We start from the raw sequence: 810,560 nt of genomic DNA on the forward strand, positions 1-810,560 counted from the left end.
CTATTTTGATGCTTTCTCTCCCAGTGTATTCTCATAAACTTGAATATTTGTTATATTTGTGATTACATGTCATGTATTTACATAATAACGGTTGTACCAGTTGCTGAGAATTTTCCCATCTGCACAATATGGGCAAATATTTTGGGTAAATCTGGGCTGAAACGAAAATATCGGGTCTCTCGATATTATTCATTAGCGCTGCAGCCTGATATCACCAACCTAATTGAGTAGCTTGTGCCTTTGAGCTACCAATTATATCGAAAACATGCACTGTAAATAGAAATGTGTTGCACTATTATGCAAGTGTTCTGTGATGCATTCTATCCTATATCTAGGGTATTTAATACAGGCACTACAAGACTGTGGTGTGTGAACAGTGTCACTGCAGCTTTGAGAACACATTTTATGCACGTTTACAGATTTTTCTTTTTCCGATGGAAAGTAGTGTTCATTACTGGATCGTCACCAGCAGCTGAGATTTCTTTTTTGACAGAAAGCACTGTGGTCGAGTAACATCACCTCAATATTTTTTGTACTATCCATAAGATATTGCATTTTCATATTCTTTATTTATAAAGGAACAATGCTGCTCTAAATACAGGTATTTTTATTATTTCATTCCACCATTGTAAGATGCCGTTCACTATTTGAATTGAGTGATATCTAATCTATCTTTGTATGGTGTCTTCAGAAATTTATAAAATGTAAATACTGATTTGGGTGGTATTCAAGATATGTTTTACTGTGAGACTATTTAACTAATGGTGTGGATGTGATTTGTCATCCAGTAATACGTTTAGTCGCTGAATTTGTGTAAGAATAGGAATGATTGAATCTGCAGCTTTCTCAATACAATCTTAATGATTTGCCAGTTCTGAACATGAGTTTGTCAACTTGAATTATGCTTCTGAAGGATAGTGGGTGACACATTTCTCTGTGGCTTTAATTTGCTCGATTTCTGCACATATGTAAAAAAAAAAAAATAGATTATTTTAGCAAGATTTAGTTCTAGAATGATTGCTTATGACCTTTTATAAGCATACTTGCTCTTAGACGCTTACAGAGTCTGGCATTGTTTGCACAAAATGTTGGTGGTGGTCCCCCAAAAAAATGGTAATTCCCATTAAAAATGTTGTCAATTTCTAATAAAACCTGGGAAAATATTGTATTTATAAGAAAAGATACTTTTCTACATGTAATCTAAAAAATAAATGGAAAAAATCATGTTAGCTTGCAATAGACATTTAAATGGTGTATATCTTTTAAAGAAACATGTTCAGTTGTTTAAATGACTGTTTTTTTACATTAAATGTTTATTTGAAATGCATATTTATAAAGCAAATGTGTAACATTTTTGTGAATTAGATGAAATAATTTCATGAACTGGATTTTCCTCACAAATTCAACACTTTTCTAATGTAACCCATGTCGGAGGTGATTAGCAACTTTGCACTATACCATCCATATGGGGGAGACAGATGATAAACTGTAACTTTGCAATTCAAGTTTAACTTTCATTGACTGTGATTAACTTTATCAAAGTGATCTTTCTTTTGCTGACTGTACAACAAAGAACAAAGGTGGAAGAAAGCGACCTCATTTCTATTGCTTACCACTGATGCAAGGTAAGGAAGCACTGTATTGGACTGATTTGAAAGGTTTATTTTTCTTTTCTATATGTTGATTACTGACAAAATGGAGTATTGGTTTTGCTGGCTTGAAGACCCATTACTGTACTCTTACGTCCTCTCCCCTATCCTCCATACTTTATGGGCGTCCCTTCCAAGGGACTGGAGATAGAAACTTTTTCACCAGAAAAAACCTTCTTCCCCTTTAAACTTAGATGCACACTGGGGTGCGGCCCTGGAAGCATGCACTCCGCCCTCTGGTGCCACATCTCAGTCCCCTTTTCCGCGTCAACGGGAACCGGCCGAATTCACCAGCGCTCCCGGGTTTGGCTTCGGCCATGTAATTCCACATGTGGTTACTACTTCTCTTGTCTTCTTTTTTGTCTTTTTGTCATTCAGGTACTCGGTCCTCCGGTGTCACGCTCCTCACCGGCGCATGTCGACTTCCACAGGGTTCAGCCGGTGTCCAGCCTGCAACGGGCTATTCCCAACTTCAGACCCCCACGCCCTCTGCCTACGTTGCCTTGGCCCAGACCACGGTTGGCAAGCTTGTTCAGCCTGTGGCTCGCTGTCCTCGAAAGCGCTGATGAACAGACTAGCCAGGTGGAGGGAGCTCTTCCAGAAGTCGCCTCCAGAGGACCTCAAGAACTTTGCGAAACATCGAGCCAGGCCCAAAGTAGGGCCAATATTCTCCATCTCACCCAGCAAGGGAGACTCCTTCCCAGGGTCTCTCCCGCGCAGGACGGAACGGTCAGGTCCTTCTACCAGCGCTTGCACCAAGGCTGTTGCAGCTACCGGCCTCCGGGCCGAGGGATCCTCGGATCCTGCCAGTTAACAGTGTTGAAGGACCGGAAGGTTCTTTTTCCGGGTCTTCACCCGAGGGGCTCTGCCCTTATACCGGCACCATGGCTGAGGGGCTACACCCTAATACCGCCAATACGTCCGAGGGGGCGCCTAGGTTTTCTTCGAGAGGTTCCTCGGCCTCATGAAGTCACCTCGGATGAGCATCATCCTCAAAGGCACCATCAGGGAAGTCATTTCCGCCATGCTAGCAGCACCACAGACTCCCGTCAGCCCCCGGTGCAGCCGCCTTCCCCCGGCTCCACAGCCAACTCTGCTGCCTCCTCAGCCTCCGGCGCCAACTACTGCTCCTCCACAGGATCCTCCAGATAAACAGGATACGGATGCGGTGGAGGATCCGGACATGCCAGGGCCTTCACAAACATCTTGCTGGTCTGGCAGAGTACCTGGGCCTCCCCCAACCCAAGGTCGAACAGCCGGCAGAGGAGGTTCTGGCTGAAGTCCTCACACAATGCCCCTCTGCCAAATCAGGGATTCCACTGCAAACCGATGTAGTCTCCCTAGCCAAGAAGGGTTGGCTCAAACCCCACTCAGCCCAGCTGGTCATCGATGCCTGGACGCCATTCACAGGGTAATTTGCAAACTAAAGGAGTCTCATCAACTCCTCATCATTCTGATAGCTCCATGGTGGCCGGCCAGGCCATGGTTTTCGGAGATGCTCAGTCTCTCGGAAGTGCCCCCGATTCACCGCCCGACAGGCCCAGCACATCTTCTGGCACAACAGGGGGCAGAGTCATCCACCCTGCACCAGGGAAACTAGCCCTCACAGCCTGGTACCTGAGCAGGTAACGCTTCGGCTTCTTCTCACAGGCCAATCTGGAGATCATACAAGGCGCCAGGAGCAAATCTACCAGGGCCCAGTACAAAAGCAAATGGACCAGATTCTGCCACTGAGCAGTCTCCAAGGGAATCAAACCCAGCCCCCCCCACCCCCGGCGTGCACCGTGGACGACGTGCTCTCCTTTTCGGCACACCTTGCTCATTCAGGCGTGCAGGTGGGCACCTGCCGCACATACGGGAAACATCTGATGGGTCTTGCAAGGCTATACCCGCCCGTCAAGAGACTGCACCAGGTATGGGACCTTAACATATTCTTGGGCGCACTGGCGCACAAACCGTTCGAGCCAATAGTGTCCGTGGACATCAGACAGACCACCATCAAGACGGCCTTAGAGTCAGCGAAATCCTGGCGCTGGTCGCGTCGCGTCGGAGCCATATACCACCTTTCACAAGGAGAAGGTAGTCCTGCGGACACACCTGGCATTTCTGCCCAAGGTTCCATCTGCTTTCTAGCTGGCTGAAATAGTCCTTCCTACATTTTTCCCCGATCCCAAGGACGAAGCACAGAGAGTGCTGCACGGCCTGGATGTCAGGCATGCCCTGAAATTCTACTTGGACGAGAACAAGGGCTTCCGCAAATCGGACGCTGTCACTTTCGGGGGCTCAAGACCAGGCTATCGGGCCTCTAAGGCTTCCATATCCTGCTGGATTGTCTCTGCCATCAGAGAAGCATATGAGGGCCAGCACAAGCTGCTCCCGGCCAACATGCATGCCCACGCAGTCAGGGCCAAGGCAACAGCCATCGAATTCCAGCGCCATGTCCCTTGGCAAATAATAAGCAGGGCGGCCACTTGGGCCTCTGCCTCGGCTTTCTGCAAGCATTACTGTTTGTATGCTGGCTCTAGATCTGATGCAGCATTCGGACAGGCGGTTCTCAGGAACCTATTTGCTTAAGGAGGGTCTCCTCTCCACCCTGGGGGCTACAATTTGTTGCAATTGCCCATACAGTATGGAGGAAAGGGGACGGGACTGTAGTGACTAACGTACTCTTAGTCCATAGTCCCCTTTCCTCCATACGTTCCCAACCTCCCCCTCTAATAATACTGGTACTGGTGTCATTAAGCAATGTTAAATATTTTCTCGACGCGTCAATGGGGACTGAGGGGTGGCGCCGGAGGGCAAAGTCAGGGCAGTGCATGCTCCCTGGGCTGCACCCCCCGTGCGCCTCTAAATTTAAAGGGGAAGAAGGTTTTTTCTTGTGAAAAAGGTTCCGTCTCCTGTCCCTTGGAAGGGACGCCCATACAGTATGGAGGAAAGGGGACTATGGACGTTAGTCACTATGGTGAGTAACATATCATTTGTGCTGTTCATGCCACCTATGCCTGGTACCAGAAAATGGACAAAAGCTACCTGACTCAACCTCCCATCATCTGCAATACAAAAATGCTTCCTACAAATTTCCGTCATGTCCCCTTTCCTCCATACTGTATGGGCGTCCCTCACTAGGGACGGGAGACAGAACCTTTTTTACCAGAAAAAATCCTCTTAACCTTTAAATTTAGAGGCGGGCTGAGGCGTGGCCCTGGGAGCATGTACTCCCCTGACTCCACCCACGGGCACCACTCCCTAGGCCTTTTTTTTTTTTTGCATTGATGGCAGCGGACTGCTTTCACCAGGGCTCCTGGGTTGGCTTTGGCCTTGTAATTCCACGCACTTTGACCCGGATACTCTTTTGTCTTTAATCAGGTAATCGTTCCTCTGGCGCCATCCTCCTGCCTAGCGCATGTCAATGTCTTTGGGCTTCAGTGGGTGTTGAGCCTGTGAAGGGCTCTTCCTTACGTCCAACTCCCACGCTATTTGCCTCGGCTGCCTTGGCCCAATAACGGCTGGGAGGATTGTACTACGTGTAACACGCTTACACTGCACACTCTGAAGGACGGGTTAGATCGGTGGAGGGAGCTCTTTGAACGACCGCCTCCCAGAGGATTTGAGGGACTTAGTCAAGCACAAGTCAAAGCCCACTTTTTTCATCCGCACCCTGCAAGGGCGACTCCTTCCTGAGGAAAGTCTGAGTGGGAGGCACCGTCCAGGTTCTAACGCCAGCTTGGGTAACGGGACTGCTTCAGCTACCGGCCGCCAGGCTGAGGGGTTGCTAGATCCTGCCTGTGACGTAGCTGAGGCACTGCAGGGTTCTTTTGCCGGGTGTCTACCCAAGGGGCTGCGCAGTACTACCGGATAAATGTCTGAGGGGGCACTGTACGCATCACTACCAGTGACACAGCCAATGGCACCATGCCTACCAGGCCCCGTCCTGAGGTGCAGGTTCCATAGCGCAGGCACGTGGCAAGCAGCCCGACAAAACGGCTGCTGTGCCAGAGACAATGGGGGCTTGTCCGATAGCATCCTCCCCTTTTTGGGGACCTGGTAGGAGAACGGGTTTCGAGGTGGGACTGGTATTCACCGGGTACGTGGCCTACAGCATATCCTTCAGCATTGCAGGGCAGATACACCCTGCAGGCAGCAAGGCAGAATACGCCCAGACCTCAGAAAACTCCCGGCCCTACGCCTGCGCCACCTAGTGCCCCACCCACCTGTGAGGACCGGTTTTTGAGAAATTCCTCACGCTTATGAGATTGCCTCAGATGGGAGCCATCCTTCGGGATGTGATCAGGGACATGTTACCTCCGGTACTGCCATCTGCGCTCATCATCATTCCTCCTATGGCTCCAGTGCCACGGACCGCGCGCAGCCTCAGCTGCCTGCGCCTGCCACCATGGTTCTGGCTCCTCTGCCTCCTGCGCCCCAGGTGGTTCCATACCAGCCTCCGGTCTCCACACCTCAGCCTGCGGCACCCAGTACTCCTCCACCTGTCCCGGACCAGCAGGACACCCTGGTGAACACTGATGATGATGATGATGAAGAGAACACCAACACTCCGTCCTCTGCCAAGGCATTTCATGAACGGCTTGCAGGTCTGGCTGACTACTTTGGGCTTCCACAACCCGAGGTTGAACAAGCTGAGGCGGGGGTCCTGGCCGTGGTCCTCACTCTACGCCCCACGTCACAGCCCACCAACTGGCGCCTTGATGCCAAGTACAGGCAATTGGAGTGGGATACACTGTTGCTGTCGAAACACCCTCAAGCATACTCTTTGGTGAATGCCACAGCCTCTATCTACTCTAAACCGCATTCTTCCTCGGCCACCTCGTCCTCAGCTCTGCTAGGCAAGGAGGAGAAGATCTTGAAGGCATATGGAAAGAAGGTCTAGTCCAACACCTCGCTGCACCTTCGTCAGTCTAATGCAGATGCCATGCTTGCAGATATTAAACAAAAGCTTTGGCGGGAAATAGCCTAATTCCGTCCGGAACTTCCGGTACACAGTCACGCTGTCGGGCACACTTCAAGGCAGGGCTGGCAGAAGCCAAGATGGTGGCTCAGGAGAACAACTCCCAGATTACGAAATCCTTATCTATCCTCAAAGTCCCCGCCCAAGACCTGCAGCCAGACGCACCAGCGTCACGTCAAGGGGCGGGCCTTCAGCAGGTTCCAGGGCTTCCAGGAACGTAGGTCCAGGCAGCGGACCAATTTCCATGTCTGCACAGCTGCAAACGGCACAAGGTGGGAAACTAGGGCTTCTTTCAGCCCCCCTCCTCAGCCCCAGCCTCGGAGGGAAAAAAGGCATGACATTCCTCTCTGGGTCCACACGTCTCCGGTCGGGCCGGGGGGGTGTGTGGCAGGCTTTCCCTTCACGCACATCATTGGGGCGTGAGGTTCGTGGACCCCTGGATCTTATCAGTAGTGTCCACGTGCTACCGCCTACCGGTTCTGCTCTCTCCTCCCTTCCACTGCCACATATTGGGACAACAACTCTGTTGGCGGAAATGCGATTGCTAGTAGAGAGCCAGGAAGTGGAAGAAGTCCCAGCCTCCCAGCAGGGTATGGACTTCTACTCCAGGATTTTCACCATACACGAGAATAACCCGGCTGGCCTGAGAGTTGTGTTGGACTGTTCCACCCTGAACCTCTCCCTCCCTCTTTAAAAGTTCAAGATGGTTACACCAGCGCTTATTGTGGAGACACTGTGCAAGGGAAACTGGATGTGCTCCCTGGATCTGAAGGACGCATACCTGCACGTCCCGATTTGGCAGCCTCATCGGTCCTTCCTGAGGTTCAGGATCATGGGCTTCCATTTCCAATACAAGGTTCTACCCTTAAGCCTCAATTCAGCCCCCAGGGTCTTTACCAGGCTTATGAATGCAGTGGCAGCCCTTCTCGGGGCCCAGGGTCACCATGTCTATCCATACCTAGATGACTGGCTCGTCAGGGAGAGATCCCCGAGGCTGTCCAGCACACTGCCTCCGCCCTCATGAGTACACTGCACAAATTGGGTTCTCCATCAATCTCAAGAAGTCTCAACTTGGAGCCAATGCAGAGTCGAACGTTTCTGGGCCTCATCTGGGATACCAGCTTCGAGAAAGTGTTTCCCTTGGAGGATCACGGCCATCAAGAGGACCACGGATCATTTTCTCAGTAGGGCCGTGACCTCAGCATGGTGGTACCAGCACCTCTTGGGTACCATGGCGGCAAGTCTACTAGCTGTGCCATACAAGAGGCTCAAAATGAGAAGAATACAGCTGCACTTTGCAGCCTCATGGAGTCAGGAGTGGGGGTTCCCAGGTGGAACTCGTCCGCATTCCTCCTTTTGTCCGACAGGACCTTCTCTGGTGGAGCACAGACTGCAACCTGAGGATAGGCATATCCTTCCAGCAATCGGCACCTTAGGTTACCATCACCAAAGATTCTTCCTTGGAGGGCTGGGTGTCTATCCTGGACAACCACAGCATCCATAGAGTTTGGTCTCTTCAGGAACAGGAGGCCCATATCAATTGGCTCGAGCTGAAGGTCGATATGGCTGGCTCTCAAAGCCTTCCTGCCGCTTATCAGTGGCAAGATGATCCTCATTCAAACGGACAACTCCAGCATGTATTACATCAACAAGCAGGGTGGCACCAGGTCTCCTCTGTGCAGCCTTGCAGTTAGCATTTGGAGCGGGCTCTGGAGAACATGCACTTGAGGGCAATTCAACTGCCGGGGGAGTCCAACCTGGAGGCGGACAGGCTCAGCAGGTTGGGTGCAGACAATTAAGAATGCAAATTGACCAATCAGGTCCTCCAGTGGATCCTCAGCAGATGGGGGCATCCCCAGGTGGACCTCTTCGCCACCTGGTACAACAGGAAGTGCCCTCAGTTCACACCCGACAGGGTCTAGGCTCCCTGAGCGACGCCTTACAGTTAATGGAACAGCATGAACGCATATGCGTTTCCTCCCACTCCCCTGGTACACAGGGTGATCTGCAAGATAAGGGAGTCCCGACACCTCCGTATCATTCTGGTAGCTCTGTGGTGGCCAGCGAGACTTTGGTTCTCGGAGCTGCTCAGCCTGTCGGACTATCCTCCAATTGACCTTCCATTGGGCCCAGCTCATCTACTATCGCAGCAGGGAGGCACGGTCATCCAACCCACCCCGCAGAAGTTAGCCCTCGCAGCATGGTTCCTGAACAGGTCACATTGAAGCATTGGTCTTTCGCAGGCTAACCTAGACATCATACAGGGTGCTAGGAGGGATGCTACCAGGAGACAGTACAAAAGCAAGTGGTCTAGGTTTTGCCACTGGGCTGAGTCTAGAGAGATCGATCCTCTTACTTGCACGTTAGACGATGTGCTATCCTTTTCTGCACACCTCGCCCACTCGGGGGTGCAAATAGACACGTGCTGCTCCAATCTGGTGGCCATCGGAGCCTACCGGAACTCTGAGGAAATGTTTTCGTCTTCCAACCAGGTGGTTAGACATTTGACGGGCCCTTCCAGGCTCTACTCGCCTATCAAGAAGCCACACCCCGTGTTGCACCTCAACATAGTGTTGGGCGCCTTGGAGCATAAACCGTGGGAGCCAATGGCATCAGTGGACATCAAGCTGACCTCTTAGGGAACCGCAATCGTCCTGTTTTAAGAATATATTATTTAGCCTTAAAGTAGTTTTTGAAATGGCTTCTGGAAGGAATTTACTGAAGACTGCAGGAAACCTAATTCAAATTTGTGAGTGCAATTATATAACAAAACTGAAGATGAATCAGTTTTCAAGTGGTCCTTATAAAATGCTATTTCACTCTGACATTTGTACCCACTTTATATCGGTGGGACTCCTAGGTCCCATCCCCTTTCCTCCATACTGTATGGGCGTCCCTCGCTAGGGACAGTAAATGGAAAATGTTGCACCAGAACAGTTGTCTTCCCTATTACATTTAGATGCACGTGTGGGCGTGGCCCTGGGAGCATGCGCTCCCTTACTCTGCCCACCGGCGCCACTCCTCAGTCCTCTTTTCCGCGTTGACGGGAGCGGACCCCTTTCATTTTAAGCTGTGGTTGAGACTACCACGCTACGTGTTCCCCATGGATAATTTTTTCTTCCTTTCTTTCCAACAAGCATCCACGGCTACACCTACTAAGGCCCTCCTAGGCAAGGAAGAAAAACTCCTAGAGGCCTATGGCATGAACATATGCTCTAATGCTACGCTACACTTGCAGCAGGCTAATGCAGACGCCACGCTAGCTGCATTAAACCAAAAGCTATGGCAGGAGATGGCAGAGTTTCTTTCTGAGCTTTCGGCCCACAGTCGGGCAAGATTCAAGGCAGGCCTGGACATCATGGCGTCTACAGTGGCACATATAGACACCACAGGCAGGGCTATTTGTGTTGCCACAGACATGAGGATGCCAGCTTGGCTTAGAGCAACTAAGTTTAAACCTGGCGTGCAGGTTCACATTATAGACCTGCCATTTGAGGGGAGGAGTTCTTTCATTCATCTACAGACGAGGAGCTTGATAAAAAGAAAAACGGCTCCAAACAGCCAAGTCCCTGTCAATCTTCACTAAGCCTGCACCCAAGACCTATAGCCAAAGTCCCCCATCCCAGGCACCAGCCTCAGAAGGAAAGAAACAGTGCCATCCAGATCCACAGTTCTCTGGTGGGGTGCAGGCTTGCCCTTCACATTCATTCCTGGCGGGCAAGTTTCGCAGACCTATGGATTCTCTCATTGGTCTCCTCGGGCTTTGCCTGCTAATGCCTCCCTTTCCTTTGCCCTCCCCAAACACAACGCCCCTCTGCCCCCCTCCCCCCAAAACACACACACACACTTCTGACGGAGATCCGCTCGCTCATGGCAAGTCAGGTGATGGAGGAGGTTCCAGCCTCAACGAGGCATGGGATTCTATTCTTGTATCTTTGCCATACAGAAAAAGAACCAGGCTGGCCTGAGAGTTGTACTAGACCTTTCATCCTTGAACCGTTCCCTATCCCTTCAAAGGTTCAAGATGGTTATGCCAGCACTCATTGCGGAGACACTGTGTGGGGAAGACTGGATGTGCTCCCTGGGTCTGGAAGATTCTTACCTGCACGTCCCGATTTGGGAGCCCCATCGCTCCTTCCTCCAGTTCAGGGTTGTGGGCTTTCATTTCCAATACACAAGGTCCTCCCATTTGGCCTCAATTCAGCACGAGGGTCTTTACAAGGTTAATTAATGCTGCAGCAGCCCTGCTCAGGGAAGAGGGCCCCCACCTTTATCCATACCTTGACGACTGGCTCGTACAAGCAGTCTCTCCCGAGGGAGGCTAGTGCACAGCTGCCACACTTGTGCATATGCTATTCGATTTTGGGTTCTCTTTCAACCTCAAGAAGTCGCAATTACTTTGTACGCAGTCCTTAACATTCCTGGGGCTAATTTGGGATCCAAGGGTAGATAGGATCTTCCCATCGGTGGACAAGATCACAGCAAACATGGCCACAGGGCATTTTCTCAGCAGACCAGTATCCTCGGCAGAGTGGTACCAACACCTGCTCAGAATAATAGCGGTGCCACACACAAGACTCAAAATGAGGAAGCTGCAACTACATTTCTCAGCCTTTTGGAATAAAGGAAACTGTCTCCCAAGCAACTCTAGTCCGCATACCACAGCACCTTCAAGACCTTATCTGGTGGAGTGCAGAGGCCAACCTGTTAGTAGGCAGGCCAGGCCGTTGGCTGCTGCAACCGTAGATCACCATTACCACAGACTAGTCCCTAGAGAGATGGCAGGCTTCTCTGGACAACCAATGCCCACAGAGTCTGGTCAAGGCAGGAACAACTGGAACACATCAACTGCCTTGATGGTCATCTGGCTTGCTCTCAGTGTTCCTCCCCATTGTCAGCAACAAGTCGGTTTGCATTCAGACAGACCACTCCACATGCATGTATTACATCAACAAGCAAGGAGGTACCAGGTCTCATCCGCACTGCAGGCTGTCCATCGACATATGGGAGTGGGCAATGTCGAACAACATTTACTCATCAGCAGTCCACCTCCTGTGGGAATCCAGCTTGGAGGCAGATGGACTCGGCAGGCTTGGGGTTGACAACTATGAGTGGCAGTTGAATGAGGATGTCCTGAGGGAGATCATCAGGTGGAGCCAACTCAGGTAGAACTATTTGCCACCCCAAGCAACAGGAGATGCCACCAGTTTGCATCCTGGATGGGACAGGGGAGAGGATCCCTAGGGATGCGCTGCAGATTCAGTGTAACGACATGTGAACATACGCCTTTCCCCCAACTCTGTTGATTCGCAGGGTCATCTGCAAGGTCAAGGAGGCACAGAGGCTTTGGCTCATTTTGATAGCGCTGTGGTGGCCAGAACTCCTCCGATTGTCGGATCAACCTCCAGTCCCCCTTCCATTGGGACCAGCTCCCCTACTATCCCAGCAGGGAGGTACAGTGGTTAACTCCGCTCTGCAGAATTTAGCTTTAGCAGCGTGGTTCCTGAACAGGTCACCCTGAAATCTCTGCACTTGTCACAGGACAACTTGGCTATCATTCACGGGTCAAGAAGCAACTCCACAAGGAGTCGGTACAGTAGCAAATGGACCAGGTTCTGTCACAGGTCCCAGGTCAACAAGATGGATCCTCTTGCATGCACACTAGACAAGGTGTTGTCTTTTTCTACACATCTGGCTCATTCTGGTGTGCAGGTAGACACCCGTCGTACTTATCTGGCGGCCATAGGGGCTTATAAGAAGTAACATATTCTACTCCTCCAATCCGGTGGTCAAGAAGCACTTGACAGGCCTGACCAGATTGTATCCCCCAGTGAAGCGCCCGCATCCAGTCTGGGATCTTAACGTGGTGCTGGGTCCACTGGCCCACAAGCCCTTCGAGCCCATGGCGTCAGCGGATATCAGGCTGGTTGGTTTTACATCAGCGCGCAGGATCAGTGAGATACAGGGTTAGTGGCTTCAGAGCCGTATACCACATTTCACCGGGAGAAGGTGGTGCCAAGGATGCACCCTTCATTTCTCCCAGAGGTTGTTTACTCATTGAGATAGTACTTCGACATTCTTCGCAGATTCAAAGGACGAGGCACAGAAAGTGTTGCACTGTCTGGATGTCAGTCGTGCTCTAAGATTTTCCCTTGACAGGACGAAGAGCGTCTGTAAATCGGATGCCTTGTACATCACTTTTGGCCGGTCAAACGAGGCTGTCAAGCATCCAAGGCTTCAATAGCTAGGTGGATGGTGATGGCCATCAAAGAAGCGTATGAGGGGCAGCACATGTCTTTGCCTGCAAGCATGCACGCCCACGCCATCGGAGCCAATGCCTCGTTCTGTGGCAGACGATCAGGAAGGCGGCTACTTGGGTTTCCCCGTCAGCCTTTTGCAAACACTACTGCTTGGATGCCAGTATTTGGCCAGGCATTTTGGAAAAATGTATTTTCTTAAGAGGGGCATTCAGGTCTGCATTCAGTTTAAATCGCCCATACAGTGTGGAGGAAAGGGGACGGGACGTAGGAGTAATTGTTACTCACCATAGTGACTAGCGTACTCCTATTGCATAGTCCCATTTCCTCCATTCTTCCCACCATCCTACCCCTTAAAAAACCTGTCTCATTAGGCAATTGTAATATAGCTGACCCATCAAAGGGGACTGGGGAGGGGCATCGGTGGCCAGAGTCAGGGGAGCGCATGCTCCCAGAGCCGCGCCCGCATCTATATTTTATAAGGAAGACCATTTTTCTGGTGGAAAGGTTCCGTTTCCCATCCCTAGCGAGGGCTGCCCATACAGTATGGGTGAAAGGGGACTATGGACAAGGAGTACGTTAGCCACTACAGTGAGTAACATAATTTCTCGTTTCTTCAGCATTGGATCTTTCATGGATTCACATGCTGTGAATGTTCCCCGTCGTCCGGCTTGGGAATTGCTGGTTACTTTGATTTAGTACTTTTCCTATGGAAAAACCTTGACACCTTTCGTGTCCCATCGGCGTTGTCGTGGGTGCTTTTGGTCCCCAACAATAGGACATCGAGTGTATAGCTCCCCCCAGCAGCTTCCCCTCAGATTTCAATCGACTTTCTAGCAGGTGGGATTCCTAGAGTTCTTCTCTTCACTGAGAAATTCTTCCCACACAAACTCTATACTCCAACCGAAGCAACCAACCACTCAACTATGGTGTTGGTTATGAGCATTGAGACCGTTTAACCTAAAGAATCCTTGTTTATACCTTGTGGGACTTATGGCCCAAAGAACGTCTATGAAGGTGACAGACAGGCATATAGATTGCTTATACTGCCGCTGCTCTAACCATTCTCCAGAGGATTGTGAAATCTGTCAGTGTTTTTCTCAGAATACCCTCAAAGACAGAAACCATCGATTTGTTGGCTTAATGAAGGAGCATACCCGGCGTCTGAAGCGGGCTCGTCAAGGAGTGGAAGAGCTATCATCCCCACTGACAGGCGTTCGCCATCAAGCCACAGGTCCAGGTTGTAAGAACGACCTATGAAAAAACAGGTGAGCAAAAATAGTCGACGAGTCACAGTAAGGCCTCACACCCCCAGTCTCCTACTAAAGACACCGGTTAGCAGTGAAGGCTCCCGGTCTGTATCTAAGCAGTCGTCTTAAGTCCTGTCGACTAATGCACCATCGTCAAAACAGACCTCGCCACAGGATACTCCTTAGCGGGACCAACATGAATAATGGGAGCCCGCTAGCGGCACCCCAACTCACCCAAGAGTGATCGGTATACACAGCTTCACCTTGGGGACATGCTAACGGATCGCCATAAAACCAAGAACTACCAGGCCCGGACCAGAACTGTAAGGAGTCTATACACCTGCGGCACAAGGAACATTTTTAAGATTGCGTCAACTGCAATCCCCTGAAATTGGAAAGAGGGGGAATAGCACCGAACAGAATGTACCGGGGAGGGAGGGGGTTTAGAGGAGGGAGTTAAGTTGCTGTTGTTTTGTATGGTTAAATGCTAATAAAAAAAACATTTTTAAAAAAGCATTCACGCCAGTCGACCTCCCACTCAACCTCCAGAACATTCTTTCCGACGAAGGAGAAACACAAGCCCAGACAACTTCTTCTGGGTTTGTCTCCCACAAACTACACATAAATCATGCCAGATGAAATCTTACAACATGAAATAACATCTGATTTTGAGCTTCCAAGAGAGGAGTGCCCAGGGGGTCACAGATTCTGTTTGCGAAAAATGCAGGATCCAACTGCATGTGCAGGACAGGTCGTCAGGTCTTCTCCAATCAAGAGGAGAAGAAATGCCTCTAAGAACTACATAATGTCCCACTTGGTTTTCTCTCTACACCAGCGGGAACAGGAGGTATGAGACCATCATATCCTCTTTTAAACCTGCATTGAATGGATTGCTCTTCTCCCATAGATTCTCATCCAGCTCTGCTGCTCTGAAAAACCTTAGATAGGGGGCATAGTGGACCGCGACCATCGATCTGTCTTGCTAGTCATTTGCTCCGGATTTAACATCAGACATCGTATAAGTACCACATCTCTACGCCCCAACCTCAGTTCCTTTTTTCTGTGTGTCAACACCTTACTTAGGAACACAGAGCTCTGACTCTCAACAGTTTTCGTCATAAATCTTTTTTTGCTAACACGATATGTCGGTCTCAAAGGTGTCCGTTTTCAAGCAGTGTTCTGACTGTGGCACCAAGATGTCCCTCACTGACCCACTCGAGTTGTCTCTGGTGCCACGGCACGGGACTGTCCGCCGTGCCCCAAGATGCATCCGAAATCCCTTTGCGACCAAGCTGCTAATCTCTCGATGGGTCGACCGCCCTCAAAATATCTGGCGCGGTCCACGGTTTGGTCTTCAGAAGCCGAAACCGAGGGGCATACCCCCCGAGAAACACCGGCAGAAGAAAAGGTCCCACTCGAGGAGCCACCCTTCCTCGTCCTGAAAAAAGAAAAGGCGCAACCGCCATTGATGGGACTGTCGTCGACGGAACAAGGTAAGCCGTCGACTAGGCCTACCACTCGCCAGGAGTGGGAGGATTTTTAATTCTCGGTTTGCAATGTTCAAGCAGCATGCTGCAGTCAGCGCAGCATGCCTCGGAGCTAAGAGCGGCGCTCGGTGCACCCAACCCCGCTAGTGCAACAGTACTGACTGTCAGCACCGATTATACTCTCGTAGTTGAAAGAAATAGTATGGAAGTCGGATTACCCCTCTGCATCCAAGGATGTCGACGCGACAGGGTCTCGGTTGACACTGACATCCACTATGCCGGCGCAGAATGACAAACCCTCTACGTTGACGGTTGTCGAGAAGGTCTTTACTCCACAACCCTGGTCTGAATTTTTGGAGACCATGACTGGTTTCTTCAGCGATCACGATGCCAATGACCAAAATGTCGACCTGCTTTTCTCGGTTCAGGTGGGAGTCGACTATTTTGATGACCAAAACAGGCTGCTACAACTAGCTCAAGCCTCTAGTGCTCTGGACACTTTGCCTAACCTTAAGTTTCAGCAGTCCCAACCCTACCTTCACAAGAGATCTAAATACAGGGCTCTGGTAGAAAGGGTTATCGACACCCTAGGACTACTCAACAGTGGTGGCTGCGCAGGTTTATGACCTTACTGACATCCTAGATGGTCTTGCCACGGAACGTAACATGCCTCTGAACCCGACCATTGCCGATCCTTTGATCTGTATGGAAAACCCCATGTTCCATTCTTCTCGTCAGCGCCACCATTTCCGTGAAGTACAGGCCGGCTACAGGAGACCCCCTCCTACCTCTCCATCTATGCAGGAATGGCAGGAAACAGGTCTGCAAGAAGAAAGATCAAGAGCATTTGTTCAGGGACCATGTCGGCACGCAGATCCAAATCTCCACCTAGACCTCCACCTCCAAGAAGAGAGAACCCGCGAGTAGGCGAGCAAGAAGAGGGGGAACTAGTGGATACAAATCAAGGCGCGTGTCAAAGGGACACAGGCTCTAACGCATCGTCATACTTTCCTCCCCACGACTATAGGTGGGATACAGATGATCCTGACCAGGATACACAGGGTAGCCCAGCACAACCCTCTCCACCAGACATTGGTGCCTTCCATCCCATGATATCAAAGGCGTGCCAGGTGTTAGGCAGAAACCTGTGCAGTTCCCTTAGGGACCACTGCAAAAGGCTTAGGACTACAGGTGTTGGCAGTAAACCCAATTGGTAGCAGTCTGTACCACCCAGATTTACCTGGTAGCTGTGGCTGAGCAGCCAGACTTCTCTCTAGAAGAGTTAGACCGTATATAGAGTATACAAGATAGGTACCAAAATACAGTAGCACAAGTAAACACTGACCAGAGCTTTGGTATCAAAGTATATAATTAATTATTTAAAGACACACTTACAGAAACACTCCAGCACTATTATTGTAAGCAAGTTCAAAACAGTCACTATTAATATATATACATCCCTTATTCCTTATTAGACAAGTGTTAGTTAACACCACTTATTTCCAGACACAGGTGAGCGCTTAACTGAAGATGGCACTCAAGTTATCAAAAAAGGGAGGGGAAAAGGCAGAAATTAGAAAAGCACACAACACTAATACTTTAGAAGCACCAAGCAAGGCAGGAAAGTCAAAGTCTACTTGTGAGCAAAAGGTTCAGAGGCCAGGCTCCCGCTTAGAGAGAGCAGAGCACCAATGCGCCCAAGATCACACAGTTTAAGAGGCTTGAAAAAGTCTTGCAGAGTTCAAAAAGTAATTAGTTCAGCTCAGAAAAGTTCAGTTAGCCAGCCTAGGGTCAGCCCAGGTAGTAAGTCAAGGATTTAATAGACACCCCGTACAGACCGTTGCAAGGGAGGCTAGGCGGACACAGTACCTTTAAGATGGAGAGGATCCTCCAGCGGGGGCAGTTGTTCCTGGCAGCCGGTGCAAGTCGCGGCGTCGTCCAGAGGAAGAGAAGAACTCGACGTGGAGGAAAGCTGAAGGTCGTTGCACTGCCAGGGAAGAAACCAGCCGCTGAGTTCTCCGGTTAAAAGGTACTACCCTTTTATTCTCGGTAGTGGTAAATCGTGGTATCCCGGTTGCCGGGTGCTTGGCACAGGCAAGGTGGCCACGAGATGATCCGGGAAGGCGAAAAGGCGGGCAAACTGGTTATCCCCACCAGTCAAAGGAAGAAGACTCTTCGGAATTAAGATCTTCTCCAGCATGGGGTCTGGCATGGATTCACATGCTCATGAATATTCCCCGTCGTCAGGCTGGGAATCCTCGGTAAAGAAAAAATCAGTTTCGTTTCTGATCTGTCTTTCGTAGTAGTAACCAATCACTGATCTCTGCGTCATACTGACCACAGCCAATGACTGCCCTCTACCTAAGCCCCGCCTCTGGCAGCCATCTTCAGATTTTTACTGCACGTTCAAGTGTTGGGAGTCCTCGTGCTTAGCTCTCGTTTTTTCGGTTAATCGAGCCTCAAGCTCCACCGTTTCTACTCCCGTTAACGGCTACCCGTTGCAGGATTTTCCTACGCCCCTCAAGGGTGAAGATTTCGTCGAATCAACTTATTGGAGGATTACAGAAGATTCGCGGCCTACTTCGAGATGGCCCAGGATGCGAGTTCGTCGCCCAGACCCAAGCGGTTTCGCAGATGCCCTGGATGCGGGCTGCAGAATGTGTTTAAGGAAGACGAACATTTGCGATGCCTCTACTGTCTTCATGGGGACAAGACTCATGTAGAGAAGGACTGCCAGTTCTGCAAGAACTTGTCGTAGCGGACCATGAGGGACCGTCGATCCCATCTCGCCAGCTGGTTGGAGAAGGGCTCAACGGGTGAGAAGAAGAAAAAAGGGTCTGAGCGGGCTTATAAGTCCTGTGCAGGCGCCCCGGCAATGGGGGCCCAACACTAGGCCAAGCGCTGCAAGTCCGCTGGCTCCGGGAGCGCCGAAAGATCGGGCTCTTAGGTCGCCGGGCAGAGCGCACCTTCCCCGGCACCGTCAACCACGAGCCAGCGGTTCGGGGAAGAGGAAGTCCGAGACCCCGGGTAAGCTTCGGGAGAAGCCCCGTCCGATCTCGGAAGAGGGGGAGCGAGGCGTCGCCCCTCCCCCGAAGGAGAAGGCCCGGGACGCACCTAAGGTGGTGAAGGCCCCTACCCAGCAGGCATAGGCCTCTATCGAGGCGATCGCGGCGACTCTGGCCAAGCCGGTAGAGACCCCGCCAGCGGTGACTTCCTCCGGGACTAGAGTTTCCCTGCCGCCAAGGAGGGAATCCTCTTTTCAGCCCATCGGCGTGGCCGCCATGATGGAAGAAGCGAGGGGGGGCACGGTAGCCTCCTCGAGCTCGGAGTCAGCCTCGGAGGAGGAACTGACCGAGGCCGTGAGGAACCTCGAAGTCCAATTCGAGAAGGTTCGATCCCGTAAGGAAGATCCTTGCGAGATAACCGAGGAAGACGACGATGGCGAGGAAGAGCAGCCTTCCCTTCCGGCGCATTCGAAACCTAGGCCTTAGGATGGCTCGGCGGCCATTTTGTCTGTGATCCAGTCCTTATGCTCTGAGATAAGGGCGAGATTCCCACGGCCCAGGCCGGAGGACCCGCAACCTGGCCCGTCGGGAAGTCCTCAGAACAAACGACGGAGGACCCAACCCTCTCCTCCGCTTGCCCCTGTAAGGCCTACAGTTCCCTCCTCATCCTCCCACGAGTCAGGAGATGACGGTGCGTTGGGCTCGACGACGGGTTCTGAGGGCGACGACGACGGAACGGGTCTCCCATCGCACAGGCCTCGCCGCCCGACGAGATTGGCTCATTCCACGCCATGATCGCCAGGGCGTCCGAATTGTTCCAGCTCTGCCCGGAGGAGCAGAAAAAGGAAGGTTTCCTCTATCAGCGCCGGGAGGCCAAGAGGAAGACTGTCATTGCGGTGCCTCTAATCGATGACATCTGGGAGGAGGGCCTGTCGGTTCTCAAAAACCCCTCCACGGCACCAGCCAAACGGGACCGGTACGAAAAGAAGTACCGGGTCCCCGAAACCGCTCCCCTGTGCCTCGGGGCCCAGCCCCAACGCCAGACTCGGTCGTCTCGGCGGCGGCGAAGAAGAAAGCGGCGGGGTCAGGAGCCTCGACATCGAATTCCCCGCCGGACGGCGAGGAAAAGAAGTTGGACGCCATGGGGCGGCGGGTCATTTCGTCGGCAGCGACAACGATCAAAGCGGCCAACGCCCTGGCGATCGTGGCCCGTTACGACAGGGAGCTCTGGTTTAAGCTGGCCCCCATATTGGACTTCCTGCCGGACGACAAGAGGTCCGAGGCCCCGGAAATGCTGCAAGAGGGCGAGGTGGCGTCGGACCACGCCATAACGGTGGCAACCGTTATTGCCGATACCGGGTGCCGCCAGCTGGGCAACAGTGTTTGCCTACGACGACGGGGTTGGCTCCGGGCGACCGACTTCCGTCAGGACGTCCAGACCAGGGTGTTGGACATGCCGTTCGACGGCAGCAACTTGTTCGGGAAGGCGGTGGACGAATCCCTCCAAGCCATAAAAACGGACACGGAGACGGCCCGCGCCCTTTGAGCCCTTCAGCAACAACGGCCCTTTCGGAGCTCAGGAGGCAGACAGGGTGCCTCCAAGGGATCCAGCGGGGGCTCGTCGTCCTACCGCCAAGCGGCACGCTCCTCGTCTCAGGAGGCCTACAGGGGTCGCGGCAAGCAGGGAGCGCCTCACTGCCGTCGGCAAGGTGGCCAGGGCGGCAAGGCCACCACCTCCAAGCAGGACTGAACCGGCCGTGGTCTCGGGCCCCCTCCGAAGCACCCCGGTGGGAGGCCGGCTGACGAATTTCGTCGGCGTGTGGAAGTCCATCTCCACCGACCGTTGGGTGCTGGATACCCTGGCAAGAGGACACACTATCGAATTCCTGAAGAAGTGCTGTCACGTTCCACCTGTGGCCAGGAAGGAAAATCACGTCCCGCAACTGCTGTTGGAAGTACGGGCGATGCTCAGGAAAGGCGCCATCGAGCTTGTCCCGAAGAGGCTGCGGGGCTCCGGTGTGTACTCAAGGTACTTCCTCGTCAGGAAGAAGACGGGCGGCTGGCGCCCCATCCTGGACCTTCGTCGTTTGAACAAATACATCAGATCACGAAGGTTCAGGATGGTCACCCTCCAGCACGTACTGGAAGGCGACTTTCTATCGTCGTTGGACCTGGAGGATGCTTACTTCCATGTTCCCATCCTCAAAAGTCACCGAAAGTTCCTCAGGTTTGTCGTCCAGGGACGCCACTACCAATTCAGAGCACTGCCGTTCGGATTGAAGTCGGCCCCCAGGGTCTTTACCAAGTGCCTAGCACCAGTGGCGGCACGGCTGCGCCTGCAGGGGATTCACGTCTACCCCTACCTGGACGACTGGATCATCTGCTCAAGGACGAGGGAACTCGCCGTCGAACACACTGGGAGGACCGTCCAGCTACTCACAGACCTGGGATTCGCCATAAACTACCCAAAGTCCCACCTGGTGCCGTCGCAGGTGGCCCTGTTTCTGGGAGCGAAGCTCGATACAGTGAGGCGCCTGGCGGCCCCGTCGGAAGAACGGACGAAGACCATTCAAGGCAAAGTGCAGCGCCTGCTAGCCACGGACGTGGCCAGGGTGAGGTCCATCAAGTCCCTCCTGGGGATGATGTCCTCTTGCATCTACCTGGTGCGCCTCTGCAGACTACGGATGCGCCCTCTTCAAGAATTTCTCGACGCCCGTTGGATGCAGGCGTCGGGCACCTTCGAAGACAGGGTCCCCCTCAACGAGGTTTTCCGGCGGGCGATTCAGTGGTGTGGCGTTCGAGCGCACCTCACGGCGGGCAAGGACTTTCAGACGCCGGCGTACCAGGAGACGGTGACAACGGACGCCGCCCTGGAAGGTTGGGGCGCCCACACCGGAGATCTCCACGCAAGAGGCCTCTGGCTCCCAGAGGAGAGGCTCCTGCACATCAACGTCCTGGAACTCCGAGCCGTGTTCTGGGCTCTCAAATCGTTCCTCCCGTCGCTCAAGGGCAAGGTGGTGAGGATCTTCACGGACAACACCACAACAATGTTTTACATACGGAAGCAGGGAGGCACCAGATCCCCAGCCCTATCCAAGGAGGCACAGGATATGTGGCACTGGGCGGTTGCCATGGGGATGTTCCTGGTTCCCTTCCACCTGGCAGGAGAAAGCAACACCATCGCCGACTCGCTCAGCAGGGAGCTGCGCGCGTGTCACGAGTGGGAACTGCAACAGGATCAGGTGGATCAACTCTTCCGACGATGGGGCAAACCCCAAATCGACCTGTTCGCAACAGCGACGAACTCGAAGTGCAAGAGGTTCGCCAGCAGGTTTCCCCAGCCGAGAAGCATGGGCGATGCGTTCTCGTTCCCCTGGGATGGCCTATACCTGTATGCGTTCCCGCCGTTGCTGCTTCGACTCATCAACCAGCTCAAGAGGTCCCGGTGCAGGATGATCCTCGTCGCATCGGCGTGGCCGAGGCAGATCTGGTTCCCGGACCTTCTGGACTTGTCAACGTCCCCTCCCATCAAGCTGTCGGCGGACGCGGACCTTCTCTCCAGAGAAGGAGGCGCCATCTTCCACCACGACCCGGCGTCGCTGAACCTGCAGGCTTAGCTCCTGCAGCGCTATAGTTTGGAGGCTACGATATACCGGCCGATTGCAGAGAGGTTCTTGCAAAGGCCAGGGCGTCCTCGACTCTCAAATGCTACGGTCATAAGTGGAAGAGGTTGTCTATCTAGTGCCGAGCACAGAAGATCAACCCCCTACGGATTACGGCCCCTCAAGTGCTGCCGTACCTGCTATCGCTGGCAAAGGCTGGGCTAGCCCATGCCTCCATTAAGATTCATCTGGCGGCGATCTCCAGATATACCAGAACCACAGGACGGACGTCCCTGTGGTCCCATCGACTGTTAAAAGAGTTTATGAAAGGACTGTTCCGGTTGTTCCTGCTGGTGAAGGCCCCGGCCCCGGCGTGGGAACTTAACGTGGTGCTGACCAGGCTCATGGGGGCCCCCATTCAAGCCGATGCACTCCGCACCGATGAAGTTTGTGTCGTGAAAGACTGCATTCCTGGTGGCCATTACCTCCGCACGACGAGTGGGGGAGATCCAGGCCCTATCCTGCAAAGCACCGTACTTGACTTTCCATGCCTCGAGGGTGGTGCTTAGGACGCACCCCTCCTTTATGCCCAAGGTGCCGTCGGACTTCCATCTTAACGAGCCCTTGGTGTTACGTGTTTTTCTTTCCGTCTCCTTCGTCGCCGGCCGAGAGGATTTTGCACTCGCTGGATGTGGCTAGAGCGCTGAAGTTCTACATGGACCGCACAAAGAGTTTCCGGAGGACATCACAGCTGTTCGTGAACTTTGGACCTGTGAATCAAGGGAATGCTCTCTCGAAGTCTTCTATTTCCAGATGGCTCTCCGGCTGCATCATGCACCGCTGCCAAGCCGTCCAAGAGCCCATTCGACCAGAGCGATCGCTGCTACTACGGCGTTCTTATCTGGTGTGCCCCTGCTGGACATCTGCAGGGCTGCTACGTGGTGGTCGACGCACACCTTCACGAGATTCTACTGCGTTGATCGGGAGTCCAGGGTCGGCCAAGCAGTGCTGCGCAACCTGTTCGCTTAAGGTGAGCCTGGTGAGGAGGTAAGAGATGCTTAATGTTGAGTTTTTTGTGTTGCTTAATGTTGAGCCTTTTGCCACCCCCCGTGGTTGTGCATGTGTGTACTGCTATTTATTCTTATATTCATGAGCATGTGAATCCATGCCAGACCCCATGCTGGAGAAGGAACAAGTTACTTACCTGTAACTGTTGTTCTCCAGCATGGGTCTGGCATGGATTCACATGCGAACCCTCCCGCCTACCCCTCTGCGGCTCTTCACTTGGTCATACTGCCACTTCACATGCTACCAAATCTGAAGATGGCTGCCAGAGGCGGGGCTTAGGTAGAGGGCAGTCATTGGCTGTGGTCAGTATGACGCAGAGATCAGTGATTGGTTACTACTACGAAAGACAGATCAGAAACGAAACTGATACTGATTTTATCTTTACCGAGGATTCCCAGCCTGACGACGGGGAATATTCATGAGCATGGGAATCCATGCCAGACCCATGCTGGAGAACAACAGTTACAGGTAAGTAACTTGTTCCTTCTCTGTCGTCGGGAAAGGTGGTGAGACGGTTCAGCAGGGCTCCACCGGTGGTGTCGTCGTTGCAGGTCGGCTCAGCTTCTCCCTCCTCGGATACTTTAGGTCCTGTGGCGACTTATGAAGTTCCAGTCCCCAAAGCCCTGCTTTTATGCAGAAAACCCCCATTCATCAGTCCTAGCTGTCACTCAAACATGCTAAGTGGTGAGCCGGGCGGCTCACCACTGGACCAATCACACAAGAGTGCGACTTGAGTTGCCGAGGCAACTCAGTCCAGTGTGCCTAAACCCCCATCCCACACATCCTGTAGACGCAGACAGAGTGGCACCACTTTTGGAGGCTTCTCTGGAGAAGCCCGCCAAAAAGTGGAACAAAGGGCTCGACTTGGGTTGGAGTTACAGATGCGAACACAAATGTCATTTTAAAACCAGGTTCTGGCAAAAAGACCCAACCGGGGAATAAATATTAAATAAATAATCCAGCGGTATCTTTAACATTGCACCAAAAAGTGGTGCGTTTAAAATGAATGGGAAAATCCCATAGGAAATATTTCGCGTGGTAACCACTGCCACCAGCCAGAAACTCGACGAGGGGGGACTGCACAGTGCCCCCTCGAAAAACAGACCCAGGGGCAATCTAATTACCCCTACCAGTACTTCCACAATATGATGGTTTGTACTGGTTCTGTTCCCAATTTAAGACTAGTAAAGTCAATGGTGACTTTACATCCCCTGGGAGACAGTAGTCAGTCCCAGGGTATGGAGTCTATGTTTGGGGGTCACTATGACACCCCTGTGTTACTGCACTGAGGGTGCTGTGTAACACACTTAACAAAAATACATGAAACCCTATTGAGTAAAAGATCCCATAGCCCATTAAACGCATCACAAAGTCAAAGGATATCTCGCATGTCTAAGAGTGGGAGAAAAAGAATTTCACTCTTAGCAGGAGAAAAAATTAAACCCCAAAAATCCAGCAAAGCTGCTGGGGGACTCACTAGGTTTGGGAAATTAGCCTTAACAGAGAATTTTCCCTAACACCAGGAATTTGGTTTAACTCCTGCAGAGGAAAATAAAGATTGTTTCCTTTTTGATCACATGGGTAAGTGCAGAAAGGCTGTTTTTTCTATACCCATCCTAAATCACGTTTGGCAAGAGGGATTACGAGCCCTGAAACATCCTTTCACTGAACCGGCACTAAAAGGGAGACTATACAAGAAATGTAAGGCACTGGTTACGACACCAAAATGTCTAACCTCACAGCCCTCTCCAGAGTCGGTAGTGTCAGCGGCAGCGGGGCGCAAGGTGCATAAACAACAAATGCTCCACTCCCCTGCACAATGAGGGCAGGATAATTTGATGTTTTCGTCAAAGAAATGCTCACCATCAGGGCAACAACAGTTAAAGCAGCCAATGCCCTTGCAATAGTGGTATGCTACGACCGTGAAATGTTGCACTGGTTGTCTCCCATATTAGCGCATTTGCAAAGAGCAACGGCGAAAAAAAGCCATGACACTGGCACACGAAGGTGAGGAGGCCTCAAACCACAGTATCAACACTGGGTTCAAGCAAATTGTTAATGGGGTCGTCCTGAGAAGGCAAGGATAGCTATGCTGCACCGACTTTAGACAGGAGGTGCAACATATGGTTGTTAACATGCCGTTTGGGGGAAAGAATGCTTTTGGTGACAAGATCGACGAGACCCTTAATACAGTGAAAGCAGACTCCGATACTGCTAGATCACTAATGGCCCTGCAGGGCAGAAGGTCTTTTCGTTCCTTTCGAGGTGCCTCGGGTCAATCCAGGTTCTCGTCCTCGAGGGACAAGAACTACAGCAGATTCGGCTACTACTCCCAGGGATATAGAAGAAACTACCAGGTCTCGCAACGCAACAGGGTGTACCACCAAGGATAATGAAAACGCGGATCAGCCACCTTCCAAAGAGGTAGACAGAACAAGGCCCAGCAATGACTGCCTCTAGGGCACACCGGTGGGAGGGAATGTGGCGTTTCATTTTGACAGTTGGCAAGCTATTACAAAAGACAGATGGGTGTTAGATGCCATACAACACGGCCATCTGTTGGAGTTCAAACATGCACAAAAACCCTTACCTCCCGTAACGGGGTCACATCTGCACCTTCCAATTCTCCAACTAGAAATGCGCCACATGTTAAACGGTCTATAGAAAGAGTGTCTCCTTCATCGAGGGGAAAAGAGGTATACTCAAGATACTTTGTAGTAAAAAAAAAAAAAAAAGCTGGACCGGAAGTGGCGTCCAATCCTGGACCTAAAGTTAAACAAAAACATCAAAAAACAAAAGTTCTAAATGGTCCCACTACAAGACGTCACCACACGAGCATCTAGCGGCTTTAGACCTGAGAGACGCCTACTTTCACATCCCAATACATCAAAGACACCGACAGTACCTCAAATTCAAGGTCAGCAAAAGTCATTACCAGTTCCGAGTCCTTCTATTCGGCCTTGAATCAGCCCCCAGGACTTTCACCAAATGCCTAGCACCAGTGGCAGCTTTCCTCAGAAAACGGGGCCACCACATCTACCCATACCGAGATGACTGGTTGGTTCAAGGTCCAGCATATCAAGAAACCGTGGTTTCACTGAGACAAACAGAAGCTCTTCTCCAACAATTGGAATTTGCCATCAATTACTCCATATCTTGCATATTTACATCAAAAAGTTTGGTGTTCCTGGGTGCACAGTTTCTCACGGCACAATGCCTCGTCAGTCCCTCAGCTGAGTGAAAAATGAATAACCCCAACAAATTCCTTCACTCCAAACAAACGAATCAGTGTGCAAACATATGGCTCTACTGGGGACCATGGTGTCCTGCATTCCACCAACACCCATTTGCAGGCTACACATGCAACCTTTTGAGCTTCTACCAGCTGTTATGGAAGACTGCGAGCATTCATATTCACGCACTAATGCCGACACACGGGTACTTGCACTACCTATTGCATCTGTCACTAAACTGTAAATACATTATGGCGTAAATGTTTATTTAATATGTCCCTTTGCATATGAAAACGATCCCAAGGACTACGAGAGTGAGAAAAACTCATACTCCTCTCTAATTAGAAGCTGATTCACAGTACTCACATGTGGCGAGACCAGAAATCATTGAATTTTATATAATCACAACAATAAATAAATATGCTACAATTCCATTTTCTTACACGTTAGAATTCCCAAATGCTGTACTAAGCTGTATATATTTTACTGAGTAATCAGGATCGAATATGACCTGATGGAAATCTCCATTTATACTTAACAGCTTGAAGACCGCCCATGTAAACTTGGATACACTGGGATACTCGCAAACCTGAGCCAGGCAACTACACCTCAGGTCCAAGGACTAGATGGTCCTATCCACGACACGTGATCACACCAAACGCTTGAACAAGACGTACCGGCATGTAAGTTTGGAATCCGGTCGCCATGAGACCAAATTCAAATGCAACCCCGGTCCCATTAATAGGGACCCCCAGGGTATTATAACCAATCTCATCATTACCTTTGTCACCCCCTTACAGGGTCTCTGATTCTCAGCCCTGATGAAGGCGGATCCAATCCCAAACCTCTACCGCCGAAACGTGACAAATACAGGAATTAACAACACACCTGTCCCAAACCAAGTTGAAACCAACCTTTGTTACCAACCAACTTGGGATCACGTTGGCTAACGACCAGATATCTAATATGAACAGACCCTTGGAATTTGTAATCTCTCCCGCCTAGAAATACTAGGCTCTAAATACTCTATACTTATTTGAATGTACACATTTCAATTGTCTTCAAGTTTAGTATATAATTATACTTTTTTGAATGTATATATTTCATTTGTCTTAATGTTTTGTACATAGTAATTGTTCCAAAACTGTATTCTCAAACTTGTTTATTGCTTTTGGACAACGACCAAATAATTATCGGCTAACGACCAGATATCTATACCTTCTTTTGATATGTTCATTACAAAATAGTAAAATTCTTTTTATGTATTGTTTGTACTTTCATTTTTGTGTTTTTGAGATTGAAATAATCTATACCCACGTGCAGATTTATTCTGTGATTGCCAAAGATTAGGCAACACATTTTCTGCTTTCATAATTTAAATTAAGTAGACAGGCCCAACCTTTTGACTGGCCTGCCTTTTTACAAATCTCTAGTGGTTACTAGAACACAGTAATGGTACACATTTTGTTTCATACACATGCAACCAGTACAATGATTTCTAGCTACCAGATGGTCCCAGACACACAGTTCCTGGTGGGCAATCCTCAACAACATCTTGGAAGGGATGCCTCTAGTAGAATCCACTCGCTATCGTAACCGATGCTTCCTTGGCGGGTTGGGGAGCTCAACTAGGCAAGCGCCAAATCAAAGGCCTGTGGACTACCGAAGAATCCACCCTCCACATAGATGTCTGGGAGCTGCGTGTGGTCCATTGGGCCCTTAAGTTTTTCCTTCCCCTGCTCAAGAATCCTCACGGACAATACCACCACAATGTTTTACCTGCGCAAGGAAGGTGGAAACAAGGTCAAACACCCCGTCTCATGAAGCACAATCCATTTGGCACTGGTCCATTCACAACAACATTGCGTTGCAATCATTCCACCTCCTGGGGATACACAACCAACAAGTGGACACCCTCAGCAGGGACTTGAGACAGTTCAACGAATGGTGACTGCAGGACAACCAAATATCCAGAATATTCTTAGTGTGGGGCCAGCCTACTCTGGACCTCTTCGCCACACAGGGCAACAAACGGTGAAAGGAGTTTACGAGCAGGATTACACACACCGGCTCTCGAGGGGACGCATTTTTGTTCCATGGACCTGGACCGCCATCTTTGCATATGCATTCCCGCCAGTCCCTCTAATCAGGAAGACAATCCAGATGATCCGCAGTTATCCTTGCAATATCATTCTGGTGGCGCCGTACTGCCTGGTTCTCAGGCCTCCTCCAGCTGTTGGCAGACAATCGATCCATCTGGGATCTCACACCGATCTCCAGAATGGTGCGTTTCTACATCACGACCCACGCACCCTCAAACTGACAGCGTGGCTCCTGATCATGCTGAATTCGGCCACCTAGACATCCGCAGGACTGCCAGCACATACTGGTGGCAGCTAGGGCACGTTCCACTATCAATTCCTACAACCAGAAATGGAAAAGGTTCTGTACATGGTCTGTGCAGCAGCCCAACATTCATCCTCTGGCCATGCGACCACAACAGGTTCTTCCCTACCTACTGAAGCTGGCAAAGGAAGATCTTTTGATCTCCATAAAAGTACACCTGGCTGCAATCGCCAGGTTCATCAGAAAAAGAGTAACCACTCCTCTCTATAGCAACAGGCTGCTCGAACACTTCCTAAAGGGGCTTTTTTGCACTTTACCACTAAAGAAAAGAATTCCACCGGTATGGAGCCTGAATCTGGTCCTGGCCGGTCTCATGATACCCCCTTTCGAACCTCTATCTTCGGCACACATCAAGTTTGTAACCTGGAAAGTGGCGTTTTTATTCGCCTTTACATCCTCCAGACGATTCTCTGAACTACAAGCCTTAGTGGTGGGCCCCCTGTACCTGGGATTTGCGAAGGGCAAAGTCATCCTCTCCATCAATCCTCACTTTATCTCAAAAGTACCATCTGAATTTCACAAAAATGCAACTATCTCCCTTCCTACATTCTTTCAGAACGCCACCTCTCCAGCTGAGAGAGCATTACACTCCTTGGATATAAAAAGGACGTTACAGTACTATCTGGACTGGACAAAATCTTTTAGAGCCGCAAGACAGCTCTTTATCGCCTTTGACCCCTCTGACAAAGGCATTGCATGGTGGATATCCTCAGCGATTTCCTTCTGCCATTCAAAGGCCAAAAGGCCACTGCAAACTACATCCAGGGCACATTCTACTATAGCCACAGCAGCCTCAGTAGTTCTCTGGTTGGGAGTGCCCATCACAGACATGCCAGGCGGCAACATTTGCATGAGCGCAAACAAATATTTGTTTGCCTGGGTTTCTCCTCCAGGCATGTATACTGCTATAAAATCTATTCACAGCATGTGAATCAATGAAAGATAAAATGCTGGAGAAGGGAGTAGTTTCTTACCTGTAACTCCATTTCTCCAGCATTGGTATCTTTCATGGATTCACATTCGCCCTCCAGCCTTCCTCTATCGAGGGCTGGAGTGGTTAAAATCTGAGGGGAAACTGCTGGGGCAGAGCTATTCACCTGACATCCTATTGGTGTATAACCAAAAGCAACCACCACCACGACGACGTTCATGGGACACTCGAGGGGTCTGTTTTTCCATAGGGGAATATTCACAGCATGTAAATCCATGTAAGATACCAATGCTGGTGAAATGGAGTTACAGGTAAACTCTACTCCCTTCTCCAGCATGGGGTCTGGCATGGATTCACATGCTCATGAATATTCCCAGTCGTCAGGCCGGGAATCCTCGGTATAGAAAAAAATCAGTATCGGTTTCGTTTCTGATCTGTCTTTCTTAGTAGTAACCAATCACTGGTCTCTGGGTCATACTGCCCCCAGCCAATGACTGCCCTCTCCCTAAGCCCCGCCTCCGGCAGCCATCCTCAGATTTTTACCGCACGTTCAAGTGTTGGGAGTCCTCGCGCTGCAGCTTTTGCTGCGTTTTCGCACTTTTTCAGGAGATTTTTCTCATTTTTCGGTGAAATAGAGCCTCAAGCTCCACCGTTTCTACATCCGATCAACGGGGATCCGTTTTGGAGTTTTCTACGCCCCTCAAGGGTGAAGATTTCGTCGAGTTACGCTTTTGGGGGATTCCAGAAGTTCCGAGGCCTACCCCGGACATGGTCCAGGAGAAAGGAAGCTCGACGCCCGGGAAGCTGTTCAGGACCTGCCCTGGATGCCAGCTTCAGAATGTTTTCAAGGAGGACGAGCATTCGTTATGCCTCTGTCTTCATGAGGACAAGACGCACAAGGAGAAGGACTGTGCGTTTTGTGGGAACATGTCGGAGCGGACCATGAAGGATCGCCACCTCCGTCTCGCCAACTGGCTGGAAGGGAAGAGCCCGTCAGGCGAGAAGAAGAAAAAGAAGTCCGAGTGGTCTTCTAAGTCCTGTGAGGGCGCCACGGCGACGGGGGCCCAACAAAAGGCTAAGCACCGCGAGTCCGCGGGCACTGGGAGTGCCGAACGGTCGGGCTCCTTGGCTGCCAGGCAGGGCGCATCCTCCCCGGCGCCCTCAACCACGAGCCAACGCTCTGGCTCAGGTAAGAGGAAGTCCGAGAACCCGGCAAAGCTTCTGGAGAGGCCCCGGTCGATCTCGAAGATTCCGGAAGAGGGGGAGCGAGGCTCGGACCCTCCCCCCCAAGGTGAAGGCCCCAGGCACCCAGAAAGTGACGATGGCCTTAATTCACCCTGCTAAGACCTCGATTGAGGATGTCGCCGCGGCCCTGGCTCAGCCTGTGGAGGCTACACCAGTGGAGGCGCCCTCAGGACCCAGAGTCTCCCTGCCACCGCGGAGGGGTCTTTCAGGCCCGTTGAGAAGACCCCCACGAGGTCCTCGTTGGAAAAGGTGGGGGAGGGGCTGGTGGCCATCATGGATATGGACACGACCTCTGAAGAAGCTCATCGAAGTCGTGGAAGAGGCCCAGCCCATCGGGAGGGATCCCGACGAGGGCGACGACGAGAGCGACGGTGTCGCCGACAAGGCTCTTCAAGAGCCTGCGCGCCCGTCGTTTCCGGCGCCGCAGGACACCTCGGCGGCCTTTTTGTCAGCGATTCAGTCCTTATGCTCGGAGATAAGGACAAGGTTGCCCCTTCCCCCGACGGAGGAACCTGAGCCAGACCCGACGGGGGAACCAGAGCCAGGACCCTCGGAGAGTCCACCTCATAAGAGGACGACGCATCCTACGCCCCCTCTCCCACCTCTGCGGCCTGCTCTTTCTTCCCTCCGGTCTACTACCCACGGGGATGATAATGGCACGGGCACGGCTACGACAGGTACAGATGACGAAGGGACGTGTCCCCCGTCGCCCCCTGCTCGGACGTCCCCGCCCGACGAGATTGGATCCTTTCATGCCATGATTTCCAGGGCATCTGAGCTTTTTCAGCTCTGCCCAGAAGAAAAGAGGAAAGAAGGGTTCCTTCACCAACGGCGCAAGGCTAAAAGGAAGACTGTCCTCGCCATACCGCTTCTTGATGACATCTGGGATGAGGGGCTCGCCCTCCTCAAGAACCCTGCCACAGCGCCGGCAAAGAGGGACCGGTACGAGAAGAAGTACCGGGTCCCCGACGCTGCCCCCTTGTGCCTTCGGGCACAACCTACCCCGGATTCGGTCGTCTCGGCGGCGGCAAAGAAGAAAGCTGTGGGGGCATTGTCCTCGACTTCAACTTCCCCGCCGGACGGCGAGGGCAGGAAGTTTGACACGATGGGACGACGGATCATCTCATCCGCAGCGGCGACTATTAAGGCGGCCAACGCCCTGGCTATCGTAGCCCGCTACTACAGGGAGTTGTGGTTCAAAATCGCCCCTCTCTTAGACTTCCTTCCGGATGCCAAAAGGGCTGAGGCCCTTGAAATCCTACAGGAGGGGGAGATTGCTTCGGACGATGCCATCACGGTGGCAACGGACATCGCCGACACCGGTTTCCGTCAGTTGGGCAACGGCGTTTGCTTGAGACGACGAGGATGGCTCAAGGCCACGGATTTCCGGCAGGACGTACAAACCAAGGTTTTGGACATGCCCTTCGACGGGAACAACCTGTTTGGGAAGGCGGTTGATGAGTCCCTTCAGGCCATCAAGACTGCCCGGGCACTGGGAGTGCTCCAACAACGACGGCCGTCCTTTCGGAGCTCCGGAGGCAGACAAGGTGCCTCCAAGGGATCCGGCAGTGGCTCCTCCACTTACCGCCAAGCGGCAAGATCTTCGTCCCAGGAAGCCTACAGGGGACGCGGGAAGTCAGGTGGTGCCCGTCGTCGACAAGGAGGCAAGGCGGCCTCCAAACAAGATTGAACCGACCGTGGGGTCGGGCCCCCGCGGAAGCACCCCGGTGGGAGGCCGGCTGGCAAGATTCGTCAGCGTGTCTGAGTCCATCTCCACTGACCGTTGGGTGCTGGACGCCCTGGCTCAAGGGCACGCCCTTGAGTTTCAGAAGAAGTGCCCTCGCGTTCCACCCGTGGCCAGGAAGGAAAATCACGTCCCTCAACTACTTTTGGAAGTAAGGGCGATGCTCAAGAAGGGTGCCATCGAGCTCGTCCCAAAGAGGCTTCGGTGCTCCGGAGTTTACTCAAGGTACTTCCTCGTAAAAAAGAAGACAGGAGGATGGCGCCCCATCCTGGACACGACGACTGAACAAGTACTTCAAGGCACAGAAGTTCCGTATGGTCACCCTCCAGCATGTGCTGGGACAGCTGGAGGATGGAGATTTCCTGTCGTCGTTGGACTTGGAGGATGCCTACTTCCACATCCCCATTCTAAAAAGACACCGAAAGTTCCTCAGGTTCGTGGTCCAAGGGCGGCACTACCAGTTCAAGGCCCTCCCGTTCGGATTGAAGTCTGCACCCAGGGTGTTCACCAAGTGCCTCGCACCGGTGGTGGCGCGGCTGCGCTTACAGGGGATCTACGTCTACCCCTACCTGGACGACTGGCTCATCCGGGCAAGGACAAGGGAGCTCGCCGTGGAGCACACTGCGGAAGACCGTCCAGCTGCTCACGGACCTGGGATTCTCCATCAACTTTCCAAAATCCCACCTGGTTCCGTCGCAAGTCGCCCTGTTTCTGGGAGCCAAGCTGGACACAATGGCGCGGCTGGCCTCGCCGTCGGAGGAAAGGGCCGGGACCATTCTGGACAAGGTGCAGCGTCTGCTGGCCACGGACATGGCCAGGGTAAGATCTATAAAGTCCCTCCTCGGGATGATGTCCTCCTGCATTTATCTGGTGCGCCTTTGCAGGCTTCGGATGAGACCCTTACAGGAGTTCCTCGACGCCCGCTGGATCCAGTCGACGGGCAGCTTCGAGGACAGGATCCCTCTCAACGAGACGTTCCGTCAGGCGATCCGGTGGTGGGTTACCCGCTCCCATCTGTCGGCGGGCACGGACTTTCAGACCCCAGCTCACCAGGTGACGGTGACGACGGACGCCTCCCTGGAAGGTTGGGGAGCACACTCCGGAGATCTTCACGCGAGAGGCCTTTGGCTCCCGGAGGAGAAGTCTCTCCACATCAACATCTTGGAGCTCCGCGCGGTGTTCTTGGCCCTCAGGTCTTTTCTTCCGTCCCTCAAGGGCAAGGTGGTGAGGATCTTCAGCGACAACACCACCAAGATGTTCTACATCCGGAAGCAGGGCGGAACCATGTCCCCGGCCCTATCCAAAGAAGCCCAAGATCTGTGGCATTGGGCCGTCGCCCAAGGGATGTTTCTGGTTTTTTCATCTGGCAGGAATAAAAAACACGATCGCCGACTCGCTCAGCAGGGAGCTGCGCTCGTGCCACGAGTGGGAACTATGCCAGGATCAAGTGGATCGGCTCTTCCGGCGATGGGGCGAACCCCAAATCGATCTCTTCGCCACGGCGGCGTATTCCAAGTGCCGAAGGTTTGCCAGCAGGTTCCCCCAGCCGAGGAGCATGGGCGATGCTTTCTCGTTCCCCTGGGACGGCCTATTTCTTTATGCGTTCCCTCCGCTGCCGTTGCTGCTCCGGCTCATCAACCAGCTCAAGAGGTCCGGGTGCAGAATGATCCTCGTCGCAGCGGCGTGGCCGAAACAGATCTGGTTCCCAGACCTTCTGGACTTGTCAACGTCCCCACCAGTCAAGCTGCCGACGGACGCAGACCTTCTCTCCAGAGAAGGAGGCGCCATTCTTCACCACAGCCCGGAGTCGCTGAACTTGCAGGCCTGGCTCCTGCAGCACTAGAGTTTGGAGGGTACGACATCCCGGCCGACTGCAGAGAGGTTCTTGCAAAGGCCAGGGTGTCCTCAACTCTCAAGTGCTATGGACATAAATGGAAGAGGTTCTCTGTCTGGTGCCGTGCACAGAAGATTAACCCTCTGCGGATTACGGCCCCTCAAGTACTGCCGTACCTACTGTCGCTGGCCAAAGCTGGACTGGCTCACGCCTCCATCAAAATACATCTGGCTGCAATCTCCCGATATACCAGGACGACGGGACGGGCGTCCTTGTGGTCTCATCGCCTGGTGAAAGAATTCATGAAGGGACTATTCCGATCATTCCCGCCGGTGAAGGCTCCTGCCCCAGCGTGGGAGCTTAATGTTGTGATGACCAAGCTCATGGTGGCCCCATTCGAGCCTATGCATTCGGCGCCTTTGAAGTTCCTGTCATGGAAGACAGCTTTCCTCGTGGCCATCACCTCCGCACGACGAGTGGGAGAGATCCAGGCCCTATCTTGCAAGCCTCCATACTTGACTTTTCATGACACGAGGGTGGTGCTGAGGACACACCCATCCTTTATGCCCAAGGTGCCGTCGGACTTCCACCTCAACGAGCCCTTGGTGTTGCCAGTTTTCTTCCCGTCGCCTTTGTTGCCGGCCGAGAGGACTTTGCACTCGCTGGATGTAGCTAGAGCGCTGAAGTTCTACGTGGACCGCACGAAGAGTTTTCGGAAGACGTCACAGCTGTTTGTGAACTTTGGGACTGTGAATCAAGGGAAGGCTCTCTCGTAGACTTCCATTTCCAGATGGCTCTCCGGCTGCATCATGCACTGTCACCGGTTGGCAAACTGACAGCTGCCCGGCCGTCCGAGAGCCCATTCGACCAGAGCGATCGCTGCTACCACGGCGTTCCTGTCTGGTGTGCCCCTGCTGGACATCTGCTGGGCTGCGACGTGGAGGTCGACGCACACCTTCACAAGATTCTACTGCGTCGATCGGGACTCGAGGGAGGAGTCCAGGGTCGGCCAAGTAGTGCTGCGCAACCTGTTTGCCTAAGGTGAGCCTGGTGAGGAGGTAAGAGTTGCTTAATGTTGAGTTGTTGTATTGCTTAATATTGAGCCTGTTGCCACCTCCCGTGGTTGTGCATTAGTGTACTGCTATGTATTATCTTATTCATGAGCATGTGAATCCATGCCAGACCCCATGCTGGGAACAAGTTACTTACCTGTAACTGTTGTTCTCCAGCATGGGTCTGGCATGGATTCACATGCGAACCCTCCCGCCTACCCCTCTGCGGCTCTTCACTTGGTCATACTGCCACCTTACGTGCTACCAAATCTGAGGATGGCTGCCGGAGGCGGGATTTAGGGAGAGGGCAGTCATTGGCTGGGGGCAGTATGACCCAGAGACCAGTGATTGGTTACTACTAAGAAAGACGGATCAGAAACGAAACTGATACTCATTTTTTTCTATACCGAGTATTCCCGGCCTGACAACGGGGAATATTCATGAGCATGTGAATCCATGCCAGACCCATGCTGGAGAACAGTTACAGGTAAGTAACTTGTTCCTTATCCTTTGGTCTATCTTCCTTTATTTTTTTTGGCAGCTTCTTCCTTTCCTTTTTTTTCTTCGTGTTTGTGAATGTACTTTTAATGATTTTGATATTGTTTCTTTAAAAATTGTAGTCTGTATTGTACAGATATGTAGAAACGCATTGTTCATTTTGGTTGGTATTATTTTTCTTTTTTTGTAAACTGTCTGAGATTTTTCAACATACCAAAACAGCAATAAGAAACGCTAACAAAAGCTAACTAATAAACATCATTTAAATTAAACAACCACAAATTAGCATAACTTTTATAATAAACTTAAAATACAGGAAAGGCAAAGAAAGGACAGACTGAAAAAGAAAAAGTAAGGAGAGAAGATGAGAGTGATGTAAAGAAAGAGAAAGGAGAAAGAAAGGAAAGGTGAATGATTTTAAAAAGGGGGAAACAGCAAAAGGGAATTTGCATATATATATAATTCATTAAAAACATTCCATATTGTAGGCTAATCATATATACAAATCATTAAAAACGTTGCACGTAGCATAGTACTTATCAGTTTTTTTCAACTTCTACCTTTGGATGGATTGTGTCCTCCCACGTAGTCCTTATCTTTGATAGTTCAAATATCCAGCTTGCTGCCTCGGGAATTGTTTTTTCAGTGTAGGGTGCTCTGTGTCAATGCCTGGTCGAGTTGATGTCCCTTTGAGATCTGTCTTGGCGTCACTGCAGGTATATATAGCGCCCATTGGCCTCAGTTCTGTGTTTTTCCGTGCTTCACGGCTTCGTTTACGTAACGTCTAGTTCCTGACAGAACTTCGAGTTTTCTTCGAAAATTAATCTTGATCACTTCGAGTTATCAACGCGATATGGCTTCGTCATCGGCACCATCCACTCCTCGATCCAAGAAGTGCTGTGACTGCAGTGCTAAGATGTCCGTGATAGACCCGAACAGAATTTGCCTGTGGTGTTTAGGGTCGAATCATCCGTGTTCCGAGTGCGAGGACTACCTGTCTATGACGGCCAAAGCTTTGAGGGAGCGTAGAGGGAAATTGGCGACAGGTAAGCCTTAAAAAACAAAAACCTCTACTCCAGCTAGACGTTAAACATCTGATGAGTCGAGATCAATTTCTCCTCGTCGAAAGAGATGTAAACGCTCCTGTTCGAGAAGTGGTTTGCATTGCTCCTCAACTTCGAGGCATGGAAGAAAAGGGTGCCATAGGTCGCCATCCACCTAATCGTCCAGTTCACCTGAACGGGTCGTTTGTCGGTCCAAGTTTAGTACCCCACCTCAGAGGGAGGAGTTTAGCCTCTGTATGCTGAAGGTGTTCAAGAATGCAGCTTTGCCCCCCTTGACAACGCCTAGAGGCCATGCTGCAGTTGAAAGACCTCGGAAGGACAAGAGCTGTGCGTCTTCGGGCCCGGCCCCGATTCTCCTCCAGAGCAATCTAATCCCTCGAGTCAAGGGAAAGCCTCCCCAAAATCTAAAAAATTGACGTAGAAGGAAACCTCTATTACAGGAAGGAAAAATGTGTCTTTGGCACCGATACCAAAGGAGAAACCATTGACGCCCCGAGTGTTAACTTCCTCGACGCCACATGTGTCAATCCCTTCCACACAATCGTCGAAACCATTAATGCCTACATCTATGAAAAAGACCTGCACACCTCTGTCACAAGCAGAATACTATAAACCACTCTCTTCAATTTATGAAGATGCGAAGGAGTCCTCTGAGATAGAATGACCCTTTGAGTTACAATATGGGACACCATCAGTGCCTGATCAATTTATATCAGAGGATTCTCGCATGAAGAATGTCTTCAAGAAGCGAGTGGTACTGATAAATCTCCTGAGGCTGATTTTGGAAAAGCAGACCCTGGAGACCATGCTGAAGTAACATACCGACAGCTAATGACAAGCGTCATGGAATATATGGGATGGTCCAGACCCACGCCTGTTTTCGAACAGGACGATCTCAGACCCACGCCTGTTTTCGAACAGGACGATCTCACAGATATATTGGACAAAGGGCCACAAGTGGACCCAATTGTCCCTTTCCATCAGGCTTTGCAAAGGAGAGTGACTTCAAATTGGTAAACACCTGAGGTTATCCCGGCTGTAAATAAAAAATTAACAGCCAAGTACAGAGCCTCTAGTTCTGATCCTTTGTACCTCTAAAAGCATCCTACACCAGAAAGTCTGGTAGTACAAGCAGCCACTTCCTCAGGTACACAAAATGCCTATTCCATGATACCGCGGGATAGGGATTGTTAGGGAGAAGTCTCATAAATGGTTAATTTCCCTTCCCTACTGAGTCCCTCGGCAGCTTTGCTGGATTTCTAGGATCTCTTTTTTTCACCTGGTAAGTGTGAGAGCCTTTTATTCCCACTCTTACATGTGTTTTGCTATGTGTATTTCTACTTTCTATGCGATCTTGGGCACTGGAGCCTCGCCTACTCCATGTGCACCACTTTTTGTATGTTACACAGCACCATCAGTGCAGTGACACAGCATTGTCTTTGAGACTTCCCACTGACTCCCTTTTTCTGGGGCTGACTACTGTCCCCCAAAAACAGGTAAAGTTGCCATTAACTTTATATAGTCACTTTAAACCACAGACCCAGTGCACCCCATCTTACATGGAGTATTTGAAAGGGTTAACTCTTATCCATTTTTGTCTGTGCCTCTTGGAGCCTTGTTTCGCACCCTTAACATTAAGACTTGGCTGGTGGCAGTGGCATCTACCCTAACCTTTCTACCGCGATTATCTTATATAAACGTGGTAATGTTTTAGGCTATTGCTGCAGGTCTGAATCGCCATAATCCGACGACAGAGAAGATCCTCCAGGAAACTTCTTCCCTTGAGCTGGTGGGACCAACCAGTTCGCCCAAACTACAAGCCAGGACCCCTCCTCTGGTCGAATTCGATGTACAGAGCTACAGTGGGCCGGATAGCCAGGAAGGTTGGACCCTGCTTGGGTTTTAAGGAGCGCACCTTTTGTTTGTTGTTTTGCTCTGCTGCTGGTTTCTTCCCTGGGTAGTGCAGGACCCTCCAGTCTTCCTACTTCGTGTCAGTCCGACAGTCGCTTAAGGAACCATGAGCCTGCAGGAACCACCGAGAACGTCTGCCTCAGCTACAGCTCCCTCTCCGTTTTAAGGTACTGTGCAAATCCGGTTGTCCGTTTCGTTCAACCGCGGTGAAAGTGTTTGAAATCTTTCTCCAAACCGAGGGCTTGCCCTTCTCTTCTTTGAACTAACTGTTCTACCAACCAACCTCGTCCGGTATCTGTACCATGAATTTTACCGCAAACTACTCTGAACTGTGTGATCTTGAGCAAAAGACTTTTGACCCATTGATTTTGGCCCTTGGCCTTTCCTAGCTAATCTCCTTACTGTATTCTCTCTTGTTCAGTTGCCACAAGTACTTACCTGTTGGTTTTGCCTCATTTCCAATAACTTTCTTTCCCTCCCTTTTAAATTGCTGGAGTACCATTTTGCTCCCACTTCATTTTGTGAGCTTAACTTGTCTGGAATTTAAGGTAAGTGGTGTGGTGCATTTATGATTGTGATTTTTAACTTGCTTAAAATAGTGAAATGTTATACAACTGTTGAATAAATAAATATATATTCTTTTACTTAGAAACCTTGAGTCAGTGTTTGCCTGAATCATAGTAATTGCTGTCCTTTGTGTAACTATTTGTACTGCTCACCTACTCTTGAGATAAGTCTGCCTGCTCCGCTACTGCTACCACTGTAACTGTGTAGCACAGGCCTGTACCAAAGGTGAAATTGTACTGTCACTTGTAGTCTTAATTATGTGTAGTGTTACCAAAGGGTACTGCATATAATTCTGCCTAACAGGGACGATATACGTTATGATGCCATGGTTAAGAAGGTTTTCTCGGCATCTGCCAATTTTTACACAGATTTACACACACATTTTGGGAGTGCATTTCTGTGGCGGCTGACCATGTCCCCGAGAGAGAGAGGAGTAAGACGGTTTCCTTAATATTGTAGAGGAACAACTCTTTGAAAGTTCCAGATCCGCTCCTTATGCAGGAGGTATTAACCCTGCTAGAGAAAGGTGCGATAGACCCAGTACCTGTAGCAGAGAGGAACAGGGGTTGGTTGAGACCCATCTTGGACTTAAGAGTCTTGAACAAGTTACTCAAGAAGCACAAGTTCAAGATGGTAACCCTTTCTCAGATCCCTCAGGCCCTCCAGTTTCAGGATTGGATGGTATCTTTGGACCTCCAGGATGCTTACTTTCATTTGCCGATCCATCACAAGCACAGACAGTACCTGAGGTTCGCCATTGGCGGTTCTCATGATCACTTTCGGGTTCTGTCATTTGGGCTGACCTCCGCCTGAGGGTTTTCACCAAGCTAATGGTGGTTGTGGCAGCACGTCTCAGGAGAGGGGGGTTTCAAGTCTACCCCTACCTGCATAATTGGCTGATCAGGACCAGTTCCCCAGTTCAGGCCCTGGAATATCTCAGCTCTACCTGTCACTCCCTTCACAGGCTGGGCTTCTGCCTCAACTTCAAGAAGTCCCACATGATCCCATCACAAAGACTCCAATTCATCGGAGCAGTCCTGGACGAGTCCCTGGGAAAAGCCTTGCCACCAGAGGTGAGGGCTTAAGACATTCTGCAGATGGGGACAAAATTCCAGAATGCCCAACATCTACCAGCCTTTAATTTTCTGAGGTTGCTCGGTCTCATGGCATCCTGAATTTATCTGGCGCCAGAGGCTTGTCTGAGAATGAGATCTCTCCAGTGGGCTCTCAGGACCCAGTGATCACAGTTCTCAGGAAGGATGTCAGATTTACAAATCCCAAACAGTCTCTCACTGGATCTTCAGTGGTGGGCCTGTCGGGAGAACATTTTGAAAGGAGAACCGTTTTGGCAACCATGGCTGGAGATATCAGTAGTGATGGATGCCTCACTCACAGGGTGGGGAGCCCATACCAACGATTTGACCATCAGCGGTTGTTGGTGTCAGAGTCCAAACTACATATCAACCTTTTAGAGTTGGGGGCAATTAGACTAGCGCTGAAAGCCTTGCTGCCATCTGTATGCGGAAAGAATGTCCTGATAATGACGGACAACACAGTGGCCATGTACTACCTCAACAAAAGAGGTGGTGTAGGGTCACTACCACTGTGCAAAGAGCCAACACAGCTCTGGTTTTGGGCAATACAAGAAGGAATCTCTCTGTCGGCAGCTCACCTGGCTGGAGAGAACACGACGGCAGACGCTCTGAGCAGGCAGAGCACAGTCGCTCACGAGTGGGAACTAGCTCAGGCAGTCCTTCAAGAGATCTTCACCCTTTGGGGAACCCCTCAAGTGTATCTGTTTGCGACCAGGGCCAATGGGCACTGCGGACTGTACTGCTCAAGGGAATTTCCCCCAAGAGGAGCTTTAGGAGACTTGTTCATGGTGGACTGGGAATTTCTACTCCTGTACACGTTTCCTCCAGTCCCCGTGATTCCTCACGTAATCAGGCGGTCGAGAAGGCTCTAGAAATCCCTTATCCTAATTGCCCTGGACTGGGCCAGGAGGACGTGGTACCCAGACCTTCTGGACATGTCCATCTGCCCTCCCCCCAATTCGTCTTCTACAAAGAGAGTACCTTCTCTCGCAAGAGGAGGGTCAGGGTCCTCCATACGGATATCAGGACTCTCAGCCTTCACGCATGGTTTCTGGGAGGCTAAGATACAAGGATTGGAACCTCCCGGAAGATGTAATGGAGGTTTTGCTTTCGACCAGAAACCATACCGCTGCCGCTGGAATAAGTTCTGCAGCTGGTGCAGAGATAAGAATGTTGACCCTTTCTCATGTAATACACCAATGGTGTTATCTTTTTTATTACATCTGGCAAATCTGGGGCTCCAGATTGGTACCATCAAGGGATACCTGGCAGTGCTTTCTATTTTTAAGCGCTCTTCAGAGGAAGTCAACTACTTTAAGATTCCTCTAGTAGTACAATTGTTAAATGGGTTAACTAATGTTTACCCTCTGACTCCATTCCAAGTCCCACTAGGGGAATCTTAACTTGGTGTTGAGCTACTTAATGGGAGCGCCTTTTGAGCCTCTACATTCTTGTCCATTAAGACTTCTAACTCTGAAATCTGTATTCTTAGTGGCAATTACCTCAGCCCGAAGGGTGAGTGAGCTACAGGCTTTATCCTGCAATCCTCTTTCTGTCTTTCATAAAGACAGAGTGGTACTAAAAGTGAAGCCTACTTTTCTTCCCAAAATTGTATCTAAGTTTCACATTACCCAGAAGATTACCATCTTTTTATCCTCCACCACATCCTGGAAAAGAAGAAGAATGACTTCACAGGCTTCATCCTAGACGTGCAGTGAGCTTTTACATCTCCATATTAGCAAAACTGTGGCAGAATGACCAGTTATTCGTGGGCTATTCAGGTCACAAATTGTGACTGGCCATCACCAAGCAAAACATCTCCAGATGGATTATTTTAACTAAATCTTTATGCTACATACTGGCGGGCAAAGACCCTCCAGAACATATAAGAGCTCATTTGACCAGGGGTGTTGCAACTTCGTCTGTGTTGCAGAGGGGAGTTCTGATAAAGGATATATGTGCAGCTGCTACATGGTAGTCTGTGTACACCTTTACTAAATACTACAGTTTAGACTCCACCACGAGCCAAGGTTCTGCTTTTGGAAAAGCAGTGTTGCGTTCTCTGCATACATGACACATTCATTTTTACTCCCTACTCCAAATTCTGTTAACTGCTTTGGGAGTGTATCAAACATAAGGAATACGTGGGAGGATACAATCCATTCAAATAAGAAGTTACTTGCCCATTGTAATGTTCTTTTGACTGGCTGTTCCTCCCACATATTCCTTATCACCCCGCCCAGCCTACCCTGCAGTAAAACTTCTCTTGCGGTTGTAGTCTACGCTCTCTCAGGTGGAGTAACCGTCAAACACAAGGTAATACTCCTCTTGTCAAAACAGAACTGAGGCCAACAGGTGCTGCGTGTGTTATATATACCTGCAGTGATGTCGACTTCAAGACTGAGGCCTCAGAGGGACATCGACACACAGCACCCTCTACTGAAAACACAATTCAGAGGCAGCAAGCAGAATATTGGAAATATCAAAGATAAGCAATACGTGGGAGGAACATTCAGGCTAAAGAACGTTTCCATGGGTAAGTAACTTGATCTTCTCTCTTGAAAGAATGACTAAATCCTGTAACCAACCTTCATGGTGGTGGGCCTAACATCACCCTTCCAGCACTGAAAGATCTGTTTCTTAGATGCCAATAATGCCCTGTAAGCCCAAAAGAGCTGGTCAATAGTGAGCCGATTACCAACTGGGAATAAACCTAGCACACAAATGCCAACGGAGTGTGAGGAAACGAAACATCCAAGATGAGCGCCATACGCTGCAGTGCATCATCCCAAAAAAACAGCGACTTTTACACAGGACCAGAACCTATGCAAACCTGTACCGGTATTCAATTTACAGTTCCAACACATGTCATTTTGCAGCAGTTTACAACGCTTCATTTTTCAAGGCGTCCTGTAAATAGTGTGCATAATCCTCTGCTGAGTGTACCTCAAATCTAAGACAACTTTGTATTTACAAGGTCCTGCACAGATACGACTAAAATCTCCCTCCATTAAGTCAAAACCCAATTCCTGTGCCCAAGTAGCTCTACATTGTTCAGAAGAAGAAGTCCATACAGAGTAGAAGCTGATAAAGGCATGAGTTTGGATAAATGCAAAATTGGAGGGACTTCATGTAATTAAGCATTTTTAGGTGCAAAAACATTCTCAAATACTCAGCAGAGGATACGATAAAGGGCATCCTCTGATGTATGCAGTTTAAACTTAAACCTAAGGATTTCAAAAGAAAGCATTGAAACTCCATTGTGTACCTGACCCAGGCACCAGATGCCAGCAGACTGCCAAGAGGGCCATGAGAAGTTATGATTATTAAAGCATAACGCCGGGTTCTTCCAGATTGCAGAATCTGAACTTAGTAAATGTTTCATTCCAGTACTTTAACAAAACCTTTTCCAATCGTTTAAGATATGCCTGATGAAAGGTGTGGACTTATTCACAACAATCTTTTTATCCAACTAAGGAGACAGTCTAAGGGGACCGGCTGCACAACATTCTTCTCAATATTAACCCAGTTCGGGGGACTAGCAGCATCATCCCTTAGCCTTTAATTCCATCTATGCAGCTCTTCTTGCTTTGTTCTCCTTTCTTGTTGATTATTTTTAACCTTTTCCTCCTTTTTATTTTATTCCACCTATCCCGATGTGTCACTTTTTTTGCAATGTATCAATATTGTGTCCTTCTCTTGACATCTTTCTTCTCCTTTTCTTTGCATGTTCTAATCTTTCTGCTGTTCTTTTTATGCCATTTTTCCTATGGGGTGTGGGGAGGGCAAATAACTTTATTACGAGTTTGTTGCTGTGCAGAATCTGGAAGGAATAACTATGAAAGGCTGAAAAGGCCATCTTTACATGAAATTAACTGAAAAGGAACGAAGGCAGCAAGACCAGTTGCCATTATGCAAACAAGTATATTCTAATGGATTCATTTCCCTCTCTCCGATTAATTTTAGAACTATCCTCCCAATCAGACAATGGCGACTCCACTTGGCATCATTGGCAAGCATGATTCCCAATAGCACATTAATCAACATACATTTGGCTCTGGCTGCCCCCTATTACCACACTGCCCTTTTTCTGTGCACACCAATGCTGCATTAGGAACCATAACGGCTTCATTTATGTTAATGTCTTTTTCTCCCGCCCCAGAGCCTCGGGCTTTAACCCCTGCAAGGACTGTGTAATGTCTGGATCAGATGCACAACAGCACTGTTTTAGTGCCTAGGACCGAATCTTGACAGGCTAATGCAGCACCTGCCAGTCCATGCGCCCAAAGGTTTGCTGCCCTTCATGAGGCAAGCAAGACCCCCTACAAAGGCTTCAAAGCATTTACTCCTACGTCCCGTCCCCTTTCCTCCATACTTTTGGGACAATCCGTTCTTCAGGATGGGACTAGAGCACTTTGAAGCATCAAAAACGACTTTTTGTCCTTTTTATTTTTACACGCAGCCACTCCACATGGCTGTAATGCTGCCTTCCTGAGCTGCATCCTGCGCTTCCCCCTCAGTCCTTTTCTCTGTGCGGTCGAGTTGGGATGCACTTGCATCGTGGGAATTTTTATGGGGTTTTCCCCCCATTTGTCCATCTTCCGGTTCCAAGGTTTTCTTCACCTGCGTTTATTCCGGGGCATCAGGAATTTGTGTCTTGTTCTTTGTGCAAATGTCGCTTTGCTTGGGCGGATCCCCATTCTCTGTCTGGAGTTTTTCGGTCCGGAACATTGGTCGGATTCTTAGATCTCCTGTGACTAACTCTCCGTCCGTGCACTCCAGCATAGGCTCGTCAGGTGAGAGGAAGTGTTCCAACGGCTGCCTCCACATTTACAGTAGTTCATTGATTTGAAAAAAGGAATCATCCAGTAAGTTCCTCCCTTTTTAGGGCACCCCGGACAGGGGGCTCCTTCCTGGGGGTCTTCTGGGTCCGAGAGGGTTTCAAGAGGCTCTTGTACCAGGGTCCTGTTGGTTGGGTAAAGGAGGAGGGCAAAGGCCCCAAGTCCTTAAGCACCGGTCCTGTCTCACAGGAGGCTAGCGCAGTTTCCGAGGCTGAAGGGGCTGATAAACACTCCAGGTCTTCCAGTACCAGATCTGCCGAGGTTCCCTGTCAGAGGGCTAAAATTGACTCCAAAGCGCCTGCAATTCCTGTGGTGACAATGGTGTCACAAAAACCTGTAACACAGATTGCTTCAGGCAGTGACAAAATGGCGACTCAAATCATGCGCCCATTTCGACAAATATCTCCATGCCAACTTTTTCAACGGCTGGGAAAGAAGGACCTATGTTTGTGTCCGAGAAGCCTTTTCTACCAAATCTGGATAATAGAAACCCCTTTTGGTTGCCAACTGACTGGCGTGCAATGTTTCCGCTGCCACTCACGGTCTCCCTTCCGCCTACGTCTGCTCCTCTGGTTTATGTGGATGCAGCTGGAGGGGGGCCCCTCTTGGCACCCTCCTACGCTGCCACCATTGCCTCTGCTTTCACCGGTGCTTCTGACGCCAGTGGTGCAAATGACTGTCCAGAGTGTCTGAGATACTGTGTTTCACAGATCAGCCTTCTGTTCCTGACAAAACGGACTAGGAGCATGCGGAGACCTGCCCCACTCCATCAGATAGTTTCATGGCTGGGTTTTGGATATGATGGCATTGCTAGAAATTCCAATACCAAAGGCTCCGCCAGATGGAGTTCTCCCAGTGCTAAGCTTTTCATCACCGGAGCACACAGGTCTTTTTCTTCAAAAAGACATGCTTGCTGAAGCCTGTAAGGTCAGGGGAAAAAGTCATACTAGGCAGGATATAAATACAAAAATAGACGCTTGCTATAAGCTCCATGCATCGGAGGACATACCCTTAGCTACCTGCCCGCTTCCTTCATCAACGGTAGTTGCAGCAGCTACGCTCCAGGCTAATCCTTCTTCAAACTCCTCCACGGCTGCCTCACAGGTTTAATCCAAGGAGAACTAAATTCTGGATGGCATTGGGAAAAGGTTTTTTTCCAATGCACGTCTTAAGCTGCATCAGGCAAATACTGAAGTCATTCTGGCAGCAGCCAACCTCAAGCTGTGGCGAGAGCTGTCTGAGTTTCATGATTGTATTCCACAGGACAAACTAGAAGATTTTAAAGGTTGCCTATCTGACACAAGGGTTCTGACTCCGGACCTGCTTGAGGCTGCGGCCCATCATGTGGACACGTCCACCTGGGGCCTTATGATTGCGATTGATATTTCCCGTCAGGCGTAGCTTCCTGCTACAAAGTACTCCAAGGAAGTTTAAGACAAAGTCCTTGACATTCCCTTTGAAGGGAAAGAGCTTTTCCACTCCTCCACCAACGAATAACTCGATAAGTCAAAAGCAACTGCATTGACTGCTAAATCTTTGACAGTCCTAACAAAGCAGCCTCCAGCTAAAGCGACCTATACACAAAGGTCGGGGACCCAAACAAGATCCTTTTTGGGTTTGAAAGGTTTCTGGGAGCGTTGGGCACACCAAGCATTAGGGTCCTCTGCAGGGCGTTGATGCATGCAGCAGAGACAGGGCTGCTGGTTTTTCTTTGTCCTCAGCATCCTTTTATGCAGCAGGAGCTCTTGCCCTGTTAAATCATCAAAAATATGCTTTCTATCGGTCACACGAGACTCCAGTGGGAGGACCTATATCGTCTCATCTGGAGGCGTGGAAGACCATAACAGAAGACCTAGGGGCTTTGTCCGATGCCTGAGTGGGCTCTCTTCTATACCTTCCTCATTCCCCACCTTGTCACCCTCTTTAACAGACTGGGTCTCATTCCCTCTGAGCCGAGGTACAACAACTATTGAACCTCAGGGCAGTGGAGCCTGTTCCCTTGAGGGAGCAAGGGGAGGGCAATTACTCCTGTCTGTTTACAGTGCCCAAACCCAACCAGGCTGGCCTGCGCACTATCCTAGACCTCCCCAGCTTCAACCTTTTCTTTCCTCCAACAGAAATTTAAGATGATCACGCCCAGCCAGTTCAGGTCCTCTTGACGGAAGGGTGATTGGCTCAGTGTGGTCCGGGATGCTTATATGCACATCCTAATTTGGGCCACACATCGGAAATACCTTAGGTTTTCTGTGGCAATGGACATTTCCAATATCAAGTACTACTGTTTGGTCTCGGCTCAGCACTGCGAGTCTATACAAAGATGATGGTGGTCATTGCTGTATTCCTCAGGCTGCAATGAGTTGATGTCTATCTATAGTTAGACAATTGACTTCTGCAGAGCCCTTGCCCCCAGACTGCAGCAGTCATTCTTCAGTCTCTTATCCAGCTCCTGTTGCAACTGGGGCATCAGTGCCAAGGTTTTCCTAACGGAGGACAGGATTGCGTATTTGTCAACCACATGCCATCTTTTTCTAAACTCCTCCCATAGGTCATCTTGTTGGTTCCTAAAACTCCATGGCCTCATGCGTTCTAGCAAGGCTCAAAATGAGGCACACACAGCTAGCGCTTCAGAACTGTTGGTCTCAAGCTTTAGACAGACTCCAAAATCCCATCTTCCTTGAGGTCGGATCTTTAGTGGTGGGCAACCTCCAACAACCTCTCAGTGGGAACCTTCACCACAGGTTAATATCACAACAGACTCCTCCCTTCCAGGTTGGGGGGGGGGGGTGGGCTATGTTGTGTCATCTCGAAGTCTACAATCTGTGGACACCCCAAGACAGGATGTCTCCTGTCAACTACCTGAAACTCAGCAGTTTTCTTGGCATTGAAAGCTTTGCGGCCTTCCATCAACAATGTAGTGCATATTTTCACTGATAATTCTGTGGCTATGTTCTATGTGAACAAACTGGGGATCTAGCTGTCCAAATTTGGAATTGGGCAGTCCAACACAGTATCTGGCTACAGGCCGTGCACATTCCGGGACGGAACAATGTTGCAGCGGATTCCCTGAGCCACCAGTCTATGGCAAACCATGAGTGGGAAATGAACAACAAGGTTCTTGCCAAACCTTTCCAGCTATGGGGCATGCCAACGGTGAACCTCTTTGCGATTGCAACCAACATGAAGCTGCCATTCTATGCCTCCAGGGGTGGCCTCGAAGTATCTTCCTTGGGTGATACACTTGAGATTCCGTGGGACAACATGAAGGGTTATGCCTTCCCTCCTCTACGTTGATTGATCGATCGCTCTGGAAGCTCGGGAGTTCCTCCAACTGCACTCTCCTGTTCATAGCTCCTTGCGGGCCAGCCAGGTTCTGGTTCTCGGCTTCAGCACCTATCAATATGTGACTCAATCAGTTTACCACAGATCTCCAGTTGCCTGCACCTGAGCAATCACCAGGTGTGGCACTACTCCCCACAATCCTTCAACTTGGCAGCCTGGTGCCTGAGTTCAAGTCCTTAGCACAGTGTAACCTTTCAGAGGATATTATGCGCATAATACAGGTGGCATGTAAGCCTTCTACAAGAGCGCAGTACAAAAGTAAATGGCTTCGTTTTAGACATTGGTGTCTTGCCAAACAGCTGGATCCTCCACATGCTTCTATTGACACTGTTCTGTCCTTCGTATCGGACCCTGCGGCCTCTGGCATCCACGTCTTATCATGCAGGACTTATCTGTCTGCCATTGCAGCTTCTCTTTCTACAGATAATTGCTCTTTTTTTTCTCTAACAAACCCAGTAATCAAGAGGCTTTTAACAGGTCTCCTTCACCTCTTTGCGGCGGTTGTGCCGCCATACCCAAAATGGGATCTAAACGTGGTCCTAACCGCTCTGTGTCACAAGACATTCAAACCACTGGCTAATATGGAGTTCAAGTTTCTCTCTTGGAAAGTGGCCTTCTTAATTGTAGTTACAGAAGAAGAAGCGAGCTTCAAGCTCTCTCTGCCGAACACCTGTTCTTGACCTTTCACAAAGATCAGGTTGTGCTTCGCACTCCTTTCCTTCCAAAAATGTTCTCAGAGTTCCACATGAACCAGTCAATCTCCCTCCCGGTTTTCTTTCCGGGGTCGGACTTGGATGCTGAGAGGGTGCTCCATAACCTGGATGTCAGAGCTCTGAAGTGTTCTCTTCAAAGAACAATTTCAGAAGCTCCCCACAACTCTGTTATGTTCGGGGACCCAAAGGAGAAACCAGCCTCGAAAGCTTCCATTTCACAATGGATTGCTTGGTGTGTTTCAGAGGCGTATACAGTTCAGGGCCTTCGTGCACATTTGGTCCAAGGCAAGATGGCTGCTGTTGACTTCCAGAAATATGTCTCTTGGGAGTCCATAGGCAAGGCTGCTACGTGTGCTTCTCCCTCTGCTTTTTGTAGACACTATTGTCTTGACCTGAGCGTCCGGGCTGATGCCCAGTTTGGTCAGGCAGTTCTTAAAAGCATGTTGCAGTAAGGAAAATTTCCATCCTCCTGTTCTATTTGTTAGTGTTTGGGAATGTCCCAAAAGTATGGAGGAAAGGAGACAGGACGTAGGAGTACAACAAAGTTACTCACTATAGTGACTACCTTACTCCTCACCCATAGTCCTGTTCCTCCATACGCCCGCCAGCCTTCCCCATCTAAAATATTTGGACTTTGGCGATAGAAAAGGACTGAAGTGTGATGTGCCGGGGCTGAGCTCAGGAAGATGGGGTTACCGCCACATGCAGTAGCCCCGTATAAAAATAAAAGGACATAAAGTCGTTTTTGATGCTTCAAAGTGCTCCGGTCCCGTCCTGAAGGTCGGAATGTCCCAAAAGTATAGAGGAAAGGGGGCTATGGAGTAGGAGTCAGGTAGTCACTACGGTGAGTAACTTTGTTAATACTGCACACTTCCCACACCAATCTCCTCCCAAAGGACCCAGTGAACTCTCTGCTTGTGTATCGTTGTATGATTTCAAAAAGGACAAGAGGTGGTGGCAAAAGAGGTTCCGCTCACAGAGATCCTCATTCTCCAAACACTTTTCTTATTCATCCCAGAAAGTAGATGTCACCCCATGGCATTGAGCTGGCGGTATCACCACCTCTTATCCAGGTACCATTCCACTGTACTCCAGAGCAGTGGGCAGAGTTTAAGTGTAAAATGTTTGGCAGAGTTAGCCAATGTGCCGACTGCTTCCTGACTGGCGGAAGATGCTGGTCCACTGCATGTTTTAAACAAAGTACATGATTTTTAGGCACCCCCACAACCGCATACTGGAGCGCTCTGTTATGACATCAGGACCAGATGCTTGTGCTCCCTCGACAATGCATAAATTCATCCTGGTTCCAGGAGCCAATTTCTCACCATGTTTGGCTAGATTTTTCAAGATTATGCAGATTGGATCTGTTTGCTCCGTAGTCAATTGAAGATGGGGGAGCAGAGACTTCCCTGTGGAGTTTTACTGCCGGGATGTGGAGTTCATGGGGTCCGCCTCCAATCACTTGCATTTTTTTTGTGTGAATTTATGTAGTGCGTTATGTCAAAGGACAAATTCAGTAAAAATCAATTTGACGTTTCATGAAGATAACTAATTGTCCTTGGAGACGAGAGCGAAAAAAGGTGAAAGAAGACTAGGATCAAAGATCAAGAGGGAGGTTTGTTTCAGAATTTAGGCGCAAGAAGGAGCGGAAACTGGATTGGGCACATGTGTGTGAGGGACTGATAGAAGAAATAGGGTCTGGGAACCAAGAGGGGGGGGATAGAAAGAAATCCTATAGGAAATATTAGGAGCCATGTCATGAAGAAATGTATTTTCAAGACGACACAAAGTGGAGAATGAAGCCAGATTCAAAAGAGTCCCATTGAATAGAGTAGAATGCAAGAGACAAAGAAATAAGACTAATAGTAATAGATTAGTTGTAAATGGAGCAGAGAAATGTTAAATGATTGACAAGAAGACCAAAATAGAGAGTAGAACAGTAGAAGAGCTCAGAGAAAAGAGATGAAACCAGAATTTTAATGCCGTGAAAGAAGGAAAATACATGCTCGTCTCACATAAAGGTGGAAATGACAGGAGCGGGCAACAGAAAAAATATAAGGAAAAGGATAGGGAATAGTTGAGAATAGTAACTAGCTTCTGAGTAGTGGAAGAAATTTGATGTTATGACTGTGAGGGGTCATAAATGAAAGCCAGACACAACGTTGTCATGTTTCTGGTTAGACTTTTATTCAAATGAAAATGCCTCTCTGACTCTATGCTAAAGAGGAGTTTCCCTACCTAAAAAAAAAAAAAAACAAAGATCTGTCTGTCTCAGGATGTCAATAACTGAAAAGCAGTCCTTGTGTCTCTGAAGAACAGATTAGCCAGGTGGAAGGAGCTCTTCCAGAAATCGCCTCCAGAGGACCTGAAGGACTTTGTCAATCATTGATCCAGGCCCAAGGTAGGGCCACTCCTTTCCAGCACACCCCACAAGGGACACTCCTTTCCAGGGACTCGCCCACATGGGAGGAACCGCTCAGGTTCTCATACCAGCACGAGTACTGAGGCTAGGCTGAGGGGTCAGTGGATCCTCCCTGTGACAGTGCTGAGGGACCGGAAGGTTCTTTTACCGGGTCTTCACCCAAGGGGCCATGCCCCAGTACCGGCAACATGTCCGAGGGGGTGCCTATATGCAGCTCTACCGGCAGATCTGCCAAGGGCGAAACGCCTACCAGGTCTCAGCCTGAGGAGCAGGGTAGGCCTCATGATCCACACTCGAGAGTCCTGGACGACGCTGGGCCCAGTGAGCCAAGAAACACTACGCAGACAGGTGGACGGCAGCTCAACAAGATGGCCGCCGTGCCAGACAAAACAGACAACCGCCCGATACCACTCCAAGGAATGGAGCAGGTGGAGGAACGAGTATCAAGGTGGGACTTGTATCAACCAGGTATGTGGCCTACAGCCTATCCTTCGTTTGCGCAGGACAGGTTCCTGCTGCATCCGTATGGGGAGGGCACGCACCGGCTCCAGCAGCCGCCCTCTACACCGTCAATATCACCTACCGCCCCATGGCCTGTGAGGACAGATTTTTCGAAAGGTTCCTCAGGCTTATGGAATCTCCTCAGATGGGGGTCATCCTCATGGACGTTCTGCCGCCGCAGGTCCCAGTACAGGTGCCCCTGTACAGCCTCCGGCCCCCCAACCGATAGGGCAGGCAGTTCCGAACCATCTTCCAGCTCCGGTCTCCACACCTCAGCCTTCGGCCCCCAGCACCCCTCCACCAGTACCGGGCCGTCCGGACCCGCAGATGGACACAGATGAGGAAGAAGACCCCAACACAACGTCATCAGCCAAGGCCTTCCACGAATGTCTTGCAGGGCTGGCAGAGCACTTGGGCCTTCCTCAACCCGAGGTCAAGCAACCATCAGAAGGGGTCCTCGCCGAAGTCCTCACACTGTGTCCTGCATCGAGAATGGGGATCCTGATGCAGAAGGACTTCGTCGCCTTGGCCAAAAAGGGCTGGATCAAGCTTCACTAAGTCCAGCCGGTCAATCGACGCCTGGACGCCAAGTACAGGCAGATGGAGGGGGGGATACACTCTTGCTATCGGCCCACCCTCAGCCACACTTATCGATGCGGCATCACTATACTCCAAGCCTCAGTCCTCCTCGGCCTCCTCATCCACGGTGCTGCTAGGCAAGGAGGAGAAGATCTTGGAGGCGTACGGGAAGAATCTGTATTCCAACGTGTCCCTGCACCTTTGTCAAGCCAACGTGGGTGTCTTGCTGGCAGCCGTTAACCAGAGGCGTTGGCGGGAAATTGCGGATTCCTCCCAGAGCTTCTGGCGCACAGCCAATCGCGATTCAAGGCGGGATTGGCTGACGCCAAGATGGTGGCACAGGACATCATGGAATCCACTGTGGCCTACATTGACCCCTCTGGCCAGGCCATCTGAATTGCCACAGACATGAGAAGAACGGCCGGCTCCGTGCTACAAAATTCAACCCGGATGTCCAGGAAAGCATCTTAGGCCTTTCCGTTCGACGCGGGTGACCTCTTCCACTCCACTACGGACGAGGAGCTGGATAAAAAGAACAGCAGCTCACAAACGGCAAAGTCTTTATCCATCCTTGCAAAGACCATGCCCAAGACATACACCCAGTCACAGCAGCGCTTGGACAAGGGGTGTACATACGGAGGGTTCTGCGGCTTCCAAGAGTGGAGGTCTAGGCAAACGGACCGCTCTCCAACTAAAAAAAAAGGGGGGTGGAGGGAGTAAGGGCTTTTTCCAGTCCTCCGCAACAGCCACAGAGGGAAAGAAGGCATGACAAGCCCCTCCGGGTCCACATGTCTCCAGTGAGGTCATGCTTGCTCTCCATACAAACTTCTGGCGCCAGAAACTTGCGGACCTCTGGAGCCTCTCCGTAGTATCCACGGGGTACTGCCTACCCATCCCAGCCACTCCTCCCTCTTCCCCTCCACTCCCACAGATTGGGACAGCAACTCTTGGCGGAGGACCGGTCGCTTGTCGAGAGCCAGGCAGTGGAGGAAGTCACAGCCTGCCGGCGAGGCTTGGGCTTCTACTCCAGGATTTTCGCCATTCAGAAAAAGAACCAGGTGGGCCTGAGAGTTGTGCTGGACCTTTCCACCCTCAACCTCTCCCTACCTCTACAAAAATTCAAGGTGGTTACGCCAGCCTTAATGGCGGAGACATTGTGCAAGGGAGACTGGATGTGCTCCCTGGATCTGAAGGACGCGTACTTACATGTCCAGATTTGGCAGCCTCATTGTTCTTTTCTACAATTCAGAATCATGGCCTGCCATTTCCAATACAAGGTGCTTCCCTTCGGCCTCAAATCGGCCCCCAGGGTCTTTACCAGGCTGATGAATACAGTGGCGGCCCTCCTGCGGGCCCAGGGACAACATATATACCCGTACCTCGACGACTGGCTTCATGGCTTCATCTCTGCAAGCGGTGCACCGCACTTCCCATGCTCTTATGAATGCACTGCACGATCTGGGCTTTTCGCTCAATCTCAAGAAATCGCAGCTGCAGCCCATGCAGCGTCTGACCTTCTTGGGGCTCATCTGGGACACGTGCTCCGAGAGTTTTTCCTTCAGAGGACAAGATCATGGCCGTCAAGAGGGCTACTGTGTACTTCCTCAGCAGAGAAGTGACATCAGCCTGGTGGTACCAACACCTACTGGCCCTCATGGCAGCGGTCCTACTGGCCGTCCCCCACACGAGACGCGGGGATGAGGAGGATACAGCTGCATTTCGCAGCATCTTGGAACCAGGAGTTGGGGCTCTCAGGTGGAGATGATCCACATCCCTCCTTCTCCTCAAATGGTGGTCCAGGGACTGCAACCTGCGGACGGGCACACTTTTCTGGCAGGTCACCATCACTACAGACTCCTCTCTCGAGGGCTGGGGGGCCACTCTGAACAACCACTGCGTCCATGGCACCTGGACCAGGCAGTAGCAGGAGTACCACATCAATTGGCTGGATCTGTAGGCCATCTGGCTGGCGCTCAGAGCCTTCCTTCCAGTTATCGAGGGAAAGGTCGTCCTCATTCAGACAGACAACTCAACCAGCATGTTCTATGTCAACAAGCAGAGAGGTACCAGGTCCCTTCGCTGTGCAGGCTGGCAGTCAGCATGTGGGAATTGGCCCTGTGGAACAACATCTACCTTACGGCCGTCCACCTTCCGGGGCAATCCAACCTGGAGGTGGACCGGCTCAGCAGACTGGGAGCAGACAATTACGAGTGGCAATTAAACAACCTTGTGCTGCAGGAGATCTTCAGAAGATGGGGACACCACCAGGTGGACCTATTTGCCACCCGGGACAACAGGAGGTGCCAACAGTTTGCCTCCTGGCAGGGACAGGGCCCCAGCTCCCTGGGCGATGCATTTCACATTCAGTGGAACGGCATGACCGCATACGCCTTCCCTACCACACCGCTGACATACAGGGTGATATGCAAGATCAAGGAGTCTCACCACCTCAGCGTCATTCTAATAGCTCTATGGTGGCCAGCCAGGCCATGGTTCTCGGAGCTGCTCAACATCTCAGAGAGACTATCCATTCACCTTCCGACGGGCACAGCAGGGGGGCAGGGTCCTCTAACCCGCGCCACAGAATCTAGCCCTCGCAGCGTGGTTCCTGATCACATCATGCTAGGGCACCTCAGCCTTTCCCAGGCTAATCTAGAGCCCCATACATGGGGCTAGGAGTAAAGCTACCAGAACCCATTCTAAGAGCAAATGGACCAGGTTCTGCCACTGGGCACACTCTAAGGATATCGACCCCCTCATGTACATTGGACGACATGCTCTCCTTCTCGACACACCTCGTCCACTCGGCGCACAGGTTGACACTTGCTGTACGTACTTGGCAGCAATCGGGACGTACAGAAACTCTGAGGAAGAGGTGTTCGCCTCTTCTAACCCGATTGTCAAGAAGCATTTGACGGGACTCGCCAGACTCTACTGGCCCATCAAGAGGCCACACCCGGTGTGGAACCTCAACTTAGTTTTGGGGGCCCTGGCGCACAAACCATTTGAGCCAATGGCGTCTGCGGACATCAGGCTGGTCGCCATTAAGACGGCCTTGCAAGTCGGCCTCACCTCGAAGAGTCAGTGAAATCCAGGCGCTGGTCGCCTCAGAGCCCCATACTACATTTCACAAGGACAAGGTAGTCTTGCGGATACACCCAGCATTCCTACCCAAGGTGCCTTCCGCATTCCATCTGAACGAGAAAATAGTGCTGCCTACGTTTTTTGCTGAGCCTATGGACGAGGCACATAGTTCTGCACTGCCTCGATGGCAGGTGGGCCCTGAAATTCTACTTGGATATCACCAAGGGCTTCCGCAAGTCGGACGCACTCTTTGTCACCTTCAAAACCCACTGCCAGCCAACATGCACGCCTACGCGGTCAGAGCCAAGGCAACAGCCATTGCATTCCAGCGGCACATCCCCAGGCAAGCCATAAGCAGGGCGACCACATGGGCCACCTCTTCGGCTTTCTGCAAGCACTTCTGTTTGGACGCTGGCTCTAGATCAGATGCGGCTTTCGGACAGGCGGTTCTTAGAAACCTACTTGCTTAAGGAGGTTCTCCTCTCCACCCTAGGGCTACACTCAATTGTAATCGCCCATGCAGTATGGAGGAAAGGGGATGGGACGTAAGACTAATTATAAATTACTCACCGTAGTGACTAACGTACTCTTAGTCTTTACTCCCTTCTCGTCCATACGTCCCACCATCATCACCCCTAATAAAACTGGTGTCATTAGGCAATGTTTCTAGTCGACGCGTCTATGGGGACTGAGGTGTGGTGTCAGAGGGCGGAGTCAGGGCAGCGCATGCTCCCAGGGCCGCACCCCCACACACATCTAAATTTAAAGGGGATGAAGGTTTTTTCTGGTGAAAAAGCTTCTGTCTCCCATCCCTAGGAAGGGACGCCCATGCAGTATGGAGGAAAGGGGACTAAGAGTATGTTAGTCACTACGGTGAGTAACTTATAATTTACATTCAAATTGTCTTTGGTGCGGTCCGTGGAACACCCCCGAGGTCCCCACTTGCTTCGGGTTGACTCACTGGTTCTCCAGCATCTGAGGTCCTGCTTGCGCTTCAGCGGGGTGGCTCTGCCGCTCGCTTCCCACTTTGGATTGTGCAGACGTCCTTCCAGCTTCCTTTGTGGCTCTGCGGTCGCACCCCTGCTCCCTTTCAGGTCCCAGTCTGGAGAATGCTGCCTCTTTGAGCTGCCGAGCGCACAGGAACTCTCTTGCGACTCCCGTTGTGTCTCCAGGGCTCTTCCTGTTTGCGCACTGCATTTCCCCCTCTCTCGCTGGACTCCTCTGCCACACCGGTACGTGTCTCTCATGCTCAGAAGCCTTAGCACAGGAGCGGACGTCTTCTGCACTGCTACACTCAGTGCGGTTGCCATCTTAAAATGTTCCACACACAGGTGACTCGGAAAAAGCAATTAGTCTGCACATTAAGCTTTGAGCTCCTGTTACCTCGGACAAACTCCTTAATCTTCCTTGTCTCAGTACTGCAGTGATTATGGGAGTTGGAGTCCATGGATATCATCGTACATCTAGTATTTTGGCAGTGGTTTTACATGAGAGAACACTTTCTCATAAGGTATATCAGAAGCAAAAGGGGGTTTGTTGGAGCTTTGGGTGTCCAGGTCATGAATGGGTTTTTGACCTAAAGAATATGGGGAAGATATTTCTTTACTGACTCTACAAAGGGGAACAAACAGTTGACAATAGGCTATTAAGGTTTTGGGCATTTGTCACGGTGCCTGCCCCCAGACATCAGGAGCAGACCAGTCGGCCCAGAGTACTGGCACCATGGGGACCTTTAAGGCCCCAAAGGATTGCCTAAGGGTTTCCTGGACTCAGTCCTGGCGCCGTTGGCGCCACGCTCATACTGCCTTTTCAGGCAAGACAGGTTATCAAGTAACAGACCCATGTACAGCCCAGTCTGAGGCTGGTTGAAGGGACTACTTTATCTGGGGACTATTTGAAAAGTTGTGGTGCAGGGACTACTTTACCTGGGAACTACTTCTGGGAAGCTATTTAAACCATGCCCGAAGTACAGAACACACTTCGTGTTATTCTGCACTCCTGCAGCGTAACGCTCACCGTGCCTGCAGCTCCAGTCCCGTCTTCAGCCACGCCCGTCCTGGTCATCGCGATCCGCGCCTGCAAAGGAAGGAGAGATCACAGATTAGAACAAGAGCTTTACCTGATTCACCATCACTCAGGAGTCTCCGCATCTGCAGAATAAGCAACATCAGTTAACTGCGCTATGTAAGAACCAGCTTAAAGACAATTAGCATAGCGCTGTGTGATACCCAAGCGCTGTACGTCCACGCGATCCAACGAGGCATTCTCTCACCATCGCCGTCCTGGTGCAGCTGCATCTGCAGAACAAGGAAAGAAAACGACAGGTGAACAGTGCTTCGCTAATGGACATTCAATCTCGCGCAGCATAATACTCGCCAGAAGCAGTCTTCACTTGCGGTTCTGCAAGTCACCATTGCACAACCTTCGCTCCAGCGGCGCTGCACCTGCAGAAATAAAAGGAGACAGCAGTTAATAGCATGAAAGAACAATATCACTTGTTGGACATTTTTGAATCGTGCAAGTATTGAAACTTACCTTGGCATTACCTCATCTTATCCAGAGGGGGGGGGGAGTCTTTCTTCGGGAGTACCACAAAGGGGAATCTGCAAAGAAAGGTACAGGAGTGAACTTTAAGACAACCAGAACTCTAAAGCATTTCACACTATATAGGATCGGCATAAAGACTTACCCCAGAGTCATTGTTGTCTGGAACCTTGCCATAAGGCTACAGGATCAATGAAGTTAACTGGATCCCTGAATCTCGACGCACCCCTGCATACAGTCGCAGGATGGAGAGCCCATCCTTCATAACATTAAGGTGAGACACAGAGAAGGGACATTGGGAGGTCGCGGAGGTGGAAGTTGACCCTTCTCCTTACGGCTAGTTAATTTATCACCTTCACCATTTTAGGCAAATCTTCCTTTGTGCCCAACAGACGAAACTAAAGGGACAGGTGCAGTCACTCATCACTTCGCTACGAGTCACGCTGGTGGAGACCGCCGCAGTCCAGCTTCGTTCGGCGCCCTTGTGGAAACCAGGTGAGCGTAACAGAACGCTTAGCCTCTACACAAAACTCCACCCGGGTGCCATGGAAACCTCAGAGACTGACCAATTAGCCCAGCTCCTTGGGGAATTTAGAGCTGAGGTGCATTCAGCTCGACAAGAAACTAATGCTCTAAGAAGAGAACTGATTGTGGCAAAAGAGCGTACGGACGACCTCGCCAGACTACTCCAATCTCAAACTGGCCACCTGCCGTTACCTGGATTGGGGGGGAGCTTCAGTCCCAACTTAGCCAAGCAGCCCAGTAGCAGTGGTACTACCTGGGGCTATACCTTTAGCTTCACCAGAACGCTTTGCTGGATACCCTAAAAGGTTTGCAGTTTTTATGAATCAGTGCAGCCTACACTTCTTATGTAGGGCTGGAGCTTTTCCAAATGATCAATCTAAAGTGGCCTTTGTACTGTCGTACCTCAGCAGCAGTGCAGCTGATTGGTCCATACCACTAGTTAATCAAGACGACCCTCTTCTCCGATATTTCCAGGGATTGCAGCAAAACATGGAGAAATTGTTCGCCCGACATGCTCAAGGCCAAGCCTTGGATAAAGAACTTCTGTCTCTAGGTCAAGGGAACCAGGACCTGTTAACTTACTTTGCAACCTGTAATAGATTGGTGGTGGAAACCAGCTGGCCCAAAGACAAAACAACTATGTTATTCCACCGTGGGTTGAGAGGCGAACTAAAAGATGTTTTGGCGCAGGTGGTCATCCCACCTCAAGACTGTGCTGAGTACATAGACCTGGTAGTTCAGCTGGACCACACACTTCAGAACCGAAGGCGGATCGAGCTAGATTTGAGAATCGGATTCTGGTGACCAAGAGACATCTCCAAAAGTACAGATGCATCGGAACCCATGCAAATTGGAGGAGTTAGGGGGCTGTTATCCAAAACAGAAAGAGACCAGAGGAGGCAGCAGCAATTGTGTCTATATTGCGGAACAGCAGGGAATTTTTTACAAGACTGTCCAGTGAAACCACCTAAGAAGGCAGTAGGGGTCGCCGACCAGATCAGCGCTGAACCAGAGCCAGAAAACTACCCCGCCCGACAAGCGTAGAGGTCCGCTTGTCGAGCGAAAAGAAGGACTCTCAGACTTCGCATCTAGCCTTACCAATGATCCTCATTAGTCACCAGCAACCGTCTCGTATATATGCGGTCAGAGCTTACATCGACAGCAGAGCCCTAGGTAACTATATGGATCGAGAGTTAGCTACAAGAGTTGGCTACAAGGATGAATCTTTCTCTTTGCGAAAAGACCACAACTGATTTAGTCACCACCGTCGATGAGTCAGAGATCGCTTCTGCTCCAGTAACTCATAAAACGACAGAAATGACACAGTTGGCCCAAGATGGGCATCAAGAAAATATTGTGTTCGACTTAATCAAGGCTCCACAATTCCAAATAATTCTGGGAATGCCGTGGTTAGAAACGCACAATCCTTGCATAGACTGGCGCGAAAAGAGTGACTTTCTCAGAATGTGCTCATACTTGTTATCCAGAAGAATCCCAGATAAAAAAGATTGCAACAGTCATGAGTCCAACAAATCTACTACCTCAGGAATTTCAGGATGTTTTCCAGAAAGATCAAGCCAACACTTTACCACCTCATAGACCATATGATTGCCAGATAGATCTCATACCTGGCACTCAAATTCCTTGCAGTAGGATCTACGCCCTTACTGAACCCTAGAATCTTCATTTAAAGGAATACTTGGATCAGTACCTGGCTAACGGCTTCATTCGCCCGTGCAAGTCCCTGGCGGCCTCGCCTTTGTTCTTTGTCCCAGAAAAGGAAGGGGACCTAAGAACTTGTATTGACTATCGTGCGTTAAACCAAGTAACTAAGAACCTGGTACCCCTAGCCTCTAATCCCGGAACTACTGGACCAAGTAAAGGATGCTCGTATTTACATGAAGTTGGATCTCGGAGGGGCGTAACATCTCGTACGCGTTAAAAAAGGAGACGAATGGAAGACCGCCTTCCGTACCAAGTATGGGCTATTCGAATATCAGGTGATGCCCTTTGGGCTTTGTAACGCCCTGGCAGCGTTTCAATATTTTATGAACGATGTCCTTCGTGAACTACTTGTCTGTGTCATCGTGTACATTTACGAAATCTTGGTGTACGCATCTGCTGAACAAGACCATGTGAAGCACGTTCGTGCTGTACTTGAAAAACTGCGGCAACATAAATTGTATGCAAAATTGGAAAAATGTTTCTTTCACATTACTGAGGTCGAGTTTCTTGGGTTTGTCCTGACCCCAAATGGGGTTCGGATGGATTTGCGGAAAGTAGATGCCATCCTCAAGTGGCCCCACCAACCTCAATCAAAGGGGTACAGAGCATGCTTGTATTTAGGAACTTCTACTGCAGGTTCATTCCAGACTTCTCACATTTGATGCATCCTATCACATCATTATTATGGAAGAACAAACGCTTTCAGTGGTCGGATGAAGCGGAAAAGACCTTCGAAGACCTAAAATGAAAATTCACCTCAGCCCCAGTTTTAAAGCATCCACGCTCAGATCTCCCGTACGTAGTAGAAACTGATGCATCCAGTTTGGCAATGGGGGTGGTCCTTTCTCAAAAAGACCCTGAGACAGGTAAACTCCATCCAGAGGCCTTTTGGTCACAAAAGTTTTCGGCATCTGAACTAAATTATGCCGTCACCGACAAAGAGCTTCTAGCCATTAAGTCAGCATTTAAGGCTTGGCGATACTACCTCCTCGGGGCAAGACACACCATCACAGTGACTAGGGATCATAGAAACTTACAATTCCTAAAGACGGCCAAGACCCAATCATCTCGTCAACTCAGATGGGCATTATTTTTTGCAGAATATGATTTCGTAATTACTTACCGACCCGGTTGTCGAAACGGCAAGGCAGATGCTCTATCCTGCATAGGAATGGAAGAAGCATACTCAAATCCGGAACCATTGCCCATAATCCCTGGAGGAGGAATCCTAGGAATAACTACCTCGCTAACCCTGGATGAAATCAATGAGAACATTCTGCATCTTCTTGACTCCACAGCTTTACAAGATTGGTTCAATAAAAGCAAAAATCATTCAGTCACTGATCATTTACCTTTCTTCCAAGGACGCCTTTATTTACCTAGTAAGGAGCTACAGAAATTGGTTATGTCCAATTACCATGAGTCCTTGGTAGAAGGCCATCCTGGAATTACAAAGACCGAAGCTAAGATCAAGAGACATTTTTGGTGGCTCACAAGACGTAAGGACATTAAGCAATTTGTGCCATCTTGTGCCATTTGTGCACAGAACAAGGCCAAGAAGAAGAAACCAGGTGGTCTACAACCCCTAGACATTCCACCTACACCCTGGCATACATTGTCCCTCGATTTTATCACGGATCTCCCCCCCCCCCTGTAATGAATTCAATACCATTTTGGTGATAGTGGACTTATTTTCCAAAATGGCCCATTTCATTCCCTTAAAAGGCTTACCCTCCGCTTCAATTCTGGCCAAAGAGTTCCTAGAACAGATCGTCCGAATACACGGATTCCCTTCAACCCTGGTTTCTGATCGGGGCAGTCAGTTTATCTCGCAGTTTTGGAGAAAATGTTGCGAGTTGGCCCAAATTGATGTAAGACTTTCGACCAGCCACCATCCTCAAACCAATGGTCAAACCGAGAGAACCAACCAAACGTTAGAGCAATATCTATGGTGCATGTTACATCAAACAGAAGGCAACTGGAAGGACATTTTGTGGATAACCGAGTATGCATAGAACAACTCTTTGCACTCCAGCACTGGACAAAGTCCATTCTACACAATATACTGAATGCATCCACGGACCTCTGAACTCGACCCACCTCAACACTTGGAGATGCCTGCCGTAAGCAATTTACACACAACCATAACACAGGCCTTCAAAAAGGCAACAGAAAATTTAAAACGAGCAAAAGAAAGATACAAGAAAACCGCCGATCAACACAGAAGTGAAGCCCCAAAGTACTAGATATTTGGGACCTTACACTATTAAGGCCATCATCAATCCAGTGGCAGTAAAATTGGAGTCACCTACAAACATGCAAATCCACCCCGTCTTTCACGTTTCACTTTTGAAACCAGTACAACCAGGATCTAGGACAACGAAACCACCAAGACCCATCCTAGTAGATGGTGAACCAGAATTCGAGGTAAAAGACATTTTGGACTCAAAATTGGTCGAATCAAGACTTTTCTATCTTGTTGACTGGAAAGGCTATGGTCCACAAGAAAGATCGTGGGAGCCAAGTGACTATGTTCATGCACCACGACTGATAAACCGGTTCCATCAGAACTACCCAACCAAGCCTAGACCAGCGAGACAAACCACCTTGGGAGGGGTCTTCGGGGGGGCAGGGGGGGAGTGCTGTCACGGTGCCTGCCCCCAGACATCAGGAGCAGACCATTCGGCCCAGAGTACTGGCCCCCATGTGGACTGTTAGGGAGAATTCTCCTAGGGCTAATTTCCCTCACCTAGTGAGTACCTCAGCAGCTTTGCTGGATTTCTGGAGTTTATTTTTTCCACCTGGTAAGAGTGTACATCCCTTTTCCACTCTTGCATGTGTTTTTGCCTATGTGTTTTTACTCATTGTGTGATCTTGGGCACTGGAGCTCACCACTCCAGGTGCCCCTGTTCTTGTACGGGTTACAAAGCACTTTTAGTGTAGTAACCCAGGGTTGTCTTTAAGACTTCCCTCTGACTCCATTTCGCTGGGGCCGACTACTGTCCCCCAGAGAAAGGTAAAGTTGCAATTTAATTTACATAGTCATTTTTACCACAGACCCAGTACACCCCATCTTACATGGAGTACTGGAAAGGGCTAATCTGTACCCCTTTTCTGTCTGTACCTCCCTGAGCATTGTTTCGCTCTTTTAACGTTTAGACTTGGCTGGTGGCAGTGGTATCTACCCTAACTTTTCTACCGCGATTATATTAGATAAACGTGGTACTGTTCGAGGCTAATATAATAGCCAAGAACATAAACCCGCTTGACCAAATCGTCTTTCTTTTGGCTCCGGTGGGGTTTATTCACCATTTCTTTTTGTTAAAGTCCTTCTTGTGTATTACTTTGCGTGGCAAACTAGGTTTGCCTTCTTTGTTCACCGTCTTTTGGCGGGCTCTGCAGAAGCCCTCCTGTTGGCGCCTGGGTGTCTAGGTAGACTGTGGGGAAGGGGGTGTAGTCACCCCCTGCACAGGGTATCCTAGGAAACCCAAGTCGCACTTTGCCATGATTGGCTGAGGTGGTTGTCCCTGCTGGACAACCCCCCTGCTGCGTGATTGACAGCCAGGCTGTGTGAATGGGGGTTTTTCGCATAAAAGGCAAGTCTCTTGGGCTAGAAGTCAGTCGCCTCTGGAACTACAAGGAACCAAAGAGAAGCGGAGAGAACGACGGCTGCTGCAACTACCCTGTCCCCGTGCAGCCCTGAGCTATCTTCCCTTCAACTACTAAGAGGAGATCCAGTCCGGAGTCTTCTTCCCTTGAGCTTGGTGGGGATAACCAGCTCATCTTCTTCAGCCAGAGATCTCCGCCGTGGTCGAAATCGCTGCACACTGCTGTAGTGGCCCGGATAGCCACCTGCTGAGCCTCTCCTGTTTTTAAGGAGCACACCTTTTTCATTGTCGCTGCTGCCGGCTTCATCCCTGTGTGGTGCAGACCCCCTTCAGACGTCCTCCTTCACAACAAAGCTCCAGGAATCGTGGGTCTGTGGGAAACCAACAGGAACAACTGCCAGGGCACCAGCTGCATCCTTGGAATAAGGTACTGTGCTCTACTCGAGAAAACTGGGTGAATCCCTTTTCTTCATCCTCAAGGCTCATCCTTGTCTTCCCTCCTTCTTATAACTTTTGCTTCCGAACATTGACAATATACAAGTACTTTTGGGCTATGCTGAAATGTGAATTGTCTAATGGTGTGTACTTCGGCACAGGTCTCCGGTGTCACTCAAACCTGCCTCCGACCCTTTGACTTTTGAACGCCTGTTTCTGAATGTTTCTCGATACTGTCTGCCTAACCTAAATATTGCCTGTGATTTTTGCCTCCAACTCCCTCTGGGTATCTCAGGTGCTAAGTGTGCTTTTGCCCCGGTAGCATTTCATGTCACGGATACGCGTTTATTGAGTAGACCGAACTGCCAAAAAGTGATCGTAACCGTAGCCGCTGTATCGTGTTTTGTTCATAACACTGGTTCATTTAAACACAGGGTACTTACCTTGAGACATACTGTACAAAATTAATTGGTTAGTTCTAGTATATTTAATGTGTGGTTTTGTTTAAAGTTTAATAGGGGTGTTGTGTTTATAACTGATGGTTAAAAATAAATGTACTTATATTTTTTACCTGAAACCTTGAGTCAGTGTTTGCTTGAGTCACAGTAATGGTGGTCCCTTTGTGTAATCTCTGATACTGCTCATATCCTCTTGAGATAAGCCTGGCTGCTCTGCTACTGCTACCACTATAAATTAGTAGTACAGGCTTGTACCAAAGGTAAACTTGTATTGCCACCTGTAGTCTTAATTGTGTGTAGTGGTCCCTAAGGGCACGGCACAGGATTCTGCCTAAAATGGACCTTTGAAGCCCCAAAGGATTGCCTAAGGGCTTCCCGGACTCAGTCCTGGCGCCTTTGGCGCCAGGCTCATACTGCCTTTTCAGGCAAGACAGGTTATCAAGTAACAGAACCATGTACAGCCCAGTCTAAGGCTGGTTGAAGGGACTACTTTATCTGGGGACTACTTTACCTGGGAACTACTTCTGGGAAGCTATTTAAACCACACCCGAAGAACAGAATACACGTCGTGTTATTCTGCACTCCTGCAGCGTAACGCTCACTGTGCCTGGAGCTCCAGTCCGGTCTTCAGCCACGCCCATCCTGGTCATCGCGATCCGTGCCTGCAAAGGAAGGAGAGATCACAGATTAGAACAAGAGCGTTACCTGATACTCCATCACTCGGGAGTCTCCGCATCTGCAGAAAAAGCAACATCAGTTAACCGCGCTACATAAGAACCAGCTTAAAGACAATTAGCATAGCGCTGCGTGATACTCACCTAAGCACTGTACGTCCACGCGATCCAACGAGGCATTCTCACGCATTCGCCGTCCTGGCGCAGCCGCATCTGCAGAACAAGGAAAGAAAATGACAGGTGAGCTGCTCTTCGCTAATAGACATTCAATCTTGCACAGCATAATAATCACCAGAAACAGTCTTCACTTGCGGTTCCGCAAGTCACCATTACACGACCTTCGCTCTGGCAGCGCCGCACCTGCAGAAATGAAAGGAGACAGCAGATTAATAGCACGAAAGAACAATATCACTTGTTGGACATTTTTGAATTGTGCAAGTATTGAAACTTACCTCGGCATTACCTCATCTTATCCGGAGGGGAGTCGTCTTTCTTCGGGAGTACCTCAAAGGGGAATCTGCAAAGAAAGGTACAGTAGTGAACTTTAAGACAACCAGAACTCTAAAGCATTTCACGCTACATAGGATTGGCATAAAGACTTACCCCAGAGTCATTGTTGTCTGGAACCCTGCCATAAGTCTACAGGATCAGTGAAATTAACTGGATCCCTGAATCTCGACGCACCCCTGCACACAGTCACAGGATGGAGAGCCTATCCTTCATAACATTAAGGTGAGACACAGAGAAGGGACATTGGGAGGTCGCGGAGGTGGAAGTTGGCCCTTCTCCTTAAGGCTAGTTAATATATCACTTTCACCATTTTAGGCAAATCTTCCTTTGTGCCCAACAGACGAAACTAAAGGGGCAGGTGCAGTCACTCATCACTATGCCATGAGTCACGCTGGTGGAGACCGCCGCAGTCCAGCTTCGTTCGGCGCCCCTGTGGAAACCAGGTGAGCGTAACAGCATTAGAGAGTCTTCCTCTTGGGAAAGGGGGGGGAGTGGACATACTGCGCCTCTTCTAAGCTTTCCTCACCAGTCTCCTGCACTTGCCCCCAGGCCTTGCACTTGCCGCAGCTCTACTGCACTTCAGTTACGACCCATGAGAGTGGTATCTCGTTGCACTTAACCCATGTTCTGACAAGACTGGGTGCACTTGATCTCTATTGCCCACGCACTTCCTGTCCTGTTCGCATGAATGATCTGAATGTACCATGCCTAGTAAGATTGCTTGTCTTGTCTTCCCCTCCCATGCATGGTTGCGCTTTGAAACACTTGTGTATAAGCGCATACTAAATAATCTTCCAATGAAGTCATGACATCTCCTGGGTAGTTGTCTCCTGCCATGTGATCCTACCTCATATAGCTGCCCCCAGGATCAGTAAGCGGCTGCCGTCCCCTGGCCACATGGGAGGAGGTCACTGCCAGGTAATCTGTAATGACTCAGTTGGATTCATCGCAAGACTGAGGAAAAGAGAATAGAAGGTGGCAGAGGAATAGTGTGGCACGAAATAACAGCTTTCGTCTTGGATGGATTGAGGTTCAAATGGCAGTCTGAAGGAATAGTTTCAGTGAAGGAAGAAAAAAGATCAGTCTTGTCCACGTGAAGATTGACCTCACCAAGATGGGAACGGGTGTGAATGAGAATAGTGGTCAACTGTGTTTAAAGTTGCTGATTGGTCAAACAGAAAAGGCATGGAAGCATATGGAGCAGACAGTAAAGTGTTGGAGCCACAAAGAAGGGCAGTTTCAGTAGAATGATGAGGGTGTAAGCCAGACTGAGAGGGGAAGAAGAGCACAGAGGAGATTGTGGAGCGAGAGAAGAGGCAATAATATGGGGACAGTGGTCTAGACCCATCCACTGTGCTGAAACTTATGCAGGTGGTCCCTGTTATTCTGTGTGCGTGCCTTTGCAACCTATGCTTGCTAAGGGTGGAGTGTCTGGGGATAATAGCCCCTTTAATTGCTAAAAAGCTGAATACCCTCTTGGACATAATGGAGCAGGGTCTACATAAGGAATCCCTACTCTCTTCAGCTTGTCCCTCTCAGACCCAGTACTTTCTGTGTGTGAGAAGCCTGCTTCGACCCCTGACCCAGACGAGGTTGTAGCAACAAACAAATTGGCCTGCAACTTCTGATTGTGTTATTGTCTAGCCATATAGCTCTGGAGAGGCTGGTGTAAGCTTCAACTAGAATTACTAAGGCTGGCTCTGGGTGGGAAAAGCAAAAAATAGAGGGTCTAGGGAGGGATTGTTTTGCCTTCAGGATCCCGTACCCTTGGACTGTAAATGGTTTGTGCATTTCACCTCTTTATTCCAATGCACTTTGGGATATGATAAGGGAAGCTGCTGAGAATCTGACATGCAGGGTTCACTTTCTGAACTGGTGTTTGATGGTAAGAACACCACCCAAAGATTGTTGCTGGTAGGCCTAGATGGGGAAGACTGGTGACTAAATCTGTGGGCATGAGTACAATGGTATGAATGAGACGTTTGCTGACAGCCAGACAAAACCTCTTCAACTCCATTTAAGGCCACAGCCAATTTACTTTGTATGGCAGTTCATCAATTTTGTATGTCCTTTTCGACGGTTACTTTCGTGCTTTCCCTTCAAATGCCCTCAGAGGCAATAGTTGAGCACCCCAGGCAAAATTCCTTATTTTATTTATTGTGGATGACGTAGACCGCCTTAATCTGGCTACAGATTTGCCAGACACGCTAGATTTGGATACATCTCTGAATCTGGAAATCCAGCAGGCTTTCCCTTATGGGCACCCAAACTTAGCTTTCAGGAGAACCATTGAGAAGGTGATGTATGCTTTAAACCTCGGCGCACGCTCTAAACCTTTGATCCAGTACGACTGTATGATATTCTAGATGGAGGTTTGCAGAGAGAGACTGTTCTTCTGTTCTATATGGCCATTTCTGATCGTATTCCTCTCCATGGAAAGCTCCTTGTACCACCCATCAATTGACAAGTAATTATCACACAAAAAAGCTTAAGCCAGAACACACTGACCCAGTCTTTTCACTGCACTGGATACCTGAAAGCCTGGTAGTGCAGGCAGTGCCAATGCAATCAGCAAGTGGAATCATGTGTCTGGGGCTATGGCTCTAAAGGCCCTCAATATCCTATCCTGTGCATTAACCAAATATACTCATGTACGATTTTTTTTGGGGGCCTATTTTCAAAGTAAGCGATGACATTAAAGTGTTATCACAAGAGGGCAGACACGCCTGATCAATGCAACACTCCACATTCGTGCAAAGCTGGACCAAGAATTAATTAACTTCCTTCTGATACTACCCCAGTCTGCTGGCAAAGGCAGAACTGGAGGACACAGGATAGGGTGATTGTCCAACTAATCCTAGTCTGCGCTGGTGTGCCGATTATCTAAAAGTGGATAGAATAAGACACGGGGGGGAATTTATTTCTCTGTTTTTGTTTTACTCCTAAGCTGCCATTTAATTATTCTGGAGGTTCAATGTTCTCTATCATTCCATTCTCGCCAGATTATGTTTATCAATCATACATACAAAAGGTGATGGCAGGTCCGCCAGGCTATTTATGGTAAGTTAAAACAAGTGTGAAGACCCTTCATCTGATTCTATTGGTCCAAGAGAGATCAGTCCAAAACCTCCTCTCAAATCGCCAAGATAAATTGCCATCCTGAAAAAAACCAGGTCATAAATCCTTCCCTCTGTCCCAGGTCAGAACTGAGTTCAAGCCCCATTCTTTCTCTGGCTTCAAGGGGTTCCTGGAACGCGGTACACAGAGGCATGACAGGTCTCCCAGTGACAAGATGAAGCGGCAGAGGACGTTGTGCAGGTTTTACTCCCCCCTTCCTTTGCCCCCGCCTCGGATGCCAAGAAGCAGTGTAGTCCAAGTCGGGGAATACAGCTTGCCTGTGGGGGGCAGTTTGGCTCTGTTCCAGGACACCTGGAAGTGTCTTTTCAGCAACCTGTGTGTCATATCTGTAGTCCTTCTTCCCTTGCCTCCACCATCCTCTCCTCTTCGTCAGATCGGGTCCCCGGCTATTTCACGGGAGGTCCTTTCGCTCTTGGAGATGCTGGCGATAGAACCAGTTCCTCTTGTAGACTGGGGCTTCAGTTACTATTCCAAGATTTTTGATGCACCCAAGAACAGCCAGGCTGGCCTGAGGGTAGTCCTGGACCTGTCATTTATAAAATTGTCCTTACTGCTGGAACTCTTCAAGATGATTACTCCTGCGCACATAGACAAGTCTGTGCAGGGGACTGGATGTGTTCCCTGGACCTCAAGGATGCGTACCTGCACGTTACTATTTACCAACCGCATCAGAAGTGTCTGCAGTTCACGATTATGTCATACCACTTTCAGTACAAGGTGCTGCACTTCTGCCTGAATTTGACTCCTCGTGTCTTCACAAAGTTGATGAATGCAGTGGCGAGTATTCTCCGCTTGGAGGGCCATCATCTGTACCCTTATTTGGATGACTAGCTTGTGAGGCCAAGGTCACCCAACGGGGTGGTACTCTTCTGCTAAAGATTGGGGGATCTCCTTCATCTGCTGGGGTTCTCCCTCAACCAGTAAGTCATAGTTCTGCCCCTCTCACGAGCTGTTCTTCCTATGGATGCATTGGAACACTACCGTTCAGCGGGTGTTTCCTATGCCGGAGAGGCTTCTGTCTCTCTGCAAGGCGATGCAGCACTTTCTGGCCAACACGACCACCTCGGCATGGTGGTTCCAGCAGTATCTGCAGAAAAAGTTAAAAAAGCCATTGAGTTTCAAAATGATCGATTCTTTTTGGCGATCATTTCGCCAATTTTGGGGCCATTTTTTCAATAATAGGGGTGTGTAAGGGAAATAATTCAGGTGGGGGTCTCGCTGCTAAATTTTACAAAAAGCAACACAGTCATTTCGAAATGTGATGTTTTCACGTATATCCGGTTCGGTTTATAGTCATTTGGGCCTCATTACGACCCTGGCGGAAGACCATGGTGCTAAGCACCATGGTCCGTGCCGGTAAGTTACCGACTCTGCCATGGAGAAAGGGGGAATTACCACCCCATTACAAGGTTGCCGCGGCAGTAATTCCCCCTTCCTCCATGGCCCTTCCCCATTCCCATTTTTGCCCCATAGGGCTCAATGGGGAATGGGGAAGGCGCTAATTACGGTGCCGCAAATTGCAGCACCGTAATTAGCACCAAGGTCCCTTTGCGGGTCCCTACTTTAACGGCTGGTCTACACCAGCCGTTAAGGTCGTGTCCCGCGAAGGGACCTCGTAATTAGGCGCTAATAGGTTAACGGCGCCGCAGCCTTTTTACGGCGCTGTTAACCCATTAGCGCCTGGGTTGTAATGAGGCCCATTGCATTGAAATGCCAATGCATCGAAAATAAAAGCATTGACATTCTAGATTTTTTACATTAAAAGTACATACCCATCGAAATTTTTCCATCGAAAGGATATGTACTTTTAAATATAAAAAATAGCATTTCGATGCTTTTATTTTCTACATTAAAACATTACATGGAGCTGTCCAGTGCTGAAATTCCGGCACTGGCCAGCTCCTTGTAACATTTTTTTAAATATATATATATATATATATATATATATATATATATATATATATATAGGGGTTTCCCCCCTTTCAATCCCCACCCCTCAACCCTAACCCTTACTCTAACCCTAATCTAGCCCTAACCCCAACCCTAATCTAGCCCCAACCCTAACACCTAATCTAACCCTAGCCTCAACCCTAACACACACCCTAACCATTGGAAATTATTCAATTAATATGCTTTTCGATGGAAAGGCAATTCAATGAATAATTTTCGATGGTATGGCTTTCGATGGAAAGACCAGATACCATCCGGTTCCAGCACATTCTGGGGCTGATGGTCCCCTGTGTGCTTACTGTACAGCATGCTCGCCTCCAGCTCCACCTGGCGGCTAATTGGGATCAGAAGACGGGGTCCCAGTGGGACGGGATCCCAATACTACCCTGGTGGTGACAAACAGACTCCTCTCTTTCGGGCTGGGGGGCTACTCTGGAGGGCTACGCAAATCATGGAGTATACCAGGATGGAACCCCCTTGCATATCAATCTGCTCGAGCTAGGGGCAGTGGGCCTGGCCCTCAAGGTGTTTTTGCCCCTCATCAGGGACAAGTTGTTCTGGTCACGACAGACAATTTGACTACAATGTTTTACCTGAACAAGCAGGGTGGTACCCGTTCCCCCCCCACCCCCTCCTGAGCTGAGCAGCCTGGGGGTTAGAACAACTACGAATGGGAGTTGCCCACTTGCTCCTTGTGGCCCTGGTTCAAACATTGGACATTCCCAGACCTGGATTTGTTTGCATCCCCTCTGATTTACAAGTGCCCCCAGTTTGCTTTGTGGGCAGGACAGGGTTGGGGGATCTCTAAAAGATGCCTTCCAGATCTGTTGGCACGGCCACAGGAGTTGTGTTCCCGCCCACCCCTCTGCTCCAATGGACCTTTGCATGTTTTGGGCTTCGGTGGGTTAGTGTCTCATCCTGATTGCCCCCTACTGGCCTCCGAGATCCTGGTTTTCAGATCTGCTGCACTTGTGCTACCAAGGTCCTGTCCACCTTCCGATCTCCAGCAGGGGATTCCTGGTGCAGCGGGCGGGTGGTGGAATATCCAGACCCGACGAGGCTGGTGCTGGCGGCCCAGTTCCTGACAAGCTGAGACTTCAGCATGCAAAATGTTCGGATGACAACTGGGACATCATTCAGCAGGCCAGGAGGCCCTCGACTCGGTCCTAGTATAAGAGTAAATGGACTAGGTTCTGCCATTGGGCTTGTGACAAGGGTCTGGACCCTGTCCTCTGGATGATGTACTGGCTTTTTCAGCACACCTGGATCCTTCTGGAGATCAGGTGGATGTGTGCCGCACTTATCTGGCGGCTATTGGGGCTTACAAGAATTCCCCTGAGCATGTGTTTTCTATGGGCAACCCGGTGATTAAGGCCCACCTTAAGGGGTTGCCTAGTCTTTTTTCCGCCAGTGCATAGGCCGCACCATGTCTGAGACCTCAATGTGGTTCTGGAAGCTTTGCAGTGCAAGCCTTTTTTTGGCCTCTGTGGACATCTGCTTGGTGACACTAAAGACTGTTTTACTGGTGACTCTCACCTCTACGCACAGGGTTAGTGAGCTGTAGGCATTATCCTTGTGCGAGCCCTTCACCATCATCATCATGTAGTTTATTTGGATAAAATCCATAAACTGAAGCAAAACATACAGCTATACACAGTCCATAAGAATAAAAACTCCATGTACAAAATACACAACACATATAAAACGTCTTATGCAAACAATACATAGACAATCACCAATATTAAAATTACATTGTTTTAAACTTTTTAAATTGATGCATCCACAATAAGTTTTCTTCTATACCATGCCTTCCTCAGGTATTCTAAAGTACACCAGGCAACCACCATAGGTTCAGCTCGTAACAAAAGTATAAGAGCCGACCGGCACTGGGTAAAGTTAGCTTCTCTTAGAAGTGGAATAATAGTTCGTTTTCTGATGTCATTATAACATGGGCACGAGCCCTTCACCACGTTTCACAACAACTTAGTCCCCTTTCCTACATAGGTCCCACCGCCTTCCCCCACTAGTATGCTAAGGGCTAGTATGTACTAAGAGTAGCCAGGTATCCAAGCATCCAATGTGTTCAAGGGGGATTGTGGCGAGGCGCCGGAGGGCACGGCCTCAGCGGTGTGTGCCCACGCGCTATATTAAATTTAACGGGGAAACTCAAATTCTTTGCTGCCAAAGGTTCCAGTACTGTCCCCATGTTGGGGGACGCTCACAAGCATGGAGGAATGGGGACTATGGCCTAAGAGTATTCTAGTCACTACAGTTAGTAACTTTCATCTTTCTCCCACTCTGGAGATGACACTTCAGAGCCCAAATAAGTACTTAACCAGGGCATAAGAAACATTAACGTCCCTTACAGCAAGGATGCCCAATGCAAGACAACCTTGCATCCGCAAATGCTTTTGGCTCTCACTGACTGAAGGCAGAGAAGGGGAAAGAAGTATTATTCAGGCCTGCTGTCACAGCCTGATCCACCAAACGGACTGCCGATGGATGGGTGGAGAGAAATCCACAGTATCATTGGAGCTTGATCATGCTTCTTTGCAAGGTTCCAGTGCACAGGGATGCCAGTTTCTCTCAGGCAGCTTCCACAGGGGGCTCCCAGCACTGGATTCAATAGAGCTAGGCTCTCTGGCAGTGGACCCTCATCCAAAATGTCCACTCATATTGGACTTTGGGCTTGGATGATGCAGAGAAACCAAGTGTTTCAACCACCTTAGTCACCGCCCTCTGTAAAGAATTGTGGTGTCTCAATAGGTCAGCACTTGAAAGCTATCCAGCTTAGTAGAGGCATCCAGGTGACTGGTGGCCTGTATGTAAAATGTATGGCTTTTTTGTGAAAAAGAAACGGGACCTTAAACCATAGAGGTCGCCCTCACATACCACCAAAGTGTGTCTGGGCCTTCCAAATGAACAGTAAAATCTAAGACTTCTGAATTGTTTTTTGATATATAGGAACGGCCGTGTTTTTTCTTTTTACCATGCAATGAGCAGGAAACAGTGATGGGTGGTTTTAAAAAACAGCGGGGAAAAGATGTTTTTTTTACTATGTAAAATGTTTTTTACTACCTCAGAAATAAATTTGCTATAGTTGCTTAAAAGTGTTTTTTTCACAAGATTAGGACTATGGGCCTCATTACACGGATGGCGGTAAGGATTTACCGGTACCGGTAAATCCTTACCGCCTTACTACGAGGTGCCTTTGCGGGTTGGGGGATTTAACGCCTGCTTTTTGCAGTCGTTAAAAACCAACCCGCAAAGGGACCCAGGGAGCTAATTACGGTACCGCAATTGCGGTACCGTAATTAGCGCCTTCCCCATTCCCATTGAGCCCTATGGCCCAAAAATGGGAATGGGGAAGGGCAATGGTGGAAGGGGGAATTACCGCCCCGCCAACCTTGGAATGGGGCGGTAATTCCCCTTTCCGCCAAGGCGGTGCCGGTATTTTACCGGCATGAACCATGGCGCTAACAGAGCCATGGTTCTCCGCCATCCGTGTAATGAGGCCCTATGACATTCTGAATATTTACACACCAACAAAATGTAACGGATTTACTGTACCATTGCATTCTGTTGAAACCCTTCTCTTGCACCTCCACCGACGGGCGTTTCTGAGGCTTACCACCAGTGGAGTAACTTTGCTGAGAAAGTTGGGGGGACATGACATCTGAAGAAAAGGTGCCCCAGCCAAATGAATGGGGACACAATGGTGTGCCATGAAAGTTGGGGGGACAAACGCCCCTGTCCTCCCCCCTAAAATTACGCCCATGCTTACCACCTGTAGGATGTGCTGCAGGTCTGTATGTACAGAGCAGATTCTACAGAAATCAGTACCTCCTAGTGTGTGAGCTCTGCCTGTGCCGTCACGTGCAAATGTTTGATTCTACTGGGATCCCTCCGCAGCCACAATTTGCTGTGAAAACTACAAAACCTACATTGTAATTCTAGGAATAGAATGAGGTGCTGCCGAGATCTGTTTTCCCCGCCAGCACACTACAGAGATTCAGTTCAATGCAGAGCAAAATGTGCTCAGAAGGTACTTTGTGCTCCCCCAGACTCAAAGAGGTAGATATGTGTGATTTTTAGGTTTTCCTTCCTTCCACACAGATTCGTCATCTTTGATATTCTATTTCCCTGGCCAGCAGAACTTCTGAAATGTTTTCAACACCAATTTCCCACTCAACTCTGGATGTGTAGTCGGGGCCAGCATATATGGAGCTGATGCGCCCCATGATCTCCGTACGCTTCAGGAATTCCATTTAACTTCTTTCAACTTCTACTTCGTAACCCTAAGGCCTTTAGCTTGAAGCCGTGTTCAGCATTTCTGTCTTGCACCCCGGCAAGTATAGAACAAGATACTCACTGTAGAGATTACAGTGTTCCTAGTCCTTTGTCCACTTTCCTCCATACTCCCCAGGTGGAAACGCCCTTACAAGTATGGAGAAAAGGGGACGGGACGTAGGAGTAAGTCACAAACTGGGATTGCTGTTATTGGCAATTGATGCATCCAAATTCCCTTAGGAAGTGTGCTGCTAAACATCTGACCTACTGGCACAAGGAACCCCTCCAAGTGAGGAACAGAGGAGTTTGTTTATTTCTGGGGAGTGCAATTTCTCAGTCTGAAAGGACATGTAGCACAGCAAAGTAAGAGATCGCACTCCCAGAGTAACTCGTCCAAGCATCACTCTGCACTCAAAAAAGAAGGCACCTCTTAAGAGTCTTCAAAGGACTATTCCTACACCTTGGGCGCTGTTGCTCGCACTCAATCCTCTACACTGGAGTGGGATAAAGGTTGGCCAACAAAGCTTGACATTTTCATTTTTGCCACAGGACTGCACTGTGCTTCAAGAAGCCAGCAGCGACTCATCTCTAGACCACGACTGCAGGCCAGACCCTGGCTATAGTGGATAAGGCTCCATTTCAACACTGCTGCTCCACCTTAGCCGCCAACCCTTTACCTCAGACACATCTCCTATGCCGAAAACCCGCATGAAGATGGGGACCCAACCCCTTTTGGGATGGATCCCCCTTTACTCTGCATTTGTTCTATGGTGTGGGAGAGGACAACCTGTTAGAGCTGGCAGCAGACTTATTCAGATGGTTTTCTAGGGGGCCATAGGAAGGACCCGAGGAGTAAACATTTTTTGTCATAGTTCAAAAGTGAAAAGTGTTCAACCTTACACAAAACACTAATGATCCAAACAATTCATAGAACTATTACATAAATAAAATAAGTCTACTATCAGCCACAGTTAATTATTTTATAACTGGTAAAATTTGCTTAAATTGATTTGTGGCTAAAATCATGGAAATTGGTTTTCCTGCAAGGGTTCAACACCAGAAAGCCACCTCAGTTGTTCGCTCCATGTCTTATTCAGATTTGTTGAACAACTGATTTCTTACATTTTCTAAGACCATACATTCCATACATATTTGAAATAGCTATTCTACATAGAATTAAAAAAGCAACATGATAACGTATTATCCTTCGATTTCCGACTGAAAATGGCAGTAGGCAATTGGTTCAGTCTCAATCTAAAAAATACATTTTTCTGTGAAACTTTGGAAAGTAAAGGTTCTATGTGAAATGACCTTTTTTTTTTTAAAGGTCTCAAGAGAAAGACTGATTTACTTCGACCGATTTTCTGTTGATCGGAAAGCCAGCATTATAAAGGTCTTTTTTGTAATTTTTTTATTTGTGTATGGTTTTATCAAACCTTTACAAAAATTATTTCTTCTTTAAGAAGAAGAAAAAACAAGTATTAATAGTAAAAGAAAGCAACAATGCCAAGTGAGAAAATCATAAAACACAAAATACAAGCAAAGTACACAGGCGAATAGTAAAAAAATAACAAGAGTGATAATCACCCAAATCTCCCGCATTATCACAACATGTTGACACAATAAAATCATAAACTAAAATCATTATCTAAATTGCTCTTAATGTAGGCTCTTAATAAATCCAGAGAAAGCCAAACCTTCACGCGTATTTTGAACACACAAGCAACCTTGGCAAACAAGATAAATTAGTTGGCCAGAGTACAAATCCTTCAACAGGCCCAAGCAGGAGTTTCTTAAAACATCTCATTGCGGGCAAAGGAGTATGAGATGTTTAGCTGTTTCCGGCACTAAATGGCAGAACCTGCATAGGCTCTCTTCCTCGTTAATTTGATTTCTTGTTAACATAATATCAAGGGAAGGAAGGCTCTTCCAGTGTAGCCTTAGCAGTAATGCACGGTGTAGTCTATTTGAAAATAAGCAAAGAATCTTGGAGAGGGATCCTTGTTTCTTGTGTTTGTGTAGTAAATGGCTCATCGACTTATATGAATGAAAAATGACTAACGTATGGGATCAATCCGGGTCGAATAGCTTCCTTTTAGTTTTCATCAGGTTAGTTATTAATTGCCCGAGGTTAGAATTAATATCTGAAAGGATCTTTTCACACAAATTGCAAAAGATTATTAGGAAACCTGTCAATGTTCCTACCCACCAACTCATATAAGGTGTTTACAGATGGCGCCTTGATTTTTGCATATAGCGTCAGCATCCTCCATTGAACACGAGCCCCTAAAGAGGTGTACCCCAGTTTGTATCTAATAGCAGATAGAGGAACAGCATTAGGTAGACCGAGGATCTGTCTCCAGATTCTACCCTCAATTAGCTACAGGTTGCTCAAAACACAATTCCAAACCATAAATCAGTTTGGGAACTAATTTGCCTTAAAAAAACAAAAGGGCAGGTTTTTAATAGAAAATCTCCCATATTTGCGATCCATTTTTAGGATTTGATTTTCCAGAAGTTTTGCTTTGTTATCAAGAACTTCCATCTAAACTTTAGAGCCCCTGTGTGCACCAACGTAGTAGCCCAAATAAGTGAAACTACTAGAGATGCCCACTTTGGCCCCCTCCAGGATCCAAAAGTGACACGGGTTCTTATGCGCTCCTTTTGCAAATGAGAGAAATAGAAAAAGATATCCAAGAGCCGTTGTAGACCCACCTTTGTGGAATCAAACAGCAGAAAGTAATCCGCATAAGCCAGCCAAACCACTTTGCTAAGACCCACTCTGGCAGCTAATAAACCCTCTCCAAGCAAATAATCAGCTGCATCAGATAGATACTGATTAAAGACCCAATGGGCCAGAAGGCACCCCCGTATCCGTATGTATGATGGTAGACATGTCTCCCTGCTGATTAAGGCGGACTCTTATGCTTGCATTGTTGTACATCCCTTCAAGGAGGGTTAACAGACCCCTGGGAAGCCCCCATAGAGCAAGCTTACGCCACAACTTGTGGCGATCAACACAATTAAAGGCGGATGATAGGTCAACTGAGGCCATATAGTCGGACTCTCATCCCTATTCCAGGCGGCGTCTTGAATGCATTTCACCACAATGCCATTAATATTGGTGGAGTGGCCTTTATGAAAGCCTGTTTGAAAAGGGCTTAGTGGATGGAATCTATTTTCCCAGTCTTCAAGGTTAGAGAGGAGTAAGGCAGAAAAGATTTTACAATCTGCATCAATCGGGGCAATAGGTCGATAATTCTTAGGATCTGACCTACTGCCACACTTGAAGAGAGGTATCACATGCGCTATTGACCATGATTGGGGGTAGACTCCTGTATTTAAGATATCCTTAAATTCATAGTACAATAAATTGGCCCATAGGTTTGGGTCAGACTTAAAGGTGTTATTGGTTATCCTATTGGGACCAGGTGCACAAGATCTTTTACATTTCAGGATAAGCCCCAAAACTGTGTCAATGTCAAAGTGGGGAACCCATTTATCCAAAGGGTCAGTTACTATCCTAACTATGTGCTCTGCCTCAATTGGTGGCCGTTTCAGAGCAAAACGATTACCATAAAACTCTGCCCATTCATGCTCTGGAATCGGATTTAGTTGAATTATAGCCCAATTTGGATCTTGACCATTCACGATAGACCAGAATGCCCCCACATTAGACTTAATCAAAATTTGCAGTATGTGTTCGGAATCTTGTTGAAGGAGACGATGTTTAAAGGCTTTGCACCAATTTTTATAAGCTTGCTTGATCAATCAAATCCCCTTCACCTGCTCTTCCCCGTCTGGATATAGGGACCTAAATCTCCTAACCTGTAATTGTAAAGGTATTTTTCTCTTGAGCCCTTTTAAAATGTGGGTTTCCTTTTTTTTTAATTTAAATTTTTTTAATATTCATGGGGTTTCATTTTTCTTCCCCACCCTTGAGATTTCGCCCACAGCTCCCTGCTAACACCACCCCCTAAACCAAAACACATACATACAACACACACAAGCGCACACAAACACACTTACCCATTCTCCTCGCCCTCTGCTTCCTGGTCCCGCAGAGCCTGTCGGCCTCTGCGTGCACTCTTGTGCATCAGGGGTGTGACTGGTCAATTTAGAAAGACTGCTCTGTGCGGTCACGGAACAGTCTTTCTAAATCGACCTTTCAGTGAAAAGATATTTATAAAAAGATCTTTTCACTGGGGATGAATGTAAATACAGTGGAAGCTCATTCATTTTTTTCCCTTGTTAACTAGGTCTTTATTTAACTTACATTTCTGAAGAGATTCTTTAATATTGATCCATTCCAAGTCCCATAAGTTTTCTTTAGCCTTTTTTTGCACGTAAACAAGTCTATTGATGACTCATTCCTGCAACGCTTCACAATCACCTATAAATAAATGTAGTGCTTTGAACGAATTATTTGCTACCTCTACTGCCAATAACTCATATAGAGAATCCTTAGGATGATTCAATAGTTTGGAGTAGGCTATTCCATCGTGTGTTAGTCCTCCAGGGAACTATCCCTAATTCATATTGTATAATACCAATTGGTACACAATTTGGGAGGGATACTGTTTTCTGCCAAACTAATCCATCTAATCTGTATAATATTTCTAGCCACATGGGCACTGCCATTTTGAGGCCATAAATCATTGCTGGCATCACCTCAATCTTGTAAAACCTTATAATGGGTACTAATGTGATTTTTTTGAAAGTACCTTATTATTCTTTTGTTTGGGCCGCAGACTTAAATGTTTTCATTTTTATCCTTTCAAATTCATCCTTCAGTGATCAATCAAACCATTTAGCTTCTCAACCCTGTCCATCTCGGAAGTGGACAACATCATTAAAAAACTTAAACCTTCCAACTGTCAAGGTGACTCATGCCCAGCGCCCATCATCAAAGAGGCTGCTTATGACCTAGCTCCCTTCATCACCACCTTTATTAATGACTCTTTTAAATCCGGTACCGTCCCTGACAATCTGAAGGATGCATGGGTCATCCCTTTAATAAAAACCCTACACTAGATCCTAGTAGCCCATCTAACTACAGACCTATTACCACGGTGCCTTTTCTACTGAAAATCCTGAACCTTGTCACATATCTAAAATACAGGACTAACTACAAGCCAATAAACTCCTTGGTCTCTGACAATCGGGTTTTTCGACCTAGGCACGGAACAGTTTCTGCCCTCATCAATTTAAAAACGCAAATTGAAGACTTAAAAGACAAAGGCAAGTTAGCACTACTACTGATGCTTGATCTCTCAGCAGCATTTGATTTGGTCAATCACCAAATCTTATGCCAACACCTCAAAACCGCAGCCCACTTCTCTGATGAAGCCACGTTCTGGATCAGATCCTTTTTAGCAAACAGAACTATGAGGCGCTTTTCCTCCACCGCTTCTGCTGAACCATCTCCAGTCCTGTGCGGGGTTCCGCAAGGGTCCTGTGTCTCCCCAACACTTTACAACGTGCTCACAAAGCCACTCTTTGATATCCTTAACTATCTGGGTGTCACCTACACCAATTATGCGGATGATACCCAGATACTCATCCCTATCACTGGTGACTACGTGGCCGACTCGAAAGCTCACAATGATGTCTATACAGTCATCCAGGCTTGGATGGCTCATCATGGGCTTTGTTTAAATGACGAAAAGACTGAGTTACTCATTCTTGGATCCAATCACAGACTTAAGAAACTGGATTCTGCCTTCAAATCATTTGTTATTGATGGTAACAACATCAAGGTATCCAATGACACAAAAACCTTAGGTATCTACCTTGATTCCACCTTATCCTTTACGAGACAAACCAATGCTGTGGTCTCGGCATCGGCCTACACATGCAAACTCCTCACAGCTTGCAGACCTTTCCTCACCACTGCTAACTGCATTATCCTTGCCAGAACACTCATCGTGGCTAAAATTGATTATTGTAGTACCCTGTATTTAAGGACTAGTCAAAGGAACCACTCGTAGCCCAGCAGCATCACGGAGGAGAAGGCAGGAGCCTCTCTCCCCGGCTGCAGCAACAGCAGCTCTCCCCATATTTGGTGAGCACATCAGCTCATCTCATTTCAGCAGCGCTCATAGCGCCTTTATTCTTTAAAGCACTAGAATAGTGCATACCACTTCAAATGACGCCCATCCGACTGCAGGCTGCTCATCAGATGGTGCCTGCGCCATTGCCAGCAAGAGCTCCATGGCCGCCAGCCATTTCGGGCACTTCCTATGTTGATTTTCTTGGACCAGCCCCGCAGCGCCTGATTGGCCAGGAAGCCTATTTCCGCCCCCACCAGAGCCGGTAGGCGGAAGCCGGTCTCTGAGAAGGGCGAGGAAAAGGGCCTGTCCGCGCCTGTCCTTGTCGGAACGCTGATGGGCGCCCCACCTCCGGAGGCTACCGCCATTCAATTTTGAGTACCTCGCCCCTGCACCCCAACCCTATGCGCAGGACCACACCATTACTGAGAGGTCTCGCCACTCAGCACAGAACTGCCTGATGTCTATACCTACCCCTGTTTGACGCAGATTCACGCACTCAGCCCTTATGCATGCCTGGACACTGCATCTTGTTGTTTTAAGACATTGCTAAGCCGTATAACTACCTTGTCTCACCACGCCATATTACTGCATCTTTACTATTTCCTAACTACCCACCCTGCACTGGTATTGACCTCCCCTGTTGATTAGCCTATTGAATGTTCTCTCCGCTTAGCTATGTCTTGTCCGCCGCACCAGCCTTGATGATGATGTACTTATCTACACGGCACTATCTACCTGTTGCCAATAATTGTATTGCCTAAACTAATCCACTTGCCCACATGTGTGACGGTTCATATATTGGTCGGCTCAGCATCCCCCACCTGATCACCGCATTACACTTAGCCGTGCAGCTGCCTGCTACCTATGTTTATACTCGCCCGTGATAGACTTACAATCTATATGATGATCTGACGTCTACCATCCTCCTTACTGCACACTGTAGCCAGTACTGCAGCTACCTTCTAGCTCAGTATTCTAGCCCCCTGCCTGGTTGCTATCAACTCCTGTTCTAAGCCCTCTTGGCTCCATCAGGCAATAGTGACTCACCACCCATTTGCCGATTTTGCCTGGTAGTATATTGGCACTTGTGACCTCTACTTAGCCTACTAACCTGTATTTAGCCTCCAAACCTGCTGCGCACATATTCTGATCTGCTGCACATGTACGCTACATCGTTCTTCTGCCCGATAATGCTCGATGTGCAATGCCTGTTTGACGCACCACACTTTCGAATGGTGCCTTGTGTACTCTGCATTGCTCCTTACTTGACTTGCCCACATTTGATGTAAGCGTAGTGTACTTGCATAACCTAACCTGCTGTGCCTCACTATTGATTGGTGCCCCCTGTATGCTGCATTGCTCTCTGCCTGATATGCCCACCTTTGCTGCAAGCCTGGTATTTGCTTTGCCTTCTGTACCTCTGCTATGAATGTGCCCACTCATTCACCCAGTACTGCCTAGACTGCCGCATTGTTACAACTGCACCCTGTGACCTTTTTGAGATCCTTTTGGTCGGCTTGTCACTGCATCCTGTGACCTATCCGAGACCCTTTTGGTCGCTCGCCACTGCATCCTGTTACCTATCTAAGACCCTTTGGTCGCTTCCCTTGCACATTGCTAACTACTCTAAGTCATTCATTTTAGTTTATATTGTGATTCTTGAATCTAGGTGAACCCATCTGCACTCTGCACACTTAGATTATACTACTACTAGGCACCAGACTACTACAGGCCAACCTACCAACAAACACTGTTATGACATCTCCCATGTCTGACACACCTATAGGCTACTTAGATATACTCTCTACACTTTCTGCCTTAACCATTATGGTAGCCCCCCACCACAATCTGCCTACAGTAAGGGAACCAACCAGAAAGATGTACACACAGCTACCACCCCAACAGCCTGCTCCCTTTAGCCATACCCAATTGAATCAGGCTTGTCCTACTGGACTAAGGAACCTTAGACTAGGCACTAGACTTCCTAAACCACCATGTGCACACCCACCTCACAGCCACCCTAAGAAGGAGCTAAAACACGCCAGGCAAAACACACACAAAAGAAAACCTAGCTGCAATCAAATAACCTGTACCAAATCTTCTGAAACCTTGCCCAACAAGGTCCGCATTAGCAATAACACTAAAATAACACAAAACCTCAAGGGAGGTCTCATCAACGCTAGATCTCTAATAGCCCACGCGTCTGACATCATCACCTGTAACCAACTCGACTTCCTAGCAGTTACTGAAACATGGCTACACAAAGCTGCTGGCCCTGCCCTTATGATAGCCAGACCGCCAAACTTTACCATCTTCAGAAAAGATAGGGAAACTTCCAAAGGAGGAGGCATAGCTTTTATCTGCAGAACCAACCTCACCATCAAAGAAATAGACAGCATTACTATGCCTTCAGCTGAACTACTCTCCCTAAAACTAGAAATCTCCGCCTCACATACTATCACGGTACACCTTATCTACAGACCCACTGGTCCACTGGGCACCTTTGAAGAAGACTTAACCACCCTCTTAAACACTAATGTCAAACCAGGAACACAAATCATTCTACTAGGCGATTTTAACTTAGGCTATAAGGACCTAAAAGACTCCAACGCCTCCACCACCCTCTTAAACACTAATGTCAAACCAGGAACACAAATCATTCTACTAGGCGATTTTAACTTAGGCTATAAGGACCCAAAAGACTCCAACGCCTCCACCATAGCCAACACTATTGTGGAAGCAGGCCTCACTATACGGAATAACGGCCCCACGCACTCTAAAGGCCGCACATTGGACTGGGTCGCAGACATCAACTGCGTTTCCCTCATAACGGCAATTGAACCTTGCATATGGACTTATCACTATCTGATCTCATTGACCATTTCAGACCCTCCCCAACCTAAATCTACTAAACCTCATGCTCCTCCTGCCCTCACCCGCTGCAAAAAAAATATAACACTCTCGAATCTTCTCCCCCTGATCCAACCTATCACTAATCACTCTAGCCTGATCTCTAACCCTAATGATCTAGCTGACCTGTACAATAACACCATCAATTCAGCGATTGACGCCATTGCGCCGCTGAAACTTACCAAATCTAAACCTATTGCCCATCTTAACACCTGGTTCACTCCCACACTAAAAGCCCCACGCAAAGAGAAACGACACGCAGAAGCCTGCTGGAGAAAAAACCCTTCTCCCCATAACAAAAACCTCCTCACTGCCCTTACTAGCAGCTACAAAAAACAAATCATTCAGGCAAAAAGAAACCTTTAATGACAGAATCAAAAAAGCAAATTCGAATACCAGGGAAATCTTCTCCATCATGAGAGAATTAGAATCCCCAATTGTACCCATAGACTCTTGTACCAAAGACAAGGCCTAGTGCACAAACATTCAAAAGGCCGTATGCAACAAAATCACAATGTTACAAGACAAAATATTAGCCAAATAATCCGCCTTCCATAACATTGCCCTCTCCACGCAAGAAACCATCCTTCAGGAACTTGCTGCTAACCAAACTAAACCCCCTAACCAATTTAGTTTTAGAGCCATTTCTATTGCGGAAACTAAGAACATCATCATGTCTCTTAAACCGTCTCGATGCCTTGGTGACACATGTCCAGCCCCAATTATTAAAGAGGCTGCACATGAACTAGCCCCCTTCGTCACATCATTTATCAACTCCTCATTCAAATCATGCTCTGTGCCAACCAACCTTAAAGATGCCTGGATATTACCTCTCCTAAAAAAAGCAAACCTGGACCCCAATGTCCCAACGAACTATAGGCCCATAACAACTGTCCCGTTCCTCCTCAAAATCTTAGATAAAGCTGCATATCTACAGATCCAATCTTATCTGGAGATCAACAATCTACTAGGGACAAGACAATCAGGATTTAGACCATGACATGGAACCGAAACGGCTCTCCTTGATCTTAAAAACCAACTAGACGAGCGCAAAGACAGAGGACACATCTCTATTCTCCTACTCCTAGACCTATCAGCTGCCTTCGACCTGGTAGATCACAAGGTACTCTGTAATCACCTCAAATCGGCGGCCAACTTCTCCACAAAAGCCACGGCGTGGATAAACTAATTTTTGGACCAGAGAACCATAAGAGTCTTCTCACCTACATCAGCAGCGGATCCAGTCCCCATCACCTGTGGAGTCCCTCAAGGGTCATGTGTTTCCCCCACTTTGTACAATATTTTTACATAGCCTCTCTTTGATATATTGGACAAACTTGGGGTCTCATATACCAACTACGCCCAATCCAGGGTGACTATGAAAAGGACACCAGCCTCATAAATAAAATCTACCAAATCATCCAAACCTGGATGGCCAAACATGGCCTATGTCTTAACGACGACAAGACTGAGCTCTTAATCATCGGGTCTACCAGCAAACTTAACAAATTACCTCATCTGTACAATTCCATCAAGATTGATGGCATCAAAATCAAGGTAGCCAAGGAAGTTAAAACCTTAGGATTCTACTTAGACTCAGCTCTCACCCTCGACAAGCAAGTAAATGCCTCAGCAACCAGATACACTTGCAAACGTATTCACGCCTGTAAACCATACCTATCCACAGACAGCTGTACCACCATAGCGCGAGCCCTCATCCTATCCAAATTAGACTACTGCAATGCACTGTACCTAGGCACCAGCAAACATAACATCAACAAACTCCAAACCCTGCAGAACAATGCCCTTCGAACAGCCCTAGGTATTCCCAAAGGGCAACACATATCTGTCCATAGAAGAGCCGTCAACTGGCTGGCCATCAATGACCGGATCAAATTTAAAACTCTGAACATTACACACAATTGCCTGAACAACAAAGCACCTGCATACCTCACAGAAAAATTCACAAAGTACACTTCTGAACGACCCATCAGAAAGGCCCTCTCAAACAGCATCAAAATCCCCAACTTTAAACTGAAAAGAACTGGTGGGTCCAGCTTCCCAGTTCTAGCAGCTCATCTCTGGAATGCTATCCCAGACGCACTCAGAGCCACCCCTTCCTTCCATGTGTTCAAAGCTAACGTCAAACTCTGGCTTCACACCAACGACTGCTAAATGCCTCAACTGTACCGAATACTCTGTACATTTATTGTAAAATACTTGAAACTACAACATATCCTACATGTAAGTCATCTGACATTGTAACATAAGAAATGCTTGATATATGATCCTGTAACATAAGAAATGTAACATATTTATGTACCTGTAACTTAAGATTTTATTTTTTGCAAGCGCCCAGTTGCTCAACGGCCAGGTGCGCTCTATAAATAAATAAATAAACAATACAATACAACAATACAATTAACAGGCTTCAGGTAACCCAAAATAATGCCATCAGGGCTTCTCTTAATATTCCCAGGAAATTACATATCTCTGACACCAGACGCAGTCTGCATTGGCTCCCTGTTGTTTAGATAATATCACTCAAAATCCTTGCACTTACCCACAAGTGCCAGGCCAACCTTGCCCCTGATTACTTAGCCAACTGATTTATCCCCCACACCTCTACCCGCCCTGTTAGATATGCCCAAGCCCACTCCTTGTCCACGCCGAGATTCAAGCTGCAGAAAGCTGGGGGGTCTAGCTTCCCAGTCCTTGCAGCTAAACTCTGGAACACTCCCCAACTCACTCAGAGCTGAACCTTATCATCACTCATTCAAGAGCAAAACCAAAATTTGGCTCCATGAGCAGAATCTTGCCGCCACTTGCCCTGTATAAATAAGGCTAAGTGGCATAGTGCCCAGACCGGATCACCTTAAATTTGACCACATCGGTCATCTGGTCTCATTTTGTAAATTGACTGCATCTCCTGTGTATTCCCTTGAAATCCTTGTACACACTGCTTACTTGCGTGCATTCCTACTTCCCATTGTTTGTATCTTACCCTTTTCTTTGTATTGAGATCATTATTGTATTCTGCTTGTATTATGTCCACTGTGCCATGTAATGATGTTTTTCTGTAACTTATGTACCCTCAAGTTATGCGCCCAGATGCCTCTGGGCCAGGCGCGCAATACAAATGAACCAAATACAAGGATGAGTATAAAGCGCAATACAAGATATACTACCTGGTGCACTTTATTCAGTCTAATATTATCAATAGGCCAATTTTGCCAGTTTCCGAAAACATGATCTACAGTTTAAGCAAGAGTCCACAGAAGGCAGACCTTTTGTAATTGCCCAAGTATAAATGTACTTTCTGCTCTCACCGTAGCAGTATATTATTCATTGGGTGGTTTATTATGCATTTTTATTTTTCACCATGGTTGGGGTATACTGTCGCAGTGTCATTTCCAGCCATGGATGCGATGCATTTGGTACAGTCAGGCAATGAGTAGGATTCACACTTCAGTGGGGAAAATAGCATTGGTTTGGATGTCTGGGCTCCGCACCAGACCTCCTTTCTATTATGATAGTTGTGGGTACATTGCGTAAACCAAGTCACTGACTGTATTGGCAACTTTTGGGGAAGTGCTCCAAGTGACTTGGTTATAGTAAATAAAACTCAAATAGCAATAATTGAAAGAACTACAGCACTTCCTGCAAAGCTTGTAGTTGCTGTGCGAAAGGTAGCAGCTAGTATAACTAGGTAAAAGGTTTCGGCAATATGCATCGGCCTTGCTTTTAAAGAAACCAGCTTTTTGCCTCCATGAAAAGATGTTGAACACTGATACTGGTCTGGTAAGCTGAACAGCTTTTTCGGGCCGACAGGCCAAACCGCTTTTTGCTTATGTAAGATATGCTAATCAGGGGATTTGACATCTTATACTCAGGAAAGTATAAAAGGGATGACACCGGAAGCCAGGGAAGGAGATTAGCTGTGTGTAGATAAGACAGAAAGGCTGGACGAGCCAGCCAAAGGGAGAACCGGGGCCATTATATACTCATACGTCCCATCACTTTTCCTCCATCCTTGTGAACATCCTCCAACCTTTGTCAGTAAAAAATTGAGCTTCCCCTTTAAATTTAGTATAGCGCGAGAGGGCATTCCCCCGAGGCCCTGTCCTCGGCACTTAGATCCGGAACAGAGGACAAGTGCTGCAGAGAGCCGGCCCCCTCAAGATCTGGCGGCTTGCGAGGACCGCTTCTTTGAGCGCTACCTTCTTATGCGTTCACTGCAGTTAACGAGGCTCCTCCCGGATATAGTCCAGGAGGTGATCACGCAGCTCGTGCCTCCTAGGCCTCCACCTCTGGGCCCACCATCTGTTCCTCCGGCTCTGCCGGTGCCTGTCTCTCCCCCGGTCCAGGCCTTATGGGTTATCCAGACCCCTCCTCCTCCTGTACCACCAACGCCTCCCCCTCAGCAACCATTGGTACTCATGCGTCCCGTCCCCTTTTCTCCATCCTTGTGGCTGTCCACCAACATGGGGACGGTACTGGAACCTTTGGCAACGAAAAATGGAGCTTCCCCTTTAAAATTTAGTATAGCGTGTGGGGGTGCAGCCTCGGGCACGGGAACGCCCTGCCAAGCCCCCACCCTCTGGCACCTCACCTCAGTCGCTTTTTCCGCATGGGTGGTGGCGGACATGGCAGCCAGCGCAGAGACTTTTTTTTAGCTTTTGCTTACTCCCCGTTTTGTTTTTTCAATCTTCTTTAACTTTACTTGGTGCCTCGTCTCCCCTGGCGTATGTCGGCCGCTGGAGGATTCACAAGATGTGCCTCATGCGACCTCTCGTTCCTGGCCTCAGACCCGCATGCACTCTGTCTAGAGTGTTCGGGGGCCCGACCACCATTGGGATGCATGTTCGGTTTACAAGGCTCTCGGTCGCAGGGCATTGAATAATCGGTTGTTGCGGTGGAGGGAGATCTTTCACACTTCTCCTCCACCACACCTTAAGGACTTCATCTCCAGGACCTCTCGCCAAGATAGGGTAGGCCTTCTGTACAGTACGGCTCCACAGCGCTGCAACTTCTTCCCTGTGTGTTCCTACGGATCAGAGTTCCTCGAATTCAGGTTCTGGCAGGCCCGGGGCCTCTAAAGCTAACGGCTCCCAAGTTGAAGGGCTCAGGGTACCTCCATGCTGTCCTCGGAAGGGCTTTCAAGTTCGTCATCTTATTGTACTCCAGGGGGTAAGATATCTTCGATTGCTACCTCCAAGAGTCTGTCCTCGGCACGATCCAACATGTCTACCATCACAGGTGCAAATTGCATCCAGCCTACCGGAGCTTGCTTCGAGGTTGTGAGTCAGGGCATTATGACTACCCAGACGTCCAGCTGAGGGCTCAGCGCCTACCAGAGGGATCTCTAAGGTCGACGCCACTCCTTCGGGTGCAAGATGCTCCCATGTCTGAGGCCTCTCTTGGCTTGGGGCTTCTGCGCCCTCCTGCCCAGGGCATGGTGCAAGGCTTCAAAAGGGCAGAGAGGCTTGTGGCAGAGCCTGCCAGACTGGTGGCCAGCTTGGATCCAGCTACGGGCCCGCCAGTGCTTTCGCCCATCCAATGGGCTTTACAGGATTATCCCAGCCCCCTTCCCTCTGGAAGTGATAGCGGATCCTACGCTGCAGGCTTCTGGTCTCCTCTGGGCTACATCTACCCATGACAGCCTTGTGGCTACATGCAAGTCTGAAGGACATTGTGAATGAGGGCATCCTGCAGGTGGTGCCACCCTGGTCCCCTCCGCTAGGTACGTCTTCCGTTCCTCCAGCGCTGCCGGTTCCAGTGCCGGTCCAGGCCCTACCAGTTGTTCTGACCCCTCCACCACCTCCTGTACCACCAACGCCTCCCCCTCAACAGCCGTTGGACTTGTCTGCGGCTGCTGGCACCTGTGTCCCAGTGCCCCGATTCCCCTCGGTCTGTGAAAAAGGTGGGAAGGGACGACGATGATGAGGACGGCGCCCAGGATGATGAGCCCTCTGCATCCGTTAAGGCCTTCAGGGCCTGGCAGAGTTCTTGAGGGGGGGAAGCTCTTTGCCCGAGGAAGCCCCCCAGGAGTTGGGAGTGCTAGCATAGGTCTTGGGGCAGTGCACCACAATCAGCTCTAGCATCCCTTTCCAGAAGGATGTTCTGCAGGTGGCGCAACAGGTCTGGGAGAAGCCCCAGGGCCAAAGCGCAGATGAACAAGATGTTGGACAGCATGTTTAGGCTGACGGACAGGGAGCCAATCCGCCGTGCCTCGCAGCCGCATTCCTCAGCGGTGGCTGCGGCCTCCTTGTATTCTAAACCATCATCTTCGACATCTTCCTCCACGGGAGAAACCTCCAATTGCCTCTCGAAGGAAGATAAAGTCCTTGAGTCTTTGGCAAAGCGCTCTTATTCCATCTCAGGACTGCATCTGTGGCAAGCAAACCCAGACCGCCTTTTGGCCGCAGCTAACCAGAAGCTGTGGTGGGAGCTCTGGGAATTTCTGCCCAACTTCCCTTTGGACAAGCAGGCGTCTTTGAAGTCCGGGCTGGCAGATGCCCAGGCCATTTCGCAGGACCTCATGGAGTCTTCGGTCTCTCACAATTACACAGGCAGCAGAGGGCTGTGCCTTGGAGTCGAGATGAGAAGGACAGGATGGATGCACGCCACTAAGTTTTCTTCTGACGTGCAGGAACAGATCCTGGGTCTGCCCTTTGAGGGCGTGGACCTTTTTCATTCATCAACCGATGACGAGTTGACAAAGAAAACTTCCACCCAAACCGCCAAGTCCTTGGCCATCCCAACAAAACCAGGTCAGAAATCCTTCCCTCAGTCTCGCGCCTTCTCCGGCTTCAAGGGCTTCAGAGACAGCGGTACACGGAGGCCTGACAGGTTGCCCAGCGACAACGGGAGGAAGCAGCAGAGGATGTTGTCTGGGGCTTTCCGCTTCCCCTCCTCTACTGATGCCAAAAAGCAATGACATCAAGGTCTGGGAACACAGCTCGCCTGTGGGGGTCCGTTTGGCTCTGTTCCAGGAAACCTGGAAGCGCATTTTCAGCAACCCATGGATCCTACCCATAGTCTCCTCGGGCTTCAGTCTTCCTCTTCCTTTGCCTATGCCATCCTCTGCTCCTCTTCGTCAGATCAGATCCCTGGCTCTTTTACGGGAGGTCCTTTCGCTCTTGTAGATTCAGGCGATGGAACCGGTTCCTCTTGTAGACAGAGGCTCCGGGTACTATTCCAGGATTTTTTATGGTACCCAAGAACAACCAGAGCAGCCTGAGGGTTGTCCGGTACCTGTCATTTCTAAATCTTTCTTTACTGCTGGAACGCATCAAGATGATTACTCCAGCGCACATAGCCAAGTCTCTGTCTGTAGGGGACTGGATATGTTCCCTGGACCTCAAGGATCCGTACCTGCATGTTCCCATCTTCCAACCGCATCGGAAATGTATGCGGTTCACGATTATGTCATACCACTTTTAGTACACGGTGCTGCCCTTCGGCCTGAACTCGGCTCCTCGTGTCTTCACGAAGTTGATGAACGCAGCGGTGGGCCTTCTCTACTTGGAGGACCATCACCTGTACCCTTATTTGGACAAATGGCTAGGTAAGGGCGGGGTAACCTGAAGGGGTGGTGCACTCCTGCCAGAGATTGGCAGATAGACTTCATCAGCTGGGGTTCTCCCTCAGCCAGAGGAAGTCACAGTTTGCCCATCTCAGAAACTGGTCTTCCTAGGGGTACGTTGTAACACTACCTTCAGCAAGGTCGGTGGGGCACTTTCTGCCATCACAACAACCTCAGCATGGTACATGGTACAGCACGCTCGCCTCAAAATGAGGTGCATCCAGCTCCACCTGGTGGCCGGGATCAGGAGATGGGGGTCTGTCGGACAGGATCCCAATACCACTGCTCCAACGGCCCGATCTTCGCTGATGGATGCCAATGTTTCAGTGGAGGCCCCCCTTCACCCGACCGGAGCCTACCCTAGTGGTGATGACTGACTCCTCTCTTCCGTGCTGGCAAGCTACGCGATTCATGGTGCTTGGTCCAGGATGGAGACTCTTCATCAGGCATTTCATCAGGCACAAGTCGTTCTGGCAGGATGGACAACTCTACTATGATGTTTGGCCTGAACAAGCAAGGCGGCACCCATTCTCCCCACAACCCCCCCATGCATTGAGCGGAATCGATCTGGGAATGGGCCCTGCCGAATGGAGTATGTATGTCAGCAGTCCACCTCCCAGGGACAGCAATGCAGAAGCAGATCAGCTGAGTCACCTGGGTTTCAACACCTACGAGTGGGAGTTGCACACCAACTCCTTGTTGCCCCTGTTCCAGCGTTGGAGGTTTGCTGACCTGTATTTGTTTGCATCCCTGCTGAATTCGAAGAGCCCACATTTTGCCACATGGACAGAACGAGGCAGGGGTCTCTGGGAGATGCCTTCCAGATCTGTTGGCATGGCCGCAGGTGTTATGCATTCCCGGCCACCCTCTGCTCCAGCAGACCCTCCGCAGGTTTCTGGCTTCGTTGGGTTGCAGCCTCTTTCTAATTGGCCTTCCAGACCCTGGTTTTCAATCTGCTGCAGTTGTGCTCCCATGGTCCCATCCATACTCCTACGTCCCATCCCCTTTCCTCCATACTGCATGGGTGTCCCTCGCTAGGGACGGGAGACAGAACCTTTTTCACCAGAAAAAATCTTCTTCCCCTTTAAATTTAGAGGTGCAGCTGCTGACTCCTCCCACCGGCGCCACTCCTCAGTCCTCTTTTCCACGTTGACGGGGGCGCACCGCTTTCACGAGCGCTCCTGCATTTGGTTTCGGCCTTGTAATTCCATGCACTCTTCCCCGGATACTGTATTTTGTCTTTTTGCCTTTAATCAGGTACTCGGCCCTCTGGCGCCACGCTCCTCCCCGGCGCATGTCGACGTCATTGGGCTTCAGCCGGTGTCCAGCCTGCGAAGGGCTCTTCCCTATGTCTGACTCCCATTCCCTTTGCCTCTGCTGCCTTGACCCCGATCACGAGTGGGAGGGTTGTCCCGCGTGTGACGCACTTACACCGCGCGCTTGGAAGAACAGGTTAGCTCGGTGGAGCGAGCTCCTCGAACGATCGCTTCAAGAGGACTTGAAAGACTTCATCAAGCACAAGTCAAAGCTCAAGGTAAAGCCACTGTTTTCATCTGCACCCCGCAAGGACGACTCATTCACCAGGAAACGTCCGAGTGGGAAGGACTGTTCAGGGTCTAGCACCTGTGTAGGTACCAAGGCTGCTTCAGCTACCGGCCACCAGGCTGAGGGGTCGCCAGAGCCTACCAGTGACGTTGCTGAGGGATCGAAAGGTTATTTTACTGGGGGTCCACCTGAAGGGCTAGGCCCTACAACCGGACAAATGTCTGAGGGGGCGCCTGTACGCAGCACTACCGGCGACACAGCCAAGGGCCCGCCTACCAGGCCCCATCCTGAGGTGCAGGGTAGGCCTCAAGCTCCACAGCCATGAGTCCAGGAGGAGGCCGGGTCCAGCACGGCAAGGGCCACAGCACAGGCACGTGGCATGCAGCCTGACAAAATGGCCGCTGCGCCAGACAAAATGGCTACTCGTCAGATGCCACCCCCCTTCGGGGAGCAGGTAGGGGAACGAGTTTCCAGGTGGGCTGGTCTTCACCAGGTATGTGGCCTACAGCATATCCTTCAGCATTGCAGGGCAGATACACCCTGCATGCAGCAAGGCAGAGTACGCCCAGGCCTCTGCAACCGCAGGGCCCTGCACCTACGCCCACACAACCTAGTGCAACACCGACCTGTGAGGACAGGTTTTTTGGAAAAGTTCATTGCTCTTATGAAGTCCCCTCAGATGAGAACCATCCTTCGGGATGTGATCAGGAACATGCTGCCTCCAGTCCAGCCACTAGCACCCAAGACCGTTCCTCCTGTGGCTGCAGCACCTCAGCCTCCTGCACAGCCCCAGCTGTACACGCCTTGCCCATCAGTACCTGCCCCCCCGATTCCTGCTCCCGCACCAGCCTCCGGCTCCGGTCAGCACACCGCAGCCTTCGGCGTCCAGTACTCCTCCAGCTGCTCCGGACCAGCAGGACACAGACACTGATGAGGAGGAGGACCTCAAAACACTGTCTTCGGCCCGGGCATTTCATGAACGGCTCACAGGTCTAGCCGAATACTTGAGGCTTCCACAGCCCGAGGTTGAACAGCCAGAGGTGGGGATCCTGGCTGAGATCCTCACTCTACGCCCCGCGGCTAGAACGGGGATTCAGATGCAGAAAGACGTTGTGGCATTGGCCAAAAAGGGATGGCTTAAACCCCATTCGGCGCAGCCTACCAATCGGCGCCTCAACGCCAAGTACAGGCAATTGGAGGGGGATTCACTTTTGCTGTCGGCACACCCTCAACCATACTCTTCAGTGATTGCTGCGGCCTCACTCTACTCCAAGCCGCAGTCTTCCTCTGCTACATTGGCTCTCCTAGGCAAGGAGGAGAATATCTTGGAGGCGTATGGAAAGAAGGTCTATTCAAACGTCTCGCTGCACCTTCATCAGTCTAATGCGACGCTATGCCCGCTGCTGTAAATCAAAGGCTTTGGCAGGAAATAGCGGACTTCTTTCCTGAACCTCTGGTACTGAGTTAGGCACGCTTCAAGGCGGAGCTGGCAGAAGCTAAAATTGTGGCGCAGGAAATCATGGAGTCCACGGTGGCTCACATAGCCACCTCAGGCCGGGCCATATGCATCGCTACGGACATGAGAAGAACTGCCTGGCTTCGGGCTTCGGGCTACCGAATTCAACCAAGATGTCCAGGAGCGCATATTGGACCTTCCATTTGAGGGCAGCAACCTTTTTCATTCCACCACCAATGAGGAACTTGATAAGAAGAAAAACAATTCCCAGACTGCCAAATCCTTATCTATCCTCTCGAAGTCCACGCCCAAGACCTACTACAGCCTGGCTTTTCCATATCTCTATACCTACCACAGCCCCTACTTGGGGGTCCTGGGGAGGAGCTCTGGAGGTAGGGGATGATCAGAATCATGTCAGGTTATGATGAGCATTTAATTGTGTTGGATAACAGTTAAAGACCTTCTCACAAAATGTCCTCTTTTTAACGCTGCTGAGGGTTTCCCCCCCCCCTATACTGGGCCCTTTTTTTGGACATTTCGATATGTTGGCATTCAATCCCTTGTAACGTTTTTTGTTACAAGTGATATCCTGGCCAAATGTGCACCCTTTTTTTTCTACATGTAGCGGTTAACACCACCAAGGATTCCTAATTTGCTGTAGGGGCATGAAAGAAAATAACAAAAAAAGGGACTACATTTTGTGTTTTTATCAGAAAATGCCAATAAAATAAGGTACAAAGAAGCCTGTGGTGTTTTCCTTGTAAGAGCTAGGAACAAATGGTTTGCTGTTGTGAATTCACCATTTGCCAAGCTTTCAGGAACAGGTTGACTGGAAACAGAAAAACATTTTTTATAAGGTTACCATAAGTTTTGTGGGAGGTAGGCGATGGTTCCCTTTTTTTAAAATTATAAATAGGTCATGTTTCGACGGAATGGAAGAGGAGGGTATGAAAGCTGAATGGGAAAACAGAAAGGCATATCTTTCTGAAAAGCAGACAAAATTCCAAGTTGAGGAAGGGGTCATCTGTGCAGGTCAAGCAACAACTATGTAGGTTCAATTCCCGTAGTTTGGGGAAACAATTGGAAAACTGACAAAATAAAAGGTATGTGCTGGACATGTTTGGACCTGTGTGGTAATGGCATCTGTGTATATTGAGAAAAACAATGCACCGCTACATTACCCAACTCTTCTAGTTAGGAAATCACAGATTTTCTGTAATGTTTCCCAAAACAAACAATCATGCATTAACGCCTGCAAGGCCTGGCAACGTCCAAAATGTAGGGGAAAAACAACAATTTTCAGACATTTGCCACCAGGAAACCACCAAAACACACGGGCAACAACACATGCCTTACCTTCCCACAGGTGTCCCGACAAAAACTGTACTTCACATGTGTGGGTGCACCTACCTGGATGCAAAGGGAAAAGGCTAAACCACTGGTATATCAAATGCCCTGGGGAAGACTGGATTTGGCTTTGTGGGTGTCATGAAGCCCGCTCCCGGGGAGCCGGTTCAAGCCCGGCGTCCCCGAAGGCGGACATCCAGTCCCCAAGGAAGGACCCAGCAACCCCATATAGGGGCCCTTTGGACAGTGTCCTGGCGCCTATGGCGCCAGGCTCATAAAAAACATCAGTCCTGGCGCCATAGGCGCCAGGCTCATTATGGGAATGCTTGGGTGCACTTACCTGATGCAGACCATGCTGCAGGATCCCGGCCTCCTTGAGGCCTGAAAGGAACTACTTTACCTGTGGGACTAATTTACCATCCGGGCGTGGTCGGGGAAAGATACATACCTGGAACTTCTTCCAAGGCTATTTAAACCCCACCTGAACAGCCACACGTGCTTCGCGTTGTTCTGCATCTAGCAGCTGGACGCTCACCGTGTCTGCTCCTGCATCCTGACTTCTGCCACGCTTGCCAGCATCCTGGATCACCTGCAAAGGAAGAGAAGAAGAGAACAGAAGAAGGAAAAGTCCTTACCTGCTAATTCCGCATCCCGGAGACATCTCGCCGACAATCCTGAAAAGGAAGACTTTAATTTAAAAGCTCATCGCGTCGATCGCTGCAGCGCCGCATTCCACTCACCTTTACAGGGCGCCTCCATGTTCAGCAGCGATCATCTGGATTCGCAGTCACGCCCCAGCGCCTAGGGAGAAAAAGACCAGAACAAAAGGTGAGAGAGAGAAGGGAATAAGGAAAGCTAAATCTCCATGTTAAGACTTACCTGTTGATTCATTCCCTCTTCATTTCGGGTCCGCGCCGCATCCTGGCATTTCCGGACCCTGGCCCCTATGGGGAAAAAGAGACATCAGCATTAATGAGCGAATGAAAAGACATTACCAAAAAACGCTCATTAAAGACTTACCTGATTTCTACAAGGATTTCACCTCTCATCTCGGGTCGGTGCCTGTTCCCCGGCATTCCGTACCCCGGCCCCTATGGGGAAAAAGACACTAGCATTAGTACATTAATGCATGGACACAAGGGGAACCGCTTATCAAAAAAAACTTACCTGGAAGCCAAGCAAGTTTGGTTCTCACCAATCCGAAAATCCAGTGAAGTAACTGGATACCAACGCGCCCCTGTATCAGAAGCAGGATGGAGAGCTCGTCCTTCCCGACCCTAAGGTGAGACGCTACAAGAAATCACAGAAGGGTTTCAAGGAGGGTGAGAGGGGAAAGTGGGAGGCCGATTGCATTACCCCGCAGACAGTTAATCCCCTATTTTCGCCTACAGAAGGATACTTCTGCGAGCCAGACAAGCCAGATTTGAGGGCCCGGTCCAGTCCATCTTCCGAACCCTGCGCATCACTTTAGAAGAGGTCACAGCAGCGCGAACCAGGCCAGCGCCTCCGTGGGAGTCAGGTGAGCGTAACAGTGGGCCACCCACAGATTTGGGCATGGGGTGTTGCAGTCACCAAAGGAAAACGGGGAACCCCATGCATTTCTGAAAAGAAGACACCCGTGGGAATCCAAAGAGGTTTAACTTGCGTGAATTGCCCGAGAATCTATTACCCACAAGGTCCGGCAAAGTCCAAAACATAGGGGGAAAAAGCATCATTTTCAGACATTTGCCACCAGGAAACCACCGAAACACACTGGCAACAACACATGTCCTGCGTTCCCACAGGTGTCCTGACGAAAACAGTACCTCACATGTGCACTGACCTGGGCGGAAAAGTGTTGACCGCCCAAAGTCGAGTGGCAATCCCAAGGAGCTCTGGAAGGGTCCCCATCTCTACCCGTAGGGAATAGCTCTAACGCAGTGCAGCTAGAGCTCCTGGAAGGTGGGGGGGGGGGTAAGGTCCGCGCCCACGGGCACCTGTCTCCCATGTGGATTGATCATCCCAAAGTCCAGCACCGGTCACAAGGAGTCCCAGCAGGGTCTCCAGTCCTACCTGGAGGGAAAAGCTCTAACGCAGTGCAGCTAGAGCTCCTGCAAGGTGGGAGGGTAATGTCCCCGGCCTTGGGTGCCTATCTCGCATGTCGGTCGACCATCCCCAAGTGCAGCGTCGGTCTCAGGGACCCCCAGCAAGGTCCCCTTCCTGAAGGGAAATTCTGTAACGCAGCCCAGCCAGAGTTCCATGATGGTCAGGGGTGATGTCCCTGGCCTTGAGTGGGTGTCTCCCATGTGGGTTGACCATGCCCAAGTGCAGTGTCAGTCCCAGGGAGCCCTGGCAGGGTCCCCATCCCTACCCAAAGGGAAAAGCTCAAACGGAGCGCAGCCAGAGCTCCTGGAGGATGGGGCGGTGGTTGATGTCCCCGGCCTTATGTGCCTGTCTCCCATTTCTGTGGACTGCACCCAAGCTCAACGGCTGTCTCGGGGTGCCCCGGCAGGGTTCCCTTCACAGAGAGAAAAGCTGTAACAGGCCAAGGACATGGACCCTGCCGGGGTTCCCTGGGACTGCTGCTGCACTTGGGGGATGGTCGACCGACATGGGAGACAGCCACCCAAGGCCAGGGACATCACCCGACTATCCTGGTGCTCTGGATGGCCTGCGTTACAGCTTCTTCCTCTGGGAAAGGGTGGGGGCACTACAGGGGCACCCTGGGACTGCCGCTGTGCTTGGGGATGGTCGACCAACATGGTAGACAGCCACCCAAGGCCAGGGACATCACCCCCGACTATCCTGGTGCTCTGGATGGCCTGCGTTACAGCTTCTTCCTCCAGGAAAGGATGGGGACACTGCAGGGTACCTTGGGACTGCCGCTGTGCTTGGGGATGGTACACCCACATGGGAGACGGATGCCCAAGGCCAGGGACATCAACTCTGACCGTCCTGAAGCTCTGGCTGGGCTGCATTACAGCTTTACCCTCCAGGGAGGGATGGGAACCTGGGGGGGGGGGGGGTGAAGGGGGTGGGCACCCTGGGACTACTGCTGGACTTGGGGACGGTCGACCCACAAAGGAGATAAGCGCCCAAGGCCAGAGACATCACCCCCCCGACCATCCTGGAGCTTGAGCTGGCCTGTGTTACAGATTTTCCCTAGCAGTGAGCCCTGGCAGTGTGTCAATGACTCCCTGGAGGGAAAAGCTGTAACACAGCACATCCAGAACTCCAGGACTGTTGGGGGTGATGTCCCCGGCATTGGACATCCTCATCCCATGTGGGTCTACCGTCCCCAAGCACAGCAGCAGTCCCAGGGTGCCCCCCAAGGTTCCCATCCATTTGGAGCAGGAAGGGGGAGGGCCATCCCCTCCCCATTCATACAAGCCATCCTTGGTGGTGTAGTGACTCAACCCAGCAGTAAAAACACATTGGCCCTTTCCTAGGGGCAGATTGGCAGATTACACTGCCAATCTGCCCCCAGGAAGGGCTAACTTCCATGCCCCATCCCTTTTCATAAAAGCCACCCCTGGTTGTCTAGTGAGTCCCCTCCCACCCACAGTAAAAACAAAAGTACCCCTTCCTGAGGGGGCGTGGCTTAACAGCCATGGGATATGTTGTGTTTCCTGCTGATCCTGAAAGATCCTGATTCACACAAAGAACCAGAATAATGTTGGAAACATAAGAACGGACCCGTAGCAGAATGAATATGCGAAGCGAGTGGTGATCGCCTCCTGGAATGCAATGGATGCGGGAAACAGGAGTTATGAAAGAATGAAAAGCAGCGCAGTCCCGCAGCGATATGGACAGAATGGTGGCCGCTTCAACACAAAGGAATACGCCGGCGAGCCGTACGGGAGATGAATGGTGACTGTAACACAAAAAGGCAGATCCAGAAATAGAAAGCAAACTGTCCTTTGCTGCTCTGATATATGCACACACTGCTGGGAGTCATGGAGTAACATCGCAGATCGTGCCCCTGCAGTGCAGAGCACAAAGCACTAGAGTGGCTATTTGCCCCGATCGAATGGCGGGTGCCACCGCGCGCTTGCTATCATCAAGCCAGTGACTCCCGGTGAAAGAACCGCTTCGCTCCGGTTCCGGAGATAATAAGAGCTGACTCTAGAAGATAAAAGGTGTTATATAGAACGCACAGCAGTGCTCAGCCTGCCTGAGTGACCCGGGTGAAAAAGAAGATCATCGCAAATTAGATCTTGGAGGCGGCCGAGCTGAGCCGAATGCGGCGCATTCAGAGCCGACCAACGGTGTCCTGGAATTGGAATAGGACCACAAATTAGCAGCTGCAAGGACGAGTCACATGCAGCGATACTTGGAGGTTATATAAATCCCCCCACTACATCAGCATCCGAGCTAAAAAGGCACAGCCGGCGCCCCTGTGGAAAAGATGGCGAGACGGCATCAAACGTCTGTAGCAGAAGCAGAAACTAGGTTGTCACGCGCTGCAACTGTATGATATCAGCTGGTGCCGGAGCTTCAGTAGGAACGAAATTGACAAAGCCGGGCCTCGGAGAGGTTCCACAGGCCACAGGTACTTGGTTTGAATGTATCAAGGGACGAAAGATACACACTGGAGATAACAGACCCGTGAATTTCGGCAGCTGGAGAGTTCTCTTTATAGGAACTTTCCACCACAGCAAGAACGGCAAACAAACTTGGAAGCGGTCCTCACGGCATAAAGCAGCTGAAACACGGCTGTGATACTAAAGGCCTGCAAGAGGGCTAAGACAATATCAAAGTGAAACTTGTTATTAGAGGCTGGTAAAGTGTAAGCATGCCACGTCAGAAGCCTAGGCTCACAGGGGTGAAATACATATGGTGCTTTAACACTGGTCAAGCCAGCGAAGGACGGTGCAAAATAGGTGCCCCAATAACACAATAAGGGACAAATGGACCATTGGTGCAGGACCATTGCCACACACAGCTGGAACTGTGCAGCCTCCCAGGGCACCTTAGGCTCCCACAGTTCAAAAGTGCCAAGGAACCCGCTTGTAATGTCGAGGCCAGCAAAAGACCATAGCACAGCCCCACGACAGACAGTGGTAAGCAAGAAAGGCGACAGGGACCGTGGTGAGACAGCAGACCTCCACAGAAGCACGATACAACCCTGACACAGAAAGATCAGATCAGATCTTGATAAGGCTGCCTAAGAAAGGGATAGTGAGACCCCACTGGACAATTACCAGACGGTGACACATTAGCACCGTTTCACCCAAGAGATGACATTGCCAGAGACGTTGGTCGTGACAGTGCCACACATGGAACTGGGAATGGCGTCTTAAACAAGTAAAGCCAAGGGGAAACAACCGACGATGGACAGTTTTGCCAAATCAGCTCCAGTAGTAGAAACTGCAAAAACTACAGAGCAAGGTTCGCGGGGAGGAGTAATCCCGGCGAGCGACGATCAACAGATCATGGAAACTATTGCCGAGCTGAAGTCCTCATGGGAGGGTGAAATCAACGTCGCCATAGAGGAATTGAAGGCCTCGTTAGAATTTAAGATCGACGCCGTCAGAGTGAATGTCAACCTCCTGAGGCAAGATGTTAGAGCATTGGCTGAACGTACAGGAGGACTAGAAAAAGAGGTAAAAGAATAAGAGTACCTGCACCGCCAATGCTCAGGAGGTGGCCTTGCTGCAATGACGAGTGCATACCTGGGAGAACAGAGCTGAGGAAGAAGAAGAACGAGCGCTAAGAAATAGTATACGCATCGTAGGGCTCCCAGAAGGAGATGAGGGATTAGGCCCAACAAACTATATTGAAAACATGCTTCTGCAAGAAATAGATAGTGGATCGCTCACTCAAGGATTCACGGTGGTGAGAGCGCATAGGGCTCTGGCGAGGAGGATGCCACCAGGAGCCCCTCCTTGGCCGATCATTGCTACGATCTTGAACTATAAAGACAGAGAGAAGATTTTGGAGCACTTCGCAAAGGAGGAACGATTAGCAGGGCGTCAGTGACCATCACGGCATACCCGGATTATACCTTCCTGGTACAGAAGCAGAGTTCGAACTACGTGTCTGTGAAAATAAAGTTACGCGAGGCTGGCTACAAATACATGTTGCTGTACCCAGCGATACTGAAGACCGTGCACAAGAACAAGGCACTTTTCTTAGAGTCTCCGGAGGATGCGACAGCATGGCTGGACTCAAAGAACTGTCCTGCAGAGACTGATGATCGGAAGGAGAGCGGAAAGGACAAGTGAACCTGCATTTGTTCTGAGACGTACTGTGGGATATAGTAGAGGATGCTGTGTAGTGATTAGAACATTGACATTGATCTTTGGGACAGTGATATGAACGAGAATAAACAGCAACTGGCATATAATGTTAAAATGGGGCTTAAATATCCGAATGACTGTGATACGCTGTAAATTATAGACAGGAGACATAGGTGCTGTTCAGTAGAGTGCAGCACTAGGTGACACGCTATCATCCCCCTGTAGTTCGGATACTGGTAGTACGGTATCCTCCTGCTGTGCTCTAAGTACCGGTAATCGACTGGGAAAGAGACGAGATGCGGGGTAGCCTGACATCCAGGAATGGAGCTGGGCAACAGTTGGGGATAGCTGGGGAAGAGGGAGGGACGGGAGTTGGGATAACGGGAGGGAGAAGGACCTGTACAGATGCACTAGTAAAGGGGAGGAAAAGATGGAGGGGAGAGAAGGAATCCAAAGCAGTATGTGAATATGGGTGATGTTAGAATTGTGACCTGGAATGCCAGAAGGTTGAACAGCTATATAAAAAGAAACAGGGCTATGACATATCTTGAGCGGCAAAAAGTAGATATAGCGCTTCTACAGGAAACCCATCTCACCAAGGATAAACTAGACATATTGATGCAAAAATGGAGAGGGACAATGGTGGGCTTGGCTCACTCATCGTACGCTAGAGGGGTCTTGACCTGGGTCACGCCGAAGGTCCCGTTTAAGGTCCTTCAGACCATAGTGGACAATGATGGTAGGATGGCGATTGTTAGGGAGCTGCTTGATAAGAAAGAAATATGTGTCATAAATACGTACGCCCTGAATCAGGACACCACATCGTACTATATTCCAAGATTAGTCCACATAGAGACTGGGGGATGATATGGGGTGGGGGGGATTTTAATTGTACACTGACCCGACTAAAGATAGATTAGACAGTAAATTCCCCTGCCCGGCCCCAGCTGCCAAAGCATTGAGTGGGTTGTTACACACCCTCAAGCTGACAGATGTTTGGCAGAAATTACATGCGCTGGACTGGGTGTATTCGCATTACTCCAGCCCACAGAATCTACACACAAGGCTGGACTGTGTGTTTGCAGGAGAGGAAGCAATAGATGAGTTTTTGCATGCTGAATATAAGGCTAGAGTCCTGTCTGATCATGCCCCCCCTGGTTACCTTATGGCAAGTGCAACCCCCCATGGCCAGAATCCCAACCTGGAGACTCAGGGTGGAAGCCCTGAAAGAGACAGGGTTCCGTGAACATATGAGAACAGAAGTGCAGGAATATTTTAAGCATAATACTGGCAGTGTAGACTCGGCAGGTAAGCTATGGGAGGCCTTCAAAGTGGTGGTAGGAGGGGCAGCGATCGCAAAATCTAAAGGGTTACAGGATGAAATATTGCAAGGGTTACAGAAGGCAGAAAATAAGTTGGAAGCTATAATGCGGGATGGGAACAGGTCCCACGAGAAAGGCTAAGATAGAGCTCCGTCTCCAACGAGAATGTAGAGAGCAGTGGGAAAGGCTGGGCAAATTAAGCTATAAGAAATACATAGAATGCCAACATGCAGAGGGAGACAAGCCAGGCAGACTTTTAGCCTGGTTATATGAAAGTGAAACCATGTGACAACCTATACAGGCGGTACATGGGAGTGACAGGGATTTGCGGGAAACCCAAGAAGAAGTAAATAGGTGCTTTTATGAGTATTATGAGAATCTGAATAAAGAACCTGAGCTAGAAGAAGAGGTGGACATACTAGAAATGCTGACAGAAATAAATCTCCCTAAACTCAGTGAAGAGGATAGAGATAGATTGGAGGTGCCTATCACGATAGAAGAACTTGAGAATGTGATTAAAGAATTGCCTACTAATAAAGTCCCTGGGACAGATGGGCTACCCAGCAAATTTGATAAAGTCTCTTCGATTGCCTGCAATGGCCAGAGAGAGCTCTTCCCTTATGCTTGCCCCCTCTGCTTTGACCGTATCCGTGAGCTCTCCCTTGAATTTGGCCAGCGCTGCTAGCCGATCTTCCTTGGTGAGGGCCATTGTATCTGTAGTTGGTTCCACCTGGTGCTGAATGGAAGTCTTGTTTATACGTGGGTCTTGGCGAGCCCTTCCTGATCCCACGCACTCAAGTTTAGGTTTTTCTTTTTTGGTCCCATCAGCCTCCTTCACTCCCTTTCTTCCATTTCCTTTCTCCACTGACACGCTGCTCGCCGTGGCCAGGTTCTCCAAATGTATACTTCCCTTATTGGGATCTCGTCCTCTTAGTATCTGCCTCTCTCTGTTTGCCCACCTCCTTTATCCGCACCGATCCAGTTCCTTCATTGCCGCTTTCCCACCTTCCCCGGACCCAGTTTGTCACTTGCAGGTGTGCAGTGGTCTGGTTCACAAACCTCAGAGTCCCATGGGCTTCTTGGCCTTTCTCCGGGCCCCTAGTGTCCCCTCCCCTCTTGGACACAGTGACCTTGCTTCAGTCTCTGCTCGGCCTTGGTCCCCCCTCCGAGCTTGTGTGCTGCCCAGCCTTTTCTTCCGCTCTCCTGTTGGCTGAATGGGGAAGGCTCCCAGCCCTCTGCCCCTCTTATGTCGGTGCTCTGTTTGCACTATGGGAGCTCCTTCCCTGCAGCGCCCTCTCCTCGCACTCTGGGTAGCTGCTGGTGTCCCCCAGGCCCCTCTCCTCCACTTGTTAGCTCCTACAGGTCCTTTTTACTTTCCCTCCCAGTTTGCAACTTCAGCTCCTCCTTGCGCCCTTCTTTCCCCTCCCACTGCCTGCTCTGGGCCTGTGAGGTCTCTGTTTGCAGGGCAAACCCCTCCTCTTCAATTCCCAGTTGCAGGCAGTCTCCCTGGGCTCCCTGCGGTCTCTCTCCACCCTCCTGGGGCCACTGCTCACCTCTTCTGCGGTCCGGTCCGTCCTTTCATTGCTGCCGCTCTTCCTACACCCCTGACCGCTCCTTCCGCTCTCCTAGCGTCCTCCGCTGCTCAGACCTTCCTCCAGCGGTCTCCCCTCTGCGTGCCCGCCTCCACTCCAGTCTTTACCCGCTCTCCTGATGTCCTTCGGGGCGCCTTCCCTCCAGTTAGGACAGCCTCCTCCTTCCTCGCACTTCTGCCGGCTTACTGCTCTCTCCGGCGGCCCGCCATTCTCCGCCCTTCACCTCTCACCACCCTCTTCCTGCCATGCTTCTTTCTGATCCTCTCCTTCACACTGGCATTGGGAATGACCGAAGCAGTATTTCCTGTGCGGCACCCGCTCCGCACCAGCTCTCTTCTTCTGCTCTGGTCCCCGGCCATCCTCTTACTCCCGGGCCGCACTCTCTTAGGTGCTCCTGTTGGATCCTCGCTGCTGTCCCTGCCAGAGTCCGCACCACCTCTGGGTCTTTCACAGTAACGCCTCCCTCTACCTCGGTGTGCGGTTCTGCAGCTGCAGGGTCTCGGCTACCCCCTCTTTTCTCACTGCTCCCGGCCCTCGGGCCCCCGACGGTGAAGATGTTTCACACTCTTTTACCTCTGTCCGCCATTTTCTTTTTTTTTTCTTTTTTTTCAAAATTTGTTTTGATCATTTTGATCTATACAAAATTAAAATATTCTTTTTCCAGTATTTAGCATAGACATTTTCAGTAACTCTTTACATTTCTTACTATTTGAGGGCTCAGCATTAATATAAGAACTTTTGTGAAAAGGCCTAACAAGAACAATCGGCAAGCAGACCCAAAATGCAGCATCTAATTTTTTTCGACCCCTTCTGACTTTCCGATGTCCACAGGAAGCGATTTAAATGGGGACTATTCTTGCCACTCCCATGTTACCCCTAATTATCTTCTGGCACATTGGTCGCAATCTGCCATGTTTCTTTAGAGGCCAGGCCGATCTTTGTTAAGACCTGACCTACTGCAATTGTTAAGGCAGTGCTGTGTCCTGATGTCAAAAGGTTCCAAAAGTTTCTGAAAGCAGATGCTCCATTCTATTTACAAACTTCAAAAAGTACATTACTCTCGTTTCCCAAGTCCCTTCACAATCTTGAAGTAATTGCTGCAGATTCTGTGTATTTGGGTCTGCACATACATTGCAGAAGTTAATAGCATTCTGCCTTTGCCGTTAGACGTGTTCAAAGAAAAATATTTCTTGAATCACTATCTGGATGTTTTTGTAAGTACGTTGGTACTTCTCCCAGTTTTTTGTCTACAATTGGGAAGCTATTCTTTGGCTTTGCGAGTCGCATTTCGAGTCGCATTTCCAACCCTGTTGTAATCCAGTCCATTGTTTCTGTTTCTTTTTTCACTTTCTGGGGATTTTCTTTAAGTGTTTCCACCAATGAGTCGGCCTCGTTCAGACTTTTCATCACTTTTACTTCCAACTGTTGCAGTATCTTTCCAAAACTGTTGTTTTATCTCCTCGTATAGTGAGTTTCTTTGCGGAATTATTATTAGCCTGTATAGTGAGAGCAATCTCCAGGCCACTTATTGCTGCAATGATTTCAGACCAAGTTCAAATCTTAGAACTGCCATGGGCAGGCAGTTGGGCAAGCCCAAAGATCTTTTCCATAATTGGCTTTCCACTTTTTGCCAATCTATGTCCCATAATGTCGGTTGGGCCTCCATGCCATACAATATGACCGGAATTATTTTGGCAACATAAAACTTTAGTAATGGCATAATTGAAAATTTGCAGAGGCCATAGAAGATCTTTTTCATCTGCGGTACTGATTTGTCCACCTTTAGCCTTATTTCCATTTCTACTTTGTTGGCTGAAGGTGAGGAGTACACCATATACTCCAAATACACCAGCTCATCTGCTCTTGTGATGGCTTCCCCTTCAAAGAACCATTTTCCGTAGTGGATGTGCTTATTAGGATGTTTCAGCACCAAGATTTTGGATTTCTTTGGGTTTACTTGAAAACCATTAATTTTAGTGTAAATACTTAGTCCATTCAATAGATGTTGTAATCCTATTGCTGTTCTATCAATCAGGACGATGTCATCTGCATATGCGAGCCAATGGACATTGATGGTACTCAGATTTGGACACGCCATAGCCCATGATTGCGGGAAGTCTCCCAGATCCGACATATGCAGATTAAAAAAGAATGGTGCACCCAAGCAACCTTGTCTCACACCTTGTTCAACACTTATTGAATCTGTCAGATGGCCTGCTTCGTCTAGTCTTACCATCAATGATGTGTTTTTATGTAGTTCAATTAGTATTGTCAACAACCTTCTTGGCAGACCCCAGTCTCTCAGTTTTGTCCACAGTTTCTCCCTGTTGACTAGATCGAATGCCCTGGAGAAATCTATCTAGGCTCCTCATAGTGGGCCCTCTCCGTGATTTTTAGAATATTCTGCAAGAAGGCTCAGAGCAAAACCATTTAATGATGTGGACATGCCATGCCTGAATCCTGTTTGGAACTTGGAGATGATATTTCTTGTCTTTGCCCATTCCTCTAGTTCTATCAAGAGGACCTGCATAAATATTTAGCTTTCAATGTCCAGGAGGGTCGATTGGTCTATGGTTCTCTGGTTGAGATCTATCGCCCCCCCCTTGTAGAATGGTATTACTACTGCTTGTTTCCAAGACGACGGAAAGCTTTTTGTCTCTATTATTTCACTATAGAGATTGTACAGGAGATTTGCCCATGTTTTTACATTGTTTTTTAGAACCTGGTAAGTTAACCCATTGGGTCCCGCTGCCTTCGAAGATGAGGAACTCAAAATAAATTGTTCTATTAATTTTATGTCAAATTTCAGTCCCCACTGAGTGGCTTCCCGTACTTCTTCCTCGATCTCTGACATGTTCTTGAAGTTCTTTGTGAGATAGTCTGTCCAACTCTTTTCTGTGACCAAGTTGCATTGAGTGCTGTTACTGATTGACTTCTTATCTAAATTATTTATAATTGACCAAAAATGTTGTGTGCTATTGACGCACAGGGATGCAAGCATCTGCTCGTTGTCTTGTTGGTGTCAGAGTGCTTTTCTTGCTCTCGACCAATGCTTGTAGCCTATAGTGAGCTTTTGCAGCTCCTCTCGCAATTTTATTGGGTCTGTGATGTTCTTCTTCAATTGCCTGCACTCTCTCCTTAGGATATTTTTCTGTGTCCAGGTGTCTTCATCAAAATAATGTTGATGGTGGGATGAATTTCGTGATGTTCCTGCAATTGGCTGATGAACAGACCAAATAAATGTCTTAAAATGATCAGGCTTGCAATTCTCTTTTTGCTCTTTTAGGGAAATATAGTTTAATTTGGTGTTTAATTGTTCCCCCTCGCTCTTATACTTTACTAGTAATGCTTTGCCTTTTCTCAGGGAAGCTCATGTGTGTATCTTTCCGGTTGTATTTTCTTGGAACACTTGATATTTACTTTCAGACGAGCGTGATCGCTCCCTTCTCCCCAAATGGTCACCAGAGACATTTCTCTTGATTGCAAATCTTCAGAAATTAAAATCTAGTCCAAGGTGGAGAAGGAGTTTCCTTGTGACCAAGTTGGTCTTGACGGACTGTCGCCTTCTATTGATCCATGTAGCATATTAAGTCCGATCATTTACCCATTGTCTTCCTGTCTTTGTTATTTTCGCCCATTTTAGACTGGTAATTATATCCCGTGTTGTTATACATTGGGTGTTCAAGTCTCCTCCTAAGATCACGCTAGCTTCTCCATGGAATAATACGATCTTTTCCAATACCATCGAGAGACCGGTGAAAACTTTGGAGATTAATTTGTGCTGGATTCCAATACACATTGACTACGATGAGGATGAAAAGTCCCTCAGATATTTGTATCCTTATTTTGCATGCTAGAATACCCTCCCTTCCGCTGTGTAGAATTATAACCTCTTTACTCAGCGAGTTGTTAACTCCTAGTAGCAGCCCCCGGACGGTCGGCCCTTAGATTTTTGCAGAGATGGTATTGTGAATATTGTGAAGCCCTCTATTTCTATCGGGTGTGTATGCCAAGTCTCTTGGAGTAGGATCACATCCGAATTGAAAAAGAGGGCTTTCTTTCTGCTACTTGCGGTAAAGGTATTTGGGTCATGGATATTCCAGCTTGTTATGTCAATTGCATCTTGCCTAAAGGTTCTGTTGCCCCAGTCCTAACTTCTGAAGTACCTGTGTAAGTATCTCTGGCAATGCCGCTAACGTATTTGCTTTAGTGTCTCCAGTATTCCCCTGGGAGATCGCTCCTGCCTTCTTGTTTGGTACTCCCACAGCCCTTGAACTTGTTTCTTCACAGTCAACTTTCTCATTTTCTTCTTCATTTACCATTTCCACCGGTATTTTTTCGAAAACTTGCAGATTGACTTTCTCCAGTTCTTTTGTGTTGTTTCTTATTGCTTTCCAAGCTTTTTGTAATGTAAAGCCCACCTCTACTATTTTCCTATTACTTCTGCTTGGGAATTTTACAAATTCAAGATATTCTGAGGCAAAAAGAAACAGATTTTGAACTTTTCTGAAATAGTCCAAGATGGCCCTCCTGCATAGAGAAGAATAATGCAGTATTATATTTAGTGCTTTAAGCAATCATTTTGGAACGGCATAATCTTGACTTTCCATGTCGGCCTCCAGTGGCTTGCACTGAGATGTCTCCTCTAGGGAAACCCACCTTTGGTAGTCTACTGCTTTTTCTTTAGCTTCCTCAGGTATTTCCTTTGTTTTTCCTTGTCCATTTTTTACTTCTGTCAATGTCGATACAATTTTGTTTTTCTGAAGATCTCGTTTTAGAAACATCGGTGCAATTTTTTTGTTGGGTTCTGTTATTTCCTTGATATTCTTTTTAAGTGAGCTTATGTTTCTTTTCCCCATGAAAATTGGAGCCCACAGGGGGCCTTTTAGCGAAGGACAGCTTTTAATGGCACTGGTCCCATTTTCTTTCCTTTTGTATCTTCTGAGGGGCTTGTGGCACTTCTGCCCCCTGTGCCCAGGATCTGTAGTGCTGTGCTTGGGAGCCTGTGAGGTCTATCTGTAGACCTACATTTGCGTTATTTTTCTTTTTGTTCAACAAAGTTCTCTTGTCGTTTGCTGTGACTTCAGGCTCTTCTTCCGCTCTTCTTTCTGCCTCAGCTGCCCTTTGCTGCTTTCAATTTTTTTTCGAGGATCTTATCAAACTTCTATTAGTTACGACCTGACTTTTACCATCGTCTTATATTTCTTGGAAGTCTTCCTGACTTAATATTGTCCTTTCTTTATTTGTTTTCATGATCACCACTCATGGGATTCTTCCCTTTCTGTTTGCTTGCTAGCCAATTTTTTCCAGAACTCTTCCAGAACAGACTCCGAAAGAGGGGCCTGTCTTTGTTGACTTCTCAGTCTTAAGAAGTAGTAGTATTTCTTGGAGTAAGGATTTTTGTCTTTTTCTTCTTTATTCTTTGTAAGTGTCTTTTCTGTTGCTGATATATCTAGACCTTGTTTTGCGAGCTCCCCTCTCATTTCCCTCATTGATGGTGTAACCACTGCGTTTATTGTAGATGTCAGCACCACTATTGTTGATTCAATGCCACTTATGTCTCTGCTCAGCTCCAGCAGTGATCCAGCTTGCAGTTTTACTTCCAGTTTCAACTGCTCGAAGACTGTGACCAGTGAGTTTAGTACAAAATTTAGGGCTGTAAGCGTTGCAGCGCTCGCTTCTTTTGAAACTTCTTTATTTATAGACTGCTTCAAGTCCAATCCCATTACTAAAGTTTTATCATTAATTTTTCCCTTCAGTGTTATCGGCTTGTGTTGGAGTTCCCATTCCAAAAACCTCCTCAACATCAGCAACCTCAACCTCACTTCCAGTTGAGCTGGCTCTTTGTGGGGAGGGCTGAAAGAGGAAGGTCTAATCTCTCTGGGGTTTCGTGGTCATCATTGTCTGAGAGATATATGTTTTTATCACAGTTTGCATTCAAACTTTGGCTTCGTTTTTTATCACCAAAGTGCTTGTCGATTTTCCTTTGAATTTATTACGTAGTAGTGGTATATACAAGCCCACGCTTCCATGAATGCACAATATCTGGCGGCGTACTATTATATTGGTTGGAGGCAAACAAGAGGTAGCTGCAATGTTTGTTGTTAAATCCGGATCTTGTGTTTGTATCTCCTCTGAATACGAACCGTCCCATTCTGGACATCTATGGTCATCCTGTAAAGCTGTACTACGCAGATTCATAGTTCTTGTGTGATGTATCTAAATGGATGGACCTCGTGCGAGTAGTGCTACACTCGTTTTTAATATCAGGATGAATTAACAGAGGACAGTGTCCTCCTGTAGCCTCTGTACTTTAATTAGCATTTTCAATTGGGCAGTACCAGCCTTTTAGGTAAATAGCACTCCCTTACCGTGTTTTTGGCAATGGAGTCCAGGGTCTGCTTCCGTCTGTCTTCTGGTTCGTTTCCGTTTTCTACCTTGGAGCTCGGGTCCTGCGAGTGCACAGATTCCTTAGCACTCCTCCCAGCTCCACAGTCGCAAAACAGTTGATCACGTCGCCCTTGTCTCCCCGCTAGGCTTCTCGCCACAAGGGTGAAGTGCTTTTGTATTTGAATGCGCTTCCTTCTCACGTGATTGGTCACGTGAGGTGTCTTCAGCAGAAAGCGGTCAAGGGAGGAGGTTGTCAATTAGAGGGACACGGCCCTATTTCAAGTCTCTCACTTTATTCTCTATTATGCTGCAATGATGTGGTTGATTAGCAACGATTCCGGGCTCTCTCCAAAAGGAGGGTTGGGGTGTCAGCACAGCCCAAATCCACTCCCAGCTCCACAGTCGCAAAACAGTTGATCACGTCGCCCTTGTCTCCACGCTGGACTTCTCGCCACAAGGGTGAAGTGCTTCTGTATTTGAATGCTCTTCCTTCTCACGTGATTGGTGACGCGTCTTCAGCTGGAAGCGGTCGAGGGAGGAGGAGGTCAGTTAAAGGGACATGGCCCTATTTCAAGTCTCTCACTTTATTCTCTATTATGCTGCAATGATGTGGTTGATTAGCAATGATTCTGGGCTCTCCCCACTCTCTCGAAGGGGGGGTCGGGGTGTCAGCACAGCCCAAATCCACTCCCAGCTCCACAGTCGCAAGACAGTTGATCACGTCGCCCTTGTCTCCACGCCGGGCTTCTCGCCACAAGGGTGAAGTGCTTCTGTATTTGAATGCACTTCCTTCTCACGTGACTGGTCACGTGACGCGTCTTCAGCAGGAAGTGGTCGAGGGAGGAGGAGGTCAGTTAAATGGACACGGCCCTATTTCAAGTCTCTCACTTTATTCTCTATTATGCTGCAATGATGTGATTGATTAGCAACGATTCTTTCTGGGCTCTCCCCCCTCTCTCCAAGGGGTGTTGGGGCGTCAGCACAGCCCAAATCCACTCCCATCTCCACAGTCGCAAGACATTTGATCACATCGCCCTTGTCTCCACGCCGGGCTTCTCGCCACAAGGGTGAAGTGCTTCTGTATTTGAATGTGCTTCCTTCTCACGTGATTGGTCACGTGACGCATCATCAGCAGGAAGCAGTCGAGGGAGGAGGAGGTCAGCTAAAGGGACACGGCCCTATTTCAAGTCTCTCACTTTATTCTCTATTAGGCTGCAATGATGTGGTTGATTAGCAACGATTCCGGGCTTTCCCCACTCTCTCCAAGGGGGGTCAGGGTGTCAACACAGCCCAAATCCACTCCCAGCTCCACAGTCGCAAAACAGTTGATCACGTCGCCCTTGTCTCCACGCCATTTTCTTTTTGGGTCTCCCGCTTGCCCGCACCGACGGATCTCCTAAGATTGCTCTCCTCTCACTGGTGCCTGCTGACTTTCCACTCCTTTTCGTTGGAGCGTACCCCTCCTGGAGTCCAGCCTTAGCTCTCAGCTCACTCGGCGTGCCTGATGCTTGTCGGTTTTGCCATAAATCCCTCGGGCCTGGATGGAGCTACTGAAACACACGTCCACTCAGTCCGCCATCTTGGCCACGCCCCCCCAAAATTATTCTTTCTTAAGTGAAGGCATGGTTGCATTGCACAAAAGTATTTTTCAGAGTTCCTACATTGTGTGCACTTATCATCAAGATGTATATACGTGGTGTGTTCATTCATATTAATGTGTAACAGAAGGTCTTTTACAAATGTAATACACTGTTGCATACATTTCACATTCTTGTGTATGCAAATCATTTTTACTGTTACAATTCAATGAACACTAAATATAAAAAGTGTGTAAAATACTTGTGCCTCAAAACCTTATGTAAGGCACGGATGAGTATGGACTGTCTAGTTTAAACATCCACTAACCTTAACTTGGAGCCAATCTGGTAAAATGGTACAATTGTTCAGCAGCTGCAAGGCCCTTGTTCAAACATGAGTGATTATCATTACAGCAATCACAGGGTTCGCTGCATCTTTCAGACCTTCAAGACTACAATGATAACAGTGAAAACTGGACACTCCAGCAGTGAAAAGCACTGTTACAAAACAAAACAGTTTCATTTGGTGCTGAAATAGAAACTAAGCAAAACGTCCCTGTAGAGGTAATCCAGATAGGTATTTAACTTTTTGTAGTGGGTCATGCAGGCTTCCTTCAAATTCACTGTGAATTGCACAAATTTACTGTGATAATAATTGCCTCATTCGATACTTTGCTAACTTCCGAAGGACGTAAGGCTAGCTCTCCAGCCAACATTTGACCATGAGATTCTTTGCATGCAAGGGAAGCTCAGATGGTTTGTGCTCATTTGTTCCATTGGTGGGAGGGTGCTACTGGTTTATCTGTTAATTGTAAAGGAAAGCTGCTTTTCTGTTGCAATGTGGACCGCTGACGCACGAGAATCATTTCCATGCTGTTAACTTTTTGCACATGTCCGCTGGATGTCACACACTTTTTACTCTCTTGCAAAGGCGAAAACGACTCATTTTTACTCCCTTGAAATTTCATTTATTCTTAAAGTTTAAAAAAAGGGAGCAATATACTACTACTTCACAATCTTATTTGGAGCACTGCTCTCGGCTGATCACCCTTTCCAGACACACTACATCTCCACACTACCTTCATTGGTACCACTCTCTCTCTCACACATAACACCTTATCTGCCACTGCCACAAGCTTTGCACCAATTATTTTCACCATCCGCTGACATGATACAGTTGTACTTTATATGTTCTGGAGGTGACTACTTCTGTCACAATATATGGACCATGCCAACGAGCGAGGAGTTTGTTCTATGTCATTGGGGGGGGGGGGGGCAATACCAATTTATCCCCGACCTTGAATAGTATCATCCTTGTGTTCTTGTTGTAATACTTTTCCTGTCTGGCTTGAGCGGCCTCCATACGAGTCTCAATGAGGACTCTGACCACCTCCATGTGTTTGATTGTTCTGCACAAAGTGGTGGTCGATTCGATGGTGTGGGTACTGTCGGAGTTCTCCCACTCTTCCATCATCATGTCGAAGACATTGTGATGACTCTGGCAATACACCAGCTCAAACCGCAAAAGCCTGGTTGATGCCTTTGAGGTATTTCGTACTGCATAAAGGGGCCATGGTATTAGGTCATCCCAATTTCTACCATCTTTGTCCACGAGCTTAATCAGGATCTTTTTCAATGTTTGGTTGAAGGAAACTACTACACTGTCTGTCTGGGGTTGGTATATGGCAGTTTAAATGGTCTTTATATTGATTAACTCTGTCATCTTTGACATGAGTTTTCAGATGAAACTATGACCTTGATCTCATTGGGGAAGCCCACTAGAGTGAAGGAGGGAATCCAAACCTTCACGATTGCTTTTGTGGTGTTAGTTCTTATTGGAAACGCCTCTGGAGAGAGGGGGCGTAATACGTTAGGAGAAGTATATATTTCCACCTCTGAATGTTACCAGGGGTCCCACTATATGCATGTCAATCCTAAAGGAGGATGGGTAATGGTTGGGGGGGACCCTTCAGTACATCAGGCGGTAAGTTCTTCTGACACAATGGAGACACAGTGCAAAAAATCGTTATCTGTGCATAAACATCAGGTCAGTCGCACCTACGCAGGGTATTGTTTTGCGTCTTCTCCAGTCCCATACATCTGCAGTGAGGTGGGAATGGGCCAGCTCCAGAATCACTTTTTGAAAGGGTTTAGGCACTCAATGTGTGAATCAGTCCATCCCGTCCTCTTTGGGGTTCACTTCCACTCTGTATATTAACCCCCTTTGGTCCACAAAATCTGGGTTCTTCAGTTATTCCCACAAAACCAAATTATTTTGTCCTTGCTCAAGAAGGGGATCCACGTGTTCAGCTTCAGCAAATTCTAGGCCTAGGCTCCCTAGCAGCCATTTTACCTATTCCATCTCAGTCAGCTACGCGAGCCCAGCCTGACCCGACCCATCTTTTCCAAGTCTTCTACCTCCTGGGTTTTGGGACCTACAAGTAAATGCTTCTGACCACTAATAGGCAGTGTGATCTCATGGAGTTTTAAGCAAGTGAGCGATACACCACATCATTGTTTCTAAGGCGGTACATACAGAGTGGTGAGTTGTTCATTAGCGCTTCTCAGGATAACCGCCACTGAAAGAATCAATATAGAAGGCACTCACACAAGAAGGCAACTGTAGGTCAACACTAGTCTGCAACCTCAATAGAATTTTACAACTGTCTTCAATTGAAAACAATGAAAGTGTAACATCATACAAAAAATGCACATACGCCATGCTGTTTGTTCATGCAGTTTCATGCACTTTTCCCACTTAATTGTAAACCTATAAAGCAAGCTGCTACATAACCCACTTTTAGTGGGATGCTTACCCAGGGTGTACACTTTATCAGAAAGATGTCTTGCTAAATGCTGTAATAATGTATATATGCCTAAAACAGTTGTTTAATGTATATGTTGATAATGTTTAGAAATGTACTTGGAACGAACAAGCCATCGGTTTCCCCGAACCACGTGATGGGTGCTGCTTTGCTGACTGATGTTCCATGTGTATCTCTGATGCGGTCTGTTACACTTTAATACACATATTGTTGATGCCACATTCCACATTGCCAGTACCTCCTTTCGATCACACCCATCTCCATCACTGCTGTTGCCTACTTCTGGCCCCCCTTCACTAAAGGTAGGTGGTAGCGGAACTGTGTACCTTATGGTAGGTCTGTGCAGCATACAACACAACATGGACACTGAAGCGTGCTTTTGCAGGTGCATACATCAGACCAATGAAGGCATCTGAACCTACTCTATCAAGAGATCACATGTGTGCTCGATGGAGTGGCAAGTCTTCTCGGGCGCATCATTTTACCCAGCCTCTGCTCCAATATTTGGGTTGAGAATAGTTGTCGATCGCCATGGTTTGAGTTCATAGCCACTGTCCTCCGTAAAGAGCCATTGCAAGTGAAGGACGTACACACAGGATCACACACAAGCTCTCTGTAATGCTCCACTTACCCACAAGCCATATACTTTCCTGCGGTAAATATCTCATGCCGCAGAGTATGTAAGAGTCATGGGTTGACATCAGCTCAAATTCTGGTGGTGGTAAAAGTTCGATGTGTGTGTATTTCAATGCACCCACCACTTTAGGAAAAATGGAGCAAATCCATAAAAGCCCACCTTCGAATTGTGAAGTTACATTTTGAGCTCAGGAAACACTGCATTCACCAATATGCAGCAGTCGGCATCCAATACTTGCTGCAACAGTTCTGACTTTTGTGTAGACGTGGGAAAAGCATTTGCTTGGCAATGCCGTAGTGGCAGGGGCGTTGCTAGGGGGGGGGCTAAGGGGGCTATAGCCCCTGATCTTTTGGTTGTAGCCCCGGATAGAATCTCAGGAGCTACAGCCAAAAGACTAGCTAGCCCCCAGTCCCAACAGTTCTGACATCAGCTTAGCCCCGGGTCCTTTCCAGAGCTAGCAACTCCCCTGCGTAGTGGTAATAACTGAACAGTGATGGCAGCAGCGGCAAAATGGTGCGACGACCTGGGGATATGATAGCAGTGCCTGGCAAATTTTATTTTTTATTTATTTTACATACTTATATACAGGGAAACAAGCTCTTTCGGTGACAAAGGAGCTTACAAAAGCTGATATAGCAGCTATAGTGGTAGGGTCACTGATAAATTTACATCTGGAGTATTTTAACAGTTTCCTTGCTGGAATTCCCGCCAATCAACTCCAGAATACAGCCGTTAGATTAACCTGTGGCCTCCTCAAAAAATATGATCCTGTCTCTGGTGCACGTCGTTCTCTGTGTTGCTTGGCGGTGGAAGACAGGAATCATTTTAAGATTGCATGCCTTGTATACATGAGCCTTAATTGGCTTGCTCTTAACTATTTGGTAAATAAGCTCAGCCGACATCAACCGCCTGGACCCCTGCTCTCAGCAGCTCAATTGTTGCTGAATATTCCCGCTCTCGTTGTGTGACGAAGGGTGATAGGATATTTGCAGTCTATGGCCCTCGCCTCTGGAATAGCATCCCCAAGAAATCAAGACCCTGGAAATGATCTATATGTTTCGTAAAGCTCTGAAAACCTTTCTTTTCAGATAATGTGACCTTAGATAATGTGACCTTAGACCTAATCTCTGCCCCCCCTCTTTCAGCCCTCCTTTCTGTTGTAATTCCCTAGGTATTGTGCGCTCATTGTTTGACTGATATCATCTGCGCCTCTATACGATTTGGTTCATCCTTGTGCGCTTTTTTAAATAAATCAAATCATAAATGGGAGGCAGAGAGCCTCCTATAATGGAGAGAGTTTCTGTGGCATGATGACTGTGTTTGAGAAGAGGTATTTTGGACAGATATTGGGACAAATATGGTGGACAAACTTAGGACAATTGTCAGCAGGTATTAAGTGCTACTGTGGTAGGGAAAAGAAAGGAACAAGTTTGGGTAGCGCTGAGGGAAGGTGTAAGTAGCAACACCGAAAAGGCGAGTCATGCGGTTAGCTCAGAAGCGAGGGGGTGGGCTTTCAATTTGCTTTTGAATACATCAATGTGGACCGTGTTTCGAAATGCATGTGGGAGAGAATTCCAAGTACGCGGAGCAAGAAGAGTGGAAGCAAGAGGAGGCACAGGGTGGGCATTGTGCCACAAGGATGGTGGAGGAGGCTGAGAGAGGGTTTGTAGGGGTTGAGAGAAGAGGATAGATATGGTGGTGCATTACCGTGGATGGTTTTATGCACTAGTAGGAGAAATTTTAATTTGGCCCAGGTCTGCGTAGTTAGCCAGTCCGCCTGCCAGCCTGTGATAGGAGGAAGTAAGGGCGAAGAGAGGGAGTTCAAAGATAGTCGTGGTAGCAAAATTAATCTTGTCAACAGGACAGAATGCATAGTTTGGGAGACCAGAGGATACTGGTACACTAGTCCAGTTAACAGAAGGCAAGAGTGGTTAGGAGAGGTTTGGCACATTTGAAGATAAGGTGATGCCGGATTACGCATATTTAGGAGGTTGAGGCAAGCAACCATTGCAGTTTTAAAGATGACGGTTTGGATCATTACTTTGCTCTTTCAGGAGATGGATGACAATGGCCATTTTGACAGTAGAAGGAAAGCAGGCGGAGCCAAAGGACAGGTTGAAGTGATTAGCGAGGTGAGAGTCCACTATAGAGGCAAAAGGTTTGACAAGCTGAGGCACAAGAGGATCTGATGCGACACAAGAGGGGATAGCATCATCATTAGTGCAAGGACTTCCTCACTGCTTGTATGACAGAAGCGGGAGATAGAAGCAGTGAAACATGGTAGAATGAAGAAAGTAGGAGGCGGGAAGATGAGGAGAGATTCCATGATGTTGGAAGCAAAGTATTCAGCAAGTTCTCTAGGTGAAAGAGTAGAGTTAATAGGTGAGGGTTTAGGAGGAGTAGGGATTGAGTTTAGGGTACCTTGGAGTCAGTGAGGATGATTGGATTGTGTGCCAATAAGAGAAAGGCAGAAATACCTTTCAGCATTATCAAGAGAAGACTTGAGAGAGTAAAGGACAGAGAGGTATAGTTGCAGGTCCTCATGAAAGTGGACGACCTCCATCTGTTAGGTGTCCTTACATCTCAAGTATGGAAATTGCCTATGAATGGGGAGACAGTAGGTTGAAGATGCTGGGATTTAAGTTTAAGTGTGAAAGTTAGCAGTAAGAAGAGAAGGAGTCTAGAAGGTGGAGAAAGCAGTGTCAGTGGAGGAAGGATCTGGAGAGAGGGGGGAGAGTGAGAGCTGAAGATCCGAGACGAAGCGTGGCCTAGCAGAGGGTTTACATTTTCTCTCAGAAATGGGAGTGATAGGTGGAGAGGAAAGGTTAGAGTGAGAAAAGATAATGGCGGTGGATGCAATGGAATGGTCCGAAAGAGATGGCATCACATTAGTGTTAGTTGTAGAGAGAGAGTTGGAGATGAACAGGAGGTCAAGACAGTTGCCCGCATAGTGAGTAGGTTCTGAATAGAGTGGATAGTGCATTCAATGGGAAAAAAATGAAGGTCTGATTTTTGCAGAGTGTTAGGTGAAGGAAGGTTAGTCACCTAAGAGGATGAGGTGATGTGCCAGTGAGGGAGAATCAAGGAGCAGCCCAAGTTCATCAGATAATGGTCCAGAGGGGCCATTAGGGCGATAGATAGACATTAAGTGAGTAGAGTGAGGAAGAGTAATAGTTAAGAGTGTAAATTCAAAGAAGGTAGGTGGGCTGTAGCATTCGGGAGGTGAGATTTTAAGGCAGGAAGAAAATAGGTGCCCAATGCCACCACCTTTGGCCGTCAGGCAAAGAGAGTGGGTGAGAAAAGAAAACCTTGGAGTCATGAAGGGCGGAGTGGCAGACCACTAACTTGGATAGTTTGTCTACTGGGTCTATTGAGAGGCGTTCCCTGCTACCTCTTAAAAACCCTTGGCGTCGCGGAGTGCAGTCGCTGAGTGCTGCAGACATTGGCAGACCACTAACTTGGAGAGTCTGTCTACTGGGTCTATTGAGAGGCGTTTCCTGCTACCTCTTAAAAACCCTTGGCGGCCGCGGAGTGCAGTAGACATTGGCAGACCACTAACTTGGAGAGTCAGTCTAATGGGTCTATTGAGAGGCGTTTCCTGCTACCTCTTAAAAACCCTTGGCGGCCGCGGAGTGCAGTCGCTGAGTGCTGCAGACTTTGGCAGACTATGGCAGGCAGGGGAAGGCACCCCTCCACCATGGTCCCAGAAAAAGAAATTTTAGCGCAAGTCACTAACATTTGAAATGGCCACCTGCAGAGGGCGAGAGGAGCCACACAATCTGGAGCTTGCGGCCTATGGGTTTGAGCAAAAACAAAATGAAGAACCAGATGTCTTTGCACCCGCAGCACCTTCAGCTCAAAAAGCCCCTAATCACGTGATCAGCCCACAAACCACCAAACAACAGTTAAACTCGGAAATGAGATCAATGAACTTTGAACATATTCTCACCCCCACTCCCACGCCCATTCCCACTTCTAATCCAATTCCAACCAAACAGAGAACTGGAGTCAAGACACCGCTGTCCGGAAAACCCGACTTACGGCGAGGGATGCCGTCTGAAGAACCTGGTAAGAGACTCACATTATCCCTCTCCCCAACCCGTAAGCTAGACCCTGCTTTCTGTGATAGCCTTGAACTGAATAAAACAAATAAACCAAACAAACGCACGTTGCGTCCCCCAAAAGAATCGTTAATATTAAAATCCAACCTGAAGACACGCGCTGCAAAGCTGTCCGCCGCCAGGCTTCTGGTTGGCGAGCCGACGGAGGGGGCTGCTGGAGTTCCCTGTCCGTGCGCAGAGGAGGCTCCGGAGACGGTAGCTTGGAGGGAGTGCAGGGACGTTCAGGCATGGGTCCACCGAGAACAATCTCTGGAGGGAGCCGACGCACACAAGGCCCGCCCAGCGCCGGTGCGTCCCGCGGCCGCAGGAGATGAGGAACGGGAGTCAGGAAGGGGAGGGGAAGGAGGAGTTTCGCGCTGAGGCGGGGACTGAGACAAGAGCCGCTCCCTACTCGGAGCTCGAGGAGGAGAGGACAGTGGAACATAGCCTGCCGAAGGGACAAAACAACGGAATTGAAACCCCCACTAAAGGAGGGAACCTCAAAGAAACGAGGGAACGTATTGACACCACGCTTCACACCAATCTGGACACAGAACCAGTAAGTGGTGAGGGGGATCGGAGAGGTCCAACAAGTGACCTAAGTCCACTCAAAGAAAACCTCACTCCTAAATGATGTGTTAATAAAGTTGCACCCATAGATGACATAATAACAGAGACCACCAACGAGGAGACGGTAAAAACCGCAATGCAACATCAGGAAATTACTATAAGCGGAAATGAAGATACAAAGGGCGCACCACACAGACCAGATCTGAAAGATCTACAAGAACGTGGTACTCCGTCAAGAGAGGAGCTTGTACTAACAACCCCAGATACTCCCACATCACCTCAGTAAAATAATGACTCATCTATGGGTACGAAAAGAAAACATAACATCTTTGTAAAAGGAAGACGATTCCCGATGGGAAAGCTCACTAGATCCCATGTGTGGAGGGTCAAAACAACAACAACCACCAACAATACAAAAAAATGGTCCCTAAATCCCAGCCTCAACACACCATTATGGTGGAATCAGTAGAAACATTCTTTAAGAAACGTACCGGCCTTCCAGATATCACCTTGGTCGAAATATCGGACGGAGATATGCTGGAGAGCATACTCACAACGGAGGCCAGAAATCCAACCCCCATAGATACAACCGAGGAGCAACGTTCATTGCAAACCACGAACAGCAGCTTAGGAGAAACAGAATCACCATTTAGATGGCACTTTAGGAAACCTTCTCTCCCCCCTATAAACCACGATCAGAACTTGGGCACACTGAACCCACACATTCAGTCTACAATTCCAATGCGTGAGAGCAGAGAACCAAACCTGGAGAAATCAGATACAGTACAAAAACAAAGTACAGAAGACAGGGAGACAAATCTAGATTGGACCAGACCTCATATAACCTCCAAACTCAGCGAAAACTGTGCAAACTTAGAGGGCGAAAAACTCACATCCAAAAACCCATCAGTAGCCACTCAAGTGGAGGTCCATTTAATATCTCCAGAGAGGATTCCGAACACGAGAAACACGAATGAATACACACCTGCCGCACACAGCTCCCTTCACCTACTACACCCATTCCGCCGCGATGACTAAGTGAACTACACCATCATGGATTAAGAGAGTCGCCACAGAGGAAGCCCGACCTGATGTCCATAATGTCAACTGTGACCATCGCCCTCGCCCCATTCAGTAAACTGTATGATGCTCTCAACGATACAACATGCGACCAAATGTCCCTGATTGCCTCAATGAACACGAAACTAGACCATCTGGAAGGTTTCATTATGGCTGCGAAGGAAACAGGCAGACCTTAAACGACTCTCTCAGACAACAAATTCAGGAAGATTGGATACAAATGAAAAGAGAAATGATTGACTATTTTGAGAACCCAGGGCCAACCATGGCAAGACACCCAAGGAAAGGAAGTGAAGAAACTCTGGAGCATGTCAGAAACGATACACGTGAAAACCCACACATGAACCAAATATCTGGCGATAACTCACAACAGGGAGACTCGGACCCAATGACAGAGATTATCACTATAATCAAAGCTGACAAGGCCTCAACTAAAAACAGCAAGGAGACTATATCACTACCAATAACAACAGCATCTCAGAAAACCCCTTCTCAGTGATGACAAAGGAAACTGAAAAGAACCCGAAAGGAAAGGAAGGCACTGTAAACCCTCATTTCTAATTTGGCATATTCAGACAGTCAAAAACACTGACAGGAAAATCATCAATTCCAGACTCTCAAAAAGATACAAAGAAAGTCTACAAAGTAGATAAAAATGGAAAAGGTCCCCCGGAAAGTTGAACACTTCAAACGATTTATCAAAGAAGACGCACACCCAAAAAAGGGGCAAGAGACCAGAAAGCAGGTCGTCTTAAAATCGAAGGAAATAGAACACACAAATACTTGTCACAGCTAAATTCCAGACAGAACTCGACGAGCTCCTGTTCAGACTGGAGCACTTTACTATAGAAGAGTCCGAATCTAAAACAAACCCAGCTCCAATCCTAAAAAGGAAAGCAGAAAGCTCACACGCGAAAAGCGAGAACTCTGAGCCGAACAAAAAAATTCAAACACATGCCTTTGTGAGCTCCCCCCGGACCTCTAACAAGAATCCACCACTTACGCTAAAACTCTCCATCTTCTAAGTCCCAATCGGCATTAGAAAAAAAAGGGGGAAAAAGGAAAGGATAACTTAACTCCAACAAGAAACAAAGCCAGAACAGAAACGGTCAAAAGGACAGAGGATTTACAGGCAAACCATCGCCGCATCAGGAATAATTGCACACCAAGGCGACGAGTTGAAAGGAATCACGAAAAAAATCAATTAGATCCTAGAGAAACAAGAAAGCATGAAATTTGAAGCAAGAAAATTTACAGCGACTGCATTTTCAAATTAAAAAGAAGGAAGGAAAGAGATGACGACCTAATTCTGAATAGGTCAGCCATACTAAACATCTTCAGCAAGATCCCAGGGCTGAGACAAATTCAAAATGCTGACCTATGGATGGTGGAACCATGTGGATCAGGGCGGAAAGACTGCTCTTTACTACACATCTCCTCAAAAGCTACGATTGGTGTCATCAAGCTTCTGTTATCAAAAGAGGTAGAGAGTCTAGGGGTCCTAGGATACGCACTGACAGAATTACATCCAATCCAGTAAGGTGAACTGCTTGATCCAGTCATTCGAACCAGCACAGCAGAGGAACGCACATGCACCGAGAGAAGAGTGCTTTGAAAAACCAGAAAATTATCACAAACTGAGGAGCCGCTACAAAGCAATAGCCATCGACCCACCAACATCATGAAAAAGACCATAGCCGATGGTCGGAGAAAGAAAGGGACGACTCACTCCCAGAGACAACACGGGACAAAAACCGTAAACCGGAAGGCCCTCGGCGGCAAACGCGCCTTAACCGACCATCAAGACCAAACTCAGACAAGAATATAAGGATGCCTGAAAAAAGAAGAGGCACAAGCTCAGTAAATTCACCAGCAAACCGGACATGGTCAAAGGCACGAAGAACATCAGATCACAAGGATTAGCCATCACACATGAGGACAGGCAACGAAGACCTGTTTGCCAGGACAAATGCTTCCCCAACGCAAACAAGAGCGCGATCAAACCTCACTATGGGATGCTGGAATACCAGAGGTTTTAACCAGCTAATGACAAGAAGCAACGTTAACCTCGGGGCAATGGATTTGCTATGCCTGCAGGAAACGTGGATGACCAAGAAACCTCAGCTGGATGGCTATGTACTGGTCTTTTTAGAAGCACAAAAGGGTCAGACGGGGCGTCCAACAGCCGGACTATTAACGGCTATACGCTTAGGCTGCGGTCTAAATCTACAGGAAGTAATCCAATCATCACACGTGATCCAAGCGGCCTGGACGGGACTTCTAACAAGATATCAAAGGAGAAACTTCTTGTAGTCAACGCATACTGGAATCCAGAAGCGACTACAAACAAAGACTTTCTCAGAGAGATTGCCAGGATATGGGACAACGCAGTCGTAGACCATCAATGGAATCACGCCATAGTTAATGGCGACTTTAACACAGCCTGTACAGGCATAGGAACTGTAGGAAGTTCCAGTCAAGTGTACCAACCTAGCAACACAAGAGGCAATCTTTTGGAACCCTTTATGGCAGAAAGAGACATGCACAATCTATACTGGCTAAGGAAAAAGACCAACTTAAAATACCCACATGGCAAAGAGACAAACAACAGAAGACCATAGACCACATATACGTATCAAAAGACCTGTTGACGTGTATGGAGGCTGCGCAAGGGATTCCAACAGAAAAAAGTGACCACATCATCTTAACAGCAACGTTGTCCGCTCTGCAGAGACCACAACCGTATGTAATGTCAGAAACTGAACTAGGAAGTGGAAGATCCCGTCTGAAACTCACGGAGGGGGCAATCCAAAAAATCCTAGAACAGTACCCCGACCAACAATGGACAATTTCAGGAACCAGACTATCGGGAAAGAACAACTCGACTATGGTCCTCTGTTCACAAGTTACACCAAGCCATGCGGAAAGATCAAACACTAAATTTCAAACACCTATACAATAGGGAAATAGTGAAAAGAAGAGGAATAATCCACCAGCTAAAAAGAGTGGAAAAAAGGGCACCAACGGAAGAAAACAGGAGAAGGTGGAAAGTCGCCCAACGAGATTACAGAAACTGGATAATCCAGCAGCGACATATCTTGTACCAGCAAGACGCAGCGACAATGTTGCAGACACTAAACGGAAAAAAATCTAAGGACTTTTGGAACCTGATTAAAGGCTCAGAAAACAGCTCAAACAATAACTTGCAAAACAATGTAGGAGAAACGCAATGGATAACGCATTTCTCAAATTTATATGCACGGCCCATGTCAATGACAGTCAAAAGTCCTTAAATCCCAGAGCAGAGAGAATAAACCATCAAAACCTTGGGATATTCCTAGCGACGAAGAAACCATTGTGTACAAGATCAAGAGACTTAACAACTTGAGGGCACCAGGCCCCGATGGGCTGACGAACTTAGAACTAAAAAAACATACGGAACTATGGGCCAAGTTCATCAGCAAGATCTTTACAAACTGCAACGAGTAAGCAGGCGGTACCACAATCTTGGACTAGAGCAACCGTAGTTCCAATATTTAAATGAGGGTCACCAGAAAGCCCAAACCAATATCGGGCCATCGCCTTGCTCGATGTTATCGGCAAGGTATTTGCTTCCCTGGCACTGGAAACCTTTCGAAATTGGCTTGGGAGAGTGAACTACGTCAACCAATTTCAAATAGGCTTTATCAGGAATGCAGGAACATCGGTAAACATCCTGACAATAAACTCAATCAAGTCCATGGCACTCCAAAGAGGATCAATCGTATACATGGCCTTAATTGACCTGGTCCAAGCTTTTGACCAGGTCAATAGGGACCGACTTTGGGCTAAATTGCAGGCTAGCCACTGCCCAGCCGCGGTCCTGGAACCAATACAGGCATTATACGACAGAACTTCAATGAGGGTACGCCTGAGCCGTGATGGGTGCCTATCTGAAGAAATAAAGACGTACAGAGGCATTCAGCAGGGGTGCCCTCTGGCCCCCACGCTTTATAACGCCTATATCGCCTACTATGAAGACACAGAGGGAGGTATAAGAATCTTCCCACCAACACTTGGTGGGGGAAAATATCTAGACTCCTATACGCCGACGATATTATTCTCCTGGACCTTACACCAATCGGGCTTCAACATCAATTGGAGAATTTAGCGTCCTACCTGAAAAAGAACAACCTACAATTAAACAAAACAAAAACCAAAATCATGCAGATGGGCAAGACCAAGAAAAAGAGAAAGAAGTTCATCTGGAAGTTAGACGGTTTGGCACTGGAAGAGGTCCTTAGCTTCAAATACTTGGGGGTTATGGTGTGTAACCACCCAAAAGAGTCAGTAATGCAAGATGTGCTATGGGACAAGCTCAAAGCCTTGACTTCATAAGCCAAAGCATTGGACAGGAAATACGGATGCTACTCTCTCATACCGGCTTTGAACTTCTTTAAGATGAAGGTAGTACTGGCACTACTCTACGGGGTTGATGCGATGCCATCTCTCCCCGACTCAATCTGGTTAAAACTGGAGAGCCATTTTTGGAGATCAACCTTAGGCCTGGCAAAAACAACACCAATGGCACTAATCAGGCGGGAGTTATGTCTACCTTCACTCACAACATCGAAAGCCAGAGCCTTGATAATGCTGTTTAGAAAAGTGCTGTGCCCACAGAAACCCAAACCTTTGGGCCTGATCAAGAAAGAGCTTGATAATGACTCCAACCAGATGCTAAGAGGATGGAAGAGGAAAACCTCCAATTACTACTCAAGTTGGACTGTTCAGAAGAACTGTTAATAACTAATCCAAACAAAGTGACAAAGAAAAAGAAAATGTACGAACTGGACTGGATCGACACGTTGAACATAGCAAATATGTACTTGTTGACATCATCGATTCCATCACCGGCGATGAAAATACACGAGGTAAGCGGTTACCTAAGAAAATGTCCCGACAAACGACTGAGTTTTCGACTGAACCAATTAAGAACAAAGGAAATCCAGGAACTAAGAAAGCAATCCGACATCAACACTTGTCGGTTTTGTAAACTGAACGACAAAGTAGAAACCACCCGGCACCTGCTGCTGGAATGCACCGCGCTAACGGACGTTAGGCTAAAATACTTAGCCAAACCACTAACAAACTACTCAACTCTGGGGGAAAACGATGTATGGTCACTCCTGACGAGTGGAGAAGACAGCAGATGTGTGATTGGTGTGACTTTGTTTCTGAAACATCTGGACTTAAATGGTGGAGAACTAACTGGTCAGGCATGTTGACTCTAAATCAACGTGAACTTGGTTTCTAAAACAAGGGGCACAAGCGACAGAGAGACAACGTAACGGAAGACATGACCTTAAAGTAACAGGAGCTTTCAATCAGATACTGATGTCTAGAAAAGGAGGATTTTATCAATGTTATTGTAAAAATTGCAATACGATTATATCAATAAAAAAATAAAATAAGGGCTACCAGGGTAGTAGTGTCAGAGGGATAGATTTAGGTTTAAGTGACCGCAAAGAAATCAAGGGGAGGAGTGAAAGTAGTCAGTGATGAAGAAAGTAACTTGCAAAACAGACTGAGTGTTCCAGAGTGCAATGTTCAGTTGATGCAGCAGAGAGGAGTAGAGGACTTTCGTTTCAGAGTAGGAGAGGCGGGGTGGGTAGGTGATGGGAGCCGAGCAGTCTGTTGGCTAGCGTTGTTTGTTAGAAGATGGTGGTGGTATGGAGATGTGGGGGATGTAGCATACTGGAGAGGACATAAGGAGAAATTAGCAGAATGAAGAGAGAATGCATTTGCGTTCAGTAGTAGTCGTCAGGGGTAGCATGGAATGTACTAGGTGGATTTTAGGTATTACCAGGTAGAGCAGGAGAGAAGGTAGTAGAAAGGCTCATAGGCAAAGAGGCTGGGAGATTTCCCTTAGCCCCGGGTGACCTAAGCAAAGGGCGAATAGCTATGTCGCCCCAGTAAGAAGGAGTAAAGTAGGAGGGGTGGCACGGAGTGCCCAATGGTGGGGGGAGGGAACAGCAGGGGGCAGATCGGGGCAGGGCTGAGCTCAATGTTGCTCTCAGCCTAGTTGAAGCCTTTTCAAATGCCTAATACCTATACACAAGCCAAAACTGGTGGCTTTGCCCATGCTTGTTTTTAACAGTACTTCCATGAAGGACACGCATAGTGATTATAAATCGAGTGGTTGATGGCAGACCCAGCTGAGACCCTTTTATTAAACCAGTTGCGATTTATAGCTCCAATTAAGTAATTAACTCTCAGAAGACTGCTTTAAAAACACAGACAGGTACCTCAGGAGCAAAGTCTGATTATAAGGCTTGATGAAGCTAGATCAAAGTGATCACAGGAGGATGGGTTTTGGGTCGTGGAGGGGTAGGAAGTGGGTGGGCATGGCCATAGGGATTAGCATAGCCCTGGGCAGTCAATGGGTGGGTAAATATCCAAACTACAGCTACAAGCTTTGTATTCCTCCTCGTATGCTGTTTCTCTCCAGCTGACTCTAATGCAATAGATTCAGCTTATAGGTGGCACTTTAGCACCACCTATCTATTTAATTTTTATATAGCTCACACTCGCCCAAGGTCCTCAGGGCGCTCACAAGATAGAACATACATATAACCAAAAAAGAGGCAACCTAGGCAAAGGTATGAGCCGTGGTGATTAACCAATATTTCTATCAAACAGGAAGGTTTTAAGATGCTTCTTGAATTGAGCAGTAGATGTGCAATCTCCGCAGGGAGGGCATTCCATGAAGTCTAGTGCCCAAGCATCACACTTTGCACCACCAAACTCTCAGTTGAGCAAGTCTAATGTTGTTGATTGAACAAAGGGTTTGTCTAAAGTGAGTCGTAATACCTCTGGACAAAAGATAGGTGGCAGCTTCTCCAGAGAAACACTTAAAGACCATGACCAGGCCCTTTGGTCTACCGGGAGCCAGTGTAGCTTCCTCCGGGCATCAGATACCTGGGATTGACGCCTCAAACCTCAGGTGGTCAATACTGCTCTGTTCTGAGTAACCTGCAATATACTTACTAACAAGCGTTTGCTGTAATCTAACTTCGTATGGACGATTGGCAGCAGCGATTAGAGCTCTGTTTGCTTCAGAAAGATAGGGGCAGATCCCGCCACAGAAGGTGGATATAATAACAGCTGGATGACTTAAGATAGGACACATGCTGGTCAGAGACTTCAGTTTCATTACCAGCAATAGCAAAGTTTTTATGTTTGGGGTCTAATCTTTTCAATTTCTGTTGGGTGAAAAGAATGAGCAGCTCTGTTTTGAAGTTGTTCAGTGCCAGTGAGTTCAGACCCATCCAGGATTGTATGGCCAGAAAAACTTCATTGACTTTTTCTGAGTCAAAAGTGAGACCCTGACAATTCTATCACAATCTGGGCATCGACAGTGTAGTTTGCGAACTGTACCCCCAGAAAAGCGAGGAGGTCGCATAAAGGTCTGGAGTATATATTAAAAAACAGTGGTGACAAACACGATCCCTGTGGGACCCTGCAGGTGAGAGCGTTTCTTTGCAATTGGGCATTCCCTTTCGCCACATTTGCAGTTCTTGGTCCAAGAAATGATTTAAACCATGCAGCTGCTGATGGCGCACATTTACCCACATTGATTAGTCTGTCCGTCAGGTGGGTGTGGTCAACCAAGTCGAATGTGGCTGAAAGGTCTAATATAGTAGGCAAAGTGCTGAAATACCTTTCTCAATTATGCCTGCAATGTTGGATTTTAAATCCAAGAGTGCCATCTCTGTACCATGGTTAGTATGAATCCCAGACTGTTGTGATGCGAGAATGTCTTGTTGCTCAACAAACATTTGATATTGACTATTCGCTTCATTGTCAAGTATTTTTTAACACAAACGGAACGTTTGTGATAGGCCTGTAATTTACTGCTTCAGTTGGATCAAGATTCTCCTTTTTTAACATGGGGGTGATCCAGGCCTCTTTGATGTTATGCAGAACAAAGGCTTCCTGAAAGGAACGGTTAACAAATCTAGTGACTAAGGTATGAGCAACGTAGAGAAGTCCTTAAACAAGGTTGCAGGAAAGATGTCCCCTTTACATGATATGGGCTTCATCTTCGGTACCACATCCATAATCTCTTTTTCCGATACGTCTTTGAACCTGAATACAGAAGTATCCTGACAGCTCCTATTACTAGTGTCAGGCATCACATTCTCAATGAGTTGGACCGATTTCATTTGAGCTGAAATACGTTGTTGGTGTAATGTTTTTTAGTAAAGCCATCATGATTAGGTTGACACCAGTCATCATCGATAGCAATTGAGGTTTCAGCCTTAATCCCCTTTAAATGCTGTAGGACCGTAAACAGTTCTTTTGGTCTGGATTTTGCAGTTTCAATCCTAGCATTAAGACCTATTTCCTTGGCTTTAAAGACTGCAGACTTACAAACGGTAACTGCATGTTTATATGCTGCCAAGTTAGCATTAGAGTTTTTTTTTCCAACGTACATTCTGCTTTTCTTTTAACTGTTCTAGCACTTAGAACATCTAGTGAATACCATTGATTGTGTTTGGCAGATTTCTTCTGTATCACATTTGTCAACGAGGCCAAGGCGTCAACGGCTTTGTTAGTTGCTGTTCTGAATAGATGTATAAACTCCTCAAGGGGAATGTTGAAGTGGGCCAACTAGAGTATTAAAAGCGTCGTGAGTCAACTTTCTATGATTTCTAGTAGGAAAAGAATGTATATTTGACTGGCAGGTTTTGTTAGAGAGGTGAGGAAGAGATACCTCAAAAGAGAAAGAGTGATGATCTGATCAAATACAGTCATCTTGTCATGATCACTGCTTCCAAGGAGCCAGGTCCAGCCCAACGTCCTTGGAAGCAGGCCCCTAACCCTAATCCTAGGCACCAGCCGGTCCCCACTGGGACCGTTTGTACCTTGTCCTGGCGCCGGTGGCACCAGGCTCATCAAAACCATTGGTCCCGGCACTGGAAGCGCCGGGCTCATAATAGGTGTGAGGATGCTTGGGTGGACTTACCTGCAGCAGACCATGCTGCTTACTTACCAGCCACTTAGAAGCTATCTAAGAACAGGGACTACTTTCTTACCTGGGTGGGGCAGCTCCACTCCCTGGATACAGCACTGGAACTCTTCTGGAAACTGGAACTCTTTTCTTACCTAGGCGGGGCCGTGGAAGAAGACGCCTCATCATTCCAAGACTATTTAAACTACACCCGATAGATGAAGCGTGCTTCGCGTTATTCTGCATCTGCAGCAGAACGCTCACCGAGTCTGCTCCGGCTTTTCTTCTTCTGATCCTGGACCTGCAAGAATCCTACTTACCATTTCAGTATCCAGACATCATCAGCACCTGCAAAGAACAGAAACAACAGGTTAGCAAGGCGAACTTTACACGCAGCACTTACTCACCTGATCCATCGGCTGCGGCCGCTTCGTCACGCCGCATCTCCACCTGCAAAGGCAAAAGTATTGCCATACTTACCGGCACGCTGTGGATTCCGGATTTCTTCGTTCTGCATCGCCGCCTGTAAAGACAAAGCATCGTTAACAACTTACTGGCATTCCGCGGACTCTGGCGCTGCAAACCAACATCTGAAAGGCAAAAGAAAAGACATTAAGCAGGTATTTACTTACGTCCATCCCGCTCGTCGCAATAAAACGCCTGCAAATACTCCGGCGTCTCTTTAACACAAACTAAGCTGCAAGGAAAGAGACAATTAGAGCGCTTGCCATACTTACAAACTTCCAGGCGCTTACTTCATCTTCCATCTCAAGAGCCCTGCAATACATAAGGGAAAAGCATTATATAGAGTCTGCATATAAATGTGCCACGCATTTAAAGACTATAAAGACAAAAGGTGTCCAGAAACTCACCGCTCGTGCAGACGACGACGGTAACCATCCTCTGAATTCAAGAGGCCTATGTTTCACCAGTGAAGGAACTGGCAACGGCACCCTGCACCAGACGCAGATGGAGAGCCCAGCATTCACCTATATAAGGTGAGCACGTTGACCTGGGGGCTCTACGAAAAAACTGGGAAGAGAGAGGGAGAGAGGGACATTCAACTACCCAGACCATTAACCCCCATATTCTTTCACCTGCAGAAACCTCACTCTTCGAGTCCGACACACAGTGCGAAGAAGTTCGACCCCAGAAGCCAATCGAGTCCTGCACATCACTTTTCGAGTCACAGACAGCTTCCTGCCAAGACCCGTGCCTCCGTGGGAATCAGGTGAGCGTTACACATCTATTGATATCAAAGATATCAATTGGTTTTTTGATCAAATCCAGTCAAGAATATTGCCAACCTTGTGAGTTGGAAAATCAACATGCTGATTAAATCCAATGAATTGGAGGGTTTGTAGAAAAGAGGCTGCATGATGGTCGATTGCTGTTTGGATAAGGTGTCTTAAAAAGCTAATAGTTGTTCCTCGAACTTCGGACTCGTCATGGGTGGTCTATAGAGTAGCAAAATGCTCAAGGCACTAGCAGAATAAATATTCAATTTTAGTAGCATAGCCTCACATTGATCAAACCTTGGTAGGTCAGAATTTAAGTTTGTGCTTAAATGTCAAAGCCACTCCTGCTCCTCTATTACCTATACGATCACTGTGGAGGACTGAATAACCGTCATACGTGGCCAATTGCAGCTGTTGGGTGTCTTGACCCACGTTCAAGTTATTATGCTGCAACATTTGGTGCTGTGGGCTTAGAAAATCCAAGATGGCGGAAAAGCCCATATTTGCACCAGAATCCAGGAGAACCGCGCAGTTTTGCGCACACCAAAATGGTCCCCTGACCTACCACCTACCAGTGCAAAGAAAGATGGTTCTGTTCAAAATCTATTTTTATTAATGTCAAAAATTGCTAAGATCATGGGCCCGAAACCACCAGTTGAGTGTTCTACTTTACTCTACTGCAGATCCACATCAATGCCATGTCAAGCAAGGATCATATACTATCAAGTAAAATCCTTTCTTTTTGAAATGTATTAATTCAAGACAGCTGTCAGAAATAGGTGCAGTACCAGCATTGGACACTGACCGGCGCTGGCGCTCTATAAATCCTGACAGGGGAGCTGTCTTGCAGAACTGTGCAGTGAACAGAAGGGGGTCTTATGTAATTAAAAGTTCAAAGATTTGCTTTTCCTGAGAACCATTAACACCTCAGAGACACACACACACACACACAACAGCCCAGGATATCACATGGCCCTGTTGATTGAGAGGGAGAAGTTTCCCCTGCACCCTGCAGGACACAGCACACTAGACCCTTTCAAGTGAATGGGGTATGCTGATTTTGGATGTGGACTGTAAACAGTATCCTGGAGAAAGGAGAGGCCTGTGATCTCTGACTCACCAAGCTTCTGGGGGCGAGCCAGACTGGATTTTGGATTCATATTGCAGCAAATATATGTTTAAGTTAAATGCTTCTGAAATATTGTATTAATCTTACAAAAACGTACAATTTGGAGATCCTTAATCTGAGAAATGTACCCACAATTTGAGATCAGATTCAACTCTGTACCATGTTCTGAGGCAAAACCCCATGAATTATGGAGATTGCAGACACAGGGTTTATGCTAGAAAAATGGAAATTTACTGGAATAGGTGTAGAGAGGCAGTGTACATCTGTGTAATTTTTAGTAAAAATCCAATATTGGTAAACCAACCAAAAAATGAAAAATGTTGGCATTTTGGAACCCTAGCTCTTAGGAAGATCGGGGTTAGGCAAGAATATACCTTGAGCAATCCGTCATGCAATTTAGGTAATATTAACAAGTGAGGTATATTGCAAATGTGGGTTTTATGAAAAAGAAGATCTGTTGCACGGACACAAAGGGGCGTTTCTTCAACAGATTGTAAAATGATGACTGACTCTGACACACTATCCCTTCTAAAATCAGGTCACAGAGAATCCTTGACCTATCAAATCATGAGAGGGTTGGGCATGCAGAATGAGCCGACCCACCCACTTTCAAAAGACATAAAAAGAGCAACTGAAAGCCAGACAGGGACATTCACTTCCCACTTCAAGCTGATTTCTTGTGGAGCACTCTGCCAGAAGACACCAGATCCAGCACTTAGACTTCAAATCCAGACAGAGACCAGAACTTAGAACTCAGAGTCCAGAACTTAAAGCAAAGTCCTAACCCACAAGCTGAGTTCTCTTCAGCAGGCCTCAAAGTCCTTTGCAAACTATTCAACCGCCGGGTTGCGCGGTTTGCTGCTTGCTAAGAATCCTGTGTATCCAGAACCGTCAGATCCAATTCAAGAGACCCAGACCGCTGTGCAGTGCTGAGACCAGAACCAGAGATCCAGATCCACAGACCAGACCCAGACCAGATCGCTGGGAGCAGAACCGGTATTAAAGACCGTCCGTGGCGAGAGAACCAGCCAACCTGACCAGACCCTGACGGCCTATTTCAAATTTATAGTGTGAGTACTCAGCTAGAACTGTGCCAGAACCAATCTCTTATCTTAAAATAATCTGATTCAAAACATTTGAACCTGCATCATAGGAATCGTGTGTTCATTCTGTCATTTCAAAGCTGTAAAAGTGTCATTTTGTCATTCTGAAGTTTACTTTAATTTCGAAAAATTACCTTCACAAAATCGTCCGTATCTTTGGAACCGCGTGTCCTAGGAACGAGAGTTAACTTTAATTTTAAAGCTATGATTCTAAACTTTCCTATCAAGCCTAGAACCGACTTTCTATTCATTATAGCTTTTCCGTAATCACGCTCGACGCACTCGGAAAAAGTGCCGCGATTTGGTCCAATTAGCTCCTGTCAAAATAGCCGCTTTTGCTTGAACTGCTAAAATTCGTTTTCAACCTGCTAATCCCTCATTGAGCATTGCCAGTGTGACTTGAACTAATCTTAAATAGCTATCACCTACCCTGTACGTCCCAGGTGTCCTCAATAACGCCACTGATGCATTGTCTCATTTTAGGATGCAGTAATTTCGAGGATGGTTGCCATAGGCAGAACTAGAGATGACTCCCTTCCCAGACACACTCTGGAATCTTGGTGCCGCTGGTTAGCACCACTGATTGCAGGATCACTGATCAGGAAGACACAGACTGCATATGAGAAAGCATTCCAGGAATATCAGGAGTTCTGTCGGGGATAACGAGAGGGGGGAATTGTTTCACAGGGACTGAGTAATTGCTTTCATAGACCACCTATATGCCACAGGAGCATCAGCAGGGGTGGCAAAAGGGAAGGTGGAAGCCATTAGGTTTATGGAGGAGTTACAGAGGGTGCAAATCACCACGTACGACTTCACAGTAAAAAAGGCCTTAACGGGCTGGAGGAGGCTGGGGGAAACATGCAGACTCAAGGCGTCCGCTCAACCCCCCGAAACTTGAATAAATGGTGTTAGCGTTAGGAGGGGTGTGCAGGGATCAATACAACGGCACACTATTTAGGGCTGCCTTCATCACAGCTTTTTCCAGGGCTTTCGGGTTGAGAGAGATGGTAGGATCAGCAAAAAATGACACATTCAGAGGGCTGGCCTTCTCGGACATCAGCTTTAGAGGGGGCCTTGGTGTAAGAATTTATGTTCGAAAGTCAAAGTCGAATCAAGGGGGGAAAGGGCAGATAGTGGAGATAGCTGGAAATGGGAATAGAACAGTTTGTCCAGTGGCGGCCCTGGGGGACTTCATCGCACTCCAAGGGGACGGTGGGGGATCTCTGTTGAGGCATCAAGATGGTGCCTATGCCTCTAGGTTTCAATTCAAGGCAATTTTTCAGAGGTGTATCGATGCGGCAGGGCTTGGGGGTCTGAGATTCACCACCACCCACTCCTTCCGCATAGGAGCAGCCACTACTGCGGCGGAGCATGGAATGCGGGAGGAAGACATCATGAGATTGGGAAGATGTAAGTCTGGGGCTTAGAAGGGCTACATAAGGCATCAGTTGGCCTGCTAGCAAGCTAGGGGGAAACCGGGGACCAGGGTAAGGGGATAGAAAGGAAGGAGAAGGTGGTGAGAAACAAGCAACAATATGGGAGGCAAAGCAAGGGTGAATGTGTACAGTGAATAACATGGATTTCTCCTTTGTTGTCAATAGAGGATGTCACTGATGCAGGTAGTGTGGGTAATTGGACACTCGATCATAAGACGGATGAGAGGAGAGTGCGGATTGTAAAACCCCAAGAGGGACATAGGAGCATGGTGGCAGCAGTACACTGGATCTGCAAGGGTGGCATGATAATAGGGCAGGTGCGCAACATTGTGACGGAACACAGGGCAAGACAGCACCTGCCTGAGCCGGATCTGGTGATCCTGTACATCGGGGGTAGCGACCTGGTCCAGATGGGTCGGAAGGAACTAATGATGGCGCTGGTTTTGTTGTTCGGCTGGCTGGGCAACTTTTGCCCAAAGGCAGAGATCACCTGGTCACAGATAATTCCAAGGAAAAGATGAGGGGTGTTACAGGGTCAGCAAGGCCGATTACAATCTCCACGAGAAAGCTGAACAATGAACTGGCAAGGCTGGCTGGAGGCTGACTGAGTGGTGGCCAACGGTTTGGTACGAGGAACAATCTACATCATGATGGAGTACATCTATCGTACCAAGGAATTGACTTGTTTAAAAACTTGCTGGCCGTGATAAACATAGCATGAGCAAGGGGGTGTACCCCCGACTGATTGGTCTGTGGCAAGTGTAGGAGGGCCATGTGGTCAGTGATTTGCCCCTCCCGGGGGGGGGCCCTGAGGCCGGTTAGGTGCAGTGGCGAGGGCACTGCCTGCCTCTAACTGGGATGGCTTCAACCTGGCAGGAAGGTCCAATGGGAAGGTGGCCGGAAAAGTGGGTGTGGGGCCAGGAGGCGGAAGCTGTCGGTCAAGAGTCGGGTGCCTCCTGGGATCACCCCCAACATAGGGTATGGCAGAGAGGTCCGCAACGGCATAGGGGGGACCTCACCGCTGTATGAACGCTGAGAGGGGGTGGAGTGGAAGGTTCCACCGGGAACTGCCTGTCGCAAGGAAAACTAAATGTTGATATAATTTATGAAAACATGTACTGAGTAAGAATTGAGAGTTTGGGATAAACAATTTGGGTCGTGTTTAATGAGAATAATGCAGTGATGATCTTAAGTAATGTTAAAGGATTAAACATGGCCAGTTATAATTCCAAACATGTTTGTTGGTATCTTCTCTCTGGTCTGGTCGGCTATGCTTCCCTGCTGATGCCATTACTGTGCACTAAATTCGAGCCCCTGGTATCACCACCACATCTGAAACAGATTTATGTGAAAGGTAAACTCCTGTGTACATTTCTAACATTAAAAGACAAGTCAAAGAAACATACATACATACATTGCACCATAGGCATGATCCCTTTGGCCTTGCACTCCACATTTCAACACCCGTGTTTCAGGCATGTCGATCATCTGTTTCCATCACATCTGAAGGCAGCCTACTGTATAGCAAGGAGGATGGCTTGAAGGCAACAAAGACCTTGATTGCAGAAGACACAAGCATGCATCTCGTTGAGCTAAGGTGATAAGCTGCAGGCAAGACACAGCTGCATCCAAAGCAGCGTGGACAATTACACCAAGAATGATTAATGCCAAGCACCGTCATTTTCATAAGCTGCAGGCACGTTTACACCTCCCGCTACCGGGGGTGCAGGCAGACAACCTCACCTCTGATCAAGTTGGGTCTCGTTTGCTTCGGAGTTCACATTAGACACAGCGGAAGGCCTCATTTGAATTGACCTCAATTACTGAGTAATTCCCCGAATGCTACAAAACGTGGACTAGGATGTCACAAACTGTAATATCAGGAATAGAATGGAAGACTGCACCACCAGCCACCCGGCAGAGTAAGGCAGTGCAGTGACGGGAACATTAAGTGACTGTACACGTTCCCTCAAAAACTAGGGGGGTAACTTTGGCTTCGAGTAAGATTTCTAGTAAGTATTTAGCTGAATAGCTCATTTTCAGACGAAATTCGGTCCAATTCTTACTCAAAGCCAGTGGTCGAAGTGTACAAAAAGAAGTGGCGGAACTATGTTCCCTGCTGGCCTGTCCCCACTCCCCACTCCCCACAGACCGCATCACCACACCCCCTCCCATGCACCAAACAAACCACCCAAACCAACGCACCTACTTTTTAAGGGAACGTTCAGTGCAGTGCACTGAAGTGCAAGTTTCAACTTCTTTCTACACTTTTATGTGAAAACAAAACCATTCCGGAATGGTTTCTTTTTAAAATAAAAGTATAGGAACAGTAAAGCTTAATTTAAAAAAAAGTAGAGTAACACTGCTCCCACCCACTTCGACCACTGCTCGAAAGCCAAAGTCTGTGCACCCCTAATTGTGACATATTTTGAGAATTCTTAATTCTGGGGACATCTGGGGTTTGCTCCTGTCTAGTGGCCTGCATCCCGTGAAGCGGATTCTTGTCTTCGACTGTGAGGCCTGCATCCACCATGCCAGAAGGTGCAAGGAAAATCCTTTTCAAGATCTGTGCCCGGTGCGACCTGAAAAATGTGTATGCGAAGGACCACCACGACAACTGTCTTTACTGCTTTCGCCTGACGCACAACATCGAAGGTTGTTCCATCTGCTACTCATTTTCGAATAAGACACTCCAAGACCGCCACCGCAGGTTAGTGTCATGGCTAAATGATGCCAGGAGGGCCTCAAACTCACCCGCAGTATGCAGTCATGTCTTGCTCAGGCAGAGCATACAATCCCAGCGCACCCCCTCTGACAAGAGGTCAGGGTCACATGAAGAGGCCTCTAGGAGTAAGAAGTCACAGTAGGCACAGCCCATGGAGGAACCTCTGTGTCTTCGTCTAAGAAGTACTTGTCGTTGACGTCTGCGAACACTCAGGACAGGTCATCGTCCAACTCATGTTAACGTGCCAGGCCTTGTCTTCGTCTTCTACAGGTAAAAGCATAGTTGATGTCCCCAGTGATACAGAAGCATACGCCTTCCACCACAACCGTCTACAAGTGGCCACAAACTGTTCACCACAACACCGTCAACCACCTCAGCCCTGTCAGTGAGTAGCCGCAAGCTAATGAGTGGCCTCAAAACTGTGGACCTTGATATCATTGACGACTCCATCCACGATACTGTCCAAGTCTCCTTCCGTCACGGCTCCAACACCTTTGTTGTCTCAACCATCTGCCCTGGCAACCTTACCCAGGCCTTTAAGCCCTTTTCCATTAGCTCTGGGGGTCACCCCGGCTACATTAAGCTCATCAGCTATCCCATCATAGGACATCCTTCAGCCCGACTCGAAGGCACCATGGGAGTTTTCTGACAAGGAGGGGACAGAGATAGTGGTGCAACCCTCCAGCCCCCCATTGGCTATGCTCCAACAAAGGCAGTTCCTCCTGCTATTCCTGCAGCCCCAGTTCCTAGAATTCTCTTTAGACATTCTTGGCACTTAACAATCCCTGGTGTCTGAGCTTCCTGACCTGTCCACACCTCACCCATCGACACCACAACCAGGCTCGAGTGCTCCAGCTGCTCCTCCGCAGCCTCTCAAAGACCTCCGCCCGCCGGTCCCGGTGCAAACTCTTACAGACACCGAATGAGAGGGTGACATTACAGACAACAATGCCTCTTTGCACACAACGGGAAGTGATTGAGAACCTCATCCTGGGAGACGGTAAACCAGATGCTGTTCCTCTCCGAGATTCCCCACCAGATGAGATTGGATCCTTCCACGCTCTAATGTCCAGGGCAACGGAAATGTTTGGCTTAGTGACTTAGCGAGAAAAGAAGGAAATCTTAATCTATCAGCGGCAGGAGGAGCACTGCAAGTCAATTGCAGCTATACCCTTACAGGAAGATATATGGGAGGACAGTCTGTTGACTATGGCCAACCTGTCCTCTGCACCTCCCAAAAAAAAGAGGTTTGATAAAAAGTATAGGGTATCGGACTCAGGACCGAAATGTGTCAGTACACAACCTACTCTGTGGTGTTGAAGGCAGCCTGCAAACGTTCCTCCAACCTTTCCTCTGCTTGCTCCGTTCCTCCAGACCAGAAAGGCAAGCATCTAGATGCAATGGCACTCCTGTCCAGATACGACAGCCAGAGGTCCAGGCAAAGGTGGTGGATACAGTGGACCACTTTGGTAAGAAGGTGGCCGAGACCTTGCAGACCATCAATGCTGACACGGAGACGGCTCATTCGCTAGGGACACTACAGAAACAGGGCCAGTCCATTTGAACAGGGAAATCCTGTTTCTCCTTGACAACGAAGGACTATCGGCCTTCCTAACACTCACCATCATACAGGTCAGCATCCTACTCAGCATCGGACACGTACAAGAACAAGTCCCAAACTTACAGAAGCAACCAGTGCTGGTGTGGCTCCTCAGACATCAGGAGCAAGCGGTCCTGACCAGTCTTGGGTCGACATCCCCCACTTTCACATCCCAGTAGGAGGGCGGATGTCTCAATTCACCGGAATGTGGAAATCCATCATCACAGATGGATGGGTGTTAGTCCTTTATTCAGAACGGTCACACATTAGAATTTGTCAAGCGACCACCCACCATTCTTCCTTTATAAAAAGTGAAAAAACATGTTCATCTGCTGCTGCAGTAGGTTCAATCGCTCCTCTCCAAACGTGCCATTGAAAGAGTCCCAGCAAATCAGCAAGGACAAGGCATGTACTCCAGGTACTTTCTGGTGAAAAAGAAGTCAGGGGGTCGGAGGCCCAGTCTAGATCTTTGGGTCCTCAACAAATTCCTCAAAGCCCGGACGTTCAGGATGGTTACCCTTCAACAGGTTGTGTGCCAACTGCAGGAAGGGGACTTTCTAGCATCCCTGGATCTAGGGAATGCATACTTCCACATCCCTATTCATCACACACAATGCCGCTACCTGTGCTACACAATTGCAGGTCACCATAAACAGTTCAAGGCCCTGCCCTTCAGACTCCAATGTGCCCACAGGGTCTTTATCAAATGCCTGGCCCTAGTGGTGGCTCACTGTCGCTCAGGCATGTAATTCTACCCATACTTCAATGACTGACTGGTGCGAGCGTCGTTGTTCTCCATGGCAGACCAGCATACAACGTAGACTATACAATGCCAACAGTAGGTGAGCAGTGAGTTCCTATAGGTCTGTTTCTTGTAAACCTTGGGGCATAGCCGTCCGTTGCTGGTTTTAATGAACAGATCAAGGAAATTGATTATTCTTTGTTAGGTTTTAGATGGGCATTGCATGTATTAATCCAGAGGTAAAAGGAATTAAGTTCTTGTTCTGTCCCCTTAAAAATCACAAAGATGTGGTCGATATAACGGCACCAGATTTTTATCGTTCTCAGAAATGAGTTGGTGTCATGATATATATGGTTTATCTCAAAGGTATCTAGATAAAGGTTTGCCAGACTGGGGGCAAAAGTGGCCACCATCGTGGTCCCCGATATGTGTTGGTAGAAGACCTCATTGCACAGAAAGACATTTTTGGTGAGTGCTAATTCAGGCAGCTGTAGGATAAAGGTGGAAGGTATATTGTGCAAATTCACACCTTATTCTCACTTCCCTGTTTCCCTACCCTTCCCCAGTCCGGTGTAACCTAAAAGGGCACACACGCTAGTCTTTTAATTCATTGCATCCCAAATGGTAATGGGATCTAAAAGTCTACACACTGGTAGCACGCAACTACTTGTGAGTAAGTGTGTTTTACAGGGGGTATACTCACCTCTCTGGTTTCTAGCTTATGTTTCCCCTTAGGAAACAGGGATGTTGCCTGGATCACATTGAAGGTCCATAGAAGGAGTGAACCCCATGACAAGAACTTTTGGTCCTGAAGCAGATTACCCAAATCCCTATGGTTATCGAAAACGGTCAACCCACTCATACATTGTTTGACACAAATCAGAACAAGCTCTGAGATGACAGGATTACTGCTTGAATTGGTGATTAAAACAGAGAGAAATTCCTCACAGCAGTACCCTCTATGTCACTCATGAAAGATGCATCATCCAATATATATTGTCCTTATTTAGCAATCTATCACTTGTGTCCGACTTTTTTAACAATACAATATTTAGGTGAATGTGTACACTTATTGGATACATAGAATCTTCTTGCTATCCCTTTTAGATAGGTGGCACACCATCAAACCCCTACGGAGAGATTCCCGGGATAGGGACAGGGTGTTCTTCACAGTAGGGACAGCCTGTATGGGTGTTTTGTTCAACAGGAGAGAGTGTTGTTGCTTTTCCTCTGCTTAAAGCTTTCTCCAAATACCATGTTTGTATTCCCATACACTAATTAAGACAGAGCGTTCGATGTTCCTATGTAATGTGTGAGAAACCTGAGGGAGTCCTCACATCTTATCTCCATGGATCCCCTTCTCAGGTGGCCAGGGAAAGGTCATCGCTTTTGCATCCTGACCCTGGGGGCAGACAAGCGAGGGAGGATCTCCTGGGCAGAGAGTCCTTAGGGATTGGGGAGACAATGCCCCTGAAAGAGACCCAGTATTCCCCCTTACCATTCCATGATGAACCCAGAAGCGTTTCTAGGATGTTTTTACCCTTTTTCCTATGGTCAGGCTAATGGCAGGAAGAATTATAAATCTCTGAGACACAGAAGGAAGGTAAGAGAGAGGAGGCGGCCCAAAGGTGAGCCATGGTACCCCCCTTTCACTGTTGAGGAACAACCTAGCCCTCCCCCTGCCTTTGTAGGCTATTGTAGAACAGCTCCCCTCATTTCCCACATTTGAAAGTACTGGGACGAAAAAGAGGAGACAGAGTAATGAACAATACACATTTATTTCACCACTTTGGTACTAGGATGAGGAAGATGCCTGCAAAGAACTGTGAGGGTCAGGCATGTCCCTTTAACTATGATCATGCAATTCTGATGGTGAATACACACCTGCAACCTGTTGAAGGGCTATAGCTGTATAGAGAGGGCAGTGAAACAACATGAAGAGGGACAGGGGGGTCTGTGTGGAAGCTGGCAGCAGGGGACCTGTGTCGTGAGGAGGCAGCTGAGGTGGGGCCTGACAGAAAGCCAGGACGCCGGCCGAAGCCCAGGAAAACTGTGGAGCCCACAGGCAGGTGGGCTGTTGGATTGCAACAGAAGTGGGTGCCTCTGTGCTGGGTTGCGTGTAGCAGCGTCTACGAGCGAGCAGGAAGAAAAGGATGCCATCCGCGTCCGTGTTGAGGAGGCAGCGTCACACCACAAGTGTCGCTCCACAAGTACGAGCAGGGCTTGCAGGGGACGGTCCGTCGTCTGGCGAATCAAGAAGGCAGCCAGAGCTGCTGGAGAGGAAGCCAAAGACCCGTGAGTGTCGTTGCAAGTCACTCGGAGCATGGGCACCTCTGGAGCACTGCTTGTGAGTAACATAGTGCTGGTTAAGACTTATTGCACACGGAGTGTGTGAAAACTTGAAAATGCTGAAATACAAAGATTGAATACCGGATTGAGTGCAAAACTTGAAACAATGCTGAAACATATATATTGAATACCGAACTGAATGAAAAGTGGAACTTAAGCTTAAGTAGGCATATTGAATACAGAACTTTATGTTTTATGGGCAAAGCTAATACAGAACAGAAGCCAAGAGGAAAGTGCCCATTTGAAAAGCATTATGCAGAACCTAGTACAAGTGTAAATAAGTGTAACAAAAGGTGGGGTGCAAACCAGACCACCAGAAAGTGAACTTTATAACTGGAGACAGCGCAACAAGGGCAAAGCCTAGCAAGAGAGATGTGACAAGTGAGGCCAAGAGGCTAACTGGGAGAAACCAGAATAGTGTAAAGCTGCCCCTAAAGTGAACAGGCTGAGACTTGGCAAATGAATGTGTATCTGTACACAGGAAGAAGCACAGACTAACTTGTGTGAACTGGAGAGCTTGGGGTTTCCTGGTTGCTTGACCTGTGATGGGTGGACCATGTGGTCTTACAACTGCACCTATACCAGTGAGCCCTAAATGAGGAAAACTAAAAGACATTGTGAAAGAAACCAAGGAGAAGCACTATGAGCAGACTGGTGAGGCTAACCAGAGTATGCTATGTTGAAGTCTTGTGGAAAGGAACCCTGAGAATTGATAGACTACAAATGCTATCCTGACGACGGAGCGTCAAGACCGCTTTGCCTTTGAATTGTTCTGCTTGACACTTGGGGAAGGGAGCCCAGAAGATTGTGTGGAACTGTATTGCACTGAACTTGGAAAAGGTAATCTTAAGACTTTTGTGAACTTTCTTGATCTTGGGGAAGGGAAGCTGGAGAAGAATCTAAGAGCTGGACAACGCTCCAAACTTTATGTTGAATACTATTTCTTTCATTATTGATATCTATACACATTGTTTTGTTTTAGTTGTGAGGGCAAGGATAGGTTTTGGAAACAGACAGATAGACCTTTCAGTTGAACTCTGTCCTTATTTTTGTTCAGGTAGGGAAATCCCACCTCAGCAATAGGGCAAGTTAGGCCGTCTACCATCCTGACATTTCATTTAATAAATGATCTTATTTTGAACTTTAAGTCTGATGTCTGTGTCTTACTTCATGATGCCTTCACAAATGTGGTGTTTGTGTTGTTGATGGGGAACTAATAATGATTTTACTTTTCGTCGTGTTTTTTTCTCCTTCATTCTTTTTCCTTTTCTTAACTTCTCCTTAGGTGCGGTCTATGAACATGCCAACACAAACTTGTTGTATTTTCAACTGTTTGGATACTCGGTTTTATTGTATTGAAAGCTTCCTAATGCACAATTGTACTCTGAAAATGAAATAAAAAGATGTGGGAAAATAAAAAATATATAAATTGAGCACCACATAATTTAAGATCTGGACTTTTGGGGGTATTGCGTGTATATATCCTCCCAGCAATACATTAAAACACTCCTAAGAAGACATCAAGTTTTAGGAGAATTCACCAGTGGATTTAAACTCTAAAACACAGGAAAGGTGCCACTGAAGAAGCAAAATGCACAGTATTATTACTGGCAAACACAGAAAGCAATACAATCAAAATGGATTCATATAACATTTAGACAGTACTAATTTGATTAACCCTCTTAACCTGACCATGTGCCTGTGGATGGTCCCGAGGACAAAGTCCAATCAATATTTAAGGCACTACACCCCGGCCCACACCCCAACTGTGTGGTGCACTGTAATCTTACACCAAAAATAATCTCATTAGATAAACTATGAAGGGATAATAAATCTGAGTCAAAAAGATTTGATGCAATTGCAGCACATTGAGTAAACATTTTAGTGGAATAAAGTGAGGCATCTTTGAAGATACATCCACAGTGACAATGATACAATGATTGAGGTAAATACCTCAGACAAAGTCAAACCTAAAATAAAATCTGTTGAAATAGTATGCCATGGTTGAGGTGCAATCTACAACGGCTTTAACAACCCTTTAACAACCCATCAGACGACTAACAAGAGGGTTTATTTTTTGGCAAAAAACAAATAACCAGTTAGGAACAGGTACTCATCAAACACTGCCTCTAAACACATGAATGACCCTCACTAATCTCAGGTGTATTTTAAATCCTTGATGGCCAACTATCACCTTATTCCAATACCTCCAATGCCACCACCTGAGTTGCTCACTGGGTTAAAAAAACAGTTTTTATCCATTTCCAAGCTATCCATAGGAAAATAAATATGACAAACATTACATACCTGATGCTTATATTCACATGCTTTGCATAGGCTGACATATAGTGGTTGGTGTGGAGTATTACATGACTTGTTTTTTAAATTGAAAAGGGAAATCGACAGGGTGTGTATGTAATATTATTCCTATTGTGACGTGTAATGTTCCCTTGGTCCTTCACACGTCAAGGTCCTCAGATTGTTTTGTTCCTGACCCGAGGATGCATGAAGTGTACAGTCAAGTATAGTATAAGTGAATACAAATTAAGGTGAAAGGTGTCTCTGTACCTTCTACTCCCAGCGAGGGGAGGAAGGGTGGGTGCATGTGCATCTAAGCATATACACGCATCAGAAAGACAATTACAGGTATGTAATGTTGGTCTTCCGCGGCGTGTGGATCTGCTTAGAATCACATGCTTTGCATAGACTAGCGATTAGAACCACGAGAAGCAGGTGGGTTGTTAGAAGGGACAGAGTCAAAAAGATGTCTTCTTAAGACCGCTTGTCCTAATTGAGAGTCGCTCCTAGTCTGTGTGTCCACAGTAATGCTAAGTGAATGTGTGAACTGAGCTCCATGTTGCTGCCCTGCAGATTGCTTCTAAGGGCGCATTTGCTATGAAAGTTAATGTGGCACCAGTACCACATGTAGAATGTGCTAATGGTAGTTCTTTGTTAGAGAACCTGTAGCATTGTTTGCAATTTACAATCCATTTAGAAAGGGCTGCCTTGGAGACAGGATCCCCTGCTCTCCCCTCCCCCGCACCCACCCCCGCAGCTAAGGAAACAACTAGCTGGTTTGTTTTCCTGATTGGTTTTGTCTTATCTAAAGTCTAGTGTATGGAGATCTCTCTCTCCAGAGTTCTGCAGATCTTGAAAAAATGATAGCAGTTCGATGGATTGGTTGACATTGAATCTAGAAATAAACCTTGGTGCGAACCGTGGGTGTGTTCTTAGGACCACTTTGTTCTTGTGTATTGTGAAAAAAGACTCTCACACTGGTAAAGCTTGAGGCTCACTTAACTTTCTTATAGAGGTGATCGCTATAGGAAAATCTGCTTTGTGAGATCTTTGAGGCTTGGTTTGTGCATGGATTTGAAGGGGGGGGGGACCCATGAGTTTACTCAAGACAATGTTTAAATCACACCTAGGGGTTGGATTTGCAATTGGGGGATACATTCTTTTAACCCCTTCCATGAAGGCTTTCATGATTGGAATCTTCTACCATAAAACCCTGTTCTGTGAGGTGTATGCAGAAGGAGCAGCTAAGGAAGGATAGCTCAAGGGCAATGCATTGGTCTTAGAAGCAAGTCAACGCAGGGCAACACAGGTTTGAATCCCGATCCTGCACTTAGAAACGACTTGCTGGTATTAAGCGTGTTATAAAACAACAATTATAATTAGATAGACATTGAGGGAATTGAACACTAGACCAGAGTCCAACAGGTGTAGTAGATAGTGCACTATGTTAGAAGATGAACAGTCAATGGGATTAACATTAGTCTTTCTACACCATGCAACCAATCTTTTCCACTTGTTAAAGAAGCAGTGTCTAGTGCTAGGTTTACATGCTTCTTTTAATATGTCCATGCATCTGTTAGGTAAATTAAGATGTTGGACCTCTAAGACTTCAGGAGCAAGCTGCGAAGTTAGTTGTCTGAGGATGCTGATGAAGGATAGAGGCTTGCTGGTACCGTTGTTACCGGATTGGCAAACTACGAGTTCTGCTCGCGGGTGCCTTCCCACCCTCCAGGTCTGACCTGGCAGGTGTTCCGGCACCCGCGAGCAGACACTGCAAGTAGCACCGGCGCCATTATAAATGGTGCCAGTGCTAACGGCCTCCCCATTCTCATTGAGCCCTTTAGGGCTCAAATGGGAACGGGGAGTAAAAGTTTCCGGCCCCTGGCAATGGGGAAATACAGCGCCTGCCAGGGTTGTAATGGCCTTGTATTTCCCCATTGCCAGGGGCCGAAAAATGGCGGCAGCCTGCCGGTCTTACCGGCAAGGCTACCGCCAAACTTGTAATGAGGCCCAACATGTTGTAATGGCTGGTTGGTCTGATTGGTGGACAAACAGACATCCTGAGTAGGTGGGGGTACCATGTCTGACGTGCCCACATTGGCGCAATCAAGATCATTGTTAAGTGTTCCTTATGCATCTTGTGGATTACTCTGTTGAGGAGCAGGGTCAGAGGAAAAGCATATACAAATATCTCTGACCCAACTGATCTACAGTGCGTTCCCCTTGGATTCCCTCTAGGGGAACCTGGAGGCATAGGTGTGGCATTTTCTCTTATGGCAAGGAGATCATGTCTGGCTGACCCCATTTCACAAAAATGTTCACAACGCCTGTATGTAGCTCCCACACGTGTTCTGAGGGAGGATATGTATTTCTGCCTAGTGTGTCTGCTAGGCAGTTCCCTTGGAACGTGTTGCGACACAATGAAGATGTCCTTCTGGAGGCTCCATCTCCAAAATCTCTGTGCTAGTTTTACTGAGTCAGTCCCACCCGGTTTGTTGATGTAAAACATGACGGTTGTGCTGCCTGTGTGAACAAGTACAGTCTTCCCTGCTAAGTGATGATGGAAAGGTTGTAGTACTGTGTACACTGCTAGCAACTTTAGGACATTGATAGGTTTATTTGTCAGTGTCTGTATACCGTGTGTTTGGTGGAGGTAGTGAGCTCACCAACCTAAGAGCAATACGTCCGTTGTTATTGCGGCTTTTGTTTGCAGGGGTGACAAAAGGTGTCCCCCTTCTGTACATGGTCTTTTGTACACCACTGAAGCGCTGACACTACAGTCTGCGAAATGACCATTAGATTGTCCCACTCTCATTGTGCTTGAGACCATTTTTTTCACTAGGCATTTTTGTATTGGATGCATGTGTAGCCTTGCATGTGGTACAATGAAGATGCATGATGTCATCTTCCTGACTGTTATCTGGTGACTGGCTGTATAACAAAGGATTTGATGCAGCATGTTTTGAACTCTCACATTGCAGGGGAACACTAAGGCGTCTTATGTTCAAATGATTGCCCCAAGGAATTGTTTCACCTGGCTGGCGACTGAGCTTGATTATTTCTCAGTGATGGAAAATCTGAGTTGAAACAGAAGGTTTATAGTCTCCTGTGTGTGTAGCTGACACATCTGTGGTGCATCTACTGTTATTAGCCAGTCATCCAAATAAGGGTACACTGGGATTGGCCGTCTGTGCAGATGCGCCGACACCACTGCCAGTACCTTTGTGAAAAACGGAGGGGCTGATGCAATCCCAAAGGGTAATACTTTGAACTGGTAGTGTGTGGATCCCACTTTGAATCTTAGGTCTTTTCTGTGAGCTGGCAACATTGAAATATGAAAGTATCCATGTTTCATATCCAGTGTTGCCATGTAATCTGCCTTCTTTAGTAACAGAATGACCTCTTGTAAAGTTGTCATTCTGAACTTCTGATGTTTGACATATGTGTTTGGTGGTCTCGGGTCTAACACTGTGTGTTTGGTTTTGTCTTTCTTTGGAACAAGAAAGTACACAGAATAAATACACTTGTTTACCTCTGATGTAGGGACATGTTCTATGGCTCCTTTTTCTAATAGGGCCTCTACTTCTGCCTGGAGGATTTGCTGATGTTCCAGTGACATGTTCCTGTTTCTTGGAGGGTGATTGCATGGTATTTCATGGAACTCTATGCAAATTCTGTCCCACACAGTTGTTAGTACCTACTTGGCTGTTGTGATCCCCTCCAATAAGTGGGTGAAGTGAGAAATGTGCCCCCTACTAGGGTGACATGGGTGGGGACGTGTAGCTGTGACCCTTTGCTTGGAGGGGGTAGCCGAACCCCTTGTCGTCTGGCATCTACCCCTACTACGCCCTCACCTGAACTGCCTATGGAAGGAAGAGTAGGAGCTTGGCTTTTGACCTTGATTTGCATTCCATTTGCTGGTGCCTGCGCCGGAAGAATAGCTGCACTGGGCTGCTCTTGAATATCCTTGAGAATGAAAAGTGCGCCTATTGCCATAAGACCCCCTTTGCCATGAAGAGGTTATTAGCAATTTGACCAAAAGGCTTTAGGGTGTTGTTCTTTTAGCAGTTTCCAGTCCGTCATTGACTGCTTTCCCAAACAGGATACCATTTTCTATGGGCAGATTGATGAGTGTGGCCCGAGTTTCGGGTTTGAAATCTGAGTACCTAAGCCATGCGTGGCATGTGAGGGGTGTTCCCTTGGCCACCACTCTCCCTGCTGTGTTTGCAGTGTCAAAGGAGTTTTTAATAATAGCATTAGCATTCTGCTTGCCCTCAGCTAAGGTCTGAAGGATCTGGGAGCGCAAGGGCTCTGGCACCCCCCTTACCTGCTCCTCCACCTGATCTCATTGGGCTCTGTTGAAGCTGGCCACAAGGGCTGTATTATTGGTTATACGCATTTCGTACGCAGCGGAGGTCGCAACTTTCTTCCAGAGAGCATCCATTTTCTTGCTCTCTTTACCTGGGAGGGGCTTCGGAAGTGGCTAGGGGAGTACCTGCCCTCTTCCGCGTGGTCATCATGACTAGGGTGTCAGGTTTTAAGTGACCCTTAATAAAGAGAGGGTCCGTGGATGCAGGTTTAAAGCGCTTCTCTGTGGATGGTTTCACTGCTCTAGTAAGAGCAGGAGTAGACAGTGAAGACAGGCGATGCCTTTTGAAGGGTTGTAACAAAGGGATGTATTGCCCTACCTGTTTCGTCTCATTGAGGATGTTATCAACGAAGTGAGTATCTTCCTCGGACTCTTGTGTGTCCATTTTAACAAAGTCTGCTGCCCTCTTAAGGATGTCATTATAGAGCAGCTGGTCATCAATGGGTGAGTTAGATTCAGGTTCTTGTGCGACATTTGTGGATGGATTAGTCATCTGGTAAATCCGAGTCTGTGCCAGGGTCAGAAGCCGTTTTGTCTGCGGTGCTTTTAAACCTATTTAGCTCAGGGACCACTGGACGGGATCCTGGAGAGAAAAACGTATTTTCGCTTGTTGTTGTTAGACAGACCTTCTCTGGAGTGGCTGTGACAATGGCGAGGTAGCCCCTGTATAACCTGACCCTTGTGCATCAATATTCATCAAAACAGACTGTTTCGGTGGCTGTGTCTGGATAGGTGTTTGTGTGGGAACATTTGGTGCTTCACCACTCCTGCTCGGCGTGCGTTTGTGTTTTAGGGACATGCGCCGAAGTACGAGCACTGGACGCAGGGGTCTTTGAACCGTGAGCTGAGGTGTAAGATGTTTGTGCTTGTGTCGACGCCTTGTTGGGTGCCACCCCATCTATGTGTTTAGTGTGTGTGCTCCTGTCGCCAGAGGAACCCTCCATAGCAGTGCGGGATGACTGCCTTCTGAAGCTGGTGACGGGCACCCGGGAGTCTTCCTTCTCCCGGTCGGGATTCTCTCTGGTGTCATTTATGGCACTGTGGCTGTCTTGTTCAGCCTCAGATAACACTGCGCTGAGAGGGCTATTCCAATGATGCTTCAGCCTGCATCTTGTAGGCTGGCTGGCGCTTCGACCATCAATCCTTAAGGGTTTTCGGCCGAAAGAGCTTGCACTACTTGCATCTAGTTACCTGATAGTCTCGAGGGAGGCAGTGGTTATGCACTTGGTGTGGCCTGCCAGGGAAACTTTCGGTTGCAAGAGCGTCAAAATTTAAATGGAGTCTTCTCCATCATAGGCACCGGGAGACAGCGAGACTAAAGGATTAAAGGGAAAAATATGAATGGATTAATTCTCTAATTAAGTGTGAGAAATGTTAACCCCCCACTTTCCCTATTGTGTAGGCCGAAAGCTGAGGGTAGGCCATCGAGAAAGTTTGTAGATGTCTGCATGGGCTGGAAGTTTTGTCAAGCTTCGCTGGATGCGTCGAGCAATATGCTATAGTTAAGATGAATACGTCTCAGCAACTGATAACTCTAGCATAGAACTCTGCGAAATTTGACCAACACGTTTGCAGAAAAAAACTATCTGAGGACCTTAACGCTTGAAGGACCATGGGGACAGTCAGCGTCACAATAGGGATAGTATTGCATTCACATCCTGTCGACATCCCTTACGGTTTTGAAAACAAGTCATGTAATATACTGCACCAACCACTAGATGTCAGCCTATGCAAAGCATGGGATTCTAAGCATATGCCAAGCTTCAGAAATATATTTATATACGTGCCTAAAATCCTGTTAAGTTTACATTGAGCTTGTGAACATATTCACAGCCGCAGAGGTTATTTTGTTGTTCCCGATTGTCTTGCAGATCCGGCCAGTTTGCACCAATTACACTGCCTCAAAGAGCCACTGTGATTTTTTTGTTGGGGCCTTCCTGGAGTTAGGCGATGTTGTGACGGAATTCTTGCCAATATACGTCAACTTGTACACGTCTAATTGCACTGTGCTTGAATGGGCACACAAACAAATTATGTGGCACATCCAGATTTGGACCTTCGGTTGGCATTGTGGCCCCTACCACGTTAGACAAATGCCATTTATGTGATTTATGGTTAGGTGTATTGTGCCAAACCTTTGATAGTCAGTGAAAACAATTAAATTAAAGAGTATTATGGGTGCGGTGCAAAACATCAAAACACCAGATATTCGCCAGCCATGGCCCCTAGAGCAACACGAACTCTGCTACCATTATGCACTGTTCAGAACGCCACAACTGTCATCAGAAACTGTCATTCATGACCCCACTGGTGACACAACAGGACATCACCCATGCAAACAAAAACAGTAAAGCATTTTCTCTGTCCCGATGCCATAATATAGTCCCCGGAAATGGATTGTGCACCCCATGCTCCTCTAGCAATACCCAAAGGTTCTCAGGCTTATGACTCAGTATGAAGTAGTTGCATGTATCAAGTGCAAAGGCTAGATTGCACCAACATAATTCGATACGGTGGGTCAGATGCCAATGCACACTCAGAGATGTTTAATGCTTTAGATTCAGATTCACCGTCTATTTTACTTCAGTATTTTGTAAGGTAACTCACAACCTAAAACAATTTGTAACTGGATATGGTGGGGGCTGGGATACAAATGAGGGCGCATGAGGGTCAGCTTTGGTTTGTGCATGTATATATGAATAGAGTATGTACCCATAAGGTGAATTCAGAGAAAAGGCCCATATACATGAACGACTCAAATTCTTACCACTAACAAATCTTCCGTATTTGCACGTAGTAAGGGGGATCAGTGAGAAAATGAAGCACCATGAACACTGCATTAACCTACTACTGTTTCATATAGTTTGACATCTTCCAACAATGAAACTATCAACATGGTTTGTTTCCCCCAAGAATACATCAAATGAAAAAGTCGTGTTTCTCAACTCCAGTTTAGACACGCATGTACAAAGTCGACAATCGTTCAGACACTTGAAAAAAGGAATACTTTAATTTTAACGGTTAATTTCTGTAAATAAAAGAGGTTGTGATACAGCAGGATAGATCATCTGAATAAATACAGCATAGAACATGGTTGTGCAACTCTTCTATCAGCCCGAACATTTATCAGGATCGTACTTCAAATACTTGACATAGGTGGGGCTGTTCACATTTCCATCGGTACATTGCATTCCAAAGTAGAACTACTAAGATACACAGCATTATACTGGAGGGACAGGGCACTAGAAAAGGGGGGGCGGGTCCTACCATAAGATTTCATTATACTGCTGAAGGCAGGTATAGTTCAAGCTCATCATCATATACACTTTGGTTGTAAATAATAACCGTGTTTTGCTTTTTTCATTAAACATTTTACCCACACTAATGTTCTTATAAAAATTATATTTTGTGCTCCCAAGAGAAAAAGAGTTACCAAAATAGGCTAAAAATAAAACATTTGTTGCCATGTTTCGTATTTTGATGGTCAACCACTGTTCGTTGAGCATGAGCACACTTGTTTTTAAGCTCAGAGAGTGAGAGCTTGTTTGCACAAAACCCATAAATAGATTGTCACGGTTTTCAGAATTGAACTATCTTTTTTAAATAAGGGAGGATCCTGGATATTTTTTTCAAGAACATACATTAATAGATACCATACAATGGAATTGTACACGTGGTGTTTTAGTCACTGAGCATAGTGGGCACTGCCACGCTCATATGTACCAGCATCTCATCCACAAAGAATTTAGATCGGAAATTGTAACAGTTTTGTAGATTTATAGTTATCAAAATAACACACACACAGATATGCTCAAGGTTTCTGCACAAGAGCAACACAACATAGCAGATAACTTACAAGCATCCTCAATGATTTTTAAGTTGTGGTTTCACTGCAAAATATAAAATGCTGTTTATAAAATTGTACACTCTGCAAAGAACCTGCATCATACAGCGTGCAGTGAGCCTATCGCCACTAAGTTTGCAAACACGCTAGGTTTGTAGCCTGCACAGCTTCAAAGGGAGGATTAAAACCTACATATAGATAGCAAAATAGCCATGTCGATGGTACACTTACACCTAACAGGAGTGTCTGCTGAATATAAAACTGGTCACATATAGGACTTCGTATGCCCAGACGGCAGTACATTAAGAGTTAGTTCCAACATAAGGTAGCATGATACCACCATCTCTTGGAGGTGTTAAAGCCCTTTTACTACTGGCTTCCATTAGTTACAGACAAGTGAGCACATGACAAACTACGAAATTGGGGAGTTGGAGCAAAGGCTAGAATGGGAGCAAAGCCGCAAACGGCTGCAATGCGGATTGGTGGCCGACGCCAAGTGGAATCAGAAATATCTGAAGTTTCGAAAAGTCTTAACCCTGAGATGAAGAACACTTTCAGGTCAAAATGTGGCTTTTATAAACCAGCGCTTTGTTTTTGTAGGGGATTTTCAAATCCTGAGCCGAACCTCACTACTGCAATGTTAACAAGTGGCAAGTTTGGATTTACGGTTTCAGTGTCCAAAAAGGTGAACACCCAAATGTGTGTGTGAACAACATAATCATAACTCTCTCCTGAAGGGCCCCAAACAATCCATTAAGAGTGGTTTTCAAATCACCAAGAGGGATTTCTAACAGAAGCTCTTGCTTTAAGATTTTCTTTCATCTTTCAGCAGCAAGCAAGGCCAGTTGAATCACCTGCTGCCAACACCACTCAGCTCAGGTGCACATTAAGTTCCAGAGAATTTTGAAGCACCTGCACCTCAAATCTTACTGTGGCACACGACTATCCTAAATTGGTTCCAATGCTTTCTTTTCAACAGAAGGCATAGTTGAACTTTTTCTGCTACTCACACTTAACCACCCTTTTTTGCCGGGAAAACCAGGGTGATACAGTGGGCCTCAATACTAGTTTGGAGGTAGCCATGCTGTTTTTACTGGCATGGCTACCCCCAAACCTGGGTCCGGGTCCCGAAAAATGAGAGTTACCGGGCGATTCCGACCTTTGCGGACATGGTCATTCCCATTTTTCGGGACCCGGTACGTCCCCATTCCCATTTGAGCCCTCATAGGGCTCAATGGGAATGGGGAGGATGATAGCAGCGGTATCGTTAATAACGGTACCGCTGCTACCATCCTGGTCTGCTCGCGGGTGCCGGTTTGCACACCTGGTCAGACCACGTGTGCAGTCCAGCACCGGCGAGCAGAACTCGTAATGAGGTGGTGAGGCAACAACGGCGCTGGTAGCACTACCGGCGCCGTTGTAGCCTTACCGCCAGGGTCGTAATGAGGCCCAGTGTCTTGATCATTGGCCATACAGGCCCCTTCCATGCCCCGATTCAGGAACTCACCTTAGAACGGCACAGAGGAAGACATCATTAGAGAAATTGCTTCACTGCCACTGACTGTTCCATGCAATCCAACTGGCTCCAATTACATGCAGACCAGAAATAAATAATTTACATTAGATAAAAAGGCCGCTCCATCCAATGCTCAATGCCCATCTATTCCTTCCTAGGACAATAATTCCTTCCAGATCAAAAGGTAAAAAAACGGACTTTGCCCTCACTGCTCACATTAATCTGGGTCTACTTTCACTTGGTTGTCAAGAAAGGTAGTTTCGAACACGGATATGGTGAAATCAGCAAGGCCTAGTAGGATACACATTGAATCTGGGTGATCTTCACATGTAGTCGTGCGGCTACACAATTTTTTCCAACCGTGTTTAATGTTAAAAAGTACATCTAGGCCCTCTGTGATTACGCATGTTTCGGCAAAAATCATGCCTTTCTCAAATCAGGGCAAATCTATGTTTGCATATTGTGATCTCAGTCTTAGGTGTTGAAACTCTGCGTCATGGGTTAAATCCCTCCTGAAAATTATGCGTCCCTTCGCGTCTGTTTCCTACCAAAAGGTTAGGAAACAGCTATCCAGCTATCGAAAAGGGGCCTTGTGTAGATATTAAAGAGGGTCAGGGAAAGGTAGGAACCCTGTGGAACCCCATAGGACAGAGAGGTCGGATGAGCTTCATGGTTCCCCACTGCAATCCTGGCAGAGTGGGGGCCTAAGAAAGATTTTATCCAGGCAACAGCACTTTCCTAGCAACAGGCACCTAGCCTGTTAGCAAGAATTACCCGGTCAACGAGGTCAAAAGCTGCTGAAAGATCAAGCAGCATGAGCAGTGGAGTGTGCCTATTATCGACAATACCTGTGATGCTAGATTTGAAATCCAGTAGAGCAGTTTCAGTGCCATGCATGGCCCGGAAACCAGATTGCAGGTGCCGAGCAGATTGTTAGACTTAAATCCAGTATCTTCAGGAGGGAAGGGGTGTTAGTTATTGAATTGAATTGATTATTTGTATAGCGCCTATACACAATATGTTTCAAAGCGCTTTAAGGAGGGGAGGGAACAAGGGAAACAAAATACAATGAACATTCTTTCAGTCCTTGATACAGTCAGAATGTGAAAAAGAACAAAGATGACTATCATAATCGGCCTGACGACATTTCAGATAGTGCAAGTGCTAAGGGAATGGGGAGGGAGGGAGAGTGAAACAGACAAGCGGCTACATTACTATGCCTGATGGCAATTGAGGTAGTGCCGGAAAAATAACAGGACGACGTTGGGGCACGGGGACTGGAAAATAGGGAGAAGGAGAGAAACAGAACGAGCGACAATTTTACTATGTCTGACGACAATTCAGATAGTGCTGGAGGGGGGATTGGAAGGGGAGAGCATGGGGAAGGGGGGAACAAACAAGCTGCAACAGATAGGTCTGGCGGACATAGCTGAAGAGTAAGAGCAAAATGAACAGTGATTGGGAGGAGGGAAGGGCAGGAGAGTAAGAACAGAGGTACATTACTATGCCTGATGACAATTGAGGTAGTGCGAAACAGAACGAGCAACTATTTTACTATGTCTGAGGACAATTCAGATAGTGCTGGAGCGGGATGGGGAGAGTGGAAACAAAAAGGTGGGAGAGGAAGACAGACAAGTGCCTTCAAAATAGTTCAGAATGCATTGTGAAACATAAGTTCTAAGGGGGAGGGGAAGAAAAGAGGGGGAGAAAAAGTGGGGAGGACAGGGGAAAAAGAAATGGGGAAACAGAGACAAGCAGCAGGACCCACAACAAGGGTTAGCAGGGAAAAGCAGAGAAGACACAGGCCAAGGAAATGAGGGAGGGGGTATCAGAGAGGGATAAAGGTAAGAACGAATGACAAATGGAGGAGGAGGGGGAGACAAGGGAGTGCCACATGGGGCAAAGGAGAGGGTGGGAGGATAACTACAACAATGCAGGTAAAGGAGAGGGGGCACAGATGGAACATCGCAGGATGTTGGGGAGGGGGCACAGGGGGAAACATCGAGGGACATTGGGGAGAGGGCACAAAGAGAGCATCACAGGACATGGGGAGGGGGCACAGAGGGAACATCACAGGATGTTGGGGAGGGGGCACAGAGGGAACAGCACGGGACAATTGGGGAGGGGGCACAGAGGGAACATCACATGACATTGGGGAGGGGAGAGGGCACAGAGGTAACATCGCGGGATGTTGGGGAGGGGGCACAGAGGGAACAACACGGGACATTGGGGAGGGGCACAGAGGGAACATTGCGGGACTCTGGGGAGTAGAGGGGGCACAGAGGGAACAACACAGGACATTGGGGAGGGGCACAGAAGGAACATCACAGAATGAATAGCAATGGGAGGGGGCACAGATGGAACATCACAGGACATTGGGGAGGGAGCTCAGAGAGCATCACAGGACATTGGGGAGGGGGCACAGAGGGAACATCGCGGGACGTTGGGGAGGGAGCACAGAGGGAACATCACAGGATGTTGGGGAGGGGGCACAGAGGGAACAACACGGGACAATTGGGGAGGGGGCACAGAGGGAACATTTCGGGATATTGGGGAGGGGGCACAGAGGGAACAACATGGGACATTGGGGAGGGGGCACAGAGAGAACATTGCGGGACGTTGGGGAGGGGAGGGGGCACAGAGGGAACACCACAGGACATTGGGGAGGGGCACAGAGGGAACATCACAGGGTGAATAGCAAGGGGAGGGGGCACTTATGGAACATTACAGGACGTTGGGGAGGGGCACAGAGGGAACATTGGGGAGGGGAGGGGGCACAGAGGGAACATCGCTCGGACATTGGGGAAGGAAGGGGGCACTGAGGGAACATCACAGGATGTTGGGGAGGGGGCACAGAGTGAACATCGCGGGATGGAGGGTAGGGGGCAGAGAGGGAACATCGCAGGATGGAGGGGAGGGGGCATAGAAGGAGCAACGCGGGATGTTGGGGAGGGGGCACGGAGGGAACATCGCGGGATGAGGGGAGGGGGCACAGAAGGAACAACGCAGGATGCTGGGGAGGGGAGGGGGTGCAGATGGAACATCACGGGATGGAGGGGAGTAAGTTATGGGCTTGTAAGATGGCTAAGGCAGGGTCCAGGTTTTCAGGTTTTCCTTCTTTAGAAGAGGTGGCAGGCTGGCGCATACGAGTTCCAAGACGAGGCATTAGCAATTTAATGATCCATGGAATTAATGAATCCTTGATATTAGGCGAGCAGATGACAGCGATGCAGGAAGTTGGCTTCAGATCTTTGACAATTTCACAAGCCTTGCTTTCAGATATTTGCCTGAAGGCAAACTTAGGCTGATTGATGTTAGAATTAAAACATGCAGAATTGCTGGGACCAACTGGCGAAGGAGAAGTAGCCTCCATGGACAATTGTCTGGATCCGATTGATTGCTGGAGTTTAGATACTTTTTGGGAGAACTCCTCCTAAATATTTTTACAGCAGAGGTCGCTCATTTCCACCACTGGAGTCAGAGCCCTTTTTCCTTCTAGCTCTTTTAGGATAAGAAAAAGTTCCCTTAAGTTTGAACCTGCGTTGGTAATGGTAGTATTGTAGTAGGCCTATTTGGCCACATTGCTGGCTTGTTTAACGCCTTTTGTGGCCTTCTTATAGGCAGCTAACGTGATAGGGCCTGAGTTTTTGATCCAGGCGCATTCATACGCCCTTTATTTCTTCCTGGAGACAATGACCTCGCCAATGAACCATGTATGACTCCTTGCCTCATATTTAACTCATTTTATACATAAGGTGGCAAACAATAGGGAACCAAAGTAGAAAAGACATTCCTGACAGTAATCAACACAGCTGTGCTGCTTCGGAAAATCTTCAGCGTCTGCGTCGATATGCCGCCCTCGAGGACCTCCTCCGATGGCCGACGTCACTGGATGTTATAAGTAGGACGCACGACGCCCGTAGCCTCAGTTCCGTTTATTCCGCGAACGCTTTGTGTTCGCTTGGGAGATCTCGGCGCGCCTCGACTCTTTGGAGTTCCTGTTCTTTCTCAGTTCTTTGAACCTGTTTCGTTTTGGGAAGTCTTTCTTTGTGAAGATGTCTACCTCGTCTTCCACACCTTGTCCGGGCTTTAAGAAGTGCGGGGACTGTGGGTCCAAGATGTCGATTACAGACTCACACGACGCCTGCCTCTGGTGACACGGATGACTGTGTCGACTGCCAGTCGCTCACATCAAAAGCCTTGTGGGAGCGCAAGAAGAAGTTATCGGTAGGTAAGTTGTCCAAGCCACGGAAGTCGAGGTCTGCAGGGTTTTCGAAGGACGATTCGAGGGGCGAATCTCCGCGTCGTCGTCGGAAGTCCAGTGGGTCTCGGTCCCGGAGTCGGTCCCGCCACTCCTCTGCCTCTTTGAGGCACTCCCAGAAGTGCCGTCATCAGTCGCCTTCCTAGTCCTCTTCCGAGGACTCCGCCCGTCGGTGGGTCGCTTACCCCACCAAGCATGGGCTTCCTTCGGGAAGAAAATGTTGGCGATTCTCGAATCGCAGGGCACTGGTCCGTCCACGCCTCCGAGTGGGGTCGGTCGTGATCGGTCGAGAGACACCGCTCGCACGCCTTTGGGCTCGGGTGGTTGTCACGATTCGCGCGAGAGGTCCCACTCAGACAAGGGGAATCGTTCTAGTCATGCCCGTTCCAGGTCCCGGTCCTCGACGTGCTCGAGACCGTGTGAACCTGTGGTGTCTTCATGGAATACGTCAGAGGACCCAATCCCCTCGAAATATAAGTTAACATGAATTATAAATGCAATAAACCATTTAAAAGTTACCTGAGGAGGAACTAAATGAGCAATCTATCTGCTCGCCAAAGAACAACAGCCACAGGTTGCAGACCCTGATCGAGACAAAGATGCTGACCTCTTAAGCTAATCACTAGTCAGATCTCCCCACCCCCTTCCACAAACAACCCCAGACGCCTTGGGCAAAAGAAACAACTCTTACTCTCGCTGTCGCAGGCACTTCCCTGATGTGACCATTTTGCTGCAGAACCTAAATTTCAATGAGGAGAGCTGCCCTCTTCCCTGCATTTGCTGGAAGAGGTGAGATGACGGGGCCTGTGCCACTTTATAGCCAGTCTGAATGATGTGCAATATTGACCTTACCTATTGGTATCAGAGCTGCCAATGCTTACCTCCACTGGAGGAATCTTGGTATAACGCTGAGTGCTGACTCTTTGGAGGGGGGTGGGTCCCTCTACTGTGGCAGGCAACCCAGGTTTATCCCTGAAGACAGGGATACCCTGGTTAGTTTTGGCTCTATATCCTGGCTTGCTGGATAAACTGACCAGGACCTCAGAGGATGAGCTGCTGGTATGCTTATTTTGTTTATAAACACGGTCCATCTGGTCAAAGTAACTAGTTTCTGGGCAGTGTCTGGTGTCCAGTCCTAGCCATTAACCCGACATCTTGCTGAGGGTAGGGCCAATAATAAAGGCTGCTGCTTGCATGCCATCATCATAGGTTGTCTCGGATTACAACTCAGCCTCCTGGTGCATACTCAAGATCAGATTGGAAAATGCAACCCCCTCCCTCCATCTTAAAACAAATTTAAAATCTTCAAGCAGAGACTTTTGACATATAGGTGTCATGCGTGCAAGTGCACATTGACGGGTGTGCCCCCTGACATTAATTCCTGAGGGCAGAGTAGACTACCGTCAGAGTGGTCTCTGACTGTTGATTCCACAGCTGCTATCGAGGATCTTTCTGTAAGGCCTGATCATAGACAGTCAACCTCCACGGTTTGTAAATTCTCATGCCTTACCCCCCCGCCGAAGAATATATCTTGCCCATTAAGCAGGATATTTGGATTCTCACAGGGCTCTTCCAGTTCTTAAGGAACTTCTAGTAAATGCTAGGGATCAGCGGTAGTACCTTCTTCAAATTTCTGCACGACAGAGTCCTACCCTGCATCCAGAGGGACTGGGCCTTTAATATTCATATACTCACACACGTAAGCAAGGTCCTTATAAACAGTCTTGGGGACTAGGATTTTCCCTTTTGGCGTGCTTGCCTCTTCTTACAATGACTAGAATGAAGAGGAGGTGGGCATTGAAGAAGTGTAAGTTAGCAGAGTGTTTCTCTAACAGCTCCGCCTACTTAGTCCCCCATGACCCCCCCTTGCCTTCATCCTCTAATGGGGAGGAGACAAAGAGCTCTGAGGAAGACATGAAGTATGGGGTTGGAGGAAACGTAAGCTGTAATTGTGTGCAGAGAAACTGTTCATTTTCCCTTCAGTTTTGCAAACAATTTAAAAAATGAAGTGAAAAGCTATGTATGCCCAAATTGCTAATCTATTTTAAAAACAAAGTGGGACGACTAACCACACTCAGTACAATTCAATTCAAATAAACAATACAAATGTAGCACAGGTGATCTCCTGTGCCAAGGCTGATGGACATAATGGCAAAAGAACTTATCAGACATGTACAGAAATACTAAACAAGATTATTCATCAATGGATCATGATGGGATCCAAAAGAAGCAGTGGAAAACAACTCCTGAATCACCCAGGAAAACTCTTGGGATGTTCTTCTCTGCCACAAATACTGGCTACGAGGGAGATCTACAACAGGCGCTCATCCGAAACAAAGGCACAATAAAACATGCATATTAGAGGAAGCTGGGAACTGGTTTACGCTGTCCTCTGCGGGATGTTAGATAGGAAATTGTTTGAAGGATTCAATTACAGTCCACTTTGGAATCCATTACAAAAGCAAATGGTTGATTGAGCTCTCGATTCATTTCTCACCAATTCATTTTGCGCGGCTGGATTGCAAAGCGCATTTAGGCGTGAAGCAACCCATGCATTTTTCCACAGCAGTTAGACTGTATGCCTGCTCTGGGACTATTCCATATTAGTTCCACCCCGGAGTGACCCACTGACCCACAACACATGACTTGGGCTGCACTTCTACCGGATCCTTGAGTAACAGTATTGCATATGTTGTCTTGCAAGCCCAAAGGCAGCCAAATGCATGCACTGTATACTTAAACAACTGCAGCTAAAAACACACCCGCTTTTACAAAATGAAATCCTTAAGCAACCCTTTCCCCTCTCAACAAAAAAAAATGTAAACCTCCCTGTCCAGAACAACTGAAATGATGGGTTATATAGCTCTCAATTACATCAAACAGGCTTAATTAAATGTTCATCGGTGCAGCAACAAAATTGTGGTAATTCAGTTACTGGGTAAAGTACGTTGGCACCACACTGTTTTGATTAGAAAAACTATGGCCCTCATTAGGAGTCCACCAGCGCCTGACATCCCGGTGCCACTGGGACACTACAATCGGATTGCGGCAGACAGGCGCCAGTAAATGTTAATCCCCATTGAGCCCTATAGGACTCAATGGGAGTGGGGAGACGGAAGCACCGGCACGGTTGCTTCTGAGAAACCTCTGCGGGCGGGGGCTGTTGCGCCTGGCAGGTCATGCCTGCTGGGCGCAACAGTCCCCGCCCGCAAAGTTGTAGTGTGGCGGTCCGGAAATGGGTGCTGGTACTGTGTGAGCGGCACCCATAAATCCGGACCGACAAACTTGTAATGAGGCCCAATGTATAGCTAGTGTACGGAAGCGCTGCAGTAAAACTCTAAACACTGGGGTTGAAGGATACTTCAGAAACAAAATCCTAGGACGACCGTTCCACAGAGTATATCGTTTAGAGAATACGTTGAGGCTGCCCTGAAGACAGACTGTGTTTGAAATGCCTCGTCTTCCTCTATGTTTTCATTCAATACTTTCCAGTTTTTAAAGATGTGCTGTATTCAGTCTGAATATATTTTCTGATATAATTGAATAAGCACATGTTTGAATGTGATTACTAAGCTCCGCGAGCAAGTTGGTTGAGCGGGTGGTTTCCTAGTGCGATCGTCGTGGGATTTCTTTCTGAGGTAATTCAGGTACTCACACTTTTTTGGCCGGTAGCAGTACTGGCACTTTTGTTGCGCTGCCAAATTCTGAGCTTTAACCTTGAAGTAAAGGATTTACCTCCAGGATGTTGGCTGTGGTAAATACTCCACTTTAAGGACACACATCAGCAGATTTACCATGGCGGAATGGTGTCCGGTCAAAGTTTCGACTCAAAAGGGTCATATGACAAAAGGGTTGAGTCAATTCGACCGAAAACAAAAGGATCGAATATTTCTTTTAAATGTATTTTTTTTTTGCGTTAATGTAGGAAAGAAAAAGGTGTTTTTACACCAAAAATGGAGGGTTGCGGGGGTGGACCCCCCCAAATAAAAAATGTCGACCCTTTTTTTCGGTCGAATTGACTCGACCCTTTTGTCATTCGACCCTTTTGAGTCGAAACTTTGACCTATAACCTGGCAGAATTACTACCCATGAGCAATCTTAACAAAATCACCATGCAGTCTTATGAACTCCAAAAATGGGGATTTACACCACCTTATCACAAATCGGAATCCAGCGGTAAATCCCCCGGCCTGAGAGGAAGTCATGTTAAACTATTTTGGTGGGAATCTAATAGAATTACTTCGGAATTACAGCCAAACTCGTAATGAGGCCAATTGTTTTCCTGGTATTTTCATTCCTTATTCACCCCCATCATCTCCCACCAACCGACCTAAATAACAGTGTTTATGCTCTAAATTATGGGCTATAAAAGATGGATGTCTGTGATAAAATTTAAAAAAGTTGAAATGCTATATAGTCCTTGGCCTCAAGCCCAGGGATTGTATCTCTCCAGGACTGAAATCTCTGCACTGGCTCCAGTGGCAGCGAGGATTAAGTTAAAAACCTTCTGCATTGTCCACAAGGCCTTCTGGGGCTTCAATACCTTCAAGTCTCTCTTCCTAAATGTCTTCCTTCTCGAGCTCTTTGCTCATCCGCCTCCAACTCCCTCGGGGTTAGTCGCTTCTCCAAGCAGCAAGTTGGTGGTAGATCTCTTTCTTCTGCTGGAGCCTCCCTCTGGAACAGCCTCCCTGCTTCACTGAAACTTGAGGAGAACCATCTCCGGTTCCGGAAGCACCTCAAGACCTTCCTCTTTGCTTCTGCTTTCTCTCCTGCTGATCTCCTGGCTGAATCTGATACTGCACTGGTTACGTGGCTACCCTCTGAAATCGGGCCCAGGTCCCCCCCCTGCCAGCTGCACACCGCACTGACCCCCTGGTAACTCCTGCACTCAGGGACTCTTTCTGTATCCCTACAGCCACTACTAGCACTTGACATCTGCTGTCTGCACTTACCCCCTGCACTTGCCTCCAGCCGGCTGCACTTTTATTTATTATTTATTTTTCTTTTACCCTATGTACTGCACTGCCCCCTCCCCTTGCCCCTGCACTTTTCCCCTTCCCTGCACTTGCGCGATCTCAATGTCACCTGGCCTAGTAGGATCGCCGTCTCTGTCTTCCCTCTGTTTCCCCTCCCTTATCTCGTGGCGCCTTCAAACACTTGTGTATAGGCGCGTTATAAATATCATATATCATATCATATAAACACTCCTTCCATTTCATGGATGTTTTGTAGGGAACCAATGTTGAGTTTTAGGCACAGCTTAAACCCCTGTAGGAACTGAGAGATCAGGTATACATTTTTCATAATGCAGAATCTTAAGCTTTTACTAAGTGAAATAGGTTTCCATGTAAATATGCTGCACTTTACACACATAATGCAGGATAACGTTCTTTACACACACTTATATATGTCATAGTGTTTGTACCATGATTATTTTAGATCCTGTAAAAGTTAAAAGACAAGGGACCTCGTTACGGGTTTTGCGGACGTGGGGCATCGTCCGGTATTGTGGAATAATCCTCCGACAAATCTGATAACTGATACTCTACAACACTGCCTGTTTGCATGTGCAAGTTTCCTCCACACAAAAGTGTTACTGCAAGCGGTGTTAGCACATATCTCCAAAGGGGCTGCAAAATGGGGAACAATCAAAGGGTCTGCATGACTCACATGAAATACCGTCAAAGACCTGATGAGGATCAAAGATATAAAAACGAATTGGTACCCTGTTTTGGGATTAATTTTAAATGGCTCTAGACGTATAAACTGTAATTACTAGCAATGCATATGGCGACAGCGCTGATGTGTCCGGGTAAGACATCTTGAGGTAGAGCAGAGTATGTTCAGAGCATTCATCAGCAAAGGACATGACATTACTGGCAAAGGGAGACATATCCCAGGTTACATGTCTTTATACCGAGGTATTATATACCGAATAACTTATCTATCGAAACATATACCTTGAAAACCTGAATATTGATTATTTTTATTTTTTTCATTTATTTTTTATTTTGGGGGTGGGGGTCCCCCCAAACCCCTGTTTGACCCCTAAAAACCCATCACGACCGTTTCCCCCCAAAAATTAACCCTTTACCCCACCATAAATATATTGGATATAAGGGTTTTCAAGGTATATGTTTAGATATATAAGTGATTTGGTATATCATTTTCGATATAAAGACTGTATACCCATATCCCATTACACTAAGCAGCACCAATAATTTCAATAGGGTTGCGTCCAACCCCTGTTTCGTACCGGAAGTGAGATACTGGACAGATACTGTGACTGTATTTAACTAAGGTTTCATTATCTAATCCTGCTAAGTGCAGACCAAAAAAAAAAGCGGTTACATTTTCACATATTTTCATATGTACACTTTCGAATTCACAAACTCTACATGGTGCCACACAAATAAAAAATCATATGCAAGGAGCTTTAACAGAGTATAAACACTGTACAGTAAAATAGGACTTTCTCTGGTAAGAAGAAGGAAGAGCTGGTTGTTTGCCCAAATGTGTAAATCAGAATTCACTGTAAATCTTACATTTTGTACAACAGTTACTTGCATGTAACAGTAGTTGTGAGGCGTTTCTGACTTCATATTGTAGTCCTATGCTGTAATGCACTTTCCCTCTGTTTTCAGTGAGGATCCCGTTATTTGTGTTTTGTAAAGGGCATCTGGGAAGCCGCACAGAACTGCACAAAGTTACATTTCCAGGAAGCAGGATTCAAGGCTTCAAGGCATTGCCGCACAGTGTGCTCTTAGCTGGGAAGATGGATTTGAAGGGAACAATTCATCACTGTGTCAAGGGGAGGTGGAGTTTGAATCGAATGCCGCAGGGCAAGCGCCATCACAGATTTCCTTTTGAATGATTAACCAACAGCTTGGAACACTACCATAAGGGTAGAATTGCAGACCATGTGAACATCTAGAATCATATGCCGTTATCGATTTTCCTAGCAGTACAGGCTGTTATGCAAACTAAAGCGTGCCAAAATGAACTGGCACTTAAGATCCTGGATTCCCCAGCTCTTCACTTCTAGGTGTAATAAATCTCCCAGAAGGAATTACCTGCCCTGTAGAAAGATGCATAACTTTCCCCATCAATGCTGCTTTTCCAGCTAATTGAATGCGAAATATAAAGATGGCCTCAATGTGAAAATTGAATACATTAAAGCAAATCTGCATCTAGGTTGCTGGGACGTGGTAGTTTTGGCTATGAACCTAAAAGTAAATCTAATGTATACTTCAATACCATCTCTGCGTTCAATGCATGACGTATCGCTCTCACTGGAGATGTGGCTTTCTGGAAAATCTAAGAGAGAAATGCCTTTGTTTAGAACAAATTCCTTGATAGGTTGAAAGAATAACCTTATTCCTATAGAAGAATGAACAGTGGATGAAAGAGGCTGGATTCACTAACCTTCCAAAGAGCAATCAGTGCATCAATGTAATTAGGAAGGGGGCTTTCATTTTGCGCTTCAGTGTGGGCTCAAGCAGCGATTTCACCAACACTGAATTAATAACACTTAACTCCAGAGGTCAAACCAATCTGTAACCGAACATCTTTCCTCCAATTCTCCAAAGAATAGTCAACAAAGCAAAACACGAAAACATTGCTGCCAATCTTGATAGATATCGAAACAGCCAATATATTAATTACTTGAGGAAAATTGTACTTGTGAAGATGCCACATGCAACCAATATGGGATTGTGTCTGAAAGTTCCTTGCAATGAATTGAAACAAACTCTTCTGCAGCAGTGAGGGAGCAGCAGCATTCTTGCACAGCCACCCAGTACAGTAACTGCAGATTGTATACTACATTTGGGGACTATAAGAAGTAATAAATAAAGGAGGTATGTTGTGGTTTCCTGCGCGGGCAGGGGGGTATTGTTAATGGGGTGTTATTGGTTTGGGTACAGTGTACTTTACATCTCTCAAGACACAATCACTGTCATGGGGGCGGGGGGAGAGGCTGTGCTAGATGTTAATGCTCACCTATTGTGTACTATGGTAAAGACACGATCCATTGAGTCTTGCAACATAGGTGGTCGGGGCGATGCTGGATAGCATAATAGTCATGTCATGGAACAGAAGGGGAATAATGATGGGAAGAAGTTTCGGCAGATAATGCAATGTGCTTGGCGCCATCGTGTTCGAGTAATGTTGCAGGAGACGCATGTGGCCCGGGAGTAGAAGTTACCAGTCTCCCAAGGCTGGGGTATACACAGGTATGGCGCCTCTTATTCCACTCACTCAAGGGGGATGGCCCCATATATCCACTCTTCTATGGGATTTAAACTGCTCGATAACATCAGTGATGGTGCTACCTCAACTTGGCAGCAGAAGGCCAGTGACTAGAGTTTGGCACTCCTGTGGTCGTGGGGTTGAAGGTGGTGCTGGTCAATGTTTATGCCACAAATCTGGACGCACCAGATTTCTTCCAGATATGCGCAAGTCATGTACATGCGGGATACCAAATTATATGGGCTGGGGATTTTAATATGGCACTCACAATGGATATGGATAGAGTTAACTACGGACAGAGGCAGGTCCTGCGGTCAGTGGCAACTTGGGGAGAAATAGAAGAATATCATGGGGTGGTCGATGTGTGGAGATATACATCCCTCGAAGAGGGGATGTACCTTCTACTCCAATGTGCACGACTCCCTGTCCCGTATAGATTACATTATGGTCACCATGGCCACCTTGCGAAACCCGGGTAAATATGAGATTACCTAGGATGGTCTCGACCATTCCACCAGTCCTGTTTGCGTTTGTTGGGACCATACCTACACCTGGAGATTTAAGAACTGGGCGCCGACTGACCGGGTGTTCAGGGGCATTAGGGGTAGCTGTATGTTCAAAGAGCGGGGGTATATTGAAATCTCTGAGGACTTGTATGGGATGACTCGAGGCAGAAATATATTTATTGGGGACTGAGCAGGTGGAGCAGGGGAAGATAATGTTTCACAGCGGCTGCTGGCCCAAAAAGGGAATTGACTGAAATGGCATCCAGTCAGGTTGATTTCCTTGCCCGACCTGCGGCAGCCATGACTTATGTAGAGGGGGGCCCCCCGAGCAAAATCGTGGGCTATCCGAAAGGAAAGGGAGCACAAGGAAATTTCAGAGATAGAATGGGATTGTGGCCTGGAGAGACAATGAAAAAAAATCAATGCAGTCTTCAAACACTACTATGACAACCTTCACACTACCCAAATGAATGCTGACCTCATGGAGATGTGCTCGTTTTTAGATCTTGTGGCGTTGGGATGGTTGGATTCCACACTGACGGAGAAGCAAATCAAGAAAGTGATTCCAGCAGAGTTCTATGAGGAATATGTAGATATGATTGGTTATTTATAACGCGCTTAATAACCAGAGGTTTCTAAGCGCGGACCCGGGGATCAAACCTGTGTTGCTCCGTGTCGTCTTGCTTCCAAGGCAAGCACGTTACCGCTGAGCTGGCCCCACATTTGAAACAGATGTACGAGTATGCGTACAAGATGCGCTCAGTCAGGACAAAGAGACGATAATAGTGAAAGAAAGAGAAGTGGATGAGAATAACTACAGGAGTGTTTTAAAGAGTATGCAGTGATTATATGGAATCCCAAAATAACTAATGCAATTTTAACTAATACAAAACAACAAAAACGAAATTTTGGAAAAAAACTAAAAATGGGGTTGGGAGTGGGAATAGTGGTTTTGGCGGTGGGGTAAAGTATTAGGGAAAAAATAGGGCTTTGTGGGGAACCCCACCCGCACCCCCAAAACAACGAACGAGGAATTTGTTATTTTGGTATTAGTTTTTTTTTGTTGTATTTGTTGTAATTGAATTAGTTATTTTGGGATTCCATGAAATCACATGTAACCGTTTAAAGTTGTCTCAGTTAAGATAAAGAGACGATAACAAAGAAAGCCTGGAAGCGAATGGGATTAATTGTGAGAAGCATCAGATCTGTCGTAGAGAAGACTGAGAGACAATAATAGTAAACCCAAGGGAAGTGAAGGACAATTGTGATATCAGCACTCCTACTCATCACAATCAAAGTATAAAAAGCCTCAGCAAGGAAAAGAGTACAACTCTAAGAGAAGAGAGGAAACCACTGATAAAAAGAGATTAGTCAAGAATCACATCCATACAGAGGAAAAGCCAAAAGCACAAAGAAATATTGCGAGAGTCCCTCTCTTGTCCTTAGTTGAGCTGATAGTGGTGGGGTCAGTTAGAGTTAGTTTGCACAGTGGACAGATTCTTTTAAGACATGTATGGACGGCTGACAAGTAACATAGCCAGTGTATTAGCTAGAGAACACCCCATAGAAGTAGGGACAGGTAGGCCTTTTCTTTTCTTTAATAGACACTTGTTTAAAAATGTCCACGTCCTTCTTCTAACCCACCACAGCTAAAACTAGTGCTCTTCCAGGATGCAACTTGATGTAACATGTACTTGCTTGACTGACTACTACGCTGTTTAGTTGTTATTTGATCTTAAGTGTATGAAAAAATAATTAACTAATATTTAAAAAAGGAAAACTAGTGCCAAACAAAGCAGTTCTCTGGGAATACGTTTTTTTTTTAATCGAGCAGGGTAACATTTCTAAAATGGCACTGGCCTTTCTATAATCACTAAAATGTCACATCCCGTCTGTAAACTTAATCCTGGTGAGGTATATAAAGTTCATGTTGCTCTATAGTCCAGAATCCTCACTGATGGAGAGGGAAGATCCACAGCAGTAGAGTGCATTGCTAATCCAGCAGTGGAGAAAGCATTAGCTAGACTGCTTAGACGCGGCTCAAAGGATGGGATGCCAACATGAGTCAAGAATCAACAGTGATGAAGGCCAACCCTTGCATAGGTACAGTCACTTCTTGTTCATACATCACATCCTGTGTATACTTCAAACCAGCTAAATGGAAGGATACCAGAGACTAATAAAACATAACAATATTGAACATACTCTTCAGTAGATACAGTGCAATACTGGGATAGGCTGATGTGTGCACAAAAATAGCCTATGGTGAATAATGGCAGCATGGCTTGCTTGACTAGCTTCAAAGATGAAACTGAAGTCATTGACATGAGAAAAATCGACATTTTTCAAGAGGGGTAACGTTTACATTTCATATGTCACAGTGCTATATGTATTTGATATGGAAACTGAATGTACATAGCGGAAGGCGTGGACTTCCCTCTTGAACTGGTATTTCAAATGTCAAGAGATTTTATTACTGTGTGTGTGTGTTTTTTAAGATTTTTTTCACATGAACATTCTATATTTGCAGTAATGTTATTAAACATTATTACATACACTTTCGTTTTATAAAAATGCAATAGCTATTGGGCTAAAAGACAAGCACCTTCCAACCGGGATAAGAGAATGAACACCCAAAGTAAAGAGAGTCACATGGTTGGTCCAGCACCCAATCAAACACAACTTCTCGGTTATTGGAACCAATAGTTACTCGCAGCTTAAAGTTTGCCCCTTCATTATTATTAGAAGGACCTAAATTCACAACTTCCATGTCAAAGGTGACCGTGGATCCAGAAGAAACCGCCGGCAGCTGATTGGTCATCTCTTTCCCATTGACAAACACTGCACCTAAAGTAACAAGACAGAAAAAAGATTTAGTTTCCACAAGGGACATTCCATGCAAGTATGGAAGGGACCCAATATTGAATGCAGTTTTGTTGTTTTAAAGAGCTCAGATAGGTTCCACAGGAGAACACTTTGATCTCTGGCTGGTCATTTGCATAGCTTGCTTCAAACACACTTATCTGACTATTAATTTTGTATAATGGGTCTATACTTCAAGGAGTTGAAACCTTAAACCCCATTGGGCACATCTTTCTCTGGTATTTTGCTCTACTAAGCCTGGCTTAATGGCTCGTCTGTGGTGGACACTGCATATTTCGTTCCAGACAATGAAGAAATCCTAAGCAAATATAGGGTGAAAGAAAGAGGTGAAATAATAGCCATCATCTTCTCCGATACTATCGTCTATAAAGACATTCAAAGACTGACGGTGCAATCCCTTTTGCTAATGAAATGCATGACATGTGGCAGGCCCAACCATATCTTGTCTAAGCAACCTTTTACAAACTATCTGAGAAATAATACAACTTTCTAGCAGACATCCTCAAGCTGGCCCAACTTATCTCGTTCTCAAAGCAGGATTTGGGCTTAATCTTCGGGGGAACACCTGTGCATGTGGCATCACAGAAGAGCTAAACAATTTGGGCTTCACCCTGAAGGTGGGTGAACCTGCACACTCTCGCTCCCACATCCTATTTTCCTATACTCCCAAACTCCAAACCAATGGCCGCATTCCACTCTCCTAAACCGACAACTGTCACATTCTCATTGCTAACACATTTGGCAGCAAACGCACACTGATAGCGAATTAGCTACTGACCCCCCCCCCGTCCAAAAATGTTAGTGCATTTTTTCCTTCAACCTTTGATGCGAGAGATCTTCACTTACATTCAACGCACTGTCACTCCTCAAACTTCACAAAGTCATAGCTCCAACAGAAATGCAAAAAACGGGTCCACGAGGGGCTCTCGAACACTACACTGCAAAAAAACTAAGGGCATTTTAACAGGACAAAACTGACATGGTCCTAGGACAAATGACAGCCATTGAACCAATTCTCATGCCATCCACACCAGCCCCCCAAAGCTACATTCTTTCTCAAGGCTAGTAATCTAGATTCTAGGGCTTCTTTTCCCATTTACTATCGCCTTCAATGAAATAAAACGACCCTTCTGAAATGTCCGATAAAAGCCCAGCATTTCATGCCTTTTAGTCTCTTCAGGTAATGCACTCTCGAATCTAGTATGTGTCTTGTAGTTGGATTATGTTGCTTACATTTAACTCTATTTCTCCAGCATTGGTCTCTTTCATAGATTCACATGCTTTGAATATTCCCTGTCGTCATGCTGGGAATCCTAAGTAACCTCAGTTCTGCAATTTACATTAAAGGTAAGCAACATACACCCCCAGCACTGGATCTTTCATGGATTCACATGCTTTGAATAGACTACACAGCAGTAATATACAGTTACATACGGTGGTAGAAAGAGAATAAAGGCGTACATTATTGAAGAAGATGCTGCAATACTGCTCTCCCACTCTTGCCTCTGACTCTTTATGTCCTTCCATGCAGTAGTGTTTCACGAAGGTGTGCAGCACTGCCTAGGTAGTTGCTTTGCAGATATATTCTAATGGGACCTGCCCACAACACTGCCGAGGACCCCACTGTTCTGTGGAGTGGGATTTTACGGGCCGCTGTAAGGGCTTATTTGCTTCATTATGACATTTTAAAATAGCTGACGCCATCCACTGGGCTAGGCCTTGCTTAGAGATGGCATGAATGACCCTTGTTTGGAGGACCAAAGGCTATGAATGATTGGGAAGTTCGTCTAAATGACTGTATTGTCTGAGGTCTAACGAGTGTTGGCCTTTTCAGCGGGCGTGGATGGATTAGTAAAGAATACCGCTGGTACTATATCTGACTGTACATGGACGTTTGAAATGATCTTGGGGATGAACCCAGGGCGAGTCCATAAAACCATTTTGTTGGCTATGAAGCGAAGATGTGATTTCCCTTGTTGATAGCACTTTCATGAGTGCAATAAGGACACTGGCACTCATTTCGAATTTGGCTGTAATTCCGCAATAAATCAGCTGAAAACGAATTGCCGTTACCGCCACTTGGTCAGGCGGAATTTCCACCTGATTACAAGTGGTCGTGGCGGTGTGTAAATCTCCATTTATTTTGTGTCCATTGGATCCAATGGGGATTTTTTGCCAACGCTGCAGTAATTCCGCCCAATTCTGCAGATTTTTGGTTGTTGAGTGGGAAGATTTAGTGCCAGGGTTTTGCTGGAGGTAAATCCTCCACTCAAAACGAAAACTCATAATTTGGGATGGTGGTAAAATTGGCAGGAACTCAGTTACCACCAGTTTTACCACTTAGCGTTCAACTTGTAATGATGCCCAGTAGTTTAACTCCACAGCGGTGGTACTCTGGCCTTTGGTGGTTAGGCCGGAAGAGCCCTCTCAAAGTTCATAATGATTCTTGCACTATAGAGGGGAACTTTACCTTCTTTCGTCTTATGGTAGAGATTGTAGCCAATCTAACTTTAATAGATGCATCTAAGAGGTCTTCCTTCTTTAAAAGTATGGCAATAGTTGATGTGGTGTAATACCTAGTGGATGCTGCTGTTGCTGCGCACACCACTTGCAAAAGCGGGTCCACTTGTAACTATATGATTTGTTGGTGGAGTGTGCTTTACCCACCTTTAGGATTTCTCTGCAGTCATTTTGGTATTGGGACGTGGCCAAATTCTACGAAATCAAGAGCCATGCATTGAGGTTCAGGGATCCTGGACCGTGATGGAGGACTTGCTGGTTGTGTAGAGATAGCAGGTTTGGGCTTGCCAAGTGGAATGGGTCTGTTGTGAGCTAGACGCAACAGATCCGAATACCAGTCTTGTCTTGGCCATGCCGGAGCTACCAGTATTCTTAAGGATTCTAATGGGGCGACACACCAGACCAGGACTCTTGAAACTGGCCAGATTTAGCTCCCCTGAAAACTGAGCAAAATGACCCACAAAATTACTAAATGTTTATTTTACAGACACGGTTGAATGGAGAAGGTAGAATTGCATATAACAGTATCAGAACACTAGCAAATTACCAAGCAACGTCCTAACAGGCATACAATTCAGAAAATCGACTTGGGAAGGTAAAACACAGTGCAGCTAAATCACATGTGGATAAATTGCATTTTCTTATTTCACAGGTTTAAATGATATGATATGATCGTTTATTTATATAGCGCCTATACACAATGTGTTTCAAAGCGCTTCAAGGCAAGGGAGGGAACAAGGGAAAATACAACCACATTCTTACAGGCCATGAACAGTAAGGATGTGAAATTAACTATCGTACTCGGCCTGACGACATTTCAGATAGTGCAAGAGCTAAGACATAGATAAGGAAGGGAGGGGGAGAGTGGGAAGGAAATGGAAACAGACAGGCGACTACCGTACTAGGCCTGAAGACATTTCTGGTAGAGCCGGAGAAAAACAAAAGGTGAGGGAGAGGGGTGCAGAAAGGGTGGGGAGGAACAAAACAAGCAACTATCATACTAGGCATGACAACATTTCAGATAGTGCTGGAGGGGTGGTGGGAAGGAAAAAAAACAATAATGGGAGGGTGGAGGAAACAGACGAGGTTGCTATCATATTAGGTCCAAGGACAATTCTGATAGAGTAAGTGCATAGAAGAAAGTAAGGGGAGGAGATAGGAAAAGGGAGAAGGGAGAAGGAAAAGGAGGAGAGAAAAGAGTAAGCAGTCAAAAAGAGTGGAGAAGCAAGAGTGGAGAGCGAATACAATTGCAGAAGTCAGTAGTAACACATAATGTTGCAAGCCAGGATACAAGATGAAGATGGGAACAGCATGATTCAGGGCCACCATGAGTACAAGATGCAAAGGAAGTCCAGCATGAGAGTTGAGAAAGAGTGACGCACCGTGAATGAATGGAGTCCATAAAAGTCAAAATGTCAAAACGGTTTGAAAAACGGGTTAAACAGACAAAATCGGAATGCAGTTTTTATGCTAAAGGCCAGATACACATCACAGGAATAATAAGAAAGTGAAAGGGTAACTCTAAATGACTGACAAGATGAGATTATTAATAGGAAAGGAAATTCGGGTTTAACATGAAAGCAGTGGACAAGGGAAATCGGTTTGAAAAGGAAATGACAAGTTTCACTTAAACTAGATTGTTAAAGAAAGACACGGTATGCTCGGAGGTTAATTTGCAAGGTTAACCTAGTCACGCCGAGTTCAGCTCTATATGGGAATTAATTAAATTATTCAAAATATGACTAAGGATTTATGCAATGAACTATAAGGATGGGGAAAAATGAAGCTAAGGAACAGAATACACAGAGGATTCTGGCTATTTTAACAAGTTATCAGGGTACTTTCAGAATTACTTATAGGGTGGAACAAAGACAAGGTATCAAATGGGATATGCTAAGTATTGCTATGGGATGGGATGATACTTCTAATCGGCACTTGAATTTGGGTCCGCGAACCAGGTTTCTGGACAGCGGGACAAGGATCTGGTCACGGCACAGCAGCGGGCTCTCCTAGAAGGGGACAGCCTGTAACCGGGGTCTGGTCTCAATAGATAGCGAGGTGCATCAGCTGGATAAAGCAGGTAGCAGGGCAAGCAGGTAGCGCTGGATAATCCCAATGAGGATTCAGCCACCTTTCCCCTTTCTACCTTAATTAGTGGGATGGTTTTGGGGTTTAATTCTGAAGGGTGGTGCTGCCTGTATAGGAGGGTCTGGATCAGCTATCCCTTTCCTGGCAGTGGAATCTGGAATCTGCAGGGTGAGTAGTAATGTCTGGATCTCTGGATGTCTTGATGCGGGAAGTCAGGGGAGTCAGCCAGGAGAGTCAGTCAGCCCTTTGTCTCTCTGAGCCTCCACCTTTTATAAGGCGGATGACGTCACAGGATTTACTATGGGTGCAACCTTTGGCTTGACATGCCTCTTACAACTGGATTGGTCAGGGGAACTGTCACTGCATTCCTGTCAGCCGGTTGGACTTCAGGGACATGACATCAGTTTTATTGTGTGTGCTTACAATACCCATGGCCATCCCACAGTCATTTTTTCCATAATCAGTTAAGACATAAATTGCACATTTTTACAGTTTTGGCACTTTTGAAAACCATATAGGCAGATTCCACATTGTACACTTAACCTGTCATTCCAATTCCCATGTTTGTACGATGTTGTTTAGTCGTTCTAATAATCTTTCACAATTTTTGGTGGGAAATATTTCACCTAAAAATTCTACAATTTTATATATGTGTAGCTAGTATCACAGAGCATGTTTGCATTCATTTTCAAAGTTGTACCATGTATACTTTTCCGATGATTTACATTTTTCTGCCATGTGCGTCCCTTATATGCTAGGGAAAGCTGCAATGTCTTGTTTAATGACACAAAAAATACATTTAAACTGTTAAACTTTCGCATTACTGCATTTTCCAGTTGCAGAAATAAAAAGGTCTTAAAGTTTATGAAATAAGAAAGGACTTTTGCCCCAAATGGGCTGGCTTTGTCTTCCAAATAAGGCATTCTTCCCAAACCCCAGCCAAATGTCAGGCTCTAGCCAGCCTGAGTCCAGTGTTGCCATGGAGTTGCCTTTGAAGCTCTTCAGTTTGAGTTGAGGGGAGGTTCTACCAGAAAGTCACACATATTAGTCCTGGAAATCCCTTGTCCCAGGCTGGAGCACTGCCCCATTGTCTGACGAGGGTGCAAGATCTTCTACCCTTGCCTATTCATATGCCCCGTGGGCAGGTCCACTTGAAGGGAGGTAGATCCTGTTCCCAGGAAGCAAGGTCCTTTGAATCCAGGGCCTGTACATTTTGTTCTGCTGGCCCCACAGCAAATGTATTTCAGTCAGTCAGTCAAACAACTTTATTCGGCCCGAAAGGACCATCAAAGTACATCCTGCAAGACAATTCTAAAAACAAAAATACAATTCTAATGCAAAATTACAAAAAGTCCACAGAAAATAAAGAAAGAAATCAAGGCAATTCAAACAAGCCATCCCCTTCCTGGGAGACCCTGAACAGTTCTTTGGGCCGGTAGTCAGATCCCACCAACCCCTTGCTTCAACCAGTTCCCATGGCATCTTGGGCCCAAGGTTGTCAAATTTGCCCCTGTAAGGGGACAGTTACTAGAGAAGACCCCCGAATTTACTACCGCAGATCTGGGTGGGACAACAGAGCTGAAAAAAGGGAGCATGCTGATTGAGATCCCACTCTTGGATAATTGGCCCGCCCGCCCACAGCTTCCCAGAACCCTGTTGCTGTACTGCGATCCCAAAATGACAATTTGATACAGTCCAGGGTATTCTTGCCCAAACTGGGAATTCTACGGCACCCCACCAGAGCTTCTCTACGGACAAACGGGCAGTCTCCAGAGGTATTCATCCAAAATAGACATTTATTGAGTAGGGCATCCTTGGGCTCTGTCTTATTTACTGCCAGTTTGGGCACCCCCTGAAGGAAGACTGTGGGGCGTTGGAACTTTCCTTGTTTCAGTAGCTTATGCTGGTACCCAGACTTCTGCGGACCCAGGGCTTTCGACTCAGTGCAATCGGGGCCCATAGAGGAAGAGACCGGCACCACCGATGACAAAGACATTGGGCTTAGAACAGGGACCCTGCTATTCTCTCTGATAATGGCATGGGGGTCGCAGAGGCAGTTATTAACGGGCGATTCCCCTTGTGCCAGGTTTCGGTGAACAACAGACCCTTTGGCAGCAGGCGATATCAGGGGGGCCAGTACCGGTGTGCATTCCAGAAAATTTTCCAGGGATAAGAACTTGTGCCCTGCAACAGCTGAAGTGGTGACCTTGGGCTCCTCTTCCTGGACAGTTCCACCTCCCTTCCATTGGCCCTCGAGCAAAGTTTGTAACAGAGCCTTAATGCTGACCAGCTCCGCCAGAACTTTATTACACCCACACCCGCACCCCCTATCGCGGGGCGCCTCCTCTGGAGATCGGTTGGAGGTCGAATAGCACTCAAGGTTGCTGACATCAGAAAGTTGGTTAATGGCCTCGATCATCCGAGGCGGGGTCGAACGGAGGGGGGGGGGGGGGCTAGACCCATAACTGGTAGACGAGAGTACATCACTCCACGAGCTGTCATGGGAGCTTGAGGAAGTGCTTTGAGCACTTTGGGCACTTAGTGGCAAATTGTCCCCCACAACCAGTGGGGATGTCACAATAGCTGAAGGGGTACCATGGATAAGATTATCGAGGGTTGTGGCCAGGATCGGAACCAAGCTTTGAATGAGGGAAGAACTTAATTCCGATTTACCGCCAGCAGCTATGCTGACAACCCGAGACAGGTTGGACCGCCCATCCTGAACGTTAAGCCGAGTACCTTGGCTCCCCAGGTGCTGCTGGGCCGGTGTTGGGGGCAGGTAATGTGTCCCTGCTGATGTAACGGGCCAAGACGGAGACTGGGTGACAGTGGACTTAGTGGCAAACAGACCGGCGTGTGGCCCCATAGTAGTGCCTGTAGTAGTAGTAGTGGCTATGGTGGTGGTGGGTAGAGGAGGCACCCCCTGAGGGCGCTGTCTCCTTAGCACCAGAGTCTTGCGCTGGGATTTCTGCAGGAGGGGGACAGGGCAAGGGATTGGTGGACAGAGGAGTGGCGGGGGGAACAGGGATAAGGGGTCAAAAGACGGCTGCTCCATGGTTAGATCCTGTGAGGCTTCTGTTTCCAGATATCTTTAGGGGGGCCCACCACACACCTCACACCTCTGCCACCGTCTACCTCCCGTTTCTCACCTCCAGATTCAGTGTCCAGTACCAGTCCGCAGGTCTTCCTGCTTCAACACCAGCTGCGCCGAACACCACGCGGCGCCAAACACCGCGCCCTTGCCCCGCCGCGGGCTTCACCGCTGCGGGGTGAGGAAGGCGCTGAAGTACCAGGGGGGGCGTGGTCAAACCAGGAAGTAGGAAGGGTCCCTCCGGGGACGGCGCCAAACACCGCGCCCTTGCCCCGCCGCGGGCTTCACCGCTGCGGGGTGAGGAAGGCGCTGAAGTACCAGGGGGGGCGTGGTCAAACCAGGAAGTAGGAAGGGTCCCTCCGGGGACGGCGCCAAACACCGCGCCCTTGCCCTGCCGCGGGCTTCACCGCTGCGGGGTGAGGAAGGCGCTGAAGTACCAGGGGGGGCGTGGTCAAACCAGGAAGTAGGAAGGGTCCCTCCGGGGACGGCGCCAAACACCGCGCCCTTGCCCCGCCGCGGGCTTCACCGCTGCGGGGTGAGGAAGGCGCTGAAGTACCAGGGGGGGCGTGGTCAAACCAGGAAGTAGGAAGGGTCCCTCCGGGGACGGCGCCAAACACTGCGCCCTTGCCCCGCCGCGGGCTTCACCGCTGCGGGGTGAGGAAGGCGCTGAAGTACCAGGGGGGGCGTGGTCAAACCAGGAAGTAGGAAGGGTCCCTCCGGGGACGGCGCCAAACACCGCGCCCTTGCCCCGCCGCGGGCTTCACCGCTGCGGGGTGAGGAAGGCGCTGAAGTACCAGGGGGGGCGTGGTCAAACCAGGAAGTAGGAAGGGTCCCTCCGGGGACGGCGCCAAACACCGCGCCCTTGCCCCGCCGCAGGCTTCACCGCTGCGGGGTGAGGAAGGCGCTGAAGTACCAGGGGGGGCGTGGTCAAACCAGGAAGTAGGAAGGGTCCCTCCGGGGACGGCGCCAAACACCGCGCCCTTGCCCCGCCGCGGGCTTCACCGCTGCGGGGTGAGGAAGGCGCTGAAGTACCAGGGGGGGCGTGGTCAAACCAGGAAGTAGGAAGGGTCCCTCCGGGGACGGCGCCAAACACCGCGCCCTTGCCCCGCCGCGGGCTTCACCGCTGCGGGGTGAGGAAGGCGCTGAAGTACCAGGGGGGGCGTGGTCAAACTAGGAAGTAGGAAGGGTCCCTCCGGGGACGGCGCCAAACACCTTACTTTTCTTTCCTGAACCAGAAAGCAAGTCTGTTGGAATTAAATATCCTACATGTTTTAAAAACAAACCTCCATCACATTTCTATGCAAGGACAGGGCCTGAATTCAACATTTCACATGTAAACATATATTTTCTTGTTTGTACAAATCACCATTTTACGCGTGGTTAATTTCCCTTGGCTGTCACTTTACAATGTGGCCTTCTTCTCATCCATTTTCTGAACCTTTCCAAAGCCCCAGTCATGTTTCTAATGCACAGGCATCTGTTCAAATAAAAGGTCCTTTGAAACTGACATGAGCTAGGAGAGAGAGAGGGCTTTTTGTGAAGAGTTTAGCTGTGATATTTTGTTGCAAAAGTAAAGTGTTTTTGCATATGGCTTGGACTGAAGTTCTTTGCTATTTCACAGATCTTGACTGTCATTCAGTGAGACATGCCCCCATTTGCTGGAGCACAACCTGAATGTGGATGAGCATAGCTGGGTCTCACTGCAACAAAACTGTGTACTGTTGAACAGATGAAAGAGCATCAGGGCGCAGTCATTTTAAAAGGCAGAATATTTTCTTTTTCAGTGAAAAGTTTTGAGCTGGCAGCATAGCAGCGCTGCCTTTGAATTCTTTTCTTTGTTTCTTTGGTGCAATTGAAGAAAATACTGGCAGCAATTCTCGGGGTGTTCTGTGTTTCATCTTGCCCCATGTGTGGCTGGTAAGACAGTGCAGCCATTATTTTGGTGACTGCAAAACGCAGTTTTAATGCAAGGCGATAGTGCTCAACAGAGCCAGTGCAGCCATTCTGCTGTTGACTGCGGAGATGTGGTTTGGTGATGTAGGGGAGTTCTGCTGGGTGGATAAATGTACCCCAGAATATGATTTTGCACTTGTACATTATCATCATTTGCAGAACTCTGCATATTACTGTAATCGGGGGAAACGTGCAGTAGAATTTCCCTTCCCACGATATTGTGAAAACGCCTCCCAGAGTTCACTCGTCAGGGTTTCTGTAGGCAAATTCTGGACACTTTTGGTTTTCTTCGGTCGTGAAAAGGTCTAACGGGGAAAACCTCACGGTTTGAACACCTTGCTCAGCTGTACATTTGCAAGTTTCCAATCATGGCTGATTCCCTGCTCTGCTGAGTTGGTCCGCTGTCTCATTTCCGTTTGCCGCGCAGGTGAAACTCTTGTATTGTTATTTGATTGCGGTTCACCCACTGCCATTGTGCTTGTGCCTTGTGCCTCCTGAGAAAACATTCCGGAGCGAGTGCCCCCTGCTTTCGTATGCAGTACATGTTAATGGTGTTGTCTGCTAACACTCTCACCACCTTCCCTGGTGGTGAGAACTGGTTGGAATGACCAAAGGGCTTGGACCACCACCCTCAGATCCAGGACACTGATACGCATGCTTGCCTCATCTGCATTCCACTGGCCTTTGATGGAGAGTTTATCCATGTGCGGACCCCATCCTGTCAGGGATGTGTCTGTTATTACCAACATGGTCCACAGTAGTTGAATACATTTTCTGACTGTTACCCTGTCGCCTGGTTTGAACAGTGAGTGAGCTGGGAATTGAGTCTGCCCTTTCCTGAAAAGGCCTGACCCAGCCCCTGTTGGCGTTGAAGTGTGCCCCTCAAGAAAAGTAAATTGTTGGATGGCTGTATACGCAATTATTCATAATTGATGGTGAATTCTAGCCACTTCAGGGGGTCTATCACCTGTTGAATTGCCCCATGTGCTTCCTGCCTTATGGTAATTTCACCAACCAATCGTCGAGATAGGGGTAGACATGATACCCCTCCCTCCTTAGTTGAGTGGCCACTGGAGATAGGAACTTTGTGAATATCCTTGGAACTGACCGGAGGACTAATGGCAAAACTGATAATGATGACCTCCTTCGGTGAGCCTGAGGAACTGCCTGTGGGCTTTGTGGATTGGCACATGGGAGTATGCAACTTTTAAATGTAGCAATGCTAGGTCGTTGCTCTTTTGTATGGCTTTTATGACGTTTGTCAGAGTGACCATCTTGAATTTTTGTTTTTTGATGAATTTGTTGAGATTTCTCAAGTCTAAAATTGGCCTCCATGTTTCATCTGGTTTTCTTACCACGAACAACCGGGAATACATTTCCTTGCCTCGTTCTGTGTTTGGAACTTTTTTGAATGGCTTGCTTTATTAGCATTTTTTTTTTACATAGTCTTGCAAGTGCAGATTTGGTTGGTGCTGGATGTTTAGGGGCAATGGAGGCAAAGTTTTGTTGAATTCCAAGAGGTGTCCTTTTTTTTTATTAATGTCCAACACCCATTTGTCACTTGTAATGGGCTTCCACTCTTTGAGATGGTTTCGAATGTTGCCCCTATCTGCACCCGGCAGTATGTGGGAGTGTGCGAGCCAGGCTTGTTTTTTTTGTCTATCTCTTTAGGGGGATGTTGTTGGTATTTGCCTTTGAGATGCTTTTTAGTCCTTAGCTTTGTATGGGTATGTCCTCCTGTATCCCTGCGAGTAATATGACCCTCTTTGGGATGATTTGCAACCTCTGGTTATGCCTGTAGATCTTCCTCAAGCTCCCCGAAAAGGCATAATGGAGCGTTTTGATTCAAGGCACGTGAGGGACCTTGTTGTATCTGTGTCTGTTTTGATGGCCTTTCGGGCCTCATCAATTTTCGGCTCAAAGTGTTGATCTCCCTCAAAAGGCATGTTGATCACTTTTTCTTGGACATCTGTTAGGAAGTCAGTACATTTGAGCCACGCTTGTCTGTGTAATGCTACACCAGTTGCAGTGTGTTTGTATCCAGTGTCCGCTATATCTACCACCATATTAATTGCGTAATTAGATGCTTCTTCGCTTTTGTGCAAGATCGCCAAATCCTCCTTGCGTTTGTCCTCCGGTAAGTGCTCCAATATTGGGGCCATCCTATTCCACATCTCACAATCATATCTAGTCATGACCGCTAATGAATATGTGGTTGTCCCGGCTGAAAGCATCTTCTTTCCAAAGGGATTGATATGGATTTCTATTGCGCTCGTACACAAGTGTTTCAGAGCGCGACAAGGCAAGGGAGGGTAGAGGAGGGGAACAGGTGAGAACAAAACAACGATTTTACTAGGCTCAGTGACATTGAGAACGCGCAAGCGCATGGGAGAGGGGGAGGGGAAAAGTGCATTGAAGGGGGGAGAAGTGGAAAGTGCGAAGCAAAGGAGAAACAGATAAATAATAATAAATAAGAAAGGCAACAAACAGTGGTAGCGCAGCCAGCAATTGGCAAGTGCTAGGTTTAAGGCAGCAGACAGGGTAGGTCTGATAAGTGCAGGAAGAAAAAGGGGGGTATGGGTACCTGGGCCCAGAGGACAGAGGGTGGCCAGGTGCATGGTTCCAAGAGAGAACAGATCAGCAGGAGAGAGGGGGAGCGAAGGCAGAAGAAAAGAGGAAGGTCTTGAGGTGCTTCTGGAACCGGAGATGGTTCTCCTAATGTTTTAGAGTGGCAGGGAGGCTGTTCCAGAGGGAGGCCCCAGCCGAAGACATCCCCTTTTCCACCCTTGTTCTCTGGAGAGACGGAGCACTTGGATCTCTGGCCATTGGATTTATGCCCTTCTGCAGTGACACTAATGACTCCAGAATGGGTTGTGAAACATTTTGGAGAACTGTCTCTAGTCTACCTTTGAGAGCAGACTCTGAGGAAGGTTTCTTCATGAAAACCCCTTCATCCCAAATAGGATCCAGTATTGGTATTGACATACCCGACTTTCTCTTCTTGTGCATTAGGTCAAAGAAGAAGCAGTCTTTCTTCTGCTCTCGTCATCTCAATCGTCTCTAGGTGGAGAGTGGGTTAATGTAGACGGTGTATCCTGTGCCTCTGGGGGGGGGAGGAGAGAGAGAGAGAGAGATAGAGAGAGAGTTTTTTTTTCCTCCCATAGCAGAGACCCTGTAGGCCTAAGTGGCGGAGTACTATGACCTTTTGCCCTAATTGTGGACGGTACCAGCAATGTACTTCTTGATTGCCATTGGAGAATGTGTAGTTCTAGGCGACCTTGTTTAGTATTTGTGTTACAGCTTTTAGGGCAGGCAGTACTCTTCTAGATTGTTCTGGATCAGGCATTTCAGCTGGTCCTTCTTGTTTTTGAGGTCCTGGGGCCTCAGGTAACCTCTTGTCCAGTCCCTCTACCTGCATCTGCATGGGGGAGAACACCTGTAAAGACAGCAGCAGCTGTGGATCAGCCACATTTAGGAATGGGACTGTCCACGCAGTGGCTTGCACTACTGGTGTTGGTGCCGGTGGTGGGCTCCCTTGCCTTGGTGGTCACCCGCTTTGGGAGCAGAGGTGTGTCTGAATAATTGGTGTCAGAAAACCTAAGTGAATAGCCCTGTTCAAACACCGAGTCTATGAATTTGTTCCGGCAAGATGGATGATACCGGAGAGAGCGTTGGTGATCTGATCCTGTTTTATGAAGCCTTTTGTTGTGTAGAGTTTAGTTTTGTTAAAGGGATTTTGATGACTATGGGAGCCCCATCATTGGGGATTGTCTATTCAGGAGCTTGTTGCCCCTCAAACCTTTTGATGTTTGTATTGTGTCCTTGGGAGGTGACTATGTGTGCTTTTGGCATTTTTTCATGCCCAGTTGTCAGAGTTTTTAACCTTGATTGAGTATTCTACTTTTCGGACTTTGACAATGTAGTTGACAGACCCCTGCTTTTCTGCATATTTTCCTGTCGACGACTTAACGTCATTGTTGTCGCTGATGTGGTGCTCGGCAGCAGTGTTGACAATGGGGTCTTTTGCTCTCCATTCGTCGAGGATGTCGTGGACGGTATTGTCAATGGGGACTTGTGCTTTCAGCTCGTCGATGCTGGAACACTTTGCTTCACTGTCGTCGACTGGGTTTTGGTCGTCATCGTCTGTGCGAGTACTGCCGTCGGTGAGGTGACTTTCCTTGTGCTGTGATGTAAATCTTTACTGTGTGCAGCGCTACAGTCTACGAGATGATTCAGCTAGATACGGTAACCCGCCGTCGATGAGCCCACTAACGGCGATGGCATTATTGTCACTGTTGCTGGCCAGACTGATTTATCCATTGTCAGTATCCTTTTCGACGATGTGGACGAGGATCTATGTGAGGCCTCTTTTTGTCTTTGCTCGCCTGTGGACGATGCCGTTGGCAATCATGTGTGTGCGGAATGTTCTGTTGGGGCCTGCGCTTCTGGTTTTCTCTTCTTAGAGACCTATTGTATGACCTGGCCCTCTTTGGAGTATAAGGTTTATACCCCTCTTGACAGCTGACAAACTCTTTCAGGACTCGGCCTCAGATGGGGGGTTACCCCCCCTCATTTAACCAGCATCCTAGTATGCTTGTGCTGCAGATGTTGCAGTCTTCTTGCACATGGTTGGGGTAAAAGCAATACATGCACTCTAGGTGCTTGCCACTGGTTCGGCATGGCTTAAAAAGGGATTTATTTGCCTTCCCGTGTATATTGCAAAACTGAGGTTACCGAGGATTCTCAGCCTGATGGGGAATATTCAAAGCATGTGAATACATGAAAGATCCAATGCTGGAGAACTTGATGTGCTTAACTTTGTTACACTTAATAATTTGTAGCTCTTGTAAGGGTACAGAAGTACGACAGAGTGGGGACATGGTGGTTGGTAAAGACTTTTATTTATGAATGAAAACTAAAGGAAAACCCTATTTTGCCCTAACTCTAAGGGGGGATTCCCTCCCTCAACTACAATTACTACAGAACCTGTAAGGATGTCCAAATCAAAAGCCCACAGTCCTATGTCAGAACCATATCTCTGTCCCCTACACTTCAAATTATACTAAAGAAAAGTGAGTCTCCTTGGTCCAAAGGAATGGCTTCCTTCCTCAAGATAATGAAATAAAGTTCCTCAACGTGTGACAGGATACTTGAGGGAATGTTTCCTTATCCTCCAAGTTTTCGAAATGGAAGGTTCTTTGAAGTTACAGTTCAATCTCAACTGATGGGGGAATGTCGTTTCAGGTGCAACACTGAAGGGGAAATGTCTCCCTTCCTCTGGCCTTTCTCAGGCTTCTAATTTTAGATGCGGGTCCCAGACCCCGGTTGGCAGAAGTGGTTTGCTTCCCTTCCAGGTACTGCAATGAAGAAGAGGGATTGCGCTTCTCTTCCTTACTCATACAGCTTGTTCACTACCCTGCCAGGTATTCCTATGACTGAATGTACTTAAGACATTCTCAGTACATAGATATGGGTCCAAGACCCTGCTTCTCAGGTTTCCCCAACAAACCCGGTACCTTCGGGTTCAACGCTGGTTTCCTCTGGATGGGCGGAGCATTCCAACAGCTTGGTTCAGGTTCCTGTGCCCTCTCTCTCTCTCATTCTCAAAGGCTCTATGCTCCGTGCGGTGGCTCTGAAGCAGTGCCAGAGGGACGGCTGGAGGCTCTCTCCACAACTGCTCCCGCTCTGCTGGTCCGGACTGCTCCAGCAGCTCTGTATACTTTCCCGTGTTCTCTCACCCTCTCACTAGAATGGTTCTTTCTGCGGCGGCTCCGCAGCAAGGAAGGCTGGGTGGCTGGAGGCTCTCTCCATCACCCCCTGGTTTGGGGCTTGCTTACATCTGGCCTCCTTCCTTTCCACTCTTCCTTCAGTCTGCCGACTGCAGACCGGATCGAGACGCCTCTGGAGAGGTCTTCGCGTCCTGGTTAGCGGTCTCCTCTCCACACCAGGCCGGATGACTTCCTGGCCCTTCCTGGTAGGATTTATTTAATTGCTTTTTTCTAACGTGCCTAATACCGTACCGGAGTTTGGTTTCTAAGCGCGGATCCGGGATTCAAACGTAGTCTGCTTCCAAGACCAGTGCGTAGCCCCTGTGCTATCTATCTCTCTCTCTGGTTAGTCCTTCTTCCCTTATATTTACTCGTCTGCCCATATTGGGTGTAGAGTATCTAGAATACTTGTGTTGGTTCCGCAGAGTGTTCTTTATTGCTCTGCACTTCTTCCTCATCCCGGTGGTTGCTCTTACTGAGTTCTTTAACTCCTGTCTATTCCTCCTCATCTCAGTGTCACTTACTTCTGTGGCACAACAGAAATACATAGGAGAGGAGGGAAAGGATGGAGAAGGTGGGAGTGAAGGAGTAGGGGGTGGGTGGTGGGAGTTAGAATACTACATTCTCCCGAGATAGTCGTCCCTGGTCCCATAGGGGGAGGATCATCCCTTCCCAATCCTCCAGCTGAGTACCACCGCCAGGGGGACTATCGTGTAGCAGCCTTACCTCCTTGGCCTCATGGGAAGGGGCTTCCCCCCCAGGAAGATAGGGGCGTTTTCCTAAAGTCACTTGAGGACTTCATAAAACGATCCCAATGATATAGAGGTCCCCAACTCTTAGTATCAGTCTGTTCTACTCATGGAACCTTGGTAGAGTGGCACAGCAGCCAGGCTTATCATAAGAGGAAGATGTGAGCTGTAGTTAAGCACACTGAACCCAGTAGGTAAAGCAGATCAAAGAAACACTTACACCCATGCATTTATATAAAATATAGATTTATTATATTTACACAAGAAATGTCTTCAAATACTTATTTAATTCAACCAATATACATTGGAAAACTTTTTAAAGGCCAGTGCTTAGTTTGTAGTTGCTTGCGGTTACAACTGTTACAGAGTTTGACACTAATGACAGTTCTACCATAGTACCGGTAATACTGCACACTCGCGCACAGACAAATATGTACAGTAATTCTATTTAGTTAGCAAAACCACATAAGATAATAGGCCTCAGTGTTAGGCAGAAACCTGTGCAGTTCCCTTAGGGACCACTGCAAAAGGCTTAGGACTACAGGTGTTGGCAGTAAACCCAATTGGTAGCAGTCTGTACCACCCAGATTTACCTGGTAGCTGTGGCTGAGCAGCCAGACTTCTCTCAAGAAGAGTTAGACAGTATATAGAGAATACAAAATAGGTACAAAGACACAGTAGCACAAGCAAACACTGACCAGAGCTTTGGTATAAAAGTATATAATTATTTATTTAAAACACACTTGTGAAGATACACTAACACTCATATGGCAAGCAAGTTCAAACCACTGTCACTATCAATATATATACATTCCTGATTACTTATTGGACAAGTCTTATTTAAAACACCACTTATTTTCAGACAGAGGTGAGCGCTTAACCTAAGATGGCACTCCAATAGGTTATTTAAAAAGGGAAGGAAAAAGGCAGAATTAGGAAAATACACAATACCAACTATCCGGCCGCTGGGGTGCTTGGCACGGGCTATTCGACCACGAGACGATCCAGGAAGGCGAAAAGAGGGCAAACTGGTTACCCCCACCAGTTCAGAGGAAGAAGACTCTCCGGGATGAAGATCTTCTCTGTCGTTGGGAAGTGGTGAGACGGTTCAGCAGGGCTCCACCGGTGGTGTCGTTGCAGGTCGGCTCAGCTTCTCCCTCTTCAGATTCTTTGGTCCTGTGGCGACTTCTGAAGTTCCAGTCCCCAAAGCCCTGCTTTTATGCAGAAAACCCCCATTCATCAGTCCTAGCTGTCACTCAAACATGCTAAGTGGTGAGCCGGGCGGCTCACCACTGGGCCAATCACACAAGAGTGCGACTTGAGTTGCCGAGGCAACTCAGTCCAGGGTGCCTAAACCCCCCTCCCACACGTCCTGTAGACCCAGACAGAGTGGCACCACTTTTGGAGGCTTCTGTGCAGAAGCCTGCCAAAAAGTGGAACAAAGGGCCCGACTTGGGTTGGAGTTACAGAGGCGAACACAAACGCATTTTAAAACCGAGTCCTGGCAAAAAGACCCAACCGGGGAATAAATATTAAATAAATAACCCGGCAGTATCTTTAACATTGCACCAAAAAGTGGTGCGTTTAAAATGAATGGGAAAATCCCATAGGAAATATTACGGTGGAATATTTCGCGTGGTAACCACAGCCACCAGCCAGAAACTCGACGAGGGGGGACTGCACAGTGCCCCCTAGAAAAACAGACCCTGGGGAAATCTAATTACCCCTACCAGTACTTCCACAATATGATGGTTTGTACTGGTTCTGTTCACAATTTAAGACTAGTAAAGTCAATGGTGACTTTACATGCCCTGGGAGACAGGAGTCAGTCCCAGGGTATGGAGTTTATGTTTGGGGGTCACTATGACACCCCTGTGTTTCTGCACTGAGGGTGCTGTGTAACACACTTACCAAAAATGCATGAAACCCTATGGAGTAAAAGACCTCATAGCCCATAAAACACATTACAAAGTCAAAGGATATCTCAAATCATGTCTAAGAGTGGGAGAAAAAGAGTCTCACTCTTAGCAGGAGAAGAAAATAAACCCCAAAAATCCGGCAAAGCTGCTGGGGGACTCACTAGGTTTGGGAAATTAGCCTTTACAGAGAATTCTCCCTAACACTCATTAATGGTAATGGGTTGACGGAATTACCGCCAATATTCCCGCTCCGCCACACTACAAGTATGGCCCTGGAGTAGAGGATTTACCTCCAGCAAAAAGCTGGAGGTAAATCCTACGACTAACCACAGAAAAACCGGCAAAATTACTGCAGCAGTAATTCTGCCAGAAAAGCCCCATAAAAAATGGGGATTTACACCACCACCGCCACTTGTAATCCGACGGTAATTCCGCCAGACCAAGTAGTGGTAACAATAATTCAGCTGGGCGATATTCCAGCGGATTTACCACCAGAAGACCGCCCAACTCGTAATGAGGCCCAATGTCTTTTTGGAAGGAAGACAGCTGGTGAGGCAAACAGTAGCAAAGCTTACGTTTCTAGAGGCAGTTTTAGCTTAAGTTAACACTTTTAAAGTTCGATCCCTAACTATCTGGAAAAGTCTTTTTGGAGAGGACTCAAAATCTCACGAAGCCGCAGAATAGTAAAGGTGCCTGTGTATACTTTCAGTCTCTATTTCAAGATGCTAGAAGAATTGACAAAACGTGGAAAGGACTGTTTAAGGACTCGCAAAAGGGACACAAGCTGACAGTTTGGGTCAGAGGTAAGAGTGGACACCCTGGACACCTCTACGTGCACTGCAATGCTCTGGACCGACTTCTTGGATCAAATTCACCCCACAGTACTTCTGGTTAGAAGAACAAGTTACTCACCAACTGTAACGTTCTTTCGACTGGATGTTCCTCCCACGTATTCCTCATCTTATGATATTCGTATCCGCCAGCTTCGCTGCTTTGGAAAAAAAATTCTCGGTAAAGGGCGCTATGCACGAGGTCGTGGCGTCGATGTCCCTTGACGGGCTCCGTACCGTGTCAACATCACCATCAGTATAAGTAGCTTGTGCCACGCCCGTTGGCTTCAGTTCTGTTTTTTTGAGGAAATATTCGAGGAACACCCAGGCATGCCTCATGACTGAAAGACCCTTCGTGTAGCTTGTTCTTTGAATGGATTGTGTCCTCCCACGTATTCCTCATCTTATGATAGACCCCCCATAGCAGTGGTAATCTTGGAGGTGGGAGTACTAATTATTTTTGTCATGACGGAATGGAGTACCGCTTTGACAAATAAACCTTCATTGGAAGAAGCATCATCTAAGCAATAATGCTTGATGGAGGTATGCATTGATGCCCATGTTGCAGCTGAACAAATATCTGCTGCAGGGACTCCTCTCTTCAGAGCCGCTGAAGTAGCCATCCCCCTAGTGGAATGGGCTCGAATCCCATCTGGTGGGTCCTTTCCTGCCAATCTGTAGCACTCAATTATAGCCAAAATGATCCAGCGGGTTATGGCCTGTTTTGTCACCCATAATCCCAATTTATGGCCAGTATAACCTACAAAAAGTTGGTCATCCTGAGTCAATTTTGAGATTCTTGAAATGTAAAAACTGAGAACACTTTTAGGGTCCAGTCTATGCAATCTCTCCTCTTCTTTGTGCAAATGAGGAGGTGGGTAGAATGTTGGTAATATGATTTTTTGTGAAAAGTGAAAGTCAGAAAATACTTTTGGTAAGAAAGAGGGTTTAACCCCAAGAACTGTTCTTGTAAAAAGTAGTATACAAGGGTTTGCATGAGAGAGCCTGTAACTCACTAACCCTGCGGGCTGACGTTAAGGCCACAAGAAGGACAGTTTTTAATGTTAGAAGCCTCAAGGGACAGGAGTGCAGAGGCTCAAAAGGTACACAAGTTTGAAACTTAAGTACCAGATTTAAATCCCAAATTGGGACATGAAAAGGGATTGGAGGGTACGCATTAGTAAGCCCTTTCAAAAATTGAATGATTAATGGAATTTTGAAGTAGGAAACCTCTTCCGAGGAGCACTTGAAAATGGACAGCGCAGCCAGATATCCTTTAATTGTCCCGATCTGGAGCCCCAGATTGGCTAGATGCAATAGGAAAGAAAGCACCATTGGGGTGCCACATTGAAAAGGGTCCATAATTCTTATCCCTGCACCAGATACTAAATTTATTCCAATGACACCAGTACAGGGATTTAGTTGCTGGCCAATCCTTGTTGCTCAATCTCTCAGAAACCATGCATAAGGGTTGAGTGCCTTGACCTCTGGATGGAGAACCCGACCTTTCTCTTGCGAGAGAAGATCCTCTTTGCGGAAGACATATTGGAGGGCAGATGGACATGTCCAGAAGGTCCGGGTACCATGTCCTCCTGGCCTAATCCGGGGCAATTAGGATCATGGTTCTCCTAAACTTTATCAACCTCCTGATTCCGCGAGCACTCACGGGGACAGGCGGAAAAGCGTACAGTGAAACTTCCAGTCCACCACAAACGCGTCACCTAGAGCTCCTCCCACAGGAAATTTCCTTGAGCAGTACTAGTCGCGCTTCCGGTTGACCCTGCTCACGAACAGATCCACTTGAGGGGTTCCCCAAAGGGTGAATATCTCTTGAAGGACTTCCTGAGCTAGTTCCCACTCGTGGGACACTGTGCTCTGCCTGCTCAGAGCGTCTGCCGCCATGTTCTGCTCTCCGGCTAGGTGAACTACTGACAGAGAGATTCCTTCTCGTATTGCCCAGAACCAGAGCTGCATTGCCTCTCTGCACAGTGGTAGTGACCCTACGCCTCATCTCTTGTTGAGGTAGTACATGGTCACCGTGTTGTCCGTCATTACCAAGACATTCTTTCCCTATACAGAGGGCAGGAAGGCCTTCAGCGCTAGTCTGATTGCCCTCAGCTCCAACAGGTTGATGTGTAGTTTGGACTCCGATGGGAGACCAACGACCGCTTATTGTCAGATCGTTGGTGTGGGCTCCCCACCCCGTGAGTGAGGCATCCGTCACTACAGTTATCTCCGGCCATGGTTGCCAAAAAGATTCTCCCTTGAGAATGTTGTCGTTGCAAGCCCACCAAAGAAGGTCTTGAGCAACTGTGCTTGGAACTTGCAGAAGATCTGATAAATTCCCAGAGAACTGGGACCACTGAGTCTTGAGTCATTGAAGGGATTCTGGGACCACTGAGTCTTGAGGGCCCATTGAAGGGATCTTATCCTCAATCGGCATGTTCTACAGGGTCAGGTTTTGCAAACTTTAGCTCTGGTGACGTATCAATGCCACTAGCAGAGTGAAGGGTGTCACACAGGTCTCTCATTTTCCATTCTGGATCGATTAATTCTTCTGGAACCTCTCTGGTACCATATTGCTCTCCAAAAAGAGAAACTTCTTCTTCTGAGGCAATTTCTACAAATATAAAAGACATAGACTTAAAGAAGTCGGACTTAGGTAAAGGATTAAATCTCCTTTCCTGTGCTTGAATTTGGGTCGAAGGAATCAAAGGAATCTTCGATGGTATCGAAAGAATCTTTGAAGGCACCGATGACGTCTTCGCTGATGGTGTCGACTAAGTCGTCGAGGGCTTCGACAATTTATGTTTTTTTGTCGGCATCAGGGAAACACCCGATTCTCAAGGAGTCTTCGACGATTTGACGTTGACTCAAGATTTTCGATGTTAACCTTTACTACTGGCTCTTTCCACAGTAGTTCCTGACTTCCCTGTGTCGTCCAACGGAGCGACCATGGTCTGGCTCTTTTGAGGTTTCTTTGAGGGGGTCGAGCTCGCATTCTCAAAGACCATCATCTTCCTTCTAAATTCATCCCATTTTCTTGGGGAATCGGATTTAGTTGGACATCTTACCAATTCGGTAGACGTATCAGAGGAAGAGGAGGGAGATCTATTTCTCCTTTTAACCTTCTTTGATGAAGAAGATGAAGAACGTCTCAATCTACTAGTGATCGAGACCTCTTAGAATTTTTACGGCGATCCGATTCCTTCGAATTGCTCGACTTTTTATATTTTTTTGACGAGGCCTACGAAGAGGCCTTGGAAGCTTCCCGCCCCACCGCCAGTTTACCTTTTCTCTCATGAAGGGCCTTCTCCGTCATCGACTGACAGGAGCCACAGTCGCCGGTTCGATGGTCTGAACCCAGGCACCAAAGACAAACGCAGTGAGGGTCTGTAATCGGCATTTTTGATCCGCAGTCAATACATTTTTTGAACCCCGTCTTGGGAGTAGAAGGGGTGGAAGACGACAACATTTTCTTGAAGAAAATTTCAAAGCGCGCCGTTCACGAGAGCGAAGCAATCGGAAAAACGGAACTGAAGCCAACGGGTGCGGCACAAGCTACTTATACTGATGGTGACATCGACACGGTAGGGAGCCCGTCGAGGGACAGACTCCAAGATCTTGTGCACAGCACCCTCTGCCGAGAATGTTTTTTACGAAGCAGCGAAGCTGGCGGATACGAATATCATAACATGAGGAATATGAGTGAGGACAAAAACCATTCGACTAATTGTTTGTGGCTGGATTCTCCTCGATGTAGCAGCGCTGGACCCGACCTCCGGATTCCTTGGTCTGGTGACGAAAGGCAGGGCAATGGATGGGATCTCTCAGCAGCAGTCTCGGGGGAGGACCTCTGGCTTCTCTGGTCAGTCGGCGGTTTTGGCGCCTTTTTCCTGCAGCATCACCAATGGGCACGATTCACCCTGTCACTCTTCTTCGATTCCTGGAGTCCTGCACTCCGATGAGGGGAATGGGATGAGTCGGATCATGTCTCTGGAGGTTCACCTGGAGCCCAGCAAAAACTTGGACGGATTCAGCCTTTCAAAGACGATGCACTGCAATTGGGTCTGAGGTCTCCTGGTATTCGCGGTCTGCAGCTATGGAGAGGCATAGCACCTCAGGAGATGGCTCAGATTGTAGTTTGTCTCAGGACTGGTTGTTCCCACCAGTCAAAGGGAAGGAGTCGTCCTCTTCGGAGTTCCTCTGTCAGATTGAAAACAGGGTCAGGACAGTAATGGTCGCTTCACGGTATTGGAAAGGGTCTGCAGGCATCTCTAGTCGTCTTCTTCTTCGGTTACTTCAGTTTCCTGTGATTGACTTGCCTTTCACGTCAGAAACCTCATCTTTTAATCAGTTTCAGCACACTCCTCTGCAATCTCTCTCAGCAGTTTACAGACAGTGGCGGGTGGCTTTCCAATCAGGACAGCCAGACCTCCCCAGTGGGAGCCGGATCTATTCAGGCACTCAGGCAGACAATGAGCAGGGTAGAATGGTAGAAGAAGGGCTAACAAAAGACAACCACGCTAGAAATGGCGAAAAAAGAAGGGAGGCAGCAAGTTAGTACTTAGGTGCCACTATTGTGCACATCCTTGACTGTGAACCCTGTCTGCGGTAAGAAATAGTACAACAGTTGGTAGAACAAATCCACTGTCACCAGCCATAACCAGAGGGTTGTCGAACGATAGCTCAGGGGCAACACGTTTGTCTTGGAAGCAAGACAATGCAGCGCAACACAGGTTCAAATCTCCATACTGTGCTTAGAAACCACACACTGGTATTAAGCGTGTTATAAAAGAATGATTATGTGACTAAAACGGCACAGGAGCAGAGAGGAGGGGGATAGTAGGTATCCAATGTTGCACCTCACATAAGGTGGTGTGTACCAATCTTTCATAGTAAAAAGTTTTGAGAGGGTTACAAAGTATCCCTCTATCATCAAGAACTATAGTTCCTCAAGCATAAAGAAAGAATCTCAAAAGAGAACCCAAAGGGTTCCCAGCAACACTGCCCATAAGGAGCTGTGTGCTGCAAAAGTAAAACACAGATGCCTTAAAAGATATGGAGGAATGTAGACTTCATAGTAAAGTTAAAACAAAGAACAGAGTTCCAAAAGACTGAGCCCATAAGAAAGAATGAGTGGAAAAAGGCTTCACTCCTTCAGGATAGAAAGAAAAAGATCCAGAAGTCCAGCAAAAAGTGCTGGGGATCTCACTAGGAGAGTGGATGAAGCATAAAAATGATACATCTTCCTAACAATCACACACTGTTGTAATGATTGTTATGGCGGAATTCAATTTTTAGGGGATTCTGCTGTCCCATTTTATAGTAGCCCTAAACATTTTGTTCCAAAAGGTTTTCTAGGATCCTAGACTTAGTTTTGTGGTCAAGGAACATCCACTGAAGTCGCCATGCCACTGCTACCTTTTTTACTGTGCTATTCTATGGTATCCACCATGACTCACCTAAGCAGTAGTTTCATAATGAACCCCAGTCAACACAAATTTAGTATTGAGTTGCCCAAAATTCTTTATGCGCTCATCGTCATACGTTTGTATACTGCATTAAAACATCCACCAGCACTAAGGCCAACTCAATTTCTACAAAATATAACTTTCTAGTTCCATAATGAAGTCAGTTGTGCTCCTGATGAGCAGGGAATTTTGGCACAATTGTTCTTAGGAAAGAAATCATTATATAGTGTCAAGCGATGAAAAACACTATCGGTTCCAAGCACTGCAGAACAACCCCGATAAATGTAATGCAATGATGCAACATTGGAAAGGTTTGTTTGGCTAAGTTTTCATTTTTTCACCTTGCAATGACTTCTAAGTCATCCTTTTTTTTGTTTGGCTTTTTTATTTTTTTATCTTCAACTCACAAAGAGTTTCAACAGGCCTAATGGGGTGTGTAATGCAATAGCTGCAAAAAGTTAAATACACCAAGTGTTTTCTTACCATTCATACTAATGCACACTGCCTTATCCCGCTGCAAGGATTCGCATCCGATGAGCTGTTCTACACACACGCCAATGCTGTCTCGCTTATCGATCTGACCAAGGGTTTCAATTCTGCAAGGAAGATAAGCCTGGGTTAAGGAATAAAGCAAGAGTTTTGGGACATCACAGCTGAAATCAATCTTTGCAAGTTATATGATGTGTTACATTTTCTCTAAATGAGAGATCTTAATTTTTTATTGAAAATGTCTTAATGCATTAGCTAAAAGTAAACCAAATTCTTTCATAACGGGAGGATTTGGAACCTTTTTTTTTAGCACTTAAACATCCCTAATATTTTATTAAGCGCTGATCAAGTACATTCAAGAGAAACTTAGTCTCTTCTTTTATACATCTTGCTTAAAAATGGATACATGTGAAACGCTTTACAGCTCTAAATCTCACTGGCCATCCTAGCTCTGGGCAATCTTTAGACATGTATCATAATAAGGTGGGCCAGAAGGATATCAAAAGGTCTGATGAGTTATTCAATAAATGTGGTAGGTGCTTACCTGTCTTTATGAACCATGTCCTGCTGAGGCTAAAACTGTGCTGGGTAGTTAAGTGACTGTTCATAAATCACACAGCAAACCAAGCACGCAAGGCTGGTGCTTGATTGAATGGGTCTTTTATTGGTACTCCCAAAAAAATAGTTTCGAGAACTAATCACAGATTAGCTGAAAACATGTAATTGTTCCTACTAGTTTAGCCCGAAGGGCATGTACAACACGATTCTTGCCACTCTGGATTTCTTACCCAAACATACTGCAACTTACCTTTTTTTAAATCTTCTAAAGGTATGTGCAGGGATTAGCACTGGCAAATGCTGGCAGCACATTTTGAAAGAGTAATCCTCTCAATGCATCAGACAACGACGGCACTTCATCTTCCTAAAAAGCACCTGTACGTCTTCCATTATTGGGGCACAATTAGCTTTGTTTTCTAGCTACAATTACTCATAGAATGCTATGGCCCAAACTTGGTATCTGACCAAGAACTAATGTTAATATGCTTGAAAAAGGCTGAGGCAGAAGCTAAAATGGCTGCTTTGTTAATCACATCCCAGGGAATGTGCCTCTGAAACGTCACAACTGTGGCCTTTGCTCTGAGATTAAGAGCATAGAGACCCTTAAGGAGAAACTTGCCCTGCAGCCTTCTTGGCCAGTTGAGAACTGCCAAAATATACAAATAAGTTATCCTTTCTAAAGCTCTTAGTCAGGTCGGTATCACTACAAAACATCAAAGAAAATTACTGCGACTTAGAAAACCTTGATGGTAAAACAACGAATTCAGACGGAAAAAAAGATACGTGGTTTGGGTTATTTATTAAAGTAGGAGGGGTCGGGGAGGGGTCCCTTTGCATTCCAGCCCTCCAGTCTTTTTTCTTTTGCAGATGGGGAGCAGGTGCAAGTGGATCTTGGTCACCTACCAGAAATGTTGTCAGGCCTAGTACGGTAGTCGCCTGTGTGTTTCCATTTCCTTCCCACTCTCCCCCACCCTTCCTTATCTATGTCTTAGCTCTTGCACTGTCTGAAATGTCGTCAGGCCGAGTAAGACAGTTAATTTCACATCCTTACTGTTCATGGCCTGTATGAATGTCATTGTATTTTCCTTTGTTCCCTCCCTTGCCTTGAAGCGCTTTGAAACACATTGTGTTATATATATATATATATAAAAATATAAAAAAACTATCATATCCTATCCTATTATATCATCTTAAATAGAACAAAAAATCGTATTGCATTCACGGTTTTAGACCTGGCATTTAAAACGCCGTTTTAACGTAGATCAGTCAGGTCCACGTAAAATCGACTCACACAAAACAACCATACTTAATTCTTCTGGCACTTTGAAACCTAAATAACAATTTCAAATGTATCTTAATAACTTGCCCCTGGAAGTAGTAAGTAGTTGGAAATACGCACTGGGGAGCCTGCTTCCAATTTCAACTCTGACATCCAAGTTGAGTGTTTTAATGGAGCACATCCTGACAAACTCCTTCTGGGTAGGCAGGAGGGTACTCTGATGCATGCAGTCTGAATAGGAGGCCGACAAAGGAGAGCGGTCTTCTGTACACACCTTACTTAAGATTATCCAACCGTTTTCAGATTGTCTAACCGCGACTGCAAAGCATTCTCCCAAACTGGTTATTACACTCATAACGGGGTGCAGGTGGACGCATGAACCAGCATTTCCCAGTCGCCTCCTCCTGATAGCAATGGCACGTCAAGCATCAACCCCATGCAGGGAATAGCAGCCCTGTGGGGCTCTTCATTCCACTGAAATATTCTAAGCGCAGAGTCTTTACTTCACATTCCCTCACATGAGCCTAGTTATTCATTTGGTACAGTCATAGAACACATGAACACACAACACTTGGTTCTCAACGTGGTCCCCGCCCGTGAATGAATATCCTGCAGTACAGAATTGTCCAGGGCCATTACATGGCCTTGTCATCTGTTATTGGTCTCTTAGAGTTTCTACCTTGGTGTTCGTCATTTCCTGTAGTACTTCAATACTTCCTCTGTACTGATTGAGGTGTCCCTTCTACTGCTACTGGGCCTGCCTGATGCTGAGGTGTTAGCAGGCTGCGGGCCAGGTCTCATTTGAGAAAATAGGCAGTATACATAACAGCCGAACTATAAACAGCCACTTCAGTAAGCTGGTCTGATCAGGATCAATAATTCGTAGAGCAATCTATACAAAGTTGAAGCCAGAAGCATTTGAAACCATTGCATTGATATTTATGAGAGCCTGTAATTGGCAGGAGGACCATTCAAGGGGATCCCAGCTTACATTATTGCTTTAGAAACCAGTCAGATTAGCAAGGGTCCGCAATAGTTTCTGGAGGAGACTTCCAAACTCTGTATGAAACTTAAATGGTACCTCATTAGGCCCAAGTGGTTTACTGGTTCAGTACGTTTTTACCATATATTTTCATTGAGTGCTTGTTTTTAGAATGCAGGTGTTTTTAAATAATTGTTTGAAAAAAGCCTTCATTTGTCTACTTGCTTAAAAGAGCACATTGCTCTCCATCAGGGAGTCATAGTAAAGCTGAAACGGGAATTTCATTTATAGGGAAGAACACTTTTTTTTAAAAAAAAAAAGCGGACATAGAAAGCAAAAAACGAATCTGCATTTTATGGTGTGTAAAAGGGAAAACTCTGCCAAAAGAACTGTTCTCTTTTTAATCCATTCATTTCAATGGCATTTAACAATTTGTGAGACCAAGTTGCAGGTTAAGTATAGAGTTAAGTATAGAGTTACACCGTTGCAGGTCTTCAGACCACGTGTCCTGGACCACGACTAAATGGCGCCACCCAAGATACACTACCCTCTGAAATCAGCAACAAAAGAGGAGGGTCGGCAGGCTGTAGAGCCTGCAGAGGTTCTGCAAGATGGAAGCCCAGGGTGTCAGAGCAGGTAAATGGTTTGTGGAGCCAGGGAGTGAAATCTTGGTGGGAGGTGGCCTGGAGGCTGAGGAGACGGAACATGGAGGTCTGGGTAGGGTAGGTGCAGATGGGGTAAGGAGGACAAGACACGGTGGGAAGGTGGGGTAACTTGGGGGTGTATGGCATGGGGGTTCAGGAGAGCTATAAAAAAACAAATGGGTCTATTGGATGGATTGAATCTTTCCTCTCAAATAGAAAGTCAACGGTCTGCTGGGGTCAAGCCACATCTATGGATAGAATATACACCTCTGGAGTTCCACAGGGAGCGTGCCTGTCCCCGGCCCTTTTCAACGTTTATATTCGCCCACTGTGTAGTCTTCTAGAGAAGTTAGGGGCAAAGTTTATGAACTATAAACTAGCTAGTGCCTGGAATGTACTCCTGATGGACCTACGAAGAGATACTTATCTCCTCACGTTCAGCAAACGATTGAAGACATTTCTTTTCAATTGAAACAGCCTCACTCGCAATTAGGATCCCAGGTCAGAAGCGTCCGTCTTATTTGTGTGTCCTTTTAGAGGAAGGGCTCCAATGGGTGGGATACTGAGATAGAACCAGTTACACAGGGCTGTGAAATACAGCTGCCCTGCAGGCAAGTTTCATACAACAGAGTGCTAGTGATGACAATTAAAGACCCAGGGAAGAAAGGTTTCATCACTAGTGAATACAGGATATGAAGAAACAAGTTTGGATATTATGTGTAAAAAATGAAATGGGAACTTGGCTACAAAAAGGACAATTTTCTGATTTCCTTTTGATATTTGTTTGTCAATGACAGTGAGAGAGGAAACTGTAGGCTTCATTTACAGGAGAGTGAAATGCAATTGCCCTACAGACAAGTTCCTTTAAACATAGTGCTAACAAGAATTGACCTGCCCTATTCAGAAATCCCTGACATGTTAATGGTCTGCTATTACTGGAGGGGATAATTGATTATCTTATCAACCTGAAAAACTGGCAAACATATTTCCGTATTTATTGAGTGCGGACCTAGCTTCAGGAAGCAATAGAGTGCTTTACAATCACAGGGGGAAAAAATGGTGAGGGAATCAGAGAAACAAGGGAGTGAGGAGCTAAAAGGGAAGCAGAGGGCGGGCAACTTGTCAGCAAGGGATCTCTAAAGCAACCAAGGAGAAGAAACAGTGGGGACCAGATCACCCAGTATCAGGTAGGGTGGAGAGTGGAGGGTGTGGACAAAGTTATTAGGGAGGATCCAATCCTTGAAGAGGAGGTTCTTGAGTTCCTTTCTGAACTGTAGAAGCCACAGGCAAGTCTGATGTTGAAGGGGAGGAGGTTCCACAGTCTTGGGGCATAGACATAGAAGGTCTGTCTTCTATTTCTTTCCTTCATGCATCAGCGGTGTTAAAGTCTGTACATGTCCTTACTTATGATGCATTGTAGGCCTTGTGTTAGGGAGCTGTTGATGATTGTCAAGTACAGAAGGAGTGCTTAAGTCAGAAGGGTCTGGACTATGGAGGCAGACAGGATGTCGTTTCTGTACAATGTAGACTTGAGGGATGTTAGGGTGGCAGTGAGTTCTTCCATAGTGCGTGGCTTGATAGTTGTCCAGGTAGTTGTGGTTTTGTGAGGTGGGATGTGCAGTGTGACATCAGTTGTAGCATTGGTGTCTATGTGCTGGCGGATCATGCTGACTTTGTTGATGAAGAAAGAGTTGAGAGTAGTGGAGTTTTCGATGGAGTGCAGTATGCGTGGGTCGGGCAAGAGGTTGATGCATGGCTTGATGGCTTTGAAGTGGGTTCTGCTTTCATTATTGACTTTGGCTATGGTGTTTTTGTAGTAGTTGGCCTTGGCAGTGGTCAGCAGTCCCCTCCGTGTAGCATGGAGTTCCATGAAAAGGGCGAGGCTGGATGCACTGCAGGATTTTCACCAAGTATTTTCTTGTTTTCTGATGGTTTGTTTGTTGAGGGCGAGTTCTTGTGTACCAGGGTGTGGAAGGTTTAGGCTTCAGGGTGTGTTTCACTGGGGTATGGCGGTTGATGTTGGTTGTGAGGGTGGTGTTGATTACTGGGAGAAGTGAGTCACAGTATTGGTTCATCAGAGATCGATCAGCCCATGTGAAGTGGAGTTTGGCGAGGTCTTCCGCAAGAGTCTCCACTGGGAAGTGCTTGACTTATCTGAAGGCTTGTTTGCTGGGTTTCCAATGCATTTGCTTGACTGGTGTGGTGCGCCTGTCGAAGGGGATTACCAGATGGTCTGACCAGTCGAGTGGGATTCGAGAACTCTGATGAATGTTGGGCAGGGCGGTGATGTGGTTGAGGCTATTACCTTTGTTGTGAGCTGGGTCTTTCATGTGCTGTGTGTGGTTAAGAATGTCGACTAGGCAGTGGAGATCGTCCTTCATTGACTTGGTTGCTGGGTTGCCTGGAATGTTGAAGTTATCAAGGAAGATGTTGTGGAAATGCGCGAGAGACATGGTGGTGACCAAGTCCGTCAAAGTGGTGTTGAACCTGGGTGGTCTATAGATAAGGTGAAAAGTGACTGTTGATTAGGGGAAGAGATCAGGAAGTGACAGGAAAGGTTAACATTCCCAAAACATATGTACCATTCCAGCGTTTATGACCTTGCATTTGGGACAACTCTGTCTACCTGCACCTTTGAATCCGGCAATCACTTCCTGAGTCAGGTTAGCTCTCTGTATTACATATAATTGTGTTAGTTGCAATCCAGCATTTCTGGAGACCTTTTTATGATAGTTAGCTACGTTCAGCCATTCCATATCCCTAAAGGTCTTTCCCAGTTCTGACTCCCATCTCGCCCTGGTTCTCAACTCTCCTCTGGAGTGATGCTCTATTAGCACATTGTATAGCCTTGATATGGTATGCCCACCCTCTGAGATATGTGTTATTGTTTCTACTTCTTTGCTACCTATTGTATCCTCCCCAAATGATGGCCATCAATCGTATTTACTATAGAACTGTGTAGGAGGTACTGCCCTCCACGTATTCCAGTCATTTCCTGCAGTTCTTGACATTTTAATAAGGTACTTTCTCCCCTCAGGTCCCCAATGGTAACGATCCCACAAGACTATAAGTGTAAACGCACACTGGCCCTCAGTCCTCTACTATCCGTCATTACTGCTGCTAGGGGTACATGAGGTGATAGCGGATATTTGATCTCAAGTCTTTTACAAGTTCTACGCCATATTTGCATGCCCAGTTTCACTAGTTGTGGATATCCATGTGGTTCTGGTGGGGTAACCCATACTACGTCTTTCAGGTATAGATGTTGAATTGCTGGCTGTAGGAGTGCTGAGTCTACTGTGAGGTCATCTGCTAGCCACCCCACCCCATATTGCATCTGGCATGCCGGGTAGTATAGTTCGTAATTTGGAATCCTCAACCCCCCTTTTTCATAATGTCTCGGCAGAGTGCTGAGTGCCACCCTGTGTCTATCGCCCTGCCATAGAAAGCTTCTGCACTCTTTTTTGAGTCTTGTAAAGAATTGCCTTGGGACGTTGTATGGGACGTTCCCAAAGCAATGTAGCATCCTGGGCAGGGCCACCATTTTTAATAGCACTGCTCTCCCCTTTACTGACAGAGATAACTTCCCTCAAAATTTCATTGATTGTACTAGCACTTCCATCATTTTTATGGTGTTGTATATGTGTCTTCCTGTTTCAGGTCATGGTAGATGTCTAGTCCAAGGTACCTAAAGGAGTTTTTCCCCAAGGGAGTGTTAGTATCGGCAACTCTACGCTGTTACCCACAGCTAGTTTAGCTAGCGGGAATAAGCAGGATTTATTATTGTTAATTGCAATTTCAGACAATCTGCTAAAATTCTCTAGCATGTCTAATACTAGATTCTCCTCAGGGTTCTGTAAATACAATAACATGTCATCTACATACATTTACACTATATGCCGCACCCCATCTATTATGATCCCTGCCTCCTGGTATTCCTGCCGCAGGAATGCTGCTATTGGTTCCATTGCAATGATATACAGCTGGTTCTTTGTAGTTACTGATTTTGCTGAACAAAGATATAGCTCTAGCAAATTGTACTGATGTTCCGTGAGGATTTTCATTTCATTTCAGGACATGAAGCCCTTAATCCTCATGTAATAAAGGAATGATAATTTCTTGTGTGATGACCTTGAATTATTGGTGTGACTTATGTATTCCATCCAGTATAGTTCTCCCAAATCTTTGTTACTGGAAGTTTATTATACATCTGTAATAAAAATGCAACTTCTGCTCGGTAAAAATCTGTGCACATATCAATTGCGAGTGTAGCAATGTAAAAGGAGAGGAGGCTCTTTTTAATTGTTACACAAATCAAAAGCTAAAATAAAAATAATTTACGGGTAATAGAAATGTAGGGGCACCAGTAAGTATAACCAAACCTAGAGGTAGGCTAAAACGCAGTAAAAAGGCCTTGTAGCATGCCTTTGCAGCCAACGTGTATTAACTTTCATTAATCTGCAACGAAGCCTCAGCGGCTCGTAACAAATCGCAGGTCCCACGATCCCAGGCTGGCATGGTAAGAAGCAAAACAGACGTTATTTTTTTCGAGGTCACAGATTAGAACCCATGGGTCCCTCTGACAGGCATGGAGAGCATCCATTTAATAAGTCAAAATAATGCGCAAAAATGATTTTTAGATGGAGTTAAAGAGAACCACTGCACTTTCAAATTCCCACTTAGCACATTTTGCCTGGGAGACAGCCAAAGAGTTCTTAATATGCAACATTTGTATAACAGTACGTCCATGGTTCAAGGTTATGCAGTGTCATGGAGGGGAGCACATCTCATGAGAACTTAGATGAGATGACTGGGGCAGTTGAATAAAGTTCCACTGGCCTTCTCAAATGTTTCAATGAATTGTCATTATTATGTGGGAAGTGGGGGTTGGATTGTGACGTCACATATTCTAATTGTGGGAAGGTTTGTGGACCCAATTACAGAAATGAATGCATGCTTTTCTATAAGGGTCTGATGTGCAACCTTGGTGTGGGAGATTTTTTCATGTTGAAAATTTACTAGCGTTACTCAGCTTGATTATTATAAATGTCGTAGATTTAGGGGTGTTTCTTGGACAGCGCCTTTTCATGCAGTCTGTTCTGTGATCTGTTTGAATATAGCTGTGTCTGGGCCCTGAATAAACCTGCGTTACATCCTGCCTGCGTACACTCCTTTTTTTCATACTTTTGTAATTTTTATTGTTGAGTTCCGAGGCGACTCTGGCACACAACACTTCAGACTACACATTTTTGGATGCCCCAGCGAGATATCTCAGCCTTTCGACTGAGGTGTGGAAATTCCAGCCGCACTTCCAGAAGAGTGCAGGACAGCGTCTGTTGGGCAGTACTGGAGCTCGAGCCAGAAGAGGGCCGTGGATGCCACTTTCCCAAAGGTCCGCCTGGTCCGGCGCTGCCTTCACTCTGACTGAAGTGTAGGCCTTTAAAGGGAAATACTGAGGTCGAGAGAAGTGAAGAATCTCCTAAAAGGATATGTGAGTGTACTTGATATGATATGATATGGCATTTATAACGCGCCTATACACAAGTGTTTCAACGACGAACAATTTTACTTGTGCATGAAAAGCACAACAGGTGGGAGGAACAATTTTTTGGTGTATAGCGACGTGCCCTCAGAGTGGTCGAGGGCGATTGACAGTGGTAGACTTAGATTTTAGGTCTGATGATCCAATAGGGAGCAGGTAGACGGTAGCACTTCTGTGTTACAGCAGAGGGTTGTGTAGGGATTGGCAGACCTTGTTAGGCGAGAGTTGCGCGTAGTGCAGGCAATTGGTATAGTTGCGTCATTTTCTTTGGGGAAGAATTTGTATGAGAGACTTGCGTGCACGTGTTCCGTGAATAGCGGCAGTTTGTTTTTAGTGTTGTGGAAAGTGGTTATATGTGGCTAATGTTAGGGAGAATTCTCTGTTAAGGCTAATTGCCCAAACCTAGTCAGTCCCCCAGCAGCTTTGCTGGATTTTTGGGGTTTATTTTTTTCTCCTGCTAAGAGTGAGACTCTTTTTCTCCCACTCTTTGTCATGACCCATAGAACTTGCCCTTTTTGGACCTCCTGGTCCGTATCTCGCTGGGGCTTGTATTCCTTGTTACTCCCAACATGGCCGCAACAAGCGACTTGCCTCACACCAGCTTTCAGATCGCACACGGCACCTATATATTGGCCACGCCCCCGAGGCCCCGCGCGTCTCAACGCTATCATTAGGTAGTGACTTGACGTGTGTGCGCTGTTTGGCGAATCTTCTATCCAAGATCCTGGTTCCCTTCCTCCTTCCTTCTCCCTTTCCCTCTATTCGACTCCTGGAATCCCCATTCATAGCGACCACTACCTACTTTCCTGGACATCCTGGAACCGCGGCCTTCCCGGAACTCTGAACGCGCTCTGCAGCCGGACGAGACTCGAGCGAGTCTATACAAGACCCGATCCGTCCACAAGAGGAATCCTCCCGCGGAACAGAGCACGAAGCGATCCCAAGTGAGACAGGGGGAGATTTACGACAGTTTGAGACGCCCAACGACCGACACGGATACTGCTATGGATAAAGCAGTCCAGGACCTTATGCGTGGCATGCAAGAACTCACAACTGAAGTACAGAACTTAAAGGCTGAGAATGCTGCGCTAAAGCAGCTAGTTTTGTCTCGCGACCCCGCTAACAAGGACAGTGTGTTACTTGGTGGAGTGGTGGACAAATATGATGGATCGGCAAAATACTTACGTGGATTCCTGCTTGGTGCATTTTACCTTTAAGCCCTATTATTTTTCAACTTCTAGGGCGAAGGTGGGCTTCATTATCTCGCACCTCACAGGGAACGCGTTAACCTGGGCTACGCCCTTAGTCCACTCAGGGGATGCCCTCCTGGATGATTATGATGGATTCATTCAGACACTCAAGACTGTGTTCGACCACCCAGAACAGGTTTTTAGTGCTCAAGAACGCTTACTTGATTTCTGACAGGGGACCCAGGATATGCTAACATACATTACTAGATTCAAACAACTGGTCAAGGAAGCGGATTGGTCCTCTGAAGCAAGTTTCACTCTATTTTGCAGGAGTCTAAACGAGGACATCAAGGATGAATTAGCCCGGGTGGCTCATCCTAGTTCCTTCCAGGCTCTTATGGGTCTAGCCCTGCAGATAGACTTTCAAATCCAGGAAAGAAAGGCTGAAAGCAGAAAGACCAAGACACCTTTTCAAAAGAATTCCCTTGAGACCTTTGTTAAAACCGATTCTGACCCAACCCCTGACACAGATCTGGAACCCATGCAAATCGGAGCCTTCTGTGGGCCTATTTCCCCTTAAGACAGGATGAGAAGGATCCACACAGGCCTGTGCATGTATTGTGCTTCGGATAAACATCTTGTTAGAGAATGCCCTCTAGCCCCTCCAAGGCGTTCGGGAAACGCCAGCTCCCGATCCTAGATGGAGCGAGGTGTCAGGCGAGAGATGTTTGCTCCACATCAATTCCATCCTTGAACTCTCCTGGACAAAATAGTTTGGTGATACTATAGGCCTTCCTCTCGCCCTCCAAAGACAGGACCTATCCCATTCTGGCCTTGGTGGACTGCGGAGCTATGGGAATTTTCATTGATCAAGACTGGGTATTTAGTCATCATATTCCGTACGAGACACGAAACACCATGCAGCCGGTGGAAGCAATTGACGGAAGACCCCTCTCATCAGGATCCATAAGCCTGCAGACTAAAGAGATCCAACCTTCCATAAATCATCATCAAGAGCGGATTACATTCAACATCATTAAGTCAGCCCATTACCCCATGGTTTTGGGTATGCCCTGGTTACAAAAGCACAATCCATATATAAACTGGACAGCAGGATCATTATTCCTGGGCTCAGAGTTCTGTATGTCCCACTGTCTATCCCTGGAACCTGGAACCTTCCTCGATAACTCCTAAAGAACCTCCTAGATACCAAGAAACACCATTCATGGTTTCCAATATCATACAAGTTCCAGAGTCCTATCAGGAGTATGCTGATGTATTTTTTACCGCCATAGTCCAAGCCTTACTGTAACGCTCACCTGATTCCCGCAGAGGCGCCGGTCTTGACTGGGTGAATGCCGTATCTTCAAAGGTGATGTGTAACACACGGTTGGCTCTTTGGGCTGGACCTCTGTGCACTGTATGTCTGACTCGAAGAGTAAGATGTCTTAGGTAAGTGAACGCCGAGCTCTCCATCTGCCTCGGGGCAGGGTGCCGTAACCAGTTTCTTCACTGGATAAGGGTGCAGGCCTCTTGACCTCAGAGGACTGCTGTCCGTCGTTAACTGCACGAACGGTAAGTTCTGGGCACTTCAAATGTCTTAAAAGTCTTTTGTAATGATATCTCTTGTTTTGCAGGGTTCCGGCGATGGCGGATGGCGGGCTGATGAGAGTTGAGGATCGAACACGCGTGAGGAATAGAAGCGCCTGGAAGCAGGTAAGTAAGCGCTTGTAGCCTGCTTCACGATGCGCACTAACTGTCCCTTTTATCTTGCAGGTACAAGTTCGGAGCTTTAGAGAAGCTGAAGGGTGCTGGAATACCCACTGGATTCGGCGTGGGAAGGAGTAATGGCACGTGAGTAATAAAGTTGCCCAATGTCTTTAAACGCACCTTCTTTTGTCTTTCAGATGCGGGATGCAGCGCCGAAGGCCTCCGGAGCGTGCGAAGAGCTGGTAAGCTTTTGTCTTTCAGATGCCGGAATGCAGCGCGAGGCGTTGGTGACAGCCGATGGACCAGGTAAGAGATGCGCTGCCACTGAAGACCGTAGTGCTAACCTGTTCTTTCTTTGTCTTTACAGGTGCTGCTGAAGACTGGATTCCAGGACGGTAAGCCTTTGTTCCCTTAGGCCCAGGATCAGAAGCAGAAGACACGATGAGCGTTCTGCTGCAGAGAATGCAGAATAACGCAAAGCAAGATTCATCCATCGGGTGTGGTTTAAATAGCCTCCTGTAGTGCTTAGGTGTCTCCTTCCACAGCCACGCCCAGGTAAGAAAAGAGTTCCTGCTTTCCAGAAGAGTTCCAGTGTTCTGAACCTAGGGAGTGGCTCCTGCCCCACCCAACAGGAAAAGTAGTCCCAAACAGAAGAGGATCAGGGGTTCAACTGGCAGGTAAGTAAGCAGCATGGTCTGCTGCAGGTAAGTCCACCCAAGCATTATGAGCCCGGGGCTTCCAGCGCTGGGACTGGGCATCTTTATGAGCATGGTGCCACTGGCGCCAGGACAGGGTCCAAAAGGTCCCAATTGGGACTGGCTGGCACTCGGAACCGGGGTTATGGGTTTGCTTCCAAGGGAGTCGGGCAAGTCCTGATCTTTTGGAAGCAGAGATCATGACAGCACCCCCCCTCAAGGCCCCTCCCAAACCGGGCTTCTCCGGGGGTTTGAGCTTGTTAGGAAATGTTCGATGAAATCTTTTCATTAGACGAGGCGCGTGGACATATTCTGCAGGTTCCCAGGATCTTTCTTGGGGACCGTAGCCTTTCCAGGTAAAATAGTTTAGATTTGGAGATCTTGGAATCCAGGATGCTTTTGACTTCAAACTCGAGTTCTCCATCAACTAGAATAGGTTTTGGAGATGTAGTTAGTCGGGTTTGAGGTTGCACGGGTTTTAATAGAGAGACGTGGAAGACCGGATGTATCTTCATGTGAGGGGGCAAGTCCAACTTGACCGCTACTGGATTTACTATGGTAGTGATGGAATAGGGACCAAGGTATCTTGGGTTGAATGTGCGTGGTCCTTTTAGAGGTAGATATTTGGTGGATAACCAGACTTGATCTCCTACTTGATATTGGGGGGCTTCCTTCCGATGTTGGTCTGCTCCTTTCTTGTATTGTTCTTTAGCCCTTTGAAGGTGAGAAACGGCTTCCTTAAAGGCTTGGGTGATTGTAGAATGCAGGTGGTCTACTGCTGGTGTTCCAAGATCTTGGAGTGGATCCAACTCCGAGGTTCGAGGGTGACTACCGTATAAAAGAAAAAACGGGGTCTTCCCAGTTCCCGAGTGGACAGAGTTATTATAGGCATCTTCGGCTATCCAAAGGATATCTTTCCAAGTTTTTTCAGTTTGTTGTAGCATGCAGCGCAAATACTGTTCCAGAGTTTGATTGGTCCTCTCGGTTTGTCCTTCGGTTTGAGGGTGGTGGCTGGTCGAAAGTCTCACATCAATTTGAGCCGACCGACAGCAACTTCGCCAAAAATGAGAAATAAATTGACTACCTCGATCCGAAATTAGAACTGAAGGAAAACCGTGCAGTCAGACGATGTTTTCGAGAAATTCTCGGGCCAGAGTTGCTGCTGTTGGTAAGCCTTTGAGTGGAATGAAATGCACCATCTTGGAGAATAGGTCCACGATTACTAGGATCGTATTGTATCCGGAGCATGGAGGTAGATCGGTGATGAAGTCCATAGAAAGCGTATGCCAAGGGCGAGGCGGGATGTCAATAGGGCGTAAGAGGCCGGCTGGTTTTTCCTTTTGACTCTTGTTTTGGGCGCATACTCCACAGGACATTATAAAGTCTCTGATATCTTTTTTCCAAGACGGCCACCAGAAGTAGCGCTTGATCTTTTCCGAGGTCTTGGTCATACCGGGATGTCCTTCCAGTAAAGAATCGTGATAACAAGAGATTACCTTTTTCTGTAAATCTGTGCTGGGCAGGTATAACCGTTCTTGGAAATATAATAGGTTGTCCTTCACCGTAAAGTCCTTTCCCTGCAGATGCCAATTCTGTATGTCTGCTGGAGTTACCAGTAGCCTGGCTTTATCCTTAACTTCCTCTATGGATTGTGTGGCGATTACACCTAGAATTCTTTGTTCGGGAATGATAGGTACAGGTTTAGGATTGATCAAATGTTCTTCCACTCCCATCCGAGAAAGGGCATCAGCTTTACCGTTTTTTGTACCAGGTCGATAGGTAATTATGAAGTCAAACTCGGCAAAGAATAGTGCCCAACGGAGTTGCCTAGAGGATTGAGCTTTTGCGGTTTTCAAATATTGCAGGTTTCGGTGATCTGTAATCACAGTAACGGTGTGTCGGGCCCCCAGAAGATAATGCCGCCAAGCCTTAAAGGCGGACTTGATAGCTAGAAGTTCCTTATCAGTAATAGTGTAATTGATTTCAGGAGGCAAGAATTTGCGGGACCAAAATGCCACGGGATGCAACTGATTGGTTACTGGGTCCTTTTGTGATAGAACTGCCCCCATGGCAAGGCTCGAAGCATCAGTTTCAACGATGTAGGGGAGTTCTGGGCGAGGATGTTTTAAGATCGGTGCAGAGATAAATCGAGTCTTCAAATTCTGGAAAGCTTGTCCGCCTCGGTAGACCATTCAAAACGTTTGTTTTTATTTAACAAGGCGGTGAAGGGCTGGATGTCATGATCTCTGCTTCCAAAAGGTCAGGACTTACCCAACTCCCTTGGAAGCAGACCCATAACCCAGGTTCCGAGTGCCAACCAGTCCCAATTGGGACCTTTTGGACCCTGTCCTGGCGCCAGTGGCACCAGGCTCATAAATATGCCCAGTCCCAGCGCTGGAAGCGCCGGGCTCATAATGCTTGGGTGGACTTACCTGCAGCAGACCATGCTGCTTACTTACCTGCCAGTTGAGCCTCTAATCCTCTTCTGTTTGGGACTACTTTTCCTGTTGGGTGGGGCAGGAGCCACTCCCTAGGTTCAGAACACTGGAACTCTTCTGGAAAGCAGGAACTCTTTTCTTACCTAGGCGAGGCTGTGGAAGGAGACACCTAAGCACTACAGGAGGCTATTTAAACCACACCCGATGGATGAATCTTGCTTTGCGTTATTCTGCATCCTCTGCAGCAGAACGCTCATCGTGTCTTCTGCATCTGATCCTGGGCCTAAGGGAAAAAGGCTTACCATCCTGAATCCAGTCTTCAGCAACACCTATAAAGACAAGAAAGAACAGGTTAGCATTACGGTCTTCAGTGACAGCGCTTCTCTTACTTGGTCCATCGGCTGTCACCAACGCCTCGCGCTGCATTCCGGCATCTGAAAGACAAAGGCTTACCTACTCTTCGCGTGCTCCGGAGGTCTTCGCACTGCATTCCGGCATCTGAAAGACAAAAGCTTACCAACTCTTCGCACGCTCCGGAGGCCTTCGGCACTGCATCCCGCATCTGAAAGACAAAAGAAGGTGCGTTTAAAGACATTGGGTAACTTTATTACTCACGTGCCATTACTCCTTCCCACGCCGAACCCAGTGGGTATTCCGGCACCCTTCAGCAGCTCCGAACTTGTACCTGCAAGATAAAAGGACAGTTAGTGCGCATCGTGAAGCAGGCAACAAACGCTTACTTACGTGCTTCCAGGCGCTTCTATTCCTCACACGGGTTCCATCCTCAACTGACTTCAGCCCGTCATCCGCCATCGCCGGAACCCTGCAAAAACAAGAGACATCATTACAAAAGACTTTTAAAGACATTTGAAATACTCGGAATTTACCGTTCGTGCAGTAAACGACGGACAGCAGTCCTCTGAGGTCAAGAGGCCTGCACCCTTATCCAGTGAAGAAACTGGTTACGGCACCCTGCCCCGAGGCAGATGGAGAGCTCAGCGTTCACTTACCTAAGGTGAGAGCGTTAACCTTTGGGGTTCTACAGGAAAAGAGAAGGGGAAGAAGAGAGAGACACCCAATAACCCCAGTTCATTAATCCCATATTTTCTATCTGCAGACATCTTACTCTTCGAGTCAGACATACAGTGCACAGAGGTCCAGCCCAAAGAGCCAACCGTGAGTTACACATCACCTTTGAAGATACGGTATTCGCCCAGTCAAGACCGGCGCCTCTGCGGGAATCAGGTGAGCGTTACACTGGACTATTCGAGAGAATTCGGGGATAAACCTGCGGTAAAAGTTAGCAAAGCCTAACATGCTTTGAACACCTTTTACGGAGGATGGCGATGGCCATTTGAGAATTGCATCGACCTTCTTTGAATCCATACGCACTCCGCTAGGTGATAATATGAATCCCAAGAATTCAACTTCAGTCACGTTGAAAACACATTTTTCCAATTTAGCGAAAAGTTTGTGTTGACGCAATCTCTCGAGGACCATTTTCACGTGTTTCCGATGTTCAGTTTCCGATGAAGAATAAACGAGGATGTCGTCAATGTAAACAACAACACACACATCTATGAGCTCTCTGAGGACATCGTTCATAAAATATTGAAAGGCGGCCGGGGCATTGCAAAGTCCGAAGGGCATGACCTGATATTCAAATAGCCCATACTTGGTGCGGAAGGCCGTCTTCCATTCATCGCCCTCTTTTACTCGTACCAAGTGGTAGGCTCCTCTAAGATCCAGCTTTGTATATATGCATGCTTTTCTGACTTGGTCCAGGAGTTCAGGGATCAAAGGTAACGGATATCTATTCTTAACGGTGATCTGGTTCAGGGCGCGATAATCTATACAAGTTCTAAGGTCCCCTTCTTTTTTTGGAACGAAGAACAAAGCTGAGGAAGCAGGGGACTTGGAAGGACGAATAAACCCATTCGCTAGGTATTGATCCAGGTATTGTCGGAGGTGAAGATTCTCAGGTTCGGTGAGGGCATAAATTCTACTACAAGGAGGAGTAGATCCAGGTAATAGGTCTATCTGGCAGTCATAAGACCTATGAGGAGGTAGAGAGTTAGCCTGATCCTTCCGGAAAACATCTTGGAATTCTAGGTATTCAGGAGGTAACTGAGGAGCCTCCGAGGAAATTGCTGCCAGTGCAACACCAGGTCGAGGGTGACAAGTAGAGACACATTCTGGAAACTGAACCGTTCTTGCTCGCCAATCGATCTGAGGATTGTGCTTCTCTAACCAAGGAATTCCTAGAATAATCTGGAACTGAGGGGCCTTGATCACATCGAACACGATCTTCTCATGGTGTCCATCTTGACTTACTAGCGTCACTTCTTGGGTGGTATGCGTTACTGGTCCGGAGGCTATCTCCGTACCATCCACCGTAGTAATGACGTCCTTTACAGCCTTTGGACAAAGAGTCAGATTCATCCTCAAAACCATTTCATGATCCACATAATTGCCGATGGCACCGCTGTCGACGTAAGCTTCAATCGCATGTAATCGATCCGGATGTTCAGGGCTAATGAGGACCATAGGTATCACGAAATGCGAGGTCGCGGAACTGGTTTTAACGCTTGGCAAGAGGACCTCTATTCTTGTCGGACGAGGTTGTTTCCCTGCTCAGAGTTTGTGACCCTGGTAACTGCAGCTCCTACTGCCTTCTTGGCTGGTTTCACCGGACAGTCTCGAAGAAAGTGCCCTGAGTTTCCACAATAGAGGCATAATTGCAGCTGTTTTCTCCTTTCCCGCTCCTTTTGTGTTAGTGGTCCTTTCAGGCCCCCTATTTGCATGGGTTCCCCGGAGTCTACTCCTTTGGTAGGAGTTGGTGGTTTGGAAAATACTCGAGCATCAAACTTGGAACGATCGGCCTTCCTGTTCTGCAGTCTGTGGTCAATTTGAACGACTAAGTCAATATAGTCCGAACAGTCTTGCGGGGGATTCACTACTTGGGCTAACACATCTTTGAGCTCTCCACGTAGACCTCTATAAAACAGCGTAATCCTTTTGTCCTCAGGCCATCGAGTTTCCACTATCAGTCTGTTGAAAGACGCAATATAAGCCAAAAGGTCTTGATTACCCTGTCGCAATGAAAGGAGCTCATTGTCCAAGGCCTGCCCCTGTGAATGTCTTGCAAACAGTTTTTCCATACTGAGCTGAAAAGCTTGAAAATCATGGAGAACCGGATCATCTTGATTAACTAGAGGGATCGACCAGTCTGCCGCATTGCCACTAAGGTACGAAAGCACAAAAGCTACCTTAGCTTGATCAGTTGGAAAGGCTGCTGGCCGGCATAAGAAGTGCAACCGGCACTGATTAATAAATACTGCAAACCTCTTTGGGTCACCAGAAAATCGTTCGGGCGGAGCCAGAGGTACATTCCCAGGTAGGTTGATCTGCACTGGGTTCGTAGAGGATGTTGAAGGAAGATTTGCCCCTGATGCGGGTAACGGAGTTTGTCCGGCTTGTGACTGTAGCAATTGTCTAGCGAGATTGTCTGTTCGCTCCTTGGAAATAATCAGTTCCCTTCTTAGAGCATTCGTTTCCTGACGGGCTGCATGCACTTCTGCTCTTAGTTCCCCAAGTAACTGGGCTAGCTGGTCGGTATCCGAGGTTTCCATAGCGCCTGGGTGGGAGTTTTGCAATAGGCTTTGCGTTCTGTAACGCTCACCTGATTCCCGCAGAGGCGCCGGTCTTGACTGGGTGAATGCCGTATCTTCAAAGGTGATGTGTAACACACGGTTGGCTCTTTGGGCTGGACCTCTGTGCACTGTATGTCTGACTCGAAGAGTAAGATGTCTTAGGTAAGTGAACGCCGAGCTCTCCATCTGCCTCGGGGCAGGGTGCCGTGACCAGTTTCTTCACTGGATAAGGGTGCAGGCCTCTTGACCTCAGAGGACTGCTGTCCGTCGTTAACTGCACGAACGGTAAGTTCTGGGCACTTCAAATGTCTTTTGTAATGATATCTCTTGTTTTGCAGGGTTCCGGCGATGGCGGATGGCGGGCTGATGAGAGTTGAGGATCGAACCCGCGTGAGGAATAGAAGCACCTGGAAGCACGTAAGTAAGCGCTTGTAGCCTGCTTCACGATGCGCACTAACTGTCCCTTTTATCTTGCAGGTACAAGTTCGGAGCTTTAGAGAAGCTGAAGGGTGCTGGAATACCCACTGGATTCGGCGTGGGAAGGAGTAATGGCACGTGAGTAATAAAGTTGCCCAATGTCTTTAAACACACCTTCTTTTGTCTTTCAGATGCGGGATGCAGCGCCGAAGGCCTCCGGAGCGTGCGAAGAGCTGGTAAGCTTTTGTCTTTCAGATGCCGGAATGCAGTGCGAAGACCTCCGGAGCATGCGAAGAGTAAGTAAGCCTTTGTCTTTCAGATGCCGGAATGCAGCGCGAGGCGTTGGTGACAGCCGATGGACCAGGTAAGAGATGCGCTGCCACTGAAGACCGTAGTGCTAACCTGTTCTTTCTTTGTCTTTACAGGTGCTGCTGAAGACTGGGTTCCAGGATGGTAAGCCTTTGTTCCCTTAGGCCCAGGATCAGAAGCAGAAGACACGATGAGTGTTCTGCTGCAGTGAATGCAGAATAACGCAAAGCAAGATTCATCCATCGGGTGTGGTTTAAATAGCCTCCTGTAGTGCTTAGGTGTCTCCTTCCACAGCCACGCCTAGGTAAGTAAAGAGTTCCTGCTTTCCAGAAGAGTTCCAGTGTTCTGAACCTAGGGAGTGGCTCCTGCCCCACCCAACAGGAAAAGTAGTCCCAAACAGAAGATGATCAGGGGTTCAACTGGCAGGTAAGTAAGCAGCATGGTCTGCTGCAGGTAAGTCCACCCAAGCATTCTGAGCCCGGCGCTTCCAGCGCTGGGACTGGGCATCTTTATGAGCCTGGTGCCACTGGCGCCAGGACAGGGTCCAAAAGGTCCCAATTGGGACTGGTTGGCACTCGGAACCGGGGTTATGGGTCTGCTTCCAAGGGAGTCGGGTAAGTCCTGATCTTTTGGAAGCAGAGATCATGACACTTACCCCCTCACAGGCCTGAAGACTGTGCCATAGATACAGATCCCTCAGCTGAAATTCCCTTCAGCCGAATGTTCATCCTTTCCGAACCTGAGAAAAAGGCCCTTCGGGAATACCTTGACACCAATCTTGAAAACGGCACCATAAAACCCTCGAAATCTCCAGCGGGTACTTTGTTGTTCTTCGGTCCCAAGAAGGACACCAAGGAACTCAGACCTTGCCTCGACTATCGAGGTTTAAACCAATGCACCCTCAAAGATCGATACCCACTGCCCCTGATTTCGGATATCCTGGAAGCTGTGAGAGGAGCCGTAATTTTTACGAAGCTGGATCTCTGGGGTGCCTACCATTTAATTCGAGTCCTGGAAGGGGATGAATGGAAGACAGCCTTTAGAACACCCTTTGGTCAATTTGAATACCTAGTCATGCCTTTTGGACTAGCCAATGCTCCCGCAGTCTTTCAGTGTTTTATGGACAGGGTGTTCTCTGATATGTTGTTCCTCTTCGTCATTGTCTATCTGGATGACATATTGATTTTTTCCAAAGTTCCTCTAAAACATGAAGAACACGTAAAGGCAGTACTACAACGACTTTGTGAAAACAAACTGTTAGCCAAACCCGAAAAATGCTTGTTCCACGTTACTTCTGTTCACTACCTAGGATTCATCCTTAGCCCAGAAGGACTTGGCATGGACCCTTCGAAGGTAAAGGCCATACTGGCTTGGCCCGCTCCCACTTCTGTGAAACAGGTGCAATCCTTCCTGGGGCTCGCCAACTTCTACCGGAAGTGTATTTCTACCTTTTCCAAGATTGTTCTACATCGCAAGATAAAGCATTCCAACGATTGAAGACAGAGTTCACGCAAGCCCCCATCCTGACCCAGCCGACACAAATCGCCCATTTCTAGTGGAAACGGATGCCTCTAACTATGCCATAGGGGCGGTCTTGAAACAGGACCTTGAGGATGGACTGGAACACCCCATTGCTTACCTTTCACAAACTCTGACCCCCAGTGAGACTCACTATTCCGTCCTGGAAAAGGAACTCTTGGCCATCCGCCAAGCCTTCACTGAATGGCGACACCTACTTCTGGGTGCTAGATATCTAGTTCAGGTCCGCACAGATCATCGGAATCTCCAAATCCTACAGTCACTGGAGTGCAGGAACAGTCGTCAGGACCGTTGGGCCTACTTCTTTGCCCAGTACCAGTTTCAAATCACTCACGTTCCCGGATCACAAAATATGATTGCTGACGCTTTATCTCGACGTCCAGACTACGCAGCCACTGAGGACAAGGCCTATCCTAAGATGTTTCCCCAAACTATCTTTGTAGCTCAAGCAATCAACTTCCTGGAAGAAATCCGAGTGCAAACCCAGTCCTCTGACCTCTGGAAGGAAATTTCAAGGAAGAATCTATGGAATCTAAGAGTCAAGGAAGAATATCTATTCAAGGACAATGCACTGGTCATTCCTGCGCAGAAATTACAACACAAGGTAATAAACCTCTGCCATGATACCCCTCACTCCGGTCATTGTGGTATAACTAACACCCTCCGTCTTATACAAAGACAGTATTGGTGGCCTCAAATGAAGACCGACGTACAACAGTACGTCAAGGCTTGTACTGTCTGCAGTCAAAACAAACATGATAACAAGAGACCGGCAGGTCTTCTACTGCAACCATTGCGGCCAACAAGACCATGGGAGTTTATTGCTACAGACTTCATTGTGGAGTTACCATCTTCCCGAGGGTACACGACCATCATGGTAACCATAGACTTGTTCACCCATATGGCTCATTTCACACCTTTGTATAAACTACCATTGTCCTCAGAACTTGCTGGAATCTTCCTGGAACATATTTTCCGTCTCCATGGACTTCCTTCCAAGATCATATCGGACCAAGGACCCCAATATGTCTCACAATTCTGGAAACATCTCTGTCGTATTCTGGGGATCCAACGAGCTCTCTCATCAGGTTATCACCCACAAACCAACGGAGCCACGGAACGTGTAAATCAAACTCTGGAGCAATATCTTCGGAGTGCGAGTGTGACCTGTTCTAGCAGTAACTGAGGATCCTGAGGAGGAACCGGAGGTGGCAGTTCAGATAGGATTGAGGGTTTTTTCCTTTCTTATAGATACTTGAGCAGCCAGATAATGCATAAAGGAAGAAGGATTCTCGTTATGTAACAAAAGTTTGGACACACAGGGTTTTTCGGGGATAATTTTGAAAGTTCCTCTGACACACGATTTATCTTTGACAATAGGTACAATGAACATGGTAGCACCACTACTGTATTCAAAAGATACTTCCATCAACATTTTGGGAAGGGACTTAGTCGGCAAATTGAATGCCACAATTACTTTTTCAGAGAAATGGATGGTGTGCTCCACACCCAGAATATACCCAGCTAGGGTGGCAGCCTTAAGCCGGGCATACCCTGCACACAGCACAATGAGAGGGATACCCGCTCACATGGACGTGTTTTTGTATTGAGTGCACACAGCTCTACCTAGAGGAAGTAATGGTACGGAAGAACATGATCATACTGGTTGCCACTGATGAAGACAACATGGAATGACATTGAATACTATACATTGAGCCCACACAGAGATTAAAAAGAGTAAGTGATGCATAATTTTTTGCAACAAAAGATAATGAGGAAGGAGAGGTAGTGTTTGAGCTGAGCATACCTTGTCCAGAACACATAAAAGAAAGGGCAATTTCCCAGATTACTCAGATAACAAAAAAGAATCCAAAATATTTGCATGAAGATTTGGAACAAGTACCAAAAATGCTTATGGACAACAGGACCCCATGATGTAGGGATACTAGAATGGGTTCGGGCAGTACAGATCAAATTAAAGGAAGGGGGACCATTGCCACAAGTGAAGCAGAGCAGTACCCCCATTCTCGAGAAGCAGATGAAGGAATTTATGAGACCCTGCATGCCTTATGGCAGCAATGCATAATACTGTCATGGTCATGAAGTCAGGGGCGCAGGCATTGAGGGGTTGCATGCACAGGAGACCTGGGTGGACACTGTCCTGGCGCCTTTGGCACCAGGCTCATGAACAAAAGTGAACAAGAACATCCATTTAACACCAAAAAGCTTTTATTATGGACATAGCACTTCAGATGAATTAACCTTGAACATTCCATCCATTAAGCAGGATGCATTAACCTTGAACATTCCATCCATTAAGCAGCCCCAAGTGTATTCTTGGGTGGAGCTATTAATGGATTTCCTTTGCACATGCTCACTCTCTAGGAGTGGCAGGGTGTGGCTGGTAAGCCGCCCTAATGGCCGTGCCCACGATCTCAGCTATATAAGTTGCCCCGATCCTCAAGACAGACGCTTCGCGTTATTCTGCACTTGCAAGCAGCGTAACGCTCACTGTCGCCTGAGGTCAGACTTAACTTTGAATATCCTGCTTCCTGGACATCCTGCTTCCTGCCAGCATACTTACCAACTGGGGGAAGCTGTTCTCACCTGTACATCTCTTCGGCGAACCAAGTATCCATCTTTATACTTTACTGAACGCCGAAATCTTCATCTTGGCACTGCAGCACGACACGCTCCATCGTCGACAGCAGCGCCTGCAAGAAAAAACTGAAGACAAGGTTAGACATCGAAAAAACAGTCAGTTTAAGGTTGAGCTTCACCATACTTCGCACTTTCCTTAAACCATCACTTACCTGCTGTTGAGCATTGCGGTAGCCTCCATCTTCCATCGGGCCGCGTCTCGCGTCTCACAGCTGCATTGAGGCCGCATTTCCATCCAAGGGAAGAAAACAGAAGAGAGACATTATTGCAGGCATAAATAGGAGCAACATATAAAGACATTAAACAGAATGAACAGCATCACAAGAGCTCAAGAAAGACTTACCAATCATAAGGAGAAGCATAGTCGCAGCTGGACTGGACTAATCCTTATCAGGGATCAGTGAAGGAACTAGATCCCATTTGACGCGCCCCTGCCAGAAGTAGCAGGATGGAGAGCTTAATTGTATAATTCACAGGTGAGCTTTATGGGCCAGCATAGGCTCACAGAAACCATACGTTGATGTGAAGGGTTCGAGAGGTACAACAATCACAGATTGGCGCATTCACACACTCTTATCTCCATGCAGGAGCAGTAGCACCACGTACCACAGCTCACAGCTTTTCTACAGAGGGAGAGGCCTGAAAGGGGTGATTCAAGTTCAGGGAGGGCGGCAACCGTGCCCCAACGGCTCTGCAGGTGAGCGTAACAAATACAGGAAAGCACATCACCTTGCAAAATGGCTATCTATTCGATAAAGAAAGCAATCAAAGTGTGGTGTTTTATACAGGATGTATGCCCTCTCAACAATATTATTGAGGCAGAGTATCCATTGGTCCCAAATCCTGCTAAGATGTTTTGTAGCATTCCAGTGGAGGCACACTTTTTTACCGTGGTAGATTTGAAGAATGCATTATTCTCCATTGCGCAATGGAGAATAATGAATTCTTCAAATCTACCACGGTAAAAAAGTGTGGGAGGATAGCTCAGCGGCAACGTGCTCGCCTTGGCAGCAAGATGACATGGAACCACACAGGTTCGATCCCCGGGTCCGCGCTTAGAAACTTCTGGGTATTAGGCGCGTTATAAATAACCTATCATATCATATCATATCACCCAGACTCCAGGTATCTCAACGCATTTACTTATTGAGGGACCAGATTAGAACACTTTAGAATGCCACAAGGGTACTGTGAGGCACCTAGCTTTTTTAACATAGTTGTACAAATGGATTTAAGCAATTTACACGTTACAAGCACAGTAATATAGTATGTTGATGACTTACTGGTATGTAGCACAACAGAACAGGAGTGTAGAAAGTACTCAGTAACACTACTGACTTTGCTCGCTGACAAAGGATGCAAAGTGGACAAAGAAATTACAGAACCGTCGGAAAGAAGTGGTGCACCTGGGTCAGATTGTGTCAGCAGATGGGAGAAAAATAATACCAGAAAGAGTACGACCAAAAACAGTGAAAGATGCAGCAGTTCTTAGGCCTATGCAACTACTTAAACTACTGCATGGCATGGGTTTTTGATTATTCCACTTACACCAGGCCATTGCTGCAGGCATTAAAATAAGCTCAGAAGCACAAAACACAATTGAAATGGACAGCTGAAATGGGCAAGAGCTTTGACGAACTAAAACACGAGTTAGCACATGCACCAGTACTGGCCATACCCAATTACAAAGAGCAGTTTCATCTATTTTCCCATTCAGATGGAAAAGTAATGACAGCTGTGCTGACACAGAAAAAAGGACAGGGACACACGCCACTTGCATGTTACACTGGATCCCTAAACGCAGGGACATTTCCCATGTGAGCAGGCACTTGCTGCTGCCGCATTCAGGAATGGTGGCATGACAGCACAGCAAAAGTGGTCATGCCGAACAAATTATTGCAGATGGCATTGGAGCAGCTTCACTACCCCACACACATATTAAAAGAGCATGTGGCTGCGAGGGTAAGTGAAGACTGGTTTGTACCAAATTTGCATGAGAGTGTTGTGGAGTTTGTAAATAACTGCATATGTCCGAGTTGTGCAGGGAACATTGCCACGACTGGAAGACACCTTCTGGCATTTACATATCGATTATGTTGATATGCAAGAGAGATGCACCTCATATAGGTATCTGCTTGTAGTGGTATGTCCATTCTCATGTTGGCTTGAGACTGGTCCCTGTGCCCATAAGGACTCCTGTTCTGTGGCCAAATTTTCATGGTGAAGGAGGTATTCCCAAGATGAGGCATTCCAGATGAAATTCGTTCTGACAATGGCCAACACTTTGCTAATGATTTAATAAAAGGCGTTAACAACACTCCTGGGGATAAAGCATGAACTATGCAAGGTTTATCATCCACAAACCAACAGTTTGATAGAACAGATGAATGGACTGCTTAAAATGCACTTAGCAAAGCTTACGCTAACGCTTGGAAAATCCTGGGTGCACTGCTTGCCTCTTGCTTTGTTTGTATTGCGTAATACACCTCTAGGAGATCACCACTTGACTCCTCATGAGATTGTTACAAGGCGGAGAATGCATGCGCCTATTCCACCGCCACTTACAATCTCCGATGCATATTCCTCTTCTTGCATATTGGGGGCGGGGAGAATTTGATACATATCTCAAAGAACTCACAAAATCCCATTGCTACATCTCCTTGCAGAGTAAGCAAAAAACTGAAAGCGGACACTCAGGTCAGTTCCCACAAGCAGCATCTCTTAACCCGGGGGCGAAGATATTTGTAAAGAAACACGTCTGCAACTGGAAGGAGGAATGCTCTACTGGCCCACATACCGGGATCTATTTCTACACCCATAGCTGTGAAGATCGAGGGGCGACGGAGATGGGTCCACATCACCGACATACACAATGACAAGAGCTTCATCTCCCCAAGCACAACATGATGGGAAGTATTTGGGATATATCTTTGAATTTTTTCTCTGCTTTCAGACTATCAAAAAACCAGCAAAAGAAAATTATGAAAATGTCTTTCAAGTGTTTTAATGAAGAAGGAACTGAAGTTCTCAATGTTTTGGAGTGTGATGATATTAACATGTTTTAGTATAGGATTAATGCTCCTGATATATTCGATCTTAAGAGAAAGAAGTGGAACAAGATTAAACGAGAAAGAATAAATAGGGAAAAAAGGAGTTCAATGACTGAGGAGGGTTTTGATCATGGCACTGCAGAAGAGCAAGATTCATCAACGGGAAATGTTTGGTACAACGAGATGTTACGTGTGCGAAGAGAGCGGGCAAATGGCACATGCTACGCATGCTCTCTCATTCTACACACGATGGGAGCGCAAAAGCTTTTCGTACCCCGAGTTGCATCCTATGAGGAGGCGGGATGCCTAATGCACCTGTCACTCTGCAGACCTAGACATTTATTCCAGGTAAAGAAGGTAGCTGTTCACTGGGTGGATGAAGGGGAAAATGTGTATGAAGACAATGTCATAAAATTAACAAAAAACGCTTCAAAATGAGGAAACACAGCATAAGGTAGTGGAGTATGTCACTGAGGGTCCTAAACAAGGGGAATTGCAAATAGGAGGCCACAAGAGAATATGGTGCACAAGTAAGGAATAACAAAGCATACCCTGGTGTCATACAAGGCCATTGATGAGGGTAGAAGGAGAAGTATGGTATGGGGACCAATGGGAGGGGGAATAATTCAATGTTGTGCTGAAGGATTGGTAGATTTTGAACAAAACATGGCTGCCATGGGGAATAACAGTTGTAGGGCAATCTGGGGAAAATATGTACAAGCTTTACATGATTCCCATTGTGTTTCAGATCGAGTGTGTCTATCTACCAGGCCACTAATTCAGGATGCGCCACAGTGATGGAGAATGCAGCGCTGATGCAGGGGACTGTTGTGGTGATGATATCTGGTGGGCCTGCAGATCGAAGGCCTATGCCCAGCTTCCACCTGACTGGAGTGATATTTGTAAACATGTCAACTTGCATAGTCCTGCACTGGTGGTGTCTCGAAATAGCACTACCTCGAAGATTTTGTTGCAGGAAAAAAATGGCATAGCAAGAGGAACAAAAATCAATAAGGAGGAAGAAGAGGGCCAATAATTACTTTTCTGAGAAGAGAAAAAAACCTGGACGCTATCCCAAAAGAGTACAGACTGTTCTCTATGGCTACAACGCTTATTTATTACCTCACTTCTGTTCCCAGATGTCCAGGCTGCCACTAATACAATACTGGTTGCAGCTCCCCAGACATGAGCTGCTACAGTTGGCAAATTCAATAGCAAAAGGTTTGAATACTATTAAGGAAGCGATGAGGGCGCTAAACTGGGTGGCCCTCCAGAACAGGTACTCTTGACTGGCTAACGGCTATCAAGGGAGGGGCCTGTGTTAATCTCGGGAGTAGCTGCTGCACAACGATACCCGATGGAAAGGCTTCAAATGGAACATTGAAAGCAGCCATAACAGAGATACGGACACTCCATGAAAAGATGACCAGCGAAGCTAATGGAGTGCAATCAAGTAGTTGGTTGGACAGCATTTTCACATGGTTACCCATCTGGCTTTCCGGACTGTTTTGAGTGACTGTCCCTGCGTTGGCGCTCATTCTCGTCACCTTCTGCATCATTAAGAACATTTTTAGATAATATTCTGGCAAGAAAAAAGGACAGTTGATGCTACCGTGAAGTGTTGATAAAAAGGGTACAGAAAAGAAGGGTGGTAATAAAATAATTGGGGAAAGTGAAGAAGGGGATCCTGATGGGTGGGTCTTGACACAACCAGCAGACTTGGAGAATTATCAACAAGTTGTACTTAATAGTGATATCAAATGGATTATGGGCTATGAATTTGTTTGTATTTTTCGAATCTGTTAGTTAGGTTCTTTATTCAATTCCACAATGTTCCACCAATCTGCACCAAATTTTGCATAGTTACCTGTTAGGACCCTGCAGACATTACTGTCTACATGACATTTGGACACCCCACCCCTTTCTCTGGATTTCAGCCCCTTCACACATGAGATGGTTGACTGAAATCGGCAAAACATCAATGTGGTCGCAGAAAGACTGGGCATTTCTCATTTGAAGCATTTCGGCGCAAGGAATACAACTCAAAGTGCATCGAAAACCATGTGTAAAGGCCCTAGTACGCATAGTTTCTGAGATATTTGCATCGCAACACACTGTGCCAGGGTGAGGAGACCGGTGGGGAGAGCACACTGAAGTTCCTAGTATGCTGCAGCATGCCAACTCTTGCCACCCCTCCACGTCCGCTCCAGGCTATGTCAGCTAGCCACATACGCCCATTCGTACTGGTGTTCACTTCAGTGTGGAAAGCACATCTAGCGCTAAGCAACTCGGAACAGCGACCTACAGGATCAATGATTGTCAACAATTGATGTGTGTTATGTCGGTCTACAGAACCTGTGCAGAGTATGGGTACTTTTTGCTAGTAGCTGAATAAAGCATTGCTATACAACTTTTTTGGTTTTGGCAACAGACAAAAAGCAGAAACATAAGACTATTAAAACTTTCATTGAAAATTAAATATAAAATGATGAAATAAAAAGAAACTCCCACATAGTGAAATCCATGCAATGTTGCAGCTATTCCAGTAGTAGTATTGCTTGCCTGTCTCAATAATCTGGGCTCCTAGTTAGGACCGTCTTCTGCCCAGGAGGGCTTAATAATTAAACAGACAAATGAATAAATCTTATCACCCCACCAAATCACAAAATCTTTTTCATGTGATGAAGCAACACACCTTCATTGTTTTAGCAACTGATTTTTAGTAAATTAACAGAACATGATTAACTGATTTTATACAGCACAGAAAAACCCATTTAGTGTAGGTACAAAGACAGTGAGTGCTACTGTAATGAAAAGTCCAAGATTATTAACTTGAACACCAATACATACATTTGAAACAATACATTGCCTACTGTTGCGTCAGGGCGTGACAGGGGTCCAAACAGTACAATAAAAGACAATACACAAAGTTATATTGCACATTCATGAACAGTGTGTTTTTCTGAAAAACTGGCTTGAAGGTAGAAGTCTACACCAAGGTGTTTTGGCCCTGTTGGGCTATAGTGTAAGCCACTCTTGCGCGGGCCTTCATCAGGACGGGCGGACAGTAACGTCAGAGTATTCTGTGTCTACACGTGTCAGTGAGGTATCTCAGCGCGGTTAGAAATGAAGGGTAACCCTGGATTAGTTAGGTTTACTTTAGGAGCATGAATGGTCCAGAAGAAAGTCCATTCTGTGAAATCTCTGAAAAATGGTGATTCGGGTTTCACAGTGGGGGGTTATTATTGCAGCCTTGATGCCGTTTTCGAGTTGGTGCAGCTCTGTATTTTGGGCTTGCACGCTATACGGCAATGTTGGAGAGAGAAGTCTGCCTCAAGGGCTGGTCTGCCTGTCTTCTCAGTCAGGTTGAGCCTCATCCGACGGATTTAATCTGGGATGATCGATATGCACAAAAATTTACTAAAAATCAGTTGCTAAAACAACGAAGGTGTGTCGCGTCCATCACATGAAGCAGATTTTACAATTTGATGGGGTGATAGGATTTGACCCTGTTCATTCGTCTGTTTAATAATTGCTTGCCTGTCTCACAAGATCTTCATTCTTAAGTATCTCATCTCGCTTTTAACGGCTAAATCTGCTACTTACCCCCACATACTATTAGTTCTGTTTTGGACATATGTTATATTATGTTAAAGGTTGTTATACCGCACACGGTTGCCACCTGCGTGTTCAATACTGATATTATAAACAGAACGCTTCCCAAATTTATTATCTGTATTAGCCGGGATATGTAAGTGAAGCATTGTGGGTATAAGCAAGCAAATTGTTAGCATATAACCTAATTCTTATAGGCCAATTATTAAAGCATAAACAGGTAATATTGCAGGCATGTATATATTGGCTTAATTGTAAAAAAACGACATTGAAAAGAATGAGAGACATAAAGGAAGCCCTACCTCATGTCTCACAGAACAGGACAGCCAGACGGGATACTGCTATTGATAACAAGGGCTGAGGTCACCCCGTCAGACATTCCAGCAAGATGTCGGATATATCTGCCAAAGTAGCCCATAACAATAATGGCCTCCCATCGGTGTGTCCAAGCCATGCCCAATGCTTGCTCTCTGTCTACCACAAAGAAGGTTAGGGGCTAGGAATGTTTTACAGATACCGATGGCATATTGCAACATGTTCTAATAAAACGTCTTTGAACAGAGAGGCTCAACAGGTGCATGAATCCGACCAACCTCTTGGCTATGATATCCCCCTCTGTGGCCTCGATTTACACGTAAGGATATATTGGCTGCTTTCCATAATTAAGGAACTTCAGCTGTAAAATGAATGTGGTTGAATGTTTCATATGAGTTAGAAAGAACATGAATAGCCAAGAGTTTATTACAAATTTCTGCAGTCAGAACTTTGGGCTGCAGTTTTCGCATTAGGGAACTGACTTAGTATTTTTTCTTTCAACTTCAGTTAAGGAAAATGGAGTACCAAGTCATTTAGGGAGGGCAGTGTTAAAAGTTAGGGTTATTCATTCAGGGTTTCTGTACCTCTAAATTCAGAAATACATAGTTTGTAATAGAACCACTCAAAGGTTGATGCAAGATCCGTTACTGAACAGTGGTGGATAGTGTCAATCCTGGATCTCGCAAACTTGGTTTTGAACACCAAGCCATACATATGGCTCAGAGAGGGCAAGCATTTACTCTCTAGAGTCTGTTGTTCCAGGGCACAATCAAGTCTAAACACATTTCCCTCACACAAAGCGGTCACCTCATTTTTCAAATCCTACAAAAATACAGCTAGAAATGTATTAAGGATAAAGCACAAACATCAACACTTCCATATTTGTAGATTTTGTTTTTATTTCAGGCCCCCCCTTCTCTTTCTGGCTGGTCCTATGCACTTCAATCAATGGAGTATTTATCGCCAGTCTTAGTACCAAACCAGGTTTTGCTTTCCCGATACCCAGATCTCTTCCCACTAGTCACATGAATTACGAGTGCAGCCCAAATGCTTCATAAAGAGGATGGCCATTCCTTCTGGGATCTTTACGATTCTAGGCTATCACCAAACTATGACCTGAGAGCTTCACAATTCTTTGTCTGGACCCTCTCCCTACACCAGTTTTAATGGCACAGTTGTTCGTTTCACACCCATTGGAATGTGCGTGAGCACATGAACATAGCACAAACTACGAAAGCTAATATATTTATTTGTATATATGTGTTAGTTGTCAAGGAACTTTTCACATATATACACAAAATGTCAACAAATCAAACAATAAATATCATATTACCGAAGTTAAAAAACACAACCTGTGCATACACGTGTAAAAAGAAAACAATTCCCAAATTTGCATTTCACAACAATCTTAAAAACCGTTTTGATAATCCATGGATAATAATACAATTTAAAATGCCTAGCAAAGTGGGTAAACATATAATGGAACTCTCTACAAGAGACATACTTTACCAGGTGCTAAAATTGCATTCATCAAGCAGACAGCAGCTAGGGACCATTTGAAGGCCTTACCTGTGAAAATCCGTTGCCAGACCCAGCCCATATGGCCATTCTAAATTCCTTCAGAAGGTGCAAGAACTGAGCTTTGTGTGTCTTTTTCAGTTCAGGGCAGATTGCCAAGAGATGGTAAAGATTTTCTCTTGCGTTCTCCTTTTTATAGAATCGTCAGTATCTCAAACACAGCTGTATACCCCCACGGACACTCAATTAATTTGTGGGACGCAAATTCAAGTTGATACGTAAGCACTGGGAACGCCAGTATTGCCCCGGACATCTCCACAGGTAATGTGGTAACGTATTAGAGGGTCTGGTGTCTAGTAACAAGTTTGTATATAGATGGTACTTCCTAACCTGGTCAATTGTAGCAATCCAGTCAGCCTCCCACATCATCTTTTTTACTTTACGTGGGTACATAACTAAGTAATCCAGTGAAGATTCAATGGCAGTTAAAATTTCAAGGCAGTCGGAACCAATCAATAAGACCATCCGGGGAGATAGAGTCTATACTTTAACAGGTTCCGAATCGAACCCTCTTCCGCTGAACATATGTTTTGTAGGAAGTTTAGATGTTTCCATTTGGCTATCGCTTCCAACGACACCAGACCCAATTCAAACCTTATGACAGAGGGCGGAACGGTAGCTGGCAATCCCAGGACTCGTCTCCAAAAGGCTCCCTCAAGCTTACACAATTGACCTTTAAGAGCAAAAAATGAAACGTCAGCACCCTAAGTCATCACTATGACCACCTTTTTACAGTGCAATTGACGTACGGGGATCATTGAGAAGTGTCAGAATCTCTTGTTAACAAAGCTTCCCTGCGCGGCCAAGGCCTTGATCTTTTTTTTTCATTATCCGTCGCGCACCATTTTCTCTTGGGAAAATTGAGAAACCCAGGTACACAAAGCTGTCTACTTTCTCTAGTGAGGGTTTCCCTATAGACCACTTGAAATGTCCTCCTACCTTTACCAGGCCCTTGTGCATAGTTAAGATTTTAGATTTTGGGACGTTTATTGTTAACATGTTTATAATAATAATTTTGAATTTATATAGCGCTACGAACCCTCAGGCATCTGAGCTCTGCTTATTATTACCTACGGTGTGTGGTGCTCATTTATCGACTTTGGAAGGATGAAAGGCTGAGTTTGGCCCTGCCGGGATTCGAACGTGCATCGGCAGGATCTGCACGGACGTCAAAGCGAACGCTCTACTCGCTCTTATCAACGTTCTTATCAATGAAGGACTCCAAAGCTTTCAACTGCCGCTGTAATCCCACTGGGGTATAGTCCACTAGGATCAAATCATCAGCGTACAGGTGGTAGTTGATCTTTCTATCATTCAGTTTGGGCAGGAAGAAATGTATGTTAGTAAAAGCATCTCAGATCAGAGAGAAAAAGGAGGAATAAAATGGGGGGCAATAGGCAACCCTGTTTCAATCCTCTAACCATGCTAATCAGGTCAGTTAGATTGCCTTCTCTGTCTGTACGGATGCATACACGAGTGTTCGTATCTAAGGCAATCAAGATTGCCAGTAAGGCAGGCGGGCATCCCCATTTGTTCAATTTCGCCCACAGCAGGTTCCTAAGGACAGTATAAAAGGCCTAGAAAAATCTGTAAAATGGCCTGTTTCTATTCCTTGTCCCCTTCTTTAGCAGTTCCAGCAAAAAGCTATTCATCTGAGTCCCCACTCCCTGGCAGAAACCTGTTTGGAAAATATCCATTATTCCGTTTTCCTTGGCCCATTTTCTTAGATCTCATAATACCAGGCCTGTAAAGATCTTAGCCGAGCAACCCAAAAGGGAAATTGGTCTGTAATTTAGGGGGTTCAATCAGGACACCTTTTTTACAAATAGGGACGACAATAGCTGTTTGCCACGACGGTGGAATCACTTTGGCCCTCAGAATATTTCTGAAAATGCTGTCTAGGACACCTACCCAAGTATCTGGGCTATTCTTGAAGACGCACATGGCCAGACCATCGGGCCCAGGGGCCATAGATTTTTGGCTCGTATTAATTATGTCCCGCTAATCATCATGGTCACAAACTAAACCCCAGTCAACCTTTTTTATCATGCCCTGGTTCCACAGTTGGTCAATCTCACCTAGCAGTTTATAGATTTCACTGAAGAGGGCCTTCCATTCTTCTGAAATAGGGTTTAGTTGGGCACCCGTATGGAGTTTATCACCATTTTTAATCAAATTCCAGAAATCATGGGAATTCTTGCTCGCCATTACCTCCAGCATTTTACGGGCGTCCATCGGAATCAAATGGTGACGATAATGTTTTTTTTTTTTAATTAGATTTTATTGCAAGAAGGTCAATTTTAAGGAAACCAGCTGAAAAATAAACATATATCTTTGCCAAACATAATTAAAGCAGTTATACTCCAAAGTCGTGTTTCAACATAAATCTCATAGGCTTTCCAACCTCAGTTTGTGTGCAGTTGAAGTGACCATATACATTTGCAACTCCCTTACCTCTCTCCCGTCCTCCCTAACCCCTCCCCCCAAGACTAGGTTTACATCTGATGAGGATTGCGTTATCCAGCATTTGGTGAGTTGCAGAGCAGATTTTAGAAGACCACTTGTTGCGGAGCTTATCATTTTACTTCTCCCTCTTGAATTGGGTAACCTGTTAGAGGGCGTCTTTTTACAGCGTGGTGTTATGCAGTTGACCATTGACAGGTTCATTTCCGGGACAAGTCATCACATATTAGTGTATTGTTCCTGGCATGTATTTATTGAGGAACTCCATCCACAAAGTGTCGCACTGTGTGGCTTTCCCGTGTAGGGATGATGTTATTTTTTCCATGGTGCATATATTGGATACTACATTGACCCATTCTTTCTCGGTCGGGACTGTGGTGGATTTCCATTTCGTGGCTAACAGAGCCCGTGCGGCTAATAGCAGCTCCGCGAGCAGGCCTTTGACCCTCCTCCACTCATCCTCTAATTATTTACGAATCCAAACAAGATGAGAAAGGGGTCTGCTGTCCTCTGAATCCCATCGAGGTCCCTAATCCACCCCAGTACCCAATTCCAGTATACCTTGATTCAGGGGCAGCCCCACCACATGTGCCAGTAGTCTGCCGTGAATCCACATCCTCGCCAACACAGTGGACTGAAAGATTGATACATTTTGGAGAGTCTGTGCACATCATATTGCCATTGATTTAATAGCTTAATTGCGTTTAGTTTGTATTGGCATGAGATTGAGGTTTTAGGTGCTGCTCGACATATCCTTCCCCACGTCTCTGGATCGATATTTTCCCCCATGTCTCTCTCCCATTTTAGTCTGAGGGGCTCTGTTATACCCTTTCCCGCTTCTATCAGTGTTTTGTATAGGAGCGATATCCGTCCCTTAATTTCTGTCCTGGAGTTTAATAGGAATTCAAAGGGGGTGAGTTCTCTTCTCAATTTATCTTTCCATTCAGGTTTCATCAGGATACCTTTGATCTGCAAGAAATGGAATGCGGACAGTATGCCTATTCCCAAGGTTTCCTCTGGTTCTGGGAGCGTAATAAAAGAATCTTTTTTCAGGAGCTGTCCCTCCCTTTCTAAGCCAGCTTCATACCATGATTGAAATCTATCTACATTGGGAATATGATCATTAATGCCGGGGGACCACAGGTGTCTCAGTGGTGATGGCCATGTGGTGATGTTCTTCATCTCCGTGCCATCTCGCCATATTTCCCATATGGTTTCTAGCATCGGGTGTGCTTTTGACCTCTTCAGTACTCTCCTCCTATGGGCCACAGCCACTCAGAAACCGTTGCTGGGGATAGGTAGTGGTTATCCATCGAGATCCATTGGGGTTCTTTTTGGTTACAGAGGTGAGGCATGAGTACTTGTAATTGGGCTGCCTCATAATATTTTCGAATGTCTGGGAGACCCACCCCGCCTTTGTCTTTGGGTAGTGTCGGGTTATTATATGCAATTCTAGTTTTTTTCCCTTGCCATAGGAACCTTACAATCGCCTTCTTGACTTCCAAAAAGAAGTGTCTTGGCATCTTGATGGGGAGCATTTGAAAGGGGTATAAAAACCACGGGAGACAAGTCATTTTTATTGCATTGAGGCGTCCTAACCAGGATATGGTCAATTTGTCACACCAGGCAAGGTCAGCATGGACATTTTGGAGGAGCGTTGGGAAATTGGCTTCATACAGATCTTCTAATTTTCTTTTGACTTGTATTCCTAGATACTTACTATGCTCTATCGTGAGACCTAGCAGGGAGTATCTATCATTGTTCGTTTCCGCAGATCCCTGTAGGGGGAAAGAGTATCGACTTAGTTTTATTAACTAAGAACCCTGATATGCGGCCCAATACCTCTAGGAGGCGCAGTGCCCTGGGGATGGATATGTTTAGATTTGTCACATGGAGGAGCATATCATCGGCGTACAGTGCCAACTTGTACTCCACCTGCCACAGTCACATTCCCTCAACCTGAGTGTCTTCTCTCATCTTTTGGGCCAGTGGCTCCATCCAAGAGAGCAAAGAGGATGGCTGAAAGGGGGCATCCCTGCCGGTTGCCCCGCTTTAGTTCAAACCATCTTGAGTATTCCCCGTTAACAAATACAGAGGCATTGGGTGCTATGTATACTGCTCGAATCCCCCTTCTAAATTTCAGCCCTATCCCTACGGTGCGGAGGACTGCTGCCAGGAAATCCCATTACATCCTGTAAAAAGCTTTTTCAGCATCTATAGAGAGTAGGGCAGGCTTGTTATTCATATCTTGGGAGGCTGCGACCAGGTGGAGGGTCTTCTGCATGGTGTCAGCTCCTTGTCTCCCGATTATGAATCCCACCTGGTCTGAGTGGATCAGGTGGGGCATGAGGGTCTCCAGACTAGCTGCCAATACTCGTGTAGATTTTGGCGTCGACATTGAGTAGAGATATAGGACGATACGACCCTCGTTGTTTGGGGTCTCTTCCTTCTTTGGGAATAACCGTTATGAGCGCTCGAACAAAGGAGTCGGGAGCTATTCCTGATTCCAGGATTTCATTAAATAATTCAATCAGGAATGGGCTAAGGTGGGCGATAAAAGTTTTATAGAAGCCAGCTGTGTATCCATCATCCCCTGGGGATTTGCCCAATATCAAGCTTTTAATCGCATTCTGTATTTCTTCCTCTGTTATGGGGGACTCTAGATGGGCCGAGTCCGTGTCATCCACCTTGGGGAGGTTGATATCAGCAAGGTAATTTTCTATCTCACTTAAGTCTGGGTCTGGGTCTGTCTCTGTGGTGTATAACAATTCGTAGAAATTAGCGAATGCTTCGGGGATGGAGGGTTTGCTTGACCCCTGATCGGGCCTGTCATTGGTTATCTCTATCACCCTGCGCTCTGCTCGCTTCGTTCTGAGTGTGGCTGGTAGTAATGCGTCGGCTTTGTCACATTTTTCATAACATTTTTGTTTTAAGAGATGCAGTCTACGCATCTGGCCATGTTCCAATTGGCAGAGTTCCTCTTGTTTCTTTTTCGCCTCTTGAATCTTGTCGGGATCTATAGAATCCCCTTTCCTGGCTTCCATATCTAAGTGACATATTTCCCCCCTGAGTCTATTTTCGATTAGAGTTCTTTCTCTTTTCTTCTGGGACCCCTCCCGTATGAGAACATCCCTCCAGGTTTCTTTGGCTGCCACCCATACCCCCTGTTTGGAGACCTCCCCAGTGTTGTTGACTTTGAAGTATTCTTCGATGTCCGTTTCCAATTCTATTTTAAAAACCAAGTCTTTCCATAAGGCCTCATTGCATCTCCATTTCCCACCTCTGACCGGTAGATATTCCCACTGTGTGTCGACTATGACCATGTCATGATCTGACCATTTAATTGGAGCAATCTCTGTGTGTGTTGCGACATTGTATAACTCTTGTGAAAGATAAATATAATCAATTTGGGTGAAAGTGTTGTGTGGGGCTGAATGGAAAGTGTAGCCTCTTACATCCGGGTGCATCTCCCTCCATACATACATCAACCAATGCATACACCTGCATCATCTTCGCATAGTCATTACGGTCCCCTCTAATTCCATCATCAGAGGCTTGGTTGCCCGCTTTCCGATCTAAGTCAGGGTTTGCCCATAAATTGAAGTCCCCCGCCAGGACAATATGCCCAGTGGCTTCTAGCATTATTTTGGGGATAGTAAAGGAATCTGAGTTGACCCACATTAGGAGAATAAATTGTAGCTATCGTCACCTCGACGTTTCCAATGGATCCAACTACTAGTAGGGCTCGCCCCTCTGTGTCAGACCAAGTTTTGGTGACTTGAAACTCGATTCCCTTTCTAATGAGGATTCCCACTCCTCCCTTACGCAGCGCTCCAGAGCCCCAAAATTCTATGCCAGTGCAGTTACTCTGGATCGATCTCTCCTCTCCTTTCATGTATTTGGTCTCTTGTAGGAGAAGGACGTCGATTTTGGCTCTCCGAAATTCCCTAAATACTAACAACCTCTTGGTTGGCAAGTTGAGCCCTTTAACATTAAGCGTCCCCACCCTTAAGGGGCCCCGTTTGCCTAATTCAGCGGTGCCCATCTTTGTACAGTATCAGGATATTCAAAATATTAGGCCTCAACCCCCTATATTCTATCTCTTCAGCAAACCTCAGTACATTACCCCCATCAGCTGTCATCAAGGATGTTTTTTTTGACTTTACCCCTACCTTATCATGTGTCCATTCCCCCCTCCCTCCCTCAATCCTCCCCCTCCTCATGTGGCGGCGTTCGATCGGATCCAGTTGAAGGCACTGACCCAGCAACGAACCACCAGCAGAGACTGTTACCTCACGTTCCTTTCGCTAAAATAACATCAACGTAACATTGAGCCCCCACTTCCTTATCTTTCAACAACCAAACGTCAATCTCCGTGCAGGACCAAAAACATTCAGTATTCGAGTAGCCGATTTAGCTCTAAGTCATTTTTTCTGATCAGGTTTACTTGCCTCCCTCTGGGGAAATATTGCCTCTTCGATATTTTCTCGATACCTTCACTCTCTGACTCTTTGGGCCTTGAATTCGCCATTCTCTTCCTTCCTTCCTTGATGCATCTTCATTGTCCCTTTGTTTGTGTGTTTCCACAAGTTCGGATATGCATGCCTTAATTTCCCTCTCCGATTGTAGTCTGATCTTCGTGCCGTTATGTTCAAAGGAGAGGGAGAAGGGGTATCCAAACCTATATCAAGTGTCTCGTTCCTTCAACCATTTCGTCAGGGGACCACACATCCTCCTAAGAGCTAGGGTCATGGGGGATAAATCCTGGTATATTGTTATTTGTGCTCCACTGAGAGCGATCGCGCCGCCGCACCTCGGTTTTTCGAGAATCCTGGCCTTGTCCTGGTATCGGTGGAAGCGGGCGAGGACCGATCTTGGACCTCTTGGTGGACCTCCTGCTCTGTGGATCCGTTCGGTCTTAAGTTCGTCAATTGCATCGTCGGCCGCCAGAAGCATAATGATGTCGTGAAGCGTTTTAAGTCCTCTTCTGTTTCACCCGCCTGTTCCGGAATGCCAAAAAAGCGTAGATTGTTGCATCTTTCTCGATTTTTCAAATAGTCGATTTTCAACCTATACTCTTCCTCCCTCAGCTCAAGGTCTGTTATTCGTGTTCCAACTGTGTTTCCAGGGTATCTATCGAGGCTTGATTATTTTCTACCCCATCCAACCTGTCCTCAATCTTGTCCAGGAGTGGAGTAATCCTATCAATTTTGCCACCTATGCTGGCCCCATGTTCTATATTTTGGTTAACAGAGCCGCAATGTCGCCTTTTGTGGCTGCCGGCTCTCTGTGCACTGTTGCTTCAGTTGCCATCTTGGGATCAACGGCGCTATGAGTGGGGGGAGCGTAGGCGAAAGTGGCCAGCTTTTCTTTTGTGTACATATATTCAGGATACTACTCCGCTATCTCTGTTGTAGGTTCCGCGTGGTTGGAGTGCCGGGGCTTTATACCAGGGCCGGGTCGTGAACTTTTGGGCTTCTATTTGTTTTTGGAGTCCAAGCTGTTCATTCCGCTCCCGCGTAGCAGGTTTGCTCTGCTGCCGTTGTTGGATATGGTCTTTGTGGTCTGCGTGATCTTCTGATTAGAGGAGGAACTGTGTGATCTGGCCTCTATACACGGGTGTTCCGTTGCTCTCTTTTTGTCACTATGCTCCTTGTGTGTGGGGTGTCTTGGTCTCAGCTCGAGGTGTCCCCCGCTTGTTTCAGGGGGCGTATGCGAGGTATCCAGGAGTTATGGGCTAGTCTAGATGACCCAGCCTTCCTTTAAGTTATTCTGCCAAATTTGATCCCCCAGCCTGTCGGAAGGCACCGTTATGATTGAGCGGTGCCAGGGCCAATATTGTTCAGTGAGGGGAAGTTGGAGGATGCGGTTCCGGCCACCGAAATGGTGAGGACCTCGGGGGGGTGTGCAGCGCTCTATTGGCCTGTTTATAGAGGCTTACATCGCTTCTCCTGCGCTTCTCCTGCAAAGGGTTTGCACTTTTGTATTGATTCTTTGTCACGCAGGAGACCGTGCTCCGAGAGTATCCGTGGAAGCCATGTGTTGGGGCCTCCTACACACCAACGCGCTTTTCTCAGGCCCTGGCTTCCCTCTGAACAGGTATGCTGCTTCCAGATATAGCAGAGCAATGCCTCAGCTCTGAGCAACCTGCTCTGGGGTGTACAGGGCCCAGGGGTCCCCCTGGGGGCACGGGGGGCTGCGTCGAATGTCAATGGGGGCGCTCCTGCTCCGTATGAATGTGCCACACTCACCCGTTCGCTCCTGGGTCCTGAGCGTTTGTTCTCGGCTGTCGGGTTCACAATGCTCTGCTGGTCTGCCAATTAGCCCTCGATCACCTCGTTCGCGGAGTGGGTGCCCTCTGTTACGCTCACCTGACTCCCACAGAGGCACTGGCCTGGTTCGTGCTGCTGTGACCTCTTCTAAGGTGATGCGCAGGGTTCAGAAGACGAACTGGACCGGGCCCCCAAATCTGGCTTGTCTGGCTCGCAGAAGTATCCTTCTGTAGGCGAAAATAGGGGATTAACTGTCTGCGGGGTAATGCAATCGGCCTCCCACTTTCCCCTCTCACCCTCCTTGAAACCCTTCTGTGATTTCTCGTAGCGTCTCACCTTAGGGTCTGGAAGGACGAGCTCTCCATCCTGCTTCTGATGCAGGGGCGCGTTGGTATCCAGTTACTTCACTGGATTTTCGGATTGGTGAGAACCAAACTTGCTTGGCTTCCAGGTACGTTTTTTGATAAGAGGTTCCCCTTGTGTCCATGCATTAATGTACTAATGCTAGTGTATTTTTCCCCATAGGGGCCGGGGTACGGAATGCCGGGGAACAGGCACCGACCCGAGATGAGAGGTGAAATCCTTGTAGAAATCAGGTAAGTCTTTAATGATCGTTTTTTGGTAATGTCTTTTCATTCGCTCATTAACGCTGATGTCTCTTTTTCCCCTTAGGGGCCGGGGTCCGGAAATGCCAGGATGTGGCGCGGACCCGAAATGAAGAGGGAATGAATCAACAGGTAAGTCTTAACATGGAGATTTAGCTTTCCTTATTCCCTTCTCTCTCTCACCTTTTGTTCTGGTGTTATTCTCCCTAGGCGCTGGGGCGTGACTGCGAATCCGGATGATCGCTGCTGAACATGGAGGCGCCCTGTAAAGGTGAGTGGAATGCGGCGCTGCAGTGATCGACGCGATGAGCTTTTAAATTAAAGTCTTCCTTTTCAGGATTGTCGGCGAGATGTCTCTGGGATGCGGATTTTAGCAGGTAAGGACTTTTCCTTCTTCTGTTCTCTTCTTCTCTTCCTTTGCAGGTGATCCAGGATGCTGGCAGGCGTGGCAGAAGTCAGGATGCAGGAGCAGACACGGTGAGCATCCAGCTGCTAGATGCAGAACAACGCGAAGCACGTGTGGCTGTTCGGGTGGGGTTTAAATAGCCTTGGAAGAAGTTCCAGGTATGTATCCTTCCTCCAATCAGGTATGTATCCTTCCCTGACCACGCCCGGATGGTAAATTAGTCCCACAGGTTAAGTAGTTCCTTTCAGGCCTCAAGGAGGCCGGGATCCTGCAGCATGGTCTGCATCAGGTAAGTGCACCCAAGCATTCCCATAATGAGCCTGGACTGATGTCTTTTATGAGCCTGGCGCCATAGGTGCCAGGACACTGTCCAAAGGGCCCCTATATGGGGTTGCTGGGTCCTTCCTTGGGGACTGGATGTCCGCTTTCGGGGAAGCCGGGCTTGAACCGGCTCCCCGGGAGCCGGCATCATGACACCCTCTTAATCGCCTCCAGGCTCGGTGCTCCGTGGGATGAAGCCACAGACCTCCGGTCACCAGAGGGGCATACGTATCGTAGCTGCGTGGCTGTTGTTGGGGGACATGTTTCTCCGTGTTGCCTTGTCGATTTTGCCCCAGATTTCGCCCAAATGGGGGGGCCCTTCCGACGTTGCGCCGTGGAATATTAGCTTGGGGGAGGGGTCGGACAGTGGGGGCTCGCACTATATTTCTGGACCCGAGGCACGGAGCTCACTCGAAAGAGGAGAGCATCTGTGCGCCCCCTGGTGGCCAACCGGCGATAATGTTTTAACCATCCCCTCTAGGCTGCCTTTAAGTGCAGTCTACTACTCTTTTCTTCTTTAGCGAGCACCTTTGTTGATTTCCGCAGTTCTTGCTTTTTAAGTAAGATGACTCGATAAAACTTGTATCTATAGATCTCTTTGCCGGTTTTCTTTTTTTGGCATACGCTTATAGATCTGTTACAAAATGGCTTGCGTACCATTACCTACCACCCATTTCTCGAGCAGGCAATCTAGGTCAAGATTCTGTTGAAAGTTTTCTTTTTGAATTCATTCTGAGATTTTTTTTCCCCCGACGTTCACCTCGACGTCAAACAGATATCATCCCTGGTTCAAGTTCAGCAATGGAACCAACCATTCAATACTTAGCGGGAGATGATCGCTTGCCGTGGATCCTACCATAGTTAATGATTTGAACTCAAGACAGAGGTCATCTGATACATACATATAATCTAAAATATTACATTGCGTGCCTCTCTGCGATGTATCATGTGGCACCTCGTCTCCCTTTATGTTCCCATTTAGAATTATTAGTACCCAAACCTGCTTAAGATTCCCCCAGGTCCTGCCCCTACTTAATTTGTCCAGGCCAGAGGTACTTTTACCTTCTGGCCAGTCTACACATCGGCAGTTTAGGTTGCCACATATTATTATGAAGTTCACACCTCTGTTTCCCCAACTAAAGAGAATCTCCTCAACTGCATCCAGCATGTCTTGTTGGTTAATTCTTAAGTTGTTCCAGTAGATGTTTATTAGCAGGGGGTATTGGGTCTACCCAGGAAACTCAACTTGTTCCAGGCGAGTCTAGTGACCTGAACATAAGAGTTTAAACTAACCATTTCCTCGATTTCCACCCATACTCTCTTGGAAATAGCTGTCAGGAGCCCCACCATTGGGCGCCCCTTTATTGCCGGGGTCAGAGACACAAAGTGGCCATCAATGGCAGGAGCCTCAAATAGCCAACATTCTTGAAGGGCAAACAAATCATATTTCAACAGGTCCAAACTTTCAGGCTGGAACAATTGAGCTGAACCTCTACAGTTACATGATGTTAACCTCAACTGAGACTGCCTGCTATGCATCCGTTTCCCTCCGTGGCACTCTACCCGGCTTTGCATTTAAAGTAGCTGCTACCCAAGACCAGTCTTCCTCCCTTGCAGGGCGGCTTCGGCCATCTGCCCGTACTTCAAATTCTCTACCACGTGATCCCATCCCTGATGCTTTTATCACAAGATTTATGTGTTCAATTGGGCAAGCATTGTTAGTGTGATCAACTCTACATGCCATGGGTGCTAAGGTGGGCCCTTCACCCTTAGTGGGTAATTTATAAAGATCATAACCCCAGGCTCGAATTGTGTCTGCTTCAGAAAGTACCTGGTTGCGTATTATACTGGATGCTAAATGAAGGATCACTTTGTCCATATTAAAGCGGTTCCAAAATTCCAGCCTGTTTATATCTCTGGATGCTAGATCGGTTAGCGCCTGTGATTTCCACAGGATAGCTAACACCTTTGTACGGTTTAGCACCACCTGCTCCTGGTCCAAGGGTCATTTATGCATTACTAATTTATTTATGACTTCACCCCTGGTCACGTCCGAACACTTATCTACTTCCCCCCCCCCCTTACTACCAATCGGTGTTCCTCCAACATCAGAAAGAGAACAGCCCTGGAGTTTAAGTCCTTTGACCCAACTACAGTCGCGGTCCCACTCTCTCTTTGTTCTCTCCTCAAAGTTTAGAGGATTGGGCTCTCTCCTATAGTCCCCGCAAATTGTACGTGACCTACTTTTCTGTTATCCCCACAAGGGGCCTGTTCCTGTTGCTTTTTCTCCAGTTTCCCACTCTAACTCAGTTTCTAAATCAAATCCTATCTCAGGTGAGTTTAGGATTTGAATGAGAGTATCAGAGAGGGGCAGAATCACTTCTTCAAGGCAGTTTCCCTCAGTCAACCCTGCCGGAGGAACAGTTTGTGTGGTCCTTCCTGTGACTATGCTGGGGACCTCTTTCCTATTGTGTATCGGCACAGGGGCGTCGACAACCTCTGGAGAAACTGATTTACTTCCTTTCGTCCATTTTTCTTTAATCTCTTTTAATTTTTTGCTTTTGGGCCCATTTTATTACAGGGCAACAACCCTTGTCTTTTTCCCCCCTTTCCTCTGGTAAATATCTCAAACTTGTCAGCCACCGGGGCCACCTCTTATACACTATGCTGGTCGGGTTCAACCTCGTTTAACAGGTCTTCTGCTACCTGCAAGGTTGCTGGGGAGACCTGCTCCCACGGAGATGCAAGGTCCTCGCACCGTCCGTGGTTTGGGCACCTTCCTTGTAATCCATGCCTACCTCACCTTCCTCGTCACCTATAAATGTGTTAGCAACCTCTTCCACCAGTGACGCAGAATTCATCAATACACCTGGAGTGACTGTACTGCCCGGCGCCAGTTGTACTTCAACTGGCCCCGGAGCCGAAAATGGTCGACCCTCTTGGCTCCTTATATGTCCTTCAAGGTTGGTCATTTTCCTCAACATGGTGGCAAGCGTTTTCCTTGTTCTGTTACCACTTGAACCTGTTCCCTCTGGGATTTATTCATTACAGACAGAGCAAGTTTCACGGCCCTATCAACTGCACCCAGATGCACAACATCTCAGTCAGGGCTGGTTCAATTGATTTTTGCTCACACTGAATACGTTTATTCAAAAACCTCCCATTTATTTTCTTATGAACCCATGGGCTGTGACCTAACAGCTGATCAGGGGTTTGCACTTTCTTTTGATTTGTAGCCATCGGTGGTCTAGCCACGAAGTGCCATCTCACTTTCTGGGAATCACTACCCTAAGAATCAGCCTGTATACGGACCTCCACCATAGCTGAGACTCCCTTAGGGAAAGCGGAACTCCCACCTCCTATTTTTGCCCACCTGCGCCGGCGTACTATTTGCTTGTATATACGCTGTATTATTTGGTATTACCCAAATCGACCTTTTACAATTGACCTTTTGCACAATTTACCTAATTATAGTGGTCCTAATTGACCTTCTGCACAATTGACCTTTATATTATTTCAGTTATTTTATATATGTATTGGGTTGATTTTGGATTATAAATAATATAAGGGGATTGGGTGGGGGGGTTGCAGAGGTTTTTGCATTGGGTGGGCGGTTGCGGGGGGTGTTCCCCCCGCCTAAAGTCCTAATTGACCTTCTAAATTAGGTCTATTCTCCCGAGGTCAATACTCCTGAGGTCAATTGTGAAAAGGTCAATTAGTATACAACCAAATTATTTCCCAGGCTCTCTTATCAGTTGTCAAAATCCCTGTTGAGGTTATCGGTAGGCTTTTTGGGGGACTTTTTGGGGCGGTGAATAATTAATAGGGCTTCTTGATCGACCCCCCTCCCCTCGTGTATTTGCTGTTTGTTTTTCCTCACGGGGAGCTGTCGGTGCCCGGACACCCGGTAGCAAAACCAGGGTATTGTTTCCTGGGGTAATGGCACCCACCGGCCCCTCTGAACACACCCAGTCCAGGCTCCTTCTTGGCCAAACTGTCAGAAAAGGATAATTCCCTACAGGCTAGCAACTCCAGGTCTGTAGGGTCTTCCTGGTGCTCCACTTGACCTCCAGTTCCTCTATCACTACCTTGTGTAGACATGGCTTGTTTTTACAATGTATCCGGGCTCTGCACATTCTGCCCTGTGCCCACTCCCCCTTGGTCCCCACTTACTGTTATGGGTATGGTTTCGAACCTAAGGGGAGTCGGTGGGGTAGTTTCAAGACTCATTCTCATTGTCGGTGCGACAAAGACGGCCCTTCCTTATTGAATCGAGGAAGCCTTCGTTTGAAATCTATTGGATAGAAGCCTGCTTTTTAGGGACATGGACTTGGGCGAGGATTTGGGTGTGGACTTGAGCCACGGTGGTTAAAGAATCTTTTCCCCCAAGCCCAATACATTTTGGCCACTTGTCTTTTTTACTATCTTACCCACAGCAGGCTCCATTGCCGTGTGTTTGCTTCTTAAGATGGATGGCATTGGGGCAGCTGAATGGCACGTATGGTCAAGTAGAGGGTATTTCTATTTTAATGGGAGAAAAACCCAATATAACACCCAGCCACAGCTGTGGTAAAAGCTGTTGGGCCCCAATACCCAGCTGTATTAAAAATAGTTAAAATTGTTTAAAATGAGCTAAAACAATCACATTCAATCATAGAATTCCATAAAATGTCAAGTTCTAGGATGAAAGCAGAATACCTACAATGAATAAATCTAGCTAAGGCACTCAAGCAAGCAAACACAGGAGCTGGTACAACACATGTAAACACATATAAACACGTGAGGCTCTTTTAACAAACGTTTGACAAACCTAGAGTGAGTGAAGCTCATAAAAACATTGAATCAAAGACAAAAGAATCAATTTTCTTCTTTAAACACGGTTGCAAATTAATACCCAGTATTTGGGCATCAGAGAAGAATTTCCTCACAAGGTCTATGTACAATGCCAGACAATAATAACTGACCAAAAGGAGAGCAAACACTGAGTGCCCACGTGGCTCAAAGGTTTCGCCCATAGGCACCACAAAACTCTGAGGTAAACAAATCAAAAACACACCATCACAGGAGGTCACAAAAGGGCACTCGTGGAGGATTCTGGTGGTTTCTGGTTTTCACCCCGTTTGTTTGTTTGTTTATTCATTTGGTAATGCGCACCAAATCCTTGGGTAGCCTTGACGCAACAGTACAAGTAGACTTAAAGCTTAGTTACAGTGCATATCACATGTATATACATAAATATCCATACATACAGGGAATATATAATACTGACACCACCGGTTACAGTAGAGTGGCGGCAAGTGCTTACATATTAAGTGATGCATAGGCAGATACGATAGGTGCAGTCAAGCGTGTCCGGTAGAAACGGAGGGTAGCAGTCTGGGAGAAGGTAAGGCAGGTTATGAGTCATTAGTACAAAGCCATTTGAGTATATTGTGTCTAAATTTGGGGTAAGGTTGTTCCAGTCGGAGGTCAGGTGGGAGCATGAAGATTGCGCTGCTTTAACTGGGAAGCTGGTTCCCCCAGCCGTAGTACGTTTGAATCTGGGGATCTCAAGCATGAAGGCATTGGCAGATCTCATGGGGAGGACAGCTGTTTTCCTGTTGATTCTTTCCGACAAGTACGGAGGTGCTAAATTATTCAGAGACTTAGAAGTGAGAGAAACTGTTTTGAGGAAAATCCTGTCATTTATTTTTAACCAGTGAGCATCTCTTTTAAATTTAGAAATGTGCTCTCTGTTAAGGCTAGTCAGCGCTGCTCTCAGAGCATTGTTTTGCAGTCTTTGGATTTTATCCGTAACATATTTATTGGCTCCCGAGTACAGGGCTTTAGAGTAATCCAATCTAGACATTATGAGAGCATTGGCCAGGGTAATACAGCTGGTGCTAGAGAGAAACGGTCTGCAGGCTCGGATGAGTTTGCACGTATAGTCTGCTGTCAAGTGAGTTGACTTGCTTCTTGAAGGTGAGAGAGGAGTCCAGGCAGAATCCTAAACGTTTAACCACAGGCATCACCTTGATAAGATTGTTATCAATATTGAAGGAGGTGTAGCTCGGGCTAAGTTTTTTAAGGTTGGCTTCAGAGCCTAGGATCAGTATCTCAGTTTCATCGTCATTCAGGCAGAGGCCATGTGATGCCATCCATGCCTGAATGAGGATGTATATCCTGTTTACTAAGGCCGAGTCTTCTACAAAGTTGCCCGAAAGGGGTCTGAGGATCTGGGTGTCATCTGCATAATTAGAGTAGGTGACACCCAGTCTGTCCAACTTGTCAAGCAAAGGCTTAGTAAAAATGTTGTACATAGTAGGTGAGTCACAAGATCCCTGTGGCACTCCGCAAGATATTTGAATGGGGTCAGCAGAGGCTGATGGGGAGAAGACTCTCATACTGCGGTTAGCTAGAAAGGATTGGACCCAGGCTATGGCCTCCCCTGAGAAGTGGACAGCCGACCTCAGGTGGTTGCATAAGACTGCATGATCCACCAGGTCGAAGGCTGCCGATAAATCCAGGAGAAGTAGCATAGCTGTTTTTCCATTATCCTTCAGCTCCTCAATTTGTGACTTAAGATCTAGCAACGCTGTTTCAGTGGCATGAAGGGGGCAGAAGCCAGATTGCAGTGAACCTAGTAGGTGATTGACTTCCAAATATTCCTGAATTTGTAGGTAGGAAACTATCAATGATTTTGAGTAGGAAAGGCACAGTGGGATGGTGGGGTCTAACGTTTGTTTTTTATGCAGGGGAGGACCCAAGATTCTTTAAGATTAATGGATACTGTATTCGTTTTGAAGGAGGCATTTATGAGCTTTGAGATAAAGGGGCTAGATCCCTAACTGCATCCTTTATTATTTGCGCTGGGCAACTGTCTCCTTTTGAGGGTTTGAGGGAGAGTATGACTTTCTCTGTTTCAAGGATAGAGATTTTCTTGAAACTGAAGGGTGGGGTTGTTCTGATTCCAGTGTGTTTGGAATCAGAACAGAAATCTGTGTTTTTGTTAGCTATTTTGAGTTGGAGAGAGGAGATTTTATTCGATAAAGCATTTTGTATGTTGGTGCACCATAGTTTGTCCTTTTGGACATTGTCTGTCGGTGGGATTGGGGATTCCATTTCACGAAGGATGGTAAAGAGTTCCTTGGTGTTAGATTTAGCCTTTGCAATTCAGTCATTGAAAGTGTTCTTTTTAGTATTAATTATTTTTTGTAGAGTTTGGATAGGTCTGTTAATTTGTCTTTGTTAGCGTCAGTAGGGGAGCAGCGCCAAATGGATTGGAGCTTTCTTTTTTGAAGTCTTAGATCTTTGAGTTGGGGTGTGAACCAGGTATTCAGATGCGATTTCTGCCTACCTTTGCGCAGTTTAACAGGTGCAACAGTGCCCAGGGCCTTAGTCATGGCGTTGTTAAAGGCATTCACTAGTGTATTGGGATCGGCATTGCTGCCAAGTTAGTTAATGGAGGGAAGGAGTTGGGGGATTAGTTTTTCCGCTGTGATATCCTTATTGCTTCTGGTTGGGAGTGGAGATGCCATATTGATGATTTTTGGGCTGAGGAGATCTAGTGTAGCGGAGAAGGTAATTAAGCAGTGGTCAATCCAGGGTTGCGGGACAATATCAGTACTGGCAATATTGCTATTTAGATCGGCCACCCAATCAAGAGTATTTCCTTTAGGATGGGTGGGGGAGAAGACACTTTTTTTGTGTGAGTCCATGATCATTTAGTAGGGCTGCTATAGATTGGGAGTGTTTGTTATAGCACAATGCAGATCACCAAATGGCCCTCACAGGGGTTTCACCTCGTTTTAGCACAATGCAGATCACCAAATGGTACTCCTAGGGTTTCCAGGTTTTCACCAGGCAGGTCTAAACGCACCCAAATGTACCTAGCGGCTCAAAGGCCTTTGTCCGCAGACACCGCAGGTACCAAAGTACTGAAGGGGTAGACAGCGTATTCCACGTGCCGTACCAGTAAGCCCCAAACAGCTCAAAATTCCAGGCTAGTTACTGCACGCTCCCGAAAGCCCCGTGCCCTGCTTCAGAGCCTGCTTCCCAGTCTTTCAGCGTTTTTCAATGTTTTTTCACTATCCGCTCGTGCTCATAGACCGGGATGATTTTTAACGTACTGACGTACTCAGGGAGGTACAACAGGAGTACGTGGCTAATCTGCGACGATCTGCAAACTTGCCCCTGCACATTTACAGATTCTAAAATTCAGCCACAGGACTTAAATACATACGTATTTCCTTCCCAGCTGCAACTCTTCTCCAACTCCGCTCCCCTACGCGATTGGAAAGAGTTTTTAATGCCAAGCTCCTCCTTTAGCAAATAGAAAGCAGGGAAACACTCCGTAACTGTATCACTGCAGTCACTGCAACTCCTCTCCAACTAATATATTTATACACAAGGCAATATATTCACACCATGGATGGGATGTTACATTTGCATTCCTTCATTGCTTAAAGAGGTCAGTGACAGAATCTTCAAAAAAACCCTTACCAGAGTTAAACCTCCCATCAGACCTTGATACATAAAACATTCTCTGGCAAGGAATTTGGAGTCTTAACTTACTCATAATGGTGGATTGTCTGAGCAGGAAAGAGTATGTGATGGGTACTTTCCAGCTAGAACACCTGGTCTTTTAGGACCATCATCTGAACTCATTTCTACAACATTTTGTTTTAGTCCTTCGCAGAACACAGGTCAAAAAGTAGTGGTGAGCAGAAGCTAAAGGCAGCTTCTGAGCTTTCGGCATCATCAAGTAAGCAGGAGCTACCTCTGGGAAAGGAGGAACTAGTGCATAGCGTGCAAAAGCATGACATCCACAAGTGATTCAAAACTATAACCTTTTAACCATTATATATAACCCATTATGCTTTAAATACCTTCTATATGTGTCCTAGAGAATCTGTATACACATACTCAGACACCGAATTAGCGTCACACAAGTATGACTGTATGGTACTGGTTGACCTGGAGTGTCAAAAGTAGCTCCCGGTAGGTAGCAGTTAGTGTCATGTGAAACAGGCTCTTCCAGAGTACAAGCAGGAGCTGAATAGCTCCCAGCCATTTTGATCCCTCAGAGGCTTATGGTTGACTAGCAGTAGCCTTCTAGTGCACTTTGCTATTCGTCCCAACATATTTTCCTACAATTTGGATGCTGCCAAACTTTACTACACGCTTTTTCAAACACAGAAAAACGTACAAGAGTGTTAGTATGAAAGAGTGATTTCTGATCTAATGATTGCCTACACTCTAACAACCAATTAGTTCGGTGTACAGAGTCTCAGCGTCTTAGATAAAAACACCAAGTGTATGATGCATAAGGCAAAAAGCCCTAAAAAGCCTAGGCTTGTGCCAAGCAAATGGCTAGTTCTAACAAACTTCTCCCTGAGGATGTTGAGGAAGAAAACTATTTCATGCCTTGAGAGGACAGATGTAAGACAGACCCACCAGAGGGGAAAAAAGGAAGTTCATGGGAATAGAACCATAGAATCAATCAATGGAATAAGCTGCCCACTGAGAGGGAGCTGAATATGGGGACAGATCAGGTCAAGGAATCATAGAGATATATTCAATCAATCTTTAATAAACACATATACAATTACCATACAATTGAAAACAGCTTAAAAACACATAATTGATACTAAACATATCTAGTTAAAGTGCATATTATTTTACTAAACGTCCTTCGATGTAAGCAAAAGTGCAATGTGCCTAACTTAGTTCAAAAGTGCATAAATTCCGTAGACAGTAAAGAGCCTCAATTGAACCCCAAATTGTATTTAGCCAGGGGGATATATTATAACTAATCTCTGTATATATGTAAGAGTTAGTTAGTGACCGGTTGTTGACTATTTTGGTCAGATTGGAGACAAGCACAGGTTGCTGTTTGTTCTCTATAAAGAAATGTTGGGCTGGACTAAGGTACAACCCTTTTCATCTCGCAGAAAATATTGTTTATTGTTGATCTGCGTGACTTTGGTGTCCTACATAACTCTTTAAGCCTCACTAACTCACTCTTACATATATACAGAGATATATTGGAGTGGATTTCAATGTGGTACTAGACGTGAGGTTAGATAGATCGGTCCCACTGCGGCAGCAGATTCGGCTTTATCAGTCTCCCTTAGAAAGGAGATTTATGACCTGCAATTACTGGACATATGGAGGCACTTTCTTAGAGAGTACAGTAATTTTTGCATGTACATCGTAGCTTCTCTAGAACTTAATTTGATTGAGTTTCTAGTTCTCATCTTCCTGGTGTTAGTGCAGCCACCATAGAACTGGTTGTGGTATCAGAGCACACCCCAATCATGATTCAGCTTGATGCATATGCTATGGAAGCCAGGAAAACCACTGCCATTTCTGAGAGGATCCTATATTTTCAAGAAAATGGTATAGCAGATACTCGCAAAGCAACTACTTGGGACGCCTTTAAACCCACGTTGAGGTGCGAGAGCATCAGCGGGCCTCGGCAAGGAAATGAATGTTAACAACCCAGAGATTAGATGCTGAGAAAAGGGTACATGATAAGGAGCCTAGATATAAAAGTGATGGGTCTCGGAAGACATACAGACACTTACAAGTAGCAAGGGCCGAACTGAAAGCACTTTGGGCAGCCGATAGTTCCCATAAATTGCTACCAACAAAACAACTCTATTTTAGCCCCTCTAACAAAGCCTCATGGATTTTGCCATACAAATTGAGGGCTCGGAAGACTACCAATACTAACACTAGGCTCAAGGATAAAAGTGGCTGTATATATGATCATGAGCCCACAAAGATGAAGATAGATTCAGTTCCGATATTATCCAAAATTGTTCAAGGGAGATATATTGGACAGATCGACCCAAAAAGATTTTATCCGGTATGAAACCTCTCTTAGATCTCAGAGACAAATAGACAGATGCTGGAGAGCCCGATAACAGCGGAAGAGGTTGTCTGGGTCATTCATACGGTCTCCAATAGTAAAACCCCAGGCCCATATGGCTTCTCTGCCTTATTTTTTAACAAATTCGACGCTACTGCCCCCGCACTTAGCCCAGCTATTTAACAGCATCACAGAAAAAAGGGCGACTACACCTACAATGAGGGAATCTCTACTAAGAATAATAGGCAAACCAAATAAAGATCTCACTCAAAGTACCTCATATAGAGCTATTGCAGTCTTTAATTATGACTGTAGAATCTATTCTAAGGTCTTGGCAACCATTTTGGCAGACATTCTTCTGGTTATTAATGGACATGATCAGTCAGGGTTTATCCCAGGACGTCAGGCACATGGCAATATTAGGAGGGCTGTAGATGTTATAGAGTGGGCACGACGGGGAAATCGCTAATTGGCTATACACTCTGTCGCTGCTGAAAAAGCATTTGACAGAATGGGCTGGGTATATCTATCCAGGGTATTGAAGGGGTTTGGATTTGGCCATATTTTTATTAAGAAGAGTGTTAGCCAATTTCGTACACCCAACTAAAAGTATTAAAATGAATGGGGCAATGTCAGAGCCACTGAGCCTAAATAGCCCATGCTTTCAGGAGACGTCAGCCGTTAACTGATCCTGACTCTGGAAGTGGCTTTATTAAGGGAGGATCACATGGGAGGAGACAGCTACCAGGGAGATGTTGTGACTTCACTGAACGAAATGCAGTATTCCCCCTTTCCCATGAGGAAGGCCATCTGATGCCCAAAACCTTAATGACTTATTGTAAGCTATTGGTTTCCCCTTTAGAGGCAGTAGTGATGAAACCTCTTCCCATTTATCCTTGGGTCAAAAAACTCTGTCTTTGACCTAGATACACAGAACTCTAACAGAACCATTTTTGCGTCTAATACTGAAGATGTCTGTTGATGTAAAACTACTGAGGAAAACACTTAAATGCTATATATCCAATGACATCTATGGACTCCAACTCCCATAATCCCTGAAGTACTGAGACGAGAAAGACGAAGGAGTAAGGTAATAGAAACTTGAATCTCAATGAGCAAATAAGTTGTTCTACAGCAATACCTGTGCACGGGACATTTAAACCTGGTAGCCGCGCTACAGGCAGAGGCAGCGCAGGAGAAGATGTCGGCTCCAGAGAGAAGGCTTTCGGGTGCAGGAGTCACGTACTGGTGTGGTGGAGTAGAGGCGTCCGCATAAGCAGAAGGAAGAACGCAGAGCAAGAAGTGCCATAGAGACACTGGGGACTGCAAGAGAGTTCCTGGGCACTCGGCAGCTTGGTGAAGCAGCATTATCCAGACTGGGACCTGCAGAGAAGCAGGTGTGTGACCGTGGAGCTGCAAAGGAAGTCAGAAAGATGTTGGCAGAATCCAGAGTGGGGAGCGAACCACAGAGCCCCGCTGCAGAAGCGCAAGCAGAACAGAGACGCTGGAGAGAACCAGTGAGTCAACTCAAAACAACTGGGGCCCCGGCACATTCTGGCAACTGCACCAACGACAGTTTGAATGTTTTGAGATTACGGACACCGAAAATACAAAAAGTTTATTTGAACGCAGAAAAGACAAAGTGCAGAATCAAAATTCAATGGGAAGCTTGTTGAATAGAGACAAGGCAAAGTACAGAGACGAGCTCCAAAGAGATACAAGTGCATGAGATGCAAGTGTGGCACAATGTTTGAACAAATGTTACTGCAGACAGATATACTGAACACATCACAGTATATACAGTTTTGATGATACAGAGGAACTATGAACTGCATATGAAGTCCTGCCAGGGAGGATACCGGACAAGTGAAACCACAAGAGAAGCCTTGGCAGGAAAGTACACCAGGCAGTGGGAATAAAGAGTCCTGGTAGGCGAGTATACCAGGCAAGCTGCAAAGCTAAAAGGAAAACTTCAGAAGAACAGTGTTTGTTAAATAAAAGGATATACTTGTGTTGAAGATAGACTGTTTCTGAACTTGTTGCCTAACAGGAACATTGTGAATCCAGGTGAAACACAAAAGGAATTGTTCGTAATAAAGAGACATTTGTTATCCATTTCCAATCCATTTCCAATCCAGGGGAAGGCATCCACACTCTGGATCCAAGGTATTAACTTGGAGAACACTTTTGTTGAGTTATTCTAATCTTTAGTTATGAACATTTATTTGCCAATACCAGGTTGAAGACATTTCCTTGCACGCTTTATTATTCTTTTATTTGTAGTGTGAGGGTCAGGATAGGAAGTTTTGGGCACAAGGATGGCTTTTCAGTTACAGACATCCTCACACAGGCAGATCCTTCGTTTTGGTTTATAGGTAGGGAAAATCCTCTTAAGCATAGGGTCAGAGAGGCATTTTTCCAGCCCATTTTTCATTTGAATAAAAGTATTTAACCAAGAACATGACAACTTTGTGTCCGGCTTTCATTTTGTCAGGGTTCCGTTCAGTTCTTCCTCATCATCTCTTGCACCAGATACACACAAGAGAAAACACTCCCCTGCCTCCAGCAAATCTGTCTGTATTCCTAAGAATATGGGACTCAAACTAAGCCCTCAGAAAACTCATTCATCATTAGCACGCGTTCCTTCAGAGAACGCTATGGGCTGCCATGGAAACGTTGGCTTCCATTGTATACGCGTATGCCTTCAAGATTACGGCGGCGTGTATGCGTGCAGTCAGCTGTTCGTTATATAAACACCTCCCACTCTGCACGGCACTGCTTCTGAATTTCTTCTGAAAGCTCTACATCTTGCTGTTACCTTGTTTTCCTTGTTTTCAATCCTCTGGTCCATATTTCGACTTCCTTGCTTCGTCTCCTGATTTTGCTCTGACTTGTTTGCCGCTTACCGGACTGCACCCGCTTAAGCCCGCTACACGTAGTCTGCCTGTTGCCAACTCGGAAAGCTTACTGGACTGCCCTTGCCTAAGCCCGCCACACTTAGCCTACCTGTTGCCGACTTGGAACGCTTACAGGACTGCACCCGCTTAAGCCCGCTACACACTTATCCTGCCTGTTGCCAACTCGGAACGTTTACGGGACTGCACAAGCTTAAAGCCCTCTACAACTCGCCTACTTGCTGCCAACTCAGAACGCTTATTGGACTGCATACGTTTACTGGAGCATCACTAATCTGGAACTTTCAACGGTTCTTCACATCTTCGCTTCTTCTCCTGTCTGAAGACTTTAAAGAACTTGGGGGTCATTAGCGCAACGGCGCAAGGATCAAAATACTGTGTTTGGGCGTCCTCATGCCAGCGGGAATAGTAAACAAGACTTTTGTGCTCCCGGGATTACACCTACATTGCTGCAATCCTCTCTTCAGAAACACTCCAAGACACCTAACATCCTTCTATTGGTAAGCTAAATACTGTTCAAGTCTTTTGCTCTTACCTATCTTGTTTGCCCCGAGTAATTGCTACCTATGTTTTTCCCAGGGTACTTGGAAAACCTTAGTCATATCTCTCATTCTTCACTTGTGAGTAACGGCTATAACTCTAGCCTAGTTCTGCCACTGCCTTGAACTGTGCATTAATCCTTGTTTTTTTTCTTTTGTAGCCAGCTGTGAGGGTTCCAGGGTGTACCAAATATTTTCGGGCAATACTCACCTCAATCTGTCCTTTTGTACTCTTGAGGGGTATATTGTCAGAAAGACTTAGTTGCTTCACAACGTGTCCAGCCACCACTTCTGAGTTTAGCCCTTGGGCCTAACATATTTCTGACCCCTCACAGTATCTAGACACATTAATTAATGGTGGTTAAGGAGAAAGGTGGTCTGGTGGTCCCAGACCGAGAAAGATACTTATTTTCTTGGTTGTTTAACTTTGTTTATTGATTTTGACAAAGAACATTAACCAGGAATAAACTCACAAGCCCAACCAGTCCCCCATCTCTCCCCACCCTAATCCCCTAAACATCAAAATGCATTGAGAGCGCAAGTCTTGTCTCTCGTGAAATCTGGCTGGGGTGGATTTGTGTCCTGATTCATATCCGGTCCTGTAGCAGTTCCAAGTCCAGTGTCATTGCAGTTGAATCGCACCTGAAAATCAAGTGCAGGGCGTCCATTGAACTGGGTATTCTAAGGTTCTACAGGTCCCGAGGCATTGCCACCTGATTCTCAGCTACCCAAAGCAAATCCCCATAACCCCCTCCTTTTGTCTCATACTGTGCGTCACTGCTGCGTAACCTCCGGCTCCATACCTTCCCACACTTCACCCATACAGTCCTAATGTACATACATATATTCCAGCAGCAGGGTCGCCAAGAAACTCTGCCTATACACACCACTATTCACCAGAGATATTAAATAGTGATTGGGTAAGCATGTTCCATCCCAGTGCTTCCTCACTCCCTTTGTGGCATCCTCTGCGTATCGCCTAGTTCCATACCGATGAGTCTGCCATCGCCCATCGTCTTAAGTCTTCCCACCATGCCTTGATACTAGTGCCACCTGCTGAATTCCAGGCTATAGCAATCAGTTGCTTTGCCAATACACAAATAAGATCCTTCATTCTAGTTAAGTGCACAGCATGCTTACTCCTCCTATTCCTCCTGCTAACTCTTGGGAACAAGCCCAAAAGGTAGGCCACTGGGGACCACCCCTCCATCCCAACCCCTCCTTTGGCCACCTTCGCCACAATGGATGCCCAAAATATCTTGATAAGAGGCCAGTCCCAAAACATATGGAGCATTGCAGCTCCTTCCACGTCACATCTAGGACAGCCTTGTCTACCTGCCCCAGTACCTGAGAGATTCTATGTGGTGTCATGTACGAAAAGTGTGTCACACACAGCTGTAGCAACTGAAAACTAACATTTCTTGACACTTGCTTCACATGGTGAAGGGCTTTCGTCCACTCCTCATCCGTAAATTGTTTACCCAAATATTCTTCCCACTGCCCTATGAGTAGCTCATACAATCGTGACACTACGTGTCCCCCTTCAGTCATGTCATACATGGTATTGAGTGTGTTATCACTCTCTAGTCCAGTCCGTGCAGCTGGCCACCTTTTCAAATTCGTGGCAACCAGGCTCATGTGCATTAAGAATTGTCCTCTATGGAGCCCCATATCACAATATAGGGTCTGGAAGTCCATCAGCCTTCCTTCCTGCATTAGATCACCCACAGTGGCCACACATCATGCTCCCAGTGTGTTCTAATAGCTACTCGGAAGTCCATGTGTGTTCCTGCCATTGCTACTAGGTGGACCTGTGGGAGTAGGGGTCTTCTGTACAAATTAATTTCCAAACTCTGTTCCACATTTTCCTGCCAAGAGCAAGTAGATGTGGCATCCCTATGAAGCCCTTCTCGTCCAGCCACAACACTTTCAAGTATAGGGGTTCCACCCACGGCTGCATGAGTCGCATGTCTAGAGAGGCCTCATCCGCTGGGCAGTCAATGACAAATTGTAATTGTCCTGCCACATAATATGATTCCAGGTTGGGCCCCCTCATTCCTCCCTCAGTATAATCCCTGTGGAGCGCACTCAACGCTATCCTGTTCTTCCCTGCCCAAAGAAACTCTCAGACCACCCTCTCCGCTTTCCTGAAAATGTTCCAGGAATGTCATATGGGATATTGACCAGGTGATACAGTATGCACAGCAGCGCCACCATCTTAATTAACTCTGCCCTTCCCGCCATTGACAGCAGCAATTTCCTCCAGAATTGCATGGACTTCTCCAGATTCCCCATCACAACCCCAGTATTATGCTTGTGTGTCAATGAAGTCGTGCCAGATGTTGACACCAGGTATCGGAACGTCTGCGTGGACCACTGCATCCTATAGAGCTCTGCATACCTGTCTAGTATGTCCAAAACATAGGGGAGGTTGTCGTCCCGCCTATTTAGGTAAAGGAGCATATCATCTGCAAAGTGATGTAATATGCCTTTCCCCCTGTATCTAAATGCCTGCGTCTTCATAATCCGACCGGGGGAACACCACCAGGGGTTCCAGATCCAGTATACATAACATAGGGGACAGGGGGTACCCTTGTCACGTCCCCCTCTTCAATTCCCAGCTTTCCGATATATGTTTCCCTGTCCTTACTCTAGCTAGATGTGTAGTATAGATCACCCGTATCCAGTGCAGAAAAAACGGGCCTCTCCCAAAGCGCAGCAAGGCTGCATACAGCCAGTCCCATTGGACCGAGTCAAATGTCTTTGTGGTATCTAGTGAGGCCACAGCGCAGTCCTCTTGCACCCGGTTGGTGCAGTCTATTATGTGATGCAGCCGTCTCAGATTCCCTGACGTATTCCTGCCCGGTAGATAACCTGTTTGGTCCTGATGCACCAATGTGCCTATTACCCTTACATTCTGTATTTATCATGGAGAGGGTCAGTATGATCCACAATCCAGGGAGTCATTCCCAGTTTCAGGATTATGGCTTCTCCAAGACTCCATGGCAGTATATTCTCATATACACCTTTATACATATCCAGACGTCTGGGCGCCGGCACATCAATACATTCTTTATAAAAATTCACCAGGCATTCCGTCAGCTCCGTGCGTTTTCCCCGTAGGTGATACCCTAATAGGCGCCTGTATTTCCTCTACCGTCAGCGGAGCATCTAGCATTTCTGTCTGTTCCGTCCAAGCTTGGAAGGACCATCTGCAGCAATGCTTCTTCTACTTCCGACCGGTCACCCCCTCCGTCAGACCATACAAGGATTCCTAGAACGCGGTGAAAACCTTGTCGATTCCTGCCCGAGTCCTCTGCAGTGTTCCCTCTTTGTCATGGAGTGCACAAATCATATCTCTACTCTGTTCCCTGCGGCACAACCATGCTAATAGTCTGCCGGGTTAATCCCCTTCATCATGCAGGTTCTCCATCTTTGCCATTGCCTCATACACTGCTGCTTAAGCGATATCAATGTCTTGTCTTGATCCCCATTCTCTGCATGTGTGTTTGACTCTGGGTAGTTGGCCCTCAGTGTCCTCAAGTTTACTTCACAGGGTCTTCCTAATGCTGCCCACCTTCCCAATTGCCTCCCCTCTAATCACCACTGTGAAGGCCTCCCACGGGGTGCCCCTGCAATCCACACTACCCTTGCTGGTTTCAAAGTAGCCATCTGTACTGTCTGCGAACTGATCCTGAAACACTCCATCAAGCAGCGCCTCAGCACTCAGCCTCCATACCGGGATCAGAGGTCTGTGCATGGTCACTTGCCACACTGCCATCAATGGAGAATGGTCCGATAGGACCCTCGGCAGGTATTCAGAACTTCAAAATTCACCCAACGTTTCCCTTCCTGTGAATAAGTAATCAAGGCGCGTATGCATTGTGTGCGGAGCCGAGTAGTGCGAGTATCCTCTTGCCTGACCATGCAGACATCCCCTAAGTCTCGGATGTTCCAATAGTACTGCAGGGGTTTAGCATGCGGGTCGGGTTTCCTGTACTTCCTGTACTTCCAGTCTATGGAGTGGTCTAGCGGGCAGTTAAAGTCCACCCCAGATCCATGACGCCCCCATATATATATGGACAGTCTCGGATACATGGTTTTGAAAAAGGGTGCTGCATCATGGTTAGGTGCGTACGTGCAAAAGACACACACTTCACAACTCTCTAAGAACCTGTGTACCAGTACCATTCTCCCCTCATTGTCACTCTTTGTCTCCAAAATCCTGAAAGGGACTGAGGGCGCCACCCAGAGCTGGACCTCTCTGGCGTATGCGGAATAGGATGAACCTGCCAATTTTCCACTCCATTTCTTTGCCAAAGTGTGTTGTTTCGCTGCGATAAGGTGGGTTTCCTGCAGCAATGCTATTCACACCTCTTTCCTCCACAGTTAAGTTTGGACTCTTTCATATAACTATTCAGGCCCTTTCATTCCAAGTGACTATCCTCATTTTCCCTCCCATGCCAGCGAGATGGTCCAGGCCCCCATGTTCCCACAGGGCCTTGCAAATGGCTCTTCCTCTCTGTTACCACTTGGCTCTTGCTTTCTGCACCCATGAGCTCCACCAAACGGCAACTGTGCGCTTTACTAAATACCAACTAAATACCCTATTCCGCCCTCTTCCCACCTCGCTTTCACACTTAACTCTAAACTCCTACCGTTTCATGTAGTACCTGCGTATGCCCATCAGGTCGACATAGTCAATGATCAACATTAGCCATATCTCTTGGGTCAGTTACGTCCCCTGCTCGGGATGTGCTCCAATCCGATGGTGTTCATCCACTCATGTGCTGCAGTCGCAGATTTGAAAAATTGCGTCCTTCTCTCATGCACAACACAGAGCTTGGCCGGATATAGAAGCATGTATTTCAGCTTGGCCTGGTGTAATCTCTCCTTGGCAGGGCCAAACCATGCTCTACTCTGTTGCACTTGCAATGTATAATCCGGTTATATTGACAGAGGCTGTGCGGATGCCCGCCCCCCCCTGGAGAATGCGAATATGCGTTCCCTGTCTTTAAAATTCAATATTCTAGCAATGATGGGGTGAGGTGGTGCTCCCGGCTGAGGTTTCCTGGTCAGGGCCCTATGTGCCTATTCCACTGTGAAGCCTTGTGATAACGTTTCAGCTCCAACTTCCTGTAACAACAAGTTTGACATAATCCGTCAAATTTCGGCCCTCCTCTTGTTCTTGCAGGCCAAGAAGTCTTATATCATTCCTGCTTGCTTGCCCTTCCGTGTTCTCCTCGCGGCCTTCCATGCATTTCACCCTTTCCGTCAACTCAGTTACATTTGCCATAGTACCTTCAATGTTTGCCTGGTATTTTGGTGCTGGACTGCCCTTCTGGGCGGGACAAAGACCGATATACAAATGGATATTCCTCCGTTGTGAAAAGTACAGTGAGCAAAAAGCGATGGCTGCGGCCTCTCAATGAGGGAAAAAACAACAGAACAGATTATCATGCCATGTTCTTTCTATAGAGGGGCACCTGCTTGCTTTTTTGTATTTTTGCAAGGAACTTGGGGTTGGTCATTCTAAGTTACATGGGGGAACCCAGAGGTGGACCCCTTGCTCACTGTGCTCAGAGAGGCACAGCTCCACCTCACTGATGAGGGCCAAGCGGCTGAAACAAGTGTCTGGGGTTGCTGTTGGTACTCTTGTTCAAAGGAGGTTTGCACGGCATTTCGTTGCTGGACTGCCCTTGTGGGCGGGACAAACACTGATATGCAAATGGTTATTCCTCCTTTGTGAAAAGTACAGTGAGCAAAAAGCGATGGCTGCCGACTCGCAAAGTGGGAAAAAACACTGAACAGGTTATCATGCCATGTTCTTTCTAGAGAGGGGCGCCTGCTATCTTTGTTGTACCTTGAATGTTCACCTTATTTTCGGTCACCTGCGCCTCCGCCGTATTATCTGCAATCGCACACACATCTCGTCTCAAAAGGCCCACATCAACTATGACCTAGTCTAGAGAATTTTTGTTGGATTCCCACGATATTGGTCGAAATACGTGTCGGCACACTCAGTGACAATAAAGACCTAATGGCACAATATTAGAGCAAGTGTGCTCCTTATTCAACAAATTGTGATCAAACAAATTGAATGAACATCAGAGAATCTTTACAAACTGTGTACGTAGCGTCACTATCGTGGGAATCCAACAAAAACTCTCTAATCCTTCTACCGGGGCATATGAATACTGCCCCATTGGGTTCCGGCAACTGGCTTTTACGTAACACTCTGAATTAGATTAGTTCAGCGCGGTAGCCAAATGTTCCCGGTGCCCTCACCCCTTCTCACACTATGACAGTCTATTTTATTCTCCAGGGAGGCCTTTAGTGCTGCTATGGCTGCCAGTATCACTCCCTTGTACTGCCATCCATCAGGGGCCGCATCTGGCATCTCCAAAAGCTCCTCCATGACTGCACACGGTGCATGCCCCTCCTTTCTTGTATAGTTCTCCATCACAGTTTGTTTGCCCTTCCCCTTGTGTGACTTGCCAGGCATGTATGCTGCTCCTGCTGGCGTTGCGGCGCTCCTTACCTCCTTACAAAATACGTCCCAGGGAGTGCAGCCCCTGCCTCCACGTCCTACGGCCCAATGCGCAAGATAGCGTTATTGTCACAAGCAGTGTTCCTTTTGCACGCTCTGAGCCTGTAGAATGTACAGCGTGCCACAGTCTGCCCCGGTCCGTGGTGCCCGTCTAAGCCCACACTGTGTGTTCCTCCACACTCCTCCTCCAGCCCAAAGGTGAATTCAGAAGCTTCTTGTGACCGTACCGTCTACCGCTCGCAAGCTTGCAGCACACCACTCTGCTTTTGCCTACACAGATCTCAGGATCTTCACTCCACCTGTGGCATGCACGGTGCTGCCGCCGGGTCCTATTCCTCCCCACCGTCGCAGCCTGCACACCTGGATGCTGCCCTGCTCCTCATGGAGTCCCTCCCTGCACTTCTCTCCAGGCTCTTGCCTACTGAGGCAGGCTGTTCGTTCCCTCTGCGGTCACTGTTGCCAGTCCAATCAGGGAGGCAGCTGCCTGACCGTCGCTCTTCGGCAACGTCGCTCGCAGGTAGGCGGAGGGAACGCATCACTCCAACCCACTTCCCTATATCAAGCGCTGGTATTCTACCGTAATGCACAGCGGCGCCGATTGCACCTCTGCTCCAGCAGCTGCTCCAGACTCTCAGCCGGCAGTCTCCTCTGGGCAATACGCCGTTTTCGCACCAGCTTGTTCGGGTCTCGCTGTGGCACGCTCCCGGCTCTCACTGCCGTATCCTCACCTCCATAGCTGGGGACCGCCCTAGATAAGTGCTTCTGGGAAGAGCACCACTGCGCCCCCGCAGTCACCACTTATCTCGGGTTTTCGAGCCTCACCACCCGGCTGGCATCTTAAGTTACTGAAGCTCCTCCGTTTGGGACCACAACTTTGCAGGGAAATCACCTTCTGCCTCTGAACACCGATGATTACTGCCACAGCACTATCTTCCTGTTCTTGTTGCTCGGGTGTGCAAGTATTACAGCAGGTTAAAGATCGGATCAATGTCGACCTTGCAGGAGCTTCCAAGCTTCACGTCCTCACTACATGGCAGTCAGTCACCCCTCCCCACCTAGAAATTTACTTATATGCTGCACAACTAGCTCCCGTATCAGACAGTTGGACTGCAACACAGTCTCCTAAACACTGGGTTGATATTGAACAATCTATAACAGGGATTCCCTTACACGAGTGGTGTTGGTGTTCGCCTGAAACTAGAAAGAAGGAAGTTCGGTTACTCCCATTAACTAAGAACACGTTTGATTACTGGGACAGAACAGCCCGTATATATTCGGGACTACCTTTCCATCTCCCCTTGCACATATATGGAATACATTGGAATTCCCCCCCCCCCCGGGGGAACAAACGGGTAGGTTCTCCCGGTGGATAGAAGGCGGGTTGGAAAGATCGGCCCAATTGTTCGTAAATTGTCAGCCTTTGACAGGTGACAAAATCAGGCTTAGATTGTACGAGATGTGGATAGATATGGTTATATATAGCTTAGACACTGGACGGCTAATATCGAGGAGGCGAATCAGGCCAAAAGGAACACAACCCAGTTTGAAGACTTATTTTTAGGTGACCCTCCCACCCATAAGGTCTCTTCATTATACAAAGTTCTCAACGCCAGTAGGTTTAAACCTCCCCACACACGTATGGCTCAATGGGAAGCAGATCTGTACACTCCAATAGATGAATTGGCATGGTATAATATGTGGACAAGAGCAGGAAAGTCCTCTAGTTGTGTTTAATTGAAAGAAAATAGTTTTACATTGATGTACAGATGGTATCTTACCCCCGGTAGGCTTTTCAAGATGAATCCGGCGTTGCCCTCCAATTGTTGGAGATGCGCACATACCGAAGGCACTTTTTTCCATATCTGGAGGTCTTTTACCTTTATAAATTCTACCACAATCTAGAACCACCCAGAGAAGAAGATACACCAGAAACACCCATCAGTGTACATTCCATAAAAAAAATCTAATGGATACCAGAATTCTACTATCCTTGGAAGAAAATGTAGAGATACCAGAGGCAGACCTAGCCAACCAGCTGGGAATAAAGAGCAGCAAACTTAGGGAAAGCCAACTAAAATCCAAATCTAAATATATGCCGATTATTCAGCAGGGAACCAGCATTTACGCCTTCCATAAGGCAGTTACAAAGGTCACAGAAAGAATTGCAGTCAAGAAGCACACTACCTTTAGGGAAAGCATCAATAACCTCAATACTAAAGACACGGGAGGTGACATTGTGATCCTAAATAGAAGCAATTATATCAAAATGGCTAATGAACATCTGGCAAGTCCAGGATGTTACAAGGAAGTTAACAAAAGTTTCATAACTAACACCATAAAAGACTTGAAAACCCTAGTTTGCAAATGGCACACGAGACAACTGATCGTTGATGACGAAAGATCGCTCCTTATAAATGGCAAACCTAGAATACCAAAGGTACACAAGGAATATACCAACCTTCCAGAAGTAAGACCCATTGTTAGTGGCATTGGCTGGGCCACTGAGAACCTATCCAAATGTATTGATACCATAATCAGACCAGAAGTATACAAATTAGATTCAGACACTATGCATGTGCTAGAAATCATAGGCTAAGTAGAATGGAAAGAACACTACATACTGGCCACCATGGACGTGAAAGCCTTTTATACGTCCATAAAGCACACCTTGGCACTCAAAACTATTGACTTTACCTATAAGAATATCTCAGCATCCCATTACTTAACTATTGGCTTTTGTCTTGAGTAATGATGTTTTCCTTTTCAATGTTTCAACAAACAAAAGGAATAGCGATGGCCACATGTTTTGCACCATCCATGGCTAATCTATTTGTTGGAGAGTTTGAGGACATACATGAATTTAGATATCTCAGAAAATAGTGAAATAGCAGATGTACATTGAAGACATTCTGATCATATGGAATGGAAATGAGGGAGAACTATGTGACTATCTGAATGGCAAATCATTTTAGCCTCCAATTTATAATAGAGATGAGCCGGACAGAAGGAACATTCCTTGATCTATACATTTATGTAGAAGATGGAAACCTCCATACCAAAACATTCTGCATAAAAACTGAGGTTAACGCTATTTTACACGCAGACAGCTGCCACCTGAAAAGCACCATCAGAAATATACCAATAGGGGAATTCACAAGGGCTAGAAGATATTGTATCATAGACAGTACATTCAACATGGAATGTAGCATCACAGAAGAGATTCCTATCCCGAGGCTATCCCAAAGACTGTATAAACTGCTAAAATCAAGGTTAACAACGAACAATGTTTAGAATATCTAACCCCCCGTAATGTAACGAGACCAATGATGAGAGGGATAAAGTGAGAATGATCACTCAATACACAAAAAGCAACCAAACAATTTGGAATATATTCCATAAAAATTGGCATCTACTGAGATTGGATCGGACCTAAGGGACTATATCTCAGAGAAACCAATGATCACTTACACCAAAGCCCCAACCCTAAGAACGAAATTAAGCCCTAGATTTATGGAAACTACCAAACCCAGATTTCAGTCTAGTTTACTAACTGGAAACACTATCAAAGGCTTTTACAAGTGTGGGAACTGTAGTATGTGCAGTTATGCCCTAAACAACATGCACGCTTCTAATACCACCAGTGGAAAGACCATAAAAATACAGAAATTCATCAACTGTAGAACGTCCTATGTAGTTGACATTGTAATATGCTTGTGTAATAAAATATATGTCGGGAGCACAATTTGTGAGCTTCGGGAGTACTTGGGGTACCAAACTACACCAGAATGCAAATCAGCAGAACACTGACAAAACGAGCATGCCCAAGATAAGAAAGAAAACATTGAGTTCTTCGGTGTGAAACAAATCAGACTGGATGCGAGAATGGGAGACCAAGAGACAACTCTACGTCAGCAACAAGCCAAGCTAAACTGTAACCTAAGATCAATATCAGAAGCCCTCAACACTGATAATGAAATGCACCATTTCCTGTGATGTTCTTAATAATATATGGACAAAACCCAAGAAAATGATAACCTTCCCAAATTTCAGGGGACGGAACACAGCATACATATCAGGTGATGACCAAAAGAATGCTACTTGCTATGGACTAAAACGTACACGACTAAAGATGTCCACACCATTAAAGGACCGCACCATATCACATCAAAGCTCCAGGGACTCACAAACGATACTATCAACTACAACCCACAGCACAACAGCATGCTTTGACATAATCACTATGTCTTCAATATATCTGGACCAGAGGTGTCTTGACTATACGCAAACTGGACTGAACCATAACTCAGACCAAGCTAGACTGGATTAGGAACCCAATGGACACTCATGCAAACTCAGACTGTACACAGTATAAAATTATGGGATTGAACTGAATAACACCAACCACACAGACCTGCATCGGCTGCCAGTTCATAACTAATGTATTATTACAGATGAGACTCATACGATATTTTCACCAAATGCCACCATTGGTAATATAATATTCCTTAAAGTTCATTGTGTAAATGAAACAACTAGCTGGAACCAGCTCTCTATCACAATAATATGTTGTGTTACTGGTAATATATGGGACTTACGCGATTAATTACTAACATGCCATTAATGGCTTCATAACGTGCTGAAATTCGTGAATTTTGGACACCTGTATGAACTAAAATAAATAGCTGGATTCACTTCTGCACCAGTTTTTGCCAGTCTCCCTTCAATTTAATTAATAGGCTATCATATTATACGCTTAAATGAGTTTCCTTGGACTAAACCATTGATTTAACTAAAGTAATTGAGCTTGGGAGGATGGTGTCATGGCCACTGGGCAAGAACCAAAAGCTCCACTACATAAAAGGTCCAGTTTGGCACCAGGCTCATGAGAAAGTGTGCTCTGCATACTTTTATTCTGGTGCACGTGCTGTTTTTTCCCCTGCAGGTCGGGCGTGGCCATAGGAGCCTCCAGGTCAGACGTGGCCATAGGAGTGAATGGGGCCGCACGAGCAGCATTGTCTAGGAGTGGCAGGGTGGGGCCACGAGTCAGAACAAATGGGCGTGGCTGGGACCAGGCTATTTAAGCCTGCTCCACCTGCATGCAAGCGCGTTGCGTTAATCTGCTTATAGCAGCGTAACGCTCACCGCCGCCTGAAGCACATCCTTACCGAATTCTAGCAACAACCACAGTCCGAGAGCATCCTTACCTGATACCGGCTCCCAGCCACAACACTTACTCGGGAGTCCACTTTCGGCCAGCATCATCGCAGATCCAGGCATCCTTCACCCCCCGGCAGATCTTCGGATAACAGCATTCCAGTCCGTCATCGCAAGACAATCCCTGCAAGAGAAAAAGACACAACAAGGTTAGAAAAGCGATAAAGACATTACGCTAAGGTCGTGCTTAGACCATCCCTCGCGCTTGACCTTAAAACCAAACTTACCACCTATTGGGACATCGTGAACCCCCTTTTCTTCCATTGGAGCTCGCTTCTTGCACCGCAACTACCGCTGGGCCTCATATCACCTATTGGGGAAAAGGAAAGACATTACAAAAGATACGGACAACAATCAAAGAAAGACATTACAAAAGGATACAGACAAGAATCATTATTGAAAGGATACTTACCTTTGGAGTGGTTCAGCCACAGCCAGTCTGGGCTGCCACGCACATGGACCAGTGAAGAAACTCGGTCTATCTAAAGCGCCCCTGCAGTGAGAAGCAGGACAGAGAGCTCGCCATCATAATTAAACAGGTGATTCTATATGGGTCTATATGGGTCGGCGCATGCTCACCACATTCTGTGAAGAAGGGTTCGAGGGGGACCACAGTCATATCCACAGTCATATCACAGCATTCTCACGGCCTCTCATACTCTTGCAGGGGCAGTGCCAACAACCAGCGCAGTCCACAACACAAGAGCAGGGGAAGAAGCCTGACCAAGGGGAGCCAATTCCAAGAAGGGCTGCAACCGTGCCCCAACTTCCCCGCAGAGACCAGGTGAGCGTAACAGAACGCAAAACCTCTCCGAATCTCTGCCTGGGCGTTATAGAAACCTCGGAAACAGACCAGTTGGGGGAACTACGGGCAGAAGTTCATGCCTCCAGACAAGAAACCAATGCCTTAAGAAGGGACCTTATTGTAGCTCGAGAATGAACTGACGACTTGGCAAGACAAATGCTTCAGACCCACGCAGGTCAGGTTCCACTACCTGGGCTTGCCCAACCTCCTATGCTGCAGCCATCACCACCAGTTCAAGTGGTGCTTCCAGGTGCAGTGCCAATGGCCCCTCCCGAACGCTTTATTGGCAACCCCAATAGGTACGCTATATTCATGAACCAATGTCACCTCCACTTTTTGTGCCGGCCTGGGGCTTTTCCTAACGATAGCGCAAGAGTCGCCTTTGTTCTTTCATATTTGGGAGGCAGCGCAGCAGACTGTTTGATACCATTAGTAAATCAGGATGACCCTCTACTCCGAAACTTTGGGGAATTCCAGTAGGAGATGGAAAAATTGTTTGCTAGGCACGCTCAAGGACAAGCCCTGGACAATGAACTATTGTCACTCAGGCAGGGAAACCAAGATTTGCTGACCTATATCGCTACTTTTAATCATCTTGTAGCACAGACAAACTGGCCAGAAGAGAAGAGGGCCACACTCTTATCGGGGATTGCGTGGGGTGTTAAAGGATGTTCTAGCCCAAGTGGTCAATCCCCCTGAGTATTGTGCGGAATACATCACCCTGACTGTGCAGCTTGACCATAGGGTGCAGAATCAAAAAATGGATCGCACAAGATCCATTTTGAAGGGATGAAGGGAGGTCGGTCTATATGCGACTCTGGGACAACCTAACCAAAATCCACGAACAAAACAAACCAATGCAGATCGGGGGATTACGGAGTCCTATCTCCAAGGCTGAGAGAGAAAAAAAAGACAACAACAACTCTGTTTATAATACGGAAGAGCAGGATATTTTTTCTGGGAATGCCCGGTAAAACCCCCCAAGAAAATAGTTGGTGCAACGGACAATGGCAACGAAGAAAAGGAACAAAATCCGAAAAACTCCAATGCCCGACAAGCGTAGGGGTCCACTTGTAGAGCGAAAAGAAGGAATCTGTACAGACCTCACATCTGGTATGTTAGGGAGAATTCTCTCTTTAGGCTGAATTTCCTAACCTAGTGAGTCCCCCAGCAGCTTTGCTGGATTTCTGGAGTTGTTTTTTTCCTCCTGCCAAGAGTGAGACTCTTTTTCTCCCACTCTTGGACATGATTTATGGTATTCCTTTGACTGGTAATGTGTTTTATGGGCTATGGGGTCCTTTACTCCATAGGGTCTCATGTGTTTTTCCTATGTGTGTTACATAGCACCCTCTGTGCAGTAACACAGGGGTGTCATAGTGACACCCCACCATAGACTCCATACTACTGTCTCCCAGGGCATGTAAAGTCACCATTGGCTTTACTAGTCCCAAATTATTAACAGAAACCAGTACAAACCATCATATTGTGGACGTACTGGTCGGGGCAATTCGATTGCCCCGGGGTCTGTTAGTCGAGGGGGCACGTCTCCGTCCCCCCTGATCGAGTTTTGGCTGGTGGCAGTGGAAACTACTTTTTATATTCGACCGCGAATATTTTCCTATGGGATTTTCCCATTGTTCGAGGCTACCAACTTTAATTATTTAATTCTCATAGCCTCGAACATACCGCCGGTTTATTTAATTAATATTAATTTGCCGGTTGGTATTTTTTGCCAAGACTCGATTCTAAAATGGCGTTTGTGTTCTCTTCTGTGACTCCAACCCAAGTCGAGCCCTTTGTTCCACTTTTTGACGGGCTTCTCCACAGAAGCCTCCAAAAGTGGTGCCACTCTGTCTGGGTACCACAGGGGATGTGGGAGGGGGTTTAGGCACCCTGGACTGAGTTACCTTGGTAACTCAGGTCGCACTCTTGTGTGATTGGCCCAAGTGGTGAGCCGGCCGGCTCACCACTTAGCATGTTTGAGTGACAACTAGGCTGAGTGAATGGGGGTTTTCTGCATAAAAGCAGGGCTTTGGGGACTGGAACTTCAGAAGGCGCCACAGGACCTGAAAATCCGACGAGGGAGAAGCTGAGCCGACCTACCACAACGTCACCACCGGTGGAGCCCTGCAGAACCGACTCACCACTTCCTGACGACCGAGAAGATCTCCCGGCTGGAGAGGCTTCTTCCCCTGACTGGTGGGCACAACCAGTTTACCTTCCTTTCTTTGCACCCCAGCCCGGTTTGTGGTCGAACTGTACGTGCCAAGCACCCCGGCGGCCGGATAGCCACTCACCACTGAACCGCAAATCAATGGACCGCTCCTTGTACCTGAGAAACTCCGCGGCTGGTTTCTTCCCTGGCAGTGCAACGGACTCCTGTCTTCCTCCACGACGAGATCCCCTCTTACCCTGGACGAAACACCGACTTGCACCCGCTGCCAGGAACAACTGCCCCCGCTGGAGCGTTCTCACCACTTTAAGGTACAGTGTCCGCCAGGCCTCCCTTTCTAAAGATTGCTACAAGGTAATAATAACCCCTTAACCTTCTGGACTGGGCTGGCCACCTTGACCCTCTAACTGGTCCCTTTCTTTGGTCCAACTCCTTTTTGAACCTTTACAAGACTTTTGTGCACTGCAACCATGTGACCTTGGACACATTTAGTTTGGATCCTCTGAAAGTGGATCCGGCCGCTTGAACTCTAACTTCACGGTTTTACTTTGCCTTTCCCTCTTGTTATGTTCTGATAAAATTGTTGGGATCTGTTTCAACTTGTTCTCTGCTCTTCTCTCCCTTTTTAAAACAAACTATTAGAGTGCCATCTACGTTAAGCGCTCACCGCTGTCTGAAAATAAGTGGGGCTTTACTTAAGACTTGTCTAATATTCTTTTAAGGGAGTGTATATCTTTTAGTGACCGTGTTTTTGAATTGCTTAGTATTAGTGCCTGTGTGTTTTTCTAGATGTGGTTTTAAAGAAATAATTATATCTCTTTTACACCAAGCCCTGGTCAGTGTTTACTTGTTCTACTGTGTTCTCTTGACCTATTGTGAATACTCTGTATACTGCCTAACTCTTCTTGAGGGAAGTCTGACTGCTCAGCCACAGCTACCAAGTAAATCTGTGTGGTACAGACTGCTACCAAGTGGGTTTACTGCCAAACACCTGTAGTCCTAAATCTTTTGCAGTGGTCCCAGAGGGAACTGCGCAGGTTTCTGCCTAACATGGTCATCCCGGTACTTTTGTTCAACCGCCAACAACTGTCAAAGGTACATGCCTTGGAGGCATATATTGATAGCGGAGTGGTAGGAAATTATATTGATCAAGATCTGGCTGCATGAATAGGCCTTCCTCTCCAGCAAAAGCTAAAATCGGTAAACGTCACAGCAGTGGATGGTTCTCAGTTGTCATCCGACCCAGTTACGCAACATACCGAAAAAGTAATGCTGATGTTTCAGGGTGGTCATCGGGAAGACATCCCTTCGATCTCATTGGAGCTCCCCAGTTCCAGATGATCTTAGGAATGCCTTGGCTGGAAACTCACAACCCTAGGATCGACTGGCGAAAACGAGTGCTGACCTTCCCTCAAGAATGTGCAAACATCAGCTACCATAAAAATGTGAAGAGACGGGAACTCAAGGCAAAATCTATCCTGGGGTTCTCTGTTTCCCTACCCCCTGAATATCTGGATTACCAGGATGTGTTCCAGAAGGAGCAAGAAAACATCCTGACTCCACACTGACCTTACGACTGCCAGATCGATCTGGTGTCCAGCACACAAATTCCCTGCAAGTGAATTTACGCTCTAACGGAGCAAGAAAACCAGCATCTGAAATCTTACCTGGATCAGTACCTAGCTAACGGCTTCATCCGCCTGTCTAAGTCCCGTGCCTCCTCGGCTCTCTTTTTTCATACCAAAGAAAGAGGGCGATTTAAGAACTTGTATAGATTATAGAGTGCTTAAACAAATCACGGTAAAGAACAGATACCCCATGCCACTCATCCTGGAGCTTCTAGATCAGGTGAAGAATGCTCAAATTTACACAAAACTGGACCTCCGAGGAGCCCATCACCTTGTGAGAGTTAAAAATGGAGACAAGTGGAAGACGGCGTTCCTAACCAAATATGGGCTTCGAGTATCAGGTCATGCCTTTTGGATTATGTAATGCACCGGCGGCGTTTCAATTCTTTATGAACGATGTGCTTCATGAATTACTGGACTTTGCACACTCGTCTACATAGATGACATTCTTATTTACTCGGCTTCCAAGGAGGACCACGTCAGCCATTAAAGAGCAGTTTTGGAAAAGCTTCGACAACATCGGCTGTTTGCCAAATTAGGAAAGTGTTTCTTCCATGTTACAGAGGATGAATTTTTGGGCTTCATGCTCACACTATGAGGGGTACACATGGACAAAAGCAAGGTGGATGCTATCCTTCAATTGCCATCACCAACATCCACGAAAGGAGTACAGAGTGTGCTCGGATTTGCCAATTTTTTCGTCGGTTTATTCCAAGGTTTTGCAAATAGTTCATCCAATTAACTCCCTGTTGAGAAAAAAATCAGAAATTCTTCTGGTCTCCTGAAGCGGAGACCGCCTTCCAGGAGCTGAAACTTGCCTTCACCACAGCACCAGTTCTTCGACACCCTTGACCAGACCTGCCATACGTGGTCGAAACAGATGCCTCCAACGTAGCCACAGGAGCGGTATTATCGCAAAAGAGCCTTAACACGGGGTAATTACATCTCATAGCATTTTGGTCCCGTACGTTTTCTATGCCAGAATTGAACTATGCAATCACTGACAAGGAACTGCTAGCGATTAAGGGAGCCTTCAAAATATTGAGACACTATCTTCTGGGAGCAAGACACATGGTCACAGTTATCACAGATCACCGTAATCTACAATACTTGAAGACTGCCAAGGCCCAATCCCCACGCCAGGTTTGCTGTGCTCTCTTCTTTGCAGAATACGATTTTGTCATTACTTACAGACCAGGAGTACTCAATGGGAAAGCAGACGCTCTGTCACGCATGAGTGAGGACAAAGAAGCTTTTACCACATTTGAGCCTGTGGCCATCATTCCCGAAGAACGGATCCAAAACCAAATCGCTGCAACCGCCTGTTTGGACGACTTGAAAACCATTCTCCAATCATGGATGAACCAAACAGCACAACAGGAGTGGCTAGCTAGAGGCGACCAATACACCACCCTTCCCCCCAAACTTCTCCTCCTTCCCCTTCCCATGCACTTGCGCGATCTGAATGACACCTGACCTAGTAGGATCGTTGTCTGTCTTCCCTCTGTTTCCCCTCCTTTGTCTCATCACGCCTTGAAACACTTGTGTATAGGCGTGTTACAAATGCCATATCATATCATATCATATCATACCCTATTTTCAAGGGAGACTATATATTCAGGACAGGACATTACAAGACCAGATAATGGCAAACTACCATGAATCATTAGTGGAAGGACACCCAGGGATCGCCAAGGCTCAAGCTAAAATACAAAAGGGCTGTTGGTGGCCAACCTGGAGAAAAGACATTGCCCAATTCATTGCGACCTGTGGTGTCTGCGTGCAACACAAATCTCAGAAGTTAAGTCCAGCAGGGTTACTACGTCCCTTGACTGTACCACCAGCACCATGGCATATGCTGTCTATGGACTTTATCACTGATCTTCCTCCCTGCAACGGATTTAACACGATCCTGGTTATTGTAGACCTATTCTCCAAGATGGCCTATTTTATTCCATTAAAGGGGTTTCCCACTGCTTCTGCCCTTGTGTCATGGACCCTGCCCCTAATAGGCAAGCCATGTGGGCTGCGCCACGAACTTCCATCATGGCCTTAAAGGCCTCACCAACTCGCTCAAGGCTCTTGGAGCCAGTCCTGGCGCCGTTCATGTGTGAAGCAAAAGAACTTGAGAACTGGGCTTGGCAATAAACTTTGGCACAACATGGATGCCCCCGCATAGCTCAGTCCTAGAACCGGGCTATGCGGTCTAGTCTTTTAAGTGTGGTCAGACCTAGGGGTACCTGGGATAGCTGGGGTTATATAAGCCACGCCCAGCCTGAGAAACACGCTTCGCGTTACTCTGCACTTGCAGCGTGACGCTCACCACGTTCAGCTCAAATCTTCACCAGCATTCCGGAGCCGGTTACCTGCAAGAACAAGAACACTGTTAGTCTACACTTACCTATGAGTGAATCTTGCTCCTGTCCTCCGCTCCTGGGTCCTGAGAATCTTCCATCTCGGCGACGTTCCCTCGATCTTGAAGAAGCCGCAACCTGGGAAGAAAGGGAACGAAAAACAGCATTAGTAAGCGTTCATTCTTCAATACTGGAAATAGACAAAATATCGCACACTTGCCTGGGTTTAAATCGCCCTCGGCCCACGTCCACTTCGGGCCATAAGAACGACCTGCAAGAGAGAAGAAACACTGATTAGCACACAAAAGATCAAGAAGGCGGTGCAGGCTACGCTTTACTCACTGCGCTCCATCTTCTCAGCAGCATCCTTTCGGGGACATTGCAGCGGACTGCAAGGAACAGAGAACAAACAGGTCAGCATAAGAAAAAGGCACATAGCGCCGCGCATTGCGCTTTCACTCACCATCTCGTGCGCAGCCCCAAGCAGCATGGCACCACTAGAACTCTGCTTGCGCCTAAGGAAGAAGGAGAGACATGAATAGGGGACATTGCAAAGTAAAGGACAAAACTGCCAAACCAGCAGTCTTACCTGGACAAACTGAAGTCACAGCAGGTCTGGACTCGGAGGGCCCGCACCAGTGAGGCAACTAGGTTGCGACGCGCCCATCCAACAACGCACCCCTGCAAAGAGAAGCAGGACGGAGAGCGCAACATACAATAAAGCAAGGTGAGGAGAGCACTAGGGGGTAGTTGGCTCCAGGCAGGAAGAGACAATAAGATAAACCCAAATTCCTGTGTTTTCAGACCCGGTACTCAGCCGAACAAGAGTCCAAGACAGGGGGTTCAAGGTCGGAAGTGGTCCAACCAGACTGAGTGGCGTCCCGGTGGATATCAGGGGAGCGCTACACCTTGCCACAGTGTTTTTGGAGCAAATTGTCAAGTTACACAGTTTCTCATCAGTATTGATCTCAGATTGCGGAACACAATCCGTTTCAGCACTCTGGAAGAGGTGCTGCAAAATAGCCAACATTGATCTCCGGTTATCCACGGGTCATCATCCCCAAACCGATGGTCAAACCAAACGGACCAACCAGACCTTGGAGCAATACCTTAGGTGTATGTTACAACAAACTGAGGAGTCCTGGAAAAACATCCTTTGGTTGACCGAATTCGCCTACAGTAATTCCATCCACGCTAGCACCGGACAGACCCCATTCTACACAGTGCATGGTCGACATCCTCAAACGTCCACTTTTGATTCACTCGACGAATTAGAAATGCCAGCAGTTACAACCTTGCACAAAACTATCACTCAAACCCTCAAAGAAGCAGCTGAAAATCTGACCAGAGCCAAAGAACAACAGAAAAAATGTGCAGATCGACACCAAAAAGGGGCTCCACATTATCAGGTCGGGGATAAAGTTTGGTTGGCATCCAAGAACATTCCCTTGAAAGGACCACAAGCCTTCCGTCCCAGGTACCTGGGACCTTATCCCATCAAAGTCATAATTAACCCTGCTGCCATGAAATTGGATTTACCATCTAATATGCGGATACATCCGGTGTTCCATGTTTCTCTCTTGAAACCAATGAAACCAGGTACTCGGATTGAGGCACCACCCGAGCCCGACATCATAGAAGGAGAACCGGAATACGAGGTCAAGACTATTCTGGATTCCAAGTGCGATCTAAACTGTATTACCTTATAGACTGGAAAGGTTATGGACCTCAAGACCATAAATGGGAACCTAGTGAATTCGTCCATGCTCCACGAGTAATCAGACAATTCCATCGCAACAGCCCCTCCAAGCCAGAACCAGGAGGAAGAGCACCCGTGAGAGGGGCCTTGAGGGGGGAGTGCTGTCATGGCCACTGGGCAAGAACCACAAGCTCCACTACATAAAAAGGAGCATGAGAAAGTGTGCTCTGCACACTTTTATTCTGGTGCACATGCTGTTTTTTCCCCTGCAGGGCCTACATGTGCCTCCAGGTCGGGCGTGGCCATAGGAGTGAATGGGGCCGCATGTGCAGCATTCTCTAGGAGTGGCAGGGTGGGGCCACAAGTCAGAACAAAGGGGCGTGGCCGGGACCAGGCTATTTAAGTCTGCCCTGCCCGCATGCAAGCGCTTCACATTAGTCTGCTTATAGCAGCGTAACGCTCACCGCCGTATGAAGCGCATCCATACCTGATTCCAGTAGCAACCGCAGTCGGAGCGCATCCTTACCTGATTCCAGCAGTGACCGCAGACGGAGCGCATCCTTACCTGATTCCAGCAGCAACCGCAGTCGGAGAGCATCCTTACCCGATTCTGGCTCCCAGCCACAACACTTACTCGGGAGTCCACTTTCAGCCAGCATCATCGCGGATCCAGGCATCCTTCACTCCCTGGCTGCTCTTCTGATAACAGCATTCCAGTCCGACATCGCCAGACAATGCCTGCAAGAGAAAAAGACAAAAGAAGGTTAGAAAAGCGATAAAGACATTACGCTAAGCTCGCGTTTAGACCAATCCTCGCGCTTGACCTTAAAACCAAACTTACCACCTATTGGGACATTGGGGCTCGCTTCTAGCACCGCAACTAGCGCTGGGCCTCATATCACCTATTGAGGAAAAGGAAAGACATTACAAAAGATACGGACAACAATCAAGGAAAGACATTACAAAAGGATACGGACAATAATCATTATTGAAAGGATACTTACCTTTGGAGTGGTTCAGCCACAGCCGGTCTGGGCTGCCACGCACATGGACCAGTGAAGAAACTCGGTCTATCTAAAGCGCCCCTGCAGTGAGAAGCAGGACGGTGAGCTCGCCATCATAATTAAACAGGTGAGACTATATGGGTCGGCACATGCTCACCACATTCTGGGAAGAAGGGTTTGAGGGGGGCCACAGTCATATCACAGCATTCTCACGGCCTCTCATACTCTTGCAGGGGCAGTGCCAACAACCAGCGCAGTCCACAACACAAGAGCAGGGGAAGAAGCCTGACCAAGGGGAGCCAGTTCCAGGGAGGGCAGCAACCGTGCCCCAACGTCCCCGCAGAGACCAGGTGAGCGTAATAGATAGCACAGGGGCAACGTACTCACCTTGGAAACAAGACGACGCAGAGATAAATAACCAAATAAAATTACAAGCTGTTCAAAAATGACAATTTCTCTAGACACAAGACCTTACATTATACGGAGAGACTGAACCCCTCAAAGATTAAAGGTGTTTACCTTTGGAAGTGCAATTTTTGGAATACATTTTTGGGGATTTTCACCTGCGATCGCAGCAATTTATAAACATCCAGTGATGAGGATGACGTCACCACGGTGCAACGGGTGACATCATTGCGTTTACAGCCCGTTCTTAGCCACTTTTAGGATGGCGGCAAACCAGCAACTAGCGGAACACTGCCATCCTGAAAGATTTCCAGCCCTAGAAAGAACTAAGCACACTTTACCAGGTAAGACAGCCTCAATGCATAAATGAAACTTGCTGGTCAAAGTTTAACTTATTTGTATATGGGACTTTTCCCGAATTAATCACTTTCATATATAGTCTTAAACCTGTCAGTCCCAGGACTTAGCTTGTCTTTGGATTTAAACCACCTTACCATTTTCTTATATGTTTAAAACATCAACTAAACAATATTAATGAAAATGGCCCCATTAGTATAATTGGCACAATATGGGATTTTTAACTGCCTTTAAAAGCTAACCTTTGACATTAAATGTGGGCCACATTTCATTGCAAATCCACCCTACAAGAGGGATACTAAGTCAGGAACTGTGAATGGGAGACCCCAACAGGCTCTGCACTAATAATTGAAGGTAAGCTGCAGCCAAGTAGCTGAACACACTATTGCCATTTTTGGAATCTTATCTGATGTTCGATAACTTACTGCAATTCAATCCTACATTTTTACAGATACAATCAGATACAGCTCTTTGCTCATCCGCCTCCAACTCCCTCGGGGTCAGTCGCTTCTCCAAGCAACGATTTGGTGGTAGATCTATTTCTTCGGCTGGGGCCACCCTCTGGAACAGCCACCCTGCTTCCATGTAACTTGAGGAGAACCATCTCAGGTACCGGAGGCACCTCAAAATCTTTCTCTTTGCTTCTGCTTTCTCTCCTCCTCTCCCCTGCTGAATTTCCTGGCTGAAACTGCACTGCCTTACTGGCAACCCCCGCACTTGGAGACTGTTTTCTGTATCCCTTTAGTCCCCCTACCAGCACTTGACACCTGATTTCTGCACTTACATTTGCACTCGCCACCAGCTGACAGTACTTTACTTATTGCTATTTATTCTTATCATTCCATATACTGCACTGTCCCCTCCCCCCTTGCCCCCACGCACTTTCCCCCTTCCCATGCACTTGCGCGTTCTGAATAACACTTGGCCTAGTAGAATCGCTGTCTGTCTTCCCTCTGTTCCCCCTCCCTTGCCTCGTCGAGCCTTGAAACACTTGTGTATAGGTGCACATTTATTTTTTTATTTATTGTGTATTAGCCAAGAACATTTCACTTTTCACACATCACACAACAAAAGCAAAAAAAAGAAAAACCAACATAACACGTAAAATAACATCATACAGCAAAGAAACAAAATTCCCTTATTTCATAGTAAGAGTCATACAAAATTCACGATAAAACAACAAATCATTTCAAAGACTAAGTGAAAATAATTAAAACATTAAAACATTTCCTTTTACCCCCAGTCTTAAGTCAATACCTCTGACTCTGTTCGTCCCCTTTACAAATTGATACCTCAGCTTCCACACTTAATGGTCAGTTTTAAGGCCCTCAAGATAAATACAACTTCTGCTGTAAGAAACACTTCATTACCAGAAGCAAGTCTTTCCCAGATTGCGAGGGAATTCATACTGTCAATATTATAGACAAATCTACTACATCTAAGAGCCCTAAGAGCCCAGGTTCCTGGGCAATCAATCATCACATGTTGGATTGACTGCTTAGAGCCTAACTCGCATCCCTGACAAATATCTGTAGGACAAGTACTCCTATCTCGCAGATATTGAATTTCCAATGTTGGAAGTATAGGCGCGTTATAAATGCCATATCATATTATGCATGGATGAATTTATGAAATGTAGATTTAAGACAACTACCCATGAGACCCAGTGATTCGACTAAATATGAGGTCATTCATAGCTAACCGTTTGTAGCTTTGTGCAATCACCTTATTGTGGAATGATTAGACTGACCAAAATGCCTTTGCATTTCCCTAGAAATCGAAGTCAAATTCACAATACTAGGATTCTATGGAAACCTCACTAACCAGTACTATTAAGAACTAAGACAATATGATTTTGGAATGAAATGATAATCCTGAATACTATAGGTAAGACTCAATTAAGCTTTAATCAAACATTTCCGACATTACATGACCTAACACATGTGTTACCCAACCAGACCTACCTAACACAACTCTACTTTCCTTTTCTGCCCTTCTTTTCCCCTCGTCTACAAACAGTGAAAATTGTTTCTCAAACTTTGAAACCTAGTTGCAAAGACCAGGATATACAACTTTGAATGGAAACGTGTATGCATTGAATAATATTAAATTAACCTTTGTTAAACATTGGACAAATGTATTTGGGTTGGAATTATGAAGAATTGTAATAATTGCATCATACTCATGATACCATACAATTTATATCATTACTGTACCTGTGCCTTGTGAAATCCCTGGGGAAGGGTGAAACAATTGCATGTGCCTCCAAATGGAGCATGCTGGCACCTTGTAAAGAACTGTAAACTGGCCTCACTTTGGTTTAGAACCAATTAAAAAGAAATTATATTCACATTTCATTTATGGGAACTCCTACTTTAAACCAAAAAGCTAGGCGCAAGTAACCCAACAAACCCACAATTTTAACCATGCAATTCATTTGCACAATCTTTGCACTAGTTTAGGGACCACACATACCAAAAGAGCAGAGTCATCTGCAATTAAATGTCCTAGGATGTTGGGGGGGGGGGGGAATTAAGACAGCCATTAAGAGGCAGGATGAATAGATTAAAGTTGTAGACATATAAATTCACACAAAGGTCGAAATTAAGGGACCCCTCCCCCTGAGCGATCTGTATATCAAGAAGTGGCAAAGACCTTATTTTGGCAGCCCTGATCAATAGACATGTCCCTTAGGTTGACATGTACTGATGGCAGGCCCTGGAGAGGGAATCTAGAGCCCTCCTGTGCAGGGAACTGTTGAAAGCTGTCAGTGGGAGGAAATAGCGACCATACTGTGTTTCGAGAGCTTTGTGGTGTATACTTGCAGCAGGAGGCAAGGACTAGCAGGCAAGGGTAGCAGACTCCGAGATGTTCAGAGATACAGTGGTAGGAGGAGGCCACACATTTGCTTGTCGAGGGGGGGCAAGGGAGCTTAAGGACAATGAGATGTTGGAAGGATGAAGCGAATGGTGGATTAGCAATGTACTGAGTGATAGTCTCGGCACTTTATTGAATGGAGAGTCTGCTGACAATTGCATAGTCAAGACTTTGTATGGTGATCTGGGGTAAGCTAAGGACGCCTAAACATTGCTGGACAACATGAAAAACATTAATACAAATACTAAAAATATGACGCAACTGTTCATCTTTTTCAAAATATTTGCAAGAACAGTAATAATTTCACAGCAATGTTCTGTGGCTAATGTGAGAAACCTACAGGACGGCACTTGAAAACAAATATAACATCCATCAACTTTCCCTGCAATCAACATTATCTTCAATCATCAACTTTCCCTGCAATTAATCTAATGTTCACATTCGATGGTATGTACTTACCTAAATGTTAATGTCTGCCCACAAAAGTAGGTTGGAGCTTTGGAGTAGAGAACCCCATCAGAAGGGGAATCATTTCTGAGTGTGATGTTTCTTCGACTGCTCAAACTGTAACCTTCAACGCCAGTTGTCCACTCTTTAAAAAGAAATGCATACAATTACTCTGCGTGGGCATTTTGTACTATGCACCCAAGTTTACCATATCACAACTTGAAACTTTCGTAAAGAGCCTAACTTTAACAACTAAAATAATAACGATATATCTGGTCTCTTTATACCCACCTCCTTTCTCAGGTTGTGTTGCTCTGACGAAGGTCCTTAGGGATAGTACAGTTAAAAAATAAAACAATGCAATGTGTGCACCAGCAGGGTGGAGCTCCTCCAAGCATGCCTTACCCCGCACCGCCTTTCATCCCCCTTTCATCCCCCTGGCTCCTGATGACACCCAGTAGCTGCTAGCTGGATGGATGGATGTCTGGCGAAGTGGTAAGAGCTCAAACTATTTGCGAACATAACGGCTGTGCGTTCATGGTTGTGTCACCATTTCAAATGTATTTTCCTGGTTGTGAGCGCTTCAGCCAGGAGGCCAGGCAAACAGTGCGGTGGGAGTAGTAAGAGTAGGCGATGTTCTTTATGAAAAAGTATATTTTTCTAAAAAGGAGAGTTCCATTTTATTTTCAACAAAAGAAGCTATTATTAGAACTGGTGGTTCAGTGCATGCTGTGTGCCCTCCTTTCAGAAACTAGAAGGCCTGTGAACCTGTTGATGGGGAAATAGCAATATGCTAAACTGACCTAACACCATTTTCACTCCAATTAATGTATGCTTCAGCATATTTGTTTGACCTTCCAGTGGAAAAATAGTGCTTGCACAAGCATTTGACCTGGCAGTAGTGATGGCTACACTGGATTGATTTAGAAAAGCGTGTTGGTATTTTTATTGGGGGAGTTTACAACTAAAACACTGCATGTTGGGAGGATGGAGACAGCAAACACTTCTCCATCAAGGTATGGCCGCAAGGATTTCAGTCTCGCTAGAAATAAATTGCAGAATATCCATCCCATAAAGGGGTACTTCTAATTCTCTGTTACAAGCTGAATGGAAAGGGGAATCTTGCGTCAGTCTAGTAGAATCTTCAAAGATAGGATGATTAGAAATCAAGAGATTGCTACAAGCCAATTCCCCCAATGCCCTACAATGAAAAGATCTCACTACATTCCTGGCGCCAGCAGATCTAGGGTACTGGGCAAACCACCCCAATGGTTACAGAGCTAGGAATGTGAAAGAGCGAGTGGTAAGATGGCTAAACATAACCTTCTGTGGTGTGGATCTACGTTAAAATAACGAAAAAAACCGAGTCCCAAAACATGATTATTTTTTTAGAATTTCGAAAATATTTTTTGTGGTTTTGCACTTTTTCCCCCTTTTTTAATGCTTCAAACTCTTTCTTTTGATCAATCGGGGACAGCTGGATCCTCGGGCCTTGCAGCCGTGTGAGTTTCCACAGCAATATCTGCACGTGTATATCACTGGGAATGCAATGGAAGCCCTGCTGCATTATGGAACGTGAAACGCCTGCTCCTGTGAGGGATGCTTTGGACTGGACTGCTGCAGCTGTTCTTCGTTGAAAAATAAGGATTACCATGAAAAGACTGAAAAAAAAATCCTAATGGGAAACCCATTTAATTTATGGTCTTATTTTTTCAGTCTTTTCATGGTAATCCTTATTTTTCAACGAAGAACAGACCCCCCGCCTTCCTCCCCACTTCCCCCTTCCGTCACCTATACCCTTACCCCACCCCACATCTACATATTATAAAAAATGTACAAAAATACTTAACAAATTCGACATAATAAATGTGGTCATTTCTCATTAGGTATTTTTGGATTTGATTATTTCTGTGGATACCGAAAAATAATCCCATGTCCAGTCTGACTGGAGCATCCAGTGACCTTTTCTAAAGAGTCATCATTTTGCTTCCTCGCTGCTGCCATGACCAGCTTTTCGTGAGACATTTTGTGGGTCATCTTTCAAACTCAAGAACACTTTTGTTGTCACCCACCCATCTCCAAGGACTATTCTTGCAGACCCTGCTGCAGGACTCAACAGCGTAACCAAGACTAAATCCATACACCAGAACCCACCTCAGCACCTGCGATTCATGGCCTTCAACCTCTTTCAGCAGCCTGGTCCACCTCTTGTCCTTAATTCAGGTGCTTCATGCCTTGGGGTTTGGGGTTATGTCTATAGTCCTGATTCCCAAGAACACCGCCCCTAACTGCAACTTCCACTGCAGTCTGAATTCAATTTTCTTTTCCTGAGACTGTGGTCATCGAACTTGGGTAAGGATCGCCTCTGTTGGGGTCATCTCCAGCTGGAAGAGAGCCTCATCTGCAGCTATCCGTAATTCTGGTAACAGTTACAAGTATTTTTCCTATAAACAAGCAGGGCCCAACTATCTGTGTCACTTTAAAGTCAGTGGACAAACATTTCTAATTTTCTAAACAACAGTTCTTGACTATTTTACCTACTTATACAGTTGTGCTGAATACCGGTTTAGATCGTGGTTTGGCATGTGCAGGGGTTCTCCACTCCAGAGTGAAGCCAGATTGATCCGTCAAAGCTTCCAATATGGGAGTCGGGTCTTAACCAAGGAAAACATTGCAAAGCACTCCAGGTTGGTCTGCCAGAGCTGCCACCAGAGGACACGCTCTCTAATGCAATGCATCTTATTTTTATATAGCGTACGCCAGCTGCAACACTTAACTCTTGAACAAGGGCCATAAGGTTATCTTACTGAATTAGCAAAATATCTAAATACTTCAAGTCCCATAGTCCCTCCTAGATCGCTACCAAGAACTCATAATTAAGAAAGAGAGTAATGCCCAGTTGAGGGACAGATTTTATATTCACAACATTTCATAACAAGCTACTTCCTTCCAAGATCAAACTGATTTCACAGCTACAGTACACATGGGGACGGGGTGGGGGGAGTAAAAGAGCATGTCACTCTGCAGGTTCAACAGAACCTGTTCACAGCAAAACACTGTATAGCCAAAATAATGTAATACCTGGAATCTTTTAATTTAAAGGCCATCCTAAAAGACATTTTGTACCCAACCTTTTCTTATTGACACCTATTTGTGTTTTGTCTTCCCCTCACCCAAACATCCAAAATGAGGATCATTTTGTGGCCCTTCGCCGATATCAACTGGCTTGAGGTTGCATGTGTTCCCATCCTTCCCTTTAATCTGATATCTCCCGTCTCCCCCTGACCGACCAACCACCAACTGCCAGTACATTAAGGCACCCACTTGAATCGCCTGCATTTGTATGCCAGAGTTTTTTTTTTGTTTTACTCCAACCTAGTAACACCTGCATGGCCCCTTGTGGGTTACACAAGGGCATACACAAGGGCATCTTTGAACTAGCAAGGAGAAAAGCATAATGTAGAGGATATTTACTAAGTCTTCTATGCATTGCAAAAAAACAACCTCCCTTGCTTCAAGTCAGGGGGATGGAAATCAAATATAAACCTACAAAGCGCACTGGGTAAAGCAGGTTTGATTTCACTAGCATTTACTCCCTATTTGAAGCGCGCATTGCATGACTTGCTTTTCACAACATAGATGAGTGCTCTACAGCAATGAAGAGATAGGCAACACTTTGAAGGATTACTGGGACGCACTTTGACAAGTCTACGGATCAAGACTGTTCAATTAGGCCAATCTTTCTTAAATTCATTAGCTTGAATTGCAACCTGAAAACTATCTTAATAGCGACTGACATTTTATAGATATATGGATCAATGCAAAGCAACTGCAATAGTTAAAAATCTCATCTTGTGCAAATTTCAAGACATGAGGTACGTAATAAATACGCGTGAGCAAGCACACATATTGCAGTATCTGCAGCATAAAATCACGTCGACGCCCTGCAGTGGGATATCACATTTTAGGGTCACTGAAACAAAAATAATTGTCAGATTATTTTTGATAATGCCATTCTATACGAATTTCCGTGTACAAAGTGTGGCTGAACAGTAAGGATGTATAGAATGACGAGTGTCTGTTTATTATGCTTCAAAGGCCTCGGATCAAAGGTTGTTCTGGCACACAATTTGTTTTCACACGAAATAACTTTCATGCAGAGAGAGAAGTAGATCATGTGGGAATAACTTAGACACTCACCATGGGGTACCAACGAGGTGTGCCCAAGCTGGGAGATGCTCCAGGGGCTCCATTCCTGGCGACCGTCTCCTCGTGCGCACACCCGAAATTGATACTCCACATTGGGGTCCATATGCAATACGAGGAATTCAGTTTCAGAGCCAACGTACACATCTTCAAAATGATTTGAAACACTTTTACGATACTGAAGCCTGTAATCTTGTGCAACAAAGTCATCATCAACCTGTGTAAAAGGGAATATGAAGAGTGTGACATGATGTAAGCAGCACCACATCACAAAACAAGGCATTATTACAGTGGACTCAAGAATGTGAAAAGCAGACAAGCAACAATGAAACAGATCATGGTCAATCTTCACAAGAACTAATTTACTGCCGTTTTTGAGATAAATGTCAGAGCTAAATTCTGAACTCTACTCCAAATTAAATTGATAAAACATGCACAGACAAAACACATAAAGACCACACTAAATACCCACCCACACCCTGGCATTTTCTGTAGACCAGCCAACAATCAACCGCAGTCCGATCGTAAAAGATTAATTATTTTCCCAAAACACATACATCAACTAAACACTGTGTTGGCAAACATGACAACTTCTTTAAACGTGTAACACGCTCCTTCAGTATTTTTCTTTGAAGAAAAAACTGAAAATCCTTTACAGTTGCCTATAAAAGTGAGGTAGCTAAGATGTCCGCTCACCCACTGCATTAGCATTCTCCTTAAAACATAATGAAGAAAACGTGACCTGTACAAGACACCTTGAGATCCGCAAAGCCCACAATTATTCCTGGGTGCTGACTGCTGGTGGATGCTGCCATTATCAAAACCAGTCCCATGCGCACATCATTTACACTGCAGGACATTTTGGATTGTTATGGGTAATAGTTACTCCATTAGGTGCATCCTGACTTTCAGAAAGGCCTGGGAGAGACCAATGAAGACCAGTTGTGTGGATTTGGTCCAAAGGAGCGGTTTCTGGAGTTCTGGTGGAGGGAAGGGCATAGGGGACCATTGGTGACAAAGAGGGAACCCAGAGAAGAAGATTCAAATGATGAAATAATTGCAAGTTGTTTGGTGACCAGCTTAGGGCCCAGCAATGATACATTGGTGTAGAAAGGACCCCCAAGACCATTTGGAAGGATGATGATTAAAGATTTGGTGGTTCCCAAGGGCGCTGTGGAGCAGTCGAGCCTAGATGGCAGCTTCCTCCTGAGCTCCGTACATAGCGGGCGGTTTCTGCAATTTTTGTCGAGCCCTGTGTCTGGGGGAGCCACGCCATCGAGCCATATACATTGGGACAGTTGTGGGGACTGCACCAGGTCTTTCCTGAGTTTTCGGGGACCCTGCAAAGGGAAACCCACATCATACATGCTGGCTGCCGGCGTGCCTGAGATTAGAACTGCAGGCCGCAAGGCTACGGGCGGCACACGCTGACATCTTGGGGTGCAGCTGCTGGCCGATCTGGCCTGGGACGTCTAACGCTCCCGCTGAGATCCCCACACTCTTTCTGGTGGCGGGCTGTGCAGGCTGCTAAAACAGCATAACTCTGGCGAGCTCTGAACATCCTCCCCCTTACCCTATTGCATGCTGAATCCAGGCACCCCTCCTACTTTGCAGCCGACACCACCACTTGACTTTAAGAGAAGGGGGAGTGGGATCCCTGGGATCTCCGTCGAGCTGACGAGTGTTGTGAGATGCCTGGGCCCTGAGTTACAGCTCTGCTGCATTAGAATCTGCAACCTTGCCTTTTATACACTGCAGGAGCTCTGCGCCTGTTGCTTGTGGGGTGGGCCTATATGGTGCTGGTACTGTCGTGGCCTTCAGTGCCCCTGGGGGTGCTTGACCCCTCCACACAGTGCTTAAGATGCGGGTGTGACAGTCGCTTGCTGGAGGCTCCATCGTGTGTCCATCCTACCTCTACATTTCAATAGCGCATGCTGTGAGCCTACGTGACGGCTGAGCGCCGGTCGCTTGCCACCATACTTGCCCCCCCCGGAACACTGCTCCCTAGGGGCCGCCCACTATTCACCATTTTCCACCAGCTCATCGCATCCACTACAGGGCAATTGCGGTGCACCCTGATTGGTACAGAGTTCGACATTACCATGGGTGCCGCCACTAAGAAAGGCGGCAGTATGGACTGCTTTGCAAAGGCGACTCTCAGGCCAACTGAAGGTGCAGAACCGCTGCAGTGAGCATGCTGGAGAGCCTCTCAACATGTAACAAATACTGGGCACGATGCAGCAAGTTTTTACCTCAGTCCATGAGAAATTAGATGACATTACCACCAGCCTTGCATCCATTCGTGCATAGCTAGAGAAAGACACAGAGGATTACAACTGCAGAGGGAAGAATATGCACGGCGGAAGATGAAATTGAGGGCCTGCAGTCTACTGTCACCTCCCTATTGAAGGATATGAAAGTGTTGAAAGCTAAGTGTGATGACCTTGAATCACGATCCTGCAGAAACATTTGTATAATAGGAGTGCCAAAAGAAGCGTTACGGGGTAATATGGAGATGGCAGTGAAGGATTTACTCAAGAAGCTCCTGCAAGATCCGGCGCTATAGCTATACTTCTCAATGGATCACGCCATCAAGCATTTGCGTCGAAACCCAAACCAGGGGACTCCTCACACCCTATCATCGTACGTATCCTGAGCTATAGGGGCAGAATTTTGATACTATGCCATGCCAGGCACATGAAGGAACTCGGACTAGACTCGCACGGCATTCACATATACCCAGATTTTGCAGTTGCGGTTGTGAAAAACCAGAAGGTGTCTCACCCACTAGTCCCCAGGGATCTGTCATCCAGGTGGCCAGGACACAACCATCGCTTTTGGATCCAGTTCCTAGGGGTGAACCAGTGCTGGAGGATCACCTGGGTGAGGGGTCTTCAGGGAGTAGAACACTGGATGGTGAGACACGGTATCCCCTTCCCCTTAACATCTTTACCCCATCCTACCCGGTAGGATATTTAGGAATCCCCCACCCCCTTTACAACATAGACGCTTTCTCATCGACAGCCCGTTATAAGGGAAAACAGACTAATACCCAAAAACAGACTAACATGTCCCAATACTATGGTGAAGCGAGGTCAGGCAATAATCGACTATCACTCATACCTGACTTACCCACACGGATAAAAGGCAGAGCACAAAAACATTCTCTGAGCGAGACAAAACACAAAAGGAAACAGCAGTTCCAAGATGGCAGTTTAATGAGAGAAGAAAGACAGTGAAACAGAAAGGGATCACAAGGCGAGAAGTACCCTTGACCTTTTCGACAAGGAATTGTTGCTTTCATGAATCCTCACGATTGGAAGACAGAAGACCAGGAAAACAGGCTGAAGAATCCTGCATTGTGTGTCGGAGATACCCGGGGCCCTCCCACATCAAGATTCAAGGAGAGGAGAATCACCAATCATCGTGGTATTGTCCTAGGCTCCAAGAACGAAGCAGCGTCGGTGAAATCAACACAGACGGTGAGTTTGGGAGACCAATACAAGACTGGTCTGTGTTGAAGCCAAGGTCGCAAGCAGCAACATTGTATGGCGAGCACTGGAATGAACATTATAAAAACGTGTGTGATAAGAGACGCAAGTGAAGTTAAACTGCTAATGAGTGATTGAACTTTTTTGCTAAAATAGAGAACATTTGGAAAAATACATGAACCTGGTCCGAGCCCGGCAGAGAGAGACCAATTGAAGATTTTGTGTTAAAGTGGGTCTGTGTCCGGCAGAGGGGGAGCCGGAGTAAGGAACAAGTTACTTACCTGTAACTGTTGTTCTCCAGCATGGGTCTGGCATGGATTCACATGCTCATGAATATTCCCCGTCGTCAGGCTGGGAATCCTCGGTAAAGAAAAAATCAGTATCAGTTTCGTTTCTGATCTGTCTTTCGTAGTAGTAACCAATCACTGATCTCTGCGTCATACTGACCACAGCCAATGACTGCCCTCTACCTAAGCCCCGCCTCTGGCAGCCATCTTCAGATTTGGTAGCACGTGAAGTGGCAGTATGACCAAGCGAAGAGCCGCAGAGGGGTAGGCGGGAGGGTTCGCATGTGAATCCATGCCAGACCCATGCTGGAGAACAACAGTTACAGGTAAGTAACTTGTTCCTTCTCCAGCATGGGGTCTGGCATGGACTCACATGCTCATGAATAAAGAATACATAGCAGTACACACATGCACAACCACGGGAGGTGGCAAAGGCTCAACATTAAGCATTACATCAAACTCAACATTAAGCAATTCTTACCTCCTCACCAGGCTCACCTTAGGCGAACAGATTGCGCAGCACTGCTTGGCCGACCCTGGACTCCTCCCTGGAATCCCGATCGACGCAGTAGAATTTCGTGAAGGTGTGTATCGACCTCCACGTAGCAGCCGTGCAGATGTCCAGCCAGGGCACACCAGATAGGAACGTTGTGGTAGCTGCGATCGCTCTGGTGGAATGGGTTCTCGGACGGCCAGGCAGCAGTCGGTTTGCCAACCGATGACAGTACATGATACAGCCGGAGAGCCATCTGGAAATGGAGGCCTTTGAGAGAGCCTTCCCCTGATTGACAGGTCCAAAGTTCACAAAAAGTTGTGACGTCTTCCGAAAACACTTCGTGCGGTCCACGTAAAACTTCAGCGCTCTAGCCACATCTAGCGAGTGCAAAGTCCTTTCGGCCGGCGACGAAGGCAACGGGAAGAAAACAGGCAACACCAAGGGTTTGTTGAGGTGGAAGTCCGACGGCACCTTGGGCATGAAGGAGAGGTGCGTCCTGAGCACTACCCTCGTGTCGTGAAAAGTCAAGTACGGGGCCTTGCAGGAAAGGGCCTGGATCTCTCCCACTCTTCGTGCGGAGGTGATGGCCACAAGAAATGCTGTTTTCCACAACAGGAACTTCAACAGAGCCGAGTGCAGAGGCTCGAACGGAGGTCCCATGAGCTTGGTCAGTATCACGTTGAGCTCCCACACCGGGGCCGGAGCCTTCACCGGCGGGAACGATCTGAACAGTCCCTTCATGAATTCTTTCACCAGACGATGAGACCACAAAGACGTCCGCCCCGTGGTTCTGGTGTATCGGGAGATCGCAGCAAGATGAATCTTGATGGACGCGTGCGCCAGTCCAGCCTTGGCCAGCGTCAGAAGGTACGGCAGTACCTGGGGAGCCGTAATCTGTAGAGGGTTAATCTTCTGTGCGTGGCACCAGACAGAGAACCTCTTCCATTTGTGTCCATAGCATTTAAGAGTTGAGGACGCCCTGGCCTTTGCAAGAACCTCTCTGCAGTTGGCCGGTATGTCGTTTCCTCCAAACTCTAACGCTGCAGGAGCCAGGCCTGCAAGTTCAGCGACTTCGGGTCGTGATGGAGGATGGCGCCTCCTTCCCTGGAGACAAGATTCGCGTCCACTGGCAGCTTGATTGACGGGGACGCTGACAAGTCCAGAAGGTCCGGGAACCATATCTGCCTCGGCCACGCAGGTGCGACGAGGATCATCCTGCACTGTGACCTCTTGAGCTGGTTGATGAGCCGGATCAGCAATGGCAATGGAGGGAACGCGTATAGAAACAGGCCCTCCCAGGGGAACGAGAAAGCATTGCCCATGCTCCTCGGCTGGGGAAACCTGCTGGCAAACCTCCGGCACTTGGAGTTGGTCGCCGTCGCGAACAGATCGATCTGGGGTGTGCCCCACCGTCGGAAGAGGCGGTGCACTAGATCCTGTCGTAGTTCCCACTCGTGGCACGAGCGCAGGTCTCTGCTGAGCGAGTCGGCGATGGTGTTTTTTATCCCTGCCAGATGAAACAGCACCAGAAACATCCCTTGGGCGACGGCCCAATGCCACAGATCCTGCGCCTCCTTGGACAGGGCTGGGGATCTGGTACCGCCCTGCTTCCTGATGTAGAACATGTTGGTGGTGTTGTCGGTGAAGATCCTCACCACATTGCCCTTGAGGGACGGAAGAAAGGACCTGAGGGCCCAAAACACTGCACGGAGCTCCAGGACGTTGATATGGAGGGACTTCTCCATCGGTAGCAGATTTTCGGTGTGCGCTCCCCACCCTTCCAGGGAGGCATCCGTGGTCACTGTCTCCTGGTGGCCGGGGGTCTGGAAGTCCATGCCCGCCGTCAGATGCGCGCGGGTGCACCACCACCGGATCGCTCGTCGGAAACTCTTGTCGAGTGTGATCCTCTCCTCGAAGCTGCCCGTCGTCTGGATCCAGCGCGCGCCCAGGAACTCCTGCAACGGGCGCATCCGGAGCCTGCACAGGCGGATGAGATAAATGCAAGAAGACATCATTCCGAGGAGGGACTTGATGGACCTCACCCTGGCCGCGTCCGCAACCAGCATCCGCTGCACCTTGCCCAAGATGGCCCTCGTCCTTTCCTCCGACTGAGAGGCCAGAAGCGACACTGTCGAGCTTCGCTCCCAGAAACAGAGCATCTTGCGCGGGCACCAGGTGGGACTTGGCGTAGTTTATGGAGAATCCCAGGTCCGTGAGTAGTTGGACGGTCCTTGCCGTGTGCTCCACGGCGAGCTCCTTCGTCTTTGCTCGGATGAGCCAGTCGTCCAGGTAGGGGTAGACGTGGATCCCCTCTCGGTGCAGCTGCGCCGCCACCGGTGTGAGGCACTTGGTGAACACCCTGGGTGCCGACCTCAATCCGAAGGGAAGGGCTCTGACGGGTAGTGACGCCCTTGGACCACGAACCTGAGAAACTTTCGGTGTCCCTTTAGGATGGGAATATGGAAGTAGGCATCCTCCAAATCCAACGACGACAGGAAATCGCCCTCCTCCAGTTGACCCAGGACGTGTTGGAGGGTGACCATCCGGAACTTCTGTGCCTTGATGAATTTGTTCAGTCGTCGTAGGTCCAGGATGGGACGCCATCCTCCCGTCTTCTTCTTCACGAGGAAGTATCTTGAGTAAACTCCGGAGCCCCGAAGCCTCTTTGGGACGAGCTTGATGGCGCCCTTCTTGAGCATCGCCTTTACCTCCAAGAGAAGTTGAGGGACGTGATGTTCTTTCCTGGCCACAGGGGGGATGTGCGGGCACCTCTTTAGAAACTCGAGCGCGTGACCCTGAGCTAGGGCATCCAGCACCCAACGGTCGGTGAAGATGGACTCCCACACGCTGACGAAGCTCGCCAGCCGGCCTCCCACCGGGCTGCTTCGGTGGGGGCGCCCCACGGCCGGTTCAGTCCTGCTTCGACGAGGCTTTGCCGCCTTGTCCTCCTTGGCGACGACGGTGGGGTCCGCCTGACTTGCCTCGTCCCCTGTAAGCTTCCTGTGATGACGAACGGGCCGCTTGACGGTAGGTGGAAAATCCGCTGCTGGAACCTTTGGTGGCACCCTGTTTGCCTCCTCCGCTCCGAAAGGGCGGCCGCCGTTGCTGGAGAACCCCAAGAGCCCGGGCCGTCTCCGTGTCCGCCTTGATGGCTTGAAGGGAATCGTCCACTGTTTTCCCAAACAGGTTGTTTCCGTCGAACGGCATGTCCAAGACTCTGGTCTGCATGTCCTGACGGAAGTCAGTAGCCTTGAGCCATCCACGCCGCCTAAGGCACATGCCGTTGCCCAACTGGCGAAATCCAGTGTCAGCGATGTCCGTCGCAATTGTAATGGCGTTGTCCCACGCCACCTCTCCTTCCTGCAAGATCTCTAGGGCTTCCGCCCTCTTGTCGTCTGGTAGGAAGTCCAGCAGGGGGGCCAGTTTGTACCACAACTCCCTGTCGTAGCGGGCTACGATAGCCAAGGCGTTGGCCGCCTTAATCGTCGTCGCTGCCGACGAGATGACTCTGCGTCCCATCGTGTCTAATTTCTTTCCCTCGCCGTCCGGCGGGGAGGTTGACGTAGAGGCCGCGCCCCCCCCGCTTTCTTCCTGGCCGCCGCTGAGACGACCGAGTCCGGGGTCGGCTGTGCCCGAAGGCACAAGGGGGGTGCGTCCGGGACCCGGTACTTCTTCTCGTACCGATCCCTTCTAGCCGGCGTTGTGGATGGGTTCTTGAGGAGGGCAAGGCCCTCATCCCAAATATCGTCTAGTAGAGGTACAGCGAGGACCGTCTTCCTCTTGGTCTCGCGCCGTTGATGAAGGAAACCTTCCTTCTTCTTCTCTTCCGGGCAGAGCTTGAAAAGCTCGGATGCCCTGGCGATCATGGAGTGAAACGATCCAATCTCGTCGGGCGGGGAAGCCCGGGTGGGAGGTGACGATGGGAGATCCTCGTCGTAAACCTCGTCGTCTGTACCCGTCGCGGCCGTGTCAGTCCCCGTATCATCCCCACGTGTCGTGGATGGGGAGGAGGGCTGAACAGGGCGCAATAGCTGAAAAGGAGGTGGAGGATGAATCCTTCTTCTCTTAGGGGGAGGTCTCCCAGAAGGGCCTGGCTCTGGGTCCCCCGTCGGGAGCGGTTCCTCCATTGGTGGTAACAGCAGTCTCGTCCTTATCTCCGAGCATAAGGACTGTATAGCCAACAAAATGGCCGCCGAGTTGTCTTGCGGCACTGGTTGAGGGAGATCCGACGGGCGATCAGGAGCCCCGTCGGCATCCTCGACACCCTCGTCGTCTTCCACGTCAGGGTCCCTCCCGATAGGAGGGCCTTCTTCCACGCCAGAGCCGTGGCCTAAGACTTCGATCAGCTCCTCCTCAGAGGTTGAGGCCGAGTCCACGACGACCTCCTGCCCCCCCTTTTTCTTCTCCGTCGGAGGTTTCACGGGGGTCCTGTCGATGGGCATGAAAGAGGACTCCCTCCGCGGTGGCAGGGAGATTCTGGGCCCCGGGGTCGCCACCACTGGTGTAGCCTCCACAGGCTGAGCCAGGGCCGCCGCGACTGTAGAGGCCTTAGCCGGATGGATCAAGGCTTTCACCACCTTAGGTGCGCTCACCGCCTTCTCCTTGGGGGGAGGGTCACCACCTCGCTCCCCCTCCGATGGGGCCTTAGGGCACGACCGGGGTCTCTCCAGGAGTTTCGCCGTTCAGCGCTCCCGGTGCCAGCGGACTCGCGGTGCTTGGCCTTCTGCTGGACCCCCGTCGCTGGGGCACCCTCAAAGGTCTTAGAAGACCGCTCGGACTTCTTCTTCTTCTTCTCGCCTGACGGGCTCTTTCCTTCCAGCCAGTTGGCGAGACGTCGATGGCGGTCCTTCATGGTCGCTCCGACATATTGCCGCAAAACGCACAGTCCTTCTCCACGTGCGTCTTGTCCTCATGTAGGCAGTAAAGGCAAAGGGAGTGTTCGTCCTCCTTAAAGCCCTGAACAGCTTTCCGGGCGTCGAGCTTCCCTTCTCCTGGGCCATGTCCGAGATGGGCCTGAGAAACTTCTGGAGTCCTCCAAAGGCGTGGCTCGACGAAATCTTCACCCTTGAGGGGCGTAGACGAATCCGACACGGGTCCCCGTTGATCGGATGAAGAAACGGTGGAGCTTGAGGCTCTTTTGACCGAAAAAGAGAAATTTTTCTGAGAAAAAACGTGAAAAATAGCACTAACGCTTGAGAGCAATAGCACGAGGATCCCAACACTTGAACGTGCGGTAAAAATCTGAAGATGGCTGCCAGAGGTGGGGCTTAGGTAGAGGGCAGTCATTGGCTGTGGTCAGTATGACGGAGAGAGTCCATGATCAGTGATTGGTTACTACTACGAAAGACAGATCAGAAACGAAACTGATACTGATTTTTTCTTTACCGAGGATTCCCAGCCTGACGACGGGGAATATTCATGAGCATGTGAATCCATGCCAGACCCCATGCTGGAGAAATCGGAAATCACCCACAAAGTTGTACCTGAAAAACCTGAGCAGGACGGAACTGCTATGATATGATATGTTTGTCATATCAGGCCCTCTGAAGCAAGAGACTTTGAATGCAGGGGTGGACTGGCCTTTAGGGAACTCTGGAGATTTCCCGGTGGGCCTCTGCACCCTGGGCCTCTTTTCTGTGGTATTTCCAAATTTTCTCATAGGAAAAGCATTGGGCTTGCTGAAAATGTGTCATATAGGGCCACTTTGAACTTCATTTCCAGGGCCTCTTTTGGTCCCCAGTAATTATTTCCAGGGCCTCTTTCAGTTCCCAGTCCAGCCCTGTTTGAATGGCAAAGAGACTTAGGTACAGAATGCCCTGATACTGAGAATTGAACTGTATCCTCGTGCTAGAGAAGCCAGAGATTGTGCTAAGCTCGAGTGTGCTGCCTTGTCCCGTGCTGAAAACGTGGGGAAGGGAAGCTAACGGCTTGAATATTCTGACATATCATTTCTTGAACACTTTTCTTTTGCATAACATTGTTTCCCACACTATTTGTATTTAGAAGTAAGGATTGGCAATAGGTTTATTAGAATAGGCCCTTTTATTTTGACAAGAAACCACTAGGACTGCATTATTATTTGATGGTCGTAGCTTGCTCCCATCTTTAGATTTAGGATTAGATATGTGTTTTTCAAATCCAACTGAAGTTCAATAAAAACCCTTGAACTGAGGTCACTTGTGTCTGTCTTACTGTTTGATACCATGCCTTCCTTATACGGTACAGCAGGAGCGACACACCTTCCTGGTCGTTAAGAAACTGTTAAGGCAAAGCAACATACCCTAAGCAATGCTGTTTCCATCAAGACTTACATTTCAGTACAATACCAAATCCTACCTCTTCACAGTCCCAGAGGAAGCCATATCCTTTATTGAATCCAAAATACCAGTGAGCAGTTCCCTGCCTGGGGGCTCCTCCTTCCCTGATTCGAACTATAACTTGCTACTGTGTTCAATACAATGCATTTTCTATATGTTTTCATTTTAATGTAAGCCTTCATGGGCTTGATCTGTGTGATCCTGTTAACATTATAACGTTATGCGAAAGCCCACTCTAGACGGTAACAGCTACCCCCCCTTGCGAACACAAATGGTTTGCTTATTGTTGGAAAGTGGGAGGGGAGGGACAGTCATTTTTTTTTTGGTAGACATACCTCTATTTGTGTGGGAGACGAGTGAGGGATGGGAGGTTGTTACTTTTGTGGCTAAATGGTATAAAAAGTTGCATTGCCAGGCACCAAAACCCTGAGGAGCATGATCCCAGCACTGGCGGTATATAGGCTTCATTGGGACACTGTTGGACAACGGGTCCTGACAACACAGTGAAACAACAACAATTAACATGATGAGCTGGACCATTTGTGGGCTGGGCAATTACCCTAAGGCCAAGAAGATAGTGGCATACGTTGCTAGGCACAAGATTAACATTCTTTTCCTATAGGAAACACATTCTACTGCTGCGATCAGTAGGAGTGTTGCTGCATCCTGGGGAAGCTACAGGTTCATCACTTCCTTCTCGACTCAATCCATGTGTGTCCTCACCCTGGTTCATAAAATACTCAAACTCACGCAGAAAGGCACACACAATGACACTGACGGTAGATATGTAATAGTGCATTAACTTTTAGAGTGAGTTGAATTGCTCATGGTCAACACCTATGGCCCGAACATTGATACCCCTAACTTCTACGAAGTGTAGCATCCATCTTAGTCACAAACCCTGCGGTTCCTGTCATATGGGGGTGCGACAGCAATACCATTTTAAATCAGCAAATGGGCGGAACAGGCTCCTAGACCCCCACCTAAAGCCGCCCGCAGCCTATTATGGCAAATAGACAGACTAACTACGGGACGTGTGGAGAACGCTAGATCCCAGGAGCCAAGGGTTTACTTTTGACAGTACATGACATGGCATCCTGCATCAACATCTTCCTGATCTCGGAGCAGCTATTGGGGAAAGTATGGGCAACGGGTATACTCCCACGCACGCTTTCCGATTACTCACCCGTAACACTGAAACTGACTATAGGGGGCTGTGCTCCAAATCAAACATCATGGAGATTTAAGTCAGACGCACTGCAAGACACTGGGCCTCATTACAAGTCTGCCGACCCGGACCCGGGTGCAATCACGACCCACAGACCCGGAAACACCACCACCACAAACCGCTGCAGCGTAGATAAGGGATCCGTAAAAAGCGACAGCGGTGAAACAACCCACTTACCGCCAACACGAAACACCATGGCCATCACGAGTACCACCGACATGGAAACCGCCCAAAAAATTGCAGAAAAACCGTGGCCACGGAGGCGGCAACGGCGCCGCCGCGAACATGACATTAAACAGTACCAGGTGAGGCAAATCAGGCCACAGGTGCCCCAAATGAGGCAAGCCGGACCCAGCAGCTCACTGGGAGGCTACAAAAGGGACACCCCCACACCCAGGCCAACTCCAAACACAACAATGCAGGCAGCAGCAGCATTGGGACTGGGACTTTTGAACCCACAGGCAGCAGTGCACATAGTGGCAGCAATGTTGCAGAGGAGGATGAGGAGGAGGCGGGGGAGGCGCAGGCGTCAGTTAGAAAACCCTGCACCCATGCCAAACCCAAAGGCGCAGCCAGCACGGCCACGCAGGCAGCCTGCAATACCCCGCATCAGAGCCTCACCGTGGAACTTGACCCCAGGACAGATCCACACATTATACCGTCTGGACCGGCCAACAATCATGTACATCACCGCTATGATTGAGGACGACATTAGCAGCCACATTGCCATTTCGACTGCAATTCCCCCCTCCTGAAGGTGGTGTCAGTACTGCATTTCCTAGGCACAGGAACCTATCAGCCCACTGTTGGTGAGCTGCATGGGCTCTCACAACCCTGTTTCTCTAAAATATTGGGACAGGTACTGGACGCTCTGCTGCGCCATGTGTCCGAACACATCGCCCTACCCCGTACACTTGTAGAGGTCATTGCAACCAAGTTGGCATTCCATGCCATTGCAGCCATGCCAAATTGCATAGGTGCATTAGACTGCACCCACATAGAGCTGACAGTACCACGTGCAATGGAGATGGTGTACCGCAACAGGAAACAGTACCACTCACTGAATATACAGATGGTATGTGATGGCGGACTGCTGATTACACATTGCTGTGCACGTTTTCCAGACTCAACACATGTCTCAATGATTCTGCGGAATTCAACATTGCCACGCTACATGGAACGCTACGTTGGACAAAGCACATGGCTTTTGGGTGACTACTTCTGCCAATGCACATGTCCTATGGAAGTGTGTTGAATGTCTAGGCCAATGACCCGTGTAAGAGGGCTGCCACAACTGCACATGCATCAACCCCTTGCACATGTAATGGACGGTCAGCATAACCCACACATCTAAAATATAGACATGACAGGTTGTCACTGTACAACACCTGCCTAAGGAGACATACGACCAATGCTACCAACAGGCCATACAGGTGGATCCTCTCAATGCAGCCATCCACACCTAGGTCCACTTCCCCCCAATACACATGTCTGCTCATTGTGTTCAAGGCGGATATAGAAAATGACATACACACTTACTTGTAAGAGGATTCAATTCAGCACTACAGCCAAGTTAACGCCTAGTCTAGAATACTGAATGAAACCCTTATTGATATATCTTTAGGTCCAGTTCATGCGTTCTGGATGACTACCCTTGTATAACACCCCTCTCTTGGAATCCCCCTGACCCCACTGAGCCAAGAAGTAATTCTGTTTTGCAAGTTTAAAAGGTTTATTTGATAAATTAAAATATATATCACACTTTTTAATAAATTAATAATTGAATATCACACTTAATCTGATATGGTAAATATTAACAACGGAGAATCTGGCACTAGCACACTTCTTTAATCACTAATGAGTTGACATGAAATGGATAAGGTAGCACACTGGTAAATAGGAACAAAAGTATAATGTGGTAGAGGATGCTTTATGTAGGCTCAGGTGGATGCAATATTCAATGAATGCAGTACAGAAAATACTCAATATGATTTCAACCAAACAATGTAATCACTTTTCTCTGGCTATTCACTCCCCCCCTCTTTATGCAATGCAAGGGAATGGGAGGAAAACACACAGTTCTCAGAAATGCAATCAACTGTAATTCAGTTCAATCCAGCAAGCTTAAACAGAAGTTTGAAAACACAGGCAAATGCTTTGATAGGTGCTAGCAAGGAATGAGAAATATGCTGGAAACGCTCTTAATTCCCTTTTAGAGGTTCAGGATGAGTGGTATCTAGTTAATATTAGTCCAGGCTCACACTAGCAATGATGCAGGGATAGTTAGCAGGTTAAACGAATTTCTGGCAAATGGAAAGCAAACAGCAGCAGTTTTTTTACATGTGAAGAAATTGCAAATCGCGGCAAAATTCGCGGATGCGTCGAGCGCTATTACAGAGGAACCGCAAGGACTATCTCTACCGTTTTGGGGATCTCAGCTTCCAAATAAAAGTTATTGCAAGTCTCTAGCCCAAACGGTTGCGGAGATATGAGTAATTTAGTAAAGGTCGTTTTTGGTTTTGTAAATTTTAAACGCACACTTTTTCAAAATGACAAATTTTACTAGAAATGACAGGTGACAGATAGGAGGCAGTTCTACTTAGGTTAAATAGATTGAATTAGATGAATTTAAACTAAGAGATGTGTTCTGAGTTTTGCTAAGTACTCACAAGAGATTTTGAACAGGAAAGCGACTTGGTCACGATCTTCAGTCTGGTCAGGTCTTTCCGGATTCTGCTCACAGCGCCTGGTCTGGTCTCGGCTAGGCACAGCACTGCTTTCTCTCTGGTCTGGTCTCTGCTAGGCACAGCACTGCTTTCTCTCTGGTCTGGTCTCTGCTAGGCACAGCACTGCTTTCTCTCTGGTCTGGTCTCTGCTCTGGATAGATTGAAGTCTCTAGTTTGGCTTTCTGGAGTTTGATGGAGGTAAGTATGGATTTTTCCGGCAGGGCTTCCAGCGGCAGATGAAATTGAATGTCTCTATGTGTCCTGACTCTCTGCTTTTATCTGTTTCTTGAGAATGGGTGTGTGTGTTGCATCACTAGACTTGCCCCTCTCATTCGTCATTGGTCAGGCTTCCATTCCTCCGCTTGATTGGCAAACTGAACTGTGAGTCAGATTGATGTCATTTTATGATCTCTTGAAACAACCTCCCTTATCATCTGTGCACCCAAATATATATATGATCAAAATCCATACTTCAGAGTTACACAGTTGTTTGAAATTACATATACATGGTGTGGCTGAATTTAGCCATGTCTATGTCCAAATCTGCTCATTCTCGGAGCTTGCATTCAAAGAGTGTACATAATTGACTTTTTAACTGCTTTTTCAATTTCCGACATGGACCCAACTTTACATACATGTGTGCAGGGGGTAGGGACATTAACTGATGAAGTTTCAGATTTTTAACATGCACACATTTAGAGTAATATCCACTTTTCCGCTAAAACCCCCCTGAACATACCACCGGTTCCTACCACGTCTTAAACTGTGGGCAGAAAAATCACAAGAATTATGGTATCATTTATAAAATTTTCACATGTCCGAACTATGAATTATCCCCCTTTTTATAAAACCATATCCTTGCTGCAGGGGTGTGTCTTTTCAGGTCACATGGTACAGAAACCAGTCTTTCCAGTTTCTGCCAAGCCAGCTTGCTTCTCACAGGCAGTGCCCCTCCCAGCTTCTCCAGGAGGAAGCCACTTTTTACGACGTCTGTAATAAAAACCTTTGCCTGAGTGGAGAGGGCTTTGTTCACTCTCTGGCAGAGCACAGGAAATTCAATTATCAGATAGATGGCATATCCTTTGTGTGGGCAGCAAAAGGAACATTGGCCTGGGAACATAGTTGTGACTCAAGTTTCACTCCTGATGGGATCCGTTGCTAGGCAAAATCAAGTTCCTTAAGCCAGACCTTCAGCTAACTTTTTGTTGCTTTTAAAATAACTTGTAATTTTACACATGCAGCTAGAATGCTGATTCTAAGTGCAAAACTATGACATTTCAACAGTTACAAAGGCATGTGACACCAAACATAGGTCACTCATTTAATTTAACATTTTCGATTTTGGTGGTTTTAAATCCAGTTGCAGTTAGGCTTAAGCTGCTGACTCCATAGCATTTTTGTTATAAGCATTGTTTTTGGGCTCTTCATTTCCCAGATTTTGTAGGCACACAAAACTCCATTCTGCCAAATGTCTGCTGGTGTTCAGTGAATATTTTGCACATGTTGCAAGGTTTGAAATAGGCATTTTGCTTGCCTTCAGAAAAACACACAGTGGGTTTTAAAACGCCGGCTTTTGGATAGTGGTGAGTACTGGTACTGCACCCATTTTTGGGATTTTCTTGGATTAATGCATTCTAAACAGGAATGGTTCTTACATGGTAGTAAATCCTTGCTTAACATTGTTTTGATGGGGCTCCTTACAGTAAGATGGTTATGTGGAACCCCACAAAAAGGGTTGAATCTTTAAAGTGGTCCAATGAGTCACGATTTCAGCAACTTTTTGACATCAGTAAAAGTGGATTTTGTTAACAAAGACCTTTCTTTACCCTGGTGGGTGGCAAGTTAGGTAACCATTTTGGTGTGCGCACAACTGCGCAGCTTTCCTGGATTTCGGCGCACATGTGGGTTTTCCGCCATCTTGAATTTCCTAAGCCCACAGCACCAAATGTTGTAGCAGGGTAGCTTAAACGTGGGTCAGGACACCCTACAAGCCCCCCCACGTGAATGCACTTTGAGTTTGGGTCGATGGGGAGTCGCGTGCCCAAGGGTTTTGACCCACGCACCGGTCTGTCCGCATAATCTTCTTCCTCTTCTGTAGATGGCACAGTTCAGCATCTTCTTCTCCATCCGGTCAGATCGATCAGTTCTCCTCGCCGGTCCTGATGGGAAGATTGGGCGGTACCCCGGGCCCGTTGTGTCTTTGCTCCCGGTCTCCGGATCGTCCTTCTTGGTCATCCTTCATGGTTTCATCTCTCCTAGGATGATAAAGGAAGAGCGGCAATATCTACTCATAGACGATTTTTTTTCCCACCACTGTTGAGATAGTGGGGCAGCATATGCATTTCATCGTAACGAAATATTACATTCTTATTTTGAAAAAAAAAAAACAGCATCACTAGAGACAGTTTCATGTAAATCACAATATTTTAGAGACTAGATGTGGTAGGTTTTATGATTGGAACTGAATTAGTCTGATACAGTACCCGCTAGGATTCCAGAGGATTCCTCCAGTTGTTGCAGAGTGTGCCTGGGATGGCAACATTTCAACTGGTTTATGTGGACCCACTTGTCTTCCCCCTCTGCCGAACCACCTTTGGGGATGCGGATCTTGTAGGCCACAGGGGAGATCTTATCGACGATCTCAAAGGGTCCCTTCCATGTAGGCAAAAATTTGCGCTGCTTGGCCTGGTTCCTTTGGAAGTTGTATAGATAGACCCGGTCTCCCACCTGATATTCCTTCCTGGAAGTTTTCAGGTCATAATGGGTCTTCATGCTATCAGCTGATCTTTCTAGATTCCGCTGAGCATAAGCAAAAGCATGTTGGAGGTGTTTCCTTAAATTCTCTACATACTCATGAGTAGTGGAGGCATTTATCAGCGTCTGCTCTTGGGTCCTGTAGAGCAAATGCTGAGGAAGCACCATCTTGCGCCCAGTCATCAACTCAAATGGTGACATTTTGGTTGCAGATGAAGGGGTAGATCTGATAGCCATTAGGACCAGAGGTAATCGGATATCCCAACTTGGCCCAGAATCTGCCACAAACTTCTTTAATATGCTCACAATTGTCCGGTTATATCTCTATACTGCCCCAGAAGAAGCTGGTCTATAAGCAATATGCAGCTTTCTCTTGACCCCCAGTATCTCCCACATCTTTGTCATTACTTCACTGGTGAAGTGGCTACCTCTGTCTGACTCAATCCTTTGAGGTAGACCAAAACGGGAAAAGATGTGGTTAATCATCAAGGCAGCTGCAGTTTCTGCCTTGCAATTTGGGACTGGGAGACATTCCACCCACTTGGTAAACAAGCATGTCACAGTCAACATGTACTTATTCCCCCTAGCCGAGCGAATCACAGGGCCTACAAAGTCGATTTGTAAATCTGACCATGGCAGTGTCATTCCCCTCTTTTGTAAAGGCGCCCGGTGTGTGAGGGATGATGGCTGAAATTGTGCACACACAAGGCAACCCTTCAGGTACTGGTCGAGGTCCTGCCCCATGTGTGGCCAGTATGCAACCTCTCTTAAGATTTCCAATGTTGTGTGAAACCCCCTATGACCGGCAGTGGCCGCATCATGGGCGTGACTTAACATCAGGCTTCGGAATGAGGTAGGAACCACCCACTGATCGTGGCCAGCTTTGGATTTCCTTACCAACAAACCGTCTTGGATCCGGAACATTTTGGGACATTTCATCAACACTCTTAGGTCCTCTTTCCCAATGTAATCGGTATCCGTCAGGGGAAAGTTCTCAGGGTCCTCAAGGTGCTGGTAAAATTTACCAATAACTGGATCCCCCTTCAGAGCGGTAATCAAATCAGCATCAGGGGTCTCCTTACTCCATTGTGCAATTGAAAGGTCGTTGTGAGCATTTGTCTGGGACCTAGTGATGGCAGTGACCTGGATTTCCCCCAACAGGGACTCAATCTCAATTAGATCCCCTTGGATGGCCCCGGTTTTGGCCAGCTGATCAGCTAAGTCATTTCCAGTTTTGTCTGGTCCCTCTACTTTGGAATGACCCTTGATCTTCTTCCAATAGATGGTCATCCCATTCGAGGTGACCAGATCATCAATGTTTTGGATCAACTTCCCATGTTTCAAGGGTTTGTTGTTAGCACATACCATGCCTCTGGTCTTCCAATTAACCAGGTGCTCCACGAACCCGTTCCGTACATAATCCGAATCTGTGATTATGACCAGTTCGTGGAGTTGATGCTGGACAGCAGTGAGGATGGCCTGATGCACAGCCATCAATTCTGCCACCCGACTACTTCGGGGACCAATTTTGTATCCAGCGGAGGGTTCTGGGGACTCATTCACCCATGCATTCCCTACGCCGGCCACCAGTTCTTTCTCCCCGTTGTTGTCGACATGGTAAGAGCATCCATCCACATACACAGTGGGCATTCCCTCACACTTGTCTTCTTCAAAGACTTTGTGGGGGGAATTAAGGTATGCCTCCATGTTGTCCTTTATTTTTAGACTTTCGTCCTCGAGACAGTTTTCTCTGGCACAATCATGCAAGTCAGCCAGACCTTGCGCGAGGGGACTCTTCTTGTTTTGGCCATATCTGACCTCCACAGGAAAGCCTTGCATTGACAGAATCCAGGAAGTAATTCGGGAATTACTCACATTTCCGGCCCGGATTCTGTCACTTTGGAGATATTGCAGAGGCTGGTGTGGAGTCTCCACTATGATGTGTTCCCCCTGGATAAACGGGCGGTAATTCTTCAATGCCCACACCGTTGCCAGGAGTGCCTTCTCACAATCGTTGAATTTTTCCTCCACAGAGGATAAAGTTTTGCTCGCATAGGAGATTACTTTATTGACCTTGTCATGCTTTTGATATAATACTGCCGTCAAGCACGTATTAGAGAACCCCGTCTCCAGGAAGAACTCCTTGTTTCTGACAGGGTAAGCTAGGCAAGGCGCTTGTGAGAGGCTTCTTTTGAGTTGTTTTACTGCCTCGGCTTGTTCTGGACCCCATTCCCACTTGACCCCCCCCTTCAGGAGATGAATCAGGGGTCTGGTGATCTCTGCGTAGCCCTCAATGAACTTTCTGCTGTAATTAGTCAGTCCAAGGAGGCTCCTTAGTTCCCGCAGAGTTGTGGGGTCTTTCAGTTTCTGAAGTGCTTCCACTTTCTTTTCCTGGGGACAGAGACCCTGAGGAGTAATCTCATGCCCCAAGAAATTAACACGGGTTCTACACCACTGTGCTTTCTGAAAGGAAAGTTTTGCTCCGGCGGCCCTCAACTGTGTCAGAACATAACAGATCTCTGCTATGTGTTCCTCCACAGATGAACTTTTGATGAGGACATCATCTACATAAGCCAGGTTACCCCTCGTACCCAGGTCGGGCATGGCCTTATGTAGGAAAATATTGAACTCATTACCGGAGTTAAGGTATCCGAAGGGAGTCCGGGTCCATGTGTACTGCTGGCCCCCAAAGGTAAAAGCCAGCTTGTATTGGTCCTCCCTACTGACAGGCACGGTCCAGTATCCATTGGTCAGGTCTATTGCAGTGAATACCTGTGACCCCTGAATCTGGGCCAGCCCTTGGTCAATGTAGGGAAGAGGCCATCGGGAAGTGTGGACCCGTTTGTTGAGCTCCCTGAGGTCAGCGCAGAGTCTCCACTGGCCGTTTGGCTTCAATATTCCCAGCACCGGATTATTGAAGGTGCTGTGGACTGGACGGATTATTCCCCGGGACTCAAGGTTCTTAATTATTTCAGTAAGGGACTCCATTGATGCGAGAGGCAAGCGATATTGCTTCACAAACACTGGAGTCATGCCAGGGTCCGTGGGGATTGTTGTGGTGTGGATGTCGGTGCGACCACAGTCATATGAGTCTACCGCAAAGAGATCTTGGAAATCCAAGAAAACTTGTTTCAACTTTTGCTTTTGTTCCAGAGTCACACAGGCATCAGCTAGGTTGACTCTCTCTTCCACCATCTGCCTGAAGCCTGGAAAGACTTCTGGTTTGGCTATCTCCGCGGCCTCCTCCAGCTGGGTGGAGAAGTCCCTGGTCAGAGTGCTGATTTGGACCGGAGGCTTCAGGTGGGAAAGGCAGCCCTCATGGACCTGGAAAATCACCTCATCCCTCCTGAAGTCACAGGTCACATCTTCCTTACCATAGGGGCAGGAAGTGTACACCAGGAAGTTCCCCCCATGCCGGGTAAAAATCCTGTCTGGTGTTGCGTTGTCATCACTGTCACTGTCAAAACAGTCCTTGGGGATGGGTTCTAACAGTTCATTTACAAGATCAATGGAGAAATGTCGGTCATCAACCGCCATTCCAATAATGGTGCCTGCGGCTAGAGTAATACTCTTTAAGTCGCTGTTATCCACCTCTATTAGAATGGGGTCATGTTCTATGTTGACTAATGGAGTCGGGTCTACCCCCAACCCTTGCTGTTGGAGAGAAGCATTTAGATGTATGTAAGCATCAGGGTTTTTCAACGCTTGTCCCCTTTTAACTTTCACTTCCAGGGAGAATTGTCGGGTCCTTTCTGGGATGGTGACTTCCTCTTTAACCTGAATTTCAACTGCATAAGGTAGCAATTGAGCTGACCTAAATGCTTTTTCTGGATCATCAAAGCCCATGGGATTATCCGCTAATCGGGACCAAGCTTTGAAGTTTATTAGGTCCAAACTAATGGCAAAGCGATTGAGAATGTCACTGCCTAAGTAAAAGGCGGCAGTGACGTCTCGCACGACCCAACAATTATGGACTATGCTCTTGTTGCCAATGGAGATTTTGAGCATACACCTGCTTGGCAGGAGATGTTTGGAGTCAGGTGCTTCCAGGTCCATTTCCCATTTGTCTATCAGTTTGAAGGTGGGAATGGCTGGATCTTTTGGGAGTTGGCGGAACATGGCTTCGCTGATGAAGCTCTTACCGTTGTTCACACACACTCGAGCGAGAACAGAGTCCTTCCCATCATTTAACTGAACAGGGATGAACAACTGCTCTCCAATTTGCTGAATATCAGCCAGGCTTTGAGCTGATTTCACATCTTTCTGGACTATAGGAGTGGGGGTTTCTGATTGTGGATTAGTATAGAATTTCAGAGTGTTTCCTTCCAGCGTGGAATACCACTTTAGACTGGAAGGAAGGTTGATTTTCAGAAATAGAGAGGACCCCCCATCACCAGTCTGTTGTCCTACTGCTATTACCGTCACGTCTGGAATTTGGTTGTTCTGGAAGTGAAATTCTACTTGGTCAGATTTTTGTTCAACCATGTGGCATGTGCCGTTTAAACTAACATGGTTGACACTCTGTTTTAATTTTATGGGTCGGCTAGTCTGAGTCCAGAGGACCTTGTTTACGCAATCTATTAGGGGTGACAACCTTCTCAGGAGGTCATTCCCTAGTAAACAAGGGGTGCCCTCTGGGGTCACAACTATGACCGGGTGTTTCAACTTATGTCGCCCGATCTTAATGTCCAAGTCTGCCGTCCCCTCGACGGGAATTTCCTTCCCGTCAAAGTTCTGCAGTTGTCCAGGAAGAGAGGTGAGAGGAATTTGGTAATTCTCTCCCCTTCCTGCATTCAGTTCGTCAAAGGCCCTTCTGGACAGAAGGGTAGCTTGAGATCCAGTGTCCACCAGTGCTGAGATTGTACCCTGCCCCTGTACTTGTACCGGGGCATAATATCTTCCCTCCTTCTCCTCAAGGGGGCACAGATAATGTACATTTTTGGACAACTGGTGGGCTAATTTTCTGGTTTTGGACATCGCTAGCGAGGAGATTTGGGCAGAATTCTGTGGAGAGTCTTGGGAATCTGAAAGAAAAATTTTGCAACTGGAGATCAGAGCCATTGTGGGTTCCCCTGGCTCCGTTTCTGGGCCGCCCCCCCCTTTTTGGAGGCAGTCGCCAGGATGGGTTTGAACCAGGGGATTTTCTTGCTGTTGGTTCTGGGATGAGATGGTGGGCGGCGGTAGCTCAGTCTCCACATCTCCCCAGTCTGGATTTGCATCCCTAGGGACCCATTTTTCTTTGGGAGGAGTTCCCCCCTCTCTGAAGGAGAAGATCCTTTTCCCAGGATCCTCTGAGGATCCCTCTCCCTCAAATTGGAAGATCTGTACCTCCTCCTCAAACTGAGTCTGTTTGGGTCTTTTGTTTCTCCTACCCCCCCTCTGCTCCTTAGGAGGCAGACTTTCAGGGGCAAGAGATTTTGTTTCCGGTTCCTGGGTTTCCAGGGGCTGTTTACAAGTGAGGAAGGAAGCTTCCTCCAAGGCTTTACACCCCCCTTCCCTTTGTGCCTCCTCCCTGGGAACCGGTGATTTATCGGGGTGCTGCCCCCGTCATTGTTCTGGAGCACCAGGTCCAGAGTTGGGTGCGTTCTGCGCCGGCATGCTGATCTGAGGGTTCTGCTGTGCCCTCAGTATATGACCCATATCCCGCGCCATGTTTTGAACCTGGCGCTCTAACTGGGAAACCCGCTCAGGCTGATACGGGGCCCTGTTTTCTCCCCTGGGCTGATCCCGGGAAGGGTAGCTGTCCCTCCTCTGGTAGTACCCCTGGTTGGGAAGATTTTGGTACCCCTCCACCCTTGGCCTCCCCTCTCCCGGATTCAGTGGTCTGGGCTCAGGGAATTGAGGAAAGAAGGATGGATGATTTTGGGGTTGGAAGTCGGGTGGATATCTGGGGAAAAAGTTCTGCCCAGGGTTTGGTAAATTTCTGCCCTCCTGTGGGAAGTTTGGAGGGAAGTTCCCTGGGTTAGGTGCTTGGCTGGATCCCCCCCCTTGGGCTGGAGGAGTCCACACATAACCCAGGATGGGTCTGTTACCTTTGTAGCGAGGACTTACATAGTCAGGAGAGCGAGGGACCCCATTTGTGGGGCTGCCTCCCTGGCTCCCTGTCTGCGACTGGCCCGAGGACCTTCTGGGCCTAGCATTATTAGGTGCAGGTAGGTTTTTAGGCCCCCCCATCTCCAAATCCAAAACGGGGGTGACCTTTACCTCTGCCACCTTGGCAGCAGCAGGGGTGCTGTTGGCTTTGGGGTTTTTCTGGGCATTGCTTTTATTTTCTATGGGCTTCTGCACCTCATAGATGCGGGTAGCCTGTTCAATGACCCAGTCTAAAGATCTTTTCTCGTGAAAATCCCTCACGAGCTGGGTCATGATATATTTGGGCAAGGCATGGAAAAACGTGTTTATAAATTCACGGCTATCCGTGCGCACCCTTCTTGTGGTCTGTGCAAAAGCCCGCTTTAACTCCTGCACAAATTCTTGTGGGGCCTGATCCTCCCCACATTGCAAATTGTAGGCTGCCTTGCGAGCCTCTTGAGGATTTCTGTGAACAGAAAAATGTTTCAGGATGGCCGCCTTATAGGTGGACCATCTTAAATGATTTTGGTCCTCCAGCCCCGCAAAGAAACTGGAGTATTCCGGGGAGAAGGTCCACTTTACATATTGAATGCAGCTTTGGCTGTCCTTCAAATGGAAAGTCTCCATCATTTGTTCAAACAACTCTAAGTGCTCCCAAACAGAATACTTAGCGTTCTTATGGTAAGGCGTGATGACGCTCCTGATCGCCTTAATCTGCTTTAAGGGGTCCTTGAGCAAGGCCCTTTTTGCCTTATTGGCCTTTTTGGTTCGGGTAACCCTTGTCCATTCTTCGTCGGACTCAGAGGCACTGCTCCCAGAGGTTCCCGTCTGTTCTTCCAGGTTTTCCCGGATTCTGCGAGCCTGGGAATGGCTGGCAGAATGTGGGGACCTGGTCTCCTGTGTCCTGCGCAGTTCAGAGGAGTCTTCAGATTCCTCCTTGCTGTCAGGATTTGATGGGTACCCCCTCCACTGACCTAACTGGGCAGAGGTTTTCAGGATGCCCTTAATGGGCCTACTCTCCTGGGGTTCCCCACTGAACTGTATTGTACTTGGGTGCCCATACCCGGATGCCCACCCCTCCATTCCTGGATGGTACTGGCCTATGAGCCCCATGCTTCTGGCTGGATAGTAATCTGCCATCCCTGTGGCCCTGTGCTCATGTGCGCCAGGGGACATGGGGGTGGCAGAGTCCAGGGACTGAGAGGTATGAGGGCCTCTGGTACTAGGGCTCCTGAGGTTATGCTCCGGAGTTTCCATTTCCCAGCGAACCTCATCTCTATCCGCCCCTGCTCCCTGTTGCAATGCAAGAGCCTGCATTTGTGCCTTCAGTTCCTCAGTTAAGGCCTTACTCGACTCTATCAGTCTCTCCTGCATCGCTACCTGCTGTTGGAGCCTATCATTGTGTTGACAGAGGGCCTCATTTTCCCTCTGTGCTTCCTGGTTGGTCCTGGAGAACTGGGCCAGTCTTTGCTGCAGGAGGGTTACCTCCTGAGCTGTGTCCCTATTGGCCTGCTCCTTTCTTGCTAGAGCATCCTCCACCCTCCTGGTGTGCTCTAGCAAGTTCTGGTTTTCTTTTTGGAGGTCACCCAGTCCCTGGTGGGCCAGGTGATTTTCTTCCATTTTCCTTTTTAAATGGCAGACTTCCTGGCCTAAGGCGTCTCTTTCCTGACTAAGAGCCTGCATTTGTGCCGCCAGGTCGTCCCTTTGCCTTTGGAAGGCACCAGCTTTCTGGCGCTCCCGATCAAACTCTGCCTGGGTATCCAGGTCTTTCAGGATCAGTTTATTGCTCTCCTCTTTCTCTCTGTCTAGTTGGATTTGCAGGGTGGCTACCTGCTCTGTGCATGCCCTGTTGAAATTGATCTGTTGCTCCAGCTTTTTCTGGCTCTGCAGTAAGGAGTCCAAACTGTCTTGGTGCTCCTTCTGCAGGGCCAGAAATCTAGTATCCTGTTCTGACTTTTCCTTTTGCAGCACATCCATATCCTCCTTTATTTTAGTAATGTACAGTCTGCTGTCATTTTCTGACTCCTGGCTCCTCTGCAGCCTCTGCTCAGAAGAGTCCAGATCAGATTGGACCTTCTGTAATGCCATCTGTTGCCTATTTGCCAGATTTTGGCTTTCAGCACATCTATCCTGCATGTCTCCCATATATAGGTACAGGTATGCTGCTATCCTGGCGATCTTATTGTGTTCCTCTTTGGCTTTAGGAGCCATATATAGTTCACTCAGGGCCACATGTAAGGGACCCTGATCTCTATATATATCTGACCCTGTTTCAGTGACCTGTTGTGTGATGGCCTGCAACCACACATCCTGGCCCTGTTCGGTCCATTCACCTCTCACAAATAGCTTATGCAAGAGGTGCTCTCTGGCTATTTTCATGTCTACTAAGGTCGTCATTCTAGAGATTGGTCTCTGTCCTGACTTACAGAAGTTAGTATTTTATTTTTGCAGAACAGAACTTTTCTTGGAGTGTCCCTTTTGAGGAATGCTTCACAGCGTAATGCAGCGTGGTGATCCGACCGGGTGTATGTATCCCGTCAGTTAGCACACTGTATTAAGCTGCACAACTGGTAAATCTAACCCAACGTCTCGGCTCGAGCCCCCACTTTGTAAGAGGATTCAATTCAGCACTACAGCCAAGTTAACGCCTAGTCTAGAATACTGAATGAAACCCTTATTGATATATCTTTAGGTCCAGTTCATGCGTTCTGGATGACTACCCTTGTATAACACCCCTCTCTTGGAATCCCCCTGACCCCACTGAGCCAAGAAGTAATTCTGTTTTGCAAGTTTAAAAGGTTTATTTGATAAATTAAAATATATATCACACTTTTTAATAAATTAATAATTGAATATCACACTTAATCTGATATGGTAAATATTAACAACGGAGAATCTGGCACTAGCACACTTCTTTAATCACTAATGAGTTGACATGAAATGGATAAGGTAGCACACTGGTAAATAGGAACAAAAGTATAATGTGGTAGAGGATGCTTTATGTAGGCTCAGGTGGATGCAATATTCAATGAATGCAGTACAGAAAATACTCAATATGATTTCAACCAAACAATGTAATCACTTTTCTCTGGCTATTCACTCCCCCCCTCTTTATGCAATGCAAGGGAATGGGAGGAAAACACACGGTTCTCAGAAATGCAATCAACTGTAATTCAGTTCAATCCAGCAAGCTTAAACAGAAGTTTGAAAACACAGGCAAATGCTTTGATAGGTGCTAGCAAGGAATGAGAAATATGCTGGAAACGCTCTTAATTCCCTTTTAGAGGTTCAGGATGAGTGGTATCTAGTTAATATTAGTCCAGGCTCACACTAGCAATGATGCAGGGATAGTTAGCAGGTTAAACGAATTTCTGGCAAATGGAAAGCAAACAGCAGCAGTTTTTTTACATGTGAAGAAATTGCAAATCGCGGCAAAATTCGCGGATGCGTCGAGCGCTATTACAGAGGAACCGCAAGGACTATCTCTACCGTTTTGGGGTCCTAGGAAAGCCTGGGATCTCAGCTTCCAAATAAAAGTTATTGCAAGTCTCTAGCCCAAACGGTTGCGGAGATATGAGTAATTTAGTAAAGGTCGTTTTTGGTTTTGTAAATTTTAAACGCACACTTTTTCAAAATGACAAATTTTACTAGAAATGACAGGTGACAGATAGGAGGCAGTTCTACTTAGGTTAAATAGATTGAATTAGATGAATTTAAACTAAGAGATGTGTTCTGAGTTTTGCTAAGTACTCACAAGAGATTTTGAACAGGAAAGCGACTTGGTCACGATCTTCAGTCTGGTCAGGTCTTTCCGGATTCTGCTCACAGCGCCTGGTCTGGTCTCGGCTAGGCACAGCACTGCTTTCTCTCTGGTCTGGTCTCTGCTAGGCACAGCACTGCTTTCTCTCTGGTCTGGTCTCTGCTAGGCACAGCACTGCTTTCTCTCTGGTCTGGTCTCTGCTCTGGATAGATTGAAGTCTCTAGTTTGGCTTTCTGGAGTTTGATGGAGGTAAGTATGGATTTTTCCGGCAGGGCTTCCAGCGGCAGATGAAATTGAATGTCTCTATGTGTCCTGACTCTCTGCTTTTATCTGTTTCTTGAGAATGGGTGTGTGTGTTGCATCACTAGACTTGCCCCTCTCATTCGTCATTGGTCAGGCTTCCATTCCTCCGCTTGATTGGCAAACTGAACTGTGAGTCAGATTGATGTCATTTTATGATCTCTTGAAACAACCTCCCTTATCATCTGTGCACCCAAATATATATATGATCAAAATCCATACTTCAGAGTTACACAGTTGTTTGAAATTACATATACATGGTGTGGCTGAATTTAGCCATGTCTATGTCCAAATCTGCTCATTCTCGGAGCTTGCATTCAAAGAGTGTACATAATTGACTTTTTAACTGCTTTTTCAATTTCCGACATGGACCCAACTTTACATACATGTGTGCAGGGGGTAGGGACATTAACTGATGAAGTTTCAGATTTTTAACATGCACACATTTAGAGTAATATCCACTTTTCCGCTAAAACCCCCCTGAATATACCACCGGTTCCTACCACGTCTTAAACTGTGGGCAGAAAAATCACAAGAATTATGGTATCATTTATAAAATTTTCACATGTCCGAACTATGAATTATCCCCCTTTTTATAAAACCATATCCTTGCTGCAGGGGTGTGTCTTTTCAGGTCACATGGTACAGAAACCAGTCTTTCCAGTTTCTGCCAAGCCAGCTTGCTTCTCACAGGCAGTGCCCCTCCCAGCTTCTCCAGGAGGAAGCCACTTTTTACGACGTCTGTAATAAAAACCTTTGCCTGAGTGGAGAGGGCTTTGTTCACTCTCTGGCAGAGCACAGGAAATTCAATTATCAGATAGATGGCATATCCTTTGTGTGGGCAGCAAAAGGAACATTGGCCTGGGAACATAGTTGTGACTCAAGTTTCACTCCTGATGGGATCCGTTGCTAGGCAAAATCAAGTTCCTTAAGCCAGACCTTCAGCTAACTTTTTGTTGCTTTTAAAATAACTTGTAATTTTACACATGCAGCTAGAATGCTGATTCTAAGTGCAAAACTATGACATTTCAACAGTTACAAAGGCATGTGACACCAAACATAGGTCACTCATTTAATTTAACATTTTCGATTTTGGTGGTTTTAAATCCAGTTGCAGTTAGGCTTAAGCTGCTGACTCCATAGCATTTTTGTTATAAGCATTGTTTTTGGGCTCTTCATTTCCCAGATTTTGTAGGCACACAAAACTCCATTCTGCCAAATGTCTGCTGGTGTTCAGTGAATATTTTGCACATGTTGCAAGGTTTGAAATAGGCATTTTGCTTGCCTTCAGAAAAACACACAGTGGGTTTTAAAACGCCGGCTTTTGGATAGTGGTGAGTACTGGTACTGCACCCATTTTTGGGATTTTCTTGGATTAATGCATTCTAAACAGGAATGGTTCTTACATGGTAGTAAATCCTTGCTTAACATTGTTTTGATGGGGCTCCTTACAGTAAGATGGTTATGTGGAACCCCACAAAAAGGGTTGAATCTTTAAAGTGGTCCAATGAGTCACGATTTCAGCAACTTTTTGACATCAGTAAAAGTGGATTTTGTTAACAAAGACCTTTCTTTACCCTGGTGGGTGGCAAGTTAGGTAACCATTTTGGTGTGCGCACAACTGCGCAGCTTTCCTGGATTTCGGCGCACATGTGGGTTTTCCGCCATCTTGAATTTCCTAAGCCCACAGCACCAAATGTTGTAGCAGGGTAGCTTAAACGTGGGTCAGGACACCCTACATACTTTGCCCATAACACTCCGTACGCCACTGCATATGGCACACCTATGGCAGCCATTTGAAGTATACGTTAGAGGGTTTGTTATATCAAGAGAATTTGGGGTCCTCAAAACCATTCGGCAGGCTGTGAAGCTAAACTTAATGTGATGATGTGGCCAGGGAAAGGCAGACGCTTCCTGATTCTGACCCTGGGAATGGTGATCTGTGGGTGGATCATATGAGGGTTGGGGAGGAGTGGAATCAGGTCAGGAGGAATAGGAAAACCCCTTCACTGATTTTCCCAGAGACCCTACAATCTTAATGGCCTACTGTATGAGGGTTGGGGGTGGAAATCAGGTCAGGAGGAATGGGAAAACCCCTTCACTGACTTCCCCAGAGACCCTACAATCTTAATGGCCTACTGTAAAATTGAAACTGTGAAAGAAAAGAGAAACTTGAATATTGGGGTCTTCAAGTCCCACAATGCCCAAAGTACTGTGCCGAGGAAGAGGGATGCAGAGGCACTAGACTGCAAGGTGCAGTCTAGTGGTTCTAATGACCCACACCGGAGAGGGACTGTTAAGTATAAGGGCCCCCTCAGGTGCAGGCCATTAGGAGTAGCAGGAGGTGGAGTGAACGCTGTAACTCCACGTTGCAGTGGCAGCAGAAGATGAAGGAAAGCAGAGGCGCCGGAGCCAACGCTATTAGCAGACTGGATGCCGGTTCCAAGAGGGTCTCTACGTTTGAAGACCTTGGCCTCCGGTGGCAGCCGAGCACCGTATTGTCCATGGAGCGAAGAAAGCTTCTCTCCTGACTGGCGAGGGCCGCGTGAACTGAATCAAGCAAAGTGCTGCTGTGCGGAACGAAGAAGTGGAAGGCACCAGGGCAGCGGAGAGAGCGGACGCGTATGAAGAAACCGATGGATTCACTACTACTGTGTAACCCTGGAATGTTTGGTAATTGCCCGTTGGCCAATAATGCTAACTTAGAATACCAAACTGATACAAAGAAGCTAAAGTGGCAGAATAAGAACTTTGGAAATATACAAGAAGGTTATAATTGTATTTATAACGGCCAAAGTAATTGCCAAAGCCAAAGGAGACCCAAATAAGCAGTGTCTAAGCCAAAGAGAAATAAGTGTGACAGAAAGCCATTATCACCATTTGGTTGATCTAAGAGTGGGAAAGTAAAAGTGGCAGGAGAGCAGGCCTCTTGATAGAAAATATTCAGGGGGAGAGGAGGATAACCTGCATTGCATGTGGCAATCACAAGTGTGGAACAAACAGCAGAAATGTGTCTCAGGTCTTCCCAGAAGAAGCAGTCAAAACTGAGGTTGCTCAAAGTAAAAAAACTTTGCTAAATTGTTTGAGGTAAACTTTACCACAGAAGTGCTTGTATAAGTGTTAGGAGCTTTTAGTCCGGGTAGGCAAGTATACCAGGGCAGGGACTTTGGAGTGGTAGTCCTGGCAGGTTAGTAGACCAGGAAGAATGCATTGAAGTACTGTGTTGTGGTTAAAGACTGTGAAGAAGAAGAAGTGGCAAGTCCACTAAAATTCTTTGTGAACTGGTGTTGAATCATCCTGACAAAATAGTGCTGTTGATACAGATGAATGGTGGAAGTGTTTTGTTCCCTAAGAAGAAGTTGTGTTGAACTCTTTGCTACAAGTGGAGGGATAAAGACTTGTCGTTTATTTTGAATTGTTGGTCAAAGTCCAAGTGAAAAACACTTGGAGCAAGAAGAACTTTATCATTAGAACTTTGTTGCAAGACAGAACTTACCTATTTTGAACTGTTGGCTGAAAATCCTGCTTTGAATCTGGGGAAGGGGATCTCACCCAGGTTACAAGGAAAAACAGTTATTAGGTTTATGTTGGACATTACTGTTATTTCTGTTATATTTGAATTGCCATATATTCCCTTTGTAGGTTTGTTGTATGTATACGTGTGATAGACATATTCCTTTTGTTAGAGTGTTTCCTTTCGTTTATTTTGCTAGAGAAATCCTCTTCAGGGTAGGGATAGTGAGGCGTTTGTCAAACCCGTTTGAGTTAATAAAATGGCATCTTGTGAAAAACCTTTACCAAGTTGTCTGACTCACATTTCTGACCCCTCACATTAAGGACTTCAAAAACAAATATGCCACCACACCAAACCCTGCACTTCTGATTGACATATGCACCACTCTAGATCTATTCAGAGAACATGCACAGAGGGAAGTCAAACACTTTGCAAAACCTACGGCTGCCAGAAGATACGGTGAAGGAGACTGCCCAGGGAGGAGCTAAATTAGTATGTGCTGAGAGGGGCTCAACACAGATTGATAGTGTACTCGACACACAGGGAGACTACATTTATGGACCGGGATATTCTCTGAGTCTTTCGTCAATTCAATGATACCTTATATGGCGCTTCTCAGTTAAAGGCGAAGCGGGCCATACACTCCCTGCTCAAAGAGATACCTACTTCCAGACTATCTACACATGATAGGGAGCAAATGAAAACGGTATTCACTGTTGAAGAGGTCATGCTAGTTACTAAAGGACTCCCCAGGGGTAAGGAGCCAGGCCCGGATGGGCTGTCTGCAGAATTCTACATGGCATATGAGAATACTGGCCCGCACCTTGTGTAGGTGTAGGAAGAGTCACTCAAGAACTCTCTTCTTCCGGAGTCACTATGTGAAGCTATATTCACCATTCGCGTTAAACCTGGTAAACTTAGCAATGAGGGCAGGTTTTACAGACCCTTGTTGCTCATAAATGCTCATAAATGTGGACACAAAGATCTTTGTGAAGATTATAGTGAACAGACTGCTCCATCCAAGTATGGTCCACAGTGACCAGGCAGGCTTTGTTAAAGGCAGATCCACTATGCTTAATTTAATATTCGCCGCCTATTCAATGTAATGTTCCGACTATCACCCAAGATTTCTGCTATAGCTGTCACCTTAGATGGGAAAAAAGCATTTGACATCGAGTCCAGGGAATACTTATTTGTGGTACTAGAGAAGTGTGGTTTTGGGACTCAAATGCTAAATTACAATGAACTCCTTTATGCACACCCGGTTGCCAGGGTCTTGGTCAAGTCAAACCTGTCTGAACCTTTTGTTCTGGGTTGAGGCACATGCCAGAGATGCCCCTTGTCCCTGATACTGTTTGTGCTGACCATTGCACCTATGGCAGACTTGGTGTGGAAAGAAAACAAGCATTGGGGGATCTGGCTAATGGGTCCCCTGAAATAATCTCCCTTTACACAGACAACATGTTGCTCTATGTCAGGGACCCACACAACTCGACCAGGTATTGTGTGACATCACACACTTTGGAGAATACTCAGGCTTCACAATGAAATACACCAAGTCCAAAATCTTCCCCCTCACAGCCAGCACAACGAGACCCGTGGGAACTAGCTCCTGAAATGGGCGCCCAATAAAAAAAAATCAAATACCTGGGGGTCCTGATATGTCCAGATATGTAGGGACAAGGGATTGCTCCTCTCTGACAATTATGCTACACACCAATTATATGTACACAGAAAACTCTGGCCGCTAGACTAGCTCTGGTGACGATGATCCTCCTCCCCAAACTGCTAGATTTCTTCAGAAATGTACCCCTTTGGCCTGGAAAGAGCTACTTCACCAGACTTCATGGCTTTCTGTCTCAATTCCTGTGGCAAGCTGGGACAGTCCGTAAGAAATGGACTGAACTGACCTTGACTTACATTAAGGGAGGGTTTGCAGCACCACGCTTTGAAATATACTGGATGGCAGCTCAATTTGCGACTTACTGGTACGGCATTGACATTGCCCCGCCAAACACTAATTTGGAACATCTGGCGGCAGACAAAGCCGACACAAAAACACTGCTACTCAACTTCACATACAAAGACAACTGCCCATATGACCCTGTACATACCACAATAATTGCATGATGAGGCATATTTTCAACGGAGAGTGTGGAACATCGGTATTATAAGTAGCTGCTACTCTCAAACTTTCCTGGCCTCTTCCCTACCTGGGATGGTTCTCTCCACACACTGGGAGAAGCTAGGGTACGGGACGCTGGATGACCTGTTCCCAGAGGGTAGGTTTCTCACATTGCAGACCCGGAAACAGGGCCACAGGGGCACAACATCAGAGATCTTCCAATTCTATAGGTTAAAGGCAGCGGTTACCAAATGGTGGGAAGGGTATCTAGAGCCCCCAGAGAATGTACTCCTTAAGTACATCTCTAACTCATACGACTGTCACAAACTACTAGCTTCACTGTAGATGAACACGGTGGTGGCCCAGAACCTAAATGTACGAAAGAAACAGGCATTGGATATGGGGATAGACATCTTCGATGATCAATGGGTTAAGATGTGCTCTCTAACTAAATCTGTGTCATCGAATACTAGATTCAAATTGATCCAGTTCAAGGTGCTGAACTGATTGTACTATACACCCAAAAATATTGGAGAGCAGATGCCCTAGATGTAGGGGTGAACATGCTGGCCACCTGCACATGTTTTGGAAATATGTCAACCTGTATGATTTCTTGGAAGTATGTGTTTGAAATATTGTCTGAAGTTTTGAATCACCCACTGCCATGCACCCCTAGGAGGGCATTTTTCGGTATGTGTACTCTAGGTAGTGTAACTGTATTATTCCTGAAACAGAATAGGATGCGTAGTTTTACTACAAAGTTATTAATTACCTCTGAATTGTTTCCACTATTCTAAACATGAATTGCAGGCTCTGTAAAAGGTCTACCTTCTTGTGTTGGTCTTGCACCTACGTTCTATTCCTGAAACTGAATAACGCCCAAAGTTCACTAAAACAGTGGTTTTACTTACCTTGAATTTCATGGTGCCATTCCAGAAGTCTTTTACACTGTGGTTTACTTACAAAAAGTGTTGTATTAGTTTTATATTGTATTTGCTTATTATGATAATACTTTATGATTGGTATGATTGGTTATTTACAACGCATAATACCCAGAGGTTTCTAAGCGCAGACCCAGTGATCGAACCTGTGTTGATCCGTGTCGTCTTGCTTCCAAGGCGAGCACATTGCCCCTGAGCCATCCTTCCGAGACATGCTGCAAGTTCTTTGTACCTCCCTACTGCCCTGATAAGCCTGGCTGCTCTGCCATTGCTACCTCTACATCGAGTAGTACAGACTTATACTAGATGTTGGAGCTCTGTATTGCCAAGTAGAATAATTTTATTAAAGTCCTTTGGGTGGATTTTAGAAAAACTGTCCTAACAATTGCGAGTCAACGCTTCATGGCAAAGTTGTTTCGTACCTGCTCCAATTACACCCAGCGGTTTGGGCTTTGCACTCTAGCAAAAATTTCGGTTTTTTGTCTATGGGAATATTAAAGGGTAGTAGGCCGAAACTGAGTCTAGTGTGAGCTGGAGGGAAGATTTGAGGGGGGTGTAGGGCCGGTATGCATACAATTGTGTCTGGAAAACGTCAGCCAAATTCGACAAACATTAAGTCAAACATTATTAGCAATAATTATTTTGTTTTCCCATGGTACTCAACATGCAACTTAATTATAGTGCTTCGATTTGTATATGACAAATATTATATACCTGTAATCGCAGGCAGGCATGAACGAGAGAGCAGCTGTGTGGAAGCAAAACCCAGAGATGTCCAGACAAACCGGAGAGGGATGCAGAGCAAGCAGAGCGGGAAGCATGGTAGATAGCAGGCTGGTGTGAGAAAGCTCTGCAGAGAAAAGCTGGTGCTTCCATCTGAACCGGAGAGGCATCTGGAGAAGACATGAGATAACCGAGCGAGCACTGCCGAAACGAACCGCAGCAGAGAAGGGGCTGGCAGTGAGGTGCCTCGGCTATACCGGCAGCTATTCACGAAACCATGGGAGGACTGTCAGGACAGGGAATGCTTCCCGGAGACACGACCAGTGTTGCAGCCACACACCATACATCAGACACGGCAAGCGACACCGGTGAGTCTGCCCAGTAGCGCTGGGAGCCCCGGGGCATACAGACACTGATTTCAGTGGTAAATTTGCCATATATGACAAGCTGAGAAAAGAGAGACTATATTTACGTGAACTCCCTTACATAAGCCACTTTGGGGGGAAATTCAGAATAAATACAACAGCAAATAATGAATGGCGATAAAACTAGGAGAAACATTGAAGTGAATTGGTTATGAACTGACACGAAGAGTAATGCTAACAAACAAAGCCAAACAAGCAAGCATAAATGAATGATTGTGATGAACCTTGTTAAGAGGCAAACAAGCATTGCCAAGAGTCAAGCAAGCATTGCCAAGAGTCAAGCAGATGATATTGCATATTACTGAATGAAATTGATGGTTGAGAAACGAAAACCTGCATGCAAGAGAAAACATGGGAAAAGGGAGCAAGATACTTTGGTCAAGAGACCTGAAACCGTGAATACGTTTCCTAGCAGGAGAGTATACCGGGAAGCTTACGATGGCTGGTGCAACAGATCTATAACAGCAACTGATTTTCCTAGCAGGAGTGTGTACAGGGAAGCCTATAATTGTCTTGTGAAACCTGATAAAGAAGTGAATGGTGACAAAACAAGCATTAATAAAGCTTCACAAGTACTTGAAAGGATAATAAGTCAAGCCTCACTGTGGAGCTGGAACTGTGGCAAGATAACTAGGAAACAGATCCAAGGAAGGTTTGTTGGTTGTATGACATATAATGGGTGTGCTGTGTGGTCTGACAACTGCGCCTAGACTGAGTACACCCACCTACGGAAAAGCCACTTTGTGATTGAATAAAGGAAAATCTGTGTGAACTGAAATTGAGGAAATTAACTTTATAAATTGACGAAAGGTAACCAAACCAGAAGAGCTGGGAAGCATCCCAAGGAATTGTGTTATTTTGTAACATTGAAAGACTTGAAAGCTTGGGAAAGGGAACCCCTCTTTTGTAACGTGAACTATTTGAACCTTGAGCTGGAAGAAGCTCTGAACTTTTATTTTGAACTCTTCTCATTTGATGCTGACATCCCTCAACATTGTATACAATTAGAAGTAAGGGCAGGTATAGGTTTTTGGACACAAACAGACATTTGCTTTGGACTTCCTGACACAGACTATCATTAGTTTTATTTAGGTAGGGAAATCCCACCTTAGCATATTTCCAGATAGGCCTTTTTCCAAACCCCTTTTTTTTAATAAACTTTTATAACCCAAATTCTATTGTGTTGTCTGTATTTCCTTCGTGATGCCTTCACAGTGAGTACAGGAAGGTAAAGAAAGGTGTAAGATGTGTATGTACCTTCAACTGCAAAGAGGGGAGGACGAGTGGGTGCATATACATCGAAGCAGATACAAGCATCAAAACGATGATTACAGGTATGTAATGTTTGTCTTCTGAAGCTTGTGGATCTTCTTAGAATCTCATGCCATGCATAGACTAGTGAGCAGTACCTAGAAAAGGAGGTGGAGGTGGGTTGTTAGAAGGTACAGCAGCAAAAAGATTTCTTAACACCAAATGTCCCACTTGAGAATCAAATCTTGTACGAGTTTCGATGCAGTAATGTTGTGTGAAAGTGCGAATTGAACTCCATGTTGTGGCGCTGAAAAGAGCCTCTAACGGCATATTTGCTATGAATGCTAGAGTAGCACTGCTGCCTCGAGTGGAGTGTAAAATAGCTGATTTAAAAACACAATCCCTTAAATCTTCCCGCAGCTAAGGAGACAAATAATTGATCTGACTTTCTTATTGCTTTTGTTTTATGTAGATAGTACATTACCGCTCTCCTGACATCTAGTGTATGGGGGGTTCTTTCTGCCGAGTTATGTGGGTTTTGAAAGAACGCTGGAAGTTCTATTGACTGATTGACATGAAATTTGGAAATACATTTAGATAAGAATCGTGGATGTGTTCTTAACACTACCTTGTCCTTATGAATGGTTACAAATGGATCTGCAACCGAGAGAGCTTGTATAAGAGCTTGCTCTTATAGGTGAGATGTTTAAGACTAGCTTAATGCAAACATTCAAAAGGGGGTCCCCACAATCTTTGTGAGAATTACTTTTAAGTCCCTACCGTGGGGATGGGGTTGAAATTGGAGGATACTGTCTTTTGACTCTTTCCATCAAAGCTTTAACCACGGGACCCTTCCACAAAAATACTTTGCTATGTGTGGTTGTGTATGCTGAGAGTTCAGCTAGATGGACTTTTAAGAGAGTTAAAAACTAATCCTGAGTCCAATAAGTATAGCAGGTAGTGTATTATATCAGAAGGCGAACAGTCAATGGGGTTGACATTAGTTATTTTGCACCACAATACAAAGCATTTCCATTTGTTGAAATAACAATGCCTAGTATTTGTTGTACAGATTTTGAAGGAACTTTTGGGTTGATATCACTTAGAACCCCCGCGACCTGATTAAATGCAAAAATGTGAACTGTCGCATTGGTGTGCCATAGAACGGAGACTTCGAGTTCCTCAACTCTGTTTGTTTAATTAGGAAACCAGGCTGCTGTGGTCACACCTTATTACTGCGCCAGAAAAAAATGATGCTGAAGACTAAGTCCAACTGCTGTTGTGTGATAGGAAAGTTTAATTAATCTGCCCTATGGATTATACGTGTTTCGGCAAGGTGCCTTTCTCAAATCAGGGCTTATCCAACTTTATTTCTCTTGATCATTACTGGAAGTGTAATAACGGGGATCAATCCCAACTGCAAATATCATTGCCGCGTCCCGCTTGAACGCGGGACGTGGCAATGATATTTGCAGTTGGGATTGACTAGTCTCCAGCATAATTTTTTTTTCTTTTCTGGCGCAGTAATAAGGTGTGACCACAGCAGCCTGGTTTCCTAGTATTTGTTGTACATGCTGCTTTTAAGATGTCCGTGCATCTTTGAGACAAGTTTAGGTGTCCAAATTCTATGAACTCAGGAGCCACACAGCCAAGTTCAGTGTTTGAGGATGTGGATGGAGGGTTGCTCCCTGATGCTGGCACAACATGTTTTAAGGGCTCGGCAGTTTGACTGGTGGACAAAGACTTTTTGAGAAGGTGCGAGAACCATGGCTGACGTGCCCAAATTGTGGCAATGTGGATCATTGTAAGATGTTCCTGGTACATTATTTTGTGGGGGGGAGGGAAGCGTACGCACATTTCTCTGACTAATTGATCCACAGTGCGCTCCCCTTGGATCCTGTCTAGGGAAACCTGGATGCATAATCACAGAATTTTGCATTCTCTTGAGTTGCAAAGAAATCTATGTGTGGATGACCCCAGTCTTTCAAGGCGCTGTGTAGAATATCTGAGTGTAACTCCCATTCGCATTCTGTGGAAGCTGTATGTTTCTGCTTAAAACGTCTGTTAGACAGCTGTGCTCCCCTGGAACATGGTGTGATAAGAGGAAGATGTTTTTGTTTAGAGACCAATTCCAAATCCTCAGAGTTAGTATGGACAGACGTGGTGAGTGTATTCCGCCTTATTTGTTTATGTAAAACATGGCTGTTGTGCTGCTGTGAGGACTCGAACGGTTTGCTCTGACAGTGGTGTTGAAAAGCTTTCTAGGGCCTTGAACACTGCCAGCAATTCTAGGAAGTTGATATGCTTCTTTGACATTGAGTGTGTTTACATGCTGTGCATTGTTCGGGGGAGATAATGTACACCCGACCCTGAACGTGATGCATCTGTTTGAGTGGCTTCTACTGCAGGGTTGAGTAAAGGTTTGCCGTTTAACAGGTTCACTTTTGTCCACCATTGCAGCGCATTCACTATAGCTGGCGAAACAACCACTAGATCGTCCCGGTGACTGTCTACTTGAGACCATTGCTTCGCCATCCACTCTTGTATGGGACGCATGCGCATCCTTGCGTGTGGCACCAGAAAAATGCAGGAGTACATCAATCCGAGAGGGCGCATAACCCTTCGGACAGTTATCCAACGACATGCTCTTTAACTGGGAATTTGAAACAGCATGTTTTATACTCTTTCTTAGGAGGGGTACACTACTGCACTGCTTGTAGGAATGACTGCGTCTAAAAATTGTTTGGTCTGACAGGGATCCAGACGATTTTTTCTCATGGATTGAAAAACCTGGCTGAAACAATAGTTTGATAGCTGTTTGGGTGTGTTGCCGACACGTTTGTGGTGTGTCTCCTGTTATCAGCCAGTCATCCATATAAGGGTACACTGGAATGGATTGTCTGCGTAAGTAGGCTGCCACCACTGCTAGAACTTTCGTGAACACCCGAGGGGCTGAGGTTATGTCGAATGGAAGCACCTTGAACTGGTAGTGAGTGGACCTTACCTTGAACCTTAGGTACTTTTTGGTGAGCTGGCAACATTGAAATATGAAAGTATGCATCTTTCATATCCAAAATTGCCATGTAATCCCTTTTATTTTAAAAAAGAGGGATGGCATCCTGTAGGGTTATCATCCAGAATGTTTGTGGCTTTACATATGTGTGGGTCCAGAAATGGATGTATTATTTGGTTTTTATTTGGTACAAGGTAGTTTACAGAATAAATACCCCTGTTAACCTCTTCCAAAGGGATGAGTTCTAATGCTCCCTTTTCTAGCAGTGTCTGGATATCTGCATCGAGAATCAACTGATATTCCTTGAACATTGTTATTATCTGGGTGGATGATCGTGCAGTATCTCCAAAGATTCGATGCATTATCCCCTCTCCTACAGTTAACAGCACACACTTGTCTGTAACGTTTCCCTCCCATTCTTGGGTGTAATGTGAAATGCACCCCCTATACTCTGGAGACATGGGAAGACACCTGTATGTGCTCTTCACTTCCTTGCTTCGAGGGAGTGGCTGAGCCTCTAATGGCCTGGCCACTGCCTCAACTACGTCGTATACGGAAAGTTCTTTGACCGGAGGTCTAAAAGGATGAGGGGCGTGAATGTCCTGTATATCAGGAGGAGGAATAGTGACTGATTCCATGGAGAACTCTTTGCGTACGAAATGTGCGCCGGGAGTTGAAGGTGCCCCGTAGCATGAAGCGTTTATTAGAGATTTGACTTACGGTCTTTTAAGCCATCTCCAGTGAATTTTCCACGTCTTTGCCAAAAAGAACATCGTTCTCAATAGGCATATTTATGAAAGTTGCTTGTATCTCTGGCTTAAAAAACGAGTTCCGGAGCTACGAGTGCAGTTTAAGGAGTGTCCCCTCATCAACAATGCTGCTAGCAGTGTCAGCTGCAGCTAGCACATTTTTTACATTGAAATTCATCACCAGTTTACGCTCAGACACAATCTTAAAAATATGTGTCTTGAGAGGTTCTGGCACTTTGTTCCTCAACTAGGTCCCATTTGGCCCCATTGTAGCTTGCCATTAGAGTGGTAATATTGGTAATTCTGGCTTGTAAAGCAGCTGAGGTACCTCCCTGCTTGCCTAGGGTATGTATTTTTTAATTTTCCTTGTCTGGAGGAGCTTCTACGGTAGCTAAAGTAATACCCGTTTGTTTGCGACTTGTAGTGACCACTAACGGGTCTAGCTTTAAATGGCCCTTAATGTATATGGGGTCAGAGGGAGCCGGCTTAAATCACTTTTACACACACAGGTTTACTGGCCTAGTGAGAAATGGTGTTGAAATCGATGGCAGGATATGCCCTTTTACTGGTTGAAAAAAGTGGAATATATTGGCCCACTGACTTTTTTAGGAGGTCATTAAAAAGGAGTTGATCATCAATAGGCGAATTAGCCAAAGGCTCCTCTTGGATGTCTGAGGTTTGGACGCTGTAATCATCTACATAGTCATAGTCTGCACCCTGATCCTCATCAATATAAATTTCCTGATCCTCATCAATATTAATCACTGCCTGAGGTGATACATGTTCCAACCTGGGTGTTTTATTATGGTGGTTCACCCTCCCGCTGTCTCGGATAATCTGACCGTAGATCTATGTTCTGCGAGGCCAACATTTCGGCATCTTCCCCGATCCCTGGCTGGGGGGTATGAATATGTTTAACTTGTCTCATTAGGTGCCCCTCCTTTTGTGGATGTGCGCTTTTGTCACCAGGGGTTGTCTCTATAGCAGTGCTGGATGCATGCCCTCTGGAACAGGGGATGAACGGGTGGGAGTACTCCTGTAATGCGTCTTCAGCATCACTAACGGCGCTGATGCTGCCTTGTACATCCTCCGACTCCTCCACGCCAGCAAGGTAGTCCGAGGAGGCTTCAGTCTGCTTGGCTTCGGCCACCCAGCGCTTAGTCCACTGATCTTTTAGTGTGTTCGGGCGGACAAGTTTACAAGCAGCACACCGTTTTTCTGAATTGTCTTGTGGGAGATCATGATTGCACTCACAGTATGCGTCTTTCCATTGAAATTTATGATTGCACTTAGGGCAGAATTTAAAGGGTGTATTTTCCATGATCATTGGTAAAGTAAGCCTGATAATGAGTGTAAAAGGGCAGAAAAAGAAGAGACATTCTCTAAATGTATAAGAATATGACCACCTCACACTATCCGTACTGTGAGGCCGAAGCCAGTGTAGACTGCGTGGGCTGACCAAAAGTTGGATCTGCAAGCCATCAACGGACATGTAGTTTATCGCTGAAGAGTGTCGATGAGGTGCGCCAAGTGGCAGCAGTAATTATATAAAACTAGATTAAAGGCCAGTGTACACGGGCCCAAGTGCAGGTTTTCATTCGCACATTCGGACCACTATATATCCTAAGCCTACAGCTCCCTCTATCGCTGACAACATGCAAAGCTATGCAAATTGGACCACTGTATAACCTAAGGCAACAGCTCCCCCTAGCCGAGCATTCTGTGAGTTCAGGCATCCTCCACTGTGCATGTAGCATTAGACAAACATCTGGCCTTTTATATTAGTAACAGATAAAGAGAATATGAATCTCACACTAGCTATAAGCTAACCACTCGACGAAATGTGACCAACTTGGACGGCGGAAAAACAAAAGCGGAGGACCTTGACGCATGAGGCACCATAGATAAAGTACACTAGGGATAATATTAAAGACGCACCCTGTCGACGTCCCTTTTCGAACCTCGAAAACAAGCCATGCTCCACGCCAACCACTAGATGTCACCGTACGCAAAGCATGCGATTCTAAGCAAATCCACAAGAATCAGAAATATATAGAGAGCGGGAGAGAGAGAGAATTGAATATTCTTTTGTTTCTTAAGTATTAAATGAAAAATAACTGTTGTATAATTATATTAAGCTGTACCAAGCAAATGTAAACAAATATGAAGAAACGGAGGATAAAGCTGAAGGAAATGTTTGCATTTGTAGAATTAATCTATCTATTATTAGGTTAAAAACGTATTCAAAGTCAAATGAGGTAAGAGATGATAAATAAGATGAGAGAAGAGATGAGTGAATAAGAAAAACGAGTTACCTTGGTTGATATTAGAGGATTTAAATTGTGGTATACATGTAGGTCCTCGTCACACCTTGAGGATGGGAAGGTCATTGAGAGTATGCTGTCAGGGCTGAAGACAAAGCTAGAAGAGGTTAAGTTATTGTATGGTAATGAGTTTGGGTGCGAGTGGAATGGAGTTTGTCTGATTGTACTATCTAGGAGCTGGGGTTAAATGTGGCACTCATCTAAGCTTGTTGTTAAGGTTGAGCGGAAACCACAAGTTTTTCCAATCAAGAGTCTGACATGCAAGATTCAGATAATAGGTTGATACTGCTGGGGACAAAATATACTCATGAGAGCAAGGATAGCTTAGGGGCATTGAGTTTGTCTTGGAAGCAAGACAACGCAGTGCAACACAGGTTCCAATACAGATCCCATGCTTAGAAACCACTCGTTGGTATTATGCGTATTATAAAAGAACACATATAAATCATAATCCCCATTTGTTTTTGCTTTTCAAGTGAGTGATTATTATTTTGGTCACTCCAGCAAGGAGAACATCTCGCAGTATTAAGTTGTGGCTCTGCAGTTTAGGGAGTGAGGAAGCTGCATGAACTCCCACACATGCAGATTGTTTGTTGCGAATATCTCGTTTTAATAAATTGGAGACAGCTCTATTTGTACTTCTGACCAGAAGGTCTTATTTTGGCAATTAAAAGGCATGTGAAGAAACATGCACTTGTTGCCATTGAATTTTTATATTTATTAATGACTGCAACTAGCTCGAGAGCAGCAGAGCACTGTACAGGGTGTGGGTAGCTACCATTTGGGCTGTGGTCTTATCAGTGGTAAAGCACTGTGGAGTTGCGGTCTGTGCCTCACTCAGTCTTTGTGTCCATCTGTATTAGTCCCTGGCCAGGTATAATTGAAAAAGGAATAGTAAGGATGCAGAAGGAGGAGACTGACACAGGTGGCATGGTTGCTGGCATAAACTTGTACTAGTAATAAAAATCAAGGGAAAACCTAACTTTTACTAACTCTAAGAGCGGTTTACCTTCCTCAACTAAACGCACTAATGAATCTGTCAGGATGTTGTTGCAACTAAAAAGAGTTAATTGACCCATTTCAAAACCCTACCTCTGTCCTTTGCACTTATAACGAAACTAAAGAAGTATTGGATTTTCTTGCTTCCAATATTTAAGCCACCAAGTCCGTTGACATTCTAGACGCCACGACTTACTGCACCCCGATTTTCCACTTGGGAACATCGTATTTTGCAGAATATTGCTACGCAGCCCCTGTTGCTAGGCGACATGACGGGATATACTGCACTAACACTAACACTATGTCCTTTACAAGCACCTCACTGAGCCCGATTTATGCAAATTTTGGCGCCATTCATGCTCTAATTTAGCCTCTAGGTACCTTTATTACAATTATCCCCACGTAGTAACTCACACAGCATGTCTAACCTCCCTAGGCACTGCATGCTTTCAACTTCGCCACGCACTAAGGGACTATTTAGTTATCCTCTAAAAAATCCACAGTCCCACACTTGGCACTGGATAGTTTGGTCCACCTCTGTCCCTGTCCTGAGCACTTTACTAACCAGTACGGCCTTGTTTGTTCTGCCTATCTCCACCATTTAACAGCTGCCTTGGCCATGATAATTGTTTTATTTCGCCTGCAGCGTCTACCCTGAAGAACTTTTTGTCTTCAAGCGCCAATCTGGTGCTAACCTTCACGCTTTTGTGACATGACCAGCAAAATCATTTATGAGCGCCTCCGTCCCTGAAAGATCAGGTAGTTCACGTTTCAGAATAGTATTTCACCTACTCTGACAAACCACCTCACAAGCAGGCCAAACTTTAGCCTCCTTCTCTCTAGTCTATAGCTACCTCCAGAGTCGCTAAAAAAAAAAGGTCCTTTTTCTGCCTGTACACAAGACAACACAAGTAATTCTTCTCAAGACGTCAACCTATGACTATAGCTAGGTACAAACCAACAGTTACTTCCTCAACCCTATTTATTAGGCTGTTATGAGGCTGTTTTCACACACCCCTTTTAAACTAAAACTATTTTTATCCTTGATTTTTTAGATGAATAGACAAATCTGCTGCCACAAGCCCTATGTTAACAGCACCCCATAGTGTCCTGACGACAGTTCAGAACATTGTATATTTTGTGTACCTCAACGAACTTGATGCTGAAAATACTTCCGAACCAGAAACACCCATTTGTTGTGCGACAGAAGATACGTACTGCTAATGTTCTGACAGTACATGAAATATCACTCATTATGTTACTAACCACACCACATACAGAATTGTATGCTTTCTCGCTTTGTGCATGACTAATGATTTACAGGCCGATTCATGGAATTAATGTGTGCTGAAAATCTCAGGGAAGCGTGCGAATCGCAGTGCAAGTGCGAAAATCGCAGCGAAAGCTGCGCACATCGATTCATGGAAGTCCATGCGCGTGTTAATCCATGGATGTGCGCTAAAATCCTGCGTGGCGCATGAGGGCGCACACAGCATCAAACAGCGTGCGCACCGCGCACAGTGAAAGCGCACACAACAAAAGTAGGCAGAACACGGGGCGTAACACGCGGAATAGGGAACAATGCGTGAAAATGTGGGCGTTACGAGGGAAGTAGAGGAGGCAAATGTGCGAAACGCCCACACGCGTGCCTACAACACGTATTCATGGAATCGAACAGGGCTAACGCGTGTGCCAAAAAAGATGCGCTAATCCGGAAACACGTATGCCAGCAGGAAGCGGGGGTACACAGACCCGCGCAGCATAAAAGTGCACGCAAACAACAAACAAGCTTAGAAGCTACAATGAATATACTGTTCCACGCAGCAGTGGTCGTGGGATACCGCAGGAGGAGGAGGATAGTCAGGGCCAGAATTTTTACACGCAGGACCAGCCTTTTTGGGATGCCTGATGACCAGGTGTATGGGAGGTACAGGTTTCCACCTCACATAATACTCGACCTGTTGAGTGAGTGGGAGGATGACCTCACATCATCCACTCTGCTCCCAAGCACTGAGCCCCTTGGAAAAGGTGCTCAATGTACTGCACTTCTTGGCCACTGGTTCATTTCAGCGGACAAGTGCCATAGTGGGTGGGGGTGTCACAGGCCATGCAGTCACGCTGCCTACACCAGGAGTTGGCCATCATGACTGCACGCCCATCAGTCCGCAGGCACATATACCTGCCCAGAACACCTGCAGAAAGGCAGGCTGCCGTCCAGGATTTTTACGGGGTGGCACACTTCTCCAAAGTGCTAGGTGCCATTGATTGCACCCATGTGGCTCTACGTCCTCCCAGGGAAACTGAGCACATCTATAGAAACCGCAAGCACTGGCATTCCATCAACGTGCAGGTAGTATGTGATGCCAAGGGAATCATCACCTCAGTATATGCCAACTATCCAGGGTCCACCCATGACAGTTTAATTTACAGAATGTCAACCCTAAACCGGGACCTAGAAGCTGGGCGGCATGGAGATACATGGCTGCTTGGTGAGTATAAATGCCACTGCACATGCATGCATGCCAGATACTGAGTAATGTCACAACCCCACTAATGATACCCATCATCACCTCCCCAGGGGACAGTGCCTACCCTCTGAGCACCCACATGATGACGCCAATTCAGAACCCCACCACACCACCCCGAGGTAAGATACAACACAGCCCATATTGCAACCCGGGTCATTGTGGAGCGCACATTCGGAGTGGTCAAGTCACGCTTTCGCTCCCTTGACCGCTCTGGTGGGCAGCTGCTATACGCTCCCCCAGTAGTGTGCAGGATCATAGTGGCAGCATGTGTCCTGCACAATTTTGCAACACGTCGGGGCCTGCCGGTGGACATGGTGGTGCCCCCACATCCCCAACCACATGCACGGCGGCTGCGCATGGGAGGGGAAAGGGCACGTGGTGAGGCAGCCCGTACGCAGGTGGTGGCTAATTACTTCACCTAAAATCACACCCCTGTGGAGTGCACACAGCCCTGGCAAATACCAGCTGGCAATCAATGATGATGACATAAGGGACAGTCAACTGTCACAACCATACCAGCCTGAGACTGGTCAGCTGGAAGTGTCACATTGTGTGCATCCCTACCTACCGAAAGACAACCAATGCTGTGTCACAAAAAGAGACACATTTATGCAGCATGAATGACAACCCCCTTGCAAAATATAACATGAAAATAGGGCCATGTCACCCAACCCCTCCCCATCTCCGCCACCCAACACACCATGGCATGTCATGCAATGTGAAAGCAAACAAAGGAATGCACACCACCTGACACAAGTGTCACAAAGTGCACTGTCCCAAATGGAAACAGGGCACAGACAATATGCTCCCAGTAATCAATAACAAACAGCACACATGACCAAATACTTACCAGCAACATAATACAGCAACACAGCATGAAACATTGCCAAAATATGACAGTGAAAACTCAAAGTAGTGCAAGTCTTACAACCTGAATAAGCCAGCACATCAACCCCGTCCAACTGCAGAGTTTTGCTGTCAGGCAAATGTGTCAGTGTATTGCATACAACATGGACTGCATCTGCAAAGGAGACGGCCTTGTGAAGACATGAAGAAGGTACCTGCGAATAAGGAGGAAGACATGGATGCACAAGCACATATCAATACACCATGCAGTGTTCAATACAACAATACACACTAGGGATGTCCACAGAGTATTGACTACAGACTGCCCACACAGCTCATGGGAGCCCAATGTCACTGTGTAAGTCACTGTCACTTGGTCACACCCTTTGCAAGCCCATGGAAACGGGAAGCAGGAGGGGTGTGTGTGTCAGGAACCCAAGCATCTAATCCAAACACAGGACAAGCCTGCATGTGCCCAGCCGGAATACACAGTGGATGCCCACGGGAGCCACACAAGGCAACACACTGTAAAAAAATTTTAAAAAAAATAAAAAAATAAAAAATGGCCATGTGGGGGTTGGGCAGGAGGCCACCCAGGAGATTCGAGGACAGGGTGTACACCAACACCCACCTGCGTGGATGTTGCGGAAAAAAAAAAAAAATACCTCCATGGACTCATGGCCTGCACGGCTATGCCATTGTGGGAGAACTGCTGTCGCTCTCATCACCCTCTTCTGCTGCATCAGGAGGTGGTGGTGCTACGGGAAGCAGCCCACGCAAAGCCCTGGTATGGTCCTCCATTTCAGCAAGCATGAGGGTGTGGAAGGTCTGATTTTGGAGGATGATAGTGCGGAGATCCCCATGCAGCACCTCACGGGTTGCCTGCATTTCTGCACGCATGGCCTCGCGTGATGCACGGATCTCCTCACGGGTAGCCTGCAGCTCAGCTGAGAGCGAACGTGTGAGCTGCTCCAGCTGCTGTTCTGCCCTAAAATTTCGGGAAGCCTCAAGTTCAACCAGAGTCTCCCTAAGGTTATGGAGTTCTACCCTCAGGGCTTCCCTGTGGCCCTGTGACTATTGATATGGCTTCGCGCATAGTCTCCAGTGCCGCCCGTCGGTCCCTGTTCGACGCCAACATGTCTTCCCTGTGTGATTGGCAAATGGAGTCTGTTGCCTGCTGTTGTTGCTCCATCTGCCTTTCAGGGGGGAGAATGGAAGTGGCCACCCTCTCCATTGCCTGAGCCATCATTTCAACCGATGTTCCCTGTTGTGCTGCTATACTGTAAATGGAGTTTTCCCATACAGTATTGCCTGGTGGCGTATGGCCACCGCGTCGGCGGGCACCACACCTGTTTGGGGCAAGGCGATATGCACCTTGCTGTACCGGCACTGCCTGAGGCTGCAGGACTGCATTCCCCCTCTGATCTGCTGGCCCAGGAATAGGATCAGATGTTGTGGAGTGTGACCCTGCATCCGTAACCGCCAAAGGCGGACCTACCAACACTGACATCCCCATAGAGGGTTCTACCCCTGGTGCAGGTGGGTTGGACAGAACAGAATCCCTGCCAGAAACACTCACCTGCGACAGCACATAAGTCTCATCATCCGATTCAGCACCTGAATAGAGGTCTGGGGAGGTGCACCCAGAGACACCCCTGGACAGTATGGTCTGCAGTAAGAAAGGGTTTTCACCCACCACCACACCACGTCCTCCACTGGTGCCCAGTTGTGGCTGAGATTCCTCCTGGGTCTGCACCAGCTCCTCAACCTCAACAGCATCAAGTACGTCATCACCTGCAAAAACATGAAAGATAACAAATGGAAACAGGCATGAGCACCATAACACACACATAGGCCTGACAAGCCAGAGATCCAGTACATGATTTACACATGTCCCACAAGCCAATAACCCTAGCATGCATGCACTGTCAATGAGTTGGAATAGGAGGCAAAAAGTAGACACTGGGGACACCAAGATGGAAAAGCAACACATCTGCTGCATGCTGTAGCACTGGCATTACACATTAGCCTGTGAGTGGCATGACCAATACACATACATGACACATGCCAGCACACAGATGACATATGTCAGTGAATGAGTACTGTCACCCATCCATGTGAGATGGACATGATGAGATGAAAAATGCCAAATAGTGTGACAAAATATGCATGTGCCACACACTGCAACACATCCAGTGTACAATGATACAGTTATTGCAGGCAGATGTACACATCAATGGTTGGTCACTTCAACGTGACATGAAACAACTATCATGTTCCACATTCCAACAGGCCCCAAAAATTAATGTGAGAAGGCCAATACTCAATCAGCCTGAATGGTCTAATCATTCACATAACAAGGTAACAAATGTGGGCCAATGTGGGGTGTAATCAATGACAGAAGCATGTCACATATGTGGCATTAGGGCTGAAAAATGCGCTGGAAAAATGGGAGAATTGAAACAATCAGCCTGAATGAACACTGAAAAATTCAGAACAATGTTGTTGCAAGATGACAGTTCAAGGGCAACTGCAGTAATGTGGCGCTAATTGCCTACTGTGGTCAGAAGGGATACTGTCATTCCCAAATCCATGGCCGGTTAATGTTTTGGAGGAAGCACATGGGTGACCCATACCACGCAGGAGTACACACCCTCACCTGGCACTCATTCAGAAACCATCACCCAAGCAACATACACATGGATTACACACAAATGCATGGGCACTCACCGGACAATGCGTCGTAATCTGGTAGGTCTCCCACGCCTTGGATCTGTTCCTCTGTGACGAAGGTTCCAGCAACAGACTCATGTTCAGTGAGTTGGTTGTCCTCTGGTGGAGATCCACCGCCAGTCACCAGAGTAGAGGGATGATTTGAGGCCAGCTTGTTCTTTGCTCTGCGTTTCAGGTCACTCCACCGCTTGTAGCAATCATCAGCTGTGCGCCTCACAAATCCAAGGGCACTAATGATGTCCGCGATGGTCTGCCAGTGTGCCCTACGTTGACCAGGTGTGGTCTTGCACCCTGCAGTCACCACCATTTTGAGGCTATGTGCCGACACATAGGCCACTAGTGCATCAAGTTCGGCGTCATTAAAGCTAGGCTTCCTTGACGTGCCGGAGTGTGTGTAGCCGTGTCTGGGGTCTCAGCCTGTAGTGCCAGAGCACCCTTCTTTTTCTAAGGTGGTGCGGATCCTGAGTGGCTTATGCCGCACAGGTCAGTAGGGGCAGAAGCGCAGGTGGACTGTGTACTAGGAGTCTGCGAAGGCACAATGACCATAGGTCTTGGAGCAGGCATTGGCTGCAGGGTGATGTTGGCAGGGCCAACGTCGGTTTGATGGACCTGGAACGACACTGTCTCGGCTGGGAGACTCAGAGCTGGTGTGGATAGAGCTGCAGTTGCCCCTGCAGCCTCCCCACCCTGCCTACTTGGGGCAGCAGATGACATTGCTGCCCCAGATCCACGTGGCCTGGTGACAGCAACCTTACCCGCCACACGTGGCTTAGACTTGCTGACCTGGAAGTCAGCCTGGGAGTCATCCTGTGCCTGTTCAGGTGCCAAAATGGGCCGGTCCAACAAGGGCTGCGTATGGGAGTAGCAGTAAACAATTGTCCTGGGCAATTGGGGTGAAAGGGGTAGGGTACTAGATGGAATTTGTACCCTAGTGCTCTAGCAAGGCTGTATGTGACCCATGGGGGAAGATGACGGGTCACGCAACGCACAGGCACACCAAAAACAAAAGCACATGTGCACGCAACCCCTGGTAGACCACGTGCGTGGAAAAATAAACCTGCACTACGCTGTGGCACCCAGAAACACAAAAATAAGCGTACGCGTGTTACACGCAGCCTACAATGACCTCTGAAGGACGCGTGTTACACGCAGCCTACAATGACCTGTGAAGGGGTACGCAACGGGGGCAACCACAGTTGGAAAATACGTGCGCGACTCACTGTCTGCCTTGAAAAAGAACGTGAACAAGATGCGCGCGTGTGCGTAGGCAACACCACCGCCAAAAGAAGAAAAGAACGCAGTCTGAGGAAATAGGGAGTACGAACTGGAAACGTTGTGAAGTAATCGCGTGTGAACCGACAAGAAGTACAAGATACACCCGTTCGCTCTCCACAAAAAGCACGTACAAGGAAATAGCGTGATACTCGTACCTTTTAAGCCAGCCCACACGTGAAACATCACTTACGCGCTTACGCGCTAAGGCCCTTTTCTCAATTAGCACGGTGACGGGCAGTTTTCTCACATGCTGATTCACGATGCACCCGTGTTGTGGGCAACACCCGTGCGCATAACGTCACTGACGCGCTTATACGCTATTTGCCTTTCCTCGGATTTCACGCTGACGTGCAATTTGTTCACGTGGCAAATCACTCCGTATCAAGCTGGCCACACGAAAACACACGAAAGACCACGCTCCTGCCCAAAAGGCCATTTTCCTGCCCCCAAAAGCCCCGAGCACGCTCCCACCTGCCATCTGCTGCTGCCTGCCTGGCTGCTGCCCACGTGCCTTGCTATTTGCTGCCTGCACGTCAGCCAGGGATGCAGTTGCTGTGACCACCCCTGCTGGAACCGAAGACTCCCGACTGAGATACCATCGCTCCACAGCCCAGCCCCAGGACCCAGTTGCCCACCCACACCTGCCACTGTGGTTGCCATGTCGGACACAACACCATTTGGCACCACTGGCAACCCCCAGCCAGAGAGGCAGAGGGCCACCAGCTTCAGTGCCAGGGAAGTTGGTGTCCTGGTGGAGCAAGTCCTGGGGCAGTATGATGCCCTCTTTGGAAGTTCGCGTGCCGACAATGAAGGACGGACCAGGATCTGGATGGACATCGTAACTGCCATCAACGAGGAGGGGGTGGCAGTCCGCGACATCAAACATGTCCGGAAGCGCTGGGAAGACTTCAGGTCCAGGAACCTTGACAAGGCCCAGCATCTCTTGAAGGCAGCGGATGCCAAGGGGCGCCGGGGCCAGCTGTCAGACCACCAAATGATGGTCCTGGAACGCACATGCTCAGCGCTCCACGTCCAGGTCCTTTAGAGGCAGACCGGTCTGGAGTCGAGTGGTAAGTGTACATGCATACTGATTGGACGTTGTGCGTGTTGTGGTGTGCCAGTAGTGTTCGGGTTACACATGTGTTTTTGTAGGGCCATGTATGGATGTGTATGTAAAGGGGCGTGAGGCTGACACATGCGAGTCTTCTCATGTGTGAGACACATGGATGGTGTATGTGTTGGTAAGCATGAAGGCCAAATGCAGGTGTGGCAGCACACAAGTTTGCATTACTGTGTATGTACGTTGGCATGGTTGTGGTGTCACACATGGATGGTGGTTCCAGCTGCATGTATCTGCATTGGGTGCATGTGTGTGTATTTGACAAGTGTGCAACTGTGCTGCAACATGGATGCATGTGGCACTGACATGTAGAAGGCTGAATGCCAGATGTGACATGGATGGCGATCTCATCACTGTGACAGTTGATGAACATGTACACATGCATTTAAGTGTGTTGGTGTGTGTGCATGTGTTGTGCACTCCCCGTGTTTCATGTGACGTCAGGCTCACCTTCGGATGCTGATGCTGTCGTATGTGTATGTATGGTGCTGCCTGGTGCAATATTGCTGTGGAATTGCTCATATGTGTGAGTAGAAATGACATGTGTGTTAGGGAGTGTGATGCCATGTCTGAAGTTTGACACTGCCACTCATGTGAATGCCAGATGTGATATGGATGGCGATCTCATCACTGTGACATTTGATGAACATGTACACATGCATGTAAGTGTGTTGGTGTGTGTGCATGTGTTGTGCACTCCCCGTGTTTCATGTGACGTCAGGCTCACCTTCGGATGCTGATGCTGTCGTATGTGTATGTATGGTGCTGCCTGGTGCAATATTGCTGTGGAATTGCTCATATGTGTGAGTAGAAATGACATGTGTGTTAGGGAGTGTGATGCCATGTCTGAAGTTTGACACTGCCACTCATGTACAACTGTCATGTGTGTATCAGTCCATTGTACAGTGCCCTGATGCCTGTGTTCTATCTCTCCCTGTCTGCAGCGTCAACTGATGAAGAGGGCGGAGAGGGTGCTGTGGAGCAAAGCGGCAGGGATCGCAGCACCAGCCGGAGACGCAAGGCCCGGCTCCCCTCCCAGATTGTCATCTCGTCGGGGAGTGAGGAGTCTGTTGCTGCGTCCCAGGCCGCAGCTGCCGAGGGTAGGTCCAAGAGGCAGAGGTCGGAGATGGACTCCTCAGCAGCAGAAGGGGCAGCTGAGACCCCACAGGGTCCAACGGAGGTAGATGGCATGGAGTCATCCAGGTTGGTGGGGGGTTGGGTGGAGGAGCAGGCCATGGAAGGGACACACACGGGGTGTGGAGGTGGGGATTCCACTGGTGCTAGTGGTGCAGTGCAGGGGCAGGGACAGGAGGCAGCACAGGCCGCCGCGGAGGTGCCTGTGTGTAATCCTGTCCCTGATCCTGTGACTGCATCATCCGGCACCAGCAGGGATGCCTACGTCCAGACCCGTTTTCAGGGAGAGGATGAGCGCACAGCAACTGGCCTTCCTCTCCCTGCAGACGTGGCTATCTGGGACCGGGTTGAGCCTGTCCTGGCTGGGATAGCGTTGCGTCAATCGGGCATGCGAGGTGACCTGCAGTGTTTTCGTGAAGACACTGCACGTCATCTCGGATGCCTCTTTGACCGCATTGACCTACTGGGACGGGTCACCAGTGCTGGATTCCTCCGTGTGCTGGACCTTCTTGCGACCCCCTGCTCACCTGAACCCCCTACGCGCCAGTCGTCCTCCATGCCATCTTCCCACCCATGTATCACCTGGGTACCCTGTGGAGCTGCCTCTGACCCAGCGGCCAGGCTGGTGGAGGACACATCCCTGCCACAGTCGGGAGTCCGACGTCCAGCAGGGGTGGCCACCACGACAACTGCACTCCAGCCGGAGGAGGGCGTGCAGGCAGCAAGAGCCAGGGCGCAGGCACAACAGCAGCAGCAGCAACATGGTGGGATCAATGATGGCTCGGGGCCTTCAACATCGGAGGGGCAGGCATCGGCCAGAGGGCAGGAGGACCCAGGATTACAAGTGTCTTCCGTGTGGCAGCGGTTGGGCCACGCCATAGATGTGGAGCGGCAGCGGGCAGAAGAGGCACGGCTCACAACGGTCAGGGCGGACAACTCCATGTGGAGGCCACTGAGGCGGGCCGAGTGCCTCAAGGCAATTCGCAGGGAGTTGGAGGTCAACATGTCATCGTCCCTGCGAAACCTCTGGGCCATGGAAGAGGACCGCCTCCAGGGCATTGAGCGGGAGTTCGATGATGCCCTGTCCCGGGACATCAAAAAGTGAGCATTCGGACTAGCCCTAAATAGTTAGTTAGTGTTAGGTTTCATTTCTGTTTTCATTTTTCTTGGGGCGCTTGGACAATACCCCACATTTTTGTGTATAGTTCTTCATTAGTTAGTGTATTTTTGTAGGGTTAATTTGGACAGTTGGGCTCATGGACCCAGGATTTCATCCTTGTAAATAGTGTGGATTTGTCGCCATTTTCTTTTTTGATTTTTCCATGGAGCAATAGATTTTACTTTTTCATTTCTGTTTGGATTTGCTTTGTTGGAGGGAGAATTTTGGATTCTGATTTCCTTTTTTTATCATTATGTGACATTCTGCATTGTTTTCCTTATGTCCATTGTTTGGTGTTTAAATTTGTTTCACCACATTTTTTGTTCAATACATTTTTTCCCATACTTCAATGTGTGGTATTCTCTCATTGGTTTCATGCATGTCACGATGTGGGTTTTCACATTCACAGGCACCCATTGTGTGTGTGTGACGGACATGTGTTGATGTACATAAATGCCATTTGGGTTGTTTCATGTAATGGCCATTTCAATGTGGGGTGTATGTTATGCTTGGTTGGTTATTTGGGAAGGGGTGGCGTGCGGTGGGATTTGGGTGGCCACGAGGGCCATGATTGTGGGTCATGTTGACGTGTTGGGGGGGACATGAGTGGGGGCCTGTTGGCAGGTGCCCTTCACGGGTTCTGGGGGACATGAGTCAGTGCTCACTTGTGCGTGGTGACATGTGGGCTGGCTGGGGAGCTTCGCCAGGGTGGATGGGCTGCCTTTGGGGCATGGCCAGGGGTGCGGTGTGTTCCCCTGTGTTGTGGTCTGCCGGCAGGCCCTGGGGAGGGGTGTGAGGGCACACCTGGGAGGACACACACTGTCAATTCGTTTGGACACCCCATAAATACATGTACCCCACTCGCCCAAGGCCTATCGTGGGTGAAACTCCCCGCGAACCCCAGAAATACACGTGCCCCGCTCGCACAGGACCTACCGCATGTGAAACTCCCCACGAACCCCAGAAATGCACGTGCCCCACTCGCCCAAGGCCTATCGCGTGTGAAACTTCCCACAAACCCCAGTAATACACGTACCCCGCTCGCACAGGACCTACCGCGTGTGAAATTCCCAGCGAACCCCAGAAATACACGTGCCCCGCTCGCACAGGGCCTACCATGTGAAACTCCCCGCAAACCCCAGAAATGCACGTGCCCCGCTCGCCCAAGGCCTATCGCGTGTGAAACTTCACGCGAACCCCAGTAATACACGTACCCCGCTCGCACAGGGCCTACCGTGTGTGAAACTCCCCGCGAACCCCAGAAATACACGTGCCCCGCTCGCCCAAGGCCTATCGCATTTGAAACTTCCCGCGAATGAGCGGGGTACGTGTATTCCGAGGGGTGCGTGGGGAGATTTACACACGATTGGCCTAGCGCAAGCAGGGTACGTGTATTCCGAGGGGTGCGTGGGGAGTTTTACAAGCATTTTCGTGGTTGGGGGGCTGTATGCTGGTCCACTGGCCTGTGCGCCATGTACTGGATTTGTGCGCTGTTCATGGCGCACAGGGCGGGATTGGGGGAGTAACTGGCGCTGCTGCAGGGTCGCTGCGCCACTCTGCGCCACGGCTGCTTAGGGATGTTAAAATCCATGAATACGTGTGCGCCGAAATGGGTTTTAGCGCACGCGGCTGGCGCAGACTGCCGCATGCGCACACTGTGCGCCAGCCGCTTGCACCACTTATGCGCTGAATTCTATGAATTACCCCCTTAGTCTCTGTTTTTTAATATGCATCTTTTATATGAATGAATTTTATTTTATCTGCATTACTCCCACTTCGTTTGTGTGATCAAATGGCTAGTTTATAATAATACCTATCCTCCTGTAGTTTTGTTGCACCTCCTGTGCTTCAAAGAGAGGGGTAGCCTTTTGACTCTACATCTCTGTGCTTTGTTACTCACTTACCCTCTAGAGACAGGCCCCCCCTGTAAACAAAAAAGAGGGGTCTTCCAACCCATTCTCTCTGTTGGATCTTCTTGGTCCAGAGGAATGGCTCCCTTCTTCTGGACAGCGGATCACAGTTCCAGTTGTTAGGTGGGTTCTTTAGGAAAAGGATTGACTCCCTTCTCCAGGACTCAATCCTTTTCCAACGCACAAAACAAAGTTCCAGGTTGTAATGCTAAGAAGCATTAAAGGTTCTCAAATCAAACTCAAAAGACAAAGTTCCAGTTCAAACATCAACATTCCTTATTGCCCAGATTTGCTTCTTCACTAATGGGTTGCTGGAGAATGACGCCCTTTTCCAGGTATCTTGACATAAAGCTACGGGTAATGACTCCCTTCCCCGGACCTTCCTTGGCTTTACTTTCACACTTTCACAGTTCACAACACCAGGGGGAATGACTATTTTACCCTGGCTTTTCGCAAGCTTTTTATCATAGTTCAAAATGCTAGTGGGAATGTCTCCCTTCCCCTGGGCCTTTTCATATACACGAGTCGATGTGGGTCCCAGACCTGTATCACAGTTCCTTTAGTGATTTATTTTGGCACACCTGGTTCACTACCCTACCAGGTACTGCCACGAAGAAGATGACTCTCCCTCGCAAATTGTGTTCCCAGACCCTGCTCTCTTCTCTGTATTTTACTCCTAATAGACCTGGTTCACTCAGATCTATGTGAGAATATCAAATCCATTTCTCTGCATGTATATGCAGAGGGAGACCCCCCCACAGTCTCCCCATACCCTGCACATTTGTTATTAACTTAACCCATCCCCCCTACATATATATTCAGTGAAATGGGCTGTTAGAAAATCTGTATTTTGGGCTTTGCAGTGATGGTCTGCAATATTTTGTAGTAATACTTTTTCACTCTCCTGCCAGGCACTATTGTTTAGAGCATTCCTCTGTGCTATATATGGGTCCCCGAACCTTAGTTTGAGGTTTCTCTTGGCCCCTTTTGGGACCCCGACAACCCACGTACCTTCTGGGTCTTTGTCATTCCTTATTCAGCAGTCTCGGCACTTGCAATCTCCTGGTTAGATTCTCTCGTTCTCCCGCTGCTTCCGTGGCAGCCCTGCAGCATTTAGTTCTGGGCGGGCTGCGCGTTTCTCCACTACCACACTGTCCAGCTGCTTCCTACTTCAGGACTCCCGTTTGCACAGCTCTCCAGATGGCCTGTACACAGTGCACCAAGTTGTACCATGTTCTCGCTAAAGGGTTGTCCTTGCCCCTAGAGCGGTAATCTCTCCCCATGAGATCCTCCTGCTAAGTGCCACCTCGGGGGGGACTTCGGGTAGCGGCTATCACCTCCCTGGCCTTATGGGACGGGGTTCCTCCTCGGGGAGAAGTGACAACATCTTGGGATTCATCACAGCTCGTTTTGAGAGCTTCATGAAGTGGGACAATTGTGGGGACACTCAGAGCCAATACCGGGATTGAGTTCTAGAAGGTGGGTGCGTGACAAGAGAAGTATTGTTTGCAGGCCCTCTATGCAGATGAGTTTTGGCTCAAGCTGGCTGGTCGATTTTCTGCATGAGTAGTGTGTGCCACCAAATATATAGAGCTTAGACGCCAGGTACGCTGGTGTGCTACTCGTGACTGCTTTGTAGAGGATACATGCAGTTGTGAACAGTATCCTGGCCTAGAGAGGAAGCTAGTGTAGTTTGTCTAGGATCGGGGCATTAGGTACAATTTCCACATGCTAGTAATAAGACGTGATGCAGCAAGATAGAAAGCTGTTAGGGAAGCCAATGAGCACCTGGGAGTCTGTCAGGGCGTTTCTCCCACTGATGTGCGAGGCCACAAGGGCCTGCACTACTGTCTGGAATTCCTGCAGTGGGATGCAGGATTTGATTTTGCAAGGGGTGGCGATTTGAAGCCAGGCTGTTTGAGTCTTCTTGGCTATGCGTTCCTGGAATTACAGCCTACTGTCAATAGTGAAGTAGGATTTTGCTGAATCTGAGATCTGCGGTTCAAATCCTTCTAAGCACATATTATTGAGCCATTGTTGGATGAGTTGTTGTTTGTAGGGGGAACCGATGAGGATGAATTCAGTCTTGGAGGGGTAAGTTTCGAGGTATGTAGTTGACATCCATGACTGGATAATGGCTACAAACTCACAGCGATGACGGATGCCCTTGGGTTTTTTTCTCTAGTGTACAACTGAGTATCGTCCACATATTGGTGGATGGATAGGTTATGTCTTTAAGGAGGGTGCCTAGAGGCTCCATATAAAGGTTAAAACGGGTCGGTGAGGGGATAGAGACTCCACAGGAGAATGGGAGTTGGTTAGAATGCAACATGTTTATCTGGATGGCCTGGTGTCCGCACAAGAGTTCTGAGATAAACCAATTCTGGAGATTGCTAGTGGATCCCAACCTGTCAGCGACCAGGATGCTGTGGTCGACTGTACCGAATGCAGCTGAGAGGACAAGGAAGGGGATGAGGCATTAGTTTCCCTATCAATGATTTGGAGGGCATTGCCTACCACCTGGATTGTGGCTGTCTCGATACTACATACAGAGCAGAATTTTCTTCTTACATTAGTATTAAGCCACCAATATCAGTTGTGTGAGAATATTAAGCTGTAACAATCAAATGTAAACAAATATGAGGAAAATTAAGCATAAACCATTAACACCTGTAGAGATGGTTTATCTAGGATTATTGTCTTATTTAGGATTATGATTCTATTGAACTGCGTAAAGCTGGCTGGTGGTTCACAGTTTAGAAAGGAGGCACTCATTTTCAGAAACTTGTGGACTTCATGAGGAAAGGTCGAATCAAATTCAATCGCTTGAGATGGACTTCATCTGAGAACATGCATTCCTACATAAAGAAACATAATGTTGTGTGCATTTTTGACAGCATTTTTTTGAAGTTAAGCGACATACTTTAAACAATCTGTTGGGCTTGGGGGTAAAGGTGATGCACCATAAAATTAGGTATATTGACTTAGCAATGGAATCCGATATTGAGTTTAAACATAGATTGCAAAATGTAGATCAACTGCTCCTTTGATAGTGTCATCTGTCTATTTTCAGATTAGCATCCCATTTTGGTCCACTGTCCTCACCATTGGGGGACTTAATGAGAGTATACATTTTGGTGGCTGAGTAGTGCCAGAAAAGATATTTTAGGACAGGCAATCTTTACATTTCTGATAACTATAGATATCAAAATTAGGAAGGGGATATTTTCACAGTATTTGAAAAAAGGATAGGGTGTGTCATTGTTCCAAAGGTCTATAACCAGGTAGGTTACATATTTTAACCAGGTAGGCCAGTCCAAGTATGTATTGTCCATTTGCATGCTTTTAATATGCCATACGAAAATATGTTTCGAATTTCTAAGGCATTTATCCATTTTCTTATCAAGACGTATAAATGAAATGAACAGGTCTTCCACTATTCCAATTTCCTTCAGCAATTTCCTAACTGAAATGGTGAAAAGTCCAATTGGGTTAAAAGGGAGCGTTAGGTCTCTTTTCACTTGCAGCCCAAGGGGAGGTAGTTCATCTGATGGCATCTCTTCTAACCACACAGCATCATGGGCAACACAAAGGATTGTATAGTTATGCTCGGTAGATAGGTTTAGCCCATCTAATCTTAATTAATGAAATGCAATCTGTTATTTATTTGACTAGAGACAAATTTGGGTATAAATGAATCAATGTGGGAGTAAAAGTGGGGGGCAAGTCTGACCAGCAACATGCTGAGTTTACAATTGATTTTTGAAACAAGGTCATTGTTGACAGGTTCGTCTATGCACAACCGTGAGATAACTTGCCGATCCTTTTTGAGCTGTATTCTCCTTTTTTTTATTAATTGCTTAGGATTAATATTTCTAACTTCTATTAGATCGTCAATTAAGCTTACATTAGAGCTGTTAATCATATCTTTTGTACAATCGGGTCTCAAGTGTTCTACCAGAGATTTGTTTAAGGTGCAACCCGACAATGCAGCATATACAGAGATCCTCTTTAAATGATTTACAGAAGAAGTGACATCTGTCAGAAAAAATAGGTCTACCGCATAGGCAGCAATTCTTATTTGAATTGTTGCCCTATGTGAACACCTTTTATCCCAAGATCATTAGTGATGCTATATAAAAAGTGGTTAGACCACTATCAAAAATAGCAGGGGAAAAGCATGTGAAATAGAGGTGAAACACTAATGACTTGGCTGAGTTGGAAGTACTCAGGGGTGGATAAACTTGCAAAGTTAGTGCTACTGCATATCTGATGGAAGAATGTGCACATACTTTCGAAACGGCAGACTTGATAAAAGTGGTAGGAGATCTTGTAAATTGCCTTTTCAATGTTCATAGCTATGGCCATGGTAGATACTTACAGGCATTTTGGGTGGACGATTGATTTTATCACTTTGGCTAATCATGTGGCAAATATTTTGGGTACATTCTTAATCACAAATAAATAATACATTCTCCTGTGATTTCACAGGCGCTGCATTTCTTTGTCTTTGCTGGAAATGACAATAACAGTTTCTGTGACTGAGCTTATGGTTGCACCCGATGAGACAAGCATTGACTAAACAGCTTGAGGGATAGAATTTCTTTAAACAATTTGTAAAAGTAAGTTGTGAGACCAACTGGTCCTGCCACTTTGTTTTATTGGTGTGTAATCTTGGGCAGGAAAATGTTGCCTCATCTTATGTGGTCTTCCAGTGAAGAATGTTCTGCGTTAGATATTGATATTTTGTTTCTATCGCGCTTGCACACAAGTGTTTTAGAGCGCGACAAGGCAAAGGAGGGAAACAGGAGAGAACAAAAGAACAATCTTACTAGGCCCAGTGACACTGAGAACGCGCAAGTGCATGGCAGAGGGGCAGGGGAAAAGTGAATGGAGGGGGCAGAAGCAGAAAGTGCGGTGCAATGGAGAAACAGATAAATCATTAATAAATAAATAATAAAGGCAACAAACAGTGGTAGTGCAGCCAGCAAGTGGCAAGTGCTGGGTGTAAGGCAGCAGACAGGATGGGTTTGATAAGTGCAGGAAGAAAAAGGGGGGACTTTATGGGTACAGATACAGACCCCAGTGCAAGGGGTGGCCCGGAGGTAGTTCGGGAGGTTGGCAGGGTGAGCATGTACCTTGGCCCGGAGGACAAAGGGTGGCCAGGTGCATGGTGCCAAGAGAGAACAGATCAGCAGGGGAGGGGGGCTAAGGCAGAAGCAAAGAGGAGAGTCTTGAGGTGCTTCTGGAAACAGAGATGGTTCTCCTCAAGATTTAGAGTGGCAGGGAGGCTGTTCCAGACGGAGGCCCCAGCTGAAGACAGATCTACCCCCAGCTCGTTTCTTTGAAAAACGACTGACCCTGAGGGAGTTAGAGATAGAGAGGTGAAGAGCCCGAGAGGGGAGGTATTTGCGAAGGGATAGCTGTAGGTATTTTGGACCCATGACCCAGAAAGCCTTGTGACAATGCAGAGGGTTTTGAATGTAATCCTTGCATCAACTGGGAGGCGATGGAGAGATTTCAGAGCTGTAGAGATACGATCCCAGGGCTTGAGGCCAAGGACAAGTCTTGCAGTCCTGTTCTGGATTAGTTGTAGAGGGCAGAGAGTAGAGGCAGGTAGATTTAGAAAAAGGCTGTTACAATAGTCCAACCTAGAGAGAACTAGAGCTTGGGAGACAGTGAGCTTTTGGGGAAAGGAGAGGAAAGACAGAGTACCTCTGAGGAGGTGCAGTAGGAAGTTTGACATTTTAGAGACATCAGAGATGTGTGCAGAGAAGGAAAGTGTGGAGTCAAAGATGACCCTGAGGTTCTTACCCTCGCAGGTGGGGGTAGGAGGAGGGCCAAGGGAGGCCAGCCAGAGAGTAAGGGGAAAGGATGTTGAAGGTGTGCAGATGAGGAGGATCACCGTCTTGCTGGCATTCAGACAAAGATAGCTGGCGAAACACCAATCTTGAATGGCAGTTACAGTTAGGCAATCAGAGATGAGCGAGGCAGAGGAGGTGGCCGAGGGCAGCCTGAAAATGAGTTGAGTGTCATCAGCGCAGCACTAGAAATTGTAGCAGAAAATGACAATGCAGTGGACGAGAGTTGCAAGGTATTGGTTGAAAAGCCAGGGCGAGAGGTTAGGCCCATGGGGAACACCACAGGTAGATAGGGAGATAGATGATAGGAGGGACCCAAGTTGGACCTGGGAGAGTCGATCAGAGAGGAAAGAGGTCAGCCAGGCCAGAGGCTGATCGGATATACCCAGGTTATCACAGACGGTTGAGCAGGATGGTATGGTTGACCGTGTCGAAGGCAGAAGAGGGATCGAGTAGGATGAGGACAGAGGGAATGTTAGAGTCAAGTTTGGAGAGCAGATCTTCACTGATTTTCAGGAGAGCAGTTTCCATGCTTCAGGCAGCTCTGAAGCCAGACTGGCGGTCATGGAGACAGCCAACAGAATCGGAACGAAAGTTAAGCTGAGAGATGGCCAGCTTTTCCAGGAGTTTGCGCAGAAAGGGAGCAATGGAAATTGGGCGATAGTTCGCCAAGAAGGATCAGCTGTGGGTTTCATGAGAAGAGGATGCACAAGGAAGTGCCTCAGAGGGGAGGGAGAAGGATCCTGAGGCAAGGGAGTGGTTGCAAAAATCGGCAAGGGCCTGAGCAAGGGTATCAATGTGGTCCTTGATGGTTTTAGAGGAACAGGGATGAACCTGTTAGAGATTTTGGCTAAACAAGTATTTAAAAAAAATTGGTTATGTGTTTAACTATGTGGTTGATCGAGTGGCAAGAAAGATTTGCATAAAAACATATTCATGTTTAAACAATGTCTGTGTTTGTAGTGACTATTGTTCTAGTTATTTGTACAGATGCTGTACTGTTGCACTCTATTTTGAGGTAACAGGCTAGGAAGACCCATTGTAGCAGGGTTGAACAGTATACTAGAACCTTTAGGCAAATACGTGGATTATTTTTTACAACCGCTTATTCAAAAAACCAATACATACATTAAGGACTCTACCCATTTCTTACAACTTTTGAATTCCACTCCATTTAACTGTAACAACATCTGTTTCACAATCGACGTCAAGAGCCTTTACACATCGATCCCCCACAACTTAGGAAGTGAGGCGGTGGAGTGGATGTTACTGAATGCGGAAGAGATACCAGCCCAAAAGGAGTTCATAATGGCTCTCCTTGAGTTCATAAGTAATAACTCTTACTTCCGATATAAAGATGATTACTACCTCCAAGTAACTGGGACAGCTATGGGAGCCACCATGGCTCCCTCCTATGCTAATTCTTTCATGCACAAATTTGAATCTGAGAACATACTACAGATTGAACACTGGCATTCCAAATTAGGCCTTTGGATTAGGTATATTGACGATATATTTGGAATATGGAAAGACACAGAAGAAGAATTGCTCAATTTCTTCACATACCTCAACAGTATAGATGCCCGATTTCAATTCACTCAAGAACATTCTCTCACGGAAATCCATTTTTTGGATGTAGACATTAAAATCACCACTATGGGATATCAAACCACCATATTTCAGAAACCAACGGATCGGAACAACTTACTTCAACGCCTAAGCTTCCATCAACCTAGCCTTATAAAAAACCTTCCATACAGCCAAATGTTGAGGGTGAAAAGATTGGTAAGTGATCCAGAAGACTACCAGATGGCCATCAAAGAAATGGGCAAGAAATTCTTAGATAGAGGATATTCGGAAGAAGAGATAAGCACAGCTCAAGCTCGTGTAGACACTCAGAAAAGAGAAGACTTACTGAAAGTCAAGACAAAGCAGGATCAAGCTCCACCACTCGTCTTTGTTTCCAAATATTCACGTCAAAGTAATCGCATCAAATGCATCATTAAGAAACATTGGAACGCATTACTTTGTGACCATCGAGTAGAGCACTTGTTTAAAGAAGCTCCTACATTTGCCTACCACAGAGCCGAAACTTAAAAGACAGATTAGTCAAAATGAAACCAGCGCTGAAGAAAAAACTCACAGAAAAAATTGAGACATTCCCTTGTTTGAATTGTAGCAATTGTGGCTATGTAACTAAAGGAGAAACAATTAAACATCCCCATACAGGGGAGACAATCAGACTCAAGAATTTTGCTACGTGTGATTCATCCAATGTCATTTATGCCATTAAATGTCCTTGTGGACTGTACTATGTGGGTCAGACATTAAGAGTAGCCAAAACTAGATGGAACGAGCACAGATCATGCATAAGGAACCACAATCCAAACTCAGCGGTATCAAGACATTGGGATGAGAGGAAACATAACTTGGCCCAGATTCGTTTTGTAATTTTAGAAGTGGTTTCTAAAAACGATACGCATGAGAATTTCCAAAGGAAGATGGACCAGAGAGAAACCTTCTGGATTGACTGCCTTGGCTCCCTTACTCCAAAGGGACTCAATGAAGAAATAAACTACATGTGCTTTCTGTAGAACTATTCGGAGTAATTGAATTAACTAAGCAATATTGTTGACATTCTTTCATGCAAATGTGGACCCTCTGTTTCTTGTTCCTAAGGCTCCCTGTTATATGCCTGCTGTATATTTATCTTAATTGCGTTGCAACTTTTGAACTTTCTGATTTAATATTGTTACCTCTGCCACAATGGAAGCACACGTTGTAAACAACATTTACTTCACTTCCACATATTTTTATCTACTTGTTGGCTCATTATAAGCTTAATGTAAAATTGGTAATATCTATTTGCTTTTCAGATAGCATTTGCATTTACCTAACATTCTAACGATTCGCGTACGCTTTCCTACCTGAACGCGAATCAATTACTAACAGCACATGCAGGCAAGAGACGCTTAGCTTGGTCCGTAAGCAAGTTACCATGGAGACATCCCCGCCCCAGGGCTTCCACCCAGGGGTGGGGCGCGAGGCGTACGTGCTCCTACCGGACCGCGATGCCTTGCACCGTCTCCATGGAAACGCTTAAAACGAAAGTAATTGCGGGCGCATTAGATGCAGCTCTCTCGGCACACACGTCTTTGAAGCTGCTCGGTAAGCACAGCTATCCACAGCGTTAAGTAAGCTTTATCCTTTGATGTCCACTAGGGCCACTTAGAGTTACATCTATTCTTTTCTTGTAGATTTACTCGTTGTGCAACTGTACAACTTCACGATCCGAACGTTTTTTGGCATGACTAAGGTATGACTTGCCTTTAAAGGCTGAAATGTATACAGAACAGACATAATCATGACAGTAAACTAATTAGTATGCTCTTTTGTTTATTCACCCCATTATCTTTATATGCAGATGTGATACACGAACCGGTATGTGCTTTTGTAAATACTTTTTTTTTACTTTATCGCTTTGTGTACATTGTGATACATTCTGTTAATGTTGTTACTATATTAGTCATGTAATATCAGTTTTGCTATAATACCGCCCTGAAGAAGGTTTCAACCGAAATGCATTGGCACCAGAGTATTATGGGCAATCTCAGATGAACACTCATTGTGTGATTCACAAAGATATACTGTAACAGCAGATACTTCAGGAATGTGCATTAAACATTTCCTGCTATAAAACCTATCACTTTTTGAGAATTTTTTGACTAACATTTTTTGATATACTCTACAGTGAATCTAAGATAAGCAACCTAATTGGGGCTAACTGAGAAGCGCCTTTCCTAATAGAGTGTAGGTACTCTGTTTTTTGGATATTTTGTGTTTGAATAGGTCCTAGTGCTACAGGACCTTTTATGGACTGGCTGCTCCAGGCAAAAATATTTTTTGAATATACTTCAACATATTGTTTTATCATCGAATGCAACTACTAAAAATACTTAATTTATAAGTGGTGCCCTCCTCTCACACTTCATTTTTTCAACAGGCTAGTCATTGCCACAACTTGTTTGCACTGCACAGTAATTTACATATCTCGGTTTGACCTGCATGTTATAATAATAATAATAATAATAATAATAATAATAATAATTTAGCATTTATATAGCTCTGCTTTATTGCTTGAAATCCTATTGTACTTGTAACTTCAGGGTATAAAGTGAGAAAGAAAAGAATTGGATTTGAATTTTTTCTAGGTTTTTAACTTCTTCTTCTGGCAAGCGCTGTTTGGATTTAGATAATTTTTATGGGGTGTGTTGAATTCCAGGATGTGGTCACTGCTTCCGAAAGGGTGATCCCCCTTCCATGAGACCAGGGTGGTGAGGCTGCTATCCGATAGTCCCTCTGAGGGTGGTACTCAGCGGGTGGATCTCATGGTGGTGTGGGGGGGCCCTTTGGGAGCAGTGCTGACCATATCGGGGGAACGTGGCATCCCTGCCAATCACCTGAACCTAGACCCCCCACCTACAACAACCCCATCTCTCCTTCAACCTCCTCTCTCTCCACTCCTACTTTCATATACCATGTATTTTTGTATCCCAACAAAAGTAGAATGTACTGAGACAAGGAAGACTCTAGTGATTTACAACATCATGCCTCACTCAGTACTGGGATGCGGAGGAGGCGAGGAAGGAGCAATAAAGACTAAGTACCAGAACCACTAGCCCATTCTAGTGGTTCTCGAGAGCCGATTGGAAGAAGCCATGTGAAAAGCAAAGAGGGACTTCAAGTGTCTAGCCGTCACTGGAGGAGCCGCAAGAGCAAGCACAGACCAGGAGTGAAGGCGGAAGCTGACCTGGGGGAAAGGGTCCAATGCCGGTCCAGGACGTGAGGACCATATAGCCAGCGGGCGGGCTGAAACTCCTGGCATGCCTGAAACCCGGGGAGTGAGCAGGGAATATAATGCGCTGCTGTGAATGAGAAAAAGGCTACGGAGCCGCCACAGGGCGAGAGAGAAACTGCAGAACGCCATCAGAGCCCCGTGACCAAGCCCAGCTGCCCAAGAAGAGCCAACACCAGCGCAGACCACGTAGTAATGTATGCAGGTGGCCAGGAGGTGATGGCATGAGCTGAGAGGCTGGGAAAGGAGGGTCTGGGACCCTGAAACCAGGGGAGAAATGGTTGATTGGTCATGGGCTTGAGCTGGGTTTTGGCAGGAGAGTGAACCGAGCCTACAAAGTGGAAAACTAAAGTCAGAATTGCGAGCCTGGGACCTGCACCCATATAAAGAGAACTATGAAACAGACAGTCCATGCAGTATTTGGCAGGAGAGTAAACCAAGTCTGTATGGGACACTGCAGCCTGGGAGTTCATCCAAGCATTTAGTTGCAGTACCTGGTGGGAGGAAACCAGGTCTGCCAACCAGCGTCATGGACCCACCACAGCTTGGGAGTGCGCCCAGGCTGTTCTTCGTCGCAGTGCTGGGTGGGTGGGAACCAAGTCTACCAGCCAGGGTCAGGGACCCACCACAACTAGGGGATTGCATCCAGTCTGGTCTTCGTTGCAGTGCCTGGTAGGAGGAAACCAGGTCTGACAACCAGAATCAAGGTACCACTCCAGTTCGGCAACACATCCAAATTTCTTTTTTGTTTGTAACTGAGCCTAGTGAAGAGGAACCAGGTCTGCCTGAGAAGGGCTAATAAGGGGATGGAGTTTCCCCCAACAGTTGTTGAACTTTACAAGAAACCTAAACAAGACCGGGAAAGGGAGATATTACCCACTACTTCACAGTGTGAAGATTCCAGAACTGTTATGTTATTAGTTCTTGTAAAGCGCACGGTCGCCCGAAGGCATCATAGTGCTGGGAGAGAGGAAGGCAGCCTCATGATAATTAAAATAGGAACGTTTTAACCTGTCTTCTGAACTCCTGATAATTAGGAGTTTTCTTTATAATAAGTGGAAGATTATTCCACAGAGCTGCTGCAGCAATAGAGAAGGCCCGGCCGTCCACCCGGTCTCTGTTGTGCTTTTGAACAACCAATTGTTCGGAGGTGGCTGAGCGCAGATGACGAGTAGGGCAGTAACGCATGAACTTAGCTTGAAGGTATTCTGCACCCTGACCATGAATGGCTCGGTGTACAATGCAAAACGTCTGAAATTCAACCCTTTGAGCCAAAGGGAGCCAATGCAGGTTCCGTAATACGGGGAAAAAGTTTGCTCCAAAAGGAGAGCCAGTGGCTACCCTTGCGGCCAGGTTTTGCAAACGCTGCAGCCGTTTGATCAGGCCCTTGGGTTGGACTAGGTCCAGCGAGTTGAAATAATCAATACATGATAAAACCATAGCGGCAACCACTGGAGGATGTAGCGAGGCCGGTATCAGAGGTAGTATTCTTCTCAAAATTTTCAACTGAAAATGACCCGCCTGACAAAGCGCAGAGACTTGTTGGTCCATAGACAAGGATGCGAATAAAACCACTCCCAGGTTTTTCACTTTCTTAACTGGAGTCGGTAGGGGCCCCAGGGAGGAAGGCCAGAAAGAGGATACCCAGAGTGTAGGATCGGGGGGATAGCCCACCACCATCACCTCAGTCTTGTCCCCATTCACTTAGAGCCCACCATGGTTCATCCAATCTCCAACCGCAGTCAGGCAACCCCGCAAGCACGACGATACCTCAGCCTGATCCAGGTCTAATCTGATCAGTATCTGGGTGTCGTCGGCATAGGAGTAACACCTGACGCCGAAGAAGCGGATGAGACACACAAGGGCCCATATATAGATATTAAACAGAATAGGCGACATGGAGGAGCCTTGGGGCACTCCACAAATGAGGTGACAAGAAGCAGAAAGAAAGGGAGGCATCGAGAGGGTCTGAGTACGATCTGCAAGGAACGAACTGAACCAGGCAAGTACCTGTCCAGATATGCCAAGCTGGGAAAGCTGAGACAGCAAGATGGAGTGGTCGACAGTGTCGAATGCCGCTGACAGATCTAACAAAATCAGGGCACCCACTCCACCTGCATCCACCAGTCTGGTCATATTGTCCAGAACGGCGACCAAGACACTCTCTGTGCCACGACCAGGACGGAACCCGGACTGAACGGGGTCTAGGAAATTAGAAGATTCTAGAAAGGTAGATAGAAGGGGGCTCACCAGTGATTCCGGATGTTTAGCCAAGAAAGGGAGGAGCAAGATAGGCCAGAAGCTAGATGGAACAGTAGGGTCCAGAGTAGACTTTTTCTGAAGGGGGATCACCCTGGCAGACTTCAACTCCAAAGGGACGGATCCTGTTTGAAAGGAGTTGTTAATCGCTTTGGTAATATCTGATAATAGGTCAGGGGCAATGTCTTTCATGACCCATAAAGGAATAGCATCCGAGGGGGGACATGACTTAATTTTACCACTAGCCGCAAGGATAGTTTCCTCGGTAAAGGTCGGAAAGGTGGACCAAGTATGAACAATGATGGGAACGGAGGTGACAGGGAGCGGGATGGAGTTATCAGTTGGTGTAGACCTTGTCACTGCCTGTGCGATGGTTTGTCTGATAGCGTTGATCTTAGAAATAAAAGAGTGCGATAGAGCATCACAAAGCTCCTAAATGGGTTTGACAATAGGGGTGAGCCTCTCCACAGAGGTGAGGTCTTTAACTGTCGCAAAAAGGGCCCTAGGCTGAGAGAGAGAGGACTCGATGTTGGTAATAAAATGTGCCATTTTGGCAGCTTTAATTTGAACTGAATAAGCAGCGGAGTGAGTTTTATATTGGATTTTTAAGAGCCGGATCATATGATCTAGGCCATTTCCGTTCTGACTGATGTAATTTGAGGCGCTCTTCTTTCAGGAGATTAGTGAACCATGGTTCAGGGGGCAATCTGCAGGTTTGAATCAGCCGAAGAGGGCCAACCATGTCAGCAGCTTCAAGCAGGGCTTGAAAAAGACAAAACTGTCTTTTGTCCAGGACAAGGGTACCACTCCCCATTGGCTAAAAGACTGTACTTTCATTTTAGTTTAAACTCAGATGTGAGGGACAGAGTTAGGATTCTGACATTTAATATTGGGACTTTTGCATTGGACATTCTGGCACATGTTATTTCGGTTGAGGCAGCGAAACCCCTTTTACATTTAGGGCGAGTTAAGGTTTTTTTTTTCTTTTTTGCACTTGAATTAAAGCTTCTACTAATTACCAGGACCTCTCTGCATCAGAGTCTTACTTATGCACCCTTACAGGGGGTAGTGCTAATGCAGGAGCTTTCACAGAGTCCAAAATAGGACAATGCAACTCGATAAACATGTGCTCATTGGAGACAGTCACATGTATGCTGATTTTGTTGATGTTTGTGTCATTTAATAGATTTTTGTTTAAAAGCCATGTTTAGATTTATTGGAAGAGTCAAATAATTAAATGTAAAACATATGGAGGCATGGTCCAAGGTACAGATTAATTTCTATTTTAGATGACCGGGATTAAGAAAGATATATGCAATTTATTAAATGTGCAGCCCATTTTTGAGTAAGTCTGGTTAAAAAATGAAACAAAAGAAATTAATTCTGGCATTGCATGTCAAAAATAGAACTCAAGGAACTCTCCAACCAAAATACTTAATTTAAGGTATAAGTAAAAGTATATTTTTTCTTTTTCATGCTAAAAAGGTATGGAATCTCAGTAACGTAACCTGTGAGAAACTTAAGGGTATCCTCACTCCTACTCCCTCTGTATCCTCTTCTCAGGTGGCCAGGAAAGGGCCATCACTTTTGGATCCTGACCCTCAGGGTACAGAAGCGATAGAGGATCACCTAGGTGGAGGGTCCTTGGGGGGATTGGGAGGAGGGTACCCACAAGCGAGTCATGGTATCCCTCTTTCCCTTCATAGAACCAACCTAACCCTCCCTCAGCCTTTATGGGCTACTGTGAACTAGCTTCCCTCAATTTTCCCCATTCAACCTACTACAGTACTGGCACGAGGAAGAGGCAACTAGGAGTAGTGAGCACCAGTAGGTATTTTCACCACTCTAGTACTGAGACGAAGAAGAGGACTAGTCTGATGAAAGAGTACCATTAGGGAAGACAGGCATGTCCAACAAATAGGCTGCATAGAATGAAAGGCCTAGAGGATTACACCTACTGCCCACACCTGTGGAGCTTTAACACTCCTAGGGAGTATAAGAGGTGGGGCTGCACACTGTGTCGGAGAGCAGTGAATGGAACAGGCTGTAGAGAAGCATGTTGGAGAAACCAGAATTGAGAGCCTCGTGAGTCTGGAGAAGGAGAGGAACACCTAGGCTGAGTGCAGGCCACAAGAGAGTCTAATTGTCCAGCCGAGCTCCGGTTGCCAACAACTGCAGCCGGAAGCTGTGCTCTGCCCGAAGCCCAAAGCCATCATCAGAAGAGAGAGAGAGGGAAGCTCTCTGTAGCAGCTGCGAGTGAGGCTAAGTTGGTGGATCCGGGCCGATGGAGCAGAGAACCGGCGAAGCAGTAGAGAGTGGTCGTATACAATGGTTAGTGCAATCCAGGGAACACTTCATTCGGGGTGCCCCACTAATACCGACACATTGTCTGAGAATGCTGAACAAACTGAACCAAGCATCCTTGAATGCTGTATAATCTGAAAGTAATTGGACATGGTCCTGAATAATATATTGAACACTTTTGTATTCAAGAAGCAAATATTAAATACCGAACTGAATGAAAACGTTATGGGCAAAGCTATGGTCTAATGAAAGATTAATGTGAAAGTGCCCATTTGAAAACAGCATAAGAAATAAGAGAGCAAGTGTGGAAGTTTGCAAAAGAGCATGAAAGAAAGGTGGGGAAGAAATAAAACCACCATACCGTGGATTCTAGGCAAGAATACAGTATGACAAGGCAGAAGCGGTGAGACACATTGCTGCAAATCCAAGAGGCTAACCAGGAGAAGCCAGGAAAGGGTGAACCTGCACATAAAGCCAAGAGGCCGAGAAGAAGAAGCTAAGTGACTGTGAATTTGAAGGACCTGTGCGGGCTAAGGAGCCTAGGGGTTCCTGGTTGCGCAACCTGTGATGGGTGGACCGTGTGGTCCAACAGCTGCGCCTAGACAAGGAAACCCTCAATTGTAAAAGCCAAGGACATTGTGGAAATAAACCAAGAAGGAGCACTTTAGTTGAACTGTTAATGCAATCCAGAAGGAGTGTCAAGTTGATCTGGAGTTGTGCTGAACATTAAAAGACTAAGTATAAGTTGGCAAGTTGAAATCCTGGGGAAGGGAACCCTGAGACTTGATTAACTTTAATGCTGCCTTGAGGACAGAGCCCTCAAGACCCTTTTCCTTGGAACTGTATTGCCTTGAACTTGAGGAAGGGAACCCGGAGAGTTTGTTTGAATGTATTACATTGGACTTGGGGAAGGGAACCTCAAGGGTTTGTGGAACTTCCTTGAACTTGGGGGAAGGGGAGCTGAAAAGGAATCTAGGAGCTGGAAACTGCTCAGAACTTAGTTTGATCACTAGTTCTTTTAATGTTGATATTGCTATGCATTGTTTAGCTTTAGTTGTGAGGGCAAGGACAGATTTTGGACATAGACTTTTCTGACTCAGACGTTCCTTAGTTTCATTCAGGTAGGGAAATCCCACCTTAGTATAGGGCAAGTTAGGCCTTCAACCATCCTATCATTTGAGTTAATAAATAATTTTATTTGTGATTTTGAATCAGTTGTCTGCGCCTTGCTTCATGATGCCTTTACAAACCACAGATTTAATCTACGTTTTCTAAACCAAGTTTTAGGTGTTTCAAGAGCTATTGCTTTTCCTTATCCTGCTCGATAGATATTGTTTTTAAGGCTAGATGTTTCTGAGATTAATGTATTTGCTGCATATTTTTCTTGAATACATTTGTGAATAAGGCACCGTCTATTCAGCCAGTTTCTTTTTTTAACTATTTTTTTGTTAATCGTGCTTCCCTTGTGAACAGTAATCTAAAAATGGTTTCCATTCAATTGGGCGATTTTACCCTTTCATGTTAAGGATACAGAATCAAAACTGGAGATCAAGAGGGTATTGGACGTTGGATAAATATGGCTCAGAGAGGGCTTCAAACATGCAAGAAGTCTGTAGCAGAAGACATTTAATGAGATGGTTTTGGTAACCAAGTGGTGTGTTTGAAGGGTTTAATGAATAAAGGTGTTATGAAACACCATAAAAGTGGAAAGTTTGTTCCAGGAAAATGAAGCAAATAACATGTCCAAGCTCCCATTACATGTAAAGAGTGAGTAATTTTTTTTGTTGAAAATCACACCAACCCCTAATAATTGTGTCAATATTGTCCTGATATATCGTCCACCGAACGATATGCCATCTTTTCTTGAGGAGTTTGCAGGAATCTTAGCCTCATGGAACATACCCAACAATTCTATTTTAGTACTAGGGGATTTTAACAGGTGGTTTGGGAATTCGACAGATAAGCCTATCATTTAGAATAGCTTTTTGGCATATGTGAGTTTACCGTTTGTAGTAAAGAGCCAACCCATAAAATGGTTAATGAATGGGTTGCCACAAAGAACCTATTACCCAGCCTATTCTGCGTAGAGCCATGTGTCTGGTCTGACCACTGCTTTGTGACATTTTTTCTGAATCTGCCATATCTGGTAATTCAGAAACAGAATATCTTTAAAAAAGTGACAAATAGGAACTTTAATAAAATTCATTGCAACGACCTTGAACAGTGCCTTATTAGGATTATGAACTCGACCAGTGATGAGGATTGACTGCCATCTCTAGTTGTAGATCATGAGAAAGGGCTTAGTAGTTGGTTAGACAGAGTGGCGCCAATTAAGACAAAGCTTATCAGAGAAAAAGCACACAACCAGAAATGGTATTCCCCAGCTCTGTCGGTCCGGAAACAGGAGAAAAGGAGAGCCGAGAGAAACTGGGTTAGGAATCAGACACAGGCAAATAGAGAGATGTGGAAGTCGCTGGAGCAACTATCGTGAGGACATTTTGTTAGCAAAATAAAATGATTTTGACTCTTGAATTGTGGCATCCGAAAATAATCCCAGAAAGCTTTTCGAAATCCTTTGAGAGTTGGAAAGGCCCAAAGTGATGGCCCATCAGTTCTCAGCCACAGAGGTGGATTGTGAAGCAGTACAGAAAGCATTTGCCCGAAAGCTGGACACAGCCCATACACAAATTAAGGACAGCCTGAGTAAACAGGAGCAGGGCACCCAGTTACAAGTACATAAGGATGTTAAAAAGAAGGGCTGTTTAACTTTCTCATTTCAAGAAATCACGGAACAAGTAGTAGCTAAAGTCTTTAAAAAATTAGACCTACCTGTGAAGGGGACACTCTTCCCTCTAAAATTATTCTAGAAAACATCCAATGCTTCCTTCCTTTTCTGGTACATTTTCTTAACGCAACATTTAGAGAAAATCATATTCTGGATTCACCGAAAAAAAAATTCAGTGACTCGTTGATCAAAAAGATTATGAACATTATAGACCTATTACTATTGTGCCCTTTTTGTTGAAAGTAGTGAATAAAGTGGCTACACTTAAACTTCAAGAGCACTTGGAAAAATCTGAGGTGTATCATGCAAGGCAGTCAGGGTTTAGGTCCTTTCACGGCACAGGAAGTGCCTTGTTGAACCTTCAAACCAAAATTTTGAAAGTCATGGACAATAGCAAGGCGGGGCTGCTGATGCTTTTAGATCTGTCAGTGGCCTTCGACCTTGTCGACCATGGAAAGCTCCTAGATACATTGGATAACTTTGGGAATTGTTTTTGTGATGCAATCTCATGGATAAAATCCTTTCTCCATAATAGAATGTCGAACATTGTCTGGGCCGAAGCTCAATCTAAATCGGAGCACATGGGCTGCGGAGTACCACAGGGCACTTGCTTGTCACCAGCTCTTTTCAATGTTTTTTGTAGCCCGCTATGTGATCTGCTCGTCAAATTAGGGGTGCGTGTTTCTAATTATGCTCACTACACCCAGTTTACTACTGACCTTAGTGGAGACTACGATTAAGATTGTGAGAGGATCACTGTGATCTATGGAGCTATTGAAAATTGGATGGCATCAACTGGAATGTGTTTAAACGCTGCTAAAACCAAGTTGTTGGTGTTTGGCTCTTCTCAGGCTCATGCTAAACTTGGAAGCAGGTAGTCGGAATTCTCAATTCACATGCATTCTCTCAGTACGGTGTCTAAAGTTAAAACTTTAGGGGTTGTCTTAGAGGCATCGTCAAGCTCAGATGCCCAAGTGCACAACATTACTAGTAAAACACAGTACCACTTAAGACTTCTTAAGTTAGTGAAAACATACGTCTCATAAGATAATTGCACAACGATAGTCAGGGCACTTATCATGCCTAGCATTGACTATTACAGTGCACTATTAGCAGGCGCGAGTAAGAGCTGTCAGAAGAAACTTCAAGTCCTGCAAAATGACGCAGTGTGTATTGTAAAAAACATTCCAAGATGGGAGCCTATATTGTCTCATCGAAGAAAGTTGCACTGGCTATCTGTCAAGGCTAGAGTTTGCTTCAATGTCTGCACCATCGTGCATAAATGCATTTATGGGCAAGCACCTAGGTACAAAAGACTAATAATGCCTACAGCCCTAAGAGAACAACTTAGCAACGCAATCTGTTTGGCGGGTCTGAAATGTAAACGGGAAAGAGGCTTGGCCAGATCTTTCCATGCGCAGGCAGCTGTAATGTGGAATACTCGCCCCACGGATCTGCGAGCAGTAGACAGTAATCTCTTTTCTTTTAAGAAGCAACTGAAAACGACATTGTTCGAATAACTCCTGGAATTAGACTCCGACTGCATGCGTTTCTGTCGTTTTTTTCCTTCATGCGTCCTGATGCCCGAGCGCTCCAGCGCTATATAAATAACTAAATAAATCAACAGAAGCAAAAGAGAAACACAATATTGCTACAATAGCAGGAAAGGAAGAAGAAAGACTACATAGAGAGCAGTAATTACAAACATCCCTCTCACACTGCTTAGTGTGATGTGTCATGAATGATACTCAGACACAAGTTAGGCCTGATTCTGGCTAAAGACCTATTAGAACAGAAGAGGGTTGGGGAAAGGCCTTGCTGTCCCTGAACTAGCGCGGTTTCCCTAACTAAACTCAAACAAAGGATCTGTTGGTGTCAGAATGTCCAAAACAAATCATGCGTCCAAAGTACTATTCTGACCTTCACTCTAAACAACTGAATTAAAAGGTGAAAAAGAATGTTTTTGGCTTTGAGTGTTTTGTAAATGTTCAAAAGAAAAGAAAAATGTACAACTTCCACAAAAAGAAGTCCATCAAGGGTAGAGATCCTTGCTCCAGAGTCCCTTCCCCTGGATTCTTCATCACTTTCTTGGGTTACAAATAACAGTTCTTGACATTCCCTTGAGGCAACAACAAAAGTTATCTTCAAACTTACTTTCTTTTAGGACATAAGGGACTTGGGATCTTTGTTCCCAAGTCTCTTAAAATTCAGTCTGCTGGCTAGTTGTTGTGTTGTATTCACTTCCAATTTGCCTGGTGTATTTCCCTACCAGGGTTTCTTCTACACAATTGCAACTGCCTGGTATACTCTCCTGTAATGCTTTATGGATTCGCACTTCTTGAAAACACACATGTGTAATTGCCTGGAATACTCTTCTGCCAGGGCTTGTCTCAAGTGCTCAAACGTATAGCTGCCTGTATACTCTCCTGCCAGGGCTTTCCATGTGTGAGCTCCTGCTCCCACCTTTGATGATTTTGCTTTTTAGCCGTACTAACTAATATCCTTGGTTTCTTATATATGGCCTCTTTAATGTCTCTTATATGCGTGCAACATGCATTGACAATCTTGAAAGTCACTCCCCTTAGAAAACTGCTCTTTCAGTCTTTCTCTTTCATAAACAGGTTCTTTTCTCCCTCTCTTGTTTTCGCTATGTATAATTATCTCAGTTTGGTGTGGCTGCCAATATGTCCTGGTTTCCCCCGTCCCTATGTGGACTCACCGATCATGATGGCGTTTGTCACCGGCAACCGCAGAAGAAAATAGTCTATCGATTTCTGCGTCACAGTCGTTTCTCCACCGGTTTTCTACTTCCCGAGGTTTGCGCTACACTAGTCTGCTTTGCATGGGATTCAGGTGGTCAAAGTGCTATTCCCGATGCCGGCAAACACCCAGAAGCCTTCTGCTGGCTTCTGGCTTTCCTAACACGTTTCATCTGCTTCCAGCAGCCTTCTCCCTTCATGTCCCTGAGCCGGTTCGCTCCACAGATGTTCCTTCGCACAGTGCTTCACAGAGAGGAGCAACTCTCTCCTGCCAGCAGCTTGCCTGTGTTCCTTGCTTTAGTGATTTCAATTCCCGGGGCACAATGTGTGCGCTCGCTGCCACTAGAGCGCTGCCTGTGCTTGTGGATTCCTGTGCTCTGCATTACTCCACTCCTCTTCCTCTTCCTAGTGTTGTGGGGATTGTGGCAATAGTAGTTCCTTCCTGAAAACACTGTGTAAATGTATGTTTAAAGGCAAACTAGGTTTGGAAGAAGAGAATGTGGAAATGGAAAAGTGTCTTTCATAATTTTACAAGGCTGGTTAGAATTCGAAAATTGGCCTTTGGACTGTAACACAAGATTTCTACTATTCTTCATAGGTGGAAGAGAGAAGATTTTTCAATAGGCTTTTAGGGCATGGGGAATCAGAGGTGTATCTTCAGAAAGGTAAGGGGGATACCATGTCTCAACCGATGATGCTACAACCCTCTCCGGGAGGTTGTCTCCCCCATGTGATCCTCCCTCATATAACCGCCCCCATGTTCAGCATCAGGTAGTGGCTGCTGTCCCCTTGCCATGTGGGAGGAGGTCACTGTGGGAAAAGAGTGATGATACAGGCCTTGCAAATGTTTAAAAACCCCACTAGACCTTCAGGGTGAGTTCCTTAGTTTACATACTCAACCTAAGAGAAACGTACTTGCCCCAAGGTTAATGTTGACAAAATATTTGCATGCATAGTGAAACTTTTATTTGCCATTTACTGCAAAGTGCATTTTCAGTAAATGAAAAATAAGTTTCTAATAACCCTATACAGGCAAGCAAGGTTGAGTATCATGCAAATGGTACTCGCCGGTCATAAAAACTACTAGCCAAAGCTAGTGGGCTAGTAGATTTTGCTAGACCTGACTAATACCATCAGATTCATCACATTAGGCATTGGCTCCCTGTACAAGAGGAAGCTTCCCGTACAGAAACGAACACCCCTCATACCCAACAACTGAGATAAGATTGTAATAAATCAGGGATAACATGAATCAGAATGATACAAAACACAGTTTGTTGCATAGATGACCAATTGTAGGAAACATTAAGTATAACTATTTCAAGTGTTGATTTGCCATGAAGTAGTGTCAATATTAGCTTTACCTACTTACGTGCCAATATAACTGACAGAACACCTGAGCGCCTGGGGACGAACTCCGTTGGTGACGGTGGGCGGTACAAATACCTTCAACATTTAACACCTAATATACCATTGGCATCTGTAAACCATGGGATACAACTACTAAATCATTTGATCTATAACTTTAATAGTGGCTAATTGTGACCATGCGCTCAGCAAACAAATATGGTCACTAATACTGTCAGTATCAAAATCGACATTGCGCTAATCAGCAATATTTGATCCAAAAGAAAACAAGTCAATATCTTAATTAGACTAACAAAGTCATTTATTTGTGAGCTTTTTGCTGTATTTCACCACATCTCGAGCAGGGATGAAATGAAGCCTTTGAAAATCATATTACAGCTTAAATAGCCCTCCTGGAAATCCGTATTTCTTTATCTGTGCTGGCCTGTGTACCCGATTTTGTAGTTCTGCTCAGAGAGGCATGCATTAAATGTTGAATTCCCTCACACATTGCAATCTTCAAGGTCTGAGTGGGACACTGTTAAGGGAGTCAGGTGTTGGTGGAACTATAGAGAAGGGAAAGAAAAAAGATGGGGAAATACACCACAGCCTACACCGTCACAGAGCTCTCAAGGAGGCACAAAGGATGGGATTGTGCCAGCCATGGTGGGAGCAGTCCAGTTTAAACTCAGTATGTCAGGCCAGTCCCTTTGCAAGATCAGCAATGGCACAAACATCCACAGGTCTGGCTTTTTCCTCTAGAAGGCCGAGAGAGAACAGGCACAACCAGTGATGTGTTAGGCCTTTGATGCGTGGAAGTTTGTGTCACATACCATGATTGTGTTACATCCCAATCATGAGCAAAGGGTGGGGTTTGACTTGAGACAGAGGACCTCACGTTTCTGTGAAGCTTTTGGGCTGGGGAATTTTAATGAAAGATGGGGCTGGGTTGGAAAGAGTCTGGCAACACACAATTGCCTTTGTGCACCTAATGAGGCTGGTGCATTGTCAGTTGGATGCCCAGGAACAGATTTGGAATAAGTTATGGAAAGTGTCAGGTCTGAATGTTGTGATCCCTGCATCTGTATGAGTGGAAAAAGTGAAAGTGTTAGTTGGGATAGGGACTCATGAAACTGCGATGTGGGATCACGCCCCCTCTGTCACTGTATTGAAAATGTGCATGCATTTGAATTCATAGGTCTTCCTGTCTTTGTCAGTCCTGAAATTACCCTGGAGTACAGAAATGTTGAGATCATAAAGGGTCTTATTAGCTTGCAGAAAATGCTCATCAACTGGGCTCTCCTTTGTGCATCGCATGACACTACATTAACGCATGAACCTCCACCGTCAGACGTTGACCAGTTTGCTCTACATAGTAGCCCCGCCCTGCCCATTTCATGCACAGAATCAAGTATACAATATTGCTGGATGCACATGCGAAACACCCTATAATTTTGTAGACATTTGGGTAGTACAATTATGACTTTGCACCAGCCCACCAAAGAATACAACATGCATGAGAAGGAACAGTTTCCAACATCAACATATCCACATAGGATAGAAAACGTACTGTCGGTATAACAAATCAAAAAGGTAGGCCTTATCCATGTCAGGGGTCAATCATATTGAAAAACATGTTTATATTGCGATAACTCATGGTTAGTAGGGCTAGAGTAACTAATGTACTGAACGGACAAAGGTTGTAATTGTTTTAGTGCTGGGGTTTGAAGGGTGCATTTCACTACATGTTTTGGAATAGGATTCCCATGATCCTCTTCTGGATAGGGCTAGTGGAAGTTGTAATGTAAAACTTCTGGGAGATCCAAATGTTGCAAATTCCCGCTGTATTACATCGGAAATTCGAAATTGCTATGTGCAAGATCAACTTTCTGTAGTTATCCTACCATTATTTACAATGCTTGACAAATGTTTCTGGCCCTTCATAAAAGACATGGTATAGTGCATCTGTGCTAGAATGCACTCCATTTCTTGAAATACAGTTACACATGTTTTTCCATGCCTGGTACTTAGCAGTAAGGCCCAGCACCTTCACCAATCATCCTCTCAAACCCTGCCCACATGCTCCCCAGCCTCAATACTATCCTATTCACATCAATCATATCATTTTAGGACAATTTTAAAAAAATCTAGATCTGAATCTTGATCAGCACAATGATAGATTTTCAGAAATTAAAAGCCTTGGGTCCAGCAATGCAACTAACTTTTTTGGGAACGGGTGCACACCGCTCTCCTCCAAATAAAAAATAAATTAAACTACTGGATGGATTCATGCCAAACCATCAAGGATTTTCTTTAAGCGCTTTGTGACAAATTTGTTTCTTATTTGGAGAAAATTCATCCAGCAATTTGAGCTGTGTACATGAGCAAACTTTGCAACCTTTCCTCAATGAAAAACACACTGGGCTCGATCAACAAAGAAAGTAATTATGAATGGGAAAATCCCTTGAAAAAGGCTGTGAATCAGGCCCACCATTGTTTCTAACTCTTTATAAAGCTTTCAACCATAACACAGATTTGCACAAAATGTTACAGTTTTGAGGGGTCCGGGCCAGGCTTCTCATTTGAAGTAGTGTGTACTGTTTCATTCTAAGGATCAAAACGTATTATACATTTTGTTTTCAATGCTTATAGACTAGCACCACCCTATAATATAATTTTATATCAAATATATATCAATATTACTTACCTAGTAATAGTCTTTCTGAGGCTAGTATCTGCTTAGAATCACATGCTTTGCATAGGGTGCCATCTAGTGGTTGGTGTAGAGCATTTCATCTTGTTTTTTCGAATTCAAAATAGGGAATATACCACTCACACTATACCTGTACTACATTTACGGGTACCGATGATTATGTGTCGACGTCCTCAGATCACGTGGTGTGTGTAAAGTACTTGAATGTGTGTTTTTTCCTCTTCACGCTCATGCAGGGAGGATGGGTGAACACATTTCATTCTAGGAAGATAGAAAGACGATTTCTGGGTAAGTAATGTTTGACTTCTGAAGCTTGTGAATCTGCGAAGAATCCGATGTCTTGCATGGATTAGCAAGCAGTACCTGAGGACAGTAGAGGCTGAGCTAAAGGAACAGTTGCTAATAAATGCCTTAAAACTGCTTGCGCCGGTGGCCAGCCGGCGACCGATGAAGACGTGAGCCCGTAGAGCTCCCGAAGCCGCCAGCTACATCCTGAAATATCCTACGAATCTGGGCAAATATAGCCCTAAAAAGGTTCCTCAAGGGTGGCGGAAACCCAGTAGGAACAATATCTGCAACTGGTGCTAATTCCGAAGCGTCAATCCCGAGATATCGGCAGTTGGAGAGAGAGAGGCGGTCGGCGCCAAGACGAAATCAAAATGGCCGACGGCGACACATTATAGACCCACGGGCGCTGCCTCCCGCGGAAGCCGAAGAGCAGTGGCGCCAACCTCCGCTGGGGAAAGTCAGCAGCCCCGACTATCGTTGCTGACCGAAAAGAGCAACCACGGCGACACATTATAGACCCACGGGCGCTGCCTCCCGCGGAAGCCGAAGAGTAGTGGCGCCAACCTCCGCTGGGGAAAGTCAGCAGCCCTGACTATCGTTGCTGACCGAAAAGAGCAACCACCTCCCCGCTCCCCGTGGCCCTCGCTGGGCTAGCTATCCTCTGGGAAGACATCCCGGCTACGCCGAGGCCTACGACACCAGCGTATCTTGGGAGACCAGCACTACAGGCCTAAGCTGAGCGGGCGCTCCAATCTCTTGTAGAGCGCCTGCCACCAACAGCAGCGACCGCTGCGACGACGAAAGGAACCTGGAGAGCGGCAAAACCGGTAAGGAGAGGGGGGAGGAAGGGAGGCGACCTCCTGAGACACCGAAGCACAGCAGACGGCACCCCGGACTGTCCGTCCGCCAGCCCCCCCCAACCCCCGCCCCTACTACGAAGAACAGCCAGGGGGAACGCACGCGCATTATTCCCCCCACACACCAGAAATGGGCAAAGAAAGGCTTAGAAGAACTGGAACCCAGAACACAATGGAGCAATATACAACGTCTGCCCCGACACCTATGGCTCAGAATAGAACTGTCGAAGCACCAGAGCCCGAGGACGACATATCCCTTAGAGACGTGATGAACGCTATCTCCAATTCTCGATCCGCCATGGAAGTCAAAATGGATAGCATTTGCACAGAGGTCTCCCTGCTGCGCCATGATCTGCAGAAACTATCATCCCGTACAGGGGAGGCGGAAACGCGCATATCAGTGGCGGAGGACACTATAAGAAGCATGGGTCAACAAGTGAATGCCGCACTAGACCGCATTAAGACACTGGAAGAGAGGGTGGAAGAAGGAGAAGGCCGATCGAGAAGGAATAATATCCGAATCCTCGGCCTGCCGGAGAAAGAAGAAGGACCCAGCATGGAGCTGTTCCTCGAACAATGGTTCGCCGATCTATTCGCTCCCAAATCCCTCTCAAACTTCTTCTCAATCGAACGGGCACACCGGATACCGACTGGCAGACCAATTTCCGGAGCACCACCACGAGCGGTGATAGCCAAGATCCTTAATTACAGGGATCGAGATGCGATTCTCCACATGGCAAGGACGAAAGGGGCCATGACATATAACGGCTCCAGGATAGCCTTCTTCCCTGACTTTACCAAAGAAGTACAAAGAGCAAGGCAATCCTTTGACACTCTCAAAAAGCGACTTCAAGGGCTGAATGTGAAATATGGCTTGCTATTCCCAGCTCAGCTGAAAATCTACCACAAGGGCACTACTGTGCACTTCACGGATCCAAAAGAGGCATGGAGCTGGGCGGAACGCAACCTAGAAGGCGAATGGGGCCCATGGAGACGGCAGGAAAACCGAAGAAACAGACCTCGACCAAACAGGCCGCCAAATGAGCCGCCACAGCAACAAATGGAAGAAATACCACAGAATGCCGATGAGTAAATACGACCGACAGATCATTGCATGTAACGCTCTCCGCAACTGAACAATCGGAGGCACAAGCTGGAACAAATACTACACAGAATGGCTGACGGCTGCGATAAACCACACCACGCAAGCCACCCCCTCGATTGCAACCGCAACAGAACGAAACTTGCATTCACCCGCCGTGGTACCTCCAACCCACGGCGCCCAATACAATACCCAGACTCTCCACTACGGCGCCTCCAACGCCACAGTGACAAGAGACACCCCAAGTTCAACGGTTTGATTAAGTTTGGTTGTGTGGGCGACAGATGCTTCAGTTGGGGAAGGAGTATGGGGAGGGGGGAGAGTTGGGACTTGTTCGCGTTATTTGTTGGCAACAAGGAAAGCACGGCTTAGACAAGCACTTTGAGATGGGAAGAAAACAGGGCAGTCCAAACACCCATAGCGTGGGATTCCCCTCGCCTAAACTGCTATCACTGACACGGACATTCAAACAGGACAAGGAATGAGTGCGAAAGAGCCAAATACCAAAAAACTTACTATCATGACATGGAATGTCAATGGCCTGGGAAACTGCATCAAAAGAAGACTGGTAACACAATACCTGAATCGTCACAACCCAGACATAGCACTGCTAACCGAGACGCATTTAGCTGGCACACGATGCCAATTCTTTAAAAGAACCAAATACCGTACAGCAATACATGCAGGTTTTTCAATGGGCTCGAGAGGTGTGCTAATACTAATAAACAAGAGAATCCCTATTGAGATATCCAACATAACCCTGGATACCGGAGGAAGATTTGTCTTCATAAAAGGATCGCTATGGAATCAAACCATTGCCATACTGGCGATCTATGCTCCCCCGGCGCTTATAACTGCCCTTCTCGACGACATCACACCGATCATAGCCAACAACACTGGCTTATACTAGATATACTAGTAGTATGTGGAGATTTCAATGACGTAATGGACGTCAACTTAGACCGCACACATATAAGAGGGAGAAACCCAGCGATACCAACTAAAATAGCCACCTTCGCTACAGCAATGGGACTGAAGGATGCATGGAGAGATTTGCATCCGACGGAGAAACAATACTCTTTCCATTCGGGAGCACATGCATCGTTGTCTAGACTAGACTACTTCTTCCTCCCTGGCGAAGACATACACAAGGTAACGGAGGCAACGCTACAGCCCAGAGGGATCTCAGACCACTCGCCGCTGATGATCCTACTCGAAACAGAAAGACCCATGCCCCCACTGACTTGGCGCCTGAATTCATATTATCTAGGATTCACAGACTTAGTGGAAAAAATTCAGGAAGCCACTGCCTCATATTTTGAATTAAATCAGGACTCGATAGACGACCAAGGAACCATATGGGAGGCGTACAAGGCAACGCTGAGAGGTGAAATACTGAGTTGGACTGCTGCTCACAAAAAAGCGCACAGGAAGGAGGTTGAAGACGCTGAAACAGAGGTCAGAAATGCCGAAATGCAATATATAAATACAGGCGCTCCAGACGACAACAGAACCCTGCAAGCGGCACAAAAGAAGCTGCATAATATCACACTCACCTGTGCGAAACAAGCACATAGAGCTATGCGCACTAGACTATACGAGACGGGAGACAAAGCCGGCAAGATGCTGGCGTGGTTGGAGAAAAGAGAGGAGGGGCAGCGCCAGATAAGATGTATAACCACCATGAAAGCTGAACGGACCTGGACTGATTCGGCCATTGCTGAAACCTTCGCAGAGTACTATGAGACACTATACGCCTCCCCGACGACTGCAGTAGATCCCAGCATCCTAGATACACTCACCATACCACACCTAAGTGATACGCAAAGGATGAGCTTAGAAACAGAAATCACAGAGGAAGAACTATCAACAGCCCTATCCCAGCTCCAAAATGGTAAAACCCCAGGGCCTAACGGCTTCCCAGTGGTGGCTTGGAAAAAGATTGGCAATGAACAAATAGTACCATATATGCATAAAATGTTCCTGTATGCCAAAGAAAGAGGAACCCTACCCCCGGACCTGAGAAAGGCCACCGTAGTGGTGATTCATAAGGAAGGCAAACCAGCAGACATATGCAGCTCTTACAGGCCGATTTCACTTATAAATATAGAAGCCAAAATACTAGCCAAGATATTGGCTAACAGACTCCAGACAGTCATACACACTCTTATCCACCCAGACCAATGTGGCTTCATGCCGCAGAGATCCACACGCATGAATATCCATAGACTGCACGCCGCCATTGAAAAGTCCCCAACGTTGCGGGAGTCACTAGCACTCCTCACGATTGACTTCGAAAAAGCCTTCGATTCAGTCCACTGGGAGGCCTTGTGGTGCATCATGGGTAGGATGGGGTTGGGTGAGCAATTCATAGGCTGGGTCAAGTTGCTCTACAATACACCGACAGCTGAGATAAGGGTGAACGGATGGACCTCACGCACCATTAATCTGGGTAAAGGGACCAGGCAGGGGTGTCCCCTCTCGGCGATGCTATTTGCACTGGCAATTGAGCCCCTGGCAATAATGCTGAGAGACTCACAGTTGTGGAGGGGGTTCCAATGGACCCGGGACTGGGAGGATAGAGTTTCCCTCTATGCCGATGATCTACTGATCTATATGAGCGACCCACCAGTGTCATACCCCATCGTCACCCAAATACTAAACAGTTATGGAGCATTTAGTGGTCTACGAGTAAACTATAGCAAATCCATTCTATTTCCGATCCAAGGAACTGATGCGACAGCTCTATGCAATTGTCCATACAGAATAGAAACCGAGCAGTTTAAATACCTTGGGGTACAGGTTACGACGGACCTCAAGCAATATGTATCCCAAAACCTACACCCAATCAGAGATAGATTCGCAAACGACGTGAAACACTGGATGACCCTCCCTCTCACCCTATTAGGAAGGGCAGCAATGTTTAAAATGCTCGCTCTACCCCGATTCGTATATATCCTCCAAAACGCTCCACTGTATGTACCCAAAATAGAATTCCACAAAACAGACGAGATTCTCAGAAAGCTCCTCTGGGGTGGAGGACACCCCCGGATCGCACTAAAAACCCTGCAACGCTCCGTATGGGAAGGAGGTATAGGACTTCCCCACCTACAAACATACTATTGGGCAGCCCAGATGCCAATAATAAATGACATCCTGCATAACAACCCTGAATTACCACACATTAAAGCGGATAGCCAGATGGTTATGGGGCTCTCCCCACTAGAGACCCTCTACCATAGCAAGGTACGCATGATCCCCAACACAATTAGAGCACACAGAACGCAAATATGGCGAGACGCACACAAGCATCTAGGATGGGATGGGAAGCTCACGTTGGCACAGCCCCTGTGGCGTAATAGGCGATTACCAGAGCTGGGTAAACTGCCGAAATGGGCGGCCTGGGAGGTAGCTGGGATAACGAGGCTAGCAGACATAATTCAAAACGGAGTGATAATGCCATTCCAGACCCTGAGGGACAAATTCAACCTATCCCCCACAGAACACTTTCATTACAGACAAATGCATCATGCACTTACCACATGTGCGATAGACCTACCGAATATTCCAGATTGCACACCAATTGAGAGGAACATTGTGGTAGAACGTATCGACAGTAAAATAACCTCCATAATGTACAATGCAATAGCCTCTTTCGCCACAACGGAACTTACAGATCTGAAAGCAAAATGGGAAAGAGATGTGGGGCCAATACAACCAGAAGAATGGACCAAAGCACTCATGTACCCAAGGGAAGTCGCCATGTCGGCTAGAATCAGATTGATCCAACTTAAAATCCTACATAGGGTATACTATCCAAGAGAAGCCCTACACCAATGGGGGAGAGCAACTGACCCCAACTGTCTAAGATGCCAACAGGCGAGGGGGTCCTTTTTTCACATCTTGTGGGAGTGCCCACGAATCCAGATCTTCTGGCAGAAATGTTGTGACAGATTGTCAGCGGTCATGGGCCAACGAATACCCATGGACCCCAAACTGCTGTTGCTTGGGATGGATGACGACTTAGATATTTCCCGATTTGAGAGACTCATGTTGGCAACTACCACAGGACTCGTAAAGAGGAATCTGGCCCAACTATGGGGCTCATCCTTATCCCCACAATACGACCAATGGATAACGGACGTGGACATCTGTGTGCAAATGGAAATGAGAATATACACCACCAGAGGATGCCCAGGGAAAGCACGCAAGATCTGGCAAAAATGGGAAGACACATAGTATGTTGTGAGCTCATGAATAGATTTCCTAGACGTTTGGACTCCCGTGGAGACCCATCTGCATCATGTATAATTTGGATGACCTGTAACTTATTATATGAGGGACTTGATATTTTGACACTTGCAATGTGTACGAAGAGCCGTGCTTAGAGAATGCTTGTATACCCGATCGATTTGAGCGGGTTCTTTGTTCTTGATTTGTATGTTTATGTTTATAAAATTTGTTATAAAAAAAAAAAAAAACTGCTTGCGCCACCTGAGAATATTTTCTTGCTTGTGTTTCTACATATTAGTGCTCTGTGAAAGTGTGACCAAAATGTCACGTTGCCACTTTACAAAATCATTTCTAGCAGTACATTAGCGATGAAAGGTAGTGTTGCTCCTGCACTACGTGCATAGTGTGCTCTATGGGTAAAAGGTAGAGTTTTCTTGGACAGAGCATAGCAAGGTTTTATATACCAAACAATTCATCGTTCAATTAGTGCTTTTGTAAATGGATTGTCTTCTCTTCATGTTGCCACAGACACAAAGAACAGGTATGTTTTCCTTAATACTTTGGTTCTATTTAGGCAATACATGCCTGTTTGATGTATATAGAGCATGTGTAATGTTCTTTCTCCTTTGTTGTATGGATTTTAAAAGAAAGCTGGCAATTCAATGGATTGATTAAAATTAAATTTGGGTATGTATTTTAAAAAGATCCTTGGATGTGTCATTAATTCCAATTTCGGTTTGTGTATTGGAACTAAGGCTCTGAAACAGACAATTGAATTATTCTACTGATTGAGATGACAGCAATGGGAAAAGCAACTTTTTAATGAAAGTTCCTTTAAAGGAGATTTATGCATAGGATTAAATTGCTGGACCTATTAATTTACATAGTACTGTATTTATAGCTCAACCAGGCGGAGGATGTGCCACTGGTGGATATATGAGTTTTACTCCCTCAATACATGCTTTGACTACCTGGACTGTCCATCACAAGATTTTAAATTGTGATGTGTATACACCGCCAAATGAACTTTGAGTGCATTCTATACTAGGCCTGGGTCAGTAGATAAAGCATGTAGGTGACTATCTGCCAATGAGCAATTAATGGGGCAGATTTATTTTTTGTTACACCAGATCAGAAGCCTTTTCCATTAATTGAAATAACAATGCCTGGTGTTTGGTTTCCTTGCATCATGCAAGATGTCCATGCACCGCGTGCGTGGCTGCAAATGCCAAATTCTATGATCTCAGGAGCAAGTCTGCTAAGTTGGTGGTTTGTTGGTTTTGATGGGCTACCACTGGTGCTCAGTGAGCAGATTGTGGAAAAGATGAAGCCTGATCAGTGGGCACAGAGTCATGGTCAGTAGATGGAAGTACCATAGCTGTGTCGCCCACATTAGCGCAATGCATATCATTCCTAGGTGTTCTTGGTGTAGTTTTGTGTAGTTTCTGGACTACCTTGCAGTGCAGAGCAGTGATGTTGGGGCAAAAAGTGTAAGTAAATATCCCCGAGTAGCTTATCCATAGTGCATATCCTAGGGACCCCAGTTTTGGCTACCTGGATGCAAACCTTTGGGCCTTTTGCATTTCCTGCTGTTGCGAACAGGTCCACTGATGGGAGGCTCATGTTGCAAAAATCAGAGTGTTCTGGTGTTGAGTCCCCAGTCGTGTTCTCTTACCAGAACATTGCTCTAGGTGTCAGCAAGATCATTGTTTTCTCCTGGAACATGTTCTGCTTCAATGTAAATGCTCATTTTAATGCAAAATGCTTTGTGTGAGCACAGACTGTGCTTTCAGTGTGTGCCACCCTATTTGCTAATGTAAAACATGGCTTTTGAATGCACTGTGTTGATGAGGATGCACTTTCCGTTTAGGATATTTTGGGTAGAGAAAGCACCATTTTGATTGTTAGTTGCCCTAACCAATCCATGTGCCATTTGACCTATCCAGGTTTCCTGAGCAGTGAGGTATTGACAATGTACCCCCTAATCTGTCAGTGATGCATGTTACTTACATTGGTGGTGTTACAAAAGTCCTCCCTTTCAAAGTGTTCTTTTCTGACCTTTACCATTTCTTGCGAGACTACCACTAGAGATTGTCCTACTTGCCTGTTTTATGAGACCATTGTTCCGCCATTCACTGTTGTATTGGGCAAATATTGAGACGAGCATGCAGGATGATAATGATTCACGATACCATCACGCACAGAGCTTTCATTACCTTTCTGTTAGCTGGTGATGCACTGAGCAAGGCATAAAATAAGCAGTGTTGCATAGCAATTTGCTATGCAATTATATAGGTTTGCTAATTAAATTGACACCTAGGTGACAAAACTCGCCATTAAATTACCTTGTTCAATGAAAGCACAGCCTACCCTACATTCCTCTCTTGCCCCGCCACTCTCCACCCTCTTAGCTCCGTTTACTGCAAGTTCAAAGGGGCTAATGGAGAGAGCGAGTGCAGCAGTAACCTGTGGAAGTGCTAGGTAAGATTATTTTTTCTTTTTAAATAATTGTTAACTAGATTTAATTTGGATGGTATCTTCTTTAAGATAACTATATCCTGTCTGGCAAAGACCAGTTTGTGTTAATCTTGGTTTTTCGTTTTTTTAAAGGGCAGTCATGTAATTCCATTCCTAAAAATATAAGTTGTTACAGAATGCATAATTAAAGTATTGCTACTGTAAAACCTTTGTCTCCAAACTTTACAGTAAAATGTAGGTTAGTGCATCTAAATCTCAGTTTCAACTATATTTCATTTAATTGGGGAAGATGCATCACATTGACGAGTGAACATTTTTGAAAATGTACATGATCACATGGCCAACTGCTTTGGTGGAAAACCTGGGTCTGTGCCATGTTCGTTGCATACATCTGTGCAATTGGTTCTCAACCCATGAGCTGATCCCATATTCATTGATATTCTAATTTATCACCCTTGATACCAGCTTCCCCGAAACGAGATGGCCGAAAACTGCAATATTCCCGCTAATTCTCCCAGTTCTCTGCCTGCTATGCCATCCGCTCTGAGTAGTCTCTTACTTTCTTCCCTCTTGCATAATGAATACACAACTAGATGTTTATGCAAAGCAGTGATCAATTGTTCCATCCACTCTGTACATCTACAAATCTGCTGCAATACCATAAACTGTAGTTAGCCTACAGAGCTCGCTTTGCTCTAAGATTAGGATTAAATAACGTCTGTTGACATTTAACATATTAGTACAAAATTGCTAATCAAATGGGTTGGTTTGCTAGTCAAGAAAATTATAATTAACAAACTTTGCTAATCAATTTTTGAAAACGAATGTATGCTTTGCTGAGTAATCTGGTTTTGGGCTTTAAAAGATTGCACTCTTTCTAGAGATGGGTAAGCCATTGCCTTCGGAGTGTTTACAACATTTCCTCGAATTCTTTTGTTTTGACTTGTTTTATTCTTGTTAATTGAAAACCCTAAACTGTAGAGCAGATTGATCGTCTCTTGTGTATGTTGTAGACACTCTTGACCACTTCATCAGCTAATCGTCCAGATAAGGATAAACTGGAATGGCTTTGTGGTGCAGTTGTGCTGTGATGAGTGCAAGCGCCTTGTTGAAAACAGTAGGTGCTGAGACAATGCCATAAGGGAGCACCTTGAATTGAATTGGAAAGGTATTTGATCAATTCTGAAGCAGAGATACTTGTGCCATCCTGGGAACATTGCAATACGAAAGTATGCATTTTTCATACGCAGTGTGCGGTCATATATGATCTTCCTTCTGTAGCAATGGGATGATTTCCTGTATGGTGGTCATCCTCAATTTTCGGGGGAAGGCATATTTTTGCTTGCCGAAGATCTAGTACAGGCCTTTTTTGGGAACCATAAAGTATGAAGAGTAAATGCCTTTATTGACCTGTTGTAGAGGTACGTGCTCTATTTCTCCATTTAGAATATGAGCTTAGATTTCTTCCAGTAGAAGTGGTATGTGTTCTTAAATCATCCTTTTGTTTCTTGGTGAAAAATCGAGTGGCTTGGCTATTAGTTCTATGCAGTACCCCTTCATGACCGTACACCATAACCCCTTGTCGGATACATCCCCCTCACATGCGTGAGTGTATGGTGTTATTCAACACAGGTAAAATGAGTGGACCACCACTGGGGAGTTATTTTGCACCTAGAGCCACCCCTCTAGGGGATTGGCCTCTCCCGTCCCGTGGGCTCTGCCGCGAAAGGAAAACCTATTAATCCAGGACCCCCTCTGCCAAAAGGTTTTCCATGTTATTTGTCCTAGGTTCCTGATCGTCTCATGTGCATTTTGTGTTTTCTCAAGAGCTCCCGTCCACTGCCGTTAAATTTAAAATGAGTGGGTTTTATAGGTATTATACAACAAGAATAAATGTGTCCAGGAACCTGTAATTGGCCACTCTACCTACAGTTCGCCTTTTGGCGTGGAGGCCCTTTTTCGGCATGATGTCACCATCCTCTGGAGGTTGTTTCCCCACTTGACTCTGTGCCAAAATAAAGTTGCCTTGGCCTTTGAAAACGTCAATAGTATTTTATCTTACGATATACTTGCTTCACAAAACTCTGCGTGCTGCGTCCAACCTAAAACAAAAACAATCCGATGACGTGTGAGGTACCCATACAGTAGGCTAAGGATAATGTGATGAGTACACCTCTGTCAAGGCACCCTTTTTCCAATTTGAATAACAAGATGTAGCACTTAACACCAACCAATAGTTGTCACCCTATGCAAAGAATGTGGATCTAAGCAGATTCACAAACTTTAGAAATATTCCTACACACCACTTCTAAAATGTGTCTACATATTTAAAGAAGCGATTTAACTAGTAAGGATGGGGCGACAGGTGAAACGTGTGTAACACTAGTTATTTTGTGGTAGTCGTTTGCCTTTGCCTGCAATGGAGCCTGCTAAGAAATTGGAATATTGTGGTTACTGGCAGCCTCGGTGGTGTGCAACTCTTCACATGTTCCTTCATTACATAGCAAGTAGTAAACAAACATTCAGAAACAGACCTGCAAAGGGAGATTTACTTGAGCTTAGTGTCTACTTCCTAATTCTCAAACTCAATGGAAATAACACATATACATTTAGAAAAGATGGAGAATTCAATTACATGATGTAAAGGGGACCAATACATAGCTGCCAAGTTTCCCAGTTTCATGCAGGATCTTTGAGCCAGTCCTGGTTTGCTTTTTCGCACTGCATATTGGGAATGTAGGCCCAACCTTAAAATGGGGAAAACTGAAACTACAAGTGTCAGCATTCAATTGGAATCTAAAACCAAGATTGGCTCGAGGTGTCAGGCATGAACTGGGAAATTTAGCAGGGAGGCTAATATGTATTACTCGGAAATACCACATAGCATTTTATATTAAAAACAGGAACAATTAAGTAAAAAGTATTGATTACTTCTTACGAATCCGATTCAATACATGCCGAAGGAAAAGGTGTTTTCCAAATGAGTAGAAAGTGCAGATGCAGGTATCTTGTTTTTACCCAATCAAAGCAAGCGACTGTTAAAAAGCATAATAAGATTACGAACCTTACACCATCGCACTAGGATAGCTCCAGGCCGTTCGATGAGTTCTGCAATCTGCACTGGGGGCTGGGAGGCAACTGTACCGTGATTGAAGATTTGATTCTTGGCGATGCTCAGGAAAGAGTCATCCAGCTGTGCCGACAAACAGGGCACCTCGACCAATGAGGGCACTTCAGGTAAACTAGGGGAAATGTTTAGAAATGGCCTTTAGCAACAAAGACACACCGAATGGAGCGAGGTGCAAACGGGAGAGAAACGAATACTTTCGATTTACAGGAGAGAATGTAGGAATACCGTGAAATGCACTTAGCTACGAATGAACATGACAATAACAAGGACTGCCAACACAACAGCTGATGATAATCAAATTCTCTGGGGCAAATCCTCATTCAGGGACTGGCCTGTTCAAAGCAGCGAAACCTTTTCTAGACAAAACACGTTTAAAGTTTTAATTATAGTGAGGAAAAAACATTCCCAATGCTAACTCATTATTTTCCTGACCTTAAAAACATCACTTCCTGTGAAAGTGGTTGCGCAATACAGAATGTATCAATCCCTTTACCAACTGTAAAACCTAAGGAAACAAGCAGTGGCATTGCCAACAGATTGGGCTTTTGTGTAGGCATGCCAGGCACAACCGTAGTGTGTTTAACTGGCCATTGATGGTAGCAGATGCAAAATGGTGCGAGTACCTGGGCATCTAATAGTAGTACCTGGCCAATGCCTAATACTTATACACATGCCTAAAGCGTTGGCTTTGCCAGTGCTTGTTTTTAACAGGACTTCAGTAGAGTACACACACAGAGCTTATAAATCGATTGCCTGACGGCAGAACTGATGAGACATTTGTATTACACCAGTAGTGGGTTTACAACTCCAATTAAAGCATTAACTCGCAGAAGACTGATGGTAAGAGTTGAGTAAAGCAAGCTCAAAGAGTTCCCACGAGGAGGTGTTATGGGCGGGGAGGGGCAGGAACTGGGTGGGAATGGCCATAGGTATTCGCATGACCAAGGGCAGTCAACGGGTGGGCACATAACCAAACAACACCTACATGCTGTGTACCTCCTCATGTGTCATTCCTCCCTATCTGTACTCTATTTTAAGTTTGGGCTATTATAAGCCAAAACTATTGCATCAGAGGTGCATCAGCTGAGAGGAGTGCACGCTCTCCTTTCTGCTACTGCGGGTTTAATCACTTCCTATACTCTTCTGTCGGACCCATGTTCATGCGCAGTGCACGTCTCGAGAATTGATCCAATGAAACTCATCCACTCAGGACTACCATTGCTTCTATTCGATTATTCCCACTCCTCTCCTGATGGATTGCCTTTTAAAACTCCACACTTTTACAACATAGACGTAGAATGGGGTGGCTGTCTGGAAGAGACTAAGCTTACCAGGATAAAGCTTGAGTTTTTTTTTTATGTTGTTTTTTTAATACATTTATGTTATTAGAAGGTCCACTAAAATAATTGACACATTCTACTTAGGGAAAGTCATAACAAACATTTAATATATATCAGGCATGCCTTTATCCAATATACCATCTGTTTTGTCTGCCTTGTAGTAGTTTCCAACAAGTCAATGTTATCATGGGATATGATACGCAAAAGCCTCTCTGCTTCAACGTCCAACACATTCCACACAACAATGATTGAAATCTTGCGTATAGTGGTCTGCATCAATATTAACATACCTATGCCCTTACAATCAGTACTCCTTAATGGAGTGGTGGGCCACCATCTCTTCTATGTTGTTGCTGATCAGTACCAAGACCAAAGACAGTGACATCTTTGTATAAGTGGCAATTCGTATTTGCTAAACATATACAGAACACACAGCTTCAGGCACAGTGTGATTGTAGTCTCCAGTACATTCTTTAGGATATTAACCACCTCCTCTAAGAATGGATTTGACCATGGCTAACTAAACCTTGCATGGAGAGCGTTTGTCTTCCCATACCTTATCTAGAGTCCTCCAGGTTCTTTGCTCCATGAATTAGAGAACCTGTCACTAGGCTTGCATGGCCTATGCAGACACCGCAACTAAATCACCATCTCTTGGGGAGAAATGTACATATGCCTACATTCTTCATCTTCAAGGAGCGCCCAGTTGCTTCTCCCACTCACATGCGAGTATAGCAAGTGTTTGGCATGAGAGAGACTAAATTATACAATCTTGATATAGTCTTGTACTCAGGGACGGCCCCTACAACCATGCCCTCACCGACAAAATGGCAGTGCATGTCTGAAATGCAAAAAAGTAAAGGCCTTTTTGAACCAGACTTATTTCCCAATTACCTATATTAATACACATATCCGGTATTGCGGTCCTTCAAGCCAAACACTACAGAGTCTAGACAACCTTTTTCCATTCTGTTCCTAGCCAGAGAAACCATGCTGCAATTTCTTATGATCATTGCCCCCACACTTGCAGTTAACCACTAGTTCTTGGTTTAGGTGGGAGTTCTTGTTAAAAGGGCCCATTATCCCGAACCTGGAACACCATTCTGGGTAAAGCCCCAGCTATCCCTACATTATTCTATTGAGTAAAGCCCCCCATGTGTCAATGTGTAAGTGTTTGAATGAGTAACAGTGTCGGAGTCAGTGAGTGAATGAATGAATCAGTCAGTATACAGGTAATCTAGGGAGGGAGTAAGTTAGGGAGTGATATTTCAATAACCATTGGAAATTCCTCCCGCACCATGGCACACACTTTCTCTCGACTTCATTACAGACTTGCCTCCCAGTCAAGGATTCAACACTGTTTTGGTAGTCGTAGACTTATTTTCAAAAATGGCACACTTCATCCCTTTAAAAGGCCTCCCTGATGCATCCAGTTTATCAAAAGTGTTCCTGGAAAGTATTATTAGGCTACATGGTTTCCCATCAGTCCTGGTCTCTGATCGAGGTAGCCAGTTCGTGTCCAACTTCTGGAAAAAATGTTGTTCTATGGCTCAAATCAACATTCGATTATCCACTAGCCACCACCCCCAAACGGATGGCCAAACAGAAAGAACCAATCAGACTGTCGAGCAATACTTGCAGTGCATGCTGCATCAGGTGGAAGGGACTTGAAGAGACTTATTATGGATAGCAGAATATGCTTACAACAATTTGTTGCATACCAGCACGGGACAAACCCCTTTCTACACCCTATACGGCAGACACCCACCTACTTCCGAACTAGACCTTCCTCCAGTTTGGAAATGCCAGCAGTAAAAACTCTTCATGCAACCATCTCTCAGGCCTTTAAAAAGGCAACAGAGCATCTAATCCAAGCCAAGCACAGACAAAAGAAATTTGCTGACCAACACCGAAAAAAGCCCCGCCCCCCCCGACTATCAAGCAGGAGACAAGGTTTGGCTAGCAGCAAAGTACGCACCCATAAAAGGAACCCGGACCTTTCGTCCTCGCTATCTGGGACCTTATTCTATCTAATCTATCATCAACCCAGTAGCTGTCAAGTTAGCATTACCAGCCAATATGCGAATCCACCCGGTGTTCCATGTCTCACTCCTGAAACCGTTACAACCCGGTACACAGGTTATGACACCACCAGAACCTGTGATAGTTGATGGGGAACCAGAGTTCGAAGTAAAGGGAATCTTGGATTCTAAATTTACCAAATTATATTACTTGGTCAATTGGAAAGGTTAACGGACCTCATGACAGAACCTGGGAACCCAGCAAGAATATCCATGCACCACGTTTGATTAAGGTATTTCATCAGAACATTCCAACCAAGCCAGGACCGGGCAGAAGAACCACCGTGGGAGGGGTCTTCATGGGGTGCGGGGGAGAGTGCTGTCACAACCCTTAACCAAAACCCCCACTGGCATGTCCACATGTCAGGTCAGGGTTTGGGGTTCCATCAGGGCCTCGGAGGCCTTGCACGATCTTCCAAGACTCTTTTGGAGTCAGTCCTGGCGCCTTTGGCGCCAGGCTCATATTCGATATGCGGAACATCTTTGAAGGGGACTACTTTTCCTTGGGCCTGCAGTCAATATGGAAGCACTCACACAGTCTAGTTCCCTAGAACTAGACTATGCGGTATAGTGTTTTGGTGTGGTAGCCTGGGACTACTTTACCTGGACTACTTTGCTGGGAGGCTATTTAAACCACACCCAAGCAATAGAACACGCTTCGCATTATTCTGCAGCCTGCAGCGTAACGCTAACCGTGTCCAGTGTCCTTGATATCGACAATCATTGGAGCAACGAGCCTGCAGAGGAGAAAAAGAACATCATTAATAGACTCTTACCTGCGAAACTCCATCCTGTATCCGCCCGACGCTCGCCCATGCTTCTGCTTACTCGCGGTCGCCCATCCAGCAATCTGCACCTTCTGGACACTGCATACCCACCGGAACGAAACAACCTGAAAGGAGAGGGAGAAAGACAACGTTAGAAAAGGTTACTTACGGCGTAAGCCTCAAACATCAAGAGAACCTCACCTGGCTGGCCACCTCTTGGCCGGCATCGTTCCGGAATACCACGCTCACCGGAGAAGACCATTGCGACCTGTAAGGAGCGAAGAAACACAGCTTAGCAAATACAAGGCGAAGCAGCGCCGCACATAGTGCGTTACTTACCGAATTGTATTGCGCCTCTTGCGCCATCCATTACTGGCAGGTGCTCAATCCAACCAGCACGACGCGCCGAATCTCCCGCTCACTTAGGGGGTGAAAGAAAAGACATTAACCACAAAGAAAGGAAGGCAAGAACAGTAACATGCAAAGACTGCTGCAGTAAAACCTACCTTGAAGACACTGGAATGGGCTTGCACCAGTGAAGTAACTCAGTCGCCCAAGCCCACTGAAGACTACGCACCCCAGCAAAGAAGGCAGGACGGAGTGCACGCCAAATATTAAAATAAGGTGAGGAAAGGGCCTAAGGGTCGAACCCAGCGGAGGTGGGAGAAGACATTACCTGATCTTAAATCCAGTCCTCCTGTGCTTTCAGGCCCGACTTCCATGGAAGGCACCACCCGGGATCGGGAAGAGGGTTCCAGGCGCAAATCAATCGAACAGGGCTGAGTGGCGTCCCCGTGGATACCAGGTGAGCGCAACATTAACTTCCCCCTGTTCTTTAACTTCACCATAAACTTGCTCATAAAAGTTGAGCACTGATCCATTAAGATCTTCTTCGGAAACCCCACCTTGGAGAAAAAAAGGAAGTAGGTGTTTCAAGATCTGTTGTATTGTGTTGGCTCTCAGGGGAAAAGGCCTCCGGATAATGGCTGGCGTAATCTACAAAGACTAAAATGTTTTTATTCCCCAGTTTAGAAGTTTCCAGGGGTCCCACAAAATCCAAGCCAATCCTGGAAAATCGAACCTCAATTATTGGTAATATATTTAAGGTAGCTGGTGGAGGTATATGTGTGCTAGTTTTCTGGCAGACTCTGCATGCTTGATTAAAGGTTTTAATGTCAGTGTAAATTCCGGGCCAATAGAACTTATTCGCTATGTGTGCTTGAATCTTGAACTGCCCCAGATGACCTCCCGTCAGATGGGAATGGGCCATCTCTAATCCCACTCGCTTAGGGCTCTTGGGCACAAGCAATTGTGTCTTTAGTAGGCATTCCGAAGAGGTATCTGCTCTGTAAAGAAGTCCCGATTAAAAAAAAGAAGGGTCCCCCTTTCTCACGAACTTCGGGTTCCGAAACTGCATGTACGAATGTCCCAGCCAATAAGGGGTAATTTCTCCGAGCGAAAGCTAAATCAGGAAGAATCTCAGGCTCGTCCTCTATAGGTTTTCTAGTTTTGGGAGGATCTTAAGGTGTTTTGTCAGCCTCCCCAATGCCTCGAGTCCCCCCTGTCTGTATTTTCCTCCCTGGGATTTTCTTTGAGTTTAGGGAACACGGCTTTCTCAAACACCCCTTCAGCAATCTTATCTCCTTGGTGGATTTGAAATGGATCCTTTCTGTGGTTCCGTAGTAAAACTTTAACATCACCAAAGAAGTCTGAGTCTATTACCCCTGCTAAGACATCGATTCAAAATCTCCATGCTATACCGGACTATGGTGCCAGTCTAATGTAAGTATCAGGGGTGAAATCAGTATTAGGTCAGTGGGTATCAGTCTCCTTTGTCCTGGGGAATTGCGTCATTCCTATTGTTACAGATATCAAACCCGATAGAGCCTTTAGTGGCTACTGAGGGGTTTGATGCTCTGGTACTTCTCAATTTTTAAGATTCCCCCAATTTGTATCAGTTGAGCCACAGCCTACTCCTGACTACATCTGTGAAGGCATCTTATAGTACATTCGTTAAAAGGAGATGTGGGCCCTGTGGAAATATGAGGGTGAGGCAGTTTTGTCCCCACGTTCACTCTTGATGAACAGGTAGCCGCAAAGAAAAGGAAACCATCAGGAGCTGAGGCTGATTAAGTATGGAGAGATGGATCTACAGACTAAAATATTAGTATATAAGAAATGTAGAAAGTATTACAAAAATTGGTTACTGTTACAAACATTGAATGCTACAGAACGATTCGGGGAAAATATTAGCAATTACTTGTACCAATAGTGATAAAAAAATGTGCACAGTAATCCATAGGTTAGAGGGTAATCAACTAGAAAGGCATATCAACCCTATTCTAAACATCTATGGGGGAGTCATTTTAGTACATTGTACTCTGAAGCTATGGGTGACAAAAGGGATTTCCCACTAGGCCTTTGAGAGTGACATTTGAGGTTCTCTTATGATGATGTGGTGTATCCCATACAAAGGGGCAAGCAGGTCGCGAGCAGCCAGTACGAAGGGGTTAACAAGCTATATTCTAAAAGCAGCACCTGAACTGTGGGCACACATTTATTTTTTTGTTCCAAAAATATCCTTCTCCTTAGCAAGACAACAGCCTCATGGAAGTCATCATATGTGGTGCCTACTTTTAAAAAGAGAAACAGATTGGACCCATTAAATTATCACCCCATTACATTTATGGATGCTGACAGTAAAATCTTCTCAATTATCATCCTCAGAGTTAGAATCCTGGGCTGCAGCCTCTGTTCATCTAAGTAAACAACAATCAGGCTACAGAATAAACGTGGGTACAACCTTAAATATGACTATCTTAAATATACTACACAATAGGACTCAGGGCCCCAACCCCTTGACCATCATTCTGGGATATATAGATTTTTCATCCGCATTTGATATAGTGGACAGGAATAGATTGCAGAGGAAATTATCAAGCAGGGGGCTGCCACAGAGTCTTATCAAGATCTCAATATATCTGCACACTGATCCGGTCCTGCAGGTGCACCTTGAGAGTAAGGGTTCATTATCGAAACAGGTTGGCACAACCAGGGGACTTAGACAGGGTTGCGTACTAGCCACTTATCTGTTCAACTTGTATGTTATGTTACTTAGCGCCCATGCGTTCCAATGAAATGTCTCTGATATAGACATGGCCTTAAGAGTCTTCCTCCCTGGCTTCCCCTAGGCTAGGTAATTATGACTTCTTTGGCTTTTCTAAGCAGACAATATCCTCATAATGCACCGTACACAAATTGAGCTCCAGAGAATGTTTAATGCCCTCCAATTTTTATTTATTTTGTATTTATTGAACATGTGTATGGCACCTATAGAGCGGAAAGTGTTTCCAGGCACTACAAGACAAAGGGGCAGGGGGGACAGAGGAGAAAATAATAATAACGATCCTACTAGGCCTTGTGGCATTCTGAACATGCAAGTGCAGAATAAGAAGTGCAGGGGGAGGGAAACCGATCAGGGCGAAGAGATGGGATAGGGAGAGGGTGAAGAGGGAGAGGTGTTTGAGGGAGGGTCCCAAAGGGCTGGGCAAGTGCTAAACAGTGCCCAGGAATGCAAGTGCCAGGGGGAAAATAGGCATAGGGGTCGATAGTTCGAGGATGGGGGTGGACCAGCCCCAGAAGGCTAGTCAGGCAATGATGGCTGAGGGCAAGTGCTGGTACGAAAGGGTGTGGGGGGAAGACTGGTCGAAGGAGGGCCTGCCCCCAGTAAGACTCATAAGGGAAACAGACAAGCAGTCACATCAGCAGGAGAGGGGAGAGGGAAGGGGGTGGAGAAAAGGAAGGTCTTGAGAAGCTTCCAGAACTTAGGAAGATCCGGCTTAAGTCGGAGAGGGGCAGGGAAGCCATTCCAGAGAGAGGTTCCTGCCGAAGAGAAAGATCTACCCCCCACTCTCTGCTTGAGAAACGTCTGATCTGCAAAGAGTTGGAGCTAGAGGACCGAATGACTCGAGCAGGGAGGTATTTAGGGAGGGAGAGATGGATGTAGCGAGGTCCCAGGCCCCAGAAGGCCTTGTGGATGATAAAGAGGGTCTTGAATTTGATCTTTGCAACCACTGGTAGCCAGTGGAGAGATTTTAGGGCTGGAGGGGTGCCGTTCCTGAGCAGGCCCAGGATAAATCTTGCAGTCCTAATCTGGATTAGTTGAAGAGGGCGGAGGGAGGAAAGAGGCAGATTAAGGAAGAAGCTAGTTTCAGGGGGAAGGTGAGGAAAGGGAGAATGCTGTGGGTATGCAGAGGTGAATAGCATGAAATTGAATAACTCAGGTGATGGGGATATCTAGTAGGAAAAAGAAAGATGTTTTTAGATGGTATCTGGTTCATGACCCTTTAAAGGTCACAAACCATTTTACTCTTTTGGGTGTACCCATTTTTTTTTTAGGAAAATAAGGGAGCCACTTTCACTATACTGGGCGCTAAAAGGCATATTTTTGTGCCTAAAATGAGGAAAATATATTAATTAACATTACAAAACCAAGGTTGTACCTAGGTTTATCTACGGCATGAAGACAAAATTGGAACTTGATGGGAGATGTTTGATGCTCTTAAGGTGGGTTTGTGCTGGAAAGTGATTTGCCTTTCTCAGTGTTTGGCCGTTGCTGCCATATGCTTGGAGCGCTAAGCGCTTCTGCTTAGGAAAACAAGATTTCCGCCAGAGGACTTATTTCAGGATCTCAACCCCCTACATTTGGCAAATGAGTGTGAGTATCTGGGGCCTTGGGCTCAGAAGTGTGATTTAACTTTGGGAGGGATTGTAGGGGGTCTATGCACACTCACACAACACTTGCTGGACCTGAAATGGGTAGCTACCTGCACTGTGCTTAGTAAATATAAGTTAATTGGGGATTTGGCGCTGGAACATAAAAATGGTGCACACAAGGGAAATACTAGAGAGGTTGCCCAACTCTAGGTTGAGAGCCCAGGTTTTGAGGTTTAGGATGAATTTGTTGAAAACAATGCAAGTCCTGAGTAGTAGGAAACAAGAAGGACTTCCCCTCACCTGCATGCCATTATTGTTGTGTGGAAGAAGTAAAGGAAACTGAGGGGTCAGAAATGAGAGGCAGACACAAAGTTGTAATATTCTCATTGTCAGACATTTTTATTTAACAGAAATGGGTTGGAAAAACGCTGCTCTAGCCCTATTCCAAGGGAGGAGATTCCCTACTTAAGCAACTAAAACTAAGAATGACTCTCGGTCAAGTAGTTCATAACTAAGAAACCGTTCTTGTGTCCAAAACATTCTAAACTGACCCTCATCCTAGAAACAAATAACTAAGATGATGTTTAACAGCGCCACGTTCCCTTATAACCATAGAACTATGGGCTGCTAACCTGTACTAAGTTGAATGTTCTGTTAACAGCGCCACAATGCCTCAGGGCCGCTGGGTGATTTATAAATTCAAATAAAATAAAATAATTAAGAGTACAAGGAAATGTCTCTGACATATGTTTAGTGAACAGTGTTCATAATCAAAACAAAGATGAATAAAAAAGTGTTTTCCAGGTTGAAATCCTTGAAACCAGAGGATAGTTGCCTTCCCCTGGATTTTTGACAGGATGGCAAAAGTGCATCTTTTAAACAACAGCTTCTTTGTATCACAAGAGTGTATTTGTCCAACAATTCCTTGAGGCTTTTACACTGTATTCCGAATGTTTTTACACTATTTTCCATAACATCCAACAATGCCTTTCTAGCAAAGGTGTTTCTCTTGACCAACAGTGTCTTTATATTGGACTCACACAAGGTTCTTGTTCTGTAAACATAAAGGTCTGGCTGGTCTACTTTCCAGATTCCCTAGTATACCTCCTTGCCGGGTATTTTGCATCACTTTGAAACTATTCTTTACAACTCTGGTGGATTGCCTGGTATCCTCCTCTGCCAGAAATCCTCTTATGGGTTCTTCAGATTCCCTGGTGTACTTCCCTGCCAGGTAGCTTCCCGAAATGTTAAAGTTATTTCCTCCTGTCAGCCATGCCAGTGTCTGACTTGTGTTCATGAGTCGCAGCATGAATGTGCCAGTGTTCTCCTACATGGCCCTCTCCCGTGCTTTCTTGCTGCATACTGCGGTTGCCATTTTTAAACGTCACAGGTAAATTAGTTTGAATGAAACAACTAGACTACCAGGGCTTCTCTTTATGGCTTTCTTAGATCCCCTCATATACTCCCCTACCAGGTATCTTGCCACAATGTTAAAGTCTCTTCATAACTTTAGTGGATTGCCTGGTATACTCCCTTGCGGGGAATCCTTTCTCTAAGGTATTGCATATCCCCTGGTATACTTCCCTGCCAGGTATCTTTCCCCAAATGTCAACTGCCTGGTTCTTTCTCATTACCAGGACTTCTTTATTAGTTTTACTGTTACTTTCAATATATCACATCAGCATTTACTTGGCTTTGTCCAATGTATTTACTTAGGGCAACACTTGATTCAGCTCTACCCAACATTGACATCTCATGCATATGTAAATGCTCATATTTCATTTTTGCCCTTTGTTTTGTCTTATTCAAATCTTCTTCCTGTTAAATATTGATTGAACATTAGACTTTGCCTGTGTTTAAATCGTTGTTGAGTATTGTCCAAAATATCACTCTCACATAATTAATTCACTTACTTGTTGGCTTTTTAGTACACTGCCCTGGGGTCCCCAATGGCTCTGGGTCGACTCACTGGTAGTTTGTGGCATATCCGTCTTCTGGCATGCCGTTGCGTTGTAGCTTCCTTCCTCAATGGCTTCCTACGCGATGCAGGCATCTCTTCAGCATCTCCTGCAGCTCTGTATACACTCGCCGGCTTCCTTCTGTGGCCGGGGGTGGAGAACACTGCTTCCTGACTCAACCGACACTTCAAGAGCTCTGTTGTGCTTCACGATACTCCTGCGGTCCGTTAGGTATGCCTGCTGCGTTTCTCCTCCTGTCAGCCATGCCAGTGTCTGTGACTTGTGTTCATGAGTCGCAGCATGAATGTGCCAGTCTTCTCCTCCATGGCCCTCTCCCGCGATTTCTTGCTGCATACTGCGGTTGCCATTTTTAAACGTAACGGGTAAATTAGTTTGAATGAAACAACTAGACTGCGTGTTAGTCTTTGGACTTTGCTTAGTTTGCATCAAGTCTTCCCTCCTCTTCTTCGTCTCAGTACTTGAGGCTTTATGGGAGCTTAAGTCCATATATGGAATTGGATTTCCAAAATGATGATGCTCAAATAATTTCCATACAGAAATCTCAGAAACAAATGTTTTATGTGAGTTGTGAATGTTTGAAGTATACATGGAGTTTTGTCTAGAGTGACAAAGGATGAGGTTTGGGAATAATGGGAAACTGCTGGGTAACAACATGCCATCAAGAATTTGGTTATTATAGGGTCTTCATCAGGGAAAGGGAAAGGGGGCGGGGGATACTGCATTTCATCTAAGGGAATCATCCCTTCCCCCGGTAGTTGTCACCTCCCCCGTGATCCTCCCTCATATAACCACCACAAGGATCAGGATCAGGTAGCGGCTGCCGTCCCCTGGCCAGATGAGGAGTTTGGGTGCCGGGGAATCAGTTATGTGTCCATCGGATTCATCACAAAACCCTCAGGCACGTAGTGATGGATTGCCCCACCTTGCAGGAGAGTCGTGCCCGCTGCCTCTGGGAAATCCAATAAGAGTGGTTGGAAGCACAGTACTTATGGCAGCAATTTTTAAAAAATTGTTTTTTATTGAGTTATGGTTCAATCGAACCTTTCACAAACAAAATACAGACAATAAATCCCATATTTTACCATTAAACATCAAATAAACAAATCCATACCACATTTCATCTATAATTTGACAAGAATTAGAAAAGCACTCTATTATTCACTCTAATACAATAACAACTGATTATCATAATTTCCCAGTCCCTAAACATTTTAAAACTTAATTTCCAATGCCTACTGACTCACATCATAGTATCAGGGTAAACAGTACACAAACATCTTCTAATCGCTAATGATAAAGATAACTGCCCTCAGTCTAATAATTTATACCACCAAACATCACCAGTCATAGTTTTATAATCTTTTAAATGACACTCAAAGCACAACTGTCTAAGCTGAGAAAGTGCATGACAGTCAACCAAGATATGTTTTAAGGTTTCATTTATTGATGGTGTTTTGCAAAAGCGGCATATTCTGCGATTTCTTGAAAGGCTGCTACGAGCACCCACAAGCTCATGAATGGGAAATAAATTAAGGCGAAAGTGCAGAAAATATGCTCTACTCTTTGACTTTGGACATTTTTGAAGATATGAAGGAATGGTGTTAAAAGATTTCACATCCATAACATGATAGAATAACTTACATTTCCTACATTCATCAACAGTGTTGATCCTGTCTCCCTGCCATAATTTCATTTTAACCGCTTCAGGGTTCTCCGTCAAATTTTGTGACTCCGAGCTTCACCATACGATTTAGGCAAAACTCGGACCACAATTCCATGGTCCTGTCCCCTTCAAGCTTTCCCTGTTCTCCCCTCTATTCCATTTGGGGAACAGGAGGGCAAGGAGAAGCTCTCTGCCAGCAACCCCAAGGAAATGAAAATGTTAGTCTGACACAGGCTCTATATCCCAGCACCAATCCCTGTCCCTTCATATTTATTTATTTATTACATTTATAAACTGCTCAAACCCTGAGGCACCAGGGCGCTGTTGCGAGACAGGTTACATGATACAATCTTAGCAAACTAAATAGTCAATTTCACATTAAAGGATAGAATAGCATGAATAGCAGATTAAGGACAGCAAACAGTGTTCAGAGGCCAGAAGGCCAGACTGGGTGCTTGTCAGTTAGGTGAAAAGCCTCTCAGCTCTTAATTCAGTGGGGAGAGAGTTCCAGTGGTTGACTGCTATCGCAGGGAAGCTCGCCCCTCCTCCTTTAGCTCTTTTGGTTTTGGCAGGGTGAGGCGTTGGGCATAGGTGGACCTTACAGGTCTATTGGATTTGGATCTCTAAAATTTCTGATGTAGGTATTGCAGTGCTGAGTTGCTGAAACATTTGTGAGCCATCAATAGCGTTTTGAAAATGATCCTTTCTTTTATGGGGAGCCAATGCACTTTTCTTCTGGCGGCTGATATGTGGTCTCTCCTTGGGATGTTTAGGGCCGCTCGCAGGGCATGGTTTAGTATTAATTGGAGTATATTAATGTTCTTGAAGTTCCTGCAAAGAGAGCATTACAATAGTCCAGTTTTTCTCCTGTCGTTGCTCTGGCGATGGTTAAGCAGCTCTGTGGGGTTAAGAATTGTCTTGCGGCGATGATACGTTTGGCTGTGTAAGCTGCGGAGGAGGCGATCGCATTAGCTTGTTTGGTGAGGGAGATAGTGCACAGTCGATGTAGACCCCCAGTGTTTTTACTGTAGGTGACACTGGGATCTGGTGTCCGTCTATGACAAAGGCGGTGTCTTGGGGACCAAGTCTCTGCAGCAGTGAAGGTGGGCCTGCCAGTAGGATCTCGGTCTGGTCATCGTTTAGACATAGGTAGTTAGTTGCCATCCATGATTGTATCGTGGAATAGATTTCGTTAAGCAAGCGTGTGTCTTCTTCGTAGCAGCCCAACAAGGGGAGAAGGATTTGGGTGTCATCGGCATAGTTCGTCCGTGACCTAGCCAAAGCCCTGCTTCTCAGACCCCCCAGAACACCCTCCCTCCCTGGTGGATCTTTAACCATCGTCTCCTTTTACTCATGGCTCAATGATTCATTAATTCCGCTCACCTGTAATTCATTTCAATCCAGCACTCCGACTAAGTCAATGCCTAGTATGGGATGCCCAATGGAAACCCTTATTTATATATTTTTATGTCAAAGTTTGTTTAATTCTGGATGATGTACCCTTATATAACGCCCCTCTCTTTGAATTCCCCCGGTCTCACTGAACCAAGAAATAGGTTTGTTTTGCAAATTAAAAGATTTATTTGAAGAATTGAACAATATATATATCACACTTTTATGAATATAAATAATATCTGAATATCACACTTATGAATATGAACAATGATCAGCAATGGGTAATATTACAACATCAACAATCTCAATCAATTAGGAGTAGGAATAGGAAGAATAATCTACTATAGAATATGCTGTGTGGTTCAAGGAAATGCAGTGTTATGAAAGAATGCAACACAGAAATAACTTGATATGAATTTAACCAAAGACAATGTAGTCACTCTTTCCCCCTGTGACTACTCACTCCCCCCCCTATGCAATATGAAGAGATGGAATGAGGGCACCCAGGTATCAGAAAAACAATCAACAATGGAGTTCAATCCCACTTCCCCCCAGCAAGCTTAGAGAGAACAGGTCAAAATGCTTTTGAATGTGATTTGCAATGAATGGGAAACTGCTAAAATGATTTTAATTCGCGAAATGGGATTCAGAACTAGTGAGAGTGGCTTTGGATTGGTTCAGGTCAAGACTAGCAATGATTATAGAAGGATTAGCAAATGGAAAACGTAATAAAGAAGTGATAGCAAGAAATAGCGGTTTTTCTATGGAATTAAATTTAGCCAAATGAGAAATCGCGGCAACTTTTCCGCGTGCGTGAAACGAGATTACAGAAAAACTATAACTATAAGGAATTGGAATGGGTTTGTTTGACAGCTGAGGATGTTAGCTTCGAAAGGACAGTTAAATTACGTTTCTAGGACGTACGGTTCAACAGTTACAGAGGTTTTTGTGAAGGTCGATTTTTTCAGAAACAGAGTCAAGATTTCAAAATGACAGACTGCGCTTTAAAGATTCGGAACCAATATGGATTTATACTAAGGGGCTATGAAAGTACAAGATACCCCACGGGACAACCACTAGAACAGGGCGCCTTCCACTCTGGCTGTTGTGCGCCAAGACACTTGACTTTCTTCAAAATATCAGCGCATAGATTATCGCTACAGTTATCACAGACAATGTAATGAGAAGAATTCAGGATGAACACAAGATTCTATAATGCAGTTCTGGATAGGTTGATATCGATTGAATGGGATTACTTTAAACTAAGAGATGACTATAGACATCTCTAGACTAAATACTCACTCCTATGGCTTTGGAATGGAGTGGACCCGTCAAAGGGTTTGGCTGGGATTCTCTCGCCACCGGACAGGATTCAGGGCACCTGGACTCTGCTCTCAGCAAGGCACTCTGGTCTGCGTAGCCTCTCGGACTGGACCTGACGAGTTCTGGGTTACAGCTCTGCGGGACTGGTCTGGAACTTGGGTTCTAGCACAGGGTTCTTAGCTAGAACAGCAAAACAGCTCAGCGAGGCTGTTGGGTTTTGTGGTGCCCCTTGGAAGTTTAGGGGTTTGAATCAGGTTGCAAAAGATTCTGAAGGCCAGCTGAGAGAGGATTCAGCTTCTTGGGTTAGGCCTCTCTGCTTCAAAGTTCTAGAGTTTGGTCTCTGGATCTATGTCTGGAGCCTGGATCTTCCTGAAGGGTGCTTCGCCACGAAATTAGTTGAGGAGTGGAAAGTGGGCGTCTCCGCCTGTCCTCAGCAGTCCCTATTTATGTATTTCCAAAGTGGGTGGGGAGGCTGATTCTACTATGCCCAACACTCTAAGGATCTGAAAGGTCAGAATTTCCCCTCTCCTGATTTGAGACAGGAGCAGTGTCATCAGGTGTCAGAGTGATGCTTTGTTTATGGCCCAGAAGAAATCCCTCCCCTTTGCTTTTTCTTAGGAAATCTATTTTCCCCAAAAAACATATTTCCAAGATACACAAGTTGTTAATAATACATAATTACATGACAGATTGCTTAAGGTACATTTCTGTTCAACTCCCATCTTCCTGCGAGCTATGGTTCATAAATGACTTATTTGCGCTTTTGGTGGGTTTCTCAATGTTAGTTCTGCACCAATTTTTATACATGCATGCACGTCCCCTCTGGGCACATTCCTGTAATTTTTCATGTTCCTAACAAACACCATGGCTACAATATGAATAATTTCCAGGTTCAGTCTCAGAACATCGCACAGATTCCAACTTAGTCTTAAACTGTGAGAGAATTTTTCATTCTCGAAGTTTCATATTTTTGTCAGTTCAGTACACTTTGCTATAAGCATTTTTCTAAAACATACATTTACACCAACTTCAATCAACAATTTCAGTCTGGCCCGCCTCCAGAAATGGGCTGAGTCAGAGGGTCACATGGCCTGCCTTCCTGCCAGAGCAGTTTGTTGTCAGTCACACCCGAATTAGCATTCCTATTCAGCCCAAGGAATCCATTGTTTCTTGGTCTGGGCAGCAAGGGAAATCTCCTCCCCTTCTGATTAACATGCCAATGCGAAAAATGCTCTCCTTTTGGCAGGAATGAACAAGGTGTGAGTTTCCCAGGTGAAGAAGGCCTCTTGGAAGTTTTAACTGAATCAGGTTACCTTCTGGTCAATTGTAACATAGTTCCTTGTGAAAAAAAATACATTTATAAATTTAAAATAAGCAAACCCATCTTTACTTCCAGTCCTTTTTCAACATGAAAATCAATGTGTGGCACTCTTATATGGCATTTTGATGGAACTCTCTTCTTTGGCATAGTTTGAGTTCAATGTTCACTTTACACATGGGATACATTACTCACCGTAATCGTATTTCTGATGCTTGTATCTGCTTAGATTCACATGCTGTGCATAGGCCGACATCTAGTGGAAGTTGCGGAGTATTACAGTTTGTTTTTCGAAACTCGAAAATGGGCGTCGACACAGGGCGTGCCAGTAATACTATCCCTAGTGTGACGTCCACTGTACCCAAGATCCCTCACACGTCTAGGATCCTCAGATTGTATTTTTTCTGACATGAGGTAGCATGAGGAGTAGCGTGAGTACAGATAATCCAAGCAGATAGACAGAAAGGTAAGACTACAAGCAATCATGCGCCTTCTCTCGGAGGGGAGGAAGGGTGGGTCGCATGTGAATCTAAGCAGATACAAGCATCAGAAATACGATTACGGTGAGTAATGTATCCCTTATGAGGCTTGGGAATCTGCTTAGATCACATACTGTGCATAGATTAGCGAGCAGTACCAGAAGAAGGAGGTGGGATGTGAGAAGGGTCATGAGCAAATAAGTGTCTTAGAACCGCTTGTCCCACTTGTGTATCTGCCTTGGAATGGGTGTCAATGCAGTAATGCTGAGTAAAAGTGTGAATAGAGCTCCAAGTAGCTGCTTTGCAAATGGTGTCAAGGGGTACATTTGCAATGAAAGCCAGAGTGGCCCCAATGCCTCTAGTAGAGTGGGCCCTTGGCGTAAAAGGCAGAGCCTTTTCAGAGAGTGAGTAACACAGCTGGATACAGTTATTAATCCACTTCGAGATGGCACCTTTAGAGACGCGATCCCCCTCTCTGCCTGTAGCTACGGAGACAAACAGTTGATCTGTTTTCCTTAGCGGTCTGGTTTTATTTACATAGTAGAGGACCGCCCTACGCACATCTAGGGTGTGTAGTTTCACCTCAGCCGAGCTTTGCGGGTTCTGGAAGAAAGCCGGAAGCTCGATGGACTGGTTTACATGGAATTTTGATATAAATTTAGGCGAGAACCTAGGGTGTGTGCGTAAAACCAGTTTGTCTTTATGGATAGTAAAGAAAGGATCCTGCACTGACAGAGCCTGAATTTCACTGACCCTTCTTATAGAAGTAATAGCTACTAAGAAGGCCGTTTTATAAGTCAGGTGTTTGAGACTGCTTTTATGCATGGGTTTGAAAGGGGGGCCCATGAGCTTGGCTAGCACCACATTAAGGTCCCACCCTGGTGGTGGGTTTGAAATAGGAGGGTGAAGTCTCTTTACTCCTTCCATGAAGGCTTTAACTACTGGTACTTTCCACCACGAAACCTTGCTATGGGAAGTGGTGTAAGCCGAGAGGGCTGCCAGGTGTACTTTCAGTGAGTTAAAAACCAATCCTGCATCTAGCAGGTGGAGCATGTATGTAACAATAGTGGAAGGAGTGCAATCAACTGGGTTGATTTGTCTACTCTGGCACCAGATAACGAACCTCTTCCACTTGTCAAAGTAACAGTGCCTTGTGTTTGGTTTCCTAGATTCCTTTAGGATGTCCATACACCTCTGTGGTAAATTGAGGTGTCCAAACTCTATGACCTCAGGAGCCATGCTGCTAGGTTCATTGAGTTGGGTTGCTGGTGCACTGTTTGACCTTGGTGCTGGGACAGTAGGTTGTACCAGGCTGGAAGTTTGATGGGCTCTCACACCGCCATCCTGCGTAGGTGTGGGAACCACGGTTGTCTTGTCCACATGGGAGCAACTAGGACGAGCGTCATCGACTCCCTGTTCATCTTGTTCACCACTTTCCTGATGAGGAGTTGGTGGAAAAGCGTACGAAAACATCCCTGACCAGTTCATCCACAGGGTGTTCCCCTGGGACTCTGGTTGGGGGAACCTGGATGCAAATCCTGGGCATTGTCTGTTTTCGCTTGTGGCGAATAAGTCTATAGTGGGGAAACCCCACTGAGAGAAGAGATCTTCTACGACCTCTCTGTGAAGAACCCATTTGTGTTCCTCTGGGAGGGAATCTCTGCTCAGAGCATCCGCTAGGGAATTGAGCTCCCCTGGAACATGTTGTGATGACAGGAAGATGTTCCGTCTGAGTGCCCATATCCAGATTTTCTGGGCAAGCTTGGACAGATTTGGCGAGCGAGTCCCTCCTTGCTTGTTCAGGTAGAACATGGCTGTAGTGCTGTCTGTCCGGATTTGCACTGACAGGTTTAGTAGGTGGGGCTCGAACGCCTGAAGCGCTCTGAATACTGCCAGAAGCTCTAGCAGGTTGATGTGGTTCTTGGCCACTGAGTGAGACCAGAGACCCTGAGGTGTGGTGGAGATGGTGAGCTCCCCACCCCGTCAGACATGCATCTGTAGTGACTACTGCCTGTACTTCGGGATCGTAAAAGGGTTTCCCCTGTGCGAGATTCTCTCTTGTCCACCAGTGAAGGCTTTGTACCAGTGTTGGCGAAACGACCACTAGATCATCCCACTGACCACTTGCCTGAGACCACTGTTTCGCCAACCATTCCTGCATGGGACGCATGCGCAGGCGCGCGTGGGGGACCAGGTAAATGCATGACGCCATCATGCCCAGTAAACGCATTGCTTTGCGTACCGTTATTTGTTGACCGGACTGATAATGCGGAATTTGCAGTAGTATATTCCGAATTCTTTCTTCTGAAGGAAAGGTCAACCCCTCCTGGGTATCCAGGATTGCTCCTAGGAATTGTTTTGAGGTGCTTGGCACCAGGCTTGACTTCTTCTCGTTGATTGAGAAGCCTAACTCGTGGAGGAGGTTGATAGTCCTTTGAATGTTTGTCCTGCAAATTCCTGGGGTTTCCCCCGTTATGAGCCAGTCGTCCAGATAAGGGTACACTGGGATTGCCTCCCTGCGTAGGTGTGCAGCCGCCACCGCCAGTACCTTGGTGAATACCCTTTGTGCTGAAGCTATCCCGAAGGGCAGTACCTTGAATTGGTAGTGCCGACTGTCCACCTTGAAGCGCAAGTACTTTCTGTGCGCTGGGAACATGGAAATATGAAAATAAGCATCTTTCATATCCAATGTTGCCATGTAATCCCCCTTTTTTAGGAGGGGGATTACCTCTTGTAGCGTGGTCATACGAAATTTTTGGGGCTTGACATACTTGTTGGCAGGCCGTAAGTCCAATACTGGGCGCATTGTCAAGTCTTTCTTTGGCACAAGGAAGTAAGTTGAATAAATACCCTTGTTTACCTGGTGTCCCGGGACGAGTTCTATCGCGTCCTTTTGTAGAAGAATGGCGATCTCCTCGAGGAGAATCTTCTGATGTTCTAAGGAGTGTACTCTTTGTCGTGGAGGATGGTTCCGGGGACGCTGCAGTAGCTCTATACAATATCCTGTGGATACTGTTGACAGCACCCATCTGTCTGATGTGATCCCTTCCCAAGCCTGGGTGAAGTTTGAAATGTGTCCCCCTACTGGGGTTGCGTGAGAAGGGACCCTGAACTGAGCGTCACTGCTTTGGTGGAGGCATGCCGCCTCCCTTGCTGGGGCTGCCTCTGCCTTTACCACGACCTCTCCTATTACCTCTGCCGTAACCCTGGGTAGACTGTTGGTTGTTGTTCCACTGTGTACCCTGCCCCTGGGAATAGTTAGATCCTCTCTGGGAATTTTGGCCGCGTGGGCGATGAAAATTACTATTCCCTCTCTGGTTAGGGTGTTTATTGGTTAACTGACCAAGGGATTTGAGTGTCTCGTATTCGTCCTTGGCATTTTTCAGTGCGTCTTCGACCGCCTTACCAAACAACAGATCGGCTTCCACCGGTTTGTCTAACAATGATGCCTGAGTTTCTGCCTTAAAACCAGACTGCCGTAACCACGCGTGTCTCTTGATAACAGTACCTTCTGCTATCAATCTGCCTGCGTTGTCCGCGGCGTCGAAGGTTGCTTTCAAAATGCAACCAGACACGGCTCTACCCTCTGCGGAAATCCGAGCTAATTGGCCCTTTAACGGTTCAGGAGCAGAGGCTATGAGAGCCGCGACTTCTTCCCACTGATGGCAGTTGTAGCTGGCCAATAGGGTGGTGGAGTTAGCAATCCTTGCTTGATAGGCGGACGTTGAGGCTACCTTCCTGCCGAAACCGTATAGTTTTTTGCTCTCCTTGTCGGGAGGAGCTTCTGACGAAGACAACGGTGTCCCAGCCCTCTTACGAGTGTTGGTGACAACTAGGGAGTCTGGCTTCAGATGTCCTCTTATATAGAGAGGGTCAGAATGAGCTGCCCTGAAAAGTTTTTCAACCCTGGGATTGACTGCTCTGGTGAGGTTTGGGTTCACCAGGGACGGATCTATTCTCCGCTGAATGGATTTAAGGATAGGGATGGTCTGGGCAACAGGCCTCCTTTCTCCCACTAACTCTTCTGCGAAGTCCCTTTCCTCCTGTACACTGTGGGTGTCAATGTGGAAATGTTCCGCTGCGCGAGCGAGAACCTCATTTAGGAGGGGTTGGTTATCGACAGGGGAGTCGGTAACCGGGGCTTCATTCTCTACCGGGGAATCTACTCTGTATGTTTCCGGGTCATCCTCTTCTTCCTCCTGGTCCTCATCATCCCCATAGTAGGCCGTCCCGGTTTGCTCTTCTATCAACCCAAAATCTTGGTCTTCACAAAAGGAAGCCTCTCCTTGATACCGTGAGTATGGTCTTGCGTAAGGTTGTACCTCGAAGGGTTCGGACCTCATTGGAGTTTCAAACCGGGCCTTCTTACTCAGGGGGATAGGATCAGTAGAGCCTGAGGGTGTGGCCCCTTGTGGATCATACGAGAGAAAATGTTCTGGATTTTTATCATAAAAATCAGCCAAAGAAGACATTCTTGACATGACCCTATCTATGTCTTCACTGGACCATTTTTTGGAACTGGGAATGACTCTCTCAGCAAGTCTATGGGATTTATCTTGAGTAGCTTTGCTGGTTGTGGACCTATCAGCAGACCTGGGCTTGTCTGTCTGTTTAGGGGGGGTGGAGTGTTTCACAGGTGTGGAAGAGTGTACAGGTAGTTTCTTCTGCTGTTTTCACCCCTCCCCGTGCGTAGAAAAATGTTTTCCCTGTCCCTTAGTGGCTCCAGAGTTTTTCGACGCCTGGCGTCGAGGATCGGGAGAGGTGTCCCTGTCCTTCGAGCGTGGGGCCTCGCTGGCTTTAATTGCGGGCTCCGACACCTGGAGCGCGGCCTGGGGGTGGAAGTCGTCTTTGTCTTCCGACGATCGAACTTCTGTTAGCCTAGGGTGCGAGGCACTCTTGGCAAGAGTGGATGATTGCCTGGAGTCATGCGGCGATCTTGATCGAGAGCGCCCAGAGGACACCGAATCGGACCGTTCTGTCTGTGCCTCATTCCGAGAACTCGACGTCGTCGAGTCTCGGTTGGACTTAGTGTGTTTAGTGTGTGTAGTATGTGAAGCGCTTGTGTCGCCGGGGGTCTTCCCCATAGCCGCCCTGCCGGACGACCTTCCGAGGTCGGGGATCTGCGCTCGGCTGTCTTTCGACACCGTAATGCCCTCGCCGTCCGAAAGTACTGCGTTGCTGCCATCGCTGAAGGCGCCCTCCGCTGCCATGGCCGCCTGCCTGGCGTGGTGGGCCCAACGCTTCGTCGAACGGTCCTTAAGTGTCTTAGGTTTAAACCTACTACACGCTCTGCAGTTCGCTTCGGGGTGGTCCCTCGGCAAGCAGAGATTGCACGTGGCGTGCCTGTCGACCCAAGGGTATTTGCGATTGCACTTGGGGCAGAATTGAAAAGGGGTACCCTCCATATGCACCTTGAGGCAGCGGGCTGTTAAGTGTAGGAAATGTATAAGGTGTAACTATATACCAAGAGTGTAGAGTATGTACCACCCCCCACTCTCCCTACTTGCAGGGCCGAGGCCAGCGGCCTACCAGGCCCGGGCCGAGGCCAGCGGCCTTCCGAGGCCCAAATCCGTCGTGCAGCAGCCGACGGTCGATTTCTTCTCCAGCCGGCGTCGAGTGTCGAAGTTCGACGTTGGGGTGGGAAAGGATGTCAATAGATTATTATTTTAAATTCTAGCAAAAGTATGGCTAAGGCCAGGGGACTCCGCAAAATGCTTCCGACCAGTATGGCGGAAAAAAACAATCTGAGGATCCTAGACGCGTGAGGGATCTTGGGTACAGTGGACGTCACACTAGGGATAGTATTACTGGCACGCCCTGTGTCGACGCCCATTTTCGAGTTTCGAAAAACAAACTGTAATACTCCGCAACTTCCACTAGATGTCGGCCTATGCACAGCATGTGATCTAAGCAGATTCCACAAGCCTCAGAAAATAGGTTTTAAATCACTGGCTTCTGACAGAGGTGAGTAACGGTACTACACCCATTTTTGACAGATTTCTTTCCATCAAGTATCTTTAAAAGAGGATTTTGTCTCATAACATAGGATTCTTGCTGACATTGTATTTATGTGGATTCTTCAAGTAGAATAATGTGGAACACCCAACAAGGAGGTTGGATCTTTTAGGTGGTTTGTGAGCCATGATTTTTGCACATTTTTGACAATCACTTGTGATCCAACACCTCTTCCCACATGCACCTGAGATCCATAAGGGAAGAGACACAAACAGGATTGCGTTTCTTTTCTTTTTTGAAGATCTCAAGAAGATGGTGTTTTCTCAAACCGTATTACTTTTATTTCCAGTGTTGGACACACTTGTGAATCTATTCATTCTTCAACAGATTGCATTCTAGAGCATTACATTTAATTGTCATTGTGCTTTCACACAGACATTTTCAATCTCTAGTTTACAGTGGAGTTCTAAATTCATTGTACGCTTAATCCTTAGCAGTCTGCAAACACCTCACCTAAATGCTATTTTGTAACCGGTGCTTGCCCATGTTCTTTCCCTGTCCTTGTGGGTTCATCTGCAACGTGATCTGTGATGGCGCTTTGCTGGGTTTCAAACATTTTTCTTAATTTTCTTCAATTTTAAATGCTTGTTGGAGCATTGATGTCGGACTTTCCCTCCCCTTTTTGGGTTTTTCTTTTGCACCCTTTTACTTGGAGCTACTTTTAACTTTGCCTTGTTTGCTACCTTTCTGTGACGCATGAAAACAGAAGCTAACAGCACTAATTTAATTTTTTGTTTCCTCACCAAACATCCCTGCACAGAGGAAGTAGAAAAAATGAGTAAGAAGATGGAAGATGTCAAGCAAGCCAATGTGCGAGTGTTGTCCGAGGAGTTCCTGAATGATGTCCGCTCTGGGAAGAGTTATCAGGCGCTCCTGACCTTGCACAGCCTGTCAAATTGGGGAGCTGCAGTGAAGGAGGAGCTCACTGAAATGTCAGCAACCAAACCAAAGTCTAGCGGCCCGTCTGCAATAAAAAGCGGGAAAACAAAGGCAGAGAAAGGTAAGCCAAATAACATGTTAGTGGTTTCTTATGCAACTCGGACAACAAGGTAGAATATTGTAATAAGTAAAATAGTGCAGTCCTCGCAATATCTATGATGAAAGAGACAGCCTTCCCCAGCCATTCTAGGCGGGAATGACCTCGGTGGAAGTTTTGTCTTCAGCAGGGATCCTTTGGATTCCCTGCCCCTGCTCCAGAGTGTCTGGAAAGTCAGGAAGCAAGGAAGGAGTACAAATCTCCTTCGCCCTTTGTCTTTTATCTTGCCTGAAATTAACCTACCCCCATTGGGGCGGGGGGTGAGGGGCTAGCTGTCGTGATTGGACAGCCAGACTGCCCAATGCTGTAAGGGTCTTGATGCTGAAGCCAGAGTCGACCATTGGAAGAAACATTCAAAAGAGGGCGTCTGCAGCCGCCTCCAGCGACTGCCAAGCCGACTAACTGCTGCAGCTCCAGCCCTTTCTTTGGTGTGACAGGAAATGGTCAGACCGGGCGACGTCCTCCCTTGGACTGATGGGCCTAACCAGTCTCCAGACAATCTTCAGTTCCAGCTATCCCACGAGGTGCTGAGTGCATGGTTAGATTTTCATTTCTATGCTAAAGCTTCCTCCACTGTGAAACCCCCCTGCACTTTCTGCTGGACTTGTGGATTCTTTTACCATGATTCCCAAGTGAGTGGAAACCACCTTCCCCGCGCACCCTTTCTTTTACTCTTTTTGTGGGTGGCATTTTGCTGACTCTCCATAGTACATTTTTTAATATCTTTTTTTCCTATGACTTTATGGGCATCTACATTTATTGCAGTGATGGGTTGTCATTGGGGCTTCCCTTTTTTAATTTCTCTTGACTTAACTTGTAGAATTACTATTTCAAGGGTAGAGAGGTATTTCCATTTGTTTTGGAGATTTATCATTTTTATACTTCATCCCCTCTCCTACTGAGACCCCCAGCACTTTTTGCTGGACTTCTGGACCTTTTTGTTTCTATCCTGAATGACTACAGTCTTTTTCCCCTCATCCATTCTTATTTGCTCTGGCTTTTGGAACTCTGTTCTCTGTTAGAACTATTATGAAGTCTGCTTTCTCCCAGAAATGTGATTGTTAACATGTGCCACACTTGCATGGAATTCTCAAGCTTAGCCCGCATCGCATCTAGATAGAAATACGATGGTTAGCATATGCCACACTTGGATGGAATTTCAGAAATGTGACTGTTAGCATATGCCACACCTAGATGGAATTCTCAAGCGTAGTCAGCGCCAAATCGAGACAGAAATGTGACTGTTCACATATGCCACACTTGGATGGAATTTCAGAAATGTGACTGTTAGCATATGCCACACCTAGATGGAATTCTCAAGCTTAGTCTGCGCCAAATCGAGACAGAAATGTGACTGTTCGCATATGCCACACCTAGACGGAATTCTCAAGCTTATTTTGCGCCAAATGTAGGCAGTAACATGATGGTTGGCATGTGCCACACTTAGCCGGAATTCTCAAACTTAGCCCGCATTGCATCTAGATAAAAATATGATTGTTAGCAAATACCACACCTAGATAGAATTTCAGAAATGTGACTGTTAGCATATGTGACTCTTAGCATGCACCACACTTAGAATTATGAACCTAGCTTGCGCGGCATCTAGATAGAAATGTGACTGTTAGCATGTACCGGGCCTAGATGGAATCCCACAATTGCAAGGACAGCAATGCCAACTAACCAACCAACTAACAATTCCATCCCTCTGCATACACCTCTCAAACTATAACCAAACACAACCACAAGCCTTAAACGCAGCAATACGCACAAACTTCACAACAATGCAACAACAAAACAAACCACACATAGACTTGCACAACAGCACACAACGACTATGGACCATAAAACACCCCAAGCCCAGTCGACGGACCCACCGGGCTGAGGCTGCCAACAGCACATCACTGCTCTCTTGCACTTTTCCAGCTTATTCCTACTAACCCACCCCCTCTCCTCCCCTTTTCAGAGCCGCCAGAGCGCCAGGGGACCACTTCGGTGGTGATAGTGCGCGGTACAAATGACCTTTAACATTAACATTAACATTAACAATCAAGAAAACGGATTTCCAAACAGCTCTCTGTTTCTTTTTGGCAATCAGCACTGCTTTTTCAAGTGATCTCAGGCTACTTTGTAGGTAGCCCAATGGTGGGTTTTGGCAGTGGTCTCCTGTGTTACCACTGACATAGGCAAAAGTGGATGGCGGCCTATTTTTCAGATTTTTACGGAGCAATTTTGGGTGATTTTTAGCGAGCAGCATGCTTTCCAGTGGCCATTCCTGATGCTTCTGCTGCCAGCAATGCACAGTAATGTTGCAGGGCCTGGACTAGTGGATTGAGACATCCCACACACCCCCTCATTCCCCTCTTCCTCACACCTTTGACCATTTCCCAAATGGTTTACTCCTGAACTGAGGAATGCCAAAAAACTAAATAAATCCATGGAACGCAAATGGCGAGCAAATAAAAAAAAATCTCTGTAGATCCACCTTCGTCTTGCACCATCGCAACTACAAAGCAGAAATACGAAAAGCCAAAAAAGCCCACTACAACAATCGGATTCTCAACTGTGGAAACAGCAGCAAAGAACTCCACAGAATCTTATCTGAATTCGTCAAACCCACTGGCACCTGACCCTCTCTCCCTCCACGTCTACACCACCGCTCTCAGCAGAACGACTTCCCTTAACAATAAGCTGTCCCTCCTCTCCCCGCCCCAAATACCATCCAGTTCATCATCCACCCCGCCCCCGCCACGGCAACCCACACCATACCCACCTTTGACTCCTTCAAACCAATCTCCAGAGGAGAATTTCTTGACCTATCTGCTAGCAAACCCTCTGGCTCCCCCCTAGACCCCTGCCCCGCCACAGCCCTCAAAGAAATATTCTCGTCCACCTGCATAGGAGAGCATGTAAGAACCATCCTAAATGACTCCCTCAGCTCTGCAATATTTCCAGATGCCTTCAAAATTGCACATGTCAAGCCTCTTCTTAAAAAGCCATGCCTTGACCCCAAAACTTACAGCCCTATCTCGAACACCAGATTCCTTGCAAAACTCATCGACCGAACTGCTTACTCCCAACTAAACACCTTTGTCGAATCCAACAACCTCCTTGACCCCACCCAATCAGGCTTCAGACCGCGACATGGAACCAAACCCACCCTGGCCTCAATCTGGCATGATCTTAAGATCACTGCAGACTCTGCAGGATGCGCTGCACTAATTCTCCTCGACCTGTCTGCAGCCTTCGACACAATTAACCACTCAATCCTCCTTGACCGCCTCCACTCCCTAGGAATCAGTGGAACCGCTCTCAAATGGAATGCCTCCTTCCTCAACAACAGGAAACAAATAACCCTCCTCTCCCTTTTTGTCTCGGCTGCTCGCCCAGTTAATTTTGGAGTACCGCAAGGCGCATGTCTATCAGCTCTCCTTTACAACCTCTTTATGTCCATCCACCCTCCCTGGAATCATCCGCCTGCACAATATCCTGTGCTACAACTACGCTGACAATACCCAAATCATCCTTAAACTCCGACTCCAACTCTCAGCCCGACCTTGCAGCCTACCTCCTAGATATTGACTGTTGGATGACTACAAACCACCTCCTCCTAAACCCCACTAAAACCGAAATCATGATATGCGGCAACATTGAGCTTCTCCCTGGTCCACTACCCTGACCCCCTTTCATATGCCAACCACCCACCCCCTCCGTCACAGTAAAAAAACTTGCATGCACTCTGAACTCTGGCCTAACCCTCTCCCAACAGATCAACAATGTATCTAAATTTTGTCACTACAACCGCAAAATTCTCAGGCGCATTTTCCCCTACCTCTCCTTCCTGAACAGACTTGCAGCTGTTATGTCCATTGTAATGTCGAGACTGGACTATGCAAACTCCCTTTACCTTGGAGCCCCGGCATACCACAGTAATAAACTCCAAAGAGCGCAAAACACTGCTGCTGAAATGTTACTAGCCCTGGGTCCAAGAGACCACACCTCTCCAGCTCTCAGAACCCTCCACTGGCTTCCAGTTGGATGAAGGGCCACTTTAAAGACCTTGGGCATCACTCATCGTGCAGTGTCCATGACCAGCCCTCAATACCTGCAAGATAAGCTCAAACTTTACCTCCCACCCGCACCCTAAGATCAAGCTTCCCCCTCCTCTTAGTGATCCCAACCACCAACTCAGTCAGGATCGGAGGATCCTCTTTCTCAGCACTGGCCCAACTCTGTGGAACTCGCTGCCACCCCACATCCCACACACCCAAGACTATATGACATTCTGCAAATTACTAAAAACATGGCTCTTTCCATAACACCAACGACAACCCTACAGACATGTCTGAACTCCAACAAGCCAATGACTAAATACACAATAGGACTCTCTACCGGGTGTTCAACGCCCTCTGATCCTACCCACAGGATAGGATGAATGAATTGAGTGGATGAAGGGATTGGAACCAATGGAACAGATAGACGCATGTGAAATGGAGGAATTGAATGTATGGCACAGATGCATGTGGTGTTAAACCGTAATTATATAATGCCTCCTTAGTATTTATATTGGCCTAAGCCTACTCGCGCTACATGGAAAACCGCATTGCAAAGTTCCGATTTTGGGTTAACTTTGCCGCCATTTTAAGATTCATCCGCCATTTTGATTTCTACTTGTGTGTTCGTCGTTCTGAAATGGTGGACTATGTTTTCAACTTGCAACCAAGCCTTCCGACCTTTGAGTTCTGTTAATGTTTAGGCTGTCCGAGAGCCAACCGTTTAGACTAAGTAATGAGACCTTGTGCTTCATATGAAATGTTGAGCAAAAAGCAATGGCTGCGACCTCTCAATGTGGTTAATAACCACTGAACAGGTTATCATGCCTTGTTCTTTCGCGAGAGGGGCGCCTGCTACCTTTTTTTGTATCTTTGAAAGGAACTTGGGGTTGGTCACCCGAGGATACCTGGGGGCAACCAGACGTGGACTCCCTGCTCACTGTGCTTAGAGAGGCTCAGCTTCACCTCACTGATGATGCCCAACAAGGCTGAAACACGTGTATGGGGTTGCTGATGGTACTCTTGTTCAGAGAGGAATTGCCATAGCATTTCGGTGCTGGACTGCCCTTGTGGGCGGGACAAAGACTGATATGCAAATGGATATTTCCCATCTGTGAAAGGTACAGTGAGCAAAAAGCAATGGCTGCGAACTCTCAATGTGGTTAATAACCACTGAACAGGTTATCATGCCTTGTTCTTTCGAGAGAGGGGCGCCTGCTACCTTTTTTTGTATGTTTGTTGTTTAAGTGTTGTCTGCGCTCACAAGACTCATCCTTGTATAAACATTGGAACAATGAAGAACAAACCTCGAGCGTATACATTGGTCGAGCTGTATTGTAAAGGAACATTGGACAAGGCTTACCGCGGGATCCGAGAACATACAACACCATTGTGCCTTCAAGGAAATGCAAACCTATGTAATCCTTTGCATAATATTGTATAATCCTTATGTGAACTAGGCACGAACTCTAGACCACAAATTATTAACGTGAAGAGAGGCTGGACAATATTACACGAATTGTATAAAAGCTTGAATGTTTAGATGTCCAGCACACTCTCACATCTCCCTGTCAGCTGGTACACACTGCAAGGTGTTGGGAGCCAGATAGCTATCTGTTTTGCTTTCTAAACTGTACAGTAATAAAAGATCTGTGAATCTTTTTAGCCCGTGATTGGTGTATTTTCTTTGTGGTACTCCACCTTGATATTTTTTCGTTCTTTCAGAGGAATGAATGGAAGGTATGTATATAGAGTGGATTGAATGGCTAAACTAGAGAGAATAGACAAAACTAATACAACTGATGGATAGAGTGGATGTGTAGATGGAATGAATGGATGGATCAGACGAGTGGAATGGTGGAAGAATAGATAGACGGAATGGACGGAGGGAATGAGTGGATGGATGGAGTGTACGGATGGATGGAGGGGATTGATGGAACGGATACTGCATAGAATGGATGGATGCAATAGATAAAAAGACAGACGGATGGAAGAGATGGATGACATGGATGGAGTCGATGGACACATGTGGGGCGAGTGGATGGAACGAATGGCAGAGAATGTACAGAGAATTGAGGATTGCAATGGATGGAATATGTGTATATGGAATTTATATACTGAATGGATGGAATTGGATGATGTGCATGGAATTGGACATAATGGATGGATGGATACGGATGTTAAGCTAGGATAAAACGAATGGATGGAATGGATTTTACAGACTGAGCGGATGGAACGGCTAGAGCTGAATCAATCAATGGATGGAACGGATAGAGTAGACAGAGTGGATAGAATGGATGGATGAAACAGATAAAGTAGACGGAATGGATTGAACAGACGAACGAAACGGATGGGGTAGATGGAATGGATGGAGTATATGGATGTGGTATCGTTCGATGGATGGAACGGACGGAGTAGACCGAGTGGATTGAGTGGATGAATGGATGGGGCGGACGGAACGGATAAAATAGAGGGAACGAATCAAACCATTGGAATGGATAGAATAGGTGGAGTGGGCGGAGTGGATGGAATGGGTGGAGTAGAGTGGATGGAATTGAATGGATGGGTACAATGGATGGGTAAAATGGATGGAATGGATGAACTGGGTGGAGTGGATGGTATGGATGAGATTGATAGAGCAGATGCAATGAACGGAGTGGATAGAGTGTATAGAATGGATGGAGTAGATGGAATGGATCCAGTACATGGAATCGATGGAGTGGATAATATGGATAGAGTGGGTGGAATGGATGGAGAGGTTGAAGTGGATGGGATGGATGGAATTGACGGAGTGGATCAAATGGATGGAGTGGATGGAGTGGACAGATTAGACGGAGTGGATGGACTGGATGGAGGGAGTAAATCGAATGGATGGAGTGGACTGAGTGGATGAGGTGGGTGGAATGGATGGAATTGGTGTAATGGATGGAATTGTTGTAATGGATGGAATAGATGGAATGAATGAAATGGATGAAACTTGTGTAATGGATGGAATGGATGAAATGGATGGAATAGATGTAATGAATAAAATAGAAGGAATGGATAGAGTGGATGGAATAAATGGATGGGGTGGATAGAATGGAAGAAACTGATAGAATGGATAAAACTGATAGGAATGGATGAAACGGACAGGAAAGGATGGAGTGGGTGGAATCGATGTTTGTGTGGAAGGATGGAAGGGAACGAATAGATGGAATGCATGGAATGGGTGGAGTAGATGAATGGATGGAATGGATGAATTGGATGGCATGGATGAAGTGGGTTGAATGGAAGAAAAAGATTGAGTGGATGAAATGGATGGAAATGGATGGAATTAATGGAGTACTCAGTTAAAATTATGACCATTAGCCTGTGCAAGACCCTGACAGGAGTGTGAGCATTGGCCTGAGTCGCTTCTCGATGGAAATGTGAATGTTGGCATGTCCCACACTTGAGTGGAGCTGTAAACATTAGCCAGAGTCGCATCTGGATAGAAATATGAATGTAAATGTTAACACGTGTACCACTCTGTACCATGTGTTCCTGTTCTCATGCTGTTGCTATATTTATGTATCTTCCCCCTGTCGCTGTAAGCCCAGCCCCCTGTCTCTATGTGTTCGTGTGTCGCCATGTTCCCTGACATCCTGTTCACGTGCCTGGTCTTGGGCGCTTTAAAGACATCACTAGGCTCACTCTATACTGTACACCATCACTCAACTAGAACACAGCTATACCCCTCATTAATTCGGCCTAGCTGTTCACATACGAATACTACCCCATGAACACCTCAAATCCCTAATAGAACGCAGCTAGCCAAGCACATTACGGCCTAGTCGCTCACATATGCGTCCTTCAGGCCTAACACAGCCAGAGCTAAGTCTGGTTGTCCACCCACCAGACTGCACATATCCAACTGATATCTCCAGCACCTCACCTAACGCTAGGATGCAGCTACCACCAGGCAATTACATCAGCTGCACACATATCTGGTGCACCCACGCAACCTACGACACATTCTCTACTAACCAGAACTATGGTTCCCAAGGGCGTTCAACCTACGAGCACTTTGAGGTCATACCAATGGTACATAGAGCGCTATATAAATGCCAAATAACATAACATAGTTGGTGTAGGATATGCCGATTTCATCCAGGATGTCAAGAAGAGGTTTTGTGAATATGTTGTAGAGAAAAGGATAGATGCAGGAACATTGGGGGAGGGGGGCGCTGCAGGGGATAGGGATGGGGGCACTGGCAGTGGCTGCCAGTTTGCTTAAAAACAGTGCCACTGTCCATCAACCCACACTTATTTTTCATGATCCTGGCCAGTTTTTCTCCATTTCTTACAAAAAACATTCCAGCATCCCCCAGCAACAGAGCAACAAACAAGCAGCTGAATCAAAGCTTCACTGAGTGGCCAAGTACCTGAGAGCTCAAACCGGCATATACTGCAGAGTCCCCTGCACAACATGGAGCCGCAATCAACAGTGGTGGGCACGGCCAATGTATGCTCCGAAGATATTATGCTCACTTGGGAGAGAGAGCTGCGGAATGGCTTCACAGCCCGACTGACATGCCAGCAAGGCCCTCGCACAAACCGACTTCAAAGGCTACCAGCGCGGTGTTAAGGATTTCAATCAGGCAACACACACCTTGGTCTCAGCCTAGTATGCAGCGCACGACTGAAAGGCTTATCTATATAGATTCAATATTGAGATGGTACACCACTCATATCACACCCCCTTTTCAAATACACCGGGTCACAATGGACCATGAACCAGGCTGGTTGGTAAAATACAATATTTATTTATTTTAAAATTCAAAAGAAATCCTACACTTTTTATTATGGGGCAGCAATCACCAATGGGGTGATAATTACAATGAGAATGTGAGCAATGCACAGGGTTTAACCTTCTAGTGGAACATATACACAGCACAGAGGAATAGGAGCACTTTTTGGTTCAGGAAAGATAGCAGCCAAGTTAGGATTTCCCCCTGCAGTGTTCCCTCAACCCACAAATAATCAAGAAGCAGCGGGTAAACAGGAATAAGAAACAGGAAACGGAATCCAAATCTGACCTTCCCTCCCCAAATAAGAGAGAAAAACGAATTTCAAACACCTTGCAATGTTATGAAATGACACTCGGAAATGGACAAATAAATAATGAATGTGTTTTAAAACCCGTGAAGCAAATATAATTCCTCACTAAAGCAACAATGCAAAGACACTAATAATGACAAAGAATGGATTACCAAAAGCATACAGTTCGAAAATGAGTGGAAAGTTTAAAACAGATTGCAGCAAAATGACACGTTGGAAACTTTGCAATTTTTCAATTCCCGCCTGAAATTACCCAAACGTTTTTTTTAATAAAAACGGGTGATTTGGGCTGGGGGATATAGGTATATCCCAGGGATATTCTAGAAGTGAAACTAGGTCTCTAGCTGGTAAACTGGAGGAGTTATACAAGATATAAAAAGGTGCGCTTTGAGAAAAATGAAGCTGTGAAATAGGAAAGGAAATCAGTTGTGAAAAGAACAGTTTTACTTTAAACTAGAGTTTTCAGGCTAGCCCACCAAAGGAGGACACAGTAAGATCCAGGGTTGATTCACGATTTCAACCCTGTCACCCCAGCGCCCAACCCAGGCGGAAACCAGTCCGTTCACTCGAAATAGGACTAATGGTTTAGGATTATACAAGACAAAATTACTAAAGCAATTGGCGCTAGCACTAGAAATCAAGGGCAGGGTTGCACAGATAATTCTGACAGTTTTACAAGTTACCAGGATAAAGATAGGATGGCTTAGAGAGTGGGATAAGGACAAAGACAGGATATGCTATGGGTTTCTATGCGGTGGCGATTATACTCACAGTCCACTTTTTAGTTTTGGGATTTTTGGACCGTCAACGGTTCTGGTCACTACACGGCAGCGCGCCTGGCAAACAGCTGAGCAGTTCTGGTCTCTGGATGGCACTTCTGGACTGGCAATTCTGGTCACTGGATAATAAAGATTCGCTGGATGGCAGGATTGCAGCGAGCATGCAGTCAGTGGTATCAGGAAGCTTCCCAAAAACACCACAGCTTTCCCCTTTTTAATGGGAGATTAGTGGGTTTTCAGAAATGAGGCCTTGCTGGGAATAGGATCAGCACTGCTTGGGTATTGCAGTGGGCGCTGGAGTATGGTCAGCAATGCTTTGACCTTGTAGTTGGGGTCTGGAATCTAGATGATGAATGGAACAGTACGCCGGCGCAGGAAAATCAGGAAGAGTCTGTGTGTAGACTCTTGTCAGGGACTCCTATTTATAATCCATAGTGACATCATAGACTAGATTGCTGGGCCGGCTAAGCTAAACCCACCTCTGAACAACTGGATTGGACAATCAATGTTGGTTGCCTCCCCTGAGATGTGACTCAGTTCAGGAGGTTGCATTTTATGAAGTAAAAAGACTTCCCACAGACCTTTTTGCCAAAAATCTGTCATACCAGAATTTACACATTTGTACAGTTGTGGCACCTTAATAAATGACAATCAGGTTACATATTTTATGTAGAGCACAGTCGTCCAATCTTGCAATCTGTGAGACATTGTTTTGTCCTTTTATACTTTTTTGGACATTTTCAGTGTGAAATATTCGGCCTAAAATTCCATAAGTTTATACATGGGTGTGGATGATCATAAGGGATGTATGTACAAAACTTTGCATTTGCAACATGGATGCTTTTCTTGTAATCCGCAATACTTTTCCATTTCTGTCCCTAAAGTGTCAGTGAATTCTACCATCTCGTCAATGAAAGCCCATAAAATCATATTTAAACTATAACATTTTCACATTTTTACAAATTATTGCTGCAGAGATAAAAAAAAAGTCTTTAATGTTTATTTATGAAATAGTCTTTGGAAGCAAATGGCAGTCCTTTGTCACTGGATCATCTTTTTCTTTCTTCAGCTGCCACCAACTGTCACTTCAGCCCTGTGTAAGGTGGGGATTCCCAGTTTGATTGAAGGTTTTATGGCCCTCTCCACTTCACAGCTTAGTGTCCCAGGACTTCTATTGTCCCAGCCTGGAGCAAAGACGAATGTCTGACGAGCGTGTGAACTTTCTTTGTCTTGGTCCATTCAAAGTTTTTCAAGCTAGCAATTATCACTTTCATGTCCTGGAAGTTTATGGTGTGGCTCCCTTCCTAGGGGGAAGCTTTAACTCTGCCAAACCGGAATTACCTGTTTTTGACAGCTTGCAAATCCAGCCAATTCAGTTTAAACCTTTATTTTCTGATATTTGTCCTGAATTACAACAAGCCTGTGGGATAAAATAGCCCATGTATGTATTTTCACCAGCTACAAACCCCTTACCATTACTAGGTAATGGCAGGCTTTCATTCAACTTTTTTTAAACAGGAATGTTTATCCTTTAGTTTTGCAAAGCCCATTTTTACACATGTGGTGAAAATTGCTAGCATTTCCTTTCAAATTCGATTTTGCCATCTGGCTTCCCAATGTTGCCTTGAAGCCATGGTTATTTTCCCGAGTGCAGGGGTTTTGTCTGAAGCACCGATGCATTGAAACCAACATGGCTCAGATAGCTGGAGTCCCTTTTGAACTACTAAGCTTTGATACATTTGTAAAGAAATGAATGCGTTTTCCCGTGTGGGAAAAGTGAAGCTTCTTGTTGATTTTTCTCAAAGTTGGTTTGACAGGGCCAGTCATCCAAAAATCAAGCCTGGTTTTGCTGAAGCACAATGAGATCCTGGGCATGGCAGGGCCTTATTGATCACAGTGGTTTAAAAAAGAACAGATGGAATTAGCGTCAAAGCAGCCTTTTTTTAAAGGTGAAAAGTTTCTTTTTCAATGGGATTTTCAGCAAAGCAGTGCTGCCTTTTCACTTTCTTCCTTTTTGTATATGTCAAAACACACTGGCACACTCTTTCAGTGTGTCCCCTTGTTCCATCCTGCCCAATGTATGCTTGGCAAGAAGGTGCCACCATCTTTTTGTTGCTGCAAAATGCAGTTTTGAGGCGACGGCACTCACAGGAGCCGGTGCAGCCATTTTGCTGTTTCTGCGCAAATGCAACTTGGTGATGTGGGGAAATACTGTTGAGTGCGTCAATATATCGCACAGCGGACCACCATTGCAACAACCCGGCACACCTGCACACGAAAAAGAGGCAAAGCTTAGACCTGTCTTGATAGAGGGGAGAACAGGGAAAGATAGCTGATAGAGAGAAAAGGGGCAGGAAAAATAAGACCTAGAAGGCAAGTTATTTATTTTTCACGAGCAGGGTCGGCCTGGGCCAAGAAATACACCCAGACACCCAGAAGAAAGTGGCCCAACCCTCGCCTCAAAAAAGGGGCCCCCCCCTCGCCTCACGACCCTTGACCTCTGATGACATCAACAGAAGTGGAGTCATTTGACCCCATCCCAAAGTGACATCCCGGGAAGCGATGAAACACGACCTTCCACCCCTTGAAAAACAGGAAGTGGCATCAAATAGCATTGTTCCTAAGGACACTACGAAAAATATGGTTTAGCAAAAAAAAAAAAAGAAAAAAAAATATTCTATTTTTGTTTTCTTCTTTTCAATACCGGCCCAGGTGTGGGCAGAAACGGGCCCCCACTCCCCAGGGACTATTTTGGTCCGGCCACGGGCCGAAACGAGGTCCAAGGGGCGGAGCTGTAGGGGGGCAAAGAGACCAGGCGGTGCAGAGGAGGACTGTTCAGGCTCTGTGCAAAGGGGGGAGGTGTGTGTGAGAGAGAGAGAGAGAGAGAGAGAGACAAAGGGTAGTCGATATAGATGGTGCTAATAGTGTCACGAGGCAGGAGACACAAAGTAGCAGAAAGATCACAGGGTGGAAGTAGATATTAGACAGTGGAACATCAGTGGATTAGAAGAGGAAGTGTCATGAAGAGATGGTGGGTGGAGTTAGAGGAAGGAGAGCAGAAAGAGTTGAGTGAGGGGTAAATAGATTTAGTGAGAGGAATATCAGAGAGTGAAAGGTCTAGAAAGTGAAGATCTGAGTGTCTTGAAGGAACACACCTTAAACCATTTCAAACCATTCCTTTAGGGAAGCCATTGGATAGGAACCACTAGATCGTCCCCTCAGGAAGCTTGTGTAGATAAGGAATTTGCCTCTAGGCCATCACCAGAAGGCAGGCAGCTTGTAAACAGTAGGGATTACCAATTTCTGGTACCAGTTCGTGATCGAGGGCCGTCAGGGCTCGGGTAGGGCAACCTCTTCCTAGGTTAGAGTGACAGTGATGGCCATTAGGCCCTTTGCTGAATTATAAATAAAAACCATTGAAGTATGTGGGAGTTGGTTCTTCTGTGAGTGTTCCTGAGGCCATCTGTTCCAGGCGATACAATGCATGTTGCACTCTTTAGCTTCTTCTCTGGTAGGTACTGGGATATAGAGCCTGTGTCATTTTAACATTTTTTTCATTTCCTTGGGGTTGCTGGCAGAGAGCTACTCCTTGCCCTCCTGTTCCCCAACTGGGAATGGGATTTCCTTTTCACTAAGCAGACTGGGGGGGAGGTGGGAGTCGCTGGAGCAAAGCCCCTCCTGGCTTGGCGGCTTCCCAACAGTAGGTTACTTGTTGGTCTGGTTCTGGCAGTTTCTCTCTGGGTCCATGGTCATTTATCGATTGCCTCTTCTGGCTCCCCAGTTTCCCACACATAAAAGGTTCTTGATTCCTCTCAGGGTCGGGAGTCACTATTGGTGCGCTTCCCCTGGGTCTCCAGTTCTCCGCACTGTATCATTTCTAGCAGTTTCTCTCTGGGCCAGAGTTTGCCGAAGGAGTGTCTCTCTGGGCTCTCCAGTTCCCCAACCTTGATTGGATATCTTTGTTCCTCTCTAGTTTCGAAGTTGCTGGCGGAGCACCATGCCTGGCGCCCCATTACCAGACCTTGTGCCCTCCTGTAGCCCTAATGCCAATTTGCTACTCTCCAGCGTAAATGGCGTTATCTGTTTTAAGATCTTTGCATGTGCGTGCGCCTGTTCCTTGGCCTGCTGCTGCGTCGCTGCTCTGGTTAGTCTTTCCATGTGTGCTCCCTTTCCTTCTGCCTGCTTCTGGTTTTTACATCTGTTCAGTAGAGCTAGTTTGTCTCCTGGTTGCTCCAGCTTTCTGGTTCAGTATCTCCACCAAATTGGTTTACTCCCTTAATGAGCCCATTCTATTTACCTGGTAAATAGGATACAATATCATCAGTGCAAGACATGGCCATCACCATGGAAGAATACAGGATTGGTCCGCAACACCATGACAAGTTGGAGGCGGCTGGGAAGCAGCTTGCTGATCCAGGAAGGCCTCCTAGCTTTCAAACATGTACATTTGGCATCTGGTCTGGAGAGATGTGCGCTGTCATAATGTATGGTCCATTGGAACGCCATTTCCTTCTGTGAGCAGAGCAGGGCCTTCTGGGACATGTAGTCCCTTGGCTCTAAGCATTTCCCTGGGAGTGTGATGAAGTGGCATGGGGCACACTGAGCTGGCTGGTAAGCTGGGTTTTGGTTGGAGGAGGACTGAGTAGAGGATTTCAAAAGGACATTGTTGTTACTGTCCACATAGAAAAGATTGTACTTAAGGAGCAGGATTCCTGCCAAAGGTTGTGATTACAAGTAAAGTATAGAATTGGAATGGCAGGTTCCTTGGGATAAACTAAAGGTTTGGTGACCCATTCCACTGAGGGTTCATGGGGGAACGGCTCCAGCGAGTCCCACTCCTGCCCTACTTTGGGGATTTCTTCAGGTAGCAGCAAGACCTCCCAGCACCCTGGAACTTGGTTCCCCTTAATATAGGATGTGGAGGTTGGCCGAATCACCACAGCATGCCTAAACTCAAAGGTTTAGCTCCTACTGGCATAATTATTTTTCCTCAAAGCAGTCCAGGATAGCGCTGAGGAAGAGGTTAGTGGTTTGCGTTTAACAATAGATTATAACAATCTATGAGAAGAAACATGGATAAAAAGCATATTCTTTTCTCTTCTGCTACGTTCGTCAAAGATCCATGCTCAAATGGAACACCTAGCATTACCTGCAGGGGGCAGATATGGATTACTAATTTTGGTAAGAGGGACTACGTTCAACACAGCACGTCTAAACCATACTTCAATTGCAGAGTTTAGTTTAAGACATATTCCAAGTAGCGTGGAGAGACGTACAAATGTACACACTGCAGAATTCCAAAAACAGGCATATTTTTCAAGAATGCCGCTGTAGTGCCCTGCCCCATATAGAAACTCCATTGGTCTCCTTGTCTTTATTACCTTTCATGATGCCTGACCCAAGCAACTTTAGAATTGGGAGCTTTTTGTTTGTGCAAGTGCAGGCCAAATGGAAGCCCCTATCTATCAATCATTCCACACCGTTTCAGCAATCGGCACCAAATATTGCCTGCCACCTGGTGACCGGGAGCAGCAGGAGCTGCACGGAGTGAGAGGAACCAGAACAAAGACGTACCGGCTAACATGACGTACGCCTAGTCAGCGGACCGAACAAGAAGCCAAAAAGGAGTCAGAGATGCTTTGTAAGCCCAGGGAAACGGAATGGGTTAACGGGGTTCCTAACAGCGAATGCCGCATAACGCTAAGCATGCCAGAGAAAGCCACTGATAATAGTAAAGGAACTGATATAAATGTGAACATTGTTAAAGATGGGTCGGTAACCGAGTATTGCAAAGCAGGGAATTATTTCTATGAACATTGTTTGAAAGTGAGACGGAAGCCCAAAACCGTAAAAGAGGAACTGTTATACACAGACAGTTGAAAAGGGGTCAGAGACCCAACCCTTGGAAAGGGGAGACAAAGTAAATATGAACTTTATTGGAAAGGGGGTCTGTGACCAAACTCTGTAGGAAGCTATTGTGACGTGGATGAAAGAAAGAGTGAATAAAGCAAGGGAAAGCCCTGGCTGGTTTGTGCACCAGGCAAACATGGAATCTGAGACTCATAGCCAGGAGGGGAAGATAAGCAGTGAAGCACTATCCTGGCAGGAGAGTAAACCAGGCGTGAGAAGCAAAGTGATATCCTAGCAGGAGAGTAAACCAGGAGTGAGAAGCAAAGTGATATCCTAGCAGGGGGGTAAACCAGGAGTGAGAAGCTAAATGATATATTGGGAAGGCAGTAAACCAGGAATAAGAAGCGAGACTCCTATACCAGAGAGGAAGATAAGAAGAAAAGCAATACCCTTGCAAGGAGGTAAACCAGGAGGGAGAAGTAAAGAGATCTCCTGGCAAGGGAATAAACAAGGAGTAAAAGGTGAAGTGAGATCCTGGCAGACAGAGTAAACCAGGAGTGAGAAAAGAAGTGATAACTTGACAAGGGAGTAAACCAGGAGCGAGGAGGCAGATAAAATCAGAAGTTTTAAAGCTACACATATATAGCTCATCAGGTCAGACCACACAGTCCACCCATCACAGGTCACGCAACTATAGGTTTCCCCAAAGGACGTTGTTTAATAATATTCAAGACAACTCTTCAATGTCCTTATATGTCTTGCACATTATTCTTAAGGTGTTTTCCTGGCAGTGGGTTACTTGATTGTCCCAGAATGTTTATGCAGTCTTTAGCATTTCATAGTTTGACCAAGTAACAACTTTCTTTGCATTCAATTATTGATAATTGCAGCATTCACTTAGTTTCACGCAAACCACAACTTTCCTGTCACCCAATATTCAGTAAATGTACTGTTGCGCTGTATTTGCCAGGATAACACGTTTAATTTAGTTTGGTATTCAATAAATGCAGTTTTAAGTTGTGCATGTGTTAAATAACACCTTTCACTTAGTTCAATATTCAATAAGGGCTAGTTTGCCTTTCGTCTGTGGACCATTACCATGTCCATGGTCCTCTGGAGCGCTCCAGTGTTCCTAGTGTCTCCTGACCCTTGCCGGGTTTCTGCAACTCATTTCCACGGCTTCTCCCCAAACGGGAAAACCAACTTTCCAGTTTACTGGGTGCTCCACTCCGCACACACCGGTCTTAGTGTTTGGCTCTGCCTCTGCTCCGTGTCTGTGTGCCTTCCCTGACAAGGGTTACTAGTCCTGCACAGTCACCTCGGCAAGACTCTCAGGATTTCAGTCGGGGTCTCAGCGTTTCGGCTGCTCGTGTCTCAGCACAGCAACTCCACGGATCTCTGTTCCTTCTGCGACTGCTTCTCCTATGTGATCTCTGTATTACTACATGCTTCCAGATCACTCTTCTTCGTTTCAATACCAGAGTGGTGTTTATAACAGGAGCTCTGCACTACTCCTAATTGTTTCTTCTTCTTCTCAGTACTTAGAGGAAAACTACAGGGGAAGATGGGATGAGATTGGCAATAGCCCATAAAGGCTAAGGGAGGTGTGGGTAGGTCAATATCGAGAAAGGGGGGATACCATGTCTCGCCTTCAAACACCATGTCTCCAATCTCCAAGGACCTTCCACACGGGTGATTCTCCCTCACTTGTCCACCACCAGGGTTGGTATCCAAAAGCGATAGCCCTTTCCTGCCCACCTGAACAGAAGATCCAAGGGACTAGGCTTCTTACAGCAGTTAGAAAGTGACCGCAGCATCCTAGATTTTAGCGTGAGCCAGAAGCAAAGATGGCAGCTATAAGAGTGGCCAATAAATATTATGTGAGCAAAGAGGTGTTAACTGCAACTTTAAAGACGGGAGGATACTTCATGAGGTAAGCCCATCATTGAGGACAGGAAGCAGTGCCCCATTGTTGGGAGAGAGGCATATTTTCATTTCAAGCCGCTGCGAGTTGTTCCGTAGCTTTAAATTATCGAATTTCTTGTTACATATTTAGCTTTAGGTTTTGCTTTTAAAAGGTTTTCCTTGATAGTAACTAGATGTAGAGATGGCACAGTCTCAAACCCCAACTCCAGGAAAAACAGTAATGTAGATTTTGGCTGCATAACCCTTCATTACAGCTTCAACAGTTGCCAAACTTTCATTTGTGCTTTGTCTACCCTGCGGCATTTTCAACCTTTTCCACATGCTTGGATCATAACTCATTTGCTGCAAACGTAAGACTCAAACCATCTAAATAGACTGCTTTCACAATGAAGCCTAAAGTGTGATTTGCCCATGTCTAGCCAAAAATAATCATTTTCAAATGTAATAGGTGAACCTCAAAATCCTTTCCGATTAAAAGATTAGAAGCATTTTCCCTGATTGATTTCAGAACTTTATTATTTAACATTTGTATAGCGCAGAGATGCATTGTGTGCAAACAGAGGGCTAACACAGTTTGTGGCCTCTATAACTGGCTGCATGGGATAAGTGACAGCGACAGAATCGGGGTGTCCCATTCAGATGTGAATAGGATTGGCCAAATGTCCTTGCTCACTATAATGCATCACCTGTCTGTTCTTTTTTTAAAGAATGTAATCATTTGTACGGATCTAAAAATAAGTTCCTTCGTATCTTTCTGTTTTTTGGTCTGCATTTCAAATCAGAAGCTGCAATCTTATGCAAGTAGCCGACAAAAAGTGCGGACGTCTGGGGAGGTGGATGAAGCCAGGATTAGTTTAATTTGTTTCCTAACAAATGTGTCTGCATACACAATAAATACGCAACAACGTCATATAAAAACAAACAATATATCAAAGTTACTGCACTGCTCCATTAAAATGGGAAAAGTAATCACGAGTGATCACAATACCCACTACTCCTTTTGCAGCCATACTTACAATACATTTAACATCACTGCCACTACCAACAAGTCAAACATTGGCCATTACTCTAAGCTCCCTAATCCTGGGCCCAACCCCCAGCGCCAATCTTCCATGCTATAACCAAGAAAGAGGGGGCACCTAATGATACCGTCCTAGAGCAGGGGTGCAAAAAAACCTACATTTTGGAAGGGGGAGGGCGAACTCTTCAAACACTGGGTGAAGCGCTAACTTCAGAGAGGTGGGGGAGGGGCACACTTATTTGTGTGGCGGGCATTTAACTCTTTCACACATTCTAATGAGACTATTCTAGTGCAGCTTCAATGTTACAAGCAGTTAACCCTCTCTTTTGAGCGTGAAAGCACCCACTCAAGGACTGCTGTGAGAATGAGTGGTCTCCTGCCCCCTCTCTACCCTTCCAATCACTCCCATGGCATGCAAGTTCTTATCCCCCATCACGATTTCTAGTGCCTAAAAATGTATACACAGTAATTCTGGTGCTAACAATGAAATGTTTTACAATAGTAATTGCAAGAAGCCCAGGCGCTATTTACCATCTGTGGTCGAGTCAGCCTAGCCCAAAATATTCGCCCGATCAGCGCCATGGTGTTGCGTCACTGGCCTAGAGCGATCTTCCTTTGCCCACACCATCTGAGCCTCCCACAATCCGTCTTTCTCCAAAAGGGGCTTTAACCATAGACAGGAATATCGAGGGAAAAGGGAGAGAAAGTGCCTGGTTTCTCCAGTGGCCGGTTATAAGAGGTACAAACACAGTCCCAAGGACAGAATCCTTCAGTGTTTTATGTGGGGTGAGAAATCCGAGGGGGGCCGTAACAAGAGGGTGTGGCCTAAATGATGGGCGTGGCCGGAGGTGTCCCCAGCAGGGGACAATAACGAAAACGGCTTTCCCTGCTGTCTGGTTGCTTTTTTTTTTAATATTGTCTAGTGCTAGGGTTTCGCACCCAATCCCTGCCGGTGGGTGACAAGCCAGTGTCGCATCGCACTGTCTACTCCGTAGGGCCTTCATTTCTTTTGTTTCATTGTGTTCAGTGCCACTTTAAGGTATTATGCTTTGTGTTCTGGTCTCGTAACAGTGACCTGCTGCCTCAGGGTCTGGGCGCTTTACAAAGGGAAACATTAATAAATAACATAGTGCTGATTTGTGTGTCCAGGTGTCTATTGAATGAAATAAAAGAAATCCATCATCTCTCAAATAGCACAGGGTGATGTGACGCTGACTGATCACGGGCAGGGCTGGAGTTCGAATCCCCAGCACAGGGGGTGGTCGGAGCCGATGGAGTTTTGGGAGATTGCGGGGGCACAGCTACAGCGCCGCTCCGGCCCACTTGAAGGCATGCAATAATTCCTATCCCACAATTAGAATTTTCAAACGGAGGAGATCCAAACGGAACTGCATAAAACGTGAGCGCATATTCCTTCCCACACCCTGCTTCTTGCTTGAATGGGAAATACAGTACTTACTCACTGCTAGCACATCCACTAACATCGCTTAGTTTTGTGTGCATGGATACACCCCTTCTTTCCCCCTCACAAAAAGAACAACACTGGCAATGCCAATAGTTTGCGCATTTGTGTAGGCATGGGACAGGCACTTTGCTGGCACTGCCGTAGTGGTGTTACCTGGCCATTGATGGCAGCAGGTGCAAAATGTTGCGAGTACCTAGGCATCTAATCACAGTGCCTGGCAAATGCCCAATACATACAGAAGCCAAAACGGTTGGCTTTGCCAATGCTTGTTTTAACAATACACGCACAGTGCTTATAAATGGAGTGGTTGAAGATGAAAGAAGACCTGGTTTAAGACAGTTTTATTACACCATTAGCGGGTTTACAACTCCAATTAAGTCACTAACTCAAAAGACTGCTTTGAAAAAACACTGGCAGGCTCTTCGAGAGCAACCTCTGATGCTAAGGCTTGATCAAAGTGAGCTCAAAGAGTTCCCATGAGGAGGTGTTTTGCGCGTGGAGGGGCAGGAACAGGGTGGGAATGCCATAGTGAATAGTATGGTAATGGGTGGGCAAATAAACAACACCTCACGCTTTGTGTCCCTCCAGATTTTGCCATTTCTCCTGATCTGTACTCTAATGCAATAGTTTCGGCTTAAAGGCCAAACTAACAAGGCAGAGCTGATGTAAGTCACTTACAACAAGGGCTGCAGTGGTGTCAGGGGGCATTGAATGCTTAAAGCCTGAGGAAATGTGCGATAGGTCTACCCTTAACTTTCAAGGACGTTTCCCCAATGCACACGTTTATAGAACTATGCAAAATCATGGAGGGCAGGGGATGTGTGGCGGCATACGGTTCATTCCATCCCGATGAGACGGTGATAGGTCACCAACCATTTTCCACATTTGCAATAGCACTTGATGGAAAAATGTGATAGGGTTTCTTGACTTGAATAGAGTGAAACTAGAACTCTATTTCCCTGGTGCACAGATGGCTTGCTTCTGCACTGCTTGACATGTGTGCAGGTAGATTCCTGCTGTGTGCCACGTATGCAGCGGGAGCTCTTATTTCTTAAGAGGATCACTGCCTGCACCAGGCGCGTCCTAGGAGTCTTCTGCAAGAAAGGGCCCGTTTCCGAGAGGTTGCTGAGATGAAAGTATGCAATCTAAACTCCTGAGGCTCAAAAGAGCCGGCTGCTGAAAGAAAGAAGCCTACCCGATCCCTCAACACCACGCCTGGGACATGAGTCAGAAGTTGGAGGTCACTCAAATGGGTCAGCACAGATGAGGAAACATGACGTCAGCCTCATTGCGGTTGAATGGCAGACAGTTGCCTTCCATCAAGTGCTGCCTGAGGCGGACACCTTGGAACATAACCACTTTGTCACAGTACCCCGAGTCCCTATGAAGGTCCTGAAGAATTGGAGTATTTCCTCTGTACAATCAACACTGTGTACTAAAATATGCAGATTCGTAACTGTTTAACTTGTTCTAGAACCCGCCCTTCAAAAATGATTGCATTAAATCTGGTAGGAGAGTGAGAAAGAAAGAGTACACAAAATAGAAAAACACCATTCTGGCATCATTAACCCCAACGGGGAAGAGAAGTCATTAGAGAAGGGAAATGTAAGGGTGCAGAAGAAGGAGACTGACACAAATGTGGCATGTTTGAGGCTAAAGACTTATTAAAGAAGAAAGCAAGATAAAACCTGTCTATCCTATTGCTAAAGGGGGTGGGAGGGATGCCCTGTCTCAACTAAAGATAAGGTGTCTGGCAGGATGTCTTGTTAACTCAAAAGTGTCCCTGGACGCAACCCTGGCTCCTCTTTTTCTTTGACCTGGCCCACTTGGTTCACTTCCCTGCCAAGCACTGTCATGAGGAAGATGACTCGTATCTCATTAAGTGGGATTATCCCCAGCACTGCTGTGAGGAAGTCGCCCTCTCTAGTTCTCTTCATGGTACTTCAGGTCCTCGACCCTTCCCTGGGGATCAACGGCTACGTTTCACCACTGCAATGATGTGGAGAAGGCTTGTATGCTGTCTGGCCCTGCCGTGCCACCCAAGCATTATGGTTGCCAACGGGCCTAGAGATAACTGCATGCGCCCTCTTGGTAAGCTGCCCTGTGTCCCCTCTGGTTCTCTGTGCCATTGTTTACCTTGTTGAGAGTTTCGGCACGTTGCCGGGGCTTCCTGGGATGGCAGCCGTTCCGTTCAGCTTCTCCGGCGTCTTCCTTTACCTGCGGCTTTGCAATGGTGTACCCGGCTGCCTTCTGCTTTCCTTCCTTCTCTCAACACTTCTGTGCACCAGTCTGCTCCTGCAGACCTCCCGATCATCAGACATGGCAGACTGGCAGCATCCTTGGAGTTCTTTCCCTTCGGATCAGCGATGCATGATTGAATCTTCCACGTTACGTGCGCAACACACCCGCGGCTGCCTGAGACACGTTTAGTTCATTGTCGCTTTTTATACAAAGTTGCCAGCAGTGTCTGGGCCCGTTGTATTAGTCCTTCATCTCTTTCACGTGTATTGTTCCATGGGGCCCACTCGTCCCAGTACTTGGATTACTTAGGTTCCTGTTCTTTGTCCCAGTACTTTCCAGAACCTTAAAAGTACTCTGCCTTACAACAGTTTTATGTTATGTTAATCTGCATTTATAAAGCACACAGTCACCACCAAAGGCATCATGGCGCTAAAAAGCAAGAGTGGGGCAAGGAGAAAGCTAGAAGAGATAGATTTTCAATTATCGACGAAATGGGAGGTGCCCTTCAATAGTTCTCAGTGACTAAGGGATGGAATTCCAGAGCTGGGCTGCAGCCACTGAAAAAGAACGGTATCGGTAGAAAAAACGGAATCAGAAACCTTAGAGGTAGAAATGACCGATTTTTTGGGCGAAATTGTTACGAAATGTTCGAACATTTTTATTGAAAACTAGATGGGGGGTGGGATAAGGGTATACCTTAGGATAGGGAGTAGTGGGGGGGAGGGGTTGGGCATCTCCCCCCACATTATTTTTTTTTAAATAGTGCAAAAAGTCTAATGAAATGTTTGAAATTCGGCCCAAAAAAAAAAAACCTCAGTATTTTCATTATCGAAACAATTTTATCGTTTTTTCACGGACATTCAAAAAACAGCCGTCAATCCAAGAGGCCTTGAAATGGGGCACAGAAATCAGCCGAGCATCAGCTGAGTGAAGCGCCAGGGACGGGACATATGGTCAAAATCTTGCCTGCAAGTATTGAGCTCCACAGCCATTAAATGCAAAGTGGACCAAGCAGAGTGACTTGAAGTGAACAAATTTGGCCACAGGGAGCCAATGAAGATGGAGTACTGGGGAGATGTGGGCACGTCTAGGCATAGAGCTGGCAACTCTCGCTGCAGAGTTCTGCAGAATTTGCAGGCGCTGCAGGAGATGAGGAGGCTGTGCCAAGAGTTAAGTGTTGCCGTAGTGCATGGTCGACAGAATGAGAGAGGATACCACACGAGCTTAAAATTGGATGGGACATAGGTCTACTCTCTACAAAGAGGTTAACACAGGAAGGGAAAGATAGAGTATGTGGGGGTGTGATGTTCTCATAAGGGCTGTACCCCAAATGGCCGTACTTGTCCCTAGAGGGGGAGCCCCTCCCCATGAGATCCTACTGCATTATACCACCCCATGGGGACCATCAGGTTGTGGCCTCATCTGCCGGGCTTCACGGGAAAGGTCTCCCCATCGGGGAGAAGTGACAACATCTAGTGAATCATCACAGAAACTATAGGAAATCCCATTAGGAGTAAGATAAGACTATGGCCGTCAGGCCCTCATCGAAGCAGTTTACTTGCCTCATAAAGCAGCGTCGGAAGCGGCTGTACCTGTGCTTGAGCGTGAAGGCAAAGAGCAGTCCGGCTTGACGTTCCCTGTTCAGCTCTGGGTCCTTTCCAACTCCTAGAAGGAATCTGCTACTGGAGGTCTGGTCGGAGGTGCCGGTGGTGCCGTGCTTGGACGTGTGCAGTGTTGTGCACCCTGCTTCGTCTTCCTGCCTCCCTGCTGAGCCCTACAGTGTCAGACCGGGGTCGTGCAGGAGAATGTTTCCCCCAACGGAAGATAAGCGGTGGGTGGGCAACCAGATACATTTACACACACTATCCCCTCCCCTATCCACCTGATTCCTGACACTCTAGCATGGTGAGTGTAGGCCGAAACCCCCGGTTTAGCTTAAGTGTGCATGGTGGAAGTCGGGTGGGGGCAGGGTAACGCCTGATCCTTGGCTGGTGGCTGGGAGTACTCCTTTTGAGCACTGTCAGCCGTTGTGCCACTGGATGATGAAAGTAACGTGATAGGATATTAGAAAAACAAAGATGCTGGAAGCACTGCTAAGCAGGCTGGTAAAAGCTGTGCTAAGGGGGTAAAACCATGAAGTGCTGTATGCCTCTTGCTTTGCGTACATTGTTTGGCTACTGGCTATTGCCTATTGGCGCTTCTCTGTGTGTGCTTTTCTGTGGAGTGGTGTGGCAACTCAGGCTAGGGGGACAGACGTCTTTACATTTCCACCGGATTAACCCTCACCACTTGGGATAAGTACAAGCTATCTACGAATACTGTGCCTTAACCCCGCAGGTGCTAAAGCAGGTGGAGGTCTCTCTTTTTTGGCATTATCACATCATTCTGCTTGCAAGTGAGATGACCAACTAAGAACTATTAATAGAGTATCCAAGAAAACCTCTCAGCCAGGGAGGACCCAAAGAGGCACTGAATGTTTAAGAAGTACCCTCAATCATGTCGGACAGAGCCAGTTTGGAGGCTCTGGAAGTCTCAATCGATGGCCATTATGAGAACTGTGTACATAGACTGCACCTCGCTATGGAACTTAGGGGGTGGTAGTAAAGCTGGTTATAATCTGCTAACTCTTCCCCAGGATCCAATTTTGGCCTTGGACCCCCAGTCATTAACTCCAGGTGGCAGCTATGCCGAAAATTATAGTGGATTATTTTTCTGATCGGCCGCCAGAAACTTGTAAGAAAAGTCTCCCTGCTGGTCAACCAGTACTGTATATTTCCTTGGGTGGTGATAGGTGAAAAAATGGCTTGGAGAAGGGAGTGCTGCAGGCTCGGGTGGAATAGCCCTAGGGACTATCATATGAGGCCTTCTGCAGTTGTGCATGAGGAACTGCTGGACTCCGCAGATCCTGGTAGCCCAGAAAGGATTTTGCGGAATTCCAGCTTTCTTGTTAATTGTGTGAATCGCTTAATGAATGCTTATAATGAGATGAGCCTTTCATTACGTCACCTGGTGGAACAGAGAGAAAAGGATGCAATTTACATGGATACGTGTCTATTTATTCATTTATTTATATTTATATAGCGCGCAGACAGCCCAGGGGCACTGTGGCGCTGTTACTTGAAGGAACTTAGTTACAGGGGGTACAGGATTGGTAGCAGTCGTTGGCACATTATGATTGCTACAAACAGATTAGTCATTACAGCTCATGCATCTTTGGTTATTACATTACAGACAGTTTATTGGCAAACATGGTGCTGCGAGAGACCTTATGTGAAGAGGATGGTTTTCATAGCTTTCCGGAAGGCAATGAGAGAGGGCTCACCTCGGATTGTGGGAGGTAGGGCATTCCAGTGTGATGGTGCGAGATAAGGGAAGCTGGATCCTCCAGCTCTGGCTCTTTTTACTAGTGGCACACAGAGAATGTTGGTATATGGTGACCTGGTTGGCCTGTGTCTAGATGTAATTGCATCCATTTCTAGTCTGATAGAGGGGTTCTACAGATGAAAGGGGCCCCTAGGGGACCCCGACGTCTATGGAAACAAGGCGGGTCACCACACGATAGAGACGCCAGACACAAGGTTGTATTCCCAAAGCTAGGGTTTTATTACAAAGCAAAAGTCTCAGTTGGCCAACTCGGTCTCACGCCCGTGACGTGTATCTCTAGACCTCGAGGGATGCAAGAGAGAGAATTACGTATCTCAGTTACATATATACAAAATGCATATCAAACAATCAGCTATGACATGTATAACACCCCTCTTCATTGGGTTTCTTTGAACTTCATGTGATGATGGACATCTCCGACCACTATGACACCTTCAAACATCTATTCTAGTAACAATTTGCAATTTGTGAGTGCGTAGGCATCTTTTGGTTATTGAATAGAACATGGCGCTTCTGTTCTTGGAAGCCAACTACATACAGGGGGAGTTGCATTCCAGACCTTGCTATCCATCACGTGCTATTCGTGTCCTGGTAGCCGACATGCTCTTAGCGTGCTCAGCAAAGGAGGGCCATTAGAAAAGCATAATTCAAGCCTTTAGCGGTATTATTCTAACATATTCTACCATATAACGAGACTGGCTGGCAGCTGTGAAATGATTAAATGCCTTGCGGCTCTGCGGCTCTGCTTCAAGGCTACATTAAGGAGGGAGCCGGGCATTCTTCCTGGCACTGCCTACGTTTGTGTTTCAGCGAAACTCTTGTTATCCTCTCGGCCCTGTGGCCTTGTCCTTTTCATATACAGACAACAATGTTCCACAGTCGAGCAGTGTAAGCGGAAAATATACTGCGAAGCAATAGGAACAGAAAGCAATGAGCAATGGTTAGAAAACAAAATGGCGATTCTTGTTACATCAAAATGGCCGTTCATTGGAAAACTCGAAAACCTATATTCTGTCGTATCGTGCATGAGACGGTTGGCCCACGGCCACCAAAATGTGTTTGCGGTCTCAAATTAGATTTCTAGACTGACAAACCCTCCTTTGGCCGTATGCCAAACGTCTCATCTATTTATTGAAACCTCCTCTAGTGATGATGAATCTGAAGTACTTATGTCTGAGTCTCGCATGCTATCGTGGTCATCATTGTCTTCATTAATATCTATTGCCATCAACTCTTTCATTACTCTCATTTCATTTGGGTCTGGGCTAGTTCGATCATGAGGTTGTTTTTTCTTTGTTATCATTTGCATGCATCCTTCCGTACATCCCTCAGTTACCTCTGCACAAACTATAGGTAAACAATGTATACAACAACAACCCGTTAGGAATATTCCGAACACCACTACTAATATTGAGAATAGCTTCCATCCCCAAGATCGTAGTATTCCCCAAAACCAAGATCCTATTTCCCAGCTCCCTTCTCCCGTGGGGAGTTCAGAGCTTAGAATGTGCATTTTCTTTATTGCTTCAAAGATCGTGGGGGAATAGTCATCGACATAAACGCAACATGCTGATCCCACTATTTTGCAAATTCCCCCACGATCAACCAGGATTACATCGAGAGCCATTCTATTTTGCAGCGTCATTAACCTGATTCCTCTTTCTTCCAACGTCATGTTAAATAATATATCTGTTGTTGTGTTTATTGTATTCTTTAGGATTCTGGACAGTTGCCTTATATTATAGGAGTTCACTATCTGTCCTAAAAATGGAATGAATGATTTTGCTACATCAGTTGCTTCGTCAGTCCTTTTGACTCTAGTTCTGGATAATTTGGCCATGGCTGCTGTTTCCAAGAGGAATACTCCTGGGAACAATAGCCCCAGGTAACATGTACCTCCCCGGTTTCTGGGCAACCAAGGGTATGCTTTCTCTCCATATATAAAATAAACTGGATCACCTACGTATACCGGTTCTATTTCCCATTTTAGTACCACTGTATTCATACAACCAGTATATGTTCCGACTGAAAAAGATCCTTTCTTTTTTAGGCAAAAAGGGACAGTTCTTGGGCTATAATTCACCATGTCAGATGGGGGAATCGCATCTTTGTTCCCTTCTGTTCTTACACGAAACGTCATTACAGATGTTTTTTCTGGCGGGGACAATCTCGTCTATTTTGTGGTGTTATCTTTCGTGTGCTTTTCCTCGTGGGTTCTGGGGCTATTACTTGTGCTTTATGGAAAATGGAACAACCCACAGGCTTCATTATTATTTCCTCAAACTCATTCATGTTGGTTCTGTCTAATTGACACGTATTACTCTTATTCCACTTCCCATAGAACATTGCACCTAAAGATGTACTACATGCAGAACTTAATGGTAATGGCTGCACATACCACCCTATTCCTTTCCCAGCATGCTGTGGTAAATGGGCACATACCCAGCAGTTTGTTTTCTTCAGGATTGCATGCGTCATGTTCATTATCAGTAGTAAGGTGTTATTCGTAAAACCTTCCCTGTGGTTTTCTTCCATTGGGGGTAGGGTATAAGTGATCACCTGAACCGGGCTTTCAGTAGTGGATATATTAATTATTGGTATAAACATTTCTAATGGGTGTACTGTTTCTACCCACCATAATATTAGGGCTGTCGATATTGGTGCTACCACGCTCATAAAGCACATTATTATCGTTAGTGTCAGCATACAATTTGTTTTACCATGCGTTTTTCTTAAACCTATAGTCTTTATAACTGACTCATTTTCAGCAGTGGTGGTGCAGGAGGAGGCTGGAACCGGTCCTGGCATGTTTCTCGTCGTCCTTCTTCCTTATCACAGTTCGTTGTGGATATCTCTCTTCGTCGCGTTTGCTCTGATGTCTATAATTTCAATGGATTTCTCACAATTCAGTTTTGCCTGTCTTTTATTTTTAGCCTGGATTCGATTATTCGTTTTTAGGCAAGATCACTTGTCCCTTCTTATACTGCTCAGAGGACCTTTGATCAGTTTTCGCCTCAGTATCATGTGCGCCCAGCTTGTCCGCTCTGGTTCCGGACACATGTACTTTTATGATCGCACCGAGGAGCCGCGAGTCTTGAATTGTCAGACTTGCACAATTCTCACGCTTCTCTCCTCTACACCCCTGGTTCCTTCTCCATCCATGAGCTGAACCAGAGGTTGACATAAACACCAAAAGAAAAAGAATGCGGATCACTTTGTCTTCCGAGGCCGCAGGTTGTATCGCCTTGCTCCTGGTATCGTATGATCCGTGAACAGTGCCGGTGCACTTTCAGATTCAGGCTTGAAGTCAGCCTGTGGCGCTTCTGCAGGTGCTGGTGTGCGCCGCGCCAATGATGCAGATCCATTTTTTGGCATGCTGGCAAGCAGGGGAGTTGCAAGGTCTGGAAAAGATCCGGGGCTAAGCTAATGTCCAGGCTGTCAGGGCTCGGGGCTAGCTAGTCTTTTGGCTGTAGCTCCTGAACTTCTATCCGGGGCTACAGCCAAAAGATCCGGGGCTATAGCCCCCTCAGCCCCCCCCCTAGCAACGCCCCTGCTGGCAAGTGCTGGTGGGCGCCAAAGGGGTACACGATTTGGTTTTGCTGGTATCTGCAAGGCAGATTTCACGTCGGTCAGCAGTGATGTCAATTCTGCCGGGCAACGTTGGGGCACTCTTTGCCCTTCCCCCTCTTTGGCAATCGTCTCAGGCTTTGTTTCGAGTTTCACTTCACGTTTTGGCAGATCATGTGGCTCCACACTGGCAACAGTTTCTTTCGTTTCTGCGACCGCTGTCTCTTTCCGGTCATCAGTGTCAGGCAAGACTTTCAGTGCAGTTGGAATCTTTTTGGCATGTGTGGCATGGATCCACGACTTCCTTCCACCCACCCGTATTGCCGTCTGCGTCGCAAAAGTACTTGATGGGGCCCGCACCACCTGGGTGCTAATGATGACTTTCTTTCGAAGTATTTTAGCAGCACCCAGTCTCCTGGCTCCAGCGCGTGCCCCGGACTGGTATACCCCACGTGTAATGCCTCCTGCACCTGCTGATGAATCAAACGCAATTTCTGCATTAAAAGGCCACAATAAGTACTAAGCACAGGATGTTCTACCTCACTAAGTCGTTTTGGCTGAGGTGCGCACCAAACATTTGCCGGCCTCCCCATTACGATTTCGTACGGGGAGAGCCCAGTTTTAGCCTGTACAGACGTACGCATGCATAATAGTGCTATTGGTAATGCATCCACCCAACTCAACTTGCTTCCCGCACAAATCTTGCTAATCTTTGATTTAAGAATCCTGTTGTGCCTCTCCACAAGACCGGCAGAACTCGGATGCCTTGAACTATGGAATCTCTTATCAATCTGGAGACCTGCACATATCTGTAACACCACTGCACCCACAAAATGTGGTCCATTATCGGACCATAGGACACGGGGCAAGCCAAATCTGGAAAAATACTCCTTCAACATTACTTTTGCCGTAGTCATCGCTGTGCAGTCTTTTAAAGGATATGCCTCCACCCACTTACTGAATGCACAGATTACCACCAAGACATATTTTAAGTTTTGGCACCTTTCCATCTCTATGAAATCAAAATGAACTACCTCAAACGGCATGGAGGGCGGGCCAAAACTGCCTGTTGTTGTCACTGTTCCCTTTCCTACATTGTGTTGTAAACACGTGATACAGTTCTGCACCAACCTCTCTGCATTCTTTTTTATGTTTGCATTCTGCCATACTGTAGAAAGGTGCTGTATCATTTTCTTGGCTCAGATGTGCATAGGGCTGTGGGCCATTGTGACCATTGCAGTCACATATGAATTTGGCAACATCCAGTTTCTAGTTCCCTTGCCCACCCAACAACCCTCCAAATCCACCTCAGCAGATCCCTCTGCCCATCCCTGTATTTCATCGGCCGTAGCCTCGGCCTGCATTTCTTTGACAGTCGCAACTCCTTCTTCTATCATACAGGGTACTTCCTCTGTCTGAACCGTCATCATCTTGGTATTCAAATCAGTGGCAGTTTGTTTCGCAATCCTGTCTGCAAACGCGTTTCCCTCTCCTATTTTGCATGGTACTTTTTTATGTGCATCGCATTTCACTATTGCTAGGCACTTTGGAAACGTGAGTGCAGACAGCAATCGTACAATCAAAGGGCCATGTTGAATTCTGGCACCATGTGATGTCAGAAACCCTCTCTCAGCCCAGAGTCGTCCAAAGTTATGAACCACTCCAAACATGTACTGACTATCAGTATATATATTCACATTCAAATTTTCAGAAATCTCGCAGGCTCTGGTTACTGCTATTATTTCCGCGGCTTGTGCTGAATTATAGGGGATTCTTTTACTTTCTACAACACTCTCTAGGGTAGTGATAGCGTATGCGGCAGTTGTCGTGCCATCTGGTAATTTAAAACATGAGCCGTCACAAAATAACTCTCCATCCAGCTCTTTCTGTGGAATATCACTTAAATCAACTCTCCCCTTGGTTTCTTCCTCAGTGACCATTAAGCAATCGTGGGGGTGTGATTCATTCTCCCCAATTTCTTTTATGGTTAATGGCATTAATTCTGCAGGATTCAAAGCGCTACACCTCATAATTTGGATATGGGGCGCGAACAAGATAATCTCATATCTTGTCAATTTAGCAGAGGTGAGGTGTTGCGTCTGTGTCCTATTTAATAGAACGTCTATGGCATGTTGCACCATCAGAATTAAAGTGTGCCCCAATACCATCCCTTCCGTTTGTTTCACTGACGCAGCAGCCGCCGTGACAGATCGCAAACATCGTGGTAGTGCGCGTGCTACAGGGTCCAGCGCAGAAGAAAAATAGCCGCACAGCCTATTTCTTCCATCTTGTTCCTGTGTCAAAACCGCCAATGCACATCCTTCACTTTCACACACAAATAGTCTGAAAATGTTCTTATAGTTCGGCGTACCCAAAACTGGAGCCGAGCATAATGCAGTTTTCAATCCATCAAATGCTCTCTGACATTCCTCATCCCACTGCAAAGGCATAACCGCATCTTTTCTAGTCAAATTCACTAATGATTTAACAATCAACGCAAAATTACCAATCCATTGTCTTTTCTTTTCGCTTTATTCTATTCCCTTCCTTTCCCTACCCTCTCTTCAATTGGTCCCCTTTTCTCCTCTGTTTCGCCTTGCTACGTTAGTGCACCCTGATGGTGTGCTTGTGTTTTCTGTTGTTCTGTAAAATTTCAAAAATAAAGTTTTAAAAAAAAGAAAACAAAAAAAAAAAACAATCCATTGTCGGAAATATGAAGCCATGCCTATTATGGCTCTGACTCCTTTTTGTGTCTTTGGAATAGGCATACAAGAAATACTTTCTATGCGTTCTGGCGTTAGTCTTCTCCCTCCTTTCGAAAGTAGGTAGCCCAAGTAGGTACCTCCTTTCGATTATACTGACATTTCTTCAAACTAGCTTTATGGCCATGTGCCGCTAGGTGGGACAGTAGTAATACAGTGCTTTCTTTACAAATCTCCTCTGTGTCTGCAGCTAGCAATAAATCCTCTATGTATTGCAAAAGTACACAACCCACGGGTAATTCCAGCATGTCTAGTTGTTCTTTTAATGCTCTACTGTAAATACTTGGACTTTCCGTATAACCTTGCGGAATCCGTGTAAATGTAAATGATCGTCCTCCCAATGTGAACGCGAACAAGTATCTACTGTCCTTGTCCACTGGAATACTAAAGAATGCGTTCTTCAAATCTATTACACCAAAATATTCTGCTGAAACAGGTATCCTTGTCAATATTGTAGTGACGTCTGGCACTAGAGGAAATTGCGGATGTACTACCTTATTCAATGCGCGTAGATCAATTATGAAACGGTATGGTACCTCATTACCTCCTTTTTTATAAACCGGAAGGATCGGCTGTTACATGTACTGCCTGGGATTTCCTCTATTACCCCTAATTTCACCAAATCAGTAACAATACTCTTCAATCGTTTCTCACCTTCAACTGAAATTTTGTATTGGGGTAATCGCGGTAGGGTAACACCTTCTTTTAAAATAATCTTTACTGGCTCTATCTTTAAACATCCCACATCGTTGTCATGCATTACCCATATACAGGTTGGTACTTTATTTAGTTCCCCTGGTAACGCTTCGGACAAGAATTCTGACACATGGGCATCGTGTGGCCATATCGTTAGAAACACTCCGTCTGCCGTGCAATGTATAACAGAACCTAGTATTTTCAACAAATTTAATCCCAACAAATTTTCTCCACAATTTTCTGTTAGAAGGAAAGGACAATGTTCGGTAAATGGTCCTATGGTAACTGGGACTGGTTTGGACACTCGGTTTATGAGTGGTGTACCTGCGAACCCTACGGAAATATTCTTTTGCCCCGACAGTGGTATATTCGGAACCAAGTGATGGTCTATTGAACACTTCTGTGCTCCTGTATCTACAAGAAAGCGATGTTCCTCATTCCGACTCTCATTTCTACATAGGGTCCTCTCTGATTCACGGGAATAGACACTGGTTCTGATCCCTGTCCTGGGCTGTCCTATTGGGGAAATAACACATCATCCGATGTGTAATCATTACTATTACTGTAATACGTGTTTGGCTGTGTATCGAAAACATTTCCACTCTTCCCTCTAGTCCCCCACTCTGATTTCCATATTGTTGATTTTGCTGTCCCTGACTCTGGTTTGGGGCATTTTGGTTTTGGCCTTGGTTTTGATTACCTCCATTATTATGATGCTGCTGCATACTATTCCTATTTGGTCCATTCGCTCCTGGGTGTCCTCTATGCTGTCTCCTCTGACCAGACCCATTTCTATTCTGTAGATGCGGGCATTGCGCTCGCCAATGTCCTTCCTCTTTACAATATGCACACTGATTCGGCCCCACTGTTCCCCCATGCATATTCAAACTACTCCTTACTTGTGCGTTCCCTCGCCCTCGATTATGTCCTACTACTTGCTGCATTAATACCCTTGTCTTTAGATTTACCCTATCCCTCTCTTCTTTTTCTTTTCCTGCAGTCACTCTGCGCTCATAATATTGGGCCATATGCAGTACTTCGCCCAACGTTTTTGCTTGCCATGCACTCTCTGATGTCATTATTAGATCCTGAATTGGAAGTTTTAACCCCTCACATATTTGTCAACAAATAACCTCTTCCCTGCTTCTGAACCCACATCCTGCCCGCTGAAGTCTGTGAATACTTCTTCAAATCTATTAAAATAATCTGTAGCCAACTCATCTTTGCCTTGTACACATGCAGTCAATTTGTCCCATTGGATTCTTTTCTCTGGAACAATTGTTTTTAACTTCTGTACTATACGTGCTGGTAATGCCGCCAGGTTCGGTCCTGGTGTTCCTCCAACCGCTTTATTTCTATCCTCTATCACCAAATCCGCCCATGTGGCGCCAAAGGCAGTTGTGTCATCTACCTTCCTTATTTGTTTCCATATATCTGCTGGCAGGATCACTGGGAATATTAGGTCTATATCACCCATGGTAAGCACAGATGACTGTAGGCAGGACTCTACTTCCTTGTATACCCTGCAGGATTCTTTCTTATCCGGAATCGTCTGCTTTATGTTGTTCACCTCTTGTCTGGAAAAGGGGACATGCACGTATTGGGCGGTGTAATGGGCTGGTGTTACCTGCGCCGCTACATTGCCCGCTGCGGGAACCTCCACTTTGGGCACAAAGGTAGGTGGGACCTCTCTCATAGGAAATGCCCCACTTACCGTCCCTCCCCCTTCTCTAAGATGCAACAATATTCCCAGATCAAATGATAGGGCTGTTTCTCTTGTCCCTCGTTCTAATGCTCTCCTATATACTGCCATTATTTCAGGCGGGCTGGCCATATCGTTTTTTATATCTTTATCTAATAAATGTTCAACCATCGATTGTAGCGCCTTTCTTTTCATAGGCATGGAATATTCATCAAATATCTTGTGTATCTCCATTTTGGGAATACTAGGATCTGACATCCATCTAGACGCTTCTCGCATACATACTTTTAACTTGTCGCCCCTTTGTACTGATGACATCGAATGTCGTTGCTGTATATATGGCTCTACAGTTTCCTTTCTATTTCTCCCAATATCTTTACTCCTGTACCCGGGTGCAGAAACCATTTCGGCATAGTCATTATCTAATTCATCTTTAAGCTCAAAAAGTCTATACACATGTTCTCTCACTTCTTCATCCCTCTCCCTACAGCGTGCTAATGCATTCAAATCTAACAATCGCTGCGGTGGTAATTTCCCAGTTAGCTGTTTCCATCTCTCCACCAAATATTCACCCATGCATTCCAACACTACCTGTCTTTCGTTGCTTCTACGAAAGTCATATATCGAAGCCAATGTTGCCCTCCCATCATTCCCGTCTATATACATCTCTGCCTGTTGCTGCAATTCCACCTTCCTTTCCTTGCTGATTGCGCTGCGGGTTACCCTCGTGCACTGCCGTTGGTCAGTCCTGCCTCTTGCCCCCGTGGTTTCAACTTCAACCCCGGGAGGAACGGACGGTACCGAGTCTGTGTCTAAGGCGTGAGGTGCGGATGGGACAATGGGAACAGCGAGCGTCTGTTGTGGGCCTGGTTGGCTAGTAGGAAGCGTTACGTGCGCGGTCTGTGGATGTGGGAGGGCTTGAGCTACCTGAGGGGGAGCTTGAGCTACGGGCGCGGTCTGGGCAATAGCTACTGACGTATCTGGTCTTACTTCTGATCTTGGCCTTGTTTTGTATGGGTCAATATATTGTCTATCAATTCATCTGTCATGTGTAATTCTCGTTGTGGGTATATCTTTTCTATATTCAACTGGTCACGCCTGCCTGCCCTTCTTAGACTCTCAGTCCACTCCTCCTCTTCTTTTTTTCCGCTACCTCACCTTTTGATTTATGCCTGCGCGCATGCTTTGCTCTGCTTTTAAATCGGAGCATTGCTTCCTTTCTCCAGTCTTTAATAGTTTCAAATGCTGCAGGACGCGCTTTCTTTCTTATCAACACCCTTTCCAAGTTATCTATCCTCGCCATCTCAAAACTACCATTAATCGGCCACTGATGGTCTTGTTGCTTTCTGGTTTGCCCATGCCAAGTCTCACAGAATATTATCGCACCCACTCCATACTTCACATACATCTCATACGCCGGCGTTCCCCCAGGTGGTACAATTTGGCCATTTTCCAAAGATTGTCTACCACAGCGGAAAAACCCCACTAAGGCGGACAATACCCTAGGCATGTTTCAACCTTCCCCCTGGTTAATCAACCTAACCTAGGGCGTTTGATTTTGCAAAGTCAACTCTCAACCAATATCAGGATGCTTTGAATCGGGGAATGACTCACCTGATAAATCAAGTCGTCTGTATACTGACGCACCAAAGAACGTTGTGTCTACGTTTCTTGGCTTCCGCCTCGTTTCGGGACCCTCGCCTCCTTGTTCTCTAGCCAGGCACGTCGATCAGGGATCAGATGTGTGCAGATCTGCAAAGGAGTCTCATCACTTTTACAGGGCGCCCCGAACACCTCTTGATCCCGGCTCGATCGTCCCGTCCTCGCCGTTCTCCGCCTTTCTCAATTACAATGTTTCGTGAAGGAACAAGTGGGGAGGGTCCCTATTCGGGCGCCATCTTGAAAGGGGCCCCTAGGGGACCCTGACGTCTATGGAAACAAGGCGGGTCACCACACACGATAGAGACGCCAGACACAGGGTTGTATTACCAAAGCTAGGGTTTTATTGCAAAGCAAAAGTCTCAGTTGGCCAACTCGGTCTCACGCCCTGCGACGTGTATCTCTAGACCTCGAGGGACGCAAGAGAGTCAATTACGTACATCAGTTACATATATACAAAATGCATATCAAACAATCAGCTAAAACATTTAGAACACCCCTCTTCATTGGGTTTCTTTGAACTTCGTGTGATAATGGACATCTCCGACCACTATGACACCTTCAAACATCTATTCTAGTAACAATTTGCAATTTGTGAGTGCGTAGGCATCTTTCAGTTATTGAATAGAACATGGCGCTTCTGTTCTTGGAAGCGAACTACATACAGGGGGAGTTGCATTCCAGACCTTGCTATCTATCAGGTGCTATTTGTGTCCTGGGAGCCGACATGCTCTTAGCGGGCTCAGTAAAGGGGGGCCATTAGAAAAGCATAATTCAAGCCTTTACCGGTATTATTCTAACATATTCTACCATATAACGAGACTGGCTGGCAGCTGTGAAATGATTAAATGCCCTGCGGCTCTGCGGCTCTGCTTCAAGGCTACATTAAGGAGGGAGCCGGACATTCTTCCTGGCACTGCCTACGTTTGTGTTTCAGCAAAACTCTTGTTATCCTCTCGGCCCTGTGGCCTTGTCCTTTTCATATACCGACAACAATGTTCCACAGTCGAGCAGTGTAAGCGGAAAATATACTGCGAAGCAATAGGAACAGAAAGCAATGAGCAATGGTTAGAAAACAAAATGGCGATTCTTGTTACATCAAAATGGCCGTTCATTGGAAAACTCGAAAACCTATATTCTGTTATATCGTGCATGAGACGGTTGGCCCACGGCCACCAAAATGCGTTTGCGGTATCAAATTAGATTTCTAGACTGACACAGATGCACTACTTCTCAGACTCAAACTGTCCCTGTCCCCAATATAGGCGGAGACAGGGTTGTGGCCAGTCTAAGTCAGAATAATATCCAGAAGACAGCTGTGTACTCGGTCTAAGGTGCTGGACAAATTGTTAGTTCTGAAACTCACAATTCCTCTGTTCAGGCTCAGGCGCACCAGGTGGGGACTCCCTCTTCGCCTCTTCCTGGCTGCTGGGTTTTGACAAATAAGGCACCTAGCAGGAGCAATGATGATGCCGCGGTACCCCCAGAGCCTTGTTCCCAGCCGAGAGCATGGGTGTTTCACACCCCATTGAGGTACCCTTGAGGGGTTAGAGGCAAAATAATCTAATCCTATGCTTTAAGGGATTAACGCATGTAAATAAAAATTCATATAAACATACGCTGATCAGAGTCTTCAGATTAATGGGATCTCTTTTAAACTGTTACCGGGTGTTTGAATTTTATCGGACTGAATGTAATGAAAGGGATGCAATATTCGGTTTTCTTTTACAAATATGGACCTTCGGACATTTATCTTAAATTGTCATGCAGGGCTAGCAGGTAAAGGTAGAGAAGTGTATAATGATGTAAAGGCCACATTCTGCCACTTACATGACTCATGGTGTTCGTACGTGATAAACCACTGGCTAACTCCAAGCCCCAAGTGACGGGTGCCCTAACAAATTCTGCTGTTGTAAAGGGGCTAATTATGGATTTGACTAGGGATGAGCTGGAACATCCGATAGCGCGCTCAAATTCTTTTACATTTTAATATATCTCTAATCAGGCAAAAGGAATTAGTATATAGCTTTGCACAACAGCACAGGCCTTTAAGGTATCCCCTATGGGAAGACTCAGGCTCCCGTCTATGTAGCTCAGGCTGCAGTTAATTACTTAGTGCCCATGGGCAATATGGTTGGGAGCAGGATGCGGAGTACCATTGTGAGTTTAGCTGCCGCGGCCTTAGTACCTCCAGTAATTTGCTTGTTGAGCTGGAATGTGGCATGGGTGGCAAACTAATTAGATGATCCAGATTGGGTAGGCTGGTTAAAAACCTTCGATATAGTATGCGTCCAGGAGACATGGCTACCAGAAGAACTCTTATTAGTGAAGCACTTCCCGGAATACTAGGTTAGACGTAAGGGTTTAGCCACCCTGGTATGCCATTCTGGGACTTGGGCACCGGTACACATTCCCTCACCAATGGACCAACTTCTTTGGACATCTATTACATAGGGCAGCATCGGGGGACTCAAAACTCCTTATTGAGAACATTTATCTACACCCAAAGGAGGAATTAAAGAATATTTTATCCCCTAATGGATGGCTTCCGGACCATCTATTAAGGGAAGGTGACTCTAGTATACTTATTCTGGGTGATGTTAATGCTAGATTGTCAACCTCGGGGGCATCCCCTGATGGGCTCCTACTTGGAGCTGCCTCTGAAATCCTGAGGCGTAATAACATTTTTACATATGGGAATTCACGGGGTGCTCAGTTAGATGCCTTTTTAAATGCGACTATGATGGTCGAATTGAATGGAAGAGTAGAGGGCAATGAACCTCAGAGATTTACTTTTAGCTAAGCTGGGAGTAATTCTCTGCTAGACTATGATCTGGTTGATTGTCATTCTTTTGGGTGTGTGGAATGTTTTGAGGTTAGTCTGCGCCCAGAGAGAGTGACCACGATCCATTAATCATTGAATAGCCTGGGGCGCCTTTAGACACCCGACCAAAGTTCTCGACAACAATTAAGAATAAGCTATCTATTGTTCTCTAGCCAGATAAGTTATCAAAAGAAAAGGCGGCTGACATTTTGGAGAGCCTATGCCCAGCAAGGCATATATTTCTGGAACAATCATTTGAGGATGACCCCAATGCATCTGTAAAGTTCAGTCTGATGTTGTCCTCTATGGCTGGGCTATGTCAGCGCCCAGCTCCTATATACCCTGGGAAATGCCCAAAGGCATGTGACGCAGAATGTCATAGGGCTAAGTTTGCTTTATGGGTTAATGCAAGAGCCAATAACATCACAGCAGATGCTAGGCATGCAGCGAAGAGGGGGCATAAGAATCTTCTGAGCCAAAAGAGGACATTATTTTATGAATCCCAATGGGAAAAACTCAAAGCCACTATATATGGTAAAGATACAAAGGGTTTTTAGAATTTGGTGTCATGTGGCTTTCATGAGTGTGCTCGATTCAGCTGGCTCCATATCAGCTGAGGAGTGGACCAACCACTTTAGGTCTATTATGTATGGGTGTAAAACATTTCTTACTGTTGAAGCCTGAAAGAGACTTCACCTTTTCGTTGGAGAAAGCAGGAAGGCTATTGGGGGCATTAAAGTAGGCAAGGCTGCAGGTCCGGTTAATATTGAACGTTAATATTAGACCCGAAATATACAGGTTGTTTCCGGACTGGTGGACACCAGTCTTGCTAAAACTATTCAATGCAATTGCCGCCTCTGGGATGATACCTTCTTCTTGGTCTCTGCGCTTAATAAAACCAATTTAAAAAAAGGCTTGAGACAGGATCCTCACTGCTATCGCCCCATTTCATTATTGGACTGCAGCTAAAAAATGTATACTAGATGCCTTTTGAGTAGGCTGGAGTCATGGGTGGGGGGGAAAATAAGATCCTCCCCATTAACCAAGCTGGATCCAGGAAGAGGTTTTCAACAACGGACCATGCATTTGTACTTTTGATAATTTTAGATAGGTATGTAAAGATAAGCAGAGGAGTTGTCCACGCAGTCTTCCTGGATCTAGCAAATGCCTTTGATTCTACTGAATGACCTTCATTGGTAGCCAAACTTAAAGAGACTAGGTGTCCCGCCTTCATTACTTCAATCGATTGTACGTCTATATCCGGATACCAGGGCTTTTGTTAGAAGCGTGGTAGACTCGTATTCCTATCTGGGCATCATGTTTGCAATAAATTGTCAGTGCTCTGTGCATTTATCAATTGTGGAGAACCGTCCAAGGATTACTTTATGTGGTCTTAGATGATTTTAGCAAAAAATTGGCAGATTTCGCTTTAATAAATGCATTCAAGCCCTTGAGGCTAAGATTTATTCTGCCATATTATATGGAAGTGAGCTGTGGGGAAAGGCAAATTGTATTTCTTTGGACCGAGTACTCGGCATTTGCCTAAGAAATTGACATGGGTGATCCCTAGCACTCCGGGAACTCCACTTGCATTAGAGTTGGAGGTACCCAGTATTGGGGTACAGGCAGAATTTAGGTTCTTGGAGTACTACTGCAAATTACATTAGTCTGTATCTCTAAATTCTAACATGCTAAATGTGAAAGAAGAAATGGAAAAGGCAGAGGAGTATACCATATATCCCTGGCACAACGATTGTGGTAGTGTGTGTAAGAAGTGGGGGTTCGTTCTTGGTGAGTTGAAGCAGGGTACAATCACCAAGCGCCAATTATTCATGAAAGCTAGAAAGAGAAACCTTGTGCTGGCAACAAATAGTATGGGCAAACTAAGCTTGTTGGGGTTCTTAAGGCAGGCCTGTAGGACTTCTTCTGAGAAGGTTGCTCTTAGTGCCGTCCGTTCACCAACCCAGAGACGAATCATTGCTATGATTTGCATCAATGTTTTACCTTTGAGGGCGCGAATTAAATGGCTTTGTAACTAGGTTTTGTATATGTGGTAGTGGCTCTGGGGAGGATTTAATGAATTATGTATTATTTTGTCAAAAATTTCAGGATTTATGGTTGAAAAACCATTTTAAGGCTAATAACATCACGCATGTTGCAGAGACTATGAATTTTGTTCTGTCATGTGTAAATGTGCATTTTACAAACAAGCTATGTAAATATGTTGTTGAGGCTTTTAAACATTTGGTGAGTGTATTTTAATTGCGTTTTAAAATATGATGATTTTGTGTGAAATTGTATTTACTGTTAATGGTGAAAACCAAAATAAAGTACATTACTTACTCATCAAAATGCCATGTTAGTATTAGCCATTAGGGGTCACCCGTCTGTAGTTTTGGCCTATTACATCTTATGGGAGAATAGGGACGCTTGGGCTAGGATGGAGGTCACCCACAGGAACAATGAGGGCGAGACCACGGACTCCCTTAATTTGGCCTTTCTACGACTCTCTGTATATTGATAGTAATAAACTTTCTTTGGGTCTTTAAGTTATTGAAGCCATCTGTGCCACTGCTAATACACATGGTGCTGTTATCCCAAAAAGGCAGAATTTTGAATTGGTAATGCTCGTTTACCACCTTGAACCTGAGAAATTTGCGATGCTTTGGGTATATGGAAATATGAACATATGCATCGCTCATGTTCAATGGGGTCATGTAATCAGACTTTTTAAAAGTGGAATGACCTCTTGTAAGGTTGTCATCTTGAATTTCTGTGCCTTGATGAATGTTTGTGCGGCTCATATGTCTAGAACAGGGCACATCTTTTTGTCTGTCTTGGGTAGGGAACAAGTAACTTACCTGTAACTGTTCTCCAGCACGGTTCTGGCATGGATTGACATGCTCATGAATATTCCCCGTCGTCAGGCTGGGAATCCTCAGTAAAGAAAAAAACAGTTTCATTTTAGTTTCTGAACTGTCTTTCTACTAGTAACCAATCACTGGTCTCTGGGTCATAATGACCCCAGCCAATGACTGCCCTCTACCTAAGCCCCTCCTCTGGCAGCCTTCTTCAGATTTGGTAGCACGTAAAGTGGCAGTAGGACCAAGTGAAGAGCCGCAGAGGGGTAGAAGGGAGGATTTGCATGTGAATCCATGCCAGACCCATGCTGGAGAACAACAGTTACAGGTAAGTAACTTGTTCCTTCTCCAGCATGGGGTCTGGCATGGATTCACATGCTCGTGAATATAAGAAAACATAGCAGTACACATGCACAACCACGGGAGGTGGCAAGGCTCAACATTAAGCAATACATAAACTCAACATTAAGCATTTCTTACCTCCTCCCCAGGCTCACCTTAAGCGAACAGGTTGCGCAGCACTGCCTGGCCGACTCCGGACTCCTCCCTGGAATCCCGGTTGACACAGTAGAATCTCTTGAAGGTGTGCGTCGACCTCCACGTAGCAGCCCTGCAGATTTTCAGCAGGGGCACACCAGACAGGAACGCCGTGGTAGCAGTGACCGCTCTGGTTGAATGGGCTAAGGGACAGCCGGGCAACGGTCGGTTTGCCAACCGGTGACAATGCATGATGCCTTCGAGAAGGCCTTCCCTTGGTTCACAGGTCCAAAGTTCACAAACAGCTGTGATGTCACGTATAACTTCAGCGCTCTAGCCACATCCAGTGAGTGCAAAGTCCTCTTAGCCGGCGACGAAGGTGACGGGAAGAAAACAGGTAACACCAAGGGCTCATTGAGATGGAAGTCCGATGGCACCTTGGGCATGAAGGAGGGGTGCATCCTCAGCACCACCCTCGTATTGTGAAAAGAAAAGTATGGAGGTTTACAGGAGAGGGCCGGGATCTCTCCCACTTGTCGTGCGCAGGGGATGGCCACAAGAAACGCTGTCTTATACGACAGGAATTTCAACGGTACCGAATGTAGAGGCTGGAATGGCGGCCCCATGAGCCTGGACAGCACCACGTTGAGCTCCCATGCCGGGGCCGGAGCCTTCACCGGCGGGAATGACCGGAACAGTCCCTTCATAAACTCCTTCACCTGGCGATGGGACCAGAGAAATGATCGCCCCGGGGTCCTGGAGTAGCGGGAGATCGCCGCTAGATGGATCTTGATGGAGGCGTGCGCCAGCCCCGCCTTGGCCAGCGACAGTAGGTATGGCAGCACCTGAGGTGCCATAATCCGCAGAGGGTTAATCTTCTGTGCACGGCACCAGACAGAGAACATCTTCCATTTGTGTCCATAACACTTGAGAGTTGAGGGCACCCTGGCCTTTGCAAGCACCTCCTTGCAGTCCACCGGGATATCTTACCCTCCAAACTCTAGCACTGCAGGAGCCAGGCCTGCAAGTTCAGTGACGCCGGATCGTGGTGGAGGATGGCGCCTCCTTCTCTGATCCATGTCCGTCGGCAGTTTGACTGGGGGGGACGCTGACATGTCCAGAAGGTCCGGGAACCAGATCTGCATCAGCCACGCCGGTGCGACGAGGATCATCCAGCACCGTGACCGTTTGAGTTGGTTGATGAGTCGCAGCAGCAACGGCAACGGAGGGAACGCATACAGGAACAGGCCGCCCCAGGGGAACAAGAAGGCATCGGCCATGCTCCCCAGCTGGGGAAATCTGCTGGCGAACTTCTGGCACTTGGTGTTCGCCGCTGTCACAAACAGGTCGATCTTGTGATTGCCCCATCATTGGAAGAGGAGGTCCACTTGATCTTGCCGCAGCTCCCACTCGTGGCACGAGCGCAGCTCCCTGCCGAGTGCGTCGGCAATGGTGTTTTTTATTCCTGCCAGGTGGAAGGGTACCAGAAACATCCCTTGGGCGACGGCCCATGCCACAAGTCCTGGGCCTCCTTGGACAGGGCTGGGGATCTGGTGCCTCCCTGCTTCCGGATGTAAAACATTGTCATGGTGTTGTGGGTAAAGATCCTCACCACCTTGCCCTTGAGGGACGGAAGGAACGACCTGAGGGCCCAGAACACGGCTCGGAGCTCCAGGACATTGATGTGTAGTGACCTCTCCTCCAGTAGCCAAAGGCCTCTTGCATGGAGATCTCCAGAGTGAGCCCCCCATCCCTCCAGGGAGGCGTCCGTCATCACCGTCTCCTGATGGGCTGGGGTCTGGAAGTCCATACCCGCCGTAAAATGCGCGCGGGTGCCCCACCACCAGATCGTTTGTCTAAAGGACTCGTTGAGTGAGATCCTGTCTTTGAAGTTGCCCGTCGCTTGCATCCAACGGGCGTCGAGGAACTCCTACAGTGGTCGCATCCGTAGTCTGCAAAGGCGCACAAGGTAAATGCAGGAGGACATCATGCCGAGCAGGGACTTGACGGACCTCACCTTGGCCACGTCCATGGTCGACAGCCGTTGCACCCTGCCTAGGATGGTCTTCGTCCTTTCCTCCAACGGAGATGCTAGTCGCGCCACTGTGTCGAGCTTGGCTCCCAGGAACAGGGCGACTTGCGACGGTACCAGGTGGGGTTTTGTGTAGTTGATCGAAAATCCCAGATCTGTGAGCAGTTGGACGGTCTTCCTTGTGTGTTCGACGGCGAGTTCCCTTGACTCTGCCCGGATGAGCCAGTCATCCCGGTAAGGCTAGATGTGGATCCCCTGTAGACGCAGTCTCACCGCCACCAGTGCTAGGCACTTGGTGAACACCCTGGGTGCCGACTTCAGTCCAAAGGGAAGGGCCTTGAACTGGTAGTGCCGTCCTTGAACTACGAATTGCAGAAACTTTTGATGTTTTTTCAAGATGGGGATGTGAAAGTAAGCATCCTCCAAGTCCAGCGCCGATAGGAAGTCGCCTTCCTCCAGTTGTCCCAGCACGTGTTGGAGGGTGACCATCCAGAACTTCTGGGACCTGATGTACTTGTTTAGACGACGAAGGTCCAGGATGGGTCGCCAACCGCCGGTCTTTTTCCTTACGAGGAAGTACCGCGAGTATACTCCGGAGCCCCGTAGCCACTTTGGGACGAGCTCGATGGCTCCCTTCTTTAACATCGCTCGTACCTCCACGAGTAGTTGTGGGACGTGGTTTTCCTTTCTGGCCACAGGTGGAATACGGGGCCACTTCCTTAGAAATTCCAGTGTATGCCCGCGGTCCAGGGCATCCAGCACCCAACAGTCGGTGGAGATGGACTCCCACACGCTGATGAAGTTCACCAGCCGGTCTCCCACTGGGGTGCTCAGGTGGGGGCCCGACGCTACGGCCGGTTCAATCCTGCTTGGCAGCGGCTTTGCCGCCCTGGCCTCCTTGGCAACGACGACGAGACGCTCCTTGCTTGCTGCGTCCCCTGTAGGCCTCCTGCGACGAGGAGTGGGCCTCTTGGGTGGCTGTCGTTGCTGAAGAACACCTAAGGGCACGAGCCGTCTCCGTGTCGGCCTTGATGGCCTGCAGCGACTCGTCCACTGCCTTGCCGAACAGGTTGTTCCCGTCGAAGGGCATATCCAGGACCCTGGTCTGCACGTCTTGACGGAAATCGGTTGCCTTGAGCCAACCGCACCGGCGAAGGCAAACGCAGTTGCTCATCTGACGGAAGCATGTGTCGGCAATGTCCGTGGCCACCGTTATGGCGTGGTCCGACGCCACCTCTCCCTCCTGCAGGATCTCTAGGGCCTCTGCCCTCTTGTCGTCCGGGAGGAGATCCAGTAGGGGAGCGATCTTAAACCACAGCTCCCTGCCGTAGCGGGCCACAATCGTGAGGGCGTTGGCCACTTTAATGGTAGTCGCCGACGAGATGACCCGTCGTCCCATGGCGTCCAGCTTCGACATCTCTGTAACGCTCACCTGGTTCCCACGGGGGCGCTGGTCTAGTCTGGATTGCTGTGGCCTCTTCTAGCATGATGCGCAGGACCCGGAACACCGATTGGACAGGACCTCCAAATCGCGCTTGCCTGGCCCGTAGGAATATCCTTCTGCAGATGAGAAAGGGGATTAACAGTCTGCAGAATAGTGTGCTAGCTCCCCCCTTTCCCCTTCCCCCTTCGTTCCTCTCTAACTTCCTCCAAACCCCGGTTTAAGCTCACCTTATGGTTTGGAAGGATGAACTCTCCATCCTGCTTCTGGTGCAGGGGCGCGTGTTCGTCCAGTTACTTCACTGGTTTTCAGAATGGCGCTGGCAAAATCCACTTGACTTTCCTGAGCGATGCGCCGTAAGTATGAAAGTTCAAAGTTCAAGTGAGGCCCCCTTTATGTTGTCTTTCTAACCTGTGATCTGTCCTTTATTTCAGGTGCAGAATGAAGGCGATGCGTCGAAGGGTTAAACTGCCGAGGTGAGTAGTGATGAGGGCGATCCCTCTAAATGTCCTTATCATTCCCCAGAAATGTCTCTTGTCCTTTCCCCATAGAGGCCGGGGTACGGTACCTGCCAACGGGGCGGCGCCGACCCGAAATGTGGAAGAAAAGCCGGTAAGTATTATGGCTGTTAATCAGGCTTTCCTTCTGTGTTCCTTCTGCTCACCTTTTGTTTCTTCCTCTCTCCCCTAGGTGCAGAGATGTGGCGTCCGATGCTGACAGCCGCGATGGAGCCGGGAGATGTCTCGAGGACAGGTGAGTGAAGCGTGGCGCTGCAGCGAGCAACGCGATGCTTTTAAATGGAAGTCTTTCTTCAGGGATGCTGGCGAGAAGATTCCAGATGCAGGTAAGAAGTTTGAAATAGTCCTTGGTTTTCACCTTTCTCTTCTCTTCCTTCCTTGCAGGTCTTCCAGGTTCGAGGCGGGCGTGGCTGGAGTCCAGGAGCAGGAGCAGACACGGTGAGCGTTAAGCTGCAGGAAGCAGAACAACGCGAAGCATGAGCTGCTGTCTGGGCGTGGCTTAAATAGCCTCCAAAGAAGTCCCAGGTATGTATCCTTCCCCAACTAGGTATGTATCCTTCCCTGGCCACGCCCAAGTGAAAAAATAGTCCCTATGAAAAAATAGTCCCTTTCAGGTCTCAGGGAGGCCTGAAGCGTGCAGCATGGTCTGCATCAGGTAAGTGCACAAAACACCTCCCTTTATGAGCCTGGCGCCTATGGCGCCAGGACTGATGTCCAACATGAGCCTGGCGCCAAAGGCGCCAGTACTGAGTCCAAAGAGCCCCTATAAGGGGCCGCTGGGCTTTTACCCGAGGGCATGATGCCTGCTTCCGGGGGTGCTGGGCCTGGCCTGGTGCTCCGGGGGTAGGCATCATGACAGCACTCCCCCCCCCCCAAGGCCCCTCCCAAGGTCGTTCCTTCTGGAGGTTTCGGTTTGTTTGGGAAATTCCGATGGAACCTTTTTACCAGCCGAGGTGCATGTACGTGATCACTGGGTTCCCAAGACCTTTCCTGAGGCCCGTACCCTTTCCAATCAATTAGATAGAAAAGTTTTGATTTTGAGATCTTAGAATCCAAAATGTTCTTCACCTCGAATTCAGGCTCCCCATCTATCTGAATCGGTTCTGGTGGCTTTGTTAATCTGGTTCTGGGTGCACTGGTTTCAAAAGTGACACATGAAAAACGGGGTGAATCCGCATGTTAGCTGGTAGATCGAGCTTGACTGCCACTGGGTTGATTATAGCTTTGATCGAGTAAGGGCCTAAATACCTTGGATTAAAAGTTCGAGGCCCCTTGAGTGATAGGTGTTTGGTAGCCAACCATACTTGATCCCCTATTTGTTATGGAGGCGCCTCTCTTCGATGCAGATCCGCATTCTTTTTGTATTTCCCTTTCGCATGTTGCAAATGTGCAGTTGCATCCTTGAAGGCTTGAGTAATCGTAGAATGCAAATGGTCCACTGCGGGCATTTCAAGGCTCAGAGGTGAGTCCAAGTCTGAAGTACGAGGGTGATGTCCATATAGGGTATAAAAGGGGCTCTGACCAGTTCCAGAGTGTATCGAGTTATTGTATGCATATTCTGCCACCCATAAAATGTCCTTCCAATTACCCTCCGATTGGTGCAACATACATCGTAGATATTGTTCAAGGGTCTGGTTCGTTCTCTCCGTCTGACCATCGGTCTTTGGGTGGTGGCTGGTCGAGAGTCTTACGTCGATTTGTGCCAGTTGGCAACACTTTTTCCAAAAATGAGAAATAAACTGGCTTCCCCGATCGGAGACTAGTATGGACGGGAATCCATGCAAACGGATGATATTTTCGGGGAATTCTTTGGCAAGAACAAAGGCTGAAGGTAATCCTTTCAACGGAATAAAGTGGGCCATTTTGGAAAATAAATCCACCACGACCAGAATAGTATTGTAACCATTACAAGAGGGCAGGTCCGTGATAAAATCTAGTGACAGGGTGTGCCAAGGTGCTGGTGGAATGTCTAAGGGCTGAAGAAGACCGGCGGGTCTTGTCTTTTGACCTTTGTTTTGGGCACAAACTCCACAGGACATCACAAAAGATTTAATATCCTTTCACCAGGAAGGCCACCAGAATTGTCGTTTAACCTTTTCCTCTGTTTTGGCAATGCCAGGATGTCCTTCCATCAGGGTATCATGATGACGGGAAATAACCAGTTCTTGCAATTCCTTTTCTGGCAAAAATAAGCGTCCTTGGAAGTAAGGTAAGCCATCCTTGACTGAAATGTTAGACCCCCTTTTGATCCAATCCTGCAAGGCTGAAGAGTCCAGGAATTGTTTCACTCGTGCTTGAATGTCTTCAAGGGTTTGTAAAGTGGTTATCCCCAAAATTCTTTGTTCGGGAATTATCGGCACAGGTTCTGAGTTTGTGTCTATTTCTTCCATTCCAATTCGGGATAGAGCGTCCGCCTTACCATTCTTATAGCCGGGGCGGTAGGTGATTACAAAATCGAACTCAGCAAAAAACAAAGCCCATCGGAGCTGTCGAGACGATTGAGCCTTGGCAGTTTTTAAATATTGTAAATTTCGATGATCAGTGATCACGGTGATGGTATGCCGGGCGCCGAGGAGATAATGCCGCCAAGCCTTGAAGGCGGACTTAATGGCTAATAGTTCCTTATCGGTGATCGCATAATTTATCTCCGGTGGCGAGAACTTTCTGGACCAAAATGCTACGGGGTGCAGTTGGTTGGTTTCAGGGTCTCTCTGAGACAGGACAGCTCCCATGGCTAAGCTGGACGCGTCGGTTTCGACTATATATGGGAGATCGCGACGCGGGTGCTTCAAAATAGGTGCGGACGTGAACTTAGCTTTCAACTCCTGAAAGGCCTGTTCGGCTTCCTCGGTCCATTCAAAACGTTTATTTTTTCGCAAGAGTGCAGTGATGGGTTGCACAACACGTGAAAACTCCGGGATAAACCTGCGATAAAAGTTGGCAAAACCAAGCATGTTTTGGACACCTTTCACCGAACTAGGTGATGGCCATTTGAGGATGGCATCCACTTTCCGTGAATCCATTCGGACCCCTTTAGGTGTCAGGATGAATCCGAGAAACTCAACCTCGGTGGTATGGAAAACATATTTTTCTAGCTTGGCAAACAGTTTGTGCTGGCGCAGTTTCTCTAGGACGGCCCTGACATGCTTTCCGAAGAGGAGTACACAAGAATGTCATCGATATACACGACAACACAGACATCGATGAGTTCCCGAAGGACATCGTTCATGAAGAATTGGAAGGCTGCAGGCGCGTTGCACAACTCGAAAGGCATCACCTGGTATTCGAATAGTCCATATTTTGTACGGAAGGCCGTTTTCCATTCGTCGCCTTCTTTTACTCGTACCAGATGATAAGCCCCCCGGAGATCTAACTTGGTGTATACGCAAGCGTCCTTCACCTGGTCAAGGAGTTCAGGGATCAGAGGCAGAGGGTAACGATTTTTAACAGTTATCTGGTTCAATGCGCGGTAATCGATACAAGTTCTAAGGTCGCCTTCTTTTTTAGGCACGAAGAACAAAGCTGAGGATGCCGGGGACTTTGACGGGCGAATGAAACCATTGGCGAGGTATTGATCTAAATATTGTCTCAAATGCAGATTCTCTGGTTCAGTAAGGGCGTAAATCCTGCTACAAGGGGGTTGTGCACCGGGCACCAGATCGATTTGGCAATCGTACGATCTGTGGGGAGGTAAAGTGTTGGCCTGTTCCTTTTGAAAGACGTCCTGAAAGTCTTGGTACTCTGGAGGTAGTTGCATGGGGACAGAGGTTACTGATGCTAGATTAATCTTTGGATTTTCTGGGTAGCAGGTTTGTGCACAATCCGGGAAGGTTATTCTCTTCGCTCGCCAATCAATTCGAGGATTATGTGTCTCTAACCAAGGGATTCCGAGAATAAGCTGAAACTGTGGAGCCTTGATTACATCAAACACAACTGCCTCCCGATGGCCATCCGGACCTACAAGTGTCACCTCAGCTGTGGAATGTGTTACCGGTCCAGAGGCAATTTCGGTTCCATCTACTGTGGTGATGACATCTTTGTTGGTTTTAGGACGCAGAGGGAGGTTTATCCTAGAGACCAATTCTCGATCCACATAGTTTCCTATAGCCCCGCTATCGATGTATGCCTTTATAGCATGCAACCGTTTAGGCTGTTCCGGATCTACGAGGACCATTGGCACAATGAAATGCGAGGTCTGAGAGTTAGGTTTCAAGCTCGGCAAGCGGAATCCTAAGCTTGCCGGGCGTGGTCGTTTCCCGATACAGAGTTTCCATGGATTTTATCAGCGGCTCCTACCACCTTCTTGGGCGGCTTAACCGGGCAATCTCGTAGAAAGATATATTCGAGGAATTCTTTGGCAAGAACAAAGGCTGAAGGTAATCCTTTCAACGGAATAAAGTGGGCCATTTTGGAAAATAAACCCACCACGACCAGAATAGTATTGTAACCATTACAAGAGGGCAGGTCCGTGATAAAATCTAGTGACAGGGTGTGCTAAGGTGCTGGTGGAATGTCTAAGGGCTGAAGAAGACCGGCGGGTCTTGTCTTTTGACCTTTGTTTTGGGCACAAACTCCACAGGACATCACAAAAGATTTAATATCCTTTCGCCAGGAAGGCCACCAGAATTGTCGTTTAACCTTTTCCTCTGTTTTGGCAATACCAGGATGTCCTTCCATCAGGGTATCATGATGACGGGAAATAACCAGTTCTTGCAATTCCTTTTCTGGCAAAAATAAGCGTCCTTGGAAGTAAGGTAAGCCATCCTTGACTGAAATGTTAGACCCCCTTGTGATCCAATCCTGCAAGGCTGAAGAGTCTAGGAATTGTTTCACTCGTGCTTGAATGTCTTCAAGGGTTTGTAAAGTGGTTATCCCCTATAAGGGGCCGCTGGTCTTTTACCCGAGGGCATGATACCTGCTTCCGGGGGTGCTGGGCCTGGCCTGGTGCTCCGGGGGTAGGCATCATGACAATCTCCGCCGGACGGCGAAGGGAAGAAGTTGACGGCGTCACCCCGCTGCTTTCTTCTTGGCTGCCGCCGAGACAACAGAGTCCGGGGTAGGCTGCGCCCTAAGGCACATGGGGGTGGAATCCGGAAACCCGGTACTTCTTCTCGTACCGGTCTCTCTTGGCAGGGGCCGTGGATGGGTTCTTCAGGAGCAACAGCCCTGCGTCCCAGATGTCGAGTAACGGGACCGAGAGGACCGTCTTCCTTTTGGCCTCCGGTCGTGATAGAGGAAACCTTCCTCTCTTCCACGGGGCAGAGCTGGAAGAGCTTGGATGCCCTGGCGATCATGGCGTGGAAGGAGCCAATTTCGTCAGGCAGGGAGGCTCGCGCAGGTGGTGATGGAAGGTCCATCCCGTCGTCACCACTGTCATCGTCCGTACCCGTCGTGGCTGTCTCTGTTCCTGTATCATCCCTCGGCTCAGGAGACAGGGAAGAAGGCTGTCCAGGCCGAGAAGGCTAGAGAAGGCTAGAAAGGAGATGGTGGATGAATTCTCCTCCGCTTGTTTGGAGGGCTTTCCGACGGTCCAGGCTCTGCTGGGTCGTCCGTTGGTGGTAAGGGCAACCTTGTCCTTGTCTCCGTACACAAGGCCTGGATCGCCATCAAGATCGCCCCTCATTTGTCTTATGGTCCTGGGACCGGCTGCGACAGGCGCGACGGATGGGGAGTGCCTCCACGTGTTCCTCATCGCTACCGCTGTCGCTTTCCTCGTCCGCCTCTTTGGGATCCTTCCCGTGGGACCGGACCCCCTCGAACTTCTTGGTCGGGGTTTTCACGACTCCAGCCAGTTCCTCCTCAGAAAAGAGGATTCCCTCCGCGGTGGCAGGGAAAATCTAGGCCCTGAGGTCACCTGCACTGGGGTAGCCTCCACAGGCTTTGCCAGGGCCGCCACGACTCCCTTGATAGAGGCCTTAGCTGGGTGAATCAAGGCCTTCACGACCTTGGATACGCTTGAGGCCTTCACCTTGGGGGGAGGGTCACCGCTTCGCTCCCCCTCGGCTGCAGTTGGGATCGACCGGGACTTCTCCCGAAGCTTACCCGGGTTCTCCGCTTTCCTCTTCCCCGAGCCAGAGCGTTGGCTCGTGGTTAATGGCGTTGGTGAAATTGCACCCTGCCTGGCAGCCGAGGAGCCCGACAATTCGGCGCTCCAGGTGCCCGCGGACTCGCGGTGCTTAGTCTTTTGTTGGGCCCCCGTCACCGGAGGGCCCTCAAAGGACTTAGAAGACCGCTCGGACTTCTTTTTTTCACCCACTGCTGGGCTCTTCCCCTCCAGCCAATTGGTGAGGCGGGTACGACAATCCCTCATCGTCCGCTCAAACATATTCTTGCAAAACGCACAGGCCTCCTACGTGTGCGTTTTGTCTTCATGAAGGCAGTCGAGACATTGAGAATGTTCATCCTCCTTGAAAACATTCTGCAGTCCACATCCAGGGCAGCTCCTGAAGAGCTTGGATCCGGGCGTCGCGTTTCCTTTTTCCTGGGCCATGACCACGCGGGGTAGGCCTCAAAGATCTTCCGGAAGCCTCCAAGAAGTGAACTTGACGAGAAATTCGCCCTTGAGGGGCGTAGAAAAAAATCCAAAATGGGTCACCGTTTTTCGGAAGTAAAACGGTGGAGCTTGAGGCTTGATTGACCGAAAAATGAGATGAAATCTCTTTGAAAATTCACAAAATGCAGTAAAAGCTGGAGAGCTACAGGACGAGGACTCCCCACACTTGAACGTGCGTTAAAAATCTGAAGATTGCTGCCAGAGGAGGGGTTTAGGTAGAGGGCAGTCATTGGCTGGGGGCAGTATGTCCCAGAGACCAGTGATTGGTTACTAGTAGAAAGACAGTTCAGAAACTGATTTTTTCTTTACCGAGGATTCCCAGTCTGATGACGGGGAATATTCATGAGCATGTGAATCCATGCCAGACCCCATGCTGGAGAATAATAAATACGCGTTGCGTTCTCTTGCTGGCATGGTTTTGATGGTGTCCTTTTTTGGCAACTCCATAACTTCGTCCAGAAGACGTATTTGATGTTCTGCTCTTGTGTGTCCATTCCTTGGAAGAATGCGCAGGGTGCAGTTTGGAATTCGATGCAGTAAACTATTTCCACTGTGTCCAACACTCATTCATCAGTTACTTCTATGCATGGAGAAACCGCTTTAGGGAACGTCATTGTTTTGCAATAGGTCCACCTCTGGTGGTAGTACCTCTGGCTCGACCTTGAGCTCTACTAATCTCTCTGAAATGTGCATGGAAACCATGGGATTTGTGTGGCCTTTTCTGGTATTGAGACCACAAGCTTTGGGCAATTTGAACACCCTGAAAATGTGTGGTGTAGCCTGGAGCTTGTTGGTGCCTACAGCCCATGCTTGTGCTACCTTGCACTCTGCAGGTGAATGTTAATCCTGACATGTGATCTCAAGTCATCAGGGTCTCATGGTCCTATTTGCCCTTTTGGGCATTACATCAATGGCTTTTAGCTCTTCTTCTATTGGTTTTTTAATGAGATTTAGGTTTAAATCCCATAAGCCTGAGCCAGGAGTATCTCTTTAGGACCACTGCACATGCCAGTTCCCTGCATGTCATTTCTGCGACGTCAAGGCTTTCATAGCAGCATTTGGCTCCTGCTGTCACTCCTAAATAATGGTTTGAGATTTCACCTTTAATCGTTCCCTTACGATTGATGCCTTTGAGGTGGACATCGGGGCTCCACAACGTTTCTGTTCTGTGATGACTACCAAGGAGTGATTCATTAATTGGTGCTGATTTACTAAGGGATCTGCTGGGGAAGGTTTATACATGCATTTACAACAGTGACTGTTTCCAGACATTTAATAGAGACCTGAAGGCGTCCCTTGACGGGTTCCATGAGTGGGGCATACTGGGCCACTGGCTTTGGCTGCTCTGAAATATCCTCTATAAAAATCTTCCTTTCTGGGCCTGACAGGATGTTAAATCCAAAGCACATTGCTGTTTTTTTAGTAATGACCCTCAAGAGCACTGGTCCTCTATGGGAAAGCCATGAGGAGGGGACTCTGCATCTTGCAGAGATGGCACTGGGAAATCCTGGGGACCCTCGTCGTCCACATCCCAATTGCTTTGGCTACTATCCTGTTGTAGGGAGACATAGTAAACATTCTGTTTTGTTATTACTTGTACCCAAGTGGTCTTTGGTGTTGCAATACCTCCTTTTTCTGCCTTTGTCATGCTTTTTCATCAGCATGTCCACGTTAGATAGTGCCTGCAGAAAGACATGCCCCTGCCATGAAAGCATGTGTCCCTCCTCAGAAAATTCTGGCCAAACACTGGCACCTACTACAAATCGATGAGGATTTAAGAACATGGATACCAGACAAACCACTCATGGCTTACAGCAAAGCCCCAACACCAAGGACAATACTCAGTCCATCATATATCAGAACAGAGGAACCCAGAAGGGGTAATTGGCTAACAGCAGCGAAACCTAAAGGTTTTTACTAATGTGGGACGTGTTCTATGTGCAACTTTGCACAAGACACTAAAACACTGATCTTCCGAGACAACCTGAAACATCATATCACTGACTTCGTGAATTGTAAAAGCAAGTATGTTATATATGTAATCATATGTGTATGCAAACTGATGTATAAAGGCAATACCATCAGGGAACTGCAAGTGAGGATACGTGAACATCTGGGATCCCTCAAGTCACAGGATGCCAAATTCCCGGTGGCGCAGCATTGGCAGGAGCAACACCAACTAGAAAGAAAGGAGGACGTCAGATTCGTAGGTCTGGAAATCACCAGGCCGGAACCCAGAGGAGGAGACTGTGAACTTAGACTAGGCCAAAGAGAGGCAAAACTCATTTTTAAATATAGACATGTACGGCTTGGCCTAAATACAGAACATCAAGTAAATGTGTTTCTATAAAACATTATGGATACTGTAGACCTGGTTTATTATTACAAAAATGTTTACAAAAACCAGGTTGAGTGTTACTAAAAATGCTGGACTTGTCTTTACAAACTGATAAGCAAGGCTGGAACTAAACGTTTTAGGAGCACCTCAATCTCGTTACAAAAAGGTTTACAAAAACCAAGTTGAATGTCACTAAAAATGTTGGACTTGTATTTACAAAATGATAAACTAGGCTTGAAACTGAACGTTCTAAGGAGCACAGCACTCATCCTCAGACAATGCCCACCATTATGGAGAAACTTCCCTACATATTTCTATCAGCACACCACCCCACCTCCAGGACCACCCCATCACTTATAACAATCAGGAGTAGGGATCTACCATCGAGTGGTTTCAAAAACCTGACTAGCTGATTCAGGCAAACCATCTATCAGGCAACATTGCACCATGAACATCCTACGCAAATGTGCCTGGGGGAATATTCTGGCTTTTCTAACGTAAGCACTATATATCTCAAAGCTCCCAATGGGACATGATCAGAATAAGCTTTTACTGCTGTGTTTTGGCATTTACCACCGCCAATGTAGAAAAAACAGAAATGGGGCCACCTTACAGGCTCAAGGAAAACGGCTGACCACAAACCAATCACATTGGTTTATGGTCAGGACCAATGAGAAGGCACGTTACACTTTATCTATAGCCCGCCGGTAGTCTCACGGTATCGCTTACTGAAGCAGATCACCACGAGACCGAGAGACTACACGTACCCCCAACCGAAGGCTGGAGGTAAGATGCCAGGGCTCTATTATTTCCTCAATTTAAGTAACTTTTTAAAAACAAAGGAACACAAATAAGGCACACTATGAACCATGAGAATGGGGTACCCCATATTTGCATGCATATTGTAATACCCAATATGGTTCATTAGAGCTTATCTCACAATTCTATGGCGTACTTTTTAAAAAAATGTTGTCCGTAATGATGAGCCGTGTATCCATTTAACCAGCACAAAGTGATCTACAACCGAGGTGAATTGGTGACGTAGTGTGAGCCCAGTCTGTGAAATCAACAGAAAAATATTCCTGTGGTGTGTCTACTCCCTCATGCTCAGTGGTTAGATCTGAAATTAGAATATTGCCGTAAGCAGCTTACTGCTCAAAAGTTAATGTATGTACCAATCCTAAAGTTAGGATGCCACGTGCTGTTCAGCATCAAAGAAATGTGTCGATATGTTGTTGTCTATAAAGAATGGTCACAGTTGCAACAGTTGTGTTCCTTTGTTTTTTATTCTATTACATTGGTTCTGCATGGATCTCTCCACATACTGAATCCATCCCCACCAACCTGACCCGTTTCATATAAACATAAGGTATGTTTGTTTTTTTTTTCTTTTTTAATATTGGTCCATTAATACAATTGCTAAGTGTATGATTTTTTATGGGAGTATGTTGAAACATGAATTGCACAAGGTTGCGTAAATGACATGTTTATGATATGTAACTACATGTTTTTTTTTATTTCTTTTATTGATTTTATACAAACAAAACAATAAAAACCAAACAAGCAGCATAATCATAATGGTTCAATTACACATCAAGTTATCGTAGTCACTGCTCCCATTATTCCCCCCTCCCCCCGTGAGCCTATTTGTCCATCTCTTTCAGTGTTTGGCTCATGCGGCCGAGTTTCGTCCTCTTCGGAGTCTTTTGGGTTTGATATTACTCCAAACAATTCTGTTATTAGCGTTTTCCAGGCCAATAGGGTGCCCACCTCCCCCTCATCAGCCTGGCTACTCACATCTTGCCATGCCACCGTTTCAGCCTCCGCCCATTTCTGTTAGTCCTTCCACCATACATCCACCTTAGGTTTGTGGCATTTCTTCCAACCCATGGCGATCCTACGTTTCGCAAGCACATACGCCAGATTTCTTAGTTTCTCAATATGTTTGAGTTTCCGTGGCCTAGGGAACCCGCCCAGTAAGCAGGCCCAAGCCGTGTCTATGACAAGAGTAACCCCTGTATTGGCCAGTTTCTGCGCCACATCACTCCAGTAGCATCTAATAATCGGGCACGACCAAAACAAATGTGTCATGTCAGCGTTTTCCAGGTTACATTTAGGACACACTTGTATGCCAGCATTTCGGAACTTTGATATCCTCAAGGGGGTCATGTATGCCCTATGCGTTACATACAACTGAATTTGTTTTAATCTGGCATTTATATGTAACTACATGTTATTGTTTATTTCTATCTTTATATTGATAAATGATTAACAGCCTTGAGGACGACCAATTCGGTCGAAACACGTGTCAGGACAATAAAACCAACTGGAAAAAATTTGTTTGAGGATTTCTGAAGCAGCAATTTGACATTATCTTATTACTTCATTGGACTTGAAATTATTTGATGGTAGAGCGCAGGTCACCCTCCCAACCCCCCATTTATCCTGTATACAAACACGTCAACTATGGTCTCGCTTTCTAAACATTTAACGACCAACAATTGGTTAAAACTGAATACCAATGAACTGTTACACTTTCACCACTCACCTTGCACCTTTTCACTCATGTCACAAATATACAGCCTTGAGAAAGATCTCAAAGGTTGAAACGCGTGTCAGCACTGATGTAATGGAAGTATATCACGTACTATGCAAAATAGAGGGGGGTCTGGGAAACTCTCTACCAGCACGAACACAGCCCATTGACTTGTTCTTGGGTGGATGGCCCCTGGGAGAGTCTCAACCAAGTCTTTAGCTTGCTGTTCTTTTCACAGAGAAGAAATTTCCCTGCATATCAGTCTTTGTCCTGCCCAGGGGCAATTCAGCACTGAAAGGCTAGGCAATTCTCCTATGAACAAGAGTATCACAGCAACCCCATAAACGTGTTTCAGCCTAGTTGGGTATCATCAGTGAGGTGAAACTGTGCCTCTCTAAGAGCAGTGAGCAAGGGGTTCACGTCAGGATTCCCCATGTAACTTAGGGTGAGACCCAAAGTTACTTGGTATGCAAAACATGTAAATACTGAGCAAGAATATGTTTGTCGCAGGAGTGACAACCCATGTGTAAATTACTGGACAAACAATGAATCAACAAGTGTGGCAAACACCTAACGTGTGTGGAAATTAACACTCATTGGATACTAAGGAACAACTGTCCAGCGCCTAATTACAAAGTTTTGGATCTCAGCCACCCAGAACAACAATTTGAAATACGCTAGGGATATACAAGTCTTTCTAACTGTCACCAAATGGCCAATTAATCAAAAATCATATGGGAGAGAATTCCAGAATATGGCAGACAACATCTGGACCAAATGCCACACTGTGCAAGTTTGCACTCTGGGATAGCAATCCAGCACGAAGCCTTATATCAAAGTTCTCTATTCATATCAAAGTTCTCTATTCAGTTTGTACCAGTGATTTTGGCTGAACGATACTGCATGGCTTGATTACCAAGGTAATACCCCTCTCCAGCAGAGGTAAATAACAGATTATTTGCGCTGAAGTGTTAATAAGCACATTCAGGCGACACAAGTGACACTGCTATAGTAATCTTCTGAGCTCCCATAATGACTCAGGCTGCGTTTTCAGTGTTTGTGCAAAAGGAATGGCTGATGCAGAAGCATAAATTGGGTGAGCTGACTGAATTCTATTTCAAGTGGAAATGCAATGGGAATCAATGCGTAGGCTTGGTCAACCTTTCCTTGAACATACTGGCAAGTGAGAGCAGTTCAGTCTTAGACTGAGCCAGTTGTCATTCATCCAAGTCTAAATGCAATCGAACAAATCTAGAAAACGAGGTAGAACGATACCGAGGACATCGGCTAGTTTAAGGATAATCTGGACGTAATCCACTTAACCGTGGCATGACACTTTCTATTACTAGTTAACTGTGTGATCGTTTGAAATACATTGGCATGGCCAGTGCAGGGTCATGGTGAATAAGAAGGGATAGGTGGAAGGAACATAAGGTGGTTCAGCTTGGTTTGGGGTGTTGACACCAAACAAGGCTTAAGGTAAAGGCAAGTCTGTGACTATGATCAGTTATGGTATGTGCAGCATCGTGAAGAATGAATATGTTAGAGGGTGTGCTAGTGCACAGATGCTGTACGAGTCAAATAATGTAATTAAAAAAGAGTACATAAGCGCCCCTCTGAGAAAACGAACACGACCCATTGACCTGTTCTTTGGGAAGGTACCCACTCGAAAGTCAGCAGCCACACTTTAGCTCACTGTACCTTTCACTGATGAGAAACATCCATTTGCATATCTGTCTTTGTCCCGCCCAAATGGGCAGTCCAGCACTGAAATGCTATGGCAATTCTCTTCTCTTCTGAACAAGAGTACCAACAGCAACCCCATACAACCATGTCAGCCTTGTTGGGCCTCATCAGTGAGGTGGAGCTGTGCCTCTCTTAGTACAGTGAGCAAGGGGTCCATGTCTGGATGACCCGAGGAAACTTAAGGTGACTAAAGCCAAGTCCCTTAAACAATCATAAAATAGTCCATAGGCGCCCCTATGTGAGAACGAGCACGGCAGATATAATAATTTAACTAGGTTGGACATTCTGAGGAGAAGCTAGCTTCTGTAATGTCAATGCCTCGTAACCTTTTGTGGTAGATGCACACACACCTGGCTACAATAAGAACCATTAAGGGAGCCAACAAAGAAGAAAAAATGTGAGGCATTTCAGAAAGTGGTAGTAGGCTGCATTCAATGACGTAAACAGGCATGGACTACTCACATTACGCTGGCCTACTTTGAGCAAGGCAAGCAGCCTAGAAAACCAGTAGATGCCAGCCTGGTATAGTTAGGCACCATTCTTACCAAGTGAACAAGCAAGGAGGTGTTGCCACAGTGGCCTGTGCTAGTCAGTCACTGACAGAAAAACAATACTCACAAACAGAAAGAAACACTTGGCATAGAATGGGTTCTATCAAGGTTTGCCACATTTTATTTTGCTAAATGGAATTTTTCCTGAATTGTCCACTTCTTTTAAACTACAAACAGCGGAGTGAGGGCTCCCGCTTTCCACCCACACTTCCCTCCCTACTATATTTGTTATGATGCAGCTCCTGTAGACTTCTTAGGTTTATTTGGTAAGTTCTTTATTGTAAGTTACATAAGCTGTTATCTAGGAAAGACCACCGGGTCCCATCACCCAGGCTCAACTGACCAGGCTGGAACCCTGGGGTTTGATTCATTGCCAAACATTCTGCAGGCTCAGTTAGCATTCCAAGCTAGGACACAGCAGCATTCCTGCAGGCACGCACTGGCAATAAGCACATCATAACACATCTCCTCTCTTTCGAATAACAAACCAACAAAAGGAAGCCACATACACACACATTAAGTTATAATCCCAAACGCCTATTGGAGAGATGTTACTCAAAAGAAGTCACTGGGACGGGTGTTGCTACATCTACTTTAAACTTCACTCTTCACAAAATCAGAAGCTTGAGATGCTTCGCTACCATTTGAAAGCTTCAGACTTCATGCTCACTAAGGTGGGACATATCCCAATCACTTCACCACTACTCTATCTTCAAACTTCACTCTTTATTAATTTGGGGCGAAGTCCCTACACTTGCTACAGTCTTCAAACTATACTGCTGGTTACAATGGGACGTTATCCCTACTCACAATTGGGATGCTATCCCTATTTACAGCGGGACGCTATCCCTACTTACAATGGGACGCTATCCCTATTCACAGCGGGACGCTATCCCTACTTACAATGGGACGCTATCCCTACACATAATGGGACGCTATCCTTACTCAAAATTGGGACGCTATCCCTATTCACAGCGGGACGCTAACCCTACTTACAATTTGGGACGCTATCCCTACTCACAATGGGACGCTATCCCTACAAACAATGGGACGCTATCCCTACAAACAATGGGACGCAACCCCTACAAACAATGGGACGCTATCCCTACACATAATGGGACGCTATCCCTACTCATAATGGCAAAACCCAAATATACTACCTGTCCCCACCTTACAACAAAGGAGATCACTCCTACTTCATGCATATGAATAATTGCTCTTACACATTTTCAAAAACTGTAACTTTGCAATCACATATAATTTCACATAGCCCTATAAATCCATGTTGCATAGCAACGTAATCTTAAAAGTCCATATTGTTTTCCAGCAAACCCCTAAGAGTCTATAACAGTCCTTCCTAAAAATCCTCAAAATGGTTATGTTTAATCACAGAATAAGGACAAACTATATACACTAGCTCACCCTTCCTGGGACACAACTTCAATGCAGTCAACTTCCACTCCACTAACTTATAAACTTCATTCTGCATGTGTGGTAACATTACTTTGCAAACAATAACATATTTGTGGGAACATTCAGTAATACTTCACTTATTGTAAAGGATACATGTTGCGCCGTTTCACATCTGTTCCTTTAACCTGCGGCTCCCAAAAGATCCAAAGAGAAACAAACCAGATCAAATGACATTAATGTCAGACCGTACGTGGATCGGTACATTCTAATCTTCCATGGCTCTTGCAAAAGTGTTTATATCACTAACGCCGCTCCGACAGTATCTTGAATTCCAATTCGATCCTCTTCCTTGGTTGCTCCAATGCTCCTTCACACTTCCACTGCAGCCCCGCATGCCACATACTTGACATGCACTAGATGCTCTTCTGCTTCTTCCATTGCTACAACCCAAAGATATTTATTTAAAAGGCAGACTCCACTTCCGGTGCAATGGTATTCCCGGCGATAACACCTTCCGCATTAACTGCGAAATTACAGCTTGGCTTCCCCAGATACATCTTGACTGGTTTGCTCTGACACCCGCTGCAATGATTTCATAAAGACCAAGAATCGGACCACATAAGACTGGGACATACTCATGTACACGCCATCACCCACTGCGCATTCGAGTCTCTTATCTTGATCCCGATGCTTCACTTCCTGTACACGTCGCGGCGACGCTCTGGGGTGCTTTCTTCAAATAATTGCGAAAAGCTGCGTATGAAATCCCGCAGCCCGGAGTGCCTCAACGTTCTCATACGACAAGAATGCACAGGGCCAACCTTCCATCGCATCGCCAACTCCCTTAGCTCTGCTGTGACATCATCAAACACTCACTCACTCCAGAGCTATACGGAGCTCTCCTGGCCAACGGTCGCCAACCCAGTACACTACGGCGAGCCGGCCCAAGTAAAACGTTCGCAAAGCGTGGTAATAAAAATGCTGCTCCTAATGGCAATTTCGCAGTGAGTGCGACACTATGCCTATGTGCCTTCATGCCTTTTCACCTTCATGCTTTGCTACGGGCTTCTCATATTGGGCAGAGCACCTGTCAACCAACAGTACTAGGAGCCTACTCCCCTCGTAGAGGCTGTGCTTCAATCTAGCACTGTTTTCCCAATTACATCTGCATTATTCAGACTTCCTGCTACTACTTAGGGGTTTCACTTTCACACGTGGACAGATTTCCATGTAGGGCTTCACTGCTTTCTCCTACTATTTCCACTTCAGAAACCCCTTGTACTCGCGCAGGGTCCCTTAACCAGCGCATCACTCTTGGGGTATAATTATCTCTTGGGGATTCATTGGTTCACTTCTTCCACACCCCTATATCTTCTGTTTACAACCGCTATTGTGCCCCCCTGGGTGATGGGACTTACTTCTGGATGACTGGGGGCAGTGGTCTCTCTGCTTCTTCTGCTGTTCCCCCACCACAGCTCAGCTTTCTTCCTCTGTTGGGTTCTTGAAAATCCTCGTCGCCAATGTTATGATGCTGCTCCTGTAGACTTCTTAGGTTTATTTGGTAAGTTCTTTATTGTAAATTACATAAGCTGTTATCTAGGAAAGACCACCGGGTCCCATCACCCAGGCTCAACTGACCAGGCTGGAACCCTGGGGCTTGATTCATTGCCAAACATTCCGCAGGCTCAGTTAGCATCCCAAGCTAGGACACATCAGCATTCCTGCAGGCATACACTGGCAATAAGCACATCATAACAATATACATACTAACGTCTTCAAATTTGTGATAAAAAAGTGTAAAGATATTTGGCGAAAATGCATTCGGCAAAAGTGGTGTATATCATAGAATGAGGGTGCTGACGTTTTGAGCGATATCTGACAGGTCATCGGTCTGTTGTCGTGTCAGGTGCACAACCCACTGACTTGCCTGTACAAGAACCAATCAGCGAATCTGCCGCCAAGAATAGTTATTCAACAACACCATTATGAGGTGGTATACCTCCCAGGAGCCCGCAGCTCAGCAGATATTGTTCACTGCACCCCAGACAGTGCACAAGGCACTTCATTTTGAATAATGCCATAACAGAAGAACAAATAAGAAAAACAGACAAGGACCACTCTCTAATGCTTGTACAAGAGGCCATGAGGAATGAATCGTAGGAATGGTTACTTTGCACAGTACATGACTGGGCGCGTGAACATCAAGGTAGCCTACGGGAAACAACACATGTAAGAAGATAACTGACAAGGACACCCAGCGGCATTATACAAAAGGGCAAGAAAATTGTTCTATCAATGGTAGGAAGAAACAGTAAATCTGGCACATGAAATTCTCCAGGGAGTAGTGAAAACCAAGGCAGCCTTATGAGGAAAAAGTGTGGTTTCCTGGCATGGGTGAACTGGTGCATCAAATGGTAGGTCACTGCCATATGTGTCGAGCAAGCCAAATCACAGGAAGACATGTGGCAGTCATCAACCACAAAATCCTTCATTTCAGAAATCAAAATATTTCCATAAAAGTACAGTACATACAAAGAAATTCAACAACCAATTGAAATGAAAAAAATATTATCCTTTAATCTTTTTCAGTTTCCTTGTGTAATGGTGGCACATTATCAGCCATTGCATAACAGACATGAACATTGGGTAGCCACATTAAAATATGTAATGCAGGTCTGCACTGCAAAATTCTTCCATGCTGTAATAGTGGAATAATGACATGTTTTCTTTCTGATCCAAAATGAGGGCAGAGCAGTAGAAAATGCAACAAAGATTCACCCACACAAAGACCACAGAGGGAAATTTTATGCAGGTAACTCTATTGTATCCATGTTCTAACAAACTCTTTCAACAGCAATTAGCTGAGACAGCCTGGATTGAACTACCCAGTGCCTGTGTTTGGTTACCCATAATAGGTATGAAGGTAAGAGACTCTGCGTCATGCAAGAGAAATATGAATTTGCTATCGCGTTGATTCCGTCACCATTCATGCTGTTTTCTACTAAACATTTAACAAGGCACTTCCCATTTTCTGGGACACTGGCAGGATCTTTGTACCAAAGCAGGAGCCCTATGCTTGTTAGATGTTGAGAAATATAATTTAAACAAGGCATGTTCCACTGCGGGCCGACTCTCTTTGGATAATCACAAAAGACGCAAGTCCTGCTTGATTATTAGGCCAGATCCTTACCCATAAGGTTTCATTTCAAGGGTGACACCCAAATATGACTTGCTCAAGTCTATACAAAGGCTAACAGATGAAGTTGTACGTGCTAAATCCAAAATGTACCTGAAAAAATGTTCTGCTACTTGGAGAGCATCAGTGGCACTGAATATTCCCCATGTAACAGCGCCATCTCTCGTCATACCGATTACATTCCTGTCATAAATCACCAACATATAATAAACTGGATAACAGCTTAAACGTGCCACAAAACTATTAATTCTGCCCACTATCTGGATCATCTTCAGGTTCTTCTTTCCCAGAAAGATTGTCGTGTGGGGGATAGCTCATGGACAACGTGCTTGCCTTGGAAGCAATACGACACGGAGCAACATAGTTTTCGATCTCGGCAGGGGAGTTGCTAGGTCTGGAAAAGACCCGGGGCTAAACTGATGTTGTTACAGTTGGGACTGGGGGCTAGCTAGTCTTTTGGCTGTAGCTCCTGAGATTCTATCCGGGGCTACAACCAAAAGATCAGGGGCTATAACCCCTTTAGCCCCCCCCCTAGCAACGCTCCTGTATCTCGGTCCGCCTTAGAAACCTCTGGGTATTAAGAGCGTTATAAATAACAAATTATACAAATTACTAAGGTTATGTCCACAGAATTGTAGACTCTACATTTTGGGAAAGATTTGCGGATTCTTGATATTGTTCTTATGTTCGGATGTATGATATTACGGTATTTCCTCTTAAGCCTGCTTGCTCATGAAGGCAACATAACAGTGCACTAATTTATGAAGAGCTAATGAAGAACAAGCCATGAGTACAGCACTGTCGGCGTACAGAAATACCAGGAGCGACCTTGCATCAATATGTGGAGCAGTAATAACGGAGCAGACACCCACAGGGGCATGGAGGGCTATCAATCCAGATGTCTGCAGTGTACCACAAGGACAATTGCTTCAAGTAGTGGTAGATGACTCCCAAGACACCCCATGGTAGAGGAGGTCACGTCAACAGCATTTCAGTATGGGATACCTGCTCGACACAAAATAGCTACCAAGATACCTGTACGCAAACAATGGCCCATCTGCCATAGGTCTTCAACACTAGGTCACGCTATACTGGCAGTAGGCCAGCAGAGAGGCTAAGAAGGATATTAAAGAAAACGTTAGGCATAGCAAAGGCCTAGTGAGAGTTGGTCATTCAGGCGATGATAAAACTTCAGAGGGTGTTCAGGTCAACCACTGCACAACAGGGATTGCACTAGCAGAAGTAATATTTAAGCAAACACATGCACACAAATCAGAAGACAATGAATCAGTCTGCTGGTGTTGGAGGGCGGGGAATCGAGACAAAACTAGAAGAAGAAAAATGCAAACTAACAAATACACCTACGTCGTGTAGACAAACAACTCTTGAACCAAATATTGATTTTGATTCAAAACATAGTGAAGACATGAAGTCATTCTTAATTAAGTCTGATCACGTCTTGTGCAGAAGCTGAAAAGCCACAACAGCGCAAAGAAAGGTACCGTATATATGTAGAAATGCTGCACATTTCTGGGAGGTGCACAGCGAAAGACGCAGTGATATGCAGGGGAGATGGTCAAGAGACGCAAAACCAAAAGGTGATGGCTGAAAGGTTTTGAATCAATCATAACCACCAGCACAGTTATGGGAAACCCTCCAGAACATCGTTGTTCAGCCTGCGAAGCTATTACAGAAGCTGAAAGACCATGTGTAAATTAACCTTGGTCTCACCCCAAAAGGGGCAGTCTCGCCCCCACAGCTAGGTTACATCCCTTCTGCATGAGACCACAAAAAGCATCCCCAGACATGTTTTAGCCTCACTGGGCGTCAGTGATGAGTAGGGTGGGTCTCTAGGCCCAGAAGGCGGAACATGTCTGAGGTTGCTTGTGTTTCCCAAGCAGTGGGGACCTGGCATGGCAGTTCAGGCTGTGCTGCTCCAATTGGTGGCAGTACCTGACTGATTTGCATATGGCTGGAGCCCTTTTGCAATGACACAAATGGGCTAAAAAACAGTGGTGTGGCAAGTTCCCAGTGGTTCAGATGTAATCAAAATCTTCCACCCATCACTTTTTTGGTTGTAGTCGGTCTCCCTGTATGAGAGAGGGTATGCCCAGATGTGGGTCCCGATAGCTGTGGTGTAGGGAATCAAGCTGCACCTCATCGATGAGGCCCAACAAAACAAGACGAAGCATGTCTGGGGTTGTTGTGTTTCTGTGCAGAGGGGAACTGGCCGAGCAGTTTGGGCTGGGCTGCTCCGATTGGTGAACCTAGAAAAGTTAGTACTGCTACTGACCAGGTGTGTCCCCAAATGTTGTCAATAAATGCAACAAATATATCATAATGATTGGAATCCTATTATGGGTGGTACTCTTGGGAAAACCTCTAAATTACTACTCCATGGGGATGTCCAGAAAGAAAGTAAGGATTAGGCAAAGAAGATCAGATACAACCATGATGGTGAATAAACGTGGTTTGTATTAAAATGAAACACATTCAAAAATAAAAAACATTCAGACATGAACAGGAAAACATTTCTAAATAATTTGTGTGTGGAAAACTTAAATAATCAAACCATAAATGGATAAAGAAATCACAATTTAGCTTTCATACAAAGATCAGTGCTAAGTCATTGATCATATAGCACACTTGTGAAGTCATAAAGGCTATGCTTCAGTGCAAAAGGTGGGTGTAGGGTGCTACCCGTACACCGTATTCAACACATCTACATTTTTCGATGCTGTTGCTTGCAGGTGCCGTATTAGACACAATATCTAAATTTTTCGATGATATTACAGATGCCAACGTGACAGGGGGACCGTAGTCTTTGTGGCAGTACCCGACTGATTTGCTCATGGCCGGACCCCTTTCTGGAGACTCGGACTGGGGGATACCTGACGCATGATAGATACTCTTGTTAACATGTTTCAAGTCACTCACACAAATGCCAACGCAGGTGGGACAATGTAGTGTGCTTACAGATGCGTGATGGAATAATAAGGTGCATGCAGCCATGCACCATTTTGAACCATTTTGAACAAAGTCCATTTGTCACCATCCCACCAAGTACGCATCTGTAAATGGCGGCACAAGTGCCACAAGTACGAGGTGTAGGTGGGCACCACTGTTAGTTAATAGAAAATATTTATGAATTCATTTATGATTTGTTCAAACCTAGAACATATTTTAGCTTGGAGCTCCCAGTCCAATATAGATCCTTTGGCATACGGATCTCACTGAAACAGAAAGAAGAAAAAGTAAGGTGTATATACCCTACTAAAGACCGGTGCTCTCAGTTGACCCTGAACAGGGCTGCACAATTTCTTTCAATCTTTTCATATAGTGATCATAGATATGAGTGTGAAAAGATGATAAAAAATAATATAGAAGACAGTACTTGATTTTCAAAAAAGAAATGTTTACTTCACATTTCTAGGACCCATGTCCATTGGTTGATTAATTTTTATATTGTGAGGCAACTCAAAAAGATCTAGGTCGTTTTTCAAAGAAGTACATGTGCCAATGCATTTCGGTCATAGACCATCTTCAGGGCCGTACTTAGATAGATCTTAAATCAACTATACAGTGTGCATGCAATAAACATCAATACAAATCATTATTCAGAAATAATTAAAGAAACACATACCCCGCGTGGATCCGGATCAGTAGAGAGAATAAGGAAGAGATATAAGGAAAACGTTGTCAACATCAAAAATTACATCCTTATATTCGTGATAGTATGTTACCCTTTCCATCAGTATCCTGTACCTGACTATTCGAGCTGTCCTCTCTCGTAATTGTTCGTGGAGAACACACTCCGACATTCCTGTTGATTCACAGCAGGTATTTGTGTAAGTGACTATAGCATCTCACGCAGTCAGTCTGTGTACACATACTCATTGAGCTCTTACCTTTTTGCGGCGTTCGCAAGCAGGACCGATCGCTCTCGCTCCAAAAGCAAAAGTGAGTCGCGCGCGAACGTCGATGCTAATCTGTATTGCCAAGGCAACGTGGGCTGGGCGCCGCGCAGCAGCGCGTTCGCCGCTGAACGCACGCCTCGGGCCCCACCGCCCTGCAAGGTTGCAGGGGGGCGGGTTTGTTGCCATGGCAAATTTGATCAACAAATGTTGTGTCTAGGGTAGCTGATCATATAGATCAAGTTAGTGCGGGGAATGTACATTTGGTAATATGTAGCCACATAGCTCGTTTAACGCAATGAATTACATTCTGCTGACTGTATTACAAGCAAAACTAGCAAAAGTATGAGATGTTAAATATCGATCAGAGAACTGAAACGACTAGAAGTGTCAGGTTAAAACATGTCTATCAATTAGATTGTTCACAATTAATTAAACCTGTACATGTGCACATTCACATTCAGATAACGATCACCAGGCATCAATGTGCAAGAGTCTCATTGGTATTAATGCTCATTAAAGCACCACAAATGCTCTGACCCGGATTAGGGACAATTCACAATGAATAGTTCATGCACCAGTCTCACTGAGGTGGAAAGACACCTAAGTAACTTCCAATGTTTGTTATCTTTAGAGAAAGCACATATAATTAATCTCTTCATTTATTCCCTTTGGGGTCAGGGAACCGAGTCTGTCTATCCAGAATGTCTCACGTTGATCCATTTTCTTTTGTAGATTCTCATGTTTCTCCCTTCTTTGAATTTTTTCAAGAATCACAAATTTAATTTGGGCTAAGTTATGTTGTTTACTCTGCCAATGTCTTGCCACCGCTGAACTCGCAGTCTTGTTCCTGATGCAGGATCTATGTTCATTCCATCTAATCTTAGCTGTACGTTGTGTTTGGCCGACGTAGTACAGCCCACATGGACATTTAATCCCATATATTATTCCAGCTGTGTCGCATGTAGCATAACATTTGAGCCTAATCTTCTCTCCAGTGTGTGGATGGTTTATTGTTTGTCCTTTCATGAAATAGCCACAGTTGCTGCAGTTTAAGCACGGAAATGTGCCTATCCGTTCTGTACTTCTTTTCTTTTGTGGTGATCTCGTATGTATCAATCTGTCTTTTAGATTCGCGCTTCTTTGATATGCAAATGTCGGGGTTTCTTTGAACAAGTGCTCTACCCTTTTGTCACATGTCACAGTGTTCCAATTTTTCTTTATGATTGCTTTGATTCGATTACTTTGACGTGAGTACTTCGATACAAAAACTAATGGAGCAGGAGTTTCCTCTTTAGTTATTTTTGGTCGAAGTAATTCTTCTCTGTCTTGTGTCGCTATACGTGTCTCTGCCAGTGTAATTTCTTCTTCTGTATAGCCTTGTGCGAGAAATTTCCTGCCCATTTCTTTAACTGCAGCTTCACATTCACCCTGGGTACTTACAATCCTTTTAACTCTAAGCATTTGGCTATAGGGTAAATTTTTATCAAGCTTGGCTGATGGAAGCTCAACCTTTGTAACAAACTGTTCCTATCTGTACTTTTCCGATAGATTGTAGTTTGATATCCTGTTTCTGTGATCTTGAGCTCTACATCCAAAAAATGGATAGATTTACGTGAATATTCATGTGTAAATTGTATCCGAGGATCTATACTGTTGATGTAATCAAAAAATTCTAGAAGGTGAGATTCTGAGCTTTTCCAAATGCCAAAGATATCGTCTATATATCGTATCCAGATAACGAGATCTTGGTTCCACAGATTGTTCTCGAGAATGTGTTCCATTTCAAACTTGTGCATGAATGAATTTGCGTATGATGGGGCCATGATTGCCCCCATCGCAGTGCCGGCCACTTGTAAATAGTATGAGTCCTTAAATTGGAAGTACGAGTTGTTGCTGATGAATTCTAGAAGGCCCATAATGAACTCTTTTTGTGCCGCTATTTCTCCTTCCTTCAGAAGCATCCACTCTACCGCTTCTCTGCCTAGATCATGTGGAATGGAAGTGTACAGGCTTTTGACATCTACTGTGAAGCAGATGTTATTCTCATCAAATGGAATAGTTCTGAGATATTGCAAAAAATGAGTAGAATCCTTAATGTAAGTACTTGTCTGTTGGATCAAAGGCTGTAAAAAATAATCAATGTACTTGCCAAGTGGTTCCAGGATACTATTAATTCCAGCTACTATTGGTCTCCCTGGAGGCTTTTGCATGTCCTTATGTATCTTTGGGAGGGTGTAAAAATGTGGTATCTTCGGATGTATGTTGGTCAAGAATTTCTTTGTGTTGTGATTGATCCATTTAAGTTCTTCTGCCCTTTCAAGTAGTATTTCCAGATTGCAGCGAATTTCTTCTGTAGGATCCAAGTCAAGTAATGCATAAGTATTAATGTCGCTAAACTGTCTCATGCATTCTTCTTCATAATCGCTTGAGTAGAACCAAAGCTCCCCCTTTGTCTGCAGCCCTGATGGTTATGGTGTCGTCTCCATATAGGTTTCTTATAATTTTTTGCTCATGTGGTTTCATGTTTAAGTTCTTAGGATGTTTAAATTTGATCTTCTCTAGGTCTCTTGTAACCTGTTTTTGGAAGATGTCCACAGATGGTACCGAGATAGGTGGAAAAAAGTTGCTCTTGCCTCTGAACTCTTTAAGGTCTGTGTCCTCTCTTTCTCTCGGGTTGTTTTCTTCCACTTCACTGAAGAACACCTTTAATTTAATCTTGCGAACCAGTTTGTATAGTTCAATTTTCGAGTCGAATAAAGTACTATCGTATGTTGGGACAAAGCTAAGTCCTTTTTGCAAAGTAGTAATCTCACTTTAGGTCAAAGTTCTGGAAGACAAATTGATCACTATATTTTCTTCTGCTGCAGTCTCGTATTTGGTTTTCCCTTTTGTTTTTCTTTTCCCCCTTCGTGTTCTCTTCTTCCTTCCCCTAAAAAAGGTTGTCTTACTCTGCTGTTTGTTTCTGCTATATCTACTACTCTGGATGGTCCAGAGGTGGCTTCTTCTTCTTCTTGGTTTGATGTCTCTTTTTCTGTGTCGGTTCCAGAGCTAGATGTTTCGCTCGTGTAGTTCTGTTTTGGTTTCTTTAGTGGAGGACCATACCTATCCATCCAACTGTAGACTTCATCTTTAAGGTAATCGTAAGTATCACGTTTAAATTTATGAATCTTCTTAGCTTCCAATTCAAGTGCCACACCATTTTAAAACACCCATGATGAAAAAGGACTGCACGTGACCTGATGACAAATAATTCCCCACCCCACTACCAGATGTAACCTCACAAGAGGATTAAATAACTATAATGAAGTCACTGAAGGGGAGAAAGGTGCAAAAGTACCAGACTCTTTAAAACTAACAGTTACATGTGTTTGCAAAGTTTTAAAAAGTGTGAAATGTGCCACTTGAACCCAATTGTTTAAGTGGGGGTATGTTCCCCCAAATTCATGGGCTAAGCCAGACAAACGTGCAATCAATTCATCTTTTAACCCTCACATTATCTACAATTGTCATATACATGTCAGATAATGTCCTGAAGCTACACCAAAGCTGAAACCTCGATTAAGGGCGTCTTCAAGTCTGTGTGGACTAAACAGCTCTGGTCAAAAAGAAATGGAAACGGCTTAGAGCTGGTGGAGCAAGCAAAGAACCTAGGCCTGGATGAACCAACTAATTCCACCGCTCAAGAAGAGCTACCTTCATCTGAACCCAGTTAAAATCATCTTTCCTTTTCTCCCCTTACCCAAGAGCTCCTGCAATAGTCCCCTTGGTCCTGTCCTGTCTGGGTTATACCAACGCCTTCTTTATCGCAAGCAAATGCTCGTGTTGCGCCAAATTCTCTCCACTCACTGAACTGGTTGCCAGTGGCTCAGGGAATGGAATTTAAAAGTGCTGTGTTTAGTACATTAAACTTTGTACAGTCGAGACTCTACATTTTCTGTGGCACTGATTGAGCGAAGGATCCAGAATTGAAAACAGAACTCTGCTTTGGTGGGCCTCATTTTCGGAAACATCAGTCTAGAGATTGCTCTTTTTGGGCCCTGGCGACTAAAGTTTGGCATGGAATGCCCGGCTGGGAACAAGTGCAGACTAAGGGCTTGTCACGAAACCCATCTGTTTGCCAGAGCAATCTGCAGCTCCACTTGGTCACTGGTTGCAAATGTTGCCATCCTCCTCGCGTAAATAGACTGCTCCAGTAGCGTATTTTGCACATTCGTAACAATAACCCTGAGGCATGCCCCCCAGGGTATTGCAACACTGATTTTCTAATTTTGCAGCAAGAAAAAGGCAATAACGATGAACAAATATGATGAACTCGGTTGCCCAGCCCTTTAAGATGAGTAGTAATACCCTGGAGATGGATGGATGGGGATGCAGATTTTATTCATATATCAATAATCAAGACGACTCAGGTAATTTGGCAAAAGGAAGTCCGTTTTAATATCAAGTATCTAAAACAGGGAGTACAACGAACATCAGCATTCGCTCGATCCTCTTACTCAACTTATCTTTAGTAAAAACTGAGGTTATATCATGCAAAATAATCATCAGTGACGTGCTGACCTGTGTCATTACCAACGTCATCCTATGTGGTAAACTACAAAACCTATTGGAGGGAGTGAATGGCTCTAAGGGAATATCTAAGTATAGGTTCCATATCAGTATAGAACCGTGAAGGAGAGTGATAGAGTACTTATCAGGTGGGGCAACTAAGCACTCCCCTTAAAATGGCCACTATGAACGTCACTAAATACACAACGCTTCATTGGTCTACACAAACTATAGGACTACGCGATCCTCTACAATTGGTTGCCTTCTAACCCCCGTCAGTACTTTTCCACCTACATGTAGCAGCATGCAGACTGAACGTCTAGGTGCTGATGCGCTCGTCTTAACACCAGCTTCCCACCAATTAATGTATCAATCCATTATCACCTCAATGGTCCAGTGTCAATTAGTGCTTTGAAGTTTGGCCTTGAGTTTGTACTGTGCTCAGAGAAATTTAAGGAGTGCGGGCACATCCTGCCCTCGTGCGTAGGTGAGAGCACCTTGATCGGCCAACTTCCTTCTTCCACGTGACTGGACATCATGAAATCGAGTCTTTTCGTGTATTTAATATTATTTTCTAATAGTCCTCTGACGTCTTTTGTTTTGCTCAAGCCTTCCGAATAGGAGTCTCTGTTCTTTCACACGATTTGTATCCAATGTCAGCCAATTCCAGTTCTGATAAGGCCTTGGCTTCTTGGCTCATCCAACTCCTCCTGCTGAGATTCACTTGTAAATTCAATTAACTTTTTAACTGCGACACCCTAAAATGAGGCCTTCTTGTTAACGTTCATTCAGCACTGCTTATAATGCGTAGTGGAAACATCCATCTTTTACTCATCTATATGCATCTATATATATTGGCGCTTGCCGCAATTCATTTACTATAAAGCTTAAAGCTAGCTTTTAAGATTACGTGGCTGCTTGAGTTTCTGTTTAAACTAGCTTAATATCTTCATCTGGTTCTGTGGCATAAGCTTCTTCACCTTGATCCCAAGATGTCACTTATCCTTGGTGCCTTATAGAATATCTGCATCCTCTGGTCTCTGCATCTCTTCTGTGTGCGACATCTCAGTTCAGTTGTGACGTCACCATTCATCTCTGCCTTTCATCTTCTCTGCTTCTTCAGGAATCTCATTTCAATGGCCATCATGTTGTCTTATATACAGGTACGGTTTTCTCAATGGGTACCTTGCCTCCCAGATCTTCAAAGGTATTGGTACTGAACAGAGTCCACGCTCGGCTCTTTGTCTGTTCAACTGTTCCATGTATGTCTCATACTTTGGTTTCCACTCTATAGGTAATAGAGGTGGGGCAGCTGGAGTAGGGGTCCTTGGTTCCTCCTCTACAATGTACATTTTGCAGTATTTGTGCTCAAGTAAAATACTTACAGATGGCTACTAAACTTACAGACTTCCATTTCTAATGTCCTCGCTGTGCCTTTGGAACGTTTTCCTTCATATAAGTGATGCACAGGGCTTGTGGGCAACAGATATCAGAAAGCGACATGGATTTGTTGATCAAAATAATTATAATACGTGACAGATGAGTAAAATACTATAGAACACTCCTTTTGTAGTGGAAATTTAAAAAGGACACAAATGCAACATTTCTACAAACTGGATGGTCTGAATGATTTAATAGGAGGGATACAGAGGGATGTAGGCAAGCACATGGTTATGTGCTGCCAATGACCTGTTCTATAAATAGAAAGGCCAGCATCATTTCATTATGTGATTTGTTAGATCAATTGCAATTTTTTTTTTTTAAACATAATTCAATTTCGAAATAAATAGGTACACGAATTCGGTCATTTCTGCCTCGTTTTAAGCAGATACCTTCCATATCTTACCTATCCAGCTGAATATGCAATGCCTTTTTTGTAAAACTGCATAATTGCTCATTCTTTTCTCCCACACCACCGCGTACCGCAATCTCTCCTGGAAGAAAAAAACAACAGCCAATCAGAAAATAATCTGCGCCACTAGGAGCTCGGGTCTTAATGACTGCCAAGCACACACTCACACACAAGACTTGGAACCATGCCATCTAAATATCAGTGAAGCCATCGTAGTTCATAGAAGAGGCACCCACAACATGGGAGCCGGGGGTGGGGGGGGAGGGGACAGCAGAGGACAGAATGGGACAGAACGGAGAAAGGCAGCGGTTTAGGATTATTTCAAGTGGAGAACTGGGAAATATGGGGACAAAGGAATAGGGAAATACTGAGGCGGGCGGTGGAGAAAGAGTGGCTGTGGCTACCAGAAAGATGGATTCCAAGGGTTGAAAGGAAGAGCAGATGGTGCGCCAGGAAGGAGCCAGACCAAATGTTGAAATAAAGAGCACTGAGGAGAATGGGGACTAACAATAAAATTGCATGGGTTGTCTTGCTGGCTCTCTGCAGTGCACTGTTTGGCTCTTACAAGCACTTTGTGAAATTAAGAACTTGAGCCTTCTTTAAACAAACGATTTGGGGGGGGGGGGTGCGGTCACAACCAGGAGGCCAGTGAGTGTGCCGTTTAGCAATGTATGCATTCGTATTCTTGACACCCCCCACTTAAGTATACCCCTGAGAAAGGCACAGAAGCTCTCGATTTCCATTGCATGGGCAGGGTTCCAGTTCTGCATGCATACACCACACTATTTCTTACTCGCTCGCACAATTGCTAGCGGCAAGTGCACATTGTGTGCCCTGCTACTGCTCTTCTAGCCACTTTAAATTCAGCAGTCTATATTTAACCTGCAGGTAATGTATTTGAATCCCAGTAGGGTGACCCATTCTTTTACACTTTCAAGGTTGATAGTAACGGTGTTATTTTCCACACTACAAAACTGTGCCAACAACCTCTGCATAAAGGACATGTAATATTAACTTCAATGCAGGGGATTCACAAAAAGGAAGCTCCTGCAGCAACATGCCAAATGCACTCGAAAGGTGAAAGAAGGTGCACAATTTGCAAGTAGGATAGCTCAGTGAGTTAAGCGATAATCGGAGAAATCTGAACACTCTCCAGTAGGGCACATTACTCACTTCAACCATCCAGGGTTGATGAATTAATTGGCAATAATACACACCGTTAAAGTTCTAGGTGGTTGGTCCGGCCTTCATTCCCCAGGCTTAGGATTTCCTTCCCAACTGGTCCTATATATGGGGGGTCGGCCCTCATACCCTCTGTTTCTCCTCAGCCTCGCACCCCTCTATGTGCTTGCTACTCAAAGCCCCCTATGTTTTCTAAGCCAAAATCATTTATGTTCTCAAATTGCATTTTCAAAAGGTACCACAAAAGGTACATTAATTGACATTTTGGTGTCAAAAAGACATCACGTTACTAAAGTAATTTTACAATCTTCAACACTGGCCATGAAAAAACAATCAAGACAGGTGGTGAAAAGTACAAGGGGTGGATACAAGGAGAAGGAAACACAAAGAAGACAGCACGAACATATTTACTGGGGAAACAGGGAAAAAAGATGTGTATTATTGCTTGTAGCACAAATTTAGCTGGAGAGCTTTACAACAGGAGGTTGCCAGCATCGAGCTTGGCATTTAATACAGTCGCGCGGCTCGCGCCGTACTGATGGTGTAGAGAGGGCAGGATTTTTATTGAATGGCAGGTATTGTTGTAAAAGCCAAGTTTTTAGTGTTTTGGCGAACTGGAGGATGGTGAGGGCCTTTGAGCCTCCTTTGGGATACCGTTTCAGATGGTGTGGGCGTGTCAGGAGAAGGGCTGCTTGCGAGACTTCTCTTTACAGGCTAGATTAGACTTCAACCTTTTGTTGGCTTTGCTATGTGAGGCGCAAGAGGCCCCCCCACCGCCCCCACCGAGGTGTGGAGTTTAGCCACCAGTTGTGTTGGTGTTCCCCTTGAGTTTGAGATGGCCTGAAGTGTTAAGTGCACCCTTTGAGCCACTGTGTCCGGGGTGCAAACTTGTGACACCAAAGCTATCTAGTAGTTAACTCTTAAAATCCCTCGGTAAATGTAATGTCCTTGTTTTTATTTCAGATTCACAGATATGGGTGTATGGTTTCCTTTTGCCACTGAGTTGCCACTCAGAGGTATGAATCCTAGACAGGATCCCACCTATTGCTCTACTCATCTCTTCTGGGCTTATTAAGTTCTTATGTGACTGGTTTACATACTTCCTCATATCAGAGTTAAAACTGAACCTGTTCTTCTGAGTCAAAATAACGCCAGTCCTCGAATTATTCACTTGCAGTTGTGTCAACTGAGGTTCAATCGTTAATCCCATTACTGGCGATATGGCGCCCCATTTGAAAACACAGAGGATCCCTTTCTTTAGTTTCTTTAAGCCATACTCCAAGTATAATGGCTAGGTATGTCATCCTTCAGATTTCCATTAACTTTCACCATCTTCCATGCATTCTTAAACTCTTCCCATAGCCATCCTCTATAATCATACTTAAACACAAAACTATTTCATAGGCACAAAAATAAACATCTATATACATAATAGGATTAACCGTCATGACAACAACTAATACCCTTTACAGTTTACAGTATTCCCGAAAGGAGATACAAAGCAACACAAAAAAGAAATCAATTTCATTCAGATAAAACATTTATGCATAATAAACTTAAGTCCATTGTCTTTGCTTCCTACTATGTAGAAACAGGATCAATTTCATTCAGGAAGTGTACCAATGCACTGATTAGGGAAATGTTCTCAACCCACATCAGTCTCGCCCATAACAATTCATGGCCATAAACAGTTTTGAAACTTTCCAATTCTTTTGGGAAGGAGACTGCCCGAAATGTGCTTCTTGCAGGACACTCTAGAATCCAATGTCTTACGGTCTCCATGGTTGACATAGACTTACAAAGGTGACAGTTTAAGCCTTCCCTTCCAATACAGAAGTGGCCCAATGTTTAGTCCTTTCCTTGGTGTGAATTTGGTTCAATCTGAAGCGCATGTAGATGTTTGACTTTTTACAAGGAACGCACTTCAGATAATGTGTTAACCTTGCATACTCCTGATAGGATGAGTACGCAGACAAGGCATCAAGTGTCGCGCTCTAGTCTTTCCTAAGAGTGTATTCTTAGTCGCATCTGGGTTACTTGTGAGTTCTAACTCTGAGGAGTAAATTTGCGCCAACAAGTCATGAATCGTGTCAGTATACAGAACAACCGATTTCAATGAACGTTCTTCCCAATTCTAATGCCAGTCAATACACAAAGAATTTGTCGGGGGTGACAATCTCCTAGAATATATAAGCAACTGGCGCCAATGAAATCGGGCCTGCAGCGAGATAAGGTTCAATTCGTGGCGTAAGATGGAATTGAGGATGGCGGTGGAGAGGCACAACACATTCTTACAAATTAGGCCCTGTAGAGAATCAAGGTAAGGGCCCAGATTTATAGCCGCCCTATCAAGCCCATATAATGTTACCGGCTCAATCTTGCCCAAGAAATAATTAAGTGCAGGAATGATGGAGAAACCGCAAAGTTGGCCGAAGTTACTCTTCATATGAGCAGAAAGAGCTGCAATCTTATTCTTCAGGGCTGTCTTCCACATAAGCAAAGAGGAAATGTTCGTTAAATTGTAACCTAGATATTGAATAGAGGCACCAACTCAACCCTTTCGACCCCCAAACTCCACCACATAGTTTAAGGCTTGGTTTGTTTAGAAAGAATTACCACCTTCGATTTGGCATCATTAGCAGCCAAGCTGTTACTTCCAGCATACGAATAGAAGATGTTAAGCTGCTGTTGAAGGTCACAGGCAGTACTAGCAAATAGTATATCATCTGCAAAGGCCACCCAATGGATCTTCAGGTGGCCCAATCTAACTGGAATTAGATCATGTAAATACCACAGGTCGTTCATGTCGGATAGATGGATGCTAAAGAGCATGGGGGCCAGAATAGAACCCTGTCTGAGACCCAAGTGGACAGAGATCAGTCTGCTCTCGGCCCATTCCTTATTGAGATGGATTCTCAAAGTGGAATTGGGGTGAAACAGTGCAATAAGCTGGATAAACATCAATGGAACCTTTAATCTAGTCAGTTTGGCCCAGAGATGTTCACGCAATACACAATCAAATGCTGACGACATGTCCAAAGATGCAATGCAGATGTTGCCCACATTGTCGCCCTTGGTTTTATGTAATAGATGTTTCAGTATTGTTGCATTTAGGGAGGTTCCCATCTGTTTACGGAAACCCACCTGAAAGCGAGATAAGATGTCTAAGCTACCCAGACAGGTGTTAAGATCTCTGAGCAGCAAGATGGCGAATACTTTACTAACCACCTCTATCAGGGCAATGGGCCTATAATTGCCAGGATCAGAAGGATCCCCCTTCTTGTAAATCGGGATGATAATAGATTGGGACCAAGACGCATATATAAGGTCAAAGTGTGGTTTAAGGAAGTAAGCCCAGGCAACAGGATCTTTGAGGACAAATGGATCCGAAATGTCCCAGGGTCAATACCCAGCTACAGCCTTGCCTCCAGCAGGATTGGCCAGATAGACAAAGTTGGTCGGAATAGAACATTTCCTAGAAAAAAAGTGTAACCAGGCATTTTCCTCAATGGAATCTCCCGTGGAAGAGTTGCTGGTGCCCAATTTGTTGTTAGTACATGCCCAGGATTGTCTACAGTTAGACTTTAATAGGGTTCTCAAGATGGACTGGTTATCTCTTAGATATAATTGAGATTTTATAGATTTAACAAAGTTCCTATGCCGTTGGCAAGCTAAATTCTTGGCCCTTACATAGCCTTCCACAGAGAGCACTTTCATGCGTGCAGACTTAATATTGTTCCGTTTTTGGGCCTAGACTGTTTTATTCTTAAATCAAACTATGCAAATGCGAATCGCTGTTAGATCGAGTGCCAGACTAAGAGGAAACATCACTGATGCACTAAATGATACAAACGTCCAGGGGTTTGACATCCATAACTATGATGTGCCCACTGGAAGAAGGTATCTCATCATCCCCCTTCATCTAAGTGTTGAGAAGAAGCTTGGTTAGTTTGTTATAGGTTAACCTATCGCAACGACAGGCCAGACCATTCCTGTCTGGCAGTATTGGGACCTACAAAGGCCGTACTTCGTGCTTCCCAACTGACATTTTCCATCGTAAATCTAATGATCAAGTGATCTCCCACAAGTGGGTCCACAAAAGGCATATTACTACTCATTGAAGCTAGAGTAGAGCTGACAACAAAGTTTTCTATCCAGGATTTTGAGGAACCCCGATGCCAGTTGTAGATGGAGGCCGTCACTGCTCCAGTAGGATTTAGAAGATGCAGATCCCAGTCATGCATGAAAGCATCCCATGTCAACCCCCATGTAAGATTCTGATTGGATACACGTGGGGTGCATGAGAGTTGATTGTACTCATTGCCCTTGCCACAATATGCATTGAAGTCCCCTCCTACAATGATAGCGGGTTAATTGCCTTTCAATAACCAAGTACCCAATATGGAGGAGAGGGACTCATTTATGGAGTGCTTAGTGGGGTCCAGTATATATTGAGTACTAGTAATTCCCCCGCTTTGATAGGGAGACCTTGACAGCAAGAATACCCTCCCCAAGAAACCACAGAGAAGAACTAATATTTAGGCTAATGTCAATTGCAATCAACTGACCCCTATGAACAGAATACTGCATTTTTGTAGAAGATCAGAGCCATTCCACAATTGCCAGAAATTCGAAAAAGCCACAGGCATTCCAAGATAGAACATCAATTTCTAACAGGCTTGGGTAAGAGTCGTAAAGGTTTTAATCGCAGACTCTACCCAAGACCAGTCTTGGACCTCTTTGATGTTAGAAAGGAGGGGTGTAAAAGAATTGGAAGCACATACGGGCACCAGAGAATGGCCAGTCACAGTATCTGGAATGAATGATGATTGTGAAGTGACACCGGTGGGTGTTAAAACAGTTTTTGCCAACCAGAGGAGAACTTCCTTGGAGGATTGGCAAAGATGGAGCAATTGAATAGCAGAGAAGGGTTTGGGACTTTGCTTGTACCGAGAGAGAGTGGCAAAAAATACAGCAAGTTTAAAGCCACAAAAGATAACTTTTCAAATACCAGGAGAAGAGAGTCATTCTCCTGGGGAAGGCACAAAAACCCTTTCGACATATTCCAAAGATGCCAGGGAAGGGAGTCATTCCCCATAGTCTTATTGTGAACTGTACAGACCAGTACCAGGAGAATGGAGTCATTCTCCTGGTCCAGAATGTGGAGTTGTGCAAAGATTGTTTGGAACCTACAAGCCAGGAGAAGGGAGTCATACTCCCTGTCCAGAACGTGGAGTTGTGCAAAGATTGTTTGGAACCTACAAGCCAGGAGAAGGGAGTCATACTCCTGGTCCAGAACGTGGAGTTGTGCAAGGATTGTGTGTAACCCACAAACCAGGGGAAGGAAGTCATTCCCCCTGTTACCCTTTTTAACCTTTTTGTAAGACAGCATTATTGTGTATACCACTCGAATACCAGGACTAGAGAATTATTCTACTGGGGAAGGAACTGTGATGAATCCAAGGATGTCAACACTCCTTTCCCTGGGATAGCCTTCCCCTATGTGGCCAGGAGACGGCAGCCGTTACCTGATCCTGACCCTCGGGCGGCTATATGGGGGAGGATCACCGGGGGGAGGTGACTCAGGGAGATTCAATGACATTGTTGAAGGAGAACACATGCCCTCTTTTCCCCTTCAGAGATGTTTCTTTAGTCCCTCATGCCTTAATGGCCTATTGTCACACTCATACCCCACCACTGTATAAGGCTAGTGTGTCTAAACCCCAAACTCCCATTAGGGAGTATATATTGCTGGCTCGGATGAGGAAGAGGTAGGGAGTAGTGAAGATCGCTCCCTGGAAGCTCAGTATCCACTTCCACCAAGTCATTCAGAAACCAATTACAGAACTACTAACATGAGGAAGCGTGTCCGAGTAATGATGATTACAATGACCGGGCAAAGAACGCTGCTTTCAAATTGTTGGGAAATGAGTACGCAGACTGGGAAGTTTAAATACGAGCCGGTCGCACTGACAGGAGGCTGGAGAGAGGAAAGCTGCCAACGCAGAATCAGCTAGCGAACCATAAGCTTGCTGAGCACTGCGTTGAGGGACGCTGTGGCAGAAGTCAGAGAGGCAGACCTGACTAAAGAACGGAGAGGCCAGGGTATGGGAGATACACCGCTTAGATCAAGAAAGGCGAGAACCGACACCACGAGACTGCAGTGCTGGATAAAGCACAGACGAAGGCAGTAAAGCGAGGCAGAGGGGAAGGAGGAGGCGTTGAGGGCAACCGGTTAGCCCTGGGAGGAAAATAGGGATCCCGGGAAGTCGGGGGAATAAGGGTTGCTGTGCTTCAGTAACAGAAATAATTGGTGAATCTCGAAGAAGCAAGTGTATTACCAGGTGGCTAAGTAAAGGGAACCGCTTCTTGAGAATGCTGTAAGCAAGAGGCAGCAAAGTCATTAGAGAAGGTAAAGTGTTCATAACACAAGTTGCCAATGGGTTATTAAACTCCAACCAGGGAGGAAAGAGTAACCCGTATGACAAAGGCCGAACAAACAAATATACCAGGTGAAAGTTGTGATAGATATACCAGGTGAAAGTTGTGATAGAAGAGTGATCTATAACGTAAAGTCCTAAAAAGCAAACATACCAGGTGAAGTTAGTATTTGAGCAATAAAATGTCTATTATACAATCCTGGACAAACAATACCAGGTGAAGTCGAGTACAATAAAGTGTTAAAGTGACAAAGTACTGCCATGAGTGTATACCAGGTGAAGCTACGTATTTGTAGAAGACGGTGTTCGTGAATTAAAAATCCTGGCAGGAGAGTATACCAGGTGAAGGTTCATGTTTAAGTAAAGAAGCCCTGGTTTGAAGGTAAACCAGGTGAAGGGCAAACAATTGTGAAATGTGACCTGACAGAAGTATGCCCAGGTGGAGATAGATATTAAGACTAATTGTAAAGACCTGCAGTAAGCCTCCATTCCTCTGCTCTAGTTTGCCACATATGCAGACCATGGATTGGAATGCACCTACTTGGGACCAGATGTCATCCACCATGAGTCTTGCCATAAAGATGCCACCTATTATGATGGTTCAAGAGGGAAATATACATTATTGGACCACTTCCCTTAACTGTTAAGGTTTGCCTAACATAATGACACAGGTGTTCTGGAAGGAGGCGGCACATTCTTTCCTAAAAAGCAGTGGGCCCGAGAGCCATCTCCTTATTAAATTCCACAAATGGTTGAAGGGAGGGCAATGTCCAACAGGTCTGCCCTCCCAAAGGAATGAAAAACAGTCTTTTCTGAGTAAGAGAATAAAAGTTACCCAGCTAAACTACTGCTTCAAGTATTTGAACATAAACTCATGTTGTCACAATTATTTACTTCTGCAAAAATGCGGACAGTATGATATTGCGGTCCATAGTGTCAATCATGCTTGCAATGCTACCAATTGTGAAATGCCAAAAAAAGGAAAGGTTCACAAGGACCAGAGGATCAAACAATGCAATGGGTGGGTGGCTTGTATTGTATGTGGACATGGAGGAAAAAGGTAACGATTACAGAGATTTGGAGGTTTCTCGAAATTTCTGGGCAGCCGGTCAGACCTTGAATTATGCACTGGGGTCATCCTAACTCCCGCCTCGGAAGGTAACCGCCCCTTAGCGCCAGAAAGATCTGGCACAGCGACATCGAAGATAAACTCCTTCCGAGTTTAAGGAATGTATAAATGCACCACTTCTGTGGACATCTGCCGCAGGCACGGCTTTCCACCTATGCACTCTAGAATGCAGCTACAGCTATGGCAAATTTGGTCTAGCTGGTCACATAACTTTTCACACTGAAACACCAGACTTTCCTCAACACCTCTGCCAATAGAACACAGCGACAACCTACGACAAATTCGGCCAAGCTGGGTACACATCGAGTCTCCTGCACTAGCGCTCGATCATGATCACCCAAAGCACGCACCCACGTGCCTGACCCCTTTGGCTGCTAACTGGAGCTTAGTTAGCCCGCCTAAATCCTAATCTCGCCCAAATGCACACACGCATCTTAAAGTCTACTCTTAGAACGTTTCCCATACCTGGACTGCGGTCCCTGAGGGCCTTCCCACCACAAGGTGCTTTGAGGTCATGAAAATGGGAAAAGGCACCCTAGAAATGCGACTACAATACAATACAAGGGACGAGAGCAGACAGTGGGAACATGTTCCTTTTAAAGAAAGGCATAACTAAGCGGGTAATGCTCCACCAAATAAACACAATTTCAGAAATATTTGAAACAAGATTATACACAAGTGAACCTCAAACATGAACTGGCAGCCCGTAGAGTAGGCATCGGACAATGGCGACACTGATCAGTCTCTCCGTAGACCCTTCATGCAACAGCTGTGTATTCTGGGGAACATATTGCATTACTGCTACCCTATTACTATCTATTTGTATTCTGTAAGAATAGTCTGCAAATAAGTTAATGCTGGTTTCATACCGTGTTAGAATTGAACAGGCAGCTGTTTGCATCATTTGATGTAATGCGTGTTTAACTCTTGCCATAGCTGTAGCTGCATTCTAGAGTGCGTGGGCCGGTTACCTTCCGAGGCGGGAGTTAGGATGACCCCAGAGCATAATTCAAGGTCTGACCGGCTGCCCAGAAATTTTGAGAAACCTCCAAATCTCTGCAATGGTTACCTTTTTCCTCCATGTCCACATACAATACAAGCCACCCACCCATTGCATTGCTTGATCCTCTGGTCCTTGTGAACCTTTTCTTTCCTTTTTGGCATTTCACAATTGGTAGCATTGAAAGCATGATTGACACTATGGACCTATACTAGTCAGTCTCTCTCTTTAGCCAGAGGTGATTTGAGGTCCTCCGTAATAGTTCCGTGTACACATGGAGCTCCGAATTCTGCCAGTGCCACCTCAGCCTTTTTCCCTTTAAAGGCACCCGTGGCTAAGGGGACCGAATGCGCCATCAGGTCTGTAAATTTGCATCGCCGCTCCTCCCACCATCTGCGGCTGGCCAAGTACATGGGTTCTTCAACTGTTAAGTTTTCACCATTACACATATGTCATTACTCGTACTATTCCGTTTTTCTGACCGCTTCATATAAAGAAACATTCCTACATCATAGAATCAATATTTTTAAACAAAAATTAGGTATTGTTAGGTTGCACGTCTAGAGAATAGAACATGGTGGCACGGATGTTAGAAGTTGGGGTAACCATTCATATTTCCAACATAACAATCGCCAATTCTGATAATGTCTACCAAAATAATATTGGGAAGTCAAGTGCCAGTTTACAGATAACCTGCTAAGGCTCGAGACCAGGTGGCAGCGCATTAAATAAAAAAAAAGGTAAACATTAACTATCCTACATCTTAGAAAAGAAGTATGGAAAAATGACTTGTTAATGGCGAAACAGACACAGTAGGGGTTGCAGAGGTTAGGAGGGCCTGTCACGAATGATCGCCACATGCTGGATAAGGAAGCAGCAGGACAGGGTAGCCTGCTAGGACTGAGGGAGTGGGATTTGCAACGTTATCACAGATGGCTCAAGAATCACCGCCAGTCTCAGAGGTGGTTCAGGGTTTTTTATTTAAGGTTTTGTGGGGTCTCTGGCTGTTCCTTTCTCTCTTGTCTAGTGTCTAACCTCTACCCTAACCCAGGCGTCCCTCACCCAGGTTAGTAAGTACAGACGTTTGACCCCCTACTCTCTAATACAGCCTTGTTGCAGTGGTGAGGATGGACTCCACCCTAAACTGGGTAGCGTTCCGATGGGAGTTGGGATGGTGCCTTGCAGTTAGACTGCTGGGTTCAGGACTTTTCTACCATGCACACTCAACTCTTCCCTTCTACTCTTACTGTTTAGTCCCTCAGCCTCACTCCTCCAACTAGTCTTCTATGCCATGCCTCCACCCTCGGATGTTATTCCTCCAGCTTCAACTACTGTTCCCTCCTCCACACTACTTGCTACTCTGTATCTCTCCTTTCAGCCAGTATTCACTGACCTCTACTTTCACGAAATCCACTCACTCTTCCTGCTCCTGCTTTTTATACCCTTCGCCTGTCCAGGATTCGGTGCCTTTCCCTAACCAGTCCACCCTTGTTCTTTTCATGTGTGTCTGCATGCGCTCTACAGAGTCTTAAATAGTGGGCTAAACCCACCCACTTTCTCTGCACAGGCACACCACGTAACAGAAATAGTGGCCTGGAAAGGCCAGCATTCCTGTTCTTGTTCCGGGATTCGGTTCCTCGCGGTCCCATGGTAGGTACTTTGGGGCGAGTATGGCTACCCTTTCGGTCGCAATCATGTTGTCCATGCTAGAGGTGATTGCTCAGCAGACCATTGCTCATTGGGTCATACCACATATGATAGTGTCTTCAGTTTGCAGCTATCTCGTCCCCGCCCACGTTTTCAGCATGGCTTCTAAGTGCCACTCCCCAACACCATGTCGCGGTATGGTGCAGTCTCCGGTGTGGGTCTGGGGGTGAGAGTCTCTTTTTTGGGGGCATAACTCTATGGCAGTCTGGTGATCATTCTGGTCCCTTTTCTGCTTCGGATTTTCATGATTTGAAATGAACAGAAAAACACTGGCAAGTTTCTGCTCTTGGAGGCAAGGCTGGCAGTATCAGTGGTCTGCACAGAAACAGACTGGCACGAGGACAGGGAGGAACAGGAAATGGAGCCCTCTCAACTGTTATCATCCACCTGAGGAGAAGGACTAGCACTGTATTTCTCCCACCGCAGGCCAGCCCTTCTTGACAAGGCCAGATAACTGGAAACAAGCTCAAGTGGCTTGACATAGAGGATGGGGCACAAAAATGTATATAATTTTAAATTACTCCACTTTACATTATCAAGACTAACTGGCCAATCACAATTTTGTAGGGCAGGAGTCTGTAACATGTGATTCTCTAGATGTTTTGGACTACGACTTCCATAAGCCCTTGGCCTTGACTATTTTGGAAAGGGCTGATGGGAGTCGATGTCCAAAAACCATCTGGTGAGCCAACGGTTGAAGGCGCCCATTACAGAGTAACAAAACCAGAGGTGCAATTCTGCTTCCTTCTTTTGAGTTACACTTTGAGCAAAGGGTACGGTTGGCAGAGCAGGAGGGTTGTCCTGGGGCAACGTCTTATTCTATCAGTATTTGGATGTTTTGTATGTGTGCACATATGGGAGAGGCAGGGGGAGGGGCAGCCTCAAGGTTGAGACGGATGTACACAGGAAGTTGATAAACCCTTGATTGCTAGTAAAATATTGAAATTAATTAGCATTCAATTTGTTCTTTTTAAAGGCTAAGGCATGAACCATTGAATGCATGTAAATGCAATGACATGGTCTAGATTACTTCCTGCTTCCAGGGTGTAGCTGGGCAGATTAAAGAAGCCATGAGCTTTGCAAACAGGAGTTCTGTAGGAGGTTTGATTGTTTATTTTCTTATTTGTAACCGCTGCATGCCACGGCTGGCCTCAGAGTGTGCAGTTAAAATAAACAGGCTAGCGGAGCGGAGGGAAAGCAAAGCTTGTTCTGGAAAGGCCGATTTTCTGCTCCTTTCGGTTTGTGAGCTGGGATGCTTTGTCACAGGGCATGGACAGGAGGGCGCTCCACAGTTTGCCACCCAGGTATGGTAAGGCTTTACCGCCTTTAGTTTGGGCTATTAGATGTCGCTTGCCGAATCTATTGCATTAGAGAACAGATAGTGAGGAATGGCATATGAGGAGGACACAGCCTTTAGGTGTTTGGTTATGTACCCACCCCATTGACTCCCCGTGGCCATGGTAATCCCTATGGGAATTCCCACCAAGTTCTTGCCCCTCTAGGCCCAAAACACCTTCTCATGTGAAATCTTTGAGCTCACTTTATTCAAATTTGGTGCTCCAAATGCCTGCCAGTGTTTTTTCAAAGCTGTCTTCTGAGTGTTAGTGACTTAATTGGAAACTCACTACTGGTGTGATAAAAATGTCTCACAAGGTCAGCCTTCCGCCACTCGATTTATAAGCACTCTGCATGTCCTTCTTGAGTTTCTGTTAAACACAAGCATTGGCAAAACCAACAGTGTTGGCATGTGTATAAGTATTAGGCATTTGACAGGCACTGCTATTAGATGTCCAGGTACTCGCACCATGTTGCACCTGCTACCATCAATGGCCAGTTAATACCACTATGGCTGTACCTGGCAAGTGCCTTTCCCATGCCAACATAAAATCCGAAACTGTTGGCATTGCAATGCTTTTTTTTATATTTGGGGGTATGATGGAGTCAGTCATTGGCAGAACATATATTCGTGTAGAGTGCATGTGGTGTAACATGGAAGCCAGGAATGCAGCGTCTCGCAGTGCAGGTCTTTGTGGGCATTTCAGATTGCATGGAGTTGGGATCTTTTCGTGATCGGCACCCATCAGTTGGCAGTCAGAGTTGGAAGAGGTATTCCCTATGGTAGAGGTATAGGTGGCGGATTTGCCATGACTAGATGAGTCAGGATATAGGAAATTAGGGTATTTACATCCGTCTTTCTGACTGAAAATGGAAATGAACAGGACCTATTTTCTGACCTGTTTCTTTGGACAAGTTGGAATAGAAGACAAGGAAGTACCTAGATGTGTAACCAAGCAGCGAACTGCCAAGTGTAGCCACACACGTGCTCTCGTTTCATTTTGATCCGCTGCCACGCAATGATCAGATCTTCCCAGGAGTGGTCTTCTCAGTCCATAATGATTGCAGATTTCAGCATTCTAATATGAATGCTGGCAAACCCAATATGCTGAGTATGCATGCATGGAAACTATCTCATTACCAATAAATAGAAGCACATGGCACAACTTCCTGAGCGGAAGTAGATACTGGGATAGTCCGAAAAAAGGAGTCGGACACGTTAAGGACATTCTGACTTGTTTTTAATAAAATTAAATGAATAAAGCCTAACTTTCCCTACTTCTAGAGGGATTTCCGTTCCCATCTAAAGGAATTAAAGGGGTTGGAAATTACTGGGAGCTATTTAGCTCCTAGTAACAGCAAAGGGGAGCCTGGTTAGCTTGAAACCCACAGCTACCAGGAGCTACTTTTTGACTCCCCAGGCAAGTGGTGACATACAAACGTAGCTATGTGATATTAACTGTGTAGGTTTGGTAATCTGTATAAAAGAGATTAAAGGGCACATCCAAGGAACATTGAAAGAATATTGAATAAAATATAACGGGCAAAAAGTCAGAGTTTGCATTGTGAGAAACCTGAGGGCCTCCTCACATTTTATACCCTTGGATCCTCAGCACAGGTTGCCAGGGAAAGGCCATCGCTGTTAGATGCCCACCCTGGGGGTAGACAAGCGAGGGAGTATCACCTGGGTGCAGGGTCCCTGGTGTTTGGGGAGAGGGTGCCGGATGGCGAGACATGGTATCTACCCTTCCCTAGCAAAACAAAAGAGGTGATGGCTGGAAGGTTTAGAATAAATCTTAACCTCTGGTATTGCTCTGGGCAACCCTCCAGACCATCGTTCTTCACCTGCCAAGCCCTTACAAAAGGTTAAAGACCATATGCAAATCAGGCTTGGTCCCACCCCCAAAGGGGTAGTCCAGCCCGAACTGCTAGGTCACATCCCTTCTGCACGAGACCACAAGCATCCCCAGACATGTTTCAGCCTTGTTGGGCGTCATCAGTGAGGAGTAGCTTGGGTCTCTAGGCCCAGCAGGCACGGGACCCACGTCTGGGCATACCCGTCCCACTCGGGGTGACAATAGCAAAACAAAAGAGATGATGGCTGGAAGGTTTAGAATAAATCATAACCTCTGGCATTGTTCTGGGCAACCCTCCAGACCAACGTTCTTCGCCTGCCAAGCCATTGCAAAAGGTTAAAGGCCATATGCAAATCAGGCTTGGTCGTCCAGCCCGAACCAAGCTGCACCTCACTGAGGAGGCTCAACAAGGCCGAAACATGTCTGGGGTTGCTTGTGTTTCCGTGCAGAGGGGACCTGGCCTAGCAGTTTGGGCTGGGCTGCTACCATTGGTGGCAGTACCTGACTGATTTGCATATGGCTGGACCCCTTTTACAATGGTGTAGACGGGCTAAAAAACGGTGGTGTGGAAGGTTGCCCAGAGCAATGCCAGTGGTTCAGATCCATTCAGAACCTTCCACCCATCACTTTTGTGCTTACAGTTTGTCTCACTAAGTGAGAGAGGGTATGCCCAGACATGGGTCCCTTGCTCGCTGCACCAGAGGGAACCAAGCTGCACCTCACTGAGGAGGCCCAACAAGGCCGAAACATGTCTGGGGTTGCTTGTATTTCCGTGCAGAGGGGACCTGGCCTAGTAGTTCGGGCTGGGCTGCTACCATTGGTGGCAGTACCTGACTGATTTGCATATGGCTGGACCCCTTTTGCAATGGCGCAGACGGGCTAAAAAACAGTGGTGTGGAAGGTTGCCCAGAACAATGCCAGTGGTTCAGATTCATTCAGAACCTTCCACCCATCACTTTTGTGCTTACATCTACCCTTCCCTAACACCAATTTACCATCCCTTCCCTCAGCCTTCATGGGCTATTTCCACTCATGCCTTATTTTTCCTCATGAGTTCCCTCAAAGTACTGGGAAGAGGAAGAAGCCTCAAAGAGGAATGAACACTTTCCATACAAAACATCACTGTAGTACTGGGACGAAGAAGAGGGACTTGGAAGACTATGGAGATTAAGGTCAGACGTGTCCCATTCATTGTATTAACTATGGCCAGGAAAGAGACACTAAGGACTCACACCTGAAACCCCTTAACAGGGCTTGGATTTATAAAAGGTGGACCCACAATAGAAAGGAGTTTGTTGTCCGGAGAGAGCAACAGAGAAGCAGATCCAACCTGGAGAGTACCAGTGGAAGATGGAGCGCCAAGAAGCAAAGGAAGTGCAGAGTGAGGCAGTCTGTGGAAGCGGGGCAAAGGAACTGTGTTTCCAGGGTGCTGGTGAGGTAGGAAGAAGGGAGCTGTGGAGATTGTCGGTCCATTCGTTATGGCTGCAGAGTGCTCATTCTACTAGGTGGAGGAACCGACCCAGGAGTGTCTGAGGGGCAGGAGGTGAGACCTAGACCTCAACCGCAAGGCATTGTGTGAGCGAAGAAGCCGTGGAAAGAAGCAACGCGACCAGTGAGTTTCAAGTGATACGAGAAACCCGGTGTGCTAGTGTATTAAAGCTAAAGTGAATTACATTGTTATAAGTGCTCACATTCAAGCGGTACGTTCTTGAAAGCCTACGAGACGAGAATAATGAAAGAATGAACTTGATAAAAAGACTGAGTGAACAGCAGAAGTGGGAGCTGTGAAGTTGGAGCAAAACCCCAACCGTAAAGCTGTGAGACCAAGAGTTAAAGAAAATAGGCTAATATTGAAAGCAAAAAAATAGAATATTTTGTTTGTTTGTTTGTTTTATTATTTATATAGCGCACCAGACCCAGGGGTATTCGGGCGCGAAGGCAGCAAGAGGGTTGTTCATCTTAGGTTACAGTTTGAAGATTGGACATATTGGTACAGCTATGGTTACAATGCTGTAGACATGTGATGTCAGGGAATCACAGAAATATATACATTACGTTTACAAGAATACAGGTGTAACATAAATAAAGCAAGTCAAATATACAAAATATACATGAGATCACATAAAATATACATGAGATCACAGATGGCATTAGGGTAAAGTTAGGCATCATGTTCTTTTAGCCGTTGAATCAGATTGGATCTGAATTGCCGGTAGGGGAGATCTTCCCTTAGGGCTGCGGGAAGGGAGTTCCAATATTGTGCTGCTTTAACAGCGAAGCTGCTCCCACCAGATTTAGTGAGTTTGAATCTAGGTACTAGTAATAGGTTGGAGTTGTCTTTTCTTAATGGGTGAGAGGCTGTTTATCTGGTGAATCTGTCTATAAGGTATTGTGGGGCTGCTTGGTTAAGGCATTTGTGTGTAAGGCATGCTGGTTTAAAGAGAATTTTGTCTTTTGTGGAGAGCCAATTGGTAGATTTCCTGAGGTCTGATATATGGGCGTTTTTAGGGAAGTTTAGGGCGGCTCTAAGGTCATTATTTTGAAGAGTCTGTATTTTGGCAGTGATGTATTTGTTGCTACCTACGTAGAGGGCGTTGCAGTAATCGAGTTTCGATAGGATTAATGCTCTTGCTAGTGTGACGCAGTTATTGGGAGAGAGGAAGGGCTTGGCTGCTCTGATTAACTTGCAGGTGTAGGAGGTGGCTGAGGCCATGGCACTCACTTGTTTACCAAAGGTGAGCGTGGAGTCAATGGGCCTCATTACACGGTAGGCGTAAGGGTTTACCGGTATTTTACCGGTAAACCCTTACTGCCTTACTACGAGGTCCCTTTGCGGGTTGGTGAATTTAACGCCTGCTTTTTGCAGGCATTAAAAACCAACCCGCAAAGGGACCAGGGAGCTAATTACTGTACCGCAATTTGCGGCACCGTAATTAGCGCCTTCCCCATTCCCATGGGGCGAAAATGGGAATGGGGAAGGGCAATGGGGGAAAGGGGAATTACCGCCCCGCCAACCTTGGAATAGGGCGGTAATTCCCCTTTCCACCAAGGCGGTGCCGGTATTTTAGTGGCATGGACCAAGCTGCTAATAGCACCTTGGTCCATCGCCATCCGTGTAATGAGGCCCAATGTAGAAGCCGAGGGTTTTAACTACTTTGGCCACCGTAATGATGTTGTTGTCAATTATGAAGGAGTCAATAGTTGGGACATAGTTTTTTGATGTTAGCGGAGGTGCCTAGAATGAGGAGTTCAGTTTTGTCATCATTCAGGCATAGACCGTGGGAGGCCATCCATGCCTGGATGATGAGGTAGATTCTGTTCACAAAGGTCAAGTCCTTGTCATAATCTCCCGTCAACGGGATGATGATCTGTGTATCATCTGCATAGTTGGTGTAGGTGATACCTAGATCGTCTAGATCATCGAAAAGGGGCTTTGTGAATATATTGTAGAGGGTAGGGGATACACATGAACCTTGAGGTACGCCGTATGAAATAGGTGTGGGGTCTTCAGCTGCTAGAGGAGAGAAGACTCGCATTGTCCTGTTATCTAAGAAGGACTGGATCCATGCAACTGCTTCATGGGAGAAGCAGGCTGCCGTGACCAGGTGATTGCAAAGTATTGCATGGTCTACCAGGTCAAATGCGGCAGAAAGGTTGAGAAGTAGTAGGAGTGAGGTCGTACCTTTATCTCTTAGTGTGTCTATTTGGGCCTTGAGGTCTAGGAGTGCAGTCTCAGTCCCATGCTGTGGTCTGAAGCCGGACTGTCGAACTCCTAGGAGTTGGTTTAGTTCCAGGTGGTGCTGAATTTGTAAGTAAGCTACTTTGTCTAGGATTTTCAGTAGGAACGGCACGGTGGTTATGGGGCGGTAGTTCGTTGGGATGGAGGGGTCCAAGGTTTGCTTTTTGAGGAGAGGGAGGAACCAGGATTGTTTCAGGTTGCTAGGTATGGTACCTGATGTGAAAGAAGCGTTTATACGTTTGGTAATGAAGGGTGAGAGTTCACGGGCGGCGTCTTTTATGATTTGGGCTGGACATGGGTCGCCCTGGCAGTTGGAGGGTTTGAGAGTGAGGATGACTTTCTCGACTTCTTTAGTGGATACTTTGTGAAAGTAGAAGGGAGGGATGTCTGGTGTAGGTAGAGAAGGGGTGGATTTCAGAGTTGGTAACCTTGGAGTGGGTGCCTGTGTTGACAATATTTGGGCCAATTATAGATGCTTTTTTGTTGTTGATCTTTGCTTGAAGCATTGTTATCTTGTTGGCAAGGGCATTCCGTATGCCTGTGCACCAGTTCTTATCCTTGAGGCAGGAGTCGGGCGCTTGGATAGGGGATTCTACTTCCTTTAAAATGGCGAACAATTCTTTAGTGTTGGATTTGGCTTGGGTGATACGGGTGTTGTAGGAGGTTTGTTTTGCAAGGATGATTTCTTTTTTGTAGAGGGTGGCTAGTTTCTTCAGGTTATTTTTGTTGATGACTGAAGGGTCTGATCTCCAAATGTTTTCACTGAGGCGTTTCTTTTGTCTGATATCTTTCAATAGTGGTGTGAACCAGCTATTTAGGTGTTGGCGGGGTTTGCTCTTCCTAATTTTCAGTGGTGCAATAGCGTCCAGAGAGGCAAGCATCACTTCATTGTACTTTTCTACCATAGAGGCTGGGTCGGACTGATCTGAGATGGAGTTTAAGGTGGGGAAACTGAGGGGGATAAGATTTTCAGGGGTGATGTTTTTTTTATTTCTGGTCGGTGCGGTAGGAGCTAGGATACTATTGTTCATGGGTGGGGTGGCTTCTAGGGTGAAGGATAACAAGTGGTGGTCGGTCCATAGCTGAGGGATTATAAAAGTAATAGTGATTGGGCAGTTATGTTCGGCAATCCAATCGAGGGTCCTGCCTTTGATGTGGGTAGGATCTGTGATCTTTTTGGTGAATCCTAATTCTACGAGAGGGCTGTTGATTTGTAGGGCTTTGGGGTCACGTGAGTCATTGACTCCAAGGTTGAAGTCTCCTAGGATGAGACATTGAGTACAGTTTTTTAAGTTGTTAGATAATAGGTTCATGAGGTCTTCCTCGAAAGAGCCTATGGGGCCTGGTGGTCGATATATCAGGTGGATAGTGATAGTTTGATTGTTGGCAATGGTGTGTTTAGCTGCGAGGGCTTCACAGGAGTTGGTATTATGGGGTGAGGAGAGTCTTAGGGCTAGATTGTTTTTGACAATTATAGCAAGGCCGCCACCTCTAGACGTGGTGCGATCCATGCGTATAAGTGTGCATTTGTCGGGGATGGCTAGCATAATTGCTGGTCCTGCTGCAGGGTGAAGCCAGGATTCTGTGATGGCCAGGAGATCTAAGTTCTCATTTTGGATTATGTCAGCTATTTCAGTTGCATGGGCTACCATAGAACGGGCGTTTATTAGGGCGCTTTTATTCCAGGTGGAGTGGGTAGGGCAGAGGGCGGCTGGACTTTGTGTTGGCATTTTGTGGGAGAGGTGGATTCTCTAAAGATTTGACTGTTGAGTTGTAGTCTATGTTGCCCTATGTTATGTGTGAATGTTGGAGTGTTGGTGCTATGTGAAGTGTGCTTATTGTGGTTGGAAGTGGGTTGGGCTTTAGATAGAGGGTCATACATTCTTGGGAGTCTGGCGCGTAATTTAAGGTTTCGCTGTTGAAGGCTGCAGGGTTTAGTGCAGGTGGGTCAGAATAGGGAAGCATTGGCTAGTAACTAGTGGGCATATACAGGCAACCTAAATCCAATTTTATCAAAAAGGGCATGGAAAGGTGGGCTAGTAACGAGCACAATGGCTAGACATATGCAACACAGAGGCTAGGAGTGGGCAGCACAATGACACAGTGGCTAGGCATGTGCAACGATGGCTAGGCATAGGCAACAGAGGCTAGGTAGAGGCAGCAATGGCTAGGCATAGGCAACAATGGTTAGGTAGAGGCAACAATGGCTAGGCATAGGCAACGATGGCTAGGTGGAGGCAGCGATGGCTAGATAGAGGCAGCGATGGCTAGATAGAGGCAGCGATGGCTAGGTAGAGGCAGCAATGGCTAGGTAGAGGCAGCAATGGCTAGGTAGAGGCAGCAATGGCTAGGTAAAGGCAGCAATGGCTAGGTAGAGGCAACAATGGCTAGGCATAGGCAACAATGGCTAGGCATAGGCAACAATGGCTAGATAGAGGCAGCGATGGCTAGATAGAGGCAGCGATGGCTAGGCATAGACAACAATGGCTAGGTAGAGGCAGCGATGGCTAGGCATAGGCAGCAATGGCTAGGTAGAGGCAGCGATGGCTAGACATATAGCAGTTTTCAAATATCACATAGGTCTAGCAGCGAATGGGCACCTATGTGCAGGTAGTGGCAGCGGTGGCAATGCATGAAGTGGCAATGCACTGATATATGGCATGGATTTGGCGGTAGCCCACATTAAACTAACAAAACTGTGATAGAACAAGGAGTGTAGGCTAGAACAGCATTTTTGTAAAGTGCATTGCAGGTAAAGCTGGGGGGTTCCTGGTTGGGTGTTGTGAGTCTATGCTATTGAAGTGGGTAGCGGGGTGTCTCACCGTATTTAGCAGCAGTCCAGGGCGAGATGAATAGTCAGAGGCACTACCGACGAGCTAAGACCTGGGGCAGCCCGCAGCGCGGCACGCTCGGTCAGCTCAGTCAGGAACCTTTTCTCCTGTGCCTTCTTTCGTGGGCCGGCGCTCGCCTGCTGGCGGGTTGTGATTGGCTAGATGTAGTTCTTGCAGCCAATCCAGATGCTTCAGGGGTCAGTGGCACCAAGTGGGGAGGGTTGCAGTACATGGAGCAGCCATGTTGGAAGCTTGCTATCCTCGTGGTGCTTGATGGCGGATGGCACTCTATTTCGGCAAAAAAGTGGAAAAACTGCACTTCTTGTGCAATAAGCAGTGTTCTGTTGCTGTGCTGACTTAATTGCGAATTATGCAATTAAAATATCACGGGCTGCGATTCGTTCGCAGAAATAAGTTGGGCTCAGTAGAAATGCCCAAAAGCTTACCCTGACCCGGCGGGGTGAGGGTGCTGCTCCTACAGCAGCTCGGAAGGGAGCAGCAAGAGCTCCAGCTCTAGGGAAGACGGACTGAAGGCTGAGACTCAGTCAGGAGTCTTTTTTCCTGTGCCTTCTTTCGTGGGCCGGCGCTCGCCTGCCGGCGAGATGCGATTGGCTTGATGTAGTTCTAGCAGCCAATCCAGATGCTTCAGGGGTCAGTGGCACCAAGTGGGGAGGGTTGCAGTACATGGAGCGGCCATGTTGGAAGCTTGCTATCCTCGTGGTGCTTGATGGCGGATGGCATTCTATTTCGGCAAAAGAGCGGAAAGGGGTGTGATGCTAGAAATGCATAGGAGGGACAGGGCCTCCGTATCCTTTACTGCTTTTTATCGTGTGTTCTGTCGTGTTTTCCGCGTAGGAGTTCATGTGGGACTCCTGGCGGTGCAGCTCTCTCTTTTGGTTTGGTGTACAGACCCATGGGATACCCTTATGGCACTCGTGGGTGGGGGTACAACCCTGTGCCCCTAGTATAGGTTTTTGGGAACCTGTGTGTGGCCCACAAAGCAGGGTATGGGCTTGTGGCAGCTCCATGCTGAATTTGACAGGTGCTCCGAGTATCCTCCATTTTGGAATACCCAGGCCCTGCCATTGGAATCAGTTGATTCCTGTTAGGAAACAAGATGGCTCCTGTGGCCTCTTGCTTTCTATTGCCTGTTACCTTGTTTTCCCAAAGTCCTGGGAAGCCGCGACTCTGTCCCTTCCCCCTGACTGGCTGTTGGGTGGAAGTTCCATATATGGTGTTGTTGTGAAGTCCAGGCCAGACTGGCTGAAGCCTTCCCAGTGACTGTTTGTTGTGGGTACGCCCTGTGGGTGGGACCTGGGTGAATGGAGTGTGACCAATATGCACTTCTTGTTGTCGATGTCTAGTTTCTGGTGTTTGACACAATGACTGAGCAGCCCTGCCCGAAACTGGTATGAATACAGTGTGGAGTGTTGAATGGCTGACTACTTGTCCCAATACCTTGTTGTGAGTGTCTGGAGAGAAGTGAATAGCCTGAATGCACTATGCACCTGATTGGCTGCCTGCCTGCATGAATGCCCTTCTGACTGATTGGTTGCCTGAGTGTGACCCAGCAGAATGAATGGGAAATCAACTAGTATATCTGGGTGCCTCACACTGCTAGAATTTGTGTTCAGAAGCTGAAGTCCACTACGACGAGTAACTGGAGTAAAATTGAAGCTTACCCTTGAAGCCCCGCTGGAAGAGAAGAATCGCTGTTGCTCTACTTCATCAATCTGAAAGCTGCTGTGTCTCCAAGGACTGACCCAGAGACGACCTGGTAAGGGGCCCTCTTCCCGAGCTACGAGGGACCATCATGCACCAGCTGATCATTGCCAAAGTTCCCTGGTAGACAGACCTACGACAGTCTGCTGACAAGAGACGGGGACTGTCGCGGAATCCCAAAGAGAAGCTCCCGGACTGTTGTCCGCCACCGTCGCCGACCGCAGTCGCCAACCGGAGCCGCCGTGCTCCCGTTGCCTAAAAACTTTTGATTCACAGACGCCCTTGTCTGCACCGCCGCCCGCCTCATTCTGCCGGAGAAGGCCAGGTCGTTGACACGCTGAGGAGCATCCGCCGGTGGGTTTCCTGGCACTCCAAGACCACAGAGATGCCAACGACTCGATGGCCTTGATGGGCCACAGTTTTTCAAACTTTTTGCGGTCCTGAAATATCGACACCGAGGTGCCCCGCACGCCTCGTCCTTGCAGGACGTTTACGCTTCCCTGTCGACGAACACAGCTAGGAAAGAAGCTGCCACTTCACCGTCGTAGTTTACCCTGTTCTCTGTCGGACTTCCGACGACCCGTGACTCCTGCCTTAAAGGGAGGGCACTCAAGAAGGGCCGTCGATTCCCCGACGAGGAACGCTACAACGCAAGGTACTTTGGGGTTGCAGAACTATTGGAAAGTCTCTTGTGAATCATATATGGACTGGGCTTGTGATATATCTTTATTCTACAGGTTGCCCAGGATGGGGGGGTATCACAACACACAGAACTGTGTCTAGGTATCGGGGCCAGTATTCTGCCACTTGTTCTAACCAACTACTTTCCTCTTATATCTATTGTTGGTTTCCGTTACGAACTGATTTGTGTGACATTTAACCATACAGTTGATGCACTTTAAAGAGATCTATTAGTAATTGTGGTACCACATAGAACTCTATATTTGCCATTATAGATAACCAAGTACATAGTGAGTTATCATGATATTGTACATAACCTTGAATATTAATTATATAAAGACTGTGTTTTAACTAATACAGTGTGTGGACATTCCTCTGTGGGTGCTTGGGGACTACACTGTACTTAAGAACCAGCCTGCATCACCTCCTGAGAAGATAGGCCTGGATTGCGCGACCACGTACCAATAATAGAGAATCTTGGCTGGGGTACTCTGTGCCTCTCCTCTGCCATATAGAGAGCATAAGTACAGATACCCCCTCCGGTCTTTACAAGGGGTGATTAAGAAAGCTACTCACCTACCAGAGACACTCAAACAAGGTTTGGGAAAATAAGTAGCGAAATGAGAAACCGAGTGAGAAGCCAAGGGAAAATGGTTGCGCGACCTGTAGTGGGTGGACTGTTCGGTCTGTGAACTGTGTCTCAACCAGAAAGCCCCAACCCGAAGGAAAGTGTTAAAAGGAATTGAAGAACAAAAAGTTATCAAACACCCATTGAACCTTGTGCTTTAAGGAGTGAGCAATCTAAGCTTGGGGAAGGTAAATCTGAACTCCTATTTGAATACTGTGACTCACTTGAACATTGTGCTTTAAAGCAGGAGTATTTTAAGCTTGTGGAAGGGAACCCTGAGGTTTCATGAGATATTGTAAACCAATTGTGCTTTACAGAAGAAGTGCTTTAAGCTTGGGGGCGGGAACCCCTGAGCACCTATTTGAATGTAGTGAACCAATTGAACTTTGAGCTTTAAGGATTAAGTACGTTACACTTGGGGAAGGGAATCCTAAACTCTTGTTGAAGACTGGGAACAAGATGAACAGTGTATTTGGAAGAACCAGTGTTTGACCTTAGAAGGAATACTTTAAGCTATTGGGGAACTCTGTCAAGCCAGTAAAACATTATTGGAACTGTATCTTAAACTTGGGGAAGAGAACCCTGAGACTCTTTTGTATGAACTGTGTTGAACTTGGGGGAAGGGAATCCTGAGAACATTTCTGGTGCAACTGTCTCAGACTTGCAAAGTGGGCCAAGAGCAAACCAGGAGCTGCATGAAGCTCAGAACTTTACTTTGAAAACTGTTTATTTGATTACGAATATCCAATAACTAGGTTTAGTATTAGATGTGAGGGAAGGATAGGTTTTTCTGATACAAACTTGATTTTGACAGACAGACATAGGACCTTATCACAAGTAGAGCGGTAGCCTTTAAAAGACGGCGGTAAACTTGTTACCGCCGCATTTAAGGGTCTGCCCAATCTCGAGTCTGCCGTGTTTACCCCCAGCTAACAGCTGGAGTAAACACGCTATAAAAATGGCAATTTTCGGTGCAGTTACCGCTGGCGGTATTACAGTGCAGTAATTGCACCAAAAATTCCCTATTGGGTCCAATCTGAAATGGGCACTAACAGCACCCAACCCGTGATCCGGCAGTAATACCCTCAGCTTGGTGGGCGCTAATGCTAATAAAGTTGGGCGCTATCCCAGCCGGGATACCGCCCCAACTTGTGATCAGGCCCATAGACTTCCCATAGTTTATTTAGGTAGGGAAACCCCCATCTTAGTGATAGGGCAAGATAGGTGTTAAACCAACCCAAAGGGCCTCTGCACGAGTTGGGCGCTATCCCGGCTGTAATACCTCTGAACCGTAATAGCGTTAGCGCCCACCGGTCTGGCGGTATTACCGCCGGATCACAGGTTGGGCATTAACGGTAAATCCCCATTCCCCATTGGGTCTATTGGATCCAATGGGGCATTTTCGGCGCTAATACCGCATGGTGATACAGAGGCTAAATTAGTTTTTCGCTTCCAGAAAAAAGCTGGAGGTAAAACAGCCCATTTAGCGCCCAACTCGTGATAGGGCTAGCCCTTAAATACGGTGGTAATACCGTTACCGCCGCCTTTAAGGGCTACTGCCCTACTCGTGATGAGGCCCAAAGTCTTTAAATGAATGTTTTACAAACTTTTACCCTTGTTGTCTGTGTCATCTCTTTATACCATGCTGGTCTCACAGCATCTTAAGCAAAGGTTAGATTTGCTATGCACTATGTACTAGCTCCTGGTTCCCTAGAGGTAGCTGCTGCCTAATGGGTGTTGCCTGATCTCAGCAGCTGCTTTTTTCTCCTGGTCAATAAATTGTAATTGCAATCCCTGTAAAGGTGCTTGTCAGTCATCACGCAGTCCCGAAGTAAAATGTCCTCCGTCCAAACCTAACTCTACTTGACCGTAGGACTAATATAACCAACTCAAACGAGGCCAAGAGAATGTCTCTTCCCCTGGTCTTCTTATCTCCCGGTGTTTTAAAAGTCTCTCTTTCAGTTCATTGGTTTCCTAAAACAATCTTCTGGATATGTCTGCAATAAGCTCTTGTGGTACTTCTACAATGTTCTTGGGTCTCATCGTCTCTTTACTGATATACTTGTGATCATTCTCTACGAGATACTTTCCCAGAGTCTTGCCTACACGTGTAGAATTCTTTACAGTCTTTCAACCCACGATTTCCTAGCTTCGGTTGAACTTAATGCAATTGGATAATTCCCCTTTCCTGGGTTCTCTCTCTATAACTGTCGCTTTCCTTTTCTTGCTCACTTGGTAGTCTTATCCCACATCCCTCATTACAGGATTGTATGCCAGCCTTTCTCCACGCTTCACCTTTAAACTCATGGGGTCATTTCCCTTCTTTCCCTGGTATTCGTTTCCAGTCTAACTATTTGCCATACAGGGTTGCTCATTATTCTCTCGATCTGTTTGCCAAATCTCCAGTAAAACTGTTTGTTAGTGAATATCTGGTCCTTATGACTGGGAGGAGTTTCTCGCTTCATATAATCCTGCCCGGCAGCCTCCCGTGTAAATGCAGCCAACAGACCATGTCATGAAAAGGGATGGTGATCATGGCACAGACCCCAAGAGGCAATTCTGGAAATCTCCTGGAAACAATAAATCGTATAAATGGGTAAAATGTAAGCCCAACCTTTGTTAAAATGATAAGCAGACAGCAACGTTTATAAACCAGATTAACTTTCAAGAGCTTAATTATAGAACAGGTGCTCAATGTCATGGGACACTGATATATCATTGTGTTATATTATGTTGTGCTTTTCTTAGATCTGGAATGTAAGCTGGGACTAGGTGACCCCCTTCAGAGCAAGCCCACACAAGCATGAAAGAGCTAATGGACACTTATTCTGACTTGGGCGTTTGTGCTGCATGGAATGACAAGTGATGGACAACTGCTTTGGGCAGCAGGCCTTCATCCCTAAACTTTGTCCTGGAAGGTGGCTACCATGGTGACTTAAAGAAGGAATGGGGTAATCCTTTTAACCTAAAGCCACGGCACAAGGTTTCAACGCTGTGCCCAGAAGGAGCAGAGTGGTATTGGATTTGCAGGTTGCCATTCCTTACAGCGATCAGGGACCAGATATCCAGTGTCTTGCAGACAACTCGGCCAATTCCAGTTCTTTCTCACGGCCTCACATTATGGAAGTGCTGTGTGATGGACAACTTTCACTATGTTTAGGACTTGTGCTTGCAGCTCAAAGCTGTCAATTTATCTAATTGCAGATATCACTTCGACTTCCCACCCACCTGGTGGTGCAGGGTGCTGTGCCCCGTGCCCCCAAAAAAGGATTGGCGCATTGCCACTTTTAGTCTTGCCCCACAATTTAGCATGTATATAAACATCCCAAAGGTAGTGTGAGGCGTCAGAAATGGGAGGCGGACAACTTTGTGAAGGATTTTCAAAAGAAGGCATTTTATGAACTCAAAAGGTTCCATAAACGCCTCACTATCCCTACCCAGAAGAGGAATTCCCTGCCTAAAATAAACTAAAGGAAGCACTCTAGGTTTCTATCCCTCACAATTGTACATACATCAACTCAATAAGGTAATATATGGCAGTTCATAGACAACAAATTTGACAGTTAAATTCACATCATGATAATTGCTTCTCCTTATAATCTGGGTGAATTCCACTTTCCCAGATGTAAGCAGGATTTTGTTTAGCAGTTCCAAAAGGATAAGGAAATCCTGTCTCACAACAAAACGTTCCGCTTAAGTTCTTTTGTTGCTCCACTTTGATAATCCAAAATTCCAACTTGAATCCAACCAACTGTTCACAAATGTGCAACACAGTGTTCCTCTTTCCACTTGTAACCAAGATCGTGAAACAACTTATTTTCATCAGCAAAGTATGGTTATGTACTTTATTAGTTTGAACAAACATGTCTTTGTCAGGATACTTCTGCACCAGTTCATAAAAACCACTTGTTGACAATCTTAAATAATTATGCAGCAGTTCATGTAACACTTGCTTAAGTGGTATTAATCTGTCTGGATGCTTCTGTATTATTTCACAAAAACACTTTAGCGGTTCTTGAACTGCTTCATTAGGAATTGTAGCCACACCACAGTACAAATTGACTTCTACCTGGTCTACTCGCCTGCCAAGCCTACTACTGCAATGTTTTCTGAGCTGGTTTACTCTCCTGCCAGGCCAGAACAACTACTAACTAGAGTACTTCTGTGGTAACGGTCAACTCCAATAATTTAGAAATTTCTCTTGCTTCACAACATCAAGTATAAGAATTTCTTCAAGGGAAACAAGAACCTTATTGGTGCTATTTATTACACATATGTGATTGCCACACAATACAGGATATGCTTCACACCTCCTGATTACCTTTTATCAGAAAGGAAGCTCTCCTGCCACTGTTTTCACTTCTGCTACACAACTTCAAATACTGTTTGGTACATTCTTGTGATTGCCCCACGTAATACAAGTTAAGATCCACTCCTCCTGAATATCTTCTATCAGATGGGCAGCCTTCCTGCCACTCTTGTTATTCCCCTTCCGCACTAACCAAATGCTGATAATGATTCGGTTTCATCTTCACACCACTTTGGCAATGTAGGTTCAAGCCATCTCCTCTTCTGACTTCCTTTACATATTGGCAGTAGTCTTTAAAAACAATGACATTCTCAATTGCCTTCTGTTGGCTTGGGTAATACTGGTTGTTTATAATTTGCTTCGGTATGATTCTCTTTTGGCCTTGGCAATAATAGTTTGTATTTTCTTCTTGATTTATTGCCCTTTCTTGTTGCTGGCTTTTTATATAACCTACAATGTTCTAATCACACCCTTCTGGTTTGATTTTTTAGTACTTGCTCTGCCGTCTGCTCCCTTTCAAATCAGCTCATTCTTTAACATACTAATGAACTTGCTTTAAATTAGTTTGTTATTCAAAAAGTCTCGTCTTTTCGAGTTACTTTGTTTATTGCAGATCTGAGATACAAATCCATGGACTTGGCCAGCAGGTGTTTAACGAGTGCTCCGGGGTCACAAGGTACCAGTGAACACGGGTCTGGTGTGCACGTTCGTTTACCTCACTGCCTTCAGGACTTCTTCAGTTTCCCTATCAGAGCTCGCAAACCTCTTCGTTGCTGCTTCCCGTGGCCCCCGTCTGTCACTTTCAGAGCCCTCCTGGCTCACACAGCTACCCGGTGCTCATCTGACGGAGGGAAAAAAATGCAAAATGTTGCGCTTTCTGCTGTGCGACCTCTGCAGCTGCAAACTCGAGCATAGGAGACCCTCTAAGGACTGGAATTAGTTTCACACGTCTGCTTCGGCTGCTGAGTGGAGGTAACAAAACAACTCCACCTTCTGCTAGTACTCCTCCTCTCAATTCCTAAGTCTCTCTCAGGTGTGGGTCATTATTCTTAATGGACTGCGAGATGCCGGAAAATGCATTAGAGGGACAGGGCCTCCCTGTCCTTCTCCTGTAGTTCCTATCATGTGTGTTCTGCGTTACTTTCTGCACAGGAGTCCAGTTGGGACCCCTGGCAGTGCAGTTCTTCCTCTTTTTGGTTGCGGTTAACCAAGACCCTTGGGATACTCTTATGGCACCCATGGGTGTGGGTACAACCCTGTAGCCTCGCGTATGTTTTTGGGCACCTGTGTGTTGCCCCCAGAGCAGGGTATGGGCTGGTGGCAGCATCATGCTGATTTGACAGAAGCTCTGGGTATCCTCCATTTTGAGATACCCAGGCCCTGCCATAGGAATCAGTGGATTCCTGATAGAAGTCAAGATGGCCTCTGGGGCCTCTCAGGTTTCTATTGTGTGTTATCTTGTATTCCCAAAGTCCCAGGAAGCCCTGACTCCGTCCGTTCCCCTGACTGGCTGTTGGGTGGAAGAACCACATATGGTATTGTGTGGAGGTCCAGGCCAGACGGGCTGGAGCTTTCCCAGTGACTGTAAATTGTGGGCACACCCTTTGGGTGGGACCTGTGTGAATAGGGTGTATAACCGATATACATCTCCATACTGGAAACTGAAAAGGTTATCTCATCTCTGAAAGCATCGAATTGCCAGGGTGACAGTTGCCCGGCACAAGTAATTAAGGACGTCGCTAGAGACTTAGCACACTTCATCTCTAAGCTAATCAAGGCTTCCTTTAGATCCAGCACTGTGCCCACCAACCTCAAAGAATCATGAGTACTGCCTCTCCTTAAAAAACAGAACCTGGACCCAGCTATCTCTACCAACTATAGTCCCATTACCACGGTCCCGTTCCTCCTTAAAATTATAGAGTAGCCTACCTCCAGATCCAAAAATACATGGAGATGAACCAACTATTAGGATCACGCCAATCTGGTTTCAGACCACAACACGGTACTGAAACAGCCTTAATTGACCTTAAGACACAAATCGATGAGCTGAAGGACAAAGGTAAAACAGCTATGCTCCTCCTCCTTGACTTATCGGCGCCCTTCAACCTGGTTGACCACGCAGTGTTATGCAACCATCTAGAGTCTGCCGCCCATTTCTCAAGTGAAGCTATAGCTTGGATACAATCCTTCCTAGCCAACCGTACGATGAGAGTCTTCTCCCCCAATACAAATCACTTGTGGCGTCCCACAAGATTCATGTGTCTCTCCTACAATGTACAATATCTTCACTAAGCCACTCTTCGACAAACTTGACAGACTGGGGGTAACCTATACTAATTATGCGGACGACACGCAGATCCTCATACCACTATCTGGCAACTTTGTCGCAGACACAGCTCTAGTAAACAAGATTTAGCTCATCATTCAGGCATGGATGGCCTCCCACGGCCTCTGCCTGAATGAAGACAAAACAGAGATACTGATCCTGGGTTCCGACTCTAACATTGAAAAACTCAGCCCCAGCTACACGGCCTTTAATATAGATGGTAACATAATCAAGGTGGTAACCGAGGTAAAAACACTAGGCTTCTACCTTGATTCCACACTATCTCACAAAAAACAATTCAACTCCCTGGCCTCATCTACAGCCTACACCTGCAATATAATCAGGGCCTGCAGACCCTACCTATCCAAAACTAACTGTATCACACTAGCCAATGCCTTAATAATGTCCAAATTACACTACTGCAACGCCTTATATGCAGGTGCCAATAAAACTATCATAAACAAAATGCAAATACTGCAGAACAACGCTCTCAGAGCAGCACTGGACATACCTCGCAGAGAGCATATGTCCAATATCAGGAAGGACCACCATTGGTTAAAAATCAGTGACAGAATTTTCCTCAAGACGCTATCCATCACCTACAAAGGTCTTAACAATACAGCACCACCATATATCTCGGCTAGATTGGCCAGAAAAACCACTAGTCACCATACTAGAGCCTCTAACCATCTTCTACTAGAAACCCCTAGATTCAGATTTACGAAATCGGACCGTGCGAGCTTCCCTGTTAGAGCTGCCCATGCCTGGAATGCACTTCCATCTGCACTAAGAGATGATCAACGATACTCTAGATTCAGATGTAAAGTGAAAAGCTAGCTTCGGACCAATGATACCCACTAAACAGCTCCCCGGCGCTAGACCTCTGGATTTATGCATGTAAATACCCTGAAATCTGTACTCTCCCGAAACTTGTAACATAGACTATCCCTTTCCCCCCCGCGTGATGTGTCCTCACAGTTTGTATGTCTGCACTGTAAATACTGTAATAACATGTATGCATTCATTGTATGTAACCAAGCTTAAGTATTCTTGTTACGGTTGCGCCCGGCTACCCCAGGGTTTTGGAGCGCATTATCAAATAATAAACTAAACTAAACATTCTATATTATGGGCATCTGGTTTATGTGTGTGACACAATGAATGAGACAGCCCTGCCTGAAACTGACATGAATGCAGTGTGGTGTGCTGAAAGGCTTGCCCCAATCCACATTCCATGTTATGGTTGTCTTGGTGGAAGTGAATGGCCTGAATGCCTGTGAGCCTGATTGGCTGCCTGCCTGCATAAATGTCCTTCTGTGTGATTGGCTGACTGAGCCTGGCTCAGCCAGAGTGAATGAGGGACAGATGTGTATATCTGGGGACCTCTCACTTATCAATTTGTTCAGAAGCTGAAGTTGACACTTGAAGCTGATCCTTAAAGGCATGGTCTAGTAAAAATTTTTATTGTCCCTACGGGTCGGCCATGTTTTTTTAAGCCCAAGTGGCTCGATTTTAGAAAACTTTCCTATGGACCTTAACCCAGTTTTCGTCCATTAAACGCACGCGAAAACACCAGGGAGCCACCATTTTCTGATAATCCTATCTTTTCCCTGATCGCCCTGACTGACCTGCTTTTGCGGCACTAAATCAATTCCCCCGCCCCTGAGCCTGACATTATCAAAACATTCATATTCCCCGCCTCTCTCCGTGACGTTACTGTGCTGCGTAGGCAAACGCGCCCAGTCATCTTCTGCGCGACTCCACACAGAACCCGGAAACCAACACAGATCAACTCACAACACAGCGCGCCACAATTCGGAATATGAAACTGTACTTTCAAATGAAACAGCAACACGGTACATTTGGTAAAGTACATTTATTTGACATTAAATGTTTAGAGAATATTCCGCAATTGCCATATGAACTCCGAAAGCCATTTATTTTCTTTTATCTGTATCCGCAATAACTGTTCCGTTTCATCTTGAGTCACGCGCTGTTCCCTTATGGTACACAGGGTGTTCATTTTCGTAAAAAGAATCACTTTGGAAGCACGGTGAACCACAAGGCTGTTCCATCAAGTAGGCACTAGGCCAGCGTAAAGGTTGATATGTTGCTTCTAGCCACTAGTACAGCGTAAGGGCATGTGGGCCCTTGGCGATCGTCCCATAATATGGTGATCGTGCTCCAGTTGTTGACACAAAGCTGCAGGTGTCTGCTGAAGAATCCATCCGCCGGTGTCTCAAACAGATGGCAGTGGCAGAATGGGATCAAATACCTGTTATGAAAACAAAAAAATTATAATTAGTCTCGCTAGCCGAACTTCATTAATATTACTAATTTCATTTATTACGGCCGATCAGAAACTATTTGCTTGCAAGGATAGTTCAATGGAGTATGTTCGTCTCTAAAAATCAATGCGAAAAGTAACGAGATAAATCGAGGCCGACACACAATGATAAACAACAGTTAGTCTACATGAGTGAGGAATGATATGATATGTGATATGGCATTTGTAACGCGCCTATACTCAAGTGTTTCTAGGCGTGACGAGGCAGGTGGGGAACAAGGGCAGACAGACAACGATCCTACTAGGCCAGGTGTCTTTCTGATCGTGCATGGGGAAGGGCTGTACATGGTTAGTTGAATACAAATTAAATAATAGGGCCAGCTGGTGGCAAGTGCAAGGTAAATGCCGGGAGAAGGGGCTGAAGGGTACAGAGACAGTCCCGTAGTGCAGGTAGGCAGTGCAGGGAAAAGTGGCTGGGCCAAGGACCGAGATCGGTGAGACCAGTGGACCTGCATGCCCATGTGCCCACTACGAACACGTTTTACTTGTTTTTCCTAGCTCTTCATTCATTCATGCATCCATTCATTAAATCTTCATTCCGGTATAAAAGCATGTAAAGATTTACTTACATTATATTTGAAATTTCCATTGTGTCTCTTCGTAATGCAGTCTGTAAAACGGACCGTGCTCTTGACAACGATTTTTCGTATACTGAACTAAAATGAAACTCGGTCTAGTTTCAGAATTTTCTGCCTTATCGTCTCTTTCGTTATTGCGCACTCCATTCAAATGTAGTTCTTTCGGCATGGTCCCTGTCTCAAGGTAAAAAAACAATAGACCCTTATACTTCCAGTGCGACTTGTGGGCCTCATCTGGGCGCTGTCCTTCGCATTCTTTATTTGCAACATCACGTAGTATAGGCATCTGTGAGAACTTGAAGTTTAGAATCCGTCTATGTAGTGCGCCTCAATGTGCAAATGCGAGCTGGCTTCTCTCCCAAATGCCACGGCCCGTTTGGCTGGCGTGTTCTAAGTGCCCCAATTTTGTCCCCGTTGTCTGCGAGCTTTGCAGCCCAAATTGAGACATTTAATTTTTTGCGGAAGGTCAGGGAAAGTATGAAGTACGACAGGAGTTGAGTTAAAAGTGAGATTTATTGTTTGTTTGTTTGTTTTATTATTTGCAATACGCAAGCCTCCCCTCCGTTAACAGTGCGCAGCATTTACATTTACATGAGATGAGACATGAGAAAAATATATATACACATATGTGAGGTGAATAGAGAGAATTCAAAGATGACAGCCAGCTTGTTCGCCACCCATGATGGTGAAGGTAGGGGTTAGGTTTACAGGTACACTGTACAATAACATTTATTTACAAAAAGACAAATCGTATTGCAATTATTTAAAGCGGGATTTGTACTTCACAATCAGCTGTGCTTCGGGTGGGCATGGCACAGTCGCAATGTTCGGTGGCAATGGATCACTGCTCTGCACAGAAACGTCCATAATTCCATATCTGTGCTTCTCTAACACAGCAACAATAAGGCCTTTCACAAAGTCGAACTGCATTTCATCATAGACTGGTTTGATCACCCATTGCTTACTTCATTTTGAAAACACCTTAGTGTAGCGAGGCATCCTTACTTTACCCCTAGTCCTAGATTGTTCACGTCCGACATTGCTGTTAGGGGCCAAGACCGCTAGTAGAGTGCGATGTTTCATGCCCCGAAAGCTAAAATGCAAGCGCTTTGGCCTGTACTTTACGCACATATTGTGGAACACCTCCAAATCTCCTGTTTGACAGAATTCTGTCATTCCTCTCAAATCTCTTGATGGAGTTTTGTCGAAATCAATCTTCTCAATGGCTTTGTGTGTCGGTGAAGATGGAATCAACCACTTCTTCTTCCGTGCCTCCTCTGGGGACAAAGGGCCATGTTCACATTGGTGGAAATGTACATTTGCTGTCCAGCGGTGAACGTTGGTACAGTGGTGCATCAGTGACCGCCATTTTTCAAGTAGTATTTCCACTGACCCCTCAAGTTTTTGAGCTCCACCAAAGATGGTTGGTGATAGAATGTGACCACTGCAAAATACTTTCAAAACCTTTTTTTTCCCTGCAGCCGAGATTTTCTTATTGATTGATTTAGCAAGATGCCATACGTCAAATTGATGTTTGATATGTGGGAACTGCTCTCTCATTGTCTTGGCAATTGAAACGTGTCTATCCGTGGCTATGAGGTCGATGTGCATTCCCCTTGATTGTAGATATTCCACTGATTTTATGAATCCTAGTTTCTCCATGGCCACTGACGATGTGCATTGTGTTACCTGCACGACCACCGAACTCACAATTTTCTTACTATCCATGTCCTGAATGTGGTAGGTGCAGTACTTGTCAGAAAATCCAGGGCTGTTGCACTGTCCATCGCCGGCTAGCCTGAATCGTTTGCCTTCGAATGTACTTGCTAGAGACAATTGTTCAATTTTCCAAGCATCACTAATGGCCGGAAACAGATAATCACGTTGGTATATGTAGTACAGCGCTTTAGAAATGAAATGGAATCCCACAAACTGAAAGAAAGCCTCTAACTTTCTACAACTGGAGCCACTAAAAAGTGATGCAGCTGCACACAGTAGATTGCCTGCTGGCAGTTTCGCCAGCATCGGTTGTGCAGACCATAAGAACCTATGATTTAATCTACAGAGGGCATTTATTTTGACGTTACTGCCTTTTATTTGACGAGTCACATTAATCAATGGCTTCCCACATACTTTCCCTCTAATGGAATGCACACATTTCAGCATACTTATAATTTCCATCAAACAACTGTCGAATACAATGTATTTGCTCTCTTTCATTAGACTGTCATCCTGCGTCAACGTTGTTTCGGCCTGTGACGTTGTGGAGATTTCAACACATTGGAAAGTAATATCGCTGATATCAAGTTCTGATGTGTCTATGGATGCTGCGGCTTGTTCATTCTCTGTCATTTCGACATCTATTACTTCAACATTGATGGGAGAACACAACAATGTCGACAGGTTTTTTGGTGGCAAATTCTTGGCGGGTGTAGATTGTGTAAATTGATCGGCAACTACTTCAGAGCTATCTTCAATACATTCAATAACATCTTGTGGTGGTGCGGTAGCACTGTAGCTATGGTCCAATGCAACTTTGCTGTAGTCTCCAAACACAGTTAATTCATGTTCTGGCCATTGGACATGAGCATCTCGAGCCTGAACACGCCTCGCCTCAATTAATAGTTCCTCCATAGTGTACACAGTCTGGCAAGCCACATCTCTCATTCGCTTCACTGTCTGTGTGTGTATAGTTCTGACACCCAAGGGTAACTGGAGGAGAGATTGGAAAAGGGATGTTCAGTTTAAACACAAGATGGAGTGTAGTAGAATTGACTGGAAAAAAACATAAAATAGTCCCCAGCACAAACATTTTTTTAAAGTTATGAACTGTTTGTAACTAACCTTTTTTTGTTTTTTTTTCTTTGCAACTTTTTTGACTCGACCTTCAACATCTGCACGCTTTAGCTCCGATTAGTTTCCCCATGTCCTCCCTTCCTCTTGCGCTGCAATGACTATATTTTCTGTATCTGCATAGACAGCACGGAATGAGGCTCCATCGTCTCCCCGAAACATAGTACTTTCATTACTATGTATCAAAATATTGTTAGCATAAAACACACGTGAGGATGAACACACAGGTACATCTCAATAGCCAAACACGATTTAAACATTGTGTGCAACAATCAAACGACAAGTATCCGACCAGTGATGATCTATTTCGATGGACTGTCAGTATCCATACCTCTGGCTCTGCATGGACTGCCATGAATGGTTGTATTGGAGAGGAGGCATCCGCATCTCCCTGAAACACAGTACTTGCATTAGTATGCTTTTCAATATTGGAAACACAACACACACTCGGGGTCGACGGCACAGGTACATATAAAGAGATAACCACAAATGATGCATTGTCCAAAAGAATCAAGGGAAATCCAAATATGATCACATTTCATCGACTTATTTCAACGATTCCTTTACATCTGCATCATCTAAATGAGATGTTGTGATTGTGGTGGAAGCTCCGTCGTCTCCCTGAAACACAGTACTTGGATTAGTATGGTTTTCAATATTGGAAACATAGCACACACTTGGGGTCGAACGCACGGGTACATATAAAGAGATAACCGCAAATGATGCATTGTCCAAAAGAATCAAGGAAAATCTAAATATGATCACATTTCATCGACTTATTTCTCCGATTTATTTACATCTGCATCATCTAAATTGGATGTTGTGATTGTAGTGGAAGCGTCGTCGTCTCCCTCAAACACAGCACTTGCGTTAATAGGGAAGAAAGTATAGCAAATGGAATCATGTTATATGATCACGCATGATGGAGTTGTCATTATCCATACCTCGTGCTGCTGAAGAATATCTATGGATGTTGCAAATGTAGTGCGCACTTCTGAAAGCTGTTGCGCCGATTCGTATACGCATGGTCCCGCTTCCACTTCCCCTGGAATTACTTGAATGTCAGGCTCTGCATCAAGTGCAGGGGTTGACGCTCCATCAACTGCCTGAAACATAGTACTTGCATTAGTGAGGATTACAATAGTGAAAACATAACACACACCTGGGGTCGACAGCACAGGTACATATCAACGGCCAACCACGAATGAAACATTGTGTAGAACAATCAAACGACAAGAATTCCAGCTCTGATGATGACGCTCGATGGAGCTGTCAGTAGCCATACCTCCTGCTGTTGAAGAACATCTAGAAATGTTGTAGATGTGGCGGAAGCTTCAGCATCTCCCTGAAAGACAGTACTTGCATTAGTATGGATAACACTAATTATAAATGAAAACAAACACCAGTGGACGATAACTAAGGTGTATATCAATTGGAAAGCACTAACCAAACATTCGGTAAAATGATTACACGATAAAATAAAAATATTACTTGACATGCATAAAACAGGTCTGTAGCGGATTAGCCTAGTAAGATTACCTGATACGCACTAGAAGTGGTTGATAACTGCGACCACGTCAAGGATGTAGAATGTTCTTGCTTCAGATTCAAGGGATAGTCAAGAAGTTGTAAAGGTAAATTAATGATTGATAATGAAATGCCAATATTAAAAATAGCCATGTAAGGCAACAGAATACTTGTAAAATGTTCAATACAGCACAGTTCCCTGTTCCCATATATATACATTGTGTTTGTGGGTTATGAAATCGAAAAAGAATATACTGGTAAATGTCATTATTCAAAAAACTATACACTCATATCAATATCGAAATTATTACAAGGGATAGAACACCTACAATATCAATTAATCCGTTCGGATACCTACACACTACCGCAAGGCCTAAAGCCAAATCCGGACACTTGACTCACCGGTGGCAGAATGTGGACGAATAGAGTGGGAATAGCGTTTGAGCAATTTCCGTGTCGTTCGCCATTTATTCTTCTTTGTTACCCAAGATGTTGTGTACATGTCCAAGGAAAAGTGCCGGCTGCAGATGCGGTATCGATCACCCCTCTTGTCCTGCAAGACTTGTTGGACTCTACTTTCCAGCTCATCCAGTGGATATCCGCAATGTCTGACCCATTCTCTTATTCGATCAACAGTTTTCGGGAATACATGCATTGTAGTGCCTTCAGATTTAGCATGGGTCTTCGAAGGGCAACCGCTTATCGAACAGGCAGGCATTGTTGATAAATCTGGAAAGTAAATATCGACATTATTATACAATCTTCAAGAATAAAGATTTGATACAAAAGTAAATGAATCATACAATGATCAATGCAAGGTTTGTTTTGGTCGCAGGAACTATACCAGTTCATTATGTGCGGCTTAGTATTTGCATAAGTTGCAGAAATGTATAAATGATGTGACTAAAAACTGAACATGTGACTCTTGGATGTTCTGTATTGCACGAGAAGGAAACATGCTTACATTATAGACTGGACCCTCGAAGGGTGCAATTCGATGACAATAGACACAGATGAAAATAAATAGATCTATTGATAGCATAGCAATGGAAACACAAGTCAATGGCAATGAGACCAATGAACCTAGCACTATTGTGTACTCAACTCGCAAATAGATAGAAATTGACTAGGATACATGGCCTTACCTTGACCAACAAACAGTTGGATTCAGCAAGCAGAGCAGTATGTTGCAGGAGAATAGGTGGGTGGCCACAGGTAGCACACTGATGGGTTTGCTCTAAGCAGTCACAGAAGTTCACGGATAGCACGACGACGAGCAGATTAACGTAGATCACAGAGGTTGCCAGGTAACACGTTCAGGAGTTGACTTGCAAAGCACAAAGATGTTCTCATGAGACATATCAAGTGGTTTATAAAGTATTAGAAACAGGGGTGTGTTTGTGAATGAATGACGTATGTATGTCGTGGTTTTAGGGGGCGGCCTGCTTCAAGGGGAGGCCTGGCTGGAGACACGGGGTCTGAGGAGGCCATGTGACCGATGGCCCCTTGGCGTGGGACACCTTTTGAAGTGTACATGTAGTTTGGCACCTTGGCCTTTCGCGCCCCCGACAGCCCCCCCATGCCATCGCGCATCCACCGGCGCAAACCGCCTTTGATACAGGGGGGGTGGAATGGATGGGCCTGGGGCGTGCAGATAAGGCACAGGAAGACTGCTGAATCGAGACACACTTATGTGGATTGCAGGGGGGCGGCCTGCTTCAAGGGGAGGCCTGGCTGGAGACACAGGGTCTGAGGAGGCCATGTGACCGATGGCCCCTTGGCGTAGGACACCTTTTGAAGTGTACATGTAGTTTGGCACCTTGGCCTTTCGCGCCTCTGACAGCCCCCCATGCCAGCGCGCATCCACCGGCGCGAACCGCCTTTGATACAGGGGGGTGGGATGGATGGGCCTGGGGCGTGCAGATAAGGCACAGGAAGACTGCTGAATGGAGACACACTTATGTGGATTGCAGGGGGGCGGCCTGCTTCAAGGGGAGGCCTGGCTGGAGACACGGGGTCTGAGGAGGCCATGTGACCGATGGCCCCTTGGCGTGGGACACCTTTTGAAGTGCACATGTAGTTTGGCACCTTGGCCTTTCGTGCCCCTGACAGCCCCCCATGCCAGCGCGCATCCACCGGCGCAAACCGCCTTTGATACAGGGGGGTGGGATGGATGGGCCTGGGGCGTGCAGAGAAGGCACAGGAAGACTGCTGAATGGAGACACACTTATGTGGATTGCAGGGGGGCGGCCTGCTTCAAGGGGAGGCCTGGATGGAGACACAGGGTCTGAGGAGGCCATGTGACCGATGGCCCCTTGGCGTAGGACACCTTTTGAAGTGTACATGTAGTTTGGCACCTTGGCCTTTCGCGCCCCTGGCAGCCCCCCATGCCAGCGCGCATCCACCGGCGCGAACCGCCTTTGATACAGGGGGGTGGGATGGATGGGCCTGGGGCGTGCAGATAAGGCACAGGAAGACTGCTGAATGGAGACACACTTATGTGGATTGCAGGGGGGCGGCCTGCTTCAAGGGGAGGCCTGGCTGGAGACACGGGGTCTGAGGAGGCCATGTGACCGATGGCCCCTTGGCGTGGGACACCTTTTGAAGTGCACATGTAGTTTGGCACCTTGGCCTTTCGTGCCCCTGACAGCCCCCCATGCCAGCGCGCATCCACCGGCGCGAACCGCTTTTGATACAGGGGGGTGGGATGGATGGGCCTGGGGCGTGCAGAGAAGGCACAGGAAGACTGCTGAATGGAGAAACACTTATGTGGATTGCAGGGGGGCGGACTGCTTCAAGGGGAGGCCTGGATGGAGACACAGGGTCTGAGGAGGCCATGTGACCGATGGCCCCTTGGCGTTGGGCACCTTTTGAAGTGCACATGTAGTTTGGCACCTTGGCCTTTCGCGCCCCTGGCAGCCCCCCATGCCAGCGCGCATCCACCGGCGCGAACCGCCTTTATATCAATATATAGTATATCGTCTTTAAATCAATGATAGCATATCATTGCTTATTAATAACAAATGCCACATACCGGAGATTCTTGTGAGCACAGACCCACCCTTCAACCGGTGTATTATAGTGGTCAAGACCCAAGGCCTGTATAATCCAATGGTAATTGTTAGTATAGACATATGTGTGACTTTTATAGACATAACCCACTGAAAGACTTTGAACAAGTGTTATTTAGTGCATGCATTATCGAGAATATGTTATGTTAGCTTAGATAGATAGATAGTGACCACCCTGCTTCACAGCGACCAGACCTTCACCCATTCGGAGCTCAGATGTCTGACGTCCATCCTTGAATGGAGACACACTTGATTCATTTAAAAAATCAAAACAACCGTTGTTAAAATATATGTGGTGTTTTATTTTGTATCTTATTTTGATGACACAAAAATACAAGACTTTAAACATTGTACAGTTCAGGTTGCAGCACAGCGAGAGAAAATCCCCTGTACTGACCGCTGTCACTCGGGAACGTTTCTCTAATGGCACGAACGGCATAGGCGGGTATCGCTTCGAACGCGGTGCCCAAGCCTCCTGTGGAGTCACCATGTAAAGGAACGATGTCATTTTGGATATAGTAGAAGAACATGAAATAGAAGTGGCATGACAAGCAGAGTATACTTACTCGTTACTCGGATTACGAGGATGAACAGTTGCGCGAAGTTCGTGCATAAGCACCATCATTATTCTCAACACGGCCCGTGTGAGGCAGGCTGCCCTGAAGTCTGGCAGCTCGGTGATGCATTGCGGTCGTGGCTCGCCTTCCGAAATGTAGGCCAGGCATCCCGAGTTTTCTCGGCAGCAGCAGTTCTCCTCCTCGGTCGGCATTAGCTCGCACCGATTGCATGTGCACCAGGTGGAGACGCCGTCCATTCGACTAGGCCCAGGCTCTTCATCTGTTGATTCGTCCTGCCAACTGCCGTCCGAATCCCCATCGTTTTCGCGTGCTTCCCTTTCCAGTAGTTCCTCCTCGGTATACTCGGGCTCGTACATGTAGGGCATTATTGTAGCCATTGTGTGTTAAACAAACTAAAATAATTTATAGCGGTGGTACTGGTATCTGTTCACACGGGCTACAAGCGGCGAAGGTAGCTGACCAGAGCACTGAAACGAGTCACAGAATACTGAAAGTAACACAGAGAGAGGAATGGAATCGAAAATCTGCTGCTGTGTGTTGTGAAACGGTCTGTTTATACTTATTGAGGAAAGAGGCGTCCTGCCATTTCCATGGCGACACGTCATTAGCTGAAGCGCAGCGAATGTTGACACGAGACGTGCTTTGGGGTTGGAAAATGGGCGGTATGAGTCTGCTGATGACAGGCTCAGGGGCAGGGAATTGATTTAGTGCCGCAAAAGCAGTTCAGCCAGGGCGATCGGGGAAAACATAGGATTATCAGAAAATGGCGGCTCCCTGGTGCTTGTTTTTGCATGCGTTTAATGGACGAAAACTCGGGTAAGGTCCATAGGAAAGTTTTCTAAAATCGAGCCACTTAGGCTTAAAAAAACATGGCCGACCCGTAGGGACAATAACATTTTTTACTAGACCATGCCTTTAAAGCCCAGCAGGAGGAGAAGATTGCTGCTGCATTTCCTTCGATGTAATCCAAGAGCTGTTGAGTCTGCCGAGGACTGATCAGAGAGAGGACCTGGCTAGGAGACCTCTCCCCGAGCTACGAGGGACCATCGTGCAGAAACTACTTTTCTTCATCGGGGCAATCAGTGGACAAGAGCAGAATTCCTACAAAAGAAAATAATCTACAAACCAAATAGGCCCCTCCGATCCAGCAACGAAATCCGGCTGGAACCATACCTTAAGAAAAAACTTGGAGGCACCTCCTTCTACCACTTAGCCGCAAAATCTGGAACAACATCCCAAAAGGGATCAGAAACACCGAAGATCACCCCAAATTCAGGAAATTACTAAAAACCTGGCTCTTCAAGACCAGAGACTCAAACTGAAAACCGAAACAGAGAAAAAGAATGACTGAACTGGAAAGGACACTGACAGCCCCAGAACTGACAGGGAAGCTCCCGCAGTACCGGACGGGTGACACCAGACAGACTGAAACACAGGTGACACCCATGGAGACGGAGTCAACTATCCCACCCAACCCCACCAACATCTTCACCCCCCCTTAGTTGCTACCAGGTACCAAAGTATCAATTGAATTGTCGCGACACTGGCAATCACCACACTAGTTGAGTGGTGGACATTGGTAGGTGCACTGGCCCTAAGAGTAGGAAGGGAGGACAGGTGGGGTTGTGATGGAGGCTGGTTGAGGTGGGGGCCAGATGTGAAAGGGACCTTAATGCAAGATGGGCCCCGATCAGGGCAGAGGAGCATCAGGAGAGACTACGCAAGCCCAGCACCTCAATTCAGGATAGAGATGCCAACTAACCAATTCCACTAACAATTTCCACCTCTGCACACCCCTCTCAAACTCCAAACCAAACACAACCACAAACCTACAGCACAACAAACTGCAAAAACATTACTACATTGCAACAACAAACAAAAAACACACAGACTTCCACAACAGTACACAACGACTACTGGCCACAAACACCCCAGGTCCAGCCAACGGACCCACCGGGCTGTGGCCTCCAACAGCACATCACTGCTCTCTTGCACTTTTCCTGCTTCCTCCCGCTAACTCACCCCCCCTTCCTCTTTCAGAGCCGCCAGTGTGCCAGGGGACCACTCCGGTGGTGATAGTGCGCGGTACAAATGTTTTTTAACATTAACATTGAGGCACCCTGGAAGCCAGTTCTGCGAATCTGACATCCGGAGAAGGGGCCCGCTGAGAATTCTGAAGAGAGTGCCTGGACATCGAGGGTGGTCAAAGTCCATTGGCGTTGACCAGGGTCGGAAGATGTCTGTGACCGCTGTAAGCCAAGCCGAATCGTGTCGCCCAGAAGCAGGGACACCTTGATGCCGTGCTGCTCCACGCTCGGAGCCAAGAAAGCTCCACTTTGCAGAATAACTTTTGGCAGAGGGCTCCCTTGCCATCACCATTGACCACTTTGTCCCACCGGAGAAAGTCGAGGTCGCCGGCTACCAAGGAAAGTCTGCTGGTGGGTTTCCCGCCACCAGAAGCCAACAAAGATCTCCGAGGACACTGACGCAGTGTAGATCCAAAGTCCAGCCTGTGATCCAGTCCTGATCGGCAAAGCTACCCCGAGGTATGTGCTGCGGCTGCAGCACTGACCGGCCAGAGGACGGCAACCACGATTCCAGACTACTGCTGCCGGGCCTGCATCCATTATCACTGAAAGTTTTTCAAGTCCACAGGATCTTAACTTGCGGCACCGAACACTTTGCATCGAAGTCTACCGCACGCCTCACCTTCTCAGGACTTCCACCATTGAGGAAACGATCGTTGAAGAGAACCACGAACGTCAAAGCTGCTGTATTGGCACCAGTGTTCCACTTTTCCTCGAGGTTCTCGATGCCCAGGTGCTCCTGCTTGAAAGGGAGTACCCCTATGAAGGATCCCATCGATGAACCGTCGAAGAAACTCTTACACTTCAGGTACATTGGGGTGGTTGAACTTTTTAACCAAGAAGCAAGGCTTATTGAGCATTTATGGACTGGGCTTGTTAATTCTTTTATCACAGGTTGCCCAGGTGGGAGGATCCTCATTCAGAATTGTGCATCATTATCTAAAGAAAGCATTCTGCCATTGCTTAACCTTAACCTGCCTTCCTTCCTTCCTTATTATCTATGCTGATACACAATCTTGAATGATTTGTATGCTCTATTTATTTTAATTTAATTTTATTTTTTTGTTTGGCTGAGTTTCAACCTTTCAAATATTTCATACAAAAATTAGTACACAAAACAATTTTCATCATCCTAATTATAGGTAAAATTTCAATTACAGAACATTTAAAACAAATGAAAGTTTCAAGTTTTTCATAAGAGGAAAATGTCACTTTGGCAAAATAGTAGACATAAATTGAACCAGTGCAATATGCATTGATGTTCCATCACTATTTACTACAAACCCCCAAATGTCTTCTTCTGAGCGATAACAGTAAATAAAGATGTAGTAAGTTCTTAAAATATTTTTGCCGTAGAAAATTTAACACAGGACAAACTAATTACTAGGTGAGATAAGGACTCTGTCTGCTTATTGTTCTTACAAAAACGACACCACTTGTGATTTTTTGGTACAATTCCACGTCTAGCTAGAATTTCATTTGTTGGATAGAAATGTAACCGTATTCTCAACATTTGTGATCTAATATAACTTGAAGGACACTTTGGCAGATATTTTTCCATTGCTCCTAAGTTTTTATGATCAAATGTTAAAATAGAGTAGTCAGCATGCTTTTTAAACAAATTTTACGTATCAATCCAATCTTGACGATATACTGCTAACCTTGCTTTAGCTGGATTTAAGATCAGCAGTTCTAACGATATATTGGCATCATCCAGTGCAGTTAACACACTTATACCAGGTATTGGGAAACTTATCAACTGAGGTCAACAGATAGTGTGCTGTGGTGTTTAGAACATTTTTCGCCGATGCACCCACTAGGCATTTTCTAAAAAACCTACACATTTTCCAGATTACCTGACAGTAGATTGAGATAGCACCCAATTCATATCGTCGGAGTGCAGTTAGGTAGTTTAAAGACTGTCTTCCAGAAGTTTCCTTCATAGCGATCCCAATATTTCCTTGCTTTCGGCAGTTGTGTTTCAGAGCCATAGGAAACTATTGGAATCACTTTTTGTCTGTAAAAGATCATTACGTGATTAGTGGTAAACTTCCCATATTTACACATCAAAACTGATGCCTGTGAGCCCAATGTTAGAATTTTAGCATCCAGGGTCAGTGACTCCATAGAGTTTCCTAGGTTTCCTGAAAATGGCAAGCCTAGATATTTATAACTGTCTACAACAATAAGATTTTGCTTGCCCACAGACCACTTTAAATTTCTAGTACGTTTATTGTTTTTTTTTTCTTTTGACAAATTACCGCTTGTGTCTTGTCTGTATTAATAATCAGGTTATTTTTAACACTGTAGTTGTCTAGGCAATTAAGTAGGTTCTGGAAACCTCGGGGAGTTTGAGATACAAGCACCAGATCGTCGGCATACAGAATCCACATTATTTTTTGAGATCCTAACTTTGGGGCATCACTTTCAATATCATTGAACGCATTCCCCATGTCTAGAATAAATAAATTAAATAAAGTCGACGTCAAGATGCAGCCTTGCTTAACACCTCTTTCAGTCTTAATGTGAGAGGAGAGGAGCCCTTCTAAAGAGAGCCTTATTTGGATGGTCGTATCAGAATGTAATTTCTCAATTATGATTTGTAATGTTTGGGGGCATCCATACATTCTCAACTTGTCGAATAACAGTTGGCGATCAACCGAATCGAAGGCACAGCGAAAGTCAACAAATGCCATATAGAGATTTTGGTTGCGATTGATGTATTTTGATTTTAACATGCTAAGTGTTATCATGTTAGGCAGAGTACCAAGGCCAGCCACAAACCCTGTTTGAAACGCATCTCGTATATTATAAGTATTCATTCAAGAATTTAATATCTTCAACACTATTCGTGAATATATTTTTCCAGGCGCATCCAAAAGGGCAATGGGCCTGTAACTCTCAGATTTTTGATGATTTCCTTTTTTGAATAGAGGAACTATAATAGAGTGTTTCCAGGATAGTGGAATCGTTTGTGAAAGATTAATTTGCTCAAAGACAGTGAATAGAATATTCGTCCTAAGTTCAGGATGTTGTTTGAAGATGTAATTTGACAGGCCATCAGGGCCAGGAGCTTTGGATTGACTAACCGTATTGATAAAGTACAGTATGTCTGACTTGTCTATATTAAGATGAAATTTGGCCGACCCATTCTCTATTTGTGCCGCGCATACTATATCTGGACGTGCAAAGATTTTAATAAAGTACTCCACCCAAACCACTTCCGAGACATTTTGAATTTGCTTCGATGTTTGTGGAGAGGAGGTGGTATTGTTAATTACTTGCCACATTCTGGCGGTATTCTTATCTTTCATGATTTCAAGCATTTTTTCACAGTCAATTTGTAACATATGAGCTTTATAAGTCCGTATCCAGTTTCTATACATCTATTGTAAAATCATTTTTGTTCAGCCTTGAAACCACATTCAAAATTCAAAAAGTGTTAATGCTTATGTTGTTAGCCTAATGTATAGCCAAACAACAATAAGCATGTTAATGTAGTTTGCAAGCACTAAGCATAACCAACCAGATTCAGGTAAGTACAACAACCTATGTCATTATGAAAAAAAGTACATGCATCGAAAATCATTTATTGAAACTAAAAGGTAAGTAAAGGATCGAACCCATGGAACACACAATCACGTTAATATATTTCGGTATAATAGGGAACGTGAAAAAATAACAAAGTTATCATGTAGCACTACTTAGCATCCATAAAAATTGACCAGTGCAGAAGTAAAAGTTAAAAACAAGAAAGTCAGGCAATTACGTGGGAAAGAACTGCATAATTCCCAAACCAAAATGGCGCATAGGTGCGAACATGTGATACACAATATTAAGTGATCATGCATTTGTACAACAGTAAGCATAGGGAGAAATAATTAAAAGAAAAAAACAACATAAAGCCATTTAGATGCATTACTACGCATCTATAATAAAGGGTTCATGCAGCAGCAAGAAGCACTACATTGTTCCCAAACCAAAATGGAGGATTAGCGATCACATGATGTAATCCATCACGTGACCGCGACTCTGAACAACTACATAAGCGAAAGCAAGCAGGTAAGCTCAACGGCTATCAGGATCGACCACAGAAATAAGCGAACGTTAAAGCAATAAGGATAGAAGGCAAGTGCAATAAGAGGCAACGCTAAGGAAGCAGATACACTTTTTGATCCAGTTCTAAAGTGTTAGAAACTAGGTGAACGCTATAACAAATTTATCACATCTGGTGTTCCTCTCTCCCCAGCCTTACTAAAAACTAAAAAATTGGGACAGCAAAAAGGGAAAACGTTGCTTTAAGCGAATACAAGACACATTTAGAAGTTTGGGCAAGAGAGAAAAAAATTGCAAGTGAGTGCACATAAGTGTTTAAAATAGGTGTACCAAACTGTTATTTGTTTTCAACGTTTTTTTTACTTTGTAAAAGAGCAATTAAGATCACAAAGGTTTAGAAAAGTAAAAATTGTGTGAAAGTTAACGACAACACATTTAAAGGACACTAAGCAAAAAATGTTTTTCTTTATTTTTAGACAAATAGTTCTATTGTTGTGATATCAAATGTGTCAAGGATGGATTGAAAAATATGATACATGAGTCAGAAAAATGTATTTATTATTCCCTCCTGAAGATCTGTCTGGCAACCTATGACAGTGAAACGCATGTAGAGGGCATTGATTCGAGATCATTGATTTATTATTTTGAAAATAAACTTCGCTGAGGGCGCAAGACATTTGGTTTCCGTCTTTTTTCTTAAAAAGACAATTTGTTGCATTAAGTTTATAGTCTGATCAGCTTCAGACCAAAAGAAAACCAAGAGTGCTGCCCAGTGAACAAGTTTGCACAATTTAATATTATCAACTATTGGGAAAATAAGGCTTGCCAAGGAATTGCACAAAGCTGAAAACAAGGGATCAATTGTACCCTAACCTCACACTCCCAGCGTTTCTAGCATTTTCTGTGTCGGATATAGTCCGCCTAGCAGTCTGACGCGGCGGCATGTTGGTTCTCAGGGTATACAGGTTTCGCATACTTGGAACTCCAACCTCCATGCACTTAATTTGAGGGCAAAATCCATGACTCACAGCACACGAAAACCTCAGAACTTAATTACTGGTCACCATTCAGCAAGATATTCAAGACCAACACGGGTTGGAAAACAAAAGCCAGAGGCCAAAAGGGGGACGGAAAAAAGGGGAGGCTGTAGCACTAAGGATAGACGAGCACTCGGAAAGCACCTCGACCCAGCGACGAAGCGGCAAAGCGGTGCTTTCCAGGTGCTTTGTGCTAGGTGCGCGCGCTGGTGCGCGCGACTGCCTCCTTTTGTAGGTTACAACTGAAAGGGGGCGGAGTAATAGCTCACACGATACAGATGATCTTCAAGTAGATACTGAATCAGCCCAAACAACACTCACCGCGAAAGGAGGGGCTCAACACAAATAAACATCCCGGAATCAAACTACCTTTCCCTCTCTATTATAATTGCCAGCAGTTGATGCATTTTAAAGGAATCTAAAGTCCAAGTGTGGTACCACATAGAATTGTTTAGATTTGTCATTATAGAACTAGTGTGTTATTGAGTTGTGTATATATCTCTGAACATTATATTTATATAAAGAACTGTGTTACCACATAACATAGTGTGTTGACATTACTTTGGGGGGGCTTGGGGACTCACTGTACTTAGGAACCAGCCTGCATCACCTTCTGACAGCTTAAGCCTTGGTTGCTCATCCATAGCTACCATATAGAGAACGTTGGCTGGGGTGTTCTGTGTCTTTACTCTGCCATATACAGGGCAGAAGTACAGATACCCCCTACCAGCCTTTACAGACTAGAACTTGCAGACATGTGCCTCTACAGTTTTCTTCGCCCCAGTACCACGAGAATCGTGGGAATTGAAGTCCACAAGATAAAATGTAGCTTTTTCAATGAATTTGCCATCACCAAGTTAAGTTCTCCCCTCATGCATATTCCCAAAAGGAGTACCATAAGGATTCCATGACATATTTGGCTTTACAGAAAAATTGGGTGTTTCAGGGTTTAAATTGGTAACATTTATAGACTCCTTACTTCCCTGGGACTCATATGGGCTTTCATTTCTATGTCCGTCAGTGACTTTTAAAAGTGCTTTTCTTACTCCTAATACAGGATTGGTAATAATTGTCTTCACTCTCATTCCTACAGTTAGTTTGAGGCAAGGATATTCCCTTTCTTGAGGAAGGCAAATACTGCCTCTAATCCCGTGAAGTCCTCCTGCTCCCCTGGGACCCTTCTCTTCCTAGGTGATCCTCCTGGCTTAAACCACCCCCCAGGGTCAGGATCAGAAAGAGTCAGCCTTTCCCTGGCCACCTGGGAGGAGACTTTAGGTAGGGTTTTTGTGAGTACTCTGTAGAATTCATCACAGTAGTCAGTGTTAAAGTACTCTGTGTGGGGTTTGCTATTCACTTCGACTATATAAAGTCCTATTGATATAGTGTGAATGACCCTTGTGCCAGTACAAATTCGCCCATTATTAAAAGAAGAAATGTATTTTCCTCAACTAAAAGTCTCTACATGGGTATGCCCCATCACAGACCACTTGATTTAATCAAGTAGAGACTGCTTTGTCATTGTAGAGGCTGGCTTCACGTCTAACTATTCGACCTTCAAATCGGTTGCAAAATATTGTAATGCTTCCATTTGCTTGGGACATACTATTTATTTACTTGAAAATGTACATACGCTAACTTAAAAGGTTCCAATAGAAATGTACCCTTCGATAATGAAACTTTTAATCCTCACTTATTCACACGCATCAACATAAACTTTGCGAGGGCTTGCTCGTGGTCCTGCAACAGAGTCCAGGGTCTGCACTTTGGATTTTATACATGGGCCACCATCTACCATAATTGAGGCATGTGTATATAACATCATTTAATGGACCATCAGGGAACAGGACGTCAGCGCTGTAAGATCTTCATGAAGTGAAACCGAAAGGTACCTGGTCCCATTCTTAGGAAGGTCATGTGTTCATGCGGCCAATAGGGAATTTGGATGATTTAAACAGAGATTAAATAAGGGACGACTAAGCACACAGCCCTGATGGACCACTCTCTGCTCCTGAAAAGGGGTCACTGTTGCTCCATCAATGTCAATGCATACCACCGTGAATAGATGTGCACTTCTCTATATGAATAATCTCAGATATACTGGGTCTAATCCAATTTGTGCGCTCTCCTTTCTCTTCTTCTCCCATTAATGGTGGCACCCGGTGGGAGACCCTCCTGGCCCCCTTCCACTCCTCTAAGGTCATCATTAATGTTTACCTGAATGGCACCGTCTTGGTTCAAGGCCCTCAGGCCAACCTTATCCTCTTTGATAGACGCTTCCCAGGTCTCATCAATTTCCTTTCTTCTCCTGCTGTCCCTTCTCTCCCTACCTCGGTTTCCTTCCTTCCCCCCTCTGCCTCCTCATTGGCTACCTTGCCCTCTCCTCCTTCCTCTTGGGCCCCTCCCCCCGGGCTCCTTCTACATCTCTGCAGGGCGTACCTCTGATTTGTCCCCGGAAGTCTTTCAAGGATGGCAACCATCTCCATATTGCCACTCAACTCTCGCTCATCTGTCAAACACTCCTCTGACATCTTTTAATCCTCACTTATTCACACGCAGCAACATAAACTTTGCGAGGGCAAAGTCCACGGCCAGCTCTGTCACAAGCTTTGACACTGCCCTCCCTGATGGCTACAGGATCCTCTGTGTGCCCAGATCCAACCGTTCCGGAGGGGGTGTAGCCTTGATCTTCCCAGAGTGGATTCCTGCCTCTGTCGTTTCTATGCAGGCATACTCCTCCTTCGAATGCCTTCTGTGCAGGCTCCCTCCCTCTCCAGGCCACTCTCTTACCGTGGCCACTCTCTATCGGCCACCTGGTCAGACCACCTCCTTCCTGTCCGAGTGGGCAGACCTCTCCTCCTCCCTCCTTGCAGCAACCACTCAACTCCTCCTTCTTGGAGACTTCAACATCCACCTGGATGCTTCCTGTCCCTCCTCTGGACTCTTTCGCAACCTCAGTGAATCTCTCTCTCTCTTTCCATTCTCCCCTCTGGCCCAACTCACTCTGCAGGGCACACTCTAGACGTTCTGATCTCCTCAGACCTCCCCGGGCATCTGACCCATGAAGCATGTGTCAGTTGAGGCTTTTACCGCCACTTTCTCCCCCCCTCCTCCTCCTCTGGCTGACTCACATCTTGACAAACCCCTTTGCATGCTCCACTCTTCTATCTGATACTCTCGATGGTCTTGCCCCTGTCATGAGGATCCACCTGAAGCCCAAAGCCAAGTGCAACTCCTGGTACAACTCTGACCTAGTCACCCTTAAATGCAAGTGCAGGGTGGCTGAGAGGAAATGACTAGCTTCTTGTGCACCCTCTGACAAACTGGCCTGCCGCCTGCTCCAAAGGCAATATCAGCTCTATGTCCGCACTAAGAAGAGAGCCCACATGTAAGCCTGCGTCTCTGCGGCATCAAATAACTCGGCCAGGAATTTGCAAAGAGTTGGCCAATCCTGCTGCAGTCTCTACCTCTCCTGTCCCCTACCATGCCCTCTGCACGACCCGGGCTTCTCATTTCATCTGTAAAACCCAGGAAATCCTGTCCACCCTCTCTTCCTCAGCTCCTTCTCCCTCTACTCTCTCCTCTACCTCTGGCCCCCTGTGGCTACCTCTCCTCCCTCTTGCTCTGCCTTTCCTCTGTTCTCTCATTACGAGGTTTCTAGACAAGTCCGATCTATGGAAGCCTTGTCTAAACAGGTTCTTCCCTGTTCTTCGCATCCTCTTCTCAAGAAACCCTCAACCGATCCCTCCTGCCTGGCGTACTATCGCCCGATCTCCATCACTCCTTTCCTGGTCAAACTCCTGGAAAAGCTGGCCATCTCCCAACTTAATCTACCCACTGAATCTGTGTTAGTTGTCTCCATGACCATCAGTCTGAAGCACGGAAACTGCTCTCCTGAACATCTGTGAAGACCTGCTCTCTAGCCTTCATTCTAATCTCCCCTCTGTGCTCATCTTACTCTATCTCTCTTCTGCCTTTGACAAGGTCAACCATGCCATCCTACTCAATCATCTCCGTGATAACCTGGGTATCAGCGATAAGGCCCTGGCCTGGTTAACCTCTTTCCTCTCTGATCGACCATCCCAGGTCCAACTTGGGTCCTTCCTTTCCTCGATCTCACTCTCTACCTGTGGTGTTCCCCAGGGGTCTAACCTCTCTCCCTGGCTGTTCAACCAATACCTGGCACCTCTCGACCACCGCATTGCCACTCTCTGCCCCAACTTTCAGTGCTATGCGGATAACACTCAGCTCATTTTCAGGCTCCTTTCAGCCACCTTTTCTTCTCTCATCTTTGACAGTCTGTCTGCTATCCAGGAGTGGTGCTCCGCCAACAATCTCTGCCTTAATGCCAGTAAGACTGAGATTCTCCTCATCGGCACACCTGCACCTGCCTTTCCTATTACTCTCTGGCCAGCCTCCCTTGGCCCTCTTCCTGCTCCCACCTGTGAGGCTAAGAACCTCAGGGTTATCTTCGACCCCACACTCTCCTTTTCTCCTCACATTTCTGACGTCTCTAAGAGGTCAAACTACCAACTGCACCTCATCAGAGGTATTCTTCCTTTCCTCTCCTTCCCCCAGAAGCTCACTGTCTCTAGAGCTTTGGTTCTCTCTAGGCTGGACTACTGCAACAGCCTCTTTCTAAATCTGCAGGCTTCTACTCTCCGCCCTCTGCAACTTATCCAGAACAGGACTGCGAGACTTGTCCTTGGCCTCAAGCCCAGGGATTGTATCTCTCCAGCACTGAAATCTCTGCATTGACTCCTGGTGGCTGCAAGGATTAAGTTCAAGGCCCTCTGCATTGTCCACAAGGCCTTCAGGGGCCTGGTTCCTCAATACTTCCAACTCTCTTCGTAAATACCTTCCTACTCGAGCTCTTCGCTCCTCCACCTCCACCTCCCTCAAGGTCAGTCGCTTCTCCAAGCAACGTGTTGGTGGTAGATCTCTTTCTTCGGCTGGGGCCTTCCTCTGGACAGCCTCCCTGCCTCTCTGAAACTTGAGAACCATCTCCGGTTCCGGAAGCACTGCAAGACCTTCCTCTTAGCTTCTGCCTTCGCTCTTCTTCTTCCCTGCTGATTTCCTGTCTGATACTGCACCAGTCACCTGGCTACCCTCTGATTTCGAGCCCAGGTCCCTGGCCACCCAGTTGCACACCCGCACTACCTCCCAGCAACTCTTTCACTTGGGTATGCATCTATAGCCCTACAGTCCCCCTACCTGCACTTCTGACACCTGCTGTCTTCACTTACCCTTGCACCGGCCACCTGCTGGCCGCACTTCTTGTTATTGTTTTGATCCCATGTACAGCACTGCCCCCTCCCCTTGCCCCTGGCACTCCCCCTGCCCCGAACTTGCTCAATCTCAATGTCAGTTGGCTTAGTAAAATCGTTGTCTCTGTCCTCCCTCTGTTCCCCCTCCCTTGCCTCGTTGCGCCTTGAAACACTTGTGTATAGGCGCGTTATAAATGTCATATCATGTCTATGCAAGGCACTTCCATAAAGCAGGGTGAACAACCCTATCAAAAGCCTTCTGATAGCCATCAAGGCTCAACCCCCTCCCCAATATGTTTTTCTATAAGATGTATAAATTAAGGCACACATCCACCATACCCACAACTTTAAAACCATACGGAACATCAGATAAAAATAACTTGCTCTCTGTGCCACTCCTGAAGATGTTCTAGTAAGAATTTGCCCAGTATCTTCACTCTGCTTTCGATCAGTGATGTTAAGGGATACGATTTTGGATCCAATTGGTCACCCTTTTAACAATGGTTAATACACACACATGGGGCCATGTTGCAGGGAATCTGCAGGATAGCAATGCTGATTGGAGCCATGGAGACAAATTGGCACTATAGGTTGAGATCTTTAAACAAGTCCACGGGCAATGAAATCGGGCCCTGGGGATTTATGTGGGGACAGGTTTTTAATAAGGAACAAGATACTTACCTGTAACTATTGTTCGCCAGCATGGGTCTGGCATGCATTCACATGCTCATAAATATTCCCTGTTATGCTGGGAATCCTCAGTAAAAGAAAACACAGTTTCACTTTCACTTACAGACTTTATTTCTCCTTTAAACCAGTCACTGTCCTCTGGGTCATAATGCTCCCATCCAATGAAAGCCCTCTCGCTAAGCCATCTTCAGATTTGGTAAGCACTTAGAGTGGCAGTATGACCAAGAAGAGCCGCAGAGGGGTCGGAGGAAGGGTTTGCATGTGAATCCATGACAGGCCCATGCTGGAGAACAATAGTTACAGGTAAGTAACTTGTTCCTTCTCCGGCATGGGGTCTGGCATGGATTCACATGCTCATGAATAATGAATACATAGCAGTACACAATTACACAACCACAGGAGGTGGCTAGGCTCAACAGAAGCAATTAACTCTTACCTCCGGAACAGACTCACCTCAAACGAACAGGTTGCGTAGCACTGCTCTGCTTGGCGGACTCTGGACTCCTCCCTGAAATCCCTGTCGACACAGTCGAACCTCGTGAAGGTGTGCGTGGACCTCACATAGCAGCCCTGCAGATATCCAACAAGTGCACACCAGACAGGAACGCTGTCGTCGCAACAATCGTTCTGGTGGAGTGGGCTCTCGGATGGCCAGGCAGCAGTCGGTTTGCCAACTGATGACAATGCATGATGCAGCGGGAGAGCCACCTAGAAATGGAAGCCTTGGACAAGGCCTTCCCATGGTTCACAGGACCGAGGTTCACAAACAGTTTTGAAGTCTTAGTGCGCGTCATGTAGAACTTCAAGGCACTAGCAAAGTCCAGCAAGTATAAGGACCTTACAGCCGGTGACGAAGGTTTCGGGAAAAAAAACAGGTTACACCAAAGACTTGTTGAGGTGGAATTCCGATGGAAACTTCGACATGAAAGAGGGATGCGTCCACAGCACCACCCTCGAATCGTGGAAAGTCAGGTATGGTTGCTTGCAAGATAGGGTCTGGATCTCGGCCACCCTCCTGGCAGAGGTGAGGGGCACAAGGAAAGCAGTTTTCCATAAGAGGAACTTGAGAGGGGCCTGATGCATCGGCTTGAAGGGTCCCCAATGAGCCTCGTCAGAACCACGCTGAGTTCCCACGCCAGGGCAAGAACCTTCACCGACAGGAAAGACCAAAATAGTCCTTCGAGGAACTCCTTGATGAGTCGGTGAGAAAAAAGTGAAGATCTTCCTGGAGACCATGTGTGTCGGGAGATAGTTGCCAGATACACCTTGATAGAAGCGTGTGCCAGGCCGGCCTTAGCCAAGGATAGCAAGTATGGGAGAATTTGCGGGACCGTGACCGTCAGCGGAGTAATCTTCTGCAACCGGCACCACGTAGCGAAACGCTTCCACTTGTGACCGTAGCACTTCCAAGTCGATGACGCCCTGGCCTTGGTGAAGATCTCTCTGCTGTCCCCAGGCAACTCGTATCCACCAAACTCTAGGGCTGCAGGAGCCAAGCCCTCAGGTTCAGCGATCCTGGGTCGTGATGCAGGATTGCACCTCCTTCTCAGGTGAGAAGATCCGGAACTACTGGCAGCTTGACCGGGGGCGACGCCAAGAGACTGAGAAGGTCCAGATACCAAATCTGCCTCGGCCACGCCAGGGCGATGAGTATCATCCTGCATTGGAACTGCCTGAGTGTGTTGAGGACTCGTAGCAGGAGAGGCAATGGAGGAAATGCGTACAGGAACAGGCCTTCCCAAGGGAACGAGTATGCGTCCCCCATGCTCCGTGGTTGGTGGAATATGCTGGCAAACGTCTGGCATTTGGAGTTCACTGCTTTCGCAAACTGATTGATCTGGGGCCTGCCCCACTTGACGAAGATGTGGTCCATCTGGTCCTGCTGAAGTTCCCACTCAGGGCAGGAGCGCAACTGCCTGCTGAGGGAGTCTGCGATGGTGTTCTTGACTCCCGCTAGGTGAAGAGGAACATCTCTTGTCGGACGGCCCAGCGCCACAAGTCCTGCGCTTCATTGGAGAGCACTGGGGATCGAGTGCCCCCGTGTTTCCTGATGTAGAACATTGTGATGGTGTTACCCGTGAAGATCCCCACTGTTAGCGAGAATTCTCTGTATAGGCTAATTTCCCAAACCTAGTGAGTCCCCCAGCAGCTTTCCTGGATTTTTGGGGTTTATTTTTTTCTCCTGCTAAAAGTGAGACTCTTTTTTTCCCACTCTTAGGCATAATTTGAGAATGTCCTTTGACTATGTAATGTGTTTTATGGGCTATGGGGTCTTTTACTTCATAGGGCTTCATGTGTTTTTTCTATGTGTGTTACACAGCACACTCAGTGCAGTACCACAGGGGTGTCATAGTGACCCCCAAACATAGACTCCATACCCTGGGACTGACTACTGTCTCCCAGGGCATGTAAAGTCACCATTGGATTTACTAGTCTCAAATTGTGAACAGAACCAGTACAAACCATCATATTGTGGAAGTACTAGTAGGGATAATTAGATCGCCCCTGGGTCTGTTTTCCAAGGGAGCACTGTCCCGTCCCCCCTTGTCGAGTTTCTGGCTGGTGGCAGTGGATACCACGCGAAATATTCCACCAGAATATTTCCTATGGGATTTTCCCATTCATTTTAAACGCACCACTTTTTTTGGTGCAATGTTAAAGATACCGCCAGGTTATTTATTTAATATTTATTCCCCGGTTGGGTCTTTTTGCCAGGACTCGGTTTTAAAATGGTGTTTGTGTTCGCCTCTGTAACTCCAAACCAAGTTGAGCCCTTTGTTCCACTTTTGGCGGGCTTCTGCACAGAAGCCTCCAAAAGTGGTGCCACTCTGTCTGGGTCCACAGGATGTGTGGGAGGGGGGAATAGGCACCCTAAAATGAGTTGCCTCGCCAACTCAAGTCGCACTCTAGTGTGATTGGCCCAGTGGTGAGCCGCCCGCCTCAACACTTAGCATGTTTGAGTGACAACTAGGACTGATGAATGTTTTTTTTTTGCATAAAAGCAGGGCTTTGGGGACTTGAACTTCAGAAAGCGCCACAGGACCGAAAGAATCCGAAGAGGGAAAAGCTGAGCCGACCTGCAACGATGACACCACCGGTGGAGCCCTGCTGAACAGACTCACCACTTCCCAACGACAGAGAAGGTCTTCTTCCAGGAGAGTCTTCTTCCTTTGAGCTGGTGGGGTTAACCAGTTTGCCCTTTTTTCGCCTTCCTGGATCGTCTCATGGTCGAATCACCCATGACAAACACCCCGGCGGCCGGATAGCCACGCTTCACCACTACCGCGAATAAAAGGGTAGTACCTTTTAACCGGGAAACTCTGCGGCTGGTTTCTTCCCTGGCACTGCAACGACCTCCAGCTTTCCTCCACGTCGTGATCTTCTCTTCCCCTGGACGAAGCACCGACTTGCACCCGCTGCCAGGAACAACTCCCCCTGCTGGAGCTTTCTCACCATTTCAGGTACTGTGTCCCGCCTGGTTTCCCTTGCAACGGTCCGTCCAATGTGTCCCGTAAATCCTTGACTCTCTATCCTGGGGTGACCTCGGACCTGTTAACTAACTTTTCTGAACTGATCTAACTCCTTTTTGAACTATCTGCAAAGACTTTTAAAGTGCACTTCAACTGTGTGATCTTGGGCACATTCAACCTTGTTCTCTCCAAGAGTGGGCCTGGCCTATGAACTTTTTGCTCTACAGTAGACCCTGCCTTTCTTGACTTGTTGTGGTTATTTAAAAGTGTTGGTACGGTCTGTTTTCCTATTTCTGCCTTTTCTCTCCCTTTTTAAATAATTATTGGAGTGCCATCTTGGTTAAGCGCTCACTTCTGTGTTGATAATAAGTGGTGTTCTTTTCCTAAGACTTGTCGAATAATTAATCAGGGAGGTGTATATATTTCTAGTGACTGTGTTTGAACTTGCTTGACATATTAGTGCCAGTGTATTTTTACAAGTGTGTTTTTAAATAAATAATTATATACTTTTATACCAAAGCTCTGGTCAGTGTTTGCTTGTGCTACTGTATTTTTGTACCTAATGTGTATACTCTATATACTGCCTAACTCTTCTTGAGAGAAGTCTGACTGCTCAGCCACAGCTACCAGGTAAATCTGGGTGGTACGGACTGCTACCAATTGGGTTTACTGCTAACACCTGTAGTCTTAAACTTTTTGCAGTGGTCCCTAAGGGAACTGCACAGGTTTCTGCCTAACACCCACCACCTTGCTTTTTTTCAGAGATGGAAGGAACGGCATGAGGGCCCAGAACACTGCATGTAGCTCCAGGATGTTGATATGGAGATCCTTCTCCTCCGGTAGCCACACGCCTGTGGCGTGCAGACGTCCGGTGTGGGCTCCCCAGCATTCCAGGGAAGCGTCCGTGGTGACCGTCTCCTGGTATGGAGGGTTTTGAAAACCTGCGCCCCGGGGGATGTCGGAGCAGACGCCCCACCACCCTATCGCCCGACGGAACTCCTGGTCGAGCGGGATCTTGTCTGTGAAGCTTCCAACCCCTGTATCCAGCAAGCATCCAAAAACTCCTGAAGAGGTTGCATCTGTAACCTGCAGAGCTGGATGACATCATGCCGAGCAATGACTTGATGGTTCGCACTGCGGAGGTCTTCAATGACAACAGCTGCTGCACCTTTCCTTGAATGGCTGCTACCCTCTCAATCTGAAGGCGATGCCAGGCGGGACACTGTATTGTGTCTGGGTCCTAGGAACAGCACGTTCTGCGATGGTGTCAAGCAGGACTTTGGATAGTTGGAGAATCCCAGATCAGTCAGTAGCTGGATAGTCGCCTCTGTGTGTCAGACGGCCAACCCTTGCGAGTGGGCTCCTTTCTGCAGCATTGCCGTACCTCTTCCAGGAGATGAGGAAGGTGCTGCTCCTGATGGGTCACAGGAGTGATCCAGGGACACCATCGCTGGAACTACAGGGTGTGTCCCCGGGCGAAATCATCCAGCACCCATCTGTCGGTGGTGATCTTCCACTCGCTGACGAGCCTCGTCAGCCGGCTGCCCACCGGGGAGCCCGTGTGGGGGCACGACATCCCGGACAGTCCAGCCTGTTTTGGAGCCGGTGCCCTGCAGGCAACGGTGATGCTGTCCTCTGCTACAGTAGGCCTGGGAAAGGCCTCTGTAGGCTTCCTTTGTCATGGATCTGGAAGGCTGACGGTACGAAGAGGAGAAACCTTTGGAAGACCTGCTCGATTTTCCCCTGGAGGAGCAAAAAGAAGAGCGCTGCTGCTGGAGAGTACTCAAGGAACGGGCAGTCTCTGTATCCGCCATGATGGCCTGGAGGGACTCGATGACCTTCCCAAACAAGTTCTCTCCGTCGAAGAGCATGTCCAACACCTTCGCCTGGACTTCCTGCTGGAAATTCGTGGCCTTCATCCAGCCTTGTCGATGAAGGCAAATACCATTCCCCATCTGCCGCCACTGTAATGGCGTGATCAGACGCAACATCCCCCTCTTGGAAAAAGAGTGATTGCCTCCATCCTCTAATCGTCTGGGAGGAACTGCAGAATAGGGTCCAGCTTGTACCACAGCTCCCTTGTCGTACCTGGCTAGGATCGCCAGTGCATTGGCTGCCTTGACCTTGGACGGCATGTATAAATCACCTTCCTTCCCATGGCATCCAGCTTCTTCCCCTCGCTGTCCAGAGGGACCGAAGACAACGAGGATGGGTTAGCCGACCGTTTCCTCGCAGCCGTTGACACCACCGAATCCGCCGATGGGTGCGACCTCAGGCACTTGGGTGTGGAGTTCCGGCACCCGATACTTCTTCTCCAGTTTATCCCATTTGGCTGAAGCCATGCAAGGGTTCTTCATGAGGGCCAGGCCCTCATCCCACACATCGTCCAGAAGGGGCACCGCCATGATTGTCTTCTTCCTGGACTTGCGCCTCTGGTACAATAAACCCTCCTTCCTGGTTTCTTCGGGCACAAGCTGAAAAAGCTCAGAGGCTATGGCCATCATGGAATGGAATGACCCCACCTCGTCCGGTGGGGATGCCATAGGTGGAGCATCCAAATGTGGAGACTCACCACCCACTGCGACGATATAGTCTTCGTCTGGGGTTGTGTCCGTCCCTGTACCCGTGTCTGGGTCTGCTGGGAGAGAGGGGGCCAGTGGCAGATGTGGAGGCTGAAATGGGGGCATTGGATGATGCTTCCTCTTCTGAGTTGGAGAATGAACGGAGGCCTGAGGGACGACAGGAACCGTGCCCGGTGGCATCCTTTTCTGGATCTCTGACACCAAGGTGTGAAGGGTCAACAGAATGTCCAGACACACATCCCTGGGCTGAGCTGGCGGGATCGAAAACTAGGCCCTTTGCCATCCTCTCAGTCGTTGCTTTCCCCTCAGTCTTCCTCCTCTTCCACGTCCTTGTGATCTGTGTGCAAGGACTCCTGGTCCTCGTCATCTGTGGACGAGACCTCCATGGCTTGTGCCACAGCCTGGGAGGGCTGTTTCGGGGCCTCCTCGCCCCCCCCTTTTTCTCTTGCCTGTGGGGCTTGAACCGGGACCTGAGCCGTTTTCTCCCCTTCTGGCGTGGCAGCAGACTTTGCCAAAGTCACTGCAGCAGTGTTGTGCCTAGGGGGCAAGTATACTTTCTGTGCTGGGGGGCTACCTTAACCGTCAGAGCAGCTGCCCCAATTCGATAGTCGATGAAGTTTTAGCCTGCACTAATTGGGCCTGCTTGGGCAGTTCGGCCCTCTTCTCCTACGTCCGTTGCCTCTCGGATTTCTCCCACAGTTTAGCTGGGATAGATGATTTCCTTTTTGAGGAGGAGCTTGATTCAATCGCGTCCTAATCACCTTGGGACCCGCTTCCGTGGCGACCCTGGTGGGCTCGGACTTGCGGTTCTTGGCCTGGTCTTGGACCCCCATCGATGAGGTGCCCTCAAAGGACTTCAAAGACTGCTCCTCGGACTGACCGGTCGTGGGTGAGGCCTGACCCTGCTTGGGGAAGAGGCCTTAGCCTTAAGCCACGCCGCCGGTCTACTGGGATTGTCCGTCATCTTCTTGGAGAACCCCAGGCATATCTTGCGCTCCACCTCCTTATGGTCCAAGTGCAGGCAGTAGAGGCATTGTAGGTGCTGGTCTTCCACACACATGTTCTGTAGCCCGCACTTGGTGTAGGGCTTAAAGAGAGACCTTCCCTTCTCCTCCTCCGTCATGGTCGGAGGGCACGAAGTAGGCCCAATGGCCTTCTGGAAACTTTGACGAACTTCACCCTTGAGGGGCACTGAAATTCACCGACAACGGATCCTCTCTGTCAGCAGATGGAGGAAAGAGCAAATAGGCTCTTTTGGAACAAAAATAGAACCTTTTTCCATCGAAAACGTAGAAGTAGCTCGCAGAGCAAACCTGAGGACTCCCAACACTGTAGCGTGCGGTAAAAATCTGAAGAGGGCTGCCAGAGGAGTGGCTTAGGGAGAGAGACGTCATTGGATGGGGGCAGTATGACCCAGAGCACAGTGATTGGTTTAAAGGAGAAATACAGTTTGTAAGTGAAAGTGAAACTGTTTTTTCTTTTACCGAGGATTCCCGGCCTGACGACAGGGAATATTCAGGAGCACGTGAATCCATGCCAGACCCGATGCTGGAGAACTGCAAATATATGTAGTCTCTTAGCTCTGTCAATCTTGCTAGGCTAATCCCTATTTAAATATCCACCCGTCTTGCCCCATTTGCTTCAGAATACCCTATTCCGACCATACCAGTTACTAATGCAGTGGGTTGCTCTGCTGTGCTCTCACCTTGACGTTTTGTGTAGCTCACATGGGAAGAGGGTTCTTCGCTCAGACCCCTGAGAAATGTGTGACCCAATCCTCTGCCAGGATCTGTTTCTCTTGAGGGGTATCCAAACTATTAGAATCAGACTTCAGTACATCTTTCTTCAGAAACCGCTCTCTGGAACGCCTTCCATGCCTCTTCCTCAATCTATTTCCTCCTTTCACAGCTGGTGGTTTTAAAGGCTAGTCAGACTGTCCTTTACTTTGAGGTACTCGTGCCCTCACTTTAAACTAAATCTTTCAGTTAGTGCACTTCTAGATTCTACACTGTGCACACTGGAGTTTAGATTTTTACCTTTCTGCTGATCAGGCAAATGTTCTGCACTAATGCCAACACTTAAATGCACTGCTGAACTTTAATCAAGTCTATGCAAAAAGGACGAGTATACTCGTCTTTAGCACTAAAGGGGTTAAAGTACTGCACCAGTTCTGGCTCAATTCTAGGCATAAACTGGAAGAAATTGTCTTTTTCCCCAGCGTAGACTTTGTCTGTTAGAACGAAATGGGTCACATTTAGAGACACAGCAGTTATTTTAAAGTAGGGTGAATCATAATTGGCTTGTGATCACTTTTTACTCAACTTTCAAGTCAATTATCCTGCACAAGCCTGAAAGCTGCACTGCAAAATAATCAACACAGCTTTCCGTAGTTTCTTTTACATAGGTGGGACCTGAAGGGGGTTAAGGCCTTTGAAAATATAAAGGCTATACTGTAATGTAATACAAATGGTGTTTTGTACCCATCTCCCTCTTTTGGTGGGCCCGCTGTGCTTGGCTTGGGAAGAAAGGGGGGGAGGGCATTAGTGGGAGAGGCAGATGCAAAACCTGTGTTGTTGATGGATGAAGATCGGACTGTTCTGGTTCCTGTGTGCCCATCTGCCTTCTATGGGTTTGACAAATACACTTGGGAGTATGTTCTCCATATGTAAGAGCTCAAGATCTTATAGACTACATGTTCTGATGTGGGCAAGTGTGATAGAGCTAAAGAGGAAATCTTAGACATTGTACGGTTAGTGTTGATGTGCTAATGGGTAGCCCTTTGGCAGTCGGCTGTGGTGGGGGGGCTGTCCTGCAAGCAGATCTTAAAGGGGAGTCCGTTAGGCAGGGGCAGAGAGGAATAGGCCTTACACGGCAAGGAAAAACAATCTGGAACCCTGCACTTCTATCACTAGCCTCTAGCAGACAAGTCTAATTACACTAGCTCAGATTGCTACTGCCAATCATCTCAATTCCATAATATCTCTCTCTCTCGCTCCCTTTCTTAATATCCCACTCTCCATCTCCCCCTGAAGATCGCCTACCATCTCCCTTTTGAAATATATATAGCTCTCTCGCTCAATAGGTCTCTCTCTCTCTCGCTCTCTCTACATCTCTCTCAAGATCTCTCTCTCCTGCACTCTCAATATCTCACTCTCTCTCCCACTCTCTCTCAGTTTGGAGAATGAGTGGGGCCGTTTGGGGTATATGGCTGTGTAGGAGAAGGCACTAATCAGATAAAGCAGCATTTGGGGGTACAGCTACTGCATTAGCCTTATTGTCATTGCTTGTCTCAAGCCTGGGGGAAGAAACTTGGGACAGGTAGACCCCTTTGCAGACCTTCAGATTCAGCGTTTTGGTTTAGAAGAATTGCTATCTAGAGCACATAGACTGTTTTCAGTTTAGAACTGTTAGCAGTAAAGAGGAAGGGATTTGTGTTTTGGTTTGTGTATGTACTGTAAGGAGGTAGGAGACTAAGCCAAGCCTTTTGGTGTAGGTTATTATTTATTTATAACTTGTATAGCGCGTTCACTGACCCGGAGGCTTAAGGGTGCTAGACAGACAAGACACAAATAGACAAATAACACCTCTGAATAGCAGTACCGGTAAGACTGAAAGCTCTCTGAATCAGGCTGGGCATTAGTTAAACAGAAGGGTTTTTAAACCCTTTCTGAAAACGCTAATGGAGGTCTCCTCTCTAAGATTAATAGGCAGACCATTCCAAAAAGCAGGAGTGGCAGAAAAGAAGGCAACATTTTTCACTTGTGTTAGCTGCATGAAGGGATTTTTAGCTGAGAGCGATTGATGGATCTCAGACTATACTTACCTACTTTTGGGATCAGGACCTCTTAAGTAAGAGGGACCACAGTTTTTCAGACAGTTGAAAGTAATCACCATTAACCGGAATCAGATCCTTTCATTGATAGGGAGCCAGTGTAGATCTCTTCTGGCATCTGATGTATGATCTCTACTCTTCCGGTCAGTAATAACTCTCACTGCATTATTCTGCATGACTTGCAGTCTATTGGTTTCACCTTTCAATAGACCTATCAAAAGACTACTACAACAGTCTATTCTAGAACCTATTAGAGCTTGTGCAAGAGTTTCACGACTTGTTCTTGAAAGGAAAGGACGGGCATGTGAAAGAAGTTTGATATAATATGCTGTGGCGGCAACAAGGCTGCTAACCTGTGCCTTCATGTTCAGGTTGCAATCCAAAAAGACCCCTAGTGTTTTTACTTTCTTTTTGACATCTATAGTACAATCTCCAATTCGGATTTGTGTATATTGAACTTCCATTTTAAGAATTTTAGGTTCTGTCCCTACTAGCATTAACTCTGTTTTGCAGGTCGAAGGCGGCAGATAGATCCAACAACATCAGCATACTAATTTTTCCCTGATCCATGCGTCGTAGAAAAATAGATTTTAAATCCAGCATAGTCGTTTCCGTCCCATGTTTTTCTCTAAAGCCAGACTGCCTCTGGTTAAAAATATTAACAGATCTTAGGTGGGCAAGAACTTGTGTATAAGCCACTCTATCTAAGATCTTCAGCAAAAATGGTGCATTAGAGATAGGGCGGTAGTTTAGCGGATCGGCAGGAGAGAGGCTGGGTTTCTTCAGCAGAGGTGTAACCCACGATTGCTTAATGCAAGCCGGCAGGCACCAAGCAATCTCTAAAAGATGCATTTATAAACCTACACAGAATGGATATCATCGAGGTTGAGCATGCTTTGATAACTAATGTGAGACAAATATCACCCTTGCATTTTGATGGTTTAGGTTTTTCTATGATAATTTTGGGACTGAGTTAAGGCTGGTTTGCATAGAATTCCTTCCAGTCTTTAATGATACAGACAAGCTAAAAATGATGCAACAGAATGCAACAAGGAATTCGTAATGATGAAGACATGCATGTTCAAGAATTTCAATCCATCGTTTTTCATTGCCTGAATGTGAAAGGCCAGGGTCAACTTGTAACTGGCCTATATTTCGTAGGCGAGTTTCTGGCTTAGATGCTTAAAGAATTTGGACTCCCGTTGTGAACATGCAATGTGACTTTCAATTGTCACTTTCACAGATGCATGAGGATGGGCTCCCATATTCAGCAACAAATGTCCCTTTCACAGATTTTTAGGAGTTAAACTCTTCTGTCCAGTATGCAATGAATCTCTAACGCTCACCTATGGGTCTTGCAGGGACGTCTAGGAACACCTCGTGGACTGGCCCGCACCACTTCCTACACTGACCACGAATGGCACTCTGAAGGCGCTCTGACGTGCTCAGGGTAAAAGGGATGCGCATATCAGGGGAAGGCTGCACCCTCTCGGGATGAACAGTGCTTGAGTATGGTTTGTAAGGGTGCATGAGTAGGAGACTGACAAAAAGGGTGGTGATCTGATTGCTTTTAAACTTGTATTCAATCCAAAAGAAAGGCGAAAAACCTAACTATCCCTAACTCTAAGAGGGATTTCCCTGCCTCAACCAAAAATACTCGGGCACATGCCAGAATGTCCAATCAAATAAAGAGTGTCAACTGTCATATCAAAACCTATTTCCGCCCCTTACACTTTAATCTAACTAAGGATATAATGTCTCTTCTTGGTCCAGAAGAATGGCTCCCTTCTTCTAGATAATGGATCAGAGTCCTTGGTTAAAATGTCTTGAGAACAAAGTTCGTCAACTAAAAGTTTGTCAAACTTGAAACTTCAAAATTCCTTATTGCCCACAGCTTATTTATGTATTTATTGTTCACTTGTACAGCAAGTACATAGTGTTTCAAAGCACCCACAGGGCAAGGGAGGGAACAAGGGAGTAATACATATTGAATGCACAATAGAGGAGGAGGGGAAAGGAAAAGGACTAACCTACTATGCCTTGTGAGTAATTCAGGACGTGCAGCAAGTGCAGCAAGGAAAAGAGCAGAGGGGGTAGGTGCTGGAGTGTCCTTGCTGGTGAGTGAGCAACAGATGAAGTGCATGGTGAGGTAAGTTCTACATGGCTAGGAGCCATGTTGTGTGTAAGTGCAAGCCTCCAAGGCGGAGGGAGGGCCAAGGCAGGTGCTGAGAGTAGACAGAAGCTTGAGCGATTGAGTGTGGGAGGTCAGGGGCCCTGAGGATGCATAAGGGCCCAGGATAACAATCACAGCAACTGTGAGATTAGCAGAGGAGAGAATATGGGAAGGAGGAGGTAAACAGGAAGGTCTTGAGGAGCTACTGGAATTTAAGGAAGTCCTGCTCAAGGTGTTAAGGGAGGGGGAGGCTGTTCCATAGTAGGGAGCCAGCTGAGGAAAGCTGTCAACCTCCTGCCCTCTATTTAGCAAAGCACTTTACACACAAAGAGCTGGTGCCAGAGGAACGGAGAGGTCTGCAGGGGCAGTATTTAGTGAGATAAAGTTGAAGATAGTAATGTCCCTGGGCCCAGACAGCCTTGTGGATGATGCAGAGGGATTTGAATTTAATCCATGCAGCAACCCGTGAGCCAGTGAAGACTTTTTAGGGCAGGAGAGATGCGGTTCCTTCGGAGTTTGGCAGACCTGGTAAACTATCCTGCCAGGTAGCGCCACGAAGATCACTCATGATGCAACTTTGTATTGGGTGCGGGTCCTCAGCCCCATGCTCTTAGTTTGTCTTTCAGGGTCCCCAACAACCGTCCCGGTCTCCCAACCCTCTTCCGGGCTCATACTGGTCTCCTTCGGTTGTTTTTGCGTCTCTCTACAGGCTCTGTGGCAGCTCTGCAGAGTTTATAAACCTTGCATTAGGCCCCTTCTGCTGTTGGCAATATTGGCTAGATTGTATTTAAATTGGTTGTAGTGTATCTTTGCTTGGGTAATGCTTGTAGGCATTAACTCTTAACAAATTTGCCCACTTGGGTTGCTGGGTTTTCTATAGACTCATACTTAAGATTACAGTAATTTGGTTTTGTTATGATAGGTGTTTGCTGCTTTTCCCTAGCTCGGTTTTCACAATGAACCTGGGAATCACTTTCACTCACACACAAGTACTGCTTCTGCTGCTTTACAATAGTTTGGTATTCAAAACAGTTCTCTGAACTACTTTTACTTCTATGAGAGCGTTTCTCACTCGCTGAACGCCTGCTTCTGACATGTGAGCAGCAACAGAGGGCTCCGGGGTCACTGCCAGCTTGTGAACTCACCGGGTAAAACGTGGGCCTCCATTCTCCTTGCCGCTCACATGACTCCTGCTGCCGTGGCTCCTCCTGACCCGGGAAACTGCTTCTGTTAGTTTGCCTTCGCCCATGCCACCTACAATTGGAACTCTTCTTGCTCCTGAGGCCCTCTGATGCACGCCAGCCACCGGAGACAGCCTGGAGGCCCTCGGGTGCACGCCAGCCACCTGAACCAGCCTCCTGCATGCTTTCCGTTGTGCGACCTCTGCACTTCAGATTTCTGGAGAGACAGACCCTCTCATGACCGGCAGCTGATATCGGCCAAACAGTGGTCCCTGTGTCTTCTCCCTCCTCCAGCTTCTGCCTCGGCTGCCAGCACGGACCATGCTGCTTCTTCTTGCTACCTCTGCTCTTCTCCAACAACTCCAACTTCTCTTTCTCTATGGCCTGCACCTGAGGGGGCCTTTTGAGCCTCCCTGTCTCACTCAGGTATGGGTCATCTGCATTAATGAGCGGACTACTCTTGCAACATTGTATCTTTTCATCTCTCTTCTTCACCCCAGTACTTCAGGAATTATGGGACTTGAACTCCTTAATGGAAAAATGTGGCTTTGAATATATGTTTTACTTTTAAACCCCAGTTTGTTCCTTATAATATTCTTTCAAGGAACATCATAAGGATTAGTCTTTATTAGCCCTGATTGAAAAGGGATAGGCAATTATTTTAAGCCGCCGTTATTCACATATTTCTTTTCACTGTACCTTTAGGTGTTACGGAGGTCTTTAGTTTTACAGATCTCCCAAATTTTAGAGGGGTTTTGATTCCTCCCAAGGCCTAGGAGTGTGTGATGGTTTTCAGCCCTATTTCACTTGTACCTTGTGGAATAGCAAGATGGCTATTATAACAAGCCATTACATGCTTTGGCATTGCAGACCCATTCTCCCTAAAGGAAGACAAACACTGCTTCTCATCCCACTGAGTCCTCTCATTCCCCAGGGCCTTTTCTCCTCCCTGGTGATTCTCCCGCAGAACATCACCCCCAAGGTCACGATCAGAAAGGGTCTGCCTTTCCATGGCCACCTAGGAGGAAATTTTAGTCAGGGAATTACTGAGGTGTCTGTAGGATTCATCACAGGAAGCTCATGTGATGGCTCGCTGAGAAGTAGGAATGCGGGCATACAGCGTAATGCTTTAGCAATACTCACCCATTGTCTTGCTGGTGCGTTTCGTGTTGTCTTTCAGGTTGCTGGCTGCGCGCGATGGACAGAGGAACAGGAGGCTAGTGTACTCTGGTGATGGAGGATCAGTTAAGTTCTTCAGGTGCGAGGCTCCGAGATGCAGTGTGTTAGCGTTTAGCAAAAGCAAAAAGGAACGTGTGAGCCTCTGTGGGGTTTATATAGCCATTTGGTGCAACATGGCCCCTGTGGTTTGGAGACTTCACACAGAATTTGAAGCTTGTTGTTTCTTGCTGTATAAGGAGGCCATCATGGAAGGGAGTGCTCTGAGCAATGTGCACACCAGGGTGGTCCAGTTATGGAATTTGGAACCTTGTGAGGAATGCCCAAAGGTGGTATGTCTCAAATGGTGTGCAACCATTCGTGTCAATCGAGTTGGGGTCACCGCTGGGACTGTGGTCATGACAGAATCTGTTAATGTGTGTCTCAGATGCTTGAGGAACTTTCATTTCACGGCATGGCTATTCTGTATTTTGTTTAGTAGTGAATTTTCAGATCACTAATACCCAACTATAGTGGAATAATTGATGTTAAAGGCCAGGAAACATTACAATGCAACAATGTAATGCTAGGAAGACTCATGTAACAAAAAACAAAAAATTACAAAGCTACTATATTACATTAGATTAGGCCATATAACCCTGCATCGGTCTGATTAGGTAGAGCAATCCATCTTAAAATAATGAAAGCTTGCCTACAAGATGCATTTCTCTTAACACAGTATTGGAGAATATTTGTTTTGCATTACTAAAGCTACTGAACAGTGTGCGGTTTTCTTAAGCTCTGCCTGCCCGCTTTAATTGTACAGCCCGATACTGGCTAACTCTGCTTCTAAAGGAAACTTGATAACCCTAGTGCGACGTCTTTAGTTAGAAGGCGCGCAGGCGCGAGCCTCGTTCCGGGCGGCGCATGCGCGGTACCAATAAAGACGGTCAGTGCGGCAGATGCCTCCGGGACCTTGGAAAGCATAGACGTGTGTGTCGTTACTTCCAGTGTGCATGCATGCGTGTGTGAGTACAAGGCGGCCCGAGGCACGGGTGCGCCCATCACATTGGCGACGAGGCGGGAGGCAACGGAGGAAGCGTTCGACACGCTCGAGTGTGTCAACCATGAGCATTTTCTTCAGTAGGCATCCCGGACCCGACGTGAGAGATGGCGGCCATGTTATTTTCAGCGCGTGAGGCAGTAGCGGCCCGCGAGGGTGCTCGTGCGCTGCCCACGTTCTGAGGAATAGCATCACCTCAATTTTTTGAACTTTTGCAGTCTTCCAGCCCATGAGGACTGCAGTCTAACCTGGCACCACAGGTTCTTGGTGGCAGGGTGCCAGGACGATCAACCAGGGGCTGATTGCCAACCAGGTGTTGGAGGGGATGATCACCGCAGCACCACAGGGCCACAGCTCACGCATCCAGGTACGTCAACATCTGTCTAAATCAGGTTCGCGGCCTCTGCCATCAGACTGAGGTGCCTGTGCGACCTGTGAAGATGACGGACAGCGATGGAGAAGCATCTGCGGCACCGACGTTGGTGCGTAGGCAACATGGCTCGTTGCTACCAATGCAGGAATTTGACACTTCTGGCACAGCTTCGAAATTGGGCCCAAAATGGCTCCTGTGGATCAAGAAATTAGATATGTATTTCACAGTAACTGGAGAGACAAATGATGATGCCAAAAGAGCCACACTGCTCTATTCATCAGGGATGGAAGTTCTCCGCATCTATGAGTCCCTAAACCTGCAGGTAGTGACGTATGCGGCCGTCAAAACGGTGCTTCAAAACTATTTTATTCCATTATCCAATGTGGACTTCGATCGATTTCTCATGTGCAGGGAGAAGCAGCGTGAGGAGGAATCTCTTGATCAGTTCTGCGCACGTCTGTGACAGATGGCAATCACCTGCAAGTGAGACAACGAAGAAGTCATGGTTCGCAATCGGGTGATCCAAGGTTGCAGTTCAGGCAAGCTACGGAGGCAGATACTGATGAACCAGGTATGACTCTAGCTCAAATATTGGACAGTGGCAATAAGATGAGCTTGCAGCTGCAGGAGGACTGTGGGATGGTCGGAACGGGTCCAGTGAAAGCTTGAGATTTATCGCTTGTGTTTGAAGTTCCTAACGATAAGCAGGACACCGTAAGACCCCCTCCTTAAAATTAAGTCATTGGTTTGAAATCTGCACTACACATAGCTTTTATACACTTCATGGTAGATGGAAACCTAAGGCAGTGATCGAAGGGGCACACTTATTGCATTATGTCTGTTTGTAACTGTGCGGTCGTTCTGTACATTTGCATGTCACATCTACTGCTTTACTTTGCTTGCTGCTATTAAGGATCTAGCAAGCCTACCCCATTGGTCATTGGGCTGTGGATTTATTTCTGTCTTTTGCTCTAGGAACTTGTGGTTCAACGGCAGCATAGTTAATAAATGAGGCAGTCGAAGTGCTACAAAAACGTGCACTCCAAATCCCAAAATACACCTTTATGGTTTTACTCACCCATTTTGCTCTTTCAAGTTGCTTTATTTACCTTCTCTCAATGGGTCCCCTTCTTCAGTAATACTCCTTGGATTACTGGTCTCTGGTAATAAACTTCCAAGATGGAACAACTCTTGTTTGCTTTAGTTTTTCTCTGCTCCATAAGTTCTTCCCCTAAACCCGTTGCCTGTTCTGTGACTCTCGCCGTTCTCCTTGCTGGCTCCTCACATTCAGACTCCCTCCAGCAACTTTGATTGGCTTTCAACGGTCACGCCGCTCTTTCTATGGTTCTTCTGTCATCCGTGCTCCATGAGGATCAGATTGTTTTTGCTTCAGCGTTGGTTTCTGTCCTTGTCTGGAGTATCGGTCAGAAAGTCCATATATAACATCTAGTGGGCTGACATGTTTCAACCCTCCTACTTAGTGTTAGGGAGAATTCTCCTTCTAGGGCTACTTTCCCTCACCTAGTGAGTCCCCCAGCAGCTTTGCTGGATTTCTGGAGTTTATTTTTTCCACCTGGTAAGAGTGTACATCCTTTTTCCACTCTTGCATGCGTTTTGGCCTATGTGTTTTTACTCATTGTGTGATCTTGGGCACTGGAGCACACCACTCCAGGTGCCCCTGTTCTTGTATGGGTTACTCAGCACCTTTAGTGCAGTAACCCAGGGTTGTCTTTAAGACTTCCCTCTGACTCCATTTCGGTGGGGCTGACTACTGTCCCCCAAAGAAAGGTAAAGTTGCCATTTACTTTACATAGTCATTTTTACCACAGACCCAGTACACCCCATTTTACATGGAGTACTGTAAAGAGCTAATCTGTACCCCTTTTCTGTCTGTACCTCCCAGAGCACTGTTTCGCTCTTTTAACATTTAGACTTGGCTGGTGGCAGTGGTATCTACCCTACCTTTTCTACCGCGATTATATTAGATAAACGTGGTACTGTTCTTGGCTATTATATTAGCCTCGAACATAAACCCAATTGACCAAATCGTCTTTCTTTGGGCTCTGGTTGGGTTTATTCGCCATTTCTTTTTGTTAAAGTCCTTCTTGTGTTTTACTTTGCGCGGCAAACTAGGTTCGCCTTCTTTGTTCACCGTCTTTTGGCGGGCTTCTGCAGAGAAGTCCTCCTCCAGGCGCCTGGGTGTCTAGGTGGGCTGAATGTGGGTGTAGTCACCCCCTGCACAGGGCATCCTAGGAAACCCAAGTCGCACTTTGCCATGATTGGCTGAGGTGGTTGTCCCGGCTGGACAACCCCCCTGCTGTGTGTGAATGGGGGTTTTGCGCATAAAAAGGCAGGTCTCTTGGGCTAGAAGTCAGAGTCGCCTCTGGAACTACAAGGAACCGAAGAGAACAACGGCTGCTGCAACTACCCCGTCCCGGTGAAGCCCTGCTGCAGTCCTGAGCTATCTACCCTTCCACGACTAAGAGGAGATCCAGTCCGGAATCTTCTTCCCTTGAGTCTGGAGGGGATAACCAGCTCATCTTCTTCAGCCAGAGTTCTCTGCCGTGGTCGAAATCGCTGCACACTGCTGTAGTGGTCTGGATAGCCACCTGCCGAGCCTCTCCTGTTTTTAAGGAGCGCACCTTTTATTCATTGTCGATGCTGCCGGCTTCATCCCTGTGTGGTGCAGACCCCCTTCAAACGTCCTCCTTCACAACGAAGCTCTAGGAATCGTGGGTCTGCGGGAAACCAACAGGAACAACTGCCAGGGAACCAGCCGCATCATTGGAATAAGGTACTGTGCTCTACTCGAGGAAACAGGGTGAATCCCTTTTTCCTCATCCTCAAGGCTCGCCCTTTTCTTCCCTCCTTCTTATAACTTTTGCTTCCGAACATTGACAATATCAAAGTACTCTTGGCCAGACTGAATTGTGAACTGTCGAACGGTGTGATCTTCGGCAACAGGTCTCCGCTGTCACTTAACCCTGGCTCCGACCCTTTGACTTTTGAACTCCTATTTCTGAGTGTTTCTCGACACTGTCTGCCTAACCTGAAGATTGCCTGTGAATTTTGCCTCCAACTCCCTCTGGGTATCTCAGGTGCTAAGTGTGTTTTTGCCCCGGTAGCATTTCATGTCACGGATACGCGTTTATTGAGTAGACCGAACTGTCAAAAAGTGATCGCAACCGTATCCGCGGTATTGTGTTTTGTTCATAACACCGGTTCATTCGAACACAGGGTACTTACCTTGAGACATACTGTACAAAGTGAATTGGTTAGTTGTAGTATATTTAACGCGTGGTTTTGTTTCAATTTTAATAGGAGGTGTTGTGTTTATAACTGATGGTTTAAAAATAAATGTACTTATATTTTTTTTACCTGAAACCTTGAATCAGTGTTAGAGTGAGCCAAGGTAATTGTGGTCCCTTTGTGTAATCTCTGCTACTGCTCATATACTCTTGAGAAAAGCCTGGCTGCTCGTCTACTGCTACCACTATAACTTAGTAGTACAGGCTTGTACCAAAGGTAAAACTTGTATTGCCACCTGTGGTCTTAATTGTGTGTAGTGGTCCCTAAGGGCACTGCACAGGATTCTGCCTAACACTTAGGCCTATTAAGCTTCCTCCGATAACAGGACAGTGTGGTTTAGACGACCCACATCTCTCTGCTGACAGAATATATCTCAAGCAGAGGCCCTACTAGGTACAGCTTAGTCTACTACACTTACACATCACCTTCTTTACTCCCATGTTCTTTTCAGATGGCGGTAGTGCCATAGGCAGTATCACCTAACCACAGACAGGGAAAACAGACATAGGTTTTAAAATGTCATTACACAGCAGCAAAGACATCTTTTTCAAACTTTGCGATTTCTAATTTCAATGGCTGTGCTTGGAAAGTTACTGCTCAAGTGGCTGAAGAGTGACTCATGCTTTAGAAAATCTGCTATCCATGTTGCTGAGAAATGTGCCCATCTGGAAACCAAAACTGATGTGCAATCATTGTTAATTCACTCAAAAATGAGAGAGCAATGCTGTGATGTGTGTGCTAGTAAGCGAGGCTTAGAACATGTAAAATCCACTGAAGAAGTTAGTATGAAAAGAAGGGACATGAGTGTGAGAAGAAGGGTAGATAAAAAGGTAATTCCGGTAAAAAGGAAACCACCGCGTGTATACCATGCATTCATGTGCAGTAATAGAACTGTGGGGGAAAAAAACTAACTCATGACGGGGGAAAGCTGTACCCACGAAGGGAATCGGCTGGCTGGGGTTCCAATTAAACGCAAAACTGAAGCGGAAAATGAAATTGTTCGTGTGTTGGAGGGTGCCACACCACCTCCTGTAAATGTAAACACATAGTACAGAAGCTACAAAGTACTGTAGGGTCTGTTTTAAACATTGGTCCCCCGGTTGCATTGACACAAATGATCATACCAGAAGCATGGATGATGAAAAATCCTAAGGCAGGGGGTCCTATCTGTAGCGAACGTGACTCATGGCATGGGGGATGCCAGCGGCCTGAAACTAACGTGTTTTCAACAGCTTATCAAATCATAGTTGATCGGCCTCAAGTCCACTGAGCGATTTGGGTAGGTAATTCTAAATTGGGGAGGCTTGATTGTGTTAAGTTCTATCCCCAAAACCATTTTCATTGGGAAGATGACCATACTGGGCATCACGTCGATTTGCACAGTAAAACCACTGTAGTACTGATTTAAAAAAATCTTTAAAAAAAAACTCATGTGCAGATGGTCTGTACATGCAAGTGTATGAATGTAGATTACAAAATCCATCGCTACTAAAAGGTCCAACTGCAGTGTTCCTGCTTGCAAAGGTAATCGGAGTATTAGTGCCAACACCACTAGTAATACCAGAAGTAAGATCCATAGCACCAGTATTATCAGCTTTGGATGTATTACCAGTGACAATAGGATTGGCAGGACCACGCCATTAGGGGGAGAAGCAGTATCATCAGTGGCAACAGCAGTAGCTTAGATCGACCTATTGATAGTGGTACAATAGTAGTAGAAAGGTGAGGAGGCAAAATTGCCTAGTATGTTCCTTTACAAGGTGAGGAGAGCGCGGGTTACCGGGTATATAAATGCATTGGTAGAAGACAAAATAACCTATAAGGTTACACTATGCTGCAGCACATGATGCAGGACTACAGAGAATAAAAGGCATGTCTGGATTTCAAGGGAAGGCGTTTCCCCTAACATGCTGCTGCCATCTTTGAAGAGTAACATTCAATAGGCGGTAACCTGAATTTTTGAGATATAAAGTTACACTTAAGTAATGTATTCCGATTGTTGCTGGTCACCTCAAGGCATAATGCAAAGTTTTGCCAAAATCATTTAAATTAGGGCCAAATGCTTTGTTGCTCGTAAAAAGGATATATACAGCGTTGGTGCAGAATTTTGTTTTACTCTGAAGGCTAACTTGTGAGATCCATGGTTTTATCTGATTAACACATTGCACTCCGTTAAGTTCTGTACACCGAAGCAGTTTACAATACATCTGCATATTTTGCAAAGGGGCAAGATTTAAACCGCCCATTTGTGCCACATACTCTATAGCAGTGAATGAGATTGTGAATAACCTCACCAGTTCCCGATGAGAGATGTTTATCATATTCAATTCACAGTCCAGACAGCACACATTACCCAACCAACTATTGCTAGATTCTTGGCATATTAATGTACAAGGTACAGTTACTTCTCACACTGGTGGGGCTTGCAGTAAGAATGATCTATGCAACAGGGTCTTACTCCGAGGGTAGCCCATACAGCATTTGTCGGAAAGCTGAACAGAACCTGATGATGGTGGGAATTTAAATGCAGGACCTGCATATGAAAATATAAGTCGCTTGAAACTGATGCATCCCTTATTCAGTTGGTGTGAAAGGTGCAGTCTTGGTGAGGGGTCTTAAAGGGATCAAATAACGGGCAGACCACACTACTCTCAAACTATGTCTGCAAAGGATGGCAGGTCTCAACCAAACAAAATAGAGAGGGAGGCTAAGCTCTCCAGAGTCTGCCTACTGTCTTTGAAACTAAACTAAAAGAGAAGGGTCTCTCTCTCAAGGAAGTGAAGTGTTCAAACAAAATTTCCAGTTAGTTCTCCAGTCAAAGTTTTCAGGGGGTTGCTGAACAATTTCCTTGCAGGTTTCTAGAGATTCTAGAACCCTCCTCAGTCTCAATTCCAGAATGTAGGGATTCATGCATCCTTTGTAAGGTTGCAAGTCTGGTCCGTCCGTCGAGGAGGGAGCGCTAGAGTTGGAGTTTCTCCTCCCAAAGAGTGTCCGGCTCCTCTGGCGTTTGACAAAACCACAGAGCACGGTCATCTTGTTTCCACAGGACATGCCTATTCCTTCCTCCCAGAGTTTGTCTCCTTCACCTCTCTGAAGCTGCAGTACATGGCCTTCCATGTGCTCGTTCCTCCTACCACATCTAGCAGTTGCCCAGTGCCTGACAGAACCTTCTTAGTCTAGTTCTTGTTTCCTGCACTTCCTACCGTCTCTCAACTTTCTCCCTGATCTCCTCAACCCCACTCTTCTTTCTCTAACCATTCCTTGCTGTTCCATCGCCTAATTTCCCCCTGCCGCCTCAGTCTCCAAGCTCTTGTCCAAATTCTCTTTTACCTGTGGAGAATAACCAGTGTTTTTAGGTGGCAAACATTACAATCTACTGATGTGCTTCAGCAACTCATCCCGATAACCTTCATAACCTCCTCCTCACAATCACACATCTGTGCAACCTCCTGATATTCTTACATTGTTGGGCACCACAATCATGGGTCTCCAAATCCCTTTCTCCCACATTCTGCAGCAGCACTCATTCCATTTATATTATCTATTTCTTAGTACTTTCATCCTCTACTTCATTACCACTTTTTATGTCTTCTCCCTCATAGGCATCACAGTTTCCCTCTACTTTTTTGCTCAATGGTCCCTTGGTCTCACTCATTTTGTCCAACCCTTTGCACATCTTCTCTACTCCTCAGGCCATAAACTTCTTTCTCAATAATTTCACCCACTTTGGCCAGAACTCGTTTGGCTCACTCCTTACCAACTGCTCCTTGTGCTCTCCTGGGTCCTTGCTCCAAGCCCCACGCTCCAGTATTACCCAGCTTCTCGGATCTCTGCTCCAGCCTCCCGGGTCTTATCCAGATTGACCCCTTCCGAGCGTGGCATCACCCAGCCCTCTACGTATCTCCTTTAGTGAGAACCAATGCCTCATGGTCTGCTCACACCAAGCCTTCTTGGCCCCATGCGCTGCTCTCTAGTGAAAGGGCACTGAAGTATGTTATTTGGTATGGTACTTGGATGTCAGGTACTGCCCCCCTGGGGATAGCCAACAGCCCTTTTGCAGGACTCAGTACTGTTTTGCCCATGCCTTGGGAGGCCCTCACTACCTGCCACTTTCTGCCCCTGCCTTCCTCCTCCATCATTGGTAAGGGAACTCAGGTGTGCCTTTTCAAGCAGCTTGTGTAGTAATTGGCTGGTGGACCCGACCCCAGGGGATGGCTTCCAGTTCCGATTTTTGACTTGTGGCTGGCAGTCCCTATGTTTGGATGGTCCTCTCTGGTGGGGATGGCCTGACCAGGAACCCGGGGTGTACTCCCTTAGCCTATCTGTTCTTAACTGTATAAGGCTTTGTGTGATGGATGGTTGGCTGGCTGGCTGATGAGCTTCAGATCCTAATTCAATAGGATTCCTGCACCCATGCAAGGGGAGCACAGCATGCCTGCACTGACAGCTCTGTAGGACGGTCATTCCTCGATTCCCTTAAAGGGGCCGGAATGTCTGTGATGGCAATGCATGGGGTGAGCATTCCCATACCACCACTGGTAAAATCATCTGTTACCTTGGGCTAGTATCAGTCTCCTGAGGTCTCCAGCAGGGTGCTTCGTCACAAGAGTTAACTGGCTATACGAGTCATACTGAATGTACTGAATGGACACTAGCATCTATGAAAGAATAGGAGGTTACAAAAGAGTGCAGATCAAGGACTAGACACAGTGTGTTGAAATAAGGTGGGTGGAATAGGAACATATATCATAGATTTATTGTACATAACTAAACCCCATATTTCAGCAATACTGGAAATATGGTATGACGATAAAAAGAGCATTGTCTACAAGAGCCAACACTTCGTGTCACTGTATTACAAGGAACTCAATCTTTAGAACTTACAACAGAATTCCCACCAAACCTGCATTCCCACGAAACTAAGCAAAACATGAAGGCACTATAAAAAACATTCCTCTGAAAATAAACTCTGGCGCTAAATCCTTAAAACATTTTCTTTAAGATTAAAGTTTGAAAATATTAATGTTTAAAAACTAAAAGTGGAAACAATTTAGCAGTCAACTATAATTTGAAAGATGTCATATGGTTGCAACCGTGAAACAAGAGGGTGTTGGGTAAGCTGGTCATAATGTCAAAAAGAAAAAAAAAACGTTTAAATAAGGGTCAATGGGAGAAGGTCTAGCAGAGTAAAAGGGTGTTAGTGAGTGGTGTCCCCTACTGCCATTTTAGCCAAAAGGCATCACTACAGGGGCAGGAACATTAATGAAAGGACAGGATCACGGATGGGACAGGTGTAAAGTTGGAAGACAGCAAAGGGCAAGACACTTGAAACAATTGTAACAAAGAAAAAAGTACAGAGAAAGCTTTTCCAACTCCCCCAATGGAACACATACATAAAAGTATTTCCAGGCTTCATTTTCAAGATTTAACTAAATATCTATAATCTCAAAACCATTGATCCATCCAGATGACTTCAGGTCCATGGTCCTGTTGCAGGCCCTCTCACAGGCAGAGAGTGGAAATACCCTCAAATCTCCCTGGAGCTTCCTATGCACCTTTAAAAGCAAGTGTCCATGAGGTAGCCCGTCTGATCACAGACACAAAGGAACAGGACCGCATGATTAACCTTCACTCGAGGCAAGGCTTGACGTCAAGGTGGAAAGCATGACATGCTAAGCTTCTTTTCAACATCAACTGCCCTCCCTGAACCAACAAGGTACTCCAAGAGGCAGCTGATGACCAACACAAAAGACAACAACCTGCCACTCTTTGAAAATTCCCAGGACCAAAAAAAGCAAAAAGGCATCTAACTAAGCCTTCCGATGCTACACACAGGCACAGGTGTGCTAAATGAAACCGGAGAAACAACATTAATAGATGATCAAAAATAAAAACATGACTAAATATTAAAATAAACCTCAATAGTGAAATGTCAAACTCCAGTGCTAAAGGATCTCTGCAGAGGAATTCCCTGCTCTTCGTTGAGAAGTTCCAAGGTACATGAATAATCTACCTTCACGGACAAGGTCCTCGGCTGTGCGCACTCCATGTTCTATGAGCTTCTGACAATCATCCAGGGGTTTAATGTTCTGCTGCTCAATCACCTCCACCTCCTGAAGCAAGGTCACCAGCCTCTCATCTAGTAACCTTGTCAATGTGCCTTTTAAGTCCTGAAAATGCTGCTTGAGGACATCTCTCGTCTGGGCTGCACTTTCGTTTATCTGTAATGCAAAAACAATTGAAACAGGATGAATATGTCATATCAATAAAAGTAATCGCTATGTCCACCAAGCACATACACTTCATTAGTTGGCTTTCAAAGGTTTCACAAGGTGTTTGGGGTAATTACAGCACTCACAGATGCTCCTGGATTGCTCCTAAAAAAGATTGCCCTTTGGCTTGTGTCTTGTTGGCATTGGAGTGTGATCACCTCCGGTCCCTCTTGCATGATCTGTAGACATCAATGAGTCTCCACCACGAAGTAGAAAAGCAGGCTGAACTTTGCTTTGACTGGCAGGTAGAGCCATACAGTCCATCGGCCTCGATTTCCACAAAGGGCTTTTGGGAGACGTTTCACCTCCCTCCCTGGGTTCCTGATTCCTACTCTCTGCAGTGCTTTTCTAACTCTCCCCTGATCCTGGCCATCTGATGACACACCACCAGCGTGTTTTACCTTCCAGTGTGGGTTCGACCCCTTCAGATGGGGTCTCACTCACCCCTACCTTGGGAACTGTGTGCCCTCTTGTTCCTTCCTATTCCCACATATTCTTGGGCACCACATCTTGCTTCCCGGCCTCCTGCTGGTTCCTCCTGCCACCACCTACATGGACACCACCTAATTCTCTCTCTCCGTCACCTTCTTATGTCCTTCTCCTGCCACTACTGGATGTTTTTCCAACGCCCATGTAGTCTCCAGTCTCCTTCCGCGCCTCCGTCTCTTCCTCCCACACCCACACTCTGCTGGGTATACACGCATTTCGACGACCTATATTTTGGTCGTGGTACTTTTCATCGCCGGATTTTACATCGCCAGAAATCCAGTTTTTTTATTTTGGGGGGTGTTTTGTTGGGGTTGGGGTATTATTATAATAGTAAGGGGGGGGTCTGGGAGGGGGAACCACCCCCAGAATAAAAATAAATAAATTTAAAAAACAGGGTTTCTGGCGATGTAAAATCCGGCGATGAAAAGTACCACGACCAAAAATAGGTCGGCGAAATCACGTAGAACCCTCTGCTGTTCCCCTCGTGAGTTTATCTCTCTGCTACTCCCTCCATCGGGGTTGGGCTTTGCTCGAGTGTTTCTAGCAGTTACGATTTATGTTAGTCAATTGACTCAGGCCTAGTAGACTCCCTTCTACAGGTGTTGCAAAAAACTGTCAGATCAACTGGTGGATTGGCTTCAAAAGCTGTGCCCACCATCTTGGAATTGATCACATGCCCACAAGTATTCTGCTCTGGCAGCCGAGCCACGTCTGCGTCTCTCAGCATGGTGAGTGTTTATATTGAACGAACTATGTGAATAATCAGGTCATCAGCTTTGCCTTACTTCACCTGCAGATGTCGCCACATGGGGTATTTGGAAACTATGTTGGGGAATCCGCACATGGATGTCCTTTTAAAGGGTCAGCAGCATTTTGTTGATACATGTGGCAGTAATCTGCGCACGGGCAGGGACTAAGTTGGGGTGAACAGGGGACCCAGCCCATACCTCCCAGTGGGCCCATCGTCCACTAGCTTGGAGATGCACCCCAGGTAAATGCACAAAGCCAGTGACACTGTCACAGTGTATGATGGCAGCAATATGACAATGCATTACTTACCGTAAAATCATTTCTGATGGTTGTATCTGCTTAGATTCTCATGCTGTGCATAGGTCCGACATCCAGTGGTCACTGCGGAGTATTGCATTTTGGTTTTCAGTGTCGAAAAGGGGACGTCGACAAGGCGTGTCTGTAACACTATCGCTATAGTGACGTGCGTTGTACCCACAATCCCTCACGCGTCGAGGTCCCTATGTTTGTATTTTTTCTGCCCTGAGGGACCCTTCTATACGTGAGTGAGTAAAGAAAAGAGAGAGATGGAGAAAGATGTCTATGTTCCTTCCATCCGAGCGGGGAGGAAGGGTGGGCGCATGTGAATCTAAGCAGATACAACCATCAGAAATGCTTTTACGGTAAGTAATGCATTGTCTTCTGATGTTTGTTAATCTGCTTAGAATCACATGCTGTGCATAGACTAGCGAGCAGTACCCGGAGTTGGCGGTGGGTTATGAGAAGGAACAGTAGAGAAAAGATGTCTTAATGCTGCCTGTCCCACCTGGGAGTCAGATCTAGAGTGTGCATCTAGACAGCAGTGTTTTGTAAAGGTGTGCACAGAACTCCAGGTAGCCGCTTTGCAGATGGACTCAAGGGGAACATTTGCAATGAATGCTATGGATGCCCCAGTGCCTCGAGTAGAATGTGCTCTTGGCTTGAAGGGTAGTTCTCTCTTAGCAAGAGTGTAACAGAGTGATGCATTGAACAATCCATCTAGATATAGTGGACTTTGAGACTTCATCTCCTTCTCTTCCTGCTGCCACCGAGACAAAGAACTGATTAGTCTTTCTCAGTGGCCTGGTTGTTTCCATGTAGAACATGACAGCTCTGTGTACATCTAGTTTATGCAGACTTTTTTCTCCCAAGTTGGAAGGGTTTTGAAAGAACGTTGGTAGTTCTATTGACTGGTTTACATGGAGTTTCGAGATGAATTTCGGTGCAAACCTTGGGTGTGTGCGTAGAACCACCTTATCTTTGTGAACTGTTATGAAGGGGTCCTGAACAGAAAGACCCTGTAGTTCACTTACTCTCCTAATGGAGGTGATAGCTACTAGGAAAGCAGTCTTAAGAGTGAGGTCCTTAAGAGTTGCCTTGTGCATGGGTTCAAATGGCAAGCCCATGAGTCTGGAAAGTACCACATTTAAGTCCCATCCGGGAGCTGGGTTAGCTATCGGAGGGTGTATTCTCTTTACCCCCTCCATGAAGGCCTTGATAACTGGGATCTTCCACCACAGCACTTTAAGTTGGGAAGTGGTGTATGCAGAAAGTGCCGCCAGGTGGACTTTAATGGAATTGAACACTAGACCTGAATCCAATAAATGGGTCAAGTACAGAACAATATGTGTGGGAGAGCAGTCAACCGGGTTGATGATCTTTTCTCTACACCAGATGACAAATCTTCTCCACTTGCTAGAATAGCAGTGGCGAGTATTAGGTTTTCTGGCTTCCCTGAGGATGTCCATACATCTCTGCGGGAGTTGTAGATGTCCAAATTCTATGATCTCAGGAGCCAGGCTGCTAAGTTCATGGTCTGAGGGCATGGATGCAGTGTCTTGCCCTTGTCCTGTGACAGCATGTTGTACGGGCAGGGAAGTTTCACTGGGGAGATAGGAACATCTCCATCAAGTGAGCGAACCATGGCTGCCGGGCCCACATCGGGGCCACTAGCATCATGGTAACTTGTTCCTGGTGCATCTTGTGCACAACTTTGTTGAGAAGGGGAGTCGGGGGAAAGGCGTAAACAAATTTCCCAGACCATTGAATCAACAGACCGTTCTCCTTGGACTGGTTCTGGGGGTACCTGGAGGCGTAACTTTGGCATTGTGAGTTCTCCAGAGTTGCGAACAGGTCTATTTCGGGGAATCCCCATTGCGTGAAGACGTCTAAGACGATGTCTTCGTGCAATCGCCATTCGTACTCTTCGGGCAGGGGGAAGTCTCTGCTGAGTTCGTCTGCTAGCAGATTGAGTTCCCCTGGTACGTGTTGTGACAGTAGGAACATGTTGTGTCTGAGAGCCCACTTCCATATATTCTGGGACAGCTTGGACAGTCCTGGAGAGTGGGTGCCCCCCTGCTTGTTGATGTAGTACATGGCTGTGGTGCTGTCTGTAAGGACCATCACTGTCTTCCCTTGTAGGTGTTCTTGGAAGGCTTTTAGTGCTTTGAACACCGCCAGTAGCTCCAGTAGGTTCATGTGCTTGGATGCTACGCTCGGAGTCCACGCTCCGTGAGCAGTCTGATGGGATAGGTGAGCCCCCATCCTGTGAGGGATGCGTCCGTGATTAGAGTGGCCTCCACCACGGGTGTGGCAAAGGGTTTCCCTATTATCAGGTTTTCCTTTGTCCACCACCGTAGCGAGAGAACCAAGGCCTGCAAGACCACCACTAGATCGTCCCATTGTCCGCTGGCCTGACACCACTGGCTGTTGAGCCACTCTTGCATTGGGCGCATGCGCAGGCGCGCGTGAGGTACCAAATAAATACACAACGCCATCATTCCTAGCATGCGCACCGTCACCTCTCGACCTGCCACATATTGGGGGATCTGAAACAGCATGTTTCGGACCCTCTCGTTGGAGGGGAAGACGAGGCCGTCCTTTGTTCGAATTAGAGCCCCAAGGAATTGTTTGACTTGGCTGGGGTCTAAGCTGGACTTCTTCTCGTTGATGGAGAAGCCCAGTTGGAACAAAAGGTCTACAGTCTTTTGGGTGTTTGAGAAGCATGTCTCGTAAGAATCCCCTGTTATGAGCCAGTCGTCGAGGTAAGGGTATAGATAATCTGCGCAGATGGGCCGCTGCCACTGCCAGTACTTTCGTGAATACCCTTGGTGCAGATGCTATGCCGAAGGGTAGCACTCTGAACTGGTAGTGTTTGCCCTCTATTATAATATTATAAACCTGAGGTATTTTCTGTGCGCTGGCAACATTAAAATATGAAAGTATGCATCTTTCATGTCCAGTGTTGTCATGTAATCTCCCTGTGATAGCAGTGGGATCACTTCCTGTAAGGTCACCATACGAAACTTTTGGGGTTTGACAAACTTGTTCGCTGGGCGCAGATCTAATACAGGGCGCATGGTTAGATCCATTTTGGGTACAAGGAAGTACACTGAATAAATACCTTCCGTTACCTGAGATAGAGGCACGACCTCTATGGCTCCTTTTTCGAGCAGTTGGCCCACTTCTTGGAGAAGGATGGCGAGGTGTTCCGGTGTCATGCGGCGTCCCCTCGGAGGTCTGTATGTTTGGGAACTGTTGAACTCTATACAGTAGCCGCGGGCTACGGTAGAATGTACCCAGCGGTCTGATGTTATTCCCTCCCATGCTGGAAGAAAGGATGTTAACCGGCCCCCGACCGGCGTTGTATGGGAGGTGACATGAATCTTCACGTCACTTGGTGGTGTTGGTGGCTTGGGAGCCTCTGGGGGTGGAACCCCGGCCTCTCCCTTTGCCACGGCGTTGACCCCTATGATTGTACTGGCCACTATTACCTTGGTAGTTGCTGGCAGAATACTGTTGTTGTTGGTTTTGTTGCTGGCGTTGTCCACGAAAAAAGCGCTCATTACCAAATCCCCGCCTGTTAGGGGGTTTTGAAATTTGGTCTAAGGTCTTTATTGTGTCAAATTCTTTCTTCACGTTCTCCAGCGCGTCATCCACTGCTCTCCCAAAGAGGTTGGACTCCTCTATGGGCTTATTAATAAGGGACGCTTGTGTTTCTGCCTTAAATCCGGAATTGCAAAGCCAGACGTGACGCTTCAGCAAAATTCCTAGTACCAAAGTGCGGCCAGCCGTCTCTGCTGCATCGAGGGTATTCTTGACGATGCTTTGGTTGACCAGAGAGCCCTCGTTAACTGTAGCCAGCAAACGAGTCCTTAGGGGTTCGGGAACTTCTTCAATGTCCTGTTTGAGCTTTGCCCATTGAACATCAGCGTAGCTTGCCAATAGGGTATTATTATTGGCAATTCTGGTAGAGAATGCTGCAGAGGTGGTGATTCTCTTGGCTAGGGCATACAGCTTCTTCCCTTCTTTATCTGGGGTGCCTCGCTGGTAGATAGTGGGACTCCTGGTGTTGGTCACGACCAGGGAGTCCGGGATTGAGTGACCCTTAATATATAATGGGTCTGATTGAGAGGGAGAGAACAGTTTCTCAATCCTGGATTTACCCCTCTCACCAATGCAGGAGTGGAAAGAGAAAGGGTAATACGTCTCTTAACTGAGGCGAGGATGGGGATAATTTGGCTAGTGGGGGTTTTTTCCTTGATAATCCTCTCCACAAAATCGGTGTCTGGGGTGACCTCCCCAGTTTCAATTTCAAAATGTGCTGCTGCCTTCTTCAGCAGTGCATTGAAGGTGGGTTGATCATCAACAGGCGAAGGGTTCCTGACTGGTGTAGTTTCAGTAGACCTGATGACTATACTGCTACTGCCTGTGCCTGTCGACCTAGCTGGTGACTGCCATGGATTTGGGTCGCCCTCGCCTGTGTCCTCCTGGAATCCCGCCTCACCTAGGTTAGTGTCCTCATGAAAACCTTCCTCTTCTTGTTGGTCTTCAACATAGGTGAACTCATCTTCCTCCTGCAAGAAGGGGTCTTCCTCAGTGAGATTGTAAGAGTATATGTCCTCCTGTATGGGGTTATAAAACTTCTGGTATTTAGCCCTTGGACTCTCCAGGGGTGCCTTTCTTGGTCTCTTGGGTGCCCTGTCTTCTGGGATGGACATGAACCTGTCTAGTTTATCCATACAGGTCTGGGACCTTTCAAAGGTCCACTGAGGTCGGCCAGGACGGTCTGGGAATGAAAAAGGAGTTTCTTCCTCATGTAGTTGTCTGGTTCTGTACCATAACGTCGAAGAAAGTGAGCCTTCGCCTTCTGAGTAGCCTTCTCGCTGGCTATGGCCTTCCGTCGGCGTCAGGAACTGGCCTGATCTGTTTTCCGGTGCTTTCGGCGTATCTTTGGCCTTTAGCGGTTTTCGGCGTCTCACTCGCCGTCCTTAGATGCTATACACGCGAGGCTTTCGGCGATCATTCTCTCTTCCGAGGGATCGGTCGCCGTCGCACTATGTAACGTCGAGCCTTTGCTCGTGGAGTCCTTGCTCGTGGAGTCCTTGCTCGTCAAGTCCTTGTTGGCAACGTGAGCGCTCTTACGATGCGCGTCGCCGGAGGTTTTGGTGTTAGCACCCTTATTTTTAGAATGACCAGTCGACTGTCGCGGAGGCGGTGGCGGGGAGGGCTGACGACCCTTACGGTTAGCGGAAGACGCCAGTGGGCCCGGCGTCCCCGTTGGCGCTTTGACTGCCTTTGTCTTCGACGAATGCGTGCCGGGGGGTATGTGCTTTGTTGCTTTTCCGTGTGCGTCCTTGTCGCCGGGGTGTTCATCCCCATAAACTGGGCGTGAGCCGGGCTTGTCGGGGCCGGGGACGGACGACGAGGAGCGTGAACGCTCCTTTGAGAGGTCTACAGCCTCCGTTACGGGGGCCGTGTAGTCACTGTCCTCGTCACACTCGGCGGCAGCGGGCGAGGAGTCAGGCCTAGACATGGCGTAGGCCGCCCACCTTTTGACCCTGCGGTCTTTTAGAGTTTTGGGCTTTAGTAATTTACAGGCCGCACAGTGTCACGGCTCGCTCCCTTCGCTTCCATTCCCGCCACTTGGGGGCATGTTTTGGGGTTTATTCCCTACTGGACATTTCCTCCGAACCTTATGCTACAGTGTTGTGATGAATTGGGAGCGCTAAAACCTTATTTTCCAAGTTACTTCCCTTCCGGATCCATTCCAGGTTTTTGGCAGCCAGCATGCTACTTTAATCAAATGACTATGCTTCCCAGAATGCCTGGCTCACTGCTTCACCTCCTCCCTTGCAGGACAAGGTTGGGTGGAGGATAGGCAACACCTGTGGCTGCAGGTGCAGCAGGCGGCACACCTGAGGGGTGTGCTCGTTAAGCAGCTTTAAAAGCCTCAGTTTACTTCAGTCCAGCGCTGGTCATTGTTGCAGTGTTCCTGTTGTGACTGGTCCCTTGTTCCTAGCTTTTGTGCCTAGTTCCTAGTTCCTGTTTCTTGTTCCTCTGCCCTAGATTTCGGATTTATGTGCTTAATTGATTTCTGCTTTCTGGATTTCCCTTTCTGTCTTCTTCTGTCTGCAGGCAGCCTTTCTCTGTGCTTTACCCTTTGATCCAGCCCAATTTGCCTGTGTTCTTTGTTTCTTTGATGCTGTCCTTTGCTACTGAAAAACTTGATGCATTAGTCTTTCCCTTTTTAGATTTAGCTTCCTGCCTTTTCTCCTTGGATGGGTGGGAAAGGTTTCCTTTTGTGATATCATTTTCCCTGCTCCTGATCCTTACTTTCTATTGGGATCCATTCCATGTTTTCCATTGCACTTCTGCATTTATTTCCCATTGATTATTAGGTGTGGGGTGCTGTTGTAACTAGTCCCTGTGTGAATGCCTTTTGTTTTCCTCACTATTCTATAATCACAATTCCTACTTGCCCCTTGACTTGGGTCTTATGAATTTAGTTATCCTCCACCCATTGCTGTTATAGCCTTCTGGGTCCCTGTTTGATCTACTGGGTTCGTGAATTTACTGACATTCAAGTGGTCTTTCCGGTCCTCGTGAGTACTGTTTCTAAGTTCCTTATTCAGTATCATCCAGAGTGTCAGCTCACAGATCCTGTCCTTGCTTGCCCTCTACGTGGGCTTAGCGCTGTCAGTATCTGTAATAGCATAGTGGGTAAGGAGTTTGCCGACTTTCCTTTCAGTCATAAGGAGGTTCTAAGTGCTTACCCCACATCCCTTTTCATATATTGGTATTATTGTTTCACTCTATTTGCACTCCTGGGTTTTAGTATACACGAGTCTTGGGTATTGTATGCACGTTGTTAGATTCAAAGTTGTTCACTGTGCGATTCCGTGCACATTTCCCTTGCCATATTCATTGCCTTCTTCCTTTCTTAACACACAGCCGTCCTCCTGGTGATCGAGGGGTAAGCAACGGTTGCACCGTTTGTGCTTATCCTTCCAGGTATATTTACCCTTGCAAAGCAGGCAAAACCTAAATGGCGTCCTCTCCATAGCTGAGGGCAAGAAGTGAGACTACGACCTCGAAAGAGAGGGAGGGGAAAAGAGAAAGGCATTCTTAAAGAGAAGAAAGAAACACCACAAAACCCCACTCTCCCTACTGTGTATGGCCGGCGAGGCCAGGCCACGTGTTCGGCAGCGCCGAAGGATCCCCTCCGCTCGTCCTTCCGTCGAAGATCTTGCTCAGCGGAGAAACAGCTCTGCGTCGAGGGAGGGATATATGTTATTGATATTAATGACAAACGACCAAAGGTCGAAGAAACTATTTTGCAATGTCTCTCTAGGAGCTCCGCATAAAGGCGACCAGTAGCTGGGCGGAAAAAAACAATCTGAGGGACCTCGACGTATGAGGGATTGTGGGTACAACGCACGTCACTGTAGGGATAGTGTTACAGACACGCCTTGTCGACGTCCCCTTTTCGACTATGAAAAACAAAATGCAATACTCCGCAGTGACCACTGGATGTCGGACCTATGCACAGCATGTGATTCTAAGCAGATTAACAAACATCAGAAATACTGATTTCAGTAAAGGTATGGTATGGTAATGTTTATTTGTAAAGCGCCTATTGTCATGATGCCTACCTCCAAGGAGCCAGGTCCGACCCAGCAACCCCAGAGGCAGGCATCATTTCCCACAGGGGAGTGCCAGCGGGCCCAAGCTGGGGCTCTTTGGACGCAGTCCTGGCGCCTTAGGCGCCAGGCTCATGTTGGACCCCTGTCCTGGCGCCTTAGGCGCCAGGCTCATAAAGCTAGACATGTGTTCAAGTGTTTTAATGTGCATTTACCTGATGCAGACCATGCTGCTACATCCAGGCCCTCTTGAGGCCTGAATGGAACTACTTTACCTGTGGGACTACTTTCCACCCGGGTGTGGTCGGGGAAGGATACATACCTGATCGGTGGAAGGATACACACTTGGAACTTCTACCAAAGCTATTTAAACCACACCCGATCAGCAACTCACGCTTCGCGTTGTTCTGCTCCTCGCAGCTGCACGCTCACAGTGTCAGCTCCTGCATCTGGACCTCAGCCACGCCTGTCAGTATCCTGGGTCACCTGCAAAGGGAGACAAAAGACCTTACCTGCTAAATCAGCACTACGGCGACATCACACCGACGATCCTGAAAAGGAAGACATCATTTTTAAAAGCATTTCGCTACGATCGCTGCAGCGCTGCATTTCACTCACCTATCCTGGACGCCTCCATCTTCAGCAGCGATCATCCGGATCCCCAGCCACTTCCCAGAGCCTAGAGAGAAAAAGACAAGAACAAGGTGAGAGAAGGAAAGGAATAGAAACAGCTCAGTTTCCTTCTAAGACTTACCTGTTGGGTCATTCCCATTTCATTTCGGGTCTTGCCGCTTCCAGGCATTTTCCGGACCCCGGCCCCTATGGGGAAAAAAGACAAAGACATTGAATGAGTGAATGCAAAGACATTACCCGAGCGCTCATCCAGAACTTACCTGTCATTTACTGGAACTGCACGTTTCACTTCGGGTCGGCGCCATATCTCCGGCATTCCGAACCCCGGCCCCTAAGGGGAAAAAGACATAAGCATTAGCGCTTGCTGCAACAAGAAAATGAACATTATTATTAAGCTTGGACTTTTGAACTTGCAGCAGAACTTTTGCAGCGCCTTACCTGAATAGTCAAGCTTACCTGAACTCCCATCAATCCTCAATCCAGTGAAGTAACTGGGTTTCAACGCGCCCCTGCATCAGAAGCAGGATGGAGAGCTCATCCTTCCTGACCCTAAGGTGAGACTTCACGGGGAATCGTGGAAGGGGATCGTGGAGGGTTGGAAGAGAGTGGGAGGCTTGAGCATAACTCAGTCAGTAGGTAATACTACCTTTTCACGCACAGGGGAATATTCCTGCGAGCCAGAGAAGCCAGAGTAGAGGGGCCTTTCCTGTCCATCTTCAGAGTTCTGCGCTTCACCATTAAAGAAGCATCAGCACTCGAAGCCAGACCTGCGCCTCCGTGGGAATCAGGTGAGCGTTACAGGACGCGAAGCCTACCCACAATTTCCCACCTGGGTGCTATGGAGACTTCCGAGACTGACCAGCTGGCCCAGCTATTGGGGGAATTACGGGCAGAGGTGCACTCAGCCCGCCAGGAGACTAACGCTCTCAAAAGAGAACTGATCCTATCCAAGGAAAGAACAGATGACCTAGCCAAAAGGTTATTACAGGCCCAGGCAGAGCACACTCCTTTACCTAATTCCGGAGACATTTCCACATCAATGGGTTTGAATAACCCGGTACAAATCAATCTACCTGGACACATGCCTTTGGCCCCGCCTGAACGTTTTGCGGGGGATCCCAAGAAATATGCCGTCTTTATGAACCAATGTCGTTTACACTTTCTATGCAGACCCGGAGCCTTCCCTAACGACCAGACCAAGGTAGCCTTTATACTATCTTACCTCAGTGGCAGTGCTGCCGATTGGTCTGTTCCATTGGTAAATCAGGATGATCCCATTCTCCAGAATTTTCAGGGCTTCCAGGCCAGCATGGAAAGATTGTTCGCTCGACACTCTCAAGGACAGGCCCTTGATAACGAACTGCTATCCTTACGACAAGGTAATCAGGATCTTCTGCCATACATTGCCACCTTTAACAGACTGGTTGTGGAAACTGGATGGCCAGAAAACAAAAGGATCACATTGTTTCATCGAAGGCCTGCACGGAGAGCTTAAGGATGTTCTAGCTCAGATAGTAAACCCACCCCAGGTCTGCGCAGACTACATAGACTTGGTGGTTCAACTTGATCACAGACTTCAAAATAGAAAAGCAGATCGGTTCAAGTACGAAACCCGAATACCGATCAAAACCCACGCTAACTCCAAGAGTACCGACGTATCCGAACCTATGCAAATCGGTGGTGTTAAAGGACCAGTAACGCAGAAAGAACGAGAGAGAAGGCGGCAAATGCAACTTTGTCTGTATTGCGGGACTTCCGGTCACTTTCTTCGAAATTGTCCAGTTAAACCACCTAAGAAGGTGGTTGGAGCTACTGATAACGAATTATTAACACCTGATTCGGGAAACGACCTAGCCCGACAAGCGGAGGGGTCCGCTTGCCGAGCTTGAAAACTAACTCTTTGACCTCGCATTTTGTCATGCCAATGGTGCTCGTGGACCCAAAACAGCCTCAGCAGTTGCATGCTATAAAAGCATACATCGACAGTGGAGCTATTGGAAATTACATAGACCGTGAATTGGCTTCCAGGATTAAGCTTCCTCTCCGCCCGAAAGTAACCCAAGATGTCATCACTACAGTAGATGGAACCGAAATAGCCTCAGGGCCTGTAACGCATTCCACTGTTGAAGTGACACTGGTGGGTCAGGATGGACATCGGGAAGCAATCGTGTTTGATGTGATCAAGGCCCCACAATTTCAAGTAATTCTTGGAATTCCTTGGTTAGAAACACATAATCCCAGAATTGACTGGCGAGCAAAGAAGATTTTCCTGATTGTGAACCAACTTGTTATCCAAGAAATCCAGCTATGGGTCTAGCCTCAGCAACTTCCACCCCTGTACAGTTACCGTCAGAATACCAAGAATTCCAAGACGTTTTTCAGAAAGAACAGGCTAACACGTTACCTCCCCATCGGTCTTATGATTACCAAATCGATTTGGTACCCAATGCTCAACTACCTTGTAGTAGGATTTATGCTCTTACGGAACCTGAGAACCTGCATTTGCGTCAGTATTTAGATCAGTACCTAGCCAATGGTTTTATTCGCCCGTCCAAGTCTCCTGTCTCTTCAGCTCTGTTCTTCGTGCCGAAAAAAGAGGGCGACCTTAGAACGTGTATAGACTATCGCGCCCTAAATCAAATAACGATTAAGAATCGTTATCCTCTGCCCTTGATCCCTGAGCTTATCGACCAGGTGAAAGACGCTTGTTTGTACACCAAGTTAGATCTCCGAGGAGCTTATCACCTGGTGCGTATAAAAGAAGGCGACGAATGGAAGACTTCATTCCGCACCAAGTTTGGGCTCTTCGAATAACAGGTGATGCCCTTCGGTTTGTGCAATGCACCTGCCGCCTTTCAGTACTTTATGAATGATGTTCTTCGGGAACTTATCGATGTCTGAGTCATTGTTTACATTGACGACATCCTGGTGTACTCTTCTTCAGAATCTGATCACAGAAAACATGTTAGGGCAGTTCTTGAGAAATTGCGCCAGCACAGACTATTTGCAAAACTCGAAAAATGCGTTTTTCATACCACAGAAGTTGAGTTTCTCGGATTCATCCTGACACCTCAAGGAGTCCGAATGGACTCGCGAAAGGTGGACGCCATCCTCAAATGGCCATCTCCTAGCTCGGTGAAGGGAGTTCAGAGCATGCTCGGCTTTGCCAATTTCTATCGAAGATTCATCCCGGAATTTTCCCGAACAGTCCAACCCATCACAGCTCTCCTAAAGAAAAACAAACGCTTCGAATGGACTCTTGAGGCCGAACAAGCCTTTCAGGACCTGAAAACCAAATTCACCTCTGCACCTGTATTGAAGCACCCGCACCCAGATCTCCCGTACATTGTGGAAACCGACGCATCCAGTTCGGCCATGGGAGCTGTCCTGTCGCAAAGAGACCCAAAAACTAACCAACTACACCCAGTGGCCTTTTGGTCCAGAAAATGTTCTCCTCCTGAAATCAACTACGCAATTACCGATAAAGAGTTACTGGCCATCAAATCTGCTTTCAAGGCTTGGCGTCACTACCTTCTCGGGGCAAGACACACCATCACCGTAATTACGGACCACAGAAACTTACAGTATTTAAAGACGGCCAAAGCTCAATCTTCACGACAACTCCGATGGGCTCTATTCTTTGCGGAATTTGATTTTGTAATTACCTATCGCCCTGGCTGCAAGAATGGAAAAGCGGACGCCTTATCCCGGATTGGCATGGAAGAACCTAATTCGAGCTTAGAACCTGTGCCCATCATACCTAAGCAAAGAATCTTAGGCTTAACTTCATTGCAAACTATTGAGGACATCCAAACGCAAGTAAAACAACTTCTAGACTCTTCAACCTTACGGGAATGGAGTCAAAAGGGTCCTCATTACACCGTTAAGGATGACTTACCCTACTTCCAGGAGCGGTTGTTTCTGCCAAGTAAAGAATTGCAAGAACTTGTTATTGCCCATCATCATGAATCTTTAATGGAAGGACACCCTGGTATCGCTAAAACGGAGGAAAAAATCAAACGCCACTTCTGGTGGCCTTCTTGGAGAAAAGACAAAGTCTTTTGTTCTGTCTTGCGGAATTTGCGCCCAAAACAAAGCTCAAAAGAAAAGGCCAGCCGGCCTACTTCAACCCTTGGATATTCCACCGGCACCATGGCACACCCTGTCAATGGACTTTATAACCGACCTGCCTCCTTGTGCTGGTTACAACACAATCCTTGTAAATGTGGACCTATTCTCCAAAATGGCTCACTTTATCCCTTTAAAAGGTTTGCCTTCAGCTTCCACCTTGGCCAAGGAATTCCTGGAGAATATAGTTTGCATACATGGTTTCCCTTCGATATTAGTCTCGGATCGTGGAAGTCAATTTATCTCCCATTTTTGGAAGAAATGTTGCCGATTAGCACAAATAGATGTGCGGTTATCCACCAGCCACCACCCCCAGACCGACGGACAAACCGAGAGAACCAATCAGACTCTCGAGCAATATCTTCGGTGCATGTTACACCAATCTGAGTTGAATTGGAAAGACATTCTTTGGATCGCAGAATATGCATACAACAACTCAGTGCATTCTGGAACCGGACAAACCCCTTTTTATACTTTGTATGGTCACCATCCTCGGACCTCTGACCTAGATCCACCTCTGACCCTGGAAATGCCCACAGTAAATCATCTGCATTCCACAATAACCCAAGCCTTCAAAGAAGCTGCAAGTCATTTACAGCAAGCCAAGAAAAAGTATAAAGAAAACGCTGATTTTCACCGAAGTAAAACTCCTCCTTACCAAGTAGGAGACCAGGTATGGCTAGCAACTAAACATTTACCCCTCAAGGGCCCGCGAACCTTCAGTCCCAGATTCATAGGACCTTATCCCATCAAGGCTATAATCAAACCAGTGGCCTTTAAACTGGATCTACCGTCCAACATGCGTATTCATCCAGTTTTTCATGCATCACTTTTGAAGCCAGTACAACCAGGAACCCGATTGTCCAAGCCTCCAGATCCAGTTCAAATTGAAGGGGAATTAGAATTCGAAGATCCAGTTCAAATTGAAGGGGAATTAGAATTCGAAGTTAAAGACATTTTAGACTCCAAGGTGGTGAAGTCGAAACTCTTCTATCTTGTTGACTGGAAGGGATATGGACCTCAGGAGAGATCGTGGGAGCCAAGTAACCATGTCCACGCACCGCGATTAGTACAAAGGTTTCACCGGAGATTTCCGAACAAGCCAAAACCCCCGGAGGAAAGAACCTTGGGAGGGGCCTTGAGGGGGGGTACTGTCATGATGCCTACCTCCAAGGAGCCAGGTCCGACCCAGCAACCCCAGAGGCAGGCATCATTTCCCCCAGGGGAGTGCCAGCGGGCCCAAGCTGGGGCCCTTTGAACGCAGTCCTGGCGCCTTAGGCGCCAGGCTCATGTTGGACCCTAAGGCGCCAGGCTCATAAAGCTAGACATGTGTTCAAGTGTTTTAATGTGCACTTACCTGATGCAGACCATGCTGCTACATCCAGGCCCTCTTGAGGCCTGAATGGAACTACTTTACCTGTGGGACTACTTTCCACCCGGGTGTGGTCAGGGAAGGATACATACCTGATCGGTGGAAGGATACACACTTGGAACTTCTTCCAAAGCTATTTAAACCACACCGGATCAGCAACTCACACTTAGCGTTGTTCTGCTCCTCGCAGCTGGACGCTCACCGTGTCAGCTCCTGCATCTGGACCTCAGCCACGCCTGTCAGTATCCTGGGTCACCTGCAAAGGGAGACAAAAGACCTTACCTGCTAAATCAGCACTATGGCGACATCACACCGACGATCCTGAAAAGGAAGACATCATTTTTAAAAGCATTTCGCTACGATCGCTGCAGCGCTGCATTTCACTCACTTATCCTGGACGCCTCCATCTTCAGCAGCGATCATCCGGATCCACAGCCACTTCCCAGAGCCTAGAGAGAAAAAGACAAGAACAAGGTGAGAGAAGGAAAGGAATAGGAACAGCTCAGTTTCCTTCTAAGACTTACCTGTTGGGTCATTCCCATTTAATTTCAGGTCTTGCCGCTTCCAGGCATTTTCCGGACCCCGGCCCCCATGGGGAAAAAAGACAAAGACATTGAATGAGTGAATGCAAAGACATTACCCGAGCGCTCATCCAGAACTTACCTGTCATTTACTGGAACTGCACGTTTCACTTCGGGTCGCGCCATATCTCCGGCATTCCGAACCCCGGCCCCTAAGGGGAAAAAGACATAAGCATTAGCGCTTGCTGCAACAAGACAATGAACATTATTATTAAGCTTGGACTTTTGAACTTGCAGCAGAACTTTTGCAGCGCCTTACCTGAATAGTCAAGCTTACCTGAACTCCCATCAATCCTCAATCCAGTGAAGTAACTGGGTTTCAACGCGCACCTGCATCAGAAGCAGGATGGAGAGCTCATCCTTCCTGACCCTAAGGTGAGTCTTCACGGGGAATCGTGGAAGGGTATCGTGGAGGGTTGGAAGAGAGTGGGAGGCTTGAGCATAACTCAGTCAGTAGGTAATACTCCCTTTTCACGCACAGGGGAATATTCCTGCGAGCCAGAGAAGCCAGAGTAGAGGGGCCTTTCCTGTCCATCTTCAGAGTTCTGCGCTTCACCATTGAAGCAGCATCAGCACTCGAAGCTAGACCTGCACCTCCGTGGCAATCAGGTGAGCGTTACACCTATACACAAGGCAAGTATTTCAAAGTACTCAAGGAGGCAGGGAACAAGGGGAAAAAACAACAGCCATTCGGAGCCCTTGAATTTCTGAACGATACAAGTCTGCACAGGCAGAGTAAGTGCATATAATACAATTAACGGTGTAGATAACAGCAAATAGGTCTGAAAACGACTCTGCAGTTTTTCCAAGTGCATTTAGGCACCACCATGCAAGGAGGGGAGACAGGGAAGATAGACGATCTTCAAGGCATGGTATGTTCAGATTGTGCAAGTGCACAGATGGTAGAGGAAGGGGGGGACAAGTGCAGAGGATGGGGGAGGTCTAAGTGTGCCCAGTCAGTCAGAAACTGGGGTAAGTGCTGCAAGATGCCACTGGGTCACTAACCAAGTACAGTAGCGAGGAGGCAAGTGCAGGCGCGGAGGCAGTGCGAGAGGATTGGTGAGGTCTGAGATACACCCGGTGGCCAGTCATCAAGCTGTGTGGAAAAGGAGGTAGAGAGGGATAGAGCGTAGAGAAAGGTTAGCAGGGTAGAGGGAGAGAGAAGGAGGAGGAGAAGAGAAACGTCTAAAGGAGTTTCAAAGGACAACTATGTGCATGTAGTCACATTTCCATATCTTTCTGACTATTAATGGCAGGTCATAAACAAATCGCTTTAATACATTTACTTTAACACAGTCACAGAAACTATTTCAGATATTTGTATTGATTGTTTAGTGCCCCAAACCACCATTTGTAGTGACCAGTGTTACAAATCTGCACTGATCAATTAAGAGGTCAGTGCATTTTCCAGTTTTTAGGATAATGAGCTTCTTTTAAAAGACTTTTGGGGGAGAGACACCACATTTTAGATAAGAGTGGGTCTCATCGCTATGTGCATACTACAGGCAAGATTAGTTAAACACCATTATTTGTTCTCTGCAAGGAGGGGTTGGAGGAATGGCTACATGACGCACCCTAAAAAGGTATGGTAAGGATCTTCGGGGGGGAAAGTGTGCCTGGATGGTGGAGTAACTCAATGTCAGTGAAAAAAGGATCCTTATCTAAAGATGACCTCCGGTCTAATCTCCCATCCATGCTCTAATCCACAAACATCTGAGGCATTGTCCTGAGGGGAGAAGTGACGGCATCAGGGGATTGGTTACGCTACGCCTTGCTTTGGCAACCTGAGGTCTCCTATAGCTTGCCTGTAATCTTTGGATCAGGCATTGGTATCATGACGACCGAGCACTTCTGCAAGTATGTTTTAAATCCTCAATTTACCACCACCACAGTTGCATCATGTAGCTTGGTGGTGCCCTTAGCTCCAAAGATGCCAAGTCCCCTTCTCCTGCCTCATTAGAGTTGTTATGCTATTTTGTTTTGTTGTCCATCACATGAAAGATAACACAATCATTAACGCTCTATTTTATTTCTCTTGGACCTCACATGAAATATAAGAAACCATAGTCTTTCTCATTTTGTCTTTTTCATAATTGAAGGCTGATTCAAAGTTTGGTCCAGTGCATGTTTCTTGTGTTGGCAATCGCCATGCACAGTCCATGTTTCTACACAAGCGGAGTTACGGTCGTGATAGTGCTGCAGTTATGGCGGATTTAGAAACCATATCTGTAAAAAATAATGTTCTTTTGCCGCAATAATAACCTCCTTATTACTGGGTTTTGAAGGGTTTCATTAATCCAACGTGATAACATCCCTTTAACTACAGTTTTTCTACTGATTTTCTTATTTACGATATTCCATATATCAAGGGTAGCCATCAGGCATACCATTAGGCCAAGCTAGGTGGGTATTTTTACCAGGCCCCACCAAGCTGCCGAAAAGTGATCACTGGCCCTGGCCTGCTGCCAAAACTAGTCTCCACTTTACACCCATTGTGGGCTTTCGGCCCTGTGGCCATGGTTGCAGTGGTCACTGTTCCCAGGCCATTGCAAAAGCAATCTTAAGCGGGACTGGGTCTAGCTGGATGCCAGACTCCAAGGACCATTTTCCACATTGAGGGTCTTTCGGCCACCAGCCATGAGAGGTGGCCACTTTGTCTGGGGAATGAGCATCACCCAGGCTCCTGGTCCCACCAAACATCCAAAATAGTTCAGTGGACCACTACTAATGGCTCTGGTGGACATGCAGGCGAGTAATAGCCCCTGGACCAGGGTCACCTTGACCCAGTCCACAATTCTGAGATGGGTCTCATCTGAGACCTGGTATTGCCCTGTGCACCTGAAAATTGGGTCCACAAACCCTGCTTACAAGAGCAGACATTTTGATTTCGTTTAGCCATTTTCCACAACTCTGTGCCACTTCTAGCCCCCCCCCACCCCTCCAAGGATGACATGTCCCAAACGGCTGCAATAGAACAATTTGCCACTTTACTTAAGAGCTGTGCTTGCAGAATCATGTTAAAAGTGTGCAAACCATAATAGCAGCCATTTGTAAGTTGTTCCACAACCCAAACAATCAGATTAGTTGCTTTTCAATTAGTTGCTTTTCAACTAGTCAGCCTGGTTATCCCTTATTAAGTCTGCAAACAGGTTTGCAAACCACGCTGAAGAGAATTCGCCAACCCAAATCCAATGAAGACACTTGCGCACACAGTTTTCTGTGTTTGGGTTCACAACCTGAACTGAGCAGACCCAGATATCACTAATTGATGTTTTACTATTTTTGGACACTTAGAAGAAACCGCAGAATGATTTGCATTACATTTGTAAAAAACGGGCTTTCGGGATCAGACTCCCTCTCCTCATGAAGGTTTGACATTAATCTCTCCAAGGGTTCAGGGTGGAAGCCATAAACATTGGTCTATGGAGAATGAATGGCGAAAAAATGTACATTTTGGGATCCCCTTAAACCTTTGCACCCCCTTGATGAAACCGCACAAGACTTTGCAAGAAATAGAGAGTCAGGTCTATGGTTTTTCAGAATGTTTCATGCAAATTGTAACAGTGCCAAATTTAGAAGGTGCACACAGGAGATACATGCCTTCACTGCTGTTTGGATTGATCTACGTACCACTGCAACCATCTTGTACTACATCTTGGAACATCTGAACATTGCCTGAAAACATATTTGTGGAAATTGATCTAGTTTATTGCATTTTAAAAAGTGCCTCCATGATTTGTTTTATAAAATGATGGAATCTTGATAAAACGAAGTTACGGTGCACCACCAGCTGCACGCGCCTGTTTTCTTTAACCAGCTGTTTAGCTACAGCTATAACCAATATTACATCAAAACAATGTTGAAAAAAACGATAGTTACGACATTCCCTTCTCATATCTAAAGGTCTACAAAATGGCCGGTTCCCCAGAGCCTGGTCTGTTGATTACTGAGAATCGACATATACCCGCCGCCCCAACAGTGCAAGAAGAAACCTTGAAGCTTTGGATAAAGCTGCACAGCCCCAGCATTTTACTGAATCACAGCCCTGTGACACTCCACTACTTGACACTGTCGACACACGAGCTGTCTGCTCTTACTCGCTCCTACAGGGAAGTCCAAGGTGAAGACAAGCCTGGTAAGAATGCTCACATTCCATGCGCTTGCCCATGTAATCGGGTCACCCTGCATTTCGCCTGTTGGAATTACCCGAAGGCTGACTGGCTGGTCTCTTCATCCTTCTGAAGTCAATAAACAGCATCCTATTAAATGGGGTGATATTACTGCACTTCCAAGCGGGAAATATCCTGCAAGAAGCATTATCTAGGAATTGAATATTATTGCACAAACTAACAGAGAACAATGAGCCCAATAAAAGAGCTGCTGCCTATGTGGAAAGTGAACACTGTGTGCGTCTGAGTTGACATCACTGAAGGACTCTTAATGATAGGAAAATTACCCAGCAGTCTAGGTTCGCTTCAAAATAGGAGTGTACCGAATATCATTTCTCAGTATTTGGTCGAATATCGAATAGTTTGGCAAGTATTCGGACGAAGCCAAATCGTTCTTTTATTTAATGAATCATGTTCCAAACTTGAAAAACAGACTTTTTAAAAAAAAAGATAACTATTTTAAATGTGCTCAAGCCTTATTTATTTGTATACATTTGAATCAACATAACATCTTTATTAAAAGAAAACAAGCAAGAAATGATGGATTAACAAAAAAGCAGGAACCAAAGCACTGAACATTATTGCATATGCAAAGTCAGTGCTACTTAAAGTTGCAGGCTTCACAAATGTAAAATGTTAGGTTTCAATTAACTAAATCCCTACTGCAATTTGAAATGAAAACAATTGCAATCACATGCATTGCAATCTCGTTTGAGATCAAAGGTAGCTTAGGTGCAAAGCGAGTTTCAGAAGTTCCTTGCAGCTCACAATCAAATCTATAAATGGCTTCTGGTCACTCGTGCAGGAGGCAAGTCAATGATACTTTTGAGGTGGGTGGACTTCATCTCCTGACTATTTGTGCCCCCACACTTCGTAGCCCAAATAAGGTAAGAGGACTTGGAGCAGGAGTGATCACACATAGGAAAGCCTGACGTGTGACAGAATCTGCTCAAATCCTGTAAATTCTAAAACGGCACTCCACTCCACCTAATCTCAATCCAGGTTAGGTATGTCATTTAGGGGTTACTAGAGGTCTCCCTTGCTACCCCCTGTGGTCTCCCTAGCTATCCCCTCTGGTCTCCCTTGATACCATTTAAAAAAAAAAAAAAAAAAAATGTTCTTTTTTTTTAATTGAAGCTCTTGGACCTTGAGTTTTATGGCCAGTGCCATAAGACTCTTTGTTTGCTGGCTTTCTTGTTCAGGCTTCTTAAAAATACAGGGGATTCCACAAGTGTAACACTTTGAGTAGTGACCCTAAAGAAGAAAGTATAGGAATAACAAATAATTTGTCTTTCTGGGGGTGAGCCACTGATTTAGTCTGGTCTTTAACACCTCAAATTCACCATGCAAACAAAAACGTCCAAAAGCGTTTAGAGTAGCATCAATTTCAGACAATGGGCCTCATTACGAGTCTGGCGGTAACCGTGCCGGAAATTCCGGCAGGTTACCGCCGGACTCTTATTACCATTCCACCTCCGTGATTGCCGGAATCACTGGGGTATTACAACCCTTGTGACCCGGTAATTCCGGAGGCGGAATTCTGTTAATCCCCATTCCCAAGTGGAAACACTGGCACCATGCTGTAATGGTGCCAGTGTTTTCATGTCCGCCTGCAGGATTAATGCAACATTAATCAGCCGGTCCGGAAAGAACGGTGGTGGCGGATTTACCACCACGGTTCCTTACGGACCAGCTGACTCGTAATGAGGCCCTATGTATTTTGCTTTTCTCAAGTTGCAGTTATAGCATGTTTTTTTCTGACATTGTCTTTGTTACATTCCATCTTGGTGTTGTGAGAAACCAGAAGGTGTCTCACTCACTAGTCCTGGGATCTGTCATCCAGGCCGCCAGGACACGGCCATCACGTTTGAATCCAGTTCCTGAGGGTAGACCAGTGTGGGAGGAACCTTTACCCCTTTTAGGATATTTAGGAACTCAAACCCACACCCCCCCCCTATTACAACACAAACACTTTCTCACCGACAGCCCGTGATGAGAGAAAAATGGACTAACACCTGATGTGTCCCAATACAATGTTCAGCCAAGGTCAGGAAATTACTGACCATCACATACACCTGACTTCCATTACACTTCCCCGCACAGATAAAAAACGAAGCACAAGAGCACACTCTGAGCGAGACAAAGCACACGCGGAAACAGCAGTTCCAAGATGGCAGTTTAATACAAGGAGAAAGAAGGGGATCGCAAGGAGGGCACTGTAGTAATGGGTCGATAGTCGGGATGGAGGGGTCTAGCATTTGTGTTTTCAGAAGTGGAAGTACCCAGGACTCTTTGAGGTTGCTTAGGATAGAGCCAGATGTAAAGGAGGCATTGATGAGTTTTGAAATGAATGGTGCCAGATCTCTTGCTGCATCTTTGATGAGTTGAGCAGGGCATTGGTCGCCCTGGCAATTCGATGGTTTAAGAGATGGTATTATTTTTTCTGTCTCAAGGATGGAGACTGGAGAAGCTGAAGCAATTTAGGGGGTTGATGGGAGGTCTGAGGAGGGGTGTAGGAGGTAAGGTGGGTAGCAATGCTTTTTTATTTGCTATTTTAGCTTTGAGGGAAGTTATGTTGTTGGCTAAGGCAGACTGAATGTTAGTGCATCATGTTTTATCCTTCGTGCATGTGCCTTGAACTGGTATGGGAGTTTCTAATTCTTTGAGAATTACCAAGGCGTTCCTTTGTACTGGATTTAGCTTGTGATATACGGTTGTTATAAGAATCACGTTTAGCCAGCCAAATTTCTTTTTTGTAGAGGACTGATATTTTGTTGAGGTTGGTTCTGTTTTCAGGGGAGTGGAGCAGTCTCAGGTTGTCTCACTTCTTTTTTCCAATCGTATAGCTTTCAACTGTGGTGTAAACCAGGAGTTGAGGTGTGCTTTGGGTTTGCTATGTCTCATCTTGAGAGGGGCAATGGAATCAAGAGATGTCGTCATAATTTTATTATACTTTGCGACTAACGTGTTGGGGTCCGTATTGTCCCGTAAGGCATTAAGGGTTGGAAGAATCAGAGGTATCAGAGTATCCTTAGTGATATTTTTTTTATTCCTTGGTAAGATAGGAGGGGCAATGTATTGCTCTCCCAGCGTGCACGGACAGTCATAAATCACCAGTGCAATTACGGAGCCAATACTTTGAACGCAGGAAAACGCAATAACTTGCAACCACACACTCTTAGAAAATAATGAGCACTTATACGGCTATTTATTCAAAGCTTAGAAGCAACCAGTGATAACATAGAAATAAATCACAGAAGAAACAGAGAATTCAAAAGAAAATACATCACCGTGAGCGTAACTGGATTCCTCATCTCGCCAGAAGCGGCTGGAAGACCCGAATAACAGCCAGGCCGAGAGCACAACAGCCCACAGGTATGCCGGACGGAAGCGTCCCCCCTCCGGCTGAAGTCTCACCTGACCACTCAGGGGTTCGGCATATATGCACACTTCAAAAAGGGGTGGCAGTTTCTCGAACCTTCTGGCAACGCACTTGCGCATTGATGAGCAGCCGTTGGTTGCCAGCTGGGTCAACCGACAGTAACCTCAAGGAGCAAAGTGCCTCCCTCCTCTAAAAACAAGCACCACGGAAAACAGTCCCATAGCTCATAACAAGACATAACAAAGTTGGCTTTCCCAGCAGAAATGTCCTTGACTGCATACCAGGTTTGGAAAGCATGTTTTCTTCAGCTTCGTGAATCTAGCTCTCAGCAAAATGAGTGCAGCTTTTCACTGCGGCATGAAGTAAATATCCATCATGGCTCTGAGCGCTCCCAGAATGCACTGCGCATCAGCGCCATGTTTTAGCTCAAGCATAACAATTCCACCCATGGATATTTATCTTCCATAGCCCAGTGGCAGAGGAGCCGGTCTCTGAAACCGACGAAATATTCAAACTAAATTAGGAATGCATTGAATACAACAACAACAAGCTATTATGATAGCTAATATAATGCAAATACAAGCAAAAGCGTAACGTAGTGTACCCCCAACATCAGGAATCCATGAAAATAACCAATCCCACCAATTCCCAGTATGATCTTGGGACACTTGAGAAATGAGATCCCTCAAACCGTGAATATGACTTTCAATGGATCGTGAATGGTCACTTAGATTGAAACAACACATACCTTCAACTGCGTTACAACCTAAATTATGCTTTAGCAATAGATAATCAACAGCAGCTCTGTTTTGTAAAGTTGCTTTTCTAATAACTTTACTATCAAGGAGTAATTCTTCTAATGCCTGAGAAGTATGATTAAGTCCTTTGACTACTAAACATGCTAATTTGATCAAAGATTTGTAACCCCCAGCAGCTAAACCGCAAACTCCCACTAATGAAAGGGTTAATGCTAGAACCTCAGCTTCTGATAGCAAATGCACATGTGAATCACAATCGTGGGATAGACCCATAGGAGGTCATTACAACCTTGGTGCTAAGTGCACCAACTTTACCACCATGGTGTAAACTATGTTTACACCATGGTGGATGGCGGATTTACCGCCCCATTCCAAGGTGAGTGGGGCGGTAAATCCCCATTTCCCATTTTCCCTTCCCCATTCCCATTTTTGCCCCATAGGGCATAATGGGAGTGGGGAAGGCGCTAATTACGCCGCCGTAAATTACGGCGGCGTAATTAGCACCATGGCGGGTTAGCGCCTTGGACTTTAACGCCTGCCAAAAGCAGGCGTTAAAGTGGGAATCCGGCGTTAAGGGTTAACGCCGTCGTTAACCCTTAACGCCGGGGTTGTAATGACCTCCATAGACTCGAAAGTTGACCTTTTGCCTCGAGTTATCGCTGGGTGTAAAGGAAACATCATTAGTCCTAATCGAGTTAAGGCACATTGTCCTCCGGAAATGTTAGCTGGAATATAAGTGTATGTGATGTTGCCACATGAAAAGAGCCATCCTGTTGGAAGTTTCACATGATTCAAATGACTGGCAGCTATCACTATATGATTACAAGACATAGGCCCTCATTACGACTCAGGCGGAAAGTTACCGCCTGGGTCGTACCCTTACCACCATGGCGTAAACTATGTTTACGCCTATGTTTACGCCATGGTGGTTGGCGGATTTACCGCCCCATTCCAAGGTGAGTGGGGCGGTAAATCCCCATTTCCCATTTTACCCTTCCCCATTCCCATTTTTGCCCCATAGGGCATAATGGGAATGGGGAAAGGCGCTAATTACGCCACCGTAAATTGCGGTGGCGTAATTAGCACCAAGGTCCCTTTGCGGCATGGGTTTTAACGCCTGCAAAAAGCAGGCATTAAAATCACCATCCCGCAAAGGGACCTTGGAATCAGGCGTTAAGGGTCGGCGCCGTTTACGGCGCCGTAAACCCCTTAACGCCTGGGTCCTAATGAGGGCCATAGTGTTATTCATGCTGGTACATGTGCGTGGCACTCGCGAACATAATCGTTGCTCAAACACTGTGTGATTTTGCTGTTTGGTTAAATCGAGCTGTTGGCATTTGCCAATTTCTTTTGCATTGCATGTCATAAGGTAGCACACATCGCCTTGGGTTATATTATAGGTTATAATACGTGTCAAATTTCTCCATATGCAATCTGTTTCCTGGCAAAATCTGCACTACTCAGACGGAAAAAGATTGCCTAATATCGGAATCTTGAACCAAAGAATCATTGTGAGTGACGCCGAAAATATGCTTTAAAACCGGAACTGGCGTCGGCACTGCTACTAAGCACGTAGTCAATAATGCTTCAGCATTGGGCACATCAGTAAGGCAAAAGTGCGTAATGTTGAGCACCTGTTGTGCCAGATATATCCACACATTCTCCGTTTGTGTAATCATGGGAGAATGTTTTCACCGTCCTGAAGATGCCTCTCGCATGACTGGCATCAATGTCGTTTTCACTTGCGCCTGACATGTTTGCCGCATTTCACGAATCCATGTCTTCGGTCTGGCTGGCTTTTCGGCATCGGCATAAGGCTGCTTTTGGACAGCATTACTCATCATTATCAGTATCCCCTTGATCACTGGCACAGATGTGACATTTTTCATTGGTAGCAGCATGCCGTTTAACCCTCCCAAATGGAGTCCATTTAGTACCACAATTACACCAGCCAGACACAGGATCTACAAGGCAAACCCAGAAAAGAGATATCAGTGTTGTATATCACTCTCTCAGGTAACATTTGTCTGCGGGCACATATTGTCATTTCTTTCTACCGGGCTCCATTACTAAAACTACTTGGTCTTTGCCTGATGCAATGACATCTGCGGGCACTGGTGGGCCACTTGGCCTTTCAACCCACACCTTCGCACCCGGTACCATACTGTCTGAAGAGCCAAAACCACGATCCCCACGGGTAGTTAACACTGTAGGAGGCTCCCCCTTCTTAATCATGGACAACTTAACGGGAATGATAATCAATTGGGCCACCCGATCACCCTTGTGGATCTGTAACAATTGGTCCCCACTATTCATCAGGATGACTTTGATCTCGCCTTGGTAATCGGCATCAATTACCCCTCCCAACACTTGAACTCCCTTCAATGCTAGGCCAGATCTAGGGGCAATCCATCCCATATGCTCTGGGGGAATTTGTACTCCAATCCCTGTTTCAATTACCACAAACCCTCTTGGGTCTAATCTGATTTCTTCATGGGAATGCAAGTCTACCCTGTTGACTCTGGAGTCGCCCGATAGGGAGCTAAAGAACCCGGGGTAATTTCCCAGTACAATAGGGTTTCTCTGACTGAATTGGGTTGAATCTGTAAAGTAGGAGTCATTAGCCGCATCAAAGAAGTTCCATGCTCATTCACAGGCCTATTGTTTAGTACTTGCACCGCATCAAACACACGATCACGCAAGCCTGCTAAATAGCCATGTGCAGATTTGCGCAGCTGTTCTTTCAACAACCCATTCATTCGTTCAATCAGCCCTGAAGCGGCAGGGTAATAAGGCACATGGTAAAGCCACTCAATGCTCTTTTCCTGACAATATTCCTGTATTAATTTGCCTTTGAAATGTGACCCATTGTCACTTTGAATCTGCAAAGGCACTCCGTAATGTAATATGATCTGATCTAACAACCTGATGGTGTTCAGTTGTGTTGCACGCTTGTACGGCAAAACCATCATATATCCTGAGTATGTATCCACAATAGTGCATGCATACTGGCAACCTTTACTGATTGGCAGGGGACAGATATAATCAATCTGCCAAATTTGACTTGGTAGTTTTCCTCTTCGTAATGTACCCCGAACAATCTGAGGGATAGGTCTATGCTGTTGGTGTTGGCACACTGGACATTGCAAAATGATCGTTTTCACTGCCTCTAAAGGAATACTGATTCCTCGAGCTTGTGCCCACCTGATAGTAGCCTTTTCTCCAAAGTACCCACATTTCTGGTGAGCCCACTTGGCCAAACCCTCCAAATCGTCTTCCTGAGCGTCCGCATCCACAGATGAAATCTTGGTGTGTTCGTCTGCAACAGAATTAAACCAACGTTCTAATGAGTCTGTGGCACAATGCGCATCCATATGATACAGAGTGACTTCACTTTGTGATAACATCTCTGCAATATCTTGCCACAGTTCTTTTCCCCACAACTCTTTTGAATGAATCTTCCACCCATTATTTTGCCAGGTTGGCAACCACACCGCCAATCCATTCGCCACTGACCATGAATCCGTGTACACATGACATCGACCAGGGGTCTCTTGTTTCAATGCCTGGTAAACTGCGTAAAGCTCTGCAAACTGACTGCTCTTCCCTTTCCCTGACGTTGTCAAAATCTTTTTTGTCTTGGGATTGTACGACACTGTTTTCCAGTATCGCTCAGTTCCCACATATCGGGCTGAGCCATCCGTGAACCAGGCATGCTCTGTTTGCTCCACGGTCAAATCGCTGTAAGGTACTCCGCATTTCACGGGAGACTCGCATTTTTAAGACACTTCCGGTGGTATGTAATCTGAGGGCGGTATGTTGGCTACTTGCTCATGTAATTTCGCAACTCCACCCTTCCCGGATTTGGCTCTGTCTTGAATGTACCATTTCCATTTAATTATGCTGGCTTCTTGAGCATGTCCTATTCTATGTGTTTTAGGAGAGATCAGTACCCATTGCATGATTGGTATTTCTGGCCTCATCAATACATCATGGCCCACCGTCATTTGCTCGGTATCAACAAGGGCCCAATAACATGCCAGCAACTGCTTCTCAAACGGAGTGTATGAGTTACCAGCATCGGGCAACTCACGACTCCAAAACCCCAATGGCACACGTTTCCTGTCCTGTTTCTGCCACACACTCCGGTTAGCATAATTGTCTTGTACAGACACATTCAATTCCACTTCGCCTTCCTTCAATGGCCATAAATCAAGCACCTGCTGCACGGTGTCTTTCGCCAAATCAAATGCTTTCTGCTGCTCTCCCCCCCCCACTGAAACTCATATTTCTTGCGTGTCACTTTGTAGAGGGGGGCCAATATCTGCCCTAAATGGGGAATGTGCTGTCTCCAAAACCCAAACAGCCCTATAAACTGCTGAGCTTGCTTTTTGTTCATTGGAGTGGTGAACTCAAATATTTTCTGTCAGGCTTTTGGCACCATTTCTTAACTGGCTTTGCATACTGTGCTCATCCTTGCCCTGAATCAAAATATCATCAATGTAGTGAGTGATTTGTATGTCAGGTTTACACGGTATCTTGTCTAAGTGCTCTGTCACCAGCCGGTGACAGATAGTCGGGCTATGTATGTACCCCATAGGTAACCTTGTAAAGGTGTACTGACGCCCGCTCCAAGAAAATGCAAACTGCTCTTGACTTTCTTCAACAACTGGCACAGAGAAAAATGCATTGGCTAAATCTACCACTGCATACCAAGTCCCCTCAAACTTTTGGACGTTCTCAATCAATGTAATGGCAAAGGGACCGCGGGCACTAAGGGAGGAGTGTGTTTATTCAACTCACGGTAATCCACCGTCATCCTCTACGACCCATCCCCCTTTTTAATAGGCCAGAGAGGATTGTCCCATGCGGTGGTGATAGGGCGTAACACACCCGCCTCCACATACTCTTTGATGGTGTCTGAAATTTCCTTGTGCCCCCCAGGAATGCGGTATTGCTTTATTGCTACCCGCTTGGTTGCCGGAGGCACTTGCACTGGGGGCATTTTCAATTTGCCTACGGTAATGGGTGTACAAGTCAATGCACTCACCCCAAACTGGTACGTTTTACCTCCAAGTCCCCAAGTCAACCCTTCCAGAATGTCAAAGCCAATTATATATTCAGGTATTGGGACAATCAACACTTGGTATTTCTGCCTATTCAAATTGCCTATTTTCATCTCCACTTTCGTTTGTACTGCGGGGGTCTCCTTGCCCGCCCCCCCCCCCCCCCCCGAGACCTGTAATAGTAAATTGTCTGCCTTTTAATCGTGCTGGATTGCCATGAATCAGAGAGGCCTCTGCCCCGGTGTCTATCAATGCTCGCACCCCTTGCATATTTCCTGGCCCCCAAGAAATCTTAACATCAACATGGGGCCGCCTATCAACTTTTATGCGAGCAGACGCTGCCGGAGCTTGGCCGTAGCCCTAGTCAAATTTCGAATGAGTGTTACTTGACTTCACCTCTAGCATTGCACTCACCACCTTCCTCAAATTAGCGTATGTTGGCTGGTACAGGGAAGGTGTCCCCATAGACCCTTCTTCATGTTCTTCCTCAGGAGGAGCGGAAGGTGAGGTATCCCCCTGTGGCTTGGTTACTACCTGTTTCTTAACCTGTTTATAGCGCTCTTTGGCTGCAAGTCCTCTTTTTTTGTATAATTTATACATTACTCTGGTTTCAATGCCATCAATTTCTTCTCGTGGCACACCATCTTTTAACAAAGCCAGAAACATGTCCTTTCGGGGCACTCGGGAGTCTCTACTATCTTGCCTCCTGCCTTTGGTTCTTCTCTCACTACGCCCCTCTCTCTCCCGTGGCTTGTCATCACTCTTGTCCCACTCCCCTAAATCTGCCAGTTGCCGAATGGCATCCACTACCTCATCAGTGGGTTTGCCCGTCATACCTACGAGCAAAGTCATAATGACACTTTTGTATGCAGGTGGTGCAGTTCTAATCACCATGTTTCGAGTTGAAACTGAGAGCGGCACGGCCCCCATGTGTCCTGGAGCATCTACGTGAATTGCCTCTTTCATAGCATGCTCTGACCTTTTGAATTGCCTCTTTCAAAGTATACCACTTTATTTCCTCACTAGGCCAATCTGTGGTAATGGGGTATTTACGGTTACATGCTTGGGCTGCTAGGTGCAACAAAGACACCTGTGAATCGTGACCATTCTCATCAGGGGGCGGCCCTGCCCTTAAGACCTCCTGTACACTGGTGTCAGTTGACAAGGGTAGGAAACGCGGTGAGTCCATGGAATCTACCCTGCAGCGCCCCCATCTAGCAACCTCACCATCCATGTCAATAAAGGTTCCCCTGATTTTTGCCTCAAACGGGTAATAATTTCCCCAACCTCCTACTGGGTGTAATCCTCCAGCGTGGTTAAATCCACAACTCCACCTGCAGGATTCTGCGGGTGGGGTCCGGCTCGCCGTCTTCTAACTGGCTTAGCCGCCACTGTTTTCTGCTTAATTTCCATTTTGGGGTCTGACTCATTTGCTGAACTACTCTCTGGACTGGTTGAGTCAAAAATATCACCATCCCACTTATCCGGGTCCCAGTCCACACCGGCGGTAGCGATTACAGCTGCCACCTTTCTTTTGTTGACCCCTCCCCGTCTTTAACTATACTTATACCGGGCTACTCTGACTGCTGCCCACTCGGCCACAGCCTGATATGTGTCAGCCTTATCTTTAAAAAGTTTCATTTGAATCTGCTGCATTAACGCAGTCTGCCTTTCTGCAGCCAGCTCTCTTTCTAATCGCAAAACCTCATTTTTCATTTCCAAATTCCTTTGATGCATTTTCCTATAAGCATGCAAAAGAACCCAACCTCGCCTACCTAATGCAGCGCATTCTCTGCCACGTTCCACTGGAACTTGTTGCAAGCACACCATTACATCAGACGGATCAGCATCTCCCAATCACTGATCCCATGTTTCACTTAGCCCTGCGCCGTATGCCCACGCCTGAGCCAATTTATCATATGGACTCTTGGTCCAGCCTGGAATAATAAAATAATAATAATAATAATTTGGCTTTTATATAGCGCTACGAACCCTCAGGTATCTGAGCGCTGCTTATTATTACCCACGGTGTGTGGTGCTCATTTATCGACCTCGGAAGGATGAAACGCTGAGTTTGGCGCTGCCGGGATTCGAACCTGCGTTCGCAGGCTCTGCACTGATGTCTAAGCGAGCGCTCTACTCGCTGTGCCACTTGACCGGCATGATATGATAACATCAGAACATTCACCGCCAGCGGGAACGCTCTTTTTCCTGAACAAACTACTCATTACTGCAAACAAAACAAAACCTCTTTAGATCTATATTTGTTTTTCTTTCCACACTGCAATCACTCCCACAAGCACGCACACACCGGCAAAGGGAAAAAAAACAGCTTAACACAGTTCAACACTCACTGCCAAATTACTTTCGCTTGCAAGGTAACCGAAGCCTATCTACGTTCAAACAGATTCTTGAATATTTGGAACAATTCATCACAAATATCCTGTTCGTGACGCCAAAATGTATTGCTCTCCCAGAGAGCACGGACAATCATAAATCACCAGTGCAATTACGGAGCCAATACTTTGAACGCAGGAAGACGCAATAACTTGCAACCATACACTGGAACATATGAGAAGGGTTATAACTACAAATATCGCACTTTTTACCTTTTTTACTTCCTGACTGATAGTGAAGAAAGGCACCTGCCTTAGATATGTCAGTGAATAGAAAATGAGGGTGTAGAGATGTGACTTCATCAGTGATGTCATCAATGACAATTGTTATGCCATCTTTCATGTTCTGGGTGTTAGTTGCAGTGCACAGTGGTGATGGCAGGTATGGGGGCTTAGTTTACCATAACTGCTGAATTTCAGGGGTTTTTCGGTTTTAATTTGAACCATAATGGGGAGGTAGACATTTTTTTTTAATGAAGTACACAGGTTTTTGGTAGGGCAACTTAACCATAACGTCCCCTCAACAAAGTTTTTTTGTGAGGGGATCATGTATGCACATGCACAGTACAACTGTAAGTATAGCGAACATCACGCCTGTCCCTAATTATACGTCTCCCTTGTGTCGCACTTTGAATTAGTTTGAGAACCGAACACTGTCTGTGGGACACTTGCACGCGTGCACAAGTTTGTTACGCTGCATTTGCTGTCCAGCGGACTCCCATTTCTGTCGCAGATGTGTTCAGGACGGCATCATGTGACCGCACCCACGCTGAGCATGTGGACTAATTTCCGCAGTTTGTGTGCTTCCGCAGCAGTACAAAAGAACTTGTAGACACAAGGCAAAATATTGTAGAGTGTAAAAATATCATTTCACATATCCCAGACAATAGCTTACCCGAGGACTAAAATTTTCGTACTGCTTTGCAGGGATGAAGACGGTCACGAGGCACACCCCTCCACCCCTATAAATGGCCACACCTGAGTGCATCTTAATTGTCCTTCTAGCTATAGCAGAAGGAGGTGTATTGCCTTTACTGCTTTAGTGACCAAAAGGAAAGTAATTGGTATGGCTTCCATGGCTGCTGTTGGTTCATTAGCCTCTACACCACCCCCAAACCCGCCACTACCACCATCATCTCCCCAAGGGCCTGCAGAGAGATATACGGATGAGGATGTAGAGAGTGAGGAAGAGGAGGAGGAAGAGAATGAAGTGGAAGATCTCCGCACTAGGAGCACTCGCCGGGAGTCGTGGGTGTGGTAGTTGTTTTCCGTTTATGGGAACGTACCAAAAGCACGAGGTGGTGCTGAGTCGCGGGAGATTTGATGCATACAGCTTTGGTACCACAACCATGAAGCAACACCTCACTTCGTTCCGCACTGTGGACATTTGCAAGGTGGTGCCATGTGAAGAGCGTAGTCGATTGAGTTCCTCCACAGCATCCTCTGAGTCCGATCCTCCCACCACAAGAGACACTCCTGTGGGGGAGCGCCAGAAGATCTGCTCCTTACCTAAGTGAAGCTCACTCTATATCTTTTTCTGTCCACTTTCCCTTTCTTATCCCCGTGGCTGGTGTCCCTTCCTTACCCTCCTTTGGACTCCTCTCCTAGTGTGTCGTGTGCTGAGAAACAAACGTGAAAACAACAAAAATTACAGAAAAGGCTCTTTTCAGAGCCGCCTTTCTCAGTTTGACAATAGAACTATGAAGTGAACGTTGTAGACCCCCGCGAAGTTGTGGAAAAGTTTGCAGACAGTCGTAGGGAAAAAAAAGGAGGGTGCAAGCGGAGCAAACACGATGAAGTGTACGCTGGGAATTGTCACATAGGTTATTGTGAATCTAAAAGAGGTTGCAATGCATTTTCTACATTTCGAAGAAAAATCTAATTGCCAGCATATGTGAGATGGACTCCATCTCTGCGGAAAATGAAAGAGCTGCGAAACAAAATGTTTTCATTGTGGAATGAGGACATGCCAACATCTCTTAAAAAGGCACAAACAGCCTTATTCACATTGCGTGTCGCTTTCTCCATTTGTGGACCAAAAGCAGAAGAACACAGCCATATTTGTCTTTGTGCAATACAGGAAAAAAAGTATTTGACAATTTGGAAACATGTCCATGAGCTTCGCAAATCCTTCCTTCATTGCAAATTGCAAAGAAATTCCAGAGACATGGCCTAAACTGTTCCCTTCACAATGAATGATAAGTATATCTGGAGGACGCTCTGTCAGTAAAGTAACACAGAGAGGTACCAAGTCCAGCCACCTCATGCCACGCACGCCATGCCAGTGCACTTCCACATGAGGAAATCCGAGATCTGCAGATAAACTGCAGCTTTCTGCATGCACCTTCAACCAATGTATCGATGAGTCTCCCAAAATCCAGATAATCTGTTTGCGAGCACGCAAAGCCATGGCTGTGTGGTCTCCTGTCAGGGAGAAGACAGTCTTACTAAATCTCACCATTCAGAACACACCCACTGAACTTTATTGACCAATCCCTAGGTCCGCTCATTTTCATTTGCATGCGTCTCCACCCCAGAATCCCCGTTGGTGATATGCGCTGGCTGCAAACTACCGCCATGTCCGCGGACATGTATAGGATTAAAGCGTGACAACGGTACATTGAAGTATTTTTTAAAAAAAATAATTTTATTAATTTTAATCAAACAAAAAAGAAACCAACATACAACCAAACACGCAGTGCATTTTACAAAAAAAATAATCATATTAATGCTTAATCTTGGCCACTGCTTCCCCCCCTCCCAACCCCCATCATGAGCCTGTCTGTTTATCGTTCTCCGTGTCCGCCGCCTGCGGCGGGGTCTCGCTTCCTGTAGATTCAGTCAGATCTTCTATTGCTCCAAACAATTCAGCTATGAGTGATTTCCATGCCATCAGGGTCCCCATCTCTTCTTCCCCCCCTACAGTGTTCGACTCTTGCCATACTATCCTTTCTGCCTCTGCCCATTTCTGTAACTCCTTCCACCATACCTCCACTCGTGGCTTGTGACAAGTCTTCCAACCCATGGCGATCCTCCGTTTAGCAAGCACATATGCTAGGTCTTTCAATTTAGTAATATGTTTAAGTTTTGATGATCTGGGGTACCCTCCCAACAAGCAAGCCCAAGCTGTGTCTATCATCAGCGTGACCCGTTTCCCAGCTAACTTTTGTGCCACTTCACCCCAGAAACGCTCAATCACTGGGCATGACCAGAACATATGTGTCATATCCGCGTTCTCCTCGTCACATTTGGGACATGCTGGTCGTCCAGCGTTTTCAAACATGGATATCCTCAAGGGCGTCATATATGCTCTGTGCGTTATATATAGTATTTGTTTAAGTCTAGCATTCCTTGACACCTTTTTATGGTATCCGAGCGCCCGTTCCCACATCCCATCTTCTATCGGGGTTCCCACCTCTGCCTCCCAGTCTAGCCTCAGCTGCGTCAGATCCTTCCCAACTTTAGACATCACCATCTCATATAGCCTGGAAATCTCATGCCCCCCATCTGATATATCATATATTATTTCTATGATGGTATCGGGTTCTTCTCCTAACACAGTTTCAGGCCACGTCTCCCGGATTCTCTGAACAATTCTGTGGTATGTAATGTATTGGCCCGCATGCAATCCTGTCTCCTCCCCCAGGACCTCAAAATCCAAAATGGCCCCCATCTGCCAGACATCTCCTAGCGTCACCAGCCCCACAGATTCCCAATGGGTCCTGAGTATAGCCCTCAATTGCATATCTTCCCCTGCCAACGCCACCAGCGGCACCTGCGGGGAGCAAGGAAATGAGTTCTCCATCATCCGACACGCCCTACGCCACATCTGCCACCCAAGCATCATCATCCTGGGGCGCTCTCTCATTTCGGCCCTGGGCAACCAGATCATTTCCCTCAAGTGAAATGGGGTACAGCCATGTCCAAACAACCTAAATTCAGGGGTCACCTCGTCCGAAAGCCACTGAGCCACATACTGCAGCTGACTTGCCACATAATACCCCTCAAAATTGGGCAGTCTTATCCCCCCTTTTTCATAAACGTTCTGCAGCTTCCACAGCGCCACTCTGTTCCGGGTACCATGCCACAAGAAATCCCTACACATACCGTTAAGCTTAGCAAAGAACTTCTTGGGTATCATGTATGGGACATTACTAAAGTAATGCAAAAGCCTCGGCAGGACCACCATTTTTAGCATTGCACCCCGTCCCATCATAGCTGAGGGAAACTTAACCCAAAACTGCATTCACTTCTCGATTTTCCCGAGTGCCACCTCGGTATTATGCTTATGCTCCTCCTCCACCGTATGATACATATCTATCCCCCGGTACCGGAAAGAGCTAACCTCCCACGGTATTTGTAACACCGGTAACCTCATCTCAGGGGTTCCTCTGTAGTCGCCTAGTGGAAAAATGCTGGATTTTTGGGGGTTTACCGCTATGCCGGACAGTTCTGCATATCTCGCCATTACCTCCAGTATGTACTGAAGATTTTCCTCTGGGTATCTTAAGTATAGCAACAAGTCATCTGCATATAAGGAGATCAGATGTCGTTCTCCTCCCACTTCAATACCCATCATGTCGTATTGCTGTCTGAGGTATATCGCTAGGGGCTCTAGGGCTAATATGTAGAGCATCAGGGACCAGGGACACCCCTGTCTAGTGCCTCTACTCAATTGCCATCTCTCAGATATTACTCACCCATTCTAACTCTGGCCAGCGGCTCACTATATAGCATTGTCACCCACCTCGTATAACCAGGCCCCATGCCATACTTCTCCAAGGCTGCCAACAACCACGGCCATTTGACCGAGTCAAAAGCTTTGACCGCGTCCAATGACACGATCGCCATTTCGCCCTCAGCCGTACTACCCCATTCAATCACCCGTTGGAGTCGCCTGTGGTTATGGGTTATATTCCTATTCGGGGCATAACCCGTCTGGTCTGGGTGTATCAGCTTTCTGATCACTCTCTTAATCTGTTCGCCAGGACCGCTGTCAATATCTTGCTGTCCTGGTTTAACATTCAGAGAGGTCTGTAGGAGCCACAGCTGTGTGCAGGTTTATTAGGCTTAGGGAGCGGTATTATGACAGCCTCTCTGAGTGTTTCCGGCAACCATCCCACCTCAAACGCTTCGTTGAGCATATCCAACATCGGGGGGAGGACCTCTGCCTTGTATGTCTTGTAGAATTCACTTGGGAACCCATCCGCCCCTGGGGTCTTACAGGTAGGTAATTGCCTCACCACTTCCTCCAGCTCCTCTAGTGTGATCGGTGCATCTAGCTCCTCCTTTTCCTCCTCGCTTATCATGGGTAGTCCTATATCTCCCAATGTTTCCAATATTACCTCTTGGCTACTCCCCATCTCATCCGCATATAACGCTTTATAATATTCTGCAAACTCTTTGTTGACACCCTCTACCCTCCACGCTACCATCTTCCCTCATTATTGATCTAATCAGGGGCCTTGGCGCCTCGCTCTTATATAGCCACGCTAACAACCGTCCTGTCTTATCCCCACCCGCATGCTGTCTCTCAATGTACTTCTTATAATTAAGGTTACTGAGCCTTTCCCAGTGTTCCGCGCATTTCTGTTGCAGCCCCAGTACTCGCTCCATGTCTTCGCATCCACCCTTCAATATTCCCTCTAGTTCATCTTCTGTCCGTTGTAGATCTGTTAGAACTCCACCCTGCAGGCCCTTTGATTTTGCTATTGCAACCCCCCGCATCACTACCTTGAAGGCTTCCCATAATGTATCCGCCGAGTCCATGCTGCCCGTATTCTCCTCAAAGTAATTTGCGATCTCCTCTCTCATGTCCTCTCTAAAGACTGGATCCTTGAGCGCCTCAGCAGGAGGCGCCACGTAGGGATCCTTGCCCTCGGGGGGCGGTACTGCCACCCCAGAACCAATGGCGAGTGATCAGAGAGGACCCTCGCCTTATATTCTACCTGGGCAACCTCCACCATCACATCCGACGTGGCAAAGATATAGTCCAGCCTCGTATGTAGCTGATGAGGGGCGGAATAATGAGAGTACGGCCTGTCTTGGGGGTATCTGGTTCTCCACACGTCCACCAGGTGAAAATCGTCTAACAGTGTCTGTAATACTCTCACCGCTGGGGAGGGCCTATCAACCCTGCCATCCGATCTGTCTACATTGGGATTAAGAACACAGTTAAAATCACCACCCCAGATCACTGCGCTACCCATTCACATGCCGAGGCTGGCACTCAGAGTCCTAAAGTAGGCCGCTGTATCCCGATTGGGGGCATATGTGTTTATAATGCTGATTTCCCTATTCTCCACCATTCCTCTCAACATGACCATCCTCCCATCCGTCTCTGCCAACTCCTGCAATGGTTGGAACGGAACATGCGGCGCCACCCAGATTAGTACTCCCCTAGCATACGCAGAGTATGTCGTGCCCACCACCATCCCTTTCCATTTCTTAACAATCACCTCCATCTTCTCCTGCGTCAGGTGCCTTTCCTGCAGCAGCGCGAGGTCTATCCTCCGCCTCCTCAAATACGACATGACCTTGTTCCTTTTCAGGTAGCTGTTAAGTCCCCTGACATTCCACGTAATTATTTTGAGGTCCCCCATAGCTCATTCCCGTCCTCCATTTCTATCTCCAGCAAATCCCACCCTCCTGCGCGACACGGATTCAACCATACAATCCTCCTGTGTGGACTCATGTTTAAACTAAAACTATATATGTATCAAACTCCCCACCTCCCTCCCCTCCCTCCCCTCCCTCACTCCTCCCATCCCTTCCCCAACAACACCCTTCCCAACTGTTGCCCAGCTCCATCCCTGGATCTCAGGCACCCCCACATCTAGCCCCGACTAATATACTCAGAGCTCAGTAGGGTGAAGTCACCCTAACAGCCACTTAACAATTACTACTAAATGGGGGTATTAAGACTCGCTCTACTATGCTCCTTAAGAAGCACCAGTTTCAGTGCGCTCAACACATTATCTAACCTAGTCCGGTCTCAGCTACTAACAGGTCATATCAATGACTATAGTCAAGTCCCACAGTCTTAAACCGCTCCCTCTCCCAGTGTTCTCGGTGCTCATTACTTATCTCTTCCATCTCCTTCTTCCGTCTGGATACCGGGCTCCTGGGGGGGAACCCTGCATGTCGAGCCATCCCATGGCATCTTCTGGAGTGTCAAAAAACAAAGTCTTGTTCCTATGAAAAACTTTCAATTTTGCAGGGTAAAGTAGCATGTATTTATGACCTGCTTCCCTCAGTCTTCTTTTGACCGCCCCGAAGTTCATCCGGCTCCGCTGCACCATCAGGGTATAGTCTGGGTAGGCCGTTATGCTTGCCTCCCCCCGCTTAATTGTTCCACCTTTGCGGAAGTGTTCCAATATCCTCTCTCGGTCTCGGTAGTTAAGGATCTTGGCGAGAACTGGCCTAGGCGGATTGCCCGGCGGCGGCCACCTCGTTAGAGTCCTATGCACACGTTCCACAGCGAATCCCTGAGACAGGGCTCCTCCGGGTATCTCCTGCAGCAACATGTTTTCCACAAACTCCGTGGGGTTGTGGCCCTCCGTCCCCTCAGGCAGCCCCACAATACGGATGTTGTTACTTCGGGGGCGTCCTTCCGCTTCCTCCGCCCTACTCTCCAGATTGCCCAATTTCTGTACCAGGATATGCAGTTCCGACTTGTGTGAGGCACAGTCCGCTGGATTCGAGCTCGTCTCTTTCTCAAGGTTCTCTGTGCGCTCCGCCAGAGCCCTTACGTCCTGTCGGAGTAGATTCACGTCTTCCTGCACTTCCCCGACCTTAAGGTCCAATGCAGTTTTCAGCTCAGATACCACTATTTCGAGCTTGGCCTCCCAGGCTGCTTTCAAGTCTGCTTTCAAGTCTGCAATCTCAGCTAGGACCTCCTGATTCGTGCCCGAGGCAGCCATGCCGCCTGCGGGGGGCTTATCTTTGCTCCTGGCGCTTTCCGGGCCCAGCAGTGTCCTGGCAAATTCGTCCAGCGTGGGTTGCTTTGCTTTTAGTCTTGAAGGCTTGCTGGACATGGCGCTGCAGCCGTATGCTGTGGTGCAGCCCGCCTCCTGTGTTCCACCAGTGGGGGAGGCACCCACTCAGTATCAATATCCTAGGCCTTGCCCAGGCTTGGAAGCATCAGCTCCACACCAGCTCATCCGGCCTCTCCCCTTCCACATCCGGATCAGGTTGCAGTACCCAACAGATCCACTCACACGCACCCACTGCTCACACTGAGTGCCCTCCTGCCACTGATACCGTGTAGCGGAGTCTCTGTACCTCTTTGCGTAGTGGCAGCTGTGTTTGCCTTAAATCGTAGTTTGGTTGGGCAACGATTTGTTCTAGCTGCCTTGCGGTCGCTTAGTGATGTGGTCCTGCGGTGATTCCCATGCCTTCTGTCTTGGCCCCTCCTGCCGTCCTTTCACCACATCGTATGCGTACCACGTTCCAGCAACCGTTCTGCCTACCAGTTTTATCTCCAAAGTCCTGCTGTGTGTAAGGGCATTGTCTCCTTGGAACCCCAGAACCTTTAGTCCGTGTTATGTCCTGCACCAAATGGGTTGTGGCCCCCCATGTATGTAGCCACTGCGATGTGTCCTGACATGCCCTCTCCGGCTCCTACCAGGGCCCCCGTTTATTGTCCCCAGCTTATGTTCCGGGGCTCTGGGGTCTGTTCGCTAGGTCACTCCATTCAGTTCCTTCTTCTGCGTTTCCGTCCCTTGGGTGCACCTCCTGACCTAATATGGCCCGGATACCAGGCCTCTCATCAAACTGTGTCCCAGACGTCTTCAATTTTACATCAGCATCCGTGGGGCGCTGGGCTGTATTGGGGGGTGTCAAGTTGTGTGTCGAATTCCTGTAATTATTACAGCACCAGCCCCTCTCTCCTTTTGCTTGGCTTCTGGATCACACAAAAGGATCACCACGTAGTCTGTGTTTCATGGTTCTGCGGGGGATCTGAGCAATCTCTTCTATCCCTCTTTTTCCCCTGGCGCTGAATGTTCACTGCATTATGTGATTATGGTATCTATTAACTCATTTCGTCTTACGGGACATTATGGAAGTCTCGCAAAGGGAGCCGCAGTTACTGCGTGTGTCGCGAGTCCTGCAATGACCAGCAAGCGTCCTGTAGGATTCGGATTTAGCCTCATTTGGTTTGGTGCCTTTGTTCCCGGGTGGCCACCATCTCTATTCAGCCACACTCGAACTTTCCCGGGCACGGACCTTCGAGGTTCAGATCTCTGGAGCCGCGCTGCTCACAGAGTGCATGTTTGTGTCCTGTTCTTCCTTAGAGCTTCACACGCTAATTTTTCAGGAATAGTGGCTTTGGATGTCATCTGAATGTGGGCATTTTTCGGTTGTCATCCCGATCAGCAGGAGCCTCGGAAAGAGCACGTCACATCCAATGGCTCTCTTAGCCACGTCCCATGTTTCACTGCAGAATTATTGAACATGGGTCACTTCACTGCACCTCGGCTTGAATCTCCGATTATCCGCTGAACGGTTCTCGACCGCACACCAGGCCTTGTGCTACAGTTGCAGCCCGTGGTTTTCAGTGTCTGTCCTCTGCCGCTGCAACAATGTAGTCGATGCAGAGCGCGCTTCTCCGCTGCCTATGCCTCTCAGCTCAGCCTCCTTTATTCGTTTGGGGCTGCTGGCGCCCCTCTCCACCCTCTTCACTGTGTGCCTTGACCGGCCTGTGTACCTGTCGTGGGCCCACTTTATCATTGCCTCCGCATCCACCTTTTTTATCTATTTTCCCCCCTCCGGGCGCAATGCTGCGCCGAGCTGGATTCCTCCTGTCGTTCCGCACCGTTCACTGCGGGGGCCCTCGGTACTTGCAGCAGTGGCTTGTTCCAGCCACCCGATTCCTCTGATCCCTCGAGGTCTGCTGCCCCCTTGGCTTCTCGGTCCTTGGTCCACTTTCAGTGCGTTACAGGCTCCTCCTCGCAATCTTCCGACAGGCCGTCTCTGCACCGAGCCTCCTTTCTCTTTGTTCTATTCAGGGCCGGCCGCCATTTTCTTTTCGGTGTTCTCCCGTTCCACCTCTGTTACCGCTATTTTGTCCATAATTGCTGTATTACAGTCCCGTTTCACTCAGAAGGACGTTCTTCCTGCGCAGCACCTATTCCCACGACAGAAAATGCACCTCCAATGACTCGTGCTGCAAGTTTGGCATGCGCAAGTTACTGGATCATGTCCGGATCGGCAGGAGACAGCATGAGTCGTGTCCTAGCCCATGGCTGCCAAGCCAAGCCCCTCACGGTACATTAAAGTATTATTCCCCTTTTTCTCCTTTAAGGTGGGCTCTGAAAAGAGCCGTTTTTGTTTTTGGGCAGATACCTTACAGACATCTGTTATTTTATATCTTTTGTCCTTACTTTACTCCTACAACCATTACAGAACATACTCTAAAGCAAGCCTTACGTTCCAAAACAACATCACATTTCCCAAAGAAGATAGCGCAACACTGGCATCAGTCTCAGCGTTCCACACCACCTCCACTCCTCTCACATCCAAATGGTGTGCCACATGCCTACTCTCTGCATAATGTTGCAAGTCATGGACAAAAATGTCTCCAAGCACCAAAACCCTGACCCTCTCCACCTCTGCCATCTTCAGTGTACGCACCGTCTTTTGACACAAAAGAGTAATGTGAACATCTGATTGGCTGATGCCTACAGTACCCTTTCCATGCAGGATTTGCTGTAGAAACCCGTATGTGACACGCCCAACCGCGAACAAGCATTGCCTACGTGCGGCACGCAACTCTTACCCAGTCCTTTCACCCTTTCCACAGCGGTAGCAAATCGAGTCCCTCATTGGATACAACTAAGCAGTCACACAACCATCCACCAATCACATTGAAAATCGCTAAATGTAACTCCGTCATCAACATTGCGCACTTCAAAATTACTGTCGATAATTCTGAATGGAAGTCGCATATCATTGCAACGCACCTACTTCAGAAGCTACTGTGCAAGTGTTGCGAATTTCTACGTACAGCTCCATGCATGCGCACATGCATGAGTATAGAGTACAGGTATTTATATTTTAATCAGAGAACATGTGCAACCTCTATGATTCAATTTAAAACAAATTAATGCTGCTAAATGTGCATAGGCAATACATACCAATGTTCCCCCTTTTAAGTGCAAGATGTCCGATTTATCATTGACAAATCGCACAACTTCTTACTGTCTTTCGCATAACCTATACAAACGTTGCAAGCATGCCTATTTAGGGCGAAACTCAATTTTGTATTAGAAAATGTCGAGTTGTATACTGTGTATGGCCTACAGTAATGCTACTTGCAATGAAATCGTATGACAAAAGTAAGCGCTCCCGATTGCTGTGGTGACATCTCCCTCTGAGGGTCTCCCGATTTTTCGGCATCGTGCTTTTAAATTGCAATTAGAATTCCCGCCCCCCCCCCATCTACTACTATGCCCTATCGCTTACAAACCTCTCTCCTATAGATAGTACACCTTGTAAAAAACAAGGCATTTTCATAACCTTAAAAATGTTAGCAATTTTGAAGGACCTGCAAGTAACATATTGCAAATACCATGCAAAGCCTGCACAGAGTGAATTGAAATGCGCACATGCACTGGGTTCAAATATGAAAGGAGAATGCTCTGACGAACAATGCACAATTAATGTGTGCAGTATCAGCACTGCCGTAAACACACAAAGTAATTAATTTTGTTTTTTTGAATCGCAGTGAAAACTACTCTCCTGAGAATCAACAGCATCTACACTGCAGACGACATATCCGAAGAAACCTGGTCATTTTGCAAAAAAAAGTAAGTAAAATATACCTTTATATTGTAACTACTCCCCAAAGAGGCTGCATGTGTTATTTGTTTAATTTGGACGCCAAAGCAAACATTGATTTCTGAACCATTCTACCTATAAATATCCATTTATTGAACAAAGAATAACAGACAGAATGGCTCACAAATCCCTGTGTGTTTGGAACTCAAATAACATACATAATCCTTAGATGGTTAGATTTATAATAATGCTTCTCGTCACCACTAGCCCACTTTGTATACAATGTGCTTCAGATGAGAGTACAAACAGTAAAATAGCCTTACCAAATCATTGCAAGAGTCCAATGCACATTCACACACCACGACAAAGAGCTTCCCCATCAGACTCATGCACGCATGCACACATACATTGTACAACAGACCAACGTATGCCTTCTTTTTTTCAACAGACACCAAAGAATGCCTATCAAAAAGCAACGCCGTAGAAAGGAATGCAGAAGTAGAGCAAATAAAAATAAAAGTGCCCAATCTAAGCATCCATCTGTTGTAGAGTTTGTAGAGAATGTTGGAAGAAACCAGCAAGTGCAGTCGTTTAGCAAAACAAAAGAAGCTTCAACTACCAAAACTTTACCTCCTCCATCAAAATGTGTCACAAAACACAAACATGTTGGCAAAAGAAATTGGCTACCAGTACAGCCAACAATGCTCCTACTAATCCTGATGGTGTAACAAGAACCCATAGTAAAAAAGGTATTTTATCAAAAATGTTTCGTCACAGAGTCCTTCAGAATCTACTAAGAAGAGCACCGAAATCATCCTCACCCCTTAAAACCTACCGTAGAAAGTTAATCCTACAAGCTCTCGTGGACAGTGGAATCCTTCTGAGAGAAAATCAATACTATCATCATGGAACAAGAAACACTGCTTACAAAAGTATCCTCTGAAAACTCAGAATTACCTCTCGATTCAGCAGAACTACACCGTCCAGTATACAACAGGCATTGCACATCAATGTGTGCCATTCCAAACAAAGCTTTCAAATCTTTATGTCAGTTCCTCAATCAGTATGTAAAAGGTAAAGACAAAAGTTGAATGAAAGTGCTGCAAAATATGGATATTTGTCCAGTGCGCAGATACACAGGACTACAAGGACATTTGTTAGCCTGCATTTCTGGGCCTATTTGCAAAAGCACCTTCCATGATATCAAAAGGATATCAATACATCATTCAAATGTAATAAATCTAGTGTATAATATATACTATGCAAAAAGTCCAGCTTCAGAATTAGGCAATTTAAATAACACTCTTCTGCATGGTACACCCAAATACTTACAAGAAGAAATTGACCGTATTCAGAGAAAGTATTTTGGAAGTGAAAGCCACTTACAAAATGCAATAGTTTTACAACATAGTAGCAACAATTCTGCACATAGCAACCTTCTATTAAACACATACAGAAAAGAAATAGTAAAATTTAAAAGGTCATCAGCTGAAGTACCAAACCATGTGTGTGTGTGTTGCCGCAGAACGATTTACAAAAGGAACACAAAAAATGTAGACATAACATACAAAATAGAAGACACTGAAGACTCTAAATGGTTTGAATTAGCTCTCTACCTTTTAGCAGAAAACAAATATGAACTAACCGAACGCCTAATATGTTGCAGTTACTGTACTACAAAATTAGACAACAACCACACTCCTTCACGTGCTATTACAAATAATTTGGAATTGTTCCCACTACCAAAAATCCTGCAACAACTCAATTTGTATGAGAGCATAATAATTCAAACAGTTCACCCATTTCAAGCAATTATACGCCTTCATCCAAAAACAGCAAAATTACCTTCCTCTGAATTGGTGAAGGCATTCGTGACAAAGTAGTTTATTTGCCATTAGATCTAACGGAAAATGTACACACTCTAGGAGTGCAACGTTCAATAGGGCATTCTTTAATAGTCTTGGTAAATGGTGTACCAACAAAGGACAAAAAAAATTGGCAACAACTGCTGGACTTACATGAAGTTAGACAAGCATTGCAATATCTAAAAGACAATAACGAGTACTACAAGGAAATAAATATTGATATAAGCTTAAGGGAAACAACTGAAACAATTCAAGAGCCATCAGAAACTGGACAATTCAAACTTCTTGATCCTGCTACAGCATCCACTCTTTTGGTCATTACACAATTCATCCATTGCATTCCAATGAAAGCATAGATGATGCACTAGAAACTTACCAAATGCGATAAACCAAAGGGTCACCAATGAGTATATAGGAAAAAAGTATAGAAGCACGTGCTTTTCCACTGCTATTTCCTACTGGCAAAGGTGGAAGATACGATGATAGACCCACTCAGATTGGGGCATCAGAATACCGCTCTTTACGAATGTATTTGCAAGATCCCAGATTTAGACAAAATGTGGAATACATATTCCACCTACTCTATGAAAGTGAATTAGCAACACTATGTTACGGAGTTGCACACATTTTGAAATCTGGAACCCACTTTCAAAATATGTCAACTACGCAGTTAATACATAAAGTACAGGAAAAAGATGAGGTTTTACAATCAAGTATAACAAATTTGTTTGCAAACATGCGCGGTACAAAGGAATACTGGTTCTGACGGCACAGGGACGTGCGTTGTATGATCAGAAACCTTGGACCACCGACTTGGTTTGTTACGTTAAGTTGTGCAGAATATGCATGGGAAGATTTACATGAGTTCCTACACATAGCAAACAGCAACAAACACAACATAGATATATTAACAACTGGAGAACTTTGCTCTCTAGATACAGTTAATGTGTCAAGATATTTCCATCATTGTTTAATTGCCATGCTACACTTTATTTGCAATAAAACTGTTCCTCCCCTTGGAGAAGTGCAACACTTCTTTTGGAGAAAAGAATATCAAGCGAGAGGAGCACCACATATTCACATGCTGTTATGGATCAAAGGTGCACCGAAATGTGGTCACGACAGTGATATCACTGTTTTGCAGGTTATCCAGAAATATGCCACTTGTGAAATCCCTTCACAACAGACACATAGTGAGCTGCATGGGCAGATTTTGCAATTTCGAAGACATAAAAGTGGCAAATATTGTCGCCGCAAAAACAAAAACAAAAAGGTAAATACTACACCAATTGCCGCTTGGGTTTCCCTAGAGCAGTTACAGAAACAGGTGAAGTAAACAACTTCATGTCTTCAGTTCGACATAGTGTTAAAGGTAAATCACCTAGAACACGTATTACATAAAAAGAAGGGAAGAATCAAAATATATCAATGATTACAATGCAATCATTGCCCTTTTATGGAATGCAAACATAGATGTGCAGTACATTGAAGACTTGTGCAACAGCAGTTGAATAATAGGTTACAGCCTACTTAACAAAAGCAGAAAAAAACAGAGCTTCAAGACCTCTGGGATGACCTAGCATCAGACAAAATATTATCACAGAAATTGTTCAGCCTAGGCATAAAAATGCTCTCTCAGAGAATGTGGCGCCTATGAAGCAACAGATCGTTTAACCGGTACTGCTTTGTATGGAAAATCAGACAACATAGTATGGCTAAGTCTTGGGCCTGCAAAATCTAGAAAAAAAGTGCTGAAATCATATGAGGACATAGAAACAATTGCCAGAAATTATCCCAACAGCCAAGACATTCTAAAATACAATTTACTGGACACATACTATCCAAACAGGAGTAGCACTTTGGAAAGCATGGGTCTATACCACATAGCTCAAAACTTTGCATGCAAAAAGGAACAAGTTACTTACCTGTAACTGTTGTTGTCCAGCATGGGTCTAGCATTGATTCACAAGCTCATGAATATTCCCCGTCGTCAGGCTGGGAATCCTCGGTAAAGAAAAAACCAGTATCAGTTTCGTTTCTGATCTGTCTTTCGTAGTAGTAACCAATCACTGATCTCTGCGTCATACTGACCACAGCCAATGACTGCCCTCTACCTAAGCCCCGCCTCTGGCAGCCATCTTCAGATTTGGTAGCACGTGAAGTGGCAGTATGACCAAGTGAAGAGCCGCAGAGGGGTAGGCGGGAGGGTTCGCATGTGAATCCATGCCAGACCCATGCTGGAGAACAACAGTTACAGGTAAGTAACTTGTTCCTTCTCCAGCATGGGGTCTGGCATGGATTCACATGCTCATGAATAAAGAATACATAGCAGTACACACATGCTCAACCACAGGAGGTGGCAAAGGCTCAACATTAAGCATTACATCAAACTCAACATTAAGCAAATCTTACCTCCTCACCAGGCTCACCTTAGGCGAACAGGTTGCTCAGCACTGCTTGGCCGACCCTGGACTCCTCCCTGGAATCCCGATCGATGCAGTAGAATTTCGTGAAGCTGTGCGTCGACCTCCACGTAGCAGCCCTGCAGATCTCCAGCAAGGGCACACCAGATAGGAACGCCGTGGTAGCTGCGATCGCTCTGGTGGAATGGGCTCTCGGACGGCCAGGCAGCGGTCGGTTTGCCAACTGATGACAGTACATGATACAGCCGGAGAGCCATCTGGAAATGGAAGCCTTTGAGAGAGCCTTCCCCTGATTGACAGTTCCAAAGTTCACAAAGAGTTGTGACGTCTTCCGAAAACACTTCGTGTGGTCCACGTAGCACTTCAGTGCTCTAGCCACATCCAGCGAGTGCAAAGTCCTTTCAGCCGGCGACGAAGGCGACGGGAAGAAAACAGGCAACACCAAGGGTTTGTTGAGGTGGAAGTCCGACGGCACCTTGGGCATGAAGGAGGGGTGTGTCCTGAGCACTACCCTCGTGTCGTGAAAAGTCAAGTACAGGGCCTTGCAGGAAAGGGCCTGGATCTCTCCCACCCGTCGTGCGGAGGTGATGGCCACAAGAAACGCTGTTTTCCACGACAAGAACTTCAACGGAGCCGAGTGCAGAGGCTCGAACGGAGGTCCCATGAGCTTGGTCAGCACCACGTTGAGCTCCCACGCCGGGGCCGGAGCCTTCACCGGCGGGAACGATCTGAACAGTCCCTTCATGAACTCTTTCACCAGACGATGAGACCACAAGGACGTCCGCCCCGTGGTTCTGGTGTATCGGGAGATCGCAGCAAGATGAATCTTGATGGACGCGTGCGCCAGTCCAGCTTTGGCCAGCGTCAAAAGGTACGGCAGTACTTGGGGAGCCGTAATCCGTAGAGGGTTAATCTTCTGTGCGTGGCACCAGACAGAGAACCTCTTCCATTTGTGTCCGTAGCATTTAAGAGTTGAGGACGCCCTGGCCTTTGCAAGAACCTGTCTGCAGTCGGCCGGTATGTCGTATCCTCCAAACTCTAGCGCTGCAGGAGCCAGGCCTGCAAGTTCAGCGACTTCGGGTCGTGATGGAGGATGGCGCCTCCTTCCCTGGAGAGAAGATCCGCGTCCCCTGGCAGCTTGATTGACGGGGACGCTGACAAGTCCAGAAGGTCCGGGAACCATATCTGCCTCGGCCACGCAGGTGCGACGAGGATCATCCTGCACCGTGACCGCTTGAGCTGGTTGATGAGCCGAATCAGCAATGGCAATGGAGGGAACGCGTATAGAAACAGGCCCTCCCAGGGGAACGAGAAAGCATCGCCCATGCTCCTCGGCTGGGGAAACCTGCTGGCGAACCTCCGGCACTTGAAGTTTGTCGCCGTCGCGAACGGATCGATCTGGGGTGTGCCCCACCGTCGGAAGAGGCGGTCCACTAGATCCTGTCGTAGTTCCCAGTCGTGGCACGAGCGCAGCTCCCTGCTGAGTGAGTCGGCGATGGTGTTTTTTATCCCTGCCAGATGAAACGGCACCAGAAACATCCCTTGGGCGACGGCCCAATACCACAGATCCTGCGCCTCCCTGGACAGGGCTAGGGACCTGGTTCCGCCCTGTTTCCTGATGTAGAACATGGTGGTGGTGTTGTCGGTGAAGATCCTCACCACCTTGCCCTTGAGGGATGGAAGGAAGGACCTGAGGGCCCAAAACACTGCACGGAGCTCCAAGACGTTGATATGGAGGGACTTCTCCGTCGGGAGCCAAAGGCCTCTCGCGTGCAGATTTTCGGTAAGCGCTCCCCACCCTTCCAGGGAGGCATCCGTGGTCACTGTCTCCTGGTGGCCGGGGGTCTGGAAGTCCATGCCCGCCGTCAGATGCGCGCGGGTGCCCCACCACCGGATCGCTCGTCGGAAACTCTCGTCGAGTGTGATCCTCTCCTCGAAGCTGCCCGTAGTCTGGATCCAGCGCGCGTGCAGTAACTCCTGCAACGGGCGCATCCGGAGCCTGCACAGGGGGATGAGGTAAATGCAAGAAGACATCATTCCGAGGAGGGACTTGATGGACCTCACTCTGGCCGCGTCCGCAACCAGCATCCGCTGCACCTTGCCCAGAATGGCCCTCGTCCTTTCCTCCGACGGATAGGCCAGAAGCGACACTGTGTCGAGCTTCGCTCCCAGAAACAGTGCGTCTTGCGTGGGCACCAGGTGGGACTTGGCGTAGTTTATGGAGAATCCCAGGTCCGTGAGAAGTTGGACGGGCCTTGCTGTGTGCTCCACGGCGAGCTCCTTCGTCTTCGCTCGGATGAGCCAGTCGTCCAGGTAGGGGTAGACGTGGATCCCCTCTCGGCGCAGCTGTGCCGCCACCGGTGCGAGGCACTTGGTGAACACCCTGGGTGCCAACCTCAGTCCGAAGGGAAGGGCTCTGAACTGATAGTGACGCCCTTGGACCACGAACCTGAGAAACTTTCGGTGTCCCTTTAGGATGGGAATATGGAAGTAGGCATCCTCCAAATCCAACGACGACAGGAAATCGCCCTCCTCCAGCTGACCCAGGACGTGTTGGAGGGTGACCATCCGGAACTTCTGTGCCTTGATGAATTTGTTCAGTCGTCCTAGGTCCAGGATGGGACGCCATCCTCCTGTCTTCTTCTTCACGAGGAAGTATCGTGAGTAAACTCCGGAGCCCCGAAGCCTCTTTGGGACGAGCTTGATGGCGCCCTTCCTGAGCATCGCCTTTACCTCCAAGAGAAGTTGAGGGACGTGATGTTCTTTCCTGGCCACAGGGGGTACGCGCGGGCCCTTTGTTAGAAACTCGAGCGCGTGACCCTGGGCTAGGGCGTCCAGCACCCAACGGTCGGTGGAGATGGACTCCCACACGCTGATGAAGTTCGCCAGCCGGCCTCCCACTGGGGTGCTTCGGTGGGGGCCCGACCCCACGGCCGGTTCAGTCCTGCTTTGACGAGGCTTTGCCGCCTTGACCTCCTTGGCGACGACGGCGGGGTCCGCCTGACTTGCCTCGTCCCCTGTAAGCTTCCTGCGACGACGAACGGGCCGCTTGACGGTAGGTGGAAAATCCGCCGCCGGAACCTTTGGAGGCACCCTGTTTGCCTCTGCCGCTCCGAAAGGGCGGCCGCCGTTGCTGGAGAACCCCAAGAGCCTGGGCCGTCTCCGTGTCTGCCTTGATGGCTTGAAGGGAATCGTTCCCAAACAGGTTGTTTCCGTCGAACGGCATGTCCAAGACCCTGGTCTGCACGTCCTGACGGAAGTCAGTAGCCTTGAGCCATCCACGCCGCCTAAGGCACACGCCGTTGCCCAACTGGCGAAATCCAGTGTCAGCGATGTCCGTCGCAATCGTAATGGCGTGGTCCGACGCCACCTCTCCTTCCTGCAAGATCTCTAGGGCATCCGCCCTCTTGTCGTCCGGTAGGAAGTCCAGCAGGGGGGCCAGTTTGTACCACAACTCCCTGTCGTAGCGGGCTACGATAGCCAAGGCGTTGGCCGCCTTAATCGTCGTCGCTGCAGATGAGATGACCCTGCGCCCCATCGTATGTAATTTCTTTCCCTCGCCGTCCGGCGGGGAGGTCGACGTAGAGGCCGTGCCCCCCCCGCTTTCTTCCTGGCCGCTGCAGTGACGACCGAGTCCGGGGTCGGCTGTGCCCGAAGGCACAAGGGGGCCGCGTCCGGGACCCGGTACTTCTTCTCGTACCGATCCCTTCTAGCCGGCGTCGTGGATGGGTTCTTGAGGAGGGCGAGGCCCTCATCCCAAATATCATCCAGTAGAGGTACGGAGAGGACCGTCTTCCTCTTGGCCTCGCGCCGTTGATAAAGGAAACCTTACTTCTTCTTTTCTTCCGGGCAGAGCTGGAAAAGCTCGGATGCCCTGGCGATCATGGAGTGAAACGATCCAATCTCGTCGGGCGGGGAAGCCTGGGTGAGAGGTGACGACGGCAGATCCTCGTCGTAAACCTCGTCGTCCGTACCCGTCGCGGCCGTGACCGTCCCCGTATCATCGCCACGAGTCGTGGACGGGGAGGAGGGCTGAACAGGGCGCGATGGCTGAAAAGGAGGTGGAGGATGAATCCTTTTAGGGGGAGGGCTCCCAGAAGGGCCTGGCTCCGGGTCCCCCGTCGGGAGCGGTTCCTCCGCTGGTGGTAACGGCAGTCTCGTCCTTATCTCCGAGCATAAGGACTGTATAGCCAACAAAATGGCCGCCGAGTTGTCTTGCGGCACTGGTTGAGGGGATTCCGACAGGCGGTCCGGGGCCCCGTCGGCACCCTCGACGTTATCGTCGTCTCCCACGTCGGGGTCCCTCCCGACGGGCTGGTCTTCTTCCACACCAACGCCGTGGCTTAAGACTTCGATCAGCTCTTCCTCAGAGGTTGAGGCTGAATCCACGACGACCCCCTGCCCCCCTTTTTCTTCTCCGTCGGAGGTTTCACGGGGGTCCTGTCGATGGGCATAAAAGAGGACTCCCTCCGCGGTGGCAGGGAGACTCTGAGCCCCGAGGTCGCCACCACTGGTGTAGCCTGCCTCGCTCCCCCTCCGATGGGGCCTTCGAGCTCGATCGGGGCCTCTCCAGGAGCTTCGCCGGGTGCTCGGCCTTCCTCTTACCCGAACCAGAGCGTTGGCTCGTGGTTGATGGTGCCGGGGAGGGTGCGCCCAGCCTGGTGCCCGTAGAGCCCGACCGTTCGGCGCTCCCGGTGCCAGCGGACTCGCGGTGCTTGGCCTTGTGTTGGACCCCCGTCGCCGGGGCGTCCTCAAAGGACTTAGAAGACCGTTCGGATTTCTTCTTCTTCTCGCCTGACCGGCTCTTCCCTTCCAGCCAGTTGGCGAGACGTTGATGGCGGTCCTTCATGGTCCGCTCCGACATATTGCCGCAAAACGCACAGTCCTTCTCCACGTGCGTCTTGTCCTCATGTAGGCAGTACAGACAAAAGGAGTGTTCGTCCTCCTTAAAGACATTCTGAAGCTGGCATCCAGGGCAGACCCTGAACAGCTTTCCGGGCGTCGAGCTTCCCTTCTCCTGGGCCATGTCCGAGATGGGCCTGAGAAACTTCTGGAGTCCTCCAAAAGCGTGGCTCGACGAAATCTTCACCCTTGAGGGGCGTAGACGAATCCGAAATGGGTCCCCGTTGATCGGATGAAGAAACGGTGGAGCTTGAGGCTCTTTTGACTGAAAAATCGACGTTTTTGAGAAAAAAACGTGAAAAAATAGCACTAACGCTCGAGAGCAATAGCACGAGGATCCCAACACTTGAACGTGCGGTAAAAATCTGAAGATGGCTGCCAGGGGCGGGGCTTAGGTAGAGGGCAGTCATTGGCTGTGGTCAGTATGACGCAGAGATCAGTGATTGGTTACTACTACGAAAGACAGATCAGAAACGAAACTGATACTGTTTTTTTTCTTTACTGAGGATTCCCAGCCTGACGACGGGGAATATTCATGAGCATGTGAATCCATGCCAGACCCTATGCTGGAGAATAATGTAAAACCCGATGAAAGCAAACGTAGATATAGAGTGACCGATTGTGAAGGGAGCTAGGTGAAATTTACCAAACGAAGCTTAATTTATCATGAAAAATTGTCATTAAAAACTCCTCAACAGAAAGAACTATATGACATGTCTCTGTTACAACTTTTCAAACCATGGAGAAAAGAGGAAAACATACTAGAAAACTACGACTGCTATGAAGATGCTTTCAAAGCAAATGAAAGCGTTATCACCGATGTGAACTTTATGCAGTACAAAACAATGTTACACAATGAGCAGCAACAGGAAGAAGAACTTCAGGCCCAACTAGATAAAGACTCTTCCGACAGTAGTCAACCTTCTGTAACAGGAAGTCAAGAACCACTAGGACAACCACTAATAGCAAATGAGGCTGAAGTAGCTATGGCAGAAGTAGAAAACACCATGTATCAGTATCAAGAAGATACAGAAGACTTAAATGTACAACAAGCAAAACTTAACAAAGATCAGCGCACCATTTTTGTAGGCGTAACAAAAAAATTGTACATGGTGTACAACACGGAAATAAAGAATGGACGTGCCAAAATTACAAAACTATACTGCTGTACGTGAGTGGTAAAGCTGGATCAGGGAAAACATTCTTAATCAAAATCATCAGCAAGTTCCTTCAACAATTGACAAACAACAAACTGTCAGCTGTTGTAATGGCCCCCAGAGGTTTAGCTGCCTACAACATAGGCCGTGTCACTTTACACCGATTACTACTGCTTCCAGTAGAGCATGAAAATAAATTAGACTATTACAAACTTTCTGCAGAAGCTGCAATGGAATTACGCAGAGTATTAAAACAAATGAAAATGCTACTAATAGATGAAGTGAGCATGGTCTCCAACCTAATGTTGGCTTTGATTCACCTCAGATTGCAAGAAGTACTTAAAAGTAACAACGAAGAACTCTTTGCAGGGAAACACATTATCGTTTTCGGAGATCTTCTACAATTGACACCAATGAAAGGTGAACCTATTTTTAAAACCTTAGGCCACAAACTCTGCCGGAAAACTGTTGGTAGCATTGGTAATGTCAACCTTTGGCAACATTTCCAATACAGAGACTTAACTGAGCACATGCGGCAATCTGCAGATCTCACTTATGCCAACATCTTAAAAAGTATTAGAGTTGGTGTACTATCGTAAGAAGCACAAGTTGTATTGAAAAACCGGCACATTCATGCTCTTTATGGCAATAATGCATGTGCAACTGATGTTATGGAACAAATAGTGCAAAATGGCCTTAATGCCAACTCTTGCAAGCTGTTTCAAATTCAATGAAACAATGTTAAATTAAGAAATGCAACCAATAATGGAAATTAGCGCCACAGACAAACTAGACGTACATGGTATGACAGTACCCCTGTGTGAGCAAGCCACAACAAGACTAAATAGTTTAGAAAATTCAATCTCCAACACAGCTGGGTTGGAAAAAATATTAAAATTATCCTTAAATTGTAGAGTAATGCTTAAACGTAACCTTGACGTCGAGCAAGGGCTAGTTAATGGAGCACTAGGTACAGTTGTTGGCATTCAATCATTCCCTCGTGACAGCAACATTCAGTTTGTCAATATTCGCTTTGATAAAGTTTCAGAAGTGAAAAGGACAGGGCACTCAATTGCTCGATTCCTTCTCTTCAAAGACATGTATGTACGTAGAGAGCAATTTTCTCTAACTCTTGCATATGCAGTTACCATTCATAAATCCCAAGGTCTTACCCTAGACAAAGCATTGATAGATATAGGAAACACAGTCTTTAAGAAAGGCATGAGCTACGTAGCATTATCACGCTTACGTACACTTGACGGTCTATTGCTAATGAACTTTGATGCAAGTAAAGTCAAAGCTGATATTCCTTGCATTCTAGAACAATATCATGTTCCAGATAAAGTAAAACGTGGTAAAAGAAAACTAAATGAAACAGAAATGCAACAGAATCCAACAGCAAATTCCTCAAAGAAAAGAAGCTAAAGTTTCAGCAATTACCACAAAGAAGAACCTATTAGGGAATGTAAACCAGGGACGTCGGCAAAGAAGAAACAGAAATTCAGAAAAATGCACTCAGATACAGAACTAGCTGATCCATTCAAATTTGCAAATGAAAGTGGGGCAAGTTGCTATGCAAATGTAGCAATGAATATTCTATTTCAATTGCCACCAATTGTTAACAATATTTACTTGCACAGTACAGACCAATTGTGTTTGCAAATGTTAGTGCTTCATAGAAATGCAACAAGCAATCCTGACAACACATACAGTGTTCATGGAATACGGCAAAGAATTGGACAACTGTGCTGGAATGGTGAGATTCACTGTGAGCTCACGAGAAGATCCACAATAATTTCTAATGTACTTACTATTAGTATTGGAAAACAAAAGCATACCTGTAAATGAAATCTTCCAGATTTCGTACATGTGGAAACATACATGCACTCTCTGTAGCAATGTGTTACAGGAAGAAATCCCAAATGAGCAATTTGTGTATGTTTCCATACCAAATTGTGAAAGCATTCCATTTCAGCAACTTGTACAGAATGCAAACCATGGCAGATTATGTACTATTTGCAATTCAGACAATCGCTCCACCTTACTGATACAATCACATAGTGCCTACATAATACTTATGCTTCTACGTTATAATGCAGATGGTACCAAAAACAACTGCAAACTGACTGGATTCACACACGGTCAAGTGTCACTTGGAAAGAAAACCTTTACAACAATAGGTATAATCGACCATGCAGGAACTACAACCAATGCAGGTCACTACACTGCATACATTAAAAAGAAATGTGGATGGTTCGAATGTAATGATAGCACCATTACTCAAAAGCAGATATTGCCAGCTAATCTTACAAATGCGTATTTAATCTTCTTAAAGCCAAAATTTAATAAATAATGTGTACTTCAAGATTGCCAAAAGATTATGTGAAAGACTACAAACTGTTAGAATATGCCAATAGGTATCTAACTGCCCAAGAGGATATAACAATGAGACAAATAAATTAATATCACAGATTTGTAGGAACAAATGCACAGTCAGAATACGCCTACAGGTATGTAACTGTTGTTAAAAATCGGCAGGAAGGCAACAAACATAACAATCAGAAAGATGAAGGAAACACTCAAAGGAAACAAGGAAGTAGTTAGTACCATAGCAAATGAAGGTTTTCTTTTAATCCGACAAGGATTTTTTTTTCCCCAGACCCAAGGATTAGAAAGGCAAACACAGAAACGGAGCACAATGCACAGTACACTGGTTTGTAAACTAAATATGAGGGTAAAAAAAAAAAAAGGTAAACTGTCTATGTTAGAGAGAATTCTCTGTTTAGGCTGAATTTCCTAACCTAGTGAGTCCCCCAGCAGCTTTGCTGGATTTCTGGAGTTAATTTTTTTCATCCTGCCAAGAGTGAGACTCTTTTCCTCCCACTCTTGGACCTGAATGTGGTTGATTACTTTGAATGTCAATGTGTTCTATGGGCTATGGGGTCGTTTACTCCATAGGGCCTCATGTGTTTTGCTATGTGTGTTACACAGCACCCTCCGTGCCGTAACACTGGGGTGTCCTAGAGGATCCCGACCATGGACTCCATACCCTGGGACTGACTACTGTCTCCCAGGGCATGTAAAGTCACCATTGGCTTTACTAGACCTAAATTTACTAACAGAACTAGTACAAACCATCCTATTGTGGATGTACTGGTAGGGGTAATTTGATTACCCCTGGGTCTGTTATTCGAGGGGGAACTGTCCCGTTCCCCCTCGTTGAGTTTTGGCTCGTGGCAGTGGAAACTACTTTTTATATTCGACCGCGAATATATTCCTATGGGATTCTTCCCATTGTTGGAGGCTAATCTTTTTTCACATTGGTCTCTAACATACCACCGGTTTATTTATCTTAAATAAATCCTCCGGTTGGTATTTTCTGCCAGAACTCGTTTTTTAAAATGGCGTATGTGTTCGCCTCTAACTCCGAAGCAAAGGTTGAGCCATTTGATCCACTTTTGGCGGGCTTCTACGCAGAAGCCCTCCACATTGGTGCCATTCTGTCTGGGTACCACAGGGTGTGTGGGAGGGGGTTTAGGCACCCTGGACTGAGTTGCCTTGCCAACTCAAGTCGCACTCTGGTGTGATTGGCCCAAGTGGTGAGCCGCCCCGCTCACCACTTAGCATGTTTGAGTGACAGCTAGGCTGAATGAATGGGGGTTTTCTGCTTAAAAGCAGGGCTTTTGGGACTGGATCTTCAGTCGTCGCCACAGGACCTAAGAATCCGACGAGGGTAAAGCTGAGCAGACCTGCAACGACGACACCTCCGGTGGAGCCCTGCTGAACTGACTCACCACTTCCCAACGACAGAGGAGATCTCCCTGCTGGAGAGTCTTCTTCCCTTGACTGGTGGGAACAACCGGTCCCTTGCTTTTTCTTCGCTTCCAGGACGTAGTGGTCGAATTGCCCGTGCTGAGCACCCCGGCAGCCGGATAGCCACTAACCACTGTACCACGACCAAAAGGTGGTGCCTTGTGACGGAGCATTCCGTGGCTGGTCTCTTCCCTGGTGGTGCAACGATCTTCGCTTTCCTCAACGACAAGAGCATCTCTTCTTCTGGCAAAGTCCCGACTTGCATCCACCACCAGGAACAACTGCCCCCGCCGGAGCTGTCTCTTCACTTTCAAGGTACCGTGTCCGCCTGGCTTCCCTTGAGACGGTTAGCGTGAGGTATCTTAAATCCTTACCTTTCCACTGGGTCGCCTCCAGACCTTCTTATTTTTGTTCTAAACTGGTCCAACCTTTCTGTGACAATTTTCTACAAATACTCGAAGTGCATTTCCACTGTGATACTTTTGAGACATACCGCCTTGCCTCGCTCCGAGTGGGCCTGGCCTCTGAACTTTGTGATCTACAGTAGACCCTGCCTTGCTTGTCTTGCATTTGCTTCGTATGTTGGTACCGAGTTGGTTTCATACCCTGCCTTTTTCTCTCCCGTTCTAACGAATATTAGAGTGCCATCTAGGTTAAAGCATTCACCTCTGTCTGCAAATAAGTGGTGCCGGTGAACCTAGACTTGTCGAAGTATTGTTAGGGGATTGATACTTATAGTAATTGTGATTGAAGTTGTTTACCGTATTAGTGCCAGCGTGTTTTTCATAGATGTGTTCTTAAATAAATAATTATATATCTTTACACCCAAGCTCTGATCCGTGTCTGCTTGTTCTACTGTGTAAATTGCCCTATTTTGTATACTCCACATACTGCCTAACTCATCTTGAGGGAAGTCTGACTGCTCAGCCACAGCTACCAGGTAAATCTGGGTGGTACAGACTGCTACCAATTGGGTTTACTGCTAACTCCTGTAGTATTAAACTTTTTGCAATGGTCCCAGAGGGAACTGCACAGGTTTCTGCCTAACAGTCTATTATGTAGTAAGTTTTCATAAAATGCAAAGACTAACATACCTTTTTCTTTTATCACAGAAATGAAAAAAGGGATACTTCCGCCAAGTAGGAAAGGCATTTAAAAAATATATGTGGATTCTGAACAAAGTAACGAGTAAGTATATTGGCAGTCATTTTCTACACATGCAAATCTACACGTCTAATCTATGGTAGTAATATGCTGCAGTGGCTGGAGGCTGGCCCTTGCATCTTCAGTGTGTAACCTACGACCTACGCCTTACGACCAAAGTACAAAGAGTATAGTTCCTAGCCACAACCATTGCTGCATATCGAAACCATGGTCCTTGTAAATTAGCCACTTGTACATTTACTGTTGGGACCATCGTCTGCAGCCAAGACATTAGGGCGTGCACACAACTAGCGCATTACATCACACCCATATTCACTTATAACTCCACTGCTTATGACTTCAGTCTTGGGTGCATGGCCTTTGGGCATGCAGTCAAGACTCTGGGTCCTGGCCAGAAACACCACAGCATATCGGAACCATTGTGCCTTCACATTTCACTATATACCAAGTTGGTTTTGGGAGCATGACCTTTGTCCATGCTCCCAAAATGCTACGCCCTCCCGACAACCATCTTAATAATGTTGCATAGTACAAGTGTACCAATAGCTGTGATATGTTGCAGTAGTTTGTAGCCACAGGCTACAGACGTGAGTTTGAGGCCATAGAATTATCAATGTATGGGTGTACAGTTTATAAAATGCACAGTTGCTTACAACTGCAGTGCTTATTACTTTGTTCAAATACTCTGCATCCTGGCCACTACTACCACACCATATGACATCCATTGTGGCATATAAGTACACTACATACAGTTTTTGGGGGAATGGCCTTCGGCCATATACACATGATTGCAGCCCCTCCCCACAGCCACCTGAGTGATGCACTACCACACCATATCACACCCATTGTGCGTTGTAAGTACACTACATACAACTGTTCTGTCATGACTGCAGACCCTCCCCACAGCCACCGGACTGACCACCGGACTGATGTTGAATACTAGGGGTGTCTCTGTAGCTCTGAAATGCTGCACTGTTTGTGGGCAGGGCCTAAAATCTTAGGTGTATGACCATACATTTCAATATATGGTTGTGAAGTGGCTTATAACTCCAGTGCTTACAAGTTTCCTTTTGGGTGCATGCTTGGGTGTATGGCATACAACCTGCAACCATGCACACAAAAGTACACATCTTGGCCAAAACCACCGCACTAGATAAAACCCATGTGGGCTTGTAAGTGAAGAGGTTATAGCTTTGTTGTTGGGAGCATGGCCTTTGGCCATGCACCCAAGACTGCACACACTCCCCACAACCAGGCAATCGATACGTATTACTATGAGTGTATCCATGGGTGTGACATGCTGCAGTGTTTGTGGCCAGGGCCTAGATTTTAGGAAGTAAGGCCTTCGGCCTTTGGCCGATGGCCATGCATCAAAGACTCTAGGGCCTGGCCACAACCACCGTAGCATGCGACACCCATGGCGGCGTACTAATGAATACAATACCCATAGGAAAAAGTAATGCAATTAAGGCATGTTGGCAATTTCAATGTTCCCTAACACCACGCGTGTACTTACAACAGTTACAAGTTCCCTGTGCACTGCACGGACGGAAATACTGCCCTTATTGGACCCCTCATTTTCTGTGCGTACAAGGTGGCCATAGAAAATACATCATGAAGAGGTTGTAACTTTGTTATTGGGTGCATGGCCTTCAGTCATGCACCCAAGAGTGCAGGGTCTCCCCACAACCACCTCATTGATGTGTGGTAGTGGGGGGTTTTCTATAAGTATGGTATCCTTCACCGCTTCTGGCCAGAGGCTTCACTCCTAGCTGTATGTCCATAGATATTACATGGGATGGGTGTGCAGTGGCTTGCACGTCCAGTACTTAAAACTTTGTTGTTGGGTGCATACTGCACACACTCCCCACAATTTAGCAATCGATATGCAATGCTACGGGTGTATCCATGGGTGTGACATGCTGCGGTGGTTGTGGCCAGGGCCTACAGTCTTGGAAGTAAGGCCTTACGCCTTCGGCCGACGGCCATGCATCCAAGACTCTAGGCCCTGGCCACAACCACTGTAGCACGTCACACCCATGGCGGCGTACTAATGAATATAATAATACCCATAGGAAAAAGTATTGCAATTATGGCATGTTGTCATTTTTTCAATGTTCGCTACCACTACGCGTGTCCTTACAACAGTTACAAGTTTCCTGTGCACTGCATGGATTGAAATGTTACCGTTATTACACCCCTCATTTTCTGTGCGTACAAGGTGGCCGTAGAAAATACATCGTGAAGACCGACCCCCAGAACAAATGCATTGATCACCCATGTTTTACTGTCTGAACTGGTCCCAATGCTCTGTGACACAGCAAAAGAGTTTTATAAATATAGCATGTGTACGCTGGTTGTTGCTCCGCTATTAGCGGATCCAAGATGTCGGGCACAGCCAAACAATCTGACGCAGAACAAGTCTCGCAGCAGCCAATCGGCAGAGACGTCCCATGTCCACGGTCATGATGCGAGCCCATTAGCCAATCGTTATCTTGTCCGCGGAGCGAACAGGGAAGTGTGACCGCGGAACGGACATAGATATCACTAATTTTTTGAGACATACTTTTTGGTCGTTAATACTGGACGGATTGTCACCAAATTTACAAAATCACGCTTTCTGGACCAAGCGCCTATAACTGACACAGATTTCTTGAAAATCCTTCCAGCGGTTTGACCAGTAGCCATGCGCAAAGTTTTTCCCCCATTCAGTCTATGGGAAAAAAGACGTTTTGGAACCCCCCTATAACTTTTCCCCCCCGGACTAAACACCACCGAACTTTGCAAAAAAATTCAGAGTGGGCAATATACTTTTTTTGCAAAGTTTGGTGAGGATTCGTCCAGGGGGAGCGGAGTTATAAGCCGCCGGAAAAGTACTCTTCCTATAGAAACAGCAACTTAACCATAACTACACGGCCACTACTGTGCATCAACTCATATTTAGAGCCCAATGAATTTCAGCAAAATTACTTTATTGTTAAAGAATTTATGCCCAGGCCACAGGCATAGCAGATATATATCGCTCACACACACACCCTCTATGGATATGTTCGTATATATGTGGTGGCAGTAGAACAGGGCCATAGAAAGAAACCCTACTACCTCCTCATCTGTATCTTTTAATTTCCATGAATTACTACTTGGAAGGAAGTATGGATTTCCAAAATATCATCTATTTTCGAGCAAAATATCTTATGAATGCCTAGTAAATACTCCCATTGAGAATGGGAATATTTTTTTTACTTCCTCACAATTCCTTTTATCTTTAAAAAAAGAAGTCAAGTTCTAATATTTCAAAATGTTTTTGGGCCCTTCCGTCAAGGACCCGTTACTTTAACAAAACCTCAAGAATAGAAAGAGCAAGACAAGGAAACCAGGCTGAGGAATCCTGCATGGTGTGTCAGAGGTACCCGGGGCTCTCCCGTGTCGATAATCAAGGCGGGGAGCATCGCCAGCTCCCGTGATACTGTCCTTGGCTAAAACAATAAAGCAGCGTCATTGAAATCAACACAGCCAGTGAGTTGGGGAGACTGATACAAGACCGGTCTGTGTTGAAGCCAATGTTGTAAGCGGCAACATTGTATGACGAGCGCTGGAACGAACATTGTATGAAACACGTGTGATAAACGATGCAAATAAAGTTGAACTGCAGATGAGTGATTGAACATTAAAACCAAGATACAATTCCTTTGACAGAGTCGTCCGGCACCGCGTGCATGCTCAATCGAAGATCCCTGTAAGGTACCCAGCTGAGAGTTGACAAAAGTGAAATAGTGGCAAAGGATTGTGAATCGAAGTGGTCCTGGTGCGGGTCAAGCAAAATCCCATACACAATCAAAAGTCTTCGATGTTGATAGAGTGTCTGTCTTACTGTTGATATCATGCCTTCCTTACAGTGTCCTCAGTCACTTGACAAAAGCCTTGTGCCTAAAGGCTTGTGTACAGTGTAGAAATGTTTGACCATAGCACATAAAGTGGCCCTTGATTTAATTTTGCCACAATTAATGCTTTGTTGTAATGTGTCTAGCTTTCCTATCTCCATGGCATGCTGTTCAGGATGTTCGTTTACATAATAATAATAATAATAATAATAATTCAGCATTTATATAGCGCTACGAACCCTCAGGTATCTGAGCGCTGCTTATTATTACCCACGGTGTGTGGTGCTCATTTATCGACCTCGGAAGGATGAAACGCTGAGTTTGGCGCTGCCGGGATTTGAACTTGCGTTAGCAGGCTCTGCACTGATGTCAAAGCGAGCGCTCTACTCTCTGTGCCACTTGACCGGCTAACATGTTGTTATCTAGGTTTGATTTCATTATTTTAAAGGGAAGTGTGTAAAGTAAGAGATTAGTTATAAAAATCTCTGTTTGCTACTTTAGACCGCATTGTGCCTCACGGAGTGCTCTGCTTATTTAGACTGGTTCAGGAGGGCCGACCTACAACACCCTTGAGTGCTGTATTCCGCACCGCCCTCTTTTATTGGCCATAAGGCGCAACAGAGACCACCCGGTCTGTGTGTCGGTCCGTGGCAGACACGGCTGACAGTGTGTCTACCCTTAACGGTTTTTAGTTGGTAAGTGCTGTGAGTATTGCATCGGTTGCACCTGCCAATATTGTGTGCATTTTGGTGATCTATCTGTGCACTACGAGATAGCAATGGTGCTAATGTATGCTGGCGATTACCTACACACATTCAAAAACACAACATTTGGGATGATTTCACAACGTACCTTCAATAAAATTAGTTTAGTTTAATATGGAGGGCAACAAAACCCCGGCCCAATGTTCTATTGTAACGAGCCAAAGAAATTAGCACTGATTAATGCCAGATCAGCATTAAGAACTCAGTTGCTATAAACAAGCTTATATTCACCATCAAACTCAATATGCTTTTTAGAACAGCATCATGGTTTACCAGCAGTAGTATTACTCGTTTTCATCGCTTAGTACCCCATTCCTTTCAAATTAAATTGCATAATAGGGACAATAAGAAAGGAGGTGGTGTAGCCATCCTAACTAGATGCTCCCTTAAAATCACAAACTTCTGATCGCTTGACGAGGATGCTACTTCTCAGGTACTAGACTGCACATACTATCCATCTCCCAATGAAGCTGATACTCTGCTATAGACCCTCTCGTCCTGCTGCTTCCTTCCTGGACACACTTGATGCCTATTTAGGTTGTGAAGCACTCGATCATTCAAGATTAATTATCTTGGGTGATTTAAACATATGGTGCAATGTCCTGGAAGAAATAGATTGCAGATACCTTTATGATATTCTGCAGACTCACGACTTACATCTTTTATACAATTTATCAACCCATAATGGTGGACACTGCTTGAATCCTGTTTTCATCAGAGGGCGGAAACTATGTGAGCACGAGATACCACAGTGAGCTGGTCTGATCACACTGTGGTGAGTTTCTTAATATCCAACAACTACAGATCCTAGGGTGCAGCCAATAATGTGCAATAGCTGCGTCGAAAGAAAGACTTGGATCTTATCTAAAGTAAAGAGCTCTTGAGGGATTTAGTTCTGGTGCAACCCACTGTAGAATGCACAGAACGTTATGTCAACTTCATTGATATGATATGATATGGCATTTGTAACGCGCCTATACACAAGTGTTTCAAGGCGCGACGAGGCAGGGAGGGGGGAACAAGGGGAAGACAGACAACAATCCTACTAGGCCAGGTGTCCTTCAGACCGCACAAGTGCAGGGGTAGGGGGAAGGGAAAGAGTGCAAGGGGAAGGGGAGGGGGGGAAGTGCAGTACAAAGTAAGTAGAATAAAGAATAAATAAATTGGGCCAGCTGGTGGCAAGTGCAAGGTAAGTGCAGACAAGTGCTGGGAAGGGGGGGCTGTAGGGATACAGAGACAGTCCCGCAGTGCAGGGGTTGCCAGGGAGGCAGTGCAAGTGGAGAGTGGCTGGGCCCAGGACCGAGGTGGGTGAGGGTGGCCCAGTTGCAGATTCAGTGCAGTTTCAGTGAAGAATTTAGCAGGGGAGAGGGAGAGAGAAAGCAGAAGCAAAGAGGAAGGTTTTGAGGTGCTTCCGGAACCGGAGATGGTTCTCCTCAAGTTTCAGGGGGGCAGGATGGCTGTTCCAGAGGGAGGCCCCTGCCGCGGAGAGAGATCTACCCCCAGCTTGTTGCTTCGAGAAGCGGCTGACCCTGAGAGAGTTGGAGACGGATGAGCGAAGGGCTCAGAAAGGAAGATATTTAGGAAGAGAGAGTTGAAGGAATTTAGGCCCCAGGCCCCAGAAGGCCTTGTGGACAATGCAGAGGGTTTTGAACTTAATCCTCGCAGCCACTGGGAGACAGTGTAGAGATTTCAGTCCTGGAGAGATACGGTCCCTGGGCTTGAGGCCAAGGACAAGTCTCGCAGTTCTGTTCTGGATGAGTTGCAGAGGGCGGAGAGTGGAGGCAGGCAGATTAAGATAGAGGCTGTTACAGTAGTCCAGCTTCGAGAGAACCAGGGCTCGGGAGACAGTGAGCTTCTGGGGGAAGGAGAGGAAGGGAAGAATACCTCTGAGGTGGTGCAGCTGTTAGTGTGACTTCTTAGAGACGTCAGATATATGTGGAGAGAAGGAGAGTGTGGAGTCGAAGATGACCCCGAGGTTTTTTGCCTTGCAGGTAGGAGCAGGAAGGGGGCCAAGAGAGGCTGGCCAGAGAGCTGCAGGGAAGGTGGAAGTGGGTGTGCCGATGAGTAGAATCTCAGTCTTACTGGCATTAAGGCAGAGGTCATTGGCGGCACACCATTCCTGGATAGCAGACAGACAGTCAGAGATGAGGGAAGGAGAGGAGTGAGGTTGTCAAAGGTTCAAACCAATCGCGATAACATTACTCCTTTAAAACGTGTAAAATAAATGATAATTGGTATAATGAAAAGCTACAAGAACTTAAGAAACTCTATAGAAGAAAAAGACTTAAGACCAGACATACCATAGATCACCATGCAGCCAAATTAGCTTTGTAAGAATATATTGATATTTTATTTCTATCGCGCTCATACAGAAGTGTTTCAGAGCGAGACAAGGCAAGGGAGGGGAACAGGGGAGAACAAAACAGCGATCTTACTAGGCCCAGTGACATTGAGAACGCACAAGTGCATGGGAGAGGGGAAGGGGAAAAGTGCATGGAAGGGGGAGAAGTGGAAAATGCGAAGCAGAGGAGAAACAGATAAATAACAATGAATAAATAATAAAGGCAACAAACAGTGGTAGTGCAGCCAGCAATTTGAAAGTGCAAGGTTTAAGGCAGCAGAGAGGGCAGTTCTGATAAGTGCAGGAAGAAAAAAAGGGGGGGGCTGTATTGGTACAGATACAAATCTCAGTGCAAGGGGTGGCCCGGAGGCAGTGCGCGAGGGTGTCAGGGTGAGCAGGTACCTGGGCCTGGAGGACAGGGGATGGCCAGGTGCACGGTGCCAAGAGAGAACAGATCATCAGGGGAGAGGGGGAGCGAAGGCAGAAAAAAAGAGGAAGGCCTTGAGGTGCTTCCGGAACTGGAGATGGTTCTCCTCAAGTTTTAGAGTGGCAGGGAGGCAGTTCCAGAGGGAGGCCACAGCCGAAGACAGATCTACCCCCAGCTTGTTTCTTTGAAGACGACTGACCCTGAGGGAGTTGGGGGTAGAGGAGCAAAGAGCTCGAGTGGGCATGTATTTGCGGAGGGATAGCTGAAGGTATTTTGAACCCAGGACCCAGAAAGCCTTGTGGACAATGAAGAGGGTTTTGAATTTAATCCTTGCATCCACTGGGAGCCAATGGAGGGATTTCAGAGCTGGGGAGATACGATCCCAGGGCTTGAGGCCAAGGACAAGTGTCGCAGTCCTGTAATGGATTAGTTGCAGAGGGCGGAGAGTAGAGGCAGGTAGATTTAGAAAGAGGCTGTTACAATAGTCCAAGCTAGAGAGAACCAGAGCTTGGGATACCATGAGCTTCTGGGGGAAGGAGAGGAAAGGCAGAGTACCTCTGAGGAGGTGCAGCTGTTAGTGTGACTTCTTAGAGACGTCAGATATATGTGGAGAGAAGGAGAGTGTGGAGTCGAAGATGACCCCGAGGTTCTTAGCCTTGCAAGTGGGGGTAGGAGGAGGGCCAAGGGAGGCCAGCAAGAGAGTGAGGGGAAAGGATGGTGAAGGTGTGCCGATGAGGAGGATCTCCGTCTTGCTGGCATTCAGACAAAGTTCATTGGCGGCACACCAATCTTGAATGGCAGTTAGGCGATCAGAGATGGGAGAGGGGGAGGAGGTGGCAGAGGACAGCCTGAAAATGAGTTGAGTGTCGTCAGCATAGCTCTGGAAATTTGAGCACAAAGTGGCAATGCAGTGGGCGAGAGTTGCCAGGTATTGGTTAAAAAGCCAGGGCAAGAGGTTAGACCCCTGGGGAACACCACAAGTAGAGAGGAAGATAGATGAAAGGAAGGACCCAAGTTGGACCTGGGAGGGTCGATCTGAGAGGAAAGAGGCCAGCCAGGCCAGATCCTGATCAGTGATACCCAGGTTTTCACAGAGACGGTTGAGCAGGATGGTATGGTTGACTGTGTCGAAGGCAGAAGAGAGATTGAGGAGGATGAGGACAGAGGGAATGTTAGGGTCAAGATTGGAGAGCAGAGGTTCACGGATGTTCAGGAGAGCAGTTTCCGTGCTTCTTGCAGCTCTGAAGCCAGACTGGTGGTCATCGAGACAGCCAACAGAATTGGAATGAAGGTTAAGCTGAGAGATGGCCAACTTTTCCAGGAGTTTGCCCAGAAAGGGAGTAATGGAAACTGGGCGATAGTTTGCTGGACAAGAAGGATCAGCTGTGTGTTTATTGAGAAGAGGATGCACAAAGGAGTGCTGCAGAGTGGAGGGGAAGGATCCCGAGGCAAAGGAGTGGTTGCAAAAAATCAGCAAGGGCCGGAGCGAGGGTGTCAATGTGGTCCTTGATGGTTTTAGAGGAACAGTGTGAATCTGTTTTGACAAGGCTTTCACAGATCGGGCTTGTCTAGCGACCTCGTCAGGGGAGAAAAGAGGAAAGGACGAGAAGGATGGTGGTGGGGTGGCTAAAGGAGTATCAGCAAGCACAGATGGAGAGGGGAGAGTAGGGGTGTGGGTGGAGAAGGTGGACGGGATGTCCTGGTTTTTTTAAAATTAAGTCAGAGGCAAGGGCATTGCAAAGAGCCTGGGAGGCAACAGGAGGGTTGGAGACTGCAGCAGGGTTGGCCAGCTCTTTTCAGATTTTAAAGAGTTCGGCCGAGTTGTTAGATGCCGCAGAGACACAAGCTTGAATGTGGACTCTTTCCTGGGTGAGGACAGAGAGTCGGTATTGCCTTTGTAGCAGGCGACAGGCCAGTTTGTCAGAGGATGAACAAGAAGTCCTCCATTTCCTCTCAGCTGCCCTAAACTTACGTTTAAGTGTAGCTAAGTCAGAGTCATACCAGGAATTGCACTTGGCTTTGGACTTCAAACGGATCCTCATGAAGGGGCAAGAGCATCAAGCGTATCAGAAATTGAAGAGTAGAGCAGGGACAGGGCTGTGTCAGCATGTGAGATAGCCAAAGGTGGAGAGGGGCGGAGAAAGTGGTGACAAAATCCTCAACTGACACACGCTTCATGGGCTGGATGTCTGAGTGTCAAAAGAGAAATTATATTGTGCATCCTATTGCAATAAATATATGTATATTGGCCTACGCCAAGCTGCTCGAAAGACACTTGCAAAAGAATCCGTGTTGCAAGGTTCTGACCTTTAGATCAATGTAAGCCGCCATTTTAGGTCAAAACGCCATTTTAGATTTGCTTTGTAAAGTCACCCTGTGAGTTAAAATGGTGGACGATGTCATTCCAAAATACAACATGGCCGTCTTGACCTCTGTACATATCTAATATGTAACTTGCCTGCAGGCCACTTGTTGAGGTTGTGAACTGAGACCTTGTCCTTCGTTGACCTGTGTGTAAGGGATTACTCGTGCAATGAAACTAATCCACGGGTATACTATAAAGACAATGGGCCTCATTACGACCGTGGCGGTCCGGAAATAACGGTGGCGGTAAACCCGCCGCCACCGTTGTTTCCGGACCGCCTGATCCCGACCCCTGCAGGCGGGAGGTGATGTTCCCCTGGCGGGTTTAACACCGCCCGCCTGCAGGCGGACGAGGAAACACCGGCAGCATTACAAGATGCTGCCGGTGTTTCCATGATCCCGATTCCCATTGAGTCCCATAGGACTCAATGGGAATGGGGATTTACACCATTCCGCCTCCGTGATTCCCGGAAAACCGGGGTTGTGATGCCCCGGTAATTCCGGGAATCACGGAGGCGGAATGGTAATACGAGTCCGGCGTTAACCAGGCGGTTTTACCGCCTCGGTTAACGCCGGACTCGTAATGAGGCCCAATGTATTCAAATACTGAACGTAGAACACGTGTTTAAACCACATTGTATTAATGTTTAAGAAGACTTTCATGGAAAATCCCAGAATACACAGTTGCTGTATAGGCTTGTTGATACATGTATTAAAAGCAAACCAGTTATATGCGGTTGTTCGAGACTTGGCATGAACCCTAGATCGATGATGTATTCATGGAATATTAACTCGAAGTGGGGCTGGACATCGTGCTCACAAAATGTATGAAAATACAATGCATTCTAATGTACAGCGTCTCTCACTGAACACATTGAACCACGCTGGAGTTCGTTGTGTTGTAACGAGGGCCGATAGCTATCTGATTTTGCTCTGTTTTTGTAACTGGATTCAGTATAAAATAAAGTACTTTGTATGTTCCTTTGTAACCCGTGTTCGGTGTATTTCCTTTTGGGGTACTCAGCCTCGATATTTTGCTTTTGTTTTCACAGTTGGTGCCCGAATAGGGACCCTCAAGAATGATGCCGGATTGTCGAAGGTTGACACACGCTATCGGACCGGGATCGGACGGTGTGACAAAAAGGACCCCCACTGAACGAGACGCAACACCTCAGCAGCGCTGCACACTCGATCCCTGGACGATTAGCTTGTGGTCCGAGACGGCATCTTGACGAGGGTCCACTTATCGATGCGGGCAGATTTGCCGAAATCACCATACATGAGGTAAGATTAGTTAGGTAAGATTCTTTGAAATCTGATCAGACCTCCTTAGGTTTGTTCAGGTGAGTCGTGACCCGACTCTTAATTCAACCCTGATAATTTGAATTTGGCGCATTGTATCTGCAGACACAATTATTGACCAGGTAACACCAATAATTTGATATGCCTGGGAAACTGTCTACCTGCTTCAGGGCGTTGTTCTGCAGTGATAGACAATCTTTGGAATTTAGCCGTCCGGCACCACCGGAGGGGTCGCCGGCATGTACTATGTACTGTAAGCATGGCATTGGAAGTATAGTATTTAATGACATTTGGCACAGACAAACCAGACATGCCTCCGAACTTCAGTGGCCAATCAATGGTATTTTTGAAATCCCTCGTATTGAGTATTTAGAGTCAATTCTATTAAAGAAAAAGGCTAGACCTGCAGCATTTGATGTTTTGCAGAATTGGAAAAAAGAAGCGTTGCAACAACTTAAAAGTAGAGAAAAGCATTATTGTATGACCAAGATAAACATTCTGAATCGACTAGGAATATGGATAGGGCTTCCTCACTTGGAATTCAAAAAATATATCCTTCCAAAGACCTCCATGCTTCCAATGAATTCATAGATAAATTGTTAAATCAACAAAGGTCTGGTGCCTCTGCGCCACCTCCGTATGTTCCTCTTCCTGCTGCTTTGCCTCTCCCTCCTGTTATTCCTGCTCTACCTGCTGATGTTCCCGTTGTTCCTGCTCCTCCTAATGTTCCCCTTCCTCCAGCTCCTCCACCTCTTCTTATCGCACCAGTTACAGTACCTCCATTGAATTTGCCTGCTCCCTCCCTTCCAAGTGGTCCTGAGCCGCTTGTAATCGATCGAGGTGCAGAGTCGAAGGTTGTCACTCGCAATGCTGTACCACCGCAGAAGAAACATGAGTTAATTGCATGGGCTAAGTATTGTATGGAGAAGGATGATCAAGCTAATGTTTTTGCCACACTTTGTAATATGGATAATTTTCCTGAGAAAAATGTTTTTATTGAAGGTTTAGGGATTCAGTTATGTGTAATATGGGGAAAGTTAAATAATACAGATCTCCCACAAGGGTTAAGGGATCTAAATACTTTAGCGTTTTCTAGAGACACTGTGGAGAAAGTAAATGAGCATGTCGAGAGGTTATTTGGGTATAGAAAAGAGTTTGAAAAGTTGCAGAATGAGGATGACGAGGAGGAAAGTTTGTATGTACAGAAACGGTTCCTTCCTTGTCGTAAATCGATATCTGAGGAAGCATGAATTTGTACGAAGGACGCACTCAGATGGATTTCGGATATGTCGATAACTCCAGTTGAAGTATATGACACATATAGTCAGTATACGCCAGAAATGCAGAGGAAAGTGATACAGGTAATGAAAGAGTACCTACAGGATGATTGTGTAAAAAGAAAGATTAGTTGTCCCACAGAGTTATTGAGTATTTACAAGAGAGCATTTTCATTCGACACTTCATCGACTGCTTTAGCACTCGATTTAGCTCTGTTGCTTAGTAAGCATTCAGAGTCACCTACTTCTCAGTTGCCTATGAGAGAGGTTCCTCCGACATTTGTCCCGAAGGTGGAGATTGCAGCCGATGCTGCTCAGGGTATAGTCGCTGTGAACATTCCTGCACATTATGTATCGCAGTTAGTTCACATCCCGTTTTCAAGACAGGAAGTGAATACTATTAGACAATCTATTCCTGATATTAGGAAAAATCTGACAGGATTCTATAAAGAAATAGAGTCCGTCTTGCAATCCTCAGTATTCACCTTAGGCGATATTGATTTGTTATTCCCTGTACTCCTGCCCGTAGATTTGTGGAAGCAAGTTAGAACTATAGACGACGTGCCAGGGTTGGGAGATACATGGGTGAATATAACTAGACTCGATGGAGAAAAGCCAGCTGGTGAAAGACCGCCTCAGGTTATATTAACTTTGCCTGATAGAATCATTGCAAAATTGAAAACTATAATTCCAGAGAAAAGAATTATTTGGGACAAACTTTTGGCCTGTGTCCAAGGAAAGTCTGAGGTTTCTACAGAGTTCTTTAATCGGTTCGAACAGGTATTCTCGGATTCCAGTGGACAAGACCTAGGCACAGAGTCTGGGAAAAGGTTATTTGTGGGCAAATTTGCGTGGATTGCTGCCTGACATCCAGTTACAAATTATGTCTTCTGAGAGCGCTTGGCAGGCGAAATCACAAGCAGAAGTACTGCACATGGCTCAGTACTATGAGAACCGTGTCAATAATGAAAAAGAGAGAGTTGAAAAACGAAAAGGTGAATTGAAAACTAAAGTGCTATTGCAGCAAATTGTTAGAGGCCCCAGAGGGGGTAGTTCTCAGATTAGAGGTCAGTATGTCCCGCAAGGGAATGTGCCCTTGGGTCCTGTGAACATTAACCAGAGCGCCTATTATCGGCAAGAGGGTCATTGGCGTGCACAATGCCCCGTCCTTCAACAAAGGTCAAAATCACACATTGGGAAATATGGGTAGACGATCCAGAGGTCGCCCAGGTTTAGGGGACCCTGGTAGAGGTCAGTTTACACAGGTTCCTCAGCAACCTTTCTCGCAGGATAATCAGAATATCGAGTGTGGACAACAGGAACATATTTGATCATCCTTCCGCTGCATATTTATCTGAAGAGCTTCCTTTTCATGACATTCTGTTTCGTTAGGATTGCCCGAAGCAGGGTTTGGAACCTACACCTATTCCTGTCAGTCAGAAAGGTCGCTACATCAAAATGGTGGTGGGGAAATAGGAAACATCCGTTTTTGATATACACTGGATCACAGAAGTGTTCCATTGATCATTCACGGGTTCCAAACATTCCACTGTCAGGGCAAAACAATGTTTCTGTAGGGTTTTCTGGCACACCAGTTGTTTGTCCGGTTTCTTTGCCGGTACCTATTTCTTTGGGTCCCTTTACGGACCACTGTCCATTTCTGTTGACTTCGAATTGTGGAGAGAACTTGCTGGGGTTGAATTTGTTAAAAGAATTAAATGCAGTGATCTATTTTTCTTCTGACGGAGTGCGCTTGACGATTTCACCACAGCAATTTTCTGTCTCGCAATTCTTGACTAGACCTTTGCCGGCAGAATTCATTAATGTACCAGAGAGCTTGTGGGCTGTTGACGACAATGATGTTGGTGTTTTACAGATTGAACCTGCTAAGATAGTTTTGAAACATGGAATTGAGCTGCCGCGCATTCCCCAGTATAAGATTTCAGTTGAGGGCGAGCAAGCTATGAAATGCATTCTTTCCGATTTTGTGCATCGCGCAGTGATTGAAGAAATTTCAGTGTAATAGTCCGATTTTACCCGTGTACAAGAAAGGCGATAATGCAATTCCATTCCGTTTCATAATTGATTTACGTGCCATTAATAAAGTCATGGCTCCACAATTTCCAATTGTGCCTGATGTAACGACAATCCTAACCATGATTCCAGCTACAGCTACTTACTTTAGTGTTTTGGATCTAAAGAATGCTTTCTTTAGTATTCCTATACACAAGGATAGTAGATACTTGTTCGCGTTCACCTTAGGGGGACGCTCGTTCACATTTACTCGTGCACCTCAAGGGTACACAGAGAGTCCTAGCATTTATAGTAGGGCTTTGAAAGAACAACTTGATACCCTTGAATTGCCCTATACCTGTACATTGCTTCAGTACGTTGATGACTTGCTTTTAGCTGCTGACTCTGAGAGCGCCTGTAAGTAGGGCACTGTGTTATTGCTTATCCACCTAGCTAAGCATGGTCACAAAGCTTCGCTTAAAAAATTTCAATATTGTTGCCAGGAGGTTACCTATTTAGTCTATCTCCTGTCAAAGGAGGGACGAAGATTGACACCTGAAAGAATAAAACACATTTCTGGCATGTCTGTCCCAAATGCACAGAAGGAAGTTAGAGCCTTGTATGGCTTCTTACTGTAGGTTGTGGATATCAAATTTTTCACTAGTGAACAAACCGATGTTGGCTTTGACAAAGAAGGGCATTTCTTCGCCATTGCCATGGAACACGGAACACCAGCAATCGTTTGACTTGCTTAAGACTGCATTATGCTCTGCACCAGTTGTGGGCACACCAAACTATGAAAAGGCCTTTGTGTTGTTTGTGCATGAATGTGATGGATGTGCTTTGGCTGTATTGACGTGGGAACATGGAGGGAAGAATAGGCCGTGCGGTTACTTTTGTTCCGCCCTTGATCCTGTAGCATGCACTTTGCCAAGATGTTTGCGAGCTGTCGCTGCTAGGCCATGATCTAACCCTGATGGTGCCTCACTCTGTAGATGTTCTACTGAACCGAACTCAAACGCAACACCTCACTTCTGCATGGTTGACAAGATATGAATTGATCTTGTTTGCTCCTCACATTCAAATTAAGAGGTGTTTTGTTCTTAATCCGGCTGAACTCCTACCTTTCCTACAAGATACTACTTACGGCGATGAAGAGTCACATGATTGTTTGTATACTACCGAACAAGAGACAAAGGGTAGAATTGATTTGAAAGACACCCCTTTGGATAATCCGCAAGGAGAACTTTTTTGTGATGGCTCCTGCTTCAAACTTCCGGATGGTACATCCACAGCTGCTTATGCAATCACCACATTAAGCACGGTTGTGGAAACTAAGAGAATCACGCATAATTCTGCGCAGGCCGCAGATATTATAGCATTGACTCGAGCTTGTGAACTTTCCGAAGGGCTTGCAGTAAATATATATACCGATAGTCAGTATGCCTTTGGGGTGGTTCACAACTTTGGGAGACTTTGGTCAGAAAGAGGGTTCCTAACTTCACATGGCACTAAAATCCAACACGGCTCCCTAATAGTACAACTACTCTCAGCGCTTGCGCTCCCTACTCAGTTAGCAGTTATGAAATGTGCAGCACATCGAAAGGTTACAGATGATATAGGGTAAGGGAATGCTTTCGCTGATCAGATAGCTAGACAAACTGCTACCGATCCCCTTACGGAGATGTATGTTTCAAGGGAGACTGTAAATGCTTATGCAATGGATGAGGGTGTTGGGTCCGTACGGGATATCCAAGCTGATGCCACGTTAGAAGAATCCAAAAGGTGGGCTGAAGGCTTGGGGAAACTTGATGATGATGGGTGTTGGGTGGATATAGCGGAAGGGAAATAGCTACTCCTGACGCGTATGTAATGATGATGGTCATCATGGCCCATGGTCCTAAGCACGTATGTGCCCAGAAGATGACAAAAATGTTAGAGAAAGTTTGGGTAAATGACACATTTTCAAAAATTGCCCTGCGCTACGTCCAGGATTGCATGATTTGCCTACAACACAATGTGGAAAAGGGGAGAGTAACTCCAAGGGGAAGTTTTGGTCCACCCTCTGTCCCCTTCGAAGTTATCCACTTTGACTTTATTGAAATGGAACGATGTGATAATAAAACATATGTGCTGGTGGTTATCCGCGCTTTTAGTAAATGGGTTGAGGCTTTCCCTGTTAAAGATACTACAGCCATGACTACTGCAAAAACCATGTTAAGGGAATACTTCCCGCGGTTCGGGCTACCAAGAGTTATCTGGTCGGACAATGGTCCACATTTTGTCGCTGCAGTAATTCTGCAGATATGCGCGGCATTACAAATTGAAAAACGGTTCCATTCGGCCAGACATGCTCAGAGCGCCAGGCTAGTAGAAAGACACAACGGTATCATTAAGAACAAGCTTGCTAAGACGTGTGCCGGCACCAAACTAAAATGGGCGGACGGCTTACCGATCGTGTTATGTATGCGTACAACCCCTCAAACTGCTTACTTTTAGATTATTGCAGCCAGTTGACTAAAAACCTGTATTTGATTTATCACCAGGTACGAGAAGCTTTACCTGTGCGATACGAGGGCCCGGGCCACAGTATACGGCCTGGAAGCTGGGTGCTTGTCAAAGCATTCGAGCACTCTTCCTGCCTTGCGCCTCGCTGGCGTGGGCCGTTCCAAGTCCTGTTGGTCACCCAAACAGCGGTGCGGCTCTCTGGGAGAAAGAACTGTATCCATGCGTCCCACGTAAAGAAACTTCCTCACCCTGTGCCACGCATTACAGAAGAAACAGAACCCCTTGCTGATACTGCAACCAACGATCTCAAAGCAGTAAATAGCACTGAGAGTGGGTCAGAGAATCTCTCTGAGCCCGTGAGGCTTGGGGAAGCTGCCATTTTGTCGGCCACACTCTCCAAAAGTGTTGCATCCGGAAACTGCTATTTCAAATTCGTCTTCACTTGTTTCCGACACGTTGCTTCCAACAGGAAGTGACGACATATTGTTTTCCGGATCAATCAGTACCGGGAAAAGTTAGGTACAATCTGCGTCAAAGAAAATACACTTACGGCACGGTTCGGCTTTGCATTTGAAGAAGAAAAGGATCATCGAGGGCTTGTTTTTGCCCAAATTTGAGAAAGGGGATTCTGTTGGCTAGGGTTGTGGAAGGACTCAGAAGTTGCTCGAACGAACATTGGGGTATCCGTCTGAAGACTACAATGCCTGCTACCGCTACCGCTCGTATGGGACTTGTAAATAAGGGGGTGACCAACCTGGACGATGGACAAAACGCCTGGGCCCCGAAAATGTATTGCTGTGTTTTTATAATGATATTTGGGTTTATAATAGTCGCTGCCTTAGGATTGTGGTACCTTGAGGAAACTCATTCTTTAGAACTTTTGTTACCTACTGAAAGTATACCTATTGTTCCTACTCCCTTTATACATTTGCATACTCTGTCCTCTAGGGACTCTCAGCATAGACAAAGGTACAACAATAACACTCTGTTACTTATCATGAATGCTACGCATGCCATTTTTAATAAGTCTAATTGTTGGGTCTGCTCACATTTACCGCAACACGGGGATAAGGGGCTAGGTTGGTATATTCATCCTTGACCTTTGACAACTGCTTGCTATGCCTCTCTTAGAGCACTGTCGTTTGGCCGTTGGAATGATAGCATCTCAGGGAACTTTGATGGCACCAGTTTGAATAGTTTTGAGAAACGTGTTTTGACTCCCCTGGGATGCTCGCTTTTCGCAAACAGGAGTAAACCTAACGTTGCTTTTATTAGGGCTTCTGATAAACTGTCTCATCCTTTCCAATCTTTGATTTCCTTTAAGATGGCTCCAATAGGCAATAAGGATGCCATGCCTCCTTACATTGTTAATCATAGCCCTGATTCAGTTTCTTTTTGCATACAGAGGAATGGAACTCAGTCAATGGGAGATTTTCTAGGTTGTGCCAACGTTGCAAATTTGACTGGGGAAAACAGACCTTTGTATGTAGGCGAACCAATCTACTTTGTCTGCGGTAATGTAGCATTCCCATGGTTGCCCAGGGATTGGCAGGGAACCTGTTATTTAGGGATCCTGCTACCTGTGGTGTTTATAGCTAGTACAAAAGAAGTTTCAAAGGCTCGTCCACGGTGGGACGAGAATGGTGACACCCCAGCACAAATCTTGGGAGATATAGCAAAATCTGTTGTGCCATTTTGGGGGCAGATAGTGAATTCAGAAGATATCAGAAAACTAGCGAGAGTACTGGAGAGAACCATCAACCGGATCACAGACATACTCTATAATATGACGTTAGAACAGAAGGCGATAAGACTAGTAGCACTTCAAAACCGGATGGCATTAGATGTCATTCTGGCTGAACGTGGTGGAGTGTGTAAATTAGTGGGGTCCGCTTGCTGTGTTTTCGTACCAGATTCCTCCCCAACCATTTTCAAGGCAATACAGAATCTGCATGTCCTTAGTTCAGAAGTGCATGTTCCCGAGGGAAGCTGGGATCTTGGCGCTTGGTTCTGGGACTTCTTGTGATCTTGGGGCTGGAAGGTACTTTCGGTCTTGCCGATTATCTTGGGAATCCTGTTGTTTCTTTGTTGCTGTATTCAGTGTCTACCTGGTATGTGTTCAATGCTAGGGGGATGTTGCGCACCAGCGATAGGTTTGATAGGACATAAACTGTATTACCCAGATAAAACTTCCAAAGAATATGTGTTGAAAGAAATTTTAGCAAATGACCTAATGGCAATAGATATTTCCGACAGTGATTCAGGGTGCACGGACGATGATGCATGGAGTTATTTGCAAGGAGATCCAAAGTAGTTTTAGCACTTGGCAAAGGCCAAAAGGAGGGTTTGTCAAAAGAGAAATTATATCGTGCCTCCTATTGCAATAAATATATGTATATTGGCCTATGCCAAGCTGCACGAAAGTCGCTTGCAAAAGAATCCGTGTTGCAAGCTCCTGACCTTTAGATCAATGTAAGCCGCCATTTTAGGTCAAACAAGCCATTTTAGGTTCGCTTTGTAAAGTCCCCCTGTGAGTTAAAATGGTGGACGATGTCATTCCAAAATACAACATGGCCGTCTTGACCTCTGTACATATCTAATATGTAACTTGCCTGCGGGCCACTTGTTGAGGTCGTGAACTGAGACCTTGTCCTTCGTTGACCTGTGTGTAAGGGATTACTCGTGCAATGAAACGAATCCACAAGTATACTATAAAGACAATGTATTCAAATACTGAACGTAGAACACATGTTTAAACCACATTGTATTAATGTTTAAGAAGACTTACATGGAAAATCCCAGAATACACAGTTGCTGTGTAGGCTTGTTGATACATGTATTAAAAGCAAACCAGTTATATGCGGTTGTTCGAGACTTGGCATGAACCCTAGATCGATGATGTATTAATGGAATATTAACCCGAAGTGGGGCTGGACATCGTGCTCACAAAATGTATAAAAAGCCAATGCATTATAATGTACAGCTTCTCTCACTGAACACATTGAAACACGCTGGATGTTCGTTGTGTTGTACTGAGAGCCGATAGCTATCTGATTTTGCTCTGTTTTTGTAACTGGATTCAGTATAAAATAAAGTACTTTGTATGTTCCTTTGTAACTCGTGTTCAGTGTATTTCCTTTTGGGGTACTAAGCCTCGATATTTAGATTTTGTTTTCACATGAGAAGGTAGGTGGCAATGTTGGGATAGGCTTGGCGGGAAGAGAGGGAGCGATGAGAGGAGAGGAGGGTGTGATCGCTCCAGGAGAGAGGAGTGGTCAGAGGAATGGAGAGGGGGAGGTCAGAGGAGATCAAGACATCGAGTGTGTGTCCTGCAGAGTGAGTTGGGCCAGAGGGGAGGATGGACAGGGAGAGGGAGTAGCAGAGGTCACGGAAGAGTACAGAGGAGGAGCAAGGAGAGTCTAAATGTATATTGAGGTCACCAAGGAGGAGGAGTTGAGTGGTAGAGGCCAGGAGGGAGGAGGAGAGGTCTGCCCACTCGGAGAGAAATGAAGTGATTTGACCAGGAGGCCGGTAGATGGTAACCACAGTAAGAGAATGGTTAGGCGAGAGGGAAAGCTTACAGACAAGGCATTCAAAAGAGGAGTAGGTCTGAGTGGGAATGATAGAAGCAGGAATCTACTCAGGAAAGATCCGGCCTACCCACCCTCCCCCCACCGGACCGGGAGGATCTTGATGCTGAGAAGGTCTTATAGCCATCAGGGAGGAGAGTGTCAAAACTTGTGACAGAGCTGGCTGTGAACCATGTCTCAGTAAGACCAAGGACATCAAGGTCTAGTTCTTCAAGGAGGTGGCAGATGTCAGAGGAGTATTTGACAGCAGAGCGAGAGTTGAAAGTGGCAATATGAAGGTTGCCAGCCTTAAAGACCTTCCGGGGAGGGGTATAGATCAGAGGTACGCCCTGCGTAGGGGAAAGAACCTAGGAGGGGCAGAGGAGGAGGAGGAGGAGAGAGAGGGAAAAGTAGCCAAGGGGGGAGAGGAGGGGACAGCAGGAGATGAGAGGAAATTGATGAGGGGAGGGAAGCGCCTATCAAAGAGGAGGAGATTGGCCTGAGGGCCTTGGACCATGACAGTGCCATTTAGGTAGACATTAATGATGACTTTAGAGGAGTCGAAGGAAGCCATGAGAACTTCCCAGCGAGTGCCATCATTAATGGGAGAGGAGGAGATAGGGCAGAGCCCAGAGACCATATGAGGAGTCCATAGATCTGGTGAAGGAACAACAAAGGGGAAGTCAGTGAGGGTCTGTCTGGTGGAAGCATTAGAGTAGGTGTCGGCGGTAGGAAGACCAGGGTTAGAGTCCAAGATATCCTTTTTGAACTTCTTCCTACCAGACTTAGTGAGAAGGGAAGGATAGTCAATGGAGAAGCAATTGGAAAAGATAGGAGAAGCAGAAAGCGCAATTGGGCTGGAAGCGAGGAGAGGATGGAGATACTGGGGGGCTAAGGCAGGTAGGTGTGGGACAAAAGAGTGGTGAGGTCACTGGCCTGGTAAGTTACAGAGAAGAAACAGTATACAAGCAAAATACAGAGAATTTCACAATGGGCAGCAAGATTTGACTTTTCAGAACAAAGCAAAAACATAGCTCTGGAGGAGGCAAAGTGAAGGCAGTCCAGATTTCTTAGAGGAGTGATGTGGCAGCATCATTGTGGTTAAGGTGCAGGGAGGACCCCAATTAGTGTTCCGGAAACGGACAGGGAGCAGACAGGGGCGTTAGAAGTGGGCATTTGCTGAGAGGGCCGGTCCCTGATTGGATGGAAGAAAACACTCAGCAACTAATGGGAATGCAGCACAGGGTGAGGTGGTTCAGCACAGCCTGCCTACACAACAAAGAAAACCACGGTGGCCATCTTGAAAGGGCCAAAAAAAACTGTCAAATAAGCAGGCAATAATGGGAAAAAACTTGTGCTTTCAAAATAGCAAGGCAGCTCCAGGTATTAAAAAGCTCAAGAAATGGCAGCATGATGGAAATGCAAAATAAAACAGTCCTTTTCAACAATTACATGCAAATTTTGTTTTTAGACAAGAGATCATATTAGCAAAATCATCCTCTTTGCAAAAACATATCAATTTTGCTGATAACATACCCAAAGCACTTTTCTCGGCAATAAAAAATGTCACCAATCCCCAATGTATTCAAATGGCCAATGAGTTCAATGTCTTTTTTATGGATACAATTAAAAATATCAGAGACAACATTGATACTCATTCCACTGTCCTTAAACCCGGTTTAACCTGCAATAATATTCAATCCGACTTAGATGTTTTTTGCCCTAATTTAGGTTGTCATCGGTCAGGACTGTGGACATCAATAACCTATTATCTAAGCTAAAGCCCATCAATTTTACAAAGGATACTTTTCCTGCCTACTTAGTCAAGCAACATGCATGTGCACTTGGCAAGGTTGTACAGACTTTGGTAAATGCTTCACCTGTGGCATTGCGTCCCACCGGATCTAAATAAATCTCATCTCACAATGCTGCTAGAAAAGTCAACATTGGACCATAAACTTCTCTCCAATTATCATCCAATTGTCAGCCTTCTATGGCCTGCCAAAATCCTGGAAAATATTGTAACTACTCGACTGCAACATTTTTTGGAGGAACACAATCTTTAAGATCCATATCAGTCAGGTTTTAGACCAGGCCACTGAACTGAGACAGCTCTTGTGGCAGTCTGGGAAGATCTGTTGACGGCTGCCGACGATGGGGTTATCAACATGCTGGTCATGTTGGACCTGTTGGCATCCTTCGATACGGTTGATTTTGAGATTCTCCTTTCCAGACTGTCATTGATAGCACAGTTGTCCGATGAAGCCTTGGAATGGCTGGTTTGATTCTTGACCATCCGTACTCAACAGGTTAAAGCTGGCTCACATCTTTCCGATTCTTTACCTGTGGACTATGGGGTGCCTCCGGGATCTTCTTTGTCCCCTTTGTTGTTCAACATCTACATCCGCCCACTTTTGAACATCTTTTCTGAGTTTGGTTTGTGTTATCACTCACATGCTGATGACACCCAGATTTAAGTACGGCTTGAACAACCACTCGAGGCCACGCACAGAGTCCTATCATGTGCTGAAACAATACAAATGTGGACGCTGGACAACAAGCTCCAATTGAATCCACAAAAAACGGAGGTCATTTTTTTCGGCTCTAAACGAAAGGTAGCAAACATTCTACAAACCATTCCATGTCCATCTTTGTTTGATGCACCCACAAAGTTCTCAGATAAAGTAAAGATTCTTGGCTGTATTTGGCCATCCAACATGGACTGCAATCTGCATATTAAACAGAGGTTCGAGTCCATATACTATCAACTGAAATTGATTAAGCCTGTGTTGCCTCTTATTGTAGAGAAGGACTGTTTGCCAGTGGTTGGTATACTAACAGATTCAAAAGTAGACTACTGTAATGCCCTTCTTATGGGTGCTCAAAAATTCCAAATGCAGAGACTACAGGTTGCACAGAACTCAGCAATCAGACTAATCTTTTCACTACCAAGGAATTCTTCTGTCTCCCAGTATCGGAAAAGCATTCATTGGCTCCCGGTTCAGCAGCAAATTTTGTTCAAAGTATTATGCCTGGTCTTTAAATGTATCCATGGCCTGGCTCAGACATATTTAATGTCAAAAATTCAATTGCATCACCCTACTCGATCATTTCGATCTGCGGGACAAAGCCTTCTGGTGGTCCCTTTTGCCAAAATGATAACATGGGGTGATAGGTGTTTCGCCTCTTTTCTCTACCAAGAGGCCTCCAACAGATTGAGTCCTTACCCATGTTAAGAAAGACATCAAAAACTCACCTTTTTTGTCATGTGTCCTATTAACCAACATAAGCTTCAAGCAATAGCCTAATGATGTCAACGATTAGCTATTAATTGTCTTCTGCACCTAGATACATTTTTGCTTGGAACCTTTGGGTATGCATATTATAAATGTTAAAATCAAATCATGTATGAAGTAACGAGTGTCCAGAGTATGGTATGCCGTGTGAGAGCGCTGCTTTCCCAGTGCTACTCTAAATTCTTTAATGCACACTTATTAACCCTCCCAATGGTATGTTTTTGCCAACCTCTGAAGCCTGAAAAGTGATCCACGCATGCTTGACATGTGGCCACCTTTGCACCAGACCTGCAGATGAACTGGCCTGCTGTTAACTCTGTTACCTGTTTAATGGTATCCACTACAGAGTGTAATTTCCTTTCTGACTTTGAGAACATTCAGACATGTAATTTTACTATAGCCGTTAAGATAGCAATAGCCGGCAAGATAGCTCAGTGGGTTGAGCGCTCGCTCGTGCTATGTGTGTGATCTGCAGGTTCAAATCCCGGCAAGGCCAAGTCAGCCTTTCATCCTTCTGAGGTTAATAAATGAGTAACACAGGTTGGGTGATATTGTATGTTTATTTGTTCTATATAAAGTGCTTAAGCCTAAGTGCTATTATCATTTGGCCTTGGGTGTCTGTTTGCTTGCATTCACAATAATTTGGTAATATGGGCCTATACACAATGATATTAACGATACATACAATGATCTATTCTAGTATGAAATGTATATCACATTACAGTAATATCGTAACCATATGTTTTTTAGTGTAGTTAGGAACAATGCTATGTGATGACACGTTCTATTTTGTCAAGAGCTGAAAGGTTGTGTTCCATCACTTCCTGTGATGTCACCCCGGGATGGGTCAAATGGCAATACTTCCTGTGATGTTGTGGGATGTCACTTCCGCTAACCCCTTGCATTTTGGTGAAATGATGTCACTGATACATCATGTAGTGCGATGGGAAGGAGGCGGAGCTAAATGGACGTGTAAGGCTCGATGGGTGTTTTTATGTTGCCTACTCTATCTGCTGGTGTTGTGGAGTGGAATTTTGCAGTGCCCTCCATCTCTCTCTGCCCAAGCAGAAAATGCCCAAACAGGATAAATTTGAGAGGTGATAGAGTGGCCTGTAATGAGATTTAAGAAATTTCCCAATAAACAAGTTCTACCAAGAGGCCAACTAATATGGTTTGGGAAACACTGGCCCCTGTTTGAACATAAGTCCGAATGTTGCCAGTCCCCATTGAGCAGTTTATTGGGACTTGCAATACGAGCTCAAAAGATATTAAAGTGAACTGTTTATCTTAGGGCTTGTACTTATTCTTTTACGGGAATTCTAATAAAAAATCAGTTATCACTTAAGATTGTTGGAGTAATGATATGGTGAGATTATTTTCTCCTGTGATGTTTTCCAAAATCAACAAAATAAAGTTGGAAAACGAAAGATACAAATGATCAATGCTTCCATTTACCAAATTCCTTGTCAGGTGAATAGACTTTCTCCTTGAAAGAGTTTTAATGTAATGTGGTGGATTCTGTGCTGTGGAAAGAATACTTAAAATTACAAAATAAAACCAGAGCCTGGGAACAATGTTAAAGGCCTGAGTGGAGTGAGGGTGTTTAACAAGCTCCCCAGTGCCATTACTGCCTCATAATGCCCTTAGGGAAGAGGCTTGTAGCTATTTGAAGAGCTTCTAACAGCATGGACAACTTGGGGCGCAGAGACCATTGCAGCCAAAGAAACACTGGTAGCCACAGAGGAAGGCATGACGTGCAGCCTCAGGTGACAGCAGGTGTGGGACTAGTTCTGAGAAGTTGCGAGTGTTAAGATCAGGTAAGATACACATTGCAACAATTCTGATTGGTTGATACAACAGATGCATATGTTGGTTAAAATGGACTGTATTATTAGATCTTCAGGGCCTTTGCAGTGTAAAGGTCTCTATTTTCTGCATATTGGTTTGTGTTTTGGTACACCCCCTTTTCAGCACAGTTTTGCAACACTGCACATGTGTTTTACATTTTTATTGCATGTATGTGTTCATTAATTCTAGCGGCTCTCCCTTCCGCTAGCTCATGCGATCTTCTCTGTTCAAGAATTCCTGTCAGGGAGATACTTGGTTCTTGTAGGATCTGTTTCATTAGTTTGGCCTCATTGTACTATTTGCAGCCTAATCTCGTCTTCTTCTTGTCTAAGCATGTAAACCGCAATGCAAGTTCATGTAGACTGTAGTGGAAGGCGTCCAGCGTTTCATCTTCCTTCAGTTTGGCGTGTCTCAGTAGGATCCTTTCATAGTCTGGGCTGACCACTGGACTGAAATGCTTTCTTAGCGCTGAATTAGCAATTTGGTATGAGCAGTCAATGGGAGTGTGTATTTTAAATATGCTATGCACAGCTGGTCCTGCCATGTATAAATGCATGGATTTCTTAGCAATTTCAGTCTTCCTTGGTGGCAAGGAAGAACATTTCTAGTCTTGCAACAGAGTGACCACCTAGGATATCGAATTCAAGCAATGGTGTTAAGGTACCAAGTTGGCATGCAGTAGATGAAGGTCTTTGTGAAGAACCTGCATTGTCAGCCATCACAAGCAGCTGCAGTAGTTGTTACTGTTACAGTCCTGTAGTTGCCCTTGTAACCCTGTCCTGTATCACTGCAGCTCTCCGTGGCACTGTCTCTGTGTTATTCCTAGAGTACCTGAAGACTCCAGTCCCCTAGTCAAGCGTACAACAGGTACTGGGAAAAACACTTTTTTCACGTACCTGTTGTATTGTTGTACACCACAGTCATGCACATCAGGAAAGGGAGCTCCCGGGGATCGACATCATTTGTTACAGGCTTGTCCTGTTCCCCACGATACAAGTGCGCATCCAGCTCCCCCACGCCACCTCAGGCACAGCAGACACTCGGCACTTGCACACAAATCATACACAGGAGACCAGCAGTAGAGAGAAAATGGATATAATGCAAACACACCCCCGTGCATTGGAGGGCTGCATTCCGCTCTGCCCCTCCCAGTCCCGGCTCATCCTTATGTACAATGGAGTAGCTAAATCTATTCTCCAGCCATAAACCAGCAAGTATAATGCACGTATGATAAAAAAACAGGTCATTTCAATGAACTTGGGGAACGAAGCCTGCTGTTGCGAAAGGCACGAAGCAGCATCTGGCAGTCTTGGGAGTTGAGCCAGCAGCTTCATCACTGTGTACTTCTCGAGAGGGGCTCTTCATGCCCGGCAGTCTGAGGCATCACAACATCGGTGTTTAGCTTTTAGACCAGTCTCTTATGCAAGTATGTAGGCCAGTCCCTTTGCATCTGATGAACCTCAAAGAAACCAAAGGAAAGTGCAGAATCAGAAAGGTAACAGTTATGTGATGTGAAAACTGATATGGTCTCCTGTCTGATAGACCTATAGCTTGAGGGTGTCAGGTAGATATCTAGGAGCCATGCGCGCAACTCATTGAACTAATCGGGCTCCAGCACCCTGCCCCCCTCCTGAAATGTGAGCTATTGGGCAGGGCTTCCGTGCTGAGCCTTTAACAGTTCAAAGGATAAGGAACATAGTCCTGGACGCATTTTGTTTCTTTCGATAACCTATAACCTGCACTCTGCTAGTGCCGTAATGAACACAACCACACGTTTCTTTTGTCATCGGCAGCATAGCCTTTCTTATGCATGATGGTGAATTGCCAACTGAAAGAGCCCCAGTCACCTTGCAAATCTGACAGTTAAAGCGAGTGACACAACAAACCACCCTTTGAAATATGTGTTCATACGCAGAACGTCTAATAGTTTGATATGCTGAAAAGTAAAGTTTGCTTTGATGTCCTTAGTTGAATGTTCTTAAAACCATACATAACACGCTGGAGGTGTGTGACGAATCTCGAAACCTAAGTGAGTTTATTACACAACTTCTTTTATTGTGCTTCTTAAAGCACTGAAAAAAGTGGGTAAATGCATAGTTTGCCTTTTGCATCTTATAGTTTTCCATTCAGGATGTCGAAAATAAAGGTACACTGATATTTTTGCTCAACATGCTTGTATAAGGAATTACATGTTGTCATGATGCTTTACTATGCAATTTGTGTTTTTTGCAAGTCATCTCTATAGGAAAGTATTATTGTAGGCCTCGACACCCAAAACCTAAATATTTGTTCCAAGTAAAGCGTTGAAGAAGGTGGCCCTACATAAATTGCAGTGTGGGTTAAAATCCCTGCTTTGCGGTTTAGCTTAAATGGGTGATCCTGGTGTTTACACCCTTACAATAGGGCCGTTTTTATAAGTGGAGGGACAAATTGGTGTACCCTGGTGCTCCTCTGCTAGTGGCTCCAATACTGTCACAAAAACATTGCATTATTAACGCACTGGCCCTCTCCCAGTCGTGCATCACTTGATTTGACAGGCAGGCATAGTCTCACCAGCCAGTCAGTGCACCAGAGATTTTAGTATAGCGGACTAACTGTGGTTGAACCAACATTACATTTTCTCCCCTGTTGCTGCCAGCTACGGAAGATGCTTGGGCCGTCCAGAGTACTGCCCCACACTCTGCTATGTCCTATTATGCTAAGATATTGAGTCTTTCATTGCACACAATCTACCATTTTAACACGTTCTAGGAGCTTCAGGACCTGCAAGACATAGTGTAGGGGCTAATGCAGTAGTGGGATCAGAGCAAGATTTCTTTGTTACAACATTGATGTGTGCAGATATTAAAAGATATGGCTCTGTACAGTGAACGTTTTCGATATTTTGTCAGCTGTGTGGAGCAGTGGTTATGTGTGCTTCCGGTAGCTAAGGTACTTGTTTGTGTGATTTATAGAAAATTGATGTGTTTTGCTTCTTGTTTTTGCCACCGACTCACCAGAGCGCCGAAGACCAAAGGAGGGATGGACCAAAGGTCCAACTCACAAGGGAGCCAAGGACCAGAGGAGCGTTCATCAGAGAAGCCAAAGACCAGAGGGGCAACTGACCACAGAGGTCTCTTTATTCAGGTGCCCATGTCGACCTGCTGACCAAGAGTTGTAACTACTCTATCCACCTGTTAAATAACATAAGGCTGTTTAGCTCTAAAATTAACACTGCTACGATCACCCGAGCTACTGTCCTGGCAAGACTGGACTATTGCAACGCCTTGTTGATAGGAGCCTCCCCTAAGAACCTCAGGAGGTGCCAATTACTGCAACCAAAGGAGAATAACCAAATCGTGTTTGTCAGCACATTTAATACACTTTCTAACAAAGTCAATGCCATCATCAGACGCAGCTGGCACATATTAAGTTCTGGGGATTGTCCGATCACCAGACCATTATGTGCGTTCAAGAGAGGTCTCAACATCAAAGATCTGGTTACTAAAAATGACATCTCTTCTAAGTCATCTCAAAGGACTTTGACCGAAACCTGGTGGATGGCAAAACCAGTTGGGCACACACCCTGCGGGAGTTGTAGCTGTTGTTCCAGTACTAAACGAACAAAAGAAGTAGATTTCGGCCTACAAAAACCCTGGCAACAAATCCAGTTCACAAATTGCAACTCACACATGGTGGTGATTACGATTTGGTGCCTGTGCCGAAAAATCTACATCGGGACGACAGAAAGAAAAATAAAAACAAGAATCACAGAACATAAAAGTTGCATAAGAAAATCACAGCTCCACTTGTAGGCCATTTTTTGGCCATGGACCACACACCAGAATCCCTTACATGGAGTGTAACACAAATGGATCAAAAAGATGATACTGCATTAAACAAGAAAAGATTATTTGATAAAGAACAAAGATTAATTTTTCTTTGTAATTCTGTAGACTCTGGGCTCAATGAGCTTATTGATTGGAAAACATTATATTCGATGGCTAAGGAAATCCTATATTCTCAAAAAATTATTCATTCTATATAACCATATGTAAGACGGATTGTTTCACCTAGTCGTTGTCTCTATTTTTAGATCTTTCTGCCAAAAACCATAACATATGGACACTGTTATGAAAAAATTCTGATTAAGAAGATTCAAAGTAGCGCAGAGGAAGCCATAAGTTTGACCCGGCATGGAGTATATATAAAAAATCAGAAGCTATAAAACATGGCAGTTTTTTGTGAGAATGTGCACGTAGATCTTGCTTTTAACAACCAGCAATTCATTTATAAAAGAATATATCGACATGCATAAACTTTCCGAATGGCAACAGCTCTTAATTAAGAAGGCGGACTATAAGTAAGTAGTTCAGAACTGGTGTGTACCCTTTTGTTGCCTGGTGCCATTCAATCAGTCACCGGTCGCAAATATAGACCTTTAATTCCCAACATGGTGACCATCAGTGCACATACTGTAGACTAGTATGTGCACTCTAGAACACGATAGCCCTTACCACCAACAGTGTTTCACACAGTTTGAAGGCGTAACAAAATACGGCATTACGGTTACTAGTCACGTGATCGGGACACAGATGCAGATGCCTGACTCGGAAGGTGTCGGAAGCGGCTCACGAATGCATCTGCGGAAGAATTAAGTAAGTTTAAACAGACTCGGCTCATTCACTTAGAAATAGCAGTTGAGAAAACACCAGTAGCTCTAGTTGGAGACGGTATCCTCTTAAACATAACACATTGACCTCTACTCGTTTGGCTTTACAGAAGAGCAAGAGGAATATCCAAAACACAGTCCAACAGCTTAAAGCCCACTAATACCAGCCTCGCCATGTTGCAGCTTACATAGCGCAACATTTTCAAGCTACCAAATTGAGAAAAATCAACAGCAGTCGGTAAGATCCATATCGAGAAAATCTCCTACTGTTGCACAGTAGTTTTCTACCAACTATATGATTGTCAATACTGACAAGGTATATGATTAGGTACTATGTCCGTGTGAATATTTATATACTTACATGTATTGGAGTCTGGGTGGAGGCTTTTTGATATCGGTCTACCAGATCTACACTGTATAATTTAAACAAAAAAACTTTACATACCCATTGGAAATCTGTTCCGACATCTCCATATGTAATACATGTGTCAGCTTTGTTTTTAGTAACAATAATAGTCACGTAAACAACAGAAGCGTTGGCTCTGCCTTCAAAAACAACTTGAAGTTATTGGGCCCCATTTGATCTAGTGTACCTTTTATTTATCTCAATTCCTTAGAGAGCAGACCTTCCATTATAAGACGTTTCCTCATTACCCCTGCTACTACTTTGAAGATGGCAGTGAGGTAAGCCCCTACCTTATGAATGTATCTCTGTAGGTAGTAAAAAAAACTGCTCTAGCATATATATATATATATTTTCCTAGAGAAGTACAACTGATTTGTTCTGTTTCTCTCTCCCCTTTCCAGGTTTGTACTTCACATTAATAGGAAGCCATTTTATGAGAACTGCCTTCCCGTTTGCATCAAGTGATACAGAATGTATACTGAACGATTTCAGTTTTAGACATGCCAATTGATGACCAAAATATAGCCCCCTGATTAATTTCCCTCAATATTCTTGTTATGGACAATGGGAATGAACCATGGCAGGTCAATAAGACTGAGAATGTCATCAGAGTATTAATAAGGCACTAAAAGCCTAATCATACTAAGCATCATTTAAGGAATCCCGCCAGGTGTATAGGAGATTCCAGTTTAGACATCACAATCTTACATACACCCTTGATGCTAATAATGTTATTTGTGTCGGCTGGTTTGTTTAGTATATAGTTGAATGTGTCGATTATAGTGTAATTTTTTGATTACGTATGGAATCACATTTGGTTCTCAAAAAAATGTTTTTTCTTTCAATCATTTATTATGTTGGTTTTCAACATATGGGTAAATATACATGTGTGTAGTTCACAATTCTGTCTAAGTCCTAAATCAGGACTACCACTTCAGGTTTCTTTTCTTTTTATGTTTTGGGTTGTGTTTTTTGTATAAAACACTGAGACTGAATGTGTTAGATGAACAATTTACTTACCAACTGTAACGTTCTTTCGATTGGATGTTCCTCTCACGTATTCCTCATCTTAAATATATCCTTACCTTCAGCTTGCAATCCGGTAAAAATGTTGTCCTTTCCACCAGAGGGCGCTCCGCTCCCCTCGAGGCCGCAGTGTCGGTGTCCCTCGGCGGCACCCGTCGAACACTGACGTCATCACCTGTATAAGAGCCTTGAACATGCCCGCTAGCTTCAGTTCTGTTCTTTCGTATATTGTAGTCAATTGATTTTGATTAATGGCGTGCCTCTTTTGACCCAAGCCTTAAAAGAACTTAGAGTGCAATACACGTAAACTGTACTGTGGGGTTGGTTGGAAGGGTCGATGAGGAATACGTGGGAGGAACATCCAATCGAAAGAACGTTACAGTTGGTAAGTAACTTGTTCTTCGAATGGATTGTGTCCTCCCACGTATTCCTCATCTTAGATAGACTCCCAAAGCAGTTTTGTCTCGGAGGTGGGAGTACAGAATTTTTCTAATCGTTTACAGAATGAAGTACAGATTTAGCAAACAGACTTCCTTGATAAGAAGTCGAGTCCAGAGCATAATGTTTTATAAAGGTATGCATGGATGACCATGTGGCTGCTGCACAAAGGTCTTGTACAGAGATACCCCTTTTTAGTGCTGTCGAAGTTGCCATGCCCCTTGTTGAATGAGCTCTCAATCCATCATGTGGTTCTTTCCCAGCCAATCTAACATTCTATTGTAGCCAAAATGATCCATCTAGATAATGTTTGTTTAGTTACTGCCAGTCCCAATTTGCATCCAGTGTACCCCACAAAAAGTTGATGACACTGACATATTTTTGCCAATCTTGAAATATAGAAACTAAGAGCTCTTCTGGGATCTAGTCTATGTAGCCGCTCCTCTTCTTTGATTGCATGAGGAGGAGGGTAAAAAGTAGGTAACATTATTTTTTGTGACAGATGAAAGTCTGAAACAATTTTTGGCAAAAAAGATGGTTTAACTCTAAGTCCCTATAAAAGATAGTGTGAGGAGGACCGCTAGAGAGCGCCTGCAACTCACTTAGCCTTCGGGCTGATGTCAATGCTACAAGGAGTATTGTTTTCAAAGTAAGAATCCTTAGCAGATAACGGCTCATATGGAATACATGTGAGAAATTTTAGAACCAAGTTCAAATCCCACACTGGAACCTGGAAAGGTATTGGTGGAAATACATTGTTTAACCTTTTCAAGAAATGAATTATTAAAGGTATCTTGAAGTAAAGTCTTCTTCTGAAAAGGGCTTAAAAATGGATAGCGCTGCTAAGTATCCTTTTATCGTACCAACCTGGAGCCTCAGATTAGCTAAATGTAACAGAAAAGATAAAACTGTGGGGATATTACATTGAAATGGGTCCACATTCCTTTCCCTGCACCAGTTACTGAATTTATTCCAACGACACCGATATAAAGATTTGGTTGCTGGCCTTCTGGCCGAAAGCAAAATATCCATCATGTCATCCGGAAGGTCCCAATCCTTGTATCTCAACCTCTCAGAAGCCATGCGTGAAGGTTGAGTGTGTTGACCTCCGGCTGGAGAACATGACCTTCCTCTTGTGAGAGAAGATCGTCTCTTCTTGAAAGACGTATTGGAGGGCAGATGGCCATGTCCAGAAGGTCCGAGTACCACATTCTCCTGGCCCAATCCGGGGCAATTAGGATCATGGTTTTCCTGAACTTTCTCAACCTCCTTATTACCTGAGGGATCACAGGGACTGGAGGAAACGCATTCAGAAGAGGAAACTCCCATTCCACTCGAATGCGTCTCCTAGAGGTCCTCTCGGGGGAAATTCCCTTGAGCAGTACAGTTCGCACTTCCTGTTGACACTGGTCTGGAACAGATCCACCTGCGGGGTTCCCCAAAGGGCGAAGTTCTCTTGAAGGGCTTCCTGAGCTAGTTCCCACTCGTGGGAGACTGTACTCTGCCTGCTCAGAGTGTCCGCTGCTGTGTTTTGCTCTCCAGCTAGATGAATTGCCGAAAGAGAGATCCCTTCTTGTATTGCCCAGAACCAGCGTTGCATCGCCTCTCTACACAGCGGCAGTGACCCCACTCCCCCTCTCTTGTTGAGGTAGTACATGGCCACTGTGTTGTCTGTCATTATCAGGACATTCTTTCTGTACAGAGGGCAGGAAGGCCTTCAGCGCTAGTCTGATTGCCCTCAACTCCAAAAGGTTGACGTGTAGTTTGGATTCCGATGGAGACCAACGACCGCCGATTGTCAGATCGTTGGTATGGGCTCCCCACCCTGTGAGTGAGGCGTCTGTCACTACTGTTATCTCCGGCCATGGTTGCCAAAAAGATTCTCCTCTGAGAATATGATGTCTGCAAGCCCACCATTGTAGATCATGTGCTACTTTGGCTGGAACCTGCAACCGATCTGACATTTCCCCTGAGAATTGAGACCATGGAGTTCTGAGAGCCCATTGAAGGGATCTCATTCTCAATCTGGCTTCTGGCACCAGAAAAATGCAGGATGTCATCAGACCGAGCAACCTGAGAAAATTGAAGGCCGGAAGATACTGGGCATTCTGGAATCTTGTTACCATCTGCAGAATGTGGTGAGCTCTCTCTTCGGGAGGCGAGGCTTTGCCCGAGCAAGTATCCAGGATTGCTCCAATAAACTGGTGTTTCTGTGATGGTATCATGTTTGACTTTTTTAAATTCAGAGAAAACCCTAGTTTGTGAAGGAAATGACAAGTCTTGGACAGATGATCCTGGGCTTGCTCTGGGGAATGTGCTCTGATCATCCAATCGTCCAGATAGGGGTAGACAAGAATCCCCCCTCTCCTGAGACTCGCTGCCACCACCGCCATCAACTTGGTGAAAACTCTTGGGGCGGAGGTTAACCCGAATGGCAGAACTCGGGAAGGATCTGAGAAAGTGTGACCATCTTGAACTTGTCCTTCCTAAGGCACTTGTTCAAGTTTCTCAAGTCCAAGATGGGTCTCAGTCCTCCGTCCTTCTTTGGGATGAGGAAATATGCGGAATACCAACCCTTGTTCCTCTCCGCTACAGGTACATGTTCTATTGCACCTTTCTGTAGCAAGGTTAAAACTTCCTGCAACAGGAGCGGATCCGGATGTTTGACAGAGTTGTATCCCGGGTGGGGGGGTGATTCTGAGGTTTCTTTAGAAAAGGAAGGCAGTAACCTTGGGATACTGTTTCCAGTGCCCAAGCATCTGAAGTAATGCCCCACCATTCTCCTAGATGCTGTGAGATTCTGCCTCCCACCGGGGTCTTGTGGGTCAAAACCTCAGAGTGGTATTGCGGCAGCTGCAGCAGCGGCTGAAGGGACAGATGCTGCTGCTGGGGCAGATCTAGCACCTTTTCCTCACCCCCGAGGAAAGTTTCTTTGACCACTTTGACTGGCCTGTCCTCTTCCTTTTCCAATTGAGGAATAATAACGAAAAGGACAACCCCTCCAGGAAGAGGAGCCTGTGTAGGGGCGTTGCTGAGCTTGTTTTATGGCGGCACTGAGAGATATAGCCGCCGCTTTGGAGGTCTGCAGCTTCTCCAAACTTTCATACGCCTTGCTGCCAAACAACCTCGAGCCGTCAAAAGGCATGTTAAGAAGTCTGGATTGCACATTCGGTGCAAAGCCAGACTTTCTTAGCCACGCAAATCTATGTAGCACCGTGCTAGTTGCCATGGACCTACTGATACTGTCAGCTGTGTCTAAACCTGATTGAAGGCATTCTCCCGAAGCCTCCTTTCCATCCCTTATTATGGCTAGAAAGCCATCACGCTCTTCACCTTCTGGGATGTGTTCAGCATCCGCTGACATGCTGTCCCACAGGGTACATGTGAACCTTGCCAACCATACTCCCCGATGTAAAAATCTTCCTAGACCATGCATCCACCTTTTTATCGTCCCTATCTGGAGGGATTGTAGGGTATGCAGCATTTCTTGTGGAAGTGGCTGCTTGTACTACCACACTTTCTGGAGTTGGATGTTTACTTCAGGGTGTTTCCAAGCAGAACTAACCCTTCTCTGCAAGGCAATGTGAAAAGGGAGAATGGGGTCTTGTTGAGGAGTTCCTGATAGTATATCAGTCATGTCATCATCTTGACAGACTGGTGAACTCCTACCCCACCCCATAAATTCTGTAACTCTATTCATGAGTTTTCTGTAACCCGCATCAGCCTGCTCTAATGGGTCTGGCTTGTCAAATTTGTAATCTGGAGAAGTGTCCAGACTACTTGCAGTCTGTAAACATTCTTGTAGATCTTCAATTTTTGATTGAGGATTAATTAATTCCTCTGGAACAGATCTTGTGCCTAATTTAACACCAGCAGAGGTGACTTCTTCCTCTTCTGATGATTCATTCTCATAGATAGATGACATGGTCCTGAAAAAGTCATGTCTATTCTCAGGTTGAAAAACCTTTCCTGGTAATGTGGGTTTTTCCCTTATAATAGGCTTGGGCGTCGACGTAAACGTCGATGGCGCTGATGTCATAACCACATCCTTTGACGTCGTCGAAGGAACCTTCGATGACCTCGATGTAATCGTCAAGGGGGTTGCAGAAACTGTCGAAGGAGCTTTCGAAGTTATTGAGCGTGAACTCGACGTAGTTTCCTTCTAAGGAATTTTCGACTCGAGGGCCTTCGAACCCTTCGATGGCGTCGATGTCGACTTCGATGGCGTATGATGTTTCCACGCCATTTTGTTTCCCTGTACTTTTGATTTATGCTCCGAAGGGTCCTTTTAATGAGGTGATCGAGAAAAGTCCCTCGATGACACCCTCGACGACTTTTTATCAGCTTTTCTTGTTTTGGACCTCCCGCTGTCAAGTTTTTCGTGAGTAGGGGCATGGTCTTCTTTACCTTTTTTTGAGGGGGTCTGGACCGCGTTCTCAAAAAATGTTTGCATGGAAACTCGAGAGACTTCCCATTTACTCGATGCCGTCCTTTCTTTGTCTTTTTGGATGACGAAGAAGACTTTCTCGATCTACTCCTTGACCTATGCTTTTTACGATACTTTTTCAAAGACTCGGCCGAGTCTTTCCCTTTCGAAGTAGACTTCGATGAACCCTCCCCCATCGCCAGTTTACCTCTGCGTTCTTACAAGGCTTTATGGGTCATCGACTGGCACGAACCACAGTCTTCAATTCAGTGGTCGGAACGAGGCATCAAAGACAATTTTTGTGTGGATCAGTCAGAGACATTTTCTTTCCACACTTCAGACATTTTTTAAATCCCGTCTTCGGCGTGGAAGGGTTCGAGAAGACGACATAGCTTTTTCTTCACAAAAGATTGAAGCGCCGTTTGAAACGATCCGAAGCAAAGCTAACGGAAAGACGAACTGAAGCCAGCGGGCGCGCTCGAGGCTCTTATACAGGCGATGACGTCGGTGTTCAACGGTTGCCGCCGAGGGACATCGATGCGCGGCCTCGAGGGCAGCGCCCTCTGGTGGAAAGGAGACCATTTTTTCCGAAGCAGCAAGCTGAAGGTAAGGATATATCTAAGATGAGGAATACGTGGGTGGACACAATCCATTCGAAATGTATTTTAAAAATATGTTTTTAAAAAAAGAGACATTTTTGTAATAAAACGAAGAGTTATATATATTTTTTCATTAACAAGTGTTGGTGTTACTTTGTTACAAATCGAGGAGGGTTGTTCTCAAGGAATCTAGACAAAGTGTTTCAGATTTCTAAAGGCGAGTTATGAGAGGTGTTAGGATCTTTCTGTAGATGCCAATTACTGCAGAACAGCGCTGCGCGCATTGTCAACAATCTTCCTAGGCATGTGTATATTGCCCCCTATAGATGGGAGCTACATTGGCTTCCTATCCCACGACCATCCATATACGTGTGCATGCAGACGATCCATCCTACCTGAAAATGTTTATCCCATGGTATCGCCCACCCAGAGCACTGCCGTCATCTAACAAAGGGCAGATTATCTGTTCCAGGTTCAAAAGGGAGAAAAGGTCTGGGAAGATCCTTCCCGGTCAAAGCTGCCAAACTTTGGAATTCCCTCCCTCTTCCCATGATGCAAGACCATAATATTCAGACTTTTACAAAATACTTAAAAACCTTGCAATTCAAGTAAATCCTCCCTCCCAGTCCATTTTTTTTCTTATTTTTTTTGGTGGAGCTTGGCGCATGATATTTGTTTGTCTGCTTGTGTCGTGTCCTGATGCCTGCGGGCTGCCGGCGCGTTATACGTAAATAATTAAAATAAATAAAAAATAGTCTCATTACACTGCGTAAAAAAGTTAGATGACCCTACACAAGTAGGTTTGCCATTCCCCCAGTTTCTGAAGTTAGCGCCTCTCCCAACATTTGAAGGGTTAGCCCCGCCTAAATTTTAGCCTAGGTACACCCCTGGATGTTCGAACTTGCATTTTATTAGGCAGAGCGGTGAGGGAAGCCTTTCCCGAAAGTGGCAGGGTTTAAGTTTTACGGTGTTTGTGCAGAAAAATGTACTTGAACAAACGTAGTCAAACTTTAAAGCCGCTACTTTCAAGAAAGACTTCCATTTGATAGTTGGTCCCCACACCAGACCATGGAAGGGGTAGAACAGTGGGGGCCGAGCCTCAAAGTTTGCCTCGCCTATTTTCTAAAGTGGCCCTTCCCCATCACCACCTAGCCCTTCCCCCACAGCCGTCCCCCGTAATGTAGGTTTCTGCTCCCCTGCTTGGAGCATGTGGTAAAAGGTGCAAGAGCACCCAAAATGGTGCGAAAACCTCTTGGGAGCACCCACTGTCCTTGTATCAATTAAGCGCTGCAGGAGACTGGAGACCTTGCTCAGGCATGGCGTTTTGATGATGTGTAGCAGGGGAGTCTGAAATTGGTGCCATGGGTGTGGCCGTGCTCGTCTGCAGCAGGCGCGCGACTGCAGCACGAGCGGTGAAGCTGCAGCAGGTGCTCCACTCCTCAGTCACCACTTATTATATCTTCAGGGCCTTTGCAGTGTAAAGTGTAAAGGCCCACCGCCATACACGCGAAATGAGCAGCGTGAGATAGAGGCGTGTGTGTCTTGAAGGCTCCGCACGGCCTTACTTTACGTTAGTCATGTGGCCGTACTTTATTTTTCATGCGCCATGTGAACATAGTCTGTATGATGCTATAATCTTATTATTTTTTTATTACTGTGTTATAGTTGTTACAAATCAACTTTTCACACATCATATTAAACAACACAATAAACACCATATAGTTATTAACCCATCTAAAAGATTAACACAATACATAAATACAAAAAGTTCCATGAGTGATATTGTATTTGTATCGCGCTCGTACACAAACGTTTCAGAGAGCGGGACGAGGTAAGGGAAGGGAAGGGAACAAGGGTGAACAAAAACAACGATTTTACTAGGCCCCGTGAAAGTGACTTTGAGAACGCACAAGGGCAAGGCTTGGGCGGGGGGAGGGGGGCTAATGGGGAGAGGTGGAAAGTGCTGAGCATAAATAAGAATAAGTAAATAAAACATGAACACATAAATAAATAACTTAAAGCAACAACCGGTTGTAGTGCAGCCAGCAAGTGGCAAGTGCTGGCTTTGAGGCAACAGACAGGGTGTGTCTGAATAAGTGCAGAAAAACAAGGAAAACAAAAAACAAAAATTGATGATTTAAGTACTAACATCCCCCTTACACATAAAATCAGATCACTAATATTCTACAAAATAATTCTTAATTAATATAATCTTTACTTTTAGGACTAAGTGCAGAGGGTATTGCAGTCACACAAGTAAAACACCGTCATATTTTTTGCAATACATTTGACATTTGTCCCATTCAAAACAAAATAATTGCAAGTCGTGTACAATTATTAGGAAGACGAATCCTTAGCACAGCGATCTTTACAAAACCAGCGTGAATACAAAGGGCGTTGTATGCCTCTTCTCACACCTGACACAGGAGGGGAGCGCTTCGGGCTCTTAATGACTCATAAGTAAACAAAGTGCTGGGAGGGCGACTGGAAGAAGGCAAATCCCACGGCAGCTGTGGAGCAGAGCCCCCCTCCCCCCCAAAACAGTCAACAAAAACAGGATGTCCTGAGCAGCAGCAGCAGCCGCCTACCTCACAGGAAGAATGCGTGGCGCAGTGTGGTGCAGCGTCCTGGGATGAGTAACAGGAACAGTCAGATGAGCACAATGGGGGAACGAGAGTCGCTCGCTCCCCAGTGACTCTGCCCTACTTATCGGTTCACACGTTCTTCTTCAGTCCTACTCTGAATGGGTGGCTTCGGATTCCAGTGAGAAGCACAAAGCAGGCGGATGCTGAACTCTGTGAGCAGGATACGTCCATAGCAGCAGCGGTGGCCTCAGCTGCCTTAATTGGACTAAACACTCACATAATCATGCTCTTACAACACAAATGGTTATATGGATTTTGTATAGCGCCTAATGCCATGTATATGGCCTCCAAGCGCTGTGGGTAAACAAACCGAAGTCCGAGGTATGTGAAATTGATGAGCGTATTCTAGAATGCATTGTGCATTTTAGGCAGAATCAGGTAGAAGTGGAGGGGGCGGGGGTTAAGTCCATGCAAGTGACCCATAGAGATTTGGCTATGGAATGGGGTGCTGTGATAGGCTGTCGGGAAGGTATGCGAGTCAAGAAGACCGGTTATGTGCGATTTTTTCATGGAACTCTGCTGCATTCTAGCTAGTGGCAGAGGGGATGTGCGTTATGCAGACGATTAGTAGATTGTTGCAGATGTGTGCGGGTGGGTGGCCGTGCCATGGAAGGGATGCAGCTATGTTCGATTGTGATGAGTTATGGCTGTCTAGGTCCGATGAGTATATGCAGATCGTGGCATACAGAGCGACTGGAGTCCTTTCTGTGTGTACTATGAGCTTTCTTGTTGTCTATTCAAGTGTCTCACAGGTGCTCCCCCTTCCTTGTGAGGGGGTGAACGTTTAACCTGGAGGAGGGCTATGACTTCTGGCAGGCACTCAAGACTTGGCTCTTCAGGATGCAGAAGGGAAGAGCCAAGTCTCGAGATGATCCTCTACGTGGTGGATGTTTAAAGGGACAGAGTTCCAGATGGTAAGAGCTTGGACAGCGAAGGAGGATCCCCCTATTCTGGTCAATATAGCGACAGGGATGACAAGGATGAGAGCTGAGCCTGATCTCAGGTTTCAGGAGGACCTGTAGGGTGTGAGCTTGTGTTATAGATATTCTGGGCCTGTGTTGTGAAACGTATAGAGAAACCCCTCAATGCTCACACCAAAATAAATACAACCCAAAAGGGAATAATGCCCAGCACGCCTCTTGCACGGAGAACAAGGTTTAAGCTCACAAAAAATATAAATGCGCCAGCCAAGTTCTCTGCTGCTACGGAACGTTCTAGAAAATTCTGTACGAGTAATACTTTATGAAGGCACACAGCCTCATCGGTGATGCAAATAATGTACAAATCCAAATGGCTGCTGGTTGGTGCGACTCTATACATAGGTTACCTGCTCCATAAGGGATGCCAGGGCACTGGTCCCAGCCCAGTCTGTCCATCTTCTTCCACGTGGGCTCCTCCTTGCACGTCATTATGTACAAAGATACAAGTAATTGGCCATTATGCAAATAAAAACAATGCATGCTCTGCTAATGTGCACCTGGTACTGCAGACAAGGGCTAAGAGGATACTTCGAGGCCATTGCATCTAACAGACGACAGCTCAATTCCAGATACATGGACACCTGTCCAAAGCTCCCCACCCTCATTTTGGCTATGTTGTTTTACGTCTCCAAGCACCTCACAGCACAAATCACGCACCCTATGTTTAAGGCAACTGGTCCCTGCTTTCTGATCTTTTTTGATCGATTGGGGGGGGGGTCCAACCGTTTTATGGTCGATGGTCTGGGACGGACTGGTACCTGAGAATGGTGGGAGTCTTGAGATGTGAGCATCTGGGTGCTATTACTTACAGCTGGGACAGGGAAGATCGGAGGCTCATGCCCTCCTCGTCGGATCGCTTTTCGTAGAGTGCTCTCACCCATTATGGCCTTGCAGGGCGCATACCTTCTGGGATGCGAATGCTAGCAACATGAGACGATGAAAGGTCTACGAATCTCTGCAGCTCTGGCCTTCTTCACCGGTGCCCATGTTAGAATCTTTTCGCTATTCCCGCATGCATACTCTTATTTCCATGTGTGTGGCTCATGCTGCAACTCTGGCTACAGTGCAACGCTAGGCCTCAATTTTAATATGGCTGCTAATATGGAAGATGGCGTCTAAGTCCCATTGTATTTTAAAGCTAAAGTATACACTGCCCATCCAACACTATAACCCCTGGCGATAGCTCCCTCCCCCCCTGTAACCTCCCTGAGTCCCTACTGCACACTTCAAGCCCTCTGCCGCATCCAAAAGCGCTTGGGGGTTTGCAACGAGCATCCCTCCCCTTCCCAACAAGAAAACGATGGGCAATGCAAATAGCAGTGGAGGTGGATAGTCACCCGATCTGCAGCCAATGGAGGATATGGAGGGCGGTTGAGATGTGTTTCTGGGGTCTAGGGCAAGACCCTGCAGGGTTTTGGACTCAGTTTTCGGAGTTGTGATGCCGGGGCACACAGGTATAGGGTGTTTGCATAGTCTAGGCGAGGGAGGATGATGGCCCTAATCATGACTCTGAGGGAAGGTCAGGTAGGTGAAGATGCGCTGGAGAATGCATAGATGTATATAGCAGGATTTTGACACCGAGTTGATGTGATAGTGTCAGGTCTGAGTCCATGTTTCAGTGTCATGAGACTACCAACATGGGTAACCTCACCAGTTTCCCCCCCTCCCTCCCTCCCTCTCTCCCATAAGTGACTACACAGGGTCATATTCCACACCGAGCTGTGCCCTCAGTGTAATCAAAATTAGAGATTTGATCTCTGGTCTTGTGACTATTTTCTTTGCTTTTACTATTTAGGACTCATGCCCAAGTCTTCTAAGCCCTTTTGCCTTCACTCTATTTTGGGACTCGGTCGAAATTTTAGGCCTGGAATAGCTTGCTGATGTAGCCTCCCCCCCCTAGTTGCCATACTCCGGCCCAGGCTTCCCCCAACCTCTTGCATCCCAGAGTCCCACTGCTAAAAACAAGTACAAATAGGACAAAGCAAACAAGACAAAATTATTAAAACTACTTGAACATTTCAGGGAGCGGGTGGGTGATCACGGCAGTTGCATGCAACAAAGAGGATTTAAATGTGTGTGTGCTGTGCTGCTTTTTAATACAAGCCGAACATTTCTCCTTTCGGCTTGGACTCTTCTCTGCTCTTTTACCCCGTAAGCCTATCGACTGCCACTAAACCTCCCCCGCCTCCACACTTGGGGTCCTACACCGTGCTGTATGCTCAGTACCCTTTTCGGGGAAAGATGTGGGGGAGGGTCGGGAGCTTACTGGGCCAATGTGCATCACGGATAAGGGTGGCAGCCACTAAGGCCTCAGCATGGCAGACACCCAACCCCCCTGGCAACTTCTACTGAAATCACCCTCCAGTTCCTACCCTGGTCGATAATTTCTCTTTAATAAAACCAAATGACCCTCATTCTGAGTCCAACAGATCTTTCCTGAAATTACCAAATGCAGTAATTACTGTAACTGCATGCCTCATCTAAAAGGAATTTGTCCCATTTTAAGAAATCTGCCAGGCTGTAAGTAACCAACAACAATTTACAATAATGCTGCATATATTTTTTTGAAATACCTGTCCACCTTCGATTGTGAAAGAGGTTATTGCAGTAGTCCAGACTAGAGAGAACCATGGCTCTGGAAACAGTGAGCTTCTGGGGAAAGCAAGAAAAGGAAGAATACCTTGGAGGAGGTGCAGCTGGCAGTGGGCCTTTTTTGCAAAGTGTTAGTGAGAATTCCCTCTACCTTAGAAACCCCCAGCACCTTTACTGGATTTTGAGGACTTGATTTTTTTAACCTGGAGAGAGTGAGGCCTTTTTTCCCACTCTCTCATGTATTTTAATGTGATTTTTGTGCTCTGTGGTTCTTTTGGTTGTGGAGTCTGACAAACTCCATAGACATCATCTTTTACATTGTGGCACACAGCACCTTTAGTGCAGTGACACAGGGAGTCTCTAAGGTTTAAATACCTTCTTTGGGATCAACTACTATTTCCCAGAGCAGTAAAGTGAAAATGACTTTACTTACATTTGTAACTTTGTAGAGCCAGCACACACTATCTTACAATAGGGTGCTGGAGGGTTTACCTAGTATCCCCTTTTGTCTAACTTCTCATGTAACATTTTTTTCTGTTACCCTTTCGTCACTGAACGGCTGGTGGCAGTGGTTTCATTTTTACTACTGTGGTGTGCATTTACAGCGGGCTGCGTTCGCAGATGCAGTAAAGCACCCAAGGGTGCCATTTCTGTCAAAATGTCTGTGGTCGTCTTTTTTCGCCATTTCTTTGTGGAAGGGTCCTTCTTGAGATTTACTCTGCACGCCAAACCAGGTTTGGTCCCTTTGTACGTTTTGACTTTGGCAGGATTCACAAGTGAAGCCCGCCTCTGGCTCCAGGGTGTCTGGGGTAGGCAGGAAGTGAGGGAGGTGCCCGAAACTCCCTGTGCTTAGTCTCCTAGGAGACCCAAATGCACTCTCCGATTGGCTGGCTGACTGTCTGGCAAGGACAGCCACCCTGCTGGGTGACTGACAGCTAGGCTGCAATGAAAGGGAGAGAACTGTATAAAAGTTGAGTCTTTTGGCTTGGAAGGCAGAGTCGACCAGTGGACGAAGGAACCGAAGAAGAACTTGAGGAGGACGCCTGCTGCAACTCATGGAATGTTGGTTTGCCCCTGCAAGGACGACTTCTCCCCTTGAGTTGGTGGGACCAATCAACTCCAAAGTAAGCCACCTGGACATCCATCTCAGAGCTGGTTGAATTTCCACAGAGTTGCTGCTGGAAACCGTAGAGCCAGGGAGAGGAACACCAGTTTGTGTGTGTTGATTTTAAGTTGGCCAAGAGCTCCAGGAAGATATTCCGCACTCACAGGAAGCATAACTGGCCAAGCCTGAGCCCCCCTCAACAGAGTGCGGGAACCCAGAAGCAAGGAAAGTCAATCTCGACAGCCAGGAACCGCAGTGTTGCTATTGAGTCATCTGCTGCATCTTTTCTTCATTTTAAAAGGTACTGTACAAAGTCTAAGAGAACATACCTATTGCTGTAGCGTTGCTTGCATCTTCTACTACTCACAAGTCTAACAGTTTGTGGCCCTACATTGATTCATCTTTTTCTTCAAAGACTTCTGAAACATTGTGCAAATACGTTTCTACTTACCTTCAAAGAAGTGCTTCAACCCATATAGACTCTTGCCTATTGACTTTGGCTTAGCCTGTTTTAACTGAATGACTCTTATTGGAGGATCTGAAAGTATTTGCTTGCTTAAGAAATGTTTGTGGTATCTTGTTTGCTCTAATAATCTTTTCCCTTTTTGCTTGCTCTTAACTAAATCTGAATGCCAACAGTAATACATTAATGTCAACAGCACACTAGCAATTGAAGTCACCTGTGGGTGTAGGTCTCTGCTGTATGCCATCCCAAATGGGTATTTACTGATTGGTATTTACACCCATGATGGGCGTACTGCAGTTTATTGTGACCCAGCTGATTTAAAGGCCTTTATTCGCTCCATAAAATCTGATAACATGGATACATCGCTCCCTTTCAACTCTTCTTCTTCAGGATCCTGATTGACTATTGTTCTCAGCGGTCTATTTTTACGCATCATATGTATTGCTGTTCTTAATCTTGCCTTGTTTCTCTGGTGGGTCGGGCATAGTTTCGACGTCCTTCTCCTTTTGTGGTCTTTTTGACAGCCCTGTAGGTGTCACCTACACCTACTGCTTTTTTCCTTTTTTTTCCCCTCGCAACCCAGCCTCATCCTATATGAGATTGTTTCTCCTTTTACTCAAAGCATTGTATCCAGGCTCAGGCTTCCCTTTCCTTTTCCCTTATCCTCCTGTGCCCTCCAATTGTGTTCCGTCTCTGCTCATATGCCGTCCCGTTTATGCTTGCATGTCAGCGATTCAGGATGTATAGTCACTGCGCATATCTTTCTGGTTTTCTCATATACCTTACTGCCTACTGATCCATATTTTTCTCTCAGTATCTTAATGTGTTGCAATTCTTTTTAAATGTGTAACAGGGAACATCAAAGAAGGTAATAACCCAATTAAAAGACACAAGGTCATCTCCCATCTTAATAAACTCAAACCATCGGTAGCTTGTATTCAGGAAACCCGTTTGTCACTTGCGGAAGCCATGAAACTTAAATCCTTCTGGATCAAAGATGTTATCGCTAGCTCTGTTGTGGGCAAGAAGGGTGGTATCACCATACTTATCAGCAAAAAATTGTCTTTCAAAATCTTGGCTCAGGATGCTGATGCTAATGGGCATTGGGCTTGGGTCAAGCTTCTGATTGGCTCAGACTTGGTTTCCATCTTGAACATCTATGGTCCCACCATGCCTGACTCTCGTTTCTGGGACTCCATTAAACAAATAATTCTCAGTTCCAGTCTTACTAACCTTAATCTATGTGGAGATATTAACCAGTTGCTGGACCTCTCCTCAGACATAAAATCTAAGTGTATTTTTAAAAGCTCCAAGTCCCACAAAGCCTTTAAGCGTTGTCTGACCGAAACTGGCCTAATTGACACGTGGAGACTTTCAAATTCAACTCACCTAGAGTACTCATTTTTCTCAACCCCATGACACTCTCACACCTTGATTACATATTTTCTTGGAAAACTCACAAGCACCATTATTGACTCTACTATTTCTAACATCATCATCTCTGAGCATGCCCCAGTTTGAAATACCTTTAACCTCTCCAACATCAAAAGAAATCGTCCTCTAGATGGAGATTCAACAACAGCCTCCTAGAAGACCAACTTTTTAACCAGTCCTTCCAATCTATACAGCAGCAATACTTTGCAGAAAACTTCGATGGTGACACCTCAGTTGTCAATAACTGGGATTCCTTCAAAGCTGCGTTAAGCGGGGGGGAACTATTTTCACTTATTGTAGCAGGAAAGAAAAGTTGCATAAAAAACGCCTTGACGATTTGCATCTTCAGCTCTCGAATGCTGAAAAAATATTCTTTCGTTTCCCCTCTTACACTGATCTCCATCTGGTCCACTCTTTGCACTTTGAAATGAATAAGGAACTCACAGAGTTGGCCTCCGGTGCTCTATTAAATGTTAATGTTAATGTTAAAGGTCATTTGTACCGCACACTATCACCACCGAAGTGGTCCCCTGGCGCTCTGGCGGCTCTGAAAAGGGGAGGAGGGGGTGTGGGTTAGTAGGAATAAGCTGGAAAAGTGCAAGAGAGCAGTGATGTGCTGTTGGCAGCCTCAGCCCGGTGGGTCCGTCGGCTGGGCTTGGGGTGTTTTATGGTCCGTAGTCGTCGTGTGCTGTTGTGCAAGTCTATGTGTGGTTTGTTTTGTTGTTGCATTGTTGTGAAGTTTGTGCGGATTGCTGCGTTTAAGGCTTGTGGTTGTGTTTGGTTATAGTTTGAGAGGTGTATGCAGAGGGATGGAATTGTTAGTTGGTTGGTTAGTTGGCATTGCTGTCCTTGCAATTGTGGGATTCCATCTAGGTCCGGTACATGCTAACAGTCACATTATCTAGATGCCGCGCAAGCTAGGTTCATAATTCTAAGTGTGGTGCATGCTAAGAGTCACATATGCTAATAGTCACATTTCTGAAATTCTATCTAGGTGTGGTATTTGCTAACAATCATATTTCTATTTAGATGCAACGCGGGCTAAGTTTGAGAATTCCGTCTAAGTGTGGCACATGCCAACAATCATGTTACTGCCTAGATTTGGCGCAAACTAAGCTTGAGAATTCCATCTATGTGTGGCATATGCTAACAGTCACATTTCTGTCTAGATTTGGCGCTGACTAAACTTGAGAAATTCCATCTAGGTGTGGCATATGCTAACAGTCACATTTCTGTCTAGATTTGGCGCAGACTAAACTAAAGTAGAAGACCAAAAACAGACATCTAACAAAGCAGGTAAAATCACTTGCCTCATATCTCAAGACCAAAAAGGAAAAAACCTTTATCTCACACATTAAAGATAATTCTGGCAACACATTACCAATCCTGATGACATTTTGAACTGACTCAAGCAATTTTACTGTGATTTATATACCCCTGAGACATCGGTCTCTGCTACCAGCATTGACTCCTTTCTCAGTGGTACAAGTACACTTTCATATCCCTGGACTGACCGTACCCATTTAGAAGAAGAGATTACCCTTTTCAAAATCAACTGTGCTGTCAAGGGATTGGGCAGAGAGAAGGCCCCATGTCCGGATGGATTCTCTGTTGAGTTTTTTAATCATTTTGCCTGCTCCCTCACTCCTAGGCATTATACTCACACTTTGCATCTCAGAAATGCTCTTCTGGATCCTTCTGTGAGGCGCTACTCATTCTATTCCACAACCAGATAAAGATCCCGATCTCCCCAGAAATTACAGACCAATCTCCCTTATCAACGCTGAAAGCAAGATTTTTGCCAAGGTTCTTGCTAACAGAATTGAATTATCCCTACCTGCATTGGTTAAACCTGTTCAAGTTGGTTACGTCAAGGGCAGTAACATCTCTGCGAATGCGAGACTACTGCTTGATGCCTTCTATATTGTCTCTAAGGATTAAAAAAAAAAACATGGTTATGCAGCTATAGCACTGTATTCTGAAAAAGCCTTTGATCGGGCCAACTGGGATTTCATGTTTCAATCTCTCCGATGGCACGGCTGAAGTGAAAATGTCATCTCCCTTATCAAACTTCTCTACTCATGTCCTACTTCTTCGATTTGCATAAATAGCCAATCCTCATCCTTCTTCCCTCTGCAAAGAGGAACAAGGCAGGGATGTCCCTTGTCCCCCATTCTTTACATTTTATCTTTAGAACCCATGATATAGCTTATCAGATCTAATAGTAACATCCCTGGGATCTCATGTGGCAAATCCAGTACTGAGATAGCTGCATATGCGGATGATATTCTTATCCTCATTAAGTATCCCAAACTGCATCTTCTGCATCCTTTGGATAGATTGCATCAGTTTTCCTTAATATCTGGTTATAAGCTCAATAAGGATACGTCTGAGATTTTACACCTTTTGTGTCAGACATGATTTGGATTCTTATGGGTTCAAGTGGTGTCATGACTCAATCAAATTCTTTGGCCTCTGTTTTGCTTCCTCTGTGCATGATTCAATTAAACTCAATTTGGAACTATTAGTCAACAGACTTCAAGAACTAACATCTATGTGGTCACCTCTTGACCTGTCCTGGTGGGGTCGTACTGACACCATTAAAATGATGCTGTCCCCTTTTATTTTGTATAATTTGCAACTGTTTCCGGTCCCTTTGCGTTCCATGTTGTTCAAGTCATTAACTCGATCCTCATCAATTTCTGACGGGGATCTGGGAAGTGTAAAAGTATTGCGGTTAACAAGCTAAAAGCCCCATATGATAGGGGGGTTAGGTCCCGGATTTTACACAGCCTTTTCTTCTCAAACAGTCCTGTTGCTGATTTGCCCCTCTTGGTTCCCCTGACTCTCCATCCTGGTGCATGCTGGAGAAACAACCAACGTGTCCATGTGACATCTCTGACCTGATTTAAGTTTTAAGTCACTTCCTGGCGACATTCCCAGACCCTATTAAGGTTTCTATATTCGCTCTCAGACTCTTTCTTTTCCCCCGCAGCAAATCCCCACCTCAAGAGCTTCCTCCGTACCTGTGGCAAAACACATCTATCACTATCAATGGAAGAGCACTTTACCTCAAGTCCTGGTTAGCTAAAGGCATTTGATTGTTAATGGTAGCTTCTTTCTCTCTTTCCAACAGCTCAGAAGTATGTTCCCCTTTCCAGTTACGGATTTACATTTTTACAATAATTTGATCAATGTGTGTTTCGACGCACTTAAACGTTTTTCTTTTTCTTTAAAATATGTTTATTTTTTAACAAGGCAGGAAAGTAATACATCCAGATAATATCCACATTTAGTATGCATTACTATACGAATGTTTCTCCCTTCCCCCCTCCGTCCCCATGTTTCTCATATTTTCAGGTCCCCTCTCCTCGCTCCTGCTCCTGTGGGGAAGCCCAGCTCTCTAGCACCCTCCTGGCCAGCTGGGATTTGTAGGTTAATGCTGGGAAGTCTCCATCGAACTCAAGGACAGGGTTCCAAATGTTCTGGAAGCGGTGGAGGAGACCCACTCTAGCTGCTGTCACCTTTTCTGCAATTAGTACATCCCACAGCTTCACCCACCAGAGGGGCAGGAGTGGGCCCTCTACAAATTTCCATGTGCGGGCCACCACTATTCTACCCGCCAACAAACATTGGGACAACAGTTTGGCTTTAGGGCCTGTGCGTGAATAAATCCCGGGAACCGGGGCGCCCAGTAGGATAGGTTCGGGCTCCAGAAGGAGTTTTATGTGCGTGATTTCTGCAATGACCGCCAGGCATTCCTTCCAGAAACTTTGGGCTTTCGGACAAGTCCACCACATGTGGAAAAAGGATCCTGTTTGGCCGCACCGTCTCCAGCAAGCTGGGTCTACAGTATGGTTCATGTAGTGGAGTCTTAGAGGGGGGTAGTACCAGCGTAGTAAGATTTTGTAGGCACGTTCTCTATTCGTGACACAGGCGGATGCTGATTGGGCGCGGGTCCAGATGTCTACCCAGGATTGGTCCTCTATGGGGTGTCCTAGGTCTGCCTCCCATTGTGCCATAGATTGTGATTTGGAGGTGAGAAAGTCTTTTTGGAGAAGCTTGTATAGCACAGAGATCTTGCCTTGGGTTGGTAGGTCCTTGAGAGTTAGTTCTATGGGGGAGGGAGGGCGGGTCGCTGCTTGGTGCGTCTGTGGGTGAGTGCACCAGTGGCGCAGCTGGAGGTATGTAAACCTGTCCTTTTCTTGAAGGTGGAAGGTTTCTTTACATCGTTCATAAGAAAGTGGTTGTCCTCCTTCGAAAAGTTGCCCCACAGTCTTCAATTCCCCCTCAATCCAGTTTTTGAAGTTTTGGGGAGCTGCTCCAGGTGAGAAGGATGGGTTCAGAAAGACCGGGGATGAGGGGTTGAGTCCCCCTGGGATCTTCTTTAGCTTCAGCGTTTTGTCCCAAATGGCGGTAGTATGCTTGGTGGCTAACAATAGGTCATGCCATTGCCATCTCGTCGCTGATGGGATGTGAGGGAGGAAGCGTAGGGGGAGAGTCAAGCGCGATTGTTCCATGTCCACCCATCTGGGGCGATTAGTGATTGTTTGCCATGCTTGGATGCATGCTAGTTGGGCTGCCATCTGGGATTTCTGTAGGTCTGGTACCCCCAGGCCGCCAAGTTTTGCATTCGCCAGCATCGTGTCTCTCGGGATTCTGGCTTTTTTCCCCCTCCAGATGAATTGTAGCATTTTTCTCTGTAATTTCTGAAGTGCTGGGGTCAGGATCATCACAGGGAGGGAAGAGCATGCGTACAGGAATCTTGGAAGTAGGTTCATTTTACACGCTGTGATCCGGCCCATCAGGGAAATCTCTTGTGTCGCCCAGCGTTTCAGGTAAGTTTCCAGCTCCTTGAAGAGTGGAGGGAAGTTCATGAGGTAAACGTCTGTTGGTTTGGCTGGGATCTGGACCCCCAAGTAACTGATAGCCTTCGTCTTCCATTGTATTGGGCACATTGGGATCAGGTCTTCTCGCTCTCTTGATGAGATCCCTATTCCCAGCGCTGCTGACTTGTTGAAGTTTATGGCAAATCCTGTGAATCTTCCATAGCTGTTTAGTTCTGCTAAGGCGTGTGGCAAGGAGATGCGGGGGTTTGTGATGGTGAGCAGGACGTTGTCCGCATAGAGGGCCAGTTTATGGTGCAAGGGGCCCACTTGGAGACCCTTGATTAGGTGGTTCAGCCTAATCGGTTGGGCGAAGGACTCCATGATCAAGGCGAATAAAAGCGGGGACAGCGGGCATCCCTGTCTAGTTCCGCATGTCAGCGTAATGGGGGCAGAGAGATTACCATTGATTCGGAGTAGGGTTTTGGGCGATTTGTAGTTGGCCAGGACCATGGTTCGGAATTCCAGCCCAAATCCGAATGGCTCCAGAGTAAGCCTCATGAATGTCCAATCCACCTTGTCAAACGCTTTGGTTGCATCTAGTGCCATGAGCACAATCCCTTGTGCATCTCGGGAAGCCAGGTCCACCAGGTTCAGGGCTCTGCAGATGTTGTCAGCTGTAGATCGGTTCTTCAGAAAACCACTTTGGTCAGGTTGGATTATGTCTGGGAGGGTGTGAGCTAAGCGAGTTGCCACAATCTTGTAATAGATATTGGCACCAATGTTGAGAAGAGCGATAGGTCTGTATGAGGCTGGGCTTCTCGGATCCCCCCCCCAGGTTTAGGGAGAAGGATTGTGATTGATTCTTGCATGGAGGGGGTTATGACGCCAGTTTCCCTAAAGGAATTGAATAGCTGTGCCAGTGGGGCGAGTAGCTGGTGCTTGAAGACCCTGTAGAACCTGGTTGTGTACCCATCTGGGCCTGGAGCCCGGGATTTAAGAGATTTTTTGGCTTCATCTACCTCTTCACTGGAGATTGGAGCGTCCAGGAGGTCTCGGGTCGAGTCCGGAATTCGGGGGAGTGCTGCTTTTTGTAGGTATTCCCTTTGTTCGCCCACGTCTCGTGGCGGGGCGGTCATTACCTGTCTCAGATGCTCCGCTGCCAGGCGCTGCTTGTCTTGCTCGGCATATTGGGTTCTACCTTGCGCATCCCGGAGTTCAATGATCATGTTGTTTTGTTTTGCTTTGGCCAGTTTGGCTACCAATAATTTGTTCGCTTTATTGTTTTTGGTATAATAGAATTGCTTGGCCTTTGCCAGTTGGTGTGCTGTGTGCTCGGCGTAGTGGGCTTCGATCTTTTTCTGTGCCGTGCGAATGGCACGTTGGGTTCTCGGGGACCATCCTTTTTCTTTATAGGTTTGCTCTGCCTTCCGGAGGTCGTCTTCGAGGGCAAGGCGGGTTTGACGCCTAGCTTTGTGGAAAGCTACGCCTTGAGCTATCAGTTCCCCACGTACGACCGCTTTCATGGCATCCCAGGTGTTGGTGGGAGAAGTGTCTGCTGTGGGGTTTTCCTGGAAAAAGTTCTTGATCATGGTTGCAATCGAGTCCGTAAGCGGCATTTCCTTGAGGATTGGATCATAGAGTGTCCATCTAAGTTGGGCCAGGCGGGGCGGGGGGGGTTCCTGTATCCGGATTTCCAAGGTTACCGGGCCATGGTCCGACAGAATCCGTGGGCCTATGGTAACATCATTGGTGAACACTTAAACGTTTTTCTAATACCATTCTTATCCCTGATGCCTCTAAACTCTTCCTCCAAACCATGGCTTCTGATACTAAAGCCGCCAATGTTTACAGTGTATTGATTAATATAGAGCATTTTACCACTAAATGGCCTGTTCATCTAAGACAAGACCAAAGTCAGTCTCCCAATTCAATTGATCATACATGATCTCAACTGTATATCAGAGTCAGGGTCGTCTCCACCTCTGTCAACATCACACAAAATCTGTACTTCTTTATACATAGAGCCTTTATTACCCCCCCCTGAAATGATCTAAATCTATGATTACTACCGATAGCAAGTGTTGGTCATGTGGGAGTGACCCTGCTTCATAGAAACATATGTTTTATGACTGTCCTTTTGTATTCAAGTTCTGGCAAGAAGTATGGAGATTTTTTAAACTAATCTTCAATGTCAATATCGCTCTATTGTTTTTGAATGTTTTCCTGGTTAGCCTTTCCGCCAAAGACAACATTTCACAGGCTTCTGCCATGCTTTATGATCTCTTCATTGCTCTAGCCCTAAAGCTTATTACAGCCAATTGGAAACACTTGCAAAATACCTCCAGTAAGGGATGGTGGAATAACATATGCCACGTGCAGAGAGTTGAACATTATATGGCCACCTACCTCGATGCTATACCCAGGTACAATGACAAATGGGCTCACTTCATTTGCTATCTGGACCACTTTAACATGTCCACTCATGGATCATGAGCTGTTTTTCAGCCTTTCTCATTTACTATTACTGTACCAACTATTCCTTTATAGTGGGAAACTTGGACCCTTTGTCTGTACATTAATGATTTCAGGTATTACATTTGTGAGTGTCCCCTTCCCCTCCCACCTTACCTGTGTGTCTCGTTGATCTCCCTGTGTGTCTCGTTGATCTCCCTGTGTGTTCCTCTGTTTATCCTTTAGCTGTCTGGGTGCTGGCCTTTGTTTTGGTGAGCTCCACATCCGTTGTGGAATGAAAAAGCTCTTTACCGTCAAATGGTAGGTCCAACACCTTGTCCTGTACCTCCTTCGAGAACTTGGTGGCATGTAACCACGCCTGTCGGGAGGTGTCAAAACCCAGCATAAGGCCCCGTGTCGACGTGATGAGCCGCGGCCTCAAGCTGATCCTGAGCCAAGACTCTGGCGTCAGATAAACCCGCCCTACAGTCTTCCAGCTTCTCGACCGGAATGAACTCCTCAAACTCTGACAGACTTTTCCACATCTTCATGTTTGCCCCCGCTAACACCAGCTCTGCGTTGGCCTGCCGGAGCTGCAAGGCAGAGTTAGCGAAAATCTTCCTCCCAAGGGAGTCCAGGAGTTTGTCCTCTTTTCCCAGGACCTGAGTCGCCATCGTAGAAGAGGACGCTGCAGGCCTGGACTGCAAAGTGGCCACAGCCACCACTGTGGAGGAGGGGGGCGGACAAGATGACAGAGCCACCTCTTCCGAAGAATGCAGCCTGTAACGCGTGTCAATTTTCTTATTGACGAAAAGTCCAGAGTATGGCTTTTCCCAGACCCATGCGGACCTCGTCCAAAACGTCCTTCTACAAGAGCAGGCCGGTACGCTCCAAAGGAGACAAGGTGAACGCCCCAGAAAGCACACCCTCCTGCGGAGCGGGTGCCTCGGGCACTGGGACATCCAATAAGCACATCATGTCCAGTACCCGGTCGTTAAAAGCTCTAAAAGAGCGGGGCTGGTCTTCGCTGTCCTGCTCGCCCTGCGCATCATCTGACAGGTCAGGATCCTGCTGAACCGTGTCAGGCACCGTCTTGTCCACGGGGGATAATGGGGGCAAGGGCGGAAGCATCGGTGGAGGCACCGTAGGCAAGGGCGGCGCCGGCGGAACCACTGGTGAAGCGGGTGGAGCCGGAGGTGCGGGCGGGCAAATCTCCCAAAAAAGACCCTTGAAATACTCTCTCATGGGGTCGGTACTCATGAGGGTCTAAAATTTGCTGAAAAAGGCATCCTCCGGAGACGGTTTTGGAGCTGCCGGAGAAGGCCTCTCATGAGGAGGATAATTTCAGGGATGCAGCGGGGACGGTTGCCACATAGGTCCATCCCCCGAAGTGTCCACAAAAATCAAAGGTGCCGAACCAATATGCAACGAGACATTGTGCGGGAGAGGCAACAGGGCGTTTCAATCATTAACTGGACGAAACGGATGCGTATAAGGGACTTTGTGTTCACCCGCGGAACCAACTCCTACACCTGAGGCCGATGGCGTAGTTGTAGGGTGAGCGCCCAAAATGGCTGCCGTGGTCGTGGCGGGAACGGCCGCCATTTTGCCATCACCTGAGGGGAACTGCGGCACATGTGGAAGTGAGGCAGGGGTCCCCGTCGGTGGATCAGGGGTCTTAATCTTAGCCTTTACATAAGGAACCTCGGCCGGGCCGGTACTATGAGGCCTGGAATGTTTCTGAGACATACCAATAGCCGAACTAGCCTTCGCAGGAAGGACCTCGGCACTGCCGGTAAGGGAAGAACTTTCACTCTCTGCCCCCTCAACAGTTCTGGCGTCGCCACAAGAGCAGGAACGGTGAGGAAGTACATTCACCGATAAGGCCTCGACAGGCCACTCAGAAATATTGGTTTCTTTAGCCTCTGCACGAGGGACCTCGGACCCAGGTCCGGTAACAGCCTTACTAGCGCGGGCCTCGAACATCCGTTCGGTAACACCAAGCCCAGCGGAGGCCTTGGGGCGCGCCCCGGTACTTTTGAGGGAAGCCAATAACGAGGCCTCAGAGAGAGCTCCAGTACTCCATGATTCATTAGAACAGGTTCTACAGGCAGCCCCCACAGGAGGGGCCTCGGAGCGTGCTCCGGTATCCACGGGCCCCTTACGGAGACCCTCGCAGAAAACTCTGGTATAATTATTAGGCCCAGAAGGCACCTCGAGGCAATCCCCAGTGACAGAGCGATCTATGCTTGTCCCGGCGCGGGAGGAGCCCGGAAAGGTATCTCCCGGCCGGGGTGCTCTGAAAAGTGAAGAACTCACCGGGCGTTTCTTCTTCTCGCCGATAAATGCTGAATATGCAAAGGAGTACGCCGAAAAAACCTCCTCCCACCGCTCCAACCGACGTTGAAGTGCCCGGACCGAAAAGGAATCACAATAAAAACAGGAGTCCCAATGGTGATCCGGACCCAAACACTCTAAGCAAAGAGGATGGGGGTCCGCCCTTGCGAAGCGTCGGTGACACGATGAACAATCTGGAAAGTGTAGTTTGAATGACAGACAGACTAGTAAACGATCGCTAGCGAGAGCCCGAGAGGATGAAGAAAGGAAGATCTTCCGAGGATGCAAGATAGAGCGGAGAAAAGGACTGATGGGCGATGTGCGAGGCGGAGCGGAGATGGGCGGGGTTACGGCTGCGTGCCGGGCCCCGCGTAGAAAGAGATGAAGGACAAAAGAAAATGTTTTTCTTTTTGAAATTTTGGATGCTTTTACAAAGCGCTCCGGTCCCGTCCCACAGGATGGAGAGATGTCCCATAAGTATGGAGGAAAGGGGACGGGACGTAGGAGTATACCAGGTGCAATTTAAGAAGAATTCAAGTTTTTAACGAAGGTAATCTCTAGGATATCTGAACTATGCAATATTTCTGATACAACAGATTCTCTGCAGCATATAGCAACCCTGTAGAAGTGGGACATTTGCCATTTTAACATCGCCATGTGCTTTTCTGATATGTAGCCTGCAGTACCGCACCTTTTTAAATTTATTTCCATGACAGCAACTTCACGTCGATTTGGAAAGTAAATTTTATCTGAACAGCGACCCAACGTAGTTTGAGGTATACCACACACGCTCAACAATTTCACAGCAGTGGAGCAGTTAGAAATGTCAGCTTGTCAATAGGCAGTGCCGGGCGGGTTGGAGGGGATAGTTTCACTGTTCAGACATTCCCACCACCTCCCTCTTCCCTCATGACAGGGCTTACTTGTGAGGCAACAGACTCCATGACAGAAACCCTTTTTCCCAATATGTTTTTGATTAACCCACCTCCTCCTCCCACCCCTAGTATAAAACTCCCCTGGACCCATAATGCACCAGTTAAACATTATCCTGCCTTGCAGGGCTGTACGCTGCTACTTATAACCTATAGCTGCAGGGCTTTCGAGTAGCAACATTTGGTGAATCCCTGAACAACAACTCTTACCTACTGTGCGGTAAAACCGGTGGAGTGGCTACTGGATCTCCTAAAGAGCAGGGGGGGGGGGAGGCTCAGTTGAGCAACCATAGAAAGAAAACTAGGTGCTTGAGGGACTCCTGCGGTGCAAGCTTGGACACTTGAGCCGGAAGAATATTAGGGGGAGCAAGATGAACATACAGCAGTTCGCTGCACACTACAAATGGGATTATGGATCAGAGACACGCTTAGACTGGAACAGAACCAGAAACCGGCACTGCAGGTCTACAGTGCGGTATATACAGAGGAGGCAAGAACGGTAGCTACAGGGCTCCATGATGGATATACACTTTTGCTTATAGTATACTTGTTTAAAAAAGAATCTTGTAAATGGACTGGATTATCACGAAGCAGACATCTTTAATTGGGAAGATACATACTCTCCAGTCTAGCGAATGTGTGTGCACAGATACATCAAGAAGTGCCAGGAAGAGATCTATCATTCTCATTCCCAGCAAGGAGAGTTCAGATACAGGAGGAGCTCCAGGAAAGCCTTTCATAAAAGGAAGCATATGGAGGACAGTCTTCTACCGCTTCCTCCTCCTTTCAAGAAAAAACGAGACTTATCAAAGAAAAAAGCTGAAAAAGATCTTTTGCAGTTCTTCAAAAAAGCTATGACTGAGGAAGCTAGAAAAAGAAGGGAAAGACTTGCTCCCACATTATCTACTGGCTCTACCTTTTCTACCTTCTCCTCATTAGACCTGGCTAAGGGTAAATAAGAAAGGAAACCACCTGCGCATAGAAGTCCTGGCTAAAGTGATTAATAAGAGGATTCAAACCATGGGTTTTCATCAGGAAACCATTTCTACTTCAAGAGAACAGGGAAAAGCACACATCCCCCAAAACAACAAACAATCAGTAGAAAGTGGACTTCCTATAATACTGAAGGATGGGAAGAGCCCAATGGATTTAATGGCTGCATCTTTTTAAATATTCCCCAGTGTTTAGCATTTATTGCAGGTATTCTAGGTTTGTCCAATTTGTTGTGCACCGTTTGTCCGTTTCCTTCTCTTAGGTGTCACTCTCTGCACCCGTATGCCTCCGGGCGGTTTGGTTTGTGCGGTACAGATTTAGTAAAGTAAAGTAAATGTATCCGCTTAAGGGAAAAGAGAAGTCTATTCCCCTGTTTGTACCCATTGAGGACATCCTCCTAAGCCTGATCGGCCGATCTACGGTGCCATAAGAGATGGCAGTAAACTTCTTTGAAGAAGGTATTGCAGAGATGAATCTGTCACTCGGGATACGGTGTTTAAGTCTCATACACAGCAGAAATGGCTTAAGTTTATTTCTGCAGCAGCCCAAAGTCATTGAAGGTACTGATTCTACTCCAATCCTGGCCAATATGCAAGCATAGGCAGAATTTTTATTGGACCTTGGATACGACAGTGTAAAAGCATCAGCACAGACCATGGGGGCAGAAGTGGCAGACAGACTGCACTTACATTTAAGAGACTCGTACACAGATAATCATCAAAAGGATGAGGCAATGAAGATTGAATTCGAAGGCCAAATGTTGCTCAGGGATTCTCAGGTGGACAGGGTCCATAAAGCATAACACACAGATAAACTGTACAAAATAAGACCTATAAACATCATATAGACTAGAGAATGTTTCCACACACAAATGAGTAAACAACATTGTTCAGTAGGGCTACAGAAGAGAATTTGAAGCTCTTGCAGAACCATTCGGACAAGTCATGTCTCCACTATCCAGAGCTAAGGGGACAAGGCAGGTGTCGATCACAGGGTTACAAAAACTCTGTTTGTTTTCGCTCTCTTCTTTTCTTCTTTCACTCTTCTCTACTATCCTCATCGATCTTCGAGACCTTGTAAAAATCGTAATTTGATTAACAAACAAGTAAATAAAAAGAAAGAAATCTTGGGTTCTATTCAATAATCTTCTTGGTCCAGAAACCGAATGTCAATTATTTTTTAGTTCTGGATTTAAGGTCTTCAGACAGTACAAGTTGGAGAGCCTGCAACAAATAATTCCATTGATCAGATATCAGGACTTCCCATCATCAATAGATATGCAGGATGCCTACTTTCTTGTTCTGATGCACATGGTCCATCAAACATTCCTAAGATTTTCAACAGCGGGGTGTCATTTCTAATTCTCCTTTTTCTCCCCTTTCCCCTTCTCGTAAAGCTCAGCAACCTTGGTTATTCCAGTCTGTCCATTCCCTACTTCACTACTAAGGTCTCCTCTTTATGCTCCGCTTTGGCTCACTCTTCTCTCCCTGCCACTAGCCACACCCAATTCAACCGTCTCATGCATCCCTTCGGCCCCTGCCCTCCCATCAGTTTCCTCTTACTGACACTGCTTCTTTCATATCTTGTGCTCACACGACTGCCTCTCCTGTTGATCCTATTCCATCTTTAATTCCATCCACTTGCACTCACATTATTCCTTACCGCCCCCACATGCCTCAATCTCTTTCTACCTATTTTCCTTCTCTTTCAAAACATGCCATTATCATTCCTATAGTGAAAACACCTCCCATCAAGCATTTCCTCCCCTCAGACTTTCCCCCTAGCTTTCTCCTCTCTTTCCTCTGTATACTTCTTGAAATAGTTGTCTTTAGTCATGGCTCTGCTTTCTTGAACTTACATTCCATACAGTCTCCTATTTAATCTGGCTTTCGGCCGGCGTACTCCAGCAGACTGCTCTCCTACATGTCCAATTTCTTTCTTTCTTTCTTTCTTTTCATCATAACAAGTTCCGATCTATATTTATTCTTTAAGATCAGTGGCATGCGGCATTGTTGATTAGCATACACATGCTTCTCTTTCATCCGTCCCATCTCTCGGATATCACTTACTCTGCCTCTTTAGGCTGGTGACATTTCTTCCTCATGCCCTCATCTCCATGTTGTCCTTCAAGGTTCTGTACTCGGACCATTACTGTTTTGACTCTACACTCATTCGCTACTGCAATCCCTGGTCACTTCTTTGCGGATGACTCTCAGAAGTGCTTTTCTTTCTCCGCCTTTTCAGACACCATCAACTCCACCATATCAACCTGTGTCTTTGCCATGCAATCCTGGATGTGCTTTCACTTTCTGCACCTTAACCCTCCCAATTCTAAAATATCCTGATCGATCTTCTGACCATTCCAGGTCACAGTTCCACAGCATTCGGCACTGGGGTGTTGAGTGTGGACAGTAGTATGTAAAGAATCTAAACCAATGGGAAGATAGGGTGTGCTGGCGGCATACTTGTGGTGTCAGTGTTTAATGGGCCCATCCATTTCCATACCTTTGGTTTATCTCACAAGGAGTTGGATGAGGAAGATAGGTGTGGAGGCAATGTGGGGATTACTTCCAGGAGGATAGATCAGGGGCAATTGTCTTGGAAGCAAGACAACACATAGTGTCACAGGTTTGAATCCCGGCCCCACGCTTAGCAGCTGGTCTCTGGCATGAAGCGGGATATAAAAGCTCAATTTAAAAAAAAAAAATGTTTATTTCTTGGTGGTAATCTTCATTAATCCCAATGAAGTTTACTGGTAAGTAATGCCTGCAGTTTTGCGGTTGCCTTTGGCAGCGGCCGTAATTACTCTAGCTGGAAAAACCTCTTGGCCAGCTGGCAGGAAACAGTGTGGGAATTGAGGGCGCACTTATGCGATTGAATAATGGTTTCAATAAATACTATACAATATGCCCAAGGGGACTAGTGCATCTCTGCAAACAAGCACGTTTGATGTGGGAAAAAGACGGTATGTAGAAGATCCTAGATAACATATAGGATGTTTTAATCCAGTCCTTAATGCGGAATGCACCAAATAGGCGCTAGAACTACGAACATTGTTGTTACTGAATTATTGACCGGGGGAAAATGTACGTCTGACCAGCTTTGCAGGATTTGCACCTGTGTACTGCACGCCAAACGCAAGCGTGGGGGGGTCTCAACTCACTGAGCTATGCCAAAAGTTACTGGGACTCACAGAAAAATCAGTGAGATTGCACAGCACTGGATCAAACGAGTTGAATGAAAGCACAGTCCCTTCTTTTCCAGAAATATATATATTTTTTAGGGCCAGACTGTAAACTTCCCATTTTCACTCGCCTCGAGGAAATCAAGGATTTGGCAACACACCTTCATTAACATAACACGCTGCGATTTGCAACTGGATCATTGAGCCTAAATTGGCGTAGGAGCAGTCTACAAGCTTGCATAACCTAGCATACATTGCGGGTTTCTTGCGTTCCTAAATTCATCAAAACATTTTCTATTTAGTTCAAATGCACACCTGCCATCAGGTCCCACGAGCTTCTGGTACTGCTCAGCCAATCATGTGTTCCCATTTGAGTTCTAGAACATTTCGTTCCAAATTTAAAACACGAAAAGCAAAACTACAATTCTAAGAATACCAGGAAAAAACCACGTGGGACGAGTATCTCCCGAATTAAATTAGTGCGTATAGGCATTAAATGTACGCGCTAATAACATTCACCGCAGAAACTCCACAAAAAACGGCACAGCGGTAAACCAGAAATGTTTAACTAGGGCTAAATGTAATTTCTTATCCAGGCTATCAATAGAAAAGGCACTTCCCCGGCTCAAAGCGCAGTGTCATTGTTGTGAATATTCTGACATCTGCAGAACGATATTTGTTCGCTGCAAATTAACACACTCATAACAAATTGCAAAATAGCACCAAAGCATAAACTTTCACCGTTTCTTGATTTACTGTGTAGCCACTCACTACCACACAGAGTATGAAAGCGCAATGCACCGCTGAATACTAAGTCCCTCTTAGCTAATCGAGTCCAAAAGTTTTAATGATTTGGTCCGCACCTGCCTTGTGAAATCGCTTCTGCAGCAGTCCTGTAGCAGTCATTTGTATCTCATGCTGGCTACAAGTGGCAACATCCCCAGTTTCATTCATAAGATGCTCATCCAGTCCTGTTTATTTCCTTAGGATTCTGGGTCGTGTAGTCCTGGATTTACTATTGCAAAAGTAAAACTATAAGCATGAACAAAATTAAATAAACTTCAACTCAATCCGTCAAAAAACAGAACTGTGCTTTTCAGGCCCCAAATATCTACTTCGTGACTTAATTCAACAAATATCCGCTCCCAATGCTTTTTGGCTTCTCAATCAAGCCAAAAAACAAAATAAGAAATGTTGGGGTCATATTGGACTCTGAATTTATCTTATCTAATCTAGTTAATACATTCGTCAAGCAAGTCATTTTCAGCATCCTTCTGCTCAGGAGGGTTCTCCCTTACCTTACAATCGCAGACCATACCAAAGTAGGTGGCACACTAGAACACTAAGATAGACTACATGACTGCTCTCTATATCAGACTACCCAAATATCCGATTCCCTGCCTCGAGACTGCTCAAAACGCTGCAGTTCAACTCACATTGAAATTAACAAAGTATTCCTCAATCACCTTCCAGGACGCAATCGTCACTGGCTACCTTTGCATTCACGAATCCTATTCAAGATCCTATGTCTTGTATTTAAGGACTGACCCCACCCTACCTTGCCCAGAGAATTCTAGTCCAACTACCTTCCAGATCATTCCGATCATCAACCGGCCATCTGCTCGTGGTTCCTAAAAGCTGCTCAACAAGAGATGAGACTGTCACTTCTCAGTATTCGACATAAGGTCATGGAACAACCTCCCTTTGCTTCTTAAGCTTCTTAAGCAACTGAAAACCTCTCTTTCCTCACACTCTGGATAGTCACTACACATATCCTAGCAAACATCTGGAGAACTGTCTCAATTTGAATATCACCTGCACCCGGATGCAGTTTATTCTGCTTGGTACTTTGTAACTGAAATGAAAGAATGCAACAAAAACACGATTATCAGCATGTCCCAAATAACATGGCGTGTAAGACAGATTTACTTTGGAAAGTCTTTCAATGTTTTCAAAAGAGGGCTCTACCCCATACTCTTCAGCTTGTAGGTATAGCATGATGGAGCTTAGGCCCTCTGCCAGAACCACTACAGGTACATATTAGAGTGCCCTTGTGTCAAACTGCTGCTCAGTGATGCAGATGGCACTGGGCTCTTCAGAGTTTGCCTACCTATGTTAGGCATGTTGTGGAAGATATTTCCACCAGACTCTCCTACCCGCGGTCACTTCCATGGTCCTGTATGCTCCTCCGCCTGCCAAGTAGCATATCCACCGCTTATCCTGCTGAGGCAATACCTTTAATCCGCCCAGTGCCAGCAAAAACAAATCATTGGCTATGCCGAAGACGGGGAACGTACGCAAAACAAAATCAGGACTACAGCAGTGCAGAGCCACTATTTTGCAATGGTATGAGACCCCTGCCACAGTTATTGTTTACTTGTGTTGATTTATAACACGCACTGCGGCCATTTTTATGGTCTCCGGGTATGCGGAACTGTAGAAGAGACAAGGAAAGGGAGGGGCAGCAGGGAGTGTTGGAGTTGGAGAGCTGTAATGGCCGGTTCCTGGGGTAGAAAAGGAAAATGCAGGTTCAATCAGGATTTTAACATCACACCGGACCTGTATAACATTTAATGGGCTAATAATCAAGAAGTGTATTCACTGCCCAGCTGTCACATTGCACTTATTCCATCATCAGCTGGCCCCTCACACTGCCCCTCTGTTCACCTTTATTGGGGGCGGCTCGCCTCATCCCCTGCCTCTCGCTAAAGCAGCTCAATTTGCAGCTCTAGATTTACGGCAAAGTCACCAGTGTTCCCAGGCATGGCCTTTACCACTAAGGCGGCAGGTGGATCCTAGAGTAATCAGGATATGAGAGAACAGCTCCGCCCACCTGTACTGGGGGGGGCCCATCATGGATCCACCCAAACCCATTGCTGTCATGTTTATGTGAGAAACAAGTATGACTACTTGACAAAACAAGCCGGAAAGCTCCCCAACTCGGGTAAGTGCATCAATTGGTTAATGATTTTGACAAAACATTTAATCAAGTACTGGTTTTAGTGCCATTTCATAACCGTTCTACTTTCGCTTTACTTTTATGTACACCTTGTATTGTCAGCTCTTGATGTTTCAACATTCCCATTTTTGCCATATTTACATTTTATCCTTATTTATTGTGTGTACTCCTTAACAATAATCTCTCAACTTGCCTCATATTAAGTGTGAGAAGCCTATTCAGTCTTGTTTTATCTTTTCTTTGCGTTCTTGGTCTTGTAGTTTTGCATATCAAAGTCCACCATTTTATGGCGGAGATGCTCATTATATCCTGCTTTTAGGTCGGGCTCTGCAGAGTTTCACCTCTGATCCTTCTACTTCTTGTAGGTATATGCCGAATTAAATGAGCAATGGTGCCAAAAAGCTGATCCATGACACAGGAAGCAGTGGAGGCCTCAGTTCTTGCACTTCCATGTCATTCCTATTGTAGAAGATATTCCACTGGTATCCCCCACGGGATTTCCTTGCAGCAACTTGTCAAACATTGTTATCCCACATCCCCACCCTTTCTAAATACTAAACCCAGCTCATTAAAGAAAGCGGAAAGACCATAAGCAAGTCTGACTTGGTCACACCCCAAAAGGGCCATTCCAGCCTGAACTACTTGGGAGCATCCAGTCTGCACGAGACCACAAGCAACCCTAGACACGCTTATAGTTTTGTCGCCCTAGGTGTGTTTGCATCGTTTACCAGCCATACACATTTGCAACCTCCCATCTATCTTGCTAGCTTCTGCAGGTAGAACGTCTGGAAATATAGTCAATATGAATAGTTATTGACTGTGTTCTGAACATTCTGAATGGCTGAGAGATGGTCAATAATGACTTCCATAGACCGTGGCTCTGCCATACAATGGGGAAGGGTCAATATCCAAAGCGATAATGACCCCTCCCGAGCTCTATAAGACTATTAGCACATTGCGGTAGTACCAATACATGTCATAGAGCTTTGGTGATGAAGTGAAACGTGTTTAAGAAAAAGAAATTCAGTACATTGAACGTGGTTTTATTTTGTAGTGTTAAATAACAAGGTGGTCGTCGTAAGTTAAGTATTTTAATTGCAATTCTAGGTAAACTACAGTGAGTTTGACATGAGAATTCATTAGGTGTCATGTGAAAATAAACTGTTTATCTATAAGAAAGTGAAAGCATATCCCAATCTTTTAGCGTTCACTCTGGTGTGTTAAATAGGATGGAGGCGTGAAAAAGAAAAAAATAAATCGTTTTGTTGAAATAAACCTAGCCTGGAATTTGCATTGTGGTTTCCCGGTCTGCTTTTAAACATTTTCAGAATCAAGACCATACCAGTAATTATTGACTGAACTCTGAAAATTCCGCTTGGTTGAGAGGAGGTTAATTACGGTCTCCCGGTCTCCAGGCTTCTCTTACTGGTGGCACCACTAATACTTGCAATCCTAGATTTGCTCTGTGTCCAAACACACAAAATCCTTATTTTAGGAGTATGATACGCTTTGCGAATCAAAATAATATATCGCATACAAATATGTTATGATGTTGTGGTAGCGACACAAAGTTAAGATTTCATGAATCTTTTGGACGTGCACATAGAACTTTCCCAAATCTGTCCAACCTCATGTTATCTACCTACAAATTAAACCTCAACTTGCACTGCACCACACTACACTACGGCGCAATGTTATTAAAGTTAATGTGGTGTTCTGAACTTATAGTGTAATAAGGTTTACTTTCAAGCCTGGATTGGCTTTCAGTTAGAGAACAGTTGATTTGAACTGAGTGTTTTATTATTTATACTGGCAGTATGTTGTAGTGCGAGTTGGTTTGATTTGGGGTAGGTCTTTATTTTGGAAATCTAACTTACATAAACTGTATTAACCGTAAAGTGGGATGTGATAATGTTTAGATTACAGCATATACAATTAGAACGTTAAGAAAATTAAAAAAATTATGGAAAAACAAATAATTTCCTGGTGAGAGGGTTGTATGCAATGTTCATCTTTTTCAGCACGTATGCATGTTTCCGTGTTATCTTGGTATATAATACAGTATAACATTTCCGTTTGTGCACGAGTGTTGCGTTCGTTACTTTATTATTTTTATTTATTTAACATTTATAAAGCGCTCACACAGCCCGCAGGCATCGAGGAATTGTTTGTTTTTCTTAGTTGCGTAATTGTGTTTTTTTTGTCTTAGTTACGTATTTATAACGCGCTTAAACACCCAGAGGTTTCTAAGCGCGCACCCGGGGATCGAACCTGCTGTTCCTACGTGTGGTCTTGCTTCCAAGACGCGCACGCTGCCGCTGAGCTATCCTCCCGGGACAGAAGGGAATACTCATATTGTGCTTATGTCGAATGTGTGGTCTTCATGTGTCATGTAAGAGTGGATGTGAATATGTGTTTTGTTTTCATTGATTTTTCCCCAGGGGGTGGGTTTCGCGCGTGCTGCGTTTTCCCACATCTTATGCTCGTGCCGGATTTGTGAGAGAAGTCTGTAGCATGCAATGTTTTCATTCAGATTTCGTTTTTTTATTTTCTGCTTTTTTTGGCATGTGTGAGTTTAGTGTGTTGCGACTGCATGTATTTTTACATATTCAAATTTTTTCCACAATCCTGGATGTTTCCATCTGGTGTTTGTCCGACGAAATCTTGTTGCCAGTTGTAGGAATGCTATGTGTGTTTTCCAGTTGTGCGTGCCCGTATGTGTATGGGTGGGATGTGTGCAGGCCCAAATAAAAGCCTCTGCTGGTCGCTATTTTTTGTGTGCTTGCACATGTGTTTCCCATTTCCACATGTACTGTAGTGTTTGGTGACGCTACTGAGCATGCTCGAATATGGATTCATTTCGAAATGTTTACTAAAGTGAACTCAAGATTCCTTGGTCCAATTTGCAAAAACTAAACGTGCTTGTACTAGCTTCATTTAAGGTGTAGCGGCATGCAACAAATCGTGACAATTGAAGCAGACTATCTTTAGAGATTTGATGCAAAATAATTTTTTGGAGACGGTGTGTGTGTGCGCGTGTGCGGGTGTGCGTGCGCATAGTCTAACAGAGCCAAGGTCAATGCACACAGTATTGTCACAGCACATTCCAACAGTTGTAAACTCACACAACCCTGCCAAGGTTTAACCACAATGTGATAGATGCCAATAGAAATCGTTAACACGTGGGAAACTTCTTTAAAGGTAAAACCCACCCTGAGGTATTCCACTCCGTGTCGTTACACCGCTGCAGCCTGGGCCTCTATGCTGGCGCTCCCTTTGCTAGAGGAGTGCTGTGAACAGTGTGTTGCTAACCACCCCCCCCCCCCGCCTCCCCAGGTGGCCACTGATTGCTGGTCCCTGGGATCCTTTGTTGACTGGTGCTCCCCATATGTGTTCTTAGCCCTCCTGGGGCTGAATATAAGAAAGGGGCTGCCCATTTTCAGATGGCCCACCTGACCTGGGCCACACCTGGCAGACATGGCCCAGGTGGAACGCGTAGTGTGGGGCCCTCACGCTGCAAGTGAGTAGTTTGAGGGCCCCCACAATGCAATTGAGTGCTGGGCTGCATCTTTCCAAGCAGCCCAACCCAAGGAAGAGTTTGGGGCCTCCATCCTTGCTGCTGCCGTCATATGCCACATGCCACACAGGAGCCACCACATGGGAGCACAGAGAGGAACATCGAGAGCAGCAGCCAGAGACCTTGAGACAGCCCGGGACAAGTTGTCTTGCAAGTAAAGGTCTTTTTAAATCGTTTTTTTTAATACAGTGCACTGTATAAACTTGTATATATTTTTTTAAGACTCTTATAAATATTTAAAGGACTATATTTTTTGCTTTTTAGTTACGCAGCTGCTAGGTTTAGCGTAATCTGTATATACTGTTGTGTTTGCCCCTTTTATACAAAAACCCACAAAACCCGGCTTGTGTACCGGAAAAGTATATAAGTGAGCTTTAAATAACTAAAGAATCATACACCAGCATTCCTTTTGTCCGCCTTTCCTTTTGTGCTCCAATTACTCTAACCTTGCATTTTCTACTTAGGAGTATTTGGGGAACCTGCCTGCCCTAACCTCTTGATCTTCTCTACCCTTACCACTTTCCTAGCGAGTTACACCAGGGTGATCATGAACGGGTCAAGTTTTAAGTGAAGAGTTAAGCGGTTTATTGTGTGCCCGCTTACACCTGTCTCCTTATAAGGTGCTTTGGAAGATCAATCTGCTACAGACATATGGAGACATCTACTGGCACCCTCTCAGTCAAGCAGATCCCTTTCAACTGACACTCATGGAACACTCAAATACAAAGACTCAACATTCCAGAGGCAGGCATTCCAAAGCACACAAGCTCACAGCACAGGGACAGAGGCGAAAGCAAGATATAACACATCTCCCTCCTTAAAAATAAACAAGACAAAGGGAACTGAACAGAGAAAGACCATTCTAAAATCTGACCAAAGTCTCCATATACACTGAGATCAGTTCTCTACTCAGTCACTCCATTCCTTACTAAGAATACAGAGGAAAAACTCCCACTCACATCCCCTCACTGGCCTATACATGAAATGAACAGGACAACAATACACAGTCCTCGCATGTCGGACCAACCACGGGACACTCCAACCAGGGGCCCAATCCCAACACCTGAACAACAAACGGATAACCACATTAAATCTTACTCAAACATCACTCTTCATCCCAACCACCCAGACAATGGTGCAAATAAAGTGCACCTGGTGTCTAACCCACATCCACCTATTGTAACCGCCTACACCACCTCACCACCCTCACTAATTACAAACACCAATCCTGACATAAGCACGCCACCCGCTCCCATGACCCCGATGAAGGGGGCTTTGATCAATGCAAAGTCACTTAATGCTCACTCACTTGACATGGCCGACCTTATCCTTACACATGATCTTGACTTCATTGCCATTACAGAAACTAGGCTTCACTCTGCTTCCGGACCGCTCCTGTCTCTAGCTATCCCTTCAGGTTATACCATCATTAGAAGTGATCGCAATACCAGTCAGACCAAAGGAGGTGGCATTGCCTTCATTCATAAAAATTATATTAATCTCCGTATCTCCACTGCACAACAAATCACGTCAGCGGAAATACTTAGTCAAATTAGCTTTAGCCCCTAGTCAGACCATCACACTCCATCTTATCTACAGGCCCCCTGGTTCTATCTCTACATTTGCTGAAGATCTTTCTCACATTCTGGCCGTAAATACCAAAACTAAATCTCAAATCATCATGCTAGGCGATTTCAATCTGGGTCTTCGAGATCCCAATGATGCCTCAGCCCACGATATCAATAACTTGCTCTCCAACCTAGGCTTTACGCAACATATCGATGAGCCAACACATTCCAAGGGCAGAATCCTCAACTGGATATCTGGCCTTAACTGCAAAATCAATGTTGATTCCAATCAACCCTGTGCCTGGACAGACCACCACCTAATCACCTTTAGCATCCCTACCAAAATTATCCGTACCACACCTGACATTGCACCTGCTATCTCCACTAGAAACAAGAGAGACATAACCTGTGAAAAACTACTCCTGCTAATCCTCCCAGCCCTCAATGAACATGCCTCCGTGAGCACTGATCCAACTGTTTTGGTAGACATGTTTAATCAGACTTTACTAAAAGCTCTAGACCACATTACGGCCATTAAATTGAGAAAATCTAAACCATAGGCTCACCTCAACTCTTGGTTTACACCTCAGTTGAGAGTCCTACGCAAACAAAAACGGAACCTTGAAGCGCGCTAGAAAAGTAATCCTACTGAAATGAACAAAGCGAGTTTAGCTCTAGCCACGCTGAACTACAAAGAGGCTATACTTCAGGCAAAAAAAGACACCTACAACAAGCGCATCGAACAAGCCAAATCAAAGAGTTATTCAAAATACTAAAAGAACTGGAATCCCCGGTTTCCCCTCCCGACACTTGTACTAAAGATAGTTCCTGGTGTGCCAATATTCAAAAGTCGCTCCTTGAAAAAATAGCTACTCTCCAAACCAAAATTAACAATAAAAAAACTAGCTTGCAGATCGACCCACAAGACAAATCTCATCAGACCAGAACTAATACCAACCTCTACTCCCAGAAACCATTTAGCTTCTCGCCCCTCACTATCAATGACGTAGACAAGATTATCAACAATCTTAAACCTTCTAATTGCTAAGGCGACTTATGCCCTGCCCCTATTATCAAGGGGGCTTCCCATAATCTAGCGCCCTTCATTACCGCATTTATAAACTCTTCTTTCAGCACTGGGATCATCCCCGATAACCTGAAGGACACCTGGGTATCCTGCTTATTCAAAAACCTTCATTGGATGCAAACATACCAACTAACTACAGGCCCATCACTACAGTGCCATTCTTGCTAAAAGATCTTGATAGAGCTGCCTATCTGCAGATCCAAGATTATTTGGAAACCAACAAGCTCCTGGGACCTAGACAATTAGGGTTCTGTCCGCGTCATGGAACTAAAACTGCCCTGATTGATCTTAAAACACAGATTGAGCACATTAAAGATGAGGGTAATCTTGCCCTTTCACTCCTACTTGATTTACCTGCAGCGTTCGACCTAGAAAATCACCAAATTCTTTGCCGACACCTTAAACTAACTGCCCACTTCTCTGACAAAGCCACAGCCTGGATCAGCTCATTCCTAGACAACAGGTCTATGAGGGTCTTCTCCCCGTCAGCAGCCGCTGAACCCTCACCTGTCACATGTGGGGTACCACAAGGATCGTGCGTTTCCCCTACACTCTATAATGTGTTTACGAAGCCACTTTTCGATATCCTGGATTATCTGGGCGTCACCTACACCAACTATGCTGTTGACACCCAGATACTCATACCTATTACTGGTGATCATACAGCGGACTTACTTGCTGTTATCTCTATCTACCAAGTCATCCAAGCATGGATGGCGCAACATGAACTCTGCCTGAATGATGAAAAGAGAGAGCTTCTCATTTTAGGCACCCATCAAAGACTCAAACTTGACCCCGCGTTTAAATCCTTCGTCATTGATGGCAACATCATTAAAGTTACTAAGGACACTAAAACCGTAGGCATTTATATCGATTCCACCCTTTCCCTTTCTAGGCAAACCAACGCAGTATCTTCCGCCGCAGCATATACCTGCAAGCTTATTACAGCCTGCCGCCCTTTCTTATCACCAGCTAACTGTACCACTTTAGCCAGGACTCTGGTAATGTCTAAAATTGACTATTGCAATGCCCTCTATCTTGGTACTAACCAATGCAACCTCAACAAGTTACAGATTATTCAAAACAATGCTATTAGAGCTGCATTAAACATCCCTAGGAATCAACACATTTCTGACACTAGACAGAGTCTCCGCTGGCTGTCAGTAACACAAAGAGTATCTCTAAATACTCTGGCACTAACTCATAAATGCCTCGCCAACCAAGCACCTAGTTACCTGGCCAATAGATTTACTATCCACACCTCTAACAGACCCCTCAGAAGCGGCCAGTCTAACTGCCTCTCTATACCCCACTTCAACCTTCAGAGATCAGGGGGGGATCAGTTTCCCAGTCTTGGTGGCAAAACTTTGGAACTCACTACCTACCCCTCTCAGAGCGGGACCCTCCTTCCTAGCGGTCAAAAGGCAGGCCAAAGCCTGGCTATCTGCCAAAGACCAGCCCTTGAGTCAGACTTTACGCTCAGGCCTAATGATTAGTTTCTGTTGTACATATGTAATTTTGATGTCCATATAATTGTGTAATTGTATCTTACTTGTAACAACTCCATCTTCTGTATATTATCTGTAAATCTGTACTACGTTTTGTATGTTAAGTGAGGCGCCCGGATGCCCTTAGGCCAGGTGGGCCTATTTAAATAAATAAAATACAAAAATACAAATACAAATAACACCACTAAATCGCCACAGCCCAGACTGACACGAGCGTAACCCGAAAGATGCACATATTACTAGAAAGATGTGCAGTTCTAGACAAATGTGAGAACTACCAACAGAGCGCGGCTACTGCCGCCCAGCACATTTATTTGTACCACAACCAACGAAACCAGGGTGAAAATGCTATAGACTAAAAGTGTAGGGACCCCGAAAAAACCTTGGGTTCCTCACGCTTGAACAAAAGGTGATACACACCAAACTGCGTACATATCACCAACACCTACTACTTTTGGATGTTCAACATCCCTCCAACAAAACTGTGTCCAACACACAAGGTGGCACGTAGCTAGGTCAGGCACCCTGCAGCGGACACTATGCTAACAGACACACAGTAAAACCTTGGCCGCCTAGAACTTAACTGGTGGTTTGCTAGTCCACAAGCCAAGTTCAGATAACAAGACAAACGCACATGCAACTTCACCACACAAAATGCAGCAAATGAGCACACAAGGCAATGATAAATGAATAGATTTCCCACTCTTTACAAATCCAAAGCCTGAGCTACAAAGTCCACAATAGCGTTGGTCCTGTGGAGGTAAAAGTAGCAAAATTCTAGAAATCACTAGATTTCTTGTTCTTCCTAGGGAGGCCACATCATTCACACTGTCGATGCCCATCAACATACACCAAAACACATACTTACAGTTCTAAACTTTAATACCCTTCACAGAGACATGTCATATGAGCAAATTTAAATGCCTCAGATCACAACTACCAATTGAAACAACAAAGCAGGCTACAGAAGAAACAGCACCATTTGATAAACTTCTATGCTGAAGGGTATTATAGCAGTCGAAGAACATGCCATGCTGCGTCCCAATCTGCTTGCTGGAATGAAACTGCTCCTGATAAAGACCCATCCCATAAACAGTACCTCCGCTTCACACCAGTGCTGGCAGTCCAAAATGCTTCCGTGACAACAGAACAGAATCTCCTCCGCTCTTCTCTCGCTATGCAGCTAGTGTCAGCCACTTTCTCCTAGAAATCCTGATTCTAGCCTTCTAGCCGACAGCCCCGACAACACTGCTGTCCTCACACTCGGTTTCAGCTGGGGAACAGAGAAAAGGACCTTCCTGCATGGGACGCCAAGCTCTACCGGAGAGAAAATCTGTTTGCTCTGAAAACATGCGCCCACTGCGTTTTCCAACGTCATCATTTGGCAGAAGCTTGAAGAAAGAAGGTCAGAATACACCTCCCTTCTCGGAAGATCCTCTAACCAGAAGAAGCACCAAATACAATATGGCCGCCGATCATATGAGCTCACATCAATTCCCCCTGCTCCTACGATGGACAACTACCACGAATTATACCCTCTCAGCAGGCCCTACAACAGTATGAACACTACGCAGAGTGGACTAAGACGCACAGGAGGGAGCTAGAGACAGCTACATGGACAGAATCGACTAACGTGCCGAGAAACCATGCCTCAAGTCGTTAGAGACATCATGACAACATAGCTACATCAGACATGAAGCACACGAGCCATCCGCACATTCGGGACACCCACACCCAACTACACATGTGTACAGCTCTACGAGTTAGAGGACAGTGACATATACATACCGTCTGCACGTTTATTATTTTGCCATTAGACTTGTCGCAGCAACGCAGGAACACAAGAAGCAAGAAGGGCTCGTGTAAATGATTGTAGATGCTGTCATGCAAATAACCCTATGGTATGGCAGGAGCACTCGAGGGACCCGACTGCCATGACGCACTAACCTATGGATCATATGAAGGGCGCATATAGTAGAAGCCAGACCATGGTTTAGGAAAATATAGTACGCCATGATCGTCTTAGAGAAACCTCAAGCCTCACAGCATGCTGTGCAAGCAGAACCACTGCAGCAGGGAACGAAGCCACTGCCAAGGTCGCAATTGACATTCCTCCCCCTGAACCAAAGTAACACCGGCTGCAGAAGAGGCACGTTCTCTGACAAATACAGAATAATTCAGAGCTCCTGCGCTCACAAACGTGGTCTCCAAGCACGCAATCCGGCCGAGCTGATGAGGAGCCAAGATTTGGTGACTGGGAAGAGCGAACCGTCCCACGGACCAGACAATGGTTGCAACAAGTTCTGCGTTGGGAAACGGAGAGCTCTCATGGCAGTAATGGTTTAAACACGATTATGCCACAGACACATTGTCGCACATCACAAACACAAAGTTGCACATGCACCATGAACAGGTGTCTAGCGAGCTGGGAACTGAGTTTGTCCCAGGCTTGGGGGCCCGCGGCTCAACCAATCAGAATTCATAGCCCTAGTGGTGGGTAGATGGGGACACTGACCAATCACTGGGCCCACATACTATAACACTTAGTTAGTATCAGGTTTCAGGGATGGCCCACGCCTAAAACCTGACGCAGCCTTGTCCAATAAAATAACCTCTATATGGGAACTACCACTCAGCAACCTATCCAGAGTGGAGTTAGGTTTTGGAGAAAGGCCAGGAACGTGACACAAGTTGTGACGCCACTCGTCACTAAAAGTGGCGCACGAGCCAGAATGGGGTGAGATGTGCCTGGACCTCCCTCTGTGCATGTAATCCCTGTGGTTTGTTGGCTGTAATAAACCCCAGTTGTACCTTGCTACTTGTGTGGACCTTGCATTCTTTTGGGCAAGGGAAGAAGTAAGGCTTTCCATGAGTTCGGCATCCGCGGACTCATAGGAAAGGCTCTGCCTGCCTGGGGGTCCACCCTAACAAACTCCTGGGTAGAGCGGAGCTCCGAGAGCAATGTACCCTCGGGACAGAATACTGCACCTGCAGCCAGTTTACCACTGCTACTCCGCCCCCTCTGCTCTGCCATGACTGGTGAATAGCTTCCTTGCAGACACATACCCCCGCTGGGCGGAGCACTCACTGGTACAAGGCTCCCTTTTCCAGCTGCCACCTTACCACGAGACTCAGCCACACAGCAATGATCTTTCCTTAGAGAGTCAATGACCCCCAACACTCTGTCGCTCTGCGGCCGTGCCCGGCTCTTTATAAGTGTCTGCCCCCTGCAGGCACCTCTGTCCAGCCACGCCTAGTCCTCGTTTTCCTGCCGCTTGCTGGACTGTCTCGGCTGCCCCTTGCAGTCCCAGCTTCTTACTTGATTTGTGCCCTGCAGGACCGAACTTCTATGTTAATATGCCCTTTGCAGGCCTGCTGTACTACTTCTTCACAGCTTCTTACTGGCCGGACTTGGCCCTGAACTGCCTCGTACAGCACTGGCAACCTGAGTGCTGCTTCCAAATGGAGAGAGGGTCCTCTCACATATGGTGGGGGCCAGTGGATGTCTCCCTCCGACGCCTGGCTACCCCCCTTGGACAGCAGTTACTGTGTTCGACAGCTTCTCTCTTCTTCTTCACAGGTCCCTTGGGTTCTTCGGACAATCAGCTCATGTGTGCATCACATAAGACAATGAGAGACCAAGCTGGGGTAAGTAGCTGCTTTACTTGAGATCCAGGTAAGCAGGATTGCAGGTAACGGGTAAGTACATTAGGTAAAAGACATATGGAGACATCCACCGGCATCCTCTCCGTCAAGCAGTTCCTTTCAACTTTCATTCAGGGAAAATTCAAACACAGATTCACCATTCCAGAGGCAGGTATTCCAAAGCACACAAGCTCACAGCACAGGGACAGCAGAGAAAGCAAGACATAGGAAGCTGTGACAAAACGACTACTGCTCTCCAAAAGTACAGGTATGAGTAGTGGTTTCTAAACTTCTGCCCCACACTACTACTCAACCCGCTGTGATGTCATTCATAAAGGTGAAATATGCACAATGTGATTGGGACACCTCCTTTGCCTAAAATAGCATGGGCAGACGGCAGGCTCTATGCTTTAAAAAAGGGTGTGTGGCTAGCAAGGACGCATCTAAAACCATAGTACTGTGGTACCAAAACAAATGTTAGATCAAGCTTCTATTAAAAAAAATAGAAGACTTCAATTAAACTAAAAATACAAAACACTAACAACCCACACCTGTAAAGAAATACACAGGATATAATGACTTTTGAATGAAAGGAACACTACGGGTGGGAAAACAGGGTTATGCTGGCAATTGTCTTTATAGCAAAGTTCATGCTTATTTCCTAAAAGGTATGGAGTAGGGATTTAATTGTCCCTTAAAATCAGGCCAGGGGACAGAACCACTATGTATACCTTTTAAATCTTCTTGGAGCTCGGCAGCATCAAGCTTGGATTCTGGGTGCTTTTCCAGTGATTGAGTCGGCATCGAGAGGCAACCACTGTGCTCTTCAACAATCGGTTTGAGACTTAAATGAAGCTCGGAGACGGGTCACATGTGTTTACTCGCTGTCAATGGCTCAGACGGGCCTTGAAACGTTGATTCAACTGCAGCGCAAAGCTGGTTTTACTGGGTCCAATGATGTGATGCAGACCAGCAGACGTGGTATGCTTGATGCTAGAGAACAAGCAGACAATGGCAGAGTCGATCGCTAAAAAAGGCCCAAAGTAGTTTAGAATCTCAAACTGGGTTTGAAATTGAGGGGAGATGGTAGCCATTTAGCTCCTGCTTCTAGCTTGAAACCAACAGCTACCAGGAGCTACTTTTGGCTCCTAGGGCCAACAGGTGCCTTCCAAACATGTAAATGTGACATTAGTTTGAGTATTTAAGAATGTTAATAAAGAGGTATTAGGACACACTGGTTCATACAAAAACGGACAAAATGTCAAAGGAGTGTTTCTGGCAGCTCCTGGTGTTCCCCTGCAGTAGCTCCTGCCTACAGGGTGATGCCCGACACCCAGGAGCTGGTTTTAGATCGTGCTAATCAAATATCATAGTCAAACACTGGTCAAAGGCAGCCTGCTTGGGTTTTATGGCAGCTCCAAAAACAATTTGAGAGCTCGAAATCAGTTCAAAGCAGGAAACTGGGCCCAAGGCGGCTCTTTTTTATTGTAAATTGGTGTGGTACCCTGTCTAAGGTCTCAGCGGAAAAATAAGTTCCAGTTCTCCCCTTACCAGCCAAATATATGTTGCCAGAGGGCACTTGCAGGTATATTGGTTCCAATAGGAAGAGTCTTAGGTACCAGTGTGTCAGCAGCGCACTTGCGATTGCAGCTGTAGGTCACTCCAATTCTTCTCCTGGAGTGGATGGGCGGTGGGAGGAGCAAGGTCTTGCTCTTTCTTTGAAACTATTATATCCACATAGCAGGGGATTTTGGGCAGACTGATAACCCAATAGGTTTCCAGTGAAATCCTCCTTCTTGAGTCCAAAGATGATTAAAATAAGGGGGTACATTATTTGACACATCGGATTGGTCAATTTCAAATCTTCTTTAGGTGGTCGATCTCAGCTGTTGTAAAGAGTTTCGGCTTTCTAGTGTCAGCTCTCAGAGTGTCTTGCCTGCCTGAAGTTGTGCTGGGGGGCAGGATAGAAATGTAGCCTAGGTATTTCCAAGTTGATGGATCCCCTCTCCTGGAATACTCTATAACAGGGCTCTACAACCTTTGGCTCCCCAGAGGTTTTAGACTACAACTACCATCATCCTTTTCCAGCATAGTCAATAGCGAAGGGTCATGTGATTTATAGTTGATAGCTTCTGGAGGGCAGCACATTGCAGACCATTCTCTATACTCCATTCCCCTGCCCCTTCCCCCACCCGCCTAGGATCAAGGAAACTATAGTCATTATCCCTATGCTGTGATATCAATTTGTGTGGCCAGAGCTTCCTTTGAAGCATCAGCCCCCATCCACCTCAGTCTGGTGGTGTGTCCTGTTCCTATGGGGCAGTTTAAAGGCTTCCCAAATCAGAACAAGTGTAATTCTGAGCAGAGCTCACCATTTTTTGTGAGTGAAGTACCCAGGTCCGGACAGTGAATGATACACAAAAGCCTCGACATCTGCAGGAGTCGCAGCTAACCAGTTGATCATTAAATGACATCAGATGGTTTTGGCAATTTATAACAGTATTCCCTCATAGGCCACTATATCAAACCATATATAGCCTTACATGTAATCAAATTGTCAACAGGCCTGGGGGATATACAGTTATAAATAATTTAGATCATGGAGGCCCCTGTTAAAGGCAAACTATGGCTGTTAGAATAACTTTGATTCTAGAATGTGTGAGAAACCAGAGGGTCGTCTCACGTCTACTCCCCCTGCATCCTCTGTGCAGGTCGCCAGGGAAAGGCCATCGCTTTTGGATCCTACCCCTGGGGTGGACAAGCGAGGGAGGATCACCTGGATAAAGCGTCCTTGGGGATTGGAGGTGGGATGCCCTTGGGTAAAACATGTTATTCCCGATCCAATCTCTGAGAAGAGTCGGAGATACTTCATCCTCAGCGTGTTAGGCAAAGAGGGAGAAAGACTGGGAATGAGGTACCTTGGGCCAAAACACAGTATCCCCTTGGTCCTTATGACAATAAGTCTAACCCTCTCCCGACTATTTTAGGTCATTATCAGGTAGTTCCCCTTTATTCCCAGGGGTACCCAACAGTACTGCGACAAGGAAGAAACAACTTTAAGTTATGAATAGTACACACTTTCCCCACTCTCGTACTGAGACGAGGAAGAGGCAACTTAGAGTAATGTATACCATTTCCTCTCACCAATTTGGTACTGGGATGAAGAAAATGCATGAAGGTCAGGCATGTCCATGTAATCCGGGACAGGCAGTAGTGATTAGTGGTATACACCTGCAGCCCATTGATGGACCACATGTGTATAAAAGGCGGAAGACTGAAGTACAACAAAAGCAGGGAAAGAGGAAGACACATAACAAGGAGCCATGCAGAAGTGGGAGAAACCGCAACACATCGAGAAGCCAACCAAAACCCTGGGAGTCCTGCTGGTATGAGTGTGCAGGGCAGAGATCCCATAGAAGGGAAGGCAGGCAGCAAGCGCTGTCGAAAAGCGGAGGCGAAGCTGTGCATGAGAGCCAGACAGTGCTGAGCAAAGCACCCGTCAACAGTTTCTCCCTGAGCGGGAAAGCCTGTTAACAGGAGCAGAGTTGCCAGGTCCGGGTAAGTGTTGGGGACAGTGGAATCACTGGGGCACTCCAAGGGACCCTGAATGTAGTAGTGGTCCAGGGCAACAAGCAAAGTGGCCTTTATTGAATACCGAACTGAATGAAACAAGCAAAGTTGCCTTTATTGAACACAGAACTGAATGAAACAAGCAAAGTTGGGTTTTTGAATGCCGAATCGAATCAATATGCAATTACCTTTCTTGAACACAGAATGGAATGAATGAAGCAAAGTTGCATTTATTGATTAACACATTGAATGAACCAAGTAAAGCAGCATTTTTGGAATATCGAATTGAATGAAGAAAGCAAATTTACATTTATTGAATACCGAATTGAATGAAACATGCAAGGCTGCACTTACTGAATATTGAACTGAATGAAATAAGTTAAACTGGATTTATTGAGTACTGAACTGAGTGAAACAAGCAGAAACTACATCTATTAAATACTGAAAGGGAAGAACAAACCTGTTAAATGTTGAACTATGAACTGAAAGCAATTAGGAAACTATTTTGAATGAGGGCAAAGTTGGAGTCAAGGTTGAGAAACCACTGGTAAATTAAAGTTGTGGAGCTACACTGGAGAAACGACTTGTTTGGCTGAATATTGAATTACTCAAGGAGACCTGGAAGTTCCTGATTGCGTGACCTGTAATGGGTGGACTGTGTGTTCTAAAACTGTGCCAAAACCAAAAAACCCCTATATGCTAACAGGATGTTTGCTGTTGTGGAAGAAGGAAAACCTCTGTGTATTAAGCGCGCTATAAATAACCTATCATATCATATCATAGTATTAGTGTTTACCAGACTTGGGGAAGGGAACCCTGACTTGTACAGAATTGTTGAAATACAAAACCAAAGTTCCAAGATAATTTCTTTGGTGTCATCTTTTGATATCGATCTTGGGGAAGGAAACCCAGAGACGTGCTGCCCGGAAACTGTATTGAACTTGGGAAAGGGCATCCTGACCTTTACAAAAGTAAAGAACTTTATTGCTTTAAGTCCGAAAGAAGGTAAATTGAACATTGTAATGAACTTAGGCATTTGGGGAAAAGAAGCTGAAGAGTAAGCCCAAGCTAGAGATAGCTCAGAACTTTACTTTTAGAGCATTGTTTAGTTTATGGTTGACATCCCTACACATTGTTTTCTCTTAGTTGTGAGGGCAAGTATAGGTTTTGGACACAGACAGACTTTTCAGTTGAACATATTGAGACAGACTTTCCTTAGTTTTATTAGGTAGGGAAATCCCACATTAGTATAGGGCAAGTTAGGCTTTGCTCCATTATGACATTCCTGTTAATAAAAGCTTTTGTTATACATTGAATCGGGTGTCTGTGTCTACTTCCATGATGCTAATCTCACAAAGGCTGTTAGGAATCTACATGTGTCTCTGTGGCTGCCATTTTGTCAAACTACATGGCAGCTGCTGCAGTTGACAGAGCCCAGTCTAGAGAACACCTTTGCACTATGTACTTTTTCAGCATAGAGCATTAAGAAAGTGAGGCTGGTAAGCAGCTTTCTGAGAGATGTAAAACAGCATTATCTTACACAGTATAATGTTTTAGAAACCTCAGGTCTTAACACCCATGCAGATTACATTACTTCACAGGACCTGGGGAGAAAGTTCCCTTTTTCCTGTTCCAGCACCAGAGTTTGCATCCACCTACCATTACATGGGATGAATAATGGATGTATTACTGCCAGTAAAATCATGTGTCATAGTAAAATGTTATTTAATCTTCAGAGAAGTCACAGTTGAGATACCTGGTGAATCCAGAGAGTAATGTGCTGTTGGGCTAAAATGGTTGAACAATTACTAAGGGAGGAAGATACCGTTGGAAAGGGGACACCATCTTCCCGCACGGCCAAGCGCTTTAGAATAAGGCAAAGGCTATCATCAGCAATGCAAGAGACCAATGGGGGAAGTGGGTGCCCTTACACGATCATGTTACTGTACATTTTGTAGGTGTAGTATACATGCGGGAATAGCAGTCATCTTAGATACTAGCAGCCATATTGTGGCACGAAGCTTAAACGTGATGAGGCAGTCAGCACCCCAGGTGTAGTCCACGAACACGAGCAAAGGAATACGTTGTATCCCAGACACTGATGAGAAAAGACAGAGCTACACCGATACATAAACCCTTCAATGTCCTAAAATGTTGCCGACCTTTGTGCCCTGGGAAGAATGTGCCCAGGGAGGAGGGCTGAGTGCCTGTGAACAGTGCGATCCCATGAGAAGGATGGCACAGGCCTCCAACCCCCACCAGTCCCAATCTTAAGTTCTAGTATCCAAATACCCTAGCTTTGGGACCCCTGAATTCCAGAGCACCAGATAACCCCAGGCCACTAACCATAAACCTTAATTCCTAGGTCACGTGATTTGTGCTGTGAGGTACAGGGAGGGATGAAATTATAGCCCAAAAAAAAGGGTGGGAGACCTTGGAGAAATGCCGGCCTGTCTGGGAGCAAGTGAAGTGTATGAGTTAGTATGACCTTGGCTTTCCCCCCGAGCCCCTGTCTGTTCGTACCAGGTGCACTGTTACATAGAGATTGATGTGTTTTTCGTAGTTAGTAATATAATTGTTACTTGGCTGTCTGCTGATCAATGAGGACTACAACATCACCCACGTGGAAGAAGATGAACGGACGGGGCTAGGACCAATAGGCTGGCATCCCCTTTGGAGCAGGTGACCTTTGTGTAGGGTCTCACCAACCAGCAGCACAGGTTTCTACTGTATGTGATGATGTCACTGATGACGATATGTACCTTCTTAATGTGCTGCTCTTGCAGATTTTGGAAGAAAATTCCACAGCAGTTCTTTGTTGGCACTTTTCCCTTTTGTATGGAAATAAAACGTGTTATCCTTGCAAGAGGTGTGTTGGGCCTTTTTCCCCAGTGGTTTGTATGTTTTCTGACAACTCTGGGTACAAGACCTTTGGGCAGTGCTTGGGGCATGTAAACTAAATAGGACAATCATGGGGAGGTGGGGGCGGTGTACACAGTTGAGAAAGGCTTGGCGTCGGATGAAGATCAAAAGGGAAAAACAGACCTTTGAAAGCATGATCATTGGAGTGGGACCAAGCCCGATTTGCCCTTTTGTAATTGCTTAAACAATGGTCTGGTGAGTTTCCCAGAGCAATGCCACAGGTTAAGATTAATTCTAAACCTTCCAGCCATCACATCTTGTTTTGCTGTAGCCACCCCGAGTGGGAGGTGTATGCCCAGACACGGGTCCCGCGCCTGCTAGGCCCATAGACCCAATCTACTCCTCACTGATGAAGTCCAACAAGGCCGAAACATGTTTGGGGATGCTTGTGGTCTCGTGCAGAAGGGATGTGACCAAGCAATTTGAGCTGGGCTGCCTATTTTGGGGTGGGACCAAGCCTGATTTGCATATGGTCTTTCCCCTTTTGTAATTGCTTGGCAGGCGAAGAACGATGGTCTGCAGGGTTGCCCAGAGCAATGCCAGAGGTTAAGATTCATTCTAAACCTTCCGGCCATCAGTTCTTTTGTTTTGCCATTGGGGGAAACCAGCTGTTACAATAAATCTATGGGGGTAATTTGCCACTGCCCAAGTAAGGGAAACTTGCTATTGCAAACAGAGGAAAACTGATCACTCCGAAGATAAAGGGCAGAGGTGCTATGATGACCAGTTTCAGCGTAAGGGGAGTACAGTAACTGGCCAGAATGTAAAGATTGTTGGTTTTGAAATAAGAAACTTGTGGATGGTCTTGAGGGAATCGGGATTCCTTTTTGGCCGAGCGGGCACAGTTGACATCTCTGCCCAGATTCTGTGGCTGGATAGTCAAATAAGAGATCACTGTGCCAACCAAGCAGCTGCAGCACGTCTGGGCTGTCAATGCTAATGGGTTTGCCTTGAGGAGCAATGGGAGTCCGATAGCTAATTTAGTTATAATCTGGGAGAGGAAAAGTAAAAAGGGTGGCTCCATCCTGTGAACTGCAGTTCAAAGTAGATAAATTGAGCAGTTATAACACTGATGCAAAGGTCCCTCTTGCTAGGATTACTTCCCTTCAATACGGAGAGAACCCACTGCTGAAGGCCAGGCCTGTGGATCACCACACCAGCTGTGATACATTCGCGTATCCAGCTCAAGTTAGTGGTTTTGGAAGAGAAAATCACCATGGTGGTCCAGAACCTGGGTTGATGCAGCTTTGTGCTTCCAAACTGAAAAGTTTCCTTGCACTGCATCTTTTGTGTAGGGCAAAGTAGGTGGGGGTCATAGGATTGGGGCAGCTACTGCAAAGGCTGGGATACAAGGTCCAAAATGTCTGACGTGATGGCTTTTGGTGATTGGCCAGCAAAGAGTGCAGCCATATCGTGTCCCACAGCATCCAGAAGCATGCGTTTGTAGAGAAGTGCAGAAAAGCTTTTTGGGAAGCAGATAACTGCTTGCACAGTCGTTTATTCGTATTTGCCAAACGCTACTCTGTGGGCGAGCCCGTGTGGGAAGCTAGCGGGGCGGCGAAGATGTTTGGGAAACTACAAGCCGCTAGCAGCTCTGGCGACCAATGTATTCATACGCTTTTCTTTTTTGGGCAGTTCTTGTGTTTAAGTTACACCTTGCCTCACTGGAGCCTGGGACTCCGGGACCTCGTTTTGGAAAAATTTAGAAATTACAGCAGGCATAGCCCTATAGCACTCGGACTAACCAACGCTAAAGACAATCATTAGTTAACCAACGGATCGCGGTGCATGTGCTGGGCGCCCCACAGGGTGTTACAGGGAAGCAGCAGTATTGGTGCATTGGACTGGAGCACACATAAGTAAGCAGCAATGGAAGAAGCGGCTTGGTAGGTTAGAGAATCCCTAACTGCATCGAAATGCGATTGTGACTGACTGTGACTGTTGGCCTTAAGAAACGATGTTACTTCACAAGCACCACCATGCAGGGGGGAAGAGCGAGTGACAGGAAACTGCAAAATCCTAACTGTAAAGTGGCCGATGGTGGCGGGACCCCCGTTATTTGGCGCTGGCATATGCCCTGAAAGGAAACAGCCCCCAACCCCACAAGAATCACGGGAGAGGCTTACTTTTTGATAAAGGAGATCAACCAGTTCCTTGGTTCTAAAAATGATGACTGCGGGGCTAAAACCATGCACAGACAGTGGGAACGTGAATACTATGAGTGGTGATATAGCTACCATTGGAAAGACCGAAGGCCTGCAGGAGGGCATTGCCTATGCCCTAAACGGGCACAATCAATGGCTAAGGAGAAAAGAGGGCATATCTGACGCCACCCCAGTACTCCTAACCTCCGAGGATCCAAGGCCAAAAAGACTTGTTTAAGTTGCATAACCCCTGTAACCAGTTTTGCTACCTTGGATACCCCATAGATAACCCTTCACTCAAAACTGTTCGAACTGAGAGGGGTAACAGTTCTTGTGACTATCCCGACACTTGCAGACCTGAACCCTGCAATTAATGAATCAATCTGGGTGCAAGGGGGGCGGGAGGGTTAGATGGGGGAACTGTTCCCAGATAGCTAAGGATGCCGATGAAATATATACCACCCAGGGCCCCTGTCCCGACCCTAAAATGTTGGCATTACATTCAGGCCGCATAAGCCCTGCAACACCCATGGATATAATAAACACTGAAGGCGTAACCGGCAACAGCATTCCTTATTTGGGCACAGTCATCATCCAGAGTGATCTGGATGCGTACTCTGGGAGTGGCCGCTTGTTGAGCCTCAACACCCCCAGCCCACATTTCACCTAAACCAACCATTGACTGCTGATAAAAAGTCACCCGCTGCCAGTGCTTGTAAATGTAGCCTCGTTTTGACAGAGGTGGCAGTCATGAGGAGACTAATTCGTGCCTTACTGGAAGCCCATTGGAGATGGGCTTCTTCTGGGGGGGCTAGTAACTGGACTGATGGATGTTCTGGGGGTTCTTAATCCACCTGAGGAGATGGTCCATGGAAATCATTCTCCCCCTGTACACAAGTCCTGCAGTAAACAAGGGGCAGGGCCCATTTCCACAAGCCGAGAGAGCGATGACCAAAATAATACATCAGCGGATAGGGTGTCCCACCCCATTCTGGTTCTTACGGCGCCTCTACCCCAAGAGTAATGAATCATCTAGTGAACATGCTTGAACAGTCTAAAATCCGATGCCCTGGCCGAGTGTCCAGCATAGCTCCTGTAGTAGAGAAGCCAGCTCCTAGGACTGGCTATGTATCAGGCAGCCATGCCCTACATAGTGATAGCTCATGGGCTTGCAGAACACGATTTAGTCATAGCATGACAAAGAACAAGGCGAGGGGGGCTTTTGGGGGGAACAGTATTTTTGCACAAGATACCTAAATTAGCCCCAAACCAGCTGGAAACCAGGGACACACTTGTAAATAAATGCATACGCTGGTTTCGTACAGTATGTGGCTGGTTATCTGTAATTCGGGAAGAGATTGTGACCTCAACCAGACTGCATCATCAGGCAGAAAGTGTTTAGGACTTCCTAGAGATTGAATTTAGGGACCAGAGGGTGGCCAAGGGTATCCTGAGCTTTAACATGAGACATAGAATAAGTTCTAACAATACGATTGAAGTCTGTGCCCATAGTCTGTTAACTAAGGACCACATCCCAGTAATTTAGCCCCTGAATCCTGTGTTGGGTGGTGCAAATGGAGTGCCATTGGGAAATGGGACCTGTGCTGGGTCTAAATAGACAGGGGATTTGGGAACCTTGGGTGACTGGAAGAGAAATTAGCCATGATATTTGCTGGTCGGATATCAATCGCTGGAGAACTGGAGGCGGGGGGAAATTATGATACTATATGGAAAGATGTATTCTAACGCCAGACAGCAAGAAGAGTTGAAGAAAGGAAATATCCCAGTCACATTATTAACATAGTCCATGAGAAAGCTGAGAATAGGAAAAGAAGATCTATTAATAATTTTTTTTAAAAGATGATAGAAACCAGACACAATTTAGATTTATTACTAACATGATTAAGAAAACTATGAACACTGAAAAATACTAAGGAACGATCCAGTTATTAAAGAAAACATAGGCCATAAGGTACAGGAAAACCACAATTAAAACAATGTTGGTACATAGTTTGTTTAGAAAGAAGATATTTCTGTAGTATTATTGTTGTATGTGTTCGAATGCACTTTCATGGCTTCATGGCCGAATAAAGTTAGAGATTGATTGATGTGAATACCCATATATAGCCCTCTTGGGCTTGGGCATGTCAGATGGTGAAGCTAAATAGGCAAAAGACTCACAGCAGGCTAAGGACACGACTAGGAGCTACGGCGTCCCTAAGGCAATGTACCTCGATCTGGAGTCTGCTAATCTTATCCATCTGGAAAATGGCAGGCAAAGGAAGATGGAGAGGCCCAGGGAGGGGAAGTAATTTACTGATTTTCCAGGCCTCAGAGAATGCCTTGTGGCTTGGCAGCGTTCATTTACCTCCCAGTTTAACTGTATGGAAATCAGGGAGTTTGGCCCAGTGACATCATTAACGGTTTGTAGACGTAGGCCTAGAAAGGAGGCTATATGACACCAAATTCTCAACAGCTGAAGTGCCATAATCGCTATTGTGGTTTCAAAGCGTAGATGGAAGAGCAATATGTATGGGAGTAGACTGTGGGACTCTCTCGTCCCGTTGAAGGGGTAGCTCTTTGTCGGTCTACCCTCAATGCTCAAACAAAGAGGCTGGAAATTCTGAGAGAGCAGTCCATACCTTCCCCCATGCCTCTCTCCTAGTGAAGCAGCTGTTGACATTTCATATGTTCCTTTAGCACGAGCCTGGTAGACTCTCACTCTTTCTTCCTGACTTTGCTGCCTGCATGGAAATGTTACATTGGACCCCTAATGAGAAAGGAGTCCAGCAATTACTGAATATACAGAATAGCACACCTTGCTGGAGCAGTGTGCCTCTGTGTCCCTTCTTCGATCCCTAGTTGGGATGGGGAGTTAACATGAGAGGTTTGTCTTAGGCTGTCGCGCTACTTCATCCTTTCTGTACAGTCATTGTACGTCCAGGGAATCACATTCAAGCCAATGATTGTATTACCCTGCAAGGGGCAATTGGTCCATTTAAGTAAAATGGGCCCAAAGAACCGCCTCCCACATGATCTCCATTACTGGCCCTCAGTCTTTTCTTTGCTGCCTTTCTATGCGCAGTGGGAGAGGAGACTTGACCAGGCTTTCCAACATTTATAGCTGGAGGGTTATGGCAACACGACTGCCTATCAGGGGAGTGCAGGAGACCCATTCCAGGGGCTACAGTTCCTCCAGGTTTTACCTATATAGCCCAGAGTCAGTGCGCCCAATCCGGTCATCATTCCGTAAGCAAGCACTCAAACCGGTCCCAAATTGAACAGTGAATGCTCTGCAGACAGGTGGAAGGAAATTATAGGACTGGAGGATTCGGACCATTGCCTGTATGGTTCACCCTGGTGAGGTGAGAACACTATATATGTTCCCTTAATCATTTTAGTCCTTTACATGTGCAAAAAACGAAAACAACTTTCAGAGTCGTATTTCCTTACAGGCGCAGTTATTGCAGTAAAATCAGACAAGGTCTAACGCCCCCACCCCCAAGTAACTGTCCCACCAGATTAAATGTTCATGTGCAGCTCTGCGATTCCCCCTGGCCCCCCTCCGATGTGAAGCAGGCTCACCCACCTTTCCACACATTCACACCAGAGTGGGGGAACACTGTACAAACGAACGCTGCTTCTTCTCTTTAACTTACACTACTGTGAGCTCACGTTGCTCAACTCTACGTTGCCATCCTAACCTCTTCATGGCGGTGGTAGTGGCGGGCTTGGTTACACCGAGCTAACGCTGTGACACCCACCCCTCTCCTAATAGATCTGTTAACATACAGCCTTATACAAACTCAAATACTCGGTTCGCAAGTGCTACATAAAAATAAAATGTCAATGATTGCATGGTTTTCCAGTTAACACATCCTTGAGACAGTGGAGCAATGTCTAGAATGAATCCGCAGTGACTTTCGCTCGCCCTGCTCCAGGCTGCACACAAACCCCCGACAGCTGGGCACAGAACATATGCAAGAGCAAATTCATCTCTCATAAGTCATGACTCGCCACGCTCGAACTCAACCATGACAAAAATGACATACAGCCCTTTTAAAATGTAAGGAGAACAAAGCGTATGTGATGTGGTGGAAGCCCAAGCACTTCTTCATGCCTACTCTTCCTTGCCCAGGTTGCAACAGGGTCCCTTAGTGGTTTTCCCCACAGCTAAAGGGCGACAGCAGAGCGACATTATACATGATAATGTGTGCTTTGTTACATAGCACATGGTCCTGCACCATATTCCTACCCTGCCCCATGAAGAGTCGCCCAGTTGCAGGCTCTTGGAAGCTGATATAGGGATTGCTGTTTAAGGCCCATGAGATGATGTTGCAATCCTGCCTTGGGATTCAGGTGACGTGGTTGCATTGGTGTGGGACACTATGCACATTGATGTTATGTCGCAATTGGTCTTTCAAGGTAAACCGTTTTGTAGTTGGGGGCCAGCATACATACGAAATGAGGTTGGGCTGTTGCAGGTACTCCCTCTAACTCTCCTGTTCCCCCACCCCCTCTCTATGCTGACCAAGCACGAGGCCGAGAAATCCCAAGATGGAGGCATGGTGCGCACTTGTCAGAGTGGCACAAAAGAGCAGTACAGGGAAAAACACCTAATAGGTGAAGGTTACGTTTTTAAAACGGGCGCCCCCGGGGCTAGCATTATCAGCCATGGAGGGGAGAAAGAGTTCAGAGAAGTGGAAGCATGCATCGAGGGTGAGGGCTAGTTGTTGTTCATTGCATGAAAGAACAATTAAGCAACATAAATGCAGATAGAATTATAAAAGCTGCTATTGATCAGAAAGTCAGGTCATGGAACTGGTGAAGAGGCCCTTCATCTGGGGATCATCAACTGCCAGGGGATGATGGAAGGAGCAACTGCACTCCTATGGCTCATGGTGCAGGGACATCCAACAGCGACAATATTTGTTGTCATTTGGGGAAAACACCATGTCAGGCCCTTGTGATCCACCTTCTCCACAACTGGGACCCCACACAGGGAGTTAGTCAGTGGGTCCCATGAGGGATATTGGAATTGGGACTCAGGAGATCCATCCTCCTGGTTGCATTCCTACAGGCTCCGGCCTAACCATTCCTCCCAACCACAAATGCGGGCCAGGCATGCAGAGGGGCCACCCCAAGTCACAGGCCTGTCCAGCGGACATGGCCTTTGGAGGAAAGCAACAAAGCCAAATAATCACAGGTTGCTAGGAAGACCTGCGTGGCCTCGCCAGAAGTCATGGTGAGTTCCTTGGTCTACAAGAACAACTAGGTTGCCACGACCAATATCAAACATAAGGCAGTCAAACTCTTCATAGGATAGCATCAAACATGATGGGGTGGGACAGAGAGCAAATTCCTCTACATCATGTGAATTGCAGCCATTCTGTTGTTGTGCCTTCCCATATGATGACTATATGAAATCTTAACATAGGCTGCTTTGAATAGCTATTCCAAAACACCCATGGACAAATGTGCATATGAAAGTGCCAGTGTTGTGCCCATTCCTGTTCCAGAGTTGGAGATAGTATGCCCCATTAAATCAACCACACATTCTAACAGTAATGATCATTAAAATGTTGAGATATTGTTCAGCCTATGCTATGCTAATAAGATTGCATTATGGTGGAGATGTATAGATGATTTGTTCATCATATGCAAAGGCACAGCACACAACTGGCAGCAATTCACACAAACTCAATGAGAACCCATGTAACAAACTCACAGAGCAACATAGTAAAACTGAGAGGGTCTATTTGGATATAAAGGCCTCTGTCATAGGTGAAACGCTATAAAGTTGCATGCAGATCGCTTTCACTCAAAACAACTTAAATGGAGTATACCATATGGTGGATTTATATGGGTAAAAAGAAACAGGAGCATTTTAGACATTCTAACGCCAGACAGCAAGAAGAGTTGAAGAAAGGAAATATCCCAGTCACATTATTAACATAGTCCATGAGAAAGCTGAGAATAGGAAAAGAAGATCTATTAATAATTTTTTTTAAAAGATGATATAAACCAGACACAATTTAGATTTATTACTAACATGATTAAGAAAACTATGAACACTGAAAAATACTAAGGAACGATCCAGTTATTAAAGAAAACATAGGCCATAAGGTACAGGAAAACCACAATTAAAACAATGTTGGTACATAGTTTGTTTAGAAAGAAGAACCGAATTTGTGCAAATTGTCTAACAGATAAACAAACAGGCTTTAAAAAAAAAAGGTCTAAAATGTCAAGCCTGCACATTCTGAAACAAAAGGACTGAATATAATCTGTGCGCAAAAAGATGCTTAATAAAGAAACATTTACCATCCATAAGTACATTTGCCATATATGTTCTTTTCACAGTTGCACATCAGAAGGAAGCACGATACATACAGTATAAATGTGCATCTAGCAACATATACAGGCAAAAAAATAAGGATTTTTCATATTTAATGGGCAAACTATTTTCATGAACAACATCAGGGAGATCTCTCATCATTGAAATATGTTGTAATAGATATCATATACCACCCAGCCCATGGCAAGTAAACACAGAGAAAGCTATACGACAAAAAGAAGAGAAATATGTAATTGAACTAGGCACCAAGACTCCGCAGTGACTTACTATGAATGAAGAGATGCAGGTCTTCATTGGTACATGACCATGCATATAGATTTCATTAGATGCAGTAGGTGCTCTTCTGCAATGACTGTGTAGCAATACTACACATGGTGTTAAGGAATGGTTGGTTTTAGGCAATATAAATGGGTGTCCAAAAAGCGTATGATGCACAATGAGGGGAAATTCCAGGGTTTAAAATCGGGATACATAAATAATTGTATGATGCAGTGAGTTTAATATATAGACAACTAGCTGGGGTACCCGGCGTTGCCCGTGTCCTGATCGAGTGGTGTCTCATGTGCCCTGGAGGATGTTGCTCTTGTCCACTTGTCAGCAAGTCTTGCTTCAGTTTGCTCTGGCATCTCATTTTCCCTGGAGAAAGCTGCTCCGGTCCTCTGGTCGGCAAGTCGTGCTGCTGTTTGTTGTTGTGTTTCACAAGCTCTTGATATTGATTTTTGCTTTGCCTCAGATGGAGCTTTTCCAAGTGATGTTCGTTTTTTTTGTGGCATATTTCATTCACTTAATGGCTTCAGCAAATTTTGAGAAAATGTCAAAGAAATATTGATTGTGCTCTTTTCTCGTGAATGAACTTAAGTAAACTGTATAAACTGTAACCTTGCCATCTCCCATATTTGGAGTGGCGTGATTAAAAAAAAAATGTCGAATTTGTTTTCCCTTTAAAAATGTTTTAATAAACAGTTTCGAACTGTATACAGTAGTAATACATTTTAATGGAATAACCAACATATCGAACATTTTGCTTCAGACACTTCCAAATGTTGCCTCCTTCTAGTACTTACTGTAGTGAATTGGGGTGAGCACCAGTAAATGAGGGTGTCTACGGAGTACATTTTCTGCATCCAAACAAACTGAAATCCTGCCCCAGATAAAAGGTACTCCCTATCTTCTAAGAGGGGATTCCCTGCTCCTCAAAAAAGCTGAAGGGTATGTCAGAATGTCCGTCAAATAAATCATCATCCGGTGTCACAACCTACTACTATTACACTACAACTGAAAGATAAACTAACAGAAAGTTCCTTCTTCAGGAAAATGAAGCCCTTCTCTTGCTTCTTGAACAGTGTCCAAAAGAATGTTCTCTTACAATGGAAAAGGCCAGGGGAAATTACTCCCTTGCCCGGTCTTGCGGTTTTCACCCAGTCTTTATGCAATTTCACACCCAGGAGAATGGCTCCCTTCTCCTAGTGCAGATCTATACAGTTTCCAATAAAACCAGGGGAAATTACGCCCTTCCCCAGGAGTCTGAAGCGCACCTCTAAGCCCGGGACCAAGAGAAGAATCTCGTCTCCCGGTATTGCTTGGTTCAGTTCACAACAAGGCCAGGGGGAAGGACTCCCGCTCTCTGGCACCTTCATAACAACTCCTAGCTCGGTACCAGGAGAACAACTCCTTTCTCCCGATATTACTTGGCCCAATTCTTTCTCACTGCTTTCAGTCTGCTGTACCGTTTGCCACTCTCGTCGGTTGTTAGCAAAATTCCAAATCTTGTTGGTGTCCCAGACCCTTCTCTGGTGGCCAGTGGTTTTCTTGTTACCACTGCACCAAGGAAGATTTCCTCTTATGTTCTTGACATCTGATTTTGGGTCTCAGACCCTTCTCCAGCTCGTAAGGGTCCCTGACCCTTTTTGTGTTTGTGGTAGGGTCAGGGACCCTATGCATACTCCACCTGGCTAGGAATGGGGGGGTGCATACTCCACCTGGCTGGGAATGGGGGGCTGCATACTCCACCTGGCTGGGAATTGGGGGGGAGGGGGTGCATACTCCACCTGGCTGGGATTGGAGGGGGACGCATACTCCACCTGGCTGGGAATGGGAGGGGATGCATACTCCACCTGGCTGGGAATGTTGACGTCAGTGCACATCACCGAACACTGTGCCCCAAAGCAACTGAAACGGTACATGACAACCAAATCCCATAGTGATGAAGTAAGGCTGAAACCTATCACTGCATGACTAACAGGTAACCAGCCCACATCCCACAACACATGCACCACTCATCAGCGGCCCTCACACACCGTAAGGTCATCCTGCACTATGCACTGCATTTGCACTATGTTGCTGTCTCCAGCATATCACCACACAGGACAGTCATCCCTGGGAGTGCATTGAACTGAGTCAACCAGGGATACCACAGTGTGTCACTGGTTCGGCACACCCATTCGAGTCTGCATGTCACCATGGAACTGATCAGTGCAGAATGCCCAATATAGTACTGACTAAAGCCAACGCTCCCTACTACCAAATCCCACAGAACACAACTCATCACTGATTTTACACCAACACTGCTGTATGCATATACAATGCACGTGCAACAAGATGTCAGTGCACACCATGACCCACCTTGAAGATGCTACCCACACCATTAGTCCATTGCACAGGACACATAGCGGGACCTGAAATGGGGTCAATGCATCCAGGGACATGTGCATGTGGGCAAATATTACCTGCAGCCATGTGAGACTAGTACAGTTGTCCAACATGAATGTGCAAACACTTACCTTCATTCCCCTCTCATGCAGGTGATGGTGGCTATCCCTTGAAGCCGTGGCTCATGACCCCTGTCCGAAACCCACAGAACAGGCACGAGGAGGACTACAATCGTTTCCATACCCGTACACGTGTGGTGATTGAGCAGACATTTGGCCTGTTGAAGGCATGATTTTGCTGCCTCAGCTGGTCGGGTGGGGCACTCCTCTACAGCCATGAGAAGGTGGCCAAGATCACCATGGCATGCGTAATGCTGCACAATATGTGCATCCGCCGGAATGTGCCCCTGACATGGAACTGCTACCACCGGATGATGATGAAGGGGAGGAGGAAGATGTGGCAGGACATCATCACGGTGCAGATGCACAGGAGGGACGTGCTGTGCGGCAGTCATTGATCGCACAATATTTCTGACACACAAGTCAGCAGAGGGTGACACAATGTTAGGACATAGGGCACTGGGTGTGGGGATACATGTACACTATGCACTGTGCAAGATTAAATGACACATGCGCAATGATGAATGTCCCCTCTGGTTATTTCTTTGTAACACAACCAGTGTATTGAAAGTGAATATATGAATGTAAAAAACAAGCACTCCACCACCCTCACCCCCATCCCCATCCCCCTCCCACCACAACAACCCCACACACCTTCACCCGAGGGCAGCCATAACAATTACAGGACAGCCCAAACCACTGGATAAAGACACCAGTGTCTCATAGTCAGCTGTTAAGTGTCCAATCTACTCTCACTGGCCCTTCCACACCAGTGACCAAACTTCAGGGGTCTTCCTGGCCTTCCCGCCCCTGATTTCTGGCCCCATTTCAGGGGTCTCGGATGGTTGGGACGATGCAATCTGACGATCTCATCCAGGAAGGAGCTCGCCACATCAGGGGACATGAACTGGTTTCCCATCTTGTTGAATACATAGTTTTCAAAGGAGCAACATTGAACATTGGATGTTGCTGTCCCCGAGTCGAACGTTTAATCCCTGCAAAGGACCTCCTCGATGCTTGCTCTACTGCCGGAAAGTCTGGGAAAACCTGAAATGTATCCCTGTCACATTGAAGTTCCTTCTGCCTGGCCAAGCGAAGGATTGTGTCCTGGTCCCTGTAATTAAAGAGGCGGGCTATGATGGGACCCAGGACCATCCCTGGTACTGGCTGTGCCGCTGGGATACGGTGTGCTCTTTCAACCACAGACATGTGGGGGGGCAGGGGGGGAAGCTCTGTGTCTCCAAAGACTTCTCTGCAAAGGACTTCGACAAACTCCTTCATCTTGGTCTGACCCTGGCGCTGCCTGATCCTGACCAACCGGATATTGTTCCTATGGGCCCGGCCCTCCAAGTTCTCGTTCTTGGCAGACACCGACTTGAGCTGCACCTCCAGGGCTGATACCCTAGCCGTGAGCGACGCTGACTCATCCTCCAGATCGGACACCCTTTGCTCCACCTAATCCAAACGATCACTGTGCTTATCCAGATGGAACTGTAGCATGTCAACCTTAGAGGAGAGAGAGTCTAACTTGGCGTCCCACCCACCGATGCCTGCCTTGAGGTCCAGACGTATTTCCCCAATGTCCACCTCTGGCACCGGGCTGGCCCCTCCAGAGGCCGGCTCCATGGGCTCCGTTTCCCCGGCCTGGGACTGAACCCGGGGGGTCCTGGAGGAAGGGCCTCCCTCAAATGTGAGATACCTCTGCAGCTTATCCGTCTTCCCCATGGTGGAACCCGACGGATCCGGGCTCATCTCCAATCAAAGGGCCAACCAAGGGAGAGAACAGGGACATGGCAGGGTTGGTAGAGAAACGCAGTCAGGGGGGCCACCACGGGGTCAGGCTTCCTCTCCCCACTGTCATCACCATGAGCCTCACCACCCAGTAACCAAATCTCCAACAAAACAGGATCCTGACACCTCTCAAGGCATCGCAGCAACCCTCACTACTCTGCCCCACAGTCCATCAGATCTATTCCACCAGGGGACGGCCTCAGATAACCAGTCCACAACCAGAACACCACACAGGGGGGACACCAGCCCGCTCAGCTCAGGCCGACTCTGCTACACCGTCCATGGCCCTCTCCTCCTTTCACCCCTGGGATCCAGCCACTTCACTACAGGTTCCAGCCAGGCTGCCCTCCTGCAAAATATGGGCAACAGCCACAGCACCCCAACAGGATCTGCCACCAAAGGATTGCCACCAAGGGAGTCGCTGGAGGGCCACAACTCACCTCCTCTCCAGAGCCGGCACCCCACTCACTGCCCCCCACTGCGTGCCACTCCAGGAATCCCCGACCCGCTAGTTCGCCGTCTGCCACACAGCAGGTCGTTCTCTCCACCACTAGCAGGCCGAGGGTCACCGCTGCTCGTCCGCTCCAGAGCTCCTGCCGAAGCTCCACAAGACACAATAGGGCTGCAAACCAGCTTGGGGGCCTCATGTTATGGACCCCCATGCCCCCCAGCACAGGGCGAGCTGGGTATGTGCACTCTCCTGCTGTTCTCTGCAAATGCTGTCGCACGCTCCAAACTGCCACCGCCTCCTGGCACGGCATCTCCATGTACTTATGCTGCCGCTCGGAGGCCGCGCTCCCCCACACCCTGCCAGGTGTCACTCTCCGGGCCTCCACACACCTACAGCCCATGACCGGGCCCTCTCTCCTTACACTGTTCGCCCCTGATGGCACACAGAGGGTAGGCAGCACAGATGGGTGTCTTGGAGCCAAATGGATCCAGCCCTGGACCACATCTCCCTCGGAAATGCCACAACTCAGAGACAGAACCTCTGCCCCAGGGGCACAGCGAAGCGGGGTAAACCACCCCTGCCAGGTCGTGGATGCACTCAGCAAAGGCTGGCCACTTTATGACCCCCAAATGCACCGGTAAATCACAACGGCTACCTCTTAAGCTGCCATTTAGCAGGATTTTATGAAGCTGACACAGAGCTCAGCGAGAGTCCACCATTCCTGGATGAGCTTTCCAGCGCCACCCATCCCCGAAACACCTTAACACTGCGACGAGGAAGAGGAGTGGAGGAATGCAGAGCAAAAGAAGCCCCGAACACAGACAGCGCTCTAGTTGCTGGGAGCACACACACCTGTGCCCGGGACATTTAAAATAGGACCACCAGAAACCATGGTAGACTGCTGGTGGTAGCGGCCTACTCCTCTCTTTGTGACGACAGGCTGAAAGAAAGACGGTGGAGTCAACCGGCTCAGGTGGTGAGAAGAGGAAAGCTGCGTGAGGAAGACTACACATGGCGGGAACACCAGAAATCAGCGCCGGGCTCCTGGGCGTTCGCTTTATGATAGGTTATTTATAACGCTCTTAATACCCAGAGGTTTCTAAGCGTGGACCTGGGGAATCAAACCTGTTTTGCTCTGTGTCATCTTGCTTCCAAGGCGAGCACGTTGCCCCCGAGCTATCTTCCTGAGACAAGGCTGGTGAAAGGAAGGAGCGAGACACTTAGCGGAGACTTGTGTGAAGCAGAGAAGCCCAGCTGGAACCGCGGGAAGCGGGGATGCAGAAAGCCAATAGTCACAAGGAAGTAAACACCCGAAGACTGTTACTGGCAGGCTGCGAGAAGGACAAGGAACACCATATAGAACCAGTGAGTCCATGCTGGGACGAAGGGAACACCAGGGCATATTGGCAAGCATGCCGCATGCGAGTAATTGAACAAAACAAAAAGGAGACAAAGAGAGAAGTAAATTAAACCCGAAAGAGGGAAGTGTAAGAATATACAACCAAAAAAAGAGAACCTTTGTAGTTTGCAAATATGAGCCAGATTTACATGTAAGAAACAGTAACAAGTCAGTATATAATGGACAAAGTGAACTAGCCAATAAGGCTAAGGTGATGAATTACCAAGTGTGCAAGTGTGAGAAAAACACTAACGAGGCGATATGCCATGGACAGAATGAATTCGCGAAAAGGGCTAATATGGTGAATTATCCAGAGTGGTAGTGCATACAAAGGCACACAAGTGAAAAGCCCTGGTAGGAGAGTATACCAGGCGATAGGTGTATGAATACAAGAGAGTAGAGAAACCCTGGCAGGAGAGCACACCAGATAGTTATCTTTGGCCTTTGAGTTGTCAGGCTGTGATTTTTAGTACTGATCAAGAAAAAGGATAAGAACCGTTTGTAAGAAAACGGGAAGAAGGATCCAGGGGACGGGAGGTACTCTCTAGAGTAAGGAGCAATATCCTTGAGAGAGGTTGTGATGGAGTTACTTATTGCTTTGCCCATTTGAACATTTCTAGAACACTGAAGACCAAAAACATTATCCTTTTCACTTTCAAATACATTTCCTTAGAATTTGAGGATCAGAATAGTACTTTGGACACAAGACATTCTGAGACTGACAGATCCTTAGTTTTGAGTTTAGGTAAGGAAACGTCAGGGACAGCGAGGCATTTTCCCAACCCCCTTTTATTTGTCAATAAAAGTCTTAAGCAAAAACCATATCGAACGTGTGTCAGAGTTTCATTCCTGACGCTTCACTGGAAGTAAACTTGGAAAAAGTATTTCGTGGTTTGAGGAATCTGTTTGAAGACTAGCAATTCTGTATGGTCCCACAGAGTGTAACATTCAAAGGTTATACATTTCTTTGGATAACTAAAAAAACACAAATAAACCAAGCCCCCATAATTTCATTTTGTATGTCAAATGTGAAGCCCTTCTTTGATATCATGTATGTGCTCATGGGCTTTGCAATGGAGGGAGAGCAGAGTTAAGATGGGCATCGCTTCTGACACACACTGAATTTTTAAGGGTTTTGTTGCGATAAATCAAATCACCTTAACCCTCTTCTAACTAAACTAATTTACTATGACATTACTGCAATTTTACAGTGAAATTACTGTGAAAGTGGCTCACATTGATGGAAAAAACAAGGCAGAATTGCTCCAATGCATCTTGGGAGATGTAAATGTTTTCTGGAACAGGGGGACACCCTTCTCCATCTAAACGGATTTGCCCCAAACCAACAAAAGGCACATCTTTAACGCTTTGTGCCTAACTGCTTTCTATTTGGTGTAAATCCGTCCAGCGATTTTTGCGCTACGGGTGTGCAATCGAAGCACTTTTTCCCCTAGGGGAAATAAATGGGGCTAGGCCATTTTTTGGTTTCTTAATAATTTGACACCTTTCACTGAATTTCCTACAAAATGTCCAGTTTGGAGGGGCCCAGAAAAAACTGTTTTGAAAAATTTCATCAGATCCATCCAGTGAGTCAAAAGTTATCAGCAATGGAATTGTGGGAAAAGTCTATACAAACATAGGGCTATATAGATTACTGTGTAGTAACAGCACAGAACCAGTATGAGAAGAGTGAACTAAGAAATAAAGAGCACAATCAATGGACATCTTTTTACTACAGTGACTCAGAATACATCCACTTAAGAGCTAGTGTTCTGCTCGTAAACACATTTAGGACATAGGAAAATAGGATATGTGACTATCCAAATGAACTTTCAGCATTAAAGCCACTCAAAGCTAGAACATTACTCCATTCCGAGAACAGGAGATGTTCCAGTTGGCTTTTTTTATAAATGGCATTTACTGTAAAATGACCAAGCATAGTCTATGAATATCATTGCCAGCAAGTATCAAACATTCAGCAACATACAACAAAGGCTGTGAAAAGAAATGCACTTGAGAGACCCCTCACAGCACTTTAGGAATCTTTTGATGCAGCCAATTTAGAATGTATTTCCATATCTGCCCCACAATTAGTGAGAGACAATCTTACAAATGCATAGTAGAATGGACAAAGCAAAGAGTACGCCAAAGATCCCTGCTACAGCGTTATCACAAATATACCGCCCCATCCCACCATGTTCTTGCAAATTATGCTAATGACGTGCATGGTGTGTCGAAGTAGCCTAGGGTTCGCCACTATCCCAAGCGCGCCATGCATCCATCTGGCAATGCAGCGCCCCATTAGACCAGGTTAAATTTACATTAAAAGCAGCAGAAGGAAGGGGGTGCGGGAAGGCAGGTTGGGGAAGATAGCCGGGAAAGCCTTAAAACTGAATGACTGAAAATAATGCATAAATCGCATCTTTCAGAAAACTACAAGCGGTAAACAGAGTTTCCATAAGTGCCGAGAAATATACTGCTCTCGATAAAAGGCGTTGCAGCCATGGAACGATGGTTGTAATTTCAACATGTGCAAAATGTGCCCCACTCTAACCTCCACTCATTAAATCTGCTAGACCTCAGGCCACTCAAGCCTGCACATCTCCTCATTCGGTTTACACTGCATTCGTACCACACCCTCCGGAAGGTCCAAAAACAAAGGCACACTATATAACCTACAAGACTCACCTCGCCCAGGCCTGCACGGAACGTGCAAGGCATCTGGGCTATCAAAGATCACTCTACAAGACTGCAAATGTGTTCTTTAAACCCATCCAAGATCTTGGCTTCTTGACACACTCTGCACCCTCCCAATCCATGCCAATGAGTTTTCTGCAACACTTCCATCCACCCTCCTGATAAAAGACCCAGGTTCCCACCATCCCTCAAATCCACATTGCCTGGATAAGACTGGCCTGGTGCCACATTTCAAACTGAAAGAATGCCCAGATATTACAGAGGCAGGACAAGACTGAGATCTGTGTGAAGTCAGACACAGGATTTGCCATGTTTTTGGTCAAATAAGTTTATTGAAAACTAAAGGGGTTGGGAAAATGCCTCTCTGACCCTGCTCTAAGAGGAACTACCCTACCTAAACCTTAAAACTAAGGATGTGTCAGTGTTAGAATGTCCAAATTTAAAACTGTCCTGTGTCTAAAGTTCTATTCTGACACTCACACTAAAACTAAACTCTTTAGGTGAAACAGGAAACGTCGGGGAAAGGGTTCACAAAAACTGTCTCTCAACATAAAGGTTCTGCAAGGAGATGGGTCCTTGCGCCAGAGGGCTCCCTGCCCCTTGAATTCTTCTTGATCCTCTGAAGATTCACTTTCAACAGTTCCTTATGCCTTTCTTGGCCCACAACAATGTTGACGTAAAAACCTTGTCTTCACTTTGCAAGTTTAGCTCTTTTGAACATCTCGTTCATACAATCCTTTCCTAGTCCTGATGCTCCTTCTCAGAGCTGCTTTGTCAATGCAACACAGTTCCTTACTCTTATTAAACACAGTTCCGATTGCCTGTTATACTCCCCTGCCAGGACTTTTTCTATTCACATGGGTTTTCTGCCCTTTTCCATAGTCGCATACACACTTTGTTTGCAAATTTAACATCCAGATATATGTTCCGGTTTTGGGTTTTCCTTTGTTCACACAATTTGCATTTATCTTCTTCTAGGGGCGTTTTTGCAATTTGTTTCCCCTTTTAATATCAAGGGAATTCTCTCTTTCTCGCTCATTTGTTAAGGATTCATTTTCTTGATTTCGGCATTCCCGCCGACACACGCTGGGTCCTCAGAGCCTCGGGGAAGACTCACCGGCATTGGTTGGCGTCGTTATATGCTCCTGTGGTCAACCAGAGAATCACTTTCATCCGCTTCCGTCTTGTGACCGCCTCTGCCTGGTTTCTTCGGTTCTTGCAGCTTCCACTTCCAGCACCCGCTTCGCTCCTGGCACCAGTAAGGAAAGCACTGCTCTTGCTCACCTGTGAATGGCCAGGAGTCCCTCGCCAACTCCTGCCGTTCTTGCAGCGTGTCTGCCTTGGTCCGCAGCCTTCTCCATCTAGGCTTCTGAGCCTCCTGACTCCACTATGCCAGTCCTCGCCCTGCGAGATCCTCTGCCTCAGAGATGTCGTTCTCTTCCCGCCAGCAGCAGATAACAGTATCTTTACCATAAACTTCAACAGATCTCACCCCAGCTGGGTGAGGAAGCTCTCACAGGTTTCTGTTAGGAGGTGGTTACATTTACTTCATTGAGTTTACAATCACATCAATTCAGCTGCTGCCATGTAACCTAGTTACCAAGGAACCTTTGTTGTTATGATTAAGCAAAGGTTCCACATTCTAGCAGCAGAGAGAGAGAGAGAGGATTGAGAGCAGGAGGACAGCCACAGCTGGGGGCCTTTCTCTTGGATGAACTAAAGAAATAAAGCCTCTCTATAAAGACAAGCATCAGCGTGAAGCGTGGTCATTTACTTATTAACATTGGCGACGAGGATGGGATGGTGTTAGGAGGTGGTTACATTTACTTCATTGAGTTTACAATCACATTCAATTCAGCTGCTGCCATGTAACCGGTGTTAGGAGGTGGTTACATTTACTTCATTGAGTTTACAATCACATCAATTCAGCTGCTGCCATGTAACCTATTAACATTGGCGACGAGGATTGGGCCAAGGAGAAAAGGCCCCCAGCAGCAGCAACACTGCAGCAATATTGATTACAGTTTGGATGCAAATGGACAGAGTGTTACACTAGATGTGTTGTGTAATAGCAGGCGAGAAACACGGTAATAGCAGGCGAGAAACACGGCCATCCTCCTGGAGCGGAGTAAACCAGCAAAGCGCATTTTGGAGCGGAGCACCAAGAAAGAAGTCAGTGCCTGGCAGTGGAGAGAACCATAAAAGCATACTGGAGCTGAGCACGAATATTGAGGAGGTTGGATCACCTGTGGATTACGGAGGAGGCTGACCTGTGGATCACAAATTGCAACTACCACAGACAGCGCTGACAATATCAGCACAGGTTCCACCTGAAATCACACCTTATAAAATTTAAGTACAAGTAAGTGACAGTGTGGCTGTGTAAGGTTTCCTACCTGGGGGTGACATTAATTAATTCACAACATGGCAAACCTCCCAGCCCCAATTTTCTTCCTGCCTACACCAGGTGAGCCCAGAGTGCGTTGGATAGACTGGAAAGAGGGTTTTCAAAAATATGCACTGGCAGCATTTGGACCCAATTTCTCCAATGAGCGCAAAGAGGCGCTCCTATTTCACTGTTTAGGTGCTGCAGGACAGGAAGTGGTCAAAAAACCACCAGAACCTCCAGACATTCCTGATGGGGGTCCATATGAGAAAACATTAGCAAAATTAGACAAACACTACTGTGTTGAAGAAAATATAATTCTTGAAAGGTACAAATTTGCCACGAGAACTCAAAAAACTGGAGAGAGTATTGAGGAATTTGTAACTGCTCTTAGAGGTTTAGCCATCAAATGTAGATTTGACCATTGTCGAGATGAGCATGTCAGGGACCAACTCATGATTAAGTGTTCTAATGATAACATCAGGAAGGAGTTATGGAAGGAAAGAAATCCTTCTCTTGATAGAGCAATTGAGATAGCGAAAATGATAGAACACACAGACAAATGTAACCACCTCCTAACACCTTCCCTCTCAGTAAGGGAGTCTGCAGTGTCTTTTTGGGATGTTGCACTCTGTTGAAGCCCAGTCTACCCCCTTATTTCAGGAGGGGGTAGACTGGACTCCTTGGCTCCTCCAACACTTCTCAGCTCCCCATAGGCAGATTGGGTGCAAGGGATCCCCCTTCCTTCTTCTGGTACAGCAGCCCAAGGTCCTACTCTCTGCAACACAGGATTCCTGCATCCAGTTGCTCCATGGAGGGCCTCTCTCACTTCTTGAGTAATTCCTTGCTTTTATATTGGCTCCAGACAATGGGAATTTTGGGGGGGCGGGGGTTGAGGACTAAACTGCTGACAGCGATTCTCATGGGGCGTAATCATCATTGCTCCTTCACTCCTCTCCCTCGTCACAGTACTGGAAAAGTGATCTTCATTGAGGTGACTCATTCTTCCTCATCCCAGTACTTACTAGGGGATTGGTAAGAGGAATACAATTTATGAGTGTATTAAGGGAGGGATTGTTAGGGTCGTAAGGTGGTTTTGGGTCCCTTGATTGGCAGAAATACTGCATTCCGTCTGGCGAGTCCACGTTACTCCCATTAGGATTGCCTCCCTTCACATGGTCCACCCCCGGGCTGCCACCCCCAGGGTCAGGATCAGGTGGCAGCCACCCTTTCCTAGCCACATGGGGAGAGACCTTCCCAGGGGAGATAGTGGTGACATCACCAGATTCACCACAGTTCCCACCATGGATCAACAGAAGAAGCACATGTTTTGTTGGGTAATAATGCACATTTAATGTACAGGATATAAAGATATGAAGTGGTTTTCAGGAAATGTATGAATTCATCCCAGAAACTTAGAAACCTGAACTCTTAAGGGATCCTGTCAGGTTAATTCAGGAAGCCCAGAAAGAAGGTTCAAATGTCCATATATAATATGCATAATTGTGGGGTGGTTGGGAATGGACCATAACTTATGACATGCCTGTGGGATAATTCTGTGAGCTCCCTTGAAATTGGAACCATTGGGAGTTTGCAGGTGTTGAGGATCTAGCAAACCTTGTGTGTGTAGTTAATCTAACAGAATAAACGGTGAGATAACTTAGCTAATGTTATTTACACATATCTTCAAAGTCCTCTCTCCACACCCACCTCAATCTAAGTAGACAGATGATTTTATCACACAGCAGCAATTTTCTAATTTACTGTAAGGCAATTGTGTTTTGCCTATTGCACACAAGGCACTTGAATGATTTCCCTATTCAAGAGGTTTTAAACAAAATGCAAAACAAGACCAATACACAATGCCAAGTATACTATCCCACCATAAAGTGTACTGCATTGCCAGAACAGAAGATAAAAATCACAGATAATAACGTTATAGCACTTACAAACAGAGGCAAAGATTATCTACGCACACAAGGTACATAACAAATCCCTGGAAACCTCAAAACACAAAGCATGCATCCTCAGTCGAGATGCAGGTGCAGCAGACACTACAATGGAGAAAGAGAATGTCAAGCTGTGAATTCGGAGCGTTTCAAGTGTGGTATGGTTGGACATCATAATAGAGCATGCAAGAGCATCAGAGGCAGCATAAGGGCTCTCAAAGAGATCAGCGGACCAGCAGTTTGCCAACCATCCTAGGGGACAATGATGACCCTGATTACATCCTGACCACAAGTGCTGGTAAGAAGAAGCACCCATGGAAGGACAGGGAGATAAACCACATTCCGTTAGACATGATGGTGGACACGGGAACAGCATACACCATCGTAGATGTTCTCACGTATGAGGGCAAGTTAAAACGACACTTGCAAGATTTAAGGTCCACTAATGTAAGAGTATAAGGCTTTCCCAGCGCGAACAATGGTGGATGTATAACACACAAAGTTATCAAGTGGGACTTAATCTTCAGGGGGAACGGTTGTCTTGTTTTTGATTGGACCACTCAGTTGCATTCATTCACATGGGGCGTTCTTTCCTGCTTATTCCAATTTTTAAGCAGGTTTTGCTCCTTGATTTGCCTGACAAATCGTGCAGGGCAGGTTAGTTATTCTGCCCACACTGCTATGTTCAGCTATTTGCCACGAATTCCGAGGCAATTTCCCTTACGATCTTCCTGTCAATTGAACTTTATTTTTAGTTCTTGGTCAACATTTTGTTTGGCTTTTGTTTTTTCATATTTCAGCAAAAGAAATATGGCTTATGGCCTTAGACTGTACCAGTCCATCTTGATAACCGTTGGTTGGTCACCTTTGTATGCTGTAGTGCTTGACACTACTAGTATGGGTGTCGTGTGGCATTTTTCTTTTCTTTTCTTTTCTCATTGCATTCTTTTTTTTGTAGGGCACGTTCATTCTGCATACAAAGACATGCACGGTCTCTGTTCGCCAGCTGACCATTAATGCTTGCTCGTTCCGGCAACCAAAGCCACTCCCTTCAGAGCGGTTTACAATTGTTCACAAGCTCAAGTGGGCGACGCTTACATCTGCACGCCAGCTACTTTTACGCCCGTTAGACTTTGCAGGTCCTTTACTCTTCCAGCCCGCGTACTGAGGCTATGCCGGTTGCTCCGTCGCCATTGCATTCGGGTAAGTTGTAACATCAATAACTTTTCCCGTATAGTTTCTATTGCGGTTTAGTTACCGCTGCACTGCGACATGGACCACTCTAGCAGTGGCATGGTTGCAGTGACCAGCCGCGAGGTGGGTCTGAGCATTTTTTTGATCCGCCGGACTCTAGCCCTTTCAGCTAATGCCAGCTTGCTGTTCACTAGCAGGCTTCATTGGTTGAAGTTCAGCTTTCATACGGTCCAAGTTCATTCTCTTTTACGATTGTCATTTCAAAAAGTATCATTGCAGCCGTGCCTTGGCGTTTACTTTTTGATACATTTACATGTACGGCTATTAGTTTCCACACGCTGACCCTTTTCTTTGGTTGTGCGTCATGTCCCTTTACAGTTCCCTCACATGACAATTGAGGAGACGAATTACAACGGTCCACGAACGAAACGAGTTTTCCTGCACTAAATTAAAGACACAACAAATTACGCCATTCTCCTTTCCACTATTTATTTCACTAAACTTTGTCTTGAATGTGCTGATAGTTTGGGCTCTCTCTGAACATCTTTTTAACATATTGTTGTTGTTTTTTGTTTGTTTGTTGTTCATAGAAAAATGCCCGTTTTAAAATCAAGAACATCATTTATTCTAGAATGAGCCACTGATGATCAGCATCTGTCAGTATCAAGTTGAACATCGTGGCACCTGTCTGATTACAGTACTTCATCTGGAGAAAGACGTGCATCAGTATTTTCAACTAGATGCTTAAATTCGCCGAAACTACTGTTTTAAAGATCTACTGATTTGACACCCTTGGCATTTACCATTATTGTCCCTAGAATTTGTAGTTGACTCCATGCACTTTACTCATATGTTTGATTTAATGTTTCCCGATTGAATTTGATGTTTAATTTGTTTTTTTAAGTGATGCTTTGTAAGAATTGCCCCCAGTGGCTTGCCAATGCACTATTTTCACTTTAGCCAGTTGGCAATCTACATTGACTGTTTAAAATTTAGGATTGACCGCATATTCGTGGTTTTGTCGTGAGAGACAGCCTCCTTCCATGTGATCCCTTCAATTGGTGGTAGTATTGCCCCTCCGGCATTCTTTTGTGTGGTTTTGTCCACACAGTCGGTGTATTGAATAGAATATATCAGCATTACAACTTGCATTGTGTTTTCCTATTATGAAAGCCCAACATGAATTATCGGCGCAAACTTCTGATTTAATATGTTTTTATGTGATATTAATAAACAATGGGCCTCATTACAGCCAGTAAAGGTGCCGGCACCGTTAACCCCGTACCGCCTCATTATGAGGTTCCCTCGTGGGACCCGCTCTGGACGTCTGGTCAAGGGGAGGGGACCAGCATGCTAACAATGGGCACATCATTAACGGGCCCGTTGTTAGCATGCTCGCCATTCCCATCGAGCCCTATGGGGGCTCAAATGGGGATGGTCCGGGTTCCCTGAATGGGGAAATACCGGGCCCTCCAAAGTCGGAATGGCCCGGTATTTCCCCATTCAGGGATCAGGGACCCGGACCCGAGTTTGGAGGCAGCTCGTAATGAGGCCCAATGTGTTTTTTTGATTATTTGTGGTATGTGATGTTCTGAGTTTGCCTTCCTTTCAGCCTTCCAGTTTGAGTCTGTTTAATATTGTAAAATTAGTAGTGGTTTTCCATGTGACATGTCTTCTTTTTGATATCTGATATTGACAGAAAAAGGATATGTGGGTCTAAACGTGTTTTTCTTTCAACTTATTTGTAATTAACTGAAATCAATTTGCAATGTTACAGTAACGTAATAGTAATGTAACCACTGATTTTGTAAAGGTTTCTTTTGTAAACCATACACAATAAAAATGTGATATTTGATTTACCACTAATGTAAGAGCCACAGGCTATGGGAGGAGCCCCATAACCATTCAAAGATCCAAGTGGGATCACCTCAGGTTTAGAGACAGACATTTTGTGCAAACTGTTTGTGGCTGAGAATGGGTCATCTGTAATATGCTGAGAGGAACAAGCGGCCCTTCAAATTAAAATACAGTCGGGAAAAGCAAGTCTGGTACTGTGCACTGAAATACAGGATTTCACCTCCAAAATGTTTGGTGAAAGCATTTCCGTGTGTCTTTAATGATAACATTAGGAAGCCTAAAGGGATCAAGAACCAGATTGCTTTAAAAAGAGGAGCCAAGGCAATGGTACACAAGGTGAGGAGCATACCAATTGGAACTAAAGATTTCTTGCAGGAAGAGTTAAAAAGTTTGTTTAAGAAAGATATGCAACCTATTGAGTCGGAGTGGCTAGGACCAATAGTTACTGACTGTTCATAAAAGTGATGGTTCAACCAGGATGCCTGCTGATCTCAGGGATTTAAACTCCAATATTTGGGTTGACAGACACCCCCTGCCAAACATTAATGAGATCCAGACAACCATGAAGCCTACAACATTTTTCACAATGGATCTATCATCAGCCTACCATTAGATGGTTTTAGATGAGGACCTGAAACATCTGACCTCTTTTGTGAGACCAGTGGGAGCATTCAGGTATGAGCACATGCCTTTTGGTTTGGCGTCCACGACTGCCGTGTTTTAGCAGCTAATGCAACAGCTGTTTGGTGGTCTGGATTGCGTTTACTACTTCCAGGATGACATTCCAATAGCCACTATGCCGGAGGAAGAACATGATGCCAAACAACTAGGTTTTTCTATCAAGTTATCCAAGAAAAGGGTCTTGTGTTAAAGATTGAGAAATGTAAGATTAAAGTTATGAAAGTGACATACTTGGGGCATACTTAGGGCATGTGGTCAGTGGACAAGGAAGCAAACCAAAGAACAAACTGGTTAAAAACTATATCAGGCATGCCATCACTCATATATAAAGAACAGTTGTGTTCCTTTTAAGGTACGGCGGAATAATATTCTAAGTTCATTCCATACTTTAAAGATATGACGCAAAATATGAGAAACCAGATGAAAAAGAATGCAAGATTTCATTGGTCAGAACACCGTCGAAAAGAATCGGAAGATATTAAAGAGGATGTTGACAAAGCACTGATTCTCAAAATGTTCAAAACCACAGCCATCAATGCAATCACTGAGGATGCTAGTAATGTAGGTTCTTGGTGGTGTTCTAAGGCACATTAAAAATGGGAGGGATGTAACAATAGCATTGGTCTCCAGAGTGTTGAAACAGTTGGAATTGAACTACTCGGCCATTGAGAAAGAGGCTTTAGGATTAGAATGGACCACAGGGCATTTCAGGACTGGGGTTTGCCACTATCAGTATAGACAGACCACAATACTTTGATTCATATTATGAACGCAAAACACCCACATTTGTGGATGATTGATACAATACAGTACAATATGAGGATTATCTATACCCCTGGAAAAGGGAATGTGATTGCGGACTGTTTTTCCAGATGGACGTGGGAAATTAGCTTTATGTGGCGGACCATAAGGAGTACATAGTTGCAAGCATCCAATTTAGGATATTGAAAGAAGGATGGGTCAAAGCCTCTACAGAAGATTCAGAGATGGAATTACTTTGGCAGACTGTCCATGAATGGTGTGACACCATGGAACGTAGCTTCCTTAGAATGCACAAGTATATAATGAAATTGCAAAGAATTCCTACTGTATACTCGGAGGAGATCGCTTAATACCACCAAAGTGTTTGAGAAAGAGAATTCTTGGTCTAGCTCACAAAGGCCATTTAGGCAGGAACCTCACGAAAAGGCAGATAAGAGAAACATATTGGTGGCCAGGAATGTTGGGTGATGCTGAAGATCTAGTAAAGAACTGCCAGGCCTGTGCTTTCAGTGATAAAGCTAAAAAGCCTGGCATGACTCAGTTAAGACCTGTGCTAATTCCAGACTCAGTCATGGACATTGTAGGACCTTTTGAGACATTAAAGCCGTACAAGGTGAACATCGTAGTACTTCGGGATTTCATGTCCAAGTGCAGGTAGAATGGGGTGTAGTACAAGATCCATTGACTATCAGGAAAATTGTCAACTTTTTGGAAGCAGTATTCAGTAGAGAGGGAGATCCCGAAGAGATTGTCATGGGCAATGGGGTACAGTTCACATCTGAAGAAATGCAGAAATTCCTAAAAGGTCGAGGAATTAAACACAAACGCAGATCTTTGTATCATCCAATGGCGAATGGACTAGTTGAATTTGTAAATGGATTTATAAAAGGTACTATCCAGCTGGTAGTTGCAAATTAGTTACCATGGAGAGACACTTTGAAGGAGACACTAAATGCCTATAGTTACCCCTTCATTCCATTACAGAGATTGAACTGTTCATAATGATGAGAGGTAGAGTAGCGTGCAACCATTTGAATCCTTCATGGTTGACTGCAAAGAATGTGAAGAGCGTAGATATGGAAGAAGTACTAAAAAGAGTGAGGGGGAAACAAATTAAATATAAACCGTACTACGAATGCATAAAGCTGCCGATAACGAGACCCTTAAGGAGGGAGATTGGGTTAGCGTAAAAAATCCTCGCAAGATCACAAAATGTCTATCCAAGTACATAGAACCACAAAGAATGGAGAGTGTGGGGAAGAAGAATGTGACCTTGGAGGATGGGGGAAGATGGTCTTTTGATCAGGTTATACGCATTTCTGACAATATATGAGAGGCCTTAAATGGACAAGAGGGATGCGTATTTTCAATACCGCGAGTACTTTTCAAGGGTCGAATTTGGAATCCAGGAGGTACAGAAGAATTACGCCAAATATTAGAGATGATTTTGTGTATTATTGATCTGCCAATCAAGATCACAGGTTGTTCAGTTACACATTGTGTGCTCAAAATGGTTTTCACACAATTGCAAGTGATAAGAACCATTAAGGTTCTTGATGCCAAACAAGAAGATACTTAAAAGAAAGAAACCACAGGGCGCTGTTGCATGGCTGGGAAATGGCCGTTGCCTGAGAAGGCTCTGAAGGCTTCAATTTCCTTGATTATAATCCTGCTTCATTGCGACCCTAAGATATGTCCTTGAGAGTTTTGGGTCCCTGAAGGTGCCACCGTTGATCTGAGCTGTCCTGGGGCTCTGAAATCCTCATAGGTGTGTGGATCGACCGGCAGACCCGGAGTGAGCGGAGAGGAGCGCTTTGCGTCTTGTGTGTGAACATCCTTGCTGAACGGTCCCTCTTCTGTGCGAACGTGGGCAGCTGGGGGGCCCCTCAGCCCGTACCCCCCTGACTCATTGTTAGGCAGAAACCTGTGCAGTTCCCTCTGGGACCACTGCAAAAGATTTAAGACTACAGGTGTTTGGCAGTAAACCCACTTGGTAGCAGTCTGTAGCACACAGATTCACTTGGTAGCTGTGGCTGAGCAGTCAGACTTCCCTCAAGAAGAGTTAGGCAGTATACAGAGTATTCACAATAGGTCAAGAGCACACAATAGAACAAGTAAACACTGACCAGGGCTTGGTGTAAAAGAGATATAATTATTATTTAAAACCACATCTAGAAAAACACACAAGCACTAATAGTAAGCAATTCAGAAACACGGTCACTAAAAGATATACACTCCTTTAAAAGAATATTAGACAAGTCTTAGGTGAAGCCCCTCTTATTTTCAGACAGCGGTGAGCGCTTAACGTAGATGGCACTCTAATAGCTCGTTTTAAAAAGGGAGAGAAAAGCAGAGAGTTATTATTACCTTGTAGCAATCTTTAGAAAGGGAGGCCTGGCGGACAAGGTACCTTAAAGTGGTGAGAACACTCCCGCGGGGGCAGTTGTTCCTGGCAGCGGATGCAAGTCGGTGCTTCGTCCGGGGGAGGAGAGGATCTCGTTGTGGAGGAAGACAGGAGTCCGTTGCACTACCAGGGAAGAAACCAGCCGCTGAGTTTCTCAGGTACAAGGAGCGGTCCGTTGATTCGTGGTTCAGTGGTCAGTGTCGATACTCGGCCGTCGGGGTGCTTGGCACGGGCAGTTCGACCACAAACCGGTCTGGGGTGCGAAGAAAGAAAGGTAAACTGGTTGTGCCCACCAGTCAGGGGAAGAAGCCTCTCCAGCCGGGAGATCTTCTCTGTCGTCGGGAAGTGGTGATTCGGTTCTGCAGGGCTCCACCGGTGGTGTCGTCGTGGTAGGTCGGCTCAGCTTCTCCCTCGTCGAATTCTCAGGTCCTGCGGCGACTTCTGAAGTTCCAGTCCCCAAAGCCCTGCTCTTATGCAGCATACCCCCATTCACTCAGCCTAGCTGTCAATCAAACATGCTAAGTGGTGAGCCGGCCGGCTCACCACTTGGGCCAATCACACAAGAGTGCGACTTGAGTTACCACGGTAACTCAGTCCAGGGTGCCTAAACCCCCTCCCACACCCCCTGTGGTACCCAGACAGAGTGGCTCCACTTTTGGAGGCTTCTGTGGAGAAGCCCGCCAAAAAGTGGAACAAAGGGCTCGACTTGGATTGGAGTCACAGAAGAGAACACAAACGCCATTTTAGAATCGAGTCTTGGCAAAAATTACCAACCGGAAAATTAATATTAATTAATAAACCGGCGGTATGTTCGAGGCTATGGGAATTAAATAATTAAAGTTGGTAGCCTCGTACAATGGGAAAATCCCATAGGGAAATATTTGCGGTCGAATATAAAAAGTAGTTTCTACTTCCACCAGCCAAAACTCGATCAGGAGGTACGGAGACGTGCCCCCTCGACTAACAGTCCCTGGGGCAATCGAATTGCCCCGACCAGTATGTCCACAATATGATGGTTTGTACTGGTTTCTGTTAATAATTTGGGACTAGTAAAGCCAATGGTGACTTTACATGCCCTGGGAGACAGTAGTCAGTCCCAGGGTATGGAGTCTATGGTGGGGTGTCACTATGACACCCCTGTGTTACTGCACGGAGGGTGCTGTGTAACACACATAGTAAAAACACATGAGACCCTATGGAGTAAAGGACCCCATAGCCCATAAAACACATTACCAATCAAAGGAATACCATAAATCATGTCCAAGATTGGAAGAAAAAGAGTCTCACTCTTGGCAGGAGGAAAAAACAAACTCCAGAAATCCAACAAAGCTGCTGGGGGACTCACTAGGTTAGGAAATTCAGCCTAAAGAGAGAATTCTCCCTAACACTCATCACACGCCAGTCTCCCGACCGGCCCTGACCCCCTTGCCTACACCACAATAAGGAATAAGCTGCACGCTGGGGCGGGAGGATGAGCTCTGTGAGGCAACGCAGCGCCCGAATCCAACCGGCCCTCTCAGTCATCTGCAGCCGGTCTAGAGATCATACACGGGCACCGGGAGCTCCACGTAGCCACCCTGCTCTCCATCTGGGCCGAAGGGAATAAGTCAAGCTCCCTGGTTGGTGTCAGCTGGACCCCGGACAGGAAGAAGATACTGTTAAAGCTCCACAGTGTTGTCCGACTTGCCACAGGGGGTGCTACCTGAACTCCATGCACATGGGAGGCTGGGCCCTGAGCGGGGAATAGACACCGGAGTACAAGCCATCCGTAAGTGCAGCATTGGGAAAGCGCAAAATCCTCAGCAACATCTCCTAGAGGTGTGCGCGCCCTCCCCATGACACTCCCATAATATAAATCTACTGATATCTCTCATGGGGAAAGGACATTGTATAGTGCCACACATACAATTACAGGCACATGAAAATAATGCGCCACCCTGGAGACATATGGGCCCAGATACTGCAGGGGCAACAAGAGCCACCACACTCGTCAGAAGAGGATATCCCCTGTGGCCTTCCTGACCCAGTCCCCGGCGAACGTGTAGCTGGAAATATGCTGAGGAGTGGCCCACAATAGATTGATCGGACCTTTGGAGGGCAGTGATAACCAGAGGTTATAAGCAACGCAGCGGCTCACCACCCCAATATGGTGAACCCTAAAAAGCAGGCCAAGATAGACCAGTTTTCCAAACCGGACCAGCCCCCCCACACCGCCAGCGGAAAAGCCGGGCCCAACACAACTAGATGTTGCCGCATTGAACCAAACTCTGCTTACCCTTAAGAACAGCACAGACAATCTTGGGCCCAAAATAGATGCCCTAACATGCAAGGTGGACGTCTCTGCAGCTCAAATTGACAAGCTCTGTGGTCGTATGACTGAGGCGGAGCAGAGGATAGGCGAAGAGGAGGACAAGATGGGGTTCCTGCAGCGCGAGGTTGCCACCCTACAACAAACTTTTAGGAAGGTAGTAGCCAAAAACCATATTTAAGGAAGGTCCAGAAGAAAAACAACCGCATTACCAAGGTTGCGGAGTCCACACCTGTGGATAATATGGAGGCATTTGTCCTCATGGAAGTCCTTGAAAATCCACAGGTCAAGAGTATGTTCATGGTAGAACGTGCACATAGATTACTGGTGGCCAGACCTCCCTCCCTCCCCCCTGTATCCCTACTGGGGCCCCAGAGAGCCATTATAGCACAGATTTTCAGTTACTGAGACAGACATCCTGCTCCGCGCAGCTACAGAAAAGAAGGAACTACGCTGGGGTCCAGCGACCATCTGCCTCTTTCCTGACTTTAGCCCACAAGTGCAGGACCAGAGGAAAACTTTTCCTCAGACAGTGAAAAATATCCAGAGAAGAAAGGAGGTTTGCTACTCAATGCTGTTCCCGACCAAGCTCAGAGTGGTTCATGATGGCAGGGTCTCCTTTTTTACCTCCCCGGAAGATGCTGAAAGCTTTGCTAAGGATATCCCGGATCCAAGGGGCTCTCCTCGCAGGTCTCCGTAAGCTTTCCTCACGCAATGTAACTACCCTGCTGTGTTTTTGTGGTGATGGCATGCCATCAGCGAACGCCTATGTTCACCCGTTCGACTCAAACTAATATGTGGATCATATCATTTAAGGGTAATGAAGCGACGGATATAGTAATTAAACCTTCAGACACTTGGAGTTAATCCAGCTACTGATAGCCCCCCGCGTCCGGTGGCAAGAAGGTGTGGTTTGGGGTAACCTTGTTGGCAATGTGTTTTAATTTTTTGGGATGGGAATGAAGCCTGTATGTTGCCGTTTCTGGCATGGGCAGGGGGTTGGCTTTGGGTTGTTGTTCTAGGTTTACGGTGCCTACACAATCGAAGATTAACCATACAGATTCGGAAGCGTAACAGATGTGTAATATGCTGGGGGGTGGTAACCGGCCAGGTTGTTACTGCCATGCCGCAATGTTTTATTCCTACTCCCTAAAATGAGTGACCATGGGGGGGGGGAAATTACTAAATGTTATGACCTGGAACAATCGAGGGGTCACATACAACAAGATATTTTGCATGTCTCGGGAGGATAGGTCAGCGGCAACATGCTCACCTTGGAGGCAAAACGACACGGAGCAACACAGGTTCGATCCCCGGGTCCATGCTTAGAAACCTCTGGGTATTAAGCGTGTTATAAATAACCTATCATATCATATCAGATCATATGGTGAATAATCAGGCTAAACTGCATGGGGTTAATGTACTCTGTTGTTTACAAGAAACACCTCCCGGCCTACAACCCACTCCCACAGGCTAGTGGGTGGGGGGTACACAGATATGGGTCCTCTTATTCTTCACAGTCTAGAGGAGTCAAGATCTACAAAACACCAGACATTGAGGTTTCGACTGCATGAAAAGATAAGTGACTCTGAGGGCTGCTACATTTTCCTGGCAGGGGAATTTTCAGGGTACAAAACTCTCCTCGTCAATATATATGCTCCTAATACAGACTCTCCTGAATTCTTTCAGAAATGTGCGGCAATGATTCATAAATTTACAGCATATTAGATATTATGGGTGGGGGACTTCAACATCGCCATGTCCCTGGACACCAATCAGTGACAACGCAAACTACCCTATCCAAAGCTGCCACTGCCTGGGGCGACATAACAGAATCATTCAGGTTGGTGGATGTATGGAGATATCATCACCCTACAACCAGGGAGTTTTCATTGTATTTGGGAGCCCATGAAGCGCATCTAGGGTAAACTATTATGCTTACTGCCCCTCTAGTTGGGGAGACACAACTTGCCTGACTTTAGAACCGTATGGGAGGCCTTTAAAGTCTACATTACGGGGTGATGTATCTCTAAGGAGTGGGGGTTCCCAAATCCTTGAGGAGGTCCCTCTGTATCCTGGAGAAAGGTATGAAGGACCTAGAACATAGACAGAGCACTGGGAGGCATCCCCAGACTGAGGAACTGTTATCCAGTAAGAGACTAGAACACCACAAGATAGCGAGCAGAGAGAATAGATACCTGGGGGACCCAGTGCTAGCCACAAAATATGCTGAGGGTGGTAGACCCAGCCGTACACTCACATGGGCGATCTGCAATGACAGGGATCGGGAGGAAATTATGGACCTCCCCGACATCTCCGGCAGCCTGGTCCATGACACTCAAAATCAACAAAACGTTTTGCGACTATTACAACTTGCTATATTTCTCACAATTGAAGGTCTCCTCTGAAGAAATTAGATCATACCTTGATCTGGTCGCCCTGGGTTGGCTGGACCCCGCACATGCAGCCCTGATGAATATGCCCCCCCCTCGATTGAGGAGATCTGCAAGGTCATCCGTGATCTCACTGGTAGCAAAGCCCCTCGCCAAGACGGCAGATCTGCTGAGTTATATAAAGAATATACCAACACCCTTGCTCCTCAGCTCATCCGCATGTATGAAGCCTCCATGTCCGAAGGTCTTCTCCCAGAATCCACTAGAACGGCAGTGGTGACTACTGCTCAAACCCTAAAAAGATCCCACCTACTGTAGGTCCGATAGGCCCCTATCACTCATAAATACTGATAATAACATTTTGGAAAAACTCCTGGCAGACAGACTCATCCAACATATGAATGCTCTAGTCCTGCCCGACCAGGCAGCGTTTTTCCCTGGTAGATCCACACAAAATAACTGGCTGTTCTCACTTACGCACAACATTAATGACGAGGTACCCATAGTAGTGGAGGCATTAGACGCAGAAAAGCCCTTCGACTCCATCAAGTGGTTCTTTCAATTTGAAATCCTCCGTAGAACTATCTGGGCCTTCAATACATACAATGGATTCAACTGCTTTATTCAGCCCCACAGGCTGCGATTCTGTCAAACAAGCTGGTCTCTGACAGTAGTTACCTGACTAGAGCTACAAGAAATGGATGTCCGCTCTCCCCTATCCTCTTTGCATGTGCCATTAGAGTTCAATTCACAGAGGGGTGCAGATCCTTTCACACACTTCACTTATTTACCTGTATGCCAATGACATCCTCCTGTACATCAAAAACCCAAAACAAAACGTATAACCCCTAGTACAGGAAATAGCATTGGTCGGTGGATTCTCAGGGTTATGAATCAACTCGTCCAAATCAGAAATACTCCCTATAACAGCTACAGCACTTCAGGAAGACGTCAGTACTGAATTTCGGCAATGCCTTGATGGAATGAGATACTTGGGCATAAGGATCTCCCCATCTACACTCTTCAGGGCCAACTATCTCACTGCCCTCGAACGTATAGAGCGCAAAGTTGCCATATGGATCCACCTTCCCCTTTCACAAACAGCACAACTAGCATTGGCCAAGATGGTCATACTCCCCAAGCTACTGTACATCTTTAACAACGTCCCACTTGTTCCACCCACCTGGTACTGGAAACGTACTTGAGCACTACTGTCTAGGTTAGTATGGGTGGGGGGACAAGCATGGGTAGCACTCGATACACTGACCTTACCATACTCTGCTGGGGGGCTAGATTACCCAATCTCTATTGTTACTTTTTCACCTCCCAGATACAATATGCTGTATGGTGGTGGCACCCTTCAGCGGATCTACCCCATATTAAGCTTGAGAATGCCACCTCCCGAACAGACGACTTGAAGGGCATGCTATGGGGAACCCCCAGGAGCACCCCAAGGGGCGAGATTCAACCTGTAGCTGTGACCCACTGAGCATGGGATCAAACCATCCCCAGCACCAATAGGGACAGAGCATTTCATGGAAACTTTGCTGTGTACAATGTCCATGGGCTCCCACTCAAACAGGAATAGACCTTTAGGATACAATTTGAGGAACTGGGGGTACACTCCTTGTGGGATATTGTCCGGGACAAGTTTTTTCCATGGGAGGACCTTAAAGGACGGGGCCACTGGGCATCTGTCACCCAGTTGTTATTTCATAGGTCACGAGAAACCCTACGTGACTTATGGGTCGACTTCCCTAAGGCCCACCCCCCCACTCGCCCCTGGCCCAATTCGTAACCAACCACCCCACATTGAAAGGAGGGGTCTCAGCAATATACAAGATCAAAACCATGCAACCAACCAATCCAGGTTTGTTTAGGGCTACGTGGGACAAAGCACTAGACACACCCCCATCGGAGAATCAATGGCGGGTGATCTGTAGGATGACCCGGAAGATACCCCTAAACTCCAGATTCCGACTAACACACTTTAAATTCATACATCAGTATACTATTCCCCTGCCTATCCCGAGAGATAGTCCGCCTGCCCTAGATGTCGTTTTGACCCAGCTGATTATATGCACATGGTGTGGGAATGTCATCACATGCAAACATTTGTGTGGTGGGGGGGAAGGGGGAGTGTATGGTGTCATGAGCACTATGATCCCGGATTGCCCTCACGACTCCCCAATAGAGTGGCTCCTCGCCTTTTTTGATGTCCCTGGGATGTCAGAGCGGAAACTGCTTGCTATGGCATCGATGGTGGCAAGATCATTAATTGCCAAAACATGGAAAAGGACAAGACCACCAACAGTGCAGGAGTGGATCCACATGCTAAAGACCCGTGAATGGGAAGAATCAACGTATAGGGGCTCCCTCCCTCACGGAACTCTATACCCTGGACTATTGGGCCCCATTACGGATTAACCTTCTCAACAAGGCCGAAACATTAACACCAGGTCCCTCCACGTCTACATGAATAGATAAGGTCGGGTGGAGGAGACGGACCCTGCTCTGCTCATGCGAGAACAGTCCCGCTGCGTTTACCTACTCGGAGACCACTTAACCAACACGTGACCCCTCTAGCATATTGATATACATAGATTCATACTGAACATGGATCAAAGAAAGAGCAGCTATGTGTCTACCGAAGTTGTTCATGCACCAGTTGTACGTTTTGGAAGGGGGCGTGGAGTTAGAGGGATGCTCTGGTAACGTGTTTCTATGGAAAAGAATTGAATAAAAAGTGATTTAAAACTGATCCTCTGGGTATAGAAAACTAGAAAGAAGCCCTCAGTGGAAAACTGGTTAGTTGATTTGCGCACTTTATCGAATTATGAAAAAATCTCAGTCAAGGTAAAAGATAAGGAAGAAGAGTACAATCTATTTTGGGGACCATTCAATGCCTTATATGACTAAATATATATGTTGTGGATAATAATAAAGAGTGGGCTAACCCCGTCCTTTTTTTAACTTCTCTTCTTCTCTCTTTCCCTTTCTCTTCTCTTTCTACTTCTTCTACTATTCCTTCTTTGTCACTCTTTTTGGGGGTTTGGTGTTGTCTGAGAGATGTTTGTGTCTGTGTCCTAAATTGGGTGTGTTTTTATCTTTTTTGTAATTTGCTCTTTTATTGCTTGCATAAATTAAAGGTTTCTTAGTATGTCTAGGGGGGGTGACTTGATTGTGATGTTTGTTCATTGATATGCAATTCACATAATATTTTTGAATTGTTCTTTTTGGTTTGCTATTCACCTCTGTATTATAATGTTATGTAATTTATTTGTTGACATGCTAATAAAAAGATGTTATAAAAGAAAAAAGCAACCAATGGCAAAAACAGAATTCCTAGGTTTAACGGTATAGCTGACATACTACAAATCATCCCCATAAAACAAACATGTTAATACCACTCTAGCTTTTGCGTGCAAAAGAAGCAGCAGCCACTTGGAAAAAATGTATTCCACTAGACACTGGCATTCCTCCAAATACACAGATCCAGAACTGGGACCCGACAAAGCCAACATACATATCACTCTGCAACCGTGCAGACTGCCTGCCACAGATCTACTGTGACGATTTCTGCAATGCTTTGTTTTCCTCTGAAGTGCCTTTTCAGATCAGTACAGGATAGCGCCTGGCCCCATGAGGCTATACCAGTGGCAGGTTGCAGGGTGTGTGGGGCATATTACAAAAAGACTTGTAACACTATCAGAAAAAGACATCAAGTGACTGAAGGTACATTTGGTTAAGACGATTTTATTACACGGCTGCTTGATATCTGAAGCTGATCCATTACAGGCATATGTGGCCTTTTTAAATCACACTGATGGGACAAGACACTGGATAACATTTTGATACTGATCATACTTTTGGCATATATCTATCCCTCTGCAAATGCCTAATATAAAGTGCCTAGCTTACATACACTTAATATACCAGTATTTGCTCACATAGGTGGTTAATGCCACCAAAATTAATCAAATATAACATTTTGAGAAAAATCAAACCCTGTTCTGCCATGACTCTGACCTCTGGGACTCTTAATTTAATTACCAGTGCGAGAAAACAAATCTTAGAAACAGACATAATTGCAATGGCAGAAACATCCAAAAGGAGGGAACAATGACAAGTTACTAAGGTGAGGGTGCATTCATTCACCTTTGTCATTTACTACGTTCCATACCAATAGTTTTACTCCACTTGCTGTCGCTAAAACAATATCTGTGAGGCACAAGCATTGGCAATGCCAACAGTGTTGTCCTTTGTGTAGATATGGGAAGGGTATTTGCCAGGCATTGCCAAAATGGTACAAAGTGGCCGTTAAATGGTAGCAGCATGAAAATGATGCACGTACTTGGGCATGTGACAGCAGTGCCTGGCAAAAGCCCATCTAATACCTTTACACAGACTGAAACCGTTGGTTATGCCAATGATAATTTTACAGTACTTCAGTGATGGGTACGAGTACCGTTTATAAATCAAACGGCTAAAGGCAGGCCTGGTTAAGACATCTTTAATACGCCAGTAGCGTGTTTACAGCACCAATTACACCATTAGCTCTGAGAACACTACACAGGCCGGTACTTTGTGTGCAAAGTTTGATTTTAAGGCTTGAAAATTTTAGCTCAAAGAGATACTGTGAGAGTGTGTTTTGGGCGGGTAGGGGCAGGAAGTGGGTGGGCATGGCCATGAGGATTAGCATTGCCATGGGCAGTGAATGGGTGGGTACAACAGATATAAGCTGTGTCCCCTATCTCATATGCCATCTCTTCCTAGATGTACCCCAATGTTAAGAATTGATGTCCAGGGTGATGGAAGAAGTACTCAGGGGTTTGAGAAAGGTCACAGTCTTTCAAGATGACATTCTTATTTTTGCAGAGAATGAGCTTGAACATGATGAAACGTTGAGAGCAGTGTTGGTCAGACTCAGAGAAGCTGGTTTGACTGTGCAGAGAGAAAAATGTAGAATTGCCGTGAAGGAGGTGGATTATTTGGGCCACAGGATCTCATGTGAGGGAATTTCACCCAAGAAATCCCTTGTGGACAGTATTAGATGTGCTCCTTAACCACAAGACAAGGAGCAGTTACGCTCTTTCATGGGGTTGGCGGAGTACTACCACAAGTTTGTTGACGGGTTTGCCATCATGTCCTCGCCTCTGAGGGAACTGTTAAAGAAAAATGCAAAGTACATGTGGAATCTAAACCTTGAATAAAGTAATAAATAATACAGTAATAAAAGTAATATCCCAACACCCAATGCATTTGTTTCGCCTAGTAATGCGTCACCTTCTAGCCATAACTGAAAAAGAAGGTCTCCGCTTTTTGCAAAGCAGGTCTCCTCACTGATACGAGTCAAACAACTTTACGCTTCTCGTTTAGACAGGTATTTTGTACAGCTCGCCTGAACCGTATAAAATGAAGCAGTAATTTAAGAAGGCGTTTATATTAATACAATCTGGCTTCTTACACGATCGCATTAGAAGCTGCCCAACATCAGCAAACTGTGGGAAATAGAGGAGACATCAGGCCACTTTAGAAAATGTATATATACACGTGATGGCCAAAAACAAAACAAAAAAAACCCAAAAAGACGGGCATCAAACTATTTACACTCTCGGCCAACTTCCTGCGAACATCAAACCTAAACTCGGCGTTGCAGAAGGCCCAGTGACAGTCACGCAACTCTTAAAGGAAATGACGCAACGCCTGTCAATCTACAGATCCTCGCTCATAACGGCTCAAGCAAACACAGGAAGCACTCTCTCTCTCTCTCTCTGGTGAGGTTACACACATTTCCTAAAGCAGCTATCGCATTTTACCTCAGAGCATCCACCAGCCAGCCCTCGTCTGCACCCGCAGGCCTCGTCACATTGCTCCCCTAGGGATGTACAGTACGGGGGCCGGGAGTAAATACCAGCCTCCGCCCGCTTCCGAAAAAAGTGCTACGAAGGAAGCCGGACTAAGGGGGGCATTTCAAAGGCTGCGTAGCTGGAAGGCCCCATGGCAAAAGGGCACTTCTATGCAAAGCAGTGAACAATACGCTTCAGTGACCGAATACTTCCAGTTGCCACAAACTTTATCTACGACCATGAAATACCCGAACAGCAAAACAGTTCTCCAAATGTATGCTCCACATATGAAGAGTGAAAACCTTTTAAAAAAAATGACGTATGTTTGTATCTCGAGTTACCGTGCCCCAACATTGGTAAACAGGAAATCCGGTCCTGCACAGCATAACACTTGCGTTCATACGTTTGCGAAAGTCACAGGCCTGTGGTAGGTGTTGCATGTCACCCCTGTAGGGTGACATGGTATCTTCCAGTGTGTGTTGTGGTCACATGGTTCCCCATGTGACCACGTTAATAAAAGGGACGCTGCTTCCGGCTCGTCAGTCAAGACTGAAACTGACTCCGGTGTCGTTCCTGTGCCGCGCCCTCCTGGAGCCATACCGCGTGCTGTAGGCCCGAGGACGGGGCCCAGCACGAGGACGGTGCCCCTGCCGGGCAACGCCGTCCCAAGAAGTGTGGGGGCCATGTGAGCATGGCTGTTGTGGCGACCCCGGCCTGGGTGCCCCCAGAGCCGGGGCCGCTGTGCGCCGGGTGCCCCCGGCCACATGTGGCTCTCCGGTGATCCGGAGCGGGTGGGGAGACCCCCACCTCTTGTGTCCGCGGCATGATCGCCGCCCCTGGGAGTCCCGTCGGGTGCCCCCACGACATGAGTATGGGGCTGCCCGGTGACCCGGAGCAGCCCCCAACAATGGCGATGAAGAGGGGCCCCGCGTGCCTCGATGAAGTTATGGTGAGGCGCGGGCCCATCCCCAACAGGGCCCGCAAAGGTAACATGTGGGGCGAGCAGTCCGCCCGTCCCCTGCCGGCGGCTGCGCCACAATAGGAGAGTGTGGCCCCAAGAGGAGGAGCGGTTGCCCTCCCCATGTGGAGGAGGACCTGCGGTGTCGGCCGCATGAGCAGCTGCACCCCTCCGATGCAAGGAGGAGGCGCCCCCCCACCCTGCAAACAAAGAGCGGCCATCATCGCCGCATGTAAAACAACTGGGCCCGCAAAGCCAACAACAAGGGAGGAAGCTGCCCCCGCCGTGGGGAGTGAGGGTGCCCGCGGCGTCAGCTGCAAGGAGGAGGCGCGGCCCATCCCCCTCACCCCGCGTGCCGCGGAGGAGCGGCGATCACCGCTGAACAAAAAGGATGCGGGCCCAACTCCAACGGGGCCCGCAAAGGAGGGACGGTTGTAGCCGTTGTCTCTTTCCCCCAACAGTATGGAGGAGGTTTGATCCGCGGCATTGGCCGCACGAGGATGCCTATGCAAGCGGCATTTGCCGCGTGTAGTGGGGTGGCCCCAGCTGGTGCCCCTCTCCCCGTGAGGAGAACAAGGTGGCAGTGACCGTGGACGTGGGGAGACGGTACCCCGCCCCCACCATCAGGGCCCACGAGGGCTGAGCAGTGCTCCGGAAACCGGAGTAGGAAAAAAAAAAAAACAGACAAAGTGAGGACGGCTGCCCGCCCCTTCCCCCGCGGGAGCCACGGCAAAGGTGAGCTGCCTGCCCCTCCCCACCCGCAGAGTGCGCTGTGTTGGCACCGGATGGGGGGGACTGATGCAAGCAACGGGGGCCGCCAAACAGCTGGTGCGGCCCACATGGGAGGTGGGCCCAGCATCGAAGGCCCAAACAAGAAAAAACAAGCGAACGAGGACGCAGGCCCAAATTCACCTGGGCCTGCAACAGTAACAAATGGAGGGGTGTTGCCCAACAGGACTGATGCTGCGCCCCCCCCCCCCCGGAAGGGGTGCGGCGTCCACGGAGGTGGAGAGGGCTGCATTCATCGGCCAGCCACAGGGTAGCGGCTCCCCAAAGGAGTGCTTGTGCGCCCTCAAGGAAGAACAGCTACGGGAGGCACATGACACCTGCCCTGGCGGAAAAGTGGAAAAAGCGGGTTCTGCCACCCTGCCAGGATTTCCTCTCCAGGCTATGGACTTGGCCGATGTGGCCCCTGGGCCTCCCCAGGTGCGGCTTTGCCGGTTTTTGTGTGATTGTGGTGTGACTGTCCTAAACAAACTTTGGTGAGGATGCAAGCTGGTTTGCGGTGACTCCACGAGTGCGGGAGATGGACATCATAATTTGACATTCCCCCGAAGACTGTGAGCCTGCAGACACGGACTTGCCTAAAATGGCCCAGTTGGTGGGCAATGTAGTGTGGTGCACACCTGGAGACGTGGAGTGCTTTATGTTGTGCCAGTAACTCTCAGTGGTGCCTTTTAGTGACATGAGAGCGACTCACCCAGGTTAATAAAGGGTGTGCGAAGTAGTAGAGTGGCCCAAGTAGTAGTAGTGGTGGTTATATTGGGATTTTGGGTTTTGTTTTGTTGTTATGAAAAAGGAGGAGTGTTTCATGTCACCCCTCTAGGGGGACATGGTATCTTCCAGTGTGTATGTTGTGGTCACATGGCTCCCCATGTGACCACGTTAATAAAAGGGACGAGCTGCTTCCGGCTCGTCAGTCAAGACTGAAACTGACTCCGGTGTCGCTCCTGTGCCGCGCCCTCCTGGCGCCATACCGCGTGCTGTAGGCCCGAGGACGGGGCCCAGCACGAGGACGGTGCCCCTGCTGGGCAACGCCGTCCCAAGAAGTGTGGGGGCCATGTGAGCATGGCTGTTGTGGCGACCCCGGCCTGGGTGCCCCCAGAGCCGGGGCTGCTGTGCGCCAGGTGCCCCCGGCCACGTGTGGCGCTCCGGTGAGTCCCTGTGAGTGCCGTCGGGTCCCCCCCCCCCCGACATGAGTATGGGGCTGCCCGGTGACCCGGTGCAGCCCCCAACAGTAGGGGTTGGAGCAACGGTAAAAGGGCAAAGGCATATTTCCCTATACCAGACCCCCAGCAGAAGAGATTACGGTCTCCATGGACCAGAGTCCTCCTCTGCAGACTAGAGCATCCCTCCAATGAAATGAGTCTGCAACCATCAGGCTAAGTCTTCCTGAATACACATAGGTTCTCCTATGTGGACTCGTGTACCCAGTCTGCAGACACTGAATCCTGCATCTACTGGAGGAAAATCCACCAACTTACCCTAAAGTTGTAGTACAGTGGTGCAGGAAAATGTGGCTGTAATGCAGTGGTAACATAGTACCACTGCATTACCGCAATTTTTCCCCACACGCCGTAATTGAAATGAGGCCAAAAGTCCGGAAAGTAAGTCCAGGGTATGCTCTAGACATGCTTTCACTGCACATAAGACACGAGAAAGATGGCCACAGACTAGTTTATGGAAACAGTTCCAGATTATTTGGAAACCAGGCAAGTACATGGGTGATCCAGAGAGATCATGGGGACTGCCATTGGGAGGTGAAATCTCTTTCTGCGATGCCCAAGACACATGCAACTAATGTAAAAACGTAGGTTTCTTATCAAGATATTAACCTTGGCACTGCAACAGCAGAACTATTCCTTTAAGCAATCCACACCAATTCTTTTGTTTGTCCTCCAAAATCCTTAGTTTAAAACATTGCTGTTTTATCACTTTGTTCAAACAATTCCCGCACATTTACGCATGCAGCATTCAGAAATAATGTCTTGTTTCTTTAGCTACTTTTCTTTTTTTTTGGAGGGAGGGTTGCGAAATGCCTAGTGACCGCAGGTAAGTGTTTGCCTACTGCAGAGTGATCATGGCACATCAGAGATGACCAAACCGAAGAATGCGTGTATTGTTGGCTCTTACACAGCAATGACACACACAAAAGAGGCTCAAGTCTGGTATTGTCTGAACGAGGCATTCATGCAATGCCCGCACCACACTGTATACACAAGATATTCTCACACGCTCTATTGTTCAACAAATAATTAACATTTGGCATTCCCAGGACTGTCAAAAGGGTGAACACCTGAAAGAGGTCATGGCATTTAGGGCCGCGAAACCCAACACAGCGCTAGTATTTAATAATAATCACAAAGTCAGCTGATACGGACATGTATTATTTGCAGAACTGTAAAATTCCCGCACAAATGGCAATTAAACGAGTGAAATGTTGGCAGTACGAGACCGTTATCATTTACTTGGAAATTCCTTCCCCAATAGTATTTTTGGAAAAAAAGAAACCTTCCCTTTGCTTTAACAAATGCAGCGCTGGAAAGCAGGACACATATGCTTCAATTTAATGGTTCCCACTTCCCATAACCATTATCCACTTGGGTGAGCACCTCCCGCACGCCCTAGCACCCCTCTTAACAACCCCTCAGGCACGAGGTATTGAAGCACAAACAATGACCCATTAAGAGGCACCCTAGACTAGGGTGACCAGATTTAAAAAGTAAAAAACCGGGACAGGGCAACGAACATGAAAGTAGGACTAACTCTTGAAAGTGGCTTTCCGGGCACTACACTTCAGTAATGGTTGGAGGAGAAGGAGGTTTAAGTGTTACTGGTGGAATAAACACATATTATAATTAATTTATCACAAACTACCCCTATATTAATTCTTAAAACGCAGTATTTCTTCTGTGTGAGATTGTGGCAACAAGACCCGAGGCGGCGGGCCAATACCGCCCCAGGTAATGCCCGGGGTCGTAGTTATAGGCCCGAGCGTAGTGTATAAAAAAAAAAATTAAAAAAACGACCAAGAAAATGGCCGCCGTCATGGAAAGGGAAAACGGAGTCCGTTTTCCCTTTCCATGGCGGCCATCGGGAGCGCACATGCTGGGAACACAAGTGTTCCCAGCGCGTCCGCTCCTGAAAAAGGATTAAAAAAAAAAGGTAAGTGGGGTTGGGAGGGCGGGAGAGGGGGAAAAAAAACAACAACAAAAACAAACGTACCTGCGTCTCCGGCGGGGGGACGATGGAAGCCCCCAGCTGTGTGGAGGCGCAGAGCGGGGATGGCCCCGCTTCAAGTCTCCACATGGCTGGAGGCTTCCCTCGTCCCCCGTTGGGGACACAGTAACAAGAAGGTAAGTTGGGGGTGGGGGGGCGGTGGGAGGGAAGGGAAAAAAAAAAAAAAAAAAGACTTACCCGAGTCCCCAGCGGGGGGCGAAGGCAGCCTCTCAGCCGCGGGGAGGCTCGGAGCGGGGATGGCCCCGTTTCGAGCCTCCTCATTGGCTGAGGGGCTGCCACACCCCTCGCCGGGAACAGAGTAGCCGGCACGCATGGCGTAACTGGGAATACCGCGTGGTATGGCTCGCAAATGAGCCAATCACCACACAGTATTTCCTTTGCGCCGTGCGTGCCGGCTACTAATGTACATTCCTGCCTGCCTGCTATGAAGACCTACCATCAGTGGTGGAAATGGAAAATAATTGGTGGGGATCCCACAAGGGCCGTGGTGGGGGTGGAGTTTGGGGGGTGCTGCCTGAGGAGTTAGGGGTTTAGGGGGGGCAGAGCTGGCAGTCGACCTCCGATCAAAGGAAATGTAAAAAATAATAAGTTTAAAACGGCGCTATTTTTTTCATGCTGCTTCTTTTACAAACTATATATCAATTGCATTTTAAACCACTTCCACGGCACTGGTGATGAGTTACCTCACTATGCGGATAATAGTTTTCACCAGTGTTGCTGAGTAAATGTTATTTAAAATGTTCTGTTAATTTGCATGAACAATTTGCATCCCATTGTATTAAAAAAAAAAACTCCCCCTTGAGTACTATTCAAACAGGGTGATTTCTGTTTGCCATAAGCAACGTTTTCTTTTACTTGAACCACACCCGGCACAGCTCCTGCAGTTCCCCTCTGAAAGCAGTTGGGTGGCTGCATTGTGTGTGATAGTTTCAACTTTTATTTAACTTTGCAGAGAGGTACAACATCACATATCCATACAGCTAGATAATGTATTGTAAAGAGTATCATTTCAACAGCAAATAATTGGGTAACAGAGTTTACAAATCGTTCACAGTTACGCATTTTCACCACCTCCCTCATCTCCTTTTTTGATCAAGTATTGGCGGAATCCTCCCCATATAGCTCTTGGTCAGCTCGTTAGGGGCAACAGGCTGGAGTACAACTCTTCCTTATCGTTAGCCCAGGTCATATCACTCATCCATTGCTCAATCGTGGGGGGTACTTTACTCTTCCACCGCATTAATATAGCACTTTTAGCCAACAGTCCAATATTTATCAGTTCACGCTTCAATAGTTCATTTTAAGCACATAGCCCAATATGCATGCTGTGTGTTCCCATCTTACCAGTTGGCCCACCATTTATTCTAGTGCATCACATACCTTGCCCCAGTATGCAGAGAGTGCCAAACAAGATCACAACATATGCATTATATCAGCATCCTCATTTCCGCATCCCGGGCATCTCCCCTCAGCTGTTACATACATTCTCTTAAGGCGGGCCAGGGGGAGGTGTACTCTATTCAGTATGGATTAGGCTATATCTTGAGTTGAAAGATATCGGTTTTGTCAGTCTGCACAATTGCAGCCAGTGTGCCTCCGTGAAAATGATACCCAGACCTTTCTCCCAATCACCCTTTATGTCTGGTGTTTGTACCCTCCTTGTTGACAAAGCAAGTTTATATAATGCTGAAGCTGATTTCTTCAACGTACTGGAGGAGATTATATAGTTCAGACTCTGATGGGAGGGTGGTCTTGCGGGAATACGACCCACACCAATGCCACCGCTAACCGGAGTCTAAAGTATTGAAGTTTCTGAAGTGGGATGTCCCCTACTTGCTCCTTAATGTCATCCCAGGTCACAAACCGGCCATCATGGTATAAGTCCCCGAGGTTCACTATGCCCTCGCCCAACCAGTGTGCAGGAAGCATTGGGTCCCTCGACGGGTCCAGATAGGGCGCGTCCCATGTTGGCATATCTGGGCTATACATTATAGCGTCCCTGGGGTGGTGGACCAACCTTGACCATGCCTGTTGTGTGACTAACACTGGATCCAGCTGGTTGCCATTTCCCCGTCTTCCCATAACCACCCCGTGCAGCAGAGCAGCCTTTCCTTCCCCCTGCCTTTCTAAATCCACATATGATGTGCGTGGCCCATCCTCTGTCCAATGCATCATGTAGTATGCCTGAGCAGCCAGGTAGTACAGCTCGTAATCCAGGGCTGCCAACCCTCCCAACTCATACAGCAGTGTGAGGCGTTTCCAGCTGGCCCTCACCTGACCCTTCCACACAAACGTGGAGCATGCTCCAGTTATCTTAGCGAAAAAGGATCTGCCCGGCCACAGTGGTATAGTACTAAAGAGATAGAATAACTTGGGCAAAATAATCATTTTCACTAGCACCACTCTTCCCATCAATGAGATGGGGAGGTGGTTCCATTGTTCAAGCTTAGCGCACATTGCACTGACCAATGTGTCATAATTAAGGGAGCGTGCCAGTTTTGCTGAACGCGCTCTCTACTCCTAGATATTTCACCTGTTGGGGTGCCCATCGCATTCCGAACAGGTTACTAGGTTCACGTGTTTTATCCGTCAATGGAAATATTTCAGACTTATTACTTTCAACTGGAGACCTGAGTATTTCCCGAACTCTCGGGCCGCAGCTAGGATCCTCTCCAAGTACTTTCCGGGGTCCCACACATACATCATGATGTCGTTTGCGTATAGTGTTATCAATTTTACCCGCCCTGCAATGGAGATACCAGCTCGTGCATGGCGAGCCCTCATAAGGTCTGCCAAGGGTTCTATCACCAGCATGAACAGCAAAGGCGAAAGTGGGCATCCCTGCCTGGGGCCTCCCACTAACATCAGTATACTATTTGCACCCACCGTATAAAGTTTGGGCCGAACCCATAGTTATGTAGCACCCTGAACAAAAATGGCCAATATACTGTATCAAATGCCTTCTGCATGTCCAAGGATATAGCTACCCCCTCGGTTTCTTGTGGTATCCTCGCCAGTAGATTATACAGCCTCCGTATATTGGATGCTGCCGATCTACCCTGTATGAATCTTGCCTGATCTCATGCACCATATAGGGCATTAGTGGATTTAGTCGGGAGGCTAGTATTTTTGCAAATATCTTTGCATCTGTGTTAATGAGGGACAATGGTCGATACGACCCTCAGTCGTCAGCTGGTTTTCCGGCCTTTAACAACAGGGTGATGACCGCCTCGCGCATTGACCCCGGTAGGATGCCAGATTCTAGTGCCTCAGCACACACTGATAGGAGACGAGGGGCTAACGGGTCTATGAATTCCCTCTAGAACTCTGCTCCCAACCAGTCCGAGGCCGAGACCTTCCCTCATGGTAAGTTTTTAATCGCCTCCCTTACCTCACCCAGCGTTATAGGCATTTGCAACGCATTGCGAGCGTCAGCCGACAGCAGTGTCGTAGGGATCTTAGCTAAATATTCATCGATCTTGCTACTTGTATCCACACTCTGAGGCGAGTAAAGGCTCTCATAGAAGCCATAGACCACCTCACAGACCTCTTCCGTCCTATTAACCACCACTCCATGCTGCCTGGTTATTCAAAGAATTAATGTATTGCCCCTCTCAGAGCGGACCGTCTGTGCTAGGAGTTTCCTCGGTCTCTCCTGCTCCCCGTATCTACGTGCTGCTGCCGGCCTATGGAAATAGCGCAACTCTCTGTCTGCAGCCTCGAGATATTCGTCCAGCTGCGTTTTAATTTCCCAGTCAATATGTGGTAACGGGCTTCTTGCGTATTCCATCTGTAGTTTCGTTAGTGTGTCCTCGTGCCTCTCAAGCTCCCTCCTGATGTCGCCAAGTACCCCAAATTGCGTGGACATCGTGGCCCCATGCATATAGACTTTAAATGCTTGCCAAAAAACAGCCTGCTGACTCACTGTTCCCTCCTTGTTTTCAAAGAGGTCAGTGATATGTTGCACCATACTTGATCGAAACAAAGGATCGAGTAAGGATGCAGCCTTGAAGTGCCATTGTGACCTCTGTGGGGCCCTCTCCGGAACATTCAGTGTGAGTGACACAGGGAATGATCAGACAGTGTTCTGGGCAGTATCTGAGTCTGTCACCCAACTCAACACCCTGTGCGACATTAACCAGAGATCTATACGTGAGTGCATATTGTGCACTGATGAATAAAAAGGTAAAAGCCCTTTGTGTCCCATGCAATGAGCGCCAAATGTCCCTCAAACCCAAATCTTCAATGTGTATGTGTGTGTGTGTGTATTGTACGCGCCACGCCCGTCAAGGGTCTGGGCGTGATGGGGTCAGTGTCGAGTATAGTATTAAAATCACCGCCACAGATCACTAATGATGTAAGATACTTAGCACATTTTCGAAACACTTCCACGTAGAACTCTGAATCGTCTACATTAGGGCCATATACGTTCATCAGTAAGACCTCTGCACTTCCCAATTTCCCATGCACAATCACATATCTACCGCATTCATCGCTTTCTGTTGCGTAACGTGTAAATGGCAGTGACCTATGAACCAGGATCATTACCCCCCTGACCCCCACACTCTGGTCGAGTAAGAAGTTTAATTGCGCTGTTCCCCCATCCCGGAGCAACCTTACGTGCTGGATGTTCTATTAGGTGTGTTTCTTCCATTTACATATACCATCACCTTGTGCATCTTCATGGGTATGCCCAGGCCCCTCATATTCCAACTCAGTAATTTCACTCCAGTTGATCCACTTCTATCCTTTATCTCTCGTATGCCACTGGGAAATGTCCACAACCCTGTACCATCTTCAAACTTGGTCATAACGTGTCATACTCAACCTGTGCATTTTCAGAACTTTTTCACCCCAACTTCCCCTAAATTCTTCCTCCCTCTCCCTCATAGTACCCCATACTTTGACTATGCTCTGCCCCACTTCCACACACCCCCTTACCCAATTTTACTGAAATATGCACTTGCATCGGGGGCAACTGCTTCCGTGGTGATTAGAGCTCCCAGCTTTGCAATGTTTAAACCTTAGCCGGGCCTGAACCACTATGAACTTATTTAAACAGACGTTGCCAAAAACACATTATGAATTACATAGTCACTGACAAGGTACAGTACAGTTAACATATTGTATACCAATGCGGGTGCACTGCACTGCCTTTTCTAGACACTACACTTCCTCCAGCTCGGGCTCGGACCTCATTGTAACTTTGAAACAAACAGTACCAAGAACACAATATAGATTACATATTCACTGGTGAGGTTCAGAGCACTTACCATGTTAGATACCAACATGGGCGAACTGCACAGCCCTTCTTTAGTCACCGCCCTTCTTCCGGCGTTTGCCTCTCCAGTAAGGGAATGTTGGCCTCCACAAAGGACGCTGTCTCCTCTGGGAACGTGAAAAAATAAGTCTTGTTTTTAAACTGCATACAAGGTCTAGCTGGGTATAGCATTGCATAGGGTATTTTACGCTCCCTCAGCAGCTTTTTGACCCTGATGAATGTGCGTCTCTCTTGCTGTACCGCCAGCGTATAGTCTGGAAAAATGTGAATCACATTGGAGTCCATCTTCAGATCTTGTTTGTCACGCGCGGCTTTCAAAACCAAGTCCCTGTCCCAGTAGTTCATTAGTCATGCAATTATCGGCCTGGGGAATGTGCCTGGTTTAGGTCTTGCCGTCAGTGTCCTGTGTGCATGCTCAACTGCAAACATTTGGGACCAACCCGGGTCTCCCAGCAGGTCTTTCAGTAGTTCTTCCACCGTTATTTCCATGGGGCCCTCTAGGGCGTCTTCTGGGACCCCTATGATGCAGACATTCTTCCGGCGAGCTCTTGCTTCCAATTCTTCGCATTTCATCTTGACGCTACCTAGATCTTTCGCTATGGTTGTCACCATGTTCTGCAGTGTCACTATGGCATCTTCCACTGTGCCGATCTGCTTTTCAGGTTCTGTGATGCGTTGTGTAGCCTTTTCCAGCTGAGCCCAGATCGTGGTGATGCTGACAGTGATACCATCTAGCTCATCATTAATGAAGGCAAATCCTTGTAGCATAATGGCCACGACTCCCTGTAGGTCTGCGGGAGGTGATGTTGGAGTTATCACTGACGGTTCTGGACTATTTGCCTCCTCGCTTCCAGTGTCCTTTTGTTTAGCAGTCGGCTTAGCAAATGTATCCATTACACCACTCTTTTTGTGGGCTGCTCCCTTAGGCATTATGCAGGACCCCTGGGTGAACTTTGCAGTTTTCAATATTATGTGTTCTGCGATACAAGTAGGTCAGACCGCTGTTTCCTTTACCTGACAGTAGCCTTCCGTTATGCCTAGTAGTCATTTATTCAAAGAGCGTTTCCGGGTTTGTTAACATGGATGCTCAATGGGCCCCGCGGCGCCTCCCTGAGTCCAGCACCCAAGTCACTCTTAGGTCACTCTATTGGTTCAATATGTATCCCTTGCAGAACTGCACCGCAAATCAGCACGTGTCCCCACACACAGGCGGGGACACAGGACAGAGGACCAGGGCAGAGCCGCCGAACCTACCGGGCGCTCGACCCGGGCCCCTCCACAAGGACCAGGTCTCCTCTGCGGAGAGAGGGACTTCCACCCCGGGAAGGGTGGGGGTAAAGCTAATCAACACTGACTCAGGTTGGCAGTCCCTCAGTTCGTATGCAGGGTGCAATGTCACCAATCCACCGTAGTGCATAGCCCCCACCTCCTGTCTTTCCCTAGGAGTGTACCTAAAAGTGCTTCTGAGCATGCAGACTGTGGCCCTCTCTCTGCCCAAACCCGGCAGGGGCTCGCAGCGCGTTTCATTTCCGCCCAGGCAGTGTTCACGGTTCTGGCCCAGAGCCTCAGAGATGGATGCAGCATAGGGGGGAGGGACATAAAGACCATAGTACAGTACCTGCGAGTGTGGGTCTGCAGGAACCAGCTGTTCCTTCGTGCCAACTACAGTTGGGACATATAGCAGCCAAGCGCTCCAGCGCCAACCTGTTGAAGAGTGCAGTGTGGTGCAGGGCCTCAATCCTTATTGCGTGTGTCGTCCCCTCTGCTTTGGATTAGCTGGAGGCGCGTTGTTGCCCCACTCCGTCGAGATTCCTCACGTGTCGTGCTTCCTTCAGGCACTGTGTTTAAAATGGCCTCAGGCCGTTGTAAATTGAGCCAGCAACAACCTTAGCGGGGGCATCCTAACGCCATTCACCTCCCCCCCACTGCACACCCAACCAACCCCTAGTCCAGGTGTCGTGTCGGCCGGCACAACCACCCCTGCCCCTCCCCCCACTACCCCCCACCCTTTCTGTTGTGCCGGCCTTCCCTCCTCCGCCTTCCCTGTGCAAGCAATAATAGGCGGACATAAGTTGTACAATTGGAAGTGTTAATGCCACAGCAGCTTTATTTTCATAAAGTCTTGGAGTTATCTTACATACGATCCGTAATTCACCACACCACAGGTTCTTCTACTCCGTGTGAGGTTACCTAGGGACTCCCCCCCCCCCCCCGCCGTCGGCGTCGTGCGGACGCCTCCGGGGTACCCCGGCCCTGTCTATCTTCTCTCTACCCCTTGGTCATCTGTCGTCGATTGCCACTTGCCCCCATCCATATCGTTTAGTTCTCCTCTTTGCTTTGATCCGTTGACTCAAATGCAGCTCTGCCCGCCCCCTCCCCTCTCTGAGTCCCCCAGGTCCCCTTCTATCTACCGCAGGCCGCCCCTTGGCGCCTTGCGACTGTAAGATTCCTATACAGACACCACCGACAGTGTCCCAATGCATCTCATACTTCCCATACATACAAGGGGCCGACCCCGACCTCCGGTGCCGACCCACCACTTTCTCCCTGCCTAAAAAGTCATCGTCCTGCGATGTCCATATGTACTAGTGTCCCACACTACTTTGACTCACAGTCCCACCTTCTTCTCTAGCACAGCCTCTACTCGAGACCCTCATCCCCAAATTCCTTCCCCCCCCGGCGGGCTTCCCTTGAAGACCTTTGTTGTATTTTTGAGCTTCGTTCTTTTGATCCCCCCCGCCCCTCTCTTTTGGGTTTGGAATGGTTTCCAAGACCCCTATCTCCCTCCCCTTTTTCCCAGGGCCTCCCCTGAGTCTAGTACTCCTGGGGCACCGTAAGATCTAATCTGTTGGCTGTGCATTCCCCTATGGGCCTGACAGCGCTTTGCTACAGGGATCGCAATGTAACTCCGCCGGGCGACCTGAAAGGAAACAAAATTCATTACATCACATTTCCTCATAAAGGGAGGGCGGGTGGGAAACTGCTTCTTTTTGGACCACACGTGGTGGGGGCAGGAACCCGGGGAAGTGATTGCCCATGTGACGATCCTACCCTTTTGTAGGGTCTTCCCCCCCCCCGGCTTCCTGCCCCCGCCAGCCCCCCCCCAACCAAGACCATGATCCCCAGCCACTTCCGGGGCGGCCCCCTCCCCCTCTCCCCCCCCCCGTGGTCGTGAGTTGGCCCCTCCTCCCACGCCCCCATGGAACCGCCGAAGGAGGAGGAAAAAAAGAGGGGGGGGGGGGGGAGTGTCTCTGGCCCGGCAACCCCCACTAAGGGGCGGCGCCTGCCATGGCGCGTCCCGCGGCGCATTCGCCCGCCATAGCTGGGGCATCCTAACGCCATTCACCTCCCCCCCACTGCACACCCAACCAACCCCTAGTCCAGGTGTCGTGTCGGCCGGCACAACCACCCCTGCCCCTCCCCCCACTCCCCCCCACCCTTTCTGTTGTGCCGGCCTTCCCTCCTCCGCCTTCCCTGTGCAAGCAATAATAGGCGGACACAAGTTGTACAATTGGAAGTGTTAATGCCACAGCAGCTTTATTTTCATAAAGTCTTGGAGTTATCTTACATACGATCCGTAATTCACCACACCACAGGTTCTTCTACTCCGTGTGAGATTACCTAGGGACTCCCCCCCCCCCCGCCGTCGGCGTCGTGCGGACGCCTCCGGGGTACCCCGGCCCTGTCTATCTTCTCTCTACCCCTTGGTCATCTGTCGTTGATTGCCACTTGCCCCCATCCATATCGTTTAGTTCTCCTCTTTGCTTTGATCCGTTGACTCAAATGCAGCTCTGCCCGCCCCCTCCCCTCTCTGAGTCCCCCAGGTCCCCTTCTATCTACCGCAGGCCGCCCCTTGGCGCCTTGCGACTGTAAGATTCCTATACAGACACCACCGACAGTGTCCCAATGCATCTCATACTTCCCATACATACAACGGGCCGACCCCGACCTCCGGTGCCGACCCACCACTTTCTCCCTGCCTAAAAAGTCATCGTCCTGCGATGTCCATATGTACTAGTGTCCCACACTACTTTGACTCACAGTCCCACCTTCTTCTCTAGCACAGCCTCTACTCGAGACCCTCATCCCCAAATTCCTCCCCCCCCCCGGCGGGCTTCCCTTGAAGACCTTTGTTGTATTTTTGAGCTTCGTTCTTTTGATCCCCCCCCCGCCCCTCTCTTTTGGGTTTGGAATGGTTTCCAAGACCCCTATCTCCCTCCCCTTTTTCCCAGGGCCTCCCCTGAGTCTAGTACTCCTGGGGCACCGTAAGATCTAATCTGTTGGCTGTGCATTCCCCTATGGGCCCGACAGCGCTTTGCTACAGGGATCGCAATGTAACTCCTCCAAGACTCTCTGCGGGCTGCCGGTGGCAGAGAGTTCCCCCATTTTTCCTTCCTGCATCTTATACCCTCACCCTGTTAATCTCCTGCTCTACCCCACCACCCCCCCCCTATGCTCCCCCCGCCTCATTACCCGTACCTCCACCATGGCCGCCCCTTATGTGCAACCCACCTTCCTTAATGCTTCCATCCATTCCAAGCACATCAGTGCTGTCCCCACTTCTGAAAGGTGTGTTCTGTCGGATTCAAAGTACCCGGGTACCTTTAATGTTAACAAAGGGTGTCTTACCCAAACCATTCCCCTGCTTTTCAAGAATCCCCCCATCCTCCCGTTGGTCTTCCGCCTGGATTCCTCTATCGCCCCGTGTCGTGCCGCCCCCCTCCATTCCATTCTAGGAATTATTTCCGACCACATGACTTCGGCCGCCTGGAATTCCCTGCCAATTCTGGTAAACAGGGCCCTTAACAGAGCGGATAGGTCCTTTCGGCCCCTTGCGACCAGGTCGTTGCCCCCTATATGTATCAGCACAACATCCGGAAAACCGTGCATGTGCGTGTTTTATTCCAGAGTGTCCCACAACTGGTTGCAATGGAGGCCGGCCTTGCCCATCCACCGTATCTGTGTTTGCCGAAAACCTAGGTTACCATCCCTGTGTGCAATCCGTGCTCTTCCTGCCGCCCGTGTGACGAAGGAATGGCCCACGATCCATACCCGTGCCGCATCTGAGAGAAAACATTAACATTCGATTACCTGGTGTGTCACTACCCCTGTTCCGCAAATGCTCTCACCCCCCACCCCGTGCTCCCCGTTTCTACAGGCGTACGTATACTTTGTATTTGTCGGAATCCCACCGCCCCAACCTCTTGACCACGTCCTCACCCATACCCTCTCTACTAGCCGTGGTTGCCGCGCCTATGCGGAACGAATGCGTGGAGTACTGAGCCGGGTTCTCCCCGGATCTTTCTAGCGTGCTGGCCAATACCCTCCGGAACTGGAACTGCGTAAGTGGTGTGCCGTTGGCGTGTGTGAACAAGTACCCTGGTCCCTCTCTCCTTATCCCCAGGTACCCTTCCATATTTCTTACCGGACAAAATGCGTCTTGCCCCAGTCTCGCCAAGGCCAGGGAGCAGCCCCTGGCCCCTTGGTCGGTTTTTGATACCCTTATTTTGATATATAGTACTTCATTCGTGATGGAAATATCCCCCAAAAGCAGCACCCTATGTTCTCGATCGCCCTTAGCCGCGGCCAGCAACTCGCTAACCCGTAATGCCCCGAAAAAGGCTGTGGAAAAGCAGGCCTTGAACATAGTATGCTCGTGTTCTGAGTAGCATACGTCTCCTGTGGCCCTCATTATCTTCTTTAGTAGTTCGAACTCTATGGGTCTCCTCTCGTGTATTGTTTGCGTGGGACCCCTATCCCTGTCCCAGCCTTTTAATGCCGACCTGACCAAAAAACCCTTGGTTGGGTCGGACGTACCCTCAAGCTGATGATGAAAAGCCACTGCGCTGAGGTGCGCCACCATCCATGACCTGGATTTCCCCTCCTCCTTTGCCCTGAGCGTGAAACCGTGCACCTTCTCCTCCCCGCTCACCGCCCCCAGATGTCTGGTGTAATCTAAGAACGTGGCGAAATTCGCCCTGTAACGTGCCCTGGTGCTCCCTGCCAGAGCCCTGGCGGCTAACTGTCGCATTCCCTGCTCCAGTTTACGAGGTGCCACAGCTGGTCGTTGAATGGCGTCATGCTGTGCCGTGCCTGCGGATGCGCTTTCCGGAATCGTGCCATCTGTGAATGAGAAAGAGCATCCGCCGCCGTGTTAGACACTCCTTGAATGTGCCGCGCGCATACCGCTGCATTTATGTACAAGCATTTCCGGACTAAGTTGCGCAGCAGGGACAGCGTGGCAGGGCATCGTGCGGAATTATTATTGACCGCCTGGACGACGGCCATATTGTCTGACCATATCACCAGCCGTTTGTTGGTCAGTTCGCTCGACCAAATGTGCAGTGCTACTACAATCGGGAATAATTCCAACACCGTTATGTTGGTGCATAGGCCCTTTCTATTCCAATGCTTGGGCCAGTTGCCCCTGCACCACTCCCTCCCCAAGATGGCTCCAAAACCTATCCGCCCCGCCGCGTCCGTGAATAGCTGTAACTGGGCACTGTTTGTCCATGGTGTCTGCCATAAACACACCCCATTGAAGTCCCTTAAAAATGTGCGCCAAACTCTGAGGTCTTCTTTCATGCCCTTCCCCATGCGTACCTTGTGCCATGCTGTTTCGGATCCCCCTGTTCCCATGGCCAGACGCCTTGCGAACACCCTCCCAGCAGGAATAACCCTCGCGGCAAAATTGAACTTTCCCACCAGTGATTGGATGTTTTTTACAGTGACTCGTTCGCTAGCCAGTGCCTCATCAATGTCTGCTATGACTTCCACAATCTTGTCCCTGGGCAAGCGGCATGACCCCCCTTCGGTATCTATTTCTATCCCTAGGTATGTTAGTTTGGTGCATGGCCCTTGCGTCTTGTCGTTCGCCAAGGGCACCCCCAGCTCGTCCGCCAGAGACATGAATTTGTCCAGTAAAGAGGCACATATATTTGTGCCACGGCTTCCTATAAACAAGAAATCGTCTAAGTAGTGCATTTTTCCACCCCTCCCTTCCAGTTTCCCCAGTGCCCATTCGAGGAATGAGCTGAATGCCTCGAAGTATGCACACGAAATGCTGCACCCCATTGGCATGCAAAGGTCCACAAAGACCTGATTTTCGAATTGGAAGCCTAGTAGATAAAAGCTGTCTGGGTGCACCGGCAGTAATCTGAATGCCGCCTTGATGTCCACTTTAGCCAACAGTGCCCCTTTGCCAGCTAGACGTGCAAGGCTGACTGCTTGGTCGAACGATGCATAAGAAACCGAACAGTCTGCCACGTCCAACCCATCATTCACCGACCCCCCTTTTGGGTGCGATAGGTTGTGTATGAGGCGGAACTTGCCCTTGTCCTTTTTTGGGACAATCCCCAGTGGGGAGATGATGAGATTTGCCAGCGGGGGCCTCGGGTAAGGTCCTGCCACCCTGCCTAGTTCTATTTCCTTGAATATTTTTTCCTTCACCACTACAGGCCATTCATTAATTGATTTCGAGTTTGCTGCAGATCTGGCCCTCATGGCCCCTTTGTAAGGGATATGAAATCCCATCGTGAAGCCCTCCGCCAGTAAGTTCCTTCCTTGAGTCAGGGGGTATTGTGATAACCAAGCCAATAGCTTCTCCACCCTGATAGGTGAAAACCCTTTATGGTCTAATATGTCACTCCGTCCCCCCCCTTCATCCACCACTTCAGCCCCTTCCCGCCCTCCATTACCGTGGCCACCTTGTCCGTTCGGTCCCATCGGCGTCCATGTCCCTGCCCCCAAGTTGCGCGAAGTACCAGCCACACAGTTACCTTAAAGACATAAAAGTTTAATGAATTACATACTGTTTGATATCGTGAAATTACAGACTGCTAGGCTCAGACATGTGGAAATACCCTAGTGATTTAGAGGCGCCCATCGCCCCCCGTGGCGGACTCAACGTGCCTGTTTTGCTGGTTCGGCCACTATCCGACCTCGACAACTTCGTGCCGCATGCCCCTGCACCCCGCATAGGGAGCAGGCGTGGCGAAATTTGCAGCTCGGGCCCCAATTACATAGTCCCCCCTCGTTAAAAAAAAAATCGGCAATAGAGCTGAGACCTCCCTGTCGGAGGAGCCGGAGTTCCGCCACCCCCTGCCCTGACCGTCCCTTGTGCTGGACCCACTGGTACCACCCCTGTTCCCGGCCGCCCTGCTTGTGCTATCCCGCCATTGTTGGCCCAAATAGAGGATTCTGCCCTACTTCCTCCCCCCGGCCCTGATTTGTTAAGAGGGGGCCCAATGGGTAATCCCGTCCCTGGCAGCCTCAAACCCTCATTAAGATCTACCATCTGGTTCCCCCGCCCCCCCGTGAAGACTATGGACCCATCTGGCTGTTCAATGGTCCCCCTGGTAGATCCCAGCCAATCCTCTACAGATTTGTGGACCCATTTCAGATCGGGGTCATGTGCCATCCTGAGGCGAAAGCGTTGATCTCTCAGGAACCATTTGTTGCCACCCAGTATATTGTGTTCATGTATCACGCAAGCCCTATAGCCCATCAGTGCTGGGCTTAGCGACGGGTCTTTCAGGTGGATGGTTTGAGCAAATATTTTAAAAGCTGCCAGCCAGTTGGCCAATGTTTTTGCCGGCCTCACTCTCTTCCTGGCCTTGACCGTCTCCCTCCCCCCGATCTCGTGCAATGTGTCCTCCCCCTCCATTTCGTGTTCCAATAAAGACAACAAGTCTATAAACTTTCCATCCCAAATCTGGTTCTTTACCCTTCCCGGCAATAGCCAAGACGAATAGTCATCCCCTGTTGCGGCCGGTAACTTAGCATGGAGCCCTGAGCCTGACCCCCCCTTTTCTGGAGTTGCCGATATGCCTGTCGCCCCCTCTCCCGCCGCGCCGCCTGACGCCTTGGTGCTGGCTGCTACTAGATGCCCTCCTCTCCAGACGTTGCTCGCCCCCGTGGCGATTGAGCCTGTGTTGATGATGTTGGGGTTACCCCTGCCTGTTTTTTCAAGTAGGCCTGATACCACCCGAGTAATGGTTCGTAATAGTTCTGACTCACCATCCTCATCTGCGTTTTGGGGGGCCGGCTTCTCCGTTGGGCGCACCCCTATGTCCATTGGAACTGCCGTCTTAATGGGTTGCGTGTTTGCTGGCGTGGGCGGTTGTGAGGTATGTGGCACGCTCTTGGGGGAGACGATGGGGGCCGGAGGGGGGGCACCAAGGAGCGCTTTCAATGCCGCCAATTCCTCCTCCAAGTCCCTTTTTGTCTTCTTGTGATGCGGTCCCCCGCTTGTTTTGGCCGTCCTTTTCCGAGGTAGCCCCGGCTCCTGGCCATTATTTGGCAGTGTCTGTTCCACCCCATTCGGATTCTCTCCACTCGTCGTGCCTGCGTGTGTATTGTCCGCATTAATCCCTTCCAAGGCAGGCCCTACGTTTGCATCGCGCCGTGGCATAACCGGGCCGCCCATCCTAGCCATGGCTGCCTGCCATCCCAAATACACGTGGTGGGGGCAGGAACCCGGGGAAGTGATCGCCCGTGTGACGATCCTACCCTTTTGTAGGGTCTCCCCCCCCCCGGCTTCCTGCCCCCGCCAGCCCCCCCCAACCAAGACCATGATCCCCAGCCACTTCCGGGGCGGCCCCCCTCCCCCTCCGCCCCCCCCGTGGTCGTGAGTTGGCCCCTCCTCCCACGCCCCCATGGAACCCCAAAGGAGGAGGAAAAAAAGAGGGGGGGGGGAGTGTCTCTGGCCCGGCAACCCCCACTAAGGGGCGGCGCCTGCCATGCCGCGTCCCGCTGCGCATTTGCCCGCCATTTCTGCAATTAGGAGTCAGCCTCCTACCGGTTCTCAGAACAGTTTTCACCTCAAGGATCCAATACGCCAGTTGGAGGTGTGCACATGTCCCCTCAAATGTTCTATTGTGCCGCGTAGTGGTAAAGCCCACACGTACCAAGCCTGGGCCAGCGCAACCTTGCACCCGGTAGGATCTGGAATGACCACAAAAGGCTCTTCACACGTGGCGCCGGAGATTAGTAGCCACAATGCGATGGTCACCAAAGTTCTGTCCGTGTCATAGCCCGTCGGGCAATGTCCACCACCCCACGGGTGCTCCACATACACCTTGTGTTATTCCAGGGCTGCAGTGAGAGGCAGGGTTACTTCCCCTTCACAGCCCCCTCTAGCAGCTCTGGGCTTGCCAAAGCTGGCGTCTCTGAATCTTCCTCCTCCTGCTCCCCTCGGCATGAGCTAAATGCAGCGGACATGGTCTCTCCACGCAGAGTCCGGCTGTAGGGGTGGCATACCAGCGAGCTGCCCCTCTTATCTTATACACGGTCTCCTCACCCACCCCTAGGGACAGTTTGAATTCACTGTTGCCATCTGCCGTCCCTTCCACCCGCGGGAGGGAGTCCTCTTCACAGCCGCAGTTCGTCGCCGCACGCACACAGGCACGCCCGCCTCGCTATGCCAAACTCAACCTAATATCTCCAGCGTTGCCGGATAAATCGGTCTGCTCTTTTGTCAGGCTTTGCTGGCCCCTTTCATGCCTCTTCTCAGCTAGTCTGGGGTCAGGCTCTTCACATGTATTTCAGCTATTATGGCGAAGGGCTCTTTACACCCACAGAGCTCACGCAAAGGCTTCCATTCGGCCGATCGCACAACAGCACCCCCGATAGTTTCAATGTTAATAGGGGTATATATTTATCTATGCAATGTTTGTCGGATACCTGTATATTTATTTCAGGTATCCGACAAACATTGCATAAATAAATAAACCGGGTCATGGCTGAGGACTGTAACTTCCTCTAGTGACCCCTTCCACTGGGTCACCAGAGGAAGTTACAGATTGGTCACGGGCGTTTTAGTTTTTTTTTTCTCCAGCGCCGACTCTGGCCGGAGATCCGGCACCAGATGTGTAGCCAGAACACGGATCCGACGATATTCGGCCCAATCGCCAGCACTGCCTACTACCAAAAAAACGGAAACACAGCAGTTTCCAATGGAAAAATAATCTTGAGAAAGGGGGGCAGAGCACCCAAAACTGGGACGTCCGGTCACCCTACCCTAGAGACACACGGCGCACCCCCAAAACAGTGCACATATCTTCAACTTAAAGCTGACCAGTGCAGGCATTGTACAGCAAACCAGCCACACTAATTCGAGGGTATCCCTCCTCCCGCAACTCCCTCCCCCCATTTTCCGCACAGCGCATTCACTGCATTTTTCCACAGGACATTTTATTGCGGTAACAGCTACAGGAGAGGGTAAAATACTGGATATTGGGGTTAAGGGAGAGCAGTGGTGGAAAATGTGGGGTTTTGCGGGCTGGCCCCCCATTAAAAAATACCCACAGAGAGATGTGGTAAAATGGGACATCCAATGGGATGTCGTAGATCCGTTTTGAAGACATTTTGGGGCTGATTCATGGAATTATTTGCGCCGAAAAACGGGGATTTCTGCACCATTCTGCCCGCAAATCCCCATTTGTTAAACAGGGATTTGCAGGCAGAATGGCGCACAAATCCCTGTTTTGTGGCGCAAATAATTCCATGAATCAGCCCCATTATGTCACCGGTGGTAGTGTTTGCAGTGCCCCCGGCACAACTGGTGATCTCCGGTGAAAACGCCAGATTGGTATATGCAGCTAGTGGCGAATTATAACAAAGGTGGTGCAGGGAAGGGGGGGGGGGGGCTGAAGGGTGCATCGTTTGGCGCGTGGGTGTGTTTAGACCGTAAGCCCTTAAGACCCATTTCAGAGAACGACTTTTTTTCCATAGACTTCCTTTCTTCCACTCAACTTATCCGCCAGATTCAATATGCTCTGGCTATAAAGTGGATCGATATCTAAAAACAGAAAATAAAAAACTGAATCCAAAAAACACAATTTGTATTTCTTTTACCCCACTTCACTGCATATATATGCAGGGGAGGACACCCCCCCCCCAAAACCTCCCACACACACACACATTTAGTGTCAACTTAACCAATCCCCTCGACATATATACAGGCGGTGAAATTAACAATTCAACATTTTCCGATTCGCAGTGATGGTCTACGATATTTTGCAGTAATACCCTATAAAGTCACTCATAACGGCCTTTCATGGCCACCTCCTACTCACATCACACTGCCCATTTCAGGGGAACCAATGCAGCACTTTCAAAGTGATTCACACGTTCTACAGCAGCCACTTCTCCTTTCAAGCCTGTGAAATACACACGCGATGGACTCCAAATGTCCCAGGGCCTGCTCACTGGAAGAAACAAAAAGAGACCCTCGTTTCTTGCCCTTTAATACTCAATCCAAAAGCAGATGTGAAACACAGCTTTAAGCTTCCACATGTCTCGCACACCATCTGCATGTTGAACCTCTCTGGTCATAGAGCAGTTATTCAGATCCCAATGCACTATGCTCTCAGTGGAAACGCAGACACTTCGTCCTGCAACATGACCGGGGGCTTATTTTCCCAGTCCTGTCTCACGCACACTTTAAAGGGAGATTGGTATTTTTCGCTTACATCTGTGCACAAAGAGGACACTGTAGACCAGCAGCTGTACTTACACCCAGCTAAAAAGGATGCCTATAATGAACTTGAATCCACATATTGAGATATTCATAGATGGATGTCCTTTACTGTGAGAGGCTACCTCTGAGTAAGGCACCACACTCATTGTGAACTAAAAAGGGCCAGGCCTTTTCTATTTTGCATATTAGTTCTGGCCATTTCATTCCCTTACCTTCTATTACTAACACATTTCACCTTGATGCAATATTTTCTTGACTGTGCTACTCTTGGCTTGGTAGTCCCAAAATGAACATTCTGGAGCTTGATCAGGTTATAACAAAATAGAGGCACTAAGCCATCAATAACCAGCACACTATGCCCCGAGCACACTCTTTAACCCTGCATGCATCCAACTTTACATTGTGTACTAACTTAGAAATCTCCAAGTGTGCCTTGGAAACACAACCAAATTATCACAACACTTTAGGGCATAACCACCTTTTGCAGAAGTATGGTGCACCTTACAGAACTGACGGGGACCCATTCTATCACAAAACATTCTTACCCCGCTGCTTCTTTCCCTCCCTTTGTTAGTAGCATCAGTTTCCCTCTGTACGATCCTCTTTGCCATTGCTCATTTTTGTCCCTTAAGTAAACTAAGGTCTGGATACCTCTGGCGGTGCACAATGATTTGGGCACGTTTAAAAGCCAATTACAATAATTAAGCAATAAACCCAGAGCGGCGGGGGCATTACCAACTCAGGTAATGCTCCGGGGCATTACCAGAATCGGTAATGCCCCCGCCGCAAGAGGCATATAGCTATTAGTACCCCGGCCCGCAAGATCTGCGTGACCGGGGCACTAAAAGCGTTTTTTTTGTAACAAAACGCAGCAGCATTTCGGGACAGAAAAAAAAAAAATGACCAAGAAAATGGCCACCGGGAAAGGGAAAATGGAGCAAGTTTTACCTTTCCCTGATGGCCATCGGGAGCGGACCTGCAGGGAACAGAAGCTGTCCCTGCGCATCCGCTCTCAACAAAAAAAAGAAGGTAAGTGGGTTTGGGAGGGCGGAAGAGAGGGAGGGAAGAAAAAAATAAATAAAAAAATATACCTGGGTACCCAGCCGGGGACGATGGAAGCCTCCAACCGTGTGGACGCTCAGAGCAGGGATGACCCCGCTGCGAGTCTTCACACGGTTGCAGGCTGCCATCATCCCCCACCGGGGACAAAGCAGGCTAAAGGTAAGTGAGGTGGGGAGGGGGAGGACAAAAATAAATAAAAACATACCCAAGTCCCCGGCGAGGGGTGAAGGCAGCTTCTCAGCCGTGGGGAGACTCGGAGAGGGGCTGGCCCCGCTTCGAGCCTCCTCATTGGCTGATGGGCTGCCAGGTCGCCGCCCCCCCCGGCCAGGAAAAATGGCTGTGGAATCCCAGCCGAGGGATTCCCAGGCCGGCTAATGCCTCAGCGAGGGCCAATCAGAATAGTTCTTTCATTCTGATTGCGCCAGGTACCTTTCACTCTCCAGATATCCAGATGGTTTGTACAACTTGAAAACAGGGAAAGCTTAGAAAGCTAGAGTGCACGGTACAACCGTGATCGTCCTTTTAACCGTTAACAAGGAAAACGTATGGTAGCACAACAACAACGGCTTTTCTAGGCAGGCAGGTATTCAAGGAGCATCATGAGGATGCTGACAAATGGATCGATTGGAGTGCTCACACTCAAACACGAAAGAAAGGGCCACCCGTCTCGGCGTACCAAGCCCTAAGGAAGAACACCCTAGCCCTGGCGGGGGTGCCTATCCCTGGGTAGCGCGTGGTGTATCGCCTACTAAATAGATATAGAGGAGAGTACTGTCCCTCAACCTTCTATACTGGTGGTAGTGTCTGTTGGCAGACACAGATCGTCCAAAAAGAAAAAGAATAAAAAATGGTGTTCTCCAGAAGGTTGAGCAATATTCAACAAAGCTGTGGAATAGATCTTAGGGCTGCTCTGTCTGGAGTGTGGGTACAACCTGCGGGGCAGGTCAACTGTTTGTATTCCTTCCAAAGTGTATAACTTTAATGGTGCCCGTGGGTCACTGAGGTTGGGATGGGAAAACAGTTCATCTGGAGAAACCACTGGTGGGTTGAACGATGCTCCGAGATCCTAATGTGAACTGGTCGAGAAGTTTGACCAACATATCGAAGCCCACATGGACATTGAATGCAATACACTGCTTGTTTTGTTTTGCAGTTTGTCATGGACGTTAGGGTCCAAGTTTTTGACCCAATTTTGAACTCCTTGAGTTTTTTGGTGAACTGGCAGACAGAACAGGAACCGCACGGGAAATGGCTGACGGTTGTTCTGAGGTCCCAGAGGCCTTGTCTGGGCGGATCCTTTTTGAAATTAGAATGAACAAGTTTGTCACGGATGCTTTTAGCCCTTTTCAACGCGAACCTTGGTAATGGCGCAGCGGGCAGGCTAAGTTTGACAATGGGCCAATATTTGGAAATCATTTTCTTGATCGCAAAGCTTTGAGGCCCAGGGGTTATGACGCATGTCATCTTGGTGCTATCAGTACCAGATTGGGAATCAAGGTTGATTTTGGGAGCAAGCAGTATGTCTCTATCTGCAAAATGTGCCCTTTTTAAAGCTTTATTAATCAGTCTTTTGGGATAACCTCTCTCAATAAGGCGAATGCTCAGGTTTCCGGATTGTTCATAAAAGTCATTCAAATTGGAACAGTTCCTCCGAATACGAAGAAACTGTCCATATAGTAGATTGTCACGGAGATGTCGTGGGTGATTACTGGAATAATGTAACAAAGTGTTACGGGCAGTAGTTTTGCGGTACAGAGAACATATCAATTTCCCTGATTCGTCTTTGATGACCAGGTCTAGGAATGCAATTTGTGTGGTACTGAAATCCATTGTGAATTTGATATTGGTATCCACATTATTTAACCAGTTGAGGAAAAGTGCCAGATCAGTTTTAGATCCAGTCCAGATGAAGATGATGTCATCAATATACCTTTTCCACTTTGTTATGTGGTATCGAAAGGGGTTGGTGTGAGATAAAATGTGTTGTGATTCAAATTTGAACACGAAAAGAATCGCTAGGCTTGGCGCGAATGCAGCCCCCATAGCCGTGCCTTTGGTCTGCAAATAAAATTGACCATTAAATTCAAAATAATTTCTGTTGAGTGCTATGGTCATAAGTTCCAAGATGAAGTTGTGCGGGACACGATCCTGGGTGTCATACTCAAGAAGGAGTTCTCGCATGCACTCAATGGCTTGGTCTTGAGGTATACTGGTGTACAGGGATTGAATATCTATAGTAACCAGTATCTGGGTAGATTGGTCGATGTCAAGGTTCTCAAAAGTTGTAATCGTGTGGGTGGTGTCCCTAAGGTAGGTTGCTGTTTTTGCACTGATCGGTTTCAAAAAAATATCTATAAATTTGCACAGGGGTTCTAATACAGACCCGCCGCCGGAGACAATTGGTCTGCCAGGGGGGTTTTCCAAATTTTTATGTATCTTGGGGAGTGCATATATAGTTGGTATACGATTTTGACTTGTGGTTAGGAATTTGGATTCCTCGTCAGTAATCCATTCGCGATCATGGGCGAATTGTACTGCACTCTCAATTTCAGTTCTGATGTCGCCTGTGGGATCTTTTCTGAGTTTTTTGTAACTCACTTGATCTGTTAATAGATCATCCATCATGGCTAAGTATTGTGTTTTGGACATCACAACAATCCCACCACCTTTATCAGCAGGTTTGATAACGATGGAGGAATTCTTAGATAATTCAATCAAGGCCTGATTTTCAGATATAGAAAGATTGTGTCTGATAGGCTTGTGCTTGGCTTTCAGTTTATCAAGGTCACGTAAAATACATTTTTCGAATGTCAGAATTTCTTTCGGAATTTCATTTTCTTGTGGTTTAAAGGTGCAGGGAACTCGTAAACCGGTATCCGGATCTTGCTCATTTTCAGAGAGCTCATTGAAAAAAAACTTTGAGACGCACTGCTCTCAAAAAACGGCGAATCTCTAATTCAGTTTCAAACCAATCTGTTGGTTGCGTAGGTACAAATGAGAGCCTTTTTGAAAGAACTTTAATCTGGGGAGATGTCAATACGATTTTAGCTAAATTAAAGATTGGCATGTCTTTTTGGTGATCAATTATTTGTTTGTGCGGCGGCGTCCCCTGAATTGGCGGCGCAGTGGTTGTTATGGATTGCTTTCAGAGTTTGCTACAGCCTAGAATTTGTGTGACACCCCTGTGGTGCACCTTGATGAATAAATTATTACTTGAACCAATTGTTAACTGAGTTTACAACTGTATGGTCCCTATTGTTTGAGTATAGTTCTTAGTCCCTTTCCATACGGTTTGTGGGACAATTCCCCCCCTCTTTTGTGTTAGAATAATAAGCGCAGGCCTGTGGGAACTCAAGCCAGTGGGTGCCCGAAGGCAAGTGCTGGGATGGGCAGAAGGCCGGGACCCAGAAGGACACATAAGGGCCAAGGTCACCAATCTCAGCTACTGTGGGGTTTAGCAGAGAAGGGAGGAGGTGAAAAAGGAAGGTCTTGAGGAGCTTCCAGAATTTGACGAGATCCGGCTCAAGACAGAGAGGAAGGGGGGAGGCTTTTCCAAAGGAGGGAGCCAGCCGAAGAGAGATCTGCACCCAGCTCGCTGCTTTGAAAAACGCCTGACACGCAGAGAGTTGGAGCCAGAGGAGTGTAAAGATCTGGAAGGAGAGTATTTGGTGAGAGCAAGCTGTAGATGGATTGGTCCTCGGCCCCAGACAGTCTTATGGATGATAGAGAGGTATTTGAATATGATCCTTGCAGCAACCAGGACCCAGTGGAGGGATTTTAGGGCTGGACAGATACTAGGGCTGGCCAGATACAGTCCCTGGGCTTGAGGCCAGGTCTTGCAGTTCTATTCTGGATAAACTGGAGGAGGCAGAGAGAGGAAGAGGGTAGATTAAGGAAGAGGCTATTGCAGTAGTCCAGCCTAGAGAGTATCAGTGCTCTGGAGACATTGAGCTTCTCTGGAAAAGTGAGGAAAGGAAGGATACCTTTGAGGAGGTGGAGTTGAAAATAGGCCTTCTTGGCAAGGTCCAGAATGTGAGGGAGGAAAGAGTGAGATGAGTCGAAGATGGCTCCAAGGTTTCTGACTTCAGATGCAGGAGAGGAGGGAGAGCCCATAGAGGGTGGCCAAAGTGAAGGGAGGAAAGTGGCAGTCCCAATAGTAAGGAGCTCAGTCTTGCTGGCATTGAGGCAGAGATCACTGGAGGAACACAAGCACTGAATAGCAGATAGGCAGTCAGGAATGGTAGTGGAAGTAGGGAGAGGATCGGAGGGAAGTTTGAAGAAGAGTTGGGTGTCATCTGTATAGCATGGGAAGTGAGGCCAGAAAGTGGAGATCAGGCGAGCTAAAGAGCCAGGGTAAGCGGTTAGAGCCCTGGGGAATGCCATAAGTGGAAATACAGGTAGGAGAGGAGAAAGAGCCCAGGATGGCCTAGGAGGGACAGGCAGTGAGGAAGGAGGTCAGCCAGTCCAGTGCCCGCTCCGAGAGACCAATGGCATGATGGAACCATTTTATGAGGATGGAGTGGCTGACCGTATCAAATGCAGAGGGAAGATCAAGTAGAATGAGAATAGCAGGAGAGTTGGTGTCAAGAGATGCAAGCAGTTCTTCACCGGTGTTCAGAAGAGCAGTTTCCGTGCCTCTGGATGCTCGGATGATCGATGGTCATGTAGGCAATCAAAAAGCTCAGTATACTCGGCCAGTTGGGGGAACCAGCTTCTCCAGGAGGTTCCCAAGAAAGGTAGTGATAGATATGAGGCGGTAGTTAGCCAGACACAGGGGGTAGGCGGTAGGCTTTTTCAGGAGGGGGCGCACAAGAGAGTGCTTGGGGGAAGAGGGGGAAGACCCAGTAGCAAGAGAGTGATTGCAGAAATCAGCAAGTGAAGGGGCAAGGGAGCCGATGTAGTCCTTAATAGTTCTGGAAGAACAGGAGAAGACCTGTTTGGAGGAGACCTTCATAGAGCGGACAACCCTAGTGACCACGTCCAATGTGATAGGAGAGAAGGAGGAGAAGGAGGAGAGAAAGGCTGAAGGAGAATGGGAGGCCAGAGGTGGCAGGGGGATGGGAGGAGGGTAAGGAGAAGGAGAGGAAGAAAGAGTGCTCAGGAGTTTTTGCAGTGAAGTGGGTGGCCAGTGCAGTGCAGAGGCCTGAGAGGAAAGAGGTGAGGTGGAGACTGCAGAAGTATTGGCTTGTGCGTTGCAGATTTGAAAGAGTTCAGCCGTGTTGTTGGATGCTCCAGAAACAAGCCATATGGAGAGCCGCAAGTTGCAGACCTCTGACAGTTATCCTTTTGCTCACCCAGGACAAATAAATTGGGGAATGAGTCAGTGGTTTGGAGCAGCACAAAAGCCAATTACCATAACATAACAAGGAGTCATCCTTTCGCTCACCCAGGACAAACACATTTTGGAATGGGTCAATGAGATATCCTTTTCATTTACACGCTTTACTTGAATAATAATAGTAATCATAACTTAATTTAAAAATTCAACACTCAGAATACACAGCCAACAGTACTATTTCTGAAATATTCAAATTAAACCTGTGCATGGAATTCCGCCCTTAGTGCTTAAAACGAGCAAGAACCACCAGGTTGCATAGAGACAAAAAAATGTTATCAACCAAACTCAATTGAAGGTAAAATAAGAGTTGGGTGGGAGAAGAGGAGGTAAAAGAGAGGGTTGAGAAAATAGGGGCGTAGGTCAGGGCAGCTTTTCTGTGTTTTTATGCGCTTCCATCTGTCATAAGAATCGTAACTCATTTTCTGTAATACCTTTTCCCCCTGCTACTTACAAATTTCCCGGCCTCCAATCCAGACCACTGATATATAACCACACTGATCCAATGAAGCAACTTCTTTTTGGGGTTCCCAGTGCTGGCAATATCACTTAGCAATAATACCGGGGATGGTGGGCTAGAACAGCTTGCAACAGCCGACGGTAGAGGAGAGCAAAGAAACGTCCTAAATGATAGGCCCAAAGCGCCATCAGCGGCAGGTCCAGACTGCCACCATAGGCATACCAGCTATTAGCACCCCGGGAAGGTGCTAACAATGTCTAGTGTTGAATACGGATTTGACAGATGAGGATGCCATGAAAATTGAAGTAGGAGGTCAGATTGGAGCCCGTTTCTATTTCTATGGCATGTGTAAGTGGATCCAGCGAAGGAGAGGAAGTTGGGGTTTGCAGCAGAGCTGCAGCGGCAGAAGATACAGTTGAGGCAGAGAAATGTGAGAATAAGCAATGCATTGGGGGTGGTGGGAGGTGAAGGCAGAGAAAAGTGGGCAGGTGACAGCAGCCTCCAGGTAACTTCGCACATGAGCTTGGATCGGTAGCTCCTCCAACATGCTTTTGGAGCAACCCTTTTGCCCGCCGCACATGCCCATGCAATTGTAGATCTATTAAAGCTTGTGTTAACAACAATGGAGCGTTAAGGGGCTACACTTCTGAACTATCTGCCTGGCACAAAAACCTTAAGCCAGCGACTCAAGGTGTTACACATATGAAGAAGTGGTCCTTATGGTCCCGGAACCGCCTCTGTGGCTTCATTCGGAGCGGTGATTTCAAGATGGCGGATCGCATTGCTCACAGTTCCAAATGCAGCGTTCCAGCCTTTTCACGTATTCCAGAAGCGCAGCATGCAGGTCATGTGATCCCTTATACATCACGAAGTTTGTCACCTCTTCGCGTCGCTACTGTTCTAGCTGATGCTCCGTGAGTTCGCTACTAGACCCGACAGTTCCAATTTCCTTTTGATTCTACCTATCCTGTCTTTAGCTTAAACTAACTTTGACTATTACCTATCTCCCAGATGCTTTCCTCAGCTTTCGAAGTGTACCCGATCCATCAGGCTGCTACCCGCATCTCATTTCCCAATTGTTTCTTGGCCATTTCGCTACCATTTCCCGGGTAATATTAAGTCCACGTCTGATATATATTCTAAGTATCCTTCCGGGCTTCGTAGCCTCCCACTCCTAGAGTTTCACATACCTTTCTCTCTTTGATAGGATTCTTGCTTTCAAGTCCTCTGTGACTCCCGCCTCTGCGGCTGCTCTCCAGGTATTCAAGACTCGACTGGTTCAGAGGTTAGGGGAAGTCCTATGGTTACTTACCTTCTAATTGCCATATTCACCTACTTCCTCCCTCTTACCTCTCTCTATTGTCATCCTCTCCAGAAGAAGCCTTCGCGAGTTTGAACCTCCATAACCTCAGGTGACGCTGTCTTCACGCCGCTTTCAAGTCACCCGGATATAATTTCGACCAGGGTTTTCTACCCCAGAGGGATTCCCTGACGGGCGCCTACTCCTTCTCGGGGTTTGTTTCCGAGCAGGGAGTGGCACGTTGGTCGGGGTGATCCTTGCTTTCAGCATTGGCCTTTCATGGAATAATTCAGTCTGCTGAGGTGAGAGTATCCTTTGAAGTAAAACTGTTAATGTGATACATTGGTTTCCAATGTTTAGCCCTAACGGATAACACAAGGTTCAGAAAAGAAATAAAGCCTTTTTTAATCTTTTTTGTAGCTAGACAGTAAGTCGAAAGCACCCACCACACCTTCCTGGAGTCATCTAGAGCAGGCATTGCCAGCTTCTAACTGAACTCCAGATTATCATTAGAAGATTGATCTCTCTACTACATCAGAACAAAGGAGCTGTGACATTGCTGATACAACATAAAAAGAATTTGGTGGAGTGCGTGCTGAAGCAACTTCAGAAGATGCGCACTATGGGTGATAATAATGAAATGCAAAGCGGATGAGCAGAAAACTGCGCCACACATGTCAATCATACAGCTGGATGTTTAGATGGCTCCTGGAAAAGGACACACATTAGACCCCAAACGTGCCTTTAAGAGGATTGTGTAATTGTGTAGCATCCCGACTTACTGCGTTTGTGTACTATTGAAGGTGCATGAGAATGTGGAATCTGGGAAGCCCCATATTTCAGTGAAGTCGATTAGACTGGACGTCAGGATAGGAGCTTGAACATGATAGATGTATAGCCTGCACTCTCCTGCCTAACTTCATAACTGAAGTAACATGGAATAAAGAAGTTTCCTTTTCTACTCGCGTGTATCCTGGTGTTCCTGCTCCGTGTGAACTTAGCTGAAGGCCAGGATGCATCATTGCAATATCTCAGAATGTTATGTTTGCGTTGCTTTGAATGTACGTTTACATGAAACTGGACCCCTTCAAATCGCTTGACAATCCTCCTAAGCAAGAACATAGCAGCAATATCAGCTTGCCAACGCTGGGCACTGAACCGGAAGTAGTACAGGCCACAGTCTCCCAATACATTGTTTGAATTTTTGGGAGATTGGCACGTCCCTCCAGTCAACAGACTTAGTGACCCTGGCTCTACATCACAATTTGAGATTAGGGTTTCACACCCCATTTTGAAAAGTGGGGAATAAAAACAGTTTCACGTAATGCATGTTTAGGCTAGTATAGTTTTTACATATGTTTGTACTCTAAACATTGTTTGTAGCTAGCAACTCCCTGTGAAGAAATGTCTAATGCTTTGCAAGAGTCCAAGAATAAGGAGGAGTAGTGGCTAGACCACCTACTCACCCCCCACACTTTTACAAACCAACAGTGATCCCAATCAAAGTCAAACAGGCTGAGCCAAGAGATCTACTTCCTGCACCTTTTATGGCAACGTGAGCAGAGGGAAGGCTATACTCTCAAAGCGGGTGTGCATGTGATCCAGAATCAAACCAAACAGCAAAGTATAACAGTCAAAAATAATGGAATGGCCAATCAATGAACAAATAACTATTAAAAACACTATAAAAACCCACCCCTGTCAGAGAGAACACAGAATATGCAAAATAGTGGGATGCAGCACTCTGGGTAATAAAACAGGGGTCAGCAGGCAACTACCATGAATTCACAAGGCTATGTTGTTCAGTGTAAAATGTTGCAGAAGTGGCCTAACAAGTCTCTATGGCACAAAGCAGTTATGGGTCAATACCATCTTTCCGCTGCTATTCTTAGGTGGTTCGACAGCGTCAAACCAAGCTTCAACCTGTGTTGCAGTGCAGATCGAACCAGGTTTGGGTGCGTAAAGTCATGCTGGGTCAACCAGCGAGCAGGCGTCTAGTCTGCTCGAACTGGGAACTTGATGTAGTTCAAGTGCAGCATTTGGTTTGGGCAGTTTGGATGGTTCACCATGGTCGGATCAGGAGTTGAAGCGGTTCAAGGAGTTGGTAATCGCTGGTTCAGTCCGGTGAGTGATGCAATGCTCCAGTGGTTCGAGTCAAGGTCCGTTGATTTGATGCGTTGACCTTGTTGCTCTGATGTAGGGTTCGAAGGGTCAGCGGTTTGAGTTTTGTCTGCGGCAGTAAGAAGGTTGTTTGAGCCAAACTGAGGCCTTGCTCCCCTTGGCACAATTCCGCTGCAAGCCTGTACCAAAACAAAAGTAGTTATGGCTGGAAGGTTTATAATTAATCTTAAGTTCTGCCATTGCTCTGGGCAACCATCTAGACCTTCGTTATTTGCTTGCCAAGCCATTACAAAAGGGGAAATACCATATGCAAATCAGGCCTGGTCCCACCCCAAAAGGGGTAGTCTAGCCCAAATTGCTTGATCAGATCCCTTCTGCATGAGACCACAAGCATCCCCACATCTGGGCGCCATGCAACATTGGTTAGTTTGATGGAATGCCAAAAGCAGCACCGGCGAGTCCATCTGGTGCGAGTGCAGTGAACACGGTTTGACCAATTTGATGTGGCAGAACATGGAGATTGGCTGAGCTCGTCCTCAAGATGGAGCAAGACCCACTGCAGGGGCTTTAGGACACGAGGAGTCCACCAAGGCTCTGCTCACCCAGCCACGGGAGGTTTGGTGCATAGTTGCAGGTCCTGGTCCTCAGCATGAGTCACCCCAAATGTGCCCTGGCAGAGGGTAGAGAGCAGCGCATGCCTCTGCCATGGACTGCTCCCTCACCTAAGTGGTTGAAAGCTTTGGCAAGAGCAACTCTCCCAAGAGGTCCAAACAGATTCTTCCTCAAGTCCAAAAGTGAATCCAAGAAGGAGTGAGATACCTCTTCTTTTATAGGCAAATTTTATAGGAAAAATATCCAGAGGTGATTGGACTAAAGTAAGCCCGCTATAAGGGGTTTAATTCCGGTTCTTAAAACAAGTGCTCTTTGCCTCTGACATCATACCCAAAGTGGAGGAGCAGGAGGGGAACAAAGTTTCATAAAGAAACAAAAAGGTGGAATCTTGCTCCAACTTTGCTGCGCTCCCTCTGTCTATACTAACCCTGCCAAAGTCCCTTCTACATTGTATCAAAGGCCCTTTGGTATGCAGCACCCTGGTATAAGGCTAGTCCTTTTGGAATAGGTGTGCCCTTTGATTCCAGTGTCCCAAAATAACTCTTGCAGGAGGGCTGTCCTGGAAGAGAGGTGTTACCAGACCCCTCAAAGGAGGAGCCCATCGATTCAGTCTCCTGCTCTGCAGCCTGGCAGGGCCAAGGTGTCCGACCAGAATACACTTAACCCTTTCACAGTTGAACTGGGCTCACAGTGTATAATACCAATTTGATGTGGCTTTAATTAGGAGAGCTACTAGTCACCATACCCTAAACCCACATTTGCCCAATATTGAAAGTTTACCACTGTCACCAGGATAGCAACTCATTTGGGAACAGGGATTAATGTCTAAATGCAGCCCCTACGCTGAAGTGACTTTGCTTTCACTGCAGCTGTCAATATGGCATATTTGGCCTCTGAACCTGCTTTGTGCCCCTGGAGAACAGGAACTGCAGATCAGGGTTCTGAAGCAGCAGGGCACAGGTGTACACTATGCTTTTGGCATGGAGTTTCTTGAAAGGGGAGGGCCTATTTAACAGGCCGCCCTTTCTGAGATAGAATTCCTGTCTCATTTTATAATAAAATAAGCCTTTTCACATAGGACAACACTACACAAGCGGTCCTCTCTGTGGAAAATACTGCTCAGAAGGCATCACCTATGTAGGCATAACACAAGTGAGAGACATGTATTTTGGTACTTCCTATTGTACTTGGTTGGAAGTACTAAATTGATTTTAGGAATGAAAAAACAGCAGGCAAGTTGCTAGTCTGAAGTCATTCAAGAGAAGGGGTAAAGGACAAGAAGGAGGAAACAAGAAGCAGAGTTACCTGCTGCCAGAGAAATTATAAGAGCAATCCCTGCATAAAGTGTTCAATGAGATCAATCTTAAATGGAATTGCTACCTAGAATGAAACAGTTCAATTAATGACCAATCCAATCCCTACTGGCCTCTGCCCTCGATTAAAATACGGATTCAAAGTGTATGATTCTGATGGCCGGGTCAATTTACTCCAATATCTGCTCAGTATTGGAAGTAAATTGACCTGGGCATCAGAATAGATATTCATTGAGAAGTCCATTCTTAACTTGGTGACGGGTATACCTAATATTTGAAAGGAAATTGACCCAGACATCAGAATTGAAATGCCCTGAAATGTTAATTCCTATTTAATTTGGTGACGGGTATTGTTATGCATAAAAACGAATGTGCCTTTCATTTTTAGAATGGGTATGTTTGATTGTGGGCTGATATGTATGTTGTCAGCTGGTCTATTGAGAAGTAAAATATTGGATGCATTATATAGCTAATATTTGCTTTTTTCTAGACATTCAACACAGCAAAATGGGATTACGATTTCACATTCTTTCATATATTTTGAATCAGTGTTTTGATCCTGGGAAGGGGGGCAAGTAGGAGTTGGTCATTTATTGAGCTGTTTAAATTATAGGTAGCATTTATATTTAAGATTCATCCCATTGGACACACTGGGCCTCATCACGTGTTGGGCAGTTACGCCGGCACTAATAGCGCTGGCGCTATCTGCCCTACCGCCAAACCCACCGGCGCTATTATCGCCGGATCACGGGTTTGGAATTCCCCATTCCCCACTGAGCCCATTCGGGAATGCCCCATTCCCCATTGGGCTCAATGCGGAAATTTCGCGCTCATACCTCCGGCGGATTTCCCGCCGGCGGTATGAGCGCAAATTTTCGGCAGATTTCCGCCCAGCTCAGAGCTGGGGAGAAATCTGCCGAAGCCCTGATTTGGCAGACCCTTAAATCTGACGGTAACAGCGCTATAGCCGGATTTAAGGGTTATAGCCAAACTCGTGATGAGGCCCACTGTGTTGTGTTTGTTGTTATGATACCCTGGTGTTCCTCGGTTAAGAGGTGCCTTACAGTTGTTTCAATTTCTGCTGCTGGAGAAATTCAGAGCCACTGTCTTGGTGCTCGGCCAAAAGATGGCCCTTGAAGCAGGGAAGAACCAACACAAATATATTGGCTAGATTAATCGGATATACCTTCCAGGCTCAACCTTAGAGTGCCCTTCTAGGATGTTGACAGAATGACAGCAGGCATTCTAACAAACCAATCAGTAGCAGTTCTGCACAGGACAAGCCCAGATAGTTGTACTGCTCGTGATGAAAAATGTCTGAAACTGACCAGGTGGTAGCACGAGCTCAGGAGTAAGGGTTTCATTGAAAGATTTGAGGCAGTCAGCAGCAGAGTCGGACTGGGGCATAAAATTGTCTCGGGCACCAACGAAAAAGTGGCACACAGTTGCAAAAGGCCATTCTTTCCTTTTGGGACAGACTGGGACAGACCGTTTGAAAAGTAGCCAAGGGGACGTTTTTTGATCAAATGTGATGCCCATTGTGCATTTTGAAGATTATTTATTCAGCAATACTAGTCAAAACGTCTAGCTGCATAGTGAAGTAACTCATCAAACTGGCCCACATTAACCAAAGAAGTGGCCCATTTTGACCGAAGAAACTGGCCCACAGTAGCATGTTTGCGTATTTTGGTTCGGGCACTGCCCTATAGGCCAGTCCAAGCCTGGTTGTCAGCATCCTGCTAAGCAAAGATAGCCAGCTCGGAGCCAAGCCATTCTGCCCCAGATTCATGGCTGGCACCCCAAGCACTGCCCTACAGCAATGCCTGCGTCAGCCTAGCGCTCGATCTGTATAAGCAACTCTTGTTGTGCAACGTCTGGATGTAGCTCCTCCTTACTATGAGTTTTCCGCGTGTTTTTCCATCATATATGTACACCCCTTAAAAAGATGCAGCCAAGTTAGAAAAGTTGCTCAACTATGTTGAGTTTTATATGCTGAGCCAGCCTCCACCGCAGCGGTTCAACAACGCTGACATGTTTAGAGAGGGGCATAATGTGCCCCAGCTAGGGGTATTTAGCTCTGGTAGCAGGGGAGGTGAGGCGATAGCGTTTGTAAACCTTTGCAGGCCTGCAGAGTCTGTGCAGAATGATCAGAGCCTTGCACTGATCAGAAAAGGTTAAAATGCTTAATTTTCCTACAAACAAGCGCATACCCGTGTGGCAAGTTTCTAGTAGTTACATGACGCACCAACATTTGTCAGTGAAAGGTTGTGTCACGGGCTTCAGCTGTGCTGCAGCATACCATGGAGGTTTGTTTATCAGTTAGGTTTTACCACAACGTGGCAGACCACAGGAGAGAAATCTAGGACTCCCCAGCCTAGTGTCAAAAGCGACCAAGCCCAGAGTAGACTCTGTGCAAGGTGATTGAGGAGGGCATGGAGGATAAAAAAAATATAGAAAAAATAAAATAAACCACACACACAATATTAAAAGATGGAATGTTACTTAGTGCATATTAGCACCGACAGTAGGGTGTGCAGCCCATAGCTCTCAACCATTTGTCTCGCAAAGGCGGGTAAAATCACCCGATTTTGTTTTTGGCGGGTGAGATGCCCATTGGAATGAATGGGCGTGCAGGAGGCTTGGCGGGTGAGTCAGCCCTTTACAAGGCGGGTGACACCCGCCAAAAGCGTGTGAGTTGAGAGCTATGGCAGCCAATCAGGCTGCGCTGAGTGCAGGCTGTATTCTCCTCCGATAGCCCGCGTTCGGAGCATCCTTTCCCATCCCAAGGTAGCCACATTCAGCACTTGCTGCCGTGAAAAAAAAAAACTTTTTTTTTTAAAAAAGGGAAAATAAACTTAGCTCAGGAACACTGGTCCTCTTGGGGGGAATTTGCTGTGTTGTTTAAGCCAGCGTACTCAGCACCAAAAACTGACTATGGCTATGGGCAGCAGTGTTCCTGATTCAAAGGTAAGTTCATATTTTCATTTCTTGTTAAAAATTTCTTTAGAGCCCACTTTTTGCTTTTTGTAGCAGAATAGTCAAAGGCTCTACATTTAGATGTTGAAATATGCTAGTCAATGGCAGGTACTTAACTGTTGTCTTTATAGAGAAGCAGAAAGATTCTGTCATTGTGTTGGGGTTATGATGGTGGATACAGTTTTGCTTTTATGGTTATGCACTTAAGCAATTAAAAGATAAGATTGGGTTCAGATTCTTTTTAAAGGGTTCATAAAAGTAAAAGTGTCAGATTGTTGTGGTGGGTTAAACAAGATGCAGTGTGGATTCCATCTTCAAAGCGTAAGCAGACCTCTATTAAAAGATTACAGAACTGAGCCGCATATCATTAGCTGAGTCTCTAAATGCACTTCGCGTAGCATAAAAGGACTTCTTTCATAGAAAACCATTGGCAACTACTTCCCTTTATTAATGCCATATCCTCCTACTGTGACGTTATGCTAGTCCTCTAGTAGGAGGTTACAGAGCATTACAGAATTCATAGCCAACTGCATCATGGCTGAGGGTGGGGCTTTCAAGTCTTGGTATTTTACTTCCTTTTGGTGCTGTGGGGGGGTTGAAAGAGACCCTTGTATCTTATGTTCGGTTTGTAGAGTTCCCCATGCACATCCCCCCTACCCCTCTGCAATGCTGATCCATAGGGGCAGAGCAGACATTGGAAAAAGGGATGCTAGTGGCGGGGGCTAAGAAGGGGGTGCCATACACAACAGCATATACTATAGAATAAAAGGGCAGATGTATGTTTGTCGGACGTCGTCCCACCCGCTTCGGCTGTTATCACCGCTAGAGGAAGCTGTTGCCTTATGCATACAACAATAAGACTTCATATTCATCTTCCTGCCAAACAAAATGTGTATTTCAACTATCATAACATACAATTAGCTGCAGAAAAGGCCCAAAACACTTTTATAGCATACTTCAAGTTGCATATACTAAGAACAGACATATATTTCTAAAAAATAAAAAATATGCATTTGATTAAGCACTAGTTAACCAAATAAATTAACGTTATGTACTTTTTCTTTGTAATATTTATTGGTATGTATTATATCAATAATATTCTTCATGTACGTTTTAAACTTTATTTTACTTCAATTTACTTTATTTTATGATCTCATGTCTACTTTGAATCATGCTGAATGTGAATTGTAGTACTCTGACATCCCTCAACATTAAATATTTGAGTCAAAAACCTGTAAGTGGAATCCAAGACAATGAGAAGATACAACAATTGGCCGCATGTACTATGTCGAACTTTCAAACGATTTTGAGGTTACTACTCCACGTAAAAGGAGAAAGATCGTTTACAAACAAATGTTTTTTTCTATTAACATAAATTACATTCAAACACATAATATATTTACACAAATGTCTTCATTTTCACACATTCGCCTGTGTAGATGGGCTTTTCCACTAGTACATTTATATAGGGGTAGCTTTGAACTATGGGGTGTAATCCACCTTGCAGTTACGGGCAGCAGAACAGACAATTCTAGCTTTGCTTTGGGTCTATCGGATGTCGCTGTCGAAAAGTGGAATATAGCCCAGAATAGGATAGCTACCCATCTATACATTTGTTTTTTGCACTCAAAAACATAGCAAATATTCCTGCCCTTCAGCAAACTTCACAATCTAGAAGCATACCGACTTTTCTTCAACAGGAAAGGTCAGTCTAAAAGCTTGCTAGCACAGACTTGCCATGCCACACAGCTATAAAGAACTGGTGCTGCCATTACTTAAAGCAGTGGGACTCGTTGTATGGACCCTCAAAAGAAGATGGACTGAGACAGCAATGATAAGCAGAGAACTGGTATGTTTTACTCTAAAACGAAGCAATCGTCCCAGCAACAAAAATAAGAGTCAGGTAGAACAGATGCGGGGGTGTCTGCCTCTTGCGGTTGCCAGCAATACTGCGTGGTATTCAGGCCAGCAATACTGCGTGGTATTCAGGCCAGCAATACTGTGTGGTATTCAGGCCAGGGGCATCAGCAGCGTACAGCATACAGAGGAGAACGTGACGGAAGAGCGTGCATAAGATAACGAAAAAAAAATTGATGGTAAGCATTGGGCACATAGAACCTATGTATTAAAACAAAATACCGATTTGTTTTTATTAAAATGTTTATTTACTTGCCTAAATAAAAACAGACGGTGACGAAAACTACTTGTGTTCCCCATGAGAAATCCTTTTATTCCCAACTAAAATACTCCCACTTCAAAATCTTATCTACAGACGGGCTTACGGCCAGAGTAAAGTTAAACACTACATGCTCTCCACGGTAGCCCCCAGACAGGTGCCACCCTCCAGGGTCTGCCCGAGTCATGCGACCTCGAATGCACAGCTGCAATTTTAAGCAGCACCTTAGCGACAACTTGTGATGGTGCAAGAGCTGTGCATATTCTCTCCATGGCTAAAGCTGTAACCTCTTTTTCAGTCTCGACTGAGAAAAAAACAAACTAAGATCACTAGTAATTCCTGGTTTGATGATTCCATTACTGCCTTGCGGCATGAGAAACGGAAGGCTGAAAGAGAATGGAGAAAAGATCCCACCCCTCTGCGTCTCACTCCTTACAAACGCCTATGCAAGCCATTATATCTGCCAAATCCGAAAGCGATAATAAATCGTATCTCCTCCGCCAAACTGAAGACACATGAATTATTCACCATCCTTAAATAATTCAAAAGGTAAAACTTAAGTGGGTTCCTCCTTTCAAAAGGAGAGTAACTGGTGTCAGCTCATTCATAAGGAATTTAATAAAAACACTCTGGGAAACAAATGTTCCATTGACTCCCAGATTAATCAGATTGTTTCCTTGACACCCCTCCCCCCTACACTCACAGATGTACTCCCACATACAACCAAGGAAAATTCTCTGCAGAGGTCCTTTTACCTTAAACCCATTTTGGAGACACAGGTTTGTGTAATTGTGGGGACAATGAAACCCACCTCCTGTATGGGTGATCTTTGCCCCTCAAGGCTTTTTAAGGATTCTATCCACACACTGGCACCATGGGTTGCTCACTGAGCAAATCTCTCCTTTGGGGAAGCTAGGGTACCCCTGTTGCTCAAAGAGTCATGGATTACTCCCCGATGAAGAAGAATACTCTCGATCCTCATAAAAGCTATCGACCAATCACCAACGTGACTTTCTTGCTTAAGCAACTTGATTGAGTCGCATATGTTCAACTCGAAGAACAACTGGAGAGCAAATCACCTCTTCAATGTCAAGCAGTCAGGCTTTCGGGCGAAGCATGAGACCAAAACGGCACTTCTCGATCTCAGGTCAAGTGTGGCAGGCATCGTTGAAACTGGCAAATCAGCGCTACTAAGGCCTCTTGACCCGTCTGCCGCAATTGATCTGATCGACCATTCATTGCTCGTCAAAAGATTGCACAATCAAACACTTTGTTCTCATCTGGCCACCCAATGGATCGCATCCTTCCTCGATCCCAGATATGCACGGGTATCTGTGGATGATGTGTGTTCCCTTCCGGTAGCCATTACGTGTGGACAACCGCAGGGTTCCTGAATCTCCCCCACATTATTTAATATATACACCACCCCCTTCTTACTCTCCTTGATGACCTGGGTGTACAATTCATTAATTATGCCAATGACACCCAGGTCATCATTGAATTGTCTGGAGACTACGTAAAGGACACTAATACTATTCATTCCATATATAAATCTATTCAGGCATGGATGGCCACTAACTCACCGGCCTTTAATGCCGAAACAACTGTGCTTCTGATCATGGAATCTGGCAGTAAACCGAAGACACTCAGTTCTGACTATAATGCCATCACACTAGATGGCATTGCAGATGACATTGGACCTCGCCAGCTCTTCACAACTTTGACTCCCCTGAATAGTTTGTATTAAAGATTAATGCAATGAAAATGTAGTAGCCACTTCTCACTGGGTACTGTTGGGAGGCCTCTAGAGAGACTGCAGGCCTGTCTCTTATTTCCACTATCTCTTGTAACCCAGTCCAGTCACAGATAAGCAGCGGAATAGCCACTTCTACTCTAGAAAAACAGGCAATTACTCCCAACAAAAGAAATAGGAAACAATGGACACCTAGGAGGAGCCTTCTGCCTGCTTCCACCCTCACATGACATGTTCGGGGCAGTGATACTAAATGAGTAGGGCCACAGGAAAGAGCTCTAATATTTTTACTTCTGACCTGAATCTAACTTCAAGGGAAAAGAAATTTTAATATGTGGCATTACCAGGCGGAAAGAAGTAGGATTTTCAAAAAGTGACCCATTTTAGAGTTAAAAAAAAAAATATATATATATATATATATATATAATCTACCTTGCCCAAAGTAAAAAAAAAAGAAGAAAAAAAAAAAACTCATTGGAAAAAGGAAATACTGTTTTACTCTTAAAAATCTACTCTTAAAAACCTTTGAAACTCCCAGCTTCAAAAATAGGGAGTAACACGGCCCCACTTCCAAATTCTCCATTGAGCCCAGTATTCGTTTCTTCCATTTCCTTTTCTAATAATCGTTGGCTATCAGCATTGCGGGCCTAGTGTCGCTATAATTCAGCAGTACCACGGAGACGGAAGGAAAAGGAGAAGAGCAAGAACAGAGAAAGTATGAATTTGGTTGCAGAGGAAATCACTGGTTTATCAGAGCGAGTAAGCAAGTTTGCGAACATCTGACTATCTGCTATATAGTACCTTTGGCACACATGAAACCTAGAGGACCAGGTCAGACAACACCTAGAATCAGATGCACTTGGTCACTCAGGCCCATGTGGAGAGCATAGAGCATGAGTGACATGGTCATGAGGCTGACGCTTTACTGCAGCCTCGTGGCACTACACTAGGGATGAGATTTGGTTGCCGTAGCTTTTGGAAGGCCTAAATAAAGAGCATTGCAATGATCTAGGTGGGAAGAGACTACTCTACTGGCAATGGTGACTTGAGCTGAAAAAGGTGATCAAACAAAAGACTCCCTAGTGCAGGCCCAGCTGAGAGAGGCAGGCCTCAGCCACGCTGGTAACAAGAGGCAACACAACTGGGTTCATGTCCAGCTTGATAACTAGAGTCTTTCACACAGGGGAAGGGCAGATCCCAAGTAAGGTTGCCAGAGGTTAGGGGACCAGATATGGACTCCAACACAAAGCACCAGCATCTCAGGCTGCTTCTGGCAATCAGCATCAGGCGATTCCAGCAGTGTAAACCGTTCACGGCTGTCAGGCAGGACCTGGGTTTTCTTGCAGATAGCACCCCCAAATCCCCATCCATCCGGAGTAGATTATGGTTGTTAATGGGATACATATTTTGGCGTAATCCAAAAAGCACAACTAAGTGAGCAAGGGTGGAAATATAAAGGCTAAACGGAAGTTGCTAAAACGCTTAACCATGATAGATCTCATGAGCCAAGCAGAAGTGCAAAGGGCCACAGCAGGTCACAGTTTAGACGGGCCAAGTAACCCATTGGAGTGTCAATCTGGAAAGCCCATTAGTTGGAGTGTAAACCAACATATAACATATGGTAGCTAGCGCTATACAAATATCAACTAACAGAGCATAGTATCCCGGCGAGCCAGAGTGCATTTATTTCTGAACACCTTAGTTATAATGGGATACCCAAAAGTGCAAACACTAATGATGCCATATACAGTGCCAGTAATGGCCCACCGTCCAAGTTAAGAGCCTGAGAGAAGCATGCCCCGCCACCTCGCTGTGCACCACCATTAGCACACGTGTAGTTTCTTACACAGTTGTGAAAAGGGTTTATTATAAAAACAAAAAAAGGGAAATTAAACCTACCTTGCAGCACAGTGCCATAGTTTAAGTCTGCTTTCTATGTTGATAGCCATGAAGTCATCAACAGCGAAGCGGTGCAATGCAAGGTACTTTTTGTTGTTGTTGTATTAATCAACCTTAGCACACTGTGTACAAAACTACAAGGGGGCTAAAAGGAAAGGTGGGGGCAGCGGGGAAAGAGCTATGGAGGAGGGAAGGTGGCACTGGTTAGCAGCGCTCAGGCTGCTCAGAACACGGGTTTATAGCAGAGAATACAATCCACATTCCAAGCTTCCCGATTGGCTAGCGCTCCCTTCCAGGGTGCTGATGGGCGGGATATCTCCTGCCACAGTATTATTTTGAATTAACTTTTTTTTATTATCCTGGCACAGGATTTCTGATGGGCATTAATCCCTCTCTGGCACAATAGTTCAAGCACATAATTCTACCATAGCTCGAACAGCTCTGATCCCGATGCAAAAAAAGGTACGATGAGCACAAATGCTGTACCCCTTATGGGGAATGCCCACCAAAATCAGACAAGTCAATGCAGCTGGAACAGATACCTTTTTTATTTTCTGTCATAAGGATCGTACTTGCTCTTCAACGATCATAACTTTAGTGGTCACTCGCTCAAGTACATGAATAACACCAACAAGTTTCATTTGGGGTTAACAAGCCATTAGCACCAGGTGAACAAAGTACTTGTGCCGCCACAAAGCCAACACTAAACAGCACAGGCGAGTTTCCGCTGGCCCAATTGTCATTCACATGGTCACTGGGACTTTGAATCTTCATAATCCAAGCTGATCGCAAACCCCACACAGTACTTTAACCTTGCATTTGGAATGCGTATATGAGCACTAAAATGAGAGTCAAAGGATTAAAATGCTGGGGAATGAGGCCAACCCTTTTTTGGCCAAAGCACTCTGGGTCCCCAGCTAGGTAAACAGTCAAAGTGATATCTACAATAGGAAAAAAAAAGAATGGCTTTGAACTGTAAGCAGTCATAGGCAAAAGGGAAAGTGACTCATATCACACTCTCTTCCATACTGTGAGGCTATGTGACACTGGATACCTGGTCCCCATTCCCTGTACTGCATGGCAGCTAGCTAACCCAATACCACCCAGCCAAGTTGAGGGCACAGGGTTGAAACTTTATACAGTTGCTGTTGGTTAAAAGAATTAAGCACATGCACCATTTAAGTCACCATGGCAACCACCTTCCGCCAAAGATTTTAGGGAAAGACTGCTGCTCCAAGCAGGCCTCCGTTTGAAATCCAGTCCAGCACAAATGCCTAAGCCAGAAAAATGTATATGCATTAGTTACCTTGCAGACTTGGGGGCTCGCCCTGGACAGGATCTCCTAGTTAGAGCATACTTTCACAGATCTAAGCAAAGCACAACATAACAATGCTCTGTCAGTGTTTTATGGAAATGAGTCCCTATGTCATAGTTAAGCCGGTTTGTAACTTTGCTACCTGCCTTATCATTTTACAAAGTTTGGGCTTCCATTTCACCCATTCATAGGTCAATGTATTAGTTTCAGGTGATCCCCAGAATTGCATCTAGGGTCTGTGCCTTCACTACCGTCACTTTCCATGACATGGCCTCTTGGCTGCATTTATATGTGTACTTCATCAGGAACTTGGTCAGTGTACATGAGCTTCACAACAATTAAGCTGTTCCTCTGTAATTCCATATGTAACTGCTTCCGCTCAGGAAGCAGTGCCATCTGCTTCTATTTATTGGTAATGAGATCAGTCAGTGGTACAGCTCGTGTACATGCATGCGTACTCGGCGCATCAGGTTTGCCGGCATTCATATTAGAATGCTGAAATCTGCAATCATTATGGACTTAGAAGACCTGATCACCGTGTGGCAACGGATCAAAATGAAACGAGAGCAAGTGTGTTGCTTCACTTGGCAGTTTCGCAGCTTGGTTACACATCTAGGTACTTCTTTGAAAACTTGAAATGGTTTTTGAAAAACGAACGCGACATACACTAAAGTGAGGGTTTGCAGTGTTGCAATGTTTTCACAGATTCAGGCTCCTTTTTGACATGGATTGTTTCCTAGTGCCCAAAGATGTTAAGACTCTCAAACAGAAAGCAGAAGGATAGGTGGAAACAGACAAAAGAAATGATGACTCTTATTTGCACTTTGGGTTCACATGGATCACAGTTTCTGGAGAAGTTAGGCTGCTGTTGCGCTACATTAGCAAATGAAAACCTGAAAACTAAATTAAGGTAGAATTCGGAAACAATACATGCAGATTTAGCAAAAAAGACCAGGGATTTCTTTGTACGGCAGTTGCAAAGCATATAAAAGCAAAAGGACACTGTTAAAAATGTGGCTTCAATACCCACAAATGCTTAGAAAGCTTCTTACCACATTGCATACTATCTGGGCAAAAACAAAAAGCCTTTTACAGATGCTGAGAAAGTGATTCTGCCAACAATTCTCACTGTCAACCGGGTAATGCTTGGTGACGGTGCAGCAGAGAAATGCAAAATTATCCCTATGTCAGACACCACAATGTGGCGCTGCATTACTGATTTGTCCTCTGATGTCAATACAGTATTGATATTGCGCTTGAAACAGAGTCAGTTTGCCCTACCGTTGGATGAGGCCACATCCATTTCAATAGAAGCTCATTTGATTGCTTACGTGAGGCAAATAGGAAAAGAAATATTGGTTTACAAAATAAGAATTACTCCAATTCAGGGCAGAGCATCTGCATCTGAACTCTTAGAAAACAACAACTTTCACTGGATAAAGTAGGATGCCTGTGTTAGCGTTTGCACGGATGGTGCTCCTTCAATGTGTGGTGCAATGGCTGGGTTAAAAGCAAAGTGTTGGCAGTAGCTCCACATATTGTGTGGACACACTGCATGATACACCGGGAAGCTTTGGCTGTGTGCAATATGGGGCATGAATTCCCACAGGTGCCGACTTCTGTTGTAAAGCTTGAACATTTTATTAAGATGCATCCCACAAGAGCCGGTCTGTTTGCTACATTATGTGCAGAAATGGGAGCTGAACATGATGCTTTATTGTTTCACACCGAGGTAAGGTGGCTAACCTGAGGAAAGGTTTTAAATCGAATTTATGAACTGACGAAGTGAGAAACATTCTCCTGGGTTTAAACCAGACAAAAGCAGAGCCTCTGTGATTCACGCTGGCTTGTACTGTTAGCTCACCTTGGCGACATCTTTGAAAAGCTAAATTGTCTAAACATCTCCCTGCAAGGCACAGAAACCACATCATTTGCTATGAATGCAAAAATATCAGCCTTCAAGAAGAAGCTGGAGCTTTGGAAGAGGAGGGTTGATGTCGGCATTACTGATGCGTTTCCATTATTAGCAGATGCTCTTGAGGAGACAGAGTAAGATCTTTCATGTGTTGCTGAACTAATAGAAAACCATTTAAATGCTGTCAGAAACAGTCTCGAAAAGTACTTTCCAGAGGACAATTGTAACCTCAGGTCCAGCCTTTTCTAGCAGACGAAGGGGCCCCATCTCCCAATACAGCTCCAGGTGGAACTAATAGCTCTTCAAAGTGACTGCATATTGGAAAGCCAATTCAAAAAATTGTCTTTGGGTGGAGTTTGGCAAAATATGTCTGCAGAGTTTCCAACTGTATCCAAATTTGCAGTCAAAGTACTGTTGCCTTTCAGCACCTCATACCTTTACGAGATTGGATTCTCAGCACTTGCAGCCCTAAAGACTAAATATTGGTCAAAAGTGGAGGTGGCTGTCGCAAAAATTGAACCCAATATTGACAGGATGGTTTCAGACTAGTTCTCCAATATGCCACTGTTCACCTTGCAAGTGGCAGCATTGATGGATATCTCAAAGTTGTTGAGAAAAGAAATATTACATCACTTGTATGTCAGGCGTTACTGTAGGACAGCAATCTTGGCTGTTTTCTTTCTGTGCGAAAAATCCAACACTTTTTTAGTCATGGTCCTCTGTATTCTAGCTAAATATTCTGAATGCTGTGTTCAAATATTTGTCCTCTAATCTAATTTCAGTTATTGCAAGCAATATGATTTTGAAAGAATTTAGTGTTTGGCACCCATACCTCCATTTGGGGCACCATTCTATGTTTGAAGACCAAGATGGCAGCCGCAAGGTAAAGATGTGCGTGCCGGCGCTCTGCGTGCATTTAAACTGTGTCCTTCCTACAGACAGTGAAGCCTTGGGCCCGAAGGCAGTCTAGCCCTCAGAGGATCACCAGAAAGAAGTGTGCACTTTGGAAGATTTCTGGCAGCCCGAGTGATTAGGAACCACCACGCGCAAACACCGTAGAAGTGAATCGCCTTGGAGGTGGGGCGTGGCGACTCCATAGGAGGAGCCGTGCCGAGATGTCCTCACTCTGGTGCTCTGGAGGTTGAGGCTGGCTCCCCTCGGGGCGGCCATAGGCTGTAGATGGACCTGTGTGCAAAGGTGAGGTCCGAAGGAGTTCGCTGACGTTGCCGCAGCATTCGAACACTGGTGCACCACGAAAAAGGGGCATCATCAGGTTGGCAGCAGTCCGGCAAGATTATCATTTCCACACAAGCCGCGATGAGAAAAGGAGCCTGGAAACCAAGAAGTGTCTCGAGGTCCTCCCTAAGCTATTTATGGCAACAGTGAACTGAAGTGGCTGGTGAGGAGCAACGCATGTAAGGGATACGTTTCCAGTGAAGTGACCTGAGAAGGTATTTCTGAAGAGAAAGCTGGAGATATCTTGGTCTCAGGCCCCAGAAGGCCTTGTGAACAATGCAAAGGGTCTTGAATTTGATCCTAACAGCTACTGGGAGCCAATGTAGAGATTTCAGTGCTGGAGAGATACGTTCCCTGGGCTTGAGGCCAAGGACAAATCTTGCAGTCCTGTTCTGGATGAGTTGTAGAGGACAGAGTAGAGGCAGGTAGATTTAAAAGGAGGCTGTTACAGTAGTCCAGCCTAGAGAGAACCAGCGCTGTGGAGACAGTGAGCTTCTGGGAGAAGGAGAGGAAAGGAAGAATACCTCTAAGGAGGTGCAGTTGGTAGTTCGACTTCTTAAAGACATCGGAAATGTGAGGGGAGAAGGAGAGTGTGTAGTCGAAGATAACCCTGAGTTTCTTGGCCTCACAGGTGGGAACAGGTGGAGGGCCAAGGAAGGCCGGCCAGAAAGTGGCATGAAAGAGGGGTGAAGGTGTGCCGATGAGGAGGATCTCTGTCTTACTGGCATTCAGGCAAGGATCATTGGCAGCACACCACTCCTGGATTGCAGACAGTCAGGGAAGAAAGAAGGAGAAGAGGTGTCAGAGGGGAGCCCGAAAGCGAGCTGGGTGTCATCCGCATAGAACTGAAAGTTGGGGCAGAGAGCGGCAATGCGGTGGGCAAGAAGTGCCAAGTATTGGTTGATAAGCCAGGGAGAGAGGTTAGACCCCTGGGGAACACCATAGGTAGAGATAGAGGAGAGGAAGGACCCAAGTTGGCCTGGGAGACTCAGTCAGAGAGGAAAGAAGTCAGCCAGGCCAGAGCCTGATCAGTAATACCCAGGTTATCACAGAGCTGGTTGAGCAGGATGGCATGGTTGACCTTGTCAAAGGCAGAAGAGAGATGTAGTAAGATGAGGACACAGGGGGGTGTTGGAATCGAGGTTGGAGAGCAGGTCTTCACAGATGTTCAGGAGAGCAGTTTCCGTGCTTCTGGCAGCTCTGAAGCCAGACTGATGGTCATGGAGACAACCAACAGATCCAGTTAGAATATTAAGCTGGGACTATGATAGAGAGAATTCCATAGTCAGCAAATGTTTGGTCTAATGCCGGTATCACCGCCTGAGCACTGGTGGAGTGAATTAGATTAACTTCCAAGAACCCGGACATTTCGTTGTTGATTACAAGCAAATACTTGCCATTGGCTAGTGGGCCAAACATGTAGATGGCAACCTCGTCCCATACCCGTAATTGCATCGGTGTCATCTTGAGGGGCTCGGGAAATGTGCGTGGGGCGACTGCCTTGCACGCTATGCAATTTCCTAGTCGCCGTTCCACCCTCTCGTCCATCTGTGGGAACCACACTGAACCCGAGTTGTCTTTTCGTGGACACAATTCCTCAATGTCCAGTGTGCGCCAGGGCAAGTATTTGGTCCTGCAAGGATGACGATCCTATTTTCTTTTAGCAATAATCCTTCTGGGGAGATGCACAACGTATGTCTTATGAGTCGGAATATCTGAAAATGTCTGTCTTCAGCAGCAGATATTGCTGATCGGGTTTGTTTTTTGGCATGCCACTGGCCCAAGTTCAAGCATTCTTGTATTTATTTTCTGGAGCAACTGGTCATTTGTCAGGCTCTCTATCAGTTGTGCACTCGTGATTGATTTTGGCAGTGCGTTACTTGCTACTTTGAAGGATTGTCTCTCGTCCTGAGCTGGTAGGGGATATCGAGATACAACTGCGAGACTCTCTTTCTCCGGTTGCGAGTAGGCACATTCCGTTGCATAGAGGCTGCAACTTGTGTAGGCTACTATGAGTCTTGCTGAGTCAGGCGAGGCTTGTTTTGTTTGTGCTAAAATCGCCCCCAAACCGACACAGATGGCATCAACTGTCACTTCTGTGTCGAGTTCCAAGTCATAATACACCATGCATGAGGCGGAGGCGATGCGTTTTAAGATCTGAAAAGCCTCATCACACTCACTTGACCAGGAAAATTCTTGTCCCTTTCCGGTGAGTAGTCGGAGGGGCATGCTGACTGAAGCAAAGTCCTGAATGTATCTGTATCTGGTGCAGTAGCTCGCCATTCCTAGAAAGATCTCACTGCAGCCACTGAGGTGGGTGTTGGGGCTTCCACTAATGCTTGCACTTTTTCTGGGTCTGGCTGTAGCCTGTTTGAGAATATGTGCCCAAATCGTTTTTGCTGAGCTCGCACATGTCACCATTTAATGTGAAATTGGCCTCTTCTAGCGCCATGCTCACTCTTCCGAGCGTGTCGTTGTGTGCTTCTTGTGTGGCTCCAAATATCAAAATGTCGCTATAGTTTAGGCCGTGGGGGATATGTTTGATTACTTGGTGAATTTAATTTCGAAAAATCTCTGCGGCCGACGATACCCCAAAGCGGAGAGGCTTGCACCTGAAAAGCCCCAGGTGTGTGGAAAAGGTGGCTATATATCTGGAGGATGGATGTAGTTGTAGCTGATAGTCCTTGTTTAAATCAAGTTTCGAGAATACTTTTGCCCCGTGCAGCAGATGCATCATGTCAGTCATTTGGGGCACCAGCTGTCGTTCTCTTTCTATCGCCATGTTGGGGGCTCTCATATCTACACAGATGCGGATGCTGGTGTTGTTCTCCTTATTTGGCATGGGTACTATGGGGGACACCCAAGGTGTGGGCCCCGATGCTGGCTCAATGATGTCTTGTTCTAGTAAAGATTGTATCTCGTCCTCCACATGCCATTGATATGATATGATAGTCTATTTATATAGCGCCTATACACACAGCGCTTCAAAGCAAGGCAAGAAACAAGGGAAGAAACAATGACATTCTTACAGGCCATGAACGGTAAGGTTGTGAAATTAACTATAGTACTCGGTCTGACGACATTTTAGCAAGAGCTAAGACATAGATAAGGAAGGGAGGGGGAGAGTGGGAAGGAAACGGAAACAGACAGGCGACTACCGTACTAGGCCTGACGACATTTCTGGTAGAGCTGGAGTAAAACAAAAGGGGATGGAGAGGGGTGCACAAAGGGTGGGGAGGAACAAAACAAGTGACTATTGTACTAGGCCTGGCGACATTTCAGATAGTGCTGGGGGGGGGGCAAATAAGGGGAAGGGGGAGGAGACAGGCAAGGTTGCCATCATACTAGGTACAGCGACAATTCTGATACAGTAAGTGCATAGAAGAAAGTAAGGGGATGAGATAGGAAAAGTGAGAAAGGGAGAGTAGGCGAGAACAGAGAGTAACCAGTCAAAAAGAGTGGAGAAGCAAGAGCAAGAGGGGAGAGCAAATACAATTGCAGAAGTCAGTAGTAACACATAATGTTGCAAGCCAGGATACAAGATGAAGATGGGAACAGCATGATTCAAGGCCACCGTGAGTACAAGATGCAAAGGAAGTCCAGGATTAGAGTTGAGACGGGGCGACACACCGTGAATCAATGAAGTCCATAAAAGTCAAATCCAGCATTGGCCACAAGACTGCGATAGTGAAACCAGACCGAGTATCGATCACACGCTAATGTTTCTCACTCTGTGGCAGAGCTGATCTGGTTTACGCGGGCTCTGCATTCTGCAACAGACCTGCCTCATTCCGCTCTGCTATGTACAGTGGTCTTCCCCTGGTTCTCTCTGCCCCTTTGGCATATCGTTTTCAGTATCCTCGGCACAGTCCACTGGAGACCTTGATTTAAAGGGATAGCCTCGTTTCTTGTCGTTGGTAATGTAGGTTCACTGTATCTTCATGAAACTGATAATATTTGGATGCGTTACACAAATCCATATAAGCCATAATTTGGAGGAAATCAGGGAGTTCCTCACGGGAACGGAAGAACTTATCCACAAAGGGGGGAGTCTCTCCCAGGGAGGTCCCACTTGCCTAGCCCCCTATGGAGGGTGTTCCAGAGCAGGCTCACACTCCCTAGCCTCACAAAGAGTGTAAGGGGGGCTGCCCTTTGGGGAGAAAGGAATAATTAGTCACAATACACACCTCTAAAAAGGAGGGGTTTCTAAGTCCAAACCCAGAGAGTCACTGAGACTCGCTCACTCACTGACTGATAGATGGGAAGGAGAATTGACATCAGAAAGGAAAACAGAATAGATTGTTTTCCGTTGGCCCTATTTTGGATTACTAGCAGCACACTGTAAGAGAAACCAGGCTGTGAAGGGAAGCTGACCCCATCTTGCTGACTGATGCCTACCCGTTACTGAGGGGGGAGAATGAAGGAAAGTAGACTAAAAGGAAAATAGATTAAATCCCTGCCCTTTTTATTTGTGAAAGTTCTGAGGGGTATATACTGAGGGGGTATATTAATGCACTGTATATCCTGGGAAATTAGTAGATATGTCAGAAGCGTATGTGCTTCTGGAATCATAGGTTCAAGGGTGTGTATATTAGGAACCTCCCCTCCCCTGCACCACCCCCCCCGCCCCCCAACTCCAAATGCGCAAGCACAGTAGAATTATTTTGGAAACCAAAATGATATCTCACTGTGTGCATACCTAGAAAAATAATGCAATTCAAGTCATTCTCTGGTTACATCACCAAGCAGAGTTCTGTTACTGCTGCTGCACCACTCAAGAAACAAGGCCAAGGGTTGTTAACTACTACCCATTTTCCTCCCACTTTCAAGTAGCCCATTGAAAATGAAAAAAGTACACTTTTACACAATACAATAGAAACACAGTTGAAGGAAATCTAGCAAACATACAGGTTAAGCATGCATTTTTCTTTTTGTAAGCAATTTACATGCAAGAATATCAAGTAGCTGGTCTTTATACCGAGTTTTCTAGAATGCTATCTGAGATACTGAAATGCCTATCAAGGGAGTTGGGGGTGGGGGTGAGGGTTCATTTTCCAAAGGGATGTTCTAACTTAATTTTGTTTTTATCAAACCAAAGCTTTATCCTGAATCCTCCTACACTTCAACTCATGGGATGGGGTAGGTGCGCTCAGGGTAAATCAAATGTACATATGGTGAGGTGTTTTTATAAAGTCTACATTCAAGTTAAATGCAGCTTTTGATAATTGAATTGACCAGCATATTGATCTTTCTTCAATGTGGTAACCACCGACATTGGGATTTCATTTCATGCATGTAGAGTGCGCTTATATTTAAATTGATGTCATTATTTCTATTGTTAATAGAGCTTCTGTGCAAACCTGTGTGTTTGTCCCAAAAAGGGACGGGGTTGTAATGAGTCAATTTGTATTACACTGGCATCTCATTAAAGAATTTCTGGTGGGTGGAAAATTCCACCAAACTAGTTGTCGTCCGATTAAAATATCCACAAGTTACAACACTTGAATTTAGGCAGCAACATAAGTAGTCATTGGTCCCTGTGCACTTCCCTTTAATACTTACCCTGGAAATGCTCTTCACAAGAACCAAACAGAGCATTTCAAATCCCCTTGGTTACAAATCTGTTGTGGTCACCTAAAGGCTTTACCATTTCCCCTGGCTTTTCAATGTGCACGTCAGGCACTAACACATTCCAAATGTATGCGGAGGACCCACAGATTCCAACTGATATCCCCCTTGCTGGCTACCTTGCTGATCACAACACCTCTTGTATGCAAATGATACAAGAATGGACAATAAACTCTGCAAGAATGCAACAAAGCAGAGATAATTTGTTTTGGCACCCCAACGTGTGCTGTATCTGGATGGCTTCCTGCCATGGGAACTACTCAGATCCCAGCAAAGTGATAGACCTTGAGATCATGCTCAATGACCAAGTATTCTTCATACGTCATTGTAGCCCCAGATAGAAGCTCAGGGTCTTCAACCAAAAGGCTAGCTAGCCCCAGGTCCCGACAGCCCCGATATCAGCGTAGCCCCTGATCTTTTACAGACCTAGCAACACCCCTGCTAGGTCTGGAAAAACCCAGAGACAACAAAAGAAACAGTACCAAAAGAAAGGAGATGCCACAGAAAATTGAAGTCAGTCACAGGCCCTTGTCATGTCAAGCTTATTAGTCTACTATAATTATATGCACATGTATCTCAACAAAATCCTCATCAACTGCAAATAGTTCAAAATAAAATATAGAAAGAATGTGTTTTTCCTCTCTCAAACAGAAATATTTCCTCTACCTTAAAAGCTGTGCATTGGCTTCCGATTTAGCAAGTTCCCTTCAGAGCACTGTGCAACATATATACAAATCCTGCCATCATTGCGTCTGGCTTGCTGCACGCTAGCACTTTACAAAACTACCAGATTACATATGAACAACCATTACCCTTTCCTCGGTGGCAACTGAAAACACGTGCTAATAGTTGCACTTACTTTCAATGCTGCATGAGAAGGGCGCCTCAGAGAGCAGTCACCCAAACAAATACAACTCAATACACTTCCTGTCATGACTAAACGACAGCAATAAAGTTCACATTAGTACAAGTGTGATTATTCCTAAATCAAGCATACACTTCATACAAAAAGAGAGGGCAAAAGAGCCCATTAACCGACTGCAAATCAGGGACACAGAATGCTCCCTCACCTTTCAACAAATCACAATGCCGCAAATATCAAAATAAGGGCACCAATAAACCAGATGAGTCTTCATACATATTTTCCACTATCCATACCAATAGTTTTTGCTCCACTAACAAACGACACCAGTAACATAAAACCTAATAACAAGTCACATGGCAAAGTATTTTAAACATTTTAAAACAATTCTTTAATCGTTTTTTATTTATTTTATGTATTTATTTAGTTCCAGAAGAACAACCATCTTAAACATTGTTCTAAAACCTTCAATAATAAAATGCTGATAAAAATAAATCGGGGTTTTTTTCCCCTTTGAGATGCCTGGATCAGACCAACTCAGGTGATGGGACGCTGTAAACCACCAGGCGAGCTTCCAAATTCCACGCATCGACTCACACCAGGGAACCTGCAGCTCACGGAAACACGGCAGAGGTAGTGTAATTCAGTTATCAGCGAGCTGGATAGAGAAAGAAATCAAATGCGTCTTTGCCTCTATAGTGAACATGTTGTGCATTAAGGACCCAGATACGTTCTGTTTCTGTCAGGTCCCGATTGTGTTAGGAGTGATTTGCAAGAAATAGCATTGGTAAAGAGATGGCAAGTTGTAGTAAGAAAATGGCCTAATGATGACCATGCCTTTTATGGAAAATGCCACAAGATTTGGCAGTGAAAAGCTAGTAGTCTATAGCTGCCTGCAGATTGGATGGGCCCAGGAGTCCTTCTTTGCGGGCCATTGCTAGTGACCCACGTGTTGCAAGATGCACAACTGTTTTCTTGGTAACCTTCTGGCAAATCTTTGGAAACGGTTTCACAGTCTACAAATAAAGAAGCCATTGCAGACACACACTGCCTGCACAGCTGCTGTCTGCACTCATTATAGCCATTACTTACTCATTGAAAGGCTGCTTTCTAATAAGGCCTCCATTTCTGGTGGGGGAGGGGGCGCACACCACATTCCAAAGAGTGACACATCCGATGGGCAGAAATCGGAATTATTTGATGAAGTACGGCACGCCACAGCCACGCCTGAACCCGGGGGAACAGAACTCATGGGAGAAGGCCCCCAGCCCAGCACACATCATATCACTCCGCATCCAGGGGGGACTTTAAGCACCCTGTGAAGGGAGGCAAACGCTGACAGGCCTCAAGCCATGTGCGTTTTCATGTTAGTAGCCTGAACCAGAGAGATCATCAGTCAGAGACTCCCCAAATTTTTGGGAGGGTAGAGACGAAAGCACAAGGCAAACGAAAGACAAAAGGCCATTCAAAATGTTTAAAAAAAGAAAATAAAGCTCTTGCAAAACATGCAAGCCAATACAAAAAAAAATATTCCCATGACGAATGAGCTAACCATGCAAACACCATATCTACAGAACAAAACTAACACACTCACCTGTGATGTGAAATGAAGGAAATCGTGCCTCGTGTATTTTATTAATTTATTTGTGTGCTGCTTTGGAATAAATCTTGCACAAAATGCATCAGGATTACAATTAATTAATTTCCTATTACGTGTAGGAATTTAAGGTATCCCAAATCTGCCAACGTAAATGAAAATTGGATCGCCAAACACATTCGAGAGCAAAGTGCATCTTACTCATTTTTACAAAATGCAAGAATCCTTTTATATAAAGAGGATTCTTCCGTGAAGTGAAATCAAATACTCCCATGCTGAGGAGCACCATTCTATGAAACTCTACACCCAATGCATGGCATCTGAAACACATCAGTAACACGTACTTAAGATATCCAATTCAAGATGCCGAGTAAAGAGGTAAGCCTCTGCACTAATAAACAACCACCGTCTGTCATGCTAGATCATACCAGGTCACTTCAGTTAACAAGAGACGCATGTCCGAGCGCCACCTAGCAGCCATCACTGGATGCTTGCCCTCAGTTAAGAGTCGTGCAGCAGCAAGGCATTATGGGTTGAAAGCCAATACATTAAAGTATTCCATTTTTGATCCATCCCAAAATTCATAGGGCAGCATTATTGTATACGTAGATCAGACGAGGACCGACAGACTGCTCTCAGATTTATAACGAAAACCCTGGTTTTGGCCTCCTTGAGAGACTGGAAACAGGGCCCAGTGAACCATCTATCCTATTTCTCATCCTTCACTAGCCTCCAGCTCAGATGCCCACGGCTCCTTCTGCTGCATGCACTGTCACGATTTGAAGTGTTATTTAAAGGCAGGGAAAATTGAGTGCATTGCACAGGTCCGTATATAGCCCTACCCGATCCGTCCAGTGTTCTATCATGCCCATCCTCAACCCTCACTCATGTACCGACAGTGCCACCCGATCTTTTGGAGGGCATATTTAATAAACATTTTGCAACAAGGCACACGTGTTCAGGTTCAAACCATGCCTGGCCTTTCATTAATATAAAAAACGAGATAGCTAAAAAGATTTGAATGATGCTGCAGATGTGCTCCGCAGTTTATAATGTGCCAACACCTAGTCAACACAGAAATGCCAATTGTGATTTGCATGCCAATTAGGAAAGCACATTTGCGCACTGCAGGGAATTAAGTCAAACAACTGTGGGTCTCCTTGTACCTCAGCTTCTGCACCATTGGATGCATTGGGTCAAATCTGCTGCATCTGACTCGTTGTGAATGCAGTCATGAAATGCTCCCTTCACCAGGTCCTGCCCCATATTAAATATGGTGCATTACTGGACTTCTCTGGAACACACTGGCCAGATTGTCAGTGTGCCGTGGGCCCTTTTGAGTTTGCCCTCCTCTGGATCATGTTTCATACAAGCTGGACCAAACTACCCATTTGTCATGTGACTACTTCTTCAAGTGTGACACACATGATTCAACAAATATCACATCGACAAAGCATGTGAATAAGTGCCACCTTCTGTACTGAACAGCAAACACCACAAGACATGGGAGAGTGCCTCAATGTAAAGCTAGAGGTGCCATAATAATCCATCGCTTTACTCTGCAACAGTTTCAACAGTCACTTCCTTGAGAGCCAGCGCTGAAAACAAGGGGAATTGTGCCTGCTGCACTGGAAAAGCGAAAGTCCAAAGTGTGGCATTTGAATCAGCAAGAAAATACACTGTAGAAATATTTATGCCACCAAACAAGGCATACAGCCACTGAATTCACCTGTGATTTCCTCAACAAAACTATATGCTTTCAAATTCAGCACAGCTTATTGATAAGTGGATTGTATCCTGCAATGCATTGCATTCAAATCACGTGAAGTAATGCGAGTGTAAAAAAAGAAGAGCTCATTATAAATGAAGAAAAAGAAGCAATGGCTCTATTGGTTTAAATAAAACCTCTATTGAACAGTCCCATATTGTAATAACTTCCAGTTGACTTGAGTTACAACTTGGAACCAACTAGTCCTCTCACTTTCAGGAGTCTTCCAGAGGAGAAGGTCAGAAAAAAATACTTTCATTTAAATGCGCATGCTTCACAGAAGGTTATCAAGAGTGGCTAGATGGTCTATTTTACAACTCAGCCTCAAAGGCAAATAATTCATTCAGTAAAAGTGAAACGATTGAACATTGGCTGACAATAAAACTGCCCATCTTGTAATTAATGAAACGAGAGAAACAGGGTCTGTCAAAAATGCCTGATATATCACTAATGAAAGCCTCACAAAGAGGCGTTTATAAAACTCATATGACGAAAATGACCCCTCCCCCCCACCCCCGCGCAACCCTCCCATGTAAAATTACAGGGCATGTGCATTCATATAGATTTCCCTTGGTAAACAACACATTATTATTTACCATTGATGTCAATGCAAAAGCAAATATTATTAATAGTTCCGGAACTACAAGTCCTAGGATCATGAAACTGTGTTTTGAAGAACAGAAACCCCTTACTCATATGAGACCACTTTCAAAATGTGTACATTAATCGGAAATTAAAATGAGAAAAACAAATCATATCTTATGAAGCAATATGTCAAAAAGTAATTTTCATTTATGTAAACTTGTAGAGTGCTCTAACCTGAAGACATCCAAGCTCTAAGATAAGGGAACAGAATGAAGTGGGGCCATTACTTGGAAGTCAGATCAATTTGATAACAACTGTTAAAAAAAACAAGGTTTTCGAAAGTTTTCAGAATCTGCCAATGTCAGTTTGGAGCCTGAGCAACCGAGGAAGCATATTCCCTATTTTAGCACCATGTACAGCAAATGTTCTGCCAGTAGCAGAGTTAAGTCTATGGGCCTCATTACGACCCAGGCGGTAAGTTACCGCCTGGGCCGTGACTTTACCACCATGGCGTAAACTACGTTTACGCCATGGTGGTTGGCGGACTTACCGCCCCATTCCGAGGTTGGCGGGGCGGTAAGTCCCCAATCCCCATTTACCCTTCCCCATTCCCATTTTTGCCCCATAGGGCATAATGGGAGTGGGGAAGGCGTTAATTACGCCACCGTAAATTACGGTGGCGTAATTAACTCCATGGTCCCTTAGCGCCATGGATTTTAACACCTGCTAAAAGCAGGTGTTAAATCCGCCATGGCGCTAAGGGACCTCGTACTCAGGCGGTAAGGGTCGGCGCTGTTTACGCCGCCGTAAAACCCTTACCGCCTGAGTCGTAATGAGGCCCTATATCTTGGAAGAACCAATCACATAAGAGCAGACATTTAACATGGTTGATTGAAGGCATACAAGACCAATCTCTTGTAAGGATAAGAGGTAGCTTTGCAATAGAGGCATTCATGAACCATAGTGGCAATTTTTAAAGGCGATCCTTGCAGTTAAGTTACATACCAAGGCATGCTTCTGCAAACACAGATACCAATATCCTTGACGGCATTGAAATATCATATTGCTGCCGTGAATTAGGACCAAAAACAAATTTGCTATCAAAGGTATTCAGAGGAAGTTTTGGCACCTATCTTATCTGGTGACAAATGTAGAAATACTAACATCCTATGAACTAAAATAATTACCCCGAAGTATGAGAATACCTAAAGCAAAATCAGATTTGCCCTTTTGCCTCTTCTATGCTAAGTCCCAGGAGTGAGTTTAGAAGGGGTGGGGGGGGGGGGTGCTAATTACCGATAGCACAGATTATTATTAATAGGGTATCTATTGAGCCCGGACCTAGCTTCGGGAAGCAACAGAACACTTTACAATCATGGGGGTGGGAGGGGAGAACAAGGTTAGAGAGTAGAGAAACAAGGGAGTGGGGATCTAACAGGGACGGAGGACAATTGTCAGCAATGGGTTTACAAGTAACCAGGGGAGGAAACAGTGGGGGTTCAGATCACCCAGTGTCATTTATGGTGGCGAGTGGATGGTGTATGGATCTCGGTGTTAAGGAGACATTGCTTGAAAAGGAGGGTCTTGAGCTCGGAATGTGAAGCATATTGATTCTCATTATAGGTAAATGCCAATTGAGATTTCCTTTCAAGAAAACAGATAGCATTTTGTGCTGTTGGTATAGGGCCATACGTGTGGCTCTGCTGTGCAGCCTAAGCGCAGTTTTATTGTAAATCTAGTCCAATAAAATGGAACCCTACATTTGTTCACAGGTATAGTTGGCAGAGCAGGCTGACGCGATGGCCCACACTTCATAGCCTGACAGAGAATCTATCAATAATGTTCAGCATGTATATAAAAAAAATGTTGGGGTAGAAGAGAGCTGAAAGTAGTCATGTCTAATCTGATCAAAATAGTGTGGATGTAAATGTCATGGAACGCCTCATTCTGAAATTGAACAGTGAGATTCATAAATTGAAAGGGGAGTGGTATTTGTATGTGCTCAATACAGTCTGAAAACCATTTTCTCAGATTGGATGAGTGAGTCAAAATAGTTTGTGTATTCTAAATTGAAAAGTTAACAAATCCCTCTTTAGAATTGTTTTAGCTAAAATCACATACCACCGTAGACATTTTTGACCACAACACATAAAGTGGCCCTTGATTTCCGTGTGCCACAATTGTTGTAATGGGACTATCTTTCCTATCTCCATGGCCTGCTGTCCAGGATGTTTGTTTGCATGTATGAGGTAACAAGTGCCCAGAGTATGGGATGCCGTGTGAGTGTGCTGCTTTCCCTGTGCTAGTCCAAATTCTTTAATACACAGTTATGAACCTTCCCAATGGTATGTATTTTGCCAACCTCTAAAGCCTAAAAAGTAGATCCGCCCAGGCTTGACATGTGACCAACTTTGCACCAGACCTGCAGATGAGCTGGCCTGCTGTTAAATCTCAGTTACCAGTATATTGGTCTCCACTACAGAGTGTAATTTGCTTTCTGACTTTGAGAACATTCTGACATGTCCTTTCTCATTTTACTATAGCTGGTACGATAGATCTAGCCGGTAAGATAGCTCAGTGGGTGGAGTGCTCGCTGCTATGATGTGTATGGGATCTGCAGGTTTCAGGTTCAAATCCCGGCAAGACCAACTCAGCCTTTCATCCTTCTATGGCTGATAAAGGAGTACCAACAAAAGTTTGGTAATATTGTATGTATATTTGTTCTATAAAAAGCGCTTAAGAGTAAGTGCTATATAATTTACACATCATTCGGCATTGGACGCCTACTTGCATTCACAGTCATTTTGAAATATGGGCCTATACACACTGATATGAACGATACATATGGTGATCCATTCTTGTATGAAATGTATATCACATTACAGTGATATTGTAACCATATGTTTCGTAGAGTACTTAGGTACAATGCCATGTGATGCCACTTCCCGTTTTGTCAAGGGTTAAAAGCTTGTGTCACATCGCTTTCCGTGTTGTCTCTTCGGGGTTGTGTCAAATGACATCACTTCCTGTGGTGTCATCAGAGGTTAAGGGCCGTGGGTTGTCCCTTCCGCCGTCCCTAACATTTTGGTGAAAAGACGTCCCTGATACACAAACGAACACACCAAAATATCTTACAAAACATACGCAGAAACAAAGGAAATAATGCAAATGAATGTGGTGATGCAGATTATCGGTTTGCAGTCTGCTTACACTCCCGTGCACTATTTCTTCACAGCACCGAATTCTAATATAAAAAGCGCTTTATTAGAAATCTATAGTTTAACAGAGTTAAGGCGCCTTTGGTCACCTTTTGAACAGCGAAAGAGGAACGTTGGTGTGCAAAAGAATCTTAACCGTGTCGTCTGGGATTAGAGGGGTGTTCCCACAAGTCCTTTTCACAGGACTCACCTTCTGCGAGGTCTGCTGTGCAACATTTTGCGAGTTCATCTATTGGTTGTTTGGTGAACTGCCAACTGCATCACGTTTAACTGTGTTGCGTGGCCGTAGGTTAGCTGTAAGTGGCCCATTTAACACGCGCACACACACATTCTCTGCACAAGCCAGTTGATGGGAGACAAAATCATTAAAGGCATGGTCTAGTAAAACATTTTATTTAAAAAATAGATAGGCAACATAAAAAAAAAAAATACTAGCATTCTCTTTTTTAAAACTTCCTATGTAAAATTTTGAGCTATTCAAGCTCAAAATTCGCAAAAGCAAGCACATGGGCGCTTCCATTTTGTGAAATGGATGCCCTCCTGTGCTGGCTTTTGCTTTTGCGGCACTAATGAAGGAAAAGCCAGCCAGCTGTAGTAAACAAAAGCTACCGCTGGGTGGCTTTCCCTTCATTAGTGCTGTACGCGGAGGACGGGGACCGGAGACCAGAGCAGGAAAGCTGCAGCTGAATCTCGGTAAGTGCTATTTATTTTTTAAAAAAATAAGCACTAGCTGCGGTTTATTTTCTAGGTTTTCCGGGCTGGAGGAGCCCAGAAAACTCAGAAATAAAACCGCAGCTTTAAAAACGTTGTATTTATGTTTTTGTGTTGGAAAACGCTGCGGTTTTTCTTTCCAAGTTTCTCAGGCTCCTCCGGCACGGAGGAGCCTGAGAAACTCGGAAAGAAAAACCGCAGCGTTTTCCAACACAACCGCGTTGTTTCTGCCTGAATCTGCTTTCCCATTTGGGGCTCTTCAATACAGGTTTTATTTAAACCAATAGAGCCATTGCTTCTTTTTCTTCATTTATAATGGGCTCTTCTTTTTTTACACTCGCGTTACTTCACGTGATTTGAATGCAATGCGTTGCAGGATACAATCCACTTATCAATAAGCTGTGCTGAATTTGAAAGCATATAGTTTCGTTGAGGAAATGACAGGTGAATTCAGTGGCTGTATGCCTTGTTTGGTGGCATAAATATTTCTACAGTGTATTTTCTTGCTTAGTCAAATGCCACACTTTGGACTTTCGCTTTTCCAGTGCAGCAGGCACAATTCCCCTTGTTTTCAGCGCTGGCTCTCAAGGAAGTGACTGTTGAAACTGTTGCAGAGTAAAGCGATGTATTATGATGGCACCTCTAGCTTCACATTGAGGCACTCTCCCATGTCTTGTGGTGTTTGCTGTTCATTACAGAAGGTGGCACTTATTCTCATGCTTTGTCGACGTGATATTTCTTCAAACAGTTGAATCATGTGTGTCACACTTGAAGAAGTAGTCACATGACAAATGGGTAGTTTGGTCCAGCTTGTATGAAACATGACCCAGAGGAGGGCAAACTCAAAAGGGCCCATGGCACACTGACAATCTGGCCAGTGTGTTCCAGAGAAGTCCAGTAATGCACCATATTTAATATGGGGCAGGACCTGGTGAAGGGAGCATTTCATGACTGCATTCACAACGAGTCAGATGCAGCAGATTTGACGCAATGCATCCAATGGTGCAGAAGCTGAGGTACAAGGAGACCCACAGTTGGTTGACTTAATTCCCTGCAGTGCGCAAATGTGCTTTCCTAATTGGCATGCAAATCACAATTGGCATTTCTGTGTTGACTAGGTGTTGCCACATTATAAACTGCGGAGCACATCTGCAGCATCAATCAAATCTTTTTAGCTATCTCGTTTTTTATATTAATGAAAGGCCAGGCATGGTTTGCACCAGAACACGTGTGCCTTGGTGCAAAATGTTTATTAAATATGCCCTCCAATAGATCAGGTGGCACTGTCGGTTCATGAGTGAGGGTTGAGGCTGGGCATGATAGAACACTGGACGGATCGGGTAGGTCTATATACGGAACCGTGCAAGGCACTCAATTTCCGCTGCCTTTAAATAACACTTCAAATCGTGACCGTGCATGCAGCAGAAGGAGCCGTGGGCATCTGAGCTGGAGGCTAGTGAAGGACAATAATGCTGCCCTATGAATTTTGGGATGGATCAAAAATGGAATACTTTAATGTATTTTTATTTATTTTTTGGAATGGTCAATCTTGCCTTAAAGGCATGGTCTGGTAAAATATTTTATTTAAAAAATAGATAGGCAACATAAAAAAAAAACTAGCATTCTCTTTTTTAAAACTTCCTATGTAAAATTTTGAGCTATTCAAGCTCAAAATTTGCAAAAGCAAGCACATGGGCGCATCCATTTTGTGAAATGGATGCCCTCCTGTGCTGGCTTTTGCTTTTGCGGCACTAATGAAGGAAAAGCCAGCCAGCTGTAGTAAACAAAAGCTACCGCTGGGTGGCTTTCCCTTCATTAGTGCTGTACGCGGAGGACAGGGACCGGAGACCAGAGCAGGAAAGCTGCAGCTGAATCTCGGTAAGTGCTATTTATTTTTTTTAAAAATAAGCACTAGCTGCGGTTTTTTTTCTAGGTTTTCCGGGCTGGAGGAGCCCAGAAAACTCAGAAATAAAACCGCAGCTTTAAAAACGTTGTATTTATGTTTTTGTGTTGGAAAACGCTGTGGTTTTTCTTTCCAAGTTTCTCAGGCTCCTCTGGCTCGGAGGAGCCTGAGAAACTCAGAAAGAAAAACCGCAGCGTTTTCCAACACAACTGCGTTGTTTCTGCCTGAATCTGCTTTCCCATTTGGGGTTCTCGGGCTCCACGTAGGGAGCCCGAGAGCCCCAAATGGGAAAGAAGATTCAGGCAGAAACAACGCGGCATTGCGGAAAACAACCGCGTTGTTTCTGCTTTCCCATTTGGGGCTCTCTGGCTCCCCATGGGGAGCCCGAGAGCCCCAAATGGGAAATCAGCTGTAGGCAGAAACACTATGCGGCATGTAAAGTTTCTGCCTGCTGTGGCTTTCACTTTGGGTCTCCGGTGCTCCCCTGGGAGCACCGGAGACCCAAAGTGATAGCCACAGCAGGCAGAAACAACGCGGTTGTGTTGGAAAACGCTGCGGTTTTTCTTTCCGAGTTTCTCAGGCTCCTCCGAGCCGGAGGAGCCTGAGAAACTTGGAAAGAAAAACCGCAGCGTTTTCCAACACAATAACGTTGTATTTATGTTTGCGGTCGCTGAAAAAGCGACCGCACGCAAACATAAATACAACGTTTTTAAAGCTGCGGTTTTATTTCTAAGTTTTCCAGGCTCCTCCAGCCCGGACAACTTAGAAAAAAAAACGCAGCTAGTGCTTATTTTTTTTAAAAATAAATAGCACTTACCGTGATTCAGCTGCAGCTTTCCTGCTCTGGTCTCCGGTCCCCGTCCTCCGCGTACAGCACTAATGAAGGGAAAGCCACCCAGCGGTAGCTTTTGTTTACTACAGCTGGCTGGCTTTTCCTTCATTAGTGCGGCAAAAGCAAAAGCCAGCGCAGGCGGGCATCCATTTCACAAAATGGATGCGCCCATGTGCTTGCTTTTGCGAATTTTGAGCTTGAATAGCTCAAAATTTTACATAGGAAGTTTTAAAAAAGAGAATGCTAGTATTTTTTTTTTTATGTTGCCTATTTTTTAAATACAATTTTTTACCAGACCATGCCTTTAAGGCAAGATTGACCATTCCAAAAAATAAATAAAAAACCAGAGGGGAATACTGATATTGATTGGGAGACAAGCCATTTTTTACTAAACCACATTATATTGTGCATACACATGAAAAACATTGTATAAGAAGCATACAAAACAAAAAAAGCATCACGATTCAACTAATATATAGACAGTTCCACTCACAAGCATTCATGTGCAAGTAGCATGACAAAATCCAAGCCTGTTAATGCAACGTGCAGCATATCTGGCCCCATATTAGGCAGCTCCACTCGCCATTACTAAACGGGTGCTTAAACAAAGCTTTCAGCAGGATGTATTGGTTATGTGTGAAGGAGAAGCTGACTGACACATTGGCCCCTCACTGGGTTGTAGCTTCATTAACTCGGCAAACGATAAAGCCAACTCAGCCGCACCTAAAAAGATCCAATAGTGAAACACGTGCAAGGCATTGCTACGCATGCACTCTACACCCCTCTGATTGGCATTACTCTTTTTGTTCAATGCTTTTGCATAACAAAGACAACAACACGACATTACATATAAAGCACTTTCTTCCCAGAAATTAGGTGGTTACACTACCCACATCCACCTGAAACGCTGGGATATGGGCTCATTATAAAAACCGTGAATCCTGTATGCGAGAGTGGTCTTGTTCTCAGTGTAACGTTTCTTTCCTGTATTCATTGAGTCGGATCATAGTAACAATTGTAATAGGCATGTCTGTGAAATATACAAACACATAGTCACACCTCAAGTCATACAAGCATTGGCAATGCCAACAGTTGGGGTTTTGGGTAGGCATGAGAAGGCACTTGCTAGGCACAGCCGTAGTGGTATTAAGTGGCCATTTACGGTAGCAAGTGTAAGTACATGGGCATCTAACAGCAGTGCCTGGCAAATGCCTAATACTTATACACAAGCCCAACTGTTGGCTTTGCTAATGCTTGTTTTTAGCAGGACTTCAGAGAAGGACACGCACCATGCTTATAAATCAAATGGTTGAAGGCAGACCTGGTAAGAGATTATTCCTTTTGCAACTCCAATTAAGTCATTAACTCTCAGAAGACTTTTTTGAAAAAACACTGGCAGGCACTGGAGGATAACGTTTGATGGTAAGGCTTGAATAAAGTAAACTAGTTCCCATGAGATGTTTTGTGTTGGGATGGCCATAGGGATTAGCATGGCCATGGGCAGTCAACAGGTGGGCACATAACCAAACAACACCCACAGGCTGTGTGACCCTCCTCATATGCTAATCCTCCCCATCTCTACTATAATGCAAAGGTTTCGGCTTATGGGTGTCGCAAGCGACACCTAATAGCTCAAACTAAATAACAACACTGAGCAAGAGTTTCATTCATCTTGTATATTCTAGGTCCGGTCTGGCAAAACCGGATGTTACTTACCGGCTTCCTGTCCCGATAGAAAAGCGCTTCTTGGAGAACTTATCTAAACGGCTCTAGATGCGACATATACTCTGTTGGAACACGTCTATTTGAAAATCTCTTATATAGCACATGAAAACCATCAGCCGAAGTGCTGTAGGCGAGAGGCAAAAATGCCCAGGCAGGCTTGCAAGAGAAATGCTACTGTTGGGGCTCTTCCTTATAACACATAAGAAAGGGTGCCTTGCTCTTTCCCCGGATGCTTAATGACCTAACATCTGTTATGGTATTGTGGGAGAAAGAAAAAAAAGCAAGAACGCTTGCTACACAGCTGGATTGGCACAACATCCATGCAAACATGAAAACAAGAAAATTAAGATGGCACACGGGTCCGTCCACAAATTCCCTGCACCAGCTGCAGGTAGTTGTGAAAGGGCACAAGCGGGGCAACAGTCTCATTGTGAAGAAATGTCAAACTTCTTGTGAGACAAGGGCTGCAATCTGTTAAGCTCACTTGAAGCGCTTCAAAAGCTTATGACAGGACACCCCTTCATGCACAGCTGCAAACACATCCTTTAAAAAACAGGGCAGAGAATCTCAGCCGAAGTGTGCTACCTTTAGATATAAAGAAAGGAGACTGGTTCAACAACTAATGACAACAAACAAGGGTAGAGAGTGGGAGGGGCTAGGGAAAGGTCTTCACAATCAATTCTCAACCAGAAAGCCCAGTTTTGGTGGGATATTTGTGCAAATTATGAGTACAATGTTTCTTTATCAGACAACATTTACAAACTGGCCCTGCATTTTCCTCTTTGAGGGACGGCTCTCATGTTTGGCAGAATGCAGTCTGCAGGAATGACATTACTGCAAACTTCACCACATTTCAAAGTAGTCACTATCCAAAGGCCAGCCGAGGAGACCAGCAGCCGAAAGGCACAGATTGTCCAACCAGCAAGCCAGCCACCCATCAATCAATTTAGCCTTGAGAAAGACCCCGATGAAACATGTGTCGGCTGACCTACATAAATCACTATTTAAATCCTGCATCTGAAAAACGTCATCTTCCTTATTATCAGAGCAAGCATTGCGGGGTCCAACCCTTTCATGATAATACAAGAGGTGTGGGCAACACCTCTCCCTCCCGTGAACTTAATGCTAATCCAAATATCAAAGCCTAAAACAAACCAAATAGCTAAAGACTCACTTCAGCCACTAGTGCCAACTTTCCTCTAGTTGCGTTTCAACTTACATTCATTGATAAGAAAATGTGCTAAAATGGTAAAGTTATGTGGTATATGACGTCTTTACTGTACTCTGCCTAACACCAAGACAATGATTTTGCACCTTGATAAAGAATCCAGCAGATAGAGCACAACGGATAATGCATCTGCAGGTTGGACTCTCTGGCATATTCGTGTTAATTCGCTGCATTCAGAGAGAACATATATAAAAACCCAGGTGAACCACAGGTTTTCGTGCTTCCCACCACTTCATGCAGTTAATCCATATTGTTCCCCACCTGTGCACCCATGGCAGTGGTCAGCACGGAGAGCTGCCATAACAATGACGGCCAGGGAGTCATGTGGACGGACTGTTGTTTCCATTCTTAGAGATCGTGGGCATAATCCTTGCTGCCTGCCAATAGGCTTTGGATCTCCTGCTGCGTGGAAGGTTTGGTTCCAAGCTTCCTCACAAGGTTCCCACTCCACGAAGGGAATCAGTAAAGAACTTGGCGGACAGAGATTGATGGTGAACGCATGGATGAGTAGTGGCTAAACCACCTACGCATCCCTACACTGCTACTATAAGCAACGATCCCAATCATAAAGGTGAAACGGGCACAGGCTGACGGGTAAACCACCTTTGCCTTGTAAAATATATTAAACAATCAAGAATGCAAATAACTAGAAAAACATCAACAAAACCCAACCCTGTGGAAAGAGCAAGGAAATGCAGAACTTGTAGAGAATAGCACTCTGGGTACCTGAGCAGGAATGATCAGGCAAGCAATTGCTGCAATGCACTGTTCGCCGATGTGCCCTTTCAAAATATGATCTAAAAGGGGCTTAAAAGTCACTATGGTCCGATAAAGTGGACATGGGGGCGTGGCCTGTTAATAATTCCTTGTTCTTGAGCTTGACTGGATGGACAGTGTGTAACTGGGTGTCTCTTGCGCTGTCCTTGTGATCAAACTGGGTTCAAGGTGCAGAGAATCTCATTGATCCAGGTGGCGATTTGGCATTGAGACGGGGGTCTGTGTGATTAGATGCAATTCGAAGAGCCCAACATGTTAGAAGGCAGCTCGAGGCGGCAAAATAGGGTACCGGGATGATTTGGCAGAGTAAACTCTTGTTCTGCACTACCACTCCAGGGCTCTTGGCTGGCATATAGAAGAGATCCTTCACATCCAGGGAGGAGCCGTATTCCAGTGCGGGGTGCAGAGGGGCATACCTTGGTGCAAACAGCAGTCACCCCCCACTGTTCCCTGAGGATGGTTAAAGGACAGATCTCCAATGCCTTCTATTTTCACATTAGTGTTGAGAGAAGGTTGGAATTTGCCATACGCCCAACAGAGGTCCCGGGAATTCTACTTGAAAGTCCACAGAGGAATCAAAGAACAAGGAGTGGGTGACCCCCTACGTATAAAAGGTAAAATTTCACAAGGGATTGGACGAAACCAAGCCTGCTGTAAGGGGCCCAATCCCTGCATCAATTAATCCTTGCATTATGCCCAGAGTGCCTTTTGCTACAAGAAATGGAGTGACAGAAAGGAAAGAGGCCAACAGAAAAGCAGGAAGGGATCCCTTTCTTATGTCTACCTTTCCCTCTCTGGCTACTCTAACGCTGTCCCCTTCCCAAGGCTGCATCCTTCAAAGGCCCTTTGGTGTGCAAGACCCAGGTGTGAGGCTGGACTTGAGTACCCCTGTGAAAAAAAGGGTTCCTAGGAGATCTCCTGATGAGAGCCCTTGTGTCTGAGGGGAGGTGTTACCCTTTCCCCTGGAAAACGGAAGGATGACAGCATCCTGCCGATTGTCTCATTTGCTGAAGTGGAGATGGCCAGGCTACCATGAAGAAGCACTGACCTCACATAGCTAGTCTAGCCTCACAGGGTTGACATATCTATCATTTATCAGTCACCATACCATATTCAGGTATAGTTGTTTCTTAGAGTTTACCTGACACCATACTGATACAGTGCCAATTATTTTCACAGGAGTTAAAGTCCAGCATCTATCTACAGAGTCTTGGGCTCCCAACAGCTGTCAGAAATGCACATGCAACCCTCTGCTCTGTGGCATTGTAGAGCAGGGGCTGCAGATGCCAGAAGATAGGTACAGCAGGCATTTGTCATGTAGATTTTATGAAAGGGGTGTCTGTTTAGCAGATCTCCCTTTCAGAAAGAGGATTACCCACCTTTTCTTATTTGAAAAAAGGAAGAAAATAAAAGAGAATTAAGAAGAAAAGAAGGGCTCACGCCCTTGCCAGGCAGCAACCATTCACAACAGACGTTCCCCAACTTGCAGCCTGCCTGAAAACACCTAGCTAGCAGGCCAATGGACGTCTGGCTCCAGGCTACTAACAATCTAGACAGAAGTCCTTAATTCAGAATCTGCATGCCTGTGAGAGCCTAAACAGCAGCTGTAATCATTAGGCTTGCCATCTGCCCGATAATGCACACAGGAAACGGACTGCTAAACTAGAGCCCTTATCTGCATGTTAGTGGGTGATGCCTTAGATTAGGGGTCTCCTGGACTACGATTCCCATGACCCCTCACAATTAAATATGCCTGAGAGAGCTGATGGGAGTTGGGGTCCAAAACATCTGGCGAACCAAAGGTTGTAGACTCCTGCCTTAGAGTGCTCCCAAATGCTTTATGTCTAACAGAAATATCTCCTAATCCCATAGCTGTAAACAAGCCACTTGGACATTCTCCACTTGCCCTAGAGCTGCAACACCTTCTTAACAAGCACCTTTCTGGACAGTGACCTGCAACCATGTGCCAAACACACCGTCTTGCTTGTGGCCAACTCCTTCCCCCTGCCTATATGCAACTCCCGCTACATGTATGTAGGAAAGCCCATTCTTCTGGCCTGTGGAGACACCCTGCTCACCTTAATAGAACCCTGCTTCGCTGTGTCCCCAAGCCCATGACTTATTGCACATTTCCCTACTGACATTTCCTGTGTGTGGTCTGTCCCCTGCCTAAGGCTGCCCGACTGAGACTCTGCAGGTCTCAATTTGCAATGGCTTTTGACCTCTTACTCCTAATACCACTGCTCTACGGCCAATTTTATCTGACCACTCCTTTGTTTCTGATCTCTTAGCTTTGACCCCTTTTCCCAGACTACTCTGCCCACTTTTGCCTGCAACACCCTCCCTCTTGACATCCTGTGTGCCCCAAATGAAACTAATCAAAGCCTCAGGACATCATGCGTGACCTCAAATGTCTCAGGCTTTTTACCACTACTTTTATCTGGCTCCTAGTCTCTGATCGCGTGCCTGTAATGCCCCTTCATCTCAGCATCTATATTTTTCCTCTGCACCCACTTCTCCAGGCCATTTGCACTCACACACTCACCACAACATCCTTGATTAAAAGCTGTCCCGAAGTATGCATTGTTTGGCTTGGTTTAACTGTTGCCTCGCTGGATAAATGGTTTGCACTACTTTAAACGGTTACCCCACTGTAATGTGCTCCTTGCCATCCTGGACGGTTTGCCTGGAGTTTGAACTGTTTTTAATCAACACGAACACTAGTCTTCGCCCCCAAATTCACAGTATGTAGACTAACTCTGAAACTCGCACACAGAAATGTAAATTCCATCCTACAAACACCAGCCAAAAGAACTCTTCTACAACCACTGGCGTAGCACCGGCGCCACAGTCATCGCACCATTTGGACATAAAAGCCTCCATGCCCTCAACACAGCCCATGCATTAACACAGCAGCAAAGCTAGTCTGCATTTCCAGTCTCTCTCCACTAACCTAACCCACCTCCCTCTTTACGATCTGCCAGTGTCCTGGCATCATTACAACATGCTATACTTCTCAGTAACATAACATTTCCCTTTAACCCCTCTTGTCACTGTCCTCGTCCCTTTGACCCGGTGTCTCTGGCCAACGATCGCTTATTCCCATTGATTTTGAGTGCCTTCAACCTCTTTCACTGCGCCACGGGGTGTGAATCTCGACACTTAACCCCACGCGCGCCTTTGACTTCTAGTCCCTGTCCCGACACGCCAATGAATTCTTCCGTATGAACACTAGTTACATCAGACCCCTTTGCCATACTCCGGACCCATCCCCCTTTCCAAGAGATCACATGCTCTAAGAGACAGCAGGGGTGCGATCTGAGGATTCTGTGCAAAAAAGTGATCGCTTTAACTAAAACGATATGAATGAAAGTCATAAACTCATGCCCAATAGCCCGCTAGGAGATCATGTGCCATGTTACGGGTACCTCCGGCCAGCCCGCGATACCCTGCCCTAAAGGGCGGTGCATCCCACATCCCCCCCGGCTCTCTGACCTGCCTCCGCGCCTGCTGCAGCCCCTGCAGCCGCTGCTGCAGCTCCCGGCGGTAGTTCTGGGCAGCCTCGATGCTCTCGTGGGCTTCCTGCAGCAGGGCTTCCGCCTCTATGTCCATGCCTCTCATGGGGCCGGGTGAGGTCGCTGGCAGCCCCCGCTCACTCGCTCGCTCCCGGGCTGCAGCCGCTTCTTTCCGCTGGCGGATGCGGAAGCCTCTCTCCGCAGAGCGGTTGAGGCGTAGACGCTGCTGACAGCCCTAGCCCACGGGTGCAGAAAGTTTCGGAACACTCCGAGGGCGCAGCTCTCTCAGGCACGGGGCATGCCTCACGCTGCATGACAACGCATATCTTTGTCATATGCCTAATGCATGCATGGATGCCTCCTTTTATATGTATGACACGTGCCACGGAGCATGGCTGAGATCCATGATGCATCACATGCCCAATGAACCCACGTCTAATCCACAAACCATAGTATGTCTCATGTGTATGCAGGATGCCTACAACGTGTCTCATGTGACACACACACATAATATATAATGCCGCACTTTGGACATCGTGCCCTACCGTGATCTTGTTTTCAAGTGTGCCAATTTAAAGTGTTGTATCTTAGTTTGCACCCAAGTGACCCAATGAAATTCGTGTAACTGGCTTCAAGATATCGCACCTTGAAGTTGCAGAGAGACCCCCAACAGTTGCCTCTGGGTGTCCCTACGTTGATCTTTGATCTGGTACTACTTCCACCCACTTGTGATGTGGCATGGTTCTGCTGAGATGGGCTGCCCTACGGAATCAAAACACACACACTGTGCGGGCTTGCAACTGGCACTGTTCCCGGCCACCATAGTGCCAAGCCAGGCCCAGCCCACCAAAAGGGGTAGGCGTGATGACGAGGGAGTTGGGGGGAGGTTGTGAAAGGAAGGCGCGGTTGGCGCCAGTTTTAGGAGCACGAATAAAGAAGATTTGAGTTACCAACCCTCTGAGCATGTGCGTGTGCGTGTGTTTCTTTCCGCCCGATCCCGGGCAACACTGGCGACGAGGACCGTCCCTCGCACACGTCGGAGTCCTCCCTGCTGGCAATCCGTCAGACTCCTTGGCCTCTGCTGGCCACCACGCCTCCTCCTCCTCCTTCTACTAATTACGGCGATCCCTCCACACAGACCAGGCTCAGGCAACCCACCAGGTCTCCTCCTCCGCCTGCAGGCGCCAGCGTTCCCACTGGGCGCACACGCCGACATCAAACAGTCAGCCCATCCTCCGCCTCCTCCTACCCACGCCAGCGACCCTGAGGGACACACACTCTTGAACGGGCAGTCCGCACAGTCTCCCTCACCTCCTGACAACGCTGGCGACCTCGCCACCCACGCAGTCTTGATATAACGGTCGACGAACAACACAAGAGAACGACCAGCCCCTCGTGAGACACTGAGGCAGCTACCTCCGACAACACGCACGCCACCAGCGGTGAGTGGATCCCAGGGCCC

General features: G+C 46.6%; 1 protein-coding gene across 1 annotated transcript; it reads right to left on the bottom strand.

The window, feature by feature from the left end:
• Window positions 1-171,572: 171,572 nt before the first annotated feature.
• On the bottom strand, window positions 171,573-809,332 carry CRLF3 (cytokine receptor like factor 3). The gene is made up of 8 exons (XM_069654959.1): window positions 809,079-809,332; window positions 556,198-556,405; window positions 476,068-476,155; window positions 376,913-377,090; window positions 283,802-284,024; window positions 279,614-279,746; window positions 197,532-197,644; window positions 171,573-172,620 (listed from the first exon to the last, which is right to left on the bottom strand). Exons 1-8 carry the CDS (start codon window positions 809,202-809,204, stop codon window positions 172,364-172,366), a joined length of 1,326 nt encoding a protein of 441 aa, XP_069511060.1. The 5' UTR covers window positions 809,205-809,332; the 3' UTR covers window positions 171,573-172,363.
• Window positions 809,333-810,560: the final 1,228 nt, after the last annotated feature.

This window comes from Ambystoma mexicanum, chromosome 3q (assembly GCF_040938575.1).
Source record: "Ambystoma mexicanum isolate Mex_15411 chromosome 3q, UKY_AmexF1_1, whole genome shotgun sequence".
Taxonomy (NCBI): domain Eukaryota; kingdom Metazoa; phylum Chordata; class Amphibia; order Caudata; family Ambystomatidae; genus Ambystoma; species Ambystoma mexicanum.

Bases quoted from the DNA above. Each gene is read 5' to 3' on its own strand.
- CRLF3 (XM_069654959.1), bottom strand. From the start codon at position 809,204: ATGAGAGGCATGGACATAGAGGCGGAAGCCCTGCTGCAGGAAGCCCAC. The intron at 476,156-556,197 runs GTAGATTATTCA...TTTTTCTTCCAG, and splicing joins CGAGGACCTTGTCCGTGAAG to GAGAGATTGCGGTACGCGGT. The intron at 279,747-283,801 runs GTGAGTGTCTAA...TTCTTTTTAAAG, and splicing joins CACCTCGTTGGTACCCCATG to AGTGGACAACTGGCGTTGAA.